The 1123941-nt window shown below is 47.8% G+C and overlaps 12 protein-coding genes, 2 long non-coding RNA genes and 3 other non-coding genes across 103 annotated transcripts; 8 read left to right on the forward strand and 9 right to left on the reverse strand.

The window, feature by feature from the left end:
- Window positions 1–29858: 29858 nt before the first annotated feature.
- On the forward strand, window positions 29859–281751 carry MAP4 (microtubule associated protein 4). 25 transcript variants are annotated; one of them, XM_065586670.1, is made up of 27 exons: window positions 29888–30028; window positions 81164–81215; window positions 113356–113423; window positions 120510–120567; window positions 121250–121506; window positions 131754–131819; window positions 183757–183888; window positions 188417–188530; window positions 189166–189294; window positions 189812–189904; window positions 193761–193901; window positions 202455–202610; window positions 204643–204813; window positions 209527–209694; window positions 210885–215348; window positions 254413–254513; window positions 255649–255861; window positions 258340–258517; window positions 262300–262359; window positions 262516–262841; window positions 265289–265417; window positions 267117–267209; window positions 269379–269459; window positions 273036–273117; window positions 275658–275770; window positions 279217–279391; window positions 279568–281676. In XM_065586670.1, exons 5-27 carry the CDS (start codon window positions 121269–121271, stop codon window positions 279573–279575), a joined length of 7431 nt encoding a protein of 2476 aa, XP_065442742.1. In that variant the 5' UTR covers window positions 29888–30028; window positions 81164–81215; window positions 113356–113423; window positions 120510–120567; window positions 121250–121268; the 3' UTR covers window positions 279576–281676. The 25 variants fall into 25 exon arrangements, with proteins under 25 accessions (XP_005295144.2, XP_065442739.1, XP_065442745.1 ...); XM_065586671.1 differs by lacking the exons at window positions 113356–113423; window positions 120510–120567 and adding an exon at window positions 109699–109775; XM_065586676.1 differs by lacking the exon at window positions 131754–131819.
- A 7364-nt stretch (window positions 281752–289115) lies between these two features.
- On the reverse strand, window positions 289116–328327 carry DHX30 (DExH-box helicase 30). 10 transcript variants are annotated; one of them, XM_005295096.4, is made up of 20 exons: window positions 318211–318465; window positions 310664–310794; window positions 309933–310043; window positions 308854–309209; window positions 307854–307977; window positions 305358–305507; window positions 304186–304338; window positions 302009–302830; window positions 300937–301015; window positions 299276–299380; window positions 297777–297952; window positions 295883–296089; window positions 295195–295276; window positions 294449–294642; window positions 294208–294367; window positions 293575–293732; window positions 292835–292938; window positions 292393–292532; window positions 291121–291362; window positions 289116–291013 (listed from the first exon to the last, which is right to left on the reverse strand). In XM_005295096.4, the coding sequence occupies exons 1-19, from the start codon at window positions 318407–318409 to the stop codon at window positions 291127–291129; spliced, it is 3687 nt and encodes a 1228-aa protein (XP_005295153.1). In that variant the 5' UTR covers window positions 318410–318465; the 3' UTR covers window positions 289116–291013; window positions 291121–291126. The 10 variants fall into 10 exon arrangements, with proteins under 10 accessions (XP_005295153.1, XP_005295155.1, XP_023965499.1 ...); XM_005295098.4 differs by lacking the exons at window positions 289116–291013; window positions 318211–318465 and adding exons at window positions 323286–323340; window positions 328205–328301 and having other exon boundaries at window positions 291034–291362; XM_024109731.3 differs by lacking the exons at window positions 289116–291013; window positions 318211–318465 and adding exons at window positions 323286–323340; window positions 328116–328134 and having other exon boundaries at window positions 291034–291362.
- LOC101933332 (KAT8 regulatory NSL complex subunit 1-like) lies at window positions 328143–469187 on the forward strand. 24 transcript variants are annotated; one of them, XM_065586711.1, is made up of 15 exons: window positions 328330–328449; window positions 331039–331179; window positions 367299–367440; window positions 384223–384429; window positions 396779–396863; window positions 407770–407897; window positions 424405–424606; window positions 432288–432453; window positions 438491–438652; window positions 440612–440787; window positions 443372–443493; window positions 444557–444611; window positions 451047–451159; window positions 464285–464510; window positions 466723–469187. In XM_065586711.1, the coding sequence occupies exons 4-15, from the start codon at window positions 384416–384418 to the stop codon at window positions 467002–467004; spliced, it is 1731 nt and encodes a 576-aa protein (XP_065442783.1). In that variant the 5' UTR covers window positions 328330–328449; window positions 331039–331179; window positions 367299–367440; window positions 384223–384415; the 3' UTR covers window positions 467005–469187. The 24 variants fall into 24 exon arrangements, 22 of the variants coding, with proteins under 22 accessions (XP_042716685.2, XP_065442780.1, XP_065442783.1 ...); XM_065586702.1 differs by lacking the exon at window positions 396779–396863 and adding an exon at window positions 446395–446478 and having other exon boundaries at window positions 440597–440787; XM_065586707.1 differs by lacking the exon at window positions 396779–396863 and adding an exon at window positions 446395–446478.
- Window positions 390831–391857, reverse strand: LOC135981903 (uncharacterized). The gene is made up of 2 exons (XR_010599081.1): window positions 391720–391857; window positions 390831–390896 (listed from the first exon to the last, which is right to left on the reverse strand). It is a non-coding gene; the product is annotated as an uncharacterized LOC135981903 (long non-coding RNA).
- On the reverse strand, window positions 451811–490430 carry LOC122174734 (uncharacterized). The gene is made up of 4 exons (XR_006176963.2): window positions 490290–490430; window positions 482173–482284; window positions 460642–460749; window positions 451811–451943 (listed from the first exon to the last, which is right to left on the reverse strand). It is a non-coding gene; the product is annotated as an uncharacterized LOC122174734 (long non-coding RNA).
- Window positions 490431–490947: 517 nt separating this feature from the next.
- On the forward strand, window positions 490948–642726 carry SMARCC1 (SWI/SNF related, matrix associated, actin dependent regulator of chromatin subfamily c member 1). Of its 2 annotated transcripts, XM_065586693.1 has the most exons (29): window positions 490948–491240; window positions 502153–502272; window positions 510009–510094; window positions 511431–511457; window positions 513967–514048; window positions 516195–516287; window positions 520867–520936; window positions 524495–524564; window positions 527600–527675; window positions 532470–532595; window positions 533361–533479; window positions 539874–539998; window positions 546359–546418; window positions 547297–547334; window positions 549509–549630; window positions 553154–553225; window positions 557721–557834; window positions 558790–558943; window positions 559343–559456; window positions 562936–562995; window positions 572905–573163; window positions 573948–574109; window positions 588634–588689; window positions 595322–595436; window positions 596439–596593; window positions 608685–608819; window positions 614449–614707; window positions 638748–638924; window positions 640612–642726. In XM_065586693.1, exons 1-29 carry the CDS (start codon window positions 491001–491003, stop codon window positions 640698–640700), a joined length of 3375 nt encoding a protein of 1124 aa, XP_065442765.1. In that variant the 5' UTR covers window positions 490948–491000; the 3' UTR covers window positions 640701–642726. The 2 variants fall into 2 exon arrangements, with proteins under 2 accessions (XP_065442765.1, XP_065442766.1); XM_065586694.1 differs by lacking the exon at window positions 511431–511457.
- A 19653-nt stretch (window positions 642727–662379) lies between these two features.
- CSPG5 (chondroitin sulfate proteoglycan 5) lies at window positions 662380–698659 on the forward strand. Its single transcript, XM_065586713.1, has 5 exons — window positions 662380–662623; window positions 664193–665858; window positions 683067–683255; window positions 690329–690401; window positions 698135–698659. Exons 1-5 carry the CDS (start codon window positions 662524–662526, stop codon window positions 698294–698296), a joined length of 2190 nt encoding a protein of 729 aa, XP_065442785.1. The 5' UTR covers window positions 662380–662523; the 3' UTR covers window positions 698297–698659.
- Window positions 698660–717316: 18657 nt separating this feature from the next.
- On the forward strand, window positions 717317–757223 carry ELP6 (elongator acetyltransferase complex subunit 6). Of its 2 annotated transcripts, XM_065582521.1 has the most exons (8): window positions 717317–717505; window positions 726019–726097; window positions 728558–728628; window positions 743170–743250; window positions 745498–745625; window positions 747128–747320; window positions 753778–753924; window positions 754870–757223. In XM_065582521.1, exons 1-8 carry the CDS (start codon window positions 717452–717454, stop codon window positions 754996–754998), a joined length of 882 nt encoding a protein of 293 aa, XP_065438593.1. In that variant the 5' UTR covers window positions 717317–717451; the 3' UTR covers window positions 754999–757223. The 2 variants fall into 2 exon arrangements, with proteins under 2 accessions (XP_065438593.1, XP_065438594.1); XM_065582522.1 differs by lacking the exon at window positions 743170–743250 and having other exon boundaries at window positions 717319–717505.
- Window positions 757224–760776: 3553 nt separating this feature from the next.
- On the forward strand, window positions 760777–866243 carry SCAP (SREBF chaperone). 13 transcript variants are annotated; one of them, XM_065582511.1, is made up of 25 exons: window positions 760797–760925; window positions 761442–761694; window positions 763737–763880; window positions 793658–793884; window positions 823443–823572; window positions 826548–826705; window positions 830629–830849; window positions 831988–832093; window positions 833101–833273; window positions 833980–834106; window positions 841283–841395; window positions 842411–842505; window positions 847368–847466; window positions 847880–848098; window positions 850424–850860; window positions 851639–851833; window positions 853819–854020; window positions 854959–855074; window positions 855823–856393; window positions 857419–857504; window positions 858341–858423; window positions 859267–859433; window positions 860493–860573; window positions 861393–861599; window positions 863213–866243. In XM_065582511.1, the coding sequence occupies exons 4-25, from the start codon at window positions 793763–793765 to the stop codon at window positions 863456–863458; spliced, it is 3954 nt and encodes a 1317-aa protein (XP_065438583.1). In that variant the 5' UTR covers window positions 760797–760925; window positions 761442–761694; window positions 763737–763880; window positions 793658–793762; the 3' UTR covers window positions 863459–866243. The 13 variants fall into 13 exon arrangements, with proteins under 13 accessions (XP_065438584.1, XP_065438583.1, XP_065438591.1 ...); XM_065582510.1 differs by having other exon boundaries at window positions 760806–760925; window positions 761417–761694; XM_065582512.1 differs by lacking the exon at window positions 761442–761694 and having other exon boundaries at window positions 760777–760925.
- Window positions 866244–868181: 1938 nt separating this feature from the next.
- On the reverse strand, window positions 868182–906526 carry PTPN23 (protein tyrosine phosphatase non-receptor type 23). 2 transcript variants are annotated; one of them, XM_005295100.4, is made up of 25 exons: window positions 906306–906526; window positions 895746–895820; window positions 892178–892305; window positions 890756–890832; window positions 889711–889760; window positions 888639–888770; window positions 887014–887094; window positions 885487–885618; window positions 885089–885136; window positions 884239–884295; window positions 882494–882552; window positions 881928–882007; window positions 881352–881466; window positions 880708–880773; window positions 879805–879950; window positions 879046–879354; window positions 877872–878026; window positions 877267–877418; window positions 876458–876637; window positions 873545–875921; window positions 872168–872352; window positions 871694–871798; window positions 871107–871245; window positions 870842–870955; window positions 868182–870627 (listed from the first exon to the last, which is right to left on the reverse strand). In XM_005295100.4, exons 1-25 carry the CDS (start codon window positions 906387–906389, stop codon window positions 870088–870090), a joined length of 5586 nt encoding a protein of 1861 aa, XP_005295157.2. In that variant the 5' UTR covers window positions 906390–906526; the 3' UTR covers window positions 868182–870087. The 2 variants fall into 2 exon arrangements, with proteins under 2 accessions (XP_005295157.2, XP_023965503.2); XM_024109735.3 differs by having other exon boundaries at window positions 891959–892305; window positions 906306–906466.
- Window positions 906527–918541: 12015 nt separating this feature from the next.
- On the forward strand, window positions 918542–925110 carry LOC101948875 (cyclin-dependent kinase 5 activator 1-like). 2 transcript variants are annotated; one of them, XM_005295105.4, is made up of 2 exons: window positions 918542–921177; window positions 924145–925110. In XM_005295105.4, exon 1 carries the CDS (start codon window positions 919516–919518, stop codon window positions 920458–920460), a length of 945 nt encoding a protein of 314 aa, XP_005295162.1. In that variant the 5' UTR covers window positions 918542–919515; the 3' UTR covers window positions 920461–921177; window positions 924145–925110. The 2 variants fall into 2 exon arrangements, with proteins under 2 accessions (XP_005295162.1, XP_005295163.1); XM_005295106.4 differs by having other exon boundaries at window positions 924418–925110.
- Window positions 925111–948556: 23446 nt separating this feature from the next.
- LOC101949488 (unconventional myosin-Ig) lies at window positions 948557–1015766 on the reverse strand. Its single transcript, XM_008173116.4, has 22 exons — window positions 1014814–1015766; window positions 1006020–1006228; window positions 1004977–1005070; window positions 1004520–1004685; window positions 1001221–1001274; window positions 999817–999912; window positions 999374–999490; window positions 997050–997256; window positions 995929–996074; window positions 994761–994875; window positions 993921–994091; window positions 993253–993323; window positions 990722–990796; window positions 989649–989781; window positions 985108–985274; window positions 983825–984032; window positions 981290–981513; window positions 980330–980474; window positions 978385–978489; window positions 977791–977904; window positions 976283–976437; window positions 948557–950132 (listed from the first exon to the last, which is right to left on the reverse strand). The coding sequence occupies exons 1-22, from the start codon at window positions 1014906–1014908 to the stop codon at window positions 949976–949978; spliced, it is 3024 nt and encodes a 1007-aa protein (XP_008171338.2). The 5' UTR covers window positions 1014909–1015766; the 3' UTR covers window positions 948557–949975.
- Window positions 1015767–1026196: 10430 nt separating this feature from the next.
- On the reverse strand, window positions 1026197–1034905 carry LOC101949757 (SCAN domain-containing protein 3-like). 11 transcript variants are annotated; one of them, XM_008173119.4, is made up of 6 exons: window positions 1034809–1034905; window positions 1033481–1033552; window positions 1032150–1032213; window positions 1031165–1031236; window positions 1030407–1030474; window positions 1026197–1028542 (listed from the first exon to the last, which is right to left on the reverse strand). In XM_008173119.4, the coding sequence occupies exon 6, from the start codon at window positions 1028461–1028463 to the stop codon at window positions 1026472–1026474; it is 1992 nt and encodes a 663-aa protein (XP_008171341.2). In that variant the 5' UTR covers window positions 1028464–1028542; window positions 1030407–1030474; window positions 1031165–1031236; window positions 1032150–1032213; window positions 1033481–1033552; window positions 1034809–1034905; the 3' UTR covers window positions 1026197–1026471. The 11 variants fall into 11 exon arrangements, with proteins under 11 accessions (XP_008171341.2, XP_008171340.2, XP_042716536.2 ...); XM_008173118.4 differs by having other exon boundaries at window positions 1032146–1032213; XM_042860602.2 differs by lacking the exon at window positions 1034809–1034905 and adding an exon at window positions 1034505–1034697.
- LOC112060263 (small nucleolar RNA SNORA9) lies at window positions 1029070–1029207 on the reverse strand. Its single transcript, XR_002889575.1, has one exon. It is a non-coding gene; the product is annotated as a small nucleolar RNA SNORA9 (small nucleolar RNA).
- Window positions 1030945–1031079, reverse strand: LOC112060261 (small nucleolar RNA SNORA9). The gene has a single exon (XR_002889573.1). It is a non-coding gene; the product is annotated as a small nucleolar RNA SNORA9 (small nucleolar RNA).
- LOC112060262 (small nucleolar RNA SNORA9) lies at window positions 1033261–1033395 on the reverse strand. Its single transcript, XR_002889574.1, has one exon. It is a non-coding gene; the product is annotated as a small nucleolar RNA SNORA9 (small nucleolar RNA).
- A 4198-nt stretch (window positions 1034906–1039103) lies between the features above and the next one.
- Window positions 1039104–1107964, forward strand: CCM2 (CCM2 scaffold protein). Of its 5 annotated transcripts, XM_065582530.1 has the most exons (12): window positions 1039134–1039271; window positions 1076550–1076662; window positions 1077306–1077550; window positions 1084440–1084613; window positions 1085854–1085937; window positions 1086421–1086604; window positions 1088685–1088821; window positions 1090191–1090326; window positions 1091054–1091111; window positions 1092358–1092496; window positions 1093848–1093986; window positions 1106147–1107964. In XM_065582530.1, the coding sequence occupies exons 3-12, from the start codon at window positions 1077539–1077541 to the stop codon at window positions 1106425–1106427; spliced, it is 1344 nt and encodes a 447-aa protein (XP_065438602.1). In that variant the 5' UTR covers window positions 1039134–1039271; window positions 1076550–1076662; window positions 1077306–1077538; the 3' UTR covers window positions 1106428–1107964. The 5 variants fall into 5 exon arrangements, with proteins under 5 accessions (XP_042716518.1, XP_008171343.1, XP_042716528.2 ...); XM_042860584.2 differs by lacking the exons at window positions 1076550–1076662; window positions 1077306–1077550 and having other exon boundaries at window positions 1039104–1039271; window positions 1084437–1084613; XM_008173121.4 differs by lacking the exons at window positions 1076550–1076662; window positions 1077306–1077550 and having other exon boundaries at window positions 1039104–1039271.
- Window positions 1107965–1123941: the final 15977 nt, after the last annotated feature.

Here is a 1123941-nt window from a genome sequence, read left to right on the forward strand (position 1 = left end):
TGTCCTTCACCACGCACACGTGCATCCGTGTCCCTCAGCATTTGCCAGATGTTCCTCAGCCTCCAAAAGAAAACGACAGTACCTTGTTCACAGAGTGACAGCCTCTCCCCCCCCTAATCCCGCCCCACCCCGCGCAGTATTCCACATCCAGGAAATCCATTGTCAAAATCATCAGAATTTTTAATACACTTGGGGCTGGGGAAGTTGAAAATCAAATTCCTCCCATCACTAAGGTAGTAATGATTGTTCATTGTAAGTCTTAGAGGCTTACCCATCAAATGCAAATGACAGTATTGCTGGCTTGAATTAAAATGTGAAGCTTGATGGTACCAGATGAAATTTAACTCCTGAAATGTTGATATTATGCTTTCCTCCAGCCTTCTTTCATTTCCTTTGCAGCAACTGTCTTGTGCATATGCGAAATTAATTTTTGCTACATTGCAACAGATGCCTGTAATATTCCTGTAAACCACGTACGCTCTCTGATCTGTCAATCCCATTAATCCTCCTTTAATAGTGTGTGTCCCCAAGGCATGACTTGCCATCAGGTTGCTGCTTGATCACTGTGGCAGAAGCAGAAGGGAATGGGGAGAAATACGCAGGGTCCGGTTCTTTTCTGATTGACACACTTTTCATGCAAACCATATGAATAAGGGGAGAAAGTGAAAAAGAGTGACCCGAAGAAGAGCTCCGTGGAGCTCGAAAGCTTCTCTCTTTCACCAACAGAAGTTGGTCCAATGAAAGATATCACCTCACTCACCTTGTCTCTCTTCAAAAGAGTGAAGGCAGCAATTGCTGTGTCTCGTAGCAGAGAGCACTTTCCTTGCATCAGGGGAATAAGTGTATTAGTAGGAGCATTGCCAGCAAATCTAGGGAAGTGATTCTTCCCCTCTATTCGGCACTGGGGAGGCTGCACCTGGAGTATTGCATCCAGATTTGGTCCCCCCACTACAGAAGGGATGTGAACAAATTGGAGAGAGTCCAGCAGAAGGCAACGAAAATGATCAGGGGGCTGGGGCACATGGCTTATGAGGAGAGGCTGAGGGAACTGGGGTTATTTAATCTGCAGAAGAGAAGAGTGAGGGGAGATTTGATAGCAGCCTTCAACTACCTGAAGGGGGGTTCCAAAGAGGATGGAGCTCGGCTGTTCTCAGTGGTGGCAGATGACAGAACAAGGAACAATGAAGCACTGGAATGGGTTCCCTAGGGAGGTGGTGGAATCTCCATCCTCAGAGGTTTTTAAGGCCTGGATTGACAAAGCCCTGGCTGGGATGATTTAGTGGGTGTTGGTCCTGCTTTGAGCAGGGGGTTGGACTAGATGACCTCCTGAGGTCCCTTCCAACCCTGATCTTCTATGATTCTATGATAAGTGTGCTAAAGATACAGCCACATGGAGAGGGTGGGGGGGACTGGGAATGCGAATGGTCAGGTCTTGTAGCAGCATCCATGGGATGACAATGAGGCATATCCCATCCCCTCATTCCCTCCACATTCCCAGCAGAAACTATTGCTACCCCTTTCGCCCAAGCAGTTAGCCCGTATTTGGGGCTTTGCTGGGTTGTTTCCATCAAGAAGAGAAATTGATGCTGTGTGTTGTGTATTTCTTTCTGTATTTGATAAAGGCAAAGTAATGCACCCTGGAAAACATAATCCCAACTATACATTGAAAATGATGGGGTCTAAATTAGCTGTTACCACTCAAGAGAGAGATCTTGGAGTCATTGTGAATAGTTCTCTGAAAACACCCACTCAAAGTGCAGCAGCAGTCCAAAAAGTGAACAGACTGTTGGGAATCATTAAGAAAGGGATAGATAAGAAGACAGAAAATATCATATTTCCTCTATATAAATCCATGGTACGCCCACATCTTGAATACTGAGTGCAGATGTGGTCGTCCCATCTCAAAAAAGATATATTGGACTTGGAAAAGGTTCAGAAAAGGGCAACAAAAATGATTAGAGGTATGGAACGGCTTTTGTATGAGGAGAGATTAATAAGACTGGGACTTTTCAGCTTGGAAAAGAGATGACTATGGGGTGGGTATGATAGAGGTCTATAAAATCATGACTGATGTAGAGAAAGTAAATAAGGAAGTGTTAATTACTCCTTCTGATAACACAAGAACTAGGGGCCACCAAATTAAATTGATAGGCAGCAGGTTTAAAACAAACAAAAGGAAGTATTTTTTCACAAAACGCACACTCAACCTGTGGAACTCCTTGCCAGAGGATTTTGTGAAGGCCAAGACTATAACAGGGTTAAAAAAAAAATAGATAAATTCATGGAAGATAGGTCCATCAATGGCTATTAGCCAGGTTGGGCAGGGAAGGTGTCCCTAGATTCTGTTTGCCAGAAGCTGGGAATGGGCGAAAGGGGATGGATCACTTGATGATTCCCTGTTCTGTTCATTCCCTCTGGGGCACCTGACATTGGCCACTGTCGGCAGACAGGATACAGGGCTAGATGGACCTTTGGTCTAATCCAGTATGGCCGTTCTTTGGTGCAATCTGGTTTATATACAAATAATGCACACAGAGTCACGTTTCCCTGAACACAGGACTAACAAACAGCAAAAGGCAATTTCCATGATCACAGTTCCCATGCCTGACGCTCCAGTGAGTCCTGTCTCCCAAAGAGCTCTTTCTCACGCTGTCTGCTGGCTTTCTGCTGCCTTTCCTGCTTCTCACACATCAGTCAATTCTCTAGCCCCTGCATTTGCAAACAGCCCCAGGAAAACCCCTCAACCCACATGGCTTAACTCTCTGCAAGCTTTGTCATGAGACCCAGTGCCTTGGGCAGTAGCCTCCTATTTTTCTCCAGCTCTCTGTCTTTACAAAGGGACTTAATTGCTCCTTCCATATAGCTTGAAAGTGCATTAGCTGTAACGAGATCTGTGACTGTAGATAAAAGACCTGTTTGATGCCAGACATTAACATCTTCCAGTGACTCCCACCAATATCACTGGAGCCTTATTTTCCACTGCCTTTCACCTCATATAGTTACATATGCCTGTGCAAAGTGGCTGTAAATCACTTCACCCTTGATGATACGGTCCACTGTGGCTCCTTTACTGCAGGTCCGCCAGTGTAAAGGGACCAAGTGACTGGCAGATGTCCCCACCAAGAAAAACACTCATCATTAAGGAGATTCTTCGCAGTGAAGGGTCAGCAGAATGGCTCTGTGCAGTTTGCCCCCTACACTTAGGGCATATATTGGGGGAGAAGACGGGTGTGGTGAGAGAGGATTGCACTCTGGCTATTCTGAGTGGGTGCAACAGCCCACAGAGGGCTCTTGCCGTGACATATATGTTACAGAAACTCAGCCTTGGTGCCGGAACTGAGAACCTGCTGTTCTGATGCGGTAGCTTCTTGTCCTCATTCTGCACAGGTGTCAAATGACAACACAAGGTCCATGCAAGTGGCGATTCATGTGTAAACTACTGCAGCTCCATGGCAAAGTGCTAAAGAACACGGCTGGGAAGTCGGGAGTCCTGTTCCAGCACGCTTCCAGGTCTGCAGCCTCTTCTTGGGAGAGCTTAGCGAACAGGGCAACACGCAGTGGTCTGAAGCAAATACTCTGAGTTGATATCAGGTCTGATCTTAGGCCTCCTGCTGTTTTCGCACCGATCCCGGGTGGTTCTACTAAGCACTTTAAGGATACGTCTACACTGCAAAAACCAAAACCACAACAGCAAGTCTCAGAGCCCGGGACAACTGACTCTGGCTTGCGGGGTTCATGCTTTGGGGCTAAAACTAGCAGTGTAGACATCCCTGCTTGGGGTGGAGCTCGGGCTCGGAAACTGCCCCCCTCGCTGGGTTTGAGAGACTGGGCTCCAGCCTGAGCCGAAACATCTACGCTGCTAGTTTTAGCCCCGTAGCATGACCCTGGCTCCGAGTCCTGCTGGCCTGTTTGTTTGTTTGTTTTCTTTTGCAGTGTAAGTGCACCCCAGGGTCCCCGGAGAGGCTTGCCAAGCTCTTCGGACAGCATAGACGGGACGTTCGCAAACACAGCAACAGTCCGGCTACTTGATTTAAAAGCTGAGCTTTTTGGTGCAAATACTGGGGCCAAATCCTCTGCTGATGTAAACTGGTGCATTGGCTTTGATGGAGCAGTGCCAGTTTACACCTGTTTTGTTTTCATTGGACAAGCGAGTCAGCCGTGTTCACGTTATGGTTAAGAAGGGGGGAGCCTTCAAATGGGAAAATAATAGAAATGGAAGAAAGTGGAAAAGTGCTGAGGAGGAACAAAGCAGAATTCTCTTTGTTTTCTTCTTCTCTGGGTTCCCTTCTGTGTGTGCGGAGGGGTTTTCAATGTAGTTTATGTATTTATTACTATTCTGTAGGTCAGGGGTAGGCAACCTATGGCACGCGTGCCGAAGGCGGCACGCGAGCTGATTTTCAGTGGCACTCACACTGCCCGGGTCTTGGCCACCGGTCCGGGGGGCTCTGCATTGTAATTTAATTTTAAATGAAGTTTCTTAAACATTTTAAAAATCTTATTTACTTTACATACAACAATAGTTTAGTTCTATATTACAGACTTATAGAAAGAGACCTTCTAAAAATGTTAAAATGTATTACTGGCACACGAAACCTTCAATCAGAGTGATAAATGAAGACTCTGCACACCACTTCTGAAAGGTTGCCGACCCCTGCTGTAGGTAATATCTTAGGCTATTAAAGTAGAGGCTGGTGAGCACTGGAGAAATAGTAGCCCCAGTACTGCTGGGCTGTGCCCAGGTACAGCAGAACTCCGTGCAGGTGTAAGGTCTGCCCATACAGATCAGATTGCTGGATCAGTGCTGATGTGATAGGGAAAGAGAGGGGGGAGGGGAAATAGAGAAGGGCTCGGTTAGGGGAAAAGGTTAACTGAGGAGACGTTTGGGGAATGAGTTCCACCCAGGAGTCAGAATGAAATCATATTGTTTCTTTAACTTCTCTTTGAAACCTCTCTGGCCATATAAGATTACTTTTGTATTTATAGTTTGGGTTGACACAGGAGATAGATTAGAATTGGTATGTAAACTGTCAGCGTAGTGCAATGAAGTGGCCTAATTCCAAACTTGCCCACAAGAATGAATTAGGAAGGGAGCAGAGATGTACATAGGGGTATTTTGTAGTTACAAGATTAGTGCATATAAACAACACACACAGGGTTGCACAATCCTGTATAAACAATAGCCAGAGACAGGAAGGTGCATCTCAGACTTCCACTTTTCACTGCCAAACTCAGTTCGTTTTGTCACCATTTGTCTGTGTTGTCCTATCTGACACCTAGATTGGGAGCCCTCTGGGCCGGGGACTGTCTTCCTTGTATTTAGTTGTACAGCACTAGCAAGTAGGACTCTGATCTTTAATCGGGGTCATTAGGCGCTGCTGTAATACAAGTGTATAATAAAATGACTTACACTAGTCACAGGATAAGTGCAAGGGCTCTGTGCCACTTAAGTAACACTTAGGCCATGTCTACACATACAGTGGTGTGGCAGCGCAGCTGTACCGATACATCTGGTGAAGACACTATGCTGACGAGACAGAGCTCTCCCGTTGGCATAAAAACCCACCCCCATGAGCGGCATAAGCTATGTCGGCAGGAGCGCTTAGGTTGGTGTAACTGATGTCGCTCAGGGGGATGGAATAGTCACACCCCATTTTGCCGACATAGGCTGCAGGGTAGATATAGCCTTAGGCCCCGATCGAGAAATGAGCTCTGGGCACGGTGCCACCTGTGCCTATATGGAGCCTTAGCCCTGGTCTAGACTACAGAATTACTTCAGTACAACTACGTCGCTCAAGGGTGTGAGTCATCCACATGCCTGAATGACATAATTATACTGACCTAAGCGCCGGCGTAGACAGCGCTATGGTGGTGGGAGAGCTCCTCCTGCTGACAGAGCTACTGCCTCTCATGGAAGTGGAGTAACTAAGCCGACTTATAGCGTCTTCATTAAGGCACTACAGCAACGCAGCTGCCTTTGTGTGGCTGTGCCGACGCAGCATTTTAAATGTAGCCCTGCCCTTACTAATTTCACTGGGGCTCTGCACAAGTGCAGGGGTCTGCCCCCGGTAACCTCGATTTAGGTGTTCCTAATTAACAGTTTAAAGATCAGGAATCAAATCAAACTGAACTCTTTAAGGTTCGAGCTGCTGAGGCAGTTACAGATAATTTAATGTAGTGGAGGACTAAATGACACAATGAGTGGTAGAATTAAAGACTTTATTTCAAATAAAATCATTAGTTAAAGCAAACAGGCATTACAGCATAACCACACACTGCATTTATACTCGCACCTGAAGATGAAATGGTGCATTCAGGGGTTCTCAGTCCCTGGATGAGAAGAATGGGTATATAATCCTTTCTGTAACAGTACCTTGATGGTGGATGATCACACTGACTTAAAATGACAGTACTATGCTATAATCAACTATAATAGCACCCTTAATTAGTTAGCATTAAGTCTCTCTTTTCCCATATCTATTCTTCTGCTACCATATTTAATCTTCCATACCCCAAAACGCAAATATCTTCTCATCAAAAATCATTCTAATGATCACTTGCATCACTTGTAAATTATGTGGTTAACAGTTTTCCAAAACATCTAAAATTGCCCCTACACAACACCTGCTAAAAGAAAAACATGTTTACTACATGACCCAAGGTTATGCCTTAAGTCACTTCTATTAACACCTCTTATTCATTCATGCTAACAACTGAACTCTCACTAATTTGAAGCCCAAACTTCAGGCCTAAAGCCCTGCTCCCAGCTTGCATTTCAACACATTTTTAATTAGCATAAGCAAACATGACCCTCATGGTCTACACCATTCAGAATTCATTGGTGGAGTGGGGCTTTGGGTCCATCTTTTGAGGGCTTATGTGGTGCCCTTTGCACGTGGGTGAACTGGGTTTTGTCCAAGAAATTAGTTAAGGATCCTTCAATTCACTAACACGAGTTGTATTTACTAGAAGCTATGCTAATGCTGTATGCAAGAAATACAGCATCACATCCTAGGCAACTACACATTGTGTCTAGATGTGACACAGTGTATTGAATGCAATGATCACTCCTGTTCACTATGTTGTACTCAACACAGTGTATGCAATAAATAGTACATTGCAAATAAATTCCTAGCATGTGTCCATAATATAAACAGTTCCAAAATGAAGGCAAGCCAGTGCAGAAGGTGTTACAATTACATTATATTGTCTGAAATCATTAATGTATTATAATATAATTCATGACTGATGAATATTCTGCTAAGTAACTCAGCCCACTCCTGGTGATTCCTTTCACGCTGCAGCAGGATTCTGTATCAAATGTCAGACGTCACACGGATTTGATAATATCCAAAAGAGCACTCAACAACCCACAAACATCTGCCCTTTCCAGAAAAGTGCCCAGCTACCCCGTGGGGTTTACATCACCGTACAAATAAAGAGAGAGAGATGGCTTCAGCTACTGTCTGTCACTGCTGAGTACGGTCAAAATAGCTACCATCAAATGATCAGACGCCCTAGAATTATTTACGTGCTGGGTTTATAAGCAATGCAGATCCCTGCTCAGCTTTCAGACAATTGGAGAAGATAATAATGATGTTTCTATGAGACAAGAAACAACCTTGCCAGCTGTTCAAGAATTTGAAAAAAAGCCTGGCTTTCTGAAGGAATGGGCTTACAAACCATATACTTAGCTTTCCAGCGCCATCCTCTCCCCCAGGGTGAAATTCATCCTGTGCAGAGGGCCAGCATAAGGTCTATGCACCTCTGAAATTCTGCTTCAACTTAAATGGGACTTAAGTGGTATCTAGGGCTTATGCTGCCTCTCTGCTCAGGGGTGAATTGCACCCTTTAGTTAACTAGTTATGCTCCACTTTGGCTCAGATTAGAAAGGATGCTGACTGCACCACTGGAAGCATGACATGGACCAGCACCACTGTGTAAAAAAAAAAAAAAGATTTCACCACTTCTTGGACTCCATATGCTTCAGTGTAGCAAGAACATCCCCAACTTCAAACTCAGCAATTAATTCCTAACTCCTCTATGGAACAATCCAAGTTTTCCAGTGAAATTTCAGTCATTGGATGCTGGCGAGGCACCACTCAAAGAAGATCCCACACCAGTTTACCCAGGAATGTATGGATATCATCAGACTCCCAAACAACTCTAGGAGAAAATCTACAACCTCATCCCCTATACAGCCACCCACCCCAGGGACCTTCTACATGTCTCCCCAGATACACCAACAAGGGAACCCAAGCAGACCCATCGTATCTGGCCATGGCACTCTTACTGAATATAGGGACTCACAGAAACCATCTTGAAACCACTCCTCACACAAAGGGCCAGCTTCCTCCAGGACAGACACAACCAGCTTCCTCCAGAAACTCTACAACATTAACTGCCTCCCTCAGAACACTCCCCTTCCCACCATGGATGTCACCTCCCTATACACCAACATCCCTCACAATGACGGCATTTCTGCTTGCCTCAAATATCTACAAGACAATGGACAACCCTCAGAGGTCCACCCCAAACACATCACCAAACTCGTCCATTTCATCTTCACCTATAACAATTTTACACTCAACAACAAACATTTTCTCCAGCCGTGGGTACTAGAATGGTTCCCTAATATGCCAACCTCTTAATGAGATACCTTGAAGAAGAATTTCTAGTCAAATGCACCACAAAACCAGTGAGATACCTGAGATACATCATTGACATTTTCATCCTCTGGACAGACTACTTAAACTTCTTCATGTAACTTTAGCGCCCTCGTGGCCAAGATGGAGTCTGATCTGCAGGCAGCTCTGGCCAAGAGAAGGTGCGCACAGGAATGCAGCAGGAGAAATCTCTTCCACCCCAGGGGCACCTGTTCCAAACCCCCCCAGAGTGAACACACACACACACAGGAAAAGTACAGTGGATATAACAAGGGAAACATTTATTTACAGAGGGATGAGAGGAGAAAAACAACAAGGGGAAATATAGGGGGAGCAGTAGAACAAGGCTGCATCCAAGCCAAGGCCCCACAGGCCCAGTGGTAGCACAGTCTGGAAGGGCAGACACCGAGCAATGTGTCTGAACACAGAGTTCAGGAGTCCTGAGCAAAGTTCCAGTCCAGTGGTGAGTCTTGGGTGCTCCTGGTCATCTTCGGCGCCAGTGAACTTTCCCCCAACAAACCCCTCTGGTGCCCTCTTCTGCCGCTCTCTGCAAAGCCACACAGAGCGACCACCTCCCCACTTAACTATCTAGCAACCTCCCTCCTTGTTCCCAATGCAGAGTCAGAAGCCCCAGTACTCACAGCCCCATGCAGCTTTGGGCAGCAGTGATACTGGATCCAGCTCCGGCCTGTCCTTCTTGGCAATTCCTCCCTGGCACAGTGCTCCTCCTGTCCTGGGGTGTCCCCGATCGGCCCTGTCCGTCTCAGGCCTCGGGCAGGTTCTCTGCTGCTTCACTTTTCCAGGGCCTGCAGGCTGCCTCCCCCCTCCTTGGAGCTGCAGCGCTGCCCCTGGAGTTTCCCTCCTTTTTTCTTACTCTCCCCCTCCCCCTTAGGAAAAAGATTTAAAGGGCCATGCTCTCTAAACCCCAAAGGGGTTACACTCACAGATTTCCACCAGAACTTCAACCACCACCACCCGTCCATTCAACTCTCTCTGGAACATTTTCCCACACCAGCATCAACTTCTTGATCACCTCAATCAGCTTCAGCAATGGAACCCTACAGACGACTACATAGAAGAAACCCACAGATCACCACACCTACCCTGACAGATCCAGTCATCACCCAAAACACACCAAGAAATCTGTTATCTACAGCCTGGCACTCAGATACCACAGAATATGCTCTGAGGAGAAAGTCTGGGATACGCACCTTAACACACTTAAACTGCCTTCACCAAACCAGGACACTCCACCAGAGAAGTAGATCACATCATGGAATGGGCCACCCACATACCCCAAGAGAGCCTGCTTCCATACAGAAATAAACCCCCTTCCAACAGCACACCTCTAGTTGTCACCTGCCACCTCACTCTGGAACCTGTGCGAGGTATCATCAAACAGCTACAACCCATACTTGATGAAAGAAATCTTTCCTGAACCCCCACTTCTGGCCTTCAAACAACCTCCCTTCCCCAACTGTGCCAAGTTCATCATCAGACGCAAGCTCTCCACAGACCAGGACCTACCAACTCAAAATGGTGCCAGTCCCTGACAGAACAACAGATGCAAAACCTGCAGACATACCTGCATTGCTATGATGATCAACACCCCCCAACATACCTTTCAAAATCCACGGGTCCTACACATGCCGATCACAACATGTGGTGTTACCTTATCCCATGCACTAAAAGCTCCAATAGCAATATTCCTCAGGGCATTCTGTGCCAAAAAAAAAAAAAAAATTCTGTGCACAATATTTTAAAATTCTGCAAAATTCTGCATGTTTTATTTGTCAACAAATAAATGCAGAGACTCTAGCATGGTAGTGGGGAGCATAGGCCACTGGCTGCATGAAGGTGGGAGATCACCCTGCAGCCTCCCCACCCCCGGGACATGGACTCAGTGGTGAGGCTGCACCTGACCCTGACACAGCACAAGGCCTGGGGCCCTGCCCCTCTGCATGAGGTGCACCAGGTGTGAGGCTGGCAGGCTCAACCAGGCAAGATCCAAGTGTGGAGGGGCTCAGTGTGGGAGGATCCAGGTGTGGGGTGAGAGGGTTCTGTGTGGGGCAATCTGGGTGCAGACAGCTCAGTAGAGGGGTCTAGGTGTGGGGGGATCTGGATGTCTTGGGTGGGGTTCCAGGGGCAATGGGACTCTGCAGGGTCTTGCAGGTGAAAGTGGATGGGGATGAGCAGAAGAATCTGGGTGAGGGGGTCTCAGGAGGGGGTTCTGGGTGCTGGGGGAGTGTAGCTTGGGAGTGGGGGTCTGGGTGCAGCTAGTTGGAGGTCAGTGGCATGGGAGTCTGGATGTGGGGGCTCAGGGTAGTGCAGGAGGGTGGGGCTCATCAGGGTGGGAGTTTGAGTGCACGGAGCTCAGTGGGGGGTGGTCTGGGTGCTGGAGTGGTAGTCAGGAGGTAGGGGGTCTGGAAGCAGGGGGGGCCTCCAGATGCAGGGGTTGAGGTTCAGGGGTTTGGGGTTTGGGTATGGAGGGCTAGGGGGGTTCTGGGTGTATGGAGTGAGGCTTGGTGGGGGTGTCTGGGTATGGGAGGTCCGGATGCAGGGGGTTGGGTGGATGGGGGAGCAGCTCCCAGTACCGTGACTCCTCCCCTGCAGCTGAGGAGTGATGGGGGCAGGAAGCAGGTGAGGATGCTGAGTTTCCTGCAGCTGGGGGAGGTTTCTGGGGATGGGTCTGACACAGCCCCAGCCACTCCTTGCAGGGGAAGAGGAAGTCCCGTCCTCTTTTGCCTCCAGCCCAGCTGGGACTAGAAGCTGATCCCTGCTCAGGGTAGGTGCCACTGGCTGGGGTGTCCCCAGCCCTGCAGTGATTTACCTCTCCACCAGCTGCTCCGGGTGCCTGAAACCATGTACCTGTGCAGCTAGGGAGTGGTGCGTGGCTGCTCTTGCAGCTTCCCTTTGCTTCACTGTCAGAAGGTCATTTTTCTGTGGGGATGCAAAGAAATCTGCGGGGGACATGAATTCTGTGCATGCGCAGTGGCACAGAATTTCCCCAGGAGTAATAGCAATTATGTAGCGGAAACCAGACCATCACAATACTCTCGAATGAGCTCACACAGAAAAATGATAGAAGACTAAAACACTAAACCACATGCGTGTGACGAAATGGGTATTCACCCACGAAAACTTATGTTCCAATACTTCTGTTAGTCTAGAAGGTGCCACAGGACTCTTTGTCGCTTAAAACACCTTGTCACCTGTGGGCAAACAGTTTTCACAATGTGATCACTCTTTATCTGACCTCTGTCCCCATTCTCAAAGGAAACCTGCACAACACCTTCAAAAGTTGAGTCTGGGAACTTAAATTCATAACTTTGCTAAATACTGAAAATCATGGACTGAACAGAGACCCTGGATTTATGGCTTATTACAACCATCTTAAATCCCCTCCTCAGCTTTTTTTGTGTGTCCTCTCCCCTCCCATCCCATGACTGGAGAGGTGTTAACAGAAGTTACTTCAGAAGTTGGCCCAATAAAAAATATGACCTTACCTGCCTTTGGGCTTGTCTACACTTGAAATGCTACAGCCTCACAGCTACGGGTATAGCCCTTCATTGTCGACACTACCTGTGCCGACGGGAGGGCTTCTCCCATCAGTGTAGTTAGTCCATCTCCCGGAGAGCCAGTAGCTAGGCGGAGGGAAGAATTCTTCCATTTACCTAGCGTTGTCTACGCTGGGGATTAAGTTGGCTTAAGGGGATTACGTTGGCTATACTGCTTAAGGGTGTGGATTTTTCACTCCCCTGAGCAACGTAGTTAAGCCGACTTAATTTTCTAGTGTAGATTAGGCCTTTGTGTCTCTAAAGATACAACTGGCAGTCATCACATACCTGCAGAATAAACGCTGCATCCCTTTGTCACATAGTCCAATGTATTTACAGTGACATGAGCTGAATCATACACAGATAGAGAAGCAATGGCCCACAGTAACTTATTCTCCAGTAGAGAATTACTCTGAAAAAACTTGGCAACATGAGTCATTTAGCAAGGAACACACATCACGCTGGCTCAACTCTCTTCCATATACTCTGGGTCTAAGGCTGCAGGAAGAATAGGAACATGAACTCAATTTAACTATCTCCAACAATAACTGGAAGAATATTTGGCAAAATGTCAAGGATACTTGACAGGGTCTATAACAGGGTTTAAAAAAGAACTAGATACGTTCATGGAGGATAGGTCCATCAATGACTATTAGCCAGGATGGGCAGGGATGGTGTCCCTGGCCTCTGCTTGCCAGAATCTGGGAATGGGCGACGGGATGGATCACCTGGTGATTACCTGTTCTGTTCATTCCCTCTGGGGCACCTGGCATTGGCCACTGTCGGCAGACAGGATACTGGGCTAGATGGACCTTTAGTCTGACCCCGTATGGCCATTCTTATACTTCTAATTTCTCACCTTTAGGGTTTTACCAAAATAAAACTGGAAAAGCTAAATTAATAAAAGCACAGCAGAGGCTGGAGGTGCCAACAGCAACATTGGGGTGAGGATAAAACCCAGCTGGAGTACCCTTTCCCTCACTTCACCTGGACTTGAAACTGTAAGGGAAAGCCCTCATCCAGGGACACCTCCAGGGCTTCTGAGCCCACCCTTTGCTTCAGCCACATGGGCTCAGGAGAAGAAGAACTCCCAGGGAGGAGGTAAACTTGCCCCAGCAGAAGCCAGCAGCACCTCAATACAGGAAGAGACATTCTTCCCTTTGTCTTCAGTCTTTGTATTATTGTGATAGTCATATTACAGAAGCAGCTAAAGGGCCCAACTGAGACCCAGGCCTCATGGTCCTGGGTGCTTCACATACACAGTAAGATACTGACCTGAAGAGCATATGTAACTTTTGGGTGGGCTAGAGTTCACTTCATTGCCCTTCTGCAGTGCCTTAAAACCCCCCAACTCCCATAGAAAAGTAGCTGGAGCCTAGGGTGACCAGATGATAACTCCAAAATATCGGGACCGCCGCAGGGGAAGCGCCTTTTCAATTGTTACACTCACCCAGCACATCCGGGTCTTCAGCGGCACTCCGGCGGCGGGTCCTTCAGTTGCTGAGGGTCTTCGGCGGCATTTCGGCAGCGGGGGTAATAAATCTTGCCGTCAAAGAAAGAAGTACCCGCCGAAGACCCGGACGTGCTGGGTGAGTGTAACAATTGAAAAGACACTCCCCCTGCCTGTCACCGCCGCCTAAGCAAATAAATAAATAAATAAATAAATAAATAAAAAGGGCCGCTGCGCCCAAAACAAAATATCGGGACAAATGGCGTCCCGACCGTACTTTGGTTGGGACACAGGACAAACTGCTCAATATCTGGACAGTCCCGATTTTATCGGGACGTCTGGTCACCCTACTGGAGACCCAGCGTTCAGTCTCTAAGGATTTTCAGCAAGGATTCCACAGGGGCAACCTCCCTGCATTCAAGTCCCAAAAGGAACTAAAGAAATTAATTTAATTAAATAACTTTATAAAACCTTATGATAAATAATCTAATTTTTACAGCATAACATGGCTATTTTATAACCCACATTATCTTCACAGTTATACATAAACGTCAAGAAAAATTAAAATCTGAAGAGTTCAGCCCCCACAGAAACAGGGCCGCACTGGGGGGGGGGGGCAAATGGGGCAATTTGCCCCAGGCCCCCACGAGAATATAGTATTCTATAGTATTGCAACTTTTTTTTAATGGAAGAGGCCCCCGAAATTGCTTTGCCCCAGGCCCCCTGAATCCTCTAGGCAGCCCTGCACAGAAACACCAGTGAAAAGAAACTGAGAGTTCCCAAAAGCTTAGGTTTAGTTCATCTAAGTCTCAGTCAGAGTCTTTGATCACCAAATCCATACACTTTGCTGAGTCTAAAACATCTTCCCTCCACTTACTTGTAGAAATCTTCCCATGCAGACTCTTCCTCTGCTGAAATCACTGCTAGCCAGCCAGCTAACGGATTAACCAATCACTCAGTTAAGTCACAAGTGTACAGATTTAAAGAAAACCCTGTTACAAGAAAATACAAAATTGAGAATAGCAAAATATACATGACTCTTTCCCCATTACTGCATTTCAAGAAAAGTTGGTGAATCAGACTAATTGAGACAATTTAACTAGAACAGTTTGGCTAAAATCAAAACAACATTCAAAGTATACAATTAAAATAGAAGAAGTTATTTTTCCTTCCCAGTTTCCCCTGGCTATAATTAGCATTGCCCAGGCTTCCGTGTTAGAGGGTTAACAATATCACCGACCTGCTGCAAATGCTTCAGAGTTCGGGACAAGAGCCTGCTCCTCGGCTCAGCTTCTCCCAACTCGCACAGGGCCCTTAGTAAAGCACCTGCCCTGACTGCTCGCCCTCATGGAGTCTGACCCCAGCAACAGGGAACCCATTGGAGCAGACCCAAAACTACCACACCCAATTCCAGAAGCTTCTGGATGTGGCGTGCTAAATCTGCCTACCAACACTGCCCCAGACACAGCTCACTTCTACCTCCCCCAGTGGGTCTCTTCATAGAATCATAGAACTGGAAGGGACCTTGAGAGAGGTCATCTAGTCCAGTCCCCTGCATTGAAGGCAGGACTAAGTATTATCTCGACCATCCCTGACAGGTGTTTGTCTAACCTGCTCTTAAAAATCCCAAATGATGGAGATTCCACAACTTCCCTAGGCAATTTATTCCAGTGCTTAGCCACCCTGACAGGAAGTTTGTCCTAACGTCCAACCTAAACCTCCCTTGATGCAATTTAAGCCCATTACTTCTTGTCCTATCCTCAGAGGTTAAGAAGAACAATTTTTCTCCCTCCTCCGTGTAACAACCTTTTATGTACTTGAAAACTGTTATCATGTCCCCTCTCAGTCTTCTCTTCTCCAGATTAAACAAACCCAATGTTTTCAATCTTCCCTCATAGGTTATGTTTTCTAGACCTTTAATAATTTTTGTTGCTCTTCTCTGGACTTTCTCCAATTTGTCCACATCTTTCCTGAAATGTGGCGCCCAGAACTGGACACAATACTCCAGTTGAGGCCTACTCAGCGCAGAGTAGAGTGGAAGAATTACTTCTTGGGTCTTGCTTACAACACTCCTGCTAATATATCCCAGAATGATGTTTGCTTTTTTTGCAACAGCATTACACTATTGACTTATATTTAGCTTGTGATCCACTATGACCCCCAGATCCCTTCCCGCAGTACTCCTTCCTAGCCAGTCATTTCCCATTTTGTATGTCCTAAGTGGAGTACTTTGCATTTGTCCTTATTGAAGTTCATCCTATTTACTTCAGATTATTTCTCCAGTTTATCCAGATCATTTTGAATTTTAATCCTAACCTCCAAAGCACTTGCAACCCCTCCCAGCTTGGTATCGTCTGCAAACTTTATAAGTGTACTCTCCAGGACCGGCTCTAGGCACCAGCAAAGCAAGCACGTGCTTGGGGCGGCACAATTCCAGGGTCGGCATTCCGGCCATTTTTTTTGGTTTTTGCTTGGGAAGTTGCGCTCTTGTAACTTGGGGAGGCAAATTTTTTGCTTGGGGCAGCAAAAAACCTAGAGCCGGCCCTGGTACTCTCTATGCCATTATCTAAATAATTGATGAAGATATTGAACAGAACCGGACCCAGAAACGATCCCTGTGGGACCCTACTCATTATGCCCTTCCAGTATGACTGTGAACCACTGATAACTACTCTCTGGGAACAATTTTCCAACCAGTTATGCACCCACCTTATAGTATCTCCATCTAGGTTGTATTTACCTGGTTTGTTTATGAGAAGGTCATGCGAGGCAGTATCAAAAGCGTTACTAAAGTCAAGGTATACCACATCTACCGCTTCCTCCCTATCTACAAGACTTGTTACCCTGTCAAAGAAAGCTATCAGGTTGGTTTGACACAATTTGTTCTTGACAAATCCATGCTGACTGTTATTTATCACCTTATTATCTTCTAGGTGTTTGCAAATTAAATTTTAATTATTTGCTCCATTATCTTTCCGGGTACAGAAGTTAAGCTGACTGGTCTGTAATTCCCCGGATTGTCCTTATTTCCCTTTTATTAGCTAGGCACTATATTTGCCCTTTTCTAGTCTTCTGGAATGTCTCCCATCTTCTATGACTTTTCAAAGAGAATTGCTAATGTCTCAGATATCTCCTCAGTCAACTTCTTGAGTATTCTAGGATGCATTTCATCAGGCCCTGGTGATTTAAAGACATCTAACTTGTCTAAGTAATTTTTGACTTGTTCTTTCCCTATTTTAGACTCTGATCCTACCTTATTTTCACTGGCATTCACTATGTTAGACGTCCAATCACCACCAACCTTCTTGGTGAAATCTCTTAAAGAGGTATCTCCCTATTAGGCACGTGGGTTACACTTACAGTCTAAATCAGGGGTTCTCAAACTGGGGGTTGGGACCCTCAGGGGGTTGTGAGGTTATTACATGTGGGGGTCGTGAGCTGTCAGCCTCCACCCCAAACCCCGCTTCACCTCCAGCATTTATAATAGTGTTAAATATAAAAAGGTGTTTTTAATTTATAAGGGGGGGTCACACTCAGAGGCTTGCTGTGTGAAAGGGTTCACCAGTACAAAAGTTGGAGAACCACTGGTCTAAATAGACAAGACAAACAAAATAGGGAGAGTAAGGCAAGGTTATTATCCTCATTTTACAGATTGGGAACTGGGACACAGACAGATGGAGTGATTTGGCCATGGTGACACCAGGAGTCAGGATTTGAACCCAAATCTCCTGAGTCTGGTGCTCTTAAGTAGTATTGTTCTGTGCTGTGAATTAGAAGTTGCTTTGTACTCTAAAGGCAACTAGAGTTCATTGAAAACAATTCCCATAGGCCCTGTCTGCACAAGGACATTCACTGTGTCATGAAAGCTGATCTTGAAAATGGAATAGGTTGGATGGTGAGGCTAGCCTGGGTGGATTGGACCCAATTATATGTATCTCGTAACTATTGCTTGCCTTCAGTAGGAATTTTGGCTGAGCCTAGATGGCAGAATTCAGGCCATGAAGTCTTCAGTAGAAGTGAAAATCATTGTCAGAGCCTCATTAAAGACACCACAGAAAAATTCAACTTTGGGTTTTGGTTTTGGCTCAGGCTCCAGCCCAAGCCCAAACATCTACACAGCAATTTTTAGCCCCACAGTCCAAGCCGCGCAAGCCTGAATCAGCTGATCTGGGCCAGCCCCAGCCATGCCATGGGGCTTTTATCCCTGTGTAGACACAATAAGTCTTCACTCTTGCAGCCCTGTTGCTAAGGCCTCAGTTCAGCCAGGTACTGAAGAATGTGTTTAAACCCAGCCCTGTTCAGCAAAGTATGTAACACATGCCTAAGGCTGAGTACAAGCCTATGTGTTTTGCTGAATAGGGGTTTTCTTTTGTTTTGTTTTGTTCCTGAATCCAGGCCTAAATGTCTTTTTACTCATCCTTGAGATCCAGAAGATACCAGTGTAGTTAGAAAGACTATTCTCCTTCACTGTGGGAGGCTCTTTCTTTCTTTCTTTCTTTCTTTCTTTCTTTCTTTCTTTCTTTCTTTCTTTCTTTCTTTCTTGATGATGTTGACAAAAATATGTGGCTTTCTAGACACCCACCCACTCATAAATAACTCAGTTGTTATTTCCAAACGAGGCTGGTTGTTGGCATCATTTCCCGCGGTCCCCTGTGTAATCATGCCATCTCTGTACAGTAGCTAGCCCTGTTCTGCTCCCAGTGCAGGCTGGGCCTAACTGGAATTGCATCTCTGAACCAGCTCATCAAGCGGGGAATTAGGCTGAGTCATTAGTATCAGGTTGCTGAAAGCATCTGTAGCAAAACATCACAATGAATCTAGAAAGAGACGCTGTTAAATTAAAAAGAACAAAACGCTTAACCTCTTCAGGGCTCAGCAGCATGAACAGGGACTCTGGTGTAGCGCTTGCAAAGCCCTAGAGCATATGCACACAAAACCGAGATCGATGCACAGAAGTATATTCTTCCTGCAAACCAACTGGGGGATTTCCTACATTCTGAGAGATGAGACTGTAAATGCTACAAACTACAGGGGCCAAGACTGTCAAAAGTGATTGTTACTGTTCATTTTTTATTAGTGATGTTGGGTGCTCCACTGGAAGCACCTTATAGGACCCTAATTTTCACAAAATGCTGAGCTCCTGCCCTCTGAAAATCAGGCCCCTTCAAGGCATCTCATGAACGGCACCCCAAAAATGGAGGCACCCAAAACAACTAGTCCCTTTTGAAAATCTTGGCCAGGAAATACTCCCTGTGAGATTCAGCTCCAGCCTTAAACCTGCCCCATATACCATATCCCCACCCACCTAGAAACAGACTGGAGACTACGCCCTTTTCCGCTGGAGTGCCACACCAGCTTTAACTTCCCATCATACTCCTACATACGGGTTTGCAATAATACTTTATACAATTAAAATAAAACAATAGTAAACATACTATACTATACTGTACCCTCTTGTAAAATATATATGGTATTGATATCAAAAGGATTAGCTGAAGATACGTTATATCTCTAGATTTATTTATTTAGGAAGTTTTAACAAGTTTACAAAGCATTGCCAGGTAAACAGAGGGAAGATGTGTCATTAAGAGTGATCTCATTTCTTCGTTTAGAGAATCTGCAGTAATATAATCATCAGATCTCTCTGTTTAACCAGGGAGTTCCCATAGTATATAGAGTGAGACTCTTTATATCACCCAGGCCATGTTGTCTCTGATGATTTTATTAAACTGAGAGAAACTACTGACTCTACTCATATTTATCAAGCCAGGCATGTCTATCAACCTGAATATTAATCAAAAAATTGGACATGTGTGTTGGGGTTTTTTGCAGGTGAATGTACTTTGTCTGAGTATTGAATAAGTGGTAACCAAATACTTAAGTATCTATTTGTCCTCTGTCTGGTTTGCTGGGTACGTAATTGATCCATTAGTTGTTCCATAATAACAACAGCCCAATATTTTTGGAACCCTGTGTGATATAGTGCACTCACCCCCCTCTGGACGGGAAAGGGTTAACTCCCTCAAACCTACTGGGCATGCTCCAAGTGTAGCTGTAGTATAAAAGGGAGCAGATCAGTTCAGTTTGGGTGGACAGCTGAGGTGGAAGGATGCTTGTTGCAGGTGCCAGCCTGGAAAGAGCCCAGGTGGAGACACAGACACAGACACAGACACTGGCAGAGGTCTGAGAACTCAGGGTTGTTGGGAGCCATCTGTGCTGAAGAGCCTGGAAACCCTGGAGGTCCCCAGTGCTTGATTACAAGGGACAAGATAGGAAGTAGCCCAGGGAGAGGTGGCAGCTGTATGCCTGGGAACAGTCACTGTGTTTTGGTCTGGGTCTCTGCTGACTCAGTGGCAGAGACCCTTCCCACTGATAGGGCCCTGGACTGGGACATGGTGGAGTAGGGAGGGCCAGGGTCCCCATACCCTGGCTGTCACCCATCCCTAGGTGGTGGCCCACTTGCCTGACTGGCTGCTGGGCCACTCAGCCCTGAGAAAGGGGGCAGCCATATTGACTCTGGCCATTAGGCCTTACAACCCTGGAGCTGGGGCCACACCACTGACTGATCATTAGACCTTACAGCCCTGAGGCCCAGGCCAGTTTGGTGGACTTATTAATGAGGTGCACTCACCCTGCACTAGATGGGGTACCCACACCCTGTCGTACTCCCTCTAGCTTTGGACAATTTGATTTTTCAAGTGAGAGGCTATCAGTAGTAGCCGAGCCACTACTAGTAGATGAGAGATCCGCTCTTCATTGAGTGTGACCATTTCTGCTAGGAGGTGCCAGGAGGATCACCAAAGGATCAATATCCAACCATTTGTATTCTCTTCAAATTCCCTGTTTCGCCAACATTTATCCCCATTCAATCTCTCGACGTTGTTACCTTGACGGGCGTGGGATACCACTGACCCAGTATCTTCAAGACATTTTCTTGTCTTGTGCTACAGACTGAGGTTGCTGATTCTCTTTGCCAGATCAAAGCCCATTTCTCTGGAGTAATTTGTCTATCCAAATCCTTTCCCCACTGTGTCACATATGGACAGGGGTGAAAGTAACTTAAAGGGCTTACTGGTATGCAAGGTGGTTGGGGTCCTGGGCAAGGTGTGTGTGTGTGGGCCCCCTGAAGGGACGGGGCCTTGGGTGGAAGGGGCGGGGCTGGGGCCAGACTCCCCCAGCCAGCCCTTCAGCACTGCCCAGCCTGCGGCTCCAGCAGCGATTTAAAGGGCCTGGGGCTCCGGCCGCTGCCAGAAGCCCCAGGCCCTTTTAAATTGCTGGCCCCCAGGGCATCTGTTTTATATGCCAAAGGGCTATTTCAATGATGTCTGTCATCAACATATTCAATTTTCCTCTTATACTAGTTATACTTTTTGACCTGAGGTTTTTATGAATCTCTTGTACTTATCTCCTATTCTTTTATTTTTTTCTGAGCTTTCTTTTTTCAAATGAGAGGCTCTGCTTATCAACTGACCCCTAAATACTGCCTTACCTGCCTCCCATAGAAGATCTCTCTTCAGCATTAATTTGAAAATATTTCTGTGATGGGATATACAAACCCCAAACTGGGCTGGAGGGGGTTCAAGAACAGGACTACCGGGGCCATGCAAAGCATGCTTCAACTGGAGACAGGGTTGAAAAGGGAGCAACCCAGCTCAGAAGAGGAGGTGAGGGGGAGGAGACAGACGTACCGGCAAGGCTCCTGACCAAAGTCTTCTTGGGGGACAGGACTATACACTGAGCCCAGCTGGGACTGATGGTTTTGGTGGCTGTTTTTGTCTTTTATATACTTTATGTGGGACAAGAAGCTGAGGGAGAAAAGTAACGGTAGGAAGTGACTCAGGGAGGGTAACTTAGAGGACCCCATGGGAGGCCAAATGCTGTTGACCCTGCTAGGGCCCTGGGTTACAGCCTGGTAGAGTGGGTGGGCCCAGGCTCCCCTACCATAGCTCCCACTACTGAAGGGGGCGGGGGTTGCTAACCACTAGGCCAGTGGTTCTCAACCAGAGGTATATGTACCCTTGGGGGTACACAGAGGTCTTTTAGGGAGTACATCAGCTCATCTAGATATTTGCCTAGTTTTACAACCAGCTATATAAAAAGCACTAGCAAAGTCAGTTAAAACGAAAACTTCATATAGACAAAATGAGAAAGTCAGCAATTTTTCAGTAAGAGTGTGGCTGTGACACTTTTGTATTTTTATCTCTGATTTTGTAAGCAAGTAGTTTTTAAGCGAGGTGAACGTTGGGGGTATATGCAAGACTAATCTGATTCCTGAAACGGGTACAGTAGTCTGGAAAGGTTGAGAACCATTGCACTAGGCCACCCAGCCCACCAAGGACTCTGTTACAATGGAACAATGTCCTCCTATATTGCTGCAACCCAATCTTTGTCTAGGAGAAGCAAAGAATTAATTTTCCAAAAAGGTGATATTTTGACTCCAGCTATCAAATAGTGCTTCCAATACATGATCTGATCAATAAAAGTGCCAATTTCTGCATATCTTACCTGCTTCAATAAGGATTTAGAGATTAACATGAAATCTATTGTAGTATTTAAATGTACAATCTCTTTCCTCTAGGTGCAGTTCTTTCCATCAATCTGAGGGTTGAGTTGTTGGTATATAGAAAAGTGACTGCGACACCTGTTTCCTTAACTATTTTTTTCTTTTTGTAATCAGATCTGTCCCAGTAAGGAACCAGTGTACAATAGAAATTTCCTCCTTGTATAATTCCCCCTCTCCAAAGCGTTTGCAATATTTTATTTGCCTTGATTTTTCTCCCCCACCCCCACTTGACTGGGATCATACACTGAGATCACTGCTGTTATTAACCAAGCAATTGTGCCCTTTAACAAGAGAAACTGTCCTTCCTTATCCTCAGACTTCCAAGTTATTGACTTTCTCCTCTTCTGCTTGAGTTTTGGACATGAGATCTTTTCTCCGTGTCTTAAACTCAGAGCTCAGCTCCCTTAGGTTCACCGTGGTGACCAGCTGCAGTATTGCCAACTCCATGTGCTTAAAAATGATGAGTTCCCCCTTCCCCCATCGTGATTTGCATAAAAATCACATGATTTTCTAAAATAAATACATTCCACACATGCACTAGCCCATGCCCCTGTCTTCCACCTCTTGCCTCAATGCCCACCTACCCTTCATTTATAAATTGGAGTCAGCCCCATTGCTGCCTACCCTCCGCTTACAATTCTGAGACTGTCCACTCTCCCCAGTTACCCTCCAAAAATATTGCCTGGGGTGACCAGCAGGGGTGAACTAAAATGGTTGCCCGAAGCCTGAACTCTGAGGGGATAGTGGCATAATCTGACTCCATCAACACCCTAATCCTACTCAACCCAACATGAAAGCAGAACATGGATAGACCTTCCAAAAAAACCCTCTGCACATTAAAAAAAAAAAAAAACTTTACTAAGAAGAGTGTTTCAGGTTTACAGCAGAGAGAGGCCTCTCTGGCTCCAAGGGAAGACATGGCAGCCAAAACAGGCAGGAATGAAGAAAATTAACTACAATGTTGCCAGTTTTACTGCAGTTCTGTTGATTTTTGGGGGGGGGTCTTTTTCCCTGCCCCATGAAAACATGATGAAAGGTCGTCAACTCAATGCCAAATCAACATGGGTTTATGGAAAACAGATCTTGTCAAGTTATTTTTTTAATGAGATTACAAGTGTGGCTAATAAAGGTAATAGTGTTGATGTAACATACTTACAGTAGTTTAAGTCATTTCACGTAGTACTACACAACATTCTGATTAAAAACTAAAATACAAAATGAATACGGCACACATTAAATGGATTGAAAACTAGCTAACTGATAAGTCTCAAAATGTAATTCTAAAACAGGGAAACATCAAGTGGGTATGTTTTAGTGGGGTCCTGCAGGAATTATTCTATTTAATATTTTTATCAGTTATCGGGAAGAGAACATAAAACGACTACTGATAAAGTTTGCAGATGACATTTTGGGGGAGTGGTACAGAATGAACTGGTGCAAGTGAGACAGAGTGGGCTGGTGCAAGCAAACAATATGCGCTTTAATAGGGCTAAATGTAAAGTCTTACACATAGGAACAAAGAGCGTAGGCCATGCTGACAGGCTTGGGGACTATCCTGAGAAGCAGTGATTCTGAAAAGGACTTTGAGGGTCATGATGGATAATCAGCAGAACATGAGTTCCCAATGTGATGTTGTGACTAGAAGGAATAACGTTTGCTGCACCGTGGCTACAACACCTGGGCGTCAATGTGGACGAGGTGTTGCATTACTGCGCTCTGATCAGCCTCCGGAAACGTCCCATAATCCCCTTAAGTCAAGTGGCCACTCTTGTCATTGTTTTGAATCACTGTAGGAAGGCGTATATGCCCTTTGAAAGCTCCGTTTCTGACAGCCAGCTGCTTATCTGCTCCGAGACAAAGCAACCATTAGTGTGGAATACTGTGTGAGAGACAGAGAGAGAGGCGGGGGAGAGGGGAAAGTCTGCTGCTGTCTGAACTTACAAGACAGCATGCTGACATGCTCTCAGCCCCCCAAAACCCCACGCTCTCCCCCCCCCACATACACACAACACACTCCCTGTCACACTCCCCCCATTTGAAAAGCACGTTGCAGTCACTTGCATGCTGGGATAGCTGCCCATAATGCACCACTCCCAATGCTGCTGCAAGTGCCACAAATGTGGCCACACCAGTGTGCTTGAAGCTGTCAGTGTGGACAGACTGCAGCGCTTTCTCTACTGCGCTCTACGAAGGCTGGTTTAACTCAAAGTGCTCTACATCTGCAAGCGTAGTCATGCCCCCAGTTTCTTCTTCTCAGAGCTTTTTACTCCCTTCTGCACAGAGCTCAAACTGATGGATGAGTTCACGAGCAGGTCTCCCCTTTGGAGACAGGGGGAGGAAAGCAATTAACAAAGTCTTTGTTCTTTGATATTGCACACTGGCTCATTTGGTTTCAATGGGCCTTCCTGGTGGGCAGGACCTGCCACCTTCTGTAGGAAGTCAGCATTTCACATTAGTTAATGCTTCTTTCCTGTTTGGTGAGTTACACAGTTACAGAGGTTTACAATGCAAACATGCCATATAACCTTATTCAGGGCCGGCTCCAGGCACCAGCACAGCACGCTGGTGCTTGGGGCAGCCCACGGAAGGGGGCGGCATGTCCGGGTCTTCGGCGGCAATTCGGCGGCGGGTCCCTCAGTCCCTCTCGGGTAGAGCAGCCGCTGAAGTGCCACTGATCGTGGCTTTTTTTTTTTTCCTCTTCGCCGCTTGGGGTGGCAAAAAAGCTGGAGCCGGCCCTGACCTTATTACATGGGGTACAGATGTTATAAGTGAGATTAATACATGCTGCATCCCATAAGCATGTCATAAAGTCTAAACACATTCTTATAAACTTAACATCTATTTTAACCATACTAACACACAGGCAGCCAGACTGGATTCCAGGTACGTATTGGTCAGCATTCATTAGTTGAGGCATAGGGGCCTTGGCATGAGCTGGCACTTGGTCTGCCAATATCATACCCACCAGTAGGAATTTAGATCCCTAAGGGTTAATCCCAACTCAGCTGCCACCTTTCAGGATCTCAGTGGTGCCTAACCTGACACCCTTTACCATCTTTTCTCCCTCCATCACTCCTCCCCTTCTCTTCCTGTCTCTGGAATACCCACTCCATCTCTAAAAAGAGCTCAGCCATCTATGACCTCTTCATATCTCCCTCCAGCTCCCGTCTCTCTGACCCCTGGGTTCCTTTGTCTGACACTGCCTCTGCAGCTTCCCTCTCTTATGGAGGCCTCTCCTTCTCTCACACCCACTGCCCTGTATCATGCTGTAATGGGGATGCTGCTGGGTTTCTCTTCTCACATTTCCTTCCACATTTGTACATCGCCTAGCACAATGGGGTCTTGGTCCATGACTAGGGTTCCTATATGCTACGATAATACAAATAATGAATAATAATGTTAAAAAATAAATCTCATGCTTCAGGGCTTAAGACAATCAAAATATCAGAGATCACGAGGAGGCCTAACGTGGGGTAGCTGGTTATCCCGTATCTGCCTACGGCAGGGTTCTTTCCCCTTCCACTGAAGCATCTGGTACGGGCCATTGTCAGAGACGGGATGCTGGACTAAATGGCCTGGGGTCTGACTTATTATGGCAATTCCTATGTTCCAGTGTAAAACCTGTTTTAAGTGAGATCAGAATCAGGTACATGGGAGGGACAAGCTCCCTCTTCCTGGGTACCAAGCACTGTGCCTTGCTATCTTCACATGCACTTCTTCCAGCTCATCATACCTGGGAAAGAAGAGAAACCCAAAGCTGAAACAAACTTAATCCCCGATTCTGCTGGTGCAGGGCTCAGCTTGCAAGAAGCTCCTTGCAGAAGGAGGGCCTAAGGGAGCTCCCCCAAGAATACTTTTCTTCCTCCTCTCTCTCAACACACAGCCAGTTGTCATTTCTAGTTATGTTCTCTGTCTAATTTAGGCTGGAAGCTCCTCGGAGTAGAGATGTCACTCTGTCATTTGTCTTCCGCGTGCCCTGCACACCAATCATGCTATAGAAATAGCAAATCATAACAAAAGTGATTAGCAATCATTTGTGAGACGTACATTTAACACTGTCCAGGAGAAGCAGATAATGGTGTTTTCAAAGGATGGTTATGTAGAGCTGAAAACATGATGGGAAATCCCCCTTCCCTCCCATTTGGTAGTTTGAGGAAAATAATTTTATTGAAAGGCAAATCCCTTAATCTCCAGATATAAATCAACAGAATGGCAGAATTGCTAAGGACAGAGAATATCATATAGGCATGTACTGTATGTCTTTTTCCTTATTTAATCAAACATGGGCCCTCCAGCTGTTACCGTATTTATGAAAAGGTAACTCAAGGCTACACATAAACTCCCCAGCACAGACTGCATCATAACAAACAGACCTAGTTTAAAGGCAGGGCTCATGGGACTTGACTGTAGAGGGACCCGGTGGGCCTGATCCTTGATTCCCATTGACTCAAATTAAAGTTGAGGGTGTTAAACACTGGGCAGGATTGGACTCTTAGTTTTTAAACAACTTCAGAGCTCACAAGTGACTTGTATGTTAACGGTTGGATCCACACTTTGAATTGGAAGACAGTTGACTTGTTAGAGGCCGTTCCACACCCACTCACTGAATCGATGGGTTCCTGCTGTAGAAAGGTCCTGCCTGTTAGAGAGATGTGCTATGTGAACAGCTGCTCTTGTGCTTTCCAGGAATTCCATCAAATGACCCAGGTGACGGTGAGTGATCCAAGACTGCATACTTCCTGGCTCAAAGAGGACGTGTTGAATCTGTTGGGCCCTGGAAAGACAGCACCATGCGACTATCAAGATGGGAAGAAAAGTAAGGGAACCATCTAAAGAGACTAAACAAAGGGAAGTGAAGTAATAGTTCTGGATTCTTGCACAGGGGAGTCACATAGGAAACAAAAGATAGGAAATGTTTTTAGCATTTCCCCCTACAAAGCAAGACGCAGAGCCCTCTTCTTAAGCTAAAGCATCAGGGAGCTTTGATTTAAAGTAGGGCCCTCCAGAAATGACACTAAATATAAATAGAGAGAAAAGGAAAAAGGGCCACTAATGTTTTGGGGAGGATGGATGTGCCAGACTAGGGTTGTCACTGCAATGGCCTGAGTATATCTCCTCCCAGTGTACAACCTTGAACAGCCACCAAAGAGAATCCCTGCTAGGTTTTACCGGCTCATGCTGGGTCAGGCCTTTGTGAGTTTAGGGAGTGCTGCATGCACAACTGGATTCATACTGTGCAGATGAGAACAATACAGCTCATAGTTATATATTTTCCTACTGAATCTCAGTGTCCTTTAACCAGGAATAAACCTATTATCGTCTCTAGACGTATGCTGAGGAATGGAGCCCTCTGCTCAATCCTGCTCCTTTTACAGTCAATAATAAAACTCCAACGGGCTTAAATGGGAGCAAGATAGGACCCAATGGAATTAGGAAGCCCAGCTCTGAGTTTACAGAGGAGCATTGTACACAATGGGGTTAGGAAGCCCAGGTCAGAGTGTATATGTAGACATGGCACACACTGAGAATAGGAAGTTCTAAAGAGGGAATAAACAGACTAAGAGAGGACCAGTCTGCAGGTGGCTGTCATTACCTCACACTACATTTTCATGAAAAGAAAGTGATTGGAAATCTATATCCTGGGTTTGGACAGTGGGGCTACATATCAAAGAAACAGGTGTAATTCATATCAGGGGGAGCCAAAGTACAGCCCTGGAGCTAAAGGCAGCCTACCACATTCTACAAAGAGGGCCTTCAGCTGCCTTCACTTTTAATGTGGAAAGGTGGATCTTGGAAATTAGCAGTTCCAGCATGCAGTGCAGTATGGATGTTTACATTATGGTGGACTTTTGGATGCTGGGACATGTTGTCTCTATTGGTCACACTTACAATATTAAAGATGCGTAGTAACTGCCAGCCTTTTCTCTCAGGGATTATGGTGAGTTGCCAATGCCACCACTTGGTTGGGCAAAGTTTGGGCACTCCTGACTTAGTGCAGCACAAATGGCCTGATTCTTGTTTGGCAAGCAATGGGTTAAAAGGTTGGCCTTCAAGGATTCTTATTTTCCCCTTTTGTAAACTCCAGTTTGGAACTTGGCAAAACAAAATGAAGTGCCCCTGGAGCCAAATCCAGGGCTGGCTTGATGGTCAGAGACACTCATTCCCCAAACCCATGCCACTGTAACCCACTGTTCAGTCTCTGTTACATGTCACCCTTTAGTAGCTGATCCACAGTGGGTCAGAGTCTACACAGGAATTGCCACACCGGATTAGACCAAGGTCCTTCTGATCCAGTAAATCATCAGACAGGGGCCAATGCCAGATGCTTTAGAGGGGAAGGTGTAAGATCCCTACAATAGGCAGGACTGAAATACCTTCCCCCACACTTTAGGGCTCATCCTGTCTTTTAATAGTTAGAGATTGGCTTAAACCAGGGCTGGGGAACCTTTTTTTCTATCAGGGGCCACTGACCCACAGGAAAAATAAGTTGCGGGCCACACACAGCCCCGAGGGGGTGGTTGGGTGCAGAGGCTTGGGGCTTCCCTCCTCAGCACTGAAAGGCCAGGCAACGACTCATGATGACAGGCTGTCGTTAAGCCATCCTGATGGTAAGAGCCGACCCCCTCCCCTCCTCAAAATTGGAGCCAGCCATTTTAGTGAGACATGCCCCGTTCCCTGTCCTTTAATATCAGCCTGAGGATGAGGCCCGTCATCTATACTCCTTGAGAGATTAGCCATTCCCTTTTTCTACTGATGAAACCCCTGCTCACAATCTCCCCAAGCATCCTAGCCCCCATCTTCTCTCCCCTTCCACCCCCATATCCCTAAGCCCCTCAGATTTCTCCCTGCCCTCATGTTGCCACCTCTGATGTACAAAAAAAACAGGATATTAAGAATGAGCCTGAGCCTATAAAACCGGACAGCTGGAGTGTGTACTGAGCACCCTTACAGATTTCCTGTCACAGCTACCTCAAAAAGAGACAATGCTGGGAAAACCTAGGCAAGAGGTAGCCCTACCCTGCCCCTATATCCCCATGGCTCCTATTTTTGCTCCCCATGACATATTCCCAAACCTGGGACCCTTGTCTATACCAGAAAGTTTCATGGCTTTAACTAGCCTAGCCTGATGATGCTCCTTGTGTGGATGCTGTTATACCAGTATAAAAGTGCTTATACTGGTAGAGCTGATTTCAGTTTGGAAAGGGGAATAAGCTAGACCGCTATAAGGCGCCTTGACACCAGTGCAACTGCATCCACACTAGGGCTTATACCAGTGTAACTCTTATCAGTAAAAAAATCACTCCTCCTCCGCCCTAGCTATACCAGCCTCACTTCTGTATTGCAGCCCAGCCTCTCCAGCCAGATCCACCGCCCCCAGCCTCCTCCCCTCAGCCAACGCCCTCCAGACCCCTGAGACCCCTCCCCCTTGTCCGGGGCCTGGCTCTGTGGCCTTCCTAACGTGGCCCACTCCCCGCAGCCCACAGGCTGCACTTCACCCCAGCTTGCTGCCCTGTTGTCCCGGCGCCGCCTCAGCTCCTCCCGCGGCCGGCCCCACCCTCCGCCTCCCGCGCTCCCCAGCATTGGCCGAGCGCGAGCTGGCTGCGCAGGGATTGGCTGAGCGCAGAGGTCCCGCCCTTTGTGTCAGCAGGCTAGGTTACTCCGCGTGAGGTCGGCGGCGCCTAGTTGCGGGTGCCTGAGTACTACCCGTTCCCTCCCCCTCCCGGCCGGGCCCGCAGGGAGAGTGACACTCATCAGGCGGCTCCGTCCAAGCAGCTCACAACCGCCATCCCTCTCGGTAAGAGCCCCCGCGCGGCGCAGACAGCGCGAGCTGGGAGGGTCCCCGGGGCAGGGTGTGTGTGAGGGGGACCCCAGGGGCGGAGCGGAGGCGGCGGCCCGCCGTGCGGGGAAGGGCTCTTGGGGGCCCTGTGGGAGGGGGAGGGGAGAGCAGGGCCCTGGAGGAGCTGCTGGGACTCCGGGAGGGGGGGAGCTCTTGGGGCAGGAGTGAGGGTGGGGCAGGGCCCTGGGGAGGCGGGGGGCAGCGGTGAGGGTGGGGTCCTGGGAGTGAGGAGGGTGGGGCGGGGGTCCTGGGGGGGCAGCGGTGAGGGCGGGGTCCTGGGAGTGAGGAGGGGGGGCGGGGTCCTGGGGGGGGGCAGCGGTGAGGGCGGGGTCCTGGGAGTGAGGAGGGGGGGCGGGGTCCTGGGGGGGGCAGCGGTGAGGGTGGGGTCCTGGGAGTGAGGGGGGGAGCAGCGGTGAGGGCGGGGTCCTGGGAGTGAGGAGGGTGGGGCGGGGTCCTGGGGGGGGGCAGCGGTGAGGGCGGGGTCCTGGGAGTGAGGAGGGTGGGGCGGGGTCCTGGGGGGGGGGGGGGGGAAAGTAGCTGTGACCCTGGCAGAGGGACCCTGGGGGTGGGGTGCCCAGCAAGAGTTAGTTGCAGAATTTGGGTGGCTGTGAGGGTTATTTCTTCCACGATCCTCTGGGTGCAGGAAGGGAGACGTTCCCAGCTGAGTCTATGGAAGGGGTGAAGTGGTTACACCCCCCTGTCTCGGGATGGATATGACACCCCTCTTTCTTGCCCTGCCCAGGAGCCTGAGTCATTTCCTAGCTCCATCCCTTAGGGCTTAGGCAGCTTTCTCTCTGCTGGCAGTGGCTGTCATATCAATATCAGTAAGGGAGTTCTTGGGGGGCTACACTGACCTAACCAAACCCTTTGCCCCACTTCTCAGCATGTGCTGACCCCTAGTGATCTGGGGCTCTGGCCTCCGGTCAGCCTTGGGATGGTCGGGTAAAGAGAAGGACAGAGTTGGGACCACAAACCTTTGCTTGCTATAGGATTAGTGGGTTTTCTACTGGGGGAAGGGCACAATTGAATAAGTACACTCAAAATTTCCCCAGCCAGAACTTCCCAAAATCTCACTTTAGAGCTCTGAATCTCATCCCTTTCCTCCCTCAACCAGAACACTCAAATGTCTCCTTAATCGCCCTCTCCCTCAACCCCCAATAATCCATTTTTTTTCACATTAAGGGATATGGGGCATTTTATGCCTTTTATGGGAATGGGAGTTGAATTATAAATCACAGGCTGGTGAGGTGACAGAATTCTGTTCAGTGCAACAAACTGGGAACATTATGGGGGTTAATTTAATTTGTGGTAATTAACAATATTTTGTAGCAAGGGTGTGATGGGCTGCAATAATTGGCACGTATAAAAGTGACAGGAAATTCAAAGTTGGGGTGGGAGGAGAAACATCCTGCAGTGTCTGTCTTGATCAAGGGAGGTGGGGGAATTTGTGTCTGGGTCATCCCAGAGGAAGTGGGAGCTGCTGGCAAAGATTTTGTTGCATTGGAGTGACGAGGCTATGTTCCTAGTAATATCTTTGCTGTTACTGCAGTTTTATTTTAAACAGCATTTTCATGAAATCCTCTTCTCTCCCCCCACCCCCCCAACTCACAGAAACACATATGTGTTTGGTCTAATACAGTATTACATGTGTCAGGTCTTCTTATCTGGTCCTCTTGAAGCTTTTTGTAATGTGGTTCCCCTCTGCTTTCTTGCTACAATTCTGGCTGGCTGGTCTCCTTCCCTACTTTACAAGGATGGTTGTGGCATTGCATCAGGGGATATTTGTGCTGTAATTCAGTAACACAGCAAGGATAAGCATTTGCAGAGCTGCTGCTTGCTTGCAGCTTGATGAGATGGGTGTGGTAAGCCGAGTGGATACAGCAGACGCTAGGCCTATACGGTAACACTGCCCAGTCATCAGCATAGAGATTCAAACGCCAAGCTATTTATATAAATTAGGCCTAGTTTCAAGCTGAGCACATTGATTTAGAAGGAACAGTTGTCATATTTTCAGTATTAAATGAGTGTTTGCTATGACGCTGTATAGTACTGTCACTGGTAAGTTTAGAAACAAGTGCCATGGAGTTGTTGGATAGGAAAAGTCCACTCTGAATAAACGTATTCCTCATTAGGTGTATCTTGATCCTGACAGTATGCTTTGTCATTGTAATGTTCAGTCTCTCTTTCTGTCTCATTCATGCCCTGATTAAGCCTATTAAAGCGAAATTCATATTTTAGCCCAACTTTTTTGATAAACCTTCCTTAGCTTTTAAACCCCATCACCATTGTAATATTCTTCATTTCACTTTATCAGTTCTGTTTATGAGTGTCTAAGCTCCTATTACACGAGTGGGCAGACTTTTCGGCCTGAGGGCCACATCTGGGTGTGGAAATTGCATGCAGTGCCATGAATGTAGGGCTGGGGCAGGGTGTGGGGGTGTGGAAGGGGTTCAGGGCAAGGGGTTGGGGCGGAGGAGGGGTGTGGTGTGTACGAGGGGGCTCAGGGCAGGGGGTTGGGGTGCAGGAGGGGATGCAGAGTGCGGGAGAGGGCTCATGGCAGGGGGTTGGGGTGCAGGAGGGGATGCAGAGTGCGGGAGAGGGCTCAGGGCAGGGGGTTGGGGTGCAGGTGGGTTGCGGGGTATGGCAAGGGGCTCAGGGCAGGGCTTCGGGGTGCAGGAGGGGGTGCGGAGTGCGGGAGGGGGTCCAGGGCAGGGGATTACGGTGCAGGAGTGGTGCGGCGGGGGTTCAGGGCAGGGGGTTGGGGTGCGGGGTGCAGGTAGGGTGACCAGATGAGAGATGTGAAATATTGGGACGCAGGGGGAGGGGTGCTGGTGGAGCAAAAAAAAAAAAACAACCCAAGAGCCGGCGGCGGAGGAAAAAACAAAAGCAAAAACCAACCCCCCCCCCCCCCCAAAAAGCAAGAGCCACCGGCAGCTCCACGCCCCACCCCCTGCACCAGATTGGCTTCGCTCCTCCACCTCCCCTGAGCTGGGTGCCACGTCCTGCTTCTCCCCCCTCCCTTCAGCGCTTGCGCCGCCATACAGCTGATTAGCGCAAGCCTGGGAGAGCGGGGTGAGGAGGAATGTGGCATGCTTGGGGAAGAGGCGGGGCCAGAGTGGGGATTTGGGGACGGATCCAATGGGGCACTGAGGGGGCGGAGTCGGGGCAGGGCTGGGGCGGAGTTGGGGCGGGAGGGGGCACGAGTCCCCTCTGCCTGTGCACCGGAGGGCAAAATATTGGGACAATTCGCGTCCTGACCGAACATCGGTCGGGACGTGGGACAAACAAGTAAATATCGGGACAGTCCCGATAAAATCGGGATGTCTGGTCACCCTAGGTGCAGGAGGGGTTTGGAGTGCGGGCATCCGAGAACACCTTGGTCATCTTTTCCAGGAAGAACAAGTTCACTTTGTACTTTTCTTTGTGAGAGAGATTTTTAAACATGGAATCCTCCTGGATACCTGTATTGCACATCCTGGACAATTATATTCTTCCTGTGAAAAGGAGGCTAATACTGAACACAGTGTCTAAAGATCTAAGCAGTGTGTTTGCACAGTGTTATGCTCCAATACATCTGTTAGTCTATAAGGTGCCACAGGACTTTGTTGCTTTGTACAGATCCAGACTAACACAGCTACCCCTCTGATACTTGTGTTTTCAGTGAGATACTGTTTAAATATTCAGTGTTGAAAACCACTTGTTTTTCCTTTAAGACTTAACTTTGGGGGGATTAGTGACCTCTCCTCTCTCCCTCCCTCCCTCCCTTACACTTTGTTCTTGCAGTGACCAGCAGGTAACCTTGTCTGATGCAGCCTTAGGGTATGTCTACACTGCAGTTAAACACCTGTGGCTGGTCTGTGTCAGCTGATTCAGGCTGAGGTGTAGGTGTTTGGGCTTAGGCTGGAGCCTTGGCTCTAGGACCTTCCTCCCTCATAGGGTACCAGAGCTTGGGCTCCAGCCTGAATGTCTCCACCGCCATTTTACAGCTTGAGCTCAACATGGACCAGCTGTGGATTTTTAATTGCTGTGTATACATATTCTTAGTGTCCCTTTTGTTTTCAAACTGCTGCTAAGTACTGTGCTGATGGCTTGAAGGATTTTACAACTGTTAAATTCCTTTCCTGTTGATTATGGCTTGAATGTTCCACTTACTGTATGCTGGGGTAACATTTTGGTATATTACCATCTTATTCTGATTTACTTTGCAGAGTAGTTTTCGCTTGCAAAATCCAAATCCTTTTGAATTATAATTGTTGCTCGTTGCAAAGTCTCAAATTTTAGTAATGCTGCCAGTCATAATACCAGTGGCTACTTGGTCAATCAGAATGTAGGGTTGCAATCACTTTTTTGTGGTAAAATTACTTGAATCATGTTAGAAAATATAAATGAGAACTTTCTGACCATTCTGTAGGGTCTCAATTACCCACATGTCTAGAGACACAATGAAGGATCCCAGGCTCTGTGGTCCACTCAGATCAGGGCAGATGGGGTTTTTCAGTTTAAATCAGCTTCATTAAACTTGTATTATAATAGCAATAATATTATTGCTCTTTTGTTTTCCTTGGAAATAATCAGATTTTCTTGTGATAAATGATGAGCCCAAAGGCAGGATAGTTGGGAATCTGATTTATTACCTCAAAAGCAGAAGGACATTAATATTATCACTTAAATCTCTTGTTTAATATGTATCTACTAAAGTGACATCAGTGGAAATATCAAATCCAAAGACGTTTCAGTGACTGGAAGCTATAATGGCCCAGATAGATGAGGGTCAGGATAGTCAATGCTCACCCTGACAACAGTCTTCCCATTGGTGTGGATTTCCTCCCCTCTAACAGCATTAGAGAAGGATTCAGTCACTTTGGTCTTTCAGGAAAAACAGAAAGAATTTTTAAGTTTACATACTTATATGATGCCGATAGCTACTCTTTTGAAGCTTTAAAATCTGACTTTTCCTGAGTAATTCCTTAATGCTAATGGTAATTGGTTCAGATCATTGACTGCAGCATGCAGACTGGTGCTGGGCTTGATTCCAAGGAGTGCCGAACACCACAACTATTCCATGGGATTTGCAGATGCTCACCATCTCAGGATGTGCCCCTTACTGCATGGAAGTCCAGTGTGTTACCTGAAGACCTATTTTAATGGACCATATCATTTGGTTGTTGGAAACAGGAAACTATGACTTCAGTGTGTGTTTTGTTGTCGGTAAATGCATCTTTGTAGCTATTTCATCTCTGCGGGTGCAAATGTTCATCGTGGACATACGTTGGGGTAAAGGAGAGAGGTCAGGAGGTGGACTATAGTGGCTTACTTTCCTATAGTCTAAACTGTCAAACGAAATTTTGCAATTGGTTTTGGTTTATATGCATGTTAAATGCATTCCATATATGTAACCATTTTATAAGAGAGCCAAATAGTTCAGTTTTAACATTGTTTTGAAGAAAACAATCATTTGTTCTCTGGTTTTAGGGACACCATTAGGTCAATTTAAGCCTTGGTTTTAAGTAAGGTTTTATTTAAAAAAAAAAAAGCCAGACTGATCAACTGAAAAATTGTATGAAATTAAAACCAAACACACTTCAGTGGAAATGGTTTATTTTTAAAGGAACAGTGTTATTTTAATTGAGCAAGCTGAATGCAGTTGCAAAAAGTTAACAGCGTACATTTTAAAAATGTCAGTTGATAACTTGAGAGACTGCCAGTAACTCAAATATAGAGGCAGTCTTTAAAAATATGAATCTTAATCTGTATCCTTTTTTAAGATGATTTCAGGCTGGCAAATACTCAGTTTAAACAGAGGAGTTGTATATTCTTTCTGGGGTTTGTAAGAAAAGTGCTGACACAGCCTTAATTTTATTGAACAAAGCTATAATTATATTTGAGGTTCCAACCCCCGTGGTATCCTAATGGTTACCTCTCTCTCCAGAAGTAGATGGACCTGAGCCACAAAATCAGATCTGGATTTCTGTGAGGTTTAGGTCCAGAGTTTTAATTTAGGCTCATTAGTACTAGTAAGAAAAAGCTACTGTTGACTATCACTCAGTTGTGCTATTCTTGAGCTCGCTTCCTATGCAAGAAAACTTTTACTAGTAACCTAGGCTAGTAAATGCAGTTCTAGCACTGACCCCTCCATATTTACATACTATTAGTATTGATGTACAGATTTCCATATTCTGATGGAATATGCCAGACTTATGACTAAGGGAAACCACTGGTCAGACAGTGAATAAATCTGTCAGGATACATTTAATCATGTATAATTAAAATGAAAGTAGTGGTTACTTATGGTATGTTTGTGCATTAGTTTGACTTTTATGGTCTTATTGGAAAGACAATTAAAAATTTATTGTGCTACTTCAAACTTAGACTGGAAGAAAAAGTCTAATTTTTTCCTTTGACAGCTGGGATTGTCACACATCCTACTCTTGAGAATCGCATGTGTAGATGGGAATATTTCAATTTGTTTTACTTATCAAAAGATCATGTGTACTAATGTTCTGAGGTTTATTCCCTCCTGGGTGCTTGTGCTAGTGGTCTTGAGCTGACGTTCTTGTTTGAAGTATAACTTAATTAGCCTTCAGCAATAGATGATGAAAGTGCAGGGTACTTGGACTGTGTGGGTGAAGATGGCAGCATAGCATCGTGGTGGTGATTGTAGCTCAAGACCCAGCAAAAATTGCATTTGAAATAAGAAAGCCTCAGAGGAAGAGAAAGGTAATGTCTTGCCAGATAGGTGGCTGTGGGCATTGACAGAAAGATTTTAAAGGGTGCAAGTGCTCACCAATAGCTATGTTGAATGGAGGACAGTCAGTTTGAGTTGTTTTTATAGGTAGTTTATTGTAATAGACAAAGACTGAAACTGTGTTTCCATTGTTCAAAATATCTTCAGTCTTCCACAGTTTAGAAGCCTGTGCCATGCCCTGATACATAGTGGTGTGCATGTACAAAAGAATTCCTCACTTGGAAGAGAAGGTCAGTGAAATCAATTCCTGGATGTTCTGCAAATGTTAATTCTGCAGCAGTGTGAATAATACATTTTGGCCCACAATAGCATAGTAAACTGCTTATGGAGAAACAACGAGGAGTACTTGCGGCACCTTAGAGACTAACAAATTTTATTTGGGCATAAGCTTTCGTGGGCTACAGCCCACTTCATCAGATGCATGGGTTTTAGACCATGAAAGCTTATTCCCAGATAAATTTGTTACTCTCTAAGGTTTCAGAGTAGCAGCCGTGTTAGTCTGTATCCTCAAAAAGAACAGGAGTACTTGTGGCACCTTAGAGACTAACACATTTATTTGAGCATAAGCTTTTGTGGGCTCCAGCACACTTCTTCGGATGCATAGAATGGAACATATATTGAGGAGATACGTATACACATACCAACATCTCCTCAATATATGTTCCATTCTATGCATCCGAAGAAGTGGGCTGTAGCCCATGAAAGCTTATGCTCAAATAAATTTGCTAGTCTCTAAGGTGCCACAAGTACTCCTCCTTGTTTTTGCTGATATAGACTAACACAGCTGCCATGCTGAAACTTGCTTATGGAGAGGTGTCTAAGTAAGGCATTTGAAGTTACAATGTTAGAATTTAGGAGCAGTCTGGAGAAGTATGAATCTGGTCCATGAGCCCTTGGATATTTACAAGCTTGGTTGCTCTGGGATTTTAGGTCAAAGGGTTATGGATAGATTTTGTTAGTGTGCATAAATGGCATTTAAACTCTAAAATAATTGAGTTTTTCATATGTCAGAATTGTATTATGGAGTGCAAAAACAAAAAAAAGTCTTGATCAGGATTTGTCCTAAGCTGACTCTGAGTAGGACTATGAATTGTGTGCATCTTCATATGGATTTGTCCTGCAAGTTTGCACAATTTACAGTAGGGTGCTTAAGTCAGGGCTTGAAAAATGTACCAGACACATGATATCCAGTGGGTTAATCCACTGCTAGACTAAAGACAAATGGAAGACGAATGAGGGTTCCATGAGCAAAGTTCAGTAACTTCTTCTTTTGTTCTATAACTCCTCTCCCCATGCTGTATTCTGATCAATAGGTAAGGTCCATCTTTTGAATCCTGCTCTCTCTAGTTGGGTTACTAACAGATTTTGAATTCCCTATTGTCCTACGTGACTGGAAAGGAGAAGGCTTTCCTTTTCCCTCTCCCTGAGTCCTGAGCCTCATGGTTATCACATGGGGGAGGGCTCTGTTATTCTAAACCCCTAAGTTTCTGCTTTGTCTCATTCCCATTGAATAGGCCTAGTATCTGCCACTGATGTTTGCAGAGCTTTCCTAAGGAACAGCAGAGTAAAACTGCCATTCTTTATCAATTTTATTGCTGTCTGTACAGTTCTTAATAGTAGTAGTAAAACTTGACTAGCCTTGTTAGTACCACTTGGCTGCTGATTGGAAGAATGACTAGTATGAGCATCAGCAGAGGCATTGAAGCTATCTGCATAGTTTGAAAGATAGCATACACTTCATTAGCTCACATTTTACTGGAGGGGAAATTCTGCACCACTGCACAATGTAGAATTTGTGCAGAATTAATGTTCCCTGCAGAATTTTATTTTTTTCATGCAGAATTTGTGATTTCCACCAAAAGGAAGCATTTTGGTGGAAATCACAAATTTCAGCCCTGCGTGCAGCGGGGCTGATAGCCAGAGCAGAATTTTGCTGAATTTTAAAATGTGTGCAGAAATTTTAATTTTTTTGACTCAGAATTTCTCTAGGAGTAACATTTGGAAGGTTGTTTGTACTGCTGTGCATGTAGGGCTTCGTACAGGTACAAATAAGGTTAAGTACTAGGCGTAGTTCTCTGCACTAGGTGGCATGTGTCAAGCCTCATGTATACTTATTCTTATACTTGCAAGTACACTGGGTAAAAAAGGAGTAGAGCGTGGGTAGAAAACGGGAATATCCTAGTATGGGCTTAAGCATAATTCTGATCATGCTAATGAGGAGATTAACTACATATCTCTGCCCCCTCCCCCCTTTAAGCTTTCTGCTGCTGCGCAACAGTGCTTGCTGGCCAGGCAGCAGTGTGGAATCTGGCTTCCCTGCCATTCTTGAACTGTTCATCCCTTTTCACCTTGTGACTATATCATGTGTGGAACACTCAGTGCCTGTACTGTGCAGGATCAAGACCACAGTGTCTGTATCCCCTGTATCTTGTCATGATTATCTCCATGTACAACTGCTAGTCCTAGTTCATTAGGTTGGTGTCCCATATAGACAGGCACTTATTTCAGTCATTATTATATAAATAATAATAAAAAAAAAGATGATCACATCAGACAACTTCTATGGCAGGTTGCTTGCAGGCAGTCTTAACATTGGTTTTTAAAACTAACTTTGTGTGGATAGAGCATCCTTAGCAAAGCTGTCAGGAATCCACTTGAACACACAGTAGGCTGATCTTGCTAGTCAGCCAAGTGCCAATACTTTGTGAATATTTCATCACTAGCAAATACTGGCATTTTAATTTTAACGCCCCCATGCATCCTTCAGACTGCACGTGGTGAAATGGCATCTGTTTCCCTCTGTCAGATCACTCCTGGCACTGACTTAATGGCAGGGCTAAAATGGCCTGAGGGGGCTGGATCACATGTAGCTGTAGTCCTACAGGAAGATGCCTAACTTTTAACTGAAACTGAGGCTGACTGAACTACATGCAGACAGGCAGGCTAATTACGTTTTGGCAAGGACTAATTGGAACTGAAATTTAAGCTCATAGCTGTTATTTTGTATCTTCCTTAGTCCAAAAGCTACCCCTTTTCATAAATTGATTGTTAGATAACATACTATAACATATATCATGTATTTTAAGTTGCCCCTTTTTTTTTTTTTTTTTTTTTGAAAAGCAGATTTATTTCTGAATATGATTAGGTCATATATTTCCAACATAGTTTTGTCTGGGAGTGAGTCACTGTTTCTTTTGTGAAATTGGATTAGTGCTACCTTACCCTGGAAAGTAGCTTTCAGCTGAAGTTAGGGTGTTGACACTTACTTTAAACTGGAATCTTTTATCAGATGAATTTCAAAGCATGTTTACAAACACTTGAATTATGACCCTTGAAGCGCTAAATACCAGATATCAGTCCATTCCTATTGGTGGAAATCCTCTGGTACTAGGGATGTACTTTCTGAGCATGTTTAGCTTTTGTTTTTTTCTCTGCTGAGTTTTGAACTTTAAATTGAAGGGGTTAGAGTATCTGCATGTAGCTTAATTGATTGTGAAATACTTTAAATCCTCTGGAAGAAGACATCATGTGCATGTATCCTCCATTTCCCAATCTATTTGTAGTTTTCACTTATTGTGCCATGTCTGCTTTGAAATTGTAAGTCCTTCAGCATAGGTAACATTGCTCTGTGCACGGCTGTTACTCTGAAACCTGTCATTGCTCTGTGTATGTTCTTCAAGGAGAATAACACATTTAAATGCTATGAATAAATAATAGAAGTGCAAAGCATTAACACTTGAAAAATTACCAGAACTTCTAGCTGAAGGAGTAACGTTACTAACCAAGGGTGAAGTGGCAGAGTTCCAATGAGATTGAAAGGCAGTGCCTCAGTGAAAAGACCGATCCCCCAGGAGATGGTGTCCCTGAAGTCCCTAGATCAGGGGTGGGCAAACTTTTTGGCTCAAGGGCCACATCTGGGTGGGGAAATTGCATGCAGGACCATGAATGTAGGGCTGGGGCAGGGGGTTGGGGTGTGGGAGGGATGGGGTGTGTAGGAAGGGGCTCAGTGCAGAGAGGGGTATCGAGTGCTGGAGGGGGCTGGGGGCGGAGGGGTGCGGCAGGGGTCTCAGGACTGGGGGTTGGGATGCAGGAAGGATTCGGGATGCCGGCTCCAGCCTGGCGCCGCTTACCTTGAGCGGCTCCGAGGTGGCAGCGGCGCGCAGCAGGGCTAAGGCAGACTCCCTGGTGGTCCTTCTCAGATAATTGCTTCAGTATTTGTTGGTATTAGGGAAATTAAAGTAAAACCGTTATAAATCTTAGAGAGACAAGGTGGATGAGGTGCACCTTTTGAACCAACTTCTGTTAGTGAAAGAGACCATCTTTTGAGCTACACAGAGCTCTTCTTCAGGTTCTCTCTCTAGCTTGAAAGCTTCTCTCTCTCTCACCAACAGAAGTTGGTCCAGTAAAATATATTACCTTTCCTATCTTGTGTCTCTAATATCCTGGGACCAACATGGCTACAACAACACTGCAAACAGTTGTTTCTTGTCTGTTTCACTTTTGTCTAGAGCTTTCTGATTAGCAATGGTGAAAGCAACCACGGTCTTGTCTTCACTTTGCTGTAGTTTAGGAAAGCTACCAGTAGCTGCAGAGGCCCTGAAGCTCTGTCTCTGCCGACTTGGGACGACAGACAAGACGAGGATCACATTTTGAAAGTTCTCTCATCAGTCAGACCATCTAGAAATTTCAGTTCTTAAAAGAATGCTTAGTTTGGTTAGAAATGGATTTAAGTTCTCTTACTCACCAGGGGCAGAAGTGGATTTTTTCAAGTTGCAATTATATATCCAGCAGCAGATCAAATAGATTGTTTGGTGATCTTCATGGGAACATCTCCTGTAAAAGTGGGTACAATTTTAAGGATGGTATCTGGTAACTATTGATGCATGGCTCTAAAATTATTACTTTGCTTGGAACTTACACTTGATAATATTTTCCTTGATATTGCTTTAAAAAACCTTCTCTGATGATAAACCTCTGAAAGGGAAACTTGGGATGTAAAAGGAAGCATTCAAGGATGGGTTTTATGATGCTTAGGAAACATTTGATACCAGCACCAATTGGTGCTTTTGAGCTGAGCATTCATGTTCCTGCTGAAGTGGGCAGACAGCAGCTTGAGAAACTTAAATCAGTTCCATAGTACTCACAGCATTACTCTAAGATGTTTCCAGCCATTTAGCACGATCAGGAAATAGAGATTTCTGTATCATTGGTTAAAAACACATGCAGAATTTTTAATTTTAAGGCATTATAATAAAATGTCATGCATCATTACAGCACAATGTTTGTGGCTGGTATATTCACCAGATGGTACAATGTATGACATTGCAGTATGATGTTGGTAACCGAAGCTGCTTTCTTAAACTTGAAAAATGAATAATTAATGAAAGTGTACTCTGACTTTTGGATACCTTATGATATTTCATCTGATAGGATTATTTGTTCAGAATATGATCTTCTGTGCTGAGAATTAAAACAAAACCTATAATCTTGCATTAAGCATATCTTTTTATTCCTATATCCATTTTGTCCGATAGTCTTTCTTAGGATACCAGCATTTTGGAAATGTCCTGCCTGATAGATTGTACTACTTTGTTTCTGCTTGTGCTTTGAGGGATGAATTGCTGGAGTTTTACTCATCCTTTGGGTAAAGTGCATTTTTTTTTTTAGCCATCAGAATTCATCACAGTACACATGACAATAGGATCAAGTGTCACACTGGGGATTACATGTTTGTCCTGTTATGACCCTCTGAGTAGCTTGCATTGGTGAATGACTGGATTTGTAAACTTGTATATCTGTGTTAACAGAGTTTGATTTAACTCTGGCTTATTTGCTTTCCCTCCAACCTAATTTCAGACTTGTGAATTCACTGTTCGGGTTTGAACCTACAGCTCATCTGAAGATCAGAATGCTTGTGTGCTTAGCACATATTCTTAGGTTTGGTGATTAAACTACTGTTCTGAACAAATTTTCTGATGTGAAAAATATAATGTGTGGAGCCTGCAGGATGCTGAGAAACCAAATACATGTGCCCAGTAACCTGTAGATGGGCTTCTGCGTTTAGGTGTTGTTTCAGCAGACATTAGCTGTGTAGGTGTGGCAATTAAAATATACTGTAGTCTTGCATTATGTCATCACTTATCAGACAAAAAATTGAATTCGGCAATAGGAAAAATGTATATAGATCTTGCAAATACTGTAGAACGTTATGAGAGTTAACTGTTCCTGTGTGATCTCTTTTATGGGGAGTATTTCTGTATGGTTCCTGCTGCTGCTATGTCCAAATAGTAAAGCAAAATGATTATGGTCTCCCTTGAGATGGGGGAGGGGGACCATAACTTAACTTTTTGCATTTTCCAGTTTGGTAATTTTCTCACACTCTGAATTCATGTGGTCACTTATCACTAACTGAAGAGATTACATAGGAATTTCCCTAATAGGCACATTATTCTGCGGCTGTCTGTTACAGGGATTCTTGAGCCTGCCATTGGATCTTATATTGTCTACTGCTGCAGACTGTAAAAGATAAACTGCTGCTCTGGTCCAATCTGGCAATTCTTATATTCCCTGCCTACTAATTTTCTCTCTCTTCTGAATGATAAAGTCTACTAGGATCACTTGCTGTGAGGGAACATTTAACAGTTGATTAGTTAATGATTATAAATTGCATTGAACATGAAAACAATTATTGCTTATTACAAGTATAACCATACTTGTTAACTGTGACATTACCCAAGGCCCAATCTGATGGATAGACAGCTGTGTCCCCTCAGTTCCCCAATCTGGGGTGCCTCTTACACTGCTTCGCTGTGAGAGCAACCACTCCTGGTCTGCTCACACACAGCTGTCAGCATGTAAATCACTCGCAATTATAGTGTATGGGTGCTATAATCAGCCACTCATGAATTACATTGCAGGGGGACACCCTCAAACTCCCAGTCCCAGACTTTCCCCCAAGAATGTGCGTCTTATACTGCCTAGCACCCTCGTGGACAGTACAAGCTCATAAGAAGTCCGTCATTTCATTAACAGAAAATCATATGTACAAATCTTATTAGCTCAAATGGAGTTTCCCAAACACTTCAGTCCAAGCACACTGATTTAGATAAAACAATAAAACAAGTTTATTAACTACAGAAAGATAGATTTTAAGTGATTACAAGTAATGAGGCATAAAAGTCAGAATTGGTTACAAAGAAATGAAAAGTAAAACACAAACTAACACCTAACTTAACAAGCTAAATGAATTCAAAACAAAGGTTTCTCTCACCATGTGCTTATAGCAGTCTGACTGGATTTCTTTCAGCCAGGACCCCTCCCCCAGTTCAGTATAATACCTGAAAGACAAAGATGATTGATGCTGTGAGCAGAGAGAAAAGGAGGAGAATTTGGGGGCATCTGTTCCCCATTTCTTATAATTCTCTTTTTCCTTTGAAGATCATCTCCAGCGAGGGTTCAGGAGACAGGAAATCTGTGGGGATTAGAATCTTAAGGTGTTCCTTCGCGAAAATGTAAATTTCTCACTCTCACCCTTTTTTCTGTCAAAGAATGGCTGCTTACCCAGGTGATAGTTTTGTTGACCAGGTGATTTGGTTTTGGTGACACCTGGTTGAGGCATCAGTTTGCCTTTTGTCTCCAAGGAACTGGCTTGTGCCTGCTTTTGCAGACTTGGAACGTCTCAGTCATATCATACAGTAAAATCTTACAACTTTATATACAATGTTGCCTCACATTTTACCAGGACAATAACGATCAGCAAATTATGAGTTTTCAAATGATACCTCACAAGACATACTTTGAACAAAATCCATCATAGCCTTATAAAAAGGGTGAACATAGGCATGCAGACTGTCATATGAACATTGTATTGCAGTCCATGCAGGGCACTTCACAAGTTAAACAAAGACTGGTTTAAATCATCTGTTTTCTCCTTCTGCTATCATGACCCACTCCTGTGCTGCAGGATCTGCTCTCCCACCCTCCTCCTGCCGCTTCTCTTCTGCCACTCCCTTTGTTGGTTCTGCATCTGCCTCATCCAATATGTTTTGATCTCCCATCTGCCCTATTATGCTGTTTCTTCCACTGTCCCCATTCCTTGCCTTCCAGTCAGTCTTCTATAAACATTTAAAACCACCCCACAAAACTCAATAAAAGGATGTATTGTTATGAGTGAGGAAAACATGGCTCCTGCTCCAAAGATCTTAACTTGTAAATAAGACTTGAGCAATACAGTTTAGTAGCACCAGATGAAAGTATGACTTCAAAGCACTGTAGATCTTTAAAATTCTATGGCTAACTTGCTGTTGAAACACTGAGATTTTCTTTATATAGGGGATTTGCAAGCATAAGGTGTGGATGGAAGAAAACCCAAAAATGACATTGTGAAGCTACAAAAAGTCTGTTTATTTTTAGGAGGCGGAGTGTAGGAAGTGAGCAAAGATGGACAGGTTCACAGGTGGATGAATGAGAAACTTGAACTTGACATGAAAGGTGTGAGGAATACACAGTAGGGATTCAAGTAAGGGAGTGGCTTTGAGCAATGGAAGAGAAATAGTTAAGTCATTAAGGATAATAATGTTCTGTGCATGTTTGGTACTCTGTGTTTTAAACATTAACTTTTTATTTCCCTAAAACTATTTCTTTAAATAAGATAAAATGACTGCATTACTCCTTCACGATAATGTATCTGTCAAGTTTGAAGGTCTAAAGGTTCTGGTAACCCATAAATCTGTGGGTCTTATCTCTATGGTTGGCTGTCACTTTTTTGTTTGGGGAGGTGGAATATTTGACCAGCTAGTTTATTTTAATTTTAAAGCATTTTTCAATAGATTATGCCAGGACAAAGTCTCTGCTCCTCTCATATTTTATTTTTTCAAAGGTCTACTTTTCACAGGAAACCTTGTGCTTGTAGTAGTCTGAAAAGCCCTGCACTCTGGACAAAAGTAGAGGCTTCCCATACCATATTGTCACAGTGGAGATCTTGAAGAACCTGGCACACTGGCATTCCGAAAGCAAACTTGTAAGCTGCTCTCATAGTTATATTCCAGTAGCGACTGTCAACTAAGCACTGGAAAGCCAGTTGGTAGCAACTACAGCACAAGTGTCGCACTCATTTTGTGGAGAGACCTGTATTTCATTCTTAATTACGGTCCATTACACTGGAGTATAAATATAGGATTTCATACTACCCTTAGGCTATGTCTACACTGTGCCTCTGCTGCCGTGCTGTTATAAGGTAAACAGTGTAACTGCTCTTTGTTGCCAGGAGAGAGCTCTCCCGGCGACAAAATAAAACCACCCCCCCAACAAGGGGTGGTAATTTCGTTGAATGGAGTACGGCTCACGGTGATGAAGCGCTATCCACACTGGTGCTTTTCATTGTTAAAACTTTTGTTGTTCAGGGGTGTGGTTTTTTTCACACCTCTGAGCGACAAAAGTTTTGATGAAGAAAGTGCAGTGTAGACAAAGCCTTAATCTACAGCTGATCTACTCGTGTCACTGTGGTGTTTGCAGAATATTTTAGGCTGAAATATGGATTTTATTTTGTCTAATAATTAATTTTAAGGTACTTAACAAAGATGTTGCCTAACTTTCACATTCAGTGTCAATCAGAGAGAAAATATTATCCTGCAGGTGCACCAGCACTATTTTTGCCCTTAGTTTCTCTTTTTTCCCTATTCTTCCCTTTTTATACTGTTCATATCTCTCCTCCTTTCTTCCCTGTGCTTCCAACCTTGTCTCCATTTTTCTGCTAAAATGGTGAGCTATGAAATAGTGCTGATGTTTTAGTATCATATTTAGGCTTTAGCTTTAACAACCTAGTGAGGTTAATGGGGGAATTCACATTTCAGTCATCATTTCAGGCTATGTACAGACTCCGGAAGATAATGTTGCATTGTTAACTTTGAAAATGTGAACCAAGTGTAATCTTTGCAACAGTGAGGGCAAAATATAATCTCATTTTAAATGAAGGGTTAGATCCTGTAGAATCTGAATGTGATATGCAAGTCCAAGTCACACAAATACATCAGTCTGGATGTTTGACTACCCTGAACTAAAGCATAAATTCAGCTCTAGTTTAACCCTAATTGTAATTAGCATAGTGTAGTATAAAACTTGACTTTATTGTCTTAGCTATTTGTAGGTGAAATACGGGTGCTGCTCCAAGATCTAGATTTTAAAGTCTGGAGTTGTGTACCTGAATTTATAGCTGCCCTCCCTCTACCCCACAAAATGTTCCTGCTGTGGGACCATTAGTTAAGCCCATCTCTTTGTCTTCCAGGGTTCTTTAATCATTTTCTTTGTCAGTTTTCTATGATTAAAGAAGCTGCATTTGGGGAGTGGGAGGAATAGTTTGTAGCTGTTGAGGGAAATGTTCTTGCTGTATCTGATTTGCTCTCCCATCTATCTTAATGAAAGCACTGCTCACCATCTTGTGCTCCTCTGTGCTGAGAGGATGCCCACTGATTATCTTCCTGTAACACCATTTCACAGATGGCATGGTTTACTTAGATCAGATTAGTTTTGTTTATACTGCAGCCCACAGACAAGATGCTCTCAGGTGGAACTGGGAGACACTTATTATGTAAATAGTACTTGGCTTTAATACAACTTGAGTTTTGTGAGAACTTTTAACTGTTTTTCCTCCCCTGTGTCCCAAAGGCTCTTTCAATTGAAAAACTATTGAGCTGTTTAATTTCGATGGATTTTTGTACTCTGCCTTTTTTTGTCCCTGAAGTCTGAGACCTATTTGCTATTGCTAATATATAATTTGTGTATAATTTGCCTTATTTTTGTAGCCAAATATGCTGACTGCAACAGTTTTAATTTCCCGAATCAGACTTTAATGTCAAACTTCATTCTATCTAATCTCATTCTGAGCTACTGATGTAATCAAATTAAATGGTTGAGGATGGACTGACTATAAAATTAACATTTTAAAGTTTCAAAATATGTAATGCTGGACCTGGCTGAATTTTGCTGCTGGGGAAAATGCAAATGGGAGTAAAAGCCCATTTATACACTGTAGGTATTGATGTGTGTGTGCATGCATGTTATCCAACATTTTCAATTGTTTGGTCTGTTCATTAAATTAGATTCATTGTTAGGTTGATTAAACAGACACTAAACTTAAATCTTAAACCTAAATTTTTTTTTTTACAAAACCTGAGATTCGCATAAGTGTCCATAAAAACTTTTGAAATTCCACTGAAAATCATTCTTGATGGAATTTAAATACTCTGCAAAGTTTGGATCCCAAATATTGCATCCTTGTGCTAGTGAGTGAGAATGTAGACACTGAAAATTGAAAGAGAGAAAGCAGAAACCCTACAAGGAATGGAAGAAGGGATGGATCAGCAAGATGAGCTACCTCTTGGAAGTCAGAAGGTTTAAGAAAAAAATGAGAACTGTTAAAAGCCAAGCATAGTTGGACCTTGCAAAGGAAGTTAAAACCAATAGTAAAAGGTTCTTAGACATATATAAAAAAGAAAAGAAGCAGGACCACTAAGCACTGAGAAAGGGGCGTGGAGATAAAAGATAATCTAGGTATGGCCCAACACCTAAACAAATACTTACAAGTGGAGGATTGTAATTAAATGAAGGTTTCTATAACTATTAGAGGAATAGCCTTCCAAGGGGAGCAGACTGCTCCAAGCAGTGGAGGCAAAAAAAATAACAGGCTTCAAGACTGATCTTGATAAGCTTATGGAGGGGATAGATGGCAAGGGCTTTAAGTTACTATAGATAAATAATTCCTTCCCAGGTGTCTAGCTGGTAGATCTTGCCCCTGTGCTTTGGGTCACCATACTTGGGGTCAGGAAATAATTTTCCCCTAGGTCAGATTGGCAGAGACTCTGGGGGCTTTTTGCCTTTCTCTGCAGCATGGGTCACTTGCTGATTTGAACTAGAGTAAATGGTGGATTCACTGTAACTTGAAATCTTTCAATTAAGATTTGAAGACTTCCCTAACTCATCCAGAAATTATGGTCCTCTTACAGGAGTGGTGGGTGAGGTTCCGTGGCTTGTGATGTGCAGAGGGTTAGACTAGATCAGGGATTGTCAATCTTTGGCACGCAGCCCGTCATGGAAATCTGCTGGCGGGCCGGGATGGTTTGTTTACCTGCAGCGTCCGCAGATTCGGCCGATCACAGCTCCCACTGTCTGTGGTTCGCCGTTCCAGGGCAACGGGGCTGCGGGAAGCGGCATGGGCCGAGGGATGTGCCAAAGGTTGCCGATCCCTGGACTAGATGATCATAATGGTCTCTTCTGGTCTTAGAGTCTGTGGGTCTATAAGTAAAATTAAACAATTGTGAAAAGGATCAACTTTTAATTATCCGAGTTGAATTGAAATGCAGTAGAGCAAGCTATTTGGAAAATGGAAACAAAAACTGCAAAAATATTTTTTTCTATTTCATGTTGAAATTTCCCTTGGGCAGATTTTTGGACCAGCTCTGCCATTTCAGAAGAAATTTGTCAATTTATCTTGACTTCGTGAACTGAACTAATTAACTGTGCTTCCCCAAAATGAAAGTCTTATTCCTGATTAGCTGATACCTTTCCTTAATCTTTTAAAAATTGATGACGCAACCAAAAATACATACACAGTATAATGTTAAATTCTGCTGGCCTACAAAGTATAAAATAAGAATACTCTCTGATCATAAAATCCCTTCTCAAATCCATAAGCATGCTACATAATATTATCATGGTTATGCATCCTTTTCTTCTCTATCTTTCCCCAAACCAGTATATTTAATCTGTACATACAGACTAAAATTCAGTATAGTTTTATAAACTAGAAATAACCTAAGGACAAAGCAAAACATCTTAATTTTTCAATTTAAAGAAAATTCTGCTTATTCAAACAATAAGCTTTAGGATAGAGTGTAAGTCTGTGAAAGGTTTTTAGATAACTATAATATGTGAAATCTTTCCAGATGCAAATGAATTACTTGACTCCTTTGCATAATTTACAAAGAGAAGCTATATATCCAGCTATCCTCCCGAACCTGGTTGGGATTTGATGTAAATTTTTCCTTAAATTACAAATCCTTAAGAAAAACCAGGAGAGAGTTGCCCTTGCTTTTTTAAATTAGGGACAACAAGTTAAATATACTATCTAGCATCTAGAACAGGGGTAGGCAATCTATGGCACGCGTGCTGAAGGCGGCACATGACCTGATTTTCAATGGCACTCTCACTGCCTGAGTCCTGGCCATCAGTCCGGGGGGCTCTGCATTTTAATTTAATTTTAAATGAAGCTTCTTAAATGTTTAAAAAACCTTATTTACTTTATATACAACAATAGTTTAGTTATATATTATAGACTTAGAGAAAGAGACCTTCTAAAAACGATAAAATGTATTACGGCACGCGAAACCTTAAATTAGAGTGAATAAATGAAGACTCGGCACACCACTTCTGAAAGGTTGCCGACCCCTGATCTAGAACTTAGGTCTGGAAAAGAAGAGTACATAACTGAATTTGGGATTAACAGTAATGATAGCAAAATAGAGGAGGTAAAGGGAGGAGTAAAAGTCAGCGTCGGGTATCAGCTGATGCTCTGTATAACTGACTTAACTGAATATGAAACAAGGAGTCTGGAGTTGTCTTACTGGCTTGTAAACAGAAGCAGAGACTTGTGCAGGGTGGTGTACTTGAAAAAAGCCTCTGTGCACTGATTTTTTCAAGTACATAAGGGTCAATGGTAAACGTTAGCAGTTGCTTTTGTGCTGCAGTCTAGTTATGTCTTAAAATATCTTGCGGGTTATTCCATGTGTCACTTAGATGCACAATATGGCTTGTTTTCAATAGTCTTTTCAGCAATGATGGAAGTGGCATGACCTGTTGTAACAAAAAATCCCTTTCATTCATAGAAGGCAAATAGCCAGTATACAAGGGAGCACTAATTTTTAGTGTCTGAGCTCTTTTTCTGATATTGTCAAGGAAATGAGTCAACGGACTACCTTTGTGTGGCTGACGAAATGATGAGATGGGTTTGAGTGACATAAACGGTATGCCTTCACTGCAGAGTTAACCTGGGCTCTTATTTGAGTGTTGCTTTTAGCGCCCCCCCCCAACTGCACAAAAAGACCTCTGACCCCAGTTTAGTAGCAGTTTCAGTCTGAGCTAGCGGGCCCTTTTGGGGCTGTAGGCTAAAGCGTGAGTGAGGCTTTTATTCAGGCTGGTAATTTTCCAACTTCGTAGCGAGAATGCAGGTGCTTTAGCTGTGCAATACCTTCCCACAGTTCTTCCAATGTGCCCAGGAGAGAGACATTCTCCCACAATTCACTGGGAGAGAATTAGAGTAGCTTCATTTACAGCAGCACAGAGAACCATGGGATGTGCTCCCAGAAGTCCTAGAAAAACATAGTTATCAGCACCAGTCAGGACACAGCAACTCAGGTATGGTTTTGCAGTGGCTTCCTAGGACTTGTCTAAGCTGGGTGCTCAGACTCAGGTGCTGATCACCTAAGTTAACTGTACAGTGAAGACATACCCAAAGTTTAAAAACCAAGCGTTTCAAACAACTAAGTACATTTAAGCTGGAATCTAATTACATGCAGAGACTATAAACTTTGCTCCATTACTAATATTTTACTTTTAACAAATAGTAAAAATGTAAGTGTTTCTCAAACATTTGAAAGTTGAGCCCCTCCATTTCAAGAAAATGAAACACATCATGCAACTCTATAGCCCTGCTATATGTTGTTAGAGGCTTATCCATCTTAAGTTACGACAGTGTGCCCTTGTTGCCAAGAAGGCTAACGGCATTTTGGGCCGTATAAGTAGGGGCATTGCCAGCAGATTGAGGGACGTGATCATTCCCCTCTATTCAACATTAGTGAGGCCTTATCTGGAGTGCTGTGTCCAGTTTTGGACCCCACACTACAAGAAGGATGTGGAAAAATTGGAAAGAGTCCAGCGGAGGGCAACAAAAATGATTGGGGGGTGGAGCACATGACTTATGAGGAGAGGCTGAGGGAACTGGGATTGTTTAGTCTGCAGAAGAGAATAATGAGGGGGGATTTGATAGCTGCTTTCAGCTACCTGAAAGGGGGTTCCAAAGAGGGTGGATCTAAACTGTTCTCCACGATACCAGATGACAGAACAAGGAGTATTGGTCTCAAGTTGCAGCACTGGAATGGGTTACCTAGGGAGGTGGTGGAATCTCTTTCCTTAGAGGTTTTTAAGGTCAGGCTTGACAAAGCCCTGGCTGGGATGATTTAGTTGGGGATTGGTCCTGCTTTGAGCAGGGCGTTGGACTAGATGACCTCCTGAGGTTCCTTCCAACCCTGATATTCTATGATTCTACACATTTTCTGGACCCTGTCCCCAAGAGGTGTGCCCCACACTTTTAGGAAATGCTAACTTAATTCATGACTTGTCAGACTGAAGACCTTGGCTATGAAGTGTTCTCTCCTTGTTCCTTCTAATGCAAATCCTTTAAACAGGTTTATGCTAGTGTACTTTTCAAGAGTTTTAATGAGAGGTAGTCCCTCAAGGGTAAAAGTCTGGTTAAAGTAGAATTTGCTAGCTCATTGTGCCTTAGAGACCGTCATCAGTTGGGCCAGGTAGAAGGCTGCCAGATCAAAGTAGAAATGTAAAAGCAAAAGCTACCCTAGTGTTAAGCTCTAGATTAAGTGCATCAGTCTATTTAAAACAGAATTGGGGGGGAGGAGGGGCGGGGAGGGGAAATTACAGGCAGTATTCATGCACATGTGGGGAAATGTGCCTTAATCCCAATTTTAAAAGTGACGTAGGCACTTAAAACCTAAGGCCGTGGCTACACTGGCGCTTTACAGCGCTGCAACTTTCTCGCTCAGGGTGTAACCCCCCCCCCCCCCCCCCCCCCCCCCCCCGAGCGCAGCAAGTTACAGTGCTGTAAAGCGCCAGTGTAAACAGTGCCCCAGCACTGGGAGCATGGCTCCCAGCTAATCCCCTCGCGGAGGTGGAGTACCTGCAGCGCTGGGAGAGCTCTCTCCCAGCACTGGCGCCATGACCACACTCGCACTTCAAAGCGCTGCCGTGGGAGCACTCCCGCAGCAGAGCTTTGGAGTTTTGAGTGTAGCCAAGCCCTAAGTCTCATTGACAGTCAGTGGGACTTGAGTGCTTCTGAAAATTTTACCCTGGATAATTAAAGATCTTTTCATTCTTACATTTCTGTGATTCTTTGGTTGACTAAATCTAGTTCTTAACTCAGATAGTCAGCAGTAAAACACCACTTTAATTGTGATTTGTGTTTTGAATGCGTGCAGAATCTGAGTCCACCATCTTTCTGCTTAGTGGAACTTGAATTAATCTACTGTTGTCTGTCTTTTGTAAAATCATATCTTTATACAATCTACGTGCTTCACTAGATGGTGCTAAGAATTATGGTGTTCATCAGAGTAGCCAGGTGTCCATCCTAATCGTCCTTTGTTTACTGTTTCCTTCATTTCTGCTGCCTCACCTCCTCCGTCTCTTCTCCCTGCTTCATCTTACCCAATTTTTTCTCCTCTTGTACTCCTATCCTCTGACTTAGATCCTTCACCCACACGATGGGAAGCCCTTCTTGCAGTATAGGTATCTTCTTATTCATTGCCTGTTACACTCTTGTCCTTCTTCTGCATGAGGTCAGGATCAGGAGGTTTAGGAGCTGCTGCTCTTACTACTGCAAACAAGCAATATTGTGGAGTCTAGGAGTTTGTGTCTGGTCAGAAAACCTGGTGCTGGAATAAGAAGTCCATCCACTTGACATGATTTTCAGTAGCTGTTTGTAGTGTTTAGTGGAGTTATGAAAGAGGCAGAAATGTGGAGATTGTGGAGTACTTTTTGGGTGGTAAAGCTAATTTTTCTGAGAAATCTTTTTAGTGCTTGGTGTGTAAAATGGAGCTTGCTTTCTGAGGTATAGCAGCTCATAACAAAAAGCTTTTTGATAAAGTTGACTGTTCGGAATGATCTCATCCCAGTGACCAGTTGGAGTAATGTGCAATGCTCCAACTATTTGCTGAAACAAAAGTATGTTGAGCTGGCTGACCACAGAATAGTCTATTTGATCAATGTAATGTTTCAGAGTTGAGATATGTATGTAGTGAAATGCCAGCATTGTAAGGCAGCAGGTAAATGGTACAGAAAGTATGTAGCTTTCGGAAACAAGTAGGGTAATAATAGTTTTTCTATTAATGTAGGGCTTGCGTGATACCTTTCTAATGGTTTTGTTAGAATGTCACTGACTGATGTATATAGATTGTAGAAAAGAAGTAGAATAATCAGAATAGGGCTCTAACATTATAGGTTAACTTGCCTCCATTAGTGGAGACAATTTCCCATGTTTTTCAAACTGGGCTATTAAATTTAGCTAAAAAACATGGAATGGCAAGTCACTTAGCCTCTCAGCCTCAGTTTCCCCATATGTAGCATAGAGATAGCATTTATCTCATAAGGATGTTGTTTTATGATGTCTTTTATACAGGGAGGTCAGACTAGATGATCCCTTCTGGCCTTAACATTTATGAAAATTAATGTTTATAAACTACTCTAATATCCTAGCATGAAACATGATTACAGTAACTACCACATCACGTAAAGAGTGATAGAGAGTTCTGTGGCACCTTATAGAGTAACAGACGCATTGAAGCATAAGCTTTTGTGGGTGAATACCCACTTCGTCTTACCCACAAAAGCGTATGCTCCAATACGTCTGTTAGTCTATAACGGGTCGGCAACCTTTCAGAAGTGGTGTGCCGAGTCTTCATTTATTCACTCTGATTTAAGGTTTTGCGTGCAGTAATACATTTTAACGTTTTTAGAAGGTCTCTTTCTCTAAGTCTATAATATATAACTAAACTATTGTTGTATATAAAGTAAATAAGGTTTTTAAAATGTTTAAGAAGCTTCATTTAAAATTAAATTAAAATGCAGAGCTCCCCGGACCAGTCTCCAGGACCCAGGCACTGTGAGTGCCACTGAAAATCAGCTCGCATTCCGCCTTCAGCACCCGTGCCATAGGTTGCCTACCCCTGGTCTATAAGGTGCCACAGGACTCTGTCGCTTTTTACAGATCCAGACTAACATGGCTACCCCTCTGATACTTGATACCACATCATGATCATCTTCAATATACAGTGAGTTCCACATGCAGAAAAAGAGCTAACAAAATGTTAAATATCAATATTTGCACTTCTGTGAGTTTTCAGTCAGGATTTGCACTTCTGTGAGTTTTCAGTCCTGTTGAAATGAAACCTTTGATAAATGACTTTCCCACTGCTTGTTGGACAGTAACAGCTGCAGCTACTCCTGATTGAAATTCTATTGCCTAGTCTTCTAGCAGAAGTTCTCAATAGATGGAATTTTGTTCAGTGGTACAATTTACTACTAACTAGGGTTTCCTGGGTGGCAATAAAATACTGTGTGCTTTCCATCCAGGTTCCTTAAAATGTTAAGGTGAATTGAAATGCTTTTTAAAAATAAGCACACAACTTTTGAAGTGTGTCTGTGGTTGGAAAAATTACCCAATTAAAAGTAACTCCCTCTTACTCAACTCTTGTCCTTTTGTGTGGTGATAGATGCATTTGTCTGGTTTACTGGCCAAAAATTTAAAAAAAAAAAAGTTTTTATTCAGTTCTAACTATGAAATGTTATTGGTAATGATGCACAACTCAGAAAGAAACCAGCTTGACTTCCTGACCCCAAGATCAATTTGTGATTATTGAAATGGTCAACTTGTAAATTTGGCAAATATGACATGAAATAATTGAGACAATAAATATCGGACACTGATGCTATTTTAATTTCTTCAGAGCCTGACATATGGTCTGGCTGTGCATCACAGACAAGCTATACAAGTAGCTTTAAAGTTAGGTGCTTTAAAAAGAAACTAAAAAGGTTGAAACTGGGGAGGAAGGGATGACCAAAACACTATTTCTTAGGGCATAAAATGGTTGCATATAGTGCTATTTTTAACTTGCAAACTGCTGATGACCTATCTTCACAGTGAGAGCAGATTCTATTACTAGGAGAATCTCCTTGATAAGCACAGAGCAAGTGTTTGGGAGAACAATTGTATTTAAATTGGGGAGAGTACTGACTGAAGCTCACACTCAAGGACATGAATGGCAGGCATCCTGTTTTCTCTCACTGGAGCATGCCTACCTGTGGACCAAATGGAATCACTGATAAACTGAAGTTGCCATCCTTTATCCAGCAAAATTAAGTAGGTTATTCTTGGAAGGATTATCTTTCAGGACACTGATTCATTAGAGAAATTAGGGAAAATCATAATCAGTGTCTTCTCCAGCAACATGGTCCTGCCATGCGGGCAGGGGACTGGACTCGATGACCTCTCGAGGTCCCTTCCAGTCCTAGAATCTATGAATCTATGAAAAATAAGATTGGGCTCTATTAGATGGCTATTTGCAAAGCTGCAACAAAATAACTACAGCTAAAATCTGTTACTTTCAAAGCTATTCTGACAAAATGGACATAATTGCTGACAAATGGAAAATAAAGGTTGTTTCTGTTTTGCTATTTGCCATAGTATGGCTGGGTGAGCGTGTGGGGGACAGAGGCCTTCTAACATATCTCATTCTAAATTCATCATGTAGGGAGTGTTACTGCTTAATCTATTGTTACAAATACAAATACAAATAACTGTATCATGGTGTAAAGAGTCTGCTTGCATCCAGCTATCTTGGTCCAATTTACTACGTGGTGCCTGTTAGTAACGTGGCCCAGTCATCATCAATGGGTTATAACATCCTGTGCTGAAATGAACCAATCTGTTTTTAAAGCCAATCATGCAATGAGAAATTCTTGCTCTTTTCCCTCTATGCTTCAGTCTCATAACATCCTACCGTAACTAGCTTTTTTAATGGCAGCTCTTGCTGCAAGCCTTTGTTCTTATTTTTTCTGGAATTGTTTCTATCAGACCATTCCTTAAATCAGGGGTGGGGAACCTTTTCTCTATCAGGGGGCCATTGACCCACAGAAAAAATCAATTGCGGGCCACACACAGTTCCCTGTGTGTGTGTGTGTGTGTGTGTGAAGAGGCTCAGGGCTTCCCCCTACAGCGGAGTGAGCTAGTGCTCGGGGCTCCAGCCCCACATGGGGGGCACAGAGGCTCGGGTGGGGCTGGGGATGAGGAGTTTGGGGTGTGTGGGGGGGCTCTGGGCTGGGGCCAAGGGGTTTGGAGTGCAGGAGGGGGGGTGGGGGTGCAGGGTCTGGGAGGGAGTTAGGATTCAGGAGGGGGTTCCGACCTGGGGCAGAGGGTTGGGGTGAGGATGCGGTCTCTGGGAGGGAGTTTAGGTGCGGGGGGGGCTCAGGGCTGGGGGTGGGGGTGCAGGGTCTGGGAGGGAGTTAGGGTGTAGGAGGGGGTTCTGACCTGAGGCAGTGGATTCGGGGTGTGGGTTCCGGCCAGGCAGCACTTACCTGAGGCGGCTCCCAGTTGGTGGTGCAGCGGGGCAAAGTCAGGCTCCCTGCCTGTCCTAGCTCCGTGCTGCTCCCGGAAGCGGCCGCCATGTCCGGGCCCTAGGCTGAGGGGCCAGGCGGCTCTGCGCAGTGCGTACTGCCTACGCCCGCAGGCACTGTCCCTGCAGCTCCCATTGGCCACGGTTCCTGGCAAATAGGAGTTGCGACGCTGGTGCTGAGGGCGGGGGGAGCTTGCAGAGCTTCCCTGATGGCCACTCCGCCTAGGGGTTGCAGGACATTGCAGCCACTTCTGGGAGCTGCTGGAGGTGGGGGCCTGAGGCTTGGGGCTTCTGGCCTGTGGCGCGGAAACTTGCTGTGGGTCAGATTAAATTAAGCAGCGGTCTGGTTCCCCACCCCGCCTTCAGGCTGTAATGCTATCTCTAGAAGTGACCAAATCTTGATTCTTCAGAGATGGTAAAGGCTTCCATAATGACCTTGGTCACCTGTGGTGCTAAACAAATGAGATGTGGTTTGAGCAGGAACACCTGAGTTCTAATTGCTCAGTACCCTGTCAATGAAATACTTAATCCCTGCCTCAGTTTCTCAATCTCTTGAAGTAGGGGGAAATACTTATTTGCCTCCTTCAGGGATTGTCTTGATTGTTGTTAAAGCACATGTAAGGCTAGGAATGTGGAGGGAGAGACAGGAATTGCTTTATCAGGAATTGCACCTCAAAGTGCTAGGCATTTTATTTTCAGAATAGATATGGTCCCTGCCCCAGACAGTTAACAGTCTGCTTTTTAGATGAGACTCTACTAGTGATAGTAATGAACAATAAGGAGGAAATGGAGCGAGGAAGGAGTAAAACAGCAGCAAGAGCATGCAACTAGGCATGTGCTGATCATGACTCAAATTCTATCTTTTTAAATACCCACAAGTGAGTCAATAGGGATAACAGAATTACATTTTTTAAGGAGAGATTTGAATGAGCAGAGGGTAGTGGCTTTGTGGACCAGGATAGGGAGAGTGTTCAGGGTTTAGGGGACAGCATAGAAAAAGGCATTAAGTCAGTTGTGGGAAAAGCAGACAAGAAGGGCATATTTATGCCTTGAAAACATACTTGCCTTCAGCTTCCATAACTACAAATGTTAATGATCATAAAGCTATCTAGCTACAATATTCTGACCTTTTTTCTCTCCCCTTCTTCCCACTTCCCCATTATGGAATTTTTCTCATGCTGTAGTCCTTCACAGCAGCCTAATTTTTTTTTTTATTCCAATCTTCACTAATGTTCTCGAATATTGTGTATAATTGAACATTCAGGTGTTTGTCTTCCCAAGCCTTTGAATTTTATTTGCCTGGTACTTTTAAGTTCTCTAAGTCTTTCTATAGTCTTCCCCATACCTTGCTGTGCATATTTCATCTGAGTTGGATGACCTTCAGAAGATGTAGACTTTTAACATTACTGTGTGTAGCAATTACAAATGTACATTGCATTCAGGTAAAGTATTTGAACAGCAGCACCTCAGTATACTTGCAAAATGCAGCCATGTTCTAACAATCTCCAAGAATTGATCATTACAATTTCAGTAATGCAGTTTTTTGTCATTATGATTGGTGTTAGCTTTAATACAATCTGCCTTGATACACCGTTTCCAGACTAGGTACTGATATTGTTTTGCATTATGAGAGCTGACTTAAGTCTACACTGCTGACTTAAGTTGTGGCTGTTGAAATATTTTTTTACGAACTGAAACAGATGACAGACAAAACATTCTACATCTTGCAATGTCGATTTTAGCTAAACAGAGGAGCATGTTTTCACTTATGCCTTAAAAATGCAGTAGGTATCTGTGATTCATTCTGCTAACTAAGTCTAAAATGACATTTACGTCTCTAGTTTAGTGCTGACTCTGAGCTTTTTATCCATTGATTAAGTGTAAGTCCTCATGCCAGCCTTTTTATTGTCCTTCCTTATGGAGGTGGGGATGTTGGTGACAGTCATGCTAGGAAATGGAGATGTTGAACCTGTTATAATTATATCTTTATGCACAGGAAATTATAAACTTCCTGATTTGATTTCTTTTCTTTTCCTGTGTTAACTGTATTGGTGGTTGGCAGCATGTATTCTGCATCTGGAAATAGGAAGATTAGAATTTGCAGCCTGCCTCCTATGTTATAAGAACGGCCATACTAAGTCAGACCAAAGGTCCATCTAGCCCAGTATCCTGTCTTCCGACAGTGGCCAATGCCAGGTGCCCCAGAGGGAATGAACAGAACAGGTAATCATGAAGTGATCCATCCCCTGTCGCCCATTCCTAGCTTCTGGCAAACAGAGGCTAGGGACACCATCCCTGCCCAGCCTGGCTAATAGCCATTGATGGACCTATCCTCCATGAATTTATCTATTTCTTTTTTGAACCCCGTTATAGTCTTGACCTTCACAACATCCTCTGGCAAGGAGTTCCACAGGCTGACTCTGCATTGTGTAAAAAAATACTTCCTTTTGTTTGTTTTAAACCTGCTGCCAGTTAATTTCAGATGGTGACCCCTAGTTCTTGTGTTATGTGAAGGAGTAAAGAACATCTCCTTATTCACTTTCTCCACACCAGTCAAGATTTTATAGACCTCTGTCATATCCCCTCTTAGTCGTCTCTTTTCCAAGCTGAAAATTTCCAGTCTTTTTAATCTGTCCTCATACAGAAGCCACTCCATACCCCAAATCATTTTTGTTGCCCTTTTCTGAACCTTTTCCAAGTCAAAAATATATCTTTTTTGTTATGGGGCAACCACACCTGCATGGAGTATTCAATATGTGGGCGTATCATGGATTTATATAGAGGCAATATGATATTTTCTGTCATATTATCTATTCCTTTCCTAATGATTCCCAACATTCTGTTCACTTTTTTGATGACTGCTGCACATTGAGTGGACGTTTTCAGAGAACTATCCACAATGACTCCAAGATCTCTTTCTTGAGTGGTAACAGCTAATTTAGACCCCATCATTTTATATGTATAGTTGGGATTATGTTTTCCAATGTGCATTACTTTGCATTTATCAGCATTGAATTTCATCTGCCATTTTGTTGCCCAGTCACCCAGTTTTGAGAGATCCTTTTGTAGCTCTTCGCAGTCTGCCTGGGATTCAACTATCTTGAGTAGTTTTGTATCATCTGCAAATTTACACCTCGCTGTTTACCCCTTTTTCCAGATCATTTATGAATATGTTGAATAGGACTGGTCCCAGTACAGACTCCTGGGGGACACCACTATTTACCTCTCTCCATTCTGAAAACTAATCATTTATTCCTACCCTTTGTTTCCTATTTTGTAACCAGTTACCAATCTATGAGAGAACCTTCCCTCTTATCCCATGACTGCTTACTTTGCTCAAGTGAGGAATAAGTTACATACAAGGAATAAGTTCATAAGGATCATAAGCTAAATAGCTGAATACATGTTCCATGGTCATTTATCACTAGTGACACTCACATGAGAGAGCACCTTCCACGTGGGCTGTCACATCTGTAATTTGTTATCATTGCTTTTGACATAGTTCAAATATAAACGGTGCGCAAAGACAGGGAATTCGCTCCTGTTAAACGACTGTTCTTGATAGAAGATGAGCTACTGCTTTCCCTCTTTCATTGATCTTGGGAAGTAACTTGCATGAGGCTCTTGGGCCCCCTTTATGGACTTTCATTGACCTGTGACAAGTGAGAAGCATTAGGTGTTTCTAAAAGATTTTTATCTGGCTTTTTGGATAGTGATATTATCTTACACTAGCACTTTAAGAGCTGAACAGTGACTCTACTGTCTAATTACTGTAATAGAGAAACAAAAGCACTGGAAACTGCAGCCCATGAAACTCAAGTGTGCAAGGGTAATGCAGAGCCATCCTTCATTAGTTCAGGCTCCTCTTTGAGGGAGGATAGAATTTCATGAAAAGCTGCGACTATGGTCTTATCTGCAGATTCCAAAGGAAGGAAGCAGGTGCCCATAGTAATCTCTAGTATCTGTGTAGCATTGATTCATTTTCGCTGCTCTTTGCAGTCTCTACATTAAAACACAAATCCAGATATAAATGCTGAATCACACTTTCAGCGCATCTCAGACTGAACATAAAAGCAGGTATTGGTTTTTCAGGAAGCTGCAGACTTACTTCATGGATAGTGTTGTAATTTTAAAGAGATCATTGAATCCAATATGGTAAGCACACAATTTCTGATGAATAGAAAGTATTGGTGCTTTCCAAGGAAACTTCATGTGATTAGTTTAGGGCTCATTGTGGGCCTTTGGATCAATCTGGTCAGTACTTTCTTCTCCTGATTCCTGCTACCAGTCTTCGTTCTTAAGGGGAAACAGAAATCCTTGTTGCTGATCTTGTTGGGCCTGAGGGTTGGGGATCTCTGCTGTCCCTCTTGGAGAGGGAAAAGGGGTCCCATGCTGTTGCCCCGGTCTCTCGGGGAGCGTGTCCACTGCCGTTCCAAGTGGGGACAGGGCAACAGCATGAGTGTGGAGCCACAGTGGAGGCACTGTATTGTGGTGAATGTAGGGCTTTCCACTTCCGTAGTCCGACCCTGCTGCTCTTTTTCTACAGATAGGTATTTTTGTAGGGTACAAAAGTGTACACAAGTCTTAAATAAGGGGCATTACAAACCAGAACTAAGGGACCTGTTACTATCTACTGTCCCTAAAATGGTAAAGTCTTGTAGTGTAAACTAAACTTACCTGTTTCAGAGTGGTAGCCGAGTTAGTCTGTCTGAAATGGGCTCCTCTCACTACCACTTCAAAAGATATTTTTCCTCCCTTGGTATCCTGCTGTCAATTGAATTGTCTCGTTAGACTGACCTCACACTTGGTAAGGCAAATCACATCTTTTCATGTATTTATACCTGCTTCTGTATTTTCCATTCCATGCATCTGATGAAGTGGGTTATAGCCCACGAAAGCTTATGCCCAAATAAATTTGTTAGTCTCTAAGGTGCCACAAGGACTTCTCGTTGTTTAAACTTACCTGTGTTCCCTTCTAGAGTGATAGCCTTGGCTAAGATGGCTGCATGTTGCAGGGACATGGCTAAAATCCAATTCAGTCCCACTTATATTGCAAGATGAAACAGGGTTCACTTAGACAAGTCATGGGGGCATCCATGTTGTAGCTGGAGACCTTAACAGTTTAGTGCAGGTCTACCTTCAGTGTTTGGTTGAATAAAGAATGTATTGCTTTGTGGGATAATTTTAAGGGCCGCCTAATATTCAGGTTATTCAGTCTGTCAAAATGACTTGCACAAATGGTGACACTTGCCTACCTGGGAACATAAATGGACATCAGAATTCAGTCTGAATTAGTGATTTTGTGGGTAGAAGTAAAAATGCAAGTAAAATCTATCAATTGGAACCTTTAACCTCTAGGTTGCTGGCTTGAATCTAAACCAGGTTTGTGATGCTTGGGTGCTGCTGTCTGGCATCTGATGACTGTCTTCACTCTGAGGGATGGTTCCTTCAGGTCAGGGTTGATGCACTTTTCCGCGTCGGTGTGAGGAAGCACGCTTTAATGCTACTAAAAGAACAGGAGTACTTGTGGCACCTGAGAGACTAACAAATTTATTAGAGCATAAGCTTTCGTGGACTACAGCCCACTTCTTCGGATGCATACTAGTGGGCTGTAGTCCACGAAAGCTTATGCTCTAATAAATTTGTTAGTCTCTAAGGTGCCACAAGTACTCCTGTTCTTTTTGCGGATACAGACTAACACGGCTGCTACTCTGAAACCTGTCTTTAATGCTACTGATGCTTTGCCAGTTCGGTGTTTAACTAGGACCTTTCACAAGAACTAAATGTACTCCAACTTAGAGAGACCCTGGTGTTCCGTTGCCTTTTTATTCTGAAACTCTTGGCATATAGTCTGGTAGCCTGATTTCAGAAGTGAGGGCACCTGCAACTCCTGCTGACGTCGGCAGCAGATTTGAAAATTGGGCTGTAGATATGCAACCCTTCCCTGCTGTCATCCCCCTCATTTATACTAACAGGACCTAATCCTTCTTGTCTTTAGGCAGCCTGCATTTGTGGGAATGATATTAGAAGAGGATTATGACCTCTGCAAGAGACTTGCACATAAATGAATAGATATTAACTAGCAATTCAGGCACTAGAAATTATGAAAGTTGGCAAGCATCAACTTCGAAAACATAAGTAGGTTTTGTTTAAATCTCATGAATTTTCATGCTGACTTAGAAATATAGTGAAATGAATCTCTAGCAGTTCAGAGTTCTTTTTACTCAGTAGTTTTGCTTTAAAACTCTCACCATGGCAACATGTCACTGCAAAGGCAGTCTTCTCCAAGTTCCAACTGAACTGGAAATCCTGACCTCTTTCTTTAACATACCAGTGTAAGTAGATCAGAATATTGCATGCTTTGTTAAAACTAATCTGGTTTAATTTTGTAATGGAGCTGCTGAATGGAAGTTCTGTGTAAGTTGTAACTTGGTGTTTGTAGCAAAAGTGAATACCGTACTTTCTGACACCAGGGAAGGGCAAATGAACTTCAGAATGAGTTCATTGTCCTTTCTGTGTAAATCTTTATTTTTTTTTTTTAAAGAGGTATATCTCTAGGGGAGTAGGGTCCATATCCACCTTCCTCAAATCCTTTCTTGTTGAGGGTAATTGCAAAGTTCCATGGACCATTAGGATTCTGTATAGCCACACAGCTTGTAACTTGGAAACAGAAAGTAGCATTAAACATTATGTTATGATAGCATCTGGAGGAGGCCCACCATGTCAGGGACCCATTGTGCTAGGTGCTGTACAAACATATAGAAAACTATATTCCCTGTCTCAAAGCACTTACAGTCTAAAAGAGAAGATGTAACAGGTACCTGAGACAAACAAGCAAGTCCAGGTGTGGGAGACAGGTTAACAAATAGGATGTGTGCATCTCTTAGCCAATCAAGAGCAGCATGTGCAATTTGCCAGCTGTCTAGCCATTATCAGGTTGCAGTTTACTGTGTATTAAAGAGGTGAGCTTTGGGGTGTGGGACTTAAAGCCACTTCCATATCCTCCTACATGGATTTTTCCTAGAAGATTTTTTCACTTGCAAGGGGCAACATAGGAGACAATAAATATGCTTGTAGGAGAAGAGAATCTGGCAATTGAGGCTGGCCTTACTAGTGGAGTGAAGAAGGAGCTGACCTTGCAATAAGATTAAGTGTCAGACAGAGTGGAGCTAAACTAAGTTTCCTTTGAAAGTAAGGATGAGAAGTTTGTGTCCATGGTGGGAGAAGGGGAGCCAGTAGGTGGAGTGATACAGGAACATTAACTTCGCATAATGTTGAATGCATTTCAGGGGGGTGAGGTTGGACTCATAGAAGTTGGAGAGGTGATTATATTAGTTAAGGCATGGGATGATCAGGGCTTGCACCATAGATTAGTCCATTTGGGCAGAGGAAAGGTTGGATTTGGAGATTCTGTGCTGAAGAAGAGTGTATGTGAGAGACAAGAGAGGGCCAAGTTGAAGAAAGGAAGCAAAGATTAAGGGCTTCAGTAACAGCGATGATAGCAGTGTTCTTCATTGTGAGGCGGAGGAAGGTTTCAGAAGCTCCGATTTGGCTATTAAGTTTTAGTTGATGGGTGGTCCTGAGGACATGTTAGAAAGGCATGCTGAGATTTTTAGTTTGGGTGAAGGGAAGAGATCCAGAATAGACTTAGATTAAGGACATAAGAACGGCCATACTTAGTCAGACCAATGGTCCATCTGACCCAGTATCCTGTCTCTGACAACGGTCAATGGTAGGTGCTTCAGAGGGATTGAACAGAATAGGCAGTTTTTGAGTGATCCATCCCCTGTTGTCCATTCCCAGCTTTTGGCAAACAGGCTGGGGACACCCAGAGCATGGGGTTGCATCCCTGACTATCTTGGCTAATAGCCATTGATGGACCTATCCTCCAGGAACTTATCCAATTATTTTTTGAACCCTGTCATAGTTTTGGCCTTCACAACATCCCCTAGCAATGAGTTCCACAGGTTGACTGCGATATGTAAAGAAGTATTTCCTTTTGTTCATTTTAAACCTGCTGCCAGTTAATTTCAGATGGTGACCCCTAGTTCTTGTGTTATGTGAAGGAGTAAAGAACATCTCCTTATTCACTTTCTCCACACCAGTCAAGATTTTATAGACCTCTGTCATATCCCCTCTTAGTCGTCTCTTTTCCAAGCTGAAAATTTCCAGTCTTTTTAATCTCTCCTCATACAGAAGCCATTCCATACCCCTAATCATTTTTGTTGCCCTTCTCTGTACCTTTTCCAATTCTAATATATCTATAGCCCTACATGAATGGGGGGATGATTGTCAAATAATTGCTTCTGAGTTGCAGACAAGACATGGAAAAGCGTGGAAAAGTAATAATGGACATTTATTAATTGTGGTAATTTGGAAAAGTCAGAGAAGACCTGTTTAAGAAAAATTTGGTGGAAGAATATAAACACTCAAGTATTATGTTATGCCTGCTAATTTTTTTGATAGCCAGTAATTCTGCTGTAACTATATTACGGTTATTAATGCATAGGGCTGACAGCGGGAGCCCCGCCACTGTCAGCTCAGATAAATGGGGTTCTACTGTACTAATAGGGAAAAAAGTGTGTGTTGCAAACCTCAAAATGTATGCAAAATTGTGGATTCTGCAAAGTAAGCTAATTAAAATAAAAATTGAGGTGGAAGCCGAATATTGCGGGATCAGCAATACTGCAGGTTAAGTAGGGCCTTAAAGATACCTATTTTGAGATCGGGCAACCAGATCTGTACAGAGTATAGAAGATGTGGGCATACTGTGGATTTATATAGAGGCATTATGATATTTTCTGTCTTATCTCTTTGCTAATGGTTCTAAACATTCTGTTAGCTTTTTTGACTGTCACTGCACATTGAGCGGATGTTTTCAGAGAGCTATCCACAATGACGCCAAGATCTTTCTTGAGTTGTAACAGCTAATTTAGACTCCATCAGTTTATATGTATATTTGGGATTGTATTTTCCAATGTGCATTTCTTTGCATTTATCAACATTGAATTTCATCTGCCATTTTGTTGCCCCGTCACCCAGTTTTGTGAGGTCCCTTTGTCCCTCTTTGCAGTCTGCTTTGGACTTAACTATCTTGAGTAATTTTGTATCATCTGCAAATTTTGCCACCTCAGTGTTTACCCCTTTTGCCAGATCATTCATGGATATGTTGAACAGTACAGACCCCTGGGAGACACCACTATTTACCTCTCTCCATTCTGAAAACTGACCATTTATTCTTACCCTTTGTTTCCTATCTTTTAACCAGTTACTGATACATGAGATGATCTTTCCTTTTATCCCATGGCTGCTTAGTTTGCTTAAGAGCGTTTGGTGATGGACCTTGTCAAAGGGTTTCTGGATGTCCAAGTACACTATATCCCCTGTATCATCTTTGTCCACATGTTTGTTTACCCTCTCAAAGAATTCTAATAGATTGGTGAGGCAAGATTTCCCTTTACAAAAGTCGTGTTGACTCTTCCCCAACATATCATATTCATCTATGTGTCTGATAATTCTGTTCTTTACTATAGTTTTAACCAATTTGCCCGGTATCGAGGTTAGGCTTACCATCCTGTACTTGCTGAGGTCATCTCTGTAGCCTTTAAAAAAAAAAATTTGGCTTCACATTAGTAATCTTCCAGTCATCTGATTTAAATGATAGGTTATGTATCACAGTTAGTAGTTTTGCTACTTCACATTTGAGTTCCTTCAGAATTCTTGGGTGAATACCTCTGGTCCTAATGACTTATTCCTGTTTAATTTATCAATTTGTTCCAAAATGTCCTCTAATGACACCTCGATCTGGGACAGTACCTCAGATTTTTCATCTAGAAAGAATGACTCAGGCGTGGAAATCTCCATTACATCCTCTGCTGTGAAGACTGATGCAAATAGTTCATTAATTTCTCTTCGATGGCCTTATCTTCATTGAGTGCTGATTTAGCACCTCGATTGTCCAGTGATGTACTTAATTTTTTTTTTTTTTTTTGCTGTTTTAGTTTTGGAGTTGTTTGCTAGTTGCTCTTCAAATTTTTTTTTGGCCTGCCTAATTATACTTTTACACTTGATTTGACAGAATTTATGCTCCTTTCTATTTTCCTCAGTAGGCTTTAACTTCCGATTTTTAAAGGATGCCTTTTTGCCTCTAACTACTTCTTTTACTTCGTTGTATAGCCATGGTGGCACTCCTTTGGTCCTCTTATAGGGCTTTTAAATTTGGGGTATACATTTAATTTGAGCCTCTTGTGTTTTTTTTTAAAGTTTCCATGCAGCTTGCAGGCATTTCATTTCTGGGACTGTATCTTTTAATTTATGTTTAACTAGCTTTTTTTAATCTCATTTTTGTGTAGTTCCCCTTTCTGAAGTTAAATATTACTTGCGGTTGGATTCTTTGGTGTTTCCCCACCACAGGGATGTTAAATTGAATTATATTATGGTCACTATTACCAACCGGTTCAGCTATATTCACCTCTTGGACCAGATTCTGTGCTCCATTTAGGACTAAATCAAGAATTGCCTCTCCTCTTGTGGGTTCCAGGACTAGCTGCTCCAAGAAGCTGTCATTTATGGTGTCAAGAAACTTCATCTGTGCATCCCATCCTGAGGTGACATGTACCCAGTCAACATGGGGATAGTTGAAATCCCCCATTAGTATTGTGTTTTCTATTTTTATAGCCTTACTAATCTCCCTGAGCATTTCATAGTCACCATCACCATCCTTGTCAGGTGGTCAGTAGTATATCCCTATTGCTATATTCTTATTATTCAAGCATGGAATTTCTATCCATAGATTGTCTGTGGTGCAGTTTGGTTCATTTAAGATTTGTACTATATTTGACTCTATGCTTTGCTTTCTTTAGTGCCACTCCCCTCCTCCCTCCCCCAGCGTGACCTATCCTGTCATTCCTATATATTTTGTAGATATTACTGTATCCCATTGATTATCATCATTCCACCAAGATACCGATTTGTGCATTGGTGACATAGATTCATAGATTCTAGGATTGGAAGGGACCTCGAGAGGTCATCGAGTCCAGTCCCCTGCCCGCATGGCAGGACCAAATACTGTCTAGACCATCCCTGATAGACATTTATCTAACCTACTCTTAAATATCTCCAGAGACGGAGATTCCACAACCTCCCTAGGCAATTTGTTCCAGTGTTTAACCACCCTGACAGTTAGGAACTTTTTCCTAATGTCCAACCTAGACCTCCCTTGCTGCAGTTTAAACCCATTGTTTCTGGTTCTATCCTTAGAGGCTAAGGTGAACAAGTTCTCTCCCTCCTCCTTATGACACCCTTTTAGATACCTGTAAACTGCTATCATGTCCCCTCTCAGTCTTCTCTTTTCCAAACTAAACAAACCCAATTCTTTCAGCCTTCCTTCATAGGTCATGTTCTCAAGACCTTTAATCATTCTTGTTGCTCTTCTTTGGACCCTTTCCAATTTCTCCACATCTTTTTTAAAATGCGGCGCCCAGAACTGGACATAAATATGATAGTTAATGCCTTGTTTGTGGATAGGATCATTCAGAGATAGGGTATAGAGGGAGTATAGTGGGTCAAAAATGGATCCCCGAGAAAGTAGTACAGTTCCCAGGAAACTGGGATATATATTTTGACACTATTTATGTAGCAAGATTTAATTTTCTCTTTGGTGTGGAATCTCTTTTAATATTTCTAAATATTCCTTGATCCCTGTCTAGTGACTATAGTGAAGAAAAGCTTCTTGATATTCATAAGAGGACTGAATGGTGAGAGCTTTTTAGTTTGGGTCCAGTTACTAATGATTACTTAATGGTAACCAAAACGGTCATTTGTTCAATTTAGCTATAAATGAATAAACTGAAGCAGCTGGCTATTAAAAATTAAACTCCTGGATTTGGCTCAGACTGTGCAGTGTGTGCTGTATTGTGAAACAATCAGATCAAATGCAATTGAGATTACAGTAACCTGGGCTATGTAATTGGGTGTTAATTTCTTAATCAGACCTGTATCCACTGAAAAAAGAACAGGAGTCCTTGTGGCACCTTAGAGACTAACAAATTTATTTGAGCATAAGCTTTTGTGGGCTACAGCCCACTTCAGCAGATGCATAGAATGGAACATATACTAAGAAGATATACACCTCTACTTCAATAGAACGCTGTCCTCAGGAGCCAAAAAATCTTACCGTATTATAGGTGAAACCGTGTTATATCGAACTTGCTTTGATCTACTGGAGTGCGCAGCCCCGTCCCCCCGGAGCACTGCTTTACCGCATTATATCCGAATTCATGTTATATTGGGTCGCGTTATATTGAGGTAGAGGTGTATATACATACAGAGAACATGAAAAGGTGGAAGTTGCCATACCAACCCTTAAGAGGCTAATTAATTAAGATGAGCTATTATCAGCAGGAGAAAAAAACTTTTGTAGTGATAATCAAGATGGCCCATTCCAGACAGTTGACAAGAAGGTGTGAGTATACTTAAGGTGGGGAAATAGATTCAATTTGTGTAATGACCCAGCCACTCCCAGTCTCTATTCAAGCCAAAGTTAATGGTATCTAGTTTGCAAATTAATTCTAGTTCAGCAGTTTCTCGTAGGAGTTTGTTTTTGAAGCTTTCCTGTTGCAAAATTGCCACCTTTAAGTCTGTTACTGAGTGACCAGAGAGGTTGAAGTGTTCTCCTACTGGTTTTTGAATGTTATGATTCCTGATGTTAGGTTTGTGTCCATTTATTCTTTTGCGTAGAGACTGTGCGGTTTGGCCACTGTACATGGCAGAGGGGCATTGCTGGCACCTGATGGCATATATCACATTGGTAGATGTGCAGGTGAACGAGCCCCTGATGGCGTGGCTGAGGTGATTAGGTCTTACGATGGTGTCACTTGAATAGATATGTGGACAGAGTTGACATCAGGCTTTGTGGTAAGGATAGGTTCCTGGGTTAGTGTTTTTGTGTGGTGTGTGGTTGCTGGTGAGTATTTGCTTTAGTTTGGGGGGTTGTCTGTAAGCGAGGACTGGTCTGTCTCCCAAGATCTGTGAGAGTGAGGGATCATCTTTCAGGATAGGTTGTAGATCTTTGATGATGCGCTGGAGAGGTTTTAGTTGTGGGCTGATGGTGACGGATAGTGGCGTTCTGTTATTTTTTTTGTTGGGCCTGTCCTGTAGTAGGTGACTTCTGGGTACTCTTCTGGCTCTGTCAATCTGTTTTTTCACTTCAGCAGGTGGGTATTGTAGTTTTAAGAATGCTTGATAAAGATCTTGTAGGTGTTTGTCTCTGTATCCACTGAATTTCTTCCTCTGGTATTTTTGCTGTTGGCTAGCCACAGGGAGGGCAGTCTGGTCAGTAAAATAATTTTGTGTTCATCTGAGTTCTTGGTGTCCAGTAGGTAGTATGATATCTGGGACACCAACAGGCTGGCTGATATGCCTCTATATTATTTGTTTACAGGGGTAAGAAGGCTTTCTGTTAGCACTACTTCTGAAATCTCTGCATTTCTTCTGTATTCTATATTGGTGTCCATTCAGTGTTGGTTAGTTATGTTGGACCTACTGTCTCGCTATTATATCTAGTGTAGTTGTAGCCATGTCTCTCTCATATCCTGGGAACGACAAGGTGGGTGAGGTAATATCTTTTATTGGACCAACTTCTGTTCTGAAGAAGAGCTCTGTGTGGCTCAAAAGCCTCTCTTTCTCACCAACAGAAGTTGGTCCAGTAAAAGATATTACCTCACCTACCTTGTGTTTCTACTTTGTCACTGTTAGTCGAAGATGGCATCCGTTTTCCTTCTTCCAAAAAAAATTACTTTAATTTCTCAGGATAACTAACCTTATCTCCTTCCAAAGGCCTCCTTGATCTTCTTTCAGGTAACCACTGAACCAAGTGTTGCTGTTACTTGGCACATTCAGCTAATATTAGTGGTAAACTCCTCAGATACTGGTACCAAATGCCTACATCCAGAACTAACTTCCATTTTGAGCAGGAATCTTCTTCAGAATCCAGGAAGCTTTTCTTGGGAGAACTTTTCTTCCTCCATTACATAAAAACTTGATTTATGTAGTCATGAGCCTCCTTGCAATTTTTTGGACTTCATTTTCCCTAGATGGGGATCAAATTCTCTGCAATCCATGGTTGCAAAAGGGCATTGGTTTGGGATGCTGCTTCTTTACCAGCACATTCGAGGGATAGTTTTTCTATTCAGATCCTTTCTTATTGAAACTTGGTTGCTACAAACATCTCTCTGGTGTACCTGATTATCTTGAGAAGGTGGCACTCTTGAGCCCTGCTGGTTAAAATGCCCTTGGCTATTGGTGCCTTTCCCTACATTGCACCTATGGTAACAATGGTGGGAAATAGTGGAAGAGGAAAAGTGCTTGTTATTTGATGTTACCTGGTTTTATGAACTAAGTTTAACCTTTCTACATCCATTGGTGTGTGTCTAACAGCTTGGTTAGACTACCTCAACAAAAAGGCCATTATCTTCTATAAGCAGGAAGCGTGGACATTGCCAAAGAATATTGTCTAATTTTTCCACACACTGAAAATCGGTCCCCTTGAGGTTCTTAATTCCATGGTCTGATTTCTGGATTGAGTTGGAATAGTGTGACTTCAGTGATAACCGCTACTAGTACAGATTCCACTCTACTGGAAGTCCCACTGTACCCCATAAGATTTTGATTTCTGAGCAAAAAATGTTTTACACGGCAAAAGAGAAGCACAAGGCATTCTTTACAATAATTGCCAGGTGAGGCTGACTTTTGTCCCTGAATGCTTCCCTAGAAGGTTGCTCAGGTTTGGAATTTAAATGCAAGACTTTTTTTAGCTTTTGAAAAATCTTTATATTTCAGTAACATTTTGTGAGGGATTGTGAATCTCAAACGCAGGTCCGCAGATCCCCAGGCAGTCCTCAGACCTCTGCCACCTCCTATCAGCTCACTGGTACCAGCAAGGAGTATGGGCTGGTGGCCAGTAGCTCACCATAGACACCTCCCTCAAAGCTTCTGATTGGAGGAGATGTCTGGCCTCTCTGATTGGCTCAGACTCACTATTTAAGCTGGGGGCGCATGGGATATTGTCTAAGCAACTGGTCTGGCTGCTATATTGGACCCTGCCTTCTCTCCTGACTCCTGAGCCCTGCATTGTTCCTGATTCCTGCCTTCCTGTCCTGTTCTTGCCCTCCTGTCTTGTTACATTCCTGGCTACTGACTCTGATCCTTGGCTTGACTCCTGACTCAGTCGTCAGCTCTGATCTCTGGCTCCATTACCTGACTCTTGCTCTGACCACTAGGCCTGATCATCATTTCCTCTGACCAATAAATCTGACCGCCTACATCCCACTCTACAACAGATGTAAACTTCAAGTCTAAACTTGACTGAGTTACTTCTTCCAATGGAGAGGAAGGAAAAGCTATAGCGAAACACTTAGGAAGGTGACGTCTTCTAGATTTAAGATCCTATAATGTACTGTCAGCTTCATCCAGGTCTTCTCATGCAGGAGTGGGAACAGTAAATTGAATTTGCACAAGAATGCATCATACACTTGGAGGTAGTCCCTGTGCAGAAAACGTCATCATCCTATTTCTGGCATAAACACTTGATTTAAGAACTTGTTGAGTTCAAGAATGGGCAAGGAACCCTGGTAAGGAACAGTGGCTATTGAAGTGGAAGCAGTTTCTCCTGTCTCCCAAGTTGCTGTTGCAGACTACATGTAGCTACTACTACTTTTGGTGAAGGCCTTTCTCCTCTGGTGAAGAAATGTGGTGGGTAGCATTAAGGTGTAGGCAGTGGGTTTCATGACCATTCTGTATGGCTTGATGAGTCAGGGTTTACAAAAGTCTGGACTAACACCTACCAAATTCATGGCCATGAAAAACGAGTCATGGACTATGAAATCTGGTGGTTTCTCCCCCACTCCCCCCCCCCCCCCCCGGTGAAATCTGGTCTTGTGTGCTTTTACAGATTTCATGGGTGGAGACTAATGTTTCTCAAATTGGGGGTCCTGACGCAAAAGGGAGTTGCATGGGGGTCATAAGGCTATTTTAAGGGGGGTCACTTACTTCTGTGCTGCCTTCAGAGCTGGGCGGCCGGAGAGTGGCGGCTGTTGGCCGGGCGCCCAGCTCTGAAGGCAACGCCCTGCCAGCAGCAGCACAGAAGTAAGAGTGGCAATACCATATCATATCATATTCTGACTTCTACACTGCTGCCTTCAGAGCTGGGTGGCCGGAGAGCTGCGGCTGCTGACTGAGGGTCCAGTTCTTCAGGCAGCAGTGCAGAAGGAAGGGTGGCAATACCATACCATGCCAGCAGCCACTGTGCTCCAGCTGCCCAGCTCTCAAGGCAATGCTGCCACCACCACCAGCTGCGCGGAAGTATGGGTAGCAGTACCACAACCCTCCCTAGACTAACCTTGTGACCTCCCTCCCAACAACTTTTTGGGTCAGGACCCCTACAATTATAGCACCGTGAAATTTCAGATTTAAATAGCTGATATAATGAAATTTATGATTTTTAAAATCCTATGACTGTGAAATTGACCAAAATGAACCGTAAATTTGGTAAGGCCCTACCCATTGGACTAGGTGGTGTACAAACATTAAAAGACACTAAACTCATGGGGATAGGTGCCATCTAATTTAAATGACTAATTATGATCTTTCATGGGATAGGGTGTAGGGAATCCTTATTGTGACCCTGCCTCACCTGTTTTTCTGAATAGCCACTCTCAGCAAGAGGTGGTGGGATATTTCATTAGTAGGTGGCATGGACAACAGCAGCACTACCACCTGGGCACACCATCGGTTTTTTCCTAAATAGACTGTGAAGACAGCTGCTGCCAAGAAAGAACTAACCCTGGTATGAGAACTGAGGGAAGCAATTGCCATCCTGAATACTAAGGGTCTGAAAAATATCTTGCAACATGCTTTAATATAGAGATAAATTGTTAACACACAATTGTTTGAAATATGGATGTAGTTTTGTGACTGTAATACATTGAGAATAAATACATCTTGGTTTACCAAATCTACCCTGTATGCGTCACCATGTACAGTATTATTATAGCTTTGCATTAGCTGAGATGGCGTTCATTCTCATTTGGTCTGTTTTACGTTAATGCAGTTTTTAGCATTTTATTTTAACATTGTTTGAATTATGCCACTAATTAATGTTACCACAGATGTAGCACATTTCCATTAAGGTAACCCCCTCCATCTAGCAAGACTAAGATTGTAAATTCCCGCAGATAGGGATCCACTATCCTATCCTCATCACCACAGTATCGGAGAGCCTTCTGGTAGTGCTTTAAAATTAAATGACACAACTAGTGCGTTGTTTGGTTCGTTTTTCTCTTACTCTCCCCAAAGGGAGAATCGTGTGTGCAGCGTAGTATCTTTTTATTTGTTATACTGTAGACCAGGGGTAGCCAACTTGTGGCATGTGTGCTGAAGTCGGCACGTGAGCTGATTTTCAGTGGCACTCACACTGCCCGGGTCCTGGCCACAGGTCCAGGGGGCTCTGCATTTTAATTTAATTTTAAATGAAGCTTCTTAAACATTTGAAAAACTTGGTTTACTTTACATACAACAATAGTTTAGTTCTATATTATAGACTTATAGAAAGAGACCTTCTAAAAACATTAACATGTATTACTGGCATGCGAAACCTTAAATTAGAGTGAATAAATGAAGACTTGGCACATCACTTCTGAAAGGTTGCTGACCCCTGCTGTAGACACTTGTTTGCAGCAACACCTTGTAAGACCAACCTCTGCTTACGAGCAACATGTCCCCTGGGAACACTTTCCCTACTGTGAATTGACACTCCCCAAAACAGCAACAGCTGCTTCGGAGCAACATAGCAAAAGGGCACCGATGTGTTGCTACTAATGAGTGTCTACTGTAGTGTTTTAAAATTCTTCTTATATGTACACGTTGCTATGTCTTTATACTAGGGAAGGCAAGGTCAAAAGTGTGTCATAAGATCTTACTGTTCGACTGGAAAACACCTAGCAAGTTTCGGCTGCTGTAAATGGGTGTGCCTGCCCTGGAGCAACCTCTTCTGGGCTAGTGTGGCTCTGCTGAGGTCATCCTCAGTTTCCCTTCCCAGATTCCATAAGAACTCCAGAGTCTGTCTGTCGTCAGTATTATGCTGGTTTATTATCCTATACTGTTTGAATAAAAATAAAGGCTTCAGAGTCCAAATTTCACCCCTACCTGGCTGGAGGAGTTGTCTTTTTATTCCCTTGGAGTCTTCTATCTGCTCCAGCTCACAGTTCTCCTCCAAGCTGGAGTGTTAATTCAGTCCTCCTTTCTTAACATAAGAATGGCCATACTGTGTTAGACCAAAGGGCCATCTCTCCCAGTATCCTGTCTCTGATAGTGACCAGTGCCAGATGTTTCAGGGGGAATGAATAGAACAGGGAAATTTTGAGTGGTCCATTCCCTGTCATCCAGCTTCTGGGTTAGGAAAACCCAGAGCGTGGGATTGCATCCCTGACCATCTTGACCTATCCACTGATGGACCTATTGTCCATGAATTTATCTAGTTCTTTTTTGAACTTGTTACACTTTTGGCCTTCACGACATCCCCTGGCAAAGAGTTCCCCAGGTTGACTGTGTGTTGTGTGAAGACATACACAAGGAAGTAAATTTTAAACCTGCTGCCGATTAATTTAATTGGGTAACCCCTAGTTCTTGTGTTATGTGAAGGGGTAAATAACTCTTCCCTATTCACTTTCTCCATCCCATTCATCATTTTATAGACCTTTGACATATCTTCCCCTCCCCCCAACACACTTAGTCATGTCTTGTCTAAGCTGAAAAGTCCTCATATGAAACTGTTCCATACCCGAGTCATTTTCGTTGCTCTTCTCTGCATCTTTTCCAATTCTAATTTATATTTTTTGAGATGAGGATACCAAAACTGCATGCTGTATTCAACATTTGGGGTTACCATGGATTTATATACTTCAGGCTAAAAAGGGTTGTGTTTCCCAGACTTAAAAAATTAAAGTTTTTGTGCCTCATCAGACTAATCGGCTGGAGAGAGATCCACCCCCATTTGTCAGCTAGATGTCTCTACTATCTCTCCCCTGCTCAACTTCCTCTTTCTGCTTAAATAAGGAAGTACCAGGTGGAACAGGCAATCTCCTTGATTATCCCAGGCTGTGAGCTCCTGTCTGACTCTTAAAGGGCTAGTACACTCCTTCACAGTCCCTATAGATAAATAGTGATACTAGGCTGTGTCCTCAATTGTTGTAAAATGGTGCAGCTTCATTGAAGTCAGTAAAGCTGTGCTGAAGATCTGGCCCACTATGTGCAGGGGTGCTGTGAGAACCACAAGTTAAAATTTATTGGTTCAGTTAATATCTTAACTTTGATGTGAAATAATTGTAGCGTTTGAAAGATCATTCAGTATATTTTCCTAAATTGGTTTCCCTTAGGCATGGGCAAGTCTGATAAAAGCGAAACAGCTATCTAAAACACCACAACAAATTCTACTCTCTGTGAAGTTGGAATTACTGAAAGTGTCCTTCAGCTTTGGGGTGGAATGACATAATTTGTGATGCCTTTTTATTCCTACCTCCTTGTCTGAACAGAAATAAACAATTGTTCATGTTTAGTTGTCTCAATTGAGGGTTTACTAACATAAAAATAAGAGTTCTGCCATGTGAAAGGTCTTAGAATCCTTTGGGTAATAGCTTTACCAATTAGTGACTGAGAGAAACCATGCCACAAATATTTCAGTGCCCTTTAGCTCTCACTGGCATTTCATCAATTGATCATATGATCCCATCCTGCCCTCTGTGACTGGAGACAGAGTGCGGCTGTTCCTCAGTTATGCCAAAAATGCAATTCTATAAGAGACCCGAAGTGTCACACATACCTGGTTGCACAACCCGTTGTGACAACATGGACTTACAGGACTTTGAGCCCTGTATGTGAGCATGTGGAAAAAATGCTGTGCAGAGATATGAAATAATGCAGAGTAGTGATCAAACTGCCTAAAACATCCCCAAAATTTTCATGGTGTAGATTTTCACATGGACACTTCCCTTCTCATTAATGGTCCTACATATCTGTGGCAACTTGAGGAATTGTTTACATAGAAAAATAATGCTGGGAAAGGACTTGAACAGAAAATATCATATTGTCTCTATATAAATCCATGGTACACCCGCATCTAGGATACTGAGTGCATAGGTGATCGCCCCATCTCAAAAAAGATGTACTGGACTTGGAAAAGGTTGAGAAAAGGGCAACAAAAATGATTAGGGGTATGGAATGGCTTCTGTATGAGGAGAGATTAATAAGACTGGGACTTTTCAGCTTGGAAAAGAGACGACTGGGGGGATATGATAGAGGTCTATAAAATCATGAGTGGTATGGAGAAAGTAAATAAGCAAGTGGTGTTTACTCCTTCACATAACACAAGAACTAGGGTCCAACAAATGAAATTAATAGGCAGCAGGTTTAAAACAAACAAAAGGAAGTTTTTTTTTCATACATCGCATAGTCAGCCTGTGGAACGCCTTGCCAGAGGATGTTGTGAAGGCCAAGACTATAACAGGGTTCAAAAAAGAACTAGAAAAATTCATGGAGGATAGGTCCATAAATGGCTATTAGCCGGCATGGGCAGGGATGGTGTCCCTAGTCTCTGTTTGCCAGAAGCTGGGAATATGGGACAGGGGATGGATCACTTGATGAATTCTGTTCATTCTCTCTGGGGCACCTGGCATTGGCCACTGATGGAAGACAGGATACTGGGCCAGATGGACCTTTGGTCTGATCTAGTATGGCCATTCTTAGGTAGTGTTTTTAGCTCTCTTTAATGTGTTAAGGGAGGCATTCTTTTCTAGGTGTTGATCACACTCTGTTTACTTTTGTTCTATATCTTCTTTCTTTACATCTATTTATGTTTGCTTAAGCTGCAAACAAGGAGAGCCAGCACCATTTGGCCAGACAGCTGTCTCTGGACCCCTAGTTATCAGCCACAGTTTGGGAGCCTCTGGCCTAGAACAAAATATCTTTAATGCTTTTTTCCCCCCAGTGGAAGAATTTGGGCTTTTGGGGCAGCTGAGAGCAAAGGAACACAATATGATGGATGATTTGAAGTATATTGAAGACTATCATTCAGTGCAATTTTCACAGCAAGAAATTACTGCAAATGTATCTTTTTCAAAGAAAATGGGTGAAATTCTGGTTCCACTGAAGTCAGTGGCAAAGCTCCTATTGACTTTAATGGGGCCAAGATATAATCCAGTGATTTAGTCAATCTAATTTATCAGTTCATAACTGTAATATTGCCAGCCCCAAGTACTCAAAAATAATCAGGTTCCCCAAAATCATGGAACTTTAAAACATAATTTTGGTTTTTTTATGTACATGCTGACTTTTGAATCTTAAAGTACATTTGGATCACATATTCAAGCTCTTCTCTGCAATCATGAGGGCTAGAAATATACTGTTTTTTCAAATGAAAGTGGAGACTCTAACTTACTTGCACTATTCCAGGATCTACGATTTTAAAAGAATTTTTTCTGAGAATCATGATAAAATTGTGACACTATTTTGTGAGTGTGTTTTATGTATGAGGGTTCCTGTCCGCTACTGCATTGCTGTGAGTCCTCTGTTCTTTCCTCAAGTTCCAGGTGCCTGTCTTGCAGGACTCCTTCCTTCTGAAGAATGAATGTTAATATTCTGCATGTACTGGCTAGTAGTGTGCACAAGCCATGAGGGTGATGCTTCTCCCTGAGTACGTCACCACTCAGTTCTCTTATGGTTGTGCCAGTGATGCTGCTTGTGTGCCTTTGTACTGACTTGATTTCTGCTAGCTTATGTTCTGATCCTTCATTGCTCTGGATCAGTTTTATTCTGCACATAGTCACAAGGCAACCGTTGTTGGTGAATGGCTGGTATAGGTCATAAGCCCCAGGAGTGCCATGTTAGCAACATTGGTTATTTGACTCTGATGCTGTGTTCTAATGTCATGAAGCATGACCCAGAAGACACAAGAGTCCAGTATCAATTTACCTTCAGTGATGTCTCTTGCAGCTATTTTGTCTTTAATTTGTTCACTTTCAATTTAATTTATATTTTGTGCATATGGATTGGCAAAATAATAAAACAGCTGATACAGGACTTGGTCAAGAATTAAAGGAGGGTAATATTAATTCCAATCAATATGGGTTTATGGAAATAGATTTTGTCTAATGTAATCTCTTCAGAGATCTAGCTTGGTTGATAAAGGTAATAGTGTTGAGGTAATAGACTTCTGTAAGGCATTTGACTTGGTTCTGTATGACATTTTGATTAAGAAACTAGAATGATACATTATTAACATGGCACACGTTAAATAGATTAAAAACTGGCTAACTGACAAGTCTCAAAATGTAACTGTAAACAGGGAATTGTCATTGAGTGACTGTTTCTGGAGGGGTCCTGCAGAAATTGATTCTTGGCACTCTGCTGTTAATCATTTTAATCAGTGACCTGGTAGAAAACATAATGATTAGTGACCAAGTTTGTAGATGACACAAAGATGGGGGAAGTGGTTAATGAAGAAGACAGGTCTCTGGCACAGAGTTATCTGGATCATTTGGGCACAAGCAGACAATGTTTCAGTGCAGCCAAAGTCCTAAATCTAGGAACTAAGAATGCAGGAAATCCGTACTGGCTGAGAGGGACTCTACCTTGCGAAGCAGTGACTCTGAAAATACTTGGGGGTTATGGTGGATAATCAGCTGAACATAAGATGACGGTGCAATGTTGCAGGGAAAAGGGTTAATGTGATTGTTGGATGTATAAACGGAATATTGAGTAGGTGTAAGAAGGTTATATGGCCTCTGTAATAACACTGGTGCAGATGCTACTGAAATATTCTTCCCAGAAGGATGTTGATAAATTGGCAAGGGTTCAGAGGGAAGCCATGAGAATGATTAAAGAATTGGAAAACCTGCTTTATAGTGATACTCAGGGAGGTCGATCTATTTAGGTTAACAAAGAGAAATTTAAGGGCTGATTTGATCAGTCGGTAAGTACTTACATGGGGAACAGGGATTTGATAATAGAGGACTCTTCAGTCTACCAGACAAAGCCATACCAAGATCCAGCGGCTGGAAGTTGAAGCCAGAAAATTCAGACTAGAAATGAGTTGCACATTTTTAACAGTGAGGATAATTAACCACTGGAATAATTTTACCAAGGATGGTGGTGGATTCTCCATCACTACACAATTTTAAATCAACGTTGCATGTTTTTCTAACAAAGATGCTCTAGTTCAAACAGGAATTAATTCAGTGAAATCCTGTGGTGTGTGTTATGCAGGAGGTCAGACTAGATCGGTGGCTCTCACTTTTTTACTGGTGACCCCTTTCACATAGCAAGTCTCTAAGTGCGACCCCCGCTTATAAATTAAAAACACTTTTTAATATATTTAACACCATTATAAATGCTGGAGGCAAAGCAAGGTTTGGGGTGGAGGTTGACAGCTCGCGACCCCCTGAGGGGTCCTGACCCCCAGTTTGAGAACCCCTGGACGAGATGATCTCAATGGTTCCTTCTGGCTTTTTTATGAATGACTTGAACAGTGCTATCTAGCCTTTTATTAGAGGCTACTGTAGAACTTGCTTCCTAGACTGTTACAGTTAGGTTTCAGGGCTGGGTTAGTAACCTAATGTCTGCTTTATTTTGTGTTGTCATTGAGGGATAAAGCAAGCGAGAGGATCCCAGGCCACAGAAATGGGAAAACAGCAAATTAAAATTTAGTAAAATTTCCAGTGGATTAGTTTGTACAAAGCCATGGACTAAAATTTGGGCCGGCCAGCCCTGAGAAAGATCAAAGTCTCTGTGACATCCAAGTAGTTGATTATAACCCTAGCTTCCTTTTTAATTGTGTACTCATTTATTTTACAGATAAGCTGTTTGTGGAGATTAAGAACACACAAAGGGAACATCTGCTTTTAAGGTATGGAATCACCTCTCATTAAAGATATATTACATATTTGACATCCACAAAATTTTGAAGCAGAATCATTGGTGCATACATACTGAAACTTCAGCTGGATAAACGTAGCCCTAATATGGTGTGTGGAGACTGCATAGGTTCCCGCTGGAGTTTAGCAGCAAAGCTGGACAGGCAGGTCCAGCTGCTTCAGCTGATTGGGGCTGAAATGGTGAGTCTAGTCTGGCAGAATCTGTAAGTCCTAATGCTAGGCATTGTGTGTGAGACCCTCCCATGGAAGTCTCTGCAGAATGAATATGCGCTGAAAGCATTTTAACGACATGAAATCCTTCCCTCTTCCACCTAAGATCTTCAGTTTTCCTTGTTTTGCTCAGATTCTCAGACTTGAGGCTTCTTTATTGCTTCTGGCACCTGCCTCTGCTCAGTTTTAGGTAGCAGAATCTAAATGTGGCCGAAAGAATGTAATGTCTGGCAGTGTGGACCTCTTCCCTTTTCCTGTTTCTCCTATCAGTTTTTTCCTCCTTTACCCCAGCCTGTCTGGTCTCGTGTTGTGTCGTCTGTTTGTTCTGCTGATGCAGAGTTTGAGTGACCCAGTTGTACACGATTCTTTTGCAGGGAAGAGGTGAGTCTGACTTAGCTTGACAGCATGTTTGGATGAAGTAATTAACAAACCTTGAGCTTGTCACTACCCTAGGCTCAAATGCCACACTCGCTGTTCTTGAATAACTGAAGGTGCTGTATAGCCAAACTGCTTCATTGTGGTGCACTGGCTCACATAGCCAAGGGATGATTAAGGGGGTGAGCATATCTGTTCCATGAGACCCTGTGTGCTTTGCATATACTAGCAAATAATTAAGAATAAATAGAATTCTGTAACCATTGACTCCTATTTGTGTTGAGAAGGGCATAGGCTGTAATGTAGGAGTATACATGTGTCAATGGCTAATTTAATTGCTAAGTACCTTCATATTGTAAAATGTTACCCATTTTTTTCAAGCCTCTGCTGTTTCTCAGACCTGGAGGTGTTTGGCTAATGCAGTGTTTCTTCCTGTCTTCACCCACATAGTGATACAGATACCAAACAAACCATGAAACATACAAAATTAGTATAAGAGGTCACCATCAAAGTCCATACCTACCTACTGTTAACACCCAATGATATCTGAGATACTTCAGTATATAGAATTAGAACAGGAAATAATTCTATTAGGTACTAAATGGTAGATGTTGGATTTTTAATGGCAAACCACTGTACTTGGAATGACTAGTTAAAACTTCCCCGGGGGAAATTCAGTTGTCTCAACTGCATCTTTAAATTGTCTCCACTTCTGTAGGTGTGGCACAAGCTTTATCTTGAATACCTCTTTCTTGGAGGCTCTTAACCAGCTACTAGTGTTGAGGTTGGAAAGGTTTGTCTGATAAATTCAGTCAAACCAAGTAAAGCTTTCCAGCATTCACTCATAACCTGATATATCACTAAAATTGGCTTTTATCTAATATTGAGTATCACAGCCAAGGTGGATAAAAAAAATCAGGTTTTTTAATTTAAATTAAATGTTCATTTTGTAAAAATAAAACTATTTAAAATTAAATTTGAAATTTTGACAACCTATAGTAAGGCTTAAACGTACTATAATTAAATATTTCAGTTAATTAAAAAAAAAAAAATTAAGCAGCACATGTTTGTCAAGTTTTTAAAAAAGTCAAACCACTGCACTAGTGGAAGTCACTGGCTAAGCACCTGGAACTAGAGTTTGTTGAAGTGCTAAACCAGCTTTTGACAGCAGTAGCATCATCTGCATGTATAGAAAGAATATATTCCTCGTTTCAGTTTATTCAGCTAGTTTATTTCAATGACTACTTAATTGAAAGTTAAGAAACTAATTGGGAGTTTAAAAAAAAAGCATGAAAACTTGTTTTCCTCTTACAGTCTATGAATAAAAAGTAGGTGTGAGAGAATGAGATCTACTAGTTCTTTAACATCTTGAAACACATGGTCACCAGAAACAATCATTTCAGTTCACTAACTACAGATAATATTTCCCTTTATTAACTAAATCAGTTAGTTTTAAATGTAAAATATGTTTTGATAAACTTTTCATATATATCCAGCACATTTAAGGTATTTTATTTAATTAAAAAATAAACAAAAAACTCTGTATTTTTAATTGAATTTCAGTTTACATCCAAATAGTGTGTCACAAATTAAAAAAAAACCCTAGTAAAGTAGAACTGCTCAATTCACCATTTTCTAACATAAATAAAAGATGTAAAAATTAAGACTGTAGCTTAACTTACATTTATTCATATAACTGCTTAAATAAACATGCATAGATACTGTATATCTTCTTGGTTAGCAAAAAGAAGTATCAAAATTAGTGTGTAAAGGCTGTTTAGTTGCAAATCAACTTGTTTTGATGGTTACCAATGGGAATCAACCTTTCTCGAGGAAAATAACTAAATAGTACAAATACAAAACAAGATTAAAATCAATTATTTAAAAAAACAAGAGTTACTGCTTACTGATTTAAATCTGTGATTTTAAATCTTTGATTTAAATAAAATCTACTGTGAACACAGCCAGTTGATTTATTTGGCAGAGAGCCATAATACAAAGGGGAAGCCACCCTAAGCTGTTTTCTTCTTTAAAAGCTCTTTGACTAATTGCCAAATACATTGGCTTATCATGCTTGGGAGGGGGATGGGAAGTCATGATGTCTTCTGAATTCAGTTCATGCTTCTCTCTGTGTTTCTGGCCCTGGACATTGTTAAAGGAAGGGTTACCATACGTCTGGATTTCCCCGGACATGTCCGGCTTTTTGGTACTCAAATCCCCGTCCGGGGGGAATTGCCAAAAAGCCGGACATGTCCGGGGAAATAGGGAGGCAGCATAAGCCAGGGTCTGCCCGGCCCCAGCATGATCCGCCGGGTCCGCAGCGCAGCCCAGCCGCCTGGCTACATTGTAGTGAGCTCGGGCGGGGGAAGAGGGGGCGCAGCCACAGAAGGCGGCGAAGGGGCCGCTGCTGCCCCCGGAGGCCGGGCGGACTGCGCGCCCCAGCTGAGCCTGCAGGACCACGGGGAGGCCAGGCCCAGCCAGCGGCTCAGGCTTCCCTCACGGGCGGGGACTCCCCAGCCACTGGGGGACCCTTCCTGCAGCCCCATCACCCCACGCGGCAGGAAGGAGGCTGCGGCGTGGGGCAGGGAATGCGGCATGTGCTGGGGCTGCAGGGACCCGCGTTGCCCCAGTCGCTGCTGAGCATCCGAAGCCCCCGCCAGGTAGAAGCTGCCGGGTGAGCGGGGGAGCAGGGCAGGTGGGGGGGTGCAGAGGCTGCATGGTTAGGAGGAGCAGGGCAGGCAGGGGCATAGAGGCTGCAGGGGCGGGGGGGTGCAGGGGCAAGGAGGAGCAGGGCAGGCAGGGGGGCGCAGGGGCAGGGCAGGCGGTGGGTGCAGAGGCTGCAGGGGCGGGGGGGTGCAGGGCGAGGAGGAGCAGGGCAGGGGGGCGCAGGGGCAGGGCAGGCGGTGGGTGCAGAGGCTGCAGGGTGAGGAGGAGTAGGGCAGGCAGGGGCATAGAGGCTGCAGGGGCAGGGGGGTGCAGGGGCAGGGCAGGCGGGGGGCGCAGAGGCTGCAGGGGCGGGGTGTGTGTGTGCAGGGGCTGCAGGGCGAGTGGGGAGCAAGGAAGCACTTAGCAACCCCCAACCAAGATCAGAGCGGGAGGGAGGAGGGGGTAGAGTTGGGGCAGGGACTTTGGGGAAGGGGTTGGAATGGGGGCGGGGAAGGGATGGGGTTGGGGCGGGGCCAGGGGCGGGGAAGGGGCGGAGTTGGGGCGGGGCCGGAGGTGGGACTGGGTCCCCGTGGAGTGTCCTCTTTTTTAAATGTTTGAATATGGTAACTCTAGTTAAAGGGAGAGCGGTGGTGGAAGGTGGGGCCTTGCGTTTCTAAAGCAGGGATTTAGGAATATAAGCAACTCAGAACAGAGGATGTGGGAGTCTTGACACCCCCCTCTGGACTGCAGCTTTTCCCATTTGAACTTCTGATTAGCAATGATTGAAGCAACTTTGTACCTAATCAGGCTGTTTTTCTTGGTTGTCTCATTGACAATCAGGGCAAAATGTCTTTTTTCTTTAACCTGCATCTCTTACTGATCAGAGGGTTTTCAATCTCCCCCCTTCTTTTTCTTTGTGTAGAAAGCAACCTAGAAATGTAATATAGACTTGAGGCAGGCTGGCTCAAAGGGTGTTGGCAATATTTGCCATGTCATTACCCCTTTTGATCCTTGCTGTTAAATTTTCAGGACATGGAAATCAAGCAGGTGTTTCCCAAAGAGCTTGTTTGACAGCTAAAAGCATTTCCTGAAACACTTTCTTCTGGTAGGTCTAACCCACGCTCATTGCCTCTGTAGCAGTTCCAATAGCCGGATGTGTAAAGTTCACTTCTTTCGGAACAGCAGCTGAGCTAGGGGCAGCAGGTAGGGTTAGAGGGTGTTGGGAAGGAAGTGCCTTATTGTGCACCTTTAATACTGGAGGCTGGTCAGTTTTATCTTAGTACATCGTTTCCCATTGCCATTCCCAGTCCAAACAGGGCTTTAAATAATGTCTTGGACTCTGACTTTAGAGAACCAATTAAATTTGAGAGGATGACCAGTTCAAAGCCAACACCTTCCCCCTTGCTCCTTTTATGGCTTTGCAAACATATAAAGCACACTGGTCTTTTGGCCATCTTCTGTGCTTCCTCGAGGAGTGTGAAATATTGATGTTTCTCAGTGGCACTTGTAGTCAAGTGATATGGTGGTATGGCAGATAGCTTAAGGAATATCGAACACTTTTGATTAGAAATAGACTAGTTTATTTTCATTGCCCAACCTGGGAGGAAATGCAAGAAGTAAACACTTTTCACTATTAGTGCCAGTTAACCTGTATTTCTTAAACCTTTGTCTAATAGTCTAAGTTGGTGGAAGTAACGTGGAAATTTGTTTTTTGGAAATGATTAAAAAGTTAACAGTGGACTAAGATTGCTTGCTTGAATGGTACATGATACAGTACATATTTATTCAAAATACTGTGCCAAATAATCTGATATAATATGGGAAGGAATGGTTCATCTCTCTTCCTAAAGTATAGGTGGAAGTCCTTTATTTTAAGAAAAATGACTTAACCAATTAGCATTGTCCAGTCCCTTATCCTTTTCCTTTCAGCGGGAAACTACTTGTGTCTATGAGCACACAATACCTTGGCTGCCCATTGAGATTCAGTAACTCCCTAGCTATTGCAGTTTTAAGTTCCACAAGGAAGTGAATCATTCTCTCAAAATGCCCACCTGATAACACTGCAAAGGAATCCAAACCTACTTTTGCACCCCTTTCTCTCCAGAAACCTCAACCTTTGTTTTCCAAGTAGTGCCTCATGTTCGGTCCCAATTAAATTTATTTGTTGTTGAGAGAACGGAAATGTAAATACAATGGTGGTTGAAGTGCAGCAGTTACTCCCTTCCTCCTCTCTGCTGGCTTCCTGTCTGCATTTAGGAAGGTGGAAACTGGTCTTTAGCATTAACTAACTGGTTTTGGAAGAAAAAAATCAGACTAGCTAAATTAAGAAGCCATACAGGTTACAAGCACAAGGGAACAACTAGTCTCAAGAATTATTTTTCTGAACTAAAACTGTGCCATCTCTTGACCTTCAGGCTAGTCCCATGCTCCAACCTGACCACAGCCAGTGACTGGCAACACTATCTGGAAATGATTCCCAGGTCTTTGATAAAATGCTGCAGACAAATATCTGTTCTTCGAGTGCTTGCTCATGTCCATTCCATATTAGGGGTGTGTGCTTGCCGCATGCACCAGTGCTGGAAGATTTTCCCTCAGCAGTATCCCATGGAGTGGCCCCTGCATGGCACAGTGTAAGGGGCACCTCCAGCTCTCCCGACCCTCAGTTCTTTTTTGCTGCCAGTGACGGTGCTGGAACATCTGCTGCTTCGGCTAGAGTTTTCATTCTCTGTTCTTGTGAACTTTGAAAACCTGTAATATAGTTGTATATAGTTAGTAGTTTCTTAGTTACCCTTAGTAGTAGTTCTCAACTTTTCGTTAGTCCCAAATGGGACTGGGCCGGGGCATGCCCCGGTCCCCAGGCTTTAAGCTCTGTGATCGCTGCAAACGGCCTGTGCCCATCAGTGATCCACATACCAGCTGCCTAAGGTGCTTAGGCGAAGGGCACATCAGTGACAAGTGCCGTATCTGCAAGTCCTTCAAACCTAGGACGAAGAAGGAGCGCCATATCCGTCTGAAAGCGCTCCTAATGGAGTCTGCACTCGCTCCGGCACTGGGGCAATGGTCCGACTCTGCACCGAGCACTGCATCTCCATGCGCAGTGTTCTGCCGGTGCTGTCCGCTAGCTGGCACCGGTCCCCTTCCACGGCTCCGGGGAAGAAGCCGAGAAGGGTTGGGAGGGGAAGACTCCTACCTTCTGTAAGGGAAAGGAGAGGGCTGGGGGTGAGCCACTACCTGTGCCAGGCATCTCAACACCCCCTTCGGGAAGTCGGGCCCCACTCGAGTCAAGCGGTGCAGCCCATCCTATGCTTCGCCTGCAACCCCAGATAGCGGTGCAGGCCCTAGCCAGCGTCAGGTGCCGTTTGCGCCCAAAGCTCTTGAGCGGCTCAAGAGATCCTATATCAGAGGGGTAGCCGTGTTAGTCTGGCTCTGTAAAAAGCGACAGTGTGTCCTGTGGCACCTTATAGACTAACAGACATATTGGAGCATAAGCTTTCGTGGGTGAATACCCACTTCGTCATCTGATGAAGTGGGTATTCACCCACGAAAGCTTATGCTCCAATACGTCTGTTAGTCTGTAAGGTGCCACAGGACTCTTTGTCGCTTTTTTTCAAGAGATCCTGACGCTCCTGGTGCCGCCCACACCGGCTGTAGCGGTACCCCGGTCTCGGGGAAAACCTGTGTTGGGACCTATGCGTGTGTCCCCACCTCAGCAGTACCGACGCCCACCCAAAGCTGTCATGCCTCAGGACTGGAGAGGCAGGCTCAGCAGAGCCCTCTTCGGTCCCGCACCGCAGGCACCTATCGAGGTACTTGAGGCATACTTCGCCAGTAGATTGGCGCAGACCCTCCGAGGCACACGCCACACAGCAAGAACTCTGGGACCGATCCTGACAGTCTTCAAGGGCCTGGTACCGATCCCAGGACCGATCGGGCACCAGAGACTGCCGATCGCTGGGCCATCATCGTCTGTCTCCAAGAAGGAGGTTGCGGCTCGGAGCGAGGTTCCCTGACGCTGGGAGAAGAGCCAGTACTAGCAGTGCTGACTACATTATTGGCACCAAAACCTGTCCCATTGCCCCAGGCGTAGTGGCCGGTGCCATGGTATCCGTGGAACCCTTGGGGGTTCACCCAACCTTCCCAGACTGCCCGATCAGTGTCGGGAGCCTGAGAGAGGCCAGCGACCTCGGTATCCCATCCCCCTGTGGTGCTTGAGGCTTCGGAGGGTAAGATGCCGCGGGTCCAGGAGGACTCAAGGGAGAAAGCTGCTGGACCACCAATGGACGTGGAAGTTCCTGTGGCATTGTCATCGCCGGATGAAGCTATCATAAGGCCCCCTCACTTGGTTCCTCCGGATGACGCCAAAACGCACCAGGAACTTTTGCCCAGAGCGGTCCTGCCACTGGAAAGGTTCCACACGATGGTGAACCTCATCGCAGAAGTCTCCGTGTTCGCTCTGACTACAGCTAGGGTCTGTCTGAGCCTGTTGGGTTACATGGCAGCGTGCACTTACGTGGTCCACCATGCCAGGCTCCAGATGTGACCCCTGCAGTAATGGCTGGCAACTGTCTATTCCCAGTCCCGAGACCCCCTGGAGAATATCGTTACCATTCCTTAGGTGATACTTACTTCGCTGAGATGGTGGACCAACTGCAGGACAGTCCTAGAAGGGGTTCTGTTTGACAAGCCTCCTGACTCCATCGAGTTGGTGTCGGAAGCCTCAGACCTCGGCTGGGGGGCACATCTTGGCAACCTCCAGACATGGGGATGTGGTCCCTGGAGGAGGCGCGGTTACACATAAATGTCAAAGAGCTTTGAGTAGTCTGGCTGGCGTGCGGAGTCTTCTTGCCACATCTGTCGGGCAAGGTGGTACGAGTCCTGATGGACAACACAGCCTCAGTGTTCTACATCAACAGGCAAGGGGGAGCATGCTCGTTGGCTCTGTCAGAAGGCGCTCCGTCTGTGGGACTTAATCAGCCATGAAATCTACCTGGAAGCTTGTCACCTTCACGGTGTCAGGAATATGCTGGGAGACCAGCTCAGCAAGGTCTTCTCCTCTCACCACAAGTAGTCCCTCCATCCAGAGGTAGCCTGCATGATCTTCCAAAGATGGGGAACTCCCCAAGTGGACCTGTTCGCTACAAGACAGAACAGGAAATGCCACCGGTTTTGTTCTCGACAGGGTCTGAGCAAGGGCTCCCTCTCCGATGCCTTCCTCCTGTCATGGTCAGGGAGCCTGATGTACGCATTTCCTCCAATTCCACTCATCAGCAGGGCCCTGCAAAGATCGAGAGACCAGGCACAGGTTATCATGATTGCCCCGATGTGGCCTCACCAGCATTGGTTCAGCATGCCCATGAGCCTGTCAGCAGCCCCTCCCTGCCCAACCGACCAGACCTGCTGTCACAGGACCACGGTTGGTTCTTACGCCCCAACCTCTGGTCCCTCCACCTCTTGGCATGGATGCTGCGTGGCTGAACGCGGAGGAGCGGACCTGTTCGGAAGAAGTCCAACAGATCCTCCTGGGAAGTAGGAAGCCCTCAACTAGACTGACTTACCTGGCCATAAATGGGTGCTACCATTTATCACAGGGCTGGAGAGACTCTTTCCACAGGTACGGGCTCCCATCCTGCAGTGGGATCTTAACTTGGTCCTCTCTGTGCTCACTGGCCTGCCCTTTGAACTGCTGGGTCCCTGCTCCCTTTCGCATCTGTTGTGGAAGGTCGCATTCCTGGTGGCGGTGACGTCAGCGAGATGGGTCTCTGAAATTAAAGTCTTGATCTCAGAACTGTCATACACGGTCTTCTACAAACATAAGGTTCAGTTACGACCTCACCCGGCCTTCCTGCCAAAGATGGTCTCCACCTTCCATATGAACCTGGACATCATCTTCCCGGTGTTCTGTCCCAAACTGCACAAGACCAGTGAAGAGAGGTGTCTTCACGCCCTGGACGCCGGAGGGCCTTGGCTTTTTACTTGGAATATACCAAGCTTTTCCGTAAATCGACTCAACGCTTCATCGCTACAGCAGATAGGATGAAGGGTCATCCAGTGTCCTCTCAGAGGATTTCCATTTGGATCACCTTGTGCATAAGGACCTGTTATGACCTGGCGGGTTTCCACTGCCACCGATTGTCAGAGCCCACTTGACGAGAGCTCAAGCATCTTCAGGGGCCTTCCTGGTGCACCTCCAGGACATCTGTAGAGCCGCAACGTGATTCTCTGTCCACATGTTTATCGCTCATTATGCCATCACTCAGCAGGCCAGGGACGACGCTTGTTTCGGCAGAGCTGTGTTGCAATCTATACGTCCGTGAACTCCTACCCACCTCCAGGGGTACTGTTTTGGAGTCACCTAATGTGGAATGGACATGAGCAAGCACTTGAAGAAAAGACAGTTACCTTTTCCGTAACTGGTGTTTTGTAAGATGTGTTGCTCATGTCCATTCCATGACCCGACCTCCTTCCCCACTGTTGGAATTTCTGGCAAGAAGGAACTGAGGGTGGGGGGAGCCGGCGGTGACCCTTATACTGTGCCATGGGGGCGCCACTCCAGGGGGCGCCAGAGCCGATCCCCTATGGATAGTGCTGAGGGAAAAACTTCCAGCACCAGGGCATGTGGCGAGCACACACACCTAATATGGAATGAACATGAGCAACACATCTCGAAGAACACCAGTTATGGAAAAGAACTGTCTTCCCACTTGCATGCCCTTGAAACCTGCATGCATCCTCTGGATGTGGTGCTCTGTGCAAATTCTTTTCATGTTAATTATTCATTCTTCTCCTGTGTGTCTGCTGATTTTTAGTACATTTCCCTGAGACACAAGCCTAGAGCAAATTTTATACAAAATGAAATTAGTAGCTATGTCTATCTAATATTATTTCTATTGGGTGGTAACAGTGTTTAATGTTGGGCTTGTTCCAAGCAGGCAGGAATTTACCTGTAAAAGATTTTACCTCTAAAGCAACCAAAAATAGGTCATCAGTGGGCAGGATCGAACTTGGGACCTCTGGAGCTAAGTGCACGAGCCGCTACGGCATGAGGTAAAATCCAAGTGGCTCTTAGCTAAGGGTTTAGAGCAGACTCATTACTCTCTTTCCAGGTGGTCTCCATGCCACTAGATGGGACAGAGCACCACACCCAGGAGGTTTGTGAGTTACACCTGTACTAGACTGGGATGAGTTAACCCCTCCTGACAGGCCAAGACAATTCAAAATTTAATGCAGGCCTGTGCTGCCAGAGCTCTGTTCTGATTCCAGATTTCTAGGTGCAGCCTGGGAACTCTTCTGTAAGATTCTGTTACTTTAAAATATTCAGTGTTTTCTCTGTCCCCCACCTCTTATATGCCTTTCATCTAGCCCAACCTTTTGACTGACCAAATAGTGGGGTAGCAGCAAGTGGCTGCCAAGGTAGTTCCAGAGGCTGCCATGAGCTTAGTGCAGCACTAACACGTTGAGGGAGCAGTAGTGTTTTCTGGAGGCTCTCTCTTTACTTCTTGCATGACCCACCACTTTCTATCATCACTGGCTAGTGCTTCTGCACCTAACATTGCCGCTCCCTTTTCAGAACTGATGAGTTCTACCCAGGCTTTGTGGCATTTGGCCAGCCACATGCCAGGATTTAGCTCAAGCGAAAATCCTCAGGATCCTCTTTAAGAATAAATGTCATGTGACCACTCCAAGCGTATTCTCCTGCTAGAGGCAGAATTAAATCAGCCCACTGGTGGCGAGTAGATGCAACAGTTTGTTCTATTTAGATGTCTTTACTTACTGGTCAGAGGGAGTAAACTAGAAGTCCCAGGCTAGAACAGAAGACCTTGAGTATTTTACAGCTGGCATGTTTTCCTTTCAGTTTACTTAGTGTTCAGTTTAGTGCTTTCTCAAGGTGAAAGTGCGTTCAGAATGCCCTTTTGTAATGCAAGGAACCGTTGAACAGGGTTATGAAAGGAGGCACTACCTCAATCTCTAACAGAGTTGCCTGTGTCCCTGAGTACTGACACAGATGCCTGCTTGTGTGACCTCAGGTGTGGGTCTGGATATGACAGACTCTGGAATACACAGCAGTGGATGCTGAGGTAAATCTTAACTTGGGAGAAAGCCCCTTGCTGGGGGAGAAATTTGGTCTGCTTTGCTTTGTGGTCCTAGTTTTACATATTGATATTGGAAAGGGAACACATGGGTAAGCTTTCTTTCCAACCTGTGAGAAGAGGATTTACATACTGTGGGAGTTTTAGGTGATAGCTGTATAATCCTTGATAGTTTCGGGGTGCCCCAATGGACTCCTATTTCTACTTCATCTCTGACTCTGAAGCTAAACCATTGCTCCCACTTCCTGTCTGTGCAGTAATGTTGTGGAAGGGTGATGCCCCCTTTTTTTGTCATGAAGAGTGTTTTAATCCCAGCTTTCTTGGGAAGACATTTTTCAGAGTAGTTGTGACTGGAGAGAGACTTGAGTTCTACTCTCAGCCTCCAGAAGTGCCCAGCAGCTCATGAAATGTTGCAAGCTGCATGATTTTAAACACTTTTTACAAGAACAAATAGGTCCAGCTGTCTCTTTGCATTTTTAAATTAGGATATTTGTGCCTAAATGTAAATAGTTTTCTCTGACAAACGATGCAAGCAGCAGTGGCCATCAGCATGGGGTGTTTCTAGAACAGCTAATTTTTATTTAATTATTCACCTTGCATCAAGTTGAAAGACATAAATTAAACACATTAATTTACTTGCAATATATGGTACAAATAGCCTGCCTCTTTGTGCCATCCAAATCAGCTGTGAGTACACATTGATAGTCCAAAATCAGAGACGCTTCTGTAGAAATGTTACTTGGACCATGCTCTGAAGATCAAGTTTAGAAGGAACAAGTTTTACAGATGCAAATCCTCTGGAAATACCCTGCCTCCAGTCCAAAAGTACCTGACTAGGCTCTTTGCAAATATGTCTTCGCTGTCTCAAAACTGCATAGGAAGAGAAGTGGTCTTTATGGTAGCCAGGCTGGAAATCTCATAGGGCTCCTTACATTGGAGCCAGCATATTAAATAAGCACTTGGAAACAGATGAAGTTATTGCATTTTGCCAATCAGTTGTGTAATGTGCTTGCTCTAAATCACTTTGCTTAGCAGAAAGGTCACTGCATTCTGCACTAGCTGATGCTTTAATATTGTCTTCAGGTGATACATGTAGACCAGTGGTTCTCAACCTTTCCCATACCAAGTCCCTTTCCCCCTCCTCGCGCCTCCCCCCGCCCCTCCCCGCTCCACATTTAGCCATATGAGAGGGACAGTGTGGTTCTTAACCTTTCCCATACCAGGTCCCTTTCCCCCTCCTCGCGCCTCCCCCTCCCCCCCTTCCACATTTAGCCATATGAGAAGGACAGGGTGGTTCTTAACCTTTCCCATACCAGGCCCCTTCCAGGTCTCCCCATTTAGCCATATGAGAGGGACAGGGTGGTCATGAACCCCTTCGACTCCAAGGTCGAGAACCTTGATGTAGGCTACAGTCAAGGCTGCACTGGTCAAGAAAGGACTTGTTGAATGTGGTTGCTGCTGCTACTACTTGTGCATCCAGCTGTGTCAGTCTCAAATTACCCTTCATGCCCTAATCTAGTTTTTTTGGTAATGTGTATCTGTTTTGGCTAGGGGTGTGCTTTTTATTGAAAGTTATATTGATACAATCCCCAGTGTAGATGTGGTTATCTTGTATAAAGGTGTATAACAAGGCAATCTGCCCCTTTAAGGACCAGGGGGGCTGAAGAGCAGGCAGCCTGCTCTGGAGAGGAGACCAAAAGGTAGGTTCTGGGCATTATCTGACTCATCGGGACAAGATCTAGGGACTGGATCTGATTCCCTACTAGGGGAGATAAAGGAAGGCTCAGCTCCATGACGGAGACGGGGACCAGGGGAGGGCTGGGAGTACACTCTCCTGTGGCTGGAACAGAAGGCTGCTAGTGGAAGGGCAAGCCCTGTGGACCCCTCTTCCGCCTCCTCCCCCCGCTAAGAAAGGGCCAGGCCATTAAGCTAGTGGAGGCCAGAGGGGCCCCCGCAATCTGTGTTAAGTAAACAGAAACCTGAGGTAAGGACTACAAACTGAACTTGACGTGGCCAATTGTTTGTCCCTGGCTGGTGCTCGGGTACCCCAACCTGCATGGTGCTTTATGCTGATATAGTTAAAGCAATGCAACTTTTGTGTATCGACAAAAGCCTTGACTGCCTCTACCCAGCTGCCAAACATCCAGCCTTTCCCACTGACCATTTCTATGGTTTATCATTACAAATATCTGCAGCACGTTGAAATCTGAAAATGTGGGTGCAACATAAAATGAAATTTTTCAAAACAACATAGGCAGCCATGCTGATTCTATTTTTCTACTTAAGTCTGAAAATCATCATTTAAAAACATTAAATGAAGATGCTGCAGAATTTCTTGTCTGGCATACTGTATTGCTCCAGGTTCCAGTAGATCCCATAGATCCTTAACTACAGCCATCTCAGTCTACATGTTGAACAGGAGAGGCTACAAAACAGAGCGTCTGGGGGTTAGCAGAGTCCTTGAGGGTAATATCCACCACTTCCTTATTATACCTCTTTAAAATGAAAGATCAGAGGCACAGAATAACAATCCCACTCGCTCCTGCTAGATCATTTCAGGCAGGTTTGAATAGTTTCTGCACCCTGAAAAAGGTTTTAACTTTAAAAAAAACCAGTTTAAATGTTGTAAATTCCTTAATCTGTAAGAATCTGGACAGCTGTATTACCAGCCCCTGTTGTTCAAAAATAGTTGTTGGGTCCCCCCCAATAATCATGATTTGCTTAGAAATCCAGGAGACGTGTTTCTTTGTCTTTGTTTTTTTAATTTGAGACTGTAGTCTTTATATATCTGTTTTCTCCACAACCAAGGAAGGTAGAAACTCACTATATTTATATAAATGAAAGCTGAGCTTCTGAAGTAATCTCATGACTCAAGGAGCTGGGGCTTTAGGAGAAACACCAAATATTGCAAAACTTGTGATAAAGTGGGAGGAGTTGAGAACATTAGCATAATGTCAGCTGAGCAAAAATATTGCCAGAAAAAGACTAAAGTAAGTTTTGTAACCAAACTTTCCCCTTTCCAAAATACCCATGCACCCAGTAGTTGTTTTCTCCGGGTTAAGGCATAAAGGTAAGCATGGGGGTTTAGGGTTGCTGATGAAAACAGAAACTTTAACTGGAAGTGCGGGAATATATTAAGATGTGGCTCCTTTACAGACATGGCTTTTGACTAACGCATTATTCTCCGGCTTTGTTTTTAGTTCAGTGGAAGCTGCTTTCCTTTTTGATACATGTACTATTAAAGGAAAGCAGCTGACAGGAACAGCTGCTTGCCTTGCCTGTTTGGTCTGTGTAACTTAGCAGTTGATATGTAGCATAGAAAGTGTGCTTTATTAACAGCTAGAAGCTTCAGAAACAAGCCCCCCCTTTTCGTTGCCCTCCTCCCCTCTGTCTCCTGCCCCTTGCCAGGTTAAAACCAGAGGCTTCCCCCATAAAAAGGTCATTAATGATCTAAATTCCTTATTAGATGCTGCCTTTTTGCAGTGTGTAATATCCAGAAAACGTCCCGGGAAATGAGAATTTGGAAGCCAGTCTTCAGTTCTGACTTCTTTGCTGATCTTCCTTGAAGAGCTGGAATAGAAGAGTTTGTAAATCAGGCGTTCAACAGCTAAAACACAAAGGGCTTTGCAGAAGATGGGCCCTTTACATTTTACCTAAAGAAAAGAAAGGCGTTCACATTTATGATTTTGGAGATTACATACCAGTCATTTTTCCCCCAGGCACCACATTTCAAAGCTCTTAGGCATGTGTGCAGCTAGATACTTACTCTGTAAGGGGCTTTCTTTAGATATTATCTATGAACTCATTTTTTGTGTGTGGCTTTATTTTTTTTTGAGGGCCAGCCAAGACCATTAATCCTCACCTTTACATTTCCTAATCCCTGCAAGGGTTTATTCTTGTACGCCTGATGAAGCTGCTTTGGCAGAGTCCATCATGCTGCAACTCAAGGAAAGTTTACTAATGTGGCTCTTTATCAGCTGAAAGACGACATCTGCATAACGTAGCAGTTTCTTACTTGGGCAGTTTTAGCCACATCTCACTAACTTGTTAGTAAGAGTGACACAGTTGCCCAAAGGAAGGAAATTCATTCTGAAGGCTGGTATTTTCTTATGTTGTCACAATGTATCTTGGGGCAATTAGCATCCGTAAAGCGCTTAGAAAGCAAAAAGTTCAAATATACATGCTGCTTCTTGAGCATTGGGGTGCACTGATATAATATTCCCATAGTATTTCCTAGAAGGGAAGGGCGGAGTGTCAGCAGGGAAAATCAACTATGGCTCTTTCCCATCCCTGTCTTTTCTTCTCTATCTCTTTCCCTCACACATCTATATCAGGCTGACGATATGAAAATCTCACCACTTCTCATTTGTCCACAAAGGTCACAAATGAAGTATGGCTCTGCTGTGGGCTGATTTTCTTCGACACGCACCCAGTTCATGTTGGCTGTCCAGATGGCCAGGGAAGTTTCCTTGCACTTGGTTGTATCAGTCTGTGTTATTTGCTTATGGCCTGACTCAAAAGAGCACAGTAACCTCATCTCCTGTTGAAGTCAATAGGAGCTGCAGATGCTCAGAACCTTTAAAATTTAGGATGTTAGTGTTTTGTGGTCTTCTCCCTCTTTTGCAGAGGCAGATGAGCGAGAGAATTTAGACCTTTAGAATGAAGAGTTTCACTCAGGTACCTACTACCCACCAGTCCCTGTTTCCCTTCTAGCATTTTACCTTAGCTCTAAAGTAGTTTTCCAATGCACCCACTGGTCAGTCAGGGTTAACTTCTTTTTGTACACGGGCCTTCCAGTGTTTAGTCCTAGAAGACATGCCAGCCCATCTCTCTGGGGCACAAGCAGAAAGGAAACATAGTTGATATTTTATTAGTTTTCAATTAATTTATAACACCTTTTGACACTGCCACAAATAAGGGTGTTAGCTTTTAAGCTCTTCTTTGTGCTAAGGTCAACAGATCTGTTACGATGAGTATTTCAGTGGCCGGATTGGGGTGTGTGTGTGTGTGTGTGTGTGTGCTCGCGCGCGGGCAGAATTAGACCTGTAAGTCACTGGGGCATTCCCCCGCTGCCATCTTCTGAAGGTATCTCTAATTTTCTCTGCCTCCCCAGTGGCTGGCAGTGTCCACCCGTCCACCCCCAGCCCTCCCTGCTGCAGAGCTCTTCTGAGGAAAATTTCAAAATTTTCAGACTAAAAATTGGGCTCAATATTTTATCTAATTCCCGGTTGTGTTCCAGGGCTGCATTGGATTTTGGAGGAGTTTGTTCCCTCAGCTCTGCTTCCTCTTTGGTGGTGGTTGCAGCAGCTGCTGCCCCTGCAGGCTTCAGAGACCAAGCTAGGCTGGGAACAGCCAGAGGCAAAATGAAAGGTCTGTCTCCTGCTTGAGTGTCTTTTTGGGTGCTTGGCCAGCTATGTGCATAGAATGCATTTTCCTTCACAGCCCAGTCTGGGCAGGTTTGCCTTGGTCCCCTTTCTGTGGGCAGGAGAGGTGGCAGGTAGGACTGGAAAAGAGCTGGCTCCGGGGCAGACAGGCCTCCTATCTCCATGACGGCAATGAAGCTGTGAGTTGCGGATGGAAGAACTTGGATACAGCACGGTTACTGCCAATACCAGAGTGTGGTAAAGGGCCTTTGAGCTCTGGTCTTTTCCCTGCCCTCTAGGGTACCTACTTTTATCCCAGGCTGAGATTTATTTGGTCCATGTGGATCTCATGCAATAGAAAGGGGAAGAGCTTCTGGGAAAAGCATCCTTGAGCCCCAGGCCACTACCTTTCTTGACACCTATATGGGGTATGGGAGACTAACAAGTGCAGTTTCTTTGAGGACAGAGAGATCCCTAACCATTGGAAATATTTTCAGAGCTATCTGAGCTCAGTTGTTCTCCTCCCTTTAAAGAGGATTATGGAAGTAGATTCCTAAAAGGGACATATATGAATACATAAAATCAGCACTGTCTGCTCATCTGCAGAGTGCAGAAGGGCAGATCAATGCAGAAAACATGAAGCCAGGAGACATGTAGAGCCCTGCAGATCCATGGATAGCCACTTTATATCCACTTTTGCTGATTGGATGCGGATACAAATTTTGTATTCGTGCAGAGCTCTAGACATAGGCTGATTCCTCTAGGTGTGCACACGTTAAACCCCCATGAAGGGTAAGGGAGGAAGGCTAGCAGTCTAGGTTAGAGAATCAAACAGTAAAATATATTTAAAATAACCCCCCCAAATTTTCTCTCTCAAGAGTGTACTGAATACTGTGAAACTGTGCTTAGGTCTATAGCTGCCCTAGACAAGCTATAGCTATATAACCCTAGGGCGGTATGAGAGAGAGGGGGGATTTTCTCGCCACATATAAAAGATTGGGAAAGTATCAAGACTGGTGTCCCCAACTACTGCTGAGGGTCACCATGCCCTCATGTCAAGGTTTTTTTCCAGGTTCCGTTGCTGGTTCCCAGGCCTCTCCTCCCCTCAGCAGATGGCTGTGGAGTGATGAGGGACAGCTGCCCAGATGTGGAAGACCTGCCAGGCAGCAATGGCAGTCCACCAGTTCTGTCTTCTACCACACTGTCCCCCAGCCTTCATTTTTTTAATAACGCCAGTAGGTTTTTCAGCATGGACCAGTCAAAACTTACTCTTGTATCACTATCGAAGAATAATCTGTCTATTTTTGCTGGTCAGGGATTCAGCATTTCTAACTGGGGGAGATTTTTACCTGAAATAATGAGAAGGCCACTCCAGAGGCAAGTATTGTTTCACTCTATAGCTGACTTATAGCTTTGATAAAAGGAGGTCACTAAACATTGTCCAGAGGGGGTATGCTATGGAGTTGTAAAAGAATTTCAGGAACAGCTTTGTCCTACTCCCAGTCTCAGAACGAAATCATCCATCATCTACTTCAAATTGGAACAGTACAACCCGCTTCCCTTCCTGTTTTTAACCTGGAAGAATTGTAGACAAGCAAAGATAATGTTGGAAGTTCTGAGGTTAGCATAGAGAAATAAAGGTTAAAACATAGTCCATTCTGGTCTGTCCAGAGCAGTTCACCAGCCAAGCTGTAGTGAACTCCATTTTCAGGCTCTGTCTCTCTCCTGACTTCTTCCTTTGTCATTTTTCAGGTGAGAGAGCTCCCAGCCTCTTCCAGATGCCAGCTCTTATTCTCAACCCTCTGTCCTTTGTTGTTGAACTGAGATCTCTGCTCAGCTTCCCTGCTGAGAGTGCCAGTCCATGAATCATTGGTACTTGCATTGCGTCTCTGGACTCCTTGTTCATCTGTTTGTTTTCAGACAGTTCCTTATTGATTCTATTCATTCCCACCAGACAGGGAGGTGACACAAGTACCTATGTTTTAGTTTGTTCTGAGAGCAAACTTAATACCCCTACTGGGTAGCAATGCAAAGTATCGAGGAAACTGTGGCACACATAGGATTCATAAAAATATTACAAATTCCCACTTCATCCCTGATAGTCATAATGGAAACCAAGTGGTGTAATAAACAAAAATCCAGTTCTCATTGGAGGCTATTGAGATTTCTGCTCCCTCTCAGGCATGCTGCAGTGACCCAGAGTTCACATGAATACATATCCAGCAGCAGTTTTGGTTATTCCCTCTCCATCTCTCCCATCTCATCCTTTGGCAGAGATCTAGTTCCACCTGTATATTCTCAGTTCCCATGCCTGGTGAATGCAGGCAATTAGATTTTTTTTTTTTAAAGGGTCTTCCAGATTAAGTTCATAGAATGAGTGCCAGAAAGAGAGTACAGCGTCTGCCATCTAGAGTACAATGATTCATTGAGGTCTCTGAAAACTGCTCCTTCAATTGATAACAGACCTGTTCTGGTCATGACTGTCAATAGGGTTTTCATAATAATTGGGAAGAACATGATCAGCCCTATCTGAGACAGAGAGAGAGAGAGAGATTCTCATGTGCTGGGTGGAGTAAAATTTCCTATCTAACAACCAACCTCTTTGCAGCTGGAAACAGTAGAGAAAATGACCTACAGCCTCTTTGTCAGGACTTGGGCTGTGTGGTGGTGAATGACATTTTTCAAGGCTGGGCAAAGTCCCTGCTTTGTGTTCCCACCTTTTTCATTGTTCCCCAGGACAATACTAAAGATAAGGATGTGAATGGCAGCAATACTGTTTAGGCTATGGCTCTGAGGCCCAATTAACCAAGCATCAGATCTTCAGATGTCTCTCTTTTACAGAGAAGGTCTGTTGCAAGACCAGTCCTCCATCCGGGACCAGATAGGTTTAAAATTAATACTTGTATGAAGTAATCATTGCTTTCATGAACCCTGACAGAAAACTCAACAAATAGAGCTTATCCTACTGGCTGGTGCAAAGTCCATAGTTCAATTAGCACGTTAAACCAGTGAAACTTAGCCTTTAGTTCCTCCATGAGCGCTTTATTTTGGAGGTATAGGTGTGTCTAAGTAGAAAAGTGAGGTCTCTGTAGTATGTTTTTCAGCTTGTTCAATAAAAAGAAGTTTTATATAAATTCCAACATTGTTTCCTTAGGGCATCAACCTTATTCCAGCTCCACAGGTCATAGAGTAAGACCATGTAACCTCATTCTGCTCCTTAGAATGCTATCCTGATTGAACCTCTTCAGGAGGTGGTATTATACGTACTATCAATGACAGTAATCCTCCTACAGATGGCTGATGTTTCCAGATTAGTTATTTTATTTGAAGTTAGAAGCTTTCTCTAATAAGACTCAGTAGGTAGTATTCACAACTGTCATAGTATTCATTCCCTGACTACATTCAAGAAATTGTCCTCTCCTGTTTAAGCATCAAAGTCCAGTTCCTAGGAGCACTGACTGTCTCAGGACAGTGTGTCAAGTCTCCAGTATTGAGATCTGCTAGATGGCCATCGCCAAATTCTGCATGTTGGTTATCCAGTCTTAGCCAATGCTATTTCCTTTCTTTTGACAGAAGTCTTCTCCCATGTCCAGGGTCAGGTGGAGGAGATATATAATCTCCTTTGTTTTAGATGTCCACACTTAAAAGATGGATCCTGCTTCCCACCTTCTGCAAGGGACCTACTACATTGCAATGACTGGAATTTATTTTTATTGCTTCAAATTAAATTTGAAGGCATATGGTGTATTGAATATAATTAATTACAAAAATATTGAGTTTTGTTCAGCCAGATCTCATTTTTCTCAGATGTTTTTTCCTATCTAGACCTATTGGCCTCGGAGTGGTGGTTTCCATCTTCCACTGACAGTTTTTCTTGAATGCATAAGAATATAAGAATGGCCATACTGGGTCAGACCAAAGGTCCATCTAGCCCAGTATCCTGTCTTCTGACAGTGGCCAATGCCAGGTGCCCCAGAGATAATGAACAGAACAGGTCATCATCAAATGATCCATTCCCTGTGACCCATTTCCAACTTCTCCTTCTATGCTGACAAAAACAGTGGCTCCTGCCTCTTTGCTCCCTATAGCATTCTAAGACACGAGTAGCAGCACCTGGATTCCTCAGTTTCTCCTGCCTTCTTCTGAAAAAGCTGTAGCAACACTTGGGCTCCTTGGCTGGCTGACCCCCTTTTCTTTTCTTAAAGATCCAGTGGGTTCCTGTGCTGCTCTGCTCTCTAGCCACTTTCTATCCAATCTCCCTTCTCACCTGGTCCATACTCCCACTTATCTGTGGCTGAGTAAGAATTTCAAGCTTAGTTTGTGGCTTTTAGAGTGTGGTGGTTCTGTTCATATCTTCTTACTCATCAGATCTGCTGCTTCTGTCAAGTCAGATTGGCTGACTTCAATGGCAAAAATAAATTTACACTTTTTTTTTTACCCTGTTTGCCCTGCTTAACCAACATAGATAATGAACGAGGAACTAGATTCTATTATGAATCAACAGTTGTTTGGGTTTGTAAACATTTAGTAAATTTAATAATTTACACTTGTGCAAATGCTTTGACAGCAATGGGATTACACTGGTGTCACTGAAAGCATAATCCGAATACAATAAGGTTTAATTTGGCCCACGGAATTTTTAGCTTACAAGCAAAAAGATTTTTTTCCCCACTGCAAACGGAGCACATTTGATCTGAAAGCCACTGAGATACAAACATGGAACCCTGCAAAGTCACTTCTCAGAAGAGATGGTAACATCAGTGCATCCTTAGTAACCTGCAGTCAGATTCAAATCTGTGGATAACCATGGACAATGTTTGCAGATTGGCTGCGGATCCAAATTTTGTATCTGCGCAGGGATCTACTGATCAGACATCTGTAAGGAGGAAATGGTTCTGAGCAGTAATGCTATGAGGAAGCAATAGTGGTTCCAGCTGTATTCTTTTTGCTTTGAAAGTCCCTTGACGAGATAAATTACAACTTCATTAAATGAAAACATTTATAAAATGAGAAGCTACAACATTAGATTTAAAATCTGATGTGTGACATTAATTAGAGGTAGAAGTGAACTGAGATTTGCACTAAGGCAATCTTATTACTGCATGCTACTAGTGTTGAAAGTGGTGTTCTATCATATTTAGTTCCTTTAAAAAAAAAATCAATCTAAGGAATTCCTGGCTTTCTCACCTTTTGGATTACTATTCTCGGTTTATGGATGCTCATTCATCAGATCAGATGGGCCACTGTACAGAGAGCTCTCTGTATGTGTCTTATGCAGTGCTGCCAAGTGGTATAATGCATACAGCACGTATAGTGTGGAGAGTTGCATATTACTTCCTGTGGTTTTGTAAAAATGAGGATATTATGGCGTTAGACTAAGCATCTGCATTGCCACATGCTTCTGCAGGTTCTCCAGTTTCCTGCACTGAGGGAGCATTAGGATTCCTTTGCATGCTGCACCCTTGTTTCTTTTAAGAATGTAAAGTATCCGCCACATGACAACTCATAGCTGGAAGTGGGTGGATCTTTCATCCAAATCATGCAAGTTTTAGCTTCTTTCTTATAGCAGTGGTTGTTCTCTCAGTGCTGACTTTCTTAAAATTTGTAGGATCGCACTAGTAGCTGATGTGAAAGAAACATGCTGAAGTTGTTTCCCACTTCCTGGGTAAACTGAACAGATTTAAACCACCTTGATTTATCATGATTAAAATTAAATCTTTTTATTGGCAATATGAATACTGGTTTAGTTTTTCTAAGGATCTCAGAGAGAGACAGCACACAAACTCACTGCACAAGACCTTGTGGGCAGACCTTTGGTTTGGTTGTGGGAGTTTGGGTAAAGAACCCAAACTGCTTCAGGAAGAGATTTCTGGATATGAGAGAGAGGAGTCTGTTATGCATCTTCTCTATTGGTATTTATACAACCTAAGTGACAAGGATGTTCCTGTATTGGCTGAAGGTGACTCAAGTCCTCAGCTGTGATCATGGAAGGCCTGATCCTGTGTGACCTGACTTCTGACTTAGATCTGGGTCCTGCTTGGTGCTGAATGCCCTAAATGTCCATTTGAAGTCAGCAGTGAAGTATTATGCCTCGTATGTCAGATTTTTCTGCTTTAAGCCAATTCAGTGTGCTTTGTGCAGTATCTAATTATCTAGTAATTCAGTATTATCATCACTGATGCAAACAAAATCTTTTATGTTGTTAGATGCCAAAACATGTGTTCAGATGAAACGGCCTCGTGTTTTTAAGGATGCTGTCAAAGTTAGTAGGACTAGAGTAATATACTTCAATTGACCCCTTTTGAAGGGCTTTTCTGTGAACATGAGTGTTTATACAAAATTATACATGCGTGCTAACAGCTGCTAAGCTGAAACTGTCTTGTTAAAGGTCTTAACCGCAGGGAGTCCTGCATTTTGGGAAACGAATTCCTGTATTCCTTACTATAAGTCTGTAATATAGGACAAGCCCACCACTGTAGGCTGTAAGTAATATATTTAATATACTTTCTAGAAGTAAATAAAAAGGGATTGCCTGTGCATGGAGTGTAAATGGTACTCAATATCTTAACTCCTTTCCTTTAAAAAAAAAACAAAAAAAACAAAACTGGAGGCACTTTTCAGGGAAAACTGATATGGTTTTAGAGTGCTGCAGAGAAAGAGGGATGACTTACTGTTTGCTTATACTTCAGCAGGCAATGGTAACTTCTCCTGCTGTGGCCCATTTCTAAGAAAAGCTGACTTATGACAGGAGAAATGGGAACTATGGCAGAGCTGTTTCTATTCTTACAACCACAGGTTTCACTCTGTGTGAGTATGGGTCGCTGAAAGAAAACAAATGGTTGTATCACATCAGTGTGTCAAAACTGAGCCTAGAGTAAAGGACAGGAACTGCAGCGACTTAAAAGGCCTGGACTATGCTACAAAGTTAGGCTGACATAAACAGTCTTGTGTCGATCTGAGTGTGCACGTGTCTATCCTTAAATTTTGCCTCCCACTGATGTAAGCTCTCCATTATGCCAACTTAGTAACACCACCTTCCTGAGTGCTGTTTAACCCTTGTCAAGGTACTGAGGTTGATGCAGCGCAAATGCAGACTGTGTTACCTACGTTGACCTTACCAGTCCTCCAGCAGCTGTCCCAGAATGCCTGACACTGATTGCTCTGGTCACAGTTGGGAACTCTCCTGCACAGGGGTCAGTGAGACCAGAAGCCGCACTCCTCCACCCCCAGGCCTTTTCCAGATTGTCCATCTTTGCATGCATACCTGGCATCCCTCCACTGTTGTGTGCAACTGGCCAGCTGAGCGTGCTAGCTAAATGCTCGAAACACACTCTGGTCTTGCATATGCAGAAGATATTGGAACTTCTGGGCCTGTGGGGAGAAGAGGCTGTGCAAGCACCGCTACGGACCAGCTGTAGAAACGTGGACATCTATGAGCAGATTACATGAGGATGCAGGAGAAGGGGTAAGACGGGTAAGCAGCAATGCTGCATGAAATCATAGGAACTGAGGCAGGCATATCAAAAGCTAGGGAGGCCAACAGTTGATCTGGTGCCAAGCTGTAGACCTGCCTTTTTTGCAAAGAGCTGCATGCCATACATGGCAGAGACCACCACCCTGCACACCATCGCGGATATCTCCAAGGAGCTTGAGTCACAGCGAGGATGTGGAAGAGGAGGATGAGACATGTAACTGGGGGATCCAACTCTGCCATCAGCCAGGACCTGTTTGAGACTTCATCACAGTCCAGTCAGTCCTTGCAGTTGACCAAAGGCAAGTCTGATGGAGGTGAAGGAATATTGGGTAAGTGTCAATTTATTTGCTCTTAAAGTGATGATGTCCCCAACTTAGTATGATACAGCTATTGACTTTTCATTAATTTACTTGTACTAGAAGAGGTAGCGATACAACAAAGAGAGGTAGAGTATCTGCTTTTCATTCTCCTTTAGAGTTAGATGGGGGAGAGGGGGTACATGGAGAAGTTTGTGCATAGGGATGTCCCTTGAATCCTCCTGAGAGATCTTGATGAAAATGCCATGGAAGTACTCTCCTGAAGGTTTCTAGGGATGGCAGCCGTATTTCTTCCTCCCGCGGTAGGACACTATCTCATGCGAAAAGAACAGGAGTACTTGTGGCACCTTAGAGATGAACAAATTTATTTGAGCATAAGCTTTCGTGGGCTACAGATCACTTCTTCAGATGCATAGAATGGAACATATAGTAAGGAGATATATATACATACAGAACATGAAAAGGTGGAAGGTGCCATATCAACTCTAAGAGGCTAATTAATTAAGATGAGCTATATCAGCAGCTATATCTCATGCCAGTTGAAGATAACTTTTGCAGGCATTATGGCTAACAGCATATGGGCCCAGGTGGCTTAGGGATGCCAGCAGCAGCTGTGCTCTGTGTCTTTGTTACTCAGGAGTGAGAGATCTGCTGCAATCGCCACTGTCTGTGGAAAATGGTGCCAGGATTCAGTGCCGTTGCTCTGTACTCATAGCATCATGCAGTCGAGTATTTCCCTCACCCCTGGTGGGCCACACTCCGAAGCAGAAGTGTTAGTAAACATGTCTTGTTTAACACTTTAGGGGAAGTAAGGGAAGGGGAGAGTTCTTAATTTTGACTTTCACATTCTGTTGTGAGTATACTGACAATGGTACCTCTGTGTTTTATCTGTAGCAGCTGCCGCAGTGGCCTTGAGAAGTTCCCCCTCCATACCACAGAAACCTTGAGCCAGGGAAGGAGAAGAAAGAAGAGGTCTCGAGATATGTTCAGTGAGCTCCTGCAAGCCAGTGCTACATCAGACTGTGAACACGGGCTGGAAGATGAATTTTGCAAGTAGCCTTGAGAGAGAGAGAGAGAGAGAGAGAGAGAGAGAACAGACAGGAGACAGGCTGAGGGGTCCCAGCAAGAAAAGGAGAGAGAGAGAGAGATGCATCAGGATGTAATTGGGCTTCTCCGGCAGCAAATCCAGATGCTGCAGACTGTTGTGGGCCTACAGGTTCAACAATCCCAGTCTCGCCTCCCTTTGCAGTCCATGGAAAACTCCAGTATAGCAGCTCCCTACAATCACATTTCATGTGGTATCAGGGGGACATTAAGGACAACCACAGATATACTGACCTCTGAGAACCATGGTTGCTGTATGTGTAGCTAGTGTGGACATGAATATTTCTTCCCCTACTCTAAGCTCTGTTCCATAAATTTATTAAGCTAATAATGTATTTGCTTTTAACATGCACAGAATTTTTTTTGAATTTTTGGTTACTCAATAAAACTACTATTTGGAAAATAATCTTCATTCGTTCCCAACATATGCTGCAGAACGCCTGGCAGTAGTGAAAACACCACTTAGTTGTGGTTGTACAGTATGACATGACTCATAGGATCAGTGGGGAGAAAGTGTGGTCATAAATATACAGCAAGCGCCAGAAAATTAAGTTCATTGTCAGTGTAATATTCATAGATGTGTACTACGCAATAGACAATTCCTAACAGGCCCCAAAACTGCAGGGCCTGGTGGAGTACGGTACACCACTATGCATTACGGCGGCTCACTGTTAAAGTGCTCTTTCAAAGCCTCTGAGCCGTATAGCTCTGTGTTGAGCTCTTTTGTGTCTGGCTGTTCAAACTCAGCAGACAGCTGCTCCACCTCTGTCCTCCAACCTGACGTCCGGCTTTCCCCTTTAGCTTCCCAGATATTATGCAAGACACATCAGGCAGCTACAAGCATTGAGATATTTTTCTCCCTGAGATGCAGTCTTGTGAGTAAACAATGTCAGCGCCCCTTCAGTCTACCAAAGGCACATTCAACTGTCATTCTGCACCTGTTGATCTGGTAGTTGAATCCTCCTTTGGTGCTATCGAGTGGCTGGTGTATGGCTTCATGAGCTAGAGGAGTAAGGGGTAGACTGGGTCCCCCAGGATTACTACTGGCATTGCAACATCAGTAATCTACTGATTGGGAAATAAAGGCCCTGCTTGTAGCTTTCTGTACTGTCCTGTGTTAAAGATGAGTGTCATTCACCTTCCTTAACCATCCAACACTGATGTCGGTGAAGCAACCCTGGTGATCCACAAGCATCATGGTAGGAAAGTAGCCTTTCTGTTGATGTACTTTGTAGCAAAGTGGTCTGGTGCCAAAATAGGGATGTGTGCGCCGTCTATCTCTCCACCGCTCAGGAACCCCATTTCTGAAAATCCACCCACTATGGTCCTGCACATTGTCGAGAGTCACAGTCCTTTGTGTAAGGAGACCGCTAATGGCCTGGAACACTTGCATGACAATGGCCCCCACAATCAATTTTACAACTCCAACTAAATGATTTCTCATTGACTGGTAGCAATCCAGCATTGCAAGTTTCCACAGTGTGATCGCCACTCACTTCTCCGCTATCAGTGCGGCTCTTATTCTGGTGTCCCTGTGCTGGAGGAGTGAGCTCAGCACACAGATCCAGGAATGTGACCTTGCGCATCTGAAAGTTCTGCAGCCACTGCTAGTCTTCCCAATCCTGCATTATGCTGTGAAACCACCAGTCAGTGCTTGTTTCTCGGGCCCAACAGCTGCTCTGTGAACGCCACCAACAGCCTTGAATTAGTTCTCACTGTGTCCCACAGCAATCTGCCCTCCAGGAAATCATCACATTCCCTGTGGCTCTGCAAATACTGGAGGATCATGTGAACCGTGCTTGCAATGCTCATGACAATAGTGCAGAGGTGTGCAGGCTCCATGCTTCTGTCAGAAATGATGGACAGTGACAAGTCCCTCATGGGTTTGTGGGATTTTCAAAATAGGAGTAAAAATTATAGGGTAAAGATGGCATTATGGGATTGAGAAAGTAGTATGATGGGAACTTAACTCTGCAGTCCCAGTCATCCCTGCGTGACTCATTTCTGTCCCATTATGCAAACTTCCCAAAAGACAGTGTACTGAATGGTGGCAAGCTACAGACTGGAATTACCTACCCATAGTGCACTGCACTGTGCATCAAAACAAGCATTTCTGGTGAGTATATGCAGTGGTGATGCAAGGAGCCAAGTAAGCATACAGACAAGTGATATACTGACTGCAGCAGCTTTATGCCTAAATAATTCACATTGGGGGAAATCTGGAATGTAGACCTGCCCAAAGAAGATTAACGAAAGAAATGTTTGACCTTAGGAAGAGCTTCTTAATTGAATCCCTTGATGGGCAGGAGAGAGTAAAATAGAGTTCATGCTCGGGGGTTTGGGGAGTGTAAATGCTAGCAAATCCGAGTACCATCCCTAGCTTCTCACATCAGATCTTCTCCCGTTCTAGTCTAGGGGTAAAGTTCATTTGCTACAAATCACAAGAACAGTGAATTCTTTCTAAAGCTGCTGTATTTCAAAGCAGTGATCTGGATGGTTGTGAAAAGCTCACTTCCAGTGTCTGTCCTAGCTGGAGACAGTGTGGATTCCTACAAGGATCAGACTTCAGCAAGCAGTCTGCTGTCTGCATTACATGGCTGACAGAGGGTGGTGTTTGTAATATATAGTCTGTTTCCCTAAGAAGAATATCTCCTTTGCCAAAATCTGTAGGAGGCAAGTTTCTGTGCACAGAAAACATATGTATTCAACATAAGATGTAAATAGTCTGCCTACTACTATATAGTGCCCATAAAAATGCCTTCTGAAAACCCTTGCTCTGTCTCCACCTGTCTTTTCATCTTCTTGTTTGTGGATGAGGAAGGGGATTGAGTCTTGATCTCTGACTATGATATTATAATTTAAATACTCTCCGCATACAGAGAGTTTGGAGAGGAATGGTACACGAGAATCAATTCTACTGACAGTCTTCCTTCAGCTGCTCTGCTCCTCTAGCTCGGTGAGTTGCAAAATAAAATGAGTTTGGGTGTGATGAACTGAAATATAAATATAAATTTATTTATTTATTTTTAATGAAACATGGTGCAAGCCTCTGTTTATGAGGGGTTACTTGCTATCGAGTTGTGTTAAAGGAAGCTGTAAATGGGAAAACCCACAGGAAATGAAACTATGGCGAAGATAAGAGCCCCAGGTACACACCTTCAAAGCAGCTAAGATAACGCCTGTGTCATCAGTGGGGGATAAACTATCTCAGTCCATCTAGGCTAGAATGGTTTACTTTTCCCAAGGCCTAGTCTGGGATCAAAGGAGATGTAAAACCCCAAAGACCCTAGGGGGTTGAGCAGGGAGAGGCTGCCAAGGGTGAATCAGTGAAAAGCTCACAGGCTGGCAAGCAGTTACACAGACGGAGGGAATGTGCAGCGTGCAGGACAGTATATTCTATTTTCTATTCTACATTGATGAGTGTGGTATAAGAATCTATCAGTCCATCCTCATCATCATATCCACTCATTATACTCCACACCTGAACATAGCCATTATATGAACATCATACCCTCATATCTCAATGTCTGTACTTTGACCCATCAACCTTTTACCCCCAATCGGGGATATTGCAGATTATGTATTCCTTACGAGACCTGATCTTAAACCGAACTTCGCACCCTCGATAATCTGTACGTTATTCCCTGATAACCAGAAACTTCTATGCTTAAACTCTGTACTATTCACTTTTTTTTAAACATGTTAATAAAATTTTTAAATCTGAGTGCCTTCCAGTAGTGTGATAAGCAATGTGACTACACATCAGTCACATGTTGTTTGTAGTCTCATTCTCTCCCCCAGAAGAGACGTGTGTGCAGTAAAATGTCATGTTTTGGTAGGGTTTTATGTTTTTTTTTAAATGTATGTTGCTATGTCTTTGTGAGAAGGCAAAATCAAAGAAATATGCCATGCACTTGGAGCAGAAGGTGTTAAGGTTTGTGATGGTCTTTAGTTCCTGGGGGGGGGGGGGTTAATTCCACAGTCTCAGTCAGGCTTGAGAAAGTGCTGTCTCCTGTACTACAGATGAGATATACCCTTATTATAAAGAGTTCATTGTGCCAGAGTATAACTGTCGACCAGTTTCTTCATCCTGGAGCTTTAGGCAATCTTTTAGCTATCCTGGGCCAGGCCATGAAGTGCCTTGAAGATAAAGACTGAGACCTTGATTAGAAATTTTGTGGGAAACAAGTGTACAGAATGGAAGACCGATTTGATGTGGTCACGGTAGCCTGTGTTGCTGAGGAGATGCGTTGCAGTGTTCCGTACTAGTTGAAGTTTCCGAAGTGTTTGAAGGCTTCATGCCCAGGTATATCACATTGCTGTAGTCCTTTCCAGAAGTGACAAAAGCGTGAATAACTGAGGCTAGGTCATCATCTGTCAGGATGGGATGGAGTCTCCTAGAAAACTGAAAATGATAGAAAGCATTACTCACAGATGCTGCAGTCCATTTCTCCCTGCATGAGACAGGTATGAGGGGCACTTACAAAGGTGTAAATAACACCTATACATGTAGGTCTTCTGTAGTTTTTAGTTGTTGTGCTAACCTGCTTTGTACCTTTTGAGGAATGCTGCCTTCAGTGGGAGAAAGGAGCATGTAACAATAAGGGCTGGGGAACGGCTGAGCAGGAATGAGTGCTGTTTCTGCTACTGCTGTGCTCCTAGGGCAAGGGGGATGGTGTCACCTGTCACTCTGAAGCCATCTCCTGAGTCAACTGAGGAAGTAAACCTCTGAAGTGAATTTCAAGATTCTTTCTTGGCTGGGAAGTAGGCTGAGATCCTCAGAACCACTTGAGGTTTGCCCATTGGCACAGGATAGTTTTGTGCTGGCACATCAGTCTGCCAGTTTGCTATGCCTTCAGAGACTCCATTAGAGATAAATTTTATATTAAGTTCCAATAACATGACTTAAGTCTTCCAGTTAGTTGTGCTGATGTTGCATAACTACTACATAACTTATGAAATTAAACATCAGGGTATTTACTTCCCATAAGTGTACAGAAAGTCAGTTTCTGTAATGCCTCACTTGCTGTATAGGTTTGAATGTGCTAAATCCTCCATCCTATTTAATGGAGATTAGGTTGACCCAATCCATCCATTCTTTTGCAAATGAGGATCATGCAATCTTTTTTGATGCAATATCGCTAGAACTTAGTCTAGATGGGACCATCCCAGATGATGCCCTAAACATTATAAACAGTTTCTTCTCTAAGCACCACCTATGCTGCAGCTTCTGCCTCTGATTAGATGCTGTTCTGTTGTGGTGGCTCAGTAGTGTAAATAGTTACCATTCTGGCGAGTGTGTGACTAGGCAGGCTTTGAAGGAAAGCAACAGAAAATATTTCCACGGAACAATGGCTGCTTAACTGTTTCTGAAATGTTTGGATTGGACATAAACCAAGGCTCTTCTTACAGCCCAAGAGATATGGGGACACATTGGTTTGCAGGCCATCTGGAGTTGGCTTTAGATGCTTACTCAGCCTTTATTATCCAAGGGCAGATGAATGTTAGTAGGGCCTATATTTCAAGTCAGTAATAGTTTCCATCTGAGTAGGAGGATGGCCATGATTTACTATTCTGGGCAGTTCTAAACTCTGCTGTTGAGAGGAAGCTCTGCTAACAAATAACTCAAGACTTTGAGACTAATACAAATAATAAAAAGGATGCCGATGTCTTCACTGGCTGAATGAAAACTGCAAGCTGGTGGAAATATTTTAGTATTGTGATAAACAGTTGATTGCAATGTGTACTCAGAGGACTGTGTGGTCATGAACACATGGAAGTTTGTAAAAACGGGGCTGAGCCCTTTTTGGGACTTGTCTATAAATTGTTCAAATTGATGGTTATTCACAAAATGAAATTACGAGTCTTGGGACTTGTTGCATTGGCATTGACCTGGAAAAGAAGATAGTATTACTGGAATGAAAAGTCTGTGACTCCTATGAGGTATACTTTGTGAACGGTCATGGTTACAAACAAATGCCAGGAATCAGGTTTCCATCTGTAAATAGAGTGCATTTCTAGCCCCAATTCTGTCATTCATAGATTGTAAGGTCAGAACGGACCTCTGTGATCATCTAATCCAGTGGGTTTCACCCTTTTTTCATTTGTGGACCCCTAAAAAGTTTCAAATGGAGGTGTGGACCCTTTTGGAAATCTTAGACATGGTCTGTGGACCCCTATGGGTCCGCAGACCATACGTTGAAAACAACTCATCTAATCTGACCACCTGCATAACACAAGCCATAGAACTTCCATGAAATAATTGCTGTTTGAACTAGAGCCTATATGTTAGGAAAACATCCAATCGTGATTTAAAAATTGCCAGTGATGAAGAATCTGCCACAGCCCTTGGTATATTGTTCCAGTGATTAATTACTCTCACTGTTAAAATGCGCCTTATTTCTAGTCTGAATTTTTCTAGCGTCAGCTTCCAACCGTTGTATTTTGGTTTGCTAGATTGAAGAGCCCATTATCAAATTTTTGTTCCCCATATAGCTACTTATAGACTCTGAACCCTTAATCTTCTCTTTAAATAGATTGAACTCCTTCTGTCTACCAAAAAAGAAATCAGGGACAGTGAGGGTCCGCTGCTCAATGAAGGAAGGTAAGCTGGTAATGGAAGGTGATAGGAAGGCAGAACTGCTCAATGCCTACTTTGTTTCAGTCTTGTCACAAAAGATATGTGACTGGATGACTGGTAAAATTACCATAGACAATAAAGGGGAAGAGATGCAGATCAGGATAAGAACACCTCAGAGATCCTTTGACTAATTTGAATGAATTCAAGTCAGCAGGGCCTGATGCTATTCACCCCAGGGTGCTGAAGGAATTAGCTGAAGAATCTTGGAGCCATTCATGGATGACAGGAGAGGTGCTGGAAGACTGGAGAAGGGTTAACATATTGTCCGTCTTTAAAAAGGGGAAAAAGGAGAAGCTGGGGAACTATAGACCAGTCAGCCTGACCTTGATACCTGGGAAGCTACTAGACTCTAGTAACTAGAGCAATGTCTAAAACATTCAATTTGCGAATACCTGGAGGATGAAGGGGTAATCGTCAGCAGCCAGCATAGATTTACTAAGAACAAATTATGCCAAACCAACTTGATTTTCCGCTTTGACAGGTAACGGGTTTGGTGGATAGGGGGAATGCTGTGGACATAATATATGTGGACTTTAGCAAGGCTTTTGACACAGCCCCACATAACATTCTGATAAGTAAGCTGGAGAAATGCGGGCTCAGTGGAAATACTATTAAAGTGGATACGTAATTGGTATTACGCAAACAACGGCAAACAAAGAATAGCTATTAATTGAATGATGTCAGTTTGGAAGGAGGACTCAAGTGGGGTTCCACAGGGATCTGTTCTTGGTCCGGTGTTGTTTAACATCTTTATTAATGACCTGGATGTAGGAATAGAGAGCATACTGATCAAATTTGCAGATGAGACACAGCCGGGTGGCGGGGGTTGCCAACATTTTGAAGGATAGAGCTAAAATTCAAATTGATCTTGATAAATTGGAGAACTGGACTATAGACAACAAAATTAAATTCAACAAAGACAAATGTAAGGTGCTACATTTAGGGAAGAAAAACCAAGTGCACAAATACAGAATGGGGTATAACTGGCTTGGCAGCAGTACTGCTGAGAAGGATCTGGGAGTTGTGGTAGATCACAACCTCATCATGAGTCAACAATTTGATGCTGTTGCAAAAAAAGCAAATGCAATTTTAGGTTGCAATAAGAGGCATAACATGCAAGGCACGGGAGGTGATTGGACCACTCTACTCGGCGCTGGTTAGGCCTCAGCTGGAGTACTGTGTCCAGTTTTGGTCACCAGTGTATAGAAAGGCCATAAAGAAACTGGAAAGGATCCAGAGGTGAGCGACAAAGATGATCAAAGGGATGGAAAGAACAAAGGCTGAAGGGACTCGGTATGTTTCGTTTGGAAAAGAGGAGATTAAGGGGGGACATGATAGCAGTCTTCAAATACTTGAAAGGCTGCCATAAAGAGGCAGTGGGTTCAAACTACAAGGTAGCAGATTTAGATTAAATTTTGGGAAGAACTTCCTAACTGTAAGTACAGTAGGACAATGGAACAGGCTGCCTAGGGAGGTTGTGGAAACTCCTTCACCAGAGGTTTTCAAAGGCAGGCTGGGTAGCCATCTGTCTTGCATGGTTAGACGCAACAAATTCTGCATCTTGGCAGTGGGTTAGACTAGATGACCCTTGCGGTCCCTTCTGACCTTATGGTTTTATAAGTCTACCACCACAAAGCATGTTTTCTAATCCTTTAATCATTCTTGTGACTCTTCTCTGAACCCTCTCCAATTTATTAGCATCCTTCTTGAACTATGGTTACTAGAACTGGATGCAGTGTTCCAATAATGGTCATGCCAGTGCTAAATACAGAGATAAAATAACCTCTCTACTCCTCCTTGACATTACCCTATTTATGCACCCAAGGGTCTCATTAGCCTTTTTTGGCCCACACCATTGTACTGGGAGCTCATGTTCAACTTACTATCCACCATGACCCTTAATATTTTTTTCAGAGTCATTGCTTCCCAGGATAGAGTCCCCCATCCTGTAAATGTGGCCTACGTTCTTTGTTCCTAGATGTATACATTTACATTTGGCCATATTAAAATACAGATTGTTGCCTTGCGCCTAGTTTATCAAATGATCCAGATCACTCCGACAGTAACCTGGCCTCTTTATTATTTACCACTCCCACAGTTTGTGTCATCCGCAAACTTTCAGTGGTGATTTTGTTTTCTTCCAGGTCATTGATAAAAATGTTAAATAGGGCCAAGAACCAATCTCCGCAGGACCCACTGGAAACATACCTACTGGAAAATAATTCCCTGTTGACCGTTACATTTTGAGACCTGTAATTTAGTCAGTTTTTAATCCATTTAATGAGAGTTCCATGTTGATTTTGTATCATTCTAGTTTAGTTTCTTAATCAAAATGTGTGCTATCAAGGCAAATGACTACAGAAGTCTAAATATATTCCATCATTATTATTATTTTTATCAACTAAACTTGTAATCTCATTGAAAAGAAGATATCAAGTTAATTTGACAGGATTTCCATAAACCGATGCTGATTTGCATTAATGACAGTACCCCTCCTTTAATTTTTTATTAATCAAGTCCCATATCAGCCAGTCCATTTGTGACGTTCCCCTCTGATGTTATCTGGACCGGTGATCTGCTAGGTCACTCCAATCCTTGACTCTCTGAGCCAGCTTTACCCTGCTCTGCGGTGAGAACCCCCCACTCCTGGGTTGTTCACGCACAGCCTCTGGCACGTAAGCTGATCCTTGGGTTGTGCAACCGAATGACACTAGCCAGTATCTCCAGTCCCAGACACAACCCTAGGAACCTCAGTCTTGCAGTGCCCAGTTATGCCTGCTGGACACTGCAAGCTTATATGAGTTCGTCAATTTAACAAAGAAATTGATAGGTATCAGGCTTGTTATCCTAAGGGGAGCCTCTGACACACTTCAAACCAAACATACTGTTTCAGGTAGAATAAACAAACAAATTTATTAACTATAAAGATAGATTTTAATTGATTATAAGTGAAAACATAAGTCAGATTTGGTCAAATGAAATAAAAGCAAAACGCATTCTAAGCTGATCGTAACACTTTCAGTGCCCTTACAAACTTAGATGCTTCTCACCACAGGCTGGCTGGTTGCTCTTCAGGCAGGCTCTCCACTTTGATCAGTGCTTCAGTCACTTGGTGTGGTGTCTGTAGATGGACGTGGAGAGAGAGAGAGCATGGCAAATGTCTCCCCCTTTTATCATGTCCTTTCTTCCCTCTTGGCTTTGCCCTCCCCCCTCTCCCTTCCCCCCCCCCACACTTCAGAGTCAGGTGAGCCTTACCTCATTGCAGTTCCAAACTGACCAAAGTCTCCTTTCTCAACCCCCCTCCAGACCTTGTGTCCCAATCTATTCCTGACCTCCTGCATTCAGATCAGGTGGTGGTTCTTCCACATTGCCTGAATAGCAGAAGAGGGGTCACTGAGAGCACAGGAGAAACAGGCTCCCTGTTCTCAGTTCCAGTGCCCAGCCCCATCCTGGCTTGGAACTGCTGGGAGCAACCATTACAGGGAAAGACTGGCTTTGACCCTGAAGCCTTGGGCTGAAGAGCCTGCTCTGTGGGGATGGCACATGTGCAATCTGGTCAGCACTCGGAGCTGTGAGAGGTTTGAGCATGCTCATTGAGGACAGAATCTTCTGAAATGTTAGCTGCTAAAATCAAAGTTTCAACTGATCATGTGTGAACTGCCATTTTTTTCACAGGCTTATAACTTGGCCAAATTTGGGCAGATGTTCACTGGGTTGGCAAAAAACTACCTCTGCCAAATTTCAAGTCCCTACTCCAAAGCATGTGGGCGCTAGAGGTTATCAAAGGGTTGCCAGAACTTTTTAACATGGGTAAAATTTATTTCTTATTCAAGTAGTGTCCCTATGGGTGCTCCACTGTAGGTGCATTTGCGTCCCTGTGGTGCTGATCGGAGAACTTTGGTAGCAGTGTCCATTTGGCCTGCACATGCGCTGTCCCTGCCCTCGTGCTCTGCCACCAGGCTAACCAGTGCTGCGTGGGCAAACCCCCCTCATTTCCTTCTCTACCACAAAGTCCTTGACAAGAGCTGCGAAGTAGAGGGGAGGTGGATGGGTCACGGAGCACCCATTGTGGGACACATCTCGAAGAACCATCGTTACTGCACAAGTAATGCTGGTTAGTTTTCCTAGCTTCATTCTCAGAAATGGCTGAACCAGTTTGGCTGAAATTAAAAGCCTGAGGCAGAAACCCAGAACATAAAATATCAGCCCAGATGGTTCATTTGGCAAAGTGTTTATAAGCAACTGAAAACAGGGTCTTATATAATGGAAAGTGGCAACTTTAGTAACAGGTGGCACTTACCAGCCACACCTGTGATCAGCAGCAGCTCCTGAACTCTGAAACTGCCATGTTCTGTTGATGAATTCTATAGATGTCTCTCCCTTTTATCATGTCCTTTCTTCCCTCTTGGCTCCCCTGTCAGAGTCAGGTGAGCATTACCTCATCACAGTTCCAAGCTGATCAAGGGAAGGGGGGTGACTCCCTCGAGAGTCTAACAGATTCTTTTGTTGCTGCCTAGGCCAGCGTCCTTTGTTCCTGTGAGGCTGGGCTGGGTTTGTCCCATACCTGCCCTGATGAGATGTGAACTGCCTCTCTGCTCTTGGAGAGTTTTTGCCTGGGTTTATTTTAAGCCACAAGGATATATTTTCAGCCTCATAACTACATACATGAAATTATAACCTATAGCATTAGTTAACAATTACTATAACATCATTATAACAACCATGCTCAGTGAATCATGAGCCTTCCAAAGACACCCAACATGACAAACTTTGCATTGGATACCACACAATCTATTTTATAAAGATGAACATGGCGGTGTAGGGTCCCCCCCCCCCCCCCCCCCCCCCCCAAGGTACAGAGCATCACACCATTATCTTGCCAGGGATCAGTATCTGGCTGACTGGTCTTTAGTTACCTCAGTCATCCTCTTTATTCTTTTTAAATATTGCCACAACATTAGATTTCTTCCCATCTTCTGGAACTCTCCCAGTGTTCCAAGAGTTAAGAACCCAACATTAATGGTCCAGCAAACTCTTCAGCCAGCTCTCCTAAAACTCTAGAATGCAGGCTATCTGGACCTGTGATTTAAAAATGTCCAACTTTAGCAGCTGCTCTCTAATATCCTCCTCTTAGAAAGGAAAGTGTTTCATCATCATGATATGTCTAGATCTGATTTTTCCCAAACACAGAACAGAAATATTTATTAAACACTTGGCTTTTCTGCATTATTGACAATTCTACCATTTCCATCTCGGAGTGGACTAATAGTACACCTCTACCCTGATATAACGCTGTCCTCGGGAGCCAAAAAATCTTACCGCGTTATATAGAACTTGCTTTGATCCGCCGGAGTGTGCCCCCCCCCATCTCCCTCCGGAGCACTGCTTTACCGCATTATATCCGAATTCATGTTATATTGGGTCGTGTTATATCTGGGTAGAGGTGTAATTATTTTGATTTTTGTTCTGTTTTATTCGTAATATACTTTTAAACATTCCTTATGGTCCTTAACTCTGCTGCAGGGTATTGGATTTTATAACTACTTTCCGACTATAATTTTGCTTCTGTTACTTCAGTTTTGTGACATGATTTTAGTAATGGCTATCCCTTAAATTGCTACTTAAAGATTATAGTGTCAGAAAACCAGTGCTTCATGTCGGCTTTCAAATGAAAGGATTAAAGTGTTTGTTTATAGGTCTAACTTTTCCTGAGACAGTGGCAGCTAACCTCAAGTGTCTGCTGAAGTAGAAATAAAGCAAGGTGGTGGCTGAAATTACATCACTTTAAGGTCTGCTATCTTGTTACTTATCAGGGCTGGGACCAATACCACGGTAAACTTTTCATAAGTGACATAGTATGCTTAGGATCTTAAGTTCCATTAGATGCTTCTGAAAACTTGACCACAAATAGTTAAATGCCGTAAGCCTTTAAACATGGGACCTGGACCAAATCTTGTTCCTCAATTTTTTTCACTGTCCATTGTGACAGTAGGCAAGGAACTGGGAGCTAAAAGAAAACAAAAATCTGAAGTTGAAAGGCTTTCAGCTTTATGAAAAATAGCTATTAAAGTTTTGTACACTTAAAAGATCACTACTGCTCCTTGAACAGCCCAGTGCTGGAAAAGGGGTATTGTTATATAAAGGTGAATATTTTGGCTAAAATCTTCAAACTTTCCAGTGCCTGCTTGAACATAATTCGGTAAATAGCAGTCTCTTGAAAACATGGGACTATTCTGAAGTATCTGTAACACTGCAGTCCACTGGCTGGAGTCAGGATTTCTGTGTGTCAGAAGCCATATACTCTTTTGATGCAGGAGGATCTGGGTTATGCTGTTGCCATAAAACTATGGTGAGCAGCATAGTGACAATTCTTAAGTCCTATGTGGCCACAGAGTTGTTACAATATTGACTGATATAAGTACCATTTTAGTCAGCCATAATGGGTCTTGTCTGACAGAATGCATAATGACCTTATATTGCTTAGGCATATGAACTTTATAATAAATTTTATGATATGTTGAGTAAATGCGGTGGTTGAACTCTACCTTTGTTGTTACACTTTTACTCATTTTTCCTTTCCCATTTTTCCCTTCCTCATTTTTGTCTTATATATGCTTTTTAAAAAAAAAACAATAGTTTACTGGATTTTTTTAAAAGGGAGAACTAAATCTTTAAAAGAGCAGCAACTTTTTGCACAGATTATCCGTGCTTCTAAATGTGGAGCAAATCTATCTGAAGCTAATCTGGATTCAGTACTTAACAGTAAATGGTTAAAAAGTTGAAGTAAACTTAATTGAGTGTATTATGGGGTTTGAAATGTCCCCATTTAGATACCCCTGTGGTATATGTTTTTATTTCTGGCCATGCTTGAAGACGTTCTTTGGATGGACAGGGCATATGAATGGGACTTTCAATACTTCTGTAGTACAGAACAGTCTAAAAATTAGTCTGGAAAAAACAGCATTTGAAGATACTGTTGAACAATAAAACTCAACTTTTTCCCCCTTGCCCCTCATTGGTGCATTCTCTTTAATCTCTTTTAAAATCCAGGAATCCACCCCACAAAGAGATCTTTGCTGTGTACCCAAAGAGCTTCTGCAGTAATCGGGTGGGTTGATTAATATAGGTTGTCTGCTGAGTCTCACAGAGAGCTACATTGAACACTGATCTACATAAGGGGAAAGGATTGGAAAATCAATTACCTTATTGAGTCATTAAACTAGGAGCATTGAGATTTTTAGCATTTAATTTATTAGCGCTTTGCCTTCCAACATAAATGCTGGGAAGGCGAAAGTTTACTGTCACTAGCCAGGTCTGCTGAGGACGGCGGCATGCTGCAGAACCTCTGTGTGGAAGAAATGAAAAGCAACGCTGAGATTTAAGGTATACACCAGAGATTATGTAAAACATAATCTCCATAGGGGAGGCTGGGTGGAGTCCTGCCCAAGAACTAGATTGCCTTGTGTCAGTTGGTTTTCTGCTGCTGAGGATACTGAATTAACTCTCGGCTCTGGAGGAGACACGAGAACAAAATGTAAGATTAGGCTAATTCTTAGTTGCTAGCCATCTAGTAGTTTTTGTTTTCTGATCTGATTGCAAACACTACATGAAGTTTAATGTGGATCATACAGTAAAAACACTTGATTCAGGAGAACTGTGTTGTCTTTAATTTTGTTTTCTGGGCATCTGGGAATTTCAACACCGTGAAGGCAGGTAAACACAGCTGCCAGCATCAATCTCCTAGTAGTAGTAGATCGCTTACTAAAAATATGATCTTTCTCATTCTTCAGGTTACAGAGGTGCTAAAGCATGGCTGACTTTGATAACAATCTCAGTCTTGCGGATGCTCTGACAGAACCACCAGCAGAAATTGAGGAAGAAGTGAAACGAGACTTCATTGCCACCCTGGAAGCAGAGAAATTTGATGATGTGGTTGGAGAAACAGTGGGTAAAACAGACTATATCCCCCTACTGGACGATGATGATGCAAAGGCTGGGAGCCAGGAACCAAAAAGCAAACCCCACACAGACGGTGGTCAGGTAGAAAGTAAGTGTCTATAAGCATCAGACCAAATGGTTGCACCTTACATAAATATTACAATAAGCAGACAGTGGGTTTCATGGTGTTAGGCCTCTTAAAACTTTTTGTACACCATTTTAAACTAAGCAACATCTAATGATTACACTTTGGGACTGGGAGTGAAGTGGTCTGGATTCTAATCCTGACTCTGCCTCTGTCTTGGTGTTTGATCTTGGAAAAAATCACTTATCCTCTGCCTTAATTTCCCAGCCTGTAAAATGGGGATACTTAACCTTCCTAACTCCCAGGAACTGGTATTATGGAGTTTAATGTTTGTAAAGTTCTTTGGCCTCCTCAGATGGAAGGTGCTATACGAGTATTAAACATTACTACATACGTTAAATATTTTCACCCCAAAGCTCATAAATGTATAAAGGGGGGGGAATATTAACCTTACTTTCTGTATGGAGAAACTGAGTCACAGCGGTTAAATCACTTGGCAGTGCTGCCCATAATGTCAGTGGTTAAATGAGGAATAGAATCCATGTTGTCTGACAGTCTTGTGCTCTAACCACTAGACTGTACTGCCTTTCTAGCACTTCAAATTGTGCTTTGCATACCTTTGGGTGAGGGGAGGAGAAGTTTAGTCTCTTGCTGCAGGAGCACTCTTCACTGTCTGTGTTTACAAACAGGTTTGGCATCATTCACTACTGACTTTGAAAATTTGCCAGCCCAAATGAATAGCAGACATAATCTGATGATTATGGGGGGGAAATATCTGCTTTTTCCAGATGGGTGGATGAATAGACTTTTTTCTGACTGAGTTAGAGGAAGGGACTGGGATTCAGGAGCCTTGAATTCTGCTCCTTTACTCGGCCACTGACTCAGCACATACTTTTGGGCTAGTTCAGGGGTAGGCAACCTATGGCACGTGTGCTGAAGGCGACACGCAAGCTGATTTTCAGTGGCACTGACACTGCTCGGGTCCTGGCCACTGGTCTGGGGGGCTCTGCATTTTAATTTAATTTTAAATGAAGCTTCTTAAACTTTTTAAAAACCTTATTTACTTTACATACAACAATAGTTTCGTTATATATTATAGACTTGTAGAAAGAGACCTTCTAAAAACCTTAAAATGTATTACTGGCACACGAAACCTTAAATTAGAGTGAATAAATGAAGACTCGGCCCACCGCTTCTGAAAGGTTGCCGACCCCTGGGCTAGTTCCTTAACTTCCCTGTGCCTGTTTCTGCAATTCTAAAATGGTGCTAAAACTCATCTATGTGAAGCACTTTGTCAGCCTCTCATGAAATGTGGTATGTAAATAAAAGCAAAGTACTCTCTGCCTCTCCCGAGGTAACCTGCTCATCCTTGTGGAAGAAGGGAGATTTACACTAATCTTGGTACTTAGTAGGTGGGTAAAGGGGGTGTATATAAAAGGACTAAAGTGGTCATCAGTCAGAACGAGGGACGGTCCTAAAGACCCCGTCTGGTGAGGTTTTGGACTGCACGTAGGAATTTGATCCACATCATACATTTTATTTTACTTTATCTGAAAGTGTGAGGTACTTTACAATAGAGAACTAAAAAATGTGCCTGCTCTGAAAAGCTTAGTCTAATATTAGATATGATGTGATGAGTGGGGATAAATGGGGAGGGTGAAGAGTCGGATGAGGAAGGATGAAGGCTGTGGCAAAACATCATGTGATTACTCAGATTAGTCATGTGCTCCTCTTGGTTTAATTAACAGATTTTTGTAAGATATTGACTTGTCCATTGTGGAAAAAATTGGGGGTGGGAAATAACTTTTTCACATTTAGCTTCAAAGATTTAGTTTTGCAGAGGTTTTTCTGATGGAATCTCGTGAAGAATTGGATGTTCAAATTCCCTTGGAGTAACTGGCAATGGAAATCATAAGCATTGTAGAGACCCTATTTTGATGTTGTTTTGATCTCTCCAAAGTAATTGGAGAGCCTGATTACCGTGGGTGCATAAACTAAAGCTTTTTTAGCGTTTTGTCTCTTCGTACATGCTTGGCTGTTAAGGTTTGTCAACCTCTGCAATCTCAAATGGTGTCAGTTTACTACAAGCCATTCTTGGCTCTTGATCCCATTATGTGCTACTTGTAGATGGTTCATTCTTTTTTTTTTTTGGTCTTGACGAGGTGATGGGAGATCAATTTGCTTGTGAAAAAGACCGTGCTTTCTCATCAAACCCACGTGTTATGACTGTTCAACAAATCTCAATTTAAAAAATGCTTCTGATAATATATAAGGTAGGGTTGAATATGTGCTACCTGCCACTGAGTAAATCCTGTAGAATAAATCAGACTTAAACACTGCGTGGCACTATGAAATGGCCTAGCTTGTAGAGAAGCATAAGGCTCTGTTTTAATGTTTGATTATAATATGAAGCTTTTGAGCACAGAAATTGCTACATAACATTTAGCAAGAGTTTCACATTCAAAGCTCCAGAATATGACCCCAAAACTGCTTTATTCTTTCATGAGGGAGGAAACTAACTTTCCTGGATCAGACTTTTTCAGCTCTCACTTGTTAATTTATTCATGTTAAAATGCTGGGATGTGTTTCGACAGCAGAATCTTTGTTGCTGAGATTGATTTTCCTCAGTCAGAAATGAGTTTAGTCATATTTCCCATCAGGATCCAGCTATTCCATCTCTGCTAAAGTTGTGTTGTTTGTTTATTTATTTATTTATTTTTAATCCATGAGCCAGATTAGATGAGCTTAACAAACAGTCAGATGGGCCCCAGCATGGACTTGTGTGAACCATATGAATACTGAGGGGTGGGTAAGGGAAGAGAAGGGGTCATGAGAATAGAAGTATCGTCAGATGGGAATTTGTCTCAAAGTGAGACTAAACGTTCATTTTAAAAAACCCTCAAGTGGTGCTTTCCCCATTGGGATATCAATTCCTAGGAAGTTTTAGACTATACCTAGCAAGTGGCTGGATATAATTTGGCAAATTCCAGGTAATCCTCTTACTTGGTTGTCGTCTTTACATAATGCTGGAGGATTGCTTTGGGTGTGTACAAAGCCTTCTGTACGTTTTGCAGCTAGGGTGACCAGATAGCAAGTGTGAAAAATCAGGACAGGGGTGAGGGGTAATAGGCCTCTATATAAGAAAAAGCCCCAAATATTGGGACTGTCCCTATAAAATTGGGACATCTGGTCACCCTATTTGCAGCTGTCTGCTGTGTCTACTTGTTTAGTCTCAATCTTTTGGCCCCAAATTCAGGCTTTTGGAGGAACTCTCAAACCTTCAGGGCTTTCAGTGGTGATGTAGCCCTGAAGACTGTAGCACTGAAAATGACATTGAATTGACATCTAGATAGCCTGTGATGATAGTGTTTTAAGTCCTGCATTGTTCTGATTCATCTAAAGTGAGGGATCTGTTATCCTGTTTGGAAAATATTTAAATCCAATTGTTTCAAATGATAGGCTTTGGGTGTCAGCTGAGAAGTCAATGTCAGGCTTTACTACCCGACTGCAGACAGGTATGCTGTCAGCTGCTTGCTTCCAAGTACACCGTGCTGCTTCAAAACTCGATACTATTGCTACTTTCGGAAGTGGGGGAAGAAAGCTATGCTCTGTTTTACTCCTTTGAGTGTGTCTACAGTGCAAAAATAATTTCCCTTCCTCCATCCCAATCGCAAGCTTGTCTATCATCCTAGCCCTCAAATGGCCACCAGAGGGCATTGATAGTACTAGACTATGGTCTAGTGGACACAAATTGCTGCATATCAGAGCAGACTTCCCCTCCCCCATAAGGAAACAAAGCACATATCTGGGGCCTGCAAGCTTGAGATCAAACCACAAAATTTCCCTTTCCTTTCCTTCTATCTTTCTCCACAGTAGCAATAGGTGCCTTCATTGCAGAAGGCTGCAGGCTTCCAGTGAGTTTTTACTATGCTTTTGCAAAGAAAAATCAAACCCCTGACATTTCTGAGTTTAAGGACAGCAAATGTTCCTTAAGTGCATCCTAAAAGCTGCATATTTAATTGATCTGGGAATTTCCTTAGTCTCAAAATGGGAATCACAAAAAAATCAGTCAGTCAGTGGATGTAGACATCCGGATTGTATCCATACTGCTAATATTCTCCATATATACGTAATTAATTTTTTTTTCTAGAGGCCTGGTAAAACCTCTAGCATTTGTAAGAATTGTTACATTTCATTATTGCAGACAATGAAGTATCCCACAGGATTGAAATGAAAAGCTTTTTATCTGTTTCAGTATTCCAGGCAGCAGTTCTTATGTTGCTGTCAGGAACTTGGCAATCAAATTAAATACAGTTGAAAGTACTGCAGGTGATACCTTGATTCTTTAAATGTTCCTATCCTGCCTTTTTCCTTTGTACTTTTCATAGTATATATTTCGGTTAATAAAGAAGCATCCAAAACTTTGGCTAAAGGGGGTGTATTGGCAACTTGACAGGAGGTTGAGGGCAGCACTTAATTTGCATGAAGGATGGCAGATTTTAGCTGCCCCTCTATGTAAGCAAAGCTGCAGAAACTGCAGATGTAGCATGCAGTGCTCAGTCTTGATCCAGGCATAAGGCCTGCTGCTGGGGATCTCTGTGCTGCATATTAAAGGTGAAGATTGTTGCAGACTATTCTGTAGAACTCAACAGGTCCGATGTTAGTTCCACAGCTAAAAAATGTGCTTTTTCTTAGGAGAGAGAAGAAAAAGTGCCTTCAATGTTGTCTTAGAAATCTAGACATGATACTCCAGTTTCTCTAGCATGTTATAAAATGAAGGTAAAGGGCTTATTTCCGACTTGGAGAAGTTAATATAAACGTTGCTACAGTGCACCAAGCAAAACAAGGACGTTCTAGCACAATTGTTATATTGGCTAGCATCACACAGTTGTTTTAAACGTCACTATGTGGGAGACCCTAAATAGTCTTTTATATTTAATCCTGTTGTGATTGTTTCCTTAGTAGTTAGAGAGACATGGTGAGTGAGGTAATACTTTTACTGGACCAACTTCTGATATTACCCACCTGATGTGGTCAGAGCAGCTATCCAAGAGTCATAGAATCATAGGACTGGAAGTGACCCTTGAGAGGTCATCTAGTTCAGTCTCCTGCTCTCATGGCAGGACTAAGTATTATCTAGAAACTGCCTTTGCAGCAACATTTTAAATTAATTTAAGGGGGCAAGGTTGTAGCAGTTAAGACCTGAGATGAGAGTTTTCATGGTATTGACAATGAAGGTTAAAGCCAATCATTGGGGATACTAATTCTCTGAGGTTTAGGATCCAATTAAATGTATTACAGAAAATGCATTTTTAAAAATTAAACTTTTTGTGGTTCAGCTTTTGATAAACCATAGCAATTCAGTGGAGTCTAAGTGGGAGTACTCTGTTATTAAAACTTGACTTCATCCATTTTGCTGTGAAAATTCACAGGTACAAGGCATATGATCATGTATAATCTAAATGTTTGGCACTTTTATTGCTCTTGTCATATGACCAAGGGCAAAAATTCACATGCATATTTGCATGTGCCTGACTGCACCTATACTCGTTTTTTTATTAAAGTCATGTGATAGTTAGCGATTTTCTTTAAGCCCTTGATCCTGGAGGCATGTGATTGAGTGAGTGTCTTGGTTGTCATTTAAAATAATAAAAAAAAAAGTTAGTCCTCCTGGTTGCAGATAAAAACTTGAAAACAGGACCCAAATGTATCCAAAAGACTCACCAGAAGGCAAATAAAAAGCCTCAAATTCATAATTTTCTTAAATCTCATGATCTTTTAAACCAATTTTAATTTTTGGGGGGGGGGCCCAATTCATGTATTTTTTTATTTTTTTTTTAATTGAGGATGTCTGTACTGGAGATGCACAAGTAAAGGTAGCCTCTATTTAGTTTTAAGTCAGCTGTTCTGCCGTGGATTCCAGCTAAGTGACTGTGCACAAGTCTGTTTATGAACATGTTTGGGTTGTATTATTCTCATTTGTGCTTTTGTGTCATGGTTTCTATTCATCGTCTGGCATATCCAACCAATCTGCACGTCTAAGAGTAATAAAATATACTAATGGGCCTCTCTTCAATAGGCTTATCTGAAAGTGTCTTTCTTTCCACCCTCTTGCTTCTCACCCAAGTCAACTGCTTGTGTGATGGTGAATTAAAATGTGTTCAAAACAGTGTGGCTGTGCTTACATATGTACCACGCCAAGCCATTAATGTGGAGATCGTTTAATATGTTGGCCCTGTCCATTTTGCTTGAGATTATCTGTTGTAGTGAATGCTTTCTTAAATTTGTTTACATAAAGGCAATCCTTTGATCCACTGGCCAGATGCAAGTATAGTATCTTGTGATTCTGACAAAGATTATGGAGTTTGGATGTACTGATGTGTTTGATTCTTAAATAGTTTAGATTATGATGGTAGTGGGGTTGGGCCTAAAAAAGATTATTGGGAATTTGTATACCGCCCTTTGTATAGCTGCAATAGAAGTACATATTCAGCTCCAAGGCCTTTTTACCAAAACACACCTGGTAATAACAGTACATTTGTACCCCCATGACTAAGGACCCTTCTATTTCATATAACTCACCTAGAGAGTCCATTTCAAAGAACTAGAGCTTTACAGGAAGTCAGTCTTGCTACTTTTAATTTTCAAGAGAGTGCAGCAAGGCAAGGGTATGAGCCTCCCAAAATCAGGCAAATGAGCAAAACTCTTCTTGAATCTGTTCTTGTTTAGATGCTATCTGCCCAGCAAATAATGCTTTACTACACAGTAAAAGCTTTTATGTAGTAATCTTTGGATGATACTCTCCCAGTTCTGGCCAGATTTGGCTAGCTGTTTGATTCATAGATATCTCTTCACTTGCATCTGGGCTCCACATGCAGAGGTTTCTTCCCCATCTGAATTAACTGGATACAGAATCTTTGTGTAAAGCTGTTTTTAAAGGGATACGCCTAACGTGAAATCTAGTCATCTTAAAATGTTAGTTAAAAGCTTTATTTGTGTACTACAGCTGTTCCTTAGTCCCTCTGCCGCCACTTGTAGTTTTACAATTTAATTTTTCTATTTTTAGAACACTGCAATAGCAAAAAGTGTAGAAAACTGACACCGCTTCAGCGGGTGATCTCCGTGATGATCAGTGATGCTTACTGTTCTGAACACTAGAGGAGTGAAACGATCATGGCTTTCTAGTCCCACTCACTTAACTGGCCTACTATTTTCTGAATTGATGACACAAGGTTAGGGATTGAGGAGGAAGATTTTGCCTAAAATTTGAGTGGGTGAAAAGAAGGGACTCTGCTTGGGTAACTTGAAGCAGTTGCAAAGGAATGTAGGGATATGCCCTATTTTGATCATGCTGAGTGCTGCATTCTATGCAACCTATTGCCACTTAACATGGACATCACTTAAAGGTACCTATGTTAGCAACACTAATTTGTCAGCAAGCGCAGATGAGTCAGAATGATCATTGATGTACAGTGCAGCTGCTCCAGTCCCTACCCTTTGCAGGATTAGATAGAAAGTCTGACTCTAGTTTTTAACCCTTAATTTACAAAGCACTCTTTAATGAATGCTGTCTTAACTTTTTCTCCCTGGAAAGTCTTGGTCTTCATTTAAAATAAAAATGTTATTCTTCCTGGTTGCAGATAAAAATTGGTGCCTCAGTGCATAACATAAAGCTAACAACCAGAGAGGCTGAGGTTCTGTTACAAGCGGCATGTTCTTTACCATTAACTAGAAGAAAATAATTCTTGCTGCTCTGTATGATTCCTGCAGTTGCTTGTCTTTACTATGCTTTTTACAACTGAAAACTGGGGGATGTGTTCCTAGAAGTTGAGCAGCAGCTTTTGGAAGAAAAGATGAGGTATTCCAATATTTCCTTTATTGCACAGGGCTTGTTGCCAGGAGGATACAGTATTGTCATTTTACTAAATGGCCTTATAATGTCTGAAGATGTCCAGTAATGCTGGCAACCTTGCTCAGAACATTAATTCCAACAGAATCCAACTGTTAAAGATCACTGTGTATTTTGGAGAATGACAGGCTTTTATATTAAATTGTAGCCGTTCTTCACTCTTTCTGGAGCAGTATGCAGAAGTGGATATAATTACTGACACTAAGCAGTTCTGTGTTGGTGGGATTGTGGGATCAATATTGAATTGTATAAACATATTTGGATGGCTAGAGAACTCCTTGGGTAATAGAGCAATATATGCATTGTCTAGTAATTGGAGTACAAAGGATACTAATGCTTTTATAATGCTTCTCAGCCATAGTTCTCAAATTCTTTTTCAAAGATGGCTAAGCCTCACTTTTCCCATGTTACAGTTGGGGAAACTGAGCCACATGGGAGTTTGTGACTTTCTCAAAGTCACATAGAGAGAGAGTGGCCAATTTGGGTTAAACCCAGATCTCCTGATTCCCAGTCCTCTGACCTAGCCACTGGATCTCACAGTACTCAACTGCCTTTTGAGTGTAGGCAGGGTATAAATCCTAGTACACCTCGACCCCGATATAACGCTGTCCTCGGGAGCCAAAAAATCTTACTGCGTTATAGATGAAACCGTGTTATATCGAACTTGCTTTGATCCACTGGAGTGCTGCTTTACCACATTCTATCCAAATTCCTGTTATATCGGGTTGCGTTATATCGGGGTAGAGGTGTACTCCCAAGGAAATTCTTTTAAGCAATCTTGGAGCAGGAAAGACTCTGATCTTGAAACCGTGAATATCATTAAACAAGTTGAAGGCTGAACACATTTCATTATACTGCCTTTAAGCTCCCCTACTTACAGGACTGATTTTATTTTTACTGAAAACAGCTTTTTGTTGTTCACTTTAGTAATTAAAGTAGTTTTGTTTTGTTAAATACTGATGAAGGGTGACATTTTAGGAGATGAGAGTTGGGTTTTAGCAATGTGCCTCCTGTTGACTTTTGTGGGAGTTATCCAGCTAAGTGCTCATGTAATAGACAAATATAAATAAACTTGCATATATATCTTGAATGCATATGCTTTGTAATGTGTCTCAATTGAAATTTTCTTAGGTAAATATCCTGAGCCATATTTATTGATTTCAGCTTTGACTAACTGCAACAAGAATGTCAGTTTCCATCATTATTCTAGGATTAGTCCATAACTGTAAGATGTTAGTTTCATGTCAGATGGGGAGACAAAAGAATGTCTCTCCCTAGTCTTGTCTTTGTCACACAGGGTAACAGTTCTGAACCCACCCTAAACCTCCCAACTCTCTTTTAATGAAGCTGAGTTGGACATGGTTAAGCAATGGAGCCACTTAGATTCTGTCCCAAAAGCATTTTGGAAGCTCCACAAATTATAAGGCTAAGATAATAGTGGTTTGTCCAAAAGGGTAGAGGTAACAATTTCAAGTACTGGGACTCCTATGCCAGTCTCCTCAGGGCTCAAATATTCCTTGGAAATTGGAAAAATGGATGTCGCCCTCAAAAGGGCACTCAAGATCAGCAAAAGCACTTCTTATTATCTCGGTTATATGTTACATTTATATTGAGACCTCTTGTATATTGGTCTCTCACTCCTGAACTTGCTTCAGAAAGTCAGATGCAAGCTTCTCTTCCTGGAACAGATTATGCTCAGGGTTTTTGTATGATACAGCCTTCGATGTAATGATATGCATCCGAAGAAGTGGGCTGTAGTCCACGAAAGCTTATGCTCTAATAAATCTGTTAGTCTCTAAGGTGCCACAAGTACTCCTGCTCTTCTTTTTGATGTAATGACAGTATCCATATGCAACATAGCAATGAGTAGTATGGCAAGGAAGGCCTGTCTTTGTTAGATGGATAACATTTCAAAGGCACACTTTATTGAATATCCTTTAAGGGAAATCTGCTGTAGTTTTGCCTTTTGGAAGCCACTTTAGTCAAAGGTTCATCCCCAAGACGATTTGGATAATTGCAATTGTGGTGTGAGTTGTTGCAGAAGAACCTGGTTATAATTCTGTGGGTCACTTTCATGGGACTAAGCAACAGACTGTGTGCCTGGAATATGCCACTCTCTTAAGTAGTATCGATGCTACTGGTAAGTGGTTAATTGGGCTGTTCTGACTCAATGAGTTGTGTGGCTTGTTCCCCCTACCCTGATACAAGGGAGGTGGGAGTGGCAGTCAGAGAGAAGATCTAGGGTGTGGATTGAGCAGTACTGAGGAAAAAAACATCTTGGGGGAAAGTTTTAAGATGAACTTTATATAGGTTAGGAGTGACGCCTGTCCACAGGTTGATATATTCTGTATGGTTATTGCAGGTATTTCAGCTGTTGGACCAGCAGTGTTAGAGAATGGTGACCATGGAATAGAAGATGACAGTACAGGTAAGAGAGTAATGTCTGAGTTAAACACAACACTTACCTATTTCCTCTGGTTTAGTCAGAACCTACTAGATGATCTTTGTTCTGGCAAAGTGTTCTTTTCTATGAGATTTTCAGTATTTATTTGGTACTTTCCAAAGAGCTGCTCGCTGCCCAGTGAACCTTGATTTTTTTTTTTAAAGCATTTAAATTAAGCTAAAACTACCTTCTATACCAGAATTGCTCATATGTAGGAAAGCCCCTTTTAGAAGGCTTCATGTGCTGTAGCCACAGTTAACCTAAGGAAGATGTATTTGCAATATTGATGTATTAAAATGACTTTCCAATGAAGCCCTAACATTACCTGGACTAAGTCTACCCTATTTTGAATATGAACTTCCCCTGTTGTTCTCCCCAGTTTCAAGGTGCAATGTGATCACCAGCTGCGAGGAGAAGTTCACTGTGGTCTGGTTGTTTATCTTCTCTTCTCAGTTTTCCCCCCGACTCTCTTAGACTCTCACTTTGGCAGCATGCTATCAAAGTTGAAGTTTTGAAGTCCTCCTAAATCCATCTCTTAACAGCAATACATAATAGCTTGGTATTTCAAGAAACATGCCATGACTAAATGGGCAAATCTCTACACAAATATCCTATGACGGGTTCTGAATGAGTGTTTAAACTTCATGCCTGTCTGGGACATGCATTATTTGTCCTATTTTGGATCATTGCATTTAGCTTGTTGATGTAGCTCGGATGTCACTATCACCACAAATATTAAGGTAGAAAATATCCTGCTGTAACAAGTATTCCAATAATAGGTAACTCTTTTCTTTTTAGTGAAGGGGGGGAATGGTTGATCAGCCAAAGCTCTTACATTGTAGTAATCTTTGCTCTACCAAGTATACGGTTGTTCGGAGGTGGTTGTCATTCTTGGCATTGACCGGAGGTACTTGCTGGTCTCCTGAGTCACTAGCTCCAAATAGAGGCTAAAAATGCTATTTCGGCAGTGATCCCAGCCTATGGCTGGAGAGGCTGCACTAGAGACCCAAATTGGATCCTCTTGCAGTAGCATGTTACACTTACTCTGGTCTTCAGGTCCAGGCTCAAGAAAAACAAGCTTCCTGAGGCTATGAAGGGGTAGAAAACTGTCTTGTTGTGGTCAGTACTTGTGCGTTTAGAAAATTATGTAATTTTTAATGCATATGTGGTTAAATTGGATTCATTTATTGGGAAGATGAAGATTTACAAATATGGCACTAGTCTGTGTGCTTAACCTGCTTTTGTAAATGCTTGTCAAAATAAAGCTGTAGATTTTTACAGGAAAGTATAACATTAAGGTGACCCCTGAGCCTCTCAAACTACTTCAGTTGCTCTTTTCAGTATTCTATATATGCTGGAAGAAGTGGAATCCAAACTTATCCCATAATGAAATTGTAAGTATGTGTAGCTGACTGCACTGGTGCACCGGGGTCCTCTTTTGAATGAATGATTCTGGAGGTTAGTAATAGCTTCCTTAAAGGCTAGTCTCCAGTAAACCATAACAAATTAATTTTAACCTCTCAAATGCTAAATGCTAACAACACAAGCAAAGACCTTTGTAGATGACTGCAGCTTGTTTATTATCAATAGGTTCTGTCTTGACGTCTACGTTTATGAGGTTTGGAGTTCAGCAATTTTTCTTGTTAGAGGTTGTCTAAAGGCAACTTCAGAGTGATAGGAATAGCAACATGGAAGCTTAAGTAGTCACTTAAGCATCAACTAACTTAGGGTTTTCAGACTAATGGGAAATGTGTATAATACAATTGTAGTCTTTTCAAAATGTCTCACGACATTGATCTCCTACAGTTAGTTAAATAATAGAGGGAGAATGATATTAAGAGGCACAGACAAGGGAGAGACTTTTTCAAATGAGATTTGAAGTGAGATGAACAGTTGATGAGCTGGGAAAATCCAGAAAGACTGTTCCAGAGAGCAGGAGCTGCAGAGAAGGTTCCATAACTTCAGAATTGTGGCAACAAACAGGTGATACAGAAGTAGAGAAACACAGTGTGCAAGACAGAGTAGAACGAGATCATGGAGAGCTTTGCAAAACAGAGCCACATTGGAACTGGATCCTGAAATAATCATTGGAGGTGGTTGGAGAATGGGGATAATGTAATCATCACTTGGGTACGTAAATGCATCTCATTTTTTCACTCCCTAGATAGTTATGCTTTTTTTCTTCTGCGGTGGAATGTATTTGGAGTTTGATTCAATGGGACGTTGACTTGATGACGTTTTCATTACATATGACATTCTCTGCAGTTATCTGGAGTGTACAGTGGTTAGGATTAGTTAGGTCTGGAAAAAGGCATTTTTTTGCCTTTTCCCAGATTAGCACTCACTTGACTATATTAAGAGCATATCTACATGGGACACTAAGAAAGTTGAGGTGAATCAACTAAAGGTGTGACGTGAATGTGCGTAACTCAAAATGCCTTAACTCCTCTCTGTGGGTGCTCTCACTCACCGGTAAAGTGGCCTTAGGGTACGTCTTCCCTACGATTAGGACGTGTGATTGCAGCACATGTAGGCATACCTGAGCTAGCTCGCTAGAAATAGCAGAGAAGCTGCTATGGCACGAGCTAGCTGCTCAAGTATGTACCCAGTGTCCTGGGTGGGCTTATGTTTGGGTATCTATCCCATGCTGCCATGGCTTCAGCTTCTCTGATATTTTTAGTGAGCTAACTCAATCAAAACTAGCTCTGGTAGTCTTACACAAGCTGCATTCACGCCTCCTAATTGCAGTGTAGATATACCTCCTCGAAGGATTAAATTACAGTGAACTAAAGCCAATTTACTCTTGAATGAGAGAGTATCCATATGGGTGTTAACACACTTTAATTTATGCACATTCAGTTCATGGCTTTAGTTGATTTGCCGGAACCTTCCTGAGTGTCCCCATGTAGAGAAGCCCCAAAAGTCTGGATATCCCAGCACAAAAGGGAATTTTACAGTGTGATGCCAAACCCCACAAGGCTGGTTTTTGTTGATGTTTTTCCCAGTTTGGAATATCAAGATTATAGTAGAGTTGTGGGGTATCCTTGGTGGAAATATTGAGTGCAGGTGAAATATTTGTGTGGTTAATTTTACTACATTTACTTTCTAGTTAAGGGCTCAATCCTGCAAGTGCTGTGCATTTTCAACACTTGCTAACTTAAGTAGGAGCTAAGGGTACTCGGCAGTACCTGCCAGTATTGGATCTTGCATCTTTAGTGGTTTTCCTCTCCTTAAAACCAATTCACAGAAATATATCTTGCTGGCTACTGTTTTTAACGCAAATCCTCCTTTTCAGAGACATCCTGAACTGCCATTCTCTCAACGGCACTTTGCCACTAATCTAGATTTACCACAGCTAATTTCTGCATGTAGCACAGTTGTCTGCTCTTGCATGAAGTGAGACTTTTTCAGACTTTTGTAAAAATGAAGTTTCCTGTTTCTGAATTAGTCTCTGGAAAGGTCTGCTATCAGCACTAAATGAAATATTGCTTGATGTGCAGTTTGCTGCATTAATGTTCATGTTTACTAATGATTTACGCTTTTTTGCCCTTTCCCCCTCCCTTTCCCTTCTCCTATTTCTTTCCCTCCTTTTCTATTTTCTCCTCCTAGAAGCCTAGACTGTCTTCTAACACTGGGGCTGCTACTGACACAAGACCAGTGTACTTTTCTACCTGCCATTACAGTTCTAAAACCTTCGGCATTTTACAGAGCTCTTGCTTTACATCCCTGGAGTTTACGTGTAGAAGAAACGTGTAGCTCTACCGTCCCGCTGTCAGCTGATCAGCCCTCCTCCTCCTCCTCCTCCTCCCTCTCTCTGCAGTGCTTGTTGAAACCTTCCTTTCTTTGTGTAAGCACAAACGTGCATGACAGATTTTTTTTAACTGCACAATTTTAGCAATTTGTCAAGGCTACTTTTTAACTTACCTTTACAATTCCATTTTTATTTAATCCATCTTTTAAAAAAAATTAAAAATTCACTGGGGTTTTAATTCTTAACGAAGGGTTTGACAGTAAATCCAAGCTGTGCTTTCATAGGGGATGGGTCCACCATGACTGCAGCTCTCCTCTTTCACCATCACCGAACACATCCTTAGAGTAATCCTGAGCTCCACCTGCCTTTGTCCTTGCTGCTTAGAAACCTTTGTGAATAAGGATTTAAATTTAATGATGCCATTTTCTTTGCTAAGAAGAGGTGGCTCTTTATAGGATCTACTATAGAGACTTTAAATATAATTATTCCCAAATTTGCATCTACTGAGACCTAAGGAGCTTTGTCTTTTTTTTTTTTTTTTTTTATTAAAGAAAACTCTTTTGTTATCAAACTGGCATCCACTAATCATTACTTAACCCCCCCCCCCCCACCAAAAAGCAATTGTTTTCGTGTTTCGCACCCTGAGTCTCAGTAAAGCCAATCGCATTGATACTGGACTGACTACTTCAAACTTGGAAGCAAGCGAAGAGTTCCATTTTAATTACAGCTTTTATGTGTGTTGATTACTTTTGTGGGAAAGGCATGGGGCTCAGATGCAAATTATTTTTATCTGCCCTCAAAAAGTATAAAGAATGAATCTGACTAAAGGAGCAATAAAAATGGAACAGATGTCAAGAACTACATTTAACTTGTCAAATTTCTAACAAAATAATTATCTGACAAGGCTCCAATCATACTGAAAGAAACAGTGCCTCTTTGAACTCCCGCAGATCTGTCTCTATGTTCAGCATGTCATTTGCAATTCCTGCTGCTATTCCAGCATAGATATAATTCAAGTCTTTCATGTGAAAAGTTTTGCTACTACAGGAGAATTGTCATTGAGGTGTAGATTTTTCCTTAATAGTAGACACTTTATTATAAATATTGCCCTCTCATGCAGTCCTTGTATTCACGTGCTTTATCTGCTGCTAACAAATATATATATATAGACAAAATATAAAAATAGTGTACCAAAGGCATACACTTCTAGAGCACATTAACTGCTATAACACCTAGATGGATTTTGATGCAGTACTGAGACTGAATTTTTCTAGACCAGGGAATGCTTTTTGAATGGACTCTGCTATAAAATAAATCTTAGTCTTGGCCCTAGTTTTAGGCAATAGTCATGAGGACATCTCACACATTTAATATTTTCAGTTTGAGACATCAGTCCACTAGAGGCTCTGTCACTAAGTTCAGGAAAGCAGTTTCACACTCAGTTTGCTCATGGAAAAATTAATAGCCTAATACGTAGCACTTTACAAACAGAATTCCTTTCAAAATGCAGCCAGCCCTGGGGTTGAACACAGTTGTTTTAGCCAAGCACAGTACAATGTGTAACAATTCTGGACACGTGAAACAGTATCAGGAATCTAAGGCAGAATATGATTATCCAAATCTGCACGAGGCCACTACAGTGGAGCCAATACTCTGACATGGGTAAAAAGCATCACAGAACCTTTAATGATCAGGTGGCTTGCACCTGAGTATTTCTAGCACCGCAGTAATATCATAACCATACTGGGGCACTGGTACATTGAGTCACTGGAAGAGTATTACCTAGGGTTGCCAGTTCTGGTTGGAGGGATGGCAACCCTAGCGTTACCTGTTGAATTACCAGCACTGCGAATTGCAGTACTCTGAGTTTTTCCTTGAAGGTCTCTAAGGAAAGTACTGATCCATCTTGGTTTAGCTTGAGAACTCTCTCAATCCCCACTGAAGCTGGTATGTGTCCAGAATTGTTACCAGTACTTTGTATTACACACATGTCTCCTTTATACCTTCCCCCCCTCTGTACCTGCATTTTAGCATAGGGTTAGACAAGATGACCCTTGTGGTCCCTTCGAACCCTATGGTTCTATGATTCAGCCTGTTTAATGACATATATCAGAATTTGAAAAGCTTTTCATTCTCCAATTAATGTGAACTTACTGCCTTTACTTATTGAAAGCCTCATTAGTTTGAAGCTGACAACTTCACAATGCGAATTTACTGAGAGCTCTGAACAGTAACAGTTACAGTGTTAGCATTACTATAGGAAATTTACATCTGTTTATTTCCTGATAAGACACTGTGGCTTTTGAAATTTTTTAAAAATGCGGGCGTGAAAAATGTTGGCATTCCTATCTGGTCTCTCTGTTTTTATGCATTGCCGAGCTACCACATGATTTGCAAAGACTGGTGATCTCTTTAGAGGCCAGGACTGGAATTACCAGGTCATGACTGAAGTGCATTAATAAAACTCTTTTGGTCCCCTGTACTAGAATAAGAGTGGCACTTGGGATTCAAGATACATTGGCAATAGGGCCATACCAAGATCCCATTCTAGCTTTATGCATTTTTATGTAGCAAACTATCTTTAGTGGTGGTTTGTCACGTGGTGTTATATGGCCATTGGGAAATGTTCTTGTAATAGCCACAATGTTTCTGCTTGGTTGGCTGAAAAAAACAATGATGCTATGATGATTTTTCTCCATCCTCGATGTATCATTCTCTTAAAAGGATGCTATGGGGCTCACTACCAGGGATTTGGGGACTTCTGGACAAAGACCAGTGACTGAGTAAAGAGGGGGCATCCCAGGGAAACATTTTTAGTGGAACCTGTCATTATCAAGCCTAGAGGAATTTTTGCTTAGTGACACAAGTAGTCATTCTTCCCCTCCACAGGAGGTGGGCAATGCTATCTGTGACCCAAGCTCTAGGAATCTGCAACTGAAAATTAAACTCCCCAAGTGGTTTTATTATGCTGGATATGCATCTCTTAAATATTTCCACCCAAGCAATTTATTAAACATTGTGGCAGTTAGTCTGGTAAAGTTGCCTTACAGGAAAACTCTGCCAAAGAAGTTCAGAAAACTAGCAGTTCCATTTTTAGCAAAATCAGCCTTAACATCTGTCACCACTACCCAGCCGTAACAGTGCGTCAGACAGAACAAAGCAAAAGTTGATAATGAAAACTGGGGCACCCCTGTGAATCTAGTCACTATCAACTACTGAGTTGCATAATTCATCACACGTTATCACAGGACCAAAACTTATTTAATTATTTTTTTCCATTTTTCTGTATTTTCTTTTGATTGTGTTTTTTGTTTGAGATATGTATTGCAAATTTCCAAAAACTTATTTTGAGTTTATTTCTCTGTTGAAATGTCCATTAGAAAATTTCCATCTAACAGACAGATCAAGGTTGTCATGCATGTCTGATGCTGTGACTCTTTCTGGAGTGAAATGTAACACACGTTTCTCAGGGGGTGGGGAAGGGAGAATCGATTTTTCCTTATGGTTTCCAGTTATGCCTTTTTGTATGTCGTAAGAAAGAAAAATGTACATTGCCTCTTGTTAAAGATTTAGTGCAGTAACTGTGTATGCCAAAGTACTCTTCTGAAATTTTCAGGAAGCTATCAGGCTTGTGTGTTGCTTTATTTAAACTGCACATGCACTCCAGGCTTTATTGCCCAGTTGCAGGAGATAATGTGGAACCTTTTTCAGAATATTTTATAACTTAATTTATGCCTCTAAAATTGTATATTATGTTTGATTCCAATAGTTTGTATATTGTGAGCTGTATATCACTTTGCTGAATAAAGCACCCTAATAAACACCTTGCACTAATGGCTCAATAACTGCACCTTGGTGGGAATCTTCTTGGTGTTTTATGTGAGACAAACTTTTGTTTAAAGTCAATATATAAAGTCATCCAGACTGACCTTGATTCTTATTCCTAAGTATTGCTTAGGGTTTGTTATAAAATTACAATACATTCTAGTTGTGTGTCTGTAAATGCCAAAGGACAAGTTCCTGCAAGAGGAAAATGGTCTGACGGTTGGGATAACATGCTGTCTAGATAACTACTGGAAGACACTCCTCTCCTCATCAGAGAACCATTTTAAGTGTAGTTTGTTCAGTAAAAGGAGCCTTAATAACCTGGGTGAACTACATGATTCAGGTACTACTTAAAAATTAATACAAAGAATAAAGTCAAGTGTCTTCCACAACACACACGGATCAAACTTTCAAATCCTGAGAGGTGCACAAGGTGCCCAGTTCCATGTTGGGGCACTCAAATTAGTATTAAGACACCCTCAAACTTTGTATTGGATAAGAATGCTTAAAGTAGGGCATGGGAAGATTTTTTCCCCCTGAGAAATTCAAAGATGCGAGATTAAAGACGCTTGTTTCCTACTTCAAAAAACCCCTCCCCTCCTCCCCCTACATCTTGTGCTTATTTGGTCCCTATGTCCTCAATAGTGGTGAGTTTTCAGAACTGTCCAGACTTCACACTCAGAGTTGACTCTGGGCCATTAAAAGTAGGCTTACATCATGGCATATTTTCCAGAGAAGAATTATTTGAGTCTTAATTCTTATGGAGTGAAGTCAGAGCGAGCAAGAAGGAATCTGGCTAAATAAGCGTGTTGTATTATTCTGGGAATTGTTACGCCTGTTTGAAACTGCTTTCTGTGCTTTTGGAGGACTCTAAGGGTATATCTATACTTGCCTCCGGGTTCGGCGGTAAGCAGTCGATCTTCTGGGATCGATTTATCGCGTCTTGTCTAGACACGATAAATCGATCCCAGAAGTGCTCGCTGTCGACGCCGGTACTCCTGCTCCGCGAGAGGCGTACACGGAGTCGACAGGGGAGCCTGCCTGCCGTGTGTGGACCTGCGGTAAGTACCTTGTAGTTCGAACTAAGGTACTTCGACTTCAGCTACGTTATTCACGTAGCTGAAGTTGCGTATCTTAGTTCGAACTGGGGGGTTAGTGTGGACCAGCCCTGAGAATCATCCAGAATGGGATGAAAGTTGAAAGTTGAAAGGAGAAAGAGGTAAGAAAACAAGGAAGGGTGGGGACTGATAATTTGGACTGGAGACAGAAGAGAATTTAGGTACATCAGGCAACTGAAGAGCACTAGAAACTCAGGAAGTTTCAGGGTAATTTGGTCTAGGATTAGGTTTTTAAAAATTTACATCTGTAATTGCTGCTTAAACTCTTCTTCCCGTCTTCCACATTTACTGGTATGCTATGAATACGATAATGTAATTCTTTGTTTTCATTGCCAAGCGAGTCCTGTGAAGGGGCTAACTGGTTACGTTGGCACTTTCATACTGCATGGATGACTCTTAAGAAGCTAGATGTAAAGTTGCCCACCTCACTTAAACAAAAGAGTGCATTATACCAATACAGCCATTATGGTATACTCTGTTAAAACCAGCTGTGTGCACATAAACTGATTTATGCTAATCAAGTGAATTACCATTTCAGTATAAATTGTCTAGTGACTTCAGACAACATTGCAATGAGAGAGATCCTTTCCTGGTCATCTGCTGCAAAATATTAAGATTTTTAGAAGCTAGTGTTTTCAGGAACTTTTCATCTATTGAAGAGTCCCTCAAAAACAAGCTTTCATTGCCTTATGTACTGTTTGCTGAAATCCAGTGAAACTTACACATGAATAAAATATGAATTTTAAAGAGACTCTCACATTTAGAGTAAAAATTCAGTATAAGTAAAGCACTCATCCAAAAGCAATTGACTTTGGCACCTATTTTCTGAATGATCATTCTTATTAAGGTATTTGTATTTTGAATACAAATGTTCTCTTAAAATCCCAGTTTCAGCTTGATCCTGCAGTGACCATATAAGCCTTAGTTTGATATTGGTTTGTTATAATGGAAATAACGGCTATGAAGACCTAATGCCGACTTTGCAGGATTGAGTAGGGGAGGAATATGGTTGTTTTAAGTACAAAACTTGATGATATTTAGAAAATTGCAGGAGGAACTACCGTAATGGATGCTAAAATTCATATTAGTTCCTTGTGGTCACAGAGCCACAGATTTTTAAAGCTGAAAGGGACCAGATAGTCTGACCCGCGTAACACAGGCCAGAGAACCTCACCCAATAATTTTTGCATCAAGCCAATAATGTCTATTTGAGCTGTAGCACAGCTTTAAGAAAAATATTCAGTCTTGATTTCAAGAGTTCAAGTGATGGAGAATCCATCATGTCTTTAGGTAAGTTGTTCCAATGGTTAATTACCCTCGTTGTTAGAAAATTGAGCTTTATTTCTAATCTGAATATGTCCATGTCCAGCTTCCAACCATTAGATCTCATTTCCTGAAGCATTAATGAGCCCTCTACAATTAGAAATTCCCCCCCCCCCCGCCCCCATCTGGGTACTTATAGACCATGATCAAATCACCTCTTAACCTTCTCTTGGATAAACTAAAGTAGCATTTCAAGGCTGACATTTAAATTTTCACTAGTGAATTAAGCAGCTATAAATGAATCTGTTCTTTGTGCCATCACAGTAGAAATTATTAGACTGAAGAATCTTAATTCTGAAAGAAATGTCGATGCCTTGGAGTCAGGATACTTGGGTTCTACTCCTAGCTGTGCCACCTGACAAGTGTGACTTTGGGCAAGTCATTTCACCTCTGCCTCCATTTCTTCCTCTGCAAAATTCCTTCCTCTGCAAATCGTACTTTACTTACCTTCTGTATTTTAGAAAATTAGCATATGCAACCATTCCTGAAATTACCGAATGTACAATTTGCTTAGCTGTTAAATGTCCAGAACATTAATATTTGAATAAAATTGCCTTCTAAGCAAAAGTTCTTATAAATTTAATATTTTTACATTTAATGTAATTTGAATGTAATTTTTAAGAAAAGTGCTGGATTCACAGCCATGGAGACCAAAGTGCCCCATTATACACCTCTACCCCGATATAACGCTGTCCTTGGGAGCCAAAAAATCTTACTGCGTTATAGGTGAAACCGCGTTATATCGAACTTGCTTTGATCAGCTGGAGCACGCAGCCCCCCCCCTCCCCCCCCAGAGCGCTGCTTTACCGCATTATATCCGAATTCGTGTTATATCGGGTCGCGTTATATCAGGGTGGAGGTGTACCACAGAAAAGTACAGCATGTCCAGCCTTGGTATGTGTCATCCCTCTTTCCCCCCTCCCCCCCTCTTCCCCACTGGGACCAGTGCCTTTCTAATATGCCTCTTTACCTGAAAGTATCATGTCTCGGAATGAGAATGTAGTGTAATCTCCATGCCTTTTACAGCTTTGAGCTTTTTAATGAGATGGCCTACCAGGGAGCCAAGTAGTGCTATTTGAGAAATGCTGCTATTCCAGTGGTATCAGTGCTCTTGGGTATGTGATTAGAAAACAATCCCAGCAGCTGAAGCAAGGAATGGCAGTAAGGTTCTGTGAACAAATTCCTAGTTTTGAGTCTGGTGCCTAGGTAGTAATACCTGATACGAGTCCAATTTAAAAAAGCTTATTTGGATCAGTGAAATCAGAGCTATAACTTTCCCAAGTTATGACATACTGTGTCTAAACTAACTCCCCCTTCACAACTCCCAGTGACCTATGGTAAGTAACAAATGCTCTGAAGCCTTGTTTTTAAAAAATGACAACTTCCCCTTCCTACTCTAGATACCTTTCATATACAATTGCAGTTGAACCTCCCACCAGTAACTTTCTCATGTCAGTGTTCTTGTTTTTTAAATAAGGGAGGCTCATTTATAAAGGGTTGAATGCTTCTAAAGTAATGTATAGACTGTCAAGTTATGAAATTAAGCAGATGTTTGAGATCTGGTTTTTAAAGCAAAATAACACTTATGTGAGAACTTAAAGAATCTTAGCATGGTAATAAGTGTCTTGGGTAAGTCTGAGTATTATCTTTGTCTCTTTCTAGAAACGTGTGTGCAGCTTTGAGCATTCTGCTGTATGGAAATGATATGAACAAATAGGCATGTTCCTTTAGGGTCTCTGATACAAATATCATTGAAGGAAAATCTTACAGATGCAAGAAAAATGTGTGCATAGATATATATCATAAATATTACATGTCCCCTTTTAAGAGTTCTTTGCGGTAACCTAGATAGTGCTTGTATCAGAACTATTATGCCACAGTGGTAAAGAATCAGAACCTTTCTTTTAATATTAAAGGAGTAACTTTATTAGAATATTGCAAACAATATCCTCTAAAGCTTCTCTGTTTGCTTCAGTATAGAGCTCCATGCTACAGATGTAAAGAAACAGCAGTTAATATCCTTGTAATATGTTTGCACCACTTCTGTCCTGAACAAGGACAGAGGGTATAATTGTTTTCCCCTGCCTGTCTGGCTCTGGCATCTCCACACTAGTACCTTTTTTTCAATAGTGCTTTCATTTTTGTTTCACAAGCCTAAACATTCTAAATCTCTCAAATATTCTACCAGTCAGGGAATAAAGTAGCACTTGTGGAAATGGATACATTTGTGTTGGAGTCTTTTTCATTAGTCTGGAAAATCAGAACCCCTCAAAAGCTGAGACTCCTGTTACTGAGTAAAGGGAACAAGAGGTCACCTATTCTACTTTATTTTGCAAGTGAACACAATGCAAGGATGATTTGAAATATCAATTATCATATGTCTTAAATTGTAAGATCCGTGCCTTGGGGAAGCTTGTCTTATGTTTGTAAAATAACATACCTACACAGGATGTTAAATACTTATGTGATGTGGGACTTTATTATTTGGCTTTCCGGTTTAATGGCACTACCCTTCTACAAGGTAAAGAGAACTCTCTGCCTTTCTAGCATGGTGTCAGGTCGGTCAACAGATATCAAAACCAAATGGCCTGGATTCTGTTGCCTATGTGTTACTAGGGCACTTGCCAGTGGGGGTATATTGCTTTCTTCAAATATATATGAGATGTTGGGCGTAGATTAAACAAATTATCTAAACTCTTGCAAGAAGGGAGAAGTTGGAACTAAAAAGGATGTAGGGTTTTTAGAAAAACAGCACTCTTTTGTAGTGAATGCTACTCTTGTCTCCTAAATGCTACTCTTGTCTCCTTGACTCCTGAAGGACAGTAAGTATTGGAACTCGTACAGCTACAGGGAATGTATTGAAAGCGACTGTGATGACTACAAGTAAAAGGAGGAACTCTTTTGTTTCAATAAAAAAACGGTTGTCATGGCCATGCCTTTTTAAATGGTACCTTCCTAGCAATCATTCTGCTTTGACTTTTTGCTGCTTTAAGGGTTGATTCAAAGATGCAATGCATCCTGATTTGGATTGTTCAACAGAAAATAGAAAGTTTATTATGAATTTAGTACATATGTCAGGAAGATAACAAAAAGTTCTCTTTTCTGGCAAGGCTTCGCAAGAGTTGGAAAGAAGGGATGGTGATCCAAGGGAAAGTGTACTGTGATGGTGGGCTCTATTCACCACTAGTGGAGCCACTTCTTGACCGCTCTGGGGATTAGCACCTTCCAGGTGCTGCACTTTCCTCTGGTGGTCTCTTCGTCACTCTCTCCTCCTCTCTCGTTCCAGGGACTGCAGCCTTCCGTTCGTCACTCGGCCCTCTGGCCAGATCACTACGTGATTTCCATTTCCAGGGGGTTAAGTAAAAGTCTCTTGTCAGCAGCCTCAGGCAGTCTTCCCATTCATTGCCCCAGGTGCCATTCCCTCAGTGGCTGGTAGAGGAACCCAGGCCCGCCTTCTACTCCGGTTCCAGCTCAGGGACCCTCTTGTCAGGAGCCAAGATCTATTCCTTCCTGAACCTTGCTCCCTCTTCCTTACCCTTTGGCTCTGCCCACTCCTCTGGTTTTGCCAATCTGAACTCCCTCCTCCCAGGGAATAACCGTAGGCTACCTGCCTTTGTAATCCCAACCAAACCTCCCTTCTTCTAGGGAGTGACTGCAGACTTCTTCCCTGTAGCCCCCTTGTTGCCAGCTTCCTCGATTTATAAACCTGGCCCAGCTCCTCTCCCAGCTGGACTCCATCAGCCAATTAGGCTTTAGTGCTCCCTGGCTTTCCTCCAGGTGCTGCCTATAGGTTAATTGGTCTGATTTACCCCTTCAGGCCTTGTGTGGGGTGGACACCCCATCACATGTACATACCAGTGGTTTTAAGTTTCTTAATCATCAACTGACAGCAGGATGAGTTGACATATCTGTTACAATACTTGGAATTTTCTGAGCAAGTGGATGTTGCTCAAAATATTCAAGATTCTAGGTTTCCAAAGCTCCCATGAATTTAGCTTAAAATTTCTGCATTTAAAATGGAACTGATGTGACAAAGTCGTGATTAGAAGTAAATCCTTATATTTTTCTATATTTCCTAACGAGAAATAGGTAGGAGTCCCTTTTCTGTTGGTCAGGTTTGCAAAATTGAGAGTTTACTAACTTGGACACTAGATCTACTTGTTTACCATTGCCAAAAGGTTAATGGTGACCAAATAGTCAACACAGTTCATATCAATAACAAGGGGGAAGGAATGCAAGCCAAAATAGGGAAAGAACAGGTTAAAGAATATTTAGCTACGGTAGATGTATTTGAGCTGGTGGGACCTGATGAATTTCATCCTAGGGTACTTAGGGAACTAGCTGAAGCCATCTCGGAACTGTTAGCACTTATCTTTGAGAACTCATGGAGGATGAGTGAGATCCCAGAAGACTGGAGAAGAGCAAACATTGTTCCCCTTTTTAAAGATAGGTACTAACAGGGCCTAGGGCATTATAGGCCAGTCAGCCCAACTTCAATACCTGGAAAGAGGCTGCAACAAATTATTAAATGATCAGTTTGTTAGCACTTGGAGGATAACAGGGATAAAAACAGTCCTCAGGAGCTATACTGGGAGACCTTTTTCCTGACATCTTTATTCCCCAGCTGAAGGTGTTTGGCCAGTGCTGACCTGTCGTTGATTACTCAATACCGTCTCAGAATATAGGTAAAATATCTGGGATGTTCTAAACCTATTGCTTATGTCTGTGTGCACTTAAATCTAATAAACTGCAGTGTTCGACAAGAGCACGCTGACTTGCATCTAACCCTTGATCAGACAGAATTGCTGAGTTCCTAGTGATTTATTCCTAACACCACCTGGAGTGAAATAGTTAAGTTGCCTCTGTTGGGGGTTCTGAAAACCCTGGGTAACAGATTTTGGCCTGAAACAAACTAGGATGTCACAAGTTATACATAAAATTTTAAGCTTATTTTGTATTCTTTCTTAAAGTAACTTTTTTGTTAGAGCTACTTAAGCAGATAGGTTAGATTAATCCTTTCTACTCTAAAAAAAAAAAAAAAAAAAAAAAAAAAAAGTAGATAAACTAACCAACTACTTTGTTCTGCTTTTATTAGTAACATGGCCAAGCTTCAGGGACAAGCTACTGAACAAAAACCAATCAGGAAGGAAATGGTTTTGCACAAATTAGGCTGTTAGATAACCCATGTTGTGAATTTAAAGCTGATGCTTGTTTTTTAGAGAAGCATCTCTGGAACAGTGTAGTGAGAGCACACTTGTGAGCGTAAATGAGGAAAGGGGACCAACAGCTGCCCCATTGATATCCTCAGAGAGCCGCCTGGGGGTGGATGGTAAGACAGCTCTTGTTTTATATAACAGGATGTAGTGTTCTAAATTGGCATCCCTGTTTCATGTTGGCTAAGCCAGGTTCTGAAGTGAGAGTTTTCTTAATATTACATAGTCCTACCTCGATGAGTTTCTGCCCTCCCCCGACTGCCTTTTTTTTGTATGCGTGAGAAGGGGTGGATGCAGAGGCTGTATGATTTTGTAGACTGAGCACGACACCAGGAGCCGGGAAATTGAGTTCTAATGCTGGCTCTGATTACTGGCACACTCCATGGCCTTTGGAAAGTCACTTAATCTTTCCATTTCAGTTTCTCCATTTGTAAAATGGGGACAGAGGGCTATTTATATAACTTTGTATTTTCCTAATACTATGGGTCTTGTTTTATCCCAGCACTCTGTAATTACGGAGTAGTGTTGACTTGTCCCAAGGATAATCTTGACCTTTCTGACTTTTGCTGAGCTAATCGCTGTTTTTTGGTGATGATATGTGCCTGGGTTATGGGGCGTTGAGCAAGTAGGGATGGACCCTGGGGGCTTAATCAGTAACTGAAGACTCACCCAAGCTTAAGATGGCTGAATCTTTGAGTACGTGGCTATATTATGTTTAAATCGGGGTGGGCAAACTTTTTGGGCCGAGGGCCACATCTGGGAATAGAAATTATATGGCGGGTCATGAATGCTCAGAAAATTGAGGTTGGGGTGTGGGAGGGGGTGAGGGCTCTGGTTGGGGGTGCGGGCTCTGGAGTGGGGCCAGAAATGAGAAGTTCAGGGTGCGGGAGAGGGCTCCGGGCTGGGGCAGGGGAGTGGGGTACGGGAGGGGGGGTGAGGGCTCCAGCTGGGGGTGTGGGCTCCGCGGTGGGGCTAGGGACGAGGAGTTTGGGGTGTAGGAGGGTGCTCTGGGCTGGGACCGAGGGGTTTGGAGGGTGGGAGGGGGATCAGAGCTGAGGCGGGGGTGGGGCATGGGAAGAGGCTCAGGGGTGCAGGCTTTGAGAAGCACTTACCTCAAGCAGCTCCCGGAAGCAGAGGCATGTTCCTTCCCTGCCTCCTATGCGGAGGTGCGGCCAGGCGGCTCTGCTGCATGCTGCCCCGTCTGCCGGCACTGCCCATGCAGCTCCCATTGGACCGTCGGAGGGGGGCCGCATGGAGCGGCTCCAACCCTGTGTCCCGGCTGCAGCACCGACCGGAGTGGGACAAGTCACAGACCCCGCTCCCCAGCGGGAGCTCGAGGGCCGGCTTAAAACAGGTGGCGGGCGGGATCCAATCTGTGGGCTGTAGTTTGCCCACCCCTGGTTTAAATGATAAAACTCAGTCTCCTGGGTTGCTGACCATTATTCTCTAACTAGCTCCTTTATGAACATGCAGATGTCTTTGAACAAATGATGTTTTGTCAGTAATTCAGGGAAGGTGCAGAAATTGTTGCATTAAAAATAATCAGTGTGCTCCCATTTTGGAATCTCTGAAGTAACCTGTGCTTATACTTTCAGAGCCGTTTGTGAACTAATGTCCAATTCCACCAATAAAATATCAAATGACTATTGGGTTAATGGTCTAATGCTTCTAAAATATCATGCTGAAACACTTGTACAACGCAGCACGGGAATACGTTTCACTAATACTATGGCTTGACCAGAATCTGAGAAGAAAATGCGTGGAAGTTGCTTAATAGAATCCTTAAAAGTAGTGATGGAAAAGGTCTATGGGTAATTGAATCTATCCCCAGGAGGATTGCTGTCTACCTTCTGTTTTTTAGTGCTCTTGTCCCTTTTTAGGTACAGATATCTACTGAAACGGTGCTGCTATCCCTTTTCTTGGGAGCCTGTTGAGGAAACACTCTCATCTGTACTCTGCACAAATGTGCACTCTCTCCTTCCCATTCGACAGGATACTGCAGAGTAGTATCCCTCTCTTTCCATGCAGTGTAATAAAAAGCTCATCTTCAGAGTGGGAGCTCTTTTCGCTGGAAGCATTCGGACTTGGCTTTAATGAGCAACACAGGGTCATAGCTTTAGAAATGAGTCGATGCTCTGACTCTGGGGTCGGAGATTGCTTCAATACTTCTGGCTGTTCCAAACAGTGAAAGAAACAGCTTTCTAGAGGTAGATGGGTAGAAACCAAAATTCATCAACATGCATCTGACCGCATTCAATCTGTGATTGTTACACTACGTAAGGCTAACAGTTAGTTCCCTTAGGAGCCGTCATACAGCTTTGGGCTGCAGACTCTTCTGTGGACAGTTGATGCTGTAGGCGGCTACACAATTTGATGAGTGTTAGCGAGCAGGCACAGAAGCGACATAAGAATCCAGGAAGCGGAATGCAACATGATTTATTCAAAAGGAGAAACTGTCTGGAAGACTATGTAGATTTGGTTGGTCATGTCCTTGATTGTTGAACTCTCTTTAACTATAGCAAAATTATATTATTCTTTAGTACTGGAAAATTCTTCAAGCTAATCTTTATTTCTTCATTGCAATAACATTTTTCAACTTTCAGTAAAAAGCCATAGTTAGAAATCTACTAGGTTATTTGTGTCCCCGCCCTCACCCTGAAGGCTGGTTTAACTCTCTGATAAAGGGCAGAGTCTATGGCTACATTTACGCTTTTTCTGTACTCTGTTCCTGTTCTTCCCGTGCAGCTTCCTTTCTCTTAGTGGAAGTGGTTAATTTATTCAGAAGCTGTCATTGCTGCACAATACTGAACACTAAAATCCATTGTTGCCTAACTGCTACATTTGGACCTGCCAGTTGTGTGCCATTGCCCACTTAGATGTGCTTCTGTTGCAGAGAGCAAGAAATAATGTTCTGTTTAACACCCACAGGAAATGAGGGAGGAAATCTAATGCTTTGCTCATTCAGTGACTTGCATCTGACAATCTTAAAGCTCAGTACAAAATTGGTATTTCAACTCTTTCAGATTTGGCCATACGGGGACAGATGTGTGGAAAGGTGGTTCATTGTCTATCACAGGGTGGGTTAGTGGCAGGGCTGGGACTAGAACCCACGTCCCCTGAGCCAACCACTAAAAAATGTTTCCTCCCATCTGAAAACTGGCAGGCATGGAGTCATCGTGGTTTAAGACATCAAAATGTTTGCTAGCAGAAAGCAGCCTTGGGTGCCAGATCATCAATCTGTTATGGCTGTGTAAACCGCTCCTGTGTTAAAAAGAGTTGGCCACAAGGAGATCAGAGGTGTCTGGGTTCTTGATACAATGCCATGGATTCTTCCTTAATTGATACACAGCTTTTTTGTGTTTCAGAACTTTTCTTGGTGCCAATTTAAAACATGTGGCTGTTGGATTAAATTTGTCAAAGGGGGAGAAAGTCCCGATCTGTCTCTGATCAGCAATAAGTATTTAATCTGCTAAGGTATGAAGATGATAGTAACTCAATGTTAAGTCAGTCACAATTTATATGATAGGCACCAAATCACAATGTTCACTTCCAAGTCTGAGAATATAGATTTTTATTTTTACTCTGTCAGTGGAATGGGCTCTGTTACCTCGATGAAGTGAATGAAAAAGGTAAAGTATGATTTTAAGTGACTACTGCATTATAACATTGCTTGTCAGCCCTTGACAATTCAGTAGATCCTTAGCTAGAAGACTTGCCACCATTGCTCAAAATGCATGTAGGGTTTGGGATAGATGTGGGATAGCCGTTTTTGGGGAGTGGGTTGGGGAACTACAACCTGTTTCTATATTAGCTTCATAAAACTATTTTTTTGGCAACAAATTCCCACTAGTGGGAGTGCTAGCATAGAAAGAACTTCTAAATGATTTTAAAACAGTGGTTGCAGGTATCTTGACTATACTAGTGCTTGTACTGTTGCTACTCCCAAGTTAGCTTCACAGGTGGTAACAACATTGGAAAACGTGTGCTAAAAATGTTTCGTGTGGAGAAGTCTGCAGAGTTACTCAGCTGATCTGAATAAAGGCAGCTCTTACCTCTTCTAGGGTTCACCCCTGGGGAACAGCATGTAGGTGAGCTGCCCCAGAGCAGTCCAAGTGCAAATGGCCTCTCTAAAAATGTTAAAACTGCTGAGACATAGTGCACAAAGTAGAGAGGGCAAATATATATATTTTTAAAGCTCTAATCTTAGTTCTAGTAGTCTTAAGATGCTACTAGTAACAATAGTAGGTACAATATTTTAGGACAGAAGTGTGATATTTTGATTGTGTACATTTCAAACTATCCTGACTGAAGTGCTAGATAAGACTGTAGTAAATAGTCTCTTGACCCTTTGGGATGGAGTATGTGACCTAATAAGTCTCTTCTGTACTCTCTAGGGTAGTTAACCATTGGAACGTATTGCCTAGGGACATTGTGGAATCTGTCATTAGAGGTTTTCAAGAGCAGGTCAGACAAACACTTGTCAGGAATGGTCTAGTTATACTTCATCCTGCCTTGAGTGCAGTAGATTGACCTGCTGAGGTACCTTCCAGTCATACAGTCTATGATTCCATGTCTGACTTCTGTTGTAAATGATCTCCTGGACTTAGGTTGTTGTTTATTTATTTTTTCAAACTTAAAGCTTCATAGAATATCAGTACAACCCCCTGCTCAAGGCAGTACCAATCCCCAGACAGATTTTTGCCCCAGATCCCTACATGGCCCCCTCAAGGATTGAACTCACAACCCTGGGTTTAGCAGGCCAATGCTCAAACCACTGAGCTCTCCCTCCTGTGGTAGATCCTTTAGGAACCAGCTTAAGTGTTGAGATCAAAGGAATATTAAAACCCTGTAAGCTAAAGAATGAAAAGATAATATAACTATTTGTGTTTCCCTTTTAAAAACTGTAAACACACATTTCAGCCATATGTTGAAAAAGTGGCAACACACTGGGACCTCTAGGCACTATACAAATGTTATATTTGTAGAGATTTTGACTGTAGGGTCTTAAATTTGTGATAAGCTCCAGTTATAGATGGATAAATAATTTTTGGACTATCTTTTTCAAAGAATTTGGCTTCCCTTTTGTCTTTACTTCCTGATTTACTGACCATGTCTCAGTCTGGGTGCCAGAAGGACTGCAAAAGTGTGTGTATGTGTGTGTGTGGAGGGGGAGTGGGGGGAAAGAGTGGCATGCAACCAAAACATCTTGAAAACCTATTGAAATATGTGGTGCTTTATTTATTTATTTATTTTGCTACCACCACCATGAACAGTCCCGTCAAATATAAATAATCAAATGTGAATGGCTAGACGTGGAGGAGAGTCATTTGGAGTTGAGGTTTTTTTGGATGAATTCAGTGCTTTGTACAACAAACCCACCTGGAAGGTACCACTTTCTTATTTTGTCCTGTGACACACAAAGTGATGGGACAGTAGAAATAGTTTCTCTTCCTCCCCATATAAATTAAGGATAAGATTGGCACTTGCCCAATGTGCTTGCAAAGGGGAGTGAGCAGGATAAAACTCCCCTTTAGAATTCTATATTAGTTACTCATATTGCAGGTCAGAGCATAGGCAGGGAGAGCAGCTTCCATAGGGCTACTACTCCTGTCCTATCCAGGAAGGTAGGGTGAAGGATGAGGCTAGCCCTTGACTTTACCTTGCCCTCCAAGTGCAAAGAGAGAAGCAGGGACTGAGTTGTAACTTTGAGTGACAATTTATTCCCTGGTCTGCTCCTGGGACAGTGCTGCTTTTACTCAGGACAGATTGTATTGTTACTATCTAGCCCCATATTTAATATTTCTTGTCTCTGTCGGTTTATCTTGTATTATCTAGCTAGGGTCTTATGCCAAGAGGCGAATGTGAGTGCCATTCAGAGATCACTGCTAATTTCTTCCCCATTTCCCCTCTTTCACTAATTTATTCCCCCCCCCCCCATAGGGTGTGAGGTGGTCCTAGGGAAATAAGAAATGGTTACAATGCTTCTTGGAAACCCATCAGTCACTATTTTATTATAAAAGTAAAACAGAAGATTAAAAACCTGATTGATACTGCTCCTAGAAATTTCATGATTTTTATAGCACAGTCAAGTGCTTGGCTGAAAAAGGAAACATGACATACAATAAAAATAAATATAACATGGTAGAAATGTTCATTTTTTTTCTATAAAGGTATTAAACAATGACAGCGTTTGAAGTAACAATCAAACTGTTTTCAACAGCAGATAAATAGAAATAAGTTTTCATATTCGATTTTCTCTGCACCATGTATGGAACTGAGAAGATATTTATCACTTATTTATGGCTTGTCTATTTTAGAAAAGTTGCACTGATTTAATTAAATTGATTTAAAATCAGCATTAAACTATGAACCCCTAATGTAGATGCATTCAGACCAGTTTGACCCTTGCTGAAATTGGTTTAGTTTGCATCAGTAAATTATTGAAGTAAGCTAACTTGATTTAAGCAAGGGTTAAATTGATTTAAGTGGGTTTACATTTTGTGTTTGCCTTGATTTAACTACATTGGTTTCAGGTCAGGTTTGTTAAACCAGTGCAACTTATTAAATGTAAGCCGGGCCTTAATGTGTATCGTCTAACCGTACATTCCTTATGAAAGGAGTTCCATTGAAGTCAGGAGTGAAATCCAGGCCCTTACGGGGTCAATGGCAAAACTCCCATTGACTTTATTGGGGCCAGAGTTTCACCCAATGTAAGCAAGGGTACAGGCTCAGACACCAAATTTGTTTATCATTTGTTATCTGAGTTTAACATTGTGGGCTAGTGGAGGGAAGTAGTGGGAAAGAGATAAGTGTGGAGCAACAGTGATCATACTAAAGGCAACTTTGATTGTGAAATGGCTTGAGGTATTTCCTAAAAGTAGGAGAAACTGTACTGAAATGGATGTCGGGAAAGAACATATCCCACATCCTACTACCACCCACAGGAAAAAAATCACCCGCTGGCATGCGGCCTTTTAAACCTGCTTGTATGGCCAAGAACATAAGAATGGTCATACTGGGTAAGATCAATGGTCCATCTAGCCCAGTATCCTGTCTTCCGACAGTGGCCGGGGCCATATGCTAGAAGGGAATGAACAGAACAGGGCAATTATCGAGTGATCCATCCCCGTCATCCAATCCCAGCTTCTGGGAGTCGAAGGTTTAGGGACACCCAGAGCATGGGGTTGTGTCCCTGACCATCTCAGCTAATAGCCATTGATGCAGGGGTCTCAAACACGGCCCACGGAGCTCTTCCCTGCGGCCCATGGAGCTCCCCCCCGCCCCCCCTTACTTCCTGTCGCCGCCAAACTCCCCTCACCCCCGCCCCCCGAGTTATTTTCTGTGCCTGTTAAGCTCCCTGTGCGCTGCTCCCCAATGTTTGGGGCACCTGCCCCCCGCGCCCCCCGCGGAGTGTCTCCCGGTGCCCATTTGCTGCCTCCTCACTGTCCCGGAGCCTGGAGCATACAGTGACTCAGGAGCCTGCAGAACACTTGAATCCACTCCGCTCTGCAGGCTGCTGGCTTCCGGCAGGTCCTAGTGTCCCTCTTCACTAGGGCCAGGGCAGGCTGCCCTTACCCTGCCCTTCTGCCCTAGTCCTGAGCCTCTCTCTTCAGTGAGGTGCTGCCACCCTGGAGTCGCTCTAGGTAAGCGGCGCCAGGCTGGAGCCCACACCCCGCATCCCAGCCCCCTGCTACATCCCACCCCCTCCCTGCCCTGAGCCCCCTGCCACACCCTGCACCCCAACCCCCTGCTGCACCTCACCTCTCCTGCACCCAACTCCCTGCCCTGAGCCCCCTGCCTCACCCTGTGCCCTGACCCCCTGCCGCACCCCACACCCCTCCTGCACACCACCTGCACCTCAACTCCCTGTCCTGAGCCCCCTGCTGCACCCTGCACACCTTCTGCACCTCAACTCCCTGCCCTGAGCCCCCATCACACCCTGCACCCTTCCTGCACCCTAACCCCCTGTCTGGAGCCCCTGTCACATCCCACACTCTCCTGCACCCCAACTCCCTGCTGCACCCCTCACCCCTCGTGCACCCCACTCCCCAATTCCCTGCCCTGAGCCCCCTGCCGTACCCTGCACACCTGCACCTCAACTCTCTGCCCTGAGCCCCCATCACACCCCACACCCCTCCTGCACCCCCTGGGGGGTAGAGAGGGGGCAGAGTTGGGGTGAGGACTTCGGGGAAAGGGTTGGAATGGGGGCAGGGAAGAGGTGGGGCAGGGGCGGGGCCTCATGGAAGGGGTGGAGTGGGGGCGGGGCTGGGGGCAGCAAGGGGTGGGTGTCAGTGATGCGGCCCTCGGGCCAATGCACTAATCCTCATGCGGCCCTCGTGGTCATTTGAGTTTGAGACCCCTGCATTAATGGATCTATCCTCCATCGACTTATCTAATTATTTTTTGAACCCAGTTATACTGTTGGCCTTCACAACATCCCCGGCAACGAGTTCCAAAGGTAGACTGTGCATTGTGTGAAGTACTTCTTTGTTTGTTTTAAACCTGCTGCCTATTAATTTCATTCGGTGACCCATGGTTCCTCTGTTATGTGAAGGGATAAATAACACTTCCTTATTTACTTTCTTCACACCATTCGTGATTATATAGACCTGTATCATATTCTCCCATAGTCTCTTTTCTAAGCGGAATGGTCCCAGTTTTTTAAATTTCTCCTCATATGGAAGCTGTTCCATATCCCTAATAATTTTTGCTGCCCTTCTCTGTACTTTTTTGAGATGGCGTGACCAGAACTGCATGCAGCATTCAAGGTGTGGGTGTACCATGGATTTATATGTGGCATGATATTTTCTGTCCTATTATCAATCCCCTTTTTAATGGTCCCTAACATAGTTAGCTTTTTTGACTGCTGCTGCACATGGAGCAGATGTTTTCAGAGAACAATCCACCATGACTCCAAGATCTTTCTTGAGTGGCAACAGCTAATTTAGACTCCATCATTTTGAATGTTTAGTTGGGATTATTCTTTCCTATGTGCATTACTTTGCATTTATCAACATTGAATTTCATCTGCCATTTTGTTGTCCAGTCACCAAATTTTGTGAGATCCCTTTGTAACTCTTCACAGTTAGCTTTGGATTTAACTCTCGTGTGTAATTTTGTATCATCTGCAAACTTGGCCATCTCATTGTTTAACCCCCTTTTCCCAGATCATTTATGAAATGTTGAACAGTACTGGTCCTAGTACAGATCACTGGAGGACCCTGCTATTTACCTCTTTAATCTGTGAAAACTGACCATTTATTTCTACCCTTTGTTTCCTGTCTTTTAACCAGTTACTGATCCATGAGAGGATCTTCCCTCTTATCCCATGGCTGCTTAGTTTGCTTAAGAGCCTTTGGTAAGCGACCTTGCTAAAAGCTTTTTGAAAGTACACTGTATCATCTGGATCAGTCTTGTCCACATGCTTGTTGACACCCTCGAACAATTCTAATAGATTGGTGAGGCTTGATTTCCCTTTATAAAAGCCATATTGACTATTCTTCAACATATTCTGTTCATCCATGTGTCTGATAATTCTGTTCTTTAGTATAGTTTTAGCCAATTTGGCTGGTATTGAAGTTAGGCATACTGGCCTGTAATTGCCAGGATAGTCTCTGGAGCCTGTTTTAAAAATTGGCATTATATTAGCTATTCTCCAGTCATGTGGTACAGAGGCTGATTTAAGCGATAGGTTACATACCACAATTTGTAGTTCTTCAATTTTATATTTGAGTTCCTTCAGAACTCTTGGGTTGAATATCATCTGGTCCTGATGACTTATTACTGTTTAATTTATTGATCTGTTCCAAAACCACCTCAATTGACACCTCAGTCTGAGACAGTTCCTCAGATTTGTCACCAAAAAAGAATGGCTCAGGTGAGGGAATCTCCCTCACATCCTCTGCAGTGAAGACTGATGCAAAGAATTCATTTCGCTTCTCTGCATCAGCCTTGTCTTCCTTGAGTGCTCCTTTAGCACCTCAATCATCCAGTTGACCCACTGATTGTTTGGCAGCTTCCTGCTTCTGGTATACTTGTTTTTTTTTTTTTTCAGTTTAGTTTTTGTCTTTTGCTAAGTGCTTTTCAATTTTTTTTGTCCTGCTTAATTATACTTTTACACTTGACTTGCCAGAGTCTATGCTCCTTCAATTTTCCTCAGTAGGACCTGACTTCCAATTTTTAAAGGAAGGGTTTTTATCTCTAACCACCTCTTTTATTCTGTTTAGCCATGGTGGCATTTCTTTGGTCCTTTTACTGTGTGTGTGGATTTTTTTTTTAATTATTATTTGGGGTATACATTTAGTTTGAGCCTCTATTATGCTGTTTTAAAAAAGTTTCCATGAAGCTTGCAGGCATTTCACTTTTGTTACTGTTCCTTTTAATTTCTTTTTAACAAGCTTCCTCATTTTTTGTGTAGTTCCCCTTTTTGAAGTTAAATGCTACTGAAGTGGGTTTCTTTGGTGTTTTCCCCCCTACAGGGAGCTTAAATTTAATTATAATATGATGGCTATTACTGAGTGATTCAGCTATGTTCTCCTCTTGGACCAGATGCTGTGCTCCACTTAGGACTATATCAAGAATTGCTTCTCTCATTGTGAGTCCAGGGCTAGCTGCTCCAAGAAGCAGCCATTAATGGTGTCTAGAAACTGTGTATCTGCATCCCATCTAATATTAATCCCTTAAAATCAGGCAACACACCCCGAGGTGACATTTTCCAGTCAATATGGGGATAGCTGAAATCCCCCATTATTATTGAATATTTCTGGATTTGTAGCCTCTCTACATTTCACTTTCACCATCACAGTCAGGTGGTCGGTAGTATATTCCTACTGCTAGACTCTTATTATTTAAGCGTGGGATTTCTGTCCATAGACATTCTATGGTGTAGTTCGATTCATTTAAGATTTTTATTATATTTGACTCTGCTTTTTTTAACATATGTCACTCCCCTGCCTGCATGGCCTACTGTGTCATTCTTGTATATTTTGTACCCTGGTGTTACCCTGTCCCATTGATTATCATGGTTCCACTAGGTTTCTGTGATGCCTTATTATATCAATATCCTAATTTAATACCAGGCACTCCAGTTCATCCATTTTTGTATTTAGACATCTAGCATTTTTATACAAGCACTTACATTATAAAAAATTGTCACTATTTATAGATTTGTCTTCATGTGATGTAATCTATACTCCTGTGGAATTCTGCACCACTGCGCAATGCAGAATTTTGCTGAAATTAACATTGTGTGGGCAGAATTTCTCCCCGCACCCCCGAAATGGGCTGCAGTGCTGCTAGCCGCCACTAAGGGCTGCTTGATCCGGCAGAGCCCAGCTCGTCCATAGAAGACGCTGCCAGGGGTGGTGGTGGGGAAACGGAGGGAGCTAGAGGGTTCCTGGCAGCTACAGTTCCCAGCATGCCCTGAGGGAAGGAGAGGGCAGTGCAAATCTGGGGCCAAGCATCAAACTATTTCTCCTTCTGGATCCCTGGGCTCTGTGGGGGAGGGAACGCGGGTATCTGGGCAAGGGTGGGGGCTCTGCGGCTGGGCTCTGGGGCGGGGGTAGGGGATTCAGGTGTATTGGATGGGCTCTGATGGGAGGGGTTGTGGCTGTCTGACCCCCAGCTGGGCTTTGCAGGGGGGAAGCAGAGAAACAGGAATTGGGTTATCATAGGGATTTCTTTAACTCTCTACTCCTGGGGGAATTTTTATGTGTGTCGGTATTGTTACAGAGAATACTTGCTGACGGGTATTTTCAAACAAATTACCAAAATAATTGAAACTGGCGTGATTATGTAGTGTTATTTTGACGACATACAATTTGCAGAATTTTTAATTTTTTGGCACAGAATGTCCTCAGGAGTAAGTTGAATGGGACTCTTTTTCATTTGACTGTTTGTCTTCAGTTCTTACCTGCACTTTATCAACTTCTATTGTCTCCTCTTTACCAGGATATAGAGTATCCCCTTTAATAAATCCTCACCATGTGATGTCTCTGTTTGAACCATGCGCTCCTCCGCACCAGTCATCTTTTCCCTAGCCCTTAGTTTAAAAACTGCTCTACCATGTTTTTAATTTTATATCCCAGCAATCTGGTTCTGTTTTGGTTTGGGTGGAGCCCATTCTCCTCCTTTTCCAAAAGGATCCCCAGTTTCTAATGAACCTAAGTCCCTCCTCTGAAACACCATAGTCTCATCCACGCATTGAGACCCTGCATTTCTGCCTGTACAACTGACCCAGCGTGTGGAACTGGAAGCATTTCAGAGAATGCTGCCATGGAAGTCCTGGACTTTAATCTCTTACCTATTAGCCTAAATGTGGCCTCCAGGCCTCTGTCCTAACTTTTCCTATGTCCTTTGTACCCCTGCTTCCCCTGTGCCACCACACACACACGAGCCTTACAGTTCTGGAGCCCCTGTTCCCTGCCCTCCACCCCTCAGCAGCCCAACAGTCCCCCTTATTCTCTTCTTTCCTAGGAGCCTGACCCTCCTGCAGCCCCTGGCTCCCCCCCGGTCTCTCACACCCCGGCAGCCTGGCCATCCTGGAGCCCCTGCCTTCACTCTGTATCCACTTTGTCTTGTCTTATCTTACCCTCTGTGCTGGCGAGTCTGGGAGGAGCTGCCACCACAGGTTTTGGCCGCCAGTGGTAGGTGATGGCCCGGCTGTTGCCACGCAGAGTGGTGGGACCTTGCCAGCACCCTGCTGCAATGCAGAGCAGGACCTGGGATACCAGCCACACCCTGGGCCTTGAGGGAGCAAGGTCATGTTCAGGATCTGAGCTTCAGGTTTTAAAAAATGGGGGGCAATGGCCCTTTGGCCCTCTCCAACTCTAGCACCTGTTTCTCTCTCAGATGGCATGAGCTTGTGGTATCACAAATGACATTGATTGTAATGAGATTTTGGATAGTTACGTTTGTGGATATCTTCAAAGAACCAGGCAGTACCAAGAGGAGGTGTAGATAGGATTCTTAAAGTTAACGAACGTATGTGCTGAAAAAGCCCTTCTGCTTCATTGGGACATAAGCCTAGAAATCTCTACTGTATTAAATATTTTATTTTGTTTTTCATATCAGTGTTAAGTGAAATTATTATAGAAAATCCTCCTTACATCTGTTTAGCTAACCTTGCACTATTTAGGCATACAGGCAGATGAGCTATTGTACTACAAAGTTGAAAATGAAGGGAAGGAACATAAAGAAAGATATGGGTGTCTTCAACCCAGAGCCCCAAATAGGTTGTGGTTTGATTCTGGGTTAAAGGGGAAAATCTGCATTTACACTTTGCACCCACTGAAGTGTTAGGAAGCATAACACAAACACATTCAACAAAATACAGAGTCTGTTTTAAGATGTCAGAACCCAAGTCATGAAAAAATCCAATTTTACCTCTTAGTGTAGATCTAGGAATTAAGACTCTATGAGGGCAAGATTAGGTCCTTAGCTGGCCAACTGTTGCATGGCTCAGTCAGGAGGAATTTAACATCTGAGTTCAGAAAAATGTATGCATGCTGATTAGTGACTTTAACTGCCAGTCACACTGACCATGCCTGCTAATAGGCCAGAATAGCCTTATGGTCGTTTTGCATTGGCTAGGTTCCGTTTTGTATTTGTACCTTTTACCAGTACCTAGAGATTATTCTCTGGTTCCATTTTAAATGAAAGTGGTCCAGTTACCATGACTCACTTTTGAGCACTAACCCTGCTTGTTGAATGATAAACCAAGGTGCTGCAATTTTGGAGAGTATTAAAATTGCCAGATCAAGGTACTCTTTGTGTTGGGGGTTGATGTTACATGAACATATTGTAGCTCCACTTTGCCTCATGATCATTTGCCCGGAATCCCTACAAATGCTATTTAGTATGGAAAAATAATGGTCTACGTGAAATTTTGTGGGTGTCCTAGTGGTAGGACTATAGGACTTCAAAGGTAACCTTCAAGTGAAGCTCTTCAGTAAAGCTCAATAACTAGAGGTATAAAATGTATTTCAGATATTTCACTTTAAGTAGTGCTAAATTTATCAAATCTGTGAAACAGCGGTGCAGCACATAAATAATTCACCAGGAAATGAAATGAGTGATCTATTTAGGTTATTCCTTTGATATACCTGCTTCTTATTTTTCTCCCATTTCTGTAGTCTGTAACTAATCTTCTGTTCTTCACTGCAAACATGTCTAGTTGGCAGCCGGTTTCAAGTGGAGTGCCCCAAGGGTCAGTCCTGGGGCCGGTTTTGTTTAATATCTTTATTAATGATCTGGAGGATGGTGTGGACTGCACTCTCAGCAAGTTTGCAGATGACACTAAACTAGGAGGCGTGGTAGATACACTAGAGGGCAGGGATCGGATACAGAGGGACCTAGACAAATTAGAGGATTGGGCAGAAAAAAACCTGATGAGGTTCAACAAGGACAAGTGCAGAGTCCTGCACTTAGGACGGAAGAATCCCATGCACTGCTACAGACTAGGGACCGAATGGCTAGGTAGCAGTTCTGCTGAAAAGGACCTAGGGGTCACAGTGGACGAGAAGCTGGATATGAGTCAACAGTGTGCTCTTGTTGCCAAGAAGGCTAACGGCATTTTGGGCTGTATAAGTAGGGGCATTGCCAGCAGATCGAGGAACGTGATCGTTCCCCTTTATTCGACATTGGTGAGGCCTCATCTGGAATACTGTGTCCAGTTTTGGGCCCCACACTACAAGAAGGATGTGGAAAAATTGGAAAGAGTCCAGCGGAGGGCAACAAAAATGATTAGGGGTCTGGAGCAAATGACTTATGAGGAGAGGCTGAGAGAACTGGGATTGTTTAGTCTCCAGAAGAGAAGAATGAGGGGGGATTTGATAGCAGCCTTCAACTACCTGAAGGGGGGTTCCAAAGAGGATGGAGCTCGGCTGTTCTCAGTGGTGGCAGATGACAGAACAAGGAGCAATGGTCTCAAGTTGCGGTGGGGGAAGTCCAGGTTGGATATCAGGAAAAACTATTTCACTAGGAGGGTGGTGAAACACTGGAATGCGTTACCTAGGGAGGTGGTGGAGTCTCCTTCCTTGGAGGTTTTTAAGGCCCGGCTTGACAAAGCCCTGGCTGGGATGATTTAGCTGGGAATTGGTCCTGCTTTGAGCAGGGGGTTGGACTAGATGACCTCTTGAGGTCCCTTCCAACTCTGATATTCTATGATTCTATGGTGTAGAACAGTATTCAACATTGAGGTACTTGGAGGCCCTTTCCCTAATGGCCCAGGACAATCAAGTCTTCAGAGTTTTTGAATTGTCTCGTTAGACTGACCTCATACTTGGTAAAGCAACTCCCATCTTTTCATGTATTTTTACCTGCTCCTGTATTTTCCACTCCATGCATCCGATGAAGTGGGTTCTAGCCCACGAAAGCTTATGCCCAAATAAATGTGTTAGTCTCTAAGGTGTCACCAGGACTCCTCATTGTTTTTGCTGATACAGACTAACACGGCTACCCCTCTGAAACCTGCTTTAATTCTGTTGCCTTTTATTTGTGAGGCTTTCCAACCTCTGATGTTCCTCTTTTCATTTTCCACCACAATTAAAAAAAAAAAAGAGTTCCATTGATATGATTGCTGCCATGAACTGTTGTTGTTTTGATTTGTCTTTGTAGCAGTCTCATAGGATTGCAAATACTTCATAAAAAGGCTTCCAGCACTAAATCCCAATCAGATGAGATGCCCTAGTTGGGGCCCGTGTGGATGGGAAGTTATAGCATGTAGCTTTCTTTTGAAGCTCAATAGTTACTTCATTCAGTTTTACCTGTTTCAAAATATTATTCTCTTAAAATACCAGCATGCATCCAAATATGAGATTAGTTGCCTACAAAATTGTGTTGCTTCCAATTCAGCTGCTGTATGCAGGTGGGTCAAATTATGGTGTGAAATAATATTTGTTGTGCTTGAATGGGTTCAAGCCTCTCTTCAAAATCAAAAACTCTCTTTGATCACCTTTAATGTGTGGTTCCAGCTTGATGTGATTAACATACAACTCTAAATGACGTTGAGTTGATGAGGTAAAAGCTAATGCTTTTGTGGCACCTCTGAAGTAATCTTGGAAAGTTTGGGATAAATGAATATAGAATGAATGAGAGTGCACTTCAGTAACTTAGCTGTGTTTCAAGGTCAAAGTTGCTTTTCAGTGCTATATTTTTTTCCTAAAACAAAAACAGAACAGACTCGTCTGCCCTGGCTACAAAAATGCCCTGCAGTGCAATCACTGCAGTTCTTAACGTAGATGGAGCTTCATAGTCCATGAAAGTCTTCTGACAACCCTGGAAATGTCCACTTTAGTTACTGTCAAGGAAAGGCGGGGGCATTATCAATTCTATTTTGTCTGAGTGCCTGGAACCTGTCTCTGTCAAAATCATGAAGGTGAGACTGTACAGGCTGCAGAAAGGGAAAGATCTGCATAACAGATCATCTTCCTACTCTTTGGTCTATTCTGTGCTCTCCTTGTATTTGCTCATCTGAAGCAGGTGCTAAGATAGTTGGATGCATATGCCACCTCTAGTAGTCCCCCATTGCAGGTGAAGAGTGGCAATAGCTGACCCTTTAAAAGACTGCTGTGCATCACTTTGAGTGGCTTGTCTGCTAGAATAATAATCCTTCCTTGGTTGGAGCTATTTCTGTAGGAAGAAGGAAATGTTGCCAAATCTTTACTTAGCAAAAATGTTTTCCCCTTGTTGAGGGATTTCAATATTCCCTGAACACTGAGTGATAACCCTTTTTCATAAAATTGTAAGTGATAATGATTTCAATGAGCAGAAGCAGCCTGTCATTCTCCCATCATCTCCTAAACAGAAGCTTCCCAGATAAATAGCAATGGAATCATAGTTTCCTCTAGTATTATGTAAATAGCTTCTTGCTTTGATGTCCCTCACGTCATTAGTTTGACACTATCTGGAATTAATGGCATTCTAAATATGGTAGATATTTCTCTTGACTGCTTCTGATCCCTCATGTGAATTTACTCCCTTTGCCATAGGATTTTAAGAACTGAAACTAGGTCAGCAGCAGTGTGTGTGTGTGTGTGAATATAGGCTGAGAAACAGACTATAATCTCAGCATTAAACAAACTCGACTATAATGCTAAAGGGAAGTTTGCTATTTTAAGCATTATTTCCGTGATCTCTAGCTCACTCTGCAGAACAAACATATGGGGGCTCCTGTACATTTACACCCACAATAGTTTTTAATAAATTGTTTCTTGAATGCAGTCTTCATGTCAATTAATCCTGAATGGCACTGGTTTGTAGAGACAATTTCATGCTTCTAGTGCAAAGCTGTGCAGGTTCCAGGGGATGGGTGAAAATGCAAGAGGAGTTTATGCAACAAAAAGAAAATTGCAGCATTTTAAATCTGTGAACATAAGAATGGCCCTACTGGGTCAGACCAAAGGTCCAACTAGCCCAGTATCCTGTATTCCCACAGCAGCCAATACTAGGTGCCCCATAGGGAATGAACAGAACAGGTAATCATCAAGTGATCCATCCACGGTGCAAGCATGAATAGCCTCACTGTGGCTAGAAATGGAAATATTCATACCTTGTGACTGTTTGTTTTGAGCTACAGTACGGGTATATTCCTTTCCATCTCACCCCCCAAACCACATTTGACCTCAAATATGTATTTTCTAGAGTGCAAGCATCTCTTGTTCCAAAACGTAGATAATAAAAACATCTGAAGAAGGTGCCATGGGGGGGTGGGGGGAGTGCTAGGAAACCAGTACATTTACTAGCATACCTGGTGTTATCACCACTGAGAGAACATTCTTTCCCCCCTTTCCTCACAAGTCAGTGAAAGAGTTGAGTTCAAATTAGGCACTCCTGACTCTTCGCTTCTGCTCATTCCTCTCCACTGTGCTCTCTTGCAACAATGGATTGACAAGTACTGTTTTGGTCAGAGGCCAGTGAATGGTTTATTTGTCTTATAGTATCAGCATTGTCTATGCACCATATGCTTGTCACTCATTGTTTTCCCCTAGTATGCTGGATATTTGGGGGTGAATTCTGGCCCCACTGAAGTTTAGTGCAAAACTCCCATTGACTTCGGTGGGGCCAGGTTTTCAATCTTGGGGTATGTCTACACTACCCACCGAATCGGTGGGCAGCGATAGATCGAGCGGGGGTCGATTTATTGTGTCTAGTCTAGACGTGAAAATTGACCCCCGAGTGCTCTTCCGTCAAGTCCTGTACTCCACCGCTGTGAGAGGCGCGGGCAGAGTCGACGGGGGAGCGGCAGCAGTATATAGGGAATATTTTGCGGCAGATGGAGCCCAGGCATTTGGTTAGCAAACCTGTCACCTTCAGCTACCTCTGTAGTTGTCTATAGATAAAAGAACTGATTTATGGCAGCCATTAATACAGTCCAGCATAACAGTATACATGGTGGCATATAGGGGGAAGGGGAAATGGGGAGCATAAAGCACGGGGATGGGGGACCCTAGGATGGGCAGAAGGGGAACCACCCAGTCCCTGGCATGAGTGCAGAATGGGGGACACTTGCAAGGAGGTCATGAGGGGCACGCACAACTTATGGGGGGGAAGGGAACGGAGAGATGTAACGAGGACCTGGTGTGTGCAATGAGCTCACCCTACAGTAGCAGCAAAATGTGCAACCCTCTAGTTACTCTAATTGGAATTTGTTGAGAGACTGAAGTGAACACCTTCTCTTCAAAGTGCCATGAGATCTTTCAAGACCCCTTTGAAATCTTTCAAGAGATGGCCTCTTCAGGAGTACAGTACCCCCAATATCATATTGGAATGTTAGTTCACGACTCACTGACCGAGTAACACCTACTGGATCACTAAAACCACTTCAGGAATTACCTGGCTTTCTACTGATTAGCTTTGACACCTGTTTATTTTGAGAGATTTGATAAGATCTCCTCCTCCAGTGCTAACTCTCTGCCTGTTCCTTACAGACTGAGAGCAGCTATCCCATCCTCTTCCCACATGGAATTTATTTATAATATAGAAATATGAATTGGGTATTTTAATAATAATGATAATTAATGGAGATATCCCATCTCCTAGAACTGGAAGGGACCTTGAAAGGTCATTGAGTCCAGCCCCCCCCCCTTCACTAGCAGGACCAAGTACTGATTTTTGCCCCAGATCCCCAAGTGGCCCCCTCAAGGATTGAACTCACAACCCTGGGTTTAGCAGGCCAATGCTCAAATCACTGAGCTATCCCTCCCCCCATCTCCTGGATCAGCGTTAATCTATTTGAATTTGCCAGAAGCCATTTCATAAGAAATAATCTTTTTCATGACTAGAATGAGGAATGACAGCAAGCTAGGTAACAGCCCATTTCTGTAAACTACAGTTGTCAGCGGCTCTGATAAGATGATAGCATAAGGGACGAACTCTCACTGTGTGTAATGCCTAGCACAGTGGGGCCTTGATCTTGGCTGGGGCCTCTAAATGCTATTGAATACAAATAATGCTCAACATTACAACCTCTCCCCACACTGTCAATTAGTAAAGGGAGCGGTAGTGAGTAAACAGTGTCTCTAAAATTTATCTCTGTCAGGTATTTTGAAAGTGTGCGACTCTTGAACTTCTGTAATCTCCGCTGGTCCCCTAAGTGTTGATGATCCTCTTATACCCCTGTGTATCTTTACCGCCTTATACCCTAGATTTAACATAAACTTAAATACACACAACTCACAGTAGCCTTGCACGATGAACTATTTGCAGTAGAAGCACTCTTGTAAATTCAATGTTTCATAAGGACTCTCTACATAAAACCTGATCCAATGCGCATTGACGCCAGCTGGAGTATTTCAATTGACTTAAATAGGTATTGTGCATTTTTAGGGAGCCTGTCATAGTATCTAGGCACTTATTTATCCTCTTATTTCTCCATACTCATAACTATATGTATTTAGGCATGTCATGTTGATCTCATTTACTGTTCGTTTTTTATACACACACAATCAAAACAATTTTTAATTTTTCTTTCTTCTTTGGGTTGAAGAACTCAACAGCATTGTGAAAGGACCCTGAAGTAAAACAATTATAGACTACTCTAGTTATATTGTTCAAACTCTGTGACATTCACAACAAAACAGTCCCTGCAAAAAACGAAGTGTAGTATAAAACCAGAGTTTTAAATTTTAGATTTACTACACTAAGGTGACGTATAGTAACACTGGTAAGGAACCTTGTTTAATGACTAATTTGCCTGTGTCCCTCCAAAATTCAGTTAAAATGTTGCTCTGATACAGTGGGTTTGTTAGGGGTAGAAGGATGGTTCTTAAGTAGAGCTGTTTCACGCACTGAGCTCTCACTTGTGCATATGACAATAATTGTGGAAATAAACCTCTCGAGTCTTTAGTGTAAAAATAGAACTTGAAGTGCTTTTGTTATTTAAAAAAAAAAAAAAAAGTAAAATCTATCCATAAGGAGATGGTCTCTAATGGGTCAGGCACCTTGTTCACATACAAACAGTGATAGCTCAGAAATGGCTGTTTGGTTATTCAGTGACTCAGCTCAAAAATTGCTGTTTGTTTCCTCCTAGAATCAGAAACTGATCTGGGCCTGCACCACCTTTTCGTTACTAGTTTTTTGCCCTCTCGCAGCTGTCCTGCATAGTGACACTTTCTCTTTTTCTCCATTTTCCAGAGAGAGACCGTTTTAGAATGGGGTGTGAGAGAAGACCAAGGCATAACAATCAAGAAAGCATATTTAAAAATCTAGGTTGGGCATATAGTAGAATGTGTGATCTTTGCAGAGCACTGCATGCATATGTGGTTCAGTACGTAATTGCCAGTTATCTGTCTGAGGCTCATGGGCAATGTCTGAATCTGACTCATATCTTAGACGCATGGGGCTTTACATACAAGAGTCTGGAAAGTTAGTATATGTGGAAGCTGAATTACAGCTTTATTTTGCAGCCCAGAGCCTACTGACAATATATCTTCTTCGTTCAAATTTGAAATGCAGATACCAAATGACTTGCTTTCTGAGCGTCTAATTTTCCCCAGCAGGAAATGCGAGCTTGGGAGATAATATTGCTCATTGACCAGCAAGGCAGTGCAATACATCTTTCCCAGGCTTTTGTTTAAGCTTGTTATTTGTAGGGAAAACATCAGTTAAGGAAGATACAGCTTCTGAAGAATGAGGAAAAATAAGGGTATGTATTTAGCGCAAAAAGTGGCAGCATTAGTCTTTTTATAGGTTACATTAAAAACTTGTGCTGAAAGAACATTGAGTGCAAAATCAAGCACTCAGAAGTTAAGAAGTGCCATATTGCCTGTTCAACCTTAATTCAGTCCACTTGTGCGAATGCATTGTGAGACAGTCTTTAATTCCATAATCATACTATATTTTTTCACAGGCCCCCTGCTTCGTTAAGTGGATGGATAGTTGTGCTTTATTTCTTTTTATCATTTAATATGAGGTCCCAGGCCTCATTTAACACTCACCATACAAATCTCACACTGAATAAATTTTTTTTTCCCCTGGTTGTTTCTGTGGTGCTCTCATCACAGTATCCAAGTGCTTCACGGACATTAATGAACTTATCATCACAAAACCCCTCTGAGATACGTGGCGATAGTACCATTTAACAGATGAGGAACTGAGGCACAGAGAGATTAAAACCAAAATTGTTGATGTGTCCACTAGCACTGGGTGCCAATTTGAAACATCCAAGGGCCTAATTTGTTTGAGTACTTTAGAATTTTTATAGCACATATGTTCAAAGCACAACTCCAATTGACTTTAGTTGCATTTGTGAGCTTTCAGCACTTCTGCAAATGTGGCCTTGTGTCTCTCACTGGGTGAGGAAAATGAGGAACACACAATTGGAAAAAATAATATGGAAAACATAGTATGTGATCATGTAATTAAAGACTATATCATAATGCATATACATTATGCGGTACAAATTAAGGTTACACAGGCAGCCTTAATTCTGGCATTTCCTAACTTTTGAGTGCCTGACTTTGCAACCTTAATACTTAATGTAGTTTTAATATCATTTCCTAATTTCTTAAAAAAGCAAGTGCAAAACCAAATTCCATCTGTGGGACCATATTGACCCCTAATTTGGGTCATCAGCAGGATTTGGACATTATATCCGCAGCATAGACCTCTACTACATGAGCTGAGTAACAGGTAGCAGCAGGAGGCTGAATATGTGCGTGAGGCCCTTGCGGGAGATCTGGCACACACTTTGCCAGTGGATTTCACCACTGTTTGCTGACAGAGGAATGTAGGGCATTGGGTTCAATTTCAGGTTATGGAGGGGACTGTGCTCTAGTATTTATTGTCCCTTCTGCCTCTGTTCTCCCTCTCTGCTCCAATCCTCCCCTCCATTTGTGCCTATATACCCCCTAGACCATCCCAGCTCTTGTCTTCCCCTTTGCTCCCTCCATCCCTCCCGGCTCCTGCAACTCCGTCTCCCAGCGTGTACCTTCCTCACCCCTCTATTCTAAGTCGAGCTGCTTCCTTTTTCTCCTTACTGCCCGGGCGCCAGCAAAGGGAGCACTGAGAACACAAAAGAGATTATTTCCCTGTTGTCTGTTCTGTTGCCCACTACCACAGTGGCCCAGAGCAGCAATTGCAGAGGAAGTCCTGCTCCACCTGCCCTTGCAGCCCCAGGATGGAGCATGCTCAGTCACTCTGTGTGATGGTACATGAGCAGTCCAGTCGTATGTAGGAGCTATGCGGGGCTGAAGCATGATCAGTGCACACAGACTCTGGAGAATTTAGCAGCCAAACTCTAACAAGTTTCTACTGAGCATGTGCAAATGGAGATTTTCCAGAGGCTCATAGGCTGGCCAAATTTGGGTGTTCTTTCACAGGAATAGTAAAAAGCACATCTCAGACTCATGAGTTCTCCTTTGCCAAATTTCAAGAATCTGCTCCAAAGCATGGAGACACTGGAGCTTCTTAAAGAAAAGTTCTTGGAACGAACTTAACATTAGGAAAACAATGTTCTGTTTTGTTTTCCTACTCATCTTCAGAAATGACTAAAGCCAGAGATGCCAATGTAAGTTTGTAGTATATAAGTACATCGCTCAGGGGTGTGAAAACTCCATCACTGACTATTTTTAAATCAAGAGTGGATGTTTTTCTAAAAGCTCTGCTCTAGGCATTATTTTGGGGAAGTTCTATGGCCTGTGTGATACAGGAGGTCAAACTAGATGATCATAGTGGTCCCTTCTGGCCTTTGGATCTATGAATACTGCTCTTTAGGTAGAGGAAGCAACAGTCATTCAGCTTTATTTAAACATTTAGATGGTCTAAGAATCCTAAACCTAATTTAAAATCACACAATTACTGGAGAATTAACCCCCCCCACCCCCCCTCCACCCCACCCCACCAGTTTCAAAAACCCAGTAAAATATTTAGGTCATAGCCTGTTTTTTCCCCCCACTGTGGCTGGAAGGGCTTCTGCCCCCACAACAGATGGGAATCTGCTGGCGTGAAGGTATTTCTTCCTGCTAAACCGAAACACTCCTTTTTCCCTGTCTTTTGTCCCTCCTTCCCCACATTTTCCCTAATTTTGTAAGGTGCTACTCAAGGCTTTGGCATGGGATTCTGCCTTGATTACTCAAAGCATAAGTACTTATCCCAGGAGACCTGTTATTTCTTTCAGTTAGGCCTGATCTAAGGCTCAGACATTCTGCATCCAGAACCTACTTCTCATTTGATGCTTGGACAGCACAGTGCAGGGTAGATTGATTTAATAATTATTTAAATCAGCAAGCAGGAAGCCTTGATTTTAAAGAATTGATTTTCATTATTTTGCATTTGTACTTTATTTTCCTTAAGAGAGCTTGATTCTCATTGGTTGGTAACCATTAAAACATGTTGATTTGCAACTAAATATATATAGTCTTTACGTTAACTTGGTGCTTCTTTTTGCTAACCAGGAGGATATGTTATATCTATACACATTTATTTAAGCAATTATGGAGCTTATCTTATATTTAATGAGATTCTTAATTTTTCCATTTTTAGTATATTAGAAAATGGGAATGAAGCCTTTTTCTTAGTAGATTTTATTTTTTGATTGCAATTTGTCAAGCTCTATTGGGATGGAAATTCAAATTCAATTAAAAATGCACAAAAACAGCATTTACATTTGTTTATTAAATAAAACTATTTTAAAAGTTCTGGATACATAAGAGAAATTTATCAAAACATGTTTTGCATATAACTGATTTATTAAAGGAAATAGTAATTAGTGAATTGAAGTGATTGTTTCTGGTCAACATATCTTTCAAGGTTTTAGAATCTTTAATATTCAGATATCCTGGCAATTCAGGATATTTCATTCTGAAATCCCAGGTCTTTGACTCTTTAATGTTGCATTTCAGTGGCTGTATTTCTTGATTTGGGTTCCCTTTAGTATTTGGCCTGGTCATGGGAGACTGCCATTTCTCACTGATTGGGATCTTAACTTAGTGACATCTAGCAGCAATGCAGGACATAGTAGAGAGCATGTTCTTTTTATTAAACCTTTGTTGAAATGGCTTCTGAACTGTGAGCTCCATCAGAAATGCTTTGCAGCTTCTCAAGGAAGCTTTTTTTGGTCCTTAATATTCTCGCCCATTTTATTGTCCTCGGGGGATTGTATTGGCTTCTTACTAGTAAAGCAGATTTTTTGGTTGCAGTGCCCGCAGCCAGATTTGATTGAACAATGTCTCTGATAGGGTGGTCTTTCATCCTCATCTGCATCTTCTGAAACTCCCCCTTCATAGAATTCATGTTGCTAAAATCTGTAGCACAGCCATGAGACAGCCCAATGTGTACTTCCCGCAATCCATACTATCTAGATGCAAAGGTTAGGTCAGGTGCCTGCTTTATTAGGGCAACATTGCAGTCCCTATATAAACCATCTTACTCAGCTGTTCACCTAGTCACTGGTGCAAGTGTGTATTTCCTGAAGAGTGCAGAACTCTGAAGGCAATTGAATGTAGTAAGCCTGATTACTTAGCAGTAACTGCAGTCCCCAAAATACTGTTTTTCCGTAGATCAGTGCGTCTGTGGCAGCATTCCTCTGGAGTCTGTGTTCTGGACAGGGAAATAGGAACTGAAGAGTCTGAGGGAAGCAGCAGTGGTGCCTCTCTTTGGCTACTGTAGGAGCAGAGCAGCTCATGTTAAGAGGCATGTAACCTCACTGCAGCATAACTGCTTTTAATGTTTTGAAGGTTTTGTCTGAGCACAGTTCCAAGAGTCTGGATTTAAGGAAGCAATATACTCAGAGACCTCCAGTTACTGGGAACTTAACCTAGGTTTTTTCTGACACTCAACTATTGTACCTAACTATCTTTCATGCACCTTATATCCCAATCCCAAATATGCAGACTCTTTACATTGGTTTTTCTGTAAGTTTCAGCACTTCATCTTAACTTAATTTACATGTGTTAGACTAGTGACAGAAATATTGCAGTATAAGGTTAGTATACTGTCTTCATTTCCTCATGCCTGGGGCATCCTCCCCCCCTTTTTACCTTGTTATAACTTTTCTTTCCCAAACATCTGAGAGGTCTTGTCCTTTTGGCCATCTCTCATCAGTACCTCCTCTTTTCCCCCTCCCGTCAACTTACCAACTGTCATGGAATTTTCCAATTGTAAGGATCCATCCCTCCTTTCATTTTAGTTTAAATCTTTTCTTCTCTTAGGCCAGGTCTACACTACCCCCCTAATTCGAACTAAGGTACGCAACTTCAGCTACGTGAATAACGTAGCTGAAGTTCGAAGTACCTTAGTTCGAACTTACCTTGGTCCACACTCGGCAGGGAGGCTCCCCCGTCGACTCCGCGGTACTCCTCTCGCCGAGCTGGAGTACCGCAGTCGACGGCGAGCACTTCTGGGTTCGACTTATCGCGTCCAGACTAGACGCGATAAGTCGAACCCAGAAGTTCGATCGCTCGCCGCTGAACTACCGGGTAAGTGTAGCCAAGGCCTTAGGCTTGAAATTTCAGCTGCTCTGTTTCCAGACAGCTCATTATAATAAGCTGGAAGCCTGGTGCTGTCTTGTGGGTATAATTCATAAAATCATTTGTATTTTAAAAAAATGGCTGAGAACTTAAAAATTGGATGGTAACAGTTTGTGAATCCCAATGATAATTGAATCTGGTGATATTTTGAACAAGAAGAGCGCTTAGCCATACTGGTAGCTGCTTCCATAACGTCACACTTACTCAACAGACATTCTAGGCTTCAGGTGACACACAATGATGTTCCTGGAATCTTACTATAGAGATCGTGGTAGTGTATAGGAACCGACCAAAACCAGGGCCCCAAAGTGCTAGCTAGCCACCATACAGAGTAGCAGACAGTGCCTGTCTCAAAGATCTTACAAGCATAATAGATAAGACTGCCAAAGGGTAGGGAAAAGGGGCTATAACACAATGTGGTGATTGTGTAGGGAGTGCTGCCGAGTACTCATACACCCCCTCCCTTCTATAGGCACTGGATAGTAATAGTAAACTGTGAATTTGTCAGGTGAGTGAAAATGTAATTTCTAGCTGCTATTTCAGTGTGATTGGCAGGCTTATTCTTAGACATAAAAATCTTCAGGATTAAAAGTGACAGAAGCCAATTGTGCTTTCAAATTGCTCATGGAATAATTTCTTTCAATTATAATAAATACTCCTTCCTGGCTGTATATCCTTAAGCCACGTAGGATTGCAGCCTGGCAGCTGCAGTGCAGATTTCCTCATGCTGCCCCACTAAAGACTTCAATCTAGACCTGAAGGGACCCACATTCTCTGTAGGTGGAAGGTGGCACAGTCTCCATGGCATGGGCTGCTTCTGGAGCAGAGACTGACAACTCTGATTTTGCTCTATAAACATTCATCCCCCAAGGCTATTAAGTATTGGCAGAAGACTGTAAGCTTGATTCACCTAGGACCATTTAGTTTTGAGCCTTTATTACAGAAGAGGTAGGAGTTTGTATAAGGGCATGAAGTCAGGTGGAATATGTTTAATCTTTCGCCATCCAGTACTTCATTCCTCCTTTTCCCTCCCAGTTTTGGGAATTAAGCAAATCATAAACATGTATCTGAGGCTTGTAACATTCTGTGCTTTTAGACAAGGATCTCAAAGCACTTGAAATGTTTTAACTTCATGACATCCCAGAGAGGTAGGTCAATATTATCCTATTTTACGGATGTGGAAACGGAAGTACTTGAAAGGTTGAGGACATAATCCTGCAAGATGCTGAGTGCCCTCAGCTCACTTTGAACTCAGTGAGAGTTGGCGATGTTCTGCACCTAACACTTTACAGGATCAGGCCTTATATTACTTGCCAAAGGTCACATGAGTCATTGTCGGATCAAGGGATAACCCAGAGTTTGACTCTCTTTACAGACTACTAGATGACACTGCTTGCCATATGTGACCCATTACAGAAACATGCAGAAGACTAGAAAACAAGGAAAATTACTAAGAATAGTAATTTTAAGAATAGTTGGCAGCCGATATCAAGCAGAGTGCCCCAGGGGTCAGTCCTGGGGCCAGTTTTTGTTCAACATCTTCATTAATGATCTGGATGATGGGATTAATTGCACCCTCAGCAAGTTCGCGGATGACACTAAGCTGGGGGGAGAGGTAGATACTCTGGAGGGTAGGGATAGGGTCCAGAGTGACCTAGACAAATTGGAGGATTGGGCCAAAAGAAATCTGAGGAGGTTCAACGAGGACAAGTGCAGAGTCCTGCACTTAGGATGGAAGAATCCCATGCACTGCTACAGGCTGGGGACTGACTGTCTAAGGCTTGGTCTACACTAAACCCCCAAATCGAACTAAGGTACGCAACTTCAGCTACGTGAATAACGTAGCTGAAGTCGACGTACCTTAGTTCGAACTTACCGCCGTCCAGACCCGGCAGGCAGGCTCCCCCGTCGACTCCGCGTACTCCTCGCGGCGAGCAGGATTACCGGAGTCGACGGGGAGCACTTCTGAGTTCGATTTATCGTGTCCAGACTAGACGTGATAAATCGAACCCAGAAGTTCGATTGCCTGCCGCCGAACCAGCGCGGTAAGTATAGACAAGCCCTAAGTGGCAATTCTGCTGAAAAGGACCTGGGGATTACAGTGGAGGAAAAGCTGGATATGAGTCAACTGTGTGCCCTTGTTGCCAAGAAGACTAACAGCATATTGGTCTGAATTAGTAGGAGCATTGCCAGCAGATCGAGGGAAGTGATTATTCCCCTCTATTCGGCACTGGTGAGGCTGCATCTGGAGTATTGCATCCAGTTTGGGCCCCCCACTACAGAAAGGATGTGGACAAATTGGAGAGAGTCCAGTGGAAGGCAACTAAAATGATTAGGGGGTGGGGGCACATGACTTACGAGGAGAGGCTGAGGGAATTGGGGTTATTTAGTCTGCAGAAGAGAAGAGTGAGGGGGGATTTGATAGCAGCCTTCAACTACCTGAAAGGGGGTTCCAATGAGGATGGTGCTTGGCTGTTCTCAGTGGTGGCAGATGACAGAACAAGGAGCAGTGGTCTCAAGTTGCAGTGGGGGAGGTCTAGGTTGGATATTAGGAAACAGTAGGAGGGTGGTGAAGCACTGGAATGGGTTACTAGGGAGGTGGTGGAATCTCCATCCTTAGAGTTTTTTTAAAGCTCAGCTTGACAAAGCCCTGGCTGGGATGATTTAGTTGGGATTGATCCTGCTTTGAGCAGGGACTTGGACTAGATGACCTCGAGGTCTCTTCCAACCCTAATTATCTATGATTCTACATACAGGCAACTATAGATATGAGCTTTTAAGGACTTTAGTTCCCATGTTGATAAATTCAAGGTTCTTAAGATCCCAGTGTTTAGCAGATCTACAAAGCAACGTTTTGAAGTGTAGCTGTGCAGTGGGGAACCACTCAGCCACTCTTCTGGACATAAAACCAAAATGTTGACTGCTGTAAGAGCTAAAAAAAACTGGTGTAGGATCTTTTAAACCATGTGTTTTCAAATCACCTTCCATCTAACAGCACTTTTAAATTACATTTCCCCCCAAAGTTAAAAACACCCCAGAGAGATGGAGGGAATTCCTTTGTTTCCTTTAACACTGGCAAGAACTTAATCCAGGGAGTGGATTAGTTTGATAAGAGAGTAAAGGTATTGCTCTAGCAAATAACACTGCTCTACAGCCAAAATGCTTCTGAAATAAATGTAGTCAAACTTCACTAATTCTGGGTCACTGAGAACGAAAAAGATGCTTAAAATTGTTGATTGGCTCTAGTTTTCAAGATATGCTATTGGGTCAGTATATACGACCCTTGACTTGGGAATGGCGGAGGATAAGTGAGTTATAAAGGGAAGGGATCTCAATTTAAACCAGAATTGACTAAAATACATCTTTGACTGGATCTATGAATCAATCTGTGACTGGGTTTGGACAGTACTTGCTTTTTAGGCAAAACAATGAATGATGCAATCTGAAGCTGGTATTGCATCATACATGATATGAATTGCATCATGTTATTCCTAGAAGTCATGGATGATGCAATCATAATGAAGCTTACATCACTCTGCTGAACAAATTGCCCTATATCAGCTCTAGAAATCATACAGTGTCGTGCTCTCTTATTTGTCAGTATTTGATTTTGCAAAGGGACACATTTCTGTTTAGCCAAAGTGAGCAGAGATGCCTCGTACTCGTGTGAACAGTGCAGATAACTTCTGCTATGTTTGTGGTGAAGTGACTTTTGCATCACAAAAGCGCAGTATAACCACTATAGTTAAGAAAGACTATCACCTTTATTTTGGCTGCAAAATTGGAGATCAGGACAAGAGGTGGGCCCCACACATATGCTGCAACACTTGTGCAACAAATCTTCGCCAGTGGTTGAATAGGAAAAGGAAATCTATGCCTTTTGCAGCGCCAATGATTTGGAGAGAGCCAAGAGATCATACCAGCAATTGTTACTTCTGCATGGTGCCTCCAGTTGGGAAAGGTGTGTCAAAGAAGAAAAAGTGGACTGTGCATTATCCAAACATTCCATCAGCTATACGCCCAGTACCCCACAGAGAAGGACTGCCGGTTCCTGATGCACCAGAATCATTCTCACTTGAGTCAGACGAGGAAGAGGATGAAACTTCTGGTCCTGAACCATCAATATCACAGGACCCACATTTTCTCCCATCCTCCTCCTCTGAACCACACCTCATAACACAAGGTGAACTGAATGACCTTGTCAGGGATTTGGAACTACCCAAGAGTAAGGCAGAGCTGTTGGGCTCCAGACTACAGCAGTGGAATCTCCTGGCAGGTGATGTTAGGGTTTCCATGTTCCATGACCGTCAATAGGATCTTGTCCCATTCTTCTTCATGGAAGGTGATCTTGTAGCCTGCAACAACATCGATGGTGTGATGGCAGCCCTCAACATCGTTCACGATCCAGATGAGTGGAGACTGTTCATTGATTCATCGAAGACGAGTCTTAAAGCTGTTTTACTGCATAATGGCAGTGTTTTGCCATCAATTCCAGTTGGTCATGCAGTCCATATGAAGGAAACCTATGACAACATGAAACAACTTTTGAGGTGCATAAACTATGACCAACATCAGTGGCAGCTTTGTGGCAATTTGAAGGTTGTTGCTCTCTTGCTTGGTCTGCAGACTGGATACACAAAGTACTGCTGTTTTCTCTGCGAATGGGATAGTCGTGCAAGAGATTCCCACTACATCAAGAAAGATTGGCCACTCCGACAGTCATTGGAGCCTGGGAGGAAAAGTGTTCAGCATCCACCACTTATTGAATCAAGGAAGATTTTGTTACCACCCTTACACATCAAGCTGGGTCTGATGAAGAACTTTGTCAAGGCCATTGACAAAACACAAGCAGCTTTCAAGTACCTCTCTGGAAATTTTCCACAGTTAAGTGAAGCTAAGATAAAGGAAAGGTGTCTTTTGTTGGTCCTCAGATTCGTGAACTTCTTCGAGATGACGCATTTGACCATGCACTCCGTGGCAAGGAAAAGACGGCATGGAAAGCCTTCCAGTTAGTGGCAATACATTTTCTTGGAAACAACAAGGCAGACAACTACAGGTTGTTGGTGGAAAACCTCCTCAAGGCATACAAAAGCCTTGGTTGCAACATGTCACTAAAGATACATTTTTTTGCCCTCTCATCTAGATTTTTTTCCACTGAACTGCGGAGCAGTGAGCGACGAGCACGGCGAGCGATTTCACCAGGACATTGCAACAATGGAGAAACTCTCTCAGAGCAAATGGAGCCCATCAATGCTTGCAGACTATTGCTGGACAGTGACAAGAGATGCTCCATTTAATGAATACAAGAGACAAGCCAAGAAGCGCCGAGTAGACACTGAATAGGACTAAACTATGTACATAATAGTTTTTTGCCTTTTGTTTCATAATACATTTTATTTATATAACCCTTTTGCTGATTTTTAAAGTGTTACATAAACAGGACAGGTGAAATATTATCATGTAAAGCAACCATAAACACATGAAAAGACCTAGGTTTACAATTTATGATTAAAACTCTACTGTCTACACAATATACATAGACATAAAATGTAAACACTTAAATATCTTAGAAATAGTAGCCAATCAGTTGTTTTAAATGTCATATTTGAATTCAGCATATCAAAATACATAATAAAGAGCACATTTTATCTCTGAAGCAGACGACTTCTCAAAAATTGTAGACCAGTGTAACTTGAGCCAGACAAACTTTGTATCCGTTGAAAGGACAGAACCACTGAAATGATTTTGATCAATTAGTTGGCAACTCTAGAAAACAAAGCTTTTAAGCCCCTCTTTTACCCTCAGGCTTGATTTGGTGCTGGCAGGTGCAGCTCATTCCTATAAACTCATTGATAGTGAAGATATTTAACCTAGAGTTAAATGTCTGATCAGTGACCTAGCCAGATTAAGCTCTTCTCGAGGGAGTAGACTTCTTATTATGGTAATCCTCTACTCAAAAAGCACTCCTTGCTGAAAGTTCGCTGTGTGGTACCGTATAGCATAGTGGGTACAATTCTTTACGTGAACCTTTGAGCACAGCAGGCTCTTTATATTGGAAGCCTCCATGCTGTAGGTTGCCAGAAGTGCTGTTTTATATGGATTAACTTTTCAGTTGGTTTACTTTGCCATGCTGATCTCTGCAGAACAGGTGATAAAAACAAACAAATCAGTGCTGTCTGTAGCCTTAGTAAACATTTGCAATCATTGGGACCTACAGCAGGCTCAGCTCAGGGAAAGTGCTGCTTGCGTAGGATCCATGTTTCTGACTTCAGAAGCAGCTTGTTTGTGAATGTTACAGGTGGCATTTTCCCACCAGTCTGGTACTTTCCGTTGTAATTTCAGACAGTGTAATGATATCCCTGATCAAGTTACATAAGGGTTTTTAACTCTTGTTAGCACACTTTATTAGTTCATAGGTTTGCTACAAATTTGATATTGACCTGCACCTCTTTTGAAGTTAGGTATGTTGTCCCTTGCTGGTAGATTCTGGTGAAGAATAACTTTTGTCAAATTGAAAAGCAGGCACTTTCCTTGAGTGTGGCCTCCTGTGATTTTAACAGACACTTGGGTGGTTTTATTTACTCTGAAATACTGGCTGTATGTAGGATTTATTTTTTGGGGTAGTGGGGGTGGGAGGGAGAGGACTGTGACTCAAAATGAAGAGCTGCCTCACTTTTTTCCTCAGTCTTCAGAATTCCTTTCTAAGGCCATTTTTATTCCATGCTCAATGGAACAATACCATCACCTGTTAAATTTGTCTGGATGGCCAAGTATTGTGCATTGAAATGAATCAAATGAGCTTGAGGAATCTAAATTTTTTTAGTCCTCAACTATAACTCAGTCCATTTTAATATACAAAATATTGGCCTAGAATAGGGATAGTTTTTAAAAGGGTGAACTGGAAGTCTCTTTTTAAAAAGTTGTCAACATTGGTAAGGAACAGAATATATGTAATATAAAATTCTGTCTTCATTCTTGGTCCACTCACATTATAAGTTAAATGCCAGTGGCAATCGTAGTTTAGCACAGCTTATATAAAACAGCTCTGTGTAGGGGAGGCAGGGTTTCCTAGTGGATAGAGCACTGGATTGAGACTTAGAAGACCTGAGTTCCATCCCTGACTCTGCCACTGACCTTGCTGGGTGACCTCGGACAAGGCACTTTGCCCCTCTGCCTCAGCTTCCCCATTTGTAAAATGATGGTAATGATACTTGCTTCTGAACTGATTTGAGCTGTGTTGATGTAAAGCCCTATATAAGAGCTAGGTACTTGTTATGTAAAGCAAACAAAGCTTTGTTTTCTGTTGGTTTGGCTGTCCTAGCCCACAGCAGCAGCGTCTGGATCTCCATTGCCCAGTCTCTAGTGTTTTTGCTACAACAAATGCTTTATAAATGCAGATAAAAATCAAAATGTATCCACAGCATTATAGGAGTTTTGTTATATTTAGCAGCTCTAAGCATAATTCTTCTTGTCCTGCTCTCTAGCCACTGTCTTGTTTTCCTGCTTTCTCTCCATTCCCAGCATGCCCTACATTCCAGGGAAATTCCCCCTCCCTTTATTTAAAGGCACAGATGTAATCACTCTTCCACTTACAAATACATCTTAAAATAATAATTTAAAAGTTATTTCCTCCTGCTTACCTACCAATGCCATAAAGTTCTGGTTTCTCTTCTGGTACAATAGGTACCAACAACTTATAAATGTGTGTTTTTATTCTAGCTCTAGAACTAAAAGTTTTTTCTAAAGCATTTAGAGCCCACTCAAAGCCCATTGGGGTCAATGAGACTTTTGGATCAGGGGAAATTTCCATAAGGGAAATTCCTGTCAAATTCCCCTAATTTTTCTCAGTCTGTTTCCTCACATTGGCGTAAACATTTACCTCTTCCTATTATTTCATGCGATGCTCTATAGGCAGACAAAAGACTGCTATGTTCCTGTCCGGAGGAGCTTATAGCTTAAATAGGAGCTTATAGTAGATGTTAAATAAATCCCTTGCTACTCTACCCTGCAAATAATTGTGAATAATGGTGTCTCTTCACATTTATAATAGCACTTTGCAAACCTTAATTATCATTGTCTGTTTTGGTAAAATATTTCTGTTAAATTGTCAGTTTGCCTGCGTATCATCTAGTCTGACACCAGTTTATCGTCAAACATTGTCTGCATTGATCCCCCCACCCCCTCCACGCACACAGCAGTTTTGTTCCCTCCACATTCCGCCACAGTACACACATTCACACCTTTATCCTCTGCATGCAGGAAGCAGTGCTAGCTTAAAACCTGGCCTGGGAAGCTTGTTACACCCTCCTTGCTGAAGTGAACCATATCAAATTCAGTCATTTAGCGGTATAATAGCTAAGAGACACCAACAGAAAACCCAGCATACTCTTGCCAAACCAGGAACTGGTTTAGGATGCTAGTATTATCTGTAGGATCCCATTGTGCTAGCTAGGAGTCCTCCATCAATGGTAGTCAGAAATTGAACATTGTAAAGTCCTCCTTTTCTAAACACATTTTTTTTCTGTCTTGGTGCATGTGTATTACCATACAGAGGTGGTGTATGCACTTGTATATGTATTGTGCATTGTTATCAAAACACTTTTTAATAGGTGTATAAATTTTAAATTCCCATTTTCTGGCCCTCAAAGGTACGTCTAGGATTTGGCAATATACTTGTATTATTAACTGCATGTAATTAACTGGCACTGATATGCCATTAGGCATCTTTAGGTAACTATGAGCTTTTAATAAAGCCTTATGCAGATCCCCTTGAATCTCTCCTGTCTTCCGCTGAGCTCTTCAAGACTCCCAATCTGTCTTGTTCAGCCTCATCAGTCAGAACTCCCTTCCTGCTCAATGACGCCTTTCCCCAATGCACTGCTTTGTCCCTCATCCTACACGTTCTCTGTTGATTCCCATACATGCCTGGCAAACCCCAGATGGTTTATAAGGTTTTCAGGTAAATTGTGGGTTGGAGCAGAATAGAGGGAATCTTTATGGACAGTTGTGAAACGCTGAGTTTTCTGAGATCTCATAGGAACATGGAATTGCCAGACTAGACCAGATGATTCAAATAACTGCGGTGTTTGGGTTTTCGTAAAACAACCAAATATTGAGAGACTTGCAGTCATAGGCGGTGAGTTATATTCTTTTGGGGTGCCCGGGCTCCAGGAATATTCAGGGCTGGGGGCCCTGCTCCACCAGTATTTGGAGCTGGGTCTCTCCCTTGGCCACCCCTCCCCCTGCGCGTCTCCCCCCTGCCCTGCTGCGTCCCTGCCTGAAAAAAAGCAGCGCGCACCTCTCCTGTCTGTGCCTGCTTGTGCTGCCGGTATAGCACATTTCTACGCGGAGCGGTATCTACGCTACACCGGCTCCCGGCATCAACTGCTGTCTGCTGCCCCAGGGTCCTAGTGCCCCCATCCACTAACGGCAGGGCAGGCTGCCCTTACCCGGCCCTTCCGCCCTAGCCCTAAGCCTCTCCAACGCCCCAAACCCCTCATCCCCAGCCCTCATCCCCCCGCACCCTAATCCTCTGCCCCAATCCTGAGCCCCCTCCTGCATCATGAACCCCTCATCCTCAGCCCCACAGTCCTCACCCCTGCACTCCCTCCTATCCCCAAACTCACTCCCAGAGCGTGCACCCCTCCCCCTTCCACACACCCCCTCCTCCCCCCAAACTCCCACCCAGAGCCTGCACCCCATCCCACGCCCAAACTCCCATCCAGAGCCTGCACCCCATACTCCCTCCTGCACACCCATCCCCTGCCCCAGCCTGGAGCCTGCACCCCAGACCCCCTCCCCCACCCAAACTCCCTCCCAGAGCCTTAGGCAGGTGGGGTGCAGAGTTTGGGGGAGGTGGGGGAGTTGGGGACGGGCGGGTTCTGGACACCACCAACATTTCTACAAATCTGCCACACATGCTTGCAATAAAATCACATGTTGGCAACACTGGGATTCTGACTTTAGGCCTATGGTAGTTGTAACGTTTGGTGTAAGTGAACCCTTGCAGGAGCCCAGTAGGCGCTATTTGACTCAGAGTTTGAGTTCATTCAGACCCCAGTGTTTTCCTCTGTCCCAGCTCTTACTGATGGGTCTCTGCTGCTTTTGTTTTTCTTTCTGAAGGGATTAGACATTTCAGTTCCGTTTATACAGTAGTAGTTACTGGAGATGCACACACAGCCCCGGCAGGGACAAGTGACCATGAAAATGATGCTTAAGCGCTTTCTTTTATGTTTTGCTAGATAAATATTTAGGAGTGTGCAGCTGTGCCTGGGAGGTCAGCAGTGTTGCCAGGCTCCTATGAACTACTCTTTCCCAGAAAAAAATGAATCACAAATAAGGGATGTCTTTGTTCACCTGGCTCCTCCAAGTTATGTTCTAACTTGATGTAATTTTCTGGTGAAAGTACACCCTAAAGGGTAGGGTGTGCTGCTGGCACTAATTTCTCAGCATTTAAAGGCATCTGAACACCTTGTGGCTTATAAATACTCCATTCTTGATTTTTATCAAGCTTCTTCAAATCCCATTCCTTCCTCCATTTCTCTTTAGAAACTTCATTAAAATTGTAGAACTGCAGCACATTGATGGGTCTGATTTCACTGAAAAATCATGCGTGCTGTCAGTCTTAGCAAGAGTTCTGCCACTCAGCGTAACATAAACCATATATACAGAAGTAATTCAGCTTAGTGACTTACTGGTAAGTGTTGCTGCTTTTTCTTCACATTTCAGTATTCCCAAGAGAGATCACGGGTGAAAAAATGTCCTACAAAGAGTTTCTGGATCGCAATGAGACCTGGGCGATGGACGAGAGAGACCTTTGCTTTGAACCACAGTCAATATTCAGACCCATGGAGGGGACAGGTAAGGCTGTATTAACCTACACCGTTGTTAAAATAACTTTAGGGCTGCACCCTAGCCAACAGAATCCTGGAATCTCACCACCTCACTTAAGGTTGTTTTTTTCTATCCCACACTCACATTTTTTTCCTAAATGCATTGCCCATAGTTCCAAAGACCTTAACACCCCAGTGAGTTATATAGACTGTCAACCTGGTGTTCTAATCTGGCACAGGACACAGTCTAAAAAAATAAAACAGCAGAATAGGTTATCTGGTAATTGTACCCTTGTGCCCTAATGAGCTCTGTGGAAATGGGATGCTGCTGTGTGAGCCAATTTAAATTGAGTCATTTTTAGTCTTTTTGTTAAGATTGTAGTAAGATTGGTCTTTTTGTTCAAGATCTGTGAAAATGAACTGTACTTCAACTCACCTCCATGTATTTTTGAAGCACTGTGACAGAGATTGAAGCATATAGCTCACATCTACCAGTGATCTTGGACTGACATAAATCTACTCCTTTAGAGCACTTTGTTTGAGGAAACTCATATCTGTAGTCATAATAATGACAGTCTTGGTATCTTTTTTAACTAGTAGTCTCATGGTATCTTTTTCAACTAATTAGCTAGGGTCTGCGTTATATTCACTCCATATTAACAGTAATGTTTGTCATCAAAACACATCTGTCCTTATTGTAGACACTGTCTATATCTATATCTATATCTATTTTTTTTTTTTAAAGAAAAGCATAGAATCCTAGAATCATAGAATATCAGGGTTGGAAGGGACCTCAGGAGGTCATCTAGTCCAACCCCCTGTTCAAAGCAGGACCAATTCCCAACTAAATCATTCCAGCCAGGGCTTTGTCAAGCCGGACCTTAAAAACCTCTAAGGAAGGAGATTTCACCACCTCCCTAGGTAACCCATTCCAGTGCTTCACCACCCTCCTAGTGGAAAAAGTTTTTCCTAATATCCAACCTAAACCTCCCCAACTGCAACTTGAGACCATTACTCCTTGTTCTGTCATCAGGTACCACTGAGAACAGTCTAGATCCATCCTCTTTGGAACCCCCTTTCAGGTAGTTGAAAGCAGCTATCAAATCCCCCCTCGTTCTTCTCTTCTGCAGACTAAACGATCCCAGTTCCCTCAGCCTCTCCTCATAAGTCATGTGCTCCAGCCCCCTAATCATTTTTGTTGCCCTCCTCTGGACTCTTTCCAATTTTTCCACATCCTTCTTGTAGTGTGGGGACCAAAACTGGACACAATACTCCAGATGAGGCCTCACCAATGTCGAATAGAGGGGAATGATCACGTCCCTCGATCTGCTGGCAATGCCCCTACTTATACAGCCCAAAATGACGTTAGCCTTCTTGGCAACAAGGGCACACTGTTGTCTCATATCCAGCTTCTTGTCCACTGTTTCCTAGCCATTCGGTCCCTAGTCTGTAACAGTGCATGGGATTCTTCCATCCTACATGCAGGACTCTGCACTTGTCCTTGTTGAACCTCATCAGGTTTCTTTTGGCCCAGTCCTCTAATTTGTCTAGGTCCCTCTGTATCCTGTCCCTACCCTCCAGCGTATCTACCACTCCTCCCAGTTTAGTGTCATCTGCAAACTTGCTGAGAGTGCAGTCCACGCCGTCCTCCAGATCATTAATGAAGATATTGAACAAAACCGGCCCCAGGACCGACCCCAGGCAGCGCTTGAAACCGGCTGCCAACTAGACATGGAGCCATTGATCACTACCCGTTGAGCCCGACGATCTAGCCAGCTTTCTATCCACCTTGTAGTCCATTCATCCAGCCCATACTTCTTTAACTTGCTGGCAAGAATACTGTGGGAGACTGTATCAAAAGCATTGCTGAAGTCAAACCTTTTGTTCAAAACTGTCAGATTTCTTCCAGCCTTGGATCCCATTGCCAGATTTTAGTTCAGATGGGATTTTTACTATTTAAACAACAGGTAAATAGATTAGAATTGGATGCACTGTGTTCTGCCTCTGCTCATGGAGACTAGAGAGCATTTCATGAACCAAGCTGAAGTGACATTTACTGTATGTTCCTCATCAAGGGGTGCCAGCAGATGCTATTGTTGTCCATATTTTTGTTAAATGTTTAACTGGGAACTCTTGGAAGGGCAATATCTTATTTGTTACTTTCCTAGCAGTTTGGACAAAAATGGACCATAAAGCCGAAGGCTTGTTCCTGGGATCAAATTTCTACCTTTTATAATTTTCTTCACTTGTTGAAGTTCATAAAGCTTGTCTGTCTTTCCTTCCTCACTACTTGCCTGCCTGCCTCCCTCTCAATTTACTATTACCTGAACCTCATCTATTGTTTATATAGCACCAATAACTACAATATTGGGTTATGCTCTCTCCCTCAGCACACCAAAATGTACTGGATTGTATTTCATTTTGTGTATATAGGTGTATGATGAGATGCTCCATCAAGTCCAAACAAGGACTTGAAATTCTGAAAAATGCAATTTCACCCAATAGTTAACCCAGAACTGCACTTTAATACTTGTCTACAAGACTGACAGTGAAGGATTAATATGTAGAGGTGTACAAATTGCATCCAATAAACTTGTTTATCACTGGCTACGATCATAACTAGATCAAGTATCCCATTTTATATATAACAGGAAACCAATGGAAAAAGCTGTGTTTCCGTGTGAGGGTTTGTGCCTCGGGTTACCGGGCAATATGGCCTAGTGGCCAGAGTCCATAGAGTTGGCCCTGGCTGCAGGGCAATGTGGCCTAGTGGCCAGAGTCTCTAGGGTCACCCCGGGTTGCAGGGCAGCACAGCCTGGTGGCCAAAGACTCTCCCACCCCAGACTAACCGCGGCATAGGACCTTGCCCCTGGCTCAGCGGGGGGTGGTGGGGGTCCGACCAAAACACACTGAGGCTTGCTAGGGGCAAGGTACCAGTCGTCCCCCCGGATCGCTTCCTACCAGCTTGAGCGTTGAGGTCTCCCATGAGTCCCTAGGTTCCCTGCGGGCCTCCGGGTCAGTCGCCTCCCCGGGTTCCTCCTGTAGTAGGGCTTCGAGCCGGCCTGGAGAAACTTCAGTCCCCGGCGCCTCCGTGGGCGGTGGCTGGTCCTTCGCTGGAGCTTCCCGGTCAGGTCCTTCCCCTGCGGCTGCCAGCCCAGACTGGGCTGGGCTCCCTCCTTTTATACTCCCAGAGCACTTGGAGCATGCCCAGTACGGACGGGGCGGGACTTCCACCGTCAGTGCTACCGGCCTGACGCTGCTGGGGCTGGTGCGGGGCGGTGCTGCACCGTCACATTCTGGAATAAATATTCTTGCAGTTAAAATTCTTGCACAGGTGTTTTGTTTCTTTTTATCCCTGTACGAATGTACACTATGGATACCTTATAACTACGAGTAATCCAATTACTGAGCGAGTCACTAGTTCTAGACTGTTGGGGCAAAACTCAGGTTTTTTCCTGTTTTCACCTAATTGACCTTTTTCCCAGCCCTCCCACTATTCGAATACTGGGTGCATATCCTTTTCCTGGTGTTTAGAGCTACGGAAGCGGTGTTTTCTGTAAGTCTTGTATGCATAGTCCTTTTGCCAAAAAGGAAACTTGTTCAGTCAGATTGAAGGATGTTTCTTTATGGGTGTCCATGCAAATTACACAAGGATTGTCACGTTTCCAAAGAAGAGCTATTGAGTCTGACAGCTGAGCATGATTGCATTCAGGCAGCAGTAGAAGTGTTGGACGTCCAAGTCATAAATGTCTTGGGCTGCACAGTGGACAGCGGGCAAGCTGCTGACCTGCACTAAAATTCCTTGGTGCGACTGACTAACCAGTGTCTGATCTGGGGCATATAACGAAGACTGTTCTCCTCACAGACTTTTAAGGTTAGAAGGGATAATCATAATCATGTAGTCTGCCCTCCTGCACATCGCAGGCCACAGAACCTCACCCACCCAGTCCTGTAATAGACCCATAACCTTCCTCAACCATCTTGTAATGTCTCTGAATGACAGGAGAAATGGGTGATTTCTCTGCCTGGCCCATTATTTTGCTAAATTCATCCTCTGGCTCAACAGCCAATTACACCTCCATGCTGCTTTGAGGGAAATGTATGTATGGCTCATTATATGCTTTTCCCCAAAGTGCAGTATGGGACATGACAGAATGACATTTGAGTTATCTGAGCTGGAACAGTTTTCATTTCTTCCTCAGATCAGATATACTGGTCCATCAAATCACCCAAGACTTAAATGCTGCTCTTCTTTGAGAGAGGGACATACAGGTGCACCATACAATATTTATTCTACTCTTTAACCTATCTTGGCTACAAAATAACACGGACAACCACATTTTCATGTTGGGTATAAATCTTGTGTGAAAGAGGACAAGTTATCTTTTTTTTTTTTTAAGATGGGGGGGGGGGAACACCCACATTTCCTAGCTTTGTATAACATCTTGCAGGGCAAAGTTGGTAGTGATGCTCATCCTCCGCATTCTTACATAATCTTGCTCTCCTGTTGTCATCCTTTTGTGGTTACATGTTTGACTTAGTCTCATGTTCCTCAGAGCCCTTCAAGATGCCCAGAGAGGATGTCATGTCTGATCATCTGCTACGTCCTTCTGAAATGGAGACTCGTCTACCATTCACAGAGCATTTTGAAGCTTCAGAAGAAGTTCATGGTATAATCCTCCATTGAATATGTTCATGGGCTGCTGTTAACTGGGGGTTCAGTTTTCAGTTTCTATATATGGAATTCAGGGCTGTCTACAGAAATCCATTAAATTGGCAATAGTGTAAAATTTTACCTCCTTTCTTCTCTTGAATCTCTTTTTGTCAACAGTATTTTCGGCCTGAGGTCTCTCAAGAGACCTTGCTTTTATCCCCTTTTTGTCCTATTTTATTTTAATTTAAAAAAAAAAAGCTGAATTAAACCAAAGTTATGGAAAACTTTAACTTCATCTTCAAATGTTTTGTCCCCATTTGTGGTTTTTTTCACTTTCCAGTTTTCAACATTTGGACCATGGCAGCTTGAGAGCTACTATAACAATAGCTTATTTGGGAGTAGTACCTGAAAGGCACACAACTTCCCTTCCCCTGCCCAATAACATTTGGTTAACTTTTTCTTGGTCTAGATCTAGTGCCTCTCCGAGTGAATTAACAGGTACAGTATATAGACTCGTGTATCCATTGTTTGTGATGAGAATAAAGTACATTGCTCTGTAAGTTAATGGACCTAATGAAATAAGTTTGTGTTGGAAACAAATCCGAATTCAAAAGGATGATAGCAGTGTCAAATGTACTTTGTTTCTTACAGCACCCCATGCAGCTATGATTGTACCTGAACTGCCTTCTCTGGGATCCCCATATTCTCCTGCAGAATTTATCGATCCATCTGCCTTCATCAGCCTGGATTCAACTACACAGTCTCTGCTGAATATAGCAGGTGAAACACACTTCTGTTGCTGCCATACTACTTTATAACTGGGGTCAGAGGGATCTGCGGGTCAGAAACTGTTAGGTGTATTAATCTTAAAAAGAGGATCATATTTGGCTTTTCCAGTTATATAAAATGAGTCAAGATTAAGAAAATATCCCATTGGAAAGAACATAAAATGCTTCAACTCCATTTTCAGTCAGCGATTTCTTAAGGTATTTGGGAGCAAAATATCCCATTGAGAGTGCGCCTCTTGTGCTGGTGGATCTTAAAATTGGTATTCGTTATTATCCCTTTCTTAATCCCTTAGATCCAGAATAATATCAGAGGAGAACATGTTCAGGTCCTGTAAGGTTTCCCAAGATGAACTAATAAGTTCTTGCTAAGAATGAAGTTGCAAGAACAGCAAAGCCTGTACCACATGAGTAAATATGTGGTTGCAATGTGTAGTTGAGCATCTGTTTTGAAGTCCAGAACCAGTGCTGTTGACATTGACAGGGCTATATATACTAATTGTTTCCCTTAGCACCTGCAAGAGTGACAGTGCCTGAAGAACATTGGCTGGGAGCTCAGCATGCTGTGGAGGGACTAGATGAATCTTCCTTTGTAGAGCCACCAGGTAAAAATAAAAGTATTGGGTTGTCCCCAGAAAATTTTCTGGAGTCTTTCAGCAGGATTTGAATGCCAGAAATAGATGGTCTTTCCTTCCCTCTTAAAAATGGAGGCTAAGAGCTGTATTGTGGGTACTATAGCATGACTAAGACACTGCTGTGTTGATTCTGTAACATCCTTGGAATAGAAAAAAATCTTCATTGGAGGTATGTTTTCTTACGGCAAGGTGCTCAGAATTGGGAAAAGAAATAAAATGAATTGTGAACTTCAGGTATCTCTCTGAAAATGGATTTATCCTTGCTATCTGGGGGGTCTATGTTCACCCCCAAGTGAGTTATTTGGGTGGACAGAATCAAGGAGCTTTTCTTGATGTTGATAATAAAGCCTTGTGCTTGAGTATCCTGCAAAGTCAGAGACATAGCTCTGTATGCCACTGCTAGGGATAGATCTCTGATTAAGATGTTGTCCAGGAGGGGTTACGGCTGGATCTGTGTGACCTGAGTCGGTCTATGATTATCACCAATATCTTTATAAAGACCTACAAGGCAGAGGACAAGCCAAATGGGAGCATCAGATATTGATAATGCTTCCTGATGTAGGCAAACCTTGGGAACCTGTGGTGGCACGGTCTGATTGAGATGTTGGAGGTATATGCATCCGCCAGATCTACTGAAGTCCTAAAATCTCTCTGGGACAGAGATGTCACTATAAAGGTTAGGGTCTCCACCTGGAACTTTGTTTTCTTCATCCACCTGTTGAGCCTTTTGAGATCTAGAATGGCTCTCATTCCACCTGTAAACATCTGAATGATGATGATGATAGATTTTTCAGGGTTCTACTCCATCTTCTGAGAGAATGCTCTCTATTACTCCCACATCCAGGAAATGAGAAATCTTGCCATATGCACTTTATTAAAAACAGTTTAAACAAATTTAGCACGATATAATGCTGATGGACTATACTTGCACTAAAGAAGTAGCGCTATAGAAAAAATTCTGATTTATTGACAGAATGATGCAAATAATATAACTTTACATTTGTCAACATTTTATTGGAAATTTCTATGGAGAGGTATTGAAACAAGGATTTGTTTTTAATTAAAAGCAATCTTTCTGGCATTTTTGGCTGCAAAATCAGTAATAATGTCATTGTATGACAAAGACGAAATTATGTGTTATTCGATTGCAAGAATAGCAAGACCAGTCAAGCATTCCTGACTCATTGTAGAGCGGAGATAATAGAATCAGAAGAACGGAGTTTCTGAAAACTAGAGCTCATTTGAAGACTGTTACAGGAATTGTCAGTAGAATATGAGTGGCAATGTACACATTAGGATATATGACAAAAGTTTGCTGGGATGAATAAACTGTACAGTGTCCATCACCACCTTTGCATTTGGCAACATTGATGACAAAGTACTCAATTCTTCATACAGTTCAAGTCCATTTAAATCAAAACTATCACCGTGCTTCAGGGCGCTCTCTAGGTTTTGTACTTTGTCATTAGCTGCTCTTGTTTTCCTATTTCGTTGAATTTAGTTTTGTCATACAAAAATCCAAACTATTAATAGTGTGCTCGTAAGGTATTAAACCTTTCATTAACAGCAGATATTGCTTTATCCATCACAACATTAAAAATTCAACCTCACATTTCTTTTCTGGATCTTCTATGGGCTCATCTGCTCCTTTATATTCCGCTTGCTGTTTTTTCCTCAAAACGCTTGTCATGTTCTGACATGGAAATTTTGGTTCTACACAAAGTGCCTCTGCAAACTCCCTTGCTGTAACCTGTGCTTCTTTGAATCCAGTTTCTCTGTATTTCACTAAAAAGTCTTGTGTGTTGTTTATAAGGTAAGTGTTGAATCAAGTTGCATCATTGGACTCTGCATTATTTTGCTTACACTTGAGATTTTAACAAGAATGTCATACCAGATTATGACAGATGTTAGAAACTAGAAGCTGGATATTTCAGAGGCCAATGACTGTGCTTCACTTTTAGCTTTTGGATCGCTGGCATCTTCCGAAAGAGCAACCAGCGCTTTGTAAACTTCCTCAGATTGATATCGCAACGTTTTTATACTTTCTTCTCTGCTTTCCCAGCATGTCTCAGATAGAGGCTTAACAGTAATACCACTGACATGTGCTTTGAATATTTGCCATCATTGAGTGGAAGCTGAAAAGAGCATGTAAATGCGTTGCAGCAAACCAAAAAAAGAAATAGCTTCTACAGAAGACTTGGCCATATCTCACAAAATCAAACTAAGGCTGTGGCATGCACACAGAACAAAAAAGGCTTGTGGATTTTTCCTCCAGCAATCCAGCTTGCACACCAGAAATGTGTCCTCTCCTAGTGGTGCCCTTATTGTAGCCTTGTCCTCTGAATGTTCATTATGGACATTCCCATTCGTTTTAGTTCATCAAGGAAAGCTTAAAGAAGTCCAAAACCTGTAGTGTCCTCTACTTCTAAAAATGTGATAACAGATTCCTTAACTTAATTTCACCGTTAAGACAGTCTTTTGTAGTAATTGGTTTCTTGAATTTCCTACCTCTAATGTCTTTAGGATATTCGAGACCTTCTATTCTCACCGGGCCTATCTCAAGTATGTCACATAATTTTTTGTTTAAATATTGTGGTCATGCGCCATTGTCATCTATATCCCATGCTAGTACAGTTTCAACTGTTGTAATTTCTTGTTTTGTGTCTGCATCTGTTTCAAATGATTATTCCGTGTATTGTTGAGTTTCTTGAACTTTGCATAAAAATTTTCTTCGGCAGTTACTGTGCCTTTGCCAGAATGCTAAAAAAATTAATTGGGTGGACGTAGCTTATTCCTGAAAAGGATCCCTTTTAAAAATTTCACTTTCTCACTCAATGTATCTATTCCTTGTACCTGTTGAGGGTCAGGTCTGCTGACTTCAGTGACAAGTGTGCGTTTACTAGATTTTATTCCTGTTAACCCTCCAGAGTAGGTGCAGCAGGGAGAACCAACAAAGGTGATGCTGGTGCATGCATGATCATCAGTTTTTAACGAAGTTCCATTTTCACAGCCATGTGCTGTACCGCATTGTTGTGACTCTCGGGAGACAGTGGGACTGCACAGGTATAACTGAGAGGAGAATTACACTGTGCAATGGAATTTGATCTGCAGAATCCTCATTATTGGTGGTGGTGAATAAGCCAGAAAGAATATAGCTTTACTCGGATTCCAAGTTGAGTGTTGTGGTGGCAGCTAGAAAAACAGTCTTATAAATGGGATAAACTTGTTTTGGAGTCATTAAAGGTACATCTGTGCAGCAAGCAGCAGCCCGTGGCAGCAAGTCTCAGAACCTCGGTCAACAGACTTGGGTTCTCAGGGCTTGGGCGGCTGCACTAAAATAGCTGTTGTAGATGTTGCAGCTCCAGCTGGAGCTCAGGCTCTGAAGCCTGTGGACAGGGGCGGGCTTCAGAGCCCAAGCTCCATCCCAAACTGCAAAATCTAGAATAGCTATTTTTAGCGCAGTAGCCCAAGCCTCTCAAAGTCCAAGTTGGTCAACTCCGGCTCTGAGATTTGCCGCCACATGCTGCTGCTCACTGTGTAGACATATATCCTGAGATGCCATTAGTGTGGAACACCATAATGGTATTTTTAGAGTCACTTTTCAGAGTAGAACCAAACTTCCTTACTTCAGTATTTGAGTAGTAGCATATTTAATTTGTGTTTCAGTAGTGTCCAGTGGCCTCTATTGGGATCCATTTATGTTACTAGGCATGGTACGAATGCATCCAAAGTCGCAGACCCTTATCAAAAGAGCTCATGTTATATACAGGTAGTGTTTCCAAATTCACTCACATGTAATCAACAAAAATTCCTTTTGTGTACCTAGAACCCCCCAGGATAGCTGATGCAGCAGAACAATATTTCCCAGGAAGTCCAGTGGCTGCTGCACCTGCTGCTGTTCCTCCTGCACTAACAGAGCCTACAGGGGAGACCAAAGCTACTGACACACCACAGGTTGAACCAACAGGTAAGATCTGTGGGTTTGTGTTGGTGATGGATTATTTGGTGATAGATTTAAGATTATGAAGAAACCATGGAGGGAAATATGCACAAGCAACAACTTCACAAGACCTATCATCATGGTGGAGACTCAGACAATACTAAAGACGATGAAACATAGGAAGGCAGTGGGACTGGCTGATGTACCAATTGAGTCATTTAAATATTTGGCCATGAGGGAGTGGTGATGATGAATTTTTTCAGTGTCATTCTCTGTACTGGAAAAATGCCCGATGTGTGGAGGAAGAGCACACTGGATATGTACGAGGGTCACACAACAATAGTGATAACTAGCTGTGGCTATAGTGAGTCATTCACTGTGAGGGTAGGTCTATATAAAGGATCAGCTTTAGGCCCATTCCCGTTTGTGATTGTAATGAACACCGTGACATATTCTTTGAGTAATGGTCCTTATGTGTACTCCACTCCATGTACCCGAGACTGGAGTTTTGTAGCAAGTAGTGTCTGTTGGTCTGCGCATGCTCAGTTGCTCTCCTTGTGCTCTGAACTGAGGGCATAATGGGCAGTGCGGACTGACACATCTCCAATTTCTCCTTACCGCCATATAGATTCACTCGGAATTCTGTGTCCGTTATAGTCTTCCTCTGCTGTCAATACTTGTAAATATATATTGTAAATAGTTTTTAGCAAATTTAGACTTGACGTGTTAGTGTTTTTGTAGCTATTATAGTTAGTATAGCTCCCCATCTTGGGAAGCTTCTCCCCGTGGAGAAGGAGTATGTCAAGAATCCAGGGGTTTAAGAACTGTATCTTCTGACCCCATTTCTTCTCCATCAATGATGAACACCAGCATTGCCTTGGAGAGGCTCACATCGCTGCCAAGTGTAGCTTCTGCTGCTCCTTCCCCCCTCAAACCCATGAGGGACAAGAGTTCCATCTGCAGAAACACTTCATGGAGAAGGCCATGAGACAGGCCCCAGTTGGACCCAGGCCAGGGAGAACCCCCTGTACAATAGCCTTAGATTGCAAGCAGCACCATTCCGAGCATGAGTTTTGGAGTAGAGGCCAAAAGAGTAGGGGATATTACTATAGGCATAAGGACAGATGCCTGTCCTAGATCTGCCTCTTTAAAAAGAAAAACCAAAAAAAAGTATCCCTCCCCATCTTGGTCCAAGTTGGTTGAGTCCTCATGCTCAGGTCCTAAGGAATTAGGTCTACATAAATCTTCCATCCAAGAATGAAAGGCGCAAAGGAAGGAGGATACGATGGTACTGGGTCCAGCTGCATCCCACAATCTAAAGATTGGCATCAGCTAGTACTGTCTCAGAGCTCCACATTGGACGCCCATTTGATGATGCCCACACCTCTGACTGGGATCCTCTAAGTACAGACCACTGAATGCTTGGATCCGTCAATCCCCACCTTGGATGACTTGAACTACAGGAAGGATTCAAACCTTTACCTTGTTGAAGGATATTTTCACTCTGCCATATTCACAATCCCCTCTTCTATTGGGCCCGGGCCTCCTTAGAGTGATTTCAAAGCCAGAAACCACTTTGAGGAGAAGAACCTCCCGTACTGCACTCACAAGTTAGAGCATTCTTCCACCAGTACTGATGGCACTGCTGATAGAACAGGAGTCTGCCTGTTGCTACTTGTGGGACCTGTGCTGTCGAACATATTAGTTAATGATCTGGAAAACGGAGTGAACAGTGAAGTGGCAATGTTTGCAGATGATTATACATTTATTCAAGATAGTTAAATACAAAGCAGACTGCAAAGAGTTACAGTGGGATCTCCCAAAACTGGATGATTGGGCAACAAAATGGCAGATGAAATTCAGTGTTAATAAGTGCAAAGTAATGCACATTGGAAAAAATAATCCTAACTACACACATATGGGTTCTAAATTAGCTGTTACCATTCAAGAAAGAGATCTTGAAGTCACTGTAGCTAGTTCTCTCAATGCGCAGCTGTGGTCAAAAAAGCTAACAGCATGTTAGGAACTATTAGGAAAGAGATAGGAAATATCATCATGCCACTATATAAATCCATGTTGCACCCACCCCTTGAATATTGTATCCGGTTCTGGTTTCCCCATCTCAGAAAGGATCTGGTGGAACTGGGAAATGTTCAGAGAAGGGCAACAAAGATGATCAAGGGTATGGACCGGCTTCCATATGATGAGATGACAACTACACCATCTTCCTATATCTGGATGACTGGCTACTCATGGGCAGATCAAACCAGGAGGTCCAGCTGGTGACCATATTCTTACTGCACCTTCCGAAATCACTGGGGATCTGTGTAAACAAAGAAAAGTCCACTTTGATTCCCATGAAGACTATAGATTTCATAGGAGCAATCCTAGACTTGTCCTCAGGAAAGACCTACTTCCTTCTAGACAGATTTCAGGCTACGGCCATATTGATAAATCAAGTCACCCTCAGACCTCACACCGCAATCAGGGTCTGTCTTTCCTTACTAGGCCACATAGCTGCATGTACATATATAACGCCATTTGCCAGACTCCACTTCAACTGCCTGCAGGCCTGGCTTCTGTCTGTTTACTCACCGTGGTGTTCAGGTTATCCTTATCTGGTAACAATCCCAGAAAAGGTCAGAGCCTCTCACATATGATGGACAAAACTGGGCCAGGTACAAACGGGAGTTCCCTGGCTTCCATCCACAACTGACACAACCATAATCACGGATGCATCCCTCATAGGATGGGAAGCCCATATGGACAATCACACTGCACAATACACTAGGGAGGCTAGAATGAATATCCATCTGCTGGAGATGAGGGCAGTTTGCCTAGCCTGCAAAGAATTCCTCCACCTCATAGGGTTCTGTTGCATCCAGATAACATTGGACAACATGACAGTCTTTTATATAAACAAACAGGGTGATCGAGATCTCATCCTCTGTGTTTAGGGGCAGTGAAGTTATGGAACTGGTGCGTTAAGAACCACATAGCACTCTGCAACATACCTATCATGTGCAGAATACTCTGGCAGACAATCTCGGCAGGCACTTCTCCTCAGACCATGAGTGGGAAATTCACAATTCTGTCTTGACTGAAATCTTCATCCAGTGGGGAACGCCTGTTCACCTCCCAACACCTTAGGGCCTGTTCACCTTCCAAGCAAACAAGAAATTCCGTCTCTATGGCTCCAGAGCAGCAGTAGGCCAAGACTCCAGGGATACCCTTCTGTTATCCTGGATGGACCATCTAAGGTACCTGTTTCCTCCCATCCCCCTGGAACCATAGGTTCTCTGGAAAATTCTGCATAACAAGGCCAGGTTTATCCTCCTCATACCCAATTGGTCCAGACAATTTTGATTTCCAGAGCTTCTACAAATGTCATCCCCCTATCCTCTCATCTATATCTGACCCTTTCTGGATTTGTTGACTCAAAAGAAGGGTAGGATCAGACATCCCAACCCAGACCCTGTTCATCTCACAGCCTGGTATTTGAATGGATATCAGATCAGGAATGATCATGTTCAGAGTCTGTCCAAATTGTCCTCAATCACAGCAGAAAACTCTCCACTATAAAATGCTGTCTAGCTAAATGGAGGCGTTCTCTACCTTGTCACAATGGAAGCAGTTATCATGAGAATCAGCAGATATCTCTGTAGTTTTAGGCTATCTGCTGTTCCTCAAAATGTCAGGACTTTCCATTACTTCATTGAAGGTTCACCTGGCAGCAATCAGTACCTTCCATTCTCTGGTAGAAGGCCAATCTATCTTTACTCACCCTACCACAATTGATTCTTGAAAGGCCTCACTAGGTCCTTCCTGCTGGTGACTAAACTCACACCACAATGAACAGGAGTACTTGTGGCACCTTAGAGACTAACAGATTTATTAGAGCATAAGCTTTCGTGGACTACAGCCCACTTCTCCGAAGAAGTGGGCTGTAGTCCACGAAAGCTTATGCTCTAATAAATCTGTTAGTCTCTAAGGTGCCACAAGTACTCCTGTTCTTTTTGTGGATACAGACTAACACGGCTGCTACTCTGAAACCTATCACACCACAATGGAATCTCAACTTGGTACTCTCAGCTTCTACCAAACTACCCTTCAAATTGATGGCTACATGTTCCATGTCATACCTTTCCACTAAGGTTGCTTTCTTAGTTGCTATCACATCAACCAGACTGATGAGTGAACTGGGAGCATTTGTGGCTGACCCACCATATATCATATTTCATAGAGAGAGAGCCTCCTTTTTCCTCAACCCAAAATGTATCCACAGGTAATTTCAGAGTTTCATGTGAATCAACCTATTCACTTATCAGTAGTCTTCCCAAAGCCTCATGCTTCCATCAAAGAAAAGACACTGCACTTCCAGGACATCAGACAGGCCTTGGCCTTCTATCCGCAAAGATCAAAACCTATTAGGAAAACACAAGACTGTTGGTATAGCAGAGCAATTGCGAGCACAAGAATTATCAGCCTAGAGACTTTCTTAGTGGATCTCTAGATGCATCAGTCAGTGTTATCAGTTGACAAGTATTCTTCCTCCAAATGGGGAGCAGGCCCACTCTGAGAGCCCAAGCAACCTCAGTGGCATCTGAGATGTACCAGTAATGGACATTTGTAAGGCAGCTACTTAGAGCTCCATCCACTCCTTTACAAAACATTATGCCCTTGTCCAAGGTTCTTCAGCAGATGCAGTCGTGTGGTCGGTAGTGTTAGCTATCCATACCAACTGCATCCTCACACCCTCCTCCTGTTTGAGTACCGCTTACCAATCACCCACATGTGGAATACATATAAGGACCAGCATTTGAAGAAAAAATGGAGAAGGTTACTTACCTGAAACCTGAGGTTCTTCAAGATGTGTGGTTCCTATCTGTATTCTAATACCCACCCTCCTTCCCCTCTGCTTTGGATCTTATCTGATTCATTGTAGGAGAAGGAACTTTATGCCCTCAGTTCGGAACACAAGGAGAGCAACTGCACAGGCATGGACCAACAGAGACTACTTGCTAAACATCTCCTGTCTCACGTGCAAGGGTACCCATATTTGGAATACAGATAGGGACCACACATCTTGAAGGACCTCTAGTTACAGGTAAGTAATCTCCATTGACAGCAAAGGCTCCATGGAGAATGCTTTTTGCCTATGACATTATGTTGTGCCGTGAAAATAAATCCAAACTGGAAAGGGACCTAGAACTGAACTAGAAAAAATAGCTTATGAAAATGGCATATGAATCAGCTGGAATCCATGTGGTGCTTTGTTGATAGGGACTGCAAGATGCTAGTGAAATTAGATGGTAGAATGTTAGTCTGTGTGACAATTTAAATATCTGGATTCAGTCCTGAGCCATATTGGGAATGTGGATACAGATGTCATGGAGGTGCATGGAGAGTACTTGGTGTAAATTGAGGGAGTTGACAGGAATTTCTGCAATAAGAATATGCCAGGTAAACTAAAGAGCAAATTATATAAGATCATGATTAGGCCAGCCATGATGTGCGGGTTGGAATGTTAGCCAATGAGGAAGAGAGAAATACTACTACTAATTCACACTGCTGTAATGAGACTGATCAGGTGGCTGTTGGGTAAGACGAGAGCTGATAGGCTATGCACTGAAAGAGTACAAGCCATTATGCAGGTAGTCCCCATCATATAAAATCTGAGGGAATATTGACTGAGATGGCTGGATCATGTGAGACGATATGTGAGATATTTTGGCCAGAAAGTACCAGATCTAATGGTCAGACTCATGGGACAAAGACCAATGAGGAAGACCTAGAAAAAGGTGGTTCAAGATGCTGAAGGAGGATGTGAAGAAAGTTGATGTCAGCTTGGAAGACGAAGAACAAGAGCTGCCAAGCCTGATTGATGGGGTAAGGCGAAGAAGATGATGATTAAAGATTACTTTAAGGGCTCAGATCCATCACTAAAGTTTGAAGGTGTTGGGATCTAGGATTGAGCCCGTTTTAGTGAAGATAGCATATTATCAAAGCTTCCAGCAAAACCCCACCATGAGTGAAAATTCAGAGGTGGGAGGGTTTGGCTGAATTGTATGGCTAGGGAATGATAAATCTAGTACACCTTCAGTTGTTGCATTAAATATGCCCAGAAGCTGATTAAATGATTCTTTACTACCTCATAACCCACAGCTCTTGCAGAATGTGAAGTTACAAAAACTGGGTTATCTTTATTTGTGGTTAGTAGTGTTTATATATATATATATATATATTTATGTGTGTGTGTAAGACTGACTTGTGATCCAACTTTGCTTTAATCATACCAAGGTGATCACAAGTTCAATTTATTGATGATTCTTTACCCTGTTGTTCATATTGTTCACGGCCTCCTGTGAGTCTGAGGCCATCTCTACACTGTAAAGTGACTTAACGTGTGTCAGCATACAGCCACTGCAGTAATTGCATTGCTCGTGTATGTGTACACTTTGCTGCTTGTGTCAGCAGTGCGCATCCTCCCTGGGAGCACGTGCATCAATTGTACTGTAAGTGTGGTGCACTGTGGGATGGCTTCTGAAAGCCAGTAACAGTCGATGTAAGCAATGCAGTGTCTACACTGACACTGAGTCACCCTAACTACATCAACAATGACTCTATACCTCTCGTGGAGGTGGAGTTAAGTCAGTGTAGTAGGACAATTACAGCGGCAGGAGCCAAATTTTAGTGTTGACACTTCTGTAGTTAGGTTAACATAAGCTGGGTTGCGTCAACCTAACTCTGTAGTGTAGACCAGGCCTCAGGGTTTGTTGGAGTGCAACAATACTACTTGCCCCTGTATACCTTTCCCAGTAATATATATTCTGTACCAATCATTTAATTTATTTTGGAGAGGGTCATACCCTAGCTGAAACGGTGAACAATAAATATCAGTCAATGACTTGGCTTTGGAAACTCAGGTGTACTGCATAATTGGTATAGCCTAGATATATATATATATATAGGGTTTTTTAGATCACCGAGCACAGTAGTGAGAGTATCAGTTATGGCTGGAGAAAGTGAGTCCTGTAGTGTTGATTAAAGGAGGTGGTCAGATTAAAAAGTAAGTTTTATAAAATGAATTTCTTAACCTTTGTCAACACTTTAGATCAGCGATACACAGACTGAGGCTCTCGAGCCGCAAGCGGCTCTTTAACGTGGCTCTTTGCAGCACGTGATATTAAAACATGGTGTGATTTAACTATTACCCAATAGTTATTAACCAATCAGGATACTTTTACTATGTTATTAACGAAGTGTAGCTGATAAAATAATAATACTTGCTCAGTCATTTTGCTGTGAGAATAATCTATATAAAATAGTAAATAAAACAATGAAGTCACACTACTGTGGCTCTTTTGGGTAATGTTGATCGCCAGTATGGCTCGTGAACCACTGAGTTCTGAGTATCATTGCTTTAGATTATTAAGAATCTAGTTTTAAAACTTAATTTGCTTCCCACAATTTATACTGGTGATCACTTTTTCTGTATTTCACTAAGTTTGGACAACGAAAATAGATATTTTTTGGTTTTGGTAACTATCGTATTCTGACTTGAGTGCCTTCAGACTATGCTGTGTTACATATGGAGCAAATACTTCAGGAGAATATTTAAATCAAAATAAACAGTATGAAAACACTTCTTTGGGTTTTATTAGGGTTTTGTAAAAAAAAACAAAACAAAAAAAACCTTGTTTTTAAAAGCTGAAATTTTAGGCTTAAATTGACTGTGTCCTTGAAGAATTTCAGAGCTTCTGAAGTCATTGGGAACTGGGAGACAGTTGATGACTGTTGAATAAAATAAGAGCCCATGAGCCACATTCTAAAGCCTGTATACTTTCCAAGCTGAGTTCTGTTGTCAAGTGCAGAGTCAGGCGTTGCCAGTGCTTGGATCAGAGAAGAAGGTCCTGTTAGTGATTTAGTTGATGGTAGTGCCTTCTAAGTCAGGAGTAAACCAGTGCTCCTGCTTGAGATAGCCATGGGCACTGGGCAACTGGAGACGCTGTTTCTTTTTAAATATGATGGAAAACAAGGTTCTGAGCACTTGTGGTCACTGAAGATCCCACGGTACTTTTTTCAAGTGTAGAGGTGTAGCCAGCTGAATGTATACTATATCGTGATATTTAAATAAGTCATTCTCATTCCTATTTAATGCATGCTGTACATTGCCACATGCCAGAAGATGACCAATTGTGCCTCCTCATATGCTCCTAGTGGATTTTCAGGCTATAAGACTGCATACCTGACTAGGAATTAGCTCTATTAAAAATAGGGTGTATAGTGGAATACAGTAGTTTGAGACACTTTGGTAACACACAAGTGTCAAATAAGGCATGTAGACAAGGATGCAGACTTTGGAGTATTTTGTACTGTACCTTTTGCTGCCATTTGTACAAGAAGGTGTATCTGTCATTACCACTAATAGGAATGATACACAGTCACATAAGGAAAAAATATGCCCCTTAAAGACTAGTTTGTAGGTGCTTTTCCTTTTCTTGTCATCCCCCGTTTACAACCTTCAGAACTAGCAATATTTAGCATACTGGTTTCTTTAACTTCTGTTAATCTCTGCAGCGTCTGTTCCAGTGTTGGGAGACGTGTCTGTTCCAGTGTTGGGAGACGTGTCTGTTCCAGTGTTGGGAGACGTGTCTGTTCCTGTAGTGGAAGAGCTGATGGTGTTTGAACCTTCTGTTGAGCAACACAAGTCAGCTCTTAATGAACCTCCAACAGGTAAGCGGACACCAGAAAGTCTGCATAAACTGTTACCTGGAGACTTAAATATTTTGGCAAATCCTGTATGAAGGCCACTATGAGACCTGAGTCTACAAAGGAAAGTCTTACTAAAAACCCTGCAGTACAGTAACTGGTGTAAATCCAGATATACAAGTTCCAGTAAGATTGTTGAACACGAGTTAATGCATTCATCCAAAGTAAATATTGCTCTGATCTGTCTTAAACTCAGCCTCCTGGTTGCAGCTCAACTCTGCTGCCAAGGTATGCACAATAGGAAATGGTTCACAAGGGTATTTCATGTATACAATATGGAACTGATATTTTATTGTCCATTTTAGGACTTTGCATTGCTCTAAAGCACTATGGAATCTTTGGGGGAAATCAAGGTTTCAGAGAGAGATTTAGTGCAAGCCGTCAAAAGGCCTGTTTACCCATCCCTAGTGGCAATTATTTTGTGAATATATTATGGTATCCAAAATATGTACTATAGGTTCCAAGATATGCCAAGTGATGTATAGACAAATAAGAAGACATAGTGCCTGCCTCAAAGGGCCTCTAATCTGAATAAGGCCTATTAGATTTTGTTGCTGGGTAGATACATTTTTTGGCAGTTTTGCCAGGTTGCTTTAGCTAAAGAATTCAGGGATTGAGGACAGGGATATGAAATGAGAAATGTTTGTATTCTGGCAGTGGGCAGGGGATTTTATTGTGTATGGGGCATGATCATTGTAGCCCATGCTGTACAATCAGAAGAAGCTAGCATGGTCCCTGCTGAGTCGAAGTTATGATGTACGTTTGACAGACAGTATAGTTCAGACTCTCAATACGGGAAAGGTAAGCTGTAAAGCACACCCTGGTAAGGACAGCAGTCACTTTTTAAATGTTATTCACTTGTTGCTTTAGTGTCTTAACATTGGTAGGGTTTTGGGTCGAAGTGAGTTTTTAAAGGGAGAGGTTTTAACTAAAAGCCGCAGGCTAGGGAATGAGGGGTGGTATGGAAGAAGTTGTGAATACAAGAGCCAGACACTGTGGGCAGATGTATTTAAACAGGCAGGTTTAAGAAGTGGATAGGCTTCCAGGAGAAGTGAGAAGGAGGAAATGAAGGCAGAAACACAGGTTACGGGGGTGTAGAGAAGATGAAGAGACATTGAGATTTTCTGTGGGAGGCCAGAGTAATCAATGAAAGGATAAGATTAGGGGAATGGAATAGTCAGAACAGTAGGAATGGGGATATTGTTTTGCATGATCTGAAAGGGAATGGGTTGAGAATCAGGTTAGCTAGCGGGGAAGGGGTGACAGTAACTGACACCAGTGGTAACCAAAGCCTGAACAAAGATTTTGGGGAACCAGATGGAGAAGAAGAATGAGAGGAAATTCAAGACAATGCAATGACAATGGCTGATGGGAGAAGTAAGGACATGGTATAGATGGGCAAAAAAAGTGGTATTTCACTATGCTTAGTCTGACCTGCTGACGAGACAGCTAGAATGAAATCGGAGGGACAGTTGGAGAGGTGAGATTGGACAAGTAGGGAATTACGATAGTTGGAGCCATGTGAGTGAAGAGTTCATTTGTAGATAAAATGTAAAGTAAAAAGAAGAGGACCAAGGAAAGAACCTGGAGAGATCTCAGGAGAAGTGGGGGAGGAGGATCTGCCACAAGAGCAGCTGGTGAGGCAGGACAGCAGAGATGTAAAAGCCCAAGTTGAAGAGAATTCTGGAGTGAACGAGCAGGCAGTAGAAAAAGAGGTTCAGGAAATCCCTTAGACTTACGCAGGAGGAGGTCAGAGTAAGCTCATACTTACTGGAGAGTTTGGGAAGAGCAGTTTCAAAGGAACAGATGGTAACTGGATTGCCTGGGATTAGGAGGGAGCCAGAGGACAAGAATTCAAGGCACTGTGAATAGACTGCTTTCTCAAGGAACTTGGAGGCAAATTGGGGGAGGGAGGAGAGTAGTTGGAGAGGTAAGTTGGGGTCTCAACTGTTTACAAGTAGAAAAACCACTAACTTTTAAAATTTGTTGTAAACAGTATCGTCTGCCCCAACTGTGGTAATGGAACAAAAAATGACTGTCCCAGAAGCCTCTACTCCTGGTGCAGATAGTATTCCTGTGCTAGAGAATGTGGAAGAGAATAAACCATCTCCCAGCAAACATACAGAGCATCTTCTGAAGCCAAATGAAGAACTCCCAGAGCTGGCAGGTGAGAAATCTATAAACCTGGGTACAAAATCAATAGGGCTTCTTTGTTATGGAGTCAGCATTTTTGATTGCGCTTAACTCTTCTCCCTCCCAATTTCTCTCTCACTATTCCTCCGCCTTTGGCAGAAACCATGCAAAGAAAACTTCAGCCCCAAGGTGAATGTTTTGGAAAGTTATGAGCATGTGAAAATGGGGGGTTATATTAGAAACTGTTTCTCAGCCTCAACCTGGGGGGTAACCGTTGCAGATTGCTGTAATGTAGATATGATTTCCATTAAGGACATGGGAGGGAATTTTTATTTCTTTTCCCTTTTTTCCCCATGCATATTTGTTGTATCCATTGAATGTGGTGGTTGGTTTATTACAATTTTTATTTTTTATATCTTTGTATAAAGTAATTACATGTATAGAACTTAAAAAATTCAAGGTAATTAAAAATCTAATAGGTCTCTAATGTGATGACTTTAAAAGAACTAAATTGTGTCTGAATTTTATGTCCCTGTTAATTTTTTATGTATATAATAATAATAAGCCCTTAAATGTAGTACGACAATCCACGTTTTGGAAGCTGTGTCCAAACTTTAATTTTTAATCAGCGTTGTGAACCGAGTGTTTGTTTTAGCTAGCATGTTACAAGATGTTTCTGTCCCTTTTTTAGGTGAAGTTAATGGTTAACTTTCTCCTGTATTTTGGTAGTTTTGCAAGCCTCCTTGTTAGTTGATACAGTTAACAAATATTGGAAAGAGCAACTGTACAGTGATAAAGCATTACAAGTTCAGTTTGAGTTGTGTGAAAGCCTGTGTTGTATGAACTCTTGATCCTTCTTCAAGTGTTTGCTCATGTCGATTCCATTCTAGGTGTGTGCGCACGCCCATGTGCGCAGTCGTCAGAGATTTTTGCCTTAGCAGTATCTGTAGGGCCAGCCATGGTGCCCCCTTGAGTGCCGCGCTCATGCATCGATATATCAGGCGCCGCTGGCCCTATGCCCTCTCAGTTTCTTCTTACCGCCCACAGTGGTTAGTCAGAGTGCCTTTCCTTGCATAGCAAGTGCTAGCGGTTTTGTCTCTTCTGACTTTGAGCCTTAGGGCCTTGTAAATAGTTTGTTTATAGTAGTTAGTGTTAAGTAGTTAAGTGTAGTTAGAAGTTACTCGCAGGCGGGGCATGCCCTGCTCTCCGGGGTTTAAGCCCTGAGCGGACTGTAACAGGCCTGTAAGTGACCCATACACCAGCTGCCTCAAGTGCCTGGGGGAATCACATGTGAAGGACAAGTGTCGTATTTGTACAAATTTTTGACCCAGGACTCAGAAAGAGCAGGATATTCATTTCCGGGCTCTTCTCATTTCCAGCTCTTCATCCAGCTTCCGAGCCGTCCCTCCAAGACTCACCTAATACCTTAGTCTCAGTGCACAGCGCACCCCTGGCTCCGCCCGGCACTGGTCCCCATCGCTGGTGCCCAAAAAGAAAACAAAGAACCCTGGCTCCACGGCACCGGGCAAGAAGGACCATGGGACATTGGGCAAAGGACTCGGTTTGGGCTGCCCAGCAGCTCTGAAGCCACATGTACGTGCCTCCCCGGTTGGGGCCCTTAGCCCCTTAAAGGATCCACCACTGGCTCCCGGGAGCAGTAGGGGACCCAAACTCCTGATAGCGACGAGAGAGCAGAGGTCTCCACCCACACTGCTGGCACCACCGATGCCACAGGAAATGGCAAAGGCTCCCCACGAGATCAAGCCAGCAACTAACAGTTCTCGGCAGTGGAGTGCTGCCGATGCCCCAAGACAAGGCAGTGCTCTCCTCCGCGCCGCAGATCTCCAGAGTTGCAGTCCAGATCCTCTGGAGCTTGCCCTTGGTCACAGGCACTGCGATCGTGGTTCCCGCAGTCTCAACATGGATCACCTAAGGGGGAGGCGCTAGTCTCCATACTACTGGCACTGTTCACCCTCCTGCCAGTCATCCTCTTGGCGCAGATCTCGGTTGCCTGCCCCGTGGGAGCACTCCCCATCACAACTCCGGTCCCCCCAGCACCAGTCCCCTCGATACCGGCACCGATCCTCTCATTCCAGGCACCGGTCTCCAGCGGCGACGGTCAGCAGGCAGATGCAGGTGTCGATGGCCCCACCATGGTCACCGGAAGGTGATTCCTCTGGCATGGAAGGGCAGTTCAGCCCCTTGCCCAGACTCCACCAGCATGATTGGGCTCCTGGGGCCACGTTGACATTGACGGCACTGTCTTGGCAGCGTGGCCAGTGGCCAGCTCAGTGCGTTGGGCTTGCCAGTCATGACGATGCCCCCTTCGCACTGCTCATCTGCCGCTGCCTCGGAGCAACATTTGGCAGCACCAATGGCACCAGGCTTGGTGCATGAGTCACGCTTGGAGGTCAGGGTAGAGGACACTGCACCCACCCCTAACCCTCCTTCCCCCATGGGGCATGATGCTCCGGGGCCACCGTCGGTGGTACAGTCGTAGTCTTCATCTCCGGATGAGGCGGGCGCAGGCCCCTTGAGGGACAACCCGCCGGACGATTTTAAAGAACCAGCCGGCCCTTCTTTGATGGGTGGCCAAGAACTTGGGCCTAGCGGTGGAGCAGATGGCCTAGCAGGTGGACACTTTGTTCAACTTCCTCTCAGCCTCTACCCCTGCCCATGTTGCACTACTGGTGCATGACGGGGTCCTCAAAATTGACAAGGCCCTCTGGCAAACCCTGTCTACCATCTCTCTCACCTCCAAAAGGTCCGAAAAGAAGTACTTTGTCCCAGCCAAAGGGTTCAAGTACCTTTATACCTACCCACCTCCGTGCTTGTTGGTTGTCTCTGCAGCCAATGAAAAAGACAAGCAGGGGCACACCAGCTCAACTCCCAAAAATAAAGATGTCAAAAGCCTTTTGGGACAAAAATTTATTCCACTGCCAGCCTACAATTCCAGGTGGCAAACCATCAGGCCCTCTTGGGTAGATACAATTTTAACTTATTATTGGACTCCCTTCATAAGTTCAAGGAGTCCCTCCCGCGGGCTTTGGCCCAGGAATTTGGCACCCTGGTAGATGAAGGCACCATGGCGGCTAGGAGCTCCCTCCAAATGGGGTGGGATGTGGCGGACTTGGCAGCCAGGGGGGTCGCGTCGATGGTGGTTATGACGGGCAGCTCCTGACTTCAGACCTCCGGCCTTTCCCAAGAGATGCAGACCTCCATCTAGGACCTCCCTTTTGATAGGAACAGTCTCTTCTCCAAACAGATGGATGTGAGGCTGCATGGGTTGAAGGACACTCGGGCCACCCTTCGCTCACTGGGGATGCATATGCCGCAGTCTGCATGGAAGCCGTTCCGGCTGCTCCCACCGCCAAGGCCTTGGCAGCCTTGTCAGGGGTCTGCAAGGAGAAGGGATAGAGACATGAGTCTGAGTCGTCGCCGCCCTTCCTCCTCCCGTACAGTCTAGCCCAGTGAAGCATCCATTTTGAAGGTGCGCTTCAGAGCGACGCCCCAGTCAATTTCCTGGATCCACCTTCTTCTTTCCTTGACTGTCTTTGTCCCTACTGTTCGGCCCGGTTGCAGGTCACCTCGGACCACTGGATGCTGGACATAGTATCTCGGGACTGTATCCTGCAATTTTCCACCACCCCTCCATCCCACCCATCCCTCTTCATGGACCCTTCTCACAAGCAACACCTTGTTCAAGAGGTCGAGAATCTCGTGCACCTGGGGGCAGTGGAGGAGGTCCCTTGGGACATGAAACGGTTCTATTTCCGCTATTTCCTAATCCCGAAGGCAAAAGGGGGCCTCAGACCCATCCTGGACCTGCGTTGCCTCAACAAGTCTCTCATAAAGGTGAAGTTTTGCATGGTCTCCCTGGCCTCCATCATCCCCTCCCTGGATCCAGGAGACTGGTACGCCACCCTCGACTAGGGCACACACATCGTCAGTGGCTTTCCTGGCACAGGTACCAATCCAAGAGATCTGTAGGGCCACTACCTGGTCATCTGCCCACACGTTTGTGTCTCATCATGCACTTCCCCAGCAAGCTTGAGACGATGCTGGCTTTGGCAGAGTAGTGCAGCTGCAAGACTGTGAACTCTGAGCCCACCTTCATTGATACTGCTTTCGAGTCACCTAGAATGGAATAGACATGAGCAAGTACTTGAAGAAAAACAGTTTTTGTAACTACTGTTCTTCAAGATGTGCTGCTCATGTCCATTCCATTACCCGTGCTCCTGCCCCTCTGTCAGAGTTGTTGGCAAGAAGGAACTGAGAGGGCATAGGGCCGGCGATGCCTGGTATACCAACATCTGAGCATGGCACTCACGGGGGCGGCACAGCTGGCTCTATGGATATCGCTAAGGCAAAAATCTCCAACCGCGCACATGGGCATGCACACACGTAGAATGGAATGGACATGAGCAACACATCTCGAAGAACAACCGTTACGAACAAGGTGGAAAACCACTTTTTCTTTCAAGAAAAGAGGCTTGACCTGTCTTCAGATAGCAAAGACAATCGTGTATATTTCACCTTTGACACTGCAACCATTTTGTAAGGTATTTGTCAAAGGGAGCTTGAGGGAGGAATATATGTAGACAGATTACAGAATCTTGTAAATTGCATCTATATTCTAAACCAAAATGTACCCTTTTCTATATGCCTGTGTGTAAAATATTGGTTACACTCATTCATCAGATGTGAAACATCCCATCTTATTGTGTTTTTTGTGTTTCAATTACAGTGGAAGCGAAAGAACCATTGACATTAATAGAAACTAAAGAAACCCTTCCAGAAAAAACAGCTCCAGCTGGTGACCTGGCCATAGTAGAGAAGCTGAAGGACGAGGGTGAGCTTAGTCATGCCCACCAGACAGAACCTCCACCAAAGAAAACTCCACTGGAGCCTACAGGTAGAGATTTGACAGTAGCTGAAATTTAGAATTAAAATATATTTTCTCTCTGAATACCATTCTTCCTTCTCCTGCTAGCTGTGTTTGTCTTACCCTTCAGCCACATGGGCAAGCACGCGATTTTCGACAGCCAGCATTGGGCTGTTTTGTGAATTCATCACAATGATTCTGCTTGCACTTTGCCTCCAGTCTCTGCCCTGTCCCCTCTTTTTAAATGATTTAATCTCCTTGGTTTCGGGACTGAGTCCAAATTTGGATGCTGCTGTTATTTTCGTTGGGGGGCTGGCTTATGTCTTCACTGCTAAAGCATTTAAACGTTCACCTTCCTTCTCTTCTAATGCCATTTCCAACATGGCTCTTATTTTGGTGTTAAGACAAACCCAGTGTATCTTGATTCTAGTAAAACAATGTTCATGGCAAATTCCTTTTCCAAATTGAGGTGTGTAGCTCCGAGAGGAAAACATAGTTTTGTTCCTGCTCCACTATCTCACCTCTCCATTGAGCCTAGATTGCTTATATTTCTGACTGGAGGCTGATTTGAGGGACCAGGGCTATGTAAGAAATGACTGACACTCTCTAAAGTTAATGGCTTATAATTGAGGAAACTAGTGCTATCTACCTCTGAGTACAGAAAATTATTTTTCTTTTGATGAAGTTTTGCCTTCCACTGCTTTACGGGTGCTGTGGGAAACTAACTTCTAGCTTTTTCTTCCCATTACATCCCACACGCTTTCTTCTTGAGCCTTACCTTTCCACTATACTTCTATTTCCTACTAAGGAAAGTTTCTAAACTAGAGGGTTGTAACTGGTGTAGCTGCTGTCTTGTCGTGCTAAAATAACAGGAAAAATGGATCCCTAATGCCTTTTCTAAATATTGGTAATTTCTCACTACAAGAACAGTTGTTTTATGGGAGTAAAGATCACCCACTGTACAAAAAATGACTGTTTAATCTCTGTCATTGATCTATTTGACTTTCCAATAACATAAAGAAATTAAACATAAAACCTATTTTTAAAGTTAGCTTTCTTAAACGTCACCACTAAAACTGGGTTTGGGGTTAGTATGGTATCAGTGTGTTTAAAAGTTCTGCATATATGACTGAGGCGGTCAATAAAATAAAAAATTGGCTAACATCAGACTTTTTAGCAAATAGTTGCTCTGATACTTGAGCAAACTTCCTGTATTCCAGGTGTACCTACTGCACAAGTAAGGCAAGCTAACAAATCAAGTGACCGCAGGTTTGGCAGAGCAAAACCTGCAGCAGTGCCTGGTGCAGATGTCCCCGAGGAACTTCTAGTAGGTCTCCCACAACAGAAGAGTACTGACCCAAAAGCAGACCCCTTTTCTATGGCAGAACTTGGATGGGTCTCTGGAACATTCTCTCGGACTAGGGCACCACATAAAAAGGCAGCCGGGCAGCTACTTAGCATGCCGTCTGAATTTGTGGAGAGCCAGAGAGATGTACCTAGAGAGAGCTGGGATTCAGAAGGTTCTCCAGTGATTGTGAAGAAGAAGAAGAAGAAACAGAAACAAAAGAGAAACCAGCAGCCAAGAACAATGGAGTTAGGGGATGAAAATGTAGAAGTTTCTAAAGCTCCCAAAGTTCCTCTCTTTGCTGCTGAACTGCAAAAGCCAGGCGTCCCCTTTGTTCTGCCTGCTGAAGGTGTCAAAGAGCACTCTACTCCCTCAAGAGAGGGCCAGAGGAAGGGAACTTCAAATGTACCAAGGGATGCTAAGGCAGGAACTGAAAGCCACCTCTTAGACGATCAAAATATTATCTCAAGTCCCACAGCAGGCCAGCAGAGCCTGAAAACTGAAGGACCATTTAAATTTTTGTTGGATGCAAAAGCTGGAAAAGTCATGAAACAGGAAGAAATGAAAGATGACAGTTTGTTGCAGTCTAAAAGCAAAAACAAACAGGTACCCTTGGAGAAGCTAGAATGCAAGGCAGAACACACTAAGATGGGGGATCCTGCATCAGCACGGACACAAACCAAGCCTATTGAAATAAGTTTTGTTGATAAAAACCAAAAGATTGAGTGTAAACATTCAGACCTTAATGCATCTCTCTCAAAAGGCATCAACCTAAATAAAGTGGAAACTCCTTTGGAGGCCAAACCTGTAGAAATTAGCCTTATTGATGAAAATAAGGAGATTAAGTGCATATCTCCCAAGCATGTAGCAGCAGATGAGACCGTTCCAAGTGAAGTTCAGACTCCCAGTGGGGCATTGATGGGAGAGACACCAAAGAAAAGAGGTAGTGATGAAAAAGGCAGAAAGACTGAAAATGGTTTCTCTAAGCAGCCTGCTGTTTTAGAGATTAAGACAGATACAACCAATCTTCCTGCTGCAGCAAAGAGAGTCGACAAAACTAAAGAAACAGTTTCCTTTGATAAAAGTCAAGAGACTGGCTCTATTACTGCAGAGCCTCCATTGGAAACTGCAGCAGATATTACTAAAGTACCCCTTATACCATTGGTGTCAGACAAACCTAAAGAGGACATTGCTGGGAAAAACAAAAAGGCTGGCTTCAGTTTTTCAGAGCAGCCATTTCTTTTGGAGACTAAGACGGATACAGCCAAACTTCCTGCTCCTGCTGAGACAGTCGACATAGATAACATAGATTTCACTGATAAAAGCAAGCAGACTGGATTCGATCATCCAATTGTGACAGATAAACTGGTTACAGATAAACCTAAAAAGAGGGGTAGTGATGGGAAGAACAAAAAGGTTAAAAATTCCTCTGAGCAGCCAGTTCTTCTGGAGGCTGAGAGAGACCCAGACAAACTTCCTGCTGTAGCTAAGACAGCTGGCAAAACTAAAGAAATAATCTTTACTGATAAAGACAAAGAGCCTGGCTTTGCTATTGCAGAGCATTCGTTGGAGGATATGACAGGTCCCAGTACTGCAAAGGTGGCAGAGAAGCCTAAGAAAAGGTCTAGTGATGGAAAAAACAAAAAGGCTGAAAAAGGTTATTTCCAGCAGCCATTTTTTCTGGAGGCTAAGGAAGACACAAGCAGTCTTCCTGCAGTAATGGAGAAGGATGATAAAACTAAAAAAATAAGTTTCACTGATAAAGGTAAAGAGACTGATTTTACTACTGCAGATCCTCTGTTGGAGGGTGCAACAGCTACAGTGGAGGTACGAGGTCCCACTACAACACTGGTAACAGAAGAACCTAAAAATGATCTTACTGGGAAAAGTGAAAAGGGTGAATTCAATATTTCAGAACAGTCTCTTCTTTTGGAGACTAAGCCAGATGTGGCCAAACTTCCTGCTCGTGCTGAGACAATTAGCAAAACAAAGGAAGATAGTTTGATGGATAAAAGCAAAGAGACTGGATTTACTGCAGATTCCAGTAGAGCACTGTTGACTGACAAACCTAAAGAGAAGGGCAGTGATAGGAAAGGCAAAAAAGTTGAAAAAAGTTATTTTGAGCAGCCTTTTCTTCTGGAGACTGAGACAGACACAAGCAAGCTTCCTACTGTAGTGGAAAAGGCTGAAAAAAGGAAAGAAATGGGTTTTGCTGATATAGGCAAGGAGCCTATCTTTACTACAGCTGGGCATCAACTGGAGAATTTGACAGCTACAACCAAGGTACAAGTTCCCACTATGAAACTGATAACAGAAAAACCTAAAATAAAGGAAAGTAATGAAAAAAGTTTCTTTGAACAACTTGTTCCCTCAGATTATAAAATGGACACAGCAAAGTCCGAAACACGCATCAAAACTAAAGAAATTCATTCCTCTGATAAAGGCAAGGAGACTGATTTTACTACTTTAGAGCAGCTCTTGGAGGATATAAGCGATGCAGCTAAGGCACACGTTCCCATTACAGAACTGGTGGCAGACAAACCTAAGAAGAGGTGTAGTGATGGGAAAAGCAAAAAGCTTGAAAATAGTGCTGAGCACCTTGCTGTCTTGGAGGCAAAGACAGACTCCGTTAAACTTCCTGCAGTAGTCGAGGAGGCCAATAAAATTAAAGAAACTCACTCCACTGATAAAGGCAAGGAGACTCAATTTACTACTTCAGAGCATCTGTTGGAGGATATAATAGATACAGCTAAAATACAAACTCCCATTACTCCACTGGTAACAGGAAAACCAAAAGAGAATAATAAGGGGAACAGCACAAAGGCTGATGTTGGTTTGGAAAAGCCATTTCTTTTGGAGACTAAAGTAGATGCAGCCACACTTCCTGGTGGTGCTGATGAGATAGTCGACAAAACTGAAGCTGTAAGTTCCACTGATACTATTTTAGAACATCAAACGATGACCGATCCCAGTCCAGCACTGGTGACCAATAAGTCTAAAAAGAGGGGTAATGATGGAAAAAACAGAAAGGCTAAAAATGCCTCTGAGCAGCCAGTTCTTTTGGAGACTAAGACCGACAAAAGCAAAATACCGCCTCCCAGAGTAACTGATCTGGAGTACCAAATGGAAGAAATGGGTCTTGTAGATGAAAACCAAAATATTAAAAATTTCCCCTCTGACCATCAAATGCTTTGGGATAATAAGGGTCACTTGTTCACACCCTACACTCAGTCTAGAGCAGTTGGTGTTGGTGTTGACGGAGTTGGCAAAGCTTGTTCTACAGACAAAAATCAAGGGCTTGCGAGCATCTTTCCAGAGTATCCAGTAAAGGATGAAGGAAGTAAGGTGTCACTGCCTCCTGCAGTGGTTTTGGAGGGCACCAACAAAGAGTCAAGCACAGGTGACAAAAGGGAGAAAAATAAACACAGCCGTTATGAGCATTCAGTCAAACTGGAAGGTGAAGAGGCTGGCATACAGGCTTTCACTTCAGTGAAGGAGGGTGATAAAATCAAAGTGACTAGTGCTGGGGATAAGAAGAAGAAAGGTAAACGGCCTTCCTTGGATTCTCCAGTTAAACAGGATGCCAAGGCAGGAAGGGATGAAGTGCACACTTCCATTTTAGCAGAGATTGATGACAAAGAAATAAGTTTCACCGGTGAAAAGCAAAGCACTGAATGTGCTTCCTTGGAGCATCTGGTGAAGGAGACAGATGCCATAAAGGGAACAATTCCCACAGATGCCAAAGTGACGGACAAAATGGAAGGAGGTAGCTATGCTGGTGAGAAGGCTGTTGGATGCATCTCTCCGGAACTTACAGGGCAATGGGAGAATAAAGCAGAAGCAGTTGTTCTGCAGGTTCTAGCTACAGCGGAGGTGGTGAACAAGGCTAAAGAGGCTGAGCTGGGTGAACAAAGCTTCTCTGAGTGTCCAGTTAGTTTAGAAAAAAAGACAGATGCAGCCGAGGTTGCTAGTGTGACTCTGAGAGAAGCCCAAACAGAGGAAATCAGTCCTACTGATAACATTAAAGGCCATTCTGAACACTCAGAAGGTGATGCTGCTGACAAGATGGAGGCTGGCCTGAAGGACTTCCAAGCTTTGAAGTCTGAAGAGGATAACTATGCAGACTTACCTCAGAAACAGATAGATGATTCTGGACAAAAAGTGGTGAAAGAGATAAAGAAAGAGGAGAGAGTCAAAGCTACGGAACAGATAAAAGGCTACATGAGACCCACAAAGTCAAGAGGGCTTCCTACTCCACCACCAAGGCCTGCTGTCCAAGATCGAGAGAAACCAAGGCAGCTGAAAGCCAATGGTATGAATCGGCAAAGGCAAGAAAAAGGTGTGTGCTTGTGATTTGAGCTAGCAGCAGTAACGCAGATAGCTTGCGTGTGAGACCTTGCTACTTGTCAGTGCGTTGGCATGAATACATAACTGTTAATCCTGTATGTCACAAACAAATGTGGCATGACTGTTTTGGCTGATCTTAAAAGGCTCTTAATTCTGCTTGCCTGTCTCACGGTGCTAATTCCCAAGTTTTAGAAGAATTGATAGTTTGGTTTGAATTCCAAAGCTCTGTTTTTTTGGGTTGCATTTAAAGTCCATTTTATGTGTCCTGCCTTTACAAATTAAACTAAACTGTACTTGGAGCATTATGGTGAAATTAACTTCTCAGCACCAGAAACTGAGTGTGATGCTTGTCAGAGATGCAGGACTTCCTATATTCAGTCTTGGACCAGTGACAGAAAAGTAGTGCTTGATCTAGGAAACTAATTGAAATTGATTAGAAATTAATGGCTTATACAACTGTAGAGCAGGGAATTGCAGATTTATGAAATGTTCCTTCCTGGCAGGTTGTGGGATCTAACTTTAAAATCACATTAGTCTAATTACATCTACTGCTTTTTTTCCCTGCACTTGAATTCTGACCATTTTTACCTTCAACTACCTCAAACCACCAAAGGTATAAAAATCTGTGCTTCATCCCAACTGATTGGCTTTAGGAAACATTAATCTCTGATTTAACATCTTGAGAAATAGCAAGTAATCAGACTGATGTAATTTTAAGATTTGATCCCTCTCAACCTGTCAGGGTTAGAAACATTTTGGAGGGACCAGTAAAACTTTTCCAAGTGCCAGTCCTGGCCAGAGTTCAGAGAGAATTTGGATCTCTGTCAACCCAAGCTGTCTGACTGTGAAATGGAACCCGTGTCTTGGCTGTGTTTTGACTAGCATGTATATATATGATTTAAAAACAACCAACCGACCAACCTGGGACTTACGATGTTACCAACCTCCTTTAAAAGTGTGCTCTTTCATCTTACCAATGCATTCTGATGTAATGAAGTGGCCTAGCAAGGGTTCCTCGTCCCTATCTAATAGCTGTTGTTTTTGCACTGTCGTTAAGGCATGAAACTTCCCTGTTTCTCTTTTTGCAGAGTTCCACATTGTCAGCATGAATGATACAGCTGCTAAATTTAATAAACAGGGAGCCCAAGTCAGCCTTAACATTCTGGTCAGGTTTTTGAGAGGCTTTGTAATTTTAATGAGTGTTGTATAACCCAGAGTTGTTCTATTTTGGAAGTGGTTGCTCTGCATGAACTTGTGCCCATAGAAGTGTGCTGCATGATGGTACAAAGTGGAGTGAACGCAAAAGGCAGTGTCTTTAAAAATAAAAAAGCCTTTATAATCTGCTAGAAACCTTTGTTTCCCTTTGTAAACTGCTGCTTTTAAAGGGATAGTTGTAAAGCTAGGAGATTCCTGCAAAAAAGAAAAGCACTTCCTGACTGTTGCACAGGTAAATTTTACTGAAAACTGCACAATACATCAAAGGACTCCCAACTGCAGTGCAGAATGGCTACATGTAAGTAGATTGATATGCGGCTTGCATTTGCAAGTTAGTACTATATAAGGCCACATAGAAGCTTTCTAATTAAGCACAGTTGCCACAATCCTTGACTACACTAAGCAACACTTTGTAGATTGACAGTTGCTTTTTAGAGAAGCTGTGAATGATTGAGTTTATTTTGGAGATGTTGGTTGACACATTTCCTACCCCAATTTGAATGCACATTCTGTCAGGTGCAGGATTGATGAGGAGGGCTTGAAGGGATGGCTCTGTCCTCTGGCATGGTTCTTAGGTAAACAATTGTTGACTGCACAACATCTGGGCTGAGTGACAAAATGTTACTTTCAATAAAGCACAGAACACTGTGGGGACAAAAAGACAGACTCCTTTGACTGGCTCTTGTCCAAATATTTGTGTCTCATTTTCTTTCCATCCCTACACCTTCCAACTAGTAATGAAACAACTGTTTAGTGAATTCCCAAGGACTATGAATATCCCAGCTTAATTCCTAAGTGCAAAGAAATGTTTGTGTAAAATCTATTTAGGATGTCTGGTTCTTTATCAAGTGAACAGTAAACTCGTGTCAGATAAATACAGGTTAAAAACACTGATCAGTGGACGAAGTTTTTATGAGGTTTAAGTAGTATATGAAGAGTAGCCTTGTTTACTGGTTAGAGCAGGAGTTAGTGGGAGCCAGGAGAAGATCTGCATTCTATTCCAAACTCTTTCACTGATTTGCTTTGGCCAGGGACAACTTATTTATCTTCTGTACTCCAGTTTACCCCATTTTCTATAGGAATAATACTTAACTGTGTAAAGTGCTTTGAAATCGTTGGATGAAAGATGTTATAGAATTGTCTAAATATTGCTATAATATCTATAAATAGAAAAGCTTTATAAAACTGTAACTTTTATTTAAAAAAAAAATTAAGGTGTTTCTGGGGTCTACATAAATCATGAGAGTGAAACTTAAATGGCTCCATACTTGTCACCCGAACGCTGATTACAATATCACTGTGTATTGTGGCTGTGGATTTATAATAGTCCATGAGATCTCTGTTACATATTTGCATCTCTTGCTCTTCAAATTTATGTAAATTTGTTCATTCGAATACCACATCTGAGTATTTTGGAGAATGTTCTGCTGAAGATTAGCTACTGAAATTTGTTTAGCAAAACTAGAGGGCTGCTTGTGAGATCTGTAACTACTGTGTATGTGTGCTACAGTACAACAGGAGGGCTCCTCTAAATTTATATGGAGGCATTTATGTAATGTTAGTGTAGATATACACCAGTGTTTTATATCATGTAGAACATGATTTGATTTCTGCCCCAAAGAGCTTTTATCGCTTCTTGGAAGACGTGGCAATTACAATGCTGTAGATCTCTTTATTTGATAGGACTGTTCCCTACATTTTAAATGTGGATTATCTACCCAAAAAAACCTGTTAAAATGCTGTTGTGTAGATTGCAAAGTCAAACATTCAAAAGTTAGAAAATGGCAGATTTGTGACTGCCCATGCAGCTTTCTGCCTCTTGTATGACTGTTTACCATATTGAGCCTTGTCCCTTCTGTTCCCTGTTACAGCCATTACTAGAAACACACAGGTATTCTGGAAACCTATTTCACATTTTTAACACCACTGGGCAGTAAGGATTATAACCAAAATCAGCCTGTTGTAGGGTGACTGCCTCCCTCATGACCTCATAGTGGCTGTGCATTTGGCCACCCCCTCAGTTTCCTCTTCTAGGGTCCGCATTAACTCCACACAAGCTTTCTAAATATAAATAGTCCTTTGCGAGGTTAATTTATTACAGAAGTCGCACAACCATAGTCCAGAATTCCCCAATGTAGTCAAACTGTACATTCAGTTTTCAAGTCCCAACAGTCCATCAACACACCATGAACAGTACAGCTCTGACATCTCTCACCATGCACATGCTCTCCGGTACAGCCCCAGTGGCACGCACCCCCATTTTAGACACTTAAGTATGGCTCCAGCATATCTTACTGCACCTTATCTCTTGGGTACACATCTGGTGTGTCTCACCATGCTTCGCTCCTGCCCTTCTAGCTTTTCTGCCGTGTTTCCTTCTCAGAGACGGTTCCAGCTGGCTCACTCGTCCATAATTCCCGTGACTTTAGCCCTCTCTGGCCCTCCGTCTTCAGCTCTCCAGCTCAGAGAGCCAGCAGGCATCTCCCCCTGCTGCTCTCAATCTTCAGCCCTCTCTGGTCTGGGGAAGTTTGTAAATAACAATCCCCCCTCCCCGACTGCCTTCCGCTTTCACCAACCTGATCTGTCTCTCTTGCTCAACCAGGGAGCTCTCTCCACTCCCTCCTTCAAGGTGATCCTCTCCTTAAAGCTCTCAACCTTGCTGTGTTCTTCTGAGCTCTCTCCAGACTCTCTTGACTCTCCCTTGCCTTTGGGCTGTGTCTCATCTATAACTCGCAGGGCAGCTCTTACATCAAACTAGGGCGTATCTGAACTGGAACAAGACAACTGGGCATGATTTCATTTCAGGGGCCAGCAATCCCATTCCTCTGCCATGCTGGTAGGGTCAACATTTATCAGGCAAGTTTTTTGATAGCAGCCGTTATGCTTCATTTTGGCTGGAGTTCTAAGTAGGATTAGATGTGAAAAGAATGTGTAGGAATCTCAGTATTGACATAGACATCCCTACCAATAACAATGCAGCTGACCTCATGCTGAGGAATGGAGATGGGGTAAATGATACTAGGGTTGAACTATCCCACTTAGACTTCCAAATAGCATTCCCTATGTCTCCCCATCCCCCCACTCAGCTGGTATCTGTGTCAACACTAAAGGCTTCCTGTGAAAAAGACCCTCTCTAGCCTATATCTTAAGGAACAGCATACTATGAATAGTCTTGCTTACCTAGCCCTCATGTTTTTGTTTGTATCCACCTGTTGTGTTGTCTTCACATTTATATTGTGTAAGCTCTTAAGGACAAGAACCATCTTTATATGTACAATGCCTATTATAATGGTCCTTGTCTGTGTCTTCTAGGCATAATGTAAATGAGCAGCATATGGAATTCCAGTGTTGGGAGTATTGGCTATTAAAAGGTTCTGAAAATTACCCTGTCGAACAGGGATTTGAAGGGCCACTTTGAGCGGTGGTCTCCTACTTAACTTCTCTCTGTTTTCAGAAGCTTTTCATCCTACTCTCCTTCGTTGCCCTCTGCTGGCATTCTTCCAGCACCCTTTCCTTTAGCTAATAGCCAGCTGTCTGCAGAGCAGCCACCAATACCCGTCAATGGCATAATCCTTTTCAGTGTGTAACATATAGTAGTTCACATTTTTAATCTGACAGCTTTACATCCCTCATATGTAAATAAAATATGTTCAACATCCAAAAGAGCCATCTCTAATTAATTACAATGTTTTCTTCTGTTCTGCAACCACAATGAGGCCCTTTCTCTGAATGTTGTCTTTTCCTGGCTGTTCTGAATTATAGTGGTGTCATTCATGCTGTTAATCTCTTAGCATTTCCATTATAACCCTCCTCATTCACACAGTTTCAATGGTTTATAATTCTGCTCTGACTTAGTCTCAGCTATAACTGGGTATGTAGATAGTTACACATGGCTGTCTAATGACATTATTGCCAAATCATGACCTCAAGCACACAGTTCTGTGCACAAATGCCTTTTAATCAAATGTTTGGTTTTATTGGTACAGTACAGGTGGACCTAGGTGTCACAGTGGATAAGAAGTTGGATATGAATCAATAGTGTACTCTTGTTGCCAAGAAGGCTAGCGACATTTTGGGCTGTATAAGTAAGGGCATTGCCAGCAGATCGAGGGATGTGATCGTTCCCCTTTATTCGACATTGGTGAGGCCTCATCTGGAATATTGTGTCCAGTTTGGGGCCCCACACTACAAGAAGGATGTGGAAAAATTGGAAAGAGTCCAGCGGAGGGCAACAAAAATGATTAGGGGGCTGGAGCACATGACTTATGAGGAGAGGCTGAGGGAACTGGGATTGTTTAGTCTCCAGAAGAGAAGAATGAGGGAGGATTTGATAGCTACTTTCAACTACCTGAAGGGGGGTTCCAAAGAGGATGGAGCTCGGCTGTTCTCAGTGGTGGCAGATGACAGAACAAGGAGAAATGGTCTCAAGTTGCAGTGGGGGAGGTCTAGGTTGGATATTAGGAAACACTATTTCACTAGAAGGGTGGTGAAGCACTGGAATGCATTACCTAGGGAGGTGGTGGAATCTCCTTCCTTGGAGGTTTTTAAGGCCCAGCTTGACAAAGCCCAGGCTGAGATGATTTAGTTGGGAATTGGCCCTGCTTTGAGCAGGGGGTTGGACTAGATGACCTCCTGAGGTCCCTTCCAACCCTGATATTCTATGATTCTATGATACAGACCGTTTACGCACGGATGTTGGGAGTCAAACCGTCACAACCATGTGTTAACGGAGTGCGGGTTAAGAGGGCCATGCTGAAAAAAGTGTCTATGATTCACTTAGAAAAAAAGCCGTTATTTTCTGCTCTTTCTGGCTCGCATTTTTTTTCTTATGAAGTCTTATCAGGTAGCAGTTTTGCAAATAAAGCTGTTTCATCACAATTATAAAGTTGTTCTTCGTGGTAATCTTCATTTTGTAAAATAGATTTTAACTCGGCGGGAAACGCGTTTGCGGCCGATTCATCAGCTGATCTGCTTTCTCCAGAAATCGATACCTGCGCTATGCCATGACGCTTTTTAAAATTACTTCTAAACCCCTTGCTGGCTTGGAATGATTCATCCCCCATTAAATTTCCAAATGTTGTCGCTTGGGCTTGAAGAATTGGCCCCACTTAGTGGCATTCCTTTCAGCCTTTCCTGAGCAAACCACGTGTGCATGGCTTTGTCTATTGTGGGTTTTGCTGAATAGCGCACACGTTTTCGCTTAAGCCCCGCGGCAGAATCAATATTTTGTACAAAGCCAGTCAGTTTAGATTCATTTTTAGCCATTGTCGGAGAGTAGATTTGGCAATCCCAATATCTTTTGAAACTTTGGCCTGGGTTTCTCTGCTATTTACTCGATCTATTGCAGTTAGCTTTTCTTTTATAGTGTAGGAACGCTGACACTTGCCCTCTGCCATTATATGAGGCCTACGGTTAAAACTTTCTAATATAGTATATATATTCCTATATAACTACTATATATTATATATCTCTCTAGCGTGACAATGACTAAGCATGCGTGATACGTCTTTATCAATATTGGTAAAGACGTACAACATGTTTCCGCTCCGCCCTTCCTGTCGATTTCTATATCAGTGAGTTAGTGAGCAAATCTATAGCGCCACGTAGCAAGTTCCTGTACTGTTAACTTGTTAACAAGTCTCGCGTGTTAAATAGGTAGCACTGGGAGGCATGGCGCTACCGTGCTTTAAGTGGATTTGCGCGTAAACCGGTCTGTACTGTAACACAATAGCTGCCATACTGTATCAGACTAATGTTCCATTCAGATCAGTATCTGGTCTCAAAGTTGGCAAAATTAGATGTTTGAGGAAGACATCAGAGGCCCTGTAATGGACAGTTATTTTCTTCATAATCTTAAGCAGTTAGTGATTAGTTTATATCCTGAAGTATAAAGGGTTATATTCCTTATGATTTTTTTATCCTATATAGTATAACTGCAGATAATCTTGTTCATATGAATGTATATAATTGTCACAGGGTCTGCTCACCACTAGTGTGCCTCCTCCTGGTCGCTGATTCCAAGTCCGATGCCACCTATCCACATCTCACCACACGCACTGCCTTTCGTCCTGGCTCTCAGTGAGGCAAGGTGCTCTGCGTTCATGGCTTCGCCCTCTGGCCAAGTCAAAGTCTCTTCTTACAGACAGGCTGAGGCAGTCTTCTCATTCGCTGCCCAGCCAGTGTCACTTCCCCAGTGGCTGGTGGGGGAACCTGGGCCCACCACAGGTTCCAGCTCAAGGACCCTCTAATCAGCAGCCAAGGTCTGTTTCATTCTAGACTTCATTCTTACTGCCTTTTCCCTGAGCCTTTCCTAACCTTCTGGCTCCCCCCTCTTCTCTGGGTTTGCTAGCTACCAAATTCCATCTTCCCAGGGAGGAACTGTAGGGTACTTCCCTGCAGCCCCCTCCCTTCAGCCAACTTCCTGTCTTTATAAATGCAGCCCAGCTCGGCTCATGCCTCCTCAGCTCCCTCATTATTCAGTCAGGGGATTACTTAAGCCACTTGATTCCCTTCAGCTATGGCATGTCTGGTTAATTGCCCCCCTTAGCCTACATGAACCCTTTCAGGGCAAATATGGGATCAACACCTCCATCACAATAATCCTTTGGTCAATACAACTAAACTTTGTGTCACTGTATTGTGGCAATGAGTTCCATGGGGTAATTATTGCATTATATAAGGGGGGAAAATGACACTTTGATATAGAAAAAATAGCAATTAACCAAAGTTGTTTAGTTTGAATATAGAAAGGATCTGACAGCTGTCTTCCCACAATACAGAATGTATTTAACAGACATTCAGAGAGCCTTTGTCCTCTTCTTCCTTTCCTATATCTGTGATTGTTTCTTTCTACTTGATTATGTTGAAGAAGGGAACTAAAATATTGTTGGTAGTGAGTGTTATAGATTTTTAATTTAAAAAAAATGAAACAAGTTTGGTTTCAAAAGATTTTTTTGCTGATCCATATCTCCAAAAATAGTGGGATGTTTGTAGGCCCTTAGATCATGGTGTAACCAAACTCTTTAGGTACGTAATTACTTTACCCTTTTCCTTTTTTGTTTGCAAACTAGATATAGCCAATACATCGTTTTAATTTTACTATGTAGGGAGAGAGGAGGCTCAAAGAAGTCGTATCCAGATCTATTTCCCATGAGAACAATTTCTGTAAAACTATCTGGGTCCCCTCTGTGTACACCTTATACCCACGATGGTTCTTTCCATAGCTGGCACATCGTAGTCACAAACATCCATTTGAGTTTAGACAAAAGTTGTGGGGTCCCGAGGCACTAACTTTACAGCTTCAGGATTAGTTCCCTCTCCCATTCATCTCCATGAGATCTGTAAAGATTCATGTTTTAGTTAGACCTGGGAATAATACAAATGTAGAATTCTTCAAAAGACCACTTTTGGATTAAACATAAGGAAATTTGGTTTTTAACATTATCCTTGTTACTAATTACACTTTCGATAATGAGAACTGAATTTAAAATATCATTTATTTCTTGCTGTGTATGCTGCTTGTTTACTACTTGTACTACATTCAGCCTGGACAATGAAAAGAGGCTGGTTAGTTTCCATTCAATTTCACTGTGAAGTTCTCATCACTAGCCCAGGGCTGCAATGTTTGAGTTACATACAGAAATATTTTTAAAAGCTGTTTTGTATTGGAAATTAAAAGTACAAAATGAAACATTTCTGCTGCTCTTTGGATTTGTACTTTTCATTTCTTTTTACAAAATCTAAATAGTCTGATTTTACCTGAAAAGTGTCCCATCCCTGAATGGGTAGCATTGTTAGCATACAAACTACTGAAGGCTCCCATGTATCTTTAAAGAACAAGGCTTTAGTTTAAAGTGAAACTGATCAGGATACTGAAAGTTCATGTTCATTGCTGCTTTAGCTTGACCGACTGTAAAGTGTGGGAAGTAATGAGGCATGTGAGTTCAGTATACAGTCTCAGGCTTCAGGCCTCATGTGTCAAAGCTTTAATAGGTTTGTTTTATTTGCAGTGAATATTTGGCTGATCAGCAAGAAGTGTGTCATCTGTGTCAGCCTACACTCAAGTGAATATCCAAATTATAATTTTATGATCTTGGCTTTTAATGCCAAAGTATATCCTCAATCAATCTGATCAGTGAGATTATTGACTATTATCGGTAGTGACACTTAAATAGCGATATAACGTCTCTTGGAGAAGCTGGCAAGGAGTATTCATCATCCTGGAAAGTGGCGTTGCCTTGGAAACTAGTGCAAAGGACTGCACAGAAACAATTGCGTTAGATAAAAAAGAGGCATTAAATGGGATAAGTAATAGCTTCAGGATTGAAGCAAAAATAGAAACACTAGGCTTATTCATCTGCTGAGGATGGAAGCTTGCAGACTGGGTTTTAAGTCATGACGTGTTGATATAGTGATCTGGTCTGCTTTGGTATTGGCATTGTAAGAGCCTACAGAGTCATGTTTTGTACATGTATCTGTGAAACCTACTAAAATGGGCAGCAGTTCCTTGCAAGCTCTTGAATTGAAAGGTGTGTCTTCCCTTAGAAAGTGGTGTTTAAATTCAGCGAGACAACATAAGCATCAAAATATTTTAAGCAGCTAGAGATACTGATGGCTATAGGTCTGTTTGGTGGGTTTTTAATATTGTACTTAAATATATTTTAGTATGTAAGGGGCTTTTCAGCTTTATTGGCTAGGTCATTTTAGTCTTTTGTGTGCAATCTTTAAGAGGATTCAGGATTTAATCATAGCAGGAGGAAAAGTATAGATTGAATACAAGTAGGTCCCAAACTTCCTCCTGAATAAATATGCTGCAGTTTCACAGTTGAAAGGTTGAGAGAGACTTTAGGCAATAGAGGCATCTATACATCTGGAAGCAGCACTGGGATCTGATTGGCTATGGCTCATTACTATTTCACTGCCTTTATCTGACACTTTCCTAAAAGAAAAGCCAGTGGGGAGTGATAAGGATTTGAAACCCAGAATTCTGACATCCAAGAAATCTGTCTTCCTCAAGACAACTGAAGAACCAGTAGAGGGGCATGGAGACTTGAATTTTTACCCTCTGAAGAAGCAGACTTTTGCTGTTCCTAACCATCATCTTGCTCTTTAGGATGCAACTTTCCTCAAATTTACTCTTTTTTTTTTTTCTTTTTGCACAGAATCACTCAGTCACAAATAGCTCTCTGGAGAGCTCCCCATCCTTTCCTGCTTGTCCTTCACTGACTGTCTTTTCCTCCAAATGCAGCGCCTCTCTCTTTTAGTATCTAGGAGGTAAAAGCCACATAAGAAGCCTGTAGCAGAGCTGGGAATAAAACTCAGATCTTTGGATTCCCAGTCCTGTGCATTAACCTCTAGACTCCTGGTCTAGTTAAGAAATAAGGAGATTCAGAGGTGTAGTCTGTGAGGAAACAAGTGTTAAGAAGTTTTCATGAAAAAAGCATTTGGAGAAGAATGAGGGTGGTTGGTGCATGGAAACTGGGGGGCTGTTCTAAGCATAGGGGACAGTATAAACCAAATGAAAGCAAGTGTGGGAACAAGAAGGTATGTAAGTTGAAACAAGGATAGATGTAGTCATGGTGAAGTTGCTAAGAGGCTAAGAATGATGAGCAGAGTGGGTCAGCTTGACAACGTCCTGGGACAGCTAGCTGTGGGCTGACTGCAGTAGTCTCTTTTTGTAAGAGCTCCATTGTGTGGTGATGGAGTTGGACTCCTTCATTTCATTTTTCCTTTCAAAATAATAGCTGTTCTATATAGTTAGATCCTGATTGACAGCTAACATATTTTGGCATGCAGGAAAAAAAATTAGGATGATAAAAATATAGACGGTGTTTAGCAAACATTAAACTGAAACTTAAAAGAAAAGATCAAAACAAAAATGGTCATTGGGCTCTTAATTGTGTGTGGTAGTATACTCTACAACTCAATTTTTCTGTTTAGCTGCTTGAATCTAATTTCTCTAGCACCATCCAATATCTTGCATGGCATCCACCTGGCTTGGAAAGGAAAGAAAACATTAATTCTTGAGCAGTCACCTTCCATTCTATGTGTGCTGCTATTCTAGCTTCTGCTACCGTAAGTCCAAATAACTCACCCATTGGATTGAACCAATACAACATATTGCAAAACTTGGTTCTTGTAAGCATCTCTCTTAGGATGTGGTATATCTTCAGCAGAGTGTGATGTGGATCTTCACAAGATGCTGAAGGGAAAGATGTGAGGGGGGAAAACGGCACCACAGAGCTTAACAATTACAGTGTTCCAAGATCCCAGACTTGTACTAGCTAGTTCAGGACCTGTACCAGAAAAGTAGTTCTGGTTGAAGTAATGACAATTCTCATATCTGTTTCATTGCAAACCACAAGGACTATACAAGCATGCTTTATCCCACTAGAATTCTGAGAATTGGTCTCTGCTTTCAAGTGACATAAAGCATTCCTCTCTTTTCCTGGTTGGTTCTGAAATATCAAACCTTAAAATCAAAGCATGCCACTTTGCTTCATTTCTCTTACTTTATTTTCTACGTAATTATAGCTGCCACTCTTTCAAGAACCGCTAGAACTAGAAACCAGTGCTTTGAGCATTAGAAAACATGGAAAACCTGATTTCATCGGTGTAGAGCATTAATAGAACTCTAGTAAGTTGAGATCTGCTGCTAAAATCCTGTTTAGAACTGATTGAAGTGATGGGGAAGCAACATAAGGTAACTGAGATTAAATGACTTAAAGGTTTGGGATTTTGTGACCTGTCAGATATGTTGGTGAGACCAGTATATATACTTTTAGGACCAACAAATGTTTCCAAGTGCTAGCCTTGCACCAATTAGTAGATAGAGGTTAAAAATATTGATCCGTAGGTCACATTTCACACAGCAAGATGTCTAAGAATATTTAAATCATTTAAAAAAATGAGGTCTTTTGAGAATAGTGGGGCTGGTGGGTGGAAGTATTTTGGTTAAATGGAGGGTGTATAGACTATGGGTATAATTTACAGTATATTACTCATTGTTTTTAAATATAGCAACATCTCAAACCCAGAATTCAAATACAAGTAGATAAATGTGTGGATCAGAGCGTGTTATCTCTGCAGCAGGTTAAATTCAGGGGGCGTACTGCAGCTCAAGCGTTTCTACATTGAGGCTAAAAATTTTTGTCAAAATTAAACTAAAACAGGAATCATTGTTACTGTTTGCTCACACCAAGGGCAAAATTCCTCCTAGACAGGAGTTTTTCTGGCTATATCTGCAATGATCATTCTTCTTAAAGTTCTGTAATCTTGACTCAATGAGGAGGGTTTGTCTAGTCAGGATTATTTCACACTGGGCCTCTAAAGACAAGGGCAGCATCTCTTGGTGCTGGGTAGAGCAGGGGTTGGCAACCTTTCAGAAATGGTGTGCCGAGTCTTCATTTATTCACTCTAATTTAAGGTTTTGCGTGCCAGTAATACATTTTAACGTTTTTAGGAGATCTTTCTATAAGTCTGTAATATATAACTAAACTATTGTTGTATGTAAAGTAAATAATGTTTTTAAAATGTTTAAGAAACTTCATTTAAAATTAAATTAAAATGCAGAGCCCCCGGACCGGTGGCCAGAACCCGGGCAGTGTGAGTGCCACTGAAAATCAGATTGCGTGCCGCCTTCGGCATGTGTGCCCTGTGGTAGAGGAATGCATCGCTCCAAGTGTCAATGGTAAATGGATAGAGGCAATCTTTAGTGCTCTCAGATTCTGCTGGGAAAGTCATTACATGTAATTAAATGTAATTGGTTTAAACTGGGCCTTCCTTCACAGATGTATTCAAAGTCTTTAGAAGATGTGGTCTGTTTAATTGACCTGCCTTTAAAAGTTATTTATTCCAAAATTAACAACAACAACAACAAAAGTTTAGATGACTTTGCTTCCCAAAGTAGCACATGTTCCTAGGTCTGTTTATCTGCTGTTAGGGCATTCTGGAGTCACTGAAGTCTGAGCTTGTCCCACATCTCCCTACGGGCTGAGACTGCTGCCTGTCCTGCTTCCCTGTCCCTTTCCTGTTTGAAGGTAGAGCAGAGAGAACTCAAACCTGGCTCTCCCATGTGGTTCACTGGGAGAAATTCATTGGATGTAGGAATTTCTAAGAAACAAAACTCTGCAGGATCCCAGGCTAGTAACAGGTCGAATATGCTTAGCAGTTATACTTTAAAATTAAGCACTTGGAAACACTGTTCCTCACTTACTGGCCTGATCAAATTGGAGTCTGAGAGCCTGTGTTACTTCAAACAAGCTGGTGACCTTAGCAGTACCCTTCCCTAATTTGAGTATCTGTCTGGTCCTACACTGATGTGGAAGGAACTCAGGGCTCCATGGCCGTTAAGTAGAGGAATTTGGGACAGTGTTGTCAGACCAGCCTCTTAGCCAGTTCCCTTTCTCACCCAGCAGTTAAATGGCCTTTACATACAACATCTCAGCCTGCCCTTATATGCAATCATACACCAAAAAGTGAAGCTGTCCTTGCGCTTTATCTCCCACTGCTGGAAATTCCAGATCCCAGGAGTCTCTTTTCAGTCTGTAGCGAAGGGGATATTTTAACCATTGTAATTCAAGGACTACAGTGGACAACATCTCCCCATCTCCATCAACCTTTTCCAAAGTACATGACTTGAGTGATCTTGGTAGTCTGAAGAAAGATGGAAATTATTTTGTCAGAGCAAGATGTTATCTATGCTGAAATTAGAATTAGAAAAGTCTTCCCACAGATGCTTGAATGAGAAATTTTGATAGGTCACGTTATGCATTTATTTCACTTCAGGGCACTTGTCTTAAATAGATCAGCACAAAGCATGTAATGCTGAAAGTAAAATATTTGCAATGGAAGAATTTAGTGCAGTGAAAGTACTGTATAAGTTGATGATTTTTAAAAAGCCCACATTCCAGGATATAGTATTGAGAATCACAAAACCATTCTGAACCTGTCCCAAATTCTCTCTTAAGCATTGTCCAGGACTAAACTCTTGTGATTCACATTATTTCTAGTTAGAGTGAATGAAATCCCCATTTGTGGCAGTATTTGTGATCTCTGATACAGAAAGAATGTATTAAATACATTGCTCTGGCAGCAAAACTCCTCTGCCTCTGGGAGGCAAATCTCTGTACAGTATTGGTTTTTAGAGGGGAAACCATACTACTGAGTATAATTTTTACCAATTTTTAGGAGTGGTTCTTCTCGGTTCATGATTGACTGTTCATGAACAAGGAATACTTATTTATATAATATTGTTTGGAGCAGAAAAAACAATTGTAAGCTTCCTTATAAATGGATGCAGGGGTAAAAAGCATATGTGTATAATTACCCTCAACACTTTATTCACCGAAGAATCTATTTCACTGGAATTGTTAAAACCACATCAGTGTTTACAGAGACCAAAGAATTAAATTTACAAATTAAATTTCCATTTTGTTTTTAGGAAGGGACAAAACCTGACATTTTTTAGGGTCTAACTAAAGTGCTTTATTTGGACTAGTGGCTGATTTCAGTAAATGAGTGCTTTGGGTAAGAGGGGGATGGGGAAGAATGAGTTTTGTCGTGAATACAGGGGAATGGTATGTCGTCACAGACTCAGGCAGCCTGCAAGCTCGGCTTGCTTGTAGGTGGTATTACAGCTACGAGAGGGAGAGAAGCAGTCAGAGATGTCTCTCTCAAACAAGCAGCCTGCATCTCTTTCAGAATACAGCCAGCTGTGCAAAGCCAAGAACACAGATAGCTTTTCAGAAGCCTTCCACTGCATGGAATCCCAGAAAGACTTCGGCAAAACTAAATTTGAATGGCAGAGGACTGAGGGAAAGCTTAATGAAATTGGGCTAAATGTAAACTCAGGGGGACAGATTAAAGACGGGCTTGTTAAAAACGCTGGCTTCACAGATGAGGATAAGCTCTGCTTCTTTGAAGGAAAGCTGGACAAAGAGCTGAAAATAGCTCAGAAAGACAAAAGAGAAATTGAGGTGCAGGGCAAAAAATACCAGGCAGCTCCAGGTCACCTTGAAAGCTGGTCTTTGATTTCTGAAGCGTTTCCTTCTGCAGAAGGAAACTTGGCAAACCCCAAAACTACAGATTTCCATTTGGGGCAGACAGGAGCCGAGAGATCTTGCACTGGGCTGGGAAAAAATGAAGCCATCACCGATCAGGAGAAAGCAGCAGGTAAGAGTGGGATGGAAACCAAGTGCCAGCAAGAACAAAATCTGCCCAACCTGTCTGTGTCAGAGAGTGATCCTGACAAACACATGAAGGAGCAGGAGATTAGTGTGTGGAATCCAAATTTCAACCCTATCCTGCCTAACAATTCAGGGTCTAAAGAGGCGACTGTGAAAAAAGATGGATCCCCTAGCTATTGTGTAATAGGGGTAGTTAATGATAACTACCTACAGAGTGGATTTTCTTCTTCCCTAACTGCATCTAATCCAAAACCTCCAACTACGACTATAGAGCTTGCACAGGATGACTTCAAAAGTAGCTATTTCAATAATATCAGTGAAATGGAGGAAGAAAGATTTATGGTTGAGATGGAGGAAAAGCTGAGCTGTGCAGATGAAGGCAATTTCCTGAACAGAGCTGCTCACCAAAGGAAGGCAATGAGGCGTGCAATGTCAGAATGCTCCCACTTGTCTGTGCCCCAGACCCTTAATTTGGCAGACAAATACCCTGAGCCATTGGTTAGAGAAGACCTTGCTACCGGCCTTCTCTCTCCTACTAGCAGTCTGACCCAGAGCTCAAGCCCCATTACCAGAAAGCCAGGCGCTCCAATGAAAAGGTCAATGACTGTGTCAGAAGAGCAAACATCTGTCTACAGCCTGGGCGCTGAACAGAACAATGCGGAGTTGCCCAGCCTGACTGTGAAGGAGCATCAGTCCCTTCTTACAGAGGAGCCAGCTGCCAAGAAGAGAGAGGAGTGGAACAGCAGCACCTCTGTCAAGAAAGAGCTGGGCAGCCCAGGGTTGTATCACAGCAAACTGGAGCAAATCCCTGAAATCAGCAGCCGCGACAAAAGGAGGGAGGAGGCGGCAGCAAACAGGGACAAGAGAAATGTCATTGATGAAGCTGCTAGCCGTGACTCTCCGAGAAGCAGAGGCAGTGAGATGGAATCCAGCAAAACTGGTCCACTGGAAAGAAAAGAAATCGAGGTCAGCGATGTGCAGAGCACTCCATCTTCCCAGCGAGGAGTTCTACCACGTGATGGTATGTTGCTAAATTTTACCTCCCTGGGGAGCGTGCAGACAGCAGCTAGGAAGGAACTGACTTGACAGATTGCAGGAGGGTGGGTGGCTCAGTAAGACTCCAGAGACTGACACAGCTTAGGTTTTAATAGACATAACAAAGGATAAGCTTTGATTTAAGCAAGGAAGAGAATAAAATAACTTTAGCGTATAGACTGGATGGCTGGTGCTGTAGCAGATGCTGTGGGTCAAGAAATTGCTTGCAGGTGTCTTAAAAAACAATAATTGAATCAAGAATTGCTAGTTAGTTTTGCTCCAAATAAAAGATTTTAGTCATTAAGTCTGTCCTTCGGAGTGTTAATACTAATTAATGTAAACAAAACTATTAAAGGGAATTTTTAAGTATCGAGTTGTTGGGAATTGTTTTCTCAATTTGTAAATCTGTTTTATTGTTTAGAAACGAGCAGGTTATCAAAGTCAAAATCTTTCAGCTTTTGCCAAAAGGTCAGAAGATTGTGCTTTCAGTTTAGTTTTTGGCACCCTTTGACGTTTCTGCTTGGAGAGAGCAGTGAAACTGGCTGTGCTCTTCTTTGAGTAGGAGGGTAGAATGTCTTACACTGTTGGTCTCTTCCCGGTAGCTTTATACTGTATCCAAAATAGAATTTCCCTCTCTGAAAGTGGTTATAAATGATAAAAACCCGGATCATGGTAGTACCTTCCCCCATTGCTAAATGTCAATAGAAGCTTGTTTTGTTCTTTAGTCTCTTGTTGTTAGACAGTGGCATGATGTATGAGGTCAGTCTGCTGGGATTTAAAAATTGTGACAAGTGCAGTTAATCTGTATGTGTCTGTGTCCATTTCCATATCAGTCCCTGTCCCCTTTAAGCCAGTTAGCTGTTCTGTTATTATTTATGTAGCTGGTTTTTCCCCCCTGGACTGTGTGTGTTAGTTTTTCCCGTCTCTGTGAATGAGGAACTTCTCACCAGAGGAGAAAAACACAGACCCAGAATAAAGGCCAAAGAACTGCACATGAATTTCCTAATCCAATGGCTGCTTTGTAGTCAGCTTGTTTACTCATCCTTCAATGGAATATCAAAGCAATTGAGATGGCTCAGAGATGGAGATTTTGAATTTAAAGCTCAATTATAAACAAACTGTCCTGTGAGAAAGGAAATAGTACAGACAGGGAACATAGCCAATAAAAAGGATACCTGGTTAAAAAAAAACCAACCAAATACTGTAGGTCAAAGCACTGAAAGCCCCCCAGCAGTCATAACTGAATTATGGTCTCTGAGCAAGATTTGGTGGTATTTCAACCACCAGGTTAAATATCTCTTATCTCTATTTTTGTGGAGTGTTAGTGACACCCAATGGCCAATTAGATGAATCCACAGTGTTCAGTTCCTCTACATTCCATCCCTGTTATCCATTTTAGAGAGCTACTGAGACTACTTAGACTAGAAAATTCTGAAAACCATTCAAATTACAGACAGTTCTGCTGATGAATCACAGTCTGTTTTTTGCTTTTTCTTCTAGTAGTTTTCTTCGGGATTTTTCTTTATTTTAAATCTTTTCATGTAGATTTAGCACTGGTGAAAGGTGCTTGATTGACAGTTCTGCAGCTTACTTGCTCTGAAAAAGTGACTTTAAAGTGGGTACAGTGGCAGTGAAAGTTTCCCAAGTCTGTCATGCCGAAGTATCTTAACCCTGATGTAGACAATTGGGGGAGAGGGTATAAATCATTTGTTCAGTCTGTAGCTTCATAGTTGAGCTTGCCAGCAAAGGGACATCAAGTTGTGTCAATTGTAGTGGCAGGGGTGGGTGGGATTTTTTATTGCTGATATCTGTTCACTGGGTCTAAAAATGAGACCATCAGCTTATTTCACATAGGCCACCCAACAGCCATCAGATGGCGGCATAGGTAGATCCCACTTTGTTCTGGGCTGGATTTGAACTAGCTACCTAGACATTGCCTATCTGTGCTGCTGAGTTGATTTGCTCTGGATTGTGCTTTTGAAATGAAAGTTAGGGAAACCACATTTTTGTGACAACTTAAACATTATCTAATCAGTTGTGATGTCACAAACATTTATACTCGCAAGGGATGAATCTGGAACATATCAGCGGCCGAGCAATCAGAATCTTGTCTGCGTGCACCTTTCTGGTTATGAAATGTCTGGTGTCAGTGAGCTTCTAAAGAGCCTGTTAAGAGATTCAGGTCTGGTTCTTTGTGGTAATTCAACAGCTACTGATGGTCGTACCCAGGACTGTCAATGGCAGTTAGGAAATCATGGTGTAGCTAAGCCAACAAACTGCAGAACTGAAGGGGCAACATTTTTCATTCACAGATGTGTAAATGTAGCATCTAAGCTCATATATAGATGCCTGATTTAAAGTGAGCTGACTTTTCAGAAGGCTGAACATCCACAATTCAAGCCAAAGTCATTGGCTATGGGAGTGTGTGGCACCGCTGAAAATCAGCCCACTTTTATGCAGGTGTGCAAATATTCATTTAGATGCCTAACTTTGTAGGCACCTGGGTTTGAAAATGTTAGGCTGCAATCTTTATTTAAAAAAATAATGTATAGTTCTTATTGTTGCAGAGGCAACCTTTGAAACATGACTTGGTACAGTCTGAATTTGCAGACTGCTTCAGTGCCTTTGGTACTGCTCATATTTTCCTAAGAAGTGCACAATGAAATTGACAATTCTGGTCTGTGTTGCTATCCAAAAAAACTGTGGACAGTGGTGAAATTGTCAAGTCATGTTTACTTCACTCTGTTGATAGGTGGTTTCAGGCACTGGATCTAGTCTAAGTAGACTAGATTGCAACGGAAATGGTAAAATGCTCCTTTCACTGCTTCATATCTGCATGTCTTAGTACAACTTTCTGCAATGCAAGAAAACAGGAAAGAACTACTTGGATGTTACTAGAGTGGTTTCACCGCATCTATAAAAAGAATTCTTCATTACTGACTGGTGAAATTGTGACCGAAGTAGTAACTTGGCCAAGGAAGCAGCTTTTTGGCTAAGATACAGTATCAGTCAAAAATCTGTCTTTTCCTCTTTGTTCTCATAGCTAAATTGCTCTCTCATATCCTAATAATTTCCTGTGTCAAGGACAGCAACTTCCTTTTCTCTGGTCTTATTTATACTCACCTTGCAGCCCCCCTCCATACACACAATCAATCTCTCCAAAACATCATTGCCAAAATCAACTTTTTGCTGTCTGCTGATGTAGCCATAAGCTTCCTCCTCCTCTGTTGGTTTCCTCTCACTTTGTGAATTAAGTTAAACTTCTGGTCCTTGTTTCAAGGTTCTGCAACTCTCCTCACCTGCCAACATTTCCCTTCCAAATACTCATGAATGATTTAAGTCAAGTCTAATTTTGAATTATTCAAATAATGGTGCTTCTGCTGACTTCTGCTGGAAAGAAGATTCCACATTGAGACTCTTGTACTGATCTTTCCTTTGCTAAATTTCTTCGCCTTACTCCTGTTTCTATGTTTTTGGGTCACATTAAAGAAATTTTCTACCTATAAATTCCGATTTTGTGGGTGGTGCAAATTTATTTAGACTTCAGTCTAAAACATTCTACCCTCTAGGGTGCCCATCCAAAGCTCTTGGGTGCCTGTGATGTAGATTTAAAAAGCAATTACATCAGAGTTACATAAAACTGTGCAGAACAGCAGCATTTCTTTCTTGTTCCATATCATTTAATCATCAGTCTGTAGAGCTTAAAATCCCTACCATGCTTTCCCACCAAATAGAAATCCAACTTGACTGTTTGCATACTAGGTTACGAAGGATGGAATTTATTTCTCACACCCTCTCCCTCCAACTGTTGTTACCTAACCTATACACATTTATTTCCTCATTTTTTGACACCTTTCCACTCTGAGTGTGGTGCCTCTGCTTTGAATTTTCTCCAATAATTTGCCATTTTGGGGGTTTTGAGGTCCCCAAATTCTAGGTATCATTGTGCTAGAGCTGTAAAGAAAGGGACTATCACCTTTTGGATTCCTGATATCTTTAGGCATGCAGCACAAAATCCAATTGGACTTTTGACCAACTTCATTTGTTACAAGTCTATAAACAGTGTGTGCTGTTAATAACACTTCCAGGTCTCCTGCTGCCATCTTGTTTTCCAAGTATTTTCCTCCCCAGTGGGCACATTTTGTGTGCACACCTGTGTGCATATATCCTACAGTTTACAGTGTTCAGTTTCCCACATGCCTTTACGTACAGATAATTTTGTTTCACATACAGTCTTGATAAATGAGGCACCATTTGAATTATTTGAATATAGATGGGAATGTCAGACTTCAAAAGTTCTTTAAAGAAAGGCTTCAAACATTTGTAATGAGTGTAAAATTGTGGTAGTATGTAAAGTGAGTTTAAATGCATTAAATGTTAATGCATGACTAGAAGGTAGTAGAAAATGTCACAGTCCCACTACCCAGTAATGAGATGCTGCAATTTATTTATTTCTATAAAGTCATTAGTGTGGGTAGCGCTTTACAGACATGTAACAAGGTTCCTGCCCAAAAGGCTTGCATCCTAAATTAGATGGATAACAAGAAAAAATGATAGACTATGGGAGGAAGGGGGAAATTGAAATGACTAGCTACCAGTGATAGATGCATTAGAAATGCCTGGTTGTCATTTTGAACAGCCCAGTGAAAACCTCTGCTCAATGTGCATCTGGCAATCTTAAAAAGCAAACAAAATGGGAGTACATGATAAGGAATAGAATAGAAAATAATGAAAAAAATATTGTAATACAGTTCTGTAAATCAATGTTAATACCTTCTTTTGCAATATTCATTTCAGTTTTTGGTCATCCTTTCTCATAAATTGAGATAAATTATTAGCTGAGGAAAGATGGGAAAAGAGAGAAGATTGGGAAAGTTTAGTTTAGAAACAGACAAACAAGGGGATATAATCAAAATCACATAATGTAGGACTGGAAGGTACCTAAAGAGGTCATCTAGTCCATCCCCCCCTATGCTCAGGCAGAACCAAGTATACCTATCCCACCCATAGATCTAGACTATAATAGATGTTTTTTCAAAATAATGGGAGGTCTAGAGAAGCTAAATCAGAAATTCCTATTTACCCTCTCTCATTGTACAGGAACAAGGAGAATTCAGTGATATTGAAAGGCAACACATCTAAAAGTTGAGAAAAGGAAATATTGTTTTCCACGATGCATAATTAACCGGCAGAACGTATATCACAATTCATTGAGGCCAAGAGTTTAGCAGCACTCAAAATGAAATAAAGATTAGATATTTATGTGGATAATGACTGTGACAGATATGGTAATGTCCTGCCACATCCTTGGGATATCTTACTGAATTAAATCTAAGTATGCTCGGTGGCCATTGTATTAAATGAATGGTTTATGTATTTTTATGGGCTGGGATTGTATATAACCTCCCCTGTTGGGGAGATGTGACAGATGTGGGAGTTCAAAAGACTGTTAAAAATGTGCCAGACAGAAATGGACTTTGGGGACAATAAATGTTAAGTGGATTTTCTGGTGAATACCTAGGGAGAGGTGAAAGCAAATTCTGCACCTCTGGTTGTGCAAAAACCCAGCCTTTTGAAGCTACGTGCTGAGGAGAGAGTGATTGTCTGCTGATTGTGTTCCCAGTGATTAGAGGTCAAGGTCTGAGCATATAAAGAAACAGGCTGCTCTGGCCAGTCTCTGTTCTGGTTCTGAATCTGAGACAGTTATGAACTTGTAACCTTGGGAAAAATCCATTTGTGGGCAGGGCCGGCTCCAGGGGTTTGGCCGCCCCAAGCAGCCAAACAAACAACAACAAAAAAGAAGCCGCGATCGTGATCTGCGGCGGCAATTCGGCGAGAGGTCCTTCGCTCCGAGCAGGAGTGAGGGACCGAATTGCCGCCGAACAGCTGGACGTGCCATCCCTCTCCAAAGTGGCCGCCCCAAGCACCTACTTGGTAAGCTGGTGCCTGGAGCCGGCCCTGTTTGTGGGTTTTGAAGGACTGCCACCTACCAGAGCCCGAGACTGGAGTTGGGGTGACCTTCGGTAAGCTCTTGAGCATGCATGTAGGTTCTTTTATTTTTATTGTTTTCTCTGTACTGCTTGCACCTTAAGAATAAATGTGCTTACTTATAAAGAGCTGTGTGGTAAATTATAACTGCATCCAATACATTTGTCATAGCCTCTGTGTATGGGCTGCGGATCCCTGAGTAAGTAGGGTGCCTTGATAAAGGCTGTGCAGCTCTATCCCCTGGAGCTTTCATCAGCCCAGCTGTTTGAAGTCCGAGTGGTTAGTTTGTCACTGGTGCTGAGGGGCAGGGCTGAGCTAAGCAGGGAAGACTTGGTATAATAGTTGCTTTCTGGGTGAACAGAGGCAGCGAACAGGAGAATTTTGGAGGGAGTGTGAGAGGCTTTCCTTCCAGGTGCAGCACTACATATGATGTCAAGATGGCCAGTGATGGAACAGTGGTGGTGGCCTGCAACGGATGTGCCGTGTTCTTTCCTGCCTGAAGACAGATGGGATTTCATGCGCATGAAGTGCAAGTTGGTGGCTGTGCTGGAGGAAAAGATTCTTGGATTGGAGGAGCAAGTTGAGAAGCTACTGAGAATCAGAGAAGCTGAGGAATTCCTAAATAGACAGGTTCTGGAAACACTGATACCCTAGGTTCAAGAAAGAATGTAGCTGGCCACCGAGGAACTGGAGAGAGAAGAAGTCAGAGAGGAGGCCTGGTGGTTCATAACCACCAGAAGCAAGAGGTCATGGCAGTATTCTGTGTGGCTGGAGACAGATGAGGATGACAGGCTGTGGACACCAGAGAGAAGAGGACCAGGAGGAATTCCACAGAGCTTAGAGTTTCAAATTGATACAGATCCTTTCAACATGGAAATTTTGGAAGATATCTCTCAAGGTACCTCCAGCAGGTCCTAGGGAACAGAGAGGTGTATGGGACATGTGGATGGCAGCTCAGCACAACCTGTAAGAAAATCAAGCTTCCCTGCAAAGAGTTCTCCAATTGTCCAAAGAATACAAACTATCCTTGTTGGAGACTCAATGCTCAGAAGAATAGAAAGAACATTCTGCAAGGGACAGACTAACAATAGGACAATGTGCTGCCTTCCCGAAGCCAAGACGTGAGATATCACTCTAAGATAGGATAGGTTTTTGAAGCTGATGGGAAAGGAGCCATCGGTGATAGTTCATATCAATGGGATATCTTGCAGATAGTAGATGACTTCAGGGAACTCGGAAGTGTGTTGAAGAAGAATGTCCGAACAGTCTTCTCTGAGATCCTTCCTGTCCCACGAGTGAAGGAAGACACAAGGCACAAGTTTCTGGAAGTGAACCACTGGCTAGGTAAATGGTGTAGGGTGGAGGGTTTTGGTTTTGTGGAACATTGGTCCCCTTCTGTGGGGAGAGGGGCTATATAGATTGGATGGCCTCTGCCTCAGTAGACCAATCTCCTTGGGGACAGGCTGACTAGAGTAATCTGGAAAAGGTTAAACTAATAAAACAGGAGTGTAAAAAGAGGGAAGGTTGAGCACTGTTGGCACAAAATTGAGATGCTGAAAACAAAATTAATCAAGGAAACAAAGGGCATGACTAGAAGAAATTCTTAAATTGCCTATACACTAATGCTAAGAGCCTGGGTAACAAACCAGAGGAATTTGAATTGCTCATTTATGAGCATAAATTCAGTCTAGTTGGTATTACTGAAACCTGGTGGGATGATTTACACCATTGGAATGTTAAAATCAATGGTTCTTCTTCGAGTGATTGCTCCTGTGTATTCCACAGTAGGTGTGCAGCACGCCACGTGCACCGATGCCAGAAGTTTTTCCCTTAGCAGTACCCGTACTGGGGGAGCACCGTGGCGAACCCTGGAGTGGCGCCTGTATATCGCGCTATAAGGGGAGCTACGGGCTCCCCCCACCCTCAGTTCCTTCTTGCCGCCAGTGAAGGTAGTCGGAACTTTTGTGCTCCAGCTCTGCTGCAGCCCTTCTTCTCGACCTTACTGGTACCATTGTAGATTGTTCTTCAGTGAATAGAGCGGGCTCGGGGCATGCTCTGTGCCCCAGGCTTCAAGACGTGCGACTCTTGTCGCCATTCTATGCCCAGGAGCGACCCTTACGCTGAGTGTCTTCGCTGCCTGGGTGAGACTCACATCAGCGACCATTGCAAGATCTGCAGGTCGTTCAAGCCAAGAACCAAGAACCAAGAAGGAGAGAGACTTCAGTCTTTGAGCTCTTCTGATGGAGTCGGCGTTGACTCAAATGCCGGTGCGCAGATCGGACTCGGCACCAGCTGCTGCGTCGTCGGTATGTAGCGAGGCCCCTTCGACCAGTCAGCATGGATGTAGCGAGGCCCCTTCGACCAGTCAGCATGGATGCCGTCGACGCCGGAAGTGGTGCAGGCTGCGAAGGACATTATGTCCCTGCCAGTCCTGAGCTCGTAATCAGGCATGGGCCCTAGGTTGTGAGGCAAGCCCCCTTTGGGTGCCCACCAGACCTCTCCGAGCAGCCGCAGTTCCCGCTCTGAAGATCGCTTCCTGCACCGCTTGGCGCGCAGTGGCTGCTCTTCCGGCAGCTCCCGGTCACCCTCAACACCGGCCAGACCGTCCGAGCCGCCGGTGGAACGGGAGTCGTGGGGATCCTCCATGCTGCCTGCCAGCGAGCGGAGACAGCGGAAACACTCACCTGCTAGACGTGGGTACCGGCGCCGCTCTCAACGGGACAGACATCGCCGCTCCCGTTCCAGCTCCTGGTCATATAGGCGCCACGCCAGAGGCTCCCCTAGAGGTACCTCAGCGTCAGGGCACCGAGCGTTGTGTCGCCGTCACATGTACTGAAGCAGTTCGTCGCATGGGTACCGTTCATCGTTGTCGAGTTCTCGGTCCCAAGGGAGACGACGACCGCTCCTACCGCTCCCGCGGCACCGAGCGTTCTTCAGCGACCTTGGCCTCGGCACACGTCCACCCACCCTCTGCACGCGCCGTTCCACTGGGGCACATATTGCCATCCCGTGCTCAGCCGAACCAATGGCAAGGGACTCCGTGGCAAGGACAGTGGTGCCAGTGGGCACCGTGGCCATCGGTGCCAGCCCAAGCGGAGGCCCGTTCGATTGCCTTCTTGGCCCCAATCTCGAAAAAGGCCGAGAGGAAATACTTTGTGCCGGTGAAGGACCATGAATACCTGTATTCACACCCGGCACCCAACTCTCTCGTGGAATCGGTAAACCACAGAGAGCGTCAGGGCCAGCCCGCGCCCACCCCAAAAAACAAAGATGCCAGGAGGCTGGACTCCTTTTGGCAGAAAATTTTATTAGTCAGCTAGCTTCTAGCTTCGCGTAGCCAACCACCAGGCCTTACTGAGCAGGTACGACTTCAACCTGCCTAAATTTGACCCCTCCTCCGGACTGGGATAGGAAGGACTTCAAGGCCCTGGTGGAAGAGGGGTCAGTGGCGGCGAAAGTGGCGTCTGATGCGGCGGACACGGCGGCCCGCTCAATGGCTTCTGCGATCACCATGCGCAGGGCGTCATGGCTCTTATTGTCCGGGCTGTCGATGGAGGCACAATCACTGATGCAGGACCTCCCATTCGATGGCAAGGCTCTCTTCGCGGACCAGATGGACGTCAGGCTGCATGGGATGAAAGATTCCTGCACCACCTTGCAGACCTTGGGCCTCTATGTCCCTCCGGCTAAGGACAAGGCCAAATCGCTTCCGGCGGCTCAGCCTGCAAGGGGCAGATATGAGCCCCCATACAAAAGGCCCAGAGACCAGAAGCGTCGGTCTCAGAGGCAGTCCCGCTCTGCCCCGCAGCCCGGTCCCTCTAAGGGCCAGAGGCAAGGGAAGAGGTGGTTTTGACTATCTGCAGGGGGGCACTGGGCCTGTTGCCAGGGAGACCCCCACCGATTTTAATAAAGTTTGTGTTCTGCAACCGATTGTTTGCCTTCCTCAGGGCGTGGTCCCGCATAACTTCAGACCAATGGGTCCTCAGTACTATCTCCAAGGGCTATGTGTTGCAGGACTAGAAATTAATAGCTTACAAGTGGATGTGGTATACCTAGACTTTAGTAAGGCATTTGATACAGACTCGCATGATATTCTTATTGATAAACTAGGCAAATACAATTTAGATGGGGCTACTATAAGGTGGGTGCATAACTGGCTGGATAACCATACTCAGAGAGTTGTTATTAATGGTTCCCAATCCTGCTGGAAAGGCATAACGAGTGGGGTACCGCAGGGGTCTGTTTTGGGACCGGCTCTGTTCAATATCTTCATCAACGACTTAGATATTGGCATAGAAAGTACGCTTATTAAGTTTGCGGATAATACCAAACTGGGAGGGATTGCAACTGCTTTGGAGGACAGGGTCATAATTCAAAATGATCTGGACAAATTGGAGAAATGGTCTGAGTTAAACAGGATGAAGTTTAACAAAGACAAATGCAAAGTGCTCCACTTAGGAAGGAAAAATCAGGAAGAGACTGTCTAGGAGGGAGTACGGCAGAAAGGTATCTAGGGGTTATAGTGGACCACAAGCTAAATATGAGTCAACAGTGTGATGCTGTTGCAAAAAAAGCAAATATGATTCTGGGATGTATTAACAGGTGTGTTGTGAGCAAAACACGAGAAGTCATTCTTCCGCTCTATTGTGCTCTGGTTAGGCCTCAGCTGGAGTATTGTGTCCAGTTCTGGGCACCGCATTTTAAAAAAGATGTGGAGAAATTGGAAAGGGTCCAGAGAAGAGCAACAAGAATGATTAAAGGTCTTGAGAACATGACCTATGAAGAAAGGCTGAAAGAATTGGGTTTGTTTAGTTTGGAAAAGAGAAGACTGAGGGGACATGATAGCAGTTTTCAGGTATTTAAAAGGGTGTCATAAGGAGGAGGGAGAAAACCTGTTCATCTTAGCCTCTAAGGATAGAACAAGAAGCAATGGGTTTAAACTGCAGCAAGGGAGGTCATGGTTGGACATTAGGAAAAAGTTCCTAACTGTCAGGGTGGTTAAACACTGGAATAAATTGCCTCGGGAGGTTGTGGAATCTCCATCTCTGGAGATATTTAAGAGTAGGTTAGATAAATGTCTATCAGGGATGGTCTAGACAGTATTTGGTCCTTCCATGCGGGCAGGGGACTGGACTCGATGACCTCTCGAGGTCCCTTCCAGTCCTAGAATCTATGAATCTATGACTTGATCACATTTAGAATGTGCAAGCAGAATAAAGACCAGACCAATATTATATAAACTTGCTGCTTTAATAGGGCCAGTTTCACAGAGTTGAAAAAAAGAGCTAGATCAGGTGAGAAGAGGATGGGGATCAATTATTTTCCATGTCCACTGAAGGTAGGACAAAAAGCATCAGCATAATCTGCAGCAAGGGAGATTTAAGTTAGATAATAGGAGAAACTTTCTAACTACAAGGCTGTATCCAATAGACTGATTTAAATAAAGGTGATTTAAATCAGCTATTTAAATCAAATGGAAAGCCTTGATTTAAATAATTGATTTTAATCATTTTTTCCATTTGTATTTCAGTTATTTTCTGAAGAAAATTTTGCTGTAAGGGTAGTTAAGCTCTGGAACAGGCTTTCATGGAAAGTTGTGAACTCCCCATCACTGGAAGCGTTTAAGAATAGGATGGACAAACTCTCATCAGGGATGTTCTAGGTTTACTTTGTCCACATCAGTGTAAGGGGCTGGACTTGATGATCTTTCGAGGTCCCTTCAAGCCCTACATTTCTGTGATTCTGTGAAACTGTAAGTAAACAGGGAATCATCAAGTGGTCTGTTTCTGGTGGGTCCTGAAGGGATCAGTTCTTGGTTCTGTCCCGTGTAACATTTTTATCAATAACTTTTTGAAGAAAACATAAAATCATCACTGCTAAAATTTGCAACTTATACACAAATTGGGAGAGTTGTAAATAATGGAAAGGGCAGTCACTGATTCAGAGCAATTTGGATCACTTAGTAAACTGGTCTCAAGCAAATAATATGCATTTTAATACGACTAAACATAAATGTATACATCTAGGAACAAAGAATTCAGGCCATACTTACAAGGTGAGCAGCTCTAGCCTGAGGAGCTGTGATGCTAAAAAAAAAAAACTTTGGGGTCATGGTGGATAATGAGCTGAACATGAGTTCCCGATGTGATGCTGTGGCCGAAAGAGCTACTTGCATCTGAAGAAGTGAGGTTCTTACCCACGAAAGCTTATGCTCCCAATACTTCTGTTAGTCTCAAAGGTGTCACAGGACCCTCTGTTGCTTTTTTCAAGAACAAAGTCAATTAACTTGTTTGTAAGTTTTACATAGTAATAAAGTATCTTTCACAGAATAGATATAATCAATGGTTTCTACAGACAGTAGCTTACAAGTTTTAACAGAAGACCCAAGAGATTTTTGTACTTGGTGAAACTGTTGGATTTTAAAGTGTGGGGGACAAATTATGAGGGGGTCACTGTCACTTGGGGGAATCACTGTTAGTACCTTCTTTTATATCCCTACAAGTAGACAGGTTTCAGAGTAGCAGCCGTGTTAGTCTGTATCCGCAAAAAGAAGAACAGGAGTACTTGTGGCACCTTAGAGACTAACAAATTTATTAGAGCATAAGCTTTCGTAGACTACAGCCCACTTCTTCGGATGCATATAGAATATGCATTATACTTCCTACAAGTAGAGTATATTTACATTATTTATCTCTAAATATAGAAGTTTATCTTATCAGGTTTGCGCGCATAAGGCTGAGTTTGGAGAATAGTATGTATTTTTCTCCAGTGCTCATGATAGTTGGATTTCATAATTGCTAATGGACATTGAGCCAAGTTCCCCCCCCCCCCCCCCCCCCCCCCCCCCCCCCCCCCCCCCCCCCATCCCTCCAGTTCCTCCTGCTTTTTCTTGTTTGGCTGAAGTATAGAGCTTCAATAAATGAGCCTAAATGCACAGAAATCAGGCACAGAGGTATAAATCGGATGTTCTCAATACTTGATATTAAGTGAATGTGTACGGGCTGATTGAGTTACACTCTCTGCCAGATAAAATGCTTAGTGATTCTGTATTTGGGTCAAAGAGACTTAAATTTTCTTTAGCCTTTTTTTAGAAAGGGGAGGGGTGAGGATTGTACCTCTGTTTAAATTGAGCTGTGTTCTATTTGTAGATAAACTTTGTCTTAAGAGTCTTAGACAAAGGAAAGGTTGAAGTGGTGTTGATTTTTGCTGTGCTGGTGCAGCAGCTTTTTGTGGGGGTTACATTTTGTTTCAAAGGCTGTTTGGTTGTATTTTAGTTTCAGAAGGAGAGTAAGGATGATCATTCCCTTATTGCTTAATCTGCTATTTTTAAGGATTAAAGCCATCAACAGAAAATCCATTTTGAAAATTATGGAGCTATTTCAGTGAAAGATGTTTCAGTTCAGTTTAGCCTGCTGAATATCCCTTGCTGGGAAGCATACGGAGCTGAGTGCATAGCCATATTCAAATAGGCTTGTGAATGAGGCTATGCCTCCATTTTGAGGCACATTAATGACCCAAACTTAATCAGCCAATAGGTGCCAGGCAGATGAAATAAATCATTTGCATAAAACTGAAGTGTCTCCCAGGAGATGAGTAGGAGGACAAGGATTTAGGTATTAGTGAGCTGCTACACCCAAATATTTTTGATACACTAAGAGTTTATAAAGTTTTAAAGAAAAATATATGGAAAATAAGACCTCACCTTATCAGAGACCTTTTTTCAAACATGCTGTGTATAATCATTCCTACCTTCCATCTCCACCCCCCGTTTCCTAGCTTGTGCTCACTATTTTAATTCAGCCAGACGTCCCCGGAGGCTTAAGAATTGTAGCTGTAAATACAATTCCCTGCTTTGAGACTTTTAAGATGCAGATGTATTTTTCATGTGTCGTTCTTCTTGGCCTTAGAATGAACTTTGATAGTGTTTTTTCTTTGTTGTACCAGCTGGTGCACAATATTTAAACTACTTTATCTTCTAAAATACTTTTTAGATCTATAAAACGTATAACGGCAAAGCAGTGACACAATCTAGATACATGGCTGTGAGTGTACTTCTATAACATCCCTATCTTTAAAACTATGATTAGGAAAGAGACGAGAACATAAACTGTAAAGCTATTCAAGCACAGAGTGTGTCCATCGTAGCTTTTTCACTAAGGACAGTATCTTCCATGAGAGGATTGTTCTCGTCAAATGGATTGTAGTAGGGACTTGGAAGTTTGGAGATCTGTAGTCTACACTTAGGCCAAGTCACAACCTCTCTGTGCCTCCATTTCTGCACCTATAAAAAAAAAAGGGGTGGTGGGGGGAATAATGCTTACCCAGCTTTAGTAACTTTATTGAGATCTATTGATGTGATTAAGAATATTTCCATGTCATTCTTCCTTCAGGTCATTCTGGAAATGGAAACTTCCTTTTTCTCTCTTCCTTGTTTTGCTGATGCAAGATGCTCCGTTCCCTTTTGATTTTAGAAATACATTTGTGTGAGAGAAAGTTTCCTTAGTGTCCCTTCGAGTTGGGAGAAACTTGATTTAATCATTCAGTTCATGTCCTCGGTCACATTACCAGACTTCAAGAAGATATGTAATTAATCATTTACAGTGCAGACATCTTTCTCCATTCAGTTCCCAATGTAGCTTTGAGATAGTAATAAATATTTGAGACTTTAAACAGAGTAACACTTCCATAAACAGTAAATGGCCCATTCAATCTTAGTTATGTGCCAGGTTATTCATTGTTTTAAACCAGTTCCTTTTCAGATAAAACTAGTCTTGAAAGCATTTGTAGCTATTTAACTAACCCATCCTGTTGAGTGACCATCATAGTTAGCACTTACACAATGCCTTGTGTTTCCAATATGCTATACAAACACTGACCACTTAATGCCCACAGTAGTCCTGTGAAGTATGTATTATCCCACATAGACCGAACAATTGTAAGTTTAAAAACCATGACACTTGGTCTCCGTGTTCAACACGTGCCTGCAATGGTGCCTTTGTTAGTGGAAAGCAGTATTGCTACTGGAAAAAGAAGAACAGGAGGACTTGTGGCACCTTAGAGACTAACAAATTTATTAGAGCATAAGCTTTGCGGATACAGACTAACACGGCTGCTACTCTGAAACTTTTCATTATTGCTACTGGGTTATTCAGGGAAATGGCGGTGGTGCCAACTCAAAAGATTGGCATGACTGATAAGTCTCATGCCTTCCCTGATTGAGCATAAGAATGGCCATACTAGATCAGACAAATGATCCACCTAGCCCAGTATCCTGTTTTTCGACAGTGGCCGGTGCCAGATGCTTCAGAGGGAATGAACAGAACAGGGCAATTTATCAAGCGATCTGCCCCGTCATCCATGTTGACATCCTCATGTTTCCCTGCTGAGCAATTCAGTTACCCTCCTGCATGCTGAAAGCTCTTATTTAGGCATCATCCATAGCCGAGATTGTCAACCGTATATGGAATCAGCAGCCCGGTTCTTGCTACTATCATGGAATGGGGAAGTTATGTGCCTTGGATTGCTAGGCTCAGAATGGAGAGAGACATGTAGGGTGCAGCGAGATTAATTGCTGTATGCTTCTGGTTCTACCTTAAATGTTCATTTTTACCTGATATGGAGGTCAGACGTGGTTTGGTACTGGAAGTCTAGATGGATTAGAGAAATCTGATCTTTAGAGGACGCCAATTGAAGATCAGTGGAAGGAAAGTGCCCTTTTTCACCAGGAGATTTCCAGTCATTAACTGAAATCTCAAAATCTCTTTAACTGGTCATAGCCTATGGTTCCATGGTCATATTGGCTGGTGTTCTAATTGCCCTTTATCCTAAAACTCGGCCCTGAAAATTTGCAGGGTGGTGAGCTTGGGGAATTTCAAAATTTCTGAGTGCTTGATTTTTGCAACCTTAATGTTCTTTTAACATCGTTTGTGAATGTGTGTACACGCGTACGCATAATTTTATGGGTTTTTAAAATAGCAAACTGAAAAAGCAAATTCCATCATGTGGCACTGTATTGACACCCTATCACAGGGTGCATGGCCAGCCTCTCTTCTTCTGGGCCTGGTTCTTCAGGCCTTCCTTAGGCCCTTCCCCCTCTGCCCCTGGGGTCTCCTCCCCTGAGGATTCTAATCCAGGGTGCTCCTTTGGTCCCCCTTCTACTCCTGTGCGGTCTCTTTCCTGGCTGTTGTCTAGGGTCTAGATCCCCTTCTCCCTGGGGCCATAGGTCCTCCCTCTCACTGGGGTCCACCCATATAGGGGTCTCGCCCCCATGCTTTGGGTTACTTGCCCTCTTTCTCCCAGTGCATATTCCTCCATCAGCTTGACTGCTGGTGTTGCCAGTCCCAGACTCGCATGTTCTCTGGGAGGCCATGCACAAACTGTTCCAGTATCACCTGGTCCGTGATCTGCTCCACCGTTTGGGTGTTGGGCCACAACCACCGTGTGGCCCAGTCCATCAATTTCTGGGCGAAGGCCCGGGCCGCACGCCCTATCCACCTGGCCGACTGAAATGTCTGTGGATATTTCTCTGACGAAAGTCCCACCTGGTCTAGGACGGCCCCCTTCATGGTGTCATACTCCCTGGCTTGTGCATCAGTCAGGGCCATATATGCAGCCTGTACCTCCCCAGTGAGATATGGGGGCTAGTTGTAGGGCCCAGGTTGCCCTGTCCCATCTGGTGCCCACAGCAGAGGAAGGTGTCGGGGTCATCATCAGGGCAGGGCCCATTTTACAAAGGCCCAACCCCATAGTGTGGGTGCCATCTCCCCCCAAGGAACTCACCAGTTTCTGCAGGAGTTGTTGCTGCACCCCCTCCTGCTCCTTAATAAAGGCCTGTACAGTCCTCTGCTGCTCGGCCTGCCAGGCGAGTAGAGCCTGTCTCTCCATCTGGTGGGATTGCTGGAAGGCCTGCAGCGTCTTCTGCATCTCTTCCTGCTGCTGAGTCTGCCACTGCAGGGTTCCCTCCATCCCCGAGTCACTAAACTATAGCTCTGGCACAAAAGGATCCTGGACAAGCCTCCACATGTCATGGGGTGCACAGCCGGCCCCTCTTCTTCTGGCCCAGCTGCCCTCCCAAATAAGTCCAGGGAGACTTCAGCTCTGTGTAACACCCGTGTCCTTTATTCTTTACACGTTTTCCCACCACTGGTGTCCAATTATATACAATCCTTACAGGTGTCTTGCCTGCCAAAGGCTGGGTCAGTAACCAGCTCGAGGGCTTCCACCTCCCTCCCTGACTGACCTCCTCTCTCTCTGGCTGCCCCTGCTCCCTCTGGCTCCTTCCCAGCCGTTGTAGTTCTTGGCCTATCAGGCTGGCAGGTGCTGTCAATCGCCAGGCAGCCATGAGGCTTTTCAACCAGCCCCAATCGATCCCCCCTGATTGGGGCTGGCGTGCCAGGGGCTGATGAGGTGTGTTTGCAGCAGCACCCTGCCACACACCCACCTTGTTCGCCAGCAGGGTTGGTGTGACGTTCCCCTCTGGTGTTATCTGGACTGGTGATCTGCTTGGCCACTCCAATCCTTGACTCTGGGAGCCAGTCTTACCCTGCTCTGCAGTGAGAACCCCCACTCCTGGGCTGTTCACGCACAGCCTCTGGCATGTCAGCTGCTCCTTGGATTGTGCAAGCAAATGACACTAGCCAATATCTATAAATAGAGATATATCTATCTCATAGAACTGGAAGGGACCCTAAAAGGTCATCGAGTCCAGCCCCCTGCCTTCACTAGCAGGACCAAGTACTGATTTTGCCCCAGATCCCTAAGTGGCCCCCTTAAGGATTGAACTCACAACCCTGGGTTTAGCAGGCCAATGCTCAAACCACTGAGCTACCACTCCCCCAGACACAACCCGAGGAACCTCCGTCTTGTAGTGCCCAGTTATGCCTGCTGGATGCTGCAAGCTTATGAGTTCATCAATTTAACAAAGAAATTGATATGTACCAGGCTTGTTATCCCAGGGGGAACCTCTGACACACTTCAAACCAAATGCACTGCTTCGGGTAGAATAAACAAACAAATTTATTAACTATAAAGATAGATTTTAAGTGATTATAAGTCAAAGCATAACAAGTCAGATTTGGTCAAATGAAATAAAAGCAAAACGCATTCTAAGCTGATCGTAACACTTTCAGTGCCCTTACAAACTTAGGTGCTTCTCACCTCAGGCTGGCTGGTTGCTCTTCAGGCAGGCTCTCCACTTTGATCAGTGCTTCAGTCACTTGGTGTGGTGTCTGTAGATGGACGTGGAGAGAGAGAGAGCATGGCAAATGTCTCTCCCTTTTATCATGTCCTTTCTTCCCTCTTGGCTTTGCCCATCTTCCCCCCCACCCCACCCCACTTCAGAGTCAGGTGAGCCTTACCTCATCGCAGTTCCAAACTGACCAAAGTCTCCTTTCTCAACCCCCCTCCAGACCTTGTGTCCCAATCTATTCCTGACCTCCTGCATTCAGATCAGGTGGTGGTTCTTCCACATTGCCTGAATAGCAGAAGAGGGGTCACTGAGAGCACAGGAGAAACAGGCTCCCTGTTCTCAGTTCCAGTGCCCAGCCCCATCCTGGCTTGGAACTGCTGGGAGCAGCCATTACAGGGAAAGACTGGCTTTGACCCTGAAGCCTTGGGCTGAAGAGCCTGCTCTGTGGGGATGGCACATGTGCAATCCGGTCAGCACTCGGAGCTGTCAGAGGTTTGAGCATGCTCACTGAGCACAGAATCTTCTGAAATTTTAGCTGCTAAAATCAAAGTTTCAACTGATCATGTGTGAACTGCCATTTTTTCCCACAGGCTTATAACTTGGCCAAATTTGGGCAGATGTTCACTGGGTTGGCAAAAGACTACTTCTGCCAAATTTCAAGTCCCTACTCCAAAGCATGTGGGCGCTAGAGGTTATCAAAGGGTTGCCAGAACTTTTTAACATGGGTAAAATTTATTTCTTATTCAAGTAGTGTCCCTATGGGTGTTCCACTGTGCTGCTGATCGGAGAACTTTGGTAGCAGTGTCCATTCGGCCTGCACATGCGCTGTCCCTGCCCTCGTGTTCTGCCACGAGGCTAACCAGTGCTGCGTGGGCAAACCCCCCTCAGTTCCTTCTCTGCTGCAAAGTCCTTGACAAGAGCTGCGAAGTAGAGGGGAGGTGGGTGGGTCATGGAGCACCCATCGCGGGACACATCTCAAAGAACCATCATTACTGCACAAGGTAACTTCCTCTTTTCCCTAGCTTCATTCTCAGAAATGGCTGAACCAGTTTGGGTGAAATTAAAAGCCTGAGGCAGAAACCCAGAACATAAAATATCAGCCCAGATGGTTCATTTGGCAAAGTTTTATAAGCAACTGAAAACAGGGTCTTATAATGGAAAGTGAGCAACTTTAGTAACAGGTGGCACTTACCAGCCACACCTGTGATCAGCAGCAGCTCCTGAACTCTGAAACTGCCATGTTCTGCTGACGGTGTTTATAGAGAGTTTTTAATGCACGCTTGAATGTGCCCATTAATGCTAATATTATGCAGTAATTATTTAACATTACAACTTTCCTTTGGGTTTGATTTATGTTCAAGGCTTTTGTAAAGACAACATTGGAGTTAGAGATGCAGTGTTAAATTATTTTGGATTTCCGTAATTGCTTTGATGTCTCAAGTCAAGGTAGTTTGAGGAAGTTTTCTCCAATAGGAAAGTTCATTTACTGGAAATTCTGAGAGGCAGGGGCAGATTGTACTATCTTAAATTGAAATGTAATAAAAGTTTGATCATTTCCATGCTTATTTATGTTTGGATTAATGAATGGCTCATTTTGGGAAAAGGAAGAATAGAGTTACAGTATCCTACCGGCTATTCCCATTGCTGTGATTACATGGAGTAATAGTATGGCCAGTACAATTGATCCCAGCATTATACAAGTCATTTTCTCAATGCCAGGTCATTATGTGGAATGTCCTTTTTCTTTCTCCTTCAAATTCCCTTCTCACTTTTCCCCAAAGAGATTAATTGGATTCTCTGTGCTGGATCAGCTGAGCTGAGTTGTTTCACCGTCAGCAAACTCAGTGAGAAGCAAGAGCTGGAGTAGACAAAGAAAGAATTCTACTCAGGAGAGTGTAGCAATAGACTTCATTGTAGCTTTGAACAAAATGTCCTTGAAATACCTTTTTGGTAGGTTAACTGCTGTGACTGGGGGAGCTAGCAAACTGAAAGGTCTCCTCAATGATTCTTACAGACTAATGAACAAATTTGATTAAGATTTGGCAGCTTTTCCTAATATTCCCTGTAACTAGCAAATCTTCCCAGGCAGTGCTGTGCTCCATGTTTGAAAAGAGAGCAGCCTAGTAATTAAATGATGAACGAAGGCAAATGTACTGATGAGCGTGTTGGGTGGTTAATTAAATGAAAGAAAGAGAATGTAAAACAAAAATGCCCGTCTAATGTCCCTTGAGGCCCTGCCAACCCCCCGCTTCCCCATCCAAGTTTATAATGGATAATAATGGAAAGTAGACACCTGCACAAATGCTGTTTTCTTGGTTGGCCCTTTGTGGTCGGAAATTGCTGCTGCACCCCACCAGCCTGGCATGTATAAGAAGGTAACTAATGATTATTTACACAAATCACCTTCTAATTCATAATGTAATAGTGACATCCCCCAATGTAGCACCATCACCTTGATGATACAGTGTAGCTGTATCATTTTAAAATATCCAGGCTTTCCTAGGTGGCATGATTTTTTTTTTTTTTAAACTTCAGTGTTCTGTTAAGATTTTCTTCCCCTTAAGTTATTGTTAAATTTTTAGAACCTTAACACCATTGTCTCAGAATTTTCATTCTGATTGTGCCTTGGTTGGAGTGAGATTCAACCAAGGCATAATCCAAGGAGTGTGGGGAAGGGATAGCTCAGTGGTTTGAGCATTGGCCTGCTAAACCCAGGGTTGAGAGTTCAATCCTTGATGGGGCCACTTAGGGATCTGGGGCAAAATCAGTGTTTGGTCCTGCTAGTGAAGGCAGGGGACTGGACTCGATGACCTTTCAAGGAGAAAGGCCGAATATAATGCAAGAAAAAAGCCCCCTGTAATTAGTACAGGGGGGAGAAAACATTAAGCATCATGGAGCAACACCAAGTAGACAAAATCAGGTAAGAAACTAAACATGCTTTGGGTGAGCAAAACCAGTTCTGCTTTGCCTCTGTGAAATGTGCAAGCCAGAAAATATGAAATGTACACAGCAATTCTTGGAAGACCTTGGGAAGGGCTCTTTTCGTTGTTCAGCTTACCACACAACTGTTCCAGTAGATCCTTACCATGGTCGTACAACATGACAAGCTGTTGCATAATGGATGTTCTTTTTTTTTTTTAGAAATACCTTATGTTCTTATGTTTAGAAATACAAATATTCTGCATCTTACTCTCCAGATGACAAGGGAAACTGAGTAAACTTGTGAAGGGTTTTGTGGGCCACATGGTTCATAGAGTTCAGATACCACTGGAAGTGCAACAGTAAATCACTTCATAGTGTAGCGGACTCTGGTATTATAAAACTCTGGGGATGGTGAAGCAGATGTTTCTGTACTTTTTTTTAATGTATTGCAGGGTGCAAATTGCAATTTTCTGTTATAGTTACTCCACTTTAGATCTTCAAGTGCTTTTCTATTTTGTGCCAAATTAAAAGATTTGGGAAGAAAAATATCATTAGGTTGCTATTTAAAAGGGTTTTGCTTGGGTTTTTTTTGCGGGGGGGATTTGTCTTTCACTGGTGTTTGGACAGTGTTTTCAGATAAATTTTTTGGAAGTGGACAGGGACACATTTAACATAACTATAGCCCTACTTCTTTGTGAGAGTCAGTACATATAATTTTGATGGCTGGGAATTTAATCACATCTTTTGTTGGAAGAAGAACAGTGAAGAAAACTAGAAATTGCAGTCAAAATCCTGGCATCCCTTGACTTTGTAACCCATAAATTAAAGCTTTTTGTGCTGTGAAACATTCAATGCCAAAGCATGATAAGTCTAACAACTTCTGTACTAATACATTTCTGTACTATTTATTTGATGTCTAAACCTAATTGCCACATCTCTACTTTACCTTTTTAACCTCTACTGCTATAACAGTCAAATTACTTTGGCTGCTGCGAATCTCCCGTATTCAGAGTGTAAAATTTTGGATGTGGGGAACTGCCATATAGTGTGACATAAGAGGAACTAAAGTCAGAGAAAAGTGCTAGCAGTATCACTAGTGTGGGTATAAAACAGGGACAGCATAAAAGCAGTTTTATATTTTGGGGTTTTATATTCTGGGCTGAAATTGGTCCAAGTAAATAAGCAACCTATATACCTAACGGTTTTTAGGTACAACTTATTAGACAATGAGTTTTCCTATAGACACTAAAGAGAGTTCTTCTACAGATGTTAATAATGGCTTGTTGGGTCAGCTGTTAGTTTCTCTAGTTAAACCATTTGGGTATTTGGGAAGTTCGTGATCTCTGGAAAGGCTCACGAAAGGCATTCCAACTCCCAAGAGCCTTTCCAGAAGCAGCCATCATATAACCTTAGCTGCTCTTTGTGCAGTATTTGTCCTTCAATGCCATTATAATGGCATTTTTAAAATAAATGAATGTAAATGAAGTTTAAAATATATATGGGTGTCGTCTTCTTTTGGTCAGCAAAACCAGAAGAGATAAAACCGGTGGAGCTTCTGACGGGAAGTGACATCACAGCACCTCCAAACAAAGAGCTTCCTCCAAGCCCTGAGAAGAAGACCAAGGTAGGTGTGCCATTATTTCATGGCTTCTTTATACCCAGCTCTGTGGGTTTGGTTTCCCCTGCTTGCTTTACTCCTTGCTTCTTAAGCTGTGATGATACCGTTCTCTTTTCTGAGCTAGTGGCTTCTGGGAAATATTTCATTTGAACACCAAACAATGTAATTCAATTGTAAAGTTACAAACAAATCGGCCTTCAGTAAATCTAATTGAAACGGGATTTAGCCCAACAAATTTATGCTCAATTTAAATGTAAAATAATAAATTAGGCAATGTCCATGGTGGGGAGAACAATACATTTTCATAATGACATTTCAAGAACATTCAAATTTTGATCCACTTGATAGTTTCGTTATTATTAATTTATTTATATTTCAGTAGCATCCAGGGGTCCCCATCAGGACTTGGGGGGCTCTAGTCTGCTTGGCATTGTACAAACAGATGGTCTCTACCTCAAAGAGATGGCAGCAGTCTGAACCAGAACTCTTACTGAAGTTTTGAACCCAAACAGTAATCTCTCTATCAGTGAATGCCATGGTTTTACTCTCATTCACATTGTCACCTGACAAATCCAAAGGAATAGGCTTTAAACAACTAAGCTCCAATTTTTATTAAGAGTTGATACCTAAGGCTGAATCCAGGTCACACTGAAGACATTGGGAATTTGGCCATTGATTTAGATTAGTTTAGGATTTAGATCTTGCACTGCATTATATGTGTACAATTAGACAGAAATGTCCCATTCATTAAGCATAGGACTAAATGTCAGGAACTCCAAGTATTAATTGCAGCTCCACCACTGACTCTCTTCTGGAGCCTTCATTGTCTCTGGGCCAAATTCTGGTCCCATTGAATTTAATAGCAAAACTCTTATTCACTTCAGAGGGCAAAATCCTGGTCCTAGCGTTGCTATTCCCCATCTGTAAAGCTGGTAATACATTACTTCCTGTCAATGTTATATGCCAGCTCCCGGCCTTTCTTTTGTTACGCTCAGAAAACAGGACGTTTAATGTTTTTGTTTCCTCTAAATAGCATTTTATGTTCCTTGCTGCTTAACATTTTTGTTTACAATGCGCTGTTTTTTTTCTTTTTGTCTGTGTTTGTGTTTATATTGGATGTTGCTTTTTGAAAAATGTAAAGCCTTCAGCATCCACACCATCAGCAAAACCTGCAGCAACGAAAACCAAGCCTCTGTCCACTACAAGCCCCAAGCGGCCAGCTTCTACCACAACTGGCCAAAACAAAAAACCCACCAGTCCTACTGCAGGTCCTACTTCAGCCACTACTCCCAAACGCTCAGCCACCAGTACTACACGTCCCTCCACTTTAACTCCTAAAGACACTAAACCAAAGGTAAGAGAGAATATTTCACTTGCACATTGAAGCTCCAAGGCTTGTAGACCAAAATCCAGGTAACTTTTATCTGACTAGCAACAGTCGACAGGAATCAAAGGGTAGCATAGTTCTAGAGAGAACAATAAGATTAAAGCCTGATCTTGCTAACAGATCTGCATGGACAAAGGTTTTGCCTCCATGGATCTGAGCAGAATATGTATTTTGGCACTGAGGAGTAGGAAGAGCAGGAGAGCATTGAAACTTTCCTCTGTGTTTTGGTAGTTATCATGAACTACTGAAAGGTGCTCAAGAAAATTTTTTATTTTTTTAAATTTAAAACAAAAGCCTGTAACCTTCTTTGTTCTGCATTATATACTTCAGAGAACTGTTGAATTAATGTGATTGAATTGGGAGCTTAATGTTAATGTTCAACTCCACATTCTATAAAAAGAGCTAGACCAAATAAGTCAACAAGAAAACTGGTAAAACAGAGGGTAAATAAGACCACTGGGACGTAGGAAGGGGAAAGGTTAAGAGTACTGGATAGCTACAGTCTAACAAGGCAAAGCAGAGACTATTATAATAATAATTGAGTTTAAGCTATGGTAGGGAAAAGTCATCTTAAATATTAATAAGGGACTGGAAGAAGCTGCCGAATCAGGTTGTGGAAATCTACCATCATTGGATGTCTTCAAGACACAGACTAATCACCCATTTTAGGTAATATCAATTGTGACACAAAGCAGGGGTGTAGACGAGGTGACCGAATAGAGATGCTTCCACTCATAAATAGCTCTGTGAAATCTTCTCCAATGTCTTCCCAAATAAATCCCCGGAAGAATGACCTACCAACACTCCCCTTGAGATGAGCTGCAGGAATAACCTCCCCACCCCACACATACATACCCTAACGGTGTTTGTGGATTGGGTGCAATCCTTCCAATTCAATGTCACTTTATGTAATTTCGATAGGGCCCAGATACCATGATGATGGATGCCATTAGATACGACTTATTAATTGATCTGCCCAGTAAATGCTTGCAGGTTGTAATTTTGTGGTCATTCACGTGCCAGTCAACTCTAAAGCATCATATCCTAGAGCTAAAGAAGGATATAAGCACTCAATGTAGAGAACTGGAAGCCTGTCTTCAATGTCCCCCATGCTGATTGTGACCTGTAAGTGGGTTTTGCAGTGTGTATTTGGTATTTGTAGAACACCAGACTTTTAAAGGGACACTGACAAAATACAAATATTTTTTTTAAAGTTCTTGTTTGTAATTGCATCAGAGATTATTAAATTGGAGCAATTTAAAAATCTAATGGATTTTCTGCTCCTCACTCAGCTAGGAAAATAAAACCGTTTACTTCACCTCTCACTGCATCATCTCTAGATGTTTAAATTTAATCAACTATTACATCTAGGTGCTTACATTTACATCCAATTTGAAGCAAGACATTTTTGTTTATAACAACTTCATGTGTATATTCTCATGCAGTAGTACAAAAACTGCAAAGGAATGTTAAAATAAATTTCAGCTGTAAATCTTTACATTCATCAGTGTGTTTAAGGCCTTCACTGTCAAACACAGATCTAACGGATTGTGTTTGAGTGTCCCTTATACAGGTGGTTACAAAAGGGCAAATATATGTGTCTTTGTCTGTCTGAACAAAGCCAATATATATTTTGATGGAAATACTGATTTTTGGGTAGGTAATCCCACTTTCACTTCCTTCTTCCATAGTTACTTTTCTAAAATTATCATTAAACATAAATTTATAACACTTTTTAAAATTGATTTTAGGTAAGCCATAATACCGCAGAAATTCTGAGTCATTACCTAATATTGTGTAACTCCCCTGCCCCTCCTTTCCCAAATAACCACTTCTAAATTATTTCCAATTTCTGTTGATGTTGCAGTCAAATCGTCCCACCTGTTTAGTTTTCCAGGAAGGAACAAACCACTCTCCATTTTCCTGATGGGTCAGTTGTTCATAAATTGATTGATCTATTGTGTTCCAGATGATCTGCCAAATGCCTTTTTAGCCTGGAAAGCATTTTGTCCTGTAATTAAATAGCGTCCTCTCCCAGAGGTTAGTGAGTGACCTGATGCTAGGGAACTAATGACTGAAAAAACAGTGGAGCTCAAAATAAATACTTTGTGCAAGTCTACAAATGGACTACTCCTGTCAGCTCGGGAATCTAGTGGAGCTTCCCAGATACTGAATAATGAATTTTAGGGTGCCCCAACCTCCCTGTCCTTCACTAAGTATAGCCAGCCGCAGGTTTTCATGTACTATAGGACATTTGTTTTAGAATTTTCCATGTTACAGAACTTTTCTTAGCAGTGGCTAGCTTATGTATTTAAGAATCCAAACAATTGTGCTTCAGCACTTTTGAAAAGAAATTTCAGCACTTTCCAAGCTCTCTTTCAGCTACATCTTGAGAGTACTGTTTGTAAATGGGCCATCGGTTTCAGTGTAGCCTTTTCTTACCAGGTAACAGATGCGAAGAGCCCAGACAAACGGACCTCACTTTCAAAGCCACTGTCTGCTACGACACCTCGAGCTGCTGTAAAGGGCAGCCCTGCCACGCCCAGGACAACTGCAGCGTCTCCAGTTACAACAGCGTCCGGTCTGAGAAACACTGCTACTTCCCCACCCAAAAGGCCAACATGTAAGCATTACCCTGCTGAGCTCAGGACGAGCGCCCTTTCTTTCTAAACTGTTGCTAGCTTCTGTTGAAAAATGTTAGTATTTGGATTAGTTCACAGAAATGTAGCCACCTCTTGTAGCTCATAGCGCCCCTGACAGTTTGAACTGAGGCAATAATCAGCAAATTCCACGCTTGCACTTCTCTGGCCCCAAAAGTTTGTCACATTTAGGCTGCCATTAAATAAAGTGGCTAGTTCTTCAGTTGCAAATAAAACTATCACATTTTTGGCCACAAATGGTGAGGGCTGCTTGAGCTGTGATAGGTGTGAACTTGAAGTGTGATAGGGGTGTAGAGATGGTGGTAGGCAGATGCATAGACATAGGGGACAGAAAATTTAAGTTTCATAAATTCAGAGTCTGAGACCGGAAGGGGACCATTAGATGATCCATTCTGACCTCCTGAATATGTAGGCGTGGCAGAATTAGATTTTTATTTTTTTGTAACTTCAACAGATATTAACGTTTTGTTTTTAAGCATTTTTTATTTTTGTCTATTTAAAATTTTCACAGGAAATTAGGGGGTGGTCAGACAATAAGAGGGGTCATAACATTATTTATTGACAGTAGATGCTGAAGTTCAGAAAGTTAAAGCTTTTCATAAAAGTCTAAAACACAAATTGTCAACATCACATGTCAAAATAATCAAGTAAATACCCTTAAATCAAACTCTAAGTTCACCAGCAGCATTTTTTTTTATTTTGCCGATCTGTAAATTTCTGTTATCTATAGAAATATTTTTCTGTTGGTTTGTATGTGTTGGATGAAATTGACATTTATCAATATTTACTGATAAGAATCTAATACTTCCAAGCCTGTGTATACCACAGGCCATCTACATTTCATCCTGTTTACACATTGCTCAGTGAAGTGGTAACTTGTACTTGGCTAAAGCAAGGACACTCGGTGTTGATCTGAAGATATCGAGGAATGGGAAACCACTCACTCCTCTTTGTAACTTGTTCCAATGCTTAATCACCCTCACTGTTCAAAAATTGTGCCTTATTTCTAATGGAATTGTCTGGCTTCAGCTTCCAGCCATTGCTTCTTGTTCTGCCTTTCTTGCTAGATTAAAGAGCCCTTTAGTATCTGGTATTTTCTCCCTGTGAAGGGACTGTAATCAAGTCAATTCTCAGTCTTCTTAACATGCTAAACAGGTCGAGCTCTTTAAGTCTCTCACTGGAAGGCATTTTCTCCAGCCCTCAAATGATTTTTGTGGCTGTTTTCTGCACCCTCTTCTCCAACTTTTCACCATTCAGAACTGGGTGCAGTAATCCAGCGTCAGTCTCACCAGTGCCATATACAGTGGTAAAATCACCTCCCTACCCCTACTCACCACTCCCCTGTTATACATCCAGGGATCACATTAGCTTTTTTTGCCACAGCATCACACTGGGAATATAGTGTGTTACTTGTCTACTATGACCTCTAAATCCCTTTCAGAACCCAGAGTCCCTCAGTCTGTAGGTATGACCTGCAATCCTTGTTCCTAGATGAGTAATTTTGCATTTGGTTGGATTAAAACACATTCTGTCTGAATGTGCCCATCTTACCAAACAATCCAGATTGCTCTGTATGACTTCCTAGTCCACATCAGTTATTACTGTGCCATTCTGTCCTCTGCAAACTTTATCAGCAGTGATTTTATATTTACTTCCAGATCACTGATGAACATGTTGAATAGCACTAGGCCTTGTGCCAGACCCCATTGACCCCTACCAGAAACACTCCCATTCAGTGGTGATGATTCCTCATTGACAGCTAATTTCTGAGACCTCAGTTAGCCACTTCTTAATTCAATAAAACACAAATTCAGTGATTTTGTATAGTGCCCATTTTTAATCAGAATATCAGGTGATACTATGTCAAAAGCCTTATGAAAGTCTGTCTGTTGCATCGATGCAGTTTCCTTTATCAACCAAGCTTGCAATCTCATCGAAGAATGAAATCCGGTTTGTCTGACAAGATCTATTTTCCATTAAACCACATTGACTGGAATTTAATCATATTCCAATTCTTTACCTATAGAGTCCTGTATGACCTTTTCCACTATTTTGCTTGGGACTGATGACAGGACTAACCCACCTACAGTTACCCTGCCATCTCACTGGCCCTTTTCAAACATTTCCACAGCATTAACACGCTTCTGGTCTTCTAGAATTTCCATGGTACTCCAAGATTATTTAAAATGAACATCTGCAGGCCAGAGATCTTCTTAGGCAACTCTTTGGGACTCTTGGTTGTAAGTTAACCAGTCCTGTTGGTTTAAAAAATATTTATCCCTAGGAGATATTATTTAACATCCTCCTTAGTTCTAATGGGCTGGAAAGTACTTCATCATCTTCATGTGATCTGAGTACATCATCCTGCTTCTTTCCAAATACAGAACAGAAATATTTATTGAACACTTCTGCCTTTTCTGCATCATTGTTACCATCTACATCTAGTAATGGGCCTACACCATTGCTAGTATTTATTTTGTTCCTGATATTAACAAAAACAAAAAATTAAACAAACCACCTCCTTCTTGGCCTTAGGCCTGCCAGCCATGGAATTTCCCTGAGGTCTTTAGTGTCCCTTAGCAATTTTCTGCACTTCATAACTTCTAATTTATATCGATTGCTTTATATTTCTTTTGGGTTTTTTTGGCTTCTAATTGCTCACTTCAATTTGCCACAATCAGGATGGGCTGTCAGCCAAAGTTGTCCTCTATCTTGGTTGGGGAATTGTGGCTTTTTGACCATCTAATTACCTTTTCTTAAATAACTCCCAATTTTCATTTACCTTTTTCTGTCTAAATTTTTCTTCCCAATCAGTTTGGCTCATAAGTTTCATCAACTTTTGGAAATTTGCCCTTTTGAAGCACCAAGTATATCTATTATTGCTTGGGACTGTCTTTTATTTGCCTACATTGAATGTAATCAGGTCATGATCACTGGTCCCTTGGCAACCACCAAATTCCAATCTCTTGAATAATTCATTTTTGTCCATCGTAGTAAGGTTCAAAACAGTAACCTTGTATTGGGTACAGTGCCTTCATGGGTCAGAAAATTATCTAATAAAATTATCATCAGGTTAGAGATGATGCCAAAGTTTATAGATACACAAGTTTGCCAAGGGATGCATTTTTGCCTTTGATATTAAATGAAGACAGTTGAGAGAAGGCCCCAAACTGATTTAAAGAGAAGTAGAGAGGGGGAGTCATTAAAGGTGTCAATTGAATGTCACTAGCAAGCAATTGCTGAGATGTGAGAAAATCATTATATAAAAATGAATAAAAGTAAAAATAAAGCGACCCTTACCCACCATCCTGAGGCCTAACCATCTTATGACATTCTCTAGCCTCCCCAAGACTTTATTCTATGGGATTGAGTCTACCTCTGAAGGACATGAGTTTTACCATATCTTGTGAAATAAGAAGCTGCTTTTGTAATGAGAGGAAGTTCACCCAGGCATGGGGAACAGCTGATTTTATGAGATACTTTGGGGTTTCCCTCTAAATAGCAGGAAAGAGGCTAGCCCTAAAATGAGTAGCAGTCATCCTTTTTTGCATCTCACAAGTATGCACTGGGGATACAGAAGAAGCTGATATCTAAGAAGCAACGGCGACTGTATGGCCACTCATAGAAACTATGCCAGCAACCACAAAGGGTCGGTCTGTGTGTTGGCTTTCACTCCCAGTAACACCGTTGAGTCTGTTCACAATGAAAACATGCAGAAAAGATTGACTGTTTTTGTACTCTTTAGCTATCAAGACTGAAACAAAGCTTGCAGATGCCAGGAAGACCACTGCGAAGTCACCATCAGGTAATGTCCCTCAGTTCCTGCATCTAAATGCTTCTCTACTTGACTCCAGAAATGTGTTCAATCAACATGTTACGCAACTGTAAAGATACACAGTATTTGTCTGCTTGATGCGATTGATATTTACTCAAACTTCCCTTTCTGCTATGATTATTGCAGCAGACCTGAGCCGCCCAAAGAGTGCGCCTGCAAACTCTGCGAAGAGCAGCGCCACTACCCCTACTGCTACAACCCCAGGTACTCCTGCCTCACCTGGAGTCGCCACCAGCCGCCCCAAACCCAAGCCAGCTGCAGCCAGACCCACCACAGCATCGAGTGCAACTCCAGAAGCTAAAAAACCATCAACAGTTAAAGCTCCACTTAAAACCAGCACTGTTCCCAAGCCACCTCGCCCAACCAGCAGTGTTTCTGCCCCCGACCTGAAGAACATAAGATCCAAAATTGGATCAACAGATAACATTAAACACCAACCTGGTGGAGGAAGGGTAAGTCTCCTCAATCGGCTTTTAGGACTACTCCTGCATTTAAGAGCTATTGGTAGTCCCTCACCGCTTTCAGTCACTCTGTGCTCACTGGCTTTCCTATATTCAGACTCTGCAGAGCTCCTTTTAGGTTCCCCATGTGCACAAGGCAGCACCATTATCATATAGACTTTAAACTTTAAAAGGTTTCATGGAAGTATTTGGAATATGAACAAAATTTCACAACTCTTTGATATGGAGAAACAGAGCCACACTCCTGATCTGGAGACTAGCTTATGTGAAAACTCAGAGCTCATGTATATTCCAGAGTATCTGAGCAGGGGATTTGGGACTGCTGAATTGTTCACCAGGTAGAGTAATGTGCCACTGTGTGGAAGATCTGGATTCAGGAGCAGGTCCCAGGACATACTGTCTCTGTCGACATGAGCAATGTGCTGTACTGGTCAGGCTTCAAGCAGAGGTGGAGTAGGGCAGCATGTGCTGTTCTCAGGACACCCTCTGGTGGCCACAGACAGATAACTAAGGAAGAGGGAGATGGATTGAGAGAACTGCCATGGGAAAAAGTAGATGCCCAGGTTGAAGGAGTGGGTAGGACATAGCTTGAGGCCTCATTTAATACAGAGGTGCTAATTAATTTTTTTCCCTGTGGTTCTCTGAATGAGAAAAGCCTTGGAATATTTTTATGGAGTTCCTTCTAAGGAATCATTAGACTGATTAATGTGTATTCATTTTTAATCAGATGGTAATCATTAATGTTTCCATCCTATACATCTTGTAGTTGCAGAAACATGAAACTATTATCAGACATCATATAACAGATACTCCCAAACTTTGTCTGACCGAGTATTGAATTAGCAACCTGCCTTTAGTCCGAGGGCTTTACTTTGTGTAAAATGGAGCAAACTGCAGCACCCTTACTTTTAATACAGAGGAGTGGTCTCCTGAAACTGATTTTCCATTCTGATCTCTGTCACCAAGGTGAAGCACTTTTTGATGGGAGCCCTAGTCTCTGAAAGGCACACTACTCATAAGGGCAGTCATGCGCTGCATTGTAGCATACCATAAACCATATCACCTGCTGGAAAAAGAAGGTACCACCGAACTGTTAAAAGTCCAGCATGTTATACCTGTAGACGGTCATGACCTATTCCTCAGAGCCAAGAAGCCCAAAGAGTGCTTGCACGAGTATGCATTGGGGTACCCAAAAAGTGGATATCTAAGTAATGACAGAGAATGTCTGGCTCTTTAGGGAAAGCTGTGCCAGCATTCACAAGGGGAGAAGCTTCCAAACAGGGTAAACCAAACCTGGCTGGAGGACTTGGAAGTGAGAACCAGGGGAGGAGTGCTCACAAATTGAATGCAAGTCAAAACTAGATTGGAGGTTCACTAACACCGTAAGGTCCTTCAGAAATCTGGTCAGAAGGAGCTCTAAAGCTCACTTTAATTTTTTAGACTGTTCTAGAATTCCAGAGGCACGGGAAGCTTTCTGACTAGACTTCAGGGCTGTCTGTTAGAAGGGCATTGTTTGGTACAATGTACTCCCTTGTTTTGTTGGATCATTTCCATTTCATAATAGCAGTGTGTTAGAATGTATGTTAACATAGACTGTATGTCAAAGAGAATCATTGTATTTCTTGCAGGGCTTTTAAAGTCTTCTCTGTTTATTAGGACACTCCTGTTTTACTGCTGTATTATTAATTGGTTCAGCAGGGTACAGGGCTGCTGCAGAAGCCCTGGTCTTAAAATATTCAGCCTTGAGCGCACTCACCTTTTGTGGTGAGCATTGGTTAAAAAGTAAGAAATCAGCAGCAGAAAAATGGGTTCTCTCAGGTTGACACTGAGTTTTTTCCAAAACTCCAAATCCTCACGCTGAACTAACTGCAGCTTTTTGCCTTTGCACCAATCTAGATTAACTAAATCTTAATACATAGGATTAGTCATGTTTCTTCACCACTGTCCTCAGCATAATTTATAGCATGAGCCAAATTCGGGTGGTGAGGGAGATGAGTAATGGAAATACAGTGCAGACACACCCAGCAGAACGCCTACTGTAGTAGCGTTTTAGGGGTGGGAAGAAGTCTCCAGGTAGACCTGTGGAGCTAAAAAACGGTAACATAGGCTCAGCGGTCAGGCCAGAATCTGGCACAACTGTTCAGTTATTATGAGGCCGGACATAATTCTTCCACAGAGCCTGGACCCCCTACCCCACTAGGAAGTGCTAAAATTCTGATGCATGAAGGGATCTTTCAAGAGTTTCACTTGTCTGAGTGAGACTGAGCCTTCTGCTTTACCAGTTCTCACCATTTTAACATGTTGATTTATAAAAAGTTCTCCCTGGCTTGTCCAGTCCACTGAATCTATCTTGGCTGTTGATTTGAATTCCATCATTTCCTTCCATCATTTACTTTGATTCTCTTGGTTAAAATCATCCTCCATTTGTCTCCATCTAGGCTAAAGTAGAGAAAAAACCAGAATCAGCCGGTGCGGCGCGAAAGTCTGAACCCAATGCAGTCTCTAAAATGGCTACTACTAAAACAACTGTAACAAAAGAGGGGGCACAAAAGCAGCCCAATGGGAAAGTGAGTTTTGTTTCAGTCTTTTATCCCTGAAAGATGAAAGGAAAACTTTTTTCCATTTGAGTCACTTTCCCTTCTATTTAGCTTTTATGCTTTCTCGTGTCAGTGTCACTGTTCCCTCCCTCCCCCACCCGCACCTTTCCCACATCTTTCCTGTATGTCCTGACACTGCCAGTAAAATACAGTCAGAAGTATTCCTACTGACTTCACATACCGTTTTTTTCAAGGCCTGACTTATACATTGTTTGAGTGGTGGGCTCTGACTTCACTTTTAGATAGGCTAACTCTAAGATGGGCTGGTCTTCTGTGAGGAAAACCTCCCTTCTCTATGGATGCTGCCAGTTTGGGATTAGGAAGAGGGATCAATGGTCCTGGCACTTTCAAACAAAACAAAATGGAGAACTGGTGACCTAATGTTCTCCCTGTAACTTTCCAGACATAGTTTCACCAATACTGTTCTCTAACCCCTCACAGCTGGCGGTTGCCAATTGTTGGCGTCCTACCCTGAAGTTCTGTCATGAAGTCTTATCCCAGATCTGAGCTATGTGGGGGAAGTAGAGAAGAGGAGGGCTGGCAGTGAAAGTTTAACTTGTGAGCTGGTGCTATCTTCTGAGATACCATCACGTAGACCTTATATATGTATAGGATGGCATTGGCCTTGCTCTTAAATGTTTTGCTCCTCTGAATTAGAGCCAGCAAACTGGTAAGTTTCCATGGCAGGGTAAATTTGAGGGTCCTTGTTGCACTGAATCCAATCTACCTAAATTGGCAAGTATCCTTTGAAAAATCCATGTTGGTGGTTCTAGCTACAGGTGATATCTTCAATGTACAAAACCAAAGTACTGTAAGAGGTAAAGCTTCCACCCCATATTTAATTTATCTTGTTGTACCATAGGTGTTTCTGAACATGCTGTACTGTAAGTAACCTCTAGGACTCAACTTGAGGACTGGTCATAACTGAACTTTTTTTTTTAAGAAGAGAGTTGTAGTTTTCACTTAACTTTTGAGGGTTCATAGCCTTAGACTTTTTTGTGTGTTTAATGGGTCTGGAACTGTTTCAGTTTGTTAGATACATTGTTTCTCCTGTATCTGGCTGGCATCAGACTGCTGCCAATTAAGTTAAATTGGTGATTTGACAACCTTCCATGTAGTTATTGCTTTCAGGATTAGGCTAAATTGCTGAGAGGTTTTCAGATGCATTGCCTAGGATTTGAGTCGTTCCCAGGCAAACTGGAATAGTTAAAAACTGCAGAGACTAACCAGGAGGTTGTCAGAGGCAGTGACTTGGATCAACGAGGTGAAAGTGTGTGAATGAAGGGATGGAGATGGCCATGTTAGTTCTCACTGCTGGAATGCATGGCTGAACATGCTCTGAGGAAGCTAGCATACACAGTCTTCTTGGCAGCCAGGCGCTCTTGTATTGCTCATCTGTACAATACGCTAAGAAAGTGTTGTCCTCCACCATAGCACTTAAGCTGTCACCACTACCACTGTCTGCTTAGCTGTACTCTGCCTCTCCTTGTTTGTTCACTCTTTTTCTCTCTGTCTTTCAAGTTCTTTCACACCTAATACTGAAATTGGGTTGAAGTTTAACACAGCTCTTTGTTTATCCACCATGTTACAGCATCACTCCAGCCTGTCGTATGACAGTTCTAACCAGTCCTCTTCCCTTGTGTTGTTTTTCCATTCTGTAACGCTCTAGGTCCAGATAGTCTCCAAAAAAGCGAACTACAGCCATGTTCAGTCCAAGTGTGGTTCCAAGGACAATATTAAGCATGTCCCTGGAGGTGGGAATGTAAGTATGGGCTCTGGACAAGCTGTCTTTCTACTAACTTCTGTTCTTGTTCTGCTTTTTTATGTGGTCTCTTGAGAATATTCTGTTTCAGGCAGATGAGCACGGCAGAATTAAGATTTCTGGGAAGTGTGTAGGTAGACTTTTCCCTAAGCTGAAGTAGGTTAAATGTGTGAGCATATGTTACATTTCACAGCCGTGCATTCGACCCATTTCCCAGTGATCTAAAGCAAGGAGGACTTTGTATCAGGAGAAGGACTTTGAAACACTTCTGGGGGTGAAAGTTTCCATTCTTTGTTTAGTTACTAACTTAAGAGCGACTTCTAACATTCAAGGCTACTGGTTTCACTGGAAATTGCTGAGGTGTTGCGAGCTAATATTGTGAGGGTTGTATATGAACTTCGAGTACACGCTATGGATTTCAGCTGGAGGTAGTATTGCTAGGTGCCTCGAGCTGAGTGGGCGGAGCAATGCCAAATACCCATCTGGATGCTGTAAAACTATAGGCTTTAAAAAGACGTCCTGTGTTGACCTGACAGGTCACCTGTTTCCTAGCAGACATAGCTTGCATGACCTTTAAAAAATATATATACATCTGTGCCAAGGTTTGTTTACTTCCTAAGTAGTGATAGTTTCTGGGAATGCAGAGTGTGGGTGCTAGTAGCAATAGCAGCTTTGCCACTGTTTTAAATAAGGAGGGTGACCGAGTGGAAGAGTCTGTTTCTTGCTGCTGCTAATTTTCCATTGTCCCTGTGCCCAACACACTGACAGCCATTGGCTGCTGAAGTTCAGAATCCCTGGACTGAGTGGGAGTGCTCACCTGTAGTGATGTCTTGGCTTCCCCTTCTCCATTCCACTGACTCTATGCAGGTGTGGGATTAAAAACGTATTAATGCAATGCTGTTTAAAAGCGCTAAAGTAAATCTCTTCAGCTCCTCTTCCAGGATGGAGCGGGGAGGAAATCTGCATCCTTGGCCCGAAAATAGTCAATGGTTGGAGGCAAGTTTAGTGCTCAGTGCCTGGTCACCTGCTTCTGCATCTTGAGCACTTACCACTCGCTGGATTCGGAGGCTGTAAATGCTGCCTCAAATATTGCTTGTGGTGCAGGGTCATGCTCTGTAAGCACCTTCTTGAGAAATATGCATGTAGTTGTCTCCATGGTTCTGCATCAACTCTTGCATTCAAATTCTTTCATAAGTTACTGCAAGAAGATCCTGAAGATGTTCATGGTGGGTTTTATTAAAAAAGCTTGTTAAATCAAAGGCTAGTCATCCTTTTCACAGGTGGATAACAACCTTTCCTTCCAGGTGTAGGAAGAGCCCAGCTACCAAGGAATACAGGTGTAATTTTTATTTAATCAGGCTTTTGTTCTCTTCAAGATTTATGACTGCTGAGACTTTTTATATTTGTGCTGAGATTGTCTCATATTTCAGTTTGCCAGTGCTTGGCATCATAGTGTTAGTTACACATTTGTATCCTCCAGGGATTCCTAATCTTCTTGGGGTTGGAGTGTGTGTAATCTCCTGTGGAGGCGATTTCCTAGGTGAACTCTACTTTGTGCTCTGCAGCTCAGTCAGGAAGATTGGGGTGGAGGTGGTCAAAGACTGGCTCATGAACTGGTGCTTGTGTGCGTGTACAATATTGTTTTCTGGCTATGGTACATTCCTGTTTCTTGCTGCTAACTTGGTCTAACTGTATCCCCAGAGCTTGGAACATAATGTTTAGATATAATCTGGATTGCTGGCACAGGTTCTTTCAGCCGTACTGCTAAAGAGCAGCTGTTATGCACCCAAAGGGGCTTTATTTTATAAACCACTCCTTTTCTGTTGATTGGTTTTTTGTACAGTACATTTCTGGCTGGGCCTCGTGTACATTTTCCTCCTCTGTTATCAACAGACATGTTACAGAATAAAACCTTGGGTTGTGGGGAATGTTTCTCACTTTACACTAAAAATCCCATGTAATAAACCACCAAACCTGTCCTCTTCTCTCGGTTTTACTGTTCTTCTGTCCCCTCTAGGGGATGTTTCCAGTTCTAGGGAAGAGGTATCCTCTTTCAGCTCTTTGTTCTCCCAATCTCGCTCTTCCTGTCACCACTACATCTCTCCTCCTCAGTCCACTAGTTAAGCTGTTCACTTTAAGAACAGAGAATAAAGTGCTTATCATTTTCAGGTTCCAAATGCCCCAAAGCCAGCTTCAGGCAGCCGCTCCCAGCCGTCCAGCGCCCCCAGACCCAGCCCAGGCAGTACCAATGTGAGTAGAAGAGCCAGACTGGCACACCTGGCTTCTTATGATTGGATTTCCTTTTGTCCGTTTTGCATTCCCTCTGCTATTCCTGGGCACTGTACCAGATGTCCACTTCTGAGGCATTTTCTGTCCAGTCAGACAGCATGAGAGAGTTGTCTCATTGCATCTGCTCACAGAAACTCCCTGTTCTTAAAGTTTTTAACCATACAGCTGATGGGAATGATTGAAAAGTCCACGGTTCCAATGCTACTCTCTCCTCAATAATGGCTATTGGGCATTTTGGGGGCAAGCAGAGTGGTTAGCAAAAGCTAGCTATTCAGGGTTAGTGTTGCCATTTGAAAAAAAAAAAAGGTCTGCTGTGGTAGAAGTGACTGGGACTCGCTAGCCAGTTCATTCAGTTACCGTCTGGGGAAAAAATTGGGGGTGGGTGGGGAGGAACTTGCTTGCTCTGCCTCCTGTGTGCAAAGGCGGTGATTGACTGTCTGTCTGGAGACTGAGAAGTTGAGGTCGAAGGCTGTAGACTATTTTACTGCTTTCATTACGTTTAGTAGAAAGACCCCAAAGCATCCAGCGTTAGATTTTACCTGGAAATAGCGTTTGTTATATTTTTATAAATAAGGAGAAAAAATACAAAAGCAAAGCAGTAGAAATAAAATGCCTACGGTAAGTTTAAACCTAGCGAGGAGTAAGACATTAGGATAATCCATCATTTACGGCATTAGTTACAATGAACGACACTTACGATGTTTATAAATTGACATCCTGTTTCAACTTTACGATGTCAGTTTCGATTTTACGATGCTCTGTCCGACGTTGTTCCTATGGGAATTTTGAGTTACAACGTTTTCGACTTACAATTGGTTCCTGAAAATCTCATTTTATCATAAAAGTCCGAGGACAACCTGTCTATTCATTTTATCCCTGTTGTCAAAGGGTCTGGGTGAGATCATTCGGAATTCTTCTAAGAGCATGTGGGTTCTTTGGTGCCTTGGGGCTACCACCCTGCTAATGGAAAGTGGACGGAGAGTGGGTTAGAGAGGTGAAAAACTAAAGGAAAGCAACAGTCACACTTCCTACCCAGAGTGCCTAAAGTCACGCAACTAAATCAGCACTTCACTTTGGCCCCTGAATCTGAGAACATGTCCTTTAGAGGGACAAGTTCAATAATTCAAGTTAGGCTTTGTCTACACTGACAACTGAACGACAACATTTTGTCGTTCAGAGGTGTTAAAAAACGCACACCTCCGTTCCTGAAAGACACAAGTTTTGTCAACGAAAAGTGCCGGTGTGAATGGTGCTTTGTTGGCAGGAGCGCGCTCCTGCTGACAACACTACTGCCGCTTGTTGGGAGTGGAAGTTTTTTGTTGGCAGGAGAGCTCTCTCCTGATGACAAACTTTTAGCGGCACGGCTGTAGTGGCACAGCCGTGTTGCTAAAAGCTGCATAGTGTAGACAAAGCCTTAGTAAGAAGTGGGAGATTGAGACTCGTACAAAGAAACATCTGTCCACAACCTAAAGATTTTGTGAGAAATCACAATGACTTCTTCAAGGTCCTCGTTCTTGTGTCCAGTTTTTACCATTCAGTTAGCCAAGCGACAGAATCTTAGTCCAGTTCTCACCAAACAAATGGTCATATCATAAAAGCCATCATCACTAATTGGCAACTTTACTGGCAGACTCTGTGATGACCAAAGACTGAATGTTGCATGGCCGCTGAACTCTCTTATAACCCCCAGAGAGCTCATTGGCTCCTCCAGGTCAGGACTGAGAGACATTGGCATGGGACAATATAGAGGGGGCTTATATTACGTCAGTCTGGACTGTACCTATTCTGTGAACAAACAGAGCATTGAATCCAGCACCTTATGCAAGCACTAAACGAAATCACACAATTGCTCCCCCCTCCCCCCAAAAAAGCCAAGTTACAAATACAAAGCTTCACATGTGCACACAGTGAATCCTGAAACTTCTCAGTAGGCTCTTAATGGGATTCATCATGGCAATTGCAATGGTTTATAAGCTCCCAGACCTGAAGAAGAGCTCTGTGTAAGCTTGAAAGCTTCTCTCTCTTACCAACAGAAGTTGGTCCCAGAAAAGATATTCCCTCATTCACTTTCTCTCTCTAGTTTATAAAGAGGTGAACTCAATAATAAGGAAATACTTTCATGTTGTTTATATGGATAATCTGATACTGCATATTCCAAGCAAAAGAGGAATTAGATAAGAAGATCTCCCCAAGTCTCCGCGCCCCCCTCCTCCCCGAGTTAGTCCTATTAAAATAACTAGAAGTTATTAATTCCTTGTGGGGGAAATCTTGGTGATATAGCATCTTCCATGCAGCATTTTACAAATTAACCAGGCAAGAATAACTTCATTTGCCACTGAAATGCAGCTTCCTCTGGGATGGAATAGGTTAACTGTTTGGTGACACACAGCAATGCTACACAGCAGGTTAGGGGCAGAAGCGGAAGAATCACACATGCTACTGAAACTCCAGGAGGCACAGTATAGTTACTGAAGCTAGAATTCAGCCCAGGTATCAGGGCTAAAATCCCATTCTGGGGGAAAAGGCTGTGAAATCTTTAATGGCTTAAAGTAGCAACAGCCTTGGCTTTACATCTTTTCCAAAAGAGGACACTTCCACCAGCAGCCCTAGGCTAACTTCATGCTGGGACATTGACTCATTACTGACCCAGAAGAAGGCCATCTATTGAATCACTTACACTACTGCTGTTGCTGGTTTTCTGGAGGTTTCCCAGTCAGGTATTGATCAGGCCCAAATGTGCGTAGTTTGAGATTTGTCAAGAAAACAACCTTGTGATGATGTTGCTGCAGCAAATATAACCCAGTAAATAAAATATATGTATTTCCATAGCTTATCTCCAAGAACCCCCAAATCCAGCCTGTTTTTAGAATAGCAGTAAGACACAGTCTTAGGTCTGGCGATGCAGTCTATCCCCACACGTAGCAGCGCATGCCTGTCAACATGCCCTAAAGAAACAGACTTAATATTGGGTGGATCCACATCTTGGTGTGTTGGCTGAAGATGGTAGAGAAAAAGTTGGAGCCTATGGTATATGCTTGGCACCACAGCAGGATAGCCTTACTCCAAATGGACCAATACAGATAACTTCTTTCCTGGCACTTGGCTGAAGGCAACATGGGACAGGTTTAAAAGTCAAGGCTGGTGTTGGATAGAAACAGTTTGGGGAACTTGGTGGTGGAATTGGCTTCTTTGGTCAAACGTTAATACTCATATGCATATGCCATAAGAGAGACTCATTTCTGGTCACTATCCATCTCTTCTGGTTTTATTCAGTACATGTTTCTACTTGCACATATTCACCCTTTGTTGGCTGGGACAGGGCTTTTGATAATACTAATGAATGTTTGCCTTTTTCCTAAGAATTCTTGAAACCTATATCAGCAATGCTATTTGACACCTACCAGATTAATGGGAAAAGTGTGGCAAGGGGAGATTAAGACCTCATTAAATATAAACTGCCCTTTGCGGTGAGATGGTGGTTTCCAGTTTCATAAGACGTGTTTCTTTGTGCTGAGTTGTTCCTTCCTGTCTCTGTAGGTGCAGATCCAGACCAAGAAAGTTGACATTTCCAAAGTGTCCTCAAAGTGTGGCTCTAAAACGAATATAAAACACAAGCCAGGTAAAATGCACCCTCATGCTTCGCCATTTAGTGACTGTTGCGTGTCATTCGGGCAGAACTGTGATCCAAGTGGAGCAAGTTAGGTGGCTGGATAGTATTCTGAAGGGAAGTATCTAGTTTCTTATGGATGCAGCATGATCTCCTGGTTAGAGAAGGGGACTGGGAATCAGGAGAGCTGATCCTATCTTGGCTGTGACAGTGACTTGCCTTGTTCTAAGCCTCGCTGAGACAGTGACTTGCCCCCAATAGCAAATCATTGTTACAGCCAAGCTTAGAACAAGGCAAGTCACTTAATTTGTCTGCCTCCATTTTGCCAACTCTATAATGGTGAGATACCTGCCTTTCAAGGGGTTTGAGCTTAATGAGATCCTCAGAGGGAAGGCATTAGAGAAGGGTGAAGTAACCTCTCTCCAGTTCTCCGGAACAGATGCCGGAGACCTTTTGTACAGTAACAATCCATACTTTTTATGTAACACTTGTCCTCAAATGATCCTAAATCACTTTACAGAATGGATGTGCAAGAATCCTTTGTTCCCCACTGACAACACAGCAGAGGCACCAATTCCTCCAATATCTGAGATTTCCATTGGACTCCTCACTGAGCAGACCCTCTCTTTAGCTGAAATGCTGACAGGATCACAGTCCGAGGTGTTATGGCTGAAGGCCAGTTGTCTAAACTTCGCTTCGTGTCAGATCAAGCTGACCCTTGAGTAAACCCAAAGAGTGTGGTCTAGGCCCTTGACTTGCTGGCTTTTTCAGTAGCAAGGGTCATTCACCTGGACAGAAGAGTCCCCTGGTAATGAAATATGCCTCTGTGGAGAAAACAGAGGTCACAGTCCAAACCTGAAAACAAACAGTCCAAGCTAGTCTTTGTTTCCAAAGAAGTCCCCAGACCCAGCCCGAAAGTCTCTTGGGTTGAAAGCAATTCAACATCATGGTTCAGTGCATCAAAAACTCTCTCCCACTTTGAGAACATAGTGTGACAAACTTTGCCTCTGTCTATTCAGTGCTTTGCAGTAACAAACTGTACACAACACTACAATAACTGCTCTTGTCCAGGGCTGATTAAAACACAATAGTCCGGCAAGAATTATCTGTTATGTCACATTTTTAAGCAATTCTGTGTGGCCAAAATGATGGGATAAAATCCATTGGCCAGAAAGGATTCTGTTCACCCATGCAAAGCTCAGAAATTCTTTTAAAATGCTGAGGAGCTTATGTATTTAATGATGTCCCTGGAGGGCTGAAATTGCCGCCAGTGTTTGACTATATGAACAGCTCTCTAATAAAATTGTTAGAGGAAGCAGAACAATACACTGCACGTCTCCTGTTACTTGATGGGGGTTGCAGCCCTCCCACGTTCATTGAGAACTTGCCACAAATCTCAAGTAGGTCTTTGGGCCTCTTTCCATCCCTCCAGCAGAGGGCAGCACTGTCAAACATAGGAACTGGCTTATTTTTCTCCTCCCTCACCCCAATGTTTGGGGAGGACAAAGTGAGGATTTGCTTGTTCTAGGGGTCGTGCTGTTGGCTGCATTGCTGACACAGGGTTGCCTCCTGAGCTGTTCATGCAGTGTCACGGGAGTCTGTCTGGAATGAGGCAGGTCTTCCTGCCCTAGAAGACAGTGATTAGTGGATGCAGTTTTACAATTGCAGCTGATGGAGATGGAATGGAAAATAAGTGAACATAAGAACGGCCATAAAGGGTCAGACCAAAGGTCCATCTAGCCCAGTATCCTGTCTACCGACTGGCCAATGCCAGGTGCCCCGGAGGGAATGAACAGAACAGGTCATCATCAAGTGATCCATTCCCTGTCGCCCATTTCCAGCTTCTGGCAAACAGAGGCCAGGGACACCATCCTGGCCACTAGCCATTGATGGACCCATCCTCCATGAACTTATCTAGTTCTTTGTTGAACTAGCTAAACTAGTGGGGGAATGCAGTGAATGAAAGGGAGTTAGAAATCATACACCAAGATCAGGTTGTGGATCCCTTGCAAACATCCACGTAAATAATGAGATGAGGTTGCCAAAGGACATGGAGGGAGAGGTGTCTGCACATGTATGTGAGTGGGCAGTTAGAGGATGTCATCAGAAATAACCTTGACATTTAAACGTGGATTGACCGTACTCCTTTGGAGGAGAGAAGTTGGAAGCACCGCTGGCATAATGAAGGTGGTAATGTGCAGTTCTTCCTACATACTCGTCCTAACATGCAGCGTTCTCTGCCCAGGGGCATCTCCAGGGTTGGACTCTGGAACTCATGCGTGCTTGTATTGTGGTTTTGTATGCAGAGGTTGAGTTCACCAACTTTCATCTTGACAATGATCAGATTTGAGCCCAGGCCTCAGTTGGTGAAAGGCTGACACACTTAATTCACTGTTCCACTCTACCCCCTACGAAGTAATTGGCTTAACGCAGAACTCTGGGGGTGGGTTTGGAGCGGGAGGAGGAGGAGGGAGGTCCTGGGTCAGACTCTGCTCCAAGTGCTCCCCTGTTCTGAAACCAATAATGAATTCCATCCGCCTCTTTTGTTCTAGGGGGAGGAGATGTCAAAATCGAGAACCAGAAGCTGAACTTCAAGGAGAAGGCGCAGGCGAAAGTGGGCTCTCTGGACAATGTCGGACACGTGCCAGCAGGGGGCACAGTGAAGGTACGTTTCATTTCTGCTCTGTGAGAGGTTTTCTGGAGCTCAGTTCAGCTCCCTGTCTCATTGCTAATGCCTCCGCCTGGCCCCTTCAGGCAGCCTGTGGCCATTTACTCATTCCCAGCAGCACTTCCATAATCACTGTCATTAAATCCAGAAAACAAGGAAGGGCTAAATGGGAGAGAGCTCTGAACCATGTCCGTGTCCATTCTGGATGGGTCCCACTGCATGTCTCTAGAGCAGCGGTTCTCAAACTTCATTGCACCACGACCCCTTTCTGACAGCAAAGATTACGACACGATCCCGCGTAGGGCTGAAGTTGTAGCCTGGGCTCAAGCCTTTGGGCTTTGGCTTCCGCCCCAGGCAGTGGGTCTTGGGCTTCAGCTTCAGCCCCGGGTCCTAGCGAGTCTAACGCAGGCTCTGGCGACCCCAATAACACGAGTCACGATGCAGAGTGTGAGAACCGCTGCTCTGAGAGAGCAGCCTGGTTAATTTTGTCTCCCTCCCTCTAGAGGGTCTGAGAAAAGGCTTAATCTTTTGGGCTAGATATATTAAACCGGTCCATTGTTGCAAGGGTGAGAGGAAAGCCTTGCGTCCGACTTTTCCTCCCTCTGTTGTGATGTTAGAATACCAGCTCGCTAGTCCTGGCTAAGTGTTTGTGTAACTTCCTTATTGCACCAGTCAGAGCAACCGGAATGGCTAGTGGGAAGCTCTCTCCCAAACAGAGCTGCTGAGATCAGTGTGCTGTGGGCTGCAAATAGGCACTTTACTGCATCAAGGAATCTGTCTGCCTGGTAGAATCCTCCGTTGGTGGGTTTAACCTCATACGAAACCCAGCTCTGAACCCTTCCTTTGGATAACTGTAAGAATGAATTCTTGCTTTAGAGTTGGATGCTATCTTGGTACAGCACTTCTCTGCCACAAGGACATGAAATAATTCAAACTACCCTCAGCCACAGCTCTGTAAACTGCACTGGAGCATCTCTCAGCTTTACTACAGCCACGAGGCATCTGCTTTTAGGGGTGGGAAATCGCCCCCACTTAGATGACCTTTTCATTATGAATGTGCAAGCTAACATACCAAGCCATGTACACGTGAGAATGGAGCTGGAGTTCACATATTCAGGTAGATTCATTGGCACCAGGGGTTTAGTTCTAAGCACTGTGGCATAGGAAGGAAGAAATCCTGTGTTCCAGCACACAAGCCAGCGTCATCTCGGCCCCTGGGGAGAGCACTGGAGCAAAGCTTTAGCTTTCCATTGTCTCCATCCTGTTTGTTCGTAACTGACATTTCTGTTGTGGGAGCCCCGAGAGGCCGTCTAGGTTGGGGCCTAGGTTCTGCCTCGTAAACAGTCCCCGTTCCGGAGTCTATGTAGGGGCTGGGAAAATAGCATGCATGGCAGGATTCACACACAAACAAGGAAACAAATAGACCCCATTAAAATTGAGACACTGCCAACAATATTTATTTAGGGAAAAGTAGGATTTTTCTTCCACTTTTGAATCCTTTACACTTAATTTTAGCTCCCAGACAATCCGACTTCAGCAGGCAAACGGCTTTCAGTCGGTAGAACAGGAGCTGATCTATTAGGCTAGGGGCTGGAATCTAATCCCTGTCCGGTTTTGTGCCAGGCTGTTCCAGCTATTTATGCTCTACAGTAATTATACTAGTGCAGTTTGCTGATGGTCAATGTTGTCCAGTGGTTTTGGGTTCCATAGAGAGTGTCTCTGTCACCTCCACATCCAGTTTGCATTGTGATTTCCCTGTCAGAGCTGGACATTCGCCTGGGGGTGCGAGAAGCCAAGTAGTGTGCCTAGTACCTCTTCCCCCCACACCTGCCGTCAGATCTAATCTGTCTCTGTCGCCAGTGTGTGAGGCAGACTAGACTCCAGCTTACTCATCTCTAGCTCTGTGGGCTGTTCCGGGCTCTCGGGAGTCAGACCTTGTTTTAAATAGTAAATCACAGATGCGCAGAACTGAGTAAGAGGGGTACTTTTCTGGTTGTAACTGCCCTTTAGTGGTCTGTCAAGGGGTTAGGTGCAAGACAGCTGGTCTTGCTCTGCTTGTGGAAGAACGGTGTAGAGGTGGGAACCTTGCAAGTTTCTGTGTGTTTTCCTTTAGAATTAGCTAGATACCAAAATTATGGTTGTGTTCATGTGGGTTTAAACCCCAGAAAGGGGGTCAGACGGGTGCACTGTCTGTCGAGGCCGCACGAGGCTGGTGGGGAATTGCCAGCTATTGCTAGATTTGCAGCTCCGCTAGGCAGTGTAGGAAATGGCCATACTATAGCCAATAAGATCTCTCAGCCCCTACTCAGATTCTCTGAAAGGAAACAGCAAAATCCTTGTTCCAAATGCATCCCCTTGGTCGCTTGAGGAACCCATTTTGTAAAGGCTTTCTCCAAAGGAGTGTGGTGAGCAGGAGCAGGACGGTGGCCAAGGTATCATGGCGTGCATTCATTGTTAGAGTCAGGACCATCCACAACACCCGTCGATACAGAGAATGCACAATAGAGATGAGTTCTGTCTGCAGTGCTCACTCTGCCCCTGTGAACACAGCCTGCTTCCAGATGGCGTCTCGTCTCTTCCTAGCCCCCTCCTGTGCTGCTAGTCACATCTGCTGAGGGGCTTTCCAGATCATTCTGCATTCCCCTGAAGAAGCCACAGCTCTAATTTAGGAGTGTAAACTCATTTTCCCAACAGCAGTGTACTGGAAATCGGTGATTCCAAATAGGATCACCCGTGTTAAGGAGAACATGCCACAGAACGGAATCCTATCCCCTGTAGAGCTGCACCCAATGGCCAGAGACCAGTTTCAGCCAGTAGGGCAAGGGTGTGGTCTTCTGTGCTAACTTGCCTTTGTGGCTGTGGGATCCACTGTGGATTATTAATCTGGCAAGCAAGCAAATAAGACATAGAAACAATCAAATCAAGGAGACTGTCTCACTGCAATATATTCAGATCACTTATTTTCACAAGTCCCTTCGCTTTTAACCCTACAGGGTACTGCTTGGTAGTCTGATGGTGTCACTTTGTTCTAGTCTTCTTGCTGCTAGCCTGGTACTACATGTGAATGTACTGCATAGTCCATGGAAGTGACTAGATGTTTAATAATATGAGTGCTCATTGAGTGACTGCTATGACTAGCTAGCTGAGATGTGGTGGGGGGCCAGGGAGGTTTTGGGAGATGGGCCGGGGTTGTGGGTTATTGAAGCGCGTCGCTGCCAGACGTCACTCTGATTGGAGAGCTGGTCCATACAGGTGGGTTTTCAGGAAACTGGGGAGTTGATTGTTGCACTTCTCTGCTCCATTTCTAACCACCCCCCATCTTGGTATAAGCGGAGGGGGGTCTCCGTGGGACCCTGACTGGAGTTTCTTCATTTCACTCCATTTCATTCCCATCCTTCTACTGACACGTCATTGTCCTCCCCAACCCCATTGTTTCATTCTAGCCTGAGGGGAGTGAAGAGGGAGCGCTGCTGGCGCAGACCCCTCAGAATGGAGATGTGACGGCGCCCCAGGCAGACAGTGAAATGCGGGAGAACGGAGTAGGGCCGACTGCGCCCGCTCTGGGTGGTGGTGACCAAAGGGAAATTCAGAGCTTCGGCACTCAGATACAAGAAACAAGTAAGTGCTTGCGCCTTCCTCTCTTCTCAGCTCTGCAGGGCGGGGCGGGGCGAGCACTGGCAGCAGGGGCGGAACAGCCTGTGGACGTTGATCTCACGGATTTAAGCTTAAAGTTACATTTTTCTATCAATATTTTGCCATATTTTTAATGAACAAAATTGCCTTTTATTTTCCAGGCATCTAATGATGACATTATGGTATCATCCTCCGCCCCCCTACTCCCTCTCCCCTCCCCCACTCCCATCTCACCTACCCCCTTGTGTCGCTGCAGATTGAATCCCACAAACTGACGTTCCGTGAGAAGGCCAAGGCTCGCACGGACCACGGAGCGGACATCATCGTCTCCAAACCCCCCAACCTTTCCAGCAGCACTTCCCCCTGGTGTAGCACGTCCGTCAGCGAGAGCCTGGGCTCCATCACCTCCTCGTCACCGCTGCAACAGCCAGCTCCCCATGCAGACGACCTTTCTGCGGTGCTTTCTCTGCAAGGCTTGTGACTGTCCCCACCCGCCCCGCCTCCCGTGTGCTTCCCAGAGTAACTCAGCTTGGATCCCTTAACCCGGCACTTGGCTTTAAGTGGGAAGGGGACAGCGTTTTAGCAGGGCTAGCTTCCCTTTCAGTGGTGCTGTCTGTCAACGGGGCAACGTAGTTGTTCACCCAAACAGCCCAGGAATCAGGTTCATTTCCTCGTGACGCTGGCTCCGCCTGCCCCAGTGTGTCTCAGGCTCTGGTGATCCCGTGTTGGGTGGAAAGGGAATCCTTTCCTCGCCTCACCTCCAATCCTCTTGCTCTTAGGAGGGCACCAGCGTGAGTCTGAATGACGTGTCTCGTAGGGACAGGCAGCTGGAGATCTCTAGACTAAACATGTGCTTAAAGCCACTTCTCGTTCTGGGGAGGGTGCCAAGCCTCATTCTATGGCTGCGTTTGGGCGGAAGTGTTGGGGCTGCGCTATGAGTGGCCAAAGCCAGGCCGGAGTTAATGGGGATAAGCTGTGATCTTTCTCTTTTTTAACTTTTCCTCCTGCTGCTTCAGTTTCGGCTCTTCCTATTTAATGATTATCGATATTATACACACACATTAGGCTGTTTTAACTGTTGACTTTAACCGTTTCATTTTTTTTTTTTGTGACGAAGTGTTGATGATTTATTGTGCTATGACCATGCTAAGTTTCCTTTTCTCTCTTTCCTTCTTTTCCTAACCATAGGAATAAAGACATTAACCGCTGCTGCAGTGCTGGCTTCTTATCGACATATCCAGCAATTGTAACTGTTGTTTTTCTTTGTGTTGTTTTATTTTAAATATTTTAAAATGATGGAGCAAATTCATGGGATTAAGCCATGTCTGAAAGGAAAGGCATAAGAATGTGCTTAAAAAAAAAAAATCTCTTGCTGTAACAGTTCAACTAAGCCTTGTATTGACTGCAACAAGCGAAGCTAAGGGGATGCTTAGAGAACCTCCTATCGGGGTAAATAACCAAGCCCTAGAGGATGCCCTGACACCTTTGTAGTTGCTTCTATTGGATTAACAAAGGGCGCAAAGTATATTTATTAACTCGAATAGCCACAAACCGTTTGTTGTTTCTTTTTCTTTGCCAGGGTATCAGGCCAGGGTTAGGGTATCGGGCCAGGGAGCGGCTTCAAACAGTATGTTGCAGGTTAATGCAGGGTGTGTGTTCTGATGCAAGGGATCCAGTGTGATGTGTATTATTTTTAACAAAGGTTAAATGTAGGGGTAAAGAGATTACCTGGCTAGATGCAATCTGGTGGGAGGCTAGGATGGGGAAGAAATGAAAGGCTGCCTCCCAGTCAGGGAGCCAGAGCGGGAGAGCTGAATGTCTGTGAAGGGTTGGGAGGGGCAGAGTAGGCAGGCTTACAATACAAAGGCGTTATAGCCCTGGCTCATCGAGAGATCACACACCATTGTGGTTTGAGCTCCTTGTTTTATGTTGCGAACGACACTAAAGAAACAAAATGTATATAAAAAACTGGTGGTCTTGAGTCATCCAACTAACTTAAAGCAAAAAGCAGAATAACAAAATACAGGGATCAAAGCTAACTGAAGACAGACTTCTGCTAAGGGGGCTGGCCTATTTGAAGTAGGGGGGGTGGAGAGGAGCCCACATCTTCCCCTGCTTGTGGGAATATTTCTCTTTGGGAAGCTGACAATGACACGGAAACCCGGAATCTGTATTTACACACAAAGATTCTTATTGCACTTGTATTTTTTATATTAAAGTTTGCATGATTTCTAATAAAATGGCATTAAAATGTAATAGTTTGCATCCAAGTGGTCTGCTAGTCTTGTAAGTGCTTTTTCCTCTAAATACAAAATTGAATAAACAATGCAGATTTGCACCTGAAAGGGGCTGTTATATATACCCTGTTCTCTCCATAAAACTCCCTCTGTTCCCCTCTTTCCCATCACCACCACCTTTCCTCTCCAATTCATGCTACACGCACTCTACCCTAAGACCAGGGAGAAGTTGCTGGGCTCGTCAAATTCTCCTGCCCTCTGTGCTTGAAAGTTCCACATAGTTGTTTACATCTCTCAGTGCTTGTTTTGAGAGCCCATCCCGAGGTGGTTAATATTCTCATAACCCTCTTTGTTCTTTCCTCTGTTTACCTTGCTCTGGAGAGATGGACGCTGGAGATGTAGGGCTGCAGCTGCACAACCAGAGGTAGCCGGGGCAGCACCATATCCAGTAAGCCAGGAATAGCCAACCCATTCATTGAAAGACTGCCCCCAGCGGGGTGGATTAAGAGGTGGCCCCATAGCCAGTTGCTCTTGCTGTCCTGCTACAACAGTAAGGGAGGAGAACCAGCGTTTCCCCAGGGTAAGATGGCAGAATTGTGTTGCGATGCCCTGAAGCACTGTGACAGCCACTCTGGCTCTGCCAGCTGGCTCAGATCTTTCTTGATGTTCATAGAGACCCATTCACCTGCATGTATCCCTCCCGGTATATATCACTGCCCCTGCTCTGAGGCTTCCTACGCTGTGTTACTCAATTCTAAACACCAGCGAGATCTCTTTCAATCTGTGAATTGGGATTGAGCGGGAAGGGGGTATTTGAGCAAGAGAAATGGTTTCAAGAGGGAAGGTTAATCCCCTTAACAGGAAAAGGCACAGACTTTGTTTCCCAAAGCAATAATGGAAGTTTGTTCTGAAATAGGAGACCTGACAGGGCTGCACTGGCTGGTGCATTTCTGCCTTAGGGTAGGTGCGCATCACCCAATGACAATCTCTCAGTCCCGTGTCTGCAGGTATGTGGAGCCCCAGCTAAATTCCTGTTTAACACCAGATGCTGGGATTGGTGGTAATCTGAAGGCAGGCTTGGGGGCTCCCCTCCAGACCCAGGAGTTGAGAAATGCACAGTAATGAGCAAGGTTCCTGTGGGGGAGCAGCTGATAACAGACTCCAGTCACTGCTGTAAAATCCAGCCACGCGCTCCAGATACGTATGGCCAACGCTCCTTTGTTTTCTTCTGAATGACTCGGAGTGAGGCGGAAGTTGAAATATCACGTTCTTTTCACTTCATGCTGCTAGAGACCGCAGGGAAAAGTAAAGCCATTGGGGCAGGATGTGTCTGAGGGTCCTTTTTACCGATTTCACTGGGCAGCGAGTGTTTAGTTCGGGGGCCATGATAGGCAGGCAGATAGCAACATTGCACTTTATGTTCTGAGATTACAAAAAAAGAAAAAGAAAAAAACCTGTTTTGCCAAGAGTTAAGTTTTGCCTCCTCCCCATCCCTCTTGATTGCTTTTCTCTGATGAATTGGTCGGTCGATAAGCTTACACAGCATCTTAAGGTGGCAGCAGAGTGAAGGCCTATCTCTAAATGTGCCCAAACCGTCCCAAACTCTCACAGGTTTCAGCTGAGCGCTAAGAGCTCTCTGTGCTTCTGTGCCACTTCTCTCTAACACTTGTGCCTGTGTTTAGGTGACTTAAACTAGATCCAGATATACCCGTTTGGTTTTGTTAGGACAGCTTCCGTTTTACTAAGAATTCTGTGTCTTATTTTAAAGAAATAGCTGTACGTATTGCTCACCTGGGAGTAGTTCTGTGTGTGTGGTTGAAAAGGCTCTGGTTTCCTATATGGAGGGCAGGGAGCAAGCGCTGAGTTATGCTGAGACCTGAAAATGACTGGCTATTCTGCAGCAGGTTGGAAAATCTCTGCGAGAAGCTGAAAATCCCGTTAGTCCTGGTTTGTCTTTAAATATCTGGGACATTGACCCGCGAATTGAAAACTCCTGAGCTGTTGCCTCTCACGGCTCAATGCTGCTTCCGTTGCAGTCAGCCACTAACTCCAGTGGGAGCAGGATTGGCCCCCGTGCGGGGAAAGGCTTCTGAGCCATGTTGACTTGCGCTGCTTGAAGGAGCCAGAGGTTCTCTCTTCAGCTGCATCTTCTCCAGATGACACATGTAAAACGGAAGGCTTCTCGTGAGCCGGGCTCCTCTTCCCAGACATTAGGGATGCCAGTTGGGTGGGGTTCAACTGGCAGGAGGTAGCGTAACGTCAGGGATCTGTGTGTATTCTTGTTAGGGTTGATCCTAGGACTACGTAGTAAATAAATTCCAATTTGAAAAGGGGCGAGTTGAGTCAGAATTAAATGTGGCTTGAATGTAAATGTTCCTGGCCTGAGATGTCCTTGTAGACCCAGGGAATTCCCCTGGTTTCTCAGGTATCTGCAAGAAGCTGGCATGGCTTGGCACAGCCAGGGGACAGGTGGGGTGGGGTTAGCGTTCTTTTCCCTGGTGGCAGTTGGATTGGGTTTCATAAGCACATCTGACAGGAAACTTTAGGCTACAATGGACTTGACTCCCGATGGATGGGGCATAAAAGCAACCTGCTGCTGTGGTCTCAGCGCTGAGCAGCCCCGTGGCAGAGTGTGATGGGCTGGAAATGGAGATGCGCCCTGCTAACAAGAGCCACGGCCAGGCTAGATGGGAATGTGTCCCCTAGGGCCATGACAACTCTCACCTTGGGGGAAAAAGGAATCTTTTTCTGGGCTTGTGGGTAATGCTGGGATTGTCTTGGAGACGTCTGTAATGGCTGATGTGGTGAAAGGCACCAGTGAGGTTAATAGGCTCTTTGGAAAGTGACTCCTGCAGGAGCTTGGAGGTTCCTTTTCTGTGCTGACTCTTGGTTCCACCTTCCATACTTGAGTTCTCTAACGCACCAGCCTGTCGCATTGGGGTGCAGTCAGGGCATCGGTGGGAATGGCTGGCTTCTCAGTGCCTGGGGGCTGTTTAGTTGACAGTGGAGCCTTGCATCCTGTTGCTTATCAGTGACATACACCGTTCAGTGGGGCTTTAATACTGTAAAACAAAGGACATTCAAATAACCAAGTGGATGGACTCGAGGCTGCACGGTCTGGCTGCATTGGCCTTTGTCATTACGGGGCTGCGTGTGTTCTGCTGTGCAGCACCTGGCCCCAGAGGCTGGGCTACAGCCTGAATGTGCCTCCCGTTGTCATTCTTGGTCCCGTACTGCTAACTGAATGTAGTTCTCTATGCTGATCCTTGCTGTCATCCCCTGTACACAGCATAGTGCGTCAGTGTGAATGAGGCTCTAGACTAGAACCATTGTGTGTTTGGTGCCCTCTGACATGATTGAACCACGGCTACTCAGTGTCTTCCAGATCCTCGAACTGCCAGGATGTCCCATGTTCTACCACAGGTGACAGAAGGAAAGAAAAGGCCAAGACCTCTTTAGTCTCAGGCCATTTCCTTTTTAGTGCTTTCGCTGGAGCACCGTGCAAAGGCTCAGTGGAGGAGTAACCGGTTAGTTGGCTGGAGAACGTGTCGTCTTTTTGGGGTGGCAGATATGCCATTCTGCCCAAGTCTATGCAGTGTTGTTGTAGCTATGTTGGTTCCAGGATATTAGAGAGACAAGGTGGGTGAAGTCACATTTTTTTAATGGGCTGACTTCAGAGCACAAAAGCTTGTCTCACCAACAGAAGTTGGTCCAAAAAAAGATATGACTCCCCCCACAGACATTGTCACTCCGCCCAGGGGCAGTTTCAGAGTGTGTGTGTGGGGGGGAAATTCACAGGAAGATTCTTCGCTTCCCAGAAGAGTGTGACAAGCTGTAGAAGCCAAGATAAATGTAGAACTATGGAAGAAAGCTGTGGAAAGCATCCTCCACCTTTTGTTGCCCTTTGCCACTGACGATCTAGCTACAATATATATTTTCCTTCTCACAAAAATCTCTCTCACACTGGATGCCATCCTGTATTAAGATCAGTCAAGACTCCTTTATTCCAGCCCTCTGCTGACTTCCCTTTCTGGCGCTCGGTATTGCCTGAAGGCTCAGTAATCCCTTAACATAGGTACATGGTGGAAAAGGCATAGAAGGAAAGTGGGAGGGGGTGGACTGTGAGGCAGGTATGCTCTGAGCACAGGGCTAGGAGCACGGAACACTGGAGTTCTAATCCTAGCTTCGATACTGTCTCTCTCTGTAGTCTTGAGAAATCACTTAACCTCTCGGGCTCAGTTTCCTCATCTGCAAAATGGGGGTAATAATAGTTACCTCACAGTGGAGGTGTGAGGTATGATCCGTGTGTATAAGGTGCTCTCTAAGGGTTAAGTATTAACATTTTTGTGTTGTAGGAATATTATACAGAGGCTCCTTCCGCGTCACATGAGATGCACCATAATGACTGAGGAGAGCACGGAGCTGTCCAGTTTTGGCAGCGACAGTGCAGCCAACTGTTGCTGTAATGTTGAGTGATACAAATGTTTCTATAATCTAGAGGGTGCTGATGGGGAGGGTAGGGGGGGAGATTATTGCATGGATGTAAAGTCTGAGACTCCAGCTACTTGGGAGAGGTGGTAGAATACTAGAGGGGGAGTGCAAACCCCTGGTACTGACACCAGGGAGTGAATTCGTACTGGTTTACTTCTGCCTTTGTTTCACCCCCCCTCATTGACTGTACAAGACTGGTGTCTCCATTAGCAACATTTCCTGATTTGACGTTGTGATTCTTACTATTGTAAAGGATTGAAATAAAGCTTCTAGATGTTCAACCTTGGCACCAGTGTGAATTTGCATTTCTTTGGGAGGTGATACTTTTCTGGGAAACGCACCCATTCTTTGGATGGTGGGTTAATCCTAGGCTGCTGCTACGTAAATCCACCACGGGCAGAGGCAGGAGCAGGGTACGTTCATTCTCCTGCACTATTGGCAGCTCCAACTCTTAGAGGGCTCTCGTTTGCTATGTGTAGTCAGTCACTCAGCCTCCATATTCCCCTCTTCACTGTGGAGGTCAGTCCAGAGAATAGAATGTAGTTGAGTGAAATGGGGATCTCTCTTAGATCCTAACGCACCATGTGCGCTGATGGTGCTGTATAAATGGCTTAATCTGGGGAGCCCAAGTCCTCTGACCTGTGGTGTACGTGGCTGCGTGGTAGGAGAACGGACTGTTACGGTTCCTTCAGTGTCACTGGTGCTGCCTCTCAACGGGAGCTGCTTTGCCTGTGCTACAGGGAGCGGAGAGGAAATACAAAGTGAGGTTCCAGTTTGTTGTGCTGATAACTTGAGTCTTGACTCCCAGCTGTGAACCTAATTCTGTGACTTTGGGCAAGTGACTTACTGTATCTTGGTCTCAGGTTCCTGATATGGACGATGGGGTAAATCTTGCTTCCTGTGGATACTTTAATGTTGGCAAAGTGCTTTGGAGACCTAAACCTCAGGGACCAGATTTCCAGACACGATGAGCATCTGCAACTCTTCCAACTGCGAGCTGTGGGGGTTGAGCACTGCTGCAAATCAGGCTGAGAGGCAGAATTAGAAGAAAGGGGAGACTGGGCTGTTTTTAGAAAGGCCCTAGAGTGGTGCACAAATGAAACCTCTCCAGCTCCCCGCACTGAGTTCCTCTTATTTTTGTCCCTTTATCCAGGCCTAGTGCTCTGTGCTGTGGGGAAACCGCTGCTCTTTTCATCCTGACTGTAGCGCAGGGGTCTCAAACTCCCGGCCCGTGGGGATCCAGCAGTTTTGGGGCTGGGTCTCTCTGTGGCCCCACCTGGAGCTCCTCCGTCAGGGGCTCGGGCAGTGGAGCTGATCTGCGTCTGCCTGCTCCCTCCAGGGGCGGGTCTGTGCCTCTGTGCACTGCCCCTGAGCCCAATGGGATGCTGTGGGGGCCATGCCTGGGGGCAGCAGTGAGCAGAAGCCCCCCTGGCCTGCCCCCCTCCCAGAGCCTGCACCCCCCCACATACTCCTCCCAGAGCCCAAACTCTCTCCCAGAGCCTGCACCTCAATACCCTACCCCAGACCTCCATTTCACCCAAACACCATCCCAGAGCCTTAGGCAGGTGGGGGACAGAGTTTTTTGGGGGTGGGTTCTGGGCAGCATGAGTGACATTAGCCCGCTGGGAGGCTTTGAGAACTAGCACTGTCGCTAAGGTAAATTGAGTGTGAGACCTCTGCCATAATGACTTCGCTCCTCTTCCTTTAGTGATCCCTATGCAAGTTGCTACCTGCCTCTTGGTTTTAAAATCTTCAGCCAGCATGAGGTAGGGCCCCTACCTTTGCCTCATTTGGTCTTTTTTCTGTGGGGACTATGGAGCCACCAGGGAGTGTTACCCAGCTTCACTTGCTGAGTAACGCTCCCTCAGTGTCACCAAGTCCCATGTTCCATAGCGAGCCCTTAACAAAGTGAATAGACCTAGATAGTCAAGGCTGGGGTAACAGCTATGGGGCTGGGCACAGTATAAGAACCTGACTGCAGTAAGATCACTCTCTTCTCTCCTACAAGACAAGCACCCTCCCTTCACTAGCAGGACCAAGTACTGATTTTGCTCCAGCTCCCTAAGTGGCCCCCTCAAGGATTGAACTCTCAACCCTGGGTTTAGCAGGCCAATGCTCAAACCACTGAGCTATCCCTCCCCCTCCAACATTCAACAGGCTTCTTCCTGGCTGTGGCAAGGCTGTGACTGACATCTCTTCCTTAGATCCCTACTCTGTCCAGCTTGTTTGCAGAGCAGGAACCCTGTTGGCAACACTTGTGTGGCCCCAAGGAGGGGCCTGTAAGTCATGGCTCATATTGCTTGCTCAGTCAGGTGCCTACCGCTTTGAAGGCCTGCAGCAGACGCCACCTTGTTCTTAAGCCGCCTCTTCTGCAGGTGCAGCTTCTAAATGTTGTTTAATTACATAGTTGCCTTTATTCCTCCTCTACACCTGGACCCCTTAGGCTGGGAGGGCCAGGTGTGGTGTAGCTCAACTGAGCCTGAGGCTGCAGGGTGTGTGTGAAAACTGGAAACGAATGAGGAATAAGGGAGGCAAGTGCTGTCACTCATAGACCTACCAGATCATCTAGTCCGCTGCCCTGGGTAGCACAGCAAGGTATTACAACCCATCAGGGCCCCTGAAATAGCAGGAGCATCCCACACTGCAAGTGTTAGTACCTCTCTAAAACTACCTGCTGCACTGGAAATCAGGTTGAGATGACAAGCCACCCTTGAGCGATGTAACCTTTTGGCAGTAGGGTACCGGCTCCACTCACACACGACTGCTCTCGCTCAAGCACCAGGCCTGCAGCACCTATGGGTTCAGCACTATGATTTAATGGTAGTTTCGCCTCTTTCCTCCCATTGTCACTGATACAGCAAAATAAAAACATTATGCAGCTGGGGACATGGGGGGTCATATTCTAGGCTGTTTGGCTGCAGTCTGTAGCAAGAGAACAATCTGCTTTGAATACAGTGGTTAATAAAGGACAGAACCGGTTACTACTCTATCCCTTTTTATTGTCTTTAATCTACTGTTGTAAAAAGATCCAGTATCACATAACAGCCACTGAAGTATCCCAATATCACACTAGTTCTGAACCATTTAGACAATAGCTTAGTTTTTTTTACCTGCTGGAAGGGAAAAACCATACTGTTTATTGTACAGACTGAAAATGTAAAACACTGGTCAAATTATTGTGACAACCTGTCAAGCAAGTGAAATGGAGATGAAAAGTTTTGCATGACTACAGGGTCCAAGACCGCCAGGCTGCCTGGGACAGCCCCTCCCTCAGGTGCAGTTCTGAACAATGCTACTCAAAGAGAGCCTGGAGCTCACTGCCACCAATGACATCTGGTCCCTTGTAACCACCCCCAGTGAGCTTTCCCACCCTCTGCCCGTCCTTCAGTCCATAGCTAGAGTGGAGCGATTCCATCTCCACTCCACCAGATGGAGTGCTTCAGTTACAAGGGCAAGGGCCTGCTTCATGTCTTTGCCACAGTTCTAGCCCAGTGCAAGGCCATAACAGGCTAGTTTTTGCTCCTGTAGTTAATCCATACACGGAAAGCTACTGGCTCCCGTGTGGGAGGATGGAGCTCCTAGTGGCGTATTACCAGCCCAATTAGAAGGGTAACAGAGAACCCAGTTACAATACTGTGCCCCATACCTAGACTCTGGGCTGGGCTGGGCCAGGCCTAGTTATGACCTTTTTCCATCACACAGGTGCCCCTGCCAGCTGCCATTAGGGTAGCATTAATCTTTTTTTAGTTACAAAGAGCAGTAGAAATAAAAACAAATCGCAAGTCCAGTGACCACCTTTCATTTCCCTGCTGGGCAGATCAGCAGTAGCCGTAGCAGTGCCTGTACGAGCAAGCAGACGGCTGCAGCGTTAGGATACAGGACTTTCACCTGCGCCTCTGGTGCACTTCATAATAGACATCATCTGCAAAGCGACTTTCCGATACCAGCTCAGCTGTAGCACTCTCCAGCCACCCGTCTCACACACTTTACAGACATTAGTGAATTTATCCTCACAACAGCCCTGTGAGGTAGGCTGCTATCTTCATCGACAGCCAGGGACTGGAGACAGAGCTGGGATTAGAGCTCTTGCCTGAGAACGTTGTGCGTTAGTCACAGAACCCTCCGTCTGTGCTACTCTGGTCCTAGGTCATAGAAAACAGGGAATAGCATTACTCAAGGAGACAGGCTACCAGAATGAGTGGCCTCTGCAATCGCTTTATGGGTTGCACAGGTTACAGGGAGCTGGCCTCCTTGACAGAGGGAGAACAAGAAATTTAAAAAAATAAAAAGCAAAAAAGGACAAAAATACAGGCAGATAGAAACTACATGACATCTCACACTCCTAATGCCAACACTGAGCTTGATTTGTGCAGCAGGAAACCACCTCTAGCTGCCACAGGCTCAGAGATGCCCTCGGCATGGAATGTCGGGTCCAGACCCTCCCGGGGCTCGCTCTCCCTCTTGCCTCTTCAGCCCGGGCTCAGCAAGTGGAAAATTAAGATGACAAACCACCACCCTGCAGCAGAGCTGCCAGCTCGGCTCTGGCTGGCCCCGACCCTCAGTGCAGGAACAGCCATGAGCTGAAAGTCCAACTTCCTCCTAAGTTGAGAGCGGCCCTCAAACTGGGGAGAGCTGCTCTGGGCACGCCCCGCGGGGTGGAGGCGACGGAAGGGTTGCAGGACTCAGCGGTGTCGATTGCTTTCCAGTTCAGGGGCTACGACGACCCTCGGAAGTGGCTTTCCATTGAACTCGGGGGCGTCAGCACTTCCAGTCCCTTCTGTGTGTCTCAGCAGCGGCCGACGCCAGGGTTGCGCTGGTTCCTCCTACACGATGACCATGCCCGGAGCCAACAGCAGGAGATTCTGACAACACTGATCTTCTAGGATGGAGAGAGATGACTTCACAAGGGATAAATAGAACTTTATTTAAATAAACATTTGTGAACATCTTTATACAAATTACAAGTCCCCACGCTCAATCCTCCACCTCTGTCTAGGCGCCAAAGCTGCCAGGAGGTCCCTTGAGCAGATCCACCAGGATGTCAAGCAGCTGGCTGTGCTGATGGTGCAGGTCCCCCGGGATAGCAGACATTTCGTAACACAGGCAGGTCTCCACCATCTTGGAGAGCGACACTCGGAAATCACGCAAGAGGCGGATCGTGTACGAGTCTCCTTCCAGTACCAGAAGGTCACTGTCGGTCAGAGAGACCGTCGCCCGCCAGCCATCGTCTTGGGGGAAAAGAGAGGAGCAGTTGAGTGGAGTTAACCAGCAGGATGGAGCTGACTGGGCCCAGCGTGTCACAATGTTCTGGAGCAGGAGGGCCTGGTGCAGACCCACCCCATGCGCCCTCAGTTTGCCAAAGTCTGAGATCCCCTCTGCACACTGTGCTCTCACCTGCCGGAGCACTCAGGCTCCTCCACACATTTCGGGAAGGAGCAGCTCGAGGTCTGTGCACATGCGAAAGGGAGACAGGGAGAAGCAGCTGATGGCATTACCCTCACTCACTCCAGGCTGCTGCCTTGGGAAGGGACTGGGAAAGGCCACACTAGCCATGAACAGGTGGTTACGGTCCCAAGGCTGTACAGACCCTGGGGCCTGCTGAGGTATTGCTTACATCTGGAGTGATAAAGCTGCATCTCCCCGGGGAGGAGAAATTGTTCCTCAGCTCCAGCCCCCACCTCAATCACCAAGTGACAGAGTTTAGGCTAGAAGCCATTGTCTGCCTCTTGCTGGCGTAGCCACACAAGTCAGGCCCTCGAGCGGTCGGGAACTGGGCCCAGCTTGTGAAACGTTAGCTGCCGAGCACGAGATTTCACAAACACCTGCTTGTTCAGACACTGTCTGGGTCTGGCAGCCCTTCCTGCCTCAGGTGCTAAGCCAGCCAGAGGGGAATGGTCCGAAAGCCACAGTGTATCCGTCTGATCAGCATCCAGCCCAAAGCAAGAGTCCTACCATGCAAGCCGCAGAGGACACAGAACTGGGAGCAGGCAGGGGAAGGCTGGGAGCGTGGGCTCCAGCAGCTGGGTGGAATGGGCAGACCAGTTTCTAGGTAAGTAACCACTGCCTCCATGGTGCTCGAAGGGTTAACTCTGCCAGGAGCTACCAGGGAGAAGTCACACAGGAGCAAGGGCGCCTGCTCGGACAAATGCCTCAGTTTACACCCCTCTCCCGCCGGGGGCAGGGCCCGAGCAGAGGTGGGAAGGCAGCACTGCGGAGCAGCACGACCGGGAGAGCGGGGAAACCAGCCGTAGCACCCACCTCGGACGTGGATATCCGTGTCAGTCATTAGCAGCACGGCCAGCGGATGGACCTGGGAGGAGTCCCGCACAAACACCCCGCCGTTGGACTTCACCGCCATGAAGTACGTCAGCCAGCGGCTGTACAGCTTAGAGGCCTCCCTGGTCAGGAAAAGCAGGGGGTTACTGCGGACCACATGCAGGTAGCTGCTACCAGCCCACCTCACCCCTGCCACGCACAGCCCAGCGCAAAGGGACGGCCCTGTCCAAAGGGCGAGGCCAGGCAGCCCTGGAACAGTGGAGCTCCTCTTCGGAGCGGCAGCAGAGAGCGGCCCCTGCAAACCCGCCTAGGAGGAGGTTCTAGCCCCACTGTCGGGGAGCTCACTCCCTTCCCCGCGGTGCTGGCCTCAGCGTGCACCAGGACTCTCTGCCCCCACGTTCACACCCTCACGTCTGCCACTTGCCTGTTGATGGTCGACTTGTGCAGCAGGACGGTGCCAGCCTTTGTCCGATAGGAGTAACTGTTGGGCTTGAACTTTCCCTGCCGGGTGACTTTGCCTTGTCTCACCTGGGAACAGGAAAGGCACCTCAGCAAGCAGGAGAGTCAGTTTACACACAGGCCTGCCAGGTGCTGCTGGAATCCAGGGCAACCAGCAAGACCGGAGCAGGGATTTCCCTCCTGGCCACCTGAGCTGCTGCGGCAGCCTTGCCCTCTCCCTGCTGCTGGCAGGTGACAGCTGTGGGCAGGAAGACGTGCTAGCCAGCCCTGGCTGCTGCAAAACACGTCACAGGAGGCAGAGGATTGGGGAGCCCAGCGGGGGAGGAATTGTCCATCGCCTCCATGAGCCATGGCTGGATGAGCACAGGCCTGTGGTTGAGACCAGACGGCCTGGCTGGTTTGGCAGTGGGAGAGATCTGGGAGGGGTTGAGTATGTCACACGGGATGGGGCGCAGGCAATTTGCCCTCGGCCGTGCCCTAGCAACAGACACACGAGCACAGAGCCCCAGTGGAAGGAGAGTGATCGCAGAACACAGCCCCCCACCCCCACCCTCTCACACACTATGCAAATGGACAACGTCCAGGGAGCCAGGAGATTGTGGCCCCACCGCACAATGCCCAAGAGTGCTGGCAGCCTGCTGAGCCCTGGGACAGGGGCAGCCACAGGGGAAGGGAGGGAACTCCCATCACCTGGGGGGCTCCTACCTGGATGAGGTTGGGGTAGAGGCCGGCCATGAGGACGCCTTTCACCAGCTCCTCCTCCTCGCTGTACTGGTTGCAGGCCGCAGAGGGCATGGTGCAGTCTGAGGGCGCCGACACCAAGAAGGTATCGTAGATGTTCTCGGAGAACTGCTTGACAAGGCCTGCGGGGAGGAGCCAGGGCAGGTTATGAGCACCCGGCTCTCAGCACAGGAGCCGCTGCCCACCCCTCTGTAAGTCCCAGCTCACAGCCTGTACCCAGACAGCTGCCAGCCCTTTCCCCACTCGGGTGCTTCACCACGGAGCCTTTGCTCCCTTCCCTCCGTGGGATGGGCACCCGTGGTCAGACACAGACTGACTCCTGCGGAAGCACCCACACCTCTCTGGGTCACGCAAGGCCGATTCACTCGCTGTCAGAGGCAAATGCCCGGCCTGAGGCTCCCTGGCAGTTTCTGTGCAGAGGGGCAGGAGGCCCAGCTGTGCAGTCACTCGAAGGTTGGGGCTCGCCCACGAGGGATTTGCCCAGAGTCTCCCCCCACCCCCCACGTTCACCCCCCCTTCCCACCCCCATTACAGCCAAGCTCTCGCCCCTTGGGCATGGCACTTGCTCCTGCAGTGGGAGGGGCCTGCAGAACTCACCGTTGATGAAGCGCAGGCTGGGGGCGTAAAGGAAGTAGTCCTGCAGGTAGTTATCTCTGGCACGGCTGTCTCTGCGCCTCAGCACCTCCTCCCAGCCGGCCACGGCCCTGACAAAGGCCAGGTGATCGCTCCCGCTCTCTCCGCTCAGAATGGCCTTCGCCTAGAGCCAGGAAGCTGAGTTAGATGAGCAACAAACCCTCTTCGCCCCCTCCCTGCCACGGCCCCGGCGGGCGGCCCTCACCTTGTCCACCTCCGCTCGGTTCTGCAGGCTGCTGCTGAAGGGGTCCCGAGTGAGGCAGGAGACGATGACGAGCAGCGGATGAAGGCAGCGATAGATGGATGCCAAGACAATGGCTTTGGCCAGCCGAGGGTCTGTGGAGATTTGGGCCAGGCGTTTGCCCAGCGTGGTGAGGGCTTCCCGCTGATCCAGCACTCCTGCAACAGAACCCCGCCAGGGGGCACATCCATCAGCCTCCCCGCAGCACCGCCAGGACCGGGAAGGGGAGGCCACTGGTTTCAGACACGGTGCCAGGCAGGCAGGGCAAGTACCCTGCAATCTGACGCAGGAGACTGGGGTGCCAGCCAATGAGTCACCTCCAGGATGGGCACGGCCCCCTGGGTTCCAGCCACGAACCTTCAGGAGTACATTGCCCCGGGGGAGTCACTGACCCCCAGCAGCTTCGGACCTCTTAGGAAAGAGTGAAAGGGCTGCAAGATGACCACGTGGTCAGCTGAGCACCCAGCTGTAACTCCTGGAACCACCACTCTCCTCCCTCTCTATCTACCCCAATAACCAAAGCAGTGCGCGAAATCAAGAGTTAGACCAGCACAAGCTAAGTGAATATGGCTGGAATGGTTCCAGCTACTCCCCGCTCTGATCGAGGGCTCAGATCCCACTCCAACCCAGAGCAAGAGAATCCCGTCCCAAGCCCAGCATCTTATATCTGGACAGGCGCTGTGGCCTTTCCACGTTCAGAGTGAGCTCACCAATTTCCTGCAGGAGGATCACAGCTTCATCCACAGCTTTGATGTCAGGGCTATCCAAAGCCTTGGAGAGGAATTCGACTGCCTGCAACACACACGCAGAGACAACATGAGGTTCCCCAGCGCAGGAGCGACTCTGACCCACGCAGAAGAATTCTCCACCCTGCCCAGAAATGGCTGCTCTATATCGAAACACTGGAATGTCATTTCCTCCTTTGCTTACCCGCAGGGAGCCGAGTTCAGTGCTCTGCGTTTCCGCATGGCACCACGTACGCCGGGCGCTAACCCTGGCTAATCTGCACATTTCCCTCTGGGGGGCTCCCTGCATTAGCACTACTGTCTAGGGCAGGAAGAGGTGGCGAAAACGGTAGCTCACTGAAATGATAAGGGGAGTGTAGGGAAGCAAAGTGAAATTATCAGTGCTCAGGCAAACAGGATCTTTAATGAGTATCCCTGGACAAGACCATAGGGCCCCCTAAGCATGGTGCTGGCACACAGGTTCATTACCAAGTCTCGGGGAACATCCTACCTACTTATCAGCACCTCCTGCAGCACCCTGGATTTCCCCTGTTTACTACCTGCAGACCTGAGCTCAAAACCACTGACTGGAAGGGGCACAGAGTGGGCAGAAACACGCTGGCAGAGGGAGTTCCGCCAGCACTGTGGTCTCCGGGCCGTGTGCTACACCTACCGTCTTCTCTGGCATGTGGATCTTGGCCTGCACCACCAGATTCTCCAGGGGAGTGCGCAGGATTTCAGGAACCTGGAAAGTGGGCATTTTGTCCAGGCGGCTGCGAGGGAAGAGGTGATAGGCAAAGCCCGACTGGCAGCGGCCAGCACGCCCTCGCCTCTGCACGACATTGGACTTGGACACCCACACCGTTTCCAGGCAGGAGACCTGGGGGAAGAGGAGCGTTAGAGGCAAGTGCTCCTGCTGCGATTTAGTCTGTTTCACCAAGTTCCCCCTCTAGCCCAGAGAGCCAAGGAACCCCTGCCCCAAGAGCTGTCCATGTCACCTAGCTCAGACCTAGCTGGCAAGCTGCTTCTCTAGTGTGCAGAGTCCCACTGCAGGAGCTGGGAAGCTCTCCCCCTTCTCCTCAGTCCTAGGCCAGTGAGCGACACCCACACCCATACACCCCTTTGGGGGCCAAGTGCTTTGCAAACAACCTGCTATAGGGACTAGACACAAAGGGTAACTGTACCCACCACCGAGATGCAACTGCCTCTGGGGCTGAACACCTAATCAGGAGCAGCAATAATGAACATTGCAGCAAGCGACAGGGGAAACTAGGTATGTAAAGTGTAGACACTTATACTGGGATTTGGAGGAGGGGAGAGCTGGATAAAACAATCCTTAGTTGATTGCAGAGTGGACAAGGACCTTGCTTGTCCATTTCATACAAACCCTGGCATCTCAGACACACACCACCCCCAGCACTACGGCGGGGCATTGGAAAGAACCACGGGACCTTTACCTTCCACTAAGGCAACCTCCAGAGTTGGGCAGAAGGGAGCTTGATTTCACACGTCTGCCAAACGGCAGCAACAAACACACAAGCTATCCCACCAATCGAACCCGTGTTCCTGTTGTACTGCCCTGCTGCAATGACCGCAGCCAACAAGCCGGATATGCATGCGAGCCAGCTATGCACAGCTTAGCCTCTGCCTTCCTCCTTCACGGCTTCTCTCCCTCATCCCTGTCTGAGCTGAAGGGAAACGCCAAGTTTGGCGCCATCTGCTGGACAAAGTCTGCACACTCCCCCCCCTCCCCAATATTCAACAGCACATCCTTTAGCTCAGTGATTCTCAAGCGCGGCCACCACGACTTCTGGAGGGAACAGGCTGTCAATAGTCTATTTTAACTGTCATAACTGAGGCCACCATGAATTTGCAGTGGCCACACATGCAGCCACGGCACAAATTCATTTGAGACCCAGCACACTGCCTCGCTGAATGCTGCTGGCTCCAGGGAGAGGGGCTCCCGGGGGGCTGGGCATAGTGCTATGCTGACGAAGAACCCGCTTTAAATCCTATTCAGTCTCTCTCGATGTCTGGGCAATCAGGAGCCCAGTGTGCGGCAGAAGCACTGCCTCATGCCACTATTCAACAGCGCTCGCTCCGTCTGGTGGAGTCGCAGCCGGCTCGGTTTGGCTACTAGGAAGTGACTGATGGGAGTCTGTTAGGGAGGGCTGTAAGGCAGGGAGATCTACAGAGGGTACTGAGGGTGGCACACGGACAACAGGATTTGTTCAGGGGTGAGTCTCCTGGTGCACACTGGGGCAGGCGGTGCACTGGGAGGGAGTTGGCTCAGACAGCCAATGCTCCCTGCGCCATCAGTCACAATGGCCAAGGATTTTTTGTTTTTGACCCGCCTCTGAGATTTTGGGAGAGGAAGGAGGGAAGGAAAGCAATTATCCCTGCTCTGCGGAGATCACATACAAAGTGACTCAGCGATTCAAGCCCTGAGCACCAAGGAGTTAATGGCAGGCCGGGGGCATCTCAAATGCTGCTTTAAGAATCATGCATCAGCTGCAGCGTGTTCCAGGAATGCACACAAGACACACGGGGCAAGGAAGAGCCAGCACCTTAGTTTTGAGGTCATAGCGCTCCTCCTTGTGAGTGCCGCTGTCCACCACATGCACTATGTCATTGATGGTGATGGAGGTCTCAGCAATGTTGGTAGCCAGGACGATCTTTCTCACTCCAGGCGGGGGCCGCTGGAAGATGTTCTGCTGGTCCATCATGGGGATGTTGGAGTGCACTGGCATGAGAAAATGCAGAGTTAGCCCTGTCCTGCTCTGCCTAACTGGTGCTGACCAGTTAGGAAGGTGGTCAGGTCTACTCAGCCCTCCAGAGCTCTCCCTATACTGCTCATGCTCTTCCTTCACGTAGGCACCTTCTCTCAGTCCCCTGCGAGAGGCTGGGGTTAGTCACTGCTGTCACATGCAAAGAAAGTTGTTTCTAACGTTGGCATTACTGTGAACAGCCAACCAATGGTTCTCCCAGGCTTACTCATCAGACCCACCACTGCATCCTCCAATAATCCCAAAACCAACTTTGGAAGGGTCAAGCACAGTAAAATGAAACAGCAGATGGCAAAATACTCCAGGTGCTGCAGATAGGAAGGGCTCATTTCAACCTCTGTGACCTAAAAAAAAAAAAATCTCCTAATTGTAGGAGATGTAGTACCTCCTCCCACCCACAGGTGGAGACATTCCATTCTGCATGGTTCTTGCATTTCCACTTTTTAAAGAGGACACCACTTTTCCCACCCCACTCTTCCTCCTGGCCCCGCTTAGGTGATTGGGTCTGGCTCAGCTATGACGTAATGCCATCTGACCAGCAGGGGCTGCGGCCAAAGGCCTGTAACTCCATCCCACACATTTCCTCTTATGGCTCAGGGACCTGGGGAAATTCCCGACAGCAGATGGGCTTGCATGCTGAGGGCCCCAAAGAACAGCAGGTAAGTGGAGCAACTGGCCCAGAAATAAGCGAGCATATTTCAGAGGAGAGCAGCTCCTGCTCACACAACCCAGCATGCCACAGCCTGGTTATGGAGCTCGGCCATTTGGTGTGTGGCGGGAAGGCACCAGATATGAAACACTATTTTGCAAAAATGTTTTAAAACATCCCATTGGGATAAGAACTAAATTACATGCGCAGTGCAAAGCTGCACCTAGAATTCGGAATCCCACACACCCAGCCCTCACTCTGCCCAATTCCCTGGCTCCAGCTTACAGCAGCTGATTCAGGGGCTCTGGAGTTCATAGGTGGAGATTCCCCTTGCTACGCCATTTAGGAGCTCAGCACATATCTACGGCGAACAAGGCATTCGGTGGGTTCCATGATGGCAGACAGAGTGAGTTTGTCCCCCTCATGTCCCCACAGGCCTCAGCAGCAGCAGGCCAGCATGGCCTGGGCAATCCGCCCCAAATGTACAGTTAGGTGACAGGGTTACCAGTGTGTCTGATGCATCCAAACTCATTCTGCATCAGACAGCAACAGCTGGAAGTGTTACCTCGAATACCATGTTTCAGCCCCACCCATCTCTCCCTCTCCCCCAAGCACTGGAGAGCCATCTCACCTGGTAAGACAAGGTACCGGGTGTTCTGAGAGCCGAGTGTTTCCAGCAGGCGCTGCTGAACTCCTTTGATCTCCTGCCAGCCAGGAAGGAAGCAGAGGACCCCACCTGCAAAGGATCAAGTGCAGAACAGGCAACACAGAGATGCATGGAGCTCTTTTCCAAGCTGCAGACAGACACCGTGACTCTAACCTCTGTGCCAGGTCTCCCACACTCCAAGGAGTCCTGGGGAAGCCCAGTATTTTCCCGTCTAGACTCAGAAACTTGAACAGGAGACTAACAGGTTACCAAGTCTGTGGTACCGACCTATCAGGCATGATCACCACTGAAACCTGTCGGACACATGCCCATACAGATCACAGACAGCACCAGGTGAGCCACCCCTCCAGCCTGGGGACCCCGGGGAGTTACAAAATCAAATCAAGAGGGAGAACATAGTGGGTGATTTAATACATGACGCAGCCTGTCAGAGCACTTGGACACAGTATAACCAACTCCTTCATGGTGGCTGGCTCATGGGATATTCTGCCATTGAGATAGACAGACAGCACCAGGTGTCCTCGGATCACAGCTCACTGTCATGAGAGGAAATGGCGCTTATTAGCTTTGAAACAGCCAGACTTCCTAAAAGCATAGTTTCGAAACCAGCCTTCATCCTTCCTGGGGAGATGAAGCATTCTAGGCAGTTTACTGGGAGGAGCTCAAGCTTAAAAAAATAATCCGAGATCCTGTCTGCTCTGTGGGAACGTAAGATCCCTGGGCACTGGTACAAATGCAGCAGCTGCTGCACTTCGTCCTAGGGGTGTGGCTGCATTTCAGTGGTACAGTGTGTCGACATCTCTGAAGCCCGATAATGCACGTTGAAAAATGCCATGCAGGTCAAATAGTATTTGCCACCACAGTAACCACCACTCTACCCAGTGTCCAGACACCACGCTGCACGCTCCAGGAGATTCAAAGTAAGGTCACTACTCTCCCGTACATGATGCAAAGTTGCACGGTGCATTCGTACAGCGGGTTACTTTATCCCCAAGAGACAGACGTGCCAACTGACGTACAGCTACTGATGCGATCTCAAGAGACTTGGGAACGTCACCCCCTTTTTATTATATGGCCACGCTTTACACACAAATCCACTTGCTTGGCTCACTCTTGTTATGACTGCGATATGCAGGCCCAACAGTTACCAGGGAGTGCATCCTTTGCTGACAAACTCTTCAGATCTTCTTGCAGCCTCAGTGAATCCCAGACATGGGGTCTCTCTGTAGCTTCGAGCAGCCCTGGGCACAGGGCAGCTGCACACTAACGGCAATAGGGTTTACCCTGGGCTGCCTCAGGGCCAAAGAGCTCAGAGAGCAGATCCAATACAAAGGGGTTGATGGCACATTCACACAGGTGCTTTCAGGCATCGTTGACCTCAATTTTGTGGCTGTTTCACCACCTGGACCCAGAAGACAGTGCTCTCAGCCAGCGCAGTACAAGGATCAAGGGCTGGTTTTGCCAAGTACCTTCAGTGCCCATAGAGAAAGACAGGATGCCAGCCCCTTGCAGGAGCCAGCCCTATTTTATGGATCTGATCTGCTTTGGCAAAGGGTCCAGGCTTCACCTGCTCTTTCCCCATCCTCCAAAACCCCAGGCAAGGGAGAAAGTAAAGCAGCACCTACCTGGCTCTCCATGGGCATCGATCTGGAGCACAAGGTCAGTGATCAGCTCAAGGTCGAGGACACATTCATCATCTGATTGCTGAGAAACAGGAGAGGATATGTAAATACCAAGATAGCGGCAGTGACCCAATGGGCTGGGGAGAGGGGTGCTACACACCCCGCAGCATCCCCCTAAGATGGCAAACACCTTTAATAAGAGATATGGGCTAGTAGTCTGATCACAGCACTATGAGCCAAGAACTCCAGGAGCTTGAATTTAGGCTCAGATTCATTCTGGTCACAACCTCGGCTGTACAGTGAGGATACCACCTCCCTTCCCCCATCTGTGAGCGTCTGCAAGTATTTGTAAATATCAGCATTACATATGAAATGGTCACCATCAGCTCATTTAAATCATGGATTTTGGTGGGGGCAGGAGGGTGCTGCGTGAGACTGGGACGTCAGTGAATCAACTGGGCAGCACGCGGCAGCAGCTTTTCTTTGCAAGCGAGAAAGAGAGCGCACCCAAGGAGTGGGGCAGGCATCTGGAGTGGTAAAGGCCTTTTAAGAGGATAACAGAACCAGAAAGAGTAATGCACTGTGTGTGGGGGGGAAGGAGGGGAGAGAAGAGAGATTGGACACACCCCAGAAGCCAACAAATATTATGAAGAATCTATACACAGGGACGTGTTCCAGGGGGACGGAGTTCAGGAAAATATGCCCAAGCTGCAGCATGTATCCAAGGACAGAACTATCTCAAAGCATTCAAGTGCAGGCAAACCCATAGGGAGTTAACATTTCATTACAACGGAGCCATTGCCAAGGAGTTTAGAGCCAAGTCTGAGATCTGATTCAGACTTTAGACGAAGGTCATAAATGGGATCTAACCAAACCTAATGGGAACCTCAGGGGGTCTGGGCTGGAATTAAAACTTTGCCAACAGCTGGCAACGCAAACCCAGCAGCACTGGGCTAGCGCAGAAGAAGTGCAGCAGGAAGGAACTAGCCCCAGCCCAAATCTCTTTTCACCGCTAGCCATCCCCGGGGTTAGTGCCATAGACAGGGAAACAAATCAGAGTGCGCAGCACGCTCACCTTCACCTCGTAGTGCCGGTGTCTGTGCCGGCCCAGCTTGGCCAGGATCTCTTCCAGGTAATATTCCTTCACTGGGTACATGAAACCTGGCACCTTGACCACGGGGCAGTCCCCAAAGTACTGCGAGAAGCGCTGGTTGTCCCCTGTGGCGCTCATCAGGACCAGGCGCAGGTCTGGGTTGAGCTTCTGGATGCCCTTCAGCAGGATAAGCAGGAAGTCGGTGTTGACGTCCCGCTCGTGGACCTCGTCCACAATCACGTGGCTGACCCCCTCCAGGCTGGGGTTCCCTTGCAGCTTTCGCAGGAGGATGCCCACCGTGCAGAAGAGCAGGGCTCCTCCCCGGGCTGGCGGTTTGCTCTCCAGCCGCACCTGGTAACCCACGTTCTTCCTCATGTTGGGACCCAGCTCCTGCGCAACCCGCTGGGCGACCGAGATGGCGCTGATCCTCCTCGGCTGGGTGATCACCACGTTGCAGCGGGCACCGCGCCCCTCCAGGATGTAACGCTCCAGCAGCAGCTGAGGGATCCGGGTGGTTTTCCCACAGCCGGTGTCTCCTGCTATGACCACCACAGGATTCTGCTCAATGGCCGACAAGATGGTGTCCTTGTGAGGATCGACAGGCAGCTGGTGGCTTTCCAGCCACAATGAACCCCTCCTCTTCCAAAGGGCCAGGAGGTTCTGGCTCAGGCGCACCTCCTCCCCCTCCGACATGGGCGTGTAGGTCTTCCCTGTGATGGCATCACTGATCGCACCAGACTCCTTACTCAGGTTCATCATGTCGTCAGCAATCCGAGGCCTGGATTCCCTTGAGGCCACCGGGTACTGAGGGCGGAGGAGAAAATTGGCACAGACAGATGCTTAACTTTGAAGCAGCTCCTTAGAACACAGAACGCCAGGAGGGCATGTTGCGGGGTCAGAGCTGGGGACCAGCAGGCAGGATGCTGGCTTTGGCACCGACTGCATGGCCAGGAGCAGGTCGCAACCTGTCCTTTGGGTAATTCAACTTCTACATTCTCATTTTGTAAAGACTCAGATCAGAACATAACCTCAAAGCATCCCCTTTGCTTGGCACACCAGCCCTCAGCTAGCCCTCTACGCTTGCCTCATTCCAAACCTTGTGTGGAGCACTCAATCCGTTCAACAAAGATTTCAGAGCCCTGATAACTGACCCTCCATGCAGTGCCCAAGACAGAACAGAGAAACTGCAGCATCATGTAGTGGTCACCCAGCCTGCCTGCCTTCCACCCCCATGCAATCCAATGCTACAAATAGGGTAAGTGCCCCAGGGCAGGGGCCAGGCCTTACATGAGCAGTGCTTTAGGTGCTGTGAAATAACCCTATCCCCTCAGGCAGTCAGGCCAGCTGCTGTTCAGTTATACACAGCAACACGACAGCTTGTGGCAAGAAATGAATCTCAGATCCCATGGAAAGCACAAGGGGGTTTTAGGGAGCAGAACGCAGTTCCTCAGGTCAGGACTCGGCCAGAACATGCCTATTCAGGTTTAAAGGACTACAAGCGTTTTAGAGCCCACAAGTCAGGATCTCAGGAGTTGGTCTTACCCAAAGAATGGCACTTCCAGCAGCACAGCGCTTCCCAGAAACAGGCCAGGACACTGATGCTGTACTGACTGCAGAGTACCACCATCTACTGGATACTGGACAACCACCCGAGACCAGCCTCTGTCCTAGTGGAAGTGGGCACAACTCTCACTGATTTCAGCATCCCAGCCTGGTTCTGGGTTGAGAATTGAGACTTCTTGGTAAAGTGCCTTGTGTAACCAGCACCTACTGCTCTAGGACCCTTACAAAAGTTGCACCCAACATTTAATGCATTCAGTGCCATGAGAGAAAAATCCCCATGGGCCATCCACAAATACTCGCAGCTGCTTATCGTAAGCCAAGTAAATGAAGCAGAGATCACTGTATAGTTAGCACAGGCGAGCTTAACAAAGACAGCAGTCATTACCCTGAATGATTTGTGAATAAGCCAGTTCCACACCCAAGATCCCCAGTTTGGGGGATCACCAAAGCAGCACTCTCAGTACACAGCTGACAACACCAGCTCACTGAGTTCATACGCTATCGTAGGATACCTGTGGCTCGGCTGGTTCAGGGACAGGGAACCTAGCTGCCCCCTTTGCCCCGAGGTGGCCCTACGACACGTGAATAAGTCTTACGTGGTTCAGGTAGTTCTCGATCTTACGCAGGGTGGCCTCAGGGACTTTGATGTGGCAGGGTCTCCTCTGATTCTCGCCCAGCTCCCTGAGGGACGTCATGTTGTACATGGCATGGCTCAGTGGGTTGTTGTTCTTGTCTACTAAGCCAAGGCTCTGGAAAGGAGGGAGACAAACGGGGACAGTAAACATGAAACAGTGTCTAGGGGATGGGAAGGGAACACAGCACAGATGAGAATTAAGTCAGCATTTTCAGAGCCAGACTAGCTTTGACTGCAAGAGCCATTCTCTTCATCTAGCTTAGCTTCTCCCTGCCCAGCCACTGAGAGCCCCTTCCCCAAAGGAAGGTGGTGTGCAAGGAAGGTCCAGTCTCCCTGCCCAGGAAGGTCCCAACCCCAACAATTCCTGCCTTCACCAGGGCAGGAGGCTGAGACCCGGGGGAACCCTACAGGATCTTCCCTGCTGTGAAATACACACACTGGAGCCCAGCGCTGTCCCTGCCACCAATGCCAATGGGGAAATTCGCCAAGGAAGATTCACATCAGAGGAATGGCATAGGCCGTAATTTCCAGTAGGGCCCACTTACAAGAGCCTCTTACTGGCATTTCCACAAACTTCAGCAGGTAGCCGACCAGGAATAGTCTTTCCTGCCTGCCCGCTCCCCATTGATTTTGGAGCCAGGTAATTCCCCATGAAGCTAGGAGAACAGAGTGGTCAGACTGACCCGCCTGAAGGAGCAGGGAGCCAGCCTACCCTGTCTGGAGGCAGCGAGGTGGCTGAAAAGACAGACCCACCACTCGCAGGTTGATCTTTTCACATCACTTTGCCAATGGGCCATTCCCCCCTCCCCCCCATCAGCATCACGGAGGTTCACGGTCTGTTTCTCAACTCCATTGCTGTGCCCCTGCACAGAGTCCTAAGGCATCAGCCTAGAGACCAGGACAACTCTGACCCCAGGCTTACCCATGGAGTCAACGCTAGGTGGCAGCAGGGAACGCAGACTGAGTCACAGAAACTGCAGCAGCCTTAGGTCTCAGAGGCTCAGCCTGGCCCCCCGAATAGGGCAGTTCTGGTACGAACAGTGTCCGTTCACAGCAGGCCGGATAGTGCCCGCATGGAAGAGATGCTGTGGTAGGAGCCACATCAAGATTTGCTACCAGACACATGCCACTCACCTTCAACTTCTGGCAGGCCAGTGCTGCTGCTTTGTTCTCGGCCTCAACCTTGCGGCGGCCCTTGGCAGCGAAGGTCATCGGGCAGGGCCAGCGCAGAGTGAGCTTGCAGATCTTAGTCTTGGTGCCCACGGTACGGAACTGCATGAATTCCTGAAAGAGAGACAGGCAGCTTGTGAGGGAAAAAGGCTGGTTTATTCAGAGGGAGCCTCTGAAAAGTTTACTAGGCTATATTACCTAAACAGCAGGGCAGTTTTACATGTAAGATTTTAACTCAGTACCTTCTGGAATAGAATCACAGAAAAGTAGGGCTTGAAGGGACCTCAAAAGATAGTCTAGCCCAGGTCCTGCCTCAGCACAGGGAACAAGTAAACCTAGAGCATCCTTGACAGGCGTTTGTCCAACCTGTTCTTAAAAACCTCCAGTGACGGGGAGTCCACAACCTGCCTTGAAAGCCTGTTCCAGAGCGTAACTATCCTTATAGTGAGAATTTTTTCCTAAATATCCAACCTAAACCTTCCTTGCTGCAGATTAAGCCCATTACTTCTCGTCCTACGTTCAGTGGACATGGAGAACAGTTGATCACCATCCTCTTTATATCAGCCCTTAACATGTTTGAAAACTTATCCGGTCCTCCCTCAGTCATCTGTTCTCAAGACTAAACACGCCAGTTTTTTAACCTTTCCTTGTGGGTCAGGTTTTCCACGTCATTCCTGAAGTGCGGCACCCAGAACTGGGCACAGTGCTCCAGCTGAGGCCTCACCAGTACCGAGCAGAGTGGGCAAATTACTTCCCATGTTTTACATACCACACACCTTTAATACACCCCAGAATTAGATCAGCCTTTTTCACAACTACATCACATTGATGGCTCATATTCAGTTTGTGATCCACTATAATCCACAGATCCTTTTCAGCAGTACTATCACCAAGACAGTTATTCCCCAGTTTGTGTTTTTTTGCATCTGATTTTTCCTTCCTAAATGAAGTACTTTGCACTAAGGGTACATCTATACTTACCCGCTGGTTCGGCAGCAAGCAATCGATCTTCTGGGATCAATTTATCGCGTCTTGTCTAGACGTGGTAAATCGATCCCGGAAGTGCTCGCCGTCGACGCCGGTAATCCTGCTCCGCGAGAGGAGTACGCGGAGTCGATGGGGGAGCCTGCCTGCCGCATGTGGACCCGCGGTAAGTAGCTTTAAGTTCGAACTAAGATACTTCGACTTCAGCTACGTTATTCACGTAGCTGAAGTTGCGTATCTTAGTTCGAACTGGGGGCTTAGTGTGGACCAGCCCATAGAGAGACACGGTGGGTGAGGTAATATCTTTCACTGGACCAACTTCTGTTGGTGAGAGAGACAAGCTTCCTAGTATCCTGGGACCAACTCAGCTACAACTATACTGCGTATGTACTTTGCACTTGTCTTTATTGAACTTCATTTTATTGATTTCAGACCAATTCTCCAATTTGGCAAAAAGTCATTTTGAATTCTAATCCTGTCCTCCAAAGTGCTTGCAACCCCTCCCGGCTTCATGTCATCTGCAAATTTTATAAGCACATTCTCTACTCCATTATCCAAGTCATTAATTAAAATATTGAGTGGTACTGGACCCAGGACAGAACCATGTGGGTCCCCAGCAGATATGTCCTCTGAGTTAGATAGCAAACCACTGAGTACAGTCATTCAATCAGTTATTCGCCCACCTTACAGTAATTTCATATAGACCACATTTCCTTAGATTGCTTATGAGAATGTCATGTGAGACCTTACTAAAAATCAAGGTATTTCACATGCATTGCTTTCCCCCATACACTAAGCCAGTAGTTTATATAGCAGCATCCACGTAGTCAGAGGTGACCTGTGCTAAACCCCTTCCCCTGAGAGCTCACATACTAAAGGCTTGGTCAGTACCAAGACAAGACATAAACAGGCTGCTGTGTGGAGCACTTCATGGAAGGAGGGAGTTAGAAGGTGAAAGATACAAGGGGCAAAGCTTGTCAAACTTTTCTTCAGCATGTGCAGGGCACAACAAAGTCTGAAAAGGAGGTGGGTGAAGCGCTAGAGGAAGGAGAAGGAAAGCAGAGATGTAGGCAGGAGTGGAGTTCTGGACAAATTTGACCACCAATGAACATTACAAAATTCTCAGAATACAGGATATGCTCTGGCTGGCTGCACAAATCAAGGGGGCTTGCAGCACAATTCACCCCAGCAAAAACACAAACCCACATATAACAACAGCTTCTTGTTTGAGTAACAACACTCCCACTGCTTCTCCTGAGGGACTCTTCCCCAAGTCTCACTGTCAATAAGGTTTTCCTGTTCTTCAGCCTAATTTCAGCCCATCACTATCTAGCCAGCCCTTGGAGAACCCCAAAGAATTCTTCTCCTTCCCTGAAATCTACACCCTTTCAATCGCTGCAGCCCATCCTTCCCAGCCGCTGAAAGGCAAATTCCCAACCAGAGGAGATGGGAGAGGCCATTTGAACAGCAACTCACCTTGACTGTGGAGGAAGAGGTTGCAATCTGAATCACTTGGGCCAGAAGATTTTTGGGTAGAGGGAACTGGGTCAGAGCCCTGATGGCATTGTTGTCATCTGTCATTTCAACAGAGGTCCCTCCCCTGCAAGATGGAAAGTAAAACAGTTCAGGTACGTAAAAAACCAAACAAATCTCTCTTCTCCCCAATTCTATTTGTGCTCAGACCCTTCCCCCTCCAGCTCCTTTGTCATAGCCTAAAATCGAGTAATTAAAGAATACAATGTGAGTACAGGAGATTACGGAGTTAATTAGCAATGGAGGGTTTGCAGCCAACTGGGTAGAGAGTACCATTACATTGCGTTACAGAACTCAGAATGAAGACAATCGCTTTAGCCAATGGAACCGCCAAGTCAGAATTCTAGCTTCTACTGAAAGTAACTGTCGTCCCAAATATTTACAGTTGCAATGCAAACTGGAATACAGGAATGGCTTTTACTACTTCTTTAGGAGACAAAGTCAATTTCGAAGCATTTCCCCTCTTGTCCCAAATTGTTTCCCTTTAAAAAAAGGGAAATACAGGTCCTGACTTGTCCTTCTCCTGGAGGACACTGGCAAGGTTTAAAAAGACTGCCAAATTTAAGTGTGGCTTTTGGAGACGACAAACTCTGCGGGCCAGGAGAACTGCTCCCCACCAGATCTATGAGGCTGATCGTGAGTAAAGCTGGGGCAACTGCCTGTCAGAAGAGCAGGAGTCCAGAAAAGACCCCCACGCCCTCTAGTGCTGACCTAGGTATGAAAGCAGGCAGACCCACCATGGAGTGGCACAGCATGCGTGGCATCCTCATGGAGCCTGGCACACAAGCTTTATGTTCAGACTCTGCTGAAGTCCTCTCTGTGCTCACTATGTTGTGGGCAGCGAGAGGTCAACTTTGAGGTCTATGGGGATATATCAGCCAGTGCACGGACCATTTTCTCACTATTCCCCTGCTTTAGTGAGCTTGTCGGAACATGATTTTACCTCATGTCTCTAGCTGGGGTCCGAGCTTCGTTCTGTGCCATAGACAGGTAATCAGTAACATCAATTGTGTCTTCTTCCAGCTCCCCTTCCTCCAATTCCCCCTCCTCTAGCTCCCCTTCCTCCAGCTCCTCTCTTCTCATCGCTTTAGGCATCCTGCCTTGCTCCATGGACTGGATGGAGTCATCTGGTTCCACCCGTCTCCAACAAGTCGACAAGTCAGCCAGAGATGGTCCAGACTTGGAACGCCATTTGCTTTCAGGGCACCACTTGTCCTCCGGGCAGCCAAGCTGGTCAGCAAGGATTCGGTACTTCGCAGCATCAAACAGCTCGTTCCTGGGACCTAACAACCCCCAGCCCTGAATGAAAGAGTCACACACGGTTAGACAGCTGTAGGGAGCTAGCAGGACTGGGCAACTTCTAAAGCAGAGCGGGACCATGCTTGGTCCGAAGGGAGAAATGCAGAGATGAATCCCTCGCGTCCAGGAGAGTGAAAGGAAGCTGAAAAGGGACTTGCATACTTTCAAAAAGAATATTCCTCCTGTACCTATTTATAGTCACTCCTTAAAAGGGAAATGCCGACTTCTCTTTCCATCACATACAGTGCTTTGTATCATGCCATTGCTTACAAAGGCTGGGCCAGTGCATGGTTTGTTATACAGCAGACATGATCTGTTTGGTGTTTTAAAACACTGAATCCCCCCCGCAACACAACACAGGCTACACTAACTTTTCTAGACTCCTCTTTTCTCTCCCAGAGCAGACAATATTGATTCACATAGTAAAAACTTCACATTTATTTCAAAGAACAAAAATATTTGGGACATCCCACCAAACGCACCACTGGGGCTCTTGTTAGGGACAATGTTAATTGTTCATGTCCTCCTCTTTCACGAAAGTAAGACGTTTACCTTTGAGTGACAGATGCAGACAAAACAACTGAGAAAACGGAGGAGGAAAGAGCTTTAAATAAGCCAGAGGTCAAACAGCCATTAAGGTAGGCCAGCAAGTTCAGAGGCCTCTTCCTGACTCTTGGCAGGGATGGGGGGGGGGAGAAGAGGAGGAGAGGAACAGTAGCTCACCTTGAAGAGCTGGCATGCAGCAGCTGCAGCCTGCCTCTCAGCATCGATCTTTTTGGTCCCATAGCCTTCCACTTCCACATTCTTAGGCCATTTTATGTGCAGAGTGACTTTCTGAAAAGAAGAGAAGAGCAGTGAAGTGAGAGACAGTGCAGAACCCAAGCCCTCTCCTCCTAGTGCTTGGGTGACCTCTCTGAATGCCAGGCAAGAGAAAGGTTTAATAAATATCACTAAGCAGCACTTATTTTCAGCTAGTACTTTTCAGTAGAGGATCTCAAAGGGCTTTTCATTTAGCCTCGTTTTACAGATGTGACAGCTGAAGCCCAGAGAAGTGAAGTGACTTGCCCGCAATCACATAGTAGGTCAGTGGCAAAACTAAGATTAGAACTCAGGTCTGACTCCTAGCACACTGCCCTATGCACATGCTGCCTCCCTGCTTAAAGAAGCCAACTACAGCAAACTAGTTATGTCAAATAATCATCCTTCCACAAACAGGGTGGGTTAGAGATGGAGATTGGGTTTTTACATGCATACTAAATGTGCTGAGATGAAGAACCAGACGGAAGGGGGAGTATATTTGAAACACATACTACTGTGCAATAAACCATTTAGAATTGCAATAGTGCTTCAGACGTGTATATTAAAAATCACTTACAACTCTGAGTATTCCTGGCCCTTTGCCACCTACATGTACAAGCACTCCTCCCACAGCCAGAGGTTAATAATGGAATTACCTTTTTTCTTGGCCCGTTAGTGTGGATATACACCAGTTTGTCTCTTGCATGAGAGATCCCCAGGGCTCTTCCAATCACACTGTTGAGCAAGTTTTTCGGCTGTGGAAATTCTTTCAACAAGTCTCTGGAATCTGAAAGAACAATGGAAAAAGTGAATGCCATTTTAATACGTGTATAGTCCTGTTAAGAGTTTATAACACGCTTTAGCTCCTTTAATCTCACTGAAGTGCTGTAAGGTCTAATATTATCCCTGTTTTACAGATGGGGAACTGGAGGCAGAAAGTGCTTTGCCCATGGTCTTGCAATGTGTCGGTGGAACAGAATCCAGAAACCCTGAAGTCCCCTGGGCTCTCAGCACTGGAGGACACTCCATTACCAACACACCAACAGCTATTCTGGTCTGGATTTCAGGAGAAGTGAGGCAGCTATGTTTACTTATTCCACTTTCAAAATACCTGAAAATATTCTACTCAGATTGCCTCATGGTTGGAACTGTTGGTTTCGTGACTCAAGGACACACCATGAAGACCAATCTAGAAACACTTTATGTTGTACAAACAAGTTTTATAAGCTTTGAGATGAATGAAAACATTTCCACGATAAAAAAAAAAATCTAATTGAAATCCATTTCTTTGGATGCAAACATTCCCTTGAAGTGTTCAGAACCTAAACAGTGCGGCACTGGGCTAGCCCCTGAAGCTAGAAAATGAAACGAAATAAGTGAAACTAATTGTTTTAATTGACTTGAGACAAATGCAACCCCCCTGGCACCCCAACTCAAAAAAACTCCAACTGAACACCAATTGTAAAATGGCAAAAAGGTTATTGAGCAATAACTGCATTTTGAACAGATTGTTAGTACAAACCCAAATACTTGGGATACACAAATCCCCCTCAATGCCAAGTCAATGGCCTCTAGAAAGTAGTGCCTTGAAGAAATGCACTGTGGGCTCTAAACACATGGTGGGAGGTTATTTAAGGAGCTGTGGCTCCCTAACTCCCCCACAGCTGCTGTCCACTTAATTTAAGTTTAGCAGCAAGACTCAAAGAAGAGGGAAAGGGAAGTGGGGATCTAAACTGAATCTGCTCAGAGAACCAGTTACTGGTATGGGACCTCTCCTTGGAGTTTGTCAGCACAGACCTCCACTTTTGCAAGATTAACTTGCACTAACAGCAACTAAGGAGGTGGGTCTGAGGAGAACTGGTTAAAGATTGCAGAGCTGCTTACCAAGCTGAGCATATGTCCCAACTGCTAAGACGAGTAATGTGTCATATGTTCATGCAGCACACACGTAGCCGTTTAGCCGATTTCAGTAACAGAATCATTCCCCAGTTATTCTAGAGGCCCCTTAATGAACCTTTGCAAGTCACCTTTAAGGCATAGGCCTCTTTCATGGAAGGTTTACAACTCTCCAGAAAGATTTGCTGAATTTCCTCTGGTCAGTCAGATTTCATCAATACATTACAATCCTGGTTGCTAAAAGTCAGGGATTTCAGATAACGAGAGAAAGAATCAGCTGTTCAGCTACCAACACAAAGCCTCGGAGATGTGTGAACAAGAAGTGATCTGTTCTAGTCAGAGCTATTAATCTCACTCACACTCTGTGCTGTTTAGTTTTGCTGAGAGCTCTTGGTAGCAGAGATATTGAGGGAAGACACATGGGAACTCCTGACTCCAAGCCAAGAGGACAGCATCTGTCAAGAAATTGATTCGCTGCTACCTCTGAAGTATAGATAAAGGCATTTTCTCTTCAGGCAGAAATATTTATTGAAGGAGTTGCCTCTGAAATGACCAGACAGTATCATTTACAGGCATATCTGAACATAGTCTCTTCTGTGGTGAACAGTCTCCTGGATCTTCTGGGAGATCACTGACAGACTCTATGTTGTACTGTGGCAGATATACTATCCTTAACCAACTCTGCAGGACTTTCGTGTAGAGCCTCGCAAATAGTATCATACAGGTATAAGAAGCCACAACAATTATATTACATGGAAAGGCTTTGGAGACCACTGACCTCCCATATCCTGGATTCTGTCCTCTGGCAAATAGAAAGATACTGATCTAGAGTCCAGAATAATCCCTGTGACTCCTTCTAATTTTCTAGGCTTATCCTGCAGCCCAGAGACAGGAAATGTGCCCTCGCTGTCTGTAGAGTCAACTGGGTTCTTGTAGAGCTGTGCTTTCAGAATCCAGGCAAGGAGAGACTTGGATTCCTCTATGTTTTACATGGGCTACCACTTCTGCCAGGCACTTACCTGGTCAAGGCCCCTGGAACCATAGAGAACTACATACAGAGTACTCTGTACTGTTAATCTCTTATTTTGGGGGGGGACTGGAGGGGGGGGGAGCGAGAAAGAGAAAATGGTCTTAACCTAAAAGGATGCCTCAAACCGATCTTGTATAATTAGGGAAGGGATAATGAAAGCTAACATCACTGTCTGATGTACTTGTTCAATTTTGTTAGCTACAATTTGCAATGGTGCCTTTTCTTAGGAAAAACTAATGTGAATAAACCCCTCTCCCTGATATTTCTAAAAGAACCTCCTCTCTCACTTCGAGCAGAAAGAAGGCTACTTCACTCAATAAAGTCCCATGACAAGGGTCCATGAAGAGAGGGGAGGGTTGGTAGGTGGCATGGGGTAACCTTTTCTAACAATCCTCTAACACTAATAGTCTGTCCACAGTAATCCCATTCTTAGGGGGAAAAGGAGAGAAACAATTCACAATCACCCCCACTAAACCCACTTTGTAGATGATGAAGATGAAGATGAGTTACATGGACTGCCATTAACAAGAGCATGAATTTTTGGTCTCTGATTGCCTCTGCTTTGAGAAACAGGACTGCTTCTGAGGAAATCTGTGATAAGGAGCAGACAAAAGCTGAGGAGGACCTTGTCAGAGGTATCTATGAAGAACAGACGTTTTATATAATGACACCAAGGATTTTGAGATAGATCTGTAGTCAACTTCAGTGTTTAATCCATCTGGGAGCAAAGGAGAATGGTTCCTCCAAATGGCAAAATCCTCCATTTCGGCTTGTAGCTCAAGATCTGAATTGCCAGCTGAGCAACAATGTATGCCTCATAGCTACTGACATTGTTACTGAATGTGCAGCGCCCAAGGAGTCACCCCAATAATCATTTTACATCCTCAGTTCCAGAACTGAAATGGCCTAATCCCATGTGGAGAAGACATGCATCACCAGAAGTATTTGAAGATGCAAACCTGAATTTCCAAGTTGCAGTGAGTGTGGTTTCCTCCTTGGCAGACTGAATTTCTTGGCACCTTCATCCAAAAGCAGGATGACTTATCTCTCTGAGACTTCTTACCTTGTCCTTCCACCACAATCAGATTTTTCCAGTGTTGGGCCCAGTCTGTAGTCTTGGTGAGATCTTCCATGGTGCACGGTTCCTTCAGGAGCCAGCAGACCAACAGATATCCCACGATTTGTGTTTTGATGCAGTCATGTATCTGGGTTGTTGGAACAGCCCCACTTCTGCATATTGACTTTTGACTTGCCAACTCTTGTTCAGAGGTGATTTAAACATTTCCAGGTCGACCAATCTTTCTCCGTGCCTCCAGGAAGGCATTCAGCAACATCACTGTGCATTTTGACATCCTCATCAAGTATTTCAAGCCATGTGCACCACATTTCCAGTCATGTACCCATCAGTGATTTTAAAGCAGTTCTGTAGCAGTTAGCCAGCTACGATCATAGAAAAGCTTCCTAACTGCTGCAGTGGGACCATGTAGTGAATGTCACCTACCACTACAGTCTCTGTGGACTGTCAAGACTAGAGGCCCTGATTGCAGATAGGCTAAAAGGTAGTCAAAACCCGGTTGAGAGAGTTGGTACCTTGTATCCCCAAGATGGATTAAATGGATGCTGGTTTTAGTCTTTAGTCCCTAGTAGGCCACATCTGTAGAGAGAGAGAAAGTCTTCCCTTCTTGGACAGTAGACAAGTCAAGGTGGGTTGTAAAAAGCACTCAGCAGTGGCCGAACTCTAGAAGACAGTGGGAATTTTACCACTGACTTCAATGGGAGCAGAGTAAGGCCAACATCAAGTGATTTTGAAAATCCCATCCATAGAACCTAAGACTCTATCAGCCCCAGCAAACCCAGGAAATGCCAAAAATTGTTAAGTGATGAGACTGAATGGCCTACATTCTTATGTGGGGAATAACAAAAGACTGTTAGGTTGATCTTGACTGTTCATACCTTCCTCCATACCCTCTTCCTCAGAAAGAGGCTGGAAATGAGCAACGGAGATATGGAGGAAGACCAAGGTCCATAAAAATTAAGGAAACCTGATGGAGAATGCCCCCAAAGCATCAGACATGTGCAAGGATGAAAAGCTTGTGGCCCGCCAACACCCACTCGTGTAGATAATTACAGTAGGACCTTTCTTGCTACAGGACTACACACCAGAGTTCTCAGGTTGGACTCCACTACAAATATTTACAATACAGCATCACCCAGTAGAATAGGCACAATACAAATAAAAGACCGTGCAGTCCCTGCCCTAAAGTGCTTACAATCTAAGTATGACAGCAATAACCCTTAGAAATAGGGTAGATCATCTCAAATTGGAGAACCACAAACGACAACTAGTGAGGCAAATCTGTGTAACTGCAGAGAGGAAGGAAAAGATTCCTTATTGCTGCAAAACAAAATTCATATGGATTTCAGTAACAGACCCAGAAAACACCTCAGATCAGAGATGCATTTTCAATATCTGTAGTGGTTTCACCAGATGACAGTGCCAAGGTACCTGGATAAACTGAGCCTGAAGACACCAACCTGACAGTGGAAGGCTTGGGACCTGCCTCCATAAGCAATACCTCAAAGTGACTTTCATGCTCCCTATGGGCTCAAGTAATAGTCACAGAGATGGAGCTCAGGCTTTCAGGGAGCCCCTTAAAGACCCCTTACGTGTTGAATGAGGCAGACCTTTTATTCTTTCAGTGAGCATCCTGAAACCACCTCAACCACTGGAGAACTCAATAGAAGGCAATGAGGAAGAAGAGACTCCAGCAATCTGCCCCAGCTTTATCTGAATCACTGTTATCACTGTCAAAGTCTGCCTGTAACACCCAAGCAGCATTCTGGTTGGCTGGTTGGGCTTTTTGATGTCACAAAGTAGGCCAGCTCCCAACAGTGTACAGCCAAGATCTCACTGAAACACAAAAAGACTGCAATACTTATTATGTTAAATGGGAATTGGGGAAAAATTAAGGGAAGCACGAAGACAGGGCATCTGGGGATGGATGAAGAAGGTGGTAGTTGTCTGCAGGGAAATGGGGTGCTAAAGGAGAAAAAATGAGTTTACAATGTCTCCTCTCCCTGTGTGTCAAACTGCCCTTTCAGAAGCAGTTTGGGGTGGGGGTGGGGTGGGATTGTTTCAGTTCTAACATTTTCACTGGAAAACAGGTTAAATTGGTAGCTGTTCAACAGGCCACTTTATATCCAAGAACTGAAAGCTGTTAGGTCATAAACTGCTACCAAAAGGACAGTGGGGCTTTTGAGGGGAAAGGGAAGTAAGTGACCAATTAGAGACAAACAAGGGTTAAAAAAATGAAAATATTTGAGATAGAGGTACACCTCTACCCCGATATAACGTGACCCGATATAACACAAATTTGGATATAATGTGGTAAAGCAGTGCTGGGGGGGTGGGAGGGTCGGGGGGGGGTTAGGGCGCTGCCGCACTCTGGCAGATCAAAGCAAGTTCGATATAACACACTTTCACCTATAACCCGGTAAGATTTTTTGGCTCCTGAGGACAGCGTTATATCGGGGTAGAGGTGTATTTATATAACTTTTTTCCTACTATTTTTTCTTATCCTTCTAGTAGGAACTAATTTCCATAGTGAAAGCTCACAGACATAAGCCCAACCAAAACACACTATATTTAAAAAAACCATCATGGCTTATTACTATATTTGCAAACATCCTTGAAAGACACACAACCTTTTTAAAAAGGGTATGCGAGATTTTAACTAGATAATTGAAAGGTGTAAAGCCTTTTCTAAAATGTGTGAGATTTTATGTGCACAATTAAGTCAGCCCTGAATGGGAGAAGGACATTAAGAGGGAAACAAATTGTAACTCAAGTGAGCGTCTGCTACACACTGAAGGATGATATTCAGAGAGGAATCCCCAGCAGGCTCTAACAAACAGTTTCCCATATGTAATTTATGGAAGTTGTTTACCATAAATTCCTATGTGTAACAGGAATTTTTAACATCCAGCTTACTTTTTACATTTCATTTGGTTTGGACAGAGACATTAGCTAGTCAAAGGTGCCAGCCTGCCAGCGCTACAGACTGAAGTCTTCTGCCCACAAAACAGGGACAGTATGGGCAGTGGCAGGAAATCTACCTACACACTGTCCTAGCTCTCTATACAGATAGGAGAGGACGTTTCCTCTCCACAGCCTGTTCAGTTGATAACCCCTCAGCAGATGCCAAAGAGAGAACCATTTATTAGGATATTTTCATTTCACATAGGCTAAACCAGAAGGCTGAGAGATGCAAAGGCTTTCAGTCATGGCCAGTCTGGACCAGATTCAAACAAGTGACCTTGAGGTAAAAGGATATGGAGCCTTTCATCACTCTCCTGAGCATCCAATCCACCCTATTTGTAAATCAGAGGCAGAGAACAGAATGAATGTTCATAACACTGAGAGATTCACATTCAGGAAGCCCAGAACCATCCCAATCTTTATTAAAGACAGGCTTCAGGAACCACCCACCCCCCCCCAAGTGCTCCACAGTTATCCAAGTAGCCAGGCCCAGGACTCGTCGTTGATCAGCACCTGCAGTTTCACACCCGTGTTGGTGGTCACAATGGGAAAAGAGATGGGGCCCTAGAAAGCACCGCCATCCGCCACTTTACCTGCGGAAGCAGCAGTAGGCGAGGGACAGGCCAGGGCAGGAGGGCCCACTCCCCCGTTCGTCTCCCTTGCTCCAGATTCCAGTCAGGAATCCCTGCCCTGCAGGGTCACTCCAGGCCCCACGAGTCTCTCTGCAGTGATCACACCAAGCACCAGCTCCCCCCCTGCGCTTGTTTGCCAGCCAGCGGGCCCCGAGACCCACGGATCGCAGAGGGCGCCCTGTCCCGTCCACCCCATCCCTTCCCGGCAGAGGTCTGAACTCCCTCGCCAGTGCGGGGCCCGGCGCCTGGGCCTACCCGCCCTCAAGTTAGAAAGAAGCCGGCCGGCCGGCGAGCTCAGGGAGGAGGGATGTGCTGCACTCGCACACGGCCCCCGGCTTGACAAAGCCCCGGCTGGGATAATCTAGCTGGGGTTGGCCCTGCTTTGAGCAGGGGGTGGGACTAGATGACCTCCTGAGGTCCCTTCCAACCCTGAGAGTCTACGATTCTCTGCCGGGGAGAGGGGGTCTCGCTGCTCCCCCCCCCCCCATTCCCTGGGGGGCAGAATCTGCTGCCCCCCCCCCACGGCGGAAGCGGGGCCGCTGCCTTTGTCGCCCTCCCACCCCCGCCTCAGGGGAAGATCCGCCGGCCCACGCGGCGGGAGCTCACCCTTCACCATTGCGCCGGCTTCTCCCGCTCCGTCCGCTCCCGGCTCCTGTTCCGCCCCGCGCTCGGCCTCTCTCAGGGGGCCGCCCGCGCACAGGCTCCGCGTGGCGCCGCCCGCTTCCACCAGCCCCGCCCGGCGGTAGCGCCGCGGCCCGGAAGCGCCACTCACCAGCGCCAGCAGGAGCCGCCTGGGCGCCGCCATCTTGCAAGACCACCCACTACCGGTTTCAGGCCGGGCAGGGACAACGACGGGGGCGCGGCCTGCGCAAGGAGGAACCACCTGAACGCAGCGGCCCCTAGCGAGAAGACCGGAGCATTGCAGACAAGGAGGAGCTTGAGCACAGGAGCTGCTGGGAGCGGTCCTGCCTCCACACCCTTGCCCTCTAGTGAACAGCCTCCCCCCTTGCCGGACACCCCCTTTCGCTCCTCCAGGCTCCGCCGCCCCTGTTTTATAGTAACTTACCCATTCACATTCAACGGTGGTTCTGGGGCCTTCCTGCAATTGATACTGTCCACTCATCCCCTACCCACTCCCCAGTGGGAAGCTGCATTGCAAAGGCCGAGAAGTAAATAGGGCTAGAAAGCAAGGGATCCCTCTCCCTGGTACAGGGACTCTCTCCACGTCAAAGTTGAGGGAAAGGGCAGAATGGGGGAAGTGTGCACTGGTCCTGCCCATACCTGTTCTGAGGTTAAACAAAGAACTTCAAGCTCCAGGCCAGGTATGCCAGTAATTTCAATAGTAGTACCTTCCCCTCACCCCTTTTTATTTTTAAAGTATAGTCATATTTACATCCGACATTGTATAAATATCATTTAGGCTGCTGCTCCCCCTTGAGTGCCCTTAGGTAGCAAATCTACTCTTTGTTTTCTCTCTGGCTCACATGCATATCAACCAGAAGCAACATAAGAGAAATTAAGCCTATTTATACATGTAAGATATTATAGCTTTTGAGGTGAGGACCTCAAAGCACTTTCTGAGCCTCGCAACAACCCCTTAAAGGTTAGCATTACACAATTTTTACCAATGAGGAAACTGACCCACAGAGATGTTTATGATTCACTTGCTCAAACCAGAACAAGATAGTGCAGTGCTGCGAATGGTATCCAGATATTCTGACTTCTACTCCCCCGCTCTTTTAAATATGTTAAAGGGGCACCACCAACTTAAAAAATATCACTTCTGATTTTTTTTAAACTATTACAAATTTGAAGAGTAGAAGACAAAAATGCATTTGCTAACACCTTGTGTATATTTTCACCATTTCGCCAACATAGCTGAGTCATATTCTCCCCTTTGTTTTCAGATTTTTCACATAGTTATGAGACCACATTTAAAAAACAACAACTAAACAAACGAAAAAGCAAGCAAGCAAACAGGAAGATCTGGCTTCAAGAACTATACCAATCAGCAGGGAAAGTTCAGGAACAGGTTTAGTACCTGAAAGTAATTAAAAAAAAAAGATACATACTGACCATACTTCAAGTTTGCAGTGTCTCAGTTGCAATCAAACTTCATTATTTTACTAACACTTTAGATACTAACATTTGAGAATTAAAAAAATACTTATTTATATTGTTCACTGTTTGCATTTTTCTCACCTTGAAAAAAATTAAATTTGGTCAGTTTTAACAATTAAATGTTTTGAGCATAAAGTTCTTAATACTGTAACACATGGATGCCAACTACCCTACCACTGAAGGGATGCTTTAATCTTCCCACTCTCCATCAGAATTCTTTTTTAAAATGGTTGAAAGATTTATATACACCTTAACTTTTATTAAGTCTATTTATAACGTATGCACTTTGGGCTACAATTAAATTGAGAGTGCCTCTTTACAGTAGTGAGATCTATTTATTTGTTAGTTTAAATGTCATTTATTAATCAGTAATACTTTGTTTGTAAACCAAGATTTTACATTGGTTAAAATGTATAAAAAATCATTAAGAGGAATAAGGCTTTCAACAAATATCAGGAGAGAAAAAAAATAATATCAGGAGGGAGATAAAATAAGAAATTTAACTTTTACATTTTTCATGCAGAGGGCAGATTTTTAAAAGATGTCTAAACAGTTAAGTTGGGAAAACCCCATATAAAAGACATTTAACAAAGAACAGATAAAGGTGTACTTGGAAGATCTGAACACACGCTAAATCACTTGTCTCAGAGGATGTGCATCTTAGGGTATTAAGCAAATTGGTACTTACTGTACCAATGACAAATATTTCTGAAAAATCAGACAACCAGAGAGGCACTGGAAAAAAATGCAGTACAGAATTTCAAAAAAGAAAATTGAAATGATCCTGGCAGTTTATTATCCCATAAGTCTATCCCCAATATAATAATTAAACAAATATTGAGAAAAGTAGGACTAGAGGATGATAACCATAAGCAATACATGGCATTGGTTCCTACAGAACAAATCTTGCCAGACAAGTTGCCCAAATTAAGGAAATTCAGTAGATGCAAATGATTTGATACTAAACCCCAGGAACTCTATCTTGAAAAATTATTTCAAATTGGTTTAGATATAAATCGTTAATTGGAAGTAAAACTTCTGGGGGAAATAAAAAAATGTGTGTGTAGAGGGGATTAATGTTAAATGCCAATGTATCCAGTTTATTTATTTATTTACCATCTTCAGTGTGATCTTGAAGGAGTAAGATGTCCATTAAAGCAGGGGTTCTCAACCTTTTTCTTTCTGAGCCCCCCCCCCTCCCCCCACTTGTGCCACAATAACTGATTTTCTGCATATAAAAACCAGAGCTGGCATTAGGGGGTATTTTGCCTGGAGGGTAATTGCCTGGAGCCCCATGCCACAGGGGCCGCCACGAAGCTATAATGCTCAGGCTTCAGCCCGGGTGGCAGGGCTCAGGCTTCAACTCCACAGAGCAGGGCTCTGGCCTTCTGTCCTGGGCTCCAGCGAGTCTAATGCTGGCCCTGCCTGGTGGCCTCCCTGAAACCTGCATGCAGCCCTCCAGGGGGCCTCGGACCTCTGGTTGAGAACCACTGCATTAAGGAAAATCACAGATTATACTAAGTTTCAGAGTAGCAGCCGTGTTAGTCTGTATCCGCAAAAAGAACAGGAGTACTTGTGGCACCTTAGAGACTAACAAATTTATTAGAGCATAAGCTTTCGTGGACTACAGCCCACTTCTTCATATGCATCTTGATATGCATCCGAAGAAGTGGGCTGTAGTCCACGAAAGCTTATGCTCTAATAAATTTGTTAGTCTCTAAGGTGCCACAAGTACTCCTGTTCTTTTTGCAGATTATACTAAGTTGTTTTCAGTTATGCATAACAGTGAATGCAGAAATAAAGAGATGAGAACCATCGGTGGAGAATACAACAATGGAAAAAACGTAGCTGTACATCTTGGGGAAGACTATGGAAAACACACATTCAATGGGAGGAAGAAACAGTGATGCAGAAAAAAATAAAAGGGTGAGAGTGTTCAGCAAATTAGATACAAGTATTAGGGCTAGTGGTTTGTCACGGTAAATTAGATAATAAGTTAAAGTCTGGTCACAGAAAAATGGCAAGAATCAATTTATGGAAAAAATGCCAGAAGTCACAGGTTACATTATTTCAACCAAAATATCCTTTATTTTGCAATGAAAAGCGTTTAACAGCATTTAACTAATAGTTTAATACCACTAGCCCGCTGCTTGCCAGTTCAGACTCACAGCAGCGAGCCGCGGCTGACCCTTCTTCTCCTCTACATGAGCCTTTGCAAAAGGGATGGCGGCAGCAGCAGCAGCATTAGCATTGTACAGAAGCTTCTTATCCAGCTATGCTAGCTTCAATACTTTCCTCAAAAAAATAGTAGTGTCCCAGAATCCATGAAGTCCCTACCCCCAGTCCAGCCATGACAAACCACTAGCCCTCATGAGTTGCTGCTCTCCTTCAGCCTCCCATCCTGCCCAGATTTTTACTTGGCATCTTAAGTTTTTCCACTGAAATACAAATGTCAAATATCATTAATTTTTTAAATGATAGGATCCGTGACTTCCAATGACCTAAATTTTTAGCTTGACATTGAAACAAGAATGGCTAATGAAATGTTATGCCACCAAAGCAGTGAATCAGAGGCATTACTTCCCAGAGCAGGGAGGTAATAGACCCTCGCTGTACATCTCTGGTGCAACCAGACCAGGAATACTGGATTCAGTTCTGAGCAGCTCATTTTAAGATTGTTACTGAAGGACATTCAGAAAAAGCAACAAAAATGACCAGTGCCGGGAGGGACTGACTTATGATGGAAGACTAAAAAGAGCTAAATTAAGAGCTTGGCTGAGTGATGACAAAAAGGGACATGATAAATTGACATTCTGAATTATGTAAACACCAAGGAGAGAGACTTATTGAACTAGTACAAAGGGATACAACTAATAGTAGGAGGATGAAATTAAAAGGGAAAATTCAAACTAATTAGAACTAAACTGGATGAAGAACTAAGTAACGCACTGTAGGGAACAACCCTGCATTGTCAGGGAGATGGACTGGATGACATAGTAGTTCTTTTTCATCTCCAGCTTCTGTAGTCCCCTGAAATGACTCTCTTACTGTACTACTTAACGTAAGCACAGATACTTGTGACATTAACACTTGTTCAGACAGCTGCCCTAGCTGAAAAGTGATTTACACTGCTGCATAAGTACTAGATATCAAACAATTATGGTTTGGAAACATTTACACTTTTACAAGTAGGGACAAATTCTACCCTTGGATGTGAGGCTCCCCTTGCAGTTAAAAAGAGTGATACAGGAAGGCAGAATCGGGCCCTATGTGTTACATAACAACTGCCAATGTGGTCACTAATTTTCTCACACATCCTTCCTTTTCCTTTGTAGCACATTTAAACATGTATTGGTGGCACAAACACTGAAATGAATAAGGTATCAACTCACATTGCAAGGCAGTATGGCACACCTGTCATATCATCCAGCATAGAAAAAGATGGTAAAATTATTTATGAACTGGATGTCTTTGTCCAGAGATCTAGTGCTATAGCTGATCAGTCAAGAAAAATTAATGGTGAGAGATGAGAGAGTTCCCCAAACCAACCAAGTCCTTACCTTTTCTACATGAATTCAGCGAGAACATCTCTGTCAAAGTGAAAAGATCTGATTCCTAGGAAAGCAAGAGGGTGAAGAGGCAGGAAGTTAGAATTTATATTCCTCTCTGAAATGTCTAAGCCTCCACTAGCTTTTCTGATACTAACTATCTTTTAGGTGAGGAATACAGCTGAAGGTTCTGATCAAATTCCAGTGTGAATGATTGCATTCTGCTTGGCTACGATATCTATTATTTGAGGTCTTAAATTACGGAATAAAGTTGTTGCACTCTGTTAAATAGCTGCTATGTTATATCTAGAGGTGGGGGAAGTGATCCCTCTAAATATCAGTTCAAGTTTGTAAAGACTTTGGAAATTTGCAGGATGAAAGGTGCTACTGATCTCTAGGCATTCACATTTTAGCCATAGCAAGTCCCACTGAGATGAAATACAATATATTGATAGACTGTGCTTGTTATTTCTCCTCCTCCCCCCCCCCACACACGTTTTTTTTCTTAAGGCGGACATACATCTGCTAATGTATTTTTCCAGTTATAAGAAACATTGAAGAGTCCTGCATTTGTTTGAGGTTTCAGTTGTTGTTTTTTTTTTGCCCAAGTTAAGAAGTTAAGCTAGCTATTTTATTTTAAAATGCACTGTCCTCAATGTGGCACTAATGACATCTGATAGGGGAAAGAGAAACACAAGGACAACACCACATCATTTTGGAAATAATCTATTACCCATGCCCACTAGTTCGTTTTTAGAGCATTCTTGGAATTAGAGTAACAAAGATTTCATAACAGATCTGAAGCAGATTTGTGGGTGTTCCCATTCAGATAATACTATTATTACTAGGCTTTCAAAGGGCTCCCACCGGAATCAATAGCAAAAATCCTATTGATTCCAGCGGTGCAATAACAGCCTAAAACGTGTCTATTCTGAAAAGTGACTGTGTGAAAATGGCACCTTTCTTATACTCAACAGATCTGCTCCCTGTGTGCATGCAGAGCCAGACCTACTGATTTTGGTGATAAGAAGTTGACACTTTGTCTATTTCACTATTTTTGAAATAAACAATTAAAAATACAAACTTATTTGGCTTCTTACCATAAAAAATGGTTAATTACTATAGCAAACATGATCTCTCAAGGGGATTGCCTGCATGGATCCATACTGTAGGTGACTGATGAGTGTACAATGGGCATGAACTTGGTATTTTCAATAGCGGTTCTTGTTGAGCTTGGATTCCCTCCTAGCCCAATGATACATAATGGCGGATAGTATGGATCCATCCAAGCAGTCATCCTCAAAGAACAACTGCTATAGAAAAATATTTACATATTTCTTTCAGCATTGCCTGCATGAAAACCCACTGTAGGTGATTAATAAGCAGTCTCCAGACCCAAAGAGATAAGGTGGAGAATCTTGCTCAACTAAGGATTCCAGGATGCTCCAAATTGGATCATCCAACCTACAAGCTAAGTCCTGGTAGTAATGCAGCGCGAATATCACAACATCATTCATGGATGGAACTCTAGGTAGCAGTTTAATATGCCTCTCTGGGGATGAACATTCCTGAGTCTTGGAGTAATGGTCATCGTAGACTTGGTACAAAATGCCTTCATGTCTGCTGGTATTGGTATCTCTATTAATTCACGGCAAGTGTGGATGCTGAGTCTATTCTACTTTGACAATCTATGAGTGGGAATGGACTGACCTCTAGTATTATCCCAGTATGATACAAAATAGCCAGCTCTTGAAAACTTTAAAGTCATTAGGGAGTGATTGCTAATGATGTCACAGAAGCATGTGGCTTAGATGAGGCTATCTTGGAATAGGCATATCCGTGGCATCTTTTTCCTTCCATTCCTTTAAATACGACAAAGATTGAGACATCAGTTACTTGCATGTAGACTAAATCTTCAGTGAAAGGTCTTGCACGATGAGGTCTCATGTAAGTAATACAAGCAATTGAGCCTACATAGTCCAATAGGGCTAATGTGCCTTTGGTATATAGAATAGGTGAGATTCATGCCAGGAGGACCATGAATTCAGAGAGAACCAAGAAGGCCTCATCCCTCATCAGGATGGGCAGAAGAATCCTGAAATCGGGAGATCCAAGAGTGGATCTATGACCTCATCAATGATGGCAGCTAGGTTGACTCTGATAGTTCCTGGCTCTGAAGACCAAGTCCACCAGGATAGTGCACAGAGGAAATATGCAAAGGAAAAGGAGGGAATGCTTCACTATTCAGCACCAAGGAAGGAGATGTCAGAGCCAGCGAACAGAGATCCAGAGAGATTCAGCAACAGATTAGCTCAATTCACGAACACCACCAATGTCAAGTAATTATTCACTATTTCTATTACAGTAGCACGTAGAGATCCCCAAATGAGATGCCTGCACCCCCCACTATGCCAGACACTGGCCAAACACATAGTAATAGATTGTAAGCCCTTTGGGGAAGGGACTGTCTGAAGGAGATAAGAAAGATTAAGGATGGAAGGCAAACAAGTGCACAGACGGAGAGGTTAAGTGATTTTCTCAAGGTTACATAGAATGTCAGAGCCAGAGCTCATAGTCCTGTATTCCCTCCATTGGGCTACGTTTCCTCTGAATGACACAGAAAGCTTTGGGGGCAGTCACGCCTGGATCTAGCCACCCAGCACCTGGGTAGCCAGGAGCAGCACAGAGGCAACAGCCTGGATAGATGTACTCAGCATTGAGGCATCTGGAACCAACATTCATCAGCTAGATCCAGCACCAGAACCAGAGTGTCCAATGCCAAGATCCCGAACACAGAGGATCTCGAACCAGAAGCCATCAATGATACCAGAGCACCCAAAACCAAGATGGACGATCCCAAGACACTCAATGCTGCCACCAGACATGGCTGAAGACACTGACACCAAGGAAGACTCGCAATTATGGTGGCCTCATGGCTTCTTTTCATCTTTGCCGCTGAAGGAGAAGAATGATAATGAGAGATGGAGTGTTTCAAAGAGTCAAGAAGTCTGCTGTTAAGGCTTGATGCTCAGCTAGTGGTGGGAGATTGTATCTCTTTTTGACATGACACTGGGTTTAGGGAGAATGGAACCATGAGGCTGTGGGACTTCTAACAGGCAGTTCAATGGGACATTTAGACTCAACAACATAAGATGACCAAGCCAAGTCTCTGGGTGCTAAAGCATTTCCAGGCCCAGCATTAGAACCTGACTAAGCAGAATGAGACATGCTTACACTGAAGCAGAACAGGCACCAAATATGTTAGCTGTTGACAGACTTAATACAATTACAGCAGGGACACAGATTGAAGCCAGCAAACTTGACTTTAGTAATTTTTAGATAGGCCCTCAACAGCATGAGAACAGCCCAGAAACACAATGCTCAACAAAGCATTAGGATTTTTGGCCATCTCTAGTAACTATTCCTAGCTATACATAAATCTATATTTATATATAGAAAAAGCTGTTTTCCCAAAACAGGACGCACAAGGAAGTAACCTACACCACAGAGCTCTTGCTCACTGCCCATAGCAGTCAGAAAAAACTAAGCTGCAGTCACATCCCTTTGTACATCATTGGGTGTAGGGGCGGTCACAAGGACACTGGCAGGGAATTCATGCAGACATTGTTATTTCAAAATTCCCAAGGCTTGCTCCTCACCTAAAACGAGGATCCATGCAGGCAATGCTCAAAGAACTGTTTTTAATTTCTACCACAGAGGCTGATGGAGCACTGGTTCTTTAGAGAAGATTTCTGTTCTGCATCACTGCCTTTCTGGGATTTCTGCTGCTAAGGTAGTGAGGCTGTGGAGGGTCACTGATGCTGGTAGGTGGCTTGGGACAGCATTGGCAGTAGGAGTTCCCAAAGGTCCCTGTCACCTGCTGCACACCCAGCCCAGTCCCACTGCAGAATCCAGGTCTGTGGGCCCAATGGGGAGCCCAGAGGCCTAACGCTAGGGCTGCATGTGGAGTCAAGGAACTAGGCTCTACAGCAGGGCTGAGGACCAGTGGGGTTGCAGGAAAAAGAAGTCAGCTGGGAGTTTTGTTTTCCAATTTTGCTTCCAATTCCAGATACCCATCTTGGAACCTTCTCACCTCATCCATTCCCCACAACATTATTCCCTCTGCAGCTGTTAGCACTAAGGAGGAGACACCAGGCTTGAGAAACTTCCCCAGCTCTACCAAACCAGGGCTCTCCTCTGGAGATTCCCAGAAGTGAACCGCTGCCTCTGGAACTCAGCTGTTAAAATCCACATCTCTGAAAAAACTTCCCAATCCCACTCCGGCTCCCCTTGCCCCCCTATATGGAGGTTCAGACACACACACCCACGTCACCCTGGTTCCTCCCCCCATATGGAGGCTCAGACCCCCCCCCATCACCTCGGCTCAGCTTGCCCCCCCATACAGAGGCTCAGACACCCCCCACATCACCCAGCTCCCCCATATGGAGGCTCAGACACCCCCACATCTCACATTGGCTCCCCTTGCCCCCATCTCCCCCACTCCCAGCTCCCCATGCCCCCCATCCCCTTGCCACCCCATCCCCCCACCGGCTCCCCTTGCCCCCCATCCGATGCTCAGACACCCCCACGCCTCCCCTTACCCCCTCACCCCCATGACGCGCCGAGAAACCAACACACCCCATCCCCACATCACACACCTCGCCCTCGCCGGCAGGCTCAGCGCCTCCCCGCCGCGCACGGGGCCGCCCCATCCCCGCCAGCAGCGCCGCGCACGGAGGCGCCGAGCCTCCCCATCCGCACAACGCACCGGCTCCCCGCTCCCCCCGCCCCACGCACCGGCTCCCCGGCGCGCAGCCCCTCCCGCCCCCGGCGCGCACACACGCAGATGCTGCGAGCCGCCCGCGACGCACACAGCGGCTCGGAGCCGCCCACGGATGGAGAGATGCAGGTCCCAGGTCCCCGACACCGACCTCCTCACAACTCTCTAGCGCCGGTCCGCGACAGCCGAAACTACAACTCCCAAGAGCCTCTGCAATCCGCTTCCGGCGCGCGCACCGGAAACGAAACCTGCAACCCTGGCTGATACCACCAAGGAGGGAGGGGTGGGATCTATCCCCATGGCAACAGGTCACGCCAATGAGAGGCAGGAAGGGCAGGGCTAGAGACCGGGTTGGAAGCGGACGGTGGCCGTACTAGGAGGTTCGTCTGTACTCAGGTAAGCGAGGAGCGTGGCGAACAGGTGCGAGGTTCTGGCCCCGCTGTCGGGCGCGCTAAGCCCCGGGCCCTGCCTCAGACTGTCCCTTCGCCCCTCCCTCGCGCCCGGCCTCGCCTCAGGTCCCCTGTCTCGCGCCGCCGGCCTCGCCCCCTTGTCCCTCGCCGCTGCCCCCGCCTCAGGTCCCCCCCCGCTGCCTTCGCCTCAGGTCCCCTGTCTCGCGCCGCCGGCCTCGCCTCAGGTCCCCCCCCGCTGCCTTCGCCTCAGGTCCCCTGTCTCGCGCCGCCGGCCTCGCCTCAGGGCCCCCCGCTGCCAGCCTCGCCTCAGGTCCCCTGTCTCGCGCCGCCGGCCTCGCCCCCTTGTCCCCCGCCGCCAGCCTCGCCTCAGGTCCCCGCTACCTTGTCCCCCCGCCGCCGGCCTCGCCTCAGGTCCCCGCTACCGCCCCCCCTCCCCCGCTGCCGCCCCCGCCTCAGGGCCCCCTGCTGCTGCCCCCTTGTCCCCCCGCCGCCGGCCTTGCCTCAGGTCCCCCGCGGACACCCCACTTCCCGCTGGCCTTGGCCTCCTCCACTTCACCTTCCCATCCTCCATTCAGCTATTCCTGCCTGTGTTAGCTGCTGGGGACTGAACAGGGTATGGCAGGGTCTCACACACACAGGCCACCACCACTACATATCCTCTGGGCAGCTTTTGGTCTCCCCTCTTCAGCAGCTCTTTATAGGGGATTGAATTTGTCTCCTGCCCTTAGGAAGTTTGTGCAGGAGTCCTTTCCTGAAGGACTCCAGGGTCATTTACATTGCACTGGGGTAGCTGCTATTTGATTTTTTAAAACATTTTTTTGTGTGTGTGAGTTTAGTGCCAGTGAAATACACTGTCCTGGCAGTGCTGGAGACTGGGCTCCTGGGGCCATAAGAGGCACAAAAGGGGCTTCCTCGGTTTGCTCTCTAACAAAGAGCCTCAGCTAAGATGGATGGGAATTGCCTAAACAGGGGGTCTGGTTGGGAGGTGCTTAGATCCCAAGGGGCTCCATCAGTGAAGGCCTTGACACAAAGCTGTAGGCATTGAAGATAATTCAGAATGAAATGCATAGGTGTAAGCGACTTACGGCTTTTATTTTCTTTTACTAGAGCAGGGATTCGTTCTAGAAGACAAGATTTGTATTTTGTGGGAGGAAGTGAAATACAGCAAGACTTCATCTGTGTGTGTAGTTCTCACATTAAGCACTGGAGTTCTATTTTTTTCAATAATGATATGGCTGGCCATGTTACGCAGTATATTTGTGTTAGTTATATAGTGCCGTACATGGGCATGGTGTCTTAATAAATAAAGTCCGTACAGCAGGAGGCAGTGGTATCACAGGGAAGTGTTGGCAATAGAGAGAGAGGCAAGGGTGAAATCGATATGCTCATGTGGCACCTATGTGATTAAACTCTTAATCTGAAGTTCACATCTGTCTTGGATTATGGTAATTATGAAAGGCATAGTTTAGTGCTTTCACAAAATAGGAAACTGAACGTCCCCATGCCAGTCTCAGAAATGTTATGTTTTGTACTACTGTATTGTTCAATTTACATGGAACAGTAAGTGCAACAGATATATTAAGATTTAAGCTAAGTACCACCTGTGGCCACTAGGTCATTATTTAACCTTCTGTCTTGGTATGTAACAAACCACGAAGCTGATCTCGGCCATTCCCTTGTCAATGTTTAACATTGGATGCATTCTTATGAAGTACCTATCAAATAAGTGCTCTGCACACCTCAGAAGCTAGGCCCACTATGACTACCAGCCTGCTCTAGCTTTGAATCTGTCAGCTTGCAGTGAAAAGCTCATATCCCATTGCCATTGTTCCTCCTAGTGACTTCAATGGAACTACTCCTGTGAGCAGAGGCAGTCCTTAGGCAACTAAGTTTCTGCTTATGGGCATGCCCACTGCTGTCTCACTCTAGGCATCCTGGTGGGATCCTCAAACCAAGGGAAGATAGGTGTTTCCCCCCCATCCATCTTGCTTGTGGGGCCTGTTCAAGTGGGTATACTCAGAGGCTGCTTAACTCCACACAAAACAACTGGCATAGGAGGAGCAGGGTTGCTCCCTTATAATTTTCAGCTAAGGCATTAGGGTGCTCACATGGAAAGTGGCAGATCCTGGTTAAATTCCCCTCTCTGCATGATGAGAAGGGATCGGAACGGGGGTTCTCCATCTCAGGTGATCTTTAACTATTGGACTGACAATAGGATATTCTGATGTGGGTCTCTAATTTAATTAAAGTGGAATAGCTTTAACAAATATTGGGTGAGAGTGAGGATCACACAATAATCTGGTGGTTAGGACACTCATGGGAAACTTCTGTTCAAATCCCTTCTCATCAGGCAGAGGGGCGAATTGAACTGGGATCTTCTACATCCTGGGTGAGTATCCTACTAGGCTAAAGGTTATAAGGGAGACCGCCTTCTCTCCATCCATATGTATGTATCCTTTTTTAAAAAGTAATTTGTTTCTCCATTACATTTGTAAAATTCCTTTTTGTCCACATATTTGTTCTCTGATGCAGTTTTAATTGCTTGTTTCCTTATTTTTTAATTTTTCCCTTCCAGGTTAAATACTAACGTTGAAAAACGTATTCCAGTTGCAAACTTTTTGCTGTGGCTTACAGTGCAGAGCTTTGCTTCTCTCAATCAGACAAAGAAAATGGGTGGAACAAAATGTGATGGGACAGGCAAGGGAGTCACGTGAAGGTAAGAAATGTCTGACTACTGGCATCTCCCATAACTTTCAGCCAACTTTCCTCACAACCCTGGCAAAAATCAGGCAATTCTGACTTTAGAATGCATCCAGAATAAACGGAGATGGCAGGAGTACAATGTATAGGCTTCAAATATAGTACACTTATTCCAGCTTTTGAATAATTGTGAGAAAAATGATTGAACCAGGTTTGGTTAGGTCTGGAGACTGGGGTGTGGCTGCCAAAAATGTTGAATTAGGCAATGTTTATCCCTCTGAAACCTCTATAGATGGGCTGTTTAGGAAGGAATAATGGTAATGAAGAGTGAGCACCTGTCCTTTGGGTTTGATTTCTGAATGCTCAGGATTTTGAGGGTAAAATAGACCATTTGATGTAAACTTAAGGAAAGTTACTAGTTTGGAGTGATGAAGGAAGGGGAGTTTTACTGCTTTATACCCTCTTCGTTAATATAGGGAATTGCTAGAAGATGCCATTATTTTAAACATTAGGCATGTTCAGTGACCAGTGCTATTCTGTTTCCTTGAAACACACTGGCTATAGAGTACAATATTTGCCCAAGCTTCCATTAAAATGTCTTGCAGGCTTTCAATACTTGGTTTCCAAGCATTACTAATTTCTAAGGAGTAATTCAGAGATACCAAAGTGTGACCTGAAATCTAAATGCAGCTCACTGCTTCTTTTTCCTTGTAACTGCAAAATGAGGACAAAGTGGATCATCTTTTGATTTTTTTTAATTGGTGCTAACGATCACCAACAATCAACTTCTATTCCCAAAATTTCAGTATTTTGGGGCTAGAGTAAGAAACACTTCTGTCTATGTATCTTCAACACACTTACCTAAGGAAAAAAACAACAAGCCCCAAAGCCATAAACATGAAACTAAATCTATCCATAATGAATTAAGTTCCAAACACAACATAAATAGTGAAAATAAATTAGATTTTTCTAAAAAAGCTTCAGTTTTATGTCTTCAGTGGCTATAGGCAGTGGAAGTGTGTTTTGGGTGTGAGGGGGGGTGGAGGTAGAGGGAGGGAAAAGTGGTAGAACACTGCTTATATCTCACTTTCCTTGCCCCTTCTGGTGGCCTCTCCTCTTTCACCTCCGATCATTAAGGCTAAGATTTTATCATGGTTATTTTTACTAAAAATCACTGACAGGTCATGGGCAACAAAAATTCACGGAGCCCGTGACTTTTACTAAAAATAATCGTACAAGCCTCTTGGCAGAGGTACACAGCCTTGGCTGCAGCCCCCACCACGGGGCAGGAGCGCAGGCTCCGGCTGCAGCCCCCTCCGCAAGCCGTGGGGTAGGAGCACACGGGGGCAGGAGCGCAAGCTGCAGGACAGAGGCACATGGCCCCGGAGGCGGCCCCTGCTGCAACCTGTGGGGCAGAGGTGCATGGTCCCGACTGTAGCCCCACTGTGGGGAGCATAGGCCTGGCCCCGGCTCCAACCCTGGCTTCAGCTGCGGACAGCTGAAGCTGAAGAAGTCACGGAGGTCCGGTAAAGTCACGGAATCCGTGACTGATGTGACCTCCATGACTAAATCATAGTCTTACCGAACATCATTAGGCTTCAGATTTTTCAACCATTGAGACAAATGAGAGCAATTGACACTATTAGGCCCTGCAAACTGCTTTAGGTGCAGCCAGGGCTGGCTCCAGGCACCAGCCTGGCAAGCAGGTGCTTGGGGCGGCCGCTCCGGAGAGGGGCGGCACATCCAGCTATTCGGCGGCAATTCGGCGGACGGTCCCTCACTCCCGCTTGGAGCGAAGGACCTCCTGCCGAATTGCCGCCGCAGATCACGATCGCGGCTTTTTTTTTTTTCCGGCTGCTTGGGGCGGCCAAAGCCCTGGAGCTGGCCCTGGGTGCAGCATTGGAGTCTTCACATGTAGAACAGTTTATATAATTAGGGTTTCAACACTATTATGTCAGGCTGTCTTTCAGCAGACTGTCACGTGGTCCTATATCTGGTCAATCAGGTGACTTTCTTTAAAATTCTAGACTAGATACTTAAACTTAACAATGAAATAAATTCAATAGAAACTCTTACAGCCACTAGAGAGGTGCTGGATGGAATGGCAACTGAGGTCAGAGTTAAAATACAATTTGTTATGGTGGCACAGTTTCTCAACAATAATCCAGGTTGCTCCAGAGTTTCCATTCTAACAGGGTTAATAAAGTTCTCTATAAACTGTATATATTGAGTTTGAGGATTAATTTGAAAATCTTATTGTAGTTTATGAGGTGCTTGAATTAACAATAGCTGAGCCGCTAAGTAATAGTGACCATAAAGAAGTGAAATTTACATGTCACTGACTAGGGAGAAGAAAGATAAGTTTGAAAAGGGAGATTTCAATAAAATAAGGAATCTAGTCAAAAAAGGCCATGGAGTCAAAAGTAAAGAAAACAAATGCCTTAGATTTGGCACGGATGCTTGCTATATAAGGAAACAATAGTCTGAGAATACATGCATGCCTCTGAACAAAAAAGCAAGAAGTAAACCAGTATGGGTAAATTGCAGTGTTCAAGTAGGTTATACACACTCAGCCAAAATCTTTCAGAATTTGGAAATCTAATTGTAGTGAAACTAATAAAAAGGAGTATAAACTAACAGGCAATGTTGAAGACAGAAATTAGGAGGTCTAAGGTGAAATTTGAAGAGCAAATAGCTAAAGGTATAGAAACAAGAAATTCTTTAAATATGATCACCAGAAAGCCTGGAAAAAATTGAGTCTGCTGGATCACCAGGAATTAAACGGAGCAAATAATGAAGATAAACCAATTTAACAGAAATCATTTATTTAGCTTCTGAGCATCATTCTTCATGGCAGAGAAGATGAAGGAGACAGCTACTCTCTTTAACTTCAGATTTTACATTAATTTTGTATTTAACTTTGCCTAGAAGCAAGCATGCTTCTCTTAAGGTTTCTCTGGAAAAGAGAGCTTTAGACCTTCTTAAATCTTTCTCGTCTGCCCCCTTTTCTTTTCATAATCAAGCATGACAAATGTCATCCCAGAGAGGAATCTTTTCAGAATTATAAGTGCCTGAAAATAGGAGCTAGTAATGGAAGTCTTTCCTTGGTGTTGCTAGAAAATACAGCAAAAACGTAATATTGAAATAGTTTTTGTGCATTTAAGTTGATAGATAATTATAAACACTAAATTCCTAACTGCTGTTCTTAGCTTTTCATTCTGGGAAAAATATTTAATCAGATATGACGGTTATAATAATCTTTATAACCCATTATGTTGGTAGAGGAAGTTTGCCACGAGCCTCTTTTAAACCAATAAAATGTAATATAGTTATATATTTACTTTTGTTCCAGTTTACAGTAGAACTTCAGTCAAATAAAATTGTTGTGGTCCCCTCCCAAAATAAATTTAAAGGCTTCTGATGACCATAGATGGAAAACTTGCTTCTCCTTTGTCACAGAGTTCGCTTCAAAAAGCAGGTGTTCTTTGGCTCTCTCATGACCTTTTTTATTTTGTTTTAAGACTTTGACTGTCAGTTTCTAAATGATAGCTATTCTGATTTTCTTGATAGACTAAATTTTTCTTCTTAATTTACTTGTACTGCACCTAATTAATACTCTTATTGAACTAACTTAGTCACCTACCTGTTCAGAGTTAACACTGTTTATCTGTTTAACTAAGTGTGTGGTCCTGTGCAAAGGGCACATGTCTGTGAGACACACTTGAATTTTACTCACAGTTTTGCTGCTATGTTGACTTACTGAGTCACCTTGGACAAGCTGATTTCCCCATGGTAAAATGAAGATGATATTTGACCAGCTTGGTAATATGTCTTTGAGATCTATGAATGGAAAGCTTTTGTTATACTGCCTCAGTGTTTATGGCTTTAATTTTTATGTTTGATGTCGGGTTTGTCAGATCTCCAAGTGTTCACTGTTCCAGATCAAATATATACAATGAAAAGACCTTTTAAAGGCACTGTTTCTGTGAGTAAACCAGTCTCCTACAACCCTTTCCCACACACACCTGCCTTTCAGGATGTTGATCTTTCTACTGTGATCCCAGTCCACTGCCTTTATATAAATTGAATATTGGCAACCCCAGTTTAAAAAAAAAATCATGAAATTGGCAGCAAAATTAATACATTTAAAAATTGGTTTTGGTTTGTCTTGATTTTTTAACTCACACTGCCCATCCCCAGTGTATGTGACAATTAGTGTTGCCATTGCTTCCAAACATATTAAGGTAGGGTTACCATATGTCCGGATTTTCCCGGACATGTCCGGCTTTTTGGACTCCAAATCCCCGTCCGGGGGGAAATCCCAAAAAGCCGGACATGTCCGGGAAAATCGGACATCTGGCCGGGGGCTCGGGGGCCTGGCCGGCGGTGCCGGGCCGGGGGCTCGGCCGGCGGTGCTCGGGGGGGGCCCGGGGCCGGGCGGCTCGGCCGGCGGCTCGGGTGCCGGGTGCCGGGCCGGGGGCTCGGCCGGCGGTGCTCGGGGGGGGGGGGGGCCCGGGGCCGGGCGGCTCGGCCGGCGGTGCTCGGGGGGGGGGGCCCCGGGGCCGGGCGGCTCGGCCGGCGGTGCTCGGGGGGGGGGGGCCCGGGGCCGGGCGGCTCGGCCGGCGGGGCTCGGGGGGGGGGGGGCCCGGGGCCGGGCGGCTCGGCCGGCGGTGCTCGGGGGGGGGGCCCGGGGCCGGGCGGCTCGGCCGGCGGTGCTCGGGGGGGGGCCCGGGGCCGGGCGGCTCGGCCGGCGGTGCTCGGGGGGGGGCCCGGGGCCGGGCGGCTCGGCCGGCGGTGCTCGGGGGGGGGGCCCGGGGCCGGGCGGCTCGGCCGGCGGCTCGGGTGCCGGGTGCCGGGCCGGGGGCTCGGCCGGCGGTGCTGGGGGGGCCCGGTGCCGGACCGGGCCGGGGGGCTCGGCCGGCGGCTCGGGTGCCGGCGGTGCTCGGGGGGGCCAGGTGCCGGGCCGGGAGCTCGGCCGGCGGTGCCGGGCCGGGCCGGGGGCTCGGGGGACGGGCTGGGGACCTGCGGTGCCAGGGGTGGGCTGCGCCTCCTCCCCCCCCCTCACACACACACCCCCACCCCCTCACACACACACCCCCCCTTACCTGCTTCAGGCTTCCCGCGACTCAAATGTTCGCAGGAAGCAGGGGAGGGGGCGGAGACTTTGGGGAGGGGGCGGGGTTGGGGCGGGGCTGGGGGCGGGGCTGGGGCCCCTTTAAAGTGTCCTCCTTTTGGAGGCACTAAATATGGTAACCCTAATTAAGGTGATTTTTGATCTCCATTGCAGGAGCTCTCACTCCCACATTTGCATCTCCCCCAGTCCTCTATTAGTTCTGTCCCTTTCTCCCAACCTCCACCATCAGTTCTGCCCTCCTCCCAGACTCACCCTCTGCTCCTCTTGCAGTTCCTGGGGCTCTTCATCCCTGTCCCAGGGTTGTTGATTTTTTTTTTCTTTTTTGGGGGGTGGGGGAAGAGGCAGTACAGAGATCTGCAGCAGGATCCCCTTCTTCCCCTTCCAGGCTGGAGGTGGGAGCACTCTCTCACTCATCATTCCCAGCTCTAGTGTTGCAGGAAGGGAAAGGGGAGGAACAGAGAAGAGCTGCTGGTACCCATTGGAGGGAAGAAGGGTGCAGCCTGAGCTGTTGGGCTCTAACTGTTCTTAGTTTTCCTCCTATGAGAATTGTCAGCTCCTGGAGGGTGGGAGCACTACCTGCTTCTTGCAGCAGCTCCGATTGGCTTCTCTTCCTCCAGAGGCGGGGCAATGGGGAAAGCAGCCATCTAAGGGGGTTTCCCCAAGACAGAAGTGAAATATGTGAGAGGGCTGGAGCTTTTTAGAATGATTGTGGCTCTGGACAAATTCACCTGAATTGCAAAGAAATTGGGAGAGCTGGCAACAGTGAAACTGAAAATAGTGCACTCCCCTGAGTTGCCCAGGTGGCAAGTCCCGAAGAGTATTCCTAGGTAGTTGCTGAACCTGGATGCTTGGTTTGTTGGCTGGATAAAAAGTCAGTTGATGATTGAGGTTGGGCTTGTGTTTGAAGCACTGAGAGAAACGTGTGGTACTCCTAACACCAATATCTTGCTCTCATGTCTGCTTGTAAATAGAGAAGGAAGAAAAACTGTTAGGGTCTCTGAAGCACAAAGCTACCTGCTTTGCTTGTATACAATTATGAAGTGCTTAAAGTGTGTATGGGGCCTCTAAAGATCTGGGAGCAACAGCTTGGGTAAGAGTGCTTAAAGTACATTCCCTTAGTGACACAGTTCTCTGTGTGTTTATTTAGCTGGGTCTGACCCCTTGCCCCCTCTGCCTTAAAGCACTGGAATCATACTTCTTCCTTTTTGCTCCTCTGCTTGCATTGAGGGCATGGAACAAAGCTGAATCCCCAGGGCCTGGCTGACTTCCTTGCAGAAGTGAGGAACTAGGTTGGCTGTGTAGCCCCGCCACTGGGGAAACTGGCAAGTGTTGGCGATACCACTGGAGGGCAGTCAGAGTCCCCCTTTTACCCGTCCAGCTTTATATCGCCTCGGCTGTACTTACGGGGGGCGGGGGATAGTTGTGATTGGTTTAGCGAGCTGTCCATTTTACCTTTGGTACGTGGTAGAAGGCGTTGTCTACTCTGATTGGATAGACTTCCCCCACTGAAGGAGAGTATATCAGGGAGGGGCGGTGATAGTAGCTAAAGAACCAATCAGAACGGGGGAGCGGTGACCCCCCCCTCCGCTTGCGACCGGAGTTGTTGACTGCGACAGCCCGGTGCACGCGCAGATAAAAGGGGAAGACGGGGTCTCAGAGTGCGCTTGCGTAGACTGGAGAGTGCGAGGACGGCGCCGTGAGTGGAGCCGATGGGGTCAGTGTGCGCATGTGCTGGGCCGGCGGGGGAGGGGTTGGGAGAACTCTGCCGGCGGGGGGCGTTGTAGAGGCGCGTGCGCGCGGTGGCGGGCCTGACTGGGCGCGCGGAGGGAGGCGGCGCTCCTGGGCGCTGTATTGTCCGGGCTCGGCCGTGGGGAGGTGGCTGGGGAGGGAAAGAGGAGCCCGCCAGAACCTGCGGCTCCTATGGGGCGCCCGGGCCCCCCGTGACGCGCCGCTCTCGGTCCCCGCATGGCGGCGGCCATGGCCCCAGCGCTCCCCGAGCCGCCCTCCGAGGTGCCCCCGGACAAGGAGGCAGCGGTGCGGGGCCGCCAGGCAGCGCTGTGGGGCCGGGCGCGCAGCCTGTGCCGGAGGCTGCGGGCGCTGCAGGCTCAGCAGGTGGAGCGGCACGTTCGGCAGCAGCTGGCCGGGCTGGTGCGGTACATGGGGCGGGCGGCTCCCGCCGGCCTCCCTCGCGTCCTGGGGCCTGACCTGCGGCAGCTGGCGGCCAGCGCCACCGCCCGGCTCCGGGCCGCCCAGGGGGCTTGTGACTCGGACGCCACCGAAAGCAGCAGCAGTAGTGGCGGCTCTAGCTGCGGTTCCGGGGGGGAGACTGATAGCGAAAGCCCGGAGGAGGAGCGACCCGTACCGATCCCTGCAGCGTGAGTAACGGGGGCTGCTTTGTCGCGGGTGGGGGCAGTTACCGGACCGGGGCCACAAAGTTACCCGCCCTTCTCGCACCTGGGGCCCGAGGGAAGTGGCGGGGTCATCCCGGCGCGTGGGCTTCTTTCCCGCAGCTGCGGCGAGAGTTTTCCTGAGGTGGATTTAAAGTGCTGTGAGTCACTTGACGCTTCCCTGCCGTACACGCTGCAAAACCCTTCCTGGTGAGAAGGAGATGCTGTGACAACCGCAGCGACGTGAAAGCCGCCGCCGCCTGAACTGCTCACAGCAGAGCCTAAATCCGCATCTCCTCCTCCGAGACGGGAATCTGCGTCGCCAACTTCTCCACGGTTTCCCGCCCCACCCGCTATCAGTCAGACTTCTAACCTTGAGGTTACCGGCTCCTCCTTTAAACTCGGTCACCAGATGTGCGCATTCATACAGCTCACCGCTTCCTTACTGATACTACTCTCAGAACGCTGAGTCTGGCCACATTCTCTCACGTGGGTGAATACATAAATGCTTTGTCATAACGAGTTTTTTCCTTGAGTACCTGATCCATACTTCCAGATTTAAACTTCATGCTTATTTTTGTAGAATTGCTTCAGTATTCTAATTCAGTCTTGGCTGGGTTTTCTGAGTAGCGTATATAATTTAATTTACTTAATCTGATCTTCCATTTTCAGGTAAAATAAAACATTGTGCAAAAAGAACACAAAGTATGAGTTTTCAGTAATAGAAAAGAAGAGTATGGTTTTGTAGTAAATGCACTGAGTTGGAAGGAGATCTTGGTTCAATTACTGGTTCTGCCATAGATTTCCTGTGTGAGATTTGGTGTCACTATTTGCTGCATTTATCTAATTTAAATGCAGATACTTCCTTATCTCATAAGGTTGTTGTGACATTCTTAAATACTATCCTGATAGGTCTTCTATCAAAACCTAGATAGAATCATAAGGACATTTTCTTGAGGCAAAGGACAATACGGTAACCAACATCTTAAGACCATCACATAGGGCTTTTGAATAATTTTTTAGGCCAAAACAATCTCTTCAGGTTGTAAATGTATGTGTTGTAAGTAATCTGAGAACTAGGTCTTCTGCTTTGTGGTGTTTATATTGTAATGTATAGATGACTTTACAGAGGAGAACTGATTTGTTTAAAATGTAATTGAATTATTTTCCATAGTGCTAGTAGAATGCGTGTCTCTTCACAGACATTCAGGGTGAGGAGGTCCCTGCCTAAAGAAGTGTAATAGTTGGAAAAGATCAAAAACAGACCATGATTTGTGGGGTGAAAAGTACAAAAGGGGAGAAACAAAGAGAACTTTCCTGTATTTAAAAAAAAAAAAAAAATTGACCCTTTCTGAAACTCACTGTTCCTGTTGAGCATGAAGATCTTGAAACACCACTATCCTTGTCAACAAACAACTTTCAGCATAGTGAAATTGGGATTTTTTGGATGTATATTACGAATTACAACCACCATGTTTTCATACTGTTAATTTAGTAATGCATTGGCTTTAATAGAGGCCATATGTGTGCTTTGAAAGTATTGCATATTTATTACAAGCTATTGTTTTGCTTTCTAGGGAGGAAGTGATTAGGAGACTGGACAATTGATATACCTATTTATTTTCCATATATTATATTAATTTTATCTCCTAGAACTGGAAGGGACCTTGAAAGGTCATTGAGTCCAGTCCCCTTGCCTTCACTAGCAGGACCAAGTACTGTCCCTGACAGTTGTTTTTTTTTCCCCCCTGCCCCCTAAATGGATTGAACTCAACCCTGGGTTTAGCAGGCCAGTGTTCAAACCACTGAGCTATCCCTCCCCCCAGTTGCTTAGTTTGGGATGTAGAACCTCTTACTTTTAGACATAAGATGCAAACAACAGTTGTAAGATGCATTTAGAGCATTCAGCAGTTTCAATATTACGTAATCTATCCTGTGAAGCAGTGACTCTGAAAAAAAGAGTCATGGTGGATAATCAACTAAACACGAGTTCCCAGTGCAGTTCTTTAGCCAAAAGGGCTAATGCAGTCCTTGAGTGCATAAACGGGAATTTCGAGTAGGAATAGAAGAGTTATCTTTCTTCGGTGTCCACAATTCAGAAAAAATGTTGGTAAATGGGAGAGGGTTCAGAGAAGAGCCATGAGAATGATTAAAGGATTAGAAAATCTGCCTTACAGTGACAGACTCAGGGAGCTCAGTTTCTTTAGCTTAATAAAAAATGGTGAAGGGGTGACTTGGTTACATTCTGTAAGTATCTCCATGGGGAACAAATATTAAATAAGGGTCTTTTCAATCTATGAGAGAAAGATATAACCCCCAATTCTGTGGTTGGAAGTTGAAGCCAGACAAATTCAGATTGGAAATAAGGCAGAAATTTATGAGAGAGTATAAGTAACCATTGTTCCACTTTACCAAGGTGTGTGGTGGATTCTTTCACTGATGATTTTAAAATCAAGATTGGATATTGTCCTGAAAGAGATTTTAGGAATATTCTAGGAATTATTTTGGAAGCATTCTGTGACCTGTTATACAGGAGGTCAGAGTAGATTGGAGTGGGCAAACTACGGCCTGGGGGCCGCGTCCAGCCCTCCAGACACTTTAATCCGGCCCTCGAGCTCCCACGGGGCTGGGGGATTGCCGCACAGCTCCCAGGAGCAGTGGCATGTCCCCCCTCTGGCTCCTACCCCTAGGGGCAGCCACAGGGTTCTGCATGCTGCCCCTGACCCAAGCGCCACCCCTGCAGCTCCCATTGGCCGGGAACCATGATCAATGGGAGCTGAAGCGGCGGCGCCTGTGGACAGGGCAGCACACAGAGCCGCCTGGCTGGGCCTCCATGTTGGAGCCAGAGGGGGGGCATGTCACTGCTTCTGGGAACCACTTGAGGTAGGTGCCACCAGGAACCTGCATCCCTGACCTCGCCTGCACCCTGACCCCCTGCCACAATCCTGATCCCCCTCCCACTCTCCAAACCCCTCAGTCCCAGCCCAGAGCACCCTCCTGCACCCAACCCCTCATCCCCAGCCCCACCCCAGAGCCCTCACCCCCTGCACCCTAATCACCTGCCCCAGCGCAGAGCCCCATCCCACACCCTGAATTCCTCATTTCTGGCCCCATCCCAGAGCCCGCACCCTCATCCGGATCCCTCATCCCCTCCCGCACCCCAACCACCAATTTCGTGAGCATTCATGGCCTGCCATACAATTTCAATACCCAGATGTGGCTGTTAGGCCAAAAAGTTTGCCCACCCCTGAACTAGATGATCACAATGGTCCCTTCTGACTTTGGAATCTGTGAATCTATAATGATGGTATTGATCATTTACTGATAAGAGCACAAAACTTGGAGAATGGTAATCTTGGTTCTGTTCCTATCACTGACACACTTGGACTATAGCAGAGTAACTTAATCTGTGTGTCAGTTTACCCCTGTCAGTTAGGGGTTACTGATCTGTTAATTAAGAGTTACTGTGTCTTAGGGCTGTAATTAACCTTTAAGTACTTTGAGATGGTTGGAAGAAAGAGCTCTTTTTAACAGCAGATTTTTATGGTGCACATAATCCTACAGATTAGGCGGCATCATCCAGCTCTTGAATGATCCTCTTCCTGTTGTTTATTTTCGAGTTATCTAGTGAGGTGAGTGTTCTATTCCTCCCCTGTGGTAACTTATTAGCTAGAAGTGGATGGAAGGGACTCATTGTTGAGAGGCAGCATCCTTCTAGAAAGCAGTCTCCACCCTCATGCCACATAGAGGATGCTAAGATTCTTACTAAGGTGCTGCCCCTCTTCCTGCTCAGGAGTTTCATCTTCATTATAAGCCTCTGATTAGTAGGTGTCTGATAACATTCATTGTCGTGATTCTACGTAGCTCAGGGGTGAGCAAACTACGGCCCGCGGGCTGGATCCGACCTGCGAGGTCCTGCTGGGGAGCAGGATCTGGGGCTTGCCCCGCTTCGGTGCTCCAGCTGGGAAGCAGGGTTGGAGGACTCAACACACGGCTCCCGGAAGCTGTGGCGTGGCCCCACTCCGGCACTCTAGCCAGGGCGCAGGGTCAAGGGCTGTTCCATGCAGCTCCCAGAAGCCAAAGGATGGCTCCGCTCCGGCCCCTACGCGCTCCAATGGATGGGGCAGCATGCCTGGCTGCGCTTCCGCATAGGAGCTGGAGAAGGGACATGCTGCTTCCGGGAGCTACTTGAAGTAAGCGCTGCTGGGAGCCTGCACCCCTGAGCCTCTCCCCACCCCCTGCGCCAGCCCCGATCCCCCTCCGAACCCCTCAATCCCAGCCCGGAGCACCCTCCTGCACCCCAAACCTCTCATCCCTAGCCCCACCCCAGAGCCTGCACTGCTTCCCCTGCCCCAGCCCCAGCCCTGATCCCCCTCCTGCCCTCCAAATCCCTCAGTCCCAGCCCAGAGCACCCTCCTACACCCCAAACTCGTCATCCCCAGTCCCACCACAGAGCTGACCCCCCCTCCCCAGGCGGAGCTCGCACACCCCACTCCCCCAGCCCGGAGCCCCGTCCCGCACATTGAACTCCTCATTTCTGGCCACACCCCCAGAGCCAGCACCCCGAGCCCAACTCCAATTTTGTGAGCATTCATGGCCTGCCATACAATTTCTATTCCCAGATGTGGCCCGTGGGCCAAAGTTTGCCCATCCCTGGTCTAGCAGAACCTCTTGGCTGTTGTGAGGAGGGTGGAATCTTTTATATTTGGTCCTTTCTAGCCTATGTCTATGACTCTTTCAGTGAACAGCTCCAATTGTCTCAGTTGGTCTTCAGAGGTTTCACAAGAATCAGCAAAGTGAAATTGACCTGATGTTTGTCATTTTCCCTACACTGCTCAGAACTGAGTAGCAGCAGTGAAAAATAAGTTATAGTGACAAGCACTAGAAAGCTATTCATGTGAGGTAAGAGGACCCAAATAAAGCAGGCTGGAAGAGGCGGAGCAATAGATGGAGAGCTTCATCTGCTAGGAAGTTAAGGAAGGGGCTGAATAGAGCACCCTTGCCCAAGGAGTCAGACCTTCTGGGGTCTAGGAGGCTTTTCCCTCCTAGTGGGTAGAGGGGTAGATCTTCAGAACTGATGACTTAATAACCAAAAGTAGATATGAAAGAACTTATGAGCAAAGGCCCAGGATCAGGACCTTGGTGGAAATTACAGTGTCCTTCCCAGCTGCTTTTTGGTTGGCAGAGGTGGTACTGCGCTGCTTAACCTTACTGGAGAGGTGGGGCTTATGTTTTCATAGCCTCTGGGTAGTAGGTGTCTGCAAAGCTTTTAATCTCTGGGGAGTTGCTGTATTTGAAGCGATATTCCATGTTTTGTTTCCCTCTTGATGCACGCAGTGCATCTCCTTTTGAACCTAATTTTGTATTGCCTTTTTTGTGAGCTGAAAAACTTTAGGAGACTATGGTGTGGAGGCAGTACATGCTCTGATGTTGCCTTTGTAGTAAAGTTATTTTAAAATATTGTTTTGTTTTTGTTGAAGTAAACAAACACTACTTAAAACCCCTAACTAATCCTTGAAGGTGTCAACAAATATGGACGGGGTGATCCAGTGGATATAGTGTACTTGGACATTCAGAAAGTGACCTTGTCAAAGGCTCTTTAGCAAAGTAAGGAGTCATAGGATAAAAGGGAAGGTCCTCTCATGGGTCAGTAACTGGTTAAGACAGGAAACAAAGGGTTGGAATAAATGGTCATTCTTCACAGTGGAGAGAGGTACTGGGACCAGTGCTGTTCAGCATGCTCATAAATGATCTGGAAAGGGGGATAAACAGTGCAGTGGCAAAATTTTCAGATGATAGAAAATTTCTTAAGATAGTTAAGTCCAAAACTGACTGTAGAGTTTCAAAGAGCTCTCACAAAACTGGGTGACCAGGTAACAAAATGGCAGCTGAAATTGATTGTTGATAAATGCAAAGTAATGCATGCTGGGAAAATAATCCCACCTATACTTTCAAAATGATGAGGACTAAATTAGCTGTTATCACTCAAGAAAAAGATTTTGGAGTCATCAAGGATAGTTCTCTGAAAACATCTGCTCAGTGTGCAGCGACAGTCAAAAAAGCAAACAATATTAGGAAAGGAATAGATGGGACAGAAAATAAAATGCCACTATAGAAATCCATGGTCCTCCCACACCTTGAATACTGCATGCAGTTGGGTTGCCCCATCTCAAAAAAAAAATATTAGAACTGGAAAAAGTACAGAGAATGGTAACAAAAAAGAAATAGCTTCCATTTGAAAGAGAGATGAAAGGCTGGGATTGTTCAGCTTGGAAAAGTGATGAGGGGGAGTGGGGGATACAATAGAGGTCTATAAAATCATGAGTTGTGTGAAGAAAGTGAATACAGGAGTGTTGTTTACTCCTCCACGTAACACAAGAACCAGGGGTCACCCAATGAAATCAATAGGCAGCATAAACATAAGGAAGTACTTCACACAGTGCACAGTAAATTGTAGAACTCACTGCCATTGGGATATTGTGAAAGCTAAAAGTATACCTGGGTTCAACAAAGAATTTGGTCTTGTCTACACTACAAAGTTTTGTCGACAAATAAAACCACCCTGACGGTAGACATACAGCTTTTTGTGCAAAATTTTTGTTGACAAGTGCCAGAGTAGACCCCACACTGGATTTTATTGCTTTAATTGGCCTCCAGGAGGTGTCCCGCCATGCCCATTGTGACTGCTCTGGTCAACAATTTGAACTCCACTGCCCTACAGCCAGGTAATCAACCATGCCCCCCCCCCCCCCCCCTTAGAAGCCCTGGGAATTTTTGGAATTCCATTTTCTGTTTGATCATGGCAGGTTATTGCAGCAAATGCTCTCCAGCTTGCACCACTGTTGGATCTGATCAGTATGTGGGGAGAGGAGGCTGTGCAGTCACAGCTGCGCTTGAGCCATAGGAATTGGGATGCCTATGGGCACATTTCTCAAGACTTTTGTGAAAAGAGCTATTATCGGGACACTCTGCACTGCAGAGTGAAGATAACGGAGCTGAGGCAGGCATACCATTAGGTGAGGGAGACAAATGGTCACTCTGATGCTGTACCTAAGACCTGCTAGTTCTATAAGGAGCTGGATGCTATCCTCAGTGGCGACCCCACCGCCAAGAACCCCGTGGATACTTCAGCGGGCCTCGGAATATTATCCTCATTGAGGTCTAACCTGCCATAAAAGCATCACCAGTGCGCTTTTAATCTGCCAAAGGCACATTCCACTGTCATCCAGCACCTAATCAGCCTGTTGTTGAACTGCTTCTTACTGCTGTCCAGGTTTCCCATGTAAGATTTCATGAGCCATGGCTGTAAGGGGTACACTGGGTGTCCAGGATCACTATAGGCATATCCCCCACTGTAATTTTCTGGTCTGGAAAGAAAGTCCCCGCTTGTAGCTTTCTATACAGGTTGGTGTTCCTGAGGGTGCATGCATCATGCACCTTTCAGGACTACTCTGCGTTGTCAGTGAAATGCCCAGGGTGATCCACAAGCGCCTGCAACACCATGGAGAAGCACCCCTTCCTATTGATGTACTCCGTTGCAGGCTGGTCTGGTGCCAAAATTGTAATGTGTTTGCCATCTATAGCCCCTCCACAGTTAAGGAAACCCATTTTTGCAAAGCTGTCCACTATTTCACACACATTTCCCAGAGTCATGGTCCTTCGTAGCAGGATGCGATTTATTGCCCTGCACAGTTACATTAATGCATCCCCAATGGTCAGCTTCTCAACTCCAAATTGATTCGTGACCAACCGGTAGCAGTCTGGAGTCGCCAGCTTCCATGCAGTGCTACACGCTTCTCTAACAATAGGGCAGCTCTCATTCTGGTGTCCTTGCACCGCAGTGCTGGGGCGAGCTCCGCACACTGTTCCAGGAAGGTGGCTTTTCACATCAGAAGGTTCTATAGCCACTGATTGTCCTCCCATACCTGTCTGATGATATGATCCCATCATTTAGTGCTTGTTTCCTGAGCCCAAAAGTGACCCTCTGCAGCTATTCTGTGAATGCCAAAAGCAATCTAAAGTTGCTCCTATCCATATTACACAGCATGTCAGGCAACTGCGAGTCCCCTTCAGTTAGGAACTTCGCGATTAACTGCACTGCCATCCGCAACGTCTTCATGACAGTTATCAGAGCATAAGAGAGCAGTGCAGGATCCATTCCTTCTCACAAAAATGCCGGGTTGCACAGCAAAAAGGGCTGTTGAAAAATGCTATGAAAGAAAGCTGGAAGCCTGTGGCATGCTGGGACAGAAAGCAATGCATCACAGGATATTGAGCCCAGTCCCAAGATGCGCTGCAATCCACTCCGCTTTCCCACAAGATATAACGGCAGAAGGTGTCGAGCTGGGCTGAGGGATAGGAACTCACAGCACACTGCTCATACTGTTGATGCTAGTGCCCCAAGTGTGAACGTGCTTTGCTGACAGTAAGTGTGAACATGCAATACCGATTTTTATTATAGCGCTTTTTGAGTGTCAACATCACTTTTGTTAACAAAACTCTGTAATGTAGACAAGACCTAGATATGTTGATGGAGGACAGGTCCATCAATGGCTATTAACCATGATGTGGTTGTGTCTCTGTGTGTTCCTAAACTTCTAACTGCTAGAAGCTCGGACTGGATGACAATATGGATCACTCGATAAATTGCCCTGTTCTTTTCGCTCCCTCTGAAGCATCTGGTACTGGTCACTGTCAGAAGACAGGATACTGGACTAGATGAACCATTGGTCTGACCCAGTATGGCCGTTCTTACAGTTTTACTGTTTTTTGCAAAAGCAGAATTAATTTTCAGTATTACTTAAGGTTGTGAGGTCAAGTTAGGCCATGCCAAAGTTAAGGCTGTCTATGCAACTTTTTTTTTGCCCTTCTTGTGCGTATGTGTTAGTATACTCTGTAACTATATGATCGCATACTATTTTTTTCCTCACAGGACCTCTTCCCTCATTCAGTACATAGGAAGGATAGGGCTTATTTGAGGAGCAGCTATTCGGCATTTTGTTTTATCATAGTCTTTCAGAGTTTGGCCCCATGCCTTATTTAGTGCACGCTATTTCCATGTCGGCTTTTTTATGTTGATCATAATGTTAGTAGCTGTGTGCGTCATAAACACTAACTTATTTTCAAAACTTGCCTGTAAGATGAAATGCATTAGCTGCATTCTGCAGCTGGAGAACTGATGCACTGAGAAATTAGTGGACAACTTTGGTCTTAAGTTTGGGTGCCCAAATTGAGAGGCTGAGGGCTTCATGTTTTTCAGAGTATGTAGCATTATATAACACTTTCTATGTTCAGAGCACGTCACCATTTGACTTCAGATGCCGCTGTACAGTGCTTAACATTTCTGCAGATTAGACCCCATGGTCTAGAACTGGGCACCCAGAAAATGAGATGCACAAGTAGTGACCACCCATGTGAAGTTTGATTTTTAAGCAACTTGCCTAGCATCACATAAGCACTCCATGGCTGTGACAGTGATGCACTCCAAATTTCTCTTGCAACATTCAACTGCTTTAACCATGAAAACATCCTTTCTCTTCATGCAGTCCTTTGCCTCATGCACTAAACACATTTCAGCTTCAGCCACAAATGAGGCAGGGGTTGTACCAACAGCCTCTTTCGATACATAATCCTGATTCATTCCTAGAGCATGGTACTTTCTGTGCACTGAGTGAGGCAAAGATCTTATGGCAAAAAACAGCCATGTAATTAGGACTGCATAATAATGCATACACACAGGGGGAGTTGAATTAGGTTTGCACAGGCAGTGTTAATTCTGGCATTTCATAACTTGAGTACTTGAATTTACAGTCTTAACATTCTATTAATGTAGGCTTTTGTATGTAATTCTGTGTGTGTGGGTTTAGCTAAACTTAATGGAATGTTTTATGTGGAAACATTGACACCCATGTTTTTCATCGGATGTGTTGGAACCTTTGAATCCATAGCACAACCACTTGGGTAACAGAGTAACTGATGGCTGTAGTAGTTTCACATAAAGGCAGATGACCAGCCACTAGATGAGGATGAGACCCACATATAGCAGTTAGTTTCACAGATATTTGCTGACAGAGGAATGTTGAAACTGGAATCTTGGATTCCATTCTGGGTTCTGGAGAGGGGTGTCTCAAGTAGTCATTGTTTCTTGTGCATTATCTCCCTCCCTAATCCTGATACCCTTCTGCCCTTGTTCCATACTAGATTATCACAATGGTCCCTTCTGGCCGTGGAATGTATGAATCTGTTTGTCAACACCGCTCTACTCTCAAGTCTCCATGTCTATCCTGTCCTGGGCTTCTCATTTAACATCTCTCCACTGGTTTCCAGTACCATCTTTTTGCCAAGTCAGTTCCAATCATTTCCCCCTCCACCCTTGCAGCACCTTGTCTCCTCCCAGTCTCTCTCTATGCACAGCCTGACAGGCATAGTCTTCTCTCTTCTCCATTCTGATTGCTTGTCTTCGCATGTGCCACCCCTCCTCCAGTACAGCTCTTTTCCCTCTGTATTCTAGTCATGTTGTGTCCTCCTCCACCCTGTCCGGGTGTCAGCAGGAAGATAATTAAGAAAGTTTTGTGCCTGGTGCAATGCCCCCCAGCAGTCAGAAACAGCGATTGTAAGGTAATTCCAGCTCAACCACAGGATGGAGCATTCCCAGTACAGATAATCTTTGGAGAATGTAGCTGCCAAACTCTTAAATCTGCTGACCACGTGCAAACTGAAACTTTTTCAAAGGCTGATAACTGCCAAATTTGGACTTTTTCCACAGGAACAGCAAAAGGCACATCCCTGATAAAAAGCATCTTATAATGGGCAGTATCAAGCAACCTGAACTCTAGGAGGAGCTGGTAATGCCACCTATAATGTGACTGAAAATGGCACATTCTCAGTCAGTCATACGATTACTAGCGATGTAAAGTGCCTTAAGTTTAATGTGTCTGTCTGCAGATACCAGTGAAGCAATCTCAAAGGTAATTTTAAGAAATTCCTCTGAGGGTACTTATGGGGGGGGGGAAGCTGGGGGTGCTATATTCAGCAGTCTTTAGCCTTCCTTCCCTGGTGGCTTTAAATGGATACAACTTAAAAAATATTGCATATCTCTTATCCCTTTTCACATGAGAATTTGTTACTAAAACAGATCTAAAAATCTCTTTTCTTGGAGTGCTCTTTGTATTTGAGGGAGGGTGCATGTAGTCAGTTTTGATTTCTGTATCAATAGTCAGTTTTACAGTGTTACTTTCTTACACTCCTGAGAGGCTGTAAACATGTAGATGAGCTCTGAAAACAATGAAAGTCTGCTTAGTTGCTGCTATGTAATAAACATATGAATTTCTAAGTATTAATATAGCATTGTAGAGATTTATTTTAGTGGAGTAACTTTTAAATTGATGATTAAATTGAAATTTTAAAATACAATTCACTCTCTTTTCTTGACTGGGAATTTACGTAGGGATATGACCAATCCGAATGAGTCCATATACTAAGTAATGGTTGTCATTATCTGCATATATTTGATATGAATTCATTGTTTTTAGGGACAAAATCTCTTCCATATCAGCATTGTGTCACTCTGAATACAGTGAGCAAAACTAATTAGCTGATAGGAATTTATGTGAGCAGTTCTTCTGTTTATTCATACTTCGAAGCCTTGTTGGCAGCTACCTATGCCTGCAGGGAAACTGATTTCCTAGCTCTGCCTAGCAATCATTTTCGTATTGCTCTACTTAAAATAAGAACACTCTGGAAGCTAATTATACTGTAGATGTTGCTTTTGTAACTGCAGTGTAATCTTCTGAGCCCCAGGTGGAAATGATGCTGGCTTAATAGATGAAATATGAAAGTGGGAACCAGCAAGCTGAGTTCGAATCCTGCTTTAGAGAGACGACATCTCGCAGCAGGACAATGACAATCAAATGCAATTGGGTGTGCCTCTTATGTAGAGAATGAAATAATTTGAGGTTCCTAGCTTTAACGTGATTGATGCATAATATGTAGTAGTGCAACTAGGACTTGATCAGAGGCTCCAGGAAGTCTTCTCAGCAGTTGAACTGTGATTGAGTCATATATAGTATTTTGATATATAGAAGGAGATGGTATCAGTTCAGAGTTGAATGTACTTCCTTTAATAATGAACATCAGATTTGGTGAGCTAGCAAAAATTTACCATCTATTAGACTTGTAGGATTGCCAATTAAAATCTCTTATCCAAAAATTGTATGAAATTACTAATGAGCATATTGCCGGCAGTGTTCCTTCTAATTTTCCCCACCCATGTGCAGAATGAATTTTATGTGCACCAATATGGAGGTGATGTGTGGCAGGGGTGGGGCCAAGGGGTTCAGAGTGTGGGAGGGGGCTCAGGGTAGGGGCAGAGGGTTGGGGTGCAGGGGTGTGTGGGCTCTGGGGTGGGGCTGGGGATGAGGGGCTCAGGGTTGGGGCAGAGAGTTGGGGTGTGAGGGTTCTGGCTGGGCGTGCAGGCTCTGGGGTGGGGCCGGAGATGAGGGACTCAGGGCTATGGCAGAGGGTTGGGGAGCAGGGGGTGAGGGCTCTGGGGTGGAGCTGGGGATGAAGAGTTTGGGGTGTAGGAGGGTGCTCAGGGCTACGGCGGGAAGAGAGGACTCCTCCAGCGCGCGCTCTCTGCAGCAGCACCTGGGCTGGGTTGAAGAGGCGCCTCTCCCCACCATGGCAGCTCTGGGGTTGGGGCTTCAGGATAGGCGGCCCTCCCCTGACCCCAGTAGGTCTGGGCTGGGGGAGCCCCGCCCTGGCTGTGCCTGGGGCCAGGGGAGCGTCTGGGTCGCCCCCTCCCTGGCCGCACAACAGCAGAGTTGGGGCCAGAGGAGGGATACCCCTCCCATGGCCATGGCAAGTCCCCGGGTGGGTTCCTTGAGCGTCTGAGCGGTGCTAAATAGGCTGCTGCGTGGCTACGCAGCTTTCAGGGATCTTAGAGGCAACCCTCTTTAGTAAAGTCCCTTAAGTGTTGGAAAAATTCAATTCAGTGAGGCTGAAATATTACACAGGATATCCCTTTAAAACAACGTACACTTGTTCTTGAAGAGGCTACCTAACTAAATTAAAAATGTGAGCGTGTCTTGGGGGTTGGATGTTGTCACTGAGATCCTGATAAACACAGGGAATTCCCAGGCACCCGGGTACCTTTCCTCCTCTTCTCTTCCCCCCCCCCCCCCCCCCCGTGTGCAGAAGTAGTCTCAGAAAGGAATTAATCCATGTGTTGTAAGACTTTGATAGGATCAGAGACTCTAAATTGGCATTGGAAGAATGGAATTGTTGCCCTGAAGAGTTAGACTTGCGTGTGCAGCAGAGAACTTTCTTGATAACTGGTCCTGAGTCTGGAACTCGCTCCCCAAAGAGATCGGGATGTCCATGAAACTCTGTCTTAGGAAAAAATATATAAATCCTACTTTTGATTAGGCTTTTCACAGCACACTGCAGTTTTTTTTAAAAAAACGCCAGTCTCTGCACACTGCAAGGAAGAGAGAACTATATCTTCAACACTTCAGAATTTTGTGAGTTGCTCATGCTATGGTGATGGGAACTGTATTAGGATCTAACTGGAATCGCATCTAGATGTAACCCAAGCTTGCTTTCTGGATATTTAGAGTTTTTTAGAGTAGTGGGAGAGGCTAGATCTGCAAAAACAGTACAGCATTTACTTAAGCATCACATATTGGTTAGACACTTTTCACAACAAATTTAAGCTGATATCTGTTTTGGCTGTCATGTAAACTTAAACTAAAAGTCAAAACCTAATTTGTTTAATCTGTTTCAGCATTAGACATGAGGACAAACATTACTAGAGAACTACAGTTGGAGTTGAGAACTTGATTATAATTTGAGAACCCAGCACAATACTACAGGTGAGGCTGACAGAGGAAGCAATAAGATTGTATTGAATGTTAGTGAAAAAGCTTTAATATTCTCCCAGTGTACAAATGCTCAACTATACGTGCCTTCCAGTCACAGCAGAACCTTGCTGATGCACATATTAACTTGCATATGTTACCAAGTGGTCTTGCTTCACTTCTGAAAGATCTAATATCAGGGTGCAGTAGTAAGGTTTTGTATTACTGATTTGACTGTTTCTACAAAACACGGTACAGAACACTTATCGAGATGAATACAAAGTATTATCAGTTATAACTAAATTTCATGGTGATTTACGCCTCTACCCCGATATAACGCGACCTGATATAACACAAATTTGGATATAACGTGGTAAAGCAGCGCTCCGGGGGGTGGGGCTGCGCGCTCAGGCGGATCAAAGCAAGTTCGATATAACACGGTTTCACCTATAATTGTGAGTACGTTTTTTTTTTTTTTTTTTTTTTTTTTTTTTTTGGGCTCCCGAGGATAGCGTTCTCTCGGGGTAGAGGCGTATTTATTTTTTTTAATTGTTCACTCTCCAACTTGCAAAAGCCATAACTGCTCGTGCAAATTAGTGACGTTCTGCTGTTTTACCATCTGGGAGTGAATTATTATGGAAAGTGAAAAGGCTTATTTCTATCCAAGTCTGAAATGTTAAATATTTAACTTAGATTCGTTAGGGTTTGAGGATCAGAGTATGTAAACATTTGTGGTTCCCTTAGTCATTTAGCTAAGGAAACAACTTGATTAGAAAGGGAGAATATAATTAGCATAATATCAAATCCCATGCTAATGCTGGTACTGTAATGGTGTCCTTCAGAGTTCTGGAACAGGAAAATTAGTATGTTCTTCTGTACATCCTTAGGGCTGCCTATGTTTAAACAACAGAGCAGGATCTACAGTTGGACTTTAAATTGTTATCTTGCTGCAAAGGCATCTGCTCATAGAAGAATGTGAGCAAAGAAATGTGCTGACTCTTCCTGTTATAAATTTGCTTCCTATTAAACATCCTGCTTAATATTGGAGCATTGAGATGACTGCCACGATGACTGATATTTTGTTTGACTTGTAGATTTTCATGCCTTTGAAATTCCTTAATAGATATCTAGGTATCCATCATAAATGGGACCGTACAGTGAGAGAATTTGGCGTTGCTGGATGAAGGGACCTCCTTTACTGGTGTTATATGGGGAATTCTCATTGCCTTCAACTGGTAATTCAATTTGGTGTCTAGAAGTTTAAACCATATAGTATAAAACAACAATATTGACCTAATGTAGACAACTTTTATTGCTAAAGATGGTGATTGGAGTGTATGTAAGAAGATTCCTCTGAAGTGTCTCATGCTCATACGTATTGCAGTGCTAACAGCTAGTGGAGTGCACCAGGAGTTTTCAGAGGAGAGAAGCTATTTTTCCTCTCAGGTATTTGTAGATCACCCATCACTAGCACGCTAACACCCTCTATTACAGTGGCTCTCAACCTTTCCAGACTACTGTACTCCTTTCAGGAGTATGATTTGTCTTGCGTACCCCCAAGTTTTACCTCACTTAAAAACTACTTGCTTACAAAATTAGATCTAAAAATACAAAAGTGTCACAGCACACTATTACTGAAAAATTGCTTATTTTTACATTTAGAATTATAAAATAAATCAATTGGAATATAAATATTGTACTTGCTTTCAGTGTATAGTATATAGAGCAGTATAAACAAGTCATCTGTATGAAGTTTTAGTTTGTACTGACTTCATTAATGCTTTTTATGTAGCTTGGTGTAAACCTAGGCAAATATCTAGATGAGTTGATGTACCCCCTGGAAGACCTCTGCGTACCCCCAGGCGAGTGTGTACTCCTGGTTGAGAACCACTGCTCTATTACACTACAAGGCTATTTATTCTGTTATCTAGTGTGGAGAATGCAAGAATTATCTATTTTTTTTAATTAGTTTCATATGCACATCAGTTTGCCTGCTTACTATGGGGAATGAGGGTAAGGGGGTTTAGGATTGCATCGGGGGAGGGAGATAAATAAGGATGAGTGAGAGGGGAGGTGAGAGGGATTGAGGAGCTCAGGGAAGGGAAGCTGGGGACCTGGGGGAGAATAGGGATAGGATGCCTGTCAGCCCCACAATCTACCCTTCTGTGGGGCGGGGGGGCAGGATCTGGTGCATCTGAACCCCTCTCCTCTGCCTACTTCTGAAATGTAATCTGGGATCCGGCCCTGCTTTCTGGATGTGCGTGGGTGTGTGTGCGTGTGCATGCCAGGGTCTGGGGCCCCCTCCCAGGGGTGAAAGTAACTTAAAGGACTTACTGGTACGCTGGAGTCCTGAGCAGGGGCATGGCCTCAACCAGAAGAGGCGTGTCCTCAACCGGAAGAGGCAGGGCCTTTAAATCAAGATGTAAAGGCCCCCGGGCTGCGGCTGGGAGCCCCGGGGCTAAGGGGCGATTTAAAGGGTCCAGGGCTCTGGCCGCCGCTACAGCAGTGGAGCTCCGGGCCCTTTAAATTGCCCACAGAGCCCTGCTGCTGCTACCCTGGAGCTCGGGCAGCGCTTTAAAGGGCTGGGGCTCCCAGGGATGGTCTAGACAGTATTTGGTCCCGCTATGCGGGCAGGGGACTGGATTCGATGACCTCTCGAGGTCCCTTCCAGTCCTAGAATCTATGAATCTATCCCCACAGTGGCAGGAGCCCTGGGCCCTTTAAAGCGCCAGCCTGGGGAAGCCGGTCCAGTCGAACACGGCCTACCGGCTCTTGCCGGTATGCTGTACTGGCCCGTACTGACTTACTTTCACCTCTGCCCCCTCCCCTTGTGAAGGGGGAGGGTCTAAGACCCTTTCCTTGCCTCTCTCATGTAAGGTCTGGGTTGCCTTGTTGCCCAAAGGGTATCTGAGCCCATCTCTGTTTCCCCCTCCCCCAAGTGAACCAGGTTTTGGGAAAGCCCTGCCCCTCTGGATGGAGAGTTTAGAACAGGCATACTTGGAGCACACATGAAGAACATGCTGCGAATATTGGGTGAGGATCTGAGAATGGGCATGTTTGCATCAGAAACTCTTCAGTACTGGGATGGAGAGATGGGACGGTCAATTACGTGAATGAAGTAGTTCATACATCTCAGGACTATTGTTTCAGGTTGTATTCATCTCCATTGGGTATTCTTTTATCCGAGACTATTTCATTGAGATGAATGAGCCACTTCAGCACTTCGCTGAGCCTGCTATGCTATGATGGGTATGTAGTGCCTCCCCCCCCCCATTTTCCCTCTAATTATAGCAGAGTGCCACCAGCTCTGTTGTATTTGATCAAGACAGGCTTTCTGTTTAAAGCTCAACTTCAAGTGCTCTAAAGTCCATACAGTTACTCTGATTGCCTTGAAATTTTGTGCACTTCATGGGGAAGTGGGGTTTGGTCAGTGAACCAAATTTGGGACAATGTGAACAAGGGGTTCCCAAGATACAGCCCCCGGGGAAAAAAGCTCTTAAAGTTGACACATGTTGGCAACATTTTCATGCACAATTCGAGATCCATCCATGGCTGAGATCATTGCACTAGGGTCTCCAGTGCTCAAGGGTTACCCCTACAAAATGCATAGCACCCACCAGCCCTTTGGGAGAAATCAAATTCCAGCATTCTTAGAATAAGAGTTTTTCTCCAGTTGAGTGTTCTGGTAAGCATATCTAAGGCCCCACTGCCTAATGGATTATTCTCTGCATGTACCGAGAGAGCCCAATGGTGTTGAAAGCCACCTAAGATTTGCAGGACTTCAAGAGAATGTTCTGGCCATTGAATCTGAGCCCCACAGGGGTACACGGAATTCAAATCCTCAACCCAGGGTAGAAATTAAAAAGGGAGGCATACTGCTTGAATCTGCTTCTGTCAAAGAAGAATTTTTATTTTGGGGAAATATAATCTGAGTATAGTAAATATTCCAAAGGCGCTGAAACTATTTTTGAAAAAATGAACTGTACATGCAAGTGTATGCTGGGAGGAGAAGGTGATTGGGGTGGAAATAAGTGAGGAAAGGGATAAATGGGGATGGGTGGGTAGTAGAGGGATTAGGTGATGGGGGGGGGGGTAGGGATATCAGGAAAAGGGAACAGGGGGCGGGGATGAGTGACAGACTGGGAGGAAATAGGAGCATATGCGTCTGTCACCCTGATATTTCCCTCCCATGTGTGCACCATGATCTGGGGGGCCCCAGCCCATATATAGGGGTTTAATACCCCTGCCTGCCCCCTTCTCTGAGCTAGGATGTGGGGGACCTTGTCCTTCCAGGGGGTCTGCGCCTGTCTCCCTATTTCCCTACTATGTGTGGGGGAACTGGGGAAAGCCCCGTCTCTTGGGTATGAAGCTGAGAACAGGCATACTGGGAGCATGCCGGTGTTGAGAATAGGCATGTTTATTGTGGCTCTCTTTAAGTTCCCTGGATAGGGGGAATGAGACTGATATGAATGGAGTCATTCATACATCTCAGAACTATTGTTTCAGGCTGCATTCATCTTAAGGTGTTTTAATTCAGGTATGCCATCATATTGAGATAAATGGGCCACTTCACCCCTTTCTGAGCCTCCTATGCTGCAGAAGGATGTGTAGTGTTGTTTGCTGCACATACCAAGAATGAAGGGGGTTGGGCATGTGAGGAAAACTGCAGACTGGCCAAGGAATGCACAGGATACAGCTCCTTTTCAGAAAATTGTGTTAACACTTTAAAACAGCCTTTGGGTTCTCTCATCATCCATAGGGAAAATGCATGATTTGATGGTCAGGTACAGTTGGAAAATGGGATACAATGCCACATAGACACATTTAGGGACTGCCTAGGATGAGGGGAAGCCTGGACAGAATAGCATGGTGGGGGGCAGTGGGGAGGGTGCCTGGACTGGAAGGCACAGGACTGGCTGGAACAGCTGGGTGGCAAGGGGCAGGGAGAAGAGGGCAGGACCAGGATCGGGTAGTCCACTATTATTCTACATGTTGTCTACAGCTGCTACAATGGCCACTAGCTCCTACCAACACCTGCAACTTTCACTGTAAAGGAAAGTACCTACCTGCACCTCCCCTACACTCACTTAGCCTATTCAGAATACCACTTTGCACTTGCAGGATTCCATCTAAACCTATACTTTCCCTTACCCATCATTAAACCCATAGACTGCTCTCATATCCCACCTCATTACTGACCATTCCTGTTGCATGGCAAGACACTCCCCTTCCCTCCCCTGTGCTTTGCTAATGAGACATCCTACACAATTTTGCAATAAAATGATTCAGGCAACTAGGCTAGGTTCACATGCTCCCTTTTTCTTTACTTGCACCCACAGGGTGGGCTCAAACCCATCTCACATCACAGCCACAATTCTGTGATGCTCCTTAAACTAATCTCTCTCTCCTCAACTCACAAATACACCTCCCCCAATCTGCCCCACCTACTCACTCCACCACTCAAGCCATTTAGTACCACTACAACTCTCTCACTGGATGCAGTTTCAGACCATTGTGGATAACTCACCAGTGGCTGCCAGCTCCAGGGGGCAATATTAAGGTTATATAGGGTATGTAACTTAACTGTGTCCTGTTTTTCTGAAGTTTGAGTTTTGCAGATCTTGATATTATGGAAGGGCACAAGCTGTCACTGGGAAACCTTAACTCTAGCTGAAAGTGAGCATCAGTGATACTGTCTTTCTGTCTGTAGAGGCTATACTTCTCAGGCCTGACTTTAACCTAACACTGGACTCTGTCTCTGCCTCACAGAGGTGATCTGCTATTGTAAAAATCAGTCCTTCATCCAGTGTCAGACAGATTTGAAAGGGATACTTGCATGGAATGATTATCAATCTCTTATTGTCTTCCCTCCACTACAGAGGTTCCTTCTGTCTCAGGAAAGGTACTTGGATTCAAGGACTGACTCCTCAGAAAAGCTGTCCCTTTCTAATGTATTGGACCAATATGAGCCAGATGGGTGTGTGTTCCCCTGAAGGCCCCAGCCTGGGATATCAGCAGAAATCCCCTGAGAGGCCTGCTATAGGGTGGCAGCAGCGGGGGAGGGAAGCTGGGCCTAAAGGCTCCTTGTCCCACACTGGAGCATTGGCATTGTTCATGCTATGTTCAGCTCCCTCCGTCTGCACATGAAGAGGAGGGAGGCAGCTGAGCTCCATGGTCAGGAACATGACCCTAGAAGGAAGTAAACAATAAAACTTGTTCAACTAGCTGAAGCAAAGTCTATTGTTTAACTATCATTAAACATGTGAAACATAACTGAGAGTTCCTCTCAGGGGGTCTTTAAAGTGAGTGTATGACTATCTAAGCAAAAGTTTTCATAAGACCCAGTAGCTTATAAAGCACAGCCTTGAACCTTCATTCTGATTCTTATAACTCTACCATATTATGGCACAATCTTTAATCTAAAAATATACCCAACTTGGTGGATGTGTAACATCAGTATTCTATTGCTGGTGACTTTTATTTAGTACTGGTGTCAGACTCCAGATTAAATTCAAACTTGCTTCTCCATGAGGGGTGCATGTGTGGCAGCCTATGCTTGTTACAGTTGTATACAAAGATTAATATTAAAAAATGTAGCTGAAACTAGATTATATCCAGTGCATAATGTGAGAATTTCAGATTAAAAGCTACAGGTGGCTGAGACAAGGTTAAAGATATCGAGAGCTCAACTGATGAGCATGCAGTTTTTTGGGGTTTTTTTTTTTTGAGAACACTAAGCCTTGTAAAACCTTGAATAATTAGAAATGTGAGATTAGCAGGAAGTCCCTGATGGTGTGAAGCCAGAAGCAGAAGATTGGTTGTTCAGTAGCTGGAGATAGTTTGTTTTTGTTGTGCAATATGTTATGGAATGTCATTCTGAGTAAAGCCATTCAGTCAGCTATATGTAGTGCTTAGGAAATTTGCTGCTCTTAGCATCAAGGATAATTCTTGAGTTCAGGGGTCTGGACTAGAGGACCTCTTGAGATCCCTTCCAGTCCTATGATTTTTTACTTTGGCATCCAAGCCCTGCAGTTTTAAGAAAAAACTAAAACTTGATATCTAATGAAGACTTGGGAGAAGCTATGTCTCTCTGAAAGTATGGAGGTGTTAATTAACAATTAATGTGAACTCATAAATATTTAAGATCTTATTTCAAGAAGTCTTTATTTAAAAAAGAGAGAGAGAGCCAGACTTGACACTTCCAATATTTCTAAAGTAAACAAAGGAATAGGAGCACGTCTCACGCTTTCTTCACAAACCATAAAGAAACTAACCTAATTTTTTTTAAAAGTCCTTTACATATCACCTTTAGAACAACCACTTTTTTAGTAACAAGCTGTTTGTCTGTCCATACTGCAGGCCTTGCTCCGCTCATCATTCACAGATTCCAAGGCCAGAAGGGACCATTGTGATCAGGGCCGGCTCCAGGCACCAGCCCACCAAGCTTGTGTTTGGGCCGGCACCTGGAGGGGGGCAGCGTGGTGCTCCGGCCGCCGGGGAGAGCGGAGCCGCAGTGGGCTCGCCGCCCTCCCCCCGGTCGGGCTCACTGCCGGGGGAGAGCGGAGCCCTTGGGCGGCAAAAAAGCCAGAGCCGGCCCTGATTGTGATCATCTAGTCTGACCTGTATAATAACAGGCCATGGAACTTCCCAAAAATAATTCCTCCTAGAGCACATCCTTCAGGAAAACAACAGTGTTACCTGTTTCACAAAGGTCCTGTTCTTTACAAGTTTCCATCTCTCTTGGCTGCAGTGCGGTTTTTAAGAGGGAGAGGTGCTTTATCGTTCAGATCATATCAAAGAGGCTCAGAAGGCACAACCAGTTTGAGACCTTGACTCTGGTTCTCTAAATGATCTATCTAGAGCTTTAAAAGGAATAAAAGCCCCTTCTTAATAAAATTCATTGTTGTCAAATAAAATTAACATTCCTGTGGCTACATCACTGACTCCCATACAAAAAAGGAAAACCATTTCCCAGAAACTTTTGTAGTCAGTCTGTCTCCTCTCCACCCCACTTTCCCCTCTAAGAAGGGAAATTCCATGATGAGAAAGTGACATCTGGCCTTATTTCTACCTTCTTGTAAAGCATCTACGTTTCTCAGAAGTTCCTCTCTGTAGTAACCACTTGATACAGTTGTCCGCTCTCTTATGTGGGCCACTTATTAAAGAACAGAAGTGCTGTATATAAAACACTGAGCAAATGAACGATCAAGCCATCGCAATGACAGTTCAGGAAGAGGACTTGGAGAAAGAAAGGAAAGGGTTTAATGTGTTCGACTACCCTTGCTGATGTTCCGAATATGCTCTTTCATTAAAATTGAATGTCTAGTTATGCTTTCAGTTTCTTTCCACCTCAAGCAATCTGACACAGAATCAGAAAGTGTGTTTAACCTTTTCAATTTAAACTAGGCATATCTCAGTAAGTGTTTATGCACCCTTTCTCGTTCTGATGATGGCAGTTAACATTGCCCACTATTATAAAGAAGCTAGACATGGATTTCTGCACTTAGAAAATTCTTTAGAAATAATCTGTCTGGACTAATGGAAAAATGTGTGGTGGTGCAATACTTTTTAATTTCTTCAATCATTCGTAGATGAATAGATTTTAAGGCCAGAAGACAGACACTTATGAGATTAGATGATCATGTCCTGTCAAATAGGTATTCAAATTAAATAGAACTGGAAGGGACCTTGAAAGGTCATTGAGTCCAGCCCCCTGCCTTCACTAGCAGGACCAAGTACTGATTTTGCCCCAGATCCCTACGTGGCCCCCCCTCAAGGATTGAACTCACAACCTTGGGTTTAGCAGGCTAATGCTCAAACCACTGAGCTATCCCTCCCCCCATTCAATCTCCATGAACCTTTGGGAGGCAGAACCACACGTTTCAGAGTGGTAGCCGTGTTAGTCTGTATCAGCAAAAAGAACGAGGAGTCCTTGTGGCACTTTAGAGACTAACAAATTTATTTGGGCATAAGCTTTCGTGGGCTAAAACCCACTTCATCGGATGCATGCAGTGGAAAATACAGTAGGAAGATATACACAGAGAACATGAAAAAATGGGTGTTGCCATACCAGCTATAATGAGACTAATCAATTAAGGTGGGCTATTATTAGCAGGAGAAAAAGAACCTTTTGTAGTGATAATCACTTACCCCTTAACCAGTGATGATGAAGCTCCCAGTTAGTTTTGCCTCCAGGTTGATCTAAATTTTAAGTGTAGAGCAGGTCTGAGTTTACTTGCTTACTTAGAATAAATAAAGGAAAGACACATACTAGCTTCCTTAAAACTGTAAGGAATATGGTGATGAGGGCCACAGAAGTACTTAAGTTGAAACTCCTATAACTGACCATTCATTAACTGAATTTTACTGCAAGATTTAAACAGTTTAATATAGAAAGTGAGTTGGACCTCTAACGCTATGGAAGAAGATCCCATAAAAGACTTAGTGTTGCTGCAGCTGATTCAAGAATTCAAGTATGTCAGCTACACCGGGGAGCAGCTCCAAGGCAGAGGGCAGGAGCAGCACAGGGCAGTGGGGGGAGGGACAGCTGAACTGCCGATTGATAGCCTGCTGGGCGGCTGTCGCACAGGGAACTTAGGGGAGCGGGGGGCTGTCGGTCCACCCTGGTTCCAAGCCCCCACCAGCTAGCTCCAACGGTAGGGTTACCATATTTCAACAATCAAAAAAGAGGACACAGGGTGCTGCCCTAGCCCCGCCCCCTCCCACTTCCCGCTCCCCTCAGAATCCCCCTACCTGTCCCCTGACTGCCCTCTCCTGAGGACCCCCCCCCCAACTGTTCCCAGGACCCTACCCCCTATCTAAGTCTCCCTGCTCCCTGTCCCTTGCCTGCCCCAACCGCTCTCTACACCCCCTTCTCCCGACAGCCCCACCAGAACCCCCGACCAATCTAACCCCCCGTTCCCTGTCCCTTGCCTGCCCGCCCCCCCCACCAGGCCGAGAGAGAGCTGCGAGATCCACATGCAGCCAAACACTGTGGCGCTGCTCTGCGGGGGAGAAGGGGGAGGGGGAGGGACTCTGGCTGCTAGAGGCCCCAGTGCCTGTGAGCGGCTTTCAATCAGGCCCAGCCGTCCAATCAGCCGTGCCGCACTCGGCATGAGGGGAAGGGGGAAATTCCGGACATTTCTACTTTATTAGAAATTCCCCCCAGACGGCCATTTAAAGCTGAAAAAGCCGGACATGTCTGGGGAAACCCGGACGGATGGTAACCCTATCCAATGGGCTGCTCTTCCTGCAAGCAGTGGACAAAGCAGGCAGCTCCCAAACAACGTTATAAGGGAGCATTGCACAACCTTAAATGAGCATGTTCTCTGATCAGCAACATAACAACGAAACAATGTTAACCAGGACGACTTTAAATGAGTTACTGTACTTGCAGTGCTGCTCCAGTTCAAACAGCTGGGATCTGCCTTTCATGAGACACCGACTTTGCAGGGTTTCTCCTCTGTAATGGATAAAATCTTGTGCTCTTTTCTGTTCTCTTATATAGTTGCAGACTACTGTTTCTTACCACAGTGGTCCCTTAGAGGCTTTTGGGGGGGTTCTTTTGTTTTTGTAAATCCTTAAGCCTGCATCTGGTCTAAAAGTGAACGTAGTCTATCTCCACAGATGTCCGTTGTTCTCAGTGTTGATTGAGAGAGCCCTGAGAGCTCACTCATCTCAGGTGACAATAGTCTACATTTTACATATTTGTTAAAATGTTTCCTGTGCAAACATCTCACAGTAACCATGACAATCAGCTAGTTCTTAGCTTTTGGCAGAGACCACACGCAGTCCCCTTTGGTGAAATATTGAGAAGATGGTCCGACTGGTTAATATACATGCCTGGGCAAGTCTGCGTCACAGTAGCAGTTCATTTAAAAATATATTTTTTTAAGGCTGAAAAATAGGATTAAATAATGTTTTTAAAAAGTTTTTCAGCTATATTATTATTATTATTATTTATTATAGAAAGGTCTCCAATCACACTAACTCCACTTTAATTACTCGCTCCGTAACAGCTCCTTTATATAAAAATGAAGCTACACGCTTTGTCTCTAATCACAGTAGGAGCTGTATTGATTCACTTGCTTTATGCTACAAAAAGAAAGGGGTGAGAGGAATTTATTTTGATATATTTAATGTGTCAGTTCCTCCGTCAATCCACTCTTTTCTGGGTGATCTAACTCACTCAAACAGCTTCAGTTATACTCACTATGCTGATGACTCTTACACTTCTCCAATCCACCTCCTGACTTACTTGCTATCCAATCTCATATCTAAACCTATCTGATGCCTTGCTATTACATAGCCAAAACTGGATCCCTTTCTTTCCACCAAAACACTTTCCACTCTCCCATTCTTATTGTTGAACACACCGCAGATAATGCCTGTCACTCAAGCCTGTACACTGGAGGTCATCTGATTTTTCTCCTCCAACAATCCAATCTGTGTCCAGCTCTTGCTGCTGCTTTCTTCACAATGTCTATAAGATCCAACATTTTTTCTGCCCACACTGCTAAACCTTCATATAGGTCCACCTCATGCCCTCTTTTCATCACTACAACCTCCTCTTTGGCCTTTGACACCAATGTAGCCACTAACATCCTATTACTTGCCCACTGATCTATGTCATCCCCCATTCTTTGAATCCATCCTTTGGCTCATCCTTCTGCAAACATCAGTTCAAGCTGCTTTTATTTGCTTTCAAGGCCTTGCACAACTCTGCCTCTCCTATGAATTTTTTTTTTTTTTTGCCTGCCATTGCCTCTGCTCTGATAGCAAACATCTTCCACTCCTCCTCTCACCACCATCTTCAGAGTGCCTGTATGCTTAGAATACCTTTTCTGACCTTGTCCCAGCCTTCTTTCCACCTAAAAGTTTCTTTCTCTAAGCCTACGAGAAAGTAGCCAACATTTGTTTTACTCTATTGACAACCCCCACATCCATGCTGTGTATTACTACCCCCTGTACCCTCCTTACTACCGTGTTCACTGTCTTATGTCATCATGTTGGATATTAGTTTGTGGCAGGGATCATGTTTTTGAACTTGTCTTGTGAGGTACCTAGCAAACTTTTGGGTGCCATAAAAAGGGTTGCATGAAACATCCATTAGGTTTTGTCCCCAAGAAAAACACGAGTCTAATAGATCTCTCAAATTGACACTTTGTGCTTTGCAAATTCACTGCTCCACTGCAATTGATACAATCACAGCTCCAAATAAATTTGCTTTGTAATTCTCCATCCATTGGCTATGGAAGTCTTAGGACCTTTTTGTGGAAGCTGGGAAATCTTAACTCTCCTGTGTATCTTCACTCTCTTTATATTTTTTTAAAAGGTCTGGAAATATTCAATTTGAGAAGTTACTTAGAGACCACTTCATTCAGTGTTTGTGTCTTTACAGTGCCTTCAGTTTTAAATTTTACAAAAGGAAATTCAGATATACAAGCTGTTTTAAAATAGTTAAATTGCTGAGGTGCAAACAATGTCTAATTCAAAGCCACAGAAAAAAGGGTGAAACTGTGCAGCTTCATACATGCGCACACTCACCCATTCTCAGAAATAAAAAATAATAATAGTATATGGAGATATACCTATCTCATAGAACTGGAAGAGACCTTGAAAGGTCATCAAGTTCAGCCCCCTGCCTTCACTAGCTGGACCAAGTACTGATTTTGTCCCAGATTCCTAAATGGCCCCCTCAAGGATTGAACTCACAACCCTGGGTTTAGCAGGCCAATGCTCAAACCATTGCCGTTACCAATTCTTCTTTGAGTGCTGTCCCTGTGGGTGCTCCACTTCAGGTGTTGGTCCCAGCACCATTGATCAGAGATTTTCAGTAGCAGTGTCGATCAGAGCTGCACATGTATAGTAGTCATCTCATGGCACCGTTGACACTTTGACCATTGCATGTGTGACCTGACGCCTCAGTTGCTTCTCAGCTGTCCTCGGCCTGAGACGGAGCTCCATAGTGGTGTTGAATGACAACCTAGGAAAAATAATTATAAATAGTTAGAATTAATTACACTGGTCTACAATTTTTGAGAAGTCGTCTGCTTCAGAGATAAAATGTGCTATTTATTATGTATTTTGATGTGCTGAATTCAAATATGACAATTAAAACAACTGATTGGCTACTGTTTCTAAGATATTTAAGTTTTTACATTTTATGTCCATGTATATTGTGTAGATAGTAGAGTTTTAATCATAAATTGTAAACCTAGGTCTTTTCATGTGTTTATGGTTGCTTTACATGATAATATTTCACCTGTCCTGTTTATGTAACACTTTAAAAATCAGCAAAAGGGTTATATAAATAAAAAAAAATTATGAAACAAAAGGCAAAAAACTATTATGTACATAGTTGAGTCCTATTCAGTGTCTACTCGGTGCTTCTTGGCTTGTCTCTTGTATTCATTAAATGGAGCATCTCTTGTCACTGTTCAGCAATAGTCTGCAAGCATTGATGGGCTCCATTTGCCTCTAACCAGACTCTTGTCTGCACACACACATCTCTAGTTTGAGTTAAGAAGTGCTTTACTCATGGAGTGTTTTGAAACTTCAGGGCTGCTGATGCTTCAGCTAGTAGTGCAGTGGGCATGCAGCAGCTCAGGTTACAACTCAAACTGCTAATCTAGTTATTCTATCTGCTAATGAGGTCACTGAATGGTTGCTTTCTCTTTCTTCTCAGAACTTGTCCTCACTGAATTTAGTGTACAGCAACCCAGGGTGTGAATCCAGAAGGCTTACACTAAAGCTTTGTCTACAATGGAAACTGAATGACAAAACTTCTGTCATTCAGAGATGTGAAAAAAACACCCCTGCCCGAATGACAAAAGTTTTGCCGACGAAAAGCATCGGTGTGAACAGTGCTTCGTTGGCAGGAGAGCTCTCCCGCCGACAAAGCTACTGCTGCTTGTTGGGGGTGGAAGTTTTGTCAGCGGGATAGCTCTCCTGCCGACAAATAGCGGCTACACTGTGCGCCTTTTAGTGATGCAGCTGTAGTGGCACAGCTGTGTCGCTAAAAGGGTTGTAGTGTAGACATAGTCTAAGCCAGTGCACTGAAACAGTGTCCACAGGGGACATTACTGTACTGCAAGCTAGTGTTCTTTAGACACTCACCCTGGCTTGCTGCACGCTAATGTCCAATGTAGAAGAGCCCTCACTCTAGCTAACTAGCTCTATTGGAATAACTCAAACTAACTTGAACTAACTCTGGCAATGAAGATAAGTTGTCATACCTTTTTAGAGTATAAAGGAGCAAAAGATTCCTTTTTATCATTTTACAATAATTCAATCCCACTGAGCTACAAAAAAATTCTCACGTTCTCTGTGTGCAGGTGGTTAGGTGTGTGAAAGCAGAACTCTTGCCTTGACGGACCACATTTTGTGATTAGCAAGTCATCAGAATGATTATTTATATTCTTATCAAAGAGAATAACAGTTTGTGTTGCTGCAGTTGAGGAAGAATTAAGCCATTTATGCTCACTGCCTTATAATTGCCAGGATGATTGCTGGTATGTGGCTGGAAATGGATTGTTGGCATTGCTTGTAGAAGTGCAAACCCTAATTGATCCTGCCTGCCTTCCAGGAAATGTTGTTTTGATATAGACTTTAGAAGCTATTTATAGGTCTCTTTTAAAGTGAATTTGTGCTGAATGTTACTTGCGAATATTTTCCTATCCTAGTTGATTTTTATATGTAGAGTAAATTAGTTTAAATAAATGGAAGTGATTAAAGTACGCAAACTTTTGCTTTCCAGGCATCATCGAGCAGAGTGCCAATGGGCAATGGAGAGAGCAGCCATTATCTGTCAGTGGACGTGGTTGCAGGCTCAGATCTCTGACTTGGAGTATCGCATAAGGCAGCAAACTGATATCTACAAGCAACTACGTGCCAACAAGGTAAGGCCATTCCGTACCTTGGAGATTTTAACCCTTTATACTGTGACTAGAATTTTGTAGACAGCACATTAATGGAGGACTTTCAGCAGCAACCTCTCCAGGGAAGCTGAGTATTAATTCTTTTTAATCACATAAATTAAAGGTAGAAAAAATCTGCTAGGTTATTTAAGTAATCACCTTTGCCAATTCAGGGTTATTTCCTGCAGTATATGTTCTAATGCAGGGGTAGGCAACCTATGGCATGCATGCCAAAGGCGGCATGCGAGCTGATTTTCAGTGACACTCACACTGCCCGGGTCTTGGCCACCAGTCCGAGGAGCTCTACATTTTAATTTAATTTTTAAATGAAGCTTTTTAAACATTTTAAAAACCTTATTTACTTTACATACAACAATAGTTTAGTTATATATTATAGACTTATAGAAAGAGACCTTCTAAAAACATTAAAATGTATTACTGGCATGTGAAACCTTAAATTAGAGTGAATAAATGAAGACTCGGCACACCACTTCTGAAAGGTTGCCGACCCCTGTTCTAATGCTTTGTCTAGTCAAGTCCTAATTAACCTAGGAGCTCAGACTTTTCTGTCTTGTCCCCGTGTTTTATTTCAAAATCCAGAAGATAAAAATTAAGACATCACATTTCCTTCTTATAGGTCCTTCAGGGGAGAACATGCTGCTAAACATTCCTTCAGGGAGAGTGTGGTAGGATTGCTTCTATCCCTGTATTGGACCAATTGTGTATATTTCGTTAAGTTGGAGGCTTTGAAACTTGTAATGTAATTTTAAAAACATAATAGGTGGAGTGAATGGATTCTGATTGCCACATCTGTTACCTGTATAAACTACATTCATAGTTTAAAGCCCCCAACTTGCCTTTCAGACAGGGCCAACACAGTGAGGAGAATTACCCAGTGGCAGTGATCCTGCAAGGACAATACAAGTTCAGCTAAAAAAAAACCCCTCTGAGGTGCTGGAAGAAAATATCAGTGTTTTTATTCTACCTTTCTCAGATGACGTGTTTCTTAGGTGACATTAATCTGGTATACTTGCAGGACCACATGAGACTGCAAACATCTGTTATCTGCCTGCTATAAGTTTCCACATATAAGGGTGTTAATCTTCCACCTCACCATTTTGCATTCAGTAGTGTTCCACTATTGATAGTTAATTCATTATTGCAACATAAAGATTGGCCTTAGTTGAATAATTTGAAGGAGCTATTTAAATGATGATTGTTTTAAGTGCTGTGTCTTAAACATTCCTTTTTGGGGATAGTTAAACGTTTACGGCCTCAGTTCAGCAAGGTACTTGCTTTCAGCATGTAATTCTATTGAAGCTGTGGAATTTAAAATAATCTAAACTAATCTTCTATGTGTGGTTGAGTGCCATGGCCACTTCATTGGATTTGGTTTGATTAGTAGTTTGGGTGATGGGGGGAGAAGTCAGAGGCAAAGCTTTTTGTAACGGATAAGGAATGTCCTGATGGAAAAGCAAGATGTGCTCATCAGTCACTTTTAGGGCCCCCTGCCACCATTGTACAGCTACTCATACATACCCACACATAATATGCAGTTGATTAAGCATACTGACACTTCCCTTATTCTTTTTTACTTGTGGTTGTGTGTCTGTGCAGGGGCAAACACACACTAACTAGTTTCTCTCTAGGAAGAAGATGGTGCCTGTGTTGGCTTGAGTCCAGACATAAGTTTTCCCAAACACCAGTAATTCTTTATCACTTCCTTCTGAGAGTCTACTGAAAAAGCCTTGAAGTGGGAGTCAGTTGTTTCAAGTGTCTAACGAACTTCAAAATTAAGTTAAAGCTTAAAAAAAGCAAAATTTGCCTATGTAGAGAATCTTTCGTCCCATTGGAATTCAAAGTACTTTGCAAACTACAGAGGAGTCTCTTCAGCATGTGATCTGCATATGGTCAGATTAGTTCAAATTGTGCACCGGGAAGCCTCAAACTGAATTTTTGGAACAGTTAATATAAATTTTTGTTAAATTGATGTATGTGTCTTTGACACCAGATGGTGATGTAGTTTGATTCAGTTAATTGATTCGTGTGCCAGCTGGCATCTGAATTAGTATGCACTCACTGCTAAGTATGTGTATTTTCTGAACATTTCCCCCTGAAATTAATTGACAGACATTGTAGTCAGTATTTGCCTTATGCTTTTGGGTGCTTTAATCTTTCATGCTGTGCTGTTTTGAGACCCTTCGTTCCTGACACAAAATTAAGGCTCATTTGGCTATACTTACACTTGCTACCACTTGCCTGGGCATCATGTTACAGGACAGTAGGGGTGATTTCACTGTAAAACCAATAATTATATTAACAGTAGCCCTCTGGCACAATATTTTATGCTACAAATGATATACACATAGGAATGTTTCTCATTTAGAAGAATCATCCTGCTTGGGGCCTCTTGTCACTACTATAATATAGTTCATAATTATATAAATTCTTTCTGTACACACTACTTCATACCTTCTGGCCTGGTTCACGTATGTTTTTGCTGCTCCTTGATTTTAAATAATATCACCATTCTGATCTGTGAATTTGCTATACTATTCAGTTACAACATGAAACTGATACTTTTAGCTCCTCCTGTTCATTTGTGTTGGCTTTGTTCTTAAGTGGTGTTTAAATATTATAGCAGATAAACTCTTCGTTTGAAACCTAGTGACTTGAGTGAAAATGCAAATAAAGGCCATATTCAATAAGGAGACTAATCAATGTGTCTTGCACTGTAAACCTTGTTACTTTCACTTTGCTTCTTGGCTCTCACATGAAGCAGAGAGGCCTACCCTTAGAAGATCAGGGAGCGGTCAAAAGCTTGATGCAAACTATTTACACTCTGAATAGCGGGGAAAAACCCCAGGAGGATAAGTAAAAAAAGAGGAAAATGGTTGACTTCAATGGGCCTTGGAATTATAAGGCCTTAGTGATGTTCAGGATATGCTGCTGGGTTCTCCTTGTTTTCACAGGTTTTTCAGGGAGGAACGGATGATTCCCTACACTTGCGTAAGCCTCTAGAGGCACCTTGCAATTGCTGGGTATTTATATGTCAACACCCTAGTGAAAGATTTATCGGCCAGCTCCCGCATAGCAGTACAAAGCTCCTCAGTTTTACCACCAGCGACCCTACGAACCTCCCTAAAAGCATCTGAAGACCTAGAGGTCCCGTCCACCTGGCCCATCGGTTCAGTCTTCCGTACAGCACACCCACTCTTCATGTAAGCGCTATTTCTGAGTGCGTCTAGGGAGCCGTCAACCACTATGCACACCACCACTCTTGCCAGTCACCCCCTTCAGAGGCCACCTAGGACTCTTTTTCTACCAGTATGGAGTGTGATAATAGACAAGTGAGTCCTGGATGTCATTAGACAGCGCTATATGATCAAGTTCATGACACTATCTCCTCCACATCCTCCATTCCTCTTCCAGGACCACGCTCATGACAGTATCCTTGCCCTAGAAGTGGACTCCCTCCTGGGGAGGGAGGCACTCCCCACTATTTGGAGACGACTGTTCTACAGGCACAAATAAGATTTTTGTAAAAGCTCAGATGCCACTGGGCGCTTGAAGAATACAGGAAGTAATTAATCACCCGCATTTTTCCATCCATGTTGCAATAGTAATCCAATATCTGGTTTTCCTATGTGCAAAGACATCCAAGTCTTTGTTTACTAAGGTGCTCTTTTGACATGCTCTTCAAAACTGTCCTCATGTGGTAAGGAGTTTGGCCAGTGACTTGATTGAGGCACAAGCTAGGTCTTTATGGGGGTCTTCTTTTCTTTCTCTCTCTGGTCATACAGCACTGCTACCAACTTCCTTGCTGCAAAAATTGCAACTTTTTCTGTCACTGTCTTCCAATTTGTCAAGATCTCTGAAGTGGTAAGCTCTTTGTTTTGACAACATTAAACACAGATTTTCCCCTCCTGCCCCCCAAAATACCAAATAGGGATGACAGACGCACATACTGTTAATGCATGTGCAGCAGAAGCCAGGAGAGCATCACAAATGGTATGCACAGGCATGAAGCATCGCTTGTCAGTCATGCTGGTAAAGGTGCCTGTTTCAACCCACATGTTTTGTGTCTTCTATTTTTCAAACGCATTGAACAGCAGGGACCAAAACATCTGTATCAGGTGACCTAATTACTAAGTTTTCTTTGATGCCAAGAGACTCATGCTGGCATATACACCATGCAGAACTATCATTTTTGTCTGCTTCTTTTTGAGTACTGTACTCCTGGACATCTTCAACACCTCTTTGGAAAAGCCTCCAGCAAGGAGGAGTGTCTGTGTTGGGTGTGCTCCTACACTCTGAGGTGCATTTTGAACCATATATTTATAGAGGAATTTTACAAGTGACTGCTTGTTGGACCACATTTAGAAACTTTTTCCATGGAGGCACAGGACATCCACCAGTCACCTGGTATTTCTTGCACCCAACCGTAGATCCTGTATAGTGCTGACTTTCTGCAATTTTCAGAGCGTTATTGTTGTCATATCTATAAAAGACTTCAATTACAGAATTAGCTTTATCAAATCCTTTTAGTACCTGCCTCAGGTACTCAGCATTCAGTTCATTGAATGTCAAATTTGTTTCCAGCAGTCATTTGTCACAGCCATGGCATCTCTGATGTACACTGTGGTTTCTCTGTTACATGCTCTTAGCTCATGGATCCTTTCATCTTGATCTTCCAGCTAATGCCCTAATTCAGTTTTTGTCTGACTGTTCCATCAGCATGGAAGAGGGACATAGGCACAGATCCTATTGGGTGACTGAGAAATAGTTGCCATTGAAACATCATCTCTGCATCTTGCTAAGGATATGGCTCTGGGGAAACAATTTCTTGCTTGATAGCTGCTGTGATTGATGCCAGACTTAAATTTGGCCGTCTTGGCCAAGTCAGTAAATGTTTTGATGCCAGATTTCTTGACAGCGCTGAAGAAGCTACATGTCCCATCAGAATCAACTGCACCTCTTAAAAATCTCTTCAACTATTCTTCACCAGCGTCTGCTATTTTTAGTAGAAACTCTTTCACATCTCATGTTACATGCAATAGATATGTTGGTAGGCACCTCTGGAAATGGATTTGTCATATTGTTGATGACATGGTTAAGAGCTACAACATTCTCTTCATCCCTTTTCAGTGTAGAGGCAAGGACTTGTTTGTGGACTTTGTCTTCACTATTTCTTGTTAGGCTATTTCTTTCTCTCATAGGTTTTGCATATTCATAATACAAAGCTGTGTATTGTCATCTCTAATATTGACCTATGCATGTATCACTGAATTAAAAGGCTAGTTTTTAGAATATTTCAAAGGCTAGTACTGCATGCATAGTAATTACAAATTAAAATCCTCTACCAGGCAGACTAGCTGTTTAAATTATATGTACAAAAGCTTACAAATGGAGAAGCATTACATTAGGAATTCATGTACTTTTATATCTATCCACTGTGCAATACAAACTATGGGTATGCAATCTACTGCTACTGGGGCACAACCTTCAGTATGAGACTGATCTGATCAGCAAATTTAAATTGAAAGTATAGAAACTATCACTTTTGAGATACCTTAACAATTAAGACTACAGGTCTGTCACATCTTACGCGTATTTAACATGCGCGATTTCAGCTTTGCGTGGTCGGAGAAAAAACAAAACAAACAAAACGGGCGATTCCACCAGCGTGAGTCGCGAATCTGCTGTTCCCACTAAAATATTTTTTGGGGGGGACTTGACAGCAACAGCATGTCTTTAGGCCTGTGGTAAGGTTCTCCCCTATAATAACCGTGGAGGCTTGGCAAAAAACAAACAAACAAAAAAACCAGTTTAAATAGTGTGTCTGCCCCGGAGTGAGTGTGAGATGGGAGAAGTGAATCTGCTGTTCCCACTACAGTATTCAGTCCTCCTGTGCCTCTCATACTGTGTGCATCTTGCAGCGCTGAGTGAGATTCTACTGTGCCTGTATTGTTTAAAGAGACAGTACATATTTTTCGTACTGTAGAACATGGCCCCTAAACGCAAGGCACCTACTTCATCTGGTGCTCAACCGAAGAAACAGCGATGTGTTCCAACGCTGGAGGAAAAACTGGCTGTGTTGGACTTATTGAGAGACGGTATGTCCATTGCCAACGTGGCACGTAAATATGGCCACAACGAATCTAGCATCCGTGCCATCAAGATTCGAGAGACAGAAATTCGTCAAGCTGTGGCATCAAGTGCTCCAGTAACTGCTAAGGTGACGAGCCAAGTGCGTGATAAGACTTTTTAGTGAAGACTGAAAAGGCATTTAAACTTACGGCTGGAAGACATGAACCGTAAACGTGTGCCTATCAATGGCAGCATGTTGCGAGAAAAGGCTCTTAGCATCTATGCGCTGTTCAAACCTCCCGCCGAAGAGGGACAGCCTTCTGATAAGAAGGAATTCAAAGTCAGCCAAGATTGGCATAACCGTTTTAGGAACCGCTTCAACCTCAAAAACGTGCAGACTACTGGTGAAGCTGCATTTGCCAATGAGGAGGCAGCAAAAGCCTACCCCGAACAATTAAAGAAAATCATAGAGGAAAGGGGCTATCTTCTAAAACAAGTTTTTAATGTTGACGAGACTGGGCTCTTCTGGAAAAAAATGCCCACCCGCACTTACATTTCAAAATCAGAAAGACAAGCTCCTGGCTTCAAAGCTGCTAAAGACCGTGTAACTGTGTTGCTTTGTGGAAATGCGACTGGGCATTTAATAAAGCCGGGCTTGCTCTATAGGGCTGCAAATCCCCGTGCCCTAAAAGGCAAGAACAAAAATCTCCTGCCTGTGTTCTGGCAATCAAATAAAAAGGCTTGGGTGATGGCAGCATTATTTCTGGATTGGTTCCACAGGTGTTTCATTCTGGAGGTCAAGCAGTACCTTGAAGAGAAAGGACTTGACTTTAAAGTGTTGCTGATCATAGACAATGCTCCTGGCCACCCTGCAGCACTCCGGTTTGCGCATAACGACGTTGAAGTCGTCTTTCTCCCCCCCAATACCACCTCCATCCTCCAACCTCTCGACCAAGGCATCATTAGCTGCTTCAAGGCCATGTACATGAGGCTTACATTCTCACGGATCCTTACCGCTATGGATGCTGATCCCAATGTTAATGTGATGGAGTGTTGGAAGTCCTTCAACATTGCTGATTGCATCACTTATATTAAACAGGCAATGGATGCAATCAAGCCTGAAACAGTCAATGCATGTTGGCAAAACCTATGGGAAGACTGTGTGAATGATTTTAAGGGTTTCCTGACCATTGACAAAGAAGTGCAACTCATTGTTCAGGTGGCCAGGCAAGTGGGTGGTGATGGCTTCGTCGACATCCTCGAGGAGGAAATTGAGGCATTAATTGAGGGCCATAGAGAAACATTGACTAACGAAGAGTTAGAGGAACTGATAAAATCGTCTACAGACAACGAAGATGATGATTAACAGGAAGAACCAGCAACTTGGAATCTTCATAAATTTTCTGAAGTGTTCCAAGCAGTGAAACACTTGAATGATTTAATTTCTGAATATGATCCTTCTATGGAACAAAGCCTCAAAATCACACGTCGTATTACGCATGATTTGAGACTGTACCAAGAAATGTTGGAGGAGCTCAAGAGACAACAGCGACAGTTGCCAATCACCATGGTTTTAAAGAAAAAACAACCGGCGGCAGCAGCAGAGCCTACACAATCAACTTCTCGAGCTGAACCAGAGCCAACCACTTCGTCTACGACTCACTCTCCATCACCCAAGCCTGGCCCATCGTCTCCTGGATTGACATCAAGCCCTGACGACTCAATAATAGTGTTGTCGGGGAAGAGGAAGACTAATCATTGGAGTGTGTACAGTACAAGACTAGCAAGAATATCCAGGATGACTGGTGACTGTTCAGGTTTACTGTACTGTTTTCGTTTTTTATTCTTTCTTTCTTCTGTTATTAAAATACTTTAAAATTATATTTTGCATATGTAGTCTTTATTATATACTGTACATTGCTGTATGCAATACATAGTACTGTATAGGGTTGTATACACAAAATTGTACTTTATGGGTGATTTAAGGGACTTTCAAGGGTCATTTTGGCTTTACGCGCTGACCGTGGAACATAACCCCTGCGTAAGATGAGACAGACCTGTATCTGAGAAAACATTTCATGTTAGTACAGTAAAAGCTGTTTTATCTGGCATGTTGGGAGAATGAGGGGTGCTGGTAAGTGAAAAATGCCGGTTAACTAAGAGGGAGGGAGTTTGGGTACAGGAGGGGGTGTGGGGCTGGGGGTTGGGGTGCAGGAGAGGGTGCGAGGTGCAGGGGCTGGGACGGAGTTTGGGTGCGGGAGGGGACTCGGGGCAGCGGGTTAGGATCCAGAGGGTGCTCACCGCATTCCCTGGCAATGAGTTCCACGGGTTGACTGTGTGTTGTATGAAGATGTACTGTGTTTTATTTGTTTTAAACCTGCTGCCTATTTGAGTGAGTGACCCCTGGTTCTTGTGGTATGTGAAGGAGTAAATAACAGTGAATAAGAGAGTTTCTCCACGCTAGTTAAGGTTTTATAGATCTCTATTGTATCCTATTAGTTGCCTCTTTTCCACGTTGAAAAATGCCAGTCTTTTTAGTCTCTCCTCATACAGAAGCTGTTCCATGCCCTTAATAATTTTTGTTGCCCTTTTCTCTACCTTTTCCAATTCTAATATATCTTTTTTTAAATTATTCTTATTTTATTTTTAAATCGGGCAACCAGAATTGCACGCAGTATTCAAAGTGTGGGCGTACCATGGATTTATATAGTGGCATTATGATATTTTCTGTCCTATTATCTATTCCTTTCCTAATGGTTCCTAATGTTTTTTTTGACTGCTGCTGCATATTGAGTGGATGTTTTCAGAAAACTATCCACAATGATTCAAAGATCTCCTCCTTGTGTGATAACAGCTCATTTAGATTCCATCATTCTGTATGTATAGTTGGGATTATATTTTCCAGTGTGTATTACTTTGCATTTATCAACATTGATAAATAGGCATGGTCATGCTGCAGTATTTCTGGAACTGAGCAAAAAATTACACTTTCTCATTTTGAGTACCATTGTTTCCCCTTACCTACAGGCTTATAATGCCACTTAACAGCTCTACATCACACCTCATCTAAATGTACTTAAAATAAGCTTTCAAATGATGTATTATGTGGGTGTACGTAGAGTGGGTACATTAAACTCGAAAAATATAACCCATCTTGAAAAATTGCAGCATGCCTATTTTACCAAGGGTTGTAGTGAATTCTCCATCACTTGCAATCTTTAAATCAAGATTGGATGTTTTTCTAAAATATATGTTCTAGGATTTATTTTGGAGAAGTTATGACCTGTCGTTATGCAGGAGGTCAGACTAGATGATCACAGTGGTCCCTTCTGGCCTTGGAATCTATGCTTAATGTAGATTGCAGAGCAGAGAAGCCTGTTCTATATTCTCTCCTATCTGCCCCACTTAGGAAGTCGACAGCTGAACATTGCAGTAGTAACAGCTTCCATATAGGTCAGCCATACAGGTAGGGTAACCTGTAATTTCATCTTGAGGTGACAAAACGTTGCTTTTTGCATGGGCATTTGGGAGCAGGGGTTAGTCTAAGACCCTGTAAATGCCCATCACTCTAGGTTACATCCACTCCACAGCCGTGTTTTCCCAAAATACTCCACTACTGGCAACCAAAGTGATCTTCCATTCTTTCCAGGATTTATCTTCAGCTTTTACTCCAGATCTCCAGTTCATTCAGGTGCTGTTAGCAACAATATTATGTTTGCTGAAGAGTTGTCTAATTGGTTGCCGTTCGCATATAGATGACACTGAAGTACCATAGCATTTCACGATCTCTCTCCGTGGCTTACATTACTTATTATAGAAGCTCCTAGATTAGAAGCCCTAGTTGTCATTGTGACCCCATTGTGCGTAGGCACTGTACACTCACATAGTAGGAGATAACACCTCTTAAATGTTTAGACTACAAGCTTTTGGGGGCAGAGGTTAAGACCCAGATCCTGTAGGACTCTGCAGGTAAGAGCTGTCCGAAAAAACAGCTGCCCATCGTAATTTTCTGGGATCTGTTGAAAAAGGACACGTACAGCCAATTTACTGCTACAGTAAGTGTGATATACTACAGTGGTGGGCATGGTATAAACATCTGGGTAGAGTGAGTCAGCAGCACCTCATGATCAACCGTCATAGAGGCCTCAGAGATCTAGCAGTTTCAGTATGAGTGTAGCTTTTATCTTTTGACCTCGACTATCTATCACTGCTAAATGTTCAGTGTATCAAATAAATATTGAAACCTGTTTTGAAGCAATCTAAACTTTTAGCAGAGGTCATGCACTACTTAATTGTAATAGCAGACCAACTGTTCTCAAGGATCTCTCCCAAGAAAAAGAGAGAAGAGTGTATGGCTGATAATGAAATTGTTAGCAGTGAAAGATATCTAAGCGGGCTGGACTATGTTCAGCAGCAAAAAAACTATGTTAGCGCAGAGTTAAGGTTGCTTTGTGGTATGTTATCCTCTTGCAGAATGTCGAGTTGAGCAAAACTTCAAACTTCTGAAAATCATGAAATCCACAGTTGAGGTTGCCCATGAAACCTTAACTGTCTACTCTGAGCAGTGCCCCATTAACACACACAGTTTGCCAATCCCACAGTTGTTGAGTCCATACACTCTCACTCACAGGATTCCATCTAACACTATTAAAGGACAAAAGCAGGGTGGGGGGAAATGGTTGCCCATGCCACATTTTCTTTTCTCTTGGAGCTGGCAGTAGCCAACAGGAATTATTTGGATGCACTTCAGGAGCAGGCTGTGTGTTAGGTGTACCTATACTAAATGGAGAGGCAATAGTTGGGCCTTATTGGCAAGTGCGTGGATTACTTTGAGATGTATGACAGAGCTGTGATTGTGATAAGAGGGTGGAAAACATAGATCTCCTATGTGTGAGAAAAGGGATGAGGTGCATGTATGCCTTCAGGGTGCACTATATGCATCATTTCTGTGCATAATTGTGTAGTGTGATGGGGCAAGGCCAGATGGCTACAGTAAAGTAGTGAGGAACAGGTATGTTAGCCCCAGGCTAAATAAATCCTTGGTACCATGGTAACCAAATGGCAGTTGCTCCAGGTTAATCAAGACACCTGGGGCCAATTAAGATCCTTCTAGAAGGCAGTGGAGATAGCTAGATTGATTGGGACACCTGAAGCCAATCAAGAACTGGCTGGAACTAGTTAAAAGCCTCCCATTTAGTCAGTGCGGTGTGGGTGTCAGGAGCTATAGGAGGGATCTGTGCTGTTGGAGGAACGAAGTAGTATGAATCCATATCAGGTGCAAGGAAGGAGGCCCAGAGGTAATTGTGAAGAAGATACTGAGTGGGGGCTGCTGTGGGGAAGTAGCCCAGGGAATTGTACATGTCCTATTTCCAAAAAGTCAGCTTCCATAGCTGCTAATTTTAGGGTCCCTGGGCTGGAGCCCGGAGTAGAGGGCGGGCCCGGGCTCCCCGCTCCCCTCCCTGATTAATCACTGATCTGGGAGACAACAGAGACTGTGCGAGGGAGGGTTGTTTCTCCTTACCTCCCTTGCTGGCTTATGATGAAAATGGCTCCGTAGACTGTGCCCCTTGCCTCTAGAGAGAGAAGGGCTATGTGGAGGGTCACAGTGAGCCTCTGAGGCTAGCAAAATCCATCAGGAAACGCAGGACCCACGGAGTCAAGGACAGAACTTTGTCACAGTAGGTTATGTTGGTATCCAGGCATAGGGTTTGTATTACAAAGCACATTGTCAACAAGGAGATGGAATCCTCTCGTATTCTACTGCTTTAATGATCCAATCCTATGTGGAGAAAACATTGTGGTTGGTACTGCAACTCAGCTCTGTCTTTTGGAGTTTCCTGCAGATTTGTTGGCTTCCAAATGTCTTTGGTCTCCAAGCCTTTGTATGGCTGAGAAAGGGACTTCGGTCCAAAGGTAAACCTTTGACACCTTATTTGCATTTGCATTGACATTGACATGACCACTCTCTCTGAAACCAGACTAGCTGATGCCGGAGCTCTATGGTTGATGCATTACACCTTTTTCTGGCATGAAAAAAGCAAACAAGACCACGGTGGATACAGGGTGGGCTTTGCAGTCAAAAACTCATGAGCACCCAAAGTCACAAGTCCTGTTGCAACATCAGAACATTGTATTATATCATCATATGTATCCCTAAATATACTTACTATGCATAGCTTTGCCAATATCCATATATGTCCCAACACTTTCCTCCATTTCTGAAGAGAAGGACTTATCCTATGAACAGCTTCATAGTGTCACCAGTAAGCTACCAGCGATTGTCTGTTGGGAGACTTCAGGGTTAGAGCTGGCTCAAATCACGAGTTGTGGCCACTATGCAGTGGGGACCATGGAGTGGGGAAAATGAATGAATGCGGAAAAAGACTACTAGAGCTTTGCACCCATCAAGGACTGTGCATTACCTATACCTACTTCCAAGGCATCATTGGCAGGTCTCATGGATTTAATTGTCACTCATATAAAACACCTGCAGAATGTTCCCCGTACACAGTTTTCATGACACAGACCATGCACTTGTATGCTACAAAACAAGATTTTCACTATGGAAATTCCATCATGCTAAAGAAAGCTGTTGCCTACACATTAACATCAGCAACACAAAAGACCAAGGAAAGTGTCGCCAATTTATTTTATGAAAAAAGAACAGGAGTACTTGTGGCACCTTAGAGACTAACAGATTTATTAGAGCATAAGCTTTCGTGAACTACAGCCCACTTCTTCGGATGCATTTATTTTATGAGTTAGGTGAAAACATTATGTGTCTCAGGGAAGGTATGTCCTCAGTTTATACCTCCCTGAATGCTGATGCAGCATAGAATACACTCGGAAGACATACCTATATAGCTGCAACTTTATTTTATACCATCATTTTATCAAAAGCTAAAGATTGGTTTGCGGCATATTCTGAAGAAATGCTCCTACTCATGGAAGCAAAATGCACAGCATTTCTCCAGCACAACATGAACCCCTCTCCTGTTACATGTATTAACCTCAGACTGGCCAAGAGCGCATTGCAACCAGAACCAAGCAATGTGCTTAATCACACATGGCTCTATTTATGCGAGAAGATACAAATCATCTGCTTTGATCCAGGGGTTGGACTAGAAGACCTCCTGAAATTTCTTCCAACCCTAATCTTCTATGATTCTGTGAAATGTCCTTGAGAATGGAGATCTAAGAGGTATGTATGATTGCATCAAGAAAGCAATAGGTCCTTAAGCCAAGAAGACTGCTCCACTCAAATCTAATAAGGGAGATATGATCATTGACAGAGACAAACAGATGCAATGTTGGGTGTAACACTATTCCGAACTTTATTCACATGAAACCACTGTTTCTGAAGCAGCACTAAATGTGATCCTTAGGCTCCAGACTAGCAAAGAGGTTGATTATAGAACCATCTGTAAACGAGCTTGAAAAGGCAGTCATCTGCCTAGTATCAGGAAAAGCCATTGGAAAAGATGGAGTTCCAGCTGAAGTACTGAAATAAGGAGGATAGGTTGTGCTTAAACATCTGCACAATGTCTTTCATGCTTGTTGGAGGGAAGGAAGGATGCTACAAGACATGAAAGATGTCAACATCCAAATGTTTTATAAAAATAAAGGAGATTGGAATGATTGCCACTACTATAGAGGAATTTCTCTCCTTAGTATTGCTGGCAAGGCATTTGCATGAGTCATTCTCAACAGGCTCTAAGTTCTTGCTGATCGTGTATATCCAGAGACTCAGTTGATCTACTGGCATGGAAGCTTCATGATCAAAAAGGGTTTTGCACTAAGGCACCTGTAAGAAAACTGTCAAGAACAGAGAAAAACCTCACTATATGATCTTCATAGATCTTACAAAGGCTTTTGACCTGGTAAGCAGAAAGGGCCTTTTTCAGTTGCTCGAAGGAATTGGGTGCCCCCCAATCCTCCTTAGTTTGATTGGATTCTTTCATGATTGCATGAAAGCTACAGTCCAGTATGATGATCAGTTTAACAGCTTTGAAATCTGCAGCTGTGTCAAACCAGGATGTGTTTGGCACAAATACTCTTCAGTTATTTTTTGCTCTACCAATTCATCATGCCTTTTCACCTAGCACGAAGAGTATACATCTCCATACAGGATAAGATGGAAAACTCTTCAACATTGAATGTCTAAGAGTTTAAAAAAATATTAAAAATTAAACCGCTCCGAAGAGAACTTCTTTCATCAGCAACTCATTGTTCGTCACACATAGTGAAGAGGCACTCCAGAAACTTTGCAGTAGCTTTGCATTAGCTTGTGTTGAGTTTGGACTCACCATCAATCTGAAGATGACAAGGATTATGGCACAAGGTGTGTTGACTGCACTAGAAGTTTAAATAGCTGGCACTACTCTAGAAGTTGTGCACAAGATCTGCTATTTAGGATCAATTATATTGGTTAACCTATCTCTCTAGACCAGGGATTTTCAAACTTAATTGCACCATGACCCCCTTCTGACCACAAAAATTACTACATGACCCCAGGAGTGGGGACCAAAGTCTGAGCCTGCCTGAGCCCTGCCGCCCCCCAGAGGAGGGGGAGAGCGAAGCAAAGCCAAAGCCCAAGGGCTTCAGCCCCAGGTTGGGGACCTGTAACCTGAGCCCTGCCACCCAAGGCTGTAGCCTTCTTCTCCCTTTAGTCCTGGGTGTTGGGGCCCAGCAAATCTAACACCAGCCCTGGCGACCCCATTAAAACGGGGTCCCAATCCCCTTTGGGGTCCGGACCCGCAGTTTGAGAACCGCTGCTCTAGATGATGAGCTTAATTCTTGCATCAGAAGGACAGCCACCACATTTGGTCAACTGAATAAGCATGTGTGGGATAATAAGAAACTTACATTGAACACCAAGATATGGATTTATGAGATGTGCATCTGAGCTATATGCCGTATTGTGGCAAGACCTAGCCAATCTATAGTAGGCATGGGAGAAGGCTAAACACCTTCCACACTCACGGTCTTTGTTGTATTTTAAATATCCAGTGGAAAATGAAAACTCCTGTTACCAAAGTACTTGGGAAGGCAAAATTGCAGATGCACAATGGATGCAGTCCAAAGGACCTATCATACTGCCTCTATATAAATCCCTGGTACCGCCCACATCTTGAATATTGCATGCCGGTGTAGTTGCCCCATCTCAAAAGGAAATATATTGGAACTGGAAAAGGAACAGAAAATGGCAACAAAAATGAGTAAGGGTATGGAACAGCTTCTGTATGATGAGAGATTAATAAGTCTGGGACTTTTCAGCTTGGAAAAGAGACGACTAAGGAGGGATATAATAGAGGCCTATAAAATCATGGTAGGTGTGGAGAAAGTAAATAAAGTAGTATTATTTACTCCTCATTATACAAGAACTAGGATCATCAAATTAATAGGCAGCAGGTTTAAAACCAAGAAAAGGAAGTATTTCTTCACACAATGCACAGTCAACCTGTGGAACTCTTTGCCAGAGGATGTTGTGAAGGCCAAGACTATAATAGAGTTCAAAAAAGAGCTAGATAAATTCATGGAAGATAGGTCCATCTATAGCTATTAGCCAGGATGGGCAGGGATAGTGTCCGTAGCCTCTGTTTGCCAGAAGCTGGGAATGGGTGACCTGGGGATGGATCACTTAATGATTACCTGCTCTGTTAATTACCTCTGAAGCACCTGGCATTGGCCACTGTCAGAGGACAAGATACTGGGCTAGATGGACCTTTGGTCTGACCCAGTATGGCCAGTCTTATGTTCTCCTGTATGGAGAACCTGAGGATGCTCCAAGGCCACTGAGCCAACCTGGGCTCAGGTTCAAGGAAGTTTGCAAGAGGGATTTGAAAGACTTCCCCCAAGTCTTTGCACTGCTTCTGAGGGGTGCGGGAAATATATTTTGGTGGTGGTGGTGGTGGTGGTGTTTAAATTAATTATTACTCCATGTTCTGTATTAATATGTCTAATAAGGAAACTATTTGACAAAAAACATTTCCTGAATCTTTTTTTATCATCTGTATTGTTACAGACATAGTTGCTGGTGGGTATTTTGAAATAAATTACCAAAATAATTGAAACTGGTGTGATTATATTGTTATTTTGACAAATAAAATATGCATAATTTTAAAATAATGTGCACAGAATTTTTAATATTTTGGTGCACAATTTCCCCAGGAGTAAAGGGTGTGTCAGAATAGTGAAAGTGGGAGGCAGAGTAAAGATTGGGGCCTGCAGTTTTTGGTGTATGTTGTGGTAATGGTAAAATGTCTGCTTGTGGGCGTAGAGGCTTTGTACTGTTGAGTGGCTTACTTTTAATTTCCTTGTTTTTGTGGGTTTGTTGAAGGGGAGCAATCGTAACTGCTTCAGAGTTTGCGTATTATTTACATTCTTTAGTTCGTTTTCTCATTGCCTCTGTAGTGTTGTAGAAAAAAGCAAAGCACAGTAGCATTAGAATTGGACTAGAAACATTTCTATTTCCTACAGAAGTTAAGCTTCTTCTAGTTTAGAAGTAAACATCATACTGATCAGGGTTTTTTATGAAAACCTAGTTATCTATTTTTATTTATTTTATTTACTCACTCCCCTGGTGGTTATTTCTTGAGGATGCTTTAATTCTTTATACTGCAGTTTCAAAAACTCTGTGCAGATGATGAATCCAATGTCATTTTCTCTCCCCAGGGTCCAGTTGTCCTTGGTGGTGATCAGCAGCCTGAAGATTTGATGAAACAACAGGGCCGATTAGGTTCCACATCAGTGGTGAATTCCAGAAGGAATAAGGGACTACCACATTCCTCCTCTTCCATCCAGAAGGTTCCTTCTGGAGAGAGACCGTGTGATTTGTCGCCCTGCATCTCTTCCTACTTCATGAACAATGTGGAGAAACAGGTTAGTCTTTAGGAAAAACATGAATGCAGTGTTTATGCAGCAATACAGAGTAATGCAGAAGGAGACTGTCTTTTAACACCTCTTATATCAATAATAAGACTTACTGAAATAAGTTCACATATCACATAAGATAGTGAATGACTTAGTCATATCATACTCTCTGTTCATTAATGGTTTAACTTTTCTTTATAACCCATTTCAGCTTTCATTTTCCTGATGTTAAATAATATGTCCTCTGGGGTAGGTAGTCATCAGGTTTTTGGTTTGTTTTTTTTTACTTGTGAATAACTTGTTTTGCCTTTTTTCTTTGGCTCTCCTAAAGACCTGGTATGTTTCTTTTATACTCTGCACAAGCCCTTATCATTGCTAAAGAGGTTGGATGAACCTTTCCAATCTGTATGGAATTTTGAAGCCTTCCTGTTTCTTGGTTGGCAGCTAAGAGAGGTAAATGGAATCTCATAACTATAATTGTTCTGAAGATACCCATCTCAATCAATTCCTGCTCCTGGGTTTACAGTTCTAAGCCATTGGACCTAGCAGGCATCTCACCTCCGTCTTTGGAGGTTTCCAAGGGTGGTTCCATTGCTCACATGGGGACTTTCTTTGAAACATGAAAATGCTCCTATAATAGCCAGCTGAGGCAAGAGGGAAAAATATGCAGTTAAAAAACCCTTAAATCTGCATTTGATAGTTTGGTTATTTTGTGAATCTTCTGTATAGATAAATACATAGGAGGCAACATATTTGCCTCTTAGAGAATGGCCCTTAACATGCTCCTCCATATCTAGGCTTGCCAAGCTGTATCAATGAAAGCTGTATTCAAACAGCCAGTTAGATGTCTTGCTCTTGGAGACTAGAACATGGGTCGGCAACCTTTCAGAAGTGGTGTGCCGAGTCTTCATTTATTCACTCTAATTTAAGGTTTCGCGTGCCAGTAATACATTTTAATGTTTTAGAAGGTCTCTCTCTAAGTCTATAATATATAACTAAACTATTGTTGTCTGTAAAGTAAATAAGGTTTTTAAAATGTTTAAGAAGCTTCATTTAATATTAAATTAAAATGCAGATTCCCCCAGACCAGTGGCCAGGACCCAGGCAGTGTGAGTGCCACTGAAAATCAGCTCGCGTGCCGCAGGTTGCCTCCCCCTGCTATAGAACCTACTCAGTGTCCTATAAAATTAAAAAGATGGATGGACTTTCTAAAGGCCTGAGTCTGATTTGAGATGGATGTCCAGCACCACTTGATCTTTAAAGAAACTGATGATAAATGAATGAGTCACTATGACCTGAAACTTGCTTTGTTGCTTGAGCAGAGGTCATTGCCATCAGGAAAATAACCTGTGTAAGAAACTTGAGCTTGGTTAGTTTGGATGGAATCAAATTGTCTTTAACTGAGATTAACAACTAAAAAATGTAGCTAAAGCAACTTCTGGGTAGGGAACCTAAAAGATTACATATTGACTTCTTTCACAGGCTTTTTCTAAATTAGGATTCAAAGGTATGTTGTGTTAGATGTTGGCTAACATGTTCTAAAAGGACAGTGTAGATAAGGCAGTTTACATTTTAGTATATGCCAAGATGGTCAAATTGAAGGTATGCTTCATCTTGACCAGGTTAGTATGTATTAAAATGCACACTGTGTTGTGTAAATTGGACTGTTAACATGTTAGCCAACTCTTTCTGAAGCACCTCTAATTCCTAGTCTAGACAAAGCTACGGAGGCCAGAAGCAACAAAGCTTGACATGCAATGCTCCAGTAAGAATGGGTTATGAGTGCTTATTGCTACCAAGTACTCCATTGACACACTCACAGTTGAGTGCTTGGCAGGGTGGATTTGATTTAAATCAAATTGATTTAAATCACTAGTAAGGAAGACTCTATTTAATCATGGATTTCTACATAAAAGTGCATTCTTGTTGTTATAACCTTAATACATACTCTTCACAACTCAGAGATGTATGTCTATTTCATTTTTAGAAGGTATACACTATACGTTTTTTAAGTGATTTATTTTGAAAACTTTTCAGATTAGTTTTACAGCGATATCAGATTGTTTAGTTATTTCATTTACCAAAGGTAATTGAAGCAGATATTTATGAAGTCATTGGGAGGTGAAGTATCTCCAATTCAGCAGGTTAATCATTAACATTTGGAGGATTTTCCTGCCATGCTGTATTAGGAGGAGAACATCACCAGACAGACATTTAAATTGTTTTATTTAACTAAAACAACAATGTTATGTATTTTGGATTTTTTTCTTCAACTGCAAACATAATATTTTAACAAAATAAGCATACAAATTTTAGGATTTAGTTAAACATTCAAGTTTTTTAAAATCACGTTTGTTTTTGTTAAAATTATTTTTAACTAAAATAATTGAATGAAATATTTAAAAAAAAAAAAATTAAATTGACTATGTCAACCAGGTCAACATGAGAAACTTAAAATATTGGCTTCTGCAGCTAACTCAGTCATCTTCACCTTAATTTTCCTGTTTGTTCATAATCTGGAAAAGAAAAACAAGCTTTCCTGCTTTTTCGGGTCCCAAGCAGTTTCTCAATTTGGAACGAGTTAGTCCAAAGGAAGAAAATACTCTTTTACAGCGGCAGAAGAAGCTACTGCTGTTAAGTGAGATTAGTACTTCAACAGTCTCTGAATCCAAGTGCTTAAGTGACTTCCAGCAGTTCACTGGTGTGACTCTTTAAAACATCATCAGCAAACATATTTCTTGAATGGTTCACCTTTCCCTCTGAAGTTTATTATAGTTGGCATTATGGAGGGATGATTGCTGGATGTCCATGTCATAGCCAGCTCCTCTTCTTCAACAGTTAAGGTTTGACCCTGGTACTGAGTATTGAGAATATTTGCAAGAAAATGAGTTGGAGATAGTGCTTGTCCCATTCGTTTTTTTAATGCTTGTAATTTAACTCTGTCATAGCATATTTCTCTTTTTAAGATCTCACTCAGTTCCTTCCAAATTTCAACATCAGCAATAAAACAGCTGTTTCCCTGCATTTTGTTCAAGGCTACAGAACTAGGCTTCAGGGTACTCAGCATGTGTTCAACATTTCTCTTAAGCCCAATGTTGAGAACTTTGGCTGTGAGAGTGCCATCTATTTTTTTAACTATTTTGTTCGCAAACTATCATCAGATTAGGCCAGTTCTTGATATAGTGCTCAAAACAGTCCACTACTGAGTTCCATCGCACGTCTTGTGGGATAGTTAGCTTGGTTCCTCCCACTTTTTTCAAAGCCACTGCTGCAAAGTGGTTGTTACCGAAGTATTTTACAATTTCAACAACATTAGCCTTTATTTCTGGAACACTGAAATCTTTGGCTAGGAGGTGCATCAAATGAGCACTGCGACCCTATGTTATTAGCTTGGGACTCTCTTCACTCTCTTTTAAATTTCTTCTCATCTTGGATACATTTGCAGCATTGTCTGTGACCAAGCTGCATACTAGACATTTGCATTTTTTTTCCGTTTATTTATTATTTTTGTTAATTGTTTGTTATAGCTTTTACTGCTGCTACTTATAAGTATTCTGCTGTGTGTGCATTTCCTGATGTATCAATTGTTTCTATAAGGAAGACATTCCCTTCTTCTGTTGTCACACAAGCACATACAACAGGATGATTGTGGACATTGCTCCACCCATCAAGACTCAGTGTAACAATTTGACCCTCTAGATCTTTTGCACACTGCTCACTTTCTTTTTCATACACTTTATCCAGCAATTTTCCTGTGACATCTGCTCTGTTGGGTGGACTGTATCCTGGTCTTAATGACTAAACCATGTTAATAAAGTGTGGGTTCTCAGTCATACGGAAAGGAGAGTTTGTTGCATAAACAAACAGGGCAATTTTTTCATCAATTACCTCTTTTTGTAATCTGCTGGTTCTTACCACAAATTTATCTATGGTTGTTTCTGGATGATGGAGGATTTTTTTTTTCTTTTTGCTACAGGTGATACACTGTGGCTATGGGACATACATGATTGTGACTGAAACACCATCATTGGCAGATAACTCTGAAACTATAGAAAATGATGGTGATCTTGAAGGTGGATAGTCTTCAGAATCTTATATGTTGAGGATGGATTCTCCTAAACAAAATAAGTCAATGCAGTTCTTCTTCGAGAGATGTCCCTGTGGGTGCTCCACTCTAGGTGTTGGTGCGTCCCTGCGCCTTCACTCGGAGACTTTTCGTAGCAGTACTCGTACTGGCCACACATGCGCAGAGGCTGCCCCCCGCAGTGAGTCTAGGATAATAGTGCGCATGCGTGGCCAATCTCCTCAGTTGCTTCTCTACCGTCCCCGGCCTGAGACGGAGCTCAGCAGACTCGTTAGGAAATCCCTCACTTTGTTACTATTACCTGTTCTAGTAGTTAGTTTGTTGTCAGTTCTTGTTAGTGTAGCTCATTAGTTCTTTTATCTGTTTAAAAAAAAAAAAATTTCTCTCAGCCGCAGCCGCTTCTACCATGCCTGGCTCCACAGGCTTTAAGCGCTGCTCTACGTGTAAGGATGCTATTCCGGTCTCTGATGGCCACTCTCGTATAAAATGCCTGGGGGAAACACACATTCCCCAAAAATGTGCCCACTGTACCAAACTCAGTTCCAGGGCACGAAAGGACAGGGAGCTTAAACTGAAACTGCTCCTCCTGCAGAAGTCTATCGGGTCAGTTCAGACCCAGGAGCCGACTCCAGCTCTACTGCCCGCCACAGCCCCCCTGCTTCAAAAAAACCGAAGAAAGCTACAAAAAAGGGGCAGCCCTCTCCAGCAAAGAAGTTGGTGAGGCACAAAAGTGCCTCAGGCAGGTCAACAGTTTCCCTGCCTGTGTCTCCTCGCCTCAGCACTTTTGAAGAGCCGGGCTCCTCAGGCACCGCACGAAAGCCGCCTCAGGCTGCGGCGGCGGCGCGAAGCTCCGGTGCCGAGGCTTCAGGCTTTCAGTTGCCTGCCTCGTTTATGGCACCGTTCGGCACCGAGACGAACACGGTGCCGACATTTCCAGCCTTGCCTGACCCTGTGCGGGCTGATGTTGTCCCCCCGGCACCTACCACGGCACCGGCAATCGCAGCACAGGCTGACAGGGAGATCAAAGGCAAAACCCCTGCTCAGAGGAATGTTCCCTCAGGGCAACTTCCTCCTCCGCAGCTTTCACCTCATGCAGGAGCCTCACCTTTTCAATTCACCCAGACAGCAGATCTATTGGTCTCACCTATTCTGCAGTCTCCCCTGATAAATGCCTGTTTTTCTCCAATGCTGGATTCAGGATCAGAACAACCTTCCTCCAGTGAGGAGGAAACTGATCCACAGGCAGTTTTTTCTCCTTCTCAAGACTCCCAGACCCAGATCAACAGGGGTTACAAAAAAACTACCTCCGCCTGTCCTCAGTATCCTGCCCCATGGGGAGTGAACCCTTGGATGGCAACACCTATGCCCTACCCACCACCTTGGCAATGTTGGGCACCATGGGCATCGTACCCCCGAGAACACATGCGCTACGGCACTTCGACCAGGCGCAACACCGGTTTAGCACTGCCTCGTGACGGACCTGCCAGTGACATAAGATACTAGGCAGCACCGTCACACTCCCAGGAGCAACTGAGTCCTGCTCCTATTCCAGCAGAGTCCGACGTAATGCTTGAGGAAGCCTTACTTCCCCTTCCTCCAACCCCGTCGGATGACTATGCCAAATTCCAAGACCTCTTTAAAAGAGCTGCAGGTGACTTGAAAATTAACTTAGAGGAAGTCACTGAACAACGGCATGAACTAACAGACATTTTGCAGCCCTCTTCTTCCTCTAGAGTGGCATTACCAATCAACATAGCCCTTTTAGAACCCGCTAAATCCATCTGGCAGAATCCAGCCACTAGCCTACCTACCTGTAAACAAGCGGACAGGAAGTACTTCATTCCTTCAAAGGGCTCTGAATTCCTTTTTACCCATCCAGCGCCAAACTCATTGGTAGTGGACGCAGCAAACCAGAGGGCCAAACAACAGTACGCCCGCTCCACCCCAGCCAACAAGGACAGTAAACGCCTGGACCTCTTCGGCCGTAAAGTATATGCATCCTCGACGCTACAATTTCGCATAGCTAATTATACCGCAGTCCTTGCAAAATATGACCACAAAAACTATAATAAATTCATGGATTTTATTGATCACATCCCAGAACAGAAGAAACAACAATTCACAGCTCTGGTTTCCGAGGGACAAACCATATCACGCACCGCTCTCCAAGCGGCCTTCGATGTAGCTGACACTGCAGCAAGGTCGACCGCCACAGCAGTGGTCATGCGACGAGGTTCATGGCTCTCTTCCTCCTTCTTCCCTCGAGAGGTCCAGAGCACCGTTGAAGATCTTCCCTTCCATGGGGAAAAACTTTTTGCCTCCACCACAAACGACATGCTGCATTCGATGAAGGACGCAAGAGCAACCCTCCGGTCCCTAGGCCTCCAGCCACCTGCGACCAGAAGACGACAATATAGATATCAACCTTATCACCGACCACGCTACCCCACATTTTCACAACACTCCTATAGACCACAGGAACAACAACAGCAACAACGACGCCAAAGACCAAGATTCCAGCGTCGTCGTCCTAATTCTACAGGGGCGCTGCAACCCCCTCCAACTAATAGGCAGATTTGAAGCATTGGTCGAGGGTTTAGAAAACAGCGTTCCCACTTCAGCCGGCACACCTATCTTTGGACACCGCCTACGACCATTCTCTCATCAATGGCAGACAAATGGGTCATAGAGGTAGTTACAATTGGATACGCCATCCCCTTCCTCTCCCTCCCACCCACCCACCCTCCCCGTCCCTCTTCAGGGACCCATCTCACGAGCAACTACTCTTCCAAGAAGTGCAGCATCTCCTTCAACTGGGAGCAGTAGAAACTGTGCCAGAACGACACAGAGGGAAGGGTTTTTACTCCCATTATTTCTTAACAGAGAAGAAAAATGGGGGATGGCGACCAATCCTCGACCTCAGGCGGCTCAACAAATTTGTCAAAAAGCAAAAGTTCAAGATGGTCACTCTCACCACTATAATCCCAGCGCTGGAGCAGGGCGACTGGTTTTCAGCCCTCGACCTACAGGATGCCTATTTTCATGTGACTATACACCCATCCCACAGACGATTCCTACGCTTTACTCTCGGCTCCACGCATTTCCAATACAGGGTTCTCCCTTTCGGACTGTCCACGGCCCCCCGTGTTTTTTCCAAGATCTTAGCCGTAGTTACAGCCTACCTCAGAAAACAAGGGGTCGTAATATTTCCTTACCTAGACGATTGCCTCCTCAAAGCTTCAACGTTCGACGAAGCTCTCCGATCCATACGGCTTACCATCGATTGTTTCCTATCTTTAGGCCTGCAAGTAAACAAAAACAAATCCACATTATACCCCACCCAACATCTGGAGTTCATAGGGGCATACCTCAACTCCCGGACGGGGTTGGCATCTCTCCCACCAGCTCGCTTCAATTCTATAAGTCAACTAGCCACAAGGATTCGCAACAGTCCCCAGGTGACTGTCCGGGACTGCCTACAAATACTAGGTCACATGGCCTCGTGCACCTCTGTCGTTCAAAATGCACGTCTATATATGAGGTGCTTCCAAGCGTGGTTGGCCACGGTGTACGGACCGAATGTGCACCCTCTAAACAGGACTCTCTCCATACCTGTCCGAGTCAAAGATTCTCTACAGTGGTGGACAATTCACTCCAACCTCTGCTCTGGAGTCCCCTTTCTTCAGCAGGCCCCATCCCTCATACTGATGACCGATGCATCTCTGACAGGATGGGGTGCACACATGTCTCACCACACAGCCCAGGGGCTTTGGTCTTCAACCGAGACCTCTCTCCATATAAATGTCCTAGAACTTCGAGCCATTCGCAATGCATGCCGTCAATTCCTACCACTGATCAAGAACCAACACGTATGCATAATGACAGACAATATTGCATGCATGTTCTATGTGAACAGGCAGGGGGGAGCTCGATCCCAGTCCCTGTGCACAGAGGCTATGAAACTCTGGAACTGGTGCATTGCGAACAACATCCGGGTATCAGCGGCCTACCTTCCTGGAGTGATGAATACCACAGCGGACGAACTAAGCAGACGTTTCCCATAGGATCACGAATGGGAATTAAACGAGCACATCATTCGCGACATATTCCGCATTTGGGGCTACCCAGTAATAGACCTCTTTGCAACTGCAAAAAACAAGAAATGTCCCAATTTTTGCTCCAGAGCAGGGCTAGGCAAACATTCCCTGGGAGACGCATTCATGATCCCATGGCACCAAAACTTACTGTATGCGTTTCCCCCGATACCGGTTCTGAACAGGGTCCTGATAAAAATACGAACAGATGGAGCCAAAGTGATCCTAATTGCCCCATCATGGCCCAGACAGCCCTGGTTTCCGTTTCTCACCAAAATGTCCATTCGACCACCAATCCCCTTGCCTCTCATTCCGAACCTCCTATCACAACAACACGGCCATTTTCTCCACCCCAACTTATCCATGCTCCACCTCAAAGCATGGTTCCTATATGGTTCTCCCAAAATGAACTAGATTGTTCTGAACAAGTTCAGAGAGTGCTCCTGCATAGCAGAACACAATCTACTCGCACCACCTATCTATGTAAGTGGAAACGATTCACACACTGGTGTTCAACTAAACAACTTAGTCCCACATCAGCACCTCTTCCGCTCATACTTGACTACCTATTGGACCTTAAGCAATCCGGCCTTTCTTCCAGTTCCATCAGGGTCCATTTAGCTGCTATTACAACTTTTCATGACAAAATTGAGGGTACTTCCGTATTTGCTCATCCTATCACCAAGCGCTTCCTCAAGGGACTCCAAACCCTATACCCAGACATAAAACCACCCACCACCCCGTGGGACCTTCATCTAGTTCTCTCTTGCCTAACCCAACAACCATTTGAACCCCTAGCCACGTGTTCCCTTTTACACCTTTCGATGAAAACAGCATTTTTAGTGGCAATTACCTCCGCTAGGCGGGCAGGAGAAATAGCAGCTCTTATGGCAGACCCACCATATACGATATTTTTCAAAGACAAGGTTACCCTCAGGTTACACCCCAATTTTCTTCCTAAAGTACACTCCTCGTTCCACATTAATGAGCAAAAAGAAGAACAGGAGGACTTGTGGCACCTTAGAGACTAACAAATTTATTAGAGCATAAGCTTTCGTGGACTACAGCCCACTTCTTCGGATGCATATAGAGTGGAACATATATTGAGGAGATATATATACACACACAGACAGAGAGCATAAACAGGTGGGAGTTGTCTTACCACCTCTGAGAGGCCAATTAATTAAGAGAAAACAAACTTTTGAAGTGATAATCAAGCTAGTTCAGTACAGACAGTTAGATAACAAGTGTGAGAATACTTACAAGGCGAGATAGATTCAATGTTTGTAATGGCTCAGCCATTCCCAGTCTTTATTCAAACCGGAGTTGATTGTGTCTAGTTTGCATATCAATTCTAGCTCAGCAGTACAATCAACTCCGGTTTGAATAAAGACTGGGAATGGCTGAGCCATTACAAACATTGAATCTATCTCGCCTTGTAAGTATTCTCACACTTGTTATCTAACTGTCTGTACTGAGCTAGCTTGATTATCACTTCAAAAGTTTGTTTTCTCTTAATTAATTGGCCTCTCAGAGGTGGTAAGACAACTCCCACCTGTTTATGCTCTCTGTCTGTGTGTGTATATATATCTCCTCAATATATGTTCCACTCTATATGCATCCGAAGAAGTGGGCTGTAGTCCACGAAAGCTTATGCTCTAATAAATTTGTTAGTCTCTAAGGTGCCACAAGTCCTCCTGTTCTTCTTTTTGCGGATACAGACTAACACGGCTGCTACTCTGAAACTTTTCATTAATGAGCAGATTCACTTACCAACCTTTTTCCCGAAGCCACATGCGAACTCGTTCGAAGCCTCAGTGCATACACTAGATGTACGCAGGGCCTTGTCCTTCTATTTGGATAGAACCAAACCTTTTAGAAATTCTTCCAGACTTTTTGTTTCCATCGCAGAGCGTTCCAGAGGTACACCTATTTCTACCCAGAGACTTTCGAACTGGATTTCTCAGTGCATCCGGTTGTGCTATCAGATAAAGAAAGTTACACCTCCAGACGGCATCAGAACACACTCCACTAGATCTATGGCTGCCTCTGTAGCATTCTTACGCAAAGTTCCCCTGGCTGATATCTGTAAAGCAGCTACCTGGTCCTCTGAGCACACTTTTGTTAAACACTATGCCCTTATTCAAGGCCCTCTATCTGATATACGTTTGGGCAGGGCTGTACTATCAACGGCGTTTCTATCAGATCCGAAGTCCCTACCTCCTTAAGATACACGGCTTTTAAGTCACCTAGAGTGGAGCACCCACAGGGACATCTCTCAAAGAAGAAGAAGAAGAAGAAGAGGAGGTTACTCACCCTGTGCAGTAACTGATGTTCTTCGAGATGAGTGTCCCTGTGGGTGCTCCACTACCCACCCTCCTCCCCTCTACTTCGGAGTTGGGGTAGCCTCCGTTGTAGAGAAGGAACTGAGGAGATTGGCCACGCATGCGCACTATTATCCTAGACTCACTGCGGGGGGCAGCCTCTGCGCATGTGTGGCCAGTACGAGTACTGCTACGAAAAGTCTCCGAGTGAAGGCGCAGGGACGCACCAACACCTAGAGTGGAGCACCCACAGGGACACTCATCTCAAAGAACGTCAGTTACTGCACAGGGTGAGTAACCTCCTCTTATTTAATTATTATTACCGTACTGCTCATTTAGTATTACTCATTGCATTCACTGACAGTACTACTTTAAAGGTGAAATTGTAAAAGGAAGATCTGCCTATTTCAGCTATATATTTTTTATCACAACTGTATCTAAAATGATAGGACCATAGGGTAACAACTATATTTTTTGCTCAAACATGAGAATTCAAGAATAGTCCAGAAGGAAGACAGGCAGTCGTTAAGAAAGAAGTATGAAATAAAAAAGTTTACCAACTTGAAGATCCTGCATGTTCAAACATGTTCCTTTCATCATCTTCAACGCAGCTTCCTCCTGAGAAGGTACACTTCTCATTATGTTGTTTCATTGGGGCAACCAGGCCTTGCATTTCTTTGCTGCACTGTTTGCATTTTGCATGCATGCCTGTCTTACCCATAGGTAGAGGAACTTCATTAAAATATTCCCAAACTGGGTCTCTTTTACGGCCTGCTGCCATTATAGGTTTTCCCTTCTAGAGAGAGAGAGAATGGTATGGTAGATCTTAAATCAATGAAGGCTACACTCAGAAACACCTCAAGACTTCTGGAATATGCTGCTCAAACAGTTTCACTTTTGTTTCTACTGCCCTTCCCTCCCTTCTCACCTTTATCTCCAGATTTCTTTTCCTTGTCCAGATCTATTCCGCCCCAAACAATCTTCTATTCATTGAATGTTTTGAAACTTTGCACATTTAGAGAGAGAGATAAGGGATTGACTCTGTGTATACAAATTTGCAGAGGGACAGTAGGGTTCTGTTATTTCTCATCTCTATATATTTATTTAAAAACATTTTTGCTGTTAACAAGCATGTTATCTCTAGAAAGACAAATCCCCAGTTTGAGAATTACAAAACTAAGCATTTCTGATGGTATCTTCTAGGCTGAGCACTGAGTCCCATTGGGTAGATAGAAAGATTAACCTAAATAATCTATACAGAAGCCCCTGGAATCCCATAAGATTGGGTCCCTAATCCATGAACTATTGGAACTCATTTACAAAACTTTTCTTAAACATTACATTAATATATTGTCTCATACTATAGAATTAGAATTTATAATCCTTTATTCCATGATGAGATATCTTTGAGCTATAATGTATCTTAATTAAAACTATCTTTAGATAGGCTTTTTCCTCAAAAAGCATTTTATCATCAAAATCAGATTTAAATAAAAAATCCGATTTATTTATTTATTTTTATTTTTTAAATAAACTTTTATCCATCCTGGTGCATAGTCAAATGCATTACAGAAGTTAAGTATATTACATCAAAACTTACCTTTAATCAGCCAAACTTGTAATCTGATTTTTTTTTTAAATAAGGTTAGTTTGACAGGATCTATTTCTCATAAAGCCATTGATTGGCATTAATTACATCACCTTCCATTAATTCTTTAAGAATCGAGTCCCATGTCAGCGGCTCCATTATCTATCACAGGATCAGTGTCAGGCTGACAGGCCTATAGTTACACGGGTCATCCTGTTTAATCTTTCTTAAATATTGGCACAACACTGACTTTCTTCCTATCTTCCAGAACTTCCCCAGCGTTCCAAGACTTATTGAAAATCAACATTTATGGTCCAGCGACTCCACAGCCAGCTCTTTTAGAACTCTTGGATGTAAGTTTACTGGACCTGTGGATTAAAAATGTCTAAATTTAGTAGCTACTATTTAACATCCTCCTGAAATATTTAATGGAACGGAGAGAGTGTTATCATATTATCTGACTATATCATCTGGTTTCCCCCCCATACAGAACAGAAATTTACTGAAAATTTCTGCCTTTTCTGCATTATTGATAATTTTACCATTTCCACTTAGTGGACTAATACCATTCCTGTCTAGTAATGGACCAAATATGTGTTCTTAGTATACTTAAATACCTTATTGTACTTATGTAACTCTCCTGGCCATAGATTTCTCCTTGACCCCCTTTGCTTCCCTTACCCATTTTCTTCAATCTTCCGAGCTTCTCATTTGTATTTATTACATTTAGCTTCCTCTTTCTTCCTTTTTAAATTTATACCTACCTTCACTTCCCCTCTAAACCAGGTCACTTTTTTAACCAGTATGGCCTGCTTACTCAGTTGTGGGATTGTGGCTTTTTGAGCAACTAGTGAAGTGTTTTTCTGATTAAATTCTTCCTGCGAGCAGACTTGGCTCATACTTGTTTATGAAATTGGCTGTTTTAAAGCACCAGGTATATATGTCACTGGTCTGATCTTTATTCTGTTTTCACATTCTAAATATCACGTCATGATCACTTGTACCGAAGGTACCATTAATTTTAGTTTTGTGATCAGTTTCTCTTTACCTGTCAAGATAAGGTCTCATATAGAATTCTCTTACTTTTTGAGTTAAGAAATTGTCTTCTATAATTAGAAATACCAAGGTTGTTTTAATACTGGCAGCATGAGACCTCCAGCATATGTCACTCAAAGTGAAGTCTCCAATGATCACGGAGCTTTTTTTTATACATATTAAAGAGGTGCGTAAGGAGCCAGTCACCCTATTCCTTAGTGTGATTTGGTGGTCTATAGCAAACACCAACTAATACCCGATCTTATGCTTTATCAGGTAGAACATCAATTCATAAGAATTCAAAATCCATTCATAGAAAGGAATTTCCACCTGAATATAACTGGCAAGGACGGGGTCAACAGAGGGTGTCTGAATGCAGGCTCTGGCTGCTTTTTCCAAGAGCAGCATTTTAAGTTGAACCACAAGGACTCACTGGGTGAAATTCTATAGGGCGTGTAATTCAGAAGTCAGATTAGACTATTATAATGGTCCCTTGTGTTTTTAATCTATGGAATAGTAGTATTCTCATTTTACAGCTAGATATGTGAGGCAGAGAAGTGAAGCAGCCTATCTAATGTCAAACAGCAAATCTCTGGTAGATTCAGGAATAAAACAAGTATTTTGTCTTAGTCACAAGACCATCCTTTCTCCCTCCTGGATAATCCAGGAACATCAAGTATCGGGGGTAGCCGTGTTAGTCTGTGTCCACAAAAACAACGAGGAGTCCGGTGGCACCTTAAAGACTAACAGATTACATTTTGAAAGGTTTCAGAGTAGCAGCCGTGTTAGTCTGTATCCGCAAAAAGAAGAACAGGAGGACTTGTGGCACCTTAGAGACTAACAAATTTATTAGAGCATAAGCTTTCGTGGACTACAGCCCACTTCTTCGGATGCATCCGAAGAAGTGGGCTGTAGTCCACGAAAGCTTATGCTCTAATAAATTTGTTAGTCTCTAAGGTGCCACAAGTCCTCCTGTTCTTCTTTTTGAGATTACATTTTGTTAGTCTTTAAGGTGCCACCAGACTCCTTCTTGTTGTTTTTTCAGGTAACATCTTGACCAGGGAGACAATTATGTGTGTGTGTGTGTGTGTGTGTGTGTGACGTGCCATCTTATGTCCCTGAATACTCTCATAACAAACGTTTGATGTGAATAAAAATATTTGATTTTTCTGCCATCAGAAGTTTGAGCCAGCAAATCTGCTAATTTGCAAATACGTTTGATTTCCCACTTAACTGAGTGGGGAGTAAAACACAATGTCAATGGGTCTGTCTTCAGTTGTAGTTTTACACTGTTGCAGTTTTCTCTGCTATATTGATTGCCTGTCTTTATCTCTGGGTTTATCCAATGGAACAAAATGTATTATGGATTCATCACCAGACTGGTAGTCAGGAACTGCTGCACTTTAACCCCAGCTTTACCACCTTTCACTGTAGCATTGGAAAAAATTACTAAATCTTTCTCCATTTTCCCATCTGTAAAATGGGAATAGTTGTACTTGCCTGTCTCAGAAGTGTAGTGGGAATTGAATTGTGCTTTGCTCTGCACATTCATGTGCCAGTCCTTTTCAACATATACATGGAGCCATTAGGTGAACTGGTCAGAAAGCGTGGACTCAAGTGCTAACAGTGAGGGAGAGACAGCTCTATCTATCCTTTACTGCATCTGACCACACCACTACAACCAACAGCTAACTTAATGAATGTTTATTCAGGACAATGGTTGATTTTAATGGAGAATGTCTTTAATATTGGTTTCTTTGCTTTGAAAAAGATCAAAAGCCATCACCATTTTTTGTTTTAAGTTTTTCTTTATCAGCAGCACTGATAGGAATTGTTATAGTTCCTCAAATACTATGTAGATTAATTGCATACTAAAGGGCAGCCATCTCATTGTTTGTAATATCTGACCACAGTATCTGTATATTTCTTGGCAATTGAGTGAATGTAAATTTAAAAAAAAAAAATTGTTTCTGTAGCCGGTATGAAAACCTCTTTCAGATCAAGAGTGAGTTCCATCAGATGACTGTTCAATGGCCTTTGTAAAATGAGTTTGTGGTCTTGGGCCAAAACACCACCCCACTTGATACTACTGAGTCCCTTCTTTGGCAGTCTCCAAAGAGAGGCCAAAGGGCTATGGAGGGTGAATTGCCCTTTTGCCTTTAAAGGCACTCCATTCAAGTCACGGGTGGTAGAGTAGTGAGGGGAAGCTTGCACTGCTGCTGCTTGCATTGTACTTAATCATCATCTTCAAGAGGTGTCCCTGTGGATGCTCCACTTCAAGTGTGCATGTGCATCTCGAGCCCTTGATTAGAGATTTTCTGTTAAAAGTGTCTGTTTGGCCCACATGTGCTCTATGCGACCTCATGCTGTGCTCCAAGGACATATAGGGCTGCACAGGTGAACCCGTCAGTTCCTTTTCTGTCACCTCGACCTGAGGTAGAGCTCTAGCATGTTTGCCTTGTGCGTGCGTCAGCATGTTTTGTAGTTGTGTTTTAGTTAGTTGTTGTTATATAGTTGTGAGAGGCTTCTGTTTTTCCTAACCTCCCCTCCCACCCTTTCTCGCCCATTTTTTCTGGGGAACTTATTTGACATGGAAGGGCATGCCTGGCTTGCCAGGTTTCAAATCCTGCCTCTCTTGTCAGGAGGCTGTCCCAATTAGCGATGGCCGTTCTAAGTGTATCCATTGCTTGGGAGAGTTCGATATCTCCCAAAAGTGTAACTTTTGCCAGGACCTAAAATCTAGAGCTTGGAAGAATTGGGAGACAAAACTGAAGCTGCTACTCATAGAGCACTCCCTTTGACCAGCTTCCAATTCAGGTCAGAAGACAGACCCTCACCCTCTCCCTGTACATCGGTCTCCACACAGATCTAGGGGCCCTTTGACTTTGGCTACGGTCTCACTTAAGAAGTTAAAGATCCCTGAGGACTCAGGGAAAGCTCCAAAAAAGTGGAGCCACTGTATCCCACCACAAGGAGCCAACTCCCAAGAAGTCCCAATCTGCTTCAAGGTCTGCAATTTCTGAGACCTTGATGTCTCGACTCGGTACCATGGAGGGGAAAGAAACTTTCTCTGGTATCGGCAGAGCAGGGATATCCTGGAGCACTTCAGAGAAATGTGGCATCAGCAGGACCCTGGTACCATCTGCCTCCAGATCAGTACAGTTTATTTCAGATTTACCAATGATGCCTTCCCACTTGGCTCCATCGGTACGGACAGATTTGAAGCATACACCTTCATCCCCAGTGCCTTCAAGCTCCAAACCATTGATACCTCCCAAATCAACTGCTGAGTCAGTACCAACCCACTTGTTACCACAGGAATTCCATTACACCAGGGACTTGTCAGTGTTAGACAAGCTGGAGTGCTCCCTGTTTGTGGGTACCAGATGACTCCTGGTACTTAGACCCTGGTCTCCAGATTACCAGTGCTTCCCAGTACTGCAGGATTCTACACCCTTAATCAGTATCCTTCTTACCATTATAGGAATCCATACTTTGATGAAGACCCCTGCCCACGTCACAGATGGAGGGATCTGTCCTAGGTACTACCTCCTCTCCTGTATGGGCCTCTACAGTGGCCATACTGGGATCCTTAGGTGGCCTATTGGCAGCAATTTGCCAGACCACTGATTCCACTGCACCAGGAAACTAGGGTCACTGTCTCCTCCACCAAACCTCCAACATGAGGAGACCTTTGAGGAAATAGAAGGCTAGGGTGGGCAAAGAGGCTACCCCTTAAACTCCTGTTTCGTCTTCATCTGCAGACAAGGCAGTCATTCCTCCACCACCATAGAAGACCAATGATTTTTGTCAATTCCAGGACCTTGTGAAGAGGATGGCGGACACTCCCTAGATACCTCTTGAGACTGACATCACAAGCTCCTGGACATTTTGCAGTCAGTGATACCCACTCAGTTTGCGCTACCCATTAATGAAGCACTTCTGGATCTAACAAAGACTATGTGGCAAACTTCCGTCACCATACCACCAACTGGTAAATGGGCAGATAAGAAATATTATGTAGCCCCTCCCCCCAGGGACTCAGAATTTTTGTTTTCCCACCCATTACCAAATTCTCTGGTGGTGGAGGCCGTAAACGAGTGGGATAGATAGTATTACTCCTTGCCTACTCCTTATGACAAGGTCAAAAAAGGTTATACCTTCTTGGATGGAAAGCCTATTCATCTGCAACCCTCCAATTTTGGATCACAAACTATCAGGCAATCATGGCCAAGTATGACTGCACAAATTGCAACAAGTTCACATCCTTTATTGAACATCTTCCCAAGGAGCATAGAGAACACATCCAGGCCATCATTAAGGACGGTCAGTTATTAGCCAAAACCTCTCTCCAAGCGTCCCTAGATGCTGCTGCTAGATTCCTCTCCGGAGCAATTGTCATGCGCAGGGTGTCACGGCTGCAGTTTTTGGGATTTCCCAAGGGAGGTTCAGAATACTATTGAGGACCTCCAGTTTGATGGTCAGATGCTTTTCTCAGGAACTATGGATAAGTTCCTGCACATGCTGAAGGATTCCAGGGCCACATTGAGGTTTCTGGGTATATACACTCCTACAAACAAGAGGAGATTTAGCAAGTCTCAGGCTAGGTCTACACTACCCGCCTGAATCGGCGGGTAGAAATCGATCTCTCGGGGATCGAATTATCGCGTCTCGTCGGGACGTGACAATCGATCCCCGAATCGACGCTCTTACTCCACCAGCGGAGGTGGGAGTAAGCGCCGTCGACGGGGAGTCGCAGAGGTCGATTTTGCCGCCGTCCTCACAGCGGCTCCGATAGGTCGAATTCAGCTACGCTATTCATGTAGCTGAATTTGCGTATCTTAAATCGATCGACCCTCCCTCCTCCCGTAGTGAAGACCTGCCCTCAGACTGTCCAGAGATTACACCTGCCTCAGTTTTCTGGTTTTCACAGAACCACTGAACCTTCGGGGTGGGAAGGGATTCCAGAGGAAAAGCGCTTCCCACCGTCCTTCCGCTAGTACCCAGTCATCATCAAAACAGCAATTTTGATGGGGTTGATTGAAGACTCAAATCCTCCCTTGCCTGTAGTTTGCAAGCTGCAATCTTATGCTCACTTCTTCGTTTTTGGAGACCACCTTTCCCATTTGAGCATTGGCCTACTAAATCCAGGGTTGTGAGTTCAATCCTTGAGAGGGCCATTTAGGGATCTGGGGCAAAAATCTGTCTGGGGATTAGTCCTGCTTTGAGCAGGGGGTTGGACTAGATGAGCTCCTGAGGTCCCTTCCAACCCTGATATTCTATGATTTCCAACAGGCCTGGCAACCTGTTAGAACAGACAAGTGGATCATGGAGGTTATAATATTGAACGTCATCACCCTCTTCATGTCTCTCGCCACCACCTTCCCCATCCCTCTTCAGGGTCCCCTGACTAGGCCTTGACCCCTGTCTCAAGACTATACTTAGTCAAGAAGGACACTCCCTTTTTTATTTAGGAGCAGTAGAACCAGTCCCATCCCCTCAGAGAGGGAAAGGGTTTTACTCAAAGTATTTTCTCGTGCCAAAGAAGGATGAAGGGTGGAGACCAATTGTAGATCTAAGATAACTGAACAAATTTGTAAAATCTCAAAAGTTCCTGATAAGTGGAGCAGGTCACCATAGGTTCAAACAGAGGTCTTAGCAGTACCACATTGACATCCCAAGTCAGAGAAGGATCCTTAACCAGGGGGTAAAGATTCTCCAGACCCATAATAAATATCGAGGACATATGGTGTGCAAAAATAGAAAACCCCTTAGTGGGGAATTAAAAGCTAATATCATGGTGAGGTGAACCTAATAGATATAACTGATCTAATTTTTGTAAGTCCAGTAAATAATCTATGATGACTGACAATGGGGAAGTTTCAGGCACAAAGTGGTGATGTTCTTGGAACCTCTTCCATTTCTGAAGGTAAGTAATTCGAGTTGACTCCTTTCTACTGTTTGCAGCTCCTGTGTCATATGGCAGCTTGCACCTTTGTGACGGGGCATGCAAGACTGTGCCTCCATTGCTTTGAGGCCTAGTTCAGGAGGGCCTATTCATCAACCAAAGACAGCTTGGACAAACAAGCAGGTTACGGTTTCTCTTCAGGTGAAGAACTCTCTGGATTGGTGGAAAGTTCAATGCAGTGTCTGCACAGGTGTCCATTTCTCCTCCCAGCTCGAACAATAACTGTGACAATGAATGCATTGCTGTGAGGGTGGGGAGCATACTTCAATACATTCACAACTCAGGGCAGACGGTCGCTGTAGGAAACCAATCTCTATATCAATGTGTTGGAACTGAGGGCAGTCAGGAATGCCTGTGTTCAGTTCCTACCCCTCATCAAGTGCAAATCAATCAGAATCATGATGGACAACGTGGCTTGCATGTTCTATATCAATAAAAAGGGATGCGCAAGATTGCCTTCCTGTGCACAAAAGCTATAAAGTTATGGAACTGGGGTGTAGCCCATCAGATTTAGATCTCAGCCATTTACCTTCCTGGAGTCCAGTATGTCACAGCCAGTATGCTCAGCAGATGTTTCTCCCAGGACTATGAATGGGAGTTGAACTCTCAGATCCTTCATGGGATATTCCAGAGGTTGGGACTTCCACAAGTGGACCTGTTCACCACATCCAGCGCAGGAAGTGCCCTTTATTCTGCTCAGGAGGTGGTCTTGTTCACCTTTCTTTGGGAGACACATTTCTCCTTCCTTGGAAAAAGGGTCTGTTCTATGCATTCCCTCCAACACAACTACTTCCAAGAGCGATAACAAGATCAGGCAGGACAAAACCAGGGTTATCCTCATAATGCTGACCTGGTCGAGGTAAGCTTAGTAACCTTACCTGCTTCACCTGTGTGTCCAACTGGCATGCCAACTTCTGACCCTCCCTCATCTACTCTCCCAGGATACAGGTTGTGTGCTTCACCCCAACCTGGGGGTCATCCATTCTCCAAGCATAGCTCCTAGATAGTTCACAGGATTAGACTCCACCTGCTTGACAGGAGTACAGTAAGTAATACTAACTACACGATAAAAAGGAATCAATTCAAATTACTTACCTCCAGAAATGGAAGAGGTTTCAACCACTGGTGTCATGGTCATTGCCTTGTGCCTGTGTCTCCATTTGAACCTATGATGACCTGCTCCTTGCTTCACTTTTCTATGAAGACACCCTTTCTAGTAGCTATCACGTCAGCCTGCAGGCTTAGAGAAATTGGAGCCTTGATGTCAGGACCCCCTCTCCCCCCAATTTACAGTTGTTGTTTTTTGTTTTTGTTCGTTTTCAAAGGACAAGGTCTTTCTATAACTGCACCCAAAGTTCTTACCTAATGTTCTGTCAGATTTCCAACTTAACCAGTCTATCTGCCAATATTATTTCCTAAACCACATAAATCTCAGCAGTAGACTTCCCTTCATACGTTAAATGAGCAGTAGACTTCCCTTCATACGTTAAATGTACAATGGATTTTTATCTAGATGGGACAAAGTAATTTCAGAAATCACCTAGACATTCTGACTCCATTGCAGAAACATCAAAGGAGTCCACAGTCTCTTCACAGAGACTGTTGAGATGTATCTCTGGGTGTATCACTGCTTGTTATGATACAGCTGGTGCTTTGCTCCTCAAAGGATTATAGCACACAATACAGATCACAAGCAACTTCCACAGTGTTAGTCAAAAACATTCCAGTGTCTGAAAGATGCAGAGCTGCTACATGGGCTTCAGTGCATATCTTTTCTGAACATTATGCTTGGTCCACACTCTCAGATCTCAGATCTCAGCAGTACTTGGATCTGCTGTACTGTCTTCCGTCTTGGACTTGATTCCTAAGTTCCCTCCCCCCTGTGAGGATACAGCTCCGGAGTCACCTGAAATGGAGCACCCATAGGGACACTAATCGAAGAAGAAGAAAAGGTTACTCACCTGGTGCAGTAACCGTGGTTTTTCGAGATGTTTCCCTATGGGTGGACCCGCCCTTCTTCCCACCTGCTTTGAACTGTTCTTGTTGGACATTCAGATAGAGAAGGAACTGAGGGCAATTTGCCTGTGCAGCCCTGCATACTCTAAGAGTACGGCATGAGCTTGTATGGCACGCATGCGCAAGCTGAACAGACACTGCTAATGGAAAGAGGCACATGCACACATGAAGTGGAGCATCCATAGGGACATGCATCTTGAAGAACTACAGTTTCTGCGCAAGGTGAGTGACCTTATTTTTCACTAGCACTAAATTCTCATAAAATGTAGATGCATGCACACCTCAAGCTTTAGGTCTGAAAGCTTAATGTCAGAGTCCAAGGTCCTTTTACAGTGTTTCAGAATCATGTCCAGTAAGTATATATAAATGTGCCCCTAGACTACCAGAAATCCTGGATTGATGCTAGCATTTGGCTAGGGTTACCATATTTCAACACTGAAAAAAGAGGACACTCCACGGGGGCCTGGCCCTGCCCCAACTCCGCCCCAGCCCAACCCCGCCCCTTCCCCAAAGCTGCCGCCCCAACTCTGCCCCCTCCTCTGAGCACCCTGCATTCCCCCTCCTCCTTCCCGCTCTGATCTTGGTTGGGGGTTGCTAGGTGCTTCCCTGCTCCCCACTCACCCTGCAGCCCCTGCACCCCCCTGCCCCTGCAGCCTCTGCACCCCCCGCCCCTGTGACCCCTGCTCCTCACTCGCCCTGCACCCCCCCGCCCCTGCAGCCTGAGACCCCTGCTCCCCACTTGCCCTGCACCCCCTACTGCCTCTGCGCCCCCCGCCTGCCCTGCCCCTGCACCCCCCCGCCCCTGCAGCCTCTGTGAGCCCTGCTCCCCACTCGCCCTACAGCCTCTGCACCCCCCGCCTACCCTGCCCCTGCGCACCCCTGCAGCCTCTGTGACCCCTGCTTCTCAGTCGCCCTGCAGCCCCTGCACTCCCTGCCCCTGTAGCCTCTGTGACCCCTGCTCCCCACTCGCCCTACAGCCCCTGCACCCCCCAGCCTACCTTGCCCCTGCGCCCCCTGCAGCCTCTGCACCCCCCCGCCTACCCTGCCCCCGCAGCCCCTATGCCCTTGCCTGCACTGCTCCTCCTCGCCCTGCAGCCTCTGTGCCCCCTGCTCCCCACTCACCCTGCACCCCCCGCCCCTGCAGCCTCTGTGCCCCCTGCTCCCCACTCACCCTGCACCCCCCTGCCCCTGCAGCCTCTGCATCCCCCCACCTGCCCTGCCCCTGCAGCCCCTATGCCCCTGCCTGCACTGCTCCCCACTCGCCCTGCACCCCCCTGCACCTGTAGCCTCTGCACCCCCCCGCCTGCCCTGCTCCTGCAGCCCCTATGCCCCTGCCTGCACTGCTCCCCACTCCCCCTGCACCCCCCGCACCTGCAGCCTCTGCGCCCCCCACCTGCCCTGCTCCCCCGCTACCCCGGCAGCCTCTGCCTGCTGGGGGCTTCAGACGCTCGGCAGCACAGGTCCCTGCAGCCCCGGCCGCAGCTTCCTTCCTGCCGCCGAGCACGTTCCCCGGCCCGTCTGTCCCCGCGGGAAACAGCTCCCGCGGCGCCGGGTTCCAAGCTGCGAGGGGCAACGGGGCCACAGGAAGGGTCCCCCAGTGGCCGGGGGGGGTCCCCGCCCGCGAGGGAAGCCCGAGCCCCCCCTGTTCCCCACCTGAGCATTGTAGCTGGGGCAGCTGGGCTGCGCTGCGGACCCGGCGGATCGTGCTGGGCGGACCCTGGCTTATGCCTCCCTATTTCCCCGGACATGTCCGGCTCTTTGGAAATTCCCCCCGAACGGGGATTTGAGCACCAAAAAGCCGGACATGTCCGGGGAAATCCGGACGTATGGTAACCCTACATTTGGCTAAAGTTTTGGGACAGTTGGTATGAAACAAAATTTTTGCTACACCAAAGCTGCTCGTATTCCAAGGGAAGCTGGCAAGCAATGAAAGTGCAATTTCCAGTTTATAGATCAGAGGACTAGAAATTGTATTTGACAATTTTTTGTAACATGTAAGAATGCAATTTAAAATCACTGACGTGGGGTGATTTGACGAATCTTTCTTTGATCCTTGAATCAAAGTGGATGGAAAGAAACTGTAAATAATTGATTGCATTGGGACTGCCTAACTATGTTCAGCATTATTTTTAATTGCAAAATGCTACTTAGATTGATAACTTTTTTTCTCCCCATCCCTCTTCAAAGTTCATTCTTTCATCAAGCTATCCTGAGTTTGAGATTTTATTTTTCTCTTGCAGAGTTCTCGTCTTACGCAGTCTTTAGGAAACCCTATGTGTCAAAGTCCCTCCTGTACCCCCATCAGTGGGTCTCCAGGACCCCCAAAAGCCTGCACGTCACCCCACCAAGTCAACGGAAAAATTAACTGGTTAGTTCTTCTTTTCTTATAGGTTGACCAATCTCCTATTTGGGATTATTCTGAGTAATTATTATAATTAAGACATTTGTGATAGTGGCTGAGAATGTGATCATAGGTGAACCTTCTCTCTTTGAATACAATTCATGATGTAAAGAACCAAAATAAATACACATTCCTGATGGGGGAGAAATATATTTGAAGATAGATATTAGGTTATATATTGCGACCTACATTTTGTATCTAAAAATAGCATATAATGTTGCATATTTTGCAGAGTATTTGTTGCAAAGTGTTACATATAGCTTTATCTTCTTTTAATGTATGGATGGCCAGTGCTGTCCACAAATCCAAATGCATCTAATCTTTAAAGGTAACCTACAAAGGTTTTTTTTCCCCCCCTTTAAAATTGGATTTGTGACCCTTTTCCCATTTTTATCATGTATAAAGAGAGCCTGAAAGACACTTTTTCTGCTTGTATTTCAACCATTGAAATATCAGAAATCAATCCTGTCTTCCCTAGTGATACTGAATGACCTCTTGGGCCTCAGGCTGTTTAGAGCTCTCATACCGTAATTAAAGTAGTGGGGAAAAGGGCATTGAATGTTTAACACACTCTTCCAAACAAGTGCTTGTTAGATATGGGAGTTAAAAAAACAAAATAAAACTTATGTAGCCTATAAGAATCTTCTCTCAGCTGCCCAAGTGTGTCTTTTTGTGATGTCATTAATGTAACTAGTTCTCCAGTCACCTTATTCTTTGATGAGGGCCAAGTTACTCTGTCCCCCAGAGTCCATGGGCTGGGAGTGAAAAGTTCACAGGCAAGAGGCAAATGTTATGGTCTGTACAACTCAGAATGAGCCTCTTATTAGCAAAATTTAAAATGTTATTTTAAAGACAGATTTTTTAAAAAAAAAAAGTAAATGCATCTATGAAACCTTGTCTGTTGTCCACTAATTTATCACTCAGTGTATTCCTCCATGACCAGTCTCTTCTCTTCTCCCTTGTCTTCCCTGCTTATGCACCTGCCGTCTGCACGCACACTTTTTTTTAATGTTTCCTACCTGCTGCTCCACTTTGAGAATCATTCCCATCCACCTTCCCTCTTTTATATATACCACTTGATCATTTCCCTCCCCTTTTTTCCCTTCCTCCACCTCTGGGGATTTCTTGACTTATTCTCTGCCTCCAGTTCTCTGGAGAGTGGGCAGTTTAGAAGCAGCTGCTTTCATTCATTTGATCTTGTGGGGTCAAGCCAGTGGTGGCAGCAGAGAAAAGCGTGAAGCCTGGAAAGAAGTCTCCTTTGGCTCAGGGTGGAGGGACTGGCAAAGACTAGGCCAGGTAGGCAGCAGAGGGAGAAAAGGGGCCTGCTCCTGTGGGTTCAGAGGCAGAGACGGGGTAGGGAAGATGGGAAAGGAGCCTCCTTTCAGCGTGGCCTGTAAGGCGCTCTGACCAAATGCTGGTGGAGAGAGGAAGGTCTCAGCTGCCTGGTCCCAATCAGGTGCAAGCTACCTCCCCAGCTCTCTGCCAGCCCTCTTTGACCTACCGCAGGCAGGCAGCTATGGGTAATAGGAAAGGGTTTAGGGGCTGGATCTGGGCGGCAGGCCATGTGTTTGCTGAACACCTCTCTAGTGGTGCCTAACTTGCATATTGGTGGTTGGAACAGAAATGAGATGAAGATAATTCTTTACAATTGTGAGAACCTTTTTATTAAAATTCTCAAAGCACTTTACAGTTATTAGTTGTCCCAGAAGCTGTGTGAGGTAGATAAAGCATTTACAGAGATCACTTCATGTGCCACTGAAACATGACAGCTGCATAACAACATACAGCAATGCTGTAGTTTAGGGTAGGAAGTAAAAACCAGTACAGAAAGTAAGGCAAATTCAGGAAGCAGCAGTGCATCTTGCAGCCATCCCCGCTTTTCACCTGCCGATCCAAGGACAGACGGTGTTTTCCCATGACATGACGGTCAGATTCTTGAGAGGGCTTAAGAGACTCTTCCCGCAGGTATGGGCTCTTGTCCCATAGTGGAATCTTATCTTGGTCCTCTCTAGGCTCATGGTTAGCCTTGGTGTTGCACCTGGGCTGCTACCATGGTGAAAACTTTTGTGAATACCCTGGGTGGTGTAGCAAGCCCAAAGGGGAGTGCTCATGTCCATTCCACAACCTGCCCTCCTTCCCCACAGTCAGTTTCCGGCAAGAGGGAACTGAAGGTGGGGGGAGCTGGTGGCGCCCCTTATACCGTGTCATACGGGCACCGCTCCAGAGGTGCCAGAGCCGGTTCCCTACGGATACTGCTGAGGGAAAAACTTTGGGCACCGGTGCATGTGGCTAGCGCGCACACACCTAATATGGAATGGACATGAGTAACACATCTCGAAGAACACCAGTTATGGAAAAGGTAACTGTCATTTGTCTTAATCCCCTCTTCTGCCAGCTGCTTGGAGGTGGTGATTTCAGGTTCATCTCCCCAAATAGCCTTACTGACCTCACATCCGAAGACTATCAGAACTTTGGAGAGAGTCTTTGGCCAGCTAACAGCACGCTGAGATGAGGATTTCTCTGGACAAAATCACCGTTAAAGACTTTGCAGAAATGAGAGCAGGTCACATGAAACAAGGGGTTCAGATGCCAACAAGGTGCATATAAACTAGTAGGTGACTTCTGGTGCTGAGTATATAGAAGGGCAGGTAAATACAGGCCCCAAGGAATTGTGGGAAGGCATTGCAGGACTATCAGAGCCAGAGTTTTGTAACCCAGTTTTTCAGCCTGTGTCCAGCCTGCCAAGTGGGTGGGTTACAGCCTGTGTTAAACTGAAACCCAGACTCTAACTTGTACCCCCAATTGGTTAAGCAAGCCTGGATTCAAATCACACACAAGCCCACATGAAAGATTTGTGTGTGGACAGTAGGGGAGGTTTGGGCTAAAACCCAGGTAATAGCTCAGGCTAACTCTGCAATGAAAACATACCCTGTCAGAGAGATGAACACTATCTACCAAATCTCAAGCACCTCTTTCTGCAATACTTAGCTGTTCCTTTCATACAAGTACTGACTGGGCCTGACCCTGCTTAGCTGAGATCAGTCCAAGATGGTATGATTACAGGCTTCAGGACGTCTGCATTCTGTAGTGTGAGCACATCTTTCACACTCTCGTTAGAGAATGGCTATTTCATTTCATGAATCACTGATAGTTGCGTATGCAGCTTTTGAGTTGGGCCTACAGTTGTACTCTCCAATAATGCAGCAGCATAGCACATAAGGAGCTTTAAATAGAGGTGTTTAAGACTACAGAGAAGTAAAGAATACAGGCCATTCTGGGTAGAAGTGATCCTGTTCGTAATTCTGCATGGTGCCACAATGATGTGCGAGTAACTTCCAACCGACAATGCTTTAAAATACAGCAGTGCGCTCCAAGCAGGAATGTTTCTAATGTTCTAGAGGTAAAGAACTGAGCAGTTGTTCAGCGCCTTATTTTAGACAGTTTCAAAGGGAAATTAATAACATTTCTGCCACTTCCGCCACCATCTTGGCCACTTATAGGCTTTGCAGCAGAAGCAGGTCTTTAGAGGTGGGATTATCAAAGAACTGTTTTAGTGAACAGATTTGGTGAATATATTTTAAGCACAAGGGCAGCATGGAAAAGGGCATGGAGATACCTGTGAGAAGCTGATGAAAGGTGTATCAGTGCAAGTGTCACTGGAAGAAACGGCTTTGTGATGTAGGGCCTTGAGAGCAAGGACAAGAAACTTGAATTAGATATACAGCCAGTGAAGTGGCATTTGAGTGACTTGAATAGGAGATTAACATGGTAAAAACAGAGAAGAGAGAATTTTATAAGCAGCACTTTTGGACATAGCTGATGGGTGGAAGAGAAGCAAGAATGTCAAAAAGACTTGAGAGGAGATAATTAGGGTGTGGATGAAAAAGAGACCGAAAGGAAGAGGCAGACTAGCTATGGTTTGGACATGGGCAAAGGGAAGGAAGCTGAAAATGGCTTCCAGGTTACAAGCCTGTGAGACAAGGAGAATATCTGAATGTAATGCAGAATGGAAGTAGCAGAGATTAGGAGCAAAGAATGAGTGCTAACTGACCATGTTAAACTTTAGATAATGGTGGGCTGTCCAAGATAAAACATTAAAGACAGTGAGAGATGCAAGACTAAAGCTATGGATGGTCATGGACTGCTATTCATATGCAAGTTGCAAAGTATAGTTGTCAAACTTAGAACTGCCTAAAATTTAAGAGACTAGGTGTGTGAGGTAATATATTTTAGGGGACCAACTTCTGTTGCTATAACAGAGACAAGCTTTCAAGCTCCACAGGTCCTGAAGAAGAGCTCTGTGGAGCTCAAAAGTTTGTCTCGGTCACCAACAGAAGTTGGGAGTCACTAAAAGATGTTCTCACCCATCTTGTGTGTCTCATGTCCTGGGACCAAGACGGCTACAATAATAATGTAACCACGAAGTAAAATTCAAAACACTTTCAAAATAAACCAGGTAAGGTGGATAATTTTGCAGATATCTCGTCTGTTGGTGATATGCATTTATACTGCTCATATATACAAATCTGAATGTTTACTCTGTACGTGTCAGTCATGACTGTAAGGTTAAGTCTAGACTTCCCTTCTTAATGTGCTAACTTTCAATTGAAGTATCCAATTTTTTTGCAAATTGGTGTATTTAAAATAGGTATGAGGTTATTTTTCTGAGAACTTAAAGTTCAGGTTTAAAATGGTTATATGCTACTTAATCAAAAATTACTTGCATCTTAAATGTTTCTTCAGCCCACTTGTTCCCAACAGCAATATTAACTTTTGTATTCATCTTTTCCTGCAAGGGGAAGGAAAAAGAACTAATAAAGTGAGAGGGGAGGCATGATTTATATTGCTGCCTATAAATTTAATGGACACATTAACTTTGATAAAGCAAAGAAACTGTACTAGGAATTTAAGTAGCTAGAAATGCTTAGTACCAAAAGAAGGAAAGATCAAGAGCCGGAATGGGTAGTAATGCATTTTAGGGGAAAACTGTGTGTGGTTGGTTAGTTCCAAGTTCCCTAGAAGTAGATTATAACCCACGTTCATGCCTGACTAACCTAATTGCATTCTATGAGGAGATAACTGACTCTGTGGATGAGGGGAAAGCAGTGGATGTATTATTCCTTGACTTTAGCAAAGCTTTTGATACGGTCTCCCACAGTATTCTTGCCGCCAAGTTAAAGAAGTATGGGCTGGATGAATGGACTGTAAGGTGGATGGAAAGCTGGCTAGATCGTCGGGCTCAACGGGTAGTGATCAACGGCTCCATGTCTAGCTGGCAGCCGGTTTCAAGCGGAGTGCCCCAAGGGTCGGTCCTGGGGCCGGTTTTGTTCAATATCTTCATTAATGATCTGGAGGATGGCGTAGACTGCATTCTCAGCAAGTTTGCAGATGACACTAAACTGGGAGGAGTGGTAGATACGCTGGTGGGTAGGGATAGGATACAGAGGGACCTAGACAAATTAGAGGATTGGGCCAAAAGAAACTTGATGAGGTTCAACAAGGACAAGTGCAGAGTCCTGCACTTAGGACGGAAGAATCCCATTCACTGTTACAGACTAGGGACTGAATGGCTCGGAAGCAATTCTGCAGAAAAGGACCTAGGGGTTACAGTGGATGAGAAGCTGGATATGAGTCAACAGTGTGCCCTTGTTGCCAAGAAGGCTAACGGCATTTTGGGCTGTATAAGTAGAGGCATTGCCAGCAGATTGAGAGACTTGATCGTTCCCCTCTATTCGACATTGGTGAGGCCTCATCTGGAGTACTGTGTCCAGTTTTGAGCCCCACATTACAAGAAGGATGTGGAAAAATTGAAAAGAGTCCAGCAGAGGGCAACAAAAATGATCAGGGGGCTGGGGCACATGAGTTATGAGGAGAGGCTGAGGGAACTGGGATTGTTTAGTCTGCAGAAGAGAAGAATGAGGGGGGATTCGATAGCTGCTTTCAACTACCTGAAAGGGGGTTCCAAAGAGGATGGATCTAGACTGTTCTCAGTGGTACCTGATGACAGAACAAGGCGTAATGGTCTCAAGTTGCAGTTGGGGAGGTTTAGGTTGGATATTAGGAAAAACTTTTCACTAGGAGGGCAGTGAAGCACTGGAATGGGTTACCTAGGGAGGTGATGGAATCTTCTTCCTTAGAGGTTTTTAAGGTCCGGCTTGACAAAGCCCTGGCTGGGATGATTTAATTGGGGATTGGTCCTGCTTTGAACAGGGGGTTGGACTAGTTGACCACCTGAGGTCCCTTCCAACCCTGATATTCTGTGATTCTTTGATTCTGTAAGTACTAAAAAAGCTCTTCCTTCTTAGCTAGTGAGATCATGAGATCCCAACCCAGGGTGGTATGGTTATGGACACAAAATAGACCTCTGCAACTTGAGCTAAAGGAAAATCTCGATGTGCTGCTAGCAGTAGAGCATATAACTTCTTCGCCCAGCCAATAGGGAAAGCGTGACTCCATCCATATATAAAGGCAGTGATGTATATGCACAAGCCTAGAATTGAAGAGGGCACCTCTGAGGCAGAGCCACTTACTTACAGATGTTATTAGAAATGTTTAACTATGAGTTGAAAAAAGACTGTCTGAATTTATAGCTTCAAAAGTGAACAGGTTTTTTAAATGTTAACCTACAAAACTAGCTAAGACAGATTTATCCTTCTCCAGGCATTCATTTCCTAAAACAATGCAGATATATAATAGTTTTTGTTATTTGGAATTCACTTAATTTTGCATGTGCAGCGCTTTCATAAAGTGGTGATAGGCACCACCAAAAACAACTCCGAATATAATGTACATAGCAATTTAAACATAACATTTTAAAACGCCTCAGTGTGGGCACAATATATTTTCTTTTTTCTTTTCTTTTCTTTTCTTTTCTTTTATGTTTACATTGTATGTATGTGAATATATATAAAAGCTATTTTTCCTCATACATTTTTCAAGTGTCCCATTTCAGCTTCATTTCTATAGAATTTACATTACTAGCATTTCATATGCACTGGAATTAAGTATCGGAGGTACAGATCGTTAGAGCTGGGTGAATTTATTGTATGGTTCAGCCAGCAAACCAAAAAAATCAGGAAAAAAATTTGGTTAGGGTCAAAAAATGTTCAGAATTTGTCAACAAATTGGAAAAGTCTGTTACAGGTCATAAGGAACATTTCATTCTGGTCAGCTTCAGAAAACTGTATGTGCATTCATCCCCCTTGTGTAACCTTTAGCCCTGTGGTTAGGGCACTTTCTTGGGATGTGGAAGAACCAGGTTTGAATCCCCATTCTGGAGCAGGGACTTGAACTCAAATCTCTCCCCTTCCAGGTAACCAACATCACCTACAGGCTATTCTGGGGTGGGTTGCTCTCAATCTCTCCTGTTGAAGCTCTGTTCCACTTTGTGTATATACTAAAAATATTAATTGAAGCAGAGACTTGAATTCAGGTGTCACCCCTGCCATATGAGACCCCTAACCACCAGGCTATAGACCAGGGGCCTCAAACTCAAATGATCATGAGGGCCACATGAGGACTAGTATATTGGTCCGAGGGCCGCATTACTGACACCATCCCCCTGCCGCCCTCGGCCCCGCCCCCACTCCACCCCTGCCCCGCCTCTTCCCAGCCCTTCCCTGCCCCCATTCCAACCCCTTCCCCAAAATCCCCACCCCAGCTCTGCCCACCTCCCTGCCCCCAGAGGGTGCAAGAGGAGTGCAGGGTGTGGTTGGGGCTCAGGGCAGGGAGTTGGGGTGCAAGAGGATTGTGGGGTATGGTAGGGGGCTCAGGGCAGTGGGTTGGGGTGCAGGGTGCGGCAGGGGGCTCAGGGCAGGGGTCAGGGTGCAGGGTACGGCAGGGGGTCGGGGTGCAGCATGGGGCTCAGGGCAGTGGGTTGGGGTGTGGGGTGGTCAGGGTGCAGGGGGGTGCAGCAGGGGGATCAGGGCAGTGGGTTGGGGTCAAGAGGAATGCGGGGTGTGGCAGGGGGTTCAGGGCAGGGGGTTGGGGTGCAGGGTGCGGCAGGTGGTTTGGCTGCAGGAGGGGTTCCAGGGGCAGGATCTGGCCTGGCGCGTACCAGGGGCAGGGCAGGCTTCCTGCCCGTCTGCCCTGCCCCCGCAAGAGACTGGAATGTGGGGAAGGGGGGGCGGGGAGGGGCTGTGTGTTTCTGTTGCTTGAGGTACCGCCTCCAGCAGCTCCCATTGTCCGCGGTTCCCCGTTCTCGGCCAATGGGAGCTGCTGGGGGCGCTGCCTGAAGCAACAGCCACACACAGCCCCTCCGCCCCCCCTTCCCCACCTTCCAGCCTCTTCTCGGAGCTGCGCAAGGCAGGCAGGCAGGGAGCATGCCCTGCTCCCGGTGCTCATCCTGCCGCTCTGGTAAACATTGGGGAAGGGCGGGGGGGGGTGCGAGGGGCTCGCGGGCTGCAGAAAATCACCCCGCGGGCCACGTGTTTGAGACCCATGCTATAGACTATTCTGCTCTGTCTCTCTTGTTGAAGCTGTTCCATTTTGTATCAGAAAGACAGAAGATTTGAATCCATGTCTCATACCCCCCAGCTGCGTGCCTTAATCACTAGGCTGTAGAGTCATTTTCTCTTTCTTGCCCAGTGAGTATTTAAGTATTTATACAAAGTGAAACCACTTCAGGAGGCGAGATTGAGAGCAACCCACCCCAAAATAGTCTATTGGTTAGGAGGGGAGAGTTTTCAGTTCTGATCACTTCTCCAGAGTGGAAATTCAAACATACCAGTTAAGTACCCTAACTGCTGGGCTATAGTGTGTGTCTCTCTCTCTCTCTCTTACCCCCCTCCCCCGCTCTGAAAAAATGAGACTTTAAGTGAAACGATGTTAAGCGAATCCAATTTCCCCATAAGAATTAATGTAAATGAGGGGGTTAGGTTCCAGGGAAATTCCCCCCCCACCACACACACACAATGTATAAGTTTTAAACAAACAATTTAATACTGGTACACAGTGATGATGATTGTGAAGCTTGGTTGAGATGGAGGAGTCAGAAGGTGGGATATTTCCCTTACTGCTAAACGATGAACTAGCAATTGGCTGAGCCCTCAAGGGTTAACTCTCTCACTTTACAAGGCAGCAGGAATGGAGGGAGATATGTGCATTCCCCTTTAAGTACACTGCCTTGTTAATTAGATCAGCTTGCTGAGACCGCAGCTGCTGCTGCCAGGAAGCTCCCTCTGTCCTGAGCCCTGTCATGTGTCTCCCCTGCTCTATGGAAAATGGTGTAAGTGGGGTGCAGGAGTAGGGGGCGGGGACACCCTGACATTAGCCCCCCCTCTTCCCTCCTTCCCCCCCCCCCCACAACAAGCAGGAGTCTTGGGCTCCAAGGCAGAGGGCAGGAGCAGCACATGGCAGTGGGGGGAGGGACAGCTGCAATTGCTAGCCTGCTGGGCAGCTGCTGGGCAGGGAACTTAGGGGAGCGGGGAGCTGATAGAGGGGCTGCCGGTCCACCCTGGTTCCAAGCCCCCACCAGCTAGCTGCAACGGGCTGCTCTTCCTGCAAGTAGTGGACAAAGCAGGCGGCTGCCAAACAACGTTAGAAGGGAGCATTGCACAACTTTAAATGAGCATGTTCCCTAATTGATCAGCAACATAACATTAACCCGGACGACTTTAAGTGAGGAGTTACTGTAGTTTTGGGTCAATAAGCACATTCTAACTGCTCTGTGAACTTTCCCCAGTGACCTGCTAATAACCTTCCCTATGTCTTCCAGGAAAGCACATGCATAGTACTGAAAGGAAATTGAGTCTCCACATTTACTCAGTCTTTCTGAGACAGTTGACCTTGCATTGTCTAAGGCAACAAAATATGAACTAGAATCTGGGCTAACAGTATCTAAATCCTTCTCTTTGAAATGTAAACTCTAACAAACTGGTGAGTTGAAGGTGAAAAGGCTATGCTTTATGCACTACATATAGAGACGGGTGATTTTTTTTTTTTTTTTTTGATAAATAGTTTAGTCACTGAAAAATGCAGTTATGTGTTTATGGAAAAGAGAGGGGAATTGCCTGGGTTTTCTTGTGTAATCACTCATCTGAGTGCTAGTTTACCTTTTACCACCCCCAAACAACTACATATAAAAAAACTGTTAATATTGTAATGACTTTGTTAGACTTTTATGCCTGTGCTTTTTTTCAGGGAATGTTTGTACTTGTTTTTAATGTTTTATATATGTAAAGATTTAAAGTGTGGATTTTCCAAGCAGTCATATGTATTCAAATGCAGTTAGTGTTCTGAGGAAGAAAGCGTGATCCAGTGGTCAAAAGGGTGAGAGTCTCAGGATTCCTCATATATGAACATAAAAATGGCCATACTGGGTCAGACCAATGGGCCATCTAGCCCAGTATCCCGTCTTCCAGCAGGGGCCGATGCCAGATGCTTCAGAGGGAGTGAACAGAACAGGGCAATTTATTGGGTGATCTATCCCGTCATCCAGTCCGAGCTTCTTGCAGTCAGAGGTTTAAGGACACCCAGCGCATGAGGATGCATCCATAACCATCTTGGCTAATACCCATTGATGGACATATCCTCCATGAACTGATCTAAGGGCTTGTCTACACTGGCACTTTACAGCGCTGCAACTTTCTCACTGTAAAGTGAGAGACTGTGCACCAGCGCTGGGAGTCGCGCCCCTCATGGAGGTGGTTTTTTGAGAGCACTGGGAGAGCACTCCCCCAGCGCTCTCCCAGCTCTCCCCCAGCGCTCTCCCATGACTACACAAGCCACGTTAGTGCTGCCGCAGCAGCCAGGGGCGGCTCCAGCTATTTTGCCACCCCAAGCGGCGGGGGGAGAGCGGCTGCTCTACCACGCTGCTTCATTCTTCGGCAGCAGTTCAGCGGCTGGTCCTTCCCTCTGAGAGGGACTGAGGGACCTGCCACCGAATTGCCGCCGAAGACCCGGACGTGCCGCCCCCTTCCATGGGCCGCCCCAAGCACCAGCTTGCTGCGCTGGTGCCTGGAGCCGGCCCTGGCAGCAGCGCTTGAACATTGCCAGTGTAGACCAGCCCGAATTCTTTTTTTAACCCACTTTATACTCTTGGCCTTCACAACATTCTCGGGCAATGAGTTCCACAGGTTGATTATGCCTTGTGTGAAGAAATACTTCCTCAGGTTAGTTTTAAACCTGTTAATTTCATCAGGTGACCCCTGACTTGTGTGTGTTGTGAAGAAGTAATGAACACTTTTTCCACACCATTCATGATTTGATAGACCTCTGTCATATCCCCCTCAGTCTTCTTTTCCAAGCTGAATAATGCAAATTACTTTAATCTCTTCCATACTTCTAATCATTTTTGTTTACCCTTCTCTGTACTTTTTCCAATTCTAATATATCTTTTTTGAGATGGGGTGACCTGAACTTCATGCAGTATTCAAGGTGTGGGTGTTCCTTGGATTTATATAGTGGCATTATGGTATTTTCTGTCATCTTATCTGTCCCTTTCCTAATGGTTCCTAACATTGTTAGCTTTTTTGACTGCCGCTGCACATTGAGCAGATGTTTTCAGAGAACTGTCCACAAGATCTTTCTTAAGTGGTAATAGCTAATTTAGACCTCATCACTTTGTATGTATATTTGGGATTATGTTTTCCTACGTGCATTACTTTGCTTTTATCAGCCTTGAATTTCATCTGCCATTTTCCTGCCACTAGTTTTGTGAGATCCCTTTGTAACTCTTCATGGTCTGCTCTGGTCTTAACTATCCTGAGTAATTCTCCATCATCTGCAGACTTCGTCACCTCCAGTGTTTGCCCCTTTTTCCAGATAATTTATGAACATGTTGAAAAGAACTGGTCCCAACAGATCCTTGGGGACCCTGATATTTAACACTCTTCATTGTGAAAACTGACCATTTATTCCTACCCTTCGTTTTCTGTTTAACTAGTTACTGATCCATGAGAGGACATATCCCATGGCTCCTTCCTCTGCGTAACAACCTTTGGTGAGGGACCTTGTCAAAGGGTTTCTGAAAGTGATCCACTGGATCACTTTGGCCACATGTTTGTAGATACCCTCAAAGAATTGTAATAGATTAGTGAGGAATGATATCCCTTTATAAAAACCATGTTGACTCTTCCCCAACATATCGTGTTCATCTGTCTCTGATAATTCTATTCTTTACTATTGTTGCCACCAGTTTGCTTGGGACTGATGTTAAGCTTATCCACCTATAACTGCCAGGATCACCTCTAGAGCCTTTTATTAAAAAGTGGTGTCACATTAGCTATCCTCCAGTCACCTGGTACAAGGCTGATTTAAGCAGTAGGTTACATACCACAGTTAACTCTTCAGTGAATACCACCTGGTCCTGGTGATTCATTACTGTTTAATGTATCAATTTGTTCCAAAACCTGCTCTATTGGCACCTCAGTCTGGGACAGTTCTTTAGATTTGTCACCGAAAAAGAATGGCTCAGGTGTGGAAATCTCCCTCACATCCTCTGCAGTAAAGACCGATGCAAAGAATTCATTTAGCTTTTCCAAAACAGCCTTGTCTCCCTTGCCTTGACTCTAATCCAGTTATTTAACGTATTTTGCTTCCTCTGTAAAATAGGAGTAATGTGAATCCTCTAAGGTGTGTGTTTAGCTGAAGTGTTTTGAGATCCCATGATAAAATGTCATATAAAAAGGATATTCAGGGCCAAAATCTCAGCTATTGTTGAGCTGGAGACATTAATAAGTGTGCAAGAGTTGGAACAGTTGAACATACGTTTAAAGGAGTTATGTGAATTGAGGTTCACAAGTGCCACTGATAGCTGGCAGTATTATCTGATCAGCTAAATATACATCAATCATCATTTCTCTTATATGTTTATCCCTGGCTCATTTCCTAAGAAAATCAGTTTGAATTCCCAACTTCAAAAGTTACAGCAAGAATGAAAGATTGCTTTTATGGCAATAGACCGTTCGTTGTGAAGTTGCAAGATAAAATGGTATTGTCTTAACACAGTCTGTTCAGTTGATGTGAAATACTGTGCTACTAATAAGAATGACCTTTATAAGTTATCTTGTTGTATATGTTTAAAGCAGGGCAGGGAAGTAAAAGGATAATCATGAGTAAGCAATTTCTTTGACAAGGAAAATTAGCTTAGTAGCGCTATGCATTGCTACAGTGCAGATTTAGGTTCACTTTGTGATGTTCTAGTCTTTTTTTTCCCCTCTCCCTGGGTTGGTGGGGACATGGAAGAGTTGTGAGGCAGCATGCTTACCTTCAGAAAGTAAGGTGAATCTCCCATTCAACAATCTTTCTTCCTGGCTGAGCAACAGTTGCCATGCTCTGGAGGGGGTCCAGTCCAACAGACAAAAAGGTCTGTTGCAGCACGGCAGAGCTGTGAGTGGGGACACAGTTTAAAGCGGTACAAAGTGAAAGAATCATCAGGTCACAGAAGGACTTGGATCCTGTTGTCACAATGGAGTTTGAGTTTGTGACCAGCCGCTATAAGAGTTCATTTAAATACAGTCCCTTCACATAACATTGTTAACATGTAGTTCCTAAATTAGTGGCTGTATTGTGTTCTGGCTTTGATAGTGAGTCAGTCTGTAACATCTGTAGGTGAATGGCGTTCTGTAGTGTAGATAGGACTGTTTGCATAACCTAGGCAGTCAATTCTCCTCTCTCCCGGATATGGGAAGACATTCCAAAGTGCATTGCATGAAGGGGAAAAAACCCACAATACACTCCCTCAGTCAGCATGGGATGGCTGCTCAGATGTTCCCAGAATGTATGGGTACACACACAGCTATGTAGCATGGTAGGGGTGCATAAGCCAGCAACAGCTGACACAGGGCTATGTCAGAAAAAAGACTGCTGTATAGTCCTGATGAATAGTGGATGAGCAGATGCTGGCCTGTTTGTAGTCGACATAGTTCTGTCTTATATTGATGGAGCATTAGTATTAGATTTCTAATACTCCATGGAACCTTTTCTCGCAGTCAAATTACTATTTAACCGTTGGAGTGAAAGGGAGGTTGCCCAACTTCCTGGAATGTACAGGACAATTAAATAAAGCAGTTGAGCAAAGTAAAGGCTTTAAGTGCATCCTGCTGTCTGGCAAATATAATTAGCATGTGTCTGATCATTGTGAAACCTGAAATGACTGGATGTAGGCCTAGAAAGATCAAGTTTTCATTTGTAAAGTTGCAGCTTTTATTTGTTGAAAACATGTATAGTGCAGTTCTGAAAAAATTACTCTGTAAAAATAGCATAATGGGGATCCATGTTTATGTCTCAGTGATGTTGTTTCTAACAGCCAGTCCTGTGATCTCAACATGAAGTCTAAAAATTTAACTGGATTCTTTCTGAGTCACACATCAATAGTAAAGATTCTAGACATGGTGCTTTTAACAATTCTTCTGATAATATGCAAGCCAGAAAAGAATCTAGCTTCCATATCTACATGGGTCCTACAGGGTTAACAGAAGTAAGTACTGATAAAAAGCTTATGTTCGTCCAAGTGAGCAAAGAGGGAGCAGGCCTTTTAAGTAAGATGATGCCATTTTTACAGAGTCACTTTTCGGGGGAGAGGGCACTTTAAAGCGCCAGGTTGCTAGATACATGTTGAAACACAGCTGTACAGTTCCTAGGGAGAACAGAAAAGGAAAATTCTTCCCATTTTTCTCTGGTCTTCTATTTACAAAAGAAATAGAGATAAAACAGCCCCTCACTAACTCCTGTCTTTAGATTTATTATCTGAGAACAAATGGAACCACTGACTATAAAAGCCCACTCTGTTAAAGGGGCAGATGCATGCCATTAATAATAGAAACCTCAACTGCCTTAGACATGAAAATTGCAAATTTTAGCAGTTGATACAAATATAACTATTAAGGTCACTGGTTGGCAGGCTGGAATCTACTGGCTCCTAAGAGAACCTGTGGCCCAGAGTTCAAGACACATGGTCCCTGATATCCCCTCCTCAAAGTGTGCCCTCAGAGTGATGTGGGATCACACTTTTCAAGGTGATTCCTATGGAAAACTTGAACAAGTGCCAGAGCACGGACAGGCAGGTGTATGTAAGACATGGGAGGTAATTGCGGATCACAAGCTAAATATGAGTCAACAGTATAACACTTGCAAAAAAAGCAAACATCATTCTGGGATGTATTTAGCAGGAGTATTGTAACCAAGACACAAGAAGTAATTCTTCCGCTCTACTCCACGCTGATTAGGCCTCAACTGGAGTACTGTGTCCAGTCCTGGGCATCACATTTCAGGAAAGATGTGGCCAAATTGGAGAAAGTCCAAAGAAAAGCAACAAAAATGGTTAACGGTCTAGAAAACATGACTTGTGAGAAAAGACTGAAAAAATTGGGTTTGTTTAGTCTGGAGATGAGAAGACTGAAAAGGGACATAACAGTTTTCAAGTACATAAAAGGTTGTTACAAGGAGGAGGGAGAAAACTTCTTCTTAACCTCTGAGGCTAGGACAAGAAGCAATGGGATTAAATTGCAGCAAGGGCGGTTTAGGTTGGACATCAAGAAAAACCTCCTAACTGTCAGGGTGGTTAAGCACTGGAATAAATTGCTTAGGGAGGTTGTGGAATCTCCATCATTGGGGATTTTTAAGAGCAGGTTGGACAAACACCTGTCAGGGATGGTCTAGATAATATTTAATCCTGCCTTGAGTGCAGAGGACTGGACTAGCTGACCTCTTGAGGTCCCTTCCAGTTCTATGATTCTAATTGTTCTGCTACACTTGGCACTGGTGAGGCCCCAGCTGGAGTATTGTGTCCAATTTTGGGCACTACGGTTACAAAGGGTGTGGACAAATTGGAAAGAGTGCAGAGCAACAAAAATGATAAAAGGTTTAGAAAACCTGACCTATGAGGAAGGGTTGGAAAAACTGGGCATGTTTAGTTTTGAGAAAAGAAGACTGAGGGGCAACCTGATAAGTCTTCCAATATATTAAGGATTCTTACAAAGTGGACGGTGATCAATTGTTCTCCATGTCCACTGCAGGTAGGGCAAGAAGTAATGGGCTTTAATCTGCAGCAAGGTAGATTTAGGTTAGCTATCAGGAAAAACTTCCTAACTATAAGGGTAGTTAAGCTCTGGAATAGGCTTCCATGGGAGGTCATGGCGTCCCCATCACTGGAAGCATTTAAAAACAAGTTGGACATAGGCTTGTCAGGGATGGTCTAGATTTACTTGGTCCTGTCACAGCGCAGGGGGCTGGACTTGATGATTTCTCGAGGTCCCTTCCAGCCTTACATTTCTATGATTTTATGACCTTCAGTATTTATTTCCAACTAGATGTATAAGCAGACGGGCATGTTTTTCCCCTAAAGAATTATTAGAACCTAAGTTAACACGGAGCACAGATGCAGTAAAAACACAAACTAATAAAAATCATTAGCTGCCTAAGAAAATACCTGGAGGTGATCGGTCAGCACAGCCATCACAGTGCAGTATTAACTTTTGCCTCTCTTGTTCTGAGTGAGGCTCACTGTCTTATTTATTTATTTATTTGGTTGCAGTTTGCACACAAGCCGCTCCAACAACATTTCTCTGGCCAGTTTGGAAGCTGAAGAAATTCTCAAACAGAAACGACTGGATAGCCTGGCTGCTGTACCCTCTGTACCAGACAACAGCTGTGTTGCAGCTAGAATCCGCCCCATTTGCAGATACAAGAAACGCAAGCTGGTCCGAGCTAACGCTGTCTCTCTCCTTAGCAAGAAGGTAGGTGCAAACTTTCAGTGAGTTTAGCCACATGTCTGCTAAAATACAATCTAGCCTGCATTTTTTTTATTAAGTATAAACACAATGGAGTACCCCCTTCACTCCCAGGATCTCCAACTGCATTATAAACATACCTCTGAGAGTAGATACTCTCATTTTGTTGATTTAGTTGGTGTTGGTCCTGCTTTGAGCAGGGGGTTGGACTAGATGACCTCTTGAGGTCTCTTCCAACCCCAATCTTCTATGATTCTATGATTTTACAAATGGAGAAACCAAGGCATAGAAATTGGTTTGCCCAAGGTCACAGGGAAACTGTCAAGAGCTGGGATTAGAGCCAGAGTACCTGAATCCCAGTCGTGTGCTCAGACCATGCCTTTGCGAGCGGTGATAGCCTAACGATGGTTTTAGTTTCTGCACTAACGTAATTTCTATTTCCCACCACTTACCTTTAGCTTAGAGTGTTTACATTACAAACATCTTATTCTTTATTTTGATGTTTCCAGCTCAGTATAAGATATTTATTGAAAATATCCAGTTTTCTCACATTGATGAGACTGATTTGATGGTCTTATTGCCTCTTTCTCTGTATGTAACATGTTAATTTCTGTTTCTTGGAATAATCTTGAAGCATGAAAATTAAATTTATTTTCCTTCTAGTCTTTGTCCTTGGCATTTGTTAGCACAAAGCCAACATGGCTCACTCTTGGTTACCAGCGCAATAAGAAAGACAGCTATGGGCAAAAAGTTGTTAATGCTCCCCCTTTTGATTGACTGAGCTTGCAGAATACAACATATTATCAGAGGAAGAGGGCATCAAGTACATCAAATATTGTCAATGGAAGAAAATTATATGATACAAGAAACAAGCTATACTCGGAAATGTCAAAAAAGTTTAACTTTTAATTGTCCCTTTAAAATAGCACCATATGTTAGTATTGCTAGTATTATAGTATTCTTCTTCGAGTGCTTGCTCATATCCATTCCATTAGGTGTGTGCGCGCCGCGTGCACGATCGTCGGAAGATTTTTACCCTAGCAACACCGGCGGGTCGGCTGTGGAGCCCCCTAGAGTGGCGCCTTCATGGCGCTGAATATATACCCCAGCCGACCCGGCGCCCCCTCAGTTCCTTCTTACCGCCCCTGACGGTCGTTGGAACTGTGGAGCGCTGCTTAGCTGTTCTCCACTCTCCCTAGCTTAGTTCGTTATTCGCAGTTATAGTTATAGTTATAGTCCTAGTGTTTATAGTTAAATAGTTCAATAGTTTTAAGAGTTGTCTAGTTGTTATAATAGTTCAGGGGATTAAGGGGGTCGTCTCCCCCTTTCTCCCCCGGCCGCGGGGCCGGGCTCATGCCCAACGCTCCCGGCTTCAAGCTGTGCGCCTCCTGCGCTAAGCCTATGCCCACGAGCGACCCGCACGATTCCTGTCTGAAGTGCCTGGGAGAGTCCCATCAAACAGATAAGTGCAAGATCTGTAAGGCCTTCAGACCAAGGACCAAGAAGGAGCGGGACTTTCGGCTCCGGCAACTCCTGATGGAGGCGGCACTTAGTCCGGACGCTCCATCTACAAGTCAGGCCCCGGCACCTAGCGCCTCGGTGCGCAGTGCCCCGGCGGCACCGGCCATGACGACCACGCGAGTGGCGTCAGATGAGCCTTCCCGGCACCGGACCTCGTCGGCACCGCAAGCACAGCAAGTGCCTCGGCGCCGGTCATTATCCCCAGGGCATAAGAAAGCCCATAAGACGGGGACCTCCGTGCCGAAGACGCTGGCTCCCCCAGTGCCGGGGGTAGAGCCGCGTACGCCGGTGGAGCACCGGAAACAGGTGCCTCCAGCACCGTCGACTCCGGCGCCGAGGCCGTTGAGTCCGGTGCAGACGGCGTCTCCACCGAGGCCGGCGGTGATACAGTGCCTCCCGTCGACGCCAGAGACCTTCGCGGCGGCGAGAGACTTAATAGCTCTCACGGAGCCGGCACCGCCTCAACCACCGGCACCGACGGCACCGTTGCCTCGCCCGGTCCAGTCGAGGGGGAAACCTGCCTTGATGCGCCCTCCATCGCAAGGGCTGGAACCTCGGCACCGATCCAGGTCCCGAAGCAGGTCCCCACGCCACTCGCAGTCCCGGCACCGAATATCACCTCGGCACCGGTCGTACTCGCGGCCAAGATCTTCTTCGCGGCACCGCTCTACGTCTCGGCACCGCTATGATCGTCGGCACCGATCAACGTCGAGACGTAGTTCTCGGCACCGCTACGGTCGACGCTCGACGTCGAGAGGCCGCTCCCGGTACCGGGCATACTCCAGGTCCTCGTCGAGGTCCAGATCCGACTCCCGGCACCGACGAGGTCATCGGCACCGGTCGCGGTCCCGGCACCGATTGCCGGCACCGCGTGGAGATAGATCATCTCCAGACCGGCACCGTGCGGCACCGCAGCCCACGGGAATCGTCTCGACGCTCTCGGCACCGCCATGGCCATCGAGATCGGGGTCTCGCTCCTCGGAGGACCTCTCGAGATCGGCATACCCCCCTCAGGGGCAAGCCGAGGAACAGGACTTGGGCCATTGGCAGAACATAACAGAGGACCATTCTCATGGCCCATCTCACTGGTCGTTTTGGACCCCGTGGGCGTACCATCAGGCGCAAGGGGCTCCAGTTGCTTCGACCTCTCGCTCCGGTCACTCTGTTAGAAGGGCCCCGGAGTCCACCATCTCTCGGCCTCCGCCAGGGGGCATGGAGGCTTCCGTGCCCGCACCACCTGACGCCCTTGACTCAAGCGCAGGTGATGCTCCGGCCCAGGAGCAGGGAGACCAGGACCCTCCCTTGGATCCTGTTCCACCGGAGGCATCTTCCTCTTCCTCTCCGGATGAGGCAGTGGCGGGCACATCGTGCACAGGTCCACCTCCAATAGATCTTCGGGCTCACCAAGATCTTCTGCGTCGGATGGCCCGTAATATGGGCCTGCAGGCAGAGGAGATAGTGGAGGTGCACGACCCGATCGTGAATATCCTCTGAGCGGATGCCCCATCGAGGGTGGCGTTACCCCTGATCCGCACGATACAAGCCAATGTATCTACGATATGGCAGACTCCTGCCTCTATCCCACCCACAGCGAGAGGGGTGGAAAGGAAATACTTTGTCCCGTCTAAAGACTACGGGTACTTGTATACCCACCCCCAGCCGTGTTCACTGGTGGTGGCATCAGTGAACGCAAGGGAGCGCCACGGTCAGCAGGCCGCAGCGCCCAAATCGAAGGAGGCTAAGCGCCTCGATTTATTCGGCCGTAAAGTTTACTCAGCCGGAGGGCTGCAACTTAGAGCGGCTAATCAACAGGCGCTCTTGAGCCGCTATAGCTTTAACTCCTGGAACTCTATGGGGAAGTTCAAGGAGTTGGTTCCCCAAGAATCCAGGGAGGAGTTTGGAGCCCTGGTGGAGGAGGGTAAGAAGGTGGCTCGGACCTCCTTACAGGCCTCCTTAGACATAGCGGACTCTGCTGCGAGAACCCTGGCCTCAGGTATCGCTATGCGGAGGATCTCCTGGCTCCAGGTTTCGGGTCTGCCTCAGGAACTGCAGCAAACCCTGCAGGATCTGCCCTTTGAAGGACAAGGGCTGTTTTCAGAAAAGACGGACTCTCGCCTGCAGAGCCTCAAGGACTCCAGGACGATCATGCGTTCCTTGGGGATGCATGTTGTGGGCCCTCAGCGCAGGCCATTTAGACCGCAGCCTCAGCGCTTCTACCCCCCCCCCCCCCGCCTCGTCAGAGACAGGACTCGACCCGGAGGCGAGGGCGAGGTGGTAGAAGAAGGTGGACCGGCCCTCAACCTGGTCAGAACCAGGGGCCACCTAGACCACCTTCAGGGCCCAGGCAGAACTTTTGAAGGTGCGGTCGAGGACGGCGCCCCAGTCATCCCACAGGATCCAGCCCCATCCTTTCGGGATCGCCTTTCCCATTTCCACCGTGCCTGGTCCCTTATAACTTCGGACCGTTGGGTCCTTCGCACGGTGGACAGGGGATATGCTATCCAGTTTTCTTCAATCCCCCCCTCCTCCCCCCCTTCCCCGTCCCTCTTCAGGGACCCTTCTCACGAGCAACTTCTTATACAGGAAGTTTCCACGCTCCTTGCTATGGGGGCCATAGAGGAGGTTCCAGTGGAGTTAAGGGGCAGGGGATTCTATTCCCGTTACTTCCTCATTCCCAAGTCCAAAGGAGGTCTGCGACCCATCTTGGACTTGCGCGGACTCAACAAATTCGTAGTAAAGTTGAAGTTCCGCATGGTCTCTTTGGGGACCATTATCCCTTCCCTCGATCCTGGAGACTGGTTCGCCGCCCTCGACATGAAAGATGCATACTTTCACATCGCAATTTACCCGCCTCACAGACGCTTCCTGCGGTTCGTGGTAAGCAAGGTGCACTACCAATTTGCAGTCCTTCCCTTCGGCCTATCCTCGGCCCCAAGGGTATTCACGAAATGTATGGCTGTCGTGGCAGCGTACCTTCGTCGGCAAGGGATACAGGTGTTCCCGTACCTAAACGACTGGCTGGTACGCGGTCGCACCAAAGAGCAAGTTCGAGCTCACGTCCACATAATAGTGCACACATTCAACAAGTTGGGCATCCTACTCAACAAGGACAAATCCACTCTAGAACCTACCCAGAGAATAGAATTCATCGGCGCAGTTCTAGACTCCAGGCGTGCACAAGCCATCCTGCCAGACAACCGCTTTTGCACCATCACGAGCCTCATTCAAGGGCTCAAGGCCTTCCCAACTACCACGGTGAGGTCGTGCCTTACCTTGCTGGGTCACATGGCTTCCTGCACGTACGTAACCAGGCATGCCAGACTTCGGCTTCGCCCACTCCAGACCTGGGTGTCATCAATATACCGCCCACATCGGGACAGCCTGAACATGGTGGTCACGGTCCCGAACTCGGTCCTGACCTCCCTCACCTGGTGGCTAGATCGCAATGTGGTTTGCGAGGGGATGCCGTTTCACGCCCCACAACCCTCTCTGCACCTGGTCACAGACGCTTCATCTCTGGGTTGGGGCGCCCATCTCAACGAACACCATACCCAGGGCCTGTGGACTGCACCTCAGATAGCCCTGCACATCAATGTTCGGGAACTGATGGCGGTGCGCCTGGCGTGCCAGGCATTTCTCAACCTCCTACGTGGCCGCTGTGTGCTAGTTCTCATCGACAACACCACGGCCATGTTTTACATCAACAAGCAAGGAGGAGCACGTTCGTCAATTCTATGCCAAGAGGCCATTCGCCTGTGGGACTTCTGCATCGCCCACTCAATCCATCTCATGGCATCGTTCCTCCCTGGAGTCCAGAACACTCTGGCGGACCGACTCAGCAGGTCCTTTCAAACACACGAGTGGTCTATCCGTCCGGACATCATACATTCCGTTTTCCAGAAGTGGGGGTTTCCCCAGATAGACCTGTTTGCATCTCGAGACAACAGGAAGTGCCACGTGTTCTGCTCCCTGCAAGGTCGAGCTCCGGGCTCCCTCTCGGATGCGTTTCTCCTTCCCTGGAAAGACCACCTGTTTTATGCCTTCCCTCCGTTTCCTCTGGTTCACAAGGTACTGCTCAAATTGCGCAGAGACCAGGCACAGGTGATTCTGATCGCCCCAGCGTGGCCGAGACAACATTGGTACACCACGCTGTTGGAGCTCTCGGTTCGGACACCGATCCCGCTTCCATTATGCCCGGATCTCATCTCTCAGGACCACGGCCGCCTGCGTCACCCCGACCTGCAATCACTCCACCTCACGGCGTGGCTGCTCCATGGTTCACCCAGGCAGAGCAGCAGTGCTCGCACTCTGTCCAACAGATTCTGCTGAACAGTAGGAAGCCCTCAACACGGACCACATACTTGGCCAAGTGGAAGCGGTTCTCCTGTTGGTGCGAACAACGAGCCACGTCCCCGTTACAGGCACCTATTCCTCTCATATTGGAATATCTCCTCTCCCTAAAACAGCAAGGGTTGGCGATATCTTCAATTAGAGTTCACCTGGCCGCTATATCGGCCTTTCACCCAGGGGAACTCGCGTCCTCGGTATTCTCTAACCCGATGGTCGTTAGATTCCTCAAGGGCTTAGACCGGATGTACCCACAACAACGTCAGCCCGTTCCGACGTGGGACCTCAACCTGGTTCTTTCCAAGCTCACAGGTCATCCATTCGAGCCACTGGCCACCTGTTCACTTCTGTACCTATCCTGGAAGACAGCCTTCCTCGTAGCCATCACCTCAGCAAGGCGCGTTTCTGAACTCAGGGCGCTTACATCCGAGCCCCCTTACACAGTTTTCCATAAGGATAAAGTGCAGCTTCGCCCACATCCTGCCTTTCTCCCTAAGGTGGTTTCTCCATTTCATATCAACCAGGATATATTTCTCCCGGTCTTTCATCCTAAACCACATGCTACTCGCCAGGATCAACGTTTGCATTCTCTGGACGTACGCAGGGCCCTGGCCTTCTATATTGACCGCTCAAGGCACTTTAGAAAGACGACGCAACTCTTCGTTGCAGTGGCCGACCGAATGAAAGGCTCACCGGTCTCCTCACAACGCCTATCCTCCTGGATTACGTCCTGCATCCGGACTTGCTACGACCTGGCAGGTGTCTCAGTACCGCACCTCACCGCTCACTCCACGAGGGCCCAAGCTTCCTCGACGGCTTTCCTGGCGCAAGTTCCGATCCAGGACATTTGTAGAGCTGCGGTTTGGTCGTCAGTCCACACGTTTACAGAACACTATGCACTAGTGCAGCAGTCCAGGGACGATGCTGCCTTCGGATCAGCAGTTTTGCACACAGCAATGTCTCACTCCGACCCCACCACCTAAGTTGGGCTTGGGAGTCACCTAATGGAATGGATATGAGCAAGCACTCGAAGAAGAAAAGACGGTTACTCACCGTTGTAACTGTTGTTCTTCGAGATGTGTTGCTCATATCCATTCCAAACCCGCCCCCCTTCCCCACTGTCGGAGTAGCCGGCAAGAAGGAACTGAGGGGGCGCCGGGTCGGCTGGGGTATATATTCAGCGCCATGAAGGCGCCACTCTAGGGGGCTCCACAGCCGACCCGCCGGTGTTGCTAGGGTAAAAATCTTCCGACGATCGTGCACGCGGCGCGCACACACCTAATGGAATGGATATGAGCAACACATCTCGAAGAACAACAGTTACAACGGTGAGTAACCGTCTTTTATATAGGTATAATTACCAGATACCATAGTAATTCAGTTTTATGTTCAGCCACAAGGAGAATTCCAGTCTTATACTAGCGAAAATGATTTTTTCAAAGGATTAGAGGTGGAATCCCGGAGCAAAGAGGTGATTGTATTCCTTGCTGTGCCCTGCATACATGCTGTTACTGCTGCTGAGTGGGCACTGGGACCTGTGTGTCTGTGTTTGGTTTACTCTTTTGTTGGTTCACTGGAGATGATCCATTCCACAAGACCATTGTTATGTCTATCTTTCAAAACTTATCTAAATATTTCCTTTTTGAAAGTGTTGGGTGTTTTTGGTTTTTTTTTTTGGTTAGGACATGAAACATAGTTTGTAGACATCAGACCCTGGAAACACTGGATCTGAATATCAGCATCCCTTCTTAAATTGAAGAAAACACTGGTGATTTTTCCCTTTTTAGATGGCTGATCTTTTTATTTTCCCTTCCACTAGCCGCAGAAACCTCTCACCATGAAGTGTAGCTGTGAATGGCCCAGCACTTGTATCCTGTGTGGTTGTAAAACCTCTATTCAGGCCATAGACCCAGACACTATGTCCTTAGAAGAGCGTATAGCACTGCTGGATTCTGGCTTCCATCCCATACTGTCGTTCTCTCCTGGTGAGTAGATTACATGTTCTTAGTATAAAATAAAGGACCTTATTCTGCAGGTGTCCTGCTCCTCCTTCCACTTACAGGCAAGAATGTTTAAAATACACTAAACTGAATTTTAGGGTAGTATATATGCAAGGAATCATCAGAGGCTACCCACAAAGTTCTGCAGTGTGACCCTAATTTCCCTTATTTTTAATACAGAGATACAGCCCATGGAGACTACAGGTCCCAGCGTACCATGCTCTGAATAGAAGGGTACTGCTATTTTTACTCTGTTTAATGTTTAAATAGATGAGCTCTTGACAGTGCCACTGCAGCCCTCTCTTGAGTGTCCCTCCTGGAAAGAAAAATCTTTTTGTTACTGCTTCATTTTCCATGGAAAAACTCCCAGATTCTTTCCAGGGAAGGAATAGGATCTTTAAAAGGGGAACTTGGAAAGCCAGACCAAATCTTAACCTAATCTTTTTTTTCTTGTGTTTGTTAGTAAAGTCTGCTGCTATTTTTGTATTTAAAAAATAAGTAAGTTCTAAAAGTCTAACCCTCATAAAGAGCCCCTGTCTCCATGGGCTGCAACAGCAAACCAGCAGGGGACAGTCTCACCCCCTTTAGAGTAACACTAAACTAATTGGCATACATACACAAAAGAGAACAATGTGGAAGGAAACAAATGGTAGGAGGGATAATTAACAACAGGAAACCTACTCAAAAATAACTAAGGGCTTGTCTACAGTGGCAATTTACAGCACTGCAACTTTCTTGCTCAAGGGTGTGAAAAAATACCCCCCTGAGCGCAGCAAGTTTCAGCGCTGCAAAGCGCCAGTGTAAACAGTGCACCAGCTCTGGGAGCTGTGCTCCCACCTCTAGTAGCTATGCCTCTCGTGGAGGTGGGTTTTTTAGAGCCCTGGGAGAGCTCTTTCCCAGCGCTCTGCCGTGACTACATAAGCCAGGTTAAAGCGCTGCCAATGTAGACTATCCCTAAAACTCATTTCAATGCTGGCTTTTAGGCAGCACTCTCCCCAAAATGTATTTGAAGAGAAAATCTATTTTTCCAGTGTTGATGAAAAGATTCCCCCTGAGGGTTATCCTAGATGAGGCCTCACCTCTGAATTCTCATTATTTGGTATGTGATTGGTTTGGTGCCAGCCAGTGACAGTCAGCTAAATTCTGCTGGTGACTCGGGAATTGTTCGATTTCACATACCCTATTAGACTTTCTCTAGTATATTTACTATTGTTAAAATTTAACTTTTGGGACAGTGAACATCTGGAAACTGGGTGTATTCAAAGTTAGGTCAGGACTGGGCTCTTGGAAGGGAGACTTGAGTAGGTTTCACCACACAAGTGGTTATATAAGGACTGATGCCTGGGAAGATAAAACTGGGAAGAGGGGACTCTTACAGCTCGGAAGGGAAAACAAGACACTCTGTTTTGGAGGAAATTTAGGTAGAATTATTCTTCAAGTGATTGTCCACATATATTCTGTTCTGGTGCCCTTGTGCCTGAGACCGGATTGTGTGTGTGTTTGGGCTGCCCCTGTGTCCTGAATGCCCTGTTGCTCCTGGTAGCCGAGGGCATAAAGGTTAGGGCAGCCACAACGATCCTTCAGTTCCATCTGAGGCAGAGACAGAATCCCTGGCAGTGTCTGCATCTCTGGGCACTGTGCGATTCTTTTGCTCTAGTTCAGGGGTTCGCAAACTTCATTGCACCATGACCCCCTTCTGACAACAAACATGACTACATGACTACAAGAAGCCTGAGCTTGCCTGAGCGCCACTGCCCCAGGGTGGGGAGGGGAAGCTGAAGCTCCTCCGCTCCAAGCGGGGGGTGGGAAGTCAAAGCCGAAGCCAAAGGGCTTCAGCCCTGGGCACCAGCAAGTCTAAGCCAGCCCTGGGGTCATGACCCACTTTGGGGTCCCGACCCACAGTTTTAGAACTGCTGCTCTAGTTTTTAGTTTAGTGTTCCTTAATATAGTTTAGTTTAAGCCCTCTGGCCAAAAAGAAAAAGAAAGAAGGTCTTTAACTTTGGGGGTGTTCCCAACACAGGGTGCCCTGGACATGGCAGAATCAAATTTCCAGGATTTAAAACCTGTCCATCTGTAAGGCAGCTATCCATACGGTGACAGACACTGAAAAAGACTTCTACCTCGCTGAAGTGCATATTCCAGAAAAATGCACCACATGTTGCTCTTTTTCAAAGAGGACACCAAAAGCAAGGGAATCCCACCTAAGTGTTTCTCCTGAAGATGTCCATGAAGGCATACTCCAAACCTGAGGTGAAGAAAATGACCAGGCCAGTAACCCATGGGTCCACCCAGAGCTTCGAGAAAGTTCTACTTGTTGACTACAGAGTCTGTGAGAGCCTCTAAACCCTCCTCAACACAATTTTCTGAGGAAAGAGGGAGCAAGGAGCGCTGCTCTGAGTGATTGGAGACACAGATTTCCCTTGCTGACCCAAACCAGGAGGCAGTTCAAGGTCTGGATTGGGTCCTGCTGACAGCTTGGCCCAGACAGGTCACTGAACAAACTTGGTACAGCTCGAAGAGCCTGCTCATGCCACTCACTATACCGATGTTTTGGCACCGAAGCACCAAGAACAGATGTCTAAGTCCCCACACCAGCTGAGATAAACAAAACCCCCAAGGAAAAGACAGAAGTTCCAGAGATGGAGATGCTCTGCTCCTTACTCCCCTGCCATACGCTCTGCATCAACCTCCTATCAGCTGTCCCAGGCCTTTCTGCCTCCCCATCTCTCGCTGTTCCTCCCTTTATTCCTAGGCTTGTTTTCCTTATTGGTCTCAGCTGTGGGTATGCCTCCATGATTGGCAGGTCCAGCAGCTGTGCTGGGGTGTGGTCAGCCTGGTTGCCTGTAAGCATGGAAGACTCTCCTCTCCCATCTATGTTTAGTGTGGGCTTTGTAAACTCAATTACAGAGCCACATAGAACCACAGGATTTGTATTCTATTTGTCCCATCCGTCCCCCACCCTATTGGGAACCATTTGTTTTGCTTTTGGGAGGCCTGGAACCTAGAACCCAGTAGATCCTAGAAATTGTGGACATGAGAGTATGCTATACAGTTTCAGTCTCTCCCTGCCCCATTTCCCTGTCCCTCTTCAGGGACCCCCTCATGAGATACTGTTAAACGGAATAAATTTTTCTATAGCTCTGAGCAATGGAAGGAGAGCCTGTAGAATTCCAGGGCAGAGATTTATTCACTTTGTTTCCTAATCCCAGTGAAGAATGGAGGTTGGTGCTCAATCCTAGATCTCCAACAACTCAATACATTTATCTGTCACATCAAGTTCAGGATGTTAACCCTAGTTTCCTTAGTTCCTACCCTAGATCCTCAGGACTGGCTTTTGGCTCTGTTTAAAGGATGTCTATTTCCATACAGCTATTCAACCGGACCCTCAGGAAATCCCTCACGTTCTTTGTGGGAAAGTTGCATTATCAATACAGGGTGCTTTCCTTTGGCCTCTCCGCAGCTCCCAGAGTATTGACCCAGTGCCTCACAGTTATGGCAGCCTATCTAAGGATACAAGGAGTGCAAATCTACAGAGACCTTGACACCTGGTTACCAGAAGATGATCTCCTCAACAAGTGAGCAATTCCATTCAAGTAACACTGCAACTCTTTGCCCCCTTAGGTCTCGAGTCAAAAGGGAGAACTCCCATTCCTACCTCACTCAAAACATACTTCATGGAGTCAAATAATGCCCCATCAGTGGTAAAATCCTACTTGCCACAGGACAGATTCCTCCCCATGCTGAACCTCAATCAATGCCAGGCTTACCTAGCAACATCAGTCGGCATATCTCATGCTCTTAAGACACGTGACCTCCTGGACCTATATGACGGTTTGCCAAATTTACACTGATCTCGACTAGCTTTGCATGGAGCATGGTTAATGGGGGTTCCCCCTTTGAACATCTAGCAACCTTTTCTTTACATCACTTGTCTGTGAAAACCACCTTGATGGTTAGAATCGCAGCCCAGAGAATAAGGGAAATCCAGGCCGCCATGGCATAAACATTATGCGATAAGGACAAGGTGACATCCAAAGTTCTTGCCCAAGGCTGTCTCGGTCCTTCACCTGAATCAAGTGATCCACCTGCCAATTTTTTTCCAAGACTTGTAGTAGTCAAGGGGAAGCCAAACTTCATACCTTATATGTAAGGCTAAGATTTTGTCATGGATATTTTTAGTAAGAGTCACGGACGGGTCACAGGCAATAAAGAAAAACTCACGGAAGCCCGTGACCTGTCCCTGACTTCTACTAAAAATATCCATGATAAAATGGGAAGGGACTGGACAGCTGCAGCTGGGAGCTCTGGGGTCCGCACCACCACTGGGGGCTCAGAGCTCCAGGGTCCCCCAGACCCTCCACGATGGAGGGGAGCTGTGGGGGGTCCCCCTGCCTCCCCGTGGTGGCCAGGGGCTGCAGGGGCCCCCCTGCCTGTGGTGGCAGGGAGCTGTGGGGTACCCCGATGCCCGCGGCGGCAGGGAGTTTGCGGGCCAGCTGCTTCAGGCAACGGGGGTATCTCTCAGCTCCCTGCTGCTGCAGGAGGTGGCGGGACCCTGCAGCTCCCAGCCAGTGGGGCTGAAGTCACAGATGTCTTTGGAAGTCACAGATTCCATGACTTCCACGACATCTGTGACAAAATCGTAGCCTTCCTTATATGTGCTCAGAATTCTTTTCTACTGTAACTAGGACAAGATCATTCAGGAGTTCTCAGAGATTGTTCCTGGCCTTTTCTGACAGGATGAAGCATCAGCATCATTGAAAGATTATCTTTGTGGCTTTCTGACTATATCAGGGCATCCTGCGCAATAGCTCGCTTGAACCCACTTTCACAGATTATGGCCCATTCCATCAGAGCTCAAGCATCCTCTGCAGTTTCTCTTCTAAGGGGCATTCCAATCTCAGATTTGTAGACCACCCAGCTGGGTGAAGGTGTGAACTGAACTCCAGCACTGCTTGTTGGAGAGCTCCAGATCAGACACCCACTTTAGCAGAGCTGTCTTACTCACTGTTTCAGCAGACTCTGAGCACCCACCTCCTGGACAGACGATCACGTTACCAGATGAATACACATGGACAATCACAAAAGAATGGTTACTTCGTTAACAATAACTGCGGTTCTTAGAGATGCATTGTTCACACGTATTCCACAACCTTCCCTGCCCTTCTTCACCACTACCGTGGAGTCTTGTATCACCTAGATTCTGATTTAGGAAGCAACTGAAGGGTGATTGTGACCACTCTCATTCCTTTATGCCCTTGGCTGCGGAGAGTGAGAGGGTATCTAGGGCACAGGTGTGACCCCCAGCAAACTCCAAAAGAATCTATCTCATATGAGGCACACGTGTTCTCCACATGTATTCCACTTCTGGTGCACATCTCGAAGAACCACAGTTACTGTAGAGTAAGTAATTGTTCTTGCTTTGCAAGAGGTTTTGGCAACTGCAAGGACAAGATATTTGTCACAGGGCTTAAAGGCAGGGTAAGCAACTGGAAGGGTATACTTTTCCCCAATGTGCAAGGGTGAAAGCATCTATTTCAGACGTGTTTGATGTTAATTTCTGTTGTACCTTGTCATACTTGCTTTTTACAGTAAGAACAGAGAGACAATAGGAGATGAAATATGAGAAGCCTTTGCTAAAGCTTTTCAGGCAATGACAGGCCAGTGTCAAAAATGATAGTGTAGTTGGAAATGGCTTAGGCCAGCATAGTGGGAGAGGTAATGGACTGAGGCAAGATGCCAAATTCCATGATTGTCCTGACCAGCTGCTTTGTTGAAGGAAGGCTTTTATTTTGGGGCCACTCATGCTGAACTTTCTGTATCACATCATCTGTGACAAAGGGCGTAAGATTAAAAAAAGGGGTATGATTTGTAACTGCTTAGCTACATGTGTGACTTTCCTATGTATAGAATTTAACAGTACTGGCAGGTGCTAATTACAAATTATGTCTGTACAACAGTGGTGTTTGTGTATGGGGAGAGAGGATTCGTGTATATTAGAATAACCTGTTGTTTTTATTTTCAGACAAGCCTCTTCACTTGCACTTTGAAACCTTACTAAGAGATGACAGGCAGCATAGATTGAGCCATAAGCTCAAGGCTCTGAAGATGTCCCATTTTGGAAAGAAGCCACAAGATCTAACCAACGTTTTCCCAAAGCTAGGCCTATCACCTCTCTCTGCATCCAGTAAGTTCAGCTGAGATGGGGTGTAAATTTACGTGTAGGTTTTAACAGGTGACCAAAGTGCAACCCTACATTGTAGCCTACAGTTCCTGTCATTTCTGTAGAAAGTAGCAATAAACTCAGTACATAAATGTAAGGTGGTGATTAGCTTTGGCATCTTGCAAATTGCAGAAGTTCTCACCACCTCAATGGAAAGCCAGCTTTTGGTTAGATGACCAAATAAATGGCTACTGCAGAAACCCAGACAGCATGATTGGGAATGAACTAACAAGCAAATCAAAGAAGAGAAATATTTTTGATCCTTGTGTGTGTTAAAGCAAAGCACGTGTGTATCCACCTGCCAAGAGTGCCTGGCAAATTCCTGCCAAATATTTCTGTTTCAGTTGTGTTCAGAGCTGCCACTGTTGCTCTTCACTGTCTTCTCTTGTACACTTTTCTGTTTTTCTAGGTTCCTGTTTCTTTTAGCCCATTAAAGTGCATGATATTAAAACTATCCATAGAAGTTAAGCTCTTAGGAAAGCTGACAGAAACTCCCAACACTAAAAACTAATTCCATGTTAGAAAGAATTAAACTCCAGTTATAGCATCCTGTCTTGTTTAATGTACCACAGTGGGTGTTCTAATTTTTTTTTTAAAGAATATATTTTCTTATACCCCGTACTTGCAGAAAATAACACGCGTAGTGTGCAGCCTGCAAGGCAGACATGTCCATAGAGTTCTTATAATGGAGCCCACAGCTGCTGACTCTGACGTACTTATTTGTTTTGCAGTTGTTGATCCGAATTATCATGAACAAACCATAGAACATTTTAAGAAAAGAACTTTATGCTGAAAATACAGATCCAGGCAGTGTGGTGGTTGGCATTTGGTGCACATCCCATGTGCATTCAGCTTTGTGCCTTCAGCTGTATGAAAAGGAAAGCACTATACACATTGGCTTAACAATAGTTAATTACCCTACCCATTGTTTTCAGTCTGTTTGTTTCTCTTTGAGAGAGGAGGTTACTTGCAAAGACTGTAGATGTCATCCATCCAATAGCTGGTTCAAGAGGCATTGAGTAGAGAATGGTCAGGCTGTTAGCACTGAAATAACTCTCCTTTCTAGGTGTAAGGAACCTATTAAAGAAGGCAAACTATTACACTTAAATATAAACTCCATCAGTCTTGCATCCTGTGTCAGTTTCCATGGCTTTACTATGTGCTTTAGAATAGCTGCTGTAGTATTCTGTTTTAGGTCCCTTCTGCTCAGGGATTAATCTTGGCTTCTCTCCAGTGGTGTGAAAGAGAGCTTTTCTCTTATGTAGCAAATGCTACTGCTGCCAGCAGTGCATATTCAGTGTTTTCTCTGATAATAATTCACTTCCTTTGATTCATGTTTGAGAGGACACATCAGCCTTTCTGTGCTGTTTCAGTTGACTATGGTGGCATTCTTCACTTCCTGTCCTAAAACTGTGTACTGTGGTTGAGATAATTTGATCAGCTGCTGCATTTTAGTGGTGGGTGAAAAGATCTTTATATATCACTTCCCCTCCTCAGAGTAGTGTTATGGGGCTTAATTGTAGTGGTCGATAGTGTTTTTTAAATTAATGTGATACACAAAAGGGAGTGATTCAAAGATGGGGCTAATGTGATCAGTTCAACATATGAGGAAAATTCTTGGTGGCCACTTTTTGGACATACTGTAGGGGAGTCTACTGTTTTTGATAGTTATATTCACTGCAAACACCCAGCAAAGATGAATTTCACATGTGATCTGTTTAATTCTGTGCAGTGCTGATGGTTTCACTTGGGGTTTCTGACTTGTAGATTTTTCCCCATTTCTTTGATTTTAGCATTCCTTCCACAATACAGACTGCATTCCCCAGCTGGGTTCTGGTGGATTTACAGATAGGAGCAGCAATGACTTATGAACAAATTACTCTGGCTTTACTTGGGTTCTCTGTTCATGTGCTTTATTAACAGGTTCATTGTTTAAGGTGGAGAGGCAGCTTAAAGGAACAGACAATCACAGCTTGCTCGTTTCTGGTTCTCAGACACATAAACATAGTCCTTTGATGCACCACCTACCATCTTTGTATCTAGAAACTCCTCCAGCCCCATCTTCCAGCCAGTCCCCTTCCACTGCTAATTCAACAACGGTGAGTCAGAACATAATCTGTCAAACAAACCTAAAAAAGGGAGCAGTTTTTAATGCAGCTGGGGAACATCTGTATTGCTGGACATTGCCAACAGATGCTAGACTCATAGTGGACACCCTATGCCAAAGCTATGGGAGGGGAGTCCTTGTCTGCCAGTAGGCTGCAGGGACAGTCTGGAAATGCCTTTATTAAAAAGATCTTGATATTAAACAGACAGTAGCAACTACTTGCTTCAGTTATCTTAGTCAGGACCCAAAGTGGCCAGGGTGCTTGCTCTGCTATCACCAGGGCCAGCATATGTGGTCTATAAATTTGTTACTAAGCATACACCATAAATAAAGACAAGTGCAAAGTACTTCACTTAGGAAGGAAAAATTTAATGCACAACTACAACATGGGGAATAACTGGCTAGGTGGTAATACTGCTGAAAAGTATCTGGGCATTATAGTGGATCAAAAATTGAATGTGAGTCAACAATGTGATGCTGCAGCTGTGGGAAAAAAAGCAAATATGATCCTGGGGTGTATTAACAGGAGTTTTGTATGTAAGATACAGGAGGTAATTGTCCTGCTTTATTCAGCACTGGTGAGGCCTCAGCTGGAGTACTGCGTCCAATTCTGGGCACCACACTTTAGGAAATATATGGACAAATTGGAGAGAGACCAGAGGAGAGCAACAAAAAATGATAAAAGGTTTAGAAAACCTGACCTATGAGGAAAGGTTAAAAAAATTGGGCACGTTTAGTCTTGAGAAAAGAAAACTAAGGTGGGACCTGGTAACAGTCCTGAAATATGTTAAAAGCTGCTATAAAGAGGACTTGGATCAATTGTTCTCCATACCCACTAAAAGTACGACAAGAAGTCATGGGTATAATCTGCAACAAGGGAGATTTAGGTTAGATAGGAGGGTCTGGAATAGGCTTCTAAGGGACATTGTGGAATCCCCACAATTGAAGGTTTTTAATAAAAGGTTGACCGAACACCAGTCAGAGATGGTCTAGGTTTAGTTGTTCCTGCCACAGTGCAGCGGGCTGGACTTGATGACTTTTTGAGGTCCCTTCCAGCCCTACATTTCTATGATTCTGCAAGTCCTGTGCATAAACAAATCCTTGTGTGAGCTCTGTGACTCAACTTTGTTTTAATTATAAATTAAGTGGGAGAGAAGGGAATTGTTCCGGACTTCTCTGAACAAAGCAAAAATATCAACAGGAAATTGTTTTTAATATTTGCTTACTGTTTTGGAGAGGCAGGGAGGGGGGAATGCTACATCTCACAGTAGTCATTTGTATAAGCCCTTATAGGATAAGCATTGACTGGCTCCTATCCAGGCCTCTGTGGATATGGGGAGACTGCTGGGTTGCCCAGATAGCTTCAGCAGGGCTGGCCCATCTCCACCCTGCGTTGTCTGCTCCATATCCATCTCATGTTTCACTGCTATATCCAAAATATTTGTAGACGATTCTTTGAGGACTCCCTCACAGAGTCTACTGACATTGTCAGCTCACTTGCTTGGAGCTCCATTACCAGAAGCTGACCATCTTTCTGGCGCCACCTTCTGTAGGTGACTCCATTGGGAATGCCCGGCTGCAGTTGTCTAGGGGTAGAGTTGGAAGTTGGGGCTGTTAGCCTTGCCTGCTCTGGAGTGGAACAATCTCTTCAGAAGCTTCCTGGACCAAATTCTAAAGGATGTTATGGACAAGTCTTCCCATCTGTGTTTCAAGTTTTTTACACTGTGCTCATCACTGTGACATCCCGAGCACCTAACTTTTGGCTGCTATTGACTTAGTGTGCCTACATTGCAAAAACAAAAAAACACCCCTGCAGTAGTAAGTCTTAGAGTTCAAATCAACTGACTCGGGCTTGCACTTCAGGGCTAAAAATAGCAGTGTAGATGTTCCCAGTCAGGCTGGAGCTCAGACTTTGAAACCTAGTGAAAGGGGAGAACTTCGAGTCTGAGCACCAGCCCAGTTGGGAACATCTACACTACTACATTTAGCCGTGTAGCATGAGCCCCACAAGTCCGACTCAGTTGACCTGGGCTCTGAGACTTGAGGCTGTTGGGGTTTTTTTGCACCGTAGATATACCCACAGTCTGGGTTTGAGCTCTTCACCTAGAACTTAGAGGCCTTTTGTTCCACTCTGAGTATGGAGACTTCCAAAACCCTGATTTACAAGTAGAGGGAAATCTTTGTTTCTCAGGGCTCAAGCTCAGATTCCAGTTGCGGGGAGGAGACTTGCTGAGAATAATTGAGTAATAATACTTTATGCTATATGATCTTAAAACACTTTACAAATATTAGGATTGGCAACATCAACTAAGATAGGTAAATATGCCCACTTTAGAGAAGAATAAATTGAGCCATAGGATTTGCTTGATGTGACCAGTAAATCACAGCAGGTTGGTGGAAGAACTGGAGAAAAAACTCAGGAATCCTGATTACACCATTACTCTAAATACTAGGTAACATGTACCTCTTGTTCTGGGGAAGTTGCTTTTTCCATGGTATGATTTAAATGTTCTTTTGTGTTGACACTAATGCTCTGTCTGGGTTTTTTTCCCTTTCCACTCTGCGTGTGGTTTCAGGTATCCTCAAAGAAAAGAAAAGTGGAATGTTCCTACGACATCAATAACATTGTGATCCCAATGTCGATGGCAGCAGCCACTCGAGTGGAGAAGCTGCAGTACAAAGAGATTCTAACACCAAGGTATCTGCATATGGGAAAGTATTAATAATTCCCTTTGTGTTCTGTGTAGGGTGGTGTTATTTTGGCTGTGAAAAGGGAAAGCTATTTCTCTTTTACTAAAGCTCTCTCTTTCGTCAAGAAAGAACAACTTAAATTAAGACAGTATATCTTTATTGGTTGTTGTTGGTTTTTTTTTTAATCAAAAAGGATGCAGTTTGCCACTTCAAAGGGAATTTCATGGCAGCATCGCTCACTGGCCAACTAGCATGTGGCAGTAGTGTTTGCGTTTGGTCAATGCTTCCTGGCTGATGGCTGAAAAATTCCCAGACATGGAAAAAGATTAGCAAGAGAAATTAGTCTCTTGTTCAGTTGTTGGCATATGTCGTTGTAAGGATATTAGCAGACCAGGCAAAGAGCTTTGAATTGTATGAGTGCTTCAAGGGTATAATTACTAGTTTCAGAGAGATTGAAATAGCAGAGATACTGCTATAGGAGTGAGGACTGTTGGAAGAGCTGTGCAGTACTGCATGGAATTTCTGCACATCCTATTTCCTGGTTCTGATTACTATTATTTATTCAGCATCCAGTGTTCAGTGTACTTCCAACTTGTAGTGAGAGATCTCTGCCCTTTGCAGTCTAAGTAGACAAAATACAGACAAGTCTTTTATGTAAAAGGGAGATAAAGTGATTGATTGGTCATGGTTGATGAGATGGTCATTAGTTCCACAGTTGTTCATTGTTCACTTCCATGAGCTCTACCATTTTTGCCTTCCCTCACAGCCTGTCAAAACAGAGTCCAATGAGATTGAAATTATCAGCCTTCTGTTGTCATATCACTGGCTGGTGCATACATGATAAATCTAAATCTGTGGCTTCTAGGAGCTCTGCAAGATAAGTGGTGTGCTTGTTTGTGTGTATGTCTGTACTAGGAAGCTTTGTCAGTAAAGCTAATCACCTTTGGGCTAGTGTCCAGTAGCTATGGGGAAGTAACTATGAAGCCAGGTCTTGGCTCTGGGTCTTAGCCAAGAGGGTGACATGGCAGTGAGTGCAGAATTGTTCTGACATTGAGTGTTCTTTCCTGCAGCTGGAGAGTGGTAGAGCCCAAAGATGTGGAGCCATTGGATCATATGGACTCTGAGGTGAGACAAAATCTACTTTGTCACACTGTTTCTGGTCTCAAGCACTACTAACAAATGATAAATGTCTTTAGAAGCAACAGCCATCCTGAAAAAGTCTGATTGGCATTTTGTATTATTAGAAGAAGTAAAGATTGAGTGTAAACTGCTAAGCCTGTAGGCTTTACTAAGCAAAGTCTGTAGTAAATGTTGTCCAGCCAAAGCACGCAGCTTAATCATTGAATTGCCAGTACATGCGTGAGGGTCAAAGCGTGTCTCTGTCAGGAACACATCCAGGACGTGGGCGGTCATGCCTACTGGTCCAAGCCATGGGGGTGGCCAGGCCTGGAGGTTAGAGCTGAGCCACGAATCAGGACACCCAGGTGCATAGTTGAGGCCAGAAACAATGGGTGAGCCAGAGATGTAGTTGGGAACGGAAGCCAGGGGTCAGAGCCAGGGATGTCAGGGACAGAGTAGGGTAGGAACCTGGAGCAAGTACAAGAGCAGGCTGGGCAGGAGCAGGTACGGGCTGAATGGGAGCAGAAACAGGTACAGGAAGCAGAAACTGGAGCAGGCACAAAAGCAGATTAGGAGTAACAGCAGGTACATTATACAGGAAGCAGGATCAAGTGCAGCTGTTGAGTGGGATGCATTGAGCAGCCCATGAGTTCTGGCTTTTTCTGGGTCAGGTAGTAGCTTAGCCCTACCCCTTCACCAATCAGGAAGTAGTCAATTAGGTAGCCCCTGCCAGGATCAGCTATGCCCAGTGTGTTACTAGGAGACTGACCCTTTGGCGGCTGGCTCCCTTGACAGCAAATGCCCCCAACCCTCAAGGGTGCCTTCTAGGGGCCTTATGACCCAGTTTTAATAGGTTCTGGTGAAAAGCATGTATGAGCTCCAGAGCATAGACAATCCCTTCTGATTCCCAAGAACACTCTTCTGGACCATAACCCTCTTAGTCCACCAGGTTGTAAAATAGACCTCGGATTCATTTAGAATCCAGGATTTCTTGCCCTTCATATCCTTCTTGATCCTGAACCTCCATGGGAGTGGGCCATGAAGCAGAGCGGGATTTTGTTGTGTAGGGCTTCAGGAAGGATATGTGAAAAACTGGACAGACTTTCACAGTTTTAGGCAGCTGGAGTCAGGTTGACTTGTTCAGCGATCTTGAACGGACGCAAGTATTGATGATCTTATTTGGCGGGTGGGTGGGAGGATTTGAGATGTTTAGCAGACAGCCAGACCTTATTACCCACTCTTAGTAGATGTGCAACTTGGTGATCTTGGTCAGCATGGTGTTTGTAAGTTTTCTTGGTGGCTTCCAGATGCTCCATAAGTTCCTGGTGAACTTCGTGAAGGTGGGTAACAAGGTCTGTCTCAACAAGAACTTGAGTCTGCAGAGGCAACTAGAGAGAAATGAGAGTGAAAGCTGTAATTGGCCAAAAAATGGACTGTCATGGATGGAGGCATAGACAGAGGTATTGTAAGCGAATTCAGTGTATGGCAGGAGTGACCAGTTATCTTGGCGATAGTTAAGGAAGCATCAAAAATATTGCTTGAGGATTTGATGTACCTGCTCCATCTGCCCGTTGATCTATGGGTGGTAGGCTGAGAAGATGAAGAGTTCAATTCCTAGGATTTTATAGAGTTCATGCCAGAACCAGGAAGTGAACTGTGGGCCCCAATCAGACACTATTCCAACTGGCAGTCCATGGAGCCAAAAAACATGGTTTAAGCAAATGCAGACTGTTTTGTGAGTGTTGTGGGGAGAGCAGAAAGAAATAAAACGCATCATCTTCATGAACAGATAATGGTTTCCAGGATGACAGTGCAACCGTGGGAGAAAAGGAGCTCTACAAGAAGTTCTTTGCGACCATGGACCAGCACTGAGGTGGGGTGGCAGAAGCTGGAGTAATCAAGCATCTTAACACGTTGGCCCTTGCTTTGAAAGCTTAAATCAGAAAAGTCAATGTATTTCTTCACATCAATACTCACCCTTGGCCACCAGAAACTCCGTTCCTCCAAGTCCTGAGTCTTATGGTGTCCAAAATGGCCAGCACCTACGGTGTCAGGGCACATTCTTAACACTTTGAGTCTGGGCTGATCATCTAGAATGTAAAAAGCAACAGAGGGTCCTGTGGCACCTTTAAGACTAACAGAAATATTGGAGCATAAGCTTTCGTGGGTGAATGCCCACTTCATCAGATTGCGTCTGATGAAGTGGGCATTCACCCACGAAAGCTTATGCTCCAATACTTCTGTTAGTCTTAAAGGTGCCACAGGACCCTCTGTTGCTTTTTACAGATTCAGACTAACACGGCTACCCCTCTGATACTAGAATGTAAAAGTGCTTGCTTAAGATATAGTGGACCATTGTGCAAATGGAAGCCTAAGCTGAATGGTGCATTGGAGGTATCAAGGGTCTCACAGAGTTTGGCTGCTTACAGGTCTTTTGGGAGTAGAGCCCGAATAAGAGATGGTAAATTCTGGGCTGTTGTTCCACCAACAGAATTAGATGGTCATAGCACAGTGTTTTGGGGAGTGGTGTTCAGCACAGCATATTTGTCCTTGTGGGAAAGGCCGTCTGCTTTCGCTTTCTGTGATGCAGGGCAGTAGGTAATACTGAAATCAAATCCGGCAAAGAAAAGTGACCATGGATCTGATGATTAAGCCATTCAAAGATATTCTAAGTTCTTGTGATTGGTGATGACCTGGATCAGGAACTGAGCCACTCCAAAAAGTGTCGCCATTCTAGTCCCAGTTATCATAGTTCTTCTCAGCAGGGGTTAGTTTACGTGAATAATACACACATGGATGGAGTTGGTGATGCGGGCCTGCATTTTGTGAAAGTACAGCCCTGATTGCAACGTTTGAGGCATCTGCTTCTATGGTAAAAGGTTTGGATACACAAGAATGAGAGCTGAAGGGAAGACTTTCTTTAGCTTACTGGAAGCAGACTGTACTTGGGGAAGATGATAAAGCTAATGAACTCAATAGTGTCCTTATAAAATTTGCATTTCTCAGGTTTGATGTAAAGTTTGTTCTGGTGGAGTCAGTCAAGGATGTTGCGGACATGTTGCTCATGTAGTTTCTGGTTTTTGGGGAAGACAAGAATATCATCTAAATAAACAACAAATTGTTCCAGCATGTCCTGAAAATAGTCATTTACGAAATGCTTCAACATAGAGACATTACTTAGCTCAAATGGCGTAACTAGAACATAAGAACAGCCATACTGAGTCAGAACAAAGGTCCATCTAGCCCAGTATCCTGTCTTCCGACAGTGGCCCATGCCAGGTGCCCCAGAGGAAATGAACAGAACAGGTAATCCTCAAGTAATCCATTCTCTGTCAGTCATTCCCAACTTCTGGCAAACTAAATACTCAAAATGCCTGAATGGAACCTGGAACACATCTTCCACTCGTCACCTTCCTTGATATGAACCAGATTGCAGAGTCGGTGAAGTTCAGGGAAAAAACAGCCAAGCAAAGTATTTCAAAAAGTTCATTAAGTGGCAAAGGGTAGCGATTTCGAACAGTCACTCTATTAAAAGACCAGTGATCAATGCAGGAGCCAGGGAAATGTCTTTTTTCACAACAAAAAAGATTGGAACCCCTGCCGGAAAGGCAGAAGGACAAATAAACCCCTTCTGGAAATTGTTATGGAAGTATTCCTGGAACATTTGAAGGTTCAGTACTGAGAGGGAGTATGAAGTAATCATAATTGTGATGTGATGGTAAGACATCTGCTCTCTTTTTATCAAGTACATCAGCGAAGTCTTTATTTCCCCGCAATACCTGAAATGGGTGAGAGGGTGATGGAGAGGGCGGCAGCTATCTTTGAACTTCCCCCTTCAGCAGCTCCATTGTGAGAGGGTTTGGATCTGACACCAACCTTGGGAGTCGTAACTGGCAGCAGAATCTTGATATAAAGTACACCATGCCTGATCCTTACTGGATGCGCAGGTCATGGGCAACCAGCCAAGGAATGATGGGGGAGCGAGTGGCACAAATCAGTCCAAATTGCAGAATTTCCTGGTTGACCTGGAGTGTAATCAGAGTCAGCAGTGTCATCTGGTGAATAACAGGGCCAGAGGAGGGGGGGACCCATCAATGGATTCCATCAAATCAGAGATGCTGTTTCACTGATTGGGAATGTTATGGGTCCAAGTAAAATCTAGGTCCATGAAGTTGTCAGAGGCCCGAGTCCACCAGTGCCCTTAGCTAAACCTCAAATATGGCAGGGTGTTGTAGCCAAAGAGGAAGTTGGAGGGTGGTGGCTCACTAGCCAACTACAGCCAGGATACTGTTTGACATAAAGGGCTTTCCCAACCGGGACAGGACACGAGTCTTACTGAGACACCACTGCACATAGTGCCCGGGTTCCCCGCAATATAAGCATAAATCTAGAGCTCATTGCAGGTTCCTTTCTGTGTTGGCAAGGCAAGGTCAAATTTCTACACCCACAGGCTGAAGAAAACTGAACTCCCTTTCTAGTTGACATTTGGCCAGGTGATCATCAATGCTGATGCACAACTTGACCAGAGCATTTAGGTCAGACAGTGGCTCTACCCGCACCAGCTTGTCCTTGACTTCTTCATTCAAGCCATGCCGGAAATGGTAGTGCTGTGCTGCATTGCTTCATTCCATCTAGTTTCAGCCACTAAGTGCCAGAATTCCATGGTGAATTTGGCGAATGGTCTGTTCGCTAGCGTAGGAGCCAAAGCACCCTTGGCAGAGCAGGTACAGTTCAGGTCATCGAAACAACTGCCGTGTCTTCATGGAATTACTCAAGCTGCCCTAGCAAGGGGCTGAAAGTCTCCTGGAGAGGGACTTCCAGGCCAGGGCCTTCCCAGTTAACAGGCTGATGAGCCTAAATCAGGACTGGTCAGTGGGACGTGACAGAGGTCATCACATGAACAGGAGGCAGCACTGATTCAGGAAGTTGCAAAATTTCCCACAGTCACTGTCAAATTGGGCTAGCAGCAGAATTTTCAGTTCCTGAGGTACCTGAGCCCTGGATAATGAGACCTGTGCCTGCAGGGCCATGATTTGGGTCTGTAGCTTCTGCAAGGTGCCCATTACCTCTGTGAGGAAGACAGAGACCTTAATGGGGGTCAACCTCACAGAAGAACCTCCTCTTCAGTCTTTCTCTTGCAGGCTGCTCAATCTGTCAGGAACAGGACTGGGAGGTTAGCAGTTGGTCTTAGTGGTTGGAGCCATGGGAGTGGCCAAGTCTGGAGGTTAGAGCTGAGCGGAGAATCTGAGTCATGGGACGTCCAGGGGCATAGTCAAGAGCAAAGCCGAAGTCAGAGCCAGGGATCAGAAGCCGAATACCAGAGCCAGTAGGTGAACTAAAGTCATGGTCAGGAAGCGGAGCCACGGATAGAGAGGGGCAGGCTGGGCAGGAACAGGTGCACAAAGCAGGAACTAGAGCTGTCACAAGAGCAGGCACAGGCTGGAAGAGTGCAGGAGCAGGCACTGGGGAAACATGATCAAACACAGCTGCAGTGTGGGATGCATTGAGCAGCCATCAAGCTCTGGCTGCTGCTGGGTCAAGTAGTAACTTAGCCCCGCCCCTCCACCAATCAGGAAGTGCAATCGGACAGCCCCTGCCAGGATCAGCTATGCTCATTCTGTTGGTAGGAGATTGACTATGCTGCAATTGGCTCCCTGACATCTGCATCAGCTGTTATTAAAAAGCATTTCTTGGGTCATCCCTCTCTACAGGCAGCAGCTACAGCAAACCCTTGAGCGGTGCTTTAATGTTCTTGGCATCCGTTCACATGATCTATATAATAGAGGCTTTGTCTCAGAGAATCCAGACAATAGTCTGATTCATAAACTTCAAATTCAGCGGCTCATGAAAAGTATGACTGGGTTAGTGATTCTAAACAGTGGTTCCAATTCCCCAGTTAAGGGAAGTTCTCACCAACCTGAGCAACCACAGATGATGTGATTGTATGGTATTGCTCACTGTTGGAAAGTCTCAACTCCCATCACAGAGGGCTTATTCAGTAAGAGAATTCATGTTGAGTTGTTCTAGTGGGACACACACTCACACTCTTAACAGCATGAACAGCTGTCTGATCATCCAGGATTCTGAATCCAATTATATAAATTAATAGGTAAGTCACATACAGCAGATTGTGTGATTTTGATCAGCCAAATCTGAACCAAAGATTAAATCCTTGTAAACTTGATCCTATATGAATTGACTTCCATTTGGAAACTTTTTTTTTTTTTTTTTTTTTTTTTTTTTTTTAAAGGAAGTCGGGGGCAAAAGAGACTCTGGTTTCTCCAGTATTGTCCAATAGGCATTGTTATCTGCTGAGTTCTGTGGTACAGAATCACAGGGTTTCTGCTACTTTGTACTTGACCAAACAGTAGTGTCACCCTGAAGACAGAATGTCATCTTTTGAATATTAGAGGGAAAACTAGCCTTGTTCTTTTTTCCTAGTTGGAAGACACTTCTGATGAGACCTATTTGAACCATCACACCAAGTATGAGGAGCTTGAACGAGCCCGATGGGATTCGTGGGCAGCAGCTGTTTCCCACAAGCGAGGAAACAGGTATCAATTTCTCATTAGCACTACATAGCAAGGCATGGAAGCAAGAATCTTTATTTCCTCTTCATGTTAAACTATACAGAGATCCTGCTTTGGGGTTGTCACATTTTGGGTTGCACTCCAGACCAGTGAGGGGTTGTGGTGTTGTAGCTCCCAACGTGGGCCACTCACAACATGTGTTTTACACTGACCAGCTCTCTCCTGGACAGTTCAGGTATTAAAGATCCATTGTCTCTGTAAAGGGTTAACATTCAACAATCTGCTTCTTGAACTGTTAGCAAACAGTTCAGTTTAAACACAGCACTGGATTGGTTAGATTAAAAAATAAAACAAGATTATTAACAAAAGAAGATAGGATTTTAAGTGGATTCAGGTACCAGGTATTAATGTCAGAAATGGCTACAAGAGAAATAAAGACAAAATGTTTTCTAGTAGCTAAAATTTAACAAGCTAGATTTGGTTCAAGGTAAAATCCTTACAATATGTTCCCAGCAATAAGGCTGACCAAATTCTCAAGTTGGACCTTCCCCAAAAATAAAAAGGCTGGTTCCTTTGTCATCTTAGGGGAAAGAGAGAGAGCTAGAGCTTGGGGTTCTTCTTCGAGTGCTTGCTCATTTCTATTCCATATTACGTGTGTGCGCTCGCCACATGCACCGGTGTCAGAAGTTTTTCCCTCAGCAGTATCCATAGGGGACCGGCTCAGACACCCTCTGGAGTGGCCACTGCCTGAACATCATCTGCTTCGGCTAGCATTGTTACGTTCTCCGTTCTTGTGAACTTTGAAAACCTGTAATATAATTGTATCTAGTTAATAGTTGAATTAGTTACTCTTAGTAATAGTTCTTGAACTCTTCGTTAGTTGGGGGGGAGGGATAGCTCAGTGGTTTGAGCATTGGCCTGCTAAACCCAGGGTTGAGAGTTCAATCCTTGAGGGGGGCCACATAGGGATCTGGGGCAAAATCAGTACTTGGTCCTGCTAGTGAAGGCAGGGGGCTGGACTCGATGACCTTTCAAGGTCCCTTCCAGTTCTAGGAGATGGGATATATCCATTAATTTCTATTTCTTTTCTTTTCCGAATGGGACTCGGACGGGGCATCCCCCGTCCCCAGGCCTTAAGCCTGGTTGCAAACGGCCTATGCCCATCAATGATCCGCATAGTAGCTGCTTACGGTGCTTGGGCGAGGGCATATAAGCGACAAGTGTCGTCTTTGTAAGTCATTCAAACCTAGGATGAAAAAGGAGCAGGACAGTCACTTAAAGGTGCTCCTGATGCAGTCAGCACTCACTCCGGCATTGGAGCAACGTTCCAACTCAGCACTGAGCACTGCAGCGTCAGCCCCCCTCCGGCCAAGAAGCCAAAGAAGATGGGGAGGAGGAAGATCGCCTACTTCCCTCAAGGGAAAAGACGGCTGGGGGTGAGCCAAGACCGACGCCAGGCAGCTCAACGCCTCCTTTGGGAAGTCAGGCCCCAGCTCAAGCCGAGCAGCGCAGCCCATCCCATGCTTTGCCTGCAACTCCAGATAGCGATACAGGCCTCCGCCAGCTACAAGTGCTGTCAAGGCCCTGCAGGCAGTTCAGGAGATCCTGATGCTTCCGGTGCTGCCCACATTAGCTCCGGCAGTATCCAGGTCTCGAGGTAAACCCGGCTTGGGATCTCCGCATGTCCCCTCCTCAGTGGCACCATTCCCCTTCGCGTGGAACATCCTGCCACCGCTCACCTGCCTGAAGCCGTCACGCCTCAGATAGGCAGGCTCAACGGAGCCCTCTTTGATCCCGGACCTTGGGCACAAACTGCGAGATTCGAGGTGTACCTCCCTGGTAGTATGGTGCAGACACTGAGGCGTGCGCCCCCAGGCAGGAGCACCGAGACCAACCCCTCACATCGCCAAGAGCTCGGTACATATCCAAGGGTCGAGGTCACCAGACTGCCGTTGTTGATCTCCGAGACTGGGATCGCCACGTTTGGGGAGTTCCTCCCGGCATCTGGTGCGTGATAGCTCCCGGTCCCGCTCAACATCCCAGTTGGGAAGAATAAGGCGTAGATCACCGGGTTTCCGACGCTGATACACCAAAGGCCATCGGTCCCCGAGGCCCCAGCCAAGGCATTCGTCCCGCTTGGACAGGTCTGCCTCCAGGCGCAGTGACCAGCACCAGTCAGGATAAGAGCCACCGCTCCGCCTGATCCTGGTCGCTGGGTAGCAACTGCTCCGGCACTGAGCAGGGCCCTCTAACTGTGGGACAGCCTCTGGCTCCTGCAGTGCCACCTACATCATCAGCACCAAAACCTGTCCCATGGCCCTAGGCACAATGGCCGGCGCCATAGAACCCCTGGGGGTTCACCCAGCCTTCCCAGGTGTTGGTGTTGGGAGCTTCGGACAGGCCTGCGGCCTCGGCATCCCGACCCCTCCAGTGCCCGAGACTTTCGGGGGGAAGGACCCCACAGATCCAGAAGGGCTCGGGGGAGCAGCCTGCTAGACCACCAATGAACATGGAAGTTCCTGCGGTACTGGCATCATCCTCGTCATCACCAGACGAGGCTATGGAGCCGCCTCACCCAGTTCCTCAGGATGGCGCTAAGGCACACCAGGAACTATTGAAGAGGGTTGCATTTAACCTGGGGCTCCGGGCTGAGGAGTTGGAAGAACCTTCGGACTCCTTGTTTGATGTCCTCTGCTTCTTGGCCCCTGCCAGGAAGGCCCTTACTCCTTCATGAGGGGGTATCAAAGATTACCACCACCCTGTGGCAGACTTCCTCCTCCTTGCCCCCATCTCTAAAAGGGTCGAATGCAAGTACTTTGTGCAAACAAAAGGGCATGAGTACCTATACTCCGACCCGGCCCCCAATTTCCTTGTGGTTGAGGCGGTTAACCACAGAGAGAGGCAAGGCCAACCAGGGGCTACCCCCAAAAATAAAGACTCAAGGCTGGATCTTTTGGGGCGTAAGACTTATTGTCTTCCAGCCTGCAACTGAGCGTGGCCAATCACCAGGCCCTCCTTGGCTGCTATGATTACAACATGTGGCAGGCTATGGGCAAGTTCCAGGCTTCGCTTGAGGAGGGCACGACAGCAGCCAGAGCAGCCCTCCAGGCGGCTTCTGATGCGGCGGACTCCAGCCCACACCATGGCCTCTGCCATCTCCATGCGGCAAGCTTCCTGCCTACTCCTCCCAGGCTTATCCACCAAGGCTCAGCGGTCGATGCAGGAACTTCCCTTCAATGGCCAGGCCCTATTTGCAGAACAGACTGATACCAAGCTGCATGGTTTAAAGGACTCCCATACCACTCTGAAAATGCTGGGGTGGTACGTCCCAGGCCCAGCACGTAAGCAGTTCAAAGTGCAACAGCCTCAGGGACAAAGGAGCCAGCCTCAGCAGGACCTGCCTCACAAAAAGGCCAAGCGACCGTTTTGAGGGTGCGCCGGAGGGCGACCTACCAGACCATTCCCCAGATCCATCTTCCCTGTTTTTTTCCAACCGCCTTTCCCTTTTCCTCCCTGCATGGACCACAATAACCCCAGACCGTTGGGTCCTGAACACAGTGGTGCAGGGCTATACCCTTCAGTTTCTTTTTATCCCCGCCCCCCCTTCAGGGATCCTTCACAGGAGGTCCAAGGTTTGCTGCAGATGGGGGCGATGGAGGAAGTTCCTCTAGAGTACAGGAATGGGGGGGGGCGTTTATTCACAATACTTTTTAATCCCAAAGGCCAAGGGCGGTCTGCATCCCATTTTGGACCTGCGAGACCTCAACAAGTACCTAAAGAAGCTGAAGTTCTGCATCGTCTCCCTGGCCTCTATCATCCCCTCCCTGGATCCAGGAGACTGGTATGCCGCCCTTGACTTAAAGGATGCATATTTTCACATAGCGATCTTCTAAGGGCACAGACGTTTTCTCCATTTCATGGTGAGATCGGTCCACTATCAATTTACGGTCCTCCTGTTTGGCCTGGCGACTGCACCGAGAGTGTTTACCAAGTACATGTCGGTGGTGGCGGCTTACCTCAGGCGCTGGGGTATCCAGATCTACTTGTACCTCGATGGCTGGCTCATCAAGGGCAGCTCCAGGTCTCCGGTGCAAAGGGATGTTGCGGTGCTGCAAGCCACTTGCCACTCCCTGGGTCTACTGGTGAATGACAAAAAGTCCACGTTCATGCCAGTGCAAAGGATAGAATTCATTGGAGCGGTGCTCGACTCAACCTGCGCGAGAGTGTTCCTGCCGCTAGAAAGCTTTTGGGCCTTGACAGACCTTATCACAGAGGTATCTGCATTTCCTTGGGCTGGGCCACGCATATGCTGGGCCACATGGCAGCTTGCACGTACATTGTCCACCATGCCAGGCTCGGGATGCGGCCCCTACAGCAGTGGCTGACGACTGCCTTTTCCTAGTCCATGGAGTTGATGTCAGATGCCTTGGCTGAAGTGCGCACCTTGGAGATCTCCATACCCAGGGTATGTGGTCCTTGGGGGAGATGGTGCTCCATATAAACGTCAAAGAACTCAGAGCGGTTTGATTGGCATGCAGCATCTTCCTACCTCACCTGTCAGGCAAGGTGGTGAGAGTCCTGACAGATAACACAGCCTCGATGGTCTACATCAACAGGCAAGGGGGAGCGTGCTCATCGCCTCTCTGCCAAGAGGCACTCTGGCTCTGGAACTTCTGTGTCAACGATGAGATCCACCTGGAGGCTTGTCACCTCCCTGGCGTCAAGAACACGCTAGCGGATCACCTCAGCAGGGGGTTCTCCTCTCACCACGAGTGGTTGCTCCACCAGGATTTAGTCTACATGGTCTTCCAGAGGTGGGGAACTCCCCAAATGGACCTGTTCACCACCAGGCAAAACAGAAAATGTCATCGGTTTTGCTCTTGGCAAGCTCTGGGCGATGCCTTCTTCCTGTCTTGGTCAGGGGGCCTGATGTACGCATTCCCTCCGATCCTTCTCATCACCAAGGTCCTGGCAAAGATCGAGAGAGACAGGGTGCGGGTTATCATGAGTGCCCCAGCGTGGCCTTGCCAGCACTGGTTCGGCACACTCATGAACCTATCAGCGGTCCCTCCCTGGCCCCTGCCCAACCGACCGGACCTTCTGTCACAGGACCATGGTCGGCTGATACACCCCAACCTCTGGTTCCTCAACCTCTCGGCGTGGATGCTGCATGACTGAACCCGGAGGAGCGGACCTGTTTAGAGCAGGTCCAACAGGTCCTCCTCGGAAGTAGGAAGCCCTCAACTAGACTGACCTACCTGACCAAGGGGATGAGGTTTTCCCACTGGGCCTCCGAGTGTGGCCTCTCTCCCTTGTGATCTTCCATACAGGCTGTCCTAGACTACCTGCTTCATTTGAGGAACCAAGACCTGGCACACTCTTCTGTTAGAGTGCATCTCGTGGCCATCTCAGCTTTTCACCTGCTGATCCAAGGACAGACGGTGTTTTCCCGTGACATGACTGTCAGATTCTTGAGAGGGCTCGAGAGATTCTTCCCGCAGGTACGGACTCCTGTCCCACAATGGGATCTTAACTTGGTCCTCTCTAGGCTCACAGGCCCACCCTTTCAGCCGCTGGGTTCCTGTTCCCTTTCCCATCTGTCATGGAAGGTCACATTCCTGGTGGAGGTGACATCGGCGAGACGAGTCTCTGAAATTAAAGCCTTGACCTCAGAACCGCCGTACGCTGTCTTCTACAAAGACAAGGTTCAGCTGCGGCCCCACCCAGTCTTCATATTGGTGTCGTCCTTCAATATGAACCAGGACATTTTCCTCCCAGTGTTCTGTCCAAAACCACACAAGACTAGTGAAGAGAGGCGTCTTCGCATGCTGGACGTCCAAAGGGCCTTGGCTTTTTACTTAGAATGTACCAAGCCTTTCCGTAAACCAATTCAGTTCTTCATCGCTACAGCGGATAGGATGAGAAGGGCCTTCTGGTGTCATTGCAGAGGATTTCCAATTGGATTATCTCATGCATTAGGACCTGTTACGAGCTGGTGGGGGTTCCGCTACCGCCGATTGTCAGAACCCACTCGACTAGAGCACAGGCGTTTTTGGCAGCCTTCCTGGCGCACATCCCTGTACAGGACATCTCTAGAGCCGCAATGTGGTCCTCCGTCCATACGTTCATGACCCATTATGCCATCACTCAGCAAGGCAGGGATGATGCTGGGTTCCACAGAGCTGTGTTGCAATCTACACGTCTGTGAACTCCTACCCACCTCCAGGGGTATTGCTTAGGAGTCACCTAATATGGAATGGACATGAGCAAGCACTGAAAGAAGAAAAGAAAATTACTTTTTCCATAACTGGTGTTCTTCGGGATGTATTGCTCATGTCCATTCCACGACCCGCCCTCCTCCCCTATTGTCGGAGTTTCCAGCAAGAAGGAACTGAGGGTGGGGGGAGCTGGCAGTGCCCCTTATACCGTGCCATGCAGGCACCACTCCAGAGGGCGCCAGAGCAGGTCCCCTATGGATACTACTGACAGAAGAACTTCTGGCACTGGTGCATGTGGCGAGCGCACATACCTAATATGGAATGGACAGGAGCAACACATCTCGAAGAACACCAGTTACGGAAAAGGTAACTGTCTTTTTTCTGCCCCTTTCTTTTGTAGTCCAGTTAACCTTGGAAATGGATTCTTCTCAGGGTTACCCCTCAAAGCAATATTTATTCAAAGAGTGAAGAAGGTGACATGGAGTCTGGTGGCGAAGGAGGTTCCATGTTCTTTGTTCTCACCTATGTTTACTGAAATGCAGTTTTCTTTGTCTCCTGCCATCTCCTCTCCCTACTGTCTCAAGGACCCTGTTTACTACTTATATGTAAATTGAGGTAAACGGACCATTTCTTCATTCAGGATACTTCTGTCTAGGCCGGGCTGCATAGTTTGAACATATCTTAAGAACATCATACAGGGGGATTTAATAATTTTATGTATATTATTTCACCATGATATTATTGACCAGTGAGTTTAGTTTTCAAATGGTATGTCATAAAGCATATTTTGTACAAAGATTATTATAACAGCATGTAGGGTGTGAATACAGGGGTGCTTTTGGTCACGGTTCCAAGGTATTTGACTTAATACCACATGACATCTTGATTTTTTTTTTAAACTTGCATTATATGGAGTTAACCAGGAACAAGTTACACATTAGATGTGTTAAAAATTGGCTCAACTGATGGATCTAAAAATGTAGTTGTTAACTGGAGATATCAATGGTAGAGACTGTTTCTAGAAGGGGTCCCCAGGAATTGGTTCTTGGTCCAATGCTATTTAATATTTTTATCAACTATCTAGACAAAATTAAATTTTTGATAAAGTTGTCAAATGACTCAAAGATTGGTAGGGTGGAAAATAATGAGGAGGACAGGTGACTGTTACCAAGTGATAGGGATCACCAGTAACATTCATACAAAATGCATTTTAATAAGTCAAATACAAGGTAATGCATCTGAGAACAAAGAATACAGGTTATATCTACAGGATGGGAAAAACTGTCATGACTCAGAGAAGGACTAAAGGGTCATCATAGATCAGTGGTTTTCAACCAGGGGTATTTGTATTCCTGGGGGTACGCAGCAGTCTTCCAGGTGGAACATCAGCTCATCTAGATATTTGTCTAGTTTTACAACAGGCTACATAAAAAGTATTAGTGAGGACAGTACAAACTAAAATTTCATACAATGACTTGTTTGTAGTGCTTTATATACTATACATTGAAATGTAAGTACAATATTTATATTCCAATTGATTTATTTTATAATTAAATGGCAAAAATGATAGCAATTTTTCAGTAATAGTGTGCTGTGACACTTCTGTATTTTTGTGTCTGATTTTGTAAGCAGTTTTTAAGTGAGGTGAAACATGGGAGTATGCAAGACAAATCAGACTCCTGAAAAGTGTACAGTAGTCTGGAAAGGTTGAGAATCACTGTCATAGATTATCACCTTACCATGAGCTTTCAGTCCAATGCTGTGGCAAAAAGAGCTCATGCAGTCCTTGGATGTATAAAAAGGGGACTATCAAGTAGAAGTAGAAAAGCGACCTTGTCTCTATACACTGCATTGGTAAGACTGACTACCATCTTGAAGTGTGGACACCAGAACTGGATTCTATAAGGAAGTGGAAATGCTGCAGAGAGTTCAAAGAAGGGTCAGAAAAATAATCAGGAAGCTGGAAAGTAAGGAGTCTCTCTTCTTTTTGAAAAGAAGATGGAGAGATGATGTGATCACTGTGTCTAGGCACTTACATGTGGACAAGAGGTCTTCTAGTGGGGGACTTTTCAAGCTTGCTGACAAAGGTATAACAAGAGCCAGTGGCTGGAAGTTGAAGTTGGACAAATTCAACCTTGAAATAAGATATAATTTCCTAGCAAACAATGGAACAGCTTACCAGGTGATGTGGTGGACTTCCCAATGCTCTGAGTCTGTAAGATTAAATCAAATACCTTTCTAAAATATATCCTTTAATTTTGGTCTGGGAGAAATTCTATAGCTGGGGAGTACAGGGGATGCAGAGGGAGAGGAAGGTGTTGTCAGGCTGGAGGTGCCTTCTGGCTTTGGAATCTAGGACTCTCATCAGTCCCCCATTCATCCCCTTCCTTCATGCATAATGGGGAAAACAGGATTGTCTGCATTGCTCCTAACATACTCGTTGCAGCTCTGCATTAAGACAATGACTATAATCAAATTTTGTGCGTCTGTGCATCAGCTGATCACCTGCAAGGATCAGGAAGGAATTTTCCCCCCAGTGCATAATTAGATATATTGGTTTTTTTACCTTCTTCAGAAACATCAGAGATTGGCCACAACTGGAGATGGGACACCAGGCAGGATGAACCAGTACTTAAGTGATACAGAGAATTCATTTTAAATGCCTGCTGGTGTCTTGCTCACACGTTCAGGGTCTAACTAATTGCCAGATTTGGAGTCAGGAAGGAATTTCCCCTCAGGGTCAGATTGACAGGGATGTAGGGATTTTTCACGTTCTTCTGCAGAATGGGGCATGGATCATCTGCTGGGAAGATCTGGGCAGATGTCATTTAATCAATTTCCTGCCATTGCCGGGGCCGCAGGCATTGGTGGCACCTAAAACTCTCCTGGTCTCTGCCAGTGGCACAACAGTTTAGTCTTCTGAGGAGTGAATGAACGCTATAGAAGTATTTGAATGAAATTTAATGGCCAGAGATATCTAGTCTGGCTTCTTTATATCACTGTCCCTTCTGGCCTTATACTTTGTGAAACTATAGTTTGTTGTAAGCAAAGAAATCCTAGGCTGCTGATGACGTGGTTCATGTAACCAGTCTGCTGTGCTGACAAGCAAAGTGTTGATGAAATGTATATAGGATAGGGCCAGCTCATCAGAGTTGTGACCCAGCATGTTATCATGCCACATGAGAAATTAGTTTCATACTAAGCTTGGGCCCTCATGTCTCATGCTAGGAACTAATAAGTTAGTGCAAACTCCATGCCCTTTTTCCAAATTATATCTCTTTTGCTTACCTAGGAGTAGAGTTGACAGATTGTAAACATGGCAATTTCTTCCAGCTCTCCTTGGTTAGACAGCAGGTCGTAACAACACAGTGGAAAGGAGAAGAGAGATTTGGAAACCTGGAGTAGTAGGGGACACAATGAACATATGTCAGGCCCTGAGGAGGAGGTGAAAGGATTTCAAAGAAAAACATGTATTTGTACAGTCAAAAATAGGCAGGACTCTTCAGTATAACTTCCAATTACAGCAGTCTGTTTGCCTCTGTACTTAGTAGTAGATGGTTTATACTATTTTATCTCAGATTCCCCAAAGTCTCATCATGAGAAAAAGCAGCTAGCAAATGCTTTTTTTAATCTTAAAATTTACCACCACCAACATTGGCAGAAATTGCCCAAGAAAATTGTGAGCTATTGTTATAGCAGACAGTGGAGGAGAAGCTGCAATTCAGGGGCAAAACACTAATTGCTGGAGACCATGACCAGCTGCTTGAATAAAGGAGGGATACAATGATTAAGTCCAGACTTATCTCAGTTTTGTGGCTCACATTTGCAATATGCAGTGGCTTATTTTTATTTGGGTTCCATGTTAGTATCTAGTTATGTGCCTGTGTCTCATAGACTTTAAGGCCAGAAGAGACCATCTAGTCTGATCTGCTGCACATCGCAGGCCACAGAACCTCACCCACCCACTCTTGTAATAGGCCTATAACCTCTGGCTGAGTTACTGAAGTCCTCAAATCTTGATTTAAAGATTTCAAGTTATAGAGAATCCACCGTGTACTCTAGTTTGAACCAGGAAGTGACCTGGTGGAGGAGTTGCATTGTATGTAAGAGAGCAGTATGATTGCTCAGAGCTCCGGTATGAAACTGGAGAAAAGCCTGTCAAGGGTCTTTGGGTTTAGAGGCGAGAGCAACAAGCATGATGTCATGGTGGGCATCTGCTATAGACCACCAGCCGAGGAGGATGAGGTAGACGAGGCTTTCTTCGGACAACTAACAGAAGTTTCCAGATCCCAGGCCCTGGTTCTTATGGGGGACTTCAATCACTCTGATATCTGCTGGGAGAGCAATACAGCAGTGCACAGACAATCCAGGAAGGTTTTGGAGAGTGGTGGGGACAACCAGAACCAACTAGGGGCCATGCTCCTCTTGACCTGCTGCTCACAAACAGGGAAGTAGATGTGGTGGCAATCTGGGCAGCAGTGATCATGAGATGGTCCAGTTCAGGATCCTGACAAAAGGAAGAAAGGAGAACAGCAGACTACAGACCCTGGACTTCGGAAAAGCAGACTCAGGGAACTGATGGGCAGGATCTCCTGGGAGGCTAATATGAGTGGGAAAGAAGTCCAGGAGAGCAAGCTGTATTTTAAAGAAGCCTTATTGAGGCCAAAGCACAAGTGGAGTTGTAGCTAGCAAGGAATGTAAAGAGTAACAAGAAGGGTTTCTATAGGTATGTTAGCAACAAGGAGGAGGTCAGGGAAAGTGTGGGACCCTTACTGAATGGGTGAAGCAACCTAGTGACAGATGATGTGGAAAAAGCTGAAGAACTCAATGCTTCTTTGGCCTCGGTTTTCACAGACAAGGGAAGCTCCCAGACTGGGCAGCACAGTATGGGGAGGAGGTGAGCAGTCCTCAGTGATGAAAGAACAGGTTAAGGACTATTTAGAAAAGCAGGACATGCACAAATCCATGGGGCTGGATGCAATATATCCGAGGGAGTTGGCTGATGTGATTGCAGAGCCATTGGCCATTATCTTTGAAAACTTGTGGCAGTTGGGGGAGGTTCCGGACTATTGGAAAAAGGCAAATATAGTGTCCATCTTTAAAAAAGGGAAGAAGGAGAATCCAGGGAACTATAGACCGATCAGCCTCACCTCGTTCCCTGGAAAAATCATGGAGCAGGTCCTCAAGAAATCTATTTTGAAGAACTTGGAGGAGAGGAAGGTGATCAGGAACAGTCAACATGGATTCAACAAGGGCAAGTCATGCCTGACCAACCTGATTGCCGTCTATGATGAGCTAACTGGATCTGTGGATATGGGGAAAGCGATGGACATGATATACCTTGACTTTAGCAAAGATTTTGATATGGTCTCCCACAGTATTCTTGCCAGCAAATTAAAAAAGTATGGATTGGATGAATGGATGGACTATAAGGTGGATAGAAAGCTGGCTAGATCGTCAGGCTCAACAGGTAGTGACCAAGAGCTCGATGTCTAGCTGGCAGCCGGTATCAAGCGGAGTGCCCCAGGGGTTGGTACTGGGGCCGGATTTGTTCAACATCTTCATTAATGATCTGGTGATGGGATGAATTGCACCCTGAGCAAGTTTGCGGATGACACTAAGCTGGGGGGAGAGGTAGATGCGCTGGAGTGCAGGGATAGGATCCAGAGTGACCTAGACAAATTGGAGGATTGGGCCAAAAGAGAGATGATGAGGTTTGACAAGGACAAGTGCAGAGTCCTGCACTTAGGACGGAAGAATCCCATGCACTGCTACAGGCTGGGGCCCAACTGGCTAAGCGGCAGTTCTGCAGAAAAGGACCTGGGGATTACAGTGGACAAGAAGCTGGATATGAGTCAACAGTGTGCCCTTGTTGCCAAGACGGCTAAAGGCATTTTGGGCTGCATTAGTAGGAGAATTTCCGGCAGATTGAGGGAAGTAATTATTCCCCTCTATTTGGCACTGGTGAGGCCACATCTGGAGTATTTGTGTCCAGTTTTGGCCCTCCCACTACAGAAAGGATGTGGACAAATTGGAAAGAGTCCAGCAGAGGGCAACAAAAATGATCAGGGGGCTGGGGCACTTCACTTATAAGGAGAGGCTGAGGGAACTGGGCTTGTTTAGTCTGCAAAAAAGAAGTGAGAGGGGATTTGATAGCTGTTTTCAACTACCTGAAGGGGGGTTCCAAAGAGGATGGATCTAGACTGTTCTCAGTGGTTGCAGATGACAGAATAAGGAGCAATGGTCTCAAGTTGCAGTGGGGAAGGTCTAGGCTGGATATTAGGAAACACTATTTCACCAGGAGGGTGGTGAAGCACTGGAATGGGTTACCTAGGGAGGTGGTGGAATCTCTATCTGTAGAGGTTTTTAAGGCCCAGCTTGACAAAAAGCCCTGGCTGGGATGATTTAGTTGGTGTTGGTCCTGCTTTGAGCAGGGGATTGGACTAGATGACCTCCTGAGGTCTCTTCCAACCCTAATCATCTATGTCTATGCTGCAGAGGAAGGCGAAAAAAATCTCAATCTGACCTGGGGGGAAAACTCCTTCCTGACCCCAAATATGGTGATCAGTTAGACCCTGAGCATGTGGGCAAGACTCATCTAGGAAAGAATTCTCTGTAGTAATTCAGAGCCCTCCCACTCTATTGTCCCATCTCTAGCCATTGGAGATAATTTGCTGGTAGCAGTCGTGGATGGGCCATATGCCATTTAGCCAATCATTTCATCCCCTCCATTAAAATAATCAAACTCACTCTTAAAACAAAAGTTAGGCTTTTTGCCCCCGCTACTCCTTTAGGTAGGCTGTTTCAGACTTCACTCCTCTGCTGGTTAGAAACTTTTGTCTGATTTCAAGCCAAAACTTATTGATAGCCAGTATATATCCATTTGTTGTTGTGTCAACATTGGCCCTTAAATAACTTTGTTTTTGTTTAGGTCCTCCAACAAAACAGATGGTCGATGGACACCTCAACCAGCATCTCCAGATCCTGGATTTAATTGCCTTAATGACTTTCTCTATATGCACCCTTCTATGGGATCTCACAGCCCTGAGCCTTTTAACATTCTGCACCCCCTCTCTATAAAGAACAGGATTAGAGTGCCGCTGTCCTGCACTGAGGACACCAGACTCTCCCCAGAAATACTAAATGAAGTAATACAGGTGAGGGACATTTATTTCCTTTCTACTGTACTTACATATATTCAGGGCTGAGAGCATAAAATGTTTAGCCGTATGGAGTGGAAATCCATCAACCTCATGAAAAAACTCGTAAAAAATTGTTAGTCTCTAAGGTGCCACAAGTACTCCTGTTCTTTTTTTTGAAATGTTTATGCCATCTTGGACTCAATGAGAATGAGAATTCTTCACAACTGCTTTAAAAGTTCTTGAGAGAGACAAGTGGGTGAGGTAATATCTTTTATTGGACCAACTTCTGTTAGTGAAAGAGACAAACTTTTGAACTTCAGTGAGCTCTTCTTCAGGCTTTGAAAGCTTGTCTCTTTCAAGCAACAGACAGTTGTCCAGTAAAAGATATTACCTCATCTACCTTGTCTCTTATGGTAAGACCAACATGGCTACAACAGTATTGGAAAACTTTAAAGTTATTTTCAGTTTAAAAGACCTATTTGAATGTAGACCAAAACACAAACATGAGGACCTCTATAAAGAAACTACTCCAAAGTGGTAGCAATGAAACAATGTGACATGATTTTGTGAGGCACAGGGATGCTCATGGCTAGCCACAGATCTGCCCACTTCTTTACAGTGCTGGTACTGGAATTCAGTTTTGTGTGAACTTCACAGAATTTCTTTGGAGATTGTAAAGCTTTGTATTTGAAACAGAGCATCTCTTCCTGATCCTACAGTGAAGTCCCACTACATTTGTGACATCACACTAAGATTATATATACATACTCATATAAATGTGAGTGTTGAAGCATACTCCAGTACATATGTCCCTTTGTAACACAGCAGTCTGCATGTTCTGCTACCTGAAATAAACCTAAACTTAGTGCTAAGTTAAGATTTTTTTTTTAACACTCAAGATCAGAGTTAGTTTGTGATCCACTGTCACTGAATTGGCTCAGTTTAAGTGTCTCCAGAGTTATGTTGGTCAAGGGATTGGGAATGGAATAAAAAGCTATCCTACTTCTAGGCCACCAATTTAAATCCATTCTAAATCCTAGTGATTGAAAGCTAAGTGACTTGTCCTGTTTGATAAAATTAAGTGGCCTTTGTGAAATGATTGGTCCTGCAGCCCATTTTCATTGGGCAGGTATCCACCCTACAAGCCACTTCATAGATTCTCCATCCTTGTTAGCAGTTTCTGTAGAAAGATCAAGGACTGAGTGCACAGGTGCCGACTTTTCCTTTTCCCTGGCGGTGCTTAGTCCCCACTTTGCCCCGAGACTCCACCCCTTCCCCTAAGGCCCCGCCTTTGCTCTGCCTCTTCTTGCCCTTGCTCCGCCCACTCCTCCAGGGCTCACCCTCACTCCCCCACTCCACCCCCTGCCTGAGGCCCTCACCCACCCTCCTGCTCTGTACCCTCCCCCAAATCCTTCCCCATGCCTCCAAACAGCTGTTTGGTGGCTGTGCTGCCCCCATCAGCTGTTTGGCAGTGGTGGGGAACAGCTGTAGCCGGTGGGAGCTGAGAACCCACTTTTTTTTTTTTCTCTCCTTCCTGTGGATGCTCCAGGGCTGGAGCACCCATGAGTTGGCGTCTATGTCTGAGTGTACCATAGGGACTGAACTCCCCTCTCACCCTTAGAGATGATCCTTCCAGGTCAGGCATTTGAGATTGAAGAATCTCATTGCTGCTTTCTGCGCCAGACCTGTTCTGAGTACAGGCACTAACTTTACTTTTTAAATGTCTTTTGAAGTCACTGGGGTTGTGGAAGAACTTCCTCAACGATCAAGGAGGTAAGGAGCTAGGAGGGTAGTAGTCTTGATCCCAACAGAAAAATGATTAGCTGGGACTAAGAATATAAATGCGAGCTCGCGTATCACAGTTCTATGCTGCATAACTTCTGTTGCTTATCGAAACTGTCTGCATTACTTCAGTACCCTGTTCCAGAGAGAAGAGCCTGAGGTTTAAATTGAAGCGTGAGGTCTCTTTAGGGATGTAGGGAGAATGAATATTGTCATGTCCTATAACGGGCTAACTCTGGTTGTTTTTTTGGTTTTGTTTTTACTTTTTTAAAGAAAAAAGAATGAGGAGTACCTGTGGCACCTTAGAGACTAAGAAATGAATTTGTTTGTCTCTAAGGTGCCACAAGTACTGGTTCTTTTTGCTGATACAGACTAACATGGCTACCACTCTGAAATCTGGGTTTTCTGTACCAATCCTTCTTTCTCTCTTCTCTCTCCCCCACAGAGTGTACAACCGTGGGAACCACGTACATTTCCTCTTTCAGACACAGCATACCAAGCTCTTCTGGAACAGCCAAGTGAAGATGGATGCAAGCAGTCAGGAGACTTTCAACAGTGGGACTCTAGCAACAAGCAGGGTATCAGGACTAACAGTATAGACTCTGGCATATCTAACTCCAGGGAGCCACGTGTTTCAGATATGGACCTGCAAACAGAGGGCAATAGAAGCTTGGAGGTGTTCACAGACCAGCAATGCTTCCCAGGAAGGCTGTTCAACAACAGATGAACACCTGATTTATGTGATGTGTTGTTAGGCACATAGTTTATTTCAGAATCAAAAGCTTGGCTGATGAGCTGGTTCAGAGGAGCACTGGCAGTGAATGGTGCTGCCATGCCTGAGACCTAGGTTCAGAAGCAGATTTTGGGCTCCCACGTCCCCCGATTGGGAAGAGTTGGGCACACTGCAGAAATAAGGTGCTGGACCTCTGAGAGGACAGTGCTGTCCAGAAAAAACAACTGGTTTACTCTGGAGAAAAGGGATCAATTGCCCTGCTGGCAAGAAGGTTAGGTGCTGCGACAGTTGCAGCAGCCCAGGATAATGCAGAGAGAGATGGTGGGTTACAAAACAAAACAAAAAAATGAAAATCAAACAAAGAGGAAACTAAATTGGCTGTTCTAACTTTAATTGTTCAATATTCAAACATCTCTATCTGGAAAGGGTGCCCCCTGGCTGCACATCCAGTCTTCAGTGGCTTTTTGTCTAGTGTGTCATGGTGGAGCAGGAATAGGAACAGATTTCCAAGAGATCAACTGATAAACACCTGAAAAGGTATGGGGAAGTCTAACAGTGCTGCATGGCTTTTATTTTTAAATGCAGCTATGAAAACAAATCCTTTATTGAGAGTATGTGAAAACCAGGTTCCCTTGGCCTTGCACAAATAACGTTTGTATCAATTGCCTTCAAATAAACTACAAATCATTTTCATGCTGTGGATGTTTTCATTTATTTAGAATATATTCTCACTGTAATGAAACTGACAGGATGGATGGAGATCAATCTCTAACTTGTTCACAGCTTTTTCTCAATTGTTCTCTATCATGGATCTCAGCTGGCAAAACTGTGTAAAGCAAAACTACTGGGGAAAGAAAATACCATAGATTCATTGTACAGAGGGGGTACAGCTCTCAACTAGCAGATGGTAGGAAGGGTGTTGAGCCATTTTTGGGGAGCCCTTCTGGAAAATGATGGGTCAGAATGCTGCCCTTCCAGAACATGTAGTACTTTTTAATACCAACATTTAGAAAGGGGGCTTGGAAATGTGTTAAGGTAACACAGTGGTAACATGTCCAACTTCATTTGACATGCATCCTCCTTTTTACTTTCCCACTTCGAATCTCTGCCCTTTGCAGATGGTATGTTTACATCCCAGGACTAATGGAACTAAACAGTTAGCCCACTTTTTTTAATGAACCCCAGTTTGATAAATAGCTTACTTATTGTGCTGCCATTGTAAATCGTCTATAAGGTCAGTATTTCTAAGTTATTCCTGGATAGCCGGACATCATTGCTCTTCTGAGTTTCCAATGGTGTCCTTTCAGGTATTCTCTCCTCCCCTGAGCTGGGACATTCAGAAGGAAATAGGAATATAGGAAAGCAATGATCAAGGCAGGGACTGTATGTATGTACAATGGGACCCAGATCCTGATTAGGGCCTCTGAATGGTTCTGTACTAAAAGTATTAAATAAAATAGTCAAATAGAAGGGCTGCCGTACTGAAATTTTGGAGGATAAACTTGGATGAGTAAACAATAACCTGTTTAAAAGGCAGCCCCACCATCTACCAGCTGCACCAAGCATAACTGGCCTTGCATTTAACAATGCAGTTGCATCCTATCCGGCATCTAGTGGGCAGGTCATTGAGATCTGATGGAGTCTCCATAGCTGCTGTAATGGGCTATAAGTGGCAGTAACTCACTTTTTGTTCCAGAAAAGCAGCAGAGTGAAATATTAAGGCAATGAGAAGAGGGATGACTAAGGAAGCCTCTGGGGAAACATTGTCACATTTAAACCCAATTCCCCTTTCACACACTTTGTCCCCTTCTTTTTGGGAGGTTTGAAAATGAAAAATTCCGAGAAACTTAAAATCCATCCTGTCAAATTCATATTTTTTTTCATAAGTTGATTATAAGCAACAAGCACAGAAACATTAAGTAAGAGTTCTCCCACAGAGACTGTCATCTTTTGTGTAATTGCTCTATATGTACTTTCTCCCTGTTTTTGGTATTTTTATTTTTGTGTTGTTTTGAGTGGATGGATGTTCTATGGATGAAGAAACATATTAGCAAACTCTGGGACTGTTTAAAGGGGCAAAATCTGTTTGGAAAGATGTTTCACAATAATGACTTCAAAGCACATCTGACTAAATGCTATGGTTATGAAAGCAAAATAAAACTTGAGGCTTATAGCAATCCATGGGCCAAGTCTTGCTTTTTTCCTGCAAATGTATGCATCCCCCTTTGTTCTCTTAATATCGTGGTATCTGATTACCTGATCCTACACAGCCATTGTGAGCACAGAATCGGAGTTAAGAATGCCGTCCTTTGTCAAACAGAGTAAGATCCCTAGTTGCTCTGCCCTGTCTGAAATTAACTAGATGATAGCAATGAAGACAACCACTTTCTGTCACATTTCTGCCCTATTTATCAAAATAAGGGACACACTTTTAGTATTAGAATAGCATACTTGGTTGGCTGGTGCAATCAGGAGAAAGGTTTTTTTTTTAGGGACTCCTACTCAAAAAGTGTGGAGAGGAGGGAGAAGACTTCCTTTTTATGGTGACCTTGGTAGAGGAAAAATGCTCTTGTTCGTTGTTAGTGATGGCTAAAATCAAACTGTATACACACCTATGTACACTGTCATTTGGTCATTTTGTGTGTGTAGCTGGTTAGACTCAAGCTTCCTCTAGACCAGCGGTTCTCAAACTTTAGCAACCCGAGGACCTCCATTTTGATTTAAAATTTTTCACGGACTCCCAAGCTGGCTTCTAATTTTCCCTGGGGGTGCTCAACCCCTGCTCAGCCCCAAGCCCCACCCCTACTACACCCCTTCTCCCAAGGCCCTACCTCTGCTCCACCCCGCCCCACCTCTCTCCGCCCTCGCCCCCAAGCCTACCCCATTCCCGCTCCTCCTCCTCCCTCCCAGTGTCTCCTACACTCTGCTGATCAGCTGTTCCATGGCATACAGGAGGCACTGGGAGGGAGGGGGGACGAGTTGATCAGAAAGGCCAATGGCCCCGTTGACTCGTGGACCCTCTGAACCCCAGTTTGAGAACCACTGGTTTAGACCATTAGAATCAGATGGTTGAACCATATGTCATAAGAAAGGTCATTTCTGCTAAATTGCAAAAGATTCAGTTTTAGCCTGTGACCTAATGTCATGAAGTGATACTCTCTGTACAGGTTATACACACATGATTCCAAGTTACTAGATTTCAGTTAAGGTCTGTCACTGAGCAGGAAGGAATTCCCACTACTTAAGAGATGGATCCACAATGAGATTTTGTGAGGAATGAGTTCTGACCATTTCCCCTTCCTTAGCCTATAGTAACTATATGTGACCTTTATTAATGGATTATAAAGCCATAAGGGACCATTGCAATTGTCAAGTCTGATCTGTATAACACAAACCATAGGACTTACCTGAATTAATTCCTGATTGAACTAGAGTAGATCTTTGTTAGAAAAGCATCCAACCTTGATTTTATCAATTTCCAGAGATGGAGAATTCACCATTACCCTTGATAAACTGTTCCACAGGTTAATAACTCTCACAGTTAAAACATTTCCACCTTATTTCTAATCTGAACTTGTCTGGATTCAATTTCCGTCCACTGGATCTTGTTATATGTTTGCTAAGTTGAAGAGCCCTTTATTATCAAATTTCTCTTTCCCCTGTAGGTACTCCTAAGTTGAGATCAAGTCACCTCTTGAACATTTTTATAAGACAAATAGACTTGAGCTCCTTGAGCCTAAAACTATAAGGGATGTGTTCTAGTCCTTTACTCATGGCTCTTCTCTGAACTGTCTCCAATTTATCTACATCCTTCTTGAACTGTGCACACCAGAACTAGACATAGTATTCCAGGAGCAGTCACACTTTTGCCAAAAACAGGTAATAGAAACTCCCTGCTCCTACTCAATGTTTCTCTGAAATTCCAAGGATCACATTAGCCCTTTTGGCCACAAGGTTGCACTAGGACCTCATGTTTAGCTGATTACCCTCAAGTCCTTTTCAGAGTCACTGCTTCCCAGGGTAGACTTCCCGGGCTGTAAGTTTGGACTACATTCTTTGTTCCCAGATGTATATGTTTATATTTGGCCATATTAAAATGCATCATGTTTGCTCTCCCATCTTACCAAGTGATCCAAATCAGTCTGTATTAATGACCGGTCCTCTTCATTATCACTCTCTCAATCTTTGTCATCTGCAAATTTATCAGTAATGATTGTTTTCTTCCAGGTCATTGATAAAAATATTAAATAGCATAGAGCCAAGACCTGATTCCTGCAGGATCCTATTAGAAAAAAACTGCTCCATGATTCCCGATCAATCAATTGCATCCGTTTAATGTGTCATGTTGATTCTGTATTGTTCTAGTTTCTCAGTCATAATGTTCTGTAGTACCAAGTCAAATGACTTACAACAGTCTAAATATATTACATTAACACTATTACCTTTTCACCCAAACTTGTAATCTCATCAAAAAGATACTTAGTTTGATAGGATCTACTTTCTATAAACCCATGTTGACTGGTATTAATTATATTACCCTTTTATTTTTTTAGTTTTTAGATGGATTATTGGCCCCAAGCTGTTTAACATTTTTATGAATGGCCTGGAAGAAAAGTTTCAGAGTAGCAGCTGTGTTAATCTGTATCCGCAAAAAGAACAGGAGTACTTGTGGCACCTTAGAGACTAACAAATTTATTAGAGCATAAGCTTTCGTGGACTACAGCCCACTTCTTCGGATGCATAGAAGAAGACGACGACAACAAAATCATTACTGATAAAACTAATTAGGTTTACCCCATTCCCCAATCTCTGTATCATCTCCAAATTTTTAAGATAGAACTTTATGAAAGGGGTTATTTGACATGGTGGCATGTGGTAGCATGGTACTGGACTCAATGACCCAGGAAGTTCAGTCTAGTCCTTTGTTCCTATATATCAGCCATTAATTATTTTACTTTCTTCCAGTCTCTGGAACTTCCCCATGTTCCAAGGCTTTTTTCAAAATCAATATTATGGTCCTGCTCTTTAAAAACTCTCAGATGCAAGTTTAGTGGACCTTGCTGACTTCTGCCTTTTCTGCATTAACAACAATTCCACCATTCCCATCTAGTAATGGTCAAATACTACTAAGATTCTTTTTGTTCCTAAAATACCCATCCTCCTTATTGACCTTAACTCGCTGGCTATAGATTTCTCCTTTTGCTTCCCTTATCGATTTTCTACATTTCTTAAATTCTGATTTATATACACCTCTACCCCCATATAACGTGACCCGATATAACACTAATTCGGATATAATGCGTTAAAGCAGTGCTCCGGGGGGGCAGGGCTGCGCACTCCAGCGGATCAAAGCAAGTTCGATATAACGCAGTTTCACCTATAACGTGGTAAGATTTTTTGGCTCCCAAGGACAGCGTTATATCGGTGTAGAGGTGTGTGTGTGTGTGTGTTAATAGCTGCTTTCACTTCACCATGGCTGATTCCTAATAATTGTTGTTGGTCAAGAACTAGTTGCAGATCTAATCACATCAGGCTGCTACTGGCAAAAAATCAGCATGGAATTCAGTCCCTCCATGCCAGAAGCTGGAGTGGCGCCTCGACTCCATGGTGCTCAATATGTGACCCTGCCGACTCGGCGCCGCCTCAGTTCCTTCTTACCGCCTGTGACAGTCGTCGGAACTGAGGTGTCTTGCTTTCGCAAGTGCTCCCCTAGTTCTTCTATAGCTCAGTGTATATAGTTTTCATAGTTTTAATAATTTATAGCTTATAGTTACGTAAATCTTAGTGTATAAGCGTGGGGAGTTCCCCACCCCAACTTTCCTGTTCCCCCTTGGGACTCGAGCATGCCTCAATCCCAAGGATTTAAACCCTGCAAGTCTAGACACTTGAGGAAACCTCCATGACTCTTTCCTCAAGTGTCTAGGGGAAGCGCAGCAGATGGACTGGTGCAAGATTTGCAACGGGTTCCGTCCCAGAACTAAAAAGAGCAGGACTTTTGTTTAAAATGGCTCCTCATGGAGGCGGCTCTGAGACCTCAGCCCGCCTCGGCCTGGCAGGATCTGGCGCCGAGTTCTTCTGTGCGGAGCGCTCTGGCCTCCGTAAGAAAAGCGGTGCTGGGAAAGGACTATGGGCACAGAGAGACTTAGCACCATTACTCCCTGGTACCAAAGCTGGTGGAGACTGCACGGCACTGGTCTCACTCCCCGGTGCTACAGCAGCGGCACTGGAAGGAAACAGGGCAGGGACCAACACCCTACACTGAGGTCTGCCGCCCTGGAAGTCGCCACTGGGGTGCATCCTACAGAGGAGCACCCAGCACCGAAGGTTCAGGAGCCAGCACCATCTACTTTGGCCCCGCAAGGTGGGGCCATTGAGTCCAGTGCTCTTAAGGCTCTCCGAGTCAGGTGGTGGGGGATGTGGACCTGCCATCCACCCTGGACACCTTTGAGCCCACGAGGGACTTAATCGCCATGACGGCACCATGGTCCCTGACGGCTTGAGAAAAGCCTCCAGCACCGTAGTGTGCGGCACTGTCTTGAGGCAAGCCCGCATAGTTGATGCATCCAATCGCATCTCCACAGCACTTGTCCCCAGCACCGGCAAGAAGACTCCCTGAGGGGAGTCCCACCACCGCTCTAGCTTGTGGCGCCGTTCCCAGTCTCAGCACCGCTCCCCACTGAGGCACCAGTACCCAACACGGCAGAGATCCCGCTCACAACACCACTTGATGTCTCAACGCCAGTCCATTTCGCGGCAGTGCTCTCCAGCGCAGCTCTGTTCGGCACCGCCCTGGCCTTTGTGGTCCCGGTCTTAGTCTTTGGACTCTGAAGAGGAGTCCTGGTACTCCAAACGTAGCCGGCACAGGTCAAGCCAGAGGTGGGTGCAGGGCCGTGGCCTGTGCAGTGGCCATTCTGGACCCCTTGGGCATACCACCAGGCCCAGGGGGCTCCATCCAAGGGCTCCCAATCCATGGTGTCCAAGCCGCAGGTGCCAGCAGCATTGGCCAGTCGCCCCACCCCTAAGGGTGCCAGGGTGACACTGGCCCCCCTACCTTCCCCAGAGCCAACCACCACTACCACAGTGGAGGTGGGGCAATTGGACCCAGCAGTTCAGGAGGGCCATCAGGACCCTTTACCCCCATTGGCGTCCTTGTCGTTCTCCCCGGTAACAGGGCCTTCCACCTCAGAGCAGCCCCCCCCAAAGACAACCGCGCCCACCAGGACCTGCTGCGCAGAATGGCACACAACATGGGTCTGCAGGCCGAGGAGATAGTAGAGCCGGAGGACCCTATGGTGGACATCTTGGCCCTGGAAGGCCCATCGAGGGTGGCTCTACCCCTCATTATGCAGAGAGAAACACCAGGAACTATTCATGGCATTCATCGACCTAACCAAGGCCTCTGACTCTATCAATCGTGATGCCCTGTGGAGGGTGCTGTGTAGGTTTGGCTGTCCACAGAATTCATTTCCATCATCAGACTACTCCATGATGGGATGACTGCCACCATTTTGTGCAATGGTTCAGAGTCCAAACCATTCACCATTTGCACCGTTGTCAAGCAGGGCTGTGTCATTGCTCCAACACTCTTCTCTATTTACCTTGCTGTGATCCTGATTCTCATTCACGACCGCTTTCCTAATGGAATCGGGACTGAGTATCGTATGGATGGCCAACTCCTCAATCTTTGATGTCTTGAAACAAAATCTAAGATCACAAGAATTGGCATCACTGACCTTCAGTATGCAGATGACTGTCGTTCTTGCACACACAGAGGCCGACCTGCAAAGCACCCTAAATCTTTTTGCAGATGCCTATCACAGCCTGGGTGTCTCTCTCAACACTGGGAAAACCAAGGTACTCTACCAGCCCTCACTTGCACAAACTAGTCTTTGTACTCCACAAATCACCATCAACGGAGAACCCCTGGAAAATGTGGACCATTTTCTGTACCTTGGCAGCCACCTCTCCCAAACAGCCAACATTGACACAGAAATTAAATACAGGATCTGCTGTGCCAGCACATCTTTTGGAAGACTACTCAAACGAGTATTCAATTATAGGGATCTACAAACAGGTACTAAGATCTTGGTTTACAAGGCAGTTGTCATCCCCACCCTTCTCTATGGGTGTGAGACATGGGTAACCAACAGACGGCATCTCAAGGGACTGGAGTTTTCCAGCAGCGCTGCCTCAGGAGGATTCTCAGGACCAGCTGGGAAGACCGACGCACTAACATCAGCATTCTCTCTGCAGCCAACATCAGCAGTGTAGAAACGCAGGTCATGAAATACCAACTCCACTGGGCTGACCACTATATACATATGCCTCCCGAAGGAAGTACTCTTCTCTGAGTTAAGCCAGGGAAAAATGGCTTGCGGAGGGCAGCGGAAGCATTTCAAAGACATACTGAAAGTACATCTTAAAAAGGGAGGCATCAACCCAATGAAGTGGGAGGATTTAGCACGGAACAGAATGCAGTGGCACCATATCATACACCAAGCCACACCTCACTTTGAGGAGAACAGATGTGATCATGAGACAGAGAATCGACAAAGGAGGGAAAAAAGGGCACAAGACTCCAGCCAACAACTATGTCTCCTCCAAGATTACATCTGTCACTTCTGTGGGAAAATCTGCAGGGCAAGAATTGAGCTCCTCAGCCACTTAAAAACTCACCAATGAACCCCCTTGGCAAACATCATTCTCGCATCAAGGGATAGCCGAAGAAGAAGACCCCTCTATAAAACCATCCAGGCCAACACAAGGACCCAATGGCAGACCCCTGGCTTCCATCCCTCCCACAGCAAAGGGTGTGGAGAGGAAATACTTCGTCCCATCTAAGGGGTATGCATACCACTACACCCACCCACAGCCCTGCTTGTTGGTGGTGGCTATGGTGAACAAACGAGAGAGGCAGGGGCAGCAGGGTCCTACTCCCAAATCAAAGGAGTCCACGCGGCTGGACCTTTTTGGATGCACGGTCTATTCGATCAGGGGTTTGAAACTCAGGATTGCCAACCAGCAGGTAATTCTGAGCAGGTACAGCTTCAACTCCTGGAACTCCATGCTAAAATTCAGGAAGTTGGTACCTGCAGAGTCCAGGGAGGAGTTTGGGGCTATTGTTGAGGAGGGCAAGGCAGTGGTACAGGCCTCACTGGATGCTGCGGACTCGGCGGCATACACCTTATCCACTGGCATCGCCATGAGGCGTAGCTCATGGCTCCAGGCCTTGGGGCTGCCACCTTAGGTGCAACAGACCCTCCAGAACCTGCCATTTGACGGGACGGGCCCGTTTGCGTAGCAAACTGACTCCAAGCTGCATAGCTTTAAAGACTCTAGGGCTACACTGAAGTCGCTAGGGGTGCATACCCTGACCACTCAGCAGAAACACTTTAAACCTCAGCCCTCACAGCACCCCAACCAGCCACGGCCTAGACAGGACTACTCTATGAAGCGTGGTAGGAACGGCAGGCGCAACCCGTCCCAGCCCTCATCTAACCAGGGCCAGGCGTGCACTTCCTCAGGCTCTAAGCAGGCCTTTTGAAGGTGTGCCCAGGGATGACATACCAGCCACTGGACCGGATCCTCGCCCCGCTTCCTGAATCGTTTATCCCACTTTTACCGTCCTTGGTCCCAAATAACAACGGACCACTGGGTTCTTTGCACAGTAGAAGTGGGATATTCTCTCCAATTCTGCTCTCCCCCCCCCCCCATTCCCTGTCCCTCTTCAGGGACCCTTCTCACGAGCATCTCCTTGCACAGGAGGTGCAGACACTCCTTGCTGCAGGGGCAGTGGAGGAGGTTCCTCAGGAGCTATGGGGCAAGGGATTCTACTCTCGTTATTTACTAATCCCCAAAGCCAAGGGGGGGGGGAGGGTCTCAGACCCATTCTAGACCTGCAAGGCCTCAACAGATTCATGAGAAATTTGAAGTTCTGCATGGTCTCCTGGTACTCTGCCCTCGACCTCAAGGATGCGTACTTCCACATATCCATACGTCCTGCTCACGGATGGTTCCTCAGGTTTGTGGTCAACCACAACCATTATCAATTCATGGTCCTTCCCTTCGGCCTGTCAACAGCCCTCCCCCCTCCCTCCCCAGTATTCAACAAGTGCATGTTGATCGTAGCAGCCTTCCACTATCGAAGACAGGTGCAGGTATACCCGTACCTCGATGACTGGCTGCTTCGGGGGCACTCCAGGGATCAGGTAGATGTGCAGATCCACTTTGTGAGATCCACCTTTGACAGGCTGGGACTTCTCCTTAACGAGAGCAAGTTGTTAAACTCAAAGGATAGTTTATCGGGGCAGTGCTGGACTCGCGTCGGGCCAGGGCTTTCCTGCCAGAGGCCTACTTCCAAGCAATGTCAGAGATCATACAAGGCCTCAGACGGTACCCCACCACCACAGCACGGGGCTGCCTGAGGCTTCTCGGTCATATGGCGTCTTGCCCATACATGGTTCAGCACGCCAGGATGCATCTGACCTCTCCAAGCTTGGCTCGCGTAAGCTTATCGCCCGGGGCGTGACAGTCTGGACTTAGTGGTCAGCCTTCCAGTGCAGGTCCTCCAGTCTCTCGGTTGGTGGCTCAACCTGCAAGACGTGTGCAAGGGAGTCCCTTTCCACAGGCCCCAGCTCTCCCTGTCCCTGGTAACGGACGTGTCAGCACTGGGGTGGGGCGTGCATCTGGGAGACCTTCAGCTGCAGGGTCTCTGGTCCCAGGACGAGCTCTTGCTCTACATCAACATCAAAGAGTTGAGGGCTGTATGGCTAGTGTGCCAAACCTTCCAGGCTCACCTGCAGAGTCAGTGCGTGGGAGTCATGATGGACAACACAACTGCAATGTTTTATATAAACAAGCAGGGCAGGGCCCATTCCTCTCCCCATGTCAGGAAGCCCTCCAGCTGTGGGAGCTCTGCATAGCCCACGCCATTCACTTGGAGGCGACACACCTCTCAGATTCACAGAACAAGCTGGCGGACTACCTCAGCAGATCCTTCCGCAACCACAAGTGGTCCATCCGGATGGATGTCATTCACGCCATTTTCCAGAGGTGGGGAACTCCCATATCGACCTCTTCACCACTCGGGGCAACAAGAAGTGCCCGCGGTTCTGCTCCTTTCAAAACCACAGCCAGGGCTCCCTTGCAGATGCATTTCTCCTCCCCTGGTTGGATCATCTGCTGTACGCGTTCCCACCATTTCCACTTGTGCACAAGGTCCTGCTCAAAATCCAGAGGGACAAGGTGACAGTTATAATGGTGGCCGGGCATGGCCCCACCAGCATTGGTACACCACGCTCCTGGAACTTTCGGTGGATGCCCTGATCACATTGCTGCTACTTCCGGACCTGATCACCCAGGACCACGGTCACCTTCGTCACCCAGACCTCCAGTCTCTTTACCTCATGGCGTGGAAGCTTCATGGTTAAACCCCATGGAGCTCATGTGCTTGGAGTCAGTTAAGAAAGTCCTACTTGGTAGTAGGAAGCCCTCCACTAGGACCACCTATCTGGCCAAATGAAAAAGGTTTGCAATCTGGTGCTCCCAGGACCGTACTCCACCATTGCAGGCCCCCATTCGTCTCATCCTGGAGTACCTGTTACACCTTAAGCAGCAAGGTCTGGTAGCTTCTTCCATCAAGGTGCACTTGGCAGCTCTCTCTGCATTCCACCCGGGAGTGGCCAAGCGCTCCATTTTCATTAACCCCATGGTTGGCTGCTTCCTCAAAGGTCTAGAGCGGCTGTACCCACAGGTCTGGCAGCTGATCCCTGCGTTGGGACCTCAACCTGGTTCTTTCCAAACTGATGGGGCCCCCATTTAAACCGCTGGCAACTTGTTCGCTTCTGTTCCTATCATGGAAGGTTGCCTTTCTAGTCACCATTACTTCGGCAAGGAGTGAGGGCCTTCGGAACTTAAGGCTCTCACCGCCAACTCTCCCTACGTGGTTTTCTTTAAGGACAAGCTGCAGATTAGACCTCACCCAGCTTTCCTTCCAAAGGTTGTGTCCCAATTTCACTCCAACCAGATCTTCCTGCCTATTTTTTACCCTAAACCTCATGCGAGCAGCTGGGAACAGACTCACTCACTGGACGTTCAACAGGCGCTCGCCTTTTACATCGAGCACACGAAGCTGTTCTGAAAGTCGAACCAGCTGTTTGTGGCGGTGGTAGACTGCATGGAAGGTCTTCCGGTCTTGTCACCGAGGATCTCATCGCGGATCACCTCCTGCATCCGCACCTGTTAAGAATTGGCCAACGTTCCAGCCCTGGCACCCACGGCGCATTCCACAAGGGCGCAGGCCTCCTCGATGGTGTTCCTGGCCCAGGTGCCAATTCAAGAGATCTGCAGGGCGGCAACGTTGTCCTCGATGCACACTTTCGCCGCTCACTATGCCATTACCCAGCACACTAGAGATGACGCAGTTTTCGGCAGAGCAGAACTCCACTCTGTGATTCCATAACTCCGACCCCACTTCTGAGGTAAGGCTTGGGAGTCACCTAAGTGGAATCAAAATGAGCAAGTACTCAAAGAAAAAAATGTTACTTGTACCAAGAACTGTTGCTCTTTGAGATGTGTTGCTCATGTCCATTCCAGACCCACCTGCCTTCCCCTCTGTCAGAGTAGCTGGCAGGAAGGAACTGAGGAGGCACCGGGTCAGCAGGGTCATATATTGAGCACCACGGTGGTGCCACTCCAGCGGGCTACACAGCCAACCCGATGGATGCTGCTAGGGGAAAACTTTCCGATGATTCTGCACGCAGTACGCGCACACCTAACTGGGATCAACATGAGCAACACATCTCAAAGAACAACAGTTACGAGAAAATGAGTAACTTTTTTTCTCCAGACTGCCCTTAATGAGAATAGCTGGGTGACGATGGTGGTTTGAAGATGAAACGTGGTCATCTAAAGGCAATCACTACTCAGACCATCTCTGTACTTACCCTGTGAAAACAGACCTTGTACTGCAGCTAAAGTCATTAGTGCCCAATCCATCAAGCCCCAGGCATGCGTTTAGCATCAAGCTGAAGGGATGATGAGTTGAGACTCAACTTTTGTTTTGAAACCTTACAGCTGTGACAGTTAACAAGTCGTCCAATGCACTGCACTAAGGAAGTGAAGAGTAAACCATTTCACAGCTTTTCCTCCCCACTCAGCATGCATACTCGCTCTTTTCTTCTAATCTCCCCTAAGCTAAGAAGGCCCTTTCCACAAAAATCACCCAATCTCCCCACAACATTTTATTCCCTATGCTAGTTCCAGGACAGTTTTCTCCTAGGTAACCTGCAGAATTCACTTACATCTCCTCCATAAATCCCTGCTGTTACTAGTAATATGAGGTCACCTCAGGAGCTACAGGACAGAGATCAGTGAGGGTTTCTGGAAGTAGGGTGGATTTGGGGGTTGTTCCTGGCAAGGATCCCTACTTGGTCCCTCTTTCCATCACTTCAGGAAACCTGCATCTCCCTCTGTAAATCTGCCATTTGCTAAGCAATACAGACCAGTGGTTTAACTTTCAGAAGGGCAGAGCATCCACAAATCCAATGGAAGATGCAGGTGCTCAATACTTCTGAAAATCAGGACCCTAGTAATGACCTAATTCTATGGGCTAAATTATAAGATCACCTTGACCTAAACAAACCATATTTCTATAGCTACTACAACTGTAAAGTAAGAATCTGAAAGCAGTTGCAAGAATAAAATGGGACAAAACTAGCCTGTGGGACATGTAATTGTGGACAGTGGGGTTTTTTTTGTTTGTTTTGTTTTCCTTACTCCTATGTGAACACTTGGTTTGAATGTAGTTTGGCATGTGTGCTTGTGCACTACATGCTCTAAGAATTTGCTCATCATAGAATATGATTAATACCATATTTTGCTTCCTGACCGGATGACAAACTTTGTTGTTGTTTTTTAAAAAGGCAGGTATATCTGGTTGGACAGGGAGCCTAGACTGATGCATAAAATTTGACAGTTCACATAAGGATGTGGGTAGCTGCATGAACAGCCATTACTCAGACTTTGGTGCGAATCCCAGTCTAGAGAAAAGGACACTAAGATGGTAGCATCAACCTGCTATCTTGAACACAAGTGAATGATTATGAATACCCTTGCACTATTCACTAGCTCAGTTTAGGAGCATGGTTACAACAAAGTTATCTGAAAAATCTCTGCTTTAGTGACATCTAGTGGTCAGAAGTATCCATGTCTATCAAGCTTAGGCTTTGTCTACATGCAAATTTGCATCTATTTCATTAAACAGTTTAGTGTAGGTGGTGCAACTCCCTGTGTGGACACTTTCTATTTCTGTTTGAGTGGCTTATTTGGTTTAGTTTAAACCTGTCCCTAATTGATTTCTGCTAAACCAAAATAATCCTGATGTAAATTGAAATAAGAAGGATTGTCCCTGTTTAAGTTCACACCTTTAGTTAGGCTTGGACTATGCTACAGTTAGGTTGACATAAACTGCCTTAGGTTGACCTATGTCAGTGTCTACACTACAACCTTGCTCCCGCTGATGTAAGTGACCTACTATACCGCCACGAGAGGCGCAAGGCTCATGTCAGTCGAGTTAAAAGCCAGATATTGGCTTTGGGCTGTCTTGTCAATTTCATGGCTCTGCTGGCGCTGTGAATTTGACAAGAAAGCTGGCTCCTCAGCTGGGCTGCTTCTGGGTCTCCGCTCTAAGCTGGGCTTCTGGCTTGGGTGGCCACACATGATCCCCACCAGAAGCATGGCAGCCAACTGGCTTCCAGGTGTGGATCTCCCTGCCGGAGGCAAGAAACCCCAGGCAGCTGCCCGTTCCCCAACTGGGAGCTGTGCAGAGTTGAGAGCTCTGGCACCCAGTCCCACACACAGCCCCTCTTCAGTTGGTGGAAGCACTCCTCGTGAAGATGCACACCACCGCCAGAAGGAGGATAGTGTGGACATCAGCCACCATGGTAATAACAGTGCAGACATGCCCTTAGACTGATCTCTTGGTGTAGACAGCACCCAGCTGACTCTGGTGAGGTGGCCTGTCTGAAAAGCAGTGGCAATTAGCTTTAGGTTCAATTTCCATTGTGTTTGTCAATGTAACCATGTGCACACACACAAAGTTTACTGTCTATAAGCTATGTTATTCAGCAACCATCCAAAGCAATACAGCCAGTTTATTCTCACCTGGACGAAGAGGAGGTTTCCGAATGAGCTACAGACTGTCTTCACACTGAATCGGTCTTGAAGCATTTTATAAAGGTGGTGGCTGTCATTCTGACTTCTCTCACTGGGGATACTGAGACAGAGGAAACAGAAGTTAAGAACCACGTTTTCAAGTGTCCCCTATTTTTGGATGCCCAACTGGATAGTGAGGCCTGAATTTCAGAAGTGCTGAACACCTACAACTAGTATTGAGTTGCAACAGTAGTTACACAACTCTTCTGAAAATTGGGCCGGGGGGGGGGGGGATCTAATGCAGGGCAACCAAAAGTAGTGAATTTTTTTTTTTTTTTTTTAATACATGCTTTCGTCAAGGAATCTTGCAGGTGTGAACAGAATCTACGTCTCCTAGCTCAGAGTCCCCTTTTCTAATCACTAAGTTCTCTCCAGTACTCAGCCAAAGAAACTGAGCTGGAGGGTAAAGATTGCTACGGGTGGCGGGGGTGGGAAGGATTCTTCCCTCATCCATATCCAGACTGGGAAGCAAGTGTAGAAGCTGAGAGACTTCATAAGCAGTACGCTATCCTAATGGCCGGAGTAGCCTCAGATCTTATGTAAGTTTACGGTTCCCACCATCCATGCAAGTGCGGAGAAGAACCAAATGCACATAATGTAGCAGATGATCTTCTGCCTCCTCAACTACCATTGCAAATGTCATGCGAGGGCGACCTCTGCAGACCTGGGGTAACCTACCCCTGCACAGCAAAACCACACAATTCCGGAATCCCCTTCACAACTGCAAATGAAAGGGCAGAATTGGCTCTTTTGACATATGTATTAGGACTGGGAAAAAATAAAGCAACACCCTTTAATTAGTTTAGCTCTGGTACTCTAATTCCATGTTGCCAGTTCTTGTGATCTTATTGTAAACTTAGCAATATTTTATTTCCTTAAAACCCCAGCTTCTGAAGTCAAATAATTACATGAGAATCTCAGATTTCATTTTTTTTTAAGTTTGTGGAGAAGACATGACCTGCGTGCACCCTAAAAGCTCAGAAACCAGAAGGGATTTTTTTTTTTTAATCTTGTGATTTCTTGGGACCTTACTTCTGATTCTCAAATGCTTAAGGTTAGCATTAATACAAATATCATGAAGGAAGCCCAAAAGGGTTTACATAGATACTCCCCATCTGCCAATTGGGATTTCAATGTCATAGTTAACCATCTCTTGTGACCAATCCAAATAGACCAGAAGAGATCAATTTGCCTATACTCTCTACAGCAAAATTTAGTTCAGGCTGGGACTAGCTTTGTTGTCATGAGAAAAATTGCAGATGACTTGGAAAATGCCCTGTAGCAAAACCAGAGCAGCATTTTCAGTTTATCAAGATTACAAAGCTCTAAGATGGGTTGGCAACCTATGGCACACACCCCAGGCCCCTGCCCTAAGCCCCCTCACACACACCCAGCCCTCTGCCCTGAGCCCTGCAGCCCCGCACACCCCCCAGGCCCGTGCCCTGAGCCTTATACCCCCCTCACACACACCCAGCCCTCTGCCCTGAGCCTTATACCCCCCTCACACACACCCAGCCCTCTGCTTGACTCCTTCACCCCCCCATAACTCCAGCCCTGACTGGCACCCCCACACATACCCAGGCCCCCCACACCCCATGCACCCCCCACATTCCCCCCCCCCAAGCACCAAACGGGAGCTCCTGCACCCCTCGCACCAAATGGGAGCTGCCCAGGTAAACGCTCCACACCCAAACTTCCTGCCCCAACCCTGAGCCCCCTCCCTCATTCCAGCTCCTGGCCAGACCCTACACCCCAACCCCCAGCCTGCTCCTTCAACCCCCTCCCTGTGCTCAGTGCAGACAGAGAGGAAGAGAATGGGCCAGAACCAGGGAGAAGGTAGGTACCCACTGTATGTGGGCAGGGCCGGGACCCAAGACCTGCAGCAGACTGAGCGGATCTGGAAGCCGGGATCCCGGCTGGCAGGAGCCAGCAGATGGAACCCCTGAGTGGCAACGGGCTGAGCGGCTCAGCCCACTGCCGGTCTGGGGTCCCTGCCACAGGCCCCGCTCAGCCCGCTGCCGGCCTAGGTGAACAGAACCCCAGACCAGCAGCGGGCTGGCGGCGTAAGATCAACATTTTAATTTAATTTTAAATGAAGCGTCTTAAACATTTTGAAAACCTTGTTTATTTTACAATACAACAATAGTTTAGTTATATAATATATAGTTATAGAGAGAGACCTTCTAAAAAACATTAAAATGTACTACCAGCACGTGAAACCTTAAATAAAAGTGAATAATGAAGACTCGGCACACCGCTTCTGAAAGGTTGCTGACCCCTGCTCTAAGATGTCAAATCAAACATCTTCTCTCATTACCCACCAACTGAAACGTGAAATAATTAGCACTTTTACAGCACTTTCCTTTTTCAAAGCACTGTGCAACCCTACTTCAACCTATCTTAGAAAACTAACCTTAGCAGCAAAGAACTCTCTCATAGTCTGAAAAGGCCAAGAGTCTCATACTTTTAAGTGAATAGAAATATATCAGGCCCTCTGCTCAGTGCTTGTTGTGGAGAAAATCACCCTCTGATGAAAGATCCTCAGTTAATTCTATTTTTCTTCTACAAGGTATCATCGTTGTCCATAAATGTCACCATGGGTGGGGAGGTTTGCTCCGTCCCAACTCTTTGCCCCTGGCCCCCAGCCTCCCCCCACTGCTCCCCACTTCCCTCCTCACCCCTCCAGCTGTCAAGAGATTCCCTGCTCACCCCCCGCTCACTCACTTCCTCACCCCCCCCACCACTCACCTCCTCGCTTCCCTGCCAGACACCCCCCACCAAATCTCCCTGCCTGCCTGTCACTCGCCTCCTCACTCCTCCACCAGACCCCCCCACCCGCCCCCTCACGCCCTGCCAGACTACCTGTCTGCCTATCGCTAGCTTCCTCACTCCTCCATCCAACTCCTCAGACCCCCGCCAGACCACCCCCACCTTCCCGCCTCCTCCATACCCCCTGCCCGCTGCAAGACTCCCACCCCAGCCAGTCTGCCTCCTCACCCCCTGCCAGACCCCCTGCCTGTCCGCCACTCACCTAACCCCCCGCCAGACCCCGCCACCTGCCGCCACTCACCACCTCACTCTTCTGCCAGACCCCACCACGCACCGTGAGACCCGCCCCCCCACCTCTTCCCACCCACCAGACCCCATCACCCACCGTGAGGCCCTCACCCACCTCCTCCCGCCCCTGCCAGACCCCCCCCCACGCCCACCTGCCGTGAGATCCTCCTGCCCACCCCCTCCAGGACTTCCAGAGGGGAAGGGATGGAGAGGAGGAAGAAACACCAGGCAGCAACAACAGCAGGCAGTGGGGGCCTTGGGGAAGGGGCGAAGCAGGGAGGGAACAGGCATGGCCACCTCGGCCCACTGGCGAGTCGGCAGCAGCTTAGCCTCCCCTGGCCTATTATACCCGCCACCCATGAATGTCACCTACTGAACTCCTACAGCTGTGCTTAGGCAGCCACAGCAGAGGAAATAGCATGTGCTGGGGACAATAGTCGCTTCCCCTCTGCTACTATTCGAACAGCAGGGTACAGTAGAACCTCAGATTTACAAACACCTTGGGAATGGAGATTGTTCGTAACGCTGAAATGTTTGTAACTGAACAAAACTTTATGGTTGTTCTTCCTAAAGTTTACAACTGAACAGTGACTTAATACAGCTTTAAAACTTTACTATGCAGAAGAAAAATGCTGCAAAAATTAATGTTGTGCGCATAGAATTTCCTTTCCCCTCCCCCCAGAAATGGGCTGCAGAGATGTTGGCTGCCACTAGGGAACGCTGGACCCAGCAGAGCCCAGCTCACAAATAGAAGACAAGGCCTAGGAGAGGGGAGGGAACTAGAGGGTTCCCAGCAGCTGCAGTTCCCAGCGCACCCTGAAGGAAGGAGGCGGCGGCAGGTAGGAATCTCCGTGCAAGCTGGAGATCCAGCATCAGGCTGTTTCTCCCTCTAGATCCCGGAGCTCTGGGGGGCAGAGGTATGAGTGTCAGGGCCGCGGCTGGCATCTGGGGGGGGGTAGGGGATGTAAGTGTCTGGGATGGGGGGACTGCGGCTGGGCTCTGGAGGGGGTGGTGAGAGTGTCTGGGCTGGGGGGGCCCATGGCTGGGCTCTGGGGCAGAGGGGGTGTGAGTGTTTGGCCCCCTGGCTGGGCTCTGAAGGGGAGGGGCAGAGAAACAGGAACTGGGTTGCTGTAGGGATTTCTTTAACTCTCTACTTCTGGGGGAATTTTTGTGTGTGTATGCATTGTTACAGACATAGTTGCTGACAGGTATTTTGAAATAAATTACCAAAATTATTGAAACTGGAATAATTATATAGTGTTATTTTGACAAAAAATGTGCAGAATTTTAAAACAGTGTGCCGAATTTTTAAATTTTTGGCGCAAAATTCCCCCAGGAGTACCTGACAGACTGTTATGGAGAACTGGTTCCACACACAAGGAGCCTGTCACTAAGAAAGACCTGCCCTCAATGGGGAGGCAAACTCTGGCACAGGAATAGTGGGAGAGGCTAATGGAGTTTTTGCTGTTTTTGCATATATTGGGCCAGATCAGCCCTCTGTGCAAATCAGAGCAGCATCTGTTGTTGCAGCTGGGAAGAGCAAGAGTGAAGATGAACTCTGGCCTTTTTTCCCCAATGATGGTGGTTGGGGGTGGGGTGCATAGAACTGTTGTGCTGGTTCTATATCATCAGTGGATTCCCCTCTATGATAGGAAAATTAACAGGTAGCTGGTTAAACTGAAATTACAGCCCCATTGAGCCATGCAAAGGGCCATATCACAAGAGAATTGGGCCCACAGTGTTCAAATGGGGAGGATCCAGAAACTAGACCTTCAGCAGCCTATAGATGAGAAACATCTTTCAGGGAACTGGATCCCAGATCATTCATGGCTTTCTAGCATAATGGACACCTTGACTGACATCAGAAACAAATGGAGAATCAAGTATAGAATTGACACCCACATTATGTTCATACTTGTTTGCACCACTCAGAGGTGAATGGACATCTTCTGCACTAGCCAGAGCTTGTCGTTGGACAGCAAGTTTTACTCTAAGGTGATGTAAATGTAACAGGATAGCTGGCCCCTTAAGTTAAATCAGGCTTACCATTCCTGTTCCAATCCAGATGTGTCTTAGTGTGGTGTAATGAGAAGGGGGGTGTTATCCCTCAGAGTTACAAATGAGAAACACCCTAAAGGCAAGAGAGTCCACAAGCCACTGTCTAGTTTCCTCATGGAGGAGATGCCCTGAAAGAGAGTTTAGAACTCTGAGCCCAGAGAGGGAGTTCCCAAGAACAGAAAACTATGCTGAGGGCTTCAGGGAGGGGATGGCCGTGAAGGAAGTGATGAGAGTTTCCGAGTGGAGCCAGATCAGGCAGCCAGAGTCACCTACAAATTTCTCTTGACCAGAGACTGGTGGATGGAGAGAGCTGAAGGCTCTCCAAGGTGGAGAGCTGAAGCTAGAGGACCAGAGAAGGATGAAGGCTGATGTAGAAGTGAGCCCACTGATGTCTCCAAAACTGAAAATTAAGCAGAGAAACAGTCCAGCTAGAGGGGCTGGGGTGAGGTGCAATGAGAGATGCCAGACCTATCCCAGAGAAATGGATTGTGGTGAGAGATGCCAGAGCTGTCTTGGTGTGCTGATGGACTGTTGGGACTTGAACAATTTAAAATATGATTTGGAATGTACTGGGGAATTCTGGAGTATGCGGGTGGGACTTTTAAAATAAATGAACCCGTTTTGTTGATCCTTTTTGAACAACTGTAGCACTCACTGTTTTGGAACAGGTACTTGAAATTTGATAGGAGAGTTGCCTTTGGGGCATGGATGTTCCTTTTGCCATTGGGGTGAAAATCCACCCATACATGGGCAAGTTAAGTCTTTGATAACTCACAGTTCACACATTCTCAGTAGAAGTATCTTTGATATTTAACAGCTAAAATCTCCAAAGATTCCATCCTCACAGAGCATGCCCGAGTCTCTCGGTGCTCCTGGTGTGACTGGCTTCACATAAGCAATCCCTTCAGACTGATCAAGTATGTTCCCTCCAGCCCAGGGCTACAGAGGTGAAGCCAGTCTTTTCCTCAGTAGCTGCTCCCAGTGGTGATGGATCCGGGCATGAGAACTGAGAGCAGGGAGCCTGTCTGTTCTGTGCGCTGTGACTACATGATCCTTTCATGGCACCCAGGCAGCCATCTGACTTAAATGCAGAGGGAACAAAAGCCAGGAGAGAGAAAGGACTAGATTGGGATAAAGAGTCTGGTCAGACTCGGACTGGAAGTGGGGAAAAGAGAAACTAGAAAGACTGTGCCTAGCATTGGGGGAGGGAGCCTAGGACTTGAAGCCAGTAGGTGAAATGGAGGGAGCCAGTTGGCTGTGGGGAAACACTAAAACAGATTGGACAAGGAACTAGAGGGAGACTGGGACTGGCTGGGCAAAGAGCCAGGGAAGCAGTGTGTAAGGAGACTGAAACTGGATAACTATTATTTGTATTACTGTAGTGCTTAGGTGCCATAGTCATGGACCAAGACCCCACTGTGCTAGGTGCTGTACAAAAAGACAGTCCCTGCTCCAGAGGAATTTACAATCTAAGCCAAGACAGGGATAAAGAGAAGCTGATGAAAGAATACAAGGAAACAAAATGGGTCAGTATGAAAGGCTGGGCTCAGCTCCCCAGCAGCTTGAGGAGCCTAGAGAGGGGGACTAGGAATGAGACTGGACTCTAGATGGGAAAGGTTCTGAGGGCTGGTCTACACTAAAGCTGTAAATCGACCTAAGTTACACTACTTCAGTTATGTAACTGAAGTCGATGTAATTTAAGTCAATTTACAGCGTTGTCTACACCGCACTATGTCGACAGGAGATGCTCTGCTGACAACTTACCTTCCGCCTCTCGGGGAGGTGGAGCACAGAAGTCGAGGGGAGAGTGCTCTGCCATCGACTTAGCTTGTCTTCACCAAACCCGCTAACTCCACACCACTGCATCGATCACAGCAGTGCTGATTTAGCCGTAAGTAGAGACAAGCCCTGAGTTCTACAGCGAATTCTTTCCCCGATAGCTACCTGGTGGGTCTTACCCACATGCTCAGGGCAAACTGATCACCATATTTGGGGTCAGAAAGGAAGGAATTTTTCCCTGGATCAGATTGGCAGAGACCCTGGTGTTTTTTGCCTTCCTCTGCAGCATGGTGCATAGGTCACAGGCAGGTTTAAACTAGCTTAACTGACAGATTCTCTGTAACTTGAAGTCTTTAAACCATGATTTAAGGATTTCAATAACTCAGCCAGAAGTTAGGGGTATATTACAGGAGTGGGTGGCTGAGATTCAGTGGCCTGCAATGTACAGGAGGGGGTCAGACTTGATGATCACAATGGTCCCATCTGACCTTAAAGCAGTGGTCCCCAAACTTTTTGGTCACGCTCCCCCTCCCCTTACCCAGTCCGCAACCCCCTTGAGCTGTGGCCAGGAACATGGCAAGCACTGCAGCTGGGACCACAGCCAGGGGCTGAGGCCAGGAGCAGGGCCGGAGTGGAGCTGGGGGCAGAGCAGGGCTGGGTGGCACTCCCTCCCCGCCCCCTGCTGTGCCCCCCCTCACATTCCTCGGTGCTCCCTAGGGGGGCATGCCCCATAGTTTGGGCACCACTGCCTTAAAGTCTATGAGCCTAGGAGCCAGAAGTGAGGGGGAGAGAGACCAGATGAGCAGCCAGGAGGGGGGAACTGGGAGGGGATACAGGGAGAGGGAAGCAGGACTCAGAGTTGGAGCAGGGATGATTAGGCCTGGCTGGGCAAAGGGACTGGGATTAGGGGATGAAGCCAGGGGATGGAAGGGGCAGGACAGGGATAGTGATGGGCAGATGAGTCTGTGACCAGTGGGCCCCCTCCCCTCTAGGGCCAGAACTACGGCTCCTGAGTGTCAGCACCCAGTAGGGGATGGGGGGTAAGAGGCACCTATATAAGACAAAGCCCCAAATATCAGTACTGCCCCTATAAAATCGGGACATCGGGTCACCCTGGCACCCAGCTATGCCTCGACCCCCAGGCAGGGCGTGGCCCCCCCCGGGATAACAACCTTATACTGCTACCAGTCCCCTCAGCACAGGAGGCAGCGGCCCGCGGGCGGAGCCGACGCCGTGGCTGGCCCGCGCGGGCGACCTCTGAGGAGCGCGGGACCCAGCGTCTGGCTCCCCGGCTTGGCTAAGCGAGACACCGCGCTCGCCCAAAGCGCCAGGCGGGCGTCGCGCGCACTCGCGAGGCGGGAAACTGCCGGTTTCAGGCTGCCCGGACAAGCCCCCCGTTCCCGCCCACGGCGCGTGCTGTATGACACTGCATGGCCCGACAGCGTCTGAGCGAGAACGAGGCTGGGAATCTCAGCAACCGAAGCTCAAGCCCCCTCCCCATCAGTGTCCAAATGGCACATGCGCAAAGCGCGCCATGAGCGGCTTCGATTAGCGGGCGCATGCGTACAGGCATCGTGCGACCCGTGCGGGGCGGTTGAGGTTTGACGCATGCGTGCACAGCAGGGTTGGGGGAGGGGCATGCGTTAAAGGTTAGACTGGATCTCACAAGCGAGTGTACACAGAGGGAGGGGGAGAGTGGGAAACTAGCGCATGCGCAGAGATAGCAGGCTTCTGGAGCGTGCGTGGCGCGCGGTCCAGGGGGCCGACGCACAGGCGGTGGCGGCGCGGGGGGGTGGGGAACCGGCGCGTGCACGGCAGTGGCGGGGGCAGGGAGCGGTATTCCCGAGCATGCTCCAAGGGGCGGAGCGTACGGGGCTCGGCGCATGCGCGGAGGGAGGCGAGTGGGAGGCGCAGGCCCGCGGTGGCGGCGCTCGGCGAGGGTAACAATGGCAGCGGCAGTGACTGCAGGTGGCGGCCCCGGCCCCGGGGCGGCGGCGGGGCTGGCGGCACTGTCCGTATCGCGGCGGAAGGACGGCGGCCCCACGGGCAAGTTCTGGGAGAGCCCGGAGACGGTGTCCCAGCTGGACGCGGTGCGGGTCTGGCTGGGGAAGCACTACAAGAAGGTGCGGCCCGGCCCGCGGGGACTGGGGAGCTGAGGGGCGGCTGGGGCGGGGGACTCTGGGGAAGCGCTCCCGGAAGGGGCGGCCCGGCCCGAGGAGCTGAGGGGGCCGGGGGGGTCTGGGGAAGCGCTCCAGGAAGGGGCGGCCCGGCCCGAGGAGCTGAGGGAGCCGGGGGGGTCCAGGGTAGCGCTCCAGGAAGGGGCGGCCCGGCCCGGCCCGAGGAGCTGAGGGAGCCGGGGGGGTCCAGGGAAGCGCTCCAGGAAGGGGCGGCCCGGCCCGGCCCGAGGAGCTGAGGGAGTCGGGGGGGTCTGGGGAAGCGCTCCAGGAAGGGGCGGCCCGGCCCGGCCCGAGGAGCTGAGGGAGCCGGGGGTCTGGGGAAGCGCTCCAGGAAGGGGCGGCCCGGCCCGGCCCGAGGAGCTGAGGGAGCCGGGGGTTGGGGAAGCGCTCCAGGAAGGGGCGGCCCGGCCCGCGGGGCCTCGGGGCTGGCGTAGCCGGCGAAGCGCCCCAGGTAGTCCGGGAGCGGTAACAAAGGGCCAGCCGCTCCTTTGGGGGGTGGGAGCGGGATCCCGGCCCCAGGCGGGCTGGGGTTCGGCGGGCCCGGTTGACCGACCAGCGGGCTGGTGACGTTACTCTGCAGCGTTGGCTAGCCCCGGAGCATCCCGCTCCGCTCCCCAGGCGGTGCTGGCTTCGCCAGTCCCACCCCGGTGCCGGTCTCTCCGCTTCAGCCTGACCAAAGCCACACTGAATAGAAGTCTTAACCATCCGGTTGGACGTAGTTTTCACCGGTTACACAACTTTATAGGGAGCACTCCTGATCTGTAGTTTCTTTGTGTGCAGCTGTTGGAATATATAATGAGTACTGGACTGTAAACTCCGTGACATGTATAGCACCAGCACCACGAGGCGCCAGTTATGCTGAGCATGATTATCCTATAACGGAGAGAAACTGTGGAGTTTTAAGTTAACTTTTATTAAAAACTGCATTGCTGATGCTCTTTAGCTTAGGTACATGTACAGCCTGTGTTACTGCAGTATCTGAGTACAATCTGTTTATCTTCAAACACCCTTATGGGATAGAAGGAGGTGAAGTGTTGTTATCCCATTTTACAGATGAGGATTGACTCTCAGAGAATGACTTGTCCAAGACCTTGTAGAAAGTCTGTGGTAGAGTAGGGAATTAAACCCAGGTCTCCTGAGTCCCAGGCTAGTACCCCTAACTATCTGGACTATCCGTTACTTCTATAACCTTATTAGGTTCAGGGCTCCGTTGTCTAAATATAAAAGAAGAAGAATTGAAAAATTTACCCAGTGACCATTTTTCTGAGGACTGTGGCTTTATCTGCATGCAAACTTGTACTGGTTTAACCAATGATATTAAGTCAGTGTATTTAAACCAGAGCAAAACCCCTTATGTACAGTTTTATTTCAGTTTGAATGGCTCATATTGATTTGGGTGAAGTAGATTCTTTATAGATTTAAGCTAAACCAAAATAACCTGCTTTTAAATCAAAATAAGATTGTCTGCACAGGGTTTTGCTCTGGTTTAACAAAATTGTTTTTAAACTGATTTGTAACTCCAGTGCAGCTTTCTGATTATATACTTGTATGGCTAATGCTCTCTCAAAGCCACGACTCCTGCAATTTAAATAAAAATACTTGTTAAACTGTATTTAAACCATGCTAATCAAATTCTTATTTATTAAAGCTTAAAAAAGTTAATTATATATCTCTTGCTTTTGTTATACCTTTCCCTTTCCTTGCTCACTCCATGTCTTTTCCAATAATAGCATGTAAAGATATCACTTGTCCTGCATTATCTTATTCAGTGTCTTTTCTCTTTCACCCCATGTATTTCCACTCGTGTTCTCTACCTTATATTTTAAGTCTCTCCATATTGTATTTCTCTAGTTTATCCCATCTTCTCCCTTTTCCCCTGCCACAATTCATGTGGGTCTTTGAAGTCTTACCAGATACTTAGTACCAGAGGGCTAAGCCTTCTAGCCAAAGTCCCAGATGAAAGTTGAGGAGCATTATCTGGAGCAAAGCCCAGATGAGAAGCCAGATATTTCCCCATACTTCACCTAAACTGCTGGGGGGAGGAGAAAACCTGCTGTTCCTGGACTATGATGGGATTCCATCATTTATATCAACCTGAAGCCTAATTAGTTTCTATAAGCATGAGGTTTCGCCAATATTTCTGGGTCCTGGAAGAAAGGAGTGTTCTTTCACTCCCTTTCCCAAGATTTCCATCCCAGAGTCCCTGGGTAATGTGAGAGGAGATTGTTTATATACTGCTTTCTCACTTTTCTAGCTTCAGTTTGTCCTCCTTCCTAGGGAGTAGAATCAGTGCCTGCCCTCTTGCTGTTCAGAGCTTTCCACAAGCAAGGGTATCAAAATGATGTTAACTCAGTTCTTGTTAATTTCACTGCTGCACATAGGATTCTGGATTGTAGCTGTGAAAACTGGCAAGAACTTTTTCACTGTATTGTAGCTTGTTAAGGCTCTTAGCATCAGGAGAGGATTGGATCCATCATAGTGTAGGCTTAATACAGCAATTAATTGGTTAAATGCGAAGGTAATTTTAACCATATGGCCAGACACTTAATATTTTTCTTACATGAAAACTTAAATTCTGCAAAGTTGATAGGATTTACCTGGAAAAGATATCTAATCATTCTTAGCAAGTGAGGTTTTTTTTAAGCCCTCTATAAAAGAGAGGTGAATAGTCTGTTTAAAAACTGGAAACAAAATTAAAAACTGCTTCTCCATTTTGGCAAACAAGGGGATTTATATAGTCAAATATCTTGAAATGTTAGTAAAACTAGAGCATCAGATGTGAATGTTTATCTTCTTTCTATTAATAAGACTAATAGCAGTTTTCACAGGTTACACTTTTTATAGTGAACTATTTTAGGCTTACTGTATTAATGCCAAAACTTCCATTGACTTCAACTGGTGCGGGATAGTGTCCTTAATAAATTGAACAGTTTGTGTCTGGTTGAAAAATGTGTGGCCTGCATGACACATTAATACTGTAGAATCCAGGCTTTTTAAAGAAAAAATAAGTTTTTAGCTTTCGATTACGCAGGTAATTTTCCAACTGTGAATCAAATAAAAATCAATGCAGTGTTGTCTTCCTGAGTCTGCAGACAACCTGAAACTAACTCTTAAGGCTGAATTCCCTCACCCTTTATTAATCTCATTAGGCTATCAGTTCTAAAGACCAATGATGATACTAACATCAAAAATAACTTTCATTATTGATCATTTCAGTGGGATACATGGAGGAAGGGCATGGGAATGAAGTCCACAGAAGGTGGGTGGGAATTGGGAGTTACTGTAGTGAAAGAAATCCAGAGGGAAGAATAGAAGATGCACATAAACACAGGAAAGAGAAGAGAAATCAAGAAAAGAGAATGGGGAAGGAAGAGAAACAAAAAGCAGATACAGTGGTTGCCTTATTTTTCCATTGACTAAGTTTGGGTAGATGAATTAATGTGAACAATTGATCCATAAGTCAAGTAAAATTGCTAGTTAAAACAGTGATATTATTAGTGATACTGAATTGATGGCAAGGAACTCTAATTAAAAGTTCAGTGACTACAAAAACAGTTTTATTCATGATCTGTGTGCAAATCTATTGACATAACTGGGAGTTATGCTGCCGATTTAAAGTAGCAGAGAGTCCTACATTTCTACGCCCACCCTTTGACCATAATAAAAAATGGAATTCAGACCTCTCTTCTGAATGAGTTTGATCCCCATGCTTTATGTGGTGGGGTTCTTTGAAGGCCTAGTCAATAATTTGGAGTGTTAAAGCCTTTTATGGTCAGGACTGAGATGTTCTTCAACCTAATGCACATAATGTGGGACAGATACTGGATAAAATACTATTTTACATAGAAATCTGTAATTCAAACTATGAAAAGTTGAGTAATTAAATTATTTAATATAGTTTATTTATAGTTCACTAATGCTCAGATACACCAGTTATCAGGCCCTGATGTGCATGTACAGTAACTAGCATCATGTTATATTAATGATTACATAACTGTTTTCTATTAAAATATCTATCTACTTTATTCTGGGACATTTATTTAGTTCTACTGGAAATATTTTCTTAAAATCATGGATGGTCTTTAATTTCAAACACACATTTTCTTCATTTAATATCCAACACTTTTTGTGCTAAAGAGATCAACAAATAGCTTTGGCATTAAAGATTATAGAATCAAATAACTGTAGCGCTGTAAGAGACCTAGAGAAGTCATCTAGCCCATCCCTCTGTGCTGAGGCAGAGCCAAATATACCTAGACTATTTTTGACAGGTGTTTGTCTAACATGTTCTTAAAAATCTCCAATGCTGAGGTATTCCACAACTTCTCTTGGAAGCCTATTCCGGAGCTTAAGTACCCTTATAGTTAGAAAGTTTTTCCTAATATCTAACCTAGGGCCTTGTTTACACTGCCACTTTACAGAGCTGAAACTTTCTCGCTCACGGGTGTGAAAAAACACACCGCTGAGCGATGCAAGTTTCAGCGCTGTAAAGTGGCAGTGTAGACAGTGCTACAGCGCTGGGAGCCACTCCCCTCCTGGGGGCAGTTTTTTACAACGCTGAGAGAGCTCTCTCCCAGCACTGGAGCACAGAGTCATGGCAGCGTTTTAACGTGGGTAATGAAGACATACCCTAAATCTCCCATGCTGCTGATAAAGCCTGTTACTTATTGTCCTACCTTCAGTGGATATGGAGAACAATTGATCACTCTCCTTCTTTATAATAGCTCTTAACAATTTGAAGACTTTCCAGTCCCTCCCTCAGTAGTCTTTTCTCAAGGCTAAACATGCCTAGTTTCCTAACCTTTCCTTACATAAAAGGTTTAGAAAACCTGACCTAATCTTTGTAGCTCTCCTGTGGACTCTCCAATTTGTCCACATCTTTCGTAAAGTGTAGCAACTGGAACTGGACACAGTACTCCAGCTGAGGCCTCACCAGTGTCAGTAAAAGCAAGACAGTTACCTCCTGCGTCTTACATACGAGACTCCTGCTAATACACCCCACAATATTAGCCTTGTTTCATAGCTGCATCACATTGGTGGCTCATAGTCAATTTGTGATCCACTATACCCCCAGATCCTTGTCAGCAGTACTACTGCCCAGCCAATTATTCTCAATTTTGTAGTTGTGCATTTTATTTTTCCTCCCCGAGTAAACTACTTTGTACTTGTCTTAATCGAATTTCGTGTTGATTTCAGACCAAAGATGTAGTCCATGGGCATGATTTTCAGTTATGTTAAGCACCTCCAAGTCTAGCCGCAGTCTGCGGGTGCTCAGTGCTTCTGAAAATCAGGTTGGTGGCTACAGAAAGCACTGACAGATGGTATGGTGAGATCTGCAATAAAAACAAATGGGTAAACAGCTGGTGTGCTGCCTGAGAATGCAAGCAACATGAGGATTGGCTGTCTTTTGAGTGTGTTTAGTGGGTATGATTTGGGATTCTGACTGAATACTGAAGTAATCTGAGCCACAACATTTTGTTTCTCAAATTGGTCTAATTTTTACTAATGCAATAGACTAATTTTGTTTAATAAAACAAAGTTTATGTTTTTCCTTTATTTTAATAAGGGGCCTCTGGGCTGGTTGAAAGAGTTGGCTTGATGGCAGTGGTGCTCATAGTCTGCTATTTAGCCACAAAACAGTTACAGCACAGACATCAGCGGTGCCAGCTTCCTCTCCCCCCCCCCCCCCCCCCCACCCCCCGTTCTGTTAACATGCCTCAACCCTGACCTGGAGGGATGTACCATGTTGCTTCAGTCCTTTGCAGCTCTGTTAGTGTTAATTTTAGTGGTTTGTGACATGTACCTGTAGACTGAGACCACCAACTTGTTTCACATTAGCTACAAGTATCTGGATTGGGAAACTTGTCGTCATCTCCAAACTTGTTCCATAGTCTCTTATCAGTGCCATTGGAACATTAAATTAGCAAGTGTTTCTCTGCTAGTTTCCTTTGAACTAATCTGAAAATAGATTTTTTTTTTTAAAGGAGCTAAAGACGCAAATCTAGTATTGTTACTGTTCTGCTTTTAGCTCAAATCATTGAGTCTAGATATGGTTAATTGTCAGGAAAGTGGTGGTCTTTTGTGTGATGGCCTTAAAGTTGGGTTTCCTTGCTTTTGTATCCAAATCTGACATTTTAGTGTTGTTTCTGCATGTGTCTTACATTGTTTCCTGTAGTGCCAACGGTCCGCCAGGTGAGTCTACAAACACAAAAGAAGGCATAGTCCTTGCCCTGGGGCAGCTTACTCTAAAACTTTTTATTGTGTTTCCTTCTCTGCAGACTCATACGCTGCCTCTGCTTGTTATGGGCGAAAGTAATATGAAAATGAATGATTCTTGTAAGCTTCACTGCTATCTCCTTCCCCCAAAAAATCAACTATGAATCAGCTGGCAAATAAGTATCTGGTTGGATTAATATTGCTGGCAAAAGCCCATAGCAAGGCCCTCTTGTACAACTTTCAAACTTCCAAATAGTGAATGAGAGGACCCTCCAAGTTTTTCCTTTGATGTAGCGAAGTGTTCTATCCTCTTATTGTAGAGGTGGAAATTGAGGCACAGAGGTTAAATGACATGTCCATGTTCAAGGTAACATAGCAAATCTGAGACAGCATCAGGGCTCCTGTATTCTATTTCTGATTATTTCCTCTTCCAACAACTTGACAGCCCTCAAGTTTAACTTAACTCTGTGTGAGGTGGGAGTGGGATTCACAAGTCTCCATTAAGAAATAAGAGTGAAAAAAGTGTACTCTTCAAAATATATCCAAACACCCAGGTGCATTTTCCTGAGAGGTGGAGTGGGGAGACACACACTGGAATTCTAACTAAAGTAGCAGCTAATAATATATAATAATCCAGATTAAGAATATTTTATTTTTTCTAAATATTGGTATTCTGGAGTGAGGTTACATTTTTGTGCTCTTTTAAGTTTTTAATTTTGTTACAGTAGGCTGAAGAAAGCTTCAGAAACAAAAAAAAATTCAACTTGTTTTGGGTGCTGGTAAGCAATATGATCTGAAGAAATGAGCATGGATTGGGGAGTCGAGATGTTGAGAGTTCTAATCCTAGTTTGGTTACTGACTCTTAACATGGCCTTAGACACAGAAAAACTGAAGCACAGAAGAGAATGTCTATCTGTACAAGGAACACTTCATACTTACCTACTTTTTAGAAATTTTAAGAGTTGGCTCACTTCTTATGGTGCTTTGAACTTAATGCACTATATAAAGTTTAAAAAAAGTATTCGAACCATTTTAAATTGCATATTTCAGGGAAAATTAACAGTAAAAAACAGATTTCACGTGCGGTCAAACTGCAACAAAGCAAGAGTCAGAGATGGCAGAATGGATTCGCCTTGTGAAATGGGTTTTCATGGTCACTAAGGTGGTCCTGTTATTGAACACTTATATAAAGGAAGTTCCTTTAGAGAGGATGAAGATCATGCACAAAATAGCCTTTTTGGAAATGGTAGTATTTTTCTTCTTGGCATGCGCAGATTACGTACTGCTTTTGAGGATGAGAGGATATGTTCTAACAGATGTAATGATAAGCACAGACAAGCTACTCCACTTAGGTGCTGTTGAGGCTGGTAGGCCTAAAATTAGACCTGCCAGCTTTGTTTCTTGGGCATGTGTGCACATGCTGTTCTTGTTGAATAAAGATTTTGTCTTCATAAACTTCTATTAAAATAGAATGGAAACAAGATTATAACATCTGACACTTGACTTCCCATGCTGTCAGTTTCATACACTGTTAACTACTGTATATGTTAACTTTGCAACTTAGTAATGCGCATTTTTAACTACACTTTTTCCTATGCAATTTAGTTGATACATGTTGAAGGATACTTCTTAAACTGAAAGTTCAAAATGTTATGTGAAATCGGACAAGGTAGAGTGATGACTTTTGTTGTGCACAGTTGGCTCAATTTTCTGGGAATTGCAGGGCTATTGGTGATTCAGCACAACCCTATTTGTTCATCTAAACAGTTGTAAAATGAAGAGATTCAGCCACACTAATCGAGGTGGGTTTTTTGGTTTGTTTTTTGTTTTTTAAGCCCTAAACTGTAGGAGCAGCAATTTGTCATCTTTTCTCTTTTACAGCCATATACACTTACAACACTGTATGAATGTTATGAAATGCTTTCCTTCTTGGTTAAATAAGTCTTAAAACTTCAAGAAAATAGAGTAGTTATCAGGAGGCACAATGGCTCTTATTAGGTAAAACAGAGAGAGCCGCCTTTTAGGTCACCTGATAGAATCCAGCCCAAATTAGTAGAGAGAGCTCTGTGGTGGCCTGTATGAAATGGTTTGGTGATCTTTCTAGTTTATAGTGGGAAGCTATCCACATTACAAAATTACCACAACTGTCTCCCCTTTTGGCAGAGAATTGAATAATTGAGCAGGTTCGGAAACCATGTACCCTTTCTGTGTCATGGCTGAGGCACACACACTGGTGAGGCAACTTGAGGAATCTTGTGCTGCCATGTGGTGTTCATAATCTTTGAATCGTTAAAACTTTATTCTCCAGATATGTCAGCCTGGCTTCTACAGCTAGTACTAAGTCACTTACAAATTTAAGCATTTAGTTATTGAAATCTCATGGTGAGAAACCCATAGCCTTTACAGTATCCTTCACTTCTTGTATGCTACTTTAGTAAATGGCTTAAAGGGTTTTATTTGGTTATTTAACAGGCTAAATTGAGACCACCAGCACCTGATGTGTATGTAACAGAATGGTTTAACAAAGAATAGAAATACTTGTTGGAGTTCTGACTGCTATGTAACTATTATGGCTTCATGAACTTCTCAAGGTACTCTATATATACACTCTATATATACACTCCTGGGGGAATTCTGCGCTACTGCGCATGTGCATACTTAATGAGCCCTGCATATTTTTAATTTTTTGTGCAGAAAAAAGCTTCTGCCAAAATGTTCTTGCACTTCCATGTTTTGCCCACCTGATGGCGCTGTGGCGATAGAACAAAGCAGCAGCTGCCCACCAGTTAGGGAAGAGAGAGAGCCTGGCTTCTTAACAGTGGGCCAGGTTAGGAGACAGGGGCTATGGGGAGAGCATGGGGTGCTGGGGGTGGGGGTCAGACAGGGGCTCATAAGGGCTAGTGAGAGAGGACAGACTGGGGCAGGGGCTGAATGGGAGTGGAGGCACAGGGCCACGGGGAGGGAGGTGCAGGGCCACATGGTGGTGTGGGAGGGGTGCAGAGCTACAAGGGATGGCTGGGTGGGGGTACAGGGACACGGGGAGGCACATAGGGACATAAGGGGGTGCAGGGCCACATGGTGATGGGGGGGTAGGTGTCTGGGGGTGGAGAGAGACACATTGACAGGGTGCAAAGACACATGGGGACAGGAAGATGTGCCTGACTGAATGGGAGAGGCTAGGGGTCGGCCAGGGTCTGCATGGGGGAAGCTCCCTAGCAATCTCTCCTCTCCCCTACCCCCCCCCCAAATAACCCTGTTCCATACTTTTCCCACCCATACCTAACAACCCTCCCAAATTCACACCCAGGCTCTTTCCCAGCAATTTACTTCCCTCACCCATAGCTCCTCCGTTACCCATGACTCCCCCAAGCCTTTGCACTGCTTCTGTGGGGTTTGGGAAATATGGTTCTGTATTGTAGTTTAAATGAATTATTACTCAGAGTTCTGGATTAATCTGCCTACTAAGGAATCTATTTATCAAAAAACATTTCCTGAATCTTTTTTGCTGTCTGTATTGTTAAAGACATACTTGATGACAGGTCTTTTGAAATAAATTACCAAAAATAATTGAAATTGATGTGATTATATTGTGTTATTTTTTACAAATAAAATACACAGAATTTTAAAATATTGTGTGCAGAATTTTTAATTTTTTTGGCGCAGAATTTCCCCAGAAGTATATATAGGAGTCTGGCTAGACAGAAACCGTGGAAGAAATAAGGTATTCTGGTTGGGTATTATATCAGTTATTCACCAGGTAAATGGCTCAATGATTAGTCTGTTTACTGACCAACTAACATTAGCCTCTCAGATTATGTATGAACTGGTCACGCACTGAAGTACTATGCCTGGGGAAATAAATAATTACCTGATTGTAGATTGTTGCAAAATTGCAGAAATTTGGTCTTCTGGGTATATTTTTCCTGATTGTGCATGAACACACTAAAGGTTAGTGAAGAGATGCAACTGGAAGAATTAATGTGGAATTCACTGGGTAATTCTTTTGCAAGAGGAGTAGACAGTGTTTTCCTCGTGAGTTGTATATATCTGAGGGCTGGAATTAGCCTTAGAAATCAGATTGAGTTCTATCTCTAATGAAGTATTTAATCCTTTTCTGAAGAATATTGAATCCAGTGAATTAATAACGATCCACAGATATTTGCCAACTCTTAGACTAAATCTTACACAGACTATCGTGCATCAGTCTAAAGCAATACATTAAATAAGCAGGAAAAAAAGATTTTGTAAATGTTGCTGACTATGACTATTCTAACATAGCTGCTCTTCATGCAGTTAAATGACTGTTAAAGAACGTAAAATCCATGACTGTAAAAACTAACCAATAATGAAACCCCCCAAATAGACAAATGTCCACTCTTTGCTGCTGTATTGAGCTGTATTACAGAAATACATACCTTATCCCCTCTTGTGGATTATGGCAGTGTGGTTTATTTGGGATTGAAAGCATAGTCCCTGAGAACTAAAACTGAGTTTTGTTTATGTATTTTAAAGATTATATGAGTCTAAAAGCTAGCGCAAAAAAAAATGTGCCCTGAAGCTTGCTGGAATTGGTCTTTGAATTGCCAAAGGAATTGCAGTCTTTCTCCCCCATCTCCAGTAAGTATGTGTTTGTGTCTTTCAGTACGTTCAGGCAGATGCTCCGACCAATAAAACATTGGCTGGTCTGGTGGTGCAGCTGCTGCAGTTCCAGGAAGATGCCTTTGGGAAACATGTCACCAATCCTGCCTTCACCAAACTTCCTGTGAGTATTTGAATGCCATGAGCGACTGCCATTATAGCAGTATACTTCATTCTTGTTCATCCAATATTTTTGTTGCCAAATGACACACTGGCACACTTCCAGCTGATAAGGTAGATCTGTGGCTGTTCTACAGTCGCTGCCAGTGCTTAATGCAGATGGGTGAACAGCTTGGTCCTCTTGTCTTGTGAAACAAGCTTTAAGCTAAAAACATCCTGCCATTTCAATATTCAGCAGCTCATTTGAAAGTGAGGAGTGGTTTTAATTTTCAGATGGCATAGTCATTTTTGTAGGGTCAAATCTGGGAATATTTTACCGTAACTTGGATTTAATCTTTATCAGAGAGACCCAGCAATACTGATAGCTTTATAACTTCCAACTTTGGTCAAATTTTTTTCACCAGATTCCATAACTTATTCCTCATAATTATGGCTATGTTTTAATTAGACACTATTAAATGGATACAATCAATCTGAAAATCACTCATCTGCCCAGAAATTGTTTTTCCTGATCGTATTGCAAATAGCACTTTAATATTAGTCAGTTTTTCGTAGCATATGCGCAACGTGCCTCAGGTGGCATGTTACCAGGATTCATCACCGAATTTGGTCCGCTGGTTGGATCATTAGTTTCCCCAGCTTGGGCCAGATACTGACGGGGAGTGCGACATGAACACTGATCCATGCCCCCCATTACTGTCACTGAAAGATTATAAGGAAAATCTTTATTTTTTCCAGTTGGTTTACAAAGTGCACTTGATAGCATTTCTTGCATGGAAAATTTCACTGTTGCTTTTATATAATTAGTTTATCCTCTGTGCTGGCCTTGCACATTGAAATGAGAGAGGAAAAATACTTTTTAAAAATAGGAAAACTAAATTGCAAAATCATAATCATCTGAGGGAGTATAAAGGGCAAGTGTAATGGCCGAAGCTAATTCTACTTTGAACTTAGGTAGTGTGTTTCATCTAAGAAACTCTGTAGCAGATTTACAATTCATACCTTGGAAAAGAACCACTTTGCAAGCAGGCACTCTTGTCTAGATTTCTCACACACACACACCCTCCATGGAGTAGAGCTGCTGCGTAACTCAAAGGTTATGAATAAAGTAAGTTGTAGTGTTCAAGCTGGATGGTGTCACAAACTGTTGCTCTAGAGTTCTATGGTTTTTTTTGTTTAAAAAAAACAGGATTCAAATGAAGTGTATTTTTAAAAGAAAGTATTTCTTTGCTTTAGTGCAGGTTTCTAAGACTCAAACACCTTTCTGATTTAAACAATATGTGACTGAACCGTACATTTAAGCTTTTTATTTACCTCACCATTCCTATTTATGGAGTTTCCAGTGGCTTGGAATGTAGAATCATGTGAGGTCTCTTAAACTTGTTCCTAGTATAAAATCTTAAATTGATCATCAAGAGAGTTCTACTTTCTAGGAGCCGTAAAATGGGTTAGCACATTGCATGGTTAAAATTAGGTCTTGCCACAAATGCAGTTGTGGTTTATATCTTCATATAATCAGCAGATTTCCCTTGGATTATGGGAACATTAAGGTTGAAGAGGCTGGTGGGCTTTTTTTAGGGTATTAGAAATTCAGGGCAGCTACTCTTTCAGTTGAAATGGGGCATGCATACTCTGAGGCTGGAAGGGAATTTTAAAAATAATGAGGTATGCTTGGTGAACTAGGAAAAAACTGTTCACCCTACCAGTGCAAGAACAGAATTACCTTTCTCGACTGCTAAAACTTCTAACGGTGATGTTATTTGAGCATATGTATTGTGGTTAGAAAATACATTACCTGAATTATAAATACATGACATGAATTCATAACTACCACTAATCTGCAGTAACTGTAAAACTGAGATCTCTCCTATCATAGTCAGTTGGAAAGGTCAATGTAATAAAATACTACTCCCTAGACTGACTGACTTACAAATCTCCTTATTGCTTTAAATTTGGAATCTTCAGTATATTCATTGCTTTTATTGATCAGTCAAATCCTCAGAATAGACTTTAAAAACCTTAATCCTGCCAATTGAGAAGAATGGGTTAATACTCCCCCAATTTATACCAGTGTCACCTAGATGCATAATTAGCCCACAATACTCTGGGGAAATGACTTGCAAATTTGGCATGTACATAGACCAGCTAAAAATCTCTTTTAAAAGGAACGGTGTATTATTAAATATACAAAGCCAATGTGGAATAATGTTTTGAGGGCTGCAAAGAATTGTTGTTATTCAATCTTAATGCCAGTTTGGGAATAATGTGCCTAGAGTTTCCAGTAAAAGATCATGTCTCCATTATGCTAGGTACTCTACACACATGTAATAGAATAATGGTCCCTGTTCAAAAGAGCTTACAAGCTAAGCATATGATGAGAGACAAAAAGTGGACACAACAAATGGGGAGGAAGACTAGTGAGACCACTGTAATAATAAAGAGCAGTCACAGAACACCCCCTGCATCAAGAATTCCATGATTATTATTTTAGACTAAGCTCTTCAGAGTCAGGGACATTTTATTATGTAGCTTTAAAGTGTGGCTATGTAAGAGAGATTTTTTTTCACCAAGGATTTTAGCTGTTTACTCATGACAAAACACAGCTATACACACCTATTATTAAACAAATAATTTGATAAACAAGAATATCTATGCAAACATGTCAAAAGGGCAATTATTAAACCATGCAATTTTCAGTACCTCCATTAAAATAGTCTAAATATATAGAATTGTATGGGATCAAATTAAGCCTGTAATGATATTTGAACAATTCCTTATTCCTTTTGTTGCTGTGTTAAGAAAAGGACCGACCAACCCTAAATAACCAATATCCTGGGGATAGGGTGCTCACCTGTGATGGGAGACACCTGGATTCAAGTCCTTGTTGCCAATCAGGCAGAGCAGGGACTTGAATTTGAGTCTCCCACAGTACCCTAACCACAGAATAGCTGTTGGCTATTCTGGATCTGGGGTGTTCTCTCTCTCTTCCTCCCCCGATTTCCCCAGTAATTGCATCCTTTACCTGAGAACGCTTCCTGCCGAATCTTGTTGAAAAAGCATTTTCAATGGAAAAATTGTCAAATTTTCAGACAGCTCTAAACTTACAAATATCCTGACTAGTGACCTTGGCAAAGAATGTTAAAATCTGAAGCATGATTTCCAATTTAAAACTAGAGTCCTCTCCACTGTTTTGTCCACACTGTAGAAAGCAATCCTATATTGACTCCTTAGAGAGAGACTGAATGGGACCTTAATGGACCTTTTAAATCTCCAACTGATGTTCTACTCTCAATTTTGGATTTCTATCTAAAATGTCTTTTTTTTTTTTTTTTTATAATGTGTGGTATGGTATACCCCGTTGATTGGTTGACGAGAAATGGTGCCTTGTATGCTTCAGGTACTATAATAAATAAATCAATCAGAGGTGCATTTAGCGGTAAGTCTGCAAAACAATTTTTTGCTGGTTCTCACAAGATAAACTTTTTTTGTTACAAAAACTTGTACACGGAAAGGTATCTTCAGGACCTGCCCCATCCAGTCTTCCTGCTGCAGAAGTGGAGCCCAGCTGATTGGTTTATAACTCTGTTTTTCAAGGATGTCTTCATCAGGAAAACAGCTGGAAACTTTCTTTTTTAAAACAAATACTGAGATTCTCCTTTATCTCTTTAATCCATACCACTCCTTTGTTTCTATTTTTCGTAGCTCGGGGCTCAGTGGTCACCTCTGATACATTATGTTCTTACAATATGTAAGAATCCTGTGCCGGGGGCTTGGAGAAGAGTGCTGCATTATACATCAAGAATATATGCACTTGTTCTGAGATCCAGAAGGAAGTGGGAGGCAGACCAGTTGAGAGTCTCTGGGTAAAGATAAAAGGGTTAAAAAAATAGGGGTGATGTCATGGTAGAGGTCTACTATGCACCATCAAATCAGGAAGAGGTGGTGGGTGAGGCATTTCTAGAACAAATAACAGGTATCCAAACCCCAAGACCTGGTAGCAATGGAAGAGTTCAGCTACCCAGGCAGCTGTTGAAAAAGTGATACAGCAAAACCTAACATTTCCAATAAGTTCTTGGAATGTATTGAGGACAATGTTTTGTTACAAAAAGTGGAGGAAGTAATCAGGAGTACAGCTATTTTAGACTTGGTTCTGACAGACATGGAGGAATTGATAGCGAATCTGAAGATGGAAGGCAATTTGGGAGAAAGTGGTCATGAAACTATAGATTTCATGATCCTAAGGAAAGAAAGAAGTGAGAGCAACAGAATAAGGACAATGGACTTCAAAAAAACAAACTCAGAGAACTGGTAGGTAAGGTCCGTTGGGAAGCAAATCTAAAGGAAAAAGGAGTTCAGGAGATCTGGTAGTTTCTCAAGCAGACAGTATTATACACACAACTGCAAACTATCCTGAGATGAAGAATGGAAAGGGGTTACTATGGCTCCATGAGGAGCTCTTTAATGACCTGAAAATCAAAAAGGAATCTGTGATGGGGTGTACCAGACCTCTGATGCCACGTCATAGCCCACCCCAGAAAAAGGCACAATGGGGTTAGATTTTTACTTGCCCGTTTAAAAAAAAAAAAAGACTTTTGAGGGCAAATAAAACATTTACCAAACACTCAATAAAATGTTAGGACAATCAGAACCAAGCACTTCCCAAAGTACCCAGCTAGGTCCAGGACAATGATTAGCAAAACTGTATGACTTGCATGTGTGAAAGTCTGAGTAATTTAAAATGACATTCTACTTCCTCCCCCTCCCCCCTGTTTGGTGTTCTATAATGTAATTTAAATGAAAATCCAGGATTATAAGTGGAATGCAGGGTATTAGTTACCAAGTATTTGTAATTTAACTTTCACGTGTTTAGGAAATGCTGAATAGTTATTGTGACTTTTTTCTGTATTGTAGTTTAAATAACTTACCAAAACAATTGAAATTGGTGTGATTGTATTGCATTATTTTGACAAATAAAATTTGCAGAATTTTAAAATTTTTGGTGCAGAATCCCCCCAGGACTAATGTAGGAACAAAATCAGAAAGGCTAAGGCACAGAATGAGTTCCACCTTGTAAGGGACATAAAAGGCAATAAGAAGTGGTTCTTTAAATATATTAGGTGCAAGAGAGAGACAAAGGAAAGTATAGGACCTCTGCTTTGCAGGGAAGAAGATCTAATAACTAACTGATGACATCAAGAATGTTGAGGTGTTTAATGGCTATTTTGTTTCAAGTTGCCCAAAAAGGTTAATGGTGACAGATACTCAAAACCACAGTGTTAACAACAAGGGGGAAGAAATACAAGCCAAAATAGGGAAAGAAAGGTTAAAGAATATTTAGATAAGTTAGGTGTATTCAAGTCAGCAGGGCCTGATGAAATTCATCCTGGGGTACTTGAGGAATTGGCTTAAGCGATCTTGGAACCTTTAGCAGTTATCTCTGAGAAGGTCCTAGAAGAAAGGAGAAAGGTACTATGTCTGCCAATCTTTTAAAAGGGGAACAAAGAGGACCTGGGGAATTATAGACCAGTCAGCCTAACTTAAATACTTGGAAAGATACTAGAACAAATTATTAAACAATCAGTCTGTAAGCACCTGGAGGATAATAGGGCTATAAGGATTTACCAGCATGAATTTGTCAAGAACAAATCATGTCAGACTGACCTAATTTCCTTCTTCGATATGGTTTTATTCTTAGCATATGCGCATTGTGCCTCAGGTGGCATGTGACCAGGATTCATCACTAAATTTGTTCCGCTGGTTTGATCATTCGAGTCTCCGGCCCATGCTGAGTCCTGATGGGGAGTGAAATGTGAGGGTTACTGGCCTTAATAGCCATACTGGATAGGGGGAAGCAGTAGATGTGTTATATCTTTTAGTAAGACTTTTGATAGTCCTACATGACATTCTCGTAAGCAAACTTGGGAAATGTGGTCTAGATGAAATTACTATAAGGTGGGTGCAGAACTGGTTGAAAGACCGTACTCAGAGTCTTTATAGTTTGCTGTCAAACTGTGAGGGCGTATCTAGTGGGGTGCCACAGGGGTCAGCCCTGGGTCCAGTACTAGTCTATATTTTCATTAATAGCTTGGGTAATGAAGTGGAACATATGCTTATAAAATTTGCAGATAACACTAGGGTTACCATATTTAACAAATAAAAAAAGAGGACCCTCCACAGGGCCCTGGCCCCGCCCATTTCCCAACCTCAGCCCCGCCCCAACCCCGCCCTAACTCCACCCCCTTCTCCCTCCCACTCCCAGCCACGCGAAAAGGGCTGCCCGAGCGCTACCGGCTTCACGGTTTGCTGGGCAGCCCCCAGACCCTGCGCCCCCAGCCGGCGCTTCCCCAGCGCAGCTGGAGCCCGGGAGGGGAAGCGCCCAGCCAGGGGCGCAGGGTCTGGAGGCTGCCTGGCAAACTGTGAAGCCGGTAGCGCTTGGGCTTCGGGCAGCCCCTATGCCTCAGGACCCTGCGCCCCTGGCCAGGCACTTCCCCTCCCGGGCTCCGGCGGTGCAGGGTCCGGAGGCATGGGGGCTGCCCAAAGCCTGTAGCGCTCGGCTCTTAAACAGAGCCGAAGAGTCGGGGAGGAGCAGAGCGGCCGGAGGCTCTGCTCCTCCCCTGACTCTTCGGCTCTGTTTAAGAGCCGAGCTGCCCGAGCGCTACCGGCTTCCAAGTGAGGCTGTGGAATTCCCATCGGAGGGTTAAATAAAATAGGTATATCTCCATTTATTTATTTATCTCATTGAGCTGGAAGGGACCCTGAAAGGTCATTGAGTCCAGCCCCCTGCCTTCACTAGCAGGACCAAGTACTGATTTTGCCCCAGATTCCTAAGTGGCCCCCCTCAAGGATTGAACTCATAACCCTGGGTTTAGCAGGCCAATGTTCAAACCACTGAGCTATGTTTGTTTTGTTTTGTTTTGTTTTTAAGTTTGGCAAACACGTGTCAGGGATGGTCTAGGTCAGCGGTCGGCAACCTTTCAGAAGTGGTGTGCCGAGTCTCCATTTATTCACTCTAATTTAAGGTTTCACGTGCCAGTAATACTTTTTAACATTTTTAGAAAGTCTCTTTCTATAAGTCTATAATAGAGAACTAAACTATTGTATGTAAAGTAAATAAGGTTTTTAAAATGTTTAAGAAGCTTCATTTAAAATTAAATTAAAATACAGAGTCCCCCGGACCAGTGGCCAGGACCCGGGCAGTGTGAGTGCCACTGAAAATCAGCTCGCGTGCCGTCTTCGGCACGCGAGCCATAGGTTGCCTACCCCTGGTCTAGGTTTACTTGGTCCTGCCACAGCACAGCAGGCTGGAGTTGATGACTTCTCAAGGTCCCTTCTAGCCCTACATTTCTGTGATTCTGTAGAACATAGATTCTCACATAACTATGAAAATACATATCAGAGTTGGCCTTTGAGCCCCCGATCTGTGGGAAATAGAAATATAAAGGAGTGGACTAGATTAAGATTAAATTTAGGATGCATCTGATCTCTCTGTGTGTTTACAGTTAAACTGCTTAATTTTGAATGTGTATTTGTTTTACTACTTGGAATGTTTTTAAGTGAGTGAAGAGTAAAGCTTTATAAAGTAAGCCCCAGATGGAAATGGAATGGTACATTTGTGAGTTCATTGGATTTGTGTTCTGTACAGAGTTGTGTACATTTAATGATACAAAGCGTATCTTTGCTATCATGGCATTGAAGATGTCACTTTTGGTCAGTGTTCACACTTCTGTCTACTGATTCTAGGCCAAGTGCTTCATGGATTTCAAAGCTGGAGGTACATTATGTCATATTCTTGGTGCTGCTTACAAGTATAAGAATGAACAGGGCTGGTAAGTTTTTACTTGAATTTATACACCTTCTGCATGAAACTAAACAAATGAAATGCCTATTCAAACTACTTGCAATTTAATACACTTCCTTGAAGAGTTGAGTGGGAAAGGGAGTTGAGAAGAGGAATAAATTTTTCTAGCTGATGCTCTATTTAAAGTTGTCTAAAGACGAGAAGTATTGTGAACTGATGGATGTAGCTTCAGGGTGGGAGTCAGGATCTCCTGAGTTTGTAATCCCATTTTTGCCATTTATTTGCTGTGTAATGGCCAAATTGCTTAATATCTGTGCCTCAGTTTCCCCATCTGTAAAATGTGGATTATTCTTGTGTCCTAGGATATTGTTAGGATTAATTAATGTCTACAAATACAAAGTACCACATAGATACTAATAAATAGAAAATGCTTTGTAATTGTTCATAAATAGAGAATGCAAATTTCATAAAACCACTGCCTATATAAATATTGATGTGTTCAAAACTGTCCATTTGGAGTCCAGTGGTGTTTATCATGTGTACATTATAATTCAGAAGTCTTTTCCCAAGAGGGGAAGTTACATAATAAGTAAATTATTATCATTGAGAAAATTGCAAAATCTCCAATTGGGAACTAAAAATAGTCAATATAAAAGAGCAATAACTCAGTTAAAAATAAGGCAGAAGTTTCCCCTTCATTTATGTAGTTCTTCTTCAAATGTTACGAAGACCTGTGAGTGTACCTGGGTTCAGATTACCCCCCGAAGAGCAAATCAAAAGGCAAGAATAAGCCATGTTTTAGTATTATTTTTGTAGGGTAGATGGTGCTGTGCCCCCTAACTGCATTGCAGGACATGAAAAAATAAGAAGCTGTCATAAGTTAACTATTGGCGGTCCCTTCTCCCTTTCCTACAATGCTAATACCCAGCCACAGACAACTGCTGCCTGAGATATTCTGAAAATAGTATGTCTTTCGGGGCCTTTGTGTTTCCTCTGAGACTCAATGGAAAAGCACCTCAGCTAGCTCCCACACAGTAAATATTCTTTTCTTTTCAGACAAACTTATTTCCCAGTTACAGAAATCTGAATGAGAGCAAAACTCTGATATTTGGCCACATCCTCTCTCCTCCCTCTCTTGCTGATCCCTCAAAACTAGTTGGTAGTGTCTTGTGTGTGTATGCATGTGGCGTGGGGAAGGAAATGATACTTGAGAATTTAACATTGAGGATCAGATTTAGAACCTGGAATGTTCCCTTCACTGACTTGACCAAATAATATGATGTGCCTGATGCATGATTCTTTGTTTTTCAATGGTATGCATTGTCGCTCTTGGTTAACCTGTTTGTGAATGATCTGTCTTATAGGAGAAGTACCTTTCCTGGTCATAATAGGTATGTCTGAAAAATGCACTTATCCAGTGCAGCTGGACGTACCTTATTGTAATTCAAACAGATGTTCTCTAAAACTTGTTGCTCTAGACTTAGTTTCTAGAAATAATTAGTTAAAGGAGAAGACAGGTGGACCGCCTAGTGATCTTTTAAGTGATTTTTTTTTTTAATTGCCCAATAAGGTATGTGCTGCTGTTTATATGTTAAGAAATAACGAGTGCTTTTAGGTGGAAGGTTAAATAAAATTATGGTAAAAATGTGAATGTCTGAACAAAGTGAAATGAATCCTTCGTGTTGACTTAGATCAAAATTTTCAAACATGGTTGGTTAAAGCTAAGCACCTAAATAAGTGACCTGATTTATAGAGATGTTTAAGCCTTAACACATTGTGTTTTGAAAATGGTTGAAATAATAGTCTGAGTTTGAAAACTTGCTTGTGAACATGATTTTAATTTTCTTTGTGTCCACTTTCCTAATGCTTAACTTTGTCCCATTAATCTCAGAGCACTATCTGAAGATCACATTTTGACCAAAAGGTTGTGAAATGATGTCAGTATGCTTATATTGGGGCAAGATTTGTTAATCAAGGCAGTTAGAATAAGAAGTTATAGATCATCAAGCCCACCCTCTACCAGTCCAGAAGTGTTCCATACACAACTTTTTAAGATTTCTTGTTCTGACTGTCACTGTAAGACTTTGAGATGACATTTATGTTGCCGTGTAATATTGACATTTAAATATAGAGGACTTTATGGTTGAAAGACAAGCATACAAAAATAAGTGATTGCCCTTAACGTCTTTCTGTTATGTTGGGCATTACAACAAACTCAGTCCTCGGTGGAAAAAATCCCATATCACTGGCTGAAAATCGAAACCACTAGGGAAAGAAACAACCTTGCACAAATGTGAATGTCTAGTGATGTGCACCTCTCTGGTGTATTATAAAGATCCCCCCCATATGGAGGACCATATATGCTGCAATACTTAAGGGCCTCAGGTAGGTAAAGGTAAAGTGGTAGCTGTAATGCCCTTGCTTAGATTAGTAAATTAACATAAAATTACATGAGATTGTGAGGTTATAAATATTTAGGTTAATGCGAGCTTTTGAAGTTGTAAAATTCAAACTTGCACATCAAGATGTGTAAAACTGAATTTAACGTCATTACATATTTACAAGCTGTAACAATCTCTTAGGTGTTTTACTGAAAATAAGTGGTGCTTTGTGTATTTTAAGTATAGTGGCGCTTACTACACTTTGTACACTAACCACCACTTAATCCCTTTTATTGTGTGTAGTACTATGCTTGGACAGAAAGTCATGCACCCCAACTAAGAACCTGATACTGAATTCTTTATCAGCAGCTTTGTTTCTAATCCTTCTGGTTGCCAAAGTGAAGCTCACAACCACTTACTGCAGATAACCACACTGCTAGCGTTTAACAAATTAATAATGCAGGCTGAATTGTTGGAGATCAGAAACTCCTGGAGCCTGTCAAATTGCAGACTCTTGTATCTAAATATATATCCTAACCTTTAAAATTCTTTACAGCTGTCACCCAAATTCTTAGTATTGAGGTGGGAAAGTAAATCATTTTAGATTTGAACGAATCCATCCCATGACTTCAGAAAGAAGTCACATTACTGTGTCTCTGCATCATTGGATTAATAACTTGGGTTATTGTAAAAGATTTCCCACTTAACAATAGGCCAAGAATCAGATTCCAGTGTGAGGATGGATGTAATACATTGTTTCAGTTACGTCTACAATTTGTATTCCATGCATGCAATAGTGTTTTTTTCAGATGTGCCTAGTTCAAAAAAGCACAGTAGTGGATTTAATAAGATGTGCTGCTTGCTTCTGAGGTTAGAATGTAGGCCTACAACTGATTGCTCAACATAACCAATAGACTAGTGAATGCAACAGAAATATAAATAGAAAGCAGTGTTTAAAGACATGAACATTGATTTGCCTGTGTTCCCAGTGCTGTTGGCTCTTGTCAGCTGCTGATGCCATTGTGAGCTCTGTCTCAATAAAAGCAAATGACATTCTCAGCTGCTTTTAATTAATTGCTGTTGTCTGATCACTCTAGAGAGTATAGAAATGTAGTTAATTGGCTACCTGTCTTGCTCCAAGGTTTTGTTGCTAGTCATGTTGGATAATAGAACTTCAGCCTTGGATTCCATTGTGCTACTAAGAGTTTACAAATCAGCTGCATTTTGTTGATTGGGATTGACTGTTTCTTTTTTACTAAGTGGAGCAAGAGTAACATGGTTGAACCATTTTTATTGTGCTCTAAAACTCTGTAAATAATTTATGTTCATGCATGCAGATACTGTAAGAATCCGTTCTCTGTTAATATTAAGTATACCAATATAATTTGCTAGAATGTGCATAGTTTTAAATATCACTTCTTGGTCAAAACCAAATATAAAAAAGTCTAAAGATTCTTTGCTGTTGAAAATAGGTAAGTTGAAGTCTTTAATATCTTTCAATCATTTTCCTCATTTACAGGCGGAGGTTTGATCTGCAGAATCCATCGCGAATGGATCGAAATGTGGAGATGTTCATGAACATTGAAAAAACACTAGTGCAGGCAAGAAATTTTATAACCGTAAACATTTTCTGTTTTGTGTCTCAATGTACTTTCCACTTTCTTTGGGGAAATGACCTTCTAGCTTTTAGGTCCGTTAGAGGTGTGACCTGCATAAGAATTCCAAACTTTGTACCTTTCTTGAATTTGTCTGAATGTAACTTTTCTCTTTTTCAGTCTGATCTTCCTTTCTTCTCATTGAGAATCTCTGCAATTAGTTAGTGTGGAGGTCTAGTGTGGGAATACTTAGTACAGAGAAACCTGATAGGGTGGGAAAATAATTTTGAGCTTTAAAGTTGTTAGACAACTATTTTTTAACTTTAAAATAAAATTGAGCATCTACAATCCAGTATCTTTAACAGATTAAAACATTGTGCTTTAGATTTTAGGAAATGAAGAAGTTATAAACATTTGTGAAACAGAACTAGTCTTGCAAAAGCCTGCCACTTACATTAAGGCAAAAAGTGAATTTACTGCTCTTGAAATTACTGCTGGGTTATCAGGGCAGGTGTAGAAGTACATTATGAGCAGCAGCAATAGAAACTTCAACATCCCACCAATGTGCCTCAATCCTGACTTGGAGAGATCACCTTGAGTGTGCAGATAATTAATTTTGTTCATCAAAGTCCACCCTTGGCTCGTCTGAGACTGCCAGCAAGGTGAAAGTTCCCGTTCTGTTTCTGATGAGAATACCTCTCCACTAGTAAATGGACTGAAACTCCAACTCATTTTGTCTGAGCCATAGAATAGCTACCATATGGTAGCAGCTCATTCCTGTCCAGAGTCAAATTTGAATCATTGACCTAGAGGTGGAAAAGCTCTGTATCCCATTACTCATCCCTTGTCCTTGTGCCATTACAGTGATCTACTCACTTCCCCACCGGAGCAGGTCAATTTAAAATTAAGTTTATTACTGTGTCAGTGATTGTTTCCTATGATAATCTGTAGGGTCTAGGCCAATACTCTTGCTTGTACTACGTTCAAGATGTACTTTTCAAGTATTTAGCAAAATCAGTAACAGCAGGGAAAGAACCCCAAAAGTGACACTCTTTGACATTTTGGAATAAATTGTTTTGCTGTGATTTGATTAAAGATAGCTGGATATTCACTTTATTTTAAAATAAACATTTAGTGTGGCTAAAACCACTGTTCTAGGCAATGTAGAAATCTGTAGACACTAGTGCTGCAGGGTGAGATCCTAGTCTGGATGTATCGAACGTGGCGTTTAGTTTTCCATTTACAGTAGCATGCTCAGGACTTGATCCAAAGCACAGTGAAGTTGAGAATCTTTCAGTTTTCTTCAATGGACCGAGAACATGCTGGTGCACAGAACTCAGGCGGGTGAGCGGGGCAGCCACCCAGGGTGCGAAAAAACGGGTTAGCCTGGGGGGGTGTCACAGCCCTCCCTGCCCTGTCCCCGAGCCAGGCTGCCTCTGCACGGCTGGATGCTCCCCAGGCAGAGCTCCGTCCACCGCACTCCTTCCTGTCCCTCAATGGAGCCCAGCACTGACCGGTGAAATCCTCTGAAGCAATCCCCTCCCGCGGAGCCCAGCTGCCATGAGATGTTCCCCAAGGCACTTGCATACTGCTGCCCTGACACTACTGGAGCATCTCAGGGCAGCTGGGCCCCATTGGCAGGGACCAGCGCCAGGGGTGGTGCCGGGCCCCTTTAGGGGAGAGGCAAAAGCGTGTTGGGGCACAACTCAGAGCTGTGCTGCCCACCCTGCCTGGGGAGTGCCCATCTGTGCAGAGGTGGCCCAGCTCAGGGAAAAGGGCAGAGAGGGCTGCCGGGCAGCCAGCCAGTGCCCCGGCTCCCACCAGCTTTTGATCCGTTAGCTCCTGGCAGGAGGCAACAGTTCTCAAACCATAGGGCATGCCCCCACAGTTTGAAAACCTCTCTGCTAAATGGAAGGCAGAAATTGGGAGGGGGGGCACATGACCCCATGTCCCCATCCACCCACACATCACCTCTAGGGGGTGCAAATATGCTTGCTTGCCATGGGCATTAAAATGCCTAATTAGGCTCTGCATAGAACCTTTGCATTAGTGTTTGTCAAGCAGTAATGTTTAATGCAGTAATTAGTCCCTGATGGGTTCATGCCTTTGATCCACTAGTTTCTGATTTAAAGTTTTGTCTTTTCTCCTCTAGAATAATTGTCTGAGCAGACCAACAATCTACCTCATTCCAGATATCGAATTGAAGTTGGCTAATAAACTAAAAGACATTGTCAAACGTCACCAGGTAACAGACATTTGTAGCAGCCTTGCATTTTTGTAGGTTAAGTTTTTGCAGCTGTTTATAAAGGACAACTGTAGAGATATTACTTTAGAATTGGGCTTCCTAAAATTAAATAGTATAGAGGAGCAATGGGCAACCGGTGGCCTGGGACTGCATTGGTCTTTCCGGATCATTTTGTTTGGCCCGCCGACAGTTAGCCGATGACTTATTCTGCTGTGACATTTATTTTCATTGCTCAACTTTTTTGCTGTGATAAACATACTGAGAGTATAAAATGCTTGTTTCAGTGTGGAAAACTGATCACTAGGGGGATTGGTTGTGGGCTTCCTTGGGTTGCATGTATGCTGAATACAAGGAAATTCAATACCCTGAAACATCAGGTCTGTATCCACTGCACCACAAGTGTGGTGGGAGATGGTGCGTTGACAAACCTGTGGCTGATACTTTTGTCTTAATTTTTTTTAAACAAGTGATAAAATTATAAAGAAAAGTCTTTCATGAACAGTGGAAGCGTGAATATCTTTTTACTGAAAATGGACATAAGCCTCAGTGCCTCATTTGTTTGCAAGTCATGGCAGTGACAAAAGAATATAACTTGAACCATTTCTACAGCACCAATCACAATGCCGAGTATGACAAATATACTTCTAATGGTCGATGTGAAATGCAAATGGAAAAGGCATTTTCACGTGATGAGAAAATGGTTTAAAAAAAAAAAATTCAAAACAGTACATCTTTCTCAATGTATAGTTTTGCAAAGAGTTTCAGATATGCATGAACATGTGGAAGAAAAGTTGTTCTTCGTTTCTTTTGACACTAGAGTACAGCTGTGTCAGATGCAGGTCAGCTACTGACATATGTCCAGACGATTTACACTAGTTTTAACGTGCATGAAGAGCTTATGAAGTTAGCCTCATTACACAGAACGGGAAAGGGCCCAGATATTTTTGGTGCAGTTCAGGAGGCTGTTGCAGATTTTCAGAAAGTTGCCTGCTGCTGTCACGGACAGACCACCTACTATGTTTACATCACAGGTCGGATTTGCACATATTTTGAAGCACAGTGAAGTGAATTGCCCAACACTGCACTGCATTATTCATCAAAAGTCGCTGTGTGGAAAATCACTGAACTTCGATCATGTCATGAATGTGGTCATGAAAGTTACAAACATAATCTGAGGTGGCAACAATAGCAAATGTGTGGCTTTTCTCAGTGAAGTGTATGTAAAGTATGATGGATGAATCATGATCATAGACTATCAGGGTTGGAAGGGACCTCAGGAGATCATCTAGTCTAACCCCCTGCTCAAAGCAGGACCAATCCCCAGACAGATTTTTGCCCCAGATCCCTAAATGGCCCCCTCAAGGATTGAACTCACAACCCTGGGTTTAGTAGGCCAATGCTCAAACCACTGAGCTATCCCTGCCCCCTAATACTACACTTGATCTTAGCTCACAGAGAGCCAAGAAGCAATAAATGTCTTGAGATATTATTGTATGCAGTGTTGTAGCTGTGTGGGTCCCAGGATATTAGAGAGACAAGGTGGGTGAGGTAATATCTTTTGTTGGTGACAGAGACAAGCTTTTGAGCTTACACGGAGGTTGGTCCAATAAAAAAATATTGCCTCACCCATTTTGTCTCTCTTGACAGATTATTTGCACTTTGAGGGGATATTGTCACCTTTTTGAAAAACACTGCACGTTCTGATACTAGCGAGTTTCAGGAAAAAATGGAAGATTCTGTTTTTCTGTAATATGGCATTTTTGGCTGTTAGAACCTGACATTTGAATCCGAAATTGCAAGGCAGGGACCAGATATGTTGGATTTCATTGCTCACCTGGGTGGCTTCTGAGTAAGCTTGAATTTTTTAAGACTCTCCTGTTGGGTTTGGATTTTGGCCACTTTACAATATGTGCTGCATTTGCATTGAAACTGCAAACGTGCCAAGTCAGTGTTTAGCGGGTGCACCACTGGCATTGAAATGCTGCAGCTTAATTTCCACCAATGTTTTAAGGATTTTGAAAGTTTTTCACCTCACCTCATCCGTTTTAATGATTCATTGCATCTATTGTCAATGAACACCAACTAGAACTGAGCAGACTGCAGGCTGATCCTTTCTCCTTTTTTTGGAAAGAAGGACGAAAGGGGCATTCAATTTTGGAAACTGCTTCCTGAATCCCATTTCCCAAATCTGAGAGAGTGGTCGCTGAAATTGTGTTCTGTGTTTGGAGCTACTTATGCTTCTGAAAGTAACTTTTCTACATTGAATCATTTGAAGTCTAAAGAAGGAACCAACTGACTGATGAAACTCTTCCCACTTATGATATAGATCTGCCCTTCTTAGTGCACAGGCAGGCCCAAGCGCGAGTTTCACTCTGACAGGCAAGGTACTGTAACAATGATAAACAGCAGAGAAAAACATGAAGATATTTTTATTTTTTGTTTTAATTTATTAATCTCCCTCCCCTTCTGGACACTGAAAAAAAGTTAGTGAAAGGTTTAGGTTGAATCTTCTTTTTAAAATAAAAAAATTCAAGGTTGTGCTAAAAGGGACTTTTATTTTAGATATAGATATTAATGGAGATATCCCATCTCCTAGAACTGGAAGAGACCTTGAAAGGTCATTGAGTCCAGCCCCCTGCCTTCACTAGCAGGACCAAGTACTGATTTTGCCCCAGATCCCCAAGTGGCCCCCTCAAGGATTGAACTCACAACCCTGAGTTTAGCAGGCCAATGCTCAAACCGCTGAGCTCTATCCCTCCCCCGAGTTTTGAATAACACTTTGGTTTTACTGTGTTAATACAGGGTTAACTGTATGTTAACATGTTATATTGTGGCAAACGTTTCTGAGTTATGCACTAGATAACCTCTTTAAAAGAATGTTGGGCCCACCAAAGGGTTTTAATGGATTTTGTGGCCCTATTCTTCTTAAAGTTGCTCATCCCTGATATAGATAAAGGAGTGTTTTTCTGGCCAAAGCACACCTGGGTAGAGGATGGTCTAGGTTCTATTCCTGGCTATATTATAGACTTCTGTGTATTTTTAGGCAAGTCACTTAAGCATCTATCTCAGTTTCCCTGTCTTTAAAATGGCAATAATACTTACCTTCTTCACTGGGAGGATGATGATTAACTCCTTCATGTATAAAAACGAGTTTGAGATGTGAAATGGGCTGGCTATGTAAGTGTAAAGTAGTAAATTTTAGGAGAATGGGATTTACTTTGCCATCTGAACAGCCTTCTGGTGGTCTCTCTCTCATACTCTGCTCTCATCTTAAATGCGTCTCTTCTCCCATGCATAGGTCTCCTAACTTTTTTCCCTTTGCAGATGGTAGCTTTGTCTGCTGAATGCTTTGATTTATTCATCATTCTGTTTCTTGTAACTTAACCATATGCTCTCTACTGTCCTAGTATCTAATTCTGTAAAATATGTTTTGGAATACAGTTTGTGTGAAAAATGATATACAACATTTCCATTTCTGTAAATACATCTCCCTCCACCTAAGAAAAATTCCATAGATTTTGAAGAAATATATCTGTAGAGTCCGATTGTCCCTTGGGTCTGATTCTGTCTGCTGTGTAGTGACTATGAGACTCTGTGTAGTATGTTGGATAACCTTGATGTTTTTAGTGCAGAGGAAAGGCAATTTTGTATTATAGATACAAGTCAAGCAATATGGCATCCTCAGCTAACAAATATCTATTTTTTAAAAGCAATAAACAGTTGAATATTATAATATTTAAATGGACACTATCAACTTGAAAATACACAATTTCAGACAGACATGTTTATCTTTTACTGTTACAAGTAACACCTAAAATTACTCTGACAAAGAAGTCAGTGAAAATAGCATATCTTTTATAATTTACTATGAGCATTTGACAGAGCTTTGAATATTGCCAGAGTCATTGTTTTCTCCTTCATAGTTGTCTTTTCCCTTGTTAAACAGATCCTTTTAAACATTGAAGGGGGAGCAGAACAGCCCTCTTTTTTTTTTTTTTTTTTTTCAGGAACTCTTTTTTAGGTTTGTTTAAAGTTCAGGACATGCTATTTAAAGGGGGATCTATTAGAAATTGGAATTTTTTTAGTCTAAAAAAAAATCAAGTTGACTGTCACTTTAAAATTACAGTTTGGATCAAAGTGTGTTTATATTCAAACACAATTATGGGTATCTTCTCATAGGAACGTTCACAATAGACTTGCATAGACTGAGATTTGGGAAAGTGAAGAATGAGGAAAGAAAGAGAAAAGCGGTGAGAGGAAAGAAAAGATTGCGGTGAGAAGGGCCAAGGTGATACCAGATGGAGACAGGATGGTGTGCCAGAAGCAATCCTTCTTAAAATATAGAAAAGCATAGTTAGGGGAAAGAGGTAACCCCCAAAAGATGAACAGTAACCTACTTTTCTGATACCTTTAGAATATTGGAAGTAATTGGGTTGGGCACTTAGGTTCTGGATCTTACTATATTATAACTAAAATCACATTAATGTTTCTGAAATGGAAAGTTTTTTTTCTGTTTGTCGGAGGAAGTTATTTCTGTATAGCTATGGATTCTCAAGCAGTGTTTCACTTTTTTCCATAGGGAACCGTCACTGATGAGAAGGCAAAGGCCACCCACCATATTTATCCTAATCCTACCTCACTGGATGATGGTAAATCATACAGAGTTTGTCTATGAATCTTGTAACTAAAACGCTTAACTGCTAAAGTGATGGTTGCTATACAAAGCCACTAGGTAGGAAGATGCACTCAGCTTAATACTGAGAGCTGTTCAAATCTTAAAAGTTACTGCTTTCTGACTTCAAATGGTTTGTAGTCCTAAATGTCCTGCATCACAATATGGGGGTTGGTGGGTTGGGGTACAATGAGTGTTTTTATAGATCTGGAACTATATTTTCTGGAAAGCATATGATGATGTAGGCCTTGATGGAGTGAAAGTCTGTGCTATTAGCATTAAGCCCTGGCAGTGTGCTGGGTGCTGCGTAAAACAGATTATCACATTCCATGCCTCAGAATTTTATAATCTAGGGGAGATTTGAAGGAAAATCAAGACTATGGAACAGCGAAAGGCAGGAGTGGTCATAGATGACAAAATTTTTACGAATTGGTGGTGTAAGCAGGGCTTGAGACTGAACCTACCATGGACCACCTCACCTTGATGATTTGGTTTTGCCCCTGATCTCTGGGTCGTAGAGCTAATCCATACAAAATTATGTATTTCAAACCATATTCAATGGGATTGTGGCTAAAATAGCTCCACATCGACACTTCCAGGGCTAAGTAAAAAAATGAGACTCAAGTATCAGAGGGGTAGCCGTGTTAGTCTGAATCTGTAAAAAGCAACAGAGGGTCCTGTGGCACCTTTAAGACTAACTGAAGTATACTTCTGTTAGTCTTAAAGGTGCCACAGGACCCTCTGTTGCTTTTTAAAAATGACACTGAAAACTAAGTTGAGACAGGATTGATAGCATATAAGAATAGGCAAAAAAGTTAAATGTTCTGTTTTCCTAATAGTACCTCTTAAGAAACAGAACCAGATCTGTGGTAGAGAACATTGGAGCCAAAATAAAACTCGTAAGAATTAAAAACTACTTTGTATAGTTTCATAGGGATAGAAGTGTGGTTAGCATCCTTGCTTCAGTGTGTGTCTGCATTGGTTAAACCACAAGTGGCAGTGAAAGCAATACCAATGAAAATTAATGAAATGAGTTGGTTAGATAAATCAAGACCATATTGCACTTCTCATTGAGACAAACTATGAAACTTCAGATAATAATCTAGAAGCATTTTATCATGCTTGTATCATACAACATCTAGCTAACTATTAAAGAACCTTACTTGTTAAGTTAAGACTACAAAAAGTGTCTTTTCAAATTTCATTGTCCAATTTAACTTTGTTTCTATGGAACTGGATTTCCCTGATGCAGCATATCACAAAGAAAGCTGCAATAGTGTTGAGTTATGCCGTGGCATCTGATTTCCACTAGATGGGAGTGTTTAGCTCTGTGTAGACTGCAGCATGTTGTTTTTTATCCTTTGGCATCCCTTGGTTGAATGTATTTTGCATTCCGAGGGGCATAATGCTGGTACATAACTACCTCATTTGTGTTCAGAAGCTCTCTTTAATCCATTTGTTTCCTGAATAGGGATGAGTGCAGTTTGACATCTGTGACGAACTTGCAACTATATTCTTAGATAGAGATACATGGCTCTGTTTAAGTCCCGACTTTACTGAGCTTCAGGGACCGCTTGACTGCAATGGAGCCATGAACTCAAGAAATACTGTTGCATAGTTCAGACTCTCAATCTAATCTACAATTTAAAAATCAGTTTGATGGATAGGTTTCAGAGTAACAGCCGTGTTAGTCTGTATCCGCAAAAAGAAGAACAGGAGTACTTGTGGCACCTTAGAGACTAACAAATTTATTAGAGCATAAGCTTTTGTGGACTACAGCCCACTTCTATGCATCCGAAGAAGTGGGCTGTAGTCCACGAAAGCTTATGCTCTAATAAATTTGTTAGTCTCTAAGGTGCCACAAGTACTCCTGTTCTTCTTTTTGATGGATAGTGTTCTCCAAATTTCTAAACACTCTCCCCCTTCTCCAATGCCACGGGGAGAGGGAGGGGGGAATTAATATTTTAAGACACCTTTTAGAAACAGCTAGCATCATTCAGAAACACCACTATTGACTCTGTAGTGACAGATACCTATCGAACTGTATTGGAATCATGCTCTTACTGCAAGATACGCAAAAACTCATTTTCATTGTCCCTGGTTTGGCCAGTATCCAAGCACCAATTGTTATTACAGGTGTCTTAGTAACAGCATTCTGCATGAAGGAAACAAGAATTGGATTACTAGTCTCACTAGGTCAGCATTGCCTTGGAAGTTCTGCTGAGTTAGCACATTCTTTTCCTTTAAGTTATGCCTTAGGAATTATTTTGGGGGTGTTCTATGACCTGTACTATACAGGAGGTCAAATAGATATCACAATGGTCCCCGCTTGCTTTGGAATCTATGCATTTTCCCTCATGTAAGTCTAGTATTTATCACTTCAAAACCATCTTCCTGAAAGGAGCATTTTTAAGGATTGTATCTGGTACATTTTATCTGGAAGTTTAATTCCTGTGAAACAGGCTGATGGGTATAAATCAAACTAGGGGAATGAGTGACTGGCTATTCAGAGCTCTGACAGGGACACAGTGGTGCGGTGGGACAGATATTTTCCAATTGACAAGAAAAACTTCCAGAGGGAAAGGGTTGGGCTTCAAACCTTACAATAGTTAGAACAGATATATTTGTCTTGGGGAACTAGACTTCCTGACTCTCTCCACCTTACTTGTGCCTCTGAAGCAGCCCCTTACTGAACCTTGTGCTGCAGGAGCTGTTCTATGCTCCATACCAGGTTCTCAGCCTGATATGTTAGAGTTAGAAACTAGCAGCAGGCAGGGAGAGACGACCAGCTAGAATCGGGGGGCAGGCTGGGAGAGGGAGAGTTTTCAAGGGCAGGCAAGTCTTAACCCAGCTCTACCTCCCATCAGCCAGAAATCCTCCTTCTCTAGTACAGTGCCTTCAAGTGACCACTTTCAAGCCTTTACACACTGACCAGTCACCAGGGTGCTAAAACTCTGGGGATTAGCCAGTGACCTCAGGGTTAAAGTCTGCAGTGTATATGCAGTGCCAGCAATGGAGACTTAAACTCTTCAAGTGGGTTTATTCTTGTGGACAAATTGGCTGTGGGTCCATTTATGAATCTATAGAGGCCTAAAAGGAATACAATAGGCCTTTTTGTTTTTGTTTTGTTTTGTTTTGTTTTAAAATAAAGATTCTTTAAATTGTAGTGTGGCATCAAGGCTGCTCAGATGCCCTATGTTTGCAGCAGCTCTACTCTTTACCGATCTCATTCTGCTACTCAGGACGGCAGATCTTGCATTTCTAATGGCCCACCGCAGATCTTGTTCAAAGGCCAGGAGTAAGGTTTTTAGGACAGGTGCAGAGTCCAAACGGAAGCTAATGATATCTTGCTGCTTACCCTGAGCACACTGTAGTTGAGTTAAAGAAATGTATCTTAAAAAACAGCCTGCAGCTTCCCTGCCTCCTGCGACATTTGGTAGAGGTGCCTGAAATAAATCCTGTTCTTATTATGGCCCGGCCCCAGTGCTTGAGTTAGCTCACTATCTCAATCTGACTTTGTTTCTTTGTTTTGCAGATGAATGGTTGAGACCTGTGATGAAGAAAGATAAGCAGGTGTTGGTGCACTGGGGCTTTTACCCAGACAGGTAAAGAAAGGAGGAGGGGAGAGACCCTTCATCTCTAAATCCTGAAAAAGCTTGTTAAAAAAGAGAAATGTTAAGTCTTAGAAGTTTGAAATTGCAGATGATTTAATCCATCATTTCATACAGATGAACTGTTCCTCTTGGTTTCGCGCATCTTATTTCTCCTGATGTCAAACCACCTTCTGCTCTGCAGCTGTGATTAAGTTTAGTGAACTTGCACGTTGCTTTCCAGAAAATAGTGACATCCCAGCTTTGTATGGTCTGTAGTTGTGCTCTTCTTTTCTAGTCCTACAGAATAATGCCACAGGGTCAGGCCCGTTGGTTTCATGTAAAAGAAAAGTTTAAACCCTTCCCCCCCCCCTCCCTTTTGACCATTTTGCACACCATCTGATTGGATTGTTCCAGGGTTTTTTTAATGACTGTACAACACAGGCTAGAACACCCAACACACAGCATTGGTCTCATGCTCTACGGCCTCCTAGTGACTTAATAATTCTTGCAGTACCCAGAACTAGAGAAAAGAGATTTTGTTCACTCTAATAACACTTGAAAGTGATATTGGCATAGCTGTGTGTCGGGATGTGACTAAAACGCACCCCTGACCGACAGAGCTTTGCTGACAAAATCTCCAGTGTAGGCGCAGTTATGTTGACAGCAGATTGTTTTTGTTAATGTAGCTAATGCAGTTCAGAGAGGTGGTGTTCCTACACCAACAGAAAAACTTCTGTCAATACAGGCTGTGTATACTGTAGAGGGCTGTGCTGGCATAAGCGCCACAGTGTAGACATAGCCTAAGACTAAAATCTACGCAGTAATACAGCTGCTCAATGTGACACTGCCAGTTTTTATGGACTGGTGATATGGCACCTTTTCTTTCAATGTCTGTGATAGACCTGGTAATTTACCCTGAATCTCCTGAGTCCCAGTCTAGTGCCTTTTTATAGAATTGTAGGACAGTCCAGTCCCCTGCACTTAAGGCAGGGCTAAGTATTATCTAGAGTCTAGACATCCCTGATAGGTGTTTGTCTAACCTGCTTTCAAAAATCTCCAATGATGGAGATTCCACAACCTCCCTTGGCAATTTATTCCAGTGGTTAGCCACCCTGACAGATTGGAAGTCTTTCCTAATGTCCAACCTAAACCTCCCTTGCTGCAATTTAAGCCCATTGCTTCTTATCCTATCCTAGAGAACAATTTTTCTCTCTCCTCCTTGTAAGAACCTTTTATGAACTTGAAAGCTGTTATGTCCCCCCCCCCAATCTTTTCTTCTCCAAACTAAAGACCTATTTTTTTCAATCTTCCCTCATAGGTCGTTTTCTAGACTTTGTCATTTTTGTTGCTCTTCCCTGGACTTTCTGCAATTTGTCCACATCTTTCCTGAAGTGGTGTGCCCTGAACTGGACACAATAATCCAGTTGAGTCCCTTAGATCATCTAGTTTCACCTCCTGTATATCACAGGCTATTAAACTTCACCCAGCTACCCTTGTATCGAGCCCAATAACTTATGTTTGACTAAAGCATATCTTCCTGAAATTGATTTGACGATATCAAGAAATGGCAAATCCACCACTTCTCTGTTAATTTGTTCCAGTGATTAATTGCCCTCTTTGTTAAAACCACAATTAACTACAGCTGTTAGCTGAGGATCTTTTACTGATTGTGTGATGTAAGAGGCAGAATACAACTATATTTTCAGATCCCAGGTAGCTTTCTGTGTTGGTTGTGTGTATGCTCAAAATTATATATATATATATATATATATATATATATATATATATATATATATATATATATTAAAAAAAATAAATAAACCCCACACTTTTATATACTGACCTAATTGGATTGAAAGTTATTAAATAAATATACAACCCCACCAACTTATTTCTCAAAGGCACTGTTTAGAGTTTAATTGCACCATGCTTTGTAGTCTGAATATGAGATGAAAATTTACAGCAGATAAGAATTAGTTTATAAGCATGCCCATTACAGCCATCCAATAACCAGCATGAAAGTAAGTCTAAATTTTCCCATGGAACTGTATAGATTTCAATGACAGCTTGGTGTAAATGGCCTTTGTGCCAGGAATCTGCAAACCCAAATGTAAAATTTCTATTGAAAAAAATCCCTCCATAGGGCCAAAATGTCCGCTGTGGTATGCTTGCAGGACTCATTGATTTCAACAGTGGTTGTGTATCTGTGTCCAGCAGAAGTGAACATCAAATTCGTGGGGGAGAGGGATGGGACCACACTTCCTAATTACATCTTCATTTTGCAATAAAGCATTTTTAGTACACTTTTATTTTTACATTATAAATATATAAATATATATAATTATTTTATATTCAGTTCTGTGTACCAACGGTGTCCATATAAAAATCAGAGCAATCCAGCCAATTAAAGTGAGAGCAAAGAAATGCTGTGGCCTGCTTGGGCTCTTTATCACATGCCTAGTGTTGATTACAAAGTTATCGGACTCTTTTTTTGGTTAAACTGTTGCAAGCAGCCATTTTTTGGGAGGGCACGTCATTTGGTGAAACAGGAAAATAATGGTCAGATGGATTCTGTAGAACTAGAGGCTTGTGGGAAAGATTGTATTGCTGCCCTTTATTTTCAGAGTCTAATGAATCTTAATTAAAATAGATAAGGTTAAGAAACATGGGGGCAACTTAATAAATTAACTGTGCAGAGAAATAGGAATTCACTCAGGAATTCCTTAAACACCACCGAAACCTGGAATTATCAGAAAATATATAATTTCACTGTTGTGAGCTTTTATAAATCTCTAACTCAGAAATGTAAATTTCTGTATTGCATCAGCTGGATTGAACCACTCCTTTTTCCACTGCATTTTTTTTCAAACATTCCTCTGAGAGAAGCCAGCAAATGTTCTTTTGATAGAAAATAACTTGACACCATTCTGTCCCAGTGGTATGATTTGAACATGCTTTGATGGCTCAACAAACATGCTTGCCAGTGATTTTTGGGATGAACAACCAAGAGGACCAATTCATTTTTTCTCTTCTGATTTCCCTTTTAGCTATGATACTTGGATTCATGCTACTGACATTGAAGCTGAAATTGAAGATGCTCCAATTCCAGAAAAACCATGGAAGGTGAGAGCCTTTTTAAAAAAAAAAAAAATGTTCTGAAGTGCTATTTAAGTATGTTGTATCCTGAGGTGCTTTTATGGAGGGTGTTTTGGAAGGACGATGCTGTAGTAGAAAGAGGGCCTGAGATATAAGGCCTTGTGTTAAAGGCCTGGCATGAGCCTGAGGCTAAAAACTGAGTGTGGATTTATTGAGCAATTCGATCAGAGTCTGCTGTATGGGCTCTCTGGCCAGAGTCAGTACAGCACGCAAAAAGAACACACACATGCAGCCAAACATCTAACGACAGATGCATGTGCATGCAGTCTTTCCCACTTACATGGAAAAAGTCAAAATCAATATTTTTAGTATCACAATTAACATATAAAAAACCCACATTTCTTTGGTTTGTAGATGACCCAAGTGTTGCTTCTGGTGATTATAAAGAATGGGAAAGAGGAAATAATTCATCCCTGTTATGCCAAGGATAATCTGTTGGATTTAACTAGGCCTCATTCAAAGTACTATCAGAATCTCTTTACTCACCACTGAATTTCAGCCACTGCTGAGATAGAACCTGGCAACTGTTTAGTTGGGCATAGCCTCATCATACAAGCATTTAGGACTGAATGTGGAAAAATATCATTGGTGATCAAATTTCAGGGGGAACTTGGATAGACTGTAATGTACAAAATGTGATCTGCCTAGAACATGAGGGTAGCATCCTTACGATTGGACCCTGATTGGGTTGGTCCCTGGGCATTATTGAAATGTAAATGTTAAATAGAATCTACTAGGAGTACGATTATCATCTGGGAAGCAGTGACTTTGAGAGAGATTTGGGGGTTGCGGTAGATAATTACCTGAATGTGTGGTCCCAGTCTGTGGTCAAAAGGGCTAATGCAGGGGTGGCCAACCTGAGCCTGAGAAGGATCCAGAATTTACCAATGTACATTGCCAAAGAGCCACAGTAATACGTCAGCAGCCCCCCATCAGATCCACCCCAGCTCCCGCTCCCAGTGCCTCCCACCTACCGGCAGCCCCACCGATCAGCGCCTCCCCCTCCATCCCCACAGCTCCTGATCCCGTGGCAGGCAGGCGGTTCTGGGGAGGAGCGAGGGCACGGCAGGCTCGGGGGACGGGGCGGGAAGGGGTGGAGTGGGGGCAGGGCCTGTGGCATAGCCAGGGGTTGAGCAGTGAGCACCCCCCGGAACATTGGAAAGTTGGCGCCTGTAGCTCCAGCCCTGGAGTCGGTGCCTAGACAAGGAGCCGCATATTAACTTCTGAAGAGCCACATGTGGCTCCGGAGCCACAGGTTGGCCACCCCTGGGCTAATGCAATCCTTGGTTGCATAAACAGGAATCCCAAGTAGGAGTAGAGAGCTTATTTTACCTTTGTATTTGACATTGGTGCAAACACTGTTGGAATGCTGTGTACCATTCTGGTGTAAACAATTAAAGAAGGATGCTGATGAATTGGAGAGGGTTCAGAGAAGAGCCACAAGAATGATTAAGGCATGTTTTCTAATTCTTTATAGTGATAGACGCAAGGAGCTCATCTAATTAGTTTAACAAAGAGAAAATTTAAGGGGTGACTTGATTAGTCTGTAAATCCCTACATGGGGGACAAATATTTAATAATGGGCTCCTCAATCTTGCAAAAAAAGGTTATAACACAATCCAGAGGCTGGAAGTTGAAGATAAACAAATTCAGACTGGAAATGAGGCATACATTTATAATAGTGAGAGTAAACTAACTGTTTAGAACAATTTACCAGGGGTTGTGGTGGATTTTCCATCACTGACCATTTTTAAATCAAGATTTGATGTTTTTCTGAAAGATCTGCTCTATGAATTATTTTGGGGAAGTTCTGTGGCCTGTGTTATACAGGCGATCAGACTAGATTATCACAGTGGGTCCCTTTTGGCTTAGAGACTCTGAAAAAGTGCCGTGGTATTTTTAATCCCCACATTAGTCCTGCCACGAGTGCAGGGGACTGGACTAGATGACCTCTAGAGGTCCCTTCCCGTTCTATGATTCTATAATGATTCTATGTGTTGCTCATGTCCATTCCGTGACCCGCCTTCCTACCCCTCTGTCGGAGTTACCGGCAAGAAGGAACGGAGAGGGTATGTGGCCAGCAGCGCCCCTTATGCCAGCGCATATGCACACAGCTCCAGAGAACACTAGAGCCAGTCTGACGGACACCACTAAGGGAAAAATCTCTGGCAACAGTGCGCATGGTGCACACACACCTAACGTGGAATGAACGTGAGCAACGCATCTCAAACAGCAGTTACGGAAATAATTAGCAGCGTATTTTTGTAAAATGGTTCGACATCCTTCGATGAAGGGTGTGATAAAAGCAGAAAGTACTGCAATAACTGAATTTTTGTACAGAATTATGAAGGCGTGCTGTTGTAGGAACTGCTTTAAGCCCACCCCACATACCGTAGCAGTGCTCAAAGCATTGGAAATTAAAATTCAGATTTCTTCTTATGTAGAGAAGTTAACCATTTTCAGGTAGGTCCTTCCATTTTAAAGGTGCTGAAGTAAATAAATTCTTGCTGTGGTCTTCCACTTCATTGAAATCAATTCTTAGCTGTTTTGGTGGTGATATCACTAGAATCAGTGAAGGACTTGCCTACATTTGCCAATTTGCTGCGTTCATGCTAGTGATTTAAGCTCTTGAGTCTGGTTGTGGTTTGGCTCAGTCCTGAAATAGATGCCAGTTTCTGCAAGCTCTGTTGAGCATCTTGCACAGTTCATGTCCCTTGGATTGATTTCAGCTTGCCAAAAGCATTTGGACTCTGGCAAAATTGTGCCAATTGTACAAAATAACATTGGAGGGGTAGCACCTTCCAACATATGTTTGAAAAGCAGTTATGGATTGTTATAGTGACATTTGCACAGTTATTAACAACTTGCTTTTGTTAAAAGGTTTATGATTTAACTGGAACTCTGACCATTGCTGCTGTTAGGTATGAAAACTAAGTTAACGCTTCCTGGTCTATTGAATTTGGAAGGGCTCAAAACGACGATAGCAGCCTTCTTTAGGTCCTTTACGTGATTTGAGGTCTGTTTGTCACACAGTGGTTTCTCTCTTGATTTAGTTCATTGAAAGAGAACAAGATAAGGAAACAATTGTAATAAAAGATTGCAATGATTGCTGCTTATTCATTTATACCTAGCGAAGATGATTTCATGCTGTTGTGTTTTGTTACTAATTTGTTTAGCATCAATGCAGGAGGAGGTCTTTGTGGTCAGATCAGGTGAAGAAAATTAATTTTTGGTTGGATGATTGGAGCGGGGTGGGGTTGATTTTATAAATAGCTTTTTAAAACTTGTTTTTAAATATTAAAGTCAAGCTAAAGCCCATTTTTATTACTCACATATTTAAACTAGAAACTCATTCAGAAAGGTTATCCAAGTAAATCAGTACCTGGTCCAGGTTTTCTAGACAGTCTTCCATAGCTAGCTGAAAACTCTTTCACTTCTGATTCTGCTTCCTCCCCTCCCCTTTGCTCCTTTGGCCGTGGCAGAGTATCTCTTGGTTATCTTCCAGGCTTCTGGAATCCCGGACCTGGGTGGAGCCAGTGTTGCTTTCAAGCAGAATGAAGTCAGGGGTGATGTGTTCTGACTATTGCTTGACAGATAAAGCCATTTGAATTTCATGAAAACCTTAATTGACAAAAATGGCTGCCCACTAGAGCACTTCAAGTGAAGTGAAGAGTTTCATTGTTTATTTCCCCCTCCCCGTGCTTTTGCATGTAGAGGTCAAAGGATCATTAATATTTGATCTTAAGGTGTAGTTCAGAAAGGGTGACTAGATGAGCCTGTATTATTGAAACTGCCTGTTAAAAGATGGCATTGTCAGGAATGTCGACATTACATATATTTAGTCAATTTTTCTCTTTTCAGCTAGCTTTTTAAGAAATATGAATCATTGTCCATAACAAAAACTTATTGCATAGTCTCCTGTAGCTACAAATCAGTCTTTAGAACTGCATGGGAAAAGCCTAATAAGGGAACCAGTGACATTGATGTGTCCCTTTCAGAATCTTACAAGGCTTTTAGTGCTACTCAGTTGGTAGAGGTTTCTTTCCCAAATCTCTACTCTGTAAACGTCAATTTCATTGATCAGTGTCCATGTTGGAACCAACGATATATTCGTACATGTGTGTGGCTTTAGTACAGAGAGTGACTGCCCAAGGGACTAAGGTTCTCTCTTCATTCCCAGCACAGGCATGGCATCAGTGCAAGCTTCCCCTCCTTCTAGGAATGAGAGGGAAGTTCAGTCCTTGAGCTTTCTGTTGAGACTGCCAACAAAGACACCAGTTGTGAGCATTATTTTTGTGTATGTGATGGGGACAACTATCCACTGGGAACTGTCTTGTGACCACCAAGATGTTCCCTGTTATACCTTAAAGGTTTTTGTACAGAATGCAGTTTTGTAGCTTTAGTCTCAAAATGACATGCTCATACAGCATGTGCCCAACAAGAACTCTCACCTGCCAGCACAAAAGACTTGGAATAACTAAGCAACAGAAATAAGGAGGAAGTCAATAGACTTATTACTTGGCATAATTACCTTGTTGCATTACTATATGCAGTTATTGTGTCTTACATTTGGTACATAGGAAACCAATAAATGCTTTCCAAAACCTCCAACTTTGATAACCAAATTATAGTACTCCCTTTTCTTAAAATCTTACTGGATTGGTCATGGAGGCTTGTGTTCAAGTGTAAAGCTAGTGCAGAAACCTTGGCATTAGTGGGAGTCTATTTACTGACATCAATATTTGTTGGATTTGCTGTTAGGTTCATGCCAAATGGATTCTGGACACAGATATATTCAATGAATGGATGAATGAAGAGGATTATGAGGTGGATGAGAACAAGAAGCCAGTGAGTTTTCGCCAGAGAATCTCTATGAAGAATGAAGAGGTATGGTATTTCTCTGTTGGTGGATGACTTGTTGATTTAGCAGTGTTAATTATGTTCTTTACTGCCATGTAAGTCAGATTTCTTGGGAATCAAAGCTACTAAATTAGGTGCTAGTTTCTCAGGAGCTATTGGTAACAAGGTCACATGTAAATGCATGTGTATCGCACCCTTCTGGAAAATGGATGCACTTGGTGTTTCCCTTTGACACAGCAGGGTGTGTCTTTCCCCCCCAAAAAAATACAAGTGTGGGGGCCTACTTTGCTTTTTCTTTTCCTCCCACAAACTTAAATTGGGGCTAACTTGATACAGAAGCAATTTAAGATCTTAATTTCCAAATTTCTTTGGCCTGAAGTACATGTTGAGACCACTAACCCACACTTGTCACTATAACTGGGGAAAACACTGAAAACATTAGCTATTCCTAGAAGTTACTCAGAGTTCAAGGTTAAATGCCAAACATTCCCCATTGTGAGTGGTCTCAGTGCTTCAAACAAGTCCAAAGGTTTGTATTTGGACCCTGCTGTGTTTTAAAAGCCCGTTTCTGTGGCAGACAGCCATGCCAGCAGTTAAAGGTTAATTGTAGAAATGGTACAGGCCACTTTTCACATTGCGATGTGGGTATTCTGGAGCTGAACTTGGTTGCTGCTGCAGTGTTGTTGTTTTAGCACCCTGGGTGCAGGGTGGTATTAGGAGAGGTCTGCAGTCTACTTAGTTTCAATGAGCTGTGGTAATTGATACTCACTGACAACTTCGCTTCTCTAACAGCCTGTCCGTAGCCCTGAGAGAAGAGACAGGAAAGCAGCAGCGAGTACCAGGAAAAGAAAGCATTCACCTTCTCCTCCCCCCACTCCCGTGGAATCGAGGAAAAAGACTGGAAAGAAAGGGTGAGTGTCAGGATCAGACAACCAAAGATGAACTTTGCTCAGGCTGAAACTGGAGCAGAGAGAGCTCTTGAAACAAGTCACTTTCCTCCATAGGTCCCCCCACATGAGACTGTTAACGTAACCATGTGTTTGCAATTGGAATGTATGAATTTTTAATGCTGTACATTGAATTTCTTTGATCACCCAAGGGAAATGTGTTGCCTGCAGATGGAGCAAAGTCTGGTGCAGTCATTTATTCTAAACCTAATGAGAACTCCACCATTGAGAGGCAGATATCATTAACAGTCAGACTTCGGATTTGTCCATATTAGAAAAGTATTCCCGGTGTTCCTAGATTGATCTGATTACACTAGTGCAAATCCCTCATGTACATAGATGCACTTATAAAGGTTTAAACTTTGCTTACATCATTTTACTTTACACTTGTAAATTACTGAATTAAACTGAACCAATTTAAGTTGTTTAATGTTCAAAAAATTTTAAATGTCTACAATGAGGAGTTTGCACCTGGATAACTAGAGAGAATTTTTAATCCAGTTAGCTACACTGGTACAACTTTCCTAATGCAGACCAGCCCTCGATGATTATTAGTTACCTGCAAATGGTTTTTATTGTATTTTTGCCCTTCTATGTTGCTTTGATCTATGAAGAAGGCCTGAAAGGGTTTTTACAAGGTAAAGAACGTAAGAGCGGCCATCCTGTATCAGACCAAAGGTCCATTTAGCTCAGTATCCTGGCTTCCGACAGTGGCCAATGCCAGATGCCCCAGAGGGAATGAACAGAACAGGGAATCATCAAGTGATCCATCCCCTGTCGCCCATTCCCAGCTTCTGGCAAACAGAAGATAGGGACACCATTCCTGCCCATCCTGGCTAATAGTCATTGATGGACCTATCCTCCATGAAATTACCTACTTCTTTTTTGAACTAGGAAATTTGAACCAAGTCCTGTTATAATCTTAGCCTTGACAACATCCTCTGGCAAAGAGTTCCACAGACTGACTGCATTGTGTGAAAAAATATTTTCTTTTGTTTGCTTTAAGCCTGCTGCCAATTAATTAACCCCTAGGTCTTCTGTTATGAGAAGGAGTAAATAACACTTCCTTATTTACTTTCTCCACATGGTCATGATTTTATACATCTCTATCATATCCCCCCTTAGTTGTCTCTTTTCCAAGCTGAAGAGTACCAGTCTTATTAATCTCTCCTCATATGGAAGCCATTCCATACCCCTAATCATTTTTGTTGCTCTTTCCTGAACCTTTTTCAATTCCAATATATCTTTTCTGAGATGGGGCGACCACATCTGCACTCAGTATTCAAGATGTGGGCGTACCGTGGATTTATATAGAGGCAATATGATATTTTCTGTCGTATTATCTATCTCTTTCTTAATGGTTCCCAACATTCTGTTTGCTTTTTTGACTGCCGCTGCACATTGAGTGGATGTTTTCAGAGAACTATCCACAATGACTCCAAGATCTCTTTCTTGAGTGGTAACAGCTAGTTCAGAACCTTTTGTTTTATATGTATAGTTGGGATTATGTTTTCCAATGTGCATTACTTTGCACTAATCAACATTGATTTTCATGTGCCATTTTGTTTCCCCATCATTCAGTTTTGAGAGATCCTTCTGTAGCTCTTCGCAGTCTGCCTGGGACTTAACTATCTTGAGTAGTTTTGCATCATCTGCAAATTTTGCCACCTTACTGTTTACCCCTTTTTCCAGATCATTTATGAATATATTGTCTAGGACTAGTCCCAGTACAGACCCCTGGGGGACATCTCTATTTACCTCTCTCCATTCTGAAAACTGGCCATTTATTCCTACACTTTGTTTCCTGAAAATCTAAGTACCCTCAAGGGTGAAAGTAACTTGAAGGACTTACCGGTACGTCAGAGTCCTGAGCAGGGCCGTGGCCTTTTGATATTTAAAGGCCCTGGGGCTCCGGCTGTGGCTGGGAGCCCCAGGGCCTTTAAATCACCCCGGAGCTACCAGCTGCAGAGGCAGCTGGGAGCCCCAGGGCTCAGGGGCGAAATAAAGGGCCCGGGGCTCCGGGCCCTTTAAATCACCGCGGGAGCCCTGCTGCCGCTACCCCGGGGCGGAAGGGCTCCCGCAGTGATTTAAAGGGCCCAGAGCTCCGGCCGCTATGGGGAGCACCGGGCCCTTTAAAGCGCCGCTTTGGTTCCAGCAGCCGGGCTTGGGCAGGGATTTAAAGGGCCCGGTGCTCCTGCCACTGCGGGGAGGCCTGGGCCCTTTAAAGCGCCGCCTGAGCCCTATCGCCGCCGGGGCTCCGACAGCCGGCTCGGGCGGAGATTTAAAAGGCCCGGAGCTCTGGCCACTGCGTGGAGCCCTGGGCCCTTTAAAGCACCTCCTGAGCCCGGCTGCCGGAGCTCTGCCAGTGATTTAAAGGGCCCGGGTCTCCCTGCTGCGGCTGGAGCCCGGGGCCCTTTAAATCACCACCGGAGAAGCCAGTCCAGTCTGGCACGGCGTACCAGCTTACTTTCACCTTTTGAGTACACTATATCCACTGGACCCCCCCTTGTCCACATGCTTGTTGACCCCCCCTCAAATAATTCTAGTAGATTGGTGAGGCATTATTTCCCTTTACAAAAACCACGTTGACTCTTTCCCAACAAATTATGTTCATCTATGTGTCTGACAATTTTGTTTTTACTGTAGTTTCAACCAGTTTGCCCAGTACTGAAGTCAGGCTTACTGGCCTGTAATTGCCGGGATCACCTCTGGAGCCTTATTTAAAAATTGGTGTTACATTAGCCATCCTCCAGTCATTTGGTACAGAAGCTGATTTAAATGATAGGTTACAAACTACAGTTAGTAGTTCTGCAATTTCACATTTGGGTTCCTTCAGAACTCTCGGGTGAATACCATCTGGTTCAGGTGACTTATTACTGTTTAGTTTATCAATTTGTTCCAAAACCTCCTCTAATGACACCTCAGTCTAGGACAGTTCCTCACATTTGTCACCTAAAATGAATGGCTCAGGTTTGGGAATCTCCCTCACATCCTCAACCATGAAGACCAATGCAAAGAATTGATTTAATTTCTCTGTAATGGCTTTATCATCCTTGAGTGCTCCTTTAGCATCTCGATCATCTAGTGGCCCCACTGATTGTTTAGCAAGCTTCCTGCTTCTGATGCACTAAAACTTTTTTTTTGCTATTACTTTTTGAGTCTTTGGCTAGCTGTTCTTCAAATTCTTTTTTGGCCTTCCTAATTGTATTTTTACACTTGACTTGCCAAAGTTTATGCTCCTTTCTATTTTCCTCACTAGGATTTAACTTCCACTTTTTAAAGGATGCCTCTTGCTGCTTCTTTTACTTTATTGTTTGGCCACAGTGGCACTTTTTTTGGTTCTCTTACTATGTTTTTAATTTGGGGGATACATTTAAGATGAGCCTCTATTATGGTGTCTTTAAAAAGTTTCCATGCAGCTTTCAGGGATTTCACTTTTGGCACTGCACCTTTTAATTTCTCTATAACTAACTCCCTCATTTTTGTGTAGTCACGCTTTACGAAATTTAATGCTACAGTGTTGGACTGCTGTGGTGTTTTCCCCACCAAAGGGATGTTAAAATTAATTTAGGGCTGTCAAGTGATTAAAAAAAATTAATTGCGATTAATCACACGATTAATCACGTTGTTAAACAATAATAGAATACCATTTATTTAAATATTTTTGGATGTTTTCTACATTTTCAAATATATTGATTTCACTTGCACCACTGAATACAAAGTGTACAGTTCTCACTTTATATTTATTTTTATTACTATTCCTTTTGTATTTTACAGTGCAAATATTTGTATTTTTCAATTCACCTCATACAAGTACTGTAATCTCTTTATCATGAAAGTTGAACTTACAAATGTAGATTTATGTACAAAAAATAACTGCATTCAAAAATAAAACAATGTAAAACTTTAGAGCCTACAAGTTCACTCAGTCCTACTTCTTGTTCAGCCAGTCGCTCAGACAAACAAGTTTATTTACATGTGCAGGAGATAATGCTGCCTGCTTCTTGTTCACAATGTCACCTGAAAGTGAGAACAGGAGTTCGCATGGCACTGTTGCAGCCGGTGTCGCAAGATATTTATTTGCCAGATGTGCTAAAGATTCATATGTCCCTTCATGCTTCATCCACCATTCCAGAGGACACGCATCCATGCTGATGACAGGTTCTGCTCAATAACAATCCAAAGTAGTACGGACAGACGCATATTCATTTTCATAATCTGAGTCAGATGCCACCAGCAGAAGGTTGGGTTTCTTTTTTGGTTGTTTGGGTTCTGTAGTTTCCGCATTGGAATGTTGCTCTTTTAAGACTTCTGAAAGCATGCTCCACACCTCATCCCTCTCAGTTTGGAAGGCACTTCAGATTCTTAAACCTTGGGTCGAGTGCTGTAGTTATCTTTAGAAATCTCCCATTGGTACCTTCTTTTGCATTTTGTGAAATATGCAGGGAAAGTGTTCTTAAAATGAACAACATGTGCTGGATCATCATCCGAGACTGCTATAACATGAAATATGGCAGAATGTTCGTAAAACAGAGCAGGGGACATACAGTTCTCCCCCAAGGAGTTCAGTCACAAATTTAAATAATGCATTATTTTTTTAACGAGCGTCATCAGTATGGAAGCATGTCCTCTGGAATGGTGGCCAAAGCATGAATGGGCATACGAATGTTTAGCATATCTGGCATATAAATACTTTGCAATGCTGGCTTTAAAAGTGCCCTGCAAATGCCTGTTCTCACTTTCTGGTGACATAGTAAATAAGAAGAGGGCAGCATTATCTCCTGTAAATGTAAATAAACTCATTTGTCTTAACGATTGACTGAACAAGAAGTAGGACTGAGTGAACTTGTAGGCGCTGAAGTTTTACGTTGTTTTGTTTTTGAGTGTAGTTATGTAACACAAAAATCTACATTTGTAAATTGCACTTTCATGACAGATTGCACTACAGTACTTGTTTGAGGTGAATTGAAAAATACTGTTTCTTTTGTTTATCATTTTTACAGTGCAAATATTTGTAATAAAAAATAATATACACTTTGATTTCAATTACAGCACAGAATGCAATATATATTAAAAAGTAGAAAAAACATCCAAAATATTTAATAAACTTCAATTTGTATTCTATTGTTTAACAGCGCAATAAAAACTGCGATTAATTGCGATTAACTTTTTAAATTGCGATTAATTTTTTTGAGTTAATTGCGTGAGTTAACTGCAATTAATCAACAGCCCTAATTTAATTATATTATGTTTACTATTACCAAGCGATCCAGCTATATTCACCTCTTGGACCAGATCCTGTGCTCCACTTAGGACTAAATCAAGAATTGCCTCTCCTCTGGTGAGGCAATTCCAGGACTAACTGCTCCAAGAAGCAGTCGTTTAAGGTGTCAAGAAACTTTATCTCTTCAGTTGTCTAAAAGTCTTGAGTTGTGTGGTTTGGATTTTGTTTCGGTTTTTCTGTTAATTGCATTAGATGGTCAGGTCTCATTTAACCTAAAACTCTGAATAGTGAAATGTCAGGAACCAAGAGATTTAAAGTTTGGCAACTTAGAGGGGGTAGGATTGGTAGTTGACTTTTTAAACTTTTTTGTGTTTTTGTTTTTTGGCTGCTCCTATTTAGCTTTAATGACTAATGAAAATTTTGGACAAAAACATTTGTTATACATTTAACCCCCCGAGCTGAGGTATAAGAGCTCACACTGCTCTGAGAACCCCAAGATGTCCTCTGACAAAACCAGAAGAAATGAGACTTATATTCCATATCCAATTTTAAAAAAAATATTTGTAGATCCTTTTTAAGCATTTTCATATTTAACATCTTTGGTTTGGGACAGCAAATTGTTAATTACATGACTGTATAGTAACATCTTCTGCAAACTTCATAGCCTGGTGCAGAATTTAAAAAGATGTGTATAAATGGGTCACTAGCCTCTCTAATCTTACTAAAACAAGGGCCACAAATGTGCTATTTTTAGCACCTCAAATTATCTGAAATGCAGCTGTTATATCAACATGGCAAGGCAACACTGCATAAGAAAAGGAATTAAGAAGACTATCCATTTGAAACTGTGGGAGAAATTTAAATGGACAGAGTCCAATTTTCTGAGCTGGAATTTGGTCAGGACACAGGAGTTACACCATAACCCCCTACTAGGATGTTACTTTAATATTGACTTGAGAAGGCTACTATCTCCTAAGCCACCAAGACCACTTCCTGCAGCACCTAGGTGTTTCCATAGAGGTATCATCCTGACCCAACGCTCTTAACTTGAGAGGTTTTGTGGGATCATCACAAATATGGTACAGCTACAGCTTCAAGTTATCACTTGCAGAGAATTTGTCTTATCTGTTTTAGACAAGCAGGACTGTATGGGAAAAGGCGAGGTCAGAAAGAAGAGGATGAGCAAGAAGATCTTACCAAGGACATGGAGGACCCAACACCTGTACCGAACATAGAAGAAGTGGTACTTCCCAAAAATGGTAACGTATTCACACACAAGATGTTAGCTGCACTGGGTTTTGTGAATGGTAGACCACTAAATGAACAGCAGACACTATATTTTCACTGTATATTTTAGCCAAATCTTTGAGATACTATCTCTATAAGTAGCCTTCCTTTTGGATTGTGTGGCCATGTGGTTTTATTTAGACAAGGCTTTGGAATGTGGCACTCTTTTGAAACTGGGATTACCCCTTTTATCGCAGTTTTTTTTCTTGAAATAAGTTTATGAACATTCAGTTAAGATAAGTGAATAACAAGCTAAATATTAAAGATTGTTCTTGCCCTGTGTATTCGAGTTAGGTTGTTTGCATCTAAAAATCTACATCAAGAGCAAAGAGATTATAACTGATGTGTCCAAAGTAACACATCAAGGTGGTAGACCCAGGAATAAAACCAAGCAGTGTTGATTCCCAACTTCCTGCTCCAAACCTTTGAAAACAATGTTTCTCATTACAATATACATTGGGTGAAAAGTAAAGCAGAAATATACTGCATCCTCCTAACATTATCCTTACAGCAAAGCATGCTGGGTGTTCATCTTTGTTTGAGTTTAACATCGTTTGGAGCCAAGGTACAACAGACTTTATCAATAATGAATATTCATAATTGTTTTATGGGCAGTAGAAGTATAGTATTCATGGCACTAAACGAAGCACATTCTCCAGAATGTGTAAGAATAAAAGGCTGTGGCAGTACTTCAGCCCTGAGAAGAAGGCAAATCAGCTTTTATTAGACACAAACAGGAGATCTGTTGTTCTATGAGACTGCACAGGATCATCTGACCTCTTTTGGACTGCATGCATGTGACCAACAAAGCAAACGGTCAGTCTGACATGATAGATGTACAAAATCCAGGCACATGAATCTCACTTCTACATTAATGGCTGTAAACTCCTTTTCGCTATCCATGATAGAGGAGCTCCAGGGACAGCTATATTTGGGAAATGTGTGAAAGAGAAAGCCCATGCTTTTGTTGCTTAATCTTCATATTCTGCATCTTGAATGTTCAACATTCCAGGATGGGATACCAAAAAGTGTGTGAATAAAGCTACTTAAGTCAGCCCCAAATGCAAGATTTTTCATCATTATTTTGGGCCTGACCTTTAATTTTCTGCCATCCTTCCTCTTACCTTGACCATCACAAGTTGTCATTGTGGTACCCTATCAGATGGACTTCAAATTTGATTACTTTTTTCTCTCTGCATTGGTCAGTCAAAAATGTGGTTGATTATAAAATGGGGTTGGATATAAACATTAATGTAGTATATGATTCAGAGTAGGAGGATAGTGAAAATTGAACATTGGGGTGAAGAACTCTCAAGCATAAACTGTTTATTATTCAATTTGTATTGCAGTAACACCTGGAAGCCCCAACTGAAATTAGGGCTCCATTTTGCTAAGTGTTGTACGTACATACACACAGTAAGACAGTCCTTGCCACAAAGAACTTACAAAGTAAATAGACAAGACAAAGGTTTGGAGAAGAAGTAGAGGCTTAGAAATCAGCCTCTGTACCAGATGACTGGAAGGTATCTAATGTAACGCTGACTTGCAGGCTGGTGAGCCTAAATGCAGTACTGGGCAAACTGGTAGAAACTATAGCAAAGAACAGAATTATCAGGCACATGGTTAAACACGATTTACTGGGGAAGAGTCAACACTGCTTTTGTAAAAGGAAGTTATGCCTCACCAATCTATCAGAATTCTTTGATGGAATCAACAAGCTTGTGAATAAGCGTGATCTAATTGATAAAATGTTCTTGGATTTTCGGAAAGCCTTTGAACATGGTGCCTTACCAAAGGCTCTTAAGCAAACGAAGTAGCCATGAGATAAGAGGGAAGGTCATCTCATGGATCAGTAAGTGGTTGAAAGATAGGAAGTACAGGGAGGGATAAATAGCCAATTTTCAGAACAGAGAGAGGTCAGTAGCAAGGTCCCCCCCAAGGATCTGTACTGGGAACACAAGCTGAGAGTGGATGATAGGATGGATCACTCAATGATTGCCTGTTCGGTTCATTACTTCTGAAGCACCTGGCATCAGCCACTGTTGGAAGACAGGATACTGAGCTAGATGGACGATTAGTCTGTCCCGACCCAGTATGGCCGTTCTTGTGTGCTGTTCAACATATTGTGACAAAGTTCCTCCTCTGCCTTGGTGGGTCCTGTGCTTATTGGCGGATTTGCTCACCTCAGAGATTCATGGCAGCCCTCAGTTTGGCCATTTTTGCTAGTGGCTCAAACCTGCCATTCACTCAGCTAACCTCATCACTGGCCAGCATGGGGAAAGGGAGGAGAACAATCCCCACAGTCTCTGCTGACCCACCTAGTGGGTTGGGGGACAGGCCAGGGACCTTCCCCTCTGGTGGGACCCACAGTCCAGGTCAGCTCCTCTTGTATCAAATAGGGAGTTGGAGGAATGGGGGGAACCCGGGCCCGCCCTCTACTCCGGGTTCCAGCCCAGGGCCCTGTGGATCGCAGCTGTCCACAGTGTTTCCTGTAACAGCTGCGTAGTAGCTACAACTCCCTGGGCTACTTCCCCAAGGCCTCCTCCCAACACCTTCTTTGTCCTCACTGCAGGACTTCCTCCTGTTGACACTTGTACTCCTCAGTCCTCCAGCAGTATGCCTTCTCACTCTCAGCTCCTTGTGCGCCTCTGGCTCCTTGCACACGCCTCACTAACTGAAGTGAGGTCCTTTATAAACCAGGTGCCCTGATTAGCCTGCCTGTCCTAATTGATTCTAGTAGCTTCTTAATTGATTCCAGGTATCCTAATTAGCCTGCCAGACATAATTGGTTCCAGCAACTTCTTGATTGTTCTGGAACAGCCCATTATCTTGCTCAGGGAAAAGGGACCTGCTTAATCTGGGGCTAATATATGTACCTTCTATCACTCTCCTGTAGCCCTCTGGCCTGACCCTGTCACAATATTCATAAATGATCTGGAAAAGGGGGTAAACAATGGGGTGGCAAAAATGGCAGACAGTACAAAATTACTCAAGATAGTTAAGTCCAAAACTGACAGCAAAGAGTTACAAAGGGGTTCCACCAAACTGGTTGACTAAACAGCAAAATAACAGATGAAATTCAATGTTAAGTGCAAAGTAATGCACAAAGGAAAAAAGAATCCCAACTATATGTACAGAATGATAAGGTCTAAGTTAGCCGTTACCACCCAAGGAAGAGATCTTGGAGGCATTGTGGATAGTTTCCTGAAAATGTCCGGTCAGTGTGCAGCAACAATCAAAAAAAGCTAACAGTGTTGGGAACCGTTAAAATAGAAGAAACACAAAATATAATGCCAATATATAAATCCATGGTATGCCTGCACCTTGAATACTGCGTGCAGTTCTGATTGCCCCATCTCAAAAAAGGTGTTTTAGAATTGGTGAAGGTACAGAGAAAGTTAACACAGATGATCAAAGGTATGGAACAACTTCCATATGAGGAGAGGCTAAAAAGATTAGGGCTGCTCAACGTAGAAAAGAGATGACTAAAGGTCTATAAATTATGAATGTTATGGAAAAAGTGAATAGCGAAGTTTTATTGACCCTGCTTAGAGTGATTACACATGTCCTTCCCATTTCAACTGTGTGTGCAGCTGGTGTACTGGTTTTTTTGCACCAATCAGGCAACATATTTACCAACTTTCATCCCTAAACTTTGTACTCATAAACATGAGGAGAGACTCAATACTTCAGATGTTAGGAGAGCATTAATGTTTTACTTGGACAGAACTAAACCATTTAGATCATCCTTGCAATTGTTCGTGACAGTTGCAGACCGAATGGAAGGACCTTCTGATCTCTTCTCAAAGAATTTTGTTGTGGATCTCCTCTTCTATACATTTGTGCTATGACATGGCCAGTCTAACACCACCAAGTAGGGTACTAGTTCTTTCAACCAGATCTCTCTCAGCCTCTGCAACCTTTCTAGTCCGTATGCTTGTCCTGGACATTTGTGGAGCTGCAATTTGGTTTTTAGTGCACACTTTTGCCTCTCATTATACCATTTTGCAACAGTTTAGAGATGATGCTAGCTATGGATGTGTAGTCCTTCAGTTGTTGTTCAGGTAAACTCTGATCCCACCTCTCAGTTGAACTATTTCTGTGGTACCTGAGGCATAATGGACTTGTGCAGATCACTCAAAGAAGAAAAAATGGTTACTCACTTGTTCTGTAACTCTTGTTCTTTAAGATGTCTCACATTCCGTGACCCACCCTTCTTCCTTTCTTACTGAAGATTTCCCAGTAAGAAAGAACTGAGGGGATTCAGGGCTGGCTCTGCCCTTTATATCCTCACACAGCAACATAAGGCAGCAGAGGGTGACTGCACCAGTGCACTGGGTGTGCGCACACCTGAAGTAGAATGGGCATGTGGAATACATCTCAAAGAACAACCATTACAAATCCAGTTTTAAATACGAGAAAGTACTTTTTCACACTGTGGATAACTAACTTGTGGAACTCATTGCTATGAAATGTTGTGATGGCCGAAGTATAACTGCGTTAAAAAAAGAAATGGATAAATTCATGGAGGATAGGTCCATCAATGGCTATTATCCAAGATGGTCAAGGATGGTACCCCGTGCTTGGGGCAACCCTAAATCTCTCATGATCAGAAGCCAGGAGTGGAAGATGGGTAGATCTACTCTATAATTGCCCTCTTCTGTACACTCCACTGAAGCTCTGGTACGGACCACTGTTGGAGATAGGATACTGGGCAAGATGGACTATGGTCTGACCCAGTATGGCAGCTCTTATGGTCTTAGAGAGGTGACTTGCCCATGGTCACACAGCAGGTTAGTGACAAAGCCAGAAATAGAACCCAACTCTGAGTCTTACCATTGTCCTGTTTACTAGACCACACTATCTCCTATGGACATCATAAAATCCCTCTTGGACAATTGGTTAAGTACAGCAATGAGAAGAGGGGTAGGTCCCTAATTTCAGGAGTTAGGCTCCCACGTGCCATTTGGCTTTGGAAATCTACCTCTGAGTTGTTGGTTTGTTTGGGATTTTTTTTTCTTCCTGAAACAAGTATGGTCACTGCCAGAGGTAGGATACTGGACTGCATAGACCATTGTTTGTTTATGTGTTGGTAGTTCGTATGGCCGTCAGTAATTAATGTATTTTAATTTTTTGAATCTGAAGTACAATAGGTCGGTTCCTGTGATATGGGATTTGGAACATGGTAGTTGGAGGTAGTTTTGGTGGCTTAGATCTAAGGATACTGCACAGTGTGCACCAGCAATAAACTTCAGCCACAACCACTACTGAGGGAATTCTGCGCCAAAAAATTAAAAATTCTGCGCACAATATTTTAAAATTCTGCATATTTTTGTCCAAATAACACAATATAATCATGCCAGTTTCAATTATTTTGGTAATTTATTTAAAAATATCTGTCAGCAAGTATGTCTGTAGCAATACAGACAAAAAAAAGACTCAGGTAATTTTTTTTGACACATAGATTCCTTGCTAGGCATATTAATACAAAACTTTAAGTAATTCATTTAAACTACAATACAGAAATGTATTTCCCGAATCCCTCAGAAACAGCGCAAAGGCATAGGGCAGTCAGGGGTAACAGCAGAGCTGAGGGAGAGGGAAGGAGCCTGAGAGTGAACCTGCAGGGTTGTTGGATGTGGGTAGGAGAAGTATGGAACAGTTGTTTGGGTTTTTTTTGGGGGGGGGGGAGGTAGGGATTGTTAGGGCGTTGGGGAGCCTCCCTCATGCAGACCATGGCTGACCCCATGCCTCTCCCATTCAGTCAGGCATGTCTGCCCTGTCTCTGTGTGGCCCTGCACCTCCACTCCCATTCAACCCCACTCAATGCTCTCACCCCACTAACTCCTGAGCCTGCTCCCTGGTCTGTCCCCCTCCACTAGCCCTTCTGCACCCCAGTCTGTGACTCCCCCAGCAGCCCCATGTGCCCCACTCTGCCTGTCCAAACCTGGCTGTGCAAGCAGGGTGCTGTGATGAATGCAGCCAGCTGCTGGATGTTCTCGTGCCACAGTGGCATCTGGTGGGTGAAAGGTGGAACTGCAGCACTCCTCTGGCAGAATGTATTTTCTGCGGGGGGGGGGGGAATTCTGCACCAGACATTAATTCTGTGTGGTTGCAATGGTGCAGAATTCCCCCAGGAGTACACAATGTGGAGAGCCCGGCATATCTGTAGTAATGTATGGGGTTGGCCTTTTCTCCCCAATAAAACAAAGGGATGCTAGTGTGGTAGGTGAGACAGATGTGCTTGCTAGGGAACATTGTGTGCTTGTAAGGATTGAATCTTGATAGAGGGGTTACAAACGTCACATTTTCAATCTTGTTTACTTTCACAGTGAACCCAAAGAAAGACAGTGAAAACACGCCAGTGAAAGGAGGAACAGTAGCAGACCTAGGTAAAAAATTATATATTTTTAATTCTTTTTAGTCATTGTCGCATATAATGGACCCCTGTTTGTGCAATAAATGTTTGTAATTTTTTTATATTTAAAAAAGAAAAATGTGGTAAAACCAGATACTTGAAATTTTTTTAGATGTTCTTCCATCTGTGGAATCTCCATTTGGTACTTGCTTTCTACTATCTAATGCAGATTTATGTGATAGAAGTTATTAGCTTTTTCCCTTGAAGCTGCTCCCTTGTAGACATTCTTTACACTATTACTGATTTTTGTATATGGGCAGATACTTACCTTTTCCAGATCCCTTCTTTCCATGTACTGGGAACCAGTGTGATTCACTTTGAGACATACCTGAGCACTGCTGGGCTCTAGGCATTAAAGACCTAAATGAGTCTTCTACATTCTGGTGTGCAGGGCTGCATATAAGGACCTGGGCCAGGGGTAGTCAATTTTTTATTTTTGGTTAAGGTCCAAATTTCTTGATCAAAGTATAGTCAAAAGTCCAGACTTCCAAGAAACATTTTTCACTTCCCGATAACAATGATGATGATTAAAAAATAAAAAGATTTTGCAGTCCATTCAAAAGCATCTGCCGGTCTGGATTTGGCCCGCGATCCACCTTTTGGTATCGAGAGAGCTTAATTATCCTTGCTGTGTATTTATGCTCTTATCCTCTTTCTCTGTGGCAGCTCAGTGTGCATGAAGAAGAGATTATGCTTTAATGTTGCACTGTCCATGTTCCTTTTTCTTGTCTCTCCTCCACCCACCCCAAACAAACGAAATCCTGTCCAATAAAATGACTGTGATGTACAAAGGTTTGCAGGTAATCCAGCTGCACTTTATTAGTTTAATTCTCTTTGCTCTTTACCTTGCAGATGAGCAGGATGAAGAGACAGTTGCTACAGGAGGAAAGGTAACAACTGTTCAGTTAGAAAAGTTTAGTAGGGAATAACCTTCATCTGACCTTCAAGAACTCAAACTGTACCTTGCTCCTAAATTGTCTTTAAGAATAAATACATCCTTTGTAGGAGAGAGTCTTCTGCTCATATGAAGTTCTCCTTTATATAGTAAAAGAGAATTTACTTAGTATTGTGAGGTTACTACACACTTTTAAACATAAGTTAAATGGAATCTGAAGAGACTTAAATAAACTTCAGCATGCTTTGCTCGGCTTTTAAAAACCTGCAGGATTGAATCCTCTGTTTTTGGGGAGAATTTATTAATTGAATTGTTGAAAATGTAGTGTCTTATGTATAAACAATTTGCCGAGTAAACCTTACTGTTCTGGTGGAGCACTGACCTCTAGAGGCCACTCATGCAGATGAGACAGAGCCAGATTTCCAAAGTTTGGTGCATCTATTTGCGTGTGTGGAATTTGTGTGCCTAACATGTACACCTGTGCACGCCAGTTAGGTTTGTTTGCTCTTGCACATGTCCAACTTTGAAAACCTATCCCATACTCACTCTACGCAGTCTGTGCTATTCTTGTTTTACTAAATTTTGGGTATATATCTGATTTGTATGTGGATTTGCTGTAAAATTGAAGAACCTTTATGCTGTTTGAAAAGGGGAGAGAAGAAAGAATCTAAGGGCTTATCTACAGTGTCAATTTACGGCACTGCAACTTTCTCGCTCAGGGGTGTGAAAAAACACCCCCCTGAGCGCAGCACGTTTCAGCACTGTGAAGCACCAGTGTAAACCGTGCACCAGCACTGGGAGCTCTGCCATGACTACACAAGCCATGTTAAAGCGCTGCCGTGGCAGCGTTTTAGCGTTGCCATTGTAGACTAGCCCTTAGGCTGCTGTGCTCACGGGTGTGAAATCCACACCCTTCAGCCCTGTGACTGTGCTGACCTAACTCACCATGCAGACGCAGTTAATCGATGGAATAATATTCCATTGACTTAGCTGCCATTGCTCAGGGAGGTGGAGTTCATAAAGCAGCAGAAACCCTCTTTCTATCATTAGTATGTGTCCACATTGCGGGATTACAGCGGTATAGCTACAGCACCGTAGGTATGCTGCCATAGCAGCCCTAATGTAGGCATGGCTGTAGTGGTGTATGCCATCTATCCAGATTGTAACCAGTTATGACTTTTGAAGTGTTATATAACCCCCAACCTCACCCTATCCCCTTCTCCCTCCACCCCGACACACACACAGAATACACAAAAACCCGTACACAGCATTCGATGTCATCATGCCTTTTCAACAAGGGCTGATTCCTCCAACAGTTACGTTTGTCAACGCATTCAGCTCAGATTTCCTTCTTAAACACTGCTGCCACAGTCCAGTAATCTCCCCTAAAAAGCCTCAACAGCCTCTTTCAACACAGAACAGCTTCAGGAATCCTGGATCAGGCCAGGTTTGGGGGTGGTTGTTTTTTGTTTTTGTCTCAGCAGTCCTTCTCAGAACAGGATCCCATAGTCAAGGAAGCCGAAGCTTTCCTGATGACACCACCTGCGCAGCCATGCACTTCCCTGGGTCCCTACCCTTGACTGAAAGGAACAATGAGAACACCTCTTGCACCCTTCACCCTCACTCTGAACCCTGTAGTCACTTCTGATCTGCTCAGGGTCATACCTTGCAGTATCATTAGGGCCCACATGCACAAGCAGCATGGGATAGTAGGGGGCGGATGATCCTATGCAATCTCTGTGGCCGACTGAGAGTGGTGTTTCATGGGTTAGGATAGGATGAAATATGCTTCTTTTTATTCCCTTTTCTTGAACATTCCTCCACATTGGAATGTCAGCCTCTGAGTCATGCTAACCACCTGCAAGTATTTCCTGGCATCAGTAGTACTAGACATAGCCTATCGAGGGACTTGCAAGTTTCTGATTAGGATGCTGTATTTACAGTGCTTATTGCCGGCACACATTAACTGGGCGTGTGGACCTTGCTACAGTGCACTGAGAGTTCCATAGCGCAGCAGATTGCACACAGCCAGTTAGTACACTGTAGATTCACACTGCAGTTTGCTGTGCACTAGACCACTGTGTAGACAAGTCCTTATTCATGCTTTCTCCCTCTCTTCTCCCCCCCCCCCCCATTTTTAACGCTTTTATTGTCTTTCTCCTGCTGTAGGAAGATGAAGATCCCAACAAAGGTGATCAGAGTCGATCCATTGACCCGGGTGAAGACAATGTCACAGAACAGACCAATCACATAATTATTCCAAGCTATGCATCATGGTTTGACTACAACTGGTAAGAACAAAATATGGGGAGAGGATTCAGAGAGTTACTGACCTTCTTTCACCAGTTAAATACCTGGGCTGGAATTCTGTTGAGTTGCAAGCAGAAATTAATTTAGTTTAGGTCTAGCGCCTTTTTGACAGCTATCCCCATTGCAAAATGCACCTTAATGTGATTAGAAGTTCTTTGTTCTTAGCCTTGTAGGGCTTGTGGTAGGTTAGAATTAAGGTGGAGAAGCTTGCACAGTACCTGTCTTCGGTATGCCTTGCCTTGGCTATTGTTGCTTAGACTTATTTTTCATGAGTCCCAGATTTGCCAATAACCTTCCTGCTCACCCATAACCTACCTTGGCTGCTAATTTTTCTAGAAATGGGAAATGTTTAACCATCATGGATTTCAAATATTGACTCTAAAAGGATTACTTATTATTTGGACTTTATCTGTGGGGGAAGAATGTCTGCTTGTCTTTGAATTCCCCTTCATCCTTTTTTATAAGGAGTGTCCAGCTTATTACGACTGTGTAGCTCAGAGATCTAGGTGAACTAACCAACGCTGGGTGTGTGTTGGGAGTGGAAGAGGAGTAGTATGAGTGACTATATCTAGAATTGCTAATCACTGGTGTCTGGAAACCCAGCCCTGACTGTAGTGATTTTTTTTCAAAATACATGTTTTCAAAACTCAGTTGAGAGATTGTCACTAACCTGAAGTGGCCATCATTTGAGGGGAAGACCTCTTTGCCTGTGTGCCATTTTAGGGTTATAACATTGATGTTTCCTTTGTTGAAGTTCTAGGCTGTTGCAGCTGTGACAGCAAATTCTAATCTATACAAATGCATCCTTAACACGTTTCCAAATTTTCACAAAATGATCGTATGTGTCAGATGTCATCTTAGTTGTCGTCTTTCATTATTATTATTTGAAAGAGATGCAATGGTTAGGTCATTAGCCTGAGATTTGGGTTCAGTTTTTTGCTTTGCCAAACTATGACCCTTGGGCAAAGTGTCTGTGCCTAAAAATGAGGATAAAAAATGGCAATTAGCCAGGATGGTCAGGGATGATGTCCCTAGCCTCTGTTTACCAGAAGCTGGGAATGGGCGATAGGGGATGAATCACTTGATCGTTACCTGTTCTGTGCATTCCCTCTGGGGCACCTGGCATTGGCCACTGTCAGAAGACAGGATACTGGGCTAGATGTACCTTTGGTCTGACCCAGTATGGCTGTCCTTATGTTAAGAATACTGTCCTACCTCGCAATGTTGTCGTGAGGATAAATATATTAAAGGATTGTTAGGTGCTTAGGTACTCTGGTACTGGAGAGAGAGAACATTTTGTATTACGGTACCACCCAGAGGCCTCACTCGGAATCAAGGTACAATTATGCTGGGGCTTTCAGGCAAAATCCTGATATTTCAGTTGCAGGTTGTCTACTAAGAGGATTCCAGATTAATCTGTTTATAGCAGCAGTAATAATCCTAATGGGGTCTCTCAGGCAGCTAAATCAGTTTGTGCAACATGACTGGCAGAAACTTGGTGCTGTGTTTCTATAGACCCATACAAAACTGCTCATTAGATCATTAATGTCCACTATGACGCTTATGCTCCAATACATCCCTTAGTCTATAAGGTGTCACAGGACTCTTTGTTGCTTTAGACTAGACACTGTTTTCTAAAATATTTTGTAAAGTGTTATGGACAAAGTCATTCTAAGGCTAATATCATTTGGCTCCAGCAAAAAATAAAATAAAAATGTTTGTGTGTGTTGTATAGCACCAGCATGACCGGATCCTGACTGGTGTCATTGCATACTACTTCAACGCAAATAATACATACTAGAGAGAATGAGTATCTGAAGGAAAAACTGCTATGATTTTCTTTTACAAGGAGTGTTCTTTCTTCTCTCCCCATGCCCCCATCCCATCCTCCAAAGAAGGAGTTATATCTAAAGGCCATCATAATTGTCCCCAATTCTTAACTTCATACAAAAAAAGTTGTCATTGTATGAGCTTATTAAAGTAATTTTATGGAGGGAATCTCATTACTGTGCCATTTAAGCGTCTTTTACAAAATGGGGCTGACTTTTTTTATCATTGCCTAAAACAGAAAAGCTATTTCATAGTTCAGTTGATGGCAAGAGAATTATATCCAGAATACTGTGTATTCCTTGCTGTTTTAATACACATAACCCAGGAAAGAGCTCATCCATTAAAGCATGGAGAAATGAGTTGAATAATCAAGGACCATATAAATTTTGGCTGACAAGTTTGATTTTTTTAAGCAGGATGAATTTCTATTTGCACTTTACATTTCATAGCCTGGTATAAGATGATTTTTCATATTCTATTTACCTCGTGTGTATTGCACAAAATGAACTGACTAGCTTTATGGTGATAGAATTCTGGAGGTGGAATTACTCTAAAGTTGAAATGTCTTGATCAGTTTGCTTTGTTTTTTTTTAAAGTAACAGATCAGCAAACCATATTTCCTTCTTACGCTTTATTTGAAGGATGAGAGAAACTAACGGAAATCTCTTCACCTGCTACAGCATATGTTACTTGCAGCTAGTCTAGTAAAAGCTGTAGAATGGTAGTCTTCTTTCATCCCCCTTCAGTCAACTAAAAAATTCCACTTTTATTTGAAATTTCCCCCATAGTATTTACATGTAATGCATTAAATAACTGACTAGACTAAACTGAATTTTTACTTTATCCTTTGGGCTAGTTTACTTCGTGTGTTTGATAGCACTTTGTGTATTCTCAGTTTTGCTGTACAATAAGTCAGTTTCCTCTTTTATTTGTGTGTATCTTTCACAGGGCAGCAGCAGAAAGAGAATTTTTTGTAAGAAAATGAGATTGTAAAATCCCCCCCAAAAAGACAGAGCTTGAATTCAATTTAATTTTTTATTTTTTTATTTTAAATTGACTAGTGCAAAGATGTTGAAATATAGGATCATAAACTTAATACTCCTAAATGCCTATTTAGGCATTTGCCTGACTTTCAAAGCGATGAGCTCCCAATTCTAATGCTGCATGATTTTGAAGCAGATATTTGCAGGCTTACCATTACATATGAATTGCAAACATTTAGGTTTTTTTTGAGGCAATCAGACCTGTGCTGAATACACTCTACTGATTAGACTGGGGTGCAGGCGAGTGCATTTATCAACCTATAAACTTTCAAAACATTAGTGTAAAAATCTTGTTTTATGGGTTGAACATCTTGTTTCCTCTCACTCCACCCAAGTCTGATTAAAGGAACGTTGGGCATGTATCTTTCCATCACTTGAATTAAGCACAATCTTGACAATTCATGTCTAAACTGCTCTGCTTATGTGGTTAAAACTAAGTAATTAGAGGATATATTTCTATATGCTGTGTTGGGATATTTGGGTGTGTGTACAGTGTTCGTTTTAAATGTTAGCACTTTAGGTGCGCATGTTACGGGTGGGTAAAAGTTCTTGAAGGTGAACTCAAGCTATTGGCAGCTGGATTTTGTATATTCTCTTTAGTAACCATGTTGCTTATCACACTTTCTTGCAGTATTCATGTAATTGAACGCCGCGCTCTTCCAGAGTTCTTCAATGGGAAAAACAAGTCCAAGACTCCAGAAATGTAAGTAAAATGCATAGATATAGGCATGTGGCTGTGTTCCCTAAATCAGGGGTCTCAAACATGCGGGCTGCATGCTGCCCATGGAGTTTTTTCCTGAGGCCCCCCATAGGTGCCAATTCCACCAGCCGCCAAGTTCCCCTCATCCTCCATCTCCGCTCCCCACTACTCCAGCCCAAACAAGGACAGTCAATTAGAAATAATGGGAGTAAAAAATCATAAATGATTTTCTTGGCCTCATGACTCTTTCTTGAATCAGTTCTCCTGTCACCCCTTTCTTTCCAGTTTCCTCTGCTTCCTTTGTTTTGGTGCGTCGTTCTTTGCCACTTCAAGTGTTTTTGAGGCGCTTTGAAATTTTCTCTGCGCTTCTGCAGGTTACGCCTCAGCATTCTTTGGGCTCAGTTTGACTTAGTGCAATTTTTACTCCTGGGGGATTCTGCATGCCCGCAGAAAATACCCCCACCCTGCAGAATTCCTGTGCTTGGGGCCATGGGTGCGGTTTTTGGGGGGGGGGTCCCAAAACAGAGGGGAGGCATAAGGAGGCACACGGGGTTATATGCCACTCCCCCCTATTTCTGCAAGCGCAGAGCTACCCAGCTGAAGGAGGCTGCGTCTAGGCTTTTGCTGACTCTTCAGCTGAACGCCGCACCCTGGGTCCTAGTGCCAGTCGTGTTTCACTTCTGTGTGCTGCGAGGCTTCCTTGTTTTCTGTGCAGCAGTGAGTGCCTGCGGTGCGGCTGGATAAGCGGGGGTTGGGGAAAATGATGGAAGAAGAGGTGTGGGGAAGGAAGCAGGGGTGGAAAAGGTCAGGGGGAGGTGAATGTGAGAGTGAGGGGGATGAGATGGGGAAGAAAAGGGGATAGGGGAGTCACGGGGGAAAGCGGGAGCCCAGCTGGGGCTCCCCCGTTATGCCGGGCCATCGAACCCTCACCCTGACAAGCTCTACCCCCTACCCCTAGACCCCTCCAAGCCCCCCACACCCTGACCCCAACCAGCTATACCTGGACCCCCAACCTAGAAGCCCCACTCCCCCAGCACCCGGACCCCCCACTGATCCCCCTGCTGATCCCCAACCACCTTCACCTGGATCACCTGCAGAGTCCCATTGCCCCTGCACCCCGAAACCCCCAATGAGCCCCTGTGCATCCAGATCTCGCACTGAGCCACCCTCACCCAGATTGCCCCACACAGAAACGCTCACCCTACACCTGGATGCCCCACACCAAGTCCCTCCACACTTGGATCCTGCTGGACTGAGCCTTCTCATCTGCACCTGGGTGTTTCTGGGGCAGGCCCAGCCCTTGCACTGTATCAGGGTCAGGTGCAGCCTCACTGCCGAGTTCCTATACCAGGGGAGGCGGGAGCTTCAGGGTGATCTCCCACCTCAATGCAGCCAGTCGCCTGTATTCCCCACTGCCGTACTAGAGCAATATTTATTTATTGACAAATAAAATTTGCAGAATTTTAAAATATTGTGTGCAGAATTTTTAGTTTTTGGTGCAGAATTCCCTCAGGAGTAAATTTTTCCTTTTCAGCATGTCATCCTCGTCTTCCCTTAAGCGACAGCAGCTTTAAGTAATGTACTTGTAGCAAAAAGACATCAGTTAAGAACAAGCACAACTGCTACATTCCTGTGCTTTGGTGTTGAATGTTACATGCATGGGTGTCAGAGCTGCCTGGATGTCTCTGAAAACCATTAAGTTTTATGAATCCCTTCAATCACTTTTAAAGGCTCTGAGTGCCTCTTGTAAGTAGGCCTTCAGTTGAAGCATGAGTTGGCCAATGCTCACGCAAGAGCTTGCGGGCAGAGGTATTCATAACTAGACAGACAACTGATACTGATCTTAGAACCTTTAGCTTTGACACTGAGAACCATTTGGAAGTGGACTTTACCATTCGGCAACCGCTATCTTTCACTGTGTGGCATGCCTGGTTTACAAGGCTAAAAACTGGTTGAGCTGTGGAAAAAGGCTGCCCAGTATGGCAGTCATCTCCAGGAGTGGTGGAAGATTGAGTCTGAAGGCATAGACCTAGTCTAGTATCAAGTGTGGAGGCCTTGTAAAACTGGGCAGCACAGTATGGGGAGGAGGTGACCAGCCCTCTGTGGTGAAAGAAATGGTTCGGGACTATTTAGAAAAACTGGACGAGCACAAGTCCATGGGGCCGGATGCGCTGCATATGAGGGTGCTAAAGGAGTTGGCGGATGTGATTGCGGAGCCATTGGCCATTATCTTTGAAAACTCATGGCGATCGGGGGAGGTCCCGGATGACTGGAAAAAGGCTAATGTAGTGCCCATCTTTAAAAAAGGGAAGGAGGAGGATCCGGGGAACTACAGGCCAGTCAGCCTCACCTCAGTCCCTGGAAAAATCATGGAGCAGGTCCTCAAGGAATCAATTCTGAAGCACTTAAAGGAGAGAAAAGTGATCAGGAACAGTCAGCATGTATTCACCAAGGGCAAGTCATGCCTGACTAACCAAATTGCCTTCTATGAGGAGATAACTGGCTCTGTGGATGAGGGGAAAGCAGTGGATGTGTTATTCCTTGACTTTAGCAAAGCTTTTGATACAGTCTCCCAAAGTATTCTTGCCACCAAGTTAAAGAAGTATGGGCTGGATGAATGGACTATAAGGTGGATAGAAAGCGGGCTAGATCGTCGGGCTCAACGGGTAGTGATCAACGGCTCCATGTCTAGTTGGCAGCCGGTTTCAGGTGGAGTGCCCCAGGGGTCGGTCCTGGGGCCGGTTTTGTTCAATATCTTCATTAATGATCTGGAGGATGGCGTGGACTGCACTCTCAGCAAGTTTGCAGATGATACTAAACTGGGAGGAGTGGTAGATACGCTGGAGGGTAGGGATAGGATACAGAGGGACCTAGACAAATTAGAGGATTGGGCCAAAAGAAACCTGATGAGGTTCAACAAGGACAAGTGCAGAGTCCTGCACTTAGGATGGAAGAATCCCATGCACTGTTACAGACTAGGGACCGAATGGCTAGGAAGCAGTTCTGCAGAAAAGGACCTAGGGGTTACAGTGGACGAGAAGCTGGATATGAGTCAACAGTGTGCCCTTGTTGCCAAGAAGGCTAACAGCATTTTGGGCTGTATAAGTAGGGGCATTGCCAGCAGATCGAGGGACGTGATCGTTCCCCTCTATTCGACATTGGTGAGGCCTCATCTGGAGTACTGTGTCCAGTTTTGGGCCCCACACTACAAGAAGGATGTGGAAAAATTGGAAAGAGTCCAGCGGAGGGCAACAAAAATGATTAGGGGGCTGGAGCACATGACTTATAAGGAGAGGCTGAGGGAACTGGGATTATTTAGTGTGGAGAAGAGAAGAATGAGGGGGGATTTGATAGCTGCTTTCAACTACCTGAAAGGGGGTTCCAAAGAGGATGGATCTAGACTGTTCTCAGTGGTGGCAGATGACAGAACAAGGAGTAATGGTCTCAAGTTGCAGTTGGGGAGGTTTAGGTTGGATATTAGGAACAACTTTTTCATTAGGAGGCTGGTGAAGCACTGGAATGGGTTACCTAGGGAGGTGGTGGAATCTCCTTCCTTAGAGGTTTTTACGGTCAGGCTTGACAAAGCCCTGGCTGGGATGATTTAGTTGGGAATTGGTCCTGCTTTGAACAGGGGGTTGGACTAGATGACCTCCTGAGGTCCCTTCCAACCCTGATATTCTATAAAGCGCCACTGACCTGGAATACTGTTTCCGCTGTTGGTGCCTAGTTATGTGATACCCAAGTTACAGCCCGGCTTGCAGACTGATAGGGAAGGGCATTGAGCGGACAATGTATGGGGGACCTCTTGTACCCGTGTGAATACTTTAGGCATCTTAAGTGTTTGGGTCAATGGCCAAAAAACACATCTGGAACCAAAACAAAAATGTCAATGAATTGTTAATGATTCTGGCCATTTTTAAATGCCAGGGTTGAGCCCCTCATTTGGAATGAGCTTTTTCACTTTTTTTTCTTTTTTTGGTGGGGGGCGGGGAGAGGGGGGTTTGCCTGCTTATATTTCACAACAACGAGAGAGCTATTTTGGCAATCTGAGAGCTACTTTTAATTTGTGGATTATTTATTAAACACATAAAGAATAGTTGATACTTTGACAACACACACAGAAAGATATGGACCCTGATTAAAACTAAATAGACACAAATATAAAATGCTTAGGGGGTGAGTCAGATGATGTCACACAAACAAATTTGATAAAGAAATACACACTTAACTTCTTGTGCTTTATATTGATTGCAAAGTTCATTAGGAGTAACAAGAAAACCCTGCAGGTCTTCAGCTTCACTGTCACCCTGCAGTTATAAGTGTGCATTTTAGGACTTTATGGTCCTTGAACTGAATATCCGGCACCCTTGGCTTGCTGTACATATTGAAGGATGGGGGCCAACATGGAGATATTTTAGTAATGGTCAGAATTTGAAATGACACATACTATGAACCTGTGTAGATTTTCAAATGTCTGTGAACTGCCTTCTCTTTCCAGATACCTGGCTTACCGTAACTTCATGATTGATACGTATCGCTTAAACCCTCAGGAGTACTTGACCAGCACTGCCTGCAGAAGGAACTTGACTGGAGATGTATGTGCTGTAATGAGGTAAAATCTTAAATCTTGCAGCCACTACCCTTAGCTGTAACAATACATTTTATCCCAGCAAAGCTGCTTTATTACAAATTGTAAGTTATATCTCCTGCATAATGAGGTAGAAGACTTGGGGCCTGGGCGCATCAATTATGTTTCTATTAGCAGATCATTTTTTTTCCTTTTTTCCACATTTTATAAGACCCTTATTGACAGTGAATATAACAGTGGAAGTTAAATACTGTGAACATGGCTCCGAGACCAGCAAGAGATTGCATGTTAACTAATACAGTGATATTCAGCTTCTACCATGCAGTTTTTTTTAGTATGTTTTTAGAATTTCCAGTATGGCAGCTCACTGTGTGTTTTTTGCCAAGTGAGCATCTTATATCTGTATTGTGATAAATACTTTTTTAAAATAGCTTTTTTTGTGCAACAGATTCCAAAGCATGTTATACTCCATACGTACAGCATCACTGATGCACAATCACCCTGAGGCAGATGGTGGAAGCTAACTGATGCATAGTACGGAAACTATCACAATTCATCCCACTCTTTTCTCTCTCTCCTCTCCTCTCCTCTCCCCCTCCCCTTCCCCCCCACCCCCCCTCCTCCAAAGAAGTTTTCACATCAGCGGGCTTAGCTTTAGATCTGTTTTCTGAATTGTGTGAAATGGTTTCCCGTTGCCCATAATTGAAATTGTCGGTCCACTCTCATTTTGTTGAATGCAGAGAAGTGGGATTGTCAAGCCTGCATTGAGAATTAATGCAATGTGTTCTGTTTCCCTGTCTGTGATAAAGGAGAAGTGTAGGCAGCTATAGGACAGTGCTCAACCTGCCTGTGTTTGATTTGCAGCAAACGCATCACAGTTCCACACTTGAACTTTCTCCCTGGTATCTTCTTTCTGCAGCTGCAGATGTGCTTGAGGGTTTGTTTCCTCAGACTTTAATCATGTAATGTTGTTTCCTAGAGTGCATGCCTTTCTGGAGCAGTGGGGTCTAGTTAACTACCAAGTGGATCCAGAAAGCCGTCCCATGGCAATGGGCCCTCCTCCTACTCCTCACTTCAACGTGCTTGCTGATACCCCCTCTGGACTTATGCCTCTTCATCTCCGAGCTCCTCAGGTAAATCCTACAGGTGCCACCACCATGTCCATGTGCGCACACTTATTCAGATAGAAATAGTGGTACATGTATTTTGGGAATGGCTTAATGTAGTCCTAACTAGTCTGTATTTGTAGCTACGGGCAGTGGTGTGCGTACCTGAATGAAGTATGTAGCTCAAGTTCTGAAAAAAATGCATCTTTCTCTTCACATGCCCTTCAGTCTCAATGAGATTCTGTTAGTAGTAGATTTTCCATCTCTCCATCATTCTGTAAAGTAATGCTGCACCTACAGTTGCAGCGCTCCAAACCCAAATTTGCTAGTTTTGTGTGTAAATAGTGGTGAGTGGGGAGAATGCTAGTTCAGTGCACACCTGTGTAGATGCATTTTGATGATCATTTGTTTGGGGTTTTTGTTTAGGTCCCTGCTGCCCAGCAGATGTTGAGCTTTCCTGAGAAAAACAAAGAAAAGCCTACTGACCTGCAGAACTTTGGACTTCGCACAGACATTTACTCAAAGAAGACCTTGGCAAAGGTAAAGTTGCTTGGTTTTTCTTTCCCTTTGGCTTCTATTGAGCTTTCTTCCACAAACCTTAGTCATTAGATAATCACTAGGTGGGATGTTGCTGCTCCTCCATCCTTGTCCCATGTGTCTTCCACCTGGACAATATTCTAAATTGTGGCCTCTTGTAGTTGTGCCAGGTGCCTGAAACGTAATTAACGCAGTAGAAATACAAACCTTTACACTCCCATAAGCTCATCAGCACTGTCCCTCTCCAAACATTCTGGGAATTCCTACCTCATTATTAGGGCCCTACCAAATTCACTGTCCATTTTGGTCAATTTCATGGTCAGAGCGTTTTAAAATTTACATCTGAAATTTCACTGTGTTCTAACCGCGGGGGTCCCAACCCAAAAGGGGATCATGGCGGGGAGGGTCACAAAGCTGTTGTAGGGGGGGTCGTGAGGTGGCTACCCTCACTTCTGTGTTGCTGAACTCTGAAGACAGCAGTTGCGGAGCTTCCTGCATCTGGAGGTGAGTCTGATCTTGGTGTGCTACTGGGAGCGCCCCAGCCAGGGGCTGCTAGTCCCAGCCGGCTGGGTGAGAGACAAGACTTGCTCTTCCTTTGCGTGGCCCCTCTACCAGGGAGATCTGACCCACCTCCGAGTATCTCCTCCAGATGCAGGAAGCTCTGCAGCTGGGCAGCAACCCTGGAGCTTCGTGCAACTGGAAGAAGTTTGTGGAAGTGGGTCCGATCTCCCCTGTGCTGCTGGGAGCACCCCAGCTGGGAGCTCCTAGTTTCTGGTCTTTGCCAGTGCCCAGGGGCTCCAGCCAATTTGGTGGCCTCCAGAAAAATGGGCACCTTGAGCTCTGGTGCCTCGAGCTGCTGGGGGTAGAAGCCCAGCGCCCCAAGTCAAGCTCTGGAGCTGCTGCAGCACAGAAGTGAGGGTCTGATTTCCCCACCAACAGCGGCTGTGTAGGGGAAGCACAAGTACTGTCCCTCCCCGGCCCAGGCTAGAGCTAGGCACCCCCAGCTGGGGCACTCCCAGCCGCATGTGGGGAGATGGGATATCACAGGGAAGGGCTTATTTCACTGACCATAATACGTTTTTCACAGCTGTGAAAGTGGTAGGGCTCTTCTCATCATAGGTATCGCATGGAGCAAGCTAAATGTTTCAAAATAGATTTCATAGGAGGTTGGGAGGTAATTCCCACTAGTCAATTTTTGTATAGATTGTTCTGTTTTCCCAGTTCGTATGGGACATTGTTCCTCAGTCTTACAGAACTGGAAGGTCACTTCATCAGCAAAGGGTGGCTCTCTGAGCCAAGTCATGAAGTGATGTTCTGACACACCATCATTGCAGCATGTCCCAAACGGATTTAATGCTGTGATTCACCATTGCAATGCAGCGTCAAGACAAAATGCCATGCTTCTGTGACTGCCTGCTGCATTTCACACTGTTCTCTCCCTCTGCCCTTCTGGCTGCTTAGAGAGAAGGTATTTGGCAGTACTCGGGTATCCTAGAAACCCTGGTCCATTTATTCAGTGCTGCCTCATGTCGGGAACTATATAGGGTTCTTCTCAGATCATCGTTTCACTCGCTCTAGTTGAGACCAGACTGACTGCTTGGACGTGGATTCCATAAGAGCAGTATGGGTTGTCCCAAAGAGCACACAGATTGAGGATTACTATTGACAATGTCACACTGTTGTAAAGACTGAGGGTACCTACTAGAAATCGGTATTCAACCCGTACCAGATTTCATTGTGTGATTTATTCGCTTATTTTTGATGGATACTCATTCAGTGAGAGTGCCTATCCTTTTCTCTAGGTGCTCCTCGACACTTCTTAAACACAATTATAAAAATGGACTTAGGATTTGGGATTCTCCTCTTCCCCCCCCCCCCTTCCGAAAGTGATTTCCTTTTGTGTACATGCAATTTACTGCTGGGGGAGTTCTGTGCCACTGCACATGTGCAGAATTTATGTCCCCTGCAGATTTCTTTGCTTCCCCACAGAAAAATGACTTTCTGATGGGGAATCAAAGGGGAGCCACAAGAGCAGTCATGCGACCCTCCCCAGCAGTATGTTTCGGGGGCCCCAGAGAAGCAGGCAGGGAGGTAAATCACTGTGGGGCCGGGGGTGGGACTGGGGAAGACCTGGCTGGTGGCTCCTATCCTGCAGCAGGCTCAGCTGCTAGTCCCGGCTGGGCTGGGCAGGATGGGACTTCCTCTTCCCTTGCACGGCATCTGGGGCTGTGTCACACCACCCCCAGATTTCTCCCCCAGCTGAAGGAAACTCTCAAACTCTTTCCTCCCACCCACTTCCTGCACCCATGGCTCCTCAGCCCAAACCTGGATCTCTTTCCCCCCCTCCCCCCCCACTTGGATCTTGCCTGGGCTAAACCTGCCTGCCTGCCCACCCATATCTGGTGCACCCGCCACAGAGGGGCAGGGCCCTGGGGTGTTTTTGGAGCAGGCCCGGTCCTTGCGCTATGTCAGGGTTGGGTGCAGCTTCACCACTGAGTCTGTGTCCTTGGGGGAGCTGCACAGTGATCTCCCACCTCTGTGCAGCCAGTGGCCTGTGCTGCCCAGTGCCATGCTGGATGGAGCCTCCACATTTATTTGACAAATAAAATTTGCAGAATTTTAAAATATTGTGTGCAGGATTTTTATTTTTTTGATGCAGAATTTTTAACTTTTTGGCACAGAATGCCCTTAAGAGTAACAATTTCTTTTCAAGCACTCACACCGCCTATGTAAGAATTGTGAGAGTCTGATGGCTGACACTTTTAATTTGTGTTGCATGGGTTAGTGATCTGTACTCTGTGCAGATATTTGGGGAAAGGATAAGTTATTGGCACTAATTCGGTGTCTTACACAGAACTACATAACCCCATTAACCTTCCCTCCTTATGAGGGAAGCTTTGACATCTATGATGGGGTGTTTATATCAGCTGAAGTTGGTGTTAGTATCCTCTCCAAGAGTTCTGTAGTTTCAAGGAAACTTTTAAGTAACTCCCAAATCAGTTTGGCGTAAATACAGTAAACTCGGGAATGTTGCTGTGTTAAATACTCATACTGAGGGAAGCAGTTACAGGGAGTGAATGCATCTTTTTCAGAGAGCTTGCATTTCCTTATCAGTTATCCGTGGAGATTCTTTTTTCTTTTTGAGGATAGTTTTCCTAGTAACGATCTACTACTTCAGTCTCTCAAACTGCACATTACTGTATCCATTATACACCTAATACAATCCAACCTGTCTACTGTGCAAGTGTTGTCTTAGTTACACACAGGAGGATAGGAAAGTGTGTTTAATTCTTGCAGACTGGACAGCTGCCTACGGTAAGCAGCGATATGATCAACTATAGCAGGATTGCTGGGAAGAGTGACTAATAGGCTGTGGTAGTAGATAGAACCACTACAGCTGCTGCTTTTACAAGAAGTTCTTTTTCTCAAAGTAGTGCTCCTGCAAAGATAAGTAATCTATCTTGACTTTTCTTCCTTTATAGAGTAAGGGAGCCAGTGCTGGAAGAGAATGGACAGAGCAAGAGACGCTGCTGCTACTAGAGGTAAGAGCTGATGAAGGAGAATGTTGGATACTGAAGATAATCCAGAGAAAGGAGGCTTTTGTATGTAATATCTAAGGTTAAGATTTTGTCGTGGGTATTTTTAGTAAAAGTCATGGACAAGTCGCAGGCAATAAACAAAAATTCACGGAAGCCTGCAACCTATCCCTCACTTTTATGAAATATACCTGGTTGGGGACTAACAGTCTGAGCCCCGCCATCGAGAGCTGCCAGGGCTGAAGTCAACGAAGTCACGGAGGTCTGTTAAAGTCACGGAATCTATGAACTCTGAGACAAAATTATATCCTTAGTAATATGAAATATAATCTGGTGGTTCTTCCGGTGATTGTCCATGTTTGCGCACCACTTGAAGTGCACATGTGGTCTCAACCGCTGATTTTTACTTCATGTCTGTTTAGGCCACACATGGACTGTTGTCAGATCTATTATGTATTAATTATATCGATTACTTAAGAATTCCCAGTTGACACTCTGAGGTTTGGTAAGTTCTTGTCCCAAGATCAGGTCCAATAGTATTAAAATTACTGGTTTCTTGGGAACCTTGATGTACACGGTTGCAACACTCACCTAGGAAAAACCCGCTGTATCTAAGACCATTAGAAAAGTTACAAACACCCCAACCTCGCAAGGTAGAGAAAGGTAATACAGAATGTGCATCTGAGCATCCACATACTCTCACCAGCCCTTGCAAGAGAACCTGAAGTATTAGTCATTATCTTCCTCATCACCAATGGTCATCATCCTGGCACCTCCCAAGAGTTGCATCTCCCAGTGCACACAGGCTGTGATACAACTTTTATAATGTGTTATGCTGACATGTTGTGCCTACTCCCCTTTTCCTTATTTGTATTTCCTCACCCTGCTAATGTTGGGTTACCTTCTCCCATAGGTTACTAGGCCTTTTACTTCAAGCTTATTAGCATATATGTCAATTAGTTACCATGGCACTCTTGTGGTCAGACATCTGCTATAATCCTAATTTAAAATATCCCAAGCTGGTATAAACTAGCATGTTGTGATTACCTGTCAGCAGTTTAGTCATTACAGCATTCTGTCTTATGATACCTTATGATCTAAGGTTCCTCCTGGTTAACTGCTTATGCTAAGGTTTTTGGGCCTTATGGACTGTTTAACTGTTATTGTCTTACGTGCCTCGTAGGCTCATTATATTATTGCTTTAGCTTATACTCATGCCTTACCTAGCAAATACCTATACCTGTAAACAAAACCCCCCTGACTCCCTCATGTCCCATACCGAGGGTATAAAGGGCAGAGCCAGATCAGCTGCTACTCCAGTTCATCTTTTCTTCCCTAGGCTTAAGATGGAGTGCTACAGTATCTGCATCCCTCAAATCTTTTCTAAGAATTTTGTGAGTAGTTTTTAATAGTTACTAGTGCTAGTGTTTTTTGACATCTGGCAATTTGTTGTATTAGTCATAGTTATCAGGTTTTTTGAGAATTTACTTCTTTGCACCTCCCCTGTTTTCTCCCCTTTCATTTATCAAAAGCTTTCTTATTTAGGGATGATGTCTCATACAAAATCTCCTGGTTTGAAGTACTGCACCACTTGTGAGAGAGCCTTTCCCTAGAATGACTGACACTCTGGGTCTGTTTGGTCTGGAGGAATCATATATGCCAGCAAAGTGTGGAATATGCAAGTCCTTTTCTAGGCTAGATGGACAAAAAAGTCCAGGGAAGGCATGTTTAAAAGTGGATCTCTTTGGACTTATTCCATAAGGTTCCAACATATTAGGCCCATTCCATCAGAACTCTGGAGGCTTGAGCTCTGTCTTTTACAAAAAGTCCCTATTATTGACACTTAAAAAGCTGCCACCTGGGGTTCCATACATAGCTTGCTAAACACTGCTGTGGCAGAGGCGTCCAGAGTGGAAGCTTCTTTCAGTAGAACAATCCGTCACTCTCTATTTGGGTAAGACTCTAAGCGCCCATCTACTTATTTAGGTCACTGTTTGGGACTCATCTCAAATAGTCAACATAGGAACAAGCTTTCAAAGAAGTTACTTACTTGTATAGTAACTAGTGTTCTTTGAAATGTATAGTCCATATGTGTATTCGACAACCTGCCCTCCTTTCTCTCTGCTTAGGAGTCCTATTACATGCCAGGACTCTGCGATAGAGGGAGAACTGGAGTGATAGTTAAATCAGCTTCACTCTTTGTACTGTTGGCACGAAGGTGTTCGGGGCGCTTGCATGGACCAGACATTGCTAGCAAAAATGTCTGATCCTGGCGCATGAGCACATGTGCACTTTGAGTGGAATACACATCTGGATAATACATCTTGAAGAATTTCAGTTACTGTACAGGTAAGTAATTTTTCTTTGTTGATAAGAATATAAGAAGGGCCATATTGGGTCAGACCTAAAGGTCCATCTAGCCCTGTATCCTGTTTTCCAACAGTAGCCAATGCCAGGTGCCCTAGAGGGAATGAACAGAACAGGTAATCATCAAGTGATCCATCCCCGTTGCCCGTTCTCAGCTTCTGGCAAACAGAGGCTAGGGACACCGTCCCTTCCCATCCTGGACCTATTTATCTGGTTCTTTTTTTAATCCTGTTATAGTCTTCGCCATCATAACATCCTCTGGCAAAGTATTCCACAGGATGACTGTGCGTTGTGTGTAGAAATACTTCCTTTTATTTTTTTTAAACCTGCTGCCTATTAATTTAATTGGGTGACCCCTAGTTCTTGTGTTACGAGAGAGTAAATAACACTTCCTTATTTACTTTCTCCACATGGTCATAATTTTATAGACATCTATTATATTCCCCCTTAGTTGTCTCTTTTCCAAGCTGAAAAGTCCCTGTCATATTAATCTCTCCTCATATGGAAGCTGTTCTATACCCCTAATCATTTTGTTGCCCTTTTCTGAACTTTTTCCAATTCCAATACATCTTTTTTGAGATGGGACAACCACATCTGCATGCAGTATTTAAGATGTGGGTGTACCATAGATTTATATAGAGGCAATATATTTTCTGTCTTATTATCTATCCCTTTCTTAATGATTCCCAACCTTCTGTTCGCTTTTTTGACTGCCGCTGCACACTGAGTGGCTGTTTTCAGAGAACTATCCACAGTGACTCCAAGATCTCTCTCTTGAGTGGTAACAGCTAGTTCAGAACCTTTTGTTTTATATGTATAGTTGGGATTGTTTTCCAGAGTGCATTACTTTGTATTTATCAACATTGAATTTCATCTGCCATTTTGTTGCCCACTCACTCAGTTTTGTGAGATCCTTTTGTAGCTCTTAGCCGTCTGCTTTGGACTTAATTATCTTGAGTAGTTTTGTATTGTCTGCAAATTTTGCCACCTCACTGTTTACCCCTTTTTCCAGATCATTTATGAATATGTTAAATACTGGTCCCACTACAGATCCGATGGGAGACACCACTATCTACCTCTTTCCATTCTGAAAACTGACCATTTATTCCTACCCTTTGTTTCCTATCTTTTAACCAGTTAATAGTTACTGATCCATGAGAGGACCTTCCCTTTTATCCCATGACCGCTTACTTTGCATAAGAGCCTTTGGTGAGGGATCTTAGAATCATAGAAGATTAGGGTTGGAAGAGACTTCAGGAGGTCATCTAGTCCAACCCCAACTAAATCATCCCAGCCAGGGCTTTGGCAAGCCGGGCCTTAAAAGCCTCTACGGATGGAGATTCCACCACCTTCCTAGGTAACCCATTTGTGAAATAGTTTTTCCTAATATCCAGCCTAGGCTTCCCCCACTACCACTTGAGACCATTGCTCCTTCTTCTGTCATCTGCCACCATTGAGAACAGCCTAGCTCCATCTTGTCAAAAGCATTCTGAAAATCACTTTCTGAAAGTAAACTATATCCGCTGGATCCCCCTTGTCCACATGCTTGTTGACCGCCTCAACGAATTGAGTTTAAAAATTGGGGTAGCTTCTTAAAAAGAGTCACGTATGTAAAATGGAATAAGACAGTTGAGAGATCTCATGCAGTTTAGAACTATGGATGGTGGTGCTGCCATTCCTGAATTCATAAGAATATCTTTATATAAAATGTGTTTTAACTTCCAGTAATATGTGATTCCTGTATCTGCAGCCCCAGAATCCTATTATGTGCCTGAGTGTATCTTACAATGTAGTGAGGTCTTGAGGCAAACAGATAGTTGAAAACGTGGTTTTACACTATGAAAGAAATGCCCTTGGAGTGATGTGTATATATTTGCAAGTAAGGTGAATGCTGTGAAGTTCTGATAATGTTCACAGCTCCGCAGCTATCCCACAAGGTGTTAGAGGAAACTGCTAACATTCCTTTTTGAAGCATATCTGTTCTTGGAATACAGATGATTCTGTTGCATGTTGACTAACTTTTCACTTTCATCACTATTAATAGGGTAAACAAGTTAAGAGGTAGCCACCTAGTCATGTAATTGTATAGCAAAACCATAGTGCGAGTTAACATATATTGAGACTCTAGACCAGCGTTTCTGAAATGCGGTCACTGTGGCTACATGTGGCCACCAGGGACTTTTCTTGCGGCCATAGCCTCCTGGACACTGATTGGGGAGGGGGTATAAAGTAGCGGCCCCTCCCCCTCTCTGTTGCTCCTGGATGCACCGCCTTGGTGTTGGTTGCTGGGGCCACCAGCAGAGGGGTTGGGCTCTGGAGACACCTGGAGGAGCAGGCAGCCGGTGAGTTCCCCACCTTCCCTGGGGAAGTGGGGCTCAAACTTTAGGCTTCAACCCTGGGGTGATGGGGCGGCAGACTCTGGCTGTGGGGCTTCGGGCTCCAGCACCCTGCTGCTTCCCTGCCCTACCCCCATCATCCTTGGCCCCGCTGCTTCCACCCCCCCCCTATCCAAGGCTTAATTTGTCCCCAGGCCTGCCAGGGCTGAATGGAATAATCCAAATAAACATCACCCCAAATTCAGCAAGTGCTTATTAAACAAGGAATGAGTCCTGAGCCCATGCTATTTGTTCAGTCTTTTTGGTTTTTAGCCTATAAATAAAACAGTAAAGAGAGGATATCCGTTCATGCTTAAGTGATCCTGCTACAACGAGCCAACTCCATCCAATTAAACCCTCAGGGTAGCTTTGGGCAAATATGTGCAGTAAAGTTCCAAAGAAAAAGTCTTATCCAAGATAATTATTCCCTTACTATCCATAGACTGAATGACTGGAGGGGGAAAAATCTGCTTCTCTCCTAGCATCCTCATTTGCCATTTTTTCACTTGTATCTCAGTGTAGCACTGTATGCCTTACATTGCTACACGAGCATTTTCAGCAGTCCATAATAAGGGCAAGTGTTGTGGGAAGTTAAACATTAGTTCAACAGAAAAATAATAAGCAATGAAGTAGAATGCACTGAATCGTATTATGCAAAAATACAACCAGTCTAGCTTTCTAACGTGATAAAAGGGGGGTATAGCCAGCAGTAATTAGATTAAATTAGGGAAAGAAATCTATAGCCTGAATATAAGGAAATTCTGCTTGATGCTGAGATCTTCTAAACTGTGGAAATGTTTTCCAAGGAAAGTAACAGAAGCCCCATTGCTTGGGACATTTAAAATTGGACTGGACAAAGCACAGGATAACAATACCATAAAGAACAACCCTCCATTGGTGCCTGTAGTATGGACCAGATGACCAGATAGAATCTCTGATTTCCTGGGTGTATTTCTCCTTTCCATGGTATCTTTTAAAAGAACCTTAGCTTTCAGTACTGATTGCTTAGTTTATGGTCTTGGACATTTTCATAATTCATGTTGCCCTTCCCCTTCTGGCTTCTTAAGTTATAGTGACAGAGAATATTTGCTCTCCTCTGAAGTATTAAATAGGAATTTTGTTTGTGTTGCATTTGCCCACCTAATCCTGCTTCCTACACTTTGGGTGGAGGGTACAGCAGTGGACTGAGGTCATTCTGGAGATCTCTTTACTACGTCGAGCTACACTAGTTTTAAACTCTGCAAGAGAAACCGATTCAAACGTTTCAACAAGGCAAAATTAAACCACTTATAAACAATCATACAAAACAAGACCTTAGGCCACATGGTGTGGGTAGGGTGTCCAGATGAGAGGAAGAAAATATCAGGACACATGGGGGGTGGGGAGGGGTGGGTCCGCTGGCGGAGCGCAAAAAAGCCCGAAGAGCGAAATATCGGGGACAAATTGTGTCCCAACCGATCTTTGGTAAAGAGACCTCCAGAATGACAAATATCTGGTCACCACCTGGTGTGGATGTATTTCTTCAAGTTGGTCAATGCACAACAAATCTATAACATTTCAATTTTCAGCTCAGCTCTCCATCTGGCTAGTCTCTTTTCACATCTTCCAGAGTGCTCCTCAGCTTGTGTTTTTCCTTGCTGACTCAGCATTCTTGACAGCTCAAAGTGCTGTGTGACCGACAAGGACCATGGCTTTGATGAAAACAATTATAGCTGAGGCTATTGCAGCTGCGAAAACACTTCCTTGCAGGCTTATGAGGGCAGGACTCCAGTCTGGAAAGCAATTCATTCTAGACTTCTTAGATTTAAAAAAATGTATGTATAGTGCTAGTGCAAGGTGCTGTATTTATAGTCCTGGAGACTGATGTCCTCTTTACCCACAGGACAAGTTGCAGCATATTCAACACTTGTACAAGCTTCCCTCGCCTTAGTCCTAAATTGGAGTAACTGCCTCAGAGGGTGAAAGTATAGTTCGGTCTCTGGTCCATTTAGTCCTTGACACCTCTGTTAAAACTTCCAATATCTTTTTACTTTTTGCACTTGTGTGTCTTGGAGCTCTCACAAGAGAATATTCTATCTAAACATTTGATGCACCCATCCCCATGTTATGGAAGTACCTTGTGGAAATCGGTAAGTCAAGTAGTCTATTTTAAAGCTGATCTACCTTTTGGGTCTCTCCTCTTCCCTGCTTGTGCAGAAAGGTTGTGTAAATCTTGTATGGGGGAGGGAGGAACGTAAACCAGAAAATCTTGCATGTTGTCCTGAAGGTGAAGACATTTCTGGTAGTTTGTCTTGTGGCAGGCAGTTTAAAAGCCGCTGGGCTGCTGATTTCTCTTGCTCTAGACTTTCGTCTTCGTAATGGGTGTAATCGAGTCTTTTGAGTAATGTAACTGTCATGGGAAGTCATGGATGTAGAGAGAGTGGTCAATGCTGAGGTAGTCTGAGCCCAGTCTATGAGTGCTCTAACAAGAACCTTAAATAAGAACTTGTGATAAGTTCCTGAGGAGTGTAATATCCACAGGATCAGGTGAAGGGCTCACATCTATCTGTTTGGAAGATAGGTTACTGCATTTAGGGCTAGTTGAAGCTTTTTTTCAAGGCACTAGTTTCCAGGTACAGTATATTTCAGTAGTCCATCGTGCAGGTTACAAAAGGATTGGAATACTGTGCCTAAATTGATATCCATTTGGGTAAGTTGTTGACTCGTGGCCTGTTAAAGATGGAAGAAGATGGTCTGGTAGATACCAGTATTTGTGAATCCAGTAGCAGTGAAAGAAGAAACTAGGAGGATCAATAGGCTGCAAACTATTTTGATGAATGGAGGACAGATCCCTCATTTCAGATTGGTGACAAATTTGACTGGATCTTCAGAATACTTCCATCTTCCACTAGCATTGTTTCCATCATGTCTGGGTTTATCTTCTCCTGGTGCTTTTCATTCAGATGCTGACCCACCATTTAGGCACTGGGACATTCTGGGAGGAGAATAGGTAGAACTGGGTGACATCTGTATGCTGTTGATAAGTGAGGCTGTATTTTCTCATTGCCTTCCCTAGTGGTTTTAAATATGCATTCAGTATGGTGGAATAGAGGACAGAGTCTTGTAGTACTCCACAGTTGAGGGTTCTAGATGTGAAAATGAGGGATCAGTGAAATCACTCAGAGGAAGGATCTGAATCAACTCATAACATTAGTGCTCACCATTGCAAAGTTAAGGTGGTCCAGCAGCATCTCATAATCAGCTGTGTTGAAAGCTGATGAGAGATGACCAAGGAATCTTGGTATGGATCTTGGTTTTGTGCATGTGGTGGCCAGGAGGAAATCTTCCGTCAGTGCAGCTTCTGTACCATATCCTAGGGTTGGACCTTTGGTCTGACCCAGTAGGGCTGTTCTTATGGGTTAAACACCCAATTGGGAAGAGTGTTGGATATTGGCAGAGGCAGGTGTAGTTGGGAGATGGCTGTTCCCCGGCTTCTCTAAATTTGGTGACAGTGATCAACATCTAAGGTAGTGATCAGATCATAGAATGCTTTAAGGCAGATAGCTGACTTTTCTGTAAAGGAAGGCAATTTCATTTTGCCCAAGGAACTTTTTGCCTTTTTGGCTATCCACAACTGGCGGGAATCCAAATCGCATGTCATCATTTGAATTTCCTCCACTTCTTCAAGGACTTGCTGTTGTATAACTGGACCAAGGTCTGGGAAAGTTGGTATATCAGTGGTCCAGTGTCTAGTCCCCATCACTTGGGATTCTGATAAATTATTTCAGATGCAGGAGATCTTGTCCACAAAGTAGACTTATTTAATGTGGTTCAAATACCTCTGCTCTTACCAAAGATTGATTAAGGGATTTAATAATCTCTCTACACTACATTCTAATACGTCAATCCTAAACGCAGGATTTTCCTTACCATTTATAGTGTAATAGATGGTGCTCTGTAAATATAGCCCCATTGACAATCTGTTGCTTCTGATACACCAAGATCCTCACCTTACAACTCATGGATTCTGTCTAGTTGCCAGTGATCAAGAATGTTCTGTAGATTTATTTCTAGGCTGTTGAGAAAAATTAAACTTATCTTTATAGCTCATTTCATGGTTGTATCACTGGTATCCTTCTCCATGCTGCCAAAATTATTTAGTCTGAAAACTTACAAGGACTCCATCAATTTAAAAATCAAACTCCTGTTTGAAAACTTTTACCTACCTTTTTAGTAGATTGTAACTAAGATTATGGGGAAAAGAATCATTTTCTCATCTTTTCATGTTTTGCTTTGTGCAGCTGACAGCACTTTGTGTACAGTCAGTTGTTTACATTGTAGTAGCACCAATCAGGTTCAGGGCCAGGCCCCATTGTGCTAGCACTGTACACACATAAAATAAGACAGACCCTACCCCAAACGGCTTATAGTTTTAGCATATGATGAGAAAAAACATGAGGAGAAACGTCATGGAGGGTGTAGGTCTGGGAGGGAAAAGGGAACAATGAAACTGATATGTTTGGTGTAAGCAACACTCTATTCCCCTGTATAGTCGATCAGTTTCCCCTGTTTGTGTTAGTCTTTCACACAGCAACAAGGAAAGGGAAGCACTTTTAAAGTTAAGACAATAAGATGTGTCAAACCAAAAAATTGGTAGGAGTACATGAAACTACTTAATTTTGTTTTAATTAACGAGGTTTCAAGTTCATGATGTCCCTTTAACATGAGATAATATTTCTGAAGAAGAATTCTAACAATAACTTCCATTTCTTTCACTCCCCTTTGCTGTAGTCTGTTGCAAATGTTGATGTGTTTAGATAGTCTCATTATAGGTTGTGTTGACTCACAAATTAAACAATTGTTTTGTAAAGTCTTTCAAGTTTTTGAGATGGCAATTAGCAAACAGAGAATCAGACTTGTGTGTTTGAGCACAGAATAAAAGACCAGAATTATACTGTTTACCAGTTCCCATAGCCCATAAATTCAACTTGGTGTTTAAGTGAGAGGCCCTCAACTGTCTAAACAAGTGTTTATGAAAAATCAATGTTTATATACTCCCTTTTACATAGTTCCCCTTTTTTGATTCACTGTTCTGTTTGTCACCAGAATGGATGGTGGTGAGAACAAAAAAAACTTGTGTACACACAGCATTATTTGCAAAACAATTCTTACCCTTCCTCTTCCTCTGTTGCAGGCTCTGGAGATGTACAAAGATGACTGGAATAAAGTCTCCGAGCACGTTGGGAGTCGCACCCAGGATGAATGCATTCTCCACTTTCTGAGACTTCCCATAGAGGACCCTTATCTGGAGAACTCTGATGCATCCTTAGGCCCATTGGCTTACCAGCCTGTACCTTTCAGCCAGTCTGGAAACCCGGTGATGAGCACTGTTGCTTTTTTGGCATCTGTGGTAGATCCTCGGGTGGCATCAGCTGCAGCTAAAGCTGCTTTAGGTATGGGGTCACTATGGCTATCTTTCCTTACGATTTTGTCTGACATAGTGTGACTTTGTGCTTGGTTGCTGGCTTCCCTGAGCTTTAGAAAGATCAGCTGCTATCTTTAGTGTTCCTTCAAAACGCAGCTAACATAAGTTGAAAACGGAAGCAAATATCTATAAAATTACTCAGGGGGGAGTTACCAGTATGGTTATTGTCTGTTTTGCATTTTACTAATGCTAGACTAGATGACGTATTGAGGTCCCTTCCAGTCCTACACTTCTATGATTCTATGAACTATTAATTGGTTTGTAAAGCACTACATAAGTGCCCATGATTACTTTTTATCATCATTTTGTTTAAATGTATATTACATTAACAAATACTGCTACAGTGTTAAATCACTTATTTGGAATCTTGTACAAAAAAGATAAACAAAGATCCTAGCTGTCGATTTTGGTTCTATTAATTTTAATGTGTTGCTTTCCTGGTTATGTTACGTAATTGTGATTGGACAGAATAGTTCTTGCATACTCAGTAACCGGTTATCTTATTTTCTGTAGATAGAATAAATGTGCTAGTTTGCATTTGTATAGTTTGGAAGAGATGTTAACTCTAACTATGCTAACTACCACATTTAAGGGAGGAAATGAGCTTCCTTATGTTATAAGTGAGGAGGAACTTCAGAACACATAGAAAATTCACTTTGTCATTGTATTTATTTATATATGAGTCTGTGAAAACTGATTTATGACATGTGACGTGCAGACATCATAATATTTTCTCTTTAATTCTTTAACAGAGGAGTTTTCTCGGGTCCGAGAGGAGGTACCATTGGAACTAGTTGAAGCCCATGTCAAGAAAGTGCAGGAGGCAGCAAGAACCTCTGGGAAGGTGGATCCAACATATGGACTAGAGAGCAGCTGCATTGCTGGAACAGGTCCAGATGAGCCAGAGAAGCTTGGTAGGTCACACGTTTTGAATGCAGAAATTTTTGCAGATCAGGTTTATCTTTAGTACTTTTTTTCAGCGAGAAACAAGCATATATATTTTCTATATAGAATACAGTAAAAACCTGAATCTGTTAGTCTTTAGTATACCATCTCTCTCTTCTTTGGTGCCACCCGCACTTCTTCTGTCCCTTTTAGGTCAGAAAGCGACCTAGACAATTATAGAACAAATAATTGTCAGCAATAAGTCTTGCATATGGCTTATCATAAATCAGTTTTGTTTTAACAGTTCCCGAAATGTTGAAGCTAAAGGTAGGACACATTTGTCATTAGCAAAATTAGAAGTTAGTGTTCAATAGCATTTAGAGTCTTTTGAATATAAACATTTTTATAATATACAGCATTTCTGCAGGGAACTTGGACTACATTGTAAATGTCGCCCATTTATTTCTATTGCTAATATTTTAATATAGAAAGTTTTCAGTTTTTGCTGATGGAAAAATCTTAAACATTTATATAAAAGTATAAGTAACAGGTAGCTGACATGACTCATTGGTAGTTGTTAAATGTGTGTTAGACCAAACAATACTTTATTGACACAGTAACTGATGTGCACAATTGTAAGAAATAAAATAGACCGGATAAAAGTATATAGCATAATGGATGGTGTACAAAAGATAGATTGGGAGCTTCTGTTCTCCCATTCTCATAAAACAAGAACTAGAGGACACTGAGTGAAATTAAAAGTCAGGAAATTGAGAACTGATAAAGAAATTCCTTTTCACACAACACGTAGTTAGACTGTAACTCATTGTCACAGGAAGTTGTTGAGGCCAAGAACTTAGCAAGATTCAGAAGGGATTGGGCACTTATCTAGGTAATTAGAATATCCAGAGTTGTCATAATAAATTCTAACCATTTACGAAGGAATATTAAATGTTTCAGGGTTTAAGCCAATGTCTATCAGCAGTTGGGATGAAACCTAGTCTAGGGGGTAGATTATCCCACATCTGCCTACTGCAGAGTTCTCACACCTACCTCTGAAGCCTTCAATACTGGACAAGATGGACTTTGGTTCAGATCCAGAATGTCACTTCATATGTTCCTATTTACAAGACTCAAAATGAAAACCCCATCTCTTGGGAGATATAAAAGCAGACTAAGCAAAACAATTAAATATTCCAGAGGGAACAATTCTGCATTGACCCCACTGGTAGTAAGGTTGGTTCAGACCAGATGAGACATAATGCCTTCCATCTCTTTGGAAGTTATGATAAAACCAACTGGATTGTATGACTTTGTCAAAATGTAAGTACAGAACAACCCTGCTGGGGGGGAATCATTACATAATGTTTTTTCTTCATTTCCACTCTGTTTTCATGACTTCCTGCCTGATTGTGTTCTGGGTACAGAGTTAGACAACAGTAATGATGAAAAAACATTGTGTCATTAGACCTGAACTGCACATGGACAATGCATATTGGCTAGTGGTGCTTTTGTGTGGCATAGTTTGGGCCATTCTTAGATTTTTAAAAACTCTAATGTAGTTGTAACTGTCACAGTTAAGCTGAATTTCTAATATGCGGACGCATTTGCTTATTGAGTTACTTTAGTAGATACTCTGACATACAAGGCTAATATTTTAGGCTATGATTATTCATGCTACAAAAATTGTCCTCTATAGCACAAATGTGTAGAAGCTGTGCGGCTGTTTGAACCTCCTAGAATACATGGAAAATCCCTGTTTGAATCCCCTTTCCACTAAAAACTAACTTCTCTTTAAATCCCATTCTTAAATAGAGAATGTAAGTTGTATAACTTAGCTTTCTATTTAGTTCCTTAGACCCTGCAGCATAGCTGCTCTTATTTCTTCCATTTGGTTTACTGCAGAGTGCCTGCAGGGACTCTGCTATATACCCACTAAAATGCAAAAAGATTTTAATCTTTAAACATTCAGTAAAGATTGGGCAGCACTGTTGATGTTTGTCAGTAAATTTTTAATATCTCAAAATCTCTGTTCAGCATTGGTTGGCTGGTGTCTTGTTCATCCTACCACAAATAATTCGTGAGTGAATTTAGGGTTTGTGCCAGTGAAGCATGTCTCGTACCAGATAAAGCTGAGCATAGTGTAATCTGGACAGTGTGCAAGCTTTGCCTCAAGCTCTGCCAGAACACCTCAGGCCTTACCTACAGTATCCCCCGTTACTCCAGACATGAGCAGAGAGTACCAAATTGTGTGGTGGTTTTTTGAGGTGGGTTTATAGGAACTAGGAGCACAATAGTACACTTAACACCTACCTCTCCAAGTCTCATTCCGTAGCTGAAGTAGGTATATGTGTACCATGTATGATTCTTATTTTTAAAAAGTACGTAGATTTAAATTGGACAGTGTTTAATTTAAACTAAAACCACAGGAGAATACCCCCTGAATTTCACATTAGATTTGTCAGACATTTTTTTTTTTTTTTTTTATAAAGGAAACTGAAATTAGCAAGCTATTCCATAGTGCTCTGTTGCCTCTTGTCAGTTCCACATGGTGGAGCAGGGCAGAGCTGACTTGGAGGAGCATAGAACTCTGAAATGACGTGACAAATACATGCTGAAAAATAAACATCATGGCATCTGGAATATCTCCTTCTCCATATCTGTGTCACATTGTTTTGTCATGTGGAATTGACAAGAGGAGTGTTAGCCCTCTAAATCCTTTAAAGGGGGAATAGTTTTATTTTTCTTATCTGAGAGTCTCATGTAAAACAAATCTAAGTATTTTCCAGCTTGGATTGAGGTTAAATTAGCGGTTATATTAAAATAATCAATGGACTTAAGCCTGTTTTAGCTGGAGTGTTACAATTTGCTAGTAAGTTTTTCCCAGCAGGATTTGAGACAACAGGAGTGGACTTTTCTGGGGCCTGAGCCATGAAATTCCTTAGTTGTACATCATTAGTATTGGACAGTAGTGTGTCAGTTGCCCTTTTCTCCAAAAGGATGCCCACTAGTTGCAAATACAGATTTTGTAGCCTTTGCTGTTTAATAAGGGGATGTGGAAAGCAGACAACCATAACATAATTCTTGTGGACTGGTTCTCTCTCTAATACTGGCCTGTTATAGTTAATGCGATTTGTATTGGGCTGTGATTAATGGAATAAATTAGGACAACAGCAGACGGTTCTCCCTGGGGGAGCTTCACAACAAGAGTTAACTGGGTCACTCGACAGTCTGCATGGCCTTTCACCTCAAAACAGCTTTGCAATGGAGGGCACAGAGGAAGAATCTACCAAGGTTGCACTTGCACTGGTGTTTTTAATAAGCTAAAGTACATCTGCATGGCATACGCCTACTGAAAAAGCTAGCTGTGCTTGCATCACTAGAACTGAAGTATTACACTTAAATATGTCACCCTTGAAAACTAAATTATCTATTTAGGAATACACTGTAATTAAGGTTCATTGATGTAGTCTAGAAATAAAATTATAGCTCCACTAGTCTTTTGAAAATTGTGTTTTTTATATTGATATATTTCAGAGTCAAGTGGGAAATGTGATTGGTATAGACTGTGGGAGCCGCTGTTAGTCTAGAATTCTGACCTGTAATAACCTTTGCGGTTTGCTGTATTCAAAGCTGACAACCAGGGTCCTTCACATCAATATGTAGAGCCATTGTAGACAATTATAGAGTCTATAGTGGATCAGATTAAATCGTTAACATGATAGATGCTGTGAATCAAGGACATCCAGAATTCCTCTTCTGAATGCACTGGGAGCCCTCACTTTAGGGATTTTTGTTCACTGTTACCTTTAAGGGCAGGATCAAGCCCTTAATAATCAGCCTTGTCTTCCTGTATTTCATGGTTTTTAAACCATGTTTTAAACCAGTTTTGTTTGCACACGTACTTTGCAAGATGCACATTGATGTTTGCCCAGATGGACTGTGGGCAGGATTAAGTTCTAATTGCTTGTACAAAGAGCCACTTGAATGCTAGAATCTTAAAGTACAGCCAGCTCCACTCTGGACAGATGCAAGATGTCCAGACAAAAGCAGTTTCCCAAATCAACACTCATATGTTTGTGCTATCTTGTAAGCAATACAAAAATTAACTTCCGCATACATTCTTCAGAGCCTCTCTTGCTCTGCTCCAAACATTCCTGTCCCCAAATCTAGTAACAGCCCTACACTTTCTCCTCCCTGTTAGTCCTTGCCTACAAACCTCTGAGTGTCAGGTTTTTGGAGCAGTGAGGCCTCATATCTGAGTGTTAGGTGAGTGTGGGGAGGAGGGAGAAAAGAGCACCACCCAGCACCAGCAACCTCCAGCATTCTTGTGTCAAGCTCTCCAGCTCAACACCTGCCCCACTTCTAGTGGAGAGCATCTCATCTAGCCACCAAAACCTCCCACTGTATCTTCAGATGACCCAAACCCCACAATCAAATTTTGGCTGCAAAAGATTCTTTTCATAAAGACTTTTTTTGGTGGAATCCAGGAGAGTTGAGGTCATGAACCCAAGAAGGTAAAGAACTACTAGATTTGATCACTAACCAGTGGACTGTGCACAGTGCCCTGTATATTACTCCACAGGGATGTTTACACACTTTGCAGCCAGGTACAGCCCTTGTCCTTTTATATTAAACTTCACAAATGTTTTCATTAATAAAGTGCACTGTAACTTTAATTGGAGATTTCAGTTTGGATGATGATGGTGAACGTTGAGTTTCCTGGGAAGAGTTATAGTACTTTGTCCTTCTGTAATGGCTTCCATTCAAGGATCTCAAAGCACTACACCAAACATGAAGCAAACCTCCGTTCTGTTTTGTTCTGTTTTATACAGATTCTTATCCTGCCCTCATTACTGTTCTCTCTAAGTCCCTTACAGCAGTGGTTTATTCTTTCACTTTTCCACTTCACACAGGAAAATTGTGTGCAGTACAGTGTGTTGTTTTGGTATTGTTGTGGTGGAGTTTTATGTGTGTTTTTAGTGCTGTGTGTGCTAGAGAAGGCAGGTCGAAGAAGTTCGCCTTGCACTTGGAATGGTAGGTGGTGAGATTTGTGATGGCCCTTTGTTCCTGTTGGACCTTGTTCTGCGGTTTCAGACGAGCCCTGGGAAAGCTCGGTCTTCTGCACAATCTTTGCCCGTGTTGTAAAAAGTTCCATTGTGCCTGAGGAGTGGAATTGTCTATCTTGTCCTCATCCCAGAGGGTTGGGTGATCTTTATACTATGCCCAGGCCATTGAGTGCCTTGAGGATAATGACCAAGTCTCTGAACTTGATATGATATTCTAAGGGAAATCAATTTAGAGAGCAGAGGACAGGTCTGATGTGCTCATGTTAGCCTGTGTTGCAGAGGAGATGCACTTCAGCATTTTGTACTAGTTGGAGTTAACTAAGAACTGATGGTTTGTTGCCCAAGTATATTGCATAGCTGCTGTCCAGACAGGGAGGTGACAAAGGTATGTATAACAGAGCAGAGGCCTTTAGCCTGGTCCTATCCATCGACCTGTCTGGCATGAGTGGCCCTATCAAGAGTTATGCTCCCATCAGCATAGCTCTCGGAATCATGGGGGAACTCAAGCCTTTCAGCCACGTCAAGGCACAGTCCATCGGACTGATGTGAAACATCAGACCTCTTCTACATGTCTTGGCAACACTGTAAGTACCACAGATGGAACCAATGAAAACATTAACGCCAGAACAGAGAGAGCCTGCCATGCCTTTTGTAACTCTAAAGCTGAAGAAACAGAAATCTTGTCCTCCAAACTAAACTCAGAGTATTCAACACCATTGTAACGTCAATCTTATTCCGTGGCACTGAAACTTGGAGACGACTTCTTTGAGTGATGTCCCCATGGGTGCTCCACTGTAGTTCCTTCTCTGCTGCACCTACAGTGGAGTCCCATGGGGGGACACATCTCAAAAAACCTCACTTACCACCCAAGGTGAGTAACCCTCTCTTCTTCCATGGATGCTCCACTGTAGATGTGACAGAGAAGGAACTACTGTGGAGCACCCATGGGGGGACACATGTTGAAGAACCTCAGCTACTGCACAAGTTGAGTAACTCTCTCTTATTAAGATCTTACTACCTAAACTCCAGGCTTTCATAAATAGTTTTTAGACAATTCTTAATATCAGATGACCAGGAAAAAAATGACAAATTACATAACAAAAATAGAGATGGCTAGGACATACATGGAGGAAAGACCCAAATAACAAGACAGGCATTAGACTGGAACCCCCAGGTCAAGAGGCAACAAGGTAGACCAAGGAAATGCACAATAGAAACAGAACTGAAAGAAGATGGAAGCCACTGGTGAATATTTGGAGTAGAGAGGCATAAGAGAGAGAGATGGTGTGATAAACTTCACCACCCTGGTTTTTATGAATGATTTTGCCCCAGTTCCTATTGTGTCTGTGCACTTGAAAGTTTCACAGGCAGAATAAACACAGATAAGGGTGGTCATTTTACCTCCTGTATTTTTGGCAGGCAATGATTTCCCTTTAATCTCCATGTGTGATTTGACTGAATGCAAACATTGCTAAAAAGAAACAGTCTTGGAATATTTTACTTATTTGTGTCCTTGCCAAGACCTCTCTCAGCTAGTAGAGTGCCTTTTGAGGACTTGTGATAACTAAGGCTACGTTTTAGTCATGTGTATTTTTAGTAAAAGTCATGGACAGGTCACGAGCTGTAAACAAAAATTCACGGGCCCGCGACCTGTCCATGACTTTTACTAAAAATACCCACTGGGACTAAAACTTGGGCAGGGGCGGCAACCGCCGCGGGTGCTGGGGGAGGTGACTCAGGACCCCCGCTGGTGCTGGGGGAGGGAAGGTCGGCTGGGCTGGCAGGGGCTTCCTACCCAGCTCCATGTCCCTACAGCTCCTAGGCGGTGGAGGCAGGGGCTCCTCCGCTGCTCCAGCCACAAGCTCCGGCTGCCACAGCTCCCATTGGCCAGGAACCGCAGCCAATGGGAGCTGCGGATGTGGGCAGCATGCAGTACGGAGACACCTCCCCCCCGCCCCCTCCCCCGGCCTAAGAGCTTCAGGGAGGCCCCCCCACCCCAGGTAAGCGTGCTCCCCGCACCCTCCAAACCCCTGTCCCCTAGCCCTTAGCTCCCTCCCACACACCCAAACTACTGCTGCTGGACAGCACCAACCATTGCGGAGGTCACGGAAAGTCACAGAATCCGTGATCTCCATGACACTCGCAGCCTTAGTGATAACTATCCATCCTTTCTTAAAACAGACTCATGCAGTGTTCACAACTGCTTCACAAGCTTTCAGTGAATTACCTACTCTCCTCTCAGAGTAGCAGCCGTGTTAGTCTGTATCCGCAAAAAGAACAGGAGTACTTGTGGCACCTTAGAGACTAACAGATTTATTAGAGCATAAGCTTTCGTGGACTACAGCCCACTTCTTCGGATGCCGAAGAAGTGGGCTGTAGTCCACGAAAGCTTATGCTCTAATAAATCTGTTAGTCTCTAAGGTGCCACAAGTACTCCTGTTCTTTCTACTCTCCTCTGAGGAAAGTGTGCAGGTTTGTCATGCTGAGCATGTAGAAGTGTCACAGAGTACAAGTATGGGAAGCACTAACTGTTGTGCATTCCTACCTTTCACTGAGCATGGAGGAAAAAATGGTGCTAGTTACTAGCAAGATTGCCATACATTTGAGCCCGCTAATCAATCCGACCATGTCGGCCTTTTCATTGCTAATACATTGATTATCCAGAATCAATTTAGTATTTGTTCATATTAAAGAGTGTGTTATAATGAACTGTGTAAATGGGTCCTATCAGTGAAAACAAATGGGGCCAACCTGGTCTCAGGGCACCTGTGAATTACTAAGTTTAAACACATTTTAAAGATAACTTTGCATTGGTGCATTCTGCTTTATTGTTCTACTGAGAAGAGTGTGGAGTTTATCTGGCAAGGCTATCTCATGTAGCTTGCAGGCAATCTGATTAGAGAAATTAAACCAAGTTCAGACACTTTGTAATTTCCCTGTTGACTTGAAGTCTGTTTCCCTTCTCCAGTTGTAGGGTTAAATGGGGCTTCCTTAGAAGCCAGTCATAGGTTCCTCATCACTAATCAATAGGTGTTGCTACCTAACTAGGCAGAGCTCCCTGTTCTTGAGGGTTGTGTTTTACTATTAAGACTAGGAATGTGATTCCTGGGGTGTGGGTGAGGTATGCTTTTGGGCTGGAGGTGCTGTGCTCCTCCTTGGGATGATGCCTTGCATTGCTTGATAGCCATCTACCTCTTGCTGCTTAGGAACCATAATTTGCTGATTCTGAAGGGAGAGCCATATAGTTTTTCTCCACACGAAAGATGATTGCTGTGATGCAGGACCTGCTGAGGAGGATTGTGGCAATAGAGACCCTTGAGGCCCTGTAAGAGGGACTACTGAGCACTCCCTGTAGAAGGGAAGGAAGGTTATCACTATCAGTTTGTGTTGGGGACACGCATGATCCAGAGGGCTAATTCCCATCTAAATTGTCAGTTTTGTATATTCTTCATTAACCTGGTCAGATTTTTGCTTCTGGTTTGTAGCAAAATCAATAAGGGCCATGTCTGTGTCTTCCTGGAATACAGGCATCCTTTATTTTATAATTTGTATCCAGAGTATCAAAATATGATGTTTTCAGGTCCATATACCTTTCATGTTTGGATGTCATATTTTTATTTTTTACCGGAGTCTAGTCTCCTTATTACATTCATTTCACTACTATGGTAGTTAAAATGGCTTAAAATGTAAAGATAGAAACGTGCATGAACTCAGATAAATTAAATTCAGATTGCCCTGAAACTCAGAGCAGAGACTTTTTCAGTTTCCTTTTTCATTTCATTCATTTAGTCTTCCAGCATGCACCCATCAGTATAAGCAAAAAATGTAAATGGTTCATGCCAGCCGGAGGCCTGCAGTCAGAACACTGTCACTGCAAATAATGGCTCTGCAACCAATGCATTAAGACCATTTTCAAAAGCCATCAACTACTACCTGGCTAAACTTGTCATACTGACTTCATTTTTTATTAAAACAAAATTTTATTATTACGGTTATTACATCAGGAGTTATAAACATGTGACAATGCAATTTATAATGAAACTTAAGGTATTTTCTTAGTAACCGAACATATCCATGTTTAGTCTCATTGCAGAGGGGAATATATTTTTGGAAGTTTAAGGGAAATTCTTTTAGTTTTGTAATGCAAGGGAGGGCAGGGAAAAACAAAATTTATAGTGGGGAAAGTGTAAGATTTATTTGTGCACTTCTTTGTTGCTGAATTTTTCAAACGTCAGGTATTTCTGGCAGTCTAGTCACACTGAGAACTAATCCTGTACTTTGCAGCAAATACATGAGTTACAATTTAAAAAGTAAACAACATGGGAACTATGGTGTTGCCTCAATATAACCTTACAACTAATAAACGCATAAAGATTTAAATGTAGAAAACTTTTTCATAGGCTATTTGCAACAAAGAAATATTCTTTTAAAAAGAATAAATGTGTTTTAGGAGTGAAATGTTTATGCCGCTGCAAAGTTGGCATGCTATTCTGGGGGGGAGCCTTTCTTCTGCCTGTCTGATCGGCTACACCGGCTAAACAGGGTGTATATAGTAGTTGCTGCAAGAGCACAATGAAGTATTGGTTGAGAATGTGAACTCCACAAGCACAATAGATTAACTGCAAGGAGTTTGCAAAATCAAACCAAAGAGCTCTGGATTTTGTACAGGGGAGTTAGAGAGGAACAGAAACAAATCTAAATGCTCAATAGCAAAATAAAGTTCAGTCACGTTGCTTGTATGGTAGATTTTCTGTTCATTGACTGCATCTTACGCTTACACGGTAACTTGATAAGAAACTGCTTAGCAGAATGGGATGGATTACTGTGTATTCGTGAGAGCATGATACTGGGACTCAGGACTCTTTAGCTCCCAGACACTGGGCAACTAGCTTAACTTGTGTGTCTTAGGGCAAGTCTACACTACAGCACTACATCGGCACAGCTACAGCTCCCGCCGGCATAATTACTCTATATCGGAGATGCGGACGCTGTCAGTGGGAGAGCATCTCCTGCCGACACAGCCCAGTGTGGAGACGCGAAACGTGTGTCACTTGGGGGGAGGGGGCTTTTTCACACCCCTGAGCAGCGCAAGTTATATTGACTTAGGCTGTAGTGTAAACCCGCCCTTAGTTTTCCCATTTGTAAATTGGAGGGAATACGTCCTACACAAAGGCCTGGGGAGGCCTGTTTAATGTTTGTAAAGATCTAATAGATCCTTTGATAGCAGGTGCTATAGAAATGCAAAGTATGTTTATAATCGAGTGCTTGATGGGTAAAACTAGAAAGGGCAAAGGACTGGAGAATATGCTGTAGGAAGCAATGCTGAAGTAGCCTCCTAAGGGTGAACTAACTAGGGATTAATGAGCACCAGTCTTTTGGTTGCCAAGTCAGTATTAAAGCAAGATGGAAACTTAATTTTCCACAGGGGAGAGAGGAACATGCAGTACTGTTGTGTGTAGAGAAAGAAAACCTGTCTGCATGATGTATATTACATTTCAATGTTATGGTGGCTGCCAGCAAGCAGCCCACATGATTATTTTAATTATAACCTTTTATTATGAAATGCAATTTCGACTGGATAAATAGGGAGTACTTCTGTCAACTTGTGACATTTCATACTGCTGAGCAAAGCGAGATTGGGAGATCTACATGAATCAAAACTTCAGAATTGCTTCACTGTTCTCCCCCCACCCCATTTTCTAATCGGTCGTTTTTGGTTTATACATAATGTAGCGTCCTGTTTTGCTGCTTTTGCCCCTGAATTCCTTCAGTTACTCTGTGCTGACAGGTGCTTGGGAGTTTTGGGTTGCCAGCAGCTCGAAGATCTGGCTAAGCTGCACTTAAGCAGAATTTTGTATATTGTTTCTGTAGAATGTTTTGGTTTGAGGTTATTCGCGTGACTTCCCATTAAACGCACCACTCAGTTCCCTCCTCTTTGGCTCTTATTATGTTGCAAAGGAGAGACTGACACGTCATAACCTATCAGTGCCGCTCCTTTTACCAAAAAGAGTCACGCTTTTAAGCACAGTCTGGATTTCTGCTCTTAGGCTGCGGACAGGAGTCTCTGAGACAATTGAATCTGTGTCTTCCATGTGGCATTGCTGGGCTACCAAATAATAATCCTTTCTGAACAGTTTATCTCCTTTTAAGAGGCCATATTGACCAGTCTGTAACATGGGTTGAATCCCCTCTCAGTGGACAAAGGCAGGTACTTCAGAAGGGCAGAGTTACCTGTCCCAGATAAGTTCAATTGAAAAATTTCAATTTCTCACCACTCTAGAGCATTCTTTGGGCTTAGATCAGAGTCCTCTAAGGAGCCCAGAATCCTACCTCCTGCACATGCCTTCTCTCTGAATCATGGAGTTTCTCTCTAGTGCAGTCTGTTTCCTTCTTCCTGGGCTGGTTCCTCAATAAAACAAGACCCCTCTGCTACAGAAACATGCCCCTCTGTTCATCTTCCCTACCCAAGCTTCCTCATATCTCTTCATGAGTTTTCCTCAAGTCTGTCAGGTTCTGTAACTTTTAAAACCCAACAATAACGCCTGTATATTCTTTGTCGTGCTTCTGCAAAAATTCTTCTGCTCTAATTCTGTCCTGCAGAAACATTTGGTCAGCCTAGTTTCCCGTCTTCAGCCATCTCATTGGTACTGAGGTGCTCTCACTTGAATGGGGGGCATCAAGGTTTGACAACCCTCCATTTCCCTGGGTCTGGGGAATGGGTGACACACCCTGACAACATGTGGCCGACTCCACTTACCTTGAGGCATTTCAGTGAGCAATTTCATAAGATCGGGCAGAACTCATAAGTCATACGCAGATTCCTTAAATCATCAAAATTCTATTGTCTGTTATAGCACTTCTTTGAGTGTATGCCTAGGTCTTGTAGGCCTTTTGAAATAAATGTTTTGAGGAGCAAGATCTGGAGATACGAGACATGAAAGACAAGTTAGTCATGAACAATGATCCTAGAAATCCACTTGCCACGGAAAAATGCGAATTTGCGTTTATACAGAAAATCTTTAGTTTTTACATTTTGTGAAAAAATAAAAACATATACAGTGGAACCCCAATTATCCAATCTAATTGGGACCGGGGCCAGATCGGATAATCAAGAGAATGGGTGGGGCTCCAGCTGTCAGTCCTAGGCGGCAAGGCTTGGCCGGTAAGCTTAAAAATTGTCAATATATTGGTAAAACATTGTGTTCAACTGATACTCATATATGTTGTGGCTAGGGAAACTAAAGTTCAGCATGTCATTTGAATCATGGAAAAACATGGATTTGGGGGGGGGGCGGGTTTATCACTGAAAACTAGGGTCCCTGGTCGTGAAGCTTAGGGAAAGAAACTGTGGTTATGGGGCATGAAAGAAGACCTGCAAATTCTAGGGCAGGGAAATAGAGAGGCTTTCTTGTGAATGTTTAATGTTTTAACACGGTTTGTAGAGGTGCTAGAACTTAGTGTGAGAATATTTTTACAGAGCATAAATTATTCTTCTACAGTCAGATTTGGATAACATAAAATTAGACTCTGATAGTGTTTTGATCACCTGCAAATTGGAAATAGTCTCCTACTGACTTTCCATGCATGCTGACATTTATGTGCGTAGAGTTCATAAAGCAATTCAGGAAGTTTGTGTTGAGCAGTGATTACCCACTCTTGTAATACAAGAAGTTCTTAACTGAGGCTGGTCTTGCATGCCTGAGCTATGGACCATCTACACAGACAAATCGACAACATTGGTAGAGCATGTTGTTATATTATAGTCAACCAACAGAATTATAACACGGATTGAACATGTTATAGAATTGTGGTGTATCCTTGGCCTTTTACAGGTGTGCAACAGTTTGAGTTTTGTCTGCACAGGCAAACTATGTATCTTCATAGCTAAATTTTATTTTTAGTAAAAGTCAGGTTGTGGGCAATCAACAAAAATTCATGGAAGCCTGCAACCTGTCTGTGACTTTTACTAAAAATAATGGGGCAGGAGGTCTGACTGAAGCCCAAGTAGGGGAAGAGAGCCCCAGCCCCGCTGTTGGGGGCGGTGTCCAGCACCCTCTGCTGCGGCAGTTCCAGGGGCCCCTTGCTGCAGCCTCAGTGGCTCAGAGCCCCGGGGGCCCCCTGCAGCAGCTGACGGCTCTGGCCCCACTGCCCTGGGGCTGAAGCAGAAAATGTCGCAGAAGTCTCTGAAAGTCACAGAATCCGTGCCTCTATGACACAATCTTATCCTTATGCAGCTCTGTTTTAATATTGTTGGCCTCACATACCCTGGCTGGCCAAACCTGCAAAGGTGAAGCTGTATTTAAACCTGAATTTTAAACTAAGGCTATAACATAATGTATTGTGCTGCCAAGCCTCCCATGTGTCCAGCGTTATGAAGCTTTCTTGCATCTTTCTAAAGAACTGTTCTATGTATTTAGGTGGAACAAATGGGCCAAAGTCATTAACAACCCAGTCTCTGTCCAACATTAAACAGTGTTAAACATGGTCCAGGGTTTGGCATTCAGAGACCTCAGCCTGCTTAGTACCATGACGCAAACACAATTGAAAATTATTTTAACCTTCTATTGAAGATAAAGAAAAGGGGAAAAAAAAGTTAAAGCATTTGAAATGTAAAGAATTAAGTAAGGCTTTTATTTTAACACGTTTTGCTCCCTTTAGCTGGAGAGAGTTTTAGAAGGAAAAACCTCTAGTTTGATAGTCTCTTAGATATTATTAAAGATGGTAATAACTGTCCCTCTAGGAAAAAGAAAGTTAGTTGAAATGAGCTGGAGCTACTACTGTTAAAGTCTGATCCCATTTCATCCCAAGTGGTGTCTGGGATTCAGCTGGAACCAGTAAAAGTGGGAATATTATCTGGGTCCCTCTCTCTGGCCTGGTCTGGTCAGGACATCTCTCAGGGTTAGGATAATGAAGGCCGGGACCCCAGCAGATGGTGGGGGTGGCAGCCATGTTGGTGAAGCTTACTTCAGTATCCTCTGTCTGTTCTTTCACTCAATCTGTTTTTTCTGTTCTTTGTCCTCCTTACCTCTCCTCCCCCTAGTTTCCAAAAAAGTCTTCCTTTCAGGACCCAAAAAGGATGGAATAGCCCATTCCCTCATTATTTTTGTCCGTCAATTAGGCCTAATTTCTGACACACTAATTTTGATTCATTAACTCCACATAATTTGTTTTTAACAAGTATAATTACAGCAGTCCTTGAATTATATGAACATGGCCTTTTTGGTTTAACTAATCGAGTTTCTCTGTCTAGTTTTCTTGCACCTAGTCCCATTAACATTTGTTGTTTTAGGTTGTGACATCTTATGAACTTACACTCACTTTTTACAGTTAAACTCACAATTAAGGTAAATTTGTAAGCCCGATTACCACAACAGAACAGAGTAGGATATTTCAGTTAGACCTGTAATTAATTTTCAAGTATAATAAATGGTGGTTATGGCACTTTTAACCACTCTGCTTTATGTACTTCTATTTCTTCTCATAGATGGAGTTGAAGAAGAAAAAATGGAAACTGAGACAGATGGGCAACAGTCAGAAAAGGTAAAAGTCTGAGATTTGTCTCTGATACAGTGATTCTTTTCATGAAGTTCACAAGTCTGAGTTGTTTGTGTTACAGTAGCACCTAGAGGCCTTAATCAAAGATCGGGGCCCATTGTGCTAGTCACTGTACAAATGCATAATGAAAAGATGGGCCTTACCCCAGGTAACTTAAATTTTAGTAAAGAGCTCCTTGTTCTCAGCCTTGTCTTGTGCAGAGTGAATTGAACACTCCTGCCATAGGAGTGCCCCCTTGCAAGTTTATTGCTGAGCAAAGTGGGAAGAGATGTCGGTATCTCTTCCTGTCCTTTTTAGCCATGAGGAAAGGGGCTGAGGAAGGGTCAAAGTGGAGATGTCGGATTTAATTGAAGAGCCACAGAAAAACTGCAGCAGCACATCCTGATGTTGCAACGCTTTTCTTGTAGTGTTGGATTGATGATTCTGACTCCTGATCGTGCAGTGCTGTGATGTTTTCAGCTCTGCACAGTTTAATTCAGTGAGAAATTGGCTCTCCAAAATTACATACCTTTGCTCTAATCTGACACGAGATCAGTAAAGAGAAATCAGTCCTCCAAGAACCATTCCTAATTTTTGAATTTAGTGTAACTCAGTTATGTTGGACTGCCAAGTGCTCCGAGTAACCTATTTTTATAGCACAAATATAAACCAAGAGACACTGAGAGGATGAAAGACACAGAAAATAGTTCTTGTATTTCCCTTCTGAGTGCCAGCTGGAGTTGGATTGACAATCTGAGTGAAGTCGTTTATTCATAGTTGCATCACAGACAATGGCAATGCAAGCTACCCTCCTTTGTCTAGTGCTAGGGTAGGCAACCTATGGCACATGTGCCAAAGCTGGCATGCGAGCTGATTTTCAGTGGCACTCTCACTTCCCGGGTCCTGGCCACCGGTCCGGGGGGCTCTGCATTTTAATTTAATTTTAAATGAAGCTTCTTAAACATTTCAAAAATCTTATTTACTTTACATACAACAATAGTTTAGTTCTATATTATAGACTTATAGAAAGAGATCTTCTAAAAACGTTAAAATGTATTACTGGCATGTGAAACCTTAAATTAGAGTGAATAAATGAAGACTCGCCACACCACTTCTGAAAGGCTGCCGACCCCTGGTCTAATGAATGTGACTCACCTCTGACTTAGAGCTTGAACCTAAGCCCATGACAGTCAGTGGCAAAACCGTCAGTGGCTTCAGTGTGCACAGGATCAAACCCTTAGAGACAAGCTGCCTAAGAATGAGAGAGCAGTTTAGTCTGTTTATTCGGACCTTCATCTCTCCTACTGAGATTGTCAGCAAAAGAAGGTGATTGCAGTGGTGGGTTTTGTGACGTAGATAAATGTCCACTAAGATCTAGACTATGACTAGCAGCTCCTTTCAAGGTCACAGAACTGAGAAGTGGTAATGGCAATGACTTCTGGGCAGTACTGACCTGCACTAAATCCAAACTAGCGCTCTAGAACTGATTCATTATTTTCTTGAATAAACAATACCTACATTGTGTCTGCAGTTACCTGTGACACTTTCCTGTTACCCCGCTTTTTCAGTCGAATGGAACAAACACTGGTGCTTAACTTAAGGACATGTGTACACGACAATCTTAAGTCGACCTCTGTTAGGTCGACATACAGCCATCCCAGTAATTACTCCTCCTTCTTTCAGTGGTGCGCGTCCTCACCAGGAGTGCTTCCACTAGGTGAAGAGGGACAGCGTACTGGGGGGGGGGGGAGTTTGAGAGCCAGGGCTCTCAGCTCTGTGCAGGCCCCCACTGGGGGCTTCTCTCCTTCGGCGGGGAGATCCATGCCCAGAGTCTGGTTGGCTGCAGTGCTCCCCGTAGGGAGCCAGGACAGCAGGGCTCCCAGTGGGGCACACCTGGGCTACAGCCCAAGCCAGGAGCCTGGTTGACAGCCCAGCTTGGAACAGAGACCAGGGCTGGATTAACTCTCCTATGGGCCCGGGGCTATTAGTTTTTGTGGGGCCCCTGTATACAAGTCTTTTTCCTCGGAGGGAGTTTAGTGCAGGAGGCAGGGGATTGGGGTGCGGGGTCTGGGAGGGAGGGTGCAGGAGGGGATTCTGATCTGGGGCAGGGGTTTGAGGTGGAGGAGGGGGTACGAGGTGCAGGCTGCAGCTGGGAGGCGCTTACCACAAGCAGCTCCCAGCCGAGGGCAGAGCAGGGCTCAGGCTGCCTGCCTGCCATAGCCGCTGCTAACACACACCTGCGCACCCTTTGGGGGGAAGGGGGCAGCGGGTTTCAGTACGCTGCCCATGCCTGCAAGTGCCCCCTCCCTCTCCCCCCCCCCCCCCCCCCCCGTAGCTACAGGGAGCTGCGGGAACAGTGCTGGAGGCAGGGGCAGTGCGCGGAGCAGCATCCCCCCCTCCACTCCCCGCCCCGCCAGGGGCTGCAGAGACCTGCCAGCAGCCAGCCGCTTCCAGGAGCGGGGTGGGGCTATGGCAGGCAGGCAGCCTGCCTGAGAGCCCCTTTTAGCAGCCCAGAGATCGCTGCCTGTGATTTATTTTTGCGGGGCCGCCCCTTGAGCCAAGGCTCTGGGCTGCAGCCTCTAAAGTCCCTGCCGGAGACCTGCAGCAGCCCAGCTGGGGAGCCAGGAGCCGGCTTTCTTGTCTATTTCATGGCTCAAGCAGAGCTATGAAATTAACAAGAATGACAGCCAACAGCCAATGTGAGGAACAGTGTCTACATAGACATTGAGTTGCCCTAGTTACACCGACATAAGCCCTACGCCTCTCATGGAAGTGGAGTTATTATGTTGGTGTAGTAGGGCACTTACATCGGCAGGAGCAAATCTGTAGTGTAGACACTGACGTAGTTAGGTCAACATAAGCTGCCCTATGTCGACCTAACTCTGTAGTGTAGTCCAAGCCTAATACTCACAATACATAATTCTGAATGTTACTCCTTGTTTGCTGTATTCTCTCGATTATCTTTATATTGCTTTTATGAAATAAGATATGTAAATACAGTGCAAGGTAATCATGGGCATGAAAATTACTGTTTCAAATTTATTGGAAACTAATTCCCGATCTAGTAGAACAGACATTCAGATAAATCCAAGGTTTCAGAGTAGCAGCCGTGTTAGTCTGTATCCACAAAAAGAACAGGAGTACTTGTGGCACCTTAGAGACTAACAAATTTATTAGTCTCTAAGGTGCCACAAGTTACTCCTGTTCTTCTTTTTGCAGATAAATCCAAATTACTTGCCAATGTTAAAATATTTCCCACCTCCGCCCTTGTGCATAAAATCACTGCTCATTTCATTAATACAGTTAATGTCCTTGAGTTGGGATAAGATCGAATCTGTGAAAAATTCCACTTCTTTGAGTAGTGTCCCTGTGGGTGCTTCATGACAGGGCATACTTTCCCAGGGGCAGATTCATCACAATGTCCAACTTTGTTTCAACAATCCAGTGGAGTCCACAAACCCCACTGCAAGGGCTTGCCTACAAATTCTGGGCCATATGGCAGCCTGTACGTTCATAACTTCCCTAGCAAGACTTAACTCTTGGTGTCTTCAACCATATTTGAGAACGTCTACACACTCCCAACAGACTGTCGATCTCAGAAGGTCCTCGGTCATTTGAACTGGTGGGAGGACCCACAAAAGGTGGGGGAGGGGGAAGAGAGTTTCACTTGTACAGCCTCCTCCCATGAGGATTGTCACCACAGAAGTCTCCCTCATAGGCTGGGGTGCACAATTCCAAAGCCTTATAGCTCAGGGCAAATAGACCCCCTCCATATCAACATACTGGAGCTCAGAGGAGTCCATTATGCTTGCCAACACTTCCTGCCACACATCAAGGACCACCCAATCAGAATAATGCTGGACAACAGAGCGATGTTTACATGGAGTCTCCTTCCTTGGAGGTTTTTAAGGCCCGGCTTGACAAAGCCCTGGCTGGGATGATTTAGCTGGGAATTGGTCCTGCTTTGAGCAGGGGGTTGGACTAGATGACCTCTTGAGGTCCCTTCCAACTCTGATATTCTATGATTCTATGATTCTATGATCAGTCAGCAAGGAGGAGCAAGATACCAGTCCTCATGCACCAAATCCATAAAACTATGGAACTGGTGTACATCACATCGCATGCATATCTCAGGGGGTCATCTGCTGAACACAAACATAGATTCCCTCAGCAGACAATTCAGTGTCAACTACAAGTGGGAACTGAACAACAAAGTGTTCTGAGAAATACAGCTTGCCTGGGGCCATCCACAGGTGGATCTCTTCACAACTCCATTCAATGCAAAGAGCAGACGTCTACTCAAGGCGTGGGCATGACCACAACGCAGTGGGATATGTCCTAGTCATTACTTGGCCTCAAGGCCTGCTATGCCTTCATCCCCCATTACTGTTACTGTTTAAGTTCATAAAGAAATTGAGACAAGAGGAACTAGTAACCATCCTCATAGCACTGTCGTGGTTGAGACAGGCTGTGATTCCCGTAGCTGATTCACATATCCCTACAGTCTCTTCTCTGCCTTTCTCTGACCCTGATTCTCTTCACCCAGGTATCAGAATTGGTCCCCTCCCCCAGTTTCGCAGCACTTTGCCTCAAAGCATGGTTGTTTGATGGCCCTCTGGTATAGCTTTCCAGAAGTTCCATGGGTGCTGCTCAATATCAGAAATCACCCACCTAGAAAAAGTGTGGAAATGCCTCCAAGCTTGTTGCAACCATCAAGCTGTACTTCCTCTCAAATCCTCTGGCTCATATCCTCAGTTACCTGTCAAATTAAAGACTACAGGCTTATCGCTGAGCTCCATTAAAGTTCTTCTAGCTGCCATCACAACTTTTCACCCTCCCATACAAGGATTCTCAGTCTTCACCCACCCCAGCACTGCAAGATTTATTAAGGATCTATTTAACCTCTTCCTATCAAGGAACCAACTCTACCATGGGACCTCACCTTAGTTCCCAGTGCTCTGAGGAAACCCCTCATTCAAACCTGTGGGGAGTTACTGCCTCCTTCATTTGTCCTTAAGACCTTGTTCAAATTAGCCATTACTTCGCCTAGGATGGGTGGGGAGTTTTGAATCCTTAACGGAGGACCCATCATACACTGTGTTCTTCCAAGATGAGGTGACTTTACATCCACATCCTCGCTTCCTCCCTAAAGTCTCTTCAGAATTCCGCGTTAATCAGGATATTCGCCCACCAGTATTTTACCCCAGGCCTCACTCTCGTAGAGAAGAAGCAAGCCTCCATACACAGAATGTTAAGAGCTCTTCCCTTTTACCTTGACAGGACTTGGCTCTTTTGGGTTTCCCCTAGACTCTTCATCTCTGTTGCAGAAAGAATGAATGGACATCTGATCTCCATCCAGAAATTGTCCAAATGGGTTGCAGGTTGTGTCCTGTGAAGCCTTGGGGGTTCATCTCCCTCCTCCTTCCCCCCTGAGAGTTATTGTTCATTCCACCAGGGCTCAGTCTACCTCAGTAGCCCTTCTCAAAAATGTACGCATCTTAGACATCTGCAGGGCAGCCACCTGGTCGTTGCTGCATATATTCTACCAGCATTGCACTCTCATGTCTGCCTCCAGGACTGACGTGATGACACTGTCCTACAATCCGTACTGGATCCACTTCCTTCATGCCCTCCTTCTTGATGGAGGTACTACTTGGGAGTCTCCTTATGTGGACCACCCAAAGGACACTACTTGAAGCAGAAGGAGAGGTTACTTACCATGTACAGTAACTTGAGTTCTTTGAGATGTGTGTCCCGATGGGTGCTCCATTACCTGCCCTCCTTCCCCTCTGCCTCAGAGTCTCTTTCTTGGGACTTTTGTGGTTGAGTAAGACCTGGAGTGGCGGCAAGTCTCCTCCTCTCTCTATACTGTTATATCCGGGCATGAGGGTGTCTAGGGCATAGACATAGACCTGGGGAGACAGCTGACAAAAATTTTCGATCAAGAACACACTGGCGCCTTTGCATAGCTAGACATGGAGCATCCATAGAGATACACATCTTGAACTGAAGTACAGTTCGAGGTAAGTTACCTCTCCTTCATTTTATTTCCCTTCCTTATGTCACACTTTTGCAAATACCTGTTGCTTTTTCTGTTGGACAAAAATACTCTTTTCCCACTGTGTGTAATTAGACTATAGCACTCATTGCCACATGATATTATTGAGGCCAAGAACTTACTAAGATTCAAAAAGGGATTGGATGTTTATATGGATAACAAGAGTATCCAGATTTATTGTACTGAATGCTAACAAATTTTGAAAAGGATATAAAATCTCATGCTTCGGGCTTAAACCAATCTCTGACTATTAAGGATTAGAATGAAATATTTGGGGAGGGACAAGATGATTCCACTTCTCCCTATTGTGGGGTTTCTTGCACTAAACAAAATCTGGTGCTGCCCCCTGTTGGAGATGGCTTACTGGACTAGATAGATCATGGGTCTGATCCAATGTGGCAATTGCTTTGTGCCCAAGAATCTTGACCATGGTTGTGAAAAGAACTAACAGGCAGTCCCAAATTGATTCCACCTTCCCAAGGATGATAGAGCTTTCAAAGTGATTCTGTGACCAAGCTAACAAAAAATTTTTTCTTATGTTCCCCTTTCTCTCTTCCTTCATCCCCCTCCAACACTCCAGGTTGAAAGCAAAGGAGAAAGTGAAATAGAGGAAGGTGATAAGGTGCAGGAAGGAGAAAATGAGAGAAATCCAGAAAAGGAGCAAGACAATGAAGTCACGTCTGATACCAAGTCAGGTAATAGACACCAGCTGTTACTTGAGCTGCATTTTAGTTTTAAAAGCCTTTCTCCAAAGCTGTAAGAATAGACTATAAAGTTAATTGTGGCAGAAATATTTCCTCTCGCACGTTAGGTCTGCAGCTTGGTTCAGCAGTAGATATTCCAGGTCATTTCACAGAAAAGCTCAAGTGCTAAATTTATATTGCAATCATTTCAGACTTCAGTTTAGGGACTTTTTTCATCTTGGCTGTAGGGACTGGGTGAGCAGATTGCTAAACTAAAGTGAGCACAAACCATATAAATGAGTTTATTTCCATATTGCTAATCTGTTGGTCCATTCCTAATGTAAAGAAGCAGATGAATGGGACTACTATGAACACAGCTTTGTGCTTTAAAGCTTAACAAGCTTTCTCCGTTTCCTTACGAGGTTGTGCAAATCATTTCATTTGACTGGTTGGGAATAAAGTACTGAAAAATCATAGCATCTTCCTATATTTTAAAATACCATGTCATCTCTTACATGAATCTGATTGTGTCGTATAGATCTGGCACATCTTTTCTGACAGGATTTTTTTCATCAGAATTTTAGGAGAGGACGGAGCAAAACAATAAAAAGGTCTCCATTTGCTTCTCAAAATGGAGATGATCATGGAATTTGTGCATTGGAAATACAACTTACAATTATTTTGATATTAAGACTAAGAAAAAGATGGGGAGAGAAGAGTGCACAGGGGTAGAAAATGAAAGCACTTTAGGAGCATCACCCTTAAGGGTTTGGGGGGGATCCTCTTGGATATACATTTTGTGGAGGTGTTCAAACTGCTTCTGTAGCACTATGTGGAGGAAGTGCTGAGGGGCTATAATAATGTAAAGCACCTAAGTGGGAGTGTTGTAATGTGCTCGTGCATGGGTTTATGCTGTGTGAGCACAGAAGTACGTGCTATGTAAATCCTGTCCCTGGTGTGATGATCATGAAGTGAAGAATGAATGTAAAAAAAATTATTGGGTCATCTCTTTAGAAGAGAAGGAGGCAGAAGAGAACAAGGAAAACGTTGATGCGTGCAAAGACAAGGAAAGCGACGCTGGAAAGAAGAAAGTGGAACACGAAATCTCTGAAGGAAATGTAGCTACAGCTGCAGCTGCTGCTCTTGCCTCAGCTGCCACCAAAGCAAAGGTTTGTCGTACACAAATGTCCACTGCAGCTGATTTCCAGTTTCAATTGGGAAGTATTCAAAAATGGTCCATTGTTCCAAACCACTGGGACTTTAAGTGCTCTTTTGTTTGTTTGTGCTCTTTCACTTCCGCTGTTTGAACACGATCATTAAATGAAATTGTTTCCCTGTGAATAGTTTAATGCTACCATTGTAAACTTACTAAAGTCAGGGTGAGCATCCCCAGAAAAGAATGTCATCTTTTCAATGTGTCACGTGGGCAGTTGTCTCTGCTGGGTGTGCTGTTAGTGGTCAAGGAACAGAATTGGGAGGCAAAATTCGTGGGTTCTCTTCTTGGATCTGCCACTAATTGTGTGACCTCAGGCAATTCATTTAACTTCTCTGTACCTGAGTTTCTTCATCAGTAAAATAAGTATAACACTTACGTCGCAGGGCAATGTGATAATTATCAAGATCTTTGAGATCCTCACATGAAAGGTCGTCTGTTACTGGTTTTCAGGGCTGGATATTGAGAGAGTGGTATTTTTTCCATTCCATATTTGTGTTAAATGGCCTCTTACATTTTCCAGCCACAAATCAATGAATTATTTTTCTCAGCCTGCCTTTTTTATGTATATTTTTAAATCCTTTGTTTCTCACGTATTAAGTTGTCTGCAGACTTTACCTAATGAGCCATAGCTTGAATCTGTGTTCCACATGGCAGCTCTGGCTTACAGTTTTTATTGTAAATATCTTCTGAGTATCCTGCTTCATTCAATGTAATGAATGTTACACCCTTCTTCCTCCTCCCTCCTCATATTTAAGACATCTCCTCTACTTCCCGGATAATTTGTTTCATTGTAATCCTTTCTCTGTCTTTTTGTTCTTTTCTCTAACTCTGCTGAATACTAGGCATCACAAACTCTAGATTTTAGTAATAAAATGTATAATTCGGTCCAATTGGGTGGGCCTCAGCACTGAAATTGCTCATACAGTAAAATACCCCAATTAAGTATTGCTGTAGGATGGATATGTGACATTTATCTCCCTCTGTGAGAGACCCTTATTACTGTGACCCCATCGTGTGTGTGGTAGATTATCTGCCACATCACTTGCCTGGTTTGCTTTATGATGATGTTTTGTGATTTGTGCTTCATCCCCTCGGGGGGGGGGATGTGAGGGGGGGGTGTGCATTCGTTCGTTCTTTGCAGGTCCCTTGACCCTGCTTGGGATGCATACTTTCCAGTGCTGGATTTCTTTGTCCTGCATTTTTTGACAGTGGCTGAGTAGTCATTGCCATGCTAATGATCCTTAGAAGAGGCAAATATAATACTCTGGTAGAGCAAGGGAAAGCTGTTAGCTCCTCTGGAAAAAAAACTCCAGTTGGCTGCTGCATATTTCTTTGAAACAAACTGACCTCAGAAGAGGAATGGGAGACAGACTGACAGAGCCTCTGGCATCATGGGGAAGGAAGAAATGAGGGTTCACACAGAGCCCCTGTCTTGTGGGGAGAAAGGAGGATGCTAGGATAAGTTGAGGGATTGGGACAAACAGAACCCCTGATAGCATTTGATTGGAGGAACCTGATATGCTGGGAATAGATCAGGGGTGAGCAAACTACGGCCCGCGGGACCATCCTCACCGGCCCCTGAGCTCCTGGCCCGGGAGGCTCGCCCCTGGCCCCTACCCCACTGTTCCCCCTCCCCCGCAGGCTCAGCTCGCTTGCTCTGCCACCGGCGCAATGCTCTGGGCGGTGGGGCTGTGAGCTCTTGGGGCAGCACAGCTGCAGAGCCGGCCTGACCCGGTCTCTGTGCTGCGTGGTGGTGGCGGTGGCATGGCCTGGCTCCAGCCGGGCGGTGCGGCTGTAGCGCCGCCAGCCACCGGTGCTCCAGGCAGCGCGGTAAGGGGACATGGAGCGGGGGAGGGGGTTGGATAGAGGGCAGGGGAGTTTGGGGGGTGGTCAGTGGGTGGGAGTGTGGATAGGGGCCGGGGGGGGAGGAATAGGGGGTTGAATGGGGGCAAAGGTCTGGGGGGGCAGTTCAGGAAGGAGGGGGGGTTGGATGGGGCGGCAGGGGGCAGTCAAGGGCAGGGTTTCCGGGGGCAATCGGGACAGGGAGAAGGGGTGGTTGAATGGGGCAGGGGTCCTGGGGCGGAGTCCATCAGGAATGAGAGGAGGGGTTGGATGGGGCGGTCAGGGACAGGGGGTGGGGGTGGATGGGGCAGGAGTCCCGGGCAGGGGGGCAGATAGGAGGTGGGGACCGGCCCTCCATACAATTTCCGAAACCCAGTGTGGCCCTCAGGCCAAAAAGTTTTCCTGCCCCTGAAACAGACCTTCTTTGGGTGGGGGAGTAGGGGGCCACAGAGAGCCCTTGGCAGGAGGGAGAATGGAGCACCATGCCATGGGCAGTAGTGCAGCTAGGGGGGTTCAGGGGAAGCAGCCGCTTCCCCTCAGTACATTTTTCAAAAGCGGCGCCTGCCGGGCCGCCGCTGGGATCCTGCAGGCAAGTGGTGGGGGCAGCACGGTCTGACTCCGGAGGAGCTATTGGAGGGGGGCCGCGGGCGCGGCCAGAGGAGCGAAGGGGCCGGCTCCTCGGCCAGCGCGCCCCACGCTCAGCGCGGCCCCAACATCGCCGGGGAGAGGGGATCTGCCCGCCAGCTGCAGAGCGCTCGGCCGCCGAGCCCTGAGCTGCCACAGGAGGCGACCGCGCTGAGTGTGGAGCGTGATGGCTGAGGAGCCCGGCCGCTTTGCTCCTCCGGCTGCGCCCGCCGCCCCTTCAAATGGTTCCTCCAGAGTATGGCCGTGCTGCCCCCCTCCGGGGGGGGGGGGGGTGCAGCATGGCCACAGTGTGGCCGGAGGAGCCGGGGGGGGGGGGGGCAGGGACGCAGAACGGCCGCAGGAGGAGCCAAGGTGGGGCGTGGCCAGAGGAGGAGCCAAAGGGGGGGGCGCCTATTTTATGGTTGCTCCCCCTGCACTGAGAAGCTGGCTACGCCACTGGCCATGGGGGGAAGATTAGGGGACCCTGGTATGGGAAGAGGAGGTTTTGGAGGGCACACACAAGCCCTACAGGTGGATGATGAGGGAAGTTGTAGGGAGGGTGGCATACGAGGAGCTTGTGGAGGGATTGAGGGAGCCCTGGCATGTGCGGTAAGCTTGGCCAACACAAGTGACATAGTGTGTTTTCCCCCTAGTTTTTAGTGGAGCCTTGGTTCTGGAGGGGCTCAGCAACTCTTGACAGGCAAAACAGTGGGAACTCCTCTCCAGAACTCCTCTCCAGAACTTAGACTTCACTTCCCTTTAAACTAGTTTGTATTCAGGGAGCGCTCTAGATTTTCCTAGCCATAGATGTTCTTACTCTCTTCGGGCATGTGGATGCTGAGGGTGCAAATTTGAAGATCCTGAGTTTGCAGCATCCACGGGGGGAAGTTACAGCACAGCACTTTTGTGTGCACTGCTATTCACACCCCTGTTGTCCAAACTGCAGGTTTGGTCCCTGTTGTTTGTATATATTCCCAGATAATGAGTCATACTCTGACCTCTGTCGTGACTCTGACAATTGTTCAGGTGTGTATGTGTGTAATCTACCTACAGTCTAGGCAGGTTCATTAATATAGGCTTTATCCCCTTCCCCTGAGCATGCTTGTAATCACTTCTGATTAGGTTTAAATTGTTGTGAATTCTTATCTGAGAAAAGGGCACTCTGTCAAGTTAGGGTATGATGATGTCACTAAAATGGGACCGTTTAAACTCTCAAAACTCTTGAATTTGAGACTGCTTTACCTGAATCTAGCAATCTCTTAGGTAGTCACCTGACACCTTACGGCAATGGTTAGGTTTAAAGTCTTTGAAATGTCATGCATCATTTTATTGAGACTGATCTGAGAAAGGGGATGAAGTCGAAGCTCCATTTACAATTTGTTTGACAAAAACTTTAAAATGTAATATTAAACTGGCATATGGGATTCCCCAGTGGTTCGTTTATTAATTTTAGGCTTATCTTGAGATGTGAATACCAAGGTGACTTTTTTCTATCAGCCTTATAAACTCAACCTGAGATCTGAAGATCAAGCTGTTCTTTTCTGTCCCTTGCATCATCAATATCAAGGATTAATTCAGAGCTTAAATGTTGATGCCCAAGCCATGGCAGAATCAGATCATGCTTTCATAGCTATGTTAGCACTGCAAGGCTAAAAGGAATAAATGCTTTTAGTAAAGTAAGCAGATAGTGCTCACAGGGAGCAGATATTTTGAGCCATTTAAAGAAGCTGTTTAAAAGTCATGTTCTGACACACCTTGTAGATCTCTCTGCTTTAATAACCCTTTGTCTGCTGTGATAACCCACACAGTTGTGAAAAAATGACAAGTATACCTTAGTTGTGCTTCTCACGTCTGGAATTTCTTTCTTTCATCGAGTGATGGTAAGATGATAAAAGTATTTTTAATTCTGATCTAATTTCTGTAGAATCTTTTATCTGAGGATCTCAGTGTTGTAACAAACACTAACTAAACTTCACATCATTCGTGGGCAATATATTATACCCATTTTACAGATGGCAAAACTGAGGCATGGATATGATTTATGTTGTAGTGTGAAATGCCTTGAGATGCATAATAAGTGCTGCATATGTGCTGTGTGTGAGACTGAGTGTAGTCTTCTGGACTCTTGGTCTGTTAGATACTTATCTATATATTTTCCTTGGGTGCAAAAAAGTAGTGCAGACTGGTAATGGGAGAATGTTACACTATTGGAAGTTCTCCCAATAAACTGGGGTCCTTGCTTCATGATGCCATGACATTTGGTGATAACTCTAGTGAACGTTTCCTTTCAAAACAGATTTTAATATCAAAGGTTCTAAACAGCAACCTAGTTTACATATGCAGTCAGTGCAGTACAAGGGGCTAGATGTCCCGAAGCACTTTACAAAGCAGTCAGAGCATGAAAGGCCTTATTTAAAACCAAATTCTAGTGCTATAATATGGGACTATTTCCCAAAAAGGTGCTGGTGTTGCAGACCATCTGGCTTCATTGTAGGTAATTTTGCATGTCTGCATCTAGGTCTGAAGAGTAGAAATGAGGTCTTCTGTAAATAGCAAAACCTCTTATAGCCAGAGCACCATGCACTTATATTAAGAGTTCCTTCTTTTCTGCACACCCTGGATTGACGGCCATTTTCAGGCAAGCAATAAAAATGTAAATATGAGTGAAATTTAATCTTTTATTTTGAGAGGCTTCCTGCTCCCAATCAAGCTCATGTCCCCATTTTCTTCTGTCGGTGGTGGATGTAAGAAGAAGAAAGGGATTGGATAATGCAGTCCTTTTGATTTTGACAAAGACACACAGAGAAAATTTATATTAGAGGAAATAATATCCTGTAATCAGGACCTTAACACTCCAGTGTAGAATTGGAGTGCAACAAGGACTTCTCTTCCCGTTTGCACTAAAAATTCAGACAGCATTAAGGCCTTTTGTGAGCCATGTCTCTGTCTGAGATAGAATAATTTAAACTTTAATATTAACCCAGACCATTAACTCTAGATTATATGGAAAGCTATTATAGTATTGCAAACTTTGCGTTAGAAATAGAACCGTAAGTGTCACAGGAGAAATCTTGCAATTAGCTTTTCTGGGGGAGGTTGGTGGCTGCGGGACAATGTTATTAAAAGAATGTGTCGGTGTGTTTGAAGGCAACACAATATAGTGGTGAGTTGGGAGCTCATCAGGAGACATGGTTTCTTTTTGCAGATCTGCTAATAACTTTGAATTTGGGCAAGTCACTTCACCTCTGCACTATAGTTTTCCACATGTAGAATGGAGCTAATAATCCCCATACACACGCAGTTTGTAAAGTGCTTTAACACCTTTGGTGAAAGGCTCAAAGTGGTAAATAATAGGTTTTTTGTTTTTGTTTTGGGGGTTTGTTTTGTTTTTTAATGGTTTTGGTGATACACCCACTGCATATCTTCCCTTTCAACCCCAAATTGCTGAATTAATTTTCTCTCACCATGAAAATACATTTCAGGACCTATGGGTCCTTTTTCATTTTTTCCCACCACTGGACACCCTTTCTGCTGTAGATGGATATAGTGCTCTTTATCTAGACGTGGTTGATCAAAAATTTAAAAATAAATTAAATTAATGGAGAATATCCCATCTCCCAGAACTGGAAGGGACCTTGAAGGGTCATCATCAAGTCCAGCCCCCTGCCTTCACTAGCAGGACCAAGTACTGATTTTGCCCCAGATCCCTAAATGGCCCCCTCAAGGATTGAACTCACAACCCTGGGATTAGCAAGCCAATGCTCAAACCACTGAGCTATCCCTCCCCCAGTCAAAACAGCCTATGACAAGATTGCTGATTCATAAATTATCAAGACAGAAGGGATCATTGTGTCTGACCTCCTGCATAACACAGCCTGTAGAACTTCCCTGAAATAACTTGTTTGAACTAGAGCAGATCTTTTAGAAAAACATCCAGTCTTGATTTAAAATTTTCCAATGATGGAAAATCCACCACAGCCCGTGATAAGGTCCTCTCATGGATCAGTAACTGGTTAAAAGACAGGAAGCAAAGGATAGCAATAAATGCTCAGTTTTCACAGTCAAGAGAGGAAACTGTCCTGGGACTATTGTTGTTCAATATATTCATAAATGAGCTGGAAAAAGAGGTAAACAATGAGGTGGCAAAATTTGCAGATGACACACAATTACTCAAGATAGTTAAGTCCAAAACCTGAGTTACAAAGAAATCTCATTAAACGGGGTGATTGGACAACAAAATGGCAGATGAAATTCATTGTTGATAAATGCAAAGTAATGTACATGGGAAAACATAATCCCAGCTATACATACAAAATGATGGGTTCTAAATTAGCTGTTACTACTCAAGAACAAGATCTTGGGGTCATTGGGCTCAATGTGTGGTGGCAGTCAAAACAAGCTGACAATGTTGGGAGCCATTAGGAAAGGGGTAGATGGTAAAACAGAAAATATCATAATGCCACTAAATAAATCCATGGTACACCCACTCCTTGAATACCAAGTGCAGTTCTGGTCACCCCGTCTCAAAAAAAAACCAATATTAGAATTGAAAAGGTGCAGAGAAGGGCAACAAAAATGATTAAGGGTATGGAACAGCTTCCATATAAGGAGAGATTTAAAAATCTGGGACTTCTCAGCTTGGAAAAAGGCGTCTAAGCGGGATATGGTAGAGGTCTATAAATTCATGAATGGTGTGGAGAAGATGAATAAGGAAGTGTTATTTATTCCTTCACTTAAACAAGAACCATGGGTCACCTGATGAAAATAATAGGCAGCAGGTTTAAAACAAACGTAAGAAAGTACTGCTTCACACAGTGCAGAGTGAATCTGTGGAACTCATTGTCAGGGGATGTTGTGAAGGCCAAAACTATTAGTCCGGATAGTCAGGGATGCAACCCTATGCTCTGGGTGTCCCTAGCCTTTGATTGCCATAAGTGGGGAGTGGATGACGGGATGGATCACTCGATAATTGCCTGTTCTGTTGATTCCCTCTGAAGCCCCTGGCAATGGCCATGGTTGGAAGACAGGATTTTGGCTAAATGGACCATTGGTCTAACCCAATATGGCGATTCTTATGTTAAATTGTTCCAGTGGTTAGTTACCCTCACTGTTAAAAATTTGTGCCTTATTGCTAATCTCAGTTTCTTGCTTGAGCTGTCACTGGATCATGTTATACCTTTGTCTGTTAGATTGAAGAGCCCATTATCAAATATTTGTTCCCCAGGTAGGTACTTATAAACTGTGATCAAGTCACCCTTTAGTTGTCATTTTGATAAATTAAATAGATTTAGCTGCTTGAGTCGTCACTATGAGGCATATTTTCCAATTCTTTAGTTATTCTTTTTGCTCTTCTCTGAACCCTTTCCAGTTTATCAGCATCCTTCTTGAATTGTGGACACCAGAACTGGACACACTATTCCAATAGCAGTCGCATCAGTGCCAAATATAGAGGTAAAATAGCCTCTCTGCTTTTACTCAGTAGTTCCATGTTTATACTTCCAACAATCTCATTAGTCCATTTGCCCACAGCATTGCATAGGGAGCTCATGTTCAGCTGATCCACCGTGATGCCCAGGTCTTTTTCAGAATTAGTTTTTCCTAGGGTAGAGTCCCCCATCTTTTAAGTATGGCCAACGTTCTTTGTTCCTAAATGTATGATTTTACCTTTGGCCATATTGGAAAGCATATTGTTGGCTTGTGCCTAGCTTACCAAGTGATCCAACTCGATCTGTATTAGTGACCTGCCCTCTTCCTTATTTAGCACTCCTCCAATCTTTGAGTCATCTGTAAACTTTATCAGTGATTTTATTTTCTTCCAGACATTGATAAAAAGGTTGAATAGTGTAGGGCCAAGAATTGATCCCTGCAGGGCCCCACTAGAAACTCATCTGTTTGATGACAATTCCCCATTTACAATTACGGTTTGAGACCTATCAGTCAGCTAGTTTTTACTCCAGTTAATGTGTGGCATGTTGATTTTGTTTTGTTTCACTTTTTGTAATCAAAATGTCATACAGTACAAAGTCAAATACCTTAATGAAGTCTAAATATATTACATTGACACTATTGCCTTTATCAGCCAAATTTTTAATCTCATCAAAAAATATATCAAGTTAGTTTGACAGGATCTGTTTTCTATAAACCCACATTGATTGCCACTAATTATTAATATCCTAATTTCTTTATTAATCATATGCCATATCAGCTGTTCCATTATTTTGCCTGGGATCAGTGTCAGGTTGACAGGCTTATGACTACCCAAGTCATTCTGTTGACCCTTTTTAAATATTGGCTGAACATTAATTTTCTTCCAGTTCTCTGCAACTTCCCTGGTGTTCCAATACTTACTGAAAATCAACATTAATGGTTCAGAGAGCTCTTAGTCCAGCTCTTTCAAAACACTTGGATGCAAGTTATTTGGACTGGCTGACTTTTTTGAGTGCTTGCTCATGTCGAACCATTGTCTAGTTGAACATTGACAGCTTCCCACCAAAATTCACCACAGCGCAGGTCACCTTCACCCAGAGAGTCTCCCAGATGCCAGTCTCCACCGGGGTGGGAATCACTCCCTGTCCTGGCACCGATCTCCATCTCCCCGGTGCCGCTCGTTGGGCAGGCACCGTTCTTCACCTCGCTGGTCACCGACCAGGGTCAGTCGGCAAACTCAGGCCTCAACAGCTCTGCCCTGGTCACCGGAAGGGCAATGGTCTAAGTAGGACCAGGAGTTCAGCCCCTTGCCAAGGAGGGGGATTCGCCGCCAACCCGCAAAACCAGCACAGCACCTGCAGCAACCGCATGGTAGCAGGGACATAGGCCCCCTCAATGACTGTACTGGAACCTGTGGGGCATGCCCATAATGCTGGTCCCATATTCCCACCAGTCCTCCCTGGCCGCCTCGAACAAACCACCCCTGGCACCCAGAGTTGAAACATGGTACCAAATCCAACGCGGGAGCAGCACATTGGCCTCCAATAACTAAGGAGCTGTCCCCAGAGAAGGAAGGGGAACCTTGAGCACCTCAACCCGCATGTCAGGGACCCTGTTCTGCCATGGGACCTGAATCTTGTGCAGTTGCTGCTCATAGGGTCCCCCTTCGAGCCTCTGACTTCTTGCTCTCTCCTTCTCCTGTCCTGGAAAGTAGCATTCCTAGTTGTAATAAAATATGCCTGCCGGGTCTCTGAGATTAGGGTACTTACCTCAGAACCACCCTATACGGACTTCTACAAAGACAAGGTCCTGCTGTGGCCGCACCCAGCTTTCCTGCCCAAGATGGTCTCGCAGTTTCATATAGGCCAGGACATTTACTTATCTGTCTTTTTTCTAAAGCTGCATGAGGAGGAGGAGGAGGAGCATAGATTGATTTCCCTAGATGTCAGGAGGGCGCTGGCCTTCTACATTGAAAGGACCAAGCCATTCTGCAAGTCTACGCAATTGTTCATCGCAGTGGCCAACAAGATGAAAGGTCATCCAGTGTCCTCTCAAAGAATTTCTTCTTGGATCACTGCCTGCATTCGCTACTGCTATGATCAGGCGAAGATGCCACCACCAGCGATTGTAACCGCCCACTCGATCAGGGTGCAAGCCTCTTCGGCAGCTTTCCTAGCCCAAGCACCTCTCCGGGACATCGTAGGGAGGCCACATGGTCATCCGTCCACACGTTCACGTCCCATAATGCACTTACCCAGCAGGCCCGGGACGATGCTGGCTTCAGTAGAACAGTACTGCAAACCGCTAGACTGAACTCCAAGCCCACCTCCGAGGATATTGCTTGTTAGTCATCTAGAATGGAATTGGCGTGAGCAAACGCATGAAGAAGAAAAAATGGTTACCTACCTTTCGTAACTGTTCTTTGAGATGTATTGCTCATGTCCATTCCATTACCCGCCCTACTACCCCTCTGTCGGAGTTGCCAGCAAGAAGGAACCAAAAGGGTGTAGGGTCGGCAGCGCCTAATACACCCACACATGTGTGGCACTGAAAGGGACACTACAGCCAACCCTACTGACAACTGTGCACGCTAAGGCAAAAATCTCTGACAACTGTGCACGTAGGCATGTGCACACCTAGAATAGACTGAACATGAGCAACACGTCTCAAAGAACAATAGTTACGAAAGATAGGTAACCATTTTGGGGGGGAGTTTTTGTTATTGAGCAATGAGTTGTAACAATAGCAAGTATGTGTGGTCAATTAAAGTGCTTCTGTCTTTTTATATTTTAAACTTGAAATACTCAAGCAGCGCTTGAGGGCTGTCTCATTTAGATGTCATGTATTTAAATCATTAATCATCCTTAGACATACATCTGATTATCCACAATAGTAAAGGTAAAGCTTGAGGGAGATATTTGAGGCCTGTTGGTTTTGTCTGTAATCTGTTTTTGCACTCTTAAATTTCGAATGTAGATTCAGTTTTTCATAAAAGAGCAATGCTGTAAGCTGGTTGTAAAGGAAAACTGGGGTTTCTTTTATATAACCTTTCAACAAACTTTATACACTGATAGTGAGGCATAGCTACTTAAGGCGGTGTAGACTCTCTCCCTGGTTGAAATGGAACTGCTACGATGGGCAAAATTGTAATTTTACTTGTTTGCTGTTGAATGTTGTAATGGGATCCATTTTTAACTAGTTACATAACCTCCAGTTCACTTGAGCAAAGATCTCTAGAATGGCAGAGGTATATCTGTCATTTCCTCAATCTTCCTGAGTGTGTCTCTGTGTAGTAGCCTCGCATTCACCACAATAGTAAAGACTTTTTAGATCACACGTAACTGAGCCACCATAAATCTTTTGCCCTTTGATCCCTTGTTAGCCCCTCACTCTTCCATTTTAAAACCTCTACTCCAGTTGCTCACAAATTCAGACGGTTTTAAGGGATAATCCAATTGTCTAGGGCAGGGGTCGGCAACCTGCGGCACGCAAGCTGATTTTTAGTGGCACTCTGCTGCCAGCTGGGGTCCTGGCCACCGGCCCCGCTCAGCCAGCTGCTGGCCTGGATGGACGGCAGCGGGCTGAGCAGGGCCGGCGGCTGGGAACCCAGCTGGCAGATGGAAGCCCAGACCGACAGCGGGCTGAGCCGCTCAGCCCGCTGCCAGTCTGGGGTTCCGTCTGCCACCTGCGCTGCCAGTCTGGGGTCCCATCCACCGGCCCCTGCCAGCCGGGGTCCTGGCCGCCAGCCCCACTCAGCCCGCTGCCAGTCTGGGGTTCCATCTGCCGGCCCCTGTAAATGTAAAATGTATTACTGGCACGCAAAACCTTAAATTAATGAAGATTTGGCACACCACTTCTCAAAGGTTGCCGACCCCTGGTCTAGGGGGAGTGAGCTTGTACAGTATTCATTTATATATAAGCTTAACGTCTATCTACTTTGACTAAAGACTTCAGAAATACTAGGAGGACTATCATTGTGAAGATAAAGGATTGAAAATGAAAAGAAAATAAATATTTGGTTAAAGTGAACAAATGGAAAATCTAGGACACAATTCATTCTTGGTTATTCAATCCCTTAAAGCACTGAACTATCTATTTTGTAAAGGTGGTGTGTGCGGGAGGGCTCTAACTTGTGTGTTTTTTATCCTCAGCACCTAGCAGCAGTGGAAGAGCGAAAGATCAAGTCCTTGGTAGCCCTCTTGGTGGAAACACAAATGAAGAAACTGGAGATCAAACTTCGTCATTTTGAAGAGCTGGAAACAATCATGGACAGAGAGAAAGAGGCAGTAAGTGCAGGAGATTAATTCTCTATGATATCCTAGAGCAAGCCAATGGCTAGAGAGGTCTCTGCATGTCAGTATAGCTGGTGTATTAGCAATTTCATCTGTTCCTAACCCTTTAGATATACAGCTCTCGTTAGCTCACCTAGGGTATATCTACACTGCAATTAAAAACCCACGACTGACCCATGCCAGCTGGCTCACGCTCAGGGGCTTTTTAACTTTGGTGTGGATGTTCGTGCTTGGGCTGGAGCCCAGCTCTAGGACCCTATCAGGTTGAAAGGTCCCAGAGCTTGGAGACAGCCCGAATGTCTAAACTGCAATTAAACAGCCCTTTAGCGCCAACAGAATCAGCTGGCACTGGCCAGCCACTGCTGTCTAACTGCAGTATAGACATACCCTCAGAGTTACTCACATTAAGCTGTTTAATTCACCTCTCTGATGTGTCTACCCAGGATCTCTTCTGTAGTGTAAAAGAGTGAGTTAGGACTATCTATTATGCATTGGCCCCTAATTTACCTCTTGCCCCCACCCTGTATTCATTTTGGGATGAAGATTTACAGAACCTGTGCAGAGATTACATCTGATGAGTAGGGGGAGAGGAGCAATTTGTAATTCAATGATGGCTATTCTTTACTCCACAGGGAATGGGGTGGGGAGATGCTTTTCATACATCACTGGGATATAGTCTCTAGGACACCAACCCTCTGCCTTTCCTGTCCTACCTTGGTTTTAGATCAAACACCTAGTTTGGACTTTGTCTGCTTCTCCAATTCTTTTGTGGGAGTTGCTCTTCCGGCTCCGCTGAGATTCTCACCGGCTGTGTGCTTTTAGTCAGTGTTCTACTCAACCTGAGTAGCAGAGTGGGTGCACTCCTGTGGGCAGCATTCAGCTCCTTGATCTGCACAGTGCACTTTACACTGCAGAGGAACTCCCTGAGTAGGTAACAGATCTCTGAGCTGGAGAAAGAACGGGCAGCTCTACGAGAGGGGAGAGCAAAGAGGAGGATGCAGTCATAGGCACAGAGAGGAATGATGAGAAATAATAGGAAAATGGCAGGTCAAAAGGGACAGAAAAAGAAAGCTAAGAAAATGGGAAAGAGGAGAAGGGGGCTAGGAAGACAATACTCTGGGAACATGCTCAGATTGGCATGGAAGGCAATGAGTAGAGACAATGGAGGGAAAAGAAGAGGAGATGAGCAGCAGGATAAGGTGATTACTGATCAAAGAATCAGCATTCTGTCTTGGGAAGACACTTAGCATAATAGTAGGGGCTAGGCCACGGGTTTAGTTTAATTTCTGATCATTTGAAACATGGCAGTCCTAATACAAATTAATAGTAATAAATTAATGATTTTGTGGTGGCTTCTTGAGTCCCTTGTTTTAACACTCAGTAATTTCTTTGCTGTGCACAATTAGAATAAGAAATACCAGGGGAAGAGAGAGTGTCTTTGCAGGATATGCAGCATTCACTGAATCAGCCTCTGATATATTGATCAGCTGTTTCTTTGAATGAGATATGATATGCTTTTGACTACTTCAGCGGTGAGCTCAAAGTTAAATTTTTCATCACGTTTTTTGCATATCGTGGTGGAGTAGTTTTTCTTCTCTTTGTGGGCAGCGTGATGGTAGAAGTAGATCAGGTTATGCGATATTTACCTGTAATTCCTGGGTTTTCCATACCCGCCTTTGTGACAGATATTGCAACGGTAGGCAATATTTTTGGGGACTGTATTGTATTAAATCTACAAATGGTTTCTGTGTGATTGTGTTCTACTCCATGGGGGAGGGTTACCACAGCTGCTATAGGAACTAAAACCAGTGGGATGTGATTAAGGTGAATCACTGAAACTAAATAACTCTAGAGAAGTACATACCGTGCAGTGGTTTGCACAGACTCCCTCATTCAAGCTGGATTTTCCAGAAACTAGGAAACAAAGACAGGCCTTTTGGTTAAAAATATATATAAATATAAATAAAAGCTTTCAGGGCTTTCTTTCTGATCCACCAAACTGTCAGGACTTTCTGTCCAAGGCGGGGCCCCAACCTTTGCTGAAGATTTGGAGAAAGAATAAATGTGCTTGCGTAGACAGAGCAGCATGGTAACTTGTAACTGCTGGCAACACCCTGTTCATGGTCCTTGGAGAGCATCGCACAGGGGCTGGCCTTTAGGCAGACTGGTTTGCTGAGGATATCAGTGTAAGACAGGGAACTGTGCAGCCTTAAAATCTTCAGTCAGAAGGCAGTGGTCCCTGCCCAGATATATGTGACAGCTGGAGACCTTATTGGACACCCTTGGAGTGGACTGCTGGGGTGGGGGGAAAGATATGATGCAATTCCTGTGACATTCTGGCAGTCCTCACATGTGAATTTAATGGAATTTACATCCGCATCTTAGCATTAGTCAGACTGATAGAGTTTGACAAACTGTGGTCTTTTATCAGAGTAGAACGTCAACAAGAGGTTCTTCTTTGCCTCGTATCCTCAGCTGTGTCACTGTGCATGTCTGCCTCTGACACTGATTGGCAACTAAAGAAATGGCCGTAACTAAGTTGAAAAGGTTCTCTGTAGATTTTCTTATCTTTAGGGGAAAAACTCCATTACAGTGACAGCCTTTCTTTCTTTTTTTCTTCTTTTTGAGGCAGCCTGACATTTTCTTTTTTAATATTCTATGTATGAGTTCCCCCCTGGCTCCTGGTGGCCAAAATTCAGCTTTATTCCACTGACACGCTGGATATTTAGTGGAGTAATTAAATTTAACCAAAACAGAAGTTCCTCGGTATTGTGGCAGGTTCCATACCCACATGTCCATACAGCTCCACTTGAGCTGTCTCAGCCCTCTATTAGAGTAAAGGTCACCTGCTTGTAATTGTTAAAAGAAATCTGCAAGTGGGGCTGGGGCGCGGTAGGAGGGAGGAGGTTTTATGCATAACCCATTTTGTTCTATTTGTAATCTGAAGCTATTTCAGTGCTGTCAGCGCTGATTATGTGTAACTGGAGATTCTATTGATAGCAGCATTGTTGAGCCAGAAGTTGCGGTAACATATGAATGAACGCACTCTTTTTACTGTCATGGAAAGGCAGTGTGGGAGGTAGAATGATGAACCAGTGATGGCTGTTGTAGTGTGCACATGTTAGATATTTATAAGTCATTTCTAATTGTGCATCATTTGGAGGCAGCTTGAAAACATTGTGCCTAAACCTTTTCCTGTTGTAGATTAGATGTTTACAGCAAATGTACTGAAGAGCCTTTTGTGACTCCTGGACATAGCATTTCTTTCCATTTCCTGTCACCTCCATGAGTCAAGTTGTTCATGCACTGGTTTGTGATGTGGACAGATGTGCACGGTGATCCAGGCTGAGACAATCTAATTTAGCTCCTGTATGATTTGTCATCGTCAGGTTATCACCTGGCTCTGAGAACTGAAAGTTAAATGCATGTGTACTGATGTTCTGATCTGCCTCGACGCAAAACCTATTTGTATTGATGACAAACCCTCCTGAAGCCTAATTCTATTGACATAACAATATGTTACGTATCTTTTTAAATCCGTTGTGTTTGGGTTTTTTTGCACTTCTCATGGACTGTGGCTTAGCAGTTTCCGAGCTAGCATGTGGAACCTGCTATGTTGGGCTGTGAATCAATTTTAGGCCTGACTTGCATCACAGCTCATGTATGTTTCACATGAGCCTTCAACTTTCATGAGTCTCTTTTGTGGGACTGTCTGTTCTTGTCCCCCTATCCTTTTTGCCATCCCAGTGGGGAAAATGTGTTGAAGAAAAGCTTTCAAAAGCATTTAGATCTGATGCATATTGCTAGACGTTTGTTTGCATTGTGAGGAAGTTTGTAATAACATTCTACTGGATTGCCCTCTTTACATGTATTTCAACAAGAGAAGGTGGCCTGCAGATGGAGAATCAGGAATGTGTTAGAATATAAAAGTAGGCTGCAGTGGTATCTCTTTTTATTAAGCCTTGCTCTCAGGGCCCTTAAAGCAATTTTGCTGTGAACTGCCTGCCACCTATTGTTTCTGTTTTCACACATGAACCATTACACCATTGGAGTTTTTGTCTTTTCATTGTATCAGGTTCCTCCTGGTAAAGTGTCAAATTGGTCAAGGACAAAGAAATCATGGCAGCATGAATAAACACATTGTGGTCATTACATGTTGAAAACAGCCCCCCACAAGAGCTATGCATTATTCATTGGCTCTGGTCGCCATCTGGTTCTGTTGGTGAATGCTCTGTGGCCTAATGTTTTTTCATTCACACTTTGGTAGTGAACAGTCTGCTGCATAATGTTTTGTGGAGTGGAGTTCTTCTAGAAATCTTAAAGTATGTTTGCAATGAGCAAAGGACTCTGAATGCAGACAAACTGTTCTTTAGACCCCATAGTTTGTATTATAGCTTTAAATGCTTCTATTCTTCTATTTGAACGGGCATTTAGCTTCTGGGGTGGAGAGGATGTTTTTGGTTTTATTGAAAAATCACAACATCTCTCTTTTGTTTCATTCTTCTTGGGGAAGGGAAAGAAGAGTTTAGTTTGTATCTAGACATGGCAGTTCATCTTCACAAAGCGTAACTCAGCTGGGTTGAGATTGCAAAGAAACTGGGAAAGGAATTTGAGCAGTGTGTCTCAGAGGCTGGTATTTGGTCTCTGATCAGCTTCCTGGCTAGCAAGGTGGATGTGTTTTACAATAACGTTGTCAAGCTGATAAACTTCATAGGTTACTTTCCAGAATCCCATTTCCCCACATTTTTGCTTTTCTTTCATGACTAACTGAACAGAAGGGGGTTTGGATGGATCTGGTGAAAGCTATGTTGCTGTATACCTCAACTAGATTAAAACATTTAGAGGTACAAGGACACACTTATCTGTTACACTTTGCTGGGCTTAGAGTTAGCTAAGATTTACATATGAGCTTTTCTAACCATAATGAGAAGATCAGCATAGTAACAGCCCCATAGTAAGAAGTGTCTTCTGCAGATGGCTTATTTATTCAGCATCTAGGTTACTTGTTACAAAGCTTTGTACTGAAAGCACAATAACAACGTGTTTTTAAAAAGTTCAAGGAAAAGGCAGTTGGTCCAAACATGAAACCGTATTAGCCTCAGCAATCCAAATCAATGGTTAAGGGGTGCCTTGAGGCATAGATTTCACTCTGGAAATCTAGGCATAGAATTAGGACCCCGTATGAACTTTGTGAGCACATGCTGTTGGGGCAGAATTCGGTGGTGAAGTCTTTCCACAGAAAACTCCTCTGGTTGTATCCAGTTCCTTCTTAGGGATTGTCTTTCCCACAGTGCAACATGGAGAGGAAACTGGATCAGAGGAGAGAGTGATGGCGTGCAGAATTGAGAGGAGGTGAACATTTACAGTCTATCTTGGGTTAAATTGTAGTTGTAGTGCCATGGTGTTCCCTGGAATGGAAACACCATGTTAGAGTTAACTAACTGCTGTGGGTAGTAACAGACAATATCCCTCTTTAATGGCACGTATTGTCATCCTGACTGCAAAATAATGGTGAGCTGAGCAGGTAAGTTGCCAATTGGTGATAAGAATGTCTATCATTGTGGGGAGCACTTCTTACATCTTTTCATATTTCTAAATTGAATGTTTTTTATCTTGACTGCAGTTAGAACAGCAGAGGCAGCAGTTGCTGACGGAACGACAGAACTTCCACATGGAGCAGTTGAAATATGCAGAATTAAGGGCCCGCCAGCAAATGGAGCAGCAGCACAGTCAGAACACACAACAATCGCACCAGCATTCCAGTGGGCCTGGCATGAACCCACTTGGGGCACCGGGTCATCCAGGCATGCTGCCTCATCAGCAGCCCCCTCCATACCCTATGATGCACCACCAGATGCCCCCCCCTCATCCACCACAGCCAGGTAAGAGTTTGTAAGAGAAGATCATCAGGATTGATTAAAGCCAGAGGAAGAAGTGATGACAGATGAAACTACACGCCTGCTTGTGTACTTATTTAATGTAGTGCGTGTGTTTCATATAAACACACACACGTGTGTGTCTCTTATTCTAAAAGAGAAATGCACTTTGAGGCCAGAATGGCTAACATTATTCACGTATGATGCAGTTTTGTGTGGTAAGTTCTGTGACTTGACATAACTGCAGGCTATATGAGCTAATACAGCTCATATGGGGGTCATACTGGATAACATGCTAAATATGAGTCAACAGTGTCACCCCGTTGCAAAAAAAGCAAACATCATTCTGTGATGTATTAGCAGGAGTGTTGTAAGCAAGACACAAGAAGTAATTCTGCTCTACTCTGTGCTGATTAGGCCTCAACTGGAGTATTCTGTTCTGGGCACCACATTTCAGGAAAGATGTGGACGAATTGGAGAAAGTCCAGAGAAGAGCAACAAAAATTATTAAAGATCTAGAAAATATGACCTATAAGGGAAGTTTTGAAAAAACTGGGTTTGTTTAGTCTGGAGAAGAGAAGACTGAGAGGGGACTTTCAAGGAGGAGGGAGAAAAATTGTTGTTCTTAACCTCCGAGGCTAGGGCAAGAACCAAAGGGCTTAAATTGCAGCAAGGGCGGTTTAGGTTAGACATTAGGAAAAGTTCTACGATTCAATGATAGCGAGACACTGAAGGTCTTTGGGTTCGGAAGGTGGTGACTTGGTCAGAGCATCTGGAAGATTATTTTCGCTTCTGGATTTTAGACTGAAGAGTGGAGAAGTATATATCAGGAAGGATTAACAGATGGAGTGATGATAGGGAAGGTTGTAGTAGCTCAAATATGAGAGTTATGATATGGGACTATGAAGGAAAGAACAGATTTTAAGAAATGTTTTAGAGTGAAATGACAAGATTTGGAGAGAGCCTGTATGTGAGGAGAGAAGGACATAAGAATCCATGATAACCCAAAGTTGTGAGCTTCAGAAACAGGAGGATAATAGAGATAAATTGTAGTAATATGATAAATCATGGATTTATTCTGCTACTCTTCCCCTGTTACAATTAGAATAAATGGTCCATCGGATGAGCAGAGTGATGCTCAAAGTGACCCACATGGTTTTCATTCAATTGAATTGAAACCACGTCCATCTCCAGCATTAGTCTCTTCTTTTCCCAATCCCCTGAAAAAATGAGCTTCTTTAGAAGAACATAAGAGAAGGTCAAAGACCAGAATGGATCTGTGGTTTCGTAAAGGGAAAACTCCAGCTAGTTAAATAATTGGATTCACCTTAGTTACCTTATAAAAAGGTGTTACTGTATTCTTCAGTAATAGTCCAAAATATGGCATTTTACAGTAGTGATACTGTAATGTTTGGAACAAGTACCACAAGATTAGGTTCAAGAGATTTTTTTTTTTAATAGCCAAACACAAATCTTTCAAATTTTGGAAATGTGGTGCTAGTAAAGCCAATAAAAGTATAAATTACAGCAGGCAACAAATAATAGGGAAATTAGGAAAGATGTGGACAAATTGGAAAGTGTCCAGAGGAGAGCAACAAAAATGATAAAAGGTTTAGAAAACCTGACCTATGAGTAATGGTTAACAAAACTGTGTGTGTTTAGTCTTGACAAAAGAAGATTGACGGTGGACCAGATAAGTCCAATATGTTAAGGGCTGTTATAAAGAGGACTGTGATGAGTTGTTCTCCATGTCCTCTAAAGGTAGGACAAAAAGTAATGGGCTTAATCTGCAGCAAGGGAGCTTTAGGGTAGATATTTGGAAAAACTTCCTAACTATAAGGATCATTAAGCCCTAGAATAGGCTTCCAAGGGAGGTCATGGAGTCCCATCATTGGAAGCTTTTAAAAACAAGTTGGACAAACATCTGTCAAAGATAGTCTAGGTTTACTTGGTTCTACCACATCACAGGGCTCTGGAGTTTGACTTCCGAGGTCCCTTCCAGCCCTACATTTCTGATTCTCAAGTGTGTTTCTAACAGCATTTCCTTATGGGCCTAACACATCTCCATATGCACCGTCTGGGTACCTGAGACAGGAGAGATGGACAAAACTGAGGGGAGAATCACTTTTGGTTAGGAATATTAGTGTGGGGGGGGGTCATGTGATCTAGTGTGCTTGACAGCATAGCCTATAATTAAAAAACATTATAAATATCGCTAATCATTTTAATCATTGAATATTTTTACTGATTGTGTATTTCTCTTTATTCAAATTCTTAGATAAAGTTTATAATTATTTTTAATTTGTTTGCTTATGTGAGTTTGAATTATTTGAGAGGCCAAGTGTGGTAGTCACTGCCTTGGTGCGGTTAACCCCTTGTCTCACTGGTGGCACCGCCAAGTAGCTTTATTCTTAGCACACCAGGAGGAGGAGTCAGGCACTTACCAGTTGGGCACTATGAAATGAGCAAAGATGAAAAATTTTGGAACTGTTCAAAGACTGTGGGCACCCCTCTTCTGTTCGCACAGCATACAGGTGCTAAGCCAGCACCGAAACGGGAAGTGTGTGTGGGTTTTTATATATATATATATATATATATATATATAGTGCTAAAAATGTCCTGGAATTTCGTACCCCTGGACCAACGCTTTTCTGATAACAATGATGAGATACTCTGAGATTGAGGTGTCAGAAGAGGAGGTACAGAAGCAAATTGATAAATAAAAATGTAATAAATCACCAGGCTGAGATGGTCCATTGAAGAGTTCTTAAGGAGCTTAGGTATGAAGTAACTGAGCTGCTAACAAAATATGCAACATTTCATTGAAACCAACTGCTGTTCCAGAGGATTGAAGGGTAGCAAATGTTGTAACTATATTTTTAAAAAGTTTCTAGGGGTGATCCTGGGGAATTAAAAGCCTTTAAGCCTTACATCTTTATCTGGCAATTCAGTTCAAATGATAATTAAAAAACTATTAAAAAAAAAAACACTTGGAAGCTCATGATATGAAAAGGTCTAACCAGCGAAGTTTCAGCAAAGGAAAATAGCGTTTCACTAATCATATCAGTAGAGTAGTAGATGAAGAACCACCGCCTGACAAAATGTATTTGAACTTTTAAAAGGCCTCTGACAAGGTCCTACAAGAGGCTACTAAAGAACCTAAGGAGAGTCATGGGGTGAGAGGCGAAGTATTGTCATGAATCAAAAAGTAGTGGCTAGGAGATAGAAAGCAAAGAGGATTAAATGGTCAGTTTTCATCAAAGGTTGACAAATGCAAAGGAATGCATTGGAGGAAAAAATTAAACTACACATACATCGTACAGAATTCTAAACTAACTGTATCAAATCACAAACGGGACCTGGGTGTCCCAGTAGACAGTTGAACGAAGACCTCTTCTCACCTTGCAGCCGTGATCAAAATAGCTACCAAGATGTCAAGTTGCATAAGGAATGTGATGGTGAATAATGTGAAGAATATTATAATACATTTATATAAATCAGTGGTGCAGCCTCATCTGGAATTCCGTGTGCAGTATTGGCCATTCAGTGTTAAAAAGAATATTGCACAACTGGAGGGGGTTCAGAGAAGAGCAGCAAAAATTATCAAGGACCTGAATAAAAAAACTCTTTGCTGAATCAAGGTCGGGAAGATAAGGATTGTTACATTAGAAAAGGATCCGAGTAAGAAGGGACATGATGCAAGTATATACAATAATGTTCTAGAGATAATGGACTGGGAACTTCTGTTCCTCCGTCTTATAACACAAGAACAGAGGGTCATTCAACAAAATTAAAACATGGCAAATTCAAAACAGATGAAAGGAAATATTTTTGTCACACAACATGTAATTAGATGGTGGAACTCATTGCTACAAAATGTCATTGAGGCCACAAACGTCACAAGATTCAAAAAGGTATTGTACATTCTATATGGATATCAAGAATATCCCGAGTTGTTAGAACAAGTTTTGGAAGGGGTATTAAACCAGAGTTTCGGGGTTTAAGCCAATCTACAACTATTAGAGATCAGGATAAGACCCAATATCCGATGATCCCACATCTGCCTTTTGTGTGAGGTTCTTACATCTTCCTGTGAAGCATCTGTTATTGATCACTGTAAGACCGAATTAGGTGGATCTTGCATCTGTTTCAGTATGGCAATTCCTGTACTCCAATTTTCTTAAAGGTAAGAATCCTCAGCCCTTTCAAGGGATTTGTTTGCTTAAGAACTCAAGGGTAAAATCGACCTCTCTCCCTCTTTCGCCTTCCCCCTGTAGTGTCCTTGTAGAAAGAGGAATTGCTTTAAATGCCTTCAAAATCACAGGTGGAAATCCAGAAGTTTGTTATGATATCCTCCTAGGAAGACTAGGAGAGTCTCCATCATTTTAAGTAGCAAGAAAACCTCTCCAGCTACAAACTGAGAGATAACTTGGGGTAGTTTTTTTTTACCTCGTGAAGGAAAAATGGGATAAATCTCTGGTTTCAAGAGTGCATCAGAACTAGAACTTTGATCCTTGGGGCCAGTCTTAAGCACACCCAACAAGTTGCCTCCTCTCTTCCCCCCCCCCCCCCCCCAGTCCTCTGAATCAGTGACTCACAAGTTGACTGGAGTGGAACAGGCATAGAAGACAACTTGCTTCTTGATTTCTCTTCCCCTCACTGCATCCTGGCACCTTGGGTCTCTATTGGAAGATCCCTCAATGACAGTTAATTCGACAAACACAGCATAAAGACGTATCCAACAGATGTCCACCCGAGACCTAGGATAACTAATCCACAAATAGATCTGTCCAGATATCTACATCAATGCCTGTAACCATAGCACATGAGTATTTGTGGTGATCCTCATGGTAGTATGAGCCACAAGCACTTCCCTTCTCTGAGTCTTAGTTTCCCTTAGATATATATTAGCAGCTGGCATTCATCCATCTGAAAATGACCCCTTTCAGACCGGGTTTAAAACTGACCACCCAAATACCTCTGCTCATTAAGTGTCCAGTGTATTATTTAAGAGTAAGGTTGTTAACCCTGCTGTCCTGGAAAAACTCCAGGTTGGGTAATAGCACTCTGCCCCCCTTCCTCCCCAAACTCCCTTTGCGGTTTTCGGTTGATACAGTATTCTTCACTCCATTGTTAGTAGTGTAGTTAGGATGATGGTGCTTTGTGTTAAGCACTGCGCACACAGGAAAATACAGCCCCTGTCCAGGGGAGTTTACAGTCTAATTAGGTTAACTCCTGTGTTGCTTTCCACCCATGAGATTATTGCATTTTTGTGGTGGGTGGAGTGATATTTGCATGTAGTTTATAAAGTGCTTTAGAGTCCTTTGAGATGAGGGGCACGTCACTGAACAGAAAAACACAGTATACCCTGGAAGAGACTTTATGCTTATTGAAAGAACAGGAGTACTTGTGGCACCTTAGAGACTAACAGATTTATTAGAGCATAAGCTTTCGTGGGCTACAGCCCACTTCTTCGGATGCATAAGTTTATGCTTATTGTTTTGGAACTAAGCCTCTCTGGATATGTCTACACTGCAGTTAGACACCCATTGCTGCCCAGGCCAGCTGGCTTGAGCTGAGGGGCTTTTTAATTGCAGTGCAGATTTTCTGGCTCAGGCTGCAGCCCGAGCTCTGGGACCTCTCACCTTGCAGGGTTATAGAGCCTGTTCTCCAGCCCAAGCCCAAATGTCTACCCTGCAATTAAACAGCCTGTTAGCCTGAGCCCTGTGAGCACAAGTCAGCTGGCACACGCCAGCCATAGGTTTTTAATTGAGATGTATGCATACCCTCTGTTTGCTCAGCCTACCTTTTTCCAGTGCAGCCACTAAATGCATGGCTAAAATCCAAATAGATAAGATTTTTCTAGAGCTCTTGGAGAGCTTGGTATAAAACCGCGAGCAGGCATTTAGATAAGAAGCTAATCTAATATCTTGAATGATATAGCTCAATTGTGTCTCAGATGAGCTGCCATCAGGATAATAGCTGAGTTTCAGCCTGGAGGGACCCTCTTTCTATGCCTGAGGCAAGGGACTTCCCATCTAAATGTAATTATGGAACTCCGCATAAAGGAGGCGTAAACTTTTATATAAAGCCTTGGGATTTGTTCATTAACGTGGTCTCTGAGAAAAAGACAGCCACTGCATGTTAGATTATTTCCTTAATTGGGAATCTCCAGCCTATGTATCCCCCAGATCTTCTTGGCCCTATTTTACAGTGAACAGATCCTTCCATTAAATACCAACAATCCTAAAAGAGTGGGTGGGACCCAGTCTGTTTGTGAAATAAGACAGAAATCAGCCCAAATCTGGGAACCCTTCCATTCGGGGATTGGCAGGAGTTGAAGATATTTTTCCCAAGAGGCATGACCTTATCTTGTAAGCAAATGGGTGTATTAGACTTTACTAGAGTAATTGAAACTGATGCCTCCTTCAGGAGCTTGATAAATATGAATGAAGGGAAGAGCCTTCTCCTCATTAGAGAAAGGAGGGTTATCAGCTGATCAACAGTGAACTTTCTGGGGATCAAATAATTGTTCCAGGAAAAGATCTTCTGTCCCCTGTTGCATCTGAAGCTTCAGAATACCTTACATTTTATCATAGCATAGGTAGATCATCAGGGGAGGAGGGATAGCTCAGTGGTTTGAACATTGGTCTGCTAAACCCAGGGTTGTGAGTTCAATCCTTGAGGGAGCCCCATCTAGGGATCTCAGGCAAAACAAAACAAAAAAATCTGTCATGGACAGTATTTGGTCTTGCTATGAAGGCAGGGGACTGGATTCAATAACCTTTAGTCCCTTCCAGTTCTATGAGATAGGTATATCTCCATATTATTATTACACCCTTGTGATGTAGATGCATATATCCCTATTTTATAGCTGAGGAAACTCAAGACACAGAAATTACTTACCTTAGGCCTAGTCTTCACTTACCGGCTGGTCCGGCGGCACGCCATCGATGTTCTGGGATCGATTTATCGCGTCTGGTTAAGACGCGATAAATCGATCCCGGAAGTGCTCACAGTCGGCGCCGGTACTCCAGCTCGCCGAGAGGAGTACGCGGCGTCGACGGGGGGAGACTTCCGGCCGCGTCTGGACCGCGGTAAGTTCGGACTAAGGTACTTCGAATTCAGCTACGTTATTAACGTAGCTGAATTTGCGTACCTTAGTCCGAAGTCCGGACTAAGTGGGGACCAGGCCTAAAACTCATGCAGCAAGTCAATTGCAAAGCCATTATTAAAAATAGGGCATTCTTGACATCCAATTCTGTGCTAAATCTACTAACACGTGTCTCTGGGATGGATCCAGTTAACACTTTTATGATAGGAGGATTCTTGTTCCAGGTAAAAATAGTTTCTGCTTCGTGGGTATGAAGAAGGTAAAAACTTTGAGCTCATTTTGACATCACTTGAGGTTGTTTCATCTTTCCCCACATTATAAATTGATATCCTGGCCTTTTTTGATGTACCATTTAGCTGTAGATTGAGACAGTCCGTACTGGGAAGAGGAATTCAGTGATGTATGTGTTTCACCTACATCTCCTTCCCCTGTCATGTATATATTTCCCTCCTTGGACACTCCTGTGACAGTAGTGAGATACAGAATCTTTTGTCTCTGGGTCACCAGTTCATATTTCAGCCCAATCAGTAACAAAGTTTGTTACCAAATAATTGCTGTTTGGTGGCCTCTCTGAAATAAGTTAATGATTTTAAAATAATTATTGGCTACCAATAATTATGTTAAGGCATCCACATCACAAATCTACTTCACCACAATAGATGCTGATTAGCACCCAGGTAAACAATCTTAGCAAAGGTGCTAAAGATTGTAGTGTCTCTGGAGATGGAATTCACCTGACACTTAGTGGAAGTCCCTCGTGGTCTGGGCTGAGGGTGCACTGGCAGGAGAGCAGTTTGGTGAAACATGTGCTGTTGCTGCCAGGGTTGTAGAAAAAGAATTTTGGTCTCCAGGACTGAGAGTCCAGCCCTTTTACCCAACACACCCCTTTAAAATGGCTTTATAAAAAGAGCAAACCATTTCCTTGCCTGTTGTTTGTGTGGGGCTGTCCAGTAATGCTGGTAGCCTCCCCCACAGTGATCTGTCCAAGTGACAAGTACGGCAGTATAATGTTCATTCTACACAGCGCCCATTGGGTGGACTGTGACTTGTCTGGCAGATTTCTGCAAGAGGGTGACTCATGGTTTGCATTGGTGGAAATTTAACAGTGACAGAAACATCAGAAGTTACACTGTCAAAACACATTTACACATGGAAGAAAAGAAGTGGGCCTGAATGGGAAAAAATACTCGTACGGCTATCCATTTGCAACTCCTCAGTTGACTGTATGATTGCCTGAGAAGTTTGTGTGCTTTAACTGTGTGGACTTTACTCTGTTTCCCAACAGCGTTATTAAACAGGCTTCACTTTTGGCTGCTCTCTTTCTCTTAGTAATGAATAAAAAGTAGTAACTTACAATCCATTAGACCATGAACAAAATGATACTTGGAGTGCCCCTCAAGTGACTGGGGTAGGGGATGAAGAGATGATTCCAAGCAAGATGATTCCAAGCAAGATGATTGAAGTCTGTAAAACATTTATTAACAGAAGGAAAAAATAGCCCTGGCTTACAACCACCTCAGATGCTGAGAGAAAGTAGGATGGTAGCCCCTGAGGCTAGAGTGGGGATTCTTTTCTCACTAACCTGTCTCGGTGCAGCTCCCAGGGTGATGCTTTGTCTCTTATACAGCAGAATTACCCACAAGGCCTCAGTTCCTTTTGACTGCGTATTGCTGCTCCTAGGACTCTTTTTTACATTTCCCAAGGCCTAATTACAGCATTTGTTATTGTGGCTAATTGCATAATGGATCCAGATTCTGTCTGGATCAAGCTGGGGAAAGGAAGCCTCTGCAGTTTTTGATCCAGGCTCCTCTGGTAGGTTGCATTGACATAGGGCTGAAAAGGGGACATCAACTAAAGCTTTTCCATTTCAGTCTCTCATTAGTCCCCTTTCCTAACCTGAGAAAGCAGCAACCACAATGCAGCACTTAGTAGCCTGGTTTCCCTTCTGCACTGGAGAGCAGTTAGAAAAAGAATGTTAGTGATTTAGAGGAAAAAGGAAGAGGAGAGTTAAGCAACTTATGCAGTCTATCCTCATCCACTAAATGTCTCAAACCTTCTTCCACAAAGCCTTACCAAACACTTCTACCAGATTCTACGATCAGCATGGTGTACTGCGTGTCTGTACTGGATGGAAATCTGCATGGGGCAGGAGGTATGTCTCCTTATGTTAGTGAAGGACTGAGCATGCTGCTGGCACTTAACCTGTAAATGCATGTACAAGAAAGATACAGGGGCTTCCTATCACAGAAATGGGTTCTTTTCCAGAGGCTCGGAGAGGAAAAGGTACAGTGTTCCATCCTCCTTCAGGAGCTCCACTTTCAACAATCCTTAAATCAAAATATCAAAGAATGGCAGGTCTAGATCCTGACCTCTCCCCCAGTCTGAGACAGTTCATCTGCAACTCTTTTCCTGCGAATACTGCAGCCAGCTGTCTGCAAATATAAAGCAGATAGACACATATTTGCAGGGCTCTACATATTTGGCCAGGAAGCCTCTTTTAGACATGCAAGCAGAGCAAGATAGGATGATGATAAAGGTGGAAGAGCTGACCTGTCTCTTGCAAACAAATGTTGGTGCAGCAGTGAGCAGCATTCTTCTCCCATCAACCCTCCCCATCATCCTTCTAGGGAACAAATTTTTCCTAAGCTTCATTCCTAAAATGGGATCACCTGCCAGGTTTCTCCCCTCTGTTTGTTGAAGCAGAAAAAAGGTCAAGTGGTAACCTCTAAGAAGCTTCAGAAGAGGAGCTCTGCTGCAGAAGTCCCAGTGGCACAGCCTGCAGATGCTTGTGTTGCTAGGGAGAAAGGGCTTAGAATCTGCATGGCTTGTTGGAATTTGGCATTTCTTCCCCTCTCCCCCCGTCAGAGACTGCTTGGAGACACTGTCACAAGTGCTTGAGAACCAGCAGGCAGGTCAATCTTCATTGACTGGGGAATTCTTTGATGGGGAAGTCCTTTTCAAGTCCCAGCCCAATCCTCCTCAAAGGGGAAAAGCTCTGTGATCGCGCCCCCCCTTTCACTTTTTCAAAGGGATCTTGGAGTCCTTTGAGAAGATTGATATTTTTTTCTGACTCTCCTTTCTCTCCAAAAGCAGGATCTGGGTTCCGTCAGGGGTGATCCCCTTTGTTTCCTCTCTAATTACATATTGGAGAGACAAGGGGCAGAGGGGCTCAAAACCCTCCTTGTGGGCTAAGGGTCAGAGTTTTCAAAGGTATCTACATTTCTGAAGATGCATATAGGCATCTAACTTGCATTGAAATGAATGGGAGTTAGGCACCTAGCTGTTTGTGAAAATCCAGCCCTAAATCCCAAAAGGGAGACACCATCTAGGAAGAGGGAGCAATCTCCTGATGGAAGCAAGTATGTTCCCTCCAAAAGGCAAAAGAAAAGCACAAAAAAAGTCTTAAGAATCATTCCAGATTCTCCTCCACTGGCTCTAGCTTCTCAGAAGATGGCAGGAACTCTCTGTTTTCCATTATGATCTCAAGCCAGTGAACTTGCTTTCCACCAGCTATGTTTGAGCCTTCTGACAGCCACCAGCGAGATCCATCGGTAAAAGAGGGTGAACAAGCTAAGTCCAAGGGAAAATATCTTCCAGTGGGGGAGGAACTGGTCTGTCCAATTTTCACAGACTATCTTCCTGCCTATTCAGAGACTGTTTTGATGAGCTCCCCACACACACACACACAGTGAAAATGCAACCCCCCTGCTGTGGATAAAAGGGTCTCCATGGTTTTCCCCTTTTAGTATTAAATTCACTAAAAATATGCCACAACATCGAGGTGAATAATTGTATTATCAGTTATTAAATTTTTGTCTTGTATGTTCACACATCATCCAGAACCAGTTTTCTGTGATGTGGAGGTTGAAATTATTCCATGAATAATTTTGTTGTTCGTTCTTGTCTGTAGTATGTTTGCAAGCATTTCATAGTGAGTGTCCAAAATTCAGAATTTGAGCTGTTTTTAACTATGTCCACATTAGTCACACCATATGTTTCATTTTCCGCACTGGCTTATTGTAACTCCGAGTCACTTTTCCTCTGCAAATATTCAGACTTTTGGATTCATAATTTTCTTCTTGCTAATATTCTCCAGTGTTCACTTAAGTTACTGTGTTCTGTTGAATGCTCCTGCCACTAAACTCATTTTTCTAGGGTCACAGAAGGAGTGTAAATTGATATTGGTGGGAAATGCTTTGCAGAATTCTCCCAGTTGCAACCTGATAGATAATTGTGTAATTATGGACTTGTTCATTTGTGTTAAAACTGTAACTCTTTACAGTCATGTGAAGCCTGGCAGGGGACTATATTCTGTGTATTCTTGATTGCTTGGTATGATCCTTTTTGACAGAATGACCAGCATGGCTTTAAAGTTCCTTTACTGTGGCTTTAATACTGCCTGGTGGTCGTAGCATATGTACAACGTGCCTCAAGTGGCACATGACCATGATTCAGCAGCGAATGTGGTCCATTGGTTGGATTATTAGCTTGCCCAACCCCAGCTGGGTACTAAGGGGGAGTGCGACATGAAGGAAGGCTGTTAACACCGCAGTAGGAAAGGGAAATTTTTGTGCACATGCATCTCTATTGCACTGTAAAGAACCATTGAAACCCTTGCAGGTAGAAGGCTTGGGTTCTTTCTACTAACAAGGTGGTAGCTGCGTCATCCCACCTGTGAAAGTCTGACCATGCAAAAGTATTATGTAGAATAGCAAATAACGGAGTCAGCCAAGGGACAACAATTCCATTGAGGTTGTTATATGATTATTTAACTGCTTCACTTGTCCTGGCTTTTTGATGTCATCAAAGCCTCTCCAGTGAATTTAAGCACTTCCTAACCCCGTACACATATATATTATTTAAGATGCATAAATATTTTAAGGTAGCCAGTGCAGCCCTGGGTACCGATTGTCCTCATTCATGTAGATGGGGAAGCAGCTTGTCACTTCTTGCAAAAGAATCTTACCATGTGTGTGAAATGTTATAGAAAAACAATGGTGAGCCTCCAGCTGCTAGGGGGTCCAGTCTGACAGGACCAGGAAAGCCCCAGAACAGTGCACTTTGGCATTCAAGTTGGTGCTTGTATAATCAAGTTAGTGCCTATATAGTCTACAGTGAATGAATTGTGCTAGAGGGAAGTGACAGAAATACAATATGCAAGTGAAGCGGAAACTGCTTCCCTAGAGATTTGATGCTAAATGAGTTATTGTGGTTATTTATTCACAGTTCCTGGCTCTAGAATTCTGTCTGCTGCAGTGTGTTGGGGAGGACACGCGAAAGTAAGGACGTGTCTTGAAGACTGGTTAGCAATATGGGTTTCTGACTCTGCTTCTGAAAATCATTCACAGTAGGGAAGAGGCGTGTCTAATGACACCACAAAATTTGTCCTGCAGTGAAGCCTGCAGACAGCGCCCTGAAAGAATTTTCCTGTTCTCACCAGTCTAACAGAAATGTCATGAGCATCTCAAAAGTGATTTATTCACTCAGGTGAGAGCATGATTTCATGCAGAATCATCATCTTCTGCTCAGCAAAAGAGCACTAGAGAAACTTCTAAGTGGAGCAAGGGTGGCCAACCTGTGGCTTGGAGCCACATGCGGCTCTTCAGAAGTTAATATGCAGCTCCTTGTATAGGCACCGACTCTGGGGCTGGAGCTACAGGCGCCAACTTTCCAATGTTCCGGAGGGTGCTCACTGCTCAACCCCTGGCTATGCTACAGGCCATGCCCCCACTCCACCGCTTCCCACCCCCTGCCGTGCCCTCGCTCCTCCCCCTCCGAGCCTCCTGCACACCATGAAACAACTGGCGGAGAGGGAAGGGGAGGCGCTGATCAGGGCTGCCAGCGGGCAGGAGGCGCTGGGAGCAGGGGCGGGGCTACTGATGTATTACTGTGGCTCTTTGGCAATGTACATTGGTAAATTCTGGCTCCTTCTCAGGCTCAGGTTGACCCCCCTGGAAGTGGAGAGTCTGGGTTTCATCCCTTTTCAGAACTCATGGCCCCAGGAGTTGCATCCTCCCTCCTTTAGCACTGATTGCATTAGCAGTTGGCCCTTTGTTTAAGGGGTGTGCTAATGGGAAAGAACTTGCAAGTGAATGTTTAGAAGACTACAAAACTTTCTGCTTCTTTTCCCCCACCCCCACTTTAAAATAAAAATAGTGAAGCCTGTCTTGGAACCCAACACCATAGCCCCTCAAATGACTGCTTTAATGGAGGTGAGACATCTAATACAGGCCTTGGGGTAATCTATTAAGGATGGCTTCATGTACAAGGTTCACTGTAACATGAATACATGTGTCATGCAGTACTAGTGAGAGTAACGTTTCCTTAGCACGTACTAGAAAATATCTAAAATCTATAAACGAGTAAGGATTTTTCAGCAAGCTGAACCTCATTTTAGTGAATCTTTCAGTTTTATCTTCTCAAACATCTGCTGTTTTTAAGCTCTCTCCTTTATGTAGGTCACATTTTGACATTTTCTGCTTTAGCCTGTCTTTTTGAAGTTGTATCTTTCTCATTAAGTGAAAAGGAATATTATCTCTGTAGAAATAACATTTCATTTTGCCATGCTGACAATTGTAAAACCCAATTGCTTAATCCAGGTTTGGCTAGGTACTGTTTGTTGAATGAACTCTTAGTGTGAGATAGAATGGAGATGTGATAAGATCATCTCTTGCAAGCATCATTATCTGCCTTTAAAATAAAATTGCATGCATTCTGCTGCAATAAGCCAAGAAATAAAAAGCTAGCCTTGCCCTTAAACACACATACACAGAACTTCTCTGGGCAGTGTGAAAGCCCCATCTCATGGATGCTTTAAGGAAAACTGCAATACAATATAACATTCTAAATTTGCAAGGAAAATATTCACTGGAACTAAATGTAGCATTAACAGCCAGATACACAGTTGTCTTCTGGGCAGCAGTGTAGAGTAGGACTCAGGAAATAAGCTCATGATACAAAATAAGCCTGTGCTTCCCCATATAAAATTTTGGGTTAAATTCTCTTTAATAGTGGCTTAACCAGCTGATAATATAACAATAAAACCCATACCTTACTGCAACTCTGAAGGGCTCTGATTTTTTCCATCCCTCCAAGAAGCCCCTGTCTACACTAAAGCTTACAACTTCATTTGAAACAGTTTCCATACAGTTTTTATAACTATTGTGACAAAGTTCCTCCTCTATCTTGGTGGGTCCTGTGCTTATTGATGGATTTTCTTGCCTCAGAGATTCACCATGTGGGTTGGGGAACAGCCCAGAGACCTTCCCCTCTGGAAGAACCCACAGTCCAGGTCAATTGGGAGGTTTGGGGGGAACCCAGGCCCGCCCTCTACTCCAGGTTCCAGCCCAGAGCCCTGTGGACTGCAGCTGTCTATAGTGCCTCCTGTAACAGCTGCATGACAGTTACAACTCCCTGGGCTACTTCCCCATGGCCTCCTCCAAACACCTTCTTTATCCTCATCACAGGACCTTTCTCCTGGTGTTTGAGAATGCTTGTACTCCTCAGTCCTCCAGCAGCACACCCTCTCACTCTCAGCTCCTTGCGCCTCCTGCTCCCAGCTCCTCACACTCGCACCACAAACTGAAGTGAGCTCCTTTTAAAACCCAGGTGCCCTGATTAGCCTGCCTTAATTGATTCTAGCAGCTTCTTAATTGGCTCCAGGTGTCCTAATTAGCCTGCCTGCCTTAACTGGTTCTAGCAGGTTCCTGATTACTCTAGTGCAGCCCCTGCTCTGGTCACTCAGGGAACAGAAAACTACTCATCCAGTGACCAGTATATTTGCCCTCTACCAGACTCCTGTACCCCACTGGTCTGGGTCTGTCACACTATATTATGCTTTACTGTAGGTTACCTAGAATGGCCGTCTGTAGCATGAATTATCCCAAAGGGTTTTAAGTAACGGTTATTCTATAATGTGGACAGAGAAGCCTTGTTATGCAAAGCAAGGGAAGGAAAAGGAGAGAGCCAGCCTAGGCTTGGAGATTCTCATGCTTCAAGTGGGGGGAAAGATACTACTTGAGACAATCTGACAGGAGAAGATGGAAGAGCCCTGGTGAGTGGGGTCTGTTCTGCATCAAATGGTGGTCCCCAACTGGGCGTCTCTCCTTTCCATCCCCATCTTTTTCCATACAATACACACGGGTTCATCTTGGCTTCATCTTTACTAGGCTCTCTCTTTTGGCCCACAGGCAGTGTCTGAATTTTGCTGTTTCTTCCTGCGTAGTATCTCCAAGATCCTAATGTTCTTTTCTGTCAAAACTCTTATCCAAGTCCTGATCAGCTTGTGCCTTGGCTAATGTATCTCCCTCATGCTTGCCTCACTGCCTGCAATCTCACACCCCTCAACTTCATTCAAAATGTTGCTGTTAAAATAATCTTCCTTGTTCATCGCTGTCACTTCCTATTTCAGTCCCTCCACTTAGGCCCCTTCTTTGTTCCATCAGACATAAGCTGCTTGCCTATACTAACAAAGCGCTCCACAATTTACCCCCACTCTCTGTCTCTGACTTCTTACTTTAGCACAAGGTTGGTTCCTGCCTTTGCTCCACCAGCCTCAGTGGCCTTATTCTCCACTTACCTGGTGAAGTCCTCCTTTATCCCCTTTTAGTGTGGTCTTGGATCAGAAAGTGGCTATGTACTCCTGGATGTGGTGGTTACCCAGCTCTTGATAATTTTTTTTTTTTTTACAGATTTTAGTGCTCATAAAAATAACCAAGCACTGGCTTGAGCCAGACACCGTGTGAGCAGGCTGCCACATAGGTCTCCCAAAGCACTTCACTCCTGACCTGCCAAACCCCTGCTGTTCAGGGGCCCTCCAGAGCAAAAACAGTCAACCCAGACTGTTGTGGTGTTTGTGATGTGAATAAATTAGGGCTGTCAAGCAACTAAAAATTAATCGTGATTAATCGTGTGATTTAAAAAAAGTAATTGCGTGATTAATCGCACTGTTAAACAATAATAGAAGACCATTTATTTAAATATTTTTGGATGTTTTCTACATTTTCAAATATATTGATTTCACTTACACCACAGAATACAAGGTGTACAGTTCTCACTTTATATTTTTATTACAAATATTTGCACTGTAAAAAAACAAAAGAAATAGTATTTTTCAGTTCACCTAATGCAAGTACTGTAGTGCAATCTCTTTACCATGAAAGTTCAACTTACAAATGTAGATTTATGTACAGAAAATAACTGCATTCAAAAATAAAATATCTTGCGACTCTGGCTACAACAGTGCCATGTGAATGTCTAGTCACACTTTCTTAGGGTTACCATATTTCAACAATCAAAAAAGAGGACACGGGGTGCCGCCCTAGCCCTGCCCCAACCCCGCCCCCCTCAAAATCCCCCTACCCCCTACCTGTCCCCTAACTGCCCCCTCCTGAGACTTCCCACCCTAACTGCCCCCAGGACCCCACCCCCTATCTAAGCCTCCCTGCTCTCTGTCCCCTGACTGCCCCAACCACTCTCCACACCCCCTTCTCCCAACAGCCCCCCCAAACCTCCAACCAATCTAACCCCCCCATTCCCTGTCCCTTGCCTGCCCCAACTGCTCTCTACACCCCCTTCTCCCAACAGCCCCCCCAAACCTCCAACCAATCTAACCCCCCTGTCCCTTGCCTGCCCCAACCGCTCTCTACACCCCCTTCTCCTGACAGCCTCACCAGAACCCCCGACCAATCTAACCCCCCCCCGTTCCCTGTTCCTTGCCTGCCCCCCCCACCAGGCCGAGGGAGAACTGCGAGCTCCACGTGCAGCCAAACACTGTGGTGCTGTTCTGTGGGAGAGGAGGGGGAGTGGGAGGGACTCTGGCTGCTAGAGGCTCCAGTGGCTGCGAGCGGCTTTCAATCAGGCCCAGCCGTCCAATCAGCCGCCCCGCACTCTCCATGAGGGGAAGGGGGAAATCCTCGACATTTCTACTTTATTAGAAATCCCCCTTGGACTGCCATTTAAAGCTGAAAAAGCCGGACATGTCCGAGGAAAGCCGGACGGATGGTAACCCTACACTTTCTGGTGACGTAAATAAGAAGTGGGCAGCATTATCTCCTCTAAATATAAACAAACTTGTTTGTCTTAGCAATTGGACAACAAGAAGTAGGACTGAGTGGACTTGTAGGCTCTAAAGTTTTGCATTATTTTGTTTTTGAGTGCAGTTATGTAATAAAATCTACATTTGTATGTTGCATTTTCACAATAAAGAGATTGCACTACAGTACTTGTATGAGGTGAACAGGAAAATACTATTTCTTTTGTTTATCATTTTTACAGTGCAAATATTTGTAATAAAAAATAATATAAAGTGAGTAGTGTATTTGAAAATGTAGAAAAACATCCAAAAATATTTCATAAATTTCAATTGGTATTCTATTGTTTAACCGTGCAATTAAAACTGCGATTACTTACGATTAATTTTTTTGAGTTAATCCTGTGAGTTAACTGCGATTAATCGACAGCCCTAGAATAAAATGAGAAGAGACACACACACACACACACACACACACACACACACACGAGTTTATTTCACTTGTGAGCTAATCCAGGTTTGGATACAGGTGTCTAGATGTTAAAGGCTAGTGTGCCAACCCCACTGCACTACCAAGTTCCTAACTTGACTTTTCCTAATAGTTAAAAGATCTGTGGTAAAGCCATATACACATCTTCCCAAGAGCCCAGTTTGACTTCCGTTGCACAGCTAGATCCCTCCATTAAGCATCCATTTCTTTATCAAAAGCATCAGTGTCTTGATTGCACTGGGAAGGCAGAACACTTCAAGCTTTACAGGAACATGAAATCTGTTGGGACAGATGGGAAAATATTTAATAAACTTATGGTCGGGGGAAGGGAGTGTGAACTCTACTATCAGTATTTTCTGGTATTGGGTTTCAGGGTATAAGCTATATTGCAAAGGCAACCACTAAAGCGGCAAGCTGCTGTTTGAGGGTTCATTGTCATAAAGATGATGGGGGAACTAATAGAAATAATATAAATGTAGGACTGGAAGGCACCTTGATAGACCCTGCACTCAAAGCAGAGCTAAGTAATGTATAGATCATCCCTGACAGGTGTTTGTCTAACCTGTTCTTAAAAACCTCCAGTGACAGAGATTCCACAACCTGCCTAGATAATTTGTTCCAGTGCTTAACTACAATTAGGAAGTTTTTTTTAAATGTCTAACCAGGGCCGGTGCAAGGAAGTTTCGCACCCTAGGAGAAACTTCCACCTTGCGCCCCCTCCCCAGCCCTGCGGCAGCTCCCCGCCCTGAGGGTGTCCCCCTCCCATGGCAGTTCCCCCCCCCCCTCCGGGGGAGCCGTGTGGCAGCTCCCCACACCAGCTCACCTCTGCTCCGCCTCCTCCCCGAGCATGCCGCCCCCGCTCTAATTCTCCTCCCCTCCCAGGATTGGGGCGCCAATCAGCTGTTTGGCGCCGCAAGCCTGGGAGGCGGGAGAAGTGGAGCGGCGACCGCGCGCTCGGGGAGGAACGCTGTAAAAAAAAAAAAATTGAGGGCACCGCTTTTTGGCGCACCCAGATCTTGGCACCCTAGGCAACCGCCTAGTTCGCCTTAATGGTAGCACCGGCCCTGTGTCTAACCCAGGGGTAGGCAACCTATGGCACGCGTGCCGAAGGCGGCACACGAGCTGATTTTCAGTGGCACTCTCACTGCCCTGGTCCTGGCCACCAGTCCAGAGCCTCTGCATTTTAATTTAATTTTAAATGAAGCTTCTTAAACATTTTTAAAAACCTTATTTACTTTACATACAACAATAGTTTAGTTATATATTATAGACTTATAGAAAGAGACCTTCTAAAAACGTTAAAATGTATTACTGGCACGCGAAACCTTAAATTAGAGTGAATAAATGAAGACTCGCCACACCACTTCTGAAAGGTTGCCGACCCCTGGTCTAACCTAAATCTCCCTTGCTGCAATTTAAGCCCATTACTTCTTGGCCTGTCTTCACTTGTTAAGGAGAATAATTTATCACCTTCCTCTTTATAACAATCTTTTACATACTTGAAGGCTGTTATCATGTCCCCCGCCTTAGTCTTCTCTTCTCTTTAGACTAAACAAATCCAGTGTTTTCAATCTTTCCTCAGAGGTCATGTTTTCTAGACCTTTAGTCATTCTTGTTGCTCTCCTCTGGACTTTCTCCAGTTTGTCCACATCTTTCTTGAAGTGTCGTGCCCAGAACTGGACAATACTCCAACTGAGGCCTTATCAGTACTAAGTAGAGTAGATGAATTACTTCTCATGTCTTGCTTACAACATTCCTGCTAATGCATCCCAGAACGATGTTGGGTTTTTTTGCAACAGTATTACATTGTTGGCTCATATTTAATTTGTGATCCACTCTAACCCCCAGATCCTTTTCTGCAGTACTCCTTCCTAGGCAGTCATTTCTCATTTTGTATTTGTGCAATTGATTGTTCCTTCCTAAGTGGAGTACTTTGCATTTGTCCTTATTGAATTTCATCCTCTTTACTTCAGACCATTGCTCCAGTTTGTCCAGATCATTTTGAATTCTAATCCTGTCTTCCAAATGGAAGAGAGGAGTGTAAATTTGGCTGCAGAATGCTTTGAAGGCAATATCATGGTTAGAAGTTTACTTCCTTGGGTGGTTCAGGTTAATGGCCTGTGCTCCTGTCTAGATTGCTAAATAGAATAGGATTTTTCTTGTCTAAATTCTGTATTACTCTGATTCGCCTCAGAATTCTAATAGCTTGATACCAGCCAGATAAGCTCTCACATCTCCTGCAGTTCTGGGGAAAATCCTGACTCATGATGCTGACCAACTGACCTCAGCTTATCTTGTGCCCTCATGTTTTCAAATTGGCTTTGCTGCAAGGCTGATCTGCATTTTCACATGTGACAGTTAGTAGCTGAGGGATAGGGAGAAAGTACAGTGGTGCTCTTCTATGCTGTGATGCCCATAGACTCCTTGCAAAAGGAATAAGAGTCAGTTGCTTCCCATCTTCCGGCCATATTCACCTGTTCGAAGCCACAAGTTGAAATTTCCCAGAGGCTGAACACCAACACACAATGACCCCTAGCGGAAGGAACTGCCGAGGGGGTTAATCTGCACTCTTCAGCCTTTGGTGTTTGAATAGAGAGGATCTGGAAAAGCAGTTAGGTTCTTCATGGTGAAAGAATGGTGGGTGTTCTCATTCTGGAGCCCCCTGCCACCACATAGGACCTGTACTTATCCTAGACATTTTGATTTACTTCTAATGCTGCGGGGTTACCATGACTGTAAACCTCAGCCCCAGGCTGGTTATAGCTTTCTCTCACACTACCTACTGTGCCCTTATTGCCTGTTCTTCACCGCTGAGAGCGACCTGGACCAAAACAGACGTGTGTGCCTGCTTAAATCCTCTGTTATCTGACTGGGGGAACTCTTTTCGTTGCTCTTGCTGTCTGCTTGCTGCAAGGGGAAGGGAACAAGCCAAGCTAGGAAACTTCTGGCTGAACTTGTTTGAGGGGAATCTGATTCCAGATAACTGCAGCTGTAAATGGTGTGCATTGTACTTGCCCACAGAGTGCATGCCTATGAAGGACCGCACCACATGTGTACTGGGGTTTGGAAAGCTTCAGTGAATCCTGTGGCAAGTGTCTTCAGGAAATCTTCCACCTCCTGTTTGCTCTTTAGATCCTGACTGGAGAAGCAAGGATTCGTTGCGATGGTCTTCCACGTACGCCTGTTCACAGTCACCAGAGTGGAAACTATTTTGCTGATGGGGAGCTGAAGGGGGAGGAGAGGATTCTCCAATCCAGACAGCTTTTCTGGTCGGTTGCTGCTGCTCTTTCATTTGTGACAATGGAAATGTCACAGACTTGCATTACAGGCCACTGACCAGAGGCTGTGCTCAATGTGTGCATGGATAGATTTAGACATTTCTCTCCTCTTTGTGTAAATGTCTCCTTCCCCCCCCCCAAAAAAAACTTGTTTTTTTAAATCTGTTTGCTGCAGTTATGAGGGAAATTGGCATATGATTGGACAGTTACAGGCTTTTATTGAGTTGAAGGGTTATTAGAGCAGTTGGTCGTTATGGTATTACGTTAACTTAATCCTCTTTTCTTCAAGGACTTCTGTGCATTCCCACTAATGGGCTTCAGCACCTCTGGTGTGTGTGTAGGAAAGCTGGGTGTGCTGGGGTGGTGTTAGGAGCACTCTCACCCAAAGAGGAGGTAATTGGCTTGAGATAAGGAAGCACAGTCTCCATCCACCTTAGTTCCATTGCCACAAGCTAATGGATCTACCTCTCCTGTATGCAAAGCTAGCTAGCCTTCTTTCTTAAAATAGGTTATTTGTGACCGTTGGTCTCCAGTTACCCTGAGACCATGTCTGGTCTTGAACCATGTAAGGGGTCAAAGGATACGTAACCTGTTCAGCCATCTTTCCTGAGACAAATGCACACATTCGGTGCCTTATGTCCCTGAGAGAAATGCATGTAGTTTCCCAGTGAACAATCCACCATTCTTATACTCCTTGGGCAAGGAAGGACAGACTGCAAATGTATTTGGCTTCAATGAGCCTCCAACCGGGCTGTCCTGATACTCCTGCAAGAGGTTTGAGGTCTTCTGTCATGTGACCTGAAACACACCTAAGCACTTCTGCCTCCTTTAATGTTGGGCTGAAGGTCCGCCTCCCTGAGCCCAATACCTACAGTGTCTGAGCTTCCCATCTGGCACCACAATCTGCACTGATACCACAGTGATATTGGTTCTACTATCTGCACCAAAGACACCTTTGGTGCCATTAGAATCAATGCCAGTGAACGCTGTAAACGAAATGCACGCTTCCAGATCTCTGCGTGACCCCTGCTCCATGGCCCTAGAAGAGAAAGCATTCCTACTTGTGGAGGGAGTCAAAGGAGAAAAAGTGGCATCATTGTCATTCTCGACCAGTGACCCATGTTTCCTGACGTCAGCTTCCACACACACCTCTCCTTAGCTGGAGGCTTCGTGGCTGAGTTTTGTAGATCCATCCCTGGTGTCTGTGGACCACCTCCCTCTGTTGAGTATTTCCACTCTCATTTGGGGACTCCAGTCAAATCTGTTGTCTGTGCCTTTGCTGCTTGACTCTGTGCAGCAGTATTCACCACCAGTTTCAATCAGGATCCTTCTACAGGAACTCGAGTTCTCCTTGGAACCGCCTGTGCAAATTCTGCTGTTCCAGAAAACCCAGTTGGCTTCCTTCATCTAAGACTCCGCTGGCATGGAAAGACGTTCTGCAGAGCCCTCTTCAGTTACTCACATGGCCCTACGTTCAATCCCAGCACTTCACTATCGGCTGCTCTGGTATTAACACTGACAACCTGCTGGTATTGGAGGCACCTGCACCATGTAGAAAGTTGTCCTGGCACCAAACCTCCCCCAGTGCTGTTGTCTTCAAGAATGCCTGTGTTCCAGTCCGTGCAGATACCATCGGCCCAACCTGCTCAGGAAGAGTGGCAAGTATATGATTGGCAGGAAGATCCCTCAGATGAAATCAACCATGGCATGTTGCCCGGCTTGGGGAGCAGGGTTGGGGCATGGGGGCTTGCCCCACTCCGCCTGCCTGGCACTCCTGCCAGGGAGCGGTGTCAGGGTGCAGGGGCTCCCATTTTTCTGGCACCCCCTCCCCTTCCTGCCCCCCATTGGCCAGGTTCAGAACAGCCCAAACAATACTGTAGGTGAGAGTATGTGTAATTTATTTGGAGTTGGCTCCTCTGGGCTATTAGACTTGCAAATGGGTCCAGTTGCCTGAAAAGCTACAGTGATGCTGTCCGTGGTGCTGAATTTCTTTATAATTCCATATTACATTATACATTTCTTAAGAATAATGTTTGAAGGATGCTAAATGAGTAATAGATCCTAATAAAACTGTTAGTTCATTTAAGCATCTCATCCAGTAACTGAACTTCAGCAGGCATTACAGACGTATGTATCTTTGTACCTAGTTACTGACTTTCAGTCCTAAATACAGACCTGTGAATTTCCCTAGCTCTTAAATTCCATCATGGTCTTAATGCTGTTTTATATATGTGCTCGGTTGTTTAAGAAGGTGGGTGTGGGGCTATGTTTAAGAGCTTCTATAATCAGACCATGTATTTTACATAATTACTTGGGGTCTGGGATGGAAGGGATCTTTTAAAATAATCCTTACTTACATTTGTAAATAGCTACAATCCATGGCTAGTGGCTGCTTCCCGAACTAAAGTACTGCAGCTACAAAATGTGCGTTCACTGAATCCTGCAGAAGTAAATGTAATGGATTATGGACCCCTCTCTCTTCAACTGGGGTTTTAAAATCCAGTCAGTGAGTTGTAGGTGTTTTGACATTGAAAATTCTAAGTTTTTCTTGAGGCTCCTGAAACTTAACCCACGAAGGAGGGCTGCACTCACAGAGGTGTTTCTAAGAAACCTTCCTTGTACTGAAATCAAAATGTGTTTTACATTGTGCAGGTATTTCCGGTATCATTTATAGCTGCATGACTGCAGCTCTGCTATTCAGTTAATCCATTAGTCCTTGTCCCTGCCCTTGTTACTGAGCGCTTTGCTATTTTGAAGCCTCGTTCTCCCTGTGCAGTTGGTAATGCATCTTCACGAAGGCCGCTAAAAATCACCTGTTTACCCAGATTCCATCCTGTTCTAGAGGCAACTGTGAATAAACTCCTCCTCCAGTTGCCTGTTGTGTTATACGGTTTTAGCGACATCAAGATCTCACGGCAGTTCCTCCTGAAAGGAGTGTGTTATTCAGTGGTGGGAAGCTTGTCCTTTGGGATGATCGCAGATGGCATTTGGAGTGGAAGCAGAGAGTTGAATCTGAGCACACAAGAGTGCTTTCTCTTCCTGCTTAGAGAACAATTAGGCCACATTTTTCCTCTTCTGTTCACTTCTGTGTTTTAACTGAGTTTCATCGCAATCTCTCTTTAATGTCCCTGCAGGACAGATGCCAGGGCCAGGTTCAATGATACCTGGGCAGGCCATGCCAGGCCGGATGATGCCATCTGTGTCAGCCAACATCCACCCAGCCAGCGGTGGCCCTCCCCCATCTGGCATGCCACCAATGTCAGGAAACGTAATTGGACCTCGTGTTCCCCTAGCTGCTCCAAATGGCATGTGTAAGTGAGATTTCAGAATTAGCTCTGGCTGAATGTACCAACTGTTTGTTTTCCATTGCTTGTCTCCTTATTACTGGAAAAGTGATTGTAGCTTAAACCCTTTTTGTGAGTGCTGTGGGAACCATCAGATCTGTGTTTTTAGCAGCCAAAAATCTCTGTCAGAGGGGTGTTGGAAGATTTAAAAGTCTCTCTCTCTCTCTCTCTCTCTCTCTCTCATTCAGAGCACCATAGCATGTGTTATTGCCCCTTTGTGATTAACTTGTAAAGGTGGTGAGGCATTGTGGTCACCATGAAAACCGGTCACAGCTTAATCCAAAAGAACACACAGGCGTGGGTTCAAGACATAACTGTGACTAAATCACTAATTAGTAGTGACCACAGTATAATGCAGTGCAGTAGCATCGTACCAAAAACTAGCACTGTGAATTTCATCTTCAGAAAAGGGGAAGATTTAAAATAAGAGGAAGCTGGTTAGAAAGAAACTAAAGACATATGGGCCAGATCCTCCACTGGTGTAAATCCAGATGGCTTGGTTGGTTGATGGTACACTGGCTTGCGCCAGCCAAAGAGCCCAAAAGCCTTTAGACTTTGCATGGAGGTTACTTAAACAGCTGCAAGAGACACAGAAGTTACGATGAGACCTGTGCAGTGCTCCTAAAATGTCAACCCTTTATGAGCAGTCAGTATACGGTGGTACCTGAACTATTGCCATTACCTGTTAGCAAAGATATGCATCAAATGCTGCTGTCTCAGATAGGGGTGTGAGGGAAATGCTGACTCTTTAATGGTAACTGCTGTAAACAGAAGTGTCTCGTTCTAGTGCTACTTTTGCCTGGATTTGTCTCTTTTCCCCTTCTTATGCTGTTTCTTTTCTTTGTTTTCCTTCTCCCGTATTACTGGAACTCCGCCATTGACAGTGTCCTCTCTCTGCTGAATTGACTTCCCCGTTCTCTTCTTCCTCACCCTGATTTCTGACTTTCTCCCTCTCCTGAACAACCCCGGCTTATTCCATTAGCATCTGTTTCCCTGTGCTCTGATCACTGTGCCTGAAACCCGGCCTTTGTACCTACCCTCATTCTTCTCTCCCCACTGTGCCACATCTTCCGATGTCTGCCTGTGTTGGCACCTATATATACTTCTTGAATCTGTACGTGCAGAGGTCTGCTTGTAAAGTGTATTGTTACATCTGTTTTAAACAGACAAGAGGCTTGAGCTAATGCTCCTGTGCACAGGACTGAGAGATGGGAACAGTGAAGTGCTAAACCCAGGTCTGACATTAGCAGCTTGCTGAGATTATGTAGGGAGTTAAACCTGTCTGCCTCAGTCACCCACTCTGTACAAGTAGGGATAGCCCTTCCCTACCTCGCTAGAGGAATGTGAGTTTGTACTGTGCTTTGAGGATGAAAAGCACAGCACAAATTCAAAGTGTTCATCCTAGAATGTGGCGATGAAAACGCCCTAGAGGGTCATGGCCATCTCCAGGAGCCAGTGCAGTTCACCGCAGTGCCCAGACTAGTGTGAAATAATTCCAGTTCTAGGCCCTCCTCCATTTCCCTTTTGGAAGCCATGGGTCATTGCTGTACGTAGATGGATTTTGTAAGGAAATAGCTCAGCTTCTTATGCTTCATTTAAACCTCTTGATTAAGTGGTTCTGGTGCTCACATGCTTCTCTCCACTGTGTTTGCAGATCCCCCTCCTTCGCAGCAGCCGCCACCACCCGCTGATGGGGTGACTCCACCTACCGCGGGAGCAGCACCGGCCCCAGCAGCTCCCTAACTCATCCAGCAACAACCAACGTCTAGATCTGATCCCTAGAACCAAGATAGTGGCGACCAAAAATGGATTTCCTCAGTTTCCTTCTGTTCCTTTCAGGGGGAGGTTGGTCTCCTGTCAGCCTGCCCGCCCCTCGTCCCCTCTCACCGACTTCACAGTCTGGCATTATTTGGCTGTACTCCTTTGGGGAGCACTTACGCTGAACACATTGAGCAGTAGTCATCTTACCTTCCTGTTGCTGGCAGGACGTCCTTCACACATTTGCCTGTTTTACCCTATGGAACGAGTGCTCTGCGCTGGGTTTCCTTTATCCTGCTGCTTCTGCTGCTTAATCTTTGGATTCGCATTAGAGACAGGGAGGGGCTTTTGGGTTGGAGGCATAACTGGATATTAGGATGTAGTAGGTGGTGTTTCCATCCATAGTCTCTGAGGTGTAATCTAGGCAAGGCATCAAGAGGACATAGAGCAAACCAGTGGCTTGAGCACATCAGGGAGAGTGAGGGAGGAGTTCTCCTTCCACTGCCTTGGAGCGGAAGCTTCGTTAATTCTGACCATATTCATTACAGGTAGATAATCATTAAGGGCAATAGCTGAGCCCCAAGGCTGCCTTGCTAACTTATTAAAGAAAATATTGATCCGATGTGAATAGAGCCAGGAGTGAATCAGTTAGAATCAAACCGCTCTGAGCTTTATTGCTCCAGTTTATATTTTATTTTGTGTTTAATTGGAAGGAGGGGAAGTTTGTAGTTGAATCCTCTTCCTTCTGGGTAGTTCGGTACAGTAGCCAACTGAGGAATAAAACAAATTTTAGTCCCTCTCTTTTTGGAGCATATACTTTTTTCTTTTAAAATTGAACTTAAAACAAAACAAAAAAAGTAGATAGCAATGAAGTGCTAGTGTATGGGATTGGGTTGGGATGGCTGGGGGTGTGAGCGCCAGAACTACCTCTTGCAGACAGCCGGGGTGGGCAGAATTCAGCGAACGTGGTACTTTTTCTTTCTGGACTGGGATTGGAGGTGGGAGAACCCTCGCTCCTCTGTTCACACTTCACCCTCCACTTGCTGAGCTTTATCATTCCATTCTTTGTAGGGCAAAGGGGGAACAGGTTTGGCAGTTGACTCCAAGCACGCTCCATGATTCGGGGCGATTGAGAAGGCCAACACAATGCCACTAATATGGACTGAGTTTGTACTGCCAAATGCTGTTCCTTGCCCTCATCATTAGTGACTGCATGGTTCACATCCTCTGTGTGATTCAGATCCTCTCCTTCCAGAGCGAGCTTTCTGACAAGCGTCCTCACCAACGCACTTAGGATCATTCAGGGGTGGATCTCCGTAATCAGGAGTGTAAGATGGGCTGTTTGTTTTAAAGCTTGACCACAGCTATTTCACTAGTGGGGGTAGAGGATCTGAAACCCACAGAGCTATTTCATAAAGTAAAACAAATACAGATTTGCCTTGACGAGCACTCAAGTGCTTGATGCCTCAAAATGTTAATAGTTGAACTTTCCAGACCCTGAGAATTTGCGTACATATGTGAAGTAACCATTTTTGGGCTGTCTGCACATCAACTCCATGCTCATACAATTGTACTTGCCCTTGTTACTTCCAGTGTATAGGAATAACACTTTCCCATTGTCAAGCTCTAAGAATCTGCAGTGCCTAGCAAAGAACGGTCAGGGCCTCCCCTCCCCCCCACCTTTCATAAAAGAAATCCATTCCACATGTTACCTTTCCCTCCAGGGTCTTTGGAGCGAGCATGGAATTCTGGTTCAGGCCATAGTCCAGTTTAGAATAACCTCAGGTTGTTTTTAGTGTGATCAATTTCAAATTTAAAGGATCCAGATGGAGACTATTTTTTACTGTATTAGTGATGATCCTACAAAGTACCTGAATTCTTAACGCTGTTGTGTTTCTGTATAAATACACGTGGCGACTTTTTCATCTGATCCTCTGTATAGGGCCGGTTTTATTCCTGCAACACAGCCACCCAATTTTGTGAAATAAAAAAACATGTTTTTTGTACAAAACTGTTTTGCAAATCTGTGGGGAGTTCAAGTAAATTCTCATGCGCAGTATTCTGAGATGTGGATCTGCTGAAACCCATTTTAATTGGGTATCAAATTGTTTTCAGATAATGCATTGGCTACAGCTAAGTATATACAAGTCTAAGCTTGTTACCCAGTTGAGATGGGGGACATCAAAGTCATTCAAATAAGAGGGAGGGCCCTTTCCAATGTAACTGATTTATTTCTGTGTATTAATGAGTATTTTACATACCCAGGCGTCAGATAATCAACATTTAATGGAAGTGGTGAAATCAAGCCACACACCATGATAGATTAGACAGAGCAAGCCTGGGTCTGATAGGCAGGATTTCCAAGTTCTGTTCCCAGCTCTTTCACTGACCTACTATGTGAACTTGGCCAAGTCACCCTTCTTCCAATTCCAGAGTGGATCTGAAGGTCACTTCCTTCTCTTTGAACTGTTTCACTTTAATGTACCAATTTTGTCCCTCCTTACAGAGTTTTATGGTTGCCAAGAAGGATCATCTTGTGGTTAAGTTGTAGGACTGGGGATCATATATGGTTTCTCCTCCTTACTTTGCCACGTTAGGAAGAGAACTCAGGGACCTGAGTCAAGTCACTTAACTAGTTTCTTTTTCTGGAAAATAAGGCTCATACCTGCCTCACTGTTATCCTGAGTCTTAATGTACTTTGTTATTATACAACATCCACAGTGCGCCAGGCACTCGGAGATCCTGTGATAGAAGGTGCTATAGAAGTGAAAAGACGCTCAGTTACTACAATGATGGAGTGCAGTAAAATACGTAGGAAGATTGGTTAAAGAGAAGCTGGCCTCATCCAAACTCCACTAAAGTCAGTGGGAGCCATCACAGGATCAGACCTCTGATGCTGATGGTACCACCATGTTTATAGCCTTTTGTGATACTTCGGAGCTTGCCGCTTCTAATCTGTTACAGCTTGTAAAATGGAAGGGGATTTGAATGCAAGAGACAGATTGAACTGACTGGGAATGCTTAGAGTGAAGACATAAGGGAGGACATGAGATGTACACAATAATGGTTGGTACAGAGACCATAAATTGACTCCTTTTTACCACCTCGTAAAACAAAAACCATTAAACTGAAAGACACCTCATTTAAAATAGCTATAAAACCTTTTACACAAAGCACAATTAGCCTGTGGAACTCACTGCCACAAGAAGTCATTGAGACCAAGAGTTCATTAGGCTAAATTAAAATCTCCATAGTTGGGATAGAAACCAATTCAGTGCCTAAAGGAGTTGGGAAGAAATTCCCCTACTGGCAGGTTCCACCATCATGGGTATTTTCCACCTTCCCCTGAAGCAGCTGGTACTGGTCAGGGACTGGATACTGAACTAGATGGGCCCACTGCTCTGATCTAGTCTGGCAAGTCTAGGATGACCAGATAGCAAGTGTGAAAAATCGGGGCAGGAGGTGGGGGGTAATGGGTGCATATACACCTCTACCCCAATATAACGCTGTCCTTGTGAGCCAAAAAAGCTTACTACGTTATAGGTGAAACTGCATTATATCGAACTTGCTTTGATCCACCGGAGTACGCAGCCCCACACCCCCCGGAGCACTGCTTTACCGCGTTATATCCGAATTCATGTTATATCGGGTCACGTTGTATCGGGATAGAGGTGTATAAGAAAAAGCCCCAAAAATCGGGACTGTCCCTATAAAATCGGGACATCTGATCACCCTAGGCAAGTCCTGTGTTCTTAACTTGCCACAGAGGTTTCTCTGCTGTCCTGCTTCTAAGGGCTGAGCAATAGATGAGTGAAGTTTGCTTATAAAGCTGTTTTACTGGAATAGTGAGGTTCGTCCTTCCTTCCCCCAATCCCTGCCCGTTGGAAACCGCTTCAAAAGGGGTTGGTGGGGCATTAGCAGTGCTGGATACTCAGTTCCTTTAAACTCCCTGCTGCTGATTTAGGTTTGTGACAAGTGTAACGTGGGCTCCTCTCCCTTCCAAGTTGGAGCAACCCTAAGATGCGGGGCATCAAAGCTCATTCAGTGGACTAATAAATACCCTTGAATTTAAATATCACATTACTGCACTACAAACAACGCACTGTTGAGCAAAATGGAGATCCGGGGCCATTCTCTCTGATCTGGGATTCAGAGTGAGCTGTGAATGGCTTGGCTATTCCAAATCCAGTCCCTGCCCGGCTTTCTAGGAACAGTGTCATTCATTGTCTGTGCCGTCTCCCTCCCAGCTGTGTGTGCAGCATGCATAGAAATTTCCCTTTCAGGGAGACCCCTGGGGGTCACAGTTCAGGGAGCCTTTTCAAAGGCTCTGTGAATCCTCGCTGCCAGCGGGATGTTGAATAGGGGATCTCCCTGTCGCCTGGGCAATCCATTCACTGAGAGGTCACTTCAGCATCTCTCCTGGGAAATGTTTAGATAATTGAGCTGCTGATTTTTGCAAAGCTCCTGTGGTTCCTCTCAAAATGGAGGCAGTGTGCACTGGACACTAGGGCCTTATGTGTGCTAGTGACAAAATTGTGCTAACTGCTGCGTTCCTGAATCACCTTTGTCTCTAGCAGGATTCTAGTCCCTTTCCCCTGGTCAGGATAGACGAGCCAGGTGTGGCCATGTCTATGCTGTGCATTGGACCAGATCGAACACTCAGGACACTACTGTATTGCCATGGAAAGTGGAATTGCCTAGTGGATCGAGCACTGTGCTGTCATTCAGGAGACCTGAGTTCTATGCCCATCTCTGCCACTGACCTGCTGGGTGACCTTGGGCAAGTCATTTCATTCCTCTACCTCAGTTTCCCATCTGTAAAATGGGGATGATAATACCGACCCTCTATGTACAGCACTTTGAGATCGAGGGATGAAAAGTGCTGTGTAAGAACTATAGTATATAACACTATTATAAGGTTGGCCTTGCCCAACTTTGTAAGAATGATGGTAAAGAATCATGCTCCAACTCGTGTCTGTAGTGAGGAAGGATGGTCTTGGAGTTGCAGGCCAAGGCTAGGAGTCAGGAGACCTTGGTGTACTCTCAGCCTGCCAGTTTATACAATGGCACAAGTGTCTCGTGTCATGGAGTCACAGGATGTGGTCTATGCCCCAGCCTGTAACCAGTCTATTGGGAGTGACCCCATTCATCTGCTAGGCCCCAAAGACAACCACAGGTTCAAGGGGCTGGCACATGGCTTACAAGATTCCAAGACTGGGCCTTCACCCCCAGTGATTCCTCTCCCTCTTTCTCTCTCCATGGTTCACTGCAGCAAATCCAGCCCAGCCAGTCTTGCGGGAGGCTTGTACTGTCTTCCTTCAGGGCGCAACATGCTCGGGGAATACTTGCAGCAACACAGGCAGCCTTTCCAAACAAGGAAACCATTTATTAAGCACCTGGCTACCAAATCTGAAAGTCTTTAGGTTAGCAAAGAAAGGCAGAAGTTAACTCTAGTCCATCCTAATCAAACCAGTGCCAGGATGAGCCAACCGAGCTGTGATGGACTTCATTTCTGGCTCCCTCTCTTGTCCCTTTCCCTCCCCCAGATGAGAGCTCTTAAACCCCTGTCCCCACCCAAAGGACAGCTATTCTCGTCACCTGACATCTTTTCCTCTTTGTTCTCCAGCCCAATTCACATGTCCCGCCTGCCAGGGTTTCCTGCTGTTAGGTGTGGATTTTTCAGGTGTTGGGGCATCTTTGTCTTGCCGGGAGGCTCCTCTGTTGCTTTGGGTCAGTTTTTTCAGCCTGTTCATTAATGGCCCAGACAGCTAGGTGACACATGCCCACCTATGTCTCTTGTTCTTCCCCGAGAGCAGACTTAATCCTTCTCCCCCACCGTACCCCCCAATAGCCAGGCCCAGTGTAGAAGGAAACTGAGGCATGCATAGGCATCATAAATCTAGTACAAAAAATTCCCACTTCATCACAGCATGGGAAGCAGGTTGAGGGGCTTGTGCTGGCTTTAGAATGGCATTAAGTGCTTGGAAATCCTTAAACGAAAGACGCTTTTTAGAGCAAAGGATGTGAGTAAAACATCTCAAGCATGTTTGACACTGTGTTTTCGCTTCCCATGAATCTATTGATCTTTTCTCTTAGCAGCCGCCACCACTTTAGGGACATATTTTTGTAACGCTCCCAATGCATCCAGGCTGAATAGGTCAGCCCTGGGACTGCACGTCCACTGGTGTACGTGAGCAGCGAGTGACTCACGAGGGGGCACTCTTCTGTCTGACTGTGCAACCCGTACCCCAGCATATGGTACTCGATAGCATTGCACAGCTGGAGGTGCCGTCATTTGGATGAAACATAAAGCCAAGGTCCTGGTCACTTGAAGTCATTAAAGGTTCTGTGACCGTTTTTGTATGAGTTAAGGGCTTTTACCAGTCTGTGGGCCAGATACCATCACAGAATATCAGGGCTGGAAGGGACCTCAGGAGGTCATCTAGTCCAACCCCCTGCTCAAAGCAGGACCAATCCCCAGTCAATTATCCCAGCCAGGGCTTTACGTTACATTCTGCCTACCTAAGCGTCCCCTGCAGTTTCAATTGGATACAGATTCTATTCACTCCTTGCCCTGAGCTGTTAAACATCTGCCATGTTCCACCTTAGATATGGCTGCGTTTCAGCAGCAAAGGGACTTGTGTGCACAATCGCATCTCTAAAGTGTATCCTTGGCCAGAAAAGGGGGAGGGATAGCTCAGTGGTTTGAACATTGGCCTGCTAAACTGTAGGGTTGTGAGTTCAATCCTTGAGGGGGCCACTTAGGGATCTGGGGCAAAATCAGTACTTGGTCCTGCTAGTGAAGGCAGGGGGCTGGACTCAATGACCTTTCAAGGTCCCTTCCAGTTCTAGGAGATAGGTATATCTCCATATATTATATTATAAAAGGCACTGATGAAATGTAAGCATTATTTGATGACACCTCATCTTAATAACACTGAAAACGTTAATCGAATTCCCTCTGGTGGTGGTGGTGGCTCACTCTCTGCATTTTGTTCATCTTGGCCAAAGAAACCAGACGGCTCACTCCAATTTACGTTGGTTTAATCAGCTTCACTGTGCGGGTGGTTAGGCAGTAGCCTGATACTATGGTTTGGTTTTCAGCAATGTAGGGAAATGTGTACGTAGGATCAATTGCTTTATTGGCATTCTGTTCAAGCAAACCCAAAGTGGACTGCTTCTACCACCAGAGAACTCTAGGTAGGGTGCAGCTATAGTGGAAGGAACCGGAGGAAGAACAGTTACTATCTCAGCGCTGCCGGGAATTCGCCGAGCTTCTGGAGAGCTGTGAATATGGCAGATTCCTCGGGAAATGAGTCATGGGGGGTGGGGGCAGTGGGGCTGACGGTCAAGAGTTGGATTTACTGAGCTAGGCAGGTAGGGACACATCCAGCAGGCTCAGGGACTCTGGGTGGCAGACTGCCATCTTGTGGACCCTGCCGGTATCTAATAGGAAATAGGCTAGAGCAGTGGCGGGCAAACTTTTTGGCCTGAGGGTCACATCGGGTTTCCAAAATTGTATGGAGGGCCAGTTAGGGGAGGCTGTGCCTCCCCAAACAGCTAGGCATGGCATGGCCCAGCCCCTGCCCCCTATCCGACCTCCCCTGCTTCTCGCCCCCTGACAGGCCCCCGGACTCCTGCCCCATCCAATCCCTGCTGTTCCCTGTCCCGATTGCCCCTGGAACCGCATCCAACCCCCCTATCCTTCCTGACTGCTCCCACCGGACCCCTGCCCCCATTCAACGCCCCCATTCCCTGCCCTCTGACCGCCCTGACCCCTATCCACACCCCCGCCCCCTGGCTACCACCCCAAACTCCCCTGCCCTCTATCCAACCCCATCTGCTCCCTGCCCCCTTACCGCGCTGCCCGGCTGGAGCCAGCCAGAACGACTCTTTGGCGCTCTGTCCCTTTAAGAAGAGGCAAAGTCGCATGCTATGGGGATGGGCACTAATATAAACCCGTAGGTAGGAAGGAGTGTGGGATCAAGGCTCCCTAGCGGCTCTGCAAGAGGCAGTAGGGTGAGGGAGGGGAAGACACAGGATGGGTGGGAGGTCCCCAGGAGAAACCAGGGAGCTGGGAAGAGACAGAGTCTGAGATCCCTGGGACAGAGGAATAGAGATGAGTCAATGCATCAGATGCTGGAAAAGATGGGATTTCTCCTTCCCCCTCCCCCCGCTACACCTCAACAGGCCCACTGGGCAAAGAGTGCGGGGAGCTGCTTTGTGGGAAAAGCTCAGAACGGGTTAGAGGCTGATGCTGCTGGTTTGGGATGCAGGGCGCCTGGGATGATGTTTCATGCAGGCGCTGATCGTTAAACGTGCTCGTTAATAATAGAAGAGATTCCGCTCTGGACTCGTCGCCTGGTTCCCCCGGGACCTCGCCTGGAATTGGGGCTGTCTGGATCACGCGCTGTCTCGTCGCTCTGCAGCGAGCCGGGTTCTGCTGGAGCCCCCGTGGGCAGGCTGGATGATGGAGGGAGTGCTGGGAGCACAGGGTATGTACCTGGGAAGCCCTGAGTTCTGATCCTGGTACTGACTCAGCCTTAGGGTCCCCAGCTCTGACTGCAGGCTGCGCTTCCCACCCTCCCAGTGTGGTAGTGACGGCGGGTAGCAAAGGACTTTGAACCACGGTTAGACCACTGGTGAGTGGTGACCACGGTTCATCCCACTGGTTCCTTGCTCTCCCCCTGCTGACCCATGTCTTGAAGTGCAGCTGCCGGGTCTTTGGGCTAGGCTCCCCAGGCTGTTTAAGGGCCTAACGCCTGTGTATAGGCACTGCTGGGATTCACAAAGCTCCCGCAGGGTGGCTGCCAAACACAGGTGCCTGACCTCGCTCGGGACCTATGTTTTTGCAGTGAAAGTTCCCAAGAGCCTATGTTCCCGCTTCTGAATCTGTGCGCTTCTGGGTCTGGGACCCTCTCTCACTGTCTGTCCGTACAGCCCCTAACACCACTGGGCCCCTAACTGTAACAGAGGCGCTACTGTAATACACAGCATTAATCACACTAACAATGAGCGTGGGAACCGCTGAGTGCTGTTGTATTTCAGCACGACTCAAAGCTCAGCGGGTGCTTCAGAACAGGCTGCAGGGGACTCCCGGGCCATACCCCAAATAGCTGCCCATCCAGATCTCAGACAGCATCTGCTGCATGGGAGGATGGCACTTGTTGTGCTACTTTGGTTCTCAGGGTATTTTTATCCAGACCCTAAAAACAAGGGAGGGAAAGAGACGCCAATGAAATTCTTGGCTGGCGGCTTGTGTAGGGTTGCCACCTGGCTGGGTTCGGGCTTCTGTGTCTGGTTGTGATGTAGGGTTGCCAGGTCCCCTTTTCAACTGGACGTTCTGGTAGAAAACCAGGCACCCGGCAACCCTAAATGGCACCCGACCCAAAAGCCCAAATACCGTGGGGCAGGAGGCGGCGCTAGGCCATTAACCCGCAGCAACCCCTGCTCAGCCGGGGCCCTTCCTATTGCATCCAGGCTCCTTGAGACGATCCAGCGAGTGACCGGGTGCGGGGAGAGAGGAGCGAGTAACATGGGCACGGTCTTGGGGGGTGTGGGGGGGGAAGAGGCAGAGCAGAGGGTGGGGCCTTGGGGGTCCAGTTACCAGCAATTAGAAAGGTGGCAAGCCTAGCTCGTGGGCCTTGTGGGAGAGGCTGGTGCGTGGCGCTGTCCTGTGGGTGAGCGTTCCCTGCATGGCTCCTCCATGCCCCCTCGCTCCTGTCCTGCAGCGTCCCCACGGCAGTGTTTATTCCCTATATGGTGGTAGTGCTGGGATCCAGGACTCGTGGTGCTGCACAGCCACGTAGTGAGAGGAGAATCCCACCTCTGCCCACCTTCCTCTGGAGCAGCTGGCACTGGCTGCTCTTGGACGAAGACACTGGATTAGCCGGACTGGTTGCGTCTCACGGCGATGGTGAGGGCAGTACGGGGTGGGCTGGAAGTGGGCTCTGCACTGAATCATGCCATGATCCTTTGCCAGGCAGCCAGCGGCTGTGGCGCTCCAGCCTCTCTACCCACCCCCAGGCACGGCAGCAAGCCTGAGGCCTGGCCGAGCTGCCTCTCGGTTGGTCCCCTTGGAAACGGCTCCGAGACGTGCCCGGGAGTCTGGGAGCGCATTCATCCCGCCGAGGCGGAAGCGCCGGGAATGTTAAGCAGGTGCAGCCCATTCAATCTCCTTGTGAAAACCGGCATCAAAGCAGACAGAGCCGGGCTTGTTTGCAGCGAGTGCAGTGTGACAGGAGCCCCCTGGGGGAGTTCAGAGCCCCAGCGGGGGCGACGTGTCCTTGTTCATGGCCACGGGGCTCTCGGAGGAATGGGGCTGGCTCAGTGCCTCTGTCGAGCTAGAACTGGGGTGAGCATGGGGCTGAAGGTATCCCCAGGAGATGGCTTTTGGGGGCCCATTGTCCTGCACCTCTAGAGTTCCGTTCCCGTCAGATTAACCCCAACACCCTTGAATTCTCTGCTACCCCATGGGAAATGCACCAGTGCAACATGGGGCACCAAGGCTGCCCGTGCCTGGCATGGATCAAAAACGTAGGGTCTCAGTCCTCAGTGCGCTCAGGAAAACAACGCTGTCCAAGCAGAAGGGAGGGACGGCGGCTTTCAAGGGGTTGGCAATGGGAGCTGGCGCTTCCCACCTCCAGGAGCTGGGCTCAAACCCAGACCAGCTTGGTGGAGACCGAAAGGGGCTGGAGTCCTCTGTGACTCTGTGCTGACCCATGTGAAATGAGCGTGATGGGTCTCAGCCTGGCTGCCAGTGCCCAGCTGTCCCCCGCAGGAAACCACCATCACAACTGGCGCTAACTGGGCCCCTTGGTCGTGGCCACAGGTCAAGGACTGAAAGGCTGCAGAAACCAACCTCATCCCTTGAAAGGATCCCACCTGGGCAAGGTGAAGGCATGGGCGGGGGCGGGGAGTTTGCCCTGCAGCCGGCCATGCCACGCTTGTTCTGTGGCCGGGTAACTTCCCTCTCTACTCCATCACCGCCGCTCCAATCGGGGAGAGGTGGACACATGCAAGGGACGTTTATAGGGGAGCTGACAAGCTTTTTGAACCCGTGGTTTAGGAGGCCGAGTCAGTATCCGGGTAGTAGCAGTGCAAACACTGAGCAAGGAGAGGACTGGAGTTTAGGGTGACCCCAGGGGAGCAATGCTGGTAAGTCAGTACCTGCTCCCCCTCCTGAGTGAGTACTTAGCCAATGCCCCAGTTTGGTGTTCAGGGAACCTGGGTGGCTGGAGGCGTCCTCTTCTGGACACGATGGGACAGTGCAGTGCCCTGTCCAAATGCCAACTGAGGAAATTGCCTTCCACGTTTTGAACATCCCCCTGCAGTTCCAAGTGGGCACACTGTTCTTTCACACCTCGCAAACTGCTGTGCAGTGTTTCCTGTGCACTGTGAAACAGAGGCCTTGTTCCAGCCCAGAGGTGGCTGCATTTCAGTGGCAGGTGAAGTGGCTGCTTTATAGAAGTCCTTCCACATAAGTGATATGTGATAAGTTGTTCTAATGGGATGAAATTAAACAAAGAAAAAAACACTCACACGTGGCAGTCTCTTGGTCTCCAAGGGAAGTGGTGGAAGCTCCATCCCTTTGGATATTTAAAATGACCAGTGGAGCATATACTGTAGAGAAAGATCCTGCACTGGCTCCAGGACTAGAGTGTCTATTGATTTGTATTTCTAGTCCAGTAATGCCTGGAGGCCACCGTCAGGGATCAGGGCCGCACTGTGCTAGGTGCGGTGCAAACGCATACAGCTGCTAGCAATGAGCACGCTAGAGGCCCTGTGCCGGGAACTCTTGCAGGGGGACTCGCAGGCTCCTGAACTCGCATCTTGTCTGGTTAGAGCAGGGGACTATGAGTCAGGACTCCTGGGTTCTCTTTCTCCCTTAACTTTCGGTGAGTCACTTAGGACCTGTCTACACTGCAGCGGGGAGCGAGCCGCCCAGCCTGGGCAGTCAGATGCGTGCCAGCAGGGCCCAAGGTAGCGTGCTAAAAATGGCAGTGTGAACATTGTCTCTGGCAGATACTCCAGCCAGCCACCTGAGCTCAGCCCAGGGGATCAGGTGGGCCTGGGAGCCCATGCTGCTGCAATGAGGGTAGGTCCATCAATGGCTATTAGCCAGGATGGGCAGGGCTGCAACCCCATGCTCTGGGAGTCCCTAGCCTCTGACTGCCAGAAACTGGCAGTGGGTGACAGGATGGATCACTCAATGATTGCCCTGTTCTGTTCGTTCCCTCTGAAGCACCTGGCGTTGGCCACTGTCAGAAGACAGGATACTGGGCTAGTGGACCATTGGTCCGAGCCGGTGTGGCCTTTCTTATGTTCTTAAGAGAGGAGGGGCCAGGAGAGAGGCGCACGGCAGAGAAAGCTGCTAACAGTGGGGTGTCCATGTAAGTGCCCCCCAGCCTGTGTCAGTGTCCCCCCGCCTCGCGGCTCCTGGGTGTGGCTACGCTCTGTGTTGGCAAGTGGGGAGAAGGAGGCATGTTGGAGTTTACTTCCGTCCCCTATGGATTGGGCCCAAAGTGCTCGGCCCAGCAGGCCCCAGGGGGAGCCGGAGAGATGGGGGTTCAATCCAGAAAGAGCGAGCACAGTGGGGTCATGGGGCATCCACCCCAGCCCCTGCAAGCACACAGCCCCCTTGGGGGAGGGCCAGGCACCATCTGGGTGATGGTCTCTCCCTTAGCCCCAGCTGTGCAGACTCACACACTGCCCTTACCCTTAGCACCGACACCAGCCAGGGAGCGGGGCTGGGCAGGATTGGCACCAGCACTGCCTTCGAGCTCTGCTGGGAGGAGGAGTGTCCCGTGCTGGGGCCAGCTGTGACCCCGCGTGCAGCCGACGGGTGGGTGACTGCAGAGATCCCATCAGCCAGGCCATACCCCCTGCTGCGCACCGCTCAATTTGCCCCAGGAGGAAGGAGGCAATTGCAACAACAGGTCAGTGAAACCGGACTCAATACTCATCAGTCCTCAGCTGAGCGTGCGGGGGAGGCCGAGGGACTGCCCCACTTCCAGGGAAAAGGCTCTTCCTCACCCACTTTCAGGGTTCATGCAACACACTCAGCTACGCACTGCACAGGGCAGAGCATGTGTGTGCACAGAGATACACACAGCTACGCACTGCACGGGGCAGAGCGTTCACATGTGCACGCAGAGACACAGCTACGCACTGCACGGGGCAAAGCATGTGTGTGCACAGAGATACACACAGCTGTGCACTGCAAGGGGCAGAGCGTTCACATGTGCACATACAGACACAGCTGTGCACTGCAAGGGGCAGAGCGTTCCCATGTGCACACTTAGACACAGCTACGCACCGTCCAGGTCAGAGCACGTGTGCGCACAGAGATACACACAGCTACACACTGTATGGGCAGTGCGTAAACACAAAGATATGAACTATGTGGGTCAGCGCATGTGTGCACACGTAGATACACACTACATGGGTCAGGGCACACATGCGTGCGCGCGCACACATTGTATGGGTCAGCGCATGCACACTATGCAGCTCACACGAACCCCGATATACTGTAGAGCTCACAGCTCACACGCAGATCAGAGCGGGCCTTCTGTGTGCACTTACACCCACCCCATGTCCGTCAGACTGTGCATGTTGCACACACACGGTGTGTTCCTTTTTCACACTTGCTATCTGGTCACCCTGCACACAGAGTCCTGTTCCCTCTGCCCCATGGGCTGGGATCCTGGTCAGCACAGGACTAGGAGACAGCTTGGGGAAACCCAGGAGCTGCAGGCAGTGCGGACGGTAGCGCTCTTCCCTCTGCATCACTATCGAGGCCGTGAGTTTTAAAACTGAGGCCCTGCCTGCTCCTACTCCGGGAAGCATGGAAAACAGTTCTGCCTTGTTTCTCATTTGCATTTGTCTGGCTTCAGCTTCCAACCATTGGTTCTTGTTATAGGCCAAAGAGCCTTTTAGTACCTGGTGGTGTTGCCCCAGGACGGTACTTGTTCTCTGTAATCTAGTCCCCCCTCGATCTCCTGGAGGATCAATGGAACAGAGAGAGCTCCTTAAATCCCTCACGGGAAGGCATTTCCCACAGTCCTGGAGTTATGTGGGCGGCTCTTCTCTGCACCCCTCTCCAGTTTTGTCCAGTAATGCCATAGATGGGGTGATACCACCTCCCTGCTGCTACCTGGTATCCCTCTGCTCAGCCGTCCAAGGATCTCCTTAGGCCTCTCAGCTGCAGCATCACACTGGGAGCTCCCATTCAGTTGGGGATCTACAGGGACCTCCCTCTGTCCTTTAAGAGTGTGGGATAATCTCCCCCCGCCTGACCTCCGCTTTCCGTTCTGAGATGTATGACGCTGCATTTGGCTGTATTCAAACGCATGTTGTTCAAATTAGCCCAGTTTACCCCCTGACCCTGTAGAACTGACCTCGCCCCTCCAGTGTTTACGGCCCCCACCAATTTGGATCATCTGCAAATGTTGCTAGCAGTGACTTTATATTTTCTTCCAGACAGGGGGAGGGATAGCTCAGTAGTTTGAGCATTGGCCTGTTAAAACCCAGCGTTGTGAGTTCAATCCTTGAGGGGGACACTTAAGGATCTGGGGCAAAGATCTACAGAGGGAGGGATAGCTCAGTGGTTTGAGCATTGGCCTGCTAAACCCAGGGTTGTGAGTTCAATCCTTGAGGGGGCCATTTAGGGAACTGGGGTTAAAAAAAAAAAAATCTGTCTGGGGATTGGCCCTGCTTTGAGCAGGGTATTGGACTAGATACCTCCTGAGGTCCCTTCCAACCCTGATATGATCATAGATAAAGATATCAACTAGCACCAGGCCTTTGGGATCCTGTGGATGCTGATTGACAATGCCTCTTTGCGATCTATCACTTAGCGGGGTTTTAATCCATTTCATGGGTTCCATTCACTTTGTATAGCGCTAATTTTTTTATTGGCGTATCAGATGGGACGAAGTCAAATGCCTCCGTGTACCCCGACGTCTGGGTATCAGTTCACTTACCTCTATCAGCCTGACGTGTGGCCTCATCTAAAAACAATATCACGACTGTCTGACAACACCTATTCTCCATAGAACCGCACTGGTTGGCGTTATTTGTGCTACCTGCCTTTAAGGCTCTCTGGTTGCATCACACAGCAATTTTTCCATGCTGTCCCATGGCGAAGCCAGGCGAACCAGCCGACGGTTATGCAGCGCAGCCCGTTGACCTTTTTTGAATAATGGCACAACCTTGACTCTGTACCAGGCCTCTGGAACTTCCCCCAGTGCACCAGGCCTGGCTGCGCAAGGACCCAGCTTTGCCCCCCGGAGGTTGGGCCCGTTTCCGTTCTGCAGGCAGCGAGCCCGACTCCGGTGGGACAGGTTCAGGGCTCAGTTCTGTACTGACTAGTGAGGCCTTGACTTCTATGGGAGCAGGAGGGGTGCAGGGGTGGAGACACACCCGTGCTCACACACACACACACACACACACACACACACACACACACATCTGCGCCACCACAAGCATGATCAGTCTTATACACGCCCACATGCATCCACACCACAAACTCACTCTTATACTTGTGCATACGTGCACACACGTGCACACATGGTCGGTGGTTCAGCTCCCAGCTGGCTTAGATCTAATGGCTCCTAACACCGCAGGGTGAGGTTTGCTCCCAGCACTACTCCCTTGGAGCCAGGGGAGTACCCCCAGGGACGACTGGCCCCAGACTCCCTTGTCCTGCTCCCCGGACCCTCTCTGCGTCTCGCCCTCTCTCCGATTGCTAAGCCAGTCACGACCCCACAGCTCCTTCCCTCTCCCCTCTGTTCTCCTCCTCAATCCAGACTCTGTACGGGCTCCCAGCAGCCCCCCTGCCCCTTCCTCCCGAGCGCGCTCCCTCCCCAGCCCCTTTCTTTTCCGGCTCAGGCCCATTCAGTCTGGCTATGTTGCAGTCTGGCATCCAGCCCCTCCCCCGCATTCTCTCCCCGCCGTGGGCCTGATCCTTCCACCGCAGCCTCTGAGCGAAGTCACTGGGGTTCAGGGGAGGGAAGGGGGAGAATCGGGCCCCTTGGTGTGTCATCATCTGCACATTGCTGCCTTGCTTCCCGTGGGGGTGTGGGCGGGGTGGAGTGTTGCAACCCTAGGAGAGACCGGTTAAAACTGCCCCCTCTCTGCCCCATGCCCAGCTTCTCCCCCGGGTCTGCCCCACTCTCTCATTCACACAACGCCCGCGGCTGCTGGGTAAGAGGTGAACGAGCCGGTGCACATGGATGCCCGGTCGAAGTCTGGGTGGGCTTGGGGCCAGGGCTTTGGCTCGACCCCTTCCTAAGCGAAGGCGCTGGCGTGACATGGGCCCAGCTGGGCTGAGTTGCACCAGCTGAGCACCCCCCCAGGGGCCTTGGCCAGAACTCCCAGCTGGGTTCGGGTTTGAACCCCGCGCTGCTCCCAGCGGGCAGGGAGGAGCCAGGTTTGCTTGGGCCCGGCTCTGCCCTGCGGGGGTCTCTGGACCATGCTGCCTTTGGCTGCACTGGGTGAGGGTGAGGGGCAGCCCCTCCTGCGGCCCAGCCCCTCCTCCTGCCAGGTGCTGCCCCCTCCTCAGCAGTCACTGCTGGAGCCCGGAGCTATGTGTGAGCTAAAGCCCACGAGCTGCTTGAGGAAGAAGCAGGATGCTTGGAAGACAGCTCCAGGCCTGGTGCTGAGCCCTTCTCTGCCGGACTCCACGGCCCGCGGCAGCCTCTCTCTGGACCGGTCTCCAGCACAGGAAACCCCCTTGATGCCCCCCTTCTGCATAGGACCCCCTGCAGGATCCCCCCCCCCCTCTGTATGAGAGCCCTGCCCGCCTGTAGCTGAAGACTGGGCGATTCTGCCTCAAAAGGACACTGAGGAGCACGGCAGGGAAAGCGCTGAGCCGGCTGCGTTCCTCAGGGCGACAGTTCAGCGGGGGGGGGGGGGGGGGGGGCTGTGCACCTGGATCTTACTTGTCAGCCTGGACGCTCACTGAGGGGAAAATCAGTTCTCCAGGAAACCTACCATCTGCCTGAGCCAGGCTCTCCATCTGCAGTGTCTCTCTGTATCTGTCTTACACCTCCCTTATCTATCTATCTATCCCCACACACCCCCTCTATCTCTCTATCTATCTCTCTATCTATCTATCCACACACACACACACACACACCCTCTCTCTCTCTCTATCCCCACACACCCCCCTCTCTATCTATCCCCACACACACCCTCTATCTCTCTATCTATCCCCACACACCCCATCTATCTATCTATCTATCTATCTATCTATCTATCTATCTATCTATCTATCTATCCCCACACACACCCCCTCTCTCTCTATCTATCCCCACACACACCCTCTCTCTCTCTCTCTCTCTATCTCTCTATCTATCCCCACACACCCCATCTATCTATCTATCCCCACACACCCCCTCTATCTATCTCTCTATCTATCCCCACACACCCCATCTATCTATCTATCTATCTATCTATCTATCTATCTATCTATCTATCTATCTATCCCCACACACACACTCTACCTATCTATCTTATCCCCATACATCCCCTCTATCTATCTATCTAATTTATCCCCATACACCCCCCCATCTCTCTCTCTCTCTATCTATCCCCACACACACCCTCTACCTATCTATCCAGCCCCCACTCCCCCCCCCCCCCACACACACACTATATCTATCCCTCCCGGAGGTCAGGCCTCCAGCTGGTATCAAATCAACCCAGCTCCACTGAACTCAGTGGAGTATCCTGATGTGCACTGGATGAGGCTCCGTCCCCATTGCGCTCTCTGTCTATCAACGCCTGCTTCCTGCTAGTTATGGCCTGGGCCCTTCTCTCACGTGAGGTGACTTGCACTCAAAGCCAGACCAAGGGAACCCAGGCGCCTGTGCACACTGCGGTGGGACCCTGTGGTGCATGGCCCTGCTCGCTGATTGGCGTTGTGGTGGGGGGGTTTCTCCCTCCTAAAGGGATGGGGGCAGTGGCATGGCCCCCTCCTGCAGGCACAGCAGCAAGGGTTCCCCCAACTCTGAAGAGGCAGGGTTGGCAGCAGGGGAGCCCCCAAGAGTTACTCCAGTGGATGGGCTGTGTCTATTTGGGAGGGAGTGAGTTGGGACCACTACACTCGTCTCCTGACCCACACAAACAGTCCTCTGCTGGGGTGGTGTTGGCTGGGCCCTCCAGAGCAGTGGGGCTGGGTGTTAACACTCCACTGAGATGTAGAGGGAAGTTCACCCTATTGTTTCAGGCTGTCTGCAGGTTCAGGCAGACACCATGGCATTGGTTGACTTCAGGTCACGTTTCCAAGCTTTTCTCCACAACCATGAGGACTAAAAACTTTTTTTGTTTTTTTTTTTAAGAAAACCAAGATTCTCACATCATCACATGACTCCAAGACCTGGTGCTAGGCATGGGCCAATTGTGTCTATGAATTAATCCAGTCTTGCTTGCATGGTGTCACCTGCCTGCTGCTCACTAATCCTGCCACCAGGACTATTTCTATCAAACAGGCACCATTTCTGATCAACACAGCTTGCCCTTTCTCGCCCTTCCATATGGAATTTCCTCCTCCAAACGACATCTGTCTGATAGGTTGAGGCCTGAATGTTGCCTATGACAGATTGGCAGCCTGATGTTTTGTAACCTGCCCGGACTAAGAAGTTATAATGCAGGCTGTAGAGTCATAATGGAGTAGCACTGAGATCTTCCCTTTTGTGTTGAGCCCTGATACCAGGGCCGGCTCCAGGCACCAGCCCAGCAAGCAGGTGCTTGGGGCGGCCAAGGGGAAGGGGCGGCACATCGGGCTCTTCACCGGCAATTCGGTGGCCAGTCCCTCTCGGAGGGAAGCACCTGCTGCCGAATTCCCGGCAAAGAAGAAAGTGGCGCGGTGGAGCTGCCGCCGGAGTGCCGCCGATCACAATTGCGATCACGGCTTTTTTGTTTGTTTGTTTTTTCCGCCGCTTGGGGCGGCAAAAACCCTGGAGCCGGTCCTGCCTGATACATTGCGAGGGGTTGGACCTTAAATCATGATTTAGAGAAAAGATATTTAGGGTCACTTTTAGGGTGTCAGAGGGGTAGCCGTGTTAGTCTGTATCAGCGAAACCAACGAGGAGTCCTTGTAGCACCTTAGAGACTAACACATTTATTTGGGCATAAGCTTTTGTGGGTTATAACCCACTTCATCAGGTGCGTGGACTGGAAAATACAGTAGCAGGTATATATACACTGTACATGAAAAGATGGGAGTTGCCGTACCAAGTGGGGGTCAGTGCTAATGAGACAATTAAATTAAAGTGGAATTACTCCTTGTCCCCTTCTGAGCCCTGTATACCTGCTCTGGATAACTAAGGCACTTTGCAGGCAGATGGATAAAAGAAATAGTGCCAGTAAATGTATTTAAATTCTCCAAATTGTTCCTAAGAATAGTCTGGTTGTGACACATGCGACATATAGGCTAGTGCTGGTTGAAAAAGTTTAGTGGAACAGTTTTCCACCAGAAAATGCAGTTGAATTGAAAGTGAAACATGTTGGGGGACCCTGTCACTTTTCATGAATTTTTTAGATGGCAGTGTTTTGAAATCAGTCATTTTGACGTTCTTGTTTCAATCATGTCAAAAGGGTTTTTGTCTCAATATGGGTTAAAAAACATTTTGTTTCAACTTGATCGTTTTTATTTTGTGTTGCCTTTTATAATATTAATTTTAACATATGTTATAATAATGCTTCAATGCTATTGAATGGAAATGTTTTAATCTTATTGAAATTAAGCTTTTCAATAGTTTTGAATAGACATTTTCTGGAACTTCCAATCTCTGGGAAATTTTGACTCCCCCCCCCCATTTGGACTGGGGAAAAAATTAAATTTGAAATGTTAGAATTTCCTGTGGGATGGGAATTCTATTTTCTGACCAGATCTAATATGCAGACTGCATGGAGCAGGGAGGGGTTGGAAGGTTTTATCAGCGCTCGTTTGGCATGATCCACATCCCTCTCTAGTCTTCTGGCTAAGATGTCCATCGATAAAACCTTTCTCTCATCTCACATGGGTTCTCGTGCGGATTGGCCCTTTATCCACTCGTGTGTCATGCTGCTTCGTAGCTCATTCTGGTGCATGTAGCTGACTTGGTGTGGGGAGATGGGATGGCTCTGTCTCCTTGTACACATGCAGGTTGCTCCTGTGTACTATTCCCCATATGATAGCTTACCTAGATTTCGCACTGCGCACATTAATGCTTTGTGTGTCTTGACGTTTCACTCGTCTGAATGCATGAGCTGCGCTCATACATTGATATGTGATGCCTCTGTGTGTATGTGTGTGTACAGCTCTGTATATGGGACGTGCTATGAAGCTGCATATGTCTGTCTCATTAGTCTCACTGCTCAGACACCTCCGTCTTATAGCCTTCTCTTGATATTACTGCTTTGTGTCTCTACAGGTCTCATCCGTCTGTTCTCTCCATACGTGCACATGTGGTAGATGTCTCTGTATCTCTGTCAGAGGTGTGCAGAGTCAGGGATTTTAAGGTCAGAAGGGATCATTAGGATAATCTAGTCTGATCTCCTGCACCACACAGGTCTCAGAATTTCACCAGTGATTCCTGCACCAAGCCCATAAACCTGCAGTGGAGCGACAGCATATTTTTGTGAGACTATCTATCTATCTATCTATCTATCTATCTATCTATCTATCTATCTATCTATCTATCTATCTATCTATCTATCTATCTATCTATCTATCTGTCTATCCCCATCCACCCCCTCTATCTATCTATCCCCATCCACCCCCTCTATCTGTCTGTCTATCCCCATCCACCCCCTCTATCTATCCCCATACACCCCCTCTATCTATCTATCTATCTATCTATCTATCTATCTATCTATCTCCATCCACCCCCTCTATCTATCTGTCTATCCCCATCCACCCCCTCTATCTATCTGTCTATCCCCATCCACCCCATCTATCTATTTATCCCCATACACCCCATCTATCTATCTATCTATCTATCTATCTATCTATCTATCTATCTATCTATCTCCACACACCCCCTCTATCTATCCCCATACACTCTATCTATCTATCTATCTATCTATCTATCTATCTATCTATCTATCTATCACCATACACCCTCTCTCTCTCTCCCCATACACCCCTGCATCCATCCATCCATCTAATCTCGGTGCAGGGGCGCTGGAACAATGTCTATGGGGGGGGGGGGGTGCTGAGAGCCATTGAACCAAACGGTGACCGCTGTGTACGATGGAAACCCCTTCCACCAGCACCCCCAGCTCTGTCTCCCGGGGCTTGGCCCCCCGCCTTGTTCTCTCCGATCCGCCCGCAGGCAGGGCTAGCCCGGTGCCCGCTCGCGGAGGCTGGGCATCGCCCTGTGCCTGCCGCTCTCCGCTCCGGTGCCCGGCGGGGTGTCTCTGGGCAGAGCTGCCCCCTCGCAGGCGGTGCGGACAGACAGCGCCCGGGGAGCGGGGCTGGGGGGGCTGCAGCCCGCATTGATCAGGGCGGGGAAGGGGGAGGCAGGGGCCGCGCTGGCCGCACCCCCCCGCCTCTCCCCCCTCCCCGGGCAGCAGCAGCCCAGCCGGCGTCAGCATTTACGTGCGGGCGCCGGGAGCCCAGGGCGGTGCAGCGGGCCGGGCTCCGCCAGTGCGGGCGGGCGCTGGAGCAGGGCAAGGCGGGGAGCCCGCCGGACCGGCCGCCCCCCACCCACCGCCGGCCGGGCCATGCGGCTGCTGCGCGTCGGGGGCTGAGCGCGGCGCCGTCGGGGTGGGCGGAGGAGAAGCGGCGAGGCGGGGGGGGGATTTCGCCAATGCCACGATGGGCAGCGCTGCCGGTGCCGCCGGGGGTCCCTGCCGGAGACCTGCCCTGCTGCTGACCCTCGCCCTGATCCTCGCCGCCGGCCCGGGGGCTGCTCCCGGTAGGTACCCGCGGGGGGTCTGGGGGTGCGTTTCATTTCGCGGGGATCCCCCCCCCCCTGCCTGCCCCGTCCTCAGCCTCGCTCCGTGCAGGGATGCGGCACATCCACGCGGGGCGGGGGGGGGAGCCCCCAGAATTGGAGACGAGATTGCAAACATCGATGTTTTGAACTGTAAAAAGGGGGGAGAATGTGGGGGGTCATCCCCCTTCCTCCCTGGTCATGATAGGGGGTCCCTCCTCCTTCGGCCATATTGTGTGTGTGTGGGGGGAAGAATGTGGGGGTCCCCCTTATCGGCCATGGGGCATGTGTGTGGGGGGGAAGAAGGTGGGGGTCCCCCTTATCGGCCATGTTGCATGTGTGACCTGTAGGATGGGGGGGGGGGATGCAGTAGAGGGAAATTGGGTCTGTACTGGGACGCATTTATGTCCTGAAGCCCCTCTTACCTTCTCCTCCACCCCCCAAAAAGAATCAGGGTCCTGGTTTATTTTGGAAGGATATATTTTTTCTTGTTATGCGCAGCAAGACACCCAGTCAGAGCCCCATCCCAGTGGAGCCATTTCCCCTGGGTCGTGGTGGAGCCTCCATCACCCAGGGCGGGATGTTTTTTCCTAGAAGACGGGCTCTAGGAATGATTTGGGGGAAGTTCTCTGGCCGGCACTGTGTTGCGGGGGGCTAGATGATCACAATGGTCCCTTCTGGCTTTAGAATCTGTGATACAGCTCACGTCTCCGAGACCCAGTGCCATTCGGTTGCAGGGGCCTTCAGCCTTGGGAAATAAGAAGAAAGTCCCTTCTGTCCCCTCCCTGCAGTGAAAACGGAGTGAGGAACACCATTATAATTGTGTATTTTTCAGTAGTAGCTGCATGAAAGGCGTGAATGGTCCCTATGATGACCACAGAATAGATAACAGCCAGGGGAGCAGAGATTAGACTGCTGCTTGCTTTCACCAGTCCTGCAAAGGTTCACATGCCGGGGTAACCCCACCAACATACACCCACTCCCCCAGTTCCTATTGGCTGCCTGTGCAGGGAGGGGATCTCCACTTCAGCAGGGTTATAGGGAGATGGGCAGGGAATTGGGGTTAGACTGGGGGGAACGCCCAGGCAGGAATGGAAAAATGAAGCCAGAGTGGGGAGGGGATGGAATTGGGAACAAACTTTCCCGTTTTATTCCCTGCAGCTGATGCTGCTTTACTACGCTTGAAATGTGTGGGGGGAAGCATGAATCAAAGAGAGAGAGAGAGAGCGTGTGTGAGTGGGAGAGTGAGTGTAGGAGAGAGATTGAGCACAGACGAGGGCTTAATTTAGCAAATGCAGACACTATTTTTACCGGGGTGTCTGTTGTGATGAAAACAATGATTTGTTTCAAAATGATGCCATGAACATTTGCCCGGGTGGCTGCTGGGCGGGGGGTGCCCTTTGGGCATGCAGAGGTGCTGGTTTTATTTGCGATGTACATGCAGAGCACAAACACACACACGTACAGCGGCATGTTCCTCCTTGTGATTTGCAGACCCGGCTTTAAAGCACTGCCTGACGCTTTTTCTTTCCTGTGTAATTTACCCTCTAGCGTCCAAAAGGCACCCAGGGCGCCAGAACACCACGGATGCGCCGGGGGCTGGCTGGGAGGCCCCCCCATCGCCCCCGGACAGTGGAAGGGAACAGGACCCCAAGAGCGGAGAGCTCCTGAGAAATGTCACTGGGGCAGGGGAAAATAGCTACACAATGGCGCCCTCGGAGGCAGCCGGAGTGAAGGAATTCGGGAGAAAGACACCTGCTGATCTCCCCGGGCTGGCAACAGAAGGCGTAGGCACGGCTGCTGCAGCTTCCGCGGACCAAGTCAGCGGCCTTCCTGGAGCAGGGATCTCTGTACGGTATTATCCCGGCGGGATTAGCGAGGAGAACAATGAATCGTCGCTCTGTTTGGGATGCCCCGGGGGGGTTGACAGCCAGAGTGCCTGGCCCCCGAAGCCTTTGTTGGCTAAGGACAATGAGGGGGCCATGGAAGCCTCGTCAGCCGTGACTAGTGTGGCTTGGCCTGTGAACGGAGAGGCCATTGTTTTGGCATTAAGTGACACAAAGGGAGCGCCGGAGAGCACGGCCCCTGTCCCCGAGAGCCAGGAGGAGGCCGGGAGCGGAGACCAGCCTGCCAGAGCCTCTCCGGGCGGCGTGTGGAACCCGGGAGCTTTCGTGGCACTCACGGTCACCCCGCCCACCTACCGGGTCCCCACAGAGATGGCGGGCACAGCCAGCTCGTCAGCGGGACCGGGCCTCAGCTCTGACTCAGCCGAGATGGACCTGCTGCTGGAGGCCTTCAGGGAAGTGGTGCTGCAGCCCCCCACCCCGGATGGCCATGCCCCTGAGCTGGGCACCCAGACGCAGAGCATCACAGGGCTGGCACAGGACTCTGCCCAGAAGGAGGAGCCCCTGGAGCTGTGGCTGGCGTCGTCCAGCAGCTCCCCGGCCCAGGGGGCTCTAGGCTACACTGATCTAACCTGGCTCAATACCGAAGTGTCCCCGGGGCCCCAGTTGGCCGTCACGCCCCCTGTCGACGCTCTCAAGACCCCCGAGCCTCCCTCAGCTCAGTCGGTCTCCGAGATCATTGACATCGACTACTACGACCTCTTTGGTGGGGAGAGCCAAGGCAGGGGTGGGGGCCTGGAGGGTTTCCCTGCCAGGGGCCCCGGGGGAGCAGACGCCCCCAAGAGGAAACTGGATGACAAGACGACGTCCTGGGCCATTCACGAGCTCTACGATGACTTCACACCCTTCGACGAGTCAGACTTCTACCCCACCACCTCCTTCTACACGGACGGGGATGAGGATGGTGAAGATGACGAGCTGGACGAGGAGGAAGAGGAGGAGGACGGGGGTGGTGGGCTGGCCACGGACCTGGAGGATGAAAACAACTCCAAGCTCCCTATCCCGGTCACGCCCAAGATCCAGACCACGGTGCAGGAGGCCGAGCCCACCAGCCGCCGCTATGTCATCCCCCCGCTGCAGACCTTCATCGTCTCTGGGGGTGGCGCCACCTCCAGACCTCGCCCGGCGGAGACCAGCCAGGACCTGAGCCAGTCGGCCGTGGCGTCAGGACCCGGGGGCGAGAACGGGACCGAGTGCAGGAGTGGCTACGTCCGGCATAACAACTCCTGCAAGTCTGTGTGTGACATCTTCCCCAGCTACTGCCACAACGGGGGCCAGTGCTACCTCGTGGAGGGCCTGGGCGCTTTCTGCAGGTAAGCACCCGCCCCTGGGCTGCAAGGAGGTGTCTGGGCCAGTCCTGAAAGGAGCTAGTGTGGCGGGAGGTCCGAAACTTGCCATGCAACTGTATTCCCTGGGGAGGGTCTCCCATGCAAACCGCGTCCCCCGAATAGCTCCCAGAACCAGGCGGTGCAGCGGCAGGTCGTGCAGTCAGGTTATGATCAGGGAGGGGGGCGGGATTTAACAGGCCAAGCTCAGGGGAGAATGGAAGCGTTTTCAACTGAGATTTGAAGGGAGGCAGGAAGAGGCTGTTACAGCGTGCAGAGGAGAAGAGATTAGTGTCTCCAATTCTCTAGATTTTGGACCAAAATACGGGACATAGTTCAAGACATGCTGGGCCAAACTGGGAGGCTGCATGGGCAGTATTCGCCCTCCTATAACTTAAGTATTCAAAGCTCCGGTTTATTAAATTATAGCGAGTGTTTTCCCCTGAAGCAAGCTCCCGTCGATTGCCGTCACCCTCCTGCGTTCTCAGAGAGGTAGATCGCGTTGGGTGGCTTGAGCCGGTTGATCAAAAGTTGAGAGAGGGAAGAGGCCGCAGCAAAAATGAGGCCTGCTTGGGACCAGCATGGCTCCCTCCAGTTAATATTCTCTCTGAGGAACGTAGAGACCATGGCATAGAGAGGCAGGTAGCATTTGATGGGAGAAAATATATGAAAGGTTTTAATTGCTGCTGTTGACTGAGCATGCTTGAGTCTGCTTCTGCTCCCTACCTAAGGTAGCCATTACCAGCCTGCCTGAACATCTCCCAGTCTCACAACCCCCCTGCGAGGTAGGGCAGTGCTGTTACCCCCATTGTACAGATGGGAAACTGAGACACAGAGTGAATAAGTGACTTGTCCAAGGAGACACTGGAAATCTGTGTCAGAGCAGGGAATGGAACGCCAGTTTCTCGAGTCCTAGACAAGGGTCCTAATCACTGGGCCATCCTTCCCCTCAGGCACTCGCGTGTAAATCTGGAGTAACTCCATTGTGAGATCTGAACCCCACTGCCTGCATATATTGATATGTTCCCATTGTGATGGAAGTTTTGACCCTTGGACGCTGGAGTGTGGAGATTGGAGTAGAGGGGGGCAAAGAGAAGGGAGATGCAATCACTGCAGTGCGAGGAGGGGAGGGCAGGGGTGTGGATGGCCTCTGAGGTGCAGTGGTCCGGGGGGAGGGGGGAGGACGGTACCTGCAGGAACAAAGTTGCAGATGACGCTAGGTAGTTTTGTAGACATGAGGTTATTTAATTTCCAGAGAGTTTTTGCATTTGATTCATTCTCCCTGAATGCACCGTGCCTCCCATCTCATGTGTGTAATGCAATGAAGCGCTGTGTACTGCCTCGTGCAGGGTGATGAATGCGCTGGGGGCTGCCATTACAGGCCCCTCCCAGGACAGCAGCTAGCATGGTTCTGCTCCCAGCGGGACGGGAGGTTAGATGATAGAACAGCCCAGTGGAAGTGCTCTTGTGTTACATTTCTATTGCATGGAGCGGGTTGTCCGGGGGGGTCCACGGGTGGGCGGAGTCATGAGTTAGCAGGGCTGCTGTCCCAGCTCACTGGCGGTGTCAGATAGGGGCTTCCTTTGAGGGAAGTCACAGGTGTCTTCTCTTCTCTTCCTTATTCCGTGTTCAGCACCGTGGCCTCTGAGCTCTTTCCGGTGGCGCAGTCAGCGACATGACCAACCTCTGTCCTGTGTGGTTTGCTCTCTCTCATCCTCTCCCGCAGCAGAGAATTGTGTATGCTGTGGAGTGTTTTGGCAGGGTGGTGTTCACACTGCTCTGTGTTTATATAGAGAAGGACTGGTCAGAGCAGGGTGACTGGTTGCCTGCCTCGCTGGGGAGAGGTTTGTGGTGGCCCTTAGTTGGTCCACACGCTCGGCCCAGCCCTGGCGTGAGCTCTGTCTCTCACACAGATGATCTGTGCCTGTTTGGTGCCTGAGGAGCAGAGCTGTCGAGCATGGCCCAAAATCCCAGCGCTTTAGGCTCTTTTAGATATGCTGGGCCCAGGCCAGGGAGCTCTTAGAAGATAAGGATTGGGACCTTGATCTAGGCTGGGAGGTTGTGTGGGGAGCCAGCGTGGTGTGTGGAGGATGGGTTCATAGATTCATACATTCCAAGGCCAAAAGGGACCACTGTGATCACCGAGTCTGACTTCCTGTATGCTACCGGCCAGCGAACTCCCCCCCGAATAATTCCTAGAGCAGATCTTTAGAAAACCCTCCAGTCTTGATTTAAAAACTGCCTCCACTTTTCCTCTATGTCAGCTCGGCCTTTTAGCCAGTACAGCCTTTGTCCTCTGTTGTGGGCTTGTGGCTTTTTGAGCATCTAGTAAAGTGTTCTCGAACTATTCCCAATTATCGTTCACATTTTGCTGGTTACATTCTTCCTCTCAGCTCATGATTGTTTTTGGCATTGTGACATTGGCCCTTTTGAAGCCCCACATGTGTATATGTCACTGGTTTGGACTTTATTCTGTTTGCGCATTATAAATGTGATCAAGTTGTGATCACTTGTACGTAAGCCACCATGAATTTTTAGTTCTGTGATCTGTTCCTCTTTATCTATCAAGATGAGGTCTAATATTGAATAGCCCTGTGTTGGACACAACACTTTTTGAGTTAGGGAATTGTCATCTATAATATTAATTAAGACATTCCAAGGATGTTTTGCACTCAAAACAGCCTATTGCCCTCAAATTGAAGTCCCCCTTGATCACGCAGCTTTTTAGACATTATAGACAGGTGTTTACAGATCCGGTCATCCTGTTCCCCGCTGGGATTTGATGGTCTGTAGCGGACACTAATACCCCACCTTGAGCGTGAGTTGTTAGGATGTAGATCCATAAACATTCAAGATCATTTTCTTCCTCGTTGTCAGCGACTTGGAAACAGGTAATGCCATTTTTCACACAGAGTGCCACTCCGCCTCCCCTTTTGCCCATTCGATCCTTCCAAAATTGGGTCTAACCATTGATTTTAACATTCCCGTCATGTGACTCATCCCACCAGGTTTCAGTGATACCAACTGGATCGAATTCATGCTCATAAATGAGCAATTCCAGTTCCGTGTGTCTGTTAAGCGGGCTGCTAGCATTGGTGTATAGGCAATTCAGGAATTTCCTCTCCTTTTGCTCCTTGATTCATTTTGTGCTGAGTGCCCAGATCTTCCCTCTTCTTCCCCTCCCCTTTTGTTATTAGTTTAAACCTCTCCTGACTACTCTAGCCAGCCTGTCCCCCAGGAGATTGGGGAGGCCTCCAAGCTATGCAGCCCCCTCTCCCCATAGAAGGTGGACCAATGTTTCCCCAAACCCGCCCCCCTGCCCCACTTGCCTAGCCTAGCCTGGGTGTGATGTGCTCGCAGGAGCCCGTGCCGCTGAGGAGATGCGCTGCGGCGTGCTGTGCCCAGGTTGCAGAGAGGATGGTACAGTTATAGCTGGTGGGAAAATCCCAATTAATAGACCATCCAGCCCAGCTCCCTGGAGCCGATACAGGACCATTCCCACCAGTCTCTTCTCCCATGTTGTGTCCTGTCCTGTCTGAAAGGACTCGAGTGATGGGGCTTCTCCCGCTCCCCATAGAGGAGTGTGAGATGATTCTTATTTCTCTTTGATTCCTGTCGCCCCTTATTGACCCCTAGTTATATGAATAGGATTGAACCTGTCTACCCCAGGACTGCCCTTGTGAGCCACCTGGACAGTGGAACCAGAGTACAATTCAGCTGCCCTCCTGCTGAAGTGGGTGCCCGCCCCCCAGCACACAGCACCCAGGCTCTGGTTGCGTGCCGGCCACCAGCTCAGTCATGGCTCCATCTGCAAGGCTGGCTTCTGTCTCTAAACTCCGAGATGGGGCTGGGCCCAAACTCTGGACCTAGACCCTCCCTGAGCCCTGGGGGAGCTCAGACCTGGAGCTCACCTTTGTGCCCATCTTGACTTTCGAGTGGACTGTATGGGACCTGCTTACCTGGGAAACTCACTTCCCACCTGTCCTGCAGAGAGGCTGAGCGGGGCGGGTCAGATCCTGCTGGGTCTAAACTCCCTAGGACAGGAACTGCATGTGATCTGGCCGGTGGGCGAGACAGAGGTCCCCTGGCTGCCTCTGCCCAACAAGGGTGTTTATTGCTTAGTTCTGAGTCCTCATGAGACGTCCAATGGGGGGCACCCCAGAGAAATCCCCTATTGGACCACCCTGAGCCCCTCTCTCTCTCCCCCAGGAATGGGGAGCCTGCGTTCACATGGTGTTTGCATTGGGCTCTCTGCACCGCCATGCTGGGTCGGAGCACGCTGGCCTCTGGTGACTCTAGATGTAGCAGATCATCTGTAGTCATAATCCTGGGAGAAAATATGGAGGTGTCTTTGAGTGGTGGTGGGGGTGATAAAGTCTCCAAGCCACAAGGTTGGGGTGACCCAGGACCCATGAGGGGCGGAGCCACATCCCGACCTCATGAACAGTATCACAGCCCACTGCCGCCTGCTCTCTACCCCTTTGGGCATTTTGCTCACGGCCAGGCCGATTTCTGCCTTCAGAAGCGGGTTAGTTACAACAGCTACCATGGGGTAGCAGCAGGTGCTTAGAGGATGTGCTTGAGCGCAGGGGAAATTGGGTGTCTGTCCGGGCTGTGGGAATACCCAGGAGGAATTTGTATTGTGCCATGTAAACCCTATCGGTCTGTCTGTCCATCCGTCTGTCCAGCCCCTCCCTCTCTATCGGTCGTTTTTGTATTAGCACCGATAACTGTGTGATCTGAGCACCACAGATCTAGGGCAAAAGCTGTCAATAATAATCCTTAACAGCACTCATTTAACTCCCTCTATCTCTATCACTTTCCCCTCCCTTTCTGTCTCTTGCCCTCTGCCTTTCCTTTCTCCCCATTCCCCCGTCTCAGCGCCTCTTTCAAGGTCTGATTTGAAGGGGATCGGCTATTATCTGCAGTCAGTAGCAGTATAACAATCGGTGTTTTCCTGGTGCGCCCGTTGCTGATGTTCTGCGGCACCTGGCTGGGGGGAATTTCCTTTCCCTTCCCTGCTTGGCTCCTGGCGTTCCGGAGTCACTGACCGTGATCCGTGCGGGCAGGAATCTCTCCAGGTGAGCCGCTGGAGCTCCGCCAGCCTATGGCTTGGTGGGGCTGGTCAGCGAGCGAAGGTGCCGGAGGCAGCGGGGCTGTTCGGGGTGGCACGCTACCTGTAGACAGCTCCTGGCCTCTCAGAGCTGGGTGTGTGACTGCTCTGGGTCCCCTCGCATCTGATAACACTGCTCTACAGCCAAAATGCTTCTGAAATAAATGTAGTCAAACTTTACTAATTCTGGGTCACTGAGAACGAAAATGATGCTTAAAATTGTTGATTGGCTCTAGTTTTCAAGATATGCTATTGGGTCAGTATATACGACCCTTGACTTGGGAATGGCGGAGGATAAGTGAGTTATAAAGGGAAGGGATCTCAATTTAAACCAGAAATGACTAAAATACATCTTTGACTGGATCTATGAATAAATCTATGACTGGGTTTGGACAGTACTTGCTTTTTAGGCAAAACAATGAATGATGCAATCTGAAGCTGGTATTGCGTCATACATGATACGAATTGCATCATGTTATTCCTAGAAGTCATGGATGATGCAATCATAACGAAGCTTACATCACTCTGCTGAACAAATTGCCCTATATCAGCTCTAGAAATCATACAGTGTCGTGCTCTCTTATTTGTCTGTGTTTGATTTTGCAAAGGGACACATTTCTGTTTAGCCAAAGTGAGCAGAGATGCCTCGTACTTGTGTGAACAGGGCAGATAACTTCTGCTATGTTTGTGGTGAAGTGACTTTTGCATCACAAAAGCACAGTATAACCACTATGGTTAACAAAGCCTATCACCTTTATTTTGGCTGCAAAATTGGAGATCAGGACAAGAGGTGGGCCCCACACATATGCTGCAACACTTGTGCAACAAATCTTCGCCAGTGGTTGAACAGGAAAAGGAAATCTATGCCTTTTGCAGTGCCAATGATTTGGAGAGAGCCAACAGATCATACCAGCAATTGTTACTTCTGCATGGTGCCTCCAGTTGGGAAAGGTGTGTCAAAGAAGAAAAAGTGGACTGTGCATTATCCAAACATTCCATCAGCTATACGCCCAGTACCTCACGGAGAAGGACTGCTGGTTCCTGATGCACCAGAATCATTCTCACTTGAGTCAGACGAGGAAGTGGAAGACAACGAAACTTCTGGTCCTGAACCATCAATGTCACAGGACCCACATTTTCTTCCATCCTCCTCCTCTGAACCACATCTCATAACACAAGGTGAACTGAATGACCTTGTCAGGGATTTGGAACTACCCAAGAGTAAGGCAGAGCTGTTGGGCTCCAGACTACAGCAGTGGAATCTGCTGGCAGGTGATGTTAGGGTTTCCATGTTCCGTGACCGTCAAAAGGATCTTGTCCCATTCTTCTTCATGGAAGGTGATCTTGTAGCCTGCAACATCATCGATGGTGTGATGGCAGCCCTCAACATCGTTCACGATCCAGATGAGTGGAGACTGTTCATTGATTCATCGAAGACGAGACTTAAAGCTGTTTTACTGCATAATGGCAATGTTTTGCCATCAATTCCAGGTGGCCATGCAGTCCATATGAAGGAAACCTATGACAACATGAAACAACTTTTGAGGTGCATAAACTATGACCAACATCAGTGGCAGCTTTGTGGTGATTTGAAGGTTGTTGCTCTCTTGCTTGGTCTGCAGACTGGATCCACAAAGTACTGCTGTTTTCTCTGCGAATGGGATAGTCGTGCAAGAGATTCCCACTACATCAAGAAAGATTGGCCACTCCGACAGTCATTGGAGCCTGGGAGGAAAAGTGTTCAGCATCCACCACTTGTTGAATCAAGGAAGATTTTGTTACCATCCTTACACATCAAGCTGGGTCTGATGAAGAACTTTGTCAAGGCCATTGACAAAACACAAGCAGCTTTCAAGTACCTCCATGGAAAATATCCAAGGTTAAGTGAAGCTAAGATAAAGGAAGGTGTCTTTGTTGGTCCTCAGATTCGTGAACTTCTTCGAGATGATGCATTTGACCATGCACTGCGTGGCAAGGAAAAGACGGCATGGAAAGCCTTCCAGTTAGTGGCAATAAATTTTCTCAGAAACAACAAGGCAGACAGCTACAGGTTGTTGGTGGAAACCCTCCTCAAGGCATACAAAAGCCTTGGTTGCAACATGTCACTAAAGATACATTTTTTGCACACTCATCTAGATTTTTTTCCACCGAACTGCGGAGCAGTGAGCGACGAGCACGGCGAGCGATTTCACCAGGACATTGCAACAACGGAGAAACGCTATCAGGGCAAATGGAGCCCATCAATGCTTGCAGACTATTGCTGGACAGTGACAAGAGATGCTCCATTTAATGAATACAAGAGACAAGCCAAGAAGCGCCGAGTAGACACTGAATAGGACTAAACTATGTACATAATAGTTTTTTGCCTTTTGTTTCATAATAAATTTTATTTATATAACCCTTTTGCTGATTTTTAAAGTGTTACATAAACAGGACAGGTGAAATATTATCACGTAAAGCAACCATAAACACATGAAAAGACCTAGGTTTACAATTTATGATTAAAACTCTACTATCTACACAATATACATAGACATAAAATGTAAAAACTTAAATATCTTAGAAACAGTAGCCAATCAGTTGTTTTAATTGTCATATTTGAATTCAGCACATCAAAATACATAATAAATAGCACATTTTATCTCTGAAGCAGACGACTTCTCAAAAATTGTAGACCAGTGTAACCACACGACTCCCTCTTCCCCCGACCCCACGGCCGCTGATATCCACCCAGCTCTGCTAGCCGGCTCCAGGGGGCTCCTTCTCCCCGTCCCCCACCCTATCTTTGCTTCTCCATGGCCTCTGCAGTCCCATCCCTCTGGGGAGCTGCAGTGTATGGCAGGGGGATGGGGCAGAAGGCCCCTCTCCCCCGTCAGGCCGCATCAGCCGGAAGGAGCAGCAATGGAAGGAGACGTCTGCTGGCGACTGGCCTTTTCCGCCCCTCTCCTGCTCCTCGCTCAGGCCCCAGGGACGACGCTCGCTTGGGGACTGAGCTGGACGCCGGGAAGGAGCTGGCGAGTGCTAAGCCCCAGAGCTCCTCTGCTCCCTTTGCCGCTCCCACAGCAGCCCCCCAGGAGCATGGATCCTGGCCCAGCCCCCTGTAGCTGGGGCAGCCGGTCCTATTGCTGCCTGGGTGCCCTTAGTAATCGAGAGGGCAGGCCAGGTCCTGAGTGCCGGCAGGGCGAGGATGGCGAGGGGGAAGGATTTCCCCATCCCTCCCTGCCCCCACAGCGCTGCCTGGGCTTAGCGGGGCAGGAATTAGGTCAGTGCCGCTCTGCTGAGACGCGCACTGCGATGCTCCCGTGTCTCTAATCGGCACTGGCAGATTGTGCTGCAGGAAAGCCAGGGCTGGCCGTTGATGGGCCACTGCCATATTCCCTGTGTGCACAGGAGGAGGCCATGCATGTAATGTACGCCATGTATCCCATGTGCACAGGGGGAGGCCATGTGTGTAAGGCAGGGGTCGGCAACCTTTGAGAAGTGGGGTGCCAAGTCTTCATTTATTTACTGTAATTTAAGGTTTTGCGTGCCAGGAATACATTTTACATTTTACATTTACAGGGGCGGACGGAACCCCAGACTGACAGCGGGCTGAGCGGGGCAGGCGGCAGGGACCCCGGCTGGCAGGGGCCAGTGGACGGAACCCCAGACTGGCAGTGGGCTGAGCGGGGCCGGCGGCAGGGACCCCGGCTGGCAGGGGCCAGCGGACGGAACCCCAGACCAGCAGCGGAGGCGACAGACAGCGGGTTGAGCTGCTCAGCCCGCTGCGGTCTGGGGTTCCGTCCACCGGCTCCTGCCAGCTGCGGTCCAGGCTGCTGGCCCCGCTCAGCCCACTGCCAGCCTGGGGTTCTGTCCATCCAGGCCGGCAGTGGGCTGAGTGGGGCCGGTGGCTGGGACACCGGCTGGCAGCAGAGTGCCACTAAAAATCAGCTCGCGTGCCACCTTTAGCACGCATGCCGCAGGTTGTTGACCCCTGATGTAATGTACTCCGTGTGCACAGGGGATGTGTAATGTATGCCATGTACAAAGCCACATATGTAACATACGACATATGTCCCATGTGCTAAGGGGGAGGCCATGTGTGAAAAAAAAAATTGTAACGGTCAGTATGTACCCCATGTGCATAAGGGAAGGCCACATGTACAAATGGCACGTACCCCATGTGCACTGGGAGGAGGACACGTGTGTAATGTACAGCATGTACCTGGTGCACAAGGGGAGGACAAGCATGCATCGTATGAAGCACACAATGTACATGTGCTCTGTGTGCAGACGTGAGAGGCCCCATTGTATATGAATTTAGAGACAAAGAGAATGGAATCTTATCTGGTGAATGTGAGTGGACCCCTGGGTAGAGGTGACTGGAGCGTGTGTTGGGTGACTCCCTGGGCAGACGTGATTGGACCCTGTACCAGGCTGAAGTGCTGGGTCACTGCCCTGGACGGATATGATCAGCCTGTCCCGAGCTGATGTGCTGGGTTGCTGCCCTGTGTGGACATAACTGGACTCTGTCCCAGGCAGACGTGCTGGGTCACTGCCCTGGGCGAACATTATTGGACCCCATCCCAGGCTGACATGTTGGGTCGCTGCCCTGAGTGGACATGTTTGGACCCTGTCCTGGGCTGATTGGACCCCCTCCTGGGCTTACGTGTTGGGTCACTGCCCTGGGTGGACATGATTGGACCCCGTCCTGGGCTGATTGGACCCCGTCCTGGGCTGATTGGACCCCGTCCTGGGCTGATATGCTGGGTCACTGCCCTGACTGGACATGGTTGGACCCCGTCCTGGGCTGATGTGCTGGGTCACTGCCTGACTGGACATGGTTGGACCCCGTCCTGGGCTGATGTGCTGGGTCACTGCCTGACTGGACATGGTTGGACCCCGTCCTGGCCTGATGTGCTGGGTCACTGCCTGACTGGACATGCAGCCTGTGCCTTAGGGGGTTGTGATTTATCAGGGGTGGGCCTTGGGCATGCCCTCATCCAGCACAGCGCTCTCCGAGGCGGAAGGACGGCCTAGTGGATTGGATGCCAGACGGGGCCTCAGGAGCCAGGGTTCGATTCCTAATTCAGCCAGAGACTCCCTGTGTCACTTCCTCCGCCCTGGGCCTCAGCTCCCTATGAAGTGGGGATGATGCTCCCCTCCCTCCCGGGGGGCAGCGAGGAGAAAATCCACTAACGAGCATGAGGGTCTCGGATGCTACACTGATGTGTAGCCAGATTAGGACCTGGACAGATGTGCCTGGGGAGTGGCAGGGGCGTCCCTGCCAGGGAAAGCTTCCCCTGCCCCCCCCCCCCACTAGATCAGAGGCGAGTCTGATTGGTCCCCGTGCGGCTGAGCGGGAGGAGGTTTGCCGCAGTGTGACCTGGGGCGTACAAGCAGGGGGCACAGCAGAGCTGATCTCCCAACAGCCCCAGGGAGATGTTTGACGTGTGTGGGGAGACTCGTAATGCGGGAGGATGTTGCCTGGGCTCCAGCCACAGGCTGTGCCCGCAGCATAGCCCAGCCCTATCTGTGGCAATCCTGGCTGGGCAACTCATTTTTTCAGCCCAGGTTAGTGTCCTGTTATAACTGCAGGTAGAAGCAACTCCTGCTACCTCAAACTCCAAAGCCACTGCATTGTGTTCCCAAACCTGGCTGTTTACTTATATAATTGCCATCACGGTTCCGAGCATCAGTGCCGTAATTCACAGAAAAGCTGCACCTCGTGAAACACAGCGTTGAGGCCGATAATAGAACACACTTGATCTCGTAGCCTGCCCCATGGGCTCAAGTGGAAGATGAGCCCCGGGGCCCGTGCAGAGGGGTTTGTTTCACCTACGCAGAAGAGCCAAACTGATTCCAGTTCCAGGTGAGAGCGAAGGGGAGAAACGGAGTGACCAAGGCCAGACTCCATAGGGGATGGAGAGCGGCTGCAGACCCATAGCGGAACCGACCTGGAGGGTCATGTACCGGAGCGGCTTCTCTCCTCTAGAACGCTGCTCTCGAATCCTACAGGCCAGGTTCCAGGCACTGCAGCTTGCAGGGAGGGTCACGCAGAGCCTAGGACTATTACTGTAGGATCCTATAGTATGTCGTCATTATCAGGGGCCTTCCCTGTTGTGATCAAAAAGTGGGTGTGTATGTGCATGCCGGGGTGGTAATTTGTTTAGGAGCATAGGACTAGACGGGATCTCCTGGGTCTCTGAGTCCAGTCATTTGTTTTCACAGGACACCTAGTCATAGGGTCCCGTACATGAACGTATCCATTTCAATAGTCCCACCAGTTCACATGCAGATAACTGGATTCGGACTTAGTCCACGAGTAGCCCCATTGAAGTCAATGGGACTTAAGAACATAAGAACAGCCATCCTGGGTCAGACCAAAGGTCCATCTAGTCTTCTGACAGTGGACAGTGCCAGATGCTTCAGAGGGAATGAACAGAACAGGGCAATTATTGAGGGATCCCTCCTCTGTCACCCACTCCCGGCTTCTGGCAGTCAGAGGTTTAGGGGCACCCAGAGCGTGGGATTCCATCTCTGACCATCTTGACTAATAGCCATTGATGGACCTGTCCTCCATGAACTTATCTAGTTCTTTTTTTAACCTTGTTCTACTTTTGGCCTTCACAACATGCCCTGGCATCGAGTTCCACAGGGTGACTGTGCGTTGTGTGAAGAAATACTTCCTCTTGTTTGTTTTAAACTTGCTGCCTATTAGTTTCATTGGGTGATCCCTGGTTCTGGTGTTATGCGAAGGGTTAAATAACATTTGCTTAGTCCCTTTCTTCGCAACATTCGTGATTGTATAGATCTCTGTCATATCCCCCCTTAGTCGTCTCCTTTTTTACGGTGAACCGTCCCAGTCTTTTTAATCTCTCTTCACATGGAAGCTGTTCCATACCCCTAATAATTTCTGTTGCCCTTCTCTGTCCTTTGTCCAGTTCTAATATGGTCTTTTTTGAGATGGGGCGACCAGAACTGCATGCAGTATTCAAAGTGTGGGCGTACCATAAATTTATATAGGGGCATTATATTTTCTGTCTTATTATCTATCCCTTTCTTAATGGTTCCTAACATTCTGTTAGCTTTTTTTGACTACCGCAGCACACTGAGCAGATGTTTTCAGAGAACTATCCACAATGACTCCAAGATCTCTTTGTTGAATGCTAACGGCTAATTTAGACTCCATCATTTTATATGTATAGTTGGGATTATATTTTCCAATGTGCATTACTTTGCATTTATCAACATTGAATATCATCTGCCATTTTCTTGCCAAATCACCCAGTTTTGTGAGATCCCTTTGTAACTCTTTGCAGAGTATGTTGAACAACACTGGTCCCTGGGGGACACCACTATTTACCTCTCTCCATTTATAACTGACCATTTATCCCTGCCCTTTGTTTCCTAACTTTTAACTAGTTATTTATTCATGAGAGGACCTTCCCTCTTTCCCCATGACTCCTTACTTAAGAGCCTTTGATGAGGGGCCTTGTCAAAGGCTTTCTAAAGGTCAAGTACACTATATCCACTGGATCCCCCTTGTCCACGTGTTTGTTTACCCCCTCCAAAAATTCCAATAGATTGGTGAGGCATGATTTCCCTTTATGAAAACAATGTTGACTCTTCCTCAACGTATCATGTTCATCTATGTGTCTGATACTAGTTTCAGCCAATTTGTTTGGTATTGAAGTTAGGCTTATCAGCCTGTAATTGCCAGGATCGCCTCTGGAGCTTGTTTTAAAACTCGGCGTCACATTAGCTATCCTCCAGTCATCCAATACAGAAGCTGATTTAAGCAATAGGGCATACCATGGTTAGTTGTTCTGCAATTTCATAGTTGAGTTCCTTCAGAACCCTTGGGTGAATACCATCTCTTCCTGGTGACCTAATTTATTAATTTGTTCCAAAATCTCCTCTATTGACACCTCAATCTGGGATAGTCCTCAGATTTGTCACCTAAATAGAATGACTCAGAAAAGGAAATCTCCCTCACATCCTCTGCAGTGAAAACCGATGCAAAGAATTCATTTTGTGTCTATACAGCGGCCTTGTCTTCCTTGAGTGCTCCTTTAGCACCTTGAGTGTCCAGGGGCCCCACAGGTCGTTTGGCAGGCTTCCTGCTTCTGATCTACTTAATTATTATTATTATTATTATTTTTGGCCGTTAGTTTTTGTGTCTTTTGCTAGTTGCTCTTCAAAAAAATTTTTTTGCCCTGCCAAATTGTTCTTTTACACTTGACTTGCCAGAGTTTGTGCTCTTTCTCACTAGGATTTGACATCCAATTTTTAAAGGATGTCTTTTTGTCTCTAGTCACCTCTTTTTCTCTGTCGCTTAGCCATGGTGGCATTTTTTTGGTCCTCCTATTTTTTTTTAATTTTGGTACACATTTCGTTTGAGCCTCTATTATGGTGTTTTTAAAACATTTCCATGCAGCTTGCAGGCATTTCACTCTTGTGACTGTTCCTTTTAATTTTCATTTAACTAGCGTCCTCATTTTTGTGCAGTTCCCCTTGTTGAAGTTAAATGCTACTGTGGCGGGTTTCTTTGGTATTTTCCCCAAATAAGGGGAAATTTAATTAAGGATGATTTAACGTATAAGGATGTTACATTTAATTACATTATGGTCACTGTTACTGAGTGGTTCAGTTATCATCACCCCTTGGATCAAATCCTATGCGCCACTTAGGATTAAATCAAGAATTGGCTCTCCCCTTGTGGGTTCCAGGACTAGCTCCAAGAAGCAGTCATTAATGGTGTCTAGAAATTTTATCTCTGCATCCTGTCCTGAGGTGACATGTACCCAGTCAACACGGGTGCAGTTGAAACCCCCCATTATTATTCAGATTTCTGTTTTTGTAGCCTCTCTGACCTCCCTGAGCATTTCCTAATCACCATCACCATCCTAGTCAGGTGGTCGGTGGTATATTCCTACTGCTATATTCTTATTATTCAAACATGGAATTTCTTTTCATAGAGATTCTATGGTACAGTTTCATTCAGTTAAGATTTTTACTATATTTTACTCTATTCTTTCTTTAACACATATAGTGCCATAGTTCCTATATATTGTGTTCCTATATCCTGGTGTTACCATGTCCCATTGATTATCATTCCACCAAGTTTCTGTGATGCCTGTTATATCAATAACCTCATTTAACGCCAGGCACTCTAGTTCGCCCATTTTAGTATTTAGTCTTCTACAAGCACTTATGAAGTGTGTCAATATTTTGTGGGCTGCCTTCCTGTGATGTAATTGAATAGGACTCTCTTCCGTCGACTGTTTCTCTTCAGTTGCTACCTGCACTTTATCAACTTCCATCCTCTTCTCTTTACTAGGATACAGGGAATCCACATTAATAGATCCTCCCCAAGGGATGTCTGTGTCCGAACCGTGTGCTCCTAGGCACCTGTTGGCTTTTCCCAGCCCTTAGTTTAAAAATTCCTTTGTGATCTTTTTAATTTTACATGCGAGCAGTCGGGTGTCCTGGCTGAACCCCTCACCACAGCCCCTGGGCGGCATGACGTTCCTGTGCTGTTAGACATTTCTCGTTCACCAGTCAGCGGGGCTGCTTTTCCCCTTTGTCCAGAATAGGTTTGGGGCCTTGTGCCCAAAGGAATCAGGGCAGAAATTCCCACCCATCGCTGCCGGGATTCTGGAGGGTGCACCTTAGATGGGGAGAGTTCGTGTTGTCCCTGGATGCTGCCTTCCCCATGCCCCAAGGAGACCTGACCGGCTCTAGCGACTGACTGCCTTTCTCAAAGGTAACCTATGAGGCAGCCAAGGGCTTGGGCCAGCCAGGGCTTGAGATCACTGGAAACGTTGGGCACAGAGCTGGTGAGCATGGAGCAAGCTACCCCTGTGACAGCCCAGTACAGCCTCCTGCTGGTACAGCATCAGAAACGCTCAGACAACCCATCCTCCTGCCTGCTCGGCCGACGCCTCATTAAGGTTCACACCTCAGTTCTCCCCTATCTGAACCTACATCTCTTCTGCTGGGCCACTGGATCTGAGGGGAGAAGCTAGAGATGGAAGAGACCTACTGGGGCCCCTAGAGCAGGGGTGGGCAAACTACGGGCTGCGTCTGGCCCGTCAGACCTTTTAATCCGGCCCTCAAGCTCCTAGCTGGGTCAGAGACTTGCCCCACTCCACGCGTGCCGTGGCTCTGTGAAGAGCCGTCTGGCCGCGCCTCCGCGTAGGAGCCAGAGGGGGGACATGCTGCTGTTTCCGGGACCTGCTTGAGGTAAGCGCCGCCTGGAGCCTGCACCCCTGACCTCCTGCCATGCCCCAACCCCCTGCCCGAGCCCTGATCCCCCTCCCAGCCCGGAAGATCCTCCTGCACCCCAAACTCCTCATCCCCAGCCCCACCCCCAAGCCTGCACCCCAACTCCCTGCCCCAGCCTGGAGCCCCCTCCCGCACTCTGAGCCCCTCAGCTCCAGCCCTAGAGCATCTCTCTTGGCTGGTGCAGGAGCGCCCCCTACAGTCCATTCTCCAGGGTTGTGCTCGCTCTCTTGCCCCAGACCTCCCTTTTGCCCCCGCTCCTCACAGCTTTCCCAGCTCGGTGGGCCCCGGCGTGTGCAGCAAGCACGTACATAAGAGCACTGCCCTGGCCCCTCTCCAGGGGAGGTAGGACTGTCTGAGTTCTCTGCCAGGCTCTGGCACAGGCTCGCTGTGTGTCCCGGGGCAAGCCGTGCAACTTCTCTGTGCCTCGTTTCCTCTGTGTGCAGTGAGGGTGCCACAATCTCACGGGGGTTGAGGCTGCGAGCTCAGTTCCTGCAGGTTTGTACGGTGCTGTGAGATCCTCGCAGGGTGCTAGAGGAGGGTACAGTTTTATTTATTATCACTAAACTCCTCCGCGTTGGCCTCCTGTTTATTCCAGGGCCCGGCTCCACCTTGCCCTCCTTGATTCTACATCCTTCCAAGGACTTGCTCCAGCTGATTTCATTGATGGCCCCTCTCTGCTACCCCCGGCCCCCTCTGTCCATCTAGTACCAGCTCGTACCATTCCCGAGCCTTCTCCTTTGCAGCTCAGGCCATCTAGAACAGCCTCCCGGTACCTCGTGGCCTCATTTTCCAAATCCCTTGCTTGTAGCCCCCCGGCTGTGTATGGGTTGACCCTGCAATGTTGTCTGGGATCCATTGGGCTTGAAACCTGCTAGGCCGTCGACCTGAACGCTGAGGTTTATTGCATTGATCGTTGTGTTTATTAGTTGTCTGGAGGTGCGGCACATCAGCGACTCACAAGGAAATTCTCCCACCCCAGGAGACTTTGGGCAACAGTTCTCAGACTTGGATGTTGGTCAAGTGAGGCATTTTCATCCAGTCCCAGGCACATGGGTTTGGCGGCCAGAGCCTCCATTGACTCCAGTGATCAGCTTTCCTTCAGGGACCGAACTGTGGCAGGATAAGCCTGACTTTAGGCACCTGGGTTGGAGCAAACTGGCCCAGAGACACCCTGTACCTATGGATTGTGTGTGTGTGTAGGGGGCGTAAGTAAGAGCAGAGTGAGGGCAGTGGCTTCAGCAGATGTTACAAGCCAAGCAGTTAAATCGGGGAGGGGGGGCGCACATGACTCCCCCCACCATGCATCACCTCGGAGCAGGGCTTAGGGGCTACGTAAAGGCGTCTCCCCTGCCCTAGGCAACACTTTTGCAGGCATCCGCCCCACCGCTAGGAGCCATTTCCTGTTACTCAGCCTGGGTTCCCCTTTTCTTGGTGTAATCCTATTTCCTCCTGGGGAGGCCCCCGCGGAGCACCCTGAAGAATCCCTCGCCCTCCTCGGTGTTCACAGCCTTCAGCCTCTTGTAATCTCTGTGCTTAGCCCAGCCAGACACGTCGTCTGGCCTGTAAATCCTTCAGCTGCTCGTCTCCATCCCCCGGGTGCTGTGGGCTGATGGACTCTCCCCTCCTGCTCAGTGACCTCGTGCCTAGGCAGCCCCCCTGCGGTATTGGCTTTAACTTCCCCTCTCTTATCCTGCAAACCCCTTTCCTACCCACCCCCGCTAGGCTGAGCCAGCTCTCAGCATGTCCTGCTGGCTCTGTTGCTGGGTGGCGTTTGCTGAGCTGGCCCCTAACTGGTGGGACGGGTCCCGTTGCAGGTGCAACACCCAGGATTACATCTGGCACAAGGGAATTCGCTGCGAGTCCATCATCACCGACTTCCAGGTGATGTGCGTGGCCGTGGGCTCGGCGGCACTCGTGGTCCTGCTGCTCTTCATGATGACCGTCTTCTTCGCCAAGAAGCTCTACCTGCTCAAGACTGAGAACAACAATCTGCGCAAGACCAAGTGAGCGGCCTGGGGAGCGGGCAGGGGCCTGGTGGGGAGGGCAGGGAGAGAGTCCACGGGGAAGGGGCTGGCAGGATGCGGGAGGTAGTGGGAAGGAACCCAGCTGGCAGCTCACAGGAGAGGGTCCATGTGTTAATCAGCTTGTACCGTGCCCACCTGGGCTCCCACAGGAGCTGACCTGTCTGCTAGCTTACAGGGAGTATGCTGGTCAGGAGGGCACATGCAGCTAACCTGGAGAGGAGCATCCACTTGTCTAACCCATGGGGAGTGGGAGGTTACCTGAGCACATGCCAGCCAGCCCATGGGATGCCAGTGAAAAATGGAAGGGCACCTACCTGCTATCCAAGGGGAGTGACTGCCTGCCAACCTCCAGAGCTGCCCCCCTCCTGGAGAACAGGGGTTAAAACAGCCAAGCTAGGCAGATTGGAGTAGCAGCCACAGCTGTGGCCAGCTCAATTAGGGCCCAGCTGGCCCTATAAAAGGGCTGTGAGCCAAGAGCTGAGGCAGTGTCTCCCCAGCCTTGCAGGGAGAAGGACTGGGCTGCCTGGGAGCTCAGGGTACAGGGAACGGGGCAGGGCTGGGCTGGGGAAAGGCCAGAGGAGCCGGGGAGCTCCAGCCTGGCAAATCCCCAGGCTGTGGGCCTTGCTAAAGGCCAAACAGGTACTGGGGTTGCAGAGGCGTAGCCTGGGGTTAGGTGGAGGCAGCTGGTCCGACCCCCCCTTGCCAATGATGAGTGGCCTTTTACAGACTGCAGTTTGCCCCAGTGAGCAGGGGCTAGATAATGGCTGGCAGTAGCCACTGAGGCAAGGTGGGGATAGAGGGTTGGGGGTTCCCCTGGGAGGGGACACTCAGAGCGGGGGTACTGCGGAGGGCGTCTAAGCCTAATACATTAAGAAACTGATTACGGGTAAAATCTCACCCTCAGAGATGTTTCAATAAGCTTCTTTCACAGACTAGACTCCTTCCTAGTCTGGGCCCAATCCTTTCCCCTGGTACAGACCTTGTTAGTTCCAGCTCAGGTGGTAATCAGGGAATTTCTCATGACTGCAGCCCCCTTTGTTCTGTTCCACCCCCTTTTATAGCTTTGGCCCAAGGCAGGAATCTTTTGTCTCTTTGGGTCCCCTCCCCTCCTTCTAAATGGAAAAGTACCAGGTTTAAGATGGATTCCAGTATCATATGACATGGCCACATGTCACTGTAAGACCTCATTCTTCATTAACCACATCACTATACAGGAAGGCTTGCAGGTAAACAAACCCATTCACAACCATTGTCCTAGTCTGTGGGAGCCATCAAGATTCCAAGCCACCATTAATGGCCCACACTTTGCATAATTACAATAGGACTTTAGAGTTATACTTTTCTGAGGGGGAGGGATAGCTCAGTGGTTTGAGCATTGGTCTGCTAAACTCAGGGTTGTGAGTTCAATCCTTGAGGAGGTCACTTAGGGATCTGGGGCAAAATCTGTACTTGGCCCTGCTAGTGAAGGCTGGACTCGATGACCTTTTCAAGGTCCTTTCCAGTTCTAGGAGATAGAATATCTCCATTAATTTATTTATTTATATTTCTAGCTCCAGATACAAGAATGATACATTCACACAAATAGGTTGGACACACTCAGTAGATTATAAGCTTTGTAATGATACCTTACGAGAGACCTTTTTGCATAAAGCATATTCCAGTTACATCATATTCACACTCATCAGTATATTTCCATAAACATGTGGAGTGCAACATCACAATGGTGTCACACAGCAGGGTGTAGGGAGCGCCCCAGTCCCAGCAGGAGTCTGTTGGGAATGGTGTAGGACAGCGGGATGTAGAGAACTCCCCAGAACCCCAGTCCCAGCTGTAGGCCCTTGCACGGTTTCCCCATGCCACATGCATTCATCCACGCACCAAAGAATTCCCCACGGCGCAGGAGGAAGTGGCCGGGTTGGTCGTGGTGCTGAGTAATGGGACAGCCCCGTGAGACGCAGCATTGTGCTCCCGCCCGGCACAGCGTCACACTCCAGAGACCCGCGGAATCCCTGCCAGAGCCCGTGAGTTATGTGGGGAGCCGGCACGCTGGAACAGTTTAGTCCGTTGCTGTTATTCTCGTCAGCTAGTAAATTTCCCGGGTGAAATCCCAGACGTGCGTAGCGGCGAGCGAGCCACAGGGGCAGGTTCTTCCCCCTCAGTGTGAACAGCCTCTGCAGGGAGGGCATTGGGATCAGGCCGGACGGGTTGTAGGGTGACTAGATGTCCCGTTTTTAAAGGGACAGTCCCATTTTTGGGGACTTTTTCTTAAATAGGTGCCTATTACCCCCCACCACCGTCCCATTTTTTCACAGTTGCTGTCTGGTCATCCTAAGGGGTCGTGGGGTGTCTCTGACTCCCTCTGGCTTGTTACCATCTCAGCAGGCTGAGATCTCTGCCAACAAGCAGAGTCTGGGTAGGAAACCTCCCAGAGAAACCCCAGTGGTGTGGGTGCATCAGTAGGTGGTGCACTTACCGGTTAGTACTGAAGCAATGCCCCTGTCTGGTGCTAGGGGGCGCTGTGCTGTGGGAAGTGCCATCTTTTGAAAGAGCCATGAAACAGGTGCTGACAATTTGCGGCTGTGCGTTGGGGTATAACCCCCCCGTGTCCTAGTCAGAGTCCATTCTGGATAGTTAGATTCTGCCTCTCTAAATCCTCTGGCAGTGTTAAGTGGAGAAGGTATTCTTCACGTCTTGTGCCAGGCCATTGGGTAGTGTTGCTGTGTGCTGTTCATCAACTGATGCCACCCACCCCAGAGGTGGCTGCATTTCAGTGAGTGGGTACTTTGGAGTCTTGGGCTGCAAGGCTTTATAGAAATGTCATTCATCACTATTACCCTGCAGCATTTTTAATAATTTAACATTCTTTATAAACATTAACTAATTAATTTTCATGGCCCCCATGGGAGTTGGAGGTTATTGAACTTCTCTCGTCTAAATTATGCAGGAGATGAGACAAGATGAGCCCTTCCAACCTTAAGATCTATGATTCCCAATGTTAAAGATGGGGAAACGGAGGCACAAGGCAGCAAAGACACTTCTGCAGCGGTTCGTGTCGTCGCTGGGCTTAGAACCCAGGAGTTCTTGACTCCAGTTGTTGGGCTCAGACCTGTAGCCCACACTGCCGCTTGCTGCTTGTCACTTGGGCAAAGGGCTGTGTGCCAAGCCATGCATCTCGTAGGGGCGGCTCTCAGCTTGTGTTAGCAGGGTAAAGGGATGGGGCAGCCTCACCACTTCCCCAGCCCCAGTGAGTTCTGGAGCGCAGGAAGACGGCCTTCCCGAAACCATCCCAGCTCCTCAAGAGAGACCCAACTGAGCTTTGCCTTTGCGTGCCCAGACTGTAGGCGCATGTTACGCTCTGCCCTGAAGAGACTGGAGAGGAACAGACTGCGCCAACTGCTGGAGTCACCCTCATCCCGTGAGCATCCATCTGTTGGCTTTGTCGACCTCTGATTATACCCCCAAGCAGTGCAGTGCTGGAGTGCAAAGGCTCATGGGATCCCCACCGCCTGCGATGGACTGGACGAGCTCAGCTAGATTCCCATCCCCCGGGGCCAGGCAGGAGGGCTCCCTAACGAGTGGTTAATTAATATTTGTAAAGTGCCTAGTGTCATTATTAGGAAGTGCTTTGCACTGCCTGGTTTGAATGTCCCAAGCGATGGGGCGCTCACCTCTCTCCCTGGAGCCGATTCCACAGCCCAGTCTCGCTAGCCACGCCTCTCTCCTAACACACGGCCTCATTTTCCCCCTTTCTTAATTTCATCCCATTGCTCCAGCTGGTGCCCCACAGCCCTTGCTGCCTGTTCATTAAGCCCCCTCCCTCCATGGTGGGTGCACCCTGCCGGATCATGCAGACTCTTCTCTCGCATTCCCCCAGGGCTAGACATCGATAGCTCTGTGTCCCGAAGAGCCCAGCAAACTCTGCAGTACACAGGACATGTTAATTGCTTCAGCCCTCTCAGAAATGCAGCCCGCTCTGGAGTGACGCCTGGTAGCTGTTAACAGCACACAGCAACATGACACAACAGTGTAGCGCAGGCAGTGAAGAGTTCTCCATCCAGTGAATCACAATCCTTGGTGGTTCATTAGCACTCTTTACACCTTCAGAGCACTTCCCAGGGAGTAACCATTTTTGTAACCCCCATCACTGAGGTCGTTAAAGATTATTCCCATTTTACAGATGGGGAAACTGAGGCATCGAGGGACATGATTTACCTTAACGCTATGAAGAGGGTCATTTTCAGAGCAAGGTTTAATCCTCACGATTTCGTAGCTCCCAGTCTTGTGAGCAAACCTCTCAGCTTGCAACACAAGAGGAGATTAAGAGGAGCGGGATTTACATTTCTTCCATTTGAATTTGGCCAGGACACTTGGGGCCTTACCCCAGCCTCTGTACAATGGGACCCAGGGTTATTAAGGAGCAGAGATGGGCAGGCCCCTGGGTTTCTGAAGCCATCTACAAAGTCGCAGTATGGTGCGAGCTCACGCACACTTGCCAGCCTGCACTCGGCTCCATGCTTAGATGCACCCACCCTCTGCAGCCCTTTCGGATGAGGCCCTGATGCAGAGTGGATGTGGCATAGTTGGGGTGACCCTAGTGTCTTGGGGAACGGTATCCCCTCTCCCCACTGCAGGGAGCTGGCTGGCTGACTGGTGCCCATTCAGGGCTTGGGATTCTCATTGGGATGAAAGAGGCTCTGTAAATTGGAGCGGCTCCTTTCAGATCTAAATCCAAGCTCTAAGGAAGCCCAGCTGCCGGGATCGGTGCCTAGCGGCTGCCCCTCTGTACAGCCTGGGAACTGCCTTGGACGCTCCCACTGAATGACTGGGGGTCATGGGGCCGGCCTGAGTGTCAGCACGTGCGTGCGGCATTTTTCTCCCATTCGCCGGCACAAATGCAAACGAGCCAGGCCCCGGGCCCTGCCTGAATGCACAGCCACAAAGCGAGCGTCCCTTCCGCCCCTCCTCCGGGGAGGTGAGGGAAAGAGCTTTGCAAAGCCCTCAGCAGCTGCTGCTCTGCATGGGGCTTCTTAGCCTGGCAGCAGCAGATGGTGTTTTGTCCGTTCCCAGGGCCAGGAGCCTCTGGGGAAAACCCGGAGGGACAGATTCCACCAGTCACCAGCCTCTGGGCCTCAGGTCACCGGGGGGGCAGGGGGAAGGGTGCTGACCGTCAGTCCAGCAGCAGCACCCCAGCCGCTTCGCCCGACCTGTGTGAACGTGTGTGGAGAGGCATGCACGAGAGAGGGGTGTGTGCACACTAGTGCAGGGTGGCATAGCAGGTGTGGAGAGGGTGTGCATCGGTGTCCATGGAAAAGTGTGCAGTGTGTGTAGGGGGGGCATATACTTATATCAGGGCAGCTGCCTGTTGAGTTATGCCCCCCTTGTGGCCAGAGGCGGTTTTGCAGCAGCCTGCCTCTGTTTCCCCTAAAGATCTCCAGGCAGTTTTTCTCAGGGCTAACAGCGCCCCTCCCCCCCACCCCCAGAAACTATTCAAAACAAGCCGCATGGGCACAACACGAAGGGTCACACTCAGCTCTGGCTTTCTGCCCCCGTCTGCTCCGCACACAGCGACCCCTCCCACCCAGCCCTTTCTAGGCCGAGCTCAGCCTTTTCGGCTTCCTCCTTTTGCCCACCGCCCGCTGTTCTGAGGGAGAAGGCAGGCAGCACCACCAAGGTCTGTGTGGGTTGTTTCCTGTTGTTCTGAAGACATCATCAGCTGTCCTGATACTGACAGTTTGCCTATCTAGTCAAGCCAAGGCCTAACTCAGCCAATGCAAAGAGTTATGGGATATTTAGCATCAGTGTTCAGGATTATGACACGGGGCAGGCCAAGTGGGCCTCCATAGGTACAATATGTATATTTAAATGCTTGGGATATAGATATTGTGGGAAGTATTATTAGGATAATACATACATACGTGCTAGCCAGTGGCTATTAGCCAACAGGCCCCACGAGCTCAGTCAAGACACAGCAAGGAGCACATGCAAAGCCGGAGCCAACCGACCCTCCCCTCCAGCACCCAGCTCCCACCCCGTTCTGCCCTGGCCCTCCACCCATCTCATCCTCAGCGCCTTCGCTTCATGCACTCTTGCCAGGGACGCCTCCCTAACAGCAGGGAGTGGGACAGCTGGAGATGGGGCCAGGCTAGCGCCATCTCCTGGAGTCCCCACGTGCTGCCCACGTGTCCCTTCGCCACAGTCACACTCTCACATACTGGCCTGTACGCACAGCCACACTGGTATGTGCACAAATACATGCACACTCTCACACATTTATACACACAGACACACACACACTCATCCGCACCCTCACCTCTAGTCCCATTTGCACACATTCATTCGCCTGGCACACTGGTGTGTACACACTCCCAAGCCAGCCTGCACGTCCATATGCTCACCCCCCATCCTACATGAATTTGAACGCATCGCTGCACTCGCGTGCATACGCGTACATACGTGACATTAGGATATTGAATATTAGGAAAAACTGTTTCACTAGGAGGGTGGTGAAGCACTGGAATGGGTTACCTAAGGTGGAATCTCCATCCTTAGAGGTTTTTAAGGTCAGACTTGACAAAGCCCTGGCTGGGATGATTTAGTTGGGGATTGGTCCTGCTTTGAGCAGGGGGTTGGACTAGATACCTCCTAAGGTCCCTTCCAACCCTGATATTCTATGATTCTATGACACAAAGCCAAGGGTACGTCCCCATCTGGAATACATGGGGCTTGCCAGGCTCACCAGCACAAACACGGTGAAAGGTGAATGATGGATGCGGTACCTTTTTCTGGTAAACAAGTGGGGTATGAAAGGCTGGTTTCAGGGCATGGCTTTGGGCAGCCTGCCTTCTGCATAGGGTGAATGGAACATGGCTGCATGGGACGGCTCTTCTGAGGCCCATATCGCGTAGAACCTTTTCCCTGTACCATACTAATCAGTGTGTTGTTTGGTCTCTTGGGTATATTTCCTAACCGAAGTGTGGTCAAGCAATTGACTGTACGACTGCTCACCAGGCTGCTAACCTCTTGCCATTTGTGTCTCCTCTCCCCGCTGGCAGGTACCGAACGCCATCCGAGCTCCACAACGATAACTTTTCCCTGTCCACGATTGCCGAGGGCTCCCATCCAAATGTAAGGAAACTTTGCGACACCCCATGTAACCTCTCCCCTCATGCCCGTGCATTGGCTTACTATGGTAACATTATCTGTCAGGTAACTTGTCTTCTTCATGTCTCCCCCTTCTGCACGCCTCTCCCTCCCCACAGCCTGCGCTGGCCAGGGGCTGCTTCAGCGCGCGCATGCAGAGTCATGGCACAGAGAGCGGGGGCACTGCGGCTAGTGGTGCCAATAGGCTGGCACTGGATGGGGCTGTGGTGAAACCCCTGGCCCATCTGCCCAGGCCGGCCCCTGGGAGCAGTGCAGAGGGGAGCAGAGGTGTAGGTGACTCCCCGGCTTCTGTGACAGGCTGCCTAGCAGGACGCGGCAACATGTCATGGACTGTAACCCCACCCACGAGTGTTGCAGTGCCGGGCATCCTGCTCGCTTGTGATACAGCAGGATCCCGGCCAGGAGCTGGGGTGGCATAGGGAGCCCGGGCAGGACAGGGTGGGAGCCAGGAGCAGTTTCAGGTCTGAGAAGAGGGAGTGCAGGGGCTGAAGATGTCCAAGGTTCACACGCTTAGGAGGGAGCCAGCACCCATGGAGGGGCCATGGGGAGGGAATGCAGAGTTCAGGGCCCTGCTGGGGGGCACAGAAAGGGTTTGCCGGGGATGGTTACTGGCTCCAGGGGGGATGTCCGCAGGCCGGGGCCATGGACTCACTCTGGGGATCCTGACACAGACACGGGTCTGAGTGGGGCTGCCACTGGCCGAGGTTTTCCCAGGACTGTCCTGGGCAGTGTGGAAGGGTGCTCAGCACCCACTGCCAGCCAGCCAGTGTTGTGGGCTCGGGACCATCCCAGACCTCCCAGTACTTCGTACCTCAGAGGTGGCAGCCGTAAGCCCGAGTGAAGCTGCTGGGTGGAACGTCCGGCTCTCCCTCCCGCCTTCTCACTGGCGGTGCCCAGAGCAGCCCCTCTCTCGGGGCAAACCCAGAACAGCGATGGAGGGAGTGGGGAGAAATCCCCATTTCCCCACCCCTGTTCTCTGACACCGAGCGAGGCCCGTGATCCTTGCAGGTTCTGGGAGCTCACCCTGCTGGAGTGGGACCCCCTGCTCAACCTGCACCTCGCACTCTGAAGCAGCCTCCATCAGTGCCGTAGCTGCTGCCAGCCAGTCTAGTCAGCGTCTCCCCCCCCGTCGCTCATTTCGGCTTCTTCCCCTGCCCTCCCTCTGTCGTGTCCATGCTCACGTGGGAGTGCTGTGCTGGCCTGGATGGCAGGGCAGCGTGGCTTGTCTGTGTGTGTGTCTGTGTGTGTCACTCTCTCCAGCAAAGCGCCATGGGGCCTGTGAGGTTCTGAGGCCCTATCTGGTGCAAACCCCTATCCCATGTCTCGGGACCTCACTGGCTGCGTCGTGGGGGGGTGGACCCTGAGAAAGGGACAAAATCGCCAAGGCATGGACATGGGGGGGGGGGGACTCTGAGCCCTGGGTGTTGTACATGGATATAGGGGTCTCAAGCCCTCAAATGGGCAACACAAATCCCTGAAATAGGAGATGCTGAGCTGACCCATGACACAGGAAATGCTGTGGGACCAGCACTCCCAATGTGGAGCATTGTGGGTACTGTGCCCCCAACCACAGGGCATTGTGGGACGCTCTGTATGTGGGACACTGTGGGACCCTCTGAGCATAAGATTTTGAGGGACCCATTGTGTCACCATGCATGGGACATTGCAGGGTCCTGCCCCGCCATATCTGGGATGATGTGGGTCACTGATCCCTGAAATCCAGGGAGCATTTTTCCCTGCTGCCCTTTCTCTGCCCTCCCTCCGGCTCCCTCCCTCTCTCTCCCATTTCCCCGGTGCCCCCAGCTCACCTCTCCACGTCCCTGTGCCCGCTCTGCCCCCTCGGAGCAAGCAGGGTGCCTTGAGGAGTGAGTGGTGCTGACACAGCAGCATGGGAGCAGGAGGCAGCCAGATGGGACACAGCCAAGGGTAGGGTGCCTGAGAGCTCCTGCATGCCCCCCTCCAGTTTCCCAGCAAAGGGGTCTTACCTCAGGAGGCCACTCTTGGCCTGTCCACCTGGGCCCAGTGGGTTTGCACCCTGCTGAATCTTCCACAGGCTGGGCTTCCTCTCTGTGCCTGACCAGGGGCACCGCCGAGCTCCTTACTCCCAGTCAAAAAAGGGAGCCGAAGAAGCAAACTGTAGAGCATGCCCAGCTAAGGGCAAGTACAGGTCAGCTGCTCACCCAGAGCTTCCCCTTTGCCTCTCGGTAGGAAGGGGTTGTAAGGTTAGGACCTGAGTGCGGCGAATGCCACCATTGGGGGCTAAAACTAACCTGTCACCTCTTGGTCTCCTCTTCCCATCCCCTGACTCACACCTGAAAGTGAGCACTGAGTCGCAAGCCAAAACCTCTGGATTAATCTAGCTCTTCTAACGATCCTGACCTTTGGGTAGGACAGAGAATGATGCTCACTCTTCTATAGCTCCCTTCATTGGGGATCTCAAAGCGCTTGGCACCCACTCCCACAGCACCCCTGAGAAGAAGGGGATGGATATACATGGATCACTTCACCCACCACTGAAATGCAGCCCTCTCTGGGGTGGATCCCGGCACTTGATTCACAGCACACAGTAACACTGTGCAGTACAGCTATTTGAGGCTAGAGAGTGCAGTGTCCCCTCTGGCTGATATTGGAACAGCACTGCTAGATTTCAGGCCATGGGGGTTTGCACTTATCCTCTAGAGCTCAAAAACACTTCCCCACAGTTGGAATAATATTGCCTTATGTTTCAGAGGGCGAAAATCAGAAACAGAGAGAAGCCAAGTGACTTGCCCAAGGTCATGCCAGGAGGCCAGTATCAGGGTTGGGACAAGAACCCAACTCTCCTTATCTCTCGCTCCTCTCACCACAACTGGCCTTCCTTGGTTCGTAGCCATTAATCTCCCTGTCCTTAGGACTGTGCACTAACCCGCTGAGCTGAATGGCTCGCGGGGGCCGGGAGGAGAGATCCTGAGGGCTCCACTAGAGAAATGAAGGAGCCATTCATTTCCCCCCGCCAGGGTGGAAGACATTGGCCACATCTTGAGAAATACGAGAGAAACTTAGCAGCACTAATATATGGGCCATTTGGCATCTGGATCTATGAGGCTAGGGGACCATCAACCATCAGTATAATCAAGTCCTCTGTCTTCCCCTCCTCCCCTGGTCTGACCCATTGCTTCCCAGGTCTAGCAGCTGCCTAAGTTGGCTGGGTAAGGAGCTGTGCACAGGAGATGGCCCCTTTCTCCTGACTGCTCTGCAGATCATCATCCTTCCTGGTCACTGTTACATCCCATGGGCTTGCTCCTGTGTAATGGGAGTTTGGCTCAGCGGAGAGGAAGGAGCGCAAGGATCAGACCTGTTCCAGGTGTCTTCTCCAAACCCTGTGCTCTGGCTTTGAGCTGCTTCGTTTGCTTTCTTTCCCTTCTCACCAACACAAACAAAACCTTGCAGCAATGGCAGACTAGATGGCTTCAAGGATTGGTTCCAGAGGGTGGCAGCTTCCCCTTCTAGGGCCTGGCTTTGAATCCAGGCTAGCGGTCTGTGGGAAGCAGGCTGGGGGTGTCTGGGTTTCCCCATCTCAGAATCCACCACCACAGCTGACTATAGGTTTGAACTGGCCCTGGAGAATGAACTGCCCTCCCATCCCCAGAGTGGGGCTAAGGCAGGCAGATTGGCAGAGTGAGGTGTGTGAGAAGTTAGGGGGCTCGCTGGGTGAGAGTCTCTGGCTTGTGTTATATCGGAGGACAGACCAGATGATCACAGTGGTCCCCTCGGCCTTAACATGTATGAATCCTCCACTGAAGCTGTCCAGGCTTTACCTGTCCTGTGCACACAGAGGGGAGCTCAGTCTCCAGGGATATTAACCTACTACCTTCACCACGCTCAGTTAAATGGGGGAAGAACTGGTAAGGAGAAACTGGCCTAAAGATGAGTATTTTGTGACAGGGGAGCTACCACTGGACAGATCTGATCAGGTTGGAGCACTTTGAGTCTCAGAATTTGCATCTCTCGCTCCACAGCTACATAAACACAGTTACTCGATGTGCAAAGCATCAATGATTGGGACGGCATTTAATTTAGCCTGCCGGTCGAACGTGCTACTTCAGTGTGTCACATGATTAGCTAACCCTTCTCTGGGCTCTTGGCAGGCAGCCAGTTTCTCAGCGTAGCACCCGCTAATAGAAACGAATTCATTATTTGTTGCATTTGTTTTCTCGTATGCAGTATGTTGGATACTAAAATACTGCAAGGAGCCTGCAACTGACTAGGTCTTCATTATGCTGCCTGTCATGGCCATGCAGAACTTCCCAGCAGCACTGGGGACAGAGCTCAGATCCTCCTCCTCCTCCTCCAAAAGCATAGGCTCCTAGGAGTTGAGCCAAAAGAGAATCTCCTTTACCTGCTAGAAGTATAGCACCTATGACACCCAGCATAGCAGTACTGATTCCATCCAGTAGAGCGCAGTGCTGCAAATACGGTATTGACCTTTCACAGGGCTGGACTCATCTCGCGCTCTAGTGGCTGGAGGTCTGGAAGTGATGTTAGTCGCTACTAATGACTTTCTCCCTTTATCAGAGGGGTAGCCGTGTTAGTCTGGATCTGTAAAAAGCAACAGAGGGTCCTGTGGCACCTTTAAGACTAACAGATGTATTGGAGCATAAGCTTTTGTGGATGAATACCCACTTCCGTCACATGCGTCTGACGAAGTGGGCATTCACCCACGAAAGCTTATGCTCCAATACATCTGTTAGTCTTAAAGGTGCCACAGGACTCTCTGTTGCTTTCTCCCTTTAGTTCAAGTGAGCAATCCAGAATGCCTTTAGATCCAAAGGTACCAGCTCACGCCTTACTACATGCAGATTCCTCCTGATTTCTGGAGTGGCTCATGGGACCATGCTCAAGTAGCAAACCTCCCATCAATGGGCTCGATTCATTGTCTGTAGAATTATTGTTATATGGAGTGCAGACAAACCCCCCAAATCCCTGAGGGAATTGATGGTGCAATGGTTGGGCAGCACAGCAGAGAGGCAGCATGTTAACAGGTCAGTGCGGCAGGATCAGCCGTTAAAAATCTCTGTATCCAGGGGAAGCAGGGATCGGAAAAGCAGAGGCTGTTGCAAATGGGAGTGGAGGTGGTGTGGCAGAGCGGGGCTGAAAGGCTGTGGGAGGCAGGACTGGCACAGCAGGAGTGAGGCGCCTCGGCAGAACTGGGAAAGAACTCACAAGTGGAAGAGCAGAAGGGCTGCTGGTCAGGAGTGAGGTGCAATGGGCAGAGGTGTGAGCTAGCCCAGAGCTGCTGGAGGCTATGCCAGCCCCAGGGGATGCCAGCTACATCTGTCTTTGCAATCCTTTAACATTCATGTGATCATGTAGATTGTACAGCCCAGAGGGCCTCCTGGTGTGGCAGGTGCAAAGGACATCTGAAGGGGCTTGAGCAAGTGGGTTAGGCTCTGCTGTTTGGGGCCCCCAGAAAGATCCCCAGGAGCTCTTCATGCTCCCTCCAAAACAGCAGCTCCCTCTCAGACACCCAGCCTGCCAGATGCCTTGCCTGCACCATCCGTAATGCTGGGGCCCTGCCGAAGAAGCTCTCCCAGGACCAAGGGGCTTGTGAAGAACCCTGGCTGGCTCCGATGAGGGTATGGCATTGGCATACTTGTCAGCAGTGATTTTTTTTTTTTTTTTGGAAGAACATAGTCCAAAGGTCCATCTAGCCCAGTATCCTGTCTGCCGACAATGGCCAATGCCAGGTGCCCCAGAGGGAATGAACAGGACAGGGAATCATCAAGTGATCCATCCCCTGTCACCCATTCCCAGCTTCTGGCAAACAGAGACTAGGGACACCGTCCCTGCCCAGCCTGGCTAACAGTCATTGATGACCTATCCTCCATGAACTTATCTAGATTTTTTTTAACACTGTTATAGCCTTGGCCTTCACAATGTCCTCTGGCAAGGAGTTCCACAGCTTGACTACATTGTGCGAAAAAATACTTCTTTTTGTTTCTTTTGAATTTGCTGCCTATTAATTTCATTTGGTGGCCCCTAGTTCCTGTGTTATGAGAAGGAGTAAATAACACTTCCTTATTTACTTTCTCCACAGCAGTCATGATTTTATAGACCTCTGTCATATCCCCCCTTAGTCGTCTCTTTTCCAAGCTGAAAAGTCCCAGATTTATTAATCTCTCCTCATACAGAAGTCATTCCATACCCCTTATCATTTCTGTTGCCCTTTTCTGGACCTTTTCCAATTCCAATATAAGACGGGGGTGAAGGATGGTGTACGATGAGGGGGTTGGGAATCAGGACTCCCAGTTTCTATTCCTGGTTCTGCCGCTGATTGGCTGAGTGACTCTGCTCAGTGTCCTCCTCTGCAAAAGATTACGGTGATGACACTCATAGGTGCCAAGTTTCCCCGGCGCCGGTGGGTGCTCGTGTCTCCCTGGCCCCGCCCCCATTCCAACCCCTTCCCCAAAGTCCCTGCCCCAACTCCACCCCCTCCCTGCCCCTATTGGACCCCTTCCCCAAATCCCTGGCCCCGCCTCTTCCCTGTGCGCGCCGCGTTTCCCCTCCTCTGCCCTCCCTCCCAGCACTTGCCACGCAAAACAGCTGTTTCATGGCGCAAGCGTTGGGAGGGAGGGGGGAAAGCGGGCACGCGGCGTGCTCAGGGGAGGAGGCGGAGGTGAGCTAGGGCATGGGGGTGGGGTGGGGAGCTGCAGGTGGGTGTTCAGCTCCCACTAGGGTGACCAGATGTCCCGATTTTATAGGGACAGTCCTGATTTTGGGGTATTTTTCTTATATAGGCTCCTATTACCCCCCACTCCCTGTCCCGATTTTTCACACTTGCTGTCTGGTCACCCTAGCTCCCACCAATTTTTCCCCATGGGTGTTCCAGCCCCTGAACACCCACGGAGTCGGAGCCTATGATGACACTGGCAACCTGTCTCATCAGGGTGTTAAGAGATTTAATTCCTGTGGCTTACCTAGCAGGACCAATTAGTGCAGGGGCAGATATGTTAACTGTTAGTCCCTCCCCTGACTTTGTAAAGTGCTTTGACATCTGCAGGTGGAAAGGGCTCAGTATGATTGTTCATTAGGGGCTGTAGATCCTAAATCTTAGCGTGGAAGCAGTGTCTGGGAAACCCTAGTAAACAATAGGGACCTACACAACCTACATCAGCAACATGAGGAGGAAACAAAACAATCTCAATCCTCCCCCCCGAAGGATGTGTGTCGAGGAGGACACAATTCCCCAGCCCTGCTTCTTGCCTTCTCGAAACTGAACCCAGCTTGGGCAGTCTCCATTGCTGTGACAGGATGCATGACGGCAGCTGGCCCCTAAGGCAGGCAGGGTCCTTTGTATATGCTCAGTGGCTTTCAGTGCTGAGAGCAAAGCCATGCAGTAACTCACTGAGAGCAGATTTAATTCATTGTGGGTTTGTTTCAAAGCTGAGTCACGGGGTCTCGTGGCACTACATGTCCGAGAGGATGGCAGGTGGGATGAGCGTGGGTGACAGGCCGGCTGGGAGCCTTCTATGGTAATTCACAGCGAGGGAGCCCCTCTGCTCCAACTTGCAGTGCTGTTACTCCTGTATGATCACCCCCTGCTTTCTCAGTGCTCTGCTAATAAAGAGGGGCAGGGTTTCTCCAGCTACTCTGGCCTCCATCAGAGCCCCCTCTGTGACCTCTCTTCTCCCTTCTTTTTTCCCCTCTTTCTTTTCTAGGATGACCCCAATGCTCCCCACAAACTGCAGGACTCTCTGAAATCCTGCATGAAAGAAGAGGAATCATTTAATATTCAGAACTCCATGTCGCCCAAGCATGATAATGGGAAGGGCGAACAGGATGAGTCCGGTGTGAACTGTCTGCAGAACAACTTGACATGAAGGAAACTGAGAGGAGGAGAGAGAGAGAGAGCACACTCCATTTCCTATTGTACAACTCTCATTTCTAGTAACTGTTTGTTATATTTTTTCCCCCTGGCTCCATGGCATGCTTTGGTGTATTTTGTACAGAGAAAAAATAATACAAAAGAAGAATCAAAATGCTCTTCAGATGAATTGTGTCCATTGGGTTGTCTGGTATGTGCTCTGTCTGTATATTGCTTGGGTTAGTTCCACGGCTGTGATTTCTAAACCTTTGCTGTTACTCAACTGACTTTTTTTGTACTTTTACCCAACTTTTTTTGAAATACGAGTTAAAAACAAAAAAAAGAAAGATCTTGAAATAAAACATTTTTTTAAAGTTAAGCCACGCAGTTGCCTGTTGCTGTTGTGTGAGTGCGCCGGATTGTAGTCCCTGGCTCAGAGATGGAAAAGACCAAATAGGTCATTGATAGGCCAAGATCGACTCCTGTTTCCAAGGGGCTGCCCATTTCAGCGATCAGCAAGTGTTGATTACTCATCGCAAACAACCATTGTTGTAAATTTAGCCCTTGGTGCTATTTGCATATCCATCATGATAGCTGTGAATATATTTGTATATATTCGCCAAATGGATTATGGGTGATAACCCGCACCCGTCCATAGATCCAGCACAAAGTCTGTATAGCACTGAGGTCCTCAAAGTAGTGGTGCATTGACCTTGAATTGCACCCAATTTGAAAAAACGTTAGCGCATGGATTGGCAGGGAGCTGTTCACCGCGTCTTGTTGCTATCCATTAGTCACGGGCTGTGCTAACCCAGTCAAGTCACATTATATGGTTTCTGCCCCTCACTGGCGGACTGAAGCATGTTAAACAGAATAACAACTAGCAGCTAATGTCCAGCCGAATGGTACTGGCTGACACCCTGCTGGGGTGTTGATTGCTGATTCACACAGAGCAGCTCCCCCTGCAGAATTTCCAACACAACTTCCTAATGCCACCTGTGGAGGGCTCCCCGCAGCTGGCGAGGATCCTGGGGAAATGTTGTTTAGAAGGGGGTAACTTCCTGAAGTCCTTACTCAGGAAAAGCTCTCGTTGGCATCAGTGGGATTTGGCCTGTGGGGCTCGCTTGGTTTGCCTAATAATGCCAGGCATTAACTGAGTCAGAGCCTCAAGTCACTCCATTGCAAGGTGGGGGCCGTATTGCAGCGTTACGCTGTCCAGCTTGGTAAGGTTGAGAGTGTGCTTGTGATGGCACTGGGAGCTCCGCCCTGCATAAAGCCTTCCGGATAAGGCATGTGCAGGAGAAGCGCACGCTCTCATACTACCGCTGCCGTGTCAAGCCATTTCCCATATTCACCACTGTCATCAGCGGCTGGGGTGGGGAGGGGGGAGAAGGCTGGATGAAGAATGATACGAGGCCGGTGCTGATGCAACACTGCCGGGAAGGCAATCATGCTGCACTTCACTGCGCGCTACAGCCTTGGGCACGCCAGGTGCAGCTAAAGAGAAGCAATGGGGAGGGAAATTCAAATGACACAGAGGACCCCGAGCCGAGTCAGTTCTCTTGCCCCTTCCACAATGGAGTCAGTCATACAGACGATGACTCCAAAGCCCTAGCTCCAGCAATAACCCCCTTCTCCTTCCTCCTGCTGTTGCAGGTGATTGGGCCTAGAGGATACACCCGGCTGGTCCAAAAACCCCCATCAGTGCTATCAAGGTAGGAAACTTCATGCCCAGGCGCAAGGCCGTTGGAATCTTCTTAAGCACGGTGAGGGGTGAAGTGTCGGGACAAACTGACAAATTTTAGATGCCTCAACCTTTAGGTGGCCAACGTCAGACGCCCGCAGGGGCGGATTTCAGAAGTGCTGAGCGCCCAGAGCTCTCCCTGCAGTCAGGGGAAGGTAGGCACTTAAGTAGCCCCTGCTGTAGCCGTCAAAATTATTTCTCTCACTCCTGCCACACTCAGTACCTCCCTCATGCTCACCCCATAGATCCCTGGGCCCCCGTTTGTCCTTTGTGCGGCTGCTGTGCTGCCCCCTTACCTACTGGAGGCCTGCAGCCAGCCCTCTGCCTTATTTTGAGGCAGTTCTCTGGCCTGAGTCATACAGGTGGTCAGACTAGATGAGCACAATGATCCCTTCGGGCTCTGGAATCTGTGAAGCTATGCTGTGGGGGGTCCAGTAGCTGTTAGGTGTGCTCAGAGCATGCCTAAAGCATCAGACCCTGCTGGCAAGATAGATATTCCTCCGACTAATTTGAGAATTCTGTGGAGGGGCCTTGGCCTATGCTAGGACGCTCAGTGGCTCGTTAGTTGTGGGATGGTGTCAGGATTTAGGCAGTCTTATGGATGCTGGCCAGCGGAAACTTAGACATCTATGGGACTAGAAGGCTGCCGAATGCCTAAATGGGGGAACTTAGGTGCCTAAGGAGGTAACGAGACACCTCAATACCTTTGAAGATGCCTCAAGGTGGTCATCTAAAATCAGAGGCTGCTTTCTGTAAATGCCAAGAATAATCAGAATCCTGAACATGACGCCCTTACTAATCCAGATGAGCGCTGGGTAAGCGTTTGTTGTTGTGTGAAGTACTACGTACAGTGACGATGCCCTGTTGCTAGATTTTTTTTTTTTACTTTTTCAAACTATTATCATCAATTATTATTATTCCTAAATACTTTTCTCTCAAACTAATCTTCAGCGAGAGAGAGAGAAAAAGTTCATAACTATTTGCACCAAGCCCACTAGTTAGGTCAATGTCACAGTCTATCCCAGTGATAGTAGAGTGGTTCCAGACAGCTGCTCACAATCTTCTAACGTTGCCAAACCATTACGTAAAAAGAAATTTTAAAAACAATGGAATTTATACGGCTGAGTGCCTAATCGTTACATTTCAATTATTAACGTCCTAGTTTCCTCCCCCGGATTAAGTCCAGGGCATTAGGCAAATGGTTGCTCCTGGATTTTTCACCCTGTTGATGCTGAAGGAATTCAATCACTCGAGCAGGATAATGAAACGGAACCATGTTGCCTGGTATTGAGAAATGGTGATGTCCATAATGTCCCTTAGGTGCACTGTGCTGTACAAATAAGGAAGACAAGGTCGCTGCTCCCTAGAGCTTGCAGGCTACATTAGCCAGAGGATGTGACAAGAAGACTGACATCAGGCCATAGTACATAGGGGAGAGGAAAGCTGCTGTTGGTTATCACTACTGGACATAGAAACCAGACTCAACAGTGGGGGACAAAAAGAGAATATTTCCACCGACTCACGCTTCTGGCCCGTAGATCCCTTTCTGACTTGCCTTGACCTGTCTAGCTGTTCTGTTAACGCCTCCCCATATTGACCACTCACTTTCTCTCTGCCAACATCCCCAGCCGTCACTGTCCGTGGGTCACTTCTCTCTTCAACGGACTAGGGCTTTCTTGTATGAAAACCTCTTGCAAAAATCAGCCAAATTTCTACCTTCGCCTTCCAGTCCCACCGGAGGCCTCAGTCCTGCCATGTTACCTGCAATGCTTATCATAGATAGGCAGGTGGGGCCGGCTCCACTGAAATCAGTGGCAGTCTTTCCAGTGACGCCACTGGGCTTTGGATCGGGCCCATGGTGAGCAGAGACCTTAGTGTACAGTGACTGACTTAGTTCACCTCAAAAAGAAGAACAGGAGTACTTGTGGCACCTTAGAGACTAACAAATTTATTAGCGCATAAGCTTTCGTGGACTACAGCCCACTTCTTCGGATGCATAAGTTCACCTCAGTCTCTCCCCCTCATTCCTTTGTTTCCGGCACCTGTTGTACATTGTCCTAACCTAGTCTGTGAGCTCACTGGGGCAGAGAGTATCTTTTTACCGCTGACTGTACAGCGCCGTGCACAATGGGGCTGAGGGGCTCTGTTCTTTGATTCTCCTAAGTGCTACCGTCATACAATTAAGGAGTAGCAATATATTGACCTGGTCTGTGGTGCTTACCCAGATAGTGAGGCTACTCTTCAGCATTTCAATATGTGACTCCTATAAACAAACCCTCCAAGCCAACTTCTGCTCTCAGGTACAGGGGAGAAGTCACAGGAGTTACTCTGGAATAACACAGTGTAACCAGTGTTTTAACCAGACGGTACTGTCTGACGTATTCTGATTGTGTTGGTAACAACTCTGTAGCTCAGGTCGCATTGAGATTTGCACTTAACTCAGCACTAAAATCGGAGGGTTACACACCTTAATGGTTGAACTTCGTCTTCCAAACTCGGCATAATGACACTTCAGAGGACAATTGCAACTGGCATTATTCCTTGCTGTGTATGGTTTGCATTGGAGCGATATGCAATGTAACAACCCTAATTCAAAGTTCACACAGGTGGGGGTTTTTGTAGGAGCTGACCGCAGACGGTCCCACTCCTGCCATTTTTGCTTAAGCAGACCTCCTATTAACTTCAGTGACTTTGCACCAGATTCTGTTCTCACTTACATGGGTGTAAATCAAGACTAACGCCATTTGTTTCAACAGCATTATTCCAGATTTGTGCTAGAGTTACTGAGATCAGAATCTGGCTTTCTGTGTGAGCAGGGACAGCATGATCAAGCCCAACATTTGCAAAGATCTTTCTCCCAGCTGTGGGGAAAGCGAAACTATGCCTGCTACTCAATACCATTCTCCAAGTGACTGCCCAGATCTATTGGTTTCTCCTAGAGGAGGAATTCATCCTCAAGCCAAGCCTAATATATCCTCCAGAGAGCGAAAAATAAGCAATTAGCACACCATTAGAAAAATGTCATGTGTTAAGGATGGAAGCCTGCAAGCCAATCCCTCCAAGTCGGATAAAAGAAGTAAAACAATATTTCACCATATTTCCCCTGGGTGCATAAACAGGGGAGTCTTGAGTTGAAGCAGAGAAGTTATCTTACCACTGGTGCTGTTGCTGCCAGAATACTGTGTCCTGTTTTGGTGTCCACAATTCAAGAAGTATGTTGATAAACTGCAGAGTGTTCAGAGCAGAGCCGTGAGAATGGATAACGGATTAGAACCCCTGCCTTATAGTGATAGGTTCGAGGAGCAAAATCTATTCAGTTTAACAGAGAAGATTAAGGGGTGACTTGATCGCAGTCTGTAAGTATCCAAATGGGGCACAGATAGTTGCTAGTGGGCTCTTCAGTCTAGCAGACAAAGGTCTAACAAGATCCAATGGCGGGAAGTAGAAGCTAGAAAGATTTCACAGTGAGGGTAATTAACCCTTGGAACAATTGACCAAGGGTTGTGGTGGAGTCTCCATCACTGGCAATTTTTAAATAAGATTGAGATGTTTTTCTTAAAGATCTGCTTTAATCCAAACAGGAATGAGTTCCTGAAAGTTCTCTGGCCTGTGTTACGCAGGAAGTCAGATTAGATGATCACACTGGTCCCTTCTGGCTTTACAACTGCCACTAGTTAATCCCTCGGCAAACCACTCCAGGAGGTAAGTACAGTGCTAAGCCAGGTTACAGGCCAACTGACAGAGAGGTTGCATGACTCACCCGAGCCTGCACATCAAGTCAGTGGAAGAGCTGGGCTTGAACACCAGGATTTCCTGGCCCCAGTACATAGTACACAGTACATAGTTCACCATGCTCCCACTCCAGCTAAACTTGACTGCACTTTCCTGTGATCTCAAACCAGTACCTGGCTCGGCGGGAAATTCCAAAGAACTCTCCCATTTGTGCTTCATGCACTTAAGGGGTTGACAAGGTATACAGCAGGTACGATGCTAACCGTCCCCTGAGTGTGTGTGAAAGAATCCACCATCTGGCTGTATTTATATGTTAAGCGGGCATGTCCCTCTGGAGCGCATTTGTAAGCATATACACAGGTAGCTCCCGTGTTACTCACAGCTGACTTATCCTGTCCTTATCTCTCTGCGATCTCTTCTATACTAGTTCTTATGCCATCCACATCCCCATAGTATTTGAGCACCTGCAATGAGGGTCTTTCAGAAACACAGGCCACTCACTTTGCTGCCCCCCACATTTAGAGGAGTTATCAGAGCTCGGCGCTGTGGATTTGGCTACCCAGATGATTCAGTTTTGCAGGAGAGGGAAAACCTTCCTTTGCAGGGGAAAACCAGGGAGTATAAGAGCCCCAGTAGCCAGAGGGACCCACTCTGTCCCTGCTTCCCTGGGAAGCCCTAAGGAGATTTCCAGGGCTTAGTTTGTGCCAGGGCTTGCAAGGTCTGAGCCCTGGCACCTCTAGGCTCGGCATTTCATAGCCCGGGTACCTCTGGGCTTGCCACATCAGTTATGAAAGTAAAAAAATTGCGTGAGCCCCGGCACCTCTTTCATTACAAATTAAGCACTGGAGATTTCCCACTTGGTAGCTGGGCTGCCATCACCATTGGGCTCGGAGAAAGAAAGGAAATTAGCATTTCTGCCTTCGCTTTTTGAATTTGTTTGTTTAGCGGTTGGTCAGCCTTCCAGCAGCCCGCTGGCTCAGCCCTCATTAATCATGGTCTGAGCCGTTGCCCTCCTCCCAGACAGCCGCTGCGCTCAGCACCTTTGTGAGACTTCCAGGGCTTCTGGTGGGAAACGGTTTCAACTGTAATTGACCTTCACATTGGAGACGTGAAGCCCATTTTGTATTCCTTTTCCTCTGGCAGCTATTTGCCTGCTCAGAGAGCAGCTCAGGCTGTAACAAGCATAGAAAATAGAGCCGATAGCAAAAACCAAACAGCACCTGTGCCTCACCCACCCATCTGTTTGAGTGCACTCTTAGTCCAGCACACGCCAGAGGTTCGATGCAGAGGATCTGAGTAAGGGGGTATAAATGGTTGTGAACCTAAGAGCCAAATTCTGTCTGTTGTTACACCCATGCATGCCCATGGACTTCAGTGGGTTACGTGGGTGTAACTGAGTGCAATAGTCAGTCTGGAGTATATGAGTAAATCTAAGGGTGTCCATGTTCATGTAACCAACGTGTTAAGAGCTCCAGAAGATGTAAATTACTTCATCTTGGGCTTCCTCATGACAATTCTAGTCTATTCTGTTCAGTTCTAGTCTATCTAGGTTCTGATACTGCGCCTATCAATGTCGTATCTGAGCCACTAAGTTACCCATTCCATCAGATACATGGAGTTTGATTGTTTTCCCAGAAGGGAGACAAACTTCTTTTGCTTGCACACTCCTTGTACCTGCCTAGACCCAAAGGTGTGGTAATACATGACTGGGAGCCAGGAGCTCCAATCCCATCTTTTGCACACATTCCCTCTGGGGCCTTGGGCAAGTCACTTTGCCGCTCTGTGCCTCAGTTTCCCCACGTGTATAATGAGGTTGATGAACCTTTTCTAGCTGATGTGAGGGCTAATGTTTATAAAGTGCTTTGCTAATTGTTACCTACAAAGTTTTCTGTAGCCGCAGGTTTAATGCTCCAGTGTATCTGCTATCAATAATGGAGGGAAAACGTGAGATAACAGCAGGTCTTGACTGGAATGGAGGTACACCTAGTCCTAGAAAGGACAGGAGTGACAGCCTGGGTAATCAGGTACATTTGAGGGGTCTGGTTCCTGTCCAGGGCCTCACTCCAATGCAGTGGGACACAAGCGAGACAGGGTGCAGGCAAAGCAGGGAAGGGGTGAGAGGTGCCACACTGTGTTAAATTGGTCACTTGAATTGATTTCACATTCACTGCAAAGGAATGTGCCTCCCATTCAGCAGAATGACACATGTGCTTTAATAAGATGTTTAATCATTTTTAATTTGAGAGGCTGCAGGCAGCTATTCAATTTAGCTGCTTGGTTAGTTGGCCAAGAGGGGAGACTGTCTTTTGTGACAGGGCGATGGTTGGCATAGGCGAGAGGGTATAAAAGAGAGGGAACTGGCATACAAACCAGGTCTGTCTTTCTCACTCTGTCTCTCTTTTCTGTCTTGGACACATGAGCAGATTAGAGCCATGAACCTCCAGACAAGGAGCCTTTCTTCTCTTTGACTAGCTCTGCTTGCTCAGAACAAAATAGCAGTGAGTTCTGAGTCACCAACGAAAGTCCTGGAGCAAGGGACAGGGGGAAATAATAAAGGAGAGAAAAAGGGGTCAAGGGAGCAGCTTCTCTTCTCTCCATGGTGGGCACCGTTGGCATTTTGGTATCCCCCTGCCCTCATTAACAGTGCCCGCCCCCTCTATTGCAAGGGAGTGTTGCTCATTTCAGACCCAAATTTACCTAAGCATGACACAGGTTGCCTACCCCTGGTCTAGACACTCCCTTCCGTGACGGGAGGAGTTCTCCCATAGGCGCAGGTAATTCACCTCCCCAAGAGGCAGTAGCTAGGGTGACGGAAGAATTCTTCCATCAACCTAGTGCTGTCTAGGCGGGGGTTAGGTTGGCTTAATTACGTCGCTGACACAACCCTGACCAACGTAGTTGGTTTGACCTAATTGTATAAAGTAGACCAGGTCTCGGTGTAATCTCTCCTCCCACATCAATCCCTGAGCTCTGATTGTCTGTCTTGCTCTCAGCTTCCTCCAATTTGTCTTTCAGGTACCAAGATTCCTAGAAATAAACCCATTACTGCAGACACACCAGAGCAGTTTAGAGAGGGACCGTTCCTGTCCAGACCTGGGGCACGGTGCCAGTATGTATGCAGCACCAAGCTGTCAGCCTTTTTCACTGCCGCATTGCACCGAAAACTCATATCTAACCCTGCTGCCTTCAGGTTCCATGCTCAGCACCTCACAGAATCAGGCCTCGCTGTCCTCCATTATCACCCCTCTCTCTCTTTTAGCATTACTACTTCCCAGAACCCAGGAAGGGTGAAGAAGGGTCGTCAGGACTGTGGGACTAGTTCTGATTTCTTCTGATCTATTTGGGTCACCACTGGGTGCTGCTCTGTCTAGCACTACTGCAGGGCTGGCTGAGCGAGAGGAGAGTAGTGCATTTCACTGTACATCAGCGTTACTTTCCTGCCCCGGCATCATGACTTAAAGGAGATATGCAGCTTTGAAATATCAGTCTGGAGGAGTCCACTCCCTGTAGTGCAACGAGAGGGAACCGATGTGAGCATGACATTTTTCTGTCATTGCTGGGTTCCCTTTGGGCATGTCTGACTCTAAGGGAAACATTTGCCTCGTATTAGCATAATGACCTTTGCCCTCTGGTGCACAAATAGTCAGACAGCGTGTTAGGATCATAGTAGTTAGAGATGGGAAATACCAATTAGACCATGATGCTCCATCCTCCCCCTGACAGGGGATGTCTCAGATATTAAAGTGATACTCACCTGGATCTAAAGATGGGCCTAGAGCCAATCCCTCATTCAAACCCTCCCAAATTGGAAAACGCTCCAGGTAGACAGGGCCAGCGGTGCTTGTTTAACACTGTGTTTGATGGTCGTGGTTAAGCCTCGGAACCAGCCAAGAGGATTTTAAGCATGACAGGTCTTGTCTACATTGTTTTACATCATTGTTAGTTAGCACATATTCTAACATGATGCATCTTCCAAGTGTGGATAAGCCCTGACAGAAGTGAGGCTGTGGCTCTGGCCTGTCTGGATGATAAAGCTCTTTCCTTTACTTCTGCCTTTCCCCTGAAATACCTGGACTCCGGCATATTGCTCAGATTTCTTTCTTTCTTTCTTTCTTTCTTTCTTTCTTTCTTTCTTTCTTTCTTTCTTTCTTTCTTTCTTTCTTTCTTTCTTTTTCTTAATGCATGAACCAGAACCCCATTGTGCTAGGCACTGCACAAACACATAACAAAAAGGTGGTCCCTGCCCCAAAGAGCTGACAATCTAAGCATGAGACAAGAGACAACAGATGGAGACAGGAGAATACAAGGAGACAATGAGACAATATTGGTCATTATGGTAGGGCAGTGTTTTTAGCACACCAGTGGCCTAACCATTGTCAAGTTTTTTGTAGGCATCATGGCAAAGGAGAGTTTTAAGGCAGAATTTTCAGAAGGATAATGAGGTAGCTTTGTGGATATTTACAGAGGGGCCATCCCAAGTGTGAGGGGCAGCATGAGAGATATTTGAAAATTTGATGGAGGCCGATCAGAGGTGGGAGTTGACCTTTGGTAGTGAATGCAAGATGGTAGATAGCATGTGGATAGGCGCTGAAGGGCCTTGAAAGTTAAGCTAAGTAGCTTATGTTTGATGCAATAAAGAAGGGGGAGCTAGTGGAGGGATGCAAAGAGAGGGGTGACATGGTCAAAGCAACAGGCTAGGAAAATGAGCTTTGTAGCAGCATTCTGAATAGATACAAGAAGGGAAATATTTTGCATTTGTCAAGGCCAGAGAAAAGGATGTTGCAGTAATCAGGATATGAGATGATGAGAACCTGGACGAGAGTTTTAGCTGTGCGGATGGATAAGGAAGGCTGTATTTTAGAGATGTTATGCAGAAATAATCAGCAAGATTTGGACATAGCCTGGATGTAAGGACCTAGAGAGCTGTCCAATTTGAAGATGACAACCAGGTTATGGGCTTGAGAGGCAGGCAGGATGGTGGGTTTGTCCACAGTAATCAAGGAGGGAATGGGATTTTTTTTTTGTGGAGGGTGGGAGGGGAGGAAGAAGATTAAGAGTTCTGTTTTAGTCCTGTTGTGCTCAAGCTGACGCCAACTAGGCATCCACAAGGAGATGTCAGAGACAAGCCAAGATTTTAGTTTGGACAGAGAAGGAAACAGGTCTTCTGTAGAGCGGTAGATCTGTGAGTCCTCTGCATAGAGCTGGTAGTTGCATTTGTGTTTGCAGATGAGAGTATTAAAAGATAAGATCTAGAGGGAGAGGAGAGGGGGACCAAGAACAGAGCCCTGTAGAAGCTGCACAGAAAAGTTGGAGGGGGGTAAAGAGGACCATCCAAAGGACGTGCTGAAGGAATAATTAGAGAGGAGGAGAGCCAGGAGAGGACAGAGTCATGGAAATCAAGGGCGGACAACATTTCAAGAACTGCAGCAGTGAGTTTTAGAGCATGGATCAGCTGCTTTAGGCCCACAGGGCTCACACTATGGGACTAAAAAGTGCAGGGTAGCCATTTGGGCTTGGGCTGGAACCTGGTCTCTGAAATCCGGTGAGGGGGAAGGGTCTTGGAACCCAGGCTCCAGCCTGAGCCTGAATGTCTACATTGCTATTTTTAGCCCTGCGGCATGAGCCTACGTCAGTTAACCTGGGCTCTGAGACTTGCTGCTATGGTTTTGTTTGTTTGCCGTGTAGATGTACCCACAGGTGGCTGAAGGTGAAGCAGGATGAGGATGGGGTACATGTTCTGTTTTTTTTGGGGCTAAGAAGAGCTCATTAGAGACTTGGGCAAGAGCACTTTTGGTGGAGTGCAAGGGGCAGAAGCTGGATTGGAGAGGGTCTAGGATTGAATTGCAGGAGAGGAATTCCAGACAGTCATTGTACACAGCACGTTCAAGGAGCTTAGAGCTGAAAGGCAGAAGGGAGATGGGGTGGTAGTTTGAGAGACAAGTGGAGTCAAAGGCTGGTTTAAGATGGGAGCAACTAAAGTGGTGTTTGTACTGTGAGCAGAAAGCTCCCCATGAGTAAGAGATTAAGGGGAGAATAAGAGAGGGGATGAGAGTGGGCACAAGGGAGACCAGGATATATGATGATGGGGTCATTCACTGGGGGAAGTGGACGTGTTAGAGGAGGAGAGCAGATGAGAAACTTCTGTGACAGGGAACAAGGAGGAGAGCGTTTCTTTCTGTGTACGTTGAGCCCCTTTTATCTACAATGGTCGTCTGAGTCTCCCATCCTCAGAAACCCCCACTCTAATGACTCTTCCTCTCTGACTCCTGCTCTTTTTAGCACACTTTCTCGCTTCCACAGGAATTTTTCAATCTACCCTGGAAAATGGCATGGTGCCCCCTGGTGGAACATTGGCAGGCGTCTCAGCTTCCAAGCTCGAAAGCTAATTTTAAAGGTGACCTGAAGAAGGAGGCAGAAACATTGGATTTGTGGTATTTTTTTCTGCTTTATGATGAAAGTCCAAAAGGTTTTCTGCTTGTTTATCAGAAGTGCCAAGTTTTTGCCTTTCCTGATTTTGCTGGGGGATTTATTGGAAGTCTCGGAAATGAAGTTTATGAGCTTTCTCAGCCCTTCATTGGAGGCAGATGGGTTGCTGAATCATAAACACATAGGTAAAATATATCTTTGTTAATCTCATAATTGAGTTAAATAGGAGTTATACAAACAAAAAGCAAAGAGTTTGAAAATGACTGAATACAAATCAATGTTCTTCTCAGTTAATCAGCTTTATTTATGTTTCAGAGTAGCAGCCGTGTTAGTCTGTGTTTATGTTGTATCTCTGATGTCACAATCCTACTAGTTCTTCATAGAATCTTCCAGGAAAAACAGAGTAGACAGCACCGAAATGTCTAATGTCAAAAACCAGGAAGGAAAACCCCTTTAAAACAGCTTCAGGCCTTCTTTAGCCATCATAAAGAAAGGGAAAAGGCTGCCCACTCTACTTTTTCCCCTTTGCATGTCACTTTTAAAGGACAACTCTTAGGCTACCATTACTAGCAGGGTGTTAGATTACACAGACAATGCTCCATCAACAAAGGACTCTCCTGGCCTAGGAGTCCTGAAGTCCACTCAGCCTCCTGCTGGGTTCTAGGGCATTTTCATGTTTCTCCCAACCAAGTCAGCGGGGGCTTTCCTTTTCTGTTCCCTGATGCAGCGAAATAGGTGGCCTCCCAGTGAGCTATTGAGGAGAGAGAACTGGGGGTCTGCCGGTGCAGTTTCATCAGCCATGGTATTCCCAACTCTTGCCAAGACAGCAGTCAGGCTTGTAAGGGATGTTCCCAATCCTTCCTGAGCCTGCTGGGTGGCTGTTTGCCATGTTACAATCTGAACCTCCAATATGTTTAAAAAATGTGCCTGAGCAGGAGCATCTGTGTTTAGGTGAGCATGGGTCTTGAGACCTCTGATGGCGAGTACGGTGCCATTAACCACAGGGGGTGGAAAGAAAGGGTGGTGACAGTGACTGTGAGGGTCCAAGTGGGTACTATCAAAAGGAGTAGCAGTGGGCCCAAGTGATATCCGTGGGAGTGGCACTTACTTATCAATAGCGGCACCATTGGTATCTGTAACCAGCTCGGGTACTTTTGCTCACTTGCCTTAGGCAAATTAGAGGCAAATAGGGCAATAGGGCAAACGTCCACCCCACCCAGCTGACACTCAAACAACAAACAGAAACCAGCTGCTCTGCTTCCCTAGGCAATTGTTTGCTTCGCCTGTAGAAAAGAGCTGGCTCTGTTGACCCCAAAGGGACATTGCCAGAGGTTATGCCATGGTCAGAGGAAAGACCAGTGAGGAATAGAGACCCTGGAAGAAGCAGGGTCACTGACAATGGCATTGCACTGTTTTCTCTCTACGTCGTGCAGCTTCCTCTTCGCCACCTGCTGTCACACAGAGACCCACGGGGTTGGAAATTCTGAGTCTTGCTCCCACATTGCTTCAGTGAAACTCAGCCCCTGGCAAGCCGGCTCCCTTCCATTATTCCTTCCCGCTGCTTCTTTGTCACGCCATAGTGCTGCTCAAATATTACATTGACTGAATTTATCCCCACAGCCTGAGCTGAGTTAAAGTGTTAATTTGCCTGTTTCTTTTCTTATTCTCAGCACTTGCTATCCCACCTGCACCAAACTGCTCCCTTGTTAACATTTCCTAGCCTCACAACACCCATAACCTCCTATGGCTTTAACGTGGCTTTACCTAGCAGCCTGGAGGACTGATCAGCAATGACGGAGTTATCTAGTATGAGAAAACCCCTGTATTTAGGATGTGAGGGGGTCTGCTCTGTTTGCAACGACATATTTTGGATGTGTTAATATCCTAGGAGATTGGAATATGTCTGTCAGGCACCTCAATTCCCTGAGCTGGGAAATCCAGGGAGGTAATCTACATATGTCTGCTTAGCCCTCCCACATATCCAAGACATGAAGGAGCCCCATGCTTTTAGTTCCGATTCCCTGCCGAACTCTTGGGAATTATAATGAAAGCCATGAGATCAAGTTGCTTAGTATTGTCATGCATTGCCTTTATTCATTGTTTTGCTTTCAAGGTAGCAACTTGATTCTATGCTGCATCGTGACCCTGTGCATTCCGTATGCCTCCACTTTTGATATTTATAAGGTTTGATGGGTTGTCAGTATAACAAATAAGCTGGAAGTGGAAGGAGGGCTTGGGGCAACAGTTTTAACAGTTGTATTGTCACTGGTTTAGCACAGCAACAAACCCCAAAATGTGAGGAGGGAATCTATTCAAAAGGCAACAGGTCCGATAGTGCTCTCCATAGTGGGGTGGCACCTGGGACTCTGTAGGGACAAGGATGCCTCATGATAGCTGGGATTAGTCCTGAAGAAGGGTGCTGGCAGGAGGAAGAAGGGAGAGGAGATGGGAGGCAGAAATGGGAACATTTACCCACATACCCTGACTTTCCAAAGCTCTATTTGGAGTGATCTGTGCTGGGCCCTCTTCAGCTCTGTCCTGAGTTCTGGACCCCCCATGTTGTTATTCTTATTGCTGTGCAGCTAGAGGTCTCACCCTGTTATTGGGGACTGTGACAGGAATTGTTGCCCCATGTGGGGCGGTTGCGGCGGTCGTAAGGGGAATTATAAGAACATAACATAAGAACGGCCGTACTGGGTCAGACCAAAGGTCCATCTAGCCTAGTATCCTGTCTACCAACAGTGGCCAATGCCAGGTGCCCCAGAGGGAGTGAACCTAACAGGTAATGATCAAATGTTTCTCTCCTGCTATCCATCTCCATCCTCTGACTAACAGAGTCTAGGGACACCCTTCCTTACCCATCCTGGCTAATAGCCATTAATGGACTTAACCTCCATGAATTTATCCAGTTCTCTTTTAAACGCTGTTATAGTCCTAGCCTTCACAATCTCCTCAGGTAAGGAGTTCCACAAGTTGACTGTGCGCTGCGTGAAGAAGAACTTCCTTTTATTTGTTTTAAACCTGCTGCCTATTAATTTCATTTGGTGACCCCTAGTTCTTGTATTATGGGAATAAGTAAATAACTTTTCCTTATCTACTTTCTCCACATCACTCATGATTTTATATACCTCTATCATATCCCCCCTTAGTCTCCTCTTTTCCAAGCTGAAAAGTCCTAGCCTCTTTAATCTCTCCTCATATGGGACCTGTTCCAAACCCCTAATAATTTTAATTGCCCTTCTCTGAACCTTTTCTAGTGCCAGTATATCTTTTTTGAGATGAGGAGACCACATCTGTATGCAGTATTCAAGATGTGGGCCTACCATTGATTTATATAAGGGCAATAATATATTCTCAGTCTTATTCTCTATCCCCTTTTTAATGATTCCTAACATCCTGTTTGCTTTTTTGACCGTGTCTGCACACTGTATGGACGTCTTCAGAGAACTATCCACGATGACACCAAGATCTTTTTCCTGATTCGTTGTAGCTAAATTAGCCCCCATCATATTGTATGTATAGTTGGGGTTATTTTTTCCAATGTGCATTACTTTACATTTATCCACAATAAATTTCATTTGCCATTTTGTTGCCCAATCACTTAGTTTTGTGAGATCTTTTTTAAGTTCTTCACAGTCTACTTTGGTCTTAACTATCTTGAGCAGTTTAGTATCATCTGCAAACTTTGCCACCTCACTGTTTACCCCTTTCTCCAGATCATTTATGAATAAGTTGAATAGGATTGGTCCTAGGACTGACCTTTGGGGAACACCACTAGTTACCCCTCTCCATTCTGAGAATTTACCATTAATTTCTACCCTTTGTTCCCTGTCTTTTAATCAGTTATCAATCCATGAAAGGACCTTCTGTTTTATGGGGGAGGGATAGCTCAGTGGTTTGAGCATTGGCCTGCTAAACCCAGGGTTGTGAGTTCAATCCTTGAGGGGGCTACTTAGGGATCTGGGGCAAAATCAGTACTTGGTCCTGCTAGTGAAGGCAGGGGGCTGGACTTGATGACCTTTCAAGGTCCCTTCCAGTTCTAGGAGATGGGATATCTCCATTATTAAATTAAATTAAATTATCCCATGACAGCTTAATTTACATAAGAGCCTTTGGTGAGGGACCTTGTCAAAGGCTTTCTGGAAATCTAAGTACACTATACCCACTGGATCCCCCTTGTCCACATGTTTGTTGACCCCTTCAAAGAACTCTAATAGATTAGCGCCACGTGGGGCTGTCATGGGAGGCCATGAGGGGAATTGTCACCCCACGTGGGGCAGTTGCGGGGGTCGTGAGGGGAATTAGTGATTAATTAAAAGCTTGAATAAACATATAACTTCTATGTATTGCTCTGAAAATCATCAGACTCTAGTGGACCATAAAGAAGGATGTATTCCATTGGCAAAGCCCCTCAGAATATATCCCACCCGGTGATCTTGAAAAGTTAATTTCAGAAATGTTAAGATGCCTAAGAGATATTTAACCACTATGACACTATGTAGGTACCAATGACATAGGGAAGGATAGGAGAGAGGTCCTGGAGGCCAAATGTAGGCTGCTAGGTAAGAGATTGAAGTCCAAGACCTCCATGGTCGCATTCTCTGAAATGTTTCAGAGTAACAGCCGTGTTAGTCTGTATCCGCAAAAAGAAGAACAGGAGTACTTGTGGCACCTTAGAGACTAACAAATTTATTAGAGCATAAGCTTTCGTGGACTACAGCCCACTTCTTCGGATGCATATAGAATGGAACATATAATGAGGAGATATATATACACACATACAGAGAGCATAAACAGGTGGGAGTTGTCTTACCAACTCTGAGAGGCCAATTAATTAAGAGAAAAAAAAAACTTTTGAAGTGATAATCAAGCTAGCCGAGTACAGACAGTGTGATAAGAAGTGTGAGAGTACTTACAAGGGGAGATAGAGTCAATGTTTGTAATGGCTCAGCCATTCCCAGTCCTTATTCAAACCGGAGTTGATTGTGTCTAGTTTGCATATCAATTCTAGCTCTGCAGTCTCTCTTTGGAGTCTGTTTTTGAAGTTTTTCTGTTGTAATATAGCCACCCGCAAGTCTGTCACTGAATGACCAGACAGGTTAAAGTGTTCTCCCACTGGTTTTTGAGTATTTTGATTCCTGATGTCAGATTTGTGTCCATTAATTCTTTTGCGTAGAGACTGTCCGGTTTGGCCAATGTACATGGCAGAGGGGCATTGCTGGCACATGATGGCATATATCACATTGGTAGATGTGCAGGTGAATGAGCCCCTGATGGTATGGCTGATGTGATGAGGTCCTATGAAGATGTCACTTGAATAGATATGTGGACAGAGTTGGCATCGGGGTTTGTTACAAGGATAGGTTCCTGGGTTAGTGGTTTTGTTCAGTGATGTGTGGTTGCTGGTGAGTATTTGCTTTAGGTTGGGGGGTTGTCTGTAAGCGAGGACAGGTCTGTCTCCCAAGATCTGTGAGAGTAAAGGATCATCTTTCAGGATAGGTTGTAGATCTCTGATGATGCGCTGGAGAGGTTTTAGTTGGGGGCTGAAGGTGACAGCTAGTGGTGTTCTGTTATTTTCTTTGTTGGGCCTGTCTTGTAGGAGGTGACTTCTGGGTACTCGTCTGGCTCTGTCAATCTGTTTTTTCACTTCAGCAGGTGGGTATTGTAGTTTTAAGAATGCTTGATAGAGATCTTACCATGATTTCAATAATTTCCATCCCACCATCAACCTCAGCCTAGATCAATCCACACAAGCGGTCCATTTCCTGGACACTACTGTGCTAATAAGCGATGGTCACCTCATTATATGTTCCATTCTATATGCATCCGAAGAAGTGGGCTGTAGTCCACGAAAGCTTATGCTCTAATAAATTTGTTAGTCTCTAAGGTGCCACAAGTACTCCTGTTCTTCTTTATTCTCTGAAATGCTTCCAGTTCCACACGCAGGGCCACTTAGACAGGCAGAACTGCAGGGTCTCAATACATGGATGAGATGATGGTGTAGGGAGGAGGGGTTTAGATTTATTAGGAACTGGAGAAACTTTTGGGAAAGGGGGAGCCTATACAGGAAGGATGGGCTCCACCTAAACCAAAATGGAATCACGTTGCTGGCACTTAAAATTAAAAAAGTTGTAGAGCAGTTTTGAAACTAAGGGCTGGGGGAAAGCCAACAGGTGCAAAGGAGCACGTGGTTCAGACAGAGACATCCCTTAGGGGAGGATCTATTAATGGAGATTATCTATGTCCTAGTAAAGAGGAGAAGATGGAAGATGATAAAATACAGGTAGGATCTGATAAGAAACAGTTAAATGAAAAAAAGACCCATTCAATTACATCATGTAATGGCAGACAGCTAAAAAGTGACAAGTTTTTAAAGTGCTTACATACAAAGGCTAGAAGTCTAAATAAGATCGGTGAACTAGAGGGCCTAGTATTAAATGAGGATATGGTTTGAGCATTGGCCTGCTAAACTCAGGGTTGTGAGGGAGCCATTTAGGGAACTGGGGTAAAAAAAAAACACCTTCTCTGGGGATTTGTCCTGCTTTGAGCAGGGGGTTGGACTAGATGATTTCCTGAGGTCCCTTCCAACCTTGATATTCTATTCTATTCTATATAATAGGCATCAGAGAAACTGTACCCTGTGGGGCACCTGACATTGGCCACTGTCAGCCAACAGGATACTGGGCTAGATGGACCATTGGTCTGACCCAGTATGGCCGTTCTTATGACCACACGTGCGGTGGTCTGAGGGGAATTGTCACCCCACGCGGGGCTGTCACGGGGAGTCGTGAGGGGAACTGTCGCCCCACGCGGGGCTGTCACGTGGGGCCGTGAGGGGAACTGTCGCCCCACGCGGGGCTGTCACGGGGGGTCGCGAGGGGAACTGTCGCCCCACCCGGGGCTGTCACGGGGGGTCGTGAGGGGAACTGTCGCCCCACCCGGGGCTGTCACGGGGGGTCGCGAGGGGAACTGTCGCCCCACGCGGGGCTGTCACGGGGGGTCGTGAGGGGAATTGTCACCCCACGTGGGGGGGTGGAGTCGCTGGGGCCGTGAGGGCAACTGTCGCCCCACGTGGGACAGTCACGGAGGCTGCAGCAGCACAGCCCGGAGTTCGAGAGGGCGGGGCGAGAGAGAGGCGCATGCGTATTACATTCTGCAGGGTCAGCAGCACGAGCCGGCGCGCGGCTTCTGAACGGCCTTGCGGGTCCCTCGGCGGGCACCGTACGGGCTGTGGCGAAGGGAGAGGCGGAGCAGAAAGCCTGGAGCAGAATGTTCGCGGAGCTGAACGAGCTGCTGAACGCTTCCCCGGAGAGGCCCGAGCAGGTGAGGAGGGGCTCGGTCCTGGCTGCCGCCCGCCACTGTCCTGACGGGATGTGGGGGGCCCGATCGGGACTACGACTCCCAGAATGCACCGCTCGGTCACGGATGAGTAGCGCCTGCTGGGAGCTGTAGTCCCCTCTCTGCCCCTCCGCTCAGGGAGGAGTGTTGCATGCCGGGAGCTGTAGTCTGCCTGGGCCGTGCCGCTCGGGTTCTGCGGTTATAGCGCGGCCGCCCTGCCCGCTCGGGGAGCGTTGGATGCTGGGAACTGTAGTCTCCGCCAGACCTGCTGTGCCCACTCGGGCCAAAGGGGGGCGTGGCGCCTGGGTGGCACTAGCTGCCTTGAGGGGTCTCTGTGCGGGCTTGGCGGTGGCTGTGCCTCCTCCCCAGGTCCCCTGGCCAGGCAGACGGACGATCCCCAGCTCCGCCTCCCCTCGGGGCTGCAGGTCCCAGGGGTTCCCAGACTTTGCCCCCGAGGCCCACCCGTACAGCTGCCATGGGCGCTGTGGTCCCTCAGGGAGAGAGAGGGGCGCCGTGGGGCGTGCGTGGCCCTCGCCTCAGCTGGGACCGGGGCCAGCCAGAGGCTGAAGGGGCCAGGCAGGTGCCACAGCCAGCCACCGCCGAGTGCCTTGAGCTGGTCACCTGGCAGCCCTGTCGCCCAGCCAGCACCCTAGCACGTCTCACCGGCACCCCGTGCCCGGGAACGAGAGAGGGGCTCCGGGGCAGCCAGTGCCAGGCAGAGGCAGGCGCTCGGGCCAGACCTGCCCGTTATCTTGACGGTCCGGATGATGGCGTTGTCCAGGCAGAAACAGGGCGGCACTGCCGAGCCCCGGTCCCTGGAGGGGCCACTGGACCAATACTACAAGGGGTCTGACAGCCATCGTTTGTGGGGAATGGCCACGAATCCTCCAGCTGCCCTGGGAGCTGCCACCTGTCAGGGCCCCTTTTCCTCACTATCACTCGGTGGCTCCACTTTTCCCTCTGCGACCCATGGGGGTGCAGGGCTCCTCCAGCTCTGGGTGGCGGCCATCACTGGCTGCCACTCTGCGAACGTATACAGTTGGGGTGAGGGTTGGAGGGACCCCATGCTCCTCCCAACTCCACCCATGGTGGACAACCTGGGACAGTGTTGTGGCCCACAGTTTGGGAACCCCTACCCCAGATGACTCTGACACCCCCTTGGTGCTGCTGGATGCCCCCCTTATCCCTGGTCTGCCCCATCCCTGAGGCTTTGGGTCCCCTGGTTGGCTGGATGACCCCCCCCCCCCCCCGTTTTGCTTCCCCTGGAACGCATGTCCCCCGCATACCCCTTTGCCGCCCCATTCCCCTCTGCCTCCCCCATGTGTTTCCCTGTGACTGGAGGTCTGGTCTAAACATGCCCCTTGGAAAGGCAGAGCTCCCCCAGCCTGTGGCACAAGGTTCTCTGAGAGGGGCCGTGACCCATTTCCAAACCATGTTCTGAAGTGTCCCTAGCCTCTGTTTGCCAGAAGGCGGGAATGGGTGACAGGAGATGGATCACTTGACTATTACCTGGTCTGTTCATCCCCTCTGAAGAACCTGGCATAGGCCACTGTCAGAAGACAGAATACTGGGCTGGATGGACCATTGGTATGATACCATGGCACCTGCAAATCAACAGGCACTTTTATTAGTTCCTTACATTGAATCCTAGGCCTTAACAATCACAACTGCTTCCTAGCATACCAAGTGTAATTAACTGTTGCAGTACCCAAACATAGCAACAAACAATACTGGTTTTCATCTTCAAAGAGTGGCCTCAAGGCATCCCTGATTCTTATTGCTCCACGTTGCACCCCTCTAATAGCCCTGGTATCTGGCTGCTCAAAATCAACAGCCAGGCGTTCTGCCTTGGCAGTCCACCCCTGAGTACACGGTTCACCCTTTCCTTCACAAATATTATGCAGCGTACAACACTTGGCTATAACCATGGGAATATTTTCCTTATTCAGGTCTAACCTGCCATATAGGCATTGCCAGTGCACCTTTAGTCGGCCAAATGCACATTCAAGGTTCATTCTGCACCTACTCAGCCTGTTGTTGAACTGCTCCTTACTGATATCTAGATTTCCCGTGTATGGCTTCATGAGCCATGGCATTAAGGGGTACGCTGGGTCTCCCAGGATCACTATGGGCATTTCAGCTTCCCCTACGGTGATCTTCTGGTCTGGAAAGAAAGTCCCTGCTTGCATCTTTCTATACAGGCCAGTGTTCCTAAAGATACGTGCATCATGCACTCTTCTGGACCACCCCGCATTAATGTCAGTGAAATGCTCACGTGGATCCACAAGCGCTTGCAAAACCATGGAGAAGTACCCTTCTGATTGATGTACTTGGTTGCAAGATGGTCCGGTGCCAGAATCGGAATATTCATGCCATCTATTGCCTCTGCAGTTAGGGAAACCCATTTCTGCAAAGCTATCCACAATCTCACACACATTGCCAAGAGTCATGATCTTTCGCAGCAAGATGCGATTAATGGCCTTGCACACGTGCGTTAACACAGCCCCAATGGTCGACTTCCCCGCTCCCAACTGGTTCGCAACCGACCAGTAGCAGTCTGGAGTCACCAGCTTCCACACTGCGATCGCCATGCACTTCTCCACCGAGAGGGCAGCTCTCATTCCGGTGTCCTTGCGCCGCAGGGCTGGGGCGAGCTCAGCACACGGTTCCAGGAAGATGGCTTTCCGCATCCAACCGTTCTGCAGCCCCTGCTTGTCCTCCCAGACTTGCATAATGATGTGATCCCACCACTCTGTGCTAGCTTCCCGAGCCCAAGAGCGACATTCCACTCTGTTCAGCTCCTCCATGGATGCCAAAAGCAATCTAATGTTGCTGCTTTCCATGTCGGGACACCGCGTCAAGCAACTGTGACTGCTGTTGCCTTTGTAGCTTCAAGATTAACTCCACTGCCGCTCATGATGTGCTAGTGAGAGTTAGCAGAGCAGTGGAGAGCATTGCAGGATACATTCCTGCAGATAGATGTGGCAGGGAAAGCAGAAAGCAAGGGACATTGAAAAATGCTGCAAACTGAAGACGGAAGCACATGGAATGCTGGGACGGAAAGCAGTGCATCACAGGGCATTAAGCCTAGACCCATGATACGCCGCAATCCCCTCCGCCTTCCCACAAGACCTAGCGGCAGAAGGGGGAGAGCTGCACTGTGGGATAGTTACCCGCAGTGCACTGCTCTCATTGGTGATGCAAGTGCTGCAAGTGTGAACACGCTATGCCTCCAGTGGAAGACAATGTGAAACACAGCAGTGGTTTTCTTTAAGCGCTTTTTTTATCAGCGATTAAGCTCTTGGCAAAAAAACTCTGCCAGTGTAGACATAGCCTAAGTGTGTGTTATTCGTGGGAAAAGACCTGTGGCATATTGCACAGCGTGCTGAAAGACAGGCTACAAAACCAGTTGTTTAATCTGAATTCTAATCCTGTTTTCCTTCATCATTGTAGTTGGAGGATTTATCTGGAACTGTTCTAGCCAAACTGTGGTGCATGTTGCTCCGTGTCTTCCCCCTGGTTAGCTCATTTCTACAGTTATGTTACTAGGGCATCATATTATAACATGGAAATGCTTATGCCATGTTAAAAGAGGATTTGATTGTCTGTGTAAATGGGACCATGCTATAGCCCTGTAACAGAACAGGGTCATTACATGATCATAAGATGGCTTGATTGCAACCACCTAGGCATGACTGAACCAGGTAATAATAGGCAGGGTACTGCCCTGCTCTAACACAAGTCTTGTCCACGCTGCACTTTCCCCCCTTGCTCCCTGTTCTCTCGCTTTCCTTGAGTGGGTCCTGTGGGAGGGTGATCCCTGATCATCTGAGTGACATCCAGCTGGTCCACCTCCAAACTGCACCTGGAGAACATCTGTACAAGTTCATGCTTCATACCATCCACTGCCTCGCCCTCGTGTCCTGCCCTGACATCAGGTAACAGGACCTGCTGCCACCTGAGGAGGGCAAGGAACCCCAGTGAGTCAGTCTGTTCTCACTCTGGTTCCACACACTGCTGGGGGTATTAGTTGGCTGCTCTTACGTGGAGCCGTAAGCACGGGTGTGTAGCTGGCATGGTTCATAAACTGTCCCTGACACCTGTCCCTTTTGCGGCAAGAGGGAGACCCTGGCAGCCATCTATATAGAGCTTGTCACGCTGCAGCCCTCTTCCAGCTCCTCCAAAGCCTTTTAATGAAGTTTGGTTTGCACCTCCCCATTTATGCACACCCCATCCAGAGCCCCACAAAATCGCAAGTCCTCTTTGTCAACCTCCTCCTGGTGCTGGCCAAAATGGGCATCCCTTGTACCGGGAGGAGGAAACTGGACTGGGGTGTTGCTCTGCAACTGTGGGGTCTATTTTCGGTCCCTTATCTGTAGGGCCCTACCAAATTCAGGTCCATTATGGTCAATTTCCCGGCCAGAGGATTGGAAAATTGGTAAATTTCATGTTTTCAGTTGTTTAAATCTGAAATTTCACCGTGTTGTAACCATGGGGGGGTCCCGACCCAAAAGGGGATTGTGTATGTGTGTGGGGGGTGTCGCAAACCTGTTGTAGGGTGATCATGGGATTTCCACCCTCGCTTCTGTGCTGCCTTCAGAGCTGGACTCTGAAGGCAGCAACCGCAGAGCTTCCTGCAGCCGCAGGAGGTTCCTGGAGGTGGAGGTGGGTCTGATCTCCCTCGTGCTGCTGGGAGCGTCCCAGCCAGGGGCTCCTAGCTGCTAGTTCTGGCCAGCTTGGGGGAACAAGTCTTGCTCTTCCTGTGCACGGCTGCTCTTGGGAACCTCTCCCGACTGCAGAAAGCTCCACACCCTCTGCCCCCCACTTCTTGCCCCCATCGCTCTGCAGCTGTAGCGGGAGTGGTCACTGGACAGGATGTGCCCCCCCTTCAAGATGCAATTATTGGCTTGTTTCAATAAGATAAAAGTCATGTGAACCTGACAGGATTTATCGATGGACACTTCACAGCAGCAAATAACACTCAGGGCTCAGCTCCCTGATTGGTAGATACGGGCATCTGAGACCGTTTTGTAGGGTAGTCATCTCAAACTTGTGAACCACAGCTTTAAATTAACAAAAACAAGGGAGGGGGGGGAGTTCTGGTTTCAAATGTCATTAGTTGAATGTCAGCATGGAGCATCCAGCGACCATGTCTTTCTTCATTCCCTATCTCTGAGCTGTGTTTAGACACGACTCTCTCTGCATCCACAGAGTTCGTTGGAAATGTCAGACAGCACCGAGCTAGCCTTGCAAGATGGGGGATTCTGCCTTCCACCGGGTTCCAAAACTGTAGCACAGGTAGACTACAGTTCGCTTCTTTCGCAATATTTTTGTGAGCAGGCATCTCCAGCCTACAATTCTTATCAAAGCCAGGAATTGCATTAAGCGAGGTTAAATCCACCATCAACAGGTGCATTTGTGCAGGGTCAAAAATACACACCGCTTTTAGGAACACGGCTGCAGGTTGTTGAAATTTTTGAGACATTTTTGCTACGTCGCTTGTCTCTTCTCCATAGCAGTAGTATTGTCTGAGTTTCTTTGCCATGCAAGAAAACACCTGCTGAGCACTGGCATTGAACTCAGCATTTCAAAGTGATTTTTCGTTTGACTGTGGTTCAGCCCAGAACCATACGTCCATTTCTTTGTTGTACGCTTGGTGGGTCGTGACATGTCGAGATTCAAACCAAGTGATTAAGTCCATGAGTCCTGTGGCATTTTTGGCAACAAACTGAACTTCTTCATTCAGCTGAGCATCATTTAGAAGGGTTGAGAGTTCTGTTAAAACTTGCGTTTTCGGTGTCAGCTCTTCAGAGACAAACTCTGAGCAGTACTTCAGGTGAATTGCATGGTATTGTACAGCCCCAAACCAGGAATTCCAACACGTCATTACTGGCTCTGGGGGAAGTGCAGTTTTTTGTTCCCCAATTTCAGTCGTGTTTGCAATGTGCTGCCTGTATCGAAGTTTGCAGCTAGGGCAGTGTTTGAAGATCTTTTTAACGTAGCTGACCAGTTTATCAGCTTTACCAAACTCACATCTCTACAGCTCATTGACAAGAGAAATTATACGTGCCCATTTGGCCTTAGACCTTGGAGAACCGATTTGAAAGATTTCGTCATGTAAGTTGCATTGTCACTTATGAAAGCAGATACTTTGTCAAAGTTTGCACTGTACTTTGAAATGGTTTTAATTATCACTTGAGAAACTGTCGTGTAGTTAACAGCAGTCGGTGAGCACTATTGTTAGCTTTCCTGTCTGTACATCTTCGGCCTTGCCAGAAATAAAATCAAACAGAACATGCAGTACATGGTTGTCGTGTTCATCTGTGGACTCATCCGAAATAATTGCAAAAGACACACGAGTGAATTTGAGAATTTATCTCCTCAAAATGTGTAGCAAAAACCTTTGGAAGGTAGTTGTGTCGTAGCTTATTCGCACTTGGTAAGCAACCGGCATTTTGTACATTCCGTTGAATGAACTCATGCAGCTTTGGGTGATCAAGTTTTTCCAATGGTATATTAGCACTTGCAAATGTACGATGTCCCCTCCCCAGGCAGCTGCAAAGGGAGGGGAATAGCTCCGCACCCCCTTCTCCCCACTTGCTTCCTATCTGCAGCCGGGAGAGAGATCCAAGAGCAGCCCTGCAGGGAAAGAGCAAGTCCTGTCATGCCCCAGCCCTGCCCGGAGTAGCAGCTAGGAGTCCCTTGCTGGGGCGCTCTCAGCAGCACAGGGAAGATTGGACACAACTCCACAAGCTTCCTCCAGCTGCAGGAACCTCAAGCTGCTGCCCAGTCTGAGAGAGCGTCCTGCAGCAGGGGGAGGCACCCGGAGGTGGGTCTGGTCTCCCCCCACCGCCAGAGCAGTGTGCAGGGGAGGGACAGGACTTGTCCCTCCCCTGCCCAGTTGGAGCTAGGAGCCCCCTTTGCTGGGTTTCTCCTAGGAACAAGGGGACATCGGATTTCACGGGGAAGGGCTTATTTCACGGTCCCTGACGCACTTTTTATGCCGTGAAATTGGAAGGGCCCTACTTACCTGATCACGCCTCTAGGCAGAATACCTCTGGGCAGTGTCCACTATCTGGGGTTCTCTGCTCGGTGTCCTCCTCTGGATCCCTAATTTTCAACCTTATTCCTGTTCCTGTATTTATTTGTTGTCCCCTGTATTGAGTTGTGGCCTGGGTCCAATGGCTCCTCCCACTCAGTTGAGGGGAAGGGCCTAGATCCGCTTGTCCCAGTGATGGAAATTTGTGCTACAGTCCCCTCTTTCCCCCCCAACATTTTTTCACTACTGCTACAACCAGTGGTAGACTGGTATCTAGTGTTTCACCATCATGTTGTCTAGACCTGCTCTGAGCATAGTTAGACTACACACAGTGGTCAAAACTTCAGCAGCCACCTGCATCTTGCCTACGCTAATGTTCTTGCTATTGCTACTAACGGTGGAGTTGCACCAGAGTAACAACAGCAGGAAATTCTGGAGGGCAGGAGTCTAGGGTAGACTTAGCCACAGCGTCCAAACATTATACTTTTGTAGTGTAGATTGGGCCTACACTGATGAGGGTAACTGACTAGAACTCTGCTAGTGACAAACATGTTTATCCTGGGCCTGATGCCAGCATGAACAAGGTGTTCGAGTTCCAACTGAAATCAGCCTGCTACATCCGTCCTGGGCCAGAAGAAAACCTTAAAACAAATCACAGATAGAGCTGCAGTGTGTTTGAACCATATTTCTGTACCCTGCTACAGCTTTGGACTGGGCAGGGCTGTAGCACAATCTGGGAACACTTTCCACCATTTGGTCCTGTTCATATTTCAAGACCAATCCATGCTGGGAGCCAATCCTAGCTCTCCTAACGTGGTAGAATTTATAGAGGTAGCTGGGACCTGAGTCTCTTCCCTGAATCTAGGGGTTTGGTGCTCGTTGTAAGGGACAAATCTACAGAGGCAGCTTGAGGACCAGTCTGTGACTCTTCCCTGTAACCAGTCACAAATAGCAGTGGAGACCCCCCCATAGCTGTGTGCCTCGGTCAACGTCGATTCTGCCGCCTTCGTAGCTGTGATGCGGGGAGGGGGATCAGCATTTTAATTTTGCCACCTAGAATCATAGAAGATTAGGGTTGGAAGGGACCTCAGGAGGTCATCTAGTCCAACCCCCTGCTCAAAGCAGGACCAACCCCAACTAAATCATCCCAGCCAGGGCTTTGTCAAGCCGGGCCTTAAAAACCTCTAAGGATGGAGATTCCACCACCTCCCTAGGGAACCCATTCCAGTGCTTCACCACCCTCCTAGTGAAATAGTGTTTCCTAATATCCAACCTAGACCTCCCGCACTGCAACTTGAGACCATTGCTCCTTGTTCTATCATCTGCTCCCACTGAGAACAGTGGGAGCAGATGATAGCTCCATCCTCTTTGGACCCCCCTTTCAGGTAGTTGAAGGCTGCTTTCAAATCCCCCCTCATCTCTCTCCTTTCTTGAAGGCTCTTTGCTCATTGTTTTCCAGGGGAAGCTCACATTGCTGCGCGACACCAAGACAGATGGCAGCTTCCTGGTGCACCACTTCCTCTCCTTTTATCTCAAAGGTATGTGAGAACGTGGAGCTCTGCAGAGAAGATGTGACTTGCGTCGCTCTGGTAGAATCATCCAGCCGACACATGAACTATAGCCGATGGAATAGAGCTTGGTTTTAGGGAGACTGTGTCCTCTTATCATTTGAGCAGGACACTGGGAGTTGGACCTCTGCCTTTGGGCTTTCTCTGTGATCTTGGGCAAGTCACTTCATCTCTCTGTGGCTCAGCTTCACCATCTGCAAAATGCACAGCATACTTAGACGTAGGGATGTTGTAAAATTAAATAGCAACAGAGAGTCCTGTGGCACCTTTAAGACTAACAGCTTTCGTGGGAGAATACCCACTTCGTCAGACATGCATCTGACGAAGTGGATATTCGAAAGCTTATGCTCCAATACATCTGTTAGTCTTAAAGGTGCCACAGGACTCTCTGTTGCTTTTTACAGATCCAGACTAACACGGCTACCCCTCTGATATGTGAAATTAAATGAATGTTGTAAAACGCTCTGGTTTGTTAGGTCTGGAAGTTGCTATATAACATAAGCTCAATCACTACCCACACGTTTTGAAATGTAAAAGGAACATTATGTTACAAATATCAGCAAACTTTCTGGTACCCATGACTGTGTTTAAAAAAGAACAAACAAAAACCCAGCCCAAATGGCAAGTTGAGTAATAGTGTCTCTCCTGCTAATGACTCATCTGCTACAGCAGAGCAGGCCTGTCTAGTTGGATTGTTTTAAATACTATTGTGAGGAGCCCTGAACTTTTCCAAACCTCTCCTGGCAAAGCTGCAGTCCTGGATAAATCGGTTTGGATTGTGACATAATGTGACTCTCAGGAACCAGCCTTCCGAACCTGCATTGATGTTTAGCCCATAGGTGTTGGTGCATCAAATTCTGTCCTCCGTTATGCCTGTGTATCCCTGTTGCACTCAGTGCGGTTGCAGGGGTGTCCCTGAGGGAAGAATTTTGCCAAACTTTCCCTTAATTTGTTTGAACTGAATGTAAAATATTGAGTGCTTTTGAAAGTGAAGGATGTACACAGCTGCATATTGACCTATGCACCGTGCAGGCTTTCCATCCTGGGTTTCTAATGGGCTTCAGTTCTGATCCTCAGCACTGCCTTTTAATGTAGTTCTGTGCCCCGGCCCGGCTCTGCCAGTGCACTACATTCCTGAGCAGCAAACACCGTTTGCTGTCCTGGAATCCCTCACAGTATTCCATCCATGCGCCACAATCCTGTCCTCCCGTTAGTCCTGAGACCCACCCCAGAGCTACTGTGCTTTGTCAGCTACTTTGACAATGGGTACTATCGGAATATCCAGATAGAGAAACTCTGCCAATGAACCTCAGTCCAGCCTCCGCAACTCTGCCAGGGATCCTCAGTCCTGATTGGTAGCACATCCGTATGGTTTGAGTAGAATGTCACTGGCTAGCAGAAACTGCCAGACTGCTTGGTGGCTTTCTGACATCATTGAACATTCACTGTAGGCTAAACTGACCCAACTGAACTCACTTTACTAAGCCACAGTCTCCAATGGGGAGAAGCAATCGCATCGAATTAATTCCATGTGCCCCAAATCTCAAAGACCGTGTTTCTGATGGATACTGTGTGTTATGTTCCTCAAACAGCCAGGGCCTTTATGTTCCAAAACCTGTATGTAACTTTCTTAAAAGAGACTTCTTTGTTGAAACTTCTCATTTATCGTTATGTCCAAACTTGTGAATCTGTCAAGACAAGGACTAAACCATGTGCGTGCCCCATGATAGCCAAATGAAAGAGTCTTTTGATACTCCAAGAGATATTAATTAATCAGACAAGACCATGCAGGGCCGGCGCTTCCATTTAGGCAACCTAGGCAGTTGCCTAGGGCTCCAGGATTTGGGAGAGCAGCATTTTGCCGCCCTTGGTCCTTCCGCGCTCTGGGTCTTCAGTGGCAATTCTGTGGCGGGTCCTTCACTCGCTCCGGGACCCGCCGCCGAAGTGCCCCGAAAACCGGGAGCGCAGAAGGACACCCCCCCGCTGCAGAATTGATGACGACGACTGGGAATGTGGAAGGACCCCCGCCAAGGGCACCAAAACCCCTGGCGCCGCTCCTGAGACCATGTCTTGGTGTGGCCCATAGTCCTTATTTTAAAGATTCTCCAGCGGTAGAGAATGCTTGGGGCTCCCATGGCAGCAGGGAGGGGAGACATAAGTGGCTTTCTAATTTATGGGCTTTTTTTAAGCAATATATATTTTTTTAACTGAACAAAGTTTTCTTTAAATGGGGGAGCGATCATCTATTTAAAGGTTTAAAATAAACGTACATTAAATTTGAGCCAGCGACTCCATCGGGTGGTGAGAGTCTTCTCCCCTTGGGCTCTTTTTGATAGGTTTTTGGTTGTCTGACTCTTCTTCATTGCAAATGCCTTGATAGTGGGGAGCTTACAACACTGAAGGGATAACGTGTCTTGTCTTATTTCCCAGCTGGCTGTAAAGTCTGTTTTGTGGCCCTGCTCCAGTCCTTCAGTCACTATAACATCATAGCACAGAAGCTGGTAAGTCTCTTGGAATACGATCATAACTATCATTCATGCTTGAGTAGTGGGGTTAGGGTTTGTAGCCTTTGGAAGCTACTGCCACTTGAGAGCAATGCCATTTCTGTTCCATGAAGGTCTGATTCTGGTCAGTAATGTAACTCCGTTTTTGTCCAGTAGAAAGCAGTGGTAGACACAAACAGGATTTTCTATACGTAACTTGCATGTTCATCCCCCAGAATCCGAGTCTTTTACAATGCATGGGCCTGATCCCAGGAAGACCCAGCGTCCTCAACTCATTTTGAAATCGATGGAAGTTGTGGTTGTTCAGGACTGAGCCTGACCTCAGGGCTTGCTTCTCCCTCCATTGAACGTAGATCTTTAGCATGTGGCTCCTGCTCCAGGGTTAACTCTTCGATGGACATTGTTATCTTTTCTAAGCACCGTCATGTTGGGGAGGAGGAAGATTTAAATGTGCAGGGAGCCAGCAGACATTTCTCAGCGGAACGCTTTTGATTCAACTGGGGCAGATTGAAAACATTGATTAATTCTGTTAAAAGTTTAGTAAGAGACTGTATCTAAGAACCAAAGTAAGCTTAGGTGTAAGTGGGTGCAGTTCCACCGACCTCAATGGGCGTTTAATTCACTTACTCCCAGGTTCATTTTGGCCCTTAATGCTGGAATCTAAAGCATTTTTCAGGTCTGGCAGATTGTTACCAGCTGTCCAAGGTTAGGAATCCTTGAGAACTTTGATATTGGGTTCAGTGGTCCCCATATTTGTTATATGGAGAGGGGGACAGGTAACCAAATCCACATGTGGCCAATCTCCAATGTGCTGCAGCTGGGTTAGACCTAAGCTTAGGGCTGGCTGAGTGAATATGGCAGTGGAACGGAATGGATAACATTGTATTTTACCTACTCGGTGGTTTGTGCGTTGGGCCCAAAAGAAGGCAGAGCAGTGGCTGTGTATATGAGGTCTGTGGAGCATCTGCTCGTGGCCGTGGCAGAGCTGGCTGGTTACGTGGGGCTAACTCTCCTCCTTGTTTCTGTCTGCTACATAAGATTAAAAGAAGCTAAAAATACATTAAATGCGGTTTAGGCAAGCAATGGGTGTAGTTGCCGCAGTGATGTTATGCAATTGCAAATGGGTGGGGAGATGGGACCATGAAACAATCTCTTTATTAAGGCGTAGTCCGTGCTATGAAAAAGGTTCAGAGTCCCTGAGGTGGAGCAATCAAAGTCACTGACATGCTCATGGAGAATGGGCTGGAAAGCCATTGTTATCGTAGAAAGATCAGTTCAACCATCATGTCCATCCCTGAGCAGCCAGTGCAGGGTTGCTCTCTGCAATGTGTGCTTCAGGCCTAGGTAACTCTAGTATGGGGTTTCTTCTTGGGGAAGCTTGGTTACACAGGTGATTGGGAGTGTGGGGGAGGAGCGCCAGAAATATCTGGAGAAACTGAACAATCTCAGAGAGATTCCAATTAAGAAATCCTTAACATTCATTCTAAACATCATCCTTTGCTGAACTTCATCCAGTTACTTGTAGATAAACCTTGTACCACCTAAAGACATTCCTCTGCCTCTCTGGTGTTTACCCCCTGCCCATACTTGTGTGCAGTTACCCTGTTTCCCCCTTAGTCAGTGCTTAGCCAAACTGCATATATTTAGCTGTCTCGGTCTTCCTTCATAAATCTGAGTCTCTCCATCAACTTATTCATTTTTGTTACTCTTCTCTGAATTCCTTCCCTCGCCTCTGGCAGCATTAAACTAAACTAAATCTAGCCTGGTAGGTGCAGTTTCATTAGTGCTATAGCAAGGAACACTTGCTGCCTCACTGTGTAACATGATGCCTTTGTAGGCAATTCAAGATTTCATGGGCTTACTTGATTGCATTCTTCTTAGCGTATGCGCAACATGCTTCAGGTGACCAGGATTCATCACCGAATTTAGTCCGCTGGTTGGCTCATTAGCTTCCCTGGCTTGGGCGGGGTACTGACTGGGAGTCCGCAATGAACACTGATCCATGCCCCCTTTGATTGCGTTGAAAGTCCATTTAGTTTTCTGTCTGCTTACCCAAGGCTATGGATCTGTGTCTACACTGCTGTCAGCGGCATGAGTGCAGCATGTGTAGACATACCCGAGCTAGCTTTCAGCTAGCCTAGGGTTACCATACGTCCGGATTTTCCCGGACATGTCCGGCTTTTTGGGCTCCAAATCCCCGTCCGGGGGGAAAGCCCCAAAAGCCGGACATGTCCGGGAAAATCGGGGGGGGGGCCGGGCCGGGGGCCAGGCCGGGGGTTTGGGGGCCGGGCCGGGCTGGGCCGGCGGAGCGGGGCCGGGGGCTCCGGGGCTGGGCCGGTGGTGCGGTGCCTGGCCGGGGGCTCGGGGGCGGGCCGGGGGCTCGGGGGCTCTGGCAGGGCCGGGCCAGGGACTCGGGGGCGCCGGCGGGGCCGGGCCGGCGGGGCTGGGGGTTTGGGGGCCGGGCTGGGGACCGCAGTGCTGGGCAGGCCGGGGGTGGTCGGCCGGGGGCCGGGCCCGGGGCCGGCACCCCAGGGCCGGGGCCAGCCTGGGCCGCGCCTCCTCCCCCCACACTCCCCCTTACCTGCTTCAGGCTTCCCGCGACTCAAATGTTCGCGGGAAGCAGGGGAGGGGGCGGAGACTTTGGGGAGGGGGTGGAGTTGGGGCGGGGGCGGGGCTGGGGCCGGGGGCCTGTGGAGTGTCCTCCTTTGGGAGGCACAAAATATGGTAACCCTAAGCTAGCCTGCTTGAATAACAGCAATAAAACTGCGGCAGCAGGGAATGTACAAGGCCACTGTAGACGAGCGGACTCATCCCTGCTGCGCCTCCTGCTGGTGACTTCTGGGAATTAGCTCTTCCAGCATCCTGGAGCGCCTTCTGCAGGCCAGTGGTCTGCCTGTCCTCTGGCCCCCATGTCCCACCCTGGACCCCGGTGCCCTTTTACCTGGGGTGCTGCCCCCTGGCAGTACCCCAACAGTTCTGGGTCCCCCCCTCCCAGGGGAACCCCCACCCACTATCCCCACTTTGCCTCAGTCTTGGCTACTGCCCAGTCTCCATCTAGCCCCGTTCACTGGGGCAGACTGCAGTGTATCAGCCACTCATTACAGGCAAAGGGGTTCGGACCTGCTGCCTCTGGGCTGCCCCCTGCAACCCAGTACCTAATAGCCTTACCAGGCCTGCAGCCTGGGGCTTTCCTAGGCCAGAGCGCCCCGGCTCCTTGGGCCTTTCCCCAGCCCTGCTCCACTCTAGGCACTTAGTTAAGCGCCCTGCAGCCAGGCCCTTCTCTCTCTGAATGCAGAGAGAGACTATTCTGGGCCTCTGGCTCACAGTCTTTTTATACAGGCCAGCTGGGGCCTGATTGGGGCGTGGCCCAGCTGCTTCCCAATGAGCCCAGCTTAGCAGCTCCCAGCCACAACCTTCCCCCAGGGCTGTTTTAAGCCCTTCAGGGCAGGAACGTTGTAACCATCCTGCTACACCACCCAGAAGCCCGCCCACTTCCTGAACCCCAATATGTACACCACCCAGAATCCTGGGTATGAACTCAAGAGGCTAGCCCATGCTGTCATGGTTTCACTGCTAGCTAGCTAGCTCTGGTATGTCTACATGTGCTGCATTCACACGTCTGATTGCGGTCTGTAGACAGACCTTACGTTGTGATGTACCACATTGGTTCTAGGTGATTCTTGGTTTCTAACAATGAGTTAGAACACCTTACAATTTCAGAATAACATAATGGGATGAAGTGGCAATATTTTGTAATATTTTTATGAGGTTGTGCCTCTGTTTCTCCTATATGCTGAATTATTACGTAGTGAGAGTGGAAAACGTCTGTTTGCTCTCAGGGCGGGCTAAGAGATATAGGTGTGATTGTTGTCTAGCTGTCTGGGCCTTGGCCCCCTATCAGAGGAACATTTGAAAAGACAGTGGCAAATCCAGTTGCCCGGCCATTGACATCAACCAACCAAGGACCCAGAGGGATTTGGATTTCCCCACCTCTCTGCAGGGAGGCTGAGCAACATTCTCCACCTGGAGAACAAAGGACTGGGAAGGTGTGATGTCGGGGGGGGGGCAGGGAATAAGAGCTGGCTGCTAGCAGGAGTCAGGGCTTTCACCTGGAGTATGACCAAGGAGGTCAGAGGGAGAGACAGTGCTGGAATAAAGGGGTTCACTATAGCTTGGCTGGGCTCTGGGCAGAGACCTCCCTTTGGCCCCGCCTGGCCCCCACACTTCCTTCCTCTGCTCCTTTTCTTCTCTTGCAGTTAACTGGATACATAGCTCCTCAGATCTCCCCAGCCCAGGCTGCTCTAGTAATTAGTCACTCCTTCCCTCAGTCGGGCCCTCTCCAGGGGAACTAATTGGATTTCCGTGACCAGAGTGCTGGTTCAGTTGCTGGCTCTCTGCACTCTGTCACAAGGGGGGAAAAGATGCTTGTAAAGCTGAGGTGTTCTGTGCCGTGGCCAGTGGGTCGGGTTTGGTGCTTTATAAAGCAATTGCATTTTGCTTATTTCATTTATTTATGTATTTTGTATTCCCAGTGCACACAGGGGCCTTAGTCACAGACCAGGCCCCCTAGTGATGGACACGGTACAAACAGAACAAAAAGAGGGTCCCTGTCCCAAAAGGCCTACAATCTAAGTATAAGGCAAGAGGCAAAAGTTAGTGCCCAATTATTCCCTTGTAATAGGAGATAAATAGGTGGAGAGCTCAGACCTAACATGAGTGGGATGAGTTTTCCTTGGTAAGATGATGTTTTATTTTCTCCTCCCATTCACACATTCTTCGGAGGATTGTAATAAGTAAATAGCACCTACAAACTAGATCTCCACACTTCAGCCCAAATCAGCTTCTGGTGGACTCTGCTGGTTCTGTGGCTGCTGTGACAGGGAGCAGTTCTCACCGCTGCCAAGGCAGCTGGAGCGGGGAGATTTGTAGCCAAGCTGGCAACTCTGTTTACCTTGGGGAAAATGCATCATGTTAGAAACTGTGTTAATTAACATGATGTTAAACAGCACTTAGCAGCTATGGTAGACAGAGACAGTGCCCTAGGGATAACCATGTCCAGCCGTGAGCATCCTTGTTTACATTAAGGGGAATATCATGTTGGTTAATATGATTTCTGACCTGATGCAATTTCCCGGTGCAGACAAGGACTGTGTGTTTGTTATTAATAGGTGTTGCTGTCATCTCTCTCTCTCCCGGGAGACTCTGAAAAAGTGAGAGAACAATGAGGAGTAGTTGGAGCATGTGTGTGATGCAGATTGAAATGTTTTGTTCCTCACTGCTCTGAACAATGTTATTGTCCATAAAGGGATGGGCTGAAAGGAGCAATTCAGTTCTTCCCCGGGGAATTCCAAGAGACTGTTAAATCTATTGATCTGTCAGCTGACCTCCTGACTTTGGGCTCAGTGCTCTGAGTGAATCTTGTATTATAACTTCAGGATTCTCTGTGTGGAGGGTAGTCCTTGAATTCCTCGGAGGCTCTTTGACATTGAAGGTTGTGCCATAGGTTATTTAAACCCCACTAGATTTGCAATGAGATCTTGGATCTGATGCAGAGGTTACATCAACTTCTGTCTAAATTAACACAGTGTCAGTCTTAATACAGGTGTTTCTTGGATGGATAGTTTCACTATTAGACTTGGGCCTTGTTTACAGTGGGGATTTTCCCCAATTACACTCGCACAGACCCTACTGGAGGCAGGCTAAGCCGCAATCTGCATGGATGCAGCTTACTCGGATTTCACTCACCAGTACAAATCATAGCATGTACAGTGTGGGGTTTTGTTGCCTGTCTCTATTAGGGTTTTGCACCGCTGGCTGAAATCCCCAGTGTAGGCAAGGCCCTTTTGTTGGGGAGGAGCGATTATAAAAAGCAGTACCCTGTAACTCAGCACAGGATTATTAATTGTACTTAAGAATCAGGCCCTTCCTGAGCTCCTATAGCCCGTATGTGAGTAGAGGCCCATTTAAGTGCAGATGAGTAAGGGCTGCAGATTGGACTCTAGCGCTATCTATTAACGTTTGATGATCTCAGTGTGATTTTATATGTATAAATTATGTTAATTTTAACAAAAAGTGGAGCCTTTGGCCCACTGACACTAATATCTCCTAGCTACAATGTTCCCAGCACAGAGGAGCTGCTTACTAAAATGATAATCCTATTCTATTGAGCAGGATTTGGAAGTCCAAGGCATAATAATATAATTGCCTTGTATACTTCTGAGGCTTCATTCCAAAGGATCTCAAAACACTTTAGAAAAGTAGTGATTGTTATTCATTTCTGTTTCTGCTGGAGGCCGCATTGTGCTAGGTTCTGGACCAAAAAAAAAAAAAAAAAAAAAGGCCCAGAAGAACTTAAAATCTAAAGGGATGGCTTTACTCGCTATGGAAATCACAGCTTTAGCACAAAGCAAGAAATTCTCTGCTGGTGTAAAGTTGGCACAGTGGCAAGTTACACCAGTGGAAAACTTGGCCCACAATCTCTTTTATTACAGCCTTAGTGCAGTGATACTGTACTCTGAAGGGACTCTCCAAAGAGAGCCTGGTGAGGTTCCCTGTTTCTTGTCTCATTGACTCCAGAACAAAGTTTGCTCGATTTACAAGATAAAAGATGTTTAGTTTTCTTTTTTCTGAGTATCAGCACTGCCAAGCCAAAGCTGGGTTCCTAGCGCCTGCTCTGCTGGTGATGACCTTCCATCAGAACGCTTAACAGTTCCACTGCCATTGCACAAGTAACAGCAGAGACCTGCTCCCTCTCCTTGACTGGTATCAGCTTTTTACTAGAGAAAAAGGCGTGGAAACTTGTTCTGGTCATTTAAAGTCTGCAGACGAGATTCTGAATACATCCAGGGGAGCAGCGTCATTGAAATCAGTATGGTTTTGTAAGCTCTTTGGGGGCAGGGATTGCGGTTTTGTATATGACGTAGTACCTCACACAGTGAGACCATGGAGGGCCATTAAATAGCACATGCCATTCAATTTTACCCAGATACCTCTATGTTGAGCCCAAATATTTTAATTCTACTGAAGCGTTTCAGACCTCGGGAGACAGGCAGAGAACAGGAGAGATCAAGGTGCCACCAAGTGCCTGAGATCCCTGCAATGGGAGGGAATTGATTAGGTGTGATCTGCCCAGTTATCCCAGCTGGCAATCCTTGGCCCATGATGCAGAGGAAGGTGAAACCCCCCCAAGGTCTCTGTGATTCTGACCTGGGGGTAAATAGACAGATTTGGATTCGGGAAGGCATTGGTTTGACCCTGAACACGTGAGAATGACATGCTAGCCAGGCATCTAGACAGGATTCTCTGTACCTAATCAGAGCACTGGTCCACCCCGTCCAGTCTCCCATCTCCAGCTGTGGCCAATCTCTCATGCTTCTGAGGAAGGTGAAGAGAAACAAACCCAGAACATCTGGCTAATTGTGCTTCAGGGAAAAAACGTCTTTCCTCATCCTCGCAGGATGAAGCCATGGTCTTTAAGCAGAGCTGCAAACATTATGAGCTTGTTAAGGGCAATGAAGGCAATTCTATTCTCCCCTGGCCCATGAAGGAAGGCAGTGAACAGGAGGGTTCGTAGATTCCAAGGCCAGAAGGAATTCTCATGACCATCCAGCTTGAGGCCCCCCCTCATAATTTCTCCAAGAAGCTGGATTAAAGCATATCTTTTAGAAAGATTTCTAATCTTGCCTTAAAGGCTCCAAGTGATGGGGACTCCACCACCTCCCCTGGTAAGCTGTTCCAGTGTCTAATCACCCTCCCTGCTGGGAAACTGCATCTTATTTCAAGGTTGAATTTGTCCAACTTCAAGGTTCAGACATTGGACCTCGCTATGCCTTCTTTAGCAAGGTTGGAAAGCCCCCCCACCGTCATCTCTCTCGTCCATGTGTTAGTACCTGTACGCAGTGATCATGTCACCTCTCAGCCTTCTCTTCAGTAAGCTGAATAAGTTGGACTCCTTAAGCCTCACACTGTAGGGCTTGTTTTCCAGTCCCTGGAAAATGTTTGTGGCCCTCCTTCTTGAAGTGTGGACACCAGAACTGGACACGGTATCCTAGTAGCAGTCTTACTAATGCAGTGTACAGAGGCAAGATCACTTCTCTTCCTCTACTTGATATTTCCCTTCTTACACATCCAGGGATTGCGTTAGCCCCTTTTGCCACAGCCTTTACTGAGAGCTCATGTTGAGGTGATTATCTAAGATAATCCCTAAATCCTTCTCGGAGTCACTGCTTCCCAAGAGAGAGGCCTGGTCTACACTACAAAGTTAGGTCGACAAGTCGCCTTGCATTGACTCAAATTTGGCTCCCGGCAATGGAAGTGCCCTGTGACAGTGACACAGTAAAACCACCTCCCTGAATGACATAGAGCCATGGTCGATGCAGTAGGAGTGCAGACACTTTGTGACCTATGTCGACCCTAACGGTCCTCTCACAGCTGTTCCACAATGTCAGACAGTGACTGCTCTGGTCACAGTTGTGAACTCCACGGCCCAGAGGTCACAGACACCAAGAGCCCTCTCTCCCCCCATTTAAAAACTCTGTGAATTTTTCTGATTGCCCAACTTGGGGAGCACAGCTAGCAGCGCCTTCTTCTTTGTGTGCAACTGCCCAGCCAACAATGCTGGTTACATGCTGTAGACGTGCTCCTGTCTGGGGAAGACAGGAGGTATGGGATCTCTTAGGCATGTGGGGAAAAGAGGCTGTGCAGGTGCGAGTATGGAGCAGTTGTAGAAACATGGACATCTACGAGCAGATTGCAGGGGGAAGGCAGGCGAAGAGGTATGACAGGGATCAGCAGCAGTGCCATGTGAAAGCAAAGGAACTGTAGCAGGCGTACCAAGAGGTCAGGGAAGCCAACAGTTGATCTGGTGCTGAGCCACAGATCTCCTGGTTTTATGACGAGTTGCATACCGTACTTGGTGCAGACCCCACCAACACCCCGCAGAGCGCCATGGATTCCTCTGAGGAGCCTGAGATACAGACCCTTGCTGTGACCAGTGAGGAGGAGGAAGAGGATGGGGGACAAGTGACCAGGGGATCCAGCTATGCTGTGAGCCAGGATCTGTTTGAGACTCCACCACAGTCTAGCTAGTCCCAGCGGGCGCGCCCGATGTAAGGGGAGGAACCTTGGGTAAGTGTGTGAATGCATTGTCCATTACCGTGTTTAAATGTACAGTTGGCTCCTGACCCCAACGTACAGAACACAGGGTTCAACTTTTCTTTTATTTGTTCCTAGTTAAAGAAGTAGCAGTACAACAAATAGAAGAAGAATTTTCTGCTTTTCGTTCCCTAGCGGGGTTAGGCGGAGGGAAGGACGTGCGGAACAGTTTGTTTATGTACACAGGGATGTCCCCTGAATCCTCCTGAGAGATCGCAATGAAACTTTTATGGAGGTACACTGCTCCTCTCCTGAAGGTTTCTACAGATGGCAGTCTTGTTTCTTCCTCTGTGGTAGGACATTTTCCCATGCCACTCCATGATGACTTCAGCAAGCACCGTTGCAGTAAATGGGCTAGCGGCCTATGGGTCTGGGGGGCTTTGGGACACCACCACAGCTGTATTCTCTGTGCCTTTGTTACCCTCAGGAAGGAAAAATTGACTAAAATCACCACTGCAGTGCTGTGCTGAGGTGCTCCAAAACTGTAATGTCAATAAGCATGTCTCATTTAAAACTTTTGGGGAACAAGGCAAGGGAGTTCAAAAACGTCACTTTCGCTCTCTGCTGTGACTATAAATATGATTCTTCTGCCTGCTTTATCTCTAGCTTCTGCCATTGTGGCCTTAAAGGGGGTGCCACCTCCAAACCCATGGAACGCCTGACCATGACAAGGAGGAGAAAGAAGAGGACTTGGGAGGAGATGTTCTGCAAGCCAGTGCTGCATCAGACCGTGAGCACATGGCATGGAGGATGAATGTTGTAGACACCATGGAGAAAGAAAGAAAGAAAGTAGACTGGAGAAAGTCCCAGCAAGAAAAGGAGAAGGAGAGGCACCTGGATATGATAGGGCTTCTTCAGCAGCAAACACAGATGCTGCAGGCTCTTGTTGTCCCGCAGGTGGTTCAGAAAGCAGGGGCTCACTTCTCTTTGCAGTCAATGGAGAACACCATTGTAGCATTTCCTTACTACCCCCACCCCAAATTTCTTCATGACGTCAGGGGATGCATCCCTTCCACACCACACCTGGGGACCATAAGGACCGCTTCACAAACACTGGCCTGTGAGAGCCATGGGTGCTATATGTGTCACCAGAATGGTCTGAAATGGACATCAATGTTCTTTCCTCTTGTTAAATTCTGTCCTGTTAATTTGTTTCAAAAGTTTTTAATGTATTTGTTTTTAATTACACGCGTGGTTTTTTTTGCACTGGTTTTGTTATTCAATAAAATTCTATTTTTGGAAAAATAACTCATCTTTATGACTTCACGACATAAACTGTAGGATGCCTAGTGGAAGTGAAAGCACACATTGGTTGTTGTGCGGTGCGATAGAACTCATAGGATCAGTGACAAACCCAGTGTAGAATAATAAATGTACAGCAAGCAGTGCACAATGAATAGGTCCAGTGCCAGTGTTATATTCATAGATGGGGTGCTTAGTGCACACACTCCCTAACAGGCCCCAAAATGTCAGGGCCAGGTTGAGCATTGTCTAGCACACCACATTACTGTGGCTGACTGTTAAAGTGGTTTTTCAAGGCTTCCCTCAGCTGCATAACTCCACCTTGGCACAACCTTCCAATAGTCCTTGTGTCTGGCTGTTCAAACTCAGCAGACAGCCGCTCCATGTCCACGCTGGAGGCAGCTTTTCCCCCTTTGCCTCACAGCTATTATGCAGGACACAGCAGACAGCTGTAAACAATGGGATTTTTTTTTTCACTGAGATCCAATCTTGTGAGTAAACAACACCAGCATCCCTTCTATCGACGAAAAACACCTTCACCCATCACTCTGCACCTCTGAGCGAGGAGCTGAATCTTTCCTTGGGGCTGTCGAGGTGGCCGGCGTATGGCTTCATGAGCCAGAGGAGCAAGGGGTAGGCTGAGTCCCCCAGGATCATTATTGGCATTTCAACATCGCCAATGGAAATCTGCCGCTTGGGAATTAATGTCCCTGTTTGCATCTTTCTGAACGGTCCTACGTTCTTAAAAATGAGAGCCTCATGCACCTCACCTGATCAGCCAGCTTTGATGTCAGTGAAGCTCCCTGGTGATCCACCAGCACTTGCATAACCAGAGAAAAGCAGGCCTTTCTGTTGGTGTACTCTGTGGGCAAGATGTGCTGGTGCCAAAATAGGCATATGCATATCACCTATCTCCCCACTGCAGTTCGGAAACGCCATTGCTGCAGATCCATCCGCTATGTCCTGCACGTTGCCAGGAGTCACAGTCCTGCATAGCAGGAGACGATTAATGGACTACACACTTCCATGACAATGGCCCCCATGGTGGATTTTTCAATTCCCAAATGATTTCCCACTGACTGGTAGCAATCTGGCTTTGCTACCTTCCACAGTGTGATTGCCGCTTGCTTCTCCACTGTCAACGTAGTTCTCATTCTGGTCTCCCTCCACTGGAGGGCTGGGGCAAGCTCGGCACGCAGGTCCAGAAATGTGGCCTTGCGCACCTGAAAGTTCTGCAGCAACTGCTTGTCATCCCAAGCCTGCATTACGATGCAATCCCACCAGTCAGTGCTCGTTTCTCCAGCCCAAAAGTGGCACTCCACTGTCTGCAGCTGCTCCGTGAACCCCTCCAGCAATCTTTGAACTGGTTTTCGCTATGTCCTACAGCAGTCTGTCCTCCACAAAAATTGTCATAGCGAAAACCAGTTCAAAGATTGCTGGAGGGGTTCATGGAGCAGCTGCAGTTCTTCTTGCAGCTCTGCAAATACCGGAAGATCATTCAACTGTGTTTGCAATGCTCGTGACAACAGCATAGAGCTGTGTAGGCGCCGTCCTTCTGTCAGAGATGACAGACAGCAAGAGGTTCCGCGTGGGTCTGTGGGACTTGGGAAAAAAGGCACCAAAATTATGGGCTATGAATAGTAATATGGGATGGAGAAAGTTGCCTGGTGAGAGCTTGACGCCTAGCTCCCAGTCATCCCTGTGCAACTCGTTTCTGCCACATCATGCATTGCAAAAATATCCCAAAAGAGAGTGCGCCACATGATAACAAATTGCACATAGGACACCAGAGTGTACATTGCCACAGGCACTCCTGGTGAGTACGTGCTGTGCCGATGCAAGGAGCAAAGTATGCACGTGTTTGAGCAATATACTAACTGTGGCGGCTGTATGCTAACAATACTTGCATTGACCACAATTTGTAGGGTAGACTTGGGCCGAGTCTGCCTTCCTGTAGATAGAACCTGCAGGTGGACTACCTGGTATTTGGCTGTATTCAAATGCATTTTGTTGGATTGTGACCGCTTAACTAGGCAATTCAGATCACTCTGTAACAGTAACCTGTTCTCCTCGTTATACGCTACCTCATCAGTCTGTGTCATCTGCAAACTTTACCAGTGAAGATTTGATAACATTGTCTAATCGTTGGTAAAAATATTAAGTAGCATTGGACCATGAACCGATCCCTGGATCCCCTGCTAAAAACAGCTTCGTTCATTGATATCTCCAGCTGGCAACTACATTTTGAGATCTATCAGTGACCCAGTTTTTAATCATCTGGTATGTAATATGTGCCCTATTTTTTTTTTTTAATCAATGTGTCATGTGGTAACTAAATCAAGCTTTGGGAAAATCCAAGTATACTATATCCACACAGTTGTTTTTATCATCTAAACCTGTAATCCTGGCACCTCCCCCCCAACATGTTTGTTTGATAAGACCTACCTTCCATGAAACCAAGCTGACTGGCATTCATTGTATTTTTAGGTTCTGCCCTCCAATGCTTTGTTGATAGCATCCCAAATTAACCCAGGATTGACATTGGACTAACCAGCATATTACTCAGGGTTTTTTAATGCAGCTCAGCAGTTTATCAAGTGGGTGGCAACTAACTATGTTTCACGTAGGTTTTTTGGTTGTTTCCATCTGTCATGTAATAGAATGTTTGTTTGGGGTTTTTTTTGGCCTGGAATTGGTTTTTCCTTGATGTGACTTCGTAGTTGCATAATAGGCTTCAGTAAGATTTCCATTCCCACCCCGTTTTCTTGGCAGGATTCTAGTGGGTAAATATCACCTGCAAGCTGGATTTCCACACTTTTTGAGTCCAAATCAGCCTCTGGTGGAATCTGCCGGCCCTGTGCTGGGTGTGACAAGGAGTGATTCCCAGCCAAAGGGAGGAAATCTGCAGCTGTGTGCCAGCCAGAGAGAGCGTGTGTGTGTGTGTGTGTGTGTGTGTGTGTGTGTGTGCTACTAATGAGAGTTGCTGTGATCTGTCTCTCCTGGGAGAATGTGAAAAGTGAGAGGACAGTGAGGATTAGATGAAGCATGTGTGAGATGGCCGCTATTGGAAAACAGTATACTGGTCTAGATGGAACATTGGCCTGACCCAGTAAGGCCGTTCTTATGATACAAACTGAAACATTTTGTTGGTCAACCCTGCACAGTGTGCCTGTGCTGAAAACGAAAGGGCCACGTTGAAAAGAACAATCCTGTTCTTTAAACAAAGAGCCCCTTCCCTTCGACTGATTGCAAAATCACAGCCAAGATTCTAGCCATGGGTTTGAATGATTTCTTTCCAGAAATTTGTCCAGGAAGATTAGCTTGTCTCAATGAACGGCAGAGTCAGGGCTGATTTAATGCAAGGAAAAAGATTAATCTGAATCTGCTACTTATCGGACACCCCCAGTAGCCTTCACTAGATTAAGGTATTTGTCAAAATTTCCAACCCTGTCAACTGGCAGTGATGGAAAATGTTACACCAAAGCCACATTTTCTATACTCCCTTGTACAGTCCTAGTCTGGCATCTGCATTGATGAATGACATTCTCTCCCCAGCTGGGAAAGGAAGCTGTGCAGACCTGTCTCATATCACTAGCAGTGCACATGTGGCAGCCGATAAGCTCTGAAGGAGTGCATCCACAAAGAAGAGAATGTGAGGTTAGCCTTCCTGGAAATGACCTCCTCCTTATCTGGCGAAACCTTGTCCCTTCTCTCCCACTGCTGCCCTCTGTGATAGGGTCTTTTGGGAAAATGCCAAGCTTCCAAAACAGTGGGAACTAGTCACTTGTAGTGAACATCTCTTACAGACCAGACATTCGCACTAGCTTTTCCAAATAAGAAAGCGGAAAAAGCTGAAATCTACCATGTTGCAGCCTAAATTTTGATTACCTAATAAGGGAGGGGTTAGCTGTAGCATGGTGCTAGAAATCAGGAGACACGGGTCTATCCCTGCCTCGGCCACTGACCTTGCTGCGTAACCTTGAGCAAATCACTGCATCTCTCTGTTTGTTTCCCCGTCTGTTAAATGAGGATAGCTTCCTAGGAGTGTTGTGAGGTTCAGATGATATACAATGCTTATTAAGCAGTTAACTAAGGATGTAGGAACATAGCTATTTTTACCCTTCTCCCTACTGTGCACACTAGAAACTTCACAAATTGAATGTCTGCCTCTGGATCCCATCTCTCCTGGGACTCCTGCCTCGAGGATTTCAGCAATTCTCTCAGGTAGATGTACAGACACACTCATCTAAGAAAAGAAGCAATCTTCCTCACTACATTACAGCTACCATTGTTCTCGTCAACATACGCCAGGCCTACTCGTGTATCTCTCTCCTAGCATTCAAGAATGAACCAATCCTAGCCTGGCTTGCCAGTTGTGAGTATTGAGCAATGCCATATTGAAACAAGGCTTGCTGCACCCTTTGGTAAACTTTCTATCTTATCCTCTCTCCTCTAGCTGCCTATTGTACTGATTAGCAACCCAATTTCTAGTGAGCCAAAACACTGAAAAACTTCTGCACTAATTTTCCTCTCTCCCCCTGGTGGAGCAACCTTCATTTAAAAAGTATAGTCGGATCAGTGCGTAAAAATCTTATGGCTAGAAAAGGTGCTCCTGAAACGAGATGATAGAAGAACACGTGTTACTGAAATAGCTTTGTTGATTATGACTGTAACAAGTGCTGGATTTCCCCCCAGAACAGAGCGAACCAGAGAGGAATACGCCAGGCAGCTACAATGTACTCAACAAAAGAGAGCCAAATTGATAAAGGGAAGGGGGATGTTCCAGTAGTTAAACAATGGACTGGGACTCAGGAGACTGGGACCTTTTGTCCTGGCTCTGGTGTTGACTTTGACTTCATGGGCAAGTCCCCTGAGGCCTGACTTTGAAAAGTGCGGGGCTTTTTGTAACACCAGTTGATGTCCGTGGGAGCTGCAGGTGCTCTGGACACCTGAAAATCAGAGTCTGGACCAAATTTACTTCTGATTATAGAAGTCCCGTGAAACCAATAGAGTTACACCAGTGATCAGTTTGGTCTCTGCTGCCTCAGTTTCCTCATGGTAAAACAGAGATAATGGTTGTTGTGATGCCAGATAATCAGTGTTTGTCAAGCTCTTTGAGATTCTTGGAAGGTGCTATAGAAGAAATATTACAGTTGAAGTAACATAAAGTGTTGTGCCTGGGAACCCATGTCAATGGAGACTTAATTGTAATAATAATTCCTCTCCAGCAGCTGCCAAGAATCCCAAAGTATTTGAGGCAGGGCTTGGGTGGTAAAGCACAGGACTGGATAGGAACCCTGCCAGGGCAGGAACAGCAGAGTAATCTCGGATGTATTTTTACTTTCTATAAACCGCCCAGCTACTGGGTTGGCCTGTTTACCGTGCTCTCCGTAACTGCAGGCACACCTGGCTTGTGGGTGGTAGCTAGGTTGGACGAATTAATGTTGCCAAGTGACTGTTGTTGCCACAGTGATGGCTAAAAAATGTTGCAAGAAGGTGGCAATTGTAAGTCCTCCACCGTCCTTGAAGGCCAGATGGGTGAACTGTTCACAGCAGAGCACTTGGGGGAAATGATGAGCTCAGACGTGGGAAAGTACAATATCCGCTCTTGGATACCATGCTGCTGGGTGCTGTAGGAAGCCCTGAGATAGCCAAAATCTCCACCTTCCATAACCTTGTTACTGCATACAATGGCTGCCTCCCTTCAAGGGTTACTGGCTTGTCTCTGGAGCCCTGACTGAGTGCAGCGTTTGCGTGGTGCACATCTGGCCGGGGGGGCAGTTACAGAGCGCTGGGTGTAGAGGAGAGTTTTGTGACCTTCTCAGTCATTCCTCCTTTCTCCCCATCCCAGACCCTGTCTTGGGAAGTTTAGAGACTGCTTGACGCAAGATCTAGTCAGGCTGGGTTCACAGAGAGCTAGTGCTAAAATGCCCTGATCCTCCTGCTGCCCAAAGGAGAGGTACAAAGAGCAAGTGTTCTTGCATGTGAAGCAGTAGAGAGTGCGGAAGGAGAGCCTGTCTCAGCACAGAATGGGGAGCGGGCATGCCTAGATTCTAATCTGGGCTTTTACACCCACGCTCTGGCTTTGGACAAGTCTCTGGCTTCCCCAGCTGTAAGATAACAATGATGCCACCTACTTCCCTGGGGTGATGTGAGGACCCATTTAATTAGTGTGGTGTTAAGGTTCTGTGAACTTGAAAAGCCACCGAAGGGTTCAGTGTCTGGGTGTTGCTATTCCTGACTGTTCTTTGGGACCGTCTGCTGGAAACACGGGAAGGTAAATGTGTCCAGCAATGTGTGAAACAGAACTGTCAGACTGAGTGGCTGTGCAAGATCCTGCTGGGTATTGGCTTTATTAGCATGTTTAGATGAGACTTTATCAAAATAGGCCACAAATCCACTTGGGACTCCACTGGCATCATTCTTCTGCAGCTGTTTGCTTGTGTAAGACAATATTTCCCCCTCCTCCAGGGAGTCAGTCTGACCGCAGCAAAAGAGCGGGGACAGCTTGTGTTCCTGGAAGGCCTGAAATCCTGCTTTGACGTCTTTTTTGGTGAGGAGCAGCATGTGGGGCAGACCAATCCCCTTCAGTTTGTAAGGTAAAGCTCTGGGGCTTTGGAAGAGGGACAGCCAGTAACTCTTGGGATTAGAAATGTTGCCGCCTGTTGTGATGCTGAGCTCTCAGTCTAGTTCCTGGTATACCGGTGTCTGCATCACAGACAACAGCATGACCCCTACCACTAACTGGCCTCACATTACAGCAGTGAGGCGAAGGAGTGGGACTGAACTCCCTCCTGAGCCGGGCAGGGCTCAGGCAACAGGAGCTGGGCAGTGCGTGTGTTGTTTGCACTGCAGCTGTCCAGGCCGTACCTGTTGTGTGGCTAAATAGAATGAGTTGGTCTCCTGGGCTGTCAGTCCAGCAATTCTCACTGGCATTAAATTCACACTCGCAAATGGAAATGAATCCAAACCCTGAAATACCCACACTGCTAAGATGATCCCTTTCCCCCTCTCTTCTGGCTGCTGAGAGAGGGACTGTGCTCCATCCCTCCCTCCACTGAGGACTAAGGGAGGTCACCCTCTCCTCTGTTCCTACCTTCCTTGCACACTCTAGTCTGCCAGTAAGCTGTAAAGTGCTGAGGGAATTACTGAAACTAAGGAGCTTTCTCCGATCTGAAGCTCAGCTGTATAAGCCACCAGGCAGCTAAAGACAGAGCCTTGCAGTAGCAATCTGCTATTACTGCTTTCTGATGTATAACTCCAAAGGCCAGTTTCTGTAGACACTTGACTACACACTGCATTTGTCCCATTGTATTAGTTTAGAAGTAGACTAAATTAAGGCAGTGGGACCCCCGACTAGTGTGGGTACAATTATAGCTAGGGCCCTACCAAATTCATGGTCCATTTTGGCCAATTTCAGGGTCAGAGGATTTAAAAAATCATAAATTTCATGATTTCAGATATTTAAATCTGAAATTTCACGGTGTTGTAACTGCAGGGGTCCTGACCCAACTCTGAAGGCAGCAGTGCAGAAGTAAGGGTGGCATGGTAGGGTATTGCTGCGCTGCTACTGGTGGGGCGCCGCCTTCAGAGCTGGGCGCCTGGCCAGCAGCTGCTGCACGCCAGCCACCCAGCTCTGAAGGCAGCGCAGAGGGAAGGGTGGCAATACTGCGACCCCCTACAATAACCATGTGAAACCCCCCAATCCTTTTTTGGGTCAGGACCTCCAGTTTGAGAAATGCTGGTCTCCCCTGTGAAATCTGTATAGTATACGGTAAAAGTACAAAAGACCAGATTTCACGGTCCATGACACATTTTTCACGGCCTTGAATTTGGTAGGGCCCTAGTTATAGCTGTATCAAGGTGCATGTATCAGTGCAAAGCACATTTTTGCTGGTATAACTGCATCCGCATTAGATAGGCTGTACTGCTTTAACTATGAGCATGTCTACAGAGGAGCTGGAGGTATAACTTCCAGCTGAGGTAGACAGACCCCCACTAGTTTCCAGCCCTACACTGCTGGATTCTGTGCGATAGCTAATGCAGTACAAAAACCATGGTGAGACCAGGCCAAGTGAGAATCTCCTGTTCCTCTTTCCAGCAAAGATGGCTCCAACCTGAAAACCATGTATGAGTTTGTCCGGACATCCCTGATGGCTTCTGGTAGCGATTCCTGGAAATGCCCCGTGTTGCTGGTGGATGATCTCAGCGTCCTGCTCAGCCTGGGTGTGAGGCCGGTTGATGTTTTGGATTTCATCCATTACTGCAGAGTTGCAGTGTGCTCCCAGTTAAAGGTACTGTCGTGTAAGGTTCCCAAAGTTCAGTAACTTTACGGCCTGGGTCACTAGGTGGTGCTCTTCCCTCTGAGTCAGTGCTGGCGAGCAGGGGTGAGCAGGCACCGTGCTCTATAGGGATGGGCAGAGTTCCTGACTGCTTGTGGCCATTACAGATCCTGTGGTGCTCCCTGTATGGGTGGGGCTTTCCCCTTTAGGATCCTGACCAGATTCTAACTCAGGTAGTTACATGCTATCTACCCAAATTCCCTCTGCTGTTTCAATTCAGTCTAGACAAAAATATTTCAGAGTGCCCATCTCCATAGTATTTAAGTGCCAGGATGCAGCTATGTGATACAGTGTTCATATCCTGTCCTAAAGTGCTGTGTAGTGTTGCTGTGTGCTGTTAAACATTTGCCATGTCCCACCCCAGAGGTGTTTGCATTTCAGTAGTCAGTAAAGTGATGAGTAACCCTTCTTCCTCCTAGGGATACTGAGGCATAACAAGTTAACAGTTGTAAAGTGCTTTTTGTTACTTGGATGGAAGGAGAAGTTTCTATTCTCTTTATTTGGTAATCTGTCTCTTATTACAGGAGTGAGGTGTCCTGTGTTGAAGTTCCTTGGTGTTTTTTGACACAGCAGGATCCTAAAGTAAATGAAGTCCTGCTTTGTCACTGACCAGAGTGGAAAGTAGTGGGAGGAGGGGGAAAAGCTCCTATACATATGATTTTTAAAGGGATAGTAGTCTTCTGATGGAAAAAATGGATTCACTAGGCGAAAGGGCCAGTTGAGAGCAGAATGTGAAAGAGGACAACTTGAGGATGGAGGTTGGAGGAAAGAAAAACCCACACCCACTGCTTTTTAAACAAGTCAGCTTTGTGATCACCGAACGGCACCGTTGCACCCTGTGCCCACTAAGGAGAAAGGCTGCTTCTGTTACAGCTGTCTCAGCTTCCCTGGATTAAACTGTTTCACTTTAATTGGGGAAAAAATATATACAGCTTGCAATCAGGAATTTCATAGTAGAAGCATGAAGTTATAAAACAAAAGGCAGTTGGAGCATAGTCCAAATTTCTCTCCTTTTATATACACACACACCCAATGTGTCATCAAAGGAAAATGCAGAGTTTTAACAGTGTGTTTCCAGGGACCAGAACATTCAGGATCTTTGATCACTGCTCCAGAGCCATTCTTTTGCTAGTCCTGAAAGCATCTGTGCTGATCCCTTCAGATATCATTTCAACAATTGGTCTCTCACATGCTGTTAGCCAGAGAGGAATTCTTTGTGTGATGGGTTGGATCACAGAAACCCCCTTGGGAGCTGCCACCCAATGTGCCAAGACTACCTCTGCTCCTGCTTTTCCTGCCAGCTCAGGACTCCAGCACCCTGTCTTGGTGAGCCAGACACTCCCGTCTACTCCGACAAAGACCCAGGGCCTGAATTACTTGCCCCAAAGCTGCAGGTTTACCTGAAAGCAGCTAACAGTGTTCCTGTATAAAGCTTATGCAGGGTAAACGCATAAATTGTTCGCCCTCTATAACACTGATAGAGAGAGATGCACAGTTGTTTGCTCCCCCAGGTAGTAATACATACTCTGAGTTAATTAATAAGTAAAAAGTGATTTTATTAAATACAGAAAATAGGATTTAAGTGGTTCCAAGTAGTAACAGACAGAACAAAGTCACCATGCAAAATAAAATAAAATGTGCAAATCTATGTCTAATCAAACTGAATACAGATAATCTCACCCTCAGAGATGCTTCAGTAAGTTTTTTCCTCAGACTGGACACCTTCCAGGTCTGGGCACAATTCTTTCCCCTGGTACAGCTCTTGTTCCAGCTCAGGTGGTAGCTAGGGAATTCTTCATGATGGCTCCTCTCCCCCCTTTGTTCTGTTCCACCCCTTTATATATCTTTTGCATAAGGCAGAAATCCTTTGTCCCTCTCTGGGTTCCCACCCCCTCCTTCTCAATGAAAAGACACCAGGTTAAAGATGGATTCCAGTTCATAGATTCATAGATTCATAGATTATAGGACTGGAAGGGACCTCGAGAGGTCATCGAGTCCAGTCCCCTGCCCGCATGGCAGGACCAAATACTGTCTAGACCATCCCTGATAGACATTTATCTAACCTACTCTTAAATATCTCCAGAGACGGAGATTCCACAACCTCCCTAGGCAATTTGTTCCAGTGTTTAACCACCCTGACAGTTAGGAACTTTTTCCTAATGTCCAACCTAGACCTCCCTTGCTGCAGTTTAAACCCATTGTTTCTGGTTCTATCCTTAGAGGCTAAGGTGAACAAGTTCTCTCCCTCCTCCTTATGACACCCTTTTAGATACCTGAAAACTGCTATCATGTCCCCTCTCAGTCTTCTCTTTTCCCAACTAAACAAACCCAATTCTTTCAGCCTTCCTTCATAGGTCATGTTCTCAAGACCTTTAATCATTCTTGTTGCTCTTCTTTGGACCCTTTCCAATTTCTCCACATCTTTTTTAAAATGCGGCGCCCAGAACTGGACACAATACTCCAGCTGAGGCCTAACCAGAGCAGAGTAGAGCGGAAGAATGACTTCTCGTGTCTTGCTCACAACACACCTGTTAATACATCCCAGAATCATGTTTGCTTTTTTTGCAACAGCATCACACTGTTGACTCATATTTAGCTTGTGGTCCCCTAGATCCCTTTCTGCTGTACTCCTTCCTAGACAGTCTTTTCCCATTCTGTATGTGTGAAATTGATTTTTCCTTCCTAAGTGGAGCACTTTGCATTTGTCTTTGTTAAACTTCATCCTGTTTAACTCAGACCATTTCTCCAATTTGTCCAGATCATTTTGAATTATGACCCTGTCCTCCAAAGCAGTTGCAATCCCTCCCAGTTTGGTATCATCCGCAAACTTAATAAGCGTACTTTCTATGCCAATATCTAAGTCGTTGATGAAGATATTGAACAGCACCGGTCCCAAAACAGACCCCTGCGGTACCCCACTCGTTACACCTTTCCAGCAGGATTGGGAACCATTAATAACAACTCTCTGAGTACGGTTATCCAGCCAGTTATGCACCCACCTTATAGTAGCCCCAGGTGACATGATCACGTCACTGCAAGACTTCATTACCCACTTGCCAGCACACACGTATACAGGAAGACTTGCAGGTAAAACAGCCATCTGCAGTCAATTGTTCTGGTTAATGGGAGTTATCAAGATTCCAAACCACCATTAATGGCCCACAGAGTTATATTTCATATTTCTAGTTTCAGATACAAGAGTGGTACATTTATACAAATAGGATGATCACTCAGTAGATTATAAGCTTTGTAATAATACCTTACAGAAGACCTTTTGCATAAAGCATATTCCAGTTACATTATATTCCCTCTTTAGCATATTTTTATAAAATTATATAGACTGCAATGTCACACTCTGTATCTACACTACTTTTAAACTGAGTATCAAAGGCATAAAAGATTGATTCCCAGAGCTAGTGTTTCTTGAGAAAATAGCTCCTCAGTTGTCAATGTCAATTCCAGGATAACTCCCATTGATTGGGATGGGAATGGAACAATCACTTGCACAGTTCTGAAGTTGATTATATTCACACACACTCAAAAAACAGTATGCATGACTTGAGGTAACATTTCAGAAGTTCTCCTTATCTGTGTACAAGTAACTCCTGACAGTATTACTACTGAAAGAATCTTAAAATACCAAATTCACCGTTTACTGTTTATGCAGTGTTTTCCCCTTCTCCCCCAATTGCCTATAGTTTGGATCACAAAAATAGACTAGGAGTACTTGTGGCACCTTAGAGACTAACAAATTTATTAGAGCATAAGCTTTCGTGGGCTACAACCCACTTCTTCGGATGCATATGCATCCGAAGAAGTGGGTTGTAGCCCACGAAAGCTTATGCTCTAATAAATTTGTTAGTCTCTAAGGTGCCACAAGTACTCCTGTTCTTTTTGAGGATACAGACTAACACGGCTGCTACCCTGAAACCTGTCAAAAATAGACTAGTCAGTATCACCTTTTTATTCTCTTGCTGGCTGCTAATGCTGCAATGTTGGGGTTGAAAATGGTGCCGGTGAATGTCTGCTTGTTTGGAATATTGTTTCCAAAGTAATTTAAAAATAAATAAATAATGGAAGTATTTTTATTTCTCAAAAAGAAGAACAGGAGTACTTGTGGCACCTTAGAGACTAACAAATTTATTAGAGCATAAGCTTTCGTGGACTACAGCCCACTTCTTCGGATTCATATAGAATGGAACATATATTGAGGAGATATATATACACACATACAGAGAGCATAAACAGGTGGGAGTTGTCTTACCAACTCTGAGAGGCCAATTAATTAAGAGAAAAAAAACTTTTGAAGTGATAATCAAGCTAGCCGAGTACAGACAGTTTGATAATAAGTGTGAGAGTACTTACAAGGGGAGATAGAGTTAATGTTTGTAATGGCTCAGCCATTCCCAGTCCTTATTCAAACCGGAGTTGATTGTGTCTAGTTTGCATATCAATTCTAGCTCACCAGTCTCTCTTTGGAGTCTGTTTTTGAAGTTTTTCTGTTGTAATATAGCCACCCGCAGGTCTGTCACTGAATGACCAGACAGGTTAAAGTGTTCTCCCACTGGTTTTTGAGTATTTTGATTCCTGATGTCAGATTTGTGTCCATTAATTCTTTTGCGTAGAGACTGTCCGGTTTGGCCAATGTACATGGCAGAGGGGCATTGCTGGCACATGATGGCATATATCACATTGGTAGATGTGCAGGTGAACGAGCCCCTGATGGTATGGCTGATGTGATTAGGTCCTATGATGATGTCACTTGAATAGATATGTGGACAGAGTTGGCATCGGGGTTTGTTACAAGGATAGGTTCCTGGGTTAGTGGTTTTGTTCAGTGATGTGTGGTTGCTGGTGAGTATTTGCTTTAGGTTGGGGGGTTGTCTGTAAGCGAGGACAGGTCTGTCTCCCAAGATCTGTGAGAGGAAAGGATCATCTTTCAGGATAGGTTGTAGATCTCTGATGATGCGCTGGAGAGGTTTTAGTTGGGGGCTGAAGGTGACAGCTAGTGGTGTTCTGTTATTTTCTTTGTTGGGCCTGTCTTGTAGGAGGTGACTTCTGGGTACTCGTCTGGCTCTGTCAATTTGTTTTTTCACTTCAGCAGGTGGGTATTGTAGTTTTAAGAATGCTTGATAGAGATCTTGTAGGTGCTTGTCTCTATCCGAGGGATTGGAGCAAATGCGGTTATATCTTAGAGCTTGGCTGTAGACAATGGATCGTGTGGTGTGTCCTGGATGGAAGCTGGAGGCATGTAGGTAAGTGTAGCGGTCAGTAGGTTTCCGGTATAGGGTGGTATTGATGTGACCATCGCTTATTAGCACAGTAGTGTCCAGGAAATGGACCGCTTGTGTGGATTGATCTAGGCTGAGGTTGATGGTGGGATGGAAATTATTGAAATCATGGTGAAATTCCTCCAGGGCTTCTTTTCCATGGGTCCAGATGATGAAGATGTCATCAATGTAGCGCAAGTAGAGTAGGGGCGTTAGGGGACGAGAGCTAAGGAAGCGTTGTTCTAAGTCAGCCATAAAAATGTTGGCATATTACAAACATTAACTCTATCTCCCCTTGTAAGTACTCTCACACTTATTATCAAACTGTCTGTACTCGGCTAGCTTGATTATCACTTCAAAAGTTTTTTTTCTCTTAATTAATTGGCCTCTCAGAGTTGGTAAGACAACTCCCACCTGTTTATGCTCTCTGTATGTGTGTATATATATCTCCTCAATATATGTTCCATTCTATATGCATCCGAAGAAGTGGGCTGTAGTCCACGAAAGCTTATGCTCTAATAAATTTGTTAGTCTCTAAGGTGCCACAAGTACTCCTGTTCTTCTTTTTGCGGATACAGACTAACACGGCTGTTACTCTGAAACCTATTTTTATTTCTGTACAAGGTAGTTTTTTTTTTCTTTTGGAAAACTTTAAATTTGGGCTGGAATTTGACTTGACTTTAAATATTCAGTGGGCTGAGGCAAAGACTCTCATGATATATTTTTAATGGAACTAGTTTTGGATTTTATAAAACTTTTCTTTTCTTTCACAAAATGCAAACATTGGACATAATCCCCCTGGCAATGCCCCTTCAGCTAGTTCTCTATTAGATGGTTCTTTAAGGTATAGCTCACAAATTAGATGTCTGCTTGGCCAGACAGATCAGTTTAACTAGTGTTGGCTATTTTTGTAACAAAGGTTGGATGTATTTTTAGGCTGGAGAGTTATATATACGTTTGGTTATTCTCCCACTCGGCTCTGATTCAGAACCCAGATTGACACAGATACCATGAAGCTAAGTGGCTAAGTAGCTTAGTTAGCAATGTGTTTGTGTGAGCCCACGTCTCTGATCTCCTCTCATAATCCAAAATTGATTGTCAATGAGTCATGAATTCCTGTGTGACACTTTCTGTTCCAGGGGAACATAGTGGTGCTAGTGCACAGCAATGATGATTCAGAAGACGAGGAGAATGAACTGGTCGTGAATTCCCTCTGTCACCAGAGCAACCTAATCCTTTGGGCAGAGGGGCTGGCTACCGGCTTCTGTAAAGATGTTCATGGACAGGTAAAGCTTGCGAAAGCATTTTCCCTGCTCCCGATGCTGCCATGAGACAATAATGTATGGCTAGAGCCTCAGGTGCAGCCAGGGTGTATTACGTGCAGTTCAGGGGGTGGGGTGCAAATGGGATTTTAAGCCCCCTGCGTAGCTCCTGATGCAGGCACCAGTCTGGCCCCAGCATAATTCAGAGCAGTCTTAGGGCTAACTTATATCCTGCTGCCCCCAGCAGCCAAGGATGCTAGAGTACTGTGGCATTGTAATTACATTCCCTTTCCTCAGCCGCACCTCCTGGGGGCTTCCAGTGAGGATGACCGAGACACTGCACCGGCTCTCTGCCACATGGGGATTCTCCCTATGTTGGGGGAATCAGTGTAGTGGTACAAAGCACTACGGAGTGGTGCGAAGCAGCTAGCAGGGTTAGGATCTGGCCTGTGGACTTTGCAAATGGCAGAAGTATGAAGTGAAGTCCATGTTTTTGTGAATCTAGTGCTGAGGAAAGGGGCTGGACAGACAGCCCTGAAGACTGAAGTTCTTTACATAGAAGAGCTACAGCACAGACTGCGCTAGTGCAAGCTTGTGCCCTGACACCAAGGTGATGGGTGTGCTATAAATACGGAGAAGCTTCTCCAAACGCCCATTCAGTCGGTCTCACCCATGACCTGGCTGGATCCCCTCTAGGGGGGGAGAGAGCACTTCAGTCTTGAGGGCCCGTTTGCTGCCTGGCCTCTCTGCCAAGGCTGCCACCGAGAAAGAGGTTTAGTGCTTGTTAAGATGGCTGCACAGGGCTTTCCAAAATGGCAGTGTCGAATCCTCCAGCCAGGTCAGTTGCGGATGTTAAAGGTATTTTAACACAAACACCACATCACCTGCTCAGGCCTTTCCCTTGGAGGGAGGATGCTGGGATTGCAGCCACAAGGAAGCAGCTTCTCACTCTTTCCCTTTCCTTTGCAGTTAAAGATCATTCAGAAGGGGTCATCCGAGCTGAAAGCAGAGAAGAATCTCCTCCGAATCTACCAGTATAAAATTCAGGACAAGAATGTCACATTTTTTGCCAGAGGGATGTCAGCAGCTGTGTTGTGAATTCCAAGGCACAATTCAGCACAGGACCTGAGGCCAAGGGGAGAGTAGTGCTTGGTACCTGGGGAAAAACAGGAGATGCCAGCAATACAGCCTGGGTATTTTTTTAGCACTTTCCACGACCAATCCAGTAAATGTGATGTGAGCAGAATTTGCATTGGCACTAAGTGGCATTTAAAATCCAAACCTGCAGTGAACTCTGTGCAGGTGGAGGGATCTGCATGAACAGATCGGGGCCTAAATCAGTTCCCCTCCCTTTACTGTCCAGCAGCATTCCACTGTAATATACAAAAGGTTCGAATTGCAAAGAAGAGCAAAATGTAATGAATTTTAAATATAATTAACAAACAGGCAGCTGCCATCTTGATAGTCTGATATAGCTTATTATTGTTCATTTATTTGAAAGAAAGTAGGCCTAGTCCATCAAGATTGCAGTTCCGTTGTGCTAGGCACTGTACAAATAGTGAGACAGTACCTGCCCTGAAATGCTTAAGAACATAAGAACGGCCATACTGGGTCCATCTAGCCCAGTATCCTGCCTACCGACAGTGACCAATGCCAGGTGTCCCAGAAGGAATAAACAGAACAGGTAATCATCAGGTGATCCATTCCCTGTTGTCCATTCCCAGCTTCTGGCAAACAGAGGCTAGGGACACCATCCTGGCTAATAGCCATTAACGGACCTATCCTCCATGAATTTATCTAGTTCTTTCTTGAACCCTGTTATAGTCTTAGCCTTCACAACATCCTCTGGCAAAGAGTTCCACAGATTAATTGTGCGTTGTGTGAAGAAACAGTTCCTTTTGTTTGTTTTAAGCCTGCTGCCTATTAATTTCATTTAGTGACCCTTAGTTCTTGTGTTATGAAGAGGAGTAAATAACACTTCCCTATTTATTTCTCCATACCAGTTATGATTTTGTAGACCTCTATCATATCCCCCCTTAGTCGTCTCTTTTCCAAGCTGAAAAGTCCCAGTCTTATTAATCTCTCCTCATACAGAAGCCGTTCCATACCCCGAATCATTTTTATTGCCCTTTTTTAACCTTTTCAGATTCCTTTATCTTTTTTGAAATGGGGCGACCACATCTGCACGCAGTATTCAAGATATGATCACATCACGGATTTATATAGCAGCAATATATTTTCTGTCTTATTATCTGTCCCTTTCTTAATTTATTCCAATTAGACAAGACAGAAGGTAGGAGTCAGTGCTGGCACTGGAAAAGCCTGGCAATGAAAGTTTCAAAATTCTAGAACTTATTTTAAACTGGGTTAAGATTTGGTTTAATCATTGAAACATACCAAATGAGACAGCAGCTACAGGTGATCTGCACAGGGGAAAAATAGCCCGGTGCTTCTTTTCTGACTCTGTGTCTGTAGAAGGCCTGAAAGGGCTTTATGATTTTTTTTCCCCTTCTTTATTCAAGAAATACAGATCCCACCCTTTGTTTGTCTTGTCTATTTAGAGTGCAACCTCTAGAGGGCATCTCTCTTGCTGTGTATTATGCACAGAGCCTAGCACAATGCATGTTCAGTCCCAGTTGGCACATGGAATACAGTCCGTTACTGACAATTGTGATATACTAGCAGCTTCAAATCTGTGTGTCTGAGAAAACCCTATTGGGAGATCAGAATCAGAGTTTAATTTAAAAAAAAATTACATGCATTAAGTGACAAGTATTGTTACTCAGCTGAGCTTTTTCTGGAGACTTCCATCTTTGCGGCGATGGGAAGGAGCTTAAATAAGAAGCTTCAGGGTGAGAGGGAGAAAAGTTGGCACTCTCATCAGGCTCTGGCCAGATTTCTTCAGGTGACCTGGATGTTTCTGCTAAATGACCAGAAGTGAAAGAGTTAACTTTGTGGTAGTTTGAATCTTCTTCATTGAGCTTCAAAGTTACTATTGCACTGAGATGAAAGGAGGGAGGGGCGAAGGTCACACTTCTGGTTAAATCTCTCAACTTAGTTCACCTTAATGAAGGTGCAAATTAGGTACCTTTTAGTTCACACTAGCAGGATCTACATGGGCAGTTACAGTGCAACGCTTTAGTGTGTACTGCAGTGCACGCCCCTGCAGTCTGCATTGTGGGGCTGTGTGGACAAGCCCTCAGTCTCTCTTTGCTGTCTTAGGTAGAGCACTGCAATGGGTCACAGTTGGAAGATTTTCTTTGCAGCCAGATGGGCTAGAATTGGAATTTTATTTTTAAATAAAATCTTGAAACCTACACGAATGGATGTGGTCACCAGAGATGTGCTGGTATAGCATGCCACAGTATACTGTACCATCTCAATATGGGCCATGCATCAGTGCAGTCCATGGTCAAAATTATATCACACCCAACATAAGTAAATTATAGGGCTAGGATATGAGTTTAAAAGCCATCCAGCAGGCATGTAAAAAACCCAAAGTATGACTTGTACCTGAGCAGGGGCGTAGGAATTCTTGTCTTGGTGGGCCCATCAAGATAATGGGAATGTTCTCCTTTGAATACTAAATGATGATATTTTGCTGTTCAGTTTGACCTTTATCTCCAGCCTCCTTAATTGGCTGAGTTTGCGAGGCCCTGCACTCAGCTTGATGGTATTTCTAGGATATAACATGATAACTTTTTGAACACTGTATCCAATCAATTCCAAATGGTCAGGGAATGTTCTAGATCTCAATGGGTCGGACCATGAACCCCCAGAACAATGAGTTCCCAGGTCCTTAAAGGAGCCATGTCTCAGAATTTGTTTTTCACTGGAAATGTTCCCATTAACTGGAAGCCATAGTACTTGCAGCCAGGCCTCCTCAAGCCTTGATTTTGAAAGGCTGGGCTAGGTCAGTATTTGGATGGGAAACCTCTAGGGAAATGCAGATCGTGTTGAGTCAGGAGGTGGCACTCTTCCGAATCAGCCCTAAACCAGTGTTGCAGCTAGGGTGGCCACTCACACATCCCCAGAGTATTGGACACTTCAGTACTTCTGGGAGCAGCATGGGCCTGCCCCCTCTTGTGTGACCCCCAACTCCATCCGTGTGACCTCACATGCATGGTGTGTGCAGGGTCACCCTGGTGGGGATGGGGTGTCATGCTCTTCACAGTGGTGTCCCCTGTCCACGGTACCGGACAAAAGCACATCCAGTTTTGCCTCAGTACTGGAGAGGGGGAAATCATTTAAAAACTGGACATATAGCCTGCCTAGTCGCAGCACTGGGGTCCTGTGTGTGCTGCTGGAAGTGTTGTCTTTCAAGTCCTGATCACATGTGGTGGTGAAAGATCCCACATATCTTTTTGCAACAATAGGAGTTTTAATTAACCCCAGTCTTGACCACAGGTTAACTTGGGTAAGGGTAATTGCATTCCCCCTGGAATTTCAATTGAATAATGACATTTGAAGTATGTCTACAAAAATGACAAGTATTTAAAACAAGACATTATTGAAAGAACTTGCTAGCAGTGGCAAACATGTAGATGCTACATCCCCAGATTAGGGGAACTCCCTGAGCGAAGGCATAAAATAATTTAAGCGACAGAAAACTGCAGGCTACAGAGGTTAGTGCTGTGTATAATGTGGAATTTTTTAGCCTCAGCTGAGGAGATGGGAAAAAATGTGCCTCAAAAGTAGAGCATTGGAGAGGTACATGGTACCTTTTCGATTCCATCTTTTTCCTCCGATTTGCCCTTCTTTGCTTCAATCTTCTTTCCTCTGCTTCTCTCTCCTCCACCATTCCTTGGCCTTCCTTTTCTTCCCTGTGACTAACACCATCCTTTCATTGTCTCTGTTCATTGTCTTGGGCAGGAAGGGCCCTTTGTTTTCCATGGGTGGCTCATACAGGGCTTCTGCTGCTGCCTCTTTGAGATGTTCTTATGGGTCTTGCATGACCTAAGTTATCTGCTGTTGGCTGAACTCCAACCCGCTCACTCCAGTGGCACCAAATTTGTACAGAAAATATGTACTTTTAAAAACAGGTCCAAAGACAGTTAGTTAGATTGCAAGAAACTGGCAATGTTTCCTATTTCCTGACAGATCATTGGGCAGCTGCACTTTGCACTGACCTCCTGCACAGAGTCCTGGGAGGTCATGATGACCCTGACATAGTTGCATTGTGCTACAGCAGACCTGAACTATGAGCTGGTTACTTGCAGGCACCATGTGCGAGTCTGACCTACTGCTTGTCTCTCACAACTGTAACCTCATCTCTCAGAATGACCTCCGCAGTGTGAGAGGACTAGTCAGACCCTGCCTCCATTAGATGAGTTCCAGCTAAGGCCCTACTCATGCATACATTTACACACACACAAGATCAGGGGTCTGAGAAAGTCCCTTCATTCCATCTTGCTGCCTTCCCTGCATGAAACTAGCTTCCCTCCATGGAGTAGCAGTAGCTACTGACATCCCCTGGAGCTGGATGGGGCATTTCCTGGAGCTATCCTTGGGCAGACAGCTCCATAGCAAGTCATAGTGGGAAGGCTGTCTTTACAACCATGAGGCTCTGGAAACATTTTCTCTTTTTTTTATGATAGTTTAAATTCTGCAGAATCTAACATGGACACTGTAGCATCACTGTGTTCCCCCCTTGCCCAGACTCTACCTTACCTGCCCATAGCTGACAATAATGGCAAATTGAAAACCCTCATATTTCTCTTGGTGCTGACCCGGTCCCCTTTCTGATTTCTCTGACAGCAGTGGGAGAAACACTGAAATGTGTGTGTGTGTGTGTATATATATATATATATATATTTAAAATTAGGAAAATAATATTCCCCTAGATAATATACGTGACATTATTTATTATTGCTGCTAGTGGGAATGCTTCTGTTCCTCCTAGCTTGTATTTAGCCTCCCCTTAGTGCCCACACCCATAGCACCTGTGGCTGCAACACTACTTGCACGGACTGAAAGCCCGGAGGCCATCCTGTGAGACTTAGAACATCTTGAGGTTAGCATTGACCTAGTCCCTGACAGCATATGGGGTATTGCTATGTGTTGACCTAAGGTGGCCTGGCATGGATCCTTGGACTATGGCCCAACTCAACCAGCTGGTGCAGCATGGCATGATGAGCTGTCCTGACCTGGTCTCCGTACCTGTCATGATAGGGTACTGCACCACATCCTCACCTGATTTGTGACATCAGATTCGCACAGCGCCATGTGGTAGCCTTCATATTATGGGAATGCGAGTAACTCAGCCCTGGTGCTGCATGGCTTACCTTCCTGGTCCTGTCACTGCATGGTTTCCAGCTCTCAGTGCCCCATGGTTTCCCATCCCTGATTGCACTGCCACCTCAGCCCATCCCTGTTCCTGGTGCCACCCTGCATCCCAACCTGTCGCTGACCCCAGTGCCATCGGCCACCTGCCCCTGCTGCCATGTGCCGTCCTATCCCCGGTGCCGTGTGGTGTCCTGTCCGCCATACTGCATGGTATCCTCTGAGCCTGGTGTGGCCCCTGGCCCCTGTGTGACCCCTGTGCCATGGGGCATCCTGTCTCTGTTTGCAGTCAGAGGTTGTCCCTTGCCTGTTCCTAACCTGGCTACAGCAGCATCCAGACCCCAGCTGGGGTTCTAGCCTGGCCCTATTGCCTCCACACATCCCCCGCTAGGCAGTGCCCAGCCAGGGCCTGTCTTGGCCCACAGCCGCCAGCCTGCCCGCCGGGCACTGCCTGGGGCGCCGAGCCCCCGCCCTCCCCTTTCCGCCTCCGCGCGCAGCGGGCGGCGCAGCTCCAGGCATCCCACGCAGGGACGCGAGCAGCCTCAGCGAAGCGCCGCGCCTGGAGGGAGGGAGGGGCGGGGTTATGTCCGGAGGGGGCGTGGCCGGGACAGGAGGAGGGGCCCAGCCACCCTCCCTGCGCGCGTGGGCGCGGCTCGGCGTCAGGGGGAGAGGGGAAAGGTCAGAGGTGAGGCGCTAGCCCGGGCTGGGAGCCGAGCGGCGCGAGACCCGCCCCCCCCCGTAAGGTGAGAGACGCGCGCGCGCTTCACCCCCCCCCCCACTTTTTCAGGCCGCGGCGCGAGGCCGGCGCCCGCCCACCCCCCGGGCTCTGGCACGTGGGGCCCGGAGGAGCGGGGGGAGCCCCCTAGCCGTAGGGGGTCCGTTGAAACGGGGGCACCGCTAGCGGGGGAGGGGCAGGTCGGGCCGCGCCCCCGAGTCCCCAGTCCCCAGTCCCCGGCCAGGGCGGGTGGCGCTACCGTGGGTCACCGCCTCCCGCGGGGCGCCGGGTAAAACACACGGGGATCGTAGGGAGACCCCCGCTTCCCACGGGCCGGGCCAGCCATGCCCACCCCCACCCCCACCCCCGAGGAGGGTGTGTTTGTTTGGGCTGCCCTGGAACCAGTGGGAGGAGACGGATCTCGCCCCCTCCCTCTGTCCCTGCGCCCAGGAGCCTTCGGCTCGGATGCAGGAGGCTGGTGCCGGGGAGGTTTTTTTTTGAGTCGGATTCTTGCTTCAGGTTGCCCCTGTTTCTGGTCCCAAAGTCTCCCACCTCAGGAGAGGAGCAGCCGCCTGGAGAGTTGTACAGACCGTAGCTAAAGGGCCTGTCCCGTGAAGGAGTTAAATCATAAGCAAAGAGGGGAGGGGGCATGAAGCAGCCCAGGGAAGAGAGGACAGAGAAGCATCCTGCTAACCTGCCCTGTGGTGGAGAGAGATCAGAAGGCTTCTCTGGACCTTAAGAATGGCCGAGGAAAAGGCTCACTGGCCCACAGGAGCCGGATTTTGAAGAGAGAAGAGGCAAGTACTAGGTATGGGGCGAGGGAAGAGGTTCAGTCACCTGGGTTAGTTTATAGCAGTTTCTAAAAAGTAAAACTTGGGGGGAAACCTCCTTCACCTGCGTCAAATGGAAGTTAGGTATGTTGAGGAGCCTCTGCTCTGCCTGCCTGCAGGAAGAGGGGATGGGAAGGGAGCATGGGAAACTGAGCATCCCGCTGTTCATTCCTCTAGTGAGCAGGGAGTGGTGACTCTGAGCCATTCCTCCTTTCGCAGGAGGCGTGGGTGGGGAAGGCATGGGGGATAAATAGACTCTAAGCGAGGACAGGTGAGAGAGAGAAAACGCAGAGAAGGTAGGAAGAGACCACATGGTGGTCTGGGAGTGGAAATAGGAGGATGGAGGGGGAGAGAGATGAAGTTAATTACAGACACTGAAAGCCAAGAAATAGATGCAATCTGATCAATGAAAGGAAAGAAAAGAGAGAGAGTAACATGCAGTTAGGAAGGGAAAGAAGGTCTAATAAAGTCAGACATGAAGTAAGTTACTCAGTTAAGTAGACTTGATTGACAAGTGAGAAGTATTTGATTATCACATTAAGCGAGCAAAACTTTATACTCCATTGCTTTTGGGTGAGGTGGTGTGGTGGCACTGGGCTATTTCACTCTGGCTAGTAGTTCTAGCCTTTCAGCTTGTAAGTGCTAGATTAGTGATTTTCAACAGGTGGTCTGTGGACCACTGGGGGTCCACAAACTATGATTTCCAAAAGGGTCTGCACCTCCATTTGAAAATTTTTAGGGGTCTCCAAATGAAAAAAGGTTGAAAACCACTGGGTTAGAGAAACTGTTTCAAGCTCTGCAAAAGAGGAGGAGGGTGGCTTCTGGAAGGAATAGGGAGGCAGAGAAGCTGTTTGAAGACTGTGGCCAGGTCTGCACTACAGACCTATCGTGGTATAACTACATCACCAGGGGTGTGAAAAATCCACACCCCCTGACCGATGTAGTTATACAGACCTAACCCCCTGTGTGGACAGTGCTGTGTCAGCGTACCCACAGCCTCTTGGGGAGGTGGATTAACTATGCCAATGGGAGAAGCTCTCCTGTCATAGTAGTGTCTTCACTGAAGTGACACAGCTGCAGCGCAGCATGTGGAAAAAAAGCCCTGAGGTGATGTGGTTGTGTGTGTCTGTGCATAGTGAGTAGAAATAGTTGGGCCTTTACTGGGAGTTGAACTTTGGGAGGAGAAGCTGCACCACTTGATGCCTTTTCCCAAAATCTCTGGATGCAACTTCCATTTATTTCTAGAAGGTTTTAAAATGCAGAGGAGCTTCCTCTTTGCACTTATCTTGCCTCTTTATTATAAGTCCTTTTGAGAAGCCAATGACTTCCATAGCAACACACAAATACAATTAGATTAGGGTTACTATTGTGTGATGTAGCAGGTGGGTCAGTTGGTGTATTCTTTTAAAAAGGGAACATCTGTTAGGGTTTATTTGTCTTGTTAGATCTAAACCATGCTGAAAGTCCCGTTCTGTTAGTCTCTGACTCCCTTCACAAGAATATTTAGCTTTCAGTGGTTAATTGGAATGGCTGAGATTAACTCGGCTCCATATCTTGAACTACAACATTTCAGTCTAGCAGGATGCTTATTTTTTACCTTTCCAAATATGTGGCTTCAATAATCTAATGCACTAAAATTATAGAAGGGCAAAATACAATCAGGTTGGCTTTAGAAACGTGAAAGTGTGTCCTGATATTCATAGTCAATGCATCTGGTCAACTTAAATCTTTACTGTAAACAATTATTGGAATAATTTTTGAATGTTCCTTTTGTTGAACTGGACATGCCCAGTGTCAAACTTTTCATGAAACTGCAGAGAAAAATAAATGACTTGATCAAAAGGCTAGAGAAGAGTGACAGTCTTTGTTATGACCTAAAGATGTATAGCTTGTTTAAGGGGTGGGGTACACTGAAAACTATTGGCATAGGTATGTCTCAGAGTGGGAAAAATCCACACTCCTGAGAGAGATGGCTATGCCGACCTGACGCTCAGTGTTGACAATGCTAGGTCAACGGAAGAATTCTGTCGAGCCAGCTACTGCCTGTCAGGGAGATGGATTGGCTACAGTGACAAGAGAACCCCTCTTGAATTGTGGACACCGGAACTGGACTCAGTACTCCTGCAGCGGTGGCACCAGCGCCAAATACAGAGGTAAAATAAGCTCTCTGCTCCTACGCTGCTCCCCGTTTAAGCATCCCAGGATTGCATGAATTCTTTTGGCATCAGCGTCCTGTTAGGAGCTCATGTTCAGCTGATTATCCACCACGACCCCCAAATCTTTTTCCAGAGTCACTGCTTTGCAGGATAGTGTCCTCCATCCTGTAAGGATGGCTGGCATTCTTTGTTTGTAGATATACACCAGGGGTAGGCAACCTATGGCATGCGTGCCGAAGGTGGCACGCAAGCTGATTTTCAGTGGCGCTCACGCTGCCCGGGTCCTGGACACTGGTCCGGGGGGCTCTGCATTTTAATTTAATTTTAATGAAGCTTCTTAAACATTTTAAAAACCGTATTTATTTTACATACAACAACAGTTTAGTTATATATTATAGACTTATAGAAAGAGACCTTCTAAAAACAGTAACATGTATTACTGGCATGTGAAACCTTAAATTCGAGTGATTAAATGAAGACTCGGCACACCACTTCTGAAAAGTTGCCGACCCTTGATATACACATTTACATTTAGCCATATTAAAAACATGTATTGGTTGCTTACACCCAGTTTATCAAGTGATCCAGATCACTCTGAACCAGTGACCTGTCCTCTTCATTATGTACCACTCCCCCAATTTTTGTGTTATTTGCAAATGTTATCAGTGATGACTTTGTCTGCTTCAGGTCATTGATAAAAACAGTAAATGGCACAGCGCCAACAGCTGATCCTTGTGGGACCCCACTGGAAAACACATCCGCTCAGTGATGATTCCCCATTTACAATTGCATGTTGAGATCTATCAGTTAGCCAGTTTTTAATCTATTTAGTGTGTTGCATTAAATGTCTGCATATTATAGACATGCAGATTAATTACAGCATAAGGGGATGCAGCTCAAAGAAATTGTGAATAGGGTGACCAAAGGAAAACTTAGGTTGAATATTCAGAAACCTTTTTACAGTGAAATCTCTGGCCTTCCTGCCTTTTCACTCTTCTGTCCTGACCAACACATGGCTGTGAAAATCCTATTCCTTGCCTGCTGCTTTCACTGTGTCCAACCCCTTTCCAAATGCCATCACTGTCTTCCTCCCACCTGTCTCACATTCAAGCTCCTTCTTTGTCTTTAAACCACTACCTACCCAACTTGTCTTCCATCTGCCACCTTGCTCTCTTCTCATTCCACCCTTTCATCTCCTCATTGAAAGCAAAGAAAATAAGTTGTTAGATCTGGTGCAGGGTCTCTGAGGGGGCAGCTGTGGGGGATTCTTCAGTAATGCAGCTCTGTGGCTTATGAGCCGTAGAAGCCCCTCTAGCTCAGAATCTGCAATGATTCTTGCTCATCTGAAGAGTCCAAATCAAAGAAGAAAAAGCAACAGAGTGGGACTGTGTACTGTGTTGAGTGTTCAGTGATTCTTTGATGCCAGCCCTGAAGTTGGGGCAACTGCTCCCTTTTACATAACTCTTGCCAGTGTTCGTCTTGCATAATCAGTGTCTCTTGACAAGGAGCAACAAGAGTTCTGCTTCTGGGACCGTGGGCTTCATTGTGAGGGAGTAGGCAGCCTCTGGGTGTGGGAAGGGGAGAGGAGTTGCATTTCTTCTTTGGCAGTGGTTAAATTAATCTTGCATGGACCATTGTGACAAAGATGCCTGGGGAATAATCGGTGTCTTGTTCTCAACAGCAACAGTCTCAAAGTCAGACTAGTTATGTAACAAAGTTGCTTTAGGAGGTGTTTCACCAGTGGAAGGAGAGACTTGAGTAGTGGCTTGCTGCTCTCAAAAATCAAATGTCTAATCTGTAATTCTTTTTATATGATTACCGCATCGTTCAGAATTAAAATAGAGGATCATCTGCTCCTGCAAGGTGCTGGCTTCAGCAGGAGTTCTGAGCTTCTAGTGCCCTGTGTATTCAGGCCTGTGAAAAGGTATTTTTGTAATCTAGTCTGTGTGAAAGTAATCCATTGCTATTGTGAGTCACCTCACAGAGATACCTGCATTTCAGTGGAGTGTGAAATAACTCAGTATGTCTGTACAATTGCTTAGTAAGTTTGTAGAGTGCATTGAAATTCCATTTTGTTGAAAAGTGCTGTTTAAATGAAAGTTCATTGTTATAATATGTTTTTAAAAATTTTTTAGTGTTTGAATGCCAGGTGGCTTGAGGTAATATTACAGTGAAATCAATGTTGAAGGCTAACTTTTTACTTAGTGGGCTAAGAGGTCAGAAGTACGCTCAGCTTCTCTTTTCCTTCCAACACAGCACATTGCTCTTTCTCTGAGGAGAGCACCTGTTAGTTGTAAGTTTCAGCTCTGACACACAAGAGTGACGAAATGTATGTGATTGAAATAACTTTGCAAGTCTAATGCCTTGCCTACGCTTAAAAGGATTTGTCAGTAGAGCTATTATCAGTAAACTCCCCTAGTGGAGATGCGACTTATACTGGCAAATGAGTTCTTTTTGTTCCTATAGCTTATTACGTGCCAGTTCTCTGAAGAGAGTAAGTTATACTAGCAAAAGGACTTTCTTGTTGATATAACTGCATCTGTACACTAGGGCTTTTGCTGGTATGGCTCTGTCATGGGGGTGACTTTATTTTTCCACACTTCTAACCAAAATAGCTATGCTACCAAAACTTTTAAATGTACCTCAGGCTGAAGTACATGAGTTGTACTGGGTCCAGCTAATGGAAATATGTTACTTAAGACAGCAAAAGGTGCTTTTTTCCTGCATTGCATGATAGAGGGATTTTAGAAACCCTAGGTGCTTTTCCTATAAACTTGAGAAGGCTCTTCGGATTCAAAACCATGATATTACACAGCCCTGAAAAACATAAGGCAAAATATATAGAACAGTTGGTTGAAGGGGTCATATACTCTAATAACTAGAGGACTGGCTCTTGGTTTTAACTCTGCTGGGCTTGATGTGTGACCTTGAGCAAATCACAGTCTCTTTCCAGGTTCCCATCTATGAAGTTGAGGCTTGGTTAGTGTTGGAAAAGTGTTCACTTCTACAGCACCTTTCATCTGAGGAACTGAAAGTGGGATTAGTAGTAATACCTGGTGTCTGAGTGTGTGCATGTTCTTGTTCTAACAACCACCAACTTGGGCTGGCTTTCTCACAAAAATTTTTGAATCCTTTTAAGTTTCCAGCATATTCGACAAGGCAAACCACACAACTGAAAGGCTAAGGTATGAATAAGCTCCTAGGATATTCCACTCAGTACCAACCCAGAACATCACCAGAGATGACTCGTGAAATGGTGTGCTTAGGCAGAAAACAAAAATGTTGGTGGCACAAAACCTGATCCAGCACACACAGACTTCCTGTAGGGCTCTGCTGCTGTACGTACAGAACTAAAGATCGTCTATCCCTCCTCCATCAAAACCATAAAATAGTGGCCAGCGGAGTTGTTCTGCATAGCAAACCAATGAATTAATCCAGATGGCCTAAATCAGTCATTGGATCCAAGCACTGGCTGCTGTGACGAGCTTTCATCCTACTCTGAAGAAAAGCCCTTCTGAATACAAGAGGAATTGGTCAAGGCATAAAACTCAGAAATGGACCAGCTCAAATTAATTGCTCGATTACCTCTGAAAGGGTTAGCTCCTGTCTCACTGTAATAGCTGTTGTAAATATTTGATCTGGTACCTGTGAAATAGGTGTCACTCCTGGCTGGTAAAAGCCCATGGAAAATTGTGCTTGCCACTAACAGAAATTACCATTTCCTCCCGAAAAATTAACATGCCAACTTCCTTTAAAAATGTAATAGTCCACCTGATCCTCAGAAAGCCACCACTGGATGCAGAAGACCTCTCCAACCCACCACTTCTAAGCAAAATCAAGAGGAGCCTCCTATTATGATGGGAGGGAGAAAACTGAGAAGTGTGGTAAGGACTTTGCTGTGCAGATCTAGTTTACCTGAGAAGTGCTTTGACAATTCACTGCAGTGTCTATGTAGCCCCAAGACTGAGCTACTGATCTAGAGATGAGAAGTGCCGTAGCAATTTCCTGCATCATCACTTCCCCCTCCAGTAGAACGTATTTGAGTGTTGCATAAACCCTCTTTCCCTTTCTCCACCAAAAAAAAAATTGCCCTTGGAAAATGGAAAAAAACAAATGAAATATGGCTGTTCTCTTCTGTCATGGCGAAATCCCCCTTAGCAAGGCTGCAGCCATAGAAAATATTGTGTTCAAAAGTGTACACAAGGCCACTTCTAGGAAGGAGCATGACATGCAGAAATGATTCGTGGCCCAGAGATTCTCCCCTCTGTTTTGTTGTTGTTTGGTTTGGTTTGAAACCAGAGGGCAATAAATACCACAGTTTGTTCCATTTTATCTTGCTTCCTCCTGCATCAGGGATTCGTCCTTCGTAATGAAAGGAGCCATGTGCTCAGGATAAAGATACAGAGGCAGTGCCAAACTTTTACCCGAAACTGGACATAGAAGTAAACAGATGACAGTGCAGTTGGGGAATTACTTATTTAAGAGCCAAGTGAATCTCTTCTGGGTCCACTGTGCATATGTAACTGATGTGTATTTATATTAGTTACAATAAAAAACGTCTTTATGCTGACAGTGTTATCCAAAGATTTCAGAAAGAGTGGGGAGGTAAATATTATCCCTGTGCATACAGGTGGGGAAATGACTTGCTGAAGGTCAGAGTGAGGCCGTGTCAGAGCAGGGAATGAAAGCTCAGGTCTTGTGCTTTAACCACTAGATTGCATTGCTGCTTTGGCTAGTGGGGCAACACGCAGGTCCTCCAACAACCGAGATGTCTCATTGTTTCCTTATGCTCCCTTGTCTCTCTATCTACCTGTTGTCTCTCGTCTTGTATTTATGTTGTAAGCTCTTTAGGGCAAAGACTGTCTTTGTGTGTGTGAGTTTGCATAGCACCTAACATGATGGGGCCCTGGTCCATGTTTGGGGTCCCTGGGCACTGGTGCAATACAGACAATAAATTATATGGGTGCCTCAGCTCTATTGCAGCCGATCATTTTTCCTGTTTGTTGAAGACCATGTGGGGAAGGGACATAAGACACTTTTTAAAACTAGAGGGAGAATATGCAGTGCTCTGTTTTAGCATCATAATTGGTGTGCAAAAGTGTGTGCATTGGTTTTGGGTGGGTTTGTAATTCTCTCACATCTGTTGTGGTGGATGTGCTAAATTGTATTTCCTGCCTTCAGTGAATTTGTGTATATGTGTGAACGGATGTAGGGGGTAGAGGTGATGGTGGAAATGTTACCTGACCTATCTATCCCCAGCCTAAAAGTACTTCTCAGTCAGAAATACATGTTGGTCTTCCTTCATTGGTCTCATTTATCAAAGGTCTTGGCAAACTGAAGAGAGTTACTGTCTTATTTAATAATGCTCAAAAGTATGTTAGGTGCTTCATGGTACAAATAGAAAGATATGCTCAGAAGCTTACTACTGAAGTGTTAAACTGGAAGTCATGGGGTGAGAGGGAACATGAGAAGATGATGAAATTTAGCTTCGGTTGGTGTACATTATTTGTAGACTATAAATAACTGAGAGGAGCAACCAATGATCCGGGGACTGGAGGGATTGATTGACACTGGAAAGAGCTAAAATGGTATAACTTGGTGAAACTATATCCAAGAGGGGGATAGAAACCTATAAAGTGGTGGTGTATATTGAGGGGATGGAGTTTAGTTAAGGCCTACAACAGGATAAATAGCAATAATAATACTTGGCACTTCTAATCCCTACAGATTATTTTTCATGGAGATATATTTTAAACTTTTTAAACTGGAAAAAAATACATTTGCAGGACAGTGTGTATTGCTTTGGCATTTTGGGGTGTAATTGGAGCTGTATACTTAAACTGTGGTGATGTTTTCTTGCATCCAGGATACAGTTTTTGCTTGACTTGACTACCATAGCTGGAATTTGGAAAGAACTTTCCCTCCCTGCCCACAAGGGCATGTTAATGAGTTTCTTGTTTTTTTTTTTTTTTTAATGCTTTCCTCTGTAAAACCGAGCATCAGGTGGGCCTGTTCCCCTCCATGATCAGTTGCAGAGGGCAGTGGTAGGCCTTGCTCCTTATCACTTGGAGGTTCTCAGTATGCTGCATTCCAGTGTAGAGTGCAGAGGATGTAATTGCATGTGGTTGTTGCATCATCCTTTTGATTCTTATAGGGCAGGTGCATTCCCTAGCCGTTTGTTGTGAAGCAGCCAAATTGATAAACAAGAGTAGGCTGATTATTCCGTGAATGGTGACATGATCAAACATGATACAGCTTCCGTTAGGTGGTTGGTGAAGAGCTCCCCATAACTTCATAACCGCAGAATCCTTGAACAAAACCACTTCCCCGTGTTTTACCTTCTGCATGGCGTCTAAGTACAGAGTCCCTTCAAGTAATATCCAGGTCTGCCCATGCAGATGGTGCTCCCTAATGAAGGAAATGAGACCCAGTGTTATGTGATAACGGCAATAGGCCAGTCGGGATCTAGTAACTAGAGCTGATATTTGTGTCAATAAGCCTTAAATTTCTGAGTAAGGCTATTGGCGGTGGCAGTCCCAGGCAAGTTCTGCTTCTGCAGTGATGTTAGTGGAGAGAAATGGACTTGGCTAAAACTGCCTCTTCCTAGTCTATCCTACCAAACATGGCCAGCTTCAGGCCATGAATGATGGAAGAAACTGTCAGCCTGGTGTGGATTGATAGAATGAATGTTGGCAAACTACTACAGAATGGCTCAGTGGCAATCATGTTTGATGAAAAAAATCTCTTGGCAAACAGAGCAATGGGACTGTTTTCTGAAGGGCTTGAAGCCATTGAGAACCACTTAACACACTTATTGAAGTGATACTGTGCAGAGGGCAGGTTCTCCACTAAACTGATGCATAGCTCTTTCTGTTGAGTCCTTCAGTAAAATGTGGGGGTCTACATCGCTTCTCTATACCAAGCCATTGAACTTCTCTCCATGTTCACTTTGCTTTCTGGGTAGCTGTTGTCCTCTGAAGCGTGACGCTTTGGGGTCCCCATTTCTCTCTTGTTGTGATTTCAACACCTGGCTTAATCCTGCTTAAAAGTCAAGATTTCTCTAAGTCAGACTGGGTTTTTTGCTTTACATAACTAAGATTTTGTAGTTAGAATTTAGCTGATATTTTGATGTATGAGGCAGGATAAATTCCAGCTTGCACTCCCATATTTGTACTTGCTGTATAGGACATACAGTAATAAACATTTGACAGTGTTGTAAATGGCTATGATTCCAGTAAGACATGCCAGAAAAAAATATCTTGAGTAAGAAAGGTACCATTCTACATAGTCATTTTTTTCTTCCTGTTAAATATGGTTGTAGGAAGAACAGAGGGCTGCTAACTAGACCACTTCTGAGAAAACTCTTGTCCATAGTTGTAGCTTTGTAGAAAAGGGATCTGTGTTGGGAAAAGTAAGTCTTCTATTTCATATCATGTGGATAGAGATTCTATTAACCTCTCCTTGGCTAAATCCAAAATGGGGAGTAAATTTTTAAGCAATGTAGATGTCTCTTTCAGCGGATCCTTCCATTTCTTTACTGTCTTTCATCCAGAATAGCTGGATTTCAGGGCATGCGCGAATGTGTGTTCATGTCATCCATACCAGTCAGAGCAACGTTGTGTGCCATTTTATGACAAGAAGCAAAGAACATCTAGTCCAACTGAAAGTACAGAGGGATATTCTGGCAAATGAGAACCAATGTAACTACTATACTTAACTCATTTGCCCTGGACAAATTTCAACTTAATTCTCTTCTCTTGTGGAGTAGAGGACCACGGGATGTCCCAAAAATGAGGGCTGGTGCTTGTCTTGTGCTACCATAAAGGAATCCGCACTTTAGGTTGTTAGAGATAATTAAGCCTGTTTGTAAGATCGAGGGTTGCTTGTTTCAGCAGCTCCATTCTCTTCTTTTAATAAAGTCTTTGTGAGGCCAGCTTACTTTTCTTGCTTGTGTTCTCAAATATCTGGCTATTTTGATATGATCATTATTTCTCCGCACCCCAAGATGTGGTAGGTGCCCTTGCAAAACAAGCAAAGCCATGGCCCATACTTCAAACAGCTTGCAGTCTAATACATCCCAAGACTTGACTGAGTGTTCTAGGTGAGGGGAGAGGATAGAAAAGGGTGGCAACAAGAGTGACTACCCACTGAGACATGCATACATCTTAATGGTATGCTCCCTTCATTTTTTGTTTTAGTTACACCTTCATGGCAGAAGTGAGTTTATTTTTTTTAGAGGGATTTGACTGAGCTGAGGGAAATGGCTTGGGGAGCAATTCAAAGCCCAAGAGGCATGATGGAGACACATTGGGAAAAGGATAAGAAGTAGCTGATGTTTGTTGGAAGTGGTTGCTGTTTATTGGTGAACCATTTGAAAGAAGATCAGGTCAGATATATAGGCAGGGGCAGCTTGCTGTTCTTATCTTCGAGACTCTAACAGTTAAAGCCTTAATTTGATGTGCAGTGCGATAGGGGGCCAGGGAGCTGGCTTGGTTGATGATGTGTTCAGAGATAGTGATATGTTTTGGATTGGAAAGGCGTGGTCTGGTTCCGGTAGTTGTGATGTGTACCTCACATCACATGTGTGGTGAGAACATGGGAAGGGGCCCAGTTCAAACCTAGGTACTGAGTTGATCACATAGCTGAGGTTGTTTTCTGTGGGTAGGTGGGAATGGAACCTGAAGTGAATTTGTTAGAGATGAACCTCTGTGGCAGGGGATGTCAAAGGGAACACTCTACTACACAGAATACTCTGCACAGTACAGATTCAGAAGCAAGGCTCCAAAATGTCCAAAGAGTCGAGTCAGTATTCACCCACACAAGACACCAGCCCCCAAAGGGTCAGTGCTTGGGTTGTGATTTTCCCACAGGAAACGTTCTGTTTCACTTGGCCTTTGTGTCTCTCCACTGCACAAAGCACACTGTTCTCGCCATGGGAATAGAAGCAGAGAACAGCAGCATGGTGTTACGGAGCGGACTGTCTAGCAGGCTCATGAAGGGAGATTAATGTCCTCAGCACATACTTGATTTTTCATCTCTGAACCTCTCTTTCAAGAAATGGCTCCACTTCCCACCCACCAGCCCCCGTTGGAGCAGATGTCAAAATGTCAGTTCCGTCAGGAGACTTTTTTTTATTGGGTGATTGGAAGGTTGGGTCCCATGGGTTCCTCTTTCATTTCCCCGCTTTCTTATTGTTGCTGCTATTGGAGCATCTTTCAGACTGGGAGAGGAGAGCTCCTACTGCAGCTGCTGTCAGTGCTCCTCCTCCATGGATCTGCTTTGGTAAGTGGGGAAGAGAGGCTATAATGTCTAGCAGCGCCAGGTTACGGATCAGCTGAGCAATTTGTGTAGTGGCTGCTTGTATATAATGCTGGGCTTGGATCTGAGACACCTGCTCCCTGGTGTGTATCTGATCCTAGGGCCCAGAGACCTCCTGTGTCTCTTGTAGTTGGTAGCAGAATGTGGTGGAATTCATTTTCATCTGTATCTTCATTGTGAACTCTTGCATGTTCTGAGTTTCAGGTAACTTGTACAGCAGCCACCTCTGCAGAGACCCTTGGCTGCTCAGTCAAGACTAGAGTTCAGATGATAGACCCTGGTGCTAGAGGTGCCACTTGCAGATGCTGTCTCTCTCTGGGGGTACAGGGGAGGACTGTGGTGTCCTCCTATGCAATGACAGCAAGTTTGTATCTGTACGGTATGTAGAGATGCATGTCAAATTCTGTAAGGAATGCCCTCTGTCCTGTAATGGCTGTCTGTTTACCTAACCTCCTTTGCCTGGAGACTGAGCTTTTGGCGCCTGTTACGGCACCTGTGATTCCCATGTGACAGCAAAGTTTTGAAATAGGATGTTTCATCCGGCTGCAGACAGGATCAGTCCTGTTATCGCCTCTTGTTTTGAAATGACTTTGAAAGTAGAAGTTATTCTGTAGTCTGTCCCCTGCTGATCTCTGGGGATGGACGCTGCTGGGAAGGTTATCAGTCTGGTTAAATACACTGCAAGCAAATGTAGCATTCGGAAGGTGAATTCCCTCGGATAGTCCATGTGCCCTGTTTAACCTTCAGAGCTGCATTGTAAGGGAATGCTAGACAGCTTTTTCTGCTTCATATTGGGCAAAGGGGCAGAGAAGTGGAAGAACCTGTACAGATCTGCATTTTTTTGTGAGTCCCTCCTTTTTCTGAAATAGTATGCAGCCAGAGCATACCCGTACATACGGAACTACGCCAGCAGAGGTCCCAGCATATTCTGCTTCTGGTCCTAATGGAAGCATGTGTTTCTGTCATGCAAAGTAGAAGGGGGATGTCAGGTCTCTGTCTACCTGCTCTACAGTACATGCAGAGACTGAATATATTTAGGATACATTTTACACTCCAGTGGGGATTCTAATAGTCAGCAGTGTAGCATGATATGTCTATTCACTACTGTCGGATGCACTCCAACCCCAATCTTGTATCCCTCATACTCAGTGCTTTAAATAGATGTTGGCAAGTTAAAAATCCTATTTAAAGCAGAATCCCTTAGCTATGTTTCTAAAAACAGTAAGATTAAGTGAAATTACTTCTTTAAAAAAAACAGTGCTGCTTATTAACTGCTTTTCTCTAAGCTTGAACAATGACTATCGAGTACTTATTTTCACTGTCTTACTAGCCCAGTGCTCTGGTATGTGTTGCTAAGACTGCAGAGGAATACTTAAATTATTCTTCAATTTTTTGGTGACATTATGGAAAAGGTAGTTACAATGAAGTTTTTTGAAAACTGAATTTAGGTTAAACTTTTTTTTAAATCTGCCAGTATCATACTAAGCTGGCTCAACCTTGTGTTCACAAGAATTTGCCCAGAGGGGAAGGTTTAGTGACCAAAACATCAGGTTTGAAATGTGTAGGCTGTCTGGAATCCTTGGGATCAAATCCCAGCAGGGCTGATTCAATTTGTCTTCCTATAGACATAGATAATCAGAGTTCTATTAAGTTTGCTGCGTGTGGCTCTTTCATGTGGGACCTTAAAACCACATTGGTTTAAAAAAATAAATAAATCACAGGGTGGGTTTTTCCCCCCTCGTGTCTTTAGTAAAATATACTCTCTGCCTCTACTACTGAGCTTGCGGTGCGTCACCGTACCTAACTGCACCTATCCATGCCCAGGGCGGCTGCATTTCAGTGGTGAAGGGATGCCTTTTATATATGCAGTCCATAAAGTGATTTTCGAGCTCTGGTCAAGTGTAGATAGTCTCTTGGTCTATCCAAGGCCATGATCAAGTGTCTTGATGTTTTTGGTCTTTTGGCCTCGAGATGAAAACCTTGTCTTTGCTTCTGGGACCTTGAAGTGAAAAAATTCTCTAAGTTATATATAATATTGCTGCTCAGTGAGGAGTGGTGGTATATGTGTGCAGAAGTCATCCAACAACTGTTACCTCCCACAAGGAGAAATTCTTTGAGTAAATTTGGACTCTCTTGCTTCCCTACCTGGTCAATCGGACATTGCAAGAACTTGGAAACTTTTAGCCACTGTCTTGATAATCCCAAGAGTAAAGATAGCCAAACCAGAGTGTACAAGTCACATCAGGCATCTGAAATGCTGCGGAGTAACAGGGTGTACTCCCTTGCCTGCTGAGCCGCACTTTGGTGTTGGTCTGTCTAGTCATGGCTTTTCTCAGTCGGGTGGGTTTATGGCCAAAAGAAATAGCCTGTTCCTCTTCTGTGCTTGGGAATTGTTGCAAGCCTGATGGTTTACTTAAAATATGTGGACATGGGAGAAAGGTATTTTACAGTGCAAGACTTAGGGCAGGTTTACACTAAAAAGTTAGGTTGACCCAGTTACGTCGTTCAGCGACATAGTTAAGCTGAGTGACATGGTTAAGCTGACCAAACCTCTAGTGTAGACAGCACTAGATTGATGGAAGAATTCCTCCATTAGCTTTGCTACCGCCTCTTGGGAAGTTGGATTAACTGCAGTGACGGGAGTGTAGTAAGCATCCAAACTGAAGCACTGCAGCTGCTAAGCGGTCTAAGTATAGAATAGTCTTATTCAGTACGAAGGGTCTGTCAATGTTACAAACTCTTCAATAAACTTTGTACATTACACTACAGCTAGCTTCAGTTAGGCTTATTTTTAATTGTTGATTGTTGCAGTTCAGGGCAACTGCACCAGTATTCCCCCCTTGTGGTCCACCAAGGGCACCCAATTAAAGGTTTCTGGCTCCCAGCTGTCACGTCTCTCTCCTCCGTCCGTGGAACTCCTTGCCAGAGGATGTTGTGAAGGCCAATACTATAACGGGGTTCAAAAAAGAACTAGGTAAGTTCGTGGAGGATAGGTCCATCAATGGCTGTTAGCCGGGATGGGCAGGATGGTGTCCCTAGCCTGTTTGCCTGAAGCTGGGAATGGGCGACGGGATGGATCATTTGATGATTACCTGTTCTGCTCATTCCCTCTGAGGCACCTGGCATTGGCCACTGTCAGTGACAGGATACTGGGGTAGATGGACCTTTGGTCTGACCCAGTATGGCCGTTATGTTCCTGACTGGGGTTTGTCCTGGCTGCACAATTCCCCTGCCTATGCTGTGATATGTCCAGCAAGCCAGACTTCCCAAAAGGCCAGCATCTGCACTTTGCTTTCTCTCCAGAGGTTATGAACAGTGTATTGCCGGCAGTTACAAGTTACTATACCCCTCTTTCTAAGCAAGCACAATTATTCTTAAGGTGAATGCGTTAGAGATGATATCTTAGAATCAAGAAAAGAACCCATATGCATGCTAAAAAGCTTCTCAGAGGTCACCCCAATTCCCCCTCAGGCTCTGGTAGGTGTCGATCCTTCACAACTGGGTTACAAGGTCATTACTGTCTCAGATTCAGAACCAGACCAGCCATGAATAATTCAGTCTTTCCTTTATACAGCTTGAGTTTGGTCTTGGCCTCATAACGTCAGCAGACAATGGCCCTCTCCTCAGAGCGTAGCTTCAAAAGACTGTGTTTTTGCATAAATGGAGGTGGAGAATTTGCATTCACCTCCCCCAGTTATTCCCCAGGAAAACCACTTAACATTTTTTGTTCCAAAAGTCCATTCTTGTCTGGCAGATTGTTCAGTATAGTCCTTGTAACCCCAGGTCTTGTATTTGTCAAATCTCCCCCCATTGAGAGAGAACATACAATTCCAGCCCACAACAATACATAAACCGTTCATGTAATAATACAATTCACCCCAAAGATCTGAATTCAGTTAGATCTCCCAAGAATATTGCAGGGAATTTCCATGTCTGTCACTGATGAAAATTGCCAAAGTGTCCCTCTAAGCTGTATCCTGCGCCTTAGAACATGTACAAAGCAAGCAGTGGCCGTGCAAGCTCCCCCCCCCCCCCCCCCCAAGTCTCAACCCAGCCACGGACGGACCAGCCTCTAGTGATAAGTCTGCTTCGCCTCTGCTGATACTGCCAAAATGAAGGTGTCTGCTCTGATGGTAGATTTTTGTGGTGTGGACACATCTATGAGGAATTGATCTGAAATCCCAAGATTCATTTCATATTGGTCCCTGAACAGCCAATGGACAGTATGAACTATTTGTTGCTGGTGGGTCAGTGTCCCATTACCAGTTCCCTGATCTCCCTCTGCCTTCTCTCCATAGACTGCATACCTGCACAGAGATGCTTTCACGTGTCGGAGCTATTTTGGCCACTGCTGACTTAGTCTGAGTTTGAATTAGTTGGCTGGAGATGAAAGCCATCAATTTCCCACAGATATTTTTGTGTAACTCAACTATGCTCTTATAGCGATTATTTCACAATGGCATTACCAGATCCCCTAACACACACAGTATGGTAGCATACATCTGATCTGGGTAGGTTGTCTTCAAGCAAATGGACCAGGTTCAGCTCCCTTCCCATTGTATACTGAATTTGGCCCATTGTTTCTCAGAATGCTTTATATCAAATTAAACTCCTGAAAAAGGGCTTTAAAGAGAGGACATGATTCTTGTCTGAGCGAGAGTTCCTGATAGTTGGGTAATGCAAGAGAATGAGCTACTGCCAACTGGATAGTCGGGGCAAGCTGCAGTGTTTGTAGAAGAGAGATGAATGAGGAAATAGTGTCTGGTATACTGCTCCAGTATGGAAAAAGGCACAGGGAAGGGAGTGGGCAAAATGTTATGAAAGGGCTGTCCTTAGATAACTTGTATGTACGGACAAGTTCTTTTGCTTACTAATAGCAGTATACAGTAGAATGTGACTTAATGGGGTGATTACCTGACCACAGAAGTGTAAGAACAGGTTATGATCAGCTGGAAGAGAGGTTGGGCCTGGGGTGAATGGAGTGTGAGTGCTGGCTGGTCTTTCTGCCCATATTACATTATGGGAGAACAGCAAGAAATTTCATTACATCCACATGAGACTCCTGTGACGTCGTCTTTCCTGAGGTCCTCTGTTGTGTTAGACACTACTTGTCAGCCAGCGGGACAGCTCCTTTTTAATATACCATAATCTTGTAAGCATTTATCATGTGTAATGACTTTGTGCTTAGGCATCATGATAGCATCGGGTCCCCAGCAACCCACACACAAGACAAACTATCTAGTAGCTCTCATCCTATTGGCTCTGGTCATATTTCACTTCCTGCATATGGAAGGAAGGGATGAAAAGTCCTGGGATAGGGACCATCACCTTCCGTGTGGTAAAGTAAATCTTACATTAGTGAACTGTGCTCCCTTGACAGCACAGGAGACTTCAGTAAGCATACTAGATGGCAGAGCTGATAGAAAGGTGCTCTCCCTAGAGAAACCAGTAGCAGAATGTCCCACAGAGATTCAGCTCTCTTCCCTAGGGAAGGTCCATCCTTATGAGTGAGGCACACTAGTGGGGAAGCTAGCTTCGCTGCTGCTTGTTGGTGAATAGAAGACTATCTCCACGGCTGTCCAAAGAGCGCAGTTCACCAGTGTAAAACTTGCTTACGTTTTTACAGTCAAGCTTTGCTTCCCTTCAGGTGATGTGGCTTGCTGTGTTGTATTACTCTGCAGTGGTTCAGAAGTGCTATCGCCTTCTCTTACTGTATCTGGGAGAGAGGAGACCAGGCTGAGGTGACAATGTGGTTTCTGGCCCCAGCTTGTTTGAATCTTCTTCCATCCTATTTGTAGCATCAGCTGGTTAGAACCTGAATTCTCCTTTTCTGTGAAGTTGTTGCAGCACTGGATTGGCACTTTGTGGTGAGGCCATGGACGCAGCACAATGTCTTTGGTAGACTGTGTAGCAAGACTGCTTTGAGAAATGTTTCTCAAGCAATAGTGGAGTAATGTTGTGTTGCCCCATCATTTCTTAATAGCTGGGTGGGAAAATATAATGTGGGGCTGTCTTTTAGGCAGCTTACAGGTACTGATAATCTTAGTCCCACCCTCAGGGCTCTTACATTGTTACATTAGCTATTATTTGCTGGGTGTAAGGATTGGTAGTTAATAAAGCATTGGAATTGCAGCGAGAGAAAAGGATCTTAATTTAAATCACACTTGAGGCATGTATTGGAATTTGTGTAATCCTCGAACAGTAATAATGCTCTGCGCTTAAGAAAGGCATGGATAAAAGATGTACAGAATTATTGTTTAAGCACCTTTTTAATCTGATGATCTTGTGGTGCTTAAAAAGCCCAAACCTGGCTTCTGTTCCTGGCTCTGTTACGTGCTTTGTGTGTGCTAGGGCTGTGGGTCCCAATCGTCATTGATTTTAAAAAAACCAAAACAAAACTGCTGTGAAATAAATGGATGGAGCATGAAGCTTATGTATGGTGGTTTACATACCACAGTTTGGGATCCCCTATTCTAGGGCACGTTGTCTAACTTCAGCATACCTCCATTTTTACCGTTAGTAAAATGGAAGGAATAGCTCACATGGGGGAGGTGGTAGTTTCATTACATGTGTGGAAAGTGCAGTGAGATCCTTGGATGCAAGGTGCTCCAAAAATGCAAAATACTGTTTTATGAGCTTATGAAAGAATGCTTTAATGGCATTTCTGTTTGCATGTAACCTTTTGTTTTTGTTGGGTTGGTTATGCAAGACTTGACAAATCCTAGGCAACATTCTGTGAATAAGTGGGTGGTAAGTTCAGAATAATTTCAGACTCAAAGCTTGTGGGGTCTTTTAAAGAATTCTAGCCATTATAGTTGTGAAGACAGCTTTGTGAATGTGAACTGATGCAGCAGTATCTTGAGTCTACACACACTGAGGGTTCTAATGCATCTGCTCCTAACACTTTTAAGAATTGGAGCAGAGTGAAACAGACAAATCTCTCTTCCTCCCCCCCCCCCCCCCTTTTATAATGTAGCTAGTGTCCTGTAAATTTTTCAAGCCAGACTACTGGTTGGTGGGCTGGTTTTTACTGTAAAGTACTTCTCTAGCCCCTTCTATCTGAAGACTTCAAATTTTCAAGAATTAACAGATATAAGTTTATCTCTGTGAGGATAGTATTACCTGAATTTAACAAGCAGCGAAAGTAGAGGCACACAGAAATTACATAACTTGCTCCAGGTCATGAAGTGAATCTGGTGGAGGTGAAAGTAAAGCCCAGATCTTCTGACCCCCAGCCAGTGTTCTATTGTTTAGAAAATGCTCCCTCCCAACAAAATACTAGTAATGTTAGTAACAAAAGTTACTGATAGAAGTTAATTTTAGTCAAAAAAAAAAAAAGTAACTTCTGTGAGCAAGATGTTCTATAAATTAAGTAGGATATACTCAGTACTCCTAAATTGCTCCTTTCTTGGCTGAAAAATAGAGGTGTTTATTCTAAGCCATGTGGGATTCAACAGGTCAGTGATACCATGAGCAAGTGTTGCCTTAGACATTCAGTGCCCATCAGATACAATGACTGACTCTACATCTCTGGCTTAATAGGATGTAAGGCAAGCAGCAGTTGCTTGAGCTTTGGGAAATAAACTGTTTCTTTTCCTGCATCAAGTACCAGGAGACTAGTTCTAGATGTCTGATTAAAATGCCAGCTGTCCCCAGAAAGCAGCAGGCTGAGAAGCCAAGAGGCATTTTTAAGTGGCAGTAGCTCTTCTCAAAGGGTGAGATTGCAACTGTTCTTCAGTAAACTTGGCTTTCTGTTTTCACTGATTTGCCAAATCAAACAGGCAGAAGTGGGTATACAGGTATAGTGGGTAAATGATCCGGTGAACTCCCTATTTGGGACAATGACATTTGGTCTCTTTTGTAGGAAGGTTGGTATTGGGAGTTCAGTTTTAAACTCAGAACAGTAACTTAAACAGGTTGGCATATTGCTTTGACTGCGCTTGGTTTCTCAGGGTCAGTACTGCAATGACAGTGGATTCTCCGTTGTCACCTTGTCAGAAAAAAGAAGCTACCAAAGTCAGGCTGCTCCAGTGCTGAGTAAGTTGATGAGTGTTTGCTGTAATATGTGCTCGGCTTACACCTCACAGCTGTGGTGGTGTACTGCGTTGGGTTCTCAAAGCTGTTAAAACTATGCCTGTTCCTATCACAAACGGCAGGTTTATCCAGGCCTTGGCTACACTTGCAGCTGTACAGTGCTGTGAGTTAAACCTGTCTCCGTACAGCTGAGTAGGGAAAGCGCTGCTGTCTGTCCACACTGACAGCCGCCAGCGCACTGTCGTGGCCACATTTGCGGCACTTGCAGCAGCATTGGGAGCGGTGCATTATGGGCAGCTATCCCACAGAGCACCTCTTCCCATTCTGGCGTTGTGGGAAGGGGGCGAGGGGGGCGGGGAATTCTGGGTCCTGTCCCAACGCCCCGTGATGCATCGCTTCGCATCCCAGCAATCCCTGTGTTTCCGTCCACATTTGGCGCCATCTTTCAACGGTTTCTGTGTAGCGCAATCTGTTTTGGTCTGCGGGAAATGGAGCCCAAACTGCTGAGGAGTATGCTGACGAGTCTTGCCAGCACGTCACGTTTGGCAGTCGAGCTATTCCTTAAGATCCAAAGTGACAGTGAGGAGTCAGACGATGATAGCGAGTCGCATAACGCATACGACATGAAATTGCTTGTGGCATTCACGGACATGCTCAGCACCGTGGAATGCTGCTTTTGGGCTCGGGAAACAAGCACCGAGTGGTGGGATCACATCGTCATGCAAGTCTGGGATGACAAGCAGTGGCTGCAGAACTTTCGGATGAGAAAAGCCATTTTCTTGGGACTGTGTGAGGAGATCACCCCCACCCTGCGGCGCAAGGACACGAGATTGAGAGCTGCCCTGCCGGTGGAGAAGCGGGTGCAATCTGGAAGCTGGCAACTCCAGACAGCTACCGATCGGTCGCGAACCAGTTTGGAGTGGGAAAGTCAACAGTTGGAATAGTGTTGATGCAAGTTTGCAGGGCCATTAATCGCATCCTGCTCAGAAGAACTGTGACTCCGGGTAACATGCAGGACATTGTGGATGGCTTTGCACAAATGGGTTTTCCTAACTGTGGAGGGGCGATAGGTGGGAGGCATATTCCTATTCTGGCACCACCCCACCTAGCATCAGAGTACGTTAATCAGAAGGGGTATTTCTCTATGGTTCTCCAGGCGCTTGTGGATCACTGTGCATGTTTCATTGACATTAACACAGGCTGGCCAGGAAAGGTGCATGACGTATGCATCTTTCGGAACACTTGGCTGTTCAGGAAGATGCAGGCCGGGACTTTTTTTCCCCAGAGCGGAAGATCACAGTAGGGGAAGTCGAAATGTCCATTGTGATCCTGGGAGACCCCGCTTACCCGTTAATGCCTTGGCTCATGAAACCCTACACAGGGAGCCTTGACAGCAGCAAGTTCAACTACAGGCTGAGCCGGAGCTGAATGACTGTGGAGTGTGCTTTTGGCCGTTTAAAGGGCCGCTGGCGATCTCTGTATGGGAAGCTGGACTTGGCCAAAAACAGCATCCCCGCGGTTATATCCGCGTGTTGTACCCTCCATAATATTTGTGAAGAGAAGGGTGAAAGATTGTCAGGCATGGACCTCCGAGGTTCAACACCTGGAGGCTGAATTTGCACAGCCAGAGGGCAGGGCTATTAGAGGGGCCCAGCACGGGGCTGCAAGGATTAGGGTTCCCTTGAGGGAGCAATTTGAGGCTGAAAACCAGTAGTAATGTCTGGTGCCCTGCACGGGAGTGAAGTGCAGTGGTTACAATGTCAGTAGGAATCTGTGTTTGCTAAGCTGATTTGCAGTGCCTGTTTCCTGGGCTAAGGTATCTTTTACTTTATGCAATAATAAAGAATGTTTTCAAAGCCAAAAAATCCATTTATTGAAAAGAAAATTCATTCACTGAAAGAAACACAACTGTTTGGGAATCAGAAAGGGCAAGGGGGCGGGGTGGGGAACAGTACAATCATAGATTTGCATATGTCCTGTCTGGAGTGCTGTGCAATGAGTGCTGCACTTCAGGACAGCTATACTGCATGGTGATGGGGGTTGAGGGCAGGGGGTAAGGGTCGTAGTTCTCAGGGCTGGTTGGTGAAGATACAGGTGTTGGAGGCAGCTGGTGGCAGTAAGAACCCAGATGTTGGGGAAAGTGGGTTGGAGGGGATATGGGGGCACAAGGGAAAGTTTTGGGACAAGTGTTGCGGGGTGGGGGGCGGGCGCGGTAGTGCTCTGCCTGCATGGCTACGAGCACCTGGATAGAGTCCGCTTGGCGCTCCATGATGCTTATCAGCCGATCCGTGCTTTGCTTCCGGTGCGCTGCGTTTTCCTTGCGGATCCTGCTTTTGCTCTTTCTCCACTACTGTGCTTTTGGATTCTCTGTAAGAGATTGATGCATCACTTTGTGCAGCATGTCTTCTTTGCTTTTTTGCGGTCTCTCAGCCGGTGATAACACGGACGGCTGAGATCTCAAGGTTGCATCTGTAAAGGCAAAATGCAACACTTGACAGAGGCAGCATTGTTCATACCAGACAGAGTAATGATTCCCCCGCACTTAAGGAGGGCACACACAGTCTACACAATAGCATAATTTTCCTGTCCCAAAGACAGCGCACATAACCTACGGGAGCACCAAAATGGTGAGTAAGGGGGACTGATTGTTTCAGGGCTATACTGTCCTCTGGGTTTCTGTGCCTTGGGGAGAGCTAACAGCTGCAGGGGGCACCTACACTGAACATGTCCCAACATTTTCCACAGGAGTTTATCCTGGAAGATATCTCGCTGCTGAGGGTGACCTGGGAAGCAAGGGAGGGTCTTCTACTGCAATCCGGCTTCTGCCCTGGCCCATATGCAGCTTGCCTGTGTACAGCAATGGTCCCCTCACGGCACAGTGGCGTGGACATGTTAGCCTGACTGGGACAAGGACCATGGTAGCTCTCCCAATAAACCTGCGCAAGCGCATTGCACACATTCTGGATGAGACTTTCAAAGAGATTACCGAGGCCAATTACCGCGATGTGATAGACCACATCAATGCGCTATTCCGCATCTAGGCATGCATGCAGCCCTAACCCTCCTCTCCCAAAGAGCCCACACCAAAAAAATTCCTTCCAGAAAAAACAACTTCCCGGAAGAAGAAGAAGAAAAAAAAAGCCACTTACTGGGAACCTGTCCTCCACTAAGTACTGGCCGCTGCGACTGGCTACCTTCCTCCTGGCTTGAGAAGAGCTCCTGGCTGCATGCCTCCAGGGATTCTGGGGTGTCTCCCCCCACCCCAGCACCCTCGCTCCCACTTTCCTCCTCCTCCTCCTCCCCTCCTCCCCTCCGCTCTGAAGTGTCCATGATGGTACTCGGAGTGGAGGTGGGGTCACCCCCAAGTATCGTCTCCAGCTCTTTGTAGAAACGGCAGATCGTGGGGGCAGCACTGGAGCGGCGGTTTGCCTCGTGGGCTTTGTGGTAGGCATTCCGCAGCTCCTTCACTTTAATCCTGCTCTGCAGTGTGTCCCGGTCATGGCCCCTTTCCATCATGGCCCTTGATATCTGCCCGAAGGTATCGTAATTCCTATGGCTGGAGCGCAGCTGGGACTGGACAGCTTCCTCCCCTCAGACACTGCTGAGGTCCAGCAACTCACCATTGCTCCATGCCGGGGCTCGTTTGGCGCGTGGAGGCATGGTCACCTGGAAAGATTCGCTGATAGCACTCCACACCTGGCTGAGCAAACAGGAAGGGGATTTTTAAAATTCCCGGGGAATATAAAGGGCGGGTCTGACGGTTGGTCACCTGAGGCCAGGGCAGTAGAGTTCAAACTGATGAGCAGAGTGGCTAGAACAGGCATTGTGGGATACTGCCGAATACTTCTGGAGGCCAATCAGAGCGCATTGGGTGGCCACACTGGCGCCTCAGCACAGCAGCGGCCGCGCAATACTCTTTATTCCTCTCGGGGAGGTGGAGTACAAGCAGCGCTGTAGCCGCAGAGATACAGCGCTGTACGTGCCTTGCCAGTGTGGAGGGGGAGTGAGTTACAGCGCTGTGGGTGGCTTTATTGCGCTGTAATTCTCAAGTGTAGCCAAGGCCCCAGTGCACATCTAAGAGCAAAAAGGCAGAGGTAGCCTGAGGTCTTGCTGTCGGGAAGCTTGTCCCTCCTATTCAGACTATACTGTCCTGTGCTGGATTTTATCCCATTGCTCCTAGTTAGACCTCTTTGAAAGAGCCTAAACAACTACTTTCCCTCTTTGCCGGTTGCCTTTCAAAAACTTGCAGGCAGTTACCCCGGAGTAGCCTTTTAGCCAAGCAATATGGAATTTATTTATGGTGGTTAAATAGCTTTGTTAAACATCCGTGTTCCCTGTCTCTTGTTAGGAATTTGATGGCATTTATATCTGATTAAGGCAATCACTGACATGGGGCATATTCCTCTTCCTCATCATGCTGTATCTGTTTAAGTGGCCTACCTTGCCAAAATGGATCCAAGTCTGCGATTGGGTATGCATATCCCATACTGGCCAGGAAAGGGTTAATGACCTACTGTGGGCTCAGTCAGCCCCTCCCGCCCCATACACCTGCAGTAGGTGTCCGGTTTGGAGGGAGGGGCTAAAAGGAAAGAGCACAGCTCATTTGGTCAAGGGAAGGAGACCAGACTTCCAGCTCTCACCCTGAGAGTCCTGGCTGGGTGCAGGAACAGCTACGTGTCAGGAGCCTGTCAGAGCCTCCCTGAGGGGAAGGTAGGCCGGGACTGTCATTCTCTTGATTTGTTACTGGTGACTTTGGTTGGGAACAAATACCTGTCAGCCAAATAAAACCACCTTTTTGTTTCTGAACACCCAATCAAGGATTCGGGTAGTGGTTTGTCCTGAACCCAGGAGAGGACAGGGTCATGGAGTCAAATTTTTTTAAAAATAGATCATTTTGTGGAGTCACTGTTGACATCAAGCAAATGTTTGCTGCAGAAGGTTCATTGGCAGCCTCAATCATATAGATTTAATTTTTCTGCAGCTTTGCCTTTAAAGATCCAGAAACATTTATCTTTTCAATGTTGTCATCCATAAATGTAAGTTTTAAGTCAGGGATAGCTTTCATTCTTGTGAGTTCCAGCATAGTGCTTTCTAGTTCTTGCAAATCCTAAACCATCGAGAGAGCCTCTCCTTGAAAAGTGAGTGTGTCGACTGTGATTAAGTCCATTGTGGGATATGTGATGTGATAGACCCAGGCCAGCTGGGTATAGCAGAAGGCAGATATACTGGCCACTGGATTAACAGTTTTCTGTTCCCTGACTGACCAGAGCAGGGGCTGCTCCAGGCTAATGAGAACACCTGACTCCAATTAACCTGCAAAGAGTCAGGTGAGGCCATTAAGCTAATGTGACCACCTGACTCTAATTAAGGCATCGCTGATCCTATAAAAATGGCTCACTCCAGTCAGGCAGAGGAGAGCCAGGGAGCCAGAGGAGAGGAAGTGCAGCTGAAGGACTGGTTAATGAAGACACCCTCAAGTTACTGATAAGGGAGCCCTAAGGTAAGGGAGAAGCAGGAGAGCTGTGGGGAAGTGGCCCAGGGAAATGTAGCAACTCTGGCAGTGAAAGGTTGGCTGCCAACAGCTGCTACCATTAGTGTCCCGGGGCCGGAACCCGGAGTAGAGGGTGGGCCCGGGTCCCCCCAACCCACCACTACAGGAACACCTCCTGGGAGGGGAAGTCAGGCCCCTGTCAGGACAGGAGGCTAAACTGTTCCAAAACAAGCCCTAGGGACAACAGAGACTGTGGGAATTCTCTCACCAACCTCCTTGCTGGCTTATGATGAAAAGGGCTCAGTAGACTGTAACCCTGGCCCTAGAGAGAGAAGGGCTACGTGGAGGGTCACAGAGAGTCACTGAGGCTAGCATATACCGCCTAGAAGCACAGGACCCGGGGGGACAAGGTCAGAGCTCTGCCACAGTGTTCACAAACTTGCCTGCCTTAATGTCCTACGCGATTTCCCTAACTCAGGCTGCATCAGTTTTGATTCAGTTTCTGGCCTTTGTTCCAACTGATGGTTTTTTTTTTAAATCAGTGTTTTCAGTGATCTGGCCTGACTAAACACCCAGCATACATGGTGGCTATTTCTGAAAAAGCTCACCGTCCACTCCAGTGTGTTAATGAGGGCTTGAAGATGCTGTTGCCTTTTGGGACCTTGAAAGATTTCTTTTCAAATTCACTATTCTCAGTTCAGACTTTTTAGAGGTTTTATTGAGATCCCAAATAGCAAGCTGAAGGTTGTGCTGGCTTCAGTGCAGAGTATCATGAAGTTTACCTCGTTTAAACTGGGCCTGCACAACATTTGAGCAGCCTATATTTATTGCTGCACTACACTCAGGCCAAATCAGTTTTGAAAAGTAGCTCTTCTGAGAGAATCCCCCCCAACTGTTAACTCTTTCCATATTCCCTGGGTAATCCCATCCAGATTCCACCGGCTGTGTCAGCGAAGAGAATGAAAGGTTCACATCTTCACATACTCAGTCTCTTGGCTGAGCTGTGGATCTGTTAACAAAGACTCATAAAACCAAGATTTCATATGCATTTTTTGAGAAACTTTCCTGACTCTGCAATTCTCGGTAAAGTTTCCCTCTGTGGGTGTTAAATAGAGCTTGATCTGAGATTAAGGCCATATTTGCCCTGCAGAGTGTTTCAAAATCTCAAGCTGAAATCCAGTTTAACAGCTCTGTAACTGGTTTAAAACAAGGCGGTCAACTTTCCATCACCTCCAGGTGGACTTTATGGCGCAGCCAGTAATGGGCGCTTCTTGTGGACAAAGTGACACACTTTCTGCTTCCCTGAATTTGACATGAGCAGCGGTAGGGTCCTGAATAAAGGATTTTTCGCCCATTTACAAGAAGGTTGCCCTTATCAAGGAAATATCTCATGCTTTCTGCAAATTACACATTTCATCTCTCCCGCACACAACTTGTGGATAACCTTTGCTTTCCGTGAATTGTGGAAAGTGTTAACATCGAAGTGTCTCATTTTGTAGCTTATTATTCTATACCGGGGTGGGCAAACTTTTTGGCCAGAGAGCCACATCTGGATATAGAAATTGTATGTCGGGCCATAAATGCTCATGAAATTGGGGTTGGGGTGCGGGAAGGGGTGAGGGCTCTGGCTGGGGGTGCGGGCTCCGGTGTGGGGCCAGAAATGAGTTCAGGGTGCAGGAGGGGGCTCCAGGCTGGGGTAGGGGGTTGGTGCACGGGGGAAGGGGGTGAGGGCTCCGGCTGGAGATGCAAGCTCAGGGGTGGGGCTGGGGATTAGGGGTTTGGGGTATAGGAGGGTGCTCCGGGCTGGAACTGAGGGATTCGGAGGGTGGAGGGGGATCAGGGCTGGGGCAGGGGTTTGCTGTATGGGGGTGGTGGTGAGAGGTGCGGGCTCGGGGGGGAGGGAGGGGCGGGCATTTACCTCAAGTGGCTCCCAGAAGCAGTGGCATGTACCCCCTCCGCCTCCTGTGCGGAGGTGCAGCCAGGTGGCTCTGCTGTGCGCTGCCCTGTCTACAGGCACTACCCCTGCAGTTCCCATTGGTCACGGTTCCTGGCCAATGGGAGCTGCAGGTCGGTGCTTGGGGTGGGGGCAGTGTGTGGAGTGGAGCACCCTGGCTGCCTCTATGCGTAGGAGCTGGAGGGGGGACATGCCGCTGCTTCCGGGAGCCGAGCAGAGCGGCACCTGACCCTGCTCCCTGGCTGAAGCGCCGGAGCTGGGCAAGCCCCAGACTTTGCTCCCCAGTGGAAGCTTGAGGGCCGGATTAAAACAGCTGGTGGGCTGGATGCAGCCCGTGGGCCGTAGTTTGCCCACTCCCCGTTCTATACGATATGCTTTAGACTCAGGGTTTTAGAAGATAAGAATGTCCATACTGGGTCAGACCAATGGTCCATCTATCACAGTGGTGCCACATGCTCGTTCAGAGGGAATGAACAGAACAGGGCAATACTGAGTGATCCATCCCCTGTCATCCAGTCTCAGCTTCTGGTAGTCAGTGGTTTAGACACACCTGGAGCACGGGCTTGCATCCCTGACAATCTTGGCTAATAGCCATTGATCCTCCACACATTTCTCTTAACTTTTTTTTTAATCCAGTTGTACTTTTGGCCTTCACAACAGCCCCTGTTTCCAAAGTTTGAATGTGCGTTGTATGAATACTTTCTTTTGTTTGTATTAAACCTGCTGCCTATTCATGTCTTTGGTTCTTTGTTATGCAAAGGGGTACATAACACTTCCTTGTTCATTTTCTCTGTACCATTCATGACCTTGTAAATCTCTATCATATCCACCCTTAATCGTCTCTTTTCCAAGCTGAAGAGTACAATCTTTTTAATCTCTCCTTTTGGAATCTGTTCCATACTCCTAATTTTTGTTGGCCTTCTCTACCCCCCTTCCTATTCTAATGTATCTTCTTTGAGATGAAGTGATCAGAACTGTATGCAGTGTTCAAGATATTGGTGTGCCATGGATTTATATAGTGACATTGATATTTTCTGTTTTATCTATCCCTTTGCTAGTGGTTCCTAATGTTCTGTTAGCTTCTTTGATGGCTGCTGCACATTGAGCAGATGTTTTCAGGGAACTATCTACTCCAAGATCTTTCTTGAATGGTAACAGCTAATTTTTAGGTCCCATCATTTGGTAAATGTAGTTGAGATTATTTTTCCAATGTGCATTACTTTGAACTAATCAACACTGACTATCTGGTCCTGCGTAATTTATCAGTTTGTTCCGAAACCTCCAATATTGACACCTCAATCTGGGACAGGTCCTCAGATTTGTCTCCTAAAAAGAATAGCTTGGGTGTAGGGAATCTCCCTTAGATCTTCTGCAGTGAAGGCAGGTTCAGAGAATTAGGTTAGTTTATCTGCGACAGCCTTATCTTCCTTGAGTGCTCCTTTAGAACCTCGATTGTCCAGGGGCCCCACTGGTTGTTTGGCAGCTTCCTGCTTCTGAAGTACTACGTTGTTTTGCTGTTAGTTTTTGTGTCTTTAGCTAGCTGCTCTTCAAATACTTTCTTGCTCAGCCTTCTTCTACTTGACTTGCCAGAGTTTATGCTCCTTTCTATTTTCCTCAGTAGGATTTGACTTCCAATTTTTAAAGGATGCCCTTTTCCCTCTAACTGCCTCTTTTACTCTGTTTTTTAGCCATGGTGGCATTTTCTGGTCTTGTATATTCCAAATAGGGTTGTCAAGCAATTAAAAAAATTAATTGTTCGATTAATTGCCTCTTAAACAATAATAGAATACCATTTATTTAAATATTTTGGGTGTTTTCTACATTTTCAAATATATTTCAATTACAACACAGAATACAAAGTGTGCAGTGCTCACTTTATATTTCTTTTTATTACAAATATTTGCACTGTGTAAAAAAAAAAAACTAGTATTTTTCAATTAACCTAATACGAGATACAGTCTCTTTATCATGAAAGTTGAACTTACAAATATAGAATTATGTACAAAAAATACACTGCATTCAAAAATAAAACAATGTAAAACTTTAGAGCCTACAAGTCCAATCAGTCCTCCTTGTTCAGCCAATCACTTCTACAACCAAGTTTGTTAACATTTGCAGAAGATAATGCTGCCTGCTTCTTGTTTACAATGTCACCTGAAAGTGAAAACGGGCATTTACATGGCACTGTTGTATCCAGCGTCGCAAGATATTTACATGACAGATGTGCTAAAGAGTCTTATGTCCCTTGATGCTTCAACTATCATTCCACAAGACGTGTCCATGCTGATGACAATTTCTGTTCGATAACAATCCAAAGCAGTGCAGACCGACGCATGTTCATTTTTATCATCTGAGTCAGATGCCACCAGCAGAAGGTTGATTTTCTTTTTTGGGGGGTTGGGTTCTGTAGTTTCTGCATCAGTGTTGCTCTTTTAAGACTTCTGACAGCCTGCTCCACACTTCATCCCTCTCAGATTTTTGAAGGCACTTCAGATTCTTAAACCTTGGGCCAAGTGCTGTAGCTATCTTTAGAAATTTCACATTGGTACCTTCTTTGCATTTTGTCAAATTTGCAGTGAAAGCGTTCTTAAAACAAACATATGCTGGGTCATCATCCAAGACTGCCATAACCTGAAATATATGGCAAGTAAAACAGAGCAGGAGACATACAATTTTCGCCCAAAGAGTCCAGTCGCAAATTTAATTAACGCATTATTGTTTTAACGAGCATCATCAGCATGGAAGCATGTCCTCTGGAACGAAGGCTGAACCGTGAAGAAGCATATGAATCTTTAGTGCATCTTGCGACGCCAGCTACAACAGTGCCATGCGAATGCCTGTTCTCACTTTCAGGTGACATTGTAATTAAGTGGGCTGCGGTATCTCCCATAAATGTTAACAAACTTGTTTCTCTTAGTGATTGGCTGAACAAGAAGTAGGACTGAGTGGTCTTATAGGCCTTCCTGCATGTGCTCCTCTTTTCTCAAAAGGTGCCCCAGTTCCTAATAAATCTAAAGCCCTCCTCCCTACATCATTGCCTCATGTACGCATTGAGACCCTGCAGTTCTGCCTGTCTTCCTGGCCCTACACCTGGAACTGGAAGCATTTCAGAGAATGCTACCATGAAGGTCCTGGTCTTTGATTTCTTACCTAGCAGCCTAAACTTGGCTTCCAGGACCTCTCTCCTATCTTTCCCTATGTCATTGGTACCTACATGTACCACGACCACCGGCTTCTCCCCAGCACAGCACATAAGGCGGTCTAGATGTCTTGTGAGATCTGCAACCTTTGCCCCCAGCAGGCAGTTCACCATCCGGTTCTTCCTGTCCTCACAAACCCAACTCTGTTTCTAATAATTGAATCTCCCATTACTGTTTCCTTTCTCAACCTAGTAACTGGGTTCCCCTCCCGTGGAGGGGTATCTTCAGTGTGAGAGGATACCAGGACATCATCTGGAAGAAGGGTCTCAACTATGGGATTGTTTCCCTCCGTTCCAGCTTGATGCTCTCTTTCCCCAAGACACTCATTCTCCTTAACAGCACAGAGGCCGTCAGTCTAGGGTGCAACTGCTCTTCTGTATCCCTGAAAGTTTCCTCTATGTACTTCTGTCTTCCTTAGCTCCTCCAGTTCAGCCACTCTGGTCTCAGGAGTCTGTACTATGTCTCTGAGGACCATGAGCTGCTTGCACTGAATGCACACATGCACCACCTACCCACAAGCCAGGTACCCGGACATGCTGCATTCAGTGCAATAAACTGTATACCGCCCACTCTGCTGCTGGACTCTGCCTGTGTTGTTTTTTTCCTTGTGTAGGTGGGTTGGGTTGGGTTGGGTTGGATTGGGTTTGGTTAGGTTATGGGGATATTATTGGGCTAAATTTAGAATGTTTGTTAGATGTTTCTTCCTCTCCCACTCCCTCTCTAACATTCACTGTTTCCTGTTTCTGTTCGTTGGCTTGTCTTCATTATTATCCCCGGCTGATTCAAACTAAGTCTCTTTAAAAACTCCATGTCTCTCCAACAGGTTGGCTTGTGAGTCACTTTCAAATATTTTTTTTAAACTCTCCCGAATGTCTGCGTACACTAGTAGATTTTTATAGAAAAGTTTGAACTGCCTGGTCCTGGAGCAGCTTCTAGGTCTGTATTTGTGAGGCAGTAACAAAGCATTAGGTCCTGTCCTACAATCAAGGCAAAATGTCTTTTGCCAATAGCAAGCACTCAAGCTGTGTTTTTATGTTCCTGCACAGTCTACTCTGGCTTGGTTGGCAAATTAAACGATTGCTTGCTTTTCCCAGCAAAAATCATTGCCTTGAAACTGTCTGTCTGTAGCTGTAAAGTTCAGATCCAATCTCTTCCTCCGCCTCCCCCCATCACCATGATTGGATCGCTAACAGCCAGGATGTTCATACTGAGGCTGAACCTCAAGCATGCTCAGCAGCGTGCTTCTCTGTGGTCAGTATTTGTATTGCCGACAACTAGGCCCAAACCCTTCCTCTCACTGGCACGCCAGCATACAGCATTCTGCCACCTCTTTTGAGTGGTAGCTTAGTTATGTTGCTCTTCCCAGCCCCTTCTTCTCCCTATCCATCAGGACCCCAGTTCCATTCCCACTCAGCCCTTCCCCTTTAGCTGGTATCTCATCTCTCCCTCTTTGAACTGATAACTTTATTCTGTTCTCTGCTCAGCCCTGTCTCTCTCTGCCCCTGACGCACCTAAGTTCTCTTGGTTCTATTCCCACTCTGCCCCTCGGACTGGCTGCTCACTTGCTGGGACTGATGTCACGCGACCTGTTCTCATCCTCCCCTGTTGTCTTTGTCTGGTGGTCAGGGAGCCTGATGGCACAACTTATTGCTCAGAATCCCAGGACAAGATGTTTTTCCAGCTTGCTCCCGAGGAGATGTGCAGCTGCATGGCTGTAAAGCCAAGCTGATAATGCTCCTGTTGTTCCTCTTATGCACTCTCTCTTTCCCCTTTCCAGCTTCCTATCCTGCATACGGTGCCTTTGCTGACGTGCTGCACATGGTGAACCTGAGAAACCCCCAGGACACATTCCGGGATGGCAGCTAGGTGACGACAGCTGAGGATGACCCTGACTGAAAAGCTGCGCGAGAAGATATCGCGGGCGTTCTACAACCACGGGCTGCTGTGTGCTTCATACCCCATTCCCATCATCCTCTTCACTGGCCTCTGTATCCTGGCCTGCTGGTAAGTGCTGCAGAATACTTGTCTGCACAGGTCATTGCTCGGGTTCTTTCTCTGAGCATGCACGCTGTGGTATGTGCTGTCCCTGAAGTGTTTGGTTTAACGTAGGAGCTTCCAGTCATTGTCATGCTGAGGAGCAAAATGGGAAGCCAGGGACAAAATACCTTGATGTGTAAAAGCAGACCAACTAATGGTCAACTCTGGAACCAGAAATAGGAGGCAGGAAGGGGAAATGATGGTCTTCCCCTCCTACCTACACAATATTCAGCCTAAACTACTGTTCCTGGAACTTCGTCATCTTATCCTTATCCAGCCCAACCTTAGCTCATCTGCCCAGTTCTTGTAACTCCTGATTGCTTGGCTCTTCCTCTGAAAATAGGGACTCAGATGGGGAGGTGGGGTGCACTTACTATTATTGGATAATCGGGGATGTTGGGCTGGTTCGTAAGAGGCCATTATTATTTAGACTGGGGTCTTGGGGACTATGGCAGTTGGGACAGGGGACCCTGTTGTGCTAAGCACTGTGCAAAGACACATGAATAGCTTCTGCTTTGAAGAGCTTATACTCTAAATACCTGCCTAAAATGATCAACATTAACTAAAGGGTGGAAGTTGATCTGTTATCACCTGCCTCTTCTCCTCTCCAAATCCCTGCTTTTAGGAGGCCTCCAAACTGTGTTAAAATAGATGATAAAGAAATGCCCCTTGAGCACTGGTCTTCTACTTGCTGTAGGGCAGCTTCCTCCATATGCATAACACTACAAGGAAGTGATATTATTTACTATTTCTGTAGTTCCCGGCACCACCTTGTTTAAAGAGAAATTTCCAAAAATGTGTTGGACAGCTGCTGAAGAGTGTGAAATAAAAGGGGCCTTTCTCCGTGTTTGGCAATGTCCCATGGCATGGGAATGTTGGCCCTAGGATTAAAAACCTCCTAATGGATATTACTGATGTATCCATTACTAATAGGTCTGGGTCTCCATTTGAGAACACAGAATTACTCTTAATAGCACTGAGGCATGCTCTGGAAGAAGAGGAAGTTGCCTGGTATCTTGTGGATCCGAATATAGTTGACTAAATTCCATCATAGTAGCAATTTCCAGAAGGGATTTGTTTCTCTGTTGTCAGTTGATCTGAAGAACGACCCATGTGCATCCAGGTCCAGATCTAGCAAAGATCTTGGACCCTTATTCCAGATGGCGATCAATAGGCTGTAGCTATGATCACGTGCATTCTTCTTTGGGCAAAATCATGAGTGAATTTCTGTTCATAATTTTCTCCAGGGCAGTTTAACAAAAGTGAGCTGGGTTGGCCCCATGTTGTCCAGGAGTGTCTAGGTTCTCACCTCCAATTCAGATGGCAAGCACCGCGCAGATATTCCTTCTCTTCAAGAAGGCTCTATTCTCAAAACCCAAATTCCACAGCCAAGCCCAAAGTAATGTAGCTACAGGATATTTAAGAGGTACCAGTTACAAACACATCCAAATAATCTTTTTTATTATACCTTTAGCCTTGAGAAAGTATGCCATAAACAGGGCATCTTTAAGGGCCTGGTCTGTAGGGAAGGCATAGTGCTAAGTCATTAGAATGGATCGATCTACTCAAGGCAAGGGCAAAGCATATCTTTTTGGAGTTCTTACAGTAACGTTTTTTAATAAAGGCCTAAGACCTTTGATTGAAGTCCATTTGGTAGGCATTGCCAGCTCACTAGAGACTGCAAATGGGCATGGGATTATCCTCTCACTCAGACATAAAATTCCTTAGAGCTGCCTTACTTCTCAACTCTACACCAGTGAGGAAAACTCCCTGCTGGGAACTAAATCTTGTTTCAAATGCCCTGATTAGGGAAGCCTTTGATCCCTTATAAGAAGTGCCATTAGATTTTCTAGCTTCAAAGGTTGTCATCCTGACTTCAATCAATTGGGCATAGTGTATTTTGTGTGTGTGTGTTTTTATTTTATTTTTTTTTTTTTTTTTTGGAACTTAAGGTCATATGGGGAGTTGCAATCCTGCATATCTCATGAAGGCAAATTTTGCTAAGAGTTAACATAGCCTTCATTCCCCGGATAAATCTGGTTACAATAAAGTGTTTTCTTCCAGCCTTATTGACTAACATGCAAAACACACTTAATAAATTTAAACAACCAAACAGAAATGAGCACATCTCTGGCATGGTCTGTCAGCTCTTAAAACAAACAAACAAACAAAAAACACACCACCATTGAATGCAGTACTAAATTCCATCAGTCTCTAGATTTGTTGGTCTAGAACACCCATCATAAACTAAATGAAGCTACCAAGGCTTCAGTTATTAGATGGCTAAATTGTTGCTTTCAAGAAGCTTTCCAAGGTTGAAGCCATCTTTCTCCTCAAACGCTCATGTTCGTGAAGCCTCCTGTCCTGAAGGACCATATGAAACATATAAAGAGATGTTGACTGGTCACCTAGTCATGGAAACATGCTTCCACACTTTCGCCAAATGTTACAAATTAAACGTGCACGCCTCATCAGCCCCTGCTGTGGAGGAGGGCTCTGCCTACTATGCTCACCCATTAACTGATATATAGTTAGATGCAGTTTTGGGGGATTTGTAATCTTCTCATCCATCTTTTGCTTCCCTCTCTGGTGAGACACTTGCTATTGGACATGCCAGTCTGGTGGATCTGGAGACTGTCCCTGCAAAGAATCGCAAAATTCCTTAACTGGCCTGAAAATGTCCTTTCTTCTAGTAGGAAAGTCTGCAAATCAAACCCACCTGGCACAAGGACTAAAGTTTAAAGGAATTAGCTCGAACTGGCTGTGGCGTCATAGGTTGTGGCTGTTTCTAGCCTGACTTGATTGAAAGGTCTGGTTCTGCCTCCAGTGAACTCGAAGCAAGGTTAAGACCCATTGTAATGGATCTGTGGACTTTCCCGCTAGAGAAGAAAGGACGTTTTCAGGTGAATCGAGACATTTTTGTATTTTACTCAATTGCTAATCTGACTTCAGCTGTTTTTAACTCTTGGAGCTAAGCTACTTTATGTTCCCAATACCCAAAGGCACCGCAGTCTCCTGAGGGGAGTGACTGATGAAATTAGAAGCAAATACGCTGCGGAATGGGACTACCCTGGTCTGTTTCCAAAATAAACCAAACTGGTGGTACAGAGATAAAAATATGAAAATCTTTGCCCCCACGATGCACATTTGTTTTTTGGGGGTCCTGAGAGCAGGGCACGGTCATGAAGTCCTCAGTGGAATGCAAACAGTACTCATTTATCATTCAGAAACTGGCATCTCACCATTATTAGCCTAGGTTTGTGCATTTACCAGAGTTAAACAGTGAAACACTGTTGCCAGCAGCTGGCTGTGAACCAGACCATCCCTTGCCATTGCCACCCCTGCCCACGGATAATTACTGGCCTAGAAAACGAAAACCTGGTTAACCAAAAACCATATAGATCACGTGCGTCTTGCACTGCTCCCTGAATCCTGTCAAGCTCTTTTAGGACCACAAGTGGGAATGAATTGAAGTGTAGAGGGTCTCTCAGCCTTGTTCCTCTTGGGCAACAGGCAGCAAGAACACTTCAGCCAGTGGAATCTCTCATTGGACTCAGGTGGTGAGGTTGCGCTGTTTTCCCTGTCTCAGCCAGACTGAGGATTGGCTGAGAGCTCTTCTAAAGCATATATTATCATGATACCTGTGTGCACAGGGTGGTGGTAACTAGAGATTCCCTCCTGTAAGGGCTGGCAGGTCTCCATCCTTCTTTGGCTTATTCATTAGCAGAGGGTCCCTCTGGGATAATGTGGAGGTGGTGCTGCTGAGTTGGGGAAACCTCAGGAGTAGATGGCGGAGGTGACTTCTGCTCTTCTGATTCAGTGTTTTGAAGAAGGCTTGCAACTGTAGGGTTGGCAGTTCTGCTGGGTCCTCGGCTGCTCTTAGCTCAACTGGCAGTTCTCCAGCCTGCCTCTCTATGCTGTGTTGAAAAGATGTAAAAACAAATGGGACATAAATATATTTGCTTGGACTGTATCTTAATTACTTGAGTTCAGCAGTAATTGAAACCTGCAGGTGACCACTTCTTGTCTCTGTGCTGCGGTTACAGAATGCCCGTAAGCTGTGTTTTGGGCACTCGGTCTCTAGAAAGGACCTTTCTCAGAACCATGGCTGCTTCTTAGAGCTTCCTGTTTTCTAGAGTTGTCATTGATTCAGAACCCTACTCTCTTCCTCCCCACCTCCATCTTTTCCATTCCTGCCTTGCAGCTAGTGTTCAGGAGTGCTCACTGGAACCTTATTGCTCTCTAAATTTCAGCTTTGTTTTCCTCAGTCTTTCCTTCTCACCTGAGCTCCATTTCCTCCAATCTCTTCTAACTCATTCTGGAGCAGTTTGGAGTCACGTGGCGCACACCATCTTAACAATGAACTCATCTCGTCCGGTTTCTGAGTTGTCACAGTGCCTGGCCACTTGGGGAAAGCTGGAATCCCTCTGGCAGCTCCGCTGCAGCGCTTGGTTTATTTTAAACATCTTTTGTTTCCATAGGTGCTATGTTGTTTGCTTCTGAAGTAGTGGCTCTGGTGAATTTCTCAGTGACACTGCATTGCTGTTTCCCAATTGCTTTCTTCTCTTCCCACTGCCAACTTACTCTGTCGGTGGCCACCAGAGCTGTTGCTGTATGAGGCCTGTCCATATTAATGCTGAAACCCACCTAACCTTGTTAGCACCTTCTTTGAAGCCTGTTATTGGGGTAGCCTTGAACAGGGCCATAAAATAACACTCAGATTCAATGGCTTTGATCTGATCTCAGAGCCTTTAATCCTCACAATACCCCTGTGATATAGGTAAGTAGTCTCTCCCCTGGAAATTGATGCAAGTTGCAGCCACCCCAAAAGGAGTTTGAGGCAGGACTGGGACTAGAATCCAGGAGTCCTAACTCCCATTCCCTGGCTTTGCCTGCTAGAGAATGCTCTTTTCCTTTCTTGCCTTACACTTAGACTCTAAGTTAGTCTGACCCTGAAGGGTTTTCTGCAGCAGTCCATTCTCCAAGGCCGTTTCCGAACGCACACCAGGTACCAATAAGATACAAGCTTGTTCCTATAGGCAAGGCTTGAGCAAATGCGGAGATTGTTATGGTTACATGTTTAAATTTTAATAGCTGTGGCTATTTGAATGGAATGTGTGAATATTCAGTTCAGATAACTGCAGGGCCATATCTGCCTAGGCAATTATCCAGCTGTACCTCTCTGCGTATGGTTTTAGATGTGTCATCTAGATAGGCAGGGGGTAATGTAGTCTAGTGGCCTAAGCACTTAGAAGAGGAGCCATTCCTGCATTCTAATCCCCGCTCCGCATCTGACTCACTGTAATGGTTTGGTTTGTTGCTGCTGCAGTTGTCGTCCCTCCCATTGTGCTAGATGCTGGGCAGATATATAATAAGCCATAATCTCTTTTTTCCGTCCCCGAAGTTTCACAACAAAAAAGTAAGACCCAACAGATGGGTGAGATAGACAAGCTGTCCCAGGTGGGATGGAAGGGACAGGATAATAAATATATAATAGGATGTGCAAATTTGTAACCATCACGGCTCTCCACCTGCCTAGCCATTATCTGGTTGCATTTTACTGTGCATTTTCTCCTTAAAGATACCATCATGTTCTGAGTGTCAGCCCCCTAGCATGAGACTGGCAGAACTCCTTAGGGACAGGTGGAGCAAGAGCCAGGATCATAGAATCATAGAATATCAGGGTTGGAAGGGACCTCAGAAGGTCATCTAATCTAACCTCCTGCTCAAAGCAGGACCAATCCCCTCCCCGCAATAATAATTAATGGAGATATTCCATCTCCTAGAACTGGAAGGGACCTTGAAAGGTCATGGAGTCCAGCCCCCTGCCTTCACTATCAGGACTAAGTACTGATTTTGCCCCAGATCCCTAAGTGGCCCCCTCAAGGATTGAACTCACAACCCTGGGTTTAGCAGGCCAATGCTCAAACCATTGAGCTATCCCTCCCCCCCAGATCACTACTGGCTGTTGTGAGCCACCTGCACAGCTTAACTGCAGCCTTTGGAGCCTTCCAGTCTGTTAGCAGAAGAACTCCCCGGAGTAGCTGCATCCCTATCATTGGCTGCTCCATCTCTTCTTCTGCATCACTTTGAAGCTGTTGGGACCACTAAAACCAATATTGAAAGCATGAGGCACTTTGCCTTGTCACCTGGGTCTGGGCTTTGGTGCCTATCTGTGCTTGGCCACCAGTGATTTTGGCGCTTTTGAGACTTCTTCTGTGCCAGAACTTGATTACTACAGCCGTGTCCACGCATGTTGATGCTTGCCTGGGTGTGTCAGGAAAAAGACAGTGGCACTGTGTCTAGTGCCTGCATTGGCACCACCACTGCTGTGCTTTGGAGGCTGCCTTGGCATCTGGACGTCTCATCCGCTTTTCTTTTTTCCGTGTTCTCTGCCAGCGTCAGCACCTGCAGAGGAACAAAGTTCACCTGGCCACTTCAGACACATCAGCACAGCAGGAACACATCTCAGTACTTAAGTGGTCCCCGTCACCGTAGTAGCTGAACACCTCGCAATCTGCAGGGGCGTTGTGAGGGGGCCGCCCTAGTCCAGGTGCCTGTTTTCACCTTGTTAGCTTACGGGGCAGTAGCTCAAGTAGAGATGATGCGTGGGGGCGGGCCATGGAGGGTCAAGTGCTCTCCCCCTCCCCACCCTCCCCGATTGGCCTACCTGGGGCATGGAGGGAGAGGAGCTCTGTTCTTCTCTCTCTGCACCTCTTCCCTGGCACATCCAGCCGCTCTCCCTGGCAGCCGGGTGGGGAGCTGCTTCTGCCTGAGAGAGTCTGGCTGGGAGGCAGAGCTGGTTCTAAGCTGGAAGCCGCTAGGGGATGATGCAGGGAAATCTCTCTTCTCCTCCCCCTCCACATGGCTATGCTTACCAAACCCCTGGTGTAGACGCACCTACGCTGATATGAGAGTGCTTGTGTTGGCGTAGCTAACATCGTCTGGGGAAGTGGTGTCCCTACAGTGGCAGAAAACCTCCTTTTGTTGGCATACCCCGCATCTACGCAGGGGGGCTGTCCTGACACAGCTGTGCAGGCATAGCCTTGATGTGCTCCCTTTCTCCTGCTCAGGATAGAGCCCATAGTGTAGTTCATGCTCACTAGAAACATGAGTAGCCTTGCTCTCTGAAAACGAACCTTCCTTTCCCAGCCGAGCTGTGTTTGGAACGCTGTCACTGGGGCTGTCAGCTACTACGAAATGTATATAAACGTGCAGGGCACTCTCAAGGGCAGTGAGCCAAGGTCCCTGCCTAGCCGGGCTTAGTCTAAGCAGATAATGAACAGACAGCCATGAAGTGAATGGCTACAGTAAAAAGCCAGTTTGAGTTAGGGAGGAATAGCACATGTTGTGTTGGTGCAGTGTTGCACCTAGGTGAGGGGATCGCATGCCGTTTGCTTTAAAAACGGAAGTCTGCCCACAAACTGCTGCAGAGCATGGTCTGTAAAAGATGATGTCCTGCATGGGGTGGTGATGGGATATGGAGTCTGTCACCTGCAGGCTGCTGGTGACATCTGAACAGGTTTGTAGTAACCAAAAGTGGTCACCATCTAAAGGTTCTAAAATACCTAAATATCTAAAATACCTGGGTCTTGGCTCTGTTCCCAGTGGGCAAATATCAACATAATAAAATCCACCACCAGAGTTACCGACCTTTCCCCTGATTTTCTAACGTGCACCTTCTTCACGCTTTCTCCCGTGCTGCCCCTCACGCCTGGGAGGAACTCTTCATGAACATCTGCAAAACTACCGCATTATCCTCTTCCCAAACCCTCCTCAAAGCTCTCCTTTGCTGGGATGCCTACAAAAAACTGACAATCGTCGGGCTGCTGGTGCACTTGTCATGGTGATCAATACTGTCATTGTTTCCTTATACTTTTCCCATCTATTTGTATCTATCTGCTGTCTCATACTTTGATTATAAGCGCTTTGGAGTAAAGGTTATCTTTTTGTTCTGTTTGTACACCGCCTAGCACATTCAGATCCTGGTCTACCACTGGGACTTCTAGGCTCTATGGGTGTACAAAATGGACTTGTCTCACTCAGGTCAACAAAGAGCTGTGTGGGTAGGGCCGTTTGGGGGATGCTTGTACTGCTTCACTGGCTTTATGAACAAGATTGACAACCTCCGAGATTGAAATCTAACACCGTTCATCATTTGACGACATTGTCAGAAAACATGACCAGGGTCTTCAGTGTTGTTCTTAAAAATAAAGAAAGATTAATGGGGAAAATCAGAGAAACTCACCAATGTGCTTGGCATGATTGCAGTTGCTGAATTAGTAGCCTTGGAAGCATGGAGCAGATTGAAGGGACCCAACCATCTGATAGCGTCCAGAAAGATTTTGTTTTCCTGCCTACAACTAACAATGAGTTTGCTCAACCCTGAGGGAGAGAGAGGCAGGTCATCTAACGACCATGTGCTGGTAGATGCCACAGATCCTCTTTCTCATCTAACACAGTGAGAGCTTTGAGTGTGGCTGGCGGACATAGGATCTATCCTGCTGCACCTACCTCTTCCATATTTATGACCTAGCAATAGGATTGGAAAGGAACTTGAAACTGTGGTGTAGATTTTGATGTGTGGAGAGTTAGTGCAAAGGTGAGGAGGATAGTGGGGCGTAGGGGACTCCTTGTTGCCTTAGTTACGTTCCTGCTGTGGCTATCGTATCACCTTTGGCAAACCTGTGTACGGAATCTTAGATTTTTCTCTCCTGCAGCTGGTCCCCGATCCTGTTACCTTCCATTGCTCCACCAAGGTGCCATTTTGTAAATATTTTGTAAATGGATTTTTTAACATATATTTGTATTTAAAACACTAGGCAAAAACCATTGACCATAAAATGGGGGAACCAAACTTCAGGGTGCTAGAATGTTCAGTAATGTCTTGGGAGACAGTTAATGTTTCACTTACATTTGTCCTCCCCTTTTAGGGTGGTGGTTCCTTCTCTTCCCTCCCCCCACCCCCAATAGAAAATCAAACTCAGGCTGGTCTTGCTGTAAGGTAGAAAACAGGACCTGTTTCCAGACAAATTACCTGTGCCCACACCAAAGTAACCTGGGGCCAGATCCTCCGAGGTATTTAGGTCTCTAACTCCCATTGAAATCAGTGAGAGAGAGCCACCTGAATGCCTTGGCTTCTTTCTTTCTTGCTTGTTTCTCCAAGGCAATATGCAGCACTGACCCAATTTGAGGCAATATTAGTAGGACTCAGATGCACGTCCAGAGAAGGAGCAAGATAAAACTAAACTCTAAAAGCTCTCGTTGTAAGGGCTTGTGCTTTTGGAGCAGGGCCATCTGAGTTCTGTCCCTGCTGCCTCTGAGTTCCAAGAGGCTGTAATATTCAGGTTGTGACAATGGTGAAGTCTTGGGGCTTGTCTGCACAGGGGTTTAGTCACAGGTTTTTGATGCGCATCAGGTAATCCGCAGTATGGAAGCTGTGCTAATAGCATGCACGTGGAATGCTGTGCCCTCTGGCAATGTGCATCGTATACGCTCAGCGGTAGTAGGCTGTGGTTTGAGGGTGTGGCATTCTTAGTGTCCCATGGTCCTTTGCTGCTGAGCAGTTTGCATTCTGGGATTTTTCTCGTACATTGTGGGATGCATAGCAGACACTGAGTTCATTTTTTTTTTTAATCACATGGTTCATCTGTCTACACCCCATACTTCCTTTCTGGGTGGGCGAGCACTATTTGCAAGTTGCTATCCGCCAGCATGGCCCCAACGAAGTTCTGTGCCACTGTGTTGGCAGCCTCAAATATGCAGAGGCCGCTTGGGCTGTATTTTAGCACTCAAAGCCGGATGAGTTCAGCTTTGGACTTTGCCTGCCGTACCACTGAGCAGACAATGTGGCGGTGGCAGCAGGAGGGTCTTCAGCAGCGGTGGAACCAGGATGAGGAAGACACTGAGCAAGTGATAGTACAGGACTGATTCTTGGAGCAGCTTCACAGCGTGCAGTGCCACTCTAAGCTTGGGAAACCAGCTCGGATTGGTGGGAAAGGATCATTCTGCAGACATGGAGAGACGAGCAATGGTAAGAGAATTTCAGGATGGAGAATGCAAACTTTAGAGATGCACGCTGAACTAACTCCAGAGCTGCAGTGTGCCGACATGTGGCGACCTATACCCGTGGAGAAGAGGGTCACCATTGCCATCTGGAAGCTGGCTGCCCCTGAATGCTGCCGGTCTGTAGTGACCTGTTTTGGTGTGGGGAGATCAGCCATTGAGACCATTGTCATGCAGGTGTGTGATGCCCTGGAAAAGGTACTGTTGCACCAGGTTCTAAAGCTAGGTAGTGCTCCGGAGGTTAGTGGTGACTTTGCATGCAGGGGGTTCCCAAATATAATTGGGGTAATTGATGGGATCCATGTGCCTATTGTTTGCGCCCCCCAGCAAAGCTCAGAATTCGTGAACACAAGGGGTGTTTCTTCAGGGTGCTCCAAGGGCTCATTGACCCGCCTCCCCTCTCCATGGCAGGTTTACAGACAAAGGCTGAAAGCATCCACGGTGGTAGGGTCATTTGGAACTCTGCTGTATGTACCTTAGTGGAGAAAGGACCCTGCCCCCAGGAACGTGAAGGACAGTAATGGTGCGGACATTGCTTATCCTCTGCTTTCCTGCCTAAGGAAGCTATTCCCAGGCCGCTTGGGCAGAAGGAAGGAACTATGGGACGTTGCCTCAGTCGTTGCAGAAAGGCAGTGGACGGTGCATTTGGCCGTTGGAAAGGAAGGTGGTGCTGGTTGTGGAACAGGTTGGAAGCAGCAGGAAAGAAGTCCAAAAGATGATCGCAGCCTGTTGTATTTTGCACAGTATTTGAGAGAGGAAAGGAGAAGGCCTCAGCCATGGGCTCGAGGCTGAGGTGCAGAGATTTGCTCGGCAGTTTGAGAAGCCAAAGTGCAAAATGCAAACAGCCGGAGCAATATTGTCATGCATGCCTATTGCTCTTAGTTTGAGTCTCAGGCCTGAAACTCTGCAGCCGTACATCCAGCTGTTAACCCAGGGAGGAGTGCTGGGGATTTTTTGAGTAGGTTAGTGTTGCTGACGGGGGGTGGAAGTGCACCATTGTAGCAGTCGCTATTTGACCTTGTCTTTGCCTACATTTTTTTTTTTTACACAACCTTATGAATTAGTGCAAACATAATGATTTTTTGTGAAAAATGAGCTGGTAAGTCCTTATGAATGAAGCTTTCAAGGTTTTGATTATTAAACAGTCTGTTACAAACAGAAATGAACCTTAATGTAACTATGCTTAATTATGAAAAATGAATGAAATGAAAAAATGGATTGTTCAGAAACCGTATCTACAAAGAATCCTTTCATTAACACAGGAATGAAACAAAATCGCACAGGGCAAGAGTACAGTGCAGGGCACAACACCGGCTGAGGGGGCTTAAAGTCACAGGCAAGCATTTGTCTTGGCTCTGCCTTTTGTTCCTGGGCCTGTTGGTGTGCAGTGCCAAGACTCCAAGTTCCCAGGCGTGACAGAGGGCTCAAAAGCACTGGGTTCCCGGGGGCCGCTGTGCTCAGAGCCCTGAGCTTGGGTCCGTGAAGGGAATGGCTGCCGGGGTACAGTGGGAAGGACTTGCTGTTGTTCCCAGTAGCCTGTACAACCCCATCAAATGCTGACAGGCTGCATAACTTGGGTGAAAATGCCACATGTAAAGACATTTCCCCTACTTGTGGCTCTGATCCCTGTGCAGCCACAGGAAGGATTGGGGTGGTTGGGGTTCTCGCGGATATCAGCTTTGACGTCCTTTTGGGAAGTGACTGTATCACTTTAATGCGGTGTAATGTAGCTGTGTTGGTCCCAGGATGTTAGAGAGACCAGGTGGGGGAGGTGATATCTTCTATTGGGCAAAATTCTGTTGGTGAGAGAGACAAGCTTTCTAGCCACACAGGGCTCTTCTTCAGGGTCCAGTCCCTGCTTTTGTAATAGCCAAAGATTTGAATCACGCCAAGAGGGAGTGAAGGTATCAGTGAACAGCACAAGGTATCTTTGTCTGTAACTAGACACCTGTAGCTGAGTGGGCAGAAGGATGGTCCTCGCCTATCTCTACAGGGGAGATGTGAGTCACACTGACTCTGATGCTGTGCCTAAGGCAGCAAGCTCTCACCCCACCATCACTGGGAAAGCAAAGGCAGAGCTGAGCATAGGGCGGAGGCCGGCAAGGAAGGACAACTGCCAAAATACGCTTGCCTTGTTTAAGGGGGAGAGAGGGAAAGCAGCTGGCAGATCACTGCTGGTTAGAGGCACCTGCTCAGAAGGTGGCCATGGTGGGTTCTCTTAACCAAGAGAGCACAAAACACAGCCCCCAGGAGAGGAGGCTGAAAGAGGATTCTGTCCTGGGGGTGAGGGCAGTAGGTTGACCCCTTGAGGGGAGATGGGTTCCTGGCGTGTGCACAGCCCTGGGCTTGGGACATGATTCCAGGGAGGGCCTGCCAGTGTGCAGGAACACCCTGCATCCCTGCCTCACCAGGCCTTGGAAAGTCAGAGCCCCAGAGATGTGACAGGGTTAAAACAAAATGTCTCGGCGATTGGAATTGCTATTGTCTTCAGGGACTCTCTGCTGACCTGGGTGCCAAACCCGAGACAGCTAGGCATTACTCACACCTGCACCTCTAGGCCTCCACAGAGCATCAGCAACCCTCCTCCACCCCCTAGGTGACAATGCAGCATATGGGGGAAACTGAGGTGCACACAGGACTCCTAGAAAATATTTACAGAAAATTCCCACTCCATCACATCCTTGTCCAGGGGCGGCCTCACGTGTCTGGGCAGTGGTTTGCAGTACTGCGTTGCTTGCTGTCCTAAAAGTAACATGCTGCAACAGGGCCCTTTGGTGTTGTATTGCCTGCAGGAATTGCCTTTGCATCTGCCTGTCTCTTTCCATATTGTTTTTGGCCATGGCAATGCTGTCCCTGGCCACTGCCGTGATCTGGAGAGCTCTTTGTTTCCCTCTCTGTCCTCTGGTATTGCCTCCATCTCTCCGTGACTTGACTTTTTTTTTTGGTGTTGTTACTGGGGTGGGGATGACTCTGTAATAATGTCTGAACATTTCAGCATTAGCTTTCTGCCCCTCAGGCTAGCCAGCCACTCAGCTGTTAATAAAAGGGTGGGGGGCACAGCGGATGGGGGGAGAAGAAAAAATGCAGCAGGCTCCACAGCTTTCCTCCGTTGGGGGTTGTGTAAACCTTGGAAAATCCTGTCCAGCTCCTCGAATACGTACAGGTTACATGGCCCCTGCCAGATTTTTCCACCCTGTCATACCTCATTTTAATATAGGTCCTCGTGAGCTGCTTGCTCTTTGTATGGCACTGATCATATTCTGGTGGTAGCCTCTCCCATGCATCTGCTTCGCAATGTCCCCAACTGGATCTTTATTTTGGTGACTGGCTGACCAGAATTTCCTGCACCAAAGCTTTTCCCCAGGTGACGGTGAGATCCAGGGTGTCAGCGTGGCTCCAAGCGGTTGTTTGAGGCACTTGGGGTTTCTGGAGTATTATCGCAGCAATATGGATAGACTCGTCTCTAGGAGCAAATGGGCAAAATCTGGCACTGCAGCAGCCTATAAACAGGGCTAGGGCTATCCGGTCATCTTGGCCTCAGAGCAGCAGAAGTACACAGGTAAACGGACGAGTCAGTAATGGTCACCTGCAAAGCAGTGTTGGGATAGCAGCCAAAGTAGTTCACAGCAGCATAGTATGCATGCAAACAATAGACTGGACTAATTCGATTTCCAGCAAAGCTAGTTCACTTTGAAAGAGACTGCAGAGTTCCTGATGAATGCAGTCAGTGTGCTACAATGAATTGCATTGTGTATGCAAGATTTTTTCAAACCAGACGAACTCGATTTAATCCGGTTTAAACTTCCCATGTAGACAGGTTCTTGATGACTATTAACAGGTAGGTAGCGTGAGTGGCGCCAGCTTACTTCTGCATCCACTCACAGCAAGGAACACTTCTGTCATTCTTTACACTTAAAATGTTAAATCCACTTCCTCTCTCTTCTCCCATGTCACTCTTCCCCTTTCGGTAGTGGTAAAATATTTGTGCTTTTTAGCAGCTGCCTCCTTGCTTGTCCCTGGAACGAGGTCACATTGCAGGACTTCAGAGAGACAAGGTGGGTGAGGTGGTAATATAGAAGTTGGTCCAATAAAAGCTATTACCAAAACCATCTTGAAAAGTTTCAGAGTAGCAGCCGTGTTAGTCTGTATCCGCAAAAAGAAGAACAGGAGGACTTGTGGCACCTTAGAGACTAACAAATTTATTAGAGCATAAGCTTTCGTGGACTACAGCCCACTTCTTCGGATGCATATAGAATGGAACATATATTGAGGAGATATATATACACACACAGACAGAGAGCATAAACAGGTGGGAGTTGTCTTACCACCTCTGAGAGGCCAATTAATTAAGAGAAAACAAACTTTTGAAGTGATAATCAAGCTAGCTCAGTACAGACAGTTAGATAACAAGTGTGAGAATACTTACAAGGCGAGATAGATTCAATGTTTGTAATGGCTCAGCCATTCCCAGTCTTTATTCAAACCGGAGTTGATTGTGTCTAGTTTGCATATCAATTCTAGCTCAGCAGTTTCTCGTTGGAGTCTGTTTTTGAAGTTTTTCTGTTGTAATATAGCCACCCGCAGGTCTGTCACTGAATGACCAGACAGGTTAAAGTGTTCTCCCACTGGTTTTTGAGTATTTTGATTCCTGATGTCAGATTTGTGTCCATTAATTCTTTTGCGTAGAGACTGTCCGGTTTGGCCAATGTACATGGCAGAGGGGCATTGCTGGCACATGATGGCATATATCACATTGGTAGATGTGCAGGTGAACGAGCCCCTGATGGTATGGCTGATGGTATGACTCCTCCGGACGGTCGAAACAACAGACTGGATTTCTACATAGATTGCTTCCGTCGACGTGCAAAGGCTGAAATTGTGGAAAAGCAACATCACTTGCCACATAACCTCAGCCATGCAGAACACAACGCCATCTACAGCCTCAGAAACAACCCTGACATCATAATCAAAAAGGCTGACAAAGGAGGTGCTGTCGTCATCATGAATAAATTGGAATATGACCAGGAGGCTGCTAGACAGCTCTCTAACACCACATTCTACAGGCCATTATCCTCTGATCCCACTGAGGATTACCTAAAGAAACTACACCATCTGCTAAAAAAACTCCCTGACAAAGCACAGGAACAAATCTGTACAGACACATGCCTAGAACCCCGACCAGGGGTATTCTATTTGCTACCTAAGATCCATAAACCTGGATATCCTGGACGCCCCATCATCTCAGGCATTGGCACCCTAACATCAGGCTTGTCTGGTTATGTAGACTCTCTCCTCAGACCCTACGCTACCAGCACTCCCAGTTATCTTCGAGACACCACTGACTTCCTGAGGAAACTACAATCCATCGGTGATCTTCCAGAAAACACCATCCTGGCCACTATGGACGTAGAAGCCCTCTACACCAATATTCCACACAAAGATGGACTACAAGCTATCAGGAACAGTATCCCTGATAATGTCACAGCTAACCTGGTGGCTGAACTTTGTGATTTTGTCCTCACCCACAACTATTTCACATTTGGGGACAATATATACCTTCAAGTCAGCGGCACTGCTATGGGTACCCGCATGGCCCCACAATATGCCAACATTTTTATGGCTGACTTAGAACAACGCTTCCTTAGCTCTCGTCCCCTAACGCCCCTACTCTACTTGCGCTACATTGATGACATCTTCATCATCTGGACCCATGGAAAAGAAGCCCTTGAGGAATTTCACCATGATTTCAATAATTTCCATCCCACCATCAACCTCAGCCTAGATCAATCCACACAAGCGGTCCATTTCCTGGACACTACTGTGCTAATAAGCGATGGTCACATAAATACCACCCTATATCGGAAACCTACTGACCGCTACACTTACCTACATGCCTCCAGCTTCCATCCAGGACACACCACACGATCCATTGTCTACAGCCAAGCCCTAAGATATAACCGCATTTGCTCCAATCCCTTGGATAGAGACAAGCACCTACAAGATCTCTATCAAGCATTCTTAAAACTACAATACCCACCTGCTGAAGTGAAAAAACAGATTGACAGAGCCAGACGAGTACCCAGAAGTCACCTCCTACAAGACAGGCCCAACAAAGAAAATAACAGAACACCACTAGCTGTCACCTTCAGCCCCCAACTAAAACCTCTCCAGCGCATCATCAGAGATCTACAACCTATCCTGAAAGATGATCCTTTACTCTCACAGATCTTGGGAGACAGACCTGTCCTCGCTTACAGACAACCCCCGAACCTAAAGCAAATACTCACCAGCAACCACACATCACTGAACAAAACCACTAACCCAGGAACCTATCCTTGTAACAAACCCCGATGCCAACTCTGTCCACAAATCTATTCCAGTGACATCATCATAGGACCTAATCACATCAGCCATACCATCAGGGGCTCGTTCACCTGCACATCTACCAATGTGATATATGCCATCATGTGCCAGCAATGCCCCTCTGCCATGTACATTGGCCAAACCGGACAGTCTCTACGCAAAAGAATTAATGGACACAAATCTGACATCAGGAATCAAAATACTCAAAAACCAGTGGGAGAACACTTTAACCTGTCTGGTCATTCAGTGACAGACCTGCGGGTGGCTATATTACAACAGAAAAACTTCAAAAACAGACTCCAACGAGAAACTGCTGAGCTAGAATTGATATGCAAACTAGACACAATCAACTCCGGTTTGAATAAAGACTGGGAATGGCTGAGCCATTACAAACATTGAATCTATCTCGCCTTGTAAGTATTCTCACACTTGTTATCTAACTGTCTGTACTGAGCTAGCTTGATTATCACTTCAAAAGTTTGTTTTCTCTTAATTAATTGGCCTCTCAGAGGTGGTAAGACAACTCCCACCTGTTTATGCTCTCTGTCTGTGTGTGTATATATATCTCCTCAATATATGTTCCATTCTATATGCATCCGAAGAAGTGGGCTGTAGTCCACGAAAGCTTATGCTCTAATAAATTTGTTAGTCTCTAAGGTGCCACAAGTCCTCCTGTTCTTCTTTTTGCAAAACCATCTTGTGTCTCTCCTATCCTGGGACCGACACTGGCTACACCACCACTGCATATTGCAGGGCTTGTCATACTGCAGCCGCTTCCATAGCAACAGTCTGTGCTTCCCTGAAATGCAGGTATCAATGGGAGAGGGAATTTGTCACTAAAAAGAAATAAGCTGCTTCTCCCCTCTCCCCCCCCATCTGGCAGCAGGAATACAGTCTTCAGATGTAAATCTGCCACTGGCTGGGCAGTTGTGGGGAAGCTGAGAGATACCAAGAGTTGATTTGTTTTTCATAGATTTCCCCCACCCCTCCCTCTCCAATATATCTCTGGCATGTTAGCTGCCCTGTGAAGTCCTCTCCCCCAAGCTCTGAAGCACTGAAAGGGTTAATGGTGATAGCCTGGTATGACATGCAGAACAGCAGGAGAGAGCATCTCTCCTTCCTTGTGCATTTTAAGATTCATGCTGCTGTGTATTCATGTTAGCGCACTACACTGTGCTTGAAATTGTGCACACAGATTCTCATAGCATCTCTCGGAGGTAGGTCAACATTAGCTCACTGTACAGAAGAAACAAACGGAGGCGGAGAAGCTGGGCCCTGGACAGGGCCTGCAGAGTGAGTTACTGTCACAGCTGAGACTAGACCCCAAGAGTCCCTGACTCCCATTTTCCTGTTCTCATTGCTGCATTACCTTTCTCTCCCCCTGTTGGCTGTCAGAATCAGTGACTGGGCAGATACTCTATGGAGCACATGGAATTGCAGGTGAAGGTATTGCTGTGACTTCTGTACCAGGAGAGGCTTGAGAAGGGTGCTATCACACCCTCCCTCACCCTGAAAACCCAGCTGTGTTTGCATAGTAGGGGTGTGTGGAAGTTATGGGGATGACTGATGTGTCCTCATTTAATCGGGCTGAACTTTTCTTTTCAGGTCACTTCTCCAACATGTCTGTTTCTCTAAACCTGCAGCAGTCTCATAAAGATCCAGCAGAGACTTCAGGTTCCGCAGTACGCCCAGGCTCAAACTATTAGATGTAGGGCCCAGATCCTCAAATGGATTTAGGCTCCCAGTGCCTAGTGATTTCAATGCGAGTTAGGAACCTAAATACCTTTGAGTATCTGGGCCTCTGTTCCTTGGGATTGCCTCTGTTCTAATTTTCTCTGGGTGTCCTGTAAGATGGGGAGCACTCTGCTTACACGTAGTAAAGCAGCACCTTTCCTTTCCTAGGCAGCGTCCCCGTGTGAAGGCACTCGCAGGGTAGTGCAAACACAGACATCTAACTTCTGTGGGTATTTCTCTTGGGCTAGATCAGACAGTCTGCATTCGCTGTGTTACATTTTGTCCTCTGCCCCCTGCATGTCCTCTCTGCCCATGTACTTGGAGGGCAGTGCTAACCAGAGCGAGTGGATCACTACCCGGAGGAGAGAGCCTTCGGTGTACACTTGGCACCTACTGTCAATCAGTGGCAAAAAGCTACTGTAAAAGGTACTGGCCTGTTTTCTCTGAAGATCTCTCTAGCTGGAGATGGATAGTATTGCACAAAGACTTGCTTGGATTATTTGGAGCCCCTTGCTGCCCTGTTCCTGCATTTTATGTTTCAACCCTGTGCTACTTGTGGGTGGGTATTCTACAGCAGTGAGGAATTTGTGGAATTTATTGGCGGGGGAGAGAGAGGTGGAGAAACCTGCTAATCTAACTCAGCCCAGAAGTCAACTGTTATGAAAGGAACTGCTCAGTCACCTGGAGGCCCTCAGCTGGAATTGCAGGCCTCTCTCAGGAGAACCACAACCTGCGACCCTGAGCAGCTGCCTGAGGGATGGCTAATAGTGGTTAGTGATGAGGTTGGTTGCATTTCACACTGCTCTCTGGAGAAGGGTTCCCTGTGCCTAGTTACAGCTTGCATGTTGTATCTGTGCACTGTTGCTTACCTGTCTTGTCTACTTAGCGGGTAAGCTCTTTGAGATGGGTACTGTGTTTGTACAGCACCTAACATCATAAACCCTGATCCTGAGTAGGGCCTGTAACTGCTTCTCTAATGGCATGCTGTCAAATGGATAAAATGCACAGGAAACCTAGTTTTAATATCACTGCACATTGCAATGCTATATCTGCTCTCCTGTTTTTCTTCTAGACTTAAACTATGCCTATCTTCCTTTCTGTTTTTTTAAATAAAATCTGAACCCACCACTTTCAAAAGTATTTACAGGAAGCACCCCAAATCCATATTTAAGCACCTAACCAAAGGGTTTTAACTCCTCACAGGTGTTGAGCTACCTGATTTAAACTAAACAGTAATAAGTCAGTAGGACCAGATGGTATCCACCTAGGAGTTCTGCAGGAACTCCGATATGAAGATACAGACCTGCTAACTGGAGTATGTAATCTATCTCCGAGATCAGCCTCTGTAGCAGATGACTGGAAGATAACTAATATAGTGCCAGTAAAGGGGTTTTGGAGAAGATCCTGGCAGCTACAGACCAGCATGGCTAACTTCGGTACCTGGCAACTTTGGAGAAATGATAGTAAAGAATAGACTCAGATATCTAGATAAACGTGATTTAGTAGGGAGGAGTCAACACGGCTTTTGTAAAGGGAAGTCACGCGTCACCACTCTATAAGAATTCTTTGAGGGGGGTAAGGATGATCCAATTGATAGTGTAGTTGGATTTTCAAAATAGCTTTGACAAGATCCCTTACCAAAGGCTCTTAAGCAAACTAAGTAGCCGTGGGTTAAGAGGGAAGGTCCTCTCATGGATCAGTAAATGGCTGAAAGATGGAAACAAAGGGTAAGACTAAACGGTCAGTTTTAACAGTGGAGAGAAGTCAACAGCAGGGTCCTTCAGGGATATGTACTGGGCCCAGTGCTGTTCAAATATAATCATTAATGAGCTGGAAGAGGGGGTGAATAGCGAAGAGGCAAAGATTGCAGCTACAAAAATATTCAAGATAGCTAAGTCTAAAGCAGACTGAGGATTTACAAAGGGATCTCACAAAACTGGGTGACTGGGCAGAAAAATGGCAAATTGGTGTTAAGTACAATAATGTATATTGGGGGAGGGAGGGAAATCCCAACTATACATACAGTGATAGGTTAAATTAGCTGTTACCCCCCGGGAAAGAGAGCTTGGAATCACAGGGGGTAGTTCTCTGAAAATTTCCACCTAGGCTTCAGCAGCAGTCTAAAAGGCTAACAGTATTTTAGGAGCTATTAGGAAAGGGATAGAAGATGAGACAGAAAATCTATGACTACATAATTCCATGGTGCACCCACACCTTGAATATTGTGTCCAGTTCTGGTTCCTCCATGTCAAAGTTTCAGAGAAGGACAACAACGATGATCCACTTAGGAAGGACCAGTCAGTTGCACACATACAGAATGGGAAATGACTGCCTAGGAAAGAATACTGTAGAAAGGGATTCTGGGGTCATAGTGGACCACAAGCTAAATATAAGTCATCAGTGTAACACTTGCAAGAAAAGCAAACCTCCTTCTGGGATGTATTAACAGGAGTGTTGTAAGCAAGACATAAGCTGATAAGGCCTCAGCTGGAGTATTGTGTCCAGTTCTGGATGCCACATGTCAAGAAAGATGTGGATAAATTGGCGAAAGTCCAGAGAAGAGCAACAAAAATGATTAAAGGTCTAGAAAACATGACCTATGAGGGAAGATTGAAAAAACTGGGTTTGTTTAGTCCGGAGAAGACGGGGGGGGGGGGGGGGACGTGATAATAGTTTTCAAGTACAGAAAGAGTTGTTACAAGGAGGAGGGAGAAAAATTGTCCTTGTTAACCTCTGAGGATAGGACAATAAGCAATGGGCTTAAATTGCAGGAAGGGGCGGGGGGAGGGTTAGGTTGGATATTAGGAAAAACTTCCTAACTGTCAGGGTAATTAAGCACTGGAATAAATTTCCTGGGGAAGTTGTGGGATCTCTGTCATTGGAGATTTTAACAATTATGTTAGACAAACAGGGATGATCTAGAGCTAATACTTAGTCCTGCCTTGAGTGCAGGGGACTGGACTAGATGACCTCACAAAGTCCCTTCCAGTTCTATGATTCTATGATAAGGGTGTCAAATAGCTTCTGATCCAGGACAGAGTAAAATAATCGGGGATGTTCAGCTTAGAAAAGAGACAACTAAGAGGGGATGTGATGGAGATCTATTAAATCATGAGTGGTGTGGAGAAAGTGAATAGAAAAGTGTTGTTTACTCTTTCCCACAATACAAAAACCAGGAGTCACCCAATGAAATTAATAGGCAGCAGGTTTCATTCAACCAAGAGGAAGTACTTTTTCATACAACACACAGCCTCTGGAACTCATTGGCATGAAATGTTGTGAAGGCCAAAAATATAACTGGGTTAAAAAAAGGACTGGATAAGTTTATGGGGGATAAGTCCTATTAACCATGATGTCAGGGACACCATCCCATGCTTGAAGTGACCCTAAACCTGTGACTGCTGGGAGTGGAAGGCGGGTGGATCACTCCATAATTGTTCTGTTCTGTACACTCCACCTGAAGCTCTGGTACTGGCCACTGGTATAGACAGGCTACTGGGCAAGATGGACCATGGTCTGACCTGGTATGGCAGCTCCTATGGTCTTATGGGTGTGTATTACCTGTGAAAATTAGGCACATTGTGTCAAAGTAGGCATCTAGCAATTGAGGTACACAAGTAGTGACTAATCTTAAAGATGTTGGCCTTAATTTCTCTATACCTCAGTTTTAGGCACCCTGATATGACTAGCGTGAAGCTTCATTCATAAAGTGCTTTGAGATCATCTCCTATATGCCGTGACAGGACAAAGTGTTATAGGAGAGCAAAGACAGTAGCTCCGTCTCTTGTTAAGGATCCAGAACTATTTCACTTCTAACCCCTTTCCCCTCCTTTTTTCTCCCCAGTTGCTCATAGCTGTTTAAAAGCTTTACTTTTTCATGCTGAAATTTTGCATGCTTGGTCTCTGTCAAGGAGATCATATGTGTGTCAGTTTGAGTAAAATCAGCTCAACCACTGAGTGAGAGAAGACTGAAAAATAAAATACCCCCCCACCGCCAAAGAAATTCTTGACTTGTTTTTTGAACTGCTCCAGCATGACAACTGCTCTTACAATCCTATACACTAAAGACCTTTACGTTCTCCGCTGTTGCTATTGTTGACTTGTGCTTGGGTGTTACCGGGGTTTCTCAGAACCCCTAGCAATGGCAACTTAACTCAGTGGCTCTCAACCTTTCCAGATTACAGTACCCCTTTCAGGAGTCTGATTTGTCTTGCGTACCCCCAAGTTTCACCTCACTTAAAAACTGTTTGCTTACAAAATCAGACATAAAAATACAAGAGAGTCCCAGCACATTACTGAAAGATTGCTTACTATATAATTTTTACCATATAATTATAAATCGATTGCAATATAAATATTGTACTTACTTTCAGTGTCTATTTTCCTAAGGTCAAGAAATGGTTTTGAGCAATCAGCAGCCAGGTTTCAGTGGGCCCTGCCTTCTGTCTGACTGCTGGAGAGCTTAGATGCCAGATCCTTGCCGAATCGGACTGTTCCAAAGCATATTCTTTCACCTAATTTTTTATAGCTAACTTTAAACAAAACATAACCTATTGTGACTCCTAGTGGGTCACTAATTTTCCTAATTTCAATAAAACTACTTATTACTTTTTATTAAAACATTTCTAGTTATACCAATAATGTATTAGGGACATTTAAAACCAAAGTCACTATTGACTCTCTCTCTTTCATAGAATATCAGGGTTGGAAGGGACCTCAGGAGGTCATCTAGTCCAACCCCCTGCTCAAAGCAGGACCAATCCCCAGACAGATTTTTGCCCCAGATCCCTAAATGGCCCCCTCAAGGATTGAACTTACAACGCTGGGTTTAGCAGGCCAATGCTCAAACCACTTGTTAACTTTCTGTCCCGTCTTCCCATTGTGATTAAGAAACTGCAAGCCTGGAGTTGTCTGACCTTCCTTCACAAAGGCCTAAGATTTTCCTAGCTATGTGATGTTTGGTTTTCAGCTGGCAGTGGCTGAACATACAAAATCGTTGGCTGCAATATTGTCAAATTCTTGGGCACACGCAGGAATGTCAGATTCTGTGGTAACACCAGCACTAGCCATGGCTGAAGGCAGTTTAAACACCATTTATCTGATTTGCAATCTGGTGCATGGTCTGCCTGCCTACTCAGTTGGGCTTTGGGGCTGGCATTAGTACCTGCCTTTTCCCACCACCTAGAAGCTCGTCTGAGTTGGCCACCTTCCTCTTAAAAGTGTATCCATATTTATTAGCCTACAAAGTCCTTTTTCCATGTATGATCAGAATGCAGCTCTCATTTCAGAACAGTGTTAGGAAACAACCAAGAGCTGGGGAGTGGCACTGGAGCCTGCCTCTTGTACCACTAAGGCGGGTCTGATCTGGGAGATACCTGTCCCTTAGCAACACTTCCTTGGGCTGTGTAAATTATGCCAGAGGGTGAGCATGAAGCTGAAACAATAGATGTGGCAATCCATGTGCACGCTTGCCTCTCCCATCGGTGACACGCTTTTGGCCTAGCTACCCTTCTCTAGTTCCTGTTGACTTAGGAGGAGTGTTCAAATCCTATCACGAGCTCCAGCATCGCTGCCATAAAAACCCTCATGCTCCCCTACTGGCTGTTTAATTTTTAATTGAAACTAAATTCAGGTGTCCTGTTCTAGGCATCTTTTACAGGTGGTAAGCAACGTCCCACTCGTCTACAGCAAGCCCAGCCCGTTTCTTTGGTATGTCTTGTAATATTATTGGTCCTTAGCCACTCTTCTTCAGAGCTCTGTTGCGTTAACCCCACCCTCCCCCTGCATCCTTTGTGCTAGTGCGGTGGTTCTCAACATGGGGCACGTACATCTGGCGGTACGCAGAGGTTTTCCAGGGGGTACATCAACTCATCTAGAGATTTGCCTAGTTTTACAACAGGCTACATAAAAAGCACTAGCAAAGTCAGCACAAACAAAAATTTCATACAGACAGTGACTTGTATATACTGCTCTATAGACTATACACTGAAATGTAAGCACAATATTTATATTCCAGTTGATTGATTTTATAATTATATGGTAAAAATGAGAAAGTCAGCAATTTTTCAGTAATAGTGTGGTTGTGACACTTTTGTATTTTTATGTCTGATTTTGTAAGCAAATAGTTTTTAAGTGAGGTGAAACTTGGGCGTACACAAGGCAAATCAGACTCCTGAAAGGGGCGCATTCAACCTTTCCAGATTACAGTCACTGTGCTAATGTACCTGGAGACAGCAATGGATGTTCCCCACGGTTTTATTTACCAGGATCCCTTTTCTACAGCTGGGGAAAATAAGACAGAGAAATGAAGTGACTTGACCAAGGTGACATAATGAGTGTGTCAGTGTGTGTATTACCACCTTCTAGGGGCTGGTTCCCTTAAAAGGTAACAACCCACTACTGCTGCCAGTTACTTTGTTAGCTTAAGTGGTTGAGGTCTGTGCTGAGTGTTAAAAAAAGGCTGGGGCTACACACTGAATGAGGGGGATAAAAAGAAGTTGAATAACTCTGCATTCAGTGAAGGAGGCAGGGGCCTATGGAAAAAACTAGGTTGCGGTCATGTAACTAGAGGGTCGCACAGTTCAAAACTTCTGTAGGCCGAGCTCACTGCACACAACGGGGCTCCTTGCATCCCTCCATTCCCCCCACAAGCTCCCTGTATGCCACCCTCCCATCCCCCTCTAGTTCAAGGTCTTCCTACAACCCCTATCCCCCACATGCGCTCCCTCATGTCCTCCATTCTAGGGTCCCCTATTTTCCTCCCTATTCCAGGGGCTCTGTGTCCCCTCTCTTCCCCTTCTCTGCCCCATGCCAGGAGCTCTCTGTGCCCGTTTCCCTTGTGACTACGCCTGTCTTAGCCTACCTGTGTCTAGAGGGGGACACACTTCGTAGCTTTTGAAGGCCAAGCTCACTGCACACACCAGGGCTCCTTGCATCCTTCTATTCCCCTCCCCCTCTCCCCCCCCCCCCCCCCCCCCGTCCCCATAAGCTCCCTGTGTGCCACCCTCCTGGCCCCCGCTAGTTCAGGAAGAGATGTAAATAGGTCAGTTTGTATAACTGGTAACTTGTTCAATGATTTCTTTGTGGCCTGGGCTACGCTGCAAAATTACGTTGACCAATGTCAACTTGTTTCATAGTAGTTTTGCATGCGTCCATGGCAAATTTGTCTCCTGCCACCTCTGCCACGTTGTTACATGGACACAGTCACACCACCTCCCTGAACAACATAAGGCCAAGCAGAGAGAAGTCCCTCATATGTCAGCATGTTAAACTCCCTTGGGATTCTGGGCAGAGTGGAGATGGGGGTGGTAGTTATGCTGGAAAGTGTTAATGGCGGCCATCAACCAGCTCTTAGACCTACAGACTGATCCCATGTTCAGAAGTTATCACCTTGCGTTCCCAAGGAGCAGAGAGAGCAGAGGAATGCTGTTAAGTTGAGCGTAGAGCCTCACATCCCTCGGCCATTTGAAGCCTGTACGATGATGTATGTGCACCAGGGAGTTGACTGCAGGTTGCAACTGCAACCTTAATTTGGTAATTTCCTAACTTCTGAGTAGTTACTTGGCAGCCGTAACGTTCCTTTAACATTGTTATCTTGGCTGCCATATGGATTATAGTGCAGAATTTCATTCATTGCCTCAGTTGGTAGTTCTCAAAGGCTGGGGCATAGCCCCCCGGTGGGTTTCCGTAGGTCATAAACTGGTCCCTGTTAGCAGCCATTCCATGGCCGGGTGCTTCTGGTCAGCACTGTCCATGCTCTTCCCACACCATATGCAAAATGACTGGAATACCCATCACACTGGTGCTCTCCCAGAACACAAGGAAGCAAAACATCCAGTATCGGGCAGGCACTGAACAACGCGAGCGCCCTCCTCACAGGGGCAAGAGGGAGCAAAACTCTCCTCTGGTGGGTGAGAGCGGAGCCTGCCCCTCCCCAGCAATGAGGGAAGGAGAAGGTCTCCTTCCGAACAGGCCCTCAGAGAGCAGGGAGAGTGGAGCACCCCTCCATATCTGCCGGGATCAAGAGCTCCACTAGGAATCCCTAGAAGGACTAAAAGCAGTAGCTCAAAGGAATCTGGGAGATGGGGTCACGTGCAGGGGGTGGAGGAGTAGCTGCATCTTGCGGTACTGGAGGGGAGAGAATGAGACCAATCAGCCTGTGTGGACGGTACATGTCCTTATTTGTATATTTATGATGATAGCGCTACTTCTCATGGCCTACGGCTCCCAAAGTGCTTTACACACTGTATAGGATTCACCCCACAACTTGGAATGCAGGAACTTCTCCTGCTGCCCAGGGAGCTGCCCACAGTGCTGTAGGACAGGAAGTGAGGGAGAATTCTCTGACCAGCGGAAGCAGCAGCAGGGGGTTAAGATTTATCTATGGAATATAATGCCCCAACCAGGCGTTTGTCCGAGACAGCAGGGGCAAACACCCTGAGTCAGGGCACAGTGCTATGGACTCTTTAGGAAGGTCACCCCATGAATCACCATCGTCATTTCCTGCAGCACTTGTGTCTCCCATCCAAGCACTGGCCAGTCTGGACCTTGCTTGGTTTTATGTGTTAAGATCACAGTCCTGAGCAGTAGAGTTTTAACCAGGGAAGGGATGAGACGGGCTTCAGAGTGTGCACTGCTGAACAGCTGTTCATTAGTCATAAGCAACGTCCTTCTCATTAACACGCTCGCTTTCTGCGTTCAGTGCACCTAATTTGAAATGAGCTAAGATACATGAATGAACATATATCTGGCTTTTAAATCTCCCAGGTGGCTACGTGGGGAGGTGCCCCTGTAGGTGGGCTACAGGTGTGAATCAGAAGCGTTTGTGGCTACGCTGGATCATCGTCAGACCTCTGGACTCGTAGATGCTATTCAGGCATCAGTAATCACTTCTTAATAGAACAGCCCTCCTCTTGGCCCATCCTGCTTTGTCAGGCAGCCCCTTGCCTTCCTTTGAGTAATGCCCATCTCAGAGCCAACCAGTTCACTGTGTGAAATGAAACCATACCCCCTTGGCCGTGATCTCACTAGATCTCATGTGCTGTACAGGTGCTTTAATGTTCCAAGTTATTAGACGTTATGTCAGAGGACCCCAAACTGTGGGGCGTGCCCCCTTGGGGGGTGCAAAGGAACGTGTGTGTGTGGGGGGGGGTGGCTGGAGCACAGGCCAGCCCCACAGGAGGTGGGGAGGGAATGCCACTCAGCTTGGCTGCCGTCCCCACGCCCAGGGCTCCGCTTCCAGCTCCACCCCACCTTCAGCTGTGGCCCCAGCCTCAGCCCCCTTACCCTGTGCGCGTCCCCCACTCCCGGAGTCGCGGTCTTGCTCCCGACCCTGGCTCGGGTGGGGGGCGATGGGGGGTTCAGGGGTAAGGGAGGTGCGAGGTAAAAAGTTCGGGGACCACTGACTTATGTAGAAAAGGGACAAAAGCAGGTAATCACATCCCAGAAAAAAATAGTTGCTGCAACTGTGTCTCCAAAATTGTGGCCTGTACTGTAGGTTCTCATCCCGATGCATTGTAGCATGTATTTACTTCTTTCTCCCCTGATCCACTTGTCATAGTCTGGGTCAGACCTTTTCGTGTCCTGGCCATTGTGTTTTGTCAAGTGATTAAAAATGTATGGAATATTAAAACAGAAAAGCTGACCCACTTTAACCAGTCACATCACTCTTTGTCCTCTTTCAATTTGCTGGTTTTTTCAAACCTCATCTTCTATCTGTCACTTGTCTTCGCCCTGCCCTCTGAAACTTCGAGCCTTAGTAACCTCCAGTGTTGCCAGACTCTTAACAGACCCACGGATAAACCAAGTGGGTCTTGCATTGATTACTGTGTCACTAATCATTACAGGGATTAAAAATGGCATTGGTCCAGGACCTTTATAGTTCGCTTGGGATCACTGCCATAAAACGCTTTGCTAGTTTGAAGGACCAGTGACAAATTCAAGATCTGATATATTGTGAACCAACAAGGCTACAGAGCCAGGCTGTATGCCACTGGAAAACCAGGAATCCTGTCTTAATAGCTTCTAGCATTGGTGGGGCCCAACCCTTTGGCTCAGTTCGATTTTAACATTATTTTAGAACCTAAAGAACATCTAGAGCTAAAAAGAAAATGTTCTCTACTGTCTGAAAGCTGGGCCTCTCAGCTTTTAAGTGTTATCAAGCATTAATCTCTAATATGAAGGGTTAATAGGTTACCAGCTGCTACAATCACACCAAAATTGCAGCTGCAAGGGGGCAAGAAGGTAATAAGAATGACATGATTTCATGGTCTGGTGTCTCAGAACCCACCATTAACAGTGCCTTCGAGACCAGTGAAGTTTGTGGCAAGTGTCAGATATGGTTCAAAACACACTGGAGACAGGCCTTTGAGTGCCAGCCCTGGAAAATTACAGGGATGGTGCTGGATGTCAATTATTTGGAAAGACCTGGGGCCTTTTGAATCCAGCTTGGATCAGGAGTGATCAAAAGTAGCTACCATCTCTTGGTTATTCAGGAATGTGGCCCATGCAAAGTGCATTTGGTGGATCCTTACTCTGTGAGAGGTGTCTGCTTTCAGGGTTCACAGATTGTGGAGTAGCCAGCCAGAGCTGGCTGCCTGAGCACCTTAATCTGTCTCTGACACTGCTAACTTTCAGGACTTTAAAAGCAGTTCAGTTTTTCTGCTGTCTCTCTGCCGAGCTGCTCAACTGTCCTCTCCCTAACTGCAAAACTGCAGCACTCGTGACTGTAACCCCCTCCAAGGAAAAACACAAATCTGCTTCCACTAGCTCCACATCCTCACTATGTTTCAGCTGTCCCACCCGCCCAGGGGAGATGGCTTGATGGTTCAGAGGGTGGTTCAGCTGCATGGCCCAGTCATTCTTTCAGTTCTCCCCAAGACTGCCAACTAAAGGGCTGGCAGGGATGCACAAATCCATCTAACAGGAACTGTACTGAAGCCACCAACTCCGAGGGTATGTCTACATGGGGATAAAAGCCCCACGGCATGGCCGACCCATGTCAGCTGCCTCAGGCTTGTGGGGCTAAAAATGGCTGTTCAGGCTTGGGCTGGAGCCCAACCTCTGGGACCTTGCCCAAGTGTCTACACAGTAATTTTTCAGCCCCGGAGTCCAAGACCTGTGAGCCAGCTGCACATTTGTTATCCCCGTGTAGACAGAGAGAGAGAGGCCTGCAGAGGGCATCGGCTTTTGGATATTACTGTGCTGGGTCAGATTCAGACTGGTAACCTGGAAAAAGTTCCCCATGCATCTCCTTGTCCTTGGCAAGGTTGGCTGATGGGTCCAGTGCATGTCAGTGTGTGACAGGCAGTAAAATGTGGGCTTGCTTAAATGTATAATTCTTCCTGCTTGTGTCTTAATCTTAGCTACCCGCTGCTTAAGCTCCCCTTACCTGGAACAGGACCTGTAGAGTACAGCACTCCGGTGAAGGATTACTCGCCACCTTCTTCAGAGCCAGGCCACCAGCAAGGAGATCCTAGTGAGAGACCTGATTGGGTAGGTCTTTTGAGTGTGAGTGTGTGTGTGTGTGTGTGTGTGTGCGCGCACACCTGAGAGAGAGAGCAGGGGGGCGGTGGGGAGTTCACTCTGGTGTTATTTGCATCTTAATATAGTGAACTGAAGAAGTGCCTTGTAATTTCTGCACCTTGCCTGGCTGTTAAATTCAGGGCTAATGTGCTCCTGTCGTTAGACTCGAATGCTGTCCGGAGACCCAATTCTGGGCCTTCAGAGTGGGTGGGTAAAAGCTGTCAAACGCTGTTCAGCAGGAGCCTGTCCAAGGGGAGACAGAGAACTGTATCCTGAGTCAAGTGTTGCATTTTGTTTGCTGCATTTTTTCAGAATTATTATTCAGTTGTTTTAAGTCAATTTAGTGCTAGTGGTAGGTGCTGGATTCTTCTTAGTGTATGTGCAAAGTGCCGCAGGTGGCACGTGCAGGGCTGCCCAGAGGATTCAGGGGACCTGGGGTCTTCAGCGGCAGGGGGCCCCTGCCGCCGAATTGCCACCGAAGACCTGGCACTTCGGCGGCGGGTCCTGAGGCGTAAGGCCCCCTCCGCCGCGGGTCTTCAGGGCACTTAGGCAGCGGGTCCTGGAGCGGAAGGACCCCCCGCCGCCAAACTGCCGCCGAAGACCCGGAGCGGAAGAAGCTCCGGGGGCCCGGGCCCCGCGAGAGTTTTCCAGGGCCCCCGGAGCGAGTGAAGGACCTCGCTCCAGGGGCCCTGAAAAACTCTCGTGGGGGCCCCTGTGGGGCCCGGGGCCTGGAGCAAATTACCCCACTTGCCTCCCCCCCCACCCCCCCCAGGCGGCCCTGGGCATGTGACCATGATTCAGCACCGAATTTGGTTCACTGGTTGCATCCTTAGCTTCCCCAGCCTGGGCCAGGGACTGAGACTGACGGGGAGCGCGACATGAACGCTGATCCTTGCCCCTGGGGCTGGATTGACAGCCCAGGAGACAAAAGGTCTCAGTTCTTCCCCTCCAACAGGGACAACGCAGGCAGTGACAGGGCAAGCTCCCCCACATACTCGGCTAGCATGCCTCAACTCTGCCATGGGACCCCCCCACCCCCATAAGGATGAGAATAGAGCTCAGCCATATTGCTGCTGTCATCCATGGAGATGCTACCAATCGGGGTCACTTACTGCTGTACCCCTGTCTGTGGGGATTTGGTCTCTGACCTACCAACCAGTTCACAACTCCTACTCCACTGACCAGCCACCAGAACGGAATGGCTGGCCCATCACTGCCAAGCTGAGCTGGGATCAGACTGCTGGCCTGGAGGTGAAAGGCTGTGCATCCCGGTTCCTGTGCCTTGAGCGCTTCAGTACATCCTGTGTGTTCCCTCCTTCGGCTCGGCTAGCTGCCTGGAGTGTCCGTGGTAACTCGGAGCCATTTGCTGCCAGTTCGGGTCTCATCTCCAACATTTACGCCTACTTCTTAAGGGCAAAACCAAGTGGTTTCCATTTGAGGTTAAGCAGCCACACTCGGAGCTGGGTGCCTGTCCCAGCGTGATAAGCCCATTGTGCTCTGGCAGTGGAGGCATGAACAAAGGGTTAACACTGACTTGGGTAGAAGCCAAGGGTTTCTTGTATCGGCCGGGATCGTGCAAATCAATGCTGCTGGTGTCCGAATGTACCGGGGAAGGGTTTGACTTTTCTTTGGCATGAGCAGCCTGTATCCACCGCCCTTCTCCTGGAGGCTGGGGACAGTTCTAAAACCTCCCCCTGCTCAGCATAGCTCTGCAATGCCTTTCCCTCCTGACCTAACGTAGATACAAGAACTAATGGATATAAACTGGCCGTGGGGAAGTTCAGGCTTGAAATTAGACGAAGGTTTCTGACCGTCAGAGGGGTGAAATATTGGAACGGCCTTCCGAGGGAAACGGTGGGGGCGAGGGACCTGTCTGGTTTTAAGATTAAGTTAGATAAGTTTATGGAGGGAATGGTTTAATGGTAAAACGTAGTAGTCAAGGAAAACCAAGCAATGGAAGGTAAATAGCATAATGGCTAAAAGGGGTCAGGATGGAGACTCTTGCCTATATGCTCGGGGTCTTACTGATCGCCATATTTGGGGTCGGGAAGGAATTTTCCTCCAGGGCAGATTGGCTGAGCCTCTGGAGGTTTTTCGCCTTCCTCCGCAGCATGGGGCAGGGATCTCTAGCAGGAGGGTCTCTGCCGATTGAAGTCACTAATAACAGGATTGGTGACTTCAGCAGCAGAGTCCAGGGAAGGGGTAGGGACGGTTTTATGGCCTGCAGCAGGCAGGGGGTCAGACCAGATGATCATAATGGTCCCTTCTGACCTTAAAGTCTATGAGTCTATGAGACCTGTGGGATCCCTGCGTATCCTAGTCCTCGGCGCGTCACAGCTCTGTCAGGGCACCTCAAGCCTGACCTGCAGCCCCCTGCTTTTACACTCCATCAGCAGAGGCTGCCAAGTGCATGAACATTTCTGGTAGATCAAGGTGTCCCCGCTCTTCTGGCTGTGGCTGAAGCCACCTGCCTTCCTCCAGGCTCCTGCAGCCAGCCCCAGGAGCAGCTCGCGTGTGCAGGGCTATAGGCTCCGGCTGCAGCTGGCTGAGGAAAGCTTCTCTTCAGCCCTGGCACTCAGGTCAGCTGCTAGAGCACGAAGGGTGTGGCCACCAGAGGCCACACCCACTCCAAAGCGGCGTGCAGCCTGCCGGGAAGGAATGGGAGAGCTACCAGGTGAGGGGGGAACGCGAGGGAATAAAATCTATGAAGCTAGAAAGAAACCAGAAAATGAGAGGAGGAAAACAGGCCATGGTTGGGTGTGGCACAAGAGGGCATGTGAGGGGCACCCGTCCGCCATCCATCAGAAAAGAGGGGACTGCAAGAAGGAAGGCTTAGGGGTTGATGCTGTAGGGTTTGCAGGAGAGATCACCGCTCACTCCACAGGCTTGCAGACTCCGCTGTCTCCAGAAGGTCACCTCTCTCTCTACCCCCGCTTTCCCCACAGTACCTGGGCCCTCCCGTGGCCTACATCCAGCAGATCTTGGTGAAAGCCACGGTCTCGCCATGGCACAAGAACTTCCTCGCTGTGGACGTGTTCCGCTCGCCGCTCTCCCGCGTCTTCCAGCTAGTGGAGGAGATCAGAAACCACGCCCTGCGAGACAGGTAAACGCCCATTGATTAGAGTATCTAGAGAGTCCGGATACCGAACTGGGCCTGCCACACTGACCCCCCTTCTGACCTAGTGCTCTGTGGGTCTAGCCATCAGGATTGAAATCCTTAGACTCCTGGAAATAAGGAAAGCAAGAAACTAAGTGGGCTTCATGGCAAATGATGTCACATCCTTTCCACACCCTGGTGTCAACAAGCTCGTATTACTCAAAAAAGGAATAGCAAAAAAATGTTTAAATACATGAGAAGCAGGAAGCCTGCTAAACAACCAGTGGCCATTGGACGATCGAGATGCTAAAGGCGCACTCACAGACAATAAGGCCATTGCAGAGAAGCTAAATGAATTCTTTACATTGGTCTTCACAGCTGAGGATGGGAAGGAGACTCCAAAACCTGAGCCATTCTTTTCAGGTGACAAATCTGAGGACTGTCCCAGATCGAGGTGTCATTAGAAAAGGTTTTGAAACAAATCGATACACTAAACACTAATAAGTCGCCAGAACCAAATGGTACTTACCCAAGAGTTCTAAAGGAACTCAAATGTGAAACTGCAGAACTACTAATTGTGGTATGTAACCTATCATTTACATCAGCTTCTGTACCAGATGACTGGAGGGTAGCTAATGTGACGCCAAGTTTTTAAAAAGGCTCCAGAGGCGATCCCGGCAATTACAGGCCGGTAGGCCTAATTTCAGTACCAGATGAACTGGTTGAAACTATAATAAAGAACAGAATTATCAGACACATAGATGAACATGATTTGTTGGGGAAGAGTCAACATGTTTTTGTAAAGGGAAATCATGCCTCACCAATATATCGGCATATGAAGAAGTGAGGTTTTTTACCCACGAAAGCTTATGCCCAAATAAGATAGTTAATTCCAAAGCAGACTGCAAAGAGTTACAAAGGAATCTCACAAAACTGGGTGACTGGGCAACAAAATGGCAGATGAAATTCAGTGTTGATAAATGCAAAGTAATGTACATTGGAAAACATAATCCCAACTATACACATAAAATGACGGGGTCTAAATTAGCTGTTACCACTCAAGAAAGAGATCTTGGAGTCATTGTGGATAGTTCTCTGAAAACATCCACACAGTGTGAAGCGGTAGTCAAAAAAGCAAACAAAATGTTGGGAATCATTAAGAAAGGGATAGATAATTAGACATAAAATATCATATTGCTTTTATATAAATCCATGGTATGCCCACATCTTGAATACTGCGTGCAGATGTGGTCACCGCATCTCAAAAAAGATGTATTGGAATTGGAAAAGGTACAGAAAAGGGCAACAAAAATGATTAGGGGTATGGAACAGCTTCCATATGAGGAGAGATTGGGACTTTCCAGCTTGGAAAAGAGACGACTAAGGGGAGATATGATAGAGGTCTATAAAATCATGACTGGTGTGGAGAAAGTAAATAAGGAAGTGTTATTTACTCCTTCTCATAACACATGAACTAGGGGCCACCAAATGAAATTAATAGGCAGCAGATTTAAAACAAAAGGAAGTATTTTTTCACACAATGCACAGTCAGCCTGTGGAACTCCTTGCCAGAGGATGTTGTGAAGGCCAAGACTAAAACAGGGTTCAAAAAAGAACTAGATAAGTTCATGGAGGATAGGTCCATCAATGGCTATTAGCTGGGATGGGCAGGGATGGTGTCCTTAGCCTCTGTTTGCCAGAAGCTGGGAATGGGCGACAGGAATGGATCACTTGATGATCACCTGTTCTGTTCATTCCCTCTGGGGCATCAGGCATTAGCTACTGTCAGAGGACAGGATCCTGGGCTAGATGGATCTTTGATCTGACCCAGTCTGGCCGTTCTTATATTCTTACATTTTTATGTGCCAGAGAAGCTGCCTGTCCTGTGTTCAGAAAGAGCTTTCGATAGCCTTCCAGTCACAGCCTTGGGCTGATGTCCTTGCTACACAGTGTTTGTCTTCAGTTCAGCTGCCCTTTTATAACATATGTGTGGATCGCTATCTGGTGAAGCCGCACATTCGTCAGTGGCAAGATATAAACCGTCTCCTCCTGGTGTGCACGGTATCTCTGATTACTGTGACCACGTCCTTGATGGGTAGCCACGCTGCATGGAAATGAAACAAGGCTCCATGTGCTCCGTGCCCAGCTAGACCTCAGCTCTGGGACAAGCCCCCCATTTCTGTGGCAGAGAAATAATTTCCAAACCAGATGTTCTTGAATTAAATCTGAAATTAATAACACTGTCAGTGCCATATTCTTGGGGCTCGCGGCTCGTTTTGACATCAAATTCCATTTATTTTAGTCTGCTCCACAATTGTTAAAGTGCTGCAAAAAAACTGTATAGGAAAAAGCGTATCTGCATGTTGAAGTTGTCAGTGGAGGGTTGGGCATCTCGGTATGGGACAGCCAGGGCTTTTTCCATCCAGAAGATATAGGAGGCAGTTTGCATTTTTTGCGCTGGAGACAGTTAAGGCTTTGGGCAGTTGTCCCTTCTGGGCAGGGACGGGGATGACTTGAAATGTTTGTAGTGGTTTGAACACCTAATGCCAGACCCCAGCAGCTTTGAGGGCAGCTAGCCATTCCATTGCCCCCCGTCCCAATCTCTGTCACTGCATCTGGCATTAGAGAGAAGCATGTGAGCCATATATACCTGCTAAACTGATCCGGGATGACAGAGTGGATACTGTTGACAAGAACTCTGTCACCATTAGGTTTCAGAGTCAATGCCTGACTGAGGGGACAGAGCAGAGTTCTGATGTCTTCCAGACCTGTTCCAAACTCTCTGCAGACTCAGGCAGGCCTCACTATGTCAGTGCCCATGCAGAAGGTTGTCTTTGCCTCCAGGAGGACTAGAAATGTCATTTTTTCTGAAGCGAAAGCCTCGATTTTGCTGTGTGGCTCTGCGGCTGGACATGGATTTTATGCTAGATCCTGCCAATTGCCTTGTCTGTGCTCACTCACAAGGAAGTAGTGCTCTCTTTTGAGGCAATGCTAGCCAACCCTGGCCCTGGTAGCCAGTCTGCCACTGGGCCTTGCACACTCGGACAAGTGCCAGTGTTCCCAGGCTGGGTCAAGTCAGATGCGTATCTGATTTGTTAGTGGATATCAAAGGATTGTGTAAGCATAGAAAGCAAGGCTTGAACTTCTATAACATGCATCACTTTATTGTGAATGTTCGTGTAAGCCGGACGTTAACATGAGTTCACACAGCTTTACCCACGGGGAGAGCAGCACTTTGCAATGCTGGGATAGGTGCTCTGAAATTGAGGCCTGGTCTTGCAGCCTGTACTCCTGTGAAGAGAGTCCCGTAAGCAAGGGCTGCAGGCTTGTGCCTGCAGATTGGAAACGCCAACCCATCCAAGCCATGTATCACTTGCAGGGCGGCGCTGCTGCCCACGAGTTCACACGGCTGGGGGCATTCCCTTCGCTGTGCACCACAGAGGAGCTTGGGGAAGATTTTGCTGAGTTGCTTGTGCTGAACAGTTTTACTCCTGCTGTGTCCTTCACACACTTGAGAGCCTGTGTGACCCCTAACTAATCCATGCGGGAAATACTGAGGGAGGGTTGTATTATCATCCCCCATTAGCGAATGGAGAAGGAAGGAGGCAGAGAGGTTGAGGCCCAAGTTTTCAAGAGTTTCCACTCCTTGGGTTTGATTTTAGAAGCGCTGAACATGCATAACTCCAGCTAAAGCTAGTTACCTGCAGGTGCCCAGCACTTCTGACAATGAGGCCCTCAGAGTCTTAAGTTGGGTGCTGAGAACTGAGGCCCCCAGAATCAGTAAAGGCTTTTGAAATCGTGCGTTCACAAGCTGCGTAGTGAGTGAGAATTAGAGCTCAGGAGTGCATGGGTGCGTTGCCTTTCTGAGATGAGCTGCCTGTGAATATCATAACACACGCTGCAGCTTCTGGTCTCTACCTGTCTTTCAGTTCTGGGATCAGAAGTTTGGAGGAAGTCTGCCTTCAGGTGACAGACCTCCTGCCCAGCTTAAAGAAGCTGCGAGACCTGCTACCTGAACATGGCTGCCTCCTGCTGTCTCCAGGGAACTTCTGGCAGAATGACCGAGAGCGCTTTAACTCCGACCCTGATATCATCAAAACTATCCACCAGCACGAACCAAAGACACTGCAGACATCAGCTACCCTCAAAGGTAGGCGGCTGAGTGGTGCAGATGCTGGGAGAAGTGCCTTATCCCTGCTCTGCTGTTCCAGTCCCAGGTCTCTCCTGAGCCGATTGCCAGTAAAGCCAAATCGAGTAGTGGTTTTTACCTCACACAGAGCCTGGGATGAGACCACCAGACCCAGGGTTTTAAGTTGGATTTGGACCCAGCCCTCCAGAGGTGAAAAGTGGGTGTTCTAACCCCATCAGCCTGCTGCCTGTGGGTAGAGAGAGAACATCTGTGTGTAGCCAACAACCCCCCCACACCCTTCGATCTAACCATGCTGCTTTCTCCCACCCTGTCTCTTTCTGGTTGCTCTGAGAACAGCACCGGCTGCGCTGCCTAAAGGCGGGGGGTGGGGGGATTGTCATAGGTGAGGAGTGAATGTTCATAGTGCTCCCTCTTGTCCTTTCATTGATCGTTGCCTGGAGTAACCTACGGGGCTCATCCTCAAGTGGGCTTCTGGTGCCAATGAAAGTCTCTTGCTTTAATTAGAATAAGGAATCTGGCCATGTCTGAAGTCATGCTGCTCCCTGGTTCCACAGAGTTAGAGGATTGTTCACTCCTTTCTGTATAAGGGGATCCAATTGAGGTCAGGACCCCTGTAATCCCTCCTGCCTCAAGAGGGGCATTGGAGCCTTGAGACTTGTTGATTAAAAGGTTTCCCAGTTCAGGACCCAGAATGTGGTCAGCACTATAACACCCCAAAGGAAGACAGGACTCCGTCCCCGGGGACCTTACCTTCTCCCAAGCAGAAAACGAACACACACACAAACGCACACGCCCAGAGAATGTGCTGCTGTACTAGTTAGATTGAGTAGAGGAGGCCAGGCTTAACGGTCTGAGCACAACCTCAAAACACCACAGCTGCAAACCTCACTCAGTCTTTGCTCTCTCCCAAGGCAGGTGACTGAAGTTCCATTTTACTGTGTGTGGTGGTAGGGACATGGGGTTGGGGGAGCCCTGGAAGGCAAAGGCCCTGCTTGCTCTGTGGGGACCTGGCAGCCCCTGTAATAAGGTGGGCCGTGGTTCTCCAGCATCCTGGCCTATCTGGTGATGAACACCCATGCATCGTCCCTCAGTGACCTTTGTCCAGGCTCATGGTGTTTTGCTCCCATTGCGTTTGCAGATCTCTTGTTCGGAGTCCCGGGGAAGTACAGCGGCGTGAACCTGTACAACAGGAAGCGGGTGGTGTCCTACACTGTCACTCTAGCTCTCCAGCGATATGATTCCAGGTAAGGCGCTTTGGCTCTGCTACTCCCATGTCAGGTCACCTGCCTGTTGGGCTCCCGTCTTCATCTCCTGGGAAGCTGGTTGGTTCTCCTTATTTGTCCTTTCACTGTTCTGGATAGAGCTGTGCAGAGCACGGTCAGATCCTCAGAGGGAAGGCACTATAGAAGCACAGAGTATTATCATCATCAGTATAAAGCTGTCTGTCTCCACTAGACACACAGCACTGTCGCTTTAAAAAAACCCAGTACACCCCAGCATTCTTCTGCTGATGGCTGCCCCTGCACACAATCACAGTCGTCTTTTCAACACATATTTGTAGTAAGTGGAGTCGTTGCCTTCCTGGTGGCAGTTGGTTGGCCTGGGGAGTTTGCTTCAGTCCAGCTCCTGATGGATGGGCTTCTGCATGCCAGTGAGCACCATCCTGGTTGGCAGTAACTGGCTCCCTTGTTGGCCGTCTCATCAGAGAGGGCACGGACTGAATGGGACTAGAGAGCGAATGCTCCTCTCCCTCCTCCGCGTGGTTCTCCCAGGGCAGCCTGGCAGGCCGGCCGGTGGAAGTTTGCCCTGCTGCTGCCCATGCCGTGCATGGGGGAGAGAAGCCTCCCGTCTCCAGGCCTGTCCATTAGCATCTTTCATCAGCACTACTTACCAAACACCTGCAACAGGAAACGTGTTTGAACCTACAGCACGCGCCATCCCCCAGAGCCAGAGTTCTTGGTAAACCCCAACCCCCTTCTCTAAACACCTTTAATGAGGTCTTGCAGCTCCCCTCTCTGAATCCTCCGCAGGAACGCTGTAGATCTCAGGGGAACTTGGTGATACACCGGCGAGGAATGAGGTGCAAAACCTAGACAGGCAGAGCTGGCCTTGCTCTTGGTTGCCGAGCATTGCATAAATCTATAGAGCCATGTTCCCAGCTGGCTGCAACCCCCGGGCCCTCCTCTGAGGGGGGTGTTAGGTGCACAGCACAGCACCAGGGTCACGTCCTTCTGCCTTTCTCCCGTGCCAGGTTCCTCACCAGCCTCCGCTCCCGGCTGAAGCTGCTGCACCCTAGCCCCAACTGCACCCTGCGGGAGGAGCACGTTGTCCACGTCCACTTCAAAGAGGAGATCGGCATCGCTGAGCTGATCCCCCTTGTCACCACCTACATCATCCTCTTTGCTTACATCTACTTCTCCACACGTAGGTTTGTGGGGAGCAGGGAGGGCGAGCGCCCCGTCCATGGGCTTCACAGCAGAGGGGGCCCCAGGGGCCTGATGGCGCAGTACACCCTGCCCCACGTGTAGGGAGGGCAAAGCACCTATCTTCAGTGCTGCAGTCTCCTATCACTCCTGCAGCCAGGTGAAGCTGAAATCCCACTGGGACATAGAACTAGGACGTGGAGGGGATGAGGCCCTATTAGGTTTCAGCTATTCCATTCCCTGAGCCAGTGCAGGGTTGTTCCCTGGGGCGTATCCTACAGGGCTCTGACCTGTTCAGTTCTAAATGCCCCATGTGATGGCACATGCCCCGCTTCTCCTGGGGGACCAGCCCACGGCTAGAAAGATCCCACATACAGTCTGCGGTTGTGCCGTCAGGACCTGCCACTGATGTGAGGTTACGTATGCTCCTTTTACACATCCCTGGGTCGTCCTGTAGCTGGAATGAGAGTCTGTGGCCCACCCCTGCGTTGCTCTCTGCTGTGTCCTTTGGCTGGAGCGTGCCTCTCTAGTTCTGTGCTGCTAGGTCAGCACCAGCCAGGCGCCTGAGGCCTTGAACCCACCTCTACCATCCCTGGCTAGCATGCTGCCTGTTGAAGTGAATGAGCCCATGGATCCACTCCCCATGACGGGGAGGGGTTGGCATTGGCTTTCCCCCAGTGACGTGAGCCTCGTGTTCTCTCTCGCAGGGAAGATTGACATGGTGAAGTCGAAATGGGGCTTGGCCCTGGCCGCGGTTGTGACGGTGCTCAGTTCTCTGCTCATGTCGGTGGGTCTGTGCACGCTGTTTGGCCTGACGCCTACTCTCAACGGAGGGTAGGTATCCAGAAATCAGAGCCTCCTGCTAAAAGAAGGGGCAAAGGGAGGGTGGGTGCTCACCTGTCTGATGCCAGCTACTTAGCCCTTTGTGTCCAGGATCGAGGATTTTCTAACCATGCCCACTTTCGTTGGCTGATCACTTTCCACATTGCTTGGCCCTGCTTCCCCAGAACACTGATGGACCGGATGGCTCCTGGCCTCATGGGGACATTTTGCTGCACATGCGTCACACCTCACTGCTGATGGATTAGTATCCGTCTTTTCTCCCTAAACATCAGCAGCTTGGAACCTAGGCAGCCCCTTCCTGCTCCAGTCACCATGGCTGGAAGCCTGCTCTGAATCAGACCGATGCCCAGGGCAGGAGGTTGTGTGTCTTTGCCTTCCCTGGCCGAGGTTCTCTGCGTTTTGCTCAGTGAGGTTGGAGGAACCCGGCACTCGTGGCTGATGGGGACTAGCAGGGAGGCTTTGGGGCCGTTACTGGTGGGGATTATTGACTCTCCCCTTGGGTGGGGAGGTGTCCATGTGTGTTTCGCTCCAGGCGTTGGGTGACCTCCAGGTTGGGGTACTGCACTTGGCCGTACCGAGGTGGGAAGCTGCATGCTCCGGAAAGGTTCCACCAGGCGCAAAGCTCAGCAGCCTTCCCGCTAAGTAACACAGGGCCCTGTGAGCGCATCACCCAGGTGCTCGCTCTCCGTCGGCTTCCCACTGAACACAGCACCCAGGTCAAGATCTCTGTCGAAGGCCACGTGAGAGATCGCCTCTCCCTCCAGCACAGCCACCCCCCTTGCCAGCTGCGTTCCCCTGGGCCAGTGACGCTGCCAGCCAGCGGGGGAGGCTGGGGAGCGCGGGAGACAGAACTCTCAGGAGCCAGCTCTCGCCTGAGGAACTTCCTCCCACAAGAGCTGAGAAGGCTCACGGGCCTCACTGCACTCAGAACTCATTTCTTCTGCTTCGCTCGTGATGATAACAGCCTGGTACGTTGTGGCCCATTCTCGCACCCGCTCTTCATGCTGGAGTAGCCGCCGGCACCTCTTGACTCCCTGCCTACTCCTGACCCCCACAGTCTGGTTTCAAAGGTAGGCTTACCACAGAGACCTGACTGCGAGGGACGGAGGATGGGGTCCTCCTGCGGGGGACACACGTAACCCATTTTGTTAGGTCTGGTGGCAGCCCCTGATCTCTCTGAGCAGGGTGGTTTTGTTGGCCTCTTGTGGGAGTGGCTAGGTGAGGTCCTTCCCCAGGTTAACTCCTCCTTGGACAGATGCCAGATGGAGGTTATGGGCATAGACTCCTCTCTCTCAAGGGCTCTCACAGGGAGGGGTCCCACAGGGATCCATCTTGTATCCCATGTGCATAGGGCTGCAAGGGGAGATAGGGAGGCACTTGGACCCTTCAGTATTTGAAAGGCAGTAGGATCTCTCTTCCTTTCATCAAGCGCTGATGCTCTGGTCTCTCCTTTCCCAGCACCTGTCAGAGGTGGGGACGTGATGGGAGCCAGCTGGCTTGGTCTGGGTGAGATGGAAGCGGTGCGGACAGGCAGGGGTGGGTTGAGAGCCAGCTACCTGAGAGATCACCTCTCCCTGTGTCCCTTTGGACCCTTACCATCTGCTGGGGTTCCCTTCCTGCTGATCATGAGGCCTGGTGGCGAGGTGTCCTCGGGGGAACCTGCACCCTCTGGCAGTGTGCCGGAGCTTGTGTTTGGCCAGCTTCAGGATGCCGTCTCAGCCCTGTTTGTTTGGTCAAGCTTTCACGTGACCTGTTCCTGCAGCAGGGTTACTGGAGGGGAGAGTTTTAGTAGAGCCGTTACTTATTCCAGGTCTCTAGCGCTGTGGTTTTGTACAGTACTATCATGAAGCATGCTGTTTGGAGGGCGGTACACAGATCCATAAGAACGGCCACACTGGGTCAGACCAAAGGCCCATCTAGCCCAGTATCCTGTCTGCCAACAGTGGCCAATGCCAGGTGCCCCAGAGGGAATGAACAGAACAGGGAATCATCAAGTGATCCATCCCCTGTCGCCCATTCCCAGCTTCTGGCAAACAGAGGCTAGGGAGACCATCCCTGCCCATCCTGGCGAATAGCCATTCTATATACCAGCCATAGATTATCAGCACTCTTTGCCCTGCTAGGGCAGCTTTCATCTGAGGATCTCAGGGCACATTGTGCAAATATTAATGAGCTAGAATAATAATAGGAGGGAGGCATAATCCCTGCTTTACAGATCAGAAAACCAAAGCACAGGGAGTGAACTGACATGCCCCAGGGGTCCGAAAGAGTCACTGGCAAAGCCGGGAGGAGAGTCTGGGAGCCCCCTTGCTCTAATCACTGGGCGTCTCCCTGAATGTTTTCCAGAAACCAGGAAGCAATGGGAGTGTTTCCATTGGCTTCTTTGGGTGATGGAGCAGACCCTAATGCAGTACCTTCTGACATCAAGGTGCTGAGCTCAGGATAAATGCCTGGATAGATGCATAAGCATGGCACCCTTTCCCCGCCCCCACCCCCCAGTCCTGTTCCTGTTTCAGTCCCTTTCTCGGTGATTGCCTCATTGTGGCAGACAGTAACAGCAGTATCCTTCGCAGTGTCTCAGCACAGATGGGGACTGTTGAACTTGTATTTGTATGGTTTGGTTGTAGGAGGCAAACAGCTTGTGTTTGTGCAGCACACGCCCAGCCCTTGTTTCAAGAGAAGCTGGTGTCTCCTTGGATTTGAAATTCTTACTCATGTACAGTATTAAACGTCCTGACAGCTCTATAGCTCAGTGATCTGTTTCATCTGCGAGCCTGCAGCGTGGTGATCAGTTTGTACCTTCTGAAGCAGTGGGGGCCGCTGGCTAACAAGCACATGGCTGATGAGAGGGTTTGAGTTTTGTCTCTCTCGTTTCCACTACCTACCAATGACCTTGAAGGTTTATCGTAGAATCCACACAACAAACATTCGCTAGTTACATTCTGTGCAGGGCTGCCGCACAGCAGACGTCTCTTGTCTCTCTCTCTCTCTCTCTCTCTCTCTCTCCAGCACTTTCCATCCCATAGAGCTTTTTTCACCCACGGCCCTGGGTCTTAAATGACCACTCAGGGGACTGACAGAATTTGGCTGGTTAATGGCAGGGTCTTCTAATAAAGATGAGCCGAGCTGTACTTGCTGGACTGGAGGATTCTTGAGGCGGTCTCTTTCGACAGGAAGTTGCCCAGAAGTGATCTCTGGGTATGTGTATTTGTTTCACCAGTGAAATGCAGGTCCCACATGGCAGCTTTGGCCAGGAAGTGAAGAGAGTACTATATCCAGCTGAAACTGCAAAGGGACTGTAGGCAGGCAAAATATAATTGTTTGAGTTTGAATTAGGCCAGGATACCAGGGCTAACACCTTTGTTGGGGAAAAAAATGCTGAGATCTTTAAGACAAACCATGACTGGCTAGGGTCTGGGACTTATCTGAAGACAGCATCTGTAACAACATGCTGGTGTAACTGTCTAGTCCAGAGTCCGAGGAATGAGCGCCTCCGGGACTGAATCCCCAGTAGCATTTCTGGGAGGTTTCCTCCTGGGAAGTCTCCTGTCCCAGTACTGGCCCAGCTTAGCTTGTGAGATCCGTCAAGACCACAGCCCGAGGTGGTGTGACTGCAGACTTCTAAAGAGACAGCCGTCTCTAGCCGCGTAGGGCATCCAGAGGAGGCTATAAAGCGGGCTTGAGGGGATGTTTTAGGGATCTGTGACAATTCGGATTAACTTTTCCCCTGGTCATGTTACAAACATTAAGAGAGAAAGTGACAACACAGCTGTTTTCCAGCCCTTTTCCCTCTCCGTTATCTGCAAGGCTGCTTGTCGTTTGTGATTCTTCAGACATGGAATTTACCACAGAATCCACCTCCAGCCACAGGGTCTGCTCTAGAATCAGAGCTTTAATTAAACAAAAGATAGTTCTAACCCTTATGGTGTGAAGATAACCAGAAAAGCGTGACCTGAATTGAACTGAGCAGGGAAATCTGCAGGCAACCTGGAACAAGGCTCTGAGAGCTGTCAAGTGCCCAGTTCATTTCAATTTGTTGTTGACTCTGACGTGCTGAAGATGGTAACTGTTAAAATTGCCAGTGTTTGCTGTTTAACTGCTGATCCTTTTAGCAGAAACACAGCTCATGTGCTTCTCCCATCGTCCTACACTGCTTCCCAAGGCTTTCCAGATGGGCGAAGTCCCAGCTATCCCTACTCAACTGCTACAACCTTCTGCTTCCCCTTGGCAGCTTCTGCGACGGAGTTATGTGGTGTTGATGCAAAACTCGGCAGCATGTTGAGAAGTGGCAAGAGTGGGGCCAGCGTAGAGTAAATGGGATTCACTGGGGAGCTCAATAACGCAGGAGCTGAGTGCCTCCTCCGCTTTCCTAACAAATGCAATAAAACCTGCACTTTACAATGGAGCTGCCCCCCAGTTTCCAGTCTGGGGTGCCACAGAATCCAGGGGGCCTGGCTGCAGAATGGAGGTGTAGCTTGTAGTGGGGGCTGTGGTTCTGCATTGGGGGTGTGGACAAAGGGGGAGGGGAGAACGCACTAGAGGAAATGTGTTATACAACCCCCTCTCCCCACGCACTGGGTAGCTATGTCATGATAGATAGAGGCTTATGGAGACCCTGCACCTTTCTCACTCCCCCCCGTTTAATACTTGCATCACTTTCTTATGCAACCATTGAGAGGGCATTAGCCAGTGCCTGTGTGATTCCCGCACCCAGACCTTCACACTACGGACATGCCCCTGCGGCTCGCTCAGCTGATCTGGTGTGAGTGCAGCGTCCTCCTCTCCTGGCACAACTCATTGGCCAATGGGCCGGGGCCCTTTGGATCACGCCACTGCTACTTGGAAGCTCAGTCGCCTCGCTTGCCGCACTTCCATTCGCTGGCAGCTTCGGTGAGAGCAGCCAGCACCGCCGGGCAGCCCAGGGAGAGGGTTGTGGCTTTGCTCTTGTTTGGAAAAGGAGCCGGTGCGGCTTCCTCTTGCTGTGTTTGTTTAATGGATCAGTTGGAGTGAGATAGCAGAGCTGCCGTCCGTGCCAGACTCGTCGGTTCCCTAAATGCAGCGTTTGACCTTGCAGGGGGGAGGAGGATGACAGGAGGAAGCCGTTCTGCCCTTAGTTACACGTGTGTGGCTCCCGCTGAAGCCAGTGGCAGCTTCTTATGGGTAACTGAGGGCAGCACTTGGTCCTTTGGGCTCCACACATAGAATGTCAGGAGGTCATCTAGTCCAACCCCCTGCTCAAAGCAGGACCAATCCCCTGACAGATTTTTGCCCCAGATCCCTAAATGGCCCCCTCAAGAATTGAACTCACAACCCTGGGTTTAGCAGGCCAGTGCTCAAACCCCTGAGCTACCCCTCCCCCCAGATTGCTTTTCCTCCAGCCCCGTCACTTAGCCATCCTGCCTGCCTCAGCTTCGCCACGGAGAAGAGTTTCCGTCTCGGCTCCCTGTCCTGCCCTCCCCTTTCCGTGCCACACAAGCCCAGTGTTCGTAATGCAGCGGTCGCCTCTGGGGCATGGACTTCTGAGCCCCCACGAGAGAGATCAATGTCTGTGAATGAGTCTGGCTGGTGGTGGCGGAGAGGTACCTGGAACCTGCCATGCTCAGCAAATCCTGGGTACTGGCCCTATGCTTGGAGCAGCTGATTGCTTCCCCTGAACAGAGCCAGCCCGGCCGCTGTGAGCAGCCCAGAGACTAGTGGCGGTAGGAGGGAGGGGTGACGGGAGCCCCAGCAGGGGCCAGGGAAAGTCTTGTTGTTTTGGAAAAACGAACTCATTGTCCTCCCTCCAGCCCAGCCTCAAAACTCTCCTCTGCCGGCATGCTACTGCCTGCTGTCGTGCAGCGACACTCGTGGTGATCAGTATTGTGTCATTGGTTCCTTGCGCTGCCCCACCTGTTCCCAGCCCACCGTGGTAGCTGTCTAGGCACCCTAGTGCGGAGGGGAAGAGAGAAATCTTCCCAGAAGCTGATGTCTTTCCTCACTAGACAGGCAGATTGTAATTGCTCATGCTGGAGCTGGGTCAGGGCACTGGAGTTTCATGGTGTTACCGGCCTTTAGAAAGGCCGCAAGGGGGACCGGTGGGCTCATGGGCCACGGAGCCTTTCACTCTAGGTCACTAGTTCCACGCCTGGCCGGTGACCAAAGGCCAGCACTCACTGTGGGAAAGGAGTGGTGAGCTCTGGATGTCCATGTCGCTGCACACCTATCCCCCCAGAGGGCTAGCTGATAGGCTGAGCAGGGAGGCCCGGGTATGACATGACCCCTCCAGTGCAGCCGGGAGACTCGGGCAGGGCAGAGCGAGTCGGTGCAGCGCAGGCTGCAGCTGGTCTGTGATCAGAGGGATTCAGTCTCCAGGGCCACGGGAACTCAGCAGCACTCGCGGATCACCGCAGAGTGACACCAGACAGGCTGAAGGGATTTCGTTCAGCGGCAGGAAGGTCGGTGTTAGGAAACCCCACTGCTGGGCCTTCAGTGCCCGTCCAGCTGGCACTCCCCTCCTTTGACCCCCCCTCCTGTAGGATAGGCCAGGTTGTCCTCTTCCGTCGGCCTCCATCTGCCTCGTGCTGTCCTGCACAGCTTCCCCCTGCGCTCTCAGCACAGGCTCGCTCCAGGGAGTTCCCCCACAGTGAGCAGAGCTGAGTCTGTGTAGTAGCATCTGTAGGGTGAGGAACCTGCTCCCCATGGGCATCTGCCCTGCCCCCCGTCCCCTGACTCTCTCTACAGTGGTTTGGTTTGATTAGTGCAAGGATTGCCTGAGGTTCGTCAGTGGGGTTTGTGTTGGCGGCTGGGGTCTGACTCCTCCCCAAGTTGCTCATTTTTGTTTACTTGCCGTAGTGCTCATGGCTCTGACGCTGGCTGAGGGCCCCCTGTGCTAGCGCCGTACAGACACCCAGAAGGGCGCTGTCCCTGCCCCGGTGAGCTTAAATCTAACGTTAGAATGGCACGTAATGGCCAGTCTGTAGCAACACGGCACTGCCGAAACGTTACCGTCTGTCTGAACCAGACACTGCACAACCTCTCGCCTGGTCCCAGAAGAGCAGGGTGTGAGAGGGCCCCTTACTGCAGCTCGCTGGTGTATCGAATGAGAGCCCGGAACCTGCCCTGCCCTGCGCTAGGCTGAAGGGCGCCTGGGTGCTCCCTTGTTTCTCACACTTGCCTTTGTTTTCCTAGGGAGATTTTTCCGTACCTGGTGGTGGTGATTGGCCTGGAGAATGTGCTGGTTCTTACCAAATCGGTCGTCTCCACGCCCGTCGACCTGGAAGTGAAACTGAGGATCGCACAAGGTACATCCGTCTGGCTCTGGCAAGGGGGGAAATTCCCATTCGCTCTGGCCCCAGACGGGAGCGATTGTAATTCTTAGCCTGTGAGAGGGCGTGAAGCAGCCCTGGACCGAGATGCTGTTATGTGGGAGCTGTGTGTTCTGCACTCTGGGCCTAATGGCCACTTCAGCTTGTTGCTTGTCAAGCCCAGGAGTTCCTATAAGCCCATCAAGGGGTGCCCTAGTCACTGGGAGCCTGGAACACAGACATGGTTCCTCCATGCTACGTAAGCTGCTGTGAAAGAATCACTGGCACGGGGATGGCCGTGCCACGTATTCTCAGAGCATGAATAGCCAAAGTGCTGCCTCAGGCCGCATGCAGCCCCATGGGATTCTACGACAGGTTCATGTCTTTACTCTGGCGCTACGCCCCGTGGGGGCTACATAGCTCAGCATGCAGTGCACTCAGGCTGCTTAGCTCAAGGTGGAGCATTGCATGCTGGGATAGTCCAACAGTCTGTGCCGACTGGAGCTCTGTATTAAGTAGGAAAGCGAGGGCAGGCTGCTCCCTGCATGTTCGGGCTGGCTGTCGGGCTCCTGGCAAGCAGTCAGAATGGCTCGCACTGGAGCACGTTATCAGCCAAAAACCATGTGAAGAATTTAGCATGATCCCTTGCACATTATTCAAAGTGTTGTGCTCCCTTTATAGAGGGATGGACAAAAATGAGGGGCTCGCCCATATTTTGGTGGATTGGCTGTGGCCCAGAGCTCCCTAGTCTACAAGGGTTGGTCTCTCTGGGTAGCTGAGTAAAGGAAATGAATTTTTTCTAACCTCAGAAACTTCCTGTCTCCAGTAATAATAATACATAATGAGGCTCTGTACCTTCTGTCTGGATCTCAGAGTGTTGTCCCCCTTTTACAGGTGGGGAAGCTGAGGGACAAAGCCTTTTCTAAGGTCACACACAGAGAGGCAGGACTAGTACTCAGGAGGCCTGAGCACCAGTCCCCTGTTCTAATCACTAGCATGCTTTGTTTTCTAGGCTTGAGCAATGAGAGCTGGTCTATTATGAAGAACATGGCCACAGAGCTTGGGATCATCCTGATTGGTTACTTCACGCTCGTCCCGGCCATCCAGGTGTGTGTGGTTGGTCAATAGGAACGGTTAAGGATTTTGTGGAGAAGAGGTGTGTAACCTCAGCTACAAGCACAATGCCAGTGGCTGATTTTCAGTAACAGGCTTGGCACCTCCCAGAGGATCTCAAGGGGAGGTATATTCTATACACAAGGATCACTGCACTCCACATTGAAATGCAGCCACCTCTGGGGTAAAACCCAACAGCTGCTTTACAGCATACAGCTGCACCACACCACACTTTAGGACAGGAAGTGAAGAGTCCTGTCTCCAATTGGAACGACAGGAGAATTTATAGTGTTTTGCCCTTCTCCAGTGCCTTCTCAAAGCACTTTACAAACATCAAATCTCACAGTGCCACTTTGGGATGTGTCTGGTGGCACCTTAAAGACTAACAGATTTATTTGGGCATAAGCTTTCGTGGGTAAAAACCTCACTTCTTCGGTGCATCGATATCTCCATTAATTATAATGATAGGGTATGAAAACATTGAGAAAGATATTCAGTTCTTGAGTGCTCTGGTGTTGTGAAGATTGAACACACTTTTAACTGTCCTGGTCACAAATGGTTGTAAATGCCACTGATTACAGTATTCAGCCATCTTAGTCAGTGTTTTGGGTGCTTTCGAGTACTGGGAATGACCATGCTTGGACGCCTGGGCAAATGTCATCTGCGTACGAGAATTATCGGAACTGGGCAAGAAGGAGGTCATTTGTGTACAGATTGAAAAGTGTCAATGCCAGCACAGAGCCTCGGGGTAGACCATTGGTTTGTCTTTTTCACGTGTTAACGCCGTCTCCCATGTGTACTCGGAAATGTTTGTTGTGGAGGAAGAGGTCAACGGCATTGATTATCCATGCTGGGAGAGCTCTCAACAAATTCACTAAGAGCCCCGTGTGCCAAATGATAATATATATGCTGCTGTCACATCCAAAAATATGGCTCCTGTCTTCAGGTTCTTCTGAAAACTGTCTTTGATTAATGTTTTCAGAGCTAGCACTTGATGACAGGTACTTCGACCTCTCTGAAAGGCCTGCTTGCTCGATGCTGAGTATTGACTCCACTTCTGGGGAGATGCACAGGAGAACGAGACGCCCCAGCACCTTGAAAGGCACAGACCAACAGGGATATCAGTGGGTAGCTTGCAACATGTGGCTCTTTCCCCGGTTTCAGTAGAGCAATGACGTTTGACATTCGCCAAGTCTTCTGAACTCACTCTTCTTTTGACTACTCCCATGAAGAACTGCGCTAGCCACTGATGAGCACAAGTCCTGAGGTGCTTCAGAAACTGGCAATATGTTGTCATAGCCATCAGCAATGCCAATCCTAGTATCGCTCAGAATTTTGTCTAATGCCGTGGCTGTGAACGGCTCTCTGTGTTGCCGAGTGTCCTTCCTCCGATAGAACTGATGCCATTAGTCATGAACTTGTTGTCTGACCTGCTTCTCATTTGGGGCCTTTGACGCATTCAACAGACGGCTGTCTGCTTGGTTTGACGTGACAGGTGGTCCGCTTAGGGCTGGTGGTTGCTGAGCTGCAGTGAGACAGTGAATCGAATTCCAACATTTCTGGCTTGAGCGAATGATGTCTCTTCCCATCATGCCCATCTAGCAGCATCCAGTGACTCACTTAGACTGCCACTTGTCCCGTTCTTCTCTCCTCTTACAGAAGGAGAGAAGAGAAGAATGGGAGATAGGGCATGTCAGTGGGGTTGTGGAAGAAGGTACCACTATGCCCCACGCCCATGTGTGTCCTTGGCCAGCAGGTTGCAAGCATGGCTTTTGCTTGTGCCAGGTTGGGGCGCGAGGTATGTGGTCACACCCATTCTGTGCTTTGTACATGGATTCGTCTTTCTTGGGTGCGGACTTGTATGCTCTGGCTCCCCTAGGCAGAGCCCCACAGCGATGCTGTCTGTTTAAGAGTGGCTGCTGCTCTGCGGGAGTCTGGTGTGTGTGTCTCCCTTATCTTTGTCTGTGGGAGCGAAGGACACAGCAAAGATAACATGCTGCCCTCGCGTCACAGAGTCCAAGGACCCCTGGCGATAGGGAGCTGGGCTGCATAAATCTGGCAGGGACCTTCGCTCGTGGTTGCCAAAGGGAGCAGTGCAGTGCTGAAGTCATCTAGGCACCGCATGGTACAGAGAGAAGCAGCAGAGGGAAGAGGAATTCCCTCTGCCCAAGGCCTGGGATCAGCTCCAAGCATTTGGACAGGCGGCCGCCTCCTCTCAGTCACGCCCAGACAGCCCATCTGAGTTGGGGAAGGAGAATTTGCCCCCCCAGCTGCTGCTCTCCCCATGCCTAAAGCAGCGTTTGGTTTGATGGGAGCCATTTTTCCAGCAGCACTCTGGTACAAGGTATACTCTTCCCAGGAATTGCCGACGTGCAGGACGCCCCATTCTCCGGGGCTGGTGGCCCAATGAAAGCCTTGCGGAGAAACCCCAGGCCCTGAGACATTGCATACACCTTGGTGCTTTGGGGAATAGCCCCATGTCCTCCTGCTCGTGCCATTGCCCTGCCTACCTTGTTCATGGGAAACACCTGACGGTCACAGACTGAGGGCCCAGTCTTGCTCTCACTAGAATCCATGAGAGCTTTGCTGCAGACGGAACAGGATCAGGGTCTGCCTGGTTCGTAGTCTTTCACTACCCTCATTCCTGGGATCAGGTGTGTCTTGGCTCCCAAGCACCATGCGGAATTCTGTACAGAGCAGAGCTGGTCCAACCTTTGCGGAGTCCCTGGTTGCGGGGGGCAGAGATGAAGTCCAGTGGGTTTTTGTTTCCCTCTGGATCTATGTCTAGAGAGCGGTTTGGGCCTTGTGCTCCTGTGTCCCGCCCCTCCCAAAATCAGCCCAGCTGCTGGGGAAGGCACAGGAGGGAATATCTAGCCAGGAGCTGCCTTTCCTTGTGGCCTTGTTGTCAGAGGGGACAGCTGATCCAGTGATGAATTATCCCCCCACCTGGCCTGCTAGGCCTGTAAATTGCCAATTCCACCTGCGGCTCCAAGCCATTGTTTATGTTGCTTGGGTTTGAGAATAGCCCTGGCAGGCTGGGGAAGCCTCTCGGTTAGATTGGAAGGCCTGGAGGAGCCAGTCTCTCCCCGTTACCGCCAGACGCTTTCCGTCCCAGTGTGCCTGGATTGGGACCAGCACTGCATGGGAGGCAGGGAGGCGGGCCAAGCAGGCCGAGGACCCAAAACAAGTGGCTCTTGGTGGGGGAGGGATAGCTCAGTGGTTTGAGCATTGGCCTGCTAAACCCAGGGTTATGAGCTCAATCCTCGAGGGGGATGTTTAGGGATCTGGGGCAAAAATCTATCTGGTCCTGCTTTGAGCAGGGGGTTGGACTAGATGACCTCCTGAGGTCCCTTCCAACCCTGATATTCTATGATTCTATGGTGACCCCCCATTTGAGTGGCTGCCGCCTGGCTGGCTTCACAAGGGGTGAGATTGCAGTTCCCAGGGGCTCCAGCCAGCAGCCCCTAGAAGGGATTTCCACAGTCCTGAACCTGTTGTAACTCCAGGGGCTTTTATCTATCACTCATGCTCTCGCCTTGTCCCCTGGCCCTTGTCAGTGGTAGAAAATGCTGACAGGAATCTGGTCCTCAGATGGTAGAAGAGTCACCCTCTGAAATGCCTTCCCCTGGGGGAAAGTTTGGTTTGGAGCCCTTTGCGGGACACTTGGTGCTGGGTTTGGGGTGACTGTAGTTATATTTGGTTTTGTTGTGGTTTAGGGCTGAGTTAATTTCCCAGAGAGGTTGGAATTTTTCTGTAATCCTTTTAGAGTAACAGCCGTGTTAGTCTGTATCCGCAAAAAGAAGAACAGGAATACTTGTGGCACCTTAGAGACTAACAAATTTATTAAATTTATTAGTCTCTAAGGTGCCACAAGTATTCCTGTTCTTCTTTCTGTAATCCTTGTTCCTGCAGTGACACCTGATGGTGAGAGCTGAGCATTGCAAGGGGTCTGAGAAACCAGCCTCGTCACTATCCCGGGTTCATAGTGGTTAGAAATGGAAAAGACCTGTTAGTTCATGGAATCCATCCACCTCCATGGAAAGGGTCTGGGGACTGCAGATGGTCTGTTTGGTGGACAGGGTGAAATGAATGTTGGGGGTCTAAGGCCAGGTCACAAAACCGCCAGCACAGCTGGCATAAACTGGCCTGGTTGTAGCAGTAATTGACTAGCCTCAGAGCCTGAACTCCCTGTAGGACAGCGGGAGCTGCAAGCGGCTCTTTAATGTGTCTCCTGCAGCTCTGTGCAGCACGTGAGATTAAAACGCGGAGTGGCTGAGTACAGAGCGCTAGAGTAAATGGAACAATGGCGTCACGCTCTGGTGGCTCTTTTGGGTAATGTTGATGGCTAATTTGGCTCCTGAAGCACTGAGGTCTCCGTATCACTGCTCTAGGAGGTCCCTTCAGGTCAGGCATGAGGCTAATGGATGGCGCGGTGCCAAGAAAGCTGGCACTGCCGCTGATTGGGGGCAGTGTGATCTAGTGGCTAGCTCACCTGGTTGGGAATCGGGGGTCATGAGTTTAGGTCCCAGCTCTGCCACTGCCTTGCTCTGTGGACTCAACGAATTCTGCCTCAGTTTCCCCAAAGTATTTTGAGACTTTTGGATGAGCAGTGCAAAGAATGTTAAGCCTGTCCTATGACTAAACAGTCTCCAGAGTTATTAGTTAGGCACCTTCCGCCAGAACGAACATCACACACACAAAGGTAACCAGAATACTGATAACAGGGATTGCCAGTAGACTACACTCATGGCCGTGCCATAGACAGGCCTTTGCTGTGCTGCTTCCTCTGGGGTTAGAAGACTTGCCGTGAGCTCAGAGAGCCCTTTGCTGACCCGTGGACGTGTTGTGTCCTGCAGGAGTTTTGCCTCTTTGCTGTGGTTGGCCTGGTGTCCGACTTCTTCCTACAGATGTTTTTCTTCACCACGGTGCTGTCCATTGACATTCGCCGGATGGAGGTAAGGGACGGGCAGGGGAGGCAGGTTTTCTCGCTTGGCCTTTCAGCAGCTGTGCCATGCAGTGAGACAGGACAGCTCACACCTGTGCTTTTCATTGCGTGACTGAGCGTGAGCCGGCTGGTTTGGATGGACAGGCGTGTGTGCCAGGCGTCCGGATGTGGGGGTAAGTGGGGAGAGCAGGGGAACAGGAGCAAGGGCGGTTGGGCGTGAAAGTGAGCAGCTCCAGAGACCGAGGACAGGCGTGGTCATGAGTGTATCTGTGAGACTGTGCGCTCAGATGTAGGACCGCACTGCTGGGTGTGAGAACAGCCAGTGCCTGGGCTCGGATGGGTGTGCAGCTAATGGTGTGTTAGTTTCTCTCGAGGAAGGACCTAGTCTCTGCGGCTCTAACCCACGTGCTCTCCTGTTGGCAGCTCGCTGACCTGAACAAACGTCTGCCGTCAGAAGCCTGCATGCCCCCGGCAAAGCCAGTGAGCCGCTCCCAGAGGTACGAGCGCCAGCCAGCCATGCGGCCAGCCACCCCGCACACCATCACCCTGCAGCCGTCATCCTTCAGGAATCTGCGCCTGCCCAAGAGGCTGCGGGTCATCTACTTTTTTGCCAGGACCCGGCTGGCCCAGCGGCTCATCATGGTACACCCTGTGCTGTTTGTTGTCTGATTCACCTCCCCTCTGGCCGTACGCGCCCCTGCCCTGGCTGTACGTCCATGGAGCAGACACCCAAAAGATGCTTATGCCTCCTCGTTTCTCAGCAGTCCTGGCACTCCCCTGAGAGGGGCGGCTGCTGTCGGAGAATTTATTCTCCAGGAAAATGTTCTACCTGCACGTGTCTGCTCCAGGGCTCTGCAGACCAGCAGACAGTGCTGCCGTGTGGTCTCTTTTTGTCTATATCGCACATGGATAGTGATTGACAATTCCCACTTACCCTGCAACATGAAGGCCGCTCTGCAGAGGTGGCTCTTCAGGCGTGGTTGGGCGAGGGGAGGGTGGAGACCCTTGCAGACCGGCCAAAGAGAGTTCAGGTCGTGGGGGCAGTGGGGAAGCAGGCACAGCAGAATTTTACTACATAAGCAGTTAAAGTGTTTTCTGCAGCACGTCATGGGGGCCCTGTCAACACAGAGCCAGTTTCCCAGGATGCACTTGTGCACGTGAGGAGCGGGGGTGTCAGGTGGAGCCCAAGTGTCAGGTTTTTGTGGGTGGTTTGCAGATATTTGCAGTTCCTCTTTGAAGGGTGAGTCTCTGCCCAGGTCTGTGGGCGTCAGTCATGAATCATAGAATATCAGGGTTGGAAGGGACCTCAGGAGGTCATCTAGTCCAACCCCCTGCTCAAAGCAGGACCAATCCCCAGCTAAATCATCCCAGCCAGGGCTTTGTCAAGTCTGACCTTAAAAACCTCTAAGGAAGGAGATTCCACCATCTCCCTAGGTAACCCATTCCAGTGCTTCACCACCCTCCTAATGAAAAAGTTTTTCCGGAATTATTCCAGCTTAGTACTAATGTGGACATGAGAACGAATGGATATAAACTGGCCGTGGGGAAGTTTAGGCTTGAAATTAGACGAAGGTTTCTGACCGTCAGAGGGGTGAAATATTGGAATGGCCTACCGAGGGAAACGGTGAGGGCGAGGGACCTGTCTGGTTTTAAGATTAAGTTAGACAAGTTTATGGAGGGAATGGTTTAATGGTAAAACATATTAGCTGAGGAATACCAAGCAATGGTAGGCAAACAGTATAATGGTTAACAAGGGTTAGGCTGGAGACTCTTGCCTACATGCTCGGGGTCTTGCTGATCGCCATGTTTGGGGTCGGGAAGGAATTTTCCTCCAGGGTAGATTGGCTGAGGCCCTGGAGGTTTTTCGCCTTCCTCCGCAGCATGGGGCAGGGATCTCTAGCAGGAGGGTTCTCTGCCAATTGAGGTCACTAAGACACAGGATTTGGGGACTTCATCAGCAGAGTCAGGGAAAGGGTGGGGACGGTTTTGTGGCCTGCAGCAGGCAGGGGGTCAGACCAGATGATCATAATGGTCCCTTCTGACCTTAAAGTCTATGAGTCTATGAGTCTATGAGTAATACCGAACTTAAACCTCTCCCACTGCAACTTGAGACCATTACTCTTTGTTCTGTCATCTGGTACCACTGAGAACAGTCTAGATCCATCCTCTTTGGAACTCCCTTTCAGGTAGTTGAAAGCAGCTATCAAATCCCCCCCCTCATTCTTCTCTTCTGCAGACTAAATAATCCCAGATCCCTCATAAGTCATGTGCTCCAGCCCCCTAATCATTTTTGTTGCCCTCCGCTGGACTCTTTCCAATTTTTCCACATCCTTGTAGTGTGGGGCCCAAAACTGGACACAGTACTCCAGATGAGGCCTCACCAATGTCAAATAGAGGGGAAGGATCACGTCCCTCGATCTGCTGGCAATGCCCCTACTTATACAGCCCAAAATGCCGTTAGCCTTCTTGGCAACAAGGGCACACTGTTGACTCATATCCAGCTTCTCGTCCACTGTAACCCCTAGGTCCTTTTCTGCAGAACTGCTTCCTAGCCATTCGGTCCCTAGTCTGTAACAGTGCATGGGATTCTTCCGTCCTAAGTGCAGGATTCTGCACTTGTCCTTGTTGAACCTCATCAGGTTTCTTTTGGCCCAATCCTTTAATTTGTCTAGGTCACTCTGTATCCGATCCCTACCTTCCAGCGTATCTACCACTCCTCCCAGTTTAGTGTCATCCGCAAACTTGCTGCAGGTGCAGTCTACGCCATCCTCCAGACCATTAATGAAGATATTGAACAAAACCGGCCCGAGTCTCAGGAATCAGGGCTGTATTTCGGGGCGGGGTGCACCTTCTGGGGGCTGTGGCTGAGGTTTGGCTACACCGATGCTCTGGTGTCTGTGCAGTTATGGTGCTGAGGTGAGGGTGCCGTGTACTAAACAGCCTTGTCTCTTCACTTGTACGGTGCAGGTTGGAACGGTGATTTGGATTGGAATCCTGGTGTACACAGATCCCGCTGGCCTCCGCACCTACCTCACGTCGCAGGTCACAGAGCAGAGCCCGCTGGGAGAAGCGGGACTGCCTCCCATGCCAGTTCCTGGAGGTGTCCTTCCGGCTGGGGATGTCAAGCTCGCCCTCTCGGTCTTCCCCTCGGAGCCCGTGCAGCTGTCAGAGAACCAGACGCAGCAGCAGCGCGAGCAGAAGGAAGGGCTAGAGTCCCGGAATGGGCTGGAGGCAAATCAGCAGCCGTGGGCCCAGGGACCGGAGAGCCACGGCAGTGGGCAGCCGGAGCCTGGCACAAAGGCAGAGGTCACGTGGGGCGTGGAGGATGAGGAGATCTGGAGGAAGCTCTCCTTCCGACACTGGCCATCCCTCTTCAGCTACTACAACATCACCCTGGCCAAAAGGCAAGTGGGTCGCAGACCAGGTGCCCAGAGCCCTTGGAGTCCGCACAGAATTGAATCCCATCAGGTTTGGCTCAGCCCTTCACCCTTGGAGCAGATAAACTGAATTCCATGCAGCTCACTGCGGGTGGGTCTTCTGGGCAGCCCTTTCAAACGGGCCAGGTCTGCCTTGCATGGACACTGTACATCACTGAGCACGCGGCATGGGGCTTTGTCTTGGGCCAAAACACGCCCTGCCCTTCCCTTCCCACTGGTGTTTGGCGTGTTGTGTGCCTGGTGCCTTCCCTCCACCCCAAAGGTGGCTGCACTGCAGTGGGGCCATATGCACACGTTCGGAGAGCGCGTGTGGCCATCTGGAATTAAAGGCCAATATAAAACTAAGGGCGAATGACAGACATGCTGCAGTGTGGCCAGCTCAATGCAGGGCTCCCGGGGCGAGGTTACAGACAGTCACTCGATCATCACATTGGTCCCTTCTGGCCTTCAAATCCCTGAAATCCAGGCGGCCCCCCGGTGAGCTGCTCCAGTGCTGGCTGTTTGGGGAGCTCACGGACGAAGCTGAGCCCCAGTGGACTTGGGAATGCTCTTCCAGGCACGTAGCGAAGCCCCAGGGGTTGGGATAGCTAAACCTGGCCTGGACGAAGCCCTAGAGAATACCCGGCGTGGCCCTGCCCTGGCGTGGCCCCAAGGGAGGGATGAGCTAGATGATCTTACGGGATTTTGCCATCTCTGCATCCTGCCGTTCCTAAGCCGGTCCCTCGTCTTTCCTTCCTCTCCCCAGGTACATCAGCATCCTCCCAGCCATCCCTGTCACCTTGTACCTGAATCCACGAGAAGCCTTAGAAGTGCGCCACCCTCAGGAGGCTAATCGCTACCACTCTTTCTTCCCTTCGAGCCTCGGGAAATTGGAGGCGGTGGATCGGCCTGGTGAGGCCTTGCCCAAACTGCAGGGGCACCGGGACGTCACGCTCTACAAGTAAGAGAGCCGACTGTCCCCCGTGATCCACCCCTTTGGCCCTGCCTCTGTCACCCGGAATGGGCAGCTTGGTTGCCTGGTGGCTCAGAGTCTCCTTGGGGAGGGAATACGGTCAGGGCTGAAAGGAGCCCTGCCAAGTCCCGGGTGCTTCCGTTCTGCTAGGGCAGTGTTACATTAATCATTCCCCTTATTGTGGTCTTCAGAGGCTGAGGGCTTCCTAGCGGGCGAGTCAGTGAGCAGCCTAAGCTGTTAGCCAGTGCGCTGAGCCCCAGGAAAAGTGGGGCTGCTTGTCACAATGTACTGGACACGAAGGGGCTGATGGTAAAACTCCCTGTGTGCGTAAGTGTTCATTGCATGTGCGTGCGATAATCACGCACAGTTAGCCAGGCACTTTGAAGAGCCAGCTTTGCTCGTTCAGAGCTATGGCTAGTGGGGCAGCCTTGCTGCTGTTTTACCAGACCGCAGTATCCAGCCGGTCATGATGTGCAGCACAGCAACAAAAAGAGAGAGGTGTCAGGAGGTGAGGCCAATGGGGGGGGGCGGGGGGGGGGGAAGGGAGTTAAGCATCTTTGGGGTGGGTGACCCTTCATGAGTTATCAGACAACACTCTCAAGGCTAGAAAGGAAACCACTGTACCCTTGAGAAGGTGGAGAGCCCGCTTTCCACTAGCGTCAGCGTTCTTAATCAGCAGGGCATGTGTGAAATACCTGGAAATCACGTCGTGCTGATTCCCGTCTTGCCTTTTATTCCCCACCTTGCATTCCTGCATGATTTTAGCTCTCTCCTTGTGAAAAACTGGCAGAGAACTAGGTCTGGATTTTCTAAATTGACTAGTGATTTTGGGGACCTCCATTTTTGGGTGTCCAACATGAGCCACCCTTACAGGGGTGTCATTTCCAGAAAGTGCTGAACACCTGCTGTCTGAAAATCAGGCCTCTTTAAGGCGTCTCTGGCTGGGCACTCCGAACTGGAGGAACCCAAAGTCACTAGTCACTACTGAAAATCTAGATCCAAATCCTTTTTAGCATTCACATCCGCTCCCATCAACTCTGCCTGGTTCTGAGCACACGGCTCAAATCCTGCTGCAAGCAAAGAGGTCTGCCTGGAGGAATCAAATCTCTAGGGCAGGGACAAGCGTTGTGTTGTTTTTCTGTTCAGAGCCTTGACCGACAGGGCCCCGATCCTAGTCTGGGGTCCTGAGGGCTCTCCTATAAGGTACCTAGTAGCTGTCAGAATGATGGAGCAGCAAGAACCAATACAGTGCAGCCTCTCGGGCGGCCGGGCCAGAACGTGTCTGTTTGGAAATCGGAATTTCCATCCTGCAGGAAATTCTTACACGTCGACATTGGTTTTCATTCCAAAATGAGAGAAAAGGTCAGAATCGCAAACATTTTGGTGGAATGTTTCGGACAAATTTCCATTCAGAACTGTTGAAAGGATGTGTTTTTTAACGTGTTCGATTGAAACTTTTCACTCTGAATTTTCCCACTGGAAATGCTGCCAACACTGACTTTTTCCCCAGGAAAAATGTCAATTTCAGCCAAACCTGGTGTTTTGTCTTGGGGAAATTTCAGTCCACAAACTGATACCAGCCATTTGCATGACGCTTTCAGGCTCAGTGATGTCACTTGATTGGATTTAAAACAAATTGATCAATGGAGAAAGGCTTTTTTTAACCCCCCATTCCCTCCGCCTTTTTAACTTTGTAAACAGGTGTTTTAAATGCCTCCCAGGCTGCATGTGCAGCTGCTCCTAAAACCTGCAGGTGCTTTTTGCCCTCCGCTGTCCCAGCTGACCACCTGCAGGCGGTTGGACTCTCTGAAGTTCTCCTCTTTGTTAAGAAGCTAAATTGGGAGCCCTAAACCAGCCCCCTGTGTAAGCAACAGTCCAGATCAGAGCAGCTGCTTCCTCGGAAGCGCTGTGTTGGGAGCATTGTGTGCCAGAGGTGGTGGCCTGGCACAGCTAACGTCCTTCTCTCCCATCAGGGTAGCTGCTCTGGGCCTGGCCTCTGGCATCCTCCTGGTTCTTCTGCTCTTCTGCCTGTACAGAGTGTTCTGCCCCAAAAACTATGGGCAGAACGGGCTCTCGCACAGCCGGAGGAAGAGAGGGGACCTGCCCTGCGACGACTACGGCTATTCCCCACCCGAGACCGAGATCACCCCCCTGGTTCTCAGGGGTCACCTCATGGTAGGTTGGCCTGGGACATACGCAGTGTCCAGTGCGCCTCACTGCAGGGGGCCCACACAACCCACCTCTTACCCCCTTTGCCACCTTGAAGTCGCAGACATCAGAACTGGTGGGCATGTAATGTAGCACAGAGCCATGTGACTCACTGGGGCTAGCGGGGGCCAGGGGCACTGTGCAGGCAGGCAATGGGGTGGTGGAGCAGGACGTGCCCCCATGTCTTTGGCCCTCACAGTCTGTGATGTGCTCTGGGCCCTTGGCTGCTGGCCCAGCTGGTGCCCTTCACTAGCCGGGCTGTTCAGCCCCTCTTTCCTGGCAGTAGCTTGCAGAGTGCATCCTGGTTTGTTCTCCGTAGTATGAGGAGGTGGGTATGTTCCAGATGGGTTTCATAGAAATGTGCTAGATTCCCAGCACACTGACTACCATGCTGGGATGGCCTGCTGCAGGGCTCCTTCCTCCGTACCTTTCCCGCGGGAAGCCATGCCCCGTAGAGCGCAGCCGGCCAGCATGTGGCCTGGATGCCAGATGGGGCCCATGGAGACTACAGCACCCCACTCTACACGCAGACTCGAGAGTTTTACACTGCAGCCTGCAGCCGCCTTCATCTTGAGTATGGAACTGAGACTACAAGTCCCAGCATGCAGTGCTCTGGCTTGAGCCAAGCAGCCAGCCCGCATTGCATGCTGGGGCCTGTTGTCTCCCCTCAGGCCACACCTCTGCATTGAAAGTGAAGGCAGCTGGAGTCTGCCCACTGGTGCCAGTGTGTGCAGTGCTTGGGCTCTGAGCCCATTGCTCTGGTGATCCCGAGCCAGCGAATCGTTTCTACCTGAGCTTCACTGGCTAGGGGCTTCTGCCAGGCGGGGGGAGAGTGCAGGGCACTCCCAGGTATGGTGGGGTTTGCTGGTTCCACGGACTCAGTCTACACTGCTCTTCCCCCTCAGGATATCGAGTGCCTGGCCAGTGACGGGATGCTGCTCGTCAGCTGCTGTCTGGTGGGTCAGATCCGAGTGTGGGATGCTCAGACTGGAGACTGCCTCACTGTCATCCCCAAACAAGGGTACGTTCACTACTGTGTGGATAGTGCAAACGCCCTGTCCTTATACAATCGCTGCTCGCTAACCCGTGCAAACACACCCCGGTCCTTATACAATCGCTGCTCGCTAACCAGTGCAAACACACCCCTGTCCTTATACAATCGCTGCTCGCTAACCAGTGCAAACACACCCCTGTCCTTATACAATCGCTGCTCGCTAACCCGTGCAAACACGCCCCTGTCCTTATACAATCGCTGCTCGCTAACCCGTGCAAACACGCCCCTGTCCTTATACAATCGCTGCTCGCTAACCCGTGCAAACACGCCCCTGTCCTTATACAATCGCTGCTCGCTAACCCGTGCAAACACGCCCCTGTCCTTTATAGGCACTGCTCACTAACCCGTGCAAGCATATCCCTGTCCTTATACAGGCACTGCTCACTAACCTGTGCAAACATACCCCTGTACTTACAGATCAGTGTTCACTAACCTGTGGAAAAACACACCTTATTTACACACTCAGTGCTCATTAACTCATGTAAACACCCCCCCGTCCTTACACGATCGCTGCTCACTAACCCACGTAATGCTGGAAGAAATTAACTCTCGGTTTTTGGTAGGACACCCCACTGCCCCAGCTGTTAGGAAAGGGGTGATTTTTCACCCCTCCATAGAGTCACAGTTCACCTGTTGCCTGTTGTTCCCAGCCAGTCCCTCACCCTCTCCCAGCCTGTACGGAAGGGAGTGCTAACCTGCAGCTGCTGCATTTCAGGTTGCGCAGAGACAGCAGCGGCGTCTTTGATTACCAGGAGAGCTGGGATCAGAGCCCAGACCTCAAGAACGGGCTGGAGGATCCCTTCGACAACAGCCACCCACTCAAGAGGCTGCTGAGCCCCCCGCAGCCCCCTCTGTTCTGCGACCAGCCGGACCTCACCTCTCTCATCGACACCAACTTCTCGGAGCAGGCCAAGGCGGTGGAGCCGGAGCCCAGGCACCGCGCAGTCTGCGGCCGGCACAAGGACACTGGCTACAACTTCGGCAGACTGGTAGAGAAGGTCTACGAGGAGCAGAACGCTTCGAACTGCATGAACTTGGCCGGCTTCCCGGCCACGCACGGGCAGGCCGTTTCCTGCGCGAGGACGGGCAGCACCAGGGCCCTGAGCTGCGGGACGGGGGAAGGAGGGTGCAGTGCCCGCAGGAAGAGCCTAGGGGACGAGCCTTTGGCTGGATTTGAAAAGTCCTCCCCCGTCGCTGCGTGGGCCGGTGACTTGGAAAGCTCTGTCTGGAGCCTGGACCTGCGGGGCAACCTCATTGTGGCTGGCCGGAGCAACGGGAAGCTGGAGGTAAGGGTGGGGGGGCTCCCTGCCCCTGCATGGGCACTGAGAAAGTCATAGCAGGCTGCACTCCACACTCACCCATCCATGGTCCCGGAGCACTGGTCCCTCTGTGGCACCCCTGTGAGTGAGGGCACAAGGCAGCTGTACTAGGGTGTTTCCAGAACTCCTGCAGAGCCAGGTGGTAACAGATCTGCAGCCAGGTACGCCACCGGCACGCCATGGCCCAACTCCTCCTGCCCCCAATGCTGGGGCCCCAGCTCCGGAGCTCCTGGAGGGACTGCTGTCACCCGCACAGGGCCTAGGACACACCCTGGCGGCCGAGGGCAGCAGGGTGGGGCTGGTGACAAACACACTAGACAGCTCATTACATGAGTTTCCATTTCCCATCCTGCTCTGCCACGCTGGAGCCGGGAAGGACTGACTGCGGCCGGGGCTCCCCTTAAAAGTTAGGTCGAAAAGCTACATCGCTCAGGGTGTGAAAAATCCCCACCATGGACTGACAGAGCTGCGCTACCCTGGCCCCCGTGGAGCCACAGCTCGGTCGCCAGAACACGTCCATCCATGCAGTTGCCGGCGCTCCGGGAGGTGGTGTTCCCGCAGCGACGGAAGAACCCCTTCATCGGCGCGGCTGCGACTACACTCCGGGGTGATGGCGGCACGGCTGCGGCTCCGTAGTTGTGCTGGTGTAGTCTGCATAGCATAGCCATGCCCTGAACTCGCTTCTAAACGTTGTCTCCAGGCATCACAAGATTGCTTCAAAATCTGGTGCAAATCCATCTCTACTGCGAACAGGAACAGCAGTGGGGGGCCCCAGGACTGGGCTAACGGGAGGTGCTGCAGGGCAGGACTGAGATGGATTGGGGGATCCATATATAGTTACTTCAAGGCCCCAGCTCTCAGGGGACCTGGCCACAGCCAGCATTATTGTTACAATCATTTTAAATTCCAAACCACTTGAATTTCCCCTGGCCAGCCGCTCTGCGAGGCAGGGACTCCTCCCCCGGCTCCCTGTAACTCTGCCTCTCTTCCAGGTGTGGGATGCCATCGAGGGGACCTTGCGGTGCTGTAACGAGGAGGGTCAGTCCGGAATCACAGCACTCGTCTTCCTGAACAACAGGTAACGGACAGAGCCTCTGAGGCGCCCTTCCCCAGGGATCTCGCCGGGGAGGAGGCTGTGAAGGCAGGAGCCCAGCTGTCTGGGTCCAGGGGAGGTGATGCAGGCCGCTCCGGGTTGTGGCAGACAGAGCTGTGAGCTCCCCTTTCTCGCCCGCAGCCCTGGGGCTCTGGCTGAGAGCAGTGGGTTGCCAACCGTCTCTCATTACAAGGGGCGTCCCTTATTTCTTCGTCTCTGTACAACGAGATCGGGAGCAGCTGAGTGCTACAACAAGCAGCAAGAAATACCCCTGGCGAATGCAGCCGAGTCCTGCTTAGTGTTGTTAACAATCGCGGGAGGAGGGGTGGGGTGGGGTGCTAAGAAAACACTCCCTTCTTTTTGAAATGCAGGGTTGGCAGTCCTGGAGTTCTTGGTACCCATGTGCCCAGTAGCCTCTTCTCCTCCGCGTATTTAACCTCTCCACCGGGTGCTGGGTGGTTCAGGAGACCGGTATACAGAGCCTTTCCCTAGGTCCCCAGCTCCCATCCAGCCCAGCTGGGTGCCAATCGAGCTGTTCCCATCTGTCAGCTGTTCGGTGGTCTGGTCTCAGTCTAGTTTCCAAGGGAAACCTCATCACAAAAGCCACCGCCCAGGACTGTCCCCCCTTGCTGGCAGACTGGGGCCTGGAGACTCACCCTCCCACTGCCCCTCTCCAGGTGGTGGCTGGGTCACATGGGCGCCAGGAGCCAGGGAAATCTGGGTGTTGTCCTTATTCTGCAGCTGGAGTCGTCCAGCCTCCAGGGCTCCTGTGGGGATGGAGTAGAGGCCTCTCCTCACCTTTGTCTATTTCTCTCTCCCAGGATTGTGGCTGCCAGGCTGAACGGCTCCTTGGATTTCTTCTCTTTAGAAACCCACTCAGCCTACAACCACCTGCAGTTCCGAGGTAAGCGAGCGCCTGGGAGGGAAAACGGCCCAGATCTGTAAACCAGTTCAGGTGCCAAACTCCTATTGATTTCAATGGCACTGAGATACCTCAGTACCTTTGAGGCTCTGGGTCTGTGGCACTGATCCAACAGACAGAGCACTGGAGCGGGACTCGGGAGACCTGAGTTCTGTTCCCAGCTCCGCTGTGTGCCTCTGTTTCCCTTCCGACCCCTTTGTCTGTCTTGTCCAGTTAGACTGTGAGCTTTTCAGGCCAGGGCCTGTCTGTCCCTGGGAGTTTGTTCAGGGGCCCTGATCTCAGCTGAAGCCTGGAGGTGCCACTGCTCTGGGATGGTGAGCCAGCCCAGCTCCTTGCCAGTGCACAATGGTTCCCTCCACTTGGGAGTGGGCCAGTGGGGAGGGGAGTTGTGGGGGGGGTGGATGGACTCTGACCTGTAGCACAGCCCATGCAGAGAGGTGAAGATCTGAACGGGCCGTGGGCACAGCCCTTCCTTCCCGCAGGGGCAGGGGCAGAGAAGCTGGCGGTGCTGCCAGCGCTGGGCCTGCCTGCTGGGTAATCCCAGGGCACTGGTCTCCAGCAGCAGATTTACTCAGAAGTGGCCACCGATTTGGGGGCCCACTGGAGACCCCCAGACCCACCTTTCCGAGGTGCTGAGCACTGCAGCTTCCGATGGCCCCCGCTGGAACAATGGGTGCCCAGCTGTGCTGAAAATCAGACCCCGGGTGTCTCAGGTTGGGCCTCCAAAACTGGGGCACCCACCCTCCGCGGCCACTCTTGGGCGTGCTGGCCCATGTGTGGAAGGCTGCAGTGCCCACCGCCCCCGCTGTGTGTGTGCTCCCCCAGGAACCCCTAGCAGGAGCAGCATCCCATCCTCCCCCATGTGCAGCAGCAATGACCTCATCATGTGCCAGCTGACCCACACGGTGTCCTGCGCCCATCAGAAGCCAATCACGGCACTGAAGGCTGCGGCTGGGCGGCTGGTGACAGGCAGCCAGGACCACACTCTGAAAGTAAGTGCTCCCCTGCCATGGGTCTCCCCAGTAGGGCCACGGGCTGGCGGGGCGGGTGTGGGCAGGCTGTTAGTACGGGGCGGGGCTCTTAGCACATGAGCATCTGTCATGGGACTGATGGGTTGGTAGGCACGCATGTGTGGAGAGGAGTACACGTGGGGGTGTGTCAGTGTGCGGAGCAGAGTACACGTGTACGGGACGTGTCCGTGTGCAGAGCAAAGTACTCATGTATGGGGCATGTCCGTGTGCGGCGCGGAGTACTCGTGTATGGGGCGTGTCCATGTGCATAGCAGAGTACTTGTGTTTGGGGCGTATCCGTGTGCGGAGCGGAGTACCCGTGTATGGGGCGTGTCAGTGTGCGGAGCGGAGTACCCGTGTACGGGGCGTGTCCGTGTGCGGAGCGGAGTACCCGTGTACGGGGTGTGTCCATGTGCGGAGCGGAGTGCTCGTGTACGGGGCGTGTCCGTGTGCGGAGCGGAGTACTCGTGTACGGGGCATGTCCGTGTGTGGGCCGGGCACCGATGAGGTTGGCTTGGCAGAATGAGGTCAATCCATTGCCCTCCAGATTCTATGGGCGGACGCTGGCGTTGCCCTTCTGCACATGGCCCCGGTCCGTTGCGGGTTTGCAAGCCAGAGCCCCTCGCTGAGCCCCTGGGTCACGGCTCCTGCTGCGTCTATCTAGAAATGTGGCCTGGGCCATGAGAGCTGCCAGCCGCGGCACTGCCTCTGGCCTCCCCGGGCGCCCAGGTGCTGCCTGCAGAACTCTGTGCCCTGGGGGGTCACTGAGGGTGAGGAGGGGACTCCGGGATGACATCACTGCCAGGCCCTGGGCTCTGGAGCGCCCTCTGCTGGGCCATCTCCATGAAGACACTAGTGCACCAAGGGAGTAAGCCAAACCGGCGTGTTAATGCCAAGCTGCCGGTGCAAACGGGGAGGTGGGGAAGGGACCCGGTGGTGAGGAAGGGCTCCCATGGGGGTTACAGACGAGAGCCCTGCTGCTCTAGCGGGGTGGGCGGTTCAGAGCTCGCTGCCTCAGGCTGTGTTCTCGCTCCCCTGCAGGTATATCGGCTGGAAGACTCCTGCTGCTTGTTTACATTGCAGGGTCACTCAGGAGCAATCACAGCCGTGTACATAGACCAGGTACGGCCCTGAGGCCCTGAACGCGGACACCAGTGCTGTGCGCCTAGCCGGAGAGCTCGGGGCATGGGCCGGGTTCGGGGCCTCCCCTCAGTGGGCTACGTTACGGCAGGCAGCCAGCCGGTGCGCTAGGAGATGAGGAGGGTCGGACTCACCCTCCCAGCCAGAGCACCGTTTGCTTCAGGCAGGGGATCCCTGTTCCTACAGGTGGCACTTTCTGGGTTGGGGGCTGGCGTGGCCCTGAGTGCCCAGGCTGGCAGGCGTGATGGGGGCGCAGCTCTGAGGGGGTCTACCCCGCTGTGAGAAGTACTGCCCCGACGGGAGCTGGCCTTAGCTGGGCTCATCTCCCTGGGAGCATGCTCCGGGCTGCCGTGTGTGGGGATGGGCACAGGCTGGGCACCGCACCAGGCCCTCTGCAGCCCGTCTGGGCAGGAGCTGTCTGCTGGAGGCCTGGCACTGTGACTTGCTGCAAACCTGGCTTTGTTTAACAACAGACGGTGTGCTTTGCAACCCCCCAGTAACAACCTGGGGCCCTCTGCCCCCCTCTGCTGGCCTGGGCCTCCTCTCTGACCGTAGGCAGTAAGGGGAATGTGCCAGACGCCAGCCTTGCCGGTTACAGGCCTAGCCACAGAGACCATGGCTCTTTAAAGCCTACGGGGGGGTGTTGCTCTGAGCACTGGGAGGCGCCTGGATGGGAACCCCATTGTCCCGGGTAGGAGTGAGTGAGCCGTGCTGCAGTGCCCCCTGCAGTGCCAGGGGATGGACGCTGGGGAGGGCCGCCCCAGGGGTCACTGCTCAGACTCTTGGCCCGTGTCCTTGCAGACGATGGGGCTGGCGAGCGGGGGCCAGGATGGCGCCATCTGCCTTTGGGACGTGCTGACAGGAAGCAGGGTCAGTCACATGTACGCCCACCGCGGGGACGTCACCTCGCTGACCTGCACCACCTCCTGTGTGATCAGCAGTGGCTTGGATGACGTGATCAGCATCTGGGACCGAAGCTCTGGGATCAAACTCTATTCCATCCAGCAGGCAGGTGCAGGGCCCAGGCGGGGGGCCGGGAGCTGCCGACGCCCCTGATCCGTGGGGAGCGTTGTGGGGCATGTGTCTGCTGGGGGGGTTAGTTCTGTGGTCAGATCGCTGGGGGGGTGGGGGGGCTCCTTGTTCCAAGGGCAGATGCTGCGCAAGCTCTGTCCAGGCCAGCCACGCCTGCCTAGCCCAGCTCAGGCCCCTCACTGCCCCAGCTCAGACCGCGTTTGCCAGCCGGGAGGTGGGGGGGGAGGCGGGGAGCCGTGTGGGATGGGCAGGAGGTTGTTTATGGACCTACCCCGAGGCAGGGAGTGGAGCTGCATGGAGTCGGCTGCGGAGAGCTTGGACCCTGCCACTGGCAGCAGAATCCCAGGGCTCGTGGTGCTGAAATGAGTTGTGTGTTCCCCCGCCCCACCCCAGCCTGGCAGGGAGCTGCGGTGCGGGGGCAGGGAGTCTGCTCCACTGTCGGAGCATCTGTGAGCTCTGGGCTGCCACAGCAACTCCTCGCAGGGACCCCTGGGGGGTGGGGGAGCAGGGCCGGATGTGGGACTGGGTGGGGAGCAGGAATGCGGGGGGATATGGGGGAGCAGGGCTGGATGTTGGATGGGGGGGCAGGGAAGGGAGGGGGAGGAAGGGAGCAGGGCTGGATGTGGGATGGGGGGCAGGGAAGGGAGGGGGAGGAGGGGAGCAGGGCTGGATGTGGGATGGGGGGGCAGGGAAGGGAGGGGGAGGAGGGGAGCAAGGCTGGATGTGGACAGGGCGGGGAGCAGGGATGGGGGGGGAGCAGGGCTAGATGTGGGACGGGGGGATGGGAAGCAGGGCCAGATGTGGGATGGGGGGGCAGGGATGGATGTGGACCGGGGAGAAGCAGGGCCGGATGTGGGATGGGAGGGGGCAGGGATGGATGTGGACAGGGGAGAAGCAGGGCCGGATGTGGGATGGGAGGGGGCAGGGATGGATGTGGACAGGGGAGAAGCAGGGCCAGATGTGGGATGGGAGGGGGGCAGGGATGAAGAATCTCTCCCCCCCCCCCCCCCAAGAACGATCTGAGTTGGTGTCACTGCCCCAGGGCTGCGCCCGAAGGGGGCCCGGCATGGAAAGGTTTGGGGGCCCCCGATCCCAGACCCCTCCCTGGGCCCCCATTACCGTCATGTCGGAGCCCCCCCGAGGCAGGGCCAGGCGGTTTCCCCCGTCGGGCAGCGGGGAGCTGAGCACAGACTAGGATCAGCCTTGTGGAGATGGACCGAGGGACTTGCTCGAGGCCCCCGGGGAGGCCGGCAGAGCAGAAAGCTGAGCCCGGGTCTCAGGCCAGTCGCTGGATCCCAGACCAGGCTCCCCCAGCTCCCCCACTGCCTGCAGCACCCCCTGCTGCTCCTGCGCTGAGCCTGCAGGACGGGACAGCTGGTCTCTGCCCTGGGCCTGACAAAGTGGCCCCTCTGGTGCAGGGAGATGCACTGATGGGGACAGCTGGGCCTGTCCTGTAGCCATGGCCCCAGGGCTCAGTCCAGCACCTTTCCCTGCCTGCTGTGACACTGCTGGGGGCCATATTGCAGGGCCGCGAGGTGCCTGACTGGCAGGCGCCATCTCTGACGCTCTCCTCTCTGTTCCTGGCGCAGGACCTGGGGTGCGGGGCCAGCCTGGGAGTGATCTCCGATAACCTGCTGGTGACGGGAGGCCAGGGCTGTGTCTCCTTCTGGGACATCGGCTACGGCGACCTGCTGCAGACCGTCTACTTGGGGAAGAGCAACGAGTCGCAGCCGGCCCGGCAGATCCTGGTGCTGGAGAATGCCGCCATTGTCTGCAACTTCGGCAGCGAGCTCAGCCTGGTCTACGTGCCCTCGGTGCTGGAGAAATTGGACTGAGGGGGCGGAGCTGGGCCCTGCGGGCTGCCGTATCTGAGTTCTGATTGGACAGCGCCTGGGGTGGGAGGACAGGGCAGGAGCTCCAGGAGCTGCTTCTCCCTCCCTTCCTCCTCCTCCCCAGCTCCTTGGATCCCAGGCGCTCCCCCTGCAGCTGCCTGGGTGGGGCTGAGCCCTGCTCTGCCTGTGGCCCCCCCACCCCAGGCATCCCCCCGCCCTGCTCTTGCTCCGCAGGTCAGTTCCTCCCTTGGGGCTGCAGCAGAGCTCAGTGGGGACGGGCCCGTGGGGCAGGAAGCCGGTGCTGTCACCAGCTGGGGGATGCCCTGGGGAAGCTACCAGCGGGCCGGACTGCACAGCAGGTGGCCAGAAGACCGAGGAACCGTCAGTGGGATGGGGCTTAACAGAGCCTGGGCCGTGCAATGCCGTGGGCTTGGGAAGCATGGGGGCACAGTGCCCAAGGGGCTGTGACGGTAGACCTGGGAACTCCTGCTCCAGCTGGGGAGGAGGCTGCGGGCAGGGCGGGGCCTAGTGGTCTGTTTGTGGGATGGGGAGCCTGGCCCTGCTGTGTTCAAGGCTGGGCTTGACTGCTGCCTCCAGAAGGGGCCTGGCGCTCTCCGTGGGATGTTTCTGCAGCTGTGAAGCAGGCAAACCCTGCCCTGCCTCCTGAAGACACGAACACCTGGAGAACGTGGCCCAGTGCTTAGGGGGGGCACTGCCCAGGTCAGCCACGGGGCTCTCCAGCACGGGGAGAGGGAGCCCGCGCCGGCATTGCTAGGGTGGCCGTAGCCCCACTGTGCGAGGTGCTGTACCGACACGGGTGCCAGGCCTGGGTCCTGGTTCCCCTCTACCAGCAAGGCCTGTGCCCCACAAGGCAGGGCAGGGCAGGGGCCGTGTACGTTACAGTGTGTCCCCCTAAGGCAAGTGAAATCCCGCCCAGGGCCAACGGGCATTTCCTGCAGTGAATAAGGGCAGCTTAGACCCTAGAGGGGATGGGGCCTCAGCCCTCCCCTTGTGTCCTGGCTGGCATTCAATGCCCACTGCCCCTGTGCTTCCCCAGTGCTGCCTGCAGGTGCGGGCCCTGCCCAGGGAGGGGTGCCGGGGCCAGAGCCTTCAGCTGTGGGCATGGGTTCGCTGGCCCAGGGGGATCCCCTGCTCGCCTGGCTTGGGCTGTGACAGCGTGCAGGGCGGGGCGGGGCGGGGGATGTTAATTCACTGGCTGTTGTAGCTCAAGCAGGCGCCATTAACCAGCTCCCTTTACTTGCCTGGTCACAGAAAAGGGGGGCAGAGCTGGTGGCCGATTGGGCAGGGGGGAGGGGGCGAGTTGAGCAGCGGGAAAAAGCAGATGCTGACCAACTCCCCCCCTTCTCCCTCCTGCATTAGCACTGGGCTCCGTCTCCCTGCCTTGGAACGAGAAGGGCATGCTGGGGTCTGCCCTGGCGAGCCCTGTACGCCCACATCACCTGCCCTATTTATTGCTATGCTGTATATACTTATTTATTACGGTGGGTGAGCCGGGGGCGGCCTGCAGCCCATGGCCAGCGCTGTCCCAACCGCAGCAAATGCCGGCAGCTCCCTGCTGCTCTGGGGCACCAGGAGCCTGGCTCCAGGACAGCCCAGAGCAGAGTCCTGGCATGAGCCGGGGGCAGCTGAACCCTCTGGCTGCTGGCACAATAAAGGGGCATGCATTGGGACAGGACATGCGCGTAGGGGCTGCGAACTGGGGCAGCCAGAGAAACCCCCCCGCCCCCAGTAAGTGGTTGGCTTTGTTGGTCTCTGGAGGAGGGCGGCTGCACCATCGCCCCCTGCTTGGGGGCCAGCCATTGAGCTTTCCTGACCCCATGGGCAGGGCCCCTCTGTCCAGACACCGATGGGCTGTGAAGCCCTCCCCAGGGGAGATGGCTGCAGGCCCAACAGCCAGCACGTGCCATGGAACCAAGCAGGGCTTTTCCATCGCTGCTGTCGGAGCAGTCACCACCTCTGCTCAGCACAAACCACAGCCCGAGGGAGCCTGAACCTGCCTTGGGCACGCATACAGGAGCCTCCAGTTTCCCTGGGAATGGGAAAAGGCACCTTCCCAGGCCACGGAGCCACATGCAGGGGAACAGGCACCATGTCTGTCCTCAGTACTAGCACTGGGAGGGGTGGCAGAGGGGTTCCCCAGGGCCGCCTCCTGGCTTGCTCGCCAGTCTAGTGTCTGCTCTGGGGAAAGCCTGGCCTGTGGTGACCACAGCATGTGAACGCTTTGCAAAGAGAGCAGGAAGCTGGGGAGGGGGTGGGAGCCTGGCTTGGCTAGCCGTGCGGCCTGGCCTTGTGAGGCCATTGGTCAGTAGCTGGGGGGAGCCCTACAGGTGAGGATCCCAAAGGGTTTATTTCACTCTACATGTTTGACAGCAGGACGTGCTGCTCAAGCGCCTGTTTGTGTGTGATGTAATGCTGTGCCTGTAGAGACCCACTGAGGCCGAGTGCTGCTGAGAACTAACCTCCCGCCCGCCTCAGCCGTGGGGCAGGCGAGCTGAGGGCCCAGACAAGGCCGTGGCTCTGGTGGGACCTGCAGTCTGGGAGCAAGCTGGCCCCTGAAAGTCCAACCACTGCTGCAAGCAGCTTTGGGGGGGGGGGGGGGGCCTGCTCCTGAGCCCGTGTGCTCGCTTGCTGATGCCCTGGCTGTGTCTGTCCTGCCTCGGGTGGCCTTAGCCCTGCTGTACGCTTTGTACTGTACAGTGGAAGCTTTTTTGTACCAGATTGTGTTTTATAACCTGTACAAAGACACATTAAACCAAACTAACCGAAACCCAGCGGCTCCGCCTGCTCCCTACTCCGGGGGCTGGCTGACAGCGCCGGCTTCTGCAATGCGTCAGCGGCAAACGCAGCGCAGCACTTCCTGGGGCTTGGCAGGGAGCAGCTCTCTGCTGTCCCGCGGGTGAAACACGTAGTGACAGCCCTGCCAGTGCGTACAGGGGCTGGGCTGACCTTTACCCCCACCCCAAAGACTGGCTCTGAGTGCTGAGGCGCCAGCCCACGCCATGGGCAGCCCAACACTCAGGGAATCTTCAGTGCAATGGGCCCCATGAGTGACTGCGTTCGCACTAGCTCGGCATCACCCCCCTGCCAGCACTGCAGAGGGACGGGGGTACGGCCTGGGGTGCTGGCTGAGCACCTCACCTTGTGCCCTGTGCTGCTCCATGGCCCCCCGCTGCCCATGCTGTGACGGCACATCCCAGGTGACTAGCCCAGGGCCCCTCCCACTACAGATCAGCTCGTTTGCTTAGCAGAACCATGCGCTGCTGTTTGACGCAGGCTTTTACCCATAAGAACAGCCAGCCTAATGGGCCAGTTACTTCTGGCAGGCAGAGCCTTAAGACACCCGGAGTACGGGGTTGTATCCCTGACCCTTGTGGCTGATAGCGGTCAATGGACCTAGCCTCCATGGCCTGCTCATTCGGTCTTAAACATTAGTGTCATTTTGGCCTTCGCCCTGTCCCCTGGCAAGGAGTTCCACAGGTTGCCTGCCTGTTGCATGAAGTGCTTCCTTTTAAACCTGCTGCCTATTAATGTCATTGGGGGACACCCCCTCCCCCCCTTCAGATTCTTGAGTTATGTGAAGGGGTAAAAAACACTTCCTCCACACCACTCATGAGTTTATAGCCCTCTGTCACAGTCCCCCCCCTTCGTTGGCATGGCTATAAGCTAACCCAACCCAGGTTTTGTAATCACACCTTCAAAGGATTCTAGTCCAGGCCCCTCGTTAGTTTTCCTGCACTGGCCTGTTTTGAATGGTAGTGTAGATTTCTGAGCTGTGGGCGTACTGTGGAGTTATAGTAGGGTAGTAGAGTGTCTGGTTTTAGTCACTCTTTCCTCATTGTCAGCTGTTTGCCTCCCACCGCCCCCTAGGCCGCTGCTTTCCCAGAACTATCCATGCTGCCACCACCAGCCTTTTCTTGAGTAGTAACAGCTGATTTAGAGCTGGCATGGGGATGTCTGCCCATGTGCATTACTTTGCATATAGAAGCATTGAATTTCAGCTGCCATTTTTGTCACCCAGACACATGCCAGCTCTTTGTTAACACTCCCAACAGCTTTTGACTTGAGCTTGAATAATTGTGTATCTGTTCCAAGTTTTGCCACCTCACTGGCCCCTTTCCAGCTCTTGCTGAATACAGGGACCAGCCCTGGTCCCCAGACAGCTCCTTGGGAGACCCTGCTATTTACCACCCCCCTGAAAGCCCTGTAGAAAACAGTCCTGCCAGCGTGAGCTGCATGGTTCTGGGGCACCCCCACCCAATGCTTTACCTACTTCCTCTCACTTACATCTGGGCGACTGGGGGTCTAAGTACCTCACACGAGGCACGCGCTGGAAAAAAAGGCCCTGTGATTCCAATCCCCAGGGGCCCTGAGAGAGCCATGCCACAGCCCCAGTCCTTCGCCCCAGCCGTACTATCTTGCACCTTGGCCTAGACCCATTGCCTCAGTCCGTCTGCAGCTGGGAGCTGGTGAGCAGGTGATTTGGCACTTAGGAAAGCCCACCGCCCAACAGGTGCCTGGAGGAAGCACCGGGAGGTGAGCTCAGGCTCCAGCCCCACTTGGCTTAGAAAATCCCGCAGGCCGTCCAACAGGAAAGGGGGAGAGGGGCTCTGTGCCACAGCTGTTTCCCAGCTTGGCCATGGCACAGGATTCCCCCATCCCCAACCACCACCAGGGTTTAATTCAGGTCCACAACTCCCACTACGGCTCCAGAGCAAATTGTCCATTTATTGGAGTAGCAAAGAGCTGAAAAAGTCAGTTCTAATTACAGAGTCAGATCAGAACATGGGGACGGACAATGTTACATTTGTACAAAAGCAGAGGCACCGAGAGCTCCAAGGGGCACCGGCAGCACACGCTCCAGGGCCATGCACCGTGGCCATTTCTGCCCGGCGCCGCTCGGCTCCGTGGTCGGCCTGCACTGCCCAGCCCAGGCTGCGGGAGGCACACGCAGGAGCACCCACAGGGCCCAGCACTGAAGCCTGGGGGGAAGGGGGCGCTGTACAGTATGAGATGCACCCAAGAGCCCCAGCAGGCGAGCCGCGGGTGGGAACTAGTTAGTTAAGCAATCGAGGTCCCATCCCCCCGCCGTAATGGGCTTGCTAAGGACACGCTGACCTGGTCTCCTGCTGCTGCCAGTTCCAGCCAGTCCCCATAGCTCAACAGAGAACAAGCCCAGCTCCTGGGCAGCAGCTGGCCTGGCTGCCACCCCCGGGTCCTGCCCAGGAGCATCCGTCCTCTGGCGCCTTCCCATAAGCTCTGCGCAGGAGAACCCAACCCAGCAGCACCAGGATTCCCCCCAGCTGGAATCCCAGCAGCCCCAGGGGGTGGACACTGAATCCATTTCCATGCACGGCCCGTGCCCCATCTCACCTCTGGGCTTCCAGCGCGAGCCGGCTAGCGCCTCGGCAAGAAAACCTCGCGCCCAGCGGTGAGAGCTCGGGGCAAGGTGCAGAGAATCAAAGCTATTTCAGACCCCAGGAATGACCCATCACCGATTTACTGTCACGTGCGCCAATCCCCCCCCACCGCATGCAGCAGCTCCCCCTGTACTCACAGCTACGATTTCCCCCCTCCCCAGCCCTGCTGCCAGCAAACCCAGCTGCAAAACTGCATCAGCCGCCTGCCCCAGGCCCGGAGTTTGTACTCGGCAGAGCGCCAGGCCCAGCCCCTGCCCACGCTGTACCAACCCCCTGCCCTTCACAACTGGCCGACCACAGCAGGAGACAGACCCCAGGCGTCCCAGCAGCAGGGTGTGCGCCTCGTGGAGGGGGAAGCCTGCAGTACACGCTGTGCAGCCCAGGGGGCAACACTGAGGCAGAAGCTAGGAGAGAGAAGCGCTGAGGGAGGTGCCACCACATGCCTGGGCCAGGGTGGGGGGGGAATTGCTCAGCTCTCGCCCAGCGCCAGAGCAAGAAGCAGGGACAGGCAAGTGGGCACCGCGAGGAGGAGCAGGGAGCCATGGTGCAGCCCGAGAGCCGGACGTCCCTCCCCCGGCTGGGACAAGCCTCACTGCAGCTGGGGGCTCTCGGCCAGCATCCGAGCCGAGGGGACCTGCCTGGAGAGCCGCCGGGGGCACAGCGCAGATCCGTTCGCCAGGCTCCAGCAGCCTAGGCTCTGGGCCATGCACCTGTTCAGCTCCGTCCCCTGGGGTCTGTGAATGGAAGTGCAGGGGCACTGCAGGGCCGGCTCCTGGCCCAAGGCAGGAGCAGCAGTGGGGCCAGCTGTGCCAGAAGGGACAGGGGCCGCCTCTGCTGCCCCAAGGCCAGTCTCCCACCAGGAGGGGCTCTGGGACAAGCAGCAGCCCTGGCCTGGTGCAGGACAGCTGGGCTGGGGCTGGAGGGGCTGGGGAATGGCTGGCTCTCCGTGCCGTGGGGGTCACCCCGGGCTAGCTGCCAGGGGGGCCCAGGCACTGAGTGGGGAGCTGGCATGTAGTGCTGTGTGTGCATTTCTCACCCCTCTCTGCAGCCAGGGCTGAGCGGGGACAGAGGCTGTGGTCCAACACCCCAGTTTCCAGCCATCACGCTAGGGGGCTCCCCACAGGCCGTGCTGGCGTGGCCAGGGAGGGGCTGTGCGTGCCCATGTCCCCAGAGCCGGGCCGGGCCCCCCCCCGCTCAGGTTTTATTCAGTGTCCACAGCGGGTCCAGCATGCTGAGGGGGTCGTCGCTGGGCCGGGGCCCCCGCAGCCCCTCCCCGTTTTGGGGCTGCAGGAAGCTCTGCTTGTTCATCCGCGGCTTGCCCTTCAGGGAGCTGTCCAAGGAGAAGGCCTCAGGGGTCAGCGAGGCCAGGAGCTCCAGCGAGGAAGAGGAAGGAGCCAGGCTTGTGGCTGAAGGCTCCCTGCTGGGTCTCTCCTCCACATGGTTGCTGCTCTCGGCTTCGGGCGGCGGCACGGGCATGGTGGGGGGCAGCTCGGCACTGGTGGGGGGCACGTGCTCCGTCAGGCTGGGCTGGGCGACGCTGGCGGGTGCTGCAGGAACCGCCCCTGGGCTCGCAGCTTCGAGCATTGCTGCTGGCTCGGGCAGCTGCCAGTCTGGGGGAGGCTCCGGGCCGCCCCCAGGGGGCTTGATGCTCAGCTTGGCAATGGTGGCCTGGATGGAGCTGATGGGCATGTCCCCGCCCAGCACCAGGTCCTGCGGGTCCTGATGCAGGTACAGCTGAAAGAGAACCAAGAGGTCAGCCCAGACCCCTCCCTCAGACAGGCCCAGCCGGCCCCCGCCTGGAGACTAGACTGCCCTGCTCCAGTCAGCGTAGATCAGCCACCGGAAACAGCGCAGTGAGGCCGCTCGGCCTGGTGCTGCCAGGCTCTGGCCACAGGGGCCCAGGGGAGGATGTCTCCGGAGCCCCGCTCTGCCCAGCGCCGGTACCCACCTTCTGGGCAGCACTGCTGGGGGGCTTGCTGGAAGCCGGCGTGGTGACCCCGTGTCTCTGCAGCACCTGCTCGGCGTGCTTGAGGACGGCTTCGTAGCAGAACTTGAGGTGCAGCTGGAAGAGAAGCAGCCGGCGAGATCCCTTGAGCCCAGACACACCCAGGTGCCAGGAGTGGCCAGAGCCGAGCAGACTGTGCCATTTAAAGGGCGGCATGGCACTGCTGAACCAGGTGCCTGGGCCCCCACCTCCCCCCCCAGCACATTACCTTCTCCTGCAGCATGTGCTTCCTCTGCTGCCGCATCCTCTTCACCAGCTGGGCCAGGTCAGGGATGCTGTTCCCGGCCTCCACCTCCTGCATTGCTGCGTACATCAGGCAGAAGGCGCCAGTGCGCCCCACCCCAGAGCTGGTGGGAAGAGACAGCGCCCGGGGGTAGCGTTGGGGAACCCTGCCAAAGCCTAGGTGAGCGGGAGTGGGGGACTAGGAAGCCCCCAGCACTGCATTGTGGGTAGAGTGCCCCCTTCCCCAGCACTGCATTGTGGGTAGAGTGCCCCTTCTCCCCAAGGGCCAGACCCTGGGCCGGGGTGTCCTCTGCCACGCACGGCAGGGCTGCAGTCCGGCTTGGGGACTCCTGGGGAAAGAGCCAGCCCTGCAGCCTCCCAGCAATGCACTGGTTTTCTACCCTGGGCTCTTGCTGGCCTCAGAGGGAGGTTTGCTCCAAACGGGCAGGACGCCCGCCCCGCCCCCCCCCCCCCCCGGCAGAGCGCTTGTGCTCGCGCGGGTGGCTGCTTTGGGCCCAGACGGCTGCAGCGCTCCACTCCGTAGCTCGGGCCGAGCGGCGAACCTGGCCTTACCTGCAGTGGACCACAATGGGGGTGTGCAGGGGGCGCTGGTGCAGGTAGTGCCCGTGTACTTCCTGGATGAACCGCAGCAGGTTCCCCTTGCTGTCAGGCAGGCCCCTGCAGGAGGAAGGGAGGAGCTGCTGGCAGGTGGGCAAGGACCTGCGTGCCCAGAGACAGAACCTGGCCTGCCAAGCCTTGCGGGAGAGGGTTTCTACCCCCACCCCAGGAGCTGGGTGCTCAAGGGAGGTGCCACGCTCCTCCCAGTGGGACAGAGCCCGATTTCCCCTCCCCCCCGGGGGCCTGGTAGGGTCTACAGTGCCACTAGTGAGATCGTGCCACCCCACAGGGCCCTGGGGGTCACCAGCTGGGAGGGAACAGCAGCTCTGCCCTAGGGCAGTGCCTGCAGCCCAGACCCTGGGGTGGGAAGTTCTGATCTAATGAGCCAGGAGCCCCCAGGGCCTCCCCCCGCCGCCCCACGGCACGTACAGCTCAGGCCAGGCCGTGAACTGCAGGTGGATGACGGTGCGCTTCAGGCTCTGGTCGCGGAACTGCAGGGTGATCATCCGTTCCACGTGCGTCGGGGTCACCTTCAGGCTGGTGAGGATCAAGGTGATGGGGCCCTGCACCATGGGCTGGCCCCGCTCCTGCGGGAAGTACCGCACCACCTTCTGCTGCGGGGCGAGAGACCGGTTCAGCACGCGGAGCCCAAGAGCACAACGCAAGGAGTGGAGCCCAGACCACCACCGCCCCCCCCAGTGCAGAGCCACCGGGGCCCCCCCAGCCTGCAGCCCAGACCACCACCGCCCCCACTCCCAGCACAGCCCCCCCCCAGAACAGAACGCCAGGGCCAGAGCTCCCGGGGCCCTCCCGGCCTGCAGCCCAGAACACACCACCCCCCGCCCACCCCAGCCCAGAACACAAGGCCAGGGCCATCCTGCCCCAGGCTCAGGGGGACAAACCAACAAATTGCCCAGAAGAACTGGCAGCCTTGGGGCCCTGGCCAAGTTCCTCTCTCAGTTGTCACCAGCTGCCTTCCCAAACTCTCCCCTGCCGCGCAGTCACAGACAGACACAGCATCCTTCACCTCCTGGCCTGAGTCTAGTGTAGTGATGCTGTGGGTTGTTCAACACCGTCATGTTCCACCCAGAGGTGGCTGCATTTCAGGGCCAGGTGCCATTATCCCGGCACACACCATCCTGGATGGAAGATGCCAGGTGTATGTTACTTGCCCCCGTAGCTGTGGATGGTACAGCCCTGGGGGGTCTCTAGTTTGGCTGGGTGGATCAGCAACCCAGCACTGTCTCCTGAACACTGACACACAGGTGACGTCTCCCACCCCTCAACCTGGGGGGTTCTCCACAGCCTCAAATCCCCCCTTCCTGGGACCCATCAAGTCCCTGCGGCATTGCCGCTGTCACCTTCAAGGCAATGCAGAGTGCCCACCCACAGGCTCCATGCCAACACCTGGCCGGAACTGGCCAGGAGCTCAGCTTTTGAGTGAGACCATCCCCACCTCGCTCGGCTTGTCTGGCCGGAAGGACCTCGAGAAATCATCAAGCCCACCCCACCATGCTGAGGCAGGACCAAGTAAACCTGGACCATCCCTGACAGGGGTTTGTCCAACATGGCCAATGTCAGGGATCCACCACCTCCCTGGGACGCCTGATGCAGAGCTTAACGACCCTGTTTGTTCGAAAGCTTTCCCTAAGACCCAGCCTACAGCACCCTTTCCACAAGCCGGTTCCTTCTTGCCCCACCCTCGGTGGGCATGTAGAACTACTGATCACCGTCCACGTTACCACCCCCCTCCCGGAAGCTGCCGGGTGAGAAAGTCCTGCCCTGAGGAGCTCCTGGAGATCCTACCTTCTCTATTTCCTGCTCCGAGACCAGCATGACTATGAGGGAGACCTTCTGCTCGTAGATCATCAGCCAGAAGTCGGAGGCCGTCCCCACCAGCGGGGCCTGTGTGGCGATGATGGTGGGGCAGTAGGAGGACAGGTCCTCCACCTTGCTGGCGTTGATGTAGTCGTCCTTGCCCGACTGCAGAACGATGCGGTTCTTGTCGTAGGGCATGATGTCCTGGTGGCGGTTTTTCATGGAGTAGCAGCGGGCGATGGCGATGGACAGCTGACGGGCATCCCTCTCCTGGGCATCCTGGAGCTCCTTCCAGATGCCGTCCAGCTCAGGGACGCTCCTGGGGACGGGCCTCTCCAGGCTGGCCACCATGCCCCGGAACCGATCCAGCTCGGACAGCAGTCTCATGATGTGCTCGGGCTTCTCGTACGGGTCGTTCTCGATCAGCTGAACCGCCTTGGGTTTGTGCCCCTCCTTGGCATCTGCCTTGGTGGGCTGCAGCAGCGGCTGGTTCACCGCCGTCTTGGAGCCCCCGTGCTGGCTCTCAGGGCTCGAAGACAGGAGATCGTCCGTGGAAGAGCTCTGCCGGTGGAACTGGACCTCGGCAGGGCCCTGTGCCAGCGGGGCCGCGCCGGGGGTGAGCGATGGGGGGGGTCGCTGTGGCAGGGCAGGGGCTCCGGGCACTGAGGAAGGCAAGATGGCTGGAGGCTGGATAGCCAGGGATGGCTGGGGGGATGGCGCCGGGGAAGGGATGGCAGGACCTGGGACAATAACGCCGCCTGGCATCTGGCTCAGAGCGGGACTGGGGGAAGACGGGACATGGTGAGGGCCGGACTGACTCGAAGATGGGGGCTGGGGACCAGCCAGTGGCATGGCAGAGCCAGGCGGCAGCTGGTTTGTAGGGGGCCCCGGATGGCAGGCAGAAGGGGCAGGACAATAGGGCATCGCAGAGACCACTTGAGCGGAGGTGCCGGCTGGCATGGGCTGCATGCCGGCCAGCGAGGGGCGAGGGTGGAGCTGCTGAGCCGGGGCCCCCATAGTGCCTGGGAGGCTCTGAGACAGCGGGGGAGGCCCGCGGGGCATAGCTGCAGGGAAGGCGTGAGGGGCGTTGTCCTGGACAGGAAGCGGGTAGAGCTGTGTTCTGAGCGGGCCATGGATCTGGGCATGGCTGGGAGGCTGGGGAGAAACGTGGGCCAGCCCCGAATGCTGGCCAGGGAACTGGGTCGGGAACTGGGCCTGTGGCTGGTACATGGGCAGCGGTTGGAGCTGGGCCTGACCCTGAGGTGGGTACTGCTGCTGGGGGAAGCTCGGAGCGGGCGGCCCCGCTGGGAACGGGGGCTGCTGGCCGAACGGCTGGATGCCGCCTTGGGCGTAGGGGAACAAGGCGGGCGGGCCAAGGAAGCTGCCCTGAGGAGGGAGCCCAGGTGGCTGGCTGGTGAGCCGCGGGGGCATGTGCCCGCCCATGGCCCTGGGCGCGGTGTAGCTGGAAATGGGTGCCTGGATGCTGTCAACGGTTGTGGTGGCCGGGCGGACCCCAAGGGGGTGAGGAGGGCCGTCGCTCCCTCCTGGGGCCTGGCCACTGAACCGGGGGGGCTGAGGCGGGCCCATGGCAGTGGGGAGGCCGCCTGGCAGAGCCCCGCAGGAGGAGACTGGCTGCCCCATCCTGTAGGTGGCACTGGGAGTGATGGGAACTGGAGCAGAGCCAGGCATGGGCACATGCTGGGGGGAGGATCTCTGGGGAGGCACCTGAGGGACTGCGTAGCCGGGCTGAATGGGGGCAGGGGCGGGGCTGGGGTGTCCAGGGCCTCTCCGCAGGGCGCCAGCCGGGTAGAGCTGAGGGCTGGGCGACAGGGCAGAACTTGGAGGCCTGTGGGGCTGCATCACCTGGGCCGGCAGCACAGGGGGCCCGCTGTAGGTCTGCGGGGGGAAGGGGCCTTGCAGAGGGCTCCCAGGGGCACCTTGCGAGGGGGTCGCCAGGCGGCCGGGGAAGTAGTGTCCCGGCAGAGGCACCGAAGCACCGAACTGAGCAGGGTTGAAGGGAACGCCAGGCTGCGCTGCCATCGGCGGCTGTATTGGAGCATTGGCTGTCCGGGCGCCAGCCGGGAAAGCCTCCGGGCCTGGGGGCCTCATGCCACCGCCGCTGAAGGCCGGGTTGATGGAGAAGGCAGCCAGGGCGTCCGCAGGCAGCCTGGTGAGATGCGCTGCCAGCACGTCAGGGGGCAAGCTCCGGAGCTCTTCCGGCAGGTCGGCCAGAGAGAGGGAGCCCAGCTGCTGTAGGTCTGCTCCGTCCAGGCCGGCCGCGAGGTCCAGGTCCCGCTCAGAGCCCTTCTTCTGCAGGGCCGGTTTGGGAGCAGTGGGCCTCGGAGGCGGCTTCTTCTTCATTTCTCTGCCAAAGCAAGACCAGGCACGTGATGCCAACCAGCCTCGCGGTGCTGGTGTTTGGAGCGGAGCGGGCGTGCGCTGCCTCCCCCATCCGCCCAGCTCTAAGTGCCGGAGTCCCAGGTGCTGGCAGAAGGTACCTCCAGCCTCTCCTGCAGGGACCCCCCGGGAGGGGAGAGGGGTTTGGGCTCTATCACTGAGATAGCCAGCGGCAGTGGCGGAGTCTGCGCCCTTGGCACCCAGCTGCGGCTCTAGGGTCCAATTTCATCCCCAGGCCCTGTCGTGGTCACTGTTAAGGAGTCTCTTGTGCCACTCGGTCTCTGCACCACTCCTAGTCACCCTCCCACGCTAGGGGACTTGGGGGAGCCTGAAAGAAACACCCCAACATTCAGGTTCTCAGCTCCACGGCATGCCCAACCCCCACCCCGAGAAACATGAACATGGCGAATGAGCTGACCACTGCAGAAGGCCAATCAGATGCAAGGAGTAGCAGAACTCACCCCCCACCCTCCAAGGTGGCGCGGACGTGGGGCAGTGACCTACCTTTCCAGGACCTGCTGCCGGCTTGCTTCGGATGCTTGGCAGGACGCTCGGGCCTTCTCCAGGAGCTTGGCTGCTTTGCTCTCCAGATCCGCGTAGAAATCTTTCCCCTCCTGAGACTTCTTCATCAGGTCTTCGTAGGCTTCATAGGAGGCCACCAGTGTCTGCAGCGTGGTGTTCCACCTGGAAGAGTCAATGCAGGGTATGCAGTGGGGGGAGCGATATTAACAGAGCAGTCCTGGAAACCACGGGAGATGGGGGGCGGGGAGGATGAGAGCAAGGCTCACTGGCCTCTAGGTGGCCAACCCCCAGGGTTGGTTTGTTTACACCACAGCCACGGCACCTGCACATTCCAATCAGGGACCAGCCCGTGGGGGGCCCAGGACCAGCCCTCTGGTTTATAGTTGAACCAGTCTCAAAGCAGACAGACTCAAACACTAGGGCCTGCTGGGGGACAGCCTATGGGCACCCTGGGGTTAGCGCCATGGGGCACGGGAGGCAAAGTCAGCAGCAACCACCACCGGCCCAGCTGGGATGTGAATCTCTGTAAAGGAAGAGTGGAGGGGCTGGTGACCCCACCCCTTTCCCCGCATCACGATGCTGCCTGGGCCGGCCGAGAGGTGCTAGCGCGCACAGAGCGAGCGTCTGGCTTCGGGCTGGCTGGGGGGCATTCCCCACCGGAGAATGGGAGATGGCAGACCCTGGCCAAGGGCTAGGATCGTTTTATGCAGCACAGGGATAGCGCTGCGTGCTGGGAGCAGGTGCCACGCTGCTCCCCCCTGCAGGCGCCGCGCCACTCCCCACACACTCACTTGTGCTCCACCTCAGCCAGGATCTTCCGCACTGCCGCATACTTGACGTTGGCGTCCGTCAAGGCCTTCAGGACGTTCTCCTGGGCCGCCAGGTTCTGCTCCAGATACACCTTGATCTGGTCGTACTTCTTCAGCTGCTCTTCAAAGAGCTTCTGTTGGGGCGAGAGGAGCGCGCTGGGGTCAGCGGGACAGCCGGCTGCAGCGCTAGGCTGGGGGGCTCAGCGGGGAACCCCACAAGCTGAGTGCAGGGAGGGCTGGGGCTGACTGACAGCAAGTTCAATGGGAAGTTCCCACTGACAGTGGCAGGAAGAGGCCACAATAGAAACATGATGCACAGCAGGGCGCAGCAAGGCCCTTGGTGTGACTCGGGGGGGCACCGCAGACGCCACCATCGGCTCTGACCAGAGACACTAGCGCACTGGAGAGTGCAGAGAGCAGCGGAAACGGCCCAGGAGCTCGATCAGCTCCAAAGGGGATGTGACCATGGCCAGCAGGCAGGAACAGGGAGTAACAGCGAGTGGGGGTGGGGTGGGGGGGTTGACGTCTGTTTGGAACGTAAAAGTCCCAGGCGAGGCAACAGCTCGGCACTTTGCCCCGGGTCTCACCCTCATCTCTGAGCGGTCGGTCGTCACTAAGGAGGTAGTGATGTCGTCCTTCTGGATCATCTCACGGAGCTGCTGCTCCAAGGACATCCGCTGGTCCTTCATCTCCTGCACTTTGGACAGGATCCGCTTCAAGTTCTGCAGCACCTGCTTGTCGTCTGTGGCGGGGGGGAAGGAGAAACCCATCACCACCTGGGGGCGCTCCCTCAGGCTTCATACCGCAGTCACCCGGCTCACCCCCCGGGGGGAACACGATCCCTAGCATGGGCAGGTACAGCTCCTGTTGGTGCCAATGGAACCTGGCCCCCTGCTCCAGGGCTAAATCTGACCCTTGCTCAAGACACGCTGTGGGGTCCGAGAGCCAAGCCCCCCAGGAACAGTCTCCAGCAGAAATTCAGCGAACTGGCGATGCTGAGGCACCACCGAACCCAGCTCGCCCAGCCCTGCAGCAAGACAGGACGAGCAAGCTGCTGGCGTCAGGTCGGACTCTGCCCCAGGGAGCAGATCCGGGGTCTCCGCCAGAGCGATGGGGTGCCATTAGCTGGAGGCATTCTGCCCTTTATACTCCACCCATCACCCACAGATCCGATCCTTGTGCGCCAGGATCCGCAGCAATGCTTAGCCGTCCCCATTAATCTAAGCCACGCGGCCGGCCGTGCGCTCACGGCGCTGACCGGCCAGTTAATACTATGCTCCTGCAGCCATTCAGCTCTGCCCGAGTTGCCTGGAGGTGCTCCCAGCACTGGAAGTCTCAGCGTGTCTCTGAGCCAGACGGGGGGTGTGTGTCTGTCTGCGTTCCAGAGCTCGGAGCCTGGGTAGATTGGAAATTTCACCTGGAATCTAGATCCAACCTGCCTCCTGATCCAGCCTCTGTCCCCATCACTAGCTCTTCATCTGACCCCGCAGGCTGGGAACCAGCAGAGGGACCCAGCTGGAGCCCAAAGCATGGGAGGGACAAGGCCAGGAGCCCACAACAGGAGCAGATTCATTCTTCTGGGGGCAGCGAGAGCCAGGGAAGACCAAGGAAGGAGACTAGCGTGGATCTCGGCATCAACGCCTCCTCGGCGCAGCGAGGGACTCGATCAGCGGCAGGCCAGCAAGCCAGGCGCAGCCCGGCCCAGCCAGAGCTCTCCTAGGGAGGGGCGAAGCTCAGCATGCCGTGGCCCTAGGCGCTCACCTTCCGTCAGGGCCGGCGCGGGCAAGGCAGCCCGCACCTGCTCCAAGGGCCCGCTCAGCAGTCGTAGGTTGCTGATGTGCAGGTTCATGGCTTTGTGCAGCTCTGTGTTGGTGAAGCTGGCCTTCTCGTGCACCTCCATGTACTTGGCCCACTCTTTGCTGACCTCAGCCAGCCCCGGGGAAGGGCTAGGAGGAGAACCTGGCTTGCCAAGCAGCTCCTGCAGCTTCTGCTCCTGCAGCTCGTCGTCATCCAGGAGGTCCCTGATCTCTTTCAGAGAGGCCTCCACGTCTGTGAAGACTCCCGAAAGCACTGGAGGGGCAGAGAACCAGAGGCATTAGGACACTGGTGGCGTTTCCAGCGAGGCTGGGCAAGGCCCCGGAGCACGACTGGAGACCGAGCCAGCTCTGCCTGGGGGTGCAGCGAATGGTCCCGTTCGTCCCAGTGAAATTAGCAAACTTCACCAGCATACCAGGGGAGGCAGAGGCAGAGACGGGAGGTGGCATGTCAATCACAGAATATCAGGGCTGGAAGGGACCTCAGGAGCTCATCTAGTCCAACCCCCTGCTCAAAGCAGGAACAATCCCCAGAAGATTTTTGCCCCAGATCCCTAAATGGCCCCCTCAAGGATTGAACTCACAACCCTGGGTTTAGCAGGCCAATGCTCAAACCACTGAGCTATCCCTGGGGGTGCAGAGAATAGAGCCCAGGAATCAGACCCCCTTGCCATGACTCACTGGCCTTTCCTCCATCGGCTCTTACCCTGCATGGACTGAACCAGGTTCTTCACAGTGTCTGGCCGCACGCTGAGCGCGGCGCATTTCTCCATCAGGACCGGGGGGATGTGGTTGTACATTTCCAGGTTATCCACCGTCTCGGGGTCCAGCTGCATGGAGTCCATGAACTGGCTGCAGACAGAAAGCAGGGCCCTCTGAGCTGTGGGAGAACCCTTCCCGGGCACAGCCCCGCCACCCCTGGGCTGCAGACACGGGTGCCAGTTTCTTGGAAGCAGGATCATGGTTCTCAGAAATGAGAAACTGGAAGGATCCCAAAGGGCTTTACAGAACGCACACCCCATGGTCACCTCCGCCAGCACGGAAATGCAGTCGCCTCTGGGGAGAAGCATGACAGCACACACCGCATGACACAGTTCAGGACAGAAAGGGAAGGTGAGTTCCACACAAAACCACAGGGTGAATCCAGAGAGGCAAAATGTAATAACGCAAATTGGAACTGAGCCTGAATGCAGGGTTAATACCCCAGCTATTGGGAATGGGCCATGGGAACGGTGGGGTCCGCCACTGCCTTGGTTTCCATATCTTCCCAAAGGAGAGCTCCAGCCGCACAGCGCCCTCTAGGACAGTGGCTCAGTACTGACTCAGAGAAGGGTAGCATGTACCGAATCACCTTCCCCATTTCCTTCAGTGCTTTGGGTCACCTTGGAGACCTGCCGTCCCACCAGGCCAGGCCAGGGGGAGGCGATCTCGCATTGGGCCATGGCTGAAGGGAGCAGAGCTCACTTCCCGTTAGCTGGGATGGGGAAACACAGAACAGCGATGCAACGGGGGATCCCCGCAGTGTCGGGTCTGCACTGGCCAGGGACCAACTCTATCCGCACCCGCGAGGAAAACCCCACACGCTAGCGCAGTCTCAGTGCACACATACTCCAGGACTTCGTTCTTGGCCTCGATCTTCGCCATCACTTCTCTCAGCAGCTTGGCCTTCTCCTCACTAGGACAGACGAGAGAAACCCCTCAGCACCCAGGCCAACCAAGGTACTTACAATCACTGAGCCCTGTGCCAGGTACCCTGCTCAGGACTTGAACCTTCCTTAGCCCCTCCGGGAGCAGGCTGAGCCAGCCCTACGGCTAGCCAGGGCCAGCACTGCCCTGCTCCAGGAGCTCCCAGAGAGCCGGGCTGGAAGGAGCGGGCAGGCAAGAGCTGAGGGAGAAACACTCAGGACCGGAGACACTGAAGGACCCTTTCAGGGCAGGCGCAGCCGAGCGTCCAGTTTCGGCTGCTCCACTAGAAGGTGCTGGGGACCCAGCCCCTGGGGAGGAAGGGGGTGGGGGGTTCGGATTTGCTTGGGGAGGCCTCTCCCGGGAGTTCAGCCTCCTGCAGTTCCCATTCACCTGCGGCGTGCCGAGTGCCGGACGTGTCCTCATCACCCACCACGTGCCCCAGCTCAAGAGCACGCGCCAGGGAATCACTGGCCCCAGCTTCCTGGCCCCCGAGGCAGGATCCGCACCCTCCCGTACTGAGTGCGGACGCCCCGGGAAGTACTTGCTACGGAGATCCCTTCCACTCACCTGTACAGCGAAGATGCCTCATGGGCGGCCATTGGCACCAGCTTGGCAAAGATATCCGGGCCCGTGACAGCTGGGTCGGTGGGGTTGACGGGAAGGGCCTTCACCAGGGTGGCACCTGGGTATAGAAAAGAGAACAGTCTGACATGGATGCCTGCGAATTATTCTAGTCAAGGGCACAGCACTTCCCTTCATGCCCAAGGCTGTTTTTCGGGCTGCACCTGCCACCAAAACACAACCAACAACTGTTCACCTCCAGCAGGTGCTATGGAGACCCTGGGAGCAGGAAGTTCCTAGTGTGAGCGGCATCAGTGGTGCTAAGGGGTTAGAGACTGGTACCAAACCCACCTGTGCTACTGGGGCAGCATGTTCTCATTGCTGCCCATTACCAAGATACCTGTGCAAAGCACGCAGGGCTTCCCTTTCAGAGCGCCGTCTTCCCCACTCGCTGATCACCACCCCCTCACTCCCGCCCAGAGCCCGGACTGTGCAGGGCTGAAGGTTTATGCACCAGCCATGGCGTGGTTTTGCAGAGCTGAGGGCAGCAGCAGAGGGATGGATGTGCCCGGCCTGCCTCACCTTTCACTGACTGCAGGGTGTCCAGCGCAGGGACAGCTTCGTGGTAGATGAAGTCATTGTCCTTCTTGGCCGAATTGTATCTACAAACAATTGAAGTGTAAATCCAGGGAGGGGAAGGGGGACCCGGCTGGGACTCAAGGAGTGAGCTTGCTGGGTTAGATGGGCAGGGGCCTCAAGAGGGGGGTTTTACTGCCCACCTGATGCCCCCAGAAGACGCTATCTCTATTCTACAGGCTGATCTTCACCTGCCAGTCACTGGGTACAACTCCACCCAGTTCCCTCTGGGGAGAGGATGAACCATGCGTGACAGACGTTAGCTACGTCACTTAACGTGCTGCTCACGGCGCTGAGATGCTACAGTGCGGACAGCGTGAGAAGACACTGTACAGAACAGATCTACACTCACTAGCAGCACATGTGAATTTGGCCCTATATACTGAGACCCTACAAAGAGAAGAGCTCCCCAAAGCGAGCAGAGGGGGGGGGGGGGGGGAGGAGATTCAGCAACGAGGTTTGAGCCTAGAGACAGACTCCAGTCCCAGAGGCAATTCCGGCTGCAGACTCACTTTCCCCCGATCACATCCAGGGTGAATCGCAGGGCTTCCTGCACCGTTTCAGGCTGACCCTAGAAGAGGCACAAAACACAAGTTAACACAGCCAGTCCTGCCACATCGCTGCAGTCGATGTAACACCCTGAGCAGCCCTTTCGAATGCTGCATCCTGCTGCCCTCCACAAACTAAGCCGTGACCTGACGGCAGAAGCAGCCTGGCGACCCTCACTGCCACCCCATTTCCCCCTAACCTACTTCCAGAGCGAGTAGCCAGCGGAGATGAACAGAGCAGTGAACAGCTCAGAGCTGCAGGCTGCCTGCAGACTCTGGCAGACGCCAGCCCTTGGGTGCATTCTGCAGGCGGACTTGTTATTCACAACGGACAGCTGGGATTTGGAGCACCACAAACACAAGGCGGGTCGATCCTGTGCCAAACTCCTCAGCCACAAGTGTCAAACTCGGGGGCTTGCGTTCCTGGCCCAAGCCTGTGGAGCCGGAACACCCCATGGGAATGCCCCCCGGGATTCAGGGCGGCCCAAGGAGTGCAGCACAAGAGGCAGTGCGATAGTGGCTAAGGCAAGAGGGACTCCCGGCTCTGCTGGTAGTTTGCTGCATGGCCTGGCATCCCATGGCCCGGCATCCCATGGCCCAAAGGGAGTTTTACCCCTGACTTTGGTGAGGGCAGAGAGGGGCCAATGCCGAGAGCTTTTCAACAGCCCACTCAGTCTCTCCAGGCCTCTGTGCAACAGAAATGCCACCTACTTGTCTGCATCACGTGCCATAAATGGGCCAAAGTCACCAGCTGGGCGGCGGGGCTCAAGTCGCTGGAGTAAAATCATGAGTGAGTCTGGCCCCCCCGGGCTGCAGCACACATCTGGAGTCAGTACTACAGCGAGTGGGGGCCAGATGCGGCCTCCAGTAGAAACTTAGGGCTTCACAGTGCGGACCAGGGCTGCGTTAAACTAGCAAGTTCCTTCTGTGCAATGGAGGAGGTCAGTTAAGCCCCACCCTCCCCCCAAGGTCCGACATGTGTGATGCACGTAGGCTCCCAGGGGGCAGGGAAGGAGGACACCAAGATCCAGACTGGCCTTTACTCAGTCTTAGTGCAGCGCTAAAAGCCCTATTAGACCTAGAAACCAGGAGGCACCAGCGTCTCAGCATTCACAAATCCCCAGGGCAGGAGACAGACCCCCTATTGCGCAGAAAAGCAGGACCCGCAGCTTTCCAGTGGCAGAGGATTCATTTCAAACCCTGGACGACTGTAAGGCAAGCTTCAAAAGTCACATCATTCCAATTACCATGGCCCCCACAAATTCTCACCTATTCCAGTGGCCAGTCTTCTCAGTGCCAAGAGAAAGGTACATAGAACCTGGTAGGTCTTGTCTTTCTCCCTAACCGTGCACAACTGCTCCCTATCGTCAAGCAACGGGGCTTCCGCCACCCCCCTTGGGAAGTTCTTCCAAAGAGCTGGTGCTTGGAAAGTTTCCTTGAGAGCTGCTGGAGCCGAAAACCAATGCTTTGCACTATCAGAAAGCCAGCCCGCCCGCCCTGCTCCAATGGCACGTTCTGAAAGTGCACGAGTCACTGACTGCTACAGTCTTCGGTCGCTCACTACCAGCGCTCTCAATAACTGTGTTTTGAGCACTGATCCCAGAGCAGCGCCTGGAAAGTGCACTGCTAGACGCTTAGGCCCCAAACTGCCCCGAGGACTGATGGGTTTTTTAAAGGCAATCAGTACCACGGACAAGAAAGCAGCTTACCTTTGCCAGTTTGATAGCTTCGTTGAGTTTATCCAGAGCGCTCTGGAAGTAGACAACCTGCAGAGAAAGCAGGGAGAAGTTCTGCCAAACTCCTCTACGAGCTCAGAAGGGGTCACAAGAGTACACACACACACACACTTGCTGTGGCACATGCAGCCAATAGGCCAACGAACCCTGTGTAGATAACTGGGACAATCCAACGCCATTAAGTACAGCGGGGCCTTCTAAGAAGGAGCAAATAGCACAATCAAGCAACCCAGATTACACTGGGTACGCTGCCCATGAGACAACCATGAGACATTTTCTAGAGAAGGGAGGTACATGAGAAATGCAGTGCCACACACCACCACTTCAGCGATCCAGATACTGACATCACACGCTGCCGTTCTTCTAGCCCAGGTTCCAGAGCAGGCATTGTCTCCTCGTGGTAATGCCTGCTCTAGAACCAGCGTTTGGTGCCTGCATTGCACGGCACCCAATGGAAATCACATGGAAAATGGCAATCATGCAAGTGTGGAGTCTCTTCTGACAACAGGGTTGGAAAGTCACATCCACCGGCATATACAAGCTTTCAGCCTTAACTCTACCCCTGCTGGGGGACAGCTCACTCCACGGGCAGGACACCAGCGAGGAGTTTTAGGACCAAAGAACGAACCTAGTTGGAAATTTACACAGTAACAAGAAAGATGGTGCCCAAGTTCACATGGAGGTATCATGGACAGGTGAGTTTCCCCCAATGTAGCCCAAACTCTTCAAAGGGTTAAAGGTCAAGCCCACGCGAGATGGAACTTGGTTTACAGCTGGATTGCAGGAGTATTAACCAACCCGAAGCAGAAATAGTTTTACTTACTCGTTCTCCAAACTTCTGCTGCTCCTCAGCCTGTTTTCCCATATGCAACTGCAAAGAAACACAACCAATGATGTCCATCCGTATCTGATGGTGTCAAATTTGCAAATGAACTGGAGCTCAGCAGTTTCTCTTTGGAGTCTGATGATGGCAGAAGTCCTCATTCGGGGAAGGGCTCAAGAGAAACTGACTGAAGCCCTACAAAGCCAGCCAGGGGACTCACTACAGAAGACAATTTCGCCGGTGTCCATGTACACTCAGGAACTTCACGCCCATGGTGACCACCACCTCCCAGCGGGTTTAAGCAGCCGCAGCCACCCACAAGTGGAGGGACGCAAGGCCATTCCTCTTGGGCAGCCAGGGTGAAACTCCCAATGCACAGCCTCATTCTTCCCACTTACGTGAGCGATAGCAGCAAAATAGTAGATCTTCATCTGCACCAGCTTCTTCCAGTCCTTCTGAATCTTCCCCAGCAGCGAGGCTGTGTCCGAGTTCTCCAAAGCCCGGCAGGCCTCTTTGTAGTAGTCCACTACCTATGTGGAGAGAAACGGTCAAGAGGTATTTCAGGGCAGAGTCACAGCACCAGAATCCCAAGAGAAAGCCCTAGTGCCAGTTAAGAACATAAGAACGGCCACACTGGGTCAGACTAAAGGTCCATCTAGCCCAGTATCCTGTCTTCTGACAGTGGCCAATGCCAGGTGCCCCAGAGGGAATGAACAGAACAGGGAATCATCAAGTGATCCATCCCCTGTCGCCCATTCCCAGCTTCTGGCAAACAGAGGGTAGGGACACCATCCCTGCCCATCCTGGCTAATAGCCATTGATAGACCTATCCTCCATGAACTTATCTAGTTCTTTTTTTAACCCTGTTATGGTCCTGGCCTTCACAACATCCTCTGGCAAGGAGTTCCACAGGTTGACTGTACATTGTGTGAAAAAAAAAAAATACTTCCTTTTGTTTGTTTTAAACCTGCTGCTTATTAATTTCATTTGGTGACCCCTAGTTCTTGTGTTATGAGAAGGAGTAAAGAACACTTCTTTATTTACTTTCTCCACACCGGTCATGATTTTATGGATCTCTATCATATCCCCCCTTTTTTCCAAGATGAAAAGTCCCAGGCTTTTTAATCTTTCCTCATATGGAAGCTGTTCCAGACCCCTAATCAGTTTTGATGCCGTTTTCTGAACCTTTTCCAATTCCAAAATATCATTTTTGAGATGTGGCGACCACATCTGCACGCAGTATTCAAGATGCGGGTGTACCATGGATTTATAGAGAGGCAATGTGATATTTTCTGTCTCATTATCTATCCCTTTCTTAATGATTCCCCATAGTCTGTTTGCTTTTTTGACTGCTGCTGCACATTGAGTAGATGATTTCAGAGAACTCTCCACAATGACTCCAAGGTCTCTCTCTCGAGTGGTAACAGCTAACAGACCCCATCGTTTGAGATGTAAGTTTGGGATTATGTTTTCCAACGTGCGTTACTTTGCAGGAAAGTAAAGGCAGGCTGGGGTTCCGGCTGCCACACAGTGCCCAGGCATTGCAGCGCACAGGGCTCTCTCAATCAGCCGCAGGAAGGCCTGAGCCCGTGTCCTCATTCGGACAAGATCGTGTCAAGCTCAGACACTGACTAACTCAAATGACTTGACTTTTAACGGCTTAGTCTTGAAACTGTTACTCGCTTGCCCTCACGGCTCTAGCAGAGCGCGAATGTTCCCCACCCTGCGGCCCACACAGTCAGCACAGCAGTGAATGTTTATAGGGATTTCCTTCCCTGCTTGCAAACCACCTCAGCTGGTTCCCGGGGTTCAGAGACTCCCGTGGAGTTGTTCTTGTACGTGGCAGGGCAGCAGGAGGGGCTCGTCTCAATCATAGTTAAGGGGCCCACCGAGTGTAGTGCAGCAGAGCTCCCTGGGTAACTCACCTGGGCGCTGATCCTGGCCACGAGGAAACTCTTCCTGTTGTCCAGCATCGACTTCTCCAAGAGACACTCCTGAGCTTGGCCCTTCCAGGAAAAGCAATGGAGATGCTCAGCTCTCCCCAGAGACTTCACTGCGTTCCTGCGCTCCTCCAAGTCACCCCTGCCCAAACTCAGCCAGCTCCTTCTCCCCTGCCCCAAAGGAAAGTCACGCAGCAGTGGCTCCAGTCTACCATGCAGGACAGGCTGACACAGACCAGCTTTCTGGTCTACAAGCCAGAACAGCTCCTGGGCCTAGCCATGCATAGAAAGCCTCTCACCTCCATTGCCATTCAAAGCCAGCCCATCAGTGGGAACCATAAGGCACTGGCCTACGTGAAGTGAGCGCATGGATTCGACCCAGTCTCTAGTGGACAAAACCCCACCGCCGCGTTGGAGGGCTCAGGTACGAGGCCAAGTACGGACAGAATGGCCTTGGAGACAGATCTCCCCTCTAACTTCCAGGGGCGATCCTAGGACTGAGGTACGTTGGTGGGCCCACGTAGGGGACAGGGCTGCACTGGCTCTGGAGATCAGAGCTGAAAAACGTAGGTCAGCCCCTGCCAGCGCAGGGCTCTGTCTGCCCAATCCCTAGGGCTGTCAATCACACACTTCCACCACTCTTTCCCCTAGCTAAAGTGAGCTGGCCACGGAGGCTGGACTTCACCTACGCTCAGCTTAGCCCAGGTACAGCTGCAGTGCCACTGAGCCAATAAAGCCATCTCATCTGGAGAGTCAAAATCCAAACCCTTCCTCCCTTTCAAGGCCGAAGTGCTGCCCAGACAATGGTGATCAGTCTGACGCCTCCCAGGGCGGCACATGAGAATGGATAAAGCAAAGAGCATGCAAGAGGCAGGGCGCTGTTATAACGGGATCCCCTGATGCAGTAAACCACGGCAGCTTCCTTCACACCCACCTCTACCTTTCTTCTCTACAGGGAGAAGGACAATGACAAGGTATTTCCATCTGCTCTGTCAATAGCCCCCTCCTTGGAAATCTGAACCTACTTCTTCCCTTCCCACGTTTTACTCCCCTCGATCGGACGTTTAGAACTGCCTTTGCTAGTCAGGCCATTAGGCCCGAGAGTTCAGTATCCCAACCCGACAGACTGGGGACCGGGCACTTTCTGAGGAAAGCGTGCAGACCCCACAACACATGCAGCCACCCGTGCAACCCTGCGGATGGAGAGAAAAATATTCCTCTTGCCCCTGTGGGGATCAGTGTATGTCCTGGAGCCGGACACACGATTCCTCCCCTACCACAGCGCTCTGGGACTATTCCTGAACAAGGACAGACATCGGACGCCTCTCTTGGCCACCTTTTGCAGACAGACAATTTCCCTCTAAGCAGACAGCAGGCTTACAATCTGCACGTGCCAAGGTACTGGGACAACTCCGTCTTTATCCAGCTCTGTCCAAGGGTGGCTCCCACTCCAACTGGCCTTTGAAAAATGAGACAAGGCTGGGCCCAATACCGAGCGCGTCTCCTCCTCCCCTCGCCTCGTCCGCTTTGGTGAGATCCCTTTAAATGAACTGCATCTAACGAGCCCAGCATGAATGGTGAGCAGCAGCAAAGCCAGCGCCCACCCTTACCAGCATGAGGTTGATGTTGAGGTTAAGGATCTGGTGACTCATGTCCACGCTGTAGGAGTGAGGGAAGTGATCCTGCAAGTAGGTGAAAGCCCCAGCCGCGCACTGGAAATGGGTGCAGGAAACCTTCATACCCTGGCCAGGGCCGCCGCAGAAGGGGGAGAAGAAACACGTAAGGCTCTAACCCACCCAAGCCAAAGCAGAGGGCACTGCATAGAAGCCATGCTGTCTTGACGCCCGAAATTTACCAACAGCCTTCATTAGTGGACTTAAACCCCAAATGTTACCATCTTAAGTGGAGTTCAACCTTCTCCTGTCCCAGTTGTCCAGGCTTTCATCACCTGGAGACTGGATGACCATGACACTCTACATGGGGTGACCCCATGAGACCACTCAGACCAGCGGGTGCCAAAAGCAACTGCTGCTTATTACAGCCAGAAAGTAAGTTACCCCCTTGCTCTGGCTTCCATTCGGTTCCCAGACGGGGCGGGTGGGATTTTCAGCTGCGAAGTCCTACATGGCTTGGGAGCTAGTCAGCAGAGGGACTCTCTTCCCAGGCAATGCTTCCATAAGCAAGGTCAGCCGGGAGCTCCCCGGGCCAGGAGAGGAGGGAGTGGCTGGCAGAACTCTCCAGGAGAGGTCCTTGCCATCAGGGTACGTGGCGTGGCCCGGCCCATCTTTTCCAGGCACCTGCTCAGAGGGTGGGGGAGGGTCTGTTATTGGCTGGAGGGAAGAGCGCATGTGGGGTTACATGGGGGTGTTAAATTACGTCACGGCGCCCAGAGCTTGCCGCAGGCAGTGCTATGACTACACACTACGTCAAGAAAAATCCCGTATTCATCCCTCTCTCCCAGTCCCGGGAATCCCAGCACCTGGCACGAGCGATACAAAATCTTCAGACTGCAGAGCAGTTTTTGAAGGGATCGTGCCCCTGGAAACGTGACCAGTCCCCTCCGGAGATTCACAATCGCTACTGAAAAGACTCGCCACCCTGCCAACCTTTGTGCTCTCATCTGTTTGGAAGAAACCACCCATGATAAGGTGGGGCGGACCACGAGGGGTTTAGCATCTTTACCTCCTCGGAGACTCTCTTGTCCATGGCGCCCAGCATGGAATGCAATGCCCCTGTTGGGAACAGGAAGCTCAGATCAGGCCACTGGCAAAATGTGTAAGGCCATTTTCCACAGACCCCTAAACCCCCCGCTCACCCCAAGCCTTGCCCCCACTTCACCCCATCCCTCAAGGCCCCACCCCCTGCCCCTCCTCTTCCCTGCCTCTTTCCACCCCCTCCCCTGAGCACGCCCTGTCCCCGCTCCTCCCCTCCCTCCCACACGCACCTGAACAGCTGTTCCCCAGTGTGCAGGAGGCACTGGGAGGGAGGGGGACCCCAGGGGTCCGGAGCCCAGTTTGAGAAATGCTGACCTACACCATTTTAATCCTTGCTGATTTTGATTGTTGATCTCTCATTGCACTAAACTGCACCTATTTACATGAGGGCTAAACCGGTTTAAGTACAACCGGCTGGGTTTGCACTAGCTGAACTGGATCAATTTCAAATTGATTTAATTAAACGGGTGCAACTATTCTCCTAGACCAGGCCTGGATTGGCCTGCGGGGGAGGGGGACGCATGGTGATCCTCTGGCTTGTCATTCATCGATCACAATGAAGGGAGGAGCCCTTTGGAGCTGACCCGGAAGATCAGCCTCTCCTGCACCGGCCGATGCCCGGGCTGAAGCCTCACTTGAGGGTCTCGTGCCAGGGTTCAGATCTGGCTGGTGTTCTAGTGGCCAGCAGAATCCGCCAGAACCAAGGAAACAGCGGCTCAATTGTCCTCAGTGATCATGGTAACACTTCAAGACGTCATGGCTCTGTTCTCCCAAGGCCCAGCACTTCCAGCTGCGGGCAGCTTCATGCCGACTGCCACCTGAGCTGTGATCACAGAAAGGCCTGCGGGCAGATCGGCTGAATGCCCCTGCAGTGGTCACCCCCTTCCCTCCCCCCACTGAACAGCAGGACCAGGCTGGACAATGGACCCTGTGGAGTAGGGAACGAGGCCTAGCCAGGGAGGACGGCAGTTCTCTGGTGCCAAGCAAACCCCAGGTGGGCTCCAGGGTCTTACCGAGGTTATAGAGGATGCACGCCTGCTCATACTTGATGTCCTCGTGGGTAACCGCCTTGCCAGAGAAGATCTCCGTCCTGTGAACAGAGAAGCCCAGGGTTGGTGCCTGCACTAGTGAGCCAGCGAGATAGCCAGATGCACAACCCAGTTGCCCCGGGGGCCCCACGGCCACGTTTCCAGGGAAGGCGGACAGCTAACAACTAACGGCTCAGAGCAGGCAGGGGTGATCCAAATGATTTAGACTCACTTTCCTTTGTAGCTGGCATAGAGTCCACTCCAAACTGAGTGGGAGATGGGAAGCTGCTAGGTACATAAACCAGCAAACCCTGTAATGTTTGAGTGGTGCCAGGCCCGGTCTGCTTAGCCCCAAAGCCCAGCCTCCACCACTGCCGCCAGGTGGTGTAAATCAACCCCTCTTGGTCAGTCCTGTGCCCCCCCCAGGGCCATCGCTGCACCCTAATGCACTGAAATCCCAGCTGCGGCAGGAAGTGCAATCAAGGTGGCTGGAGGGACCAGGAGGGCCGCACTCCAGAGGCTGAGACTCATACGGCACCGCTCAGAGAGCCAGAGGTGGCTGCATGTCGGTGGCAGGTGGCGTAATCTCAGTTACTACACTGCTTCTTCCATCCCAGACTCTCCCAGTGCGCTACAAACCTGCACTCACCCTCACATCCCCGGGGAGGGAAATACTCTGCTCCCCGGCTTGCAGTATTCGAGCTCTCTCGAGTCAGAGGTGCGCATGGCATTCGGTGGAGAGCCTAGAGACAGGGCTCTGCCCGCAGGGCGTGCCAGGCAGGGTTAGAACAGAGACACGCTGCTGGGCGAGATCACAGTGGGCACCAGGGAAGGACACAGTGAGGCTGGGGGAACTTGGTCTGGGTTTGTTCCGTTGTACAGATCATTGGGAAGGCTGGCAGAGGGAGAGTCATTGGTGGCTGGACGCAGGATCAAAGAGGAGATTCCTAGCGAGGGGCAAAGGAGACGGGGCAAGGGGCGCTGGCGGAGCCCAGGGACACGGGAGATGTAGATGGGGTGGGGATGAGCAGGATGCAATCCAGCTGAGCCGGCAGAGGAACTTGGGTCAGGGAAGAGGAAGGGGAATATGCCTTCAGTCCATCCACACTAGCACAGCTGGCGGCCTACGAGGGTAGGACACCACAGGAGTCTAGGCAGGAGATTACCAGGGCCAAGGAAGCTACCCACCTGGATGGGGAAATTGAGGCAAGAGACAAAGCCAGGTCATACAGTGAGTCCACTGGCGAGCCCCAGCTTCAGCTCCTCTGCTCAAAGAATCTCTCATTGGATCACGTCCAAGCCCCCAGTGTCAGCCGAGGGTGCCCTGGCAGGGGTAGATCGCTGGCTGCGGGGAAGCCTGCTCCCTCTCCTGCCGCCCCACAAACCCCACCAAACCGCTGCGCTTACCACGTGACGGGCACAGCCGCCTCGTGCTCCGCGCCCATGGGGACGCGGCTCTGCAGGTAGTGTAGCTGGCCAAAGTACTTCCGCAGGATGCTGCAGCCCTCAAAGTCCCTGGGCACACTCACGGCATTCTGGAGGAGGAGAGAGAAAGGAGCAGTGCTTCAAGGCAACAGGCAGCGCCATGCTTACAGATAGAGGGCCTGGGCTGTATTTGGCTGGCAGTGAAATCCGCTTACGTGATGGGGGGAGGGAGATCACTCCGAAATGGCTCCCCAGAGGGACTTTCCAGGGGCCAGCTGCAGAAGCCAGGGCATTAGCCACTCTCCAGTGTCTCCTCTTGGCTGGGATGGAGATTCCCCTCTCCTTTCACACACTTGGGGTGGGCAGTTTCCCAATCCAGTGGTACAACTGCAACAAAGTACTGCTTATGCCAAGCTCGGGAGAGGCCTGGGGCCTCTGTTCCGGAGCTGAAGGCAGCCAGGTATGTCACCAACTCAGGAGACACCCACCACCCCACAACGCCTTCAGCCCAAGGCTTTCAAAGTACTTTGCTACATTAAATGCCAGGTGTCAGGCTGATATCCGTTCTGGGCAAACTGAGTGAAATGATCACTAAAAACAAAACACCTGGCAGCTCATGACAGAGGGACTAGCCAGCACGGATTCTGCAAAGGAAAACGGACTTGCTGGTCTCTTAGAATTCTCTGAGCATGTCAGAAAAGGACTGGAGAAAGGAGAACCGGTGACTATGTGCTTCGACATCCAAAAGGCCTCTGACAAGATCCCACACAAAAGGCTATCAAAGAAGTTAAGTCATCATGGGGAGGAGGCAAAGTATCATGGATCAAAAAACAGGCTAAGACAGAAAACAAAGTAGGATTCAATGGTCAATTTTCAGCACAGCAAAAGGTTAACAGCAAGGACTGCAGATTCCGCACCAAGTCCCGTGTTGTTTAGTTGATTAATTAGTGATCTGGAATGGGACGGGGGCGAGGGGGCATGAGTTGAGAGTTACAAAGCTGACAAATGACAAAGTCAGGTTAATTGGGACCAGGGAGGGCCGCAAGGGGCTTCGGAGAGAGCTAACAGAGAGGGTCACTAGCTACATATGGCCAGCAGGAACACTCAGTGCTCTCAGCATTCGCAGCAGAATTGTGGAAGGGGTTTTAAATACCAATCTCTGTCAGAGATCAGGAGACCAGAAAACCCCCAGTCAGCAGGTGTGGGATCCTTCCACCAGCACAGCTAGTGCTGCCAGAGAGGGGCTGTGACCCCCTTCCACCCTCTCTTAGTCTGATCCATTTCGGCTGCCAGCCCTCCAGGGCAGGGACCATCTCTCTGAACAGTGCCTAGAACAATGGGACTCCGATCTCAGCTGAGCCTCAAGGCACTACTGGAGCACAAATGTATGAGAGATTCCCCTCCCAGGAAGGGACTGACTTTGGGAAAGCAGAGACCCTGCCACGGAAGCTGGGCAGGAAAAGTGTTACATTTTTCCAGCGGAGAGGAATGCGCTCACTCATCACTCCCATGCTGAAGCAATCGCTCACCAGCGTCAGAGCTCAGCTCCAGCCTTACGGGAAACGGCTGGCGCTCTCTCTCTCCGCAGCACGGCCACACAAACGGAAGAGAGCAAACCTCTCCCAGCACAAGTGCTAACTGCCATGCTCCATCAGCCGGGCAGCAAGGCGCTGGGATCCAGCCGTGCTGCCCTTAGTGACGCGCTTGGCTTGGCCTGGCCTGGCCGGGGGCGGCAGTTTATTTCTGTGCCAGGCCAAGCTGCTCCTTAGTACCCCCCACCTCAGGGCTCCGCACACACGGAACAGGAGAAAGCTAATGGCACAACCCTGATGTTTTCCCCCCGGGGTTTCAAGCGGGTCAGGTAACTGCGGTCACTCCGGCTGGGTTCGCTGCACTGCTGCTGCCGGAAGCGGGCGCGAAGGCAGTCCCGGGTGGTTACCCTGAAAGGTGTCTTGCAATGACCGGCTCCGTTTATCCACAGCAACGAGCGCGTTGCCTCCCCTGCGCTGCCTCTCTCGAGGGCAGCTGGGTTTCCACGGCCCGTTCAGTCCTGGGCGCCTCTGCAGGGAGCGCCGTGAGCTCACGGACACCTGTCAGCTGGGGGGAATGTCACTTCACCACATGATGGAGAAGACTGGCCGGGAGCCGACCTGGCCCTCAAGATGTGAACGACGTAATCACCCCATTACCAATTCCCCGGGCCAGACAGCCCTCTCCGGCTTTGCCTGCCTGCATTTCGGGCTCCGCTGACACAGGCGCACGAACTCCAGTGCCTGGCTTGGCTGGAAACGTCCCTCCATCCCATGGTCCTTCTCCAGCTGATAAGCTCAGCTGTTGTGAGTGGCGCTGACCTTATCACAGCACCCCACAAACGTCTCTGGGAACTCGCGTCAGCCACTCACAACAGCTCAGCTCAGGGAGTTCACATCACAGCCACCACTGCAGGCAGCTCCTTCCTCTAGGTCCCTGGTTCGACTCCAGAGGGGGTCGGCAGCAACCACTGCTGGCTGGGCTGGGCTGGGCGGCCCTGCAAAACCCAGGGCCACAGAGGGTGGGAACCCCTGAGCCTACAGCATCTCTGCAGGCCAGGACCCTGCCCAGCCCTCCTGCTCCCACCACCATTTACCTGCCTCTCCTCCAGCCCTGTCTACGATGTGCCTCTCCGGGCAGCAGGGACAGGGGCAGCATGGGGGTGGGGGCATGGAGGGGCCTTGGTGCAATTCCCCACTGATCCCACCCCCACCCCCCCCCTCACAGAAGGACCCAGCCTCCCTGCCCCCACTAAGGAACCTCCTCTCCCCCCAATCTCATGAGACCCCCCCCAGTGCTGAGCTTTGCGCTGTTAGGGGCTAACCACAGTAACTGCAGGGGCTGCCCAAGGAGCTGGGGTCCACGTAGCCGTACGGGAGCCTCAAACTCCTTCCCACCGGAGGGGCTGCTGCTGTGTGTGTGTGATGAGTTGGGGGTGTCCCAACGGACCGGTGTCCACAACACTGAACACCCCCCCCACACACACAAATGGCACCACCAGGCCCCCTTGTTCACACTGACTCCAGCACCGAGCAGGCTGCGGAGAGTGAACCGAACCAATCCCCCCACCCCTCCACGGGCACATTGGCAGGGGGCGCGGGAGGTGGGCACCCCCGCTGCTGCCCATGCAGCTGGAGGGCCGTAGGCTCCCGGGCTGGGGCTCCTTCACCTGTATTCAGGTCACACTGTGCCTGGGATCCCTCCCAGCAAGGCAGTGGAGGTTTCACATGTAGAAAGCTTCCCCTCCCCTTTACGGCTTGGCACTGGAGGGCCACGGGTGCGGGAGCAGACACCAGCACACCCACCATAGAACCGTGGGCTCTACCTCGTGGGCTGCGGCCAGGAGATCTGGATTCTGTTCCCGGCTCAGTCGCTGGCCTGCCCTTGGGTGAGTTACTTTCCCTGCCGGCCTTTGTCAGCCCCAGCTGTACTGTGCGCTCTGGGGCAGGGACCGTCTCCCCGTGGGACTGCCCCGCCTCGTAGCCCCATTACACACAGCACAGCGCCAGCACACACCCACCTGCCGGAGCAGTTCAAGTTTCTTCAGCTCTTCATTGTAGCTCTCGGGATTCTCGCCATAGTTCTTCAGAACAAACTGGAGAGAGAAAAAAAAACGAAATCAGAGCTCGTGTCTGGGACTGGTGCGGAGAGGAGAAATCGAGAACCATTCCCCGGAGCAGAGCTGCCCTGGCATTGCCGCCGCGCCAGCTGGAGCCAGACAGCAAGAGGGGCAGCGGAAACCCCTATAAAGGGCGGCAGAGACGCTCGGGATTGGGCTTTCGGGGTGTTGCACAGGCCAGGCTGTTTCTGTCTTCGCTGAGGGAGAGGGGCTCAGAGCAGGAGACTGAAAGCCCCCCTGCAAGGCCAGGAACGGGTCACCAGTTCCCTGCGTTGCCCCCACACAGCCGGTCAGCCCACAGCACATGGAAGCCCCCTCCAATTTGAAGGAGCCGGTGTATTTCCTCAGACAGCGGGTACCCCTATTTCCCTGCAGCCTTCAAGTCAGAGCCAGGCGTCTTGCAGAAGGAGCTTTGCAACCTGAGCGCAGCTGGCCACCCCCAGCCCTGGTGAGACACCCCTCAGCCCACCAAGTCATTGGAGTTACAGACCCAGCCTGCAGACCTGTTCCCTCCTGTGGCCCAGGCTTAGCAGGGACCGCAGCTGATCTTTGACTTGAGCAGCCATATTCAGCGTGAGCGGCCAAGGAGAGCGTGCTGACAAACGTGAATCTGCAGCAATCGGCCATGCTGCATCTTCACTTGTCCAGCCAGGGGCTGACCAGGGGAAAGGTTTCATCACAGCTTCTTGTCCAATGGAGCCACACAGGCCCGGCCTGCCAACCTTTCATCTACAGGTCTGCCACGGCTACTGGAAGCTGCACACTTGTTAAGGTTCAGAAGTGCCAAGCCAGGCTCCCAGATACCTTATTAAGTGTCCTGTAGGTAAGACAGACCCACTTGTAACTATCAACCTATGTACCCTCCTCCAGCTTTCCCGTCACATTCCCCTTCTCCCCTCCCCACCATGGTAGAGTCTAGGTCAGATGGCAAGATCCTCAGGGCAGGGATCTTCTCTCTGATTTGCCTGTAATGCACCATGCACTATGCAAATCAAAACCGATCGGGGCTCTCTTCTCCGCTGGGCCCAGTAAAGCACCCTACCCCCATGTCTGATGGCGCTTATTCTCTCATCTCCCCCCCAGCAGCCAGGCCTGAATTGTTCCTGCCTGTGTAGCCTCCAGTGCTTTACCCAGCCCAAGCTTAAATGATGACTGCCTTTCCTCAGAGTTCAGCCCCAACGCCGCTCAGCTCTGAAACGCGGCCACCTCTGGGGTGAAACACAGCAGGTATTTACCAGCGCCCAGCAACGTGAGAATACAGATTCAAAGAGAACCTGCAGGGAAGAGTCGGGAGACAAAGGTAGTTCTCAGAACTGAAATGCGTCCAAGACACTGGAAGTAACACAGCCCCTGGGATCTTGAGCGAACACACGTGGCCAGCATGAGGGTTCTGCATCTGACGGGAAAGACGGTGCCCCCAGCAGCACAGTACCCCCAACACCACGCCGAGGTGCGGCCGCGATCCTGACTCGAGAGCGAGGAGAGCCAGCGAGCCATCGCCTGTAAAATCTTGGGGATCCCCCCCCACTCCAGCCAACCTCACATAGCTTGGATGAGCCAATGGGGTCGCAGCACAAGGAGCCACGGCTGGCGGCTACATGCACTGGCACTGTCTGCACAGCGCCGCATCACCACATGGGTCCTGAGCAGTGCAGGTGACGTCTCCACGAGAGACGCCTGCAGCGGGGTATTGATCCGCTGTTCACTGCACAGAGCAGGGATCGTCTATTTCTTGGGTGCCCGCAGGCGCCGGACGTGTGCACTGCACTCCGGCAGCTGGAGCAGCTGGTTAAGGAGCGGCACTGCTCACACAGAGGACAGGGGTAGCTTTCCGGGCCCCACAGAATGTAGCAATGCCACGGGGGGCAGGGAGCATTCCGCAGACATGACACTGACTAGAGCAGCAAGCGAGAGCCTTCGGAGCTACACACACAGCTGCGTCTGGCAGCCCCTGGCCTGGGCAGGGCGAGGACTCCACTAGAGTCCAGTCTAGTGGCCAGCAAAGGAGACTAGGAACCAGGACACAGGGAGTCTATTTGTGGCTCTGGCACGGACTTGGCATGGGGCTTTGGGCAAGCCACTCCCTGTTACATGGGGAGGTCCAGCACGCAGAGGGGGGTAGCAGGGTTGTGGGGCTTAACGAAGGCTCTGAGTTCTCCGAGATCCCCAGCCAGTGCTACAGGACAGCAAAGGATTGTGAGAGCAATGCTCAAGGGAAGAGGGCCCAGCCATGCCCAGCTGGCTGCAAACCAGCTGGAGAGAGACTCTTGAAGGACAATGTCCTTGTTAGAGAGACTGAGGCTGGTGATTGCAGACACGTACTGCCCTTGACTGAAGGGACATAGCTCCACACTGGCTAGAAACCGAGCTGCCTGCTGTGGTTTGGGGAAGGGGCTGACACCAGCTAGAGATCTGTGGGGGACCAGCCGTCTTTTGGCAAACGTAAGGTCCGGGTGAGTAACAGGCAGGGGTGACTCGGCAGCCGCACGGCTGGCAGACAGCACTTTGCACAGGGATAGCCAGGGGAACGTGCTGCAGAACCATCATGCTGGGTGGAGGGCCAGGATCCCTGACGTCCCACACAGGGGCACTAAGTGAGAGAGGTCAATGGCTCTCTGAAGGGGAGCTGAAGAATCGGCAGCCTTCCCAGACTCTGGGGGAGGAAGGATTTCTAGGGGAGAGGGAGCAGCCTGAAAAATCAGAACTGAACACAACGTACCTGGCAATACCCCGCACACTTACCCAGGCCCGGTTCCTAGATCCCAGAGGGCTTTCACAAGCACCCGCCCAGGGTGGGCAAGTCAATCACATTGTACAGACCCAGAGGTTGAGCAGTTTGCCCCAAAGACACACAACAAAGGCAGGACTAGACAGCAGGAATCCCACGCCCAGTGGCCCTGCTGTAACCATTACATTGCACTGCCTCCTATGACATCTGGTGGGATGAGTCACATCAAAGGCTCCTAAGTATGCGTCACAAGGTCCGTAGGATGAAGAGAAAAGCAACTAACTGCAGGCCGTTCCCACGCACGGGCAGAGCACAGTTTATGGGGAGATTGCCCCTCACCGACGCCCGCAGACTGCACTGGGCAGGGGCCAGCGCATTCAGACTCCCAGCACTGCTCATCTGCCACTCCAGTTCCAAAGAACATTAGAAAAATCCACATTTCATCAGCCACAAGCACTCCAAGGAATGATATGGGGCAATGAGGCTGATGGCCCTGCAGTACTAGCAGGAGCCAGAAGAGGGGGCTGTACCATCCAGAGGAAAATGCTTTTCGTGACAGGTGAAGACACCTGATTGCACAGACATCCTATGAAATCCACAAGGCTCTCAAGCTGCAGCTAGCCACTAGGGAAGTCCAGGAAGCCTTTCGCCCTGCAGCTACAGGGGCAATGGGGTAAGAGGCTGGGCAGGAGGGTCACGCACACACAATGGGAATGCACTGGGAAGAGCTCAGCAATCTAGTCCGAGTGAGAGAAACCTCTGTCCTCTAGGTCACTGGGTTCAAATCCAGCCCAGCCCAGCCATGACTCACAGCTGTTACCATTCCCAACTGCTCACTGACCCGGATGTCGTGAGTTGGTGGCTTCAGTTCTTTCTTAAGGGTGGATAAAAACAAAATGATTTGTTTGAAAACAAAACAAATTTTAAATAGGGGATTTTGACTTAAATTGGATATTCTGATCTTGTTATTTCAATTATCATTCGTTTTTTCTTTTTAAAAATAAGCCTGCTTAAAGTGAAACCGGAATCTAATACAAAATATGTGAAGGCCTAAAATTATAATCTCAGAACATTTAAATAAATAATTACGCTGAATCCATGAGCCTCTGTCAAAAACTTTGAGTTAAAGGCTGCTTTTCTAGATGAAGAAGAATCAGGGGGAAACTTTGGAGGTCAAGATCTATAAATATGGCACAACAGGTCAGCCTAAGTAACTTAGGAGACTGTCTCGTTTTCAAGAGACTTAGGCAAGTAGGAACTTAAGCTCCAGTCACTTTCATTCAGGCATATTTGAAAATGTTCCCAGGCTGACCTGAAATAATCAGTTGAATTCACTGCCTACAGTTAAGCCCTCTGTTTAATAAATCATTTAACTGGAAATGTGAAATAATGCGTTGATAAGTTTAGGTGTCCAAAACTTTTAAGGTTTTAATTAATCAAAATAAATGTTATATTCTGTTGTATGTTTAGTTAAGCTCCAGTTTCCATCCTAATGCAGCTTGACAACATGAGCAAAAAGTTACCTAGGAAATGAGCAATACCTCATTTACCTTTTCTAACATGCTAAAAATGTACAATGAATGAGAATCTGAAAACATTAAGCTATATAATTGCTGAAATAAGTGTATATATAGTTATACTGTATCCTCCTAGGTAGCAAAACTAGGTACCAAATCCAGCGTAAAGGCTGTTTCACTGCAAATCAACATGTTTTAATGGTTAGATCAACCTAAGACAATGCACCTTTCTTTAGAACCAGGATCCCCAAACTGTGCAGCCGGGGCCCGGGCCAACGCCCATGGGAGGCAGCACCATGCTTCCAGCCCCACTCCGCCCCCAGACCAGCTCCACCCTCAAGCCGTGCTCCTCCTCCAGCCCCCAGACCTCCAGGCCCAGGTCTGCCCTCATTCTCTCTCCACCCCCAGAACAGCTCCCCACCCCCGCCCATTCCCGCCTCTAGCCCCAGCTCTGCCTTGGCTGTGCAGTAATGGAGGGGGTGTGGGGACGGATTCCGTTAATGGTAAGGGCGGGCGCGACGGGGAACGTTTGCACACCACTGTGTTAGAATAATGGAGGTACACATGGAAAAGTTGATTAAAATAGATCCTTTCAATCCAGGCTTTCCACTTGGTGATTTAAATCACCACCTTGATATAAACCAACCACCTCGAGAGCTGTGCCCACCACAAGCAGCCCCCTCATAACAGGTGCAGCAGAAGGCCATGGAGACTGATCGTTCTACTAGCGTGGGGGTGGCCAGGCAGAGCTGGAGGCCAGGAGAGCAGCCACGTGGCAATACAACACTCAGATCACCATGCACACGGGGGCTGTGCTCGCTTGGTGTGGCACTAAGGCTTCGGGGAGCACATCCCAGCATTCTTAGCACTGCAGCAAGCCAAGCCTCGCTATGCATTTTCCCGGTGACCCATGGGAGAACTTGTCTGTCCTTTCTGGGTACGTGGGGTGGAATTGTGGGAAGGCACTGGCAGACGAATGGCACTCAAGTGGGGCTACACCTGCATCCATACTAGAGCAGTCGTGTTAGCAGTGCCGAGTTGTGCTCACTCACATTTTAGTATACGTCCCCCTGAGGCCACCCAACTGGAGTTAAAAGCATCGCCACACCTAAGGCCAGGATTCACGTGTGGGGATGGGATTGGAATTGGGGGCAACACTTTTGTTAGAAGTTGAGTTAACGCTGCAGTGAGGACCCGCCCTCTGATCTTCCCAGAAAGCCGTGATCAAGAACAGACAGAGCATCCAGCCGCCTTAGCCTGGAGAACCACCAAAACTCAGATCTGACGGGTTACTAGCTAATGTGGTAGAGCTGGTTTGAGCACAAGCCAAAAAAGGTCACTCTCTGGCCTGATGGCGTCTGCCAATGAGTCTGTCAGGCTTGTCCTTAATCCAAACACATTGCTGACTATAAGAGACTGAATCTGAAGCTGGCACCCAACCAAACAGGAGGGTTATAATCCCGGGGCCGAATATAAAAGGAAAGTTAAATGGGATCTCCTCCGTTAACTGCACAAGCCCTCCAGCCTGCTCGGGGCTCTAAGTAGTGGCAAACGAGTGTAGAGAAGAACTGGAACCAAGGGTGGAAAGCAGAGACTGAGGGCTTGTCTATACTTACGCGCTGGTTCGGCGGCAGGCAATCGAACTTCTGGGTTCGATTTATCGCGTCTTGTCTGGACGCGATAAATCGAACCCAGAAGTGCTCCCCGTCGACTCCGGTAATCCTGCTCGGCGCGAGGAGTACGCAGAGTCGACGGGGGAGCCTGCCTGCCTGCCGCGTCTGGACCGCGGTAAGTTCGAACTAAGGTACGTCGACTTCAGCTACGTTACTCACGCAGCTGAAATTGCGTACTTTAGTTGGAATTGGGGGGGTTAGTGTAGACCAGGCCTCAGTGATTAATCAACTTCCCTAGCATTTCCCATCTGAGGCTGGAGCACGTCACAATCCTCGGCTAAGCCTCTCAGCCCCACGTGAGGTGGGTATTATCCCCCTTTCCCAGGTGTAGGAGGGGAGACACAGAATTCCCCAAGTCATGCAGCAATTCGGAAGCAGAGCTAGGATTAGAACCCGAGAGTCCTGACCCTGCCACTCAGCCACAGGGGGGCCCTCAGCAAGTCACAGAGCCTCTCCATAACTTAGTTTCCCCTACCTCACAGGGTGCATGTAGGAATGTGGGGGGAACAGGACTAAATCAGCACATCTTCATCAAGGGCTTAGAGACCGTTGGATTTTTAGAAGTGCTTTTGCTAAGCTTAGAACTTACCGACGTCGGCCAGATGCTACCACTGTGCTCACCAGCAGCGCCTCCAAAACCTCCAGGAGTTTAAACCGAGACCTGCTATCCAAGCTCCCTACCACAACCAGAAAAGGGGGAGGAATCTGAGATCCCAGATGATACGCTGCAAATCCCACCTGCTTCACCACTCAAGGTAAACACAGGGAAGAGGAGAAATGCGGACGGTAAACACCCTGAAGTTTGTCAGGTTAAAAAAATATCAGATTTGTTTTAAAAATAAGATGCTATACCTCGCTATTGCCTAGATTATTAAAACTGAAGGCACTTAAATTTACTTTTCACCATTTCTGCATCTCTCCACCCAGTACTGAAATTGGAGGAGTCAGTTTGTCTGCTTTCTAGTTGGTTTCACTTCCCGTTTCATGTACCAACCAGCAAAATGCCGAGAAATCTGGGTTGCAAACACTGCAGGGAAATCTTTACATCTAAAGAGAAGAGTGGCACAAAAGTATTTCTATTAATTTCAGATTTCTCAGGATTTGCTTTTTTAAACAAAGAATAAACCTGAGGTTTAAATATGCTGAAAGAGACAGCACTTGCTCTGACCAAGTGGTAAGAGCATCCCTCATATGCAGCCACACCTGCCACACAGCCATGCGATTTTAAAATGACTGCCTTGTTTTGGCAGCCACCCTCCTCTAGGTAGGCACCTATCACTCCATCCACTGCAGCAGAAGTTCTACTGATGGCTAGTCTCCTTTCCAGCACTAGCAGACAAACCGGAATGGCAAGGACTGTTTCTCACTTACTATCATCACCATGTCAGCAACCTGCAAAGCATGACTCAGCTCTCTGGCCTGCATTAGAAAAAGCTGAGGAAGGCCCAACTACTTGTGGTCATCCAAGATCCCATGATACTTTTCCCAGAAATCAGGGAGCCATCCTTGACCAATCATATTCTGCCAAGCTAAATTCCCCCTGGAGTTTCAAATGAATACCAGACATTTCACTCCCTGTCTTCCAAAGTGTGCTGTGAAGTGTCAGACCAAGAGATCACTTAAATGCAGGGTAGTAATTTGGTTTGTAAAATGTTTTGAGATTCTTGTGGCAGACAGCCCTACAGAAACACCAATCCCTAGTTGGAATTTTTCATTTATAGCCATGTACAGTCTCCCTTTAAAAACAAAAAATGCATCAACCAAAACCTGAGTGTCGCTGTATAGAAGGACAGGTGCCCTTCCGCCCCAAAAAGCAACAAGAATTTTGCACATCGTACAAAAATAATATGAATTAGTACTAAGTGAACATTTCTCAAACAAATCTCAAAGATGGGCAAGTATTTTCTTTTACAAAAGTTAATACAAAATGGGCAAGTATCATACTCATTGATACAGACGGAAAAACAGAGGGGTCCAAGGGACACAGCCCACTTGAAATCTAGCTAGTTTAAGAATAAACAATTGAAGACAGTTTCAGACACAATCCTTACCCCGACTGCCCAGGCCAATTTTTGTTTTACAATCACTCTCCCCCTGCCCCCCTTTTGCTGTGTGAAAGGCAAACAGAGAAACTGAACCGCGCTATCAGGGAAACAAGGAAACTGACCCTGAACAAGCTGCTGTCAAAGTCACAGAGACCAACCTTTCAATTCTAGAAATCTTAGGCACCGTTGGTAACAATGGTAGTAAAACATCCCCAGACAGAAGAGCGATATTTAAGCTGGTCTCTTTCTCTGGGACTTAACACAGAGGAACTCAGCAATCGCGTCGCCTATCCGCAAGTCCCTGCTTTATAACACTGCCTCTCCTTTGCCATAGCACAGTATTTTACAGCAGCAAAGAGAGTTCTCAGTTAGCCTCTAGTTTCCAAAGACATGAGACTGTGGGGTACAGCTGCGCCTTTGCTCTTTTATCTACTTTCTTAGGACTTGATTCAAACTCCCTTAAAGCCAATGGAAAACCTCCCACTGGTTTCATCATTGGCTTTAACAGACACTGGATTGCATCCTTATTAAATAAACATTATTGAGACCATCTCAAAATGCCTAGATTAAATCAATTATTGATTACAGTGAGATGGGGCAGGACGGCTCACGCTTGTCTACACTTCAAAATTAGGTTGTCATAGCTGTGTCACTCAGGGATGTGAACACACACACGCGCACCCCCCGCGACACAGCTCTGCCAACAAAACCTGCAGGGTAGATGCAGCTATGCCAACAGACGAGGGCTTTGTCGAGATAGCGATAGAGTGGTGATGTTCCTACACTGGCAGAAAAACTCCTGTTGGTGTAGGCTGTTTACACCCTAAGGGGCTATGCAGTGTAGATACACCCTCAGTTTGGACCAACTCGGCATCCAACTCTAGCGAGTGAAGGTCCGTGTTATGGAAATCCTCTCACAGGAGGTCTGCTCAAGCCCCTTGAGGGCACGCAGCAGGAGCGACCCTGCTTTGACTGGCTTTTCCATAACCATTTGGGGCTCCCTCCTGGGGGATTTCTGCCCCTCCTACCTCCTTTAGAATCATCTCTTTGCATCACTTGGGACTTTATCCCATTTGCTGGTGGAACAGTTCCCCCTGAAGGTCATTACGTCTCCCATTTGCCCCTCTCGGACAGTACATTTGATCTGGTTGGGTCTCTTGACCATTGATATCTGGTACTTTGGCTTTATTGAACAGGGCTGAGCGATCCCAATGAAAAGCAACTTACAAATGGGTGAAATGAATACTGCTCTCTTAGACAGTCACTGGGTCCAGACACATAGGAATGATGTAAACTCTCTTCCTCATTTTAAAACCCATGGGAAGCAAACACCCAAGTAAGACTCTCAATCTAGCGGAGGTACCAAACTGGGCTTTAGATCCAGATTTACCAGCATCCCATAAGGCCCTGGGGCCATTTCACTGCCAGTGAGAATTACTCCCACCAGAAATAAGCCCTAGAACAGAACCCACTCCAAGCTGGACTCGGCTCCTTCCCAGGCCTCCTCTCACCACTGCTGTCTCTCCCAGCATGTGCAGCAATGGGGTACACTGTGTCACCGGACGGATCCTGAGGTTCAGAGGCCAGAGGCGGGGAGAGAGAAGAGGCAGGATGTGGCGATGGGATGAGTGGAGTCCGAGGAAAGTCACGTGCCGTGGGGACACTATTTGCCCTCGCCAAGCCTCACTCAGAACGGGCCAAGCTCTTCAGGCAGGTTTTTTAAATCTCTCCCTCTCATGAGAGAGAGTGGTTCAATGAGACACAAGAGACACTTCACTCCTTTCAAACTCTCCCAGCTCTCAGACTTGGGGCAGGGAGGGGTGGGGGTACCAGCAAATGCAGCCCCACCCTCCACCTCCTCAGGAGCATCGTCACTGAACCAGGACTCGCAATGGGTGCAGCTTGCAGTCGTGGGGGGGTCAGGGGGTAATGAGCGTCCGTGGGCCCAGAGCACTCGCTAACACGGCCAGGCCAGCTGCTCTGGGCATGGGGGGCATCTCCAGACTGGGGGAAGGGCGGCGGGGGGCAGGGAGATATGGACTGATGTGTCACTGTGGGGATGGCAGGGACAGACTCGGGCCTCAGGCCCAGCCCCACCACACACACTTACCCCACAGTTACCAGTAACCACCCCCGGGTGGATCTGCCAGAGCAAGTCCCCGCCCCAAAACTACTCCCCCTCCCCCCACTCACATACCAACCCCCCGCCCTCCCCATCAACAAGTCTCTCCCTCTTCCCACCAGCCCTTCCCCCACACACCTGCCCCCTCCCCCACCGGCCCTTCCCCCACACACCTGTCCCCTCCCCCACACCTGCCCCCTCCCCCACCGGCCCTTCCCCCACACACCTGCCCCCTCCCCCACTCCTGTCCCCTGCCCCAACGGCCCCTCCCCCACACCTGCCCCAACGGACCCCTACACACTCCCCGCCGCCCAACGGCCCCTCCCCCAAACACTTGACCCGCCCAACGGCCCCTGGGGGCTCCCTCCCCCCTCACCTTCTTCACGGCCTGGTTGAAGCCGAACTCCCCGGCCTCCTTGAGGTCCAGCCAGATCATGGGCATGCGGGGCACGGCCTCCATCCCGGCCGCTCCGCCGGCGCCGCTCCGCGCCCGGAACGCAGCAGGCCCGGAGCCTCCCTAGTCCCCGCCCCCGGCCCGCCGCGGCGCCTCACCGGAAACCGCCCTCCGGAAGTCGCCGCGGCGCCTGATGGGAAATGTAGTCCTGACGCTGACTCTCCCCCTCCCTTCCTGCTGGGGGGGCGGGGCACAGGCTCCTCCCCTAGGGCCCCTCCCTTGCTGCTGGGGGGGCGGGGCACAGGATCCTCCCCTAGGGCCCCTCCCTCGCTGCTGGGGGGGCGGGGCACAGGCTCCTCCCCTGTACCTGGGGGGGCGGGAGGTACACAAGCGGGCTCCTTCCATCCTTAAGGGTGTCACTACAGAACCCACCCCCCATTCTCCGCCCCTCGCTCCCCGCCTCGCACTGCTGCATTCCCCGGTGCTGGGGCCAAGAGCCGCCTGCGGTGGGTCCAGCTGTGGGGCTCTGGTGCCTGGCATTCAGCCAGCGCCATTCCCCTGTTAAACTGTAGCACGTCACAGCAGCACATGGGCTAGAGCCCGACTCAGCACCACGGTCTGAACTGATCCGGGATTGGAAAGGACCCCCGCAGCCTCCCACCCTGGGCTCAGACCCAGCCAAGATCAGCTGTGAGCGGAAGCTCTGCCATCGGACACATATTAGGTGTCCCGTGGGACACAAGGGCAGCGGGTCTCGCACCCAATCCCAGCGGGCAGGTCTCCATATAACAAAACCCCCTGCAACTGGGAGGCCCCGGACTGAATGGGTCTGGAGACAGGGGGCTCTGTCACCCATGCAGGCGGGCGCTGCAGGGCCCAGCTGAGACACACTGGCAGGGCACAGGGTGTGGGAAGATCGCCCAACTACTGCCCGTGCTCGTACTGTAGCAGCTCAGTGGATAACGGCGGATGTCAGACTCCAGGACTGTCCAGCTGTCACTTTTAACCAGCGTCGAAATTCACGCCACAAGAATCACCTTTATGATCATTTCACAGAGACAGTTTGCGTTGGAAACCAGGCCCCCATTAATCCTCCAGTAAAAAGCAACAGACAAAGAGAGACAGAGTGGAGGGAAAAACCATAACATTGCTGCTCAAATACTGGATCTGCGGCTTTTCAATAGATGCAACTGGCGACCAGGTGGCTGTAGTGAGGTCTGGCCCCTCTGATCCCTTGACCCGTTGTGGGCAGGACACAGCAACCTGTGTCTCATACCACCACCTAGTGGAGAGGGTGCATAGGAAGCACCTGGGTAAAGATGGCTGGAGAACGTTGGGGCTGTTCTTCCCCGCACAGGGACCTGATGAGACTCACTCAGACTCCCCTGGACTGAGCTAAAAGATCTCAGCTAAACCAAAGCATTTCTTTGCCTGCTGCCAATAAGCCAGGGGCTGAGAGCAGTGGGAGAGGTTGAAGGGGGTTGAAGGGACAGCTCTGTTCAGCCGCTGGCCGGTAAATCGGTATGCTCTGTGCCCTTCTGTCCCAAGCAGAGAGTCTTATCCATTAGTGAACATTCCCAGGCCAGGCCCAGCCCAGGCGCTTGCAGACAGCGCACACTGGCAACGGTCACATGCTCCAGACCCAGAGAGGGCTGAGCTGAGCTGGGCTGACCCTAGATTTCATGAGGGGCTCATGTGAAGAAACCAACTTCCTGATGCCCCCCACTCCTGGCTGTATCCAGTCTCCGCACCTCGATTCCCTCCCACACCAGAGCAGGTGTGACTCCAACCCAAATGCAGGGGAGACCCTAGACATGTGGGAGGCTGCCCTTGGATAGTGGGGGGCTGAAGGGGATCATCTAGCCCAGGGGTCCCAAATGTGCAGGCGGTCCCTGCAAAGGAAGAGAGACACGTGAGCAGCAGGGGAAGAGGGGGAATGTAGAAATCACCATGTTGATCCAGCTGGTCCAGTAGCCAGTCTCTGGCCGTGAATGATACCAGCTACTTTGGAGGCAAGCGCCGGGAACTCCCAGCTTGGCCAGACATGCAGTAAAATACCCCTGGGGAGATCTCGTCCTATCCCCAGACTTGTGCCCTGAAGCAAGGGGCCCATGATATAGAGAAAGGCCTTTTGGGGATGCTTCTCCGCTCTTGACCTCCATGATATCTTGTGGCCATGAGTTCCACTGGCTAATCCCAGCTTTAACTGTGACATCCATTGATTGCTTTGAACTTGTAGCAGGAGAGGATCAAGCTCTCCTGACTGACCAGCCGAGGATCAGCTTCTGGCCAACCCTCCCCATACCCTGCTTTGTTTGATACCTCTCTAGTGCATCCCCTCTCTCAGCTGGAGTCAGCCCACCCCAGGAAGGGTGTGAGACCCCAGAGGAGATACAGGTGGGGAGAGGGCTGCTCCTACGATGTGCCTCACTGCGGACCCACAGGGATCATCTGGTGGGTGGTGGGAGTGGTCAGTCATGGTAGCCCATTCAGTCCTTGGCCTCTCTGCTAAGTCTGCCGACAAGGGGACTCATCCGTGGCAGCCGCTGTTGCATATATGAGTGTGTCCCCAGGTGATGGGCTAAGACCCATTTCACAGAAGCCATCAACCAGTCCTAATTTCCAGTCACCTCGGACCTAGCACGGCTCTGAGCCCGTGCTGGGGAGATCTGCAGCCTGTGCCTGTCTCCTGGCCCATCTGACCCCCTGCGGGCTTGATCCCATGCCCCCTGCATCTCTCAGCCCCCTCCCCTCCGCTCCCCTTCTCCTTTGCTCTGTACCCTCGGACAACGGGCTCCCAGAGCTGAGGGCCAGACGTGGAGGCCGGGGGCATCTGAGGCTTCCCTGGCGCCGAGGCGTTTGTGAATTATTGATCTCACCGCTGCGGAACATGAACATGCTGGGGGAGGACCGAGCTCAGTGCCGCCCCCGCAGCCTGGCTTCCCACTCTGTTCCCATGGCAACCGAAGAGGAGGAGGAGGAGAGGGTACCCTGCCTAGGAAGAGGAGCAGCTTGGGAAGTCCCTCCCGAGATTAACCCTTTCATCCCTACAGGGACCGACACCAGGGTGCTGGGCACATCTGACTTAAGGAGATGGGGATGGGTGCTTGAGTAGATGGACATGAGCCTTAAGGAAGCTGGGGGGTAGGGAGTGGGGTGATGAGGGACACAGCACCATCCAGAGGTAGGATTGGCTGGGATCTGGATTTTCCAAGCCCAGCTGTGGTTCCATTATGGATCCCATTTCTTCTGGCCGCCCAAGAGCCCCGTCCCATTGGAGATGAACCCAAGCGTGGCAGTGGTGGCCCTGGATAGAAAATAGAGACGGGGGTGGGGGGGAAGGAGTGGAGGAGGAGATGAGGGATAAACAGAACAGGGAAAGGATGGGGGAGTAGAGGGAAGAGTTGGAGATGGAGAATAAGGAAGTGGGATTCAAGAGGAGAGATTGAGAGTGGAGGAACCAGAGGTTTGAAGGGGGAGCATTTGCAGGTGGGAAACCAGGCCCCTTTCACTGTTCCAGCTGCTAGTGTGTGTTTGTGCAGGCCCATGGGTGGGTTTCTGCACCCCCCTCCCTGTAGCAGGAGGCCTGTTGGTGCTTAGGAGCATGGTGTGCATGCACATACGTGTGTGTGACTCTGTAGTTGTGTATGTGTGTGTAAGTGTGCTTGCAGTTGTGTGCCCTCGCAGATGTTCTTGCATGTGGCCACAAGCACAGCTGGAAAGGCAGATCTCAGTTTGGGAGGCATTCTTGTCCGTATCCTTGTATATGCATGGGGGTGTGGCAGCCTGTATGCAACATGTGTGCATGCCTGTATGTGCCCCCATGTGCGTCTGTGTTTCTGGTGGCTTATGCACACTAGCTCTGTGTGACAGGATGCCCTGATTAATGGGGGGTGGGAATGGGGACTTATTTGGGTGCATGAAGGTTCTTAATTGCTCATCTCTAAAGTGACGAGCAAAGGAAAACCCAAACCACCAAGATTTGTGCCTCTGGGGGCCTTTCAAAAACCAGATTTTTTTTTCTTTTAACCCCAGAGCTAGTAGAGCTCTGAGGCCTTCGCTGGAGGACTTCTTAGAGAACTACAGACCTCGACTGGGTGCCGGCTCAGCGAGGGGCCAACTTTCACAAAGAGGAGTTCTCTCCCAAGCGGTTGTTGGGTGTTTGAGTTAAATGGGCACCAAAAACCAACCGGAGGCCAGAGCTGGACTCAGAATCGCTTCCTCGGGTTTCAGCTCCCTGTAGATCCTGATCCTTCCTCAGTCAGCACAGGGAAGCGGATACTTTTCATGTGAACACCAGCCGACTCCCCCGTCCCCTCCCAACAACCTTCATCTGAAGTAACATTAGCGCCCCCTATCTTTCCCCATTCGCAAATGGCTTTGATGAGTTCGGCTGTCTGCTGTGCACTAAACTCAAGTGACCAGCAGGTGGCGCCAAGGTTTTTGGCTCCAGCCCTGCTCAGACACATGACACAGGGCAAGGGGTTTTTTGGTGGGGAGGAGAGGAAGGGGGACAGTTTTTCATGGCACCCAGCACCACTAACTGCCCCTACCCTAGGCTATGAGCAGACACTGCCGGCCGTGCTTTGCCCTGGGGGGGTGAGGGTGAGTGTGTAGCAGAGAGGCACCAAGTTCAGGATGCCGTCCCATGGGGCCCCAGCCAGCAGCATCACTGGGATGGCTGTGGGGGGGAGGCAGCAGCGTCTCTCTTGGCAGCAGCAGGAGTTATGGGGTGCCCCGTGACTTGGGTGTCTGCCCCCGCCATGACGCTCTCTCCCTGTTGTGCTCGGCCCCCCCAGTCCTGGAAGCAGCAGCACGGAGCTCAGAGCTGAAGGAAGTGAGGGACAAAACGCTGCGATCGAGGGGGCACCGAGCCAGCCTCTGGACAGATTTGCACTAGAGGGGCTGGTCACTCCCGCTAGGTGTCCAGGGAGGGAGTGACGGGGGGGGGGAGGGTGTTTCTCTCCTGGGCAGGATTTATCAATCTCCCCCCCTTGAAAGGGGCATATTCTCCCTGGGAGACACTGGCTTCGTCCCCAGCCTGGGGAGTATCAACCACCCCAAATTCCTCTTTTCCCCTCGGCTCCTGGCTTCGATTGTTCCCCAAACGCCCACAAACAGAAAATCAAAATTTTCCAGGTGGGGGTTCCCACTCAGCCACAAGGCGCAGGGCTCCCCAGGCAGCCTCTTCCTTCCTCAGGGCTCCTAGGACCACCCACTTCCTGCAGCCTCATGTCTCCCAGCTGCCTCCCAGCCTTGTGGAGGCTGCAGGAAGAGGGGCTGGGAGCTTGCAAGGACTCACCTCCCGTGGAGCCATGCTGGGTCACTGTGCTGGCTGGCCTCTGGTACCTGGCTGGGCGCGGCGGAGCAGCGGTTGGGGCATCACAGGGGGATGAGTCTCCGTGGTTGGGATGAGCCACCGAGAGCTCGCAGTCTGCAACCACCGTTGGCTCCCTGGTCATGGCTGGACGAATGCCCTGGATCTTCGAGCTGTTCGCCTCCATCTTCTGGTGCTGCTGTCAGGCTCGTGCAACCTCAGGGAGGTTGCCAGCCATCAGCTTCCAGTGATCCGAGCCACGCCTGGGCCAGTCACCCCCGACCAGCTAACACGCGGGGGGGAAGGGACCAGACTCCGAGCTGCACAGTTTGGACCATGGTTCTCCAGGGCTGATGGGAGCAGGGAGGGTTCTGCAGCTCAGGACCGATCCATTCCCCAACCCAGCCAAACTCGGACCATTCTCAACCCTGACCCACCAAGCAAACGGGGGGTAAGAAACCAGCCCGTTTCCATGTAGCACATGTACAGAGAAACCCTACAGCCAGGCAGAACTGCAGGGGCAGGGGCTTGGCTTGGACACTGCAGAGCATGAGGGAGGTTGGGTGACTGAGAAGAGACGCACAGTTAGCCTCTTTTTACAGATGGGGAAACCGAGGCAGAGAGCAGGGCTGTCACTTGCAGCAGGCCCAGGGCAGAGCAGGGCATAGAACCAGGTCTCCCAAGTCCCATGTCCGTGTGTTATCCACTAGGCCAAGTCCCCTCTGGTATTTCATGGATTTGTGACTGGCTCACTAGGCCCCCACGGTGAGCCTGGGTGCTGGGCCCTAGTATGTCACCACCGCTTGCCTCCCATTGGGTAATGAGCGTTCCCTGCTAGAGGCAGTGTTATTGGTGCACGCCCCAGTCCTTGGGAATCGCAGGGCGAAGCCAAGGGCTCATTGCGCAGTGGCACCGGCTGGCTGGCTCTGACGAGGCCGAACCCGTCTGTCCGTAAGTAGGAGAGTCACCCCCTGAAGTCAGCGCGAGTTAAAACTGCACCCTCCAGCCTGGGGCTTCTTGTTCCAGCTGGAGCTGCGTGGGTCTGCATGTAGCATACCAGGTGTGTGTGTGTGTGCGTGTGTGTGTGCGCGTGTGTGTGTGTGCGCGCGCGCGTGCGCACGTCTACTGCTGCCCCCTGCTGGATGGGACCAGACCTGCTGCTCAAGTGCCTGTGATTATGTCCTCCTCTGGTGGCAGGCCTGAAAAGAGGAGGCTAGCCTTGCTGATCAATGCAGAATGGGTTGCTGCATAGGGGCTCGATTTTCCATTCTGACACATCCGCATCCCGCCGTTGACTTCAGGGGAGTCCCAGTGGCAACCCTGGGGTCAGAGAATGAAGCATTAGCCCCCTCCACTTCTCCTCCTTGCACGGCTCTCACTAGACACCAGGTAATGCTCACCCCTAGCGCTTACCCCTGGGGTCCATCCCCCCTGTTTGCTTGGGGCTCGATTTTTGGGCTCTGTAAGAAGTTTCTTCTGGTGTTTGTGCAGGCAGCGTCCCCATCTCGCCTTCATTTCCACAGACAAAGGCTGCCCCAGAATAGAAAGCCAGCAGCAGGCAGGAGCCTATTTTTACTGAGGTTGAGACAAAAATGTTAATTGCTTGTTTTTTTCCCCACGAGCCGCCCCCCCCCCCCCTTAACCCATTCCCAGTGGCTTGTCCCTCCAGCCCTGAGTCGGACGGCTTCTGGAACTGACCCGTGACGTGTGCGTCCGGCACCGACAGACAGCAGCGGGTTAAAGGGCATTGTGTGGATGAATCAGCGGTGCCCACCTAGAGCTGCCTTGGCGAAGAGCTCCTGCTTCGGCCGGCCTGACTCAGAGCTGACGGCCCTGACGCAGGGGACGGAAGTTCACTGGGCGCGAGGATCACGCGGCAGCATGGCGTGCACGGGGGCGTCCTGGGGCCACACAGGATCACGACCTTCCCCATTTCATGCAAACGGGGCACAGGCTCCTGGCACGGTGCCGACGTGGCCCTCGACAGGGCACCCCTGTCATGCACCAGTGGATGGGCGGGGCCCCTACCCGAGGGGGAGCTGCAGGGAGTAACCTGAGCGGAACGCCCTTTACTCCGCCTCATACTGGAGCTTAGCAGAGGCCCCAAACCTGGGGGCAGGGACAAGGCAGTTTCAGGCCACACCCCTTTGCTGGCATTCCATCCTTTGGCACCTTAACCCTGCCCACAGCCCACCTGGCTGCTCCTGCCCTAAGGACCAGCATCTTCCCGCATTAGCTTTCAGTGAGGGACCCCAGCACTCCACAATGGGTCCCCTGCTCAGCGCCCCCACTAGGCAGTTTCCCCGGCTCCCTTCTTTTGGGGGTGGGGCAGGGGGGGAAAGCGGCCCTCCAAGGGGTGAGCCACACTGGATCAGTTTGCTCAGAGTGCCACATAAGAACAGCCAGACTGGGTCAGACCAGTGATTTATCTAGCCCCAGTGCCCTGTCGCTGACAGTGGCCAGTGCCAGGTGCGTCAGAGGGAATGAACTGAACAGGGCAATTTATTGAGTGATCCATCCCGGCGTCCAGTCCCAGCCAGGGCCGCCCAGCGGGGGGGGGGGGGGGGGGGAGCAAGTGGGGCAATTTGCCCCAGGCCCCGGGCCCCGCAAGGGCCCCATGAGCCCTGGCCTGGCGACGGTCTGGGTCTTCGGCGGCATTTTGGCGGCGGGGGGCCCTTCAGTCGCTCCAGGTCTTCGGTGGCATTTTGGCAGAGGGGGGCCCTTCAGTGCTGCCAAAGACGCGGAGTGACTGAAGAGCCCCCCGCTGCCGAAATGCCCCCGAAGACCCGGACCGCCGCCGGGTGAGTACAAGCGCCGCAGCTCCCCCGCTTTGCCCCAGGCCCCCTGAATCCTCTGGGCGGCCCTGGTCCAAGCTTCTAGCAGTCAGAGGTTTAGGGACACCAGAGCATGGGGTTGTGTCTGTGACCATCTCAGCTAATAGCCATTGATGGACCTGTCCTCTGTGATCTTCTCTCATTCTTTTTTGAACCCTGTTGTAGTCTTGGCCTTCACAACATGGCCTGGCGACGAGTTCCACAGGCTGACTGTGCGTTGTGGGAAGAAATACTTCCTCTTGTTTGTTTTAAACCTGCTGCCTATTCATTTCATTGGGTGGCCCCTAGTTCTTGTGTTATGTGATGGGGTAAATAACACTTCCTTATTCACTGTCTCCACATCACTCTTGATTTTATAGACCTCTGTCATATCCCCCCTTAGTCGTCTCTTTTCTAAGCAGAACAGTCCCAGTCTTTTAAATCTTTCCTCACATGGAAGCTGTTCTATACCTTTAAGCATTTTTGCTGCCCTTCTCTGTACCTTTTCCAAATCCAATACATCATTTTTGAGATGGGGCGACCAGAACTGCACGCTGTATTCAAGATGTGGGCGTACCATGGATTTATATAGTGGCATTATGATATTTACTGTCTTATTATCTATCCCTTTCCTAATGGTTCCTAACATTCTGTTCGCTGTTTTGACTGCCGCTGCACATTGAGTGGATGTTTTCAGAGAACTATCCACAATGACTCCAAGATCTCTTTCTTGAGTGGTAACAGCTAATTTAGACCCCATCGTTTTATATGTATAGTTGGGATTATGTTTTCCAGGGTGCATTACTTTGCCTTTATCAACATTGATTTTCATCTGCCATTTTCTTGCCTAGTCACCCAGTCGTTTGAGATCCTTTTCTGCCTCTCTGCAGCCTGCTTTGAACTTAACTATCTTGAATAATTTTAAGTCATCTGCAAACTTTGCCACCTCACTGTTTACCCCTTTTCCCAGATCATTTATGAATATGTTGACCAGCACTGGTCCCAGTACAGACCCCTGGGTGGCCCCCACTATTTATCGCTCTCCACTGTGAAAACTGATCATTTATTCCTGCCCTTTCTTTCCTGACTTTTAACCAGTTACTGATGCAGGAGAGGACCTTCCCTCTTATTCAATGACTGCGTACTTTGGCTAAGAGCCTTTGGTGAGGGACTTGCCAAAGGGTTTCTGAAAGTTCAAGTACACTGTATCATCTGGATCACCCTTGTCCACATGTTTGTTGACACCCTCAAACAATTCTAATAGATTGGTGAGGCATGAGTTCCCTTTACAAAAGCTGTGTTGACTCTTCCCCAACAAATTGTGTTCATCTATGTGTCTGATAATTCTGTTCTTTACTATAGTTTCAATCAGTTTGCCTGGTACTGAAGTTAGACATACCGGCCTGTAATTGCCAGGATCGCCTCTAGAGCCTTTTTAAAAAAGCGGCATCACATTAGCTACCCTCCAGTCATCTGGTACAGAGTTAGTAGTTTGGCAATTTCACATTTGAATTCCTTCAGAACTCTTGGGTGATACCGACTGGTCCTGGGGACTTATTCCTGTTTAATTTCTCAATTTGTTCCAAAACCTCCTCTGTTGACACCTCAGTCTGAGACAACAATCAGATTTGTCACCTAAATAGAATGGCTCAGGTGTGGGAATCTCCCTCGCATCCTCTGCCGTGAAGACAGATGCAAAGCCCTCCTGCCTGATTGAGAAGGGATCTCACACACTGATCAGTGCTTGTGGGGGAGAGAATGAACTTCCCTTTGATGCTATTAACCATGGAGTGCAGTATGGCCCACTTCACAATTCAAATATCAGGAGTCAGACCCAGAACTCAGAAGCCTGGCCCCCAGAGGAGGAGAGCTGTTTAAAGATCACGGTGCTGTTTTTTGATCTCTTGATTTTGGAATTACCCAAACGCCATGTGAGTTGCGGGGGGGCAGCCACAGGGCTGCCAACACTCCCACACGTACAGAGCAGGGTGGTTCTGGCCCCACTCAGCATTCTCTCTCTCAGGGAATGCCTGGCGTTGCAGAGTCCCCCCACATTCTAATTAATTTATTTGTGCCCCATCTGCCTACCCCACAGCCGATCAATTCATTATGCACCCCTGTGACAACGTGGGAATGTTCTTAATGTTTTCTCTGAATAGTGTGTGTGCCTCAGTTTCCCCTGTGTGGTACTCAGGTATCTAGATGGTGGGATAAGGGTGTGTGATTGTTGCAGTGACCCCTAGAGGAGGCTGCAGAGAACCGCCAACACTCTGTAGCCGGCACCTGATGGCCAGGCCCCCTTCTCTGCAAGAATCAGCCACGCTTATTCCACCACCTAGATACTTGAGTAATACGTAAGGGAAACTGAGGTACGCACAGTGTTCAGAGAAAACATTAAGAACATTCCCACTTCGCCCCAACCCCCAAGCCCCGCACCAGTTCTACCCCACATCTGTGTCCCCCAGAGTCCTACAACTAATTATGCCTTCCCAGCCCCCACATCAATTCTGCCTTCCCACATTTGCCCTCTGCCCCCATGTGCTCCTGCTCCTCCAGCATCTCTCGGGGTTCTTCATTCCCCTCTCCCTTCCCAGGCCTGGCCTTGCAGGGATGGAGGGGGAGGAGGAGGAGCAGACAGACCATCTCTCACAGGATGGGCGGAGGGAGCAGAGTTGCCGTGAGCTTCTGGGCTCTTTCTGCTTCCTCCTCCCCGCCCCCAAAACTCCTTTTGGCTCCTGAGGGGAGGGGAAAGAGCTCTGCTTGCCTCCTGCAGCAGCCGTGATTGGTTGCTCTTCCCCTGGAGGTGGGGCATTAGGGAAGGCAGCCAATCGGAGGGGCAACGGTTTCCACCAGGCTGGGCTGAAATAGCTGCGAGAGCTCACGCGGCGGCGAACGATGAAATCCTGAGAGTCAATACGCGTGCAAATGAGGGGGCAACACAGGAACCCTTCTGCCCCGACGAGGCAGGCGTGGCCCAGCAGCCACATCCAGACCCAGGGGGAGCCCAGTTGCCTCCTGCTGCAGCTGGGGTTTGAGACCAGCCTGGCTCTCGCCCTGGCCCACAACGGCAGTAGGAGTGACAGGTGCTAAGGAAGCAGCAACTGGGGCTCATGGCTCAGGGTGTCAGTTCACTGCAGGGGGGCGTCCCACGGTGCACACGAGGCGGGCGATCTGCCGCACCTTGGGCACAGGCCTGATCACAGGTCTAGCTTGCCCAATCTGCGATGGCAAATCCTCTGGCCTTTAACCCCCTTCCCCACCCCAACCACTTCCCAGGGGGCTGGATTAGCCCAGCCCAGGGAAAGCTGCATTCCTGCAAAACTTGGTGGGTGGGGGTGGGGAAATCCAGCCAAACAGGGAAGGCAAAACAGCCACCTCTCCTGGGACGCTGGCAGTGCTGGTCCCCTCCAGCCCCAGAAAGGGGGGGGGGGGGGCTGAGAGGACACAGAAGGGGCAGTGGCTCCACCCTGGGCCCTGCCTGCTCGTTTGCACCCCTCACTCCTGGCCTGTTCCCGGCCTCACCCCCTCATGCCCCTGGAGGCCCTGCAGACCTGGTATCCCATTGCAGCCTGCAGGATCCCCCATCGAGCAGGTGCCCGCAGATCCGGCAGTGTGTCAAACCCTGTGGCGAACACCTCCCCCATGACCCCCCCCCACTCCATTGCCACTTGCCCCTACCCCAGCCTGCAGGTGTTCGCACCCTCCCCCCAGCCTCGTAGAGCCCTGATCCTACTAGCGCTTGGGGGTGCAGCCCAGGAAAGGGGGAGATTGTCCAGGGCTGCTGGCCAAGGGGGGGCCCTATTGGCGGGTACCCAAATTGCCCCTGCTGGAAGCCGTTCTCCCCAGCCTGGATTCAGACCCGCCCCCCCCCCCCCATGCCCATCTCCTGGGGCGGGGGCTTTGGCGTGTCCAGGGGGAGCAGGCCCCTGTCTGTCTGCCCGGTAAAGTCTATTCCAGCGGCCCAGCCATAGGGGGAGCAAGAGCCCCACACAGCCCGGCTCCCCGCCTGCCCCACTGCGCTAGGATGCCAGCGGGGGGACGTGGCTGGTAAGGACCATCCCTCTGTCCCTCCTCCTGCGATTCCAGCGCTCCGGCGGCTCAGATGCTGCAGGTCTCCCCAGGCAGCGCCGCGCCGGGCCCCGCAGAGAGCCGCGGCTGGGCACGGGGGGGCAGGACGAGGTTTGTGGCCGGACCCCCGGGAGCGCAGAGCGGGCTGGATTCACCCCGCCCCGGGATCGGGCTTTGCTGCAGCGCCGGGACGGGGGCTGAGGCTCCGGGCGGCCCAGTGACCCCCGCTGGCGCATCTTCCCTTGGCCGGCTCCCGAGCATCTCCCCGCAGGGGGACCGGGTCGCCGCCCGCCCCCCAGCCAGCCACCTCCGCAGCGGGGGGCTCTGAGTGCGGGGCCCCGCCCGCTAGACCGGGGTGCGGGGCGCGGCTGCCGCCCAGGTAGCGCCATCGCCAGCAGCCGCCGCCGCCTCCAGCCCGGAGCGGAGCCCGGACCCGTCCTCGCAGCGCCGCACGGCGGCTCGTCCCAGCCCATGGCCCGGGGGCTGCAGCCCTGAGACCTCCGGCCCAGGGGCTCGCCCGGCTCCCTGCCTGGGTCCCGGCGGCGGGACGCGAACCTGTGCCGGAGCCCGCCCCCCGCCAGCGGGCCTGGCCGGCGACTGGATTAGATGGAGCTCGGCGCGGCTGGCGGCGGCAGCATCCTCCTGGGGGCCGGGTTCGAGCCTGCCCGGGCTGGCCATGCAAGACTGAGCGTTAATCGCCTGCACGGGAGCGCTCCGCGAGCCTGCTAATTAAGTACACGCGCGTGCCAGGCTGCTAATTGCAGGCACAGGACCGCCATGCAACGCTGCTAATTAACGGTGCGTCCACGACTGCCACATTGCTGGCAGCCCGCTGCCCTGCCAGGCTGCTGGGGAATGGCCTCCCTGCCAGACGGCGCATTCGTTGCAGACATGCAGGGTTGCTAATCAGCTGCACTTGCAGCCCCGTTGCTTTAACTGCCTGGCTGCGTCCTAGCCCCCCGGTTGGCTCATCCCTCTCCCTGCCTCCCTCAGCATGGGCACCGTGCTGTCCCTCTCCCCGGGCTCCCGGAAGGCCAGCCTGTATGAGGAGGGCTCCTCCGGCTCGCTGGCGCACTACCCGGGCGTGCCGAGCGCCAAGGGCAGCGGGCAGAAGGCGGACAAGAACCTCAAGCGCCACTCCATGTTCATCCCGGCCTTGACCTGGAAGCGGCTGGTGGCCTCCACCAAGAAGAAAGGCTCCCGGGGCGGGGGGAAGGGGCCTGCCCACAATAACAACAACAACCACCCCCACGCCAAGGACGTGGCCCTCCTCAACCACGAGAACGTCAAGAAGTCGCTGTCCTGCGCCAACCTCGCCAGCTACGATGGGGGCGGGCCACCCCTGGCGCCGCTCAGCGCCAAGCGCATCTCCACCACCTCCGTCTCCTCCCTCAAGCCGGGCGCCTTCCTGGGCGGGGGCAGCTCGGCCTCCCCGCGGCGCGTGGTCGTCCAGGCCTCCACCAGCGAGCTGCTCAAGTGCCTGGGCGAATTCCTCTGCCGCCGGTGTTACCGCCTCAAGCACCTGTCGCCCACGGAGCCCATCCTGTGGTTGCGCAGCGTGGACCGCTCGCTGCTGCTGCAGGGCTGGCAGGACCAGGCCTTCATCACCCCGGTCAACGTGGTCTTCGTCTACCTGCTGTGCCGGGAGGTGATCGACGGGGATTCGGTCTCCAGCGAGCACAACCTGCAGGCGGCGCTGCTCACCTGCCTCTATCTGTCCTACTCCTACATGGGCAACGAGATCTCCTACCCGCTCAAGCCCTTCCTGGTGGAGGCGGCGAAGGACGCCTTCTGGGACCGGTGCCTTCGCATCATCAACGCCATGAGTGGCAAGATGCTCCGGATCAACGCCGACCCCCACTACTTCACCCAGGTCTTCGCCGACCTCAAAAACGAAGGCAGCACCCGCGAGGACTTTGCTCGCGTCCTGGACCGGTGACTGGCTCAGTGCACAAAGGACCAACTGCCCCCCTCCCCGCCAACCTCATGTGCAGCGCAGCCTTCGCCTTGCTGTGACCTTTAAAGACCAGCTTGCGGCGAGCCAGGGATTTTCCTCTGGCTCGCCTGGGCCAGATCTCCCCGGAGCCAGGCCAGACTCATCCAAACACTTACAAGAAATCTGGCTTGGCTGCCCCTCCCCCCCCCCCCCCATGAGCCAACAACAGGGGGTGTCTGTGTGCAGCGTGGGGGAGGCAGCCTTCAGCTCCGGTGTCTGTGTCAGAGACAGAAGAGGAGCAGCCAAAGGCCAATAGTGTGATTCCCTTTGAATAGGCCCATAAGTGCCTGTAGGTTCCCTCCTCCCCTCCCCACCCCCCAGTGCCATGTTCGTGGCTTGTTCATTTCTTCTTTTGGGTCTGCTTGAAATGCATTCCAAAGCGATGGGAAAAATCCCAGGGAGGATCTAAAATATACACGTGACGCGCGCTTTAGCTTCGGTCGCTGATGTATTTGTACAGGTGAATTCGGCCTTTCGAACTAGCCCTGCCTTGCTTAGAAAACCTCCCGCCTGCTCCTTGCCAGAAACTGGGCCAGCTGGTGCGTTGTACAGTCACGCCAGAGCCTTCCTTTCGGTACCTGTCTGAGCTCTGCAGCCGGGAATCGGCGCTGGCCGATGACTGGGACAAGTAGCTGATGTCCCCTCCTAAGGAATCTCCAGGTGCGTGGGGGTATGGGGGAAGTGGGCCAGGCTGTAGATGGAGGGTACTGGTATCATGATTGGGCTTTGATTGTCCTGGGCGTGGCCTTGGCAACTGATGAGCCAGGGCTAGAAGCATTTGAACAGGCAGTGGCTGCCCCGTCTTTTGAAGCAGGTCCCCAAGGTGTCGTGTGGTGGAAGCAGGGGATGGAGGAGCTGAGAGATGGCTGGCTGGGGCTGGGGAGTGAGGGGCAGGGCTGGCTGGCTGGGGGGACAGGGGCAGGGCTGACCAGCAGAGGTGCTGCAAGCCTGCGCACTACTGGTTTTGTTTGTGAGTTTCCTGCCCCCGTCCCCTGGCAGGTCCCCTCAGGGTGCGAGTGACCCCATGATCCCTTTACTCCCTGATCCCCACCTGGGTCCCCGTGAATCTTGCTCCCCCGGTGTTACATTGACTAAATCTCATTTGAAAAGTCTCCTGTACCCCACCAAGCGTGTGGGGTGGGTTCGGCACCTGGCGTCTCTCTCTGCTTGCCTGTCCCATTGCTAGTCTGGCTGCAGGATTGGGGGATGTGCTAACCCCCCCTTGCTGTCTGGGGCTGCTCCAGCCTTGGGCCCAGCCCCCCTCCTTTGTCCCCAGCCTGGCTAATTCATCCCTACCTGGCAGGGCCCCTGCAGTGTGCCCACTCTGAAGAGGGTTTGCAGATAGGATCTAGGGAGGGGGTGCGCAGGATCTGCCGCAGGGATGGTGCTGGGGGGTAGAATGGCTGGAGGAGTGAGGGCTCCAGGCCATTCCAGAGGAGTGTGTCCCCATAATCAGGGGGGTGTAACTGAAATGGACTGCGGGGGATGGGGTGTGTGAATATCGGGGACACTCTTCCTGCAAGGCACGGTGGATTGTGGGTCACCATTACAAATTCACACTTCGCAGACTCTTCCCAGCCCCCCCCCCCCCCCGCCGCCCCCGGGGAGGTAGGGCAGTATTACCACCCCACTTTATAGATTGGGAAACTGAGGCACAGAGCCAGCAAGTCGCTTGCCTGAGGCCACAGAGGGAATTACTGTCAGAACTGGGAGGCTTTTCATCCTGCAGGCAGAGCACTGACCTACAGCCCTGGCTGCAGGGAAACCTAAGGCTAGGCGCTCGGATACTGCAGCGACCGGGCCGCCGCATACGTATCTACCCTGTTTCCCCGAAAATAAGACATCCTCCGAAAATAAGGCCTACTTACAGTTTTGCCTCTCGTTGTAATATAAGGCATCCCCCGATAATAAGACCTCCCCGATAATAAGGCATCCACCGATGTGTACCGTATTCTTCTTCATTGAAAAATAAGACATCCCCTGAAAATAAGACCTAGCGCATCTTTGGGAGCAAAAATTAATATAAGACACTGTCTTATTTTCGGGGAAACAGGGTAGCTCGGAGGCCTGGGTCACTTGGAGCTGGACTGGAGTGCAGGGGACAAATCCTGCGTGGCAGGGTGCAGGCTGGGAGGTCTGAGAGGTCTTCTCCATCTCCAGCACCTGGGCTTGCAGCTTCACCTGCCCTCGGCTTGGCTCCTATTGGCGCCTGAAGCCAAGAGAGATCTTCCCAAGGGACGAGCCTTCGCGCCTCTCCTCCACGATCGGGTGGTTGGGAGGGCGCGGAGCTGGTGCCAGGCTGGAGGCCGTGCCCAGGTCACAGAACGAGGTAGCTGACAAACGCACGCAGAGCGATGGGCAGGGAAACCCCGGGGAGGCTACCAGACCCCGCGCATCAGGATTTCCTGTGGCGGCGCCGCCCTGCTGGTGAAAACTGTCAGGCGCCTCCAGAGGTGTGGTGGCTCATCCCACTCAGCCTTGCGTTGGGTGGGGAGGCCGTGCTGCCCTCTCGCGGGAGCTCGGGGTGCTGCAGGGGTGCACCGGTGGCCTTTGCCATGGTGTATCAGTGCCCGATGTGGTGCCGATTGGTTAATTGACGCTCTGCACCACGGTAGCTGCACCACGGTAGTTACAGCCGCAGTCAGGTTTTATAACCAGCCTGCCTGGGGAGTTCTTGGCCGTAGCGATAAGCCGGTGGGTAGACTGCACCTAGTTCTACGATGGCTCATCAAAAACGTTTCCTGGGTGCCCTGCGCTAGGCCCGACCAGGGCTCAGCTGCTCACAGCCAGGTTAGCTCTGAGGCCCTTAACAACGTCCCCAAGGCAGAGTTCCTAAAAGCCCCGACTCCCGGGAGGTCTGCTCCCAGGATCTGGCCCTTACAGGAAACAGGAACCCAGTCATGGACTCTTTCTCGCTCCCCCTTAAAGGGGCCCTGCAAAGAAATGGGACTTGTGCCTTTTGGTGTTCCCTTTATGATGGATAAATAAGGGCTGAGACCTTGGACCCATAAAAAGGGATTGGTTTTGACCTGAGCTAGTCAGGACGTGTCTCTATGGCAGCTTCAGCCCTAACAAAACGAGCTCCAGCCGTGTGGGGAAGGGCCTGTTTTCAACGCTGCTGGTTGTGTTGACAGCTGTTAACACCGATGCCCAATGAACCCCTGGGAGAAAGGCCATCTTTGTTAAAGAGTCACCTGGTCAAGGTGGCAGCCAGGGACTCCTCCGGCAAACCCCAGGGGGCTCCAGACCTGACTCCCAGCAATTTGTACCGGGACAAAAATCAGATTCAAAATATCCCCCAAGCTCAGGCTTCTCTTTGTGCATCAACGCAGCCGAGCAAGGGCACAATCCCAGACAAGTCACGGTCAGGTCAAAGACCCCCTTCACAGCAATGAGGAGGTTCCCGAGCACCCGGACGGCATTCCCGGGCCCTGCACCTCTCCGGGGCGCTTGGCGGCGTTGCTTGTGTGCATAGATACATTATTTATAGGCCGGGTATATAAAGTCACTTTATATACACACCCAGCCCTACTGTATCATAGCTATATGTATATTTTTCTATGAGAGAGTATCAGTAACTAACATGGGGATGGGCCCAAATGCCTTGTTGCTTTTTCTAATTAAAAGATCAACTCCACGACTCCAGAAGCTTAGGTCGTGTCACCCAGCCCCGCCCCAAGTGACCCTAAAATCGGGATCGTCGGCGAAATCCACGCCGGTTGCTGCTAAACCAACATCCACCGCCATCCTTCCCTCCCTCCCCGACGTCCCCTGGCCCCCGGTGGATATGCTGTTGTGTAAATAGCCTTGTGTGAAACGTCGCGAGCGGGTACGTGACGATTGTGCATGTAAAGATGATTTATTTAATTTGTCGCTATCTTTCTCTTTCCATTTGTGGAGCTGTTTTTCAGCAGTGAGTTTCTTATTTAAAACTGGGAGTGGGGGGATCCCCCCCAGCCAAACACGCCGCTCTGGATTTTCTTCCAGAAGGGGAGGACATTAAAGCGCATTCCTCAGATCAGGATTGATGCATTTTCACTGGAACTGGACTCTGCTTATTTTTAATATTTGTTGCATTTCTTCTTTGGAACCACTATTTATTTGGGTGGAGCTGTCCAGCCTCCTCCTTCCCTCCCCCACCCCCAAAGACACCCATGAGCTGAGGGGCTTTGGGGGGTGATTCCGGACACAGACTTGTCCCTTGGTCCCGGTACCAGGGCGTGGCCAGTGTTGCTACAAAGGCCAAAGAACCATGAGACTGCAGTGGGAGGTTCCACCTGGCAATGTGGCGATTCTCCCAACAGACGGAGGGGTCTTCGCTTGCACGCCCCTCCCAGTGCGGAATGAAGATGACAGTCGATATTTAAAGCAAAAACTCTTCCCTTCCCCTCACCCCCTGGAGGTGTTTGAAATCTGTTTGTAATATTTACTATCTCAGACTTGCCTACATGTCCGATTTCTAAATGTGTCATTGCTGGGAGCGAGCCGCCCCCCAGGTGCTCCAGGGACGGAGCCTTGTCACAGGCTCAAGTATTTTCTGCTGATGACCGTGGCACTTTATGCAAAATAAAATGGGGGTAAAACAATCCGAAACACAAAGTCTTCTGCTTAATGAAACCAGAGTGAGCGCCTGGGCTAGCTGGGGACGACGCACGCAGGCCGGACTTTCACAATGGGGAACGCCATCCTGGGAAGCAACGACTCTGAAAAAGATTTGGGGTGGGGGTGGATAATGAACTGAACATGAGCTCCCCATGTGATGCTGTGGCCAAAACAGCTAATGTGATCCTGAGATGCCTAACCAGGGGAATCTCGAGTAGAAGCAGAGAGGTTATTGCACGGGCGTATTTGGCACTGGTGTGACCGCTGCTGGAATACAGTTCTGGTGCCCACAACTCCAGAAGGGTGCTGAGAAACGGGAGAGGGGGCAGAGAAGAGCCATGAGAATGACTAAAGGATTAGAAAACCTCTCTTAGAGAGAGAGAGACCCAAGGAGCTCAATCTATTTAGTTTAACAGAGAGGGTTAAGGGGTGACTTGATCACAGTCTATAAGTATCTACATGGGGAACAAACATTTAATAATGGGCTCTTCAATCTAGCAGAGAAAGGTCTATCCCAATCCAATGGCTAGAAGTTGAAGCTAGACAAATGTACATTTTTAACAGAGTAATGAATCATTGGAGCAATTTACCAAGGGGCGGGGTGGATTCTGCATCCCTGCCCATTTTAAAATCAAGACGGGATGTTTTCTAAACGCTCTGCTCTAGGAATGATTGTGGGGCAGTCTCTGGCCTGGGCTAGTCGGGAGGTCAGACCAGATGATCACAATGGTCCCTTCTGGCCTTGGGATCGACAGGGACGGGCACTATAAAAATGCACCTATAGCAATGTAGGCCTGGCTACTCCATTCTGCCGAGGGTATCGCATTTCTGCCATAGCATCTCACATTCAGTGTATGGACCAGCTTCCTCTCCCTGCCCCACAGGCCGCTTTATACCTGCCCCCCCACCCCCCCAGCCTGCCAATGGAGTGCAGGGCTCAGGATGCACTCATGCCATGTATTGGAATGAGAAAGGTGGGATTTACCCGCATAAGGTGGTGGGGAGTTCAAGAGGTGGGTAAACCTCTCCCTGTACACTCACATCTATAGAAGTAAATACGGTCTCTGTGACCAAAATCCATCCAATGGGATAGACCCGCGGTTTTAACCTTTCTTCATTGGCAGGCCCCTAAAAAATGTCAAACGGTGGTGAAGGCCCCTTTGGAAGTCTTAGATATAGTCCACGGACCACTGGTTGAAAACCACTAGGATAGACTATGCGACCTGCTCTACACACTGATTCAGCTGCTGGAATACGGTGTCCAGTTCCGGTGCCCACAGTTCAAGAAGGATGCTGATAAATTGGCAGGGGTTCAGGGAAGAGCTCCAAGAATGATTAATGCTTTGTAGATCATGCCTCGTAATAGACTTAGACTTTAAGGTCAGAAGGGACCATTATGATCATCTAGTGTGACCTCCTGCACAACGCAGGCCACGGAATCTCACCCACCCACTCCTGTAACCCCCTAACCTATATCTGAGCCATTGAAGTCCTCAAATCGTGGTTTAAAGACTTCAGAGTACAGAGAATCCTCCAGCAAGTGACCCGTGCCCCATGCTACAGAGGAAGGCAAAAAAAACCAACAACAACCCCAGAGCCTCTGCCAATCTGCCCGGGGGAAAATTCCTTCCCGACCCCAACTATGGCGATCAGCTAAACCCTGAGCATGTGGGCAAGACTCACCAGCCAGCACCCAGGAAAGAATTCTCTGTAGTAACTCAGATCCCTCCCCAGCTAACATCCCATCACAGGCCAAATTATAGGTGCTTAATCCATTTAGCTTAACAAAGAGACGATTAAGGGGTGACTTGATTTCAGTCTATAAGTACCTTCATGGGGAACTAATATTTGCTAATGGGCTCTTCAGTCTAGCAGACAAATGTCTAACGAGCTCTAATAGCCGGACGTTGGAGCTAGGCCAATTCAGACTGGAAACAAGGTGTGAATTTTTAACAGTGAGGGGAATGACCCACTTACCAAGGGGCGTGCGGTGGAGTCTCATCACTGGCAATTTTAAAATCAAGCCTGGATGTTTTTGTAGGAGCTCTGCTCTGGTTCAAACAGGAATTATTTCAGGGGAGGTCTATGGCTTGGGCTATGCAGGAGAGCAGACTAGCTGGTCACAGTGGTCCCTGCTGGCCTCGGACTCTGAATCTTACGTACGGGCCTAACTTAAAGTCAAAGGGAGCAGTGAGATGATTGGAGGTAGGTGGGCACTGGGGCTCCTTAGAGGTTTTTAAGGCCCAGCTTGACAAAGCCCTGGCTGGGATGATTTTTAGTTGGTGTTGGTCCTGCTTTGAGCAGGGGTTGGACTAGATGACCTCCTGAGGCCTCTTCCAACCCTAATCTTCTAGGATTCTATGAATGTCTGTTTCCCACTGCTGAGTAATTTCTATGAAAGAGAAATTGTCCACTAGTTGAGGCCATAATGCTGATTTGCCTAAAAGGGGGACGGGTTGACTTAATAGGGAAAGAGTTTTTTTAATGACATTTAGAAACTAAATATCACTGCAAAAAAAATGAAGTGGAGGTGGAGGTGGCCAATATGTAGCCATTCCCCAGCCTGGTTGCAAATCCAAACACAGCAATTCTGGGCTAATGTGGACAGTGAAACTAACTAGAAACACAACAGGAAACTAACTAGCCCAGCTTTGCTGCCCTGGTGCAGTGCAATGCAAAACCATGAACATCCGCCGTAGGGACAGGCCCCTTAGAGGTGGCATTTTCCAAAGCACTCAGCATTGGCCTTTGAAAATCCCGGTCTGTAAGGGCTCCGCACACCGAGCGGTTTTCCATTCGATTCCGTCTTGCCTGTGTCTTTTTGCTCTTCCTGCAAAAGGGACAAAAACGTGCATGTTTTCCCAAGCAAGCTGTAAGCAGCACGGTGTGGACAGAGAAGCCCCTCCATATTTAAGGTTACAAACAGGACCCCGTTTGAAGACTGATTTCTGCAGCATCTTCCCCTTGAAAATATATTTTAAAAAAATCTCATCTGCCTTTTACATGTTTAGAGTCAAGTGATGTCCTAGAAAGAGGAAGGGTGATCCTGTGGTTAGGACACTAGCCTAGAACATGGAAGGCCTGGGTTTGAGTCTCTGCTCTGCCACAGACTTCTTGTGTGACCTTGGGCAAGTCCCTTAGACTCTCAGTTGCCCATCTGTACAATGGGGATAACAGCACTGCCCTGCCTCCCCGGAGTGGTGTGAGGCTCAGATCCCATGGTAATGGGGACCACATAAGTACCGCAGATAGAAGTCTCGGTGGGAATTTGTTCAGAAAACTTTGAATAAACGTGCGTTGAGCTTTGAGACTGAAAATGCATCCTTCTTGAAACTTTGGTGCCATGTCCTCCTCGCCCCTGCAGCATTCCTCCCCCGACTCAAAAGCAAAGTAGATTTTAAACCCTGACTCATGCAACGGGCGGTTTTCAAGGCCAGGAATAGCGCTGTGACGCTGGATCCCTGAAGCAGGCTGCGGAAGGCACGGGCCGCTGGGTAGTACTGCCAGAGGACAGACGACATTTGGTGTGATCCCATTTGAGCTGGGAGAACCCCGGGGAGCAAGGGACGTCATCCTCACATCAGATAGGCACAGAATGATTGCCTCCATCATTCCTTTTTCTCCTCCAGCCACTCTCCAGCCCCCAACCCAAAGCTCCAGCCCCCGGCCCCTCCCAGCACACCCAGGCCCTGCGTTGCTTCCGATCTTCAGAGGCACTTAGAGGGTCAGCGGATCTCATCCAGCGCATGGGCCAAACACCCTATAGGCTACAGCAGCTGGGAAAAAGCCCGGACCCCAGACTGCTCGCGTCCCGTTGGAGGAGGGGAAGGCTGTGCCGCCTCTAGAAGGAGGCAAAACCACGGCCCGGGTCAGCTCACGAGGGTTTGGGGGCACAGCTGCCTGAGGGTGAAACTGTTCGTCACACACACTGCTATGCCCAGAAGCCGTTATGTGCTGTGAAGAATCCCACCCACGGGGAAACGGAGCCAGCGAGCGATCAGAGCAAAGCGTTCAAATGTTTCGCAGGGCGCTAAGGTTAGGAAATGGCAGATTTCTGGTGGCTCAAGCCAGGGCTATGACAGGAGTTAATGTGAACGGGGGGTGGGGGGGGCAGCATTTCTGAAATCAGGCCACTCCTTTAGGTGCCTAAGCGTGGACCCTAAAGCCAGAAACTCTTGGCCTAAGTGTTTTGCCCCTGGCATGGCCAGGATGAGCGCCCGGCTCTTCAGCCTTCTACCCATGTGCCTTAGGCACAAGGACGCCCTGCCTGCCCCTTCTCCGGAGCAGACGCCGCCAGCCTGGGGTTCCTGCTGGCTTGATGATTAGAGCCCAGTGATCCCAAGACATTCCAAACGCGTTCCCGGCTCGCCTTGCTTTTCTGAATCTCTTCTTCCTCTTTCGAGCACCACCCTCCCACCGCCGGGAGTGTGTGTGTGTGTGGGGTGGGGGATGTGAGGGGGGGCCTGGAACAAAGCAGCCTCCCTGGATGGACTGGGATTCGTTTACTGCTGCTTGCCCCCGAGTGCTGGGATCCCTTTGGGGGTTGCACAGCAATAGGGTCATGGCGTCCAGCGAGAGCGCAGGAGATCTGAGTGTCTAAACACTGCCCAGGCCGTGACCTCGGCATCCTCCCATGGGATGGACGGAAGCGCGCAGAGGGCCAGATCCTTTGGGATGAAGGGACACTCTAGTCCAGCTGGGATCTGATCCTTCCCCATGTGGCACAGTCCATGTTATTATCCCGGACCCATCCTGACAAGTGGGAATCTAGGCAAAGCCTTAAACCTCTTCTGCAAACGCAGCTCCGTGGTGCCAGGGGTAGCTTATTACAGTTAATGATTTGCATGATGGTTTTCCTCCCTCATCCGCTCGCTCAGGGCTCGGCTGGCTGGGTCTTGCTCACATGCTGTCAGGACGAAGGTCCCGCAGCTGCACCTGCTCAGGACCCCCAACAGGTGAACAAACCAGCCAGGTGGCCTGACGGCCCCACCCCGCCTGACCTGCCGAGGAAGCCAGCGGTGCAGTTCTTAAGCCCAGCCCCAGCGCCAGCTCGCTGGCTGCGCCACGCACACACCCGCCGAGTCTCTGCTTCCCTGGGCTCGTTTCTCTCCAAGCCCTGCTCCCGCTTTGCTCCTCCACAGCTCCAGGCTAGCCCCTGCCCTGCCCCCAGCCTTGGTCAAGTCCTGTCCCTGCCTTGCTCCTGACTCAGAACCAGCCCTGACTCCGTCCTGGCTCCGACTCTGTCTCGCCCCTTGACTCTGATCACTAGGCCTCATGACCTGGTCCCCAGCAAGCTACAGCTGCTCCTGGGCTTAAGAACGGGATCGCTGCTTCCTCAGCTGCTCAGGCAGCCTCATAACGCCGTCTGCCGGACTGAGCAGGTGCAGCTGCAGGGCTGTACTCCTGACATAAGAACGGCCACACTGGGTCAGACCAAGGGTCCATCTAGCCCAGTGTCCTGTCTGCCGACAGTGGCCAATGCCGGTGCCCCAGAGGGAATGAACAGAACAGGGAATCACCAAGTGATCCATCCCCCATTGCCCATTCCCAGCTTCTGACATGCGCTCAGGGTCAAACCAACCGCCCTATGTGGGGGTCGGGAAGGAATTTCACCCTAGGTCAGTCTAGCAGTGACCTGGGGGGGTTCACCTTCCTCTGCAGCGTGGGGTGCGGGTCACTCCCCAGGATTATCGGGTTTAGTGTGGGGGTGCTGGGGGGTGTTGGTGGCCTGTGATGTACAGGGGGGCAGACTGGATGATCTGCTGAGCCCTTCTGGCCTTGAACTCTGGCCCTCTGGGATCACCTACAGGCGCCAACTGAGAGCAGGGCCCCACTGCGCTAGGTGCTGCCCATCCACCTGGGGCCTGTCTCCACGCGGGGCAGAGGTGCCACTTCCAGCATGAGCAGACATCCCCGTGATAGCGCTGACCAAGCTCGGGTTCAAACTACAGCAGCATAGCTGCAGCTGGGGGAGGGGCTAGCTGCCCCGCCTACAATCCCATCCGAGGATGCGAGGCAGGTCCCTGGGGTGCCCAGCCCCTTCCCCACTCCTGCAGCTGCAGCGACGTGGCTACTTTCAGCACACTAGCTGGATTGGAGCTAACACAGGTCTGTCTCCTTGAGCTGGAAACGACCTCCCAGCTCCAATGGGGCCACACCTGGAAGGAAGAGACAGGCCCTGCCTCGGAGAGCTGGCTGTCTACACAGGGAATCCAAGGCACAGAAGAATGAAATGACAAGCCCAAGGACGCACAGCACGTCGGTGGCAGAGTTAAGAGCAGAACACAGGACTCCTGACTCCCAGGCTGCTGCTTTAGCCACTAAGTCACGTTGCAAGTCCTTCCAAAAAGCATGTAGACCTGAGGCTAGTAGGTGTCACTCCACTGATTTCCTCCCTGGCCTCCAGGCAGTTTTTACCCTATGAAGCTTTTCCGAGGTTTGAACCCATCTCTCCTGCTGCAGCTTGTCTCTGAGACTGTCCTCGTTTGACTCGGGGCTGTTAACTGATCCCGCTCGTCTTCCCATCATCTGTTGACGTGTTTGTCAGGTTCGCCTCCCACTGCCACCTGTCACTGCTGAATGACGCTACTGCGCGGGTTTTAAAGGGAGGATTCTAGGAAGTCATCCCTGTAAAAATAGCGAGCATCACAGCCACGCACCGGTTCGTTCTTTGGAAGAATAAGCCGAGGAAGGTTGTTCTTATCACTGGGGCACTGTCAAGATAAACACCGTTGCCAATAGCTCCTTCTGCATGTTGCTAGCATCACTCCGGGCTATTAAAAGGGCAGCAATTAAAATCAAATCCATTAGAACATTTAACCATTTAAGGCATTTGTTCTCTTGTGGCGCTTTAGCTTAGTGAATCAAAGTTGGTCAATTTCAGTTTCTGGTCAGTTTCATTGTCTGGTTTAAAACAAAAGGAAGTATTTCTTCACACAGCGCAGAGTCAATCTGTGGAACTCCTTGCCAGAGGATGTTGTGAAGGCCAAGACCATAACAGGGTTCAAAAAAGTACTAGATACGTTCATGGAGGATTGGTTATTAGCCAGGATGGCAGGGATGGTGCCCCCTAGCCTCTGTTTGCCAGAAGCTGGTAATGGGCGACAGGGGATGGATCACTTGATGATTCCCTGTTCTGTTCATTCCCTCTGGGGCACCTGGCATTGGCCACTGTCCGCAGACAGGAGACTGGGCTAGATGGACCCTTGGTCTGACCCAGTGTGGCCGTTCTTATGTTCTTATGGTTGCCACACCAGATCAGACCAGCCATCCGTCTAGTCCAGAAGAAGATGCAAGGAGCTCTGCTATGGCCAGTGAGGGAACAACCTGCCCATAGGGGAAATTTCCTTCCTATCTGCCATGAGTGTGCGGTTGGCTTATGCCCTAGCTGAGGGGTTTCAAACAGGGGGCCCACAGGCAGAGCTGACTCATTTACTATCTTAATGTGGCCTGAGAGGTGCATCCAGCTTGCCCACAGGCTAAGCTTTCATTGGAAAAAAGGGACGTTTCCAGCTTCTGGCTGTAAAGTAACCCAGGGGTCAGGGGAACCGGAGGCGGTGATGTGCCTGAATCCGCAGCCAGCTCTGAACAGGGCCTCGGACGTGTGAGCTCCTCAGCACCCCAGTAACCTCATGGGAGGGTCAATCCAGGGGCCACGATAACTGGTCAGTGGCTGATCAGTTCAGAGGAGGGACTGGGCACAGACCACGCCAAGATGGGAGTTGGGAGCTGCAGCAGGGAGGAAACGCAGAAGCCACACGGAGAGACAGGAAAGAAGGAGCGAACCAGAGGGCTGAGGAACGTAAGGGCCAGGACAGCAGCGGCCCGACAGCTCTCCCTGGCCATGTATTCACTGCGGGGTAGCTGGGTGAGGAGGATGCCCTGCCCCTGCCTGGGGTGACCACGGCAAGTTCACCTCGTGGTCTGCACCGTGTTTTCCCTGGGGCGAGTCCCTGGGTATTACCCGCTGGGTAACAGCCCCGCCTTTCTCAGCAGGGACCAGCCGGCTGGTGAGTGCTGCTGGATGTGACAACAAGGTGCTGTAGAAGCAACTGCTAAGAGCTTGGCTCCCGGCCCAGGGCCCGCCTGCCCTCTCTGTGCACGCCGCCCGTGGACAGGCGCTTTGCTGGGCGCGGGGGCGGGACGCAGTGGAGACCCAGAACCTACAAGGGAGTCAGGCGCCTAAATGCCTTTGAGGATTGGGCCTAAACGCATCCCCCAGCTCCTCAGTAACCACGGCGTCCGCCTCGCCTCCACAGTGCCGGCACCTCCAAAGAACCAGGCTGGAACCCAGGGCAGAGGGAGGCCCCGGGAGAGATTAGAGGGGAGCAGGGGGACCTGGGAGGAAGGTGGGGTAGAGGGGGTGCTGGGGGAGGTCCAGGGGAGCAGGGGGCGACTCGCTACAAAGCCCATCTCGTCCCCACCTCCTTAACTGTGCCCACTTTCTGCTGCCCATGGGGGGCTCTGCTGCCTGGGCAGTCCTGCTGCTCACTCCCGACACTGCCTGACTCTACCTGCAGTGTCCCCGGCTCCCACTGCGCCGACCCAGCGCCGAGCCCCCCGCCCGGGCCCAGCTGCAGTGTCCCCGGCTCCCACTGCGCCGACCCAGCGCCGAGCCCCCCGCCCGGTCCCAGCTGCAGTGTCCCCAGCTCCCACTGCGCCGACCCAGCGCCGAGCCCCCCGCCCGGTCCCAGCTGCAGTGTCCCCGGCTCCCACTGCGCCGACCCACCGCCGAGCCCCCCGCCTGGTCCCAGCTGCAGTGTCCCCAGCTCCCACTGCGCCGACCCAGCGTCGAGCCCCCCGCCTGGGCCCAGCTGCAGTGTCCCCAGCTCCCACTGCGCCGACCCACCGCCGAGCCCCCCTGGGTCTCCTGCACTACAGGGCAGGGTTTAACCCTTCTGCCTTCCCCGCAGCCAATAACACTCACAAATCTGTAGCTCTTTGTAAGGAAACCAACACCTCTCTTTAAGGAAGAAAAAAAATCACGATTTTGGGCCCAATAGCTTCGAGTTAAAGTGGCCAGGTGCAATTTCCATGTCAGTCTCACCACCTGCTGCTGGGCCATCTATCTGGGCAGGAGACAGCAAAGCGCAGTGCCACAGAGCCAGGGCACGACTGTTCCGTGACACAGACCCAGCTGTGGTGAGTTGTTCTGGGTTTTACGGACCGGGGCATCGTTTGAACACGATTCTGGGCCTTCGAGGTTGAAGTTCTGCACCTGCCTCTCCTGCCTGCCCTTCACAGCACCGCCCCCGGCAGCAGAGCCCCGCAGATATTTAGTAGAGCAGGGATCAGGCAGAGCCAAGGGCTGATTTTTAAAATTATACATCTATGAAATCTCTTGCTGCTTCCAACTAAGGCCTCTAAACTGTGGCCAGGTCTGCAGCTGTCATGTGGGGGACGGGGGGCTACATGGCTAGCCGAGGTGTGATTGCCACATGGGTTTGCAGACCGGTGCTCGCTTTGCCCACCTCGCACAGCTAAAAATTGCAGTGAGGCCGCGGCAGCACAGAACCGGGCTATCTGCATGGGCTCTCGTTAGCCGTCCCGCAGTGCTGTGGTCACCGCTCCGACTGCAGGCTAGATAGACCCACAGCGCTTCATGCCCAGCATCCACATGTGGGAGCCTCGCGTTTGATCACTAGCCTTGGGCGAGTGCACGATGCTTAGGAACCCCCCCTTTCAAACTGGGGTGCCAGTCTTGTGGGCACCGTGCTGCCAACTGGGGTTCTGGAGTGGCCACTGGAAGCCGGCCAGGCCCAGCGCCTTTCATCACGGCAGCCCTGTTTGGACACTGCTGGCTCGGCGTTGAGCTGCCTGCCTAGAGGGGATGTTTCTTAGCCCGTTGGTAGGAGCGGGATTTGCACAGCTTTGGGGAGGGGGTGGGTGGTGGGGCTAAACCAGAGCAATCCATTTCCACCGCGGCCACATTGACACCCATCAGCAGCCTCTTCACCGCAGGCGCTTCTCCGGTCAGGATCTCCACTGCCTTTCGAACCCGTCAGGCACACCTGGCCGGGAGCCCTGCGTGTTCCCCGCTGGAGCTCATGCAGCAGCCAGTGCTCAGTGGCTGGTGAAGGACTTTCCTCGTAAGCCGGCCGACCACTGGCCTCCTGCTTTGCTAATGCTGCGACACCAGCCACAAACAGCCCCAGGAGATGGGGCCCTGCCCGAGGGGGATTTCCGTGTCCAAGGCTGGGCCGGGAATTACCCGATAAATATGGCCCCGACTCCTTAGCAAAGCTCGGCGTTCCCCTTATTCTGCAGCGGCAGAATGTGCCAGGGAGTCCAGCCCCGACTGCAGAATCTCAGCGTGGGGTGAAAAATTCAACCCCTGGGATGGATTCTTCAGGACCCGGCTCTGCACCCACGGGGCTCCTCCAAAGCCCAGGCCAGGAAACAGCAGCACTTTGCAGGGACACGGCCCCCGCCAGAGGGATCTCAAAGCACATCGCCAACGGTAACGCCTCGCATCGACCTGGGGGCGGAGCTATTAGCATTTCCCCTTTGCTAGGGGAGGGAACCAGCGACTTGCGCAAGGACATAAATACAAGGAGCTGGGAATGGAACCCAGGAGTCCTGAGGCCAATTGCTCTGCTCTGCGCCCCACCAGCGGGGACGGGCGAAGGTGAAGAGAGGCTGGAGTCCGTCACCTGACTGTCGCTGTTGTAGCTCTTCTCTGAGAACGCATCATGCCACAACTCAGCCGCGGAGCCCGGCTTTCCCTTTGTCCCACCATGGGCTTAAGCCACCGCGACCCCGGCGCTTTCCAGGGGGCTCCCCTTGCTTTGGCAGTTGTTGTGCTCCGGGCTGTGCCTCTTTGCGATGACAGGTCACCCTCAGCCCACTGGGCTTCCAGAGGGTAGGGGCTGTGCTGATCTCAGCTGGCCCTGGGGCTGTCACACACACACATCTCCTTCCCGCACTGCAGACGCAGCCAGGCTGTAGCCTAGGGGCATTGACGATTTCCAGCCGTTGACGGGACAAGACACCGGCATGCGTCCGGTAGGGAGCAGCCCTGCACCGGCCCTTCAGAGACGCATTCGGGGGCATCCACTCGGTTTCTCCATCTTTAGCTGCTCGGATCCCAGGGAGCTGGAATCAGAATCTTGGCCCAAGTCCACAGCTCTTTGCAGCCCTGGGCCAATCCAAGGCTCTGAACTCACCGGAGACTCTGGGCCAGGGCCTGGGGCTGCCTCTGTGGGAAGGTGCCTGCCCAGCATGCAGCAGCACCGGGCGCCGGGAGAGGGAGGCAATAAAGAAAGGGCAATACCAGAGCTGGAGCCAGCGGCTCGGCCCATTGCAGTGCCAGGTCCCCGGAGCGCTGGGCCCAGTGATGAGCGCCCATGGCAGACAGCCATGGAAAGGTGCCGGAGATGCTCTCAGAGGGAGGGACTCTCAGAGCCAGGCTGGAGCAGATGTGTCAGTGAGGGGCTGAAGGCCCAACGCTGTCAGCGAACACGAGACCCAGGGGGCACGAGGAGAACTAACCACCAGCGCTTGGGAGCAAACACTTTCCCCATGCAACGGCGCCCACAGCCACCAGGGAGTCAGGGATTGGCTCGGGACTGGGAGCTGCGTCTTTGATGGCTCTGAATGTCATCAGTGCCTGTGGAGCATCAAGTCCTGGGTACTGGCAGAGACCCTGGGTTAGAGCGACCGGGGGTCTGGCTAGATCTCAGCTCGGAGCCGGCGTGACACGAGGGGAGGATACCGGCGTAGCTGGCCAGTGTTTGCTCTGGTGAGAGAGGATCCGGGTGTCACGGAGTATTGGGGGACTCAGGGCCCTGCACCCCCGGCTTCCTGCGATTCACCATGACTCTCAGCCAGCCAGTAAAGCAGAAGGTTTATTTGGATGACAGGAATACAGTCCAAGGCAGGTCTTGCAGGCACAGACAACAGGACCCCCTCAGTTAAGTCCAGCTTGGGGTCCCAGGGCATTCCAGCCCACCCCCCTTCGGGGGGGTCAGAGCCATCTCTGTCTCCCAGCCATCTCTCCAGCTCGCTTCCAGCACTCTGCCTTCAGCGACCCCTCCCACAGCCTTTGTTCAGTTTCCCGGGCTCAGGAGTCACCTGGCCTTCAACCCCTTCCTGGGTTCTCATGTTACACACCCAGGTATGTGCCCTCGGGCAGATCCCATCCTCCAATGCAGACTATCCCAGCCCCACTCCCCTGTCAGCATTCACAGACCACAGTGAGAACAGGCCCAGTTCGTCACATCTCCCCCCTTCGAGACCGAACTGAGCAGGGTCACTTTAGCCAGTGACCCGGGGAAGTTCGAACCTACCCCCGTTCCCATGGATGCCCCGCATCCCTCCCATTCCTTGGTGAGAATTACACCAGGCCCCTCCAGTTTCACGCCCCCCCTTAGGTTGGGGGTGCTTGATGGCACTCGCAGTTCGCATGTGGGAAGGTTTATGCGGCCTGTGCCCTTTTCCCACCCCCATACCTCTGGGGCTCCAACTGGGCTGTGGTCTTCTCCCAGCGCTCCAGTCTGGAGGTCTGTGCGTTGGGCTCTCTTGGTTTAGAGCCGCCCTTTTTACCTTGGCCACCCTCCGGAAAGGCTCCTCTATGCTGGGCAAGGGTCCTAAAGCTGTTTTCCCCTTGTCCCAGGCCTTCCTCCCCCTCTGACAGGGGTCACAGGATCCGCAGTACCGTCGGACAGTAACAAAGACCCCAGGCCAGTAAAAGCTCCGTAGCAGCCTCTGCTGGGTACGCCAGGTTCCCTGGTGCCCTGAGAGGGGAATGTCATGGGCCCGGCACAGCAGCTGGCGGCGATACTTCTGGGGTACCACCAGCTGCCTCCTGATCCCCCCTGACTCCATTTTCCCTGGGGGAGCCCATTCTCGGTACAGGAACCCCTTCTCCCACAGGAACCTTTTCCGGCCACCTCGTCCCATGGTCTGTACCGCATTGAGGTCGGCCAGGTCCCTTATCTTCCGCAAGGAGGGATCTTTCTGCACCTCGGCCTGGAACTCAGCAGCTGGGACAGGGATGGCCACCTGCTCTTTCTCGCCCGCTGGGTCCGAAGCTGCAGCCTCCCTGAGCCGTGTCCCTGGGCGTTCCCTCCCCACCAGGTTAGGGTCCTGCGCCTCAGGCAAGGCACCCCCCGCAAGGCCAGGGCGCAGTGCCCCTCGCCGGCTCTGACCGCGGGTCACAACTAAGGCGGTCTGGGGGCTGCTTGGCCAGTCCTCTAGGTCCCCCCCCATCAACACCTCAGTGGGCAAATGGTGGTGCACTCCCACGTCCTTGGGGCCCTCCTTGGCCCCCCATTTCAGGTGTACCCTCGCTACGGGAACCTTGAATGGGGTCCCGCCCACCCCGGTCAGGGTCAGGAAGGTGTTGGGCACCACCCGATCTGGGGCCACCACCTCGGGCCGGGCCAGTGTCACCTCTGCGCCCGTGTCCCAGTATCCATAAACTTTCTTCCCATCCACCTCCAGGGGAACAAGGCACTCGCTCCGCAGGGACAGCCCCGCGCCAACCCTGTAAACGGAGAACTTTGAATCCGGAGCATCTGGCCCCCCAGAGAAGCTGGCCTGGGGCCCTTCTCTTTCTTGAGCAGTTGATAAGCTGCCAGCCCCTCTTGCGTGAGAAGCCTGCCCCTCGTCCGTCTGGGCCTCTACCAAGTTAACCCGGTGCGGGTTCGGTCTGCTCAGTCTGTCCTTGAGCTTGGGGCACTGGGCCCGAACGTGGCCTCTTCGGCCGCAGTAATAGCAGCTCATGTCCCGTGGGTCCCCTCGAGCTGGTCGGTTGTCCCTGACGCTGGGCATTCCCCGTGGGAGGGGATTCCCCATATTCCCCCTTTGGGAGGTCCCAGGGTGACTCTCTCTCTGCATCGCGGCGGGCCTGTTCCTTTGGGGCTCCTCCCTGCCACCCCCTGACCGGCTCTTTACAAACTCATCAGCCAGCTGCCCTGCGTGTCGCGGGTTCTCTGGCTTTCTGTCCACCAACCACAGCCTCAGGTCGGATGGGCACCGCTCATACAGTTGCTCCAGTACCAGCAGTTTGACCAGGTCCTCCTTCGTCTGGGCCCCACCAGCCCACTTGCTGGCGTATCTTTCCATGCGGACGGCTAGTTGCAGATATGAGATCTCAGGGGTTTTATCCTGACTCCGGAACCTTTCCCGGTACATCTCAGGAGTCAGCCCAAACTAACGTAGCAGGGCCTTTTTGAATAGCTCGTAGTCCCCTTTCTCTGCCTCTCCCAGTTGGCGGTACAATGCCACGGATTTGGGGTCCAGTAAGGGGGTAAGGACCCGGAGTCTGTCCGCGGGATCAACCCGGTGCAGCTCGCAGGCCGTCTCAAAGGCCTCCAGGAAGTCATCCATGTCCTCCCCCTCCTTGTATGGGGCCATGATGCACTTATCAAAGCTCCGTGCAGTCCTGGGTCCCCCCTCACTCACCGCAGCCGGGGGTTCGCTGCCCTTCAATCTCGCCAGTTCCAGGTCATGCTGACGCTGTCTCTCATTCTCCTCCCGTTCATGCTGTCTCTGTCTCTCTTCACGCTGATGCTGTCTCTCTTTCTCCTCCCGTTCATGCTGTCTCTGTCGTTCACGATCCTCCAGCTCTCTCAGTTTTAGCTCTTTCTCCCATTCCAGCCAATTCCGCTCCCCGGATGCCGAACGTCGCCGGGGGGATCCCCTGCTGGCCGGGAGGGTCACGGCGCCTTCGGTATTTGCTGGGCTCCTCCCCACCCTTCCCCTAGGCATAGGAAGGAGGGGTCTCGTGAAGCCCTCAGCAGCCGGCTGACCACTCCCAGCTGGGACAGACACTGGGGCCTGCGCTGCATTGGCAAGGCTGCTTCCCTGAGACACAGGGATCAGTTCATTCGCGCGATCTTCCTCCTCCAGCCGGGCAATGAGCTGTGCTTTGGTGAGCCTCCCAATGCACAGCCCCCTCTGCTTGCACAGCTCCACCAGGTCGCTCTTAAGCCGCTTGGCATACATCTTCCTGCTGGCCACTCACCGGCCTGTGTGCTCACAGCTCCCCACAGTTCCCAGGGGGACCCCTAGTGTGCCAGCCCTTCTCGAGGTCACCGCCTCTCTGCCAGGGTCGAGCTGCAGACTCCTCCGCCCCTGGGACCACTCGCTGCGATCCCCCCGGGGGACCCTGTTACTGCAAAAGTCCTTCTCGCTGGTCACACACTCCCAGGGGTAATAACCGTCTCTCTCTCACTCTTCAGCACGCCTGGTCCCCGTCAATCCCCCTTCGTTTTACTGCTCCCCAGTCACTTACTGCAGGAAGCGCCGTCCACGGGGTGCAGTAGATCCCACTGCTGCCACCAGTTGTCACGGAGTATTGGGGAACTCAGGGCCCTGCACCCCCGGCTTCCTGCGATTCACCATGACTCTCAGCCAGCCAGTAAAGCAGAAGGTTTATTTGGATGACAGGAATACAGTCCAAGGCAGGTCTTGCAGGCACAGACAACAGGACCCCCTCAGTTAAGTCCAGCTTGGGGTCCCAGGGCATTCCAGCCCACCCCCCTTCGGGGGGGTCAGAGCCATCTCTGTCTCCCAGCCATCTCTCCAGCTCGCTTCCAGCACTCTGCCTTCAGCGACCCCTCCCACAGCCTTTGTTCAGTTTCCCGGGCTCAGGAGTCACCTGGCCTTCAACCCCTTCCTGGGTTCTCATGTTACACACCCAGGTATGCGCCCTCGGGCAGATCCCATCCTCCAATGCAGACTATCCCAGCCCCACTCTCCTGTCAGCATTCACAGACCACAGTGAGAACAGGCCCAGTTCGTCACACCGGGACACCCGTCTGGATGGAGCAGCATGTGAGATCCCGGGGGTTGGCCATGGACAGCCCTGCAGCCTGCTCCAGTGTAACCGGCTCAGGGGAGCAGAGCAGCTGAACTAATGGTCTGACCTGGTGTGAGACTGACGAAGGGTCCGTCTCCACCAGACTACAAGCCCCGCTGCATGGCTGTGGCCACCTCGGGCTCACGGGGGCTAAAAACTACCATGTAGATGCTGGAGCCTAGGCTCTGGGATCCTCTTGCCCTCGCTGGGTCCCAGAGCCCAGGCTCCAGGCCCAGCCTGAACGCCTACACAGCAATTTTACAGCCCCGCAAGCCCATCAGCCGAGCCGGGCCAGCCGGGGGTTTCATTGCTGTGTAGACGTGCCCAAAGGGGATCCCAAGCGGTACGGCCCAGGGGTCTGGCGGGTTGTGGCAGTTGGGGGATAGTGGCCTTTGTGGACCAGCACTCTGAGCTGGTCTGACAGGGAGGCCTCTGAGCTCGGCTGCAGCTGGCCATGTCCTCCCGGGGCAGAGGTGGCAGGGAGCTGGTCCGTGAGGCACCCGGACTAGGGGCAGGCGCACGACCTGACCCTGCTGAGTCGCTGGAGAGCTGGGTGAGGAGCCAGGGCGCTCCGGCTGGTGCGTCAGAGACAAGCTCGTTCCCGTGTGAATACCTTGCACGGCGCCTTGGCGGGGGCCAGGGGGGACTCTCCAGAGGGCCGGGGAGGGAACCAGGAGTCCAGCCACATCTTCCTGTCTCTGGGCTGGTCCCCTGGGCTCACGCGCCTTGTGACACGGCCGGGGGAGAAGAACACGCGCGGCCCGAGAGCGGCTCGCTCAGGGCCTGGGGGGACACACACTGCTAGTGAAGGACACGGGGGTCACGCTCCTGGAGGCCGAGGCTGGTTAGCCGCAGGATGGGTCCAGCATGGGTGGCAGACCCCCAGCTGCTCCCCAGCTTCTCCCAAGCCGCCCCACGGGCTGGAAACACCCCTCGCCCCCCAGTGATGCCAGGCCTGGTGGCGGGACCCCCAGTGGCTCAGGAATTGGACGGGGACCCACCAAATGTGCTGCAGTTAGAAAGGCAGCAGCTGGTAACGGCCTCCCAGCCTGGCGAGAGGAAAGGCTCCGAATCCCAGCCCAGGGACGGCCATGGTGTCCTGGAGGCTTTATTTCACACTGTGTTTCCCTGAGCGACGGACAGGGCGTTCCCAGGGCTGTCACTTGCCTGGGAAAAGGTACCGAAGCAGCCATGTCTGGGGTGGGTGTGTGGGGGTGGGGGGAGGACAAGGCTTTTGGAGGGAGAGGTTCGGCAGAACTACCTGGAGCCAGGCAGCTGCTGGGTGAGCTCCCATCACCAACTCTGCCAGTGCCCCTTGTTCCTAACCCAGAGCTCCCCCTTACTGTGCCAGGCCTGGCCCAGCCCCTGCTCTTCAATCCAAGTCGCAGCCCTCCCTCCTGCGATTCTAATCGCAGCCCCCAGTGTTCCCTCCTATACATAGAATAGTGCAAGGAACTGGCTAGTGTGGGAGTGCATGCGTGCCACTGCCCTCTGCTGGGTGGAATCAGAATTGCTCCACTGTGTGTCATAGGCCTCATACTGCTAAGGGAGATTCTCCTTTTGCTCAAGTGGCAGGGGCCTGTGCTTTGGGAGCAGAAGGAGCTGGGGGCAGCAAAATGGCAATGGCAAAGTCCTAGGTGGCCAGGGGCTTAGTACCACACGTTAGAACAAAGTCTCCTTTCGGAGACCATCCCGAGGGCCAGGGAAACACACAGGCTGTGCTCTGGCTGGTGGCGGCAACGCTCAGTCTCCAGCAGGGGCCACCTCCCCCGGGAGCAGGCTGGACAGCCCCCACGGCGGCTCCCCATCTCCCTGCTGGCTCTGGGGCGTGTGCAGGGTGGCTGGGGAGAGGAGGAACCAGCAGCTGCGGCTTGAAGAGTTGGGCAGCTGGTCCCGGGGTCTAATGCCCACAGGCTGCTCAGCACTGTCCTGGGCGCAGCTGTGACGTTATTGACATGGACTGTGCCCGTATAGATCATTGTTGCAACCAAGGTCCTATAGTTGCACCAACTCTTGTACAAAGGTGGTCAAGTGAGGTGTCTATGGAGAGGTTGTAATTTGCTGGTTATGATTATGTTGTCTGTATGTGTGTATCATTTTTGTATTTGAAGTTATGAATATTGGCTGTGTACTTGTAGCTCAATGTGTTTGATTCTAAGTAGCACCAGTGAAGCATTTGGCCAACTTATTGTGAAGAGACTCTTCAGATTAAGTGCCCAATCAAGAAACACTTAACTGACAATGGACCTGGGGAGACTCCAATCCACACATGATTCTTGGGAACGTTCAAGGTAGCATGTGAGCAATGGCTGCTCTACCTGTAAAGAACTGAGTCGTGCCTGGACATGTGACTTGCCCATGTGACGCCAAACTCCACTTTGCTGCTGTGATTTTCCACAGTAAGAACAAAGGGGTCCTTCCACATGGCAGAGGATATAAAAGGCCCTGGAAACCCCTCCATTTTGTTTTCGATCCTGCTTCTTACCTCTTTGCTACAAACTGAAGCTCTGAACAAAGGACTGAAAGACCATCCCAGATGGGGATGTTCCAGAGACTTGATTTTGAACCTGCAGTTTATTCCATCACTGCTACAAGCCTGAACCAAGAACTTTGCCATTACTGTATGTCATTGATTCCATTTAACCAATTCTAACTCTCATCTATAATTCTTTCTTTTTATGAATAAAGCTTTAGATTTTAGATTCTAAAGAATTGGCAACAGCGTGATTTGTGGGTAAGATCTGATTTGTATATTGACCTGGGTCTGGGGCTTGGTCCTTTGGGATCGAGAGAATCTTTTTTTTTACTGGGTTATCGGTTTTCATAGCCATTCATCCCCATAACGCGTGGCACTGGTGGTAATACTGGGAAACTGGAGTGTCCAAGGGAATTGCTTGTCTGACTTCTGGTTAGCCAGTGGGGTGAGACCAAAGTCTTGGCTGGTTCGGTGTGCAAAGGACCCAGCCTCGGGCTGTCACTGCTCTGCTCTCAGCAGTTTGTCCTGAATTGATACTCTCCGTCGTGTCCCGCCAGAGGCGGCATCGTTACAGCAGCAAGCTAGCTCCACAACATCTGGGCCCCACTCCTCTGCGGGAAACACCCAGTCCCCACTCCAGGCAGGGCGAAGACCCCGAGGATGGTGGCACGTTGGCTGCTGGGAGGGGGGCCGTCTCCATGGGTGGTGATGGTGCCTGGCCCACCCATCCCAGGCAGGGAGAGAGGCTGGGTGACTGCAGCGTCGCTCTCCCAGTGAAGCCCTGCTCCTGAGGGGCCTCCAGATGCGTGAAGCTGGGAATTTCACTGGTAGCTGAGCGTGCCCGGCCATTCCAGGCCCAGCCAGCACGCTGCAGGCTGGGGGCGGCTGGGAACAGCACGCTATTAAAAGCCTCTTGCCTGGGTTTGATTGGGAGATGTAACTTGTACCAGCTGGTGCCTAGATCTCAAACTCCCTCTGCTTAACCCTTTGCCAGGCTCCCAATTCTAGGTGAGAAGACACAGCAAGCGCCCCTAGAATGACAGCCTGTGGCCCTGTGCTCCACCAGCTGGGCACCAGGGCGACCATGAAGTGGCTCTGGGCAGAAAGGGGCTGGGGCTTGTACTGCATGGTGGCTGGAGTCCCTTCGCCCACTCTTCATTGTTATTGATCTCACTTTGCCTGCTCAGGTGCCGCATCCGAGCGGCTCTCAGAGTACGTCAGCAACACAGGAGAAGCCCCACAGCTCCCCCGTGAAGGAAGGAATGAGCAGGGATTACCACCCATCACTGAAATGAAGCCACCTCTGGGGCAGAACGCAGCAGCTGTCCAACGGAACACAGCAACACAGCACAGCAGTTTGGGATGGACAGTGAAGATGAACCCCATATCCAAGGGGCTCTGCAGGGGGATTGCCAGGAGGCAGAGGGGATCCCCCAAGTCAGAATTGGCCCAGGGAACCCAACACTTCAAAAGCACTGCGGGATTTTTAGTAAGTAGCTGGGGGCCTGGTCCATGACAGGGACTCCGAGGTGCTACAATAATATAAATAATAACCATGATTGGCCAACATCTCCCTGATACAGGCCCCCCAGCAGCACAGCGCCCCCTAGTGTTATGCTGGGCTGTTGGCTCACTACTGACTGGGGAAAGCGCACCACCCACCGCATGGCCCGCACCACGTCTCGAAGCAACGAAGCATTTCTTGGAGGCCTCCCATCCAAACACTGACCCAGCTCCACCCCGGGGGGGCTGAGAGCTGCTGGGGTCACAGTGCAAGGGGAGAAGGCTGCAGGGCTCCCCTGGGTGCTGCTGTTCAGCTGGCACCCATCTCAACAATCACGCCACCTCAGCCCCAGCCCACCTGAAACTGACGGGGAGCTCTGTGGTGAGAACCACCCTCCCTGGGACTCAGGAACGAGGTGTCCCTCTCCTGGAGCATTCGGCAGATACAAGGGGCCACGCCCCAAACTCGCATTGGCACTGGGGATCAGCCTCGAGGCTGGGGGCGGGGCAGGGGTGGTCGTTTTTGTGCTATTAGAAAGCTGGCAACCCTACTGGGAACGAGGCCCGGAACAACTTCCCAGGGCGGCGGTGGATTCTCATCACTGGCCATTGGTAAAGCCAGGTTGGCAGTTTCTCTACAAGACCTGCGTAATTCAGGGCCGGCCTATGGCCTGTGTGAGGCAGGTCAGCCTAGGTGAGCCCAGCGCTCCCTTCGAATCTGTAAAAAGCGAGGGCGATAAAGCCCAGCTCCAGCTGCAGCCCGCTAACAACCAAGGGAGGAGTTATGATTCCCACCCCTCTGAAGGCCTGATGGAGCCCCCCGTGCTCTGTCCCTCCACCCTCTCCACCTGTGGGCCCCTGCCGCCACCCCGAACTGTTCACTCTCATGCCAGGGAGAGGGGGCCCCTTTCCACTGCAGCACCAGCAGGGGTCCCTCCAATTTTTCCCACCCGTGCTTGGAATGAATTTTGTTATGTGCACCAATATGGAGGTGATGTTCATGTGGAGGGTTCGGAGGGTGGAAGGGGGCTCAAGGTTGTGGCAGAGGGTTGGGGTGCAGGGGATGAGGGCTCCAGCTGGGGGTGCGGGCTCTAGGGTGGGGCCGGGAATGAGGGTTTGGGATGCAGGCTGCCCCGGGGTCTACAGCAGGGAGAGAGGACTCCCCCCAGCTCTCTCTCCCTGCAGCAGCACCTGGGCTGGGGGGAAAGTCGCCTCGCCCTGCCGCAGCAGCTCTGGGGCTGGGGCGGCTGGATAGGTGCCCCTCCCCCAGCCGGGGCAGGGCCGAGGTTGAGTTGAGGCTGGGGGAGGGGAGCCCTGGCCGTGGCAGGTCTGGGCTGCCCCTCCCCCGGCTGCGCGGATTCCCTGAGCACCTGCGCAGTGCTTAATAGGCTGCTGCGCGGCCGCGCGGCTTACAGGGAACTCAGAGCACCAGAGCTCTCCGCAGGTCGTTGAGACCCACAGGGGACCTTGGGCTTGGAGGATTCCCCGTTACGGTGGCATTTGCGGGAACCCAGGCCATTCAGGCATTTCAAATCAGGGCCATCGGGCTGGATTCTGATGCAGTGCAGTCCGCAGAGACGCCGGCTTTACACGCATGTGACTGAGAGCAGAGTCTGGGCCCTGGCCGTGTGTCGACGTAGCAGATCAGTGCTGTGACGGAGCCTGCACTAGCCTACCTGGCCGGCTTGCTCCCGTCCTTCTCAGAGATCAGAGCCTGCAGCACCAAGCGGGCACGTGCCTGGGTGTTACTATCTGACTGGTGACCAGGCTTGAGGGCAGATGCACAGGGAGTCTTCAGGCAGGTGCTGGGGCAGGGTGCATAGGTGGGAGAAGCCCAGGGCTCTGCCGAAGCAGGTGGAAGTGTGACCTTCAGCAGGTATTGTCACGGAGTATTGGGGGACTCAGGGCCCTGCACCCCCGGCTTCCTGCGATTCACTGCGACTCTCAGCCAGCCAGTAAAGCAGAAGGTTTTTTTGGATGACAGGAATACAGTCCAAGACAGGTCTTGCAGGCACAGACAGCAGGACCCCCTCAGTTAAGTCCAGCTTGGGGTCCCAGGGCATCCCAGCCCACCCCCCTTTGGGGGGGTCAGAGCCATCTCTGCCTCCCAGCCATCTCTCCAGCTCGCTTCCAGCACTCTCCCTCCAGCGACCCCTCCCACCGCCTTTGTCCAGTTTCCCGGGCTAAGGAGTCACCTGGCCTTCAACCCCTTCCTGGGTTCTCATGTTACACACTCAGGTATGCGCCCTCGGGCAGACTCCCATCCTCCAATGCAGACTATCCCAGCCACACTCCCCTGTCAGCATTCACAGACCACAGTGAGAACAGGCCCAGTTCGTCACAGGTATCAGTTCACATCATGGATCGCTCAGCCCCCAGCCCCCAGAGCCAGACGCTGCTCATTGCAACGGCCCCAGTGGTCCTTCTGGCTCTGCCATACCCTTCCTATGATGCCAGGGCGTGGGCCGTGGGGTCTGACCAGGACCAGATGGGTGCCTATGGATGGGTTCCTATTTTTGTGGGAATCAATCAATAACCAACCCCTGCCTGGCTTCCACTAGGACCCTCTGGAGCGTGGCACCGATCCAGGAAAGCTCACACCAGCCGCACCCAGGAAAACACAGCTCTTTTTATTCACAAGTTGTACGAGCATCATTGGCATTTCCTTACTACGAAGAGCCCCTGTGGGGCCCGTTATCTGTACTGGCCTTATTATTTCTAGAGCAGCCGAAGCATGCCTGGGGCTGTAAGAAAGGTCAGTGCTCAGAGGAGTTTACAATCCTATCCAGGCAAATACAGCTCTTGGGGCAAACCTTCAAACATGAGAAGGGGTGTGCGGGGGAGGGAGGGAAAGGGGGTGCAGCGGTCAAGAGATCAGCAGAGGAGCCTCATGGGAAAAGTGGGCGTTGAGATGTGTTGCTGGCCCTTTAAGGGAGGCAAAGGACCCAGGCCAGAACAAGAGACTTCTGGGAGGTGTAGTTCCCCGAACTGATAGGAATTGTAGGCCTGGCAGTAATGCATGCTGGGAAGGGGACTGGGCTATAAGAGTCCTCTCTCTGCTTAGGGAAGGGACATTCCTTTCTATCCCCGGTACAAGGAGGGAGTGGAAGGAGGAGGTGCTTGGTGCATGCAGGGCTGCTGGCTGCTCTGAGAGTGGCTGAAGGTGTGAAGCCAGGGGTGGGAGAAGGGGCTGATGGGAGCAGTGAAAGGAGAGGGTAAAAAGAAGCAGAATGAATGGGAGTAGGAGTGGGGGACGGGGGGAGGTGGCCAATGCGGGGGAAGGGGAAGACCTTGGCACCTGCATGCTGGATGGACAGGATGGGTGTGACGTGGGGAGAAGAGCAGCTTATGCCAGTGGAGATAGGAGGTGACCGGGGAGCAGTGGGTGGGATAGAGAGGGGGAGGGTGGATTGGAGGGATTCAAAGAGGAAGGACGGGACTAGGAAGAACTGGAAGAGAGGAGGCCAGGGAGCGAGGAATTCTGAGAAGGGCAGGCTGGGGCAGCCGTGAGAGGAGGATTGGGCGGGAAGACAATGAACTCAGCACAGGGGCTGGCTGGGGAAACCTCGGGGAGGTGGAAGCAGGCAGGTGGTGAAAGATTGGGGATGGGGGGTGTCATGGAGTTGGGGAAGACAAAGCCTTGCACCCCCAGCTTCCTGACTCTCAGCCAGCCAGTAAAACAGAAGGTTTATTTAGACAACAGGAACACAGTCTAAGAGGTCTTGCAGGTACAGACAACAGGACCCCTGCAGTCAGGTCCATCTTGGGGGGCCAGGGGAAGCCAGGAGGTCTGTCTGGCCTCCCCTCCATTTTCCCAGCCAGCTCCAAACTGAAACTCTCCAGCCCCTGATCTGCCTTTGTCCCTTTCCTGGGCCAGGAGGTCACCTGATCTCTTTGTTCTCCAGCACCTTCAGTTGGCACCTTTGCAGAGGAGGGGCCCAGGCCATTAGTTGCCAGGAGACAGATTGCCGGCCATTCTCTGTGCAGACAGTATCACAGGGGCCCTCTTGGGCTCTGCAACAATCACACCCCCTGATCCCCCCACCTAGATACCTAAGAAATGCATAGGGGAAACTGAGGCACCCACATAGTATTCAGAGAAAACATTAAGAGCATTCCCACTTCATCACAGGGGGTCAGCCAAGAGGTGGAAGAGGAGAGAGCCAGGGGCAGCCGCTAACAGAGAGGGCAGAAGAGCTGCTAAAGGAGAAGTTGGTGAGCTGGGAGCCAGGGGAACCCAAGGAGGAGAGAGGGTGAGGGCATGATCCCCCGAGCCAGCAGCCCAGAGGACCACCAATGAGAGGAGCCTTGGGACTCTGGCTCCATGCTATGCAAGGGTAGAGGCTCGAGCAGCTGTGGGGGGCTCGGCCCCATCCCCCCAGACAGCACCCCCTGCGAACATCGCTGCTGTAGGTGCTGATTGGCCGCCCATAGTGGCAGCTGCAGCAGAGCGGTTACGGATCAATTCAACCCCAGCAGCACTACAGGCTGGAATTGGGAGACAAGGGCTGCCTGGGTGATGCAGAGAGGGGCTTTCCTGGGCGGGGTCTGGCCTGGGTGACTGTCTCTCCCCTTCCGCTGCGGTCCGGCCGGTGACTCGGGGCATGTCTCTGGGGTGCTCCTTGCAAAGCTGGTCCCAGAACTTCTGGGGGCTCTGTGCCTCCGTGTCCCTCGTTCCAGGGGGTGTGTCTGGTCCGAGCCCGACCACGGTTCGTGCATATCTGGGGGTGTCCCACGGCCACGGGGTTCGAGCTGCATGGGCCCTGCAGGCCGTCGCCCTTCCCACCCCGGTGATATCCCTGGAGCGGGGCCCATAGGCAGCAGGCACGGTGGGGGGGCCCAGGGCTGCTGCTGCCCACTGGGGCTGGCGGGCTCCAGGGTCCGTCTGGCTCCGGCCACAGTGATGGACTCACTTAATAAAAAGTTACAAAACCCTAGAGAAAAACCAAAGGAAGGGAGGGCGCGATGCTGAGCAGGGCCCGGAGCCCTGCGTCCCAGCTCCTCCCCGCGGGTTCGCAGGCAAGCAGCCCCTCCCCCCGCTGTCCAGCCGGGACGCGCCGGGCGGCCCTGGCTCATCTCCTGGGACAGTAAAGCACAAAGCCGTCCCGGCTCTTGCCGAAGTCGGGGAAGGCCAGCTCGTGGCGCGTCTCCACGGCAACCAGCCTCTTCCTCCCGCGCAGACTCAGCTGGATACAGTCCGACACGCGCACCTGCAGCTCGCGCTTCGTCCTGGAGCGGGGAGAGAGAGAGAGCGGGTCAGCAGGGCTCACCGGTCGGCAGGGGTGATTCTCGTGCCCAGGAGCACGAGGGTGTGTGTGCGTGCGAGGACACTCGTGCCAGCCGCACTGCACTGGTGTCAAACCTGTGCACGAGCGCAGCAACAGCCGTCGCTAAGGCCCAGCTCGGCTGATTCCAATGGGAGTTAGGAGCCTAAATACCTTTGAGGAGCTGCGCCTAAAACCCAGCTCCGGCCAGGCCGTTTGCCGCTGTTATTTCAGCAGGGAACGAAGCCAGCAGCCCGTCTGTTTCACACCCCAGCCTGCCGCATGGGGCACCTGCCAGACTGACACAACCGGGACGTGTGAGCTTCACGCGGTGGGTGTTAATTGGGGAGCCTAATTGTCCCGCTCCCATTTCTAGCCTGCCATGGTTAACCGTGTTCCCGCCGGTCGGCACCGCTAGCGAATCCTGAGTCGTTCTCAGGGCTTGTCCACACAGCGCTGGCCAGGTGCCTCAGCGGGCTCTGACGTGCGCGCTGACTGCCCCGCGTAGCCCCTCGGAAAGGTACCTCGTTCACATGAACAGGCTCGGCTCCGCTGCGCCGTGGAGACAGGCCAGAAGGCGCTTCCTGCCTTGGCTTACCTCGCATGTGCTTGCAAGGGAAGGTACGGCTGGGGAAACTGAGGCCTGGAAGGGTTCAGTGACAGGATGAGAACTCGGGCTCTGCGGCCTCCCAGTCCAATGCTTGGAGCTCTCTCACAATAGCAGGGAGAGCTGGGGAAGGTCCGTCAGGCTTTGCCCAAGGTCACACAGCAAGTCCGGGGCCCAGCTGAGCGCAGAATTCACGAGTCTTGATGCCTAATCTTGTGCCACCAGCTCCCACCTGACCTGGGGAAGCACAGGCCTCCTAACTGCCACTGATTTCACTTGAGCAGGGGTGGCCAATCTGTGGCTCCAGAGGTTAATATGCGGCTCCTTGTATAGGCACCGACTACGGTGCCAACTTTCCAATGTGCCGCGGGGTGCTCACTGCTCAACCCCTGGCTATGCCACAGGCCCTGCCCCCACTCCACCGCTTCCCGCCCCCTCCCCTGAGCCTGCCATGCCCTCGCTCCACCCCCAACACAGCCTCCTGCACGCCACGAAACAGCTGATCGGGAGGTGCGGGAGGGAGGGGGAGGTGGGGCTGCTGGTGGGTGGGAGGCGCTGGGGGCAGGGAGGAGGAGCTGATGCGGGGCTGCTGACGTATTACTGCGGCTCTTTGGCAATGTACATTGGTAAATTCTGGCTCCTTCTCAGGCTCAGGTTGGCCACCCCTGCACTGGAGGATCTAGGCTGACGGGCCCAGAACTGGGAAACGAACCCAGGTTTCTCTGTTGCTCCTGCTCTTAAAAGCGCTGGTGTCTGCAGTTCTCACCTGTCAAACATCAGTCCCTGGGGCTGTGCCTAGGGAATTGGATGGAGTCCCAGAACACACATCTCCTCCTCCCTCCGCAGCAGGTCACTCCAAGGACACAGGTCAGCGCTTTGAACCCATCTCCCATTGCTGCAGTTGGAATCTGCGCCAACGGCGTTAAAGGGCCAGACGCCCACATGGGGGCAGTTCAGGTGCTCTTGAAAGTGGCCCCTTCTAGCCAAAATCCTGCCCCTGAGCTCCCTGAAACTTCCCAGGGCTCAAAATCCAGCTCAGAATTTTGGGGTCCTGGTCCACAGCTGGTATAAATGGGTGTAGCTCTGTCAATTTCAATGGTGGACTTATACCAGCTCAGGATGAGGCTGTGACGTTATTGACATAAACTGGGACCATATAGATCATTGTTGCAACCAAGGTCCTGTAGTGGCACCAAATCTTGTATAAAGGGGGTCAATGGGGTGTCTAAGACAAGGTTCTGGTTTACTGGTTATGATTATGCTGTCTATATGTGTGTATCAGTTTTGTAGTTGAAGTTATGAATATTGGCTCTATACTGTCTGTATGGCAAACTTATGCTATGCTTTTGGGTGACATCCCAGACAAGCTGAGATTAGCTCTGCCTAGCCTGCTTGATGGCCCATTAAGGACCATCAGCTATACAATGGACTCATTAAGAGAAGGCAAATATGCCTTCAGACTCAGCAAAGTATGCAGGAACTGGCCCATGTGACTCCAGACTCCATTTTGCTGTAATTTTCCACAGTAAGAACAAAGAGGTGATCTTACACCTGGAAAAGACTATATAAGGCTGATGCCTCATCTCCATTTTGTCTTCAATCCTGCTTCTTACCTCTGGAGGAACTTTGCTACAAGCTGAAGCTTTGAACAAAGGACTGAGGACCCATCCCAGCTGGGAATGTTCCAGAGACTTGATTTGAACCTGCAGTTTATTCTATCGCTGCTACAAGCCTGAACCAAGAACTTTGCCAGTACTGTATGTAATTGATTCCATTTAACCAATTCTAACTCTCATCTCTATCTTGTTCCTTTTATGAATAAACCTTTAGATTTTAGATTCTAAAGGATTGGCAACAGTGTGATTTGTGGGTAAGATCTGATTTGTATATTGACCTGGGTCTGGGGCTTGGTCCTTTGGGATCAGGAGAACCTTTTTCTTTTACTTGGGTATTGGTTTTCATAACCATTTGTCCCCATAACGAGTGGCACTGGTGGTAATACTGGGAAACTGGAGTGTCTAAGGAGATTGCTTGTGAGACATGTGGTTAGCCAGTGGGGTGAGACCGAAGTCCTCTTAGTCTGGCTGGTTTGGTTTGACTTAGAGGTGGAAAAACCCCAGCCTTGGGCTGTAACTGCCCTGTTTGAGCAATTTGTCCTGAGTTGGCATTCTCAGTTGGGTTCCGCCAGAACCGCATTGTCACAGAGGCCCTATGCTTTGTAATCTGCAATAAGCAAGGAGATGGCTGCGTGGCTACAATCCAGCAACGGATAAACGATAGACAGAGGTGCAGGAGAGCCGAGAGGTAATGCTGAGTCTGAGACAACACGCAGGTAGGGAAGGGGACAGACCTTTCCCCCCTTGGGAAAGCAAAGCCCTTCAATAGACAATATTATTCCAAGCCTGGCTGAAATCCGGCCAATGAGCCGGTTGAGAGGGTTAGAATTAGGCTCGGCAGAATTTGATTTTTTATAATTTCGAAGGATAATATTGATGTTTGATTTTAAGCATTTTGTTGCATTGATTTAAATGTTCACAGCTGTGGGAAATTGTGAGGGAGGCTCAGGCAAGGGGGAGTGGGGGAAGGTCTAGACCAGGGGAAGGCAACCTATGGCATGCGCACCGAAGGCGGCACGCGAGCTGATTTTCAGTGGCACTCACACTGCCCGGGTCCTGGCCACCAGTCCAGGGGGCTCTGCATTTTAATTTAATTTTAAATGAAGCTTTTTAAATATTTTAAAAACCTTATTTACTTTACATACAATAATAGTTTAGTTCTATATTACAGACTTATAGAAAGAGACCTTCTAAAAACGTTAAAGTGTATGACTCGCACGTGAAACCTTAAATAAGAGTGAATAACTGAAGACTCGGCACAGCACTGCTGAAAGGCTGCCGACCCCGGTCTAGACAATAATTAGTTAATGACTGGAGGTGCTGAGATTCAAAAAGTTAAAGCTCTATAACCATTAAAACACAACCTGTCAACATCGCATCCCAAAATACCCCAAGTAAATACCCCGAAATCAAACCCTACTCAGTTCTCAAGCAGATTTTTCTTACTTTGCTGATTATTACTGATGGAAAGATTTTGGCCGTCGGCTCGTGTGATTTACGGTGAAATCGACACCTACTGATAAAAATCGAACCCACCCAAGCTTGGTTCTAATGTACAAAGATCTTATGATTCCAGAATCCCATGGGAAACAGATTATGACTTTATCTGTGTCTGATGTCCCAATAATTACTGCAAAAATAAAGCTGTTTACAGCCTTTCACAGCTCTGTCGCCGCACCTCTACCATAGATAGAGCCACCACAGTGCTGTACAGCCAGTCCGTAATGACGGCCAAACCCAGCCTGGCATGAGGAGATCCACTGGGAACTCCACCCTTCATTTCCGCTGACAGAATCAGAACCCCCTGACCTCTCACATGCTGCTGCTCATGTAACGGTAGAATTTCTCTGGGATGTTTTGAGAAAAACACATTGGAACAGGAGTCTGGCCTGGGCTGGCTGGTTTTATTGGCCTTGCTGCAAAGAAATGCCCTTTAGTGTGTTTGCTGGGGCTGGCGTGACGAATACATCAGCCCCAGCAAATGTCCCCACCCCTCACTAGAGCGGGGGGATGAGAGAAGGCACGTGAGCCTGGCCCCTCCACCCCAGCGCAAGGAAGACCTGGTAAATTGAGCATATTACCGTCCCAGCACCATACAGCTCCCAGCGGACTCCGGCGGAGGGAAGCAGGACAGGGGAGTATGGAGAGGAGGCAGCAGACTGCCAGGATACAGAGCGCTGAAGGTGGTGTTGGGGGCTGAGGGACATGGCGAGGGGACCGGGACACACAGGAGGGACGTGGAAGGGGGGCAGAGAACTGGGGGAAGGGAGGCCATGGTGCAGTACAGGCTCGGCAGGCACGGGGGGTTGGCAGAGATGAGACCAGGGACATGGGGCGGGGGGGTACATCTCCATTGCAAAGCAAAACCCATGGCACCGAGTCTCCGAGCACAGCCCAATTGACTCCGGCTCACGGGGCTAACACTAGCAGTGTAGACGGCCGGGATCGGGCTGGAGTCTGGCCTCTGAGACCCCGCCCCCCCGAACTCCCTCCTGCAGCCCTTCCACCCCACGTGCAGCTAGGCCCCTGGCTCGCCTTCAAGAACCGGGGTAGCCCACACCAAGCTGCGTCCGTGGAGACCAGCTCTCCCCCAAAGCACACAGGGCCTGAGTGTGTCTTTACCGAGCTGGTGGAGCACCGCTGACCGCCAGGGAGCCCCACCTGCGTTAGAGCGGACGGAGGCCCAGCAGTCCGAGAGCACGAGCCCCACGTGCGAGCGAGGGCGTCCGTGTCCAGCAGTGCCAGAGAGCTCTACGCGCACCGTCTGACAGTACAAACCAGCCACGAGCACCCTCGCGTTTCGCAACCGCATCAATGGGCCAGCCTGCCAAGCGGCTGCTTTGACTCCCCCTCGCCCGGGGAGCAGCCGCGGGGAGCTCTGACCAGACTCGGGAGCGGGCCCGCGGGCCTCCAGGGGCTGGCAGGGCGTGACGGCAGCTCACCTAGCCAGGCCCCGGCTACCTCATGCGGGGAGCGGAGCAGCGAGGTTTCAGCAGCGCGGCTTCGGCAAGGGCTGTACGAGCCTGCCTGGAGCGCTGGGCAGTTACTCAGTGCTCGTTACTTGCGCTGGCTAGCTCTGGTATAATCACGCCCCGGGACTGCAGGCTAAACGGGCCCTTCCAAACCGTGTGACGCACTTGGGGCCAGATAAATCACCCGGAAGGATCTCTGAGGCCTTGTTTACAGGGGCAGCCAAGGCAACAGAAGCTAAACCCGAAAGGCCCCGGTTACTCTGCCTGGGAGTGGCCCAAACGGACCACGAGCCCTCGCTCTCCACGTGGGCCCGAGAAGGGACCGTTCTGACCATCTAGGGAGGGGCTGGTGGGCGGTTGTTCTCGGGGCTTTGATTCACTCATCGGTCTCTGAGCACGTTCCCTGGGGCCAGGCCTTGCCTTCCTCCCACCCCCACCCCGCCGTGCTAGCCGGCCTGACAGCTGTCGCTTTTGTGAGCCCACGTGCTGCCACCTCGACCCCGGCGTGACCCGCAGGTCGCGTGTGTCCTTTCAGAGTGGGGAACCGAGCCCAGGAACCAACAGCTGGGCCAAGGCCCCTTCCGGCTGGCTGGGGTCTGACGAGGGGCTAGGAACTGCGGGGGAGGGGCTCCTGCCCCACACCTTTGATCCCGAGAGCCAGAGCACAGGGGGGGCAGGAAAGGGCTAATCGACACTGGCCCCTGTGGGATGCCCCCTGGCCTCCCCCTACGGCAGTGCCAGCCCCGCCCCCATCACAGGTGTCTCCTGGATATCGGGCCCCACTCCAAAATCTCCCTGCGTTCTTAGCGCCGCATTCCTCTCCGCCCCGTCTTGGGAGTGGCACGGCTTCCTGCCCCCTCTCCCTGGCCTGGCAGCCCCTCCAGGGAGCAGGGCAGGAAGTCAGGAGCTGGTGCCACGCAGGCCATCGCCCCGGGCAGCTCACATGGCTACTCGCTGGCATGGGGGGAGCTGGCTGGAGAACAAAGGGGCCGTTTCTTCGGCGCTGCGGGGAGAGGGCAGCTGGTCGGGAGGCCGCACTATTTATAGCCCAGCCAGCGGAGCGAGGAGAGGCAGCTCCCAGCAGTCTCCCCGGGGCGAACTGCGGCTTCAGGGATCGGGCTGCACCCAGGGGTGCGCTCGGCCGGGGATCTGGCTCCTGGGCCATAGGGGCAGGAGGAGGAATGCGAAGGCACGTCAGCCATGAACCCAGACCGCACAGCGAGGGGAGCAGTACAAGAACCCACGGAGAACAGCCTGGGCCAGGACCCCCCGGCCACCGACACGTCTAGAGCGGGATGCATCAGCCTCCAGCCATGCACAAGCACATCCGGCCCCGGCTCTCCCCCTGGCCACAGCAGGGTACCCCACCCCTGGGTGCAGGCATCCGCACACAGCTACCCGCAGGCCCGTGGGCTCCCAGAAACCCTGCGTCCACGCCCATCGTCCCGCACCCTCACCCGGCCTCATCTCGGTTCTGGCCTCGGAGCTCTGCCCCCTCACCGAGCCCGGGGCACCCCTTTGCTGTCCCTCTGTCGCCCCTCAGCACAGTGGTGGAGGCAGCGCCCACCCCGGCCCGGTGTCTGGCTCAGACCTGCCACCAGGCACCCAACGTCCCCCTCCAGCAGCTGTTCAAAGACACCCCCTGCCCCCAACAAGCCGTTGCCTGCTGCTTAGACCGACTGAGTGGAGAAAAGGCTGTTACAACCACGATGACTCGAATGGGGCAGGGAGGGGGGCTGGGGCTGAAAGGGCAGATCCCGGTGCTGGTGCCCAGGGAGTGGATCCCGCTGCACTCAGAGGGGCTGGGAGTGGGCAGATCCCTGTGCTGGTGCCCCAGGGAGTGGATCCCGCTGTGCCTGAAGGGGCAGGAGGGCTCAGGACAGTGCCCCGAGCTGCAGACCCACACAGCTGTGCGCTGGAGAGAGTGAGATCAAGGTGGCATCTTAACATCAGGGGCAGGATCCCCTCGACTTGTCCCGGAGGACTCAGCCCCACCCCAGCTCCTCCCCATGCAGGCAGCTCTGGGGCGGCCCCACCTGAGCAGAGCGCGGGGACTTCCAGCACACGGACACCCGGCAAACGGGAGGATCCCAAGGAGGCCTGGGGGCGGGGAGGAGACGCTAGGAGCAGCACGTACCCCCTGGCTGGCCCAAGGGGAGAGGACACAACAGAGTGATGAACCCCAGCAGGAGCCGGCCGCGGGGGCGTGATCAGTGCTTCGCAGCCATAGCCCAAGGAAGGCCCAGCTCACAGCCCAGGAAACGGAGGCTCCCTGCCCGAGGGAGGGCACAAGGGGGCCCCCTGACGGAGCTGGGCTTGGGTCTCAGGGCTCCCACCCAGGGCTGCTGTGGCAGGGCGTTGGCCCGCTCCTGCCTCTTTCCTAGCCACAAACCGCCGAGACCTTCCTGTCAAACACCTCCGCCCTTACAGACCCCACCGTTCCGAGTTCACACTCCTTAGCACTCAGCCACGCCGGGGGAGACGGCCAGCGTCCTCCCCGGCCAGATCCCTCCTGGCTCGGCCTCTCAAAAACCTGCTGTCCCTCTGCCCCCCGGTGCACGTCCGTCCTGTGCCCGTCCTACGGGCTGGGCTAATGGGCTGATTAGCCTCTGGGGCCCCTTGGCCCAATCTCTCCCTGGGACCCAGCTTTGGCCTGTAGGGTCGCTCCGGGGGGAGTGAACTGGGGATCCAGGGATCAGAGCGCTGGCACAGCGGGAAATGCCAAGGTGGGGGGTGGCCACGGCGGCTGCAGCCAGCGGCAGTGGGCGGCTGAGGCCAGGGTCTGTGAAGCCGCGGAGCTGTCTCCGGAGAAGCCCCAGCCTGCAGACACCGACCTCAAGTGGCTTTTCTCCTCTCCAGCTCCTGGGGCTCTGCAAGGGACTGAGCAATAACAGAGGCAAGGACAGCCCACCAGCGTGGCAGGCTGTCAGCTCCCAGCCTTCACCGTTCCCGGCTCCCCCAGCCCAGGCCTGGCGCCTCCTCCCCCCTCGGGCTGCCCCGCTGGCTTAGGGGTGACCCCTGGAACTCGGCCAGGGGAAGGGGAGTGGCGGGGAGTTTCCAGCAGCTGAGAGGTGGAGCAGGCTGGGATTTTTGTCCTCCCCCAGCCTGCCTACCAGGAACCCTTCTTGCGCTCTGAGACCCCTCCCCACCTGAAAGCCCCCCTGCCGTGGATCCCTCCCCGAGCATGCCCCTCTCCCCAATCACCTGTTCTATCTCTCCAGGTCCTCATCACCTTGGTAACCCAGCCCCTCCCACCACCCCTCCAGAAGGTAGTGCATTAAGATGCCCATCTTACAGAGGGGAAACCGAGGCACGAGCTAGGTTAAGTGACTTAGTGCATAGAGTGTGCGGCTAAGCCAGGAACTGATCCCTGGTCTCCCCACTCTTCCATGTACTAACCCTAGTGCACACCTCTCCGAGTCTGCCCTGCCTGCCAGCACAGCCCTCAGCTCCTTGCTCTCAGCAGAGCCCCAAGGCTTGTGGGGGTGGGAGGGGGGTGAGCAGTGTTGCCCTCTGCTAGCTCGCTGGCCGAGGGATGACCGAGGAGGGGTTTACCCCCTCTTGTGCCCCTAGGCATCCGTGACTGCGATAGCAGCCAGGCTACTCAAATGTCTGTGTGTGCGAGAGACAGGGAAAAGGAGTTTGTCACCCCCTAGAGGCCGTCCCGCAAAGGGGATAAAAACCTCACCACTTGCAGCAGCTGAGGGAGATTCTCCTCTAGCTCCTGTGGCAGAGGCCTGTGCTGTCGGAGCAGACGGCCACACGTCCTCTCCCCAGGGCTGTGTGTGAGTGTATGTGGCCGAGCGGACAGCTGTGGGGCTGTCTCCTTATGGGCTGTGCTCACGGATTCCTTACCAACACTCGGCACCCGAGGCACGGTTGCCCTCTGGCTCCAATCCCCCAGGGCCGGCATCAGACCCTGGGGAAGTGCACTGGCACAGGGGGTGTTCTGGGCAGGACGGGAGTGGGCCTGGCCAGACCTGCCCCGCCAATTCCCCCTGCCACAAGCCCTAGAGGGGCTGGGGCAGCCTGTACACTGGGGGTCACAGCAGCCCCTGACTAGGGGAGGTGCAGGCCGGCTGCCCCCTAGTGCTGGGGCAGTGTGATTTCCCCCTCACTCTCTGGAAGTGCTGGAGGGTCGTGCTCACAGCCCAGCCTGGAATAAACCAGCTCTCTGGCTCGGTCTGCGTCAGCGGCACTTGCACTGCAGTAAAATATTAATAAAAGCCAGACAGATCTGGGGCGAAGCCACCCTGCGGAAGTGATTATCTGTGACGAGGGAGCCTCGCGCCCCTGCCTGTTCTGCCCAGCGGGCTGGGATTCTCCCTTCACCGTGGCACAGACGTGCCCGTCCCTGACCCGTGCCCAAGAGCGCAGCATGTGGGCGTCAGCAGCTCCAAGGATGCCGAGCAGCTGCCAGCAGACTGCACAGACGCATGGTCCCTGCTGCCGTGTCCGAACCCCCCCTCGCCGGAGCCGAGAGACGCAGGGCAATCACCACAGGGGCTGGACCAGGCTGGGCCGGGGGCCGAGGACATGGTCTGGAGAAGGGGATGGGGACCTGGCCCCAGACAATGAAGAGAAACTGGTCTCCGCTGATGGGACAGGCCTCAGGTGCTGACCTCCCACTGAGGAGGTGGGCCCTGGGCACCGATCCCCACCGAGGTATCAATGTCTAGCAGAGAGATGGGCACCAGAGCCGAGATCCTGAACCCCACTCATGGCACCAATCCGCAGGCCCAGGGGACAGGCCAGGCATCTGGCTCACAGGTACCACCCCTCAGCAGTGGGGGGCCCATGATGGGCCGGTCACCTTACAGCTCCCAGGCCTATGGGAAGGAATCACTGGGGTGGGGGGGCATTCTCCCTTAGGTGGGCAGTGCGGTGGTAGGTTCTCATGAGACAGCGCCATATGGTAGCGTAGCTGCAAAATGCCCCCGGCGGACTCCTATGCATCAAATGGTCTCCCATTGCCCCTCTTTCCCAGACACGAGGAAGCCAGCCAGAGTCAGACGTAGCCTCTTTGCCCCCACGCCTGGCCGTTCCCGGCAGGACCCCCTGCTCTCTACCGCAGACCCCTCTAGGCCATGCCCACCTCTCTCGCGCCTGGCAGAGTTCGGGAGCTGCTCCTTCCACAATGAGTCCACAGAAGTTACTCGGTGGCTTTAAGCAGGGTCCCAGTCCAGCTAACAGGGTGGCTAACTGGATCCCTCCGGGGGGTCACTGATCCTGTTACCATAGTGCTCAGTACTGTCCAGGCGCTCTCCTGTGTACCCACCATTGTCCTACGGAACTCTCTGCCACAAGACATCGTCCAGACCAAGAACGGAGCAGCACCCATACAGGGACTGGCCGTTTACATGGGGAATCAGAGCATTCACAATTCAATGAGACTGATTACAAGGGACATTAACCCTCCTGCTTCAGGGCGAGCCAAGCACTAACTGGCTGGGGTTAGGCAGAAACTCTCTTAGGTATGAAGTCCTGGGCCCGCTAGAGGCAGGACGGGGTGATAGAAATCTCCACCGCGCAAGGTGCTGCATCTCCTGCCAACAGGGCTGTCGACACTCAGACAAGCGGCCACCCAGCAGCGAGCGGGGACGGGGCCAGGAACAGGAACAGACTGCGTCAGCATCGCTGCATTTTGCATCAATGCCCGTGCCGCTGTCACCCTGCAAACACTCAGCCTGGTGCTGCAGGCAGCAGGCCTAGACCGCAGCAGCGATGGGTGGAGGCCTGGCCGGGGGGCAGGGCTTGCTATGGGCACAGAAAGCCTGTGTGGGACGCGTCTGCGCCAGACAGCGAAACGCCCCAGGGAAAGTGGAGATGGAAACATCCCAGATACGTCCACCCTGAGCATCTCCCGAGGGCAATGCAGGATCGCGAGACTACCAGCGCCTGGCCTGATTCAGCGGGAATGTGGCTCCCGCCTGTTCCCCGGATTTACCCCACTGGATCAAGCCACTTCCCCTTCCTCCTTAGGAATGAGCATCACCTCCTCCTGCTGCGCCGCCAGCCCCGGTGAACCCTGGAATTACACCCGCCATGGGTTTGGCCCATATCGCTCGTTCCCTTGCGCGGGTTTGTGGCATTTCTCGGAATCCCTTCCAGCTTCTTGGTGCGGCGCTGGCTGGAGCTGGATGCAGGGGGGCCAAGAAGCCAGGTCCTCAGCGCCACACCTTGGTCACTCCCAGCCTCAGGGACGGCTCCCTGCCACCCCCAGCCCCGCGGGGCCCCTGCTCCCAGAGCTCCATGCTGATATCCTCACAGGTCAGAGCCCGGCGAGACAGTGGGAGCTGGAGCGGGCCCCAGAGCCAACGCCGGGGCCCATGGCAGAGGAGCAGAGCAGCGGCAGTAGGCGCAGCGCCCGGCTCTGCTGACACAGCGCCATGCCACGTTGCCACAGAAACACGGTCCCTGCAACAGACAGCCTGTGCCTCACACCTTGTCTGCCTGCTCCCCGCCCCCGCCTTCCAGCTGGCGGCATCCCGGCAGGAGACAGGCTGGGGGCTTCTCAGGGCTCTTCCCAGCCAGTGCCGGCGGGATGAACGCCTGGAGGGGTGCATGCCATGACCAGGTGGGAGGGGAGCACAGGCTCCCTGGGTGACCCAGCCCTCGGAAAGGTTTCCAGCAACGCTACTGCCCTCTGCGATGCCAACCTGGGCTGGGACCTGCCTGACTCTGCCCTGATCCTCTGGCTCACCCCACGCAGTCAGTCTGGCTGTGCCCATCAGCTAGGGAGACCAGACAGCAAGTGTGAAAAATCAGGATGGGGGTGGGGGGGTAATAGGAGCCTCTATAAGAGAGAGACCCAAAAATCGGGACTGTCCCTATAAAATCAGGACATCTGGTCACCCTAGCAACACCGTGGCCTCTGAACCCTCTTTACTTCATGTCCACAGTGGCGTTTCCCTGTGAGTGACAGCGCCAAGCTGGGAGAGCGGCTCATACGCCAGGCTGCAAACTGGGCCAAGCCGGCAATGCCGCCCGGGCGGGTTCTCCCCTCTCCTCTCTCACCTTGACACCTTCCTGCTCTCCCTGCTTTTTTCTTCCTCAGCTCATTAGTTAGTCGCAGCTGTTAATGAGCTTTCCTGCCGTTACCTAGCAACCATCTCTGGGCTCAGAGCCATCTGCAAAGTGGGACACCAGCTCGGCTCCTTGTGCAGGGGTGGCTGAGTGTGCAGGGTGCCAGCCTGCAGCCGCATTCTGCTCTGACGGGTTCCTCTGCCCTGCCCCACAGGGGGCAAAGCCGCTGAGCCCTGGCGCACCGAGCACCCCACGTGGGTCTCAGCCATGTCTGTACCAGGCTCCCCCATTCACCGGGGTTGAGTGCCTCCCCGGAGACCCCAGAGCCAACACGGGGTCGAGGTGCAGTGCTGGGCGAGCAAGCGATCCCCATGGCCTACGGCCTCTGGGATACACCCGCCTTGCTGTGGAACATCTCCAGCACGTGGGGGCTGCACCACGCAGAGCGGTGTGTGTGTGGCCGGGAGGTGATGGCTGGTAAGGGCCAGATACGGGGGGGCAGTGGACTGGGATACAAGGGCCTGGGTTCTGTTCCCAACTCTGCTCTCAACATGATCTGGACCTTTGGGAAAGCCACTAGGCTGTTCCCTGCCTCAGTTTCCCCATCTGCCCAAAGGGGAGCCTGAGACCTGCCCTCATTGAGGCTTAGCTGGGGGCCATACATGCTCTGCAATCTTCGGAGGGGAGGAGCTGCGTTTCTCAAACTGTGGGTCGGGACTCCGAAGTGGGTCATGACCCCATTTTAATGGGGTCGCCAGGCCCAGCATTAGACTTGCAGGCACCCAGGGCTGAAGGTGAAGCCCCAACTCCATCCCCACCTGAGGTGGCAGGGCTCAGGCTGCGGCCCCCTCTCCCCGCACCAGGGTCCTGTGATAACTTGGCTGGCAGAAGGGGATTGCGGTGCAGTGAGGTTTGAGAACCCCTGAGCTAGAGGAACCCGCCGTGTGATTTCTCCAGCCAGCCAGGACAGCAGCGAGCAGGCCCTGCCGCCCGAGGGCCGGCCGGTGGCTTGTGACACCAGCAGTGCCAGGGAAAAGTATCAGGGGGTAGCCGTGTTAGTCTGTATCTACAAAAACAACAAGGAGTCTGGTGGCACCTTAAAGACTAACCGATTTATTTGGGCATAAGCTTTCGTGGGTAAAAACCTCACTTCATCCGAAGAAGTGAGGTTTTTACCCACGAAAGCTTATGCCCAAATAAATCGGTTAGTCTTTAAGGTGCCACCGGTGCCAGGGAAAGCGTGTCGGGGTTTGCAGATCAGCGCCATCTGCTCATCATTCCAGGCAGCAGCCACACGGACTCGCAGCCCCCAGGCCAGCATCATCTCAGCAAGGACGCTAGCGCCGCCCTGCTGCCCCCACCCCCTGGCACTGCAGAGTGTATGGATCCTGCCACGCTGGGCACTGCTCCCTGGGGGACCCTGCCTTGGCCTTGCGTCTGGCGTCTGTAATGCTGACCTGGCCTGGGAGCAGCCTGAGTTGGCACTGCTGTGGGGGGCGGATCAGGGGAGCCCAGCCTGGGGCAGACACCTCCAGCGGGCTAGCGCTATTCCCAGGGTGTGCGGGGAGACGCACGGAGATGGGTGAGAGCGCTCTGGAAGGGGCTGTTTCTCTAACCCCTCTCTCCCGCTTGGCACTAGCTTTGCAGGGTTCCCCGCAATGACAGAAGGCGGCAGTTCCCCCACCCCTGCCAGGCACCCTGCCGTCACACCGGAGTTTGCTTCCCTCTGCAAACCTGTGGGATGCTGGCACATCTGGTCCATGCCCCAGCAAACTGGCAGGCTCCAGCGCGGCTGGCTTGGGCCCTGCAGAGCTCTGGGAACCAGCACGGCTGGAAGCACAGTGTGTTGTTTATGGCGAAATGACGAGGCTCAGGGTTGGCGTAAACCCGGCTGAGGATGCTCAGAGCTCAAGCACTCCCCAGCTACACATCTGGTGGAGCTAGGAGGTGCAAATTCCCTGACATCCAGCGAGGAGAGCGGGTGATGGGCCCTGCTGCGGCTGGCCTCCTGCGAGCACCCAGGGACCAGGAGTGGGGCAGTGGGGGACAGAAACCAGTTACAAACAGAACATAATGAGAGTAGTAGCTTGGGTCTCCACAGCATCTTTCATCCCAGGGCGCTTTACAGACCAGTATATGAGGCTGAAATGCAGCCACCTCTGGGGGGGAGAATCACAACCAACCAACAGAGCATGCTGCACAACAGCTGGGATCAGGCACTTTGAGCCAAGGGCACTGGAGCAAACCCCGACTCAGCTGCAAAATGCCAGGGCCTTCCTCCGCCCGCATGGCAGAGGGCATGTGAGTTTGTCTTGTGGCTAGTCAAGGGGGTGGCTAGTATCACGGTGCTCATTTCACACAGCGAGTCAGTGGCAGGGCTAGGAGAGAACCCAGGAGTCCTGGCGCTGTCTCCAACACTAAAGATAAAAGGGCTACGCGAGCTTTAAATTCCAGCCCGATAGCCACGCCCAGTTCTGCCAGCAGACCTGAAGGCCTAAAGAAGTGTGGCCTAGTGGCTGGAGCATGGGGCTGGGATTTTGGAGACCTGGGGTCAAACCCTGGCCTGCTGGATGACCCTGGGCAAGTCACAGCCCCTCTGTGCCTCAATTTCCCCACCTGCAAAACGGGTTTAATGACACTGCCCTCATTTGAGCAGTGCTTTGAGATCTGAGCGGGGCATTACTAATTGTGCCCATGAGGGAGGGAGCCCTCGCGGAAGGAGCGAAGTCCAGCGAGTGCAGCGGGGATGCAAAGAGACGGGAGGCAGTGGGGCCCTCGGCTACCGACGGCGAGGAGCCATGTCTCGGGGGGGAGGGGCAGCGAATGGAGCAGCAGCTGGCGCTGTGTTAAGGAGACATGAGCACGGGGCAGGATCAGCCCGTGGCATTGAGCAGGGAAGGCTGCTAGGTGGCTATTAAGGCAGGACAAAAGAGAGTCAGGACTGAAATGCAAATGAGAGCCAGGAGCCGGAGCAGCTGTGGGGACTCTTAAAGGGGCAGCCCCCTTCTCGGGGTGGGGGAAGGGGAACACTGGGGCCTGGGGAAAGATCTGGCTCTGCCCTGCCCCAGTCTATGGGGAGCCTAGTGCAATGTCTGTCCAGTTGGACAGTTATTTCCTAACACCCCCCACCCACTCAGCTGGGCAGGGGCTGTGGTGGAAGGAGTGTTCCCTGCCCCGGTGCAGAGATCATTAATGATGCTTCACATTCAGCCAACGCTGGTGGTGTAGCTGCTCTGGTGAAAACCCCTCGTGTCGACACAATGAAGGCATGCCCAGTGTGACTTGCACTAGTGCCGCTCTGGGGCTAGCTACACCAGTGTGTATAGTGCCTGCCTGTGACGTTATTGACATAAACTGGGACCATATAGATCATTGTTGCAACCAAAGTCCTGTAGTGGCACCCAAATCTTGTATAAAGGGGGTCAAATGGGGTGTCTAGGACAAGGTTATGGTTTACTGGTTATGATTATGCTGTCTATATGTGTGTATCAGTTTTGTAGTCGAAGTTATGAATATTGGCTCTATACTGTCTGTATGGCAAACTTATGCTATGCTTCTGGGTGACATCCCAGACAAGCTGAGATTAGCTCTGCCTAGCCTGCTTGATGGCCCATTAAGGACCATCAGCTATACAATGGACCCATTGAGAGAAGGCAGATACGCCTTGTACCTCAGCAAAGTATGCAGGGACTGGCCCATGTGACTCCAGACTCCATGTTGCTGTAATTTAAGAACAAAGAGGTGTTCTTACACCTGGAAAAGACTATATAAGGCTGATGCCTGATCTCCATCTTGTCTTCAATCCTGCTTCTTACCTCTGGAGGAACTTTGCTACAAGCTGAAGCTTTGAACAAAGGACTGAGGACCCATCCCAGCTGGGGATGTATTCCAGAGACTTGATTTGAACCTGCAGTTTATTCCATCGCTGCTGCAAGCCTGAACCAAGAACTGTGCCATTACTGTATGTAATTGATTCCATTTAACCAATTCTAACTCTCATCTCTATCTTTTTCCTTTTATGAATAAACCTTTAGATTTTAGATTCTAAAGGATTGGCAGTAGCGTGATTTGTGGGTAAGGTCTGACTTGTACATTGACCTGGGTCTGGGGCTTGGTCCTTTGGGATCAGGAGAACCTTTTTCTTTTACTGGGGTATTGGTTTTTATAACTATTTGTCCCCATAACGTGTGGCACTGGTGGTAATACTGGGAAACTGGAGTGTCTAAGGAGATTGCTTGTGAGACTTGCGGTTAGCCAGTGGGGGAGACCGAAGTCTTAGTCTGGCTGGTTTGGGTTGCCTTAGAGGTGGAAAAACCCCAGCCTTGGGTTGTAACTGCCCTATTTGAGCAATTTGTCCTGAGTTGGCACTCTCAGTTGGGTTCCGCCAGAACCGCATTGTCACAGTGGCGTAGTCGGCAGGATCCACAGAACCAGGTCAATTAAGCTTTGGGTCAGAACCCCACGCTATCCAAATTTGAATTTTGGGATTGAGAGTTTTGTTGGTTAAAGAGCTGCTGCAATGGCTGAGCAAAGAGCATATGAGGGACTTGGCAAAAAAGCCCTGGAAAATTTGTGTTCAGAAAAGAGGATAAGCTTTAGAAAGAAAGCTACAAAGGAAGAATTGAGAAATCTGCTAATAGCCAGTGATCAGGGGGCAAGAGCACAGCCCTTACCTGAGGCTGCAGAAGATGCAGAAAAAATTAGGATGCAAAGGGTGACAAGTCAACTGCAATTTGAGCATGAACAGAAGCTAGCAGATCTTCGATTGCTGGAGAAGCAAAAAATAGCAGAGTTAGAAAGAGAGAGAGAGAAAGAGGCTGATCAAAGAAAGAAGGAGGCTGATGAGAGAGAAGAGAGAGCTCGTAAGGGACGTCTAGAGCTGCTCGTTGCTGAACAGGAGACGGACAGACTTCAGCTCCAAGTAATGGAAGAGCGGAGAAAGTCATCCCCACCTGGTACTCCACTTCCCCCCCGCCATGAGAAAAACTGGGAAAGGATGTGTCCCATTTACAATGATACTGAGGATATAGAGGAGTTTTTGTCTACCTTTGAACGCCTCTGCAATCTGTACCAGATCCCTGAGGGTCAGCGAATGCCTGTCCTGCTGACCAGACTGACTGGAAAAGCCAGGGAGGTGTTTAATGACTTGGGGGAACAAGAAGCATTAAATTATGAGCGGTTTAAGGATTCTGTGTTAAGGCGATTCAAGGTTACTCCTGAATCTTACAGAGTTAAGTTTAGAGAGTTTAAAATGTCTAAGGAATGTACTTTTGTAGAATGTGCTCATAAGCTGATGGGTTTTGTTAAAAAGTGGGTTATGGGAGCCAAGGTTCATGGGAGTTTTGAAAAACTGCTGGATTTAATAACTTTGGAACAGTTCTTAGACATTGTGCCTGACAATGTGAGAGCAGCGGTGTGTGACAGGGACCCTGAGTCAGTCCTACGGGCAGCAGAGATTGCGGATGCCCATACCCAAAACAGGGCTCGAGAAGGGTGTAAAACCCCGGGAAAAACTGATCATCATTCTCCCCAGTTCAAGAGGAGGGAAGGATTTAAAAATAAACCTGACTCTTCTAAAGGAGTTCAAGGGGGCCCGGAGGGTAGGAACTCACATCCCCAGCAGGTTACATGCTATCGCTGTGGTATGCTGGGCCACATGAGACCAGACTGCCCGACACTGAAGGGCAGCCCAAAACCAGCAACCCCAAATGCCACGGCCAATGCCAACCCTGTTGTTGTAAACTCACAGGCAAGCCACACAGAGCCCAGCATTGGTGCCCTGTGTGCAAATGTTGTTTCTGTTGTCTCTGAAGGATTTGACCTTAAAACTCACATTAAAGCTAAATATGGGGGAAATAATGCAGAGTTTATTAGCAGTGCAGAAGTGAATGGAGTGAGGTGTATGGCATGGAGGGACACCGCAGCAGATATTACTCTGGTTAAAGCAAGTCTTGTCAGGAAGGAAGATTATTTGCCAGGTGAAGATGTAACTGTTGTAGCCTTATCTAAGTATTTTGTCAGGGTGCCTTTGGCTAAAATCCACCTGAAATGGAAGGGATTGGAGGGCACCATGGTTGTGGGAGTAAAAGACATAATCCCTAAGGATATTATGATTGGAAATGATATTAAAGCTATGGTCAGTCAAGTTAATACAAACCAGGCACAAGAGAGGATTGATCCTAAGGTTGTGCCTATGGAGGGTTTCTCCAAAAGTTTGTCTTTGGAAAGTAGCTGTTCGGCTGTGAATGAAGTTTCTGAATGTCTATCTAATGTCTCAGAAGTAAATCTGGAATTAGATCAAGCGAAGGGAGAGGAGAACCAGGAGATTTTGGATGAACCTAGGCAGTCTTGTGAGCTGATGGCTTTATCTAGTCAGCAGTTTGGGAAGGCAAGGAGAGTGGAAGATGAGTGTCCCTATACCTTATCTGTTTCCTGTGCGAAGAATAGTGACAGTGAAGGAAATGTGCCCGTGTCTGTCAGGGGTATTGACTTGCCTATGGAGGAAGCTACCCCAGTCTCCAAGCAGTTGTCTGTGAACAGCCCGGTGTGCTGGGACAAGGGAAATGAAATCCCAAACAGTATGTCTAGTAAAGGAAAATGCGTCTCCAACTCTTTTTTGTCTGTGGAGCAGACAGAAGGTGCCTTTCGGCCTGTGATGGTTGAGAGTAATTTAGTTGTCTCAGAGTTGGTTCTGGATTCAACTAAAGCCCAGGAAGGGAATGGTCCTAAGTTTGCATCTGCTGGGGAGAATGGCCCCGTAACTAGGTTGCATCCAGTTAGTGGCTTAGCAAAATCCCAGAGACCAAACAATTCTGGTGCTTGTATTTTGCCTGTTGCTCATGTGTGGTTGGAGAAGGGTGTAACAACTCTGTCTGATCAGGGTGATACCCTAGCCAGGGCACAAGGAGAGCAGAAAGGTAATTTGGTTGTGTTACCTACCGACAGTTTAACAACTTGTAGCAAAAAGGAAAAAATTCCTAAGCTTGTGTGTGGCAAAGAGAAGGGAAATATTTCTAACCTTTTATCTAGGAAGTCTATGGGTTCGCCTGAAAGGGGATTGTGTAGAGATCTGCCTGATGGGCCAAAGGTGATCCTGAATGTAAGTAAGACCCAGACAGAGTCTGTTGTTGCTCAGGAAAGTGTGCCTTTAGAGCAAGCCCTAGGTGAAGAGGGTAAGGGCAGAATTTCTGTGAGGGGTGAATTGCTGCTTAGAAAAGCTCCTGGAGAAAGGAATCCTCATGGTACTCGGTGCAAGCAGTTCCCTGCAATTGAAGGGTGTGAGAGTGATTTAATCAAGGAAGTTTCAGTTCCTAGCAACCAAAAATTGTCTGTTGTGAAGGGATCCACTAACTTTCCTTGTAAAAGATCCAGTGTGGGTAGCTTTGAGAAGGTCTCAGAGGAAGTAAAAGTTGTTAAGGAATTGAGGCATCCCTATAACCAAGTGGCTGTGTGGGGCCAACTTGTTGGGGAGACAATGGTGTTGGAACAGGAATGTCTCCTTTCTGATTCTTTAAATGAGCAGTTTGTGCTTCAGGGTTTGAGGACAGATTTGGTTACTGATGTGTCAGAGCAGAGCAGTTTTATGGCTAAATGCTTGAGGATGCGGGGGAGAGGAAGCAAACTCTCACCCGCAGACTCTTTGGATTTGTGTGGTATCTCTTTAAGACAGAATCCAGCCTCGGAGATGATAGCAGTTACGAATATGAAAACTGGTGGACTGGCTCTGGTCTGGGGTAGTGCAAATTACTTGCCTGGCTGGGAAAGGAAGGACTTGCTAATAGCTGTTAGCAAAGAGGGCCCACCCCATCAGCCAGTGAATTCTGTTAAGCAAGAGAAATCAGGGTTTGATCCTGCAGGACAAGGAGGAAAGAGAAAACTGAATTTTGCAAAGGGAAGCCGCAGGTTAACCCTAAAATGCCCAAACTCCAATGGTATTGAGCCAAAGGGGTGGCATGACAAACATGACTGTAGATGGACACTTGCAATGAACTTGTTGTTATTGCTAGATTTTGTAATTAATGTGTTGCTATTGCCACAAACTGTAAAAATATACAATGTGCCTAATCTTTTGGAGAATTCCTTGAACATGTTAAAAGGAATACATGAAAACACACGTTATGTTAAAAGGCCTTGTTACACTGGGGTTTCACAGGCAATGCATATAAACAATATGGGAACTTTTCACAGGGGAAAGGACAGTCCAGACCTAATGTGCTGTATGAAAAGGAAGACTGAGGCACACTACCATATTGCTTTCATGGCTAAATGCCAAGAGTCCTGGACTATGAAGAACATTGATATCTGCATTTATTCGATGTTAATTGGGTTCCAAACATTGGCCCGAGCTTGTATGGATAAAGTAGCAGTTTTCTTTAGCTCTTGGCAAGATCACATGACACATACAGGAACCATGCTGCCAGAGCAGATCCAATCCACTATTGTTCTAACTAAGTGTTACCTTGAGTTTGTAAAGAGGTTCAATCATGTGGTTGAACATGATTTTGATAAACCATTTCTGTTATACACTGGTATGGCTTCTAACCCAATACTAGCTGTAGTGGGACAGAACCCAGGATGGGGAGCTCTTGGGATGCAGTCAGTGATGTTTGTGTCATCCCTTCCTGCATCAATTTTGCGTTGGGGGTGTGACGTTATTGACATAAACTGGGACCATATAGATCATTGTTGCAACCAAAGTCCTGTAGTGGCACCCAAATCTTGTATAAAGGGGGTCAAATGGGGTGTCTAGGACAAGGTTATGGTTTACTGGTTATGATTATGCTGTCTATATGTGTGTATCAGTTTTGTAGTCGAAGTTATGAATATTGGCTCTATACTGTCTGTATGGCAAACTTATGCTATGCTTCTGGGTGACATCCCAGACAAGCTGAGTTTAGCTCTGCCTAGCCTGCTTGATGGCCCATTAAGGACCATCAGCTATACAATGGACCCATTGAGAGAAGGCAGATACGCCTTGTACCTCAGCAAAGTATGCAGGGACTGGCCCATGTGACTCCAGACTCCATGTTGCTGTAATTTAAGAACAAAGAGGTGTTCTTACACCTGGAAAAGACTATATAAGGCTGATGCCTGATCTCCATCTTGTCTTCAATCCTGCTTCTTACCTCTGGAGGAACTTTGCTACAAGCTGAAGCTTTGAACAAAGGACTGAGGACCCATCCCAGCTGGGGATGTATTCCAGAGACTTGATTTGAACCTGCAGTTTATTCCATCGCTGCTGCAAGCCTGAACCAAGAACTTTGCCATTACTGTATGTAATTGATTCCATTTAACCAATTCTAACTCTCATCTCTATCTTTTTCCTTTTATGAATAAACCTTTAGATTTTAGATTCTAAAGGATTGGCAGTAGCGTGATTTGTGGGTAAGGTCTGACTTGTACATTGACCTGGGTCTGGGGCTTGGTCCTTTGGGATCAGGAGAACCTTTTTCTTTTACTGGGGTATTGGTTTTTATAACTATTTGTCCCCATAACGTGTGGCACTGGTGGTAATACTGGGAAACTGGAGTGTCTAAGGAGATTGCTTGTGAGACTTGCGGTTAGCCAGTGGGGGAGACCGAAGTCTTAGTCTGGCTGGTTTGGGTTGCCTTAGAGGTGGAAAAACCCCAGCCTTGGGTTGTAACTGCCCTATTTGAGCAATTTGTCCTGAGTTGGCACTCTCAGTTGGGTTCCGCCAGAACCGCATTGTCACACTGCCCTAGGGGCTAAAATCCCCCTGGCACATGGCCTGAGCCTGCTCAGACTGTGGAACGGTCTCAGGAGGGAAGCGTAACCCTAGAGTGTAGGGCACCATCCTGCACTGGACTCCTGGGCATGACCAGGAGGGTCCAACAGGACCCTTCTGTGGTGATGCTACAAACAGCAACTAGCTACCTTCCCATTTCACCGATGGGGAAACTGAGGCACCAAGCAATTAAAATGGCTGGCCCAAAGCTACAGAGGGGAATTGGTGTCAGAGCTGGGGACAGAAGCCAGACAACCCCGGATCTCAGTCCTACACTCACCCCACACTGGCAGGGGGTGACATTCAAAGCTTCCCGTTTTCTTGGGAGACAAGGCAAATCTCCCGCCATTCTCTCCCCAAACTGGGATTAGGAGGAAGGATGCTTTGTTCAGGGGCGACCCTCCCCCTGCTAGCCAGGCGCAGTCAGGGTAAGGACGCCCACAGACCCTTTCTTCTGGGGATCCCAAAGCCGTTCACAAAGAGGGCGGGAATGGAGGTCTGTGAATTAAGTGACTTGTCCAAGTCTATGGTCCCGACTCCAAGCCTGGTGCCCTGTCATCCCTCATCCCTCCATCTGTCCATCCAGCCTGTAAAGCCCCAGGCAGGCGGGGGATTGCGCAGGGGGGAGTGAGAGAGGCAGTTCAGACTGGAGAGGAGGAAAGCCGGGGAGGGAGACCTCAGCCTGGGTTCTCCAAAGGGGCGGAAGCACCTTCGACCGAGCGGGGCTGCAGGGAACGGTCCTGCGTGGCCCCCACGCACATGGGCTAGCCGGGCAGTGTGACATCTCCCCCTGCTGCTGCTTCCTCTGGCCCACATCCACCTGCTGGCTCCAACGGGGCCCAGTGCCCAGGCAGCTCCAATTCCCTGCTGCCACCCTTCAGCACCATGGCCAGCTCCTCGGCCACCAGCCGATCCAAGAGTACAACGCTTCCCAGGAACCCCCAGCCCTGCCCCAAGGAGCTGACAGATCCCTGCCCAGAGGCCAGCTCCTGGGCGAAGGCCCCACCAGCTCCAGCACGGAAACCAGGCAGGGGGTCATAGAATCACAGAATCTCAGGGTTGGAAGGGACGTCAGGAGGTATCTAGTCCAACCCCCTGCTCAAAGCAGGGCCAACCCCAACTAAATCCTCAAATCCCTAAGTGGCCCCCTCAAGGATTGAACTCACAACCCTGGGTTTAGCAGGCCAATGCTCAAACCCCTGAGCTATCCCTCCCCACTCCTCCGGATCTCCTCCAGTATGTTACTGGCTGATCTCCTGACCCACCCAATGACAACTCGGCTCACTGGGCACTGCCAGTGAGCTGTATGTGTGTGTGTGTGCGTGCGCGCATAGGCATGTGTGTATATGTGTGTGCACATGCATGTGTGGGACCCAAGAGGCAGTGGAGCCAGGGGAACTTGTGGGCAGACTCATGCCCGCTCTCCAGTGTGTAGTGCCCTCCCCGGCCAGGACACATCGCTCTGGACGGGGTCAACTGCACCTGAGGGAGGCCAAGCTGCAGTGGCAGTCGCACTAGGGGACCAGAAAAGCCAGTGGTTCCAGAGGGCCGGGCTTGCGGCAGCCCGGCCCTCTGCTTGGCCTCTGGGCCAGCAGCTCCAGGAAGGTCTGGGTTCCAGAGCGTGTAAGGGAGGTGTGATGGGCCTGGCCTGAGGAGTTCTGGGGGGGCGGGGGGGTGGATAGCCCACTCCTGGGCACACGTTTGTCCCAACCTGCACCGACCTTGCCAGGGAGGGAGAGGGAGTGGCTGGGTGCTCTGGGAGTGGGGCAGGGGCGAGCTGGGGCAGTCTGTCCGCGTCCCTTGCAAGTCTGATAGTGTCCGTCATTCTGACCCATCTGTGTCTATCTCCCTGCAAAGAGTGGGCGCTGGCCCTTTAAGAAGGTCCCACCCCGGGAGGGGCGTTACCATCTGGGGGTCCATGTGTGGGGCAGTAATTCCCTGCAATCCACTTTGTGACAGTGCTCTGGAGGAAGGGGGGGGCAGCGCACAGCCCCCTCTTCCCCCCCCAGCACAGCTCTTTTCTTCCCTGCGTCTGGGCAGACCTGTGCCAGCAGCTGCCGAGAGCAGATGGCGCCGGCTCACCCCAGCCCCCTCTCTCCACTCTCCTCCCTCGGTCAATCCTTCGGGGGCTCCGGTAGACAGACATCCATCTGGCACCTGCTGCTCCGCTGTGGGCAGTGGCACGGACTGCCGGCACAGAGCCAGCCCCGTGGGGGTCAACAGTGCCCCGTCCGCCAGGCTCACCCTGCAGTGGGCACCATGCTGCCCTCACCTGCACACGCTGCGGCCTCTCGCGCCTCCGCCCCACGGCACGGCCCCCGCCCATGCTACCGACACAAAGCCCCTGTCCGTGGCACTGGGCACAGAGCGTGGCACTGCCAGAGCCGGCCAAAGGGAGAACCAGACCCACATCACCTGCCTGCCCCTGGGCTCCTCACTCAACTCAGCTGGGGGTGTGCCCCACAAAGGGGGCGAGCTCCCTCTCACAACCTCCCCATGCATGTACATACAGCTGCATGCCCCCCCCCCCGCACCCACACATGGCTCCATCTGGGTCTGTTCTGTCCCCCCCCGGCGCACACCCTCACCCAGCCGCTCTGCAGCACGGCCACATGAAAACACCCACTTGTGGAGACCCCAGTCTCCATGCTCGGGCCCTTGTGCTCCCTGGAGGCCAGGGAGGGGAGCAGCCCACAGCCTTGGCGAAGGCTCACTAGCACCCCTGGCTGTAACCCGCGGAGCCTGGGAGCTCTGGAGCCGGCTTCATGCCCCCGGAGCCGGGCTCAGCCCCCTCCCAGCCAGCTCCCGCACCTGCTTTGCATCACAGTGGCGGGGCCAGCAGGTTCAGGAAGAACTCTCTAATCCTGCCCAACCCCCCACCCCAGATGGGGCAGGGAGCCGCTCCTGGCCTTGAGGCTTGCTGCCGTGACAGCTGGAGGCTGCAATGGGCCCGCGTGCCTTCGCACAATGCCTGATTAGGAGATTAGGCAGCACAGCCGGCTCCCCCTCGGCCTGCACGCCCCCTGCCTGCCCCCAGCCAGGAACCAGCGCCAGCAGCCTCCTCCGCCCAGGATCAATGCCCAGCATCCCTGCCAATGGAGCTACTCCAGATCGGCACTGAGGGACCGGCGCTCCTCTCCCTGCCAGCGCAGACACGGGCGGGAGGGCTCGGGGGTTGGTAATGGGCCATGGGGCCTTTCGACTCTCGGTTGTGGGGTTGAATCCATCCCAGGCGCTGCCGGTGCCTGAGAGCGGGTCATAGACTACAGAGCCGGAAGGGACCGTTGGGATCCTCTCCTCCGACAGCCTGTATAATCCAGGCCCACCTCACCGGGAGCAAGGTTTGAACGGGTCGGGGGAGCCCCGGCGGATTTCAAGCCCAACACGTTAACTACTGAGCCACCATGGCTGGATAATTCCCGGGCGTGGCTCAGATCCACTAGCCACTGCCGGTCACCTCGAGCCGCCTAGTGACAGTGACCAGCTGATAGTCGTTTGGTGGCCTTTGTCTGGGGAGCCAGAGTGTGAACGGGCCAGTGGGGCCAGAGCTCCGGTCACCCAGCCCCCCGACCCACCACCGTCTCGTGCAGGCCCCTAGTGCTCGGGAAGAGGTTCATGCTGACCAGTTCCTTCTCCCAAGGGAAGCTGCCATCAACTGCAGGCTTCTTCGGGGCCGAGCCAAGTACTAACCCCGGCCCTAGCTGCAGTTATCCCCTGCGAGGGCTATGACCCAGAACCGGAGTCATGCCACTCTGCTCCGCGCTGAAATGCTCCCACCTCTGGGGTGGAACACAGCAGCCGCTCGACTGCACACAGCAACAGCTACACCGGAGTTTAGGAGAGAAAATCGAGACTATTGCGTTCGGATGATACCTGAAGGGGAATGTAATTATTTAGCCTGGATTCTGGGGGACTGAGCCCTAAAACACCACAAGATCTGTAATGGTCACAAACAGTCAAGGTCCTACTTTATAGCCGATCTGCAAGACAGCACCTCCCTGAGCACCACACCATAGCCGTGGGTTCATCTCTGACTCCTAGGGAAGAGCACCAGCACCACCGGGGTTTTCCCATCCACACCCTGACCCAGCCGTGCCCCGATCCCCTGCCCCGTCCCTTCTTGTGTCTTGCACCAATGCCATCACTCACGTTTTGAAGTGGTCCACCAGTACGCCCACCAGCTCCCCAACTCGGTTGTCCTCTTCCGGCTGCATCTTATGGAAGCAGATGACCAGGTCGTCGTGGTTCTGGGTGTGAAAAACCACCAGCTGGTCTTGGCAGCTGGTCACGCTCACTCCCGTCACCTGCACAGGACAAACACGCTCCGGGTTAGTGACACGCCATGCTCCCTCGCTGAGGCAGGGGGCAGGGGGCAATTCCCCACATGGCCACCGGGGGGCAAAGGGCAGAGTGGTAGCTGGGAATCTACAGTCACCCCTTTGCTATTGGTCTTTCATTTTCTAAGCCCACCCACAACCGGCCACCACGTCAGCCAATGAGATGGCAAATTGGCTAGTGTTTGTTCCGCATGGAGATGATTCTGTATTCTGATTGGCTGATGGGAGGAGATGTGGCAGGGTCCAGGTGATGTCATCCCCTCCAGATCACATGTTCCTCTTCGCCATGTGCCAAGTGGTCCATTGTGCCCAGAGACCAGGCATCTCCCCTCAGATCAGCCCCCACGGAGAGGGGAATTTTCTCCAGGGCACAGTAGTTAAGAATAGAAAGGGCCCAGGTGATCTAATCTGTCATCCTGCAAGCGCAGGACTATTCCCTGCCCCAGCGTTGCCAGCTCTTGTGCCTTCATCATTAACTTCGCAGTACCTGATGTTTCTATTAAATCCCCAGCTCCCAGAGTCATGTGATTATGCAGAGAAGAGGAGGGGCTCAGGTTCCTGCGACAGCAGGGAATTGATTTGCTGAGCGATGCCTAGATGATCCTGCCAAGTAACCCATGCCCCAAGTTGCAGAGCAAGGCAAGTGTTTGAGGCCTGTCTTGTGATTTTTGACCGTTTGGGGTGGTGATGCTGCTGCCGCTGCATCCTGTCCAGGTTTAATGCTGGAGCAGCATGGTGCCCTCTGCCCCCCAGTGCTATTCGCTGTAACACCACAGAGGGGGCTGCGGGAAGGAGCAGCAGCTAGTGGTTAGGGCAGAGGACTAGGCGTCGGGAATCCTGGGTTTAGTTCCTGGCTCTGCCGCTGATGCAATGACTTGCCCACAGGTGCCCTGCGTCTCAGCTTGCTGCTCAGTTCAGCGCTCCTTAGAAGAGCGCTGGGGTGTTATGGAGGGACACGGACTCTGAAGAAAAGCGCCTAGCACAACAGAGATGCTGTGGCGAATATCTTGGGAAGGGCATTTGGGATTCTGCCTTATTACCCAGGTCTCGGGTTTCCCCATGAAAGGACATTTCCCAGCTGCTTCTGGATCAACTTCCAGCATTTCCCCAACCACCCTGCTTGTCCACACTGGGGTTCAGGAGTCTCTTGGGGGAAATCCCACTACTGCCACCAGCCAGCACTGAAAGGGGGACAGAGCAGCTGAGCCTGATCTTCTCCATCCCTGCTCTGCCCACATGGCTTCGATCAGGGCTGCTGGCTGTGGTGCCCAGCCTGCTGATGATCCACCAGGGAGATGGGAGGGCTCGCAGGGCACTCACCGTGCTCAGAGGCAGGGTCCGCATCACCCTGTACTGCTTCCTGGGCTCCAGCTTGTAGAGGTGCTGGTCCGTGACGAGAATGGCCCGGTCCCTGCTCTTGTTAAAGCGGTTGATCTGCATGGCGGGGGAGACCAAGTCACCCGGGGGTGCGGGGAGAATCACAGCCAGGGCCCTGAGCAAGAGGCAGGCAGCTGGGCCAGCCCAGGGGTCCCCAACTCCCTGCCACCTCCCCTGTGCCTCAACCCTGCCGGGGGGGGGGAGGGGCTCCCTCCTGCCCTCCCAGGAGCAGCCGCTCAGTGCTCCACTGTCATGGACACCCGATCCCCAACCTTCCCCTCGCCCCCCGGCTGCTCGGAGAAACGAGGGCGCTGAGGACCCTGCAGAATAAGGTCCCTGTAGGGCAGGGGGGAGGGAAATGGCCTATCAGCATCATGGACTGCAGGTGGGCCCAAAACTCCTGCCGGATCCTGCCGGCTTGGGGATCTCCCCAGGGCGAGGGGCTGAGGCAGGCACTGTCCAGCGCACGGAGCAGGGCCATGGCAGGAGAGAGGGGGGCCCAGCCCCCCAGGGGCCCTGCCGCGCCAGGCTCCTCACCTTGCGGACATGGCAGGAGAACAGCACCGAGCCGAAGTGCACTTTGTCCTTCAGGGCCTGCACCCTCCTGGCGAACTGGGCGGCCATGACAGGGTTTTCAGCCACCTGGAGAGCAGAACAGAATCCGGGAGAGGCTCCGTCAGGCAGATGGGGCTGCGGTGGGCTCTCCCCATGCCCAGGGGGAGGCCGAGCTCCCTGTGCGGGCGGCCGGCTGATTCGGCATGGCGCGGGAAGGGGCTTTCACTACCTTCAGCACGACTGTGGTGCTCAGCGGCTCCCTGGAACTAAGCAGGAGCGGCTCGGCACTCGACTGGGAGACCCACGCGGTGGGGCCAAGAGGTCAGCTGCTGACGCTCTTCCCTGTTTGTCAGCACTGAAGTGATGCCCATGGGGAGGAGAAAATCCCAACAGGCCCACTCAGTCTCCAGCCCTTTGCCCACCCATGCCCAGCTGGGATCTGCTGCCTCGCAGCACCCTCCGGGTCCAGGGTCTCTCTGCCTTCTCCCACGGCCTTGATGCCTCCCCAGCCCTCAGCTCACCCTTCTCCCGCATCCTGACAGGCCCCTGGATGGAGAAAATCCCAGCAGGCCCACTCAGACCCGCACACCCCCCAATGGAGTCCCCCTGAAACGTGCTGGCTGGGAGAGCCGGATCCACGCTGGGATCGTCCCGGGGGAGAGGAACACTGGGGCCCCTCTGGGGAGCTGAGCCGCAGCCCGGGGAAGAGCCAGCGCAGGAAGTAGGCAGCAAAAGGACGCTCAGTGTAGCAAGGAGGCACCTGCTCCTGGCAGGCTGCTGAGCCAGAGAAGAACAAGAGGCCAGTCAATGCCCAGCACGGGCAGCGTGGGGGTGGGCAGCTCGTGGTCCAGGCTGGCATAATTGAAGTGGGGATCCTGATGCCCAGGGGAGACCTGTCACCCCACCGCAGCCCAGTTGCCAACTTGCCTGGCACATGACCCTACCGAGGAGGGATGGGGAGTTTTGTTTCCAGGCCCAGGCCAGTGAGGGGCGGGTGACCCCACACACACTATGCCCACAGCCCGGTGACCGAGAGCCACTGGAGCTGAGTTACCCTGGCAGTACCAACCGGGGAGGCAAAGAGAAGGACTTGCATACTGGCACTCAGCCTGGCACTAGGCAGAAGGGAGCCGCACCACACAGCCGGCTGAGGGGGAATGGAGATGGAGTAGCACCAAAAATGCAGCCACTTCTGGGGTGCGACGCAGCTGCTGTTGAACATCCCGCAGCAACGTGGCCAAAAAAAAAAAAAAGAATCAAAGAAAACGTTGCATCTAGCTGAAGCCACAATGGGAGCCAGAACGTACCTCAGAGCTGGAATCTGGCCAGGCCCCCGGATAGTTAAAGGGGCGCCCAGGCTCCTTAGTGACAGGTGGGCCCCTCCTGCGGGCGGACCAGCGCCCCCTGCACTGTACAGGAGCACGGACTCACAGAGATGAACGCAGTCACCGGCACCGCTCCTGGGGTCTCCTCCTGGCCACATGCTGCTTGGCTTGCATGAGCCGAGGGCCCCCCAGCCATTCCTTCTCAGCCCGGACACGGGAGGGGCAGAGCCGGGAGAACCCAGAGGAGGGGGTGCATGGGGGCACAGGGACCAGCCCGGGAGAAACAAAGGGAGAAACGGGGCTTTAACGGGAGCCTGTCGCTATGGCAACTGCAGCCTGGCAGCAGAAAGCAGCTGTGGGCGGCGAGAGCAGATGCTCGGGCGGGCAGCTGCCTCCCCCCCCTCGCCCAGCTGGGACGCCCCCCCCCCCGAGCACAGCGCCCGCCTCATCCAGTGCTGCTTTCACAACCCTCCAAGAGAGCAGCGCCCCCTGCTGGATCACCAAGGCCACACCACTTCCCTACCTGCCTCCCATCCCGAACCCACTCTGCCAGCATCACTGGCCCAGCGGGCTCCGGGCAGCTCCCCGGGCCAAACACTCACCGACGACAGGTAATCCCGGCCCCAGTTCCTCTGGCAACCCCAGTCTTTGCGCAAGCCCTGCAGCACTTCCATGGCCGCCACCTTGGCCTGGATCTGCGCCATGTCCGAGGGAGGGATGTTCTTCACAATCTGCCTGGCTCGCCACCTGCAGCGAGGGGAGGGGGCTCAGGGATCCCGGCTGCCCTGCTAGGTTCCTGGCCTCTGGGGGGCAGCCCCCCACACAGCATCCCCTTGGGGCAGGCTGCGAGCTGGGGGCCTGCATTTGCTCCCCTCGGCTTATTGGACAGCATCGCACCCGGCTGCCACTGGGCGAATCCCATAGGAATGAAGCAATCACTGCCTATCAGTCAGGTGGGCCCGGGCAGAGCTGCGGGGGTCCGTGGTTGGGGTAGCCGGGGGGCTGTGGGTCAGGAGCGAGGGGCGTGGGCCGAGCTGGGGCGCCGGGGGGGGGGGGCTGTGGGTCAGGAGCGAGGGGCGTGGGCCGAGCTGGGGCGGCAGGGGGGGGCTGTGGGTCAGGAGCGAGGGATATGGGCCGAGCTGGGGCGGCGCGGGGGGGGGGGGGGCTGTGGGTCAGAAGCGAGGGGCGTGGGCCAAACTGGGGTGGCGGGGGGGCTGTGGGTCAGGAGCGAGGGGCGTGGGCCGAGCTGGGGCGGCGGGGGGGGGATGTAGGTCAGGAGCGAGGGGCATGGGCCAAGCTGGGGCAGCGGGGGGGCTGTGGGTCAGGAGCGAGGGGCATGGGCCAAGCTGGGGCAGCGGGGGGGCTGTGGGTCAGGAGCGAGGGGCGTGGGCCAAGCTGGGGCAGCGGGGGGGCTGTGGGTCAGGAGCGAGGGGCGTGGGCCGACCTGGAGTGGCAGGGACGCTTGCCAGGCTGCACTGTGGCTGATTCTAGCCTTGTCAGCGAGTGGCCCAGGGGGGAGCAGGGCCTGGGTGCAGGGCGCCCCCTCTGTCCCCCGGCGTTACCTGCGGAAGAGCAGCTTGCTGTTCTCCTGGAACTGCGCCAGCACCGCCGGCGGGTCGGGCCACTCCACGCTCTTGCCGTAGTCGGCCATGCTGCGCACCCCCTGGAAGCGGCGCACCAGCTCCAGCAGGTACGTCTTCACCTTGTGCCGCTTGTAGTGGCCCATGATGGTGTAGATGGCACGCAGGTACCGGCAGCGCCGCCGGGCCAGGGCCCCCCGCCACGCCTGGGACAGACACACAGACCCAGTCACACCTTTGCTGGCAAGGCCCCCACCTGCCAGCCCCCAGGACCCCACACCCAGTGCCCTGAGGCCATCAGGAGCAAACCCCACAGCCAGCATTCGGAGCCACACAAACCATGGGGCCATCTCCAGCCCCACACCACGTCTCCTCTCTCTGCCGCAGGAGGACTCCAGAGCCCTTTACAAACCAGGCACACGGGGATCCCTCTACCCACCACCAAAGGGCAGCCACCTCTGGGGTGGGATGCAGCAGCCGTTTCACATGTGGCAATGCGGCACAGCCATTTAGGGCAGGAAGTGAAGGAGCTGTTGGCACTGGAGTGAAAACACAGAGGGAATGACAGCAGGAAAAAGGCAGCCCATAGCACACTGGCTCTAGGGCCTGGGAGCCCAGCCTGGGCTGCCTGAAGAGTTTTGAACCAAACCTTCTGGGAGATGTAGTCCGGACAGAGGCAGGGTCCATAAGGGAGGACAGGAGCCCGAGGGCACTACGGTGGCCCAGGTGGACACAGGCTGGTGTCGATAAAAAAAACAACGCTTTAACGTTTCCCAGTTGAAACGTTCTGGGATTTTTCACTGTACAAAAGTTTGGGGACAAACGCTGAGAAATGGGGATTTGGGGCGGGGCGGAAATTCCACAGCTTCTCCAGCGGCCACCCAGAGACACGTAGATTTTCTGGGGTGCCGGGGATGCCCGGCCAAGCCTCACTCCCTTCACCCCCGGGGACCGGGCAGTGCTGCAGATGCTGGCACTCGGGCCCTGAGGGCTCCGGCGCCGGCGCTCCCCATCAGCCCGTCACCTGGGCTGCTTCTGATGTGACTAAGCAGGTCCCCAGCCAGACGCTTCGTCGGCTGTCGGGAAATCTGCTAACGGTGCCACGTCTATAGATAGTAAAGGGGTCGGGGGCTGGCCCCTGCGGAGCAGCAGCACCACGGCAGTCAAGGAGGTTGGGGGCTTGGAGCGGGGCAAGCACGGTCAGGGGACTGGACCCTCGGGGCAGAGCGAGCACCTGGGGCCCAACCTCGGCACTGCACCCCTTTCGTCTGACCTCGCCTGCCGGCAACCTGGCTCCATTAGGTTCCTTCTGGATCATGGGCAGTGTCCGCCCTTCCCTGCCCTCCCCATGTGCCTGTGTCCTGACTCCTTCCCAGTGGTTCAGCGCCCGATGGGTGGCTGGGATCAGAACACCCCGGTGCCCTGCTCGCTCTCCCACGTGCGAGAGGCTGCTGCTAATCCGCTCTGACAGCACAGCGGCCGATGGACCCTGGCGTCCTCCTGACCCAGCACGGGAGTGGGGAGGGGCCATTCCCAGGCGCCAGGTGAAGCCATTGCCAGAGCTGGGTCTGTGGCACTGGGACATGGGAGGGATCAGATCACAGCTCACCCCACCCACATGGCAAAGCCCCCACGGGACAGCTCTGGGGACAGACAACCCCTGGCTCCTGAGCACACGCGGCCCAACCTGGAGGGTGGGGCTCAGGACACAGACACGCCTCCACTGGACTGAGACCTGGCAGACTCGGCTCACAGAGGCCACCAAGCAGGCAGGTGGGGGCACCACCACCCTGGGACCTGTTCCCCGGCTGATGCCGCCACAGCGTGGGTGCTGTGAATGGCCGTAATACTTGGTCCTTCTCTAGCACTGTCCGTGCGAGGATCTCAAAGCCTTGCACAGGCAGGGACAAACAGTCGCTCGCGTGGGAGCCCCACGCAGAGAGCACGGCATTTATCCTCGCCATGCCCCCGCTGAGTCAGGAAGGGTCATCGGCCCATTTCATAGCTGGGAAACTGAGGCAGGGAGTGGGGGAGTATCCTGCCTGCCGTCACACAGCGAGTCAGCAGCATAGCCAGGAATAGAACCCAGGAGTCCTGGCTCCCAGCCCCCCTGCTCTAACCCCTAGCCCCCACTTCCCTCTCAGAGCCAGGGATAGAACCCAGGAGTCCTGGCTCCCAGCTCCCCCTGCTCTAACCTCTAGCCCCCACTTCCCTCCCAGAGCTGGGGATAGAACCCAGGAGTCCTGGCTCCCAGCCCCCTCTGCTCTAACCCCTAGCCCCCACTTCCCTCCCAGAGCTGGGGATAGAACCCAGGAGTCCTGGCTCCCAGCCCCCTCTGCTCTAACCCCTAGCCCCCACTTCCCTCTCAGAGCCAGGGATAGAACCCAGGAGTCCTGGCTCCCAGCTCCCCCTGCTCTAATCTCTAGCCCCCACTCCCTCACACACACACACAGGGGATCACGTCTCTTTGCCGGGGGGGACAGAGCAACTCAGCAGCACCCCCCGGTGCCCCCTCACCTTCTGCAGCAGGAGCACGATGATGGGGATGAGCTGGGCCCGCTCCTGCTCCAGGCAGAAGAGGGTCTGGGGCCTGCGGATGAAGATCTTGGTGTGGCCATAGGCCACGTCGTCCTGGAAGCCATGTTGGTCGATGAGGGCCCGCGTGGCCTCCTGGTCCGTGGGCATGAGGTGGTTGGGCCACGTGTACTCGCAGGTCATCTTATACCTAAGCATGGAGACAGCGGGGTCCTGAGCATGGAGAGCAGCTGGGCTGGCCTCCAGGGAAGGGACAGCTCTGACCCATGGTGGGGACTGATGTCAGGATGGAGCGGGAAGGGGAGGTGCGGCAGGGGGCAGCAGAATCATAGAATATCAGGGTTGGAAGGGACCTCAGGAGGTTCTAGTCCAACCCCCTGCTCGAAGCAGGACCAATCCCCAACTAAATCATCCCAGCCAGGGCTTTGTCAAGTCTGACCTTAAAAACCTCTAAGGATGGAGATTCCACCACCTCCCTAGGTAACCCATTCCAGTGCTTCACCGCCCTCCTAGTGAAATAGTGTTTCCTAATATCCAACCTAGACCTCCCCCACTGCAACTTGAGACCATTACTCCTTGTTCTGTCATCTGGTACCACTGAGAACAGTCTAGATCCATCCTCTTTGGAACCCCCTTTCAGGTAGTTGAAAGCAGCTATCAAATCCCCCCTCCTTCTTCTTCTCCACACTAAACAATCCCAGTTCCCTCAGCCTCTCCTCATAAGTCATGTGCTCCAGCCCCCTAATCATTTTTGTTGCCCTCTGCTAGACTCTTTCCAATTTTTCCACATCCTTCTTGTAGTGTGGGGTCCAAAACTGGACACAATACTCCAGATGAGGCCTCACCAATGCCGAATAGAGGGGAATGATCACGTCCCTCGATCTGCTGGCAATGCTGCTACTAATACAGCCCAAAATCAGGATGGGGTGGGGTAGCCAGGAGCCAATGTTGGCAGGACGGGGAGGTACAGCCGGGTCAGCGGGGGCGGGAAGGGGAGGCTCAGCAGGGGGCAGCAGGGAGCTATGGTGGTGGGACAGGTTGGCTGGGTCAGTGGAGGCAGGTGGGCCAGCGGGAGCAGGACGCTGTGGGGCGGCTGGGCCAGCGGGAGTGGGACAGGGTGGGGCGGCTGGGCCAGCAGGAGCGGGACGTTGTGGGGCGGCTGGGCCAGCGGGAGCAGGACAGGGTGGGGCGGCTGGGCCAGCGGGAGTGGGACAGGGTGGGGGGGTTGGGCCAGCGGGGGCAGGACGGGGCAGGGGGGCAGGTACCTGAGCAGGAAGCGGTCGTAGGGCTGCCGGTAGGCGAAGCCGGCCCTGCGGACCCGCACGTTCTCCAGCAGGCCCAGGTACTCCACCTGGTGGCGGCAGCGCTCGGCGTCAAAGAGCAGCGGCGACTTCTGGTCATTGGGCTTGATGCAGCGCACGTAGTAGGGCTCCTGGGGGGAGAGGAGGGGGTGTCACTGAAACCATGGGGGGGGAGGGGCCCTCGAGCTGCTGCTGTGACCGTCACTCTGGGGCAGCGGGTTGGGGGGGAGGCTCTGGAGAGGGGATGCCAGTGAAGGGGGTGTCGGGAGGAGCCCCCAGGATGGCTGGGCAGGGAGTAGGGGGAATGGTGCCACGTATATGGGGATCGGTGGGGAAGGAGGCCCAGGGCTGACGGGAGGAGAGAGGAGGGGTCACCTGCTCTGGGGATGAGCTCTGCCCCTCGAGGCCTCTGTCTCCAGAGACCAACCCAGGAGAAGCCTGGGAAAGGCAGGGCTGACCCGGGGGATCCCCCGGCTGCAGGGTGAGCCGGGGGGCGCTGACGGGGCTGGCCGCCCAGGGCCAGCCAAGGAGCAGGGCAGGGGGCTGCATTTGGGGCACGCCAGGCACTGGGAAGCGGAGGTGCAGGTGGAAGCCCAGCAGGACTGGGGCAGCAGCAGGGTGCGCTTGGGGCCTGGGCGTGTGCCTTGCCACCTCAGAGGGGAAACGTGCCCCTCCAAGGGAAGTGATGGGGTGAATGCAATGGCACTGCGGCTCCACAGAGAGCGCCCGGCCTGGGCTCTGCTGGCCACTCCGCCAAGCCCAGGGCCAATTGTGTGCCGCAGCACACACACTACCCAGCAGGGGGCGGTGATGCTCACACCCCCTACCCAGCCATATGTCTCTTCACAGGGGCAGGCGGCATCTACCTGGGGCGTTAAAAACGACTGGCCGAGGCTGATCGAAGGAGAATCCAAGAAGAAGATGGCAAAGCCAATCATCGGGCCACTGAGGCCTGGTGAACACAGACCCAGAGGGAGGGGGATTTCCCCACCTCTCCGCAGGGAAGCGGAGCACAGGCCCCGGCTGGAGAACAAGGCCTGGGAAAGTGTGAGCTGGAAGGTCTCAGGGATCTCACTGGGGAGCTGACCCTGGCGGGTAGACAGAGACACACAGAGCCGGGGCTCAGCACGGCCTGGCTCTGGGCTGACCAGACCTGCAGCTCTCTGGGCTAAGCTAAGGGCTCCTAGACTGCATGCCAGGCGACCAAGAAACCCGCCCGTTCTGCCAGCGCTGTGGGAATGGCACTGCCAACGCTTGGCGAGGCGTGTTAGCCCCTGCAGAGTGGGCAGGTCTCCCTCAGGCGTTCAGCTCGGCTAGACTCACTGAGCAGAGCTCATGGGGGGTTCTGGAGACCCAGACGCTCAGGCTCGAAGGGGCTGAGGGCACGTGGCCAACCCTGGAGGAAGAGCAAGACGCCCGGGGGCGCGGCCCACTGAACAGCTCCTCAGCGGGGGGTGTAGCCCCGACCCCATGGATCCGGGCCACGGGGAATGACACAGCCCCTGCCCCACTCAGCTCCCCACGAGCACGGTACAGAACTCAATGAGGGAGAGGGGGCAACCAGAGGAAATCTATGAACCTGGCAGTGGGCAGCTGGGGGGCAGTGCCCGGGGAGCTGCAGGCAGTGCCTTGCCTGTGTTCCCCAACTGAATGGCAGCCCCCCACTCCCAACGCAGCCAGGTGGTGCCAAAAGAGATCCGGCAAGGGCAGGCGCCCGTGAGGGACAACACCCCCGTCCCGAGGGCAGTCGGGGCCATGGGAGAGCGTCTCCCCTGGCCTGGCAGGGAGGAGAGGGGCCAGCTGAGAGCATGGTGAGCTCCTGCGAGCCCTGCCCACTCCACTGCTCCGGTCCTGCCCTGGATATACAGTGCCAACCCGCTCCTAACACCCCGTGGGAGCTCCCTGGGCAGAGTGGTGGGGGCGGCGTCCAGGGGCAGGTTGTGCTGTATGCAGCGGGTGAGTACGTGTGTGTGTCACCACTGCCCTCTGCTGGACCGATCAGAACTGCTCAGCTGTGTGTCATAAGTCCCGCACTGCTGAAAGGGATTCTCCTGTAGCTCACATGGTAGGGGCTGTGTTTTGGGAGCAGAGGAGCCACTTCACAGCTGTCCCCATGGTGCTCTCATGGGTTACAGTGTGCAGCACAGTGGGGCTACGGTGAATGGGAGCAGCATTGCGGCCATGTGATGGGGACAGGCAGCTCCTCCGCTCCAGCTGGGTTGATCCAGGAGACAGAATCACGGCTCTGAGCCTCGCGGCAGCTCACACTGGAGCTAAATTTGGCTGAGACATCAGCTTGCCAGTGACAGCATCAGAGCAGGTGCCCAGGCAGAGCTAATGAGCAGCTAGAGGAGTGGGGAGTGAGAAACAGTCAATCCAGCAGCGCCCGGGGCTCGTGTTCTCCAGTGCCAGTGTCTCCTCTAACACCTGTGCCACAAGCCTGAGCCGAGTCCCATCCCCACAGCCAAACAAGTGCTGGCTAGCTGGGGGTGTCTCTAGGCACGTGTGGGTCTGCTTTAGTGTGCGTACACGGACAGTGCGCGTCCCAGCGTGCATCAATCGCACGAACACACCTCCATGGCTGTGGGTCTCTCGCTCTAAGTCTGCGTGGATCCGTGCATGTACGTCTGGGTGGCCACGTGTCTACATGTCCTTCTGTCTGTGCACACATCTCTGCCTGCATGGCCGTGTCTGGCTGGGGGTGCAGCCAGGCGTGTGCCTCTGCCCATGCCTGTCTGGGTGGCTCCGTGCCAGAGCGGATCCACGTGCACGTCTGGCTGGGCCAGCGGCACACATCTGGGCTCCCCTCCCCCAACCCTCTCCTTGGCTCCCTCCCCCGCCTCTCACTACTTCTCTTCCTACCGAGGGCTAATTTTAGCTGCTGCAGCTTCTGGGAACAGGTTCCCGATCAGAAACGGGAGCAAATGCCAAATGATTCACGGGTATTATTCACTGCTGCCTGTTGCCAAGGCAGCTGGGGTCCCCGCGTGTCTCCGCTCAGCCAGACACATGCGCTCCCCTTTAAATCAGGTCTTTATCCTCGCGGCGAATTGAATGGAGCGTGTGCAGGCTGGGGCCGGGGCAGCGGGTCGGCGGAGGGCAGGACCAGGTCAGGGAGGGCTACGCAGGCTGGGGGATGCTGCTGTTTAGGGTCGGCTACACTGGCCAATCTGCTGCTTGGCTCTGGTTAGGAACCAGCAGGCAGCCTGTCAGGTCCATCTCAGGGGCCCTCAGCTGCTGAGCAAGTCAGGATTTGCACCCAGACCCAGCTGACCTGCAGGAATCAAACCGACAGGTGGCTACGCTCCAGGTGCTAACAGTGCCCTCTTAGGAGCTGGCCCTTTAAGAAGTCCAGGTGGAGCTACTCATCAGTTAGCCAATCAAATGAGCAGCGGGCCAATCCGGGGAGGGAGGGGAGCAGCCTCAGAGGGCAGAGGCAGGTAGAGGACCCGGTTCCTGGGGCGGGAGGCCCTCGTGCCACTCAAGAGCTCCCCCTCTGGCAGGAGCAAGCATGGCATGCTCCCAGACCTCGTCCATCAGGGCTATCCCACCGTCACATGGCGACAAGGGCAGAAGGGTGGGGGGAACCATCCAGCTGTCTCGCCCCTGCCCAACCACCACAGTGCCCAGCCACCGAGCAAGCTCACAGGCTGCTGGGGAGTAGAGCGGCTGGGAGATGTAGGGCTGGGTGTCCTGCTGGCCAGCCATGCTGCCACCCGTGGGGGGTGGCACCAAGAAGCTGGGCAGGGAGGGGGCCACGGGCGGCTCTGTGACTGGAGGGGTCAGTGCTGGAAGGATGAGGAGCGGGGCCTCAGATGTGCACTAGGGGCAGCCCGGGCATGTGGGGCTGGAAATGCCAGGAGGCCTGTCCCTCTCCTGGGATTTGGGCCCTTCAGCCACGGGGCGCTCTGGGAAGCGTCCAGGCGGCAGACGTGTTTGGAAGGAGAGGTGCAGGGGCACTGTTAGAGCATAACCCCAAATGCCAAGCCTGGATCCAGGTTCTGGCCCGACAGTTGGAGCCTTCCCCTCCGATGGGCCGTTCAGAACTCCCTGCGATCTGGGAGAGGCCAGATCCTGAACCTCACCCTGCCTGGGCTTGGCTCTGCGTGCTAAGGGACACAGAATCCAGCCTGGAACCGGAGGGAGGCCTTGGGCCCAGACCCATCTCGGGGTATCCCACCTTTGCCAATCTCCCATCCCTACATGCTGCCAGTGGCCACCATGGGCCTATGCAAGCTCAGTGGCTGTGTAGGGCCAGCTCCACCCAGGGCCCTGCCTGGCGGATGACACTGGCCCCAGGAGCACACGCCGAGCTCCCTGACTGCCTTGGGAAGGTCCTTCCAGGCTCCCAGTCCAGACACAGGGGAGGTGGGGTATCCTATTGTTCTGTCACACAGGGCACCGTGGGACCTCTGGCCAGCCCTGCTCACTGCCGGCAGCAGCCAGAGGGCCCCGGTGAAGCAGATGACCGAGGAGGAGCCGGGGTGGGGGTGGGGGAGCGTTACCTTGGAGGCCAGGTTCTCCACCAGCGCCACCATGGAGTTCTTGAAGAGGGTGGCGGCCGTCAGGGGGCGCTTGGTCACCTCGGTGATGCTGACCTCGCCCTCCGGCCACATGTCCCTCAGGACGGGGTCCGTGCTGGGGAGAGATCACCAAGGGGCGTGAGGGGCCGGGAAGCCAATGCTCAGGGACGGGGACGCCAGGGTGAGGGGAGAGCACAGGCCTCATTCGTCCCAGCTGTCCAGGGAGTTACTGTAGGCTGGAGACTTTTGTGGGAGATCCACCTACACCACCTGGAAGCAGAGCTCTCCTCCCCTCCCTCGTATTCCCTCCAGCCGCCTGGGCCATTGCCTGGATGGGATCCCTGGTGCCGGGAGAGACACAGGGGGAGCAGGACCCTGAGACGGAAACGGGCCACAGGGCCCAGATCCCGACCCAAGGCTCCGCAGATAGAGCCACGGCACGGGCTCGTTTAAAGGAAGAGCGCCACCCGCTGGCGTAGACGAATGTGCAGCGCTGCCCAGGCGTTAGGAGGCTCCATAAGGCTGGTGTTGCCCTGTGCGAGGGAACCCAGCCAGGGGTTGGATCCTGTCCCAACTGCCCCCGGGCTGCTCCGGCTCCAGGAGCTCCCAGCCCGTTATCGCTCCCCTCTGCCCGCTGGGTTCAGTCAGGGGAAAAGGACCCAGAGCCCCTCCCGCTGGTCAAAGCCGGCCTGCTGCTTGCCAATGGGCGGCCTGCAGGAGAGGCGTCGGGGCCCATCCTCACAGTTAGCCCCCTTGTTGGGAGCTCCGGCAGGGAGGCGGAGGGCTAACTGGCCTGGAGACCAAGCTCCCCGCTCGGTCATGGCCAACACACCCTGGTGGTGGCAGCGGCCTGCACCGTACCTGCTCTGTGGCTTGACAGGGGACGCAGGTGTCAGGGCAGCCAGCCTGAGCCCCATCTGCAGCACCAGACCCCCCCGATCCCGCAGGATCTCTCTTGCTGCGGCTCTCGCCCCCTCCCCGGAGCGGAGGCCAGGCCCCACATGCCCGGCGAGGCTCAGCCCCATGGGCCTGCAGCAGGCACCCGAAGCCCTCACCTGTTGTACATCAACCGCTTGAAATCTTGGAAGAGGGTGTCCTTGTTCTTGTCGATAAACCCCTCCACCGAGTACCTGCAATTCAGAGCAATGGGGGCCAGATCACCTCCAACCCCAGCTGCTCCCCTGTGGGGAGGTGGCAGCTGTCCCTCCACTCGGACCCCTCAGCCCGGGATGGGCTGCAGCCGGGATCCTGCTAGGGCAGACACCCGGAGGGGAGGAAGGGGCTGGTGGTTATCCCACCCTGGGGGTTTTCCCACTAAAAATGATTGTGGCACCTTTAAGGCTTAAAGGGCCAGTGTCCTCACAGGCACAGTTTGAAAGGGTGGCACCTGGGTCACCTGATCGTGCAGGGCGCATCCGGTTTTGCATCCTGCCGCACTCAGTATCCTGAGCATGCCCCCATAATCCCCTTGGTCCACACTGCAGCCCCCCCACCCCCTGGGGGATGGGGAGGAGGCTGCCCTCCCCCTAGAGAGGTGGCTGACTCGAGGTGCCCATGCCCCGGGAGAGGTCTGCAAAGAGTCAGAGAGGACCGTTCCCTCCCCACGACAGAGCGGGTTCCAGCCTCCCGGGGCTGTGTGTGAGCGATTGCTGACTGCCTTTGCCCGCATGGAGTCAGAGAGCGGGGGAAGAGCCGGACAGGGCTAGAGAGAGGGGTGATGTGACTGACACTCCAAGGGGCTGAGGGATTCCCCCGAGACCCTCCTCTCCTTTACCCCCCCAATGCAAACACGCACGCACACACACAAAAACACACTCACACATGTACAAACACACACACACTCCTGCCAGATCCCCCCGATGTGCAGTCGCGCACACACGTGTGCACATGCACAAATCCCTCAGGGAGCCACACTCATGCCTACATGCACACCACCAACATGCAATCACATATACACATGTGCAAAAGCACAGCTCCCAAGGGCGGGGGGATAGCTCAGTTGTTTGAGCCTTGGCCTGCTAAACCCAGGGTTATGAGTTCAATCCTTGAGGTGGCCACTTAGGGATCTGGGGCAGAATCAGTACTTGGTCCTGCTAGTGAAGGCAGGGGGCTGGACTTGATGATCTTTCAGGGTCCCTTCCAGTTCTATGCGAGATATATATATGGAGATATACACCTTTTTTTTTTTTTAGGGAGACGCACTCACGCCCAGGTGCACACCCCAACATGCCATCGCACACTCACACGTGCACAAGCACCACCCCACAGGGAGACACACTCACGCCAGATGCACACCCCCAACATGCCATCGCACACTTGCATGTGCACAAGCACCCCCCATGGGGAGACGCACTCACGCCCAGGTGCACAGCCAGCGATGCCTGTTCTTGCCCAGCTGTGCATTCCCACCCCCAGGGAGCCAAGCGCACATGGCCCGGGTCCTGTGCTTGCGCTCTGGACCATGGCTGTGGGCTTGACTCCTCTGCCTGACTCCAGCTCCCCTGACACAGGGCCCAGGCCTCCCCCGTGCCCAGCTAACAACAAGCCTTGGAAACTCTGAGCAAGCAGCCCTGTGGAGGCGGCTCTCCTTGTGAACGGCAATGCAGCGTGCGAGGGGCCGTGGGGGCAGCCTCCCCCACGGGCCTGCGTCAGGAGGCTCCTACGCCCCAGCCGGCTCCTCGCATGCTCGTCTCCCCTTCTAGGGACAGGCTCGGAGTTGGAGTCCGCCCGGGCACCCCTCCCCCCGAGAGATGCCTGGTCCGGGCTAGGAGGAGGCTAGTCGTGATGGCTCCTGGGATCAGCGGCGGGAGGCATTTGGGATCTGTCCAGAATTTCACGGGACAGTCCCTCGCCCGGCCGGCCTAGTTCCGGGCCCAGAGCCCAGCGCATCCTGGGGTGGGGAGGGGAGAGGCCCCCGGAGCAGCACGCCGGGCCAGAGACAAGACCAATATCACCGGGGCCTGGAGAAGTGCCGCACATGAGCTGGGGAAAGGGGCTGAGAACTGGCCGCAGAGCGGGGCGAGGGACAAGCGGCGGGGTCTGCTAGCGAGGGAAGGCCGCGAGCCTGCCGAGGGGGTCCTGTAGCTGCCGAGAGCCGTGGAGAGAAAGAGCAGAACAGGTCAGCGCTTGCTGCCCGTGAGCCCGGCCAGGCTCGGGGGAAGTCTCCTGACGGGGCAGGGGGAGCCCCTGGCTTTGACTGGACGATACAGGCCAAGAGCTTGCCAAGGGGCTGGGGATCTGAGCTGTGCCTGGAGAGGCCTCAGAGGGGCCAGACCTGGCCTGGTTTCCAAGACGGGTAAGCAGCCACCTGCCGAGAAACCAACCCCCTGGGCCCGTCTGCAGGTGGAAATCTGGCCAGCGTGCAGGGCACAATCCTGCCCCCCCCGCGCCCGGCTGGGGCCCCCCCTCGGCCTGCCCAGCTCAGTCTCCCACCCCTGCAAACTGGTACTAAGCCACCAGCCCTCCAGGTCAGCCTCTCTCCAGCCAGGGCCCCTATTGGACAGAGATGCCAAGCGGCCAGGTGGGACACCCGCTCCTCTGCCCGCTGGGCGTCACCCTGACTCTGGGGGGCAGGGGCAGGACTCACGTGACGTTCCCGGCGTAGTGCTTGATGCGGAAATCCCGGCCGAACTCCATGGATTTGTCGGTGGCGCAGAGCTGCGAACACACGGTGGGCTGAGCCGGGAGGGCACAGGCAGCCAGCGTCGGGTGCCCATGCATCAGGGGGGGTACCCACCACCCCTCCGGGCACCGCCGCAGACAGGCCAGTACCCCATACTCTGATACACCTGCCCTGCACCACCCCTTCCCCCACGCCCCAGCAATCCCCCCTCCCACCTGCACTCACACCCAGTGCCAGGCCAACGAACCGGGCAGCCCCCCGAGGTGCCAGCATACCCAGAATGCACCAGTGAGTGGCCCTCCAGCCCCCACTCAGGGGAGAGGAACCTCCCACCCCTCCAGCCAGAAGCACTGGGGCCTGTGGGGGCGAGGGGGGGCACTGGCTTGGAGGGATTAAGGTTATAGGGAGACTAAATTTGCCCCGCTCCTGCAGAATCCAAGGAGCTCCCTGAGACAGCCCCCCCCCCACCCCCCCGGAAGGGCCTCTCCCTCCCAGCAGGACCCGGTCTCCCTCCCGCTCCTGAGCCCTTTGTCTTCCACCCAACGGGCAGCCCAGCCCCCGCCCACCTAGCCGGTGGGGCTCAGCCCTGAGCCCGTCTGAGCCCGGGCCCTGAGGTGCCCACGGGGCGTTACCTTGCGGCTGGTGTAGTGGGGGTGCTTGCCCAGCTTGGTGTTCATGGACTCCAGGAACATGGCGTCCGTGACCTGGCCCCCGGTCAGGCAGGCCTCGTCCAGGATGGAGATGATGCCCTTGTGTGGCTGCTCCACCAGGTCCACGATGATCTGGTTGTTGAAGTACTCGATCTGCGAGGGGGGGAGGCAGAGGTTACTGGGCACGGCCCTGGGGGAGCTGGGGGTTCACAGCCTGCCCTAGGGGCCCTCAGCGAACAACGGCACCCCTGAGCCGGGCGTGGGAGGAGCCTCGTCAGGCCCCCCAGGAGACCATGTTGCAGGCTCAGAGCAGGGGAGTGGGGACGCAGGCGCCGCAGCAAGCGAGAGCTACGTGGGGCAGAGCTGACGGCCCAGCGCCCCTGCAGGAGCGGCTCTCGCTGTCCTGCTCCTGGGGGCGCTGTCTGCCCCTGGCCCTGGGTGAGGGTCATGCAGATCACGGGGAGGGGCCCTTCCACACGGCCCTCTGGGCAGGGAACCCCCAATGGGGCACTGTACCCCAACGCTGCCTTCTGGGCAGGGGCCCCCCAATGGGGCGCTGTACCCCAATGCTGCCTTCTGGGCAGGGACCCCCCACCCCAATGGGGCGCTGCCACGCCCACACTACCCTCTGGGCAGGAACCCCTCCCCCATTGCACTGGGCACTGGCACCCCCACGCTGCCCTCTGGGTGGGGAACTCCCACCCCAATGGAGCACTGGCACCCCCATGCTCTCTTCTGGGCAGGGACCCCCACCCCAATGGGGCGCTGCCACCCCCACGCTGCCCCCAGGCCAGCTGCCCCCCATGGGGCTCTGGCACTCACGTGCTGCCACTCAATGCCTTCCCGCTGATACTCCTCCTGCTCCTGCCTCAGGATCAGCTCGATGAACAGCTGCTGCAGCTTCTCGTTACAGTAATTGATGCAAAATTGCTCGAAGCTGCAAACCAGCAAAGTGCACGAGTGTCATGGTCTGTACCCCTGCCTCCGGGGGACTGGGGTCTCCCGCACTCCATGCCCCCTTCCCCAGCCCCCCACCCCGCACTCTGGAGAACACACTGGGTCCCGGGCCAGGGCTGGCTGGACGTGCTGGCTACCCCATGCCCAGAGCCAAGGAAGGATTCGGTTCACGGGGGCGGGACTGAAGGAGCCGCTCCATGCTAACCCCCCGGGCAGGCGTGCTGCACCTGTCGAACAAAGCACTTTGCACGCTGTGATACGTGAAGAGTCACTGCAATGCAGCCGCCTCTGGGCTGGAATGCAGCAGCTGCTGCACGGCGCACAGGAACGCGTCACAGGAGTTCAGGGGAGCAGTGAAGAAGCAGCCACCGCAAATCCAAACGTGCAGGAAACGTCTGGCGGCCGAATCGCGACCCAGGCTGGAACCGGATCCGTGTGAACACCTCTGCTCTCACCAGTAGTGCCAGGGGCCCTGGGTGGGCAGCATCTCCACTTAGCCCCCTCCAGGAAGCACAGCAGCCCCCAGCCCCACAAGCACCTTCCGTGCAGAGTGACCCAGCCCCACATGGCCTTGCTTGCATGTGGGGAGCGGGGGCCAAGCCTGTGTTCAAGCTCTCAGTGCACCCGGCTCTCTCCTCTCTGAACCGGGCCTGGGAGCAGCAGGGAAATGGAACCACCATCCAGCCCAGTGATTGTTCCCTTGGCCTGATCCCCTGCGACCAGCAACCTGCCCTCCTCGCTCTCCCTCTCCCTCTCCTCCACGCCCGGCCCCAAGGCCCTCTGGAGCTGCCGGATCTGGAAGGGCCGAGCTCCTATGCCCGCCCCCTCGTCCCTCTGCACGTCAACAGAGCCACTGGACCTGGCAACCTGCCCTCCTCCCCCGGTCCAGGATCAAACCACAGCAAATCAGCCCTACGCGTGACCCCAGCCCCAGTGCATGCTGGTAGAGGAGATGGTGGGTAGGGCTGGGTCCTGCTGGGCAGGCCTCCGGCCGGGCTGGCTGCATGGCCCGAGGTGGCTGGCTGGGCTCTACCTGTTGCTTTCGAAGATCTCGAAGCCGTAGATGTCCAGCACGGCGATGACGGTGTTCTTGCCGTGGAGCCGGGCGTCGTAGTTCTTCACCTCAATGACGGTGTTGATGCGCCCCACAATCCAGCAGAACAGCCGCTCGTAGATGGCCTGGGGGTGGGGAAACGCCATGAAGCAGAAAGTTCCCCCTTGACAGCTAGTCCTAGGGGCTGGTAAGGGTGAAACTCCTTCCACCAGGTGTGGGGCACTGTACCTTTCAGGAGCGGCTGTGCTTAAGCCACGCCCTCTGGGGGCGGGGACAGGTAGTCAGCACTCGGACATGTGGGGAAGGCTGATGTGCAGGTTTCACTACTGCCCCCTGCTGGATGAAATGTCATGGCTGTGCAACTCTACTGCCATCTAGTGGCTGCTGTGGATATAAGCCTTAACCCTACTGCAGGACGGGGTGCACCTTAAGCCCAGGGGCTGTGGGGTTTTTGCAGCTGAAGGCTCTGGGTTTGATCCCCACTGCTGCCCCACTGTGGTATAACCAGCCACGTCCACATGGCTGCAGCCATGGAGCTGTCTGGAGCGGCTGACCCCGGGAAGGGCTTTGAGCAGCTCCTGGCCTGTGTTTCTATCCACACTCTTCACCCCAGGCTCCCTGACATTGCAGCCCGGGTGCCTTGGACGGGGACGGATGTGGGGTACATCAGAACAGCCCCACTCCAGGCTGTGGGGCCGGCAGCTGTCAGTTTAGTGACCTCATTTAACTCATCCCCATCAGCACGGGATGGCAAACTAGCCAGGGTGCCACAGGCCCAGCGCAGAGCGGCCAGAGATGCCCAGTCCCTTGTGGGCAGGGTGACAGTCACAGCACGGGGTGAAGCCTGCCCCACAGCTGCCTGGCCTGGAGAGAGAGAGAATCTGACACGTAGCTGGGGGCGAGCATGACTCCCGCGAGCTCCTGTGTACCAGCTGGGAGCCTGGCCCCGAGCAAGCAGTGACGGGGAAGGCAAGGGAGCAGCTAGGGCGCCCCCCACAGGAGCTGTAGGGCATCAGGGCGATTGGAAGGAGGACACTGGAGGTCACACAGGGACAGAGGGACTCGGCAGGCCCCGGTTCCCAGCTCCTCTACCCCTTTACCTTGGCGCAGGCGTCCCTGGCATAGTTGGCTTCCTTGGCACTATGACCCTTCTCGATGACCTCCCCGCCGCCCGTGGCCACCGCGCGATACAGCAGGGTTCTCAGCAGGCTCTCCGGCTGGGTGGAGGTCAGCTCCCCCAACTGGGAGACCAGCTCCCTGTTCTCTATCGCCACGGCATCTCCCTCGGTGACGAAGCTCACGTTGCCCTGGAAATCCATCGAGAGAGACACAATCAGCAGGGAGAGGGCACCAGCTTCCCCCTGCATGGGCCGGAGCTGGGGGAAGCCACCGGTGCCCCAGGGACACTGGGACATAGAATCATAAAACTGGAAGGGACCTCGAGAGGTCATCTAGTCCAGTCCCCCTGCACTCATGGCAGGACTAAATATCTAGACCATCCCTGACAGGTGTTTGTCGAACCTCCCTGCTCTTAAAAATCTCCAATGATGGAGACTCCACGACCTCCCTAGGCAATTTAACCACCCTGACAGTTAGGAAGTTTTTCCTAATGTCCAACCTAAACCTCCCTTGCTGCAATTTAAGCCCATTGCTTCTTGTCCTATCATCAGAGGTTAAGAAGAACAATTCTTCTCCCTCCTCCTTGTAACAACCTTTTATGTACGTATCTGCCTTAAGCCTTGCGAACGTTCCTCAGTGGGCACAGAAAACACACCGTGCGCAGGGAGGCTAATGCCCACCCCCTGCACGAGGACACACTATGGACAGACGTCGGACAAACACGCACAGACCCGACGCCTAGAAACACAGGGCCCGATTCTCCGCTCCCTTGCGCCTCACGTCGTCGTCCACCCCGGGGGACAGGTGTGACTGGTGCCTGGGTGCCAGGCTCAGGGCCGACAGAGGGGCAACCACAGAAGCGGACCCAGAGCGTAGTAGGGCAGGCAGGTGAAGAGCCTGCCCCGTGCCACGTCAGAGGTGGCACAAACTTCGCTCCTTGCTGCAAGTTGGCTCAATTTTCCTGCCCAGTGTCAGCCGGCACCAGCCTGTCCGGACGCAGTCACAGGCCAGAAAGGTCCGCGGGGCCACACGGAGTGGGTACAGCCACCTAATGCTGCACCCACTGACAGCAAAGGGAGTTGTCACCGGGGACAAGCAAGCATCCCATTCCCTCATGCATGGGGAAACCGGCTGGAAGAGGGGCCGTGCCGTGCCCCTGGCCACACAGGAAGCCTATGGCAGGGCCGAGAATCAAATCTCACCCCCAGGACAGTCAGTCCTGTGCTTCAATCGCCAGACCAGGCCTCTGCCAATACACCAGGGCTGCCCACATGTTTCTTGATACATTCCAGGACACAGAACGCGCTGGCACAGCCGGCCTGGCTCTACAGACTCAGAGTGAAGGCCCCATCGCCAGGACTTGGTCATATGCAAGGCCACATTTAAGGCAGGTCAGGTCACTGCACTGCCCGAGGCTAGGGTGGACAGGTGTCCAGTTTTCAACCAGACAGTCCAGTTGAAAAGGAGACCTGACAGTGTCCGGTCAGATCTACTGTCTGTGTGCAGTGAGGTTGGCAGCCGGGCCATGGGCGGGGCCCGTTCCAGAGCGCTGCTAAGTGCCCTCGTGAAGGTTAACCTCCTGCCAAGCACCCACAAGCTCTGCAGGACCCGGATCCAGACTCAATCCCAACCCACCCGCCTCCTGGGGAAGAGTCACTGGCTTCCTGGGCCGCCAGGTGCTGGGCCTCGATCTGCTGCCCGGGTGGGGTGGCTGGCCCGGCCATTCCCCCAGGGCGCCCGGAAGGGCCGGGGGAGCCCAGCTTAGCTTGATGAAGTGCGTTTCCCTTGAGCCCTCTGCCAACCAGCCTGGCATGTGTTTGGCTGGGCAGGCTCCAGGGGGCAATGCTCTAGGAGGATCCCCTCCAGATTTCGGCCCACAACTTCAGCGCAACTTGAAGAAATTCCTTCCCCCCCCCGCAACGAACCTGGGCCAGGTGTGACATGGAGCTAAGCACACGCTGGGCAGGGCTGTGGGAACCGAGCCCTAAAAATGGGTTCGCGTACCCCAAACTGACCCCGCCCCCATCTCTGCCACGGGCCGAACCAGAACCCCGCCCCAAACTGACCCTGCCCCCTTCTCTGCCGAGGGCTTACTCAAGTTCCGATCCGGGGGACCCTGTGCCCAGCCCCGGGCGACACTCCTGCCGGGCCATCCTGGTCGGTCACACCCCTCCCTGCAGAGTGGCTGGGCTGGCTCAAGGGGCCCCGTGGACCCGGAACACAGTCGGCGCTGAGACCCCTGTGCTGGCTGGGCTGGGCTGGGCACAGGGGAAGGGATGTATCCGCCGGCCAGGCCATCGCTTACCAGGTGTAAAATAGTAGCCAGGATCTTGTAGACTGAGTTGATCTCCTCCGGGCTGAAGCCGATCACCTTCATGGCGTCTGCCACGGCCTTGAAGTTGGACTGATCACTGGTCAGCAGCTGGGAGATTGGAGGGTGGAGGGGGGAAGAGCAGATGAGAGATGAGTGGTTCCCAGCCTGGGGGAAGGTGCCAGCTGCATGGCTGGAGTTCATGCAGGGCATCCTGCCCCCACAGCCCCTCCCAGGGTGCCTGCCCCTGCCCCGGAGAGACCATCTCTACCGGCAAGGGGATCGCTCAGGCGCTTTGGCCCACTCAGTCCTTGCCAGCAGCTAGTGCCCATGGGGGCAGCGCCCCTGGATCCACTGAGGACTGGGCTGAGAGCCAGCAAACTCATTTCACACAGGAGCCTGGCATGGTCCCCCCCTTGCGTGGAACCGGGACTCACGTTGTTGCTGGCGCCCTCGCTGGTGAAGCGGTAGGCTGCAGGGTCTCTGCAGAGATGGAGGGAGGCCAGCTGAGCGTCCGAGGCCCCGAGAAGCAGCTGAGGGGGAGAGACAGGGATGAGACCCCCTCGTACCCGGGGCATGCGGGGATAGCGAGGACCTGGGCCATGCCTGGGGCTCTGGCTGGCCTCTGAAGCACGGGAGCTCACCCAGCACACTCAGGTGGGTGGGTGTTCCCAGGGAGCTGAGATCCAGCGAAAGGACAGGGGGGTCAGGGTAGCGAGGTGTTGGCTGGCGAGGAGGAGAGCTGGACCGTGGTGCCGAAGGTGGGAGGAAACTGGCCTAGCAGTAGGGTGACCAGATGTCCCAATTTTATAGGGACAGTCCCGATATTTGGGCCTTTTTCTTATATAGGCGCCTATTACCCCGCAACCCGTCCCGCTTTTTCACACTTGCTGTCTGGTCACCCTACCTAGCAGCCTCAGCTCTGCCCTCCCAGCCCGACCTGGGGGGAGAGGGGGCAGGAGAAACAGGAATGGCTGGGCCCCATCCTTGGGGCGGCTGGTTAACATGCTGCCTACTGGGCCGGGGCTGAGCGAGAGCCAAAGGAGGTGGGCGGCTGCAGCGTGCCAGAGATCGCGTGGCTCCGCAAGGTGACGGCGCCCACTTCCCCGGCTGTTCTGAGTCACCGGCCTGCGGTTACCCACCCGGGGCCTGGCTCGCTATAAATAAGGGAGGTGCAGCAGCAGCGGAAGCCGCCGGGGCATCGCCGGTAAGTCCCGGCGCCCAGCACAGCCCCGTTCTGCACCGAGGCGTCTGCAGCGCCAGATTCCCTGGGCGAGCGGGATCCTCCTCTGCCCCCAGCCGGGCAGCACCCGGGGGTCTGAGCGCATAGGACTGGGGCCGACCTGGTGGCGCAGCTGCCTGGCCACAACCGGCAGGAAACCCACGGGATGTGCCCCTGTGGCTGGTGGGGTGGGGGCCCATGAACCGTCCCCACTTCCCCCTTGTTCCCCCTCCCTCTCTTTACTGCGGCTGGCTGGGCTGCTGCCACCCCTTAAAGGTGCCAATGAACTCAACGCAGGCTGGCTCTGCCTGGGCCCCACCCCCAGCCAATCCCTGCTGCCTTGGCACCAGTGGCACAGCAGGGCAGCTTGACGTTCCTGCAGCTTGTCCTGGGGAGGGAAGCCTGGAGGCCCTGGCTGAAGCCGGACTGGCAGCGGGCCCAGTCCTGGGTGGGTTCCGGTGGCATTTCCCTCTGCTACTGATGGGCGCACGCCCCATCTGTCAGTCGTCTTTATTTAATCACCTCCTTATCCCTGCCCCTTCCCCTAGGCAGCCAAACCCTGCAGCCTCCCGGGGATCCCCCCGCACCCCGGACTGCACCAGGATTCCCCCCGGCTCACTTGGTAGAAGGAGTGGAAGTTCCTCTCGCCCGGCTGCTGGTGGAGGATGCGAGACTGCAAGGGAAAACCCAGAGGAAGTCAGTGCCTGGGGAGGCCGCGTCTCGCAGCCCCAGGCCGGTCCTTGCCGCGCCCCATCACTGCGGGTCCTGTGCTGGCACATCCAGCTCGGCCCCGGTCGCTAAGGAGTCACCGCCAGATTTGCTCCAAGCAGAGACAACGGGCTGGTGAGACCAGCAGGGCCGGCTCCGGGCACCAGCCGAGCAAGCTGGGGCTTGGGGCGGCAGATTGTTCGAGGCGGCATTCCGCCCAATCCTAGGGCAGCACGGCCGCTTTTTTTTTTTGTACCGCTCCGGCTGCCCTGTAGGGGGCGGCAGCGCGGAGAACCAGAGCGCCCTGCAGGGCAGTCCTCTTCCTTCCCTCCCCGCCGACCAGAGCGGAGCCCTCGCGGCAGGAGGCGGCGCAGCGGGAGGGGCCGCGTGGCAGCGCCCCTGCTGTAGCCCTGGCCACCTCCTTCTCTCTCTCTCCCACCCGCTCCCTCCCCCACCCCCCTGCAGCCAGTCCCCCTGAACGCGCGCTCCGGCCGCGCCACAGGGTTTTTTTTTGCTTTGCCGTTCTGGCCGCCCCGTTTTTTTTTTGCTTGGAGCGGCCAAAAAGCCAGAGCCGGCCCTGGAGACCAGAGAAATCCCCTCGTCTTAAAGGACACACCGGTCCCGGGTAAAGGAAAGTCCACACCCAGAGCGCTGGCTGCCGGAACAGGGCCGATTCCTCCCTGTGCCTTATTTTGCTGCAGGATGAAACCAGCCCTTCGAGGTTCATGCAGCAATGTAGCAGTGTCCTGGCCTTCTGGGTGGGAGGCCTCGCCGCGGTCCTGGCCACCGAGGACCATTCAAGAGCCGGTTCTCTTTTCAAGAGAGCAGAGGCGTTAACTCCAGTGTCCTGGCTAAATGCCGGTGAGTCTCTACAGCCTGTCTGCCTCAACTCCCCCCGCAGCGTGGATCCAACAGCCATCTTCCCTTCCTGCCCTAAGCTAGTAAACAGCTGCTGCGTTGCCCCCCAGAGGTGGCTGCATCCCAGTGAGGGGTGAGGCCATTTCTGTGTGTGCAGTGCTTTGGGATGAAAGGCATCTTGGGAATGTCAGAGACTAAGGGCAGGCCTGGGAGGTAGTGGACTAGAACGGAGCCTGTCACTGAGAGGGGCGGAAGAACCAAACAGGAGACGTGCGAGACAGCTCCGGTAGAGTCACCGGAAGGGCTTGTTGCCATTCGGGGTGCATGGGGTCTAGGCTACGTCACACTCGGGGAGCGCCTGTCCTGGGGGGATCTCAAAGCACTTGACAAAGGCAGGTCAGTGTCCTTCTCTCCAGCGGGGGAAGTGAGGCCCAGACATGATAGGGTTCCACAGCACGCCAGGGCCTGTCTCCTGACCCCCAGCCCACACCACTAGTCGACACTATCTCTAGCGTGAGCCCCCCTAGCAGGGCCACATGACCTCCAGGCCACTGGATGCTTATGAGGTGATGGCCACTGGGCTGTCTCCCAGCCCAGCAAGGATTGGTACCATGCCTGGATGCAAGGTCCAAAGGCCACTCCCCCGACCACAGCAGGCTGCAGGCCCCAGACGCCTCTCCCTTGCCATCTCTTCCCCTGCTCTGGGGCCAGCCTCCTTCCGGCAGCCCCCTCCATCTGAGATCTCTCAGCCCTTCCGCTGAAATGTCAGAGCCCTTCCCAGCCGGGTCTGATCACCGAACAGGGCTGCCTGGCCTGGAAAGGGGCAGGCCGCCCTGTGACGGGAGGGCCTGGGGACCGCGCTAGCACACCGTGATTTCTAGGGTTTAGGCCAGGCGGGAACTCTCAGCCAGTCCAGAGAGGACAGCCCAGCTAACGCCCCCCAGGATGGAGCTGAACCAGGAGGCTTCACATGGGGAGAACCAAGGCCCCTGCTCTCCTTCAAATACAAACAAACGACAGAGGAGTTGCTTGCTCAGGACTTGCTGAGGGATCTAGGGAGGGTCCCTGTGTTCCCGAGGCCTGGGCCTGCCTGCTAGGTACTTCCCAGCGCAGCCAGGATCTGCTCGGAAAACATCCAGTTATCTCCCCCGAAAGCCATGTTCTGAACCTGCCCCGGGCACAGCCCATTGGGCCTCTCAGCCCTGCAACATCTCTGTCCCCCACCAGGTGAAGGGGTGACTTGATCCCAGCCTCTAAGTCCCAGCATGGGGAACAGATATTTAACAACGGGCGCTCCAGTCTGATGCCGTGGGATGGCTGGAAGTTGAAGCTAGACACATTCAGATTGGGAAGAAGGTGTCAGTTTTGGACGGTGAGAGTAATTAGCCATTGGAACAATCTACCAAAGGCCGAGGTGGAGCCACCATCACTGACAATCTTTCAATCAAGACTGGAGATCTTTCTAAACCAGGGGTCGGCAGCCTTTCAGAAGTGGTGTGCCGAGTCTTCCTTTATTCACTCTAATTTAAGGTTTTGTGTGCCAGTGATACATTTTAACGTTTTTAGAAGGTCTCTTTCTATAAGTCTATAATATAGAACTAAACTCTTGTTGTATGTAAAGTAAATAAGATTTTTAAAATGTTTAAGAAGCTTCATTTAAAATTACATTAAAATGCAGAGCCCCCCGGACCGGTGGCCAGGACCCGGGCGGTGTGAGTGCCACTGAAAATCAGCTCGCATGCCGCCTTCTGCACGTGTGCCATAGGTTGCCTACCCCTGTTCTAAACCATCTGCTCTGGGAATGATTGTGGGGCAGTCTCTGGCCTGGGCTAGACAGGAGGCCAGACCAGATGATCACGACGGTCCCTTCTGGCCCTGGGATCGATGAAGGACACCGTGAGCAAATGGTGCTTGATTTAAGGAGGAACCAAGTCCTTCCGCCCCTTACCACAGCCCGGATTAAAAGGAGAGGGGCTCTTCCAACCCAGGGTGATGGCATCTCTCTAGCGAGGGAGGAGGGGGCTTGAGGCTCATACCCGGCCTGGAGGCACGGCCAGGTGAATTACGGCAAAGCCCGAGCTTTCCACTGCCTCCCAGGCCTGCCCTTAGTCTCTGACATCTCCAGGATGCCTTTCATCCTCTCGGCTTCTTCCACCCAGACCCTGCGGCCCGACCTGCACGCGAACCAGCTAGATGCTGTGCCGCAAGGGTGCTGCTCCGAGCACTGGGCCCATGGTGCCCACCTCCATCCTCTTCACCCAGCAGTGCATGTTACCCGCCCCCCCGCTTCCCTTTCCCCCTGCCACTGCCCCTCCCTGCTCGGGCAGCCCCGGAGGGGGCCCAGGGCCGTACCTTCTCCAGGAGGTAGTTATTGATGTGGCCGCCGGTGGGGTCCCCTTTGAAGTCGAAGTCGATGTCCATGTATTTGCCGAAGCGGCTGGAGTTGTCGTTGCGGTTGGTCTTGGCGTTGCCGAAGGCCTCCAGGACGCAGTTGGACTTGAGCAGCACGTTCTTCACCCTGGGCCGGGCGGGAAGCAATGAAGGGAACATCACGGGGGGGTCCGGCTGCATTACCCCCGGAATCAGGATTGGCACCTCCATGGGCTTGCCACAGACGAGCCCCCCGTCCTGTTTGCACCCAGGGACGATCCGCAGCACTTGCCACCTACTCAGGGTAGCGGCAGCTGTTCACAGGGAGGAAGGGACTTGACCAAGGTCACCCGACAGGTCATGGGCAGAGCTGGGACCAGAGACCAGGTCTCCTGAGTCCCAGCCCAGTGCACTGGCCAGTGCTGCTGTGACCTCTCACCTCTCCACCTCTTCCCTCTGGCTGGGGTTAGTGATGGCCGCTATGTACTGCATGATGTATTTACTGGCTTCCGTCTTCCCAGCACCACTCTCCCCTGCAAGACAGACAGACAGGATGGGAAGAGGACAGCAGGACGGGCGAGGCTTTGCTGCCCTAGGTTAACGCCCACCGCCCCGGCACACACCCGGGAGGTCAGAGGCCACTCGTCAGCTCCCAGGAACCACATTAGGGGGTGGGTTTTGCGACCCTGGCGGCTGGTGAGCTCAGGGCTGGAGCACGGAGCCTTCAGTACCAGCGCAGCCTGCAGGAGGACAAGCCTCCACCAGCCGTCCCTTGTGCCCAGCCCTGGCCTGGCAGGGCCCCGTCAGCTGGGTGGGGGCAGCTGAGGCTCCGTGGCCTGCTCCCATGCAGATTTGCTGGTGATGGGCTGTCAGTATTGTGGCCACTAGGAACTGCCCTGAGGCTGCTGAACTCAGCTCGCGGATGGCCGGGCATGGCCAACCTGGGCCATATTTGAACCGCTCAGCCCGCAGCTGAGCAGACGGGGTGGCGGAGCAAGGTGACGCCTGGGGGAGGAGGGTGGGCAATGCCAGAGCCCTGGCATCACTGCACTGCTGGCTTCCAAGGTGCCCTGTGGGCAAGGGGGAGTGGGTGCAGCGCTGCCAGCCCGATCCTGAGGGGACGTTTGTTCGCAGCCTGAAGCCGCCCCAGATGACTCCAGCTACTTGGGGGTTCCAGCTTTAGAGGGAGACAAGACTAGACTTCCAGGAGGACGTGGGGTCGAGGGCTGGTCCAGCTGGGGCTGCTGCAGAATAGGCCTCAGATGGCACAAGGACAGGGGCAGCAGGGGGCTCTGGGCCGGGACGGAGGTGCCCGGCAGAGCTGGGTGGGAGCCCAGCATGTCGTAGCGATGCGCCAAGGGGGGGCGCCTGACAAAAATCACAGAGGAAGCAGGAACCGGGATACATGCTCCTACGTGAGTGCATGCGTGGGACGGACGGACGGACAGACAGAGGGGCTCTGGCTGCCCCGCCCACTCAGACCTGAGATGACGATGCAGGTGTCTTTGGCTCGGCGTTTCATGGCCTTGTAGGCGGCGTCGGCCACGGCGTAGAGGTGTGGCGGCCGCTCGTACAGCTCTCGGCCCTGGTACTGCTCGATTACGTCCTTCCCGTAGAGCTGCGTCTGCTTGTAGGGGTTCATGGAGACCACCACCTCCCCGATGTAGGTGTAAATCCGCCCCATCTCGAACCTGCAGGGACCAAACCCACTCAGGCTACAACAGCAACGCCGCGGCCACACGGCCTCATGCATCACCCCAGAACAAGAGCTGTACCTGGAGCTCTGCCTTCCAACAGCTTCATACCCCCACTGCGCGGCACTGCCCTGCCAGGCTATGGAGCAGCGCCCCCTACGGCACAGCCACCCTGCAGTGCACTGCCCGTCAGATCCATGGAGCAGCGCCCCCTACGGCACAGCCACCCTGCAGTGCACTGCCCGTCAGATCCATGGAGCAGCGCCCCCTACGGCACAGCCACCCCGCAGTGCACTGCCCGTCAGATCCACGGAGCAGTGCCCCCTATGGCACAGACACCCTGCAGTGCACTGCCCATCAGATCCATAGAGCAGCGCCCCCTACGGCACAGCCACCCCGCAGGGCACTGCCCGTATGATCCATAGAGCAGCGCCCCCTACGGCACAGACACCCTGCAGTGCACTGCCCGTCAGATCCATAGAGCAGCGCCCCCTACGGCACAGACACCCCGCAGTGCACTGCCCGTCAGATCCATAGAGCAGCGCCCCCTATGGCACAGACACCCCGCAGTGCACTGCCCGTCAGATCCATAGAGCAGCGCCCCCTACGGCACAGACACCCTGCAGTGCACTGCCCGTCAGATCCATAGAGCAGCGCCCCCTACGGCACAGACACCCTGCAGTGCACTGCCCGTCAGATCCATAGAGCAGCGCCCCCTACGGCACAGACACCCTACAGTGCACTGCCCGTCAGATCCACGGAGCAGCGCCCCCTACGGCACAGACACCCTGCAGTGCACTGCCCGTCAGATCCACGGAGCAGTGCTCCCTACGGCACAGACACCCTGCAGTGCACTGCCCGTCAGATCCACGGAGCAGTGCTCCCTACGGCACAGACACCCTGCAGTGCACTGCCCGTCAGATCCACGGAGCAGTGCTCCCTACGGCACAGCCACCCTGCAGTGCACTGCCCGTCAGATCCACGGAGCAGTGCTCCCTACGGCACAGACACCCTGCAGTGCACTGCCTGTCAGATCCACGGAGCAGTGCTCCCTACGGCACAGACACCCTGCAGTGCACTGCCTGTCAGATCCACGGAGCAGTGCTCCCTACGGCACAGACACCCTGCAGTGCACTGCCCGTCTGATCCATGGAGCAGCACCCCCTACGGCACAGCCACCCTGCAGGGCACTGCCCATCAGATCCACGGAGCAGTGCTCCCTATGGCACAGACACCCCGCAGGGCGCTGCCCGTCTGACCCACGGAGCAGCGCCCCCTATGGCACAGCCACCCCGCAGGGCACTGCTAGACTCTCTGATGGAAGGATACTGCCAACAGGGCTTCTTGTACCTTCCTGTGAAGCAGCTGGCTCCGGCTCTGCTGGCGACAGGGTTCTGGGCTGGCTGGCCCCTGCTCTGATCCAGCCTGGCAATTCCCACGTTCCCCTCTCCAGAGCTCTGCCCCCTTCATTGACCAACTCCCCCACTCCCCCATCAGCAGCATTGCTAGGCCGAACTCCAGAACCAGCATCTGGCTCTCACCGGGCACGGCTGGCCCCTCCATCCCTGCCCGTGGGAACAGCCTGCTCGCCAGCGACCTCACTGAGTCAAAGCCTGCCACGGGGTCGAGACTGCCCCAGCTGCCATGGGTCTGCGGTTCTGTGGGGATTGGTACCACGCTCCCTCTTTGGCTCCTCGGTCCCGCTCATCCCGGTGTCCCTGCTTCTAACCCAGCAGTGGGCAGTGCTCCACCAGCATGCGGAAGGGGCACCCCATTCCCATGGGAGCTGAGCTCCCCTTTAAAAATGGGTCTAGCCCTGCTGGTTGGGGGGAGGGGCCTTTGAGCTGCAGTCACTGGGCAGGTGGGGTACATGTCGGGGGGGGTGTTAATCCAAGGCGTTAAGGATCGACAATAGCTGGGTGCAGTGAGACGAGCTCGCTCCGTCACAGTGGCAGGGGAGAGGTTGGCACGAACGCACTGAGAACTGGCAGCCACACGCCAGGCGAGGTGTGGACGTGTCACGCTGTTAGCTCTGTGCTCCTGGCTGCTGGTTGGGGGTCCCTGCAGCGCCAGTGAGATGGGTGGCAGGAAGAAAGGGGCGAGAGAACAGGGAAGGATAGAGGGACCAGTCAACCCACGCCCACTGCCAGGGCCTGGGAGGAGGGGACAGGCGGATGAGGGGCCTGGAAGTGCTTCACACTGCCATTCCCTGGTGGCCTGGCTGTCTCGCACGTGGCCTTCTGTGCTTGAAATTAGCAAGACATCGCGGGGTGTCCCATTCGCACTTCTAACCGCATGGCGCGGGCGCACGTCACACATGAGGCCAGCCTCCAGCCACCACCGCCATGCTCCTGACCCCAGCTGCGACCCCATCTCTAACCAGACCTAGGCGGGGTGCCCCAGGCATGTTCCTGCTTTCCGGGCCCCCGGGAGCCATCTGCTGTCTCTTGCCACCATGGCCTCTGAGCCCCTACCTGACTGAGTTCTGCTGGGCCCCATCTGCCCGGGCTCAGGGCCGGCGCAACCCATTAGGCCACCCAGGCGGTCGCCTAGGGCACTAGCATTTGAGGGGCGGCCTTTCAGGTCCTTCGGCGGCGACCGTGGCAGCCGGATCTTTGGCCGCCCCGGTCGTCGTCAGCATTTAGGTAGAAGGAGGCGCGGGGAGGGCCGCCTGTAGCAAGTGGGGGGAGGCGGCACGCAGGGGAATTCCCTGCCCCAGCTCACCTCTGCTCCGTCTCCTCCCCTGAGCAAGCCGCCCCGCTTTGCTTCTCTCCCTCCCAGGCTTGCAGCGCCAATCAGCTGATTGGCGCCGCAAGCCTGGGAGGCTGGAGAAGTGGAGCGGCGACGGCGTGCTCGGGGAGGAGACGGAGTAGAGGTGAGCTGGGGCGGGGAGCTGCCGCACGGCTCCCCGGGCCAGGGGGAGCTGCCGCGGGGGTGGGGGGGTTGCTGACGGATGGGGCTGTCCCACTTGCAGGCATGCCGACCTATCAGGAACAGAGGAGAGCTACTCAGGGGTGGCTTATCCCACATCCTGCAACTGTGGCTTCTCACTCCTTCCTCTGCCGTAGCTGGCGCCGGAGACAGACCAGACTACATGCACCTTGGGTCTGATCCAGTCTAGTCCCTGTGGCCTGGCCTTTGGCTAGCATGGGCAACAATCAGCACATTCTGATCGACTGCAGCATTTCTGGGATGCGTAGGGGTCGACGGAGTGCAAAGGCTTCTGGGACACGGAGGGGGGCCGAGGATTCTGGGGTCACAGGAGAAGGATGGCTTGGGGGCCCCAGCAGCCGCAAAGCCGGCTCTCCCTGGGGCGGGAGAGACGTGTGTTGGGAGGGGGAGCCTGCTCTGCAGTGGTGAAACCAGCTCTTTCTTGTAAACAGGCGGAGAGCCAGGAACTCCCTCCCCGTGAGAACTCGGCCAGCCCGGAAGGGTGTGACTCAGAGCAAACCTGGCTGCTCCCCACCTGCCGGCTCTGTGCTTCAGCAGGGAGAGAAGTGAGAACCGGGTGAGAGCCAGGCAAAGCGGGTCCTGCCCTGGATGTCTTGGCCAACGCCGCAAGCAATCTGGAGAAGAGCCCCGGCACTCTACTGCGGCAGCCATTACTGCACCCACACGCTGCCACCATGCAGGGCTAGCTCTCCTGTGCCCAGCTCCAGAGACACAGGCCCCATAGTCTGGGTAACAGATCTCTCTGTCCCATGTCCTTCACCTTCTGTCCCTTTATCCAGGGAGCTCACCGGTCGCCTGGTCCAGCAAGCACTCCCTTGCCGCCCTGCTGTGGGCAATTCCTCCCGATTAAATTCCACCTCCTGCTCCCGGTGTATCCGGTTGGTCTGAGTAGCCTCTTCCTGGCTTCCAAGCCTCATTATCTCCTGACCCTAGCTGCAATCCCATCTCTAACCAGCTTTAGACAGGGTGCACCTCTTCTGTGCCAGGAGACCTGAGACTCAAAGGCGCTCAGTCCCCCTGGGCCAGGGAGGATCTCCTTCAGCTGCAGCAGTATGAGGGGCTTGTGATCCGACACACAGCTGAGCGGGTCTGGTGCACACTAGCCAGGACGTAACACAGGGCTGTTGCGTCCCACCAAGTCCAGCCCAGAGCCTAGCTGTTTTCCCAGGGCTGGCTGCCCTTTGCAGAGCTCCCAGCCCCTGGAGTGCCTCTCGCTCAGGGTGGCCACACAGGGGTGGCAGCGAGCCCCGACGGAGCTGGTGGGATATGGGCACAGAGAGCAGTACTGGTTTGGTGGGGGAGCCCAGAGAAGAAATGAAGGCATCCCAAGGGAAGCCCCTGGTCCAAGGAGGAAAGCACAAGGATCTGGCTGAGTTCAGAGGAAGAGGATGAGTGGATGTGTGTGGGGAGAGGGGGGAGTTGGAGGGAAGGAAGGGAGATGAGCTGTCCCCGCAAAATCCTAAAGCCAGCTTGGATGGGATGACGACACGTTACTGACACCTGGGTGCTATTGTTGGAACATTCCCTTTCCATGGTGACACCAGAATCTGAAATAATGGGGACGAGCAGCTGCCCAGCGGCTCAGCCGGAGCATGAGGCAGGCCAGGAGCCGCCTTAGCAAAACCAACAAGGCTGATGCTTAAGGCAGTATCAATGGTGGTGCCTTGGAGCGTGTCATGTTTGGCTGAGCCCCTGGGATGGAGAAGCTAGATGGGGAGCTGCTGTTCTCCCTGCCTCACGACACAAGAGCAAGGGATTGAAATGTGGCAATTCCAAAACAGATGCAAGGAAACACGTGTTCACAAAAAGCGCAATGAGCCAGTGGAACTCATGGCCACAGGAAGTTGCTGAGGCCAAGAGCTTAGCACAGGATCAGATTGGAGTCCTTCCAAGCTCCACTCCCAAAATAAGCTCCACCCATCAGCATCACCAGAATGAGACCCCGTTTTCAACATCCGGCCACGGCCCTCACGGCAACACTGGGCTCCAGGCGCCTAGCTTCCTGAGTGGGGAAAAGTCAAGCGGTGGGACCTGACCCACACCACCCACATGAGACATTGTCACTCAGCGAATCATGCTGCCCCGTAACCCTCCGGCTCCATCCTTACACAGGTGAGGAAATCATTAACAGTGTTGCCATATCAATTATCATCACTGGACAGCTGAGTTATCCGCTGCCCCAGATGGGTGGGAAAGGTCACATCTCTCCGAGACAGTCTGCCAGCCTCAGCGCCGCACGGCTTACGCTCGGGTCACAGGTCTGAGGGTGTCTTTGCAGCCAGAACAGCTTGAGACGGCCTTGGTTTAAAAAAAAGGAAAGCAGAGAGTCTGGAGAACAAGCCTTGCTTTTCAGAGCAGGGCTGGCAGGCGTAGGCTGGCTGTTTCGAAGCCTTGCCATTAATGCTCAAAGAGAGATCTGGAAGGGATCGAACCCCTCCGGCTCCAGGATCGAAGCCAACCTGTAACTATCAGAGGCCAGGTCTGAGACCGGGGGGCAGATTATCCCATCTCAGCTCCTGCACTGTTCTTACACCTTCCTCTGAAGCAGCTGCTGCTGGCTCTCGCCAGAGACCGGATCCTTTGGACTAGCTGAACCTCGGCTCCGATCCAATTGCTGGGGCTGCAGAAGCTACTCACAGGACACTTCACCAGAGATTGGGGAGACAGAGCTTACCGCGAGGTCAGCAGGAAGCACCAGACTAGGACACGTGAGGGGGGGTTCTGAGTCCACCTGTGTTCCTGACACACTGTGGGAGCATGGGCAAATCCCTGCCCCGCCCTCTGCCTCAGTTTCCCCATCCGTAAAAGGGGGCTCATGATACTGAGATACCTCCGGGGGGAGGGGTTAGAGGATTGTTAACTGCAGCTGTGATGCTTTCTCAGCCAGCTGCCTTGATGCCAGGGCTGGGAGAACTCAGAGCTGCATCTTGGACACAAAGGAACATGCTGCCAACAAGGGAGCTCAGCTCTGGGGGTTGGTTACAATCCCAAAGGGACCAGAAACAACGGCTGAGAAACATGCAGCCAACGGGGCTATAGGGCCCATGGCCCGGCCAGTTCAGCTGGCAGTGCGGCTGTTGGTTCATGGCACATGTACAGCTCCTAGCACAATGACACCCCAGTCCTCACTGGGGCCAGCAGACATAACAGGCCACCCGTCCTGCTGGGGGCTCAGCCCAGCCCAGGGCGCGACCTCCTGCCCGCCCAGAGGATCCTGTGTGTCCTAGACAGCCGTGCAAGGGGATGGGGCGGCTGAGTCGAGGTTAACCCCTTGTTCACCCGGGACTGGGTACAGTCCCTATTACCACACAGGATTACATGGCTGTGACGGTGCTGCCCGTGGGAGCCAGCTGAGGTTACTCAATTAGGGTGAACTGCAAACAAAATGGGGCAGACAACCCCCCAAAAGCTGGTGGTTATTCCAATACTTAGATTTACCAAGCCAGCACAAAACAGCTTCTGTAGTACCTCACTGGTTACTCAGAGTCCAAACAACGCCCAGCCTCAGGCCTCCGTCCAGACACATGTCAGATATGATGATGATTACTGAAAATCTTCTCTCATCATATAAAAGAAAAGGTTCTTCCAATCCCAAAGGATCAGCCACACACCCGGGTCCAATAATAACTTAGATCTTACCCACAATACACGCTAATAGCCAATACTTATTAACTAAACTAAAATTTATTTAAAAAGAAAAGAGAGAGAGTGTTGGTTAAAAGATCAATATACACACAGACTTGACTTTAATTCTTGAGGTTCAGATACATAGCAGAGATGAGTTTATAGTTGCCAAAAGTCCTTTTAGAAATAGTCCAGAGGTTATAGTCCAATGTCCATATTCAGGGTGACTCCAGTCAGTGACTGGGGATCTCAATCCTTATGGCTTAAGGTTTCCCCCTCTTGAAACCCAAAGCAGATCTGAGATGAAGGATCGTGTCCCAGGGTTCTTATACATTTCCAGCAGCCTTTTGGCCTGAGAAAACAATAGGCTTAACTCTCCTTCTCCCAAACATCCTGGCAATTAGCACAGGGTCATTTATCCATTAAACAGTTCAGATACAGGTTACCTCAACCTTCAAAGAGACATAGAGACAATAATACCATTGCACTCAAGTATCTTCCTAAATGTTAATATTTCTTTTTTGAGCTTTGAATCAAAGCTATAGCAATAGACAAGACTTGTTTGCTTACATCACAAGACCTGAGCAAACATCTCCCCTTCCATCTCTAACAGTGCAGACTTGCATTTCAAACCTCTTTTCATTTACATATCTTCTTAACCAGTCACTAAAGTTCAGCCATGGGTCAGGTCAGTCTGAGTTAATTAACTCTTTCTGGCCCTGACACCTTTCAATGAGATATTATATCACACTCCTAACGTCACAATGGCCTGATCTGGAAAGGGGCTGTCCCCACCTTTGGGTGCTCAGTGCCTTTGGAGACCAGCCTATGGCAGTTTCTCTTCCTGGCTCTCTCTGTCTTTGCAATCACAGCACCCTTCGGCATGCGGCTCTAGCACCGCCAGGCCTATCCCAGCAGCCTTCCTCCCTTCTGGACCCTCAGCATCTCCTGAGGCCCGGCTGGATCCTTTGGGCCCCCCTGGCAACCATGGCTGGACAAATTCATCTTCACAAGCTGTCACACCCTCCCCCACTCTGGGACAAGCCCCCCACCCCCACCCAGCTACCAGTTCTTCCCTCATCTGTTTTGAGCGGCTGCCTAGAGACAACAAGATTTCTGCCTTCACACATCAGATGCAGTAACATTTAGGACACCCGTCCCCCTCCCGGAGTGTGTAACATCCCCTGTCAGGAGAGAAAGGCCAGTCCAGACTCAGACTGGAGCTTCCCCAGCCTTCAGGGGTAGGTTTGGGCCCATCTCTTGCTGTTTTTCTGTGTTGAGCAGGTGCTCGGTGCTGTACAGTTCTCACAGGCAGTCCAGAGTATAAGGGACTACTACAAGCACTAGCTGAGGGAGCTCTCCTTTAGCTCCCACGGCAGAGATCTGTGGGTGTGAAGCTGTAGCTGCAAGGCTCTAATCCGGCCTCCCTCCCATCCCACTTGTATAGATCGACAGGATCCCACAAGCCCTTCACCCGCCCCACCTGCAGGGGGGCTGCTTTGCTCCTCTCTGGTGGGGGATGCACAGTCCCGGATTAGCACCACACTGGGACCTGGCTAAAAAACCAGCTTGAAATGGGGAGTGCCCAAAGGGTCCCACATCCTGCTGGCATGGCCAGGGGACAGTCCGGCAGCACAGTGTAAAACCCCACGCTGGAATTCAGCCCGGACGCCAGGGTGCACCCACAAGAAAAGCACCGTGGGAATTTTACGGCCCGCCAGCCAGCAGGTTCTAGGCATCCTAGCTCCTTGGGGAGATGGTCCCTCCAGCACCACAGCGCCTCCTAGCGCCAGGCTTGGTGCTGATGGGCTGCCGAGTGCCTCCTGCTGAAACACCAGCGTTGCTTTCTGCTAAGGCTGGGCAACCTGCCACCCGTACCCTGACCTACTACAGCCCTTCCAGGCCTGTGCCAGCCGGCAGCACCTCAGGCCAAGCTCTCCTCGCTGCTCCGCCCTGCCCGCCCTCCGCCGTCCCGCCAGGGGCCTCCGACCCCAGTGCCCAGTTACCTCAGCTTCAGGTTCTCCATGAAGTGCTCCATGGTCACCTGGTCCAGGAGGACGAAGTCGGCCTTGCCGAACTCCAGGCTCTCCTGCTCCGCCATGCCGCTGGGGGGACGTGTGGGGCCGGGCGGTGGGGGAGAGAGCACGAGCCGGAGGAAATATGACTTTCAAAACTCAGCCGTGATCGGCCGGGGCTCAGCTTCCTGTGCGGAGGTTGCCTGAGCGGCAGGGAGTGGCGTCAGCCGGGGAGGTGGGGTCATGTGGTTTGAGCCCGGCTGAGCGGGAACCCCGCGTCACCCCCACATGGCACCGGGAAGCACAGCCGGGTGCCCGTCTGCCCATCTCCCGCTGGGCTGAATCCTGCCCCTTTTAGTGTGATGGGGGGGGGCAGTTCCCCTGCAGACAGGGGGCAGGTCCCAGGACCCCACCCAGGGGCGCTGTGTGCATGGAGCTGTGCTCTGCAAGGGGCAGTGCCCCCCAGTAGGGGGGGATTTGGGGAGGCCCATCAGCCAGCTCTCCTAGGAGGGTGGGCATGCGGGAGCCCTGCAGGATGGCTCCCCAACCTGGCGGAGCAGGTTCCTTCCCAGCCCCCGGGAGCCGCCCAGCCCCCAGCCTGGCCCACTCAATCTGTCACTCAATTCCTCACTGCCCCATTCCTGCATCTTCCTCACTCTGTAGTAATTACCCAGAAGCCTTCAGTGAGCCGCACTCCTGCCCCCACAGCCAGGCTGGAGCAGGCCCGGCAGAGCTGGGCGTAGAGCAGCACTGGGAGAGTGGCAGGAATCCTACAGGGCCATGGGCAGAGCTGGGTGGGGTCAGGGCTGGGATAGCAGGGGGCTGTGGGGCAGGAGGGCAGGGCCACGGGCAGAGCTGGGTGGGGTCAGGGCTGGGATAGCAGGAGGCTGTGGGGCAGGGCCACGGGCAGAGCTGGGTGGGGTCAGGGCTGGGATAGCAGGAGGCTGTGGGGCAGGAGGGCAGGGCCCCGGGCAGAGCTGGGTGGGGTCAGGGCTGGGATAGCAGGGGGCCGTGGGGCAGGAGGCAGGGCCACGGCAGAGCTGGGTGGGGTCAGGGCTGGGATAGCAGGGGGCCGTGGGGCAGGAGGCAGGGCCACGGGCAGAGCTGGGTGGGGTCAGGGCTGGGATAGCAGGGGGCCGTGGGGCAGGAGGCAGGGCCACGGGCAGAGCTGGGTGGGGTCAGGGCTGGGATAGCAGGGGGCCGTGGGGCAGGAGGCAGGGCCCCGGACAGAGCTGGGTGGGGTCAGGGCTGGGATAGCAGGGGGCCGTGGGGCAGGAGGCAGGGCCACGGGCAGAGCTGGGTGGGGTCAGGGCTGGGATAGCAGGGGGCTGTGGGGCAGGAGGCAGGGCCCCGGGCAGAGCTGGGTGGGGTCAGGGCTGGGATAGCAGGGGGCTGTGGGGCAGGGCCACGGGCAGAGCTGGGTGGGGTCAGGGCTGGGATATCAGGGGGCTGTGGGGCATGAGGCAGGGCCACGGGCAGAGCTGGGTGGGGTCAGGGCTGGGATAGCAGGGGGCTGTGGGGCAGGAGGCAGGGCCCCGGGCAGAGCTGGGTGGGGTCAGGGCTGGGATAGCAGGGGGCTGTGGGGCAGGAGGCAGGGCCACGGGCAGAGCTGGGTGGGGTCAGGGCTGGGATAGCAGGGGGCTGTGGGGCAGGAGGCAGGGCCCCAGGCAGAGCTGGGTGGGGTCAGGGCTGGGATAGCAGGGGGCTGTGGGGCAGGAGGCAGGGCCACGGGCAGAGCTGGGTGGGGTCAGGGCTGGGATAGCAGGGGGCTGTGGGGCAGGGCCACGGGCAGAGCTGGGTGGGGTCAGGGCTGGGATAGCAGGGGGCTGTGGGGCAGGGCCCCGGGCAGAGCTGGGTGGGGTCAGGTCTGGGATAGCAGGGGGCTGTGGGGCAGGGCCCCGGGCAGGGCCCCGGGCAGAGCTGGGTGGGGTCAGGGCTGGGATAGCAGGAGGCTGTGGGGCAGGGCCCCGGGCAGAGCTGGGTGGGGTCAGGGCTGGGATCGCAGGGGGCTGTGGGGCAGCGCCCCGGGCAGAGCAGGGTGGGGTCAGGGCTGGGATAGCAGGGGGCTGTGGGGCAGGGCCCCAGGCAGAGCAGGGTGGGGTCAGGGCTGGGATCGCAGGGGGCTGTGGGGCAGGAGGCAGGGCCCTGGGCAGAGCTGGGTGGGGTCAGGGCTGGGATAGCAGGAGGCTGTGGGGCAGGGCCCCGGGCAGAGCTGGGGGGGGTCAGGGCTGGGATAGCAGGAGGCTCTGGGGCAGGGCCCCGGGCAGAGCTGGGTGGGGTCAGGGCTGGGATAGCAGGGGGCCGTGGGGCAAGGCCCCGGGCAGAGCTGGGTGGGGTCAGGGCTGGGATAGCAGGGGGCTGTGGGGCAGGGCCCCGGGCAGAGCTGGGGGGGGGTCAGGGCTGGGATAGCAGGGGGCTGTGGGGCAGGGCCCCGGGCAGAGCTGGGGGGGGTCAGGGCTGGGATAGCAGGGGGCTGTGGGGCAGGGCCATGGGCAGAGCTGGGTGGGGTCAGGGCTGGGATAGCAGGGGGCTGTGGGGCAGGGCCCCGGGCAGAGCTGGGTGGGGCAGGAGGCAGGGCCTCGGGCAGAGCTGGGTGGGGTCAGGGCTGGGATCGCAGGGGGCCGTGGGGCAAGGCCCCGGGCAGAGCTGGGTGGGGTCAGGGCTGGGATAGCAGGGGGCCGTGGGGCAAGGCCCCGGGCAGAGCTGGGTGGGGTCAGGGCTGGGATAGCAGGGGGCCGTGGGGCAAGGCCCCGGGCAGAGCTGGGTGGGGTCAGGGCTGGGATAGCAGGGGGCTGTGGGGCAGGGCCCCGGGCAGAGCTGGGTGGGGTCAGGGCTGGGATAGCAGGGGGCTGTGGGGCAGCGCCCCGGGCAGAGCTGGGTGGGGTCAGGGCTGGGATAGCAGGGGGCTGTGGGGCAGGAGGCAGGGCCCCGGGCAGAGCTGGGTGGGGTCAGGGCTGGGATAGCAGGGGGCTGTGGGGCAGGGCCCCGGGCAGAGCTGGGTGGGGTCAGGGCTGGGATAGCAGGAGGCTGTGGGGCAGGAGGCAGGGCCATGGGCAGAGCTGGGTGGGGTCAGGGCTGGGATAGCAGGGGGCTGTGGGGCAGGAGGCAGGGCCACGGGCAGAGCTGGGTGGGGTCAGGGCTGGGATAGCAGGGGGCTGTGAGGCAGGGCCACGGGCAGAGCTGGGTGGGGTCAGGGCTGGGATAGCAGGGGGCTGTGGGGCAGGGCCCCGGGCAGAGCTGGGTGGGGTCAGGGCTGGGATAGCAGGGGGCCGTGGGGCAGGGCCCCGGGCAGAGCTGGGTGGGGTCAGGGCTGGGATAGCAGGGGACTGTGGGGCAGGGCCACGGGCAGAGCTGGGGGGGGTCAGGGCTGGGATAGCAGGGGGCTGTGGGGCAGGGCCCCGGGCAGAGCTGGGTGGGGCAGGAGGCAGGGCCTCGGGCAGAGCTGGGTGGGGTCAGGGCTGGGATAGCAGGAGGCTGTGGGGCAGGGCCCCGGGCAGAGCTGGGTGGGGTCAGGGCTGGGATAGCAGGGGACTGTGGGGCAGGAGGCAGGGCCCCGGGCAGAGCTGGGTGGGGTCAGGGCTGGGATAGCAGGGGGCTGTGGGGCAGGAGGCAGAGCCACGGGCAGAGCTGGGTGGGGTCAGGGCTGGGATAGCAGGAGGCTGTGGGGCAGGGCCCCAGGCAGAGCTGGGTGGGGTCAGGGCTGGGATCGCAGGGGACTGTGGGGCAGGGCCACGGGCAGAGCTGGGGGGGGTCAGGGCTGGGATAGCAGGGGACTGTGGGGCAGGGCCCCGGGCAGAGCTGGGTGGGGCAGGAGGCAGGGCCTCGGGCAGAGCTGGGTGGGGTCAGGGCTGGGATAGCAGGGGGCTGTGGGGCAGGGCCATGGGCAGAGCTGGGTGGGGTCAGGGCTGGGATAGCAGGGGGCTGTGGGGCAGGGCCCCGGGCAGAGCTGGGTGGGGCAGGAGGCAGGGCCTCGGGCAGAGCTGGGTGGGGTCAGGGCTGGGATAGCAGGGGGCTGTGGGGCAGGGCCCCGGGCAGAGCTGGGGGGGGCAGGAGGCAGGGCCGCGGGCAGAGCTGGGTGGGGTCAGGGCTGGGATCGCAGGGGGCTGTGGGGCAGGAGGCAGGGCCCTGGGCAGAGCTGGGGGGGTCAGGGCTGGGATAGCAGGGGGCTGTGGGGCAGGAGGCAGGGCCCCGGGCAGAGCTGGGGGGGTCAGGGCTGGGATCGCAGGGGGCTGTGGGGCAGGGCCCCGGGCAGAGCTGGGGGGGGTCAGGGCTGGGATCGCAGGGGGCTGTGGGGCAGGGCCCCGGGCAGAGCTGGGTGGGGTCAGGGCTGGGATCGCAGGGGGCCGTGGGGCAGGAGGCAGGGCCCCGGGCAGAGCTGGGTGGGGTCAGGGCTGGGATAGCAGGGGGCTGTGGGGCAGGGCCACGGGCAGAGCTGGGTGGGGTCAGGGCTGGGATAGCAGGGGGCTGTGGGGCAGGAGGCAGGGCCCCGGGCAGAGCTGGGGGGGTCAGGGCTGGGATCGCAGGGGGCTGTGGGGCAGGAGGCAGGGCCCCAGGCAGAGCTGGGGGGGTCAGGGCTGGGATCGCAGGGGGCTGTGGGGCAGGGACGAGATGCCCCCCACCCATTGCTGGGCGTTGGGGGAAGCAGGCCCAGACTCTGCCCGGCCCACTGGAGTCAGAGCAGCGGGTTTTCGCGCTCACGCTGCTACACTGAAATAACTGCAGTGGAAACGTGTTGGGTTGGCTGCTCATCTCTCACTTCTCGTTGCTTTGTCATCGTGCGACTGCTGGGCCCGGCCTGTGGCCGGATGACATCACTTCCTCCCAGCGCCAGAGCCACTCACATGCTCGGGTGGGACCACCGGGCATCCTGCCTGCCCGCTCCGGGGCTAACTGGCCCAACTGCTGCAGCCTCTGCCAAAACCCCACTGGACGGGGAGGGGTCCCTGGGGGTTTCCTGGGTAGTCACGGAGGTTTTGCTCACTGCCAGGTGGGTTTTTCCCTTGGGGATGTCACACAAGTGATGAGAAATCACCCCATGTGCACCTCTGGCTAACAAGCACTACCATAGTCTTATCTTCTCAGCCCTTGGGTGCCACGCTTACCGCACACACAATGGCCTTAGGGGGCGCTCTGAGTCCCACAGAACAGGTGTGAGCAGCACCCTCATTCCAGACGTCAATTCTCAGCGCCAGGTGGAGCAATGGGATCCGTGGGAAGGGTCGGCTTGGCTAGCGTGTAAACCAATCCTGCGTGAGCCTCGGGGGCTAGCGCAGCACGTGGCACCAGGGGACACATCACCAGGGTACAGGGACAGAGGCACCAGCCCATGCAGGTGAGACGACGCCGCGGCAGGTCCATGGGAACGACAGAGCTCTGAGCATCAACTGAGGAGGGAATCACCTGCGTAGGACAGCCATCATTCGCCCGATGCCACTGACCCCGAGTTGCTTTGCCATCCCTGCATGCAGGAGCCCGAGACCTGCGCCAACCCGGAAAACGGACCCCTGACAAAGGAGCCTACGGGGCCAGTCAGCGCTGGAACTGAGCCAGCAGCATCCGGGCCGGGAATGTCCTGTTTGCACCATGCCTCGCTACCAGCAGCAGCAGTGGGTACCCAGCCCTGGCACAATGTTCAGGGACTGAGTAACCCCGTCACTTTGGGTTCTTCGTGCCAATGGCCGGGCTGGCTAAGCCACCTACCCAGGTCCTCAGTACAAGAGCACTGCCAGCCAACCCAAAGCAGTGCAGTGCCCTGCCCTGCCTCTCTGCCTTCCTGTCCCTCCTGCCCGCCAGCTCCCCGAGAGTGGGCAGCAGCAGAGGGCCCCATGGACTAGTGGGGATTGCAAGCGGCCTCACAGAGGTGGCCTGAGAGAAGGGCAGTGGCTGGGGCTCACGTGGCTTTGTCCTTCCCCCCTCTCCCATCGCAGGACAGCTCCAGCAGCCTGCTTCTGCCTTGCACAGCAGAATATCCCAACGGGCCCATGCGGCGGGTGGGCCCATTGCTAGAGCGCTGGCTTACAAGGGCTTGTTCAAACGAGAGGCCATAGAGGGCTCAGCCTACCTGGGACAGGCTACGCCTGGGGGCGGGACCTAAGAGGACCGAGGCTCCTGGAAAAGGAACAGTCCCCGGGCCACACAAAGAGAAAGCTCCCAAGGGGAGGGCATCTCAAGGCCGCTCCCCAGGAAAAGGCCCCAAGGGAGAATGCTGCTGGGGGAGACAGAGGGCTCCGAACAGGGGACGCTATGAATAGCGAGTCTCAGGGGAGCCTGACCCCCGGAAGGCCTTCACCGGGTGGCAGAGCACTGGAATCACGGGCTGTCTGGAAGGTCGTTGCACTTTAACCTCTGTAGGGACCGTGAGCCAAGAGGGGAGACCCCTCCCCTGCTGATGACAAGAGGGGCCTGCTGGTAAGGGACCTGGACTAAGGTTTAACTCAGCCCCCCACCCCTTCCAGCTGGAGCTGCTAGGGGGATGCCTATTTGTTCAATGCTCCACCTGGGGGTTAAACAAAGCAGAGCCCCCAAGGGGCACCGTTCAATCTAAATAAGCCTCATTGGACTTATTGTGGCCCACTAGGGGAAACTGAGGCAGGGATGCAAAGGTGGCGGTGTAGTGGGTCACTCCAGGACTGAGGGTCCCCCGTACAGGTTCCCACAGCTGCAGACCCTGCAGCAGCTACCACTGCTACCTCACGAACGGTATTTTTATTTACAGAAGTGCTTGAGGTTAAGACAGCTGTAGCAACTTCCTCTTTCAGTGCATTCCCTGCCTGCGCTCCCTCTCCTGGCAGGTCTTTGGATCACACTGCAGAGAGCAGCATGGGTGTAGCGCATTCAAAGCGCCAGGGAAGGGATTAGACAGATGACCTCACAGTACTTGGGGCCCTTTTCCACCTTGGGTCTGAGCGGTGTCCTTCTCCCAGCATGCTCCGCGGCCATTTGACCGTACGGGGGGAGCCAAGACAGGGGAAGCAAGCGTGAGCAGCCGCAATGGGAAGGAAAGGCCTGCGGCACGCTTAGTCACACCCCCAGGGACTTGCCCAAGGAGGGAGGCCCCAGCAGCGCTGGGACTGGAACTCAGAACCAAGCAGGGGTGAAAGTACGGCGTTACGGGGCAGTACGGCGTACCGGTAAAAAGTGGCCGCCGGTACCGATCTGTACAGCTGACTTTAAAGTGCTGCCGCAGGAGCGGCTGGAGCCCCGGGCAGTGCGGGCCAGGCAGCCCGGATGGGCTAGCTGGGGGATGCTGACCCCCAGCCCTGCCCCCTTCCGCCCAAGGCCCCGCCCCTTCTGGGGGAGGGGCACAGAGGCAGCCCCTGTACCGGTAAGAGTTCAATTTTACTTTCACCCCTGGAACCAAGTCCCTATTTCCACACCTGCACTCCGTCCATGCCGCTTCCTTGAGGCCCAGCAGCCGGGACCCCAGCAAGGTGAGCAATCGCTCCTTTTCACCGAGCGGCCGCACCAAAGAACAAATCCCATCTCGTTAATATCGGTACTTGCCCGTGTAAGGAAACTCTCCCGGCTACATGAGCAGGGGGAGACCTGTGACCACACACACGTCTGAAATGCATCCAGCGCTGGGAGGAAGAAAGCCGCCCTTCTGGGTCAGTTACAGTAGAACAGGAAGCGGTCAGAGTGGTGATAGGGAAAGACTGTTTGGGCGAGCAGGTAGAGAACAAGGGCATTAGCCCATGGTGTGCTACGACAGCAGCAGTGGACGATGTCACGGTGTGTTCCTTGCGGAGCACCACACTAGGGGAGCCGAGAACACCCACTGACCGAGCCGTTCGGGGCTGCAGCTCTGCTCTTGGGAGCATTAAACCTGTATCCGAGTACCGCAGGACGTTGGAGCTCCCTGCTGAGCCAGTGCAGGAAGTCAAGTATCAGAGGGGTAGCCGTGTTAGTCTGAATCTGTGAAAAGCAACAGAGGGTCCTGTGGCACCTTTAAGACTAACAGAAGTATTGGGAGCATAAGCTTTCGTGGGTAAGAACCTCACTTCTTCAGATGCAAGTCAAGTGCAGGAAGGTAACTTCCCAGCAGGTGGGCGAGGTGTATCAGATCAGCGGGTGGAGTCCACACAGTAAAGCATCCCTCAGCCCTCCACAGCAGAGCAGAACCAGAGGAAATACTGGTAAGACGAACAAGCTCTTGGTGTATTCCCCTCATCAGAGCGCCGACTCCTGGGGCCAGTACAGCCTCTGCCTCAAGGCACCAGGGTGCACAGTGGGAGTGGGCCCCCGGCACAGTAGCATCGTCTGGTAAGACTTTGGGGCACTGGTTTTCACAGCTCCCCCTGGGGTCGTGGCTGGTCAGCTATTGGACCCCTCTCTCCAGAACAGCTACCCGGGAGCGTTCGCTGATGGCAGCGGGAAAAGCCTCCTGGCCTTGGTGTAGTTCCGTGGATACTGACTAAGGAAACCAAGAGGCTGCTGCTGCTAACCCACGATCAGCTTTGTTTATTGAGGTTTGTACTTGGGGTGTGTGTGTGTGTGTGTGTGTGTGTGTGTGTGTGTGTGTGTGTGTGTGTGTGTGTGTGTGTGTGTGTGTGTGTGTGTGTGTGTGTGTGTGTGTGTGTGTGTAGAAGGGGTAAGGCAAGGCTGTAGGTGCCCCTGCCAAGACCAAAACTACAGCCCACCTCCCTCCCCCCAGGACTCATCCCCCTTCAATACCCTCCCGCAGGCAGAACCAACTCCCCACGGACGCACCTTGCAGCAGGCCCTGAAGGCCGAGACACACCGGCTACTGTGGATGGGGGTAGAGCCAAGAGCCCCCTCACAGAAGATGCTGTGGGCAGCCCGCTTTTACGCCCAAAATCCAGCTCAGGTCCCGCTGCCTCTGGCAGCCCAGCATGAGGTGCTCTCCCCCCTAGGAAGGGCCCAGGCTGTTGTGGGCTCACACCAACCCCATCACTATCACTGCTCGACCCTGTGGGCGGCCGGGGAACACTGCAGCTACTGCCCTCCACCAGTCTCTCTTTCCTATTTTAAGGAGAACAGCCCAATGGGGAGGTGCCCAGAGGCAGCAAGTGGCATAGGCTAGGGGCCACTCCCGGAAAGGCTCTGAATAGGAAGGGTGGTTGTCTAACTCAAGGGGGTAACGCCGCAATACAGACACTCACCAGGAAGAGGCTCAAACAAGGCCACTCATCACATGCAAAGGGCTTTAAGAACCACAGACTCTGGCCATGCCCCAGCCTCCCCAAAAGCGCAGGGGCCTTCCCCTGTTTGGGCCACCCCCAATTCTTATCCAACACTATAGAGGAGGAGGTTATGACTATGCCAGGTGCTTTAAGCAGGACCTCCCACGCCTCACAGCCTTCCCCGGCCGAGGTCACTCCTCCTGGCATCTCACTAACGAGGTAGACCCGGGGCTAGCTCGGCTGCTGTCAGGTCCGGGACTGCAAAGGAGAGACCAGGAACGGTCATTAAGCAGCTGCGGCTTTGACCATCACCAGGGTGATCCTAACTCATTGAACGGGAAAGACCAAGGACCAGCTCAGCTGAGAGGCCAACTCTCCCGCCTCACTCCATGCGGCCACCAGCATGCCGGCCAGGACCAGCGCTTCCTCTCATGTTTTATGTTTATGTGCGGAATGAATTTTGCTATGTGCACCAGTATGGAGGTTGTGTGACACATCACCTTCGTATCAGTGCACTTAACAAAATTCATGTGGTGGGGGTGGGGCCGAAGGGTTTGGAGTGTGAGAGGGGCTCAGGGCTGGGGCAGAGGGTTGAGATGAAGGCTCTGGGGTGGGGCTGGGGATGAGGGATTCGGGCTGTAGGAGGGAGCTCAGGGCTGGGGCAGAGGGTTGGGGTGAAGGCTCTGGGATGGGGCTGGGGGGTTCGGGATGTGAGAGGGAGCTCAGGGCTGGGGCAGAGGGTTGAGATGAAGGCTCTGGGGTGAGGCTGGGGATGAGGGGTTCGGGCTGTAGGAGGGAGCTCAGGGCTGGGGCAGAGGGTTGGGGTGAAGGCTCTGGGATGGGGCTGGGGATGAGGGGCTCGGGGTGTGAGAGGGAGCTCAGGGCTGGGGCAGAGGGTTGAGATGAAGGCTCTGGGGTGAGGCTGAGGAGTTCGGGCTGTAGGAGGGAGCTCAGGGCTGGGGCAGAGGGTTGGGGTGAAGGCTCTGGGATGGGGCTGGGGATGAGGGGCTCGGGGTGTGAGAGGGAGCTCAGGGCTGGGGCAGAGGGTTGAGATGAAGGCTCTGGGGTGAGGCTGAGGAGTTCGGGCTGTAGGAGGGAGCTCAGGGCTGGGGCAGAGGGTTGGGGTGAAGGCTCTGGGGTGGGGCTGAGGGGTTCGGGCTGTAGGAGGGAGCTCAGGGCTGGGGCAGAGGGTTGGGGTGAAGGCTCTGGGGTGGGGCTGAGGTGTTCGGGCTGTAGGAGGGAGCTCAGGGCTGGAGCAGAGGGTTGGGGTGGAGCCAGGGATGAGGGGTTTGGATGCAGGCTGTCCTGGGGCTGTGGCGAGGAAAGAGGACTCCCGCACAGCTTAGAGGGGACTTAGGCCAGGACACTGCAGCATCTCAACAGTGCTCTGGCAATAGGGCAGAGGGGCTGCTACAGTGGAAACAGCTAGTGCTCAGCTATCTTCCAGGGGTTGTAGATGACATCAGGTAATCCCCACAACCCCCCCTCCCTCCGGAAAGGCAGCGTTATCCACAATGGCTTAGAAAGGGAAACGGAGGCACACTAAGAGGCCTGCCCACAGCCAACTGGTATTAAAATTCCGAGGTTCCTGGCTCCTCGCCCCAACTGTATACCAGTGTGGGGGAAGTGCTGCCTCCACCACCTCAGGAAGCGAGAGACGGGTGATCAAAGGCAGATCTCCTGGACTGCAGTGCAGAGAGCTAGCACTAGCTCTACGGCGGCTGGCCTGTCGAATAACGTCCCCAAGGGAAGGGGGAAGCCTAAATACTTCCTCTGGCAGGAACCATTTCCCACTAGATCCCAGCAAACCTGGGGCCCAACTGATCTTTGCCAGCTCGAACCTGCCCCAGCTCTTTTTAGAGCAGGGGTTTTCACAGCAAATGCTCTGCTGGCCTCAGAGTGCAGCCACTCTCGCTCCTGCTGGTGGCCACGCTGACAATTTTTCCTAAAATATTTAATTAACTTTAGGAAAAACAAATATGCACATACACACGTCCCAGTCATTGTCAGTTATTTATGTAGGGTTTGTTTTCTTTTCCTTCTTCAGACTCTAATAAAAATAATGCACTGTTGTCTCTAGGGTGACCAGATGTCCCGATTTTAGGGTCTTTTTCTTATGTAGACTCCTATTACCCCCACCCCCTGTCCCGATTTTTCACACTTGCTGTCTGGTCACCCTAGTTGTCTCTATCCTTTACTGGAGCCCAACACAACAGAACACTAACAAGGCGTTTGGCACGTTTTTGTCTTTTTTGGTAAAAGGTGGATGTCTGTACAACAATTGGAAACCACATTTAAAAATGCTTTTACATAATTAAAGTCCAAATAATGAAAAAAAAAATCTGCAAATATGTCCAAACTTTCTCGTTCACGGACAAAAATAAAAATCAATCCAATTTAGCAATAAAAGTAGTAACAAACAATCCTGTTATATTGTCCTTTACCAATACAGGGTGATAAGCCCCAGAACTTTAATTTCACGAACACAGCCGTTGTGTGGCTCAGACTACCTGCAGACGTTCAGGAGCTCTTGGAATGGAAAGTCGGCAGGATCTCGGGTCTCCTGTGAAACTAGAAGGGAAGATTCCAGGTTAGCATCAGTGAGGCCATTTTGGGACTTGCCCTTCAGACAATGCAGTGCACTAAATGCCCTCTCACACAGCACCGTAGTTGAAAACAGGGACAGGAAAAGCAAAGCAACTTTAGCTAGAGGCCTGTAGGTGTCCTCAGACAGGTACACTTTGAGCCAGAACTGCTGCACCGTAACACCGGGCTGACTGAAGTAGGTTTTCATCCTTGCATTATTACGCATGTGCACCAAGAGATACTGGAGATTCCTTACATCCAAAGAGGCAAAGGAAGCTAATCTGTCTCGCAAGGCTGTTAGTTTGTCTGCAGCCAAAAACCCTGAACCAGAATTGCTGAACGGGTCCGTCACAAAAGTGTACTGACGGAAAAAGTTTCCCTCGCTGAAACAATTTTCAAGCTCTTCCGAGAGGATACGCAGGTATTTGGTTACAGCTAAGCCAACCTTTCGCTGTACGCTCTCGTCCTGACAGCCGAGAAACCCACTAAGCTCAGAAAAAACAGAAAAGTCCCGGTTCTCTTGTAGTTGCTGGACAATGTCAGCGATGGTCATTCGGAATGTATGAATTACTTCAACACGGTCAAATATGGTGAGCTGAGGTATCTGGAGCTCCAGGGTCAAGGAAGAAAGCTTTGGCAAAAACTCTTTCAAAAAGAGCAAAGCACCATGTACTTCTGGATCTTGTAGCTTTTGGGACAGTTCCGGCGAAACGGTGTTCAAAACCTCAATGAGCTCTCCCCGGAGCTCAAACAGCCACTGTACATGGTCATTAAAACTAAGCCAATGGACCAGGTTGTAACGCAGCAGCACCTTGTGCGTCTCAGAGCCCGTGTCACACAGAGTTGCGAATCTCTCTTTATTGACACCGCTGGTGTTCACAGCGCTGATGCACTTTTTCACTACGGATTCAACCTCATCCATACTTTCCATTGAAGCCTTGCTGGCAAGTACTTCTTGGTGGACAAACCAGTGAAACAGAAACAGTTTCTGAGGGCAGCTTTTTCGGAAGCAGTTCAACACCTCTGCTTGGGCACCTTGCCTAGCCGCTGCCCCATCAGCTGTCAAGCCGCACAGATTGTCAAAGCTAACCCAGCACTCTTGCATTCTCGCCTGCACACTCTGAAAAATGTGTTTGCCAGTTGGCCTATCAGTGAGGCTCACCTGACATAAAACGCCTTCGGTAAAACAACAGTGAGCACAGTCAAAAAAGCGAACGCATACGATTATCTTGGGATTCTTCATGACATCAAGGCTCTCAACCAAGCACAGGCTGTAGAAAGGGCTTGCTGCGACCTTCTCGGCTATTTCGTTTTGTAGAAAGTTCGCTAGATCTCTTGTGCTCCTCTGTAACATGTCATTGCTCAGTGGTAGCTCTCTGAAAAGCGTATTTTCTGGTTGAACGGCCAGAACAATTTTCTTCACGAGTTCTCCTTCGTCGAAAGATTTCCTTGCTTGCCCCAAAAGCAGGGCCACTTTAAAAGTAGCCACCAAGAGCTGATCCGCTTTCTTCAGAAAATCTCTTGGCGGTTGCTGTTGTCTTTCGAGCTCGGTTTTTGCATCATTTAACAGCTTGCGCCTCTGAAACTCACCACGGTAATTCTGTTCAACTTCCCCCGCATGAGTGTTATAGTGACGCTGCATCGCGTACATTTTAATTTGACGAATTTCCTTCTTACAAATAGCGCACACTGCAACTTGCTCAGAAATGGAATTGGATGGCTTCAGAAACACAAGAAACCGCGTTTCCCACTGCTCCTGAAATTTTCGATTTTCTTCCTTCCACGTTCTGCTTTTCTTAGCAGCAGGTAGCTTCTCCGGGACCATCTCTGCATCACATTCAGGGGCATTTTCTGGCACTGGTTGTTTGAAAGCCTTTCTGATGTCCATTTCCATTTTTAACTCTTTCGCCATCTGCCACGAACAATCTCAGCCTAACCAAACACCATGCAGCGATCTTGCCGAGGACGCTGGCCAATAGCCGCTTACGGAGCTACAGTAGTGCGAGATGTAAACAGAGTGATTAGCCAATGAATATGCTTTGTGACTTGAAAGAAAACCACCCCTATGTAGTTCAGTTCTCCCTGCATTGTACTGTACTATTTAGAAGGGCATGAGCGTACATTATGATTCATTTCAGAGTAGCAGCCGTGTTAGTCTGTATCCGCAAAAAGAACAGGAGTACTTGTGGCACCTTAGAGACTAACAAATTTATTAGAGCATAAGCTTTCGTGGACTACAGCCCACTTCTTCGGATGCATACCATTATGATTCATGGCATTCACAAGACAACTTTAATACCCAACATCTCAGTGATTGCTGGGGCTCTTTGGAGGCTGTCACGGCTGCAAAAAAAAAATCCACCGGTGGCCACATTTGAGAAGGATCCTTACACAAGGAGCCATCGTCTCACGGTTATTACTCCATCAGACAGACTCAATCCACAGCTTTACGAGTACTCTAAAGAACATCACCCCTCCCTTTGCTTTGGGATCTCCACGCTCCTGTGTGCCGGCCTAGGAGTGTCTGAAATTTCTATAACCTCACTCCGAAGTGGGAGCAGAGCAAGGCCTCAAACCATCTCAGGTCTGCTCTTGCAAGCGCTACAGGAACGAGCAGGGTCACAAGGCAGACCCAGCCATGCTGGAAGGCTTGCGGGAAAGAACTTGGCCTGTCAAGCACACAATAGATCCTCTTATTCAAGAGAAACAGCACCATTTAATAGAAACAGATGCTGTGGCAGGTAGCATCAGCCAGCCAGACACTCACAAGCGGATATATTTATTCATATGGACATTGCCACAGATCAGTGCATGCACAATGAAGGCTGCAGTCTTGTGATTCCTACTTCTAATGATCAACAGCGTTTATACTGCACCATCTGAACGCCGAAGACTCAAACAAGGGTGTGAATTTTATACAGGGATTACCTGCAGCACTGATACGCAGCAGCTAATTTCCATCAGCAATACAAAGTTTGGGGGAAGAATAACTTCACCGACATTACAGGCATAGTTACATTGTGCCTTCCCAGAATTCCCCATGATGGAACCTGGCCAGCACGTGGGTTAACACGTACTCCTGAGATGAGTGCCATAATGGGACCAGTTATTGTATTATAAGTGGTCCAAGTCTCAGAACCCCATTTTACATGTAGCAAAGCATCATTCTGGGGCACTGTTTAAAACCAACTCAGGAATTCTGACTGAGCCAACACCATCCTGGGGTTTCTTTTGGACATCTATGCCCAAATAAATCTGTTAGTCTTTAAGGTGCCACCAGACTCCTTGTTGTTTTTGTAGATACAGACTAACACGGCTACCCCCTGATACTTGAGTCCAACGCAGGTATGCTTAACTCGTAAGATGGAGAGATCAGACTTCGGCAGCCTGGCCAAAGACAACGTGCTGAACAGAAATACCAGCACTGAACACAATGGCTGGATTTTAGGCCCACTCCTTGCACGGCCTTGCCCTGTTCTCTGGCAGGTATCAACATGCAAGGCTCTGTTTTGTTCAGGGAAGTATAGCTCCCACAGATGGCTCCATCTCTACTCATCAAGTTCCAAAGGTTTCTGTTTTTTTAAAAAGCAACAGAGGGTCTTGTGGCACCTTTAAGACTAACAGAAGTATTATGCTTATGTAAGCTTATGCTCCCAATACTTCTGTTAGTCTTAAAGGTGCCACAGGACCCTCTGTTGCTTTTTACAGATTCAGACTAACACGGCTACCCCTCTGATGTTTTTTTAAAGTGGGTGTTGGGACACTCTGGTTTCTCCAAGGCTGGTCTGGGAGCAGGGTTGGGGTGTGGAGAAGAACAGACATTTCAGCCCAGAACTAGTCTGGTTTTTAGCTTACCCACTAATTCCACTTTCCATAGCATGAGCGCTTCCATGTGACCAGCGCAGAGACTGGGAAGCCACAAGCTGCAGGCAGGAAGACAAGATATGGCAACACCAGAAATGGAAATGTATTAAATGTAAACGTGGAACAAAAAAATAACCAGCGCAAGGTCCATCCTGTGAATCCTAACAGAATAATCCAGAATGAAAGGGGCACGTGAGACCAAAGGAGGGCTTAGCACATTGTTCATGCCTCACGGCTTTCCACAGATCTTTAATGGGTGGGGAAGAAAGCAGGAAGCCAGGTTAGGGGCTTGCCATGCACGTTTCAGGCAGAAGTAGTCAATAGGTGGACAACAGGCCAAATCGGGACCGCCAGACACTCTTGAACGGACCCCAAAATCTTTATTTACTGGTGGTGGTGGGTAGTTGTTGGTGGGATTGTTTGGTTGTTTATTTCTTTCCTCTGGAGTCTAGACCTTGACCAAGAAATTTTGATCTTGACAAAAAATAATTAGCTACCCCTGTTTTAGGCTCTGTCTTGACGTGATTCGGCCTGTCTGAAATTTCTATAACCTCACTCTGAAAAGGAGCAGAGCGAGGCCTCAAACCATCTCAGGGCTGCTCTTGCAAGCGCTACAGGAATGACCAGGGTCACCACAGACCCAGCCATGCTGGAAGGCTTGCTCACGTGGGGCAGGCAAAGGAACCGGGGAAGACTGATATGGGAGGTTTAATTTCTTTGATGCAGTTCAAACCCACAGAAATCATTACCTTTCTAGCTCAGCAGCATTGTGCACACCTCAGGCCCAGCCCCTCCAACCATAGACTCCGCGGAGATCGTTTCTACAAGCAGGAAAATGAGACGAGAAAAAAAAAAATCAGATTATTTAGCAGAAGACGATGGAGAATCTACTTAACCGGGCAGGTCGGTCATAGGATGTTTCTGAGATATTTATGCCCTTGTCGTCTCAAAGTGTTTTACAAGCCACACATGCATCACTCACTCCTAAGGCAGGCAGCCACCCTAGAGAGCGACACTATGGAGCAGGCAACGGTGGAATCAGAGCAGCCCCGGCCTGTTACCAAGAGAGGGTTAGTTCTGTGGCACTGTCTGAAGGAGGCACATTAACCTGCACAGAGATCAGCTGATCTGCCTGGGGAGTAGGGAGCGGAACCCCCTCTGCCGGGATTTGCACCATGAGAGCTGAAGTCTGATGCTTAGAACATGATCCCACCCCTCGAGGACATGCCAAGCGGTCAAAGCCTCAATCCCCATTTTACATGCAGCAAAGCATCATTCTGGGGCACTGTTCAAAACCAACTCAGGAGTTCTGACTGGGCCGACACCATCCTGGGGTTTCTTTTGGACATCTCCTACACAGCCACAGTCCAACCCAGGTACACTTAACTCGTAAGATGGAGAGATCAGACTTTGGCAGCCTGGCCAAAGACAACGTGCTGAACAGAAATACCAGCACTGAACACAATGGCTGGATTTTAGGCCCACTCCTTGCACGGCCTTGCCCTGTTCTCTGGCAGGTATCAACATGCAAGGCTCTGTTTTGTTCAGGGGAGTCTAGCTCCCCCGGATGGCTCCATCTCTGCTCATCAAGCTCCAAGGGTTTGTTTAGGTTCTTTTAAAGCGGGTGTTGGGTTTGGGACACTCTGGTTTCTCCAAGGCAGGTCTGGGAGTGGGGGTGAGGCGAGAAGATCAGACATTTCAGACCGGAACTAGTCTGGTTTTTAGCTTACCTACCAATTCCACTTTCCATAGCATGAGCGCTTCCATGTGACCAGCACTGAAACAGGGAAGCCACAAGCTGCAGGCAGGAAGACAAGATATGGCAACACCGGAAATGCAACTTTAGACATTTCTTATATGCTACTGTGGAGCAAAACATTCCAAGTGCAAGATCTGTCCTACAAATCCTAACACAATCATCCAGAATGAAAGGGGGTGCAGGAGACTAAAGGAGGGCGTAGAACAGGTTTTGCTATGGAACATTGGGAATCATTAAGAAAAGGACAGATAATAAGACAGAAAATATCATATTGCCTCTATATAACTCCACGGTATGCCCACATCTTGAATACTGTGTGCAAATGTGGTCACCGCATCTCAAAAAAGATATATTGGACTCGGAAAAGGTTCAGAAAAGGGCAACAAAAATGATTAGGGGTATGGAATGGCTGCCATATGAGGAGAGATTTAACACAAGAACTAGGGGCCACCGAATGAAATTAATATGCAGCAGGTTTAAAACAAACAAAAGGAAGTATTTCTTTCCACAACGCACAGTCAACCCGTGGAAGTCTTTGCCAGAGGATGTAGTGAAGGCTAAGACTATAACAGGGTTCAGAAAAGTATCAGAGGAGTAGCTGTGTTAGTCTGTATCCACAAAAACAACAAGGAGTCTGGTGGCACCTTAAAGGCTAACAGATTTATTTGGGCATAAGATTTCGTGGGTAAAAAACCCCCACTTGATGCACGGAGTGAAAATTACAGATACGGGCGTTAATATACTGGCACATGAAGAGAAGGGAGTTACCGTACAAGTGGAGAACCAGTGTGGACAAGGCCAATTCAGTCAGGGTGGATGCGGTATGGTGGATGCGGTAACACAGCCACCCTGACTGAATTGGCCTCGTCCACACTGGTTCTCCACTTGTAAGGTAACTCCCTTCTCTGACCTAAGTGTGACCATCCTTATGTAATAAACATTGTTCATGTCTCACTGCTTTTCACACTACTTATGCTCGCAGATCACTGGGTGGGGGCAGACACTGGGAGGCTAGGTTAAGGGCTTGTCATGCATGTTTTAGGCTCAGTGTGGTTCTGCCTTGATGCAATTTGGCCTCCTGATTCGGCCTGTCTGAAATTTCTATAACCTCACTCTGAAAAGGAGCAGAGCGAGGCCTCAAACCATCTCAGGGCTGCTCTTGCAAGCGCTACAGGAATGACCAGGGTCACCACAGACCCAGCCATGCTGGAAGGCTTGCTCACGTGGGGCAGGCAAAGGAACCGGGGAAGACTGATATGGGAGGTTTAATTTCTTTGATGCCATTCAAACCCACAGAAATCGTTACCTTTCTAGCTCAGCAGCATTGTGCACGCCTCAGGCCCAGCCCCTCCAACCATAGACTCCGCGGAGATCGTTTCTACAAGCAGGAAAATGAGAAGAGAAAAAAAAAAAATCAGATTTAGCAGAAGACGATGGAGAATCTACTTAACCGGGCAGGTCGGTCATAGGATGCTTCTGAGATATTTATGCCCTTGTCGTCTCAAAGTGTTTTACAAGCCACACATGCATCACTCACTCCTAAGGCAGGCAGCCACCCTAGAGAGCGACACTATGGAGCACGCAACGGTGGAATCAGGGCCGCCCAGCCTGTTACCAAGAGAGGGTTAGTTCTGTGGCACTATCTGAAGGAGGCACATTAACCTGCACAGAAATCAGCTGATCTGCCTGGAGAGTAGGAAGCGGAACCCCCTCTGCCAGGATTTCATAGAATCCTAGAATATCAGGGCTGGAAGGGACCTCAGGAGGTCATCTAGTCCAACCCCCTGCTCAAAACAGGACCACAGGGCTGGAAGGGACCTCAGGAGGTCATCTAGTCCAACCCCCTGCCCAAAGCAGGACCACAGGGCTGGAAGGGACCTCAGGAGGTCATCTAGTCCAACCCCCTGCCCAAAGCAGGACCAATCCCCATACAGATTTTTGTCCCAGATCCCTAAATAGCCCCCTCAAGGATTGAACTCACAACCCTGGGTTTAGCAGGCCAATGCTCAAACCACTGAGCTATCCCTCCACCGTGAGGGCGGAAGCCTGAAGCTTAGACCAGGATTCCGCCCCCAGGCTGGGAGATGCCTTTGAGTGAGACTATCCCTTAGCCATACAGCAGCAAACAGGGCGTGCGGCCCATACAGCACACCGGCCACGCTGCTCACGGCGACTGGGGCTCCGATCCCAGACACCCGCTGCCCTAGCTCCCTCACCCGGAGCCCCTGGCTGGGCAAGGCCCGTGTTGCACAGCCCGGCGCGTGCCCAGCGGGACGGGACGGTCAGACCCCGCGGAGAGGGGCGCGCTGCCACGCCAGGGGTGCCCTCACCGACAGCAGCACACGTGCAGCCGCCTCTCCGAGACTACAGCTCCCGACATGCACCGCTCCCCCAGCTGCAGCGGCGGCAGGGCTCAGTAGGGAACGCTGTCTCCTGGGATTTGTAGTCCCCACATGGCCGAGAGGGTCGGGGGGGAGGCACCGAATCGTCTCTCACTTCCACGTGGGGCTGAACCCCGAGCATAGCCCCCGACACCCCCCCCACCCACGCAACACAGCGGGCGGGCCCCGCCTGCACCCGCACAGGGCTCCCAGGGCAGCGCAGGCCCCGGATGGAGGCGGATTAGAAACTCACCAGCGCCGCTGCAGCGACTACTCCCCACCGCCGCCGCCATGTCTTCTGCGCCTGCGTACTAGCCCCCCCAGCGCGTGCCTCGCGTCATCAGCGCGTCCCTCCCCTAACTCCGCCCCCTCCCTGCCTTTGCGGGGCGATGGTGTCACCTAGCGGCGGGGAGGAGGCAGGACTCGGGCGAGCAGCGGGTTACCCTATTTCCCAAACGCTGGGGCTAGTGCCTGCCCCCCCCCGGCCACAGTCCTGCCTCTCCCCCCTCAGCTGGCATTGCTGCCCCCCCCACGTTCTCCCGCATCCTGCTTTTTTGACAATTCCCCCACCCCCTATTTGCTGTTGCCAACTGACCAAGTTGGCAAGAGGAAATGGGACAAATGCCCACTTTTGCCAAAAAAGTCGGGCCAGGGCCAGGAGCGTAGCTAGTGGGGTGCAGAGGAAGCAGCCGCTTCCCCTCAGCTTCTCGCAGGCGGCCCGGCTCCCCCTGCCTGGGGCTCCCCTTGCCCGCCGCCCCCTCTGCAGCACTGCCCGCCGTGGGGATGGGGCTCTCCCAGGGCTCTGCCCTGCACGCGCCCAGCACCCCCTGGGCTGCTCCTGCCTCCCCAGGCTGGCCACAGATCCCCTCCCCCGGGGGGCTAGGGTCCTGCTGCGGCTTGCGCCCCTCTGCCTCCTCCGCAGGGCAGGCAGCCCCAGGGGGTTGAGGCCGTGCCACCCCTTCCCCACCTTCCCCCTCCAGCAGCCCCCGCACCGCCCTGCCGGGCTTGTTCAGCCCTCGGCCCCACCGGGTCCTGCCCTGCCGGCCCTCATGCAACCTGCCCCTACTGTGCAGGTGCAGGGGCAGCCATGGCCCGGGGGGACTGGGGGAGCCGCAGCAAAGCCCCGCCCGTAGCTGGTGCAGGAGGCGAGCGGGGCTCTCAGCCCAGGCTCCGGCATCAGCCTGCAGCGGGGAGCGGAGCCACCGCCGCCAGCTCGGCTCAGCCCAGCCCGCTCTTAAAGGGACACGGACCCCACCATGGCTCGGCCCGGCCTGGGGCACATGGGGGTGTCACCTCACCCCCGGCCTGGGGGGCGAGGGGGGTGCTCGGCACTGTAGCAGCGCAGAGGGGAGGCCAGCACAGAGTGGACCCCATGGGGGGGGGGGCGTGGCTCGGCCGGAGGAGCCAGCCGAGGGGGGGGGGGCGGAGCGGCCGGAGGAGGAGCCAAGGGTGGGGCGCCTTTTTTATGTTTGCTCCCCCTGCTCTTAAAACCTGGCTACGCCACTGGACAGGGCTTAAAAAAGGGACTCTCCCCCACTGCCCCCCCCAGCTACGCTACTGTGTCCCAGCCCAAACGGGACGTCTGGTCACCCTACACAAAATTGGCCCGCAAGCACCACGTGTGACTACATGTACATGTGCCATCTAATCACCTATCATGCACATTTATTCCACCTACGTGGACACCTATGGTATGGGTGCACTCACCGTGCGTGTGTGCCAAACACACACAATGACCCGAAGAAGAGCTCTGAGGAAGCTCAAAAGCTTCTCTCTCTTATCAACGGAACTTGGTCCGATGAAAGATGTTACCTCACCCACCGTAGCTCTCTAATATCTTGGGACCAACATGGCTACCACACTGCGTAAAACACACACAATGCGGGTACGAACGCATCAATGTACTCTGCAACTTGCACACCTATCATACGCAAATTCAGACTATGCACGCTCATACATATGCCACGTGGACCTGGCACATACACACATGCTGCATACAGGGTAGTCGGTAGACTGGCAAACTTGTGACTGCTGCCAGAGCAGTTCATCCCGATTTCACACTGCACTGGGCAAATTACAGTTTTCCTTGTTTACCGTAGGACAAGGCCAGTCAATATAATAAACCACACATGAGCACACACTCCACACATTACAGAGAGATCAGTTGCCTCTCCCTAGTTATAATCCTAGTTAGGTTAATGGGCAAACACAAACAGTGGTAAAGTTAGGCACCTGATCTGTGCAACTTTTTGCAGGTTCATGGCCGAAGCCTGTAAGGTGGTTTGGGTTAAGAAAGAAGTAGAAGTATGGCTTGGGGCCTAAGTTAGCCTAAGCCTAGAGGGGTATGCAAAATTGGAGTTGCTAGTATAAGAAAAGTTCAAGATAAATTGGAGACAGAGTGTTATGGGAAAGTAAGAGTTAGCAAAGCCATGACCCAGGGTTATGTTATCATTTTGTTTTGGTTATAACTGGGTTAAGCAAGGTTTTTAATCAGTATTATTGAGAATTATGTATGTTTTATTAAAATATCTATATTGCTAGTATGGAAAAGACATCGGTGCAGAGGTTAATTTAAATAATGTGTAATGTAAAGAGCCAAGAAGAAGGTGGCAGAAATATAATGATGGTAAAGGGCAGTTTAATGTTAATTAATATTATAATAGAATATAAAAGGAGTAGTTTTGCTAAACTGCAGGAGAGCTCCAACGAACATGCAAAGGATATTGTTAGGTTCCTGGATTATGTGGCTGTACTTCATTCGGTTATCAGTGGACTGATCACCCATTGATATACCATTTCATCTTTTGAGTGTATGATCATAGTACTGTGTAAGTAGTAATTGCATGCTTGCTTGCTTAATTATTTTTCTTTTTAATAAACTTTGGTTGTATCATTCAAAGTGTCACCTAGTGGTCCTCTATTAAATAAATGTTCTGTAACCAAACTAAAAGCTCAAACCTGAAAACTGTTAGGTTTTATTACACTCTTATCTTTATCAACTTAATCTAACATTTCAATATACAGGTTACAAGAGGTCTACAAACCACCTAAAATAGCAAACAGCTACAAAGCTGTTTTTTGCTCCTTATACAATATTGCTAAACTTTTGTGAACAAAAATCATGACATTGGTTTACAAATCATGAGATATCTCCTCAATATATGTTCCATTCTATATGCATCCAAAGAAGTGGGCTGTAGTCCACGAAAGCTTATGCTCTAATACATTTGTTAGTCTCTAAGGTGCCACAAGTACTCCTGTTCTTTTTGCGGATACAGACTAACACGGCTGCTACTCTGAAACTTAAAAATCATGGTTTTTTTAATGAGGTGTCTGTTTTTTTGAGCTTTCAGGGTTTATAGTGGCAAGCTTTTATCTGCTAGACTTTTAAAAACAAAATCTGAAATTCTCCGATAATCACATGCCACCGAATATCATAAGATGTGTGATCAAAGTGTGTGAATTGGCAACAGTTCCTATGTGGCTTTGGCTTGGACAGTTGCTGGGCCATGTAACCCATCCCATTTACTGAAGGCAAAGGGCAGTACTCTTGCAAACTAATTATCTGGGATCACAGGGTGGCTGGCCCTGAAAGGGAGCTGGGCCCAGCCTCACCTGTGAGAGACAAACGGCCTCTCAGCTGAGACAGAGATCGGTGAGAGAGCAGGTGATTCTAAAAGCCAGCAAGTGGCTAAGCTGGAGAAAGAGCTGCAAGGACGGGGAAGGCGCCTGTAGGAGACCTTGGGGCTTGTGTGGGGGTATGACAGCTGGAGCAGGGCGACTCAGGCCAGCAGCCAGTACAGTAGCTGCCTGTAGGGAACAGAGATCCTTGGGGCAGGGATGGAAGGGGGTAATCAATGTGCTAGTTTTCTGTGGCAGGTATAAAGCTGATGTGCTGAGCCAAGGGCCTGGCTCAGACTCGGGGCGTGGCGTTGCTCTGGGCTAGGCCGGTGACCCACAGCCTGCTCTCTGGTTACAGGCCCCTGCACCAGCCTGTGGCGCTAAGCCTGCTCCTCTTGCCCCTGCGGCTTTTCCCAGCTCCCTGGATTCTGCCTGGCCAGGCTGGGGGGCTGCACTCGGGGGGTCCATGGTTGGCACTGGGGCCACAGCCAGGGGGTGTCTGGATGGGAGTCAGGGGAGAAGGGCCCAGCCCCCAGGTGGGGGCAGCAAGGAGGGGTGAAGGGCTATGCTGGGCATGGAGGGGGCAGGGCAGGGGCCCACGTGTGGGAGTGGGTGGGGTGTCAGCCACAAGAGCCTCCACTGCAGGGGGTGGGGCAGTGAGGAAATCGCGCATGCGCAACTCTGTTGACTCCCTCCACCCTCCTCCCGCTCGACGCTCCGCACATGCGCTGTCCCCCTTCCTTGTCCTTTCTCGGAGGACTGACGTCAGCCCTCCGGGCGCGGGGGGAGGGGAGCGCCGGCCCCGCGCTGAGCACGCCGGGAAGCCGACGCCCAAGATGGCGGCAGGATTGAAAAGTTGTTGCCGCTGGGGCTGCTGAGTCGGCGGCCGGGGCCGGCGGGAGGGAGCGCGGCTGGCGGCGCGCGGGCCGGCCATGGCAGCCCGCTGAGGGGGCGCTCGGCCGGCCGCCGACGGGGCGCGGCTGCGGGGATGCCCCCGGGGAGCCGGGGCCGCAGGAGGCAGCAGGAGCCCGGGGCAGCCGCCGCCCCTCACCCCCCGCCTGAGACATGGAGGAGGAGGGCAAGAAGGGCAAGAAGGTGAGAGCGGGGCCGGGCCGCTCTAACCCCCCATCCCGGGCCGGGTCCCCCTGTCCCCGGGGGCTGTGCCCGGTGCCCCGTCCCCGGGGGCTGTGCCCGGTGCCCCGTCCCCGGGGGCTGTGCCCGGTGCCCCGTCCCTGGGGGCTGTGCCCGGTGCCCCGTCCCCGGGCTGCTGGACTCGCCCTGGCACCGCTTCAGCCTGGACCCTGCTGCCCCTCCCCCTAAGCCGTGAGCTCCCCCACAGTCCCCCGGGGGCTCTGACGCGGCCAGCCTCTGCCCCGTGGCTGCTGTGTCTCCCCCCCCCCCCCTGACGCGGCCACCCTTCCCCACGCCGGGGCTGTTGAACCCTGGCGCTTCCCTCCCGTGTTTCAGGTCTGCTACCCCCCCCCACTCTCCCCGACGCTGCCCAGCGTTATCCCGAGGCTGCTGTCTCCCCTCCTGTCAGCGTGAGGTGCCCCTTCTCTGCCCACCACTCCCCCCTAGCACAGCGTCGCTAAACCGTTCCCCTCCCCATCGCTGCCCCTGAGGCAGCAGGGACTAGGGCCTCCTCTGGAGGGCGCACTTCCTTTCTATCTCCTCTCCCCCCCATGAGGCTTAGTGTCTCTAGGCAGACCCTCCTCTGCTCTCCAACAGCATGAAGCCTATTTCTCGCTGCCCTCATATGCCCCAGGCTGCTCTCAAGCCTGATCTGGCCCTGACCAGTCTTGCTGCACTCCAGCTGGGGCACCGTGAATGACCCACTGGTGGGGATGAGTGACCTAAAGCCCCCCAAATCTGTTCTTGCAAAATGGAAAGAGCTAAAAATCTTCCTTGAAATGAACCTTGCTTGTGGGAGTCTGTCTCCCAGGTGAATGGGACTTGGACAGATCTGACATAACAGAGCAACAAGAATGCATAGCAAAATCACAGCTACAAGAGCTGTCGCACGCCTGTGATGGAATAGGAGAATGCATGGGACCCTTACCTGTTTAGATTACAATACCTTATATGTGGCTGAAATGCTGTGTGACTGTTACACATTTCTAATGGTGTGTGGGTTTTTTATCTCTCCCCTGTGAAGCACCTCATGCTCTTGAGAGTGGTACTTCCCAAGAGTATGGTGCTAGCTAACACTTGCAACTAATAACTTTCCTAATTGGGGTTAATGAAAGAGCTGGGAACTGTACCACTATTCCTGCAAGGCTGTATGTTTGAGTTAATGTGGTAGAGGTAGATTGACCTATTTATTGTAAATATCTGATTCAAAACTTTCATGAAAACCATGACTGCTTATAGAGGTGTTTGCTTTGTCTATGTAGTAGTTTTAGAAGGGTCTTTAGAATACAGCATTAGATTTGTACTATGGCTTCCATTTTTCAGTCTTTCTAAATAAACTCGACTCAGACTTGCAGTTCAGTTTCAGAAGACATGTTTTCTTTCTTTGTGTGGCTATAGTGCTCGTGAAAGGTGCCAACTTGACAGCCCTGGAGACTGCAGTCCTCTAGACCAAGTACGGCAGCAGTACAAGTCTCTCCACACTGCTTCACCAATGTCACCAAACACCTAGAGACCACTTCTAAGGGTCAGAGGATAGCTTAGTCTTTGTGGCCTACTCAGTCTTCTGCCTCTTTGCTGAAACTGCCAACAAGACAGCCAATTAATGCCAAGATGTCTTAAAACTGTATAATCCTACAAGAGCACTGTACTTCATCTGTGTTGTAACCTGTTACTGTAACTCATTAAATGAGGAATACATAGTACAAGAGTAATGATTCAACTCCCCATGCCTTTTAAAAAACAAACGGGGGGGGGGGGGAATTAAGGGTGCAACTCCCACAAAGGTAGGTTGGCTGTTTAAGTGGTGAACTTAAGCAAACCTAACTTAGCACTGACCTGGGATGGAAAGTCTTGGCTTTTAATGCTGTCAAATTAGCCCAGTGTTTTGGGGTGGGAGGGTGAAAGAGATCAAACCAAACTTCACTTGTATTTAGCTATGACACTCTTAGTACCTTTCCTAGAGCTGAAGATCTCTGTGTAAGCTGGAACACTTGTCTCTCACCAACAGAAGTTGATCCAATAAAAGGTATTGCCTCACCAATCTTGTCTCTTTAATACCAGCATACATGCTGTTCAGAGCAATAGTGAAGACCCTGTTGACCATGGCATCTAACTGACCAGGAAAAGGGAAACAATTACCCCTCAGGCTTGTGATGTCATAACTGTGGGAAAACAAGTTATTTTTAGTCCAGTATTTTGATTGTAGATACCGGCAGTAACCATTATTTCAGAAGGTGGCAGCAGAGTTTCCCAATGAAATAAGCAGATGCTATTCATTGGTGACCAGGGTGTTAACATGTTTAGAAACTGTAACTTTTCCTGCTAGTCTGGAATTCTTTAGTCATTCAAAACTCAAATCAAGTAATATTTCACTTTGTTCTGCACTGATAGGGCTTTTCATTCTGACCTAAAAGTATTTTACAAACAAACCTCATGACATCCCTGTAAAATAGGGATACCTTTCAGATGGGGAACCTGAGAAATAGGGTAAGTGACTTGCCCAAGGTCCTACAGAAAGTGAGTGGCAGAGCTGGGAACAAAATCCAAGCCCTGTCACTAGATCGCTTTCCCTTCATAGTATTCTATATGTAACATTAATACTCAGAGGCTGAATATAAATTGTTTTGAGCTTGTTCCCAAAAAAAGCCGTTTAAAGCACAGTTGTTTTGGGTACTTAAACAAGTGTGAGAACACTTCAATCTCGTCACTTCTGCATTTGTTAAAACTTTTCTGGTGAAGGGGGAGATTGAGGAAAACCTTTGCAGAAAGAATCCAGGAAATGATCAGTGCTAGCACAAGACTCTTAATGTTACACATGACATGCTATCCTTCTAAATGGGGGTACTTGTCGTGTTGTCAGGAAATGCTCTTGAGCTGTATTCAGTATTTAACCCCCCAGCTAAGGTTATGATCTCTAAACAAATAGTGTCCATTAACAAAACTATTGTTCCAGGCTGTAGGGTGTTGCCCTATGACCATATTGTACCCTTTTGAAGCTACATTCTGTGTGCATTCCATTGCCTTTTATCAGATTTACTAATGCAAGGTAGCCACTCAAGCCTAGATACAGCAACGAGGAACTGAGTAGGATCTTAAGGACAGGAGAGGATGCAATATAAAATCTCATTACAACATATGAAGCAGCTTTAAAATGCCATAGACTAGGGCCCATGTCAAGTTGAAATGGTACTAGATGCATATTTGGTTGCTAGGAGGGCTTCCTTGACCAGTATAGATAGGCATCTTATGACCTACTACACATTTAGTTCCTGCTGCCCCAGTTGTGGGGCTTGGTTGTTGCTTTTAGGTGAGCTGCTCACCACCCTTGAAATCAGGGCTGGTCTACGCATGGACTTATTCCTGATGAATGCAATGTATGGACACTTATTCCAGAAAAAAGTTTCTTCTTTCTGTTCTCTTAACCTGAAATGAAGGTGAGCAGAAACAAAGCACTCTTGTTCTGGAATAAGAGTCTCAACACATGGAGTTCATCAGGAATATGTCCATCCGTAGACCAGTCCTTAGTCTCTGGCCAGCAGGTGTCAAACACAACACCATTTATATAATATATATGGGCTTGGTTTTTCAGAGCCCAAGATCAGAAGGGACCAGTGTGATTGTCTAGTCTGACCTCCTGTATAACATGGGCTATAGAACTTCCCCAAAATAATTCCTATAATTTGAGCTATTCTAAAGTCCAGAACCTAGAAACAGCCACAATAGTACTGCAGTGGGGCCAAGTTCTTGCCACAAATCATAAGGCTGCAATTTCATTTTGAGTAATGCTTGAAGCCGTCTCAGTGGTTAGAGCATAGGGATTAGGCCTTTCCTGTCACTATGGAATTAAACAATGACTTCTGGAGTGTATTCATATCTGCCACTGGTTTCCCGTGACTTGGGACAAGTCACAGCTTCTGAGGCTGTTTATTTGGCTGGTGAAATGGGCATGTTACTCCATTGTGGATTTTACAGTACACATCAGCTCTGAGCTAATGAAATCACTGATGGAGAGACTTCATCTGTTAGATGCAGCATTGTCCTTCCTGTGTTTATTGTATGATGTGTATTAGAGAGGCGCAGGTTGGATTTTAAATGGTTTAAACCCAGAAATTCAGATTGTCACAGAATGTGTTGGAGCAAGGGTCATAACAATTTCTTGTTGGGGAGAATCCCATCTGAGTGAAAACAGGCTGTCTTGTTTCAACTGTGTGCTCACGTCAATCGTATTCATGAAACAAATGGCATGCTGTCCAAAATGGAAAGTTTGAAATGCTTTAGAAACGCTAACAGTTCCCAGTTTGACTGGCTAGGCCTCCGGCGTTTGTTGTTTCCTACTCTTTCAACTTATTTGCTTTTTTTTCAACGCTTAATTTAATTCTGAATATCACCCATACCCATTCAAACATGATGGAGGTTTTGAGTAGGTTGCATAAAGGCTTGAGTCTTGTAAAAAGCTGACACTCGAATGCACCTGTCTTGTCTTCAGTGACTGTTCACAATCTTCCACCATTTGGATTGCAATGATATGTGACAACCTCCTTGGCAAACAGATTTGGGTAGATATCTGGATCTCCAGTTAAATGCTAGGAGAAGGGATGACATCAGGCTTGGATTCCAGCAGCTATGTTTCAATGGCCTCTTCCTATTTTGGGCTCAACAGATTAGCTTTGTGTTTAGGAGCAAATGGAAGAAAGGTTCCGTTGCTTCTCTCCTGTCCTTGTGGTGGTCCAGTTCTTACTAGGTCGATCTAGATTTCACCAATACCGCAGCAAGTGTTGCCAGCCTGTACTCCATCAAGTCTGTTTGAAGCCTTCAGTTGCTTTTGTGAACTTTTCTCTGCAGAGCCCCTCATGCAGAGTGTCTGTTGTATTTTGATCAGTCCTCAGTGCAAATATTGACACTTATGGTAGCTGGGAGGATGGAAATGTAGATACTCTGAGTATTCTATAGTCATTGGGAAATTCAGGCTGCTGTGGGACTGAAAAGGACTGATGCCTGAACTTCCACGACATGCATTAGAACTGTTCAGTGGTATTATTTAACCCTTCTTGGAAAAATGGCTGAGAACCTATCTCTGATGTTTAGGATGATTTCACCTGAGAAGCTTTTGTTTGAGGAAATTTAAAGACCTTATGATATGCTCACATCTTCAGAAACTGACGCTTTGTAGTTTTTGCTGCTGCAGAAGGAGTAGCACAAAATAGGAATGTTTCCTCTCCATGTGTATAGGCTTGTAACAATTAACCACTTCTCATCTATGACCAACCATTTTGCATTAATGCCAGTGTTGATTCTTCTAGCTCTGACTTTTTAAATATTTCTTCTTTAGTCACTTGCAGCATCTGGTTTTAATAAACCTGCAAGTTGATGTGTCTGGAGAAATTGTATCCTGGAGAAAGTACTTCCATCTTTCCTTATTAAATAGCTCATCTTGTGCTACATTTGAAGGAGGTGATAATTATTTGCCTTTCAGTTGTTCTTATGACACAGTCACTGATCTTTGCTCTTTTTTTTTTTTTTTTTGTGGACACACCCAAAAAATGCTCTTGAATGGCTGCAGGAAGGCCTGGGACAGGAATTTGTTGTTGCTGCTACATTGCCCTTGCAGTCATTGAAAAGACCTCTCACTTGCAGGATCAATTCATGCTCTGATCTCCCACTTCAATAGACAGTAACATTCAATAGCATACCTTGATGCTGTAGAATTTACACACACATTTTCTGCACTTGGAGAAGCAGGAATCCTTTTTATCTTGCTACTTGAGTCTTGACAATGTTTACAGTTTAAATGAACTGAAGTAATGAAATGCTTTCCTTCTACTACAACATGAGATGTGTTGATTCAGACATTCATCCTGTCTAATCACTCACTTACGATATTGATCAGCAGCCTTCATATTTATTACATTTTAGACAGAGAAACTAATGGATTCAACACTCCAAGGACTGAAAAATAAGCTAAGCTAATCATTTTCATGTAGAACTGTGTTCATCTTAATGTCTGTGAGAGATGAAAGTTAAAATGAAGGTGAAAAGTTACTGGAGAGTTTTTGCTAGGAGAAAAAACACATCTTGAAAACACAACCCTGCTCAAGAAATCAAACCGCCATCATGATCACCCTTAAATACATATAGAAGCATCAGTCAGGCTGCAATATGAAATGTATTAACAAGGAAGGAGATGCAAAAACAATTCTAGCAGGCAATCTAACTTAGTCACATGGAAAAATCTTCTTGGTGATATGCAATTTCTACACTAGAGAAATTCTTGGTTGCAACCTTATGAATGGGGAAGGAAAAGATTGGGACTTAGTTCAGATTGTCATCCAATGACATGATTGTGGTACAGAATAATATATGGTATTAAAAGTTATGTCGTGCACTTGTATTTATTTTCCTAATATGGGAATGTTCAGTGATATTGAGAGGCAACAATTTTAAAATCAAGAAATGCAATGCATAACCACATGTGGAACTCGTTACCACAAGACACTAAAGCTAAGAGTGTAAGGATTTTTTTAAAATTTGCCATTTTGACTACATTAGATTTGTTTGTGACCAGCAAAGATTAAGCTTTTAGGAGCCACTTTGGTTAGAGAACAAAAGATACTCAACTACAAGTGGACACTAAGGGCAGGTCTACACTTAAAACGCTGCATTGGCTCAGCTGTACCGATGCACCGTAGCGCTTAAGTGAAGATGCGCCGACACCGATGGGAGAGAGCACTCCCATTGGCGTAGTTAACCCACCTCCCTGAGAGTTGGTAGCTCTGTTGACAGGAGAAGCTCTCCTGTCAACATAGCGCTGTCTACACGGAGTTAGGTCAGTATAACTGCAGGCAAATCTACGCTACAAAATTGATGTAAGTTGCATCGACGTACGGAGAATGCAATAATTAAATTCCTTTTGCATATCCACACTGCGCTCTTTGTGTCAATGGGGCGTGTCCTCACCGGGAGTGCTTACACCGATTTTAACTGTCATTGTGGGATGGCTTCAGAAAGGCAGTAACAGTCAATGTAAGCAACGCAGCGTCAGTGTAGACACTGCATTGACCGAACTACATCGACCTAAGTGCTACGCATCTTGCAGAGGGGGAGTTAAGTCAGTGTAGTGGATGAGTTACATCGGTGGGCGCTACGTTTGAGTGTAGACTCTTACAGAGTTAGGTCAACGTAAGCTGTCTTACTTCGACCTAATTCTTAGTGTAGACCATGCCTCAGTTCAGAAGTGTGGATTTTTAATACCCCTGAGCAATGTAGTTTTATGTCTGTAGTGTGGACCAGACCTAAGGCAGCTGAAACTTCTGTGCCATCTCTGTATGAAGTATTGTTGTAGCTGTGTTGTTCTAGGATATTAGGAAGACAAAATGGGTGAGGTAAGGCCTTTTATTGGACCAACTTCTTTTGGTGAGAGAAACCAGCTTTTGAGCTTACATTGAACTCTTCTTCAGGTCTGGGAAATGTACTCTGTGTGTCACACAAGGTGGGACAGATTGTTTAGCATAAGTAGTTAACATGCATTTCAAGTGAAGTTGAAGTAGCCCATTATTGCCTCTCCAGTCATGGGTGGGAAGCTGAGGGAGTTTAAGTGAGTTATAGGTTGTTGTAATAAACCATAAATCCAGGGTCTCCATTCAGTCCATGATTTTCAGTATCTAGCAAAATTATGAATTTAATCTCCCAGGCTCATCTTTCGAAGGTATTGTGCACGTTTCCTTTGAGGATGAGAACTGAGAGGTCAGAGACAGAGTGATCCCTCTGTGAAGTGTTCACCCACTGGTGACATGGTGACTTTTTGGGTTTTTTTTATCATTTTTCTATGCAAATTCATTTGACAGCATCGTGGTTGTCTGGTTTCACCCGCATAGTTATTGGGACATTTAGTGTGCTGGATGAGGTGTACACTACATGTTGCGATGGGCATATGTAGGAGGATCTTGAAAGGTATATTGTGGGGGTGTTGATGATTTAGGAAGGAATAATCAGTTGCACTAATACAAAATGGGAAATGGTTGTCTAGGAAGGAGTAGTGCAGAAAAGGATCTGTGGGTTATAGTGGATCACAAACTAAATACGAGTCGTCAATGTAATAGTGTTGCAGAAAAGTGATCATTCTGGGATGTATTAGCAGGACTGCTGTAAATAATCTTCCACTTGGCTCAGCACTGATAAGGTCTCAGCTGGAGTACAGTGTCCTGTTCTGGGGGCACCACACTTTAGGAAAGATGTAGACAAATTGGAGCAAATCATTTTTGTTGCTCTCTTCTGGACTAAAGGTCTAGAAAACGATCTCTGAGGAAAGATTGGGGGGGGGGAAACTGATTTGTATAGTGTGGAGAAGACTGAGGGGGGACAAAACAGCCTTCAAGTATGTAAAAGGTTGTTATAAAGAGGAGGGTGATACATTGTTCTCCTTATTCACTGAGGATAGGACAATAAATAATGGGCTTAAATTGCAGCAAGGGAGGTTTGTTAGAAAAACTTCCTAACTCTAAGGGCAATTAGGCACTAGAAAAAATTACCTGGGGCGATTGTGAAATCTCCATCACTGGCGGTTTTTAAGATCCGGTTACACAAACACCTGTCAGGGCTGGTCTAGAGATAATCCTTCGCCCCCTGCCTGAGTGCAGGGGACTGGACTAGATGACCTGTTGAGATCCCTTCCAATCCTACATTTCTAGGATTCTGTGCTCCAGCCCAGGGCTGAACAGGACTGCCCTGCAATTGCAATTCCTTGCTGTTCTGGACTGTGCTGGGTCGATGCACCAGAACTAATATTTGGGAGCCTGTCTCTCCTGTGCTCTCATTCCCCACCCCCACTGGGCCCCGTTAGCATGGGGGACGAAACTACCTGAATCGTGTGCAGAAGGGACAAGACCTGGGGAGTTGGGGCAGGAGTAATTTGGGGCAAGGAGTTGGGAGGGGAAGGGAGAAGAGGATTGGTTGGGCAAGGAGTCTGGGATTAGGTGCCAGAGAGGGAAATGGTGGGTGAGGAGGAACCAAAATCTGACGAGGAGCCTTTTATGTATATGCATTGTACTCTTTAATTATATGATCAGACTTTTTCCCACAGGATCCTGGGTTCATTCGGTGCACAAGTCTATTTATATCCTGGGAAGATGTGGATCTAGGCCCACCCAAAACCAAAGGCCTGCCCCCTTAACCAAGGAGAGGAACCACTAAATCCAGAAAACAAGAGTATGGGGTCAATGAATAATGAAAAAACAGGGATGGAAGTGAGACGAATAGGCTTATAAGAAAGATAAGGGGGAGGGATAGCTCAGTGGTTTGAGCCTTGGCCTGCTAAACCCAGGGTTGTGAGTTCAATCCTTGAGGGGGCCACTTGGGGATCTGGGGCAAAATCAGTACTTGGTCCTGCTAGTGAAGGCAGGGGGCTGGACTCGATGACCTTTCAAGGTCCCTTCCAGTTCTAGGAGATGGGATATCTCCGTTAATTATTATTTATTTATTTATACTGCAGGGAGATATGGGATGAACCTGCTTTGGGGATGAATCAGGGTTCTGTAATGGAGCGAGTGTTGTCTGTGGGACCCCTGCCTCATTTCTTGCAGCAGTCAGAAAGTATGTAGCGAATGAGATTGGACTGCAGGAAGAGAGGATGATCTCATGGTTAAGGCTGTTGAGTGCTACTCTGGGGAACTTGATTTCATCCTTACCTCTGCCATAGAGTTCCTATGTGATGCTGATACATCACTGAAATCAAACTTTTCACCGCTGGTCACTAATGGTTTCTCATTTTCTGGGTGCCTGAGTTGATACCCTGGGGTGTGATTTGCAGAAGTATGGAGCACTCACAGGTGCAACTGAAGTCAATGGGAACTGTGCTTTGAACATTCAAAGTGTTGTTATGCTAAGTACTCTGAAAAATCAGGTCTTATGTGTCTCAAATTGGGCACCCAAAAAGCTGAAGAAGAGCTCCATGTAGCTCAAAAGCTTGTCTCTTTCACCAACAGAAGTTGGTCCAATAAAATATATTACCTCACCCACCATGACTCTCTAGTATTCTAGGACTAACACAGCTATAGCAACACTGCAAACAAAAGATCACCGTTTGCTAGTTGGGGGGCCTAGAAGTGTCTGGTGTATTTGCTCTGTTGAAAGGGGGACTTTTCTGTAATAGTTTTATAAATGATATGCATGGCAGAATGCAGTGTTGAAGAGCTCTGTGTAAACTTTAAAGCGTGGCTTTCTTATGATCAGAAGTTGGTCCAATAAAAGATACTACCTCACCCACCTTGTCTCAAGCATGGCACAGACTTACTTGACTTAGGACTGCTATCGACTATAGAAGGGTTAAAATGCTGTCGTGGAGCACAGCAGGAGATAATGAAGGGTTTGTGTCATGGAACTGTCTGGGGTGGTATAACTGGGTCTTCTAGGACTGTCTAAAACCAACCTGTGTCAATGGAGGTTCTGGGAAGACAATGAGAACCCCAAACTCTGAACAGTTGACACCTATCAACGGGAAACTTAGGCAGGTGGAAAATGTGAACTCAACATGGGTCTGCGGGAGGAAAACAATGAACTGAGAGGTTACAGTAGGCTAGGTTAAGAGCTGGGCTTGGGAGAGAGACAGCAGCTCTGACCTGGGACTGATGACAGAGGGGTAGAGAGAGAGGAAACCAAGTGATGCCTAGAGAAGCATGGCTCAAGGGGGCTTTAGTCAGCATGGACCATGCCTTTGGGCTAGCCTAAGGAATCCCCAATGTTACGTTCCAGTTGACTAACAAATCTTACTGTTTCGAAAAGGCTGCCTGGTGTCACTGTAAATATTTGCTGAGGTGCTTTGATCTCTGAAGAGGGCAAAAAGTCTCTGAACAGGAGTCTCTCTCGGGTGGATTTGCTGGGCAGAGCTCATGGTGTAGAGCAGGGGTCTCAAACTCAAATGACCACGAGGGCCACATGCGGCCCTTGGGTCAATGCACTAGTCCTCATCACTGACACCCACCCACTCGCTGCCCCTCCCCTGCCCCGTCTCTTCTCCACCTCCTCCCCTGAGTGCGCGGCTCCCTGATCCTCCCCCCTCCCTTCTGGAAAGTGCTAAGCGCCAGCAACAGTAATGCACCTCACTCAAAGGACAAAACATGCACTTAGTTAGATTTACTTCTGTTAAAGCTCCCCCCCGCCCCCCCCACACACACACACACTCTGCACTGGGCTGCACCACCACTCCACCCCTGCTCTGCCTCTTCCAGGGGTGGCAGGTTTGTAGAAATGTTGGTGGTGCCCAGCACCTGTCCCACCTCCCCCCAAACTCCACCCCCACCTGCCTAAGGCTCTGGGAGGGAGTTTGGGTGCTGGGTGCAGGCTCCGGGCTGGGGTTGGGGGTGCAGGCTCTGGGATGGAGTTTGGGGATAGGAGGGGGTGCAGGGGTAAGGGCTGTGGGGCTGGGGATGAGGGGTTTGGGGCATTGGAGAGGCTCAGGACTAGGGCAGAAGGGCAGCCTGCCCTGGCCATAGTGGAGAGGGGCACTAGGACCCTGCGGCAGGTGATGCCGGAAGTCGGCAGAGCGGAGTGGAGTCAGCATGAGCTGCAGGCTCCGGGGCAGTGAAGGGGCAGCAAGTGAGCCCGGGGGACACTCGGGGGAGATGTGTGGGGGTGTCAGGCAGGTCCGGGGGAGAGACCCGGCCCCAAACATTGGGGAGCAGTGAGCAGGGAGCTTAGCTTCCACATAAAAAGCCTAGCTGCTAAGGCTTAGATGTTGGAGCTGTGTGGTCTCCCCTTACAGAAGAGTGAGACCCTTTGCGGGTCTGGCACACTGACGGGGCTCCTCCAAGAGACTGCTGAAAAGCTGGGGTGTGTGAGTTACATGAAAGCTTCAGTATAGAGCTATGAATGTGGGCTTTTGGAAGGTATATTAAACCTCATTCTTCACAGCTTAACACAAACCAGTCAATCTTCAGCCAACCTGTTAGATCAGAATGAGACTGTGGGTGGGGTCGGGGTACAGATCCCACATCTGCCTACTGCAGGGTTCTGACATCTTTTTCTGAAGCTTCTGGTTCTGGCCCCCGTTAGACTGGATACTGCACTGGATAGACCTTGGGTCTGACCAAGGAATGGCAATGCCTATGTTACCTGTTTAGTCTTAGCCACATTGCAACTGGAACTAAAATAACTACATCAGTTGTAATTCACACCTTCAGTTATTTCAGGGCCAGTCTGTGTAAAGACTCTTATTTCTGAATACAAGCATCCTGCTTCGGTAAATAGGACAATCATTCAAAAATAAGTGTCCTTATACAGATTTACAATCAGAACGGAAGATGCAAGTTAGTTTTCGCATAGCCAAGCCCTTGAACATGGCTGGAATTTTCTTCCATCATGGACCCAAGAAGAGAGTTCATGCAGTAAAAAGCATCACCCTGAGGGCTATGGGAAAGTCACAGAAAACATTGTTAGACTTTATGTACTTGGGTACCTCTGAGTTTGGACGTGGCTAGTAGGATTGTGATCAGTGTTGCTTGGAACATTCCGCCGATCTGCTTGACTATGGCTGGTGAGCTCTCAGGATTGTGCATCTTTGGAGGTAGCCAGCGTTTCTGCCAAGCCAGACTCCGTATTTACTCTAGGCAGAAAGCTGCAAAACTTCTGAAATAAATGTACTTTGGCTGTAAAACAGTGAAAGGATTCATGAAAGCTAGTAAGACTGCCAAGTATATTCCAGCAGTTAAAACATGTGAAGTACAAAGGTCAAAGTGTAATCGCCCCATCCTTAGACAGGGTGTAATAAGGGAGATGGATTGTCTCTTGAATCCCCTCAGAACTGAATGAACTGGCACAGGAACACTGATGGTAGAAAGATTTCCAAACAAACCAAAATAACTGGTTTCTCTAACTCAGGGAGAGGCTTTCAAGTACAAAAATAAGCTCCAGTGGTTGCTTTGTAACTTAGATTGACCTTGATATTGCTGCCAAGTGGTGGCTGTCATAGGACCTCGACCTGACAGAAGAAGCTACTCCAAAAATGCTGTATAGTACCTATTATCCGAGTGTCAAGGGGACTGAACCTCACAATACCTGAGGTATAATACGTCATTTAAAGATCACATTAGCCACCTCTGCAATAACCGATAACTCTTTGGGGTTCCAGGGTAGACCTAAACAGGCCATGTCTACACTTAAATTGCTACAGTGGCGCTGTTGCTCTGCTGTATCACTTCAGCATAGACACTAGAGCAACGTGAGGGGCTCTCCCATCATTGTAGGTAATCCACCTCCATGAGAGTTGGTAGATAGGTTGATGGAAGAATTCTTCCATTGACCTACTGTTGTTTATGCAGGGGGCATAACTGTGTCTCGGAGATGTGGCTGTTTCACACCCTGAGACATGCTGGGTCGAGCTTATGTTCTAGTGTAGACTAGCACCACAGTTTAGGACAGGAGAAGAATGCTGTATCCATTTGAAAAGGTAAGTTTAACTCTAGGATGCAGAACGAAACTAGCAAAGTTGGAATTTGGCTAGCACATCAGACCTAATGTCCTATCTTTGGCAGAAGGTGCCTTGGAATATTAAGCATTAAAACACCCACCCCCCCATCCCCATCCCTGCATTTGTAGGATGGACTGAATGATCTACTGTACACAAAGACCTAATTTCAATGATTGTGATGATACCCCTGAGATCTAGCCTCTTGTGATAAGCACACAAACAGGACCCCCCTCCTCCCACTCATCTGAAAGCGGCTCCAATGAGCCAATGCTGACTTGCACAGAAGGGTTCAACCTACAAATCATAACATCGCTTGTGCATCACCCAGGTGTTCCTTGGAGATCTCATTGGCTAGGTGAGAACTTTGACAGCCATAACCATACGCTATCTTTCTTCAGAAAGACTAGGGTGTGTTTGAAGTGTCTTTTGGAAAGCCAGAATGTGCAGATCTCAAACTCCGGTGATCCTTTAGTTTAAAAGATCCCTTTGGTAGCTCTGCCCATAGCCTATTTTTTTGGCTCTGGGATAGTGTAGTAAAGAGAGACTGGCACAAGAAAACACTTCAGATTCTTCGCTTAGTCTGACATGTATGTGCAGACTTACAGTCAAAGCCTTTTTGTGTGTTATCTGCTTGGGTATTTTTAGCTTAATCATTATTTAGCCAACCACTAGCACAACAGCAAAATCTTCCAGATGTTAACTAAAAATCCACCAGACAGATTTTCCCTTAAAAAAACAGATCCAAAAAATACACAAGTTCACTAATTAAGATGGCTTGCATAATGCCACTAATTGAGGTTAATCTTTTAAGTTATCTCCACAAAACAAATGGAGAAGTGCTGTCATCTTACTAGGGTCAGCTGAACTTAGATTGTAGATTCTGGGTTTTTTCCCCCTCCTTCCTCGGAAGCAGAGATGAGACACTGAATGGGGTTGGTTGGTGCTCTAAGGTGGTACTGAGAATTCTCTCAAGTGCTTGGCTGTTGTTTTGGTTGGGGTCTAACTGATCTAACCATATTCTGTGTTGAAAGAATTTCCCCCCAGGTGAGATTGGCAGGGATCTGGGGTGGGCGTAGGGAGATTTTCCACCTTCCTCTGCAGCATGGGGCATGACCACATGGGTCACTTGCTATGATCATCTTGTATCTCACTAATTCAATTTCCTGCCATTGCACGGGCCTCTGGCATTGTGCACTTTGATACCTCCTGATCTCTGCCTGTGGCACGCAGTAGTTTAATCTGGAGGGCTGCAATACTTTGGTTTAATTCTGATTGTTGGTCTTGGTGTGGGGGTGGCTGGGTGATGTTTAGTGGTCTGTGATATGCAGGAGGACAGAGTAGATCAGGGGTTCTCAAACTTCATTGCACTGCGACCCCCTTCTGACAACAAATATTACTACACGACCCCAGGAGGGGGGACTGAAGCCTGAGCCTCACCGCCCCGGGAGGTGGGGGGCCAAAGCCAAAGCTTGAGACCCATCCCCCAGGACTGAAACCCTCGGGCTTCGACCCCGGGGCTGGGGCTTGGGCACCTGGGCTTGGGCTTCGGCAAGTTTAATGCCAGCCCTGGTGAGCCCATTACAATGGGGTTGTGACCCACTTTGGGGTCCCGACCCACAGTTTGAGAACTGCTGGACTAGATGATTGGGTGGTCCTTTCTGGCCTTAGGTTATGAAACAACCATGTTGCTGGCTTCATCACCAGTAACAGCAATGGGACATAGTGACCATTTTGCAAAAGGGAAACTTTGTGCCACAAGAGGCTGGAATAAGGAAAGTTTGTTTTTAAAAAAACAAAACAAAAAACAAAAATCCTCAAATATTGCCAGTCTCATGAGATGGAGAAAGAAAGGCCATGTTCTGCCATCCCAAGCAGTTCAGACCCAGAAAGTTGAAGGCAGTGTCCCAACCTGACCTCTGGTTTGAGGCTGTGGCAGGTAAATGACACTTTCTCTTCTACAGATGCCTTTAAAGGAGCTTGGGAAAGGGAGGTGATGACCGTTGCTTTGGGGCCATGTGCGATGGGAGTGGGAAGACACCGGTCACTAGGATGGTACTGCTTATGGAGAAGTGCTTGGTGAGACAGGAAGAGCCTTTTAACCCCTGAGTGTCTCAAGGCTGAGATGTATCAACTAGCTGTTTGCCTTGCTTCCTTACCCGCAGCACCATACTTTCCTCACCTGCTTCACTCCTACCTTCTAGACACGAGCAGGGAACATCAGGCGAAAATGCAGTTTCTGTCTGTGGGAGGACGCTTGCTAGCCGCCAGGTTTGTCCTAAACTACTTCCTTGGAGGAACCTCAACGCCTGCGATGTCCCAACATGTCCTCTATCAGCTCCCTTAGACTGACCTCATTGGAGGCACAACCCTGTCTTCAGTCACCTAGCTTGATAAGAGGATGCAATCAACTTTAACTATAAACTCAACCCCCATTTGAACAGTAAGGCCTGGCCTATATTTATAGCTCTTCCCATCCAAGTTTTGTCAGTCAGTGGTGTGGAAAAAAAACCCCATGCCCTCTAGTGACATGGCTATGCCGACACAACCCCCTGCGTAGACGCAGCTGTGCTGACAGAAAAGGGCTTCCGTTGATGTAGCTAACGTTCCGGATGCGGAGTTCTTTTACCAGCAGAACATTGGGCTGGCTGACACTAGAAAGTTAGGTCAATCTAGCTGCAATGCTCAAGGGTGTGAAAAATTCAGCCTGAGAGACGAAGTTAAGCTGACTGAAGCCCCAGAGTAGATCGCACTAGGTCATTTGGAAAAATCCTTCTATCGACCTAGCTACCGCCTCCTCGGAGAGGTGGATTTACTACAGCAATGGAAGAACCCTTCCATAGCTGTAGTAAGCGTCTAGACAGTACTACAGCAGCGCAGCTGCAGCGTTTCTACAGCAGACCTCTCCAGACATGCACGTATCCTGTCAACTGTGCGCTGCATCTACACTAGCAGGCTATGGAGACATAGGCTCTGTAGTGTAGACGTAACCTTAGAGCTTTGTGAACTGGATTTTGAGTGGATGCCATAAACAGCTAGTTAAATCAGTATTTATTACTATGAGAAGTACCAATACTGCCGTTACTGAAGTAAGACTTGCCATTTGCTTTAGGTAAATCTACCACCAGCCACTTCAAATATTAGTGTGCAAGAGACATCTAGCCTCACTCTGTTCTGTCATCTTCTGCTTTATTGCTAAGACTTCCTGCCTGTAAGAAAGGAAAACCACACCCTGTCAGGGTGGAGTCAGTCCTTTTAAAATAAAGGACTTTCTCCAAATCCTGTCTGCGATGGGGAATTTGAAACGGTGAATAGAATGGACAGTTCCTGGGAATGGCTTTTCCCGTTAGACCCTCCCAGTGCTTGTTTGATATTTCAGATGCTTGCTATAGGCTGGAGCAAACCAAACCCTGGGTGTTTCACTGATTTCCAGATGATTAGGAGCGTAGCAATGGCTGAAGGCTGCTCCGGCATGGGAATGCTTTAGGAGCGTTTGTCATCTCCACCATGGTATGTATAGTTGTACTTAAGTTTGTTTCACTGCGTTCTGCCAGTGGAGTGGCTTAACATGCTTTATGCTGGAAAACTTTTGATGAAACATTGCTTTACCGGTTCTTGCATTTTCTTGCGCAGAAGCAAAGAAATTGGCACTCGGTTAAATGTAGCTGTAGTGGGTAAAGCTCACAAGATTTTGGGACTTAAGTCTGAGCTGTTTTCCTTAGATTTAAGTCTGTTCAGGTTTTGAATTTTGTCTGACCTTTGGGGCACGGCAAGCTTCTTCCATTCACTCCCCTGGTAAATTAAGGGAGAAGTGGAGCTGTCTTTGTTGCTAACTCTCACGTTTGAGTGTCTTGCAATAGTTGGTGTTTTTTTCCTTAATGCACCAGCTGCTGAAATCAAGAGACTGCACAAACAACTCAGCTTTCATTTGTTAAAAATACTGAGAGTCTTTGGTTGTGGAGACCAGCTTTAAACAAGTGAAGTGTCCCCTCCAAATTCAATGATGACAAGCCCTCAAACTTAAAAATCAGAATTTGGGGGGGTGCTGACTCTGACTTTTGAACACTTGAGGTTGGAAAGACCTGTATTCGTGTATGCACTTTATAAATAAGACAGTAAAGGGCTCCTTCTAAATCCGCAGGACAAGCCTCCACTCCTTGGTGATTTACTTAATATGTATCATTTAAATTGCTAATTTTGAGATAAGAGTTTCTTAAAATTAAAAGTTAGCTATTCCAGTGTTAGGATGTTACATCTCACACTACAATTACCAGTGAAACCCGTATAGTGGTGGTGAGAAGAGGAAACTGTTTTCCGCTTGCAATCTCTATCACAGTCCTTGTCACAGATAACTGAGAAGTGCAAGGACTTGAAACAGCTTGGCGTAGGGACAGCATTATCATGGTATCCCACAGAGCTCTCTAGTGTTTGGAACCTACAGTCAGAGTGAAATGCAAGGAAAGAAATTAGTGTTGCTTGCCTTCTCCCCAAACCTAAATGGAATATACAGTTCCAGAAGATGCGATTTAATATTCTATGTCTGACTAATCAATTTTAGTACTTTCTTGTCTTGGTTTCAGGAACTCGTACTGTTCACCAGGGACCCTTGATTTCTAAAAGCTGGCAACGCCCACTGGCATTCCTGCGGAAACCTCAGTACACTTAGACTTTCAGGAATTGGCACTTGAGCACATTCTGGAGTTAGTAAGACTCTAGTTTAGTACTGAAACTTTTCAGGAATAGCTATAAAGGGTAAAGATTAAAACCGACAGCTGTTATATTACAGTAACACCTAGACAGCCCCTTTCTGGGATTGAGGCCCCTTTATGCTTGGTGCTTGTCTCTGCATGTAGAAGGACAGTTCCTGCCCCAGAGCGCTTACAATTTAGAGTTGATAGACAATGCATGGATGAAACAGCCAGCGGGGGAGGGGTGGTAAGAGGAAAATGAGCATGTTTTTTGCCTAATAAGAGAAATCTGTTCACTAATTGCTTTAGCCATCGTCAGACGGCACTTTTTAAAATTTGATGTGCAATACAGGACACTTTGTGGCGGTAAATCTGGTAAACACATCTATATAGTTCCTAGGTCTAAAATGTGGCTTGTAGCTTGTTGGCTAACAGACTTTCTCTTATCCGTGATTCATGTTGAAATCCAGCCTGATGTCTTAGGCCTGGTTTACACTTTCAGTGCTACATGCAGTTCTGGTCACCCAATCACAAAAAAGATAGATTAGAATGGGAAAAGATACAGAGAAGGGCAACAGAAATGATTAGGCGTAAGGGACAATTTCCATATGAGGAGAGATTAAAAAGATGAACTTTCCAGCTTGGAAAAGAGATGACTAAGGGGGGGATATTATAAGTCTATAAAATCATGAGTGGTGTGGACCATTAGTCTGACCCAGTATGGCTGTTCTTATGTTCACTTAAAAATTAGAGTGATGTTGCTACATTGCTCAGGGGTGTGAAAAATCCACACCCTGGAGCGACATAATGATGCTGACCTAACCCGCAGTGTAGACTATATGAACAGGTTGACAGAAGCATTCGTCTAGCAACTGTTGCTCGGGGAGGTGGTGTTCCAACAGTGACAGAAAAATCCCCTTCCATCCCTGTTTGTGTCTATGCTATGGGGTTATGCTGGCATAGCTATGATGCCACAGCTGTTCCGCTATGCACCCTGTAGGGTAGACGTGGCCTTAGGTGCATTGCTTTGTTAGCCTGATTTAGTCCCCCATAGAAATTCCCATTTCAAAACCACTATGCATAATTAGGCATGGATGTTCAGAGGGCCAGGACAAAGTTCAGGATATGTACTAGTTATCTTACTCCTAGGATGTGTAACTCCTGTGGTATTTAGCTGTCTTCCGGACCCAACCAAAGGCTGTAGTGCAGCTCCGTAGTCCTGTTAGAATGTGGTTTGGTCCCAGTTATTCAGGCAAGACCAAATAATGTTTTAACACCGATGGGCTGGTACTATGCATTCTGCAACACGGATGAACTTGGAGACGTTGTGTGCCCTGATCCAGGTATCCTTTGCGAACAGAAAAGCAAACTGAAAACTTCAGCCTATAATTCTGTTTGATTGCTTCCACTTACCGGGCCTTGGAGAGCATTCAGCAGATAGGACTGAACTAATATTTCAAAAACTTTTCCTTTTGGAAGATCAGCTGCATGCTTCCTGAGTCACGGAGAGCATCTCAAGATGAATATTTCCATGTTCTCACAAATATCCTGGACTGCTTGTGTTGCAGTTGCAACTAAGTGATAGTACTCAGAGCTCAGTAGAGGGAACCCAAATTCACTGGGTGGATTTTAGAAGGGAAGGCGTTTTTTTAAAGCTTGGTTAGAATATCTTTTTGTTCTCCCCTCTCCCTGTCACGCCCATTATGCAGCGTGGGACAATTTTAACTTGTTTTGCAGTTCCTCTCTAAAGCCATTTCAGCAAACCTCATTCATGGGCAAACATGGCATCACAAATACAGTACTTTTGTTTCATAGTTTCTCTATGTACGAGTTCAGCCTCACTTCAGTATTTAATAAAATGCTGTGGGTAGAGAGCTAAGTTGGGTTACATGAATCTTTCGGGGGGAGGGAGGGAGAAACACTGTTCTAAAAATAATAGGGAAAATTCCTTTCCTTTTGCCTTAAAGGAAAATCCTGTTGGTTTTGCTGGAGCCCAGCGAGAGCTGGCAAAGCAGATTTAAACATGGAAGCCCAGGAGGGTTGGGCCTTGTCTTGTACTGCGCTCGGCTCTTCCATGTAGCTTTTTTGCTTTGTTAACCTTGGAATGTTTCTTTTGAGACCTGTGATTTGGTCATAAGATCACTTTTAGGGAGCTGGCAAATGAAGCCTTTCTGTATCCTTTTCATATCCATAGAGCTTCATTATGTACAGAAATAGCTTTAAAATAAAATGTAGCCTGCTTCTGGCAGTCACCTGTGAATAACCCAGGTTTTCAATCTGTTGGTATCGATATTAAACACCATAGACAACATGACTGTAGATTCTACAGACAGTCTGTTAGAAGCATGTTAAGGTGAGAAGGATGCAGTTAATGGGCCACTACCTAGGCATAATGAGTAGCTGATTCAATTACAAGTGTCTAGGTTGCAGTACTCATGAAGGAAAGGTTTCAGAGTAGCAGCCGTGTTAGTCTGTATCTCTAAGGTGCCACAAGTACTCCTGTTCTTCATGAAGGAAAGTCTTCTAGAACCAGCAGTGGATTTGACAGATACTGACGTCTTCTGCCTTCCTACATACAAAGAGGTGGACAGGATGACAAGGTCCCTTACAGTGATTTGAATTCTTCCAGCACCTGCAACCAAATCCTTTAGTGGGCTTTGTGGTTTATATACAGAGGTTCTCAAACTGGGGGGCAGGGAATGTATTTTGGGTATGTGTGAGAAGCTTTGGTGGGGGGAACGTAGTGTGCACATTTTACCTACAGCAATATAGAGTCCATGCCGCCTTTTACTTCTGTGCTGCCTTCAGAGCTGGGCACCCAGCCAGCAGCTGCCGCTCTCTGCTCTGCCTTCAGGTGAAAGGACAGACACTGAAAGCCTCCAGCATGATCCTAAAATCACAGGGGCTTTACCTGCCTTCTTCTAGTAGGACTCCCTCTGCTTCTAATGCCAGGCCCAGCATCAACAGGCCTCTGAGGCAAACAAAGGCACTCGTTTGGAAGGAGGCAAAGATCCAGATGACAGGAAGAAGTCTCTGTCCTCTGTTTCTATTGCATCCTTTTTTGTTTCATCTTCTAAACCAGTGGTTCTCAAATTCTTTTTTTCGCAGCCCACTTGAAAATTGCTGAGGGTCTCAGCGGACCACTTAATGATCTTTCCAAATGTTGTTTGTACCATTAGCTAACTACTGTAAAGCGCTTTGGAGAAAAGCGCTATTTAAAAAAAAACCCTTAATAATTAACGTTTTTTTGTTCTACAAATAAAAGCACACAACTCATATTTTAATATAGGTCATCTTACCTTTCTAATGTGATGGATGTGCCCTTTCTCCGCTGCTGCAGCAGCCCCGGAGCTAGGTCTGGGAAGGCGGGGGGTCTCTCCCCAGCAGCCGCAGCCCTGGAGCTGGGAAAAGTCACCTCCTTTTTCTCTAAAAACTACAAGGAGGCTGGTGGCACCTTTAAAGACTAACCAATTTATTTGGGCATAAGCTTTCGTGGGTAAAAACCTCACTTCTTCAGATGCATATGCATCTGAAGAAGTGAGGTTTTTACCCACGAAAGCTTATGCCCAAATAAATTGGTTAGTCTTTAAAGGTGCCACCAGCCTCCTTGTTGTTTTTGTAGATGCAGACTAACACGGCTACCCCCGATACTCTTTTTCTCTGGCCACCGCAGCCCTGTCTCAAATTCCCTTCACCCCCTCTTTTCACCCTACTGCCCCCTCCTACCTACTCCCTATTCCTCCTCCCCCCCCTCCCAAAAGACCACCACCTCACTTTACATAGGTGCCTGGACCTTGGAGAGGACACATAATTAGTGGAGCCACGCATGTGTGGCTCCATTAATTAGGTGGGTGGCCCTTCATTCTCTCGTGTGCGGCTGCCCAGGTGTGCACCTTAGAGGGAACTATCCACGGACCACCTGAATAGAGCTCGTGGAGCACTGGTGGTCCGTCCACAGACCACCATTTGAGAACCTCTGTTCTAAATAGCATTATTATTCTACACATAAGGATTCTCATGGACAACACTTCCCCTTCCCTATTCCTTTTCTCTGCAGACATGAAGTCAGATTGCTTCAAACACATGGGGTGTGGAAAACTTGCCAGGAACACTGTTCCGTTCCGTTCTTGTGGAGAACCTTCTGTGAATATGCAGTGGCATGAAGTCTTCTCCCTACTGTGGCAGCAATAGATGTGTTAAAGCTTATTTGGGAAGGGGGCTCTTACTGGTGCTATATACTCTCCCCTATCACCAGCGCCTCAGGAGGGAGGGACTATCCCACTTCAGGTCTGAGATTACTCAAATTCATGTGTAGATTAAATTCAGAATGGTCACTTTTAGCCTCTAGTTCCCATTCCTCCCTCCCCTCCCCCAACAACAAAACAAAACAAAACCCCTCACCAGACTTGGTTTGGAGCCATCTTTGATAATGTCTACACTAAGGAATCTTACAAAGGAATAGCTATTTCAGCTGAACCATCTTTGGCACCAGAGACAGACCAAATATAGAGAAGGCTGAGTGTCTGTCACGGATTCCCTGACTTTTCCATGACTTCTGCAGCGGCTGATGCTGGCTCAGGGGCTGGCCAGCAGCAGCAGTTTGGGTGTGTGGGGGGGGTGGTTCAGGGCTGGGGCAGGGGGTTGGGGTGTGAGGCAGTGCTTACCTCGAGGGCGGGAGGGGGGAGGAGGTAGCCGGGTAGGGAGCCAGCACCAGTGGGGGTTCCAGGCCAGCACCTGCAGCGCCCTGGACTGCCCCCCCAGCACCAGCAGGGGTCCTGGACTTGCTGCCCCCACCCCCCTGAGCACCTATGGCCCTCCCCAGGCCAAGTTTTAGTTAGGACAGGTCAAGGCCGTGAATTTTTGTTTACTGCCCACTACTATGGTAATTAAACCCCTTCCCCCCCAAAAAAAGCCTGTATACCCTACCCAAATGTCTAGGAAGAGTTAACTACTGCTTGTTTTTAACGGGTTAGCAGAAGGGCCAAACACTGGCTATTCTCCTGGTGTTTATCAAGAGCTTCAAAGCACTGAACTTACGCCGCACAGCTTTGGTGCGGTGCCTAGAGCTTTGTTCTTAATTACTTCAGAACTTTTGCATGGCAACGTCATTCTTTGGAACCATTCTTCTAAAGCCTTTTATAGCAGTTTTATCAACTTGATAAAACCTGGTTGAGCATTTTTCACTCCTCTGTCTTATAAATCCTGTATTTCCCTTTTTGCTTTTACTGACATCCAATTTTTTTAAAAGGGAAAATTTTGGGGAAGGAGAGCAAGTTAACCACAAAAAATCAACTCCCAGACTGAGATGTTAACTGCCAAATTTCAGCCTTCAGCCCGAGCTAACTTAGTTATAAGTTTCTCAAACACATAGTTTGAAGCAAATACTGACACACCCTTATCTAGAACTGGCTGTATGCTCTGGTATAAGTGAAAAAAGCAAACTGAACGTACAAATAAACGCCTTTCAATCCAGGTGGTTTGCTGATTGCTGCCCACTAACCAGAATAGAAGGGGCTTTCCGAATAAACTGTCTTAAAGTTCAGTTCATGCAAAATTTTGCATCTGGTTTTGCTGTGATGTCACTGCTACCAGAAACTACAGTTTGAAAATCAAGGCAGCCAATAGGGGTGAAGATAAATGGCATTCTTTTAGTGGATATAGTGTTCAGTTAAAAGTGTGTGCTGTGGGTTATAAGCTATAAAAAACATGCTTGAGATCTTATAAAACTGCCTGGTTCTCCACCAGGGTTTCCAGATAGCTGTGATGTGTGAAAGATGTGACGTTCCCGAGTACGTGTAGGGTATGGGGTATGGGAAGGACTGAGAAGTTCTGTTCTTAAAGGCTGTTTCTGAATATGCTTTACTCTTCTCCCCCCTCCCCCCCACTACTAACAAGGCTTTCAGCGCACAGTACTGCAGGAAATAGCACTTTTACAGTGAAGCTTCCACTACCTGAAACACCTATAATTAACCTCAACAAGGCCGTGTACCTGACATCTCCAAATTATACCCCAAATTCTCTGATCTGAAACTTTGTTAATCTATGGTCCTCTCCCCCACCCTGGTGAGTTTAACTACAGAACAACCTTTGATTCTCCAGGTATCTGCAGATCACCAAAATCAAATTTATGGCTTAAGTCACACTTCCATCTGAAAACTTTGAATCTGCTGTTGTTACAAGTAACCATTAAAGTTGGAATTGTTCTTGTACATCTAACAGCATTTTGGGTAGTGTCAGTTTACTGTTCGTAAGTTGCATTGAGTGTCTCCTGCACTAGCAGGACATCTCAGGTAATAGTCTAGGTTTATTAGTGACTGCAGCAGCAAAACTGAAGAGGCAACAAGAAGGTACATACATGGAGGAATGAAAGAGGTAGGAGGGGTGAACCTGAGTTTCATGTTGCGCCTTGGTTGCCCAAAAGAAACTCCTTATGCTAAGGTTTTGAAAAACTTCCAGACTTACTGTGCTATTTAAATACCACTCTATCAAACAACCTGATTTTAATTTTGTTCGATTAAAAAACAAATTGATGGAATCTCTGTAAAGAGCAGCCTTTCTGCGCACCAAGTTCAGTCTGGAAAAGGCCTCTGTTCCACTGATTTCACTTGTCTTTCCCTAGGAGAAGTTGCAATGTGCTGTGATTGGAGAAGGATCTGTCTTGCTGGTGCAAGTCAATGGTTGTGATAAGCAGAGCGAAGCCAGCTTTAGTGGCCAGGGCACAATTAAAACAAGCCGCAGCTCAGGTTCTGGGGTCCTGAATGTGCTCTGCAGGTTGCAGGCTGGCCTTAGCTGTACTTTTGATCTGCTTCTCAGTAGGCCAGAAGGAGGAAGCTGTGGGTGAAGTGGATTGTGAATGGCATGATAGCTTGGGGTCCTGCAAATAGTAAGGCCATCCTTAGTTCAGTGTACCCAGGTGCCTGTACTATGCTCTGTTTACAGCATTTGTTTCAGGACATATATTCGAACTACAGAGACTGAAAATGCCTTTTAATTTAGCCCTATATTTTATTGGAGCCTGGCTTTTGGCTCCAGGGGACACCATCACATATCTCATCAGGGTCATCCACTGAGCCCCTCTGTTAAGGTCTCATACTCCTATTTTATAGCGTCTCCCTACTTCAGCTCTGACTGGCTCAGTTCTCAAATCATGAATATTTATAACTCCACCCATCATTCACCATTTTCTAGCATACTACATATGCACAATTCATAAAAATAGGAAAATATGAAATTGGATAATTTGTTAAATACATGTATATTATAGTGTACCTTCCTAGGTAGCAAAAAGATGTTCCAAACCTACTCTAAAGGCTTTATTTAGTTTGTAAATCAACATATTGTAGAGGTTATATCAACCAATGAGAGTGCACCTTTCTTTAGAAAATAATTGAAATACAAATGGAACAGTTGATTTAAATCCAGGCTTTTCACTTCATTTAAATCAATCCACCCTGCTCACAATGCTAGTTCAAACACTGACTGATCACTCGCACCCCTGGGAGTTAGACAGGTTGCCTCATTTTACAGACAATCCCCTGTGGAGGAGTTCTGAAGGGGTTTTAAATCTGTCGGAGTTTTAGAATTTGGGAGTTCCTTGGCTCACTACAGATGAATTACCTTTCATACCGCCAGAGCTACTGTTTACCATGTCTTCTATCAGGTCGTATTGATTTCATTTGATTACTGTTAGTCACTCAGTGTACACTTGAGTCACAAAAAAGAACCTACTTACAGTTCTGATTTGCATAATCATATTGTTAAAATTGATTGAAGATGATTCTCTGTATGGAGCTCAACAGAATTAGACATGGGCCTCCGCTGGGAGAGTGACTCTGTCTCTGTCGCCCAGTGCAGTGTTCAGCACTTCCTGGGGAAGGGGAAGGAAACGTTCCTACCTTCAGAGCAGCATCTACGCCCATCTGCTTGTGATGACGGCATATTCGAATAGGAATGTGAAACGTTCGGTAGGAGCTAATGGTTGAGTCTCTCGTTCCATTGCATGTTAACTTACTGCTGCTTCACAAATATAACCACTAAAGACTGGAGAGCTAGAAGATACAGCAGCTGCAGGTTGGAAAGGGGATTGCACTGCAGCGTGTTCTGTGCTGAGCTAGGCTTTTGCTGGGGTACATCTGGCTCTTTGATGCAGAGTGTTTTTTAAACAGCCACCATCTGAATGAGGACCTGTCTTAAAGCATCAGTTCTCCTCCTAGTTTAATATTTTGAGACTAGCGAAAACTGCTGAAGAGACAACCTGAGAAACTGACCTTCTCTAACTGCGAAACACTTTACTAGATGGTGTAAGTTGTGACTCCTGGCAGCAAAACAAGGCCATTTTGATTTCACTGTATCAGCAGAGTACGTGTAGGCAGTAACTCAGAAACAGATCTACATTTGGCATCGAGTCGATACCACAATACATTCTGATGTTTGCCTTCTATGTTTACAATTTGATATGTGCCTAAATCCGTCAGAAGCCAGTGCAAGGATTGGTGTAAAGCAAGTACATCTTTTTGATCTCCTTTTCTATGTGGGTTTCTCTGCAACTGAGCAATGAAACTGCTGCTCTGTGGTCCAAGAGTTTGGTGTTTGTTCCTGAGTCTGTGGAGCAAAATAGTCAGTTCCTGCTTCTGTCCCGTGATACACATTCACACTAAGCTCCTTCGAGATACAAAATTGTCCCTATATATACTGGCCAGGCATGTCTCCTCCCTACAGTACGTTACACTTGCCCACAACAGTTGTTGCTAACCTCAGTCCCTGATGATTGACAGCAGAGAAGGTTCTATGTGCTCATGTGTTGACTCTTCCTGCTTCTGAGTTTGCTCCTGTAGCTAGAACAAGCGTTTCCAAGGAGAGGCAACAGCTCTTCTCACGCTGCATTGAGGCAAAACCAAATCCATAATGACTGCATTCCTCTAGGTTATAGTGGGGCAGCAGTCCCGATGGAGTTAGTGAGACTAGCTGACTGTTTGACACCCACGTATTCGAAGGGCTCTAAATTAGCCCTGGTTGGTCATCGGGTATGTCTACACTGGTATTATCCCGTAATATAGACTGCAGGTCTTTTCCGTCACTGCAGGAACACCACCTCCGAGTGACAGTGGGCTAGTTCGTTTGAAGTGCTTCAGTGGCACAGCTGTAGCGCTAATCTGTGCAGCCATTCACTACAAGGATGGGAGGCTTCTCCTGTCACGGTAGCAGGTCTACAGAAGAATTCTTCCGTCGATCTCGCACTGTGTACGCTGGGGGTTAGGTCAGGTAACCATATCGTGCAGGAGTATGCTCGGGATGAAAAATCCAAAGTAGCTGGTTTGGTTTAACTTTTCAGCGTAAATCTGGCTGCCCTCTCTGATAGCGTTTACCTTCCTTTACCTGGTTCTCACATTGACCATAAGATGCTTGGAGCTACTTTAGCATTTGTTCTAACTGTTCCAGTTTTTACCTGTTGCATTGCTGCTGTCATGTGCTTGGTAACTAATTTGAAAACTTTGCTACTGCAAAGATTTGCATCCACCAAGATAAAACGTTACCCATTAAGTTACTTCAACATATTCAAGAATGAGACTGCGTCTGCCCAGAAATCATGTCCATCTAGTCCAGAATTGTGGAAGCAACCTCCAAATATCTAACATAAGCATGCTAGTCTTAGGGCTAGTCTACACTGGCAATACTTTAATGTGGCATGTGTGGTCACGGCGCAGCTCTAAAAAACCCCACCTCCGTGAGGGGCGCGGCTACCAGCGCTGGTGCACTGTCTACACGGGTGCTTTACAGCGCTGTGTTTTTTCACACGCCCTGAGCGAGCAAGCTGCCAGTGTAGACAAGCCCTTAGATACTGGTAATACTGGCACATCCTACCCTAAGAGCCAGGATACTTGTACTTGAGATGATGTGAGAGGAGGAAAAAAGCAGGATGTTGGGTCTCAATGGCACTGTATAGGTTAGATCATTCACATTCAGAACGCTGACTGGCCCATGCTTTATAATGCAGGAAATGAGAATTAGTCCCATTAGTTTGCATTAAAGTTAATCTACTTCTTGTTCATATACAAAACTAACCTGCATTGCTTTTAAACTGGTTTCAGAGTAGCAGCCGTGGTAGTCTGTATCCGCAAAAAGAACAGGAGTACTTGTGGCACCTTAGAGACTAACAAATTTATTAGAGCATAAGCTTTCGTGGACTACAGCCCACTTCTTCGGTCTGTATGCATCCGAAGAAGTGGGCTGTAGTCCACGAAAGCTTATGCTCTAATAAATTTGTTAGTCTCTAAGGTGCCACAAGTACTCCTGTTCTTTTTGTTTTTAAACTGGGCTCCTTCTTTCCCCCACACTTCACTCAAAGGGCTGAATGGCCTTTAATCAGGCTATCCAAAACAGCATTCTCTCTTGGACTCACAGGAATCACAAAGGAGACTGGTAGCTAAGTGTGTGTGTGAGAACAGGTTTACAATAGGCGGGGCAGTGTGCAACCATAACTACTGTGTTCATAGCCCACAGATACCGTAATAGACATGGTTTAATCCACCATGGCAATGCAGTAACTGTTGTGTCGTGTAGCTGTACGATGAGTAGTTGGGCTTAGATGCTAGCAATAGCATCCTCTCCCCAAAATACATGCATCTGAAGAAGTAGGTTTTTTTACCCACAAACAAACCTGTTAGTCTCTAAGGTGCCACCGGACTCCTTTGTTTTTGTGGCTACAGACTAACACGGCTACCCCCTGATACTCTGGGGTCCTGGTCCATGACTGAGGCTATTAGGCTTTATAGTAATACAAATAATAAATAATCAAGACTTTTGTGTAGCTCTTCCAATGAATGGAAGGATGGTCTTACGGTTAAATATGGGATTTGGGAGATCTGGATTTAATTCCTAGCTCTGCCACAGATACACCAAGGCCACAGTAGTCTCTTCTCCCCCCACTAGCTTATCCTGGAATAGAAGCGCAAGATCAGAAAAAAAACAAAAACAAAAAAAACAACAACCCCTCTGACCTTGCACATTCCTCTGGCTTTCCTGGAGCATCTTGTCCTATGTGTCTGCATCTTAAATCTTGTTTACACTGGCACTTTGCTAGCACTCTTCCCAGTGTTGGACTGGGGAAGTGCTAGTGGAGACGGGGCAGGCATCTTCACCACAGTGCCTGACCCCATTCAGCATTAGCAACATGGTGGTAATGACACCTGCACCTTGTCAAGGGTTCATCTAGACACGTTGTACCTCACCCCTACCACCGGTCAGCTACACTGCATAGCTTTGTTGGTCCAGGGTGTGATCTCAGCCTTGTTCGTTAGGTGTGACATTTATAACCAAAATAGTGATACTGGTACAAAAACTGTGTGGACCAGCCCCTAGCATTTGCACTGGTGCTAGACCAATGGTAGGCAAAGTACTGCAAAGTCCCGGTCTACACGCAGCCTGTCAGTGCTTCACAAATCACCTTCCGATCGAAAATCAAACCGACCCCTTCTGCTTTGTTTATATTGTTAACCCTGCTGCAAACAGGCGAGGGACTGTCACTCCAGCTGATGCTTTTTAAAGTTTGGCATTAAGTGTAATGTTCCCATGTGAATAATCAGTAGAAAAGGAAGGGTTAATACCCTCTTCCTGTGGATATTTTGTCCAGTATTTCCAGATAAAAGGCAGTGGAAGACAGGGCCTACAGACAGACAGGGTGGGGTTGGAAGTGGTACAGTGAAGCTAATAGGTGACATTAGCCAGAAGTCTGACTGGAGGAGGTTGTGGGGAGGGGAAGGCGCGAGGGAGGTCGGAGCGGGACAGTACAGCTCCAGAGGTAGGATTCTAGAACAGGGTCAGGAGTCTCTTGTTTGCTGTCGCCGTGATGACAAAAGGAAGGCACACGTCTTCTACTGATTACATCTAGAGAGTAACTGAGTCGGCCTGGTATGGGATTACCAACTAACTAAAGTGTAACTCTTGTGTAAGGAAACTGGACCACTTTTCTTATGCTATTAGGGCCTTGATCTTGCAACCAGAACACACAGACAGCCCCTTACACCCCTGTGGAGGCCACTGAAGTCAGTGGGACTCGGCCCAAGTTCAAGAGTCCACCACACGGATCTGATTACAGGATTGGGGCTGAGGTCTGTGGTGTGCAGCCTGTAATTGGCAGTTGCCTGCTCATCACAACACCAAAGAATGAGCTCTTCATAAAACCCACAAATCCGGTCTGTAAAGCTTTTTCTTCTGTAACTTGAAGTCAAATCTCCCTAAAATAAACAGGGTGAAGGGTGGGGGACACTTCCTATGGGACTGAAAATAACCTCTTCTGTGATCTGAAATGCTGGGAAAGCAGCGAAAGCTGTAAATACTTCTCAGAGTTCTGATGACACTGCAAACTATGTTGGCCTAATTCCTGCAGCTACCATGTATCTCTGGGCGGGAAGAAAGCGCAGAACTTTCTGGCTTGGTCATCTGTTGAATTCTATGTAATTATGTTCTAACTTGGAAACCAGGGTAAATACCCCAGTGGAGTAAAGGTCTGAATTGAATATTCATATAGATCAGTGATGCTTGTGTTTTATTGCACTATTTCTCAGAGTGAGAGAGAGAGCATCAGATCTCTCCTCTGAGCCAGACAGATATGCAGTTCTACTACTAATAGAAATCCATACAGAGACTTCATCATAAAAGTGTCTCTAGCACAGTTTCCCTCACTACGGTGAACGGGGCTGTTTTGGGGTCTGACGAGTCTTGGTAAGCCCATGTGTACTGGATAGTCCATAGCCTCCTCCCCACCCCACAAGTGCTTATACGGATGTTAGCTGGGGTGGGATCTGAGTTACTACAGAGAATTCTTTCCTGGGTGTTGGCTGGTGAGTCTTGCCCACGTGCTCAGGGTTTAGCTGATTGCTGTATTTGGGGTCGGGAAGGAATTTCCCTCCAGGGCAGATTGGCAGAGGCCCTGGGTGTTTTTTTTTTTTTTTTTTTTTTTTGCCTTCCTCTGCAGCATGGGGCACGGGTCACTTGCTGAAAGATTCTCTGCATCTTGAAGTCTTTTTAAACCATTGATTTGAGGACTTCAATGGCTCAGACAGAGGTTTGATACAGGAGTGGGTGGGTGAGTTTCTGTGGCCTGAGTTATGCAGGAGGTCAGACTAGATGATCATAATGGTCCCTTCTGACCTTAAAGTCTATGATCTATATGTGGCAGTGGTGCTTCACTTGAAACAGTTTCGGCTTCTTTGTTTTTCACTTTTATTTTTCTGTTGCACGAATGAGCCAACGATCCATTGTAATGAGAGCAAAACTGCGACTGTAGTCAGTGCTCACAATTAAATGTGCACACCTGGTCTAGATGACCTCCTGAGGGCCCTTCCAACCCTGATATTCTGTGACTTTATATAAAGCTATGCGAAAATCCATCAAAATGCTCAGTGCCATTTGAGGGCCCAGTATGTCTGGAGGAATCAGCTTTGCTAGTTATTCATTGCTGTGGGTCAAATGTGTGGAGTAAGGCGTCCCCCCCTCTCCCCGCAAGCCTCTCTCACCCACCCCAGAATACATTTCACCCCACCCCAGTTTGAGAACCTCTGCTCTATAATATAGTTGGGCTAGCACATCTCTGATCTTCCTGTAGAGGGACCCGTAGAAGTGATGCACGCTGATGGAGCGAGGCTGTATTAGCAAACCACTAACTGCTTTACAGTGCTGTGCCAGTATCTTTACCCTCGCACATCAGCTATGCCAAAGGAGCTCATAGGTAACACATCCAAGAACGAGGTCCTGATTCTCTACCCAGCTCTTGCTGTTTTAATAGTCCATAGCTGATTCTTCCAGCAGAGGGCGTAGTGTTTGCTTAGAATCACTTAAAGGAGAAAAGGGAATAGTGTTTCTCTGGTGAGGCTTTATTTCCGCTGCAAAGTGTAAAAGGTCATCACGCACAAGTCACCGCCCAACTTATCGTCAGAAGGAAACAGCTGGGAGGGTTTAACTTCTCAGTCACTGTCCTAAAAAACCAAAGTGTCCTAAGGATTTGTTTAAATACACAAAAGGTATACCAGTATAGTTAACGTGGCACAGTTAAAGTGAGAACCCGCCTAGTCTGGATGCAGTTACACTGATACAGAACGGTGCCACTCCCTAATACTGCTGTGGTGGTCTTGGTGCTGGGTGTTGCATACTTGTCCTTCAGCTTCGGGGAGGTGTCAGAGTAACGTTCTTTTGTAGTTATGTTGCATTCCTCCTCTAATCCGGGAGAACAATACTTTGGAAGTGTTTGGATGTAAGTTCGGTGACTGTAGTTCTATCCTGTGTAGATTGTGGCATGTAGAGGTTAAACAGGCAACCGTTTCTAAATGAGGATCCAGTGGTCCCATTCAGTCCCACATTGATGGTTTGCCAGTCCCTGGGCAAATGGATAGTTCATTTCATGAGTTCCTGGGGTTTGTGGCTTTCATTTCCCCCACCCCCCAATAGACCCATTCCAGTATTTTGGCTGGAGTGTCTTTCCTTGTTATCTAGTCTAGACTGAGTCACTTAAGGAGTTTATTGTTGGAAGTGTCTAACTTTTTTGTGTTTGATGGTTTGGGCCTCTGATTAATCAGTAATGATTTTTAATGAGCCTCCCATAAGAGGTTCATAGATGAGTTTAAATGCTGCTAATATTTTTGACAAGTACTTTGGGGTCAGCGTGACAGGAGACACACTGCAGTTGGCAAGAGTTCAATCTTCTGGTTTTTTGTTTGCTTTTTTTCAGGTGAAAATGGCAGTGTTACGCTTGCTTGTACTTAAGTTTGTGTGCTCGACTGGAGAATCTAATTTAGTGAACGTAAACTCTCTTGTACTGATGGCTGCACCTAGTTTGCTTAGTAATCTACATGGGACTTTAATTGAAGATAAATTGCAGTTTAGTGTACAAGGAGTGCTTTACATAACAGATATCGTGGCTTAAAAATCCCCTCACCAATGGTACATGGGAAGCTTTCCTTCATGAGAGGGGATCCTACCCTCAGCTATTGCAGAATGTCAGCTTGTATTTAATTGGGAGTGAAGAAAATCTACTGTATATGAAGCATTTCATTACTGTCCTCCTGAGTCTGCAGTCAGATGGCTCTAGTGCCTCAGCTGGTGTTTCCTGTTTTTCTCCAGCCACAGAGTGAGTTTGACAAGACTTGGTTCACTTCGCTGCTGCTAATTCAGGGGTTCTCAAACAGGGGGTCAGGACCCCCCAGGGGGTTGTGAGGTTATTACATGGGGGGGGTCACGAGCTGTCAACCTCCACCCCGAACCCCGCTTTGCCTCCAGCATTTATAATGGTGTTAAATATATTAAAAAGAGTTTTTAATTTAAAAAGGGGGTCGCACTCAGTCTTGCTATGTGAAAGGGGTCACCAGTAAAAAAGTTTGAGATCCACTGTGCTAATTGGACCCTTGCGGGCAGCTGTGTGAAAGTGACTGCAATTATGTCCATGCTGCTGCCTCTTGGGAAAGCCCTGCACGGTTATGAGACCGTACTTGAAGCAAGTGTATGAATGTTGCATTGTCTGTACCAAATCTCTAGCACTCCACGAATTGAAATCCTGTTGGGTTCAGTAAATCTTATGGATTATTTTGTATTGAATAGTTCTAGAGGGCAAATCCAAGAAGTATTTCTGTATATTACCAGTGATGTTGCTGTAGTCCGCTGAAGGATAATTTTCCTTATTTAACCCAAACTGTGTTGTTTTTCTTGCGTAGAAAGTCACGAATTCCTCAGTGAGAGTGTTCATAATAATTCAATTTAATATCTGTGCTTCAGTCCACCCCCACTGTAAAATGGGAATGAAACATAACTACCTTTTGTAAAGAGCATGGAGACTTTAAACGAGAGATGCTACAGAAATATGTAGTCTGCTTAGTTTCTGAACTGACTGCCTTCCACTTAAGAGAGGGGAGAGGATACACAGGGCAGAAGAATGTGCTTCGTGTTTTTAAAATGGATGATGGATTCATAGGGCAGGAGACTGTCTTCTTTTGAATTCATATTATAGTGCCTAAGAGTGGGGGGTGTCTTAATTCTACTGGGGGCTTCCAGGCACAGCTGCAGTATAAATAATAGGAAAGTTTTACTTCAGCAGCCTTTGAGGCTGCTCATAGAAATGTTCATCAGTTAGGGATTTTCTCTCTAGCTGCTATAGGACATTGACGAAAGTGCAATTTTCCTTAGTTTGAGTTCTGTCTGTGCTAAATCAGCCAGACTGGATATCTTCCTGCTGTTAAGTAATGCCAAGCAGTGCTCTCAAAATCAGTGTAGACTGTTTTTAATATATTTCCAATGTTCATTAATACAGGCTATTTTTGATATACATATTCTGATTGCTCACCAATCTCCCGCTGTTTCCCTTGGCAAAACCTGTTTGCTTATATATATTATCCAGTGAGCTGACTGTTCTTAAATGCAAACAAACCACAGCTATTTTAAAAGCAGAATCGTTCTTCTGATTGGATGCGTGCCCCATGAATGTTTCTGAATGGATCTGGCTTAGTGTGCGAACTCCATAAATCAAATGTTCTCTTCTCTATCAATTAAAAACAGATTGCGGTTTGAGTCTAAACAATCCATCTGGTAGATGGAATTACTGTTGCAAACCAACCAGATATAACAAACTGAATCGGAATGTGCTAAAACTAGGGGGAAGGGGCAGAGTGTGCCAAATCCAGGAGGCTTGGATAAATGGCCTAGACCTGTGGAAAGGGAGGAGTTTGTGTGGTGCCTTTCATCCCAAAGGTTTCAGAGTAGCAGCCGTGTTAGTCTGTATCCACAAAAAGAACAGGAGGACTTGTGGCACTTTAGAGACTAACAAATTTATTTGAGCATAAGCTTTCGTGGGCTACAGCCCACTTCATCAGATGTATAGACTGGAACATATAGTGAGGAGAGAGAGCGAGAGAGACACACACACACACACACACACAGACACACACAAAGAGAGAGAGACACATACAAAGAACATGAAAAGGTGAAAGTTGCCCTATCAACTCTGAGGCTAATTAATTAAGATGGGCTATTATCAGCAGGAGAAAAAACGTTTGTAGTGATAATCAAGATAGCCTATTTCAGACAGTTTGACAAGAAGCTGTGAGGATACTTAACATGGGGAGATAGATTCAATGTGTGTAATGGCTCAGCCATGCCCAGTCTCTATTCAAGCCTATTTCATTCCAAAGAACTCCCCCAGCTTTACATCCTTGGCTCCCTTCACCATCACTAAAGTGCAGCCCCTGTGGGGTGATGTCAGCCACTGTTTAACAGCACAGCCATGTTAGACTCAGCACTTCAAGTCAGGAAGTGAATGAGGCTTTTCCACTTTAAGCTGCAGGGGAATTCTAGATGGGTAGAATGCAAATATCAATTAAAATTTTGCTGTGATCACTGATTTCATTGTGGTTGGGTGAGTTACTTTTTCCACTAGCAACTCTTCCATCACCCCTTTAACCGTGTCAGGGTTGCACTTTCAGTTGCTCAGTGTGACGAATTTGCCTGAAAACAATCCTCAGATTGCTAGGGGGCAGCTCTAAATATCGCGTCCTTTCATTGCCAGTAACTACAGATCTTTGCAGAACGCACAGTGCCACTTGTCTGACTGCTTCCCTGTCTGTCATGCTCTTAGTTTAAAATGTGAATGTGTTTTCAAAAAGGGAGCCATGAAATGGCTTGAACTCTCTGGAGACAGACGCTTACTTTATCCAGAGTCCATACAGCATCGGCTACTGGCAGCGAGCACTTCCTTCCTGCCTATTTCCCCAAAACATGCAAGCCCACTAATGGGCCTTAGGTGTGAGCTGGCAGGACAGGCCCAGGACAAGAGGATATAGTTCAATCTCCCGTGGCCTCTCTACTGAAAGTGGCAACAAGGATGTAAAGTGAAGGCCCAGATCTTCAAAGATATTGGGAGTTAGGTGCTTTAAATACTTCTGAGGATCTGGTCTGAGATGTTTTCAGTGGGAATACCTGACTGTTGTTAGGAGTTGGACTAAGACAACCATTTCTGTCATGCAAACCACCAGCTAGCCTTTGGAAGTTGCCTTCTAACCTGGTTCCACACTAAAACTAATTATGTAGAAGTAAAATGCTCCATATTTTGTATTACTAATTGTCTGAACCTTAGACTCCTGGGTGTGTGTGTGGGTGTGTGTGTGTGTGTTTCTTTGATTCTTCTTAGTGCCATTAGCAGTTTTAATTTTTCCAAGAGTAAACACAGCCTTTCAAAACTGTTGTCATCTCAACGGTTGGGTCTTCTCAGCACATCTCTTGGTCCCAGTCCAAGGCCTTTTGTAACAGACATTTATTTGAATTCCTTTCTGTTGCTACACCCTGACTCATCTCAGGCTATGCCACTGCAATGATCAGGAAGGAACAAAGGGAGGAGGATGAGGAAATGACCCCTCTGGAGATTCTAATGGCAGAAGATGACGGAGTGTTCATTTTGTAATGAAGACTGGCCACATTGGCTGCTTTACAAACCTCAAGGAAAAATTATGTCCTGCTGCCCCAAAGTGTATACGCTTCTGCTTTATCTAGTCTGACACACAAGAAGTATTGCATCTAATACTTAGAAATTGCTAATTGTATCCAGCAAGAGTGGAGAATTGGCTTCATTCATGTCCTGAACTGGCTGCAAAGGGCAACTTGACCTGCTGAGTCCAGATGTAAAGGTAACCTCATTGGGATCATAATCCTCATCCGTTTCCCTCTGTACCTGGCTACACCTGTCTTAGTACTGTTGCTGGCAGCCAGTTATCCATCACCCAAGATGCACCCAGTTAAGAAGCCAGCACGAGGTGTTTATGCGTAAATGGTCAATCGTACATGACTACACATAAACACTTAAGGGAGTATAGTGTTCTGAAGCTTAACAAATTTGGCTGATTAAATAAATTGTAAAATACTTTCCCCTTAAATTATAAATTGTGTTGTCCCTGTTTAACAAGTCAATTACATTAGGGAATGATCATGTTGGGCTTTTTAATTTGTTTATTGCTGTATGTGAAATTGCTTGCAGCTAATTCTAATTACTCTTCTGATCCCACATTCTGCAATTTATGTCCAAGCCTTGCAAAGCTTATTTGAACGCTCCTTTCATTGTCTTCTTTGCAGGACTGTCTTCTGGAATGCCTTGTCAGGCATTCTCTTCCTGACCTGGTTTTCAAGGGCTGGCAATTTTTTGTAACCGAGACATGGGCCTTATTTAAAAGTCCTCTTGCCATAAGGTATGAATTAATCCCTGTCAGAACGTTCCAAGTCTTGATCTTAAAAAGCTTGGTGTAGGGTCTTCAAGCATTAAGCGGCTGTTGCACAGCTGAAAGCAGGGAGGGGAGCTGGTGTTTAAAAGTCTCACATTTGGGGGGTATCTCCATTCACAACTCCTTGCAGAAGTACCTATCTACAAACGTAGGGAGTACTAGCAAGAGTTCCCCAGCCGATTTCCATTGTCTTGGTGGCACAGATCGAGGGAAGCCACAGGTGACTGATGGTCAAGGAGAGTTAGTGCTGTAAATGGATCCTGACCAGTTAGTACAGTGTGGTTTCTTGGCTATTTCTAGTATTTCCTTACTCCATGCTAGACTTTGGAGTCCCTCAAACTATGAGTACCTGCTAAGTGGAAAGCACTGCTTTGCTGAATCATAGATTTCCTAGCTTCCTAGATTCCAAGGCCAGAAGGGACCTTTGTGATCATCCAGCCTGATCTCTAGAACACGGCCCATAGAACTTCCCCAAGAGAATTCCTTTGGAATGAAATGATCAGTGGCAGCACTGAAGATGCTACTGTTAAACGTTCATCTGACTTTTTTTTTCACTGGAACCTTTTTTGGTTCACCTCAACTAGATTTTTTTTTTTTCACTGTTTTTCAGTACAAGTATGTTTAGCAGGAGGAAACTGTGGTTACTCCACTTCCTGCTCATATTATTGTTGAAGAGTGAAAACGAACAGTTATGCCTTGCTCCTCCACATGATCCAACAGCGAGTTGAAAGCCTGTAAGATTACAATAACAAGTTGCACCGCAGGTGAAACGGGACTTTTTTGGAGCTGCAAAAGTAGCTCCACAACACGTTTTGCTTCTGCTCTTCCTAGCTGGGTTCATAAATGGAGAACGAGGTAGGTGTAGGTTTTGTACTGACTGTTAACATAAATGGCCTTCAGAGTTCAGTAGTTTTCGGTTCTGCATTGTAGATCGCTGTCTTACTTCCGTTTCTCTAAGGCTTTCAGAAAGCAAAATCCAGACTCTCTCTGCCGGTAATGAATTTTGTAGAATTCTGAACTTAAAAGAGAGGGAGATCAGTTCACTGCACTGGGATGTGCAGCTTAGTTGGGAACAAGCATGTTTCTTGCATGTCCTCAAACCTGTCTGTAGCCTGATGAACTTGTGAAGATGGAACCAAAAAAAATTTCTGGGGTGTTAGATGTAGTTTGGGTTAAATGGCTATACATGTCACATAGGAGCTCTAATATTTTCAAAGCCACCAGAGCCCTGCATGGAGCAGGGGGACATGGGGGCGGGGGAATCCATGTTAGTCTGAGAGATTGTTTTGGGTGCCATATTGAAACCGACTTGCGGATTTTTATGTCTCTTCCCTTAAATTTACTTTCAACTGTTATTTCTAAAGATGCAGGTGTAGTTAGATCTTGGGGATTTTTCTTCTCATTGCACCAGAAGTAAGCTATGGAGGCCAGCTACTCTATTTCTGGTGTCTTATGTAATTTAATAGAATCGAAGTGCTAAATGCTGCAGTCCATACTCAGGCAAAACTACTGACTTCAGGGCTTTAAACCGTTCAGACTCGGAAAGCGTAGCTGGTTCCTTCTGATGGGCTCTGCTCTACTTCTTGCTGGAGAGGTTGCTGTTCCTCTCCAAGTTGAGTCAGTAGAAAAGAGGGGGTGGGTAATAGTTCTTTTTTAAAAGTCATGACTGGCTTGATCACATTGTAACTCCATATTCTTTATGAAATAGGTCATATCCATATCATAAGCATAAGATGTACTTTATGCAAGATGGCTCGTGTAAGATCTCATTGGAAAGGTTATGATTTACTGAATGTGATTATCCAATTTGTACGCCTGTATCATTTCTGTATCTGGAGTTAGGAACATTGACTATGTATCTGTATTTCAAATGTGTTACTTTGGGTGTCACCCCGAACTAGCCCAGCAGATACAACAATGGAAAAGCCAGACAGGACTAATGGCCCATTAGCAAAGACAATGGCTGTGAAAGAGCGTAGCCTTCCTGTGGACGCTCCAGACAGCTACACAGCCCTGCAGAGACATGGATCTGAGTCACCTGGTACTGGACCCACCCCTTGGAGTGCTAGTGTTCTGCCACTGAGAGATGAGGGATTCCCGCCATACACGAGAGCTATATAAGGCAGGGAGTGACATCATCGTGGTTCTCCTCTGCCTCCCCACCCAAAGAGACACTGAAAAACACCCGGAAGTAAGGACTGAACTGAGGGGGAGAGGGTTGAACTGAGGGGGAGAGGGTTGAACCCAGGCTGGGAGGTGCGTCCAGGCTGTGAGTGGCATTACTTTGAAGTCTCAGGCTGCAGGCCAGTGCAGTTGCCTTTCAAGACTTTCAGTAATCTACCTGTGACAATAGTTAGGGTGAGCAATTACATTTTGTAACCTGTTTCTTTAGTGAATCAAATTTAGTCTGCGTGTTTTGTTTTATTTGCTTAGTAATCTGCTTTGTTCTGTTTGCTACCTTAATCGCCTAAAATCTGCCTTTTATAGTTGTTAAAGTTATTTCTTGTTTATAATATAACCCAGTTTGTGCAATTCATAATTGGTGGGGAGAGGTGAGGGGAGGCTGTGCATACCTTCCTCCACATTGAGGGAGGAGGCGGATTTCATAATATACCTTTGGGTCTGTCAGCAAGTCCCCAGAGCTGATCTCCGTATCTGTGTCATTCTGCAGTTGAGTGTGGCCCTGACTGTGTGTTTGTTGGAGGAGGCTTAATAGCCTGGCTCAGCCAGAGAGGTAAAAAGTGAGCCCAGGCTGGCAGAACAGGTGGGTTCAGTGGTATCTCAGCACATCAGGTGGCACCTTAACGGGTACAACCCATCACACACATTCACCCCCATGTTTGCTACTGTTGGGAAGAAAGAACAGGCTTGTGTGAATCCATTGAAGAAGACACATGATCTTGTATTTGTAACCTTTGTCCCCATTCCTCCTATCCCCTCCCTTTATATTTACCTTTCCATGGCATGCCCATGGAGAATATAAGCTCTTCAAGTCGGACTATATCATATCTTATGTCTGGATAGTGCCTAGCACAATTTGGAGGCTGGGAAATATTATTAAACGTGGACTTTCTAGAATTGAGCTGGGGGATGTTCTTTTAAATGATTTTGGATCTGTGTGTGGTTGTTTTAGGAAAGAGACTAACTTGTTTTAGTAGACAGTCTACAATGAAAAAAGGAATATAATGAAGTCTACAGACGCTAACTTGCAGCACTGTTTGGTAAGCTTAACCACAGACTGTGCACACCAGGAAAACATGACAGACTGACTATATGCAGTAAACATGACCAATTACTGCAAGGGTCAAAGAAATAAGACAAGATCTGCAGCATACAACCCTAATGACCCTGGTTCCTGAGAAAAGAGGCTGAAGCGGACATGGCTGGTGTTAGACAAGTGAAGGAATGAACTAGCTAATGTTACTGTAGCAAGATGTAAAGCACTGTATAATATCTTGCTCTATCTCAGGTGCTGGAAGTGCTTTACCGCACTCCTGGGAGGTAGCTAAGCATTGTTATTTGAGCTAATAATTTCTACACCCGCTTAGGGGTGCATAGTGCTTGACAGAAAAATAAGGAAAAATCCTAAGCCCTCGCCCTCCCCCTCCCCCTCCCCCTGTTGGTTCTTCCCATTTTAAAGGTGGAGAATCAGAAATTAGTTGACCTGCCCTAGGGCTCCCAGGAAGGCCAAGCACTCAGGGGTCTACTAGTGGGGAAATAAAGCTTCATGGCTGACTGTCCTACAACAAAACTGAAACCTCGGCTTGCTGAGCCAGCTGGAACTCATCTGACCTGCACTTTGAGCCAGAGGAGATGGGGAAGCCAGAGTGGAAAGCGTGTGCTGTTTCCGAGGCTTGGTCTACACTACAGAGTTAGGTTGACATAAGACGGCTTATGTTGAGCTAACTACGTCAGTGTCTACGCTACAGGCTTGCTCCCAGGGATGTAAGTGCCGTACTACGCTTACATAAGCCCTACGCCTCTCGTGGAGGTGGAGTTATTAGGTCGGTGGAGTTAGGGAGACGCGGTGTCTATGTAGACACTGTTCCTTACTTTGGCTGTTGGCTCTCTTTCTTGTCAAGTCAAGAAAGCCAGCTCATGGCTCCCAGCCGGGCAGCTGCCCGGCCTCCCCTCCAAGCCAGGCTGCCACCTGGACTCCCCACTTGGAGCCCTGCTGCCCCCCGGGGTCCTGGCTCCCTACCGGGAGCATGGCAGCCAGACTCCAGGTGCGGATCTCCCTGCTGGAGGCAAGAAGCCCTGGGCAGCTGTCCTCCCCTCACTCCTGTTGGGGAGCTGCACGGAGCTGAGAGCCATGTCTGTCAGCCCCCCCACTTTCCCCCTCTTCAGTGGGTGGAAGCACTCTTGGTGAGGACACATCACTGACAGAAGGAGGGCAGTGTGGACATCAGCCAGTGCAGGAATTACTGTGGTGACTGTAAGTTGACTTAACGTAGGTTGATTTAAGAGTATAGTGTAGACATGCCCTGAATTGCAGACCTAACCAAATAACTTCTTTCTGGGGGCTGGTCTACACTAGGAACTTACCTTAGCATACTTACGTCTCTCAGGGATTTGAAAAATCCACATTTCTGAGAACGTAGCTTTGCCAACCCAACCCCTGGTGTAGACAGTGCTGGGTCCACAGAAGAATTCTTCCGTTGACCTAGCTACGGCCTCTCCAGGAAGTGGATTGCCTACGCCAATGGAAGAATCCCTCCCATCGGCGTAGGTAGCGTCTACACTGAAGTGCCATAGCAGAGCAACTGCAGCTGTGTTAGTTTTGTGTGTATCTACCTGGCCGTGTTGTAGTAAGGCAAGCTTACTCAGAGCTTCTGTGTGACTCTTGCTCTCTGGCTTTGGCAGGGATGTATACGTGGGTCTCTGTAGTGCATTTGTTTGTGATTTGGTGGTGCAGTTACATGAACTGTGTCACAAAAATGGTGGTGGCAATCCTCCCACTGGAACTGTGCGTGCACGCAGTGCGTTGCTCGTCTGGCCCATCGCGGTGTCGGTATTGAAAACTCAGCTATAGGGCTGTATGTTCAGTGAGACTTTCAAAAGCGCCTCAGTGACATAGGAGCCCAAGTCCCATTTTCAAACACGAATTCAAGGTTCTATCTGATGACTCCTTAAATTGGAGCTGTATTTACTTTGAAGATGCTGCTGCTTCCCTTCCTTTTTTGCTAGATTAAAGCCTTTGTCGGTATTAACTGAGATTACTAAAGTTGACGTGTGTATGTGTGTATTTTGCTGCTGAGAAGATTACAATATGGGTGAAATTACAGAACATGGGGGTGAGACTGTCTGTTCCTAGTTGTATATTAACTATATTCATGTCCTGATGTGTGTTAGATTTTTTTTTTTTTCTTTCCTAAAGCAGGAACTTTCACAGTCTTTGTGCAGTTTATTTTTTGACTGGGTTCCTTCTCAAACTATTCATCTGAATTGTTGGCTGGCACATTCATATCTTAATGGCAACTCAACAGAGAACGCAAAAAGGAATCAAACTAAATTTGATCATAAAAGCGTGTTGCTAGCAGATGGCAGCAAGTTAAAGTGCCATCAGTCTGCGAAGCTATATTGTAAAATAGCACTTCCTTACTTCGCAGATCTTCTCACTGCAGCTCTGAGGCGGAGCTGTTTACTTTATTGACACAAACAACTCATTAGCCCTGCAGTGCATGTACAGCTGGATTCCCTTCCGCCTTGCATATCTTCAGGATAATTTAGCTAAGCTCTGATCACAGAGCCTCTATTATCGTTAGTGACTTCAAAAAGCAGAAAGAACTCAGCTAGGTTTTTTTTTCCTTCCAGACCCTAGACTGAACTTGCAGAACTGCCGTTTGATTTTTCAAACCTCCAATTTCATAAGGAAACTACTGAGAGTAGATAAATATTGAACCTCGTAATGTTAATTCGCTGATCTCATTAGGACTAATTCCTTACTGTCGATGTGAGGTTGAATCATAAAGTTGCATACTTCCTCCTAAAACTTTGAAGGCACACCTTTTTTTCTGTTGGACAATTACTTCTATAATAATTGTAATGTGTACATATTAATATTACATTTCCCTTTCAAGTATCTAAATTTATTACTTTGAAGAAAGGTGGTCAGTCATGATAAAAAACTGCTTACTGATATCCAGCACTGTAGATTTATATTGTACTTTACAAATGAAGGGCAAGACCAAAAAAAAAATTTAAAAGCTAGGATGGGAAGGACGTGGGACGACAATATAAGGTGTGGAGATTGAGAAGTGTAAAGTAGGAAGGATTCCTGGAAGAAATGGGTTAGGAGGAAAGTATGTTCCAAGTCTATCTATGATTTGCTTCAAAATGCATTAATGAAACAGTTTGGCTGTGAAAGCCAGACACTAATGAGGTTCTGGTTGTGTTTGAGAACACAATCCCTCTTTGGCTGTTCCATAAATGTTCTATACCATTATATGTTACCATTTATAAAATAGAAGTTTTATATTTGTCATATTGTATGTAGCTCGATTCAGAATGTTGGTATGAATGATTGACTCTGAGGTTGCCATCTGTCATTGGAAAGATAATTTCTCCCAGATTTGGCTCTTTGACAAGGGTGACTGATTTGGTGAATGAGGGGGAATGCAATGGACATCTATACCTGGACTTCAGGAAGGCTTTTGACATAGTCCCACATGACGTTCTGATAAATACGCTGGAGAAATGCAGCCTTGACAGAACTGCCATTAAATGGATACATAATTGGTTAAACAACCACAAACAAAGAGTAACTGTTAATGGAATGTTATCGGATTGGAGGGAGGTTTCAAATGGGGTTCCACAGGGATCTGTTCTGGGTCCAGTGTTTAACATCTTTATTAATGACCTGAATGTAGGTATAGAGAGCGTACTGATCAAGTTTGCAGATGACATAAAGCTGGCGAGGGGGGCAGGGGGTTTGCCAGTACTTTGGAGGCTAGAACTAAAATTCAGAGGGGGATCACGGTGCAATGAAGTTTCAGAACCCCTGGACTAGATGACCTATGCGGTCCCTTCTAACCCTGTGGTTCTATGATTGGCAATAAAGTCTTAGATTGGATCCAGAGCTTTAAAGCCACACTTTCATTTGGTCTGTCTTATATTCATTCTGCCAGTGGTTACGTCCTGGGGCAGTTCAGTAAACGTTTATCCTGATCCATTTTTTTGACTGTTGTGGAGTTGATAGGTATCCCCGCACAGAACTGTGGTGGTCAGTAAGGTGTGTGGGAGCGAGAAAGAGGTGCCTCTCGGATGGAAACTTGGGAAACTGCACACTTGGGAGCAGCTTTTTGCAAAAGTGGAACACTCGCCTTGACATGGACCAGGCCACTTGAGATGTGTTCACAGTTTGCTGGTGGCATTATCATGGGCTTCATGTGAAGTCAGTGGAGTAACTCTAGCTTTATGTGTCAGTAGCGGAGGGCCGGGGCAAACTAGTTATTTACACAGAATAATCCCATGCAGCCCATCAGGCGAATAATGAGCCCTTTCAGGAGAGAGACAGTGGCACCAGGAGCTGGGATGCTCATACTCACTGCTCGGCACACTGAACCAGAGCTCACACAGTCTTCTGTTGTACTGCTCCTGAATTCCAACTCCCTTTCATTGCCCGGTAGTTGATTCGCCTCAAACTCTCTGCCTTGCTTTTAACAAGACTCCGTCATGTGTGCATTAATTCTCCATCATGCCGAACACAGCCCTAACTCGCCACTCTTTCTGTTTCTGCCAGCAGCCTGGAATAGTGTCCCCTTTCAAACGCGTCTTCCTGAAAGGTGAAAAGGGTCGGGATAAAAAGGCCCAGGAAAAGGTTACGGAAAGACGACCTCTTCATACAGTACTGCTGTCCTTGCCTGATCGAGTTGAACCAGACATATTGTTGAATGACTACATTGAAAAGGAAGTCAAGGTAACTCTTTTGGGCCGGAGGGGGAGCTGTCTCTTTCATTCACCTTTCAGCCGCCGCCTCCTGTCGAATTCGTGGCCACATTCAGTAAATGACTTGGTCGATTATGTTGCTGCAATGCACAACCTGGGCGTTAAACTGTGTCTGAAATCCTACGTGAATTCACTCGCACAGCTCTCCGCTCTTCAAGGGGGAAGCTGCTGACCTGGAGATGCCCACATGTCCGTAAATTGCGACGTTCGACGTCTGTCTCCGTGTGGGTGGTAGCTCCTCAGCGATGGGTGCAGGGGACACAGCCTCGCTCCACTGGCTCCCCCTTCATTTTAGGGTCAAGTTCAAAATTTCAAATCCCTAGAGGGCTTCCTCTGGCTGACCTAGTGGACTGTGTGCGCGCGTCCCTTTACGTGATCTCCGCACTCGTAATACTGGACTTTTCTCTGCAGCTCCTGCCATCTGGAACAGCCCTCTTGTGTATTTCCCCCTCATCAACTGTCTGCTCTGACAGTTCAGCTGAAAACGATCTATTCCTGGTCACTAGTTAATTCTGTAACTATATTTAACTCCTGTAAAGCCTTTGGGATACAGCCTGTATGAAAGATGCTAAAGAGAATATTGTATAATCTGACCATACAGAAATCTAGTTGGAAGGCAGTTGATGCTTGCTGGAGAATGACCGCTGTCAGTAATGTTTTGCTAGATCCGTGGTTTTCAAACGGGGGTACATGCGTTCTCATTGGGAGGTATGCGAGAAAAATCCTATAATGGCCGACAACATATTTGATTTAGTAAGACTTGGCAGTCTAATCATGGGGTCATACTATACCTATCTCTAGTAGGGGTATGTGGCAGACTACATTATTCGGGAAGGGGTATGGAGCCTAAAAAGTTTGAAAACCTCTGTGCTAGATTATGCTCCACTAGACTTAGATGCTCACCCTTTGACCGGCTGAAAGGGACATTATTTCAGCTCCTAGAAGCCAGCCGTATAAATCGTGACCACCTTGAGTAGCTTCATCAATTGTCTTCTATCGTGAGTGGGTTTCAGGTGACTACTAAAGGTGGCATTGAGACAACAACCAGGCAATATTTCTCTCCAGACCGGGCTCAAGAAGTTATTTCCAACTAATGTATTTTTCTTCTTTCAATTTATCCCAATTTCTGTGAGTACAGATGGAAGGACTTCAATGTGTCGGTTTATATATCACATGGTAATGGACCTTTTTTTTTTTTTTTTCCTTCCCAGTATTTAGGCCAACTAACATCCATCCCAGGGTACCTGAATCCCTCCAGTCGTACTGAAATATTGCATTTAATAGACAATGCAAAGGTGGGTACCAGTCCATTCCAGTGCTGTATCCCAAGCCCTTGCTGAATGAACTATACCAGCTCTACAGTCGCTACTGTTCATAGTCAATATTTGCACGTAGGACCATAGATATGGATGGGGCTGGGCAGCGAGGTTAAAGTCTCGATCCTTGTTCTGAGAAGTCTTGCAGCCCAAGAACTAGGATGCGATGTGATGCAGGGCTAGATGACTGAAGTCACAAGAGTAGAAGAGAAGCTTAAGCAAAGAGGGTTATTGTGGGATTGTTTGAAATGTGTATCCTGTTGGTTCCTATTCTCAAATGATCTTAGTCCTTGTATTTTAATAGGGAAATGTGACTTATACGTGACCAATTATCAGGTGCCCAGAAAATGAACTGCAGATGGGTGGTGTGTGGGTGTTCCCTTCCTCCCTGGGGAGATGTACGGCCATTGTGATCGCCTGGGGTAATGAAACGGGAAACGATTCTACCTTTTTCGTTTGTAGAGGGCACATCAGCTCCCCGGGCAGCTGACCCAGGAACATGATGCTGTGATTAGTCTGTCTGCCTACAACGTCAAGCTGGTGTGGCGGGATGGAGAGGATATCATACTCAGGGTCCCCATCCATGACATCGCATCTGTGTCATACATCCGCGATGACTCCTCACACCTGGTAGTGCTGAAAACAGGTAGGTTGTGGCCAGAACAGGGATTGCAATGCAGTTGCATCTGTTCTCGGATTTTGGAGTCTAAGGGCCTGAGTCTCATTTTCACTAAGGCCTTTTTACACCACTCTGGTGGCGTAAAGGGACCTTAAAGTGGACATACGTCATGCTTACACCCAATTTAAGGCTCTTAGGTCTCAGATCGGCTTAGAGAAGTGGAAACAGCCATTAATTTTCCCAGAGCATGTGAACAAGATATTTCATCAGTTTAGAAGTACCAGTAAGTTTAGCTAGAACTGGTGCTTGTTTGTGGTTTTCTTTAACATAGGAACATAAGGCTGGAAGGGATTTCCTGCTGTCACAGCCAACCCTGTCATATAATCCCATTCATAAACTAGTTCGGTTGTGTCCCTCCCCCCCCACTCCTCCTATTAGAAGGCTGTTTTGAAAGATTTCCGTTTCTAATCACTACTACAGCAGTAAGAAGAACAGGAGGACTTGTGGCACCTTAGAGACTAACAAATTTATTAGAGCATAAGCTTTCGTGGACTACAGCCCACTTCTTCGGATGCATATAGAATGGAACATATATTGAGGAGATATATATACACACATACAGAGAGCATAAACAGGTGGGAGTTGTCTTACCAACTCTGAGAGGCCAATTAATTAAGAGAAAAAAAAAAAAACTTTTGAAGTGATAATCAAGCTAGGCCAGTACAGACAGTTTGATAATAGGTGTGAGAGTACTTACAAGGGGAGATAGAGTCAATGTTTGTAATGGCTCAGCCATTCCCAGTCCTTATTCAAACCGGAGTTGATTGTGTCTAGTTTGCATATCAATTCTAGCTCTGCAGTCTCTCTTTGGAGTCTGTTTTTGAAGACTACTACAGCAGTGTGTCCGAACTCACTGCAGGTGTCACTGCCTAGAAGTGCTCACCTGGCTGATGTGGAAAATGTGCTCTACAGAGTGCACTTCAGTTCGAATCGACTTACCCACATCCCAGGTCTCATTGAACATTAAGGAGAAATGTGCGCGTTGCGTGTTCATTCTGAATCCGCATGCAAGACTGCTGTAAAAGTCAGGAACTGCTCAGGAATCGCTCCATCAGGTCTGGTTACTACATTTAAACGCATCTTTTGGTGTAATTGGAGCTGATACTTTTCTTCCTGGTGAATCTAATGGCAGCGATTTGTTGTTTGACAGAGATGAACAATATAGAGAATAAGCGAATATCTCAATGATGAAGCTGTAACTCTCCTGGTGGGTTCTTGCAGCTGCCTAAACCACAACAGTGAAGCTAGTGATACATGAAGTTGTCAGAACCCTTCACTGAATAAGAGACTCATAAGTCGAACAGTTTCTGTTTTATACAATGTATGGATCTGAGGCCTGGATCCGTGCTCTACACTAGCGACTGCTGCTCCGCAAGAGGGAGCGCTCGCCTTCTTGCCATTGACTATTGCCTTCCTTCTCTGGCAGCTTTGCAGTCCCCATGGCCTGACTGAGTTGACTCCAGGTTTAATTCACTCAACCTTCCTTGCACTCTTACAGGACACTTCCGTGTAAGCGCACGCTATAGAGGGGCTTAGGAAGACGTGGAATTAGTCCTTCGTTCTCGCAGTATAATGAGCCGGTTAAGCTCAGCTGCAGCTGACATGAAAAACAGTGAAAGCAGCTTAGCCCATCGACCGTACTTGGCTGATCCTAATGGAAATTTCTTACGAAATACAGGAATGGGGACGACAGGGGCAAAACTTGATCAGGTTCCACTTTTCAACCGTCAAAATCTGATTTGCTCTGAATGGATTGAATTGCCAAACTGCCAAGTTGGTTGCCAAACTCTAGAATGAGAGTGGGGAGCTGATCTGTGTCGCCATCTCAAACCTATTCCAAAAGATAGAGGAAATACTGGTGAATCACAGGCCACACGCGGGAGGGGATAGTGCATTTGAAAAACAAACTCATTCTGTCCCAAACAATGGGAATCCGATCATTGCTGGCCACTTGCAATGCCTAGGTCTGCATCAGTGAGTTAATCACTTCCATATCCCCTCCTCTCCTTTCCTCTCGCTATTCATTAATAGCGTCTCTGTCTCTCAGCTCAGGACCCTGGGATCTCCCCAAGCCAGAGTCTTTGTGCAGAGAGCTCCAAAGCACTTACTTCAGGCTCGCTGTCCGAGAGTGGCGTGGTACCTGTCGAAGCTTGTTGTTTGGTGGTCCTGGCTACAGAGAACAAAGTAAGACTTAATTACCTTGTAGCGCCAGATGGTCTTAATTTTGTGTCCTGATCTTGTAACTTCAGTCAAGAACCCATGGAACAACAGCTCTTTGGTTTGCAATGATGCTGCTACCTGTGAAATGGAGTGGCAGGAAGGCTGCATGGGATTATTCTGTGTAAAGAAATAGATTGCTCCGGCCCTCTGTTACTTACACACAAAGCTGTAGTTACTCCACTGACTTCACAGGAGTCGCTCCAGGCTATGCAGAATAACATGAGATCAGAATCCATCCCGATGCGAACTGTAAGGTGCTCCTATAGTAACTTGAGATGGGTAAGCTTGGCAGGCAAGAACAGTATACAACATACTTATTCAATGAATTATTAAGGCTTCAGCAGTGTGTTAGGCACAGTACAAATAAAGAAATATGGTCCCCATCTCAAGCTTCACAATCTAATTCAAATGCGCTAGAGAGCAGCTCTTTCTAGCAGACGCTGTCTGCTGCCCAGCTCCCACGTCTGCCGTCAGGAATCTGGGAAAGCCACTGCTTGGCTACTGCACCCTTACAGCGCTTCTGAGCGTGCTGCTACGGGGCGTAACGATACGCCGGGAGGCGGTTCTCTCGTAAGCGCCTCCTGCCCAGGAAAAAGAGAGGGGGAGCAACAGCCACCACATAAATCCACTCCCTCAAGGGCAGAGGCTTTGCCCTCCTTTGTCTTAAACTCTGTTATTTGTACAGCTCCCAAAGGGGTGCTAGGGCCGTGCAGAGGGGCACAGGTTGCTGCCCTCCAACGTTTACAGTCTACAGATGTGGCAAGGTAGCTGCAAACCCAGTGGGCTGAGCGGGAGAGTAGAACAAGGTTCTAGAAATAAGAACGTGAGGTACTTAGTCAGGGGTACTTGAGTATTCAGATTTTGTTTTCAATATACCCCCCATTCCTATCATTAAATGGCCTCAGGTTAGATCTGTGAAACAAAGATGATGAGTGTATCTGGGTTGCATGAAATCTGTCAGTCTTTATGGATTGGAGACCACCCTGGGGTATAAAATAACAGAATTGGGCTATGCTCACGTTCCAGGGTTTCTTCTTTACCAAGCCTTTTTACTAGCACAGATACTGAAATCCCCTGAACAGGCGCCTCGGGTCTGCAGTGTCCTGAGGAGTCAGTCCGGTGGCTGCGGTAGGAGGCACCCCCAGTTCTGGAACCATGGGGTTCTCTCTAGTTAATGGTGATGTCGTGCCCTTATAAACACCGGTGGTGATGCGTCTGAGTGTGCCCTGTGGTGCAGCTCCTTTGGGGGATGAATAGAAGCACGTGCTGTCTCTTTTGAAGGCATCTTGCACCATAACCTCCTTGACTGACGCTTCTTTCTCTCCCTCCCCAGGTAACTGCAGAGGAACTCTGCTCACTTCTCAGCCAAGTCTTCCAGATCGTTTACACTGAGTCCACAATAGACTTCTTAGATAGAGCAATATTTGATGGGGCCTCCACACCAACGCGCCATATGTCCCTACACAGTGGTATGTCAAGTGCCGTTTCCTTTCACTCTTAGGAAGAATCCTCCCCTTACGACCCAGGCTTGCTCTGCCTCCGGCTCTCCTACGAACCGCAGCACTTGGGTGTAGCAATACCCTTTGCTTCCCTTCCCTGTTCACGCTCCTGGTTCTATGACGGAGAAACTGGATCCAAACAGAGGCCCAGGTCTTAATAACCGTAGGCCTTCCTGGGGCCCTGTCTTACTACTAAATGTATTGTGAACTGCGAGTGGGCGATGCATCTCAAATGCCATCAGCTTCGTGACAGCTGCGGCCCTGATCTAGCCTTTGTGTGGAGTTGAATGGCCCAAAGAACTGTCTCCTCCCTGATCATCATCATTTGGAGCTGTCCCTTTCCCATAGCTACGGGGCAAGCAAGGCCGTAGGAGATTGGAACATGGTAGCTGTCCCGCACCTGTCCACAGATGTTCTGTATTTTTTGTTTTCTTTTTAATCAGTGGAGGCAGTTTATTAAAGTGGTGCTTTGCAATTCAGCATTATCCTGCTCTTGGCCTCCTGATACTGTTTAAGCGACAGAAGACTCTCCCTCCTCCCCCCCCCCCCCCCTCTCGACCCCTGTCCCATACGTCTTATTTTTCATACTCTAGCCCTGGACACTCAGATTGGAACGACGCGTGTCCATGACCAGCAGGTTAGGAAATAGACAGCATTTGTGACTATAAATCGCTTGACTGGAATATCTTCCTTGCAGATGACTCTTCAACAAAAGTGGACATTAAAGAATCTTACGAAACAGAAGCAAGCACTTTGTAAGTTGGTCGTACGCATTCGGGAAGGGGGTGGTTTGGCTTAGATGGATGATACCTTTTTTTATATAGCCCTGACATCGGGTTTACAGTCTAAAAGGGGGAACTTTCACAATACACACGCTGAATGTCTTTTGATAATGACAGCTGGAACACTCGACACAGATATTGCTGTCTACATAGCCCTCCATCCCTGCCTGCTCAAATTCCCTTGCTTTGTAGCTACATTTAGTACAGTATTCCAGAGAAGTCCATAGAACAGGGGTGGGCAAACTTTTTGGCCTGAGGGCCACATCGTGGTTCCGAAAGTGTATGGAGGGCTGGTGTAGTGTATTAAATTGCTCCCTGTAGGAGTGTGCTACTTACGGCTGCCAGTCCTGGTGCTCTGAGTGGCCTGGTAAGGGGGCGGGGAGCAGGGGGGTTGGCTAAGGGGCAGGGGTCCCGGGAGGCAGTCAGGGAACAGGGGCAGTTGGATAGGGGTTGGGGTCCCGGGGGGCCTGTCAGGGGGCAGGGGTGTGGATAGGGGATGGGGCAGTCAGGGGACAAGGAGCAAGGGGATTGGATGGGGGTGGGGTCCCGGGGGTGGTGGTCACGGGACAAGGAGAAGGGGGAGGGGGGGTTGGATGGGTCGAGGGTTCTGAGGGGGGCAGTCAGGGGGCGGGAAGTGGAAGGGGGCAGGGGCCAGGCTGTTTGGGGAGGCACAGCCTTCCCTAGCCAGGTGTAGTGTATTAACTTGCTCCCCGTAGGAATGTGCTACTTACGGTGTACTATTTATGGCTGCCTTTCCTGGTGCTCTGTAAGTAGCACATTCCTACAGGGAGAAATTTAATACACTGCACCCTGGCGACTCTCACAGCCGTGCTGCCCGGCAGGAGCTCGCAGTCCCGCTGCCCAGAGCACTGGTAGCACAGTGAGCTGAGGCTGCCAGGGAGGGGCCGGGGGCTAGCCGCCCCGGCCGGGAGCTCCAGGGCTGGGCAGGACGGTCCCGCAGGCCGTAGTTTGCCCACCTCTGCCATAGAATATGCTTCCCTCCCATGTAGTGGTTGAGTACAAGAGTTACGAGACAACTCTTCCCTCTGAGCTGGCTAAATTTGGTGGGGTCCTAACACCTTGTCCAAGTCCCCAGGATCCTTCCGATACAAGAAGACGGCCTCAGCTAAAATGAGTTTAGCAGAGACACACTGGGAGGGTGTCCTGGGGTGACAGTAATGGAGCTCTCAAGGTGGCTCACAGATCCATTGCATTTCAGCTCCTTTCCGGAATCTTTGGATACAGGCGGCAACTCGCCCTCTTCCTTCTCAACGCCTCAGTCGCCCCACGTTAAGACGGTCAGTGAAAGCGAGCTGAGCACCACGGCAACGGAGCTGCTCCAGGACTACATGATGACGGTAGGAATGTCTGCATCAGAGGCCAGGCGCTGTCTGTTCGTAGCAGAGTGGCCGTGCGTGCAAGGGGACATGATCGCTTTACAGTAGCGTCAGCCAGGCCAGCATTCTTGGGAATGTGGTTGTGCCCTGAGCATGGAGTCAGAACCCCACGGCAAGCTCTGACAGCGGGTCAGAAACACAGCACCAGTCCTATAAACGACCTTGGTTTGTTTTCTTCTCTTGTATAACATTGCTTCATGGTCACTTAGGAATTGTAGGGATTCAGGTCAGATGCCATCAAGCTAATTTCCACTTGGAGCCTAAATAGGGTTTGAACATAAGCTGGCTCTGGAGGTAAATGACTTGAGCACAGCTTCCCAGCACTGCTCCCTCCCTCCTTCGAGCAAAGGCTCTCGTGAATGAGAACAGTCTTAGATAAAAGCTGCCTGACTCCTGTGATGGACAATGCTTAAGTGGTGATGCTGCCAGAACGGGTAGGACTGTAGAGCATGCTATTAAATTGACATTTGGAGCACAGTTGTAGGAGCAATCGCTGAAGTTGGTCACTGAATTAATAGGGTTAGAAATAACCTAAGAAGGATTTAAACAAAGCGTATTAATCGGTTGCCTCCTTTCTGAGAGTCCCTTTGTGAGCAGTGGGTTTTTCACCTACAAACAAGGTACAGTTTGCAAAATAGGAATTGCTGTTGCTGTTAGTACCTGTACACACCAGGTGATTGACGCTCAGAGTGTAGCTCCTGGCTGCGGTTGCCTATGGTATTGCTCTTGAGCTGATTCCTCTGGAGGGCATCTGGCTATCGCCATGGCCTGCAGCTGCCCCGTCCTTTCTGGGGGATGCACTGAGCAGAGCGTGTAGGAGAACTCTGCTGCCAGCCAGAGGACTTGGGTGTTTGTTTGGGAAGGTGGGTGCACGAGGGCTGTTTCTGCTGGGTGTTGGTGACGTCAGAGGGATATTGGTGGCTTTGCAAAGACTGATGGGCAAAGTCTCAAGACCCCACCCTGCTACATGGGCCTCAGCTCCTGTTTCTTAAACACCCACTTATAGTCAGCCTAGACACTCATTAGCTTGAGCGCCGTAAGATGGAGCAGCATTTCTAGGTTAACCCGTGCCACGAGAGGATGGATTTCTTACAATATTGTCTCCCTTCGCCAACAACGACATGGGCTGAGTCGTTAATGTGATTAAACAGTCAGTTTATGTTAGGGGAGTGTCAGTCCCTGCTTTGTCCACCACTAAGTGACCCTTACTTGCTGTTTTTAACAGAGCCCATTGAATGTTGTTCCTCACTAGCCATGGCTTCTCCACTATTAAAAATAAGGTCAAATCGTGCCTTGTGCTTCTTCTCCTTAGCTAAGAACCAAACTCTCTTCCCAAGAGATCCAGCAGTTTGCAATGCTCCTGCACGAATATCGCAATGGGGCTTCAATACACGAATTCTGCATCAACCTGAGACAGCTCTATGGGGACAGTAGGAAATTCCTGTTACTAGGTAAGTTTCAGCTAAGCTGGACTAACATCAAGATAACAGACCTGGGAGGGAGAGGAAAGCTGGCCTGTGGGGGATCAGAGTAGCAGCCGTGTTAGTCTGTATCCGCAAAAAGAACAGGAGTACTTGTGGCACCTTAGAGACTAACACATTTATTTGAGCATAAGCTTTCGTGGGCTACAGCCCACTTCTTCGGATGCATGTGGGGGATCAGACTCTCTCATCCTGAGCCTCTTGGGGCAAGTTGCTTCTGGTGTTGCTGTCAAGCCCAGGGGAATTGTGCTCAGACCTTCTAAGTATAGTTTGATCGGATGCAGGATCCTAGGGGGGCGGATTCTGGAAGATACAACCTTCCTTCTCCCAAGACTCGGGTTTGATATGCCAAACTATACAGTAAAGCTGCAAATGCTTTGTGGTTCTTGCTCACTTTGGTTTAGTAATGTGCACTGACCTCAGTAGTCTTCAAAGTCCAATGTGAACTTGTCTTTCTCTTGCTTTCCCCATTGATCAGAAGTGCAATGGGAGAAGTCTGTAGGCAGCTGGTGATGATCCTATGCTGCACACGCTGGCCCCCCAGCAGTTCTCTGAAAAAGTGGTGATCAGGCTTAGTTCCTCCTGCTCCAAAGTACAGGTCTCGCCCATGTGAACTATGGGTGGGCTGTTTTGATGGTAGTAGTACAGGGCCTATGACATACGTTTGAACGTGCGATTCTGTCAAGGGCAGTAGGGCCCCCTGCAGATCAGCCTGTCCCTATTAAAACGATGCCTTGGGAATGGATCCAGGGCAATGTTTCTGGGAAATGTTTGTAAAATTCCATTGGAAAGGGGGTTTACGTTCAGACCTCCCCTTGCGTTGTCTTCAACCGAAACACTGCACCATCCTTCGCTGGAAAGTGAACGCACTACTGAGTTCATTAGCCACGCTAAAAGAAATGCAAAAATAAATAACGAATAGCAAACAGCATTGTCAATTTGTTTTCAATGTTAATAGTCCAAGAGAGTGGTAATAATCGGACATTTAGGGTCCTTCCTCAGCTGCTGAAGATTGCCTTAGCGCAGTGGTTCTCAAACTTTTGCACTGGTGACCCCTTTCACACAGCAAGCCTCTGAGTGCACCCCGCACCGTAAATGAAAAACTTTTTTTATATATATTTAACACCATTATAAATGCTGGAGGCAAAGTGGGGTTTGGGGTGGAGGTTGACAGCTCGCGACCCCCCCATGTAATAACCTCACAACCCCCTGAGGGGTCCCAACCCCCAGTTTGAGAACCCCCGCCTTAGCGTCATTCAAATCGGTGGAGTAGGGCTCCAGTGACATCAGCTGAAGATCTGTCTCCTTGTTTTTAAAAATGCCTTGTTAACCTGACAGAGCCCTTTGAGACCGTCTGGGCCACGTCATGTCCTTGTCACCTTAGTGTGCGTCGTTTTCATGAATGTCTGCGTAGCTCTAGGAATAACATTGGTTCCGCTAATGAACAAACAGAGGAAGTGAAAGAGCATAACCTTCCCTCCCGTTGGTCCAACACAAATAGCATCTAAAAATGTCTTGGTAGTGGGAAGGAGGTATTTTGTTAAAGTAGATATTTAGACTCCAAGGACTTCGCCCTGCCTCTGTGTGGGTCTGTGCCTTTAAATCCATCTGGAAACTGAAGCTGGCGCGGAGTTCAGCAGCAGCTTATCCAGCCATGTATCTTTGGAGAGCCCAAGACACCAGCGCTCTGGGATCCACGCTGGCTGCCTGCTGAGTTCCAGGTGGAGGTTGATGGTGTAACGATGCTGGTTCCGGTGGGACCCAACGGAGAGTGCCAATTTAGGACAAATTGCTTAAAGCAGGGCACTTACAGCCCAAGGCTGGGGTTTTTCCACTTCTAAGGCAAACCAAACCAGCCAGACAGAGAGGACTTTGGTCTCACCCCACTGGCTAACCACAAGTCACACAAGCAATTCCCTGAGACACTCCAGTTTCCCAGTATCACCACCAGTGCCACTCATTATGGGGACAAATGGTTATGAAAACCAATACCCCAGTAAAAGAAAAAAGGTTCGATCCCAAAGGACCGAGCCCCAGACCCAGGTCAATATACAAATCAGATCTTACCCACAAATCACACTGTTGCCAATCCTTTAGAATCTAAAATCCAAAGGTTTATTCATAAAAGGAAAAAGATGAGAGCTAGAACTGGTTAAATGGAATCAATTACATCCAGTAATGGCAAAGTTCTTGGTTCAGTCTTGTAGCAGTGATAGAATAAACTGCAGGTTCAAATCAAGTCTCTGGATTATATCCCCAGCTGGGATGGGTCCTCAGTCCTTTGTTCAGAGCTTCGCTTTGTAGCAAAGTCCCTCCAGAGGTAAGAAGCAGGATTGAAGACAAGATGGAGGAGATTCATCAGCTTTTTATAGTCTCTTGCCATGTGGTCTCTGCTTTCTTTGTCCCAAAGCAAACTGTCCATCACATGGCATGGAAAAACCTCAGAGTCCTGTCCATAGGCATGTCCCTGCATGCCTTGCTGAGTTACAAGGCGTATCTGCCTTCTCTCAATGGGTCAGTTGTATAGCTGATGGTCCTTAATGGGCCATCAAGCAGGCTAGACGGTGCTGACACCAACTTGTCTGGTGTCACCCAGAAGCATAGCATACGTTTAAAATACAGACAGTATAGAGCCAATATTAATAACTTCAACTACAAAAATGATACACACATACAGATAGCATAATCATAACCAGCAAACCATAACCTTGTCTTAGACACCTTATTTGACCTCTTTTTATAAAAGATTTGGTGCCACTACAGGACCTTGGTTGCAACAATGATCTATATGGTCCCAGTTCATGTCAATAACGTCACAGATGGGGAAAGAGTTTTGACCCATAAAGCCCTGAGCAGGTTGGGTCATGTCTGTCTGAGACTGATACTGACCCAGCTGCAGTCAGTGGAGGTGCAGAAGTGGGAGCCCCTCGGTAGACGAGCTGCCGGCAGAGAGTTGTGTGAGGGGCAGTCAATACAGGAGGTCAGGCTAGGTGATCCAGCAGTCCCTTCTAGCTCTAAACTCTATGTAGCTGAACGCTCCCTTTTTCAAGTGCTGGTCCCTACACGTTCTTCATGGTGAATACACATTTGCTTCATGCACCCGAGGCTGGAGAATTTTGAAAGCAGTGTCGGTTGGTCCCAGACTGGCAGCAGAGTATGAAGGGGAGGTGACCAGCCCTCTGTGGTGAAAGAAGTGGTTCAGAACTATTTAGAAAAGCTGGACGAGCACAAGTCCATGGGGCCAGATGCGCTGCATCCGAGGGTGCTAAAGGAGTTGGTGGATGTGACTGCAGAGCCATTGGCCGTTATCTTTGAGAACTCATGGCGATCAGGGGAGGTCCCGGATGACTGGAAAAAAGCTAATGTAGTTCCCATCTTTAAAAAAGGGGAGGAGGAGGATCCGGGGAACTACAGGCCAGTCAGCCAAACCTCAGTCCCTAGAAAAATCATGGAGCAAGTCCTTAAGGAATCAATTCTGAAGCACTTGGAGGAGAGGAAAGTGATCAGAAACGGTCAGCATGGATTCACCAAGGGCAAGTCATGCCTGATTAACCTAATTGCCTTCTATGAGGAGATAACTGGCTTTGTGAATGAGGGGAAAGCAGTGGACATGTTGTTCCTTGACTTTAGCAAAGCTTTTGATACAGTTTCCCACAGTATTCTTGCCAGCAAGTTAAAGAAGTATGGGCTGGATGAATGGACTATAAGGTGGATAGAAAACTGGCTAGATCATCGGGCTTAACGGGTAGTGATCAATGGCTCCATGTCTAGTTGGCAGCTGGTATCTAGCGGAGTGCCCCGAGGGTTGGTCCTGGGGCCAGTTTTGTTCAATATCTTCATTAATGATCTGGAGGATGGCATGGACTGCACCCGCAGCAAGTTTGCAGATGACACTAAACTGGGAGGAGTGGTAGATACACTAGAGGGTAGGGATCGGATACAGAGGGACCTAGACAAATTAGAGGATTGGGCCCAAAAAAACCTGATGAGGTTCAACAAGGACAAGTGCAGAATCCTGCACTTAGGACGGAAGAATCCCTTGCACTGCTTCAGACTAGGGACCAATTGGTTAGGCAGCAGTTCTGCAGAAAAGAACCTATGGGTTACAGTGGACGAGAAGCTGGGTATGAGTCAACAGTGTGCCCTTGTTGCCAAGAAGGCTAATGGCATTTTGGGCTGCATAAGTAGGAGCATTGCCGGCAGATTGAGGGACATGATCACTCCCCTCCTATTTGGCATTGGTGAGGCCTCATCTGGAGTACTGTGTCCAGTTTTGCGCCCCGCCCCCCCCTGCGCGGACTACAAGAAGGATGTGGAAAAATTGGATAGAGTCCAGCGGAGGGCAACAAAACTGATTAGGGAGCTGGAGCACATGACTTATGAGGAGAGGTGGAGGGAACTGCACATTGCAGTCCACAGAACCTCACCCACCCCTGTAATAGACCCCTAACCTCTAGCTGAGTTACTGAAGTCCTCAGATCATGGTTTAAAGACTTCAAGTGACAGAGAATTCACCATTTAAACTAGTTTAAACTTGCAATTGACCTTAGTTTACCTTATTGTAACTGGAAGTTCTTCGAGATATGTGGTCCCTGTGTGTATTCCACTACCCACCCTGCTTCCCCCCTGTTTTGGATCTTCTCTGATTCACGGTAAAGAAGAAACTGGGGAGACAGTCGGTCCACCCTGCCCTTTATCTCCCTGGTCAGAGGCGTGAGGTGAGCCAGGGCACATATGTGAACCAATGGATGCTGCTTTCAAAATCCTCCAGCTCTGGGCACATGCGTACTCAGTGGAATACAGATAGGAACCACACATTTTGAAGACCCTCCAGTTACTATAAGGTAAGTAACTTTCTCTTCCCCCAACATCTGACATAGCCTTAATTTGTAGATTCTGCAAGGCCCATCTCTTTGCCCAGCTTTTGGGTTTGGAAGGGCATAAAAGGACTGGTGTTTGGGTCTCTAGTCCACCTCTGAATAGCTATTTTCTGGGTCTGAGATGAGGAGCAGCTGTTGGTTCAGTGTATTATGTGACACTGTTTTTAACCCTGTGCAAAGACACTTATCCTAGGCTCCAGGGAAGTTTAGAGCCCAAGGACCTTTTGAGGATCTGGGCTTATGGGCATTATAAATAAAAACAAATACATTAAAATGGGTCAGATTTGGAGGATAAATGTACAGGAATTCAATGCCTAGTACACCCGAGAAAGAGGGGTGACATTTGTTCTCTTTCGCTGGGTTCCAACCTCATTTCAAGTGGCTCCTGTTACCTTTGTCCTTAACATGCCTAGAAGTGAAGACCATTAGAAAAAATAATGGGGTTTGACTCCTAATCCCCAGCACCTCTTGCCTCTGTTTAATCAATGTTTGCAACTCATTTGCATTTAACTTGGATGTTAGCAAACCTATCGACTGGAGAAAGTCCTTGTCCTCTACAACTTTGGGAGTGATATTGTTTGGACAGCATCATTGTAGGCCAGGTCCTGCTTGCTGTCGCTATCTGAGTACTCCTGGGGCCTGAATGTTATAAAACATTTTGTTGTGCAAACAAGGAGTTGGAAAGAACAGTTTGGCCACATAAAAATGTGATCGCGAGACAAGCAGCTACCACCAGCTGCATACTTGGATCGTTGAAGACTATCCCTTCACCATAGCCTTTACTAGATACCCCATCGCTGTGTGCCCGAGCTCTCTTTAGTTGTGTTGTTTCGTGTAGGTGAGATGTATGTTTTATGAATGAATTTAGAGGTCATAAAAAGTGTCTGGTAGATCAAACCACAGAACTGGAACAGCAGGAAGTGGCCGCTTCACTCATGCTGCCTACCAAAGTGCCTCAATTCTGATCTCTACAGACGGGACAGTTCAGTTTCCAAAAGCCATTTTAACCTTTGGCTTCTCTGAAACGTGCCCAGCAAGAGGACGAAGGTAGGCCAGTGGTGGTGGTGTGATGTGGATGCCCATTTTCTGGACTGATACCCGTCATGCAGCCCACTGAACAGCCCTGGATGGTAATGACTTAAGCTACTACTGATCTAGGTCAGAGTCAAACTGGTGAAATGCTCTCTAGCTCATTACCAGTCCAATCCCCCGTGGGAAATATTCCATTGGAGGTCTGTCTTTTCTTTGTGCCAGAAAAATGGCAAGAATTACTCTATCAACATGATTACAAATTACTAGATATGTTCTGAATACCCAGCACCAATGAAAACGGGAGTGGGTGGGGACTGGCAGGCCACTGTATATTCCACTCAATTCCTTGAATGTAGCATGAACGCCCCTATAGATAAAGGCAGTAAAGATTCCTGAGGAGTTCCAGACAGTCTGGGGACGGATTGCCAGAAGTGGTCTGTGGGTTGGTTCGAAACAGGCCAGCTGCTGAAGAGGGTATAATATCCCCTTGTGGGTTAATTTAATATCAGTGGGACTAAAATGAATATGGGCTTCAGGTCTGAGCCCTGTGCTGAAAATGTAGTGATTGATCTATCTGAAGTTTTTGTATGGCCCACATGATCATAGTATCTGGGCCTTACACTGTTTAACATACTTACCCTCACATCCCCCATGAGGCAGGGCAGTGCTACTACCCCTGTTGTTCAGATGGGGAACTGAGAACAGAGATGCTAAAGGCCAGATCCTCGCTGGTATTTAGGCCCCTGACTCCTGTTGAAATCAGTGGGAGTTAGGCCCAGATCCTCAAAAGGTATTTAGGTGCCTAAGTGGCTTGCCCATGGTCACTTAAGAAGTCTGTGTCAGAGCAGAGAATGGAACCTAGGTCATCAAAGCCCTAGGCTACTGCCCAATCCACTGGAGCATCCTTCCTATGGTATGACAGCAGGGTTAGGGAGAGAGAGACAGCCTTGCAACAAGGTATGACACCAGTAGGATTGGAACTCCACACGCCTGCTGCTGTTCCCATTGACTTGAAAAGGATCAGGGCTGGGCCCTTTTGCTCAGAGCTAGGAGGCAGGACCTTTATCTGCTAGTTTAAACAGACTTAGTTTAAATGACCCCTTCAGCGTCAGAAGGTTCTAATCCCTACATCTAATTACTGTTAGAGGGCTTCCCTTCACCCTCTCCTCTGGTTCTCATCACACAGATAGAAAGATAAGGAGTTGAGGCAGTCTTCAAGTGTGTGCTCATATTACATTCCCACCATGCCCAGTAACACTTCAGCTGTATCCCTTATCTTTCCCCATTGTACTAAAAGCCCCATCTGGTTGTGGGAAATGCAACACAGTCTTTGTTCATTGTTCTTCACCCTTCTTAGTATAAGATATAAGAGTATCAAAACGTCAAACCCCAAATTCTATCTCAGGCTGGCAAATAAGCCTATACTAACACTTACAAAGAAGTGTTTTAAAGAATAATTAACAATCAGACAGGAAGCTGCCACCCTGCCATTTGAACAATGCACCATTGGACTCTGCTCCCACCGGACAGTGGGAATGGTAAGGAAAGTTCTGTTTTTAGAATGGGTTTAATTTTACCTGGATTAAATGAGCTATTGAAAGAAAAACAACCCATGTTCCTAACGTATAGCATAGCACCTCTGCAAGTCTTGATTTCCATTGCTTTAAAATGACATCTGTGGCCTCAGTCTTACGGGCAGCGATGCTTAGGCTCCTGGTGGGAAGCATAAGGCCGTATTGTAGCCCCACTGCAAGACAACAGCCCCGCTCATGGAATGGGGAAGTGAACGGTGACAGATGTTCCTAGAAGCAGCTCGGAACCTTTTCCTCGATATGCTTTAATCTGCATGTTGATGCTGTTAACGTATTAAGATCTGTAAAGCTGCACAACGTGTCTCAGTGCTGAGCAATCCTTTGGGCTTTATCTCCACTCTTTTTTTAATGAATTATTGTTAGCAAACGTGACTGGTTCCTTCCACATCCAGGGGACTGCAAATGTGCTATGTTAGCCACCAGAGGGAGCCCATGTTATTTCCTCTGTGCAATACTGACTCATTGAGAACGACAAGGAAAACATTAATACACCTCTACCCCGATAGAACGCTGTCCTCGGGAGCCAAAAAATCTTACCGCATTATAGGTGAAACTGCGTTATATCGAACTTGCTTTGATCCGCCAGAGCACGCAGCCCCGTTGCCTCCCCGGAGTGCTGCTTTACCGCGTTATATCCGAATTCGTGTTATATCGGGTTGTGTTCTATCTGGGTAGAGGAGTAGTTTAGGAGAAGGGCATGTATTCCATGGCAGTGCATGCCAAGGCTGATGCAAAAACCCTCCGGAAATCAGACAGCTCTACTGCGTGTTGTTGCTCTGCCAAAGTGAAGGAGAACAAGAAGCTTCCTACAGTTTGGATATAATTAGCACAATAAATTAGATATTTAATAGAGATAGTTGAAGAATAATTGATTACGTTAATAGATTGGGAGGATGAAGCTAGACTGTTCTCAGTGGTGGTGGATGACAGAACAAGGAGCAATGGTCTCAAGTTGCAGTTGGGGAGGTCTAGGTTGGATATTAGGAAACACTATTTCCCTAGGAGGGTGGTGAAGCACTGGAATGGGTTACCTAGGGAGGTGGTGGAACCTCCATCCTTAGAGGTTTTTAAGGCCCGGCTTGACAAAGCCCTGGCTGGGATGATTTAGTTGGGGGTTGGTCCTGCTTTAAGCAGGGGGTTGAACTAGATGACCTCCTGAGGTCCCTTCCAACCCTAATATTCTACTCTATGAAATAAGGTAGTTAAACCCTAAGCCTACCAAAGTGTTAAGGAGGAGATATTTTAGGTGACGGCCTACCATGTCGTGCCACGTACCTACTGCTATGATGGAGAGAAATGAGATATATTAGAATTGGACAAAGTACAAATAAGGTCAACAAAAACGATTAGGGGTATGGAATAGTTGAGAGTAATAAGACTGGGACTGTTCAGCTTAGAAAAGAGACAATTAAGGGGGGATGTGATAGAGGTGTATAAAATCACGAGTAGTGTGGAAAAAGTGAATAGGGAAGTGTTATTTATCCTTTCCAGTAATACAAGAACCAGGATTACCCAATGAAATTAATAGGCAGCAGGTTTAAAATAAACAAAAGGAAGTACTTTATACAACACACAGTCAACCTGTGGCACTCGTTGCCAGGGAATGTTGTGTATAACTTGGTTGAGAAAAGATTTAGGTAAGTTCATGGCAGGATAGGTCCATCAGTGGCCATTAGCATGGCCAGGGATGCAACGCCATGCTCTGGATGTCTGTAAATCTGGCTGCCAGAAGTTGGGACTGGATGACGGGATGGATCACTCGATAATTGCCCTGTTTTGTTCATCCCCCTCTGAAGCTTCTGCTACTGGCCACTGTCAGAAGACAAGATACTGGACTAGATGGCCCGTTGGTCTGACCCAGTATGGCCGTTCTTAACTCTTCATGAGACGTTTGGGTATGATTCTTGATCCTCGCCTTGACAGTCAGATTCTACCAAAAGGATCAATGCAGGATAATTCCTAGATTCCAAGGCCGGACGAGATCACTGTCATCATCTAGTCTGACGTTCTGTAGAACACTGGCCAGAGAACTTCCCCACGACATTCCTAGAGCAGAGCTTTTAGAAATACATCCAGTCTGATCAGTGATGGCGAATCTACCACGACCACTGGTAAAATGTTCCAATGGTTAATTACTCTCCGGTGTGAATTTGTCTAGCTTCAACTTCCAGCCATTGGACTGTTATAACTTTCTCTGCTAGATGAGGGGGGAGGGATAGCTCAGTGGTTTGAGCATTGGCCTGCTAAACCCAGTGTTGAGAGTTCAATCCTTGAGGGGGCCACTTTGGGATCTGGGGCAAAATCAGTACTTGGTCCTGCTAGTGAAGGCAGGGGGCTGGACTCGATGACCTTTCAAGGTCCCTTCCAGTTCTAGGAGATGGGATATCTCCATTAATTTAATTTATTGAAGAGCCCATTATTAAATATTTGTTCCCCATGTAGATACTTACAGATTGTGATCAAGTCACCCCTCAACCTTCTCCTTGTGGAGCTAAATAGATGGAGCTCTTTGAGTCTAACACTATATAAGGCAGGTTTTCCAATCCTTTAATCAATCTCGTCTCTCTTCTCTGACCCCTCTCCAATTTATCAACCTCCTTCTTGAATTGTGCACACCAGATCTGGACACTGTTCCAGCTGCAGTCGCACCAGTGCCAAATACAGAGGTAAAATAACCTCTCTGCTCCTAACCTAATCACAGCAATCGTCTAAAATGTGAAATCTTTCCTGTGAATAGTCTTCAGAAGCACAAACAGGTACTGAGGCTGCCAGAGCTGTTTGCTTTTAACTGTAAATTGCAGTTTTTTGGAGGGGGTGGGGAGGCTGTATGTATGTGATGAGTAGGTCTGTCTACTCCCGCCCCTTCCCCCCCCCCACTGTTTTCTATGTAATCTGCCAGATTCCCCTCCAACAGGGAGACAAAACTCAGAGGCCTGTAATCATTCCACAGGATCCACAAGTAGTCTTGCAAATTACGGAGATGCCTTAAGGCCCCGAGCGTGCTCCTTGGGAGGTTTACTGCAGGATCGTGCCTCACAGGTGAACAAAATGGGGTTTCTCTTGCCAGGACCCAGGAGTTCAGCAATATGTTCCTCCTGGCAAGATTTGCTTCCAGCAGTGCCTACAGCAGAGCATTCCCCCACACTGATCGGGCTGTTGATGATGCTGTTAACTCTTGTCTATGAAATAAACAACCCCGAACTCTGGTCCTGGCTGGGGAAACTGCTTTGGAAATAGTCTTAAAATGCATGGACCTGGTTCAGTGCTGACTTCTACCCCATGGCAACTCCACTGGAGCCACTGGGACTGCCTCGGAGTCAGTGCTGAATTGGGCTGTTTGATTAGTGATTTGGGGGATCTTGGCTTTCTGTATCCTCTTTTAAACAGCCTTTTGGTTCCTGTTTGTCTCAGGTCCTCTAGCTGTGATTATAGAAGGGCTCTTAGGATGGAGTCCTGGTTGGACTCAATACTGAACCCTGTCAAAGGGTGGGACCTCCTTTTATACAGAAGGAATATATTGCCGTGGTTGGAAGACCCACCAAGAAATCAGCTCTGATGGAGAGGCTGAATGGCAGTCTCAGACAATTGATTTTTGCTTTAAAACAATTAAGTTTGTCCCCTAATGAGCCTACAGCATGTAACTGCATGATCTCATTAGTTTACAATGTTGGTCCCAGGATATTAGACAGACGTGGTTGGTGAGGTAATATCTTTTATCGGACCAACTTCTGTCTTTCACCAACAGACGTTGGTCCAGTAAAAGATACTACTTTACTCACCTTGTCTGTCGAATCTCATTAGTATTCTCCTCCCTCCTGTTTCTTGCATTTGCTTGTTGTGTCTGGTTTCAAACTAGATTGTAAGCTCTTTGGGGCTGGCACGATACAGTCTAAACAATAACCAGGGGTATGCTGTTAAGCGTTCTTCAGCTGGCCAGGGGTCAGAGCTGCTCTCTCTTGGACGGGATACTCGAAATCCTGCTGGTCAGGCTGGGAGAGATGGTTAATCGCTGCATGGGGACAAAGGTGGAAATAATTGGCGCTGGAGTACCTCCCTCTGAACCCGCAGGAGGTGGCAGCACTGAAAGGGGAGCCTTCTCCTGCAGACAGGGCAGAACTGAAGAGCGTGGGCTTGGGAGTACATCGTCTCATAGATACAGAGCAGTTGCTCTTGACTTTTTTTAATTAAACTCAGTAGTGCTCTACACTCCTCTGGTCCCTTGCGTCTGAGGATCTCCTTGAGCTTTACTAACATGAGCTAATTAAGTGTCACCACCCGTTTGTGAAGTAAGAAAGCGACCCCGTTTTAGAGATGGGGAAGCTGCTGTAGTGCAGGAGGTGACGTGACACCGTCCCACACAGTCACTAGCAGCTTGGGTGACTGGAGTTTTCGTTAAAACAGAAAACTCGGCTATTTGAGCCTCAGATATTGGGGGAGAGGAGACAGGATGAGTTCAGTTGCTGCATCTTGACTTTCTTGGTGTCCTACAACCAAATCCTGAAGCCTTTACTTGGGCAAAGCTCTCCCTGATAAGAACATCACGAATATAGTCTTGATCAGTGTAACGTTGTCATGCTAAATGTATCAAATGACTAATTTTTCCTCCTTGTTTATTTCCTGGGGAAGGCCTTAGACCGTTCATTCCTGAAAAGGACAGCCAACACTTTGAGAACTTCCTAGAAACCATCGGGGTGAAGGATGGCCGGGGAATTATCACAGACAGTTTCGGGAGGTACAGACGGACTCTGAGCACTACCTCCAATTCAACGACCAATGGGAATGGAGCTGCGGGGAGCTCGGATGACCAGTCTGCCCCTTCCGAGGGAGACGAGTGGGACCGAATGATCTCTGACATAAGCAACGACATTGAAGCTCTAGGATGCAGCATGGACCAGGATTCATCATGAGACACTGCTGTGGGAGGGAGGATGAGAAGACAGCTCCTTTCAAAGGGGCTGTATTGTTCTTTCACCCCCATGTAGCGATTGCAGCAACGTTTGCTGCTGTCTTCCTGACCTTCCAGTCTGAAAGAGGCTCCAAGGATGAGTTGGGATGTGATTATTTCCCCCCTTGTCAATGGCTTCACTGGTGCCCATTTTGTGATGGTGGCTGGTGCCCTCTTACTGTGAAGGCATGTGTGTGTCTTCGTGCAGGTGAGCGTGCTGTGTGAGAGTAACCCGGGTTGAGAGATGGAACCGGAGTCCCTTCCTCTGACTTCTTAGAACTCTCTTCGTTTTTGTGTTTTCTTTGCTGTCGTCGCTCTGGAGTGATGCAACGAAGCTGGGGCAAGAAACTTGCATTGAGCAGTAACAGCTCGCTGGGACCCGATGGCGGGTTTACAGTTTTGCACATGATATTCCTATTGTAACTCAGACTTTTTTTTTTAAATGAAGTTTACCACAATGTGAATAATTTAAACCTATTGTTGGTGTTGTCGAAACATTTCTAATCCGAACCTGAAGGCTGTCTGCTGCGATACTGACGTGATTGTTTTGTAGTGAAGGCCAACGTTGGCTGCTCTTCATTGGTCACAGAGGGAACTCTGCAAATGTGACCTCTGGGCTGTCCCCTTGCAGGAGGGGAGTTGCGTGGCGTGGGTAACCTTGGCCTTTCGCCTCTAGCACTCTGGTTCAAATTCAGCCCATAGTGCAGAGTGGGGCATGAGTGTTGGTGCATTTAGCGCTGTCCTAGTGGACAGTCTAGGTCTAAAACCAATCCTGCCATTCAGCATGGCTGGCAGTCTTTGCTCAGGAAAAGCCTAGGACCTGAGGGAAATAGGAGATGGAACCACATTTTTACCTCTAGCAAAGTCATTGGTTGGGCGCGTGTGTGCGTGTGTGTGTGTGGTGAGAGCTCCTGTTGTGGCTCTGTGTGCTCTCTGGCCTGGGGCTACATGGATTCATGTTTCCAATGCTGCTAGCCCCTTAACCTTCACAAGCACAACTGTTCATTCAGTAAAACCCGATCTCAATCCCAGTCCAGCACAAGTAGACGTGACAGGTTTCCTGCTGCTCCCCAGAGGGCGCCATGGTGCATATATACCTCCCCAACACCCGTAGCATCTGTCCCTGCAAGGTGCTTGGGCACCTCCTGCAGGACTGACGCTGTTAAGGAGTTCAGGGCTCTGAGCATCTAGCAGGATTGACTCCAACAGATGGTGGTGAATTCAAACAGGAAGTGACCGTAAATTTGTTCTATTGCTTAGAATTTCCCCTTTAAGGTTACAATAACCAGGAAATTCTCAGTCAGGCTGAGTTCAACATCAGTAGCTATTTGCATGGGGAGTGGATTTTGGTCACCCTTGAAGGGTGAGATGGTAACAAGTTAAACTGATAAAGTAAACTTTCTATGAAATTAGCAGTGGGATGGATGTATAGATATCTAATGTACAGGTTGTATATATTATACAGGCAATTATAAATACACTTATTTTTTGTATCTGTATTCCATGCCATAATATCTATACTGGCCGCTATAACTGACCTTCAAAGGAACATTTGGTTGATACTTCAGCCCTTTCAGTAGCAAAACCCTATTTGTTCATGGACTCCAGGGGTTTCTTTCTTCACTTTTTTTGATATAACTGAAAGTAAATTAAAATCCCGTACTGGTGGCTGGGCACGTTAGTTTGTCAAGAATAGGACATCAAACAGAGCTGGCATTCTGTTCCCACGCGTACTTCCACTGAAACAAGAGAGCTCCAAAGTCTGTTTTTCTGTGTTCAATACAGGACCCTGTGGCACAGTCATGCACTGACCTGGCTGAGGGATCTCCTCCTCTTCAAGACATCCGTTAACTTCACCTGGTTGCAGCATGCGGTTCTCCTGACCTACAGTGCTGTAGGCCCGAAACGTCACTGGAATTCTTTACATTTTCAGTAACCTCCACTGCCTGACACAAGGGAAAATGCCCATAGTTCATTTTTATTTTTAGATAATATTCTTAGTCATTCCTTTTACCTCAATGTTGGTGAAATTAAAAGATAGGATCCTAGGATGACTTTTTTAAACCAAAAACCCAAAGGAAAAGCCACCCACGGTTCATATTGAAATATGGATGGTTCAAAATTTCATTTTTTTTCCGAGCGAGAATGGTACTGTCCAGTGAAACCAGACTTCAGTGACTAATAGGGAATCGACAAAAAGCAGTGGCTGAATGAAGGGGACTTTTGATAAGAACAGAACTGTGCATGGAGAATTTGAGGATACTTTGGTGTGGTCTCCTAAGAGAGGAAGCTGCTCAAGGATGGGATCTGGTAGGGACTCCTTACATACCTAATGTTTGCTTGTGCTTTTAAAAAACCCCTTCGGCAGAGCATAAACCACGAATGCATTGGTGAGAGTCTTTTGCTACTGAAGTTCCCTGAATGTCTAGCCTCGCCATGGAAAGAGACAGTCAAGCACCACAGAGGTTATTTTTGCTTTCTAATCATGTGATAAACACACACAGTTCTTCCTGCAAAACAAGCCCGTGGCTCTAAAAGATCATGGCCCTAGACACTAGATGGAAACGGTTCTCAATCAGCTTGTCCATCCAATGTTCCCCAAGTATGTTTTGATGATTTTTGTCTAGTCCAGTATTCAGTGATATCCCAACTGATCTCAATTATTGTTCCAGCAATCCCAAGACACTTCTCCCCACCATTAGCAAGTGTTCCCTGATTCAGCTAAGTTCCCCCTGCCCCTTCCCCCAATTGTTTCCTGTTACTCCTTCCAAAACCATCTTAAACTATTCCTCCACCTTGATGTTTCTCTCTCTCCATTACTCGTAGACAGTTATCACACCCACCTTCCTCATCTAGCCAAGCTAGCTACTCTTATTTTTCCCCCTGTATACCAGTCACTCCAGCCCCGGAATCGTTTCTCTGCTCTTCTCTCACTTTTGTCCTACTTGTTGACCGTCTTTCTGGCCCTGTAGTGCCCAGAACTGAATGCAGTCTCTTCCGGGCAGCCTTACCAGAGCCTGCTGGCAGAGGGACGAAGATCTCCCTGGTCAGGGTCAGGGGCATTCTGCACATAGACTAACTTCTGCCTCCATATCACATGCAAGTTCCTATCTAAGTTGCTGTCCACTAGCAGCCCCGTGACTCATTACTGCTTTCGAGGGGTTCCCCTCCTGTTGTGCCTCTCCAGTGGGGTTCCCCTCTCCCCACATGTTAGCTTTGCATTTGAGCAGATTCAATCACCTGCCTCCTGCAAATGCTCTCACTAGGCCTGTGCTGCAATTAGACACCCATGGCTGGCCCCTGCTGCCTGACTTGGGCTCGTAGGTCTCGGCCTGCGGGGCTGTTTAATTGCAGTGCAGATATTCAGACTCGGGGAGCTTTGGGACCCTCCCACCTTGCAGGGTCCTAGAGCCCAGGCTCCAGCCCAAGTCCACACTGCAGTTAAATAGCCCTGCAGCCCAAGTCAGCTAGCACGGGCCAGCTGCAGGTTTTTAATTGCAGTGTAGACATCCCCTCACGAAGCACAGCCTGTTTTAAATAGGGGGGTTGGAGCAGGAAGCACACGGCTGCTCCCTAAGCTGGCTGCCTTCAATTACTTGGTTTCTGCTGCCCTTGGCACTCGGAATACACTACGGCATGGGTGCCCTGGAGCCCTGTGACCTACAAGGGGAGGACTGAACTCGTCAGTGGCAGGTTTGTATTGCTGGGAGTGTCTAACCAACAGGAACATTCAAGTCACCAAAGAACATGTCAGATCTATTGTGTGCACGTCTTTATTTGTATACAAAAATGCTGGAAATCTTGTGTGCGGCAGCTGCAGCTCTTGGGCTCCTGGTTCATGACCAGTGCTGCCCTCCATCCTCTCAAAGCTTGGCTGTCCCTGCATTACAACCACCGCTTGTCCTTCAGCCCCCCTCTTCCCAGCACACACACACGTGTGTGTGCACACGGACGCCAAGGAGAAAGGAGTGTTGGAAAGATCTGGAGTAGCACCACGCAAGTATTCCCGGTGTTGGTGCGCTTTCCCCTCGGACCACAATCATTCTCCTTTATGTTGAAAGGAGCATTTATTCTGGTGCTTTCTGCCCCCCTTTGCAATTGTGTTTTTCTGGGAAAGAAATTGATAGGAAATTGCAATTTCTGACTGAATGGTCTGTCCAAGAATTGAGTTCAGAATTCAAATACCGTATTGACTCTGTATATAATTTTGAGAGGCAGATGATATCAAGAAAACCTTCTACATCTAGACTGCCTAGTACGGTTGTAACCTTGAGTTTAGGTACGGGGAAGAAACTGGGTTGTTGCTACACCCTTAAAGCTCTGCTGTTTTAGCTTACATAACGGTATTAAGTCTAAAACACTTCTGAAATTACTTCCTCATCTTTGTCTTCTGTCGGTTTCCAAGGCTCTTCTTAATGCACTTGGGACTAAGTAGAAGCCATTGCTGATTTACTGTAGGCTAGTTTTCTGTACAGAAGAGAGCCTTTCTATTCTTCAGAAGCACTAAGATGACAGGGACATGATTGATTACTTTCTACATGGATCATTCTTACAGTTGCCATCAACTTAAGAGGCTTTCAAACCCAGGAGCCTAAAGTTAAATCCATATATTCTGTAGGCACCTAATTGTGGGCTGCATTTTCTGGAATACTGGGCACCAAAGTTTCCCATGGACCTCCCCTGGGACTGCAGAGTGCACAGCACTCTTGAAAATCTTGCCACTTCTTCAGGAGTTTAACTTCTGATTTTTGAAAACATTGAAAATCATCGGAAAAGTACTGCCCTAAAGGGGAATTGACATGAGATCTTGCAGCAGAGAGATCCTGCCTCTGCAGACGGTAAAACGGTCAGGTGACCGAGACTGCAGTGATACTTGTCCGGCACGATAAAATCGTAGCCTGACATTTGTGTCTTGATGCCGTGTTCCATCAGGTCATGGTAGCATCATCCGGTCATGACGCGACAGCTTTGTGTATTGAAGTGAAGCCAGGACAGCATGTCAGGATGCCCCAAATTTGGGACAGTTAAAGTAGCATCCTGCAAATTAAATGGATAGGACAGATGAATGGAAACCTGAGGCTGCTTTGCCCTGTTAGATGAGTTCCTGGACATCTGGCAGCATGCGCCCAAACAGAAAAGCAGGCGTCTCTTGCTGTGCACAGCTATGTCTTGAGGTTGGATTTTCCCAACTGTTCTAGTGGGGAAACATTTTGACTGGGCCAATCTTATTTCTGGGGTAACTTTATTGTCTTCAGTGGAGTTACTCCCTGGATTAATAATTCCCCTCAATTTTTGTACTAGTTTCCAAGATTTAGGATCTTTCATTCAAATGTGATTTTAGATTCTAAGCTAACTGGAATAGCAAGAAATGTGTATAGCTTTGTCATAGGCCCAAGAGCCAGCTCTCGGTTTCCCCTTTTGGCTATATAAATCAGTCCTGACTCACGTTGCCTTCAATAATCCCTTATTCATGGGGAGCTTCATTCATTAATAACCAATAACTAACAGAAAGAAATAGTCCCAGGTCTCCATTTCCTTCTTACTAGAATTGCCATTGTCGTCTTGCCTCTTCTCATCAGAAAACTGCCAGCAGCCCCCTGGCCTTCCCAGACTCCGCTGCTTCACCCCGTCCATGCTGGGCCTCAGTCTCTACTTGCTCCCTCTATGGGGTATGTGTCTCCTGGTCATCATGCTCTTCCCCTTGCTGCTCCCTTCCCAGGAGTCAGGCTCAAACTGCAGGCCTCTCTGCTCGAGGCAAACACCAGCTCTCTTCCTGGAGCTCCCCTTCACCTGGGACTTGGACAGTTCTCTTGGGGCTCTCACTCTCAACTCTAAGTGCTCATTCAGGGCTTATTCCCAGAGAGGCCTTGTCCTCCTCTTGTGGTTCCTCCAGGCTGCATCAGCTGCAGGGCTTCTCTAGAGAGCATCTTCCCTTCCTGGGTGACTTCCTGTTATAGGAGTCTCCTCCTAACACAGCTGCTCCATTTCTAATTAGTTAAAGGGGCCCTACCTGGATCACCTCAGGCTCCCAGGTATTCCCCACAGAGTCATCATGGGCCAGTTAGGCCCCGATACTCCCTGAAGAGCCTCTGGCCCCATGACAAGCTTCTAATGTGACTCCTATGAGATGGGGAGGCGGGGGGAGAGATTTTTACATCCCAAGCAGGCTGCTCTGTGGCTAGCACATTCTGCTGCATCAATACCGTCTTGCTGCCACCATCTTCTGACTAGACCGGACATCCTCCAGGCATTGTTGGCTCTGGTCCTTGATCGAGAGATACTATGCTCTATCCACTTGCAGCTGTCGCTGGCCTGGTGGAAGCTCTCCTGTGGAGCAGATGCAGTTACATGAGATTAAATTCTTCCCCAGTGTTTGTAATGCCACCTAAGTTCCCACTGAAGGTCTCTCTTTGGAGTTGCTTAGTCCTCTCTGCTGTGGCGCTGGCATGCTACCCTGGGAGTGGGGAGGGGGAGCCTTTCACCATTGACTGGCTTCATGAAGAGGCTTTCTATGATATGGGGCCTCAAGAGGAGTGTTGCACTAAATGGGGCATGTCCGTCTGGGGTTCATTTCGGGGCAAAGCCCCAGGGAGGGAGCAGGTGGGCGAGCGTTTGCCTGAGCTGAATGACTGCATTTCTCCATTAATTAGCTTACCGGTCATTAATTTTAGTTCAACACCATGATGCCATAAGTCAGGATTTCCCCAGTGCTCACCTGCTGATACTTACGGTGTTGTCACCTTTAATGGCAGGCCTCCAGGCCTGCTGACGCCAAAGACGTGTTAATTGAAAAATCTATGCATGAATGAGTTCTTAAATTGATCAGACAGTTTTGTTTCCCCCGTTTGGCTAGTAACTAGCTGGCAGGCCCATGTGTAAAGTCACCAAGTTCTATGCGTGACTCTCCAAATGTCTGAGATGATCAACTGGGCAAAACAAAAATTCATATCCTTGCAACCTAAAGAAGTAACATGCCAGAAGGTGCATGAACTTGGAGGTTGAAATTTAAACGTTGTGGTTTCTTTTCAGGTTAACAAATTCACCTTTTCCCAATCTTTCCAATGCCGTGGGGGAGTGAGGCATTGTAGCTTCTTAGTGTGTGTTGTGTTGGAGAGCACTGCTGTTAAAGGGGACACAGTTAATCTTACTCAGTGGGTAGGTGCAGGGCGCTGGTGTGGGAAACCCCTGGTAATAACAGCTTTTAGCCTTTCCGTTGGATGCAGGCCTCTTGTGGATTCCTATTCAATATTCCTGCAGGATTTGTGCATTGGAGTCCAGATATTTTTTTTTAACAGCACAAACCATTGGTACAATGCTAAATCCATCAATTCTTCAGAAACGGGGGATGTGAGCGTTTATCCAGAGTCTTTCTGTAGTTTGAGTTCTTAGTGCCTTTTTATATCTTCACTGTTTGGAAAGAAATGAAGTTTAACAGTCATTGAAGATTTGTGAAAATAAAATCCTATTTTTGAAACAATTGTATAATGAAATCTATAAAAGACAGATCAGCTGCAGTATTTTTTATACTTTATTCATTGGGAGACGTGACTTAATTCTGGTACTAACTGTGTTAATTGTAGCTTTCGGTTTCGCCAGGGAGTGAGCAATGGGGGCTTCGTCCCAGACAGGCCCAGAGTGATTCTTAAGCACATCAGACCCTTGGTCTACCAGTAAAAGACACGTCTCTTTCCCTTTTCATTCAAAGCTTTTGGTTGGACTATGAAGCCAACCAAGCTACCAAAGATCCAGTTGAGTTTCGTAAATTAAAACGGGGACTTTGCATGTTTGAAGTATGTTTTACCTTGTGATGATCTTTGCCTTGGTTTCATCCCAACATCGTTTTTATGCTGGTGTTTTTGTATGTATGCTTTTATGTATGGAGTATTTGTTACAGGTAAATATAATTCTGCACCTGATGCTTATTCTGGTCTTTCATGCAGTGTGCTGTCCTCTGTCTGAATTCAGAGTTTGTCCTGGACAACGATACATCCAGGGGAAATGTTGTTTCTCTCTGGCTTCCTGGGTTTAGCAGAAAGCACCTTTGTCCAACTTCATCCCAAAGAGTCACAGCCCTGGGCCAATCCAGAGCTCATAGAAAGCTGCTGGAAAGCGTCCTATTGACGGCACTGGGCTTTGGAAAAGGCCCGGAGAGACTGAGCTGTGTTACCTGAATGGCTGCAATAGACAAGCGCAAATGATTGGTCCTCGAGTTGTGGGGACGAGAAGAACGGCTCGCTGTTACTAATCTATTCCCAAAGCTAAATGCTCTGCACCCATCTCCTCATGCTATGCAGATACCACCACACACAGCGTCCGTGACCTACTTGCCTCTTCCCTACCGCCTGCCTTTTACTAATGGATAAGAACGTGTATAGAATGGAACTAATAAAATACAGATTCCAGGTGTTCCTGGGTGACAGCTGCCTGTCCTGCCCTGTGGGTTCCAGAAACATCAGTGAGTCTGGCAACATTCTCCTCTTTTCCCCAAGGGCTACTGCTGCTCTCTCTGGTGAGCTGCTGAAGCCCTTAGGTCGTGGAAGTCTGAGAAAGAAACATGAGCCCATCCAGTCAGTTTCTGCCAAAGCAAACTAGTTCTTCGAGTTCCTGGTCTAATCTTAACACTCAAGCCGTTGAGCTTCTCCTGATGTCGGTAATAGACTGTTGCCCAGGCTGGTGAGTGGTGGTGTTGTAGTTTTCCCAAGGTAATCTGCCTACATTTTCTTTCCTAGGTATCCCGTATGCATAGTTGTTCCATTAGTGAAATCCTCTAAACTGCTGCTGTCGTAACTAGCAGCATAAGAATGGATCAGACCAATGGTCCATCTAGCCCAGTGTCCTGTCTTCTGCCAGTGGCCAAGGCCAGGTGCCCCAGAGGGAATGAACAGAACAGGTGATCATCAAGTGATCCATCCCCTGTCGCCCATTCCCAGCTTCTGGCAAACGGAGCCCAGGAAGCTGCATCCCTCACCATCTGGGCTAATAGTCATTGATCCTCCTATCCTCCATGAACGTATCTAGTTCTTTTTTTTGAACCCCGTTATACTTTTGGTCTTCACAGTGTCCCCTGGCAATGAGTTCCACAGATTGACTCTACGTTCTGTGACCAAGTGCTGCCTTATATGTGTATTAAACCGCTGCCTATTAATTTCATCAAGTGCCCCATGGTTCTTGTGTTGTGTGAAGGGGGTAAATAACGCTTCCTTATGCACTTCCCCCTCATGGTTTTATAGACTTCAATCATGGCCCCCTTTATTTGTTTTTTTTCCAACCTGAAAAGTCCCAGTCTTTTTAATCTCTGCTCCTAACTTGCATGCAACTTTGCAAGCATGTTTGGCAAGATCAAGAGGTGGGACACAGTTAACTCATGTGGCTAGAAACAAAATGAACCTGTTTTTCTGCTTCCAGGAGAGGCCGCGCCATATTTCCCAGTCAAGGAGACAATGGAAGGGGAGTCCAGCAGACAGGACCCTGGCCCGGGCAGCAGCAGTTGGGGTTTCTATTCCCACCTGTCCTCCTGCCTCTCTTGCGTGGCTCTGGAAGTCCCACAGTAGGGCAGCACTAACACTGGACAGATTGGGGTGGAGATCAGCTCTAACCAGGACTGGCCTTACCATCAGGCCATAGGGCGACCAGTCAGCAAGTGTGAAAAATCAGGACAGAGGGTGGTGGTGGTGGGGGGTAATAGGAGCCTATATAAGAAAAAGCACCAAATATTGTGACTGTCCCTATAAAATCGGGACATCTGGTCACCCTAGGTGGCCGCCTCAGGTGCCAGACTGTGGGGGGTGCCACTAGAACCCAGAGTGTAGAAAATTGTCTGCTGCTGGTGCATATGTATTCTCTCTGCTCTAGATGCACAGAGATGGTGGAGTGCTGTGCTGGAGGAAGGAGGGCACAAGAGACATAACAGGCAGGCAGGAGAAAAGGTGAGAGGGAAGAACAGAAAGCAGCAGGAGCTGCAGGGAGAGAGAGAGGAGGAGGAGCCTCTTATGCACCTCTCCAGCACCCCCAGGAGCCTGGATTGTGTCACACCAGCTTCTCAGGGAGCTTCCTGTCTCCTGCTGCTTCCCTGAACCCACTTGAGGAGAACAGGCAGTCAACTGAAGTAGTAGGAGCCAGTTAGGCCCTTAAGACGCTGATATCTTCCCTCACTCAGGCCCTGCTACCAGCCTGCTTATTTGTCCCCTTCAGTTAAGTGTTGAGAGCCACTCTAGCTGGCACAGAACAGCAGTCTGAGTGAAAGAAGAAAACACCCCTCTGGGGCAGCATTCAGAAAAAGAAAGAGAGCAAAGGAAGCTCTTCTATCTAAGCAGGAAGGAGCTCTCCTGAGATACAGAGACACAAGTGTTCACGGTGAGCCTTCCAGCCCCAGTGAGGATGGGAGTGGTGAGGAGATGCCTGATCTTCCCGTTAGTCAGAGTGCAGGTGACCTGGCAGCTACTGCAGCATCCATATCTCCATCTCAAATGGATGTAACCAGGCACATTCCTGAAGAAAAGTGTAGATCAGAGAAGAGTGTGGTGGAGGCGCAAGAAACAGCTGCTGCTGAGTTTAGTCCCTTAAGTCTAGATGATCCAGGACTGTGGACCCACTTGAGCAGTAGCCCAAGGGACTTCCTTGTACTGCATGGGCCACAGCAAGTGAAAAGCTTCATGTTCCCCAAAGACAATGAAAATAGAAGTTTCTATCCAACACATTACTGATGTGAAATCCCCAATGGTGACAAAGTAGAGAGTCCATGGCTTATGTACTCAAAAATCCAGAATGCTGCATACGGTTTTTGTTGCAAACTCTTCCAGTCTAATGATCCAGCCACATTGGGTTCTACAGAAACAAAGGACTGGGAGGAATCTGGCATGCCATGAGAAGGCAGCAAATCACCAGAGAGCATTCCATAGGTGGTAAGAGCTTGAGATGAGACTAAGGTTAAAGGCCGCCATAGCTGATCAGCATCAAGAGAAGATTGCATCAGTCTCTCGTTACTGGCAAAATGTTCTGAAAAGGCTCATTGCCATTTGTAAGAAGGCTTGCTACCCAAAACCTAGCACTGAGTGGCACTTCAGATCAGCTGTATGTGCCAAACAATGGAAACGTCCTTAAAATTATGGAGCTGATGGCTGAGTTTGAAGCTGTACTCCAGGAGTATCTGAGAAGAGTCACCACCCAAGAAATGTACACACACCACTACCTTGGAAAAACCATTCAAAATGAGATCATACAGTTACTGGCAAAAAAAAGTCAGACCGAAGATTGTGGCAGATCTGAAGTCAGCAAGATATTACTCTGTTATTCTGGACTGCACACCTGACATCAGCCATACGGAACAAATGACCTTAATGGTGCGTTTTGTAACAACAACAGAACCTAGTGAAAATGTCCCTGAAATGGTGACTGTCAGAGAGCATTTTCTAGAATGTATTGACATTGATACTACAGGAGCTGGTATGACAAATGTGCTTCTTAAAAAGCTGGAAGATACGGGAATTGCGATAGCTGACATGAGAGGTCAGGGCTACGATAATGGGGCCAACATGAGAGGAAAGCACAGAGGAGTGAGTGCAGACACAGATCCGAGAGTTAAACCCTCGAGCTTTTTTTGTCCCATGCAGTTCTCATTCGTTGAACTTGGTGGTCAGCACCAGCTTCTAGTGAGACCGTTTGCCAATTTTTTTTAATGTAATTCAATTTTTCTCTCCATCAACTTGTCGATGGCAAATTTTGAAGCAACATCTGGGAACATCCTCTCTGACACTGAAACCACTGAGTGCCACATGATGGGAAAGTCAAGTGGAGGTGATAAAGCCTATCAAACACCAAATTGAGAAGATAGATGATGCCATAGTTGCCATTATGGAGGATAATGCTATGACAGGAACTGTTCGTGGGAGAACAGTGGCAGAGGGAAATGGAATCACCAGAAACATGCATAACTTCAAATTTCTGTGTGGCTTAGTGTTGTGGCATGACATACTGTTTGAAAGCAAGAGACTCCAAGGTGTTGACCTTGATATATCTGGAGCAATGGAACCAACTGGACAAAGAAAAGTCATACCTACAGTCTTACCAGTCAGATGAGGGATTTCAAAATGTTCTGAAGAGTGCACAGAAATTGGCAGAGGAACTTCACACTGAAGCTATTTTCCCACCCATTCAAGAATACAAGGGTCACCGAAAAAGACGACATTTTGATTACGAGGCACAAGATAATCCCATAAGAGACACCAAACAACAATTCAAAGTTGAATTCTTTAACCAGGTGCTAGATCGTGCAATACAGTCAGTTGAACATTTTATGCAGCTCAAGGAATGCAGCAGTATATTTGGGATGTTGTATGATATTCCAAAACTCCTCACGATACCTGAAGAAGACCTACACCAGCAATGCAGGGCACTAGAGAGAGTGTTGACAGATGATGACATGCGTGATATTGCTGCGAGTGATTTAGGTGATGAACTGAAAGCCCTTTCAAGATACATTTCAGCAGGATCAACTCCAAAGGCTGTTCTGGAATATATGTGCACAAATAAGATGACCACCCTCTTTCCAAATGCTTTTGTTGCTCTGCGCATACTTCTAATACTTCCTGTAACAGTTGCCAGTGGAGAACGCAGCTTCTCCAAGCTGAAGTTAATAAAAACATATCTACGCTCCACAATGATACAGGAGAGGCTGGTCGGCCTTACAACCATCTCAATAGAGCATAAACCGGCCCAGCTTGTGGACCTTCAGGAAGCAGTTCAAATTTTTGCACCCAAGAAGGCACGGAAAGTACCACTTGAATTATTCAAATAGATAAAAATGCCAGTGTTTACTATACAGACAAGAAAAATTACATTTGCTGTTCAGGCGTTTGAAAGTTAAGTGTTACTTAAAAAGGTCTTGTTCAAAAATATTAAGTTGAGTTCTCCTTTCTTGGGGTAGGTAGCAGAGCGGTACCATGAGAGGAGTAGAACAGGCAGAAGGCAGAATTGAGACCTTTCAAAGTTTTGGCCCAAGCGAGGGGGCATGAGGGTATCATTTGAGCTCCCTGCCTCGGGTGCCAAAATGTTGTTGTGGGCCAGCCCTGGCTCTAATACTGGACAGATTCAGGTGAAGATCAGCTCTTCTTGCTGTCGGGGTGGATTATTAATAAATGCAGTTACCTACCCCTACCCTCGTGGGCCACACCATTGTCGCAGTACTTAGTGATTAATCAGGTGCACAGAGCCACAACTTGCTTCTCAAGAGTCCACCCTAGGGCACGCGAAAGGTGCTGCCTGGCACATGCACCAACTTTTCCCAACGCTCGTGGGTGCTCGTGCCTCCACCCTTTCCCCACCCCTGCCCCTATTGGACCCTTCCCCAAATCCCCACCCCAGCCCTGCCTCTTTCCTGAGCATGCTGAGTTCTCCCTCCTCCTAGCTGTGCGAGACAGCTGTTTTGCAGCACAAGCGCTGGGAGCTAGGGGGAAAAAGCAGGCAGGTGGTGCGCTCAGGGGAGGAGGCAGGGCAGAGGTGAGCTGGGGTAGGGCAAGGAGCTGCCACTGGGTGCAGAACCCCCACCCATTTTTCCCCGTGGGTGCTCCAGCCCCGGAGCCCCCACAGCCTTGGCGCCTATGCTGCCTGGCTCTCTTGTATTTCTAAGGTTCCTAGCTCTGTACTCAAGGACCGACTTAACCCTTCAACAGGTGCAGCTGAACAGCAAGGCCCAGCCTCTTGCTATGTTTCACTTCTAGCATGGCAGGAGCAGGTGGCCTCCAACCGCACGCAGGCCCGGGTCCCATTGCAAGGGGGCCACTTGTGGGGATGGACTGGGCCATTGGCCCTGTCCGTTAGAGATTAGAATGAGATTCAAATGTGTTGCACAGGGAACCAGAGTCCAGCCAGTAACTTGCTGCTAGTGTGGACTGGATTTGAGCCAGGGCCCGTGAAAGAGGCCATGTCGCTATGTAGCATCCAGCACACCCCCTCCTCACTCATCTCCACCAGCAGCAACTGTGGGCTGCCCCACGTTCCTCTCAGGCTGGTCACTGATCATCTGCACTGATGGAGCTGCACGAGCCCGTTTTCCCAGCCTACAACCATTCAAGCGTTGGAAACATTTTCCCATCCCGAAGTGGGCTGAAGGGCAAGTAACAGTTTCATGAGCTGAAATCCAAAAAAAGTTAAACCAGTGTTTTGATTTTTAACCCGTTTCAGAGTCGCAGCCGCGTTAGGCTGTAGCCGCAGAAAGAACAGGAGTACGTGTGGCACCTTAGAGCCGAACCCATTTATTTGAGCATAAGCTTTACCCATTACTTTAACATCGGGGTGGGGGAGGCATACCCTCATTAGCTTACATTTTGAAGCAAAAAGTTGTCTTGGGGGGGGGGGGGGAAGAGTCAAAAATCTCCCTTTTCTTTTTTTACAATCTCAAGAATTTCTTGATTCAAAGCTTTCCGAACCCCCCTCTTGGTTTCAACAGCTTAGAACTCTATTTTTGTTTTTTAAAAATGCCCAACTCTCCCCTGCAGTGGGGTGGAGAAGACAGCAGCCCAGAAGGGGTGGGGGGGGGGAATGGAGAGCAGGCAGGTTCCCACTGCCCCCATCGTGGCCTCTCCTGGGAATGGCAGGCTCAGCAGTTCTGGGGAGTGTGGAGTCAGCAACCCCCCACCCACCCCAACAAGCCTTTCATCTCTCGGAGCTGCAGCAAAAACTGTTTGTGCAACTAAACAAACTTTCAGGTCTTCAAAAAACACAGCCAGCCTGAGCCAGCAGGGACAGAGGCGTGAGGGCAGCTGCAGCAGCCCTGCTGAATGCAGTGCTATAAACCCATGGGGGAACGGATTACCAGTTTACAGCCTGGGGACTTGAGAGGTGAACTGGCATATGAGGCAGTGTGGCCTGGGGGACAGAGCACTAGACTGGGACTCAGACCTGCGTTCTAGTCACAGCTCTGCCACTGGCCTGGGGGTAGCTTTGGACAAGTCACCCCAGTGCCTCAGTTTCCCCACCTATAACTGGGGCTAATGATCGTGACCCTGAGAGTGGAAAAGTGCTATGTCAGAGTTACTTATGGCACTGTGGAGGTACAGGCCCCCAGGGGCTGGTATGGGGGGGAGGGGGGAAAGCAGGGCCAATGTCAGGTGAGGGGTTCAGAGAACTCAGATCGTTCCCTTGAGCACTAATAAGCATGGGCGGGAGGGGGATGAAAGTAGAAACAAGCCTCAACTGCAGAGCGCAGCTCTGGGCTGCCCCAAAGCACGAGCACCAGAGCCAAGAGGGCTGGGGCATCCTTCATGCGCCCCTGCAGCTGGGCTGGGCTCGTGGGCCCCAGTGGCAGCAGGGGAGGAGAGGGTGGGGTGGTGCCTGTCATGCTGCACAGGGCCTCCCTCTCCCTCGTTGTCCCCTGAGGCAGGGGGCGAGCCTGCCAGCTCTCTTGGGAAGGGGCCCTCCCTGCACCAGGGGAGGGGAAGAATGCTGGGGTCAGCTGCTGGGTTCCATGAGCCCCAGCTAGCAGGCAGTGGAGATGGAGCAGGCCTAGCTACTGCCCCCACCAGCCTGTGCCGTTCTCGCTTGCACCCCCCTTCCCTGGAGGAAATTTCTACTAGAACTCTGGCCTTGGCGGGGGGAGCCCCCCACTCCCACCCCAGCTGGGAACTTTGCCCATGTGCTCAGACTTATCAGTGCCTAGGGCGGGCTCCACCTTGCTACAGAGCTGTAGGGTTGCCAGCTGCCTAATCCCACAAATCCAAACACCCTTGCTCTGCCTCCCCCGGCCTTGCCCCACTCACTCCATCCCCTCCCCCTCTGTCGCTCGCTCTCCACTACCCTCACTCACTTTCCCGGGGCTCTTGGCTAAGCTTGGGGCAGGGGGTTGGGGTAAAGGAGAGGATGTGGGGTACAAGCTCTGGGAGGGAGTTTAGGTGCAGGAAGGGTCTGGGGGTGCAGGCTCAGGGAGGGGGTTTGGATGCAGGAGGGGGCTTCAGGCTGGGGTTTGGGTGCAGGAGGGGATGAGGCGTGCAGGCTCTGGCCACGCGGCGCTTACCTTGGGTGGCTCCCTGTCTGCCCTGGCCCTGCACTGCTTACAGAAGCAGCCAGCACGTTCCTGGCCAATAGGAACTGCGAGGGTGGTGCTTGCAGGCAGGGACAGCACGTGGAGACCCCCTGCCCCTCCTCCCAGGGGCCGCAGGGGCATGCTGGCCGCTTCCCAGCGCGGCGTGAAAGCAGGCAGGGAGCCTGCCTTAGCCCCACCAGATTGTAAGTGTTTAAAATCTCCTGGCTTGGCTTCAGTAGCCTCCGGAAGCTAGAGCCTGATTCCGGGACTCCTAGCAAAAGCAAGAGGGATACAAACCCTATGGAGCTTGGGAGGAGGGCCCACCTCAGCCCACTGTGGCATCACAAAGAGACCCCTTTGCTGTAGGGCAGTGAGATCCCTGGCTTAGCCCCCTGGCGTTAGGGGATTGTGATCTCCCCACACTGCCCCTAGGTTCATCCCTCCCCCTTGTCTGCAGACACTGAGTTGTCTTAATTGCAGACCCCAGCTGGCTGCTGGTCTATGTCTGAAGCCCCTCCACTCTAGGGTTGCCAGGTGGCTGGTTTTCAGCCGGAACGCCTGGTTGCAAAGGGATCCCGGCGGGTCTGGACGGCACTGCCGACCAGGCCATTAAAAGTCCGGCTGGTGGTGTAGCGAGGGCCTGGCGTTAAGACTGGCTCCCTGCAGCTCCTGGAAGCAGCCGCCAGGTCCCTGTAGCTGCTAGACGCATGGGCCGCCAGGGAGGCTCCATGCATTGGCCCAGCCCTGAGGGCTGGCTCCGCAGCTCCCATGGGCCAGGAACTTAGCGCAATGGGAGCTGCAGGGGTGGCAGCTGAGGGCAGCACACAGCGCATCCCTGGCTGCCCATGTGCTTAGAGGCTGCAGGGACCTGGTGGCTGCTTCCCAGGAGCTGTGGTAAATGCCTCAGCAACCCTGCATCTGAACCCCCCTGGCCCAGCCTGGAGTCCCCTCCCATACAAACCCCTCACCCCCTCCCATACCCCAACCCCCTGCTCCAGCCTAGAGCCCCCTTCTGCACCCCACACCCTTCATCTGTGGCCCCACCTCACAGCCTGCATCCAGAGCCTATACCCCTCTTCCCACCAGTCCCAGGCCAGAGCCCTCTCCCTCACTCCAAACCCCTCATCCCTGGCCCCACCTCACAGCCTGCATCCAGAGCCTATACCCCTCTTCCCACCAGCCCCAGGCCAGAGCCCTCTCCCTCACTCCAAACCCCTCATCCCTGGCCCCACCCCACAGCCTGCATCCAGAGCCTATACCCCTCTTCCCACCAGCCCTAGGCCAGAGCCCTCTCCCTCACTCCAAACCCCTCATCCCTGGCCCCACCCCACAGCCTGCACCCAGAGCCTATACCCCTCTCCCTCACTCCAAACCCCTCATCCCTGGCCCCACCCCACAGCCTGCATCCAGAGCCTACACCCCTCTCCCTCACTCCAAACCCCTCATCCCTGGCCCCACCCC

The sequence above is a fragment of the Chrysemys picta genome, chromosome 2 (genome assembly GCF_011386835.1).
Source record: "Chrysemys picta bellii isolate R12L10 chromosome 2, ASM1138683v2, whole genome shotgun sequence".
In the NCBI taxonomy this organism is placed as follows: Eukaryota; Metazoa; Chordata; order Testudines; family Emydidae; genus Chrysemys; species Chrysemys picta.

Bases quoted from the DNA above. Each gene is read 5' to 3' on its own strand.
- MAP4 (XM_065586667.1), top strand. From the start codon at position 121,269: ATGGCTGACTTTGATAACAATCTCAGTCTTGCGGATGCTCTGACAGAA. The intron at 189,905-193,760 runs GTAAAAATAAAA...TTGTGTACCTAG, and splicing joins TTCCTTTGTAGAGCCACCAG to AACCCCCCAGGATAGCTGAT. The intron at 255,862-258,339 runs GTAAGAGAGAAT...TTTTCTTACCAG, and splicing joins CTAAAGACACTAAACCAAAG to GTAACAGATGCGAAGAGCCC.
- DHX30 (XM_005295096.4), bottom strand. From the start codon at position 318,409: ATGGCGGCGCCCAGGCGGCTCCTGCTGGCGCTGGTGAGTGGCGCTTCC. The intron at 299,381-300,936 runs GTAGGTGCTGCT...GATCCTTTGCAG, and splicing joins CGATGCCCATGGAGAGCCAG to GTGGGGTCCTCTGCTTCCTT. The intron at 292,939-293,574 runs GTAGGAGCCCCC...TCCTGTTCCCAG, and splicing joins TCTACCCCAACCTCATCCAG to GTGAGACAAGGCAAAGTCAC.
- LOC101933332 (XM_065586695.1), top strand. From the start codon at position 338,263: ATGGCGGCGGCCATGGCCCCAGCGCTCCCCGAGCCGCCCTCCGAGGTG. The intron at 443,494-444,556 runs GTATCTGCATAT...TCTTTCCTGCAG, and splicing joins AAAGAGATTCTAACACCAAG to CTGGAGAGTGGTAGAGCCCA. The intron at 464,511-466,722 runs GTGAGGGACATT...TCTCCCCCACAG, and splicing joins TACTAAATGAAGTAATACAG to AGTGTACAACCGTGGGAACC.
- SMARCC1 (XM_065586693.1), top strand. From the start codon at position 491,001: ATGCGCGGAGGGAGGCGAGTGGGAGGCGCAGGCCCGCGGTGGCGGCGC. The intron at 539,999-546,358 runs GTAACGTATTCA...TTACTTTCACAG, and splicing joins AGTGGTACTTCCCAAAAATG to TGAACCCAAAGAAAGACAGT. The intron at 608,820-614,448 runs GTAAGTGCAGGA...TCTTGACTGCAG, and splicing joins TGGACAGAGAGAAAGAGGCA to TTAGAACAGCAGAGGCAGCA.
- CSPG5 (XM_065586713.1), top strand. From the start codon at position 662,524: ATGGGCAGCGCTGCCGGTGCCGCCGGGGGTCCCTGCCGGAGACCTGCC. The intron at 665,859-683,066 runs GTAAGCACCCGC...GTCCCGTTGCAG, and splicing joins GGCCTGGGCGCTTTCTGCAG to GTGCAACACCCAGGATTACA. The intron at 683,256-690,328 runs GTGAGCGGCCTG...CCCCGCTGGCAG, and splicing joins AACAATCTGCGCAAGACCAA to GTACCGAACGCCATCCGAGC.
- ELP6 (XM_065582521.1), top strand. From the start codon at position 717,452: ATGTTCGCGGAGCTGAACGAGCTGCTGAACGCTTCCCCGGAGAGGCCC. The intron at 717,506-726,018 runs GTGAGGAGGGGC...ATTGTTTTCCAG, and splicing joins CCCCGGAGAGGCCCGAGCAG to GGGAAGCTCACATTGCTGCG. The intron at 728,629-743,169 runs GTAAGTCTCTTG...TGTGCACACTAG, and splicing joins ACATCATAGCACAGAAGCTG to AAACTTCACAAATTGAATGT.
- SCAP (XM_065582508.1), top strand. The intron at 823,573-826,547 runs GTAGGTCTTTTG...CTTTCCCCACAG, and splicing joins CTAGTGAGAGACCTGATTGG to TACCTGGGCCCTCCCGTGGC. The intron at 856,394-857,418 runs GTAAGGGTGGGG...CCTCTCTTCCAG, and splicing joins GGAGCAACGGGAAGCTGGAG to GTGTGGGATGCCATCGAGGG.
- PTPN23 (XM_005295100.4), bottom strand. From the start codon at position 906,389: ATGGAGGCCGTGCCCCGCATGCCCATGATCTGGCTGGACCTCAAGGAG. The intron at 881,467-881,927 runs GTGAGGCAGGCC...TTCTATACCCAG, and splicing joins CACCCTGCAGTCAGTGAAAG to GTGCCACCCTGGTGAAGGCC. The intron at 880,774-881,351 runs GTGAGTGGAAGG...CGTCTGTCCTAG, and splicing joins GAGGCATCTTCGCTGTACAG to TGAGGAGAAGGCCAAGCTGC.
- LOC101948875 (XM_005295105.4), top strand. From the start codon at position 919,516: ATGGGCACCGTGCTGTCCCTCTCCCCGGGCTCCCGGAAGGCCAGCCTG.
- LOC101949488 (XM_008173116.4), bottom strand. From the start codon at position 1,014,908: ATGGCGGAGCAGGAGAGCCTGGAGTTCGGCAAGGCCGACTTCGTCCTC. The intron at 1,001,275-1,004,519 runs GTACGGCCCTGG...TTTCCCTTGCAG, and splicing joins ATAACTACCTCCTGGAGAAG to TCTCGCATCCTCCACCAGCA. The intron at 978,490-980,329 runs GTGAGTGTTTGG...TCTGCTCTCCAG, and splicing joins GCCGGGATTACCTGTCGTCG to GTGGCTGAAAACCCTGTCAT.
- LOC101949757 (XM_008173120.4), bottom strand. From the start codon at position 1,028,463: ATGGCGAAAGAGTTAAAAATGGAAATGGACATCAGAAAGGCTTTCAAA.
- CCM2 (XM_042860584.2), top strand. From the start codon at position 1,039,242: ATGGAGGAGGAGGGCAAGAAGGGCAAGAAG. The intron at 1,084,614-1,085,853 runs GTAACTCTTTTG...TTTCCTTCCCAG, and splicing joins ACATTGAAAAGGAAGTCAAG to TATTTAGGCCAACTAACATC. The intron at 1,085,938-1,086,420 runs GTGGGTACCAGT...TTTCGTTTGTAG, and splicing joins ATTTAATAGACAATGCAAAG to AGGGCACATCAGCTCCCCGG.